The sequence below is a fragment of the Taudactylus pleione genome, unplaced genomic scaffold (assembly GCF_031769625.1).
Source record: "Taudactylus pleione unplaced genomic scaffold, aTauple2 ptg000085l, whole genome shotgun sequence".
Classification (NCBI taxonomy): Eukaryota; Metazoa; Chordata; class Amphibia; order Anura; family Myobatrachidae; genus Taudactylus; species Taudactylus pleione.
Genome location: NW_028284487.1, coordinates 1,703,119 through 2,856,551, shown reverse-complemented (window position 1 = coordinate 2,856,551; position 1,153,433 = coordinate 1,703,119). Strand labels below are relative to the sequence as shown.

Here is a 1,153,433-nt window from a genome sequence, read left to right as displayed (position 1 = left end):
AGTATGGGCGCAGCCATGTTGGACTCACCTGACTCTCTTCCATCACTCCTTGGAATAATGCAAATGCAGCAGGGTGTATGACACCCCCTGCTGCATTTCCAATCCCAGCATTGTGACGGAGGTTGCAGGATGGGATTACCATCGTGACCATCGGTGGTCGATGGTCGTGATGATGGACGGCGCCGGGCGGCTGGCCAGCTGAGTAAGTCTCAGCTTAAAGAGATAAGGAAAATGTCCGCACAGACCACTCTATAGAAGATTATCCTTCCCTATTCCATATTGATATTCATATAGATATCATAAATTCAATACGTAACTATTTTTGGATGGAGGTGCTCCCAGGAATATAACATAACCATGAAATGAACAAAAGAAGCAAAGTATTCCTATGTCGGGGCACTCACGGATTAATCATGATGAACTCAAGTGACCATACAATTAATAAAACATAACTTTTATTACGTCCTTAAATTAAAAAAACAATGGCGAAATATAATACTAAATATATAAAATAAGTGTTCTCTAGTAATAAATATTGTGTGGTAATCTTATAAATATACTATGTAACCACTATGGGCATATTCATTCCACACAATATAGTTCAATGCTGAATGTCTCACCAGTAAACGTCTCGTACCATGATTAAACCCTATATGAAATAGATATTGGTGGTTTATTGAAGAGACTGGTGCCAGACAGCACTCAATCAATTCACTAAAATCCAAATACCTCAATGTAATCTATTGGACTATAGTACAAATGGGTGGACACTGACATCTACAATATTACAGTTCGATAGGGGGTGATTCAAAACCACCCAACTGGTAAATGGGTATTCAGACCATGTGTGGTAGCTAAGCTGATGACAGTATGTCACTATCCTGCCGACTATGGCCCTCATTCAGAGCCACTCGCAAACAGCAGTACGCTCGTTGCGTTCCGATGTTGAATAACAGCGCATGCGTCGGTGTAACACTGCGCATGTGCGTACGGCAGATTGCGAGCTTTTTTGGTCTCGTTCGTCAAATAGCGTACAGGAAGTGACATGTCAAATGTGATTGACAGAACAGGGCGTTTTTGGGTGTTGACGGGGGTGGAGATGGAAAAACGCAGGCGTGGCGAGGCGTTTTTGGGGCGTACATACATTAGCAGATGCGAGCGTAAAATGTGTTCGGACCGACTCATACGTCACTGGATGATCCTCTTTCCCTTCAAAATGCTCGCACAGCTTAGGGTCTGGATTACTCGACCACATTGGCGATGGCCTTCTCCTCCGTCCCGGGACTCCACGATGGTGTTGCGATTAATCGCAGGAGGTCTGAAAAGCAATTAGTGTTGGATTGAAAACCGGCTTGGTATGTGTTTTGAAATCAGTTTTTTGGGATAGCACAAAACCGTACGCAGGTGGAAATCAGAGCTGCTAATGTCAGGATGACACAATCAATTTGCGTACATTTGTTGGGGTTTATTTTGGCCTCAATTTGGTGGTTAGGGCCTATTGTAACAATAATGTCATCATGTTTTAATTTTCTCACCATTTTATTTTTGCCTCTTGAATTTGCCTCTTTATATGATTTTTTAAACGTTCCTTAAAGAGCCCTTTTTTAAAAAAAAATTTATATTTTTTTTGGCAAGTTTTTGCCTTTTGGTCCAGGATTAAATGTAACCCATTTGTACAATAATTTCACAATACAATGTCAGATTTTTGGTGTCAATTTATTGGTCAAACAAAAAAAGAATTCATGAAAAATTTGGGGACATCTTTTTTTGGCAAAGATCAGTCCCAAAATCAAACAAATTGGCCCAACATAACTGTTGACATAAACATACAACAAAAAATTAAAAACATTTCACAACAAAGGAGAGGGAAGTTTTGACCAGAAAGGAATATGAGCCAAGCACAGAAGGATTGTGGGAAAAGTCGCCATTGCTGTCACCGTTTTTTCACCCGTTTGGATGGGGGAGGGAGGGCGCCAGACCGGGTCCGGGATGTCATCGGGCTGGGCTGTCCAGAGGCAGATGTTGTGGCCTCTGGACTAGGCACAGGGCTAGGCACATTTGGAGGATTGGCTGATGTTGTGCCAGAGGTGGAGGATCCTGATGTTCCGGCAGGAAGGGAGGTCGGCTCCACCATGTGCTGGCGAACGAGCTGCTCCAGGGCATTGGCGATGCGGATGTTGGCCCTGGTATTTTCCGCCAGGGCCTGACCAATGGTCACGTTGGCCGCAGCATTTTGCTCCAGGGCCTCAGCCACCCGTAGCAGACTGGCGTCCATCCTCTGCAGAATCTCCGTATGGAAATCCGATTTGAAATTGAGTTCTGTGAGGAGGGCCACTGCCTGCGAGGGGGATTGCCCTGGACTGGCTTCTGCAGGGTCCTCAGCCGGATGTACTGGTTCCTCCCCTGCCGAGCCAGCAGAAATTCGGCGGCCAAGGCTCCCCTCTGGAGCAGACTCATCCGCCTGTGTCTCTGTTAGGAAAAAAGAGAAAAGACTCACATTAGAATCTACATATTGGCACAATAACATTTCAGAGTTGGTGACATCAAAAGATTTACCTGGGACAACATGAGGAGCCGCAAAGTCTGGCATGTCCGTATCCATGTTGGACATGCCAAACACCTCCACAGGCTGCACACACCCCTGTGACAGCTCTTCTAAATCCGTCAACTCCAATGACACAGGGGTGGGACCCCCACCTGTCCCCCTTGCATGACTAGCCCTGTCCGCGAGTTTTTGCTTTAGACGATATTTGAAGTGCCCCATCTGTGGGAAAAAATGGAAGCCATTATCCTTTTGTTTAAAATGGTGTTTGTTTTTAGGGGGGGCAAGTGTTTACTTACCGCCGTTTGACATCCCGGGCTAGACGGACATAATCACCCACCCTATTGACAGCAACGGCTACCTCTTCCCACATTCTCCCCTTCTGGCTTAGACTCATATTCCTGTCTGCCTGTGGCAGGATGTCCACACACTTCTGGATCAAAACCTCCATCTCCTTTCTTGTGAAATGTGGCTGCCTTTTTTTTTTGGCAGCTTTGGCCGGAATACTGGGCCCAGCAGCCTCTTCCATGTCATCCTCCTCACCTATTTGTGTAAATATTCAGATTTCACAAATTCACAACTTGCCCAATCTTAGGTTTCAAATTAATCATTGAGGGGGAGGAGGCCATGGATAGCTAAGTTGTTTTTAATTTTCTTTTGGGGTGGGTCCAAAGCCTTACATTCCAATCTTGCCATTTCAGGTTGATCTTGGGCGGATTGTTCTGGCCATGCTCCCGGAAGCCGACCAACCTCAATCTCGTCCCAGGCATAGGCATCGTAGGCGTGCAAGGCCCCAGATATTTCGAACACATGTCACCCTTTTTGGAATGCCCGATGATGAGGTTTTAAGACGCTACCGTCTTCCTCCCAAAATCATCAAAGACACTCTCTCATTAATAGAGAGTGATCTTGAGCGGCAAATTGACAGTCCAACAGCAATACCACCACTTACGCAAATTATGGCGGTGTTACATTTCTGTGCCTCAGGATCGTTTCAAACAACGGTGGGAATAGTGGCGGGCATCTCACAATCCTCCTTTTCCCGGATCCTGAGGGCAGTGATGGAGGCACTTTTCAAACACCTCCATCATTTTATTCAAATGCCTTTGGATATGGGTGCCCTTAGTGTGGCCAAGGACAATTTTTACCAAATAGCTGGCTTCCCACACATCATAGGGGTTGTGGATGGTACTCACATACCACTTCAGCCTCCAGCACGGCTGGAGGCCATATTTCGAAACAGGAAACACTATCACTCCCTGAATGTAATGGTGGTATGTGATGCCTCCCTCCAGATCCTGTCCCTGAATGCAAAATTACCAGGAAGTGCACATGACTCCTTTGTCATCCGGCAATCAGGGATATGGCACAAATTAACCAACCTACAAGCTGGTGATGCGTGGCTTCTGGGTAAGTGTAGACCTTTAGTACATAACAATGTTAAGCTTGATACACAGTGATCCTGATGTTGTCTATTCTTTTTCACAGGAGACAGTGGATACCCTTGCATGCCCTGGCTGCTCACTCCTTATTTGGCTCCCACACCAGGTTCACAAAGTGAGTTTAATACCGCCCTTACAGCCACCAGGCAAGTGGTGGAGCGCTGTATCGGCCTTTTCTGGTGGCGAGCTCATGTATTTGCCGGATATGGTTTCGGAAATTGTGGTCCTGTGTGGGATCTTTCACAACATCGCCATAAGGAGTGGTGTTCCAATGCAGCCAGAGGATGCCTTACCTGAGGATGGCCCCCCCGAGGTTGGTCGGAGGTCAGTATGTGGGGGGGCCATACGCGATGATGTGGTGGCCCGATATTTTAGGTAATTATTGACCAAACAACAGTGTGTATACCCAATGTGTTACGGTTTATTAACGTTCATCTTTTTTTATATTAATTCTTGCACCATCTTCTGTTTGTTTGCATAATCTTTGGCACTCCCACGATGACTACTTCCTGCTACCCTTCAAAAACCTTTATGTTGAAACTTCGGGAATATATTCTGACACCAATATTACAACGCCATATTTTTGAAATCATGTGGGCATGGACCTTCGTCAACCAGTTCTTGATTTGTTGTGTGTTTGTTTAGTGTTTTTGGTATGTGGTGTTTTTCTGATTATCACTGTGTGTTTTGTTTGTGAGTAACCACTTTGTATTTTGATTTCTGTTGTGAATAAATATTTGGAGAGTGTAATTTGTTTCCTTTTTGGGCACGTTAGAAGCAAGTGTAAACAAACTCCCAAACGTTAATTTTACCTAAGGGGTAACCCAGTAATGAAGCAAGTGGAGCTAAAATTTAATATGTTTTCGGGGTACTAACCAACACAACAAAGAATCGTGTACAATCAGTTGCCTTCGTAAGATTGTCCGAAGCAGTTTGGCCACCAAATAGGAACCTGAAAAATGGTGTAATCTATCATGTTGACCACCACAAAAAAGGAAAATGACATTGGTACTGGGAGGTGTTTCTTGTGCCTGTTTGCATTCAAAATACAACACACAATCTGTAGTGAGATTCTGTGGCAAACCTTGCTTGAAGAGTCTACTTATGTCAGTGTAAAGAATCTTGGATTTACTCCAAACGCATGAGACAGAGCTTGATTTAAAACTGATTTATTAAGAAACAATTTGAAAAAAAAAAAAAAAAAACTAATTCCTAAGGAGGACCAACAGATGGTCAAGGCCCTGCATAAGCCCGGTGACCTGCTCCCGCATACGGCCCACACAATTCACTATCTCTTCCCGACGCCTCTGTTCCTCTGTGGGTGACAAAAGTTTGGGGATTAATAAATCGATAATGAAGCAACATTCTAAAAAAACACAAAACAAGCAAACCAAAACTTACAAGCTTGTGGGCCAAAAAAACATTACACGGATAAAACCCAGCACCCCAAAATGTCTAAGGGCAAAAATACAAGGGGCCTAAAAAAAGGCACACAGGTGTGATATGTGTATGGTGACATCAGCAGGAACAGGTAAAGACAACCCCCAAAAATACCCTAAGGCGACAAAAAGTCCAAAAAAATGGGGACGACACATGATTACATACAAACAGTTTGTGGTGTCCAAAATAAACTTTAAAAACATACCGTTCTCCAAAACGACAGAGCCAGAAGCCACTCCCTGGACCACCTCGGAGGTGGCTACATTCCCCAACCCTAGGGGCAAGGTGTTTTCGGAATCCTGGGAGGGGGTATTTGGAGGAGGGACGGATGGAGGAGAGGGGGAATTGGGCTGGAGGGGAAGTAGGCCTGAAATTTCGACCACAGGGTCTGGGGAGGAGGGGGTAATAGAGGAATTGGGGGTTGGAGAGAGGGGCCGGGACCGGCGTCTTGTGTGGCGATGCCGCCGTAGTGTTTGCTGTGCCCCTAAAAAATGACAAAAATATTGTGGTTAGTTTCAACAGGAAACAAAAAAAAAAAAAAACACAATAGGACAGACATGAAAACATGCACATGCAGATATGACTACAATGACTCAATAGGACAGACATGAAAACATGCACATGCAGATATGACTACAATGACTCAATAGGACAGACATGAAAACATGCACATGCAGATAAGACTACAATGACTCAATAGGACAGACATGAAAACATGCACATGCAGATATGACTACAATGACTCAATAGGACAGACATGAAAACATGCACATGCAGATATGACTACAATGACTCAATAGGACAGACATGAAAACATGCACATGCAGATATGACTACAATGACTCAATAGGACAGACATGAAAACATGCACACGCAGTTAGGGCCCACAAGATAAACTTGAAAACCACAGTCCAGAACACTTACTTTCCGCAATCTGCATGCGAAAGCATGCCAGCAAGCGGGGTGTCCGCCGGTGCAGGTCCGACCACCTGCGCTCCAGCTGGCCAATATGTCGGCGTGAGCCGAAGGAGCGCAGGCGTCGACGTACCTCCGCATATGCGGAACGCTTGCGCCTATTGGAGATGGGTGGAGGCTGACTGGTGATCCTCCTGTCCATCACCTCCATCAGCACCAGCAGTTCGCGCCTGGTGAATGCGGCGGATCTCATGATGGCAATGGTGTTTTTTTGACAAAATAATTTTAATAAAGCACCCCAAAAAAATTTGATTGGCTAATGTATTTGGGAAATTAACAGGACAAATTCTATTGGTTAGTGTATGAGTCATGTGTTCGACAGGGCCACAAATCTCTTGAGAGTTATGATAGGCTTGATGCAGTGACATGCGTAAGCAAATTTAAATAAAGAAATGAACCACAGAAAAATTGTGGGGAGACAAACAAATAGAACAATTGTTTAATTGGGGCTAACATGTCTTTTGAACAATAAAAGCGAAGGTTTCAGCCATACGTAGTCTGCGAGCAAATACAAACACGGACAAGATTAAAGTTTATTGCATTGTGTTGAAAAAAAAACAACAATTAAGTTAATTGATACATTGATTGCCATGATACGATTGAGGGAGGTAGGCCGAAAAAACGAGCAGGTAATCGGAATCTGACAGTCCCACTTCCGGTTTGTACTTGTGCGTGCGTTCCCTTCAAGCCATTTCGGGGATGTACGCTCGCTATTTGGCACGCTCGTTAGTTAGAGGAGGGGTCGCCTGAGTTTGGGGCGGATTTTTAGCTGCGTACGAAAATACGAGCGAGTGCTTGAATTTAAATATTTTTTTACGTACGCCGAACGTGCGTACGCCCACTTGCGAGTGGGTCTGAATCAGGGCCCATGACATTAAATAATCACTGCTCTCTATTAACTGAGCTGAGAGTCTGTTCTTGCAGAGTTGTCTCCTAATGTATGATGATGTCTAACTGCTGATTTATATATAAGTGATCCAGCAAAATATGTTGGCCCAGTTAGTAACAATGTAACATGGTTTCTTCCAACTGTATCATTGGATATTTAATGTTCTATTATTAGAGCTCTACACTCTCACAGTCTTCTGGTATACCCACAGTCTCCTGATACACCACAGTGCTGTATTATGGCACCTAAAGGGTGTTAGAATAATTTCAGCTGTGATATACAAGAGTTTTTATTATCTCAGCTTACTCAGGCTGGCCGGCTTGCAAGCCCAGTAGACTGTATACGTCCACGCAGTCCCTGGGCTGGCCACTCCCAGAAAATGGGACGGACACATCCCATTTCTGGGAACGCCAACCGCCCCTTAAATACTTCTACCTGTTAATCAGGAATCTGTGTTCAGCAGTGCACTTGCGTGCACTGCTGAATCAGGCCCCCAGTCCGTTATATCCAGTTCCTAGATCTGGTAAACAAGTCTCCTATACCATCTTGCACACCACTCTGGTTTTCACCACTGAGACTTGTTTTTACAGCCACCATCGGTTCCAGCCGATATCTCCAATCATCGATCTCATTCGATGCTTCCAACATATGACTCTTATCGATTAAGTTCCTCAATTCATCAACATCGATCACAACTGTTCAAGTTAATCAATTTATCAACATCGGACTCATATCAACTAAGTTCTTCAATTCAACAACATTGGTCTGAAAGTGATCCAGCATCATCGGTCGCAATCCGATTCTGCTCATTCATTCAGCATTATCACCTCCAGTTCTCATCCCAACCTGCTGTTTAAAAAAGACATTCTATTTCTGTCCTCGCCTTTAGGCCCATCATCCACTGCCGTATCTCTATCTCCTCACATCATTACATGAGGAAGTCCTGGCTCAAGCCACCTAAGAGCCTGATTCAGACCCGGTCGCAAGCGCTGAGCGCTCGCAATCGGGTCGATGGTGGCCCACAGTGCATATGCACGATGGAGCCGGCTCCATCGTGCGCATGCGCGAGCCCCGGCTAGAGACGGGCACTCCGTCGCTCCGGGTCTCGCACCAAAGGGGGCGAGCTGTCGATGTTAAGTGACAGCTCGCCCCCTTTGGTAGGCGGGCCGGGGGGGTGGCTGCCCAAATGGAGGCGTTCCCATGAGAACGCCTGCTGTTTGGGGGCGGCTCCACTGATATCACAAGTGATGTCAGTGGAGAGCTTCCGGCTCTGTTAGAGCCGAAAGCTCTCTGGGGCTTGCGATGAATGAGACCCTACCACAAGGGTCTCGTCGCAAGCCCGATGGTCTTGACCATCGCGACCATCATCATGGCCGCTCGCTACAGCTGTGGGTGGTAACCCACAGCTATGCGAGCGGCCAAGAGGCCGCACCGAAAAAAAAAAGCCCGGTCCTGATTCAGAGCGAGCGCTCTGTCAAAGCGAGCGGCTCTGAATCAGGCCCTAAGTTCCTTCACGCATCTCTGATCTCCCCTTTAGCCTCCCATTCCTGTAACTACCCAAACCAACCCTCAGGTGTGAGACCTTTTCCATGAGACCCACTGGTAGTGATGTTGAGTCACCACAGTGAAACATTATGACATCTGAATAGACTTAAAAGAATTTCCCACATATATTGGCACCTCTACTGCGACTCAATCTGATACAGTAACAGTGATCGCAAAATACATGCTATACCGCGTTTTTGGAAGTTGGGGACCCGGCTTTTAAAACTCTGCAGGTCCTGCAGGACGCGCTGTGTGTGCTGCCTGTTTGCATCGCCAGAGCAGCCAATCAACGCCGGTGGCTTCTTCTCATCCAATCGCTGCCGGCGGAATCTCCTCACTACAGCCCCCAGAATTCCCCAGCTGCTTGCTGCTCCTCCTCCCTCTGTGTCCACCATTTGCCGCTGCGCTACCTGCTTCTCGCTTATGCAGAAAGTCTCAGCCACACTCTGCTCCCGCCTCAGCTGCAGCCACTCTCCGGTCACTCTGCCTCAGCCTCCGCTGTGTAGTGATGTTGGACCCGGGTGGGGGAAATTACGGCAGCACCGACTTGAAGGTGTCTGCCTCGGGGTGCAGTAACACATCCAGAAGCTGGTGCCGCTGCTGCTGGAAGATGGCCGTGATGCCCCAGCCTCCCTGGGGGAATCTCTGGAAGAGAAGAGCACCCTGGAGCAGATGAGGAAGTTCCTGTCTGACCCTCAGGTGCACACAGTGCTGGTGGAGAGGAGTGCTCTGAAAGGTAAGGGTGCCTGTCCATGGCTGGCTGTGTGGCCCCTGTCCCTAGTGTTACTGGCCGGCTGTGTTGTTACTGTCCTTGGTGTTAATAGCTGGCTGTGTGCTCCCTGGCTGTCCCTGGTGTTATTGGCCGGCTGTGTGCTCCCTGGATGTCTCTGGTGTTGTTGGCCGGCTGTGTGCACCCTGGATGTCCCTGGTGTTATTGGCCGGCTGTGTGCTCCCTGGATGTCCCTGGAGTTATTGGCCGGTTGTGTGCTCCCTGGATGTCCCTGGTGTTATTGGCCGGCTGTGTGCTCCCTGGATGTCCCTGGTGTTATTGGCCGGCTGTGTGCTCCCTGGATGTCCCTGGTGTTATTGGCCGGCTGTTGTCCCTGTCCCTGGTGTTGTTGGCCGGCTGTGTGGTCTGTCACTTGTGTTATTGGCCATGTATGTGGCCCTATCCCTGGTGTCGCTTGCCAGCTGTCAGGCCCCTGTCCTTGGTGCTACTGGACGGTTCTGTAGCCCCTGTCATTGGCCGGCTATGTGGCCCTTTCCCCTGCCTGTGTTAGTTTGTATTCCTTGACTAGCCCCGACTGTGTAGCTGTGTGTATTTCCCATTTACCCTCACAGTAAACTATGTGCACCTCCCACCTTACTCCCTGCACTGCCTGCCCCTAACCTCCTCTTTGCTCCAGTACTGCCCCAGCTGCTATCTACCCTTACTCCCTCCCTACCCTTAGTACTGCCTCCCCTAACTCCTTCCTTGCCCCCCAGCTGCTATCTACCATTGCCCCCTTCCTACCCCCAGCACTACCTGCTCCTAGCCTCCTCCTTGCCCCCAGCACTGTCATAACTACTGTCTGCACTTATCCCTCCCTACACCCAGCTGCCCCTACTCCCCTCTAGCCCCAGCTCTACCCAACTTCTCCCTGCTTTTACCCCCAACTGCTACCTGCCCCCAGCACTGTCCCAACTGCTGCCTGCCCTCACCCCCCATAATAAGTGATGGGACCCAAAAACAGTGGAGTAGGGCCCCAACGTTGTAAAATGAGGGGTCCCTGGGACTCACATTTTTTTTCCGCTCAGTGTGATCACTGCAGTAAGCATCAATAAAAACAGGATTTTGGTACTTACCGATAAATCCATTTCTGATTCCACAGGGGACACTGGAGTTCAAGACAGTGGGGTATAGACGGTGGTAGAGTAGAGCCTGGCACTTTAAATAATTTAGAAGTGTGACTGGCTCCTCCCCCTCTATTCCCCGTCAGCCCCAGTTTAAGAACTGAGCCCGAGAGGAGACGGAGGACAACAGGAACACGAGGAGAAGGAGAGTCTCACAGAAGAACCCACTGCAGGGGACACATGCAGTCACACAACCATATAAGGAACCAACAAAACAGCAGGTATGCAGCGCTGGGCAGGGGTCCAGTGTCCCCTGTGGAATCAGAGAAAGGGATTTATCGTAAGTACCAAAATCCTGTTTTCTCCTTCATCCACTAGGGACACTGGAGTTCAAGACAGTGGGGACATCAAAAGCCAACCTCTCTGGTGGGAAGTGCAGAGAACTTGCCGACCCCTCAGCAAAACCGAAACTGGGATCGCCAAGAACCGTAGGCCCAATGGAAAGTCAAGAGCTGAGGATCAAGTTTCGTAGAGCAGAGGAGACAGTCAGAACTCCCTGCTGAACAGCCACAGAAATTCCACAACTTACAGCATAATCGAATGGAATAAAAGGCTAGCGAGAGACAACCGCAGACGAGAAGCATCAGAACACCGTAAGCTCAGCTGAAACAGACCAAGCCTGAACCAAAGTCAAAAACAGGAACTGCATCAGACGCAGACAGCAGAATCCCAGAATCATATAGATATACGTATAACAATACCAATCCACAGATATAGAGCAGATCCTGGCCACAGACTCCTAACAAAGAGTATAAGTTAAGACCGAACAGTCGCCCTGGGTCATTCTTGAGGTCCAACTACTACAAGGTTGTCAACCAGTGGAAGGGTTAGACCATAGAAGTCTCCAACGAGTGGAGATCCCACTGGCCATGAGGCAGCTTCGAAAGGATTGAGACCACAATTCCTTTCAGAGGGTCAGACAACAGTACAACCCATTCTGGAAACAGAGGGATAAAATAGCAACTGAAACCCTGCAGCTTTAAATTCCCATTCCAGACCACTGACAGAACGAGCAAAACTAGAGCACTATCCATGAGGGTACCCATCAGGTACCTGTCAGTGTGATGAAAATATCAATAGATACTGGAACTGCGTGGTACATAGTGACTGTCGCACTTTAAATGTAAAGATGTGCACTAGCCCATAGATGTGCCAACAGATTCTAGCAGAATAGTGTCACTAATCTCAATGTTGGAACTATGCCCCCACACGCCAGGAAAGCTCTAAAGTGTAGAACCAACTGATTAAAAGAGCGGATGACTGCTAGGACAGCAGCTAGGGTGTGGAAGGGAGAATAACGGCTATGTAATGTCAGGAGCATGAAATCGGAGCATCTTCCGAGGCATTAGTGGGGCAAGCCTGTTTACCTGTGAGCAACCAGAAGCCCTCTGGACGTTATGTAGAATGTCACTGGCCTTATCCAACTCACAAACAACCCGCCCGTCAGGTATAGAGAGTACCTTCAGTGTGCTAAGAACCAACGCTCTACAGCACAGACTTCAGTCTGGAGATGTTGCAGTAGAAAATACTGTAGAAAAACTAACAAAATGTTAGTGGAGACAAGAAGGTCGTACAACAGGACTCTATACCTGAGCTTGTTCCATTAGGGATGTGTATCCATATAGAGATTATACATATACCCCAAAAACGGTCTGCTAGTGTAAGTATCCTTAACTTAACACTTACAATGGTGAAGTGCCTCATGTTAAGAGGCGGGATAGCAAAAGAATTTTACTACAACTCTGTACCGGTCACGATACACATAGAAATATTACATGTTTGATGGTGGATCCCCACCAGTGACCCATTTATAGTGTCACAATGGGAGGGATTAAAATTGAACTGCACGGTCAAGGATTCAGTTGATCCCCACCAATCTAATACAAACCAGACCCGACCCTGCCTATATCGGCGGGTGGCCCTAGGCCTTCAGGCATAGGAGCAGTAACTTCAGTCTGTTGTATTTTAACAATTAAGCCATAAGGATGGAATAGAACCTGGATTCTGTATGTACTGATAGGAAATGGACCTAGGGCCATTTTAGAGACTCATTTTATTGAGATATGCGACAAGACCATAATATGGAGTACCGGAATCTATACTGAGAAGGGTACCTGTACATAGACAAAGAAGGCGCTGGTTATCCAAATTAAAGAAGGGATATATCTGTAGTGATAACCCCAGTTAAGGTTAAAAACAGGTTTTCCCAATTATTAGGAAATATTCATACAAGGAATGGGAATGTAACAGTATATATACACACAGACAAACATAGTTGCATGAGAAGGCAATCTCTTTGAAAGAGTTAGTACCAACCTAGTAAGTTTACTTGTCAGACTCCTGCACCAGGAGATCAGCATGATATATATATATATATATATATATATATATATATATATACTGTATATATATTTATTATATATGTCCTGCATTCTTAGAGTCTTATAAGTTTGCTACCAAGTGCGCCACTGGAGTGTAGTAGTGAATAAAATAAGTCCCCCGAAGGGAGCGCTGTAGATAGACTGACGGGAACAGAACTATAACCCCAGGAGGGTGTAAGTACATATCTTTATATACATGCACATACAAGAAGACCCCAGGACATGTATTACTAGAAGCAATGCCTTAGGGAATTGTGACTATCACTATGTAAGCTGCAGCACATGACTCTAGTCTATAGAGCCACCATTTAATATATATGGATATAGCCTACAGCTTCTGGTAATCACAGGCGGCTTCCCATCCGTGGGATCATAGGTAAACCTAATGATTGTGGAAGTAAAGGTATACCTACACACATATATATATAAATATATATATATATTATATTAGGAGTGTGCAGCGGCCACTTTTCGTGTTTTGGATCTGGATCTTTCTTCGTGTTTTGGATCTGGATTGGTTTTGCCAAAACCACCCTTCCGTGTTTTGGGTTCTGGGTTTTGGATCTGTATTTTTTTGAAAAAAAAGCATAAAAACAGCTAAAATCACAGAATTTGTGGGTTTTTCTGCTCCTATGCTATTATTAACCTTAATAACCTTAATTTCCACTCATTTCCAGTCTATTCTGAACACCTCACAATAGTGTTTTTATGTCCAAAAGGTTGCACCGAGGTAGCTGGATGAATATGCTAAGCGACACGAGTGGCCCATCTAGGAGTGACAATGCAGTGGCAGACAGGATGGCAGTTTGAAAAACTAGGCTCCAAACAGTACATAATGCAAAGAAAAAAAAGAGGTGCAAGATGGAATTGTCCTTGAGCCCTACCACCTACCCTTATGTTGTATAAACAGGACATGCACACTTTAACAAACCAATCATTTCAGCGCCAGGGTCTGCCATACGACTGTGGCTGAAACGATTGGTTCGTTTGGGCCCCAACAAAACAAGCTGGCATTTAATCTGTCCCTGCACAAACTGGCTCTACGGAGGCAAGATGTCGTCCTCATCCTCCTCATCCACCGATTCCTCACCCTCTTCAGTGTTATGTACCATCCTCATCCTCACAGAGTATTAATTCGTCCCCGCTGGAATCCACCACCACAGGTCTCTCTGTACGTTCTGGAGGCCGGTCTCCCTGGAAGAGTTGATAATTCATTTTCATAAACATCATCTTCTCCACATTTGTGGAAGCAACCTCCTACGCCTTTCGCTGACAAGGTTTCCGGCTGCACTAAACATTCTTTCGGAGTACACACTGGAGGGGGGGGGCAACTCATGTAAAATAGAGCCAGTTTGTACAGGGGCCTCCAAATTGCCTCTTTTTCCTGCCAGTACAGGTACGGACTGTCTGACATGCCTACTTGGATGCTGTCACCGATGTAATCCTCCACCATTCTGTCAATGGTGACAGTATCATATGCAGTGACAGTAGACATGTCAGAAATTGTTGCCAGGTCCTTCAGTCTGGACCAGATGTCCAAACTTGGTCCTGACTGCCCTGCATCACCGCCAGCGGGTTGCTTAGGATACCTAAGTTGTTTCCTGGCAGCCCCAGTTGCGGGAGAAAATGAAGAAGGAGCTGTTGACGTATCACATTCCGCTTCAGCTGACAGTGTTTTCACCAGCAGGTCTTTGCACCTCTGCAGGCTTGTGTCGGCCGGAAAAAGAGACACCATATAAGCTTTAAACCTAGGATTGAGCACGGTGGCCAAAATGTAGTGGTCTGATTTCAACAGATTGACTACCCTGGAATCCTGGCAAAGCGAATGAAGGGCTTCATCCACAAGTCCCACATGCCAAGCAGAATCGCTCCATCTTAGCTCCTCCTTCACTTTCTCCAGCTGCTTCTGGAAAAGCCTGATGAGGGGAATCACCTGACTCAAGCTGGCAGTGTCTGAACTGACTTCACATGTGGCAAGTTCGAAGGGCTGGAGAACCTTGCACAACACGGAAATCATTCTCCACTGCGCTTGAGTCAGGTGCATACCCCCTCCTTTGCCTATGTCATAGGTGGATGTATAGGCTTGAATGGCCTTTTGCTGCTCCTCCATCCTCTGAAGCATATAGAGGGTTGAGTTCCACCACATCACAACCTCTTGCTTCAGGTGATGGCGGGGAGGTTCAAGAGTGTTTGCTGGCGCTCCAGTCTTCGGCACGCAGTCGCTGAATGGCGAAAGTGGCCAGAAATTTTTTGGGCCACCCAAAGCATCTCTTGCACGCCCGTCACTTTTCAGAAAATTCTGCACCACCAAATTTATCGTGTGAGCAAAACATGGGACGTGCTCTAATTTGCCCAGATGTAATGCCCGCACAATATTGGTGGCGTTGTCAGATATCACAAATCCCCAGGAGAATCTAAGTGGGGTAAGCCACTGGGCGATGATTTCCCTCAGTTTCTCTAAGAGGTTGTCGGCGGTGTGCCTCTTACTGAAACCAGTGATACACAGCGTAGCCTGCCTTGGAATGAGCTGGTGTTTCTGAGATGCTGCTACTGGTGACGCTGCTGTTGTTGCTGCGTAAGGTGATACATCTACCCAGTGGGCTGTCACAGTCATATAGTCCTTAGTCTGCCCAGTTCCACTTGTCCACATGTCCGTGGTTAAGTGGACATTGGGTACAAACGCATTTTTCAGGACACTGAGGACACTTTTTCTGATGTTTCTGTACAGTCTCGGTATCGCCTGCCTAGTGAAGTGGAATCTAGATGGGATTTGGAACCGGGGACACACTATCTCCATCAATTGTCTAAATCCCACTGCACTAATGGCAGATACCGGACGCACGTCTAACACCAACATAGCAGTCAAGGCCTCAGTTATACGTTTTGCTTCAGGATGACTGCTGTCGTACTTCATCCTCCTCGCTAAGGACTGTTGGAGTGTCAATTGTTTAGTAAAAGTAGTGGTGTTCCTACTTCCTCTCTGGGATGATGAACGACTCCCAGCAGCAACAGTGGCAGTAGGTGTAGCAATGCAGGATCCTCGAGAGGAATCCCGGATAGGAGAGTCAGTCATGCCAGTGACATGGCCTGCAGGACTACTTCTGATCCTGACTAAGGAGGAAATTGACGAGGAGGGAGTTGACGGTGTGTTTTGCAGGCACTTGGATACAACAGGACAAAGGGATTTAGGTGTCCCTGGACTGCTTACGGTCTTAGCCAAAGTTTCTGAACTTGACAGTAACTTTTTATGAACGCGCTGCAGATGACGTATAAGGGAGGATGGTTCTAGGTGGTTAACGTCCCTACCCCTACTTATTTTTCCTTTACATATGGTACATATGGCAAGACAGTTGTTGTCCGGATTTGGATAGAAATATTGCCAGACCAAAGAGGTGGAATGTTTGGTCTTCTGCCCAGGCATGACCGTGATGGGCTTTTTCATCCCACAGACAACAACTGTCTCCCCGGACCCTGATTTAAACAAACCACATCACCATCAGAATCCTCCTTGCCAACTTCCTCCTCAGCGCCAGCTACACCAGTATCATCATCCTGTTGTACTTCAACAGTGACATCTTCAATTTACATATCAGCAAGTAGACTGTGGGTGCTCCTTTCAGCACTTGCAGAGGGCATGCAAATGGTGGAAAGAGCCACCTCTTCCCGTCCAGTGTTGGGAAGGTCAGGCATCGCAACCGCCACCACACTTGGACTCTCCTTGGGGAATTGTGATAACTTCTTAGAATGCATAGAATGCACAGGTCTTCGCTGTGCTTTTGCCAGCTTAACTTGTTTGATTTTTGTAGCGGGAGGAGGGCTTCCATCGTCATGTGAAGCTGAACCACTAGTCATGAACATAGGGAAAGACCTTAGCCGTTCCTTGCCACTCCGTGTCGTAAATGGCATATTGGCAAGTTTACGTTTCTCCTCAGATGATTTAAATGTTTTTTTAAGGTCATTTTCCTGAACTTTGTCATTTGGGATTTTATATGCCCTCTACTATGACATTGGGCATCGACCTTGGCAGACGACGTTGATGGCATTTTATCGTCTATGTCATGACTAGTGGCAACAACTTCAGCACTAGGAGGAAGTGGTTCTTGATCTTTCCCTATTTTATTTTTAGGGGACAAAGTTTGGTCCTCCATTTATGTTATATTGATTGATATATATGTGTGGCTAAGGCGCACACAAACACAGAAAAAGAAGAATTTAACATTTTTTTTGGAGTGCACTTTGGGGGTTACAGCACCCTTTAACGGTCAAGCCAGCCGGCCCTTGATTTATGACATAGGCTTGGCGCTGCTCCTTTGTTGATGGACGTGTGGCTACAGCGTACACAATTCACAACACAGAAAAGAATATTTAATTTTTTTTGGAGTGCACTTTGGAGGTTACACCACCCTTTAACAGACTTATGGGACACAGGCGCACGCTTGGCGCTGCTCCTTTGTTGATGCACGTGTAACCACAGTGCAAACAATTCACAAACACAGAAAATTATTTTTTATTTTGTTTGGAGTGCACTTTGGGGGTTACAGCACCCTTTAATGGTCAAGCCAGATGGCCTTTGATTTATGACATAGGCACACGCTTGGCGCTGCTTTGTTGATGGACGTGTGGCTACAGCGCACACAATTCACAACACAGAAAATAATAATTTTTAATATTTTTTGGAGTGCACTTTGGGAGTTACTCCACCCTTTAACAGACTTATGGGACACAGGTGCACGCTTGGCGCTACTTTGTTGATGCACGTGAGGCTACAGCACACACAATTCACAAACACAGAAAAAAATATTTTTTTATTTTGTTTGGAGTGCACTTTGGGGGTTACCCCACCCTTTAACAGACGAGCCACCCGGCCCTTGACTTATGACAAAGGCGCACGCTTGGCGCTACAGTACTTTGTTGATGCACGTGCGGCTACTGCGCACACAATTCATAAACACAGAAAGAAAAAAATATTTTTTTTTGGAGTGCACTTTGGGGGTTACAGCACCCTTTAACGGACAAGCCAGCCGGTCCTTGATTTATGACACAGGCGCACGCTTGGCGCTGCTCCTTTGTTGATTCACGTGCAGCCACAGTGCACACAATTCACAAACACAGAAAATATTTTTTTATTTTTGTTGGAATGCACTTTGGGGGTTACACCACCCTTTAAGAGATGAGCCAGCCGGTCCTTTACTTATGGGACACAGGCGCACGCTTGGCGCTGCTCCTTTGTTGATGCACGTGCACCCACAGTGCACACTGGGCTTGATTCAGACCCGGTCGCGATCGCTGAGAGCTCGCAACCGGGTCGATGATTGCCCACGGGGCATGCGCACAATGGAGCCGGCTCCGTCGTGCACATGCGCGAGACCCTACTAGCGACGAGCTCTCCGTCGCTCTGGGTCTTGCACCAAAGGGGGCGAGCTGTCGATGGTGATTGACAGCTTGCCCGTTTGGTAGGCGTGGCCGGGGGGTGGCTTCACAAACAGGCGTTCCCAAGCGAACGCCTGCCGTTTGTGGGCGGCCCCACTGACATCACCAGTGATGTCAGTGGGAGAGCTTCCAGCTCTATTAGAGCCAGAAGCTCTTTGGGGCTTGCGCCCACGAGACCCTACCACAAGGGTCTCGTCGCAAGCCACTATGGTCGCGATGGTCTTGACCATCGCGACCATCAACCTGGCCGCTCGCTATAGCTGTGGTGGCAACCCACAGCTATGCGAGCGGCCAGGAGGCTGCTCCAGAAAAAAAAAAAACCGCCCTGATTCAGAGCGAGCGCTCTTTCAGAGCGTCCGGCTCTGAATCAGGGCCACAATTCACAAACACAGAAAATAATTTTTTATTTTTGTTGGAGTGCACTTTGGGTGTTACACCACCCTTTAAGAGATGAGCCAGCTGGCCCTATACTTATGGGACACAGGTGCACGCTTGGCGCTGCTCCTTTGTTGATGCACGTGCAGCCACAGTGCACACAATTCACAAACACAGAAAATATTATTTTATTTTTGTTGGAGTGCACTTTGGAGGTTACACTACCCTTTAAGAGATGACCCAGCCAGCCCTTTACTTATGGGACTGTTGAAGCTGGATTATTGGCTGAGACAAGATCAGTTTAAAATTGAATCGCAGCGACACCATCTCGTGACTGGCCGCGAGATGCCATTTTGCGAAATGGCCACCTAAGCGCCATTTTAGATAAACTCACATTTTAGTACATGTGGCGATAATACCATTACCATCATGCGAATGCATCTGTGACCATAACCATAGGTTACGGCGATTCACTAAAAGCCTATATCATTACTTTACGTATTATAAAGGATATATTCCAGAAATGGCTTTTCAGTATTGCATTAGAGCAAGTGGCCAGGTGACAACTGGCTTGTGTAGATAAGCTTCCTGCATAGTGTTTGCCCACTACGCTGGTCCGGCTAGAACACATTAGCAAGCTTCCTGCAATGACATGATTTCAAAGGCTAGAGTGTCACCTTGGGTCTGTCTCTTGTAGCTGGGATATTTTGCATTTTCACACAAGAGTCTGTGAGAACAAAAGAGGTATCTTTCCTTTGAACACAGGAAAGGTGGGGGGGCCTGCTGACAGGACATGTAGAACTATCTAGCCCAGCATGTCACGCTGCTAAAATGTTAGAGTCAAATGCACCCATCTTCATACACACATTAATACGTCTTTATATCAAACCCTGAATACCCACACATTTCATATTCACTCATAAGGTTCAATAAGCATCAAAATGTATGATTTAAGTTGGTTTAGTTAGTTTAAATGCTGAGAAATAAAGGTATTTGATAACTAAGGTATTATACATGATAAGCAAGTTGTGTTTGGTTTTGTTCTGATGCGTACGCTTTTTACAGCATTCCGGTGTTATCGGTGGAGAGATCGCATCATGCAAACTCAAGTTATGGATCGCAGAATTTACAAGCAACAAAATGTTTAATTGTTAGAATGTTACAGAGGGCGTTACTAGAAAGATCTCCAGCTGTTAGAGGCAGGGAGAGTCTATTTGAACCAGCCTGTTAAATGTGCTGTAACATATGCTTCTCCTCTGGGAACCAATGACATCAGCAAGAAACTTCCCCATTGTCCTGTTTTAGTCTGTGGGGGATAAATATGTGTGCCCGAATACTGTTTTTTTAGTCTTCATGCTGAACGCTGTATGCCTGAGGGTTTCTTGTTGATGCCTATCTCCGGGTCCAGAAGCGCCTGCGTATGTATACTGTACTTGGGGTCTGTATAATTTCCTTTTGCGCCTAATTTGTGCCTCTCTGTGTGTGTGCCTCTCTCTCTGTGTGTCTCTCTCTTTGTGTGTGCCCCTCTCTCTCTGTATGTGTGCCCCTCTCTCTCTCTGTGTGTGCCTCTCTCTCTTTGTGTCTCTCTCTCTCTGGGTTTCTCTGTCTTTCTCATTGTATTTATTTGCGCTTATTATACACAGATCATAGCGTGTAACTGACTGTACTTTTACTTGAATAATACTTTGTGCTTCGGAACCACATGTTCTGAGTCTGGAGTCTCTTATATTTATTGTATGACTGCGTACACAAATTAGCGTCATCCTTAGAGGTTTATAGGAAGGATTTTAGAAGGTACAGGCAGGGGTATATAGAGTTTCATTTTAAAATCAACATATGGGGGCTCATCCAGTGAAGTCACTTACCTACTCACACGGCACATACGGCTATCGATGTCTCAGCAAAGGGTGGAGTGGCCACATGCAGGGTTTTCCTGCAACCGCTTTGTGCTGAAAAATCGCTATCCGTTTTCGTGTGAGCAAAGGAAGCTGACTAGAATCCAGGGACAAGAAAGGAAAAAGTTTGTTTTCCTTTGTTGATAGAACCTAGCGTTTAAAGGGGTGCCGTAGTATTGAGTATGCGGCTGAGTCGAAGTTTTGCACACAGAAAAGACGCACTTTTGCATACGCAGTTAAAAAGTCATTATACGGTTGTGTGGCAGTCGCATTATTTTTTGTATGCAACTGGTCCCACAATAGCGTATACATACTTCCAGTTGTGCTGCCATGGTGTTTAAACAAAGCCATTGAGGTTTACATTTTATTCTATTACCAATATCTGGGTTAACGTGTATTTTTCTGCGCAGGAAAAAAGTGTGTAACAGCGAATATTTGTTGAACAAAGTTAAGGGTATCCTATGATCCTTAAGGGCTAGGTGCAAGGGTTAGCCTAGTCGCTCGGTAAGCAGCTTTACTGTTCTATACACAGTAGCAGGTGTACATGTTGTCTTTGTTGTATAGAGGTGCGTGAGAGTAGCCGACATATAAACGCTCATAGGTCTGGAAATTACCTTACTAAATCTTATCCGGGTGTGGAAGTTGCCTTTTTCATATCTTATCCAGGTGTGGAAGTTGCCTTACTAAATCTTATCCAGGTGTGTGGGTGCCGCCGATTTAAATCGTCCACAGGTAAGTGAAAGTATCTTGATTGTCTTTCACCGGTTTAAATTTTTATTGAAAAGCATAGGAGTTGTCTCAGAATGGGAGCCATGCAAACAGTAGAGATGTCAGGCAATGATGTGCTGCTAATGGAGGCGCCGATTGGATCGGCCCGTCGTATCATGCATACCAAGTACGGTACTTATGCAATAAGGTATTGTGATTTATGGTTTAATATGATGAGGAAGAGTGTTAGACCGTTTCCCAGAATTAGTAGTTTTGACAAAAATGTGTTAGACAATGTCCAGGATCACATCAGTATGGTGCGATCCCGAGAGAAAAAGATTAAGTATTTTGAATGTTTAAAACTATGGCAGCATGAAGGGGATTGCTTGGCTTAAAAATGTGCAAACGAGGCAAACTAGCGTTGCGAGCGCATTGCCAGAAAATACATCCGCGACTCTGAGTTGCAATACGGACGAGCCGCAAATTGGCGCGCACGTGCGGCAAGGTAGCGTCGTGGAGAGTATTGCCAGCAGTTCACGCTCACATCCCCCACCTTATGTGGATGGAGGTGCAAGTACAGTTACCAAAAATACCCATAAAAATGTAACAAGCAATTTGTACCCTCTCTTAAGCAACCATAAAGAAAATGTTTATGATGTGGATGATGAGCCTATCGTAATGTCAGCCATTTCCCATGCTGTGCAGATGATAGATGCTGCATCACCACAATCACGGGTGGTGCCACCATCTCCATCGGTAACAGCAAGGGAAGTGTTAACACACTCTGCACCCATAGAGGAAGTTGTTAATACCATACGTAGCAGCAGCAGATTAAACCCCCAGCCAGGTAACCAGGTCAGAGGTAGCAACGCTGCCGGTCTGCATCCCATTCGGACAATAACTGTTCCGAATGGAAATGCGGATGCAAACGGTGTAGTGCCCACGAGGGAAGTAGTAATGCATTGTCCATGGACAAGAGCAGAACTAAATTCCATCATAAATGATTTCCCCGATCCCAAAAAGGAACTAGCCAAATGTCAAAGAGTTTTGAGAAATTTGGGTAGTTCTCATGAGCCCACTAATAAAGATTGGCGTGTGGTGTTAAGGGCTTGTCTACCACGCAATACCGACGTGACAAAATTTATCACGGACTGTGTATTGGATGGCGACGTTCCCTTAACAGACCAAGTAAACTAAGGTAACATTTCCCGCATTGTGACTCAATTGGGTATATATTTTCCAGTAGTAGTTAACTGGAACAAAATCTTCACAATCAAACAAAAGGAGAGTGAAACTGCAGAAGACTATTGCGACCGGGCTCTGCAGGCTATCACCCAGTACACTGGGATAGAAGATATTAAAGATAGCACTCACCACAGGGAAATGATAGTCACGGTACTCACGGATGGTCTGAAAGACGATTTAAAGATTCGGGTTCAGACCTCACAACCTGGCTGGAGGGGACTCACAATAGATAACCTCATAGAGTCTGCCATAGAACATGATAAAAATATCACAAAGAAGAGAGAGACCCAGAGCGAAAAACTAATGGCTGTCAGTATCCAAGCTCTGGAAGGAATGACAATAACATCACGGCCAACCGACACACCTGCACCCACCTCCCACACCACAGCAAACACATCATTACCCCACATATCATACACAACCACAGGTCCCATACTCATATCCCCCACAATATCCTTACCCTCCCTATCCTTACCCATACCCACCACCTTTCCCTCTTGCTCAAATTCCACAACAATCTTTTCATCCACCCCGTTCAAAATTATGTTTTAACTGTTACCAAGTGGGACACATAAGTAAGAACTGCAAAATGAAGAACACCACACAGGAACACGAGTTTCCCATGGGTTCATAGGTAACCACAGTGTCTTCTCCCAGGCCTTATATGACTGTTTATAATCTTTTCAACCTATCAATGGATCTGTTCTAATGTAAAATGTGGATGATTTATTGTTGTATTTTAGGTCATGTTTAAATGATATTAAACGGTTGTGCTTTATCTCCCACTCATAGGACACAAGGTTGCTGAGGATAAACGGCAGGCATGCCAGGCTGAGGTCGACTACTCGGAATACTATCCAACACAGTGGCACAGGCATTATTTAGAGCAGTAGCTATTAATAACAAGATTTAATTGCAGGAACCTGTATGCAGATACTATATCCCTAGAATTATTAAAAATGATAGGGGGACTTATTTTACAGGTGACGTTTCCAAGAACATGTGTAAAATGATGGGTAACACTGAGATTATCCCAGACTGTCTTTTCTTTTATTTGCCCCCCCTTTGAGATACTGTTCAAACAGGCAACCTCATGTGAAAATATGATAATGAGGTTACTGTGCAGGGTCTCACGAAGATGAATGAGCATAACCGAAATTGAAAGTGTTATTAACTAACATGTCTATTGCAAACTGTCATGATGTAAAATCTGGAAGAATTTGTTATGATCCAAGGCCCTCATTCAGAGCCGTACGCTCTGAGCAGAGCGCGCGCTCTGAATGAGGGCCGGGCTCCATTTTCATGGAGCGTCCTCCTGGACGCTCGTATAGCTGTGGGTCACCACCCACAGGCTATACGAGCGTGCTTTTTGATGGCCGCGATGGTCGAGACCATCGAATTTGCGAGCCGGAGCCTGCGGTTGAGGTTTTCAACCGCAAGCTCCGGAGTGATTTTGGCTCTATCAGAGCCAAAATCACTCCCACTGACATCACTAGTGATGTCAGTGGGCCGGCTTCTGACGGGAGGCGTTCCCGTGGGAACGCCCCCGTCAGGGAGGCACGCCCCCGGCACGCCCACCAAAGGGGGCGTGCTGTCAATCAACATTGACAGCACGCCCCCTTTGATCGGACACAACGAGCGAAGGAATTTCCTTCGCTCGTCGCGTCTGGCGCATGCGCACGACGGAGCTCCCTCCGTCGTGCGCATGCTCAGTGCATAACATCGACCCACTTGCGAGCGGACAGCCGCTCGCGAGTGGGTCTGAATCAGGCCCCAAATTTTTTTAGCTCAGGTCGTTTGACTGATCGGTGGAAAGGTCCGTACCTGACGATACAGCAGCCTCAAAGGGTGTCCGGGGAAGATACGTGGGTCCATTCCACTCACTATAGGGAGGTTAACCAACCAGTGGAGATACAAGGCAGAGACAAGGCCGATAACGTGGACCTGTCGATTGCGAGCTTGTGCCGGAAGGATTAAAAAGGTGACGGTGAGATATCTGAGCTAAAGAAATGTGTAGATCAGTGCTTCCAGCAATGGAGTGGTCTGCTGTGGTCATCCTAGTTCTTTTTCTTTCCAGAGTTTTTGTCATGATGATCTGTTTGGGGATACTCAGTGTCTGTGATGGGGGACCGATAAAGGAGATGTGAGCTGATGGCGGAGCTGATGGAGTGAAGTCAGAAGGAGTGCAATGCCAATCAGGGGAGTTTCTGACCAATTTTAGTATTGTACTTGTTATGTTATTTGGGAAAAATACTTCCAGAAGTTATGACCCTCACACATGTTGAAATGCTGGGTATACATAAAAACACACCGTCACCCTATCTTCACACACAATATGAACACAGAGGCAAAAGAAATATGATGCATCCGGTGTGTTCCTATTGTGTTGAAGTGTGGAAAATGTAAAAAAAAATAGAGTAAAACAAAAGAATGAAATTATGATAGTGGCCAGTATGAATACCGAGGTAGACACAGAACTGCATTTCAACCTTGAGCTAGGAAGTACCATCATTTAATGTATTATATTTAGACATGCATAGAATGTATTATTGAAATGTTATTCATAGAACACCTCAGATAATGTAAAGTCTCAATTCCCCTTCAAGACTGCTTTTATAAGACTGGTGCATTCCCACACCTTTCACATGATCTTCCAAGATCCGTGGTGTGCGTATAATAGTAGTTTTATGTCCCCACTCAGAGACACATTATTGATGGAGTAAGAACCACCTTGTGCCATCCCATAATAACACTAAATAATATGTAAATGTAAGCCTAAATTAAATTTTAATAGCAGATTGTGATAGCATGTTGTTTGCTATCAAAGGGTGGACTGTCGAAGCTGGATTATTGGCTGAGACAAGATCAGTTTAAAATTGAATCGCAGCGACACCATCTTGTGACTGGCCGCGAGATGCCATTTTGCGAAATGGCCGCCTAAGCGCCATTTTAGATAAACTCACATTTTAGTACATGTGGCGATAATACCATTAGCATCATGCGAATGCATCTGTGACCATAACCATAGGTTACGGCGATTCACTAAAAGCCTATTTCATTACTTTACATATTATAAAGGATATATTCCAGAAATGGCTTTTCAGTATTGCATTAGAGCAAGTGGCCAGATGACAACTGGCTTGTGTAGATAAGCTTCCTACATAGTGTTTGCCCACTACGCTGGTCCGGCTAGAACACATTAGCAAGCTTCCTGCAATGACATGATTTCAAATGCTAGAGTGTCACCTTGGGTCTGTCTCTTGTAGCTGGGATATTTTGCATTTTCACACAAGAGTCTGTGAGAACAAAAGAGGTATCTTTCCTTTGAACACAGGAAAGGTGGGGGGGCCTGCTGACAGGACATGTAGAACTATCTAGCCCAGCATGTCACGCTGCTAAAATGTTAGAGTCAAATGCACCCATCTTCATACACACATTAATACGTCTTTATATCAAACCCTGAATACCCACACATTTCATATTCACTCATAAGGTTCAATAAGCATCAAAATGTATGATTTAAGTTGGTTTAGTTAGTTTAAATGCTTAGAAATAAAGGTATTTGATAACTAAGGTATTATACATGATAAGCAAGGTGTGTTTGGTCTCGTTCTGATGCATACGCTTTTTACAGCATTCCAGTGTTATCGGTGGAGAGATCGCATCATGCAAACTCAAGTTATGGATTGCAGAACTTACAAGCAACAAAATGTTTAATTGTTAGAATTACTCTACAGTCAGCGCAGCCGCTGATTGGCTGGCAGGACTTGCCAGCTCTGTGCTTGTCCCGTCAGCTGGCATTTGCGAGCTATCTGTATGTGTGGCAACACACATACAGATAGTGGGTCCGTCTGGTCGGCAATCGTTTTTTTGTTTTGCCAAGTTCCTGGGGATGCTGCGGAGACCAGCGCCAGGATATAGGTGAGTATGTGTGAGTGGGTAGGGGTATGAAATAAAGTTATACTTGTCACGGTGTATGTGTTTTGTCTTTCTTTAACTATTTATTTTACAGTGGGGGTACAGGTGCCGTATGTCTGCTGGCACTTGTAGTTCCACAAGTGCCAAAGGCAGGGGCGTAACTAGAACTTTTTGGGCCCCATAGCAACATTTTTAAGGGGCCCCCCTAACTTAGGTCTTACACAATGAGCACAGTAGTTCCCCTAAAACATTAAATGCCCACTGTAATGGTTCCCCTTACGCAGTGCCCCCAGTAGTAATAATACCCCCTGTAGTAATGCCCCCAGTTGTAAGCCCCCTGTAATGCACCCAGTAGTGAGCCCCCTGTAATAAGTCCCCAGTAGTGAGCCCCCTGTAATAAGTCCCCAGTAGTGAGCCCCCTGTAGCTGCCCCCAGTAGTGAGCCTCCTGTAGCTGCCCACAATAGTGGGCACCCTGCAGCTGCCCCCAGTAGTGCGCCCCTTGTAGCTGCCCCCAGTAGTGAGCCCCCTGTAGCTGCCCCCAGTAGTGAGCCCCCTGTAGCTGCCCCCAGTAGTGGGCCCCCTGTAGCTGCCCCCAGTAGTGAGCCCTCTGTAGCTGCCCCCAGTAGTGGGCCCCCTGTAGCTGCCCCGGCCAGTAGTGAGATCCCTGTAGCTGCCCCGGCCAGTATTGAGATCCCTGTAGCTGCCCCGGCCAGTAGTGAGATCCCAGTAGCTTGTCCCCCCCGCGCGCGCGCGTGCACACACACACACAAATAAAAAAACAAAAACCACTTACCTTAAACCAGTGCCTGCAGCCGTCCGTCCCCGGCGCCCGCTCCTCGGCACTATGGGAGTGACGTCATGACGTCACTCCCATAGTGCACTGCGGGACCCGGAAGACGGAGTGAGCTCCGTCCTCCGGCTGCCGCCGGGGGTTTGAATGGGAGCCGGGCGCACGCTGGTAACACAATCTCAGCGGGCGCCCGGCAAATGGAGGGTACAGGGGGTGCGATCGCTGGGCTGGCGGGCCCCTTAAGCCGCCGGGCCCCATAGCAACCGCACCTCCTGCACCCTCCATAGTTACGCCACTGGCCAAAGGGCAGGCATGCTGGCACCTGTAGTCCCACTGTAAAGTACAATAGTTTTACATTATTTGGCCCCCCCATACCCACCGCTCCAGGGGTATGGGGAAGAGCCCCAGGCTTCAGCGTAAGCCTGTGATGCTCGGGAAAGGGGGGACCCTTTTTTGGGGGGTCCCCGACTCCCCCGAGATCACCGGCTTGCGCTGACCGACTTGGGGTGTAATGCTTTGGACCTGGAGCCCCGGTGATTGGGTCTCCGGGCTGTGGCATTACACCCCGGTCGGTTGGGTCTGGTGCTGGTCTTAAATATAGGGGGTACCCCACGTCTTTTTGAACCCCTATATTTAAGACCAGGACTGGTCCCTGCAGCCTGGTGTTGGTTTCTAAATTACGATGGAACCCTACACATTTTGTTCCCCGTAATTTTAGAAACCAGGCCTGGCTGGCACGCCTGGGGCTGGTAGGGCTTTTGGGGGGGACGGACCCTATGTCATTTTTTTTTTTTAACTATAAACCCTTTTATTACAGGTACAAAATAATGGGTATTAAAGTTTAAAATTACAGGGGCACCCCTAAAGATGCCTAGACATGGGGATCACTATATGTCCACCCATTTTTATCTCATGAAGGAATTTGGTGTTTCTAATATCCGCGGGCGCAGTATTTTTGCGGCTATGAAGAAGTGATGAAGAATAGCATTTTTTAAAATGTATAGACCAATTTAGAACAAATAGGGGGTACATTCAAATGGGGATAAGCATATTTTTAAGTGGCTAAAATTATATTTAAAAAAATCAGATAAAATGAGAGTGGGCAATTTGAGTTTGTCTGTATTACATGCAGCGGGATAATACATAGCTTTTTTTCTAGATTTTTTTCTTAGTCGGTATTGTATATAGGGCCTGATTCAGAGCCGCTCGTAAGCGGTCTCCCGTTCGCTCCGAGCGATGTTTGCCCAACTGCGCATGCGTACGGATCGTTATACGCATGCGCTAACCAGTCAGTGCGGCCGAAATTCATGTGCTCGCAAAATAGCGAATGCCTGATAATTTGAGTGACAGAATGAGGCGTATGTGGGTGGTAACAGGGGAAGGTGCTTGAAAACGGGGAGTGGAGATCCGAACGCAGGCGTGCTTAAAGGTCAAAACGGGCGTTTTATGGGTGTGCATAATTAAAACAGCAGCGTCATTGACCACGTCACTGGGTTATTTAATAGCCAGAACTGCTCGCAAAATTGTGGTAGCAAAAACCAACCACAAGAATAGCGAGCAGTTCATACCCTGGTCGATGTACTCGATTAATCTAATAAATAGCGGACATGACGTAGGATGCGAGCGGCCAGGGGGCGTAGTTTCCCAAAAAACGACCGCAAGTTTTGTTCGCTCGTCCAGACCTAGAGGCATGAACAGACCGCAAAGAGCGAACGGTTCATTTGAATAGCCAATCCTATTTTCTGGACGAGCGAGCGCTAATTGCGTCCGGCTCTGAATCAGGCCCATAGTCCGCATTATAAGTTTGTCGGTATTGTATACAGATTGAATATCAAACATCTGTATTTAAACACAATCGGTAATTTCACTGGTCGGTATTTTCTTTTGTCCGTGCTTGCTTTTTAGCTATATTGTTATTTTTGGGATAGGAAAAATTTCATTTTTGAAGTTGTCGGTATATCATTGTTATACGGAATATCATGTCATCTTTACTTTGTCGGTATTGTGTCCAGCTGTAATTAATTTATCGGCATGTTAACTGTATACCATGTATAATGACCCTGCACCACTACATTTGGAAGGATAATACACCAAACATTTTTGTATTTTGTACTAAATTAAAATTTAATTCAAATTTTTAAAGTAAAAAAAAGATAATTTTTAGAAATCATTTTGTACAATAAATAAGAAAAATTTTAAGATTAGACATTAAAAATCATTTACAAATTGTTAACATAAATAAACTTCTTAAATGAACGGAGTGAAGATGACTAAATGTCTGTTTTTTTTATTTTTGAACCATTTTTACAACCTAGAATGTCAAGTGTAATGGAGAGAAAATTTCTGTCAGAATTTATTGAGGAGTATTGCCATCACGATTGTCTTTGACGTATTAAAAGCCCACATTATCGAAACAAACATATGCGTGCTGCTGCAATACAGGGACTATTGCTTCTAACAAAGCCGTATTATAACGAAGCCAACGAAGCCTGGATAAAGCGAAAAATTCAGAACTTGCGCACAGTTTATGTGCGGCAAAATAGAAAGCAAATAGAGTCTCGGTCATCGGGAGCAGGTGCTGCTGATGTTTATAACACTACTGTATGGTACTTCGATTTGTTAAAGTTCCTACATGAGCAGGAACCTATCCGCGAGTCGGATGCCTTAATGGTGATTCCAAACCCTGAGCAAGCTGCCGTGTTGAGCCCAGACAATCAAGATGCCTCCTCGTTTCCCGTCTATGGCTCCTCCACAGTTGGGGAAGTTCCAGCTACGTTCAAATTCCACAGCAATGCTCTTCCAGGCCTCCACCGTTGTTGGGAACTAGAACAAATGAAACATGAAATTAAACGTATGCATAAACAAAATCTAATAGTAATAACATTAATCTTTAAACACTTTCCACCAACAGCCTCCAACACCTAACCTCGACTGCTTGCCAAGCCCGTCCAATCCAGCCCCAAGCACCAGTCATGCTGAAATCAGCCAGCACTCTCAACCTACCCTAAAAAAAGGGGTTATAAACGCAAGAACACAGTGCCAGAAGATCCACTGTTAGACCAGGTCAAGATGGCTTTAACAAAGCCACCCGATATGTTTGATGACCTAGGAATCCATCAGAAAATAGAGAAATAACACTTTGTAAAAGGCAATCCTTTAAAACAAAGCAAACACACTAGCAAAGTACAGCATTCAGCAGGAAAACCTAGCCTCACTAGTTACTGAGCATAGGGCCCGATTCAGAGCTGAACACTCTGACCAGAGCGCTCGCTCTGAATCAGGGCCCTCCTACCTGTTTTTGGAGCGTCCTCATGGACGCTCGCATAGCTGTGGGTTACCACCCACAACTTATGTGAGCGTCCATGATGATGGTCGCGATGGTCGAAGACCATCGGGCTTGCGACTAGACCCTGCGGTAGGGTCTCGCTTACGCAAGCCCAGGAGTGATTTTGGCTCTATCAGAGCCAAAGTCACCATTACTGATGTCAGTGGGGCCGGACTCAGACGGTAGGCGTTCCCATGGGAACGCCTCCGTCTTGCCGGGACGCCCACCAAACGGGGGCGTGCTGTCAGTCACCATCGACAGCACGCCCCCTTTGGTGCGAGACCCCGAGCGACGAGAAATACCTCCGTCGTGCGCATGCGCATTCTCACAACATCGACCCGCTAGCGAGCGAACTTTGCTCGCGAGCGGGTCTGAATGACCCCCTTAGTGTGCAAAGATCCTAAAATGGCTGATTCCTTTTATACCCACTATATAATTGCCCTCCCCTAGCTGAGATTCCCTCCACCTAGCTGATATTCCCTCCCCTAGCTGACATTCCAGCAGATGAATCATGTGTGAATGTGCTGCACAAGATCAATCTTATACGATTTCAAATCGTATAAGATTGGTCTTATCTGATGGTCTTATGTGAAATCGTTGCATTTTGAAAACAAATCGTCCAGGATGTTAAGGGAATCATTTCAAGGGAAATCATACAACTGGTCTTACCAACTTTTGAATCTCACCGTGTATGGCCAGCTTAAGTCTAAAGACTATTACTCACTTCTTATTCTTCTAGATCTCGCTGCTGCATTTGACACTGTTGACCACTCTCTTCTCATACAAAGTCTATGATCCCTAGGTCTTCAGGGCACGGGGCCTGATTCAGACCCGCTCGCGAGTGGGTCGATGTTGCCCAAATGCGCACGACGGAGGCGCCTCCGTCGTGCGCATGCGCGAGACCCGAATAACGACGGGGAAGCCGTCGTTATGAGTCTCGCACCAAAGGGGGCGTGCTGTCGATGGTGAGTGACAGCACGCCCCCTTTGGTGGGCGTGCCAGGGATGTAGCTGCCCAGACGGAGGCGTTCCCATGGGAATGCCTACCGTCTGGGTCCGGCCCCACTGACATCACTAGTGATGTCAGTGGGAGTGATTTTGGCTCTGATAGAGCCAAAATCACTCCAGGGCTTGCGATCAACGAGACCCTACCGCAAGGGTCTCGTCGCAAGCCCAATGGTCGCGATGGTCTTGACCATCATCATGGACGCCCAGGTTAGCCTGTTCACTATAGGGACCCGCGTTCGTTGATCGCAGGTCATTATAGCCGCAGGGGGGTACTTGCATGTGTTGGATGAACATGAACGATCAGATAACAATCGTTATTTGATCGTCTCCCTGTATGACCGTGTGTACGCACCATTACTGGTCTTCCCCAAATCAGACTTTTATCCATACTGTTCTGCACTGGAAGCACCCTCTTCCTCTTGTGTCTATACATATACTAAGGGTATAGTGGAGTGTACCCTTTACTTCCTAGCAGAAGTGCCAGTTTTTAGGAGGTTTTCTCTGATCATAGCTCTGTGTTACCGCCATTTTTTCCATACTTTTACCACTGCAATCTATTTTGAATGCAGCTGCAAGGCTTATCTTCCTTGTTAAACGTTCATCATCTGCTGCCCCACTGTCAGTCCCTCCATTGGCTACCAGTATTCTACTGAATTCAATATAAAATACTTCTATTTACACATAAGGTTACTAACCAAACTGCACCGACATATGTCTTCACTTATCTCAAAATGTTCCTCTCTGCACAAGATCTGTGTCTCTCATCCTCACGCATCACCTGCTCCCATTCACGATTCCACTCTGTGGAATGCCCTCCCATGCATAATAAGGCTTTCGTCTAGTCTACAAACCTTCAAGCATTCCTGAAAACTCACCTCTTCAAACAAGCTTATCAAATTTCAGAACGGGCCAACATATCGGATCATGGGTACATATCAGAACGAAGTATTAAATGACAGAACGATTCCTCATTCCATCCTTAATTTCCTGCAACAGGGCCGCTTGTGATATCGTCCGGTTAGGCGTGCAGCACGGCCGCCCGGTTGATGTCACAAGCGTCCGTGGGCATATTGGCCGTACACATTGAGTAATAAGGCTGATATGTCGTTCTGATTCGTCTGGAAACTACATCGCTACAGTGTGTACCCAGCTTTAGTCCAAGTGAGGCGAGCAATGGAGTGTTAAGATGGAGATAGAAAGAGAAAAGGGGAGGAAGGCAAAGGGCGGTATTCAATTGTATTGCCCTCTAACGCGCCCGACAGGAGCTATTCAATTTTTGCTGTCGGGCACAATCAGCTGCCACCGCTCCTTTTCAGCTTGCAGCCCCAGGGGGGGGTGCGAGCTGAAATGGGCGAAAAGTCACTTGTAAGGGCACCCAAACTGCACTTTTCACGATCCAACTTTGGTTGGTGGTAGCTGATTTATGTGGCTAAACCCGACCACTTTGGGAGCGATCAACGCGAAAAGCAGTAACAATTGAATAGCCCCCCCCCCCCGATCTCCCGTCACTTTAGACGGGAGATCCGGACTGTGAAACAATTGAATACCGCCCAAAGAGAGACCACAGGAGTCATTGCAGTCAGAACCACATTAATGAATGCAGCAGAGGGAGGTGGAACCAAGAGAGATACTCACCAGTCCCATCTCCAGCCAGTGGAGGACTCTTAAGATGGGTGCACACTAGACGATATGTGGTTCGATCCGGCGGAAGGGATCGACATACTGGGCATATCGTGTACCCACTATGTCACTAACGATGCGTGCTCCCCAGATCTGATCGTTTGCAGGGGCCAGGCTGCTGAATGCAGCCTTAGGAGAAATCAGAGGGTGCAGCTTTTGTACTATAAGAGCTGTGCCTCCTTTTGTAGGAAGTGGGGGCACTCCCAACAGTGCCACAATCAATTTCATGCCGCTCTTTGCAATGTGCATGAGCGACCTTTTCCTATTGTGCATGTGCACATTGTGCAGTACAGCAATTTATATATTGAGCATGCATCACCTTATCTGATTGTGGGAAAATGTTTACTGTCAATGTGCAGTGGAATGTCACTCCAACAAAGCCTTTGCCATTGAAAGGTGCAAGTCAGATAGCGTCCCTCTTTGTGAAAGGTGTACATTTTATTACCTTGCAGTGATGACACATTTTACAGCAGCAATACAAAATTTGTATTAACAATGCAAAAAATGAGGACCATTAGTTTACAAATAGGACCCTATGGATGGACAACTGCCCTGTATTAGTTACATAGTTCGGTTTAATTTGTGTTGGTATAATATAAATTTAAGAAACATATATTACAAATATTGACACAGGATATCCTAAATAGGAGCTAGAATAGATATCAACAATACTCTCAGCCTTGCTCTACATTTAAGCTGCAAACATCACCTACAGTATTTAGAACTAGAATGCAATTGTCTTTAGTGGAACTAGATGACTTTGTATAGTCTGCAACGTCCTACACACATTTAGTTGTGTAGCCCATATACCCGGTATATATACCGTTATGTAACTGCAGCAGCTCTTCTCCCGGCTCCCGCTATATACACAGTACAATACTTCCCACTGAGATTCCCGCCCTTTCTCCCCCCAGTCAGTCACATACAGCAGCAGTACCACAGAGGATTCTCGCCAGCAGCACCTGCCGCTGCCGCACGGACAGTTCCCGCCCAGTACAGAGGCAGCGCACTCAGCGCAGTGACACTTCCGGGCTGGGAGGGGTCACTCACTGCTGCTGTCAGGGACCAGGGAGCCGGCAGCTGCCGGGAGGGGATCCAGCGGGACCGGGATAGCTACGGTGAGACTAGACTGCCATCCCAGTATATGGAGATGACATACAATATATGTTGGCATTACTTAAATAAGTGGATACTTTGTGCAAATATTTCGTCATAAATTATATATGTGTTTAAGCAATGTGCTCACTAATGTGTGTCATAATACATATAGTACTTTATGGTGACTAGATAGAACGTGCTTACATGCGAAACTATAAGCTGGGATGTCACATTATAAGCAGGCAGGAGAGCCTAAGTGATTTTGGAGCTGTTCCTACTCTATGCAAATCTCCATTCTATATATACAATGCTGTAGCAAAGATATAATTGTAACGTATTGTTATTTCTACTTCAGGGTCCATAGGGTATCCACAGGATACCTTGGGGTATAGGTGTGACATCAGTCGCAGGGCACCAAAGAGTTAAGCTTTCAGCCTCCCAGGATGCACTAGGTCCCCCTCCTATACCCCGCCCCCGGGCCAAGGCACCTCAGTTTAGTTTGGTGCCCGGCCGGAGTCGGGTGCACCTGTTGGAGTGGGGGCTAGAAGAGCCCCTGAAGCTTTTTCTTCATGCAGCTGTGGCTGCACATCTGGATGAACAGCATGGACAGTCAGTCCTGACGTCCATGCTGTCTTCCCTACACCCCGCCGGTACCAGAACGCCGGTACTGATCCGGGGATGCTGGTGGGCGTCTGGGGTCACAGCTAGCGGTGACCCCAGATGCTCCGGACCATGGCCGGATTCAAGGGGGACAGAGGTAAGCAGCGGGGTCCCGCGGTGGGTCCCCGCTGATCACATGGTCCTAAGTCCCCAGGCAGGGGGCTCCCTGGGGACTGGCTGCAGCGTGGAGCCAGGCGACCAACCTGCGCTTCCACTACCCCCTGGGACAGCGGACCGCAGCAGAGCGGTAGCGCTGCGGCGTCCCAGCGGTTAAATGCATGCCAGGGGAGCGTGCCTTCCCTGTCTCACAGCCGGCGCCTCCCCCGCTGCACACAGCCCTCTCTGCACTGTGCTGACTGGTCCTGTGTCAGCGCTCCTCCCCCAGGCCAGCTTCTCTCTGCTCCTCGGCGGCCATCTTCTCTGCAACGCATGGTGAACGCTGCTGGAAGTCTGGAAGGAAGCATCGTGGTCTGGGTCCCCCCGCATACCTCTCCTCCGCTGTGGCTCAGGTCTGTGTATGCAGCGCTGTGTCCTACCAGGCCCTGTGTCTGTGTAGTTGAGTGATCAGCGCTGTTAGTGCAGGAATTGTTATTTCTCTGCATTGTATGTGACTGTGCTAGCGCTGCCTGTAACTTTTCTTCTCTAAACTGTCAGCTTTATTACTGTCCCTGTTCTTTCTGCTAAAGCCCTTGCGGTGCGGTGCTGCAGGGTGGTCTCTCGCCTATTTAATACTTAATTGGTGAGAGAGGTCACATACGTGGTGCCATCATGTCTGAAAGTGATTTTCCCCTCCGGCTACAGTGTACCACGTGCAAAGTACCGTTAGCGGAGGGGGAGGGTAGCGCGGAGGGCCTTTGCCGGCAGTGTTTGTCCATGGCGCGGCCTATTACGGTTACAGCACCGGTACAGGAGCCGCCCTGGGCTTGTTTCGCTCAGGCGTTAACAGCTTTAGTGGGCCAGTTAGCTCCGCAGCCCGCGTTTACTCCGATGGGTTTGTCCCAGCAGTCTGTGGTGTCGTCACCCATGCAGGGGTTCCCACGACAATTGGTGGTACCCCACAGTCTCCCTATTTCCCCGCTCCCGGGTTCTCAGGAGCCAGCGTGGGTTAACTCCCTGACGAGTTCTGTACAGCACTTGTCGGATGTGTTGCAAGGGGAGTCTGTGATGCGGCCTCATAAAAGGCCGGTGGCGTCTCTGTCCGCTCCTTATGAGGATGACGAAGGGACGTCTGATGATGGGGAGATTCTGGATCCTTACGATCAGGAACCTCTCCATACTAAGGACGCTGATGCTAAGTCCAAAGTATATATTCCTGGACTTATTCGGGCGGTCCGCACAGCCTTGGTGATTGAGGACGAAGTTCCCCCAGCGGCTAAATCTAAGTATGCCTTTTTCAAAGATGTGAAGGGCGATGCCACAGTCTTTCCTCTTTCGGGTCAGTTGGTGGACCATTTAGAGGAGGCGTGGAAACAACCTGGCAAAAGATACCAGCCGCAGAGACGCCTGGCGGTGGCTTATCCGTTCGCGGATAATTATTTTGCTAAGTGGGAATCCCCTCCACAGGTGGATTCTCACGTGACCCGTCTTGTCCGTAGTGCCACATTGCCGATGCCATCCATGTCCTCCCTTAAGGATGCTACGGACCGCAAGGTAGAAATCTGCCTGAAGTCCGCTTATTCCCTTGCAGGGGGGGCAGCACGGCCGGCTATGGCCATTTGCTGGGTTGCCAGAGCGATGGAGCGCTGGGCGGATTCATTAGAGGCTTCTTTTGAATCCGACTGTCCGGCCGAACAGGCGGAGTTGATTGGCAATCTCCGTGATTCGGCCACCTACATCAACGAGGCGGCTCTAGACATTAGTACTCTGGTGTCTAGAATTTCTTCAGCAGCGGTAGCTGCTCGTCGCACCTTGTGGCTGCGATCCTGGAAGGCGGACGCAGATTCTAAGAAAGGTCTGGAAGCGTTGCCGTTTACCGGAGAAGTTCTCTTCGGTCCGGATCTGGATAAGATTGTGGCCACGCTGGCGGCAGCCAAATCTGCTTGTCTCCCGTCGGCCGCTGCTCCTTCTGGTTCTGGACCATCGTCCTTTCGGTCATCTAGGGCCCAGGGCAGGCCCAAACCACAGTCGTTTCCTCGACAGGCTGGCCCTAAGAAATCGGTCAAGCCCCGGAAACAGGCATGGAGTACCAGACGTCCGGCCCCCAAGCCAGATGACAAGCCTGCGGCCTGACGGTCCGGGTCTCCCCTTGGGGGATCCCAGGGTGGGAGGCCGCCTGCTGCAGTTCTCCCGGTGTTGGTCGTTCACTACGACAGACACTTGGGTTCTGGAGGTGGTCTCCCACGGGTACGCCCTCTCCTTCCGGCACAGACCCCCGGCTCGATTCTTCACCACGGGTCTACCATCAGACCGGAACAAGGCTACGGAGCTGCGGAAGGTATTGCACACTATGCTCCAGGCTGGAGTTATAGTGCCTGTTCCATTCTCCCAGAGGGGCCAGGGTTTCTATTCAAATCTATTTTTGGTACAGAAACCCAATGGGTCATATCGTCCGATTCTCAACCTCAAAGCACTCAACAAGTCTTTGCGGGTCCCGAAGTTTCGGATGGAGACCCTACGGTCCATCATTTTGGCGCTGGAACCTGGGGACTACATGGTGTCATTGGACATACAGGACGCTTACCTGCATGTCCCTATTCTTTTGCGCCATCAAGAGTTCCTTCGGTTTGCAATCCGCAGCGACCACTTCCAGTTTCGGGCGTTACCTTTTGGCCTGGCGACAGCACCACGTGTTTTCACCAAGGTGATGGCGGTCATGGCGGCTTCTCTGCGGCTGCAAGGAGTCCGCATGTTGCCGTACTTGGACGACCTGTTATTGGTGGCAGGATCTCCAGAGCTCCTGTTACACCACTTGGACCTGACCATTGCACTGCTGCAACGGCACGGCTGGCTAATCAACTGGCAGAAGTCCACTCTAATCCCGTCTCGGAGGATTCTGCATCTTTGAGCCTTATTGGACTCGGGACAGCAAAGGATCTTCGTGACGGAGGACAAGATCTCTGCTTTACAGTTAAGGGTGCGCAGTTGTCTGCACAGCCGCCGGGTGTCCTTACACTCGGCGATGAGGTTACTGGGCTCCTTGGTGTCGGTGTTCGACATGGTGGAATACGCCCAGTTTCACTCCAGACCTCTGCAGCACCTGATCCTGTCCAAGTGGAACGGGCTGCCTCAGTCTCTGAAGTTCCAGACGATTGTGCTCACCCCGGAGGTTCGCCTGTCCCTTGCGTGGTGGTTAAAGACGACCCACCTCAACAAGGGACGTCCGTTCTGGGTTCCAAATTGGGTCCTGTTGACAACGGACGCCAGTCTTCGGGGCTGGGGAGCAGTTTCGAGTCCACACTTGTTCCAGGGCAGGTGGACGCCGACAGAAGCGGAGTTTCCAATAAATATCTTGGAACTCCGTGCGGTCTTCAATGCTCTCCTGCAGGCACAGCGGTTTCTCCGGGGTCACCCGGTGCAGGTCCAGTCGGACAATGCTACCACCGTGGCCTACATAAACAGGCAAGGAGGAACTCGCAGTCGGGCGGCTCTCGTAGAGGTCTCTCGGATCCTGGTTTGGGCGGAGCGCAATCTTCCGGCCATATCAGCGGTCTTCATCCCGGGAGTGCTAAATTGGGAGGCGGACTTTCTAAGTCGCCAGGACGTTCATCCAGGGGAATGGTCCCTGCACCCGGACGTTTTTCAACTACTGGTGGACAGGTGGGGTCTTCCAGAAATCGACCTCATGGCGTCCCGGCACAACAACAAGTTGCCGGTGTACGGGTCTCGCACAAGAGACGAAGGGGCGTCTCTGGTGGATGCTCTGTCCGTCCGGTGGACGTTCAGGTTCGCATACCTGTTCCCTCCGGTCTCCCTTCTTCCACGGGTGATCCGGAAATTCAAACAGGAAGGAGGGACGCTCCTGTTGATAGCTCCCGCGTGGCCCAGACGGCACTGGTTCTCAGACTTCAGGGTCTGTCCGTGGACAGTCCTCTGCGGTTGCCGCTACGACCGGACCTTCTGTCTCAGGGTCCTTGTCTTCACCCGGACCTGACTCGGCTGTCTTTGGCGGCGTGGCTGTTGAGACGGCCATGCTGAGGTCCCGGGGGTTTTCCAGCTCTGTGGTGCGTACCATGTTACGAGCTCGGAAACCGTCTTCCGCGAGGATATACCATCGCGTGTGGCATACGTTCTTCCAGTGGTGTCGACCGAGAGGTTATGCACCGCGGGAGTTTCGTCTGTCTCGGATTCTCGCCTTCCTGCAAGCGGGACTAGATCATGGGCTTCGCCTTGCTTCTTTGAAGGTACAGGTTTCGGCCCTATCTGTCTGGTTTCACCGTAGGATTGCTACAGTCCCGGTTGTGCGCACCTTTATGCAAGGTGTTCTCCGTATTCAGCCGCCCTTTGTTCCACCTGTGGCGCCTTGGGATTTGGCTGTGGTCCTGAGGGCTCTCTAAGGACCGCCGTTTGAACCACTGGGCTCAGTGGATATTAAATGGCTAACAGCTAAGACTGTTTTCCTTCTGGCCGTTGCTTCAGCCAGACGTGTTTCTGAGTTAGGGGCTCTTTCTTGTAGACCCCCTTTCTTGGTTTTTCATGGGAACAGGGCAGTGCTCCGCACTCGGCCCGAGTTTCTTCCCAAAGTTGTTTCCCAGTTTCATATTAACGAGGAAATAGTTGTTCCGGCCTTTAACTCACCGGGTCTTTCCGTGGGTGAGGCCTCTTTGGATGTTGTGCGGGCCTTAAGGACTTATGTTGACCGCACTTCTTCGTTTAGGAAGTAGGACACTTTGTTGTCCTCTTTGGCTTCCGTAAAAAGGGTTGGCCTGCTTCAAAGCAAACTTTGGCAGCCTGGATCCGTATGGCTATTTCTGAAGCTTATCTTCATGAAGGCCTACCGGTCCCTCCTTCTCTGAAGGCTCATTCCACTAGGTCTGTGGGTCCTTCGTGGGCAGCTCGACGTGGTGCCTCGGCAGTTCAGATCTGCAAGGCTGCTACGTGGTCTTCTGTCCATACCTTCGTGAGGTATTACAGGTTTGACACCTTCGCCTCTCAGGATGCTTCCTTCGGGCGGCGGATTCTCCTTTCTGCACAGGAGCGTCCCCACCCTTAAAGGATACTGCTTTGGGACATCCCCAAGGTATCCTGTGGATACCCTATGGACCCTGAAGTAGAAAATATGAGATATGGTAAGAACTTACCCTTGTTATCTCTATTTCTACGAAGTCCATAGGGTTCCACAGGACTCCCGCCCTGTCGCACCTGTGCTGCAGATGGGCTTTGCTCTGGTCACCGGTTTTCCGTCTCCCTCTGGTGAGAATGTGATTCTTGTATGTGTCCAGATCTTTGTTCTCTCTCTTCCTTCTCCTCCTCCGGCCTATGGCTTGGTAACTAACTGAGGTGCCTTGGCCCGGGGGCGGGGTATAGGAGGGGGACCTAGTGCATCCTGGGAGGCTGAAAGCTTAACTCTTTGGTGCCCTGCGACTGACGTCACACCTATACCCCAAGGTATCCTGTGGAACCCTATGGACTTCGTAGAAATAGAGATAACAAGGGTAAGTTCTTACCATATCTCATATTGTTTCCCAGCCAATACACAGTACTCTTGAAGCGCTACCGTAAACAGGGTCGGTTCTAGACCTTGTGGAGCTCAGGGTGAAAGTTCCCTTTGGCACGCGGGGCATGCCTAGCAGAAGGTGAATGCGCGCTGAAGTGTGCTGCTACATAGGATTTGACGGCAGATAAGAACTAGAGATGTGCGCCGACCCCCGTGTTTTGGATCTAGATCTACCCTGGTTTTGGATCTGGATTTGTTTTATCAAAACCTCACCTCTGTGTTTTGTTTTCGTGTTTTGGATCTGGATTTTTTCTTAAATCTTAAAAACAGCTAAAATCACATAAAATAGGCCTGTTTTTGTTCCTACAGTATAATTAACCTCAATAACATTTATTTCCAGTAATTTCCAATCCATTTTGACCACCTCACAGTATTATTTGCTTCATCTAGTTAAGGCCAAAAGGTTGCATCTAGTTAGCTGGCTGACTAAGCTAAGGAACAGTGTGCGGCACTAACATGTGGCAGTTCGGTTTCTAATTTAAAACACGGATACAGTGTGTTATACAGTGTGGGTTGGATACACCAATAGTGCACTTACTGTGACAGCAGTGTCGGCAGAGCGGGGTTGCTGACGGTGTCCTCAGTACATGGAATGGCGGTGCTGACAGTGTCCTCAGTGAAGGGTACCGGTGATGTCGGCAGTGCGGGGGTGCCAGCGGTGTCTTTAGTGCAGGTTTGCTGGCTGTGTCGGCAGTGCGGGGGTGTCAGCGGTGTCTTTAGTACAGGTTTGCTGGCTGTGTTGACAGTGCAGGGCTGCCAACGGTGTCTTTAGTGCAGGTTTGTTGGCTGTGTCGGCAGTGCAGGGGTGCCAGCGGTATCCTCATTGTAGGTTTGCTGACAGTTGGCAGAGCGGGGGTTGCTGGCGGTGTCCTCAGTACATGGAATGGCAGGTTTCTCAGTGAAGGGTACTGGCGGTGTGTCAGCAGGGCTGCCAGCGGTGTCCTCATTGCAGGTTTGCTGACTGTCGGCAGTGCAGGGGTGTTCTCAATGCAGAGAGGGGCTGCCAGCGGTGTCCTCATTGCAGGTTTGCTGACTGTCGGCAGTGCAGGGGTGCTGGTGGTGTCCTCAGTGTGGGAGTGTCAGCAGTGTGGGGGTTGCTGACTGTGTCCACAGTACGTTGGGCAGCAGTGCAGGAGTGTCGGCAGTGGTGGTGTCAGCAGGGGATGCTGCCAGTGGGGGGGATGGCGAGTGCTATATTCTTTTCTTCCTTTGTGCTGTTTTCAAAGGGCTTAACGCTGATTGCCGTGACAGACTGCTCTCTCAGCCAATCAGCGTTAAGCCCGCCCAAAACAAAACCTTGTGACTCGACAGAGGGGTCATGAGGTTTTGCCTCGGGCCAGGGTAAAGATAATGCGCTTGGCTCGCCCCGGATCCCAGAAATTCGGATGGGTTCGGATTTCTGAGATCCGAACCCGCTCATCTCTAATAAGAACCACTTGGCCTATCTAGTCTGCCCCATTTTTAAACATATTGTTACCTCAACCCTTATTGTTCCATACTTCTTCTGAAGGATATCCGTATGTCTAACCCATGCATGTTTAAATTGCTCTACTGTCTTAGCATCTACCACCTCTGATCGGAGGCTATTCCACTTGTCCACTAACCTTTCTGTGAAGTAATTTTTCCTTAAATTTCCCGTGAACCTACCATCCTCCAGTTTCAGAACATGTCCTCTTATTCTAATACTTCTCTTTCTTTGAAGAATGTCTCCTTCCTTTACCTCAGGGGTGGGGAACCTTTTCTCTGCCGAGGGCCATTTTGAAATATATAACATTATTCGTGGGTTCGGTTCAGGCCATGCCCCCTCCGTGTGATGTCACAAGGGGGTGGGCCTCAATCGCAGGTGATTACAGCAATGCCCTGAGGATTCTCCGGGGAGCTGTAAGGGCAGCGGTGTGACCGTGTGAAGCATCCTAAGGACGCTTCTGGCGGCACTGCTGCATAGATTCTGGCTGCAGGGTGCCATTCTAGGCACCCTGCTAGCCAGATGAGGCTAGCATAAAAAAGCTCAGAGGGCCAGACCAAATGATTCCGGGGGCCTTATATGGCCCCCGGGCCTGAGGTTCCCCATCCCTGCTTTACCTTGTTAGAAACATTCAAATATATAAAGGGTTTTATCATGTCCTCCCTTTCCCTTCTCTGCTCCAAACTATACATATTCCTGGTACGTTTTGTGGTGTAGACCTTGCACCATTTTAGTTGCCCTTCTTTGTATAGTCCCTAATGTATTAATATATTTCTGGAGATATGGCCTCCAGAACTGAACACAGTATTCAAGATGAGGATGCACCAATTACCTATACAGTGGTATTATCACTTCTTTCTTTCTGCTACTGACTCCTCTCTCTGTGCAACCAAGCATCTGACTTTTCTTCCTCATTGCTTTGTTACAATGGTTGCTTGCCTTTAAGTCTCCTGAAATAGTGACTACTAGATCCCTTTCCTCTTCAGTAGTTTCCAGTATAGTCCCATTAATACTATATTTAGCCTTTGGATATTTAAGATCCAAGTGCATGATCTTGCATTTTTATTACATTACAGTGGGTGTTCCCCAAGGTTCTGTTCTTGGACCTCTCCTTTTCTCATTCTATACATCCTCACTAGGTGAACTCATCAGCTCTTTTGACCTCCAATATCATCTCTATGCTGATGAGACTCAGATCTACCTTTCCTCCCCTGACCTCTCTCCCTCTCTCCTCACTCGTGTCTCCAACTGTCTCTCTGCCATTTCTTCCTGGATGTCCCAGCGATTTCTTAAACTTAATATATCTAAGACTGAGCTAATCATCTTCCCTCCCCCCTACATAACCACACTTCCCACCATTTCTTTATCAATTGATGGCACAACTATCTCCTCTAGCCCCAAAGTGCGCTGTCTTGGAGTTATCCTGGACTCCACCCTCTCCTTCAAATCACATATCCAGAATCTCTCACAGTCCTGTCGCTTTCATCTTAAAAATATTTCCAAGATTAGACCCTTTCTCACCCAGGATGCCACTAAAACCCTCATACACTCATTGGTCATCTCCAGATTGGACTACTGTAACCTTCAACTATCTGGCCTCCCCAAATCCCATCTCTCTCCTCTCCAGTCTATCCTTAATGCTGCTGCTCGGCTCATCTTCCTCTCAAAACGCTCTGCATCTGCCTCCCCTCTCCTACAAGCCCTCCACTGGCTCCCCTTCCCCTTTAGAACCCAATTTAAGGTTCTCACGCTCACTTACAAAGCCCTCAGCCATTCCTCTCCCATTTACATCTCTGATCTCATCTCCCTTCACTCTCCTGTCCGCCCTCTTCGTTCAGCAAATGCACGCCGCCTTTCATGCCAGCTGATTACTTCCTCCCACTCCCGCCTCCAAGATTTTGCCCGTGCTGCTCACCACCTTTGGAACTCTCTACCGCTTCCCATCAGACTCTCCACCTCTCTACAATCCTTCAAACGGGCTCTCAAGACCCACTATTTCATCAAAGCCTTCCAGCTCTCATCTTAACTTGCTGCTACATACTCCTTCCTCCCTGCCTACCCCTTCTGTGTCATCCCTGTTTGTCTGTCCCTCCCCCTTAGAATGTAAGCTCCTATGACCAGGGCCCTCTACCCTCTTGTGCATCTCCTTACTATACCTTCATCTACTTCTTACTCTCTACCAGGGCACCGAACACTTGATTGCTTTGCATTGTTGCTTATCTGGGTGTTATGGTCGTGAATGTAGCAATGTACATTATCCATGTCCTGTAATGTATTGTACTGTACTGTAAGTCACTGTATATCAATCTATTTGTTTATGTACTTTGTAAGGCGCTGCGGAAAACTTGTGGCGCCATATAAATAAATGATAATAAAAAAATAATAGTTTTTGACCATTCCTCTAATCTACCTAGATCATCGATCATTTGGTTTACCCTTCTTGGTGTGTCTACCCTGTTGCATACCTTTTTGTGTCATCTGCAAAAAGGCATAGTTTCCCTTCAATACCATTTGCAGTGTTACAAATAAAGATATTAAAAAGTACTGGTCCAAGTACAGATCCCTGAGATACTCCACTGGTAACATATCCCTCTTGAGACTGCACTCCGTTTACAACAACTCTATGTTTCCTATCCTGCAGCCATGGTCTTATCCATTCAATTGTTTTTGTATCAATCCCATGCTTTCCAGTTTATTTAACAGTATGCGATGTGGAACAGTGTCAAAAGCCTTACTAAAGTCTAGATAAGAGATATCTATGCCCCCTCCCCTTCATCTATTTCAGTCAAAAAAGTCAGTAAAATTTGTTTGACATGATCTACCCCCCAATAAATCCATTCTGTTTGGGATCCTGCAAATTTCTGGATTTGAGATAATCTATGACTTTCTTTTAAGAGTGTTTCCATCAATTTCCCTACTACTTATGTAAGCCTCACTGGTAGGTAGTTGCTTGCCTCTAGTCCTTGCTTCCACTTTTGTGTAGTGGGACAACATATTTGCTTTTTTCCAGTCCTCTGGAATTACTCCAGTAGCTAGTGACTGGTTGAATAATTCTGTTGATGGTGTTACCAGCACCCCTTTAACATCTTTTAGTATTCTTGGATCTATCCCATCTGGCCCCATTGATTATCCACTTTCAGTTTTGAGAGTTCTGTTAGGATCTTCTCCTCTGTAAATGTGCTTGTTTCTACCATCCTCTCCCGTGGCCGCTCCCAGAATGCCATTCACGCCCGGCATCACCAGCTTTCTGGGAGGGATTGGGAACAGCAGCACAGTTTGGGAATATGGTGCTGCCGGAGTTTATACATTATGCCACACAGCCCATTCACCTTATGCAGTAAAGTAGTACTCTTTATACACATTATGCCACACTGTAGTAGTGTCCTTATAACACTTGCCACACTGTATTGCCATTACACATTATGACACACTGTAATGCCCCTCCGCCACCAGCTACTTACCTCCCTCTGCCTGTTCAGAGTCAGACAGGCTCTGGCTGCAGGCTGCTCCTCTGTGACCCGATCCACTCACCCCTGCGGCCGCTTCCTGTTCCAAAATGGCATGCGCCACTGCGTCATGCAATGTGATGTCATCACGCCGGGTAGTGGGCACCAGCTTTCTGGGAGATGGTGGGAGGGAGCAACTGAACATTGTGACGGTGCTGCCGCATATCTATCTGTAATGGCGCAGCGGTGAGCAAAAGTGGGTGCCGTCAAATTAGACGTGCCGGCATGGTGACTGTGGCCACGCCCCGGGCAATAGCCCTGCTTGCCTGCCCTCCCCTAGAACCGCCACTGACCACAAAGTACACCAAGATGCAATTATAAGGCATATGACTTATGATGGTTTGCACAAACCGGTCCATTTTTATCATTATTATGATGATTATTTTAATCACTATATCTGCTAGATATGCACGCTTGATGGTGCTGCATGTGCTCCTCCAGCAGTACACACCCTAATGGGATTTGCTGTGCATACCTAATGGAGTCCTGACATTCCTGTCCTTCTAGTGATCAATAGATCACTTTATTTAAATGTACTACTGTGTTCTCCTTCTAGTGAATGCAGGGCAACAATTAATGGGTGGTTCTACGACCATCTATGCGTAAAAGCCCTTTAAGTGCCAGGGGTTCTTAGCTGATCTTTAGTAATATGTTACTTGCGGTAGTCTCCATAAAAATATGGACTGGGGCTGTCAATCCACTATCTTTCACAGTGCAATCCTTTGTTCACAATTGTCACTAATAAAGTGATATAGTTTTGCTATGTTTTCTAATATACAGATGTAAACATATAGGCTAGTTGATACAAAGTATTAAACCTCAAGTAGGTTTACTCCAGCAAACCTACTGTGTACCCAGACTGGGATCAGACTCAGGGAAAGATATTTACAAGATAGATATAATTATTCCTTGACAGGGTTGTCTGTGATTGTCACTTCCTCCATAGTACAGACTTTTACCAGAAATGTCTGTTTTTGCTACTTTTTTCCCCAAGAAGTTAAAACAGTAACATATAAAAATGTAATACATGTTGGTATTTAGTTTAATATTTACCATTAAAAAGATAGAAAAAAAATACTACTGTGAACTCCAATATTCAATGTGAATGGCTTACCTGGGTTTCTAAACATTAATCACCCCCCAAAAAATATGACCGCATCTGTCTAGGAAGAAATATAAAGACATGATCATGTTAAAGGATGGCCCTGGTGTCTATGACACTCCTACAAGACCTAGCACACCTCTAAAACATTTATATGTATAATTGAGTACAGAGGAAGGTTTGTTCTCTGTTTAAAGAGAAATAAAGTTTTGTTGAAATCTAGAAAGAAATGGGAAGGTTGTTGGTAAGGTGAATGTCAGTGACATGTGGCTCACATTACTCATGTCTGCAGCTGCATGTCAGGATATGAAACTTCCAAAGGAAAACAGGAAGTATTATTTGTTAGAGCTACAACTGTAATGAAATGGTCAACGACTCCATTAATGTAGGTACTGGGGAAATGTGGCGTTTAGTCAGTAGAGAGAGAGTTAGTAGAGGGTGATGTGAATACAGTGTTGAAAATAAGTTTTGTGCTGCACTACTTACTGAAGATTGTATAACATGTTGAGTAATTAAATCAGTGCAGTACAGCATGTGTGATGGACGTATGGTCAGACGCTACAATGGAATAAGGAACTGTGGGTGATATGTATAAAGGGGCGATAGGTGTAATTTCGTAAACTGCGCACATGCCGCAGTTACTGCTTCCCTGCATGTAAAAATGCAGGCAAGTGACCAGAATGACGGGCGCTATGACTGTTCCGACAACTGTAGCTATAGATTCCGACCACTACAGCTGTCGTTGCCGCATGCACAGCACTGTCCCTAGGTATCGGTTCCAAGCGACAGCCGGGGATTGTGCATACAAAAAATTGTTGTGGTGGTTTCTTTTTTTTTTTTTTTTTTTTTTTTTTACAAAGCCGAAAGAGGGAGAATGCAATTAGCCGGACAGGCGAATTAACACTCTTCCTCTTCGGCAGAACAATTTATAATACATGCTGATGGTGTCTGGACTTGCTTCACCATAATAACGGCTGAAGCAAGTCCAGACATTTACTGCTTGTTAGACGTCCCTTCATACATCTCCCCCTGTATTTTATGCTGAGTTTTGAGATGTATGAAATAATGGTATTATTATTCAAGGCTTTGTATGTGGTGGTGAGTAATTTGTATTGGTTTCTGGAGGGTATGAGGATCAATATGCAAAGGGGTGGGGTGAATGTAGAATTGAGATGGCGCATAGGAAGGAGGTTGCAGTAGTTGAGACAGAACACTATGAAAGACTGGGAAATAGTTTTGGATGCATTTTGGGTAAAAAAAAAGATGTATTCTAGGAATAGCTGCTAGGTGGAGGTGACTACTGTAAGAGAGACTGGGCAGTCGCGGGATGCCTGCGATCAGAATACCAACAGCAGCATCCCGACAGTCAGAATCCCGATGCTTGCAGGTATGTACCCTAACTAGGGATGTGCAGACTCGTATAGGTTCGAGTTTGCACGTTGAGTTCGGATTTTTCCCTCCAAAAAAACGGAACTCTGAAAACAAAAGTCCAGGAATGATGATGTTCGTCCATGCAAGATGACGTTTTGCCTCTTTCTGAGTTCCGTTTTTTTAGAGGGAAAAATCCGAACTCAACGTGCAAACTCGAACCTATCCGAGCCTGCACATCCCTAACCCTAACCCACATTTCCTGCAGCCTAATCTTACCCCCTAGCCTCAAGCTCGTCGGGAGCTGGAGCTGGGTTTCCAAGTCGCCACAGGCCCGTGGCGTCAGCCTATGATCAGCAGGGTGCCTCTAGTGTTCCTTCTAGGGTGGGCAGGGGGCAGGATGGCTGTCCCTGGAGGGCATTGCTCCGAAAAAGGACCATGGCCACTAGAAAAGGAGCGTCTACATGAGACTTGCCCACTTTTTATCACTGTAGGGGGCATGCCCAGCACTCACGGAAATGCTGGACTGCCTTCAATTTTTCCCTGCAGTGTCAATAGATGCCATGCATATGTGCACGGCATCTATTCACTCGCTGGCAGTTTTCACCTGAACTCCCACACGTAGGACACTGCAGCCCGCGGGTGTAGACGGCTGTTTCGGCGGCATGCCGCCATAAGGGCAGGGCGTATTTCAGCAACTTCAAATCGGACAGTGAATGGTGCCCCGCTGAAACAGCCTAGCAGGAACACTACGCCTCCATAAGGGCAGGAGGCATATTAGCATTTTAAAGTCGGCCAGGGTCCAGAGTCCCACTGAAACAGCCTAGTGGGAACACAACATGTGTGTATGTATCTTTTTATTTATTTAATGATTATAAATAATGACCAAATTGATGATAAACTATAATTTATTAGGTTTGTATAACTTTTAACCATGCTTGGTTTAATAGTATCTGTCTGAGAATGTATTGGATTGTACTTACATAACATTAGAAGTAACTTTCTAGCAACAACATGCTATATATATATATATATATATATATATATATGAGTGTAAGCTTGAAAGCAGGGCCCTCTTACCTCTGTCTGTCTGTTATTACCCTGTTTTGTTCTATCAATGTTTCCAATTGTAAAGCGCAACGGAATATGCTGCGCTATATAAGAAACTGTTAATAAATAAAGTAAATGAGAGATATATATATATATATATATATATATATATAATAATTTTCCAGCACATTCCACAGATGCTCAATTGAACTGAGATCTGGGGAATTTGGAGGCCAAGCCAACATCTTATACTTAGTCATGTTTCTGAAACCATTCCTGACCAATCTTTGCAGTGTGGGATTGCGCATTATTCTGCTGAAAAAGGTCACTGCCATCAGGGACTACCATTGCCATGAAGGAGTGTACTTGGTCTACAACTATGTTTAGGTTGGTGGTATGTGTCAATCTTGCATCCACATGAATGCTAAGACCCAAAAGGGCTATAAACATGTTTGTGTTTGTTTGTTCAGTCCACCTTGCTATAGAACTTCTATTTGGTTACATTATAAACGCTTCCATCATGCATTTAAAGGGAATCGGTATGTAATGCTGCCGGATCAAATACCGACAGCTGCAGACCGGCTGATTTAAATCCCTATAGGGCAGTTAAGTACCCTATCCATACCCCTTTCTCTCCCCCCCGACCCCCTAACCCTCCCTTAGTGGTGCCTACCCCTAACCTCCCTACGTTAATGCCTAACCCTATCCTCCCCGCACCCTAACCCTCCTGTGGGGGGTGGTGCCTAACCCCCCTTTCCCTACCCTAACCCTCCCGGGGCGGGTGCCTGACCCTAAGTCCCTCCTGGGGGTCCTAAACCTAACCCTCCCCCCATGGCTAGAACCTTTGTTCGGTATGCCGGGGGTTCGGGATTTCGTAGTGGGGCTAATGATAGGCGTCAGGATTTCTATCTTTAGTCCCATGTTGGGCTTTCAGTGTCGCGATATCGGCCGGCAGTATAGCATCCGCCGGTATCCTGACCGCATCCCTTTTAAAGCTATAATCCCAGAATTATATTGGAAGCTGCTAACACAGCATTGGGAGCGCTGGATTATAATTTACATGCTTATTATTAATATAAGTATGGATAGCCTTACATAATTTGTCATTGCATTTTTACTAAATTGTATTAAAATGTGTTTAAAATTGGGTCTGTGGGCCTGATTCAGTTTTGTACGCAAACTAGATGATTTGCGTACAAGTCTAATGGCAGAGGAACGCACATGTGTAGAATGGGTCCAGTGTCGTTGCACACAGTGCCCCCTAAGCTTTTCTGGGTCAAGGAGGATGTGACGTTGGGCAGCGTTCCCGAAAATGAGGCTGTGGTATTCACATTTTTTAGAGTGCCAAGGCCAGTGTCTGCATCTTCCGGCAGCGCAGATGAGGTGGCCAATCAGAGTGATCTTAAGCCGCATATACACTAGACGATATAATGAACGACATCGTTATCGTTCATTATGTTGTCCAGTGGATATGACGTCAACGACCAGTGATGCGCGATCCCGCTGGTCGTTGTTGACGTCACTCATATCCCGAACCTGCCGTCCAACCTGATGATATGGTCAGGTTGTGCAGGTACGTGAATGAGGGAATGTGCAGGCACTGAATGATATCGTTCAATGTATGTGCTCAATGTCGTTAAGGACATTGAGCACACCACTGCTGGGGACTCACTACACGATATCGTGTAGAGGATATGCGGCATTAGGCTTACTCAGATGGCCGATGGTCGCAATGGTGATGCAATGCTGCGTCTTTGGACCAGGCACTCAGATATGCGATGCCGGCAGGAGGTGTCTTTTGTCCTGTTGCCTATAACCTATCAAACTTCCTAAAGCGTTAGAGGCTAGGTGTCCCACGGCCATTCGGTTACATTTTCTGTTTTAACTCATAAAAGTCCCCGGGGGAGCCGGGGATAGCCCCGGGCTATCAGCCTAGGCCCGGGGTGCCCTGGAGATGGGGACCCCTTTATTGGGGGGGTCCCTAGATCCCCGGCCTGGGCTGACCAATCTTTTCAGGGTTGATGCTTCGGCTGAGGAACCCGGGCATCAGGTCCCGGCTAGAAAAAGTCCGGTGCTGGTTCTAGAAAATACAGAGGACCCTACTCATTTTTTGTTTTTTTCCCTCTTTATTTCCAGAACCAGGACCGGATCAGAGCCCAGTGCTGGTTGCGCTGAATATGGGGGACCCCTACGTCATTTGTCCCCCCCGTATTTTGCACAACCATCACTGGGTCACTAAAAACCCGGTGCGCTGGTTGTTCTTTTGGGGGAGGAGGGGGAACGCAGGTTTTTTTTTTTTTGTACAAGTTACATTTTTTTTTACACACCGATGCAGGCTTCACGAGCCTACATCTGCCGCTGACACCGGCTACCTCCCCCGGGTTCTACTGCCTGCCCCGCTGCCACCGCCGTCTGCTTTCTCTTCCGGGTCTCAGCTTCTGCAAACGCTTACTACCTCCTTACGGATCCTGGCCACAGCAAACGCTGGCTTCCTTTCCCCTGGTCCTGGCCCCCGCATGCAGAGGACCGCCATCTTGGTGCACCCAAGCGAAGCCACAGTGAGTACACCTGCTTGGAGGCTCCTACTGAGGCTGCGCAACAAGTTGAAACTTCCTATCTCTACAATGACGGATTCTTCAGGTAATAGTTTAAAAACTGTAACTTTCTAATTTACCTGAACCCCAAAAGCACCTACCCTGGAACAATAGCTACCTAATAAAACAAACCCCAAGTCTAAATTCGTCCCCTACCCTGAGTTATGTCTTCCCAAAAATTCCCCATAGAGAACAGCAGATAAGTGGTCCTAACTGGGAGTGTCAGAAAAAAACTGACAGTTGGAACTCCCAAATCCTCATTTTTTATGTTTTTGCCCTGAAATGATGCACCGAGTGACAGTTCTACCCGCCCATGCCAAATTTCAGCTTGGTACCTCCAATAGCTTTTGAGGTGTAGCCCCTTAAACACCATGCCCACCCCCTCGGGAGTTGACTGTGGGAGAATGCGTTTTTTTTTTAGATTCAGCCTTAATATAAGGGTATGACTGTGCCCTTACAATGTAAGACAGCTTCAGGGTATACTCACTGCCCTTACAATGTAAGACAGCTTCAGGGTATACTCACTGGTTCTTCCTGGTTTCACTACTGTAACTTCCTGTTTCATAGTCCAGGGCACTGAATGGCTATTTTCATTCATGAAAGAGATATATATGAAAATTAAATGAAAGCTGTGGGTGATCTAGAAATTGTCCTATGTGTAGTATTATTCAAGGTAATAGACCAGTGTGCAGTTCCACTGATCGACAAGAATAGTTTACAATAACACAAATATGTACCGTTATGTATTATTACTGTAACAGAAGCTTTCTAAGGTATACTGCGCTGTCAGATTTGTTACAATATTTATTTGTATTTTACAGGAGTGAAATCATGCAGACAGGCCGCTGGGACCCTGCACTGGTGCTACCTGTGTGCATAACATGTATTCTTGTTTCTTCTGTAACTCTGGAAATGTTTTATCTGATCCTCAAAAATTCAGGAAGTGAACAGTTCCCTCTTTTGATGCTAACATCGTATCTCTTATTTAATGTATTGGGGAACATGTTAAAGTTTGTCCAAAGTAATGCTACCATTAAGGGTGTCTTCCTGGAGCATGGCAGCACTGGTCAAGGCTGGGTGTGAGTATAACGTGTGTTTTGTTCTACCATATAAAGCTGTATTTCACATCTAACACCATTCTTTTATTTCAACTGAAATGTATGTGTGCAGCAAACCCAATGCCAAGTCAGCCTTTGCCAGGTCTCCACAAATTAAATGGCTACAATGTATGACTGCAGTTTTTGCTCTGCACAGACATTCCAGTACATGAATTGCAATGCAGTGTGTGCATTAAATGAACAGTTCTGTAATACATTTGGCAACATTTTGCCACTCAATGAACAGCCAAGGCTTTGTTGTTGTGTTTTTACAGTTCTAACTTCTAATACACATATTACTTGAGTCATTTGTTTGAAACACAACGATATATGCATCCAACTTGTTCGTATTGGTTATTCTTCAGGTTTTAGCTACAACTGTTTATTTCTGTACTATTTTTAAAATATTTTGTTCCCCCACTGCAACATATCTGTGAAGCAGCACTAAAGTTACAGTAGTAATAGTATTAGCAGCATTAGTGTTATGATTTGACATGCTCTTCTTTAGGCACATGTATGATGATTGTATCTCTTTATGTTAGGTACTGTTATACCTGTCAGACACACATTCCTCCAAGATGCCACCACTGCTATGATTGCAACGTGTGTGTTCTTCGACGTGATCACCACTGCACTCTACTTGGAAAGTGTGTCGGCTATTCAAACTATCGATACTTCCTTTGTGCGTTAATGCATGGGTTACTGGCACTGTTTCTTGCCACCATCCTCAATGCTGAAATTTTCATGGACTTGATGCATGAGGGTTTCAGTCTTCACAGCTTCTTTCTGCTTCTAATGCCTTGGATGATGTTGATCATAGGTAAGTAACTATTACATGTTATTTAATACAGTTCCACAATGTTTTTTTTTTTTTTTTTACTAAACAAAAAAAGGTAGCAAACACCCGTTACCATACATCATTAACAGCTGAAAAATTCCAGCGGCTTAGTATCAGCCCAGCTGATAATAAGCTATCTTCTTTTGTTTATATCATGGATATGTAAACATATTTGCAGATTTAAATGATTCTAAACTACTGTATAACTTTTTTGATATCAAAATAAATAGTCTATCCATTCTGGGGGACCAGTGAAATGCCCACTCGTCATTATGCATACATTAAATTATAAATGTATCAGTCATGAGAGTATGCAGTACAAACTCTATATATACATTAATTGTTTATAAAACAACACATCGGGGGCATTTTTATTGTACCTTTACAGTCAAATCTCCTACATTACTGGAGCTCAGTAAAGGGCTATTTATGTGCTGCAGTGTACAGTATGCACAAACGTATCTTTTTCTGGCCCCTTGCACCTCTGAGGACCGGAGCTTGTTGGCAGGTCCATGGCTAAAGCTTGCTGCATAACAGAAAGAAAGACACTCTAGTATTGTCGGAAGTTCAAAGTACTCGAAGTACATCTATTAAAATGGCCTCTGCATTTGTATCAAAGAAGCCACCTGTCCCCCCCCCCCCCCCCCCCCCTCCAGGCCTATGTATAGTTGTCCCATAAGACTGTTCATATTTCTACATGTATAATTCTCATCTAGGTCAATGCTGCTTTTATAGACCTGTTGGTTTGACATTAGATTTTATTCCCCTGACATCTGCTAAAACATTTCTACCATTTTCATTGTTTTATAGGCCAGGTGTCAGCATCAACCTTTATTTTTGCCTTTGTGGCTGATACCTGTGTTGTGGGCTTCCTCTTTTGTCTGGTTTTCCTTACTCTGCACTGTGTACTTCTCTACCGTGGATCAACCACCAAAGAATGGTTTGGTGGCCATGAAAATGATTATAACTATGGTTGGAAGAAAAATGCCACAAACTTTCTGGGAGAAAGGTGGTACCTGATTTGGCTGTCGCCATGGATTCAATCAAGATTACCTGGAGATGGGATTAACTTTGAACCTGGGAATCGTTCTATTACTGTGTCATCGAAGAAATCTACCCAATAGCTTCTGCTTTCCCTGTATATTTGTACCTCCGATTATGTTTGTTGTGTAAGTATCTATGGCACATCGTCTTGAGATTAGGCCTTAACTTTTGAAGCTTGTTTTCTTAAACCATTAGAGATGCTCGCACCTTTACTATTTTTCAGGTGGGCTTTTGAAAAAAAAAAAAAAAGCAGTTTGTCATCGCCCTCAATTCGGGGGTGAGGATAATTTAATTTTTTTTTTTTCTTTAATGCTGTGTTTATTTTAAATCTTCTCAACATAATATTCCTCCTATATTTCAAAATGTAAGTTTCCTTTTTTTTACATTTGTACAGTAATTTAGCATCACAAGACTTTTAGCATCAGTTTCCTCACACTCTATAATACGCCACAATTGTGCAACATGTAAACTGATTACATGCAATAACAAGGGAAAAGGTGTTTATTTTTATGGTACATTGTACTATTATGCACAGAAAAAGAGGTGGACTTGGCTATGCTCATAATATAAAACATATAAAGACTTTGTAGCTCATGAGATCTTTTCTCTTGCACACTCAATTTAAAAAATTCAATATTGAATTTGAAATATACTTCATATACAGATGTATTCTTACTCAGCTATGCTCTTAGCGTGGCACAACTTCACTAGAGTAGCGGCAGTTCTTGCGCTAAGGTTTTGTGAGTACAGTATTTTGGCACTGCCATCAATATGGTACTTTAGTTAATATAGTACTTTCAGTTACACAATTCACACAAATATTATGGGAAAAGTAACATATTAGGGGAAAAGTAGCAAAGCTTGAAGGCTAATGAACATATACAGAAGACTGGCAATGCAATTAAAAGTAGAACATCATATTGTCATGCTGTACATTGTTGTTTGTCATGTATGTCATAGATCACTGCATCCTGTTTTTCCACGTTTAGCCGCAATGTCCGTGTTCTATGTAGACAGCAATGTTGATTAGTCTTTGTGCTTTTTGCTACTTTACCCTGAATAATATGCTACTGTTACACAAATATTTTTTTGTATTTTACACAATTTAAAGTGCTATTTATTTGCATATTTCATATAGATGAGCTTGGTAAAAAAAAAAAAAAATGGTCTTTGTGTGAAGCTTCTTGATGGAATGTAATTTTCATCTAGAATTATTTCTCACAATTCAGTTATGTGCGTAAGGCGACAGGACCTGTTCTGGCTGCTTGTATGCATTAACTTTAGAAGACAGATTCTTTTTGCAGCTAATGCAGATGTGAGTGGAATCTGCCTACTGTAGCTGCCAGATAAATTGCATTGAATGGAATCTGCCCCAAAGAGATGAGCAGTAGAAGTGACAACAGTGCTTCCAATTTAGCCATGCAGTGGCTTGGAGATTGCACATGTATAGCCTTGTCCTTTGCCACCTGCATCAGGTACAAATTCTACATCCCAATAAAGATACGCTGTTTTGGGGGCGTGCAGCTTTAGCAGGCTCTACAAAAAAAACAAAACAAAGAAGTTTTAGTACAAAGTAATTGTCAAACCTAAAGCAAGAAAATGGAATTTGGTAAAAAAAAAAAAAATCTATGTTGTGGTGCAGTAATACAGTAGATGGGCAGTTCTGTTTTCAAACCAAGAACCAGACCTTTTGTCTAGCCTTTTGTAACATCTTAAAGTTTTAATGTAGCACAGTATTAAAAGCAGTACCACCTGATCCTTATGAGTCTTTACAAGATATTTCTCAAGTGGTATGTACTAATGCTAAAATGTGGTCAAAGGATTTTACTGCATTTCCCATATGGACGAAGCTCCAAAAAGCCATACTTTCCAGAGCTTGTACCCAAGAACTACATGCTTTGTGCTGTAAAGAACTTTTTATAAAGTAGTTTCAATAACAAAATTGTTAGTTCTTCACTGTGATTGTGACCAATCAATGACAAAAGAAACAATTATTGCATACCCTCGACTTTGTCAGAATATCTTTCCAGAACATGCATGGCCCAAGATTCAGCAGACAAGTTATGCAAAGCATCAGGTTGGTCTTATTTATGCCTTAGGGGGGAATTCAGTTAGCCAGGATAATGCTTTAATTTTTCGCACCTGTCGGGTGCAAAGTCTGCTTATCTTGTTTATGCGTGCACCCGTTTTTTGCGCAATTCAATTCTAAAAGTCATGAAGCGGCATTTGTGCGAAAATTCTTCCTGCTTTTACCAGCAATAAGTATAGGAGAAAATGGGGAATCTGCCTGTACCCCAAAAAAGGCAAAGTGATATAGGATAACAATATAGAAGTAATTAGTGGCCCTAATAAAAGTATTTGCGGTCCTTAAATTGTGTCAGATGGCTGTTTTATGCATATTTGTAGCCAAATAATAATGGAAAGCAAGTGTTTTTTTGGCAAAATAAATGGGTGCATAAAATGCCTGTAAGTATATATGTGTCATTTTAAAGGCATTTTTAAAAAACAAACAAAAACAAAATACTCCTCTAACACTCACCTGCAATCTTAAAAACACCAGTCCCATTCATATAGCACCCCCATATACCTGTCCCATTCATATAGCACCCCCAAATACCCGTCTGTCCCTCATCAATTAACCCATTTTCCTGCACTTTGTACTTTTACATGCCAAAAATTATTGGCCAAATTAAGCTAATTAAAAACTTATTTTTGCCTAATTAGTCATTAAGGAGGAAGTCCTATTGGTTCTGAACCAAGCCCCAACATTTTTAGCTAAAAACAGGTGTCTTGCACAACTTTTCACCTACTGTACTCAGGAGGTTCGGAAAACTTTTTGTTGCTAATAGGATTGCATGATAACTACCATAAGCCGTTTTTCACGGAAAAGCATTTTCTCACGGCCAATTGAATTCCCCCCTTAGTCCTTTTGATGCAATTACTTGTACTGTTGATTTGAATTTATCTGCCCTTTCACTATTTCTTGGGTGCATCTGATTTGTGGTTGGCTTCCATGGAGTGAAAAGATAATAATCAAATTATACCTGTTAATTTCCTTTAGCTTAATACTCCATGGCAGCCAGATATTACCCACCTGTGTTACCTGACTGTCTTGTAGGGCTCTTATGGAGCATACACACTGTCAGATTTGTCAGATCTGTCAGATGAACGACTGAACGATTTTACCAAAGATTTGAACGACTGAACGATTTTACCAAAGATTTGAACGATTGAACGATTTTTGACTGCTTTAAAATGAATGGAATCGTCCAAGTCTGACTGCAAACACATCAGATGTCAGATATCGTTATCTGACCATCGGGTACGCGCATCGTTCAAATCGTTCATCTGACAGATATGTCAGATTTTCCTTCAGATATGAACGATTGAATGATTTTTTAAATCGTTATCGTTCAGATCTGAAGAAAAATCTGACCGTGTGTATGCACCATTAGTAAAGTTTTCAAAACCATCTGGGGTTGTTTTTATAGTTTGTTTCTTCACTGCTGCCATGGAGTTTTAAAGGAAAGGAAATTAATAATTCTTTATATAGCACCTTGCTACCCAATAGGTCTCGCAGCACTTCACATATTTTCTGAGGATGAGATAACCTTCTTACTCAAGTAAATATTTACATAAGTCCCTGCTACATTGGTGCTTACCTTCTAAATCCCCGACCACACACCGACAACATACTAGGGTGACTTTTATTGTCAGTAGCCAATTAACCTACCAGTATGGTTTTGGACTTTGTGAGAAGAAACCGGAATACCTGGAGGAAACCCATACAAACTCCACACAGCCTTGGCCTGAATCAATCCCAAGACCCCAGTGCTGGGAGACAGCAATGCTAAGCACTGTGGATGGAGATGTATAATATCCTTTTTGTGTTCGCAGAGGTCTACTTTTTATATTTTAAGAATAATATACATTGGATTTCTCAAGAACTATCTGATCTCCTTGTGTACGAAAAATATATGAAACTTCTTTTCCATAAAACCACTGTTTATAATACTGTACCACTGCACTCTTCTCAAAGCTTAGAGACTGAAGTCTTGCTGAAATCTGCACACTCCCATTCCACCAAATACCCAAGTCTTCACAGCCCTATAAAGGTCATGGGTAAATAGAGGAAGCTAATTCCTTACTTTGTACTTGAATTATAGGTTTACCCCTTCTTATAACCTTTCATATTTTAACCCGGTTTTTGGCAGCTAGTTGTTTTTGTTTAATGGAAATTAATGCATTATACATTTTGATTATTAATAGATTCCACCAAAATGATATATGCAGTTTGTGCATGTTTTTCATATGTTTTGTCTTGCGTTTATTAAATTGAATGGATGGAAACACCTTTGGAATGCTTGAAAAAAATACACCACTAGTTTTCTGTAGATGAATGCAAGCTAATGGCACTACATAATTCCATGTGTTAAGCAATGCTCTCCTTGTTTGTATACTGAAACTAAAGGTTTGGAAAAACATTCAAAAAGTGTGGTGCTGCCCATAGCAACCAGATGTTTTCCTTTTCTACAATAACAGCTGTAATCCGTTGCTGTGGGCAACACCTTATTTTCTCCCTAGTTACTTGTAAAATAGCTTTCAAACATGTCCCCAATGTTACTTTAATTCCTCTGCTCCTGCAATATTTATTTTATTTGTTGGCGTTTGCAAAGGTTTATTAATGTCACTATGTAAAGTTCAACAACGAAACTAAAAACTATGATACATATCAAATATATAAAGCTTTTTTTTTTTTCTAATTTTGTTAAAGCTGATTAAATTGCTCAGGGAAGAATATTATAATGATGGCATTGGTTGAGCATAGTTAATTCTTTTAAGAAATAAATAGTTTGGAGGGGGGTGGAGATAGAACCTTTTGAATCCCCCCCCAGTCACCCTATAAAAGGGAAACCCAGTAATGTTGGATCCATCTGTCATAACATGAGCTTGGTCACTGTGGGACCTCTATGGGGGACCAATAAACACAGCATCACCCCCATCAAAGACTAACATCCCTTTTTAGACAAACACTCATGGGTTAAGGAATTCCTTCTTTAGATTAAGTCTCTCTGAAGCCCTCTCTTACCACTTTAATAAAGAAAAAAAACAATATTTTGTTCATTCAATATCAAGTGGTTTTCCCACTTGCAAACAAACAATAAGGTTAGCATGCAAAAACTGCTTGTGTTTGGCTGAGCCGTACAGCCTTTTCTGGGTCAATTCAGTTTGTCATGTTCAAGTTTATACCAACTACAGAATTCATTTCATTGGCGTCTGGTGGTAGAAAAAAGGCTACTGCATGTAAGAAAAACGTATTGAGCCTTACAGCAGAAATCCCATAAAAGTAACTTTTTGTTTTTAATAAACTACTGTAAACCACTATGGCAGGATGTAAGAGAAATCTTGATGATTATCATCTTTCCTTGCTTTGTTCCTCCAGGTTGCCAATAATGATTTATAATTCTGCATTGTTTGTACAGTGTCATGTGATGACTACCATGGCAACCACAGTCATATGGCATTTGATGTAGTAAGCAGAGAGGCTTTGAAATCCCCTTCGGAGTCCTGTCTGCGGTGTAAAAGCTTCTCCCAACTGTGCTAGTGTCCACTTACACAAAGCACTTCAACTCGGCACTCTCTATAAAGCAACAAATAGCCTATAAAATGTATTTAAGCAGATAATCAGTTGGTGTGATTTCTTGAAACATGGAATTTGCTAAATGTTACTAATTTCAAAAATAAATATATTTAAAAACTAAGCATCATACATTAAATGTAACAATGAGACAACTGTAAATTAGCAGAACGTTTTGAAAGCCAGTACCACAGTTATGATAGACCAAATGAATAAACAAAACATTATAAACTTGATGCTTCATAACTTTATGCTTCTGTGGTGAACAGTCCCTCAGAGAAAAGTCCACTTAGAAGTCTCCTGTTGTGTTGTGGAAGTTTTCTTAGACCGAGTATTCAAACAGTCATGTACATACAATGAAATGCCATTCAGTTGTGAGCAGAAGTGTGTTCAGTGACAGTGTACCTTCTGGCATGTAATTGGCCAGCTTCAGTGTATAATTTCTTTAATCTTCAAAGCCAATTTATCAGTTTCTTATAGTCTGTCTCAGCCTTGCACGTAGATGTAGCCGCTTAGTAGATTAAAGTATTATAAGTCACAAACTGGACCAATTCATACTCCTTTTAGGATATTTAAAAGATCTTGGTACTGTGACTGGCAGCCATGCTTGTCTGCCCTCCCGAGAGGTTTTCAAATGTACTGGAAGAGCCTATGGGGGAGATTTTTCAATGATCCTAAAGAAGTTGGGAGGTTTTGTCCATGCATTCTATAAAAGGATAGTTACAATCTGATTGTTTGCTATGTAATTCTCTGCCTGTTCTTTTTAGAAAATTGGATACATTACGTATGCAGTTGAAACAAACTCTAGGGCTAGTGTGGTTTTGTTTTATTTTACAGGGTCCTGCTGTCATAATGTGAACTTGGTCAGCACTGATTCTGTATTGTTTCTTAAGCTCAAGCTAAGATAGTCCTGCAACTTTAACTTGTACATCACTACTCCAATGAGCAGCATACATCTTAACGCATTTGGTATGATGCACCGCCGGCCGCATGGTTCAAATCCCGGCAACGTCAGCTCGACCAGAGCAGGAAATCCAGATTGTCCTAAAGGTAAGTATAAACTAATCTAATTCTACCACCTAACCCTCCTTTAGGGTGCCTAACCTCCCCCCTGTGCCTAACACTAATCTCCCCCCAGGGGTGCCTAACCCATCCTCCACCTAGCCTAACCCTAACCTCCCGGGGGGGGTGCCTATCCCCAAGTCCCCCCCGGGAGCCCCTGAGCCTCCCCCCGCGCAGCTGTCCATGCCCGACATCACTTCGACGCCTGTCATTTAACCCTCGCCGGGATTAAGTAGTTGGGAAGCCGGCTGTCGGCATTGCAACGGCTGGCTTCCTGAACGGATACCATTTTAACCAGCCCCCCAGGTAGAATATGACACTTCAATGACCCAGTTGCAGTCTGTGACTGCACTGGCTACACTGTGACTGACTGGCAGTGGCTTCCCATTGGAAGTGCTACCTGCAAGTCGCATACACAGCAGGCAGCCCCAGTGGGGAGGGGTCTCCTCCCCCTGGAACTGCCAGTCCTGGCTGCTTATAGCAGAGAGCGACTTCCAGTAGGAAGCCACTCCTCTGCCTTTCGGCCAGCCCTCCCGGCTACTAGGGGCTGCAGCCAATGCAGTCCCTAGTAGCCGGTGATATATGCATGTGCTGGTCTCTGCACCTGTCAGATCTCTTGCGCAGGTGCCGGGACCCAGCTGTAAGTGTCTCCCCAGTCTCCTCCTTTTGGCAGCGGCAGCCCCCCTCATCTAAGAGGGTAGGAGTTGCCGCTGATTATATAACCTATTTTCTTTCTTTATTTTAATTTTTTTTTATGCTGTGCTGATCAGGTGGGCTCTAGTCATGTGGAAAATATACCATACATATGTAAACTAGCGCACACTGTAGCCCACGATTTTTCCCAAATATATATTGGCTATTGTGAATCAAACAGTGAGACATACTGTATTCTTACATTAGATGATCCTTTGTAAAATATAAAACAATTTCAGCTACAAGTAAACTCATGCATTTTTATATAAGTTTTTAAGTACATAGCATTGATTTGCAGCAAACCTTTGAGAATGGTAATGTTATTGAGCAAAAATTGGAAATTTGTTCTTGTATTTTATTTAAAACTTGTGTTTTTGTGTTATTTGAATGATTGTAATATGCACTGATCAAATGTTTTAAGATACTTTTTTTAATAAAAATTATTTTCTCTAACATTTTAATGTGTAATTCTTAAAAACTAATTATAAATGTATATAAATACTGAATACTTAGAAGATTTGTTGTATTTTTGAGGGCGTTGGCGGGGAGGAATGTATTATCTGATGTGTGTATTTATTTATTTTTTTTAACTCTAATTGCAGTACAGTCTTCCGAACCTTTATATTATAGGTCTGGGATATCCATTCATTTCTTCAGAACACTGGGGAAGATGTATGAAGCGCAGAAGCAGTATCTGCGCTGATACTGCTTCTCCCTCATGTATTACTTGGGGGCTGGGCGCCTCTGTCATTATCGGCACTGCTATCTACAGGATAGCAGTGCCGATAACCTGGGCAATGGCGGGCATGCTGGCTCTTGTAGTGCTAGTTGGAGTTCCCAGGGGTGACTGCCAGGTAAGCTGGCTCTCAATTTGGATGGTTTTCTGTATGTGCCTTTATCATGAGGCCTTACAACAGATAATTACATGGCCCAGAGTGGGCACTGTTATCACGCAGAGTAGGGACTGCCAGTATCGGAGAAGCCGTGAAGTGACCTGGCAGCTTACCATGTACTTAGAAATGCATGCAACAAATATCTCTGAATTTCTATTACCATATAGTTTTCATGTATTGTTGCAGGTACAATTTGGTGTGCTGGTGGATTTCTAGGGGATACTCCCCTTTCTGTTTTTCTGTTTAGTATGACCCTCCCCTTTCATGCACCTGAAGAGTATTGCCAAATTGATTTGAGCAGCTTCCATTTTATGTCGAGATCGAGAGCTGCAGCTGGTGTTGCCCTACCACCAAAGCAGGGACAGCCCTGTCCCTGCTGCGACGGCTGCCTGCTCCGGGGGCTGCACACGGGATCTCTCGATGCTTGCTTGGGAGATCCTGCACATGTTCAGTGGAGCCGGCACAGAGACACAGCGCATCAGCACTAGGCTGATATGCTGCGTTCTCAGCTGGGGATCACCGGTGGAGGGAGTTTTCACTTCTCCACTCCAGCAGAAGAGATGTTTTATACAAACTGGAACAGAAAGCCAATCGGCGCTCACGGTAAGCATTTGAATTGTGCTTTATAGTGGGCCCTATAAACGACTTTAGAAGTCTTGAAAGAGTTGCTCCAATAAAGAATAGACCACCATGTCAACAAGAAGTCAGGAGACAGCGATAGAACATTAGGGACACTGGCTGCCAGCAAGTCAAGACAGAAGATGGCCATATAGCCTTGAGCACAACAGTGGTCATTTAGTCAAGAAGGAAGAAGCTGGCAGGAAGATGAGGCCAGAGGACTGCAAGAGCTGGTGGTAATATCGCTGAAACATCATAGGATTGAAAAAGAGAAGAACTGACGGTATAACCTTGCTGCTAGAGAAAGCTACCAGAAAGCTGTAGGACATTCAGGTAGCACTTCTATCACCGATCAGGCACATGGCCCGTGCCACATAGTTGGTCAACAGGCCCATGGCACACCGTGACAGTTTTAAAAGCCCTAAATAGAATGCAATGTAAGCAAAACCGCAGGGTAAAGCCAGATGGAAAACATCTGATGTTGCTATACATCGGCATACAGGCTAGTGCTACGCAGCATCATCCAGTTCTCTGGTGGGCCAACATACATAATTCCAGCCATGCGCACCTATAGCTGAATGAAGCTAGTAGTGTCCCAATTCATAATAATGACACTTGTACAGGTTGAGTCTCCCATATCCAAATACAGTATCTCGAAATACAGAATATTCCGAAATAAAGAATTTGTTTTTTTTGAGCACGTCTGAGTGCTTTCTGATAGTTCATTGTACACCAACTTTATTTAAGGCACAAAATGATTAAAGATTTTAATTGTATTTAATGCTCTGACATGCAGCTATCTCGCCCTTCTGAAGTATAAGTAAAAAAAATTATATTTTTGTAGCAATACTATATGCAGTTTTGTAAACCGTATATTCATTGCATGGTTTGTATACATTTTGTTTGTGACAAGACTTGCTAAACAACATGCTAATATATAGTATGTGTGGCTTGGCCTATAGTAATATCAATCCCCTTCTTTAGTTCATCACACATACTCCAAACTGCAGGCCATAACAAGTCGGTGCAGCTGCTAAGGACAGAAGGGGGACCATGGCTGCCTACGACTTGTCCCAGAAAAAGCTCCTGGTGCTACAGGGCAGCCCCTTCTTAGCTCCCACAACTGAGAAGAAATGTGCTCAGGTCCCAGCTCCTTGCAGAAATATTGTAACCTTAATTGATAAATGTTATATTTTAATGCTGACAATGTATTTCTAATTTTAGTGCACCAGGTAAAGAGAGCCTCTCCTTTGGTTAGGGCAGGAAGAGGGTTCTATGCCACACTGTGCTGCCCCGCCCCTAAACCGTGACATCATAATGTCATGCCTAGGGAGCAGGGTTGTCTGCTTGAGGAAGTAGAGCACTGCACGCAGCATCCTAAGGATTATCCAGGCAGCTCCACAGCCTGCAAGGTGCCTGCACAGTGGACCTTATTCAGAGTCGGTCGCAAGCCCCGAAGCGCTCGTAACCGACTCGATGGTTAGTCCTGAGCACGCGCAGTGGCTGCACTGTGCGAGCCCCGGAGCGACAGAGAAACTATCGCTCCGGAGCGACAGAGAAGCTGTCGCTCCGGAGCTCGTTACCAAAGGGTGTCGATGTTGATCGACAGCTCGCCCCGTTTGGTAGGCGGGCCGGGGGGGGTGGTTTCCAAAACGGATGCGTTCCTTAACGAATGCCTACCGTTTTGTGGGCGGCCGCACTGACATCAGTGATGTCAGTGGGGAGCTTCCTGCTCTATCAGAGCAGAAAGCTCCCTGGTGCTTACGAGTGCCCAGACCCAACCTTAGGGTCTGGGCGTAAGCCACGATGGTGATCACCATTGCAACCATCAACCTGGTCGGTCGTTAAGCTGTGGGTGGTAACCCACAGCTTAACTAACGACCAGGAGGCCGCACTTCAAAAATGAAGCGGCCGCCCTCATTCAGAGAGAGCGATCGCTTCTTACGACCACCTCTGATAGAGGGCTAGTATCCCTTGGACGCTTAGGGCAGCTCTCCAGCAGTGCCACTGGCTGCAAGTTCCTATTCCAGGCACCCTGCAATCTACCAACTGTGCCACATCCTGAGCCCTGTGCCCGTGTGACTGCACAGCTCGCACACCCCTAGTTGTGGTCCCGCCTCTGGTTTCCTTTCTACATTGTAAAGTTCACAGAGACTATTTTTGACTAGCAGCCCCTGACATATTCATAACTACATTTATGGAGTTTAAAAAAATATTCACATCAGGGATAATGTAATGTATAATCTTATATGATATAGTATTTTGTGTGTGGCTGGAATTCCCTTTATACCACTGCAGGTACAGTATATCCTGCCCCATAACAAAAGTGATTTCTACTGGGTCTGGCCGCTGACTATGATGTTACTAGACAATAGAAAGGAGGACAGAGAACAAAGTAGAACATTTAAGCAGAGGAGTCCAGACTCAGAACAAATAAAGGAATGGGATGCAAGGTGAATGAAGTGAAAGTTGGCTAGGTAAGGGTGCAGGGTGAGGAAAAGGGAATCAATATGTCTTACCGCTGGACCTAAGCCCAGCGGATGAAATCCTGATGCCGGCAGATGAAGATCCAGACTGAAGTAAGTACCCTAACCCTCCTCACCCCCCCCACCCCCTGCCGACCCTCCCTTAGTGGTGCCTCCTAACCTCCCACCAGGGGTGCCTAAACCTATCTTTCCCGCACCCAAAACCTGACCCTACCGGTGAAGTGCTTAGCCCTAACCTCCCCCTGGTGGTGCCTTTCCCTAACCCCCCTTCCTCTAGCCTAACTCTTTCGGGGGGGTACCTATCCCTAAGTCCCCCCGGGAGTCCCTAAACCTAACCCACCGCCCCCACGGCAATGAGCTCCCGCTGGCCGACTTGCCTACGTTCGGTGTGTCGGTATTTAGACGTGGAGTTAATGATAGGCGTCGGTATTTAGACGCCTATCATTAGTCCCATGCCGAGTTTTCACGGTCGGGAAGCTGACAGTCGGCATTTGCCGGCTTCCTGACTACATCCTGAGGAAAAGGCAGGAACAGTGAAGAACAGGACACATGGACTGAGAAGGTAACATGGGACAAAAGTGAGTGACCATAAAATGCAGCAAAAGCTGTATGGCAGAAAGGCTTAAATAAAGAAAAGGCCAGAACATGTCTCCAACCCGTAGCCCTGCTCAGCTTGAGTTACTCAGCTTGTCTGCTGGAGTTTTACCGTATGAAAATGCTGCCGTCCTCCCAGCCACCTGCATTATACACCTGGGAAGAGTAAGGCACCTCTTGCACGGCACATACTGCTGCGGTATTGTACAGAATATTGACACCAGCTTGTCGACATGGTCTGAATGTTTGTAATGTGAGCACTCTTGAAAATATGAAAAGGTTAAAACATAACTTTTAATATAAATCTTTCAAATAAAAATGGATGGGACCAACAACTTTTCCTCCGAACAAGCCTTTGGTGAAACGTGCATTGGCAGGACGGGTGCCCGTGACTGTGCAGCACGGGACACCCCAGCATCAAGTCGGTATTTATGCTTTTCCAATACATATTTATTTATATGTTATATGATGTGGTAGATGTTCTATCTTTATTCAGTGTCACATACAGTTTTTTACCAAATTAATTTATGTGGATATATATGTGCATGTACGACTCTCATCCACATTCCATCAGTTAAGAACTGTATATCTATACATAGGCAAATGTATTTACCACAAACCATGGTATATATTCCTAACCTTAGACTACATGTGCAATAAAGTGGAGAAGGCAGATCTATATGTGGGGAGGCACATATATTGTGCATATCTATATATATTCCTCCACTTTATGACTAGAGGTATATCTTTTCATTTCTGTGGCTCATATCAGTGAATAAATCAATTCTGATCCACATATGATATTTAATGCACACTGAGGATGATTACATCTTTTCATTATAAAACTTTTTTTTTATCTGTGGTCTGCACCTACACATTCAATATTAATTAATGCAGATTCATGCATGGGAAAATGTGAAATAATGTGTATACCTTTTACAAGCACTTTATTATCCTCTTTATCTCACATATGATATTCAAAATAAAATATATAGAAGAATTTTTTTAAACACTTGGCACATTTTGTTTGTACTGCACATAATTAAGCCAGTTTATATGTTGTGCTCTTGTGTTAAAATTGGCTACTTCATGCACATGGTTTTTTCTTTTTTTTCCTAGGCTTTATAGTTTAGTCTAATACTGTTCTATCCCTCTATATTGATTAGGTACAACCTCAGGTCAGTACTCCTCTCATCAGCTGTTCTATGCTTTTAGTATGACACATGAAAGCAGAGAGGAACACCTGAGCAACGTATCACTTATCTCCCTTTCTTTCTAAGGGTATAACTGTCCTAATGTCACACGTCTCACCTATGGCCTTAGGACCAAGTGAGTTGTGGTAGAACTTAGAGTATTGGTCCTCCACCCTCACTTTTCTTATTTCCTCTTCAGTTCAATTACGTTGAGAACGCTGGGACTTATCACTTTATACCATCATACCAGGTCCCCTATGTGGGTCTATTATCTATTTTTCTGGTTTACTATCTCAAATGGTTGGCCTTTCACTGTGCGTCCTATACGAGAGCAAGTGGTAGGTATGTAACCCTGAGCAACGTATCATTCACTCTGTTGTTTCTAAGGGACGTTGCATGCAGATGGCTCTGTAGTGCACCCATAGATGACCCTTGGGCCAGGTGGGACATAGTAGAGTCGTCAGTAGCTATCTCACCTCCCTCAACTCTGTTACTTTTCTTGAGGTTAAATCGAATGTGCTACATTTATTTATTAATTTGTCTGTATCGACTTGTGTCATATATGTGATACCATTGAGGTCTTTGATCTAGAACTTACCTGTTTATATTTCGCCGCATGTCATTGAACATTTTTTCATTTATGTGATTCAACACCTCAGCTGTAGGAGGTAATCATACCCATTTAGGGTATATTCTCATTTCAGCATCTCCATACTTGTTCTTGTTTTTCTGTTGTTATATGTGAATTTTTGTTTTGTCTTATTTGTATTATTATTGATATACATTATGAAGTTGTTGGTCCCATCCATTTTTATTTGAAGGATTTATATTAAGTTTTATGTTTTAACCTTTTCATATATTCCAGAGTGCTCACATTACAGCGTTTTTCTAGTGAGCACCACCACTACATTTCTTAATGCATTTTTGTTCATAGGCATTGGACACTATATTATAGGAATAGTGGTTATAACCATGTTGTAGTAGATGTCAATTTTGTCAGTGCGATGATATCCCTTGTCCCTGTTACTATATGGTGTGAATGTTGACATGTCAATTGAATGTTGACATGTCAATTTAATGTTTTTAAGACTATTCTAGCTCTAACCCTACCATAACAGCAGCCTAACAATGAAATGGACTGTCAACACGCTGTCTGACATTCACAATATTGTTATTATGTACTGTTAACATTGTGAATCTCAAAATCTTGGGTACCATACATTTTAATTAAAAGATTAGCATACTTTATTAATAATAATAATATTTAATTTATAATTAATAACAATATAGGAGTGTGATTGGCCGGCTATTTAGGGGAGGTGGAGGCCGCACCAATGGTTTACACACAAACACTTGTTAGCTAGGTTATCAGTCTAGGGGTAAATATGTAATATATTTAGCTGATATAGATAACAAAGTATTAATAGGCTAGTTAAACGAGAGTGTGTGTGGCCAGCTATTCGAGGGAGGCGGAGGCCGGACTTTAATTAAAACTAGATATACGAATTTCGAATGCAGGGAAAAGCCTTTTGCTAGCGCTTAGTGCCGCAGGAAGGAAGACTATCTTGCAAGGATGGATTGATGCAACCCCCCCCCACTCCCCACCCCAAATACCTTTTATTTCTAAATAAACTAAATTTTATATTTAGAATGGACTGGATAGAAATGCTTCTACATAGCGATATGAGAGCGGAATGATTATTTACCACCTGGGGGAGTCTTATGTAAACATACTTCCACTAATTGTAAGATCACAAATCCACCATAGTCTTTTTTTTTTTTTTTTAAACTTATTTTTATTGTAAAACTGCAATCAACAATGTAGCATGTTGGTCAGAAAATAACAAGACATCAATAGGAACACAACAGTAATGTATAATACAATCTATCCACGAGGAATGTATCGGTACAGGATTTAAAATGGTGGTCCACCTGAGGACAAGACTTCTTCATTATACCAAGCTGTAAGTTGGAATGTAGCATGGATCGTGTCTTTAACCTGAGGTGTTAATGTATGAACATACGGAAGCCAAATATTAACGAATTTCTGTCTCCTTGTCTTTATTAAGGGATAATTCTAGCCAATCCATATTAAATAGTTGCGTAATTCTAGGCTGTAAAAGACTAAGGCCCTGATTCAGAGCCGGATGCTCTGACAAGAGCGCTCGCTCTGAATCAGGGCCCACCTCCATAAATATGGAGCGTCCTCCTGGACGCTCGTATAGCTGTGGGTCACCCAAAGGGGGAGTGCTGTCAATCAACATCGACAGCACGCCCCCTTTGATCAGACACTACGAGCGAAGGAAAGTCCTTAGCTCGTCGCGCCTCGCGCATGCGCACGACGGAGCTCCCTCCGTCGTGCGCATGCGCAGTGCACACCATCGACCCACTTGCGAGCGGACAGCCGCTCGCGAGTGGGTCTGAATCAGGCCCTAAGCGTTAGTGTCAGTGGAAACCCATTGGGATATGTTTTTTTTTTTTGCAGCTGCTGCAATCTTTGCTAGTAGTAGACGGGCACCTCCAGGGGAACAGGATGATCCAGATGATGGACAATATCCCACATAGCCCACTCGGGTGTTAATTCAAAAACAATTCCCAATGTGGTGGATATATATGTGTGTACTAAAGACCAGAACCTCTGTACCTCCGCACAGTGCCACATGCAATGCATTAGATCCACATTTGGTTGACCACATTTAAAGCAATTTGAGTCTGTGGAAGTACCTGTAATGAGTCTTAACTTGGGAGTGAAATAGGCGCGGTGTAATAATTTTTAATGCATTTCCGCGTACGAAGCCGAAATTAATTGCTTATTAAGTCTAACAAAAGATTTTAGAATGGTGGATAGGGGTATGTTAGGGAATGCGGAATGCCATTTAGCGAGTCCCACAGTTTCCATCTCCAGATTTATTTCCCGGCGTATATAAGTGTATAGTATAGAAGTGGAAAATGACATAGAGGGGCAGCGAGACAGCACATCATCCAAACCACCCCTCCCAGAAGTAATGGGAATTTTAGTGAGTAAAGTATTGATATAACTACGTATTTGAAAATATATGAATAATGGAATTTGGATACAGGGAAATTTTTCCTGTATTTGGTTGAGAAAGTAAATAGTCATGGTGGAGAGATCTAGTAACTGATATATGCAACGCAGTCCCTGTGTGTTCCAGGTTTTGAAAATCTGTGTTAAAAAACCAGCATCAAACCCTGGGTTATAACCGATAGGAAGGAACAAGGAGACATTAGGAGGGACTCTCATTTGGGTTCTGGCTCGTCGCCAAGCCATGCATGTGGTATGAAGTAGTAGATTTTGTGCAACGTGAGGTGGGAAAGACGAGGGTCGTGTGTGTAGTAAACTAGCTAGTGGAGTTTCGACACTAAAAGACTGCTCTATTAGTGTATCAGCAAATCCATTTGTTCCTCTAATCCAGTCAATTGCGTATCGGTAATTTGACGCAATAGCATAGGATTTTAAACAAGGGAGATTGATTCCGCCTAAGGTAGGTGGTTGGCTGAGTTTGAATAGTGAAATCCTAGGTTTTTTGTCCGCCCAAATAAACCTGCTGATCGCCTTGTTAATCAATTTTAAGTCGGACTCCAAAGGAAGCAAGGGGAGCATCTGAAAAAAATATAAAATCCTGGGAAAGGATATCATTTTAATTAATTGACACCTGCCGAGATATGAGAGTGGGAGGTGTTTCCATTTTTTAAAATCTAGAAGTGTACGTTGTATTAGAGCGGGGAAGTTGACTGAATATAGTACCGAGGGATGTGCCGGTATATTAAGGCCTAGGTATTTCAGAGTTGTCCTGGCCCATTTAAATGGAAAAGAATCATTCCAATTTTTGGTGGCGTCTAAGTGTATAGCCAAGGCCTCTGTTTTATTATAATTTATCAAAAAACCAGAGATGGTATGAAAATCTTTCAAGATATGAAGAAGTTTAGGTATAGCAGAGTGTGGGTTCTCAAAATACAATAATAAATCATCTGCATATGCGGAGACTTTCAGAGTGTTATTTCCGATATTTATTCCTTGCCATTATTGGCATAACAAAAAGGTACGAATAAGAGGGTCTATAGCCAGGTTAAATAATAAAGGGGATAAGGGACAACCTTGTCGGGTGCCCCTATGTAATCTAATAGATGAAGTATTCAGGCCGTTAACTGTTAAGAATGCTGTAGGGGTATGATATATTGTTTTAAATAATGTGGTAAATTCAGGACCAAAATTTTGTAACTGGAAAATGCGCAATAGGTGATCCCACGACATCCTATCAAAAGCCTTGTCAGCGTCGCAACTGACAAGGATCATCTGGTTATTTCTCATTTGATGAGATTTAGTTAATCCTGCAATCAAATGTCGGACGTTGATCACTGAGTGTCGTCCTTTCATGAACCCAGTTTGTGTGGGGTGTATGAGATGTGGCAATACTAATTGTAAACGTTGAGCAATAATACCAGTGAGGATTTTAAAGTCCTGGTTGAGTAGGGATATTGGCCTATATGATTGGGTTAATGTAGGGTCTTTCTCAGGTTTCAAGAGAAGGATTATTCTAAACTGATTAAAGTCTGGTGGTGCTGTGTCTCCCTTCAATATTGAATTAAATAAGGAAACTAAGTGAGGAGTTACAAGCGGATTTAGTATTTTGTAGTACTCGGCACTAAGGCCATCTGGGCCGGGTGTCTTTCCGTTGGCCAGGGATTTGATAGTTAGGAAAACTTCCAGTTCCGAAACAGGGGTTGTTAAGGAGTCACGGGCCTCCTCAGATAGAAATGGTAACTTAGCTTCTTTCAAAAAAATTCATCCCCAGAGCAGGATTGTCATCCTGTGCGGAGTACAAATCTGTGTAATATTGTAGGAAAGAGGCCGCAATGTCTTAATTTTTATGTAGTGATCCTAGAGGGCTTTTAAGAGAGAATGGGTGAAGATGTTTTCTGACTTCTCACTATATTAGCCAGTAGCTTGCCCGCCTTACGTGTCATATAAATTTTTGTTATTCAAGTAACTGTGTCGTGTCTCTGCGTCATTATTCTGTAACATAATAGCATACGATTGTGATAGGGCTTTACTCAATTCCATTAAACTTGTATTAAGTTTACGGCGTTTATGGGAAACATATCCCAGAATATGCCCCCTCACTATCGGTTTAGATGCGGCCCAGAATAATGATATGTTGTCAATATGAGAAGCATTATCATTATTATAATTAAGAAATTGTTGTTCTGGGTATTTTTTTAAATCGGGAGAGGTAAATAAGTAAGAGGGAAATCTCCAATTGAAGGAAGATGTTTTCGGGGTAGATAATTGTAATGTGAACCATGTAGGCGCATGGTCGGAGATGACTGTTTTCTATGTGTGAAGTTTGAAACCTATTAATTAATGAACTTGAGACCAGCCAGAAGTCCAGTCGAGCTGAGGAGTGGTGGGGGTGTGAATAGAACGTGTAATCACGTGCTAAAGGGTGGAGGTGTCTCCATGGGTCTACTAGGGCGAGGGATTCAATTAGAAGTTGTAGTGTTGGAGATGTGCTGCCCCGCCACTCACCAGACACTCCTGTTCTGTCCAAACTAGGAGAAAGAGTAGTGTTGAAGTCTCCTCCTATGATGAGGGCGCCTTCCGCCCAATTCTGGAGTCGGGTGTAGAGATCGGAGAAAAATGCATTATTGTGACCTGTGGGAGCATACAAAGTGACAAGCGTGATTAATTCACCTTCTAAATTCAGTTTAAGAAAGAGAAATCTGCCCTCGGTGTCTAGGATCGAGTCTACAACTGTGTACTTTAAGGATTTATGAAAAATCACTAGTACCCCTCTTTTTTTGGATGCGAAAGATGCAGCTGTATAATCTTCTATCCAAGAGTCCCCAAGGGTATTGGGATCACTCTGTCGCCAATGAGTCTCCTGTAATACTGCTATGTCAGGTTTACATTTTTTAAGTTGTTGTAATATTTCGCACCGTTTAATTGGGGTGTTTAAGCCCTCCACGTTCCAAGTTAAGAATCTTATGTCTTTTTGTGTTTTGGTGGAATCAGTGATTGAGTGAGACATACTGTATTATCCTGTACCTGTCCTGTAGATCAGAGAAGTGAACCATTGTAGAGACTGTGATGCTCTCTGTCCCAGCACGCAGAGAGTGTCTGCAGTAAAACATTGAAAGTGCCATCACAGAAATACATATAACATAAAAACATGACCTGCAAGAATATATGGAAAACAATAAACATAGTGCAGTCTTACAATTTTTAAACATTTTAAGAACCAAAAAATAAGGCCCTACAGGCCTATTTAAACCTATTGAGGTATAAAAGTACCGGTAAATAAAAAAAAAAAGAAATAGAAGAAAATCAAAAAGGGGATGGGGAAAAAGAGGAATGGGTAAAGGGAAGAGGAAAAAATAACAAACCAGGTGTTATCTTGAGAATTCTGTTGTGGACATTTAACAAGTGTTGAGAGAAATATTAAGCTTGAAAATAGACTTGAGGTATATACTTCCAATATCAAGCTCTCCATGTTGGTGTTAGGAGATGGATTCGTGCAACTAAATGTAACTTCTTAATTCGCGTCATCATTTTGAGAAGTAGTAATATCAGTTAAAGAGTCTAGGAAAGTCTTTGCAGATGACGGAGAATCAAAAAAGTGCTGTTTGCCGTTATGTGAGACTTTCAGCTTCGCAGGGTACATTAGTGCAAATCTCAGCCCCAGATCAAATAATGCTTCTTTTCATCGCTACTTGATATGAGAAATCCTGGAACAACAACAATTTGTGTCCCTGGTAGGTGAGGCCTTCTGATTTACGATAGACATCTAAATATGCGAGTTTGTCCAGGTAGTTCAGCATTTTCATTATGACAGGCCGAGGTCTTTTTTGATCAGAAGCACGGTCAGGGCCTATGCGGTGAACTCGTTCTATGATGAGGGTATTGGAGGGAATTGAACAATTGAGCTCAGAAGGTAGCCACTTAGAGACTAAATCCATAAGATCTTTTTGTTTAACAGATTCCGGTAGGCCTATTAGCCTTAAATTATTGCGACGATTTCTGTTCTCTAAGGGCCTGATTCAGAGCCGGACGCTATTTGCGCTCGCTCAGTCAGAAAAAGGGTGGCTATTCAAATGAACCGTTCGCTCTTTGCGGTCTGTTCACGCCTCTAGGTCTGAACGAGCGAACAAAACATGCGGTCGTTTTGTGGAAAACTACGCCCCCTGGCCGCTCGCATCCTACGTCATGTCCGCTATTTATTAGATTAATCGAGTACATCGATCAGCGTATGAACTGCTCGCTATTCTTGTGGTTGGTTTTTCCTACCGCAATCATGCGAGCAGTTCTGACTATAAAATAACCCAGTGACGTGGTCAATGACGCTGCTGTATTAATTATGCACACCCTTAAAACGCCCGTTTTGACCTTTAAGCACGCCTGCGTTCTGATCTCCACTCCCCGTTTTCAAGCACCTTCCCCCGTTACCACCCACATACGCCTCCTGTCACTCAAAATAGCAGGCATTCGCTATTTAGCGAACAAACGATTTTCGGCTGCACTGACTGGTTCGCGCATGCTTATTACGATCCGTACGCATGCGCAGTTGGGCAAACATCGCTTGGAACGAACGAGCGGCCGCTTACGAGCGGCTCTGAATCAGGCCCTAAGTCTTCTAGTTTTTCCTGCATGGCAGAGATCGCTGATTCCTGTGTGCGTATTACGCTTTGTGCCTCTGTTAGCTCATCTTCAACATTGGAGATTCGTTGTTCTGCTTCCGTGAAACGTCGACCATGTTCTTTAAGTTGCGAAACTGCTGACTCAATAGCTTCTTTGAGGCCGGCCAGTTTTTGGTCCAGCAAGGGAGAGAGAAGCTCAGATATTTCCTAGGCTTTGGCTATTGAGGCGGTGCTAACTTGAGTCGAGTTAGAGGCTCCGTCCAGGATGTTGTCAGCTGGAGGTGAATTAGGGGAGCCGGGAGACAAGGATGGGGCTGCAGTTTTGTCTTTCCCTTTATTCGTTTGACCTTTAGGTGCACGCTGTGGTCTGGCCACACACTTCTCCATGGTATAAGGATGTGACGTGCAATTTAATCAAGAGCCACTAGAGGGAGCTCCAAGTATTCAGGATATACTGTCAGGTCCATAAATATTGGGACATTGACAGAATTTTCAGATTTTGGCCTCTATTCACCACGAAATGGTTTTGAAATGAAACAAACAAGATGTGCTTTAACTGCAGACTTTCAGATTTAATTTGAGGGTAATTACATCTAAATCGGGTGAACGGTGTAGGAATTACAATAGTTTCAATATGTGCCTCCCACTTTTTAAGGGGCCAAAAGTAATGGGACTATCAACTCAAAAGCTATTTCATGGACAGGTGTGGGCTATTCCCTCGTTATTTCATTATCAATTAAGCAGGTAAAAGGTCTGGAGTTGATTCTAGGTGTGACATTTGCATTTGGAATCAGTTGCTGTCAACTCTCAATATGAGATCCAAAGAGCTGTCACTATCAGTGAAGCAAGCCATCATTAGGCTGAAAAATCAAATCAAACCCATCAGAGAGATAGCAAAAATATTAGGTGTGGCCAAATCAACTGTTTGGAACATTCTTAAAAAGAAAGAATGCATCGGAGAGCTCAGCAACACCAAAAGACCGGGAAGACCACGGAAAACAACTGTGGTGGATGACAAAAGAATTATTTCCCTGGTGAAGAAAAACCCCTTCACAACAGTTGGCCAAATCAAGAACACTCTCCAGGAGGTAGATGTATATATGTCAAAGTCAACAATCAAGAGAAGACTTCACAAGAGTGAATATAGAAGGTTCACCACAAGATGTAAACAATTGGTGAGCCACAAAAACAAGAAGACCAGATTAGAGTTTGCCAAACAACATCTAAAAAAGCCATTACAGTTCTGGAACAACATCCTATGGACAGATGAGGCAAAGATCAACTTGTACCAGAGTGATGGGAAGAGAAGGAAAGGAACTGCATATGATCCTAAACATACCACCTCATCAGTGAAGCATGGTGGTGGTAGTGTCATGGCGAGGGCATGTATGGCTGCCAATGGAACTGGTTCCCTTGTATTTATTGATGATGTGACTGCTGACAAAAGTAGCAGAATGAATTCTGCAGTGTATTTGGGCAATATTATATGCTCATATTCAGTCAAATGCTTCAGAACTCATTAGACGGCGCTTCACAGTGCAGATGGACAATGACCCGAAGCATACTGCAAAAGCAACCAAAGAGTTTTTTAAGGCTAGAAAGTGGAATGTTATGCAATGGCCAAGTCAATCCCCTGACCTGAATCCGATTGAGCATGCATTTCACTTGATGAAGACAAAACTGAAGGGGAAATGCCCCAAGAACAAGCAGGAACTGAAGACATTTGCAGTAGAGGCCTGGCAGAGCATCACCAGGGATGAAACCCAGCGTCTGGTGATGTCTATGCGTTCCAGACTTCAGGCTGTAATTGCCTGCAAAGGATTTGCAACAAAGTATTAAAAAGTGAAAGTTAGATTTAGGATTGTTTAGTTTGTCCCATTACTTTTGGCCCCTTAAAAAGTGGAAGGCACATATAGAAACCGTTGTAATTCCTACACCGTTCACCTGATTTGGATGTAATTACCCTCAAATTAAATCTGAAAGTCTGCAGTTAAATCACATCTTGTCTGTTTCATTTCAAAATCATTGTGGTGGTGAATAGAGGCCAAAATATGAAAATTCTGTCAATGTCCCAATATTTATGGACCTGACTGTATATGAGGTTGGATCTGTGAATCAAAGCCTGCGTTATGACCCAAAAGAACAGTCCTAGGGTCCTGAGAATCTCAATATGAATACACAACTACACCTCCCTGCACCTTGATATGAGCAGCAAGTGAGGATTGTGATGGAAGGTGATCACTGGAGGCAGCAGCCTATTCAGGTCTCAAGATGGTGACCGCTGGTGATGTGGGGCCAGGGGGAGAGTTTATGACAGGGAAACTTCACTGAAGCAATGTCCAGGTGTCCCGTTTGCTCCTTGGGTTTAGTGAGAACCCGGAGGTATGTTGTTGGAGGTGAAGAGGGGTGAAAATATGCCCGGCCGCAATCCAAGATGGCGGCCGCGGGCAGCGCCTCTTTTCCGATGCGGCTGTGTTCCGGTGTTATAAGGCAGTGCGGGGGGCCGGGGCATGTGCCACTCTTACCTGCCTTATCCCAGGTTCTTCAGGGCGGCTCAGTGTGGTCCAGCGGGCCTCACTGGCAGTGCTGTATTGCGGCTATACGGAGCCGGTGTGGGAGCCCATTAAAAGTGCGGCCAGATTGTTTGGCCCGCCCACCGGAAGTAAATCCACCATAGTCTTAAAAATTCAAAATGGTATTTAACCAGATTAGCAGTGCAGGACCAACCGATTTTGCTGGATAAATTATTGGGGTAATGGTAGGTTTCTCACCTGGGTCTCCGTGTCAGTATTCTAGTCTGCGGAAATCCCAGCTTTGACTATTATTATTGTTCGTTTAGTCAATATTCATGGTGGTATGTATATGTTTCACAATTCACTGATTATATCTCAAAATACAGTGTTTGTTGTAAGGAACCACAATATAATGTACTTAAAGTCTACTGTTATGAGAAACAGTATTTTGGCAATGTATCCTTTTTTTTTTTTTAAACATTTCAGTGATTGTGAACTAATGTTGAAAATGTTTCACTGTTCAATAAAAATTGTTTATAAAAAAAAAAAAAAGTTTTATTTAAACCATCCAATGTTTCTCACACAAACACTTGTATGGTGACCCCCCACATCCGGAGGCAGGACACAAGGCTGCGGAGGGCAATCCCTGCTGAAGAGAGGCTGGTGGCTGCCCCGAGGTACCCGGCTACAGGAAGGTCACTGGAAGACCTGAAGTTTGGGACACTCATCTCCCCTCAGTCCTTTGGCGTCATCATCCCGGAGACCTGCAAGGCTATTGTTAAAGTGCTGCAGTACCAGCATTGCAAGGTAAAAAAAAAAAAAACAATACACATTTATTTCTTGTGAAGAAAATTTTTTTTTTTTTCTCTTTAAATACCAATATTGTCAGCCAATAAGCCTGCATTAACAACACTGTGCCAACAACACTGCACAGTAATAAATAAAAAATTTTGGTGGGTTTTTTTTAAATATAAATTTTAAAGTATGCATATAAAATGTAGAAAATTGCATTTTCACCAAATTTTATCAGTCCAAATATCTGGGCTGCTGTATGGTATATGGTGGGTCAGATGCCAGATTGAACAGGCCAATACACACATGGCACAAGTACAGTGTGGCCCCGGTTGCCATCAATCTGTACTTGCGCCATGTGTGTAGTGACCTTGTCCACTCAGCATCATCACCACCATATACCATACAGTAGCTATTGGGAGTGATAAAAATTGGTGATAGTACAGGCAACTATAATAAAAAAAAAATACATAAAATCTTCAAAAAATGTGGCAAATCATCTTCTGTCTCCAGCATGGCAGTGTAAATTGCCTGGCTTGTGGATGGGGTACTGGGTGGGGGAGTAGCCTCCAGCTGCGCTGGGGGGGCTCACAGAGGCGGTTGGGGCAGGTGAGCACATAAATAAGGTCTGCTATGTATGTGGAGATATGCAGATTAGAATTCAGAGCCCTAATCAGCAGATCATAGACCAGCCTCTGGAACTCCCTCTGTGTTTGCCCTATCATTTGGCGCATTGCGCTATTTATATCTGACTTAAAGTCATCTATATGGTCCGGTTTTATTTGGAGAATTCGTTCCGCCTGCTGCAGGAATATGTCCCCCACCCCCCTGCAGTTTTGTTTTCATTTGGGGGGGGGGGGGGGTCAATGGTCGGTGGGGATGAGGTATCCACCTCGCAGTCCCCATTCAGACTGATGTCAGGAGTTGTGGACAAATCCAGGGTCTTGGGTGGGAGTCTGTATAGGAAATAAAAGGGGGAAAAAATATTATGGTTATGTTTTTACCCATTTTTTTACTATTTTTCTAGTTTCCAAACACCGTGAGTGGAAGAGCATCGCTGAAGAGTTTGAACAACATTTGAATTTCCCTAACTGCGGAGGAGCCATCAATGGAAAACATATATGCATCCACCCACCTGCCAACACCGGATCATAGTACTACAACTATACTCCTCTCGTCCCGCTTGCTTGGCCATCAACACCAGCGACTGCCATTGTGGTTCCTGCTCGCTGATTAAGGACATCATGTGGTAGTACCACAGCGTGGGCTGATGGATATTATCGGTGGCTGATCCAGAATGCTTGGATTCCTCCACTTTCTCCCTTTACTTCACGTAGACCGTGCGCAAATTCTGGATTTTTGCGCGGACCGTTTTGATGGTAGCATAAGAGTAAAACCTCTTGCTGTACTTGAGCAATTCCTCCAACGCTGCCATTTTCTTGACTTACTGGAATAGTCTCTACAGCTTATCCGCCATAGACATTCTTTGGACTCAGGGAATCCAGTGATGTATTCTTTCTCCTTATCCATAGACATTTCTAGGAAGAAGAAAAATAAGGACATATATAGTTTTAGCAATAATTCTAAATAGTTTTGTGATTTTTACTGTTGATATGTTTGGTTGCATTGGAATGTATATATTTAAATTTTTAGGTACATTTCAGTGTATTTGTTCATGTTATGGTGTTGTAATATGTTACGGTGTTTTAATTTTTTTTTTTACAGGGTTTTTAATGTTTATGGTGTGTTAATGTTTTTACTGTGTTTTAATATATTTGGTATGGTGTTTTAATATGGTTGTTATGGTGTTTTAATATTTACTAGGTAATAGGTGGCCCGTGACATTGGTGGACAGTGAGTAGGTGGTGTTATAATGCATGACCCAGCCACCGCCCACCTCATATTGGCGGGCAGTGGCTGGGTCATGCTTTATACTTTTAAGGGGACAGTATAGGTGGGTGGCTCACATTGGTGGACAGGGTGTATAATGCATGACCCAGCCACCGACCGCCTCATATAGGTGGGCGGTGGCTGGATCATGCATTTATAGGTGGATAGTGGGTGGCTCACATTGGTGGACAGTGGTTACAGGTGCATCAATGCAGCAGCAATACTCACCAAAACACAGAAGTCTAGACTGCGCAGGCTGAATCGCGTCCTTCTTCAAATCACGATGCTGCAAAAGATGGCGATTGGGCGTGTACAGGGATCTGTCAGTCAAGTTACGGGACATACTATAGATCGTGCGATAGATCGTGAGTAAGAAGTACTCATGATCTGCACCACATCGTGTACGAGATCGGCAAATCTGCCCTACAGCACGGCAAATCTGAAGATGCGATGTACGACCTGTGGGTATGCGGATCGGCACTGTGATCGTGAGTGGACACTCACGATTTGGGAATATTTTACACGATTTGCCGTCACAATGCGTCGGAATCGGGCAAATTGTGTAAAATATTGCCAAGTGTGTAGGCACCTTAAGGCTTATTCACAGCATGTTTCAACTTAGATACAGATGAGGAGCGCTACCTCTAGAGGACAACCTGAACACAGGTGTAAGCAAATGTTGGAAAGGTCATAGTGAACCACTACGTAATAAAAACAATTTATTACACATAGAAAAACACTAAAGTAAGAATGGATATGATAATAAAAAATTATTTAAAACAAAAAATGTAAAGTAGCATAAATTAAAAATACATGTAACACAATGGTGACATACAGTTGAATTTAGATCACTTACACATGAATATAAAAAAGTATCAACTCTGTTAAACCTCTATGTCAGATCTGAAGAAACATCGTAGCCAAATCATATCATAGTATCCTATATAATAGGCAGTTCTTGTGGAACATGTATTAGGGGTGAAAAACGGAATCGCTTCACTTAAACAAATAGTTTATGAACTTCAGGATACTAGATGGAAATAATTGTATATACTGGCCAGTAAAAAGAGAATTAAAACAGGTGAATGTCCTTAAGCACAGAAAAACCTCTCTGTTACTGAGTAATTTGTATTCTATTGCGATGAATACATAAGCCCAAATGCTATTAACGGAGTCTCCTCTTAAAAAAGAGTTTGCTTCATTTGTATAGAAGCTCCAATAAGCTGGACACAGTCTGAATAATGCCATGATATGGGTGCCGCATGGAGAAGAATTGTGACAACCCATGTAGAAATAATCACATTCGTGAATGGAGATCTAATTAATCCCAATGGTAAGGGGTGTGTGGTACCTTAATGCTCCGGTAACCGGTTAGATGGGGATGGTCCAAACCGAGTGCACTCGTGGACAAGATGTGCAGACCCCTGGAACTTCCGACTAATAGGTAGACGGGTCCTCTCCAGCCTGAGCCGGCACAGGGCAGCAGTTAGCGGTGTTCCTTATACCTCGGAGCGCTTCGGTCTGAAGCTCTGCAGCGTGTCCCAGAAAAGCGACTGTGTACTGTAGTAGACGGAGGTTGGTTTGAGAGGTCTCAGCTGTGCAGCAGGAAACAAAGGGGCAGGCTTGACGCATTTCTCGGCTGTTGCTGTTTCCTCAAAAGCTCAACTTACCCTGGAAGGACAAAGTATATTGCAAACTTCAGCCAATCAGGGATGTCAAACTGTGATTGACATATACATATAGCCAATCCTAATGTCTCAGGCGAAACTTGATTAGCTATCCAGTAATAGCAGGGAAATAAAGACTTGTAAATAATCATTTACAACACTCCATTATGTGATTATTTCTTCTTCAGGGTCCATAGGCTCCACAGGGAGACCTTGGGGTGTAAGTGATGGAACTGAATCTGGGCACCACGCAGTGAAAGCTTTCAGCTCCCAGGATGCACCGGTCCATCCTCCCTGTACCCCGAGCCAGAGGCACCTCAGTTTCATTGGTGCCCGGCCAGAGTCTGGTCACTGTTAACGCAGGGGGCTGCTTAGCAGCCCCAAAGCTAGTTTCTTTTATGATTTTATTAGTTTTGTCTACTAACTTCAGAGCGCGCAACAGCAGACTGTCCATAGGACATCTGCCACTCCGTTATGCTGCCGGCGCCGCAACGCCAGTACTGATCTGGGGATATCGGCGGGTCCCCCGGGGTCTGTGCTAGCCGGGCCCCGTAGGATAACCCAAACTGCAGCCGAACAGGTAAGATGGGTCACCGCTTGCTTGGCAGTCATACCTCTGGTCTCAAGGGACAGACCGGAGGTGCTGAGTGTGGACGCAGGCCCTCCATGCCCTGAGCTCCACTAGACCACCAAGGACATTTTGGTGTGGGAACCAGCATCCCAGGGGTCAATCATCAGCCAAGGGAGACAGCTTCCCTGCTTTAGCGGCTTCTCAGCTCAGTGTGCCTTTCCACTGTGGTTTGGCTTTGCTGAGCTGCTCTCCTACAGCCACGCCCCCTCTGAGGTCTACGGTGGCCATTTTCTTGGATGGTACATCACAGATGTCCCAGGATAGGGCGTGGTCCAGTCCCCCTGGATACCTCTCCCTTGGGTTAGTGTATGCAGCACCATAGCCTTCCCAGACACTGGATCTGGGCAGTTGAATGTAGTGCTATTTCTACTTCAGGGTCCATAGGGGGTCCACAGGGTTGACCTTGGGGTATAGCTGGATCCACGGGCACCACGCAGTTAAAGCTTTTGCTGCTCCCAGTATGCACTTGGGTCCATCCTCCTCTATACCCCGTCCCCGAGCCACAGGCACCTCAGTTTTAGTTGGTGCCCGGCCGGAGTCGGGTCACCCTGGCGCAGTGGGGCTGCATAAGCAGCCCCTAAGCTTATTTTTATTTTTAAAAGAAGAAATTTATTTATATTTACTCTCTTCAGAGCGGCAGCATCAGACTGTCCATCTGGACGTCCACGCTGCCGCTCCAACAACCCCGCTGGCGCTGCGACACCAGTACTGACCTGGGGATCACAGCGGGACCCCGGAATCAGTTCTACCAGGGCTCCGGGACCTCCCACAGACTGCTGCCGGATTCGAGAGGGGACAGGTTAACCGCGGGCAGCGCAATGTGTTGCCCGCGAGGAAAATGCAGTCTTTAGCCGCCGGTCTCTGGGGACAGACTGGCAGCGCTAGTGAGCGGCAGCGGGTACCCCTATTAGGAATACCCCGCGTGTCCGCTAGACCACCAGGGAGTAATGGCTGGAGCGGGAATCGGCATCCCTGGGGTTAATTACTAGCCAGGGGAGTGCGCTTTCCCTGTCTAGCGGCTCCTCCCCTTAGCTCAGCGCGCCTTTTCTCATGTTTTCTGGCGTCGCTGTACTGTTCCTCCTGCAGCCACTCCTCCTCTGAGCTCTCCGGTGCCCATCTTATCTGCCAGCAGCACAGATCTCCCAGGCGGTGCATGGACCGGTCCCCCTGCGTACCTCTCCTCTGCTAAAGTACAGTGTATGCAACGCTATAGCCCTCCCAGACACTGAATCTGGGAGGTAGATTGTAGTAAAAGGTGCAGTGAGTATTCTCTTTCTGCATGGTATGTGATTTTTGCTAGTGCTGCCTGTCTGTGCTAATTTCTACTAACTGTCATCTTATACCTTTCCCCATTCCTTCTCCTATGGCCCGGCAGGTGTGTGGGGGAAGGGCGTTTTTCTGTGAACCTCACTTATATAAAACAAGTATTTGTGAGGTCAGTCACATACAGTTGGGTGCTACACAGAACCATATTGGGGGCTGTTGTGTTGCATACTTGTGAGTGCGCAGGTGTTAAACACCATACTTCTCTATTGTGTGATATATATATACATTAAATATATATATATTCTGTCACAGGGCGTTGCCCCAGCCGACCATCCCCCATTCCCTGGGTATTCCGCAGTTATTGCAGTCTCCCCCCGGGTCTCAGACTGTTGGTCAGTATACAGGGTTGCCTATGTATGTTCAGTCCACCCCAGTGACGCAGCAGTCTGTGGTGCCTTTTCAGGGATTTCCTCAGGCGGCTCCTCCACCCTGGGTGGATGTACTCTCCAACTCTGTCCAGAGTTTGGCGGCTTCGTCTTTGGCTTTTCAGTCGATATTACAGGGTGACATGCCTTCAAAGGCGTCTAAGCGTCCAGTGCTGGCTGCCCAGGCTGAGCATTTAACGGACACTGCCGTGTCTTCAGATGACGGGGAGGTACATGAGGACTCTGACTAGGACGCCATGACTCAAGTCCTCCATTAATGTGCCGGCATTGGTTAGGGCGGTGCGGGCCATCCTGCACATAGAGGATGATGCACCAGCCCCTAGGTCAAAGTATCCTAATTTTAAGAAGGCTAAGGTGACTTCGACGATTTTTACCCTGTCTGACCAGTTGACGGATCATATGGCGGGGGCCTGGCAGTTGCCCAGTAAGAGATTTCAGCCACAAAAATGACTGGCATCCAATTATCCGTTTCCTGAGGCTCATTGCAGAAAATGGGAAACCCCACCGGCGGTGGATTCCCATGTCACCCGCTTAATCAAAAGTGCTACATTGCCTTTGCCGTCTATCTCCTCCCTTAAGGATCCCACGGACAGGAAGGTGGAGACTTGTTTAAAGTCTATCTACTCTCTCTCAGGGGCAGTGGCCCGTCCGTCTATGGCAATCTCCTGGGTAGCTAAAGCCATTGAGAGCTGGGCCAATGCATTAGAGGATACCTTTCCAGACGATGCTCTGGATGTCCAGAGAATGTTAATTGGACAGATGAGAGATGCGGCGTCCTATATTGGCGAGGCGTCATTGGACGCAAGCTTGCTGACCTCTAGAGTTTCGGCAGCAGCAGTGTCTGCTCGTCGGTCCTTGTGGCTGAGGTCCTGGAGAGCAGACGCAGATTCTAAGAAGGGCCTGGAGGCCTTACCCTTTAATGGGGAGTTGTTATTTGGTCCAGACTTGGACAAAATAGTGGATACTCTGGCTAAGTCCAAGTCCGCTTTCCTTCCTTCGTCTACATCGCATTCTAAGGTCAGGAGCTCTGCCTTTCGGTCCTTTTGGGTTCAGGGTAAGGCCAAAGGTCAGTCCTTCCTGAGGCAGTCGGCGACCAGGGCCGCCTCTAAGCCCAAGAAGCAGGCCTGGAGTGCTAGGCGCCCTTCTTCCAAGCAGGAAGATAAACCTTCTGCCTGATGGGACGGGCCTCCCTCTGGGGGATCCCAGAGTGGGAGGCCGACTTCTTCAATTTGTGCAGTGCTGGCACAATACCACCACGGATGCCTGGGTTTGAGAAGTGGTCTCCCAGGGGTACGCCCTGTCTTTTCGGCACAGGCTGCCCCACCAGTTTTTCTGCACGAGTTCTTCTCAGGACAAAACCAAAGCTTTGCAGATTCAGGAAGCTATAGAGTCCTTGCTGAAAGCAGGGTCATTGTTCCCGTTCCTCCAGTCACAACGAGGGACTGGGTACTACTCTACTCTGTTTCTGGTGCAGAGTTCCCAAGTTCAGGATGGAAACGTTACGTTCCATCATTCTGGCGAAGGAACCTGGCGATTACATGGTCTCCCTGGATAACCAGGACGCCTACCTCCATGTTCCAATAGCATCTTCACACCAGCGGTATCTGAGGTTCGGTATCCTACAACATCACTACCAGTTTTGGGTGCTACCCTTTGGCCTTTCCACGGCACCAAGGGTATTCACCAAAGTGATGGCGACCATGGCCACCATCTTCGGACCCATAATGTACGGCTGCTATCATATCTAGATGACCTCCTTTTGCTGGCGAGCTCTCCGGAGGTACTGCTTCAACATCTCCACCTGACGATCGCTTGTCTGCAAGCGCACGGGTGGTTGATAAATTGGAAAAAGTCCTCCCTGATTCCATCACAGTGGATGGTTCATTTGGGAGCCTTGCTAGATTCTCGGCAGTAACTGATCTTCCTGACTCCAGAGAAGGTCTCCTCCCTACAGCTGCGGATACACAGTTGCCTGAGCAGTTGCCGACTGTCGGTCCATTCGGCAATGAGGTTCTGGGGTCCATGGTGTTGGCATTCAACATGGTGGAATTTGCCCAGTTTCATTCCAGGCCCCTGCAGGGGCTGATTCTATCGGAATGGAATGGGTTACCTCACTGGATCCGGTCTCAGATGCTGGTGTTGTCCCCGCAGGTTCGGCAGTCTTTAGCTTGGTGGCTTCAGACAGCTCACCTAGTCGAGGGGCGCCCCTTTTGGATCCCGGACTGGGTCCTGCTCACAACAGATGCCAGACTCCGGGGTTGGGGGGCAGTGACAGGCTCCTTGTCACTTCAGGGATGTTGGACTGCGGAAGAAGCACTTCTCATCAACATTCTGGAACTGCGGGCCGTGTACAGGGCCCTGCAGTCATCCGACGCCGCTCTTCAAGGAAGGGTGGTACAAGTTCAATCCGACAACGCCACCACGGTGGCATACATCAACCACCAGGGAGGAACTCTCAGTCGGGCTGCGATGTCGGAGGTGTCTCTCATCCTTGCTTGGGCGGAGTGCCACGTTCCAGCAATCTCGGCAGTCTTCCTCCCTGGAGTCCTCAATTGGGAGGCGGACTTCCTCAGCTGTCATGACGTGCATCCCAGGGAATAGTTGCTTCACCCAGAGGTATTTCAACTACTTGTGGACAGATGGGGGCTGCCGGAGCTGGATTTGATGGCCTACTGATACAATCACAAGTTGTCCATGTATGGGTCAAGGACAAGAGACGCAAGCACAAGTCTGATGTACGCACTGTCGGTGAAATGGATGTTTCAACTGCCGTATCTATTTCCTCCGATATCCCTGCTGCCTCGGGTCCTGCGGAAATTCAAGCAGGACGGCGGCACACTCGTGCTGGTGGCTCCAGCGTGGCCCAGACGTCCTTGGTACTGCGATCTGAGTAGCCTCTCCATCGACGTTCCGTACCTTCTTCCTCGGCGTCAGGACCTGTTGTCTCAGGAGCCCTGCCTTTACCCAGATCTGGGTCTGCTGTCTTTGACCGCGTGGCTCTTGAGACAGCCGTCTTAAGGTCTCGGGGCTTCTCGGGTTCGGTTATTAGTACCATGCTCAGGGCATTCAAGCCTGCCTCCAAACGGATTTACCACAGGGTGTGGCACACTTACTTTCAGTGGTGTGAGTCCAGAAACTATGATCCTCAGGTGTTCCGAGTTTCTAGGATTTTGGAATTTCTTCAGTCAGGTTTGGACCTAGGCTTACGTCTTGCCTCCCTGAAGGTTCATGTGTCAGCGCTGTCTGTGTGGTTCAAACGAAGGATCGCTACACTGCCAGATGTTCACACTTTTTTTCCAAGGTGTTCTTCGTATCCAGCCTCCCTTTGTGCCTCCTGTGGCTCCTTGGGACTTGGTGTTGGTTCTTCGGGCCCTGCAGGGTCCTCCTTTTGAGCCTCTTGAGTCTGTGGAACTCAAGTGGTTAACGTTTAAGACTATGTTTTTCTCCTGGCAATTGCTTCTGCCAGGAGGGTGTCAGAATTGGGGGCACTTTCCTGTCGTCCCCCTTTTCTGATTTTTCACCAGGACAGAGCGGTGCTTCGTACTCGTCCTGAGTTTTTGCCTAAAGTGGTTTCTAAGTTCCACATTAATCAGGAACTTGTTGTGCCAGCTTTTCTGTCACCTGATCTTTCAGCTGGTGAGGCTTCCTTGGATGTAGTCCGTGCTCTCAGAACTTAGGAAATCTAATTCCTTGTTTGTCCTCTTTGGTTTTCACAGGAGGGGTTAGCCTGCCAACAAACAAACTTTAGCCCATTGTCTTTGTTCTGTTATTTGTGAGGCTTATGCACAGGAGGGTTTACCTGTTCCAGCCTCCGTTAAGGCTCATTCCACTCGGTCTGTGGGTCCTTCTTGGGCTGCTAGACGTGGCGCCTCTGCTGTTCAGCTATGTAAGGCGGCCACCTGGTCTTCTATTCAGACATTTTTGAGGTTCTATGCGTTTTACACCTTTGCCTCTCAGGATGCATCCTTCGGGCGCCGGGTTCTCCTTTCTGCACAGGAGCGTCCCCGCCCTTAGTTGAACTGCTTTGGGACATCCCCAAGGTCAACCCTGTAGACCCCCAATGGACCCTGAAGTAGAAAACAAGAGATATGGTAAGAACTTACCTTTGTTATCTCTGTTTCTACGAAGTCCATAGGGCCCACCGAGCACCCGCCCTAACACACTTGGCTTCATATGGGCTGTGTGGCTGGTCACCGGTTTTCCATCTCCCATTTCTGTGAGTATGGTTTCTTGTGTGTTCCAGTCTTCCTTCTCTCTTAGTCTCCTCCTCCGGCCTTGGCTGCTTACCAACTGTGATGCCTGTGGCTTGGGGGCGGGGTTTAGAGGAGGATGGACCCAAGTGCATCCTGGGAGCAGTAAAAGCTTTAACTGCGTGGTGCCCGTGGATCCAGATCCAGCTATACCCCAAGGTCAACCCTGTGAACCCTATGGACTTCGTAGAAACAGAGATAACAAAGGTAAATTCTTACCATATCTCTTGTTTTTGCAGTATATTTTCTGCATGATATGTGACTTATGCTAGCGCTGACTGTTTGTGTCTTTTTTTCCTGTCAGCATATATCTATACCTTTCCTCTAATTCTGAACACAGGTGTAGTTAAGGTGGTTCATTTACCTCACATATATAAAAAATAATATTTGTGAGGTCTGTCACATACTGTTGTGTGCTGCACTGTGCCATATTTAGGCAAAGGGCTCCTGCAGCTTACCAAAGTGTCAGACAGGACCAGTGTGTCACATGCTTAAGTAGTGGGCTCCTGCAGCTTATCCAGGCATCAGTCAGGACATGTGTTTTTTTTCTCTCTTACTTTAAAATACAGGTCTATTCAGGGGTTTTCCTGTACCTCACATTTATAGAACTAAGTATTTGTGAGGTTTTGTCACATACATTCATTGCACTGTGCCATATTCAGGCGGTGTGCTCCTGCTGCTTACCCAGGCATAAGACAGGACCAGTATATTGCATTCCTACTAGTATCTACATCCACGGTGGTTGCATTATACCCAGTGCCATATTGTGTGCCATTTACTCTGCAGCTATGTCTAGCTATGGCAGGAGTATCAACAGACATCTGCCCCCATACTGCTATCATGCAAGTTATGTGTTGCAGGCTTAAGTGAGGAGAGTTTGATTAGGGTTGGCCCAGGTACTGGACAATATTACGGACTGCCTAGCAGATCCGGCTGTAATTCCCCCTTTGGGGTTATCACAGCAGGCCATAATCACCCTCTTTGGGGTTGACACAACAGGTTCAGGCAATACAGGTAACCTGGGTAGATGTGTTCTCTAACTCAGTCCAGTGTCTGGTGGCTACATTTAATGCCTTTCACACCATTTTGCAAGGTGAGAAGCCCCTAGCCAGTAAACCCTTTACACGTTTTGGGTTATCGTCACAGTCACGCACAGAAGATGCTAATCTCTATAACCCTGACTCCCTTCAGGAGGAGGATGAGAGTCGGTCAAAAATGTATATTCCTGCCTTGGTGCGAGCTGTCGGATCCATCTTATTAATAGAAGATGATGAGCCAGCCCCTAAATCCAAGCACCCTCTGTTTAAATGACAGAAGGTAGTTTCAGCAGAATTCCCTCTATTGGTTCAACTAGCTGAACCAAAAATGTCTGACCTCATGCTACCCTTTTTCTGCAGCTCATTTGGTAAAATGGAGATCACCCCCTGCGGTGGATTTGCATATTACATGATTAATTACAAGCGCTATGTTGCCTATTCCTACATCGGAAGGTGGAAGCTTGCCTGAAATCGATGTACAGGTACTATCTTTCAGGGGCTTTTGCCCGTCCAACCATGGCTATTGCATGGGTGGCTAAAGCTATAGAGAGCTGGGCTGATGCACTTGAAGACTCTTTTCCCTCAGAAGCTTCTAGCAATCAGATGCCTTTTGTTGCTCACATGCGAGATGCAGCTTCCTATATTGGAGAAGCAACATTGGATGCCAGTCTCCTAACCTCCAGAGTTTCGGCCGTGACTGTGTCTGCCCACCGTACCCTGTTGCTGCGCTCATGGATGGCATATGCAGATTCCAAGAAAGGCCTTGAAGGATTACCCTATAATGGGGAGATCTTGTTTGGCCCTGACCTTGACAAGATTGTAGCAACGTTGGCAGCATCAAAAACGGCATTTCTGCTTTCAGCTACTTCTACTAGAAGGCCACGGACTACATCGTTTAAGTCCTTTTGCCCTCCACGAGGGCCGCCAAACCCAGGACCAAGCAGACCTGGAACACCAGACGCCCTGCTTCTAAACCCGAGGATAAAACCTCAGCCTGACAGGTCAGGCCTCCATCTGGGGGATCCCAGCGTGGGAGGCCGACTCCATCAGTTCGCCCAGTACTGGTGTCAAACCTTTATAGAGGCTTTGGTAAGAGAAGTGGTCTCTCAGAGGTACACCCTCTCAATTCTCAGACTGTCTCCTCACCAGTTTTTCTACATTTCTATATTATTCATGAATACAGAAATGGTGACCATACTCATAATATTGTATATTAAAGTGCAATAATAGTGCAAAATTAATATAATAATATACACACTGCAAAATATATTGTGTTCAACTACAGTACATGTATCTTAACTAATGAGATTGGAATTTCCTTTCAGTGACTCCATCAAGTTTAATTGGTCGCAAATAAATTGCATCATATTTTCACAAGGCATAGTACTTTTACTAAATATAGGTTTAGAATTAACAATTATTCATCAGCAAATCTTTTCTTTACAGTTTTAGGAGTATATTCAGGAAAATTTGGATTGCACTTTCATCCGGAAATCCTTTTCACTGTCGCGGGTTGTATTATTTTTTTGTCAAAAAGTAAGAAGGGGGTGAAAGGATTGATTATCAGGGTCCTAATGCCATTACTCTGCAATATACAGTAGGTTCCTCATAGCCCTCATCTTTGAGATTATTGATATAATTGCAGGAGCTAAGACCTTTACTAAACTTGGCCTAAGGGGTGTCTATAATCTTATCCAATTAGAAGTGGTGACAAGTGGCATACTTTAGCACTCGATATGGGCACTACGAGTTACTAGCCATGACCTTTGGCCTTTGCAAAGCCCCACCAGTGTTCCAAATATGTATCATTTACATTTTCTGAGACATTCTGTACAATATGTTGTAGTGTATCTGGAAGATATCCTTTTTTTTCTCCCAGTATAGATCTCCTTCAGATTCAAGTAAATTTAAGTGCCGTCTTGTCTTAGGAAGAATCAACTTTATTTCAAGTTTGACAAATTTTTGTTCCAGCAAAATTAGTTATCATTTTTGTATATTTCATTTATGGTTTTGGGCGTATATGTATCCAGTCATGGTAAAAGCAATGCAAGTTATTGGATTTTCCAGTGAAGTTGAAATTGTTCCACCCTAGTGACTTCTGTTACTGCTTTGACCTAAAAAACAGCTAAACATAAGGTTTCCGGCTCAGTTTTACAGCAATCTAATATTTCCTTCCCATTCCATTTAGAAATGGAGGCATCTTCCTTAGGAGTAGGAGCAGTTCTCTCTCATCACTCACTTTCATGAAGACAACATCCATGTGGGTTATTTACCTAATAAGGGGCCCTCGCTATAAAGTTGTCTCTAGAAAAATGGTGACAGCTTTTGGAGGGTGCACAAATATGTACAAATGCCTCAAAGGATAAACCCTCATTATATGCAGTGATTTCTTTAATTCATCTATTTAATATTCTGATTACATACCATTCTTGCTTGAAGATTACTAACACAGACACCTTCTCATACACTTGTGATTCCTTGGATTCTGATCTCACTCCCGAAAACCAATAGTATCCTTATCCCAACTGGTATTATTTTACCCACCACACAATACTCAGAGAGCCCTCCTAATGTGAAGATTTCTGTCCTCTCATTTCTTTGTACCAAACTCAGGACCTCATTCAGAGTCGGTCGTTGCGGCCGCACAGTTGTAAGGTAAAAGGGGCCGGATATGCAAATGAAGCGCTCACAAGTTGCGTCGTTAAGATGGGATCGTTAGCTGGACGAGCAATGGGAGGATGCGGCCGTAAGACTAAAAATACGCCCCTTTCTCATTCCCATTACACGTCATCTCTGGGCATATAAGGATTAATCGAGACCATCGGGAACCATCGGAGCTGGTCGTAGACCTTAAGGTTGACCATACCCTCTCTTAAGCACTACGATCAAGTCAGTGTAAAAACCTCCCATGTCACATGTGCCATGACACTACTTAGTTAATAGTTGCATAGTCAGGCACGCCTGCGTTCGGATCTCCACTCCCCCGTTCACAAGCACCTTCCCCTGTTACCACCCACAAACGCCTCATCCTGTCACTCAAACTAACGACCTGGCCAAGTTGAAGGAGAGCGCAATTTCTGATCGTAATAGCTAGTACGCGCACGCGCATTGCGAATTTTACGCATGCGCAGTTTAGCGAACATCGGCGGCGTACGACCGTGCGGCCGCAACGACCGACTCTGAATGAGGTCCTCAGTGTGGTTGATTCTCCAGAGCAGTATATTCCATCTGCCTTAATGTACTTTTCCAACATCTTTGTCCATTTTGTATGACTAGGGCTCACAATTCATTTTGAAATACTGGCTGCTTTTCGTAAATGTATTGGTGTAAAATTGAACTATTCCACCATCTATCTCCCCAAACCAAAAGGGTGAACCAAGATCTAGAGGTAATATCTAAGGAATTATATATCCTCTTCACAAGATAATTGGGTGGAAATCAATACAGAGGTGCATCTATATTCATAGTAAGTCGTGTTCTGTGTACTCTTGATTGCGCCCTCACCACCGATAAGTAGGGAAGTCATGCTAGATCCTGTCTTGCTGCAAATACTTATAATAGGTAGTAGCAATGGGGTGTGACTTCAGTACCACATCCTAGTTACACTCTTGTAAACGTCCAACTTTCTTTCCATTCCAAAAGATTGAAGCATTCTAATCATGTCTGCTTCTTTGTGCCACAACTCTTGCTAGGATGTTAGTGAGGCTGGTCGCCATGAGGTGTACTGAAGTATAGTTGACAGAAACGGGTCAGAACCCGGCGAGCAATGCGTTACCAGGGGATGTGCAGAAACAGGTCAGAAGAGTAGCCACAGATAATTTGTCACCTTACTGCAATGTGATGTAATGCAGCTGTATGCAGGTAACAGGATAGCCCAGAGTAGTAGGATAAGCTGATACTTGCTACATCTACACATTGTCACATAACTCACACTCCTTACAGCCGGTGACAAGTGTAGGGTGGGGATTACATGTTTATATGCTAAAAGCATACATCACATGTATACGGTTATACAAGTAGGTTATGGTGGATTTATAAAAACACATTTGTATAGTACATTCATAGTCATATAGTATCATGCAGTGTCCTGCCTGTATGTGACTATTATACAGTGATCACTGCCCAGTTGTACTTTCTTGTATATAATTATGACTAATTTAGTGAACTATTTCCCTCATTTTGACAGCTGCTCTTCAAACATCAGTACGCTGGTGTTGATTGGAGTGGTACTTTTCTGGACGTTTGACTGTGAGCTCTCTGCTTTGGCAGGCCTTGACCTGGCCCCTAACACAAGGGACATCAATGAAGCAGTGAGTCTGACTAGATACATAGGGGGAGATTTAATAAAGCTTGGAGAGAGATAAAATTGGAGATAAATAGCACCAACCAATCAGCACCTAACTGTCACTTTACAGGCTGTTTGAAAAAAGACAGGAGCTGATTGGTTGGTGCTATTTATCTCCAATTGTATCTCTCTCCAAGCTTTATTAAATCTCCCCCTTAGTATACAGTATTGAGCTATGGAGTGTGCTAATGTGCAGTCTCTATGATGCTTCTCTACGGAGGTATCACTCCTTTACCAAGATGGCCGCCGTTTGGTCTTTTGCGCATGCGCAGCACCATCTTGTCACCGTGTTAAAGCACCATGGCGGTACATGAATGTGTTCCACTTAGCCTCCAAAGACCTGAGATACATGCTACTGCTACATACGCTACCGCTTGCATATGTACCATTACCCACATACATAACCGGCTGCTGCTCTGTATGTTCTGCTTAAGCACCACTCCATTATCCAGATACTGTGTGTATGTAACTGTGAGTATGGCTGTACAAACATAATACTGCTCAATAAACCATACTTCTGCTGGTACTAGGGGTATATTTACTAAAGTGTGGGTTTTAGACGTAGAGCTGTTGCCCATAACAACCAATCAGCTTCTATTTAACATTTATCTAGCACCTTCTAAAAGATCATAGTTAGAATCTGGTTGCTGTGGGTAACATCTCCACTTCTAAAAACTTGCACTTTAGTGGATATTTCCCATGGGCTGTTTGGTGACATTGGATCCACTATTATTCACTAAATAATATACACATATTTAACATACAGCACTAGGTACAATGATGTCTGTTAAGGTGCGTATCCACTACACGATTAAAATGATCAATTGAACGATTATGACATCGTAATCCTTCAATCGCTCATTTATCGTTCAGTAATCGTGCAGTCAAATGTCGAAAACGACCAGCGATGCGCTTCCGCTGGTCGTTTTCAATCATCGCCTGAACATGTTGGTCAACCTGCCGATATCAACAAGTTGTGCATGTTCGGGGATGACAGAGAGTGCCAGCACTGATCGACATATCGTTCAGTGTGGGCACATTACACACGGCATAGGATGAAGAACGATTGCACGATTACAATGTTGTAATCGTACAGTGGTTTCCACTCTCGTGTAGTGGATACCCACCTTTATATCTATAAAACTCCAATTCCCTGGTATCTGTCATGTGTAATACCCCGCTATAGTATTCTATGCAAGGAAGCTCTTCGGAAGTTACCCGAGACTGGGTTATGTCAATTATCTTGTGATTCCCGCAATATCAGACCAATCGGTACTCAATGCTATATTTTATTATCAAGAACAGGCAAATTATAAGATTGAGCAAACAGTGGAATTATTACTTTGTTTCATGCAGAGACATTAAAATATCCATTTCAATTTCAGATTTCACCCAGAAAACACACTTGTCCCGATTTAGTTTATTATACAGGAACCTCCGCCTTCCCTGATCTACATGCCTGCGAAATTGAATGAATTTAAGACACACAGCAAGAAAACAGAATATTGTATAACTTTGCAACTTTGCTCCCTATATATATATATATAGATATTTTGCAAACCTAAATAGCTAGCTTTAACTACATACGTCTATACCTTATAACCGTTGCTGGCCAGATAATTCTTTAACGGTAGTGCACTGTAGTAACTTTATAATCCTATACTGCCCAACAAGGGCTGAAAGCTGAGAAGAAAGCTGAATCAGTAGAGTAGGGTAGTTGAGCTTGTGGTGCAATTGCTTAGTCTCTGCAGTAACTTATGTAGCAACTCCTCAATTGTAGCTCTTCCCTGTATCTAACGATTCTGGGCCATAAGTTCAATAAATTACACTTGAATTGTCCTTTTGTCTGCAGTGTCGATTACTTTATTTTATCTATGTGTTGACAGTTAATTAGGATACGGCTGTGGCAAGCGGCTAATGGAGAAGGGTGCAATAAATCCTCTTGTTAGGAAGTAAGTAGCAATACTTGCACTGTATGTCCCTTGTAGAAGCTGTGACTACACTGGTTACGCTGAGTGTATGGTTTAGGAAGTACGTAGCAATACTTGCACTGTATGTCCCTTGTAGAAGCTGTGACTACACTGGTTACACTGCGTGTATGGAGAGTAATAACGTATCTGAGTAGGAGCTCTCTACCGCTGACTAGTCGGTATTAACTTCAAGGGGTCAGCTAATTAGTGAAGTGCCAGACTGTGTTTGTGCGCTTACAGACCTCTCCTGAAGAGCCTAGGGAGGGGATGGGAGTCACTTCTCCAGATAATCACCACCCCTTCAGTCAGCTCTGCCCTCCACTGCACTCTCAGTACCTCATCGTCGCCCTCAGCCTGCCTCCTGACTGCTTACTGGCTCTGGGAGGAACACCCCGTAGGGCTGGCTTGACTCTCCTCCAGTCCGGCCCCCAGCTCCTCCTCCAGCGGCCTCCGTCAATCAAGCAGTGGGAGTTCCCTGCCGTTCAGACGCTCTGCTGCTGCCGCCGGGGACAAGCGCTAGGCAGTCACGTCCCGGCCGCCGATCACCACAGTGCAATGGACCACTGTCTCCAACTTACTCTCTCCGTACCCTCGCAGTGGCCCTCTCAGCTTTACAGTCAGTGCGCAGACCCTGCGCTTGATTCAGCCACCTCAGGACTCCGCTAACCGTCACCCAGGTAGTCCTTTTTATAAACTCCCTCCGGGTACCTCAGCACGCGCCGGCTCTCTTCCCGCCGGGGTCGCGTGAGCCGCTCTGCCCCGGGCTCGTGGCCAAGCAGAACTCCCCGGCTAAAGTCCATGGGGAAATACTGATCTCGTGCCATGCCACAATTTGAGTCCATGACAGGCAGGGCAGTCCATAAATGGGGACAATACCATGGGCATATCAAAAGGCATATAGATGCCAACATCAATACAGGTGCAACGAAATAGTTAAAGGTCACCATCAATACACCCTTGCATGTACAGATATAGAGATTTTACATTTACTGGTACTCAAATATGACATTCCCAATACTAGGGGTACTACATTCCCCCCCACTAAAACAGGTGTGTCCTCACGCGTGGCATAACATAAACATTTTCAAAAAGTTGCACATTTCTAACATTACAGTATTTTTGTGCTGCTTGGGATACCCATCGGGCATCACTGTTGGTACCGTATTGGGATTTTCCCTTTGGTACTGCGAGTTGACCGCCTAACTTCATAAGGGATTGGATCGTTTTGGGCCACAGGGGTACAGTTTCCCTCAGAAGGAGCGGAGGTTACAATTTTAGGATCTATGACCTCAGGGTTGCTTTGGGCTCCGCGAGCCAGCTCTAGTTGGAGTTCCTGATTGTCCCAGGTCACAGGCCAATACATGCTCATTAGCAAGTTCATTGGATGGTCCAGACTCTTGACGTCCCCCAAGGCAGGGGATTCAATGTTTGAGTCAGGTAAGTCTTCAGGTAACTCCCTGAAATCAACAGTAGGAATGTGGCATTGTTTTAGCTGATTACGATGAACTGTATGACAGGCACCACCATTTTCTGGTTGGATACAATACAAGGCCGGGTTCTCTTTAAGTGTCTCAACGATAACATAAGGGGTCATCTCCCATTGGTGATCCAGCTTGCTTACACGCTGGTTTTTCCGTTTCCACACCCGACTCCCCAGATCTAGTGCTTCGGCAAGGGCCAGACGATTGTAATCCTGCTCTTGCCTTTGTCGTGCTAGCTGAGCCTGTTTTTTGACTAGTTCATGAGCTATTTTCAGCCTACATTGATGTTTGACAACCCATTCATGCTGGGGGTGGGATGCGAGCCCTTCCTCAAAGGATACACCCAGTCGGACATCGGCAGGCAGTTGACCTTGTCTTCCAAATAGAAGGTAATATGGTGTGAACCCTGTGGATTGATGAATGGTGTTGTTGTAGATATATACTGCTTCAGCCAACAGAACAGGCCATTCGGCTCGCTGCGGGAGAGGAATGGATCGGAGCAGATTTATGAGAGTGCGGTTCATTCTTTCCTAGACTCCGTTCCCTTGCGGATGGTAAGTAGTCGTTCTTAGTTTCTTGCAGCCATAAAGGGTACACAGTTCCTTGAAGAGATGAGATTCAAACGCTGATCCCTGGTGTGTCAAGACCTTGTCTGGATATCCAAAAGTCCGCACAAATGCCCTCCAAAAAATCTCAGCTGTAGTTTTGGCTGTAATGTCTTGTACCGGCAGGATGACTGCATATTTAGTATAGTGGTCCACCATCGTTAACGCGTATTGATAGACGGTACGGCTCCTTTCCAGCTTTATGTGATCCAAGGTAACGATCTCTAGTGGACGACAGGTCAGAATAGGGTTCAAAGGAGCTTTTTCTGAACCTAGTGGGGCTTTTTTTAATGTGCAAGGGACGCAAGTAGCGGCATTTTTGGGTATGACAATTTGGGTGAGCTGGAAGTGAGTCTTAGGGTCAATACTATGTAGAACCAGGAGACGATTTTGTAAAGACAATCTTTCTCGTTGCTTCCATAATTTTAAAAGTTCCTTGGAGGCCACTTGTCTTTCCTCCATGGTCATTCGGCTGCGACTTTGCACCAGTCCTTTCAGTTGCCGAATACTGGGATCACTTTCTTGCCATTCTAGCCAGAGTGCCCCTGTATCACTTCTCACACTATCGACATCCTTTGGTTGAATAACATTCTGTTGAACTGGACCTCGTCTTGAGGGAAATAGAGGCATTTCCACCGACTCCTCCAGGTCCTCCGTTTCAGGCTGCTCTTGCTGATGAGGGATTCGAGATAAGGCATCTGCATTGACGTTTGACTTTCCACTCCTATACTGAATGTTGATCTGGAAATTGGCTAGCCGGGAAACCCAACGTTGTTCGAGGGCTCCCAATTGAGCTGTTGACAAGTGAGCAAGGGGGTTACAATTGGTGTAGGCAATGAAGGGAGTGGCTAATAGATAATTCTTTAATTTTTCGGTCACTGCCCACACCAACGCCAACAACTCTAACTTGAATGCGCTATAGTTAGCGTCATTTCTCTCAGTTCGTTTTAAACTTCTACTGGCATAGGCAATTACCCATTCCCTTTCTCCCTGTTTCTGTGAGAGGACTGCTCCCAGTCCTTGATTACTGGCATCGGTGTATAACAGGAACGGGCGGCCATAATCAGGATAAGCCAGTAAAGGTGCTTCCATCAGCATAACCTTTAGTTGGTTGAAGGCTTCTTGACACTGTCGGGTCCATATTACTTGAACCTTCTGGGTGCAACCGGAATTTGGAACTCCTCTTAACAATTCATGAATCAGGGCGGTAATGCTTGCGAAGTGTTCGATAAAACGCTTGTAGTATCCTACGAAGCCCAGAAACTGTCGCACATCGCGGATGGTGCATGGGACAGGCCACTCTCGTACCGCCCGAATTTTGTCAGGGTCCGGAGAAATGCCATCAGCACTAACTACATGTCCGAGGTATGACACTTTTGGTTTAAGGAGATGGCATTTGGAGGGCTTTATCTTTAGACCATATTTGATGAGTTGTTCAAGGACTTCTCGGAGATTGTTAAGATGATCTTCGTAGGTGCGGGAGAAAACGATTACATCATCCAAGTAAAGTAAGACCATTTTCGAAATTTCGATGGCCTAGACAATGCTCCATCAGTCGCTGGAATGTTCCCGGAGCGTTGCAGAGCCCGAATGGCATTCTTAGGAATTCAAACAACCCCATGGGCGTGGTAAAGGCAGTTTATCCCTATCCTCCGGCGCTACTTGGACCTGCCAGTATCCACTCGTCAGATCCAGAGTGGAAAAATACCTAGCAGTTTTAAGGGCTGCCAATTTGGGGAAGCGGATATGCGTCCTTATGAGTTATGTTGTTTAATTTACGGTAGTCAACACAAAACCGTAGCTGCCCATCTTTCTTCTTTACCAAGACCATGGGTGCTGCCCACGGACTGTGGCTCTCCCTGATGACTCAAGATGCCTTCATGTCCTGGATCATCTTTCTCACCGGCTGATACAAAGCTGGGGCCAGGGGTCGGTGTCTTTCTTTGATGGGTGGAGTAGTTCCAGTTGGGATCTGGTGCATCACACAATCAACTTTCCCGAAATCCGATGGATTAGCACTAAAAGCGAGAGGAATCTCCTGTACCAGTTGGATGACGCCATTCTTTTCCTCCTTTGACGTGTCTTCATCCCCGATTTGTATGGTTTTCTACCACACTTCTTCTTTTGACTCGGGTCCCACAGTGCTGCTCCACAGTGAAACCTGGATGGATCACATCTTGGAAGGTGACTTGAGATAGTTTAGCAACTGGATGGCGGCGGAATAGCCGGATGTGGTGGTTATGTGGATTCAAGAGTCGGATGGGTACTCGACCACCAATAACCTCTACCAGTGATCGGGTGACGACAATATCTTCTCGACCCGTCCCTTCATTTGGTTCGATAAAGGCCTCATAGTTGGTTCCTTGCGGCCCACAGCGGGCTTTGGCCCATATTACCATCTCGGAGTTGGGTTGCAAAATTATTGGTCGTGAGTCGGCCACTCTGGCTTTCCCTATCTCTCCATCCATTGCAGCAAAGTTTTGATGGGCCTGGATGATTTTAATAGTATGCTGCATAATTTGTTTTTTGGACTATGTTTTCCGGTACAGTTCGGCTTTTAAAGCAAATATAAGCTCTTCTGGGCAGTTTTGCAGAATGTTCATTCCGATGATGACAGGTACAGCATTAGTGTCTTCCACGTTGGTGACAATACACCCTTGTTTAAGCAGCTCTGCCTTCCTGACCTGGACATCCACCTCCCAATAGCCCTGACAGGAGATTCCCAACCCATTGCTAGCAATAAGTTGTAGCCAGGGTGGAGGGGGAAGAAGAAGTTGTTTAGTCTCCCAATATTTTTGATAGGTTTTGAATTGCATGGTGGTTACCTGGGATCCCGTGTCAAACATAGCCAACATTTCCACTCCATTTAAAGTGATAGGAACCACGGGACACCTCCCCACGAACTGGGGCCACCACTGCTCAGGAGGGGGGTTTAGTCTTCTTGCGTTCCCCGAGGATTGTCCTCCATCCTCGGGGTACTGGAGTTTAAAGGATTGGCTTGACTGCAATTACGCTCGATGTGCCCACTTCTATTACATTTGCGGCAAATCGGTCGTCCCAAGGAGTCGAATTGATCCGTTGGTCGGCGCCCACTGGGGCGTGGAGGAGTCCACCAATCCGACGTCGCTCTTCTTTCCGTGTGCCATTGAGTTTCCTCAGGTTCCAGACATTGTCAAGTAAGTTTTTTCATTTCCTGGCACATCTCCGTCATTCCTGTTGCCAGTTTCTCCATCTGACTAGTTAGGTTATGTAAGTCATTAGGTGTAGATGACTGAGCACCTTGTACTGCCTTTTCTTGTGCTTTAGTAAGTACTCCCACGGATGATTCTTGCACTGTTTCTTGGAAGCCTGGCAATTCTGGAAAAGTAACCTCCTCATCCAGAGCATATCCTACGACTTTGATGGAAGCTTCTTTAAAGTCCAAGAAGGATTCCCTGGGCATTTGTAACCATAGAAGGCGTAATTGGGTTCTGGTGCTTTCTCCTCTAGCACCCTCAATAAATTGGTTAGTTAGAGTCTCATCGATGTTTCGCACCTCGGTGGCATCCACAGCTTGGATTCGGCGTAGCGCTTCTTGAAGGCTCAGTGCGAAGGGATTCTCCAAACTGCTGCTTTCGGGCATAAAATTTCATCTTTAATTCTGACACGGTACGAATGTCAAAGGTATCGGCCAACCTTTGTAGAATTTGGTCGATATTTAGTTTTTCCTCTCTTCCTTTCCAGGAAGTAACCTCTCTTAAGGCGGACCCTTTTAATTGTCCAATCAATATTTCAACTTGCTGACAGTCTGTCAAAGGATATAATCTGAACATGCTCCTCATTTTATTTTTAAACTCTCTTAGAGAATTACCTTCTGACTCTTGTTCATCCCCTGTATATGTTGGGTACCACGGGGCCCCGAGATAATATGGCATTGTTATGGGGTTTAATTGTGCCATTGCCGGACTTTGTTGAGATGAATCTCCTGCTGAACGTTCTTGTGACATCTTGACTTTATTTCGGGCCTCGTATCCTGTTCGTGATGCCAACTGTAATACCCCCCTATAGTATTCTATGCAAGGGAGCTCTTCGGAAGTTACCCGAGACTGGGATATGTCAATTATCCCGTGATTCCCACAATATCAGACCAATCGGTACTCAATGCTATATTTTATTATCAAGAACAGGCAAATTATAAGATTGAGCAAACAGTGGAATTATTACTTTGTTTCATGCAGAGACATTAAAATATCCATTTCAATTTCAGATTTCACCCAGAAAACACACTTGTCCCGATTTAGTTTATTATACAGGAACCTCCGCCTTCCCTGATCTACATGCCTGCGAAATTGAATGAATTTAAGACACACAGCAAGAAAACAGAAAATTGTATAACTTTGCAACTTTGCTCCCTATATATATATAGATATTTTGCAAACCTAAATAGCTAGCTTTAACTACATAAGTCTATACCTTATAACCGTTGCTGGCCAGATAATTCTTTAACGGTGGTGCACTGTAGTAACTTTATAATCCTATACTGCCCAACAAGGGCTGAAAGCTGAGAAGAAAGCTGAATCAGTAGAGTAGGGTACTTGAGCTTGTGGTGCAATTGCTTAGTCTCTGCAGTAACTTATGTAGCAACTCCTCAATTGTAGCTCTTCCCTGTATCTAACGATTCTGGGCCATAAGTTCAATAAATTACACTTGAATTGTCCTTTTGTCTGCAGTGTTGATTACTTTATTTTATCTATGTGTTGACAGTTAATTAGGATACGGCTGTGGCAACCGGCTAATGGAGAAGGGTGCAATAAATCCTCTTGTTAGGAAGTACGTAGCAATACTTGCACTGTATGTCCCTTGTAGAAGCTGTGACTACACTGGTTACACTGAGTGTATGGTTTAGGAAGTACGTAGCAATACTTGCACTGTATGTCCCTTGTAGAAGCTGTGACTACACTGGTTACACTGCGTGTATGGAGAGTAATAATGTATCAGAGTAGGAGCTCTCTACCGCTGACTAGTCGGTATTAACTTCAAGGGGTCAGCTAATTAGTGAATTGCCAGGCTGTGTTTGTGCGCTTACAGACCTCTCCTGAAGAGCCTAGGGAGGGGATGGGAGTCACTTCTCCGGATAATCACCACCCCTTCAGTCAGCTCTGCCCTCCACTGCACTCTCAGTACCTTATCGTCGCCCTCAGCCTGCCTCCTGACTGCTTACTGGCTCTGGGAGGAACACCCCGTAGGGCTGGCTTGACTCTCCTCCAGTCCGGCCCCCAGCTCCTCCTCCAGCGGCCTCCGTCAATCAAGCAGCGGTAGTTCCCTGCCATTCAGACGCTCTGCTGCTGCTGCCGGGGACCAGCGCTAGGCAGTCACGTCCCGGCCGCCGATCACCACAGTGCAATGGACCGCTGTCTCCAACTTACTCTCTCTGGACCCTCGCAGTGGCCCTCTCAGCTTTACAGTCAGTGCGCAGACCCTGCACTTGATTCAGCCACCTCAGGACTCCATAACCGTCACCCAGGTAGTCCTTTTTATAAACTCCCTCCGGGTACCTCAGCACGCGCTGGCTCTCTTCCCGCCGGAGTCGCGTGAGCCGCTCTGCGCTGGGCTCGTGGCCAAGCAGGACTCCCCGGCTAAAGTCCATGGGGAAATACTGATCTCGTGCCATGCCACAATTTGAGTCCATGACAGGCAGGGCAGTCCATAAATGGTGACAATACCATGGGCATATCAAAAGGCATATAGATGCCAACATCAATACAGGTGCAACGAAATACAGTTAAAGGTCACCATCAATACACCCTTGCATGTACAGATATAGAGATTTTACATTTACTGGTACTCAAATATGACATTCCCAATACTAGGGGTACCACACATGTAGGTGTTCTTGCTATGAAAGTGCAGGTAGCTATAAATGGAGAAACTGTCTGTATTACATATGTCAGGTTACTTTTAGTGATTTCACCTTTCTGATGCAAATGGCGGCTGAAGTAAACTCAGATCAATCAGTGCTGCATGAGTCACTGTACCTGTGATATATTACAGTATATCCTTGATTTATCCTATACCAGATGTGTGGAGTAACATAAATAATGCATTACTTGTTTGCCTCTAACAACACATCGCTGAATTATACTGCTGCCAAGTAGCAGTTGAGCTGTCAATTTAGTTATGGTCACGTTGCTCTTTTCAGCTCCAGTGTGAAGACCCTAAATAATGTCTGGGTGTGACACCACCCGTTCTTCTGGGATATAAATTGGGCAGAGCTAGAAGCGCACAGAGGGCCTGATTCAGAGCCAGACGCTCTGAAAGAGCGTTCGCTCTGAATCCGGGCATTTTTATTTTATGTGCGGCCTCCTGGCCGCTCGCATAGCTGTGGGTGACCATCCACAGCTATTGTGAGCGGCCAGGTGATGGTCTCGACCATCGGGGCTTGCGACGAGACCCTTATGGTAGGGTCTCATTCCCGCAAGCCCCAGTGAGCTTTTGGCTCTATTAGAGCCGGAAGCTCACCCACTGACATCACTAGTGATGTCAGTGGGGCCGCCCCCAAACGGCAAGCGTTCCTCCGGGAACGCCTCCATTTGGCCAGCCACCCCCCCTCATGGCCAAAACTAGGATATCCGTCACCCGGTGCAAGGCAGCAATTTTGCGCCCCCTCCCTTCCTGTAACTGGATTTTGTCCTTGCTCCTCCATAAGGCAGTGCACTACTCAGACGTCCCTGGTATAGTGACTTACATTATTCCACACACCATAATGCCCATTACACATGATGCCACACACTGTAATGCCTATTACCAAAGTGCCACTTACATATTTGCCCGACACCATTTTATATCCTACAGTAAGGCTTCTAATTACTTTAAAATTACCTGCTCGTTGCCAGGGGGGATTATGCTTGTTGCCAGGGGTTACATGCTAGTTGCCATGGGGTTTCATGATCGTTACCATGGGGGTTTCATGCTCGTTGTCAGGGGATTTATGCTCGTTGCCAGGGGTGCCATGCTCGTTGCCAGGGGTTACATGCTCGTTTCCAGTGGGGTTTCATGCTCATTTCCAGGGGAGTTTATGCTCGTTGCCAGGGGATTTCACGGGAGAAGATGCAGCTTTCAGCATCTTCTCCCGGCAGCGCCAGCATTCCCGGCACTTCTGGGAACGCTGTGTGCATTGCGCTCTGCTAACAGACACTAGAGGTCCAGTAGGACCTCTAGTATCTGTCTCTTCCTTGGCGGTGGCCATTTTTGGATGGTCGTTTTCAGCAGAGTCCATGCGGACGGCTAGTCCGCATGGAATCTGCTGAAAACGGCCATCCAAAAATGGCCACCGACAAGGAGGAGACAGACACTAGAGGTCCAGTAAATATAGCATTTGTCTCCTCTTTTCTGGCGGCCATTTTCAGACAGCAAAAGTCAGCTTTTTTCACCCCCCACCCCCGCAATCCCCACCTGGTGCACGTGCACCTCTAGCCCCCCCCTAGTTGCGGCCCTGCCCCCTGCCCGCTTCCAAGACGGGGCAAGCTGTCAATCAAAATTGACAGCTGCCCCTTTTTGGTGCGAGACCCGGAGCGACGGAGCGCCCGTCGCTAGCCGGGTCTCGCACATGCACACTTCGGAGCCGGCTCCGGCGTGCACATGCGCAGTGGCCAAACATCGACCGCTCGCGAGCGGGTTTGAATCAGGTTCAGACCCCTTTCATACCCGGCAAAGTAAGTACATAGAACTGGTAGGTAAAGTATATGACACTAATCATGGTTACCTGCCGCTTATAACTCATCCTTTCAGGGGGCCAGGTGGTGGGGTTATGTTGTGTGACCATACACTGGGCTATTGTTGCCACATATTCGGAAGTTAATAATGTGAAAATAAGCAATGGCTCCATTCACACATAAATAATATACACATATGCATAACATTTAGGGCCGTATTCAATTAGGTTTGAAAAGTCGAGGTTGGCAATAAGAGTTCGCATGATGAAGTTATCACCGCATTCGCCAGTTTTGATGTGAACTTTTAGCGTAATTTCTCAATGTCCGCTCCTGCTTTTCGCCCTATCCAATTACAAAACACACGAAAACTGCACATGGCGAAACAAGCAAAAAGTACAGCACATTTTGAGGAAATCATCCTGTACCCCATAAAAAGCCTAACTGACACTGGAAATCAATATAGAAGTGTATTAATAGCCCTAATAAAAGTATTTTGGCTTCTTAAAGCGAGTCAAATGGCTGTTATATGCATATTTACATAAGTGTGGAAAAATTATATAAAGCAATTTCTTTTGGGAAAAATAATTGCTGTAGTTAAGTTGGGGGTACATTAAAATTGGTGCTAGTATATTTTTGTGTCTATAAAGTGGTTTTAATTTTTTTTTTAAATACCGCCTCCTGCAATCCTAAAAACACCTGTCCCATTAATACAGCTCCCCAAAATACCTAATCCAGTACTTTAAACCCAATTTCCAAAATTTTTTTAATTTTCACCCCAAAAATGACGTCATTATTAGGGTAAATTAAGCTAATTTTACATATTTTTTTTGACTAATTAGTCATGGGGGTTGTCCAAAGGGTTCCGGACCAAGTCCCCACATTTTTTGCCAAAAATAGGGATTTTGAGTATTTTATCACCTGCTCTGAAATGGGGAAACTTTTTGCCGGTTTCTGCCTATGGAGTTTTCACACATGCAAAGACTCCGGCAGTCGGATAACGCACATCGGCGAACTCTTTTTGCAAAACGCAATTTTTCGCAACCAAATTAAATACGGTCTTTCATCAGAGGCAGTTGTACTTCTACTAAAAAAAAAAAAAACCTGCAATGATATTTATACCCTATCTGCCTCTGTTCAGGTGGTTTTTCTCACCTTTTTCATATGAGTTATGTCTGATATTTCTTCTGCCCACAGCCACCAGTTGAAGTAACCACCATCTACAGAAGCGGCATGCAAGAAGATCTATGGCCCTGATTCAGAGGCGCTCGCAAAAAGCGAGCGCTCGCTCTGAATCAGGGCGGGCGCTTTTTGTTTAGTTGCAGCCTCCTGGCCGCTCGCATAGCTGTGGGTTACCACCCACAGCTTATGCGAGCGGCCAGGTGATGGTCGCGATGGTCAAGACCATCACGACCATCGGGCTTGCGATGAGAGCCTTGCAGTAGGGTCTCGTTGCCACAAGCCCCAGTGGACTTCCTGCTCTAATAGAGCAGGAAGTCCACCTACTAACATCACGAGTGATGTCAGTAGGGCCGCCCACAAACGGCAGGCGTTCCTGCAGGAACGCCTACGTTTGCCCAGCCACTCCCCCGCCCCGCCTTCCAAATGGGGCGAGCTGTCGATCAACATCGACAGCCACACCTTTTAGGCGTGCGCACTGCCTAACAATCGACCCACTTGCGAGTGCATAGCGCTTGCGAGCAGGTCTGAATCAGGCCCTATGTTCCATCCTTCAGGAACTTCCAGATGATATCCCTCAGGTCCAGCACAAGATCCAGCCTGCAGTAAGTACACCGGCCTCACTCCAGTAGCCCAAATGACATCAGTTGGCATAACATCACCCATCATCAGTCAGACTGGGTTTGATCTCTAAAGCCCTGGAAGACTTAAACTACATCTGGGTTAAATACAGGGGTCGGATCCCCCCGAAGTTTCATCCTGTGGTGATGAAAATAATAATAATAATTTTATTTATATAGTGCTTTTCTCCTAAAGGACTCAAAGTGCTTTACATTTGCCTTTACAGTACAAAATACAAAATAAGCTTAAACAAGGGACATTAGTGGAATGCTTGGGTGAATAGGTGAGTCTTGAGTCTATTTTTGAAGGATTCTAGAGTGGAGGCCTATCGAACTGTTTGGGGAAGTGAGTTCCATAAGGTTGGAGCTCCAAAACTGAAAGCTCGACCCCCAGACGAATTCCGGGAGATTCTAGGTACTATTAATAGTACTTTGTCAATGGATCGCAGTAATCGAGTGGGACGGTAAGGAATCAGAATTTGCTTTAGGTACCTTGGGCCATGGTCATGTAGAGCTTTGTAAGTTAGTAATCCAATCTTGAAAACAATTTGCCATCTGACAGGCAGCCAGTGAAGGGAGTAGACAGTGGGTGTTATGTGGCTGAAACGGGGCTGGTTGGCTAATAGCCTGACAGCTGCGGTTTGTACCATCTGCAAGCAATGCAATTCCAAGTCCAAGGTAGAGAGCTTTGCAAAAAAGGGTCTGTCATCCTCTAAATTTTTAAGAATAAGGTGAATTACAAGTTCTTAAGCAGAAGCCATACCCCATATGGATTTGATGTATAAAAAATTTATTGAGGGATAACACCCACTCAGAACTAGAATCTGCAAAATTAAAATCCTTGTCAACTCCTCGTGATGTATGTTTAAAACCTAAGGGTAAATCTATATTGCCAGTTCTTCTGTTTGTAAGTAATTTCTCTACAGCCAGCCCATTGGCCAAACATTGTCTAATAGACTTCTGGGGGTAATTCAGCAGTGCCTGGAATTGCACAGATGCACACAAGCAGCTTTGCAATTCCATCCTTGCTATTATGTTAATGCAGCAGGAGGTGTCTTACCTCCTAATGCATTAATCATCTGACCAGCAGACTTTGTATGCTGATTTTCTGACTTGTGGGAATCCATATATTTCATGTAGTATGGGTGACTTATATCAGTTATCAAGATACAAAAAAATTAAGAAAAAATAAGAATTAATACATTCAACATTTAAACATGAAGTCAAGTACACAACAAACAGGTGCTGTAACCTATAGCAACCTTTAGGATGCAACTGTCATTCTTTAATTCAGTTTGGAAATGAATGCAGCTTTATTTTGAGTAAAGTACCCCTCAATCCTCTCCCACATCTACTTCTTTGCATCCAACTGAGCTCATCCAGCCAGCTTTCCTCCACCACCTGCCTCCAGCTGCTGGAGAGTATTACTAGAATTACTGTTATTATTATTATCTTTTATTTATAAAGTGCTGACAGTAAGTTGGAGGTTCAAAACCTATTACATCCCCCCTACATATGATAAAGTTTTTGTTTCTTCTTTTGATGGCCCTAGATAAATCTTATTGGTGCAGCTTTGTATATTTTACTATATTTGATTTAAAGCAACAGATTTTAATTTAAGTGTATCAAGTAAAATTACTCATTAAATTACAGGTTCAGATATTTTATAGGACATTTTGGTAGTGTATAAAAACTCTCCATAGTGTATTATGCACTTTTACAATGTAAATAGCTCTTTCATTTAGATGTTACAATTATTAACTTATATATAAGTTATAATATAAGTTTAAATAGAAAAATTACCTTTTAAATTCTACAATATATATAAAGTCTATATACCGGAAAAGGTGGCTGTGCAAGGGGCAGGGGGTGGGGGCCCAGCCTATTTTGTCAGTCCCGGGCTCCATCATTTCTGATGGCAGCCCTGTCTATATATGTATATATATTACACTTATTAAACAAGGTTAACCACTTAACTGATTTTGTGGTTTTTTTTCAAAAACTGCTCAGAAATTGTAATTTTTTTTTTATGATTGAATTAGGTCAAGATTATCTTTTTGAAACTTATCCTACACAATTTTATTTTTATATTTTTTAAGATAGTATACCAGGGGTTATAAACCACGGTCGTCAAGGCACACTATCGGTCCGGGTCTTAAGGATAGCCATACTTCAGCACAGATTACTTAATTAGTACATAAGTTAGTTTGATTTAACCAAAATGCTCAAGCATGAATATCACTATAACCAGGACTGTTAGTGTGCCTTGAGGACCGAGGCTGGGAATCACTGCAGTATACCATAAAAATAGCAATTTTGATGGTATACTGTAATGATAGCTATTGACAGGTGTACCATCGATGGTCAATGAGGAAACCATCGATAGAAACATTCATTGATTGATCCCAGCGCCAAAGAAGTCTAAAACACCCTTATACCTCTTGACTTTCTTTGGTGGTATTATGTGATTTTTTTTTTGTGATTTTCAGTGTAATGCACTCCTTATTAAGTTCAAGTGTCACCTCAAAAAAAAATAGATGGTGGTGGCTGTCCACCATATACAGTTAAAATAGCGTCCACAAGGATTGAAAATGAGAAAGCAAGGTGCTTATACACAATGTAAACAAATATGAATATAAATAAAAAACTAATATTAATTAATTAATATGTGAGTTCAACAGACTCCATTATTAAAGTGACAAGTGTCTTAGTAATAAAAAATAATAAATAAACAATAGGCAGGTGATCAAGTACTACTTATTGTCTCAAATAAAGTGCTCAGTGTATCTGTATACAAGAAGATCTATGTGCGAGTGAAATAATGTGCCAAAGAGTACTTATGCTTTGATAAAAAATACTTAATAGACACTAATAACAATAGTTAAAAATAGTACAGGTAAGATCACAATATAAACCACAGGGAAATAAATAAAAAATGAGCATATCAAAAAATCACAATAAAAAATTATGATAAAATTGGTTAAGGATGGATTATAATATGCTTCTTATCTTAAAGAGAGATGATCAAAAGTTCATGGAGGTGAGGTAGAATAAACTCCATATATATATATATATATATATATATATATATATATATTAGAGATGAGCGGTTCGGATTCTGTGGAATCCGAACCGCTCCAAACATTGGGGATCCGAGTCCACCCGAACCCTGTTCGGGTGTTCACCGCCTGACTCGGATCCCCGTTCGGGGCCGAACGGCGGCCGCCTGATGTCGGATTCTCACTAGAGAATCCGACATCAGGTCTCCTCGCGTGTAGGGCAGAGCGCAGTGATAGCGCTCTGCCCTACACAGACACAGACACACAGCCGCCAGCGGCAGCTGTGTGTTTGTTACAGCAGCCAATGAGAGTCACACAGACTCTCATTGGCTGCTGCACGGAGGGAGCCGGCTGGAGCTCACACATGAGCTCCGTCTTCCGGCTCCCTCCTCAGCGTGTGACAGAGCGGACGGCGCGGGAGCGGGGAATCAGGTAAGTTTTATTTTTTTTATTTTTTTACTTGTCAAAGGTCCGGGGGCGCTACTGGGGGGGGGGTCTGCTACTGGGGGGGGCTATACTACTTGGGGGGCCATACTACAGAGGGGCCTGCTACTGGGGGGGGCTATACTACTGGGGGGGGGTCTGCACTACTGGGGGTGGGTCTGCTACTGGGGGGGGCAATACTACTGGGGGGGCCATACTACAGAGGGGCCTGCTACTGGGGGGGGATATACTACTGGGGGGGGGTCTGCTACTGGGGGGGCCATACTACTGGGGGGGATCTGCACTATTGGGGGGCCATACTACAGAGGGGCCTGCTACTGGGGGGGGCTATACTACTGGGGGGGTCTGCACTACTGGGGGGGGTCTGCTACTGGGCGGGGCTATACTACTGGGGGGGCCATACTACAGAGGGGCCTGCTACTGGGGGGGGCTATACTACTGGGGGGGGTCTGCTACTGGGGGGGCCATACTACTGAGGGGCCTGCTACTGGGGGGGGCCATACTACTGGGGGGGCTTACTACTACTGGGGGGGGCTGCTACTGGGGCAGCCTACTACAGGGGGGCCCATACTACAGGGGGGGCTACTACTGGGGCAGCCTACTACTGGGGGGGCCTGCTACTGGGGCAGCCTACTACTGGGGGAGCCATACTACTGGGGGGGCATACTACTGGGTGGCATGCTAATGGGGGGCATACTACTGGGGGGGCCTGCTAATGGGGGGCATACTACTGGGGGGGGCCTGCTAATGGGGGGCATACTACTGGGGGGCATTCTACTGGGGGCACTGCATAGTGGACCCTACTACTAAGGGGACTGCATAGGGGGCACCACTGCTGGGGGACATTGTGTAAGGGACACCGCTACTGTGGGCATTGTGTAAAAGGGTCACTACTGTGGGCATTGTGTAAAAGGGGCACTACTGTGTGTCGTAACATAAATAAGAGACACTACTTTATGGTGTAATGTGAATCAGGCCCTATGTGCGGTGTAATGCTAATAAGATTGTGCACTGTGACTCCTAGGGCCGTAGCCCACTTTGTAAACAAGTACTATGACTCTGCTGGCCGTACCCCACTGGGTGGGTGCCCTACTTTTCATTTCTGCCACTGCTGTGTGGCAATGTGTCATAGATGTGCTTTATACTGTGGTGTCTGTGTCGTTGTGCCGCTGCTTTGTCACTTAGTAACCAGTCAGCTCACTGCAACCTTTGGCCAATAATGTTGAAAACAATATTATAAGCTGTGATATGGTCTAAATTGACTGGAAATTAATGTTATTGAGGTTAATAATACTCTAGGAAGAAAAAAAAGACCAATTTATGTGATATTAGCTTTTTTTGTCAATTTTTGTAAAAAAAATCCAAATCCAAATCCAAAGCCAGTCACCGCAGTTTGGCAAATCCAAATCCAAAGCCGGACGACGAATTAGAACCAAATCCAAATCCAAATCCGGCAAAAATGGTCCGGCGCACATCCCTAATATATATATATATATATATATATATATATAATCTGTACTGCCCGATCACTGTGACCAGCACAAGGGAGGCAGAAGAGGCGTAGCTGCTGGCCGAAAGGAATAAGGTGGAGGTGGGGTTGTCACCGGTCAGGAGGAGTCGGCGATAGCTGCCTGCGAGACAGCAGCCAAACGGGGGAGGCAGAGGTGCTGGCGGCAGGACACTGCCGCAGCCGCGGCTGGCTTCTAGGGGTCGCGGCTGCTGCTTTACATGATGGTGACGGCTGGCCTGCAGCCGCGCAAGGTGGGAGGATGTCGGCTTCCTGATCACTGCTGGCCACATTGATGGGGACACAGCAGCAGCCCCTGCTACCAGGAACCGCGGCTGCTGCTTCCGAGATCACGGTTGCCATTGCAGCCACGCTGGGAGGGGGTGACGCCGCTGGATCCCGATCACTGTGGCCAGCAGTGATCAGGATACAAAGGAGGGGGAGCCGCAGGGGCAGAGGGACAGGGAGCAGTGGGTGCTTCTGACTGGTCGCATCAGATGCCACCAGGTTAGGGGAACCCAGTCTGGTGTGGACGAATCTGATGCGACCATGCCAGGCAAGTGGTTAATAACCAGAAACACCAGCTAAGTGATTTATATCCAGAGGGGTTTGTCACCTGGATAGTACAATGGCCATAGTACATAACATGCAGGGGTATATTTAGAGAGATGGGGGCCCGTGTTAACTCACTATCCAGGGTCCCCTCCTCTCCGGTGGTCACGGCGTACCAACCGGTTCAGTAGACTCCGGGCACTAGTCTGTGCCCTGAGTCTACTGCGCATGCGCAGGACACCGGGAAAATGGTGTGGCAGCCATTTTCCCAGCGATTTCCCTACTGCGCAGAACGCCATGAAAGGGGCCACTGCAGTCATTTTCCAGGCATTCCGTGTAGCGCTATTCCAGCTGACGTGGGACTTCGGAGAGGTAAGTATTAGGAAGTATGAACCCTGCGTCCCTGATAACATGAGAATAGTGTTACAGTATTCTTGTGTTACAACATTGACAGCAAAGTAAGGTCTGAGTTAGATTCTGTTGCACTAATGAACAGATGGGAGATGAAATGTGAGACAATTCTATATGTACATACCTAGGAACCAGGAAAGAATGAATAGGAGAATACAGATTATAAAGTGATAACTGGGCACATTATGCAAAGAAAAGGTACATTCATGAGCTGGAGGATACTATACAATAAGACCTGTTAAATTCTAGTAACTTAAGGTGTCTTTAACGTAAAGGGGGCCCTATAATGCTTTTTATTAGTGATCCCCACTTTAGTTATACAGCCGTGGCCAAAAGTTTTGAGAATGATAGTATTGGTTTTCACAAAGTTTGCTGCTTCCGTGTTTTTAGACCTTTGTCGGATGTTACTGTGGTATACTGAAGTAAAATTACAAGCATTTCATAAGTGTCAAAGGCTTTTATTGACAGTTACATTAAGTTTATACAGAGAGTCAATATTTGCAGTGTTGACCCTTCTTTTTCAAGACCTCTGCAATTCGCCCTGGCATGCTGTCAATCAACTTCTGGGCCACATACTGACTGATGGCCACCCATTCTTGCCTAATCAATGCTTGGAGTTTGTCAGATTTATGGGTTTTGTTTGTCCATCCGCCTCTTGAGTATTGACCACAAGTTCTCGATGGGATCAAGGTTTGGGGAGTTTCCTGGCCATGGACCCAAAATTTCAACATTTTGGTCCCCAAGCCACTTAGTTATCCCTTTCGCCTTATGACAAGGTGCTCCATTATGCTGGAAAAGGCATTGTTCATCACCAAACTGTTCTTGGATGGTTGGGAGAAGTTGCTCTTGGAGGATATTTTGGTACCATTCTTTGTTCATGGCTGTGTTCTTAGGCAAAATGGTGAGTGAGCCCACTCCCTTGGCTGAGAAGCAACCCCACACATGTATAGTCTCAGGATGCTTTACTGTTGGCATAACACAGGACTGATGGTAGTGCTTACCTTTCCTTCTCCGGACAAGCGTTTTTACAGATGCCTCAAACAATCTGAAAGGTGATTCATCAGAGAAAATAACTTTACCCCAGTCCTCAGCAGTCCAATCCCTGTACCTTTTGAAGAAAAGCAGTCTGTCCATGATATTTTTCCTGTGGCTTCTTTACTGCCCTTCTTGACACTAGGCCATCCTCCAAAAGTCTTCTTCCTGTGTCATGCCAACTAATTTGTCCTGAGGGTTTATTATGGGTATCTATTGTACCTTACGCATATGCACACAGATACATTTGCCTGTGTATAATAACACAGGTCTGCGAAGAAAAAGCTTTTTTAATGACTTAATGTGATGTGGCTTCTGAACACAAAAATGACTCCCGATTTTGCATATCACATCACGTTTTTCTGAAAAACGTGTATTTATGAATGTAATTTTTTTCATACTCTTTAAAGTAATAAATGTATTCTGCCTACATTTATTATAAAACATTGTCTTAAATGAATTCAGTCGGTAGTATAAAACGTTGTAATTCAGTTCTCGTCATAACATTTTTTCAATAATTATGGTTTCGTTTCTATTATTGTTTGACTTTATTGTTATTTTATTATGTAATTAAGACAAAAACACAGTGATATAATCTACACTTCTTCATATTTCACAATAAATATGTCAAAAACAATTAAACTTCTTGTTTTTTCTTAAAAATGTATGTAACACCCTTATAGGTAAATGTGATGTGGTAAAATTTTTAAATATACTATTTCTTGATGTACACAGGAGTATAATTAAGAATATAAAAGCATTATTAAAAAAAAGTGTTCAATACCTTAAATTTTGCAGGCCTGTATAATAGGTCACATCTGTAATGGTCATTTATCCTAATCAGAAATCTTTTGGTCCTTCAGAAAACGTGATTGTGGAACCATTATGTATCAGGTGGTTTTAGCTGTACCATAAATGATGGCTCTCTATAGGTAAATCTAAATATAGTAAAAAAAAACACAATGGAGACCTAGAGAAAAAGTGCTAATCAATAAATATCAGTAGAAAGTTCACCAATGGGTGGTAAATAAAAAGTGTCACTTGAGATGTCTGAAGATGGTAGAGATGATGGTTCTTCAGTCTCCCTTTATTATCTTTGTGAGTTTCTCAGTTCTTCCAGGGGTGTGGGTCATAAAAAACAAAAATATATAACAACCAATGTGTAGATCTGTTGTCAGATCAAGAGATAATAGCAAGTAGATAGATGTCTACTATATCCCACACAAATAACTCGCTGAAGGAGCGTGTGGCGTATGTACTATAAGAAAAAAAATTATCCTCTGTGTAAGTTTCACACCTCAAGGATCCTCACAACCAAGACTGGCAGATGAATGAAAGGAAATGTTGGGGGCCGTACCCCACTCACTCTGCAATAAATATCATCAAACGTATAAAGGCTTCTTTAAGTACATGCGTACCGTACTCACATATGGAAGAGATGAGGCATTCACATCAAGGTATCTTTCATGGGTATACTAGTCCTCCATGTCAGGAACCAAAAAATGGATGTCCACCGGAGTATAATTGTTAAAAGTATTTATTCAATAAAAAGGACAGGAAAAACACTGTGTCCAGCAATCCAAGGTAACAGCAGATCTAAAATCAATTTTCCACTTTCTGGATAAGAGGAAAACATTTTTCTTAGCCGTAGCTGGGCTTCAGTCTATCTGTCAAACATAGGTCATTATTCCAAGCACACAAACCGACACGTTTCGACCCTGAGGGGCTTTTTCAAGGTTAGTCCCTTAAACGTATAAAGAAACCTTTATACATTTGATATTTATTGCAGAGTGAGTGGGGTACGCTCCCCAACATTTCCTTTAATTCATCTTCCAGTCTTGGTTGTGGGGAACTTGGAGGTGTGACACTTACACAGAGGATAATTTTTTCTTACAGTACATATGCCACACGCTCCTTCAGCAAGTTATTTGTGTGGGATATAGTAGACATTACTATTATCTTTTGATCTGACAACAGATCTACACATTGATTGTTATATTTTTTGTATTTTTTATGACCCACACCCCGGAAGAACTGAGAAATTCACAAAGATAATAAAGGGAGACTGAAGAACCATCATCTCTACCATCTTCAGATGTCTCAAGTGACACTTTTTATTTACCACCCCGTGGTGCACTTTCTACTGATAATTATTGATTACCACTCTTTCTCTAGGTCTCAATTGTTTTTTTTACTGTATGATTATTGGAGTGTTCGGGTGACACTCAGGGGCCTATTGAGGGGAGCTGCTGTTCAGTTTGTGCAGAAATGTATTGTATTTTGATTGGAGTATAAATCTAAATATAAGTAGGCCGTTTACCTACTGTACTCACCCTGTGTACAAATGACTTGGGTACAATTTAAATCAGCACACATTCTTACGGGAGAATAATGAGTACAATACATGTACCAATATATCTATGTTATGTGTATTAAATGTACATATATAAATTTTTTTCTTTTTGCAACTAAATTTTTATTAGAAAGTTTTTAGTATACCAGAAAACATCAAACACTGGGCTTGATTCAGACCCGCTTGCAAGCGAGTCGATGGTGGCCCAGTGCGCACGCGCGGCGTGCGAGAGCCCCGGAGCGAGCGCAAAAAGCACTCACTCCATGGCTGACTACAAAAGGGACGGCTGTTGATGCTGATCGACAGCTCGCCCCATTTTGTAGGCGGGGCGGGGGGGTGGCTTCACAAATGGAGGCATTCCCATGTGAACGCCTGCCATTTGTGGGCGGCCCCACTGACATCACCAGTGATGTCAGTGGGAGAGCTTCCGGCTCTATTAGAGCCAGAAGCTCTCTGGGGCTTGCGGCCACGAGACCCTACCACAAGGGTCTCGTCGCAAGCCCGATGGTCTTGACCATCGCGACCATCATCCTGGTCACTCGCATAAGCTGTGGGTGGTAACCCACAGCTATGCAAGCGGCCAAGAGGCCGCAACTTAAAAACCAAGCGCCCGCCCTGATTCAGAGCGAGAGTTCGCTTTTTGCGAGCGCCTCTTAATCAGGGCCAGTATACTATCGATACCCGATTAAAACCTCTATGTAATCCTGCGTATACCTTCTAAAATCCTGCCTATACCTTCTAAAATAGTCGCAATTTAGCGTAATGAGTTGCACAGTAAATAAATGCCTTCAGACTCTGAATGTGGTTCCAAAGCACAAAAAGTTATTATTCAGTATAAAAACAGATGGTTACACGCTGTGATCTAAAGACAATTAGCGCAAATAAATCATACAGACCCAAGGTACAGTTGTCATATACGCACAACAGCACAGCAAGAAGACTCTCGATTGGGGTCAGAGAGTGCACATATATACACTTTCAGGGATAGACAATACAATAGGCAAGTTTGGCATTATTCCATTGGTTCTTCTTAAAGGTGTTTCTGTTACAGGATAGTTCATTGGACAATTTCAAATGGACACAAACAGCCTCCAACCGCCCTTTGTGTCCTCTTTCCCGCTGCATGCTAATCTAAGCTGCTAACATTACAGAGTAAATTTTAATGTTTTAACTCTCTATAGTCCATAGTTTGCAGACGCATGTTCCGATCTTCTCACCGATGATACCGGAAATCTGTGGAGACACAGTGGATCAGTACAACACCAAACACGGTCTGCTTACCATGTACTAAACCTAATATTAAATAACCTTTATTACACAACATTCATAATCACTGAATAAATCCTGAATATTACACTTTAATACTAAGGAACCTTTCATGTAAGTGTGCAGTGTGTAAGTATTGGGGAATTGGGAAAAGACGCTAGTTAGCTTTGTGCGACTATATGTTTTGTGGAGTACATTATGGTGCGTGTTTTGCAGGGATAATCATTTTATATGTTTTAGTGACTGTCTGTATTTACATGGTGAGGACTTTTAACTTCTTTCTATTGCGTAGGAATCGCACGACGCTAAATAATAGCATCGCCGTATGTATTTATAATGGCGAGTTTCACTAAAATGGCGCTGGGCAGCCAGTCGCAAAATGGCGTCTCATTGCCATTCGCAAAATGACGTTGCGCAGGTCTAATTTTAAACCGATCCTGTCTCAGCCAATTATCCGGCTTTGGCAATACCATAGCATAAATACGAAATAGAAAGTACAAAAACATAATGTACTACAATAGAAATTGTTGTTAATCAAAAGAAAGACATAAAAGAAAACCAAAAGAAAACAAACAAAAACAGTAAAGAGAGAAAAGAAAAAAAGGAGGTAGAGAGGAGAGGAGGGGGAAGGGGTGGGTTAATACTGGGATCTAGGACATAGTAGAATGAATCCTAGTATCTTAACAGAGAAATAGGACTTAAGTTACACATGTCAAGGATTTATATTTATCAGATTTGCGGAATTCCAACCAGTTAAACCAAATAGTGGAGTAGACATGAAATTTATCGGATGATGACATAATATCATCCATGGACCTATACATTTCAATTATTTTAAACCAGTCCACAAGGGTTGGGGGTGAGGTAGATTTCCAGCGTACTGGTATTACAGCCTTAGCAGCGCTATTAAGGTACTTCAGTAGCGATTTTTTGTATACAGATAACGGTGATTTATGTAAGTTTAAGAGCCAAAATTCTGGTTCATCCGGAACATCTGAACCCAATATCTCACGAGTGACCGAAACCACCTCATCCCAAAACACCTTCAGTACAGGGCAGGACCACCATATGTGAAGGGGAGTTCCCACATCCGCCCCACATCTACAGCAACAAGCCGACACCCCAGAGTACATTTTAGATAAGATGGATGGGCATCGGTACCATCTGGAAATCACCTTAAGATGAGTCTCAAGGGCAAGGATATTAGTGGAACTACTCCAAGATTTCTCAAATATAGACTACCGCTGGGGAATGCTGATGTCCATGCCAAGATCCCCTCCCAGCTTTTAGTACATTTTGGTAATGAGGAGAAAAGATTCTCAATAATTTGTATATAACTGATAGTATATGAGAGGAAGAGGTCTGAGCCACCATCAGCGACTCAAATTGTATGGATTTAAAAATCCTCTTCTTTCCCCTTTCAGACATACAGCAAAAACACAGGTTTTTGACAGTGAACGTGCATCAATCCGGATTTTTGCTACCCCTTTCACATCGCTATTGGCAGGTCGCACCCTGGATTTGTACACGTGTCGATCCCGGGTGCGATCTGCCTTAGACCCCTTTCATACTGGTGGCCCGACCCAGCAATAATGCTGGGTCGATGACTACACCAGCATCGCTGCTGAGCCAGCGCTTGGAGTTGAGATCATGTCCAAGCGCCAGCTCTCCCTATGCAGTGAACGGGACCCGAGTCGCTTCGACACTCGTGATCAACCCTGCTTGTTACCCAGGTTGGGCATATATGCTAGTGTAGGCACCTGCAGAAAAAGAAGGGGTCCCTTGACGCTGGGCTGCAGGCTTAAATGCTTTGATCAAATCTTGACAAAATCCCCTTGGTTTTATTTGCTACATACACATAGATTTGCAGTATATTATTGTTAGCGCCAATAGCAAAAGTTTTTCTGTTGTGTATTATTTTATGTTTAACTTTTTTATGTAAAAATTATGACTATTTCATAATTTTCTTATACTGTGATGCAAAACTATTGGTTTTCAATTAAAAAAAAATTGGAAACAAACAAACTTTGTAGCCTTTACTCGAAAAATGCACATTTTTATATTATGTCATTACTGTGAGCAGAAAACAAAGTGTCCTCTTTAAATCCACACGAAATTCCAGGACAGACCTGGGTTCAGTGTGAACGTGTCCGACCCTTGAATTTCCCAGGTTGTGGTGTAGTGTGAATGGGGATCTCAGACTAAGGGGCATATTGAATGCCGTGGGGTTTTCTGGGTCCTCCTCCATATATACCCCGCACCTAGCCATAGGACTTCAGTTTGTTAATTTGGTGCGGCAGGATTCAGAAGCACCTTTGTAACAGGGGACTGCTCAGGTAGTCCTAAGCTTTTATTTTATGTTTTATTTTATCTTTATGTTTTTTGAGTTGGCAGTACCGAGCGTCTGTATTAAGACGTATATGCTGCGACTTCATTTACCTTTGCCAGGCCGCAACATCAGTAATTGTGCTCGTGATTTCGGCAGGTCATGGCTGAGCTTAGCTAGCAGCAATGCTGCAACCAGGACTGCACCAGATGCTTGGAGATATCAGGTAAGGCGATTCCTCGCTTACAGGGAATTGCACGCAGCAGTCCTTGCTTCTGGTGCCAGAGACGCACCAGAAGCCGCTGCTGTCAGGACCAGGGATTGTCCGCATTCTAATTACACCAGCCGGGGCTCTATTGTCTTACACCAGGGATCGGCAGCAGATGCAAACTGCTGCCAGGGGAGGTAGGTACTCCCCCGGCAGCACCTCCCCTGAACCAGATGCAGTCCCTACGAAGAGTTTTGTGCATCATTGTTGCTCCTCCTACCCTCCACGTGTATGAGACAATTACAGTCCACACTCAGTGCGCCCTGTAGCTGTTGGTCTCAGGAGGGTCTGGGTCAGTCTCCCTGTATACCTCTCCTTTGCTATATGGTGCTTTATGTCCTACCATTCCTTTTCGTTGCTGTAGTTGATTTAGAGCCAAGTGTAAATATATTACATATGCATTGTATGTGACTGTTAGCTGCTGATTGACACTATCTTTTATTTCTATCTGTCAATTATAACTATCACAGTTATTTCACATTCATTGAGATTTTGTGAAGGCTGTCACATAACTTTTCAATTATTGCCTTACTATGAACATGTCAAAAGATAAAGCGAAACAGGAGGGGAAGCCACCTGTACTGTTTTCATGTAAATCATGTACGGCTTGTGTGTCCTCACAGGACATAAAGGATGGTTTGTGTGTTGTCATCTGTTATAAAGAGCCAACTCACCAGTCCGGTTTACCTGTTGTTGGACAAGAGCCATCTTGGGTTGCCTCTTTGTCCCAGGTTATGATGCAGGTGGTGGATCGTTTGGCTACTCCGACGATGCTTTCTTGGATAGGGTGTCCACATATGTTTACATCTCATATGCGTTCTTCTATAAAGGATGTTGATGGCCATTCTAGTCAGAGTATGGCACCATCTAATGTTGATAACAGACCGGTAGTGACTAAAGCACCTAAGCGCAAGTTGTCTTTATATCAGTCTGCCCAACATATGGATTCAGACGCATCATCAAAGGAATCTGATGAGGCACAGGATTCCTCTCCAGGATCTACTTCTGGAGAGGAGGATCATCCATCCACTGTGGGTTACTTCAGTTCTTTGGTGAGGGTGGTTAAATCAGTCCTAGATATTCTGGATGATGAACCAGCTCATAGTAAGACGTCTCCTGTGTCTGAACAGCTCACTGAGCTTATTGAGGAGGCATGGGGCAATCCTGATAAGTGATTTTATGTAAATAAGAGAATAAAATCATTGTATCCATTCCCACATTCTGTATGTGCTAAGTGGTAGGTACCTCCAACTGTGGATGATCATGTAACGCATTTAATCAGAAATGCTACTGTGAGGTTCTGAATTTGTTGTGGACCCGGGGTGGTGATAGGAGCAGACACAGAAGCAGACTTAAATGAAAAAATTTAGTTTTTAATAAGTGCCTTAGAAGACATGGGAAAGGCAAATGAAAGAGTCCAGGTATAGCACTAAAGTGCACTTGATAACTGGATAACTGTAGTGGGGGTTAATGGGGAAATGTCCAGATAGTGACAGGCAGGAACAGTCCAGTAAATAAGTATGGTGAGCTGAAAACAGAATGCAGGTATGATGAGCTGTAACTGAATGCAGGTTTGATGAGCTGTAACTGAATTCAGGTTTGGTGAGCTGTAACTGATGCAGGCAGAGGTAATGAAGTCCAGCTGGCAGATAAGGCACAGGTACTCTCTCTCAGCTGCAGCTGAGAAACATGTTGCACTGGCAAAGGAAGGAAGGCTCTGGACCTTCCTAAATACTCAGTGCTGTGCTGTGACTGGCTGGAATGAGCACATGACCTACCAGGATTGGACAGCCGGAATCACATGGCCGCAGGCAAGATGACAGCACCCATGCCAACGTAACGGAAACACCGCCAGACCTCACCAGGCCTAGTGACAATGTGCCCGCACAGAACCATGTGCAGCCAATGCCCCTCGCCAAACACCAGCACCACTGCCAGAGACCCCCCGCCATAATGAGATCACAGGTAATACCCAGGGACTACCATGCCGAGAAACCCTGGCCGTGACAGTACCCCCGCCCCTTATGGGTGGCCTCAGGACACTCACCAGGCTTCCCCAGATGGGCAACATGGAACCTCTTGATGAGAGCAGGAGCATGGACATCTCTTGCATCAGTCCAACAACGTTCCTCTGGGCCGTAGCCCCTCCAGTCCAGTAGGTACTGCAAATGTCCTCTGCGGAGATGGGAATCCAAGACCTGGGAGACCTCAAACTCTATGCCCCTTTCAGTCTGGACACGGGGAGAAGCAGGCAGGACTCTGTGAAATTTGTTTAGCACCAGGGGTTGCAACAGAGAGACATGGAAGGAATTGGGAATTTTCAAATAAGGGGGTAGTTGAAGGCGATAAGCCACGGGGTTAATGATTTCTATGATGGAGAAGGGCCCGATGAAGCGTGGAGCAATTTTCATGGATTGCACTCGAAGTCGTAGGTTCCTGGTGGACAACCAGACCTGGTCTCCAACTTGCATACGTGGTATTTTCCTACGCTTCTTATCAGCTTGAAATTTGTAATGGGATGACGCCTTCTCCAGGTCAGTACGAACTTGAGACCAGATTGAAGCAAATTTCCAGCTGTACAGTGTCTTCTACAGCTGGGACATCAAAGACGGGCAGGCTTTGAAATTCAGGGACCCAAAGATGAAGGCCGTAGACCACTTGGAATGGTGTTTGATTTGTGGAAGAGTGATAGGAGGCGTTATGAGCAAATTCAGCCCATGGCAGCAATGCAGACCAATTGTCCTGGGAAGATGTCATAAAAATCCTCAGGAAGGTCTCAAGGTCTTGATTAACCCTCTTAGTGGAACCGTTGCTTTGTGGGTGATAAGCCGTAGAAAAATTTAGCTTTACTTGCAATACAGAACATAAGGCTCTCCAAAATTTTGCTGTGAACTGAACACCACGGTCAGAGACTATCTCAGCTGGAAGACCATGGAGACGGAAAATATGTTGAACGAACAAGTGAGCCAGGTCAGTGGCAGAAGGCAATTTCTTTAGTGGTATGTAATGGACCATTTTAGAGAATCGGTCTACTACGACCCAGATGGTAGTGAACCCTTGAGAATTCGGCAGATCCGTGATGAAGTCCATGGAGAGATGCATCCATGGACGTGATGGAATAGGTAGTGGCAATAACTCACCAGCTGGTGCCTGACGTAAAGATTTATGCTGGGCACACGAACATGAAGAAATAAATTCCGACATGTCTGCTTTCATGGATGGCCACCAATAGCCTCTCTTTAAAAATTCCAAGGTCTTCCGGGTACCTGAGTGACCTGCAAAGCGAGAGGAATGAGCCCAGGTGAGGAGCTGCTTCCTTAACTCCGGGGCCACAAAGGACTTCCCTGTAGGAGGCTGTAGCTGTAAGGTGGCGAAGACTCTTGACTCCAAAACAGGGGTATTTTGTTAATTCTCTGATTTGTCATCACAGCGGAAAGATCTGGACAGAGCATCTGCCTTTTGATTAAGGGCTCCAGACCAGAAGTTCAGGGTGAACTGGAACCAAGCAAAGAATATCGCCCATCGGGCCAAACGAGGACTCACGCACTGAAGATTCTTGAGGAAGAGCAGATTTCTATGGTCCATGAAGACAGTGAAGGGAAACTTAGCCCCTTCCAGCAGGTATCTCCATTCTTTTAAGGCTAACTTTACTGCTAAAAGTTCTTGTTCATCAATGGCATAGTTTCTGTCAGCAGGAGAAAACTTCTTGGAGAAGAACCCACAGGGAAGAACTCGATTATCGTCATAACGCTGGGAGGGAACTGCACCCACGGCCTCTGAAGACGCTTCCACTTCCATTAGAAACGGCCTATCCAGATCTGGTTGTCGTAAGACTGGAGCTGAAATAAACGCCGGTTTTATGTTGGAAGGCAGTCTCTGCCTCAAGTGGCCATAGGGCAGGGTTAGTGTCTTTTCGGGTCAAGGCGGTAATGGGAGCCAACAATGATGAAAATCCTTTAATAAAACGCCTATAGTAGTTGGCGAACCCAAGCAATCTCTGGATGGCTTTCAACATTTGAGGACGGGACCAATCCAAAATCGCCTGCACCTTCTTGGGGTCCATTTCTAGACTGGAGCCAGAGATGACGTAACCAAGGAATTGCACACTGGGAACCCCAAAGACACATTTCTCCAGTTTGCAGTAAAGGTGGTTCTATCTTAGACGGGACAATACTTCCTTCACATGTTAATGATGTTTTGTTACAGAAGACGAAAAAATCAATATATCAGCCAGGTAAACTTCAACCTAGACGTACAACAGGTCCCAGAAAATCTCATTAACAAAGCCCTGAAACACGGTAGAGGCATTGCACAACCCAAAGGGCATCACAAGGTATTCAAAGTGTCCATCTCTAGTATTAGTCTTCCATTCATCGCCAGCACGAATGCGGATGAGATTATAAACCCCTCTCAGATCCAGCTTTGAGAATATGATGGACCCTTTAACTCTGTCAAACAATTCTGTGATCAGGGGAAGAGGATACCGATTCTCAATCATAATATCATTGAGGCCCCAGTAATCTATACAAGGTCTTAGGCCTCCGTCTTTCTTCCCAATGAAAAAGAAGCCGGCTCCAGTGGGAGAGGTGGAAGGTCGAATAAACCCCTTTGCTAGGTTGTCCTGGATGTACTCTGACATGGCTTGAGTCTCAGGCACGGATAGAGGATAGGTGCGACCACGAGGTGGCATCTTGTCAGGTAGCAGCTCGATAGGACAGTCCCATTCTCTGTGGGGAGGTAAGACGTTCACCTGTTGCTCGGAAAAAACATCAGAGAACATCTGGTACTCCTCGGGTATAGCTGGAGATGGTAACGAAGTTGTCTTTCTTACAGGTCGTATTTTGGGAAGACAGGATTTCTGACAGTCAGTTCTCCATGAAAGAATCTGCATTGAGCACCAGTCTATCCTGGGATTATGTTGGCATAACCATGGTAGTCCAAAGATGATTTCTTGAGAAGCCTCTGGTATCACTAAGTTCAAAGACTCGGAGTGGAGTGCCCCAACACGAACTAATACTGGTTGAGTTTACTTGGTGACCAGTCCTTTAGCTAGTGGACGTCCATCTACAGAAGTCAGGGAAACTGCTTGCTTGAGAGATGAACAAGGAATCTGTAGTTTATCAACTAGGCTGAAAGTCATGAAGTTTACGGCTGCTCCAGAGTCTAATAGAGCAGAGACGAAGACAGGGTAGGGCTTGAGATCCAAAGCTAAGGAAATCTTGAAATCTTTAGTGTTCGGGGACCGGCAAATAACTCCTAACTTGATGTCCCCAAGGTCAGTTAGGAGCGGGCATTTCCCGACTTGCGGGAGCAGGAGGCCACCAGGTGACCCGAATCTCTGCAGTACAGACAGAGGTTTTTTAGCATCCTTCTCTGACGTTCCTCTTTGGAGAGATGGGTTTGGTTCACCTGTATGGGCTCCTCATTTATAGGAGGATGGAGTGGACAGGTAGGCAAGGGAGATGTAAATGACCCTTGCCGGTCAGTTCTGTGCTTTTCAGCCTGACGTTCTCTGAAGCATAGGTCAATCTTGTTGCAGGGTGAGATCATATCATTTAAATTGGTAGGAAGCTCGCGGGTAATCAGATCATATTTTAATCGGTCGGACAGACCATGCCAAAAAGCTGAGGTGAGGGCCTCCTCTTTCCACTTAAGCTCTGATGCCAAGATTTGAAACTGTACGGCATATTGGCTGACAGTACGGGTTCCTTGTCTCAGGGTCATGATGCTGGATGATGTTGACACTGTGCGTCCAGGTTCATCGAAAATCCTCCTGAATGAAGATACAAAATCTGTATAGTTATCCAGCAGTGAGTCTGAATGCTCCCAGAGTAGGGAGGCCCAATGCAAAGCTGGTCAGCAAGGCTATGATGTATGCCACTGTAGTTCTAGCGGTGGAGAAGTTATCAGGCTGTAACGTAAAGTGTATATCACACTCATTTCAAAAACCACAACAGAGCTTAGGATTGCCGTCAAACTTGCTTAGCATAGGTAGATATAGATGAGGGGACACCCTGGTCCATGTATTACCAGGCACAGGAGGAGGTGTAGTCGCTGATACCCCAGGGGTGTTTAACGAGGTTTGCAGATTATCTTGGCATTTAGACATCTCCTGTAGGAACTGGGCCATTTGATGTTGCATAGCTTCCAGGTTTCTAAACGACCAGCAATACAGCTAAATAAATCCACTCCAGACTCCTGTTCCGTGGCCGGATACATGGGGCCAGTGCAAACTGTGAGGTTCTGAATTTGTTGTGGACCCGGGGTGGTGATAGGAGCAGACACAGAAGCAGACTTAAATGAAAAAATTGAGTTTAATAAGTGCCTTAGAAGACATGGGAAAGGCAAATGAAAGAGTCCAGGTATAGCACTAAAGTGCACTTGATAACTGGATAACTGTAGTGGGGGTTAATGGGGAAATGTCCAGATAGTGACAGGCAGGAACAGTCCAGTAAATAAGTATGGTGAGCTGAAAACAGAATGCAGGTATGATGAGCTGTAACTGAATGCAGGTTTGATGAGCTGTAACTGAATTCAGGTTTGGTGAGCTGTAACTGATGCAGGCAGAGGTAATGAAGTCCAGCTGGGAGTGAAATGAAGCAAGGTGCAGGGAAACAGCAGGTTCAGGTACTCAGGCAGGTAAGAAGGTATATGGAGGGTGCAGGGTAAGTCCAGCAGGTTTGAGCAGGCAAGGTTTAGGCTAGAAGCGTATAACAAGCAGGCAGATAAGGCACAGGTACTCTCTCTCAGCCGCAGCTGAGAAACACATTGCACTGGCAAAGGAAGGAAGGCTCTGGACCTTCCTAACTACTCAGTGCCGCGCTGTGACTGGCTGGAATGAGCACATGACCTAACAGGATTGGACAGCCGGAATCACATGGCCAAAGGCAAGATGGCGGCGCCCATGCCAACGGAATGGAAACACCGCCAGACCTCACCAGGCCTTGTGACAATGTGCCCGCACAGAACCACGCGCAGCCAATGCCCCTCGCCAAACACCAGCACCGCTGCCAGAGACCCCCCGCCATAACAACCTCACAGGTAATACCCGGTGACTACCATGTAGAGAAACCCTGGCCATGACAGCTACAATGCCTATTCCATCAGCGTCTTCTCTGAGAGATTCCACAGATAAAAAGATTGAAGCCTGTCTTAAGGCAATATTTTCATCATCCGGAGCTGTTACCCGTCCAGCTATAGCTGGAGCCTGGCTGGCCAAAGCTGTTGAAAAATGGATTGGGGCATTGGAAAATTCTCTACCAAATGCTACCAGAGAACAGATGATGAATATCCCCAACATACAGGAAGCTGCTTCCTATCTGGGAGGAGCTGCAGTTGATGCTGTAATTTTAGCTTCTAGGGCAGCAGCATCCATTGTAGCATGCAGGGATCTTTGGTTAAGATCTTGGAAAGCTGCTAAATGATCAAAGAGGGCGCTGGAAGTCTTACCTTTTCATGGAAAGGTACTCTTTGGAGCAGAGTTGGATAACATAATTACTACTTCGGCTGCTTCAAAGTCAGCAGGTCTGCCATCAATGTCTAAAAGTAAAGCTAGGCGGGTTTCTTTTCAGTCCTCAGGGAAGAGCTAAAGGAAAGACTTCCTCTAGGCAGACTAGTTTTCGTAAGTAAAAGCGACAAACTAAGAGGTCTGGCCAGGCAATACGTTCAGCTTCTAAGCCAGACAACAAGCCCTCAGCCTGATGGAGAGAGCCTTTTCCGGGGGGGATCCCAGGGTCAGGGGCTGACTTCTTCAGTTTGCGGATTATTGGCATCAAACAATTACAGATGCCTGGTTCCGAGAAGTGGTCTCTCAGGGGTATGCCCTGACTTTCAGGAGACATCCCCACCAAAAGTTTTTTTCCACAAATGTGGACAAGGCCAGATGTGGACAAGGCCTTGGCTTTTCAGGAAGCCATTCACTCCCTGCTACAGGCAGGGATAATAGTCCCAGTTCCTGTGTCCCAGCAAGGAAGGGGTTATTACTCAAATCTATTTCTGGTCCAGAAGCCAAATCTAAAAACCCTCAACAGGTTTATACCTGTTCCTAAATTCCACATGGAAATTCTCCGTTCATTTATTTTGGCTATGGATCCGGGAAATTACATGGTTTCTCTGGATATTCAGGATGCATATCTGCATATTCCAATTATCCCATCCCACCAGCAGTTTTTATGGTTTGCTGTCCTTCAGGAACATTACCAATTTCAGGCTCTACCCTTTAGCCTTTCTACGGCTCCCCGGGTATTTACCAAAATAATGACCGTCATGACGGTTTATCTCAGGCATCAGGGAGTCAGAATACTGCCATATCAAACTAAAGAATTATATATATAAATAAAAAAAAAAACTAATCACAGAGTGTATAGTGATCCTCACTCCCTGGAATCAGGTGAGGAAAGACAGAGTATTATATGGAGTTTTGGGGCACCAGTTTTCTGGAAAATAAATGCACACGGCAGACGCTACAAACATCAGAAGCCGCTGTCTCTGAGATAAAACAGAGTAATACAGCAAATGTTGTTACTGTAGGGAACGGTAACTAGAGGCTTCTAAGACTAAAACTTAAGGTGCGTACACACTAGACAACATTATGCACGATCTGGCTGATTCCGACGCATCGGAACGACAGATTGTGCATAATATGTACAAATCATGAGTGCTCACTCACAATGCCGATGCACGTCCCCACGGGTCATACATCGCATCGTCAGATCTACTGCAGGCAAGATCTGCCAATCTCGTACATGATCCGACGGCATATCGTTCAGTGCTTATGCCTGAACGATATGTTGTTCGGATCCACATACGATGTTTGCAGGCATGGATCAGGGAAATCCGTGCTGCAAGCATGAAGACACGGATGCACAGACGGATCACCGTCTGTGCATCTGTGTCTGATGAATAACCTGTTTTTTGGGGGGGTTTGTCCCCCCCCCCCAAAAAAGCAACCAGCCCCGGGCTTTAGTGTCCCAGAGCTGGTTGTGCAAAATATGGGGACAAATTACATAGGGGTCTCCCGTATTTTGCGCAACCAGTACTTGGCTCTGATCTGGTTCTGGAAATACAAAGGAAAAAATGAGTAGGGTCGCCTATATTTACCAGAACCAGCACCAGACTTTTTCTAGAGGGGGGCTAATGCCACAGTCAGGGGAGCCCTTTTACCGGGTCCCCTAACTAAAGTATTAACCCTGACCGCTAGTCAATCCAGGACTGGGATTAGAGCCCAGTGCTCATTGCGCAAAGTACGGGGGACCCCTACGTCGTTTGTCCCCTGTATTTTGGCAACAAGGGCTGTCCCATCACATGTATCCCTATTACACTAATATATACATATGTGCTGCCATGTGTACCCCTAACTCTGTATTGTCTCTATATCTCTAAGTACCATCACATGTATCCCTATTACACTAATATATATATATATATATATTATATATATATATGTGTGTGTGCTGCCATGTGTACCCCTGACTCTGTATTGTCTCTTTATCTCTCTGGGCCTGATTCAGACCCGCTCGCGAGCACTATGCGCTCGCAAGCGGGTCGATGGTGGCCCAGTGCTCATGCGCACGACGCTTCGGGTCTCGTACCAAAGGGGGCGTGCTGTCGATGTTGAGTGACAGCACGCCCCCTTTGGTGGGCAGCCCAGGGGTGTGGCTTCCCAGACGGAGGTGTTCCCATGGGAACGCCTACCGTCTGGGGCCGGCCCCACTGACATCACAAGTGATGTCAGTGGGAGAGATTTCGGCTCTGTGAGAGCCGAAATCTCTCTTGGGCTTGCGGCAACGAGACCCTACCACAAGGGTCTCGTCGCAAGCCCGATGGTCGCGATGGTCTCGACCATCGTGACCATCTTTCTGGCCGCTTGCTATAGCTGTGGGTGGTCACCCACAGCTATGCGAGCTGCCAGGAGGACGCTCTAAAAAAACAGAAGGCCGGCCCTGATTCAGAGCGAGTGCTCTGTCAGAGCTTCCAGGTCTGAATCAGGCCCTCTGTACCATCATATGTATCCCTATTATACTAATATATACATATGTGTTGCCATGTGTACCCCTGACTCTGTATTGTCTCTATATCTCTCTGTACCATCACATGTATCCATACTTGCCAACTCTCCCTCATTGTCAGGGAGACTCCCTGAAATAGTAGCAATCTCCCTGTCTCCCTGAAGAGTCTAGCAATCTCCCTCATTTCATCCCTACCCCTGTTATGAAGCTGTTATATTAAAAAACTAGATATATACATTCAAATGGGATCATTAGTGTCATTTCCTTGCATTGGTTATTATAAGGCCCAATGATTCCTATCAATTTCTGAAAAGTATTAGTGTGTTTTCAGCAACAAACAGACCTTACTAACTGCTTTTGGGCTGGGTTTACATTTGGATGTAAGTCAGGTTTAGGACACGCCTCTCAGATTTATCAGTACACGCCCACTGTAACACATGCTCATAGGTGCTGCTTTCACAATCTCCCTGAAATGCTTTTTCAAAAGTAGGCAAGTATGCATGTATCCCTATTACACTAATATATACAGTACATATGTGCTGTCATGTGTACCCCTGACCCTGTAACATCTCTATATCTTTCTGTCACATCACATGTATCCCTATTACACTAATATATACAGTACATATGTGCTGCCATGTGTACCCCTGACCCTGTAACGTCTCTATATCTCTCTGTCCCATCACATGTATCCCTATTACACTAATATATACATATGTGCTGCCAGAGGTGTAGCTAGGTGCCATGATGCCCGGAGCAAGGGTATGTTTCGGTGCCCCCCTCCCCTGTACTGAATTGTGGGTGTGGCTAAAATATGGGGGCATTTGCATTTGAAAGAAAAAAATCCTAAATTGGAAATTATAAGTGCTCTGCCCCCTCATTGATTATAGCAGGCCAAGCCCCATCACCTACTGTATAAAACCCCTAAGCCACTGCCAATGTCAGAATTAAATATATAGGTGCCCATCACCCCTTACCAAACCTCACCTCCCTCACGTAGGCACCTAAAAACTATATTTGTATACAAAGTGTAGCATTGTCTGTGCAACAAATGGGTGCCACGCTGCTAGTACCACCAGTGTTGGACTGGGACATGAAGGGTCACCTGGGGCAATGCAATGTTAGGGGCCTGTGGGTGGCAGGGAGAGGCACAGGGTGACTAGAGAGGCAGTTTGTGACACTGGAAGAAGGCAGTGAGTGATAGCTGAAGGTAGAGAGTGACTAGGGTGGCAGTGGGTAACGGGAGACATAGGGTGGCATGGGTGAATAGGGAGGCAGTGAGTGGCAGCGGAAGGCAGAGAGAAACAGTGAGAGCCAGAGAGTGACAGGGGAGGCAGTGAGCGGCTAGGGAGGCAGTGGATGACAGGGAGTGAATGTCTTTCCTAATCGCCCAGTGTGTACGCACCTTAAGTGCATACACAGTGGGCGATTAGTGGCAGTCGGTGGCAGGGAAAGACAGAGGGTGACAGCAAGAGGAAGAGAGCGACATAGGGAGGCAGCAGGTGGCAGGGGAAGGGAGACCACCAGCAGCCCACACCCCCAACGCTCACACCACCTACCCCTATCTCCTGCCCTACAACAATTAGTATATTTATATACATATATATATGTATGGTAGTCTGACTTACCGTTCCTCATTTTGTGGTGTGTGGACAGATGCACAGTCTGTCATCTGTGCCGAGACAGGTGGGGTGGAGGGTTTCTTTCCTCTTTTAAGATGAACTTCAAAAAATGACTGTGTAGGGGGAAAAACATTTATTGTCTGTGCTAATGCTAAGAATAACTCTCAAACAAAGAAGGGAGGATTCTGCACAGAACCTAATATGAATAACTATTTATCCATTAGTTATTGAATTCAAATAAACCAACCAACATACATATCTTTCAAACATCATGATTTATAGTGTTGGTGGTGCTCCCAAAGCCTATAGATACACATAATACACATATACACAAAATACAGAAAAAGGATAGGCTATTTGCTTGGGGCACACAAAAATACATATAGAAATTTGTCAAAATATAACTTTTATTATGTCTACATAAGAATAAGAGGTACCCATATACTATAAAATCACATGGTACAAATATTAGGACATCAAACATATATTGAAAAAAATTATTAAATAAATAAATTATATTAATTCAACAATCAGGTGTTTGCATCAAACACCCCAGTGATTTGGCGAAAATATAACAGAAGTTCTGCATTCCACTTAGCACACAAAAAGTGGGTATCAGTCTGTCGTCTGTTCATAGAATATAGGTACAGTGATGTATATAGCAAGTTGGTTGTACAATTGCTGCGTCATGTGCTGTTCCATTCATCCTCCATAATTTAAGCAAAAGTACTGCAATTTTATATATATATTCAGCATATACTGAACTTTGTGATCATTTGATATTTTCATCACAAGGATCATTTTGGAGTATACAAGGATATTGTTACCTCATGCTAATTAAGTGTAACATGTTTATACGAATAAGTATGCTCATGCAATACTTTTTTCGAACTTCATCTTAATAATAAAATTGAACTGTCCTAAGTGTTAGTCCTACATTTTTACAATCCTGCGAAGAGCATGTGCAAGGGAATGTCTACCTCCACTATTTCAACTGTTACATACAACCATACTTTACTGGATCTGCCCACTCTCGTTTGATCTTGGAAACGATACAGCATCAGGCCTGGTCAGTACTTGGATGGGAGACCTCCTAGGAATACCAGGTGCTGTAGGTTAAATTATATTGGAGGATGAATGGAACAGCACATGACGCAGCAATTGTACAACCAACTTGCTATATACATCACTGTACCTATATTCTATGAACAGACAACAGACTGATACCCACTTTTTGTGTGCTAAGTGGAATGCAGAACTTCTGTTATATTTTCGCCAAATCACTGGGGTGTTTGATGCAAACACCTGATTGTTGAATTGATATCATTTATTTATTTATTTAATAATATTTTTCAATATATGTTTGATGTCCTAATATTTGGACCATATGATTTTATAGGTATGGGTACCTCTTATTCTTATGTAGACATAATTAAAGTTATATTTGAACAAATTTTTATATGTATTTTTCCTCCAAGTGTGTACCCACAAACAGCCTATCCTTTTACTGTATTTTGTTACTAATGCTAAGAATATTACCCACACTAGGACTTACTACTACTACTGTATATTACAAGCCCGGTGATATTGTTTAATATACATAATAAAATGGAATAATAAATGTTTAATAAATGTTTATTTCTCTTACAACCTCCCTGTCATTCGCTTATATATATTTAATGTTTTGTCCCCCCCCAATCCCTGCAGTTTTATAAATGAAATTATTTTTTGTCCCCCCTCCCCTGTATAAATTTACTCTTTTGTTCCCCCCAAACCTTAAGGTAAGTACACACTGGGTGATTAGGAAAGACATTACGATTACGACTTTGTAATTGTACACTCATTCCTGATCCCCTGTACTGTCTACACTACAGTCGTTCAGTGCAGGCACACTCCCTCATCCCCGAACATGCACAATCTGTCATTATCGGCAGATTGGCCTGCATGTTCAGGTGATGATTGATGTCGGAAATGACCAGCGGGTGCACGATTTGTGCACGATTACTGAACGATTGCACGATTACGATGTCGTAATCGTGCAATCGTTCAGCAATGTTGCCCAGTGTAGCTTTGCGTCTTAGGTTCTGTTACATTTCAAGGTGCCTTTCACTTGCAGTACACAAGATGGCGCTGTTAGATTGGTCTCCCAGGGAATATTCAGAAATATTGTTTCAGTAAATTGAAAAATAATGTATGAGAAGTCAAGAAAGGGTTTATTAGCACAATTTACAGCTTTAATTAACTGCAATTCTTTACATTGAAAGCAGATCTTGATTATATTATTCTGCTTTCTTGTAAAGTAGTGTGCATAGTCATACTCTGTTCCTTATGTTTATCTAAAGCAGGGATGGGGAACCTCAGGCCCGGGGGTCATATAAGGCCCCCGGAATCATTTGGTCTGGCCCTCAGAGCATTATTCTGCTAGCCTCATCTGGCTACTAGTTGCCTTGAATTTCACCCTGCAGCCAGAATCTATGTAGCAGTACTGCCTGGAGTGTCCTTAGGACGCTTCAGACGGTCACACTGCTGCCCTTACAGCTCCCCGGAGCATCGTCTAGATGCTCCAGGCATTGCTGTAATCACGGTGATTGTGTTATCGCCTCCTGTGACATAACATGGAGGGGGCGTGGCCTGCACCAGGCCCCCGAATAAAGTTATATACAGTGTATCAGAATGGACCTCGGCAGAAAAAAGGTTCCCCACCCCTGATCTAAAGTAAAGTTGTGTGTTTGTCATTGTTGTGGGAAGATTCAGCATAAGTGATTCTCCATGTAAAATTTCACCAATGTGCCAGTCACAGTCATCTTTACATTGTCATCCGCAAATCATTGAAATCCAACATGTTGGATTTCACTGATCCGGCAATGCTGGGTTGCAGGAACACGCCGATCCGTCGTCAGTATATTTGCCCCTTAAGTCAGAAGCTTCCTATTAGGCCACATACCTTGTTATATTATAACAGTCTTGGGTGCCAATATGTTAGGCCATAGGTCTGGATGATAGGCGGCTGTGCCATACGCTTTCTTACACACCTGGATTTGGAGATTGTACCCACTTCGGTAAGCCTGTAAGCATTGTATGTGCTTTGGTGCCACTAGTATAGATTATAAAGAATCATGATCCCATGGAGTGTTATATATGGGAAGAAGGTGTTGTTCCTTATAAACACTGAGAACCACCGTGTGAGAGACTCCAGCATGGCAGTGTCAGCAGTGCCCATAAATGATGTCACTATGGGCATAAGTTACTACAGTGATGTAACAATTGGCAATGGCAGCAAATGTTATTGTCACACAAGATAACATTATTTTTATTCACCCAACCACTAATTTTGATTGGCAGGAGGACGAATCTTGGTGTAGTTTCTATAGAAACAAACCAAGCACCCATATTCAGCCATGTTCCTGCGCTAGTTAGTGACCCGGGTGGTTTTGTTGTGATTAACCTTTTGTCGCAGACAGGCTCAGGCGTGCTGTACTTGACACTTCAATCTATTTATTAAATATTTTTGCACCTGATTCATTAAGATGGAAAACTACACCTAATAATTAAGAATTCCTCTTGTAAGACTAGTATTTGATTGTCATTGGATGAGACTTGGATAAAGGACTGTTACATTTGTGGCAAAACAAAATGTAAAGTTTATTTCTGACTTTGTAATTTGTTTAAAGTATTGAGGCCTGATTCTGAGTCACACATAATGCAGTCGCAACTTTCTGCCATCAGAAGTTCCATGTGAACATCTGCCATTACTCTATGAGGTAAATTTACTAATATGGGAGTTCTATTAAGAAGTGATATTGCCCATAGCAACCAACCAGATTCTAGAAGGTGCTAGATAAATAAGAAGTAGAATCTGACTGGTTGCTATGGGCAACATCACTTCTTAAATAGAACTCCCATCTTAGTAAATTTACCCCTATGTGACCACAACACCCCAGCCCCTACCTCCCACGAGAACAGCCTTCTTCACTGTCACCAGCATTCAGCAAGAGGCCCAACTGATATCGGGTGGATCTCTGCATACCTCAGGTCTGATTAGGATGCATCTCTATGCACATATTCACATCACACCCATGGCAAATTAATTCCATGTGTGACCATCCATTTATCACCCTATTATCACCATCCAGTAACCCCTATCCAGCTCAGGTTACCCATACTATTCTCTATTATATTATCACTCCAGTGCTGATTTTAAGCCCCCCAACCCCTATCCAGCTTAGGTTACCTATATTATTCTCTATTATATTATCACTCCAGTGCTGATTCTAACCCCCCCCCCCCCCACACACACACACACACACCAACCCCTATCCAGCTTAGGCTACCTATATTTTTCTCTATTATATTATCACTCCGGTGCTGATTCTAAACCCCTGTCCAGCTAGAAGGAAGAAGCAACAGAGATATGTATGAATGGCTTGTACAGAGGCCCTGATTCAGAGCCGGACGCACTGACAGAGCGCTTGCTCTGAATCAGGGCCGTCCTTCTGAATTTAAGAGCGGCGTCCTGGCCGCTCGCATAGCTGTGGGTGACCACCCACAGCTATAGCGAGCAGCCAAAATGACAATTGGGCTTGCGACGAGACCCTTGTGGTAGGGTCTCGTCTGCCGCAAGCCCTGGAGTGCTTTTGGCTCTATCGGAGTACTATTGTAGATATATTCAAGCCCACTACAGACCATTCCATAGTGACTCAATGGGGAGAATTCAATTAGCCACGGTAATGTACCGCAGCTAATTTATCCCCTGGAGCTGTTCAATTAGCCCCGAAGCACAGCCGCCGGCAGCCCTTATCGGTAATTTTATTTCAGGAGTTCAGCAGGCTCTGAAAAAAATCCCAGATAAAAGCCCTGTTATTGGGAGCCAGCGGCGAATCTATCACGCACCTATGTGTATTCGCCCGATAACAGGTAATTTTTAGATAAAACAAGCTTTAATTGAGTAGCTTGAAGGTAAAAAAAAGCGGTAAGCCCCGTTTTATCCACCCAAAAACTTATCGGGGCTAATTTAATTCACCCAATGTGTTCAGATTCTCTGTTATTATGGGTTTAGTAACCTCTTATCACCTCTTCAACCTTGGCAGTACACACTTCCCAAGCACTCTCTAGGTACAGTATGTCTGTACCTAGGACATTGCTAGAGTAACCAGGGTCACCTCTAGTGTGTATATTAACCCCATATTTCCCTGGAATGGGGAAGATTCTCTTGCAAGGGTTCAAAATCCACAGTTGTCTTGTTGTCTTGTTTTCCTTGATCTCACCCCAATCAGTGCTGTCCCTCACGAGAGATGTCAGGAAGTAATTTTCTTCAGGTCATTCACCTCTTGTGTTACATAATCATACCAGTTTTACAGTCACAGCATCCTCTTGGCCTTTCATTGTATGCAGTGTCTAGCTGGTACAGACAGATTCATAGCATTGTATAAAGTAAACACTGGAACGTTTAGCATTTAGGGCTTCTTAAATGATGGGTTGTTCTGTGTTTTTATGTGAAATGAATAAAATAAATGAAGTCCATACTATATGACTTCTGGTGGTTTCCTGGGCTCATATTGCCGCTCATTGGTATACAGTGTGTTTCAGTAGTTTGCAGGCACAAAGCAGAAATCACTATATGCCTATCCTCATATCCTATGTGTTTCAGCACAGGGCTGGGATCCCCAAGAGAGTGAGGCTCATGAAATAATTAGGCCCCCATATGAAGAAACAGCCCTGTGATGATAAGCACTAGGCCTATTCCCCACAACCCTTGGGCGATGGGTGTTGAGTTAATATTGTAGAAAAATAAAAATAATAATGTTCAGCTAGTCCTGTCACCCATAATGGCTGCCAGGGCATGCTGGCCCATGGAGAACCACAAGTGCCAGCATGCCTTGCCAGACACAGCCAGCTGGGACCTGCAGTGCCCCAGTAAACAAATTAAAAATGACAAGACTCAGACACCATTAAAAAATACTTTGTTAAATAAAGGTCTCCCCAACACCCCCTTACCCATCTTTCTTACTCAGAGCTTTTGGGAAAGGGTCTTGTCCGGCCCATGCAGGCATCAGTCACAGCTTCGACCAGAGTCAGTGTGACATGCTAGTATGCAAGTGTTATTCAGCACAATCCTATAATGATGAAAATACCACTTTCAGTATCCCACACTCTGCTCAGGGGCGTAACTATAATGGGTGCAGGGTGTACCCGGCACATGAGCCCCTGGGTCCAGGGGGGCCCCGCACTGCACTCCCTGTACCCATAGTATACTTACCTCTCTGGAGTCCCATGTCGGCGCAGGGGGCCGGCGCTGTAAAAATGACTAGAAAATGGGCGCCACGGCCATTTTCTCGTCGTTTGCGCATGCGCGGTACAGGGAAAATGCCCGCCGCGGCCATTTTCCCAGTGACTTGCGCATGCGCTATAGACTCCGGGGACACTCTAGTGCTCAGAGTCTATAAGTGCAGTGCTGGTCGCCGGAGCAAGAGGAGGAGGTCCGTGTCATAGACTGCACAATGGCCCCCTCCTCTGTAGAAACGCTCATGCTGCATGCCCCCCATGCTATAGTGCCGCAACCCCAGTGGTGACAATGGTACATTCAGGTTGATCCATGTTTTTCATCCCTCCTCTTTTTTAATTTATTTATTTTTGCCTGGGCAGAATCGCTAGTGCAGGTTGTGTGGGACGGGTTGGGAACACTGCTGGAAGGGGCATGGCCACACAACCTTGGAGTGTGGCTGTGCCTCCTTAGTAGGCATAAGCCCACTATACCATCTCTGGTTTTCCATAGCAAATTGTCATATAATATAATGTAATCAGTGTACAGTCCCAATTGTAGGGGAATTTTCTAATACCGGACTGTTGTCCCTACTTGTAAGACTGTTGGGTGGAGTGCCCAGCTCACCTGAGTAAGAGGGCTCTGTGGGCTTCCACTACTGATTTCTGCAGCAATATAAGGAGGGTGTTAGTGGAGGGCAGATGGGTTAGGAGGCAGCATAATGTTCCAAAAGGACTGTCTCCAGAGGATGTGGCTTGCCTCAACATGGCATATCCCCAGTGTGACTTGATCATTATCCCAACTCCTCAACCTCAAATGTTCTGACTGAGGTATGCACTTTAATTTAACATCACCTACTCATATCAATGAGTACACATCCTGAATATACAGCACAATGGATTTATATACAAAGAACTTATATTGTATGGAAAGGCATACAAGGAGTTTATTGTTTGCACTTCAGATGTTAAGTATTACAGTCATCACAAACAGCAAATTAACTAGAGCTTACCTGGGCAATTTCCTTATTGCCCTTTTTATTTGGAAGGCATAAAATAATTTTTTACATTCAGTTTGCAAATTCGTCATTATCACCTCATGTGATAAACCATTCCCTGGCACCACTGCACCACCCAGCCCACTGCTTCACCATGCCCTTAGTACTAATCCTGGAGCCACCAATCGGGCACAGTCTCACCATGTTGTTTCAGAACCAACCCAGAATGCCAACTCTAATCAAGGGCATCACTGTGGTCTACTCCTCTCTCTCCATCCTCCTGCTGGCACCCTTGGCTCCCACTGCCCCCTATCTCACTTGACTCACCTCAAGTCCCACTGCGCATGCGCTCACTAACGTTTAAGATGGCTTTCACAATGTCTCCGTGATCACAAGGTCCTGAGCAGACCACTGAGATCAATAGGCATTCCTGGGTAGAGTCACTAGTGTTTGCAAAAGGAGGCCGGTCCATGGACATGTTATGGGAGTTCCAGGGGTGTTTCTGCAATCTGTTAGCGGGCATTAGCATATTTTCACAAATACATTGCGAGTGAGAACACAGCTGAGAATGCAATAGCATACAACTCTGTATCAGGGCCATAGGGCCCAATTCAGAGCCGCTCACAAGCGGCTCAATGGTTCCCCACTGCACACGCGCCGCATCCGGCGTGCGCGAGCCCCACTGAGCGACTGAAGTTCAGTTGCTACAGGGCTCACAACAAGACGGGGCAGCTGTCGATGTTGATTGACAGCTCGCCCCTTTTTGTGGGCGGGTAGGGGGGTGGCAGGACAAACGCAGTCGTTCCCTTAGGAACGCCTGGTGTTTGTTGGGAGGGGTTATTGACATCACTAGTGATGTCAGTAGTGGACTTCCTGCTCTATTAGAGCAGGGAATCCACTCGGGCTTGCGGCAGCTAGACCCTACCCCAGGGTCTCGTCGCAAGCCCAATGGTCGCGATAATCGCGATGATCTCCAGCCCGCTCGCTCAAGAGTGGCCGGACAACAAAAAAAAACAACGCCCAGATTTAGAGAATCAGGCCCATAGTCTTGCTGCTATCATATCTTCCTATATTATACTATCATATTATTATAATACTATAGACTTGTTGTTATATTTTCCTGCACTGTTATTGTCATTGTTACCCGTACCTCACTATTGCCATTGCTATTTCTCATCACCCCATTTCCCTCTTGTGTCCCCACTTTTTCACCCCAACTCACTTATCAGTTTAACGCTATCTTCTTCCACCACCTGCTCTCACCTCTTCTTCCTCACCTTAGTCTTCTCGTTCTTCTTCTGCCTCTGTCTTTCCACCTATTTCCCCTCCCCCTCTTAGTGGTCTATGTACTAAGCCTTGGAGAGAAATTAAGTGGATGAGTATAAAGTACCAACCAACTTCACTTTACAGGCTGTGTTTCGAAAAATGCCAGTTAGTAGCTGATTGGTTGGTAATTTGGGGCTGATTCAGACATGTATGCTAACCCGTTGGTTAGCGCACATCTCTGATTGTAAGTGGTCTGCGCAGGCACATGACCTGTACTGCGCATTTGCAGTACGCGTCTGTGATCCTGCATGCAGTCCGGCAGCAGACTGTCAGTAATTGACAGTCTGCTGCCATTTCTGGGTAGAGAGGGGTCGGCTATGGCCTCCATTTCCCCAAACAGAGGCTGTTGCAGCCATTGAGGGGGAAGGAAGAGGCCAGGATCTCTGTCGGAGATTTCCTGGCCTCTTTTGTGCATCTGCGATCACCGCTTGAGTGACCCCATGGTCACTCAGCCGGCCGAGGATCACGCAGATGTTCAGATGCTGCGTCCATGCACACAGCTTGGCTTAGTAATGCATGCAGGAGGCGTGACACCTCTTGCTGTATTACCATAATAGTGCTATCTATAGCAATACCACCTGAGGCTGAATCACACCATTTGTCTCCATCCACTTTATCTCTCTCCAAGGTTTAGTACATAGACCCCTTAGTCTCCACTCCCTCCTTCTGCCCCTGTCTGCATTTCTGTTTCCCCTTCTGTCCTTTGTTACTCTTACCCACCTCTCCCCTTTACTCCCCAGTGGTTCTGCTCCCCCTTCACACTAAGCACTGCACCCTTCTCTCTTCAACACATCTAACTGAAGCTGCTCCTAGCCCTCCACTGCTCAGGCTCCTGCCCCATCGCAATGTTCCACCCATCTCCCTGCTCCAAATCCATCTCACTTTATGCACCAACAACCATGATGAAAATCTCTTTCACCTCTCTTACCTCCGCACTCTCGCGCACTCTTTGTAACACTACGTCTGTCTCTAACAAAGTGGACGCAACCTGTGTCCTTTTCATCTCCATCTCTCTGGACATCTTAGCAATCACTAAATCATCTTAGCAATCACTAAATCATCTTTAGCAATCACTAAATCTCGGCACCTGACAGCATTTTTCTTGTTGCTCTCTCCTCTGTTGGCTTTTCATTCTCTCTTATCCCTCGCCCCAGGGGACAGCAAGTTAGTGATCATTCTGTCCTCCTTCTATTCCTTTCAATTCATACCTCCAAGAACCCTCCCTATCATTCTCTTCCTTTGAGATCATTCTATTAGCTTCTTTCAAGTATTCACATTTGCATAGATGTCATATTTTGCCTCCCTGGACCTACAGTGTTAACTACAGATAATGTTGATTCCTGGCTTTCCCACTTCCTCTCCTCTGATCTTCCTCACTACTGTTATGTGACTTCAATATTCCTATTGATGTCCCCAGTGACCCCTGTCCCTCACATAATTTTTTGGTGTCTCTCCTAGGATGGGATGTACTTAAAGGGAAGTTTTCGGGGCTTTTGTCGCATTCCCCATATGTACAAAGCACTGGCATGTGATGCAATCCAGTGCTTCATCCCAACGGGTAACGCCACCTTCAGGTTGGCGTTACCCAACAATAGCCTATGGATTTATTATTGGGATGCTCCCTTTGGGAGGGATCTGATCAGATCCCTCCCATCACCCCCTGCGACCGGCATTCTTCTGGGTGTTAAACCCAGAAGTCCCGCTGTTCGGAGTCATCGCAAAGGACAACTCTTAACAGGAGAGCTATCCTTTTACGACATTCTAGGTACATACCACAGTAATGAACCCCGGTATGTACCATAAGACAGGCAGGATGTACCACATCGCGGATGCAATACTTATTACATCCCTTTTGGGCTGGGTTTACATTTGGATGTAAGTCAGGTTTAGGACACGCCTCTCAGATTTATCAGTACACGGCCACTGTAACACACGCTCATAGGTGCTGCTTTCACAATCTCCCTGAAATGCTTTTTCAAAAGTAGGCAAGTATGCATGTATCCCTATTACACCAATATATACAGTACATATGTGCTGTCATGTGTACCCCTGACCCTGTAACATCTCTATATCTTTCTGTCACATCACATGTATCCCTATTACACTAATATATACAGTACATATGTGCTGCCATGTGTACCCCTGACCCTGTAACGTCTCTATATCTCTCTGTCCCATCACATGTATCCCTATTACACTAATATATACATATGTGCTGCCAGAGGTGTAGCTAGGTGCCATGATGCCCGGAGCAAGGGTATGTTTCGGTGCCCCCCTCCCCTGTACTGAATTGTGGGTGTGGCTAAAATATGGGGGCATTTGCATTTGAAAGAAAAAAATCCTAAATTGGAAATTATAAGTGCTCTGCCCCCTCATTGATTATAGCAGGCCAAGCCCCATCACCTACTGTATAAAACCCCTAAGCCACTGCCAATGTCAGAATTAAATATATAGGTGCCCATCACCCCTTACCAAACCTCACCTCCCTCACGTAGGCACCTAAAAACTATATTTGTATACAAAGTGTAGCATTGTCTGTGCAACAAATGGGTGCCACGCTGCTAGTACCACCAGTGTTGGACTGGGACATGAAGGGTCACCTGGGGCAATGCAATGTTAGGGGCCTGTGGGTGGCAGGGAGAGGCACAGGGTGACTAGAGAGGCAGTTTGTGACACTGGAAGAAGGCAGTGAGTGATAGCTGAAGGTAGAGAGTGACTAGGGTGGCAGTGGGTAACGGGAGACATAGGGTGGCATGGGTGAATAGGGAGGCAGTGAGTGGCAGCGGAAGGCAGAGAGAAACAGTGAGAGCCAGAGAGTGACAGGGGAGGCAGTGAGCGGCTAGGGAGGCAGTGGATGACAGGGAGTGAATGTCTTTCCTAATCGCCCAGTGTGTACGCACCTTAAGTGCATACACAGTGGGCGATTAGTGGCAGTCGGTGGCAGGGAAAGACAGAGGGTGACAGCAAGAGGAAGAGAGCGACATAGGGAGGCAGCAGGTGGCAGGGGAAGGGAGACCACCAGCAGCCCACACCCCCAACGCTCACACCACCTACCCCTATCTCCTGCCCTACAACAATTAGTATATTTATATACATATATATATATATATGTATGGTAGTCTGACTTACCGTTCCTCATTTTGTGGTGTGTGGACAGATGCACGGTCTGTCATCTGTGCCGAGACAGGTGGGGTGGAGGGTTTCTTTCCTCTTTTAAGATGAACTTCAAAAAATGACTGTGTAGGGGGAAAAACATTTATTGTCTGTGCTAATGCTAAGAATAACTCTCAAACAAAGAAGGGAGGATTCCGCACAGAACCTAATATGAATAACTATTTATCCATTAGTTATTGAATTCAAATAAACCAACCAACATACATATCTTTCAAACATCATGATTTATAGTGTTGGTGGTGCTCCCAAAGCCTATAGATACACATAATACACATATACACAAAATACAGAAAAAGGATAGGCTATTTGCTTGGGGCACACAAAAATACATATAGAAATTTGTCAAAATATAACTTTTATTATGTCTACATAAGAATAAGAGGTACCCATATACTATAAAATCACATGGTACAAATATTAGGACATCAAACATATATTGAAAAAAATTATTAAATAAATAAATTATATTAATTCAACAATCAGGTGTTTGCATCAAACACCCCAGTGATTTGGCGAAAATATAACAGAAGTTCTGCATTCCACTTAGCACACAAAAAGTGGGTATCAGTCTGTTGTCTGTTCATAGAATATAGGTACAGTGATGTATATAGCAAGTTGGTTGTACAATTGCTGCGTCATGTGCTGTTCCATTCATCCTCCATAATTTAAGCAAAAGTACTGCAATTTTATATATATATTCAGCATATACTGAACTTTGTGATCATTTGATATTTTCATCACAAGGATCATTTTGGAGTATACAAGGATATTGTTACCTCATGCTAATTAAGTGTAACATGTTTATACGAATAAGTATGCTCATGCAATACTTTTTTCGAACTTCATCTTAATAATAAAATTGAACTGTCCTAAGTGTTAGTCCTACATTTTTACAATCCTGCGAAGAGCATGTGCAAGGGAATGTCTACCTCCACTATTTCAACTGTTACATACAACCATACTTTACTGGATCTGCCCACTCTCGTTTGATCTTGGAAACGATACAGCATCAGGCCTGGTCAGTACTTGGATGGGAGACCTCCTAGGAATACCAGGTGCTGTAGGTTAAATTATATTGGAGGATGAATGGAACAGCACATGACGCAGCAATTGTACAACCAACTTGCTATATACATCACTGTACCTATATTCTATGAACAGACAACAGACTGATACCCACTTTTTGTGTGCTAAGTGGAATGCAGAACTTCTGTTATATTTTCGCCAAATCACTGGGGTGTTTGATGCAAACACCTGATTGTTGAATTGATATCATTTATTTATTTATTTAATAATATTTTTCAATATATGTTTGATGTCCTAATATTTGGACCATATGATTTTATAGGTATGGGTACCTCTTATTCTTATGTAGACATAATTAAAGTTATATTTGAACAAATTTTTATATGTATTTTTCCTCCAAGTGTGTACCCACAAACAGCCTATCCTTTTACTGTATTTTGTTACTAATGCTAAGAATATTACCCACACTAGGACTTACTACTACTACTGTATATTACAAGCCCGGTGATATTGTTTAATATACATAATAAAATGGAATAATAAATGTTTAATAAATGTTTATTTCTCTTACAACCTCCCTGTCATTCGCTTATATATATTTAATGTTTTGTCCCCCCCCAATCCCTGCAGTTTTATAAATGAAATTATTTTTTGTCCCCCCTCCCCTGTATAAATTTACTCTTTTGTTCCCCCCAAACCTTAAGGTAAGTACACACTGGGTGATTAGGAAAGACATTACGATTACGACTTTGTAATTGTACACTCATTCCTGATCCCCTGTACTGTCTACACTACAGTCGTTCAGTGCAGGCACACTCCCTCATCCCCGAACATGCACAATCTGTCATTATCGGCAGATTGGCCTGCATGTTCAGGTGATGATTGATGTCGGAAATGACCAGCGGGTGCACGATTTGTGCACGATTACTGAGCGATTGCACGATTACGATGTCGTAATCGTGCAATCGTTCAGCAATGTTGCCCAGTGTAGCTTTGCGTCTTAGGTTCTGTTACATTTCAAGGTGCCTTTCACTTGCAGTACACAAGATGGCGCTGTTAGATTGGTCTCCCAGGGAATATTCAGAAATATTGTTTCAGTAAATTGAAAAATAATGTATGAGAAGTCAAGAAAGGGTTTATTAGCACAATTTACAGCTTTAATTAACTGCAATTCTTTACATTGAAAGCAGATCTTGATTATATTATTCTGCTTTCTTGTAAAGTAGTGTGCATAGTCATACTCTGTTCCTTATGTTTATCTAAAGCAGGGATGGGGAGCCTCAGGCCCGGGGGTCATATAAGGCCCCCGGAATCATTTGGTCTGGCCCTCAGAGCATTATTCTGCTAGCCTCATCTGGCTACTAGTTGCCTTGAATTTCACCCTGCAGCCAGAATCTATGTAGCAGTACTGCCTGGAGTGTCCTTAGGACGCTTCAGACGGTCACACTGCTGCCCTTACAGCTCCCCGGAGCATCGTCTAGATGCTCCAGGCATTGCTGTAATCACGGTGATTGTGTTATCGCCTCCTGTGACATAACATGGAGGGGGCGTGGCCTGCACCAGGCCCCCGAATAATGTTATATACAGTCTATCAGAATGGACCTTGGCAGAAAAAAGGTTCCCCACCCCTGATCTAAAGTAAAGTTGTGTGTTTGTCATTGTTGTGGGAAGATTCAGCATAAGTGATTCTCCATGTTAAATTTCACCAATGTGCCAGTCACAATCATCTTTACATTGTCATCCGCAAATCATTGAAATCCAACATGTTGGATTTCACTGATCCGGCAATGCTGGGTTGCAGGAACACGCCGATCCGTCGTCAGTATATTTGCCCCTTAAGTCAGAAGCTTCCTATTAGGCCACATACCTTGTTATATTATAACAGTCTTGGGTGCCAATATGTTAGGCCATAGGTCTGGATGATAGGCGGCTGTGCCATACGCTTTCTTACACACCTGGATTTGGAGATTGTACCCACTTCGGTAAGCCTGTAAGCATTGTATGTGCTTTGGTGCCACTAGTATAGATTATAAAGAATCATGATCCCATGGAGTGTTATATATGGGAAGAAGGTGTTGTTCCTTATAAACACTGAGAACCACCGTGTGAGAGACTCCAGCATGGCAGTGTCAGCAGTGCCCATAAATGATGTCACTATGGGCATAAGTTACTACAGTGATGTAACAATTGGCAATGGCAGCAAATGTTATTGTCACACAAGATAACATTATTTTTATTCACCCAACCACTAATTTTGATTGGCAGGAGGACGAATCTTGGTGTAGTTTCCATAGAAACAAACCAAGCACCCATATTCAGCCATGTTCCTGCGCTAGTTAGTGACCCGGGTGGTTTTGTTGTGATTAACCTTTTGTCGCAGACAGGCTCAGGCGTGCTGTACTTGACACTTCAATCTATTTATTAAATATTTTTGCACCTGATTCATTAAGATGGAAAACTACACCTAATAATTAAGAATTCCTCTTGTAAGACTAGTATTTGATTGTCATTGGATGAGACTTGGATAAAGGACTGTTACATTTGTGGCAAAACAAAATGTAAAGTTTATTTCTGACTTTGTAATTTGTTTAAAGTATTGAGGCCTGATTCTGAGTCACACATAATGCAGTCGCAACTTTCTGCCATCAGAAGTTCCATGTGAACATCTGCCATTACTCTATGAGGTAAATTTACTAATATGGGAGTTCTATTAAGAAGTGATATTGCCCATAGCAACCAACCAGATTCTAGAAGGTGCTAGATAAATAAGAAGTAGAATCTGACTGGTTGCTATGGGCAACATCACTTCTTAAATAGAACTCCCATCTTAGTAAATTTACCCCTATGTGACCACAACACCCCAGCCCCTACCTCCCACGAGAACAGCCTTCTTCACTGTCACCAGCATTCAGCAAGAGGCCCAACTGATATCGGGTGGATCTCTGCATACCTCAGGTCTGATTAGGATGCATCTCTATGCACATGTTCACATCACACCCATGGCAAATTAATTCCATGTGTGACCATCCATTTATCACCCTATTATCACCATCCAGTAACCCCTATCCAGCTCAGGTTACCTATACTATTCTCTATTATATTATCACTCCAGTGCTGATTTTAAGCCCCCCAACCCCTATCCAGCTTAGGTTACCTATATTATTCTCTATTATATTATCACTCCAGTGCTGATTCTAACCCCCCCCCCCCCACACACACACACACACACACACACACACACACCACCCCTATCCAGCTTAGGCTACCTATATTTTTCTCTATTATATTATCACTCCGGTGCTGATTCTAAACCCCTGTCCAGCTAGAAGGAAGAAGCAACAGAGATATGTATGAATGGCTCGTACAGAGGCCCTGATTCAGAGCCGGACGCACTGACAGAGCGCTTGCTCTGAATCAGGGCCGTCCTTCGGAACTTAAGAGCGGCGTCCTGGCCGCTCGCATAGGTGTGGGTGACCACCCACAGTTATAGCGAGCGGCCAAAATGACAATTGGGCTTGCGACGAGACCCTTGTGGTAGGGTCTCGTCTGCCGCAAGCCCTGGAGTGCTTTTGGCTCTATCGGAGTACTATTGTAGATATATTCAAGCCCACTACAGACCATTCCATAGTGACTCAATGGGGAAAATTCAATTAGCCACGGTAATGTACCGCAGCTAATTTATCCCCTGGAGCTGTTCAATTAGCCCCGAAGCACAGCCGCCGGCAGCCCTTATCGGTAATTTTATTTCAGGAGTTCAGCAGGCTCTGAAAAAAATCCCCGATAAAAGCCCTGTTATTGGGAGCCAGCGGCGAATCTATCACGCACCTATGTGTATTCGCCCGATAACAGGTAATTTTTAGATAAAACAAGCTTTAATTGAGTAGCTTGAAGGTAAAAAAAAGCGGTAAGCCCCGTTTTATCCACCCAAAAACTTATCGGGGCTAATTTAATTCACCCAATGTGTTCAGATTCTCTGTTATTATGGGTTTAGTAACCTCTTATCACCTCTTCAACCTTGGCAGTACACACTTCCCAAGCACTCTCTAGGTACAGTATGTCTGTACCTAGGACATTGCTAGAGTAACCAGGGTCACCCCTAGTGTGTATATTAACCCCATATTTCCCTGGAATGGGGAAGATTCTCTTGCAAGGGTTCAAAATCCACAGTTGTCTTGTTGTCTTGTTTTCCTTGATCTCACCCCAATCAGTGCTGTCCCTCACGAGAGATGTCAGGAAGTAATTTTCTTCAGGTCATTCACCTCTTGTGTTACATAATCATACCAGTTTCACAGTCACAGCATCCTCTTGGCCTTTCATTGTATGCAGTGTCTAGCTGGTACAGACAGATTCATAGCATTGTATAAAGTAAACACTGGAACGTTTAGCATTTAGGGCTTCTTAAATGATGGGTTGTTCTGTGTTTTTATGTGAAATGAATAAAATAAATGAAGTCCATACTATATGACTTCTGGTGGTTTCCTGGGCTCATATTGCCGCTCATTGGTATACAGTGTGTTTCAGTAGTTTGCAGGCACAAAGCAGAAATCACTATATGCCTATCCTCATATCCTATGTGTTTCAGCACAGGGCTGGGATCCCCAAGAGAGTGAGGCTCATGAAATAATTAGGCCCCCATATGAAGAAACAGCCCTGTGATGATAAGCACTAGGCCTATTCCCCACAACCCTTGGGCGATGGGTGTTGAGTTAATATTGTAGAAAAATAAAAATAATAATGTTCAGCTAGTCCTGTCACCCATAATGGCTGCCAGGGCATGTTGGCCCATGGAGAACCACAAGTGCCAGCATGCCTTGCCAGACACAGCCAGCTGGGACCTGCAGTGCCCCAGTAAACAAATTAAAAATGACAAGACTCAGACACCATTAAAAAATACTTTGTTAAATAAAGGTCTCCCCAACACCCCCTTACCCATCTTTCTTACTCAGAGCTTTTGGGAAAGGGTCTTGTCCGGCCCATGCAGGCATCAGTCACAGCTTCGACCAGAGTCAGTGTGACATGCTAGTATGCAAGTGTTATTCAGCACAATCCTATAATGATGAAAATACCACTTTCAGTATCCCACACTCTGCTCAGGGGCGTAACTATAATGGGTGCAGGGTGTACCCGGCACATGAGCCCCTGGGTCCAGGGGGGCCCCGCACTGCACTCCCTGTACCCATAGTATACTTACCTCTCTGGAGTCCCATGTCGGCGCAGGGGGCCGGCGCTGTAAAAATGACTAGAAAATGGGCGCCACGGCCATTTTCTCGTCGTTTGCGCATGCGCGGTACAGGGAAAATGCCCGCCGCGGCCATTTTCCCAGTGACTTGCGCATGCGCTATAGACTCCGGGGACACTCTAGTGCTCAGAGTCTATAAGTGCAGTGCTGGTCGCCGGAGCAAGAGGAGGAGGTCCGTGTCATAGACTGCACAATGGCCCCCTCCTCTGTAGAAACGCTCATGCTGCATGCCCCCCATGCTATAGTGCCGCAACCCCAGTGGTGGCAATGGTACATTCAGGTTGATCCATGTTTTTCATCCCTCCTCTTTTTTAATTTATTTATTTTTGCCTGGGCAGAATCGCTAGTGCAGGTTGTGTGGGACGGGTTGGGAACACTGCTGGAAGGGGCATGGCCACACTATACCATCTCTGGTTTTCCATAGCAAATTGTCATATAATATAATGTAATCAGTGTACAGTCCCAATTGTAGGGGAATTTTCTAATACCGGACTGTTGTCCCTACTTGTAAGACTGTTGGGTGGAGTGCCCAGCTCACCTGAGTAAGAGGGCTCTGTGGGCTTCCACTACTGATTTCTGCAGCAATATAAGGAGGGTGTTAGTGGAGGGCAGATGGGTTAGGAGGCAGCATAATGTTCCAAAAGGACTGTCTCCAGAGGATGTGGCTTGCCTCAACATGGCATATCCCCAGTGTGACTTGATCATTATCCCAACTCCTCAACCTCAAATGTTCTGACTGAGGTATGCACTTTAATTTAACATCACCTACTCATATCAATGAGTACACATCCTGAATATACAGCACAATGGATTTATATACAAAGAACTTATATTGTATGGAAAGGCATACAAGGAGTTTATTGTTTGCACTTCAGATGTTAAGTATTACAGTCACCACAAACAGCAAATTAACTAGAGCTTACCTGGGCAATTTCCTTATTGCCCTTTTTATTTGGAAGGCATAAAATAATTTTTTACATTCAGTTTGCAAATTCGTCATTATCACCTCATGTGATAAACCATTCCCTGGCACCACTGCACCACCCAGCCCACTGCTTCACCATGCCCTTAGTACTAATCCTGGAGCCACCAATCGGGCACAGTCTCACCATGTTGTTTCAGAACCAACCCAGAATGCCAACTCTAATCAAGGGCATCACTGTGGTCTACTCCTCTCTCTCCATCCTCCTGCTGGCACCCTTGGCTCCCACTGCCCCCTATCTCACTTGACTCACCTCAAGTCCCACTGCGCATGCGCTCACTAACGTTTAAGATGGCTTTCACAATGTCTCCGTGATCACAAGGTCCTGAGCAGACCACTGAGATCAATAGGCATTCCTGGGTAGAGTCACTAGTGTTTGCAAAAGGAGGCCGGTCCATGGACATGTTATGGGAGTTCCAGGGGTGTTTCTGCAATCTGTTAGCGGGCATTAGCATATTTTCACAAATACATTGCGAGTGAGAACACAGCTGAGAATGCAATAGCATACAACTCTGTATCAGGGCCATAGGGCCCAATTCAGAGCCGCTCACAAGCGGCTCAATGGTTCCCCACTGCACACGCGCCGCATCCGGCGTGCGCGAGCCCCACTGAGCGACTGAAGTTCAGTTGCTACAGGGCTCACAACAAGACGGGGCAGCTGTCGATGTTGATTGACAGCTCGCCCCTTTTTGTGGGCGGGTAGGGGGGTGGCAGGACAAACGCAGTCGTTCCCTTAGGAACGCCTGGTGTTTGTTGGGAGGGGTTATTGACATCACTAGTGATGTCAGTAGTGGACTTCCTGCTCTATTAGAGCAGGGAATCCACTCGGGCTTGCGGCAGCTAGACCCTACCCCAGGGTCTCGTCGCAAGCCCGATGGTCGCGATAATCACGATGATCTCCAGCCCGCTCGCTCAAGAGTGGCTGGACACCAAAAAAAAACAACGCCCAGATTTAGAGAATCAGGCCCATAGTCTTGCTTGCTATCATATCTTCCTATATTATACTATCATATTATTATAATACTATAGACTTGTTGTTATATTTTCCTGCACTGTTATTGTCATTGTTACCCGTACCTCACTATTGCCATTGCTATTTCTCATCACCCCATTTCCCTCTTGTGTCCCCACTTTTTCACCCCAACTCACTTATCAGTTTAACGCTATCTTCTTCCACCACCTGCTCTCACCTCTTCTTCCTCACCTTAGTCTTCTCGTTCTTCTTCTGCCTCTGTCTTTCCACCTATTTCCCCTCCCCCTCTTAGTGGTCTATGTACTAAGCCTTGGAGAGAAATTAAGTGGATGAGTATAAAGTACCAACCAACTTCACTTTACAGGCTGTGTTTCGAAAAATGCCAGTTAGTAGCTGATTGGTTGATAATTTGGGGCTGATTCAGACATGTATGCTAACCCGTTGGTTAGCGCACATCTCTGATTGTAAGTGGTCTGCGCAGGCACATGACCTGTACTGCGCATGTGCAGTACGCGTCTGTGATCCTGCATGCAGTCCGGCAGCAGACTGTCAGTAATTGACAGTCTGCTGCCATTTCTGGGTAGAGAGGGGTCGGCTATGGCCTCCATTTCCCCAAACACAGGCTGTTGCAGCCATTGAGGGGGAAGGAAGAGGCCAGGATCTCTGTCGGAGATTTCCTGGCCTCTTTTGTGCATCTGCGATCACCGCTTGAGTGACCCCATGGTCACTCAGCCGGCCGAGGATCACGCAGATGTTCAGATGCTGCGTCCATGCACACAGCTTGGCTTAGTAATGCATGCAGGAGGCGTGACACCTCTTGCTGTATTACCATAATAGTGCTATCTATAGCAATACCACCTGAGGCTGAATCACCCCATTTGTCTCCATCCACTTTATCTCTCTCCAAGGTTTAGTACATAGACCCCTTAGTCTCCACTCCCTCCTTCTGCCCCTGTCTGCATTTCTGTTTCCCCTTCTATCCTTTGTTACTCTTACCCACCTCTCCCCTTTACTCCCCAGTGGTTCTGCTCCCCCTTCACACTAAGCACTGCACCCTTCTCTCTTCAACACATCTAACTGAAGCTGCTCCTAGCCCTCCACTGCTCAGGCTCCTGCCCCATCGCAATGTTCCACCCATCTCCCTGCTCCAAATCCATCTCACTTTATGCACCAACAACCATGATGAAAATCTCTTTCACCTCTCTTACCTCCGCACTCTCGCGCACTCTTTGTAACACTACGTCTGTCTCTAACAAAGTGGACGCAACCTGTGTCCTTTTCATCTCCATCTCTCTGGACATCTTAGCAATCACTAAATCATCTTAGCAATCACTAAATCATCTTTAGCAATCACTAAATCTCGGCACCTGACAGCATTTTTCTTGTTGCTCTCTCCTCTGTTGGCTTTTCATTCTCTCTTATCCCTCGCCCCAGGGGACAGCAAGTTAGTGATCATTCTGTCCTCCTTCTATTCCTTTCAATTCATACCTCCAAGAACCCTCCCTATCATTCTCTTCCTTTGAGATCATTCTATTAGCTTCTTTCAAGTATTCACATTTGCATAGATGTCATATTTTGCCTCCCTGGACCTACAGTGTTAACTACAGATAATGTTGATTCCTGGCTTTCCCACTTCCTCTCCTCTGATCTTCCTCACTACTGTTATGTGACTTCAATATTCCTATTGATGTCCCCAGTGACCCCTGTCCCTCACATAATTTTTTGGTGTCTCTCCTAGGATGGGATGTACTTAAAGGGAAGTTTTCGGGGCTTTTGTCGCATTCCCCATATGTACAAAGCACTGGCATGTGATGCAATCCAGTGCTTCATCCCAACGGGTAACGCCACCTTCAGGTTGGCGTTACCCAACAATAGCCTATGGATTTATTATTGGGATGCTCCCTTTGGAAGGGATCTGATCAGATCCCTCCCATCACCCCCTGCGACCGGCATTCTTCTGGGTGTTAAACCCAGAAGTCCCGCTGTTCGGAGTCATCGCAAAGGACAACTCTTAACAGGAGAGCTATCCTTTTACGACATTCTAGGTACATACCACAGTAATGAACCCCGGTATGTACCATAAGACAGGCAGGATGTACCACATCGCGGATGCAATGCTTATTACATCCCGCCCCTAATCCTTGCAACCCCTCTGGCAGGCACTCACTCACTGTTGCAATATTATCAATTTCCCAATTCTCTTTCTCTGATCATTATCTTTTCTTTATCCTATTCTTCACTCCTTCATCCCCTCTCTCTCCTTCACCATTCATCACCTTGAGGTGTCACACACTGGGATCCAGGTTCTCATTACCGGTTCCGGCAATGTCACATTACTGTCATCTGTGTCCCTGCTGGTTATCTCCGCAGTACCACCGCCAAGTCCCAAGGAGCCACCGGAGGCACGAAGGGAGGCTGGATCCTGAGAACACCTTGGAAAAAGGTGTGAACATCTGGCAGTGTAGCAATCTGTCGCTGAAACCACACGGACAACGCAGAAACATGAACCTTCAGAGAGGCCAGAGACTCAGGGCCATAACTAGGGCAGTGTAGCCAGTGCCATGGCACAGGACACCACATAGAAGGGGGCGCTGTTTGGGCCTGTCATTCTTCTTGTTTAATTATCATTCTCACTTGTTGCTTCCTCTTCTTTTATCCCCAACATCTCCTGGCCTCCCCTATCTCTTCCCTAGCCCTTCCCCATGAGGCCATGACCCTTTATCAGGTGCACTATCTTATGTCCCTATTTAAAAAATAAAAGGGGGGGGGTCGTCAATGCTCTCTCTGGCACAGGGCACCAAAAAGTCTAGTTACGGCTCTGCTGAGGCTTGTGGTCTCAACTGTCCTCTCCTTGATACCCCACATTCAGGTTCTCCAGTCATGTTGTTTCCACCTTCAAAATATCTCCAGGATCAAACCCTTTCTCATCCTGGAGACAAATAAGACCCTCATCCAATCACTGGTCATCTTTTGTCAGCCAAATCATTCACCAAGTATTTTGGGACTTACAGTTCGGAGGAACCCCAGGCAATCAAATATTGGGAATTTATAAGGTAAGACCTGGATTATCTTTTATTGACATAGGACGTGATTCAGACTTGTACGCTATATAATCATTGCTAAAATATGCTACTGCAGCAGGAGGCGTCTGAAGAAAAAAGATGCCTCCTGCAGGCATTGCAGATGCCAGTGCTGCCTATGCTTACTTAGAATGGCAGCTGAGACTGCACAGCTGGGGCCAGGAAATCTGCATTGGGGGAGACAGGCCCTGGCCCAGGGCATGCCTGCAAAATAGGGATGACACGTCCCGATTTGTAAATGGTCAGCGTCGCCGCCCCCATGACATGCAGTGGACTTTCTCGAAGAGTCTGATGTTACGTCGATGTTGGTGTGTTCTCAACCCAGTGAGGTTCTGCTCACGGGGCCTGATTCAGCAAGGATCACAATTGCAAAGCTGCACGCTGGCTATAGATATATGATGTATGCACGCTGGCTATAGATATATGATATATGCACGCTGGCAGTTTTGCAATGGCGATCCTTGCAGATATGGTAATGCAGCAGGAGGCATCATGCCTCCTGTACATTGCTTATCCATGCTGCGTTGTCCAACGCAGCATCGGATAATCTGCGTAACATTGGCTGGCAGTTGAGAGGAAGAGGCCAGGAAATCTCTGTCAGCCGATGGAGATCCTGGCTTCTTCCCTCTCGCCCCCCCAACGGCGGTGACACGCCTCAGTTTCAGGAATTGGAGGGCATCACCGCCCCCCTCCCCGCCCACAGACGGCAGCAGACTGTCAATCACTGAATCGCAGAACGGGTCATGTGCCTACACAGATTCCCGAACATCGGCAATCTGAATCAAGCCCACAATGTGGACAGGTAGGCTAGCCATATTATCCCTTTAATTCAGGACACATATGAATTACACAGATTCTATGGCTGGCTGACTTCAAGGCTTCTTTTCACCTGCAAATCAGCTACAGGACCTGTATAGTTCACATGTGTCCTGAATTAAAAGAATGATATGGCAAGCCTACAGTTAGGGGAAGTGGGTGTAGCAAAATTTGCTCAGTTCATCACACACTATTTCAGAGTCTGTTAGCAGGCATTAGCATACTTATGCACATAACTGGCAAGTGCAAGCACAGCTTCAAATGCAATAGCATACAACTCTGCCGCCTTTTGTGGTCTAAAGAATAAAAACATGTGTGCCTTCATAAGACCTGCGAGGTGATTTAGATTTCACATATCATTTGCTTATCATTTGCATAAACAAGGAAGTTCTTAAGACTTGATTTTCAACTCTTGCATGCCAAACTAACTTTAACTTTGGACATATGCTGCATGCAATGCAAGATTTGTGATACTGCAAATTTGTCTCTTGATGAATATTGCACATATGGATACAATTTACCAGATTGTGTAGAGATTTATTGACTCAACCACAAGTAGATATTAGTGACGTATCTGTATTACAACCAAGGGGCATATTCAATTAGGTGCGAAAAGTACGGGACTTTTCGCATGCCGGACTTTTCGCTGTCATTGCTGTTTTTCCATGCGAAAAAGTATCGCGCGCGTCACTGCTTATCCCTGTATTCAATTAGAAATCAAATTAAAAATGGGACCCAGCGAATGCAGACATGACGAAAAGTCCTGTCAAAAATGGGGAAAACAGTCTGTACCCCCCGAAAAGCTGCACTAAGTAGGGGATCACTATAGGGGTGTTCTAGTACCCCTAATAAAGCTAATCTGTTTTTTTTTTTCTCCAAAAGCTTGCTATTAGCGTCTTTTTTTAATAAGTGGTGAAGAATGGCATTGAGCAATATTTTTTCTTCAAAATAACTAGTCCCAGCAAATTTGGGGTACATGAAAATGGGTGCTAGCATATTTGGAAGTGCTAATGTGAAATTTTAAAAAACTTAAAAAATCCATCTGCTGCAAGCACCTGCAATCTTAAAAGCACCTAGGGCATACTTGGGGACCCCCTGGAATATATTTAGCTAGTTTTTAAGTTTGTCCCCCAACTTAGTATTTTTCGCCCCCAAAATGAAAGTCCTTTTTTGGGGTGTTCTTAAGTTTTTTTAAAACTTTTTTTTGACACAGTTTACCTTTGGGGGGCTGTCCCAAAGGTGCAGGGTGGTTCTTGCAAGTTGCCCCCAAAACCCCAATTCTGCACTTTTTTTGACAGTTTGCATAGGCAAATCTTTTTCGTTGATTCTAATGCATTGACTTTTCACACCGGCAAAAAGTCTTTGGAATTGAATACAGGGATAAGTTTTCGCACTTTTTTTAGTCCTGGCAACTAGATTTTAGAAGAGCCAGGTTCTTTTAAAAATAACTTAAACATTAAAAAAACAAAAACAGTATCCTTTGGAGGTGGTTGGTAGAGCAGACGGGGGAGATGTAGTAAGTTCTGGAGAGTGTTAAAGTGGAGAGTGACAAACTACAAACCAATCTTCTCCTAACTGCCATGTTACAGACTGTGTTTGAAAAATGACTGTTAGGGGCTGATTGGTTAGTACTTTATCACACTCCAAGGCTTAGTACATATGCCACTTTGTGTTTGCACAACATGCCTGTCCAGGAGTAGGAATGTATGCCCGCCACATTCAGTCATTTGGCTTCTCCTTCTGCCCGCAAGATGCTGACAAGTGGTTGCCTGGAGACCGACTCTGGTCCTTCTCCCTGCAGCAGCACTGGAATGGAGGAGTGTTACCTCCAAGGAGCTGTACTCAGACAAGCCCAGAGCAGGAATCACCACTCCCATACTCCATTCTTACTCTGCCAGCTACTGTCATCTTGGACATTCAATAGGTTTCTGCCAAAGTGTAAAGTAGAAGAGCAATTCTCATAGCACACTAATTGGGCTGTGAACTCCAGTGCAGTTGGTGAGTGACTGTGTTTGAATTAATTTTCATCCCCTTTAATATTATTATTAATTGAAGGCATTATGGTGTGGCACTACTGTATACCATATTATGAATTATGGGCATTACGGAGTGGCATACTATGAACTGAGGGCACTATGGTGTGGCATACTATAAACTGGGGGCATTACAGTGTATCATATTAGGAATTGTGGGCATTATGATGTGGCATACTATGAACTCAGGGCACTATAGTGTGGCATACTATAAACTGGGGGCACTATGGTGTGGAATACTATGAATTGGGGCACTATAGTGTGGCATACTATGAATTGTGGACTCACTGGAGTAGCATACCATGAATTGAGGGCACTATGTTTGGGCATACTATGCATTGGGGCACTATGTGTGGCATACAGTGAACTGGGGGCAGTATGATATGGCATACTATGAATTAGGGACACTATACGAAGGGGTCAATCCAATCAGGTGCAAATTGCGGGTAGCGTGTTTGTTTCTTGAAACTCGCAGACTTCGTATGAATGCGCGCTCATGAGAACTCTCCAATCCAATTAAAAATGCCTATTCACGGTACTCGCAGCAGAGGGGTGCGAATTGACTGTCAAATGAGATGTGAGAGAAGTGCATAAAAAAGTGGGGAGACCAACCCTGGACCCCCCAAAAAATTGATAATGTTGTTAGCAGGACCGTATAGAAGGCTATTTGTGGGCATTAGGAAGGTACTGTAGGTTCTTATGTGGTGTCAAATGGCTGATTTGTGCTTTTTTTAAAATATGCAATAAGTTATAAAAAAAGATAACTTTTTTCATTTAATCTCAAGTGAATTAAACGAAAAATGCAAAACAAAGTAGACAAAAGGTGATTTTGGGGTTCTTTGAGGGCACCTTGAAAATTTGTAAAAAAAAATAAATATATATTTTTCAATTAAAAAAATATTGTAATTAAATTTGGGGTGCCTAAGCTACTGAAAAGTTGATTTTGGGGTAATTTGAGGAGTTTTACCCCAAAAAATTACATGTAATTATTGATCTAATTAAGCTAATTGGAAACTTTCAATTGCCTAATTAGTCATTGGGGGGATGTCCAAGGGGTTCAGCACGGTGTCCCGACATTTTAACCTTAAAATAAAGATTTTCCTTTCCATCTCTCCTCCTTCAGGGAGGTGCGAATGGAAAAATGCAAATTCAGTTGCTAATTGGATTGGAAAATGAATTCGCTGTGCAAATTCAAAGAGAAAATAGCAGCTTATACCTCGCAATTCGCACCTAATTGGATTGACCCCAATGAATTGGTATAGGACGATTGTCTGCCTCCTAAATGTTTAAGCTGTCTCCAAGATTTTACAAGATTTGTTGACCCCTGCAATAAGAAAACACTATACTCTAGATCTGTAGTACATCAACTAATTCACTGCCTGAGTTCTGGATGTATCTTATTTTTTCCATGTGACTGTCTTAGAGCCTGGAACTTTCACATGACAGCGCAGCTCTATATTTTAGGAGTGTTTAGAGATTTTGAGCACTGGTATACATCCCAATAACTCATCTCTTGACAGGATGATTACAACTTCCTCTTATCTAGCCTTCCTAACTCTTGTCTCATTCCATGCAGTCCATCGTTAACGCTGTTGCTTAGCGCATCTTTCTCTCCAATGAAACTGCTTCTGCCTCTCCTATATGCCAGATCCTACACTTGCCTCCCTTTGCCTACAGAATCAAGTTTAAATTCCTCACAGTAAACCTATAAAGCCATCACCCAATCCTCTTCCCCTACATCTGTAATCCGTATTCCCGTCTGCCCATTTCGTTCTGCCAATGACTTCCATCTTTTTTCCCAACTGATTACCTCATTCCATTCCTGCCTGCAGGATTAATGCCTGTGCTGCTCCGCACAATTGGAACTCTCTCCCTATCAGATTCTCCACCTGTCTCCAAAGTTTCAAATGGGCTTTGAAAAAAAATGTATTTATTAAAGCCTTGCAGCTCTCATCCTAACTATCCTATCCGTGTCCCCATGTCTCTTTGCCCCTCTGCTATAGATTGTAAGCTCTCATGACCAGGGCCCTCTTCCCTCATGTGCTCTTTTTTTTATCACTCTTACCATCTTTTCCACCTACTTGCAAACAGCAGCACTTAACCTTCGGATCCAGTTGGCACTGCTTTTGTGGGTATGATACCACATATGCAAAAATTATTATATGGCTTGTATCCTCCTATGTTTGCAGATTACTTTGAATGGTAACTTTTTTTTAATTAAAATATTATGTTTGCACTGTGTCTGCATATGCGCTCTGTAATGTGCTGCAGAGTGCAGACCCCTTGTGGTGCCCTATAAATAAAGGATAATAATATTAATCAGGCCACCTCTGAGACCTAGTTTTTCTAACCAGTCTTTATTATTTAATCTGCCCATTTCCTTTATTATTGAGTTTGCCTTCCTCTGTACCCTCTAGAGCAGAGGTTCCCAAACGCGGCCCTCAAGGCTCCCCAACAGTTCAGGTTTTAGATATATCCATGTTGGAGCACAGGTGACTTAATTCGTACCTCAGTCAGTTTGAGTTAACCACCTGTGCTCATCCATGGATATGTCTAAAACCTGAACTGTTGGGGAGCCTTGAGGGCCGCGTTTGGGAACCTCTGCTCTAGAGTTTTCCTATATATTTCTATAACAAGCACAAATATAAATCTATGTGTGATTGTGGTACACAGTTTTTAGCATGCTTTTAAAATATAGATGTCATTCTGAAGATCTAAATGATTAGTCACACTACCTACACTTCCATTTTCTGCAGGCATTACAAGGATTATGTGAGAAGAAAGCATTTTTTGTTGGCTGTTGACGTTAAATGGGAGTGTATCTCAAACCATCCATAAACAGTATGCATTGTCCACTTTTAAAGTCCCTTCCTGTTTTTGGGGCAGTGATTTCCTGTACTGCTTGGGAGGCTTTATTTATAGAACAGAGGGGCTATTAGCTTATAATAACGGCTGCAGGTAATAAAAGAGATCCATATATAAAACAACTTACACAGCTAAATGTTTACCTTTCTACAAGCAGCATAATTACACATTATACATTTATGGTATAGTTCTTTCAGTGGCAGCCTTAAGAAAACTTTAGACTTATTTGATAACGGGGCAAATAGCACATTGAGAAGATAGATTTAAGATGTTTAATTAGACTTATGAAAGGAATTACTGACGATGGGAGCTCTTTACTGCCTGAATGTGACAAGACCCAACAAACCTATGTGACAACACTGGTTGTGAGTGACACAACCACGCAATCCCTAAAGAGCATGTTTGTGCCTAGCACTGTGGTAACCCAATCACACACTGCTCAGGGGGCCTGATTCACTACTGATCGCTATTGCGATCGTAGCTGCGATTACGCACGCAGGTCTGCTTCTAATATATGCTAACGTATGCAGTTGTAAAAGTCTCACTTTACTCAGAAATTGTTAACATCGTCGCACGCAGTGAGTATTTAAGCTGCGTATGCCATCGCAGTGGCTCATTTCTGCATGCCCATGTAACGGCGTTCAAATGGCCAGGCACGCCTGTGTGTCTGCTACGACTCGCCCATCACCACCCCCAAATGCTGACGTCACATACCTTAATCTGTGATGGCTTTTTATCTGCGCTGGTGACTACAGTGCGATCGCAATGCCAACTCACGCACGTGCACTGCGGTGCATACGCATGTACAGCACACACCATTCGGCTGATCTGCGTACGCTGTTGCTGTTGTGATCTGTAATGAATCAGACTTAGGATTCTGATGTGCTTCAGAATGATGCAGCATAGAGAAGCACTGAACAGTTCAAGTATATTTCTTAGCACAGTGAAACACAGACTTTGATTTGTTAATTTACAAAAGCAGTGTAGTTACTCTTTAGGCACTTTCTTATAATACACCAAACACTACTCCAGCTGTGCGCTAATAAATCTGTTAAACTCTATCAAATTTAATAAATAGCAGCATAAACCTGTGGGGTTGTGTGACCCAACTGGACAAGACTAAACCACCTCTAGTCGATAACAAAACTAAGTAATTATGTATGGTGTTGCGCTTATAATTTTAAATATACAAATCAAAAACTTGACATGAGAGAAAACCCAAGACGCCAATATACTATGATAAATGTAAATATTTTTATGTAAGCATGTAGCAAAATAGTTTATATGATCTACATAATGCAATAAGTATCAACATTTAATAACAAATAAAATATAAAAATTTATAATATGCAATAACCGGTTCATATAGAAAAAAAGTCCTCATTAGAGAACCAAAATCAGAAATGATTAAAAAAGTCTGTTCCAGACCCTAATTTCTCACCGGACTTTGTGATTCCAAAGAAATAAACACTGTCCTCCTTTACCAGACCTTTGTTGATGTGTCATAAACAGACATGCTGTGCGGGCGGTGTTTGATAACCGCAAGGTACAGAGGCATTCATTCAGAGGGGGCCGTTCGGTCTAGGACCGCACGGCCGCCTTGATGTTTGTCAGGTGCGCATGCGCACGAGGGAGCCGGCTCCTTCGTGCGCATGCGTGAGACCCGCTACGACCGCCAGCGCCGGTCGTAGCGGGTCTCTTTCCAAAGGGGGCGAGCTGTCGATGTTGATTGACAGCTCGCCCCGTTTGGAAGGAGGGCCGGGGGGGTGGCAGCCCAAACGGAGGCGTTCCCATGGGAACGCCTACCGTTTGGGGGAGGCCCCACTGACATCACTAGTGATGTCAGTGGAGAGCTTCCGGCTCTGACAGAGCCATAAGCTCTCTGGGGCTTACGACAAGTGAGACCCTACCCTATGGTCTCATCGTAAGCCCAAATGGTCGCGATGGTCTCTGACCATCGCGACCATCACCCTAGCGGTCGTTAGAGCTGTGGGTGTAAACCCACAGCCTAACGACCGAAACAGAGGCGGCCGGTCAGGATGCAAGCGGCCGCCCAGTTTCTGAGCGACCGTTTGCATCCTCCGACCGCCTCTGAATGAGGCCCAGAGTCCCAGCTTCAGGGCATAAAACCCAATTCCTCAGATGGTCGCAGTTCTCAAGGCTGTAATTCAGTCAGCTTGTGACCGCCTATGTATTTGGCTGCTTCCGTCTTATCATGCGGGCTCCGTCCCTCCCCCAGTGCCTAACCCCTAACCCTCCTTTCCCGCAGCCAAACCTAATCCCTCCCTCCCCGCAGCCTAACCCTAACCCTCCCCTCCCACAGCCTAACCCTCCTCTCCCACAATCTAGCCCTAATCCTCCCCCAGTGCCTAACCCCTAACCCTCCTTTCCCGCAGCTTAACCCTAACCCTCCCTCCCAGCAGCCTAACCCTCCCCTCCCAGAGCCTAACTCTCCTCTCCCCCGCAACCTAGCCCTAACCCTCCCCCAGTGCCTAACCCCTAACCCTCCTTTCCCACAGCCTAACCCTAACCCTCCCTCCACACAACCTAACCCTTCCCCCCAGTGCTTAAACCTAACCCCTAATCTTAAACCTAACCCTATCCCTAACCCTAATACTTACTGTCGGGATGTTGGCGGTCAGGAGCTACTAGCCATCACATCGAAACCATTTGATGGTAAAACCATTGATGGTTATACTTTGTATATGCACAGAAGCAGTCATAGCTTTGTGCATGTGCACTTTAAGTGAGCAGTGGACGCCATTTCCGGGTGAAAAAGAACAGCCAGCCATCGGATGTGCATGGGAAAGCTGCAACCAATGGCTGGCAACCATCAAATTCCTGCAATTCGATGGGAAAAGATTTTCCATCGAATCGGGAACATCAATGGGTGCAAACCACTGGTTTTCGATGTCCATCCCTAGCACAATTCCATATAGCCCTACCCCAATGCGTTCTTACCCCCACCCTCTTATCTCCTGCTTGTAGCGCTGCAACTGTAACTTTATGGTCTTAGTGGGCCCCCTTATTCTTGCTCTTCAGTGGGACCCACCAGGGCTTACCCTGCTCCCCAATACTTTTTTTTAAAACTTGCAATATACCATTCATTTGCTGTAAAGGGCAGATGGCAGATGATATTTGCCCAGGGACTAGTTATTTTAATGTTAATACCAAAGATGAGCAACATTGCCGAATTTGAGGTGCAAAGTTCGGCCCATAAATTCTTTGAGTCCCAGTAAAATTTATTGTACTTTACACATAAAGCTGGAATGAGGACAGTCAATTCATTCTGTTCCCTTAAGGCCAAATTCAGATGTCAAAAAGTTTGACATTTCATAGCCAAGTGTGGAACAAGGTGAATATTTCACATAACAGTTTTGAAATTGCCGGTCGTTGCTCCCGGCAAGAGTGGTTCTACACTGTATACTAATTTTCCTATATTATTTTTTTAGTCGGAAAAGTCAAATGAGATTAAAAAATGCAGTAACACAGGTCAGCTACAAACTGATACAACCTATTACTTTTCAAAGACCTTATACCACAGTGGTGTAAGCAAGTCTTCTGAATGCTGCATGTTCAAAGTAACAAAGTTCACTGCATGTGAATGTAAGAAGGTTAATGGAGTGTCCTCCACACTGAATGTAAGTAAAAGTGCTGATTATAATCATATAACATGCGGTTTCACTGGCCATTTCATAACACTGCTGGCTATGCATCTTTATAGGATTCTGTTTCCCCGGGCTTTTAAACTAGATAGATTTAGAAAAGTAAGTTGATAACTTCCAAGACCCTAATATCATCAAGACACATGGGAGCTCTACACTATTTTAGCTCTCCTTATTCACCCAGCCCATGTATCTAGTTAATATTTGTCTTATGGTACTTTTAATTAACGCAATGCATCATTAGTTTCTAGATAAGGAGGTTTTCTGAATAAATGCTGAGATTTTCCTGTAACCCTTCTCTCTCTTCCTTCCTATGCATTTCCCTTGAATTCTTTCATATAAACAAGAGAAGCTTGAAGTAATGAAACCTTGTTTGTCATCGAAGTCATACTTCTTATTTTAAAAGTTACTTGACATGGACTGTGCAATATACTCCTGTGATGGACTATGTTAGACAGGAATTAGCTTTTAATGTACCACAACACCTAAAATGCAAGTTTAGACTATATAATATTTTTTTCACAGTTTCTGACTACCAGGCTGCCAGTGACATACTGTATGTGTTAAATATATATGAGGGGAGCACTCTGTGGTATAAGATGTTTTATCTATAGATTTTGAACTATTAGTTGTGATACATGTGTGATGTCTTGTAGTGGTATGTCTGTTGTGTCTGGATGGCGTCCGTATTGTCTGTAAGGGTTTTGATTAATGTAGTAAATGGTCGATCTGCTGATTGCCATTGATCAAGTCTATAATTAAAGCTGTAGGGTCCCATATGCAAACAGTCCTATTCCTTTTAGGTTATTTGTGGGCCTGATTCAGCAAGGAACACAAAGAAGAGAACGCAAGCACTTGGCCGATGTTTATGCTCAGCGCCTGTGTAAGCATCGCACTGCGCGTGCGCAAACTAGCCACAGACTCTTCCGATATTGATTGAGAGTTAGTGCCGTTTGTGGGTGGTGACGGGGGGTGGTAAGTCGAATGTCATTATGGGGGCATGCATAATTAAGGCAGTGTGGCGGCATATGCAGCCATACCGTAAGCTGTACACAGGAAGTGTCCAAAATCCTACGGCAAGTCAAGTCCTATTGTGCGTATAAGTCCGATGGTTCTCGATGTTACCGATGTTTACACTATCTTGCGTATTGATCAGGCTGTGAGTAAAGGGAGATTGGTGGCTTAATATGGGGCTGGGCGGCTGCATCTTGTGCTGCAGTCTCCGTTCATATGCATTGATTAGCATATTCTCACAGCGGAGGGGTGCATGCGTCTGCTAGCATGCGTTCCTTGCTGAATCAGTCCCTGTGTCAGGTAGCAAAAACAGTAGGCAGATTGTTGGTATATGATGTTCCTACATTGTCCTTGAGTGCATGTATATGTTATAAGCAGCCGCTGCGTCTTGTTTAACAACAGTCCTCTGGTCAGTTCTCTCAGACCCCGTTGCTAGGAGACTGGTACGCCGGGCTGCTATTGCGTGATGTCCTCCTACCTGGCTGCTCCATCATCTTTGCCCTCTCCTTATTGGAGATCTCTCCTTTTTTTACCTCTGCTAAATCACTGTTCGAATGCAGGCTATAGCGTTTGTTATGTGCCTTCCATTTCCGTGTGTGGAGATCTTTCTCGTGGTGTATCCAGTACCTCCTGTCAGCGAGTTTTCCTTCAATTACAGTTGTACTGTGGCATCTGAGCGAACTTCGATTATTTTCCTTAGTGGTAGTCTTGGCCGCACCGCAGTGTCAGCCACACCACTGCATCTGAGTGGATATTAATTTTCAAGCTTACTGCTGTCCCAGCCGCACTGCCTGCGTCTGAGTGGACTTTCAGTTACCAGTCTTACAGCAGTTTCAGCCGCACTTCTGCATCTGACTGAACTCTCGCTATCACTTTACGGCTGACTAGGCTGCACTTTGCCAATACACATCAGCCCTCAAGGCTGCAACTTGGCCACAAGGCCACATCCCAGCAAAGTACTTATCAGCCCTTAAGGCTGTAACTCATCCACAAGGCTGCATTTCTGTTAAGTACACATCAACCATCAAAGCATTAATTATCAATTGACTCACATCTCTAACCTTGTACTCATCAGCACTCAGGGCTGCAACTCGGCCACAAGGTCGCATACCAATCAAGTACACGCCCACCATCAAGGCATCAATTATCAATTGACTCGCATCTCAAACCTTGCACGCATCAGCATTCAAGGTTGTGAACCGGCCACAGGTCGACATCATCTAGTTCATATGCATCAGACTCTAGGACTATTATTGGCCTTTAGGCTACTCTCTTACTCAGTCTTATTCTATTCTGCTGTGCTACAAATCAGTCTCACAGTGAATCTACCCAGGGGTTCATAACAGTATATAGAAATTCCCTTGTTTGCACTGTTCCTGATTGGTATGGATCGGATGTCTGCCTATGTCATGTCAGTACCTTAGGAATAATGAATACAGTAACAGGGTGGTGTGGACACAATAGTGCAGATTTTAGGTAAGATGAAATATACTTACTAAAAGACTTCTGCTGGTCCTCTTCGTCCTTTTTCACCTGACTCCGGAGGCTGGTATTGTGTAGGTGAGAGTAGTAAGTGCTTAGCTATGTTCTAATGACAAATACCTTTTATTTCTTTCATTCTAAAAAGATATATGGATAAAGATAATTCAATCCAGTCCAAGGTAGTCTAATGTCTGTATTAGGGTGTCCCAAAGCGTTTCGTCCTTTCGTGGAACTGTTTCAAGGTAAGTGGCTGCTGTCTGTGCTTTCCGGTTTATGTACTTGCTGTTCCTGGTATCAACCCTGGTTTGCAGCTCCCGATACCGCACTTCCAGGTTCCCAGCGCATGCACAACTTGTGGACATTAGAATGAGGATCTGAGTATGGTCTAAACCTATAGAACCAAACTCTAAAACGCTTTGCTGCAGTCTCCAGCTTTAATTAACCTTTTGCAGGAGATCTCCTGCTTTAGGCTGTAAGTACTTAGTGGAAATACATAAAATTATGCAGAAACCTCCTGGGCTTTATAAAAATGCCCCTTAAAGATAAAAACAATAATAATAAATATATTATATTGTGACAAACAAAAATTAAGTGAGCACTATCCAGGCTGATCATGGTTGAGAACTGTAGATAGAGCTGTATCTCTAAGTCCTTTATTCTCACATTATTCAAACTGATATTTTCACAAATAATTTTCAAAGAGGCTTATAAAGGCAGCTTTATTCTTATTATAAACTTTGATTGTTGTGTCTTTTAACTAAATACAGTAGTTTTCCTGCAAGATTCATGTTTATTAACATTACATTCTTTAACCCATGTACAGCAACAAATGTAACAACACAGAGCTCCTTGGATGTGTGAATTAAGCATGAATTGTAAGAAGCTGTACATTTTCACTTGTTGCAATAATAGTGCAATGCAAATAACGCTGCTTACCAGTAAGTGATGGATGATGTCCCACTCTTCTTACCACATTTGTGGAACTTTACTTGCTGCTTGCATCATGGTGCAAGGCGAGTTCAGAACTGCTGCTCACTTGCTTCCTTGTTCTAGTATGGGCTAAGGGCCTGATTCAGGCCCGGACGCAATTTGCGGACGGTCATTTCAAAAAAGGGGTCGGCTATTTAAATTGAGCGCTCGCTCTTTGCGGTTTGTTGACGCCTCTATGTCTGAGAGAGCGAACGAAAAATGCGCTTGCTATTTTGTAAAGATGCCCCTTTACCGTTTGCATCACACGTCATCTCCGGTATTTATTAGATTAATCGGGTACATCGAAAGGCATCTGAACTGCTCACAGTGCTTGTGGTAGGTTTTTCTTACCGCTATCACTGCGAGCAGTTCAGGCTAAAAGACAACCAAGTGACATGGTCGATGACGCTCCTTTACTAATTATGCACTCCCATTAAACGCCCTTTTGACCGTTAGGCACGCCTGCGTTCGGATCTCCTCTCCCCCGTTTTCAAGCACCTTCCCCTGTTACCACCCACAAACGGTAAATTCTGTCAATCAAATTAGCAGCCCCTCGCTGTTTTGCGAGAGCACGATTTATGACCGCAATGACTGGTTTGTGCATGCGTATTACGACACATACGCATGCACAGTTGTGCGAACATCACTCAGAGTGAACAAGCGGTCGCTTATGAGCGACTCTGAATCAGGCCCTAAGTTTGTTCGTGTAGTTCACCTACGCGTTTCACCTGGGTTGCAGGCTTCAGAATGTGTGTTATTTACACTTGAATCATTCATTCTGACACACTTCAGATTCTCTGCATTTGTAATCAAGGCCACCAAGAGGAGGTTAGAGCACTAATACAGTGTCTTCTTGTCCTCCCAAGCCTCAGCAAAAGATGGTCTTACACACCCACCCTAAGGCATATGACTAGACAATCCTATATGAATCTATTGGTCCTCTATGTCATCTGCTATGTCTCATACAGATAGGGCTGGGACCAACATGTGCCTTCATCAGTTGGCCAGCGCTGGTTCACCAAGACAGACCTAGGTCAAGGTACTTTGTAGACCTTCTTAATTCCTCCCTACTTCAGCCATTGTGTAACAACATGAGGATGATGACATTAAGGATGTAACTTTACATGTGTAAATAAAAAAAATAAATAAATAAATATAACCACACTTGAAACCAGCACCAGCATTCACAGCCCAGGCTAGTTACAGCTAATGAAGATGAACAAAAAACATAGGGTCACCGGCAAGAACACAACCAGTACCAGGCTCTGCCAAGATGAGCTGTCACATTATATAGAGCAGTATGGTGGCACTGTGGTTGGAATAAAAAGTCGAAAGGGGAGATGTATCAAACCTTAGAGATGGCAACCAATGAGCTATTTTCTCTTAACAAGCACAGACTATAAAATGAGAATTAGTAGCTAATTTGTTGCTATGGGCTACTGATCCACTTTGTCGCTTTTGAAGGTTTGATACATCTCACCCAATGTGAGCAGGACATTTATTTTTCCATCATTAAATAACGAGAGTTACACAAACAGAAAGCATTTTGTTAGACGATACAGAATTTGCTCCTGGTGGAGCGGTGACACAAATTAGTGAGAATGGGCCTACTGCAGGGCCGGATTAACAAAAGGATGGATAATTCACTCAAAAACCCCGCTGCGCTGGCTGTTCATCTGAAGCCCTGCCTACATACTGACCGAAGCTCCGCCATCTGGATCATCCACAACTGTATATCTGTGTTCTCTGGTCATCCGAAGCTCCGCCTCCTGGATTGTCTTCTAAAGCTCCCCGGGTAAGCTGAAGCTCCTGAAATGCCCGTGCACATTCACCAATTAATAACTGAGCTCTTAGCAACTGAGTTGGCAGCTGGGTACTGAAATCATAAGAAGAGTCAGTGCTGTGAATGCAGAGGCTGAGCTGCCTAGTAAAAAAGGAGGGAAGGTAAAGGTCATTGGTCGTGAGGAGAGACCAACATGCATAGCCAGAGGGACCTACCAACAGGATGGTGTAATGTCTGGTCCCTGTGTCTGTATGTATGCATATATCCAGTGTGTGTGTGTCTGTATATATATATATATATATATATATATATATATATAGTGGTGAGAGGGGTTGTCTCTCACCTGAATTATCCACATTCTGGTGAACTAGCTCCCTCCAAGGGAGGCTGGAGTGAAACCTGTGCATTCTGCATTAGCAGTGGGGGTGTGGAATTCCAGGTTTTTACATTTACACAGACCCAGCAGGAGCACAGGAGGGGTTTAAAACAATCACATACCTGATGCTCGTTGCCCTGATGCTGAGTAGCAGCCAGGAAGTAGGGACACAGGGCCCGAGTCTGACCCGCTCGCTACACTGCGTTTGCACGTAGCCTGCACATGTTTGCAATGTGCGCATGCGTACAAGACGCAGTGCACATGCGCAAACTTGTCCATGCGATTGGGAAGTGTTCGTACCCTGTACATAGACACCTCGCTAGGATGAGTGACAGGACGAGCCGTTTGTGGGTGGTGACGGGGGTTGGTCGATGGAGACGGTAGAGTGGTGGTGCGAACGCAGACATGTCTGTGCATCTGAACACCGTTTCAGGGGCGTGCATAATTAAGACGCAGGTTCATTATACACGTCACATGGCTGAATTACACACTGAAGCACTTGCAGTGCTTGTGGTAGGGTTTGGTCATCAACAAGTGCTGTGCATGGTTTCAAAGGAGAAGAAAAAAGAAAGTATCTAACAGAGGGTCTGATTCAGAGCCAGACGCTCTGACAAGAGCGCTCGCTCTGAATCAGGGCCCTCCTACCTAATATTGGAGCGGCCTCCTGGCCGCTCGCATAGCTGTGGGTGACCACCCACAGCTTATGCGAGCGGCCAAAAAGATGGTCGCGATGGTCAAGACTATCGCGACCATCGGGTTTGCGACGAAACCCTGCGGTAGGGTCTCGCTGCCGCAAGCCCAGGAGTGCTTTTGGCTCTATCAGAGCCAAAAGCACTCCCACTGACATCACTAGTGATGTCAGTGGGGCCGGCCCCAGACGGTAGGCGTTCCCATGGGAACGCCTCCATCTGGGCAGCAACGCCCCCGGTACGCCCACCAAAGGGGGAGTGCTGTCAATCAACATCGACAGCACGCCCCCTTTGGTGCAAGACCCATAGCGACTGCTTGGCCGTCGCTATTCGGGTCTCGCGCATGTGCACGACGGAGCTCCCTCCGTCGTGCGCATGCGCACTAGGGCACCATCGACCCGCTTGTGAGCGCTCAGCGCTCGCGAGTGGGTCAGAATCAGGCCCAGAGTGCACTCTGAACTAACAAATATTGAAACTTATACTTTTATTGTTATCTTTTTAAAAACTTATGTACTTTCAAAATATTGGTTAAATATTAAAATATATAGATGTGCGAAGATCAGAAAACAGTGTATTAAAATAATTATGAAACTCTAACAGCTACTGTCATATATATTTGATCCTGTTCACCTCCTTCCATGTAAATGCTATATTGCTAATTTTGTTCACATGAGGTTGTGCTGATTATAATTATTTCATAGCCATTTACAGCAGAGTATGAAAAGTGTCAAACTTAACCATATATAATACGGGATATCCTGTCCCTAAAGTTTTAAACTCCAGCTATAGGCATATGAATCCTTATATTTGCTATTTGTGTCCATGCATAGTTCTCTTTATTAATGATCTCACAAGCCAGATATATTATAGGCAGATTATTATATCCACAATAGGATTTTTATGTGGATCACAGAACCTAGTCTATGTCCACACGCCGTATAGCTGGCTGGCACGGTGATCAGGAGATCTTAATCTGTCTCCTCACCGTCAGTATGTTTGTCACTCACTGCAATCAGGTTACAGACAATAACATTGTATTGCTCTATGTTATTAAGTATGGTAACAAAATAGTGTATAGGGCACAATGTAGCAATATATTCTAAGCACAGGCAGGACTCATAATTATAGCAGCAGTCGTGCACAAGCCGACGGCCATTTCGCCATTAGCTTTTTCAAGGCTCTAGTGTTTTGGAAATGCCTGATTATCCGCGACTCATGCCTTTATGGCTACTGTTTGTTAGTACATATGGTAGGAGTCCATCTTCACCCTTATCCTATAGTTTTTATGTTATCTGTATAACTTGAATAAAATCAGTATTACACTATTGGAAGTTCCCTTTCTTATGGAGCGTACACACGGTCAGATTTGTCAGACTTGTCAGATTTGTCAGATGAACGATTGAACCATTAAACGATTTGAACGATTTGAACGATTTGAACGATTGAACGATTTTTGACTGCATTAAAATGAATGGAATCGTCCAAGTCTGACTGCAAACACATCAGATATCAGAAATCGTTATCTGACCATCGGGAACGCGCATCGTTGATCGTCCATCGTTCAGGCATGTCAGATATGAACGATTTTCCTTCAGATATGAACGACTGAACGATTTTTAAATCGTTATCGTTCATATCTGAAGGAAAAATCTGACCGTGTGTATGCACCATTACAGTGTTTGATGAAGAACGTGTGGAGTTTGATCTAAAGTGTGTTTATCCCTCTCCTGGCTTTTGTGCTGTATGTCTACCTACCAGTAGACACAACATTGGGTAGGAGTCTAATTCTACATGTGGAAATCGTGGGGATCCTTTTGAAATATTATTGCACTATTATCTTATTTTTTCTTCTATGTACCGGAGAAATAATTGATGAAGATTGAACATATTAAGGTTTAATACAAGAGAATTAGATATATAAGAGGGAAGTCTCAGTATCTAGCACTCCTTTTTCCTATTTGTGATTCTTTCTGTTTATATTGTTGTATTTCAAAGTGCAGGTGACATTTTGTTCACATATTGGTGTTTGGAGCAGATGTTTTGTTTGCACATTGTGGTTTGTCTCTACTTTTTATTGTATAGCTTTACCAAAAATACCTGCCTGTCTGGAATCCTCATTTTAATACACTGTGTTACAATATATACAGTGTATATATATATATATATATATATATATGTGTTTCAATATGAGAATGGAAGGCACTCCCATACCTGAAATAAATCAGTACCTTAGCAACCTTTGCAAGGACTCGATAGGTGCAGCACAACAACCCAGCATATCAGGCACAGATTACATCACTATATCCCCGCGCCCCATATTTATACTGATGAAGATGTATTCAAAAATATATATTTTTTTAAATAGCTCCAAAGTGCTTTCCAGCATAGAGTACATAGCAGAAGTAAGGTTTCATTCCTCCTTTTTATTCGTATAAAGTCTGCAAATAGGCTAGCAAATATGGCAGCATGTTCACATGTCAATGTATTCATAATACCATTAGTTACTAAAGGTCACTATAGACCAAACAACAAGCCACAATAGGCAAAAATCTACACAAGTGGCTGCATTTGCGCAGAACCTTGTAGTCCACCTGCTAATGTAAGGCTGGGCTTGCTCACTCCTACTACGTACACTAAACAAAACTCAACTCAAGATGGTTACCACAAATACATCCGTCATCTGCATCACACAGTGAAATGCAGATCGGACATGCGCACAATAAAACGGAGGTTGTGACATCACTTCTGGTATGTGTTTCACGATGGAATGCAATTTGCTTGGTCTGGGGAGATAGTGATGTAATCTCTGCCTGATATGCTGTATATTTGTTGTCATACTACACCTATAGAGTCTTGCCAAAGGTTCTTCAAGGACAGAAATGTTGATGACCAGAGATGGTAGGGATTGGTTCTAATAAATGCTGACATACTGATTTATTTCAGGTCTGGTGAGGGCTTTCCATCCTCATTTTGGAACTATTAGTATATTTATGGGTTATCTTTGAATACACCTTGGAGGTAGTCCCAGCATTTGTCCATGAACTGAGATGAGAGTGCAGAACTTTTGGAAAGATAGATAGATAGATAGATAGATAGATAGATAGAGAGATAGGATAGATTTATAGACATAGAGGTGCAAGTAGTTTCAATTTATTAGTTGTACTTTGTGCGTATGTCGAAAGTGTATGCACAGAAAATGGGCTTGGCCACACATCATTAGGGATGTGGTCACTCGAAACATGGCTGTGTCCACACGATATGCCCCTTTTTCTTGTCACTCTGCAGGTATGCCCAGCACTCCGGGAGCTGGTGGGCTGCTCCTTGTCACTGATTGTCTGGGGCTGCTTCACCGCAGAGTGCTGTGACTCACTCAGCAGCGCAGCTAATGGTGCCGTCAGTAAGGTTACAGTGGGTACAGAGTACCAAATGCTTATTTCTTAATGGTACGCCATACCACCTTACTTACACCACATGTGTGACAAATACTAGAATTGCCCATAGTACATGTGCTGGAGTTTTGGTAGCGCAGGACCTTAGAAGCAAGAGCCACTTTTCTTGCGTATGGGATCGCAGGTGCAGGATGTGACACCCCCCCCCCCCCCAAAATGGTTGCGACACTCTTGCATTATTTGCTTCCACACCCCGTTAGCTCCCCCAAAAACTCCCCGCGTGTTAATCACACTGCCAGGCCCATGTGGACATTAATCTGGCACTGGCCTACTGCATAGAGCCAATCAGAGCAGCTTGCCTCTGATTGGCTGGAACATCAGAAAATTACTCTGAATAGCTAAATCAGATATATTTCTGCATATGGTCACCTCTGAATAACTTGTGATGCCGCCTAGACACTAACGCCACTCCCTGGGAACATTTATAGTCTACGACATGCCAACGGCAAATTGCTGCTCAGTTTCAGCCACAAGTGGAGATGCAACTTAAATGCATAAAACTCTGAATCGCCTGTGGTTGCATATGCTCAGTTCAGCAGTGTGAAAAATAGCAATATCCATCTGCTAAATGGACTTGTGTACAATTTTAATCAGCCACTATGTTCTTTCAACCCCACATATGTATCACAGCAAAATGTGGAAGTCCATGGTAAATGCAGTATTGCCATATACTGTATTCATTTACCTAAAGGCACTATTGCTAACTATAATCGGGAGTCAGCATCCTGCCGGCGGGCGACAAACCGGTGCCGAAATCCTGACAGCGTTGGGATCCCGGCACCAGAATCCAGACCACCGGCTTCCCAAAGGTAAGTATTGGGCGTTAGGGAAAGGGTTAGGCATTACGGTGAGGGTTAGGGTGTGGGGAGGGGGAGGGTAGGTTTAGGCACTAAGGGAGGAGGTTAGGTTTAGGCACCAGGAAGGGAGTGTTAGGTTTAGGGTGCGAGGAGGGGGAGATTAGGTTTAGGCACTAGGGGGAGGTTAGAGTCAGACACTGGGGAAGGAGGGCTAGGGGTAAGGGTTAGTCTTATCTTCTTTCCTTATGGGTGTCGGGATTTTGACTGTCGGGATGCCGCTGTCGGTATTCTGACCAGTGGTAATCCGACCACCAGGATCTCATTCCCTACCCATATAATCAGATATGGGCCAGATGGAACTCCCTACACAGAGAAATAATTTTTGACTTTTACCATTGCAATGAACAGTTTCTTTTTCTATATTAGAATGTTATAAGGTTATTATTTTTTGTGTGATTTCAAAATCAGAAAATTCAATAAACATAGATTTAAAAAAAATTAATTAATTAATTATCACTTGTCCAGATGGTTAAATTATAGTAAACTATGAAAATACTGCTCTAAGTATTTGTTCCTGAACTCTTAGATTTAACATGCATTTTTATTAATGATTAATACCTTTTCATATGTTGTTAATAATTAGTTTTTAAACACATTAAATACCTTTCAATCAGAGTGTGCATATTGTTTTTTTCACCTTTTTTTTATCTATGATAAACTAATACCATCTGTTCTGCTTTTGTTTCTTTGTTTTAAAACCAGCTTTCAATTCCTAAAAGTTTACAGAATCCACCATAATTGGATAAACTACAACAAAACATATTGGTTTCTTCTGAATTTTGTCATTTATCTGGTAGAATGTTAAATTGGACATGATTTGTTACATCCACAGTAACAGAGCCAAATTCTAAAAATGAAAGTTAGGTGTAAAGTAAAGATGATTTTATTATTTTGTAGAAGAGGTAAATTATATGGATTTATTTTTCTGGGATATGACAGGAAATGATTTATTAGCAGATATGTGGATGCTGCTGTCTGTCAGTTCATCATAAGTCACGCAGATTGGCCATTGGTGCATACTGTGCATGCATATGCACAACAGTGCGCATGCGTGAGTTGGCATTGCGATCACACTGCGATCACCTACGCAGATACAAAGCCATCGCAGACCGAGGAATGGGACATCAGCGTTTGGTGGTGGTGACGGAGAAGTGGTCAGAGAAATGCAGACATGCCTGTCCGTTTTAATGCCGTTGCATGGGCGTGCATAAATTAGCCACTGCGGCATACGCAGCTTGTGTACTCACTGCGTGTGAAGAGGTTAGCAATTCCTGAGTAAGGTCAAACCTTCTGTAATTGTGCGTGAGGGTCCGATGTTACTCAGTGTTCCCGATGTATAAGCAGGACTGAAAGGTATTATGGGTGTGAGATAGCGGTAGTGGGTGTCTCTATGTTTTCTGTGCGACAGCTTTGCGATTACATTCATTATCAGATTATTTCTCAGCAGACCTGCGTGCGTAATCGCAGCTGCAATCGCAATAGCGATCCATAGTGAATCAGGCCCAGAAGCAACAAAGGGTATTGTAATGTAACTGTTTCTATTGCCATGCTCATATATGCCGACCAGCATGTTACTCACTTCCACATGCCCGCTTCAATGGGCTGACAGATACTGCATTTGGGTAAATGCATCCCATAGAGTGAAAGACAAGATAATTGAAAGTAATTTATTACATCTGTGCCTGTATAAAGGACATGGAAATGCTTATAATATATGAGTAGTAGATACGGGTATTGCCAAACAATGCAAACATATGATTATTTTTATATCCATTTTGTAAAGTTATGTTATGGTGTAAAAGAGATGATAACAGAGAAACAGTAGATATTACTAGGTCATTTGGAAAGCACAAACACATATTTGAACCCACTGTGTTCCTCAGTTTGCGCAAATTCACCTTGGTTTCCACCAATTCAGAGCTAGACTGGCCATATGGCAGTTCTGGCAAATGCCAGAAGGGTCGATGGCCAGACTGGTCTGGCCAGTGCCACTGAGGAGGGTCTGGGTGGCAGCAGTGTGGATTTGGTGCTTGGCCGTCAGCTGATTACAGCTGGTGCACTGGCACTTAGCTGCAGCCCTTGAGAGACAGTGTTGCTGTCATTTGAATCTGGCGCTGGTCTGAGCCAATCGGAGCTCACAGACTGGCAGCCAATCAGCAGAGGCTGCCGGTCAGCGAGCTCCAATTGGCTTGCGACCAGTGCTAGATTTGAAATGCCAGTGATGCTGTATCTCCATGGCTGTGGCTGCCTGCCTGTGTGCTGGAGGCCAGGCAACAAATCCACACCTGCTGATGGCACACAGGGGTAGGTGAGTTGCTGGGTGGGCATAATGCGTAAGGGGAATTACTGTGTGGCAAGATGTTAAAAGGGGCATTACTGTGTGAGGTATAATGTGTAAGAGGCATTACTTTGTGACATAATGTGTAAGGGGCATTAATGTGTGGCATAATGTATAATGGGCATTACTACTGCATGGCATAATGTGTATAAGAAGTAGTACTGTGTGGCATAATGTGAATGGGCTCTGTGTGGCGTAACGTAAATGGGCTCTACTGTGTGGCATAATGTATAATGGGCATTGCTACTACATGGCATAATAGTGTTATAAGGAGCACTACTACTGTATGCCATAATGTGTATAAGATGTAGTACTGTGTAGCATAATGTGAATGGGCTCTATGTGGTGTAACGTAAATGGGCTCTAGTGTGTGGCATAATGTGAACTTGAATTGGGGGTACTATCGTGTGTTTACGCCCCTTCACAGTGAGACCACACCTGTTTTTTTCAGCACATGCTTTCCCTGCTTCAATTATGGATGGGCGCACCAATGCTGTTTATGTATACAAGGCACCAAAATGTGTAGTTACAGCTCTGTTTTGGTATACACAGATGTGTCGTCCTCTGTGCTCTTACAGTGACCACTATCTAATCCTCTACAACTGCTGAGCTAGGGCTTGGTCAATTAGGAAAATGCCTTCCCTTTTCTCTGTGTGTGACCTACACCAAATGAAGTTCTAGCTTTACCTAACAGAGCCAACCAAATACCAAGAGCCAAATGTAATAGGGTGAGAGTTTAGACAATGTGAGAGTTTAGCAGTAAACTCCAACACTTTTTAAACTCGGCCAATGTAATAGAGTCCGAGAACAAATAAACTTGCATGTTCTTATATTTAAAAAAAATCTCTCACGATTTAAACTCTCATCCAGATGTTTTCCCATTTTGAAGATAGAACTCAACCAATGTGAGAGTTTACTGCTAAACTCTCACATTTTCTAAACTCTCACCCTATTACATTTGGCCACATATGTCTAACTATGGCACATTTTTGAATTCCCTGCAGGATTAGCCCTGTTGTGTGTATTTTAATACAGATAATGATGATCACTTGTATGTTGTTCTAATATTAATTATATTTGTAAGAGCATAGACTAAGTAGTGGGAGGAGTCAAGAATAGTAAGGGGAGGAGTCTATGCCAGGAGTTAGATGCTGATGCGAGGAGGGACTGTGTGCTTTAAATGCCAGGGCCTATTTCTAGTCCCAGTTCTGGCGCTGACAGCATACTATTATGAAACTAGATGGTCGTAGCAGTTTACCTCTTTATGGCCCCCTCCTCGCCAGCTGATTCCTCAATAGACTCTGGCATTGCTCCACAGTTGTGCATGTGCAAATCTCTGGGAAAAAAAGTATTGTGAATGGGTGCTGGATGTCCGGTCTGGGCCCCGCTGGACACAGGGGCCGTGTGTACTGCACACCCTGCAGACACCTGTGAGATTAAACTTTGATTAGGCATTAAATATAACAATATACATCTTCATTTTTTACATTTCTGGCCCCACCCAGGGGCTGAACTATGGGAGACAATGGAGACGCCTGCCGCCTGGCTCCAGCACTGTAGGGGCACCTCCTCCATTGTCCACAACATATTCACCCCACTTACAGGTGTAACTATGTACTCGGAGTGTACCATAACGGCTGCCCTTTTCCCGGCAGTGGAGAAGCTGCCACCATCAGCGGCTGCCTTCGACGATCTAGCCTGTCTGCATGCAAATTGCTACTTTACAGTGTCAGGCACTGTGATGGGGAGGGGGCACCAAATTATAACTTGCCTCCGGGCGTCTGGGATGAACTTACGCTATTGGCCCCACCTGTTAATTTAAAAGCATCAAGGGCCTGATTTAAGAAAAAATAGACATTATGAGCTAAAGATTTTTCGATTTATAATGCTCAGTCCCGGTAAAAGAATGACATGTGCGAGTACTAGGCGAGAATCTTTTCTACAGCGGCACCTTTCTTACTTTGCATCCATACTTCCAAGAATCACCACTTCACTGGTGAAGAGGCATTTAGGAAATAACATGGTAACATTTCACCCAAAACATGTAACCTTTCAGGTTGTAAGCTAGGTGTCTCGGCACGTGCTCCGCCTCCATCCCTTCCCTCACTGCGCCCTCCCCTGAGCTTAAAATAAAATAATTACAGCAGCGGATGGGTGGAGGGCAGGGGTCTTCTACAGCCAGACCCCGGCACCCTTGTACAGCCGCACGCACAGAGTGTGCCTGGAGCCGACCCTGCTCTTATTTATTTGTTTATACGCAGTCTTGTTTATTCCTGTTTTTGTTCCCAGCTATGGTTTTATGCTGGTACCATATTAAAATAGTTAACAAATGTTAATAATAAAGGGGCTACTAACTATGAATTTTAGAAGTGCAAAGTTTAATCAGCTCAGAGAAGCACTGATGCTTGTACACTGGGAAGGTATACTTCTAAGCAAAAGCATAGACACCAAATGGGAAAGTTTAAAAAAAAAATTAAATAAATACTACTGTAAGTATATATACTATATAGAAACCAAATTTCCAGGAACAAAAGACATCTAATACGATTAAAAATGAACATTTTGGAAGAAAAGCATTTAAAGTAGAGATAAGTGGTTAGGTTTTGACTCGGTTATGTTCAGATCTGAAAGCATCATGCTTTTAGATATCTGGCTCTCACGTGCTTTGGATAGCCAATACATCAGATCCAAACTTGTGATAAGTTGGCAAAAACTTCAAAAGCAAACTGCTCATCTCTAATTAAGTGTTTAGACTAAAAGGAACTAAATGGAAATATAAGTAATGTAACAATAATGTAATAAGAGATGTAACAGTTCAATCATTGTTTAAGGGACATTCAAAAACTGAGTTATAGAAGGGCAAAGTTTAATCATCACAGAGAAATGATGAATATTATACCACTATTTCTTATACTTAACTTATGAGCATGTCAATACCATATTATTGACAGAAATCAGATGTATTAATAATCTTTAGAAGGGAACAAGATAATTGCACAATATACTGTATTTCTGTCTTGGGTACATTATTTGGAGCAATTCTGAAGAATAACATTTATAAATAGATTGTACATAAATACGTCAATAACACAGTGAGCATGATTTCACCGATCATGCATAATAACAATAGTTAGTAGTTTATATGAGAAGATAAGTTTCAAATTGGAGCTTGCAACTTGAGATGTATTGGTATATTTAGGGCAGCACAGACCGTGTAATGGTTAGCATTACTGCCTCACAGCACTGAGGTCGTGGGATTGTTTCCCACTACGGCCGTAACTGTGTGGAGTTTGTATATTCTCCCTGTGCTTGCGTGGGGGTGCTCCGGTTTCCTCCCACACTCCAAAAATATACTGGTAGGTTAATTGGCTCCCCCCCCAAAAAAAATTAACCCCAGTGTGTATGTATGAGATCGTGGGGTAGGGAATATAGCTTGTAAGCTCCACTGGGGCAGGGACTGATGTGAATGGCCAAATATTCTCTGTAAAGCGCTGCGGAATATGTGTGCTCTATATTAATAACTGGTAATAATAATATTTTACATGCCTCTGAATTTATATATTACCATCTCATTACATTAATACACCTTAACCAGCCCACAAAATTATTTCTCTTCAAAACACATCATTGAAAGTGGAGTTCTTGGAGAGGACAGAAGCGAGGGGAAATAGAAGGTGTGAGGTGCAGAGAACACAAGAGTGTGGAGAGGAAACACAGTAGGTGGAGGAGTGATGAGGAGAGGATTGGAGGAGAATGGTGGAATGGCACAAAGGACATAGGTGGTTGGCCATGCTGGAAAGGCCATCTATCTGAAGTACAGAGAATGGAACAGGAGGAATACTAGTTGTGGAAAGCTGAGTAGAAGCACACAGTACCAGTCAGCAAGTGCAAAGGTGAACCAAATAATGGGATGCATAAATATTGATCTATCTATCTATCTATCTATCTATCTATCTATCTATCTATCTATCTGCCACTTCCTACTGGGTCTGGTGTGCTGTTTCTGCAGTAGGTCCCAGAGTCCTGGTGGTCATTTGTATCTTCCCCACATCACCCCTACTCTGCCATAATATGATCTCATGGCAAAGTCCAGCTTTTAAAACTGCAGTTAGATGACCGTGGACTTTACGCTGAGGTCACTAGCCCACCTTATTCTAATTGCCTAATCTGTGTAAACTTACTCTGTGCACAAGTCAGTGCCAGAGTATTATGTATTTTGTTCCAGCACTCTCCTGTTCATTAGACACCCAGGATACTTGGCACCCCACCTCTGTGACATGACCACGCTCCCTTTTAAAGGAGTGTTGGTTTAAAAGCTTCATTATTGCGCAAAAGGTAATATATTTATTTCTTTTTTATTAATGTTCTTTATGTAAGGTTGTTCAAAACAGTGTACAGAAGGAAAAGACAAAGTACAGATCATGGACCTGATATAGCGTTCCATATACGCCTGATTGCAGAACGTATATTATGCGTTGGGCTGCTCAGAGTTGGATGTTTCCAGGTGTATCATTTGCACCAGGCTGTTATTATGATGATAGTTGCATACAGTGTGCATACGGACAAACTTGCACATTTCATTTCATGGCCGACTTGCATTCAACTCTGCATGAGGCCCTTTATGCTTACAGATAATAGTAACCTGAGATAATATGGCATAAATTCTGACAGTCAAATTCTTTTTAGGTTTAGTTAAAATTACACCATTTTTTATAATGCACTGTATACACTGTGGGACAAAAAGTCACAAATAGTAATATAACCTGTATTTGTGAAACTCTTTTCATGTTGTTATCATATGACCAGAGTTTTCAATGTTATTCACATAGTACAAATGTTATATAATTGTTTGGTCCGTAAACCAACTTATTTGATCACATGTACTGCTTCAGGAATTACATGGATTTGATATTTATTATGTTAGGGCCTAACAGGCTTTAGGTGGGGACTTTGTGTAAAGTTGCATTCTTATAAAAAAAAGATACATTTCACACACTGAGTAAAATAAACTTTGTCATCAATTTGTTGTGTCATTGGTAAAAGCCTCCTGTATGGAGAGGAGAGATATTTCTTTTTTAAAGAAAGCGTCCTAATAATAATAATAATAATAATAATAATAATGTTAGCTTAGCAAGAAGAATTAATTTTTTTCTTGGGACATGAAAAATTTGTGTGGGCTTCTCATTCAACCTGGAACTATATTGATTAATCAGCATTATCCCAATTGTAGAGGACTGCAGAGTATGCTGGTGCCATGTAAATATATGTTAATAATAATTATACCCTCTGCTTTCTTATTGAGTACTTACTCTATTTTCACATATAATAAGTAGATTATCCACCTTCTGATTACTGTAATTGTGCATGCCCTCCTGCAACGTTACCAAACACGCTGCTTTAGGTTTTGGCTTACTTTGGTCTGTACAATGCCAGAAATGAGTTCCCTTTGTTTACTATCTGGTCACCTCTCTCAAACAGAAAAATGAAAGTGCTTTGGGTCACAATAACATTTATTATGTTATGCTGAGCAAGGATCATACACTAAAACCCTTTTTCCACTGCTGCAATAACCCGGTTATTGCCGGGTCTACCCGGGTCGCGGCTCAGTGGAAAAGGGTCCCTGAAAAATAACCAGGGTCGTACCCAGGATGGACCTGGGTAATGGTGCAGTGTAAAAGGCGCAACGTAGGTTAGGTTATCTGATGTGGGTCATGCCTAAAATGAGCGTATTGGTGGTTGTAGAGCAGTCACTTCCCACTTTTTACGACCTCACAAGTTCAGCATGGCTGACCCGGGTTCAGTGTGAATGGGGCTGACCTGGGAATAACCCAGATCCAAGGTGCAGTGTTAACGGGGTCTCATATGGGTTGGAAGCATGTCCGAAAACCCGGGTTGGACCCAGGTTTTTGGTGGAAAAGGGGTATTACATAGTGAGTAAAGATAGCTCTGCATGTTATAGGTTGTCAAATTTGCTTAGCATCATTCTGTAAAATCACTCTGCACATGACCAGAAAACCGGCTGCTTACATATGTGCCAACTGTATAATGATTTGTGTCACTGTCACTTATACCCACACTTGATTAGAAGGAGCATTCTCCCGTAGCCAAGTACAGTGAGGATATGTTCACGTAGTTGTGAACACATGCAGACTGGCACACAGACATATATTCCAGGGACAAGTACACAATGATGCTGGCACTAGCAAACCACTTGTGATTGGCTGATGATGAATGCACTGCCAATGCTGGTGCATATACAGTATATAACGTTTTCATGTACTTGTTTCTGAATAGAAAAAAATCATACACAAGATGGAGAGTTTCAGCTGATGTATTAGAGTCATTTTAAATTTAATTAAAATCTTACATAGAATTGGTATTTTACTATTTTGCAAGCAAATTAGATGAATAAAAGCAACGGTATAAGTATATGTGACAAATGCCGAACATAAACCCTATCTTGTGATGTCTGCAACTTTGCATATGCACACAATCACAGCTTCTCTCCAGTAAACCCGTTATGCCTGCAATTAAGGGCCCAATTGCAGCCTATTCTGTATCAGCCTCACTGACAGTCCTGAGCATGTTTTGCATCTAAGTTTTGCTTCTTCAGTAGGATTATGGGTCGTCTCAATGCTACCAATGAACCCATGGCTAAAAAATGGAAAATAAACATATTTGTACTTAACAATTTATTAGCTTACTACAGGGGTGTACAAATCTTTCTAGTCAAAAGGCAGCTTTGGGAGACATCTTGTTTAACATGTAACAGACAGTATACGGAATTTACTACAGGAGCAGAAAAATCTGTTTGCAGTTGTGAAATACTTTATCTATTTGGTAAACAGTTCCTGTGGGGGACAAAGCAGCAGTGTACTACCAGAATGGGCATGGCCTGCAGAGCTCATGTCACATAGAGGGCAGCCCATGACACTTCCCTGCAACACATTTCAATCACCACTGTAGTAATCAGTGGCAGATTATAGCTAAGGGCTACAGAGCTGCATCCTCCAATGTAAAATCCACCATAATTAAAAGTGAACCCTGGGCTCCTGGATGTTACTAGCAGTGGCAGTGGCTTTCACTGGAAGTGCTTCTGATAATCACACACCGAACTAGCAGTCGCTGGGGGAGGTGTTGTCTACCACTGGGGTCTGCTAGTGCAGACCAACTGACAAAGAAGACTTCCAATGGGAAGCCTCTGCCCTGTTATTAAAGAAGCCCTACTGTTCCTGACGCATACTTGTCTACTCTCCCAGGAGTAGTAACACATTTCCCTCTCTCCTCTGGAGAAACACAGGGGGTCATTCAGACCCGCTCGCGAGCAAAGGACGCTCGCAAGCGGGTCGATGTTGTGCGAATGCGCATGCGCACGATGGAGGGAGCTCCGTCGTGCAAATGCGCGACCCGGTGAGTGACGAGGAATATGTCGCTTGGGGTCTCGCACCAAAGGGGGCGTGCTGTCGATGGTGCGTGACAGCATTCCCCCTTTGGTGGGCGTGCCTGCCAGAAGGAGGCGTTCCCATGGGAACGCCTACTGTCTGAAGCTGGCCCCACTGACAACAGTAATGATGTCAGTGGGAGTGATTTTGGCTCTGATAGAGCCAAAATCACTCCTGGGCTTGCGGCAGCGAGACCCTACCGCAGGGTCTCATCGCAAGCCTTATGGTCGCGATGGTCTTCACCATCGCGACCATCTTTTTGGCCGCTCGCATATGCTGTGGGTGGTCACCCAGAGCAATGCGAGCGGCCAGGAGGCCGCTCCATTTTCAGGTAGGAGGGCACTGATTCAGAGCGAGCGCTCTGGTCAGAGCGTTCGGCTCTGAATCAGGCCCACATTTCCTTATCTCTCCTCTGTGGTAAAACATTTCTCTATCTCTCCTCTGTAGTAAAACATTTCCCTCTCTCTCCACTGGAATAACACATTTCATTTTCTCTCCTCTGGAGTAACACGTTTCCCTCTCTCTGTAGTAACACATTTCCCTCTCTCTGAAGTGATGCATTTCCTTCTATCTCCTCTGGAATAATACATTTCCTTCCCTCTCCTCTCGAGTAACACATTTCCCTCACTCTCCGCTGGAGTAATACAATTTCTTCTGTCTCCTCTGGATTAACACATTTCCTTCTCTCTCCTCTGTAGTAACACATTTCCCTCTCTCCTCTGGAGTAACGCATTTCCCTCACTCTCCTCTGGAGTAATACATTTCCTTCACTCTCCTCTGAAGTAATAAATTTCCTCCCATCTCCTCTGGAGTAACACATTTCCTTCTCTCTCCTTTGTAGTAACACATTTCTCTCTCTCCTCTGTAGTAACAGATTTCCCTCTCTCTTCTGGAGTAACAGATTTCCCTCACTCCTCTGGAGTAACATATTTCCCTCTCTCTGGAGTGATGCATTTCCTTCTGTCTCCTCAGGAATAACACAATTCAATTTATCTCCTCTGGAGTAACACATTTCCCTTACCCTCCTCCAGAGTAATACAATTCCTTCTGTCTCCTCTGGAGTAACACATTTCCCTCTCTCTTCTGGAGTAACACATTTCCCTCACTCTCCTCTGGAGTAATACATGTCATTCTGTCTCCTGTGGAGTAACACATTTCCTACTCTTTCCTTTGTAGTATCACATTTCTCTATCTCTCCTCTGGAGTAACAAATCCCTCTCTCTCTTCTCAAGAAACACATTTCCCTCCCTCTCTCCTGGAGTAATAAATTTCCTTCTTTCTCCTCTGGAGAAACACATTTCTCTCTCTCTCCTCTCTAGTAAAACATTTCCCTCTCTCTCCACTGGAGTAACACATTTCCCTTTCTCTCCTCTGGAGTAACACATTTCCCTCTCTCTCATTTGGAGTAACACATTTCCCTCTCTCTCCTTTGGAGTAACACATCTCCTTCTCACTCTTCTGGAGGAGCGCATTTTTTTCACTCTCCTCTGGAGTATCACATTTCCTTCTCTCTCCTCTGGAGTAACACATTTCCCTCTCTCTCCTCTATAGTAAAACATTTCCCTCTCTCTCTGTAGAAACACATTTCCCTCTCTTTGGAGTAACTCATTTCCCTCTCTCTCTTTGGAGTATCACATTTCCTTCTATCTCCTCTGGAGTAACACATTCCCCTCTCTTTCCTCTGGAGTAACACATTTCCTTCTCTCTCCTCTGGAGTAACACATTTCTTTCTCTCCCCTCAGGAGTAACACATTTCATTCTCTCTCCTCAGGAGTAACACATTTCCTCCTCTCTCCTCTGTAGTAACACATTTCTTTCTCTCCTCTGGAGTAACACATTTCCCTCTCTCTCCTCTAGAGTAACACATTTCCCTCTCTCTCCTCTGTAGTAACACATTTCCCTCTCTCTCCTCTGGCGTAATACATTTCCCTCTCTCTCCTCTGTAGTAACACATTTCTCTCTCTCTCTCCTCTAGAGAAACACATTTCCCTCTCTCTCCTTTGGAGTAACACATTTCCCTCTCTCTCCTCTGGAGTAACACATTTCCATCTCTCCTCTGGTGTACCAAATTTCCCTCTCTCTCCTCTGTAGTAATACATTTCCCTCTCTCTCCTCTGGAGTAACACATTTCCCTCTCTCCTCTGGAGTAACACATTTCCTTCTCTCTGGAGTAACACTTTTCTCTCTCTCTCCTTTGGAGTAACACATTTCCCACTCTCTCCTTTCTAGTAACAAATTTTATTCTCTCTCCTCTGGAGTACCACATTTCCTTCTCTCTCCTCTGTAGTAATACATTTCCCTCTCTCTCCTCTGTAGTAACACTTTTGTCTCTCTCTCTCTCTCCTCTAGAGAAACACATTTCTCTCTCTCTCCTTTGGAGTAACACATTCCCCTCTCTCTCCTCTGGAGTAACACATTTCCATCTCTCCTCTGGAGTACCAAATTTCCCTCTCTCTCCTCTGTAGTAATACATTTCCCTCTCTCTCCTCTGGAGTAACACATTTCCCTCTCTCCTCTGGAGTAACACATTTCCTTCTCTCTGGAGTAACACATTTCTTTCTCTCTCCTTTGGAGTAACACATTTCCCTCTCTCTCCTTTGTAGTAACAAATTTTCTTCTCTCTCCTCTAGAGTAACACATTACCTTCTCTCTCCTCTGTAGTAACACATTTCCCTCTCTCTCTCCTCTGTAGTAACACATTTCCTCCTCTCTCCTCGGTAGTAACACATTTCCTTCTCTCTCCTCTGGAATAACACATTTCCTCCTCTCTCCTCTGGAGTAACACATTTCCTTCTCTCTCCTCTGGAGTAACACATTTCCTTCTCTTTCCTCTGTAGTAACACATTTCCCTCTATCTTCTCTGGAGTAACACATTTCCCTCTCTCTCCTCTGTAGTAATACATTTCCCTCTGTAGCAACATATTTCCCTCTCCTCTGTAGCAAAACATTTCCTTCTCCTCTGTAGTAACACCTATAGATTGTAAGCTTGCAATCAGGCCCTTCCTACCTATATGTCTGACTGTTATTATCCAGTTTTGTTCAATGTTTCCAAATAAATAAATACAATTTTCCTCTCTCTCCTCTGGGGTAACACATTTGCCCCTCTCTCCTCTGGAGCATACTCACCGACTTTCTAGAACAGCTTTCCGGGAGCAGGTTGGAGAGCCTCTACATCGGGCTGGACTGGTGACATATTTAGGCCCCTCCCCTTTCCTGCAAAAGTCCACGATTTGTGGGTCTGCGAGGAGGGGGCGGGGCTAAATGACACAAACCATGTTGTTTAGCCCCTCCCCCTCCTTGTGAATGCGCAAATTCCTCACTAAATCTCCCCATCCTGCCCGCTTTACTAGGAAGTGGGCAGGATGCGGGAGATCTGCCTACACTTCTGGGGGTGAGGGGGGTACCCCAAAAAAATGGGAGCCTCCCGTGACTTCCGGTACTGTAGGCAAGTATGCTCTGGAGTAACACATTTCACTTTCCTCTCTCCTCTGGAGTAACACATTTCCCTCTGTCGCCTCTGTAAGTAACATATTTCCCTCTCTCCTCTGTAGTAACACATTTCCCTCTCATCTTTAGCAACACCTATAGATTGTAAGCTTGCGAGCAGGGCCTTCCTACCTATATGTCTGACTGTTATTACCTACTTTTGTTCAATGTTTCCAATTGTATAGCGTAACGGAATATTCTGTGCTATATAAGAAACTGTTAATAAATAAATAAATTTCCCTCTCTCTCCTCTGGGGTAAATCTCCCAATCCTGCCTGCTTCACTAGGAAGTGGGCAGGATGCGGGAAATCTGCCTACACTTCCGAGGGTGCGGGGGATTACCCGAAAAATCAGGAGCCTCCCGTGACTTCCGGCAGTGTAGGCAAGTATGCTCTGTAGTAACACATTTCCCTTTCTCTCCGCTGTAGTAACACATTTCCCTCTCTCCCCTGGTGTAACACATTTCCCTCTCTCTCATCTGTAGTAACATATATCTGTCTCTCTCTCCTCTGGAGTAACACATTTCCCTCTCTCTCTCGAGTAACACATTTCCCTCTGTCTCTGGAGTAACACATTTCCCTCTCTCTCTCCTCTGGAGTAACACATTTCCCTCTCTCTCCTCTGGAGTAACACATTTCCCTCTTTCTTTCCTCTGTAGTAACACATTTACAAATTTCCCTCTCTCTTGACCATCTTGACCATTGCGACCATCATCATGGCCGCTCGCAGTAGCTGTGGGTGGTCACTCACAGCTATGTGAGCGGCCAAGAGGCCGATCCCAAAAAAAAAACCCGGTCCTGATTCACAGCGAGCGCTCTGTCAGAGTGAGCGGCTCTGAATCAGGCCCACATTTCCCTCTCCTCTGTAGTAACACATTTCCCTCTCTCTCCCTCTCTCCTCTGGAGTAACACATTACCCTCTCTCTCTCCTCTGGAGTAACACATTTTCCTCTCTCTCCCGTGGCATAACACATTTCCCTCTCTCTCCTCTGGAGTAACACATTCCCTCTCTCCTCTGGAGTAACACATTTCCCTCTCTCTCACCTAGCATAACACAATTCCCTCTCTCTCCTCTGGAATAACACATTTCCCTCTCTCTCTCCTCTGTAGTAACAAATTTCCCTCTCTCTCTCCTCTGTAGTAACACATGTCCCTCTCTCTCCCCTGGCATAACACCTTTCCCTCTCTCTCCTCTGTAGTAACACATTTCCCTCTCTCTCCTCCATAGTAACACATTTCCCTCTCTCTCCTCTGGAGTAATACATTTCCCTTTATCTCCTCTGGCATAACACATTTCCCTCTCTCTCCTCTGGAGTAACACATTTCCCTCTCTCTCCTCCATAGTAACACATTTCCCTCTCTCTCCTCTGGAGTAATACATTTCCCTCTCTCTCCTCTGGCATAACACATTTCCCTCTCTGTCCTCTGGAGTAATACATTTCCCTCTCTCTCCTCTGGTATAACACATTTCCCTCTCTCTCCTCTGGAGTAATACATTTCCTTCTCTCTCCTCTGTAGTAACACATTTCCCTCTCTCTCCTCTGGAGTAATACATTTCCTTCTCTCTCCTCTGGAGTAATACATTTCCTTCTCTCTCCTCTGGAGTAACACAGTTCCCTCTCTCTCCTCTGGAGTAATACATTTCCCTCTCTCTTCTCTGGCATAACACATTTCCCTCTCCCTCCTCTGGAGTAATACATTTCCTTCTCTCTCCTCTGGAGTAACACATTTCCCTCTCTCTCCTCTGGAGTAACACATATCCCTCTCTCTCCTCTGGAGTAATACATTTCCTTCTTTCTCCTCTGGAGTAATACATTTCCCTCTCTCTCCTCTGGCATAACACATTTCCCTCTCTCTCCTCTGGAGTAATACATTTCCCTCTCTCTGCTCTGTAGTAACACATTTCCCTCTCTCTCCTCTGTAGTAACACATTTCCCTCTCTCTCCTCTGGAGTAATACATTTCCCTCTCTCTCCTCTGGCATAACACATTTCCCTCTCTCTCCTCTGGCATAACACATTTCCCACTCTCTCCTCTGGAGTAATACATTTCCCTCTCTCTCCTCTGTAGTAACACATTTGCCTCTCTCTCCTCTGGAGTAATACATTTCCTTCTCTCTCCTCTGGAGTAACACATTTCCCTCTCTCTGGCCTGGCGACAGGGGGGGACTTAGGGGACACCCATACCGGGCCCCGAGGAATGGACTGGCACAAAAGGCGCTGAACACAGTGGTCTCTGTTTCAGCTGGTGGGCCACGGCTGCCGGTACAAATAGCGGCCACCCAGCCCCAACTCCAAGTACCCTGCAGCCTGGCCCAGGCAGCGCTGGGCTCTTCTGGGTAGCTCAACTGTGGCCCGGGCCGGCCCAGACATTTAGGTGAGCAACGCAGCGGAGTGACATAATAGATCACTATGCCGCTGGTGTCAGGCTGCGCCGCTGTGGTGTTGAGGGGGATGGAAGTGAAAGTGGATAGATCCCCGGATGGTAGAGAAATAGGAGCTGGGGCAGGGGAAGATGATGGTTGCTGTGGACAGAAGATGGCTAGGGCAGAGTAAGGTGATGGATGCTGGAGGAAGATGAAGGGGCAGAGGAAGGTGATGTGGCTGGGTGCAGAAGGTGCTATGAGCTGAGGATAGTGGAAGGTAATGGGGGCCGAGGAAGGTGACATGGGCTGGGGATAGAGGAAAGTGATGGGAACAGCGGAAGGTGATGGGGGCTGGGGACAGAAGAAGGTGATGGGGGCTTGGGACAGAGGAAGATGAAGGGGCAGAGGAAGGTGATGGGGCTGGGCGCAGAAGGTGACATGGGCTGGTGGTAGAGGATGGTGATGGGGGTTGGGGGCAGAAGGTGACATGGGCTGTGGGCAGAGCAAGGTTTTGGGGGCTGGATAAAGACAAAGGGGCAGAAGAAGGTGCTGGGGATAGAAGTGACACAGGCTGGGGCAGAGAAAGGTGATGAGGGCTTCTGGGCTGAGGATGGTAATGGGAGGCTGAATTTGAGAAAGGTGAAGAGGGACTGAGAATGGCTGGCTGCAGACACCCTCCCTCCTTCCCCTGAGGCATTTACAGCACTGTGATCAAGACCTGCCTGCATCATCAGTGACAGTGTGGTAAGTCAGTGTATTTTTACTTTATTTAAAGGCTGGCATATCTTTCAGTTAACATTATCATTCTTCACATTGCACATGCAGGGGAGTTATGTGTGGGTGCGAGGTTGGGGCTGGTGGTGAGAAGGTGGGGCACCCAGAGACATCAGTGTACTGGGCCCCGTGATTTCTGTTGCCGGCCCTGCCCTCTCTCTCCTCTGGAGTAACACATTTCCTCTCTCTCCTCTGTAGTAACACATTTCCCTCTCTCTCCTCTGTAATAACACATTTCCCTCTCTCTCCTCTGTAGTAACACATTTCCCTCTCTCTCCTCTGTAGTAACACATTTCCTTCTCTCTCCTCTGGAATAACACATTTCCTCCTCTCTCCTCTGGAGTAACACATTTCCTTCTCTCTCATCTGGAGTAACACATTTCCTTCTCTTTCCTCTGTAGTAACACATTTCCCTCTCTCTCCTCTGGAGTAACACATTTCCCTCTCTCTCCTCTGTAGTAATACATTTCCCTCTGTAGCAACATATTTCCCTCTCCTCTGTAGCAAAACATTTCCTTCTCCTCTGTAGTAACACCTATAGATTGTAAGCTTGCAATCAGGCCCTTCCTACCTATATGTCTGACTGTTATTATCCAGTTTTGTTCAATGTTTCCAAATAAATAAATACAATTTTCCTCTCTCTCCTCTGGAGCATACTCACCGACTTTCTAGAACAGCTTTCCGGGAGCAGGTTGGAGAGCCTCTACATCGGGCTGGACTGGTGACATATTTAGGCCCCTCCCCTTTCCTGCAAAAGTCCACGATTTGTGGGTCTGCGAGGAGGGGGCGGGGCTAAATGACACAAACCATGTTGTATAGCCCCTCCCCCTCCTTGTGAATGCGCAAATTCCTCACTAAATCTCCCCATCCTGCCCGCTTTACTAGGAAGTGGGCAGGATGCGGGAGATCTGCCTACACTTCTGGGGGTGCGGGGGGTACCCCAAAAAAACGGGAGCCTCCCGCGACTTCCGGTACTGTAGGCAAGTATGCTCTGGAGTAACACATTTCACTTTCCTCTCTCCTCTGGAGTAACACATTTCCCTCTGTCGCCTCTGTAAGTAACATATTTCCCTCTCTCCTCTGTAGTAACACATTTCCCTCTCATCTTTAGCAACACCTATAGATTGTAAGCTTGCGAGCAGGGCCTTCCTACCTATATGTCTGACTGTTATTACCTACTTTTGTTCAATGTTTCCAATTGTATAGCGTAACGGAATATTCTGTGCTATATAAGAAACTGTTAATAAATAAATAAATTTTCCTCTCTCTCCTCTGGGGTAATACATTTCCTTCTCGCTCATCTAGAACATACTCATTGAATTTCTAGAACAACTTTCCAGGAGCAGGCTGGAGAGCTTCCACAGCAGGCTGTATCAGGGCCTAGACTGGTGACTTAATTCGGCCCCACCCCTTTCCCAGAAAAGTCCGCAATTTTTGGTTCTACAAGGAGGGGGCGGGTCTAAAAGACGCAAATCATGTAGTTTAGCACCGCCCCCTCCTCGCAGACCCGCTAATTCCCCGTTAAATCTCCCAATTCTGCCCGCTTCACTAGGAAGTGGGCAGGATGCGGGAGATCTGCCTACACTTCCGTGGGTGCGGGGGATTACCCGAAAAATCAGGAGCCTCCCGTGACATCCGGCAGTCTAGGCAAGTATGCTCTGTAGTAACACATTTCCCTTTCTCTCCGCTGTAGTAACACATTTCCCTCTCTCCTCTGGTATAACACATTTGCCCCTCTCTCCTCTGGAGCATACTCACCGACTTTCTAGAACAGCTTTCCGGGAGCAGGTTGGAGAGCCTCTACATCGGGCTGGACTGGTGACATATTTAGGCCCCTCCCCTTTCCTGCAAAAGTCCACGATTTGTGGGTCTGCGAGGAGGGGGCGGGGCTAAATGACACAAACCATGTTGTTTAGCCCCTCCCCCTCCTTGTGAATGCGCAAATTCCTCACTAAATCTCCCCATCCTGCCCGCTTTACTAGGAAGTGGGCAGGATGCGGGAGATCTGCCTACACTTCTGGGGGTGCGGGGGGTACCCCAAAAAACGGGAGCCTCCCGCGACTTCCGGTACTGTAGGCAAGTATGCTCTGGAGTAACACATTTCACTTTCCTCTCTCCTCTGGAGTAACACATTTCCCTCTGTCGCCTCTGTAAGTAACATATTTCCCTCTCTCCTCTGTAGTAACACATTTCCCTCTCATCTTTAGCAACACCTATAGATTGTAAGCTTGCGAGCAGGGCCTTCCTACCTATATGTCTGACTGTTATTACCTACTTTTGTTCAATGTTTCCAATTGTATAGCGTAACGGAATATTCTGTGCTATATAAGAAACTGTTAATAAATAAATAAATTTCCCTCTCCTCTGGGGTAATACATTTCCTTCTCGCTCATCTAGAACATACTCATTGAATTTCTAGAACAACTTTCCAGGAGCAGGCTGGAGAGCTTCCACAGCAGGCTGTATCAGGGCCTAGACTGGTGACTTAATTCGGCCCCACCCCTTTCCCAGAAAAGTCCGCAATTTTCGGTTCTACAAGGAGGGGGCGGGTCTAAAAGACGCAAATCATGTAGTTTAGCACCGCCCCCTCCTCGCAGACCCGCTAATTCCCCGTTAAATCTCCCAATTCTGCCCGCTTCACTAGGAAGTGGGCAGGATGCGGGAGATCTGCCTACACTTCCGTGGGTGCGGGGGATTACCCGAAAAATCAGGAGCCTCCCGTGACTTCCGGCAGTCTAGGCAAGTATGCTCTGTAGTAACACATTTCCCTTTCTCTCCGCTGTAGTAACACATTTCCCTCTCTCCTCTGGTATAACACATTTCCCTCTCTCTCATCTGTAGTAACATTGGCCCTCATTCAGAGCCGTACGCTTTGAGCAGAGCGCACGCTCTGAATGAGGGCCGCCCTCCATAAAAATGGAGCGTCCTCCTGGACGCTCGTATAGCTGTGGGTCACCACCCACAGCCTATACGAGCGTGCAGTTTGATGGCTGCGATGGTCGTGACCATCGCGACCATCGAAACTGTGAGCCGGAGCCTGCGGTTGAGGTTTTCAACCGCAAGCCCCGGAGTTATTTTGGCTCTATCAGAGCCAAAATCACTCCCACTGACATCACTAGTGATGTCAGTGGGCCGGCTTCTGACGGGAGGCGTTCCAGGGAGGCACGCCCCCGGCACGCCCACCAAAGGGGGCGTGCTGTCAATCAACATCGACAGCACGCTCCCTTTCGATCAGACACAACGAGCGAAGGACTTTCCTTCGCTCGTCGCGTCTGGCGCATGCGCACGACGGAGCTCCCTCCATCGTGCGCATGCAAAGTGCAGACCATCGACCCACTTGCAAGCGGACAGCCGCTTGCGAGTGGGTCTGAATCAGGGCCATATATCCTTCTCTCTCTCCTCTGGAGTAACACATTTCCCTCTCTCTCTGGAGTAACACATTTCCCTCTGTCTCTGGAGTAACACATTTCCCTCTCTCTCTCCTCTGGAGTAACACATTTCCCTCTCTCTCCTCTGGAGTAACACATTTCCCTCTTTCTTTCCTCTGTAGTAACACATTTACAAATTTCCCTCTCTCTTGACCATTGCGACCATCATCATGGCCGCTCGCAATAGCTGTGGGTGGTCACCCACACCTATGCGAGCGGCCACGAGGCCGATCCAAAAAAAAAAAGCCCGGTCCTGATTCACAGCGAGCGCTCTGTCAGAGTGAGCGGCTCTGAATCAGGCCCACATTTCCCTCTCTCCTCTGTAGTAACACATTTCCCTCTCTCTCACCTAGCATAACACATTTCACTCTCTCTCTCCTCTGGAGTAACACATTTTCCTCTCTCTCCCGTGGCATAACACATTTCCCTCTCTCTCCTCTGGAGTAACACATTTCCCTCTCTCTCCTCTGTAGTAACACATTTCCCTCTCTCCTCTGGAGTAACACATTTCCCTCTCTCTCACCTAGCATAACACATTTCCCTCTCTCTCCTCTGGAATAACACATTTCCCTCTCCTCTGTAGTAATACCTATAGATTGTAAGCTTGCGAGCAGGGCCTTCCTACCTATATGTCTGACTGTTATTACCTACTTTTGTTCAATGTTTCCAATTGTATAGCGTAACGGAATATGTGCTATATAAGAAACTGTTAATAAATAAATTTCCCTCTCTCTCCTCTGGGGTAAATCTCCCAATCCTGCCTTCTACACTAGGAAGTGGGCAGGATGCGGGAGATCTACCTACACTTCCGAGGGTGCGGGGGATTACCCGAAAAATCTGTCACTTCTGGCAGTGTAGGCAAGTATGCTCTGTAGTAACACATTTCCCTTTCTCTCCGCTGTAGTAACACATTTCCCTCTCTCCCCTGGTGTAACACATTTCCCTCTCTCTCATCTGTAGTAACATATATCTGTCTCTCTCTCCTCTGGAGTAACACATTTCCCTCTCTCTCTGGAGTAACACATTTCCCTCTGTCTCTGGAGTAACACATTTCCTTCTCTCTCTCCTCTGGAGTAACACATTTCCCTCTCTCTCCTCTGGAGTAACACATTTCCCTCTTTCTTTTCTCTGTAGTAACACATTTACAAATTTCCCTCTCTCTTGACCATCTTGAGCATTGCGACCATCATCATGGCCGCTCGCAGTAGCTGTGGGTGGTCACTCACAGCTATGTGAGCGGCCAAGAGGCCGATCCCAAAAAAAAAACCCGGTCCTGATTCACAGCGAGCGCTTTGTCAGAGTGAGCGGCTCTGAATCAGGCCCACATTTCCCTCTCTCCTCTGTAGTAACACATTTCCCTCTCTCTCCCTCTCTCCTCTGGAGTAACACATTTCCCTCTCTCTCTCCTCTGGAGTAACACATTTTCCTCTCTCTCCCGTGGCATAACACATTTCCCTCTCTCTCCTCTGGAGTAACACATTCCATCTCTCCTCTGGAGTAACACATTTCCCTCTCTCTCACCTAGCATAACACATTTCCCTCTCTCTCCTCTGGAATAACACATTTCCCTCTCTCTCTCCTCTGTAGTAACAAATTTCCCTCTCTCTCTCCTCTGTAGTAACACATGTCCCTCTCTCTCCCCTTGGCATAACACCTTTCCCTCTCTCTCCTCTGTAGTAACACATTTCCCTCTCTCTCCTCTAGAGAAACACATTTCCCTTTATCTCCTCTGGCATAACACATTTCCCTCTCTCTCCTCTGGAGTAACACATTTCCCTCTCTCCCCTCCATAGTAACACATTTCCCTCTCTCTCCTCTGGAGTAATACATTTCCCTCTCTCTCCTCTGGCATAACACATTTCCCTCTCTGTCCTCTGGAGTAATACATTTCCCTCTCTCTCCTCTGGAGTAATACATTTCCCTCTCTCTCCTCTGGCATAACACATTTCCCTCTCTGTCCTCTGGAGTAATACATTTCCCTCTCTCTCCTCTGGTATAACACATTTCCCTCTCTCTCCTCTGGAGTAATACATTTCCTTCTCTCTCCTCTGTAGTAACACATTTCCCTCTCTCTCCTCTGGAGTAATACATTTCCTTCTCTCTCCTCTGGAGTAATACATTTCCTTCTCTCTCCTCTGCAGTAACACAGTTCCCTCTCTCTCCTCTGGAGTAATACTTTTCCCTCTCTCTTCTCTGGCATAACACATTTCCCTCTCTCTCCTCTGGAGTAATACATTTCCTTCTCTCTCCTCTGGAGTAACACATTTCCCTCTCTCTCCTCTGGAGTAACACATATCCCTCTCTCTCCTCTGGAGTAATACATTTCCTTCTTTCTCCTCTGGAGTAATACATTTCCCTCTCTCTCCTCTGGCATAACACATTTCCCTCTCCTCTGTAGTAACACATTTCCCTCTCTCTCCTCCGTAGTAACACATTTCCCTCTCTCTCCTCTGGAGTAATACATTTCCCTCTCTCTCCTCTGGAGTAACACATTTCCCTCTCTCTCCTCTGGAGTAATACATTTCCTTCTCTCTCCTCTGTAGTAACACATTTCCCTCTCTCTCCTCTGGAGTAATACATTTCCTTCTCTCTCCTCTGGAGTAACACATTTCCCTCTCTCTCCTCTGGAGTAATACATTTCCCTCTCTCTCCTCTGGAGTAATACATTTCCCTCTCTCTTCTCTGGCATAACACATTTCCCTCTCTCTCCTCTGGAGTAACACATTTCCCTCTCTCTCCTCTGGAGTAATACATTTCCCTCTCTCTCCTCTGGCATAACACATTTCCCTCTCCTTTGGCATAACACATTTCCCTCTCTCTCCTCTGGAGTAATACATTTCCCTCTCTCTCCTCTGTAGTAACACATTTGCCTCTCTCTCCTCTGGAGTAATACATTTCCTTCTCTCTCCTCTGGAGTAACACATTTCCCTCTCTCTGGCCCGGCGACAGGGGGGGACTTAGGGGACACCCATACCGGGCCCCAAGGAATGGACTGGCACAAAAGGGGCTGAACACAGTGGTCTCTGTTTCAGCTGGTGGGCCACGGCTGCCGGTACAAATAGCGGCCACCCAGCCCCAACTCCAAGTACCCTGCAGCCTGGCCCAGGCAGCGCTGGGCTCTTCTGGGTAGCTCAACTGTGGCCCGGGCCGGCCCAGACATTTAGGTGAGCAACGCAGCGGAGTGACATAATAGATCACTATGCCGCTGGTGTCAGGCTGCGCCGCTGTGGTGTTGAGGGGGATGGAAGTGAAAGTGGATAGATCCCCGGAAGGTAGAGAAATAGGAGCTGGGGCAGGGGAAGATGATGGGTGCTGTGGACAGAAGATGGCTAGGGCAGAGTAAGGTGATGGATGCTGGAGGAAGATGAAGGGGCAGAGGAAGGTGATGTGGCTGGGTGCAGAAGGTGCTATGAGCTGAGGATAGTGGAAGGTAATGGGGGCCGAGGAAGGTGACATGGGCTGGGGATAGAGGAAAGTGATGGGGACAGCGGAAGGTGATGGGGGCTGGGGACAGAAGAAGGTGATGGGGGCTTGGGACAGAGGAAGATGAAGGGGCAGAGGAAGGTGATGGGGCTGGGCGCAGAAGGTGACATGGGCTGGTGGCAGAGGATGGTGATGGGGTTGGGGGCAGAAGGTGACATGGGCTGTGGGCAGAGCAAGGTTTTGGGGGCTGGATAAAGACAAAAGGGCAGAAGAAGGTGCTGGGGATAGAAGTGACACAGGCTGGGGCAGAGGAAGGTGATGAGGGCTTCTGGGCTGAGGATGGTAATGGGAGGCTGAATTTGAGAAAGGTGAAGAGGGACTGAGAATGGCTGGCTGCAGACACCCTCCCTCCTTCCCCTGAGGCATTTACAGCACTGTGATCAAGACCTGCCTGCATCATCAGTGACAGTTTTGGTAAGTCAGTGTATTTTTACTTTATTTAAAGGCTGGCATATCTTTCAGTTAACATTATCATTCTTCACATTGCACATGCAGGGGAGTTATGTGTGGGTGCGAGGTTGGGGCTGGTGGTGAGAAGGTGGGGCACCCAGAGACATCAGTGTACTGGGCCCCGAGATTTCTGTTGCCGGCCCTGCCCTGTCTCTCCTCTGGAGTAATACATTTCCTTCTCTCTCCTCTGGATTAACACATTTCCCTCTCTCTGGCCCGGCGGCAGGGGGGGACTTAGGGGACACCCATACCGGGCCCCGAGGAACGGACGGGCACAAAAGGGGCTGAACACAGCGGTCTCTGTTTCAGCTGGTGGGCCACGGCTACCGGTACAAATAGCAGCCGCCCAGCCCCAACTCCGAGTCCCCTGCAGCCTGGCCCAGGCAGCGCTTGGCTCTTCCGGGTGGCTCAGCTGTGGCCCGGGCCGGCCCAGACATTTAGGTGAGCAACACAGCGGAGTGACATAATAGATCACTTCATCGCTCGTGTCAGGCTGCGCTGCTGTGGTGTTGAGGGGGATGGAAGTGAAAGTGGATAGATCCCCGGATGGTAGAGAAATAGGAGCTGGGGCAGGGGAAGATGATGGGTGCTGTGGACAAATGATGGCTAGGGCAGAGTAAGGTGATGGATGCTGGAGGAAGATTAAGGGGCAGAGGAAGGTGATGGGGCTGGGTGCAGAAGGTGCCATGAGCTGAGGACAGTGGAAGGTAATGGGGGCCGATGAAGGTGACATGGGCTGGGGGTAGAGGAAAGTGATGGGGACAGAGGAAGGTGATGGGGGCTGGGGACAGAAGAAGGTGATGGGGGCTTGGGACAGAGGAAGATGAAGGGGCAGAGGAAGGTGATGGGGCTGGGCGCAGAAGGTGACATGGGCTGGGGGCAGAGGAAGGTGATGGGGGTTGGGGGCAGAAGGTGACATGGGCTGTGGGCAGAGCAAGGTTTTGGGGGCTGGATGAAGACAAAGGGGAAGAAGAAGGTGCTGGGGATAGAAGGTGACACAGGCTGGGGCAGAGGAAGGTGACGAGGGCTTCTGGGCTGAGGATGGTAATGGGAGGCTGAATTTGAGAAAGGTGAAGAGGGACTGAGAATGGCTGGCTGCAGACACCCTCCCTCCTTCCCCTGAGGCATTTACAGCACTGTGATCAAGACCTGCCTTCATCATCAGTGACAGTGTGGTAAGTCAGTGTATTTTTATTTTATTTAAAGGCTGGCATATCTTTCAGTTAACATTATCATTCTTCACATTGCACATGCAGGGGAGTTATGTGTGGGTGCAAGGTTGGGGCTGGTGGTGAGAAGGAGGGGCACCCAGAGACATCAGTGTACTGGGCCCCGAGATTTCTGTTGCCGGCCCTGCCCTCTCTCTCCTCTGGAGTAACACATTTCCTCTCTCTCCTCTGTAGTAACACATTTCCCTCTCTCTCCTCTGGAGTAATACATTTCCCTCTCTCTCCTCTGTAGTAACACATTTCCCTCTCTCTCCTCTGGCATAACACATTTCCCTCTCTCTCCTCTGGAGTAATACATTTCCCTCTCTCTCCTCTAGAGTAATACATTTCCCTCTCTCTCCTCTGGAGTAACACATTTCCCTCTCTCTCCTCTGGAGTAATACATTTCCTTCTCTCTCCTCTGGAGTAATACATGTCCCTCTCTCTCCTCTGGCGTAACACATTTCCCTCTCTCTCCTCTAGAGTAACACATTTCCCTCTCTCTCCTCTGTAGTAACACATTTCCCTCTCTCTCCTCTGGAGTAATACATTTCCTTCTCTCTCCTCTGGAGTAATACATTTCCTTCTCTCTCCTCTGGACTAACACATTTCCCTCTCTCTCCTCTGGAGTAATACATTTCCCTCTCTCTCCTCTGGCATAACACATTTCCCTCTCTCTCCTCTGGAGTAACACATTTCCCTCTCTCTCCTCTGTAGTAACACATTTCCCTCTCTCTCCTCTGGAGTAATACATTTCCCTCTCTCTCCTCTGGCATAACACATTTCCCTCTCTCTCCTCTGGAGTAATTCATTTCCCTCTCTCTCCTCTGTAGTAACACATTTCCCTCTCTCTCCTCTGTAATAACACATTTCCCTCTCTCTCCTCTGGAGTAATACATTTCCCTCTCTCTCCTCTGGCATAACACATTTCCCTCTCTCTCCTCTGGAGTAACACATTTGCCTCTCTCTCCTCTGAAGTAATACATTTCCTTCTCTCTTCTCTGGAGTAACACATTTCCCTCTCTCTGGCCCGGCGACAGGGGGGGACTTAGGGGACACCCATACCGGGCCCCGAGGAACAGACGGGCACAAAAGTGGCTGAACACAGCGGTCTCTGTTTCAGCTGGTGGGCCACGGCTACTGGTACAAATAGCAGCCACCCAGCCGCAACTCCGAGTCCCCTGCAGCCTGGCCCAGGCAGCGCTGGGCTCTTCCGGGTGGCTCAGTTGTGGCCCGGGCTGGCCCAGACATTTAGGTGAGCAACACAGCGGAGTGACGTAATAGGTCACTTCGCCGCTCGTGTCAGGCTGCGCCGCTGTGGTGTTGAGGGGGATGGAAGTAAAAGTGGATAGATCCCCGGATGGTAGAGAAATAGGAGCTTGTGCAGGGGAAGAAGATGGGTGCTGTGGACAGAAGATGGCTAGGGCAGGGTAAGGTGATGGATGCTGGAGGAAGATGAAGGGGCAGAGGAAGGTGATGGGGCTGGGTGCAGAAGGTGCCAACAGCTGAGGACAGTGGAAGGTAATGGGGGCCGAGGAAGGAGACATGGGCTGGGGGTAGAGGAAAGTGATGGGGACAGAGGAAGATGATGGGGGCTGGGGACAGAAGAAGGTGATGTGGGCTTGGGACAGAGGAAGATGAAGGGGCAGAGGAAGGTGATGGGGCTGGGCGCAGAAGGTGACATGGGCTGGGGGCAGAGGAAGGTGATGGGGGTTGGGGGCAGATGTTGACATGGGCTGTGGGCAGAGCAAGGTTTTGGGGGCTGTATGAAGACAAAAGGGCAGAAGAAGGTGCTGGGGATAGAAGGTGACACAGGCTGGGGCAGAGGAAGGTGATGAGGGCTTCTGGGCTGAGGATGGTGATGGGAAGCTGAATTTGAGAAAGGTGAAGAGGGAATGAGAATGGCTGGCTGCAGACACCCTCCCTCCTTCCCCTGAGGCATTTACACCACTGTGATCAAGACCTGCCTGCACCATCAGTGACAGTGTGGTAAGTCAGTGTATTTTTTCTTTATTTAAAGGCAGGCATATCTTTCAGTTAACATTATCATTCTTCACATTGCACATGCAGGGGAGTTATGTGTGGGTGCGAGGTTGGGGCTGGAGGTGAGAAAGTGGGGCACCCAGAGACATCAGTGTACTGGGCCCCGAGATTTCTGTTACCGGCCCTGCCCTCTCTCTCCTCTGGAGTAACACATTTCCTCTCTCTCCTCTGTAGTAACACATTACCCTCTCTCTCCTCTGGAGTAATACATTTCCCTCTCTCTCCTCTGGATGAACACATTTCCCTCTCTCTCCTCTGGCATAACACATTTCCCTCTCTCTCCTCTGGAGTAATACATTTCCCTCTCTCTCCTCTGGAGTAATACATTTCCCTCTCTCTCCTCTGGAGTAATACATTTCCTTCTCTCTCCTCTGGAGTAATACATTTCCCTCTCTGTCCTCTGGCATAACACATTTCCCTCTCTCTCCTCTGGAGTAACACATTTCCCTCTCTCTCCTCTGTAGTAACACATTTCCCTCTCTCTCCTCTGGAGTAATACATTTCCCTCTCTCTCCTCTGGCATAACACATTTCCCTCTCTCTCCTCTGGTGTAATTGATTTCCCTCTCTCTCCTCTGTAGTAACACATTTCCCTCTCTCTCCTCTGGAGTAATACATTTCCTTCTCTCTCCTCTGGAGTAACACATTTCCCTCTCACTCCTCTGGAGTAATACATTTCCGTCTCTCTCCTCTGGCATAACACATTTCCCTCTCTCTCCTCTGGAGTAATACATTTCCCTCTCTCTCCTCTGGAGTAACACATTTCCCTCTCTCTCCTCTGGAGTAATACATTTCCTTCTCTCTCCTCTGGAGTAATACATTTCCTTCTCTCTCCTCTGGAGCAACACATTTCCCTCTCTCTCCTCTGGAGTAATACATTTCCCTCTCTCTCCTCTGGCATAACACATTTCCCTCTCTCTCCTCTGGAGTAATACATTTCCCTCTCTCTCCTCTGTAGTAACACATTTCCCTCTCTCTCCTCTGGAGTAATACATTTCCCTCTCTCTCCTCTGGCATAACACATTTCCCTCTCTCTCCTCTGGAGTAATTCATTTCCCTCTCTCTCCTCTGTAGTAACACATTTCCCTCTCTCTCCTCTGTAATAACACATTTCCCTCTCTCTCCTCTGGAGTAACACATTTGCCTCTCTCTCCTCTGAAGTAATACATTTCCTTCTCTCTTCTCTGGAGTAACACATTTCCCTCTCTCTGGCCCGGCGACAGGGGGGGACTTAGGGGACACCCATACCGGGCCCCGAGGAACAGACGGGCACAAAAGTAGCTGAACACAGCGGTCTCTGTTTCAGCTGGTGGGCCACGGCTACTGGTACAAATAGCAGCCACCCAGCCCCAACTCCGAGTCCCCTGCAGCCTGGCCAAGGCAGCGCTGGGCTCTTCCGGGTGGCTCAGTTGTGGCCCGGGCTGGCCCAGACATTTAGGTGAGCAACACAGCGGAGTGACATAATAGATCACTTCGCCGCTCGTGTCAGGCTGCGCCGCTGTGGTGTTGAGGGGGATGGAAGTAAAAGTGGATAGATCCCCGGATGGTAGAGAAATAGAAGCTGGGGCAGGGGAAGATGATGGGTGCTGTGGACAGAAGATGGCTAGGGCAGAGTAAGGTGATGGATGCTGGAGGAAGATGAAGGGGCAGAGGAAGGTGATGGGGCTGGGTGCAGAAGGTGCCATGAGCTGAGGACAGTGGAAGGTAATGGGGGCCGAAGAAGGTGACATGGGCTGGGGGTAGAGGAAAGTGATGGAGACAGAGGAAGATGATGGGGGCTGGGGACAGAAGAAGGTGATGGGGGCTTGGGACAGAGGAAGATGAAGGGGCAGAGGAAGGTGATGGGGCTGGGCGCAGAAGGTGACATGGGCTGGGGGCAGAGGAAGGTGATGGGGGTTGGGGGCAGAAGTTGACATGGGCTGTGGGCAGAGCAAGGTTTTGGGGGCTGTATGAAGACAAAAGGGCAGAAGAAGGTGCTGGGGATAGAAGGTGACACAGGCTGGGGCAGAGGAAGGTGATGAGGGCTTCTGGGCTGAGGATGGTGATGGGAAGCTGAATTTGAGAAAGGTGAAGAGGGACTGAGAATGGCTGGCTACAGACACCCTCCCTCCTTCCCCTGAGGCATTTACACCACTGTGATCAAGACCTGCCGGCACCATCAGTGACAGTGTAGTAAGTCAGTGTATTTTTTCTTTATTTAAAGGCTGGCATATCTTTCAGTTAACATTATCATTCTTCACATTGCACATGCAGGGGAGTTATGTGTGGGTGCGAGGTTGGGGCTGGAGGTGAGAAGGTGGGGCACCCAGAGACATCAGTGTACTGGGCCCCGAGATTTCTGTTACCGGCCCTGCCCTCTCTCTCCTCTGGAGTAACACATTTCCTCTCTCTCCTCTGTAGTAACACATTACCCTCTCTCTCCTCTGGAGTAATACATTTCCCTCTCTCTCCTCTGGATGAACACATTTCCCTCTCTCTCCTCTGGCATAACACATTTCCCTCTCTCTCCTCTGGAGTAATACATTTCCCTCTCTCTCCTCTGGAGTAATACATTTCCCTCTCTCTCCTCTGGAGTAATACATTTCCTTCTCTCTCCTCTGGAGTAATACATTTCCCTCTCTCTCCTCTGGCATAACACATTTCCCTCTCTCTCCTCTGGAGTAACACATTTCCCTCTCTCTCCTCTGTAGTAACACATTTCCCTCTCTCTCCTCTGGAGTAATACATTTCCCTCTCTCTCCTCTGGCATAACACATTTCCCTCTCTCTCCTCTGGAGTAATTGATTTCCCTCTCTCTCCTCTGTAGTAACACATTTCCCTCTCTCTCTCCTCTGGAGTAATACATTTCCTTCTCTCTCCTCTGGAGTAACACATTTCCCTCTCACTCCTCTGGAGTAATACATTTCCGTCTCTCTCCTCTGGCATAACACATTTCCCTCTCTCTCCTCTGGAGTAATACATTTCCCTCTCTCTCCTCTGGAGTAACACATTTCCCTCTCTCTCCTCTGGAGTAATACATTTCCTTCTCTCTCCTCTGGAGTAATACATTTCCTTCTCTCTCCTCTGGAGTAACACATTTCCCTCTCTCTCCTCTGGAGTAATACATTTCCCTCTCTCTCCTCTGGCATAACACATTTCCCTCTCTCTCCTCTGGAGTAATACATTTCCCTCTCTCTCTTCTGTAGTTACACATTTCCCTCTCTCTCCTCTGGAGTAATACATTTCCCTCTCTCTCCTCTGGCATAACACATTTCCCTCTCTCTCCTCTGGAGTAATTCATTTCCCTCTCTCTCCTCTGTAGTAACACATTTCCCTCTCTCTCCTCTGTAATAACACATTTCCCTCTCTCTCCTCTGGAGTAATACATTTCCCTCTCTCTCCTCTGGAGTAACTCGTTTCCCTCTCTCTCCTCTGTAGTAACACATTTCCCTCTCTCTCCTCTGCAGTAATACATTTCCTTCTCTCTCCTCTGGAGTAACACATTTCCCTCTCTCTGGCCCGGCGACAGGGGGGGACTTAGGGGACACCCATTCTGGGCCCCGAGGAACGGACGGGCACAAAAGGGGCTGAACACAGCGGTCTCTGTTTCAGCTGGTGGGCCACGGCTGCCGATACAAATAGCGGCCGCCCAGCCCCAACTCCGAGTCCCCTGCAGCCTGGCCCAGGCAGCGCTGGGCTCTTCCGGGTGGTTCAGCTGTGGCCCGGGCCGGCCCAGACATTTAGGTGAGCAACACAGCGGAGTGACATAATAGATCACTTTGTCGCTCGTGTCAGGCTGCGCCGCTGTGGTGTTGAGGGGGATGGAAGTGAAAGTGGATAGATCCCCGGATGGTAGAGAAATAGGAGCTGGGGCAGGGGAAGATGATGGGTGCTGTGGACAAAAGATGGCTAGGGCAGAGTAAGGTGATGGATGCTGGAGGAAGATGAAGGGGCAGAGGAAGGTGATGGGGCTGGGTGCAGAAGGTGCCATGAGCTGAGGACAGTGGAAGGTAATGGGGGCCGATGAAGGTGACATGGACTGGGGGTAGAGGAAATTGATGGGGACAGAGGAAGGTGATGGGGGCTGGGGACAGAAGAAGGTGATGGGGGCTTGGGACAGAGGAAGATGAAGGGGCAGAGGAAGGTGATGGGGCTGGGCGCAGAAGGTGACATGGGCTGGGGGCAGAGGAAGGTGATGGGGGTTGGGGGCAGAAGGTAACATGGGCTGTGGGCAGAGCAAGGTTTTGGGGGCTGGATGAAGACAAAGGGGCAGAAGAAGGTGCTGGGGATAGAAGGTGACACAGGCTGGGGCAGAGGAAGGTGATGAGGGCTTCTGGGCTGAGGATGGTAATGGGAGGCTGAATTTGAGAAAGGTGAAGAGGGACTGAGAATGGCTGGCTGCAGACACCCTCCCTCCTTCCCCTGAGGCATTCACAGCACTGTGATCAAGACCTGCCTTCATCATCAGTACAGTGTGGTAAGTCAGTGTATTTTTATTTTATTTAAAGGCTGGCATATCTTTCAGTTAACATTATCATTCTTCACATTGCACATGCAGGGGAGTTATGTGTGGGTGCAAGGTTGGGGCTGGTGGTGAGAAGGAGGGGCACCCAGAGACATCAGTGTACTGGGCCCCGAGATTTCTGTTGCCGGCCCTGCCCTCTCTCTCCTCTGGAGTAACACATTTCCTCTCTCTCCTCTGTAGTAACACATTTCCCTCTCTCTCCTCTGGAGTAATACATTTCCCTCTCTCTCCTCTGTAGTAACACATTTCCCTCTCTCTCCTCTGGCATAACACATTTCCCTCTCTCTCCTCTGGAGTAATACATTTCCCTCTCTCTCCTCTGGAGTAATACATTTCCCTCTCTCTCCTCTGGAGTAACACATTTCCCTCTCTCTCCTCTGGAGTAATACATTTCCTTCCCTCTCCTCTGGAGTAATAAATTTCCCTCTCTCTCCTCTGGCGTAACACATTGCCCTCTCTCTCCTCTAGAGTAACACATTTCCCTCTCTCTCCTCTGTAGTAACACATTTCCCTCTCTCTCCTCTGGAGTAATACATTTCCTTCTCTCTCCTCTGGAGTAACACATTTCCTTCTCTCTCCTCTGCAGTAACACATTTCCCTCTCTCTCCTCTGGAGTAATACATTTCCCTCTCTCTCCTCTGGCATAACACATTTCCCTCTCTCTCCTCTGGAGTAATACATTTCCCTCTCTCTCCTCTGTAGTAACACATTTCCCTCTCTCTCCTCTGGAGTAATACATTTCCCTCTCTCTCCTCTGGCATAACACATTTCCCTCTCTCTCCTCTGGAGTAATACATTTCCCTCTCTCTCCTCTGTAGTAACACATTTCCCTCTCTCTCCTCTGGAGTAATACATTTCCCTCTCTCTCCTCTGGCATAACACATTTCCCTCTCTCTCCTCTGGAGTAATTCATTTCCCTCTCTCTCCTCTGTAGTAACACATTTCCCTCTCTCTCCTCTGTAATAACACATTTCCCTCTCTCTCCTCTGGAGTAATACATTTCCCTCTCTCTCCTCTGGCATAACACATTTCCCTCTCTCTCCTCTGGAGTAACACATTTGCCTCTCTCTCCTCTGAAGTAATACATTTCCTTCTCTCTTCTCTGGAGTAACACATTTCCCTCTCTCTGGCCCGGCGACAGGGGGGGACTTAGGGGACACCCATACCGGGCCCCGAGGAACAGACAGGCACAAAAGTGGCTGAACACAGCGGTCTCTGTTTCAGCTGGTGGGCCACGGCTACTGGTACAAATAGCAGCCACCCAGCCCCAACTCCGAGTCCCCTGCAGCCTGGCCCAGGCAACGCTGGGCTCTTCCGGGTGGCTCAGTTGTGGCCCGGGCCGGCCCAGACATTTAGGTGAGCAACACAGCGGAGTGACATAATAGATCACTTCGCCGCTCGTGTCAGGCTGCGCCGCTGTGGTGTTGAGGGGGATGGAAGTAAAAGTGGATAGATCCCCGGATGGTAGAGAAATAGGAGCTTGTGCAGGGGAAGATGATGGGTGCTGTGGACAGAAGATGGCTAGGGCAGAGTAAGGTGATGGATGCTGGAGGAAGATGAAGGGGCAGAGGAAGGTGATGGGGCTGGGTGCAGAAGGTGCCATGAGCTGAGGACAGTGGAAGGTAATGGGGGCCGAGGAAGGTGACATGGGCTGGGGGTAGAGGAAAGTGATGGGGACAGAGGAAGATGATGGGGGCTGGGGACAGAAGAAGGTGATGGGGGCTTGGGACAGAGGAAGATGAAGGGGCAGAGGAAGGTGATGGGGCTGGGCGCAGAAGGTGACATGGGCTGGGGGCAGAGGAAGGTGATAGGGGTTGGGGGCAGAAGTTGACATGGGCTGTGGGCAGAGCAAGGTTTTGGGGGCTGTATGAAGACAAAAGGGCAGAAGAAGGTGCTGGGGATAGAAGGTGACACAAGCTGGGGCAGAGGAAGGTGATGAGGGCTTCTGGGCTGAGGATGGTGATGAGAAGCAGAATTTGAGAAAGGTGAAGAGGGACTGAGAATGGCTGGCTGCAGACACCCTCCCTCCTTCCCCTGAGGCTTTAACACCACTGTGATCAAGACCTGCCTGCACCATCAGTGACAGTGTGGTAAGTCAGTGTATTTTTTCTTTATTTAAAGGCTGGCATATCTTTCAGTTAACATTATCATTCTTCACATTGCACATGCAGGGGAGTTATGTGTGGGTGCGAGGTTGGGGCTGGTGGTGAGAAGGTGGGGCACCCAGAGACATCAGTGTACTGGGCCCCAAGATTTCTGTTACCGGCCCTGCCCTCTCTCTCCTCTGGAGTAACACATTTCCTCTCTCTCCTCTGTAGTAACACATTACCCTCTCTCTCCTCTGGAGTAATACATTTCCCTCTCTCTCCTCTGGATGAACACATTTCCCTCTCTCTCCTCTGGCATAACACATTTCCCTCTCTCTCCTCTGGAGTAATTCATTTCCCTCTCTCTCCTCTGGAGTAATACATTTCCCTCTCTCTCCTCTGGAGTAATACATTTCCTTCTCTCTCCTCTGGAGTAATACATTTCCCTCTCTCTCCTCTGGCATAACACATTTCCCTCTCTCTCCTCTGGAGTAACACATTTCCCTCTCTCTCCTCTGTAGTAACACATTTCCCTCTCTCTCCTCTGGAGTAATACATTTCCCTCTCTCTCCTCTGGCATAACACATTTCCCTCTCTCTCCTCTGGAGTAATTGATTTCCCTCTCTCTCCTCTGTAGTAACACATTTCCCTCTCTCTCCTCTGGAGTAATACATTTCCTTGTCTCTCCTCTGGAGTAACACATTTCCCTCTCTCTCCTCTGGAGTAATACATTTCCCTCTCTCTCCTCTGGCATAACACATTTCCCTCTCTCTCCTCTGGAGTAATACATTTCCCTCTCTCTCCTCTGGAGTAACACATTTCCCTCTCTCTCCTCTGGAGTAATACATTTCCTTCTCTCTCCTCTGGAGTAATACATTTCCTTCTCTCTCCTCTGGAGTAACACATTTCCCTCTCTCTCCTCTGGAGTAATACATTTCCCTCTCTCTCCTCTGGCATAACACATTTCCCTCTCTCTCCTCTGGAGTAATACATTTCCCTCTCTCTCCTCTGTAGTAACACATTTCCCTCTCTCTCCTCTGGAGTAATACATTTCCCTCTCTCTCCTCTGGCATAACACATTTCCCTCTCTCTCCTCTGGAGTAATTCATTTCCCTCTCTCTCCTCTGGAGTAATTCATTTCCCTCTCTCTCCTCTGTAGTAACACATTTCCCTCTCTCTCCTCTGGAGTAACACATTTGCCTCTCTCTCCTCTGGAGTAATACATTTCCTTCTCTCTTCTCTGGAGTAACACATTTCCCTCTCTCTGGCCCGGCGACAGGGGGGGACTTAGGGGACACCCATACCGGGCCCCGAGGAACAGACGGGCACAAAAGTGGCTGAACACAGCGGTCTCTGTTTCAGCTGGTGGGCCACGGCTACTGGTACAAATAGCAGCCACCCAGCCCCAACTCCGAGTCCCCTGCAGCCTGGCCCAGGCAGCGCTGGGCTCTTCCGGGTGGCTCAGTTGTGGCCCGGGCTGGCCCAGACATTTAGGTGAGCAACACAGCGGAGTGACATAATAGATCACTTCGCCGCTCGTGTCAGGCTGCGCCGCTGTGGTGTTGAGGGGGATGGAAGTAAAAGTGGATAGATCCCCGGATGGTAGAGAAATAGGAGCTGGGGCAGGGGAAGATGATGGGTGCTGTGGACAGAAGATTGCTAGGGCAGAGTAAGGTGATGGATGCTGGAGGAAGATGAAGGGGCAGAGGAAGGTGATGGGGCTGGGAGCAGAAGGTGCCATGAGCTGAGGACAGTGGAAGGTAATGGGGGCCGAGGAAGGTGACATGGGCTGGGGGTAGAGGAAAGTGATGGGGACAGAGGAAGATGATGGGGGCTGGGGACAGAAGAAGGTGATGGGGGCTTGGGACAGAGGAAGATGAAGGGGCAGAGGAAGGTGATGGGGCTGGGCGCAGAAGGTGACATGGGCTGGGGGCAGAGGAAGGTGATGGGGGTTGGGGGCAGAAGTTGACATGGGCTGGGGGCAGAGCAAGGTTTTGGGGGCTGTATGAAGACAAAAGGGCAGAAGAAGGTGCTGGTGATAGAAGGTGACACAGGCTGGGGCAGAGGAAGGTGATGAGGGCTTCTGGGCTGAGGATGGTGATGGGAAGCTGAATTTGAGAAAAGTGAAGAGGGACTGAGAATGGCTGGCTGCAGACACCCTCCCTCCTTCCCCTGAGGCATTTACACCACTGTGATCAAGACCTGCCTGCACCATCAGTGACAGTGTGGTAAGTCAGTGTATTTTTTCTTTATTTAAAGGCTGGCATATCTTTCAGTTAACATTATCATTCTTCACATTGCACATGCAGGGGAGTTATGTGTGGGTGCGAAGTTGGGGCTGGAGGTGAGAAGGTGGGGCACCCAGAGACATCAGTGTACTGGGCCCCGAGATTTCTGTTACCGGCCCTGCCCTCTCTCTCCTCTGGAGTAACACATTTCCTCTCTCTCCTCTGTAGTAACACATTACCCTCTCTCTCCTCTGGAGTAATACATTTCCCTCTCTCTCCTCTGGATGAACACATTTCCCTCTCTCTCCTCTGGCATAACACATTTCCCTCTCTCTCCTCTGGAGTAATACATTTCCCTCTCTCTCCTCTGGAGTAATACATTTCCCTCTCTCTCCTCTGGAGTAATACATTTCCTTCTCTCTCCTCTGGAGTAATACATTTCCCTCTCTCTCCTCTGGCATAACACATTTCCCTCTCTCTCCTCTGGAGTAACACATTTCCCTCTCTCTCCTCTGTAGTAACACATTTCCCTCTCTCTCCTCTGGAGTAATACATTTCCCTCTCTCTCCTCTGGCATAACACATTTCCCTCTCTCTCCTCTGGAGTAATACATTTCCCTCTCTCTCCTCTGGATGAACACATTTCCCTCTCTCTCCTCTGGCATAACACATTTCCCTCTCTCTCCTCTGGAGTAATACATTTCCCTCTCTCTCCTCTGGAGTAATACATTTCCCTCTCTCTCCTCTGGAGTAATACAATTCCTTCTCTCTCCTCTGGAGTAACACATTTCCCTCTCTCTCCTCTGTAGTAATACATTTCCTTCTCTCTCCTCTGGAGTAACACATTTCCCTCTCTCTGGCCCGGCGACAGGGGGGGACTTAGGGGACACCCTTACTGGGCCCCGAGGAACGGACGGGCACAAAAGGGGCTGAACACAGCGGTCTCTGTTTCAGCTGGTGGGCCACGGCTGCCGATACAAATAGCGGCCGCCCAGCCCCAACTCCGAGTCCCCTGCAGCCTGGCCCAGGCAGCGCTGGGCTCTTCCGGGTGGCTCAGCTGTGGCCCAGGCCGGCCCAGACATTTAGGTGAGCAACGCAGCCGACTGACATAATAGATCACTTCGCCGCTCGTGTCAGGCTGCGCCGCTGTGGTGTTGAGGGGGATGGAAGTGAAAGTGGATAGATCCCCGGGTGGTAGAGAAATAGGAGCTGGGGCAGGGGAAGATGATGGGTGCTGTGGACAGAAGATGGCTAGGGCAGAGTAAGGTGATGGATGCTGGAGGAAGATGAAGGGGCAGAGGATGGTGATGGGGCTGGGTGCAGAAGGTGCCATGAGCTGAGGACAGTGGAAGGTAATGGGGGCCGATGAAGGTGACATGGGCTGGGGGTAGAGGAAAGTGATGGAGACAGAGGAAGATGATGGGGGCTGGGGACAGAAGAAGGTGATGGGGGCTTGGGACAGAGGAAGGTGATGGGGCTGGGCTCAGAAGGTGACGTGGGCTGGGGGCAGAGGAAGGTGATGGGGGTTGGGGGCAGAAGGTGACATGGGCTGTGGGCAGAGCAAGGTTTTGGGGGCTGGATGAAGACAAAGGGGCAGAAGAAGGTGCTGGTGATAGAAGGTGACACAGGCTGGGGCAGAGGAAGGTGATGAGGGCTTCTGGGCTGAGGATGGTAATGGGAGGCTGAATTTGAGAAAGGTGAAGAGGGACTGAGAATGGCTGGCTGCAGACACCCTCCCTCCTTCCCCTGAGGCATTTACACCACTGTGATCAAGACCTGCCTGCACCATCAGTGACAGTGTGGTAAGTCAGTGTATTTTTTCTTTATTTAAAGGCTGGCATATCTTTCAGTTAACATTATCATTCTTCACAATGCACATGCAGGGGAGTTATGTGTGGGTGCGAGGTTGGGGCTGGAGGTGAGAAGGTGGGGCACCCAGAGACATCAGTGTACTGGGCCCCGAGATTTCTGTTGCCGGCCCTGCCCTCTCTCTCCTCTGGAGTAACACATTTCCTCTCTCTCCTCTGTAGTAACACATTACACTCTCTCTCCTCTGGAGTAATACATTTCCCTCTCTCTCCTCTGGAGTAACACATTTCCCTCTCTCTCCTCTGGAGTAATACATTTCCCTCTCTCTCCTCTGGCATAACACATTTCCCTCTCTGTCCTCTGGAGTAATACATTTCCCTCTCTCTCCTCTGGTATAACACATTTCCCTCTCTCTCCTCTGGAGTAATACATTTCCCTCTCTCTCCTCTGGAGTAACACATTTCCCTCTCTCTCCTCTGGAGTAACACATTTCCCTCTCTCTCCTCTGGAGTAACACATTTCCCTCTCTCTCCTCTGGCATAACACATTTCCCTCTCTCTCCTCTGGAGTAATACATTTCCCTCTCTCTCCTCTGGCATAACACATTTCCCTCTCTCTCCTCTGGAGTAACACATTTCCCTCTCTCTCCTCTGTAGTAACACATTTCCCTCTCTCTCCTCTGGCTTAACCCAATTCCCTCTCTCTCCTCTGGAGTAATACATTTCCCTATCTCTCCTCTGTAGTAACACATTTCCCTCTCTCTCCTCTGGAGTAATACATTTCCTTCTCTCTCCTCTGGAGTAATACATTTCCTTCTCTCTCCTCTGGAGTAACACATTTCCCTCTCTCTCCTCTGGAGTAATACATTTCCCTCTCTCTCCTCTGGCATAAAACTTTTCCCTCTCTCTCCTCTGGAGTAATACATTTCCCTCTCTCCTCTGTAGTAACACATTTCCCTCTCTCTCCTCTGGAGTAATACATTTCCCTCTCTCTGCTCTGGCATAACACATTTCCCTCTCTCTCCTCTGTAGTAACACATTTCCCTCTCTCTCCTCTGGAGTAATACATTTCCCTCTCTCTCCTCTGGCATAACACATTTCCCTCTCTCTCCTCTGGAGTAACACATTTGCCTCTCTCTCCTCTGGAGTAATACATTTCCTTCTCTCTCCTCTGGAGTAACACTTTTCCCTCTCTCTGGCCCGGCGACAGGGGGGGACTTAGGGGACACCCATTCCGGGCCCCGAGGAACGGATGGGCACAAAAGGGGCTGAACACAGCGGTCTCTGTTTCTGCTGGTGGGCCACGGCTGCCGGTACAAATAGCAGCCGCCCAGCCCCAACTCCGAGTCCCCTGCAGCCTGGCCCAGGCAGCACTGGGCTCTTCCGGGTGGCTCAGCTGTGGCCCGGGCCGGCCCAGACATTTAGGTGAGCAACACAGCGGAGTGACATTATAGATCACTTCGCCGCTCATGTCTGGCTGCGCCGCTGTGGTGTTGAGGGGGATGGAAGTGAAAGTGGATAGATTCCCCGGATGGTAGAGAAATAGCAGCTGGGGCAGGGGAAGATGATGGGTGCTGTGGACAGAAGATGGCTAGGGCAGAGTAAGGTGATGGATGCTGGAGGAAGATGAAGGGGCAGAGGAAGGTGATGGGGCTGGGTGCAGAAGGTGCCATGAGCTGAGGACAGTGGAAGGTAATGGGGGCCGAGGAAGGTGACATGGGCTGGGGGTAGAGGAACGTGATGGGGACAGAGGAAGGTGATGGGGGCTGGGGACAGAAGAAGGTGATGGGGCTTGGGACAGAGGAAGATGAAGGGGCAGAGGAAGGTGATGGGGCTGGGCGCAGAAGGTGACATGGTCTGGGGGCAGAGGAAGGTGATGGGGGTTGGGGGCAGAAGGTGACATGGGCTGGGGGCAGAGGAAGGTTTTGGGGGCTTCTGGGCTGAGGATGGTAATGGGAGGCTGAATTTGAGAAAGGTGAAGAGGGACTGAGAATGGCTGGCTGCAGACACCCTCCCTCCTTCCCCTGAGGCATTTACAGCACTGTGATCAAGACCTGCCTGCATCATCAGTGACAGTGTGGTAAGTCAGTGTATTTTTACTTTATTTAAAGGCTGGCATATCTTTCAGTTAACATTATCATTCTTCACATTGCACATGCAGGGGAGTTATGTGTGGGTGCGAGGTTGGGGTTGGCAGGGCCGTAGAGAGCCGCGGCGGGCCCAGGTACAGAGGCGGCGTGGTCTAATCGCGGTAGGCGTGACCATGCCCCCTCGAGGAAAGTAAAAAACAGTTGTGCAGCGCTGTGCGCCAGGCAGGGGGGGCGCTGTAAGCCCCTCAGCTCGGCAGAAATCCAGGGGGGGCACGATCAGTGTGATCGCTCCCCCACACAGGCAAAGGAGACTGCTGTGGCTGCTGCTCAGCAGCCACGAGCAGTCTCCCAATGCAGCTCAGCACATGCTGTGTGCTGGGCTGCTGAGAGAGAAGGGAGGGAGGAGCGGCACCAGACCCGGGTTCCCGCCGGGCCCCTCAGGAAGCCCAGGCCCGGGTAATCTGTAACCGCTCCCCCCCCTCCTCTCGGCACCCCTGCGGGCTGGAGGTGAGAAGGTGAGGCACCCAGAGACATCAGATTACTCGGCCCCGAGATTTCTGTTGCCGGCCCTGCCCTCTCTCTCCTCTGGAGTAACACATTTTCCTCTCCTTCTGGAGTAACACATTTCCATCTCTCAGGGGCGTTTCTATAATGGGTGCAGGGTGTGCGGGGAACAGGGGCCCCTGGGTCCAGGGAGGCCCCACCCGAACTCCATGCACCCATAATATTACTTAGATCTCCGGAGTCCCATGTCGCGTGTGGGTCCGGCCGAGGAGGCCATTTTGCTGTCGTTTGCGCACGTGCAGTACAGGGAAAATGGCTGCCACGGCCATTTTCCCGGTGACCTGTGCAGACACTATAGACTCCGGACAAACTCTAGTGCCCAGAGTCTATAACTCCGGCGCTGGGCGCGCACAACTCAGTGAGAGATAACATGGAGAGGTAAAGTACCAACCAAACAGCTCTTAACTCTCATGTGTCTGGTAAAATGACAGTTAAAAACTGATTTGTTAGTACTTAATTTCTTTTCATTCTTTCTCTTTGCAAGCTTTGATAAAGCAGTCCCTGTGTATGGTAAGGCAGGTTCTTTCTGAATAAACTTACATAGTTTTCTCATGCCAATTGCTAAATGTAATCTAGATGCTTGCGGCCTACATTTGTATTAGGCTCATTTTGTCATAAAGCGTGAGTCATAGTTACCTTTCCCAGGATTCCGGGAAAAGCAGCATAGTCTCCCACATGCCGCTTAAAAGGGGACTCAATGATGTGATTCAATGTGAATTGCATCATTGTGACCCTTCCACCTTGCTATACAATTCTGAGAACCGTGGCTTTGTACAGCGGGGGTGGAGCCATGATGCCACGCCCCCACACCTCTGACTTGACTGCTATCTCCGGGAGAGGGCAGCTCAATTGTAGGCAAGTTTGACATGAGTGCGCGTTGTACACGTGTGTAAGCTAACCACATGCAAGGTGTCACATCACAATATGGGAGGGCTATATTGAAAGGTAAAATGTGTAAAACCATGCAAAATTTAATTTTCAGAGATTTACTGCAATAAATATGGATCCCCATATGTATTAAAAAGGTCTACAGCAGATATAAGGGATATCTGCTGCGGTCCTGTGGTACAGCAAGCTCCATAGGATACTATGGGGTCTGCACTGTGTCCATATCCATCAAGCTCCAGAAAGCGCAACTTTCCAGAACTTGTGTCTGCTAGCCAATGCCATCAATAGATGACTTTGGCTATAGATTATGGAGCTTGTCGGCAAGAAGAGGATAATACATGCCGATGGACAATCCTGAAGGTAATTATGCGAAGATGTTCAATAATGATCGCATTATAAATCCAATCATTAATACAACTCACCCTCAATCTAAAACCTTTTTCCAAGTCTTTAGAATTCTTTTGTACAATAACAAGTTTTATTAAAATAATTAACATCCATTAAAATAATTAGCATCCTGTAAAATATAATCGCTTGTGTTTCATAGAAACATAAAATTTGACTGTAGAATAGAATCACTTGGCCCATCTAGTCTGCCCCTATTTTACCTTATTGGTAACTTCAGACCTATTTGATCCTTAGCTCTTTGTAAAGATAGTCTCATGACTATCCCAAACATGTTTACATTGCTCTACTGTCTTAGCCTCTACCACCTCTGATGGGAGCCTATGCCTCTTATCTACTACCCTTTCTGTGAAGAAATTTTTCCTCAAAATTCCTTTTAACCTCCCACCCTTCCTCCCTCCAGTATCATGTTCTCATGTTCCAATACTTCTCTTCTTTTTAAGAATGTCTCCTTCCTGTACCTTGTTACAATCCTTGACATATTTGAAAGTTTCCATCATGTCCCCCTTTTCCCTTCTCTGCTCCAAAGTCCAAACTATACATATTAAGATCTTTTAGACTTTCCAGGTAAGTTTTGTGTTGTAGGCCATTCAGTGGTGTCTAGCCCTCCCTGCACCAGGTGTCAGTGCGGGGAGGACTAGAGTGTGCGCGGCAACAAAAGGGGACGTGACCTCGTCTGCATGGGGAGTGGCCTTGCAACAAGAGGCGCAGCCTAGCGGACGAACCCCAGTTCGGCATTTTTATCACTCGGGGTGATGGTGGTGTGTTGTGCCGGAGGTGCGGACTGCCCTGAGTGCAGTCCGGCTCCCTCACTGTGACAGGAGTCGAGTGCTGCACTTAATGCTGCAGTGCAGCACCCGGCTCCTGTCACTGAAGGGGAGTCGGCACCTTGGTGTCACCCCTTGGTGGATGAGACCCAGGTGTGGCCCGCACCCCCCTTGTGATGCCACTGAGGCCATTCACCATTTTAGTTGCCCTTTGTACAGTCTCTAATGTATTTATATCCTTCTGGAGATATGGCCTCCAGAACTGAAAACAGTATTCTAGAAGAGGCCGTACCAGTGACCTATGCTGTGGTATTATAACTTCTTTCTTTCTGCTACTGATTGCTCTCCCTATGCAACCAAGCATCTGACTTGCCTTTCTTATTGCTTACCAGGTTTTAAGTCACCTGAAATAGTGACTCCTAGATCCCATTCATTCTCAGCAGTGGCGTCACAAGGGGGGTGCGGTGGGTGTGGGGCGCACCGGGTGTCACCCTCCAAGGGGCTGACACCAAAATCCGACTCATCCCCATACCTCCACCATACTACTCCCCCCCTCCCTCCATTTGCTGGGCACCAGCTGAGATTGTGTTACAAGTGGGCGTCCTTCCCCGCAGCCGGTGGCTGGAGCTCACTCCTGAGCTCCAGCTTCCGGCTACCACAGTGGCACTGTAGGAGAGACGTCATGATGTCTCTCCCATAGTTCTGAGGAGCGGGCGGCCAGTCAGATGGCAGCGGTCGGATGCAGAAGCAGGGCTTAAGGTAAGTATGCTGTTTTTTTTTTTGTGCAATAGGCACTGGGTGCATTACTATTGGGGGCACTACTACCACTTGGGGCCCTACTAGGGGGCACTACAACTGAGGGTACTACTGTGGGGGGCATTCCTACAACAGAAGGCATTACCACAGGTGGACTACTACTTGGAGCAATACTATAGGGGCATTACCACTACCACTGGGGGCGATGCTATAGAGGGCATTACCACTACCACTGGGGGCACTAATATAGGGGGCATTACTACTGGGGATACTACTACCACTGGGGGCACTACTGTGGGGGGCACTACTACAGGGGGCATTACCACAGGTGAACTACTACTAGGGGCAATACTATAAGGGGCATTACTTCTGGGGGCAATACTATAGGGGCATTACCACTACCACTGGGGGCTCTATTAGGGGGCACTACTCTAGGGTGCATTACTAATGGGGGCACTACTACAGGGGGCATTACTACTGAAGGCATTACTACTAGGGTCACTACTAATGGAGGCATTACCAAGGGGGCAATACTTCTGGGGGCACTACTAATGGGGACATTTCTACTGAGGGCATTACTACTGGGGTCACTACTATAGGAGACACTACTACTATAGGGGGCACTACTATAAGAGGCAATACTATAGAGGGCATTATTACTACCACTGGGGGCACTATTAGGGGCATTACCACTGGGGACATTGCATAGGGGGCACTGCATAAGGGGCATCACTACTGTGGGCAGTACATACGGGGCACCACTACTGGGGGCACTGTGTTAGTGTGACTGCTGGACTGGTATTGGGGGAGAGTTTGCGGTGCTGCGCATCAATTTTTTTCTTTTTGGTGGAGGGGGGGTGTCACCATGAGTTACAGCACCGGGTGACACCAACCCTAGTGACGCCTCTGCTCCTCAGTAGTTTCCATTATAGTGCTGTTAATACTATATTTAGCCTTTGGGTTTTTGAAACCCAAGTGTATGATTTTGCATTTTTTGCCGTTAAATTAGTTTCCTGTTCAATGGCTCATCCACTATTCTGTTAACTAAAAATTAAAAAATAAATAATATATGGGGAACTCATTGACCTGTGAACAATTGCTAGTCTGCCTCTAGGCCCTGGATTTATTATAGAGGAAAAGCAGGGCTTTTTAAGTCTGACCCTTGCTCTGCAGCCAAATCCCCACCTGGTCTACATAAAAAGAACTGGCATTTAGTCATAGTGGGAGCAGTGCAAACATGTTTATGTGGGCCCATGTAACAGGGGGCGTGACCTAATCGCAGGAGGCGTGGCCAAGCCACGTTTGGGAAAAAAAATTTAAAACAAGATTTTCAGCAGCGCTGCGCGCTGGCGAGGGGGGCGCCCTGAGCTCCCTGAGCACGGCGTAAAGCCAGGGGAGGCGATCAGTGTGATCGCTCCCCCTCACAGGCATAGGAGACTGCTGTGGCTGCTGCTCAGCAGCCACGAGCAGTCTCCCCCTGCAGCTCAGCACACGCTGTGTGCTGGGCTGCTGTGAGAGAGGGGGGGCGACGTCGGACTCAGGCCCCTCAGGAAGCCCAGGCCCGGGTAATTTGTAATGCGATACATTCTGGAGCTTACATGCAGTGGGTAATGCCATCTTCAGATGGCGTTACCCTATAGAAGCCTATGGACTTCTCTTTGCAGAGTGATGTGAGAGGAATCCAATCGGAATGACATCGGAGGGACTTCTGGGTCATAGACCAGGAAGTCCTTCACATACATAGGACAGCTCTTACCGAGATGGATCCTGCCCCTTGTCTTTCAGGCTCTTACCAAGATGTATCCTGCCCCCTGCCTTTCAGTCTCCCTGTTTCGGTTCTGCCTCCAGCGGAATGCAGTCATAAGACGGGCGGCCGCATGGCCGCCGTTCTCAGTCCCAACATCGGAATCCCAGCAAGGGATTTAACATAGGCGTTGAAATGCCGATGCCTATATTAATCCCAATGCTAGAACGCCAAGGACGCCAGCCTGAACGAAGATAAGTCCGGGGCGCCCTCAGCTTTAGGATTAGGGAGTCTAGCGGGGTTAGGGTTAGGATTGGGGGGTAGACTAGGGTTAGGCACCCCTTAGGGGGGTGGGTTAGGCACCCCCCGGGAGGGTTAGGTTTAGGGAGCGGTAAGAGGGGGTTATGGTTAGGCACTCCCGGGGGTAGGTTAGGGTTAAGCACTAGGGGGGAGGTTAGGGTTAGGCACCATTATGGAAGGTAGGGTTGGGGGGGGCAGGGGAGGGTTAGAGTACTTACCTGCCACAGACGGGATCTTCATCATGTCGGGATTTGAGCTGGTATTTCAATCCCATTCCCCTCCAGCATGTCAGAAAAATAGCCTTCTAGGAATCTGGTAGTAATTCACATCCAGGGGCTGGCTGGCAACTTTTAGCCTGGGGGGCAAATGCATGCAGGTGGCCCTGGCAGAGGGGTAGCGTGTAGCCAGGGTGCCCGAAGAACATGCGTGCTACGGCGCCCCCCCCCTCAAGTGTTCCAGGGAGGAGGCGGGTCCATATGGGATTAATGTAAAGTAAAAATAAAGATTAGGAATAGCCCCGTTGTGGTGCCCATATGCAGTGCCCCCCTGTGCCCCAGGAGAGGATCCCCTTATGCAGGACTCCAGTAGTGCCCCCAGTAGTGATCCCCCTATGCAGTGCACCTTATACAGTGCTCGCAGTAGTGGTCCCCCCTGTGCAGTGCCCCTTGTGCCCCCAGTAGTAAGCCCCTTATATAGTGCCCCCATTAGTGGTACCCCCTATGCAGTGCTCCTTATATAGTGCCCACAGTAGCAGTCCACACCCCATGCAGTGCCCCCAATAGTGGTAACCCTTATGCAGTGCCCCTTAAATAGTGGCCCCAGTTGTAGTCTCCCCCCTATGCAGTACCCCCAGTATTGCCCTTTTTATAGAGCCCCCAGCAGTGGTCCCTCGATGCAGTACCACCAGTGGTAGTCCCCTCCCCCCTATGTAGTGCCCCTAGTAGTAGTCCCCTCCCTCCTATGCAGTGCCCTTAGTAGTTGTCCCCTCCCCTTGCAGTGCCCCTAGTAGTAGTAGTCCCCCCTTGTAGTCCGACCAGTTGTAGTCCCTCTCTTGAAGTGCCCCCAGTTATAATCCCCAGTAGTGATCCCCCCTTGTAATGCCCCCCCTGTAGTGCCCCCAGTAGTGATCTCCCTCTTGTAGTGCCCCCAGTAGTAGTCCCTCCCTCTTGTAGTGCCCCCAGTCCAATAGTGTTTCCCCCTTTGTAGTGCCACCAGCAGTCCCCCCCCTTGTAGTGCCCGCAGTAGTAGTAGTCCCCCCCTTGCAGTGCCTCCAGTAGTGGTTCCCCCCTTGTGGTGCCCCCAGTAGTAGTAGTCCCCCCCTTGCAGTGCCTCCAGTAGTGGTTCCCCCCTTGTGGTGCCCCCAGTAGTGGTCTCCCCCTTGTAGTGCCAGCCTCCCCCCCAGTAGACACACATAGTAAAAAAAAAAAAAAAACTTACCTGAATCGCCGCTCCCGCCATCGCCGTCCGCTCCTCCGTCTGTCCTTCCCGGGCCGGGCCGTTTTGCATTATAGGAGAGAAGTCATGACATCATGACGCCTCTCCCATTGCCCACTGCAGGAGCCGGAAGATGGAGCGGCTCCTGCAGTGGGCGCAGCAGCAGCAGCTAATGAGAGTCTGACAGACTCTCATTGGCTGCTGATGAAAACAAACACACAGCTGCCGGTGCCTGCGGCTGTGTGTTTGTCACTTGTGTAGCGCTGACCGAACTCCGTCCGGTCAGTGCTACACCCGCGGTGCAGTCTGTGTCATAGTGACACAGACTGCCCGCGGCCCGCATGACGCTGCGGCCCGGGGGGCACATGCACCCTGCCCCCGGCCCAGCCCGCCACTGTTCACAGCTGTTGCAATCTTGAGGTTTCAGTACATAATCAAACAATGTTAATAGAAGGGAATGAGATCTAGTCTTACAGACTTTGCGTCTGTATGAATGACTGTGAGCATCAAAGGAAATGAAGAACATACTTTTGCAACATTCTGGTTTCTGTCATAGTAGGAAGTGAGCTGTGTTACAAGGCCACACAAACGGCTATCTGGCCAGATATACAGCAGGACTCTGCCTTTTCTTTTTGAATTTACCTGGCTAGGACAGCACTTGCGGAGTGGCAATGAATAATATTTTCTGTCTAATTGCCTCTGATAGCTACCTATAATGCCAACATGGTTAAAACGCTTTAAATAACATAATTACCGTGTCAGCATTCTCCCGTCAAAATTACACTGTTGACATTTTGAATTTCGAGAGCATAAAGGTGCGTACACACTGGGCAATATTACTGAGCAATTGCACGATTATGACATCGTAATCATGCAATCGCTCAGTAATCGTGCACAAATCGTGCTCTTTTATGTCGGAAATGACCAGCTATGCGCACTCCCGGTGGTCGTTCCTGACATTGTCCATCGCCTGAACATGCAGGCCAATCTTCCGATAACGACAGATTGACCATGTTCAGGAATGATGGACTGTGCCTGCACTGAATGACTGATTGTTCAGTGCAGACACTACAGGTGATCAGGAATGACGGTACGATTACGATGTCGTCATTGTACAGTCTTTCCTGATCGCCCAGTGTGTACGCACCTTTAGTGTTGACTTATAACTACATGCACTGTCAACCACTCACTTCTCATTGCATAGCTGCATTCTCTATGTCTTTAGTACAGTCAGCTATCCTAGGTCTCAGACTCATCCTACTTATGAAACTGTTCTTTTAATGTTTATTTCTGTGGATTTATCTCATCTTCGCTTCATATATCATTGGAAAACCACAAAATCTTGGTCTTGGCCCATCTACTCTTCTCTATCTATATAATTTCTCTTGAAAAAAAAAAAGTAATAAAACATGTTTATGGTTTCAGTATCACCTCAATGTGGATGAGACCCAATTTTATCTATCTTTTCTGCATCTCCCCCATTAGTGCTGGCCATGTTCTTAAATGTCTTTCTGCCATTTCATCTTGGAATTCCTCCTGTCAATGCAAACTTAGGGAGAGATGTACTAACTAAGCCTTGGAGAGAGATAAAGTGGTGAAAGATAAAGGGGAATATGTAGCAACATATTTTCTGTGTTTAATACTAATCCTTATATTGTTAAATATATTTTGCATTAATTACATATTTCTATTTTTGAAATTAGTTTTTCCTCCACAAACATACATATATATATATATATATATATATATATATATATATATATATACACACATGTATGCACAGATAGCTGTTGCTTAAACCAATACCACCAAGCTTAGCACATGTGCAGAAATCACACTTTTATGGAATTTGCCTACTGTCAGATGAGATAAAAATGCAAGAAATACAGGAAAAAAAATTGCAAAGACTGTAAATAGTTTACCGCAGTTTAATTTAAGTATGCTCAAAATTGATGCATATGGCGGAAAACATCTAATTCAGAGATGCAGTAGGAGGAGTTTAGTCTGAAAATTACAGGTCTCTTTTGCAAATAATGACACATATGCCCCAAGTACCAAACAATCAGCTCCTCTCATTTTACAGACTGTGGGGCCTATTCATCATTATTAAAAAATCGATGGAGGTAATTAGTTTTAGAACTCGCATGGAGTTCTACCTAATTACCGGTGGAATTAATCATTCCTCTTCTCCATGAGTATCTATTCCAAAAAGATGTCATTTTTGCGATGACAGCTTTTCAGAAAATAGATACTTTTCCCTCTGTACACTAACTTACCGCAGCTGTAATCAGTGCTGCGCATGCGCCGTTACGTTCACAAAAGCGGCGCATCAGCAGCACTGATTACAGCTGCAGTAATTCTGTGTCCGTTCGCCCTGTGGGGCCATTGTGTTTGTTTTAGTTCTGTGGGGGCCACTGTGTTTTATTTTTTTCTGTGGGGGTAATGTGTGTGTTTGTTTTTCTGTGGGGGCCAATGTCTGTTATTTTTTCTGTGCGGGGCCAATTTGTGAGCGTTTTTTTCCATGGGGGCCAATGTGTGTGTTTTTCCCAGTGGGGGATTGATAGTGTGCCTTAGCAATTTTAAAATCTTGTTCAGTGTGCCGTGAGTTGAAAAAGGTTGAAAATCACTGCTCCAGATGTTCCTCCAGAGTTTTCTATGGGGCCTGGTGTGCTGCCGGAATGACAAATGAATTTGCGTAAATTTGCATGAACATAATAATTTTCACATGATGAATTTGGGTAAAAAAATATTTATCACATCCACATTAAAACTGTGGATTGGGATAAAGATGTGTCTTAGGGCTCTATTTACTACAATCTGCATATAAAATGCGGTTGTAGCATGATATTTGTATTCGCATTGCGAATTCAGGCAATATCACAGGGAATTATTCAAAATCCCTTGCAGGGACAGAGCTTGCGATAAAGCTCTTTCACTGCGAATCCCCTCCGCAGCCTTATCACTGTATTTTTCGACAAAAATGCAGTGATGAGGTGCCGCGCATGCGCCGACCGGCTGCTGCTAAAAGACACAGAGTTTGCGTCAGTGTGAGAGGCACAGAGGACCAGAGGCAAGGAGTGTATAAGAGGGACAGAGGGCCTGATTCAGAGCCGTTCGCTATTTGCGGTCGTTCGTTCAAAAACAAGGGGTGGCTATTCAAATGATCCGTTCGCAAATTGCAGTCTGTTCACACCTCTAAGTCTGAACGAGCGAGCAAAACATACGCTCGTTTATTTGTTAAAAACGCCCCCTGGCCGCTCGCACCATACGTCATGTCCGCTATTTATTAGATTAATCGAGTACATCGACCAGCGTATGAACTGCTCGCTATTCTTGTGGTTGGTTTTTGCTACCACAATCTTGCGAGCAGTTCTGGCTATAAAATAACCCAGTGACGTGGTCAATGACGCTGCTGTATTAATTATGCACACCCATAAAACGCCCGTTTTGACCTTTAAGCACGCCTGCGTTCTGATCTCCACTCCCCATTTTCAAGCACCTTCCCCTGTTACCACCCACATACGCCTCATTCTGTCACTCAAAATAGCAGGCATTCGCTATATTGCGAGCACATGAATTTCGGCCGCACTGACTGGTTCGTGCATGCGTATAACGATCCGTATGCATGCGCAGATGTGCGAACATCGCTCGGAACGAGCGTACTGCCGCTAGCGAGTGGCTCTGAATGAGGGCCTGAGTCTCTCGCTAGCGCTGTGCGCTCGCAAGCGGCCCGATGGTTTGCGTACTCGCATGCTCACGCTTCGTTCTGTGCGTGCGCGAACTACTCTGTGCGATCGCATGTTGCTCGCTCGCCCAGCAAAGACAGCCCAGTGAAATGAGTGACAGGAGAGGCCGTTTGTGGGTGGTAACAGGGGCAGGACACTAATAACGGGGGAGTGGAGGTGCGAACGCAGGCGTGCCTGAGTGTTTCAACGCCGTTTTAGAGGCGTGCATAATTAACACACAGCGTCATAGTACACGTCACATGCCCGTTTTTTACATTGAAGTCCTCATAGTGCTTGCGGTAGGTTAAGGCAACCACAAGCGCTGCGATCGCTTCCAGTTGTCCTCGATGTACCAATGTTTTAATACACTTCCTGGAGATGATGTGTGCTGGTGGGCGGCTCTGCCTGTGCGATTGGGCGTACGCTGGACGCTCGCTAAGACATGGTGGGCATGCTTATGCCTTGGAAAGTGATCGCTTCCCGTGGCGTCACTTTGAAAAATTTGCATACGCTGGGGGCGAGAGACTCTGAATGAGGTCCAGAGTGTGCATCAGTGTGTGTGAGAGGCACAGTGGACCTTATTCAGAGGCGGCCGTATGTCTACGACTGCACGGCTGCCTCGATGTTTGGCCAGTGCGCATGCGCACGATGGAGCCGGCTCCCTCGTGCGCATGCGTGAGACCCGCTACGACCGACAGCGCTGGTCATAGCGGGTCTCTTTCCAAAGGGGGCGAGCTGTCGATGTTGACTGACAGCTCGCCCCGTTTGGAAGGCGGGCCGGGGGGTGGCAGCCCAAACGGAGGCGTTCCCATGGGAACGCCTACCGTTTGGGGGAGGCCCCACTGACATCACAAGTGATGTCAGTGGAGAGCTTCCGGCTCTGACAGAGCCAGAAGCTCTCCGGGGCTTACGACAAATGAGACCCTACCCTAGGGTCTCGTCGTCGTAAGTCTCTGACCATCGCGACCATCACCCGAGCGGTCGTTAGAGCTGTGGGTGTAAACCCACAGCCTAACGACCGAAACAGAGGCGGGCGGTCAGGATGCAAGCGGCCGCCCAGTTTTGAGCGACCGCTTGCATCCTCCGACCGCCTCTGAATGAGGACCTCTGTGTGTGCAAGAGAGACACATGTTTGTGAGAGGACCAGCGTGTGAGTCAGTATTTGTGAGAGGCACAGAGTGTGCATCAGTGTGTGTGAGAGGTGCAGAGTGTGCATCAGTGTGTGTGAGAGACACAGAGTATGCGTCAGCGTGTGTGAGATGTACAGTTTGTGCGAGAGAGACACATGTTTGTGAGAGGCACAAAGGGGTCTTTTCAGCATTGATTTTTTTCCATAAAAAATACGGAAACTATGATTTCCGTATTTTTTATGTAGCTCTCCTATTCAGCAATGGGATAATGTAGAAGATAACGCAATTATCTTCTCCATTGATTCCCATGTCGCTGAATACCGCACTGTAGGGATCAGGCCATTGATCTCTACAGTGCGTTAACACTTTTTGCTATTCAGCAAAGCTAACAGGGTTAATTCACCTGATAAATATTTCCTTTATATAACGCCATTTCAGAATGGCGTTACATGAAGAAAATACTAATATTTCCCGAAAACTGCGGGGACAGAGGGAAATTTTCCCATAAGTCCCTGAGGCATCTTGTAAGCCCGCCCAGTCTCCGTCCCTGCTTCCCGGTGATCGGCGGCAGGTAAGTCACTTTAGAGGCTTTTAAACCCCCCGAAATTGATTTATATGTGTATACAGGCTTTATACTAGCCTGTATACATGTATATTTATGTGCAATTATATTTAACATTTATATATAAATGTTAAATATAAAAGCACATAAATATACATGTATACAGGCTAGTATAAAGTCTGTATACACATATCAATCAATTTCGGGAGGTTGGAGCTGTACTTACCCCTCCGCGGTCACCGGTAAGCCATGACGGAGACTGTTCCCGAGCGCATGACTGAGCATGCGCAGGGAACAAACAGAAGGGATTGTTTTTGGAATCCGAAAACAATCCCTTCTGTCACATCGCAGGGACAGCGTGTTACCGCAAATGCTGTCCCTGCTCAAAATACTGCTGAATAGGTTACATATTTTATCACAATTGATAAAATATTGTGACAATGTTGCCCGATAATATTCTGGGTAACATCGTCACTGTTGCTGAATAGACCCCACAGTGTGCATCAGTTTGTGTGAGAGACACAGGTCATGCGTCAGCTTGTGTGAGAGGCACAGGTCATGCGTCAGCTTGTGTGAGAGGCACAGGTCGTGTGTCAGCATGTGTGAGAGGCACAGAGTTTTCCTCGATGAGTCAACGTATGAGGTACATGACGTGCGTCAGTGTGTGAGAGGCACAGGGCGTGCGTCAGCATGTGTGAGAGGCACAGGGCATGTGTCAGCATGTGTGAGAGGCAGTGGCGTAACTTCGTCCCAGTTGCCCAGAGGCAAGATAAGTGTTGGTGCCCCCCCCCCCCCTGAGGAGTAGTGGGAAGCACTGCAGGGGGCAGGATGGAAGGAGTAGTGGGAAGCACTGCAGGGGACAGGATAGGAGGAGTAGTGGGAAGCACTGCAAGGGGCGGGATGGGAGGAGTAGTGGGAAGCACTGCAGGGGACAGGATAGGAGGAGTAGTGGGAAGCACTGCAGGGGGCAGGATGGGAGGAGTAGTGGGAAGCACTGCAGGGGGCAGGATGGGAGGAGTAGTGGGAAGCACTGCAGGGGGTAGGATGGGATGAGTAGTGGGAAGCACTGCAGGGGGCAGGATAGGAGGAGTAGTGGGAAGCACTACAGGGGGCAGGATAGGAGGAGTAGTGGGAAGCACTGCAGGGGACAGGAGTAGTAGTGAGAAGGGACTCACCGGGAAGAAGTCCTCTATGCAGTTCCCGGGTCCTGGCCAGTGGTTCTCTTCCTGGAGAGAAGTGAGTGCAGGGCAGCAGCTGGGAGACTGCACCGACCGCCGGGGACTAGCTGCTGACACCACGTGCCCTGTCTCCCGGGTCCCGGCCACTCACCACTCTCCACCAAAGTTCAGACTCAGTGCCACTGCCAGCTGCAGGTGCACTGTCGGAGGCTCCTCAGACAGAAGGGGCAAGCACAGGGTGAGGTCGCGGGCGGTCACATGGTACGGGACGTCCGTGACCCGCCGAGACCACAGAGTGTAGTGGAGCCGGAGCGCCGCTGATGCTGATTGGCGCTCAGCTCAGCGGCTCCTGTGGCTTTCTTTTTACAGTAGAAGTGAACGAAGCCGGCGGTACTATAGGTGTAGGTGCGGTGGAACGTCCGGGACCCTGGAGACAATGGAGCCAGATGCCCCCTTCAGGGCTGGAGCTCGGCGGCAACTGACTCCATTGTCTCCGGGAGTTCCGCCACTGGTGAGAGGCACAGGGCGTGCGACAGCATGTGATACAGAGTCCGCGTCTGTGTGAGGCACAGAGTGTATGTCAGTGTGTGTGAGGCAGAGTGTGCGTCAGTGTATGTGAGGCACAGAGGGCCTGATTCAGAGCCGGACGCTATTTGCGCTCGCTCGTTCAGAAAAAGGGGCCGGATATTTAAATAGAGCGCTCGCTCTTTGCGGTCTGTTGACGCCTCTATGTCTGAACGAGCAAACGAAACATGCGGTCGCTATTTTCTAAAAAACGCCCCCTGGCCGCTTGCATCCTACGTCATCTCCGCTATTTATTAGATTAATCGAGTACATGGAAAGGCGTATGAACTGCTCGCAGTGCTTGTGATAAGATTTTCCTACCGCAATCATGCGAGCAGTTCAGGCTAAAAGACAACCAAGTGACGTGGCCGATGACGCTGCTTTGTTAATTATGCACACCCTTAAAACGCCCGTTTTGACCGTTTGGCACGCCTGCGTTCGGATCACCACTCCCCGTTTTCAAGCACCTTCCCCTGTTACCACCCACAAACGCCTCATCCTGTCACTCAAATTAGCAGGCATTCGCTATTTTGCGAGCACACAATTTCCGACCGCAATGACTGGTTCGCGCATGCGTATTACAACCCATACGCATGCGCAGTTGTGCGAACATCGTTCGGAGCGAACGAGCGGCAGCTTACGAGTGGCTCTGAATCAGGCCCACAGAGTGCATCAGTGTGTGTGAGGCACAGAGTGTGCGTCAGTGTATGTGGCATAATGTACATATTATCATTAGACTAAAGTGAGAACACACCTGCCAGTAGTTGAACACACCCCTTCAGTGGGCTCGTGCTGCTGCATTTCCCTGCTGGGCCCATAATGCCCCAGTCGGATAATGGACAGTGGTTACCGCAACTGCTGTCCCTGCGAGTTCTTCTTTGCACATTTTTATTAAAAATTAAAATATCCCCAGCGATATGGATAGATAATAAGTACATAGACCCCTAAATCACAAACAGATAATTTTTGTTTTTTTAAGTGTTAAGGTGCCTATCCACTAGATGATAAAAATGAGCGATTGAGCGATAACGATATCTATATCGTTCGATAATCGTTTGAAAATTTGGTCTTTTAGACATCTTTTATCGTGCAAACATGCTGGTCAACCTGACGATATCGTCAGGTTCAGCATGTTCGCAGATGATTGATTGTGCCTACACTGAATGACATATCGTTCAGTGTGGGCACCCTGCAGTGTAGTGAACGACTGAACGATAACGATATCGTTATCGTTTAGTCTTTTCACTGTCGTGTAGTGGATACCCGCCTTTAGCAAATGTGTGATTTATCACCAGAAACACAACAGATCGCTTTAAAATGGTTCAAAATCGACCTTTAGTTAATTTACTGAACAACAATTTAACAAGTACAGCGGCAGTACAAGTATCTCAGGAAGGTAATAGTTGTGGGCCAGAATAAAGCAGTTTTTCCATTGTTAAAGAATTGTTTGTTATAATTGTGATCTTTTTTTTAAATATATCAATCAAATCTGCTACTGGAAACCAACGTTCTGCTCTCTATTATATACATTTGCTACCTATCTATTATATACGTATATGACTCATGTATACGTTTATCTCATCTCTCTCTGTCGTATCTATTTATCTGTTATCTAATCGTCTGTCTGTGTCTCTTCTCCAGTATGAGATCCAGGCATTCGGGGCTGGAGGGGAGGGGCAGACAGGACAGAGCAGCTCTTGAATTTCCTGTCTCTGAAGTTGTTCACATAAAAAAAAACTACTTGAGATGTTGAGAGAGGAAACTGTGAGAAATCTGCAGACATTCATACAGGGGAGCTGGGAGTTTGTGTCATACAGGGGAGCTGGGAGTTTGTGTCATACAGGGAAGCTGGGCAATTTGTACTGGTCTCAGAAGCGTTACATGTGGTAAGAGGTGAGGACGTATTATGATTACTTTTATATCTCTCTCACTTTTCATCTGACTCTTCTCAGTCTCTAATTTTCTCTGGACTATCTTATCTTCCTGATCCTTCCCTTCCTTTCATGTTTTATGTTGTCATCATTCTCTTTAACTCAGGGCGATTCTAAGTTCAATTACCCTTTGCCTTGTATACACAGTATATTTTTGTCTCTCTTCCACTTTCTTTTTCAAATATATCTACAGCTGCCTTTATTTATGTATTTATTTATTTATGTATCATCCCGTATCTGTATTATATATGCTGTCACATCATGTTTATTAGTGGATAATTACAGGTCTCTACCTTTTACAGGTCCTTTGCTTTAGAACATACAGTAATATCCATTATGTTCTCAATAGTTTTTTTATGAACACAGTTATTAGTGCACTATCTTTACTAACTATAGGAAGTATATCATGTTTTTAATAATAATTCACCTTTTTTTCATACCTGTTATTCCCTCTCACCTTGACTTCATACAGGAATAAAGGTCTCTGGAGACCACATGTGGATTAGGTTGTTTCATGTAAAAAAAAAAAAAAAGTAGATATATTTTACTATGTAGTGCGTATTGTGATATTTATTTATTTAAGACCATTTTTTTTCTTAATAGTAACAGCTCCGTAATAGCCATGTGATTGTCTTTTAACCATATTTTAATTTGTTTAATTAATTTTAATTAATTAATATTTATATTATTTAGTTAAATAAATACAGTTCCTAGAAGAAGAAAAAGTTTCTACATGGATAGTGCTAAGAAGTGGCTGTGTAGAGTTACCTGTTTTATTGCTAAGTTAATTGCGGGTGTATATTTTAAAATAGGTACCTGCATATGTGTCAGTTTACAGAAGAACAGTTTATTTCATATGTTAATATCCTTTGTTAGTTTGTCACAATTTGTGTTTAAGAAACGTATATTTTCTGTATATATGTGATTAACGTGTTAATGGGGACTGCTATAGTAAGAATAATTTGGTCATGAATTAAATGGTTAATACATCCTATTCTACCTCTGCTCCCTGAACTTTCTCCTTATCCCATTTGTCTACCTGCCTCTCTACCACCTCCAACTGGATGTCCCAATGTTACCTTAAACTGGGTACACACTATATGTAACCCCCCTTTTTACCACTAAAGGGTCACCAGGTTACTAACACCTCTATTACTCCTAATGTACCCACCCTTAACCTCTCTCTAAGTGGTGTACCATTATTTTATCAGTGCCTCCACCCAAGTATTGGTTGTCGGTATGGGTCTACTTGGGAAAACCCATAGAATATATATAGGACTTGCCTATGTAAGCCCAAGGATACACTCAAGTATTAATATTACTCCCTATAGTGTAGTGTGTAGAAGGGGCATGTTAGTTGAAAACAATATTATAACACAAAGACATCTGTTCCTTATACTTTTTGGATGCTTGCATCACTCCTCCAGGTAAGTAAACACAATTACATATAGATATAACGTTCTTTATATTGACGAAATTCCAAGTAAATAAGAACATACATTCATCTCATTATATGACATAACAGTGTACTGTGTTGTATATTGACATACATATGTTTATCTGAACAATGCAGTAACATCATGCATAAATAATAACAATATATCAATATAGATATCCTCCTAAATACTAAGTTCTAAAAGTCCGGTTGCAGTTCCTGTGGATCTCTGCTATCAGAAGCCAAAACTGAATAGTTACTTTACTGTGTGATCAAATGTCAATATAGCAGTTTTCAGCTTTGTCTGAATAAGTGCAGTAAACTGTTCTCTCCCCCATCTCTTTAGTCAGTCTGGTATTAATGAGAGAGTATTAGAGATATAGTACATGAGGCTAGTAACTGCAGGTAACACGGCCTGCTATTTGTGTGACTGCACAGCTTTTTCTGCATCCTGTAAGGGCACAAGTTATGGTTTCTCACAGCCGATGACTGGTGCTTTCCAGGGAGATAGACGGCTTTATGACCACGTCAGCGTTTAGTGCCTGCCCCGGCAGGACACTAGTCTGCTTCACTGACAGGGGCTGTGTGCACACAGGCTCTCCAGCTGCTTGTGCAGGGATGACTGCTGATAGCCTCACCCCATCAGCTGCAGTGTCTCCCTCTCCCCCGGCTCTGTCATAGCCTGCCACCAAGCAGGCAGCCCTCCTGTTCTGGACAGTAGCCAGAACTTCCGGAGCTGCCTCCCCGCTGATGTGGCGGCTGACGCCGGGACTTCCTGTGTGGCTCCTAGCCACTTCCACTCATGCTGCCTAGTCCACGTCCCACAACACTGCCTCTCTGGCATCATCAGGTAGGCAGGGTGGGTGCCACTGTTCCACCTTCTTCCCCAGCTCCGGCTGGGCTCCATCTCCAGCTCTGCCCCCCTGCGCCCGGCAGCATATAGCCGCTCACTGGCTGCCCGGGTCACAGGAGGGCAGGCACTGGAGGGAGGGATCAGCAGACTGCCTCTCAACTGCTGCTAACCACTGTTATATCTCCTCCCTCTCACCGGATCCTATTTTCCTGACAGGAACCAATTCACTCCCATCTATATTACTCCGCCCCCTTCTGCAACTATCACCAATGTCTGTGAAATGTATATCTGCAGCATGAAGCACCAAAGTCCACTGACATCATAGATATCTTACATGCACAGGGTACATACATTTCCACATATTTACTTATATTTATATCACATCACATCTATCCCTACAGTATATATAACATTTACCTCATAAATGGCATTTTTCTGTAAATAGATGAATGAAAATATATACCTGTTTCAATTGTATATATGAATTATCTCCGTAACCCTAACCAGGGTTACATATACAATGTATCATAAGATATTAAGGTGTCTATTCATGAAGCAGAGAAGAGCCCTGTTTAACTGAAATCAGGGCTCTTCTCTGCTTTGTGCTATTCATGGAGCAAGTTTACAGTGGAGAAGTGTATTACCTCTCCAGCAGTACCCCTGCTCCATGCCTGCATCGCATCACCATACTTTTGTATGGTGAGTGCTATTCATAATGGAACGGAAAGCTCCTGCGGTACAGATTTGCCCTCTGAGGATGGCGTAACCTGTACCGCAAGCCGAACAGAGCAGGGAAGTAACATACTTCCCAGCTGTCTGCCCGGCACCCGGCGCTGGCTCCACCCCCTTTTCCCACCGTCCATTGCAGCAGGTCTGACCTGACCTGCTGCTCTTGGATGCCGGTGCATGCGCAGTGAGGAGCAGGCATATTGGGCTCCTGGTATATGTCTGTCTTCTCACTGCGTCCAGGGATCGCGGAGGGGCAGGACAGCGCCCGAAGACGCCGGACAGGTAAGTGTATATGAATGGCTACTAAACATCACTATATATTGCATCGATGTGATGCAATATATAGTGGTATCTTTTAGTAGCCACTTCATGTTGTACATGAATAGACCTCATAGTTCCAACGAAGATCGGAACAATATATTGTACACATCATTTAGTATGTTAGTCCGTTCTGCACAGCAGATGGGACAATGCAATGGTCGTCGCCATGCAGCTAAATGCAGCATGTAACGACACATCGGTCAGTCATGTACCGGATCATGCACTGTGGATGGCACGTGCGATGTATTGTTACATCGCACCGTCGCCGGATCGCACCATCGCGTTAGATGTACCTAGTTTTAAACTAAAAATATCAAATCTGAGCTCATTATCTTTCCCCAATTCCCCCTTCTATCACAACCCATGTCCCCTGTATCCCAAGATTGCTTCCTTGGTGTCATCATTGACCCCTCTCTCACAGTCCTATCGCCTTCTCTTTTGCAACAAAATCAAAATTTGCTCATGCAAGACTTCTCTTGTGCTGCTTCTCACCTATGGAACCCTCGGCCTGGCTCGCCCAGACTCTCCCAGAACCTACAATCTTTCAAGTGTTCATTCAAAACTCAACTAGACCTCTCTTAATCAGCCATGCTTTTTCCACGTGTCCCATTGCTCCTGTTGTCTCTGCCTGCCACCTCCCTCTAATAAGCTGTGCCCCATTGCTCCTACTGTCTCTGATTGCCCCCTCCCTCTAGATTGTATGGACACACAGGCAGGGCCTTCACTTACCCCAGTGGTTCCTAAACTTGGTCCCGCAGGGCACTTGCAGGGGTGCCATGGATTGGTGGTTCAATACCAAATCAAATAATGTATGGTCAATGTGAAAGGCAAAATAAGTGCAGGTGGCTGCTAATCATAAAATATATGGACAAACAGAACCGCACCCCTGTCCACCCCCACATAACTGAATAACTGAACCTAAGAGTGACAGGTAAGCAATTTACTTAGTTGAATTTCTCAATTAGAAAATTTTGGCCATGGGGTGCTGTGTAGAAAAATGCGGGTACTATAGGGCGCCATGATTCAATAAAGTTTGGGAACCACTGTCATGTCTGCTTATTTCAGGCCCCTCTTTGTCTAAACTGCTTATACCTGTAAAGTTTTATGCTGGGATTTTATTTAGAATTATATCAGGTGCATACTGAGCAAACACGATGCTACAAGCTCATATATAATTCAATTGGTAGCAGGAAAAAATAGAATTGCACACCTAGGGCATACTTACCTACAGGGCCGGATTATAGGAAGGGCGACGGGCGGTCGTCCCGGGGCCCCCACAGACCTCAATCCGGCCCTGCTTACCTATTCTCCCGGTAGCTGCAGGAGACTCCAGATTTTTCGGGTAATCCCACACGCATTATCTCTCGCATCACGCCCAATTCCTAGTGAAATGGACAGGATGGGCAGATAATGCTGGGAATCGTGGCTCCATAAAGAGGAGTTGGAGTAAAATTATGCAAATCACTATGTATAGCCCCGCCCCTTCCCCATTGATCCACGGTCAGCTGCATCTCCTCTCCGGGCTTCTCCCAGGGAGGAGAATGCAAAAGTAGATAAGTATGCCCCAAAGGGAAACCTACAAAATAGTGGTTTTGTAAAATCAACTTTTTTATTTTTCTATCAGTTTAACAACCTAGAGATTAGCTAAAAACAAAAGACAAAAAGAGGCTGTTGTAACAGGTGAGATTATTCAAACCACATTGCATTTGAGCCAGTTTGTTTTGTTTAAAAAAAAAAAGTAAAAACTTCCCTCCTTCCCCATTTGCCCACATTAGTGTATAAAAATAAAATATGTGGTCCTGGTATTGTAAAAATTTTATAATGTTACCCACTAAATATATAATTAATCAAACATAGTGACCCGGTCCCCATATATAAATTTGCAAATTATAATGGCCCCCTATATTGTTAAAATATGCCTCATGTATTTGATTTGTAAATTATAATGGTCCCCTACATTATTAAAATAATTAAAATGTGTCCCTTTCAATTTTTCCTAAATGACAATGACTGCCCATTGTATTGTCCCCATATTAATTTTATTATCTGCACATAGAGCTCCCCAAATTATTTGGTAGTGTAGTGGTATTCACAAATACCTGCCTTCGCTCATGACATAATCCTACAAACCACAATGATAAAAGACTGACTGCTCAGCAGAAATCCCAACACAAAATTAGTTAACTATTGGGTGCCCACTGATATAATAGACTGACAGCCAAGAGTTGGATGCCTGAAAGAACCTGGGTGGTTCCTGTTAATTGGTCTCAGTGTTAAAGAAGGATTATGGCCTGTGTTTTAAAAGTGAGGATCAAATTTTTAAGTCAGATTAAATTGTAAGAAGTGGAAATTATACAATAAATATTACTATATAAAAATGTGTAAGCAAAATAAACCCAAATAATATTATTTAATTCTGCTCTTTGTCTAACCTAGTATTGCACTCATCAAATGGGAAGAATTTTTTTTGTGGAATTACATTCACATCAGTGGATGAAGGGTTAAGACATAGAAAACAGGGAATGATCACAATGTAGGGAAATAATACATGTACAGTAAAAAGGAAAACAACAAGGGAAACACGCCAGGGATGCAATTCCTGAATTGTGACATTTGTTATGTAGCTAATGCAATTTGGTATTATTATAGCTGGGTACACATTAGACGATGTGTACCCCACACGATCTCATGAGCGACGGGACCCATACACACTTGCCGATGCCAGCAGCGACGGAGCGTCAGGAGGGTGGGGGGCAGCGGGGGCCAAGCTGCATTTGGCAGCACTGCAATGCTAGAGACCTCCTCAGATCTTTCTGCATGTACAAAAGAGGATGCGACGGAAAACCTGCGGGAGCGAGCATCAGCATCATGCACACACACTGGATGACATGAACGATGCGTCAGAAGCAGCCAAATTGTGTAGGGGCCTTTACACTTGTGTCTAACAACAGAGTTGTATGCATATTGCCTCTTGGTTCATATGTGGGCTACGGGAAGCTGATGGACGTAATCACAACCGCCGGCTTCCCGACTGTCTAATCCCAGCAAGGCACTAATGACAGGCGTCGATATCCCGACGCCTGTCATTAGAGCTATTCCGGGGGCCCGACACCCAGCTTACCGATCGAAGGTAAGCAGTCTGCGGATAGCCGCGGGGGGGGGGGGGGTTAGGGGCTCCCGGGGGGGGGGGGTTAGGGTTAGGCACCCCTGGGGGGACTTAGATTTAGGCTGCAGTGAAGGGGGGGTTAGGTTTAGACACTTAGGGGGGAGGGATTAGGGTTAGGCACTTGGAGGGCAGGTTAGGGTTAGGCACCCCTAAGGGAGGGTTAGGGTTAGGGGGGAAATTAGGTTAGTTATACTTACCCTAAGGATGATCGGGATTTCCTCTTCTGTCGGGCTGCCGCTGTCGGGTTTAGAACCGCCGGCCGCATCATACTGAATCCGTGGCCTACAGTGTGCTCTGTGGTGAATGTGTGCTTCATTTAGTATATTATTCATTATGTAGACAGTGTGTTAAAGTTCACAAAATCTGAAGATTTTGACCCATTACAAAATTCTTCATATTGAAATGTACAAATATGCATGTACACCAGACTTCCCTACTGTTGGTAAAGTTTTTCATGTAGATTCTGAAAGCAAAGCCTATGTGTGTGGCACTAAAGTGGGCGTGTATCTCATTTAATTGACTTACATGTTACATGCAACTGTAAATGAACCCCAAGGCAATTACACAGTTTGGTGTGTATATATATATATATATATATATATTAGGGGTGTGCACCGGCCACTTTTCGTGTTTTGTGTTTTGGTTTTGGATCTGGATCTTTCTTCGTGTTTTGGATCTGGATTGGTTTTGCCAAAACCACCCTTCCGTGTTTTGGGTTCTGGGTTTTGTGTTTTGGATCTGTATTTTTTTGAAAAAAAGCATAAAAACAGCTAAAATCACAGAATTTGTAGGTTTTTCTGCTCCTATGCTATTATTAACCTCAATAACCTTAATTTCCACTAATTTCCAGTCTATTCTGAACACCTCACACCTCACAATAGTGTTTTTATGTCCAAAAGGTTGCACCGAGGTAGCTGGATGACTATGCTAAGCGACACGAGTGGGCGGCACAAACACGTGACCCATCTAGGAGTGACACTGCAGTGGCAGGCAGGATGGCAGTTAGAAAAACTAGGCCCCAAACTGTACATAATGCAAAGAAAAAAAGAGGTGCAAGATGGAATTGTCCTTGGGCCCTCCCACCCACCCTTATGTTGTATAAACAGGACATGCACACTTTAACAAATCAATCATTTCAGCGCCAGGGTCTGCCACACAACTGTGGCTGAAATGATTGGTTCGTTTGGGCCCCCACAAAACAAGCTGGCAATTAATGTGTCCCTGCACAAACTGGCTCTACGGAGGCAAGATGTCATCCTCATCCTCCTCATCCACCGATTCCTCACCCTCTTCAGTGTGTACATCCTCATCCTCACAAAGTATTAACTCGTCCCCACTTGAATCCACCACCACAGGTCCCTCTGTACCTTCTGGAGGCTGGTCTCCCTGGAAGAGCTGATAATTCATTTTGATGAACATCATCTTCTCCACATTCTGTGGAAGCAACCTCCTACGCCTTTCGCTGACAAGGTTCCCGGCTGCACTAAACACTCTTTCGGAGTACACACTGGAGGGGGGGCAACTCAGGTAAAATAGAGCCAGTTTGTACAGGGGCCTCCAAATTGCCTCTTTTTCCTGCCAGTACAGGTATGGACTGTCTGACATGCCTACTTGGATGCTGTCACCGATGTAATCCTCCACCATTCTGTCAATGGTGACAGTATCATATGCAGTGACAGTAGACATGTCAGAAATTGTTGCCAGGTCCTTCAGTCCGGACCAGATGTCCAAACTTGGTCCTGCCTGCCCTGCATCACCGCCAGCGGGTTGCTTAGGATACCTAAGTTTTTTCCTGGCAGCCCCAGTTGCGGGAGAAAATGAAGAAGGAGCCGTTGACGTGTCACGTTCCGCTTCAGCTGACAGTGTGTTCACCAGCAGGTCTTTGCACCTCTGCAGGCTTGTGTCGGCCGGAAAGAGAGACACCACATAGGCTTTAAACCTAGGATCGAGCACGGTGGCCAAAATGTAGTGGTCTGATTTCAACAGATTGACCACCCTGGAATCCTGGCAAAGCGAATGAAGGGCTTCATCCACAAGTCCCACATGCCGAGCGGAATCGCTCCGTCTTAGCTCCTCCTTCACTTTCTCCAGCTGCTTCTGCAAAAGCCTGATGAGGGGAATGACCTGACTCAAGCTGGCAGTGTCTGAACTGACTTCACGTGTGGCAAGTTCGAAGGGCTGAAGAACCTTGCACAACACGGAAATCATTCTCCACTGCGCTTGAGTCAGGTGCATACCCCCTCCTTTGCCTATGTCATAGGTGGATGTATAGGCTTGTATGGCCTTTTGCTGCTCCTCCATCCTCTGAAGCATATAGAGGGTTGAGTTCCACCGCGTCACAACCTCTTGCTTCAGGTGATGGCGGGGCAGGTTCAAGAGTGTTTGCTGGCGCTCCAGTCTTCGGCACGCAGTCGCTGAATGGCGAAAGTGGCCAGAAATTTTTCGGGCCACCCAAAGCGTCTCCTGCACGCCCCTGTCGCTTTTCAGAAAATTCTGCACCACCAAGTTTATTGTGTGAGCAAAACATGGGACGTGCTGGAATTTGCCCAGATGTAATGCCCGCACAATATTGGTGGCGTTGTCAGATATCACAAATCCCCAGGAGAGTCTAAGTGGGGTAAGCCACTGGGCGATGATTTCCCTCAGTTTCTCTAAGAGGTTGTCGGCGGTGTGCCTCTTACTGAAACCGGTGATACACAGCGTAGCCTGCCTTGTAACGAGCTGGCGTTTCTGAGATGCTGCTACTGGTGACGCTGCTGCTGTTGCTGCGTAAGGTGATACATCTACCCAGTGGGCTGTCACAGTCATATAGTCCTTAGTCTGCCCTGTTCCACTTGTCCACATGTCCGTGGTTAAGTGGACATTGTGTACAACGGCATTTTTCAGGACACTGAGGACACTTTTTCTGACGTTTCTGTACAGTCTCGGTATCGCCTGCCTAGTGAAGTGGAATCTAGACGGGATTTGGAACCGGGGACACACTACCTCCATCAATTGTCTAAATCCCACTGCACTAATGGCGGATACCGGACGCACGTCTAACACCAACATAGCAGTCAAGGCCTCAGTTATACGTTTTGCTTCAGGATGACTGCTGTCGTACTTCATCCTCCTCGCTAAGGACTGTTGGAGGGTCAATTGTTTAGTAAAAGTAGTGGTGTTCCTACTTCCTCTCTGGGATGATGAACGACTCCCAGCAGCAGCAACAGCAGCAGCGGCAGCAGTAGGCGTAGCAATGCAGGATCCTCCAGAGGAATCCCGGATAGGAGAGTCAGTCATGCCAGTGACATGGCCTGCAGGACTACTTCCGATCCTGACTAAGGAGGAAATTGACGAGGAGGGAGTTGACGGTGTGGTTTGCAGGCGCTTGGATACAACAGGACAACGGGATTTAGGTGTCCCTGGACTGCTTACGGTCTTAGCCAAAGTTTCTGAACTTGACAGTAACTTTTTATGAACGCGCTGCAGGTGCCGTATAAGGGAGGATGTTCCTAGGTGGTTGACGTCCCTACCCCTACTTATTTCACCTTTACATATGGTACATATGGCAAGACAGTTGTTGTCCGGATTTGGATAGAAATATTGCCAGACCAAAGAGGTGGAATGTTTGGTCTTCTGCCCAGGCATGACCGTGATGGGCTTTTTCATCCCACGGACAACAACTGTCTCCCCCGGAGCCTGATTTAAACAAACCACATCACCATCAGAATCCTCCTCGCCAACTTCCTCCTCAGCGCCAGCTACACCAGTATCCTCATCCTGTTGTACTTCAACAGTGACATCTTCAATTTGCATATCAGCAAGTGGACTGTGGGTGCTCCTTTCAGCACTTGCAGGGGGCATGCAAATGGTGGAAAGAGCCACCTCTTCCCGTCCAGTGCTGGGAAGGTCAGGCATCGCAACCACCACCACACTTGGACTCTCCTTGGGGATTTGTGATATCTTCTTAGAAAGCACAGTTCTTCGCTGTGCTTTTGCCAGCTTAACTCTTTTGATTTTTTTAGTGGGAGGAGGGCTTCCATCGTCATGTGAAGCTGAACCACTAGTCATGAACATACTAGGGATCGACCTTAGCCGTTCCTTGCCACTCCGTGTCGTAAATGGCATATTGGCAAGTTTACGTTTCTCTTCAGCTGATTTAAATGTCTTTTTCAAGGTCATTTTCCTGAACTTTGCCATTTGGGATTGTATGTGCCCTCTACTATGACATTGGGCATCGGCCTTGGCAGACGACGTTGATGGCATGTTATCGTCTATGTCATGACTAGTGGCAGCAGCTTCAGCACTAGGAGGAAGTGGTTCTTGATCTTTCTCTATTTTATTTTTATCGGAGAAAGTTTGGTCCTCCATTTATGTTATATCGATTTGATATATACGTGCGGCTAAACACAGAAAATAATTTTTTTTTTGGTTAGGACTGGAGTGTACTTTCGGGGGTTACAGCACCCTTAACGGTCAAGCCAGCCGGCCCTTTACTTATGACACAGGCGCACTCTTGGCACTACTTTGTTGATGCACGTGCGGCTACTGCGCACACAATTCACAAACACAGAAAATAATTTTTTTTTGGTTAGGACTGGAGTGTACTTTCGGGGGTTACAGCACCCTTTAACGGTCAAGCCAGCCGGCCCTTTACTTATGACACAGGCGCACGCTTGGCACTACTTTGTTGATGCACGTGCGGCTACTGCGCACACAATTCACAAACACAGAAAATAATTTTTTTTTTGGTTTGGACTGGAGTGTACTTTCGGGGGTTACAGCACCCTTAACGGTCAAGCCAGCCGGCCCTTTACTTATGACACAGGCGCACTCTTGGCACTACTTTGTTGATGCACGTGCGGCTACTGCGCACACAATTCACAAACACAGAAAATAATTTTTTTTTTGGTTTGGACTGGAGTGTACTTGGGGGTTACAGCACCCTTTAACGGTCAAGCCAGCCGGCCCTTTACTTATGACACAGGCGCACGCTTGGCACTACTTTGTTGATGCACGTGCGACTACTGCGCACACAATTCACAAACACAGAAAATAATATTTTTTTTGGTTTGGACTGTAGTGTACTTTCGGGGGTTACAGCACCCTTAACGGTCAAGCCAGCCGGCCCTTTACTTATGACACAGGCGCACGCTTGGCACTACTTTGTTGATGCACGTGCGGCTACTGCGCACACAATTCACAAACACAGAAAATAATTTTTTTTTTGGTTTGGACTGGAGTGTACTTTCGGGGGTTACAGCACCCTTAACGGTCAAGCCAGCCGGCCCTTTACTTATGACACAGGCGCACTCTTGGCACTACTTTGTTGATGCACGTGCGGCTACTGCGCACACAATTCACAAACACAGAAAATAATTTTTTTTTTGGTTTGGACTGGAGTGTACTTGGGGGTTACAGCACCCTTTAACGGTCAAGCCAGCCGGCCCTTTACTTATGACACAGGCGCACGCTTGGCACTACTTTGTTGATGCACGTGCGACTACTGCGCACACAATTCACAAACACAGAAAATAATATTTTTTTTGGTTTGGACTGGAGTGTACTTTCGGGGGTTACAGCACCCTTAACGGTCAAGCCAGCCGGCCCTTTACTTATGACACAGGCGCACGCTTGGCACTACTTTGTTGATGCACGTGCGGCTACTGCGCACACAATTCACAAACACAGAAAATAATTTTTTTTTGGTTTGGACTGGAGTGTACTTTCGGGGGTTACAGCACCCTTAACGGTCAAGCCAGCCGGCCCTTTACTTATGACACAGGCGCACGCTTGGCACTACTTTGTTGATGCACGTGCGGCTACTGCGCACACAATTCACAAACACAGAAAATAATTTTTTTTTTGGTTTGGACTGGAGTGTACTTTCGGGGGTTACAGCACCCTTAACGGTCAAGCCAGCCGGCCCTTTACTTATGACACAGGCGCACTCTTGGCACTACTTTGTTGATGCACGTGCGGCTACTGCGCACACAATTCACAAACACAGAAAATAATTTTTTTTTTGGTTTGGACTGGAGTGTACTTGGGGGTTACAGCACCCTTTAACGGTCAAGCCAGCCGGCCCTTTACTTATGACACAGGCGCACGCTTGGCACTACTTTGTTGATGCACGTGCGACTACTGCGCACACAATTCACAAACACAGAAAATAATATTTGTTTTGGTTTGGACTGGAGTGTACTTTCGGGGGTTACAGCACCCTTAACGGTCAAGCCAGCCGGCCCTTTACTTATGACACAGGCGCACGCTTGGCACTACTTTGTTGATGCACGTGCGGCTACTGCGCACACAATTCACAAACACAGAAAATAATTTTTTTTTGGTTTGGACTGGAGTGTACTTTCGGGGGTTACAGCACCCTTAACGGTCAAGCCAGCCGGCCCTTTACTTATGACACAGGCGCACGCTTGGCACTACTTTGTTGATGCACGTGCGGCTACTGCGCACACAATTCACAAACACAGAAAATAATTTTTTTTTTGGTTTGGACTGGAGTGTACTTTCGGGGGTTACAGCACCCTTAACGGTCAAGCCAGCCGGCCCTTTACTTATGACACAGGCGCACTCTTGGCACTACTTTGTTGATGCACGTGCGGCTACTGCGCACACAATTCACAAACACAGAAAATAATTTTTTTTTGGTTAGGACTGGAGTGTACTTTCGGGGGTTACAGCACCCTTTAACGGTCAAGCCAGCCGGCCCTTTACTTATGACACAGGCGCACGCTTGGCACTACTTTGTTGATGCACGTGCGGCTACTGCGCACACAATTCACAAACACAGAAAATAATTTTTTTTTTGGTTTGGACTGGAGTGTACTTTCGGGGGTTACAGCACCCTTAACGGTCAAGCCAGCCGGCCCTTTACTTATGACACAGGCGCACTCTTGGCACTACTTTGTTGATGCACGTGCGGCTACTGCGCACACAATTCACAAACACAGAAAATAATTTTTTTTTGGTTAGGACTGGAGTGTACTTTCGGGGGTTACAGCACCCTTTAACGGTCAAGCCAGCCGGCCCTTTACTTATGACACAGGCGCACGCTTGGCACTACTTTGTTGATGCACGTGCGGCTACTGCGCACACAATTCACAAACACAGAAAATAATTTTTTTTTTGGTTTGGACTGGAGTGTACTTTCGGGGGTTACAGCACCCTTAACGGTCAAGCCAGCCGGCCCTTTACTTATGACACAGGCGCACGCTTGGCACTACTTTGTTGATGCACGTGCGGCTACTGCGCACACAATTCACAAACACAGAAAATAATTTTTTTTTTGGTTTGGACTGGAGTGTACTTGGGGGTTACAGCACCCTTTAACGGTCAAGCCAGCCGGCCCTTTACTTATGACACAGGCGCACGCTTGGCACTACTTTGTTGATGCACGTGCGACTACTGCGCACACAATTCACAAACACAGAAAATAATATTTTTTTTGGTTTGGACTGGAGTGTACTTTCGGGGGTTACAGCACCCTTAACGGTCAAGCCAGCCGGCCCTTTACTTATGACACAGGCGCACGCTTGGCACTACTTTGTTGATGCACGTGCGGCTACTGCGCACACAATTCACAAACACAGAAAATAATTTTTTTTTTGGTTTGGACTGGAGTGTACTTTCGGGGGTTACAGCACCCTTAACGGTCAAGCCAGCCGGCCCTTTACTTATGACACAGGCGCACGCTTGGCACTACTTTGTTGATGCACGTGCGACTACTGCGCACACAATTCACAAACACAGAAAATAATATTTTTTTTGGTTTGGACTGGAGTGTACTTTCGGGGGTTACAGCACCCTTAACGGTCAAGCCAGCCGGCCCTTTACTTATGACACAGGCGCACGCTTGGCACTACTTTGTTGATGCACGTGCGGCTACTGCGCACACAATTCACAAACACAGAAAATAATTTTTTTTTTGGTTTGGACTGGAGTGTACTTTCGGGGGTTACAGCACCCTTAACGGTCAAGCCAGCCGGCCCTTTACTTATGACACAGGCGCACGCTTGGCACTACTTTGTTGATGCACGTGCGGCTACTGCGCACACAATTCACAAACACAGAAAATAATATTTTTTTTGGTTTGGACTGGAGTGTACTTTCGGGGGTTACAGCACCCTTAACGGTCAAGCCAGCCGGCCCTTTACTTATGACACAGGCGCACGCTTGGCACTACTTTGTTGATGCACGTGCGGCTACTGCGCACACAATTCACAAACACAGAAAATAATTTTTTTTTTGGTTTGGACTGGAGTGTACTTTCGGGGGTTACAGCACCCTTAACGGTCAAGCCAGCCGGCCCTTTACTTATGACACAGGCGCACGCTTGGCACTACTTTGTTGATGCACGTGCGGCTACTGCGCACACAATTCACAAACACAGAAAATAATTTTTTTTTTGGTTTGGACTGGAGTGTACTTTCGGGGGTTACAGCACCCTTAACGGTCAAGCCAGCCGGCCCTTTACTTATGACACAGGCGCACGCTTGGCACTACTTTGTTGATGCACGTGCGGCTACTGCGCACACAATTCACAAACACAGAAAATATATTATTTTTTTAGCACTTGGGGGGAGCACCCCTGATGGACAGAGCACCCCCTGGACAACACTACAGCACTCCTTTAGGACTGGGACACTGCACAGGACTTTGGAGTGGACACAGCCCCTATGGAGAACTGACTGCACAACACAGTCCAGCCAGCCCCTATGGACTTTGAAGTAGTGGACACAGCCCCTATTAACAACAGCAGCACAGCACAACACAGCCAGCCCCTATGGACTTTGAAGTAGTGGACAACAGCAGCACTACACTACACTACACTACACAGCCCTAACTCCCACCCTCCCTCTTCACTGTCCACAGCCGAGTGAGAAAATGGCGCCGACGTGTGTACCTTATATAGGATCCAAAACCCGCGAGACTCGGAAGGCGGGAAGATGACGTTTTGCCTCGATTTCAGATCCGAGTCAGGCGGGAAAAGTCGAGCCTGACTCGGATCGGACTCGGATCGGGGGGGCTCGGGGGGGTTCGGATTTCAGAAATCCGAACCCGCTCACCCCTAATATATATATATATATATATATATATATATATATATATATATTGTAGAGACAGCTCTGATGTTTCCTTAGTTTCCAAGTTAAATGACTGCTCGATAATAGGTGCAAATGTGGAATGAGGTGCAAATGTGGAATGAACTAAGCAGGCTGTGCTTTGAAGTTTGTACCAAGCATTCAAGTTTTGCAAAGCATGCTCTGTTAAAGTAAAGGAAAATCTGCAATGGTCATGGAAAGATCCTGCATAGATGATTAGTCTGCTCTTCAGCCTATGAACCCACTAATGCAAGATGTTTTACCATAGGCGTGACTGTTTTAAAAATATGCTGCATACTACTATTTTCTAGCAATGACCTCACTTACTCTCTCCCTTCCACTAGATTACTGTAATTTGCCAAACATCCCATATAATGAAGCACACGTCATGTAATGCAACACATATGCCCTGTAATGGAGCACAAATCTCCATTAAATCAGCACACTTACTTAGGCACAAATTACCTGTAATTCATCACACAAAGTTGGACACACAAACTTGGCCCCCGATGATTAGTAATGATCTCGCTGCGAGGGATACCAACTCACAGCGGTGGAAACGTTCATCATTGCTCCGGTTCGGGGACAGCTGCTCCGAAAAGCAGCTGTACCCTTGGTCAGTATTGCAGCTACAGAAGTAGCTACGTTTATTTATTATTTATTTATTAACAGTTTCTTATATAGCGCAGCATATTCCGTTACGCTTTACAATTGGAAACATTGATAGAACAAAACAGGGTAATAACAGACAGACATAGAGGTAAGAGGGCCCTGCTTGCAAGCTTACAATCTATAGGACGTTATTTACCTCCTCCCTGTTGGCACGGCTACGCATGCGTGACCTGAGGTCACGCATGCGCAAAGCTGCCGGGGAGGTAGTGAGAAGGCGGAGGAGGGATCCGCTCGGATCCCTCTTCACATCCAGAAACTACTTCGCATGGGAAGTAGCAGGGATCCGAGAACAAGCGCCATCTGAAGATGGCGCTTGCTCTCGCAAGCAAACTTTGAAAACTTGCAGTTTTCGGAGTTTGCTGAATATCAGGTGGTCCATTGGGGACCCCTGATGATGATGAATGGTCTGGTAACTAAAATATGCAGAAACTAACGTTTTCACATTGTTACCGGCCCATTTATCGATGATGAATAGGCCCCACAGCCACTCATATAGCCATAAGTGTGCTGGAGAGCTGCGTCCATATTCTTGTAGCAGAAATACTACTTCTTGTCCTTCCCAGTGTTTCCTTCACGGTGGATGGATGATTATGTCATCACTTTGTTGAACCCACCCGGGATGGCCTCAGGGTGATTGCTAAGCTATTCAGGAAGTCAGGGAGATCTCTGCTATTTCAGGGAGTTTCCCTAACATTTAGGAAAAGTTGGCAAATATGACGTAAATGTATTGTGATAGGATCACTGGTAAAGTGATCTGTGACAGGGACATTTATCCCAGATTCCTGTCCTATGTGTTTAAAAATCCCCAGGAGAAAGTCTGCAGTGTAGCAGGCTTGATTCTCGGCTTTTTGAAAAGCCGGTTTGGGGTCTGGGGGTTGTGGGTGACAGGAGAGGGAGGGCTCCACCCACGGCCACTCCAGGTTTTGGTTCTCGCAGCCTGGTAACAGGCTTGTTAGTTTTCCACCTGAGAGTGACCAATATAAGCCTAGTGTGTTTAGGGCTGAGTGTCTCACCTGGGAGAGCAGACAGGGAGTTTGCTCAGAGACACTTGAAAACCTAACTGTGAGTGTTGTGCTGTGCCTTTGTTGCTGGTGAGGGCATTAGGCCCTGCCAGGTTCTGGTAGTGAGGGAACCACCTGTGAAGTTAGTGCCCCGACAGGGCTAGGATTTATGTTTATGTTTTATTTATGTTATTTCTGACATTGTACAATAAAGACTGGCGCCGACCAGCTTGTACTCGCATCCAGACTGGTGTGCTGCTTCCCTGCTGCTGTGTGTGTGTGTAAGGAAGGAGTCCCCTAACCAGGAGAGGGACCTCCTAATCTGACTGTGTCACAATATGGTGGAGAATGCGGGCACCCACACACACTGAAGTTGCAGCAAGAGGAAAACTTTCCATTTAAAAATTAAAGGGACAGACACCCAATTTGTGAGTGTGGAAATAACACTGTGTCCTTGGAGTCCCATAGAGGAGGCGTCAGCCAATGCTCAGAGAGGCAAAGTTCAGCTTCCAACCTACACCCCAGGACAAAATGGAGGACATTATTAAGGCCTTGCTCCAAGCTACAGCAGCTCAGCAAGGAGACAAACAAACTTCAGCAGGAATCTACCAGAGCTCAGCAGGAATCTATCAGAGCTCAGCAGGAGACGAACAAACTTCACTAGGAATCTACCAGGGCTCAGCAGGAATCTACCTGGGCTCAGCAGGAATCCACCAGGGTGCAACTGTTGGCCTTGGAGACAGCCCAGAGGCAACAACAGGTCGCCATCGAGGAAACCCGCCAGGCCATAAAAGAGGTGGTACAGCACCTGGTCGCCCGGCCCAGAGATGTTAATACTGGTCCTCCCACCACCACTCACTCCATACGAGCCAGTCACTTCCTCCAAAAGATGACTTCGGGCGATGATGTGGAGGCCTACCTCACCGCATTTGAAAGAACGGCCGAAAGGGAGAATTGGCCCAAGGAGCAGTGGGCAAGTCTGGTGGCACCTTTTCTGTCTGGGGAGCCACAAAAGGCCTATTACGACTTATGCCTGGCTGATGCCAAGGACTATAAAAAACTAAAACAGGAGATCCTAACTCGCTTGGGAGTCACCACCTTTGTTCGTGCCCAACGGGTCCACCGCTGGGAGTTCCATATGGACAAGCCTCCACGTTCACAGATGCATGACCTCGTCCATCTGTCCTCAAAATGGCTGCAGCCCGAGATGCTGACGGGACCACAGATCGTGGAAAGGGTCGTGATGGAACGCTACCTGCGATCATTACCTGCGACTCTGCGCAAGTGGGTGAGCCATGCAGACCCTAAGTCCGCGGACCAGTTGGTCGAGCTGGTGGAGAGGTACGTGGCGGCTGAGGAGCTGATGAGTATGCCCCACCGAGCCCCGATGGCGCACCGGCGAACTCCCACAGACACTGGTAAGACTGTTCCAGGGGAGAAGGGTGCTGGGCGGTGGGATGTACCTAAGACTGAGGGTGTAGAACCTGGAGACAGGCCTGCCAGGCCAGGAAGGTTTTTGCCCCGTAAACGACTAGACATTAATATGATTCAGTGTTTCCGGTGTGGTGACTTCGGACATATTTCCGCTAATTGTTCACTTACAACTGAACCTATGCAATGTGATACTGCTCATGTCTACCGCAGGGGGTCTTTCTTTGCACAGACAGCCTGTACGGCTGACCGGCAGGCTGAGACTGATAAGCACATGTGTGTACTCACTGTAGATGGCAACCGAGTAGAGGCACTGTTAGACTCTGGTAGCTTGGTGACACTTATAAAAGCTGAGCTGGTGAACCCCTTGAGGCGTAAGGGGAAAACTGTTGGTGTGACCTGCATACATGGGGATACTCAATATTATGTTACTGCCGAGGTGAACATCGAGACACCATGTGGTTCTGCTATAGTTTCTGTGGGTTTGGTGCATGGTCTGATGTACGATGCAATATTGGGGAGAGACTTTGCTCACTTCTGGAAGTTGTGGGAAAGTCGTTTTGTTCCAGAAGTGAACAACCCCGATCCATTTGAGAAGGTTGTCGATGTAGTGGAGGAGGGAGTTTCTTCTGAGTCAGAGTTATTCCCTTTTTCTACTATGATTGGCGAACTAGAGAATGCGGAGCGTGACGGTGGCCCGCCAACTGATGTGCCTCCCATTGAGGTGGGAAGTGTTGTTGGGCCAGTTGATCGTCTGCCTGATTTAGAGGTCAGAAGAGAGGTCTTTGCCGTGGAGCAGTTGAAAGACCCTACTTTGGTAAAAGCCAGGGAGAATGTAAAAGTAGTTGATGGTAAACCCGTAGACCCTGATAGTCCTTTGTCCTATCCCCACATGGCAATGTGTCAGGATTTGTTATATCAGGTGACTAAGAAGGGGGAAGATATTGGGGAACAACTAATAGTTCCCAAAGCCTACAGAAGAACAGTGTTGGATCTGGCCCATGGTCATATAACGGCAGGCCATCTAGGGGTAGAGAAAACCACTGAGCGAATAATGCAGAGGTTTTTCTTGCCCGGGCTTCATAAAGAGGTATCTGACTTTTGCGCATCCTGCCCTGAGTGTCAGTATCATGCTCCCAGACCACGTTTTAAGGGTCCACTAGTTCCATTGCCTATTATAGAGGTGCCGATAGTGTGAGAGCACCTGGAACAGGCTCAACAGGCACAGCAGAGGGTATACAACCACAATACTCGGTTACGCAGCTTTGCTCCTGGGGACAGAGTGTTAGTGTTGGTTCCCACTGTGGAAAATAAACTTTTGGCTAAGTGGCAAGGCCCCTTTGAAATCTTAGAAAGAGTGGGACAGGTCAATTACAAAGTTTACCAACCGGGGAAAAGAAAGCCGGAACAGATGTACCATATAAATCTGTTAAAGCCCTGGAAAGATAGAACGGTACTGTCGGCCGACCGAGCCCCTCCAGTAAATCTAAGGCCCTATAGGTTACCAGTAGCACATAGTGAATGGTCAAGTCCCATTGGGTTGATTCCAAAGCCCGACGGGAGTGTGCGTTTCTGTAATGACTTCCGAAAGTTGAACAGTGTTTCAAAATTCGATGCCTACCCGATGCCACAGTGGAGAAGGAGGCGTTGGCCATAAAGTGGGCGTTAGAGGCTCTCAGGTACTACTTGGTTGGAAGAAAGTACAAATTGATCACTGATTGTGCCCCTTTGAAGTGGATGTCTGAAAATAAGGACAGTAATGCGAGAATTACGAGATGGTTTTTGGCGTTACAAACTTTTACATTTTCAGTGGAACACAGGCCAGGAAGCCAGCTGGCCAATGCAGATGCGTTGTCACGCGTTCATTGTTTGGGGGCTTCAGTTGTTCCACCCCATAGGTCGAAACAAAGGGGGGGGATATGTGATAGGATCACTGGTAAAGTGGTCTGTGACAGGGACATTTATCCCAGATTCCTGTCCTATGTGTTTAAAAATCCCCAGGAGAAAGTCTGCACTGTAGTAGGCTTGAGTCTCGGCTTTTTGACAACCTGGGGGTTGTGGGTGAGAGGAGAGGGAGGGCTCCACCCACGGCCACTCCAGGTTTTGGTTCTCGCAGCCTGGTAACAGGCTTGTTAGGGTTTCCACCTGAGAGTGGCCAATATAAGCCTAGTGTGTTTAGGGCTGAGTGTCTCACCTGGGAGAGCAGACAGGGAGTTTGCTCAGAGACACTTGAAAACCTAACTGTGAGTGTTGTGCTGTGCCTTTGTTGCTGGTGAGGGCATTAGGCCCTGCCAGGTTCTGGTAGTGAGGGAACCACCTGTGAAGTTAGTGCCCCGACAGGGCTAGGATTTATGTTTATGTTTTATTGATGTTATTTCTGACATTGTACAATAAAGACTGGCGCCGACCAGCTTGTACTCGCATCCAGACTGGTGTGCTGCTTCCCTGCTGCTGTGTGTGTGTGTAAGGAAGGAGTCCCCTACCCAGGAGAGGGACCTCCTAATCTGACTGTGTCACAGTATGCATTATGAAAGAATTGGAAATATTTTACAATTGTGTGCAATCTTCTCAGCTAACTTAAGGTGATCTATTTCCTACGATAATCCTCCATAAAAGACTTTGAGTTTCTTTCTGCATTGTCTAGCAGTGTAATAAATCTTCCTTCAAGTTCTGCAGAACAGGAAGTCCAGTGTGCATATACAATACTTCCCATCCAAACATTTACAAATGTATATGTCAAGGATGCTGTTAAAACTTTGTAACCCTTTTAAACAGTGCTGACTACCTTAGGTAATACGGCCACACTATAGCTGTGAATCATCATGGTTTTGGTGGTAAAGTCTTTGAGGGGATCAGCAATAAAATAGCGTTTTATCAATTGTTGTTTTTTTCAAACTGCCAATTTTACGTGGTTTTGCCTTGGGATTTAACATAGCTATTTTAACAGAGTGTGTATTGCCGTAAAAAAAATCACTGCTTTAAATCCAGCGGCAAAAGCACCGGCTGATAATCTCATTGGTCTTGACTGTTAGGCTAATTTCTGCAACTGTTCCTGAGTTTTGAAAAAAACAACAACACACATAGTGGTCAATTTATTAAGCCCAGAAATGTGGCAAATTACAACTTTTTGAGTATCAAGGTGCAGTTGCAGCTATCAAAGATATTTGCAGCGCTCCAAATCTTTATATTTGCAAATGCAGACCCTATAGTCTATGGGGGTTGTGAAAATGTCCCATTTGCCAAGCTATGAAAAACTTGCCCCAATAGCTAACGGCAACTTTAGATGGTGTTTTACCCCTCTCCGATAATAACTGCTCATACATTCGCAGTTGCTCAGCCGGGTCTGAACCCAGATGTAAAATGACTGGGGATGCAATCACTTTTATTTTTAGTCTTCGCCAACAGAAGCTGTGTCCCGACAAGACTGTTTTGATATATTGCCCGGATAAAATATTTCTTATTCCTGCAGTATGCATTAATAAATTATAAAGGGGCAAACATGCATATGTTAAATCGTCTCCTTAGCCTTGGATTTTCCTAGCCATAAAAAGTTAAAGGGAAACCACCACTGGACGACAAAACAACTTTAATATGTACAAGTTAATGGAAGGTCTACAAATGTTTTTGTTAATGTTTACACATAATATATGATTGCAATAATTTTAAAATATATAAAGAAAACCAATGTGCATCACAATGAAATACATTTTCCTAAGCACTTCTGACATCTTATTCAGGGGAAGTTGGATGTCAAATCAGTACATTGAGCTTCAGTTCTCCATACTGTAAATACACAACTTGTGTTCGCTTGTTCATTTCATCATACAATGATAGATATGATTTGTTTTGTCTTTATCTTATTCTCTTTTAGCAGAAGGAAGACAAAACAGAAGACCACTTGAGTGTATTTATCGTCACCCTTTAAAACCAAAAATGCATCTCAATCAAAGTGACCAATGGATGCACTGATCTCTCCAAGCTTTATATACAATGAGTTATGCACATTCGGAATTCTTGGAACTCTGTGAAATGGACTAAAACATGACAAGACTGAATTCCAGTTCAAATATTTCTTTGCTGGATTTTTCCATTTTGGTTACCTAAGGAATCATCTTTTATTAGTTACTGTAACTTTCTACAATGTTGGTTTCCCTTTGATAGTGATTCCTTGCATCGGAGAGTTTACGCAATATTTTTGAGGTGGTGGAGAAAAAATATTTCAGTGGCCCGAAAACAGATAAATGACTTTTTTCCTTTTGGCTGTGTGATTTACAACTCATTTCATTTTGTTCTGAATCATTTTCCGGCGAACCAGAGTCAGTAGATCATTGTTTCTTCAACATATATTTCATTCTTTTGGTTTTCACAATGACTTTGGAGAAAGTCACTCAGGGAAAAACAACAGTCAGGCTACAGATAGGTCTATGCCGTGAGGCCTATCACCTTCACCCAAGTGAGACCAACTATAGCACTGTGAAGAGGCTGGCTGTGGACCTTGTAGAGAAGAAGGTAGGTCTTCTTTCATTCCTATGGATGTGAATAATATAGTTGGCATTCTGTATCACAATTTGACATAAATACCATTTATGAAGATAGGTTCTGAAAGACAGTACAGCTAAAAGAATAAAATTGTTATATCTTGACATCGAAAAGTGGACATTTTACTTTTGTTGTGATTCTTTCATCTGTTTTTGTGGGGGGCATAACCTTTGTCTTGCAGTTATCAAATTAAGAACATGCATTAGACCCATGAGAATTTTTATGGATTCCTAGTAGCTGATTACAAGAATCTTACATAAACCAGCCTTTTTGATTCCAACTATTTATTAATGTGCATATGTTGTTGAGTAATAGCATTCATCAGGGATGGCGTTAGCATTTGGTACATAAGGCCTGTGCCTAGTGACAGTGAAAGCTGTTAGCTTGCTCCTTCCTTGCACATTCATCTTCTCTTTAATTGAATAAAAGTGAACTTAAGGAATGATAAAACATGCAGTTCTCAGGTAGTTTATTTAGGAAATGTGATTCACTTGCAAGGGGTTAAATTGTGTGGGCTCTGCTATGAGACCAGAAAGCCTAGAGCAGGCCTGGACAACCTGGGCTCTCCAGCTGTTGTGAAGCTACAAGTCCCAGCATGCTTTACCAACTAATAAGTGGGAGGGTATGCTGGGACTTGTAGTTTCACAACAGCTGGAGAGCGACAGGTTGGCCAGGCCTGACCTAGTGAGTTGCCCAAGTAGAAGAGGGTGACAAGACAGGGCTTAAGACACCAAAAGATTGTCTCCTTGTTTCAATGATGAAAATCCAGTCCTGGCTTTCACAGATCTCCATGTCAACCCAATATAGAATACAGAGGTAATAGAGAATAGAAAGAGAATAGAGAGATGAGTTGTTACTTAAACATGTATTGTTGTTACAAGGAAGTACAGTATATTGGTAGTGAGAAAATATGGTAGGAATAAATGGTGTACCTATAGCTTCAATGTTATGCCCTTTGTATATGTTACATATTGTAGTGAAAAGTGTGAATGAGAAATATGGACCAAGTTCCTTACAAGAGATATATATGGGGGAGATATATCATGTGCAGTGTATAGAGTGGAGAAGTGGACAAGTAGAGAAGTTGCCCATAGCAACCAATTATCTTCCAGATAACATTTATCAAGTACATTGTATAAAATGAAAGGTAGAAGCCGAGTGGTTGCTTCGGGCAACCGCTCCCCTCTTTACACTGTTCGACTAATTTCCCTCACAGGGCTTTATTTTAAAAAAAATGAATAAAGCAGTAACATAAAGAGGTTGGCGGTTTTTGACAATCATATATTTTAATTTTTATCAAAAAACATATGCGAGGCATTCCATGCAGTAAAGGCCTGTCCTGCCGAGGCGTTTGTGTACATACCTTGCTTATACCAAAGACAGCATAGGTCCTTTCTTTCGGTTCTGCGTATGCGACAATTTACACATGTGCAGATAAGACCAGTGTTTCCAAAACTTGGTCTCCAGTGACACCTGACAGTGCATGTTTTTACAGATCTCCTCAGCATTACAATTGAAATAATTAGCACCACCTGTGGATCTTTTAAAATGTGCCAGCCAGTAATGAATGCACCTGTGCACCAACTAGGAAATCTGGAAAACATGCTATATTAGGAGTTTCTGAGGGCCTGATTCATTGCAATCACGCTATTGCGATCGCAGCTCCGTAATCACACGCAGGTATGCTGTAAAAATATGCTAATGATTGTTATCGCACTGCTGTCACACTGCCACCATAGAGACACCCACTGCCTCCCACTACCGCTATCTCATATAATTCCTTGCAAACCTCCATAAACATCGGTAACATTGAGTACCATCGGCCCCTCAGGCAGAATTACAGCAGCCCTGACATTACTTAGAAATTGCTAACTCGTTGCACGTAGTAAGCACTCATGCTGCGTATGCAATTGCACTGGCTAATTTATGCACGCACATTCAGCAGCGTTCAAATGGACAGACAAGCCTGCGTTTCTCTGACCACTCCCCCGTCTCCACGCCCAAACGCTCACTGCCTGTTAAATCACTCTGCGATGGCTCCCTGTGGTCTGTGTGATTGCAGTGTGAACGCAGTGGTGCCTTCACGCACGCGCACTGCTATGCATACGTATGCACAGTACACAACAATCGGCTGTCTGCATACACTTTAGCAATAGCGATCCTTAATGAATCAGGCCCTGAATTTGGTAAACACTGCTATAGACCCTCCCCTCTCAGACAAGGGGACTTGGATTGTGGAATGGTTCCCACATGTGGAACAAAAATAACTCAGGCTGGCAGGCCCTATTGGCACACCTAACAGTTTACTGTGATAGTTGGCCCTGTAGATGTCTGTCTGAAATATTACATACACTGCATTTAGTATGAGGCAAGCTACAGCTTGTTACATGCTAATTATACCCCTATATGGGCTGGCCAAACTCATTCTAAAATCAAGCATTTCAAACCCCCCCCTAGTCAGGGGCTGGCGGGCAACTTTTAGCCTGGGGGGCAAATGCATGCAGGCGGCCCTGGCAGAGGAGTAGCGTGTAGCCAGGGTGCCCGAAGAATGTGCGTGCTACGGTGCCCCCCCCTCAAGTGTTCCAGGAAGGAGACGGGTCCATATGGGATTAGTGTAAGGTAAAAATAAAGATATGGGGCAGCCCCCTGTCGTAGTGCCCATATGCAGTGCCCCCGTGTGCCACAGGAGAGAACACCCTTATGCAGGCCTCCAGTAGTGCGCCCAGTAGTGATCCCGCCCTATGCAGTGCCCCTTGTGTCCCCAGTAGTAAGCCCCTTATATAGTGCCCCTAATAGTGGTACCCCCTATGCAGTGCCCCTTATATAGTTCCCCCAGTAGCAGTCCACCCCCCATGCAGTGCCCCCAATAGTGGTAACCTTTATGCAATACCCCTTAAATAGTGGCCCCAGTTGTAGTCTCCCCCCTTTGCAGTACCCCCAGTATTACCTTTTATATAGAGCCCCCAGCAGTGGTCCCTCGATGCAGTGCCCCCAGTAATAGTCCCCTCCCCCTATGTAGTGCCCCTAGTAGTAGTCCCCTCCCCCCTATGCAGTGCCCCTAGTAGTAGTCCCCTCCCCCCTATGCAGTGCCCCTAGTAGTAGTCCCCTCCCCTTGTAGTGCCCCTAGTAGTAGTCCCCCCCCTTGTAGTGCCCCCAGTAGTAGCTCCCCCTTGTAGTGCCCCCAGTAGTAGTAGTCCCCCCCTTGTAGTGCCCCCAGTAGTAGTAGTCTCCCCCTTGTAGTGACCCCAGTAGTAGTCCCCTCCCCTTTGTAGTGCCCCCAGTAGTAGTAGTCCCCCTTTGTAGTGCCCCCAGTAGTAGTAGCCCCCCCTTTGTAGTGCCCCTAGTAGTAGTAGTCCCCCCTTTGTAGTGCCTCCAGTAGTAGTCTCCCCCCTTTGTAGTGCCCCAGTAGTAGTAGTCCCCCTCCTTGTAGTGCCCCCAGTAGTAGTCCCCCCCCTTGTAGCATCCCCAATAGTAGTAGTCCCCAGTAGTAGTAGTCCCCCACCCCCCTTGTAGTGCCCCCAGTAGTAGTAGTAGTCCCCTTGTAGTGCCCCCAGTATTAGTAGTCCCCAGTAGTAGTAGTCCCATCCCCCTTGTAGTGCCCCAGTAGTAGTAGTCCCCTCCCCCTTGTAGTGCCCCCAGTAGTAGTAGTCCCCACTTGTAGTGCCCCCAGTAGTAGTAGTCCCCTACTTGTAGTGCCCCCAGTAGTAGTAGTCCCCAGTAGTAGTAGTCCCCCATCCCCCTTGTAGTGCCCCCAGTAGTAGTGGTCCCCCCCTTTGTAGTGTCCCCAGTAGTGCCAGACCCCCCCCCCCAGTAGACACACGTAATATAAAAAACAAAAACAAAAAAAACACTTACCTGAATCCTTGCTCCCGCCGTCGCCATCCGCTCCTCCGTCTGTCCTTCCCGGGCCGGGCCGCCCTGCATTATGGGAGAGACGTCATATGACGTCATGACGCCTCTCCCATTGCCCACTGCGGGAGCCGGAAGATGGAGCGGCTCCTGCAGTGGGCGCAGCAGCAGCTAATGAGAGTCTGACAGGCTCTCATTGGCTGCTGATCAAACACACAGCTGCCGGAGCCGGCGGATGTGTGTTTGTCACTTGTGTAGCGCTGACCGAACTCCGTCCGGTCAGCGCTACACACGCGGTGCAGTCTATGTCACAGTGACACAGCACTGGCCTGCGGCCCGCATGACACTGCGGCCCGGGGGGCACATGGCACCCTGCCCCCCCCGGCCCAGCCCGCCACTGCCCCTAGTAATCTTGCATTTTCCCCAGCTTCCCTCTCACCCCAGCAAGTCACATGTTCTGGCTCTCATGTCACTCAAATCTCTATAATTTCAGGGAATGTAGATTCTACTTTTGCTGCAGTTAATGTAATTTCAGATCATATGGCTAGTAAGTCAGACAGCCAAGGTAGGACAGTTACCCCAATCAACACCCCCCTCCCCACCCCCAATGAATTCACTGAGCACACCTTTAGCCTTAACAACAGTCAGAGAGTCTTTACATAATAGCAAAATGCTCTGGTGCAATGGGCAGTTCTATACATCCTTTTCAATCTCCCCCTCTTCCCCAGGATCCACCATTGTACTGTAAATAATATTAGAAAGCAGTGCACTTCTGCACTGTCTTCTCACTGTGCATACTTGCTGGGCACTATGACCCAGAGTCTGCAAGGAGGTCTGACCTCCAACCTGATGTGCTATTGCACATGCGACTGCAGCCATCTTGTCTGTACTGTGGAGAGTGACTCTGTGGGAGAAGAATGTCTCCCATTTAGCTCTGAGACACCTGGTTAATACTTGCATATAAGTTGTTCCAGCATCACTGCACCGCTACTCGTTTGCAGCATACACTCACTGGCTGGTGAGCTGTATAGAACTCTTGATCCATTACCAGTGTGCATGTAACAGTGAGTATTGGTGTACTTATTATCTATCAATGAACAGACCCCACCGGTTAAGTAACTGGTGTTCAGAAGCTACACAACGGGATGGTCACAGGTATGTCGGTGACTAACGCAGAGAAGCCCGTATGTTATAGCTGTTTTGTGGGGAAACAAAGTTGCCAGCTATTTCCAAAATAAGCAAACAGAGCTACAAAACCACCTAAAATAGTACATTAAGATGTGTGTGGTCCTATGGAAGTAAAGTTTGTAAGTAGATATAGATATAGATTTTGTGATATTTATAGATGATTTCACAAGGATGACACATATGGCAAACATTACAGATGTAGAGACTTGTAGAAAATCAAACAGGTTACAGACTCATGATCCTCAGATCTGATAACAATGGAGAATATCTCAACAGAGAGGTGGAACAGTTCTTAAGAAAGTATGGAATAGAGCATCAATTGACCATTGCCTGTACTCCTGAGCAAAATGGTGTCAGTAAATGAGTAAACCGTACACTAGTGCAGAGAGCTAAATGCATGCTGTAGAATGCAGGCCTAGACAAGTAATTTTTTGTCGGAAGCCGTGTCCACAGCAGTTTATCTTAAGAACCGTTTTCCTACAGTTTCCTAAAGGACATAACACCTATTGAAGCGTGTCAAAGACAAAACCAAGTGTAAAGGTGGGTACAGACTGCACAAATATATCTGCAGATCCAGTGATCTGCAAATATATCTGCAGATGATGGTCGTTCATACACACAGAACGACCGTCATCTGCTTATGGCCTATGCAATATATCTGAACGATGTCGTTTACACAGAAATATCGCTGGTACACACTGGCCGACGGGCACCACATATATTGGCTGATCGATTGATTGGCCAATATATCTGTCGTGTGTACCCAGCTTAAGACATCTCAGAACTTTTGGAAGTATGACCTTTGTGCATATACCAAAAGAGAAAAGATGCAAGCTGGATCCAAAGTCAGTAAAGTGCATCATGCTTGGCTATTGCCATGAGAGCAACGGTTACAGATTGTGAAATCCAATTACCAGAGAGCTTGAGATGTTATCTTTATTGTTCTGACTGGACCTTTCTCATGGCATCACCACTTAATTCACATAGAATACTTTTATCACTTCTCTATTTGTTTGTATATTATTTATGTAATTTTAATTCTTTCTCATTTCATTAACACTTATTGATCTATCCTTACACATCTTTTCTTTACACTTCACTATCACCTTTTTCCCTTTTTCGTGTGATGGCCTGGGGATGGCCCTTGGCTGGATTTTATTTGGGGTGCCTTGCTTCTCGGACGTGAACCCCTTAATGTTAGGGACGCCAGTATAGAGGAGCCTTGACGATTGGCCTGGCGCTTGTTCATATATTTGCAAATGTATGTAACTAATACCTCTAAATCTCTATTATCATGTAGGATTTAAGTATTGTTTTTGCTGCAGTGTGCTGGGGGGCAAATCTCTTTTTTTCTGTGTTCAGTGTAAACCCCGCCCTTTACAAGCACCTGTGTTATGCAATTAGCTGATTTGAGCAACTACCATATTTTTTTGATGTTATCTTTAAAGAAGACTCACTTGTCTATAAAAATAAACTTTATTCTTTCACAGGAACTAAATAAACTGAATCTAAATGTATTTTTCATGCTGAATTCGAATATACATAAATTTTTTCCATCGGGCAGGTTTTTTTTGTGACATCCAGTACGTTTAAAGTTGTACTAAATTAGTACTTACGTAAGTCTAAATGATAAATATTCACCTCATTCTGGCTGCCCGAAAAAAGTTGTATATGATGACTTTTGGGCATATTTTGCCTTTGGGATGTCTCTCTTCATGATCCAGCAATAGTCAGCCAGCATACTGGAACTCCATTTGCCTCGTAACCTCTTTTCCATCGTAGACATATGCTGATGGAAATGCTCGCCATGCTCATCATTGACAGCCCTAAGAATTTCTGGGAAGAAGTCTAGGTTGGAGTCCAAGAATTGAAGTTTTAAAGTCATTGTCACGGGTCGCTCTGGAGGACCACTGGGGTTCCGGGACTTACCTGTCCATGCGCTCTGGTGGTGTCCGTCTGGCGGGGGTGCAGGCTGCTGGCGGTTAGCGCGGTGTGCAGGCAGGTCCCTGAGAAGCAGTGCTGGGTCTCTGGCATGTTGGAGCTGCTGTGGCTGGGAGTCTGTGCAAACACTGCCAGGTGCTGGGCGTCGCCATCTTGGATTTGGTCACATGTCAGGAAGGAGCCAATCTAATCTGAATGATTTACATGGACTCTGACAACCAATCTAGCTCGAGGCTTGGGTACTTAAGGGCTTCCTGGGAGTTCTCAGGTTGCCAGTGTAATGTGTCTTACACAGCTACTCTGTGTGCTACTTCTCTGTGCTCCTTGTCTTGTTTACCTCCAGTGTCCCAGTTGCAGTGCTCAGTTGGTGAATTTGTTTGCTGCCAGCTCCAGTTCATAGTGCCGCTGCCAGTGCTCTACTCTTAGTTCCGGTAATCTGCCGCTACCTGTTCTACGTTACTGAGCCTCCTCCACCAGCCTTCCCAGTCAGCATCGGTACCTCAGCGTCTCCGGAGCCGCGCTCTGCATACCTGGTGGGGTTTAGTTCCATTTTTCCTGTGATCTCGGTCCTCCGCATCATCCAGCAAAGGTAGAAACATTCATGAAAAAGTACCTCCTGCGTCCAGCCTTGTTCAAATATCAGGGAACTGCTCACAAGGACTTACCTGCACCATACATGCCTACCCTCCCGGTTTTCGCGGGAGGCTCCCGATTTTTCGGGTAACCCCCCGCACCCCCGGAAGGGTAGGCATTTCTCCCGCATTCTGCCCACTTCCTAGTGAAGTGGGCAGAATTAGGAGAATACCCGCGGCAATTGCGGGTCTCCGTGAAGGGGGCGGGGCTTAAGCTGTGATTCTGCATGAATCACAGCATTTGGCCCCGCCCCCTATGTAAATTGTGCCCAATCGCGGCAATTTTACAGCGAGGGGGCGGGGCTTAATGACGCGAATCATCAAGCCCCGCCCCCGTTGGCCCCCTGCTGCTTCTCTTACCCGGGCTTCTCCCGGGAAGAGAATATTAAAGGTAGGCAACCCTGACCTGCACCCAGTCCACTGCCCACTTCAGATTTGACAGACATGTTGCATCCCATAGCTTTGTATGAACTCACTAAATCACTCAGTATATCACGATAGTTTTCTGCTTTATGATTTCCAAGAAAAGAAGAACAGATATTTTTGAATCACAACCAGGCTGCTTTTTCCAGTGGATTTAACAGTTGCTGAAAATTTTCATCATCCATTACCGATCTTATTTGTGGCCCTATAAAAATTCCTTCTTTCAGTTTTGCATCACTTACTTTTGGAAATGTAGGTTTCAAATGCATAAATCCAACAGAGTTTTTATCAATTGCTTTTATAAATTGTTTCATCAGTTTAATATGCAGTGGTGGTAAATACACTTTTTCAGTATCAACTAAAGGGGTATTTAACACATTTTTCTGCCCAGGAATAAGAGATTCACGTTTAGGCCAATGTTTTCTAATATAGTGGAACTTCCTATTCCTGTTATCCCATTCACACAGACACCCACAGAATTTAGTGGACCCAAGTTGCAAACCAATGCCCGTATTCAATTTGAGGAGAAATGTCGGGCCGATGACGTCATTTTCGCCTATTTGAAATATCCCCGTATTCAATTACATTGACTTTTCGCCGGTGCGAAAAGTCAATATAAAAAAACGGGGATACTTTTTCGCCAGCCTTTAGCAGGCAAAAAAGAAAATGCAGAATTGGGGTTTAGGGGGTGCAGGCTTCAAAAAAATAGCCTGCACCCTTGGGAATGCCCCCTTAAAACGAAATGTGCAAAAAAAAAAAGTTAAAAAAAAAAAAAATCGGGACACCCCAAAAGAATTAGTGTAAATTTTGGGGAGAAAAAAAAAATAGGGGAACAGTGTTTAAAAATAGCGAAATAGGTTCAGGGGTATTCTGTAAGTATGCAGCTATTTTCTAGAATAGGCTATTAGCGGCAGGTGCATTTTTGCAAGTTTTTGAGTAGAGATTGTTGTTATGGGCCATGCTATGAGTGAATTAACTTTTACTAATGTATCTTCCAAGAAGGCCAAGTTGAAGTCAAGTTATGTGTTGAAGCCTTTTAATGTGTTTAACTTAATTTAATTTACAGGTCAATACAGAAAGCTGAAATTAAATATTCGTGTAACATGCAGAAACTTGTAGCGAAGGGAGGTGTGTGTGTGTGTGTGTGGGGGGGGTGATAGAAAGTAGTGTGCTCCTGTACTGTCTCATCATTGTGCATACATGCTGGAGTTAGGGCCAACCTCCAACCTGGGGCGGGATGCAGCAAAGGTAGAAATGCGGTCAAACATCCAAAATGCGGGTTTGACCACATTTCTCATATGCACTGCTTAGTTGCAGTGGGTAACACCATCTTCCTGGTGTTACCCTATAGAAGCCCATAGGCTTCAATCTGATCCCTCCCAGCACCCCCTGCGGTGCGTGCATCCTGCGCATATGCAGAAGGACGCCAGAGGGGCTTCTGGGACATAGACCCGGAAGTCCCTCCATCGCAAAGGGCAGCTCTGACCGAGAGAGCGGTTCTTTGCAGTGTTCTTCATGCATACCGGCGTTGCTAATGCCGGAATGAATGAGAAGGGTGGCGTGATGCATCGCATCCCGTATGCGATGCATCATGCATGCTGCCCCTGATGTGCTACTGCACATGTGACTGCAGCCATCTTGACTGTACTGTAGAGAGTGACACTGTGGAAAAAGGATGTCTCCCTCTTAGCACTAAGACACCTGGTTAATACCCGCATATACTGCTGTTCCAGAATCCCTTTCCACTACCTGTTTGCAGGAGACACTCTCCGGCTGGTGGCCTGTATAGAACCCTTCTCTGCTCAAGCTTTGGTCCATTACGAGGTTGGATGTAATAGTGAATATGGCTGTACCTACTATCTATCAATAAACCAACGCCACTGGTTAATAACTGGGCTGTTTATTGTATGAGTCATCCGCTATCCGCTGGTGTATGCCTATATAACTCTGCAATATCAACACCAGCACACACATCATTCCCATCAACCAATCCAACTAGTCTCTAGGGGGGTATATTTCCTAAAGTGTGGGTTTAGAGAAGTGCATGTGTTGCCCATAGCAACCAATCAGAGTTTAGCTATTATCTTCTAGAAGGTGCTAGATAAATGATAAGTAATCTGATTGGTTGCTATGGGCAACACCTCCACTTCTATAAAGCCGCTCTTTAGTAAATATACCCCTAAAGCCGTGTACACACAGGCCGATATTGTGAACGATTGAACAATAACAATATCGTCCAGTGTGTATGCAAGATATCGTTAATGATATCTTTCATCGTCTGAACATGCAAGACATCCTGATGATATCATCAGGTTTTGCATGTTCAGTGATGCTGCCGGTGATGTCTCTGAATGATAACGTTCGCCGTCATTGGATGTTTTGGCTGCGATAAAGTATCGCGCTCGTCCCCGCGTATCCCCGCATTCAATTCCTAATCGGCGAAAACGGGACCCGGCGAAAAGGTAATCAGCGAAAAGTGCTGTCATATTTGGGGAAATCAGCCTCACCCCCCCAAAAAGATGCTCTGACATGGGGGTTCACTATGCGTTCCCCCGAATAGCCTTGCTAAAGGTATGTGGGGTCTTTAAACAGTCTCAATAGCTGCTGTTTTGCATTTTTAAGTTAGTGGTGAAGAATACCATTTAGCAACTTTTTTGGGGCAAAATAAGTTCCATCAAATTTGGGATACATGAAAAGGGGTGCAAGCATATTTTAAAGTGGCTAATGTGAACTTTGAAAAATCGTGAAAAATCCACCTGCAATCAAACAAACACCTGGCACATACTTGGGGACCCTCCACCCTGAGTCTATTTCGCTCATTTAGAAGTTTGTCCCCCTACTTTTATTTTTTCACCTCCAAAATGAAAGTACCTTTTTCCTGTGGTACTTTTTTAAATTTTGTTGACACAGAATACTTTTGGGGGACTGTCCAAGGGGTGCAGGGTAGTTTTTGGAAGTTTGTACCCCAAAACCCCAATTCTGCACTTTTTTTCGCAACCTATTCATAGGTGATACTTTATCGCTGGGTTCGAACCACTGACTTTCCGCACCGTTGAAAAGTCGGGAAAATTGAATACGGGGAAGTGAGAAATGCGATAATGACGTCATCGGCGATAAAGTATCACCAAGAACGGCTTTTCGCAGCCTAACTGAATATGGTCGTGTCCCTTATTCTTGTATGACACACAGCAGTGCCCCATTTACACAATGTCCACATTTGTGCCCTTTATACACAATGCCATGAGTAGTAGTGCCCCTTATACAATGTCCACAGCAGTAGTGCCCCAAATGCAATGCACACTGTAGTGGTGCCCCTTATGCAGTGCCCCCAGTAGTGGTAGTGGCCCTTATGTAGTGCCCCAAGCAGTGGTACCCTTTATGCCGTGCCCTTGGTAGTGGTAGTGCCGCATGTGCAGTGCCCCCAGAAGTGGTAGTGCCCCACATGACGTGCCCCCAGTAGTGGTAGTTCAGTGCCCCTTATACAGTGCCCACAGTGGTAATGCCTCTTATGTAGTGCCACCAGTAGTGGTAATACCCCTTATTCAGTGCCCCCAGAAGTGATGCCCATTATGCAGTGGTAATGCCTCTTATGTAGTGCCACCAGTAGTGGTAGTACCCCTTATTCAGTACCCCCAGTAGTGCTGCCCCTTATGTAGAGCCCACAGTGGTAATGCCCCTTATGCAGTGTCCCCAGTAGTGGTAGTGCCCCTTATGTAGTGCCCCCAAGAGTGGTGCCCCTTATGCAGTGCCCAGTATGCAATACCCCCAATAGTGGTGTCCCAGTATTAGTGCCCCCAGTAGTAATGCCCCCTGTACTAGTGCCCCTAATAGTAATGCCCACTAGTATTGGTATCCCTAATAGTAGTGCCTTCAATAGTAATTCCCCTAGTACTAGTGCCCCTAATAGAAATGCCCCCTAGTAGTAGTGCCCCTAATAGAAATGCACTCTATTAGTAGTGCCAATAATAGTAATGCCCCTGCCCCCCAGTAATGAAGCCGCTTACAAAAAAAAAAATACTACTACTGACCTTAAACCCCGCTCCCGCGTCTGCTTCCTCAGATCCGCCCGGCTACTCTTCTGTCTGAACTATGGGAGAGACATCATGACCCTAAGGGGTAATTTTACTAAAGTGAGAGTTTTTAGAAGTGAGGCCCTGATTCAGAGCCGGACGCTCTGACAGAGCGCTCGCTCTGAATCAGGGCCCTCCTTCTGAATTTTAGAGCGGCCTCCTGGCCGCTCGTATAGCTGTGGGTGACCACTCACAGCTATAGCGAGTGGCCAAAAAGATGGTCGCAATGGTCAAGACCATCGCGACCATCGGGCTTGCGACGAGACCCTTGTGGTAGGGTCTCGTTGCCACAAGCCCTGGAGTGCTTTTGGCTCTATCAGAGGCAAAAGCACTCCCACTGACATCACTTGTGATGTCAGTGGGGCCGGCCCCAGACGGTAGAACGCCTCCGTCTGGCCAGCCACGCCCCCGGCACGCCCACCAAAGGGGGCGTGCTGTCACTCACCATCGACAGCATGCCCCCTTTGTAGCGAGACCCGTAGCGACGGCTTGCCCGTCGCTATCCGGGTCTCACACATGTGCACGACGGAGCCGGGTCCGTCATGCGCATGCGCACTGGCCCAACATCGACCCGCTTGCGAGCGCTCACCGCTCGCGAGCAGGTCTGAATTAGGCCCTGAGTTTTAGAAGTGTTGTTGCCCATAGCAACCATTCAGATTCTGCTTAACATTTAACTAGCACCTTCTAGAAGATAATAGCTAGAATCTGATTGGTTGCTATGGGAAACATCTCTTTGTGACATTTATAACATGGTTTTTCGTTTGTGAATCAAGGCGGGTATCCACTACCCGATTAAACAGAGCGATTGAACGAAAACAACATCGTTATTGTTCAATCGCTTGTTAATCGGGCACAAATCGGGCAGTCTAATGTTGAAAACGACCGGCGATGCGCGCTCCCGCTGGTCGAATTATGACATCTATCATCACCCGAACATGCTGGTCAATCTGCCTATAACGACAGATTGCCCATGTTCGGGGATGAGGGAGGGTGCCTTCACTGAAGTGTAGGCCCAGCACAGACTGTGAAACGACTGCACGATTACAATGTCGTAATCGTTCAATCGTTTCACAGTCTGCTAGTGGATATGCACCTTCAATGTTTAATTAAGGTCTTATTTACTAACATTGCATTTAGGTTCAACATTTGAATTGAACCACAGCAACCAATTAACAGATAGCTTGCACTTGTTTCACGCAAGGAAGGCAAATGTTTGATTGGTTGCTGTGGTTCAGTGAAGTGTTTCAGCTGTATGTGGTGGTAATACATTGGAGGTAAATGCTCTTAGTTTTGCATGCTTTTTTTATATGTAAAACCACAAAGAACATCACTCAGGTTTCCGGTAGCTTAGTTTCAGTTCACAATATAAAAACAAAAGAGAATAGAAAACACAAAAGCATGATAACTTAATACAGTCCATACAGGGTAGCTCTTCTTATTCTAATTTTTACGTAACACCTCTTACCCCAACTAGAAGAACGATGGAGGTTCTATGCCAGGGTAATCTGCAGTTTTGGGGTTCATACAGACAGGCCAATTATCTGACATGATGACAGCATCCAATATTGTTCTCATACTGTCAGATTATGAAACATTTTTTAGATGCTTTCAGCCTGTCAGCATGACAGTTGCATTCAGAGCACCATTCATCGGATCTTTGAGACATGCTCTGCTTCGGCAATTCACTGCTCAATTATCATCCTGATCAACTAATTATCTGCCTAAAATCAACCTATGATTGTATTTTTACAATATGTAGATAATAAAATATTACTATGCACTATAAACAGTTATAAAAAAGACTGATCAGACTGAAGTCCCTGCATCTGTGCTTCCTGCTGCCGGAGCTTACAAGGACATTCCACACATTTATATCACAGGGGATCCGGTCTTTAGATCTACAATAAAAAGGTAGACAATGTTTAGGTAGACACCACAAGACAGGCAATAGGTCGACAGGGTCAGTAGGTCGTCACACTAAAGGTCGACGGTTACAAATGGTCGACAGGGTCAAAAGGTCAACACAAAAATGGTCGGCACAAAAATGGTTTTCTTTTATCCAGACCCAGATCACAGACATGAGTGACATTCTTGCCTGCCATGGATGCTACTGTAGTGCTATATGGCCTCACTTTTGTAAACTAAGTGATTGTATCTAATTTTATTGTTACAGATGATTCAACATTTTCTTATACACGTCATGTTTTTAGCTTCAGAATTTACCATACTGTTAAGGAGCCTATCCATTAAATGACTTTTTGAACAGTCCGTTGAAAACCAGGAGGTTTTGGTCTGAACGTTCAGAAAGTCGTCTAATGGATAGCTGGCAAGGACCAGCGATGTGCGTGCATGCTGGGTCCTTGTCGATCCCGACTATCTGTGGAACATGCTGGTCAACCTGACGACGATCATCAGGTTCCACATGTTCACAGATAGGTCTCCTGCACTGAATGATGTTCATAGCGGGCACCGCACCCGGCGACCTGAAGGACTGAACACTAGATGTTCAGTTTTCATGTCGCCTAATGGATAGGCCCTTTTACTATAGTTTCATAATGTATCCTAATGTTATGTCACAGTTTTTCTAACTGGGATAATTATTTGGCAGGATTGGGTCATCGAGGCCCTTTCCCCGCTATACATTGCCAAGAAAACAGGCATTGTATAGCAGAAGCGGGGCTACAATGATGTGATTCAGCGCGAACCACGTCCATTTCCCACCCGGACCGACCAGTTGTCCCAGTTGTGCTCTGTAAGTGGGCGGCCATGGTGAGGGGCTGGGTGGAGGAATGCGGGCAGCTGGAAGGGTGTGCAGGAAACCTGCCCACTTTTCTGGGTGGCCGGGAGCGCCACCCGATTTTCGTGAGCCTCCTGGCCATTCCAGTAGAGTAAGCTAGAATAGTGTTTGTGTGTCCGTATTAATTTCCCACCTCCCCTCACACTTGCCAGACACATAATACCATTGATTAAACAGTTGATGAGCTTGCATCTACAAATACTCTAGTATATGTCTGCTTTTTCATGCCAGCTATATTCTGCCAGAGCTAGCTATAACAACAATTTATTAGACAGAACAAAGAGAAAAAATGAGAAGTACACAGTTTATTTTAATTCCTTTTCATCATTTCTTGATTAATTTTTCTTCTAGCCCTCTTCTCTCAGTCCACTTTATTTATAAGACATGCGGTGGGGGGGGAAAGAGGTGTTTGGGGGGGTGAGCACAGTTATTCTGACCACAATCTTCTTATGTACTGTGAACTCACCATTCAGATGGAATTTTAGTGTTCACTCAATATGGACGCCATTACAGGTCTAATCTTGATTGGCAAGCGTTTGCAATGGCCCCTCCTGAGTCCAAACTTGATGTCACTCGGCGCCGCACTTGAACTATACTGCCACACTCCCTTAATCGAACACTTGACTTCCTGGCTGCTATGTCATGTAGAACATGTCTGTTGTTGAATAATCTTGAAAGATCCTACTTCATCTATTACCGTGTTGTGGAGCATTCTGAAGAATTGTCCCTCAGGCCACAACAGGATCCCTCTCCTACACTCCTGTTGCACCAGGCCCAAGACAGTATAGCCTGCCAACTGCCTGAGGAGATATACTTGAAATATACTTCTGGATATGAAAAATATTTTCTGTCATAGCAAACTTGGAGGTGAATATTCAAAAAAATACATAGATAATTTTAATTTTGCCAGGTGTAGCTGCTCCAAAATTCATAGTTCAGTACCTGCCAAGGAAGAGGAGTATACAAGCAGTTGTCAAAATTACTGGTAGCTGCATGTGTGGGATTTTTCTTTCTGTCATAAGGGACATCACTACTGGGGTAGCAAGGGTGGCAGCTGAGGGCATACATGCCACCCATACTGCTCCCAGTTCTGTCTCCACGCTGAGGTGTCCAGTTAACTTAATGAGCTCTCTGCTATGCGACCGCCAACACATGAAGTAATTTGAAGCCTGGAAAATACCTAAAATGATCTAGGGATCCAACATTTCCTTAAACAATCTGACATGAATACACACTGTATTGATCCGTATGATAAGTATTGTCTAGTTGAATGCGTGATATAAATAAAAATTAGATTTTATAATTACATGTCATTCCACTTCCTTGCATCCTGCAGGGTGGAATAGAACGACGGATTATAAAGCAGTCTGTAATAAACATTTAACTCTTTAGTTACAGATTGTGCAGCTTAAAACCTAGGGCCTGATTCATTACCTATCGCAACTGCGATTACACCCGCAATCAGCCGATTGTTGCCTACTGCGCATGCGTATGCATCGCAGTGTGTCTGCGCGAACCGGCCATTGTGAACGGGACTCTGATTGCAGTGACTACGCAGACCCATTGCAGAGTGATTGACAGGAAGTGCCGTTTGGGGGAGATGGCGGGGGTGCGGTCGGCTTAACGCAGTGCCATACGCGGCTTGTGTACTCACTCCGTGCGGCAAGGTTAGCTATTCCTGAGTAAGGTAAGAGCTTATACAAGTGTGCGTGAGGCTGCAATGGTACTCGATGTTAACAATGGTTTTGTAGTCTTGCTAAGGACACCGGATGTGTGTAAGTTAAGGTGGGCGTCCTTATGTTGTGCTGTGGCAGCATAGCAATCGCAATGGATTAGCATACTATCGCAGTGAGACTGCGTGCGTAAGCGCTAGTGCAATCGCCGTTAAAATGTCTGCAACGGACCGGCACCTCGCACCCTTCGCGACTCGCTCTGATATCGAATTCGTGGAATTTTGCTATGGGGTTGCGAACAAAATTCAGCGAATTCGGGCTGCCGTAAACTGCGCCCATTTCATTTGTGCTTCTTCTTACTGTAATTCTTCATGCGGCAGCACGAAAATATATACTGTACAATAGATAATGAGATGTATAGGTTCCCTGATGTAAGACAAATGCTTTATGGCCTTCTACTGTCATGGGTTTTGCTCATCTATTTAAAATCATTGAAGAACTCATTGGGGCTGATTCACAGTTGAACGTAAGTCAGACTCAAGTTCAGCTACAGTGCATACTGGGAAATAAATGTGGATATGTCCCCTTATGCAGAGTTGAATGCATTTATGCAGCCTCATTGCCCCCATCCATCAGCTTGATGAAATAGACGTCATCACTATCAGCATGCAACTGCACCAGCCCTGTCCTCTGTGCAAGAGATCTTCCCGAAATCAGACTGATCTCTGTGTATACACAACTCATCATAGCCCCCAATACTGGTTACATGCCCACAACAGTCCCCCAGAACACTCATCCTGCGTACTAATGCCCCCATTACCGCTAAATTGCAACCATTCTGGCCTAAGTGGAGATGAGACTGAGTTGCCTACGATGCTGTATTGCCTGTAGTTACTCCTAGTTGCATACGCTTAGACACTGAGCTTGTGTAGTGTTACAAATTGAAAGATCCATCCACGAACAGAAGTGCTCGCACCTCCAAAACTATCCCACTGTTTCTAAAACCACCAATGCCATTTACATTTTTATTAGCACCTGGGTGAGTTGCATTTTATCGCAAGCAAATAGCACTGGACAATCCTACAATTACTTCCGATGACCTCAAAATAATAAAGAGCTGTGTTTTGTAATGCAAAAATGCCAGCGGTACAAGGCCTGACAGTGTTGCTTTTTCTTTGTGTATGGTCAAGAACCTGAAAGATTTAATAGATTGAATGATAAATATTGACAACAACCTTATGCCCATAGCTAATATATAATATTAAGAGAACTGAAAGTGTGAAACATCCCCCTGCAACAAATCCAGAATACATCCTTCTGACAATGATACACTGAAAAATGGAGAAGGAAATAGACCCAAGGACCACATTTGTCAGCGTTCAAGTTATTGTTTATTATAAGCTATTTTCACTTTAACTAACATTCCCTGGCACCCACCCAAGGAAGGGAGGCTGCACTTCCAAGGTCAGTGAGGCCCCGCTGCACTCTTGTGCCAAAACTCAGATGTCACAACATCCTACCTTATTCCCACATAATCACTTGCTTGTTGTCCAATGCAGATGTAACATCTCTAGCACAAGAGCAGCCTTTGTTTGTTTGTTATACCTGCAATGAGGTATACAGATAGATCTTGGGCCTGATTCAGAGGTGGAGGCAGTGTCGATGTCACATCTTCTCAGCCTACACAAGCGTCCAGGTTGTACTGCAAATACGTCCCGATGGTTACAGACAAAATTCATTTGGGCGCAGAGTGAGGCAACTTCAGTGGGCGTTCCTGGGTGGTAACAGGGTGGCTAGCCAGATGCGGGCGTGTCATGGCCAGCGACTGGCTGATGCCGCAGTTGCACCTATTTCGGCAGCCATGTTAAGACGGACATTCTGCTTGTCCATAGGGGTGCTGCATGGTTCGATTGTGCTGCCGATGGTGCGTCTTAATACGCAAATCGATGGATTAACATCGCAGGCGATGGGTGTTTCTGTACAAATCACATTGACTGCGGCATTAGCATAAAGATGCAGTCCCGCTGCGGAAATAGACACGGTTGCGGCTGCACTAGCATTTACCTCTGAATCAGACCCATTGTGTTTGAACTTCCTTAACCTATTTTAATGTTTAAATGTAATTCAGAGCTGAGCATTTGCTATTATATAATTGTCTTTATTCCCAGCGTACACCGCACAACACAGCACAATTTGAGAAAGTTCATGACATTTGCTTATTCAAGCTGCATTAACCTTCTGCTAAATGCAGAGCAGGGTATTAATACACCCTTATAATGATACTATTTACATACAGTTACATTTTTCTTTTGAAGTTTTTTTCTGATTTAGGATTGATTTTCCCTTATTTGGGCATGTTTGCTGATATATCTACTCATTTGCATAACTGTTTTGCTGCACATCTTTAACCCATGCATTGCGGGATGTTTTGGTTACTCAATTGTAAACTTGGTTAATTCTAAAATGCAATAGAGATTCTATGCATTCCAGGAATACTCACTCTTCAGCAGCATGTCTTCCTGGATTAGAACCCTCACTACATCTGGTTATTATTGAACAGAAACATTTGCTATGGATTACATACGCTATTCCTAAATATTTTGCCAAATTGGATAATTATTATTATTATTATTGAGAGTTGGTTTTGCTTTGTACACAAGTGGCAGTTATACCCCTTTTCCACCTAAATTCCGGGTCTGACCCGGAGTTGGAACAAAGGGCCTGATTCAGAGCCGCTCGTAAGCGGCCGCTCGTTCGCTCCGAGCGATGTTTGCCCAACTGCGCATGCGTACGGATCGTTATACGCATGCGCGAACCAGTCAGTGCGGTCGAAATTCATGTGCTCGCAAAATAGCGAATGCCTGATAATTTGAGTGACAGAAAGAGGCGTATGTGGGTGGTAACAGGGGAAGGTGCTTGAAAACGGGGAGTAGAGATCCGATCGCAGGCGTGCTTAAAGGTCAAAACGGGCGTTTTATGGGTGTGCATAATTAAAACAGCAGCGTCATTGAGCACGTCACTGGGTTATTTTATAGCCAGAACCAGCGTATGAGCTGCTCGCTATTCTTGTGGTTGGTTTTTGCTACCACAATTTTGCGAGCAGCTCATACGCTGGTCGATGTACTCGATTAATCTAATAAATAGCGGACATGACGTAGGATGCGAGCAGCCAGGGGGCGTAGTTTCCCAAAAAACGACCGCAAGTTTTGTTCGCTCGTTCAGACCTAGAGGCATGAACAGCCCGCAAAGAGCGAACGGTTCATTTGAATAGCCACCCCTTTTTTTTGAACAAACGACCGCAAATAGTGACTGGCTCTGAATCAGGCCCAAAGTTCCTATCTGGATCAGACCCGGAATTTTGCCGGCGCCGACTCGGGATATTCACGAGTCAGCGCCGATCACACCGCAGTCGGGTCTGCATAGACCCGGCTTTTGCGGAGTGAAAGTGGTCGCTTGGACATGACGTCATCTCCAAGTGCCACTGAAGCCGGACCAATCGGCCGGCTAGCAGCGCACTCCAGGTCATCGTGACCCGGAGTGCATGGTTCTCACAGCAGGGTTTCACGGGCTAGTTACCTGGGTTGGATTGCCGGGTCACTCGACCCGGCGATCCTTTACACCAGGGAGCTGCCCGGGTTAACCCTTCAAAAACCCGTGTTTTAGCTCCGGTGTAAAAGGGGTATAAGTGATCAAGCTATCTAGTACTGGAGTCACATAGCAGCGTCCTTCAGACCAATCTAAGGGATCAATTCAGTTAGGTGTAAGTTGGGTCCTGCCAGCCGTTGTTATGGTAAACTCGTACTGCGAATTCCATTTGCAATTCATTTCCAAACTTGAAGTGATTTTTCTAAAGAAATTCACATTTTTTTGTGCGAGCCCCCAGAACAGGTGAAAAGGTAGAGAAAATCCTTATTTTAAGGTAAAAATGTTGGGACATTGGGCCTGACACAGAAATGGATGGATTTGCAGAGACGCACATAAATGACTCTTCCATTCCATCCATCTAAAATGCTAATGCATCAGGAAATGTCTGTAGGAAAAAGACATCTCCTTGCTGCATCTGCAATCCCAGCGCTGTGACCGAGGTCGCAGCTTGGATCACCATCGCAATCGGTTGCTGAAGCTTACCGCAGCCTAACCGGGTCCTGGTCACTTGCGAGGCGAGGGAATCTGCTTCCACTGACACAGACCCTGGTCTCGTCCTTCCCGGAAATCTGGCCGATAAGCCCTGTTTCCGGGAATGCCGCAGCATGTCATTCATGCTCCATCCCCCAAATGCCGCAGCATGTCAATCATGCTGCGGCTTGGAGGGGTCTGCAAGCAAGATTGCAGGACCCATTCTGCACATGCGTAGAACGGGTCCATAGTGCAGAACATCTGTTACACCCCTCTCAATGAACAATCATGCACTTAAAATAGTTTAAATATCATAATTTGGCCAATAAAGACATTTCAGTTTTTATTTCTCTATGAAATAGCATTATATGATGTGGTACAGGTATGTGGAGGGGTTATATTGATGGGAGAGGGTATTTTGAACTTGCAGATGAGAGGTAAAAGTGTTTAATGTAACTTTTTATAAACTTGTATAAAAACACTGAAAATTGCTTGCTATCATTTTTTATGAATTAATAAAAAGTGCAAAAGTCAGTAATTTTACACCTCCTGTACTTTACGTATGGCCACTTACAGTCCTCTATTTGGTTCTGCTATCTCAGTTGCCAATTTTTTGGGGTTCAAGAGGCGTGGGGGGCATCTCCTATCCTGGCCCTTCTCAGCAGGAGTCCGCTTCACTCCACAACTTGGTCTTGTAACCTGGACTGGCAGAGGCCTCATCTGGGCAGTGGCAGGGGCAAGCGTCAGCTCTTTTGTAAGAGCCTTCCACTGGTCCCAAGACTTCCATGATGCTTCTTCCTCTTTGATCTTCTAACATTGACTTGTCTTTTCCAACATTACGCTATTCTTCATGACCAGAGTTATTCTTTACCTTGATGTGGCATACTACTTAATTTCTTCGTTATGGTGTACAGTACGTGTTCTCTTATCCACTATCTCCCTTCTTCTTCTTTGTGGTTCCTCTTCTGTTTTCTGATATGCAGCAACATAGGCAAGCTCTCTCTGTACCGTCAGATTCTTTCTCCACTCGCACAGGTTAATATTATTATGACTATGACTGGCCCATTCGGCACAAAGTTGATTGGCTGACCTTGAATCTTGTCAAATGCAAGCTCGCCGAAAACAGGAATCAGCTCGTACTTACCTGACCAGGTTCCTGTGATGCTAACCTAATCCAGGATGGATCCAGGGATTTCAGCAGGCTTGCCTACCCTCCCGATTTGGCCGGGAGCCTCCCGATTTTCGAGTGCAGCTCCCGGCCCCCCGGAAATGCAGGCAAGCCTCCTGGAAGCCGGCATCCCTCCCTGCCCCCCGCAGAGTTAATATCAAAACCCCCGCAGCGGGGGGGTCCGGTGACTCGATTCACCCTGGCTCCGCCCCCCAAATGTGACATCATGACTGTGGGCACGCCTCCCCCCCCCTCGCTGTTAGCCGACAATCAGCTCCCTCCCGGAAGGAGGGAACTGATTGTAGGCAAGTATAGATTTCAGTTACCTGCTTCAGGGACAGTTGAGCACCTTATCCTTCCCTGCTCCTTCTCCCGCACCCTGACTCTTTGATCGGATGCGGCTTGCATCAAAATACTTTCTCTGCTTTGATGGTTACACTCCCATTTTTTGTTTGTTTTATTCTTTTTATCAGGACAGGTATTTGTTTATTTAAGTGCTCATTTGAAATAATAATATATTTTCATTTATGGGCCTAAAAAAGACAAAAAGTAAAAAAATTCTTCTCATAGTTATGAGGTTCCCAAAGGCAGTCTTCAAGGCTGCCCAACAGTTCAGGTTTTACAGAGATCCATGGTTGAGCACAGGTGACTTAATTAGTACCTCAGTCAATTTGATTTAACCACCTGTGCAGAGTTAGTGGATCTGCTAAAGGGTTTTGACTCTTAGGGGAGAATTCAGTTGCTGACACTGTGCCAGGCCCGGCTGTAAACATATCAGCCAGTTATGGTAATCCCTACATGGGGTGTGAGGCAAAAACTGCAATGTTGAAGGGCACGATTTGTTATTCTGTAACAGCTGATTATGTCTTTTGTGTTGAATTAATTTCCCCCTTTACAAAATTTGTTAACATTACAGATGAGTGACATGACGCAAAATTTTCTCAAAGTGAGTTTCTCGACAGAACATATTTAATGTAGTTCGCAGAGGTGCAAAGTTCCGGCTATGCTGTCTGGTGAAAAGTTCCGGTTATGCTGTCTGGTGAAAAGTTCCGGTTATGCTGTCTTGTGCAAAGTTCCGGCTATGCTGTCTGGTGCAAAGTTCCGGTTATGCTGTCTTGTGCAAAGTTCCGGCTATGCTGTCTGGTGCAAAGTTCCGGCTATGCTGTCTGGTGCAAAGTTCCGGTTATGCTGTCTTGTGCAAAGTTCCGGCTATGCTGTCTGGTGCAAAGTTCCGGCTATGCTCTTTCACTTCAACTTTTGTTTTGGAAACACGAAGACTAAATTCAAATAACATGTTGTGGCTAGGTGCCAAATCAGACAGATATTTTGGAGAGAAATTTACATAATAAAACATGTGGTCAGATCTTACTGACATCTAAACTTGTACTTTGCTATATATTAACAATAAAGTAAAAATGTTTTTTGGGGCAGCCATAATGGTAAAAATATTAAATTACTATTGCATTTTAAGAAAACATTGCATGCATGAACAGTGGGTCTCATTCAGACCCGCTCGCGAGCGCTGAGCGCTCGCAAGCGGGTCGATGTTTCCCAAATGCGCATGCGCACGATGGAGGCGTCTCCGTCGTGCGCATGCGCGAGACGCTAATAACGACGGGGTAGCCGTCGTTATGGGTCTCGTACCAAAGGGGGCGTGCTGTCGATGGTGATTGACAGCACGCCCCCTTTGGTGGGCGTGCCGGGGGTGTGGCTGCCCAGACAGAGGCGTTCCCATGGGGAACAAGTTCTTCTTCAAAACGACCCCGTCGCTATGTACATGGATGCATGGAACCATTCGAAGATATGTTAGCAGACATAATAGATACATTTTTAATAAAATGCTCAGAATGATGATAGAGAGAATAAGTATTCTAAGAAGATTCTTTATATTTTTTCTGATCTATGTTATAACTGCAATCTAAGTTATGATTGCAAGTGTTGTTAAAATTTAATTGAGGCCTTGTTTAAACATGAAAACACATTTTTATCTACTGTATGTATAGTAATGCTTAGTTAAGATTGTAGTGTTTATGCTTAATAGATGGATAACTCGAAACATATTATTTTGCATGAGAGTTTACCCTTCTCATCTCTTAAGTTAACATAAGGGATGGACTTGTGGAACTCTACCCTATTCTCAAACTGCCTTTCTTACTAACTTTACTTCCCTTTTCTGTTCTCTCTGCACATTCCTTGTCCTCTGTGATGAAGATTGGTCATTAACTGGCAAAATTTAGAAAGTGCTTTGAAAAAGACCCAACATGAGTAACATTACAGTTCTCTTGTTGGTCCCATTTTGCTACAGAAACACACAATGGCTCTCTAATTTATGAAACACCAGTCGCAAAATGGTTGTCCAGGAGATCACTTCTACCACTAACACTGAGGGCTTACATGCAAGGAAAGCCCTAATATTTTCTATGTCACCTCAAATTAGAAAACAAAGGTTGTGTATAGCTGTTCTCCTACACAATTTGTTTCTGTTTAACAACTGAGGGTTCCCAAGGAAAAGGCATTGGATGGGATGTATCAATTATTGCATTTTGGATGCAATACATTCTGCCGCTGTCGGGGTGAGGACTTCCGGGTTTATGACTTGAGAGTCCTACTGCGCATAAGCGAGCCACGGGGGACCGTGGGAGTGATATTATTGTATCTTTCTCGGGGGAATGCTCGGAAAAGAAGCCTGTAGGCTTCTATTAGGCAACGCCATCTATAGAGGGGATTGCCTATTGGGTACAAACACTGGAAAGTTTTGCAGATAAACCTCCGAAGATGGCTGTTTCGGAGTTTTGACTGCATTTTAGCATTAGTACATTCCGCCCATTATCTTGACAGAAATGATAAAACAGAGCCTTTTAGCAGTAGCTTCAATATATGCTCCAATTGCGGGACTGGGGGCTGTCATAAGCTATTTTTTTAAAAACTTTAACAACTGCCAAGTGAAAAACTTTACCAAATATCAAGTGATAGTAGATGGAAATTTCAGGACTTTTCTTGATCCCAAATTGGATTGATTGAACATGTTTGATCCCTGTTTAGGACATAATTGCACACACTTATATAATCCAATGTCCGTTCTCTCGATATCGAAAGAATGGCCCGATGATTGTATAGATGTGTACCCAGCATTACGCTCTTTACTATTCATGAATTGACCTGTTCTTGGTTAACCATATAACTATTCAATTATTCGGCTGAGGTCTCCTCCATGCCCTGTACTGATCATGTGGCAATCATTTTAGAATTACATTTTGAGACTCACTCATGCAGGAACCAATGGAGTCTAAACGATAAGTGAGTTTAAAGAATTTGTTTCAAACATTAATGGCAGATCCGATTAAATTAAAAGGATTGTTGGGAATCAGTTTGATATTCTCAAACAAGGTCAAGTATTATCCAATTGTACTGAAGACAATCATGTTGTTGTCTTCAAGAGAAATACTAATTTAAAGCAAATGAAAAAATATAAAGCCTAAAGTATATGGTTAGCTGTGAGATCAGCTGTCTGTCACCGATGCAATAGGTCTGTGTGTTTAACATGTAAATATTTGGAGACAAATTAGATAAATCTGATGTAACTGGTGCAAGATCAACATTAAACAATTTATTCATTGTGAATGTGTATATTTTACATGTTTTACAATGTCCTTGGTTCCTACAGTATGTAAATATAACAACAATATACTGTATATCAAATCACATTTCAGAGAACACAAGACAAATATTATGCAATATACACATAGGGGCATATGTATGCATGTCCACTGTAATATCTCCCACTTTGTGTGCACAGAATTAAATGTGTATATTCACTGTATGTAGAGTTGTACTCAGCTTTGCAAACAGCTTTGTTTGATATCCGTCATCAACATCACTGTGCACTTGCAACAACCCTATCCTTGGGGCAAAAGATATGTCTGAGAACAGATATATATTTATAAATCTGGACGATGCTGCATAGCCTGCAATTCCATTGAGATGCCTGACAGAACATTGCATACAGTATGTGGGAACACCCTAAAAGCCCAATTATGCCATTTTAGTCGTAAGTGGAGAGGCAACTGAATTGCGTACACTAGCTTTCCGACATGTGCTGTGCAAAAATGCGCTACATATGCTCTGCAAACTGACGTGTTCAACTCTGCATTAGGCCCCATAAGGTTTCAAAGCATTTTTCCAAGTCCATGATGGGAATCCATAGGGCCTCAGAGTCATTGGGGTAGAGACCTTTGCTATTACTATGAGGGGTGGAGATAGATTTTAAAATATTGTGCCTAGGAGAGTCCTCATGAATGTTTAAACTAGATACATTGGGCCTGATTCAGAGGTGCATGAAGTTTGGATTTTTGGCAAATGGCCAATGTTTTGTGAACTGCGCATGTGTCTGAGCCTCTTGTGCCGCAATGGTCTAGCGACATCGGTCGCAGTGTGGATTTAGATGCAGAGTGATTGACAGACAGCGACCGTTTGAGGAAGGTAACGGGGAATGGCAACTAAAACGCTGGCGTGTCGCAACCTGCGACTGCATCTTTGTATGCAGTAGTAAAGGCTCCGATGTCTTGTTTCAACGGCCAATATGAGCGACCATAGGGTTGCTCAGAAGGTCGATGTTGGTTTGTTGTGCGACCAATGCTGTGTCTTTGTATGCCATCAGTGGACGCCTCAATACAAATCCTGGCGGCTGGGACATTTGCATATTTTTTGCACGTGTTTGCATTTGCATGCATCTCTAAATCTGGCCCATTATATCTGAAGGGCTTGAATGAAATCCTGGATTAAAGTTGTCTGGATATATTTTTTTATTTTTAAGTGTAACTTGTGATAAATAAACTTGATTACTGGTGCAATGTGACTGCTGTAATTACGGCCAACTGACTGGTTACTGGAAATACTTCTCAGTTACTGTGATAAGACCTCACATGGATGGACTGCTTGTTAGGAAGATTAGTACACTGCACACATTCTTGCTGTTGGGACTTCCCGGAGCAGTGATTTCTGCAGCCGCAGCCTACCTTGCTGCTGCCCGCGGAATTTCCATACAGCAGCCCAGTCTAGCTGCGTCTTTGTCCAGCCGATTCAAGCCAGCAGTGTTATCTACCTTGCTGCCTCCAGCCTATGTTCCAGCCATGTCTGTATTCACCTGTCTGCTCAGTCAGTGGCTTGTCATACCTCGGCCCTCAAGGCCACACCGTGTTGTTCCTGTCGCACCTCAGCCCACAAAGCCTCACCTCGGCCCTCAAGACCGCACTGTGTTGTTCTTGTCGTACCTCGGCCCTCAAGGCCGCACCATGTTATTCCTGTCCCACCTCAGCCCTCAAGACTGTACCATGTTGTTACTGTCGCACCCGGCCCTCAAGGCCATACCGTGTTGTTATTGTCGCACCTCGGCCCACAGGGTTGCACCTCGACCCTCAAGGCCATGCCGTGTTGTTCCTGTTGCACCTCGACCCTCAAGGCAGCACCATGTTGTTCCTGTCGCACCTCAGCCCTCAAGGCCTCACCGTGTTGTTTTTGTCGCACCTTGGCCCGCAAGGATGCACCTTGAACCTAGTCTGTTACTTCAGCCAGTGGCCCAGCCACATCATAGTGCATTTCTTGTCTGCCCTGTCATAGCCAATGCAGCCCTGCCCATTGGTTGTCTTGCCTGTGTCATCCTTGTCTGTAAATTCTGCAGGTCACTCCTGCTCCGCAGCTTGTATTCATTGTCTGACGACCAAGCTGCACCATAGTCCCAAGACATACCTGAAACCTTCATCATCTGCCGCTGCTAGTGAACCTTGTCCTTCACATCTGTACAAATAACCATCTGCCTGCAGCCTCACTCCAGCTAGCTGCCATAGTGGAAAGACTGCCACCCCTCAGCTCTGCCTTGTTTCTTGTCTGCAGTCCTACGGTCTCTTATAGGTTGTGTAAGACTTTACTGCTGGAGGCTTAAATCCAGGCAGCCACCTAAGTACCGTTGTGAGTATAAATCACTAAGGGAACAATTGGTTGCTGTTAATGGTGGAAGATTTTCTCCTTGGCTCTAAAGGTCTTACACAACCGTGCGTGAACCGTAACACTAACACTTCTTTATACACTTTTCTTATGGGACCATTGGAGCTAGGATTAGTCAAAACGTGAATGTTGCTAGAATGACAGCTTGTCCTGGAGTGTACAGCCATGGACAAAAGTTTTGAGAATGACACAAGTATTTGTTTTCACAAAGTTTGCTACTTCAATATTTTTAGACCTTTTTGTCAGCTGTTACTATGGTATACTGAAGTAAAATTACAAGCGCTTCATAAGTGTCAAAGGCTTTTATTGACAATTACATTAAGTTTATGCAAAGAGTCAATATTTGCAGTGTTGACCCTTCTTTTTCAAGACCTCTGCAAATGGCCCTGGCATGCTGTCAATCAACTTCTGGGCCACTTACTGACTGATGGACGCCCACTCTTGCCTAATCAATGCTTGGAGTTTGTTAGAATTTGTGGGTTTTTGTTTGTCCACCTGCCTCTTGAGGATTGACCACAAGTTCTCAATGGAATTAAGGTCTGGGGAGTTTCCTAGTCATGGACCCACAATTTTGATGTTTTGTTCCCCGAGCCACTTAGTTATCACTTTTGCCTTATGGCAAGATGCTCCATCATGCAGGAAAATGTATTGTTCATCACCAAACTGTTCTTGGATGGTTAGGAGAAGTTGCTTTTGGAGGATGTTTTGGTATCATTCTTTATTCATGGCTGTGTTCTTAGGCAGAATTGTGAGTGAGCCCACTCCCTTGGCTGAGAAGCAACCCCACACATGAATGGTCTCAGGATGTTTTACTGTTGGCATGACGCAGGACTGATGGTAGCGCTCACCTTTCCTTCTTTGGACAGGTGTTTTTCCAGATGCCCCAAACAATTTGAAAGGGGATTTATCAGAGAAAATAACTTTACCCCAGACCTCAGTAGTCCAATCCCTGTACCTTTTGCAGAATATCAATCTGTCCCAGATGTTTTTCCTGGGGAGAAGTGGCTTCTTTGCTGCCCTTCTTGACACCAGTCCATCCTCCAAAAATCTTCCCCTCACTATGCGTGAAGATGCACTCACACCTGCCTGCTGCCATTCTTGAGCAAGCTCTGCACTGGTGGTGCCCCGATCCCGCAGCTGAATCAACTTTAGGAGACTGTCCTGGCTCTTGCTGGATGTTCTTGGGCACACTGAAGCCTTCTTTTCTGCTATTGAACCTCTCTCCTTGAAGTTCTTGATGATCCAATAAATGGTTGATTTAGGTGCAATCTTACTAGCAGCAATAACCTTGCCTGTGAAGCCCTTTTTGTGCAAAGCAAAGATGACTGCACGTGTTTCCTTGCAGGTAACCATGGTTAACAGAGTAAGAACAATGACGTCAAGCTCCAGCCTCCTTTTAAAGCTTCCAGTATGTTATTCTAACTCAGTCAGTATGACAGAGTGATCTCCAGCCTTGTCCTCAACAACACTCTCACATGTGTTAACGAGAGATCACTGACATGATGTAAGCTGATCCTTTTTTGGCAGGGCTGAAATGCAGTGGAAATTTTGTTTTGGGATTAAGTTCATTGTCCTGGCAAAGAGGGACATTGCTATTCATCTGATCGCTCTTCATGACATTCTGGAGGATGTGCAAATTGCCATAATAAAAACCGAAGCAGCAGACTTTGTGAAAACCAATACTTGTGTCATTCTCAAAGCTTTTAGCCATGGCTATATAAGCATTCCCTTTATGCTTATGATATTCTGCTGACAAATACTCTTCCGCATATTCCCTACCTTTTTCCTGCAAAGAATTAAACTCATTTGAGGAACGCTCAGAATTCAAACTTAACTCAATACAGAAGTTCTCCCCTTGATTGTGTCAATAGACACATTTTCAAATTGTTACAAATAATCACAACTTTCAGTGGGTGAGTTCACAAAATTAAGTACCTTGGTGAGTGTCCACAAGATCAAGACATGCGACCAACTGTATGCGCCAAACTTTCCTTAGAGCTAAATATTAAAAAAAAGATTTATTTCCTCCCTCCATTAAAGACTGGTTTAAGAGAATAGATTATTATATGGATATGGAGGACATTGTATCTTTCTGTAAAGGTAGACCTACCGACTTTACTGCCATTTGGCTACCTTGGTTGATGTTTAAAGACTCCATATTATACAATAATTTCAATGGTGTACTTACTACATCTGTTTCTGCAGCATCCTAACTTCTATTTGTTTAAGTCTGGGAACACTCACACGTATATACATTAATTCTAGACCAAACAACGATAAATTGTCCCCTCTAATATCCCCCTGTTTGTCTCCCGCTCAATCCCTTCTTCCCTTCTGACTATCCTCCCCTTATCTCCCCTTCCTTTTTCTTGTTTATTCTTTTTATTCTTTTATTTCTTTTATACTCATTTTTGGGTTATTGATTGATATATTCTGTATTTTTGAAGTGACTTTTTATATTGATAATTTTTTTGTATTATTCAAAATGGAATAAGCAATTGTTTATATTTGTATACACTTTATCTATTTGTATTTCATTTGGAATTGCTTGGTCCTCTTTCAATAAAAACAGTTTGCATAAAAAAAAGATTTATTGAGCTGGGACAAATTATTCTTTAACTTTGATTGGAAGAATTGCATCTGTAAAAATGAACCTCTCATAACTATTACAGTCATACGTCATAAAGGCTCTAGGGTTTGATAAGCTGCTAAAGTTATGCTGCTAAATTACATTTTACTGGATGTTTACGTTATCTATGAAATGTACTCATAGATGATGAAAACATCCAGTAAAATGTAATTTAGCAGCATAACTTTAGCAGCTTATCAAACTATGGTTTTGTAGTGTCAGTTTTAAGTAGTGATGTCTATCGAAGGCTGTACCGTCGATGGTTATAAACCATCGGTAGAAAACCAATCACTCTGGTGGTGTATGCAGGTTATCATATTCACTTAGCAACCCTTTATCCCAGTCTTTAGATAGAAGTATCCTTCTGTTGCTATTGTTGGAGGTTCATTGCATTAGTCTATAATAGTGTAGTGTAATCGACAAGGCACACAGCTCCAGAGCATCAGAGATTTTAAAATCGGTTGACACCTTTAATCACTTGGCATGTTATCGGAAGCATGCCAGGTGTAGAGCTCTTTTACTTTAAACTCTACAGTCTTATTTAAATAGACTACCTCTAATCACAGTTATCATTCAGTTATACTGTATCTCTCCACACGTGTATATTTAGTTATACAGTGACTCATTAATTTTCTAAAAGCATGATAGTTGGATAGTTATTCATACATACACTATGTGGACAAAAGTATTTGGCCACATCTGTTAATTATTGAATTGAGGTGTTTCAATCAGACCCGTTGCCTCAGGTGTATAAATTCAAGCACCTAGCCATGCAGTCTCCATTTGCAAACATGTTTGATACAAAATGGGTCGTTCTGAAGAGCTTAGTGATTTCAAGTGTGGTACTGTGATAGGATAACACTTTTGCAATAAGACAGTACGTGAAATTTCATCCCTGCTGGATATTCCATGGTCAACTTTTATTATAAAGTGAAAGCATTTAGGAACAAAGTCACCAATGCTCTGCTGATTCCATAGATGAAGACTTCCAAACTTCCACTGGCATTAATGTGAGCACTGTGTGGCGGGAGCTTAATGGAATGGGTTTCCATGGCCGAGCAGCTGCATGCAAGCCTCACATCACAAAGTCCAATGCCAAACGTCGGATGGAGTGGTGTAAAGCACACCGACACCGGACTGTGGAGCAGTGATAACGTGTTTTGTGGAGTGACGAATCACGCTTCCCTGTTTGGCAGATGCTTGGCGAACGTTACCAGTCTGACTGCATTGTGCTGACTGTGAAGTTTGGTGGAGAAGGGATAATGGTATGGGGTTGTGTTTCAGGGTTTGGGCTAGGCCCCTTATCTCCAGTGAAGGGAAATCTTAATGCTACAGCATACCAAGACATTTTGGACAATGCTATGCTTTCAACTTTGTGGCAACAGTCTTTGGAAGGCCCTTTTCTATTCCAACATGACTGTGCCCCAGTGCACAAAGCAAGGACTATAAAGACATGGGGCGGGATGTACTAAAGGAAAAATTCAGTAAAAACACTGTTTTCGAGGGTTTTACCGCATTTCCATACGTACTAAGCCCCAACCACCCTATTATCGGTGCGGAGGGTAACACCAGAAAATCCTAGCGTTACCCTATGGAAGCATATGGGCTTCTTTTTTTATTTTTCTAACTATTTTTATTGACAGATTGACAAAGAGAACAAAATACAATGTCAGGTACAAATATTTGATATAAAAAAATCCAATAGCATACAAACAAATGTTTATACGATATATAGCAGAAAGGGGGTGTAGATAAAAATATAACTCCCTCATAGGAAATTTGGTCATAAGGCCAACCGCATCAATTAGAAAGGTACACCTGAACCTAGAACTTCCAAATTCTACCATTTCGTTAAACCAAAGCATTTTCTTAATGCTTCTTTTAATACATCCGAAACTGTATGAACATAAGGAAGCCATGTTTCAAATAAGGTTTTCATCTGTTTTTTCTTATGTAAGGAAACCTCTATCCAATCCTCAAAAAATAAAAATAAAAATTTGGTATAGAATAAATTTATGGCAATGGGATCAGGAGAAATCCATTGTGATAAAATAACCTTTTTGGCAGCCGCTGTCAATTTAATAAGTAAGATGCGGTTGCCCCTAGTAAGTCCATCACTACTGCCATCGGGGCAAATATTCCAAAAGACCCTTTCTTTAGTTTTTTTGAATCTAATCTTCAAAAGGTTAACAATATAGCCCTGAAGGAACTTCCAAAACACTTGAACCTGAGAACAGTACCAAAAGCAGTACATCAGGAGTACCACATTTGTAACAGTTTACTGCGTCTCCAATAATACATTTTAATTTTGGGGTGAAGTATGTTCTGTGCAAGATTTTCTGGTGCATTTCGGTGTAGGAGGATGAGGACGACATTTTATGAAGTTTCGTATAGGCCTCTAGAATACTTTTCATGGAAAGGTCAGGGAAGTCGATCTTCCATTTTAGTAATCTTGTCTAACCAGTTTCTAGATTTAGAATAGGACGTGAATGTGCATAAATGGATGAGGTGGAGAGGGGGTCTTTAGGTTTAAAAAGTAACATTCTGTTTAGGGAGCAAAGATGATCTAACTTTAATCCTTGTGATCTTTTTTGAGCATAACGCACCGCTTGTAAAAAGGGAAATAGTGGTATTGGACGAAGAGGGAATTTATCTTGTAGCTGTGAGCGAGAAATAGGTGAGAGATCATCAGTGTTTAGAAACTGATAAACATAGCATAGTCCTGCAGCGTGCAACACCTTAAAGATTGATGAGGTTGCATTTGGAATAAAATTTGGGTTGCCCCACAGTGGTAAGAATAATGAGTTAGGTTTTGATATCTTCATATTAGATCTAGTTAATCTCCACGCCATATACGTGGACTGTATTAGGATATTTTCCTTTATCGAGGCTGGGAAAGATAACGAGGGGGTGTGCAACTAGGAGGTCAGGTTACAATCAGGGATAAAGGTCTGTTCTATTTTTCGCTTCACATAAACATCAGAGCCTCCCATCCAATCAAGTGTTACTCTATAGTTTTCCGCCAAAGCATAGGTGCAGAGACATGGCAGATTAATATCTCCCAGGTCCTGTCTTTGCTGTAATTTGAACAGCGATACCCTAGGGGGTTTACCTGCCCATATAAATTTTGTCAGCGCTCTATTTAAGATTGCTAGGTCTGATTTGTATGGTACTATTGGGAGCATTTGTAAAACATAGAGAAATCTAGGAAAGCAAATCATTTTGTATAGATGACATCTGCCCAGGTAGGGCAAAGGAAGATCTGTTAAAATCCAAAAAAGTCCTCGATAAAAGGAGAGACATTTTAGTATCATATAGTTTGGTAGGGTGTAATGGTATCCTAATTCCTAAATATGTGATGCAATCATTGGTAGCCCATTTGAAAGGAAATTGATCTCCCCAGCCCAATTTAGCCTCCGGAAAAAAGGCCACAGCTACAGTTTCTGTGCAATTTATTTTAAATCCGGATATCAATTCAAAAGAGTCAAATAGACCCATCAAATATGGTATTCGAAAGTGTGGGTCCGCAAAGTATAGTAATAGGTCATCTGCAAATGCAGAACATTTGATTTCCATTTGCGCTAGTTTAATGCCTTTCCATCTAGTTTCATTGAAAAAGGATCTAATGAGGGGTCCAGTGCCAAATTAAATAATAATGGCGAGAGTTGGCAGCCCTGTCTTGTACCACAAAAAAGAGTAAAGGGTTGAGTATTTAGAGTGTTGACAGTTAGAAAAGCTTTCGGTGTGTGATATATAGTATTAAAGATATGGATAAATTCTGAGCCAAAGCTCTAATTGGAAAAAATTCTATTTAAATGTGCCCAGGATTCTCTGTCAAAAGCTTTGTCTGCGTCACAACTAATAACTAGTTATATCGCCCTTCTCTCGTCCTTGATGGGATTTGATTATGGCTGCAATAAGAGTTCTAATATTATGTACCGAGTGGCGATTTTTGAGAAAATCCGTCTGGGCAGGGTGTAATATTTTTGGAAAAATCAGTTGTTAGTAAATATTTTTATGTCTTGGTTTAATAAAGAAATCGGTCTATATGAAGAGACCAGTGTGGGATCTTTATTTCTCTTAGGAATTAAGATAATGTGTGCAATATTGAAATCCTGTGGAGCAGGACCCCTTGAATGATAGCATTAAATAGATTAGAGAGATGAGAAAGAATTTGTGGGGAAAGGAGTTTCTAAGGGCTGAGTATTTAGCAGATACTACTGTAACAGCCTGGATAAATCTTTGCTGTAATTATTTCTTTTTGGATGCAACATATGAAATCAAATGACCTCTTAGGACTGGTTTTGATGCCTGCCAAAAGAGATTTATATCTTCAATATGTACCTTGTTTTACTGCACAACAATGAAAATGTTTCCGATGTGCAAATAGTTACTTCTAATTGATTTCAGCATGTATAGAATGAATATGACATTTAAAACTCTGTTAGCTCTGAGTTCCGAGATATAGCCCATTTATGACGATGTAGGGGTATTCCTAGTGAAGTGGGCAGAATGGAGAGAATCTTACCAGCAATCTGCGTTCCGCGCAGAGGGGGTGGGGACCTAATGACCCAATTAATTGAATCAGTTATTAGTCCCCCCCTATTCAAATATATGCGATTCACGGGATTACCCACACAAGATAACTGTGGTGCACTGAGTGACAGGCATAGTGGACCTCATTCAGAGTCGGTCCAAGCGGCCGCACGGTCGTACGCCACCGATGTTCGCTATACTGCGCATGCGTAAAGTTCGCAATGCGCGTGCGCAAACTAGCCGCTATGATCAGAAATTTCTCTCTCCTTGAACACAGCCAGGTCGGTAGTTTGAGTGACAGATGGAGGCGTTTGTGGGTGGTAACAGGGGAAAGTGCTTGAAAACGGGGGAGTGGAGATCCGAACGCAGGCGTGCCTCATTATGCGAACAGCGTTTTATGGGAGTGCATACGGATTATGGGAGTGCATAATTAACAAAGTAGCGTCATGGCACATGTGACATGGGAGGTTTTTACACTGACATGTTCGTAGAGAGGGTATGGTCAACCTTAAACTCTACCTTAAACTCTACGACCAGTTCCGATGGTTCCCAATGGTCTCGATTAATCCTTATATGCCCGGAGATGACGTGAAATGCGTACGAGAAGGGGGCGTATTTTTTTGTCTTTCGACCGCTTCCTCCCCTTGGTCCGCCAACTACCGATCCGAACTTAGGGACGCAACTTGCGAGGGAATCATTTGAATATCCGGCCCCTTTTCCCGTACGACTGTGCGGCCGCTTCGACCGACTCTGAATGAGGTCCAGTGAGCGATTCCACCAAGACATTTCAGCAATGGAACAAAGATATCAGGGTAGGTGAATCACTACTGTTGGACAGTGACAAGAGATGCCCCAGAAGAGGAGTACAAGTGACAAGCAAAGAGAAAGCACCCCCATGAATAGGCCACTATATTAGATTGTACTTTCCTATGCTGTATGTTTGTTTCGTTTTGTGTTCTTATTTGTGATTGATTAAATTAAACAACTCTTATTTATTTTCTTTCAAGAAAATATCAGATTATTTTAAAATAGCTTTTCACTATGACTATATTACTAATGTACATACAGTATAGTGCAAGTAATGTAGCTCAAAAAATAGAGCTTGTAAAAACATTCTGAAATCATTTTAGTTTTTCTTGACCTCAAATTAGTAATATATGACTATTTTTAGAAAGGAAACAAATTAAAAGTATTAATTTGTTGTACAGTGTTATCATGGTATAATTGAGAATTGTCGCTGTATATAGTTTTTGAAATCCACTGAGGAAGCCAAGTAGTCAGGAAAGCGCCAGTTATAGGATGAAAGTTTTGGGACATCTAATTGTAGCCGTAGTTTAAAGGGTGCGTGATCAGAAATGCGTATATCTTCAATAGTTGCGTCCACTACTCTGTGTAATAAAGTATTTGATGTTAGCCAATAATCCAATCTAGAGAAACATTTATAGGGGTGTGAAAAGAAAGAATATTCCCTGGAAACTGGGTGAAGGTGTCTCCATGGGTCAATCAAACTCAATGAATCTATTAACAAAGCAGTAGTAGACGGAGTAGAATGGCTCCTTCCCTCATGCCTGGGGCCACCTGAGATCTAGTGAGGGATCTAACACTACATTGAGGTCTCCTCCCAAAATCAGGGGACCATCCACCCAGAGTAATAGAGTAGTGTATAAATTGGAGAAAAATTCTGCATTGGAACCTGTAGGTGCATAAATGTTGGCCAGGGTGAAAGTTTCGTTATTAATACTAAATAATATGAGTACCCCGCGTGCTTTAGTTGCGTATGACGAACTGCTATACACTCTCAGCCACGTATCTTTTAAAGTGTTTGGGTCAGTCCAACGCCAATGCGTTTCCTGTAAAAAAACTATATCGGGTCGATATTTTTTGAGATGACGCAACACTTTATTGCGTTTAATCTGAGCGTTCAACCCCTCAACATTCCAAGATAGTAGTGTGAGATCCTTTTTAACTATTGTCGATTGAGCTATTTATGTCTGCAAACTTGCCATTATCCTATACCTTCAACAGGAAAAAATATAGAGAGAAACCATCTAAAGAATCTCCCCAGGCCGTCCCTGTGAGCAAGCCAGAGAATTTGCAAAAAATGAAGTAACATAACACTATACAAAACCAAAATAGACCTGACAATTGTATTAACAGTAAATCTGCAATGGATATAGAATCCATCATTTTTTTTACATTTTAACTGTACCCAAATAAGCAGTTGAAGAAACCGCCTCACTAACAAATGAAACTCCGCAAGTTAAGAATTAAGAAATGAAAAATAATAAACAGGGAAAAATTTGAGAGAGCCGTAAAAAGAGCCCTCCATCACACAATAAGAACAAAATATCTCAAAAAGAGAACACCAGAATAATTGCAATACTGTAAACATATACATTATAAATATATGCAAAGATCATCAGTATAAAAAAAAGTAACAATACGATACTTATTATTTTCCTGAAGATATCAGTCATTGTCACCCACGGAGGTATGAGGAAGAGGGGTGTCCATGGATTTCACAAAGTTTTGTGCAGCATTTGGTGAGTCTAGATAGTAAGGTTTACCATGGTGTGTAATACGCAACTTAGCAGGATAGAGCAGGGTGAAACAGATGCCCTTCGAAAATAGCTCTTTACATATTGGTGAGAACTCTCGTCGTCTGGAGGGGACTTGGAAGGAAAAGTCTTGAAATAGAAGTAATTTAGATCCTTCGTAGACCAGGTTGTTAGATTTTAAATATGCTTCCAAAATTCTAATTTTATCGAGATGATTCAACAATTTGAAAATAACTGGGCGTGGACGCTATTGTGACTGCAGCCGATCTGGGCCTACATGATGTGCTCTCTCAACCATCAACGGTGTAGCATTAGAGATTATTCCCAAAATCTCAGGGAGCCAAGTAGAAACCACTTCATGGAGATCTCTAGGTTTCACCGATTCAGGGAGACCAATCAGACGCAAATTGTTTCATCTGTTCCGATTTTCAAGGTCTACAACCTTATCATTTAGTGCTGCAATAGATCATGAGAGTGTAGCAGTGATTTGGCTTTATGAACATCATCCTCTAAAGCCAAGATACGATCCTCAGTTTCAGTTAATCTCTACCTATGGGCTTCTTACCACATCACGCACCCGACGCTTTGCCGCCGCCTTGCCCCCCCCCCCAGTCACCCAGCACTGGCCCCCACTCACTTTAGTGTTCTGGTCGCTGGCCCGTGCTCCTCTTCCTCCTTCTCCTCCTAATCTTCTGGGTGCAGGGAGGTGGAGGAGGAGGCCGGGACTTCCTTTACAGGTCACCAGTAGAAAGTTCCCGGGGCTCGGAGGGGACGGGGTCCCACAGAGACCCCCTCACCCGGCATCGGCTGCTTTGCAAAGGGCAGCTCTTATTGCAAGAGCTGTCCTTTGTGATACTAATCTCATATGTTAGTGCATATGCGATTAGTAAGGTTGCGGTGACTGGCGGGATGTTCACCGCAACCTTAGTACTTCCTGCCCATGGTTTGATAAGTTTGATGTGGAAGAACTTGACTGGCCCACACTGATCCCTGACCTCAACCCCATCAAGCACCTTTGAGATGAACTGGAACGGAGATTGCGAGCCAGGCCTTCTCGTCCAACATTAGTGCCTGACCTCATAAATGTTCTGCAGAATGAATGGGCACAAATTCCCACACTCCAAAATCTTGTGGAAAGCCTTCCAAGAAGAGTGGAAGCTCTGCAAAAGGGGGTCCAACTCCATATTACAGAATATTTATTTGAATACAATATCATTACAGTTCCTGTTGGTGTAATGGTCAGGCATCCAAATACTTTTGTCCATAAAATATATATCTTACTGATAGCATCTATAATATTTAATGCTTTTTCAGCATATATTAATATTTAATGCTTTTCCCATTGTTATTCTTCCAGTTACTGTATATATTAAAGACACATACATCATATGATCTCACCATTCTAAATTGTAACTACAGTATATAGAACATATTATGACGAATACAGGCACATTATTTATTATAGGTATACAAAGCAATTCTGTAATAGGTGCACAACACCTGCCTCCAATCCGCTTATACAGAAAAAAGAGTGCCACCACACTCTAGTTAAACACGGGTACAAAAGAAACCTGGGCAGTGGATGGCGCTGGATATAACAAACCTATACATGCGATGGTGATCAGAACATTTTTTTCTCATAGCGAATTCAAATTGTCCTGATGTACTCCTCAGCGTATATGTTAAAAAAACCACATAAATAAAGAATGGTCTTTATAAGGAACCATATGCAGAGGATACCTTCTTAATCAATAGTTCCCAAAGGGTTTAGACAGTAACACGTACCCAACTTACAATATAGCAAGTAGGGGATATTCACATAATGGTATCTTTATCTTTTTCCAAACATAGACTTAGTCAGACAAATGGAGAAATGGGAAAAGAACCCGATTTATATGATGCGTACCCTACTTACACGCAGGGTAGTCTGGCTCTACTTATAAAGGTGTCTTTTTCCACACTCTTCTACAGAAGGCCATCCTCAAGTGTGGTTAATAATGCATAGGAAAAAAAAACGGAGTATGTGTCAAAAATAAACAGTTTAATACATGATACTACATAAATATACAGAAAAAAATGGATATAAGCATTCTCGAATAATATTGACCTGTTCAAATGGAATCAATGGGGTCCGGAAATCCACAATCCATTAACAGCAAGCAATTCCAGCAAATATCCCCAAGTAGGTTGTAAAAAAAGTCCTGTATTCCAACGCGTTTCGATCCGCTAACTCCGGGTCTTCCTCAAGGTGTGTTCCATTTGAACAGGTCAACATTATTCCAGAATGCTTATATCCATTTTTTTCAGGACAGTTTGAATTTGCTATGAGAAAAAAATGTTCTGATCACCATCGCAGAACTGCAGTTACCTGGCTGGTTCTCTCAGCCAAATCATCTCATAAACGGGGAATATCTACAGTTTGCCGTCTCAAGATCAAAGTGCTTCTGTACCTTGCCCTCAATCATAGGCACTGAAACCGTTCTCCACAGCTGTGCAATGGGCGCTATGGTCGCTACAAGTATATGGGCCTCAATATATCAATCCTCAGACGACATGTCCCCAGGGTGGTAATGAAAAAGGACTAACAATGGGTCAAAAGGTACCGACACTCTCGTGACTTTCCTAATAAAGGCAAAGACTGCAAAATATAAAAATTGTGCTACACCAATATTTGGAATTGACGTGTGTACTCCAATGTATATGACATAACTAGTTTCACAGTTGATAAATTACTTTTTTTTAATATTTATTTTAAACCTAAAAACTTTATTATTGATATATGAACATAAAGAAAGAGTAACAATGTCTCTGAGATCTCACATTAAAGATATGTTGCATTTGTAAACATAATTCATAACATAATCTAGCAGCATACATATCATCAAGCACTGTGATGTACAAACATTGTATACCAATTTTCCACACTAAAAGGGGCTTTTGGAAGTGAAATTTTTTTTTTCAAATATATAGATGGCCAGTATGACCTCTTATTGAAATTAATTGCTTTCATTCTCAGAACAATTTTATGTTTAAACATTTTATTTTACAGATCTTGGGATAGCCATGGGCACTTTGTTAACTACAGACTTAACCAAACTTTAAATGGGTATGTTTGAGGCAGACATGTATAAGGCTGGACTAGAGCTCTATAGCGAATACATTTTTTTTTAAAGAGGCAGATTAAAATGATTATATGCAACGATAAAAAAAGCCCCATGGTCTTTTACAAAATTTTCTAAAATACAAGACCATTTTTAGGAGAGTTTTTAGAAGTGAGTTTTGAAAGAGATGTTGCCCATAGCAACCAATCAGATTCTCGCTACCTGTATTATCTTCTAGAAGGTGCTAGTTAAATGTTAAGTAGAATCTGATTGGTTGCTATGGGCAAAATCTCTTCTAAAACTCACTTCTAAAAACTCACTTTAGTAAATTTGCCCCTTACGGTGCGTACACACTGGGCGATAAAGTGGACGACTGAACGATAACGATATCGTTATCGTTCACTCGTTCATGCTATCGTCCATTTTTTACACCAAAACAATGAAAGATAATGACGATGCGCGTTCCCGCAGGCCGTTCGTCTTTATCGTTCATCTGGCAAACATGCAGGCCAATCTGACGATATCGTCAGGTTGCTGCATGTTGGGGAATGGGGGAGAGAGAGTGTCGCTGAGCATTATTGTTAATGATATCGTTCAGCGGGTGTGCTCAATGTCATGAACGACATTGAGCACACCCTGCCAGGGACACACTAGACAATATCACTCATGGAGCATATCGTCTAGTGTGTATGCACCTTTAGTTTCATCATTACAGATTTGGCCAATTTCTACAAATTAAACATTACTACATACAATTTATGGTGCTAATGCCCACGTCCAACCTACCAGAGTTTCATGCCTTATGCTGGGTACACACTGGCAGAGATATTGGCCGATCAATTGATCGGCTAATATACTGTATCTTGCATGTGTCGACCATTGTGTACTAGCCCTATGTCTTTGAATGACGTCATTCACAGACATATCGCGTTGGCTGTGCTGCACAGCCGGTGCCCAATATATCTGCAGATATATTGGGGCATTGTGCTGTGTATATGGGCGGTCAGATGGCCACCCGCACACTTGCAGCTGAGGCACCCGCAGACTATTTTAGCGGAGCACTGCCAAGAGGGGCAGAGCACATTCTGCCCTTAAGATATCCGGCATTGTATGTCATTACTTCCAGCCTCCACAGGATTTTCCCCAAGCGTACAAATCAAACCTTGGAGAGAGTTAAAGTACAAACTAATCAGGTTCTAGCACAGCCTGTAAATGACAGTTAGGAGCTGATTAGTTGGTACTTTAGGGGGAGATGTACTAAGCTCTGAAAAGTGATAAAGTGGAGAGTGATAAACTGCCAGCCACTCAGCTCCCAACTGTCATGCCACAGGCTGTGTTTGAAAAATGACAGTTAGCAGCTAATTGGCTGGTGGTTTATCACTCCAATTTATCACTTTTCAGAGCTTAGTACATCTTTCACTTTATCTCTCTCCAAGGTTTGATACATCTCCCCCTTGATAACAGAGCCTGCCACAGATTGGGGCTGATTCAGAGTTGCAAGCGGCTGCGACCCCTTTAGCGTCTTCTGCCGTAGTTGCGTCTGATAATTTATCTCTCTCCAAGATTTGATAAATCTCCCCCACAGTGACTATAACAGAGGCTGTTGTCAGAAGGGCTGCTGTCTCATGTATAGTGGTTATTCCCTGAAGTGGCCAAATACTGGCATCTATTTATGGATCTAACAAGTACCAGAAACTGAGGGAAGCATATCAAAGCACAAAATGGTGACCGTTGCTCAAATCCTACAGGCAGCTAGATGCCAAATGTGTGGACGAAAAACCCTTTCATAGTGGTTGTCAATAAATTCTGACAGATCCATCTTGGACCTATAGGTTCTGCTTTACATGAATAACAAGCAAATATAACTGTACCCGAGCAGATAACATTTCCTATTTTGAGACTACTGAACAGTCACTTGACTTCAACTTATGAATCAACGCTACTCTAAAGTTGGGCTTTGTCTTCACCCACTCCCCAACCGAATATACCCAGTACTAACCACCATTCCTTTACCCTCCTCTTTTCCCGTTGAAAAATCTTTCTATTAAAGCAAACAGTGGGCCTGATTCATCACGGATTGCAATTGCAACAGCGTACGCAGATCAACCGATAGAGTGTACTGTGCATGCGTATGCCCTGCGATCACGCACGCAAATAGAAAGCCATTGCAGAGTATGTTATGGGACGTCAGCATTTGAGGGTGGTGACGGGGGAGTGGTTGGAGAGATGCAGGCGTGCCTGTCCGTTTGAACTCCGTTTCCTGTGGCGTGCATAAATTAGCCACTGCATTGACATTAGCAGCTTCAGTACTCCCTGCATGCGACAAGAGTTACAATTTCTGAGACAGGTCAGACCTGCTGTAATTCTGCGTGAGGGTCCAATGTTACCGATGTATACGCAGGACTGCGATGTTTTACGGATGTGAGAAAGCGATAGTGGGCGTCTCTATGCTGGCTGAGCAGTTGCATACATTAGCATGTTTTCGTAGCAGAACTGTGTGCGTAATCGCAGCATGCGATTGCAATAGTGATCCATAATGAATCAGGCCCTGTGTCCACTACATTCATAGATTCCAAGTTTAAGTATGTATTATTTACGCCTTCAGCCTTATGTTTTGATAGATTTATTTGTGCTTGTAATTTATGATTATATTATTGTACAGATGTGTCCTCATACACTATTGCTGCAGTCACGCCAAACAGCCTTTATTGCACCTTTTTTGTCCGAAAGTGCATCTTAGTCACTATGCTGATTAATTTGATATGTGACACATATATCTTTGTGCTTCTGAGCCTGACTCTGTATACGAAGTGCTACGATGCAGTGACCGCTGCTTTTTTCCGCACCAAGTTCCATTGTGCTTCGTATACAGACTCAGTTACACACATATATTCAAGTGTCTCATATCAAATCACACTTGCCTACCCTCCCGATTTCCGCGGGAGCCTCCCGATATAAGTCGGGAGCTCCCGCTACCCCGGAAAGCATGTAGGTTCCCCCGGATTTTCTCACTGCCCTGTCAAAACTACACACTGGGCATGTGCGAGTTGGTTGGGGCGGGGCCTTACTGAAAGATGTCACAAGGCGTGACATCATTGGCTAGTCATTCGCTAGGCAGCCACCGCTACCCACAACCCCGCGGTGGCCGCCCGGCAGCTAGTCCAGCATCAGCACGCAGTCTCACAGTCACTGCGGCTGCCTCTCCCGCAGGCAGTGACTGCAACAGCGGCAGCAGCGGCAGCAGCCTTTGCTGTAGTCAGTGACTGTGTGATAAACAGCGTCAGCAGTAGCAGCGCCAGGGGCAGGGGAGCCCAGCAGAAGCCAGCAGCACCCCGGGTCAACTTTACCTTTCCAGCCAGCGACTTCTATGAAAGGTAAGTGCACCACAAACAAAGGAGGGACCGTGTCCACAGGTGGGGGTGGGGTTACTCTGAGCTATAGGATTAATAAGAGGGGAAGGGCAGGAGAGCACAAGGGGAAGGACTGGAGAGCACAGTAAGGCATGTTGGAGAAGGGGAGCAGTAAGCACAGTGGACAGCAGTGTGTGGGATATGAATAGGGGAAAGGGAGCACTATGTGTGGGATGTGAATAGGGGAAGGGGAACACTATGGGCCTCATTCAGAGGCGGTCGGAGGATGCAAGCGGTCGCTCAGAAACTGGGCGGGCGCTTGCATCCTGAACGCCCGCCTCTGTTGCGGTCGTTAGGCTGTGGGTTAACACCCACAGCTCTAACGACCGCTCCGGTGATGGTCGCGATGGTCAGACACCATCGCGACCATCTGGGCTTATGACGAGACCCTAGGGTAGGGTCTCCCTTGTCGTAAGCCCCGGAGAGCTTCTGGCTCTGTCTGAGCCGGAAGCTCTCCACTGACATCACTAGTGATGTCAGTGGGGCCTCCCCCAAACGGTAGGCGTTCCCATGGGAACGCCTCCGTTTGGGCTGCCACCCCCCCGGCCCACCTTCCAAAGGGGACGAGCTGTCAATCAACATCGACAGCTCGCCCCCTTTGGATCGAGACCCGCTACGACCGGCGCTGTCGGTCGTAGCGGGTCTCACGCATGCGCACGACGGCGCCGGCGCCCGTCGTGCACATGCTCTGTAGGGGGGCCATCGACCCGGTCCGAGCGCATCGGCGCTAACGACCAGGTCTGAATGACCCCCTATATGTGGGATGTGAATAGGGGAAGGGGAGCACTATGTGTGGGATGTGAATAGGGGAAGGGAAGCACTGTGTGTGGGATGTGAATAGGGGAAGGGGATCACTATGTGTGGGATGTGAATAGGGGAAGTGGAGCACTATGTGTGGGATGTGAATAGGGGAAGGGGATCACTATGTGTGGGATGTGAATAGGGGAAGGCGATCACTATGTGTGGGATGTGAATAGGTGAAGGGGATCACTATGTGTGGGATGTGAATAGGGGAAGGGGAGCACTATGTGTGGGATGTGATTAGGTGAAGGGGAGCACTATGTGTGGGATGTGAATAGGGGAAGGGGATCACTATATGTGGGATGTGAATAGGTGAAGGGGAGCACTATGTGTGGGATGTGAATAGGTGAAGGGGAGCACTATATGTGGGATGTGAATAGGGGAAGGGGAGCACTATGTGTGGGATGTGAATAGGGGAAGGGGATCACTATGTGTGGGATGTGAATAGGGGAAGGGAAGCACTATGTGTGGGATGTGAATAGGGGAAGGGGAGCACTATGTGTGGGATGTGAATAGGGGAAGGGGAGCACTATGTGTGGGATGTGAATAGGGGAAGGGCAGCACTATGTGTGGGATGTGAATAGGGGAAGGGGATCACTATGTGTGGAATGTGAATAGGGGAAGGGGAGCACTATGTGAGGGATGTGAATAGGGGAAGGGGGGCACAGTGGACCTCATTCAGAGTTGGTCGAAGCGGCCGCATGGTCGTACGCTAACGATGTTCGCTATACTGCGCATGCGTAAAGTTTGCAATGTGCGTGCGCAAACTAGCCGCTACGATCAGAAATTTCTCTCTCCTTGAACACAGCCAGGTCGGTAGTTTGAGTGACAGAATGAGGCGTTTGTGGGTGGTAACAGGGGAAGGTGTTTGAAAATGGGGGAGTGGAGATCCGAACGCAGGCGTGCCTAATTATGCGAACGGCGTTTTATGGGAGTGCATACGGTTTATGGGAGTGCATAATTAACAAAGTAGCGTCATGGCACATGTGACATGGGAGGTTTTTACACTGACATGATCGTCAACCTTAAGCTCTTCGACCAGTTCCGATGGTACCCGATGGTCTCGATTAATCCTTATATGCCCGGAGATGACGTGCAATGCGTACGAGAAGGGGGCGTATTTTTTTTAATTCCGGCCGCTTTCTCCCCTTGGTCGGCCAGCTACCTATCCGAACTTAGGGACGCAACTTGCGAGGGAATCATTTGCATATCCGGCCCCTTTTCCCGTAAGACCGTGCGGCCACTTCGACCGACTCTGAATGAGGTCCAGTGTGTGGGGAAACTTGCTCTGGCAGTATACTTCTCTTAGTTTTCAACTTCCACTGCAGGATACACCCCTGTGCGGCAATAAATACGCCCACAGGTGGAGCTAGACACGCCCTTTGGGCGGAGCTGGTCACGCCCTCTCTGTAGTGCGCCGAACATTATAAATCTGCCTGAAACTAATTTTCAAAAGTATGCAAGTATGTATCAAATTAATCAGTGTTATCTCCTGGTGCATTTTAGAAGCATCACAGTGCGACTAAGGGCTGTATTTAATTACCGGTCATATTATCGCACCTGCGATAATTTATCGCCGATTTTTGGAGAAAAAAATGGAGAAAACTTTTCTTCATCTAAGACATGGAGAAAAAAATAGCAAAATCCCTATTTTTGTCTAAAAATGTGGGGATTTCTTTCAGAACCCTTTTGGACAGCCCACATAATGATACTTTGCGGCAATATTTTTTCCTAAGTTGCGTACTTTGGCAAAAAACGACAGCTGAAATTTGGGGCAAAAAAAAAAAAACATTTAGTGAAAAATGCGTTTCACATATTGGGTCTGGTATTTTGGGGGGCAGCAAGGATGCGCCAAGTGTTTTAAACATCGCACATAGCTAGCGCAGGCGTTTTTTTAATGTTTTTTTTAAAAGACATCTACGCCAGCCACGTGCGATGTTCAAAACATCCTTACGGCCCCCCAAAATACCAGACCCAATATGTTAAACACATTTTTCACCCAAAAATTTTTTTACCAATATTTCGCCAAACTACGCAACTTACAAAAAAATGTTCCATAAAAGTATAATTAGGGGGGCTGTCCAAAGGGTTCTGAAAGAAATCCCCGATTTCGCCTGTCATTGAATCCGGCCCTAAGACACTTGTTTAGGTGAAAAAGATGCTCTGCGCAAGCAGAGTCAAATGGGAGCTGGCAGTTTACTCACGCCAGCATCTTTCGCCACCGTATTGAGGCTAGATGTATGAGGACACATGTGTACCCTTCAGGCTTCCCTTCCCCTCACTTGCTTATACATACAGTGTGTGTGTATATATATATATATATATATATATATATATACATATATATATATACAGTCAGGTGCATAAATATTGGGACATTGACAGAATTTTCATATTTTGGCCTCGATTCACCACCACAATGGCTTTGAAATGAAACAAACAAGATATGCTTTAACTGCAGACTTTCAGTTTCTATATGTGCCTCCCACGTTTTAAGGGGCCAAAAGTAATGGGACTATCAACTCAAAAGCTATTTCATGGACAGGTGTGGGCTATTCCCTCGTTATTTTATTATCAATTAAGCAGGTAAAAGGTCTGGAGTTGATTCTAGGTGTGACATTTGCATTTGGAATCAGTTGCTGTCGACTCTCAATATGAGATCCAAAGAGCTGTCGCTATCAGTGAAGCAAGCCATCATTAGGCTGAAAAATCAAAACAAACCCATCAGAGAGATAGAAAAAACATTAGGTGTGGCCAAATCAACTGTTTGGAACATTCTTAAAAAGAAAGAACGCACGGGAGAGCTCAGCAACACCAAAAGACCCGGAAGACCACGGAAAACAACTGTGGTGGATGACAGAAGAATTATTTCCCTGGTGAAGAAAAACCCCTTCACAACAGTTGGCCAAATCAAGAACACTCTCCAGGAGGTAGGTGTATATTTGTCAAAGTCAACAATCAAGAGAAGACTTCACAAGAGTGAATATAGAGGGTTCACCACAAGATGTAAACCATTGGTGATCCTCAAAAACAGGAAGACCAGATTAGAGTTTGCCAAACAACATCTAAAAAAGCCATTACAGTTCTGGAACAACATCCTATGGACAGATGAGACAAAGATCAACTTGTACCAGAGTGATGGGAAGAGAAGAGTATGGAGAAGGAAAGGAACTGCTCATGATCCAAAACATACCACCTCATCAGTGAAGCATGGTGGTGGTAGTGTCATGGCGTGGGCATGTATGGCTGCCAATGGAACTGGTTCCCTTGTATTTATTGATGATGAGACTGCTTACAAAAGAAGCAGAATGAATTCTGAAGTGTTTCAGGCAATATTATATGCTCATATTCAGTCAAATGCTTCAGAACTCATTGGACGGCGCTTCACAGTGCAGATGGACAATGACCCGAAGCATACTGCAAAAGCAACTAAAGAGTTTTTTAAGGCTAAAAAGTGAAATGTTAATCCCCTGACCTGAATCCGATTGAGCATGCATTTCACTTGATGAAGACAAAACTGAAGGGAAAATGCCCCAAGAACAAGCAGGAACTGAAGACATTTGCAGTAGAGGCCTGGCAGAGCATCACCAGGGGTGAAACCCAGCGTCTGGTGATGTCTATGCGTTCCAGACTTCAGGCTGTAATTGCCTGCAAAGGATTTGCAACAAAGTATTAAAAAGTGAAGTTAGATTTAGGATTGTTTAGTTTGTCCCATTACTTTGGCCCCTTACAAAGTGGGAGGCACATATAGAAACCGCTGTAATTCCTACTCCGTTCACCTGATTTGGATGTAATTACCCCCAAATTAAATCTGAAAGTCTACACTTAAAACATATCGTGTTTGTTTCATTTCAAAGCCATTGTGGTGGTGAATAGAGGCCAAAATATGAAAATTCTGTCAATGTCCCAATATTTATGCACCTGACTATATATATATACTACTAAGCACGAGGAGTGCTGGGAACTTTTGTGGTTATTAATTTATTTTCTGGTATGTGCCTGTGTGTCCAGGCCTGTGCTCATGTATGCTAAAGTGCAGTGTCTGCTGCCATTAAAAGACACTGCTTTACCGAGTACCTGCCTGTCTGGATTCCTCATTTCTATTCCCTGTGTTACTCTCTCTCTCTCTCTCTCTCTCTCTCTCTCTCTCTATATATATATATATATATATATATTTATATTATATATATATATATATGTATATACAGTATATCTATCTATATATTATATATAAAATTAGACTTTGCCCATGTGAATAGTTGTCAAGATAAAAAAAGGTTGACATTAAGCAAAACTGGAACTCCACTTTCTCTACCAAACACACGATTATTTATCATACACAGAAACAATAGCGTATTTCCATGTATACAAATTACCATAAAAGGTAGAAAGCAACCATTACTGAATAGAGCATACATCTCATACGAACAGATGTGTCCACATACACTTAGGGGGTCATTCAGACCCGGTCGTTAGCGCCGATGCGCTCGGACCGGGTCGATGGCCCCCCACAGAGCATGCGCACGACGGCGACGGCACCGTCGTGCGCATGCGTGAGATCCGCTACGACCGACAGCACTGGTCGTAGCGGGTCTCGATCCAAAGGGGGCAAGCTGTCGATGTTGATTGACAGCTCGCCCCTTTTGGAAGGCGGGCCGGGGGGGGTGGCAGCCCAAACGGAGGCCCCACTGACATCACTAGTGATGTCAGTGGAGAGCTTCCGGCTCTGACAGAGCCAGAAGCTCTCCGGGGCTTACGACAAGAGAGACCCTACCCTAGGGTCTCGTCGTAAGCCCCGATGGTCGCGATGGTCTCTGACCATCGCGACCATCACCGGAGTGGTCGTTAGAGCTGTGGGTGTTAACCCACAGCCTAACGACCGCAACAGAGGCGGGCGGTCAGTATGCAAGTGGCCGCCCAGTTTCTGAGCGACCGCTTGCATCCTCCGACCGCCTCTGAATGAGGCCCTTATTCTTTGTGTGCTTCAAGTCACGTTACACATAACACGAGTGCTGTGCGACTCGGGAGTGCTGACCGTTGCAATGTGAATAGGATGCACAAGTAGCTTCAGCTGATTAAATTGATATCTGGCACGCCTATGTTCTGTGTGCGACTGCAGGTGTATCTGCATGAGAAATGCTACGTTATAGTGTCAGCGGCAGTGACACTCTTAAGTGTATGAGGGGGTATAAATATTTGGACATTGAGAGTGTCCCTATACACCCTGAGGAAAGACTGATATAGTCTGAAACGCATTGGTCATCAACCACTGTGCGTTTACCTACTCATCTATTTCCACCTGATGAACTAGTATACTCAACTTCATTCCGGGTGAGGTTGATGCTATCTATTTGGGATATCCATGTGTTTGTTGGGAATCATATGAAGGGACAGAGGGCCTGATTCAGAGCCGCTCGCTCTGACAGAGCGCTCGCTCTGAATCAGGGCGGGCTTTTTTTTTTTTGAAGCGGCCTCTTGGCCGCTCGCATAGCTGTGGGTGACCACCCACAGCTATTGCGAGCGGCCAGGATGATGGCCGCGATGGTCAAGACCATCGCGACCATCGGGCTTGCGACGCGACCCTTGTGGTAGGGTCTCACCCATCGCAAGCCCCAGAGAGCTTTCAGCTCTAACAGCGCCGGAAGCTCTCTACTGACATCACTTGTGATGTCAGTGAGGCCGCCCCCAAACGGCGGGCATTCTCATGGGAACGCCTCCGTTTGGGCAGCCACCCCCACGGCCCGCCCACCAAAAGGGGTGAGCTGTCACTCAACATCGACAGCTCGCTCCCTTTGGTGCGAGACCCGGAGCGACGGAGTACCCGCCACTAGCCGGGTCTCGCGCATGTGCACGACGGAGCCGGCTTCGTCGTGTGCATGTGCTGTGGTCCACCATCGCCCCGGTTGCGAGCGCTCAGTGCTTGCGACCGGGTCTAAATCAGGCCCTCAGTTGTCTCCTGTAAAAATTTTATTGCCAGAGTAGGTCCCAGAGGAAAATAGTTTGCAATTTTGCTCTGGGAATCCCTGGCAACAACATTTTTACAGGAACCCATTGAATGACACACACACACAGTGCGAGAAAAATAATCACATCATCAAAAAAGGAGCTAGTAATTATCAACATTAATATATTTCTCACACAATCACTGGACACATGGCAATAATATGGCAGTTTGTCCTTACATGGCATCTGACAGCCCCACATACCTATTAAATGGCATCTGACATCCCTGCCACTCCTAACATGGTATCTGTTATCCCTACATGCCCCTTACATTCATCTGACATCCCCACATGCCTCGTACATGGCATCCCTGACATCTCCACATATGCCTTATATGGTATCTGACATCCCGCATACTCCTAATATGGCATCTGTCATCCCCACATACACCTAATATGGCATCTGTCATCCCCACATACACCTAATATGGCATCTGTCATCCCCACATACACCTAATATGGCATCTGTCATCCCCACATACACCTAATATGACATCTGTCATCCCCACATACACCTAATATGACATCTGTCACCCCCACATACACCTAATATGGCATCTGTCATCCCTACATGCCCCTTATATGGTATCTGACATCCCTACATGCCCCTTAAATGGCATATAACATCCCCACATCTCCCTTACATGCCATCTGACCTCCCCACATACCCATATGCCCCAACTTCTATGAGTTATAAGGAGGGGCATTTTATGCATCCGAAAAGGGGTGGGGCTTTGTATAAAGGGGGAAAGCCTGTTGAAAATGGGGCGGAGTCTGGTGGGAAAACTGGGAGGAGCCTCGCTGCACCCCCATTTACGTCACTGTGGGGCATGTCCAGCACTCTCCAAGATTTTGGCCAGGACCCAGGCTCTGCCTACGCTGGTGAACAGATGCTGTGCGCTGAATGCGGGACAGTTGGGAGGTATGCATACCTCTTTCATGCCACCTGACATCCCCACAATCCCCTTACATGGCATCAGATATCCTCACAAACCCCATACATTTAATCAGATCTGTCAACGTGCCCCTTATATGCCCATTAGGAGAACCCTCATACCATTAGATAAGTAGATGTCCTCTAATATAATTTATGTCTGGTTATACAAATCAGATCTCCCTCACACTTGCTGTTTTGGCTGGACTTGGAGTGGATGCTGGAGCCTGCTGCTGGAGCCCGCACAGAGGGTTGAGAAAGCACATTTTCCTCCTCCTGCAGCCCTATTGGATGTACCTACACTTGTACACCGCCCCCTACTGTACAGAGGTGGATGTCACGTGACAAAACCACAGCAGGTCCATCCTTCCCCCTGCTATCTCCTTGATTGCGCTACGCACATCTCTGCCATCTGGGAGCCAGATTTAGTAGTTCATTCATGCGACCCCATCACAAAATGGTAACGACCGACATTGAGGTCAGCGACTGACAATTTGAGAAATACTGGCCTAGATTACAGTTTCCTCAGACATCTGGAATATCAGGAATATCGAGATTTTTACCTTCTGGTTTCATCTTTAACTTCTGAGGCTTTGGACAGGCCAGTATGTTTGCTGTGCAGATTATTAGCCTTCATGCATATTCTTTGGCATGCTTTTGCCAGAGTCCGAAAAATAGCACCATAATTCAGCATCTCCACCCCAGACATTTCAGATTTACTAAGTAGTGTTTAAGTATATGGTTTGTTAACCACAACACATCAGATATGATTTTCAGATCCAATATGCAGAATTTACCATTTTGCATTTTGAAGCTGAATACTCAGACCTCATCCTATGTGTAGCAATTTGCAGAGTTTAAATGCATGTTGTTTATGTCGGAATGGGGACGGGATACCAGCATTCGGGATCCCGTCAGTCAGAATCCTGTCGACAGCATCCTGACAGGGTTCGAATACCGACACTTTGTTGATCGGTATCCTAACCCTCCCGTTCTCCCTACCCTAACCCTCCCTACCCGGTGCCTAACCCTAAACTCCCAAACTAGTGCCTAAACCTAACCTCCCTCTACCCGCACCCTAAATCTAACCCTCCCTCCTTAGTGCCTAACTCTAACCCTCCCCCTAGTGCCTAACCCTAACGCGAACCCTCCCCCCTCCTATTTTACGTTCTTAGGCAGCAGTGATCGTCTTCTACTACCCCTGGCCCTTTTGGTACCAAGGGAAAAAAATAGTACAACTTTTTGTGACCTTACAAATACCTAAATATACTGACTGCCTGTGATTATTATTACTGATGCTTGTAGAAGAGCCAGAATGCTCAAGGGCGCAAGTGCATGTTCATACAGGTAGTGTCACAGTAGTGCATACTTACTTACTCCTGGAAGGTGCAGGAGACTCACAATTTTTCGGGTAGTCCCCCACCCCCTCCGCAGGAGTGGGTGAATCTCCCGCATCCTGGCCACTTCCTAGTCACATTTAGCTCTTACTAGTCCTTTCCACACTTATCGACTTTGCTGCAACCCAGGAGGGGACAGTCAGGTCGACGCAGAGGGGGCGTGGCAGTAGGAAAGGTGTGCTGTGCAGGGGGCGTGGTGACACGATTGTGTCATCATGGCCCCATCCCCTGCTATACAGTGCAGAGAAAACAGACATTGTAAAGCAGGGGGAGGAGCTGTGATGACACGATTTTCTGGAGCCTCCCGGCCATTCCAGGATAGTAGGCATGTATGGTCCTTTTCATGCAGAGGGCCAAGACAGGGATGGGAGGGAGTGTGCAGATGCAGCTGAAGTACAGTAAGGGTGGGTAAATCACTCCTAATTATGCTAGTATTCTCAGAATAATGTTGCTGCAATCAATCCGCAGAATTACAGCAAAATGATCAATTGGTTTGCATTAATAATACATGTTTCCTAGTCAGCTTGCTAAGGGGAAGGCTACTGATCTTTTTATTACATACTTGCGTACTCAACTGGAACGGCCGGGAGGCTCCTGAAAATCGGAGATGCCCCCATCCGCCTCCTTCCTAATGAAGTGGACCATACAGGCGGTCGATAACATTTTTAAAATGGAAACACAACATCGTGGCCCCGCCCCCTGCTTTGCTATGCCTGTAATCGTGGCCACGCCCCCAGCACCGGCCACTTCTGCAGCGCTAAGCCCCTCAAAGGTTGGCAAGTAAGTTTTATTATTACATAAAATGTATTTCAGTTATGTTCATTTTGACATGGTCTCTGAGAGTTTATTATGTATGAATTACACCAGGCCAGGCCAACCTGTGGCTCTCCAGCTGTTGAAAAACTACAAGTTTCAGCATGCCTTGCCACAGTTTTGCTGTTAGGGGATGCTAAAACTGTGGCAGGAATGATGGGACTTGTAGTTTCACAACAGCTGGAGAGCCACAGGTTGGCCAGGCCTGAATTACACTGTCCATCCATGTACTGTAATGTGTATGAATTTTTAAGCAGTTCTTACTGCCACTGTGAGAGTATGCCCTTCTTGTCTGCTGGAGTAAGGAAGTCTATTTTGTTGGATCTAGGAAGTTGGACGTATCTTGTGTATCTAGCAGGCCTGCATTGGTGGCAAAAGTGCATTCTTTTATGTTTACCCGTTAGTGAGTGATCAAAACGAGGAAAAATCAACACACAAAATAAATGTATTCGCTTATTTCACTACCAAATGGACCCCTGTCACAGCACTGATTCATGAGATACCACAAAATTGATGCTTGAGTAAAAACCACATAATCATTTAATTCACAGTAAATGTCCCGACCCCGCTGCAAAACCATGATGCAGCATTATGAGAGGCTACAATTACACGATTCACTGTGAATAACATCTTCACGCCCCTGTCCAGGAGTGTGGGCAGCAGTACAAAGTTTTCCAGTTTTCAGTTTTGATAATCCATTCATTGTAATGGAGTTCCAGCATATAGAGACCTAACTGAAATTAATGGGATATTGAAATTAATGAAAAAAAGCTCAGCTAGTAGACACATTAATAAAGATATCTTCGAACTTGTCCACTCCATTAAATTTCTCCACCAGTCCCAGCTCTAGACATTCTTGGCTGATTCCCACTAAAACAGGGGCTAGTGAGCGTGAGGCCCTTCCTGGTAACACAGGGAAGTGGGAACTGGGTTATTGATTAATATTGGGACTCATGGAGTGGCTGCCACATCTGTGTCTCCAGTATAATGGTAAGGAGTCTCTAAGTACACTGCCTATTACATAAATATTGTATAAAATTGTAATAAATCACTGTAAGATTATACATTTTATATGAATTTAAAGGGAAATCTAGACAAATCTACTTTTGTGCTAATATTTTTATGGAGTGGTCTTTAAATCAATACTGTACAATAGTTGATTTTTTAATACAAAGGGAAATCCAAGCAAAAAAATAAAAACCACAAATGATCATTGAAACTTCTCAGAGTGAGAGAGCAATCAATTAAGCTGGCCTCCCTTTAGCTGCTGAGCCAGTCATAAGTAATTTTTCCACATAACGGCAATGTGATTGGTTAGTACTGCTCTGATTACACATCTCAGTAGAGATTAATTAAATCTTTATCGATGTTGAGGCAGAAACAATTACTAATGCTGTCAGCTTCATTTATGCCTAAGGCCAGTTCATTTCTGTGGAGTTTCTATAAGAAGCACACAGTGCGGTAACATTAATGAGTCATAGGTATAACTGCAGAAATCAATGGGAAATATACAGCACAATGACTAAACTGATTTTGTTAATCCCAAATGAGGTGTTGTGTTTTGAACACACTGAAAAGAAACTAGCAGTGTCTAAAAAAAACTAACCACACGGCAACAAAAATATATGCAGAAGTATGATCACAATGGCTATGAACAAATATGCTTTGGTTATCAGTCTCTGGGGTGCTGAGAGGGGGGGAGCGAGTACTAATTACCTGGGTATCGGGCTTGCTGGAGGGGGGTCTGGTGCTGTATGCTGGGTTGCAGTGCGTGACTGCTGGCGTCTCCTATGCTTGTGGGGGAAAGCGAAAGATAGGACCCTAAAGTAAACCTGCAGTCTTTATTTGTTTACATTGTGCTCACCATTCCATTGATCGTGAAAAGGACTCCACTGTTTGCTAACATGCTTGCAAACAGTGGCGCAACTACCGTGGGTGCAAGGTGTGCGGCTGCTATGGTGCCCGAGATGCCTCTGTGGCCCGCTGCTCCCCCTGCACACAGTCACGCACACAAGGTAGGCCGGTCCAGTCAGGCAGACAGGGGTGTCGAGGGGGGCCCGGTTGTCAGCAGTGTTGATTTGGTGCCGACCTGCCAACTGATTACAGCTGTCACACTGACAGACAGTCATGGAGAGACAGCGCTGCCGGTCGCGAGGCAATCAGCGCTAGGGAACTGGCAGCCAATCAGAAGTGGAGGCTCCTGATTGGCTGCCGGTCCGCAAGCTCCGATTGGCAGATTCAAATTGAGCTGGCACTGTCTGTCTATGTCTGCCTGCCAATGCACCAGCTGTAATTAGCTGGTGGCCAGGCCCCCAGTTCACACCTGCTGTCTGCTGATGGCACAGGGGGAGGCGAAAGGCTGCTGAAGGGACATGGGAAGGTGAGTTGCTGGGGAGAGGCATAATGTTTAAGGGGCACTACTATTGTGTGGAATAATGTGTTATATGGGGCACTACTACTATGTGGCATAATCTGTTAAGGGTATTACTGTGTGGTATAATGTGTAAGGGGCAATACTGTGTAGTGTATGGGGCATAACTGTGTGGCATAATGTATAAGGGGCACTATTATTGCGTGTCATAATGTTTATAAGAGGTACTAATGTGTGGCATAACCTGAATGAGCTCTGTGTGGCATAATCTGAACGGACTCTGTGTGGCATAAAATGCATGGGCTCTGTGTGGGGGCAAATGTGTGTGTTTTTTTTACTTCGAGGGGGGGGGCCCTTTTAAGAGCTTGCAGTTGTGCCATTGCATGCAAACACAGAGGCTCTGGATTTAATATGAACTTCCACGAGTCAACAAGTTTAATCAGAATGAGGTTAAAAGGATACATTTGTAGCTTTTTCATAGGTTTTTGGCAACTGCCAATTTCCACTGTCCCCATTTCTAGCAATTGTGTGACAGGGTGTGGCCCTGACAAAGTTCAAACCAAGGCAAAAACCGAATCCAAAAACTACACCACAATGCCAAATTTGGTGGAGCTAAGTCCAAAACTCTGGCCGTGCATAAAGGACAAAAAGACTGACAGACAGACACGCTTTCTTGCTTATTATATAGATTAAACTACCAATCATCAAGTGAGTGCTTTTAACCGAACAGTGAAAATAGCAAAATTGGGGGGCAGCCATTACTGTTGTGCATAGGGGCAACCTGACCCCTAAATTTGCCCTTGGAGGTGTGGCGTAACAATGCTTTATGTCCTATATTTTTTACTTCTAACCGCACACATTTGAACCTATATATTTCAACAATCCTTTGGGCAAATTAGGGCACACTCCTAACCTTATATTCTGTACCTTTAACAGCTTGCTTTTTAATACAAAGAGTAAAAGAAATGTCGTTATGGTAAGTGAGTGTGTATATCATTGACATTTTTGCTATTATTACTCATTCAAAGCTTCAGGTGTTCATGATGTAGGTCATCTAGATCTAGTATTATGTTTTACTTGCAAATGGTATGAGGTTAGTGAGGAGTGTAAAGAACTTCAGGTGACATTTTTGACATTTTCCAGTGAGTCCACCCCCTCCTATTCTATCTATTCTATATATATGTTCAGCAGAGCACACTGACTAAACTGGACCTGAACAACAAGTTTCACAACTTCACTGTACACGGTTCTTTACTGTAGAAACAACAATATTGACAATTATCCATATAAGCATAAGATACTGATAGAAACTTGCTGATATTTGAGCAGAAATAATGCAGAATAACTTACTATAACTGTGATATTTATCATTGCTGGGCCAGTTGGTACGTTTTGTATGGCTGTATTATCACACTCATACAGAATGCAGTTTTCCTTTAATTTATTAATCCGGGACTCCTCTTGGAGGTTTTCTCTCTATCACGAACTGCCTAAAGCTGCCAACAAGGGATCCAATGATACGTGCGCTGGCTGCACATTTCACCTGGCGGTAACGTCATCTCAAGCTGATATTACCTAGTGTCAAAGCTCACCTTTTCATGGCTTATTATATTAACTATAGCTGCCATCTCCATAGATGTTTATGGGGATTGTGGTAAATTGAGAACAGCAGTAATTGTCCCTTCCTCTGGCTGAAACATCTGAGAATAGGAGTTATAATTTCCTCGTAAATAGACCCCCTTAACAAATTAATATATCTGCTGAAATTAGGTTTCAATTTAATGATAAAATAATTTTTTGTGTTGTTTACTTTGTAATATATATTATTGCTTATAATTTTTATGAGAACAAAATAAATATTTTATTGATTTGTAATGTGTGGGTTAAAGAGCCAGGCTCAATACCTAAGGGCCAAAAGTAATGGCTTTAAATTAAGGCTGGCTCCTTTAAAAAAACATTACCTCTTTAAGTTTTGCGGCTAATTCTACAAAATCTCGGCACCTGCTGAAACTTGTAAGTTATTACATTTGGCCCATTTAACACTTGGTTTTAGGACTTGTTTTATTTGCTCAAATGAGCTGGTTTAGGTTCATTTTTATTTGTAAAACCAATTTATTTTCATAAGGAATAACAAAACATGTGACAGAATGAAAAAAATAGAAAAATCACAGTAATCAAAAACACCTTCAGCAACAATGCATCTAAAAATATAGCATTTGTGAAACATATATGCAATAAGGAAAATAGAACAGAGGAACAGAAACTAAAGAAATTGCATAGAAACCAGTAAAAGAAGTTGAACAAAGGAGTAGTGGGTGATTGTATAGAAAGACATGTAAGGGGGACCGGGGTATGGAGTTGCTATGGATGGAAGGGGTGAATGAGCAGGACAGGGAAAATAAGGGGCAGAAGAAGCACCTCAAATTTGGAGTTTGACTATGACCAGTTAACGGGTACCTGGAGTTAGTACTTTGTGATTACTAAACCAGGGAGTCCAAACTACATTGTACTTATCAATCGAATTATTGAGGAGCCCAGTAATGTATTCCATTTGAAATACAAACTAGATCCGATTCAATAAACAGAATATTTTACTACCTTGCGTTCACCAATGGGTCAAATGTTTGGGCAGCAAATTTGTAGGTTTGGGGTAACCCAGTCCCTTACAGATACAACATAAATAGATGTTACAAACTTACCTGAGAGTTAAATTCCCTGTGTTGCCAGAAAGGTGGAAGCAATGTTTTGGTTAAATATTTTACTTCAATATGCAAAAAATACTTTATGCCTCGCCACGTAGACTAATGGTCTTAAACTGTGCGTGTCAAAAAGCGATGTAAAAGATCAATAAAGTACACAGTACAGATCTGTCTTGAAAATAAAGTAAAATTTGATGGCTGACAATCATATAATATAAACAAAAGAACAATCCAATAAAAATAGTTCAAATAAATGATATGTGTAAAATCTAGTCATAAATTGTAAAATACTATATCCTTGATAAGTTCTGGTGAAATTAGGGGTTGGCGTCCCACACCTCTAAAATAATGTGGTTCTCTTGATTAGTAACTTAGGGCCTGATTCTGCAAGGATCGTAAATGCAAAGCTGCACGCTGGCTATAGATATATGATGTATGCACGCAGGCTATAGATATATGATGGATGCACGTTGGCAGCTTTGCAATTGCGATCCTTGCAGATATAGTAATGCAGTATTAGGCATCACGCATCCAGTGCATTACTTATCCGAGCTGCATTGTCCAACACAGCATCTGATAATTTCCGTGACAGTGGCCGGCAGCGGTGACCCATGGGGTCGCACAGCTGGCCGCCGCAGTATAGAGAAAGAAGCCAAGAAATCTCCATCAGCAGATAGAGATCCTGGCTTCTTCCCTCCACCACAACGGCAGCAACATGCCTCCATTTCAGGAAACGGAGGGCATCGACTGTCAATCACTGACAGTCTGCTGCCAGTCTGCAAGCGAGTTAGCAGGACCCATTCTGCACACTGGCAGAATGGGTTCTGCGCCTGTGCAGATTCCCAAACATCGAGAATCTGCATTCAGCAGTGCATTAGCATGCACTGCTGAATCAGGCCCTTAATGTAGACTAAATAAAATGATCCCAAATCAGAATCCTTGAATATTTGTAGCAATGTCCAAAAAGACGGTTCTAATACTTTTGGTGGTTTTTATAGTGGGGTACCCCTGTGGGATGCGAGCGGGAGGACTGTAAGGAGTGAACAATGTATTGCTTATTCCTAGGCATCCCCTGATAACCTGCCTCAAAAGGATGCAGCTGCAGCCTGGTGAAGGGATGTTCCTAACTTCAAATCCCTTAAAGGACTATTCGTCAGGCACCCCCTCTAAGCTACGCGTATCAGCCCATCTGGGCCTTCGTCAGGGAGTTCTCTAGATAGGAGGCTAGAATGACTGATCGCCAGATAGCGGTGCACAGGGATCTACAGATAAGCTGCCATAAAAGAAAGGACCATTCAGTCTGTAGAGGGGCAGACCTATAGACTCCAGGGATCAGGACACCAGACCACAGGGGAGGGGCGCCGGGCTCCAAGCCAGTGTTGTTGCATCATGTAAGGTGCTGTAATCTGTTTCTCCTTACTGGGTCCAGCAAACTAGGTTTCCCAGCAGCAGTCCTGTAGTGGTGCCTGCTAGTAGGGCTCACAGTACTGAGAACGCAGGCCAATCCAAAATATGAGGTGCTGGAGCTGGATTGTAGCAGTGGGGCGGACGCGACCTCCGCAGGAGTGTCCCTGGCTGCAGCAGCTGAAGGAGTGATCAGGAACTAACGCCAGGACCCTGCTGTCATTGGTTGTCAGACGGCATTCCGGGCTGGAAATGCGAAGCTGATTGCAATGAAGGGGACAGAGGTAGGGTGTTGGGGTGCCAACATTTTTCAAGATGGTGGGCACAGTGTGGTGAGTCAGCCAGTGATCACTTCTTGGTACTAGGATGGAGTTCCAGAGCCTTCCAGCAGCTCAGTAATGAGCAATGGACCTACCCAACACAGCTGCAGCTGTAGCAACAGGGGGATACTCTCAAGGTTAGTCATGATTTGCAGAGAAACCATGCGAGGGACAGAGCTGTTCAAAAGCATGTCCAGCTTTTTGAGCTGTCAGGACACTCTCCCTGGCCTAGGTTATTTAAAGACATCATACTAATTAATTAGTAGGTAGAAACTGAGGGGTAGATTTTTCTAAAGCTTTTAAAAATTAAAAGTGGTGCTGTTGTCCTTAACAACCAATCAGATTTTAGCTATCATTTCTATATTGCATCCTAGATAATGATAAACACAATCTGATTGGTTGCTATGGGCAATTCCGCTACTTGTCTGTGTCAGGGTTCAGCCTAGGATCGGCCGTCTCTTACCTCCGCGCCAGCTTCCCCTGACTTCTCGTGTGGTCAGACGTCTGGTGCGGCGGCGAGTGATGTGCTGAGTATTCTGCCTTAGGTGCTCGCGGACTTCCATGGTCGGCCCTGTGTCTTGGGGATCGTGGTCTCTGTCATGGGTGCCGCCATGACAGTCCTTCTCACGTGACAGTATCTCCAACCAATGGTAGCATGATTTTGGTCAGCTGACGCTGTTCTCCTATCAACTGCTACCCCTGGGTATATATTCAGCTCCAGGTCTCCAGGAAGTTGGCTGAACAACGTTTGTCGCTTCTAGTGTAACTAGTCGAGTCCTTGTTCCAGATTCTACTGCTTCTTACGTTGAGTTTCCAGTGTCTCCTTTGAGCAACAGTGTGATCAATATCTCTGCCTGTGTGCATCACCTCCAGCAACAGTGCGATTACATTGTTTGCGCTACCTGTGCCATCCCTTTGTGCAAAAGTGCATCAGTACATCACTGCTGGTGTACTACTTTAAGTGCCATCTTCTAGCGCAAAAGTGCATCAGTACACCACTGCTGGTGTACTACCTCAAGTACCATCTTCTAGAGCAAAAGTGCGTCAGTCCACCACTGCCGGAGTACACTTCAAGTGTCAGCTTCCAGCGCAAAAGTGCGTCAATACACCACTGCCGGTGTACCTCCTCTAGTGCCATCTTCTAGTGCAAAAGTGCGCCAGGGTACCCATTCCTGGGTACCACCTTCTGGTGAACCCCTCTGTGAAGTTGTGCCTTTGGTTAGGCATTTCCCCCGGGCCATTGATATTTTGAGTCTCTATTCCCAAGGGTCTTGGATACCTGGTCAAAGGACCGCAACCTGCCTGTAGGGTACAGCTAAACCCATATCCCGCTTGGAGGGGACTCTGGTGAACACCTCCCTGTAGGTCAGACTCCGCACCATTGACCAGGTCTCGTCAACGACCTGTGGATGAGGAGGTCATATATCCATGCCACTCGCCTCTTGATTCCTTCCACAACCCCGGACCTCAGCTTTCAATACTCCAGTGACAAGCGTGACAGTCTGTTTTAGAAGCTTTAGTAAATTTACCCCAAGAGCTCTTTTAAATACATGTATTTTGACAACACTGTTACTCTGTACAAAATATATAACAAATGCTGTGTTTTAAGCTGTTTAAACAAAAGTATTAATCATATACAATTCTAATTACATGGCTCCTTTAATAACCAGCTTGCACTCCTGCCATTTATGTTTATAGAAGTCATGCAATGTTTCCACTGGAGAGGATGGGTATTTATATAAACTAATGGGTTTTATAAAGAAGTGCTCTATATCATGTAATATATTGAAGCATTTCATGTATATTATTTACATGTGCCTCACTTTCATACTTTCCATACATACTGTATATTCATACTTATTTTTCGATATTTTCAGTACCCTGAATATGGATTTCTTGGAGTTTCTGAAAAGATCCAACTCTTCCGGCACAATCTAAGCTCAGAGAATGTCTTAGAGCGTCTTCTACTTAGCAGTTCCATCACTGAAGGAGATTTGGTTGAAGTTGTTCTGCCAGGTGAGTATCTCAATGTTGTTATCTTCTAATGTTGCAGCTATGCTGTGTCACTAACCTTTGATACATGGGAATATATTTATGCAATTACACTCTTGCCTTCAGAATGTGTATAAAATTTGCACTACAACTAGGGAGATCCTTTACTTTTCAGTTTCCTGTTGGTTTCTCATGGTTTAATAGCCCTTAATGTGCAGCAGTATTAAGTCATGGAGAGTCCTGTGTGCTTAAAAAATAAGTAAATGTCCTGTATGCTTATTGTCCTGTATGCTTATTGTCCTATGTGCTTATTGTCCTGTGTGCTTATTGTCCTGTGTGCGTATCATGAAGTGGCAGCACATCCCCAAAAAGGGAGAGAAGTCATCCCACGCTAAGTGCATGGTTGTGTCATTGGAGTGTTATATTGTTCCAGGGGCTTGGCGTGTTGGCCATGAGTACTTTTTGTCTCCACCACAAGAAACACATCTGCATAGTTGTGCAGCGTGACACATGTACAAGGAGTTTACCTTATTATAAGTCCTACTGACTGCATGTGTTACTTTTTCAATGTATTTTTATGGTAGGAGAACATGGTTCACATCTTGTCCCTTATGTTTCTCAGACATTTATTTTCCAAAACAGCGATAAATTCCCATTTTTCTTCTCTTTTATGTAGCTTCTGTGTCCCTTGACTTCTCAATTCGGCCTCACATCCTCCTTGTGCACTCCTACAAATCTCCGGCCTTTTGTGACTACTGTGGAGAAATGTTGTTTGGTCTTGTGAGACAGGGCCTAAAATGCCAAGGTAAGTGCACCAAAATCTGTATCAGCTTCCTTTTATTGTTACCTTGTTGCCTGATGAGTTATATAGATACAATGGATGGTGGGTAAGATATGTATAATTATTAGAGGTATTCATAGGCACCTGAATTAAGGGGGGCAACGGGACAGCCCCCACCCCCAATATTTGAGAAAGGATAATTAGTGTGCTTGAACTCTGTTACTTATCAAATAGGATCCCACATATCTCATATTGAGTACATTAAGCACATATACCTGATCCATTGTATATGTTGAAAAACAAATCCTGGGCTATATTATAATCAATTTAACGGAGACCACATGTTTGCATGTGGGAATATCACAGACGTCTGTGTGTAGATAGGAGACTGTAGGAAAGCCCAGGGAGGAGCTGTTTCTCACCACTTTTGCTTTCCCTGGTCTGAGGACATCGTACCAGGGATGAGAGAGTGGTCCCGACTAAACCGCGTGGAAACAACAGATCAAGCGCTTCTGCTGTCCCTGCTCAAGACCTTGTCTCTCCCTGTTACCAGCAGGCATTGCAGGGGAGAGGAATCCATCACAGAGTGAGTGACAGGTTGTCAGCATTTGGGGGTGGTGACAGGAGGCGGTTTGAAAAACGCAGGCGTGTCTGGCCGTTTGAACTCACGTTACATGGGCGTGCTTAAATTAGCCACTGCGATTTGCATACGCAGCTCTGCATGTCAGAAGAGCTTTCAAGGCTGCCGCAGGTCAGACCTGCTGCAAGGGTAAGATGGCTGCTTGATTTGCATCGATGTTACTGCAGGTATGTTTCATTGCACGCAGGTAAGAAAGCAGCAGTGGGCGTTTTTTATGCTCAGGTGATCTTTGCAAACATTATAATATTGTCGCAGATGCGATGCATACGAAAACGCAGCTGCAATCGCATTAGCGTCCATCTCGGAATCAGGCCCTTAGTGTTTATTGAGCGTAGCATTCACAAATCTGCAGGAATAACTTCCATGACTTGGTTCTGGGCAAATATTTCCTCTTCATAAATCAACTAAAAGGCAAGTGCCAGGACAGAAGTGCTAAGTGCTCCTATCTGGCCTAGCATTGAGGGCAGGGGCAACATTTTGTTGCTTCTATTCACCTTCTTAGTATCCTTCACAAATTAAACTTGTTACCTGTAAAATAAAATATTTGCGTAGATCACGGTTTAATTTCATCCTTTCTGCAAAGGAATAATGGTTGGTCTTTATTTTTAACTATCATAATGTCTGCTGGTACTGCCTACATCATCTAATGAAGAAAACAACGTTGGAAATATAACTTCCATATTATAAAAACGCAATTGTGATTTCTGATGCAGCAGACTTGCGAAAATATGCTAATGACTCAGCATCTGTTTTATATACACAGAGACGCCCATTGCCAGCATCTCAGACCCGCCCCTTACATACAAAAGGCGCAACATCGGTAACATCTGTCGCACATTGGTCGCACCATCGAACTTCTGAGAAACCCTATGGTGTCTCAGAATGTCCGTTTCAAATAAGACGCTGGGCCCGGTAAAACTGCAAACAAATTTGCAGTGGCTGACTAGGACACGTCCAGAAAACAATGGCAACACATCCCCAAACGGTCGCTATCTGTCACTCACTTTGCAAATAGATTCTCACTACGTCTACTGCATCAGACATACTTGCCGACATTTGCCTATTCCTCCGTGGGAGAAGCCCGGGGAGGAGAAGTAGGTGGGAGGTGTTGGGGGCGGGGTCAGACGGGTTGCATCATTAAGCCTCGCCCCTTGTGACAATTTGCCGTGACTGGTGCATATTTAAATAAGGGGGAGGGGCCAAATGACGCTATTCTCATAGAATTACGTCATTAGGTCACGCCACCTACTCGCAGATCTGTCGGTCCGCAAGTAAATTCTCCTTATTCTGCCCACTTCACTAGAAAGTGCCTACCTTTCTGGTGGTGCGGGGGGTTACCCGAAAAATTGTGAGCCTCTCGTGACTTCCGGGAGGGTAGGCATGTATGCATCAGACATCCACATTGCGTCCAGCTCTGAATCAGGCCCAGTGTGTAGTGATAGTTACACTTAATGTAAAATACAAGCGTATCCTATATGACAATGCATACTATAACGCACAGACATAGCCACCCTGTGTGTCCTTAGGGTGCTCCAAGAGCTCAGGGGGTCATTCAGACCGGGTCGATGGCCCCCCACAGAGCATGCGCACGACGGTCGTAGCGGGTCTCGATCCAAAGGGGGCGAGCTGTCGATGTTGATTGACAGCTCGCCCCGTTTGGAAGGCGGGCCGGGGGGGTGGCAGCCCAAATGGAGGCGTTCCCATGGGAACACCTACCGTTTGGGGGAGGCCCCACTGACATCACTAGTGATGTCAGTGGAGAGCTTCCGGCTCAGACAGAGCCAGAAGCTCTCCAGGGCTTACGAAAAGGGAGACCCTACCCTAGGGTCTCGTCGTAAGCCCCGATGGTCGCGATGGTCTCTGACCATCGCGACCATCACCGGAGCGGTCGTTAGAGCTGTGGGTGTTAACCCACAGCCTAACGACCGCAACAGAGGCGGGCGGTCAGGATGCAAGCGGCCGCCCAGTTTCTGAGCGACCGCTTGCATCCTCCGACCGCCTCTGAATGAGGCCCTCAGTCTCTTGGTCCTGTTGCCAGACAGACCCCTTCTTCATGGCATCATGACATCATATGTGTGGTGCGCAGGGCAGGCCCAGATCGCAATATCATATTATCTGGACACTGGAAGTGGTAATTATACCTCTTGCTGGACATTTCTCACATTAAGCACCATCAACTTCTTTAAACAACAAGGAACTTTATTTGGATATTTGCTCCCTGAACAAGTGCCATTATGTGGACATTACTTTTGTCCTTGTGAATTGGGTGATTTTTTATTTCTATACACAGTTTTTATTCTGAATTTTCTTGTTACTGCATGATATAGTGCATCTATACATCTACATGTGTGATTTTATCTGTGCATTGACCACATTTGTTATTAAACTGTGATTTAATTAGCTATATGTTTAGGTTTGAATTTTGAGCGCTGGTTTTTTCTCTATTACAATTTTGTTTGTGAGGATTGACCATCCTCCAGTCTATACAGTAGCTCACTTTATCATTGGGTCTCTACACCACAAGGCAGCGCCTCATCAGTTACCACTAGGTACTGATCTTTTTTCATCCAGATCGCAATATCACCCTGCTACTGCTCTGGTCCAAAACAACAAGCATCACGACCACTTACACCCGCGCACGCAGGGGGGTTTCCAAGTACCTAGAAACCCCCCCTGGCCGCCGCTCTATTAGCGCGCAGAGAAGGAGCAGCCGGCTTTTTGCACTGGCTGGGCTGGGCTAGCTGATGAAGGGAGAGCTGCATCTGCAGTGCGTAGCTCTTCCCAGGCTATGCCGACGGTGCATCGTGAGAGGCTGCGCCCAGTGACTGTATCCATGGCGCTTTTCCCCGGCGCCCCACAGGTGTGTTTATTACATGTGGGGATGCGCGGCAGAAGAAAGGAGGTGCCGGCGGGGATGTGTTTGTGGTATCATGCCAGCGCGGGGTGGCTACCGGGTGAGGGGACGGGGGTTGTTGGTGGGGGAGGTGGGAATCTTTAATAAATCATGCTCTATTTATTTGCCTGCATTAACTTTTTAAGTGAAAGATGTGTGTGTGTAGTCTTTGTCAGTTTGTGTGTGTCAGTGTGTGTGTGTCAGTAGATGTTTGTGTGACATTGTGTAGTCTGTCAGTTTGTGTGTCAGTATATATGTGTGTGACATTGTGTAGTCTGTCAGTTTGTGTCAGTATGTGTGTGTGACAGTGTGTAGTCTTTGTCAGTATGTGTGTCAGTATACAGATCTGCCCAGCTATTTTGTTGCTCATGGCGTGGCGTGAGTCGCGCCATGGACTTTTGGCGTGGCGTGCAGGCCTCTGAGTCGCGCCATGGACTTGTGGAATACCGTGGTATTCTTCAACGAAGGATATGCTACGGCATGTAATACAGTGCTTAACCGCTGGGTGGCGAATGCTCCACTTTTGTAATTGCATGTAATATAGTGCTTAACCGCTGGGTGGCGAGTGCTCCACTGTACTGAATGTCTATCATATTCACAGCATTTGCATGAACGCACAACCCATACTGTATTTTTAATGTCGCATAATATACATATACAGTATATACTGTAGTACTGTACCGTACTGTACGTAACATCTTATAACAGGATGCAAATCACTGCACATACTGTATTGTACATACGGTACGGTGCAGTAACTGAATAGTAGAGAATTTGCCGGAGTTGTTGTCACGGTATAACCGATACTGTAGAATAATTAGATGCACGCACAGCTTTCACTGATATGAGATGCATTACAGTATGACAATTTTTTTTTTTTTTTTTAATTAAAAAACAGCAGCGGGAGGAGTGCACAAGGATGAGGCCACTCTCTGTGGTTCACTGTAGCTGTCGTGTGGGCTAGTGGTTAGGTGATCACTTTGGTAGAATTATGGTCCGGGGTTCGATCCCTGGAAAAGAATATACTGTACTGTATATTTTTTTTTTGTCACTGTCTGCTCTGGACACTATAGTGAAACTTGTTTAAAAGGCTATAGTGTTGTTGTTTGAAAGGCTGCTTAAAAGTAAGACATTACAAACAGATTGTGTGTTTCAATAGTGCAAAACTTTCGTCAATGTCTGCGCTTTCGTCAATCGGATTTCATGCGCATGCCCAGTGGAGGGTTTACAATGGGATCTGTAGTGCCCAGAGAGGGCTCTGTACTGTACTGTATTTCACTGAATAGTGATTTCATACTGTGGCTATGGTGGCTGACAGGGCTCTGCATCTGCAAACTGACGGTGCCGTACAATTTAGCACCACAGAATAGTGATTTCATACAGTAACTGCAGAAACTGTTAGTGAATCTACTGCCTCTGCATCACATACTGTGCGCCCAGAAACCGCAAAACGCAAACATGCGACAACGCATATGCGGTCTCAGCCTTGTGCACTATGGCTACGTCCCTTGGACTGTGTCTGAGAGTGGTTTCCGTCTGTGAGAGAGCGCTCTGTGTTCAAAGCTGACTGTGCGTTTGATGCGCAAAATAGCATTGCATCGCAAACTGATGACATTGGTGATGCTGCTCCAACCTTGCACACTAAGTACGGTAGTAGTGGGATCTGTATGAGAGAGAGCTCTCTGTATTACACGGTTGGTGCTATGGTGGCTGTCAGCCATCTGCGATGGATTAGAAATGGAGGGGGGTACAATGGGATCTGTGGCGCCAAGCCATACGCCATGTAGCGCTATGCTATCACTGAGCATGCGCAGTTGGCTGTATTACTGCAGTCGGTACAGTATTGTATTCTGTTGCATTTCCATCTCTGGCGGGCGCATGCCCAGTAGGAGGGTTGCGATGGGATTTCTGGCGCATGCCCAGTGGGCCGAGAGTCATACACAGTGCATCAGGTCCCTTCCCCCAAAGCAAGCCAAGAGCCTCACATTACCATAATAAAGGAAGCATTGTTAATCCATTTACTGTAAGCAGTCAGCTCTGCCCTAGTGTCCTGAAAAATGCTACGAATTGTCACCATTGCCAAAGACACCATCCCCCATCTGCTAGGACAACTAGTGTGCCGCTATGAATGTGCCTGTACTGAATATTCAAAACTGACGGTGCCGTACAATTTAGCACCACAGAATAGTGATTTCATAACTGCAGAAACTGTTAGTGAATCTACTGTCTAGAATGTGAGACAGGCCTCTGTATCACATACTGTGCGCCCAGAAACCGCAAAACGCAAACATGCGACAACGCATATGCGGTCTCAGCCTTGTGCAATATGGCTACGTCCCTTGGACTGTGTCTGAGAGTGGTTTCCGTCTGTGAGAGAGCGCTCTGTGTTCAAAGCTGACTGTGCGTTTGATGCGCAAAATAGCGTTGCATCGCAAACTGATGACATTGGTGATGCTGCTGCAACCTTGCACACTAAGTACGGTAGTAGTGGGATCTGTATGAGAGAGAGCTCTCTGTATTACACGGTTGGCGCTATGGTGGCTGTCAGCCATCTGCGATGAATTAGAAATGGAGGGGGGTACAATGGGATCTGTGGGATCTGTATGTAATTCAGTCTTTAAGTGCGCCTGAGACCCAACACGTGCATCTGTCATTAAAAAGGTACTGTACAAAGAGTCAATAACACACAGATGCAGGGGTGTATCGTCCTATTTGCCAGGATTTCACTCACCAGGGGCGCGCCAGCCGATGGGGGTTGACGCCCACAGTCATATACTGTACAGTATCCCTGTTGCCCATCACAGTGATTTCACAGCTGCCCGGCACTTACAGTAGAATACAGTACAGTAGACATACAGTACTGTATACACTGAGGGACGTTTTCAATTTTGGGGTGGTCTATTTACTGTTTTTAGCTGGTCTCGTCTTTTCACTCCAAGGGGGTCTATTTACTGTACTAAGCAGTGTTAGACAGTGAGAAGTGATAAAAAAGTTATAAGGTGCCAGTCAATCAGCTCCCAACTGTCATTTTTCAAACACAGCCTGTGAGATGACAGTTGGGAGAACATTGGTTGGCACTTTTTCACCCATTGGAGCAAAAACACGGGATTGGCTAAAAACAGTTTGGGAGATTACGTCATTTTGCCAGGCGTGAAATTATCGCTGTATTCAATTTGAAAGCTTTTCTGCCTACAGTAGGCGGGAAGTCAATGCAATGTACAGTAAGACAGTATGTAAAAAAGTTTCGCCTACTGTATGAATAGCAGGCGGAAAAATTTGGTGAATTGGGGTGCAATGTTGCGGGAAGCCTTCAACGTCCCCTAAAGGTACTGTAAACTGCGTAACTTTTTAAAAAAAAGTCAGAACACACTAAAAATTCACTTTCATTTTGGGGGGCGGAAGAAAAAAAATTGGGGGGAAAAAGTGAAACTTGTAAGGGTACATTTACTAAGATGGGAGTTCTATTTAAGAAGTTACTGTACTGTATGTTGCCCATAGCATCCAATCAGATTCTACTGTACTTAGCATTTATCTACAGTAGCACCTTCTAGAAGATACTGTACAGTAATACCTGGAATCAGATTGGTTGCTATGGGCAACATCACTTAATAGCACTACCATCTTAGTACATTTACCCCCTAATATATAAAATGTACTGAGTTTAGTAAAAAAAAAAAAAAGCGCTAAATGGGTATACAGTAGATCTGGGCATGCGCCTGAGATACGATGACGTACAGTATTGTAGGAAACACTCAAGCCAGGTGCAAACTTGTATTGCAGGCGGCTGTAGTGTAATGGTAAATAATCAAACCAATACATTACGCTGCCTGTACAACCCTTTTGCGGGTTCGAAGCTTGAAAGGTTACACTTTTTATTTTTTATTATCAAGGTTAGACTTTTTGGTCAAAGTACTGTGGCATAGAAATACCAGAATTTCTGGATAATGTACTGTATTAGTGAAGATTTAAAACAAAATAAAATTACCGTATACAGTATGTACTTTAAAGGTCTCGAACCAGCGGGACAAGAAAATGGTAGATGCAGTAGGGCTAGGCATTAGCCCCCTAGTCTACTGCATCTACTGTACTGTAGTTCCTAGAGTCAGGGAATCACTACAATGTCTACCGTATTGTACTTACAACTACAGTTATAAGTACCGTATAATACAGACAACTGGGCATGCGCAGTGCTATGAGACTCAATACGCCACAGTGTAGCGCGCAACAATGCGGTATACTGTATGGCGTACCGTATGGAGCAACAAACTACAGTACTGTAGCTGGGCACATATACAGTACAATAGATTGATTTTTGTAAGGGTTGGATAACAAGATTGAACTACAGTACAATAGTGAACATTAAAAAAATAAATTAAATTATAAAGGTCTCGAACATAAGGAGAGAAGTGTAAGCAAGACGGATCACCTAAGCCCTTGCTCACAAGTCTCTCCTAGTCCTCTACAGTACTTTATGTGACATCTACAGTACCATACGATGAAGTACAGTACTCAGGCGTCTGTAGCGTAGAGGTAAGAAATCGAACTTCTACATTGCAGACGTCTGTACAACCCGGGTTCGAAACCAGGAAGCTTAATAATAAAGCTTTTCATTATTATTAGAAGGTCAAGGTTACACTTTTTATTTTTAATATTATTATTACACAGTCAGTGTAATAATAACACACTTTCACTGTGTGTGAATCATGACCTGGTACTGTACAGTATGATATTCCATACTGTACGCCATGGCATACAGTACATAGCCATAGCGCTACAAGGGTATGGCTATGGCGCAGCACCACTGGCAATGCATTGCAACCCCGCCACTGGGCACAAGCCAGAGATCCTATTTGTACCATAACCCATCAGAACTGGCTATAAGTTACCACAACGCAAACTGTGCTGACATTGACGCAATTTTGCGGTTTAAACGCCGAGTCAGTTTGTACTATAGAGACCCCTCTCTTATACACAGTCAACTATCAGTTACTAAACATATTAAATTAATAATGTTACCAAGTCTAAGACAGCATTTTCATTGACGCAAGTTTGCGCTCTGCATCTGCCCTACAAACTGCTGTTAGTCCACTACTGTAGCACCTTATGTACTGTAGTAATTAATTTACTATTGTGTATACTGTGCGGTACTGTAAGTCTCGGACAGTGCAGAATGGCACTAGTGTGAAAATTCAACAGTATTGTTAGCAATACAGACAACTGGGCATGCGCCATAAAATAGCGCTACTTAATGTATAGCTTGGCTCCACTGGACATGGGGCACACATACCATTTTGATTAAAATCCGACCACTGGGCACGCGTAGACATTGACGCAATTTTGCGGTTTAAACGTGCAGTCAGTTTGATATACAGAAACCAGTCTCTTTAACAGGGCCCATTGCCACTTGATGGTCATAATAAATCACTATAATGTCCGCGTTCATGTCAGCGCCGGCATTGATGCAAGTTTGCGTTCTAAGGTACAGTACTGTATGTACAATAATAAAAATCCTAGTTTCGCTGTTTGACTCCCGAAGCACTGGGCAGACATGCGCTCCACATGTACTGTATTGAATACTGAATATTTTAAGTGAAGATTTTAAAAATAAATTAAAAAAACATACTGTATTTTCAAGGTCTCGAACCCACGGAACAAGAAGAGAGGAGAAGCAGTGAGACTAGGCATTAGAACGCTAGGCCACACGCTTCACCCATTACTAGAGTTCTGTAGTTTGTAAAGTCTAATGTCTAAGCTTCTGTCAAACAATCATCGGCCGGTGATACAGAACATACCGTACGGTACATTGGAAAGTGACACCTGGTGGGCAAAATGTTGTATTACACGTAATGAAATCACACGCATGCGCTATGTAGTTTAGGAAAAGTGACACCTGGTGGGCAAAATGTTGTATTACACTTAATGAAATCAGACGCATGCACTATGTAGTTTAGGAAAAGTGACATCTGGTGGGCAAAATGTTGTATTACACGTAATGACTTTTTTCACTAATAAACTTTCTTTGTGGCGCGACTCATGGCGTGGTGTGTGGCGCGCCATGCGTGGCGTGAGAGATAGCGCTGTGATGCCACGTTATAGCTGGGCACATCAGTATGTGTGTGATATTGTGTAGTCTGTCAGTTTGTGTGTGTGTCAGTATGTAGTCAGTGTGTGTGCAATGGTGAACTGTCTATAAAAAAAAAAGAATATATATATATATAGATATATATATATATATATATATATATCTCTATGTGTGTATATATATATATATATATATATATGGTACTTGTGTACTTTACGGACTCATTACCTTATTATAGAGAACTTTCGGTGTTATTGTCACCTTGCGGGCTCGCTGCGCTCGCCACAAGGTTATATTCCCTCTCTGTGCTCACTTGGATGGTAGGGAATGACGCTGGACACTTAATAAGGTAATGAGTCCGTAAAGTACACAAGTACTATATATATATATATATATATATATATATATATTCCAAGGATGAACCGGCACAGCTGTCTATATATTTAATATTGTTATGCCAGCCTTGAGAAAAGGGCCGTGTCTGGCTCTGAAACGTCGGCAGTTTGGCATGTATTAAACCTTCTTTTGCTTATGATACCAGTCCAGGAGTGCCGCTGATTCTTTGCATGTATATATATATATAAATATATATCTGTCAGTTTGGAAACCCCCCTTTCAAAATCCTGCGTTTGCCACTGACTTACCAGCTAGGATACAAACAAGGATAACCAAAATGATCAGGTCCAGCTGCTCAGCACTAATGGTGAGTGGTATGATCAACAAAGGGCCTGTTAGTGCATCTGTAAATTGATCTCACACACAGGCCAATACCTTCTATCATTCAACAGCACTTATAGAGGCGATCCATCAATATCCAATCTAAAGGTGCCTATACACAGTAAGATTTTTTTACCCGATATTGACAGTTTCGACGGGTTGTACAGACCAATCTTATGAAAATAGGTGTTTTTTGTGTGTTCTGCGACCCCTATGCGCATCCCCGCCGTCCACTAGTTGGATCTCAGATCAGATGGTTTTGCAGAGAGATCTACGGTCTTTTGAGTACAATGTGATACACTTCTATGCAACTTATCCTATGATCGTAACGATCAGTAGTACACCATTTGACCACATCGTAGGAAGAATTTCAAGGGAAGAATTTTGACTGCAATCGTACAACACATCTTACCAACTTTGAATTGCACCGTGTATGGGGGCCTTAAGGCACTTGCTCATTTAAAGGTCACAATTAACAGACAATATAACTCATGTTACCACATCAGTTAGCAGTGAAAGCAAATTAAGTGACTTTCCAAAGGTCTTTAAATTAGTGGTTCTTGTTTATCCCATGGGAGCAAAAATATTATAATTTTTTATTTTGTTTATATCCAGCAGTTGCTAATGATATGCTATAAGATGATAGATTTCTGTGTTTTTCCTTCTATTTTTTAGGATGTGGCCTTAATTATCACAAGCGTTGCGCCTTTAAAATACCCAATAATTGCAGGGGTGTAAAAAGAGGTCACCTTTCCAGCCGCTCATTTACAGGAGCTAGCTCTATCACCAAGCCAAGAGCTGTGACACTGCCGACTGGAGGAAGCCTGGAGGACTTAGGGGGACATAGCTCAGAGCAGCAGGTAAGGGCATGTTAGACAATTATAATGGAGATACAACTTACAACCTTTCTACACCAGTCGTTTGTAGTTTCTAAAGCATCATAGATAAGCATATTACATTTACACTAGTTAATATATACAGTTTCTGGCAATCAGTACCAGATTGAGGTCCGCATGGGCCTGGAGCTGAAATTTATGGAGGGCGTATTGTGTGCCGCAGGAGGTGTGACCAGCAATGAGGGAGGCATGACCAGTGCTGTGAGGGTGTGGACTGTATAGGGCCAGTACCTCAATCTAGCTCACCTCTTGGTATACTGTATTTGTCCCTGAGTCCACACACAATTTGCTAGTCCAATAGTTACCTATGGTTGGGGAGCACATATTGTACTGCCTTTGTGCAGGCACATGTGTAAGTGTTGCTGCCTGTAAGTCACTACCACACTCACCACCCACCGAAATACCCTTTGCCCATCAAACAATACTGTTTACAAAACCTGATACCTACTAGTACTCTCAGATACCATCTATCAAACACTGAAATACCCCTCACTTGCCGACCCCATACAACAACCAGTATCACTCCCTGATCCACTGAAAAACCTCTCACTCACTATCACTCCCTTACCCCATATTTCACTCTCTGCATTTATTCTCACTGCCACACTCTGATCCAATAACTGACACACAAATACCTCTCACTCACATCATGCCCTGCCCACATAATGGACACATAACTACCTCTTACTCGTAATCATATCTTGACTTTGTTTATACTATATGTGTGCACCTCTTTGTCTATATGTTATGTATTGTTCTCAGCCCCCGTGTATGTATGCACCAAGCTTGTCCCATTCCGTGTATATGTTCCATATTATGCTACCCACTCATCTTTATATTCTGCACTGTGCTCTTCCCTCTCTCATCTGTATGTCGATTATTGTACTCTTCCCCCTCCTCCTCCTCTGTTTACATTGTTTTGTTCCCCCTCTTCACCTGTGTACATTACATTACAGTGTTCTCTCCCCTCTCCGCCTCCTCATCTGTGTCCATAATTGAGTTCCTTTCCTCCCTCCTCTTCTCTGTGTCCATTACTCTTCCCTCCCTCCTCTATGTCCATTCCTCTGTTATCGTCGTCACCTCCTGCTGTGTTCATTACTCTGTCCCCCTCCTCCTCCTCATCTGTGTCCATTACTCTGTCCTCCCCTTCTCCTCCTCTGTGTCCATTACTCTGTTCTGTCCTCCCCTCCTCATGTCCATTATACCCCTTTTACACCAGAGCTAAAATCTGGGTTATTGCAGGGTTAACCCGGGTAGCTCTTTGGTGTAAAAGGGGACAGGGTTGGATTCCTGGGTCAAGTGACCCGGCAATCCAACCCGGGTAACTTGCAGGGTTTAACACTGGAATGACCCGTGAAACCGTGCATTGTAAACGGCATTATCCGTGTCACGATGACCTGGAGTGCGCCGCATGCTGGACGGTTGGCCGGCTTCAGTGGCTCTTGGAGATGATGTAATCTCCAAGCGTCCACTTCCACGCCAGAAGAGTCGGGTCTCTGCAGACCCTGCTCCGGTGTGAACGGCGCGGATTCGGGAATATCCTGGGTTGGAGCCTGCTAAATTCCGTGTTTGATCCGGTTTGGAACCCTGTTCCAACCTCCGGGTCAGACCCGGAATTTAGGTATAAAAGCGGTATTACTCTGCCCCCCCCCTTCTCCTCCTCTTTGTCCATTACTCTGTCCCCCCTTCTCCTCATCTGTGTCCAATACTCTGTCCACCCAGCCCCCTCCGTATCCATGACTCTGTCCCCCCTCCTCCTCTGTGTCCATTTCTCTGTCCTCCTCTCCTACTCCTCCGTGTCCATTACTCTGTCCTCCTCTTTTCCATGTCCATGACTGTCCCCCCTCCTCCTCTGTGTCCATTACTCTGTCCCCCTCCTCCTCATCATCATCTGTGTCCATTACTCTGTCCTCCCCTCCACCTCCGTGTCCATTACTCTGTCCTGCCTACCTCCTCCATGTCCATTACTCTGTCCCCCCTCCTTCTACTCCTCTGTGTCCATTATGCTGCCTCCCCTCCTCCTTATGTGTGTCCATTACTCTGACCCCCTCCTTCTACTCAACTGTGTCCATTACTCTGTCCCCCTACCCCTCCTCTGTGTCCATTACTCTGTCCCTCCTTCTCCTCATCTGTGTCCAATACTCTGTCCACCCAGCCCCCTCCATAATGTGTCCATTACTCTTCCCCCCCTCCTCTATGTACATTACTCTGTCATCGTCATCACCTCCTGCTCTGTGTTCATTACTCTGTCCCCCTCCTCCTCCTCATCTGTGTCCATTACTCTCTCCTCCCCTTCTCCTCCTCTGTGTCCATTACTCTGTTCTGTCCTCCCCTCCTCATGTCCATTATACCCCTTTTACACCAGAGCTAAAACCCGGGTCCACCCTCCTCCTCTGTGTCCATTACTCTGTCCTTCCCTCCTCCATGTCCATGACTTTGTCCCCCCTCCTCCTCTGTGTTCATTACTCTGTCCCCTCCTCCTCATCATCTGTGTCCATTACTCTGTCCTCCCCTCAACCTCCGTGTCCATTACTCTGTCCTGCCCTCCTCCTCCATGTCCATTATTCTGTCCCCCCTCCTTCTACTCCTCTGTGTCCATTATGCTGCCTCCCCTCCTCCTCATGTGTGTCCATTACTCTGACCCCCTACTGCTACTCATCTGTGTCCATTACTCTGTCCCCCTACCCCTCCTCTGTGTCCATTACTCTGTCCTCCTCCTCCTCATCTGTGTCCATTACTCTGTCCTCCCCTCCTCCATGTCCATGACTTTGTCTCCCCTCCTCCTCTGTGTTCATTACTCTGTCCCCCTCCTCCTCCTCATCTGTGTCCATTACTCTGTCCTCCCTTCCTCCTCCGTGTCCATTACTCTGTCCTGCCCTCCTCCTTCGTGTCCATTACTCTGTCCCCCCTCCTTCTACTCCTCTATGTCCATTACTCTGTCCTGCCCTCCTCCTCCGTGTCCATTACTCTGTCCCCCTGCTCCTCCTCATTTGTGTCCATTACTCTGTCCTCCCCTCCTCCATGTCCATGACTTTGTCCCCCCTCCACCTCTGTGTTCATTACTCTGTCCCCCTCCTCCTCCTCATCTGTGTCCATTACTCTGTCCTCTCTTCCTCCTCCGTGTCCATTACTCTGTCCTGCCCTCCTCCTCCATGTCCATTACTCTGTCCCCCCTCCTTCTACTCCTCTATGTCCATTACTCTGTCCTGTCCTCCTCCTCTGTGTCCATTACTCTGTCCCCCTGCTCCTCCTCATCTGTGTCCATTACTCTGTCCTCCCCTCCTCCGTGTCCATTACTCTGTCCTGCCCTCCTCCTCCATGTCCATTACTCTGTCCCCCCTCCTTCTACTCCTCTATGTCCATTACTCTGTCCTGTCCTCCTCCTCCGTGTCCATTACTCTGTCCTGCCCTCCTCCTCCATGTCCATTACTCTGTCCCCCCTCCTTCTAGTCCTCTATGTCCATTACTCTGTCCTGTCCTCCTCCTCTGTGTCCATTACTCTGTCCCCCTGCTCCTCCTCATCTGTGTCCATTACTCTGTCCTCCCCTCCTCCGTGTCCATTACTCTGTCCTACCCTCCTCCTCCGTGTCCATAACTCTGTCCTCCTCTTCCTCCTCATCTGTGTCCATTACTCTGTCCTCCCCTCCTCCGTGTCCATGATTCTGTCCTGCCCTTCTCCTCCGTGTCCATTACTCTGTCCCCCTCCTCCTCCTCATCTGTGTCCATTACTCTGTCCCCCTCCTCCTCTATGTCCATTAAAATCCAGAAAATCTCAAATCCAAAATGCTTTAGGTCCCAAGCATTTCTGATACGGGAGACTCGACCTGTATTACCCTTAATCACAAATCACACGCTCATCACAAATTACTCTTTCATCTGCACTTTTCTCTAACCCCAAAACCTGTTGCTTACAACCACTCTTGTTACATCCTCTCACATCACATCTGCAGCCTTTCCTGATCTTACATGTTCTCAAGGACTTTTTCATCCTTTATATTAGTTAGCTATTACTTTGTAGTGTCTGTGAAACCCTTATGATACTGTATTATAATAATAATAATAATAATAATAATAATAATAAGTAGCTAAGTACGTCAGAGACTTTTGCACCACTTACTTTAATGATTTCATCCCTAATATTTTTTTATTCATTTTGTTGTGAAACATAATCAATTTCTCTTATAGCCTTTGTTACAGGGTACTATGAAGAAGTCTCGTATTCCCTCCTTTAAAGGACGTCCTATATGGAAGGACTGGCAGGACATGAACAGAGTGAAGGTTCCGCACACTTTTCAGGTCCACACGTACACACGTCCCACCATCTGTCAGCACTGTAGACGCCTCCTGAAGGGACTTTTCAGACAGGGCATGCAATGCAAAGGTATGCATTCATTATATTTAATAAACAGGTTATTTGCTGCTTTTGTCTTTATCTATTTTTCCATTTTAACACAAAGGGATTTTGTTCCTAAACCATAGCTCGTTGTTGTCTCCTGTTTGTGACTTAACTTTGTGCCGGTAACGCGAGCAGGATAACCTTATTTTGATAAATCACCGTAGGTCTTTTTGCAGTGTGGTAAAAGTATTTATTCAAATAACAGATTTAATCTATAAACATTTACTTTATTATATCTGTCACCTAGAAGCCATATTTTGGGCTTATGCAGTATTCATGAGAATTCAGCCACTTGATTAGGAACCTGAAAGTCCTTCACTAATAACCCTGGTTGGTGCTGTAATGAGGGTTGTGCAACCAGTGCTGCAACCCTGACGGTACCCCTTTTTTTGTCTTGCAGGGTGCTTACTCCAGTGCTCTCCCAATGCTTGGCCAGCCCTGGACGCCTCTCCTCCGTGCTACGGCACTGCCACTGGTTCTTAGTGAACCAACATTTTTCATGTGTGGCTCTCCTTGATACTCATTTAAAAGATTGCCTTAGGGGCATATGCCTTCCCTGCCATTAATTCTTTCTCTAACTCAATGGTTCCTCCACTCTTCCCTTTTTTTCTTCTTCAGTACTGTTAGTTCCTTTTCTGCTTTATTCTTGCATTTACTATTACACTTCAGTTATATGTTTACTGGAAAATTCACCACAACCTCCTTTCTGTTTATTTCACAACAGAATGTACAATATAGGAGAAAAGTGAGATATTGCTCATGTTACGGCTTTTCTGTTCAGCTGCTGTTCAAAGGCAGCTACTGTAGCATTCCTGGGACAGGATCATATCAAAAACCTTCTGGTACACTGGGCTGGAATTGCCAGATTAAATGGTTATACAGGGAGTCTATTACTGCCAACTTGGAGTCACAGCCTCAGTAGTCAGTTGTTTTTATTATTATTTTTATTATCTGTAATAAAAATCATTTGCACAATCAGGAACAGTAGGCACATAATAAAGTTCTGCCGATTTTCTCTTGAGGGTGGGGCTGCTGCGGTCACTTTTTTAAAGATTTAAGGGCTGATGCGGAGTTGAAAGGAAATCCACTTGGAGAGCGTATTTGCGAGATTTCACTCTGCGCATGCTGCAGAACCAAGTCATCACACGTACAGGCAATTCAGAGTCCTACACAAACGAATCCATGTGCTCTCCCACACAGGCCAAGTTCACAGATGACGTGTTGATGGAATTTTGGACTATACTGAGTTGTGTGTATGTGTAATTTGTGTATAACACCTATTTTCAAGTGGGCAGGGTCAGTCCTACCGCAAAGATACATACAACATACACTTACGGCCAACTTGCTTTCAGCTCTTCATCAGCCCTAAATCTCTTAGAAAAGACAGGAGGGTGGTTTATCCTCTCCAATATTTTGGGTGAAAACATAGTAAAAAACAGGTGGAAAAGCCTATATGTGTATAACATTTCACCGGGTGTGGTATGATAGGTCTACAGTCATAATGCCAGCATTCATCATGTCAACATGAGAATGTCGACATGGTCATAATGTCAATATTGTCCATGTTCATATTCATTATGTAGACAGTGATGAAATGTCAACATGTTTGAATGCTAACATATCGTCCCTGGTGGCCCAGCGGTGAGTTACCTGCTCCTAATGGCTGCAGCAGCTCCAGCGCAGCATTTTGGTCCCGGCTGTCATGTGACCGTCACTTCCGGGTCAAACCTCCGATCCTTCAACATTCCGGTAAGTATTCGCAATGCGAATTCAGTCGATAATATCACACTACAATCTGCATTAAAAATGCGGATTGTAGTAAATAGAGCCCTACATCCCCATTTGTACGCCTCGCAGTGTTGCTGTGTTTGGTACAGCTCTTTTAAGATCCATTTTTGAATCTTAAGTAGAATTGCTTCTAAATATGATACTTTTTTCTGTAAAATACCTATGCAAGTGTCCAGTCACATGGTCAACATTTACCATGTCGGCAGTCATAATGTCGAAACTACTATGTCGGCACTGGAATGTCGACATGGTTCAATATGTCGACAGTTGACATCCTCAGAATGTTGACATGTTCTTGATGTCGACATCTCAAATGTTGCAATGTGAAATGTCAACATTCCCAGAATGCTGCCATTTAGGAATAGGTGCCGCCGGGAGGGTTAGGAATAGGCTGCGGGGGAGGTTAGGCTGAAGGGGATGGGGGGGTTAGGGTTAGACACTAGGGGAAGGGTTAGAGGTATAGATTAGGGATAGAATAGTTATACGTACTGGACGCAGGTGCATCAGAACACTCTGCTGGAACTGACGATCACATGACGGCCATCACCTGGAAAACATTGGAGATGCATCTGCAGCTGGGTCCAGATAAGTAAGTCCAGATTTTAACATGTAGACATGATGAATGTCGACATGGTCACTATCGACATTCTCATTTCAAGCTAATGTATGTCAAGATGTAAACTGTCGACTTAACATATGCATGTTGGGTTCCTGTGGCCAACAGGAATACCTATGCAGATATTAATTAACACTATCATTTATCCCCTGCCTGTACTGTGTAAAGCTCAATAGTTTGCTTCAGTGAACAACAACCTAAGAGGTTGTGGTATAGTTACATGCTCCACCCAGAAGATTGAGTATTTCAGGTGGTGTTGAAGAAGCCTAGTGGTAATTGACAGTTGCACAGTAGTAGTGATCAGTGATGCTGAGTCACCACAAACTGGTACCCCCTAACCGAGTAGCAGAGTAAGCCCATCTGGTCACAGTTTAACTAATGTGGCAAATGATAGGATAATCCTATATGGATGTCTGAAGATCAGTTAGAGCAAGTCAAGATAACTAGGATAGGAATAATCACATTTCAAGGCAATGCATAAAATGGGAATTCCAACCAGATAATACTAGAGGGCAGGGGCTGATCTAGACTTTTTTCTTAGGGGGGGCGGTTTACGAATGAATCCTGACTCCTCTCCTCATATACATACATACATACACACACACATACATACATACACTGTGAAATCATATAAAAATGTTCAACTAACTCTATACATTCACACAAACACTAACTTGAAACCCGCTTGCTGCAGGGTTTCCGGCGCCGTTGCCTGATCCAATTCCTTCTTTTGTTGAACTCGGTCTGGAGTTTCTGGATTATGACGCCAGCGGCTGCACGTATATCCATCCAGGACTCTCACTCCAAACCCCCCAACCAAACATGAAACCCCCCACTCCTAAGTCCCATGTGCTCTCTCCTCCATGCTTTAGCTTTTTCTCCTGCTCTTTCCATTATCTGTCTGTTCTCTCCTAACTTTCCCTCTTATTGTTATATTTCCCCTCTCCTCTAACACTCTTTCTGTTCTGGCTAATGCTCCCTTCTCACCTGTCACCCCCTATTTCTCCTTTTCTGTACATTAAGTGGCAAAGCTGCTTAGGCCAATCATAGCAGCTCCAGGACAGCAACCAATCATTAGATCCTGCAGACGAGGCCCGGCCAATAAGAACAAGTTCAAAATGCAGACTCAATCTCATTGGACACTGTTAGTCTGCCAGCTTCTAATGATTGGTCCTCCTGTGTCCATGACAGAGTAACTGCCATCCCCATCAGTGGGCTTAACAGCTGCAATTTGTTTGTGTGCAGCTGAGGACACCCTATGCTACTGCTGTGTGTGGCATTGATGAGGAGTCCCAGCCTCCCAGCTGTCTGACCTGTGGCTGCCCACCCACCCCACATCTCCTCCGCAGGGCCGGTGCAAGGTTTCCAGGTGCCCTAGGCAAAGCTATACAATACTGCCCCTGCTCCCCTTCCACCTCCACACAACCCCTTACAAAAACTGGGCTTCTTAAAATATTATCAGATTTATTACCAACATAACATAAAAAAATAAAACACTTTAACAATATCTAAAAATATTAACACTGTTGAGACTCATACAATTCCGAGAGCATTTTTGTTACTGCCATAAACTACTCAGACTGGTTTTGTTACCGTCAAACAATACTGAGGGCACTATACTGAGGGCACTATACTGAGGGCACTATACTGAGAGCACTATACTGAGGGTTGCTGCTATTTCCTATGTGGCTGAAGGACCTCTGTGACGTATCCACCACGTGACCGCTGCAGGAGGCTGGACTGCTCCTGCGTTACCATCCACTAGGGAACAGAGGGGCAATAAATATTTGTGGCGAGCGTAGCGAGCCACTGTGCCCGAAGCATGGCGAGTGCAGCGAGCCCGCGAGGGGACACTTTTGGTCCCCCGTTAGTATCCCCACCCCTCCCCCTTTCAGGCCAGGTCACGTGGGTGTGACGTCACAGGTCCATCTGCGCTGTATAGTCTAGACCTAACCCTATACTGAGGGCACTATATTGAGGGCACTATACTGAGGGCATTTTCTTGACCGCCATAAACATCACTGTTAAATAACCTTTCTCAAAATGAACTTACACATTTAGCATCATTGTACAGTAGAATCCCCATTCAGCATAATTAGCCTCTTTCTAATCATTAACTCACTATATACCCATCAATAATTAATCCCCACATCATCAGTTCTGTATATTATATACTTTATACTAGGGGTGAGCGGGTTCGGTTTTACTCGGTTTTACCCGGATCTTTTTATTGGCTATCGCCGAACATGTGTTTTGGATAGCGAATAAAATCGAGCCAAATTTGCGGTAAAGTGGCGATAAGAACCGAGTAAAACCGAACCCGCTCACCCCTACTTTATACTGTACATTTATAAATCAAAATAACCCATTTTTAAACCCCAATAAAAACATTAAACCATTAATCTTACCTATATTACATTAACCACATCACTCTCATTATAAAATCCACAAAGCTAACCCTTTATACAAATTATCGTTCCTGAACTGTGACAGTACCCCCCACTCCACCCCTCCCCCATCTTCACTTACCTGATCCTCTCAGCACTGTCATCCTGCATGCTATTGTCAGTCAGTCACACTTGCAGAAACACAAGGAGCAGGTCCCGCGATGCTGGGTAGGAGGTGGAAACACTGGGGAGGAGGTGTTGGCTTCCTCTACACAGCTTACTGGTCCCGTCTTGAATGGTAGGACAGGAACAAACTGTCCTTTCGCATCCCTGCTCTCGTGTCTGCAGGCCATAATGATGGACAGGGCAAAGGTTAGATCCCTTAAGTGTAAATGTACCATGGATGGGGAGGAGGGAGCACAAGCGCAGCAGCCGAGGAAGGAGAGGATGGAGCTTACAGCACATGACATGTCACCCCCGTGACCACCAGTCTGCATCGGACCAGTATGCTGGGACAAAGTGCAGCGCTAGCGGCGGCGGTGGCAGGTAGGATCCGCAGTAGCCGCCAATAACATGTTATAGATGAAGGATGTCATTTATGGTGTAGGCAGACCCATTAGCGCCCCCACAGGAGCCGGTGCTTTAGGCAGCTGCCTAATGGAAGCGCCGGCCCTGCTCCTCAGGTCTATCCCCACTCTTTCTGTGGCCCTCCTTACTCCTCCTCCAGCCTGCCCCACTACTCAATGGCCTTCCAAACTCCTCCTCTGGCCTGGCCCGCTCTTTCTCTAACCATCCATGCTGCTCTTCTGGCCCGACTCCACTGCGCCTCCGGTCCGCCGTTCTCCCACAATTATGCGGCCGGGAGAATAAATGTGCCTTGCGCTGAGGGGGGCCCGGGAACATGTGCATCCCCTTGATTTGGCACTTTATATATCAGACGCTGCGGTGCAGAACAAGAACTCAACTGCACTGCACGCAGCAGCTGTTAGGGGTGGCGATCGCCCTGTTCGCCCCCCCTGGATCTGCCACTGCAAGAGGGTCTCTTCAAGGGTAAGAGATGAACCTGCCCAATGCCTTCACACCAGCATGTCTTTCTCATGGCTGGACCTGGAGGCATCAGGCGCTTCAGCCAAGAACCATATGGCTTGAGAAAAAGATGCAACTAAAGGTGCATACACAAGGAACGATTAAAATGCTCGATATGAACGATAACGCTATAGATCATATCGTTATCGTTCCTATCGTGCATTTTTTGTCCCTTCCAACCCACCAATGACCTGAGATACTCGGGCACATATGGACGATATCGTCCATCGCCCGTGCATGCAGGCCATCCTGGTCGACATCGACCAGGTTACTATAGGGACCCGAGATCGTTGATCGTGGGTTGTTGGCCGTCGTTGGTGGGTTAGTGGTGTGCTGGATGATCGATATCGATCATCCAGCACTCCGGGAAGGTGCAGGACAATCAGTCAGCGATAACGTTATCGCTGACTGATTGTACCGTGTATACGCACCATAGGGCAAAGCAGATAACTAATCTCTCAGGAGCTCCAGAACAGTTTCCCTACTGGCGCATAGTTGTGTTGGACTAGGAGCATTCAATGACCAGTTATCAGGCAAATATCTAGTGGTCCAATTACAGAAGCATCAGTCCAACAGCCAGACTCAAAGGACCTACCTCCTCGTAAGTTCCTACAAACCTTGGTGCTTCTAGTGAACCAATTCACTGTCCTGTGCATGGAATTTATGAGAGACCATCGGTCCCTGGCTGGAGAGAAAGTTTTATGAAGGCCGGTGACCTGAGGATGAACTGCCCCAAATCCCAGGCACAGAGTCTTCGATTCTGAGATTTGTAGTACCTGAAATGATTGCATAAGACATGTAGGACAAGTATTAGTATTAGAAGATTTAAGAATGTGAAAATCAGTGCCATTGGAGTACAGGATAGGTCAGAATCATAGAAGTTAGAGAGTCAGGCCCCAGCATATGATACAGAGGGAAGGCTAGCATTTTGGATAACTATAGCGTGCTACCCACTTATTGTCCCCAACCTTAGCACTGTAGCTAAAGCCCCTGACACACAAGGAAGCAACATTCCCAAAGTAGTAGTTTATACACCACTAATGATTTTGTATTCCACCCATTGGAAGAAGAACTAGTGAGTTTTCCTGTGCTGGTGGAGCCAAATTATAAAAAGGACCCTACAGTATAAAATGAATGTGATGAGCAATAGCATCCTCTGGCATATTTCTTCAGGAAACGTGGTGGGTGGTGATGTACCACTATTGGGAAAAAATGTATGTTTATTTTGTGGGTTGTAATAAAATGTCATCTCTTTAATATTATGGCTTTTATGTTATCCATAAGCAAGGAAAGGCCCACAGCAATTTATACGGCCTGTCCTGGGAGGAGGAGCCAGGTAACCCGAGTAACCCCAAAGTATATGGGAGCATAAACTGAACATGGGGAGGACATGCGTGGAAGAAGATTGCGTATCATATATTCACAAGGTTCAAGTGCCAGTGTACATTTGACACTTGTAGTCGGCGAGTAAATGGTTTGAACAAGTAGGACCGGTCATTAACAGTGATGTAATAAAGTCAGTCAAACTCCATCCACTAGTAACTATCTGACCTGACTTCAGATGTTGTTGGGCTCGGTCAACTGTATGCAGTTATGACAGCTGACCTCACTGAAGCGGAATAAGTATTTTCAATTGAATGAAATATTTTAGCCAGCCAGCTTCTGATTGCTGTTTGTTTGGCGCTAGCTTAAGATTTTTCAACACAGAAGTATATTGTTCAGACGCTCTTGTAGTAACACGCAGCTGTGAACAGGGAATTATTTTTTTTATGGCAATAAGAGGGGTGCTTCCATGTGTCAGCTGTTAAATTTCTGTATCCAGGGGACCACCAAGGAATTTCTGGGCAAGGACAGTCACTATGGGCCATATTCAATTTGAAGCGAAAAGTCTGTTGCCGGACTTTTTCACCATCATCGGAGGTTTTGGCTGCAATAAAGTATAGCGCTTGTCCCCGCGATTCCCCGTATTTAAAATCGGCGAAAAGCGGGACCCGGCGAAAAGGAAATCTGCGAAAAGTTCTGTCATTTTTCGTGAAAACAGCCTGACACCCCCCAAAAGATGCTCTGACATGGGGGTTCACTATGGGTACCCCCGAATAGCCCTGCTAAAGGTATTTAGGGTCTTTAAACGGTCTCAGGTGCTATTTAGCGTCTTTGGTAAAGTGGTGAAGAATAGCATTTAGCTACTTTTTTTTGAAAAATAAGTAGTCCCATCAAATTTGGGGTACATGAAAATGGGTGCAAGCATATTTTGAAGTGGCTAATGTGAACTTTTAAAAATCCTGTAAAATCCATCTCCTGCAAGCACCTGCAATCCAAAAAAAACACCTGGAGCATATTTGGGGACCCCCCCTGAGTTTATTTTGCTGGTTTAAAAGTTTGTCCCCCAACTTTGTTTTTTTCGCCCCCAAAATGAAAGTACCTTTTTTGGGGTGTCCTGTGGTTCTTTTTTTAAATTTTTTTAACACAGATTAACTTTGGGGGACTGTCCAAGGGGGTCAGGGAGATTTTTGGAAATCTGCACCCCAAAACCCCAATTCTGCACTTTTTTACGCCACCTATTCATAGGTGATACTTTATCGCAGGGTCTGATACATTTACTTTTCACATCGGTGAAGAGTCAGACAAATTGAATACGAGGATAACTCAAATCGGCGAAAATTACGTCATCGGTCAAAAAGTTTTGCTCCAAATTTAATATGGCTCTATGACTGCTGTCTGGACAGGATGCAGTCAGGAAGCCGACGGTCTAAATGCCGACCGCCGGCTTCCCAACTGTGTAATCCCGACAGGGGTCTAATGACGCCGCGAGCACGACGTCCGGCAGTCCGAACGAAGGTAAGCCAGGCGCCGGGTGCGGACAGCCGCAGGAGGGGTGGGTTAGGTTAGGGGCTCTCGGCGGGGTCTTAGGGTTAGGCAAACCCCCGGGAGGGTTAGGGTTAGGCTAGGGAAAAGGGGGCTTAGGGTTAGGCATCCCCAGGAGTGTTAGGTTTAGGCTTCGGGGAAGGGGAGGTTAGGTTTAGGCACTAACATGGGGGCATTAGGGATAGGCACTAGGGGGGGTTAGGGTTAGGCACCCGTAAGGGAGGGTTGGGGGGGGAGGGAGGTTAGTGATAGTTGGGTACTCACCTCCGTCGGGATCCTTACTGTCTGCTTTCCAGCGTCGGTATGACATCTGCCGGGCTAACGTCTGGCGGTATATCATAACGATTCCGTCTGGACTCATCAGCCTCCGCTGTCATCTCTCATCCCTGCTGATCTCTCGGCAGGATGGAATACAGCTTTCTTGACTCCTGTGATCAGTGTTGTCTTATCTCAGCATCTGCTGCTGTTGCTACTATGTGTGAGCTGTGGCTGATGGTGAGAATGTCTTATTAGTAATCTTTAGTTAAACACACAAATAGAATAATACAAGTTTTAAAATCTGTTGTTTTTTTTTGCCGTGAGATGATTATTAAAGTAAGTCTGTAATTTCTTATCATATGTGGTAAACCAACAATATTTAGGCAAATTATAGGTTCAAAGTAGTTGCATAGGCATCACATTTATCATGTGCTGAATATCACAGTGAATTGTTGAAAACAAGAGATCCAGTATTGCAATCAGCAATGTTAGCATCAATACTTGCACATTTTCCCAAAATATATTGCTACTAATGTTATATAGAAATATTTTGCAACAAGCATTTTAAGCAAAGTTTTGCACACATGTGAGGTTTCCAGGATATTTACTATGGAATAAATATCCTGCAAACCTCACATGTCCCCCATCACCATCCAAATCAATAAATGTGCCTTATAGAAGTCACACTTGATCACAACTTATCATTATTTTACAACTGAGCATCTCTTTACAACAACTACTTTCACCAATTTCTACATTTACCTGAGACTGCTGGTTCACACATTAACCAAACTCTTTAAATAGCCCTTGATGAAGTGGCTCCAGCTACCCATCAAACTTCACGTAAACTGAAATAACAACCATGGCTTTCCACAGACACTTACAAAAACTGTAATGTAAAGTAGAATGTCAGTGGCGTAAATCTTAATCCAAATAATTTCCAAACATACTGTAAAATAGGAATCCACCCATCTGTCCCATGTAAAATCCTAACCCTCTGTCCCATGCTCACTGTCTACCCCATCTGTGTCACCCCTGTCTGTCTGCCCCTCCCCTTTAGAATGTAAGCTCTCACGAGCAGGGCCCTCTTCCCTCATGTGCTTTTCCTTTCTTTACTTATATTGTTATATACTCAATACTCAAAAGCACCTAACCCGTGACTTTTGCCATCCTGCTACTGTTGCAGTAATGTTTATATACCATGTGCTTGTCTTGCATTGTCTTGTACTGTATGTCACTGTTTTCTTGTTCTGCTCAACGAGTGGCGTCACAAGTGGGTGCGGGGGATGCGGGCCGCACCTGGGTGTCACCCACCGAAGGGTGATACCAAGGTGCAGACTGACACTCCCCCACAGTGACAGGAGCCGGGTGCTGCACTGTAGTATTAAGTGCAGCACCCGGTGCCTGACACTGTGAGGGAGCCAGCACACACTCCCTGCACCCCACAATAAAGAGCAGGATCACGGGGGATCGGGCCGCGAGACCACGCTCCCATCATACGAGGCCACGCCCCCAGCCAGCGAGGCCACGCCCCTTTTCGGGAAGCACGCGGCTTCGCCGCGCTTACAACGTCCCTCCCCGCACCGGGCGACACCGCGGGGAGGGACGCCACTGTGCTCATCTGTTTATGTACTGTGTTTATGTACTATGTAAGGTGCTGCGGATCCCTCATGGCTCTATATAAATAAAGGATAATTATAATAATATTAACATATGTGGAGCTAAACACACCCATTTGGGTGGAGCATTTCAAACCCCCAACAGCACGTGGTGCACTCTACTTCCAACTAGAATCTACTTGAAACTAGTTTTGAAAAGATGGCAAGAATGGTTTATTGCATGAGAGAGAAATTTTAGGCCTGATTCATCACGAACTGCAACAGCGTACGCAGATCGGCTGATGGGGCCTGTGCATGAGTTAGCATTGTGAACGTACTGCAATCACCTACGCAGATACAAAGCCATCGCAGACCGAGGGATGGGCAGTGAGCATTTGGGGAGGTGATGGGGGAGTGGTTGGAGAAACGCAGGCGTGGCTGTCCGTTTGAATGCCGTTTCTTGGGCGTGCATAAATTAGCCAATGCGATGGCATACGCAGCTTGTGTACTCACTGCATGTGACTAGGATAGCAATTTCTGAGTAAGGTTAGACCTGTTGTAATTGTGCGAGGGGCCGATGTTACTCGATGTTTCCGATGTACAGTACTGTGCAAAAGTTTTAGGCAGGTGTGGAAAAAATGTTGCAAAGTAACAATGGTTTCAAAAATAGAAGTGTTAATAGTGTATTTTATCAATTAACAAAATGCAAAGTGAATGAACAGAAGATAAATCTAAATTTTATCAATATTTGGGGTGACCACCCTTTGTCTTCAACACAGTATCAATTCTTCTAGGTACACTTGCACGAAGTGAAGGATTTTGTAGGATTACAGTTAGGTTTATGATTAACCAATCATACCAAACTGGTGATAATGATCATCATTTTCATATGTAGGTTGAAACACAGTCATTAACTAAAACAGAAACAATGAATCAGGCAATGTATTTCTTTTTCTCTCTTCTGTATCACTGGGAACTCCACAGCACCATCTGGCTGGAAAACAATGAAGTTACCATGAAGCTACAGTTTGCACAGTTACAGTTGCTTACATTAAGTTTTAGATTGTCAGCTTCAAAGTGTGTTATACCCCTTTTACACTGGAGCTAAAACCCGGGTTATTGCAGGGTTAACCCGGGCAGCTCCTTGGTGTAAAAGGTGTAAAAAGGGTGGTGTCCTTGGTGTAAAAGGGGTGAGGGTTGGATCGCCGGGTCGAGTGACCCGGCAATCCAACCCAGGTAAATAGCAGGGTGTAACACGGGCGTAGCCCGTGAAACCCTGCTGTGTGTACGGCGCACTCCGGATCTTGATGACATGCAGTGCACCGCAAGCCGGCTGATTGGTCTGGCTTCAGTGGCACTTGGAGATGACGTCATCTCCAAGCGTCCACTTTCACGCCGGAAAAGCCGGGTCTATGCAGACCCGACTGCATTGTGAGCGGCGCCGACTCGGGAATATCCCGAGTTGGCGCTGGCTAAATTCCGGGTCTAATCCGGATAGGAACCCTGTTCCAACTCCGGGTCAGACCCAGAATTTTGGTGGAAAAGGGGTATCAGGTTTTAAGACTGTACATCCAACTCCTTAATATAAAACCAGTAAGGGCCTATGGTGGTATGACCGTATTGTTCTGTTTTTTTTTTTTAGCTATGCAGCTTATACCTGGTCAGTAACACCTCAATAGTATTGAAGATTTTTTGTTTGCTCAAAACCGTATTAACATTTCTGAAATGCATCCAAGATATGACAGGCTTTATATTTTGCATGATATTTTTATACTTAAGATTGTTTTGGGGGGAATTTAATTAGCCATGATAAAATAAATTTGTTTTCGCATTATAAGCTATCGCGCATATCGCCTATTCATTTCATTTTTACACGTCTATACGCGCTCCCAATCATTGTGCAATTCAATTTGAAAAGTCTTATTTCGGTTTTTGCCTGTTAATCCTAGCTGGTAATACCCGCTTTTTTTGGGTGAACATGGGGAAATCAGCCTGTGCCCCCAAAAAATGCAAACTAATATTAGATAATAGTACAGAAGTCTGTTATTGGACAAAAATCTAAGTATTTGGGGTGCTTAAAATGTGTCAAATGGCTGTTATATGCATTTTTCAAATCAGTGAAAAAATTATATAAAGTAAGTGTTTTTCTGCAAAGAAAATTCTCTAGATAAATTTGGGGTGCATAAAAATGCCTCTAAATAAATATTTGTGCCATTTTAAGCCACTTTTAAAAAACACCTGTAACTCCAAACCTGCAAGCTTTAAAACACTTGTCCCATTCATACAGCACTCCCATATACCTGTCCTATTTCTTGTAACCCATTATTCTGCATTTTGCAGAATTTCACCCCAAAAATGACATGTCATTATTGGCCAAAGTAAGCTAATAAAAAACTTCTAAGCCACTAATACCCCTTTCAGACATACGACCCGGGAAATTTCCTGCTCAGACCTGAGAATTTCTCCTGTGGAAATTCCCGGGTATTTGGTCGAGACCCCCCTTTCACACTACGCGGAGCAAAGGTATGTGTACACACATACCTTTGCTCAGTCCGTATGGATCGGGTTTTTTTGCGTTTTTTTATTTTAACCCCTGGATTGCCTACTTGGAGAAGAGGACGTGATCTACGCATAGGAGAGGTGAGTATGGATTTTTTTTTTCAGGTACACCCCTATGGATTACTTCGGATACTAGGTGAGTATGTGTGAGTGTGAGTGTGCATGTATGTTTTATTAAAATTATACTTTCACGGTGTATGTTTGTTTATTTACGTATTTCTTTAGTTGGGGAACTACAAGTGCCAGCGGGCCCGTAATGCCCCGCATGCTGGTATTTGTGGTTCTACAACTAAAGACAATATGGAAAATTTATTTTTACACTTTACACTATCAACCCGGCACCCACCGCCCTTGGGTGCCGGGGATAGCCCCGGGCTATCAGTCTAGGCCTGGGGTGCCCTGGAGAGGGGTACCCCTTTATTGGGCGGGTACCCAACTCCCCAGGGATCCCCGGCCTGGACTGACTAGCGGTCAGGGATAATGCTTTGGCCGGGGAAACCGGTGAAAGGTTTTCCCTGGCTGTGGCATTATTCCCCCGCTAGAAAGGGTCCTGTGCTGGTTCTGGAATCTTCAGGGGACCCCTACTCGTTTTGTCCCCTGATTTTCCAGAACCAGGACCTGCTCAACAAAGCCCTGTGCTGGTTCTTAATATACAGGGGCCCCCTACGCATTTTGGCCCCTGTATTTTTAGAACCAGAACAGGCTTTATAAAGCCCGGGGCTGGTTATGCTTTTGGGGAGGGGGTGCACGTCAATTTTTTTTAATTTAAACACATTTTACATAAGTACACACAGAAACATGTACATATCTCATGGATATGTGCATGTTTCTGTGTTAATCTGACCTGCTCAGGATGTACTCGCTAGCCTGAAGCAGGTCTATTATTTGGGGACTTTTGGTAATCTTTTTTTTGAGAGTCTGAAACAGACACTCTATTACATTGGGCGAGTTGATTGTTTTCAATGTGAAAACATCTGGATGCGAGTTTGAGAATGGAGAGTTTTAGTAACTCTGAAAATGCGAGTTTTAGTGAACAGACAGCCTATTACATTGGAGAGTTGTGAAAAATTGCGAGTTTAGCTCCAAACTCGCAATTTACCAAAACAGACTACCTATTACATTTGGCCCATTGAGTTTAGATTTCAGCATAGTAAAATCAGCATAGTCATACTTTAATGACAAGTCAATACAGGACAATGTTAACATCCCAAAAATTGTGGGTCTCAGTCTGTGCAGGAGTTGGCGTCCCACTCACCTCAACCACACCCTCAAGTGTATTGGTGTCTGGGACCCCCATGGCAGCCATCGGATCTGTGTCACTTATCTCTGTGATGTCATCAAATAGTATTGATGGTGTCATTGGGCAGGATTGGCTGTTCTCCGGGGTAACACTTCGTGAAGATGCACAACTAGACGATGATATGGCAATGGGATTAACCAGTGCAGAATTGCCAAAGACTTCATTACACTGATCGTAGTAAACCCATTCCATTCTGGCAGCACCACTTTTCCGCCTGTTATGGTCGTGAACTGTATTGTAGTATTTGCGTAGAGCTTTCAGTTTGTTCACTACCTGCTGCTGGGTCGGCACAATGCCCCTTGAGGTGAGGATCTTAGCTATGTTTGTGTAGACTATCGCGTCCTTCACTGTCCCACTGATCTGTTTGCGGATCTCCACCTCCCCTCTGACTGCCAGCAGCTCATGGATCTCCTCATCCTTCCAGTGCGCCATGCTTCTCTGTCTCCTTTTCTGCAGCACAATTGTGACATCAGACGCCAGCGCCACTGCCGCGCCCGCTCAGCCAATCAGGGAGACCCAGCCGCTCAGCCAATCAGCCTGTGCACCGCCATCTCAGCCAATAAGCGCTGTTTACTATGCCCGGAGTTGAAAAACCCGGGTCGGCGGCTTTCAGACAGCCGCCAACCCGTGTAAGACCCGGGAAAAACCCTGGAAAATACCTGGGTCGAAGTACCGGGAATTAGGTCCTGCGTTGACCCTTTCAGATAGAAAAAAAAGCCGGGTCGACCCGGCAAGAGCCGGAAAATTATCGGGTTCTTTTCTCTGTCTGAAAGGGGTATTAATGAGGTCATGCAACATTAATTCAACGGTGTAACTTAAAAAAATTATGGCACAACATTTGTGTTTTCAAAACAAAGTTTTATTTAATAAAGGCCTTTATTGCCAATCCTATCCTGTCCCCTCTCCTCACCAATTCCAGATCACGGTTCTGTTGCAATATGTGCAATATGTCCGACGTCTCTGCTGTCTCTCTCCGGCTGCTGCGGATGATGGCATCACCATGCAGCAGGCAGCCGTGGCTGGCCAATCAGGAGCTGTTTGGTGAAGCCCGGGAGTAAATTCCCGGGTAGCACCATTCAGACGTGAGCAGGGAAATTTCCTGGGCGATTGGAGGGTCGGCTACCCGGGTTGGTACCTTTGAGACATACGCGAATCTCGGTATGTCTGAAAGGGGTATAATTAATCATTTGGGATGGTGTCCCAGTGCTTCTAAACCTAAAATTTTACCTTAAAATAGGGATTTTCCCCAACTTTTCTCCTCCTCTGGGGGGTCGGGAAAAAAAGTTGTGCACATTTGAATAAGTCGAAATTAATTTTGCCTGTAAAAGTCACAGTTACGCACGCACCCCTTGGAAGCCCATTGTTACGTAAAGCTGAGAACGGTCTGTCTGTAGCTCACAATAGAAACACTACTTATGGAAAACACAATGAAATACAGGTCGAAATCAGCATCCTTAGGATACTCCATGCAGTGCTCTACTTCCTCATCCTAAGGGCCGTATTCAATTAGACACAAGAAGCCGAGATCCGCAAAGAAGTGTCGCCAATTGCGTTTTTTTGCGTGGCGGAAACTTATCTCTGTACTCAATTCCACCTACTTTTCACGTAAGCGGAAATTCAATGCAATGTAATAGGCAAAAAAGATTTGCCTCTGAATAGCAGGGGAAAAGAAGTGCAACATTTTTATTTTGGGGTGCAAAGGTAGGGAAACCACTCAGAACCCTTGGGACAGCCCCCTAAAGGACAACTGTGTACACCCCAAAAAAGTACTTCCAAATCCACCTCTTATGTCTGGAATTATTTTTACCGAAATCCTCACAACATTTATCAAGCCATTTGTGGCTGTTGTGGAACCACAGTAAGTAGAGGGACATTAAGCATCTAGGAACCTCCACGCTATTATGTCATCTGCAGCGAGCTCATGACAAGTATTTTATAACATCAGAAACTGGTGCTATAAAATAACAACAAGCAGTCCAGCATCAGCTAGCTCTCTTCTCTCTACTACATTCAAGCGTCTGCAACACCCTCATCCACAATATCCGCAGTAATGATCAGAGGTAGTCCAGTATCCAATTTGCTAGGTGACTTATCACCTTTCCAGGACTCCTCAGAAGAATCCTTGAGCGCTAGGCCTGCTGCAGGGGGTGGATCTTCATACCAGAAGTGGACCAAGAAGACTACTAGTAGTAGTTTAACAAAACAATTGACTGTTAAAGAATCCCTTGCAAGGGTAAGCAAGTATGACAGCTCTCACCCAGTCGCACAGCGGATCACTGACGCCATGACAGCTATGCTGGTATTAGATCTGGGTCCAATATCCGCAGTTAATGCAGTGGGTTTTACAAAGTTAATTGGCACCAAATTCCATCTCTGTTTCACTTTACCAGAAAAGCCATTCCTCTGCTGAACCAGGACGTTAAAAAGAACCTAATTATTGCTCTACAAAATGCTATTGTAACAACTGTCCACTTAACCACAGATATGTGGACAAGCGGTAGTGGACAAATTAAAGATTACATGAATGTGACAGCCCACTGGGTGGATGAATTAGAAAAACTAAGAGATGTCTTAGAAACATGGCTTACCTCACTTGGACTCTCCGAAGATTTGTGATTTCTCATAATGCCACAAATATTGTGAAAGGATTACAGCTGGGTGAATTTCCCCTGTTTTGCTCACACAATCAACTTAATGGTGCAGGTTTTTTTTTTTAAAAATGACAAGGACCTGCAGGAGATGCTGTCTGTAAAATTTCTGTACATTTTCAGCTACAGCATGCAGGAGATTGCAGCACCTGCAAGAACAGTTTAATTTGCCGTGCCATCAACTGAAGCAAGAGGTGGTAACAAGGTGGAACTCCACCCTTTATATGCTTCAGCAGATGGAGGAACAGCAAAAAGCAATCCATAGCTATACAACAAGCCATGACATTGGTGGAGGAGAGGTAATGTACCTTAGCCCAACACAGTGGAGAGCACTTTCCGTCTTGAGAAAGGTGCTGAAACCATTTGAAGTAGCCACATGTGAAGTGAGTGCTGACACTGCTAGCTTGAGTAAAGTGATTCCCCTTATTAGGCTTTTGGAAAATCAGCTGGAGAAATTGAAGGAGGAGATTAAACAAAGCGAATCCACAAAGTATGCTGGACTTGTAGATCAAGTCTTTTATTCACTTCGCCAGGATCCACGGGTGGCCATGATCTTGAAATCTGATCACTACATTTTAGCAACCATGCTTGATCCTAGGTTTAAGTTGTATGCTGTGTCTTTCTTTTCAACTGACCCAGATCTTAAAAGATGCAAAGAGCTACTGGTGAGCAAATTGGCAAGTGTCACAAGCACTGCGACATCTCCTCATTCAATTTCTTCATCAGCAGCCACAAAAAAAATCGGCTTTCCCAAAAGACCCAGTGGTGATGCAGATAAGTCAACCCAACATTTTGACAACTGGTCGGGTCTAAAATAATTGCCCAACATTAGTGACACCTCTAGCGTAACTCCATCTGATACGATCACCATCCAAAGAATGCTGGAGGATTATTTTCATGACACCATAAAAATAGACATGTCACAGAGTCCCTTCTAGTACTGGAAGAAAAAAAGGTGTATGAACTGGCTTTGCATTACTTAAGCTGCCCACCCTCCAGAGTGTACTCAGAGAGAGTTTTCAGCACAGCTGGGATCTTTGTGAGCGAACGGAGTAGGAGGCTACTTTCTCAAAATGTGGAAAAGATGTTCATCAAATGAACTGGAAATACCACGAGGAAGACCTTTCCCGGCAATTACGTCACAGTGAAGTGTCTTTTGTAATGGTGGATTCCAGCGGGGATGAATTAATATTGTGTGAGGATGATGTACACACTGATGAGGGTGAGGATGGCAATGACGATGGCATCTTGCCACTGTAGAGCTGTTGCCTTAAGCCGATTGGTAGCTTGTTTTGTGGGGGCCCAAACAAACCAAGCACTTCAGCCACAAAAGTGACAGTTCCTTTCGCTGAAGTGCTTGGTTTGTTAAAGTGTGCATGTCCTTTTTAATATCCAACATAAGGGAGAGTGGGAGGGCCCAAGGACAATTCCATCTTGCAGTACCTTTCATTGCTGCCACTGCTGTGTGGCAATGTTTCATAGATGTGCTTTAAACTGTGTTCACTTTGCCGCTGCGCCGCTGCTCTGTCACTTAGTAATCAGTCAGCTCACTAAAACCTTTGGCCAATAATAGTGAAAATACTATTATAAGCTGTGAGGTGGTCTAAATTGACTGTAAATGACTGGACATTAATGTTATTGAGGTTAATAATACTCTAGAAAGAAAAAAAAAAGCCCAAATTATGTGATTTTAGCTTTTTTTGTCAATTTCTGTAAAAATCCAAATCCAGTCACGGTAGGTTTGGCAAATCCAAAGACGGACGACGATTCGGAGCCAAATCCAAATCTAGCAAAAATGGTCCGGTGCACATCCCTAGTTATAAGTGTCTGCCAATCATATTTATCTTTACATTTTTCACCAAGTGTGCAGCAAAAGTGCATAAAAGTTATACATCTATGTTTTTGACTGCTTTAGCAACATTTGTGTGAACAATACATTTACATGCCTCCCCCCTCCCCTGTTCTATCTCTCTAATTGTAAGGCGTAATAAGCTCAAACGCAACCTAATCTACATATGGATATTAGTGTAAAAAGACAGCACAGTAGCAGCAAACAAAAGGTCAAACTGTAGCACCTTTAGCTGGATTCGCTAACTCTAGTGGCCCCCCCCCCCCCTGGTGGTTTCGGCTTGCTCAGCTAAGAGGGCAAAGGAGGGAGTAATGTGATCACGTTACTTCTCAGTGATCGCCTGGGCAGGCTCATATCAGAACCCCTGTCCAGGCGACTCACTAATGGCAGATTCTAGCGCAGTGGTCTCCAACCTGTAGCTCGCAAGCTACCGGTAGCTCGCGTTATTAATTTTGGTAGGTCACCTAGCTGCAGTACTGCCAAGTAAACTAGGAGGAAGTGACCTCTGGCGTGTGCTTCCCTGTGGTGTCGACGCCATGGATGGAGCCACTGGGAAGCACATCAAGTGATTGCCGCAGCCTCTACAGCAATCACCTGACATGCTTCCCTGTGGTTCCACCCACAGCGTCTGTGCTATGGCGGAGCGAGTGACTCCCACCAAGCCCTGCCAGAAAATCACAGAGCAGCCCTGCTTATACAGTATTTTCTGCTCCTCTACTGCACGTACAGTACCTCCTTGTAGCCGGTAACTACAACAACGTCATTGTAATAATTAAATGCATTGTTATTTTTTATAAAACATTTTTTAATTTTCATTAATTGACCTTCAATTGTTTGGTTATTAGCCAGATTTTTTTTATACAATTTTAGTAGCTCTTCAGGAGGTTTCATTTTACTAAAGTAGCTCACACCCCAATTAAGGTTGGCCACCACTGTCCTATTGTGTAAAGGTTCCTAATTGCCACAAATTGCGGTGATAAGGAATATTTATTTTCGGCTGCAAATAATAAATATACTCCTAAATAATTTTTACCTTTAGTTCAGTTAAAATATAATAATACTATCTGTTGCCCGCAGCTTCGCCCACAATGAAATCACATCTGAAAACTGTTTTTATTTGAGGTATTTTAGTTGTATTACTTTGCATAGGGGCCCTGCCGTGGGAGTGGCCCATGTGACCAGCAGCGCTGTACAGAGTGGTGGCAGCAGCGCTTTCACCCACCACTCACGCCAATGTCACTGTGTGCCCTGTGCACAGACTGCTATCTAGCTTATCCTATTCACCCACCACTTACACCAATGTCACTGTGTGCCCTGTGCACAGACTGCTATGTAGACTATCCTACTCACCCACCACTCACACCAATGTCACTGTGTGCCCTGTGCACAGACTGCTCTATAGCCTATCCTACTCACCCACCTCTCACACCAATGTCACTGTGTGCCCTGTGCACAGACTGCTATGTAGACTATCCTACTCACCAACCACTCACACCAATGTCACTGTGTGCCCTGTGCACAGACTGCTATGTAGCCTATCCTATTCATCCACCAGACTGCTATGTAGCCTATCCTATTCATCCACCACTCACACCAATGTCACTGTGTGCTCTGTGCACAGACTGCTATCTAGCCTATCCTATTCACCCACCACTTACACCAATGTCACTGTGTGCCCTGTGCACAGACTGCTATGTAGCCTATCCTATTCACCCACCACTTACACCAATGTCACTGTGTGCCCTGTGCACACTGCTATGTAGCCTATCCTATTCACCCACCACTTACACCAATGTCACTGTGTGCCCTGTGCACAGACTGCTATGTAGCCTATCCTATTCATCCACCACTCACACCAATGTCACTGTGTGCCCTGTGCACAGACTGCTATGTAGCCTATCCTATTCACCCACCACTCACACCAATGTCACTGTGTGCTCTGTGCACAGACTGCTATGTAACCTATCCTATTCACCCACCACTCACACCAATGTCACTGTGTGCTCTGTGCACAGACTGCTATCTAGCCTATCCTATTCACCCACCACTTACACCAATGTCACTGTGTGCCCTGTGCACAGACTGCTATGTAGCCTATCCTATTCACCCACCACTTACACCAATGTCACTGTGTGCCCTGTGCACAGACTGCTATGTAGCCTATCCTACTCACCCACCACTTACACCAATGTCACTGGGTGCCCTGTGCACACACTGCTTTGTAGCCTATCCTACTCATCCACCACTCACACCAATGTCACTGTGTGCCCTGTGCACAGACTGCTATGTAGCCTATCCTATTCATCCACCACTCACACCAATGTCACTGTGTGCCCTGTGCACAGACTGCTATGTAGCCTATCCTATTCACCCACCACTCACACCAATGTCACTGTGTGCTCTGTGCACAGACTGCTATGTAACCTATCCTATTCACCCACCACTCACACCAATGTCACTGTGTGCTCTGTGCACAGACTGCTATCTAACCTATCCTATTCACCCACCACTTACACCAATGTCACTGTGTGCCCTGTGCACAGACTGCTATGTAGCCTATCCTATTCACCCACCACTTACACCAATGTCACTGTGTGCCCTGTGCACAGACTGCTATGTAGCCTATCCTACTCACCCACCACTTACACCAATGTCACTGGGTGCCCTGTGCACACACTGCTTTGTAGCCTATCCTACTCATCCACCACTCACACCAATGTCACTGTGTGCCCTGTGCACAGACTGCTATGTAGCCTATCCTATTCACCCACCACTTACACCAATGTCACTGTGTGCCCTGTGCACAGACTGCTATCTAGCCTATCTTATTCAAGTGAATGCGAGACCAAAGCCAGGCTTGCCTACCCTCCCGATTTCGTCGGGAGCCTCCCAAATATCGGGTGCTGCTCCCGACCCCATGGAAAGGCAGGGAAGCCTCCCGGCTGCCCCCCGCACAACTACTAGAAACCCCTGCAGCGGGGATGCCCGATGACACGATTCGCGCTGAATCGCGTCATCGTGGCTCCGCCCCCTGCTTCACAATGCCTTTATTTTTGGCATTTTGAAGAGGAGGCGGGGCCACGATGACGCAATCGTGCTTTCACGCCCTGGCCCCGCCCCCAAAACGTCGTCATCCCCCAGCCACACCCCCCGCTGTATGCAGGCATTCAGCTCCCTCCCAGAAGGAGCTGAATGTCGGCAAGTATGACCAAAGCACCTCTTTCCCCTACACCTTACCGGCCGCATACATGGTGCCACACCTATCTCTTGCATTGATGATGTCAATACATTTTTGTTTTGTTATTGCTCAGCTTTAACATGTATTATCGAGATGTACCAAAGTGCAGGTTATTGCTAGGTGTTTCCACTACAAAATGCTGCAGTTTTCATGTAGATTTTGCACCAACTTGGAACAAACATAAAGACACAATGTTCTTATTATATGTATTAGTATACAGTCAGTTTGAATTCTGAAGTGTTTCGGGCAATATTATATGCTCATATTCAGTCAAATGCTTCAGAACTCATTGGATGGCGCTTCACAGTGCAGATGGACAATGACCCGAAGCATACTGCAAAAGCAACCAAAGAGTTTTTTAAGGCTAAAAAGTGGAATGTTATGCAATGGCCAAGTCAATCCCCTGACCTGAATCCGATTGAGCATGCATTTCACTTGATGAAGACAAAACTGAAGGGAAAATGCCCCAAGAACAAGCAGGAACTGAAGACATTTGCAGTAGAGGCCTGGCAGAGCATCACCAGGGATGAAACCCAGCGTCTGGTGATGTCTATGCATTCCAGACTTCAGGCTGTAATTGCCTGCAAAGGATTTGCAACAAAGTATTAAAAAGTGAAAGTTAGATTTAGGATTGTTTAGTTTGTCCCATTACTTTTGGCCCCTTAAAAAATGGGAGGCACATATGCAAACCGTTGTAATTCCTACACCGTTCACCTGATTTGGATGTAATTACCCTCAAATTAAATCTGAAAGTCTGCAGTTAAAGCACATCTTGTTTGTTTCATTTCAAAGCCATTGTAGTGGTGAGTAGAGGCCAAAATATGAAAATTCTGTCAATGTCCCAATATTTATGCACCTGACTGTAGATTATAAATTTTTTTGGATATCTATATCATTTTTTGTATTTATATTGCTCACTGTACCACAATGAAATGAAAAACTGTATTTTCTATGCATATGATTGGATTGTGACCAGAAATGTTAATAATACTTTTATACTAAGTTTCTCTGAGACTTGGAAGTATTTTATTTACTGTGTTAGAACTAGGGGTGTGACTAGGGGTGTGCACCGGCCACTTTTCGTGTTTTGTGTTTTGGTTTTGGATCTGGATCTTTCTACGTATTTTGGATCTGGATTGGTTTTGCCAAAACCACCCTTCCGTGTTTTGGGTTCTGGGTTTTGTGTTTTGGATCTGTATTTTTTTTTAAAAAAAGCATAAAAACAGCTAAAATCACAGAATTTGTGTGTTTTTCTGCTCCTATGCTATTATTAACCTCAATAACCTTAATTTCCACTCATTTCCAGTCTATTCTGAACACCTCACAATAGTGTTTTTATATCCAAAAGGTTGCACCGAGGTAGCTGAATGACTATGCTAAGAGATACGAGTGGGCGGCACAAACACGTGGTCCATCTAGGAGTGACACTGCAGTGGCAGACAGGGTGGCAGTTTGAAAAACTAGGCCCCAAACAGTACATAATTCAAAGAAAAAAAAGAGGTGCAAGATGGAATTGTCCTCCCACCCACCCTTATGTTGTATAAACAGGACATGCACACTTTAACAAACCAAACATTTCAGCGCCAGGGTCTGCCACACGACTGTGGCTGAAATGATTGGTTCGTTTGGGCCCCCACAAAACAAGCTGGCAATTAATCTGTCCCTGCACAAACTGGCTCTACGGAGGCAAGATGTCGTCCTCATCCTCCGATTCCTCACCCTCTTCAGTGTTGTGTACATCCTCATCCTCACAGAGTATTAATTCGTCCCCGCTGGAATCCACAACCACAGGTCCCTCTGTACGTTCTGGAGGCTGGTCTCCCTGGAAGAGTTGATAATTCATTTTATGAACATCATCTTCTCCACATTTTGTGGAAGCAACCTCCTACGCCTTTTGCTGACAAGGTTCCCGGCTGCACTAAACACTCTTTCGGAGTACACACTGGAGGGGGGGCAACTCAGGTAAAATAGAGCCAGTTTGTACAGGGACCTCCAAATTGTGTCTTTTTCCTGCCAGTACAGGTACGGACTGTCTGACATGCCTACTTGGATGCTGTCACCGATGTAATCCTTTATCAGACAGACGCACGCTTGTTGCTGCTGCTTTAAGGATGCAGGTGCGGCTACAGCCCACACATTTCACAAAGACAGAAAAAAAAAGAAGAATATTTTTATTGTTTGTGGAGCGCACTTTGAGGGTTACACCACCCTTTAACAGACAGACGCACGCTTGTCGCTGCTGCTTTAAGGATGCAGGTGCGGCTACAGCCCACACATTTCACAAAGACAGAAAAAAAAATAAGAATTTTTTAATTGTTTGTGGAGCGCACTTTGAGGGTTACACCACCCTTTAACAGACAGACGCACGCTTGTCGCTGCTGCTTTGAGGACAGTATCATATGCAGTGACAGTAGACTTGTCAGAAATTGTTGGCACGTCCTTCAGTCCGGACCAGATGTCCAAACTGGCCCTTGACTTATGACACAGGCGCACGCTTGGCACTGCTACTGTGTTGCTGCACGTGCGGCTACATCGCACACAAGTCACAAACACATAAAAAAAATATTTTTTATTTTTTGGAGCACTTTGAGGGTTACACCACCCTTTAACAGACAGACGCACGCTTGTCGCTGCTGCTTTGAGGATGCAAGTGCGGCTACAGCCCACACATTTCACAAAGACAGAAAAAAAAATAAGAATTTTTTAATTGTTTGTGGAGCGCACTTTGAGGGTTACACCACCCTTTAACAGACAGACGCACGCTTGTCGCTGCTGCTTTGAGGATGCAGGTGCGGCTACAGCCCACACATTTCACAAAGACAGAAAAAAAAAGAAGAATTTTTTTATTGTTTGTGGAGCGCACTTTGAGGGTTACACCACCCTTTAACAGACAGACGCACGCTTGTCGCTGCTGCTTTGAGGATGCAGGTGCGGCTACAGCCCACACATTTCACAAAGACAGAAAAAAAAATAAGAATTTTTTTATTGTTTGTGGAGCGCACTTTGAGGGTTACACCACCCTTTAACAGACAGACGCACGCTTGTCGCTGCTGCTTTGAGGATGCAGGTGGAATCTAGACGGGATTTGGAACCGGGGACACACTACCTCCATCAATTGTCTAAATCCCACTGCACTAATGGCGGATACCGGACCCACGTCTAACACCAACATAGCAGTCAAGGCCTCAGTTATACGTTTTGCTTCAGGATGACTGCTGTCGTACTTCATCCTCATCGCTAGGGACTGTTGGAGGGTCAATTGTTTAGTAAAAGTGGTGGTGTTCCTACTTCCTCTCTAGGATGATGAACAACTCCCAGCAGCAGCAACAGCACTAGGAGGAAGTGGTTCTTGATCTTTCCCTATTTTATTTTTATCAGAGAAAGTTTGGTCCTCCATTTATGTTATATTGATATATACGTGCGGCTAAAGCGCACACAAACACAGAAAATATTTTTTTATTTTTGCTGGAGAGTAGTGCACTTTGTGGGTTACACCACCCTTTAAGAAATGAGCCAGCCGGCTCTTTACTCATGGGACACAGGTGCACGCTTGGCGCTGCTCCTTTGTTGATGCACGTGCAGCCACAGTGCACACAATTCACAAACACAGAAAATATTTTTTTTTTGGTTTAGAGTGTACTTTGGGGGTTACAGCACCCTTTCAAGCCAGCCAGCCCTTTACTTATGACACAGGCGCACGCTTGGCACTACTTTGTTGATGCACGTGCGGCTACTGCGCACACAATTCACAAACACAGAAAAAATATTTTGTTATTTGGTTTGGAGTGTACTTTGGGGGTTACAGCACCCTTTAACGGTCAAGCCAGCCGGCCCTTTACTTATGACACAGGCGCACGCTTGGCACTACTTTGTTGATGCACGTGCGGCTACTGCGCACACAATTCACAAACACAGAAAATATTTTTTTTTTTGGTTTGGACTGGAGTGTACTTTGGGGGTTACAGCACCCTTTAACGGTCAAGCCAGCCGGCCCTTTACTTATGACACAGGCGCACGCTTGGCACTACTTTGTTGATGCACGTGCGGCTACCGCGCACACAATTCACAAACACAGAAAATATTTTTTTATTTGGTTTGGACTGGAGTGTACTTTGGGGGTTACAGCACCCTTTAACGGTGAAGCCAGCCGTCTCTTTACTTATGACACAGGCGCACGCTTGGCACTACTTTGTTGATGCACGTGCGGCTACTGCGCACACAATTCACAAACACAGAAAAAATATTATTTTTTTAGCACTTGGGGGGAGCACCCCTGATGGACAGAGCACCCCCTGGACAACACTACAGCACCCCTTTAGGACTGGGACACTGCACAGGACTGGAGTGGACACAGCCCCTATGGAGAACTGACTGCACAACACAGTCCAGCCAGCCCCTATGGACTTTGAAGTAGTGGACACAGCCCCTATTAACAACAGCAGCACAGCACAACACAGCCAGCCCCTATGGACTTAGTTTGAAGTAGTGGACAACAGCAGCACTACACTACACTACACTACACAGCCCAGCCAGCCCTAACTCCCACCCTCCCTCTTCACTGTCCACAGCCGAGTGAGAAAATGGCGCCGAAGCGGGTACCTTATATAGGATCCAAAACCCGCGAGACCCGGAAGGCGGGATGATGACATTTTGCCTCGATTTCAGATCCGAGTCAGGCGGGAAAAGTCGAGCCTGACTCGGATCGGCCTCGGATCGGGGGGGCTCGGGGGGGTTCGGATTTCAGAAATCCGAACCCGCTCACCCCTAGTTAGAACACATGGGCCAAATCTAGTAGGGTGAGAGTTTACTCACACTTTTTAATCTTGGCCAATGTAATAGAGTCCGAGAACATGCAAACTCGCCTGTTTTTCAGACTGAAAAAACTCTCACGATTTAAACTCTCATCCAGATGTTTCCCATTTTGAAGATGCAACTTGACCAATGTAATAGTGCGAGAGCTTACTGCTAAACTCTCACCCTATTACATTTGGCCCTATGTGTATGATACGGAAATGAGCTTTCTTCTGTTTGCAGAGCGTACCTTGCATGTTTTCGCTCTGCGCATGCTCTGAAACCAGGCGTACTCAAGGCTGTGCAATGCAGAGTCCTATGCATTGCAGTTGCATCTCATGCATACTTGCCTACCCTCCCGGTTTTCGCGGGAGGCTAACGATTTTTTGGGTAACTCCCCCGCACCTCCGGCAGGTTCCTAGTGAAGTGGGCAGAATGGGGAGAATTTCCACGGTGATTGCGGATCTCCATGTAGGGGGCGGGGCTTAATGACGTGATTCTCCATGAATCGCATCATTAATGACGCAACCTGTCAGGCCCCGCCCCGTCACAACCCACCTGCTGCTTCTCCCGAGGAGGAGAAGCAAAAGGTAGGCAAGTACAGTCATGTTGTGACTGAAGAGGGGTAACTGGGCTGTAACGGGGCGTTCTCACGCAGACAATGATCAGTGAGGACACATAATGCGGGCTATGCAGAGTTGGATGGAAGCGTAAATACAGCTTTTTCAGACAGATCTTTTGGCATCAACTATAGGCTGGTGCAAGTACTGCAGAGATGTGCTCGATTCTGCATATGGGCCAATATACACATTTATTTACGTGTAAGAGCACTTACGGCTGATGTGTGCAACTCGGCAGCAGGCCCTATAAGTTTCTGGAGAGGTATTTAGCAATGTTATGTCTATTTATGATATGTGTATGTGTTCCTGGTAACTGAGTCTTCTCCTGTAATCCTCCATTACAGGACCTGAGTTGCTCCCTACAGTGTCATATAATAGATTTGCAAGAGGACTTCTTGTTCAGCGGAGCATAGCATATCTCATATTTCTTCAACCAAGGGTCAGTGAAAGATATAAAGCAGGCTCATGCTTCCTAACAGTTTCCAGACAGAAGGAGTACATTCACCATTATCGTTTACCCGACCAGTTTTATTCCGGTGTTACATACATACATATCAGTAGACTTCTACCAACTAAAATAATGTAAACATGGCTTCATTTACAAAGACTTAGACAGCTGTAAAGCTCATATTACCCAGATCTGATTATGCTGGATGTAGGAGCCACACAGGCACTTCTGAGAACTAGTAATGGGAGTGTATCCAAATTCTGTGTATGGCCTGAAAGGAAGCACAAGAAGGAATGTAAAGGGGAGAGGGCTCTGGGTCTACGACAAGGGGCAGCTATAATATATGGAAATAATCTGGTGGATTCTACTTTTAATATTGGCAAGTTCACTTCATAGGCTTTGATTTTGTAAATATTTAACTGCCTATTAATTCTCTACAGATTGTCGGTTTAATTGTCACAGACGGTGTGTGCCAGACGTACCAGATGAATGCCTAGGAGAGGTATCTGTGGGAGAAGGTAGTGTTAAGTAAATTATGTTCTATTTATATTGTAGCAATGGATATCTCTGAAAGACAGTTTCCCAGTGGTCTCAGAAAACAGTATGCAATGTTTTATATATATCATATTGTTAATCCTTTTACCAGGGGCACATAGAGGGGGACGGAGAGAGGGTACTACTTACCTGGGCTAGTTTGAGGGGCCAGGGTCAGCCACCATCCCCACTGCTCTGCCCACTACGCTGATGTACAGGTGCTGTAGTGGACAGAGCAATGGGAGGTGTTACCGGTGGGGGGCGATTACACTAACCGTCCTCCCTCCCCTGTAGCCGGCACTCTGTGCTGAGCACACTGCGCCACACATTGTAGTTTCTTACATTATGTTAGGATGGGACGTGGCCTGTATTTGGCCTCCCAGTACCCGGGACTGTCAGAGCTCTCAACTGCCTTGCCTGTTACCAAAGAAAATAAAGTCAAAAGTATTATCAAGCAAATAGTATAACTTCAACGTTATGCCCAAAAGCCTTCCTAAGAGAAACATGCTGTTTGTGAGTAGAAACACAATAAGTGTGTCTGCAGCTCTTGATTTAATGAACCAAATTTATGCAAATGTTTGGGAAACCAATTTAAAGTTTTTTCAAGATTCAATACAAATGTTTAAATTTCCCCAGTTAGTACATATTTCCAACTTTTTAAATGGAATCTAAAATATCTTAAATTTAACAATCCTTGCTTCTTTATTTGAATAATTGTATTAGGTACATAAACTCTATGGCGGCTGTGCACTGTGGGACACAGTCTTTGTGATAACTGAGAGCCCTGATTCTCCAGCTTAGTGCTAGTGTAGAGCATGATTTGGTTAAATCTAATTTGGTATACTCTACCCACTGCAGGGAATCTAGTTGGCCAGTCATGTACAGATAATTACACACACAAGCAGATATGTGTTGAAAATAAGTTATACCAAAAATATTTTTTTGCTACAAAATTTCTATTCACTATTTACTGTACAGTACATAGACAACAATGCAGGTCATACCTATCAGGGACACCCACCCGTGTGATTGATGTCCCAGGCAAGACCCCATTGTACATATTTCCCAGGGTAATTCTATCTTTAATGCAGGCCTATAAGTGTAATCATCATGACCACAGCGGGTGTGGGGGCGTGGTTTAGTAGAACACCAAGATCCACCTACAAAGCACACGGAACCGTTCATGTTATACCTGTATACATTAGTTCATAACACTGGTGCAAGTTGTGCATATTAATATAATTATAAACAATAAGATTTACTTTTTAACAGCGCTGTAAATATTTCTCTAAAGCTGAGTACACACTATACGATGTATCGTACGATATATCATTCTGACGTGGATCGGAACGATATATAGTTCACATCGTGTAGTGTGTACACCCAATCTGTCTTTCACGATGGTTGTTCCTCGCATTGTCCCATCTGCTGTTCTGCATGGTAGATGGGACAATGCAATGAACGACACGGTTCTGTTACATGCAGCAAGTAACGATACATTGCGCTATCATATGCTGGGTCATGCTGTTTTATGGTGTGTCCCAGCTTAGGGGTCAATCTAATTAGGTGCGAATTGAAAGTTGCTATTTTCTATTTTAATTCGCATAGCGAATTCATTTTGCAATCAAATTAGCAACTCACACTGAATCAGTCAGATTGAATTTGCATTTTTCCATTCGCACCTCCCTGAGGGTGAGAGATGGAAAAAAAATAATCTTTATTTTAAGGTTAAAATGTCGGGACACTGTGCTGAACCCCTTGGACAAACATATTAGCTTAATCCAATAATTGCATGTCATTTTTCAGGGTAAAAAATTTTTTTCCTCAAATTATACCAAAATCAACTTTTTTCATTAGTTTAGGCACCCCAAATTTAATTACAACATTTTTTAAATTGAAAAATGTATGTGTTCTTTTTAAAAAAAAATTTACAATGTTTTTCAAGGTGCCCTCAAAAGTACCCCACAATTACTTTTTTTTTGTTGCATTTTTCGTTTAATTCGTTTGAGATTAAACGAAAAAAGTTATTTTTTTTATCATTCTTTTTTAAAAAAAAAAAGCACAAATCAACCATTTAATAACCTACAGTACCTTCCTAATGCCCACAAACAACCTTCTATGCGGTCCTGCTAACAAAATTATCCATTTTGGGGGGTACAGGATGGTTTCCCCACTTTTTCATGCACTTCTCTCAAATCGTATTTGGCAGTCAATTCACAAACCTCTGCTGCGAGTAGTGCGAATAGGTACTTTTAATTTGGATTGGAGAATTCTCGGGAGCACGCATTGATGAGAAGTCTGCGAGTTTCAAGAAACAAACTCTACTCACAATTCGCACCTAATTGGATTGACCCCTCGCACCCTTCACGGCCTGCTCTGAGCCCGAATTCGCTGGTTTTTGCTCGGAGCCCTATGGGGCTGTGAGCAAAATTCAGTGTATCCGGGCTGCCGTAAAGTGCGCCCATTGCCGCGATGACTCTCACCAGCGTGATCATCGCAGCTAATAAGATTGTCCCCTTAATCTATCTTAGCTTCTGTACACAATATAGACAAAATGTGCTCTCTGTAAACAAAAACCTTGAAGTATTGTATTACCCTTAACAAAATAAACAAACAACTCAGTGTTTGTGAAAAAATAATTTTGTGGTTTTCTTGTCTGTATAGATATTCCTTATTCCCAATAGAAAAGGTTCCACGCCACCTCAGAAGTGATGATTTGGCATTTATAATAAAAAAAAAAATTTGAAAACAGATAATAAACTTTAAAGCCAGTTGGTTCACCTTCCAGATTTGAAGATGTTTTGGGCACATAACATTCAGAGGACCATTAGGATGTTAAAGCTGGTACCATCTGGAAAAGTGCTATCTATCCCCCTTCACAATCTGCCACACTGGTCTGGTTACAAAACACTCTTCACTTCTTAGTGCATTGGGATCCCACAGTCTTTCATCAAAGACCGACAGCACCTAATCTGGTAGGCAAACCAACTGATTGTAAAATTTATTATCTGTCTTCAAATTGTATTTTTATTATAAGTGCAAACCTGTGTATTAAATATATTATTTTTGTGGAAAAACAGAGTTGCACTAAGTTGTATTTTATTACTTTCATGCTACTATGAGGAACTGCACTTTAAAAATGATTTTGATCAGAGAAAGAAAATAATTATTGATAAGCTGTCTTTAAATCTTCATCAAGTACGGGTATTTAATATTTGACTTCTTCTGAGTTGGAAAGGAACCTTTTCTATTGGGAATAAAGGCCCCCACACACGGTACGATTTTATAAACGTTATGGCCGTCTTCGACTGTTTGGAACGAAATATCATTTAAAAAGTGCCGTGTGCATGATAACAATGCCGATGTGCGCTCCCGCTGTTGTTGAGCGTGGTCGCTGATCTCATGCAGAAAGTTTTCCACCTGTCTTTCACAATTTGGCACACATCGTTCCGTTTGTACGCACGATGAACGATGTCAAGAATGATGAACGATTTGTCGTTGCTTTTCCTGGCCTCTCCCCTCCACCATATTGTGCCAGCTGACGGAGAGACCGAAGATGCATTGTGAGGAAGTTTGCAGCCAAACGATATGTCGTTTGCAGTCGTTAACGACCCATCTATATCATTTGATTGTTTGTACAATCTTTCCATGTGTATGCACAATATCGCTATCAAGATTGGATCGTTACCTACATCGTATCATGTGTACCCAGCTTAAGAAATATCTGCACAGCCCAGAAAACCACAATATTCTTTTTCACAAACACTGATTTGTTTATTTGTCTTTGCTTATTTATTAAGGATAATACGCTATTTAAATGTTTTTGTTTACAGAGAGCACATGTTTATATTGTGTACGGAAGCCAAGATAGAGAAATATTTACAGTGCCGGAAAAGTACATATTATTGTTTTTATAAATTGTCACTTATTTGGGGTAAAACCGTGCAACCCTATATACATTTTCAGTGAAGGTGTGCTGATATAAATTTCATCCAAAGTTGTGCGTATGTACAGTGTGACAAGTTTTTCTGTGAAAATTACAAAGGACAGATGATCTCCAAGTCTAACCCATGTGTGGAAACAAGCCTGTGACCTCTTCTAGGGACTGGAGACTGAGGAGAGCTCCTTGTTCTTATCTCCTGGATGGGCAAAACAGAGTTAACAGACTGCCTAGTTTTTGCATACCCCTTTTATAGACTCTAGGAGGGATGTCCCAGCATTCTGTGCAAACGGTCATGCCGGATTACATCATAATAAGTTGCACTAGTCAGCCATTTTGTAATGATCACCGATCAACAGATGCTGCCTTTCCTTGCCAGTATATTCACTGGGACCCACATATAAACACAGCTGCTGCCAGGGGTAGACATTGTAAATCCTTATTCAGTAATTTAAACATAATTTCCAATGTTCTTTCTTCCTACATCTATAAAATATATCTTGTACAATATGGGGCATATCCAATAATGTGCGCATGATTTTTGCAGTAAAAATAACTGTGGCCATCGCTTTCATTTTTTCATAATGCGGTATCCACGTTCCTGATTTCCATGCTATCCAATTGTAAAAAAATGGTCGCAGTAATGTTTACTGGCAAAAGTATGCATTAATAATTTAAAAAAATGTGCAAAGTAGGCCTGTATCCCCCCAAAAATAAAATAAAAATTGGGTAACAAAATAGATGTTATTTACTGTCCCAAGGAAGAAAAAAATATGCTTTAAAAATGTTTAAAACGGCTGGTTGGTCATTATTTTATTTTTTTAAATGTAAACAAAAATGATAAAAAGCACTTTCTTAAAAAACTGCAAAAGTTGATTTTGGGGTAATTTGAAGCCACTGAAAAATGTAAAAGAAAAATGGACAAAAAAAATTATAATTTATTCTGTGTTTGTATGCACAAGCGCTCCAAAATCAAAATATCTTGTGATGGGGGCAGCTACAGGTATAGGAGGTAACCACCCTCAATTCGCTTATGGATCTGTGATTTATGGTAATACCTTAGCGCTCAACCTTTTATAATGTAGTATAGAGTAAATTCATAAATTTGTGTGTCTCATCAAACCTTTGTTTAGTGTAATGACGTCAATTAAACTGTATTTCTTATTAAAACAATTTATTTGTCTAGTTCATAATATCAGCAAAATTACAATTTTACCCCAATTATTGTTATATTATCAAATTTAAATTCGAATGTTACTGTAAGAACACAATAAGAATCGTTATGATCGTATATTTAAGCCAATCCTTATAAATCAATTAAAATATATAACTAATTAAATGTAGAAACAATTATATTTGTATTTTAAGAAACAGCCAGCTGATGGTAAGTGAATCTAGGACGTCCACATGAACAACAGTACGTATTAAACACAAACTGACATGGGAAGGGGGTGAGTGTGTGGGGATGTGTAGTATAGACAATTACAATAGTGTTGAGTGCAGGGGTTAGGGATAACGGGGACGGGGATCAGGTAATGAGTATTGTCCCGATGTGGTACAATGGATATGTCCAAAAAGAGTCCTGCTGAGACATCCTGAATGGCCTGTTGATGGTAATGTGGATATGGCAGCTTATTCCAATAGTGTGCTGCCCGCCGGGATCCGGCTGCCGATAAGCTCCGTAGGTGACTATTCTTTGTGGGCTCTCTGAGACGCCGGTCTCTCCCTGTGTATTGTGAAATGTAATGAGAGCCGCTGAGGACCGGCCGCTATAGCCTCGTGGGTAACTTACCCTTTGATGGCTTCCTGCAACGCCGGTCCTCGCTCTGTGTGGCGTATTCTTGCAGACGATCCTCTGGAAGTTCGCGGTGATACTTGCTCTGTCGTCCGCGTGATCCAGAGTACCAGTGAGACCTCCCGCTGTCAGTGAGCTGCTGCGGAATTGGTATGAAATACCGGCCGGCGGTTCGATTCCCGTCAGCGGCAGCCCGACAGGAGCAGAGTTCGAAGCAGCGGAAGCCCGACAGCGCTGCAAATCCCGATCGTGGATAGGTAAGTATTTACTAACCTAACCACCCTAACCCTCCTTAGGGGTGCCTAACCCTAACTTCCCCCCCAAGTGCCTAACCCTAATCCCCCCTCTAAGTGCCTAACCCTAACCACCCCCTTCCCCGCTGCCTAAACTTAAGTCCCCTGGGGGGGTGCCTAACCCTAACCCTCCCTCCCCCTAGCCTAACCCTAACCCTCCCGGGGGGGTGCCTAACCCTAAGACCCCACGGGAGCCCTAACCCTCCCCCCCCCCCGCAGCTGTCCGCTCGCGGCGCCCGGCATCCCTACAATCGGGATGCCGGTCTTCCGGCGTCTGGGAAATGCGGGCGTCTACATCTAGACGCCCGGCATTTCACCCTTGCCAGGAAATGACAGTCGGGAAGCTGGCTGCTGGTATTTAGGCAGTCGGCTTCCCGATTGCCTCCCGCTGCTGCATCTGTGGCTGATCAGACCGTTGTGAGGGATGGGAAGTGTGTGCGCGCGCTATCCTGATCTCTCCGTCTGAGGTTCTGCTTTAGTCCTATAGAATTGGTGCTGGATTTCTTTCTGCTGCTGTAGATGGTGTCAGTACACCAACGTGTTTCGGCTCCGTTTTGCCTTTGTCAAGGTAGATACACCTTGACAAAGGCAAAACGGAGCCGAAACGCGTTGGTGTACTGACACCATCTACAGCAGCAGAAAGAAATCCAGCACCAATTCTATAGGACTGAAGCAGAACCTCAGACGGAGAGATCAGGATAGCGGGCGCACACGCTTCCCATCCCTCACAACGGTCTGATCAGCCGCAGGTGCAGAGCCCACAAGGAATAGTCACCTACGGGGCTTATCGGCAGCCGGCACCCGGCGGGCAGCACACTATTGGAATAAGCTGCCATATCCACATTACCATCAACAGGCCATTCAGGATGTCTCAGCAGGACTCTTTTTGGACATATCCATTGTACCACATCGGGACAATACTCATTACCTGATCCCCGTCCCCGTTATCCCTAACCCCTGCACTCAACACTATTGTAATTGTCTATACTACACATCCCCACACACTCACCCCCTTCCCATGTCAGTTTGTGTTTAATACATACTGTTGTTCATGTGGACGTCCTAGATTCACTTACCATCAGCTGGCTGTTTCTTAAAATACAAATATAAATGTTTCTACATTTAATTAGTTATATATTTTAATTGATTTATAAGGATTCGCTTAAATATACGATCATATCGATTCTTATTGTGTTCTTACAGTAACATTCGAATTTAAATTGATAATATAACAATAATTGGGGTAAAATTGTAATTTTGCTGATATTATGAACTAGACAAATAAATTGTTTTAATAAGAAATACAGTGTAATTCATTTACGTCATTACACTAAACAAAGGTTTGATGAGACACACAAATTTATGAATTTACTCTATACTACATTATAAAAGGTTGAGCGCTAAGGTATTACCATAAATCACAGATCCATAAAAAAAAATACTTTAGTTACATTTGGGGTGCATAGCAAAATGAAAAAGTTGATTTTGGGGTAATTTAAGACCTCTTTTTTTCATACCAATAATGACATGTAATTATTGGACTAAACAAGAAAAGAAAAGGAGCCACAATCCGCACAAGTCTAATCAAGAACAGCAGCTTCATGATAAGCAGGAGAGTTGTCAGATACCCTGGAGAGCATGTTTTCTGCTACTTCTTAAATAATTTCTTACTATGAGAACTAAATATACAAATATCTGACCAACCTATTAGACTACATTTCTCACGGCCTCTGTAAATACCTAATTAAGTTATGCTCTATGGACATACACCTACTCCATTCAACACAGCACTATAATCAATGTTTGAAATAATACTGACAGAGTGGCATTTGGTTTAAATATTTTTTATTGCAATATATTAAATAAATAATATTATAGAGATATCCAGGATACTGCTACTATATATTTCAGAAAAATATTAAAAACACACCTGTATTTGTACCGATAATCTATTGTAATTACACTTTTTCTTACCTATATCACACTTTAATTTATTTATTTTAATACTTCACGGACTGTATCATTGATATACATATTTTAAAGACTAATAAAAGTTATATTTTAATTTTGTGCATCAATTACAGACAACTCTTTCCCTCTCTACCCATCATAACTATTGGACTAATTAAGTTAATTGGAAGCTTCCATGGGGTTCTGAAGTAAGTACCGGCATTTTTAACTTGAAATATGGCTTTTCCCTGACTGTCCAAGTGCCCTGGGACTGCGAGAAACAAGCCGCGTTAACTCCTTTTAGAAATTGCCATGTATCAATTTCTCGCATCCTTCTGAATAGGAATAACATTGTGGCTGCAGGGAAAAACCATATGCCCCTATGATGTTAATACATCTAATCTGCTCATTGTTGTGTGTTTCTATGTAGACAGATGAGAAATTGGTCTTATTTATTTCACCCATCTGTATGCAGTGATGAACAACTTTTGTAGCTGGTTTGTCTTTAATGAAATTTGTCATCCTGTACACTATAGATGAGGAAAATTTTAACCATGAAATTGAATATGAAAGTGACAATGACAGACCATCCAGCATCAGTGGAAGTACACAGGAAGAGGAGGGCATTCCTGTTAAGAGTACAGAAAGCACAGTTTGTCCATGTGACAACCCAATGTTTGACAGGTAAATGTGTGACTCCATTCTGTACTGTACAACCAGGGCCAGTTCTAGACATTGTAGAGCTCAGGGCGAAAGTTTCCAGTTGCGCCCCCCCCCCCCCCCCCAAAAAAAAAAAAAAAAAAGAAATAACTTTGTGTAGACGGCGTTCCTCTGCACGCGCGCTTCCGGAGAGGGGGCGTGTCCTTGCGGAACACCACCAGTTCATCACACTGTGGGGCATGCCCAGCCCTTACGAAGGTGCTGGGCTCCCCCCAAGCTCTTCCCTCGTGGCGAATAATTGCCTTACACAGTATGTCTTACACAGTAATGCCCTTTATAACACATTATGCCACATGCAGTAATGCCCTTTATAACACATTATGCCACATGCAGTAATGCCCTGTATAACACATTATATCACATGCAGTAATACCCTGTATAACACATTATGCCACACGCAGTAATGCCCTGTATAACACATTATGCCATAAGCAATAATGCCCTGTATAACACATTATGCCACACGCAGTAATGCCCTGTATAACACATTATGCCACATGCAGTAATGCCTTTTATAACACATTATGCCACATGCAGTAATGGCCTTTATAACACATTATGCCACATGCAGTAATGCCCTGTATAACACATTATGCCACATGCAGTAATGGCCTTTATAACACATTATGCCACATGCAGTAATGCCCTGTATAACACATTATGCCACACGCAGTAATGGCCTTTATAATACATTATGCCACATGCAGTAATGCCCTGTATAACACATTATGCCACACACAGTAATGTCCTGTATAACACATTATGACACACGCAGTAATAACCTGTATAACACATTATGCCACACGCAGTAATGCCCTGTATAATACATTATGCTACACGCAGTAATGCCCTGTATAATACATTGTGCCACACACAGTAATTCCCTTTATAATACATTATCCCCAATTCGAATTACGCCACACAGAAGTCCCTTATTCATGTTATGACACACAGTTGTGCCCCTTTTACACAATGACCAAATTAGTGCCCCTTATACACAAGGCCCACAGTAGTAGTGCCCCTAATACAATGACCACAGTAGTAGTGCCCCTTATACAATGCCCACAGCAGTGGTGCCCCTTACACAATGGCCCCCCAAGTGGTGCCCCCATGCAGTACCCTCATTAGTAGTGCCCGCAGTGGTAATGCCCCCATTAGTAATGCCCACAGTGTTAATGCCCCCAGTAGTAGTAGTAGTGCTCCCATTGGTAATGTCCCATATAGTAGTGCCCCCATTGGTAATGCCTCCAATAGTAGTGCCCACAGTAGGAATGCCCACTATAGTAGTGCCCAAAGTAGTAATGCCCCCATAGTAGTGCCCACAGTTGTAATGCCCAATTAGTAGTGCCTCCAGTACTCCAGTAGTAATGCCCACTATAGTAATGCCCCATTAGTAGTGCCCCCAGTAGAAATGCCTCCATTAGTAGTGCCTCCAGTAGTAATGCCCGCTATGTTAATGCCCCCAATAGTAGTGTCCACTGTAGTAATGCCTCCTATAGTAGTGCATTCAGTAGTAATGCCCCCTATATTAATGACCCCATTAGTAAGGCCCCCATTAGTAGTGTCCACTATAGTAATGCCCCCTATAGTAGTGCCTCCAGTAGTAATGCCCCCTATATTAATGCCCCCACTAGTAGTGTCCACTGTAGTAATGCCCCCTATAGTAATGCCTCCAGTAGTAATGCCCCCTATATTAATGCCCCCAGTAGTAGTGTCCACTGTAGTAATGCCCCCTATAGTAGTGCCTCCAGTAGTAATGCCCCTATATTAATGCCCCCATTAGTAGTCCACTGTTGTAATTCCCCCAGTAGTAATGCCCCCCTATAGTCGTGGTCCCAGTAGTAATGCCCCCCTATAGCCATGCCCTCAGTAGTAATGCCCTCTATAGTAATCCCCCCTATAGCCATGTCCCCAGTGCTGGTGCTTCTGAAAAAAAAATACAATTAAAAAACAAACATAATACTTACCTTAAGCCCCTCTCCTGCGTCCGCTGCTGTCCAGTCCGACTGCGGGTCCACCACGGATCTATGGGAGAGACATCATGACGTCCCTCCCATAGTGCTCTCTGTGGGAGCCGCTCCTCGGATCTATGGGAGAGACGTCATGACGTCCCTCTCATAGTGCTCTTTGCGGGAGCCGGCAGCCGGAGCTTAGGAGTGAGCTCCGGCTTTCGGCTGAAGATGCAGGGAGGGAGCCGGGTGCCCGCTGATAACAAATATCAGCGGGCGCCCGGCAAATGGAGCCTCCCTGCGGCGGCTAATGGGGGGGGGGGGGACCGGCGCTTTTCTGGATTTTTTTCTCCTGGGGACTCAGTGGCGCCCTCTAGGGGCCGGCGCTCCAGGCGACGGACTTGTTATCCTGTCCCTAGAACCACCACTGTGTACAACTCTATGCTGTTCAGCCTGTGTTCAGAAGTCTCTGAAGAACAGCACATTTAACAGATGGTAAATACCACACTATGGAAGTCATTGCTCCGTGCAGTGATTAGAGTTAAAACTATTGAAAATCTATATACAATTTGCATATTTAGCTTTATGTATTCTGTGCAAGCATACAGTACCTGACACTCAGGATACATCAACCTGCATATACAGTAAATCTAATGTGTCTTTTTGAGGCCACTGCTACCATGAGGTATAGAGCTAGGCAGTTTGGAGTCAGCAGCTGCACAAATTCTGAACTTAGCTCCTCCCCTCTATAGCCTCTCATCAATTGTTCACCAATTTGAAACTGTGGGGGTCATTCAGACCCGCTCGCGAGCAAAGGACGCTCGCAAGCGGGTCGATGTATGCCGAATGCGCATGCGCACGACGGAGGGAGCTCCGTCGTGCGCATGCGTGAGACCCGGCGAGCGACGAGGAATACGTCGCTCGGGGTCTCGCACCAAAGGGGGCGTGCTGTCGATGGTGACTGACAGCACGCCCCCTTTGGTGGGCGTGCCGGAGGCGTGGCTGCCAGACGGAGGCGTTCCCATGGGAACGCCTACCGTCTGAGTCCGGCCCCACTGACATCAGTAATGATGTCTGTGGGAGTGATTTTGGCTCTGATAGAGCCAAAATCACTCCTGGGCTTGCGGCAGCGAGACCCTACCGCAGGGTCTCGTCGCAAGCCCGATGGTCGCGATCGTCAAAGACTATCGCGACCATCATCATGGCCGCTCGCTATAGCTGTGGGTGGTCAGGAGGCCGCTCCATTTTTAGGGAGGAGGGCACTGATTCAGAGCAAGCGCTCTGGTCATGCAGGTGATGCAGAGTCATCCGGGCACCATATGCAGTAAATTTTTCTCCCAGGATGCACTTGGGTCTCCCTCTATAGCCCACCCCCGGGCCAGAGGCCGGAGTCGGGTCACTGAACGCGGAGGGGCTGTTAACGGCCCCTGTAGATTTTTTATTTTAAAGAAGACACTTCGCTTATGTAAGCGGACAGCCCAGAGGACGCCCGCGGTCCGTCACCCAGCTGGCGCCGAATTGCCGCTACTGATCCGGGGATTGCGGTGGGAGCCGGGGTCTGTTCTAGCCAGACCCCGGAGGACTCCCAGGACTGCAGCCGGATTTATGGGGTCATCAGGTAAGCTGCGGTGATCCGCTTTTGCAGTCCTTTCCCCCCCGGGTCTCTGGGGACGGACTGGGGGATGACGGTGGTGGAGCCAGGCCATAGACACCTGCGCTTTCACTGAAAACCTGCCTGGGGACACGCAGGGCGCAGTGCTTCGGAAACATTGTGCTTCCAGCGCCCCAGGGGTTCATCACTGGCCAGGGAAGGCTGCCTTCCCTGTTTACAGCGGGCTCCTCCTCTCTGCACAGCGCGCCTTCCATTGCAGTCTGGCTTAGCTGTAGCAGCTCTCCTCCCACAGGAACGCCTCTTCCTGGATCTCTGGCGGCCATTTTATCCTTGGCAAGGGCACAGACCTGTGAGGAGCGCAGAGCCTGGGTCCCCCTACATACCTCTCTCCAGTGTGTGGTCAGTGTATGTAGCACTATATCCTACCAGACACTAAGTCTATGTAGTTGATTAGTAGTGCCATTAAATGCAGGTGTTATTTATTTTGCATTGTATGTGACTTTATGCTAGTGCTGTCTGTCTGAGTTTCACTTTCTTCTGTCAGCCATTTTACTTTCCCTGTGTCTTTTTTCTCACTGAGCCCTAATACAAGTGTTGTCATTGGTGCAGCCTCACAGTCTGTTATTCTATGTGGTGGGTCACATACAGTATACTGGTATCTTCTCCACCATCTCTGGTAGTGAGAGTGATATGCCAAATTTGGCTCCCGCCCGGCTTTTATGTAAAAAGTGTGCAGCGGAATTAGGGGTGGGAGACATGGTCCTTGAGGGATTATGTGTGAGGTGCTATGCTCCTCCAGGTCCCTCTACGATCTCTGCCACTCCGCAGGAGCCCCCTTGGGCGTGCTTACCACCTGCACTAACGGCCATTGTGAGACATTTAGCTGTCCCTCCTGTGTTTTTCCTGGTGGGGTTCACACAGCAACAGCTTATGTCCTCTCAGTGCCTTCTTCAGCCGGCTGCACCCATGCAGGTGTTATTCCCCCCGTGGGTTAATACATTTCCCAATGCATTGCAGAATGTGGCTGAGGTGCGGCAAGGGGAGGCACCCCAAAGTAGACCGGTTAAAGGATTTTTGCAGTCATCTCAATCTACTCTTTATGATGACGACGATATGTCATCTGATGATGGGTTGCTCCCGGATGAATCCGACTCTGAGTTCTCTACACGTGGGGTAGAGTCCAAGTCAAAAATGTATATTCCGGGTCTGATACAAGCTGTCCGTGTAGCCTTGGTCATAGAGGAGGACGAACCTCCAGCACCTAAGTCCAAACATGCATATTTCAAGGACATAAAGGTGACCGCTGCTGTATTTCCTTTGTCTGACCAGCTGGTGGACCACCTGGAGATGGCATGGAAAACACCGGAAAGCGTTACCAGCCGCAGAAGCATCTGTCCTATGCTTAACCTTTTGCTGAGGATTATTTTGCTAAATGGGAAACTTCACCAGTGGTGGAGTTCCATGTAACGCGCTTGGCTAAAAGCGCGACCATCCCTATGCCTTCCATGTCGTCCCTGAAGGATACTACGGATAGGGAGGTGGAGGTTTGCCTGAAATCCATTTATTACCTTTTAGGTTCCACGTGCAGACCGGCCATGGCTATCTGCTGGGTGGCTCGGGCTATGGAATGTTGGGCAAACACCCTGGAAAAGTCCTTGTCTTCGGATATTACCAGGGAGCAGTTGAATCTTGTGGGCAACCACCGAGATTCAGCTACCTATATTAATGAGGCTGCCTTGGATGTCAGCTTATTGAATGCCAGGATTTCCACTGTGGCCATTGCGGTTTGCCGCTCCCTGTGGCTTCGCTCTTGGAGGGCAGATCCGGCCTCCAAGAAGGGCTTAGAGTGTTTACCTTATAATGGTAAAGTCTTGTTTGGCCCTGATATGGATAAAATTGTGGATACATTGGCAGGGGCTAAGTCGGCTTGTCTGCCTTCTGCTCCCGAGGGGGCTCAGACTTCGTCCTTTCTGACCTATCGGGCTCCAGGTAACGTTAGAACTCAGTCCTTTCCTAGGCCATCAACTACCAAGAAAACTACCAAGACTAAGAAATAAGCTTGGAGTGCAAGACATCCGGCTTCCAAGCCTGATGACAAGTCCTCAGCCTGATGGGACGGGCCTTCCCTTGGGGGATCCCAGGGTGGGAGGCCGACTTCTTCAGTTTACCCAATGCTGGTGTCAGACTACCACAGACACCTGGGTGGGAGAAGTGGTCTCTCAGGGGTACGCCCTCTCCTTCCGCAGACGGCCTGCCCATCAATTCTTCTGCACAGACCTCCTATCAAACAAGGACAAGGCCTTGGCTATTCAAGAATCAGTACAGTCCTTGCTTCAGGCAGGGGTCATTGTACAGGTCCCGTTATCCCAGAGGGGAACGGGTAATTATTCCAGACTGTTTCTGGTTCAAAAACCAAACGGATCCCACCGACCTATCCTCAATCTCAAGTCCCTGAACTCAGGGTACCTCAGTTCAGGATGGAAATCCTACGCTCAATCATACTGGCTATGGAACCTGGGGATTTTATGGTGTCACTGGATATTCAGGATGCATACCTGCATATTCCGATTGCTTCGGCTCACCAGCATTTTCTCAGGTTTGCTGTGTCACAACAACATTTCCAGTTTTGGGCTCTGCCGTTTGGCCTCTCTACTGCACTTCGGGTGTTTACAAAAATTATGGCGGTAATGGCGGCCCATCTGCAGCTGCAGGGGGTCCGCCTGTTACCATACCTGGATGACCTCTTACTGTTAGCAGGGTCTCCAGAGGAACTTCACCACCACCTACAGCTGACAATATCTGTGCTACAGATGCACGGGTGGTTGTCATTTGGAAGAAGTTCTCCCTGATCCCATCGCAAAGGATGCTCCATCTGGGAGCTCTGTTGGATTCACAACAGCAGAGGATTTTTCTGACCGCAGAAAAGATCTCCACTTTGCAGATGCGAGTGCGCAGATGCCTCCACAGTTGCCAAGTGTCTATACACTCAGCAATGCAGTTACTGGGATTCATGATATCGATGTTCGACATGGAGGAATATGCCCAGTTTCATTCCCGGTCTTTGCAAAGATTGATCCTCTCCAGGTGGGACAGATTTCCCCATCGGAAAAGGACACAAACGATGGTGCTCTCTCCAGAGGTGCGTCTATCTCTGACTTGGTGGCTGCAGACAGTCCACCTCACCAGGGGGCGCCCCTTTTGGATTCCGGACTGGGTCCTTCTGACGAGAGATGCCAGTCTACGGGGTTGGGGGCGCAGTGACAGGTCCACACTCCTTTCAGGGATGGTGGACAGCAGAGGAGTCTGCTCTTCCAATCAACATATTGGAACTTCGGGCAGTCTTCAGGGCTCTGCAACAAGCCAGACTCATACTTCACGGAAAGCCTGTGCAAGTTCAGTCAGACAATGCCACGACCGAGGCTTACATAAACCATCAAGGAGGGACTCGAAGTCAGGCGGCAATGACAGAGGTGTCACACATCCTGACATGGGTGGAAAGCCATTTACCAGCCATATCGGCAGTGTTCATTCCATGAGTTCTCAATTGGGAAGCGGACTTCCTCAGCGTCACGACGTGCATCCCAGGGAATGGTCTCTTCACTATGAAGTGTTTCAGCTCCTAGTGAACAGGCGGGGCCTTTCGGACGTGGACCTCATGGCCTCATGACAAAATCACAAACTGCCAATGTACGGGTCCAGGACAAGAGACACCAAGGATCTCTTGGTAGACACTCTGTCAGTCAAGTGGACCTTACAGTTTGCGCACCTGTTCCCTCCAATCTCCCTTCTTCCTCGAGTACTTTGGACGTTCAAACAAGAAGGAGGCACTGTCCTCCTGGTGGCTCCAGCATGGCCCAGACGTCACTGGTACTCAGATCTTCAGAGTCTCTCCATCAACAGTCCATTGCTGTTGCCTCAACGTCCATACCTGTTGTCTCAAGGTCCTTGCCTTTACCCGGGTCTGTGGTAAACACCATGCTCAGAGCACAAAAACCTGCCTCTGTCAGGATTTACCACACCTTCTTTGAATGGTGTCGTCCCAGCGGTTATGACCCCCAAGTGTTTGGGATATCCAGACTTTTGGCTTTCCTGCAGGTGGGTTTGGACCTTGGTCTCTGCCTTGCTTCCCTGAAGGTTCATGTCTCGGCTCTTTCAGTGTGGTTCCAGCGAAGAATCGCTCCTCTTCCGGATATCCGCACTTTACTACAAGGGGTACTTCCCATTCAGCCTCCCTTTGTCCCTCCTGTGGCACCTTAGGATTTGGCTGTTGTTCTTTGGGCCCTCCATTTGAACCCCTGGACTCGGTGGATCTCAAACAGCTTACTGCTAAGACAGTTTTTCTTCTGGCTATTGCATCTGCCAGAAGAGTGTCCGATTTGGGGGCTTTCTCTTGTCGTTACCCATTTCTGTTTTTTCACCAGGACAGGGCGGTGCTTTGGACTCGCCCTGGTTTCCTTCCTAGGGTGGTCTCTAGTTTCCACATCAATGAGGAAATTGTTGTGCCGCCCTTTAATTCCCCAGAGCTCTCGGCAGGTGAGGCCTCATTGGATGTGGTATGTGCCCTCAGGATTTATGTGGACCTTACCAGTTCCCTTCGGAAGTGTTGGCCAGCCAATAAACAAACTTTGGCTTGATGGCTTCGCATGGCAATCTCTGAGGCTTACACTCATGAGGGCCTTCCAGTGCCTCTGTTACTGCTCATTCTACTCGGTCTGTGGGTCCTTCGTGGGCAGCTCGCCGTGGCGCCTCGGCTGTTCAGCTTTGTAAGGCGGCCATGTGGTCTTCTGTCCAGACTTTAATGAGGTATTATGCTTTTGATACCTTCACCTCTAAGGATGCTATAATGTGGCATATTGTGAACTTGGGGGAATACAATATGGCATTATATGAGCTGGTGTCACTGTGTGGTATAAACTTCTATGGGGAATACAATGAACTAGTGCACTATTACTATATAGTGCATAAAATTAGCTAGGTCCCCTCACCCTTGACTCCTATACTTCCTCCATTAGACCCATGCACGACGTGGAGGGCCATTCTTGCTTCACCTTTTCTTGCTAGATTACCTTGGATAGGTGCTCTTCTTCATCTCTATAATGATATCTTCTGTGCATCCTCAAGATGTCCTGTCTTCTCAAGTAGTCCTGTTCCCCTCCATTACACCTGCGCTTGCACTGAAGGAAGCCAGAGGGACTTCTGAGTCATAGACCTAGAAGTCCGTCACTCGTAAAGGACAGCTCTTATCGGGAGAACTGTCCTTTACGTTTTTCTACATGTATACCAGCGTAATTAGCACCGGCATGCATGTGAAGAGTAGCAGGATGCATCGCATGCAGAGTTACAAAATATTACAATGGCACTGAAATAATGATTTATTTGGAAGGGAAATTATAGTGTTCTGATATATTAATTTGTTGGTGTGATAGCAGTTTACTAAGAACTCCTGTCTGTTTTTAATCAGTAACTTCATCCCACTCATGAGAGTGGTACAGTCGGTGCGATACAACAAGAAGAAGAACAGTTATGTGCTAATGGAAGGCTGGCTTGTCCATTTCACTAGCAAGGACAGTATGGTGAGTAAAACCTCTATTTCGTGGTCCAGTTCACAGTAGGTTTGACCAATTATTGCATCTCCATGTCCATTCTGCTTCTCGCTACATATCACAGGGATTGCTTACTTAACAAGTGATCCTGCTTTTCACTTCTTATTACAGGGGTTATTTAAGGAGTTAGTGGCAACCATTACATAAGTAGCAATAAGCACATTGCAGCATTCTGCAAGGAACAAGAATGGTGACAAATGATGCTTGCTATGTAACCTCTAGTGAAGTGACCTTTTTACTAACCTGCAAATGAGCGGCTAGTGTAATCTATATTTATTAAATTGGAGCATGATTTTAATTGTCACCATGCATGTTTGTGTGATAACCTACAGACAAAGAATATGTAGGCGCTGGTCAGTATAAAAAAGATGAAATAAATATATATGAAAGAGACAATATAAAGAAAAAATAATCTAAAAATTAAATAAAAAACATATTATAACATTGTTTTTTATTTCATTTTTAGAGAATTTTTTATTCATATTGTCTCTTTCATAGATATTTATTAAATCTTTTTTATACTGACCAGCGCCTATATATTCTTTGTCTGTATGTTCTTTGATTTATGGGAATCCAGCAATTTTTCCATATAAGGGCTGCTGTCAGCCATTTTGGTTATCGAACATTATACATATTTGATGATTTTTTGAGTCTCAGTTACCATCTTTATAGGCTAGCGCCCATACATATTCGTTTTTTGGTTGTGTGATAATCTAACTGTGACATGTTTGCGCGATCACCTAATTGCGGCTGAAATGTGCACATCACACCCACAGCGCGTACCGTGCACATTAGGGGTGAAGTACATGCACGTGCTTGGAGAGAAGAGGACCTGGAATGTTGGAGGGTAAGAATTAGTAAAGGAATGGGAAAGGGAGGGGAGCAGGTTGAGAGAAGGTAGAGAGCGGGAGAATAGCGGGAGGGAGATGGTTAGAGTGCAGACATAGGCCCTCATTCAGAGCCGTACGCTCTGAGCAGAGCGCACGCTCTGAATGAGGGCCGCCCTCCATAATTATGGAGCGTCCTCCTGGACGCTCGTATAGCTGTGGGTCACCACCCACAGCCTATACGAGCGTGCAGTTTGATGGCCGCGATGGTCTTGACCATCGCGACCATCGCCACTGCGAGCCGGAGCCTGCGGTTGAGTTTTTCAACCGCAAGGCCCGGAGTGATTTTGGCTCTATCAGAGTCAAAATCACTCCCACTGACATCACTAGTGATGTCAGTGGGCCGGCTTCTGACGGTAGGCGTTCCCTTGGGAACGCCCCCGTCAGGGAGGCACGCCCCCGGCACGCCCACCAAAGGGGGCGTGCTGTCAATCAACATCGACAGCACGCCCCCTTTGATCAGACACAACGAGCGAAGGAAAGTCCTTCGCTCGGCGCGTCTGGCGCATGCGCACGACGGAGCTCCCGCCGTCATGCGCAGTGCACAACATCGACCCACTTGCGAGCGGACAGCCGCTTGCGAGTGGGTCTGAATTGGGCCCATAGAGTGGAAAGGCGGAGTGTGAGCTGGGAAGGGGCAGGTGAGGTGGGGTGACGTTAACCCAGCAGATAATAGTCCATAACTACTAGTGTAAAAATAAACTCACTCATAGGGGGAGATTTTTCAAATCTTGGAGATAGATAAAGTGGAGAAGTTGCCCATACCAACCAGTCAGCTTGCTGCTGTTATTTTACAGACTGTGCTAGAAAAATGACAGTAAGAAGCTGATTGGTTGGTACGGGCAACTTCTCCACTTTATCTCTCTCGAAGATTGCTGATGTAGTAGGAAACAGGCTTCTTTAGTAAATCTGGCTTCAGGAAATCGGTAGGCTACTCAACCTAACACCCATTACCTTTCCCACTATGCACCTTTTTCCTAGGGTGGGGGGACCAGGCACAGCCCTTAGACTATTAATTGGTGTGGCACTCTTTCATGGTTATACTGTCATAATAATAATTTCCAATTTGCATAGATAAAGGTTTCTACTGGCCAATTATGAATGTGGAAAAATGCAGCTATTGCTACAAATCTCTACTTATTTGTAGAGGTAGACTTATGAGTTTGTACATTGCAATGGCAGTGACTGTGCAGGGTTTTGCTCATTCTCATGGTAGCAGGTTGGTGAAAATATGGGCTAGCTGCAGTACTACTTCTGATTGTACACCAAATATAAAACCAATATTTTAATTAACTGTATATTTAACGAGGTGCTCACAATTTAACAAGGTTCTACTCGACAAGCTACACAGATGGTGCCAAGATTTGGAATTAAACTTAAGAACCCAGAATTGTGTGGCAGCAATGCTATCCACTGTGCCACCATGATTTGGAAATTACCTACTCTATTATTCTGTTTTCTACAGGGAACATGTAAAAACACAATTTTTTTTATAAGTAAGGTAGATTTTCAGGGTGAAACAAGTGGTGCCTGTTACTTTTACCCCATTCAGTCTTAGGATCTTCAGATCTGCTGACAAACCATTTACTATGTTTACATAAATACACTGTAGACATATTAAGATTTTCTTCAAACCTCTTTGGGAACAGTGGTGGTGGCAGGTTAAAGGTAAGTGGTGATATTTGATATGCTTGGCCTGATTTGGCCACCTTGCTTGCTTGGAAATAAATGGATATCTTTTCATGTATTCAGAGGTGACTATATGTTACTGCACCACTGCAATCTATCTGCTTGTGAAAGTAGCTGTCATCACTATCAGTATGCATTTGTACCATGCCTATTCTTTGCATCGTGGGTTTGTAGGTAGAATTACGGGCTACTCACTGGTCAATGCATAAAATGGTCTTGCCGCTACACCGAATCAGCCCCTCTGTGTGTAATCTTGACTTTCTTTGCATTCTACAGAGGAAAAAACATTACTGGCAACTTGATAGTAAATATATCACCTTATTCCATAATGAGACTGGTGGCAAGTTTTACAAGGTGAGAACATATTGCATTACTGTGCTCCCGTACCTGATTACAATTAATGCTTTCCCTATACTGTCACCTGTCTACCTTGTATAGCATCACTATATCTGGGTTTCACTATTTACATATATATCACTAAGTCACCAGCACTCACCACTACACTATCACCTCTCTTTGCCTCAGTTAATCTACACTTTATCTTACATATCTAAGGGAGTGAAACAAAAGAAATCCCCTTTTGGCTCTGATTCAAAGCAATCACAGCTAATAAACTGTGCTGAAAGATAAAGATCTAGCAGCCAAAATAGCATATTCCTTGTAAATCTCCCCATAGTTACAATAGTACAAAACCTATAGTAGTGCTTTGATCTATGTTCAGCCCCCAGTAGCTATAAATATATATATATATATATACACCACAATATAAAATTCAACTTAAATGAACTTTGGCCCTCATTCAGAGCCGCTCGTTAGCGGCAGTACGCTCGTTCCGAGCGATGTTTGCACATCTGCGCATGCGTACGGTTTTTAGTACGCATGCGCGAACCAGTCAGTGCGGCCAAAAATCGTTTGTACGCTATATAGCGAGTGCCTGCTATTTTGAGTGACAGAATGAGGCGTATGTGGGTGGTAACAGGGGAAGGTGCTTGAAAATGGGGAGTGGAGATCCGAACGCAGGCGTGCTTAAAGGTCAAAACGGGCGTATTATGGGTGTGCATAATTAATACAGCAGCGTCATTGACCACGTCACTGGGTTATTTTATAGCTAGAACTGCTCGCAAATTTGTGGTAGCAAACACCAACCACAAGAATAGCGAGCAGTTCATACGCTGGTCGATGTACTCGATTAATCTAATAAATAGCGGAAATGACGTATGGTGCGAGCGGCCAGGGGGCGTTTTTAACAAATAAACGAGCGTATGTTTTGCACGCTCGTTCAGACTTAGAGGTGTGAACAGAATGCAATTTGCGAACGGATCATTTGAATAGCCACCCCTTGTTTTTGAACGAACGACCGCAAATAGCGAACGGCTCTGAATGAGGGCCTTTGTATTGTTAATTAATGAACAATATTATAGTTCTGTATACCTAATAATATAGCCGTTCCGTACTTCATTAATATGTAATGCACCTCATGCGATATCTTGTGATTGGCTGTGCAGCATGGTTGCCAGTTGCTATCTGTCTGACACACGAGGTCCGCAGGGTCTGTCCCTGGTACAGCTGGGGAAGCCACCACAACACATAAGCACAACCACTACATCCCTCCAATGCTACCATTTAAAAAAGAAAAAAGCAGCACCTATGTTAAAAAGCGGCCCCATCAAGCCAGTGGCCCATAGGGAATTTTCCCGGTGAAGCAGATGGCAGGGATACTATATACAATGGAAGCAGGGGGAGGAGGATGAAGAATAAAGGAGGAGGAGAGTTGGTGGCGGGGAATGAAAAAGCCGTCAGGAGATGAGGGCGGTCTCCTGACTGAACTTTCTCTGTTATGTTCTCATAACTCATGTGCCCTGCCACTGTCTGAATTTGCTTCTGCAGCTGCCGGTCTGCCGCATGAGCTAGTATCACATTGACTGACATTCACAGCGGGCCCGCAGCAATGATCCTGACAGCAAACTGCTTTCTACTCATGCTGTGTCATCATTGCGCTGCGGGCCCCCCTCTGACCCCGGATCTGGGACATTAGCTGTACCCCCCTTATGGCGGCCCTGTATGTGTATATATATATATATATATATATATACATACATACAAACACACACACATCTATCTATCTATCCATCTATCCATCTATCTATCTATATCACAGCATGTCACCTAGGCATATAACATCCTGCAAGTTTGGGTATGCCAGAAATATGAAGCATGGTAGACATTTTTGTATACAATGGGTCAGATGGAAGCTTTTACTCACCTTGACAAAGGGACTTGTGTGTCCCGAAACGTTGGCATATGGTAATGTGACCTTTTCACAGTAAATACTACTTTACTAATCGCTGAACGACTCCGAGTGCCACTGCTTGCTGTCTGTTGGAATTTATTTATTCAGAGGGCACCGGAGCAAGTAGACGTACCTTCACAGAGTGCCAGTCTTCTATTGTCATTTGTATATATATATATATATATATATATATATACATACAAACACACACACATCTATCTATCCATCTATCTATCTATATCACAGCATGTCACCTAGGCATATAACATCCTGAAAGTTTGGGTATGCCAGAAATATGAAGCATGGTAGACATTTTTGTATACAATGGGTCAGATGGAAGCTCAAGCCAAGGTCCTGCTATAAAGTCTTGTTACAAACCATGTGAATCTGATGATATACCTGAGTCAGAGATGTAAGCTACTGCAGCTGCTGCGTCTGTGTACGCAGCTGCTGTGCAAAAATATGCAAATGTGGCAGCCGCCGGGAGATGTATTGAGACACCCACAAGCAGCTTTGCAAGGCCAAGCATTACTGTGACAACACTGTCAGAGCGTAAAACTCTACATCATGCCCCATATCGGACCAGCATGGCAGATACATTGTCCTGTAAAGTTGGTATTGGATTTGTAAATCTATTGAGTTTTATTGGAGAAAAGCACTATATGTATAAAAGTATCATTAGCTTCCCATATGGAAAGTCTGGTAAGTAAAATAATGTCATTATCTGAAATACTCCTTGAAAAAAAATGTGGATACCCTACTAGAAGACACATTTGTTTCTGACATACGTAACATTTCATCCAATCCTTTTTCAGGAGCTGGCACTATCTGATATCCTTCATACTGAGGCATTTGATAAAAAGGTGAATGGACTCACAAAGGATGGGGAAACAGCTCACTGCTTTGAGCTACTGACAGATGCCTTAGTGTATTATGTCGGAGAGCGGCGCCCCAGTGCCCAGGCTAGTCAGAGTCGTGCAGATTCTGGAGATGTCTGGTACAGAATGATCCGTCAGGCCCTGATGGCAGGAATGAATGAGAGCACCACACCAAAGGATTTAGCTCCGTCAAGTATTCCAGGTGAGGTGTCCATATCTGCTATACTGCTCCTTGATAGAACAATTATTGTCAGAGGAGATTTTACTAATTTCTTCGTCCCAGTCCATGGAGATCAGGAACAACCACTGATCCTGGTTCTTGGTTAGTGATACAGATATAAAACGTATCAAATTGTCCTTTAATCTGCTGCCATTGCATATTCCATCATGTACATTTTTCCCATCATCCTATTTGTGGACACTGGAACCATGGAAGCAGCGGTTTAGGTGCTTTAGGGGGCGGGGTTACAATGATTAGTTTTGAACCTGCACTCACTCTAATGGTCTAAATGGAATAGCTGCTGGCACTATGGAGATAATCCCGATCTTCTTAATTCAATAATCGTAAATGTATATAGATGCCGGCACTTCAATAAAAGTGGGAAATCAGTGAAATACCTGATACAATACATAATTGAATATGCATATAATGTTTTTAGAGAGAATATTTAGGATATAGGGTAGTCACAGTTCTCCCTTGTAGTGAACTGCGATAAACCACTAAGTGGTATGTAGGTAATAAAAACTTACAGGACTATGTCCATATAAAGTATTAGTCCTTAGGGTGATGCAAATATATATAGTCCTTGGGTTGTTGCGCTCTGGAGAGGTGGCGTCCCGTGCCCTCTGGTCTGACAACTTACCCTTAAGTCCAGATGGTCAGTAGTCCTGCGTTGCTGCTGCCTCCGATGGAGTGCGTGCCAGGTTACACACTCGCTATGTAGTCCTGTTTGAATCACCAGATGCTATGTGAGAATCCGGTCTCATGCTCCCTTTAGGTCACGAGTTCCCCGGCCGTTTATCACTTTAGGGGGATTATTCAATTAGCTAATTGCCGCGTCGGAGGTATTCAATTAGCGGGGATTGTGCGTGAGTCCCCACAGTGGGACTGAACCATAAAGTCAGCATAAAAAAAACAGAAAATCGGGTTCACGCGCAGGAAGAAAAAACATTGATTCTACAGTTTACGCAGATTCAGTGTGTTTCCGCACCTAAATCCCGATTTTTTGGCGCTGGATAAAGGCTGTTTAATTGAGTAGCCTTCCTCTCACCGCAGGGGATTGTTGCCTGCAATTAGTCACAGGGTACACCCTGCAGCTAATTGAATACCCCCATAAGAATCTGAAGTATAAAACTTCTCCTGGCCTATGGAGCTCATTCAGCCCATACACTAAGCTGCGCTCGCATGCAGCTAAAAGGGGCCGGGTATGCAAATGCCTGTCTGATGTCTGATGGAAGGACACCTTCTATGCCTTAGAGAGCGACGGCATAGTAAATGCACGCCAGTATAAAGACGCCCACCTTTCTCTTTTAGCAAACGTCATCTCCAGGAAGTGTGTGATTAATCGGATATATCGAGAGACATCGGAGCTACACGCAGTGCTGTCTAAAATACAACCAAGTGACGTGTACAATGACGCTGCTTTACTAATTATACACACCCATAAAATGCTGTTTAGACGCCCAGACATGCCTGCGTTCGCACATCCACTCCCCTGTTCACAAGCACCTTCCCCTGTTACCACCCACAGAATGTAAGAAGGTACACCATGCTCTCCTTCAAGTGTCTGGACGATCCAAGGCATGGGCAGACAACCATAGGAGACCGTGTAATTTCATAGTCGATGATCTGGTTTGGCTATCTTCCAGGAACATCAATTTGCGCCAGATGTTGCAGAAATTGGGGCCAAAGTTCATCGGGCCATTTCGCATCATTGCCCAGATAAATCCCGTAGCCTTCAGGCTGAAGTTACCACAGACCCTTAGGATCAACAACACATTTCATTGTTCTCTCCTCAAGCCGGTGTTCTTTTCCTCCAGTTTCACTTCTAGACGACCAGTCAGACCTCCTCCAGTGCTCATCCAGGGCTGCCGAGAGTTTGTGGTGAAGAGTCTGGACTCTAGATTTTCTCGTGGACATCTTCAGTTCCTGGTTCACTGGAAAGTGTATGGACCAGAGGAGCGTTGTTGGGTTGCAAAAAGATCTCTGCATGCTCCCACCTTGCAGAGAAGTTTCTTTGAGAACTTTCCGAACAAACCAGGCTCTAGGGGTTCCTTAACCCCTCGTCAAGGGGGGGGGGGTACTGTAACAAGCCGTCTACTGTGTTTTTCTACTGCCATTTGTCCCATCCAGGCGGCGCAGTCTGCATTCCACCTGCTCGTGCTGCTTGTGTCATCTAGGCAGCACGATGCCGCTGTCATCCTGGCGGCACTGGTAGCTACTCAGCATCCTCCTGCCAAGTCATTCTGTCCTCAAGGCAACAACCAGCCCAGAGGCTGCTACGGCCCAAAGGCCGCATCACAACTCATAGGCCCACAGGTCTCAACCAGCCCAGAGGCTGCTACCGGCCCAAAGGCCGCATCACAACTAATAGGCCCACAACTCCCTGAGGAAGGCTAGAGGTTAGCCGACACGCGTAGGAGCTTCTCATCACATACATCTATCACACGTCCCTCCGCTTGCCCAAGTCTCCTCCCAGCAGAGTTGAGCGCGCAGTAGTCTGGAGCCTGCTCTTCCCCTCCAGCCCGCGAGATCTCGCGAGATCGCGGGTCCGGACGGGATTCAGCACCTGACATACTGTGGAGACCAAACCAGCAGCCGCATTGAAGGCGCACGCTGGAACACGGTCTGACCAAAAGCTATAGCAGGAGTGGATGAAGACTGCCAAAAGAAGATACCAGGACCCGGACCAAGAAAGAAGATAAGGTGAGGCCTCACCAAGACTGTCATCTAGACTTGTTATACTTCAACCCTGACTTTGTGATACTAACAGCTCATAACTACTATCAGCTGCTCAGTGCAGTGGGGTGCTGGACGCCCTCCCCCTGCACACTTAGTCACATCACTGGACTGTCCCCTGCACGATCCATCTGTCCAGTGCCTGTCTATTCCCCCTCCCCCCCGATCTCTCCCCACCACCTGCACATGTTCACCTGCATAAACCACGCAGATTATTAGCTGCCACATGTATGTATTTTAAACAGTTAGTCCTCACTATACGGCAAGTGACATCAATAAATTACTTTGTACATCCCCCTTGGTATATATCCAGTCTGCATTATTTCACTCACAGTGTTTCTGCAAGTGGGGTCCAATCTACAACATCTACAATATTCACTAAAGAGAGCGTGATCCCTACTATAACATAAATTGTGTTTACATTTATGTTCAATTGGTCATTTATCACACTAGTTTAGATTGGGGCATCTAAACATAGGGATCTGCAGCACTGACATCAATTGCTTCTAGTACCTACAGTGAGCGTCGAGAAACAGATCTACGTGATCTCCCTCTACATAATAGGCCCACAGGCCTCAACCAGCCCAGGGGCTGCTACTGGCCCAAAGCCGCATAACTACTTTCAGGCCCCAACCAGCCCGGAGGCTGCTACCGGCCCAAAGGCCACATCTCAATTAATAGGCCCTCAGACCTCAACCAGCCCAGAGGCTGCAACAGGCCCCAGAGGCCACATCACAATTATACGGCCGCATCTTGCCAAGATATTCCAGCCCTCAAGGCTGTGCAGGACTTTTCCCCACAAGTGACTCTGAGCCCCTTAACACTACGGTGTGTGTTGTGGTTTTTTAAACTTTTTTTTTACAGCGGGGGTGTATGTGCCGGCTGCCTGCTGGCACTTGTAGTTACACAAGTGCCAAAGGGCAGGCAAGCTGGCACCTGTAGTTTCACGGTAAAAAAAACCAATAGTTTCTATTTTTTTACACCACTATTACCCCCACACCAAGCACTCCAGGGGTGCAGAGAAGAGCACCAGGCTTCAGACTAAGCCTGGGGTGCTCGGGAGAGGGGGGGGGGCCTTTATTGGGGGGTCCCAACCTCCCCAGAGATCCCCGGCTTGGGCTGACCAGCTTGGGGTGATAATGCTTTGGCAGGGAGACCTGGTAATAAGGTCCCCTGGCTGTGGCATTACACCCCGGCTGCATTTGAGTCCGGTGCTGGTTTTAAAAATAGGGGGACCCCTACGTATTTCCTGCTATTTTTAAAACCAGGACAGGTTGTGCAGCCCAGTGCTGGTGCCTAAAATACGGGGTAACCCTACTCGTTTGTTTCCCCGTATTTTTAGGAACCATGACTGGCTGAGCAGTCCGGGGTTGGTTATACTTTGTTGGGGGTAATCCTATGTCATTTTATTTTCATGTTCACCCTTTTTTTACAGGTAGAACACACAAGCAGCCTTCATATATCTCACTGATATGTGAAGGCTGCTTGTTCGGGAGAGTTGAGCAGAGAAAACACTCCAAACTCAAGTGAGAAATCTCTATCTAAACTTGCAACTCGAGTGAGAAATCTCTATCTAAACTTGCAACTCGAGTGAGAAATCTCTATCTAAACTTGCAACTCGAGTGAGAAATCTCTATCTAAACTTGCAACTCGGGTGAGAAATCTCGATCTGCTTCACCATCGCCCAACTCGATCACAGCTAAACTAATTTCTTAGTAAATTTGAGAGTTTCAGAAGCATCAAATCACCCGAATTTGCAAATCAAATTTAAAAAAGCAAACTCAATCAGACTCGATTCTTAGAAAATTTACCCCTAGGTTTTTACTTCCTTGGTTGTTTTATTTGGATTTTAGCAGCAATCCTGCTAATCTTTGTAGTCAGTCTCTATAATCATTTTATTTATATTATGCAGTTGTTTACAGTATCAGTGTTAGCTATTGTTTATTTTATTTAATTTATTTATTTATTTAGGGGAATATCTGGCACCACAGCAGAGTTTGGTAAGTTCATCAGTTTCCAACATATTATCACGTTGTTTTTCAGTTCCCAGTAGCTGAAGGAGAATTTGTATGACAATAAAGGGAGTGTACATGAAAATGAGCAGGTGTTTTTACTGTTTATCCATCTGTTCCATTTATTAAGAGAGAAGAGACTCACAGGGGCAAATGCAGGAATTGTAAGGGGAGATGGGTTCTGCATATATATGTATGTATGTATGTGTACTGTGTATATATAAGAATGTTTCAAAATAGAAGTGTTAATAGTTTATTTTTATCAATTAACAAAACGCAAAGTGAACGAACAGAAGAGAAATTTAAATCAAATTAATATTTGGTGTGACCACCCTTTGGCTTCAAAACAGCTTCCATTCTTCTAGGTACACTTGCACAAAGTCAGGTATTTTGTAGGATTATAGTCAGGTGTATGATTAACCAGTCATACCAAACTGGTGATAAGGATCATCATTCTCATTGTAGGTTGAAACACAGTCATTAACGGAAATAGAAATAACTCTGCTACAAAGGTGAGGTTGTGGAAGACAGTTTCACATCACAGGTCATACACCATGGCAAGACTGAGCACAGCAACAAGACACAAAGGGGTAAATTTACCAAGCTCTGTGTCTGGTCGAGATTGCAATCACGGGATTGTTTGGCCATTTTTTATAACGTGAAAATTTACGAAAGGCAAACTCGGATGAGAAATCATGAAACTTTCTTTAAAACACGGGTGAAAACACAAATAGAAATAAATAAAATTAGCCAGACTCGCAGGTACTTTTCATAGCCAGGAATACAACTCAGGAATTTACCAAAAATCATGGTTATAATCATGGGTGTAATTTTAGCAAACTCGGTCCTAAACAGAGGTTTCAAATAGACTACCTCCTGAGGTACGTGCTTGGCAGGAACATACACAGATCAGTGTGATCTGTGTATGTTTCTGCCTGTAATTAGCTAAAAAAGGGTTCCATTTTAAAAAAAACAACAATGTGGGGTTCCCCCCCCCCCAAAGCATAACCTGCCCCGGGCTTCTGAGCCAGTCCTGGTTCTGAAAATACGGGGGACAAAGCATGTAGGGGTCAGTGAAACAGGAATGGCATGGGGATTCTCATATTTTTAAAACCAGCACCAGACTCAAACTTGCCGGGGTGTAATGCCACAGCCAGAGGTCCCTTTCAGCGGGTCACCACGGCCAAAACTTTAACATCCAAAGCTAGTCAGTCCAGGCCTGGGATCTCAGGGGAGGAGGGGACACCAATAAAAGGGTCCCCCTTTCCTGAGCACACCAGTCCTAGACTGTAGCTCGGGGCTCTTAATAGTGTTAATATTAGATGGCGACTATTGAAATAGAAGGCAGTTTGTCCGCCGAAGGGCTGGAGAGTGGTACAATAATGAGTGTCTGCAGGCAACAGTGAGCATGGTGGATGTTGCTTGCAAATTTGGGGCTGCATTTCAGCAAATGGAGTTGGAGATTTGGACAATTATGGGGTCCTCAATGCTGAGAAATACAGGCAGGTACTGCAATACCATCAGGGAGGCATCTGATTGGCTCCAAATTTATTCTGCAGCAAGACAATGACACCAAACATAGAGCCAATGTCATTAAGAACAATCTTCAGCGTAAAGAAGAACAAGGAGTCCTGGAAGTGATGATATGGTCCCCACAGAGCCCTGATCTCAACATCATCGAGTCTGTTTGGGATTATATGAAGAGACAGAAGGATTTGAGCAAGCCTACATCCACCGAAGATCTGTGGTGTGCTCTCCAAGATGTTTGGAACAACCTCTCTGGCAAGTTCCTTCAAAAACTGTGTGCAAGTGTACCTAGAAGAATTGATGCTGTTTTGAAGGCAAAGGGTGGTCATATTAAATATTGTTTTGATTTTGATTTCTCTTCTGTTCATTCACTCTGCATTTTGTTAATTGATAAAATAAACTATTAACACTTCTATTTTTGAAAGCATTCTAACCTTGCAGCATTTTTTCCACACCTGCCTAAAACTTTTGCACAGTCCTGTATGTATCTATATATATATATATATATATATATATATAATTATATATATATATATATATATATATATATTGTATACAAGGAGTACTGTTGGTAGCGCTAGTCCCTATATGGATTCTGTAAGCATCACAGTCCTTTGATGGATCAGTTAGTATTCTACTATAATCCCGTCGTCACGGTGGCTGCTCACAGTTCTCCAAAAGGATCGTTGTTGTGCGGTCCCAAAATTTATGAAAATACAAGAGGTGAGAACGAGCGCCTTATAGTATAGTAAGTTTTGTAATTGAATGCACAAAAAAAACCAATTACAATTTAAAGATGGTTTTAGAGCATATCTGATTGATATAGCAGTCCCAGATAGCGGAGTTCACCACAACCTCAACGCGTTTCGTCCCTACTGCCTCTGCGGCTGGACTTCGTCAGGAGGATATTTGCAATACAAGTGGAGAGTATTCAAACATATATACCCTGTCTAATTAACCCCTAATGTCCATAGATGGCAAATCCGGTTTTCGGAGGTCCGGTCGCCATTTTGGATCTTGATGCGCATGCGCGGCACTCGTGAGTATCGCGGAACTTCCCGTTGTATATGCAGAGCATAGATCTCTGCTTAGTGTTTCACACTGTTTTGTGAAGTCTGGATACATCGCGCATCCGCGGGATAGTGTCTTTAGACACCCGCGGGATGCCAGCCCTAGAGACCATTAGTTTAAAAGTTTCCCTGTTCCCCTATACCTATTTATAGGAAAAATGTCTCCGGAAAGTCGGTCATTTTATTGTAGATTCACACAAGCGGTGGCCAGATTTTGCAGAATATATAAAATGGCCGACTTTCTGGAGACATTTTTCCTATACATATGTATAGGGGAACGGAAACTTTTAAACTAATGGTCTCTAGGGCTGGCATCCCGCGGGTGTCTAAAGACACTATCCCGTGGATGCGCGATGTATCCAGACTTCACAGAAGTAACACTAAGCAGAGATCTATGCTCTGCATATACAGCGGGAAGTCCCGCGATACTCATGGTGCCGCGCATGCGCATTAAGATCCAAAATGGCGACCGGTCCTCCGAAAACCGGATGTGCCATCTATGGACAGTAGGGGTTAATTAGACAGGGTATATATGTTTGAATACTCTCCACTTGTATTGCAAATATCCTCCTGACGAAGTCCAGCCGCAGAGGCAGTAGGGACGAAATGCGTTGATGCTGTGGTGACCCCCGCTATCTGGGACAGCTATATCAATCAGATAAGCTCTAAAACCATCTTTAAATTGTAATTGTGTTTTTTTGTGCTATGTGTGTCTAAATAATTTTTTTTAAAATATACTACACTATGCAAGCATCTTTTTCTCCCCATTTATAATCCCACCTGGAGTAAACTAACTGTGCCACATTATAAAGGGACGTGAGGGTGTTGACCAAGGATACATCAATATATGCCTATTTATTAGACACACACGGTACGCTTTGTAAATTATTATAAGTGTGCAGCTGATGGTATAATTTACTACACTATGAAACGCTTGATCTCACCTCTTTTACTTTCATAAATTTTGTGGCTGTATTTGCCATCCTAACCTGGAGGGAAGTTCTACACCATAAAGGAACGTATAATTGGGGACCAGGAACACATCACTATATGCCTGTTTATTAGGCACATACGGTACGCTTTGTAATTTAATATAAGTGTGCATTCAATTACAAAATTTACCATACTATAAGGCGCTCGTTCTCACCTCTTGTATTTTCATATATATATATATATATATATATATATATATATATATATACACTCAGAGCAGATCACACACAGACACTCAGAGCAGATTACACACACAGACACTCAGGGCAGATTACACACACACATTCAGAGCAGATTACACACACGGAGACTCAGAGCAAATTACACACACAGACACTCATATCAGATTACACACACACACTCAGAGCAGATTACACATACAGACACTCGTAGCAGATTACAGACACACACAGAGACTGAGAGCAGTTTACACACACAGACACTCATATCAGATTACACATACAGACACTCAGAGCAGATTACACACACACACTCAGAGCAGATTACACACAGAAGCTCAGAGCAGTTTACACACACAGACACTCATATCAGATTACACATACAGACACTCAGAGCAGATTACACACACACACTCAGAGCAGATTACACACAGAAGCTCAGAGCAGATTACACACACGGACACTCATATCAGATTACACATACAGACACTCAGAGCAGACTACACATACAGACACTCAGAGCAGATTACATACATAGACACTCAGAGCAGATTACTCAGAGCAGATTACACACACAGACACTCAGAGCAGATTACACACACACTCACACACACTCAGAGCAGATTACACACAGACACACTCAGAACAGATTACACACACAGACACTCAGAACAGATCTCACACACACACTCAGAGCAGATTACACATACACTCAGAGCACCCCCTGCCACAGATTGCAGACTTCCCCCTCCCCAACACTCATAAAAGAAGCTGGCAGGTACCTGTGGTGCTAGTTATTTGTGGCAGTGCTAAATTACCTGCTGCCCGGACTTGACCTGATTAGGAGTGCAGTGAGTGACATCACTGGCACTCAAAGGCCTGTGGGAGCTGTCAGGAAGGAGCTGCACTCTGCGGCAGCTCCCCTGTACTGCTCAGCCATCTCCATGGCTACGTGGAAGCTGCCCATTCAGAGCTCACAGACTGGCCCGATGTGACGGAGACAAAGCTCTCCATCTCACCTAAAAAAAAGGAATAATCGTTTCGCTGCGGCGATGGATCAGCCTGGCAGGGGGGTTTCTATTTACTCAGAAACCCCCACCCGCATTTACTAGTGAATCATATAGAGACCATTAATCCTTATGGGGAGACAAAGGTTACATGCACATGGTACTTTATGAGGTCCCATGGTTCTCTTCTGTAATGCGCTCTGTGACAGTGCATTCATCCCTACATGAGTGGGTATGCAGTTGGGATGTCGATGGTCTGAATGCCGACCGTCGGCATCCCGACTGTCTACTCCCGGCAAGGGTCTAATGACAGGCGTCGAAATCCTGACGCCTGTCATTTTACCTACACCGGGAGCCCGGCATCCCGATTGAAAGTAAGCCGGGCGTGGACAGCTGCAGGGGGAGGGTTAGGTTAGGGGCTCCAAGGTGGGGACTTATGGTTAGGCTAGGGGAAGGGGGAGGTAGGGTTAGCCACCCCCGGGGGGAGGTTAGGGATAGGCACCCCCCGGGAGACTTAGGTTTAGGCAGTGGGGAATGGGAGGTTAGGTTTAGGCACTTAGAGGGGGGTAAGCACTTGGGGGGAGGTTAGGATTAGGCACCCCTAAGGGAGGGTTAGGGGGGTAGAAAGGTTAGCGGTACTTACCTTAATTAACGATCAGGATTTTCACCCTTGCGGCCATCGGTAAATCATACTGATTCCCATGAGTGTTAGGGGTCAATATACTAAACCTTCTGAAAATGGAAGTGGTGGTGTTACCCATAGCAACCAATATGATTTTAGCTATCATTCCTCTTTTGCATTATAGAAAATGATAGACTCAATCTGATTGGTTGCTATGGGCAACACCACCAGTCATACGTAATGCAACCACAATTCCAGACGCTGCTGCCAATGAAATGCTGATGCGACTATTCGCTCATTTTGTAAGTAGTCGCATCTATGCAGTTGCATCGCCTCTCTCCTCCATTTGCAAGATCAGCCATCATCATTATCATCGAAACATACTACCCCAGGTGCAGAAGATCCACTCTGCATCTACGCAGCTCAGACTAGCAAGTAACTGGATACCACCATGACACACCCACCAAACCCTCTTGCGTGTATTTACATTGTTACCACCTAGTTGTCACCATGAATTGCCCAGTCAGTGACTGTAAAGTAACGGCTGAGATTTGTATGTCTCTGAATCTCTAGTAAATTCGCAAAGATGCCTATGCAGCCTACGCCGTATGCACAGTTTGCTAAACAATTGCTAGATGTTGACACATTCGGACATGCATGCAACTCTTAGGGCCGTATTCAATTAGTGGCAAAAACTGATGTTTTGTTGGTGAAAACAGGCCAAAATTTGCTCGGTCGTTTTTCGACAAACTACGCAACTTACTTTTTTTCCCCGGTAATTTATCATTATCATTTAGCTGAAAAAAATCCCCACATTTTTAGCCAAAAATTGGGATTTTGCTTTTTTTTCTCCTGGTCTGGGATGGAGAAAACTTTTCTCCAGTTTTTTTTTTCACCTGTTGCTGTTTTCACCTGTTTTTTGGCAAGAAATGCCAGTTTTCACCGCTAATTGAATACATTCCTTGGTGTGAAACAAATAGAAGTTATGACAGCGGACGTAAATTTGTGGCTGGTTTTCTAATGGATGATACCGTTCCATGGGGTACACTGTTCACTTTAACTTATGAACTTTATGGTGCATACACACGGTACGATTAGTCATCGATAACGATATCACTGACTGACTGTCCTGCACCTTCCGGGTGTGCTGGATGATCGTTATCGTTCATCCAGCAAACCACCAACGACGGGCCAGCGACCCGCGATCGTCCCTATGTAACCTGATCGATATCGACCAGGTTGGCCTGCATGCACGGTCGATGGACGATATCGGTATCGTCCATACGTGCCCTCGCATCGCTGGTCGTTTGAGGGTTGGAAGGCATCTAAAAATAAACGATTTAAACAATAACCATATGAACGATATCGTTATCGTTCTTATCATGCATTTTTATCGTACCGTGTATACGCACCATAAGGGCCCCATTTAACAATGATCCTTATTACCAGTGGCATATTTCATTTAGTATAACAGTGATACTAACGAATATGCTATTGTTATTTAACAATACTGTACTTACCTCTCCGGCGAGGTCCAGCGACGTTCCCCTCCTCTGTTAAATTCTCTGCTCTGTTACTGGTCAGTCTGTGCATGCGCAGTACACTTGTAGTCTGTGGGACTTGGCAATTCCTGGAAGGCTTCCCTGTAGGACTCGGCAAGGCTTGGAAGGCTTCCCTGTGTGACTCGGCAAGGCCTGGAAGGCTTCCCTGTGGGACTCGGCAAGGCCTAAAAGGCTTCCCTGTAGGACTCGGCAAGGCTTGGAAGGCTTCCCTGTGTGACTCGGCAAGGCTTGGAAGGCTTCCCTGTGGGACTCGGCAAGGCCTAAAAGGCTGCTGCTGGTATGGACCCAGCAGCAGCGAGTGCTAAAGGGGTTATGTTTCGTTAAGTGGAGCCCTAAATCAGATTTAATAATATTTCACCAAATAGCACAATCATAGGTACATAATATAATATTGTTATTTCAGGATATTAGTCACATGTACCAGATCTTCCCCGATGAAGTTCTAGGCTCAGGACAATTTGGCATTGTGTATGGAGGTAAGAGTTTATTTCACATCTCATATGTTATTTGATTAAATAGTTAGCAGTGTATTTCGGGACAGCTACAGATTCTTAGAAAAGCAGGTGGGCACCACGTCTGTGCTGAGAAACAGCAGGCTCACTGGAACAAATTGTAAAAGACAGGAATGTAGACAGATTGGGGGAGATGTATGAAGGGGCGATATAGAGAAGAACTAGTATCAGCACATGTTATGTGCGCTGATACCACTTCTACCCCATGTATTGTTGAGGAGTCTGGTGTTAAATGAAAGGGTGCTATGTCTACAAGATAGCAGCGCCGATGTGCAAGGCAATGTATGAACGTTCAGTGGCCCTGCAGTTGTTACTGCCCTATCAACACAGCAGGGACAGCACGGTCCCTGTTATGGAGGCTGCCGGCTTCAGGCCTGCACATGCCCATTGGGGCTGGCCGGAAAGGGAGACACAGTGCATCAGCACATTTCACTCCCCCACTCCGGCAGATGAAATGTTCATACATCTCATTGCTAGTGCTTCCAATGGGAGTAGTGACAGTGGTGGGTTGGGTATGAAATACTGACGGCTTAAAAGCCGCCGGTTCAGATCCCGACCCTGGAAACCCGACAGCAGAAAATCCTGAAGCCATCTGGTAAGTATAGTTAACCCTCCCCTCTCCCCCTCTAACCCTAACCCTCCGTTGAGGGTGCCTAACCCTAAGACATCGGGGGTGGTGCCTAACCCTAAATTTCCCCTTTGGTGCCTATTCCCCCCTCCCCGCACCCTCACCTCCCCCCGGTGGTGTCTAACCCTAACCCCCCCTTCCCCTAGCCTAACCCTCCCGGGGGGGGGGGGTGCCTAACCCGAAGCCACCCCGGGGGTGCCTAAACTTAACCCTCCACCCCCGTGTGGCTAACAACTTCCGACGCCCGACTTACCTACATTCAGTATGCCGGGCGTCGGGATTTAGGCATGGGGCTAATGATAGATGTCGGTCGGTATTTAGACGCCTAGCTTTGGTCCCATTCCCGGGCTTTCAGTGTCGGGATTCCGGCGGTCGGCATTCCGGCCGCTGGCATCCTGACTACATCCCACAGTGGTGGGTGAGATAAACGGATTTACAGAACTGCAATCTGACAAGTACTTCTGTGAGCAATAATTATTTAGACGAACTTGTTTATACAATTGTCTCAATAAAATGTTATGTTTTGTTTTTAACACTTTGGGGCCTATGGGGTCTATTCACTAAGCCTTGGAAAGACATAAAGCGGAGAGAGAGAAAGTACCAACCAGGGCCGTAGCTAGGGTAGTGCGGCCGGTGCCATGGAACAGGGCACCACAGGTCAGGGGGCACTGTTTGGGCCTGTCAAATTTCTGTTTATTATAATTCTTGCTTGTAGCTTCCTCTTATTTCATCCCCAGCATCTCCTGGCCTCTCCTATCTCTTCCCTGGCCCTTCCCCATGAAGCCGTGGCCCTTTTTTGGGTGCATTATGTCCCTTTGAAAAATGAGGGGGGCACCAATGTTCTTTCTGGCACAGGGCACCAAAAAGTCTAGTTACGGCTCTGGTACCAACCAATAAACTCCCTAACTGTCACTTTACAGGCTGTGTTTGAAAAATTACATTTAGGAGCTGATTGGTTGGTACTTTATCTTCGTCCACTTTATCTCACTTCAAGGCTTAGTACATAGGCTTAGTACATAGACTCCTTTGTAAAGTGTATCAAACCTTCCTAAAGGGTGGAGAAGTGGTGATGTTACCCATAGCAACCCAATCAGCTTCTACCTATCATTTTATAGAATGTACATAATAAATGCTAACTACAAGCTGATTAGTGGCTGTTTCCACTTGTCAACTCTGTAGAACAGTTATTTACAAAGCATTTTATTTTGGCAGACTGAATATGCAACTTCATCAGTTTTACCTTCTTTATGATTTGTATTTTTTGTCTTTTGCTTGTTAATATTCTTATGATAAAAGTCAATAATTTTGAAAATAAAAAGTATATACAGTACACTGAGATGTATTTTTGTTTCCTCTTTTTAGGAAAGCATAGAAAAACTGGGAGAGATATTGCGGTAAAGATTATTGATAAACTCAGATTTCCTAGTAGACAAGAAAGTCAGCTGAGAAATGAGGTGGCCATACTGCAGGTATAAGTACTGACTGCATTCATCTCTTACTATCTTATAGCTTCATCTACCAATTACCATTCAAATATTTCTTTGTCCAATCAACTGCAAAGTTATAACTATATGATATGAGGGATATAGTCAAAAGGTCGACAATCATAATATAGATACCACAATGTTGAGAGTTATGATGTCGATAGGCAACGTCCCGACATGGGAAATGTGGACATTGTCAGAATATCGATATTAGGGTTAGGCTGTGGGGGGAGATTAGGGGCAGGGATTAGGGTTAGGGAATACTTACCCGAACACCAGAGGATTGGAGGTCGGACCCAGAAGTGATGGTAACATATGACCGCCGGGACCCTATGGCGCTGCGCGCTGGGAAGAGGGGCACTGTGAGCCCCCCAGCTGACGCAAATTACGGGGGGGGGGGCGATCAGAGTAGGAGGCTGCTGCTGCTCAGCAGCACTGAGCTGTCTCCCACTACAGCTCAGCACACAGCGGAGTGTGCTGGGCTGCTGACAGGTAAGAGGGAGGGAGGGGCTGCGTTTGACCCGGGCCCTTCCAACAAGCCCAGGCATGGGCAATTAGTGCCCGCCTACCCCCCCCCCACCCCTCTTGGCGCCCCTGCACATTATACCACAGCCCTATATGAGTATATTTACTATACAGACATAGCAGGCATAGCTTTTTTCATAAAGAATGATTGTGTCCTGGATCCACCAGCAGAGGGAGCCTGGGTACAGACCCATAATATGAAGGTTTAGTAAGCCCCTTTGGTGACCAATTGGGCACTCTCTGTGGATGAGAGCCATAAGTGTTAGCAGAGCAACACTACAAACAGCTTGTTCACGGCATGTGTGATGCACCGCAGAGGCTTTATTTGCCATACCCATGTGTAGGAGGCCTTAAATGGTCATATATATTTTGAAACAGAATTTTAATTTGTTAGTAAATAAATTCTAGCTGTCAGTAACTTTTTTATGCTACTCAATGAAAAATAATATAAATACAGTATACTTTAATCTACTATGTAGAGAAATAAATAAATAGTTTAACCCACATATTGGGCCAGTATCTTTCTGGAAAAGGGCCCATTATATATAGCCTATGTATATATTTATATATATAGACAGACAGACAGACCCTCAACGTAATAGATAAATGCTGCTTGGGTGCCCTCGGTAAATAATGTAGACAAGCAGAAGAAAAACTGTGGCACTGTATATGCCAATACAGATTGTATTCAGCAAAAGACTTAGAGTGCTGCAGTTTTTCTTCTGCTTGTGTATATATATATATATATATATATATATATATACACCTAGAAGAATTTATACTGTTTTGAAGGCAAATGATGATCACACCAAAGATTGATTTGATTTAGATTTCTCTTCTGTTCATTCACTTTGCATTTTGTTAATTGATAAAAATTAACTACTAACACTTCTATTTTTGAAAGTATTCTTACTTTGCAGCATTTTTTCCACACCTGCCTAAACCACTAGACGGATTGTGATGGGGTTTCACTGTTCTATACAGAATTGGTCAAGGAAGATTTAGGTGTATGAACCATTTATCTGTGGCAATAGCCAAGCAGTCACAATTTTAGTGAAGCAAGTCACAGAAAAAAATCTAGCACCAAGCTGTGCTGAAATAGCAAGAGAGCATCTGAAACTGAGGCCAATCAGAGCTAGCAATCTGCCCTGTTGCTTAGCAGCAGCCTAATGAGGGGAGGGAGTCAGGAACTAAGTGAGGTCACCACTCCTCCACCGTGAAGTGTACACAGTACAGCTCATTAATTTCAATGCATCACCCAAATAATCGACATTTTGGAAAGTAATGGACAAAATAAGCTAGTTTGTGATGAATACATATTTATTTTGGGAAATAAACATGTTTTGTTCTCCTACACATTGTTTACAAATAAATAGTTTTGATTTCCTTAAATTTTTCTCTCATCAAAGTATCCACCCTTAGCAGCGATCACAGCAGTGCAAACACGGGCATTCTGTCGGTCAACTTGTCTAAAAGTTTCAGCTGCGATTGAAGCTAACTTGTCTTGGAGCAACTACCATAAGTGATTTTGGCTCATTATTTGCACATATGAACACACTTGTGTGCATATATATATGGACACATATCTTGCTGTAGTGTGAACCCACAACCAATAAGGTGGGTGCCGGAAGGGATGGCATGGCACACCAGGACGTTGTGGTAGAGTTTGGAGGTCATGATTCCTTTGATTTTTACGTAGTCACTAACAGCACCACCTCCGAAACATCCCCAGACCATAATAGAACCTCCTCCATGCTTGACTATGGGCTGAATGCAAGCAGGAAGCATGCGCTCGCCTGTTGTACGACCCAAACACATCAAACTTCAATTTGTCTATGAAAATAACCTTCTTCCTCTGACTAGTGGTCCTTCTTCTATGCGTTTTTGCCCACAATAGCTTTGTCTTTTTATTTGTGATCAAGCCCCTCCTTGGTGAAACGTACGTAATCCTTTTGGTCATGTTCCACGGGCCGGGCACCATACCAGCATGCAGCACGGGAGGGAATCCCTGCTGATGTGAGCTGCCGATACATGTCCTCTCTAGATGCAGCCGCAGCACAGACTTAGAGCCGCCAGTACTACATCGGAGCCCAGCTGCTTACCGCCTCCAAACACTTACCTTCTCCGTACAGGTACTCCTGTCAGGCACTCCCTCATCGGCGCACCTCCCTGACTCACTCTGCAATGTCAATGCACATCAGGGTAGATCTAGAGGGGACGTGCTAACAGCAGATGTGCCTCTTACATTTCTTAACACCAGCAGTCCCCCACTGTTCTCTCATCTATCGTCCGCTGTCTCAACATGATGATATGACAGCAGAAACAGGGGATTCCATTGTTTGGAGTTTTTCACCTTCCCTTATCACTATTTTTTTTACTATTTATCTGTATGCATTTATGTAGTGATGCTTTTTGTGAGAACTACATCTCACTCCAAGAACTGAGCAAAGTATATGTGAATTTTGGGTGTATATTGAGTGACTACAGTAAATTGTGGTGATTACATATAAACTCTTCCTAAATATTCTAAGAGGTTGCCTGGCTATCGGCAATCTAATGTTAATCCGGTTCACACAGTGGACACTTATTAAATTGAAGTGACTTCTACAAGTGCCATGCTTCACCCCAAGTATTTAGCATAAGGTGTATTATGAACTGTGGCTGCATGTGGGGTGATCTGACTTAACTGTGAATTTTGCATATAGAATCTGCATTATTACAGTGAGGGGACACCTGTCTATTACTAATTCAGTGCGAATCGGGCCCACACATTGGATTTATACCCAATTAGTATGAGTATATTAGTAATCTCTATGTATAAAACCTGTTGCATCAAATTAATACCCGCTCAGGAATAAGTTGATTATGCAAAAAAAAGTATCCAGTTCTAGGTGTTTATCAAATTATTGATGTATATTACGTCTTTCCCACCACATGAATCAGATGTGAAGATATTTGAATTATTTTGCTTTGCTGTGATCATTGTAATATTATATGGTAGCTTTTACTAGCAACAACTGGAAGGTCAATTGAAATGACCCCTTGGGCACATGGTTCTTCAAGTACACGGTATATAATGAAAGGGTTGACCTTATGAATGTAATATGTACTATTATTGATTTGCTAATATTTTGGCTGCATATTACAAATAAATTCGCCCTTGGCTTAAGAAACTATTGGACTATAGTCCCTATATAAAAATGTATTTTATGTCTGTTCTTTTTTTGTGTTTCCCACTATATTTTAGATGTTATTATTAAAAGTTATATTTTAAAATTATATAATCATTACACAAATAAAGAGTGTCCCCACAAAAGAGTAATCTTTCTCTCCAATATAAATAGTCTATATACTGACTCTGGGGAGCACCACCAGCATTGCTACACACAGTTTTTCCTGGATTGGAATCTACATAACTAAGTTGGTCTTAAATATACAGTACGGTTCCTATTTTTTGTCCCCAGTGTTCTACCATCTGGAGAACCATTAAAAGGAGCAACCTAGTCCTGTGCGAACCCCACTCTTTCTACTTCAGGGTCCATAGGGGTCCACAGGGTGACCTTGGGGTATAGCTGGATCCTGGATCCTCGGGCACCACGGAGTTAAAGCTTTTAGCTGCTCCCAGGATGCACTTGGATCCAACCTCCCCTATACCCCGCCCCCGAGCCACAGGCACCTCAGTTTAAGATGGTGCCCGGCCGGAGTCGGGTCACCCTGCGTGGGGGGGGGGGGCTGCAGGAGCAGCCCCCTAAAGCTTTTTATTTAGCTAGGTTAAATTTATTTTTACTATAGTTTTGTTCTCCAGAGCGGCAGCGCTGGGCTGTCTGTACAGACGCCCACGCTGCCGCTCCTTCTCCCTGCTGGCGCCGCGACGCCAGCACTGAACTGGGGATCGCGGCGGGGGAAGCCAGAGTCTGTACTAGCCGGACTCTGGTTTCCCCCTGGAACTGCTGCCGGAAGACGCCGGGGAGCTTAAGGTAAGCCGCGCACCGCTGATTAGCGGCGGTGCACGGGTAATGCCTTTTATATGCAGTCCCATGCCCCCGGTCTAGGGGACAGACCGGGGGCGCTAGCGGTGGCGGCGGGCCCCCCCTCTATCGGAGGCATACCCCGTCAGACCACTAGACCACCAGGGTAAATTAAGCGGCAAGCGGGATGCCGCAACCTTGGGGGTTAAATATGCTAGCCAGGGGAGGAAGCCTTCCCTGTCAGCGGCTCCTCCCCTCAGCTCAGCGCGCCTTTCAGCTCGGAGTCTGGCGTCGCTGAGCTGCAGATACTCGGCCACTCCTCCTCTGAGGTCTCCAGCGGCCATTTTCTTACTGGCAGCGCAGATGTCTCAGGGAGCACGCGGACCGGTCCCCCTGTGTACCTCTCCCCCGACAAGGACAGTGTACACAGCACTATAGCCCTCCCAGACACTGAATCTGGGAGGTTGATTGTAGTGGAAAGGTGCAGTGAGTATATCTTCCTGCATGGTATGTGACTTTTGCTAGTGCTGCCTGTCTGTGTCTTTTTTCTACTTACTGTCAGCCTGTACCTATCCCTTTCCTTCTCCTACAAGCCCTACAGGTGTGCGGGGGAAGGGCGTTTCTACTGACCTCTCTTATACAGATCATGTATTTGTGAGGTCCGTCACATACAGTTGTGTGCTACACGGTGCCATATTGTGGGCTGTTGTTCAGCACACTGGTGAGTGCGCACGTTTTCTTCCTAAGTCATGTCTGAGGAGGAGATTGAGCACTCCGGGGCTCCGGCATTGTTCTCCTGCAGGCGCTGTTCTGCAGGAGTGGATAGGGAGGATTTGTCACAGGACGGCCTGTGCGGACGGTGCCAGGCAGTCCCTGGTACATCTAAACCTCCCATGTCGCAGGAGCCACCATGGGCGATGTTTTCCCAGGTGCTGGTGTCCATCGCGGACCGTCTGTCGGTCCCGACTGCCGCCCCTACTAGGGCGTTGCCCCAGTCTGCCATCCCCCGTTCCCCGGGTGTCCCACAATTATTGCAGACTCCCCCGGGGTCTCAGCCTGTTGGTCCCTATGCGGGGTTGCCAATGTATATTCAGGCCACCCCTGTGGCACAGCCGGCTGTGGTGCCGTTTCAGGCTCCTGTGACAGCTCCTCCACCCTGGGTGGATGCGCTTTCCCACACTGTCCAAGATTTGGCGGCAGCATCTTCGGCTTTTCAGTCGATGTTGCGCAGTGACGTGCCCTCCAGGGCGTCTAAATGCTCAGTCATGGCACAGGCTGCGCATCTTTCGGATTCTGAGGGGTCCTCGGATGATGGTGAGGTGCAGGATGACTCAGCCTCAGATGCCTCAGTCCAGGAGGTAGACACTAAGTCTTCCATCAATGTGCGGGCTCTGGTTAAGGCGGTGCGGGCCATTCTTCTGATTGAGGATGAAGCACCCGCTCCCAAGTCAAGGTATCCTAGTTTTAAAAAAGCTAAGGTTACTTCTACAGCGTTCCCCTTGTCTGATCAGTTGACTGATCACATGGCGGTGGCCTGGCAGACGCCCAGTAAGCGTTTCCTGCCACAGAAACGCTTGGCGTCCAATTATCCATTCCCGGAAGCGCATTGTAAGAAATGGGAAACTCCGCCTGCAGTCGATTCCCATGTAACACGCCTCATCAGGAGTGCTACTTTGCCATTGCCGTCTATATCCTCGCTGAAGGATCCTACGGACAGGAAGGTGGAGACTTGTCTAAAGTCTATTTATTCTCTCTCAGGGGCTGTAGCCCGGCCGTCCATGGCCATCTCCTGGGTGGCCAAGGCCATTGAGGGGTGGGCCAACGCCTTGGAGGACACGTTTACGGATGAATCTCCGGACGTCCAGAGGGCGTTGTTAGGACAGATGAGAGATGCCGCCTCCTACATTGGAGAAGCATCTTTGGATGCTAGCCTGTTGACCTCTAGGGTTTCGGCGGCAGCAGTGTCTGCTCGTAGATCCTTGTGGTTGCGGTCTTGGAAAGCAGACGCGGATTCAAAGAAAGGCTTGGAGGCCTTACCTTTTAATGGGGAATTACTATTTGGTCCGGACCTGGACAAAATAGTAGATACCCTGGCAAAATCCAAGTCAGCCTTCCTCCCTTCAGCTACTACACCTGCTAAGGTCCGGAGCTCGGCGTTTCTTTCCTTTCGGGTTCAGGGCAAGGCAAAGGGTCAGTCCTTCCCGAGGCAGTCCGCACCCTAGACCGTCTCAAAGCCAAAGAAGCAAGCCTGGAGTGCTAGGCGCCCTTCTTCCAAGCCAGAAGATAAGCCTTCTGCGTGATGGGACGGGCCTCCCTCTGGGGGACCCCAGAGTGGGAGGCCGACTTCTTCAATTCACCCAGTGCTGGCACAATACCACCACGGATGCCTGGGTGCGAGAAGTGGTCTCCCAGGGGTACGCCCTGTCTTTTCGGCACAGGCCGCCTTGCCAGTTTTTTTGCACAAGTCCTTCTCAGGACAAAACCAAGGCCTTGCAGGTTCAGGAAGCCATAGAGGCCTTGCTGACGGCGGGGGTCATTATACCCGTACCACAGTCTCAACGTGGGATGGGGTATTACTCTACGCTGTTTCTGGTGCAGAAACCCAATGGCTCTCATCGCCCCATCCTCAATTTGAAGTCCCTGAACAGGTTTCTCAGGGTTCCCAAATTCAGGATGGAAACTTTGCGTTCCATCATACTGGCGATGGAACCGGGGGATTATATGGTCTCCCTGGATATCCAGGACGCCTACCTCCATGTGCCTATAGCAACATCGCACCAACGGTTTCTGCGGTTTGCTATTCTCCACAACCACTACCAATTCAGGGCTCTACCCTTTGGTCTCTCCACGGCACCAAGGGTATTTACCAAGGTGATGGCGGTCATGGCGGCTCACCTTCGGAGCCAGGGGATACGGTTGCTACCGTATCTAGACGACCTCCTCTTGCTGGCAAGCTCCCCTGAGGTACTGATCCAGCATCTCCACCTGACGGTCGCTTGTCTACAGGCGCACGGCTGGTTGATCAACTGGAAGAAATCCTCCCTCATCCCATCACAACGGATGGTTCATTTGGGGGCCCTGCTGGACTCTCGTCAGCAACTGATTTTTCTGACTCCAGAGAAGGTCTCCTCCTTACAGCTGCGGATTCACAGTTGTCTGAGCAGTGGCAGAGTGTCGGTGCACTCAGCGATGAGAGTTTTGGGGTCCATGGTGTCGGCATTCGACATGGTGGAGTTTGCCCAGTTCCATTCCAGGCCCCTGCAGGGGCTGATTCTTTCGGAATGGAACGGATTGCCACACAGGATCCGCTCTCAGATGCTGGTGTTGTCCTCGGAGGTGCGTCTGTCCCTAGCCTGGTGGCTGCAGACAGCTCATCTCCTAGAGGGGCGCCCCTTTTGGATCCTGGAATGGGTTCTGCTCACGACAGATGCCAGTCTCCGGGGTTGGGGGGCGGTGACAGGCTCCTTGTCACTTCAGGGTCGTTGGTCGGCGGAGGAAGCGATTCTTCCCATCAACATCCTGGAACTGCGGGCAGTATACAGAGCCCTGCAGTCGTCCGGCACCGCTCTTCACGGAAGGGCTGTTCAGGTGCAGTCAGACAACGCCACCACGGTGGCGTACATCAATCACCAGGGAGGGACTCGCAGTCGAGCTGCGATGTCGGAGGTGTCCCGCGTCCTGGCTTGGGCGGAGCGCTATCTTCCAGCTCTCTCGGCAGTTTTCATCCCAGGAGTCCTCAATTGGGAGGCAGACTTCCTCAGCCGTTACGACGTGCATCCCGGGGAATGGTCGCTTCATCCAGAGGTATTCCAACTACTCGTGGACAAGTGGGGGCTGCCAGAGCTGGACCTGATGGCGTCCCATCACAATCACAAGCTGCCTGTGTACGGGTCAAGGACAAGGGACGCAGGCGCAAGTCTGATAGACGCGCTGTCGGTGAAATGGCTGTTTCAACTGGCTTACTTGTTCCCTCCGATATCTCTGCTGCCTCGGGTCCTGCGCAAGTTCAAACAGGACGGAGGCACACTGATCCTGGTGGCCCCAGTGTGGCCCAGAAGGCCGTGGTACTCCGATCTGCGGAGCCTGTCCATCGACGCTCCGTACCTCCTACCTCAACGGCGGGACCTGTTGTCTCAGGGGCCCTGTCTTCACCTGGATCTGGGTCGACTATCTTTGATGGCGTGGCTCTTGAGACAGCCGTCCTGAGGTCTTGGAGCTTTTCTAGCTCCGTTATTACCACCATGCTGAGGGCGCGCAAGCCTGCTTCCGCGAGGATCTATCACAGAGTGTGTCACACTTACTTTCAGTGGTGCGAGGCCAGAAACTATGATCACCAGGTGTTCCGGGTTTCGCGTATTCTGGCTTTCCTTCAGTCGGGTTTGGATTTAGGATTACGTCTTTCTTCACTGAAGGTACACGTGTCTGCTCTGTCGGTGTGGTTCCAGCGCAGGATCGCTGCTATGCCGGACGTACACACCTTTTTCCAGGGTGTTTTGAGAATCCAGCCTCCCTTTGTGCCACCTGTGGCCCCGTGGGATTTGGCGGTGGTTCTTCGGGCCTTACAGGGTCCTCCTTTTGAGCCCTTGGAGACAGTGGAGCTCAAGTGGCTAACTTTTAAAACTGTTTTCCTCTTGGCAATTGCTTCTGCCAGGAGGGTTTCAGATTTGGGGGCGCTTTCTTGTCGTCCCCCTTTTCTGATTTTTCATCAGGACAGAGCGGTGCTTCACACTCGTCCTGATTTCCTGCCTAAGGTGGTTTCCAGGTTCCACATTAATCAGGAAATTGTTGTACCATCCTTTCAGTCACCTGATCTTTCGGCTGGGGAGACTTCCTTAGACGTTGTCCGGGCACTCCAGGTTTATGTGGACCGGACTAGTTCTGTGAGGAAGTCGGATTCTTTGTTTATCCTCTTTGGTTTTCACAAGAGGGGTTGGCCTGCCAACAAACAGACTCTAGCCCGTTGGCTTCGTTCTGTTATTATTGAGGCTTATATGCAGGAGGGTTTACCTGTTCCAGCCTCTGTTAAGGCTCATTCCACTCAGTCCGTGGGCCCTTCTTGGGCTGCTAGCCGTGGCGCCTCTGCTGTTCAGCTCTGTAAGGCGGCCACCTGGTCTTCCATTCAGACCTTTTTGAGGTTCTATGCGATTCACACCTTTGCCTCTCAGGATGCATCCTTTGGGCGCCGGGTTCTCCTATCAGCACAGGAGCGTCCCCGCCCTTAGTTGGACTGCTTTGGGACATCCCCAAGGTCACCCTGTGGACCCCTATGGACCCTGAAGTAGAAAACAAGAGATATGGTAAGAACTTACCTTTGTTATCTCTGTTTCTACGAAGTCCATAGGGTCCACAGGGCACCCGCCCTGACGCACCTGGCTTCATATGGGCTCTGTGACTGGTAACCGGTTTTCCGTCTCCCATTTCTGTGAGTATGGTTCTTGTGTGTTCCAGTCTTCCTTCTCTCTGTTTCGTCTCCTCCTCCGGCCTGGGCTGCTTACCAACTGAGGTGCCTGTGGCTCGGGGGCGGGGTATAGGGGAGGTTGGACCCAAGTGCATCCTGGGAGCAGCTAAAAGCTTTAACTCCGTGGTGCTCGAGGATCCAGGATCCAGCTATACCCCAAGGTCACCCTGTGGACCCTATGGACTTCGTAGAAACAGAGATAACAAAGGTAAGTTCTTACCATATCTCTTGTTTTTGTTTTGTTGAAAGTACCAATAAATCTAAAGGTTACATTTTATTTACCGTTTACATTTTTATTCACGTGAATGGGTAGGTAGGGACCCCAGTGCTTTGCTTTGCCCAGTCCCTACAATGCTGTTAAGATGGCCCTGCAACCCGGCAAACTATGTACATTGCTTTGTGATCTGAAAATGAATGGCACGTTCTGCTATAGCAGAGTGAGATAACCTCTCAAGAGCATTAGAGTGAAAGTATGTGATTGCCCCCTATGAGACTATTGTGCAGTACTGCCTGATAACAGGATTACTCTTTGTTCCCTCAGAACCTGCGTTTTGCTGGTGTTGTTGACCTTGAAGCTATGTGTGAGACACCGGAGCGGATCTACGTGGTGATGGAGAGGCTGCATGGTGACATGTTGGAAATGATCCTGTCAAGTGACAAGGGTAGACTTCCTGAAAGGGTCACCAGGTTTATTGTAACTCAGGTAAAATGATGTATTGAAAAAGACAGATTTGAATAGACTGCATGGGAAATAGTGGCTTTTACTTGCTTACCAACTAGGTTTACCTCATAGCATCGTTCAAAAAAAATCACATGACACAACTCATGATAACACCGATTAAGTCACATAATACTGTAACATTATTTTTTTTTACGTATCAAATTTTATTGAAGACATTTAAAAAAAAAAAAACACAGGTCAGTAAATGGGAGGGGGAGAAGGGATGGACAGAAGGCAAAAAAGGGAATGAAGGATGGGAGGGAAAAACTTTATACTACATTCAAGCATGGAAAAAGGGGCGAGGAGAGAACTATTAGGGCGCGCCAACAAGCTGCCACTTCGTTTTGTCAACATTCCTTACATGAATGTCACCACAATGCAAAACAATAGCATAGAATAAAGAATCAGAATAAACAAAAACTACGGCACTAAAAGAGTATTAATAAATAATGTCTGACAGTAAAACATCGCCTACATCAAAGGGATGTATTACCCTCAGACATTATTATTAATAAATTTTTAGCTCCGTAGGTTTTGTTTATTCCGATTCTTTATTCTTTATCCAAAAAAGATGCACTAACATAGGGAATCAATGTAGATGTGTACTAATAGCCCTAATAAAAGTGTTTGGGGTACTTAAGTAGTTTAAATTGCTTCTTATTAGCGTCTTTGCAAAAGTGGTGAAGAATGGCATAAAGCAGTATTTGAAAATGGGTGCAAGCATATTTTAATGTTTCTAAAGTGAACCTGCAATCTCAAAAACACCTGACCCATCCTTGCAGACCCCCAAGAAGTCTATTTCGCTAGTTTTCATGCTTGTAACCCCCACTTTTTACTTTTTCGCCCCAAAAATGAAAGTACTTTTTTGGGGTGTTCTTAGGTTTTATTTTTATTTTTTTGCCCAGATTTGTCCTTTGGGGGGCTGTCCCAAGGGTTCTGGTCATTTCCCCAAGTTTGCACCCCAAAATAAAGATTTGCACTGCTTTTCACATGCTATTCTTTGGAGAAACTTTTTCGCCTATTACAATGCATTGAGTTTCCACTTAGGCGAAATCGTCCTGGAATTGAATATGTAGATAAGTTCCGACCAGGCGAAAAGCAGCAATAGGTGAAAACTTTTCGCCCATTACGGCTTTTCGACCTCTAATTGAATACGGCCCTGAGTGGCTAATGCAGAGCTGAAGGCTAGTCAGTATGCAGAGTGTATTTTGCACTGCGCAAGCTCCGAAACCAAGTGTACGCAGCTATGGTCGATGCAGAATCATAGGCACCTTAGGCGCACTTCCATTTGCTACTAAGACGTAACTGGGCTGTAATGGTGCGTTCTCACATAGACTACGTTCAGTGAGGGTGTGTTGATGGAATTGCAGGCTATGGAGAATTGTGCGTAATCATAAAGACACCTGGGGGTATATTTACTAAGAATCTTGTCTGTCTTGAAACATACTGTGCATCGCTTGGACACGTGACTGTTTTTCCCCATCAAACACACAAATTTACTAAGAATCGTGTATGACTGAATCATGTTTTCCAATGGTCTATGGCATCGTGTTTAATAGTGTGTTAGTTCAGTCGAATTAGTCTGAAATTAATAAACCTGGCTGTGAGCAGCCTGTTGTGCAGAAGCATTGCACATATTAGGGTGATCTATGCAGTGCTTCTGTGTGTTATAGTTAAAAGAAAGGGTTCAACATTTTTTTTTAAAACGGTGTGGGGTCCCCCCTGAAAGCATAACCAGCCCTGGACCTCTGAGCCCGTTCTGGTATAGGAAAATTAGAGAAAAAAACAACGTGGGGTTCCCCCTATTTTCCTATAATCGGGCTGAACCAGCTGGGGTGGTAATGCCACACCCGTGTTTGCCTTTAGTAAACCTCTATTAGAAAATCAGGAAAAACACGACCTGAAAGATACGATTCTTAGTAAATATACCTCCTGTTTTCTGTTGGATCTTTTTGCACCAGGGATAGAGCTGGTGCAAGGGGATACTGATAATGATGATGGCTATGAAACCAAGCAAATGAATGGGGTGGCCAAGCCTGCAAGATGCATACAGCTCAGCATACAGGCAAATTCACGCATTTTGTTTCATGCATACAATGTGGGAGCAATCGCGGCTGACTTGTGTTCACCTGTAAGTGAATTATGTCCTCAAAGATAATATTGGTGGTTTAATCTTTGAGGTTTTGCCAGGAGAATAAACCACCTATTAAGCTTACATAATCACTCACCGTATATACTCAAGACACTTGTTACTCAACTAATCCTTCACTTATAAACGTTGTACCACTAAAAGCAAATCATGTGGATATGAGGAACATTTCATATAAACAAATAGTATAAACCAAATCTTAGTTTAAATGATCCATTAAATACATATATAAACAAATGCTTGAAAATAGAAGAAAATGTTACATTATTTTAATAATGATTTCTAATTGTCTGATTGCATTTTCTCTCTCTAGATATTGATGGCTCTGCGGCACCTTCATTCTAAGAATATTGTTCACTGCGATCTCAAACCAGAAAATGTCCTTTTGGCATCAGAAGATGCATTCCCACAGGTAAGGCCCAGGACAGATAATAAGATTACAACTCACTTAGCTCCTGATTCAGATTTGGGAATACAGTAAGAATGACCAAGTAACTGTGCACCTTGGTAACACCATGCTGCACTGCAGGTGGGGCAGATTTATAATGTGCAGAGAGAGTTAGATTTGGAAGGGAAGTGTCCAAACCGAAATATAAATTACAGTGTAGAAATAAAGCTGTCCAGCGTTTGTGGGCTTCATGCAAAAGCAGCCAGTAATTACCCTGCATGCAAAAAAAATTATGTATTTGTACCCCCTGCATTGCAGCATGGGTTGTCCAACTACACAGTTACTAGCTCTACCTTACTATATTCCCAAATCTGAATTAGGCCCTCAGGGAGGAGGACCTTCCTCATTTCATATCTGACAACCGGAAAGAAGTAATTAGTCTGCATAGATGTTGTGACCTAAGCCATGTCTGTAGTATATAAATGGGGTATTTGTATAGATGTTGTGACCTAAGCCATGTCTGTAGTATATAAATGGGGTATTTGTATAGATGTTGTGACCTAAGCCATATCTGTAGTATATAAATGGGGTATTTGTATAGATGTTGTGACCTAAGCCATATCTGTAGTATATAAATGGGGTATTTGTATAGATGTTGTGACCTAAGCCATATCTGTAGTATATAAATGGGGTATTTGTGTAGATGTTGTGATGTAAGCCATGTCTGTAGTATATAAATGTTGTATTTGTATAGATGTTGTGACCTAAGCCATATCTGTAGTATATAAATGGGGTATTTGTATAGATGTTGTGACCTAAGCCATATCTGTAGTATATAAATGGGGTAATTGTATAGATGTTGTGACCTAAGCCATATCTGTAGGATATAAATGGGGTATTTGTATAGATGTTGTGACCTAAGCCATATCTGTAGTATATAAATGGGGTATTTGTATAGATGTTGTGACCTAAGCCATATCTGTAGTATATAAATGGGGTATTTGTGTAGATGTTGTGATGTAAGCCATGTCTGTAGTATATAAATGTTGTATTTGTATAGATGTTGTGACCTAAGCCATATCTGTAGTATATAAATGGGGTATTTGTATAGATGTTGTGACCTAAGCCATATCTGTAGTATATAAATGGGGTAATTGTATAGATGTTGTGACCTAAGCCATATCTGTAGGATATAAATGGGGTATTTGTATAGATGTTGTGACCTAAGCCATGTCTGTAGTATATAAATGAGGTATTTGTATAGATGTTGTGACCTAAGCCATGTCTGTAGTATATAAATGGGGTATTTGTATAGATGTTGTGACCTAAGCCATATCTGTAGTATATAAATGGGGTATTTGTGTAGATGTTGTGATGTAAGCCATGTCTGTAGTATATAAATGTTGTATTTGTATAGATGTTGTGACCTAAGCCATATCTGTAGTATATAAATGGGGTATTTGTATAGATGTTGTGACCTAAGCCATATCTGTAGTATATAAATGGGGTAATTGTATAGATGTTGTGACCTAAGCCATATCTGTAGGATATAAATGGGGTATTTGTATAGATGTTGTGACCTAAGCCATGTCTGTAGTATATAAATTAGGTATTTGTATAGATGTTGTGACCTAAGCCATGTCTGTAGTATATAAATGGGGTATTTGTATAGATGTTGTGATGTAAGCCATATCTGTACTGTAGTATATAAATGGGGTATTTGTATAGATGTTGTGACCTAAGCCATGTCTGTAGTATATAAATGGGGTATTTGTATAGATGTTGTGACCTAAGCCATATCTGTAGTATATAAATGGGGTAATTGTATAGATGTTGTGACCTAAGCCATGTCTGTAGTATATAAGTGGGGTATTTGTATAGATGTTGTGATGTAAGCCATATCTGTAGTATATAAATGGGGTATTTGTATATATGTTGTGACCTAAGTCATATTTGTAGTATATAAATGGGGTATTTGTATAGATGTTGTGATGTAAGCCATGTCTGTAGTATATAAATGGGGTATTTGTATAGATGTTGTGACCTAAGCCTTGTCTGTAGTATATAAATGGGGTATTTGTATAGATGTTGTGACCTAAGCCATGTCTGTAGTATATAAGTTGGGTATTTGTATAGATGTTGTGATGTAAGCCATATCTGTAGTATATAAATGGGGTATTTGTATAGATGTTGTGACCTAAGCCATATCTGTAGGATATAAATGGGGTATTTGTATAGATGTTGTGATGTAAGCCATGTCTGTAGTATATAAATGTTGTATTTGTATAGATGTTGTGACCTAAGCCATGTCTGTAGTATATAAATGTTGTATTTGTATAGATGTTGTGACCTAAGCCATGTCTGTAGTATATAAATGTTGTATTTGTATAGATGTTGTGACCTAAGCCATGTCTGTAGTATATAAATGGGGTTATTTGTATAAATGTTGTGACCTAAGCCATGTCTGTAGTATATAAATGGGGTATTTGTATAGAGGTTGTGACCTAAGCCATGTCTGTAGTATATAAATGGGGTATTTGTATAAATGTTGTGACCTAAGCCATGTCTGTAGTACAGTATATAAATGGGGTATTTGTATAGATCTTGTGATGTAAGCCATGTCTGTAGTATATAAATGGGGTATTTGTATAGATGTTGTAACCTAAGCCATGTCTGTAGTACAGTATATAAATGGGGTATTTGTATAGATGTTGTGATGTAAGCCATGTCTGTAGTATTTAAATGGGGTATTTGTATAGATGTTGTGACCTAAGCCATGTCTGTTGTATATACATTTTTGTATAGATGTTGTGACCTAAGCCATGTCTATAGTATATAAATGGGGTATTTGTATAGATGTTGTGACCTAAGCCATGTCTGTAGTATATAAATGGAGTTTTTGTATAGATGTTGTGATGTAAGCCATGTCTGTAGTACAGTATATAAATGGGGTATTTGTATAGATGTGATGTAAGCCATATCTGTGGTATATAAATGGGGTATTTGTATAGATGTTGTGATGTAAGCCATATCTGTAGTATATAAATGGGGTATTTGTATAGATGTTGTGATGTAAGCCATATCTGTAGTATATAAATGGGGTATTTGTATAGATGTTGTGACTTAAGCCATATCTGTAGTATATAAATGGGGTATTTGTTAAGATGTTGTGATGTAAGCCATATCTGTAGTATATAAATGGGGTATTTGTATAGATGTTGTGACCTAAGCCATATCTGTAGTATATAAATGGGGTATTTGTATAGATGTTGTGACCTAAGCCATGTCTGTAGTATATAAATGGGGTATTTGTATAGATGTTGTGACCTAAGCCATATCTGTAGTATATAAATGGGGTATTTGTATAGATGTTGTGATGTAAGCCATGTCTGTAGTATATAAATGGGGTATTTGTATAGATGTTGTGACTTAAGCCATATCTGTAGTATATAAATGGGATATTTGTATAGATGTTGTGACCTAAGCCATGTCTGTAGTATATAAATGGGGTATTTGTATAGATGTTGTGATGTAAGCCATATCTGTAGTATATAAATGGGGTATTTGTATAGATGTTATGATGTAAGCCATATCTGTAGTATATAAATGGGGTATTTGTATAGATGTTGTGATGTAAGCCATATCTGTAGTATATAAATGGGGTATTTGTATAGATGTTGTGATGTAAGCCATATCTGTAGTATATAAATGGGGTATTTGTATAGATGTTGTGACGTAAGCCATATCTGTAGTATATAAATGGGGTATTTGTATAGATGTTGTGACCTAAGCCATGTCTGTAGTATATAAATGGGGTATTTGTTAAGTATGAAATTATGTTTGTGAATCAGCTACTAGAAGAGAAATTAAAAACTTTAAGTCACTTATATGTTGGACCAAATGTGGAAGATATTTGAGGTGATGTTTTCCCTTATGATAGATGCAGGTATATATATATATACACAATGGAGGTATAGATGGATCAAGAACTTAGGGTCTGATTCAGGTCTGGACTGTATTTTGTGTATTAACGCAATTTTTCGATTATTGAAAAACTCAACATGCGCAGGACCCATTCTGCGCATCATATCAGATGTTTTTCAACCTACCACCTCAGTCAGGACTAATCGGGACCCTTGCCCAATTGGATACAATTGGGAGCTATGCAATGTGTTTATGTTATGAATGCATACAGATTGTTATTATTATTATACTTTATTTGTATGGCGCCACAAGGGGTCAGCAGTGCCTTACAAGAAAGCAGTGCCTTACAGTACAAAACAATGCAGGACAAGGACATGGTTTATAAACATTGCTGCATCTGCGGTCATATCACTCAAATAAGCAGCAGGGCAGCAACAAAGGGTTAGGTGCCGTTGTAGGGAGTATATGCTATTACCAGTGAGCTCACCCTGCACACCTAGACACATTTCTACCATGTGATAAAAACATTCAAATATGCAAACATTGTATAAATATGAAAGAATCCTGATGCCCCCTCACTCTTATGATTAATATAAGACATAAAGGTTAAACTGATCCGTGTTTTACAAGAAAATATGTGGTACTATATGTTGCTATAGTGGTAATAGGATGAACGTTAAAGTGATGTTTTCATTCATATCATTTTGTTCATTTCCAGCTGTACCCACAGAAATACAAAACGTGTTACAGGGGGAGTGCAGAATGTTGTCAGTCTTGTCACATGCTGTCTATGATGTGCAAAGCAGTCTGTCAGGTGCATGTGTGCTATCAGAAATGTGTTGCACAGACTTATATTTTATGGTTTATGGGCTGTAAATTACCATCATTTTATAATCTTAGTTGTAACTTTATGTAAGTGTATGTCACTGATCTCTTCTATTCCCTCTTTATTTTCTTTGATCCAAGATAAAACTATGTGATTTCGGCTTTGCTCGCATCATCGGTGAAAGGTCTTTCCGGAGGTCAGTCGTTGGGACTCCCGCATACTTGGCTCCTGAAGTTTTGAGGAACAGCGGCTACAATCGTTCCCTGGACATGTGGTCAGTCGGTGTAATCATCTATGTCAGCCTTAGTGGCACCTTTCCCTTTAATGAGGATGAAGATATAAATGATCAGATCCGGAATGCAGCTTTTATGTATCCAAAGAACCCATGGAATGAAGTTTCAAATGATGGTGAGAAAACCCATTTGGATCCTTGGAGATTCCGACATACAGGTCTAAACTGCACATAATTACCTGTCATGTTAGCTTTCATTAGTCCAACTTGCACTGGCAAATAAAACCTTATTGCTTACCATGGATTATAATACAACTCTGCTACCTAATATTTGTTACAAAATATGCTTTTATATTCATAGTACAATGAATGCCATTTGCTAATGACTAATATTTATTTTCTCCCTAGCAATTGCCCTTATTAACAGTTTGTTACAAGTGCAAATCAGAAGAAGATTCAGCGTTGACAAGGCTTTAAGTCACCCATGGATGCAGGTATGTGTCTGCGTCTGCTAATATTTCACCATTGTGAAGGAATAAGCCTGAAACAATACTTTGTTTGATTAGGTACTGCGTTGGGTTGTTCTATAAGAAGCCAAATGCATTGAAAGATGACATAATGGATAAATGGAATAGATGGAAAGCTAGTGATTATTTAATGTAAGCGCATGCATTTGCCGTTAGATAACAATGCAGGCCTGATAGAAAAGTATGACTGACTAACTTGAAACTTAGGTCTAAATAGCTTGTGTGGCATCTTTACACAAACAAATCATGGGAGCCGTGCCAGGGCCCGTGTCTGCGTCTTTCCAAGCAGCTTCACTGGCCCCGGAAGTGTGAATTTCACAGCCATCCAGGAATAACCTGAGGGTTACTAATATGGACGATGTGCGGCTGCATCCTCTGACGCAGCAGCGGATCACAGAAGCCGTCAGAAGGCGTCTATGTATAGAAGCGGCCTCCTGCTGCAGTAACATAATTTCGCAGTAGCGGCAACGACAACCGTCACAGCTGCTACTGCATAGGGTACATCTCTCAATCAGGTGCAATGTCCTTGTAACTTCAGCAAATTGGATCCTGGTCTTTGCAGAGTCAGCAGGCAATAAGCTTTAGACAGGTCAAGGTAGCCTCAAAAATAGAAACTCACAATAGTGTAGTATGTGCATGCAATAATACTGGTGCAGGTTAATAATGACTTATATCCTTACCAGAAAATAGAAAGATCTGTGCTAAATCATCCAAAGTAGATTTTCCAGGTATCTGATCTGCCATGATATAACCTCAGATAATGACAACAAATGTATATAGCTCTTATTAGCCCTCTCTGTACTTAGTTTTGTGGGTTCAGGATATACGTGAAAATGTGTAGAAGCTGCTATCTTGGCCTATAAAACCATGCTCATCTCCATAAACTAGGTCACAACACTTTTGTCATTTGCAAATAACCCTCACTTAATATCAATGAAGAAATAAGAAACATTCTGCAGCCACAGTAACAGGCAGGGTCACAGTTCTGCTCACTCACCCAAATCTTCTCTCCATGGTGACTCATCCACAGCTTGCTCCATGCGGCTGATACTTACACAGGTGCTGTATATCTTAGCACTTTCAGGAACCCAAACCAATTCTAGCCAATCAGTGTACAGTCATTGGGCACCCAATACATCTTATTTTACACAGCTCATTCCTCTGTAAGTTCCCCTGAAGCATGGTAGTCACCCTAGTCTGCAGAAGAATTAATGTGACTATATTGTTTCTAACTTCAGCCTAAACCATAGAAATCTGCTAACTGTAAACTTCATTTTAAGCATCACTCTGCTTATCTTTATTTCACATCAGGACTTTCAGACTTGGCTGGACCTACGGGAGTTAGAGACCAGAGTTGGACAACGATACATCACCCATGAAAGCGATGATGCACGTTGGCAGATATTTGCGGGGGAATGTGGCATTGAATACCCTCAGCACTTTGTCATGGGACCTCAGTATGATGAGACTGAAGAAGAAGATGAAGAGTAAATGTTTAATGTAACCGTGTATGTGCAGACCTCTACCTGGCTGCGCCAAAGACCTTGCATTGCACGCAATATATTAAGGACTTAGTAAAGCACAATTGTCTGTCTCTCCCAGGCACAAAGAAGTGCCAAGAAGTCTGACTAAACGCTGAGCCATAGTGGAAAGCAAGACTATGCATCTGACATTTGTGCACCAACAAGAAAATGAAGCGTTCATATGTTTTATATACGATATGTATATATATATATATATATATATATATATATATATATATATATATATATATATATATATATATACACAGTATCTTATATGGCAGAAAGCATATGGAATTCCTATGTGCAATCCTAACAGAGGTTTATATTCAATACAGCTGATTTCATAGTGTAGACCCAAGAAACAATCTGTGTAACCAGTCAAATTTTATCTAGCCTCTTATACTTATTTCCTATATTATATTTTTCTTTAAAAACAGATATTTTGAGATTATGCTCATGAACAAGAGATTATTTATCTTTCAATTGTGTAACGTGGTTTGTGACATACTGCTGTACGCTATAGCTGTAATCATTTATATAATGAACATATGTGGGACACAGATTGCAAGGTTGATGTAAGGTCAGGTACAGTATCATTTAGGCAGCTGCAGCACCAAATTAGAGGCAAGAAGAATATCTAATATCCGGCTGCAGACTTGCCAGAAACACAACGTTCTCTTTAAGTGGCATTAGAAGATATATTTAAGAATACAAATGATCAGGCAATACTATCACCTGTTTTAGGCATCCCTCGCTTTCTCTCCCAGATCAAAATTGATGAAGAAAATTGGTATCGCAAGACTCTATATCAAGCATTAACCAGCCGGATTCCCTCCAATGTTTTTAAATGTATTCAATATTTCAAATTTTGCAACGCCCAGCTCCAGGAGGGGCTTCGCTATAGCCCAATTTAAACATTATTACCTTGCAGTGCTGCTGGCTCAGTGTGTTCTCCGGAATAATACTTTCTCATCCAGAGTCTGGTCCTCAATTGAGGTCGAAGGCTTGGTACTTGCCTCAGCTTCCTCCCTTCATTGGCTCCCACAAAGTTTACGTAGAAAGTTGTAGCCCTTTAGCCAGTAGTTTCTCACTCATTGGTTATCTTGGACAGTTCTATATAATAATCCGTGCTTTCCTCCAGGGTGAAAATCGTTGAAGTTTTCCGTATGGTTGGAAATAACATTAAATACCTTAATGACCTAATTTTCCACCAACTTGCCCCTTTTCAAACAGAGTATTTAACAGAAGAAAAAGTAAGGCTATTCTTGGGGCACACTTATATATGAATTCTTAATAATGGAGTAAAATATAACTTTTAATAATAATAATAAAAAACATATCAGGTACATACAAAATTATTGGCGAAAATATTATAGACAATTTCTGCAAAGTACCCCACACACCAAAATATGGGTTACAATGAATGTGCTTAAATATAGAATTATGCAACAGATACCATCGAGATTGGTATATAGGCTACACAGTATGCAATCCTATGATCCCCATTAAACAGTACAATATATGTCTACAGAACCTGGTATTCTTGAGTGGTCCCCCACATCAATACTAACCAGGCCTATCACTGGATTGCTTCCAGGATCAGACGAGTTTGGGCATAATCAGTGAAGTATGACTGTAGACCATCGCTACTGAAAATATATGGGGATTCACCCTATGCACATGGTCTGAGCCTATTATAAAATGTAGGACTATTCTCAACAGAGAGGTCCAATTGATAATTCGTTGCTGTCAAGACAGGTGATGCATAGGCATACCCTACTTGTGATGCAATCAATTTGGCATATATAACATAAGCATATACAGATTGTAACTTATAGAGAACATCACATAGGTAACTATATCACAGATTATACTAGGTTCCAAGTGTACATAATAAATTGGAACTCTACATTAATGACAAACAAAGTAACAGAGCCTGACAAAACACATAAAGTACACATGTACTAGAAGCAATCACCACATAAACATGGGACATCAATATTATAAAGATTGGAAATATATATATATTATTAATAATTGTGATAATTGCATAAAACCTTCCTTGTCCAGATAAATCCCCTATAGTTAAACAATATCTGTAAATATTTCTGCCTCAACTGAGAATGCCAAAAAATTCCATGTTTGTACTGCAGTAAGGCAGAATAGCATACAACCTCAATGTCCTAATACATGCCACACAAAAAAATCCCAAAGGATGCAAAGAAAGTGGCAGCCATAGATGGAAAGCGAGCTATGTCACAGGAGTAAGTTGTATACAAATTCAAAATAGCAAATGGGGGATAACCAATGAAAAGGAGAAATTAAATATGAGACAGGCTAAGACTTCATAGGTCTAACCGGCTGACCAGACATAGTAATCTGTCAGCCTTTATACGTTACCAGTGTGGGGTAAAGGGAAGCCCAGTCCGTGCACTGAGGTGATCAAGCCTCGATGCGGGCGAAACGCGCGTCCTCTTTCTCTACATGACAGTCTGCTGATATTCAGGACAACCCAGCCAGTGCACTACTACTAAATGCCTTATCCTTATAATACATGATGTGCTAAGTTCCACTGGTTTGTCTTCCGAAGACTCTCACAAACTTGCTTGGGAAGCATGGGGAAGACTGGAGGAGAAATGAGAAGAAACACAGCTACAAGCTCCATTTGCATTCAAATAAAATGGCTATAACACAAAAATAGGGGCCTATTTATCATGAGCAGCCCCTTTTTGCTGATATGTAACATTATTTTGTCAGTGCTACAAAAATTTTTTACTATAACATCAAAAAAAGTGTAATGATACTCAGCTATCCAAGGAATAATGGCCTGCAGCAGTAAGGATTACCCTACCACTGTGCCAGGCCAGTCTTGCTAGATTTGGAATTTATGTTACACTATAGGGGAAATTTTTTCAAAAAAAGTAAAAATAGATCATTATAATAAAAAAAGCAGTTAAAATATAACATTTTCATACATTAAAAAAATGCTTCAGACAAGGAATGTGAATTTATTACATCTTCATCTGTTAATAGAATAGCTATTGTATCAAGATAATATAACATGGAGAGACCTTTGCTGGCTAAACCTAGTCAATCCCCAACATTGGGCTGATTCTAAATTAGGACAGGGAGGTGGCTGCGGCAAGCAGGTGTCATAGCCGCATCATAGTAATCACTGGAGGCATCTGCCGTGTGCATGGCAGTGGAATACTTTCCAACCTCCTGCAAATCTGCATACAAATTCTAATCACAGGGTTATGTAACAGTTTCTATAATCAGGACTGTCCTGCTGAAATTATGCATGCACACTGGGGGAGGGCGGAGAAGTACATAGCTATACAATTAAAGGAGCAGGGGAAGAAGCAGGAATTGAGCAACTAATAGAGTAGCAGAGGTTAGAAGGATTTGCATGTGCATAGAAAGAGCTGCATTCACTGTGCAGTGGCCATTAGTGATGGCCATCAGAAGGTTGTCCATCGCTGGTGCCATTGGTGCTTATCATTGGTAGTATGAATCCATTGATGAGAAACCATTGATTGTTTCACACATCGATAGTCATCCCTGCTTTTGCTGTATGGCGTGCCAATCAGGGAAGGGGCATTGCTTAGCAGGGCATTGAGGGCCATGGCTTAGCTCTGCTCCTTGCACTGGCTAAAAAAAATAATTTGTGTATCTATCATCAATGGTAAAACTATTGACCATCGAAGGCAAAACATTGATGGTTTGCTAACCATTGGTGACCGCATATTATTAGCTCTTTATAGCGACAGGCAGAATGTAGCCCTTTGCGCATTCAGAATAGAGACAGTCCTGTTGGTGCCCCATCATTTCTGAGCCTCCAATCATTAGTTAGGCTGTGTAATGGGGTATAGTTACGGTGGGGCATGTAGGCAAAGTATTTATTGTGTGGGTTTAGGCGATTTGGTAGATAAAGGGGACATTTTATTGACATTTGTATTGATATTACCTATAAAACAGTATTGATATTACCTATATAACATTGCAAACAACTGTCGTTTAATTCATTCATATGACCGTACTTTAGAGAAACCGTACAGAAACATTCACTTACTATCATTATATTTAAGTTGCCATTCCTTTAAGAAAATTGGAGCTGCCATTCCTTTTGGTTTGCCCCAGAATGCCCACAATGCAATAAAATGCCATAACAGCACGCCTTTATTGTCTCAGTTTGTGATTGAGAAGCACAGTCTCAGAAATGTCTTGAAAATGTATTTGGCGGTCCTGGAAGGTGTCTGACGCACCAAGTGGTATTACAGCATCTGTAGCCGCTCGAAGTGGCAGTTCCATTCCTTGAATATTCAGGCACAGGCTTGTACACAGGGGCTGATACTAGCTTTAGAATATAGTTGCAGATGCAACTAGGGCAAAAGATGCTAAAGCGTTTGCAGCGGCTGCAACTCAGAATCAGCCCCTTAGTGCTGCTTGTTAGGGAGAATAGACGATGTTATTGAACCTTACTAAGGGCAGTTCAGGAATCCACAAATCTCTCCCGGAGTCTGCAGGTGACCTAATCCCAGACCCAGATGTATGTTCCCAGCGGTCTCTCCCAGTGGTGGCTCTAGGGGCGGGCAAGCAGGATGCTGCGGCTTGGGGGCGTGGCCGCAGTCACTCCACTGACGCTGTCTAACGGCGCCTGCCACCACCGCCATACTTACAAACTGTGCTGCAGCAGGACTCAGGAAGCAGCTCCACTCTCCCACAAGCCCCGTGCACCACTTCCTGTCGGCTGCAGCCTGCACAGGAGAGAGGAAGTTCTGGAGAGGATGGAGTCTGGACTCTGCATACAGAGCAGCAGCAGCTACACAGCAGAAGGTAAGTGCTGCTGTTACTCCTGGGGAGGAGAGTTGGGGGAAGCAAAATATATAGGGACTCCAGTCTTACATCAGCTGGAGGAAAACAGGTAGTCTAAAGCTGTGTATCCACTAGCAGATAGTGGAATCACAGCATGATTGCAACATTGTAATCGTATAGTCCTTCCTCCCCTCTCCTGCAGTGCCTACAGTGAATGATATGTTGTTCAGTGCAGGCACCCTCCCTCATCCCTGAACATGGCCAATCTGTCGTTATTGGCAGATTGACCAGCATGTTCAGGCAATGATTGATGTTGGAAACGACCAGTGGGAGCGTGCATCTTTGGTCGTTTGACATTTTCATGCCCAATTAATGAACAATTGAACGATAACGTTATCGTTCAATCGCTCATTTTAATCGGCAAGTGGATACGCGGCTTAAGGCTGAAATAGTGTGACGAGATAACCGCTCCATGCTACCCTCTGCCTTCCTCTGTCACCCTTTGCCTATTCCTGTCTCCCTCTGCCTTCCACTGTCAGCCTCTACCTTCCTCTGTCATACACTGTCTCTCCCTGTCATCCGCTGCATCTTCAAGTCACCCAGTGACTATCCAGTCACTCACTGCCTCTCACTATCTGCTCCTCCCCCCCAGTCACACATTACCTCTTCCTGCCACCTTATCCCTGTCACCGTCTACCACTCCGCAGGGCATGCCCCCTAGAGTGATGAAAAGGGGGCGTTTCATGAAACCACACTCCCTTTTCAGTAGCATGTGTGCTGAAGAAAGTCCTCTCTAGGTTTTTGGGGGTACACTAAAGAATACTTTCATCCTGAGCTCCACAAGGTCTAGAACCAGCCAAGGTCTCAACACTGCTGTCGCTGAAAGCCCTGCTTCTCCGTGAGGAGACTGTGGGTCTTATTATGGAGTCAGTCGCACGCGGAATCGCAAAATAAGCTTGTATATCCATTAGCATCTTTGAGACTGATTAGAATAAGTCGCATGTGCAAATCTCAAGCTGTATCTTACTCACCTTGCCCACGACTCCCTCCCTGTGATGTACCTACTGTATATCATACTCACTGACTTTTATTATCTCCTATCCAGGAGATGCCCCTAGAGGAGACACAGCTGGGCACTTCAGGGGGATGGCCCGGGTTCTTATGTCAATAAAGTTTACACAACTGACTTCCAAAGGAAAATTAAAGAATTTAAGAGGAAATTAACATCCTGCTCATGTTGTAGATAGCACAGTAGTACTTGAAGCAGCCATATAAGGATATTTTTAAAAGTATATTAAATCCAAAAATGTTCATAAACAATACACTATTTACACAGGGAGTCGCCCCTGTCAGCTACGTTTTCACTGTTAAATATGTTCCAACTCCTTTCCCCCATCAGAGAACACTCATCAGCTACGTTTTCTCTGTTCTATATGTTCCTCCTCCACCTTTCCCCCCATCAGAGAACACTCATCAGCTACGTTTTCTCTGTTCTATATGTTCCTCCTCCTCCTTTCCCCCATCAGAGAACGCTCATCAGCTACGTTTTCTCTGTTCTATATGTTCCTCCTCCTCCTTTCCCCCCATCAGAGAACGCTCATCAGCTATGCTTTAACTGTTAAATCCTATTTTCTTACTAGCACTTTTATCTCCTCCTTTTCAGACTGCTAGCACATGTGCTGGGACAAGGAGTCCAATTAGGGAATTGATAATAAAAAATATGACCTATTATAAATTATTACTGTACACAGCCTATATATTAGTATAGCTTTCTCCCAGCAAACCCAGAGTTAATTAAATGCTAACTAATCTCCAAGATTATTCTGAAGTATAGGAAGTGAAGTTAAAATTTGAGAGTTACTGTCAATAAGAGACCTCAAAGTCTATTGTCCTCATGTCCTGTCCTTACTAGAAATTTCCATAGGGGACAAATGGTAATTGTACTGTAGTATACTAGTGCTAATTGACCAAACATCCTCAGGTCCACACATTTCCAGTCCATTTCCCCACGCAAGTAAAAGGAGAATTAGAAAATGTTTCTGCCAACAGTTTCTAGAAACAAAAAAAATCAGCTGTCTATTCAGTTATCAACTAATGTAAACCTTTGTTTCATATTTAAGGATGTGGAAGAATTGGTTCTCAAGTCAGGTTCCCAAACCAGAAATTCATATTAGGTGTAAATTGTTACTGCCTGCCATCAGGGCCGGCAACATAAATATCGGGTCCCGGTACACTGATGTATCTGGGGGCCCCACCTTCTCACCACCACCACTGATCCCACACATCCCTCCCCTGCATGTGTGATATGTGAAGCTTGATAATGTTAACTGAAAGATATGCCAGCCTTTAAATAAAATAAAAATACACTATGACTTACCACTCTGTCTCTCTGTGACTAATAATGCAGGCTGCAGTTCTTGTCTTCCGTCTCTTGCAAGGTCTTCTTGATAACAGTGCTGTGGATGCCTCAGGTAGGAGGGATGGTGTCTCCATCCTCAGTTCTCAGCCTTCCTCAAATTCAGCCTCTCATCACCATCCTCAGCCTAGAAGCTCACATCACCTATCTCCGTCCCCAGCCCCCATCCTCAGTCCCCAGCCCCTATCACCTTGTGCCCCCAGCCCCCCATTACCTTCCTCCATCCCCAGCCCCATCACCTCCCTCTGTCCCCAGGCACCATCACCTTCCTCTGCGTCCAGTCCCTGTCACCTGCCCCCAGGCCCCTTCATCTTCCTCTGCTCCCTTCACCTTCATCCGTCCCCAGGCACCAATACCTTCCTCTGCTTCCAGCCCCTGTCACCTTCTGTCCCAGCCCCCATCACCTTCCTCTGCCCCCAGCATCCCTCATCTTCCTCTGCCCCAGCCTCCCTCATCTTCCTCTGCCCCCTTCACCTTCCTCTGCTTCCAGCCCGTCACTTTCTGCCCCAGCCCACATCACCTTCCTCTGCCCCCAACCTCCTTCACCTTCCTCTGCCCCCAGCCTCCTTCACCTTCCTCTGCCCCCAGCCTCCCTAATCTTCCTCTGCCCCCAGCCTCCCTCATCTTCCACTGCCCCTAGCCTCCCTCATCTTTCTCTGCCCCTTCACCTTCCTCTGCTTCCAGCCCCCATAACCTTCCTCTGCCCCAGCCTCCCTCATCTTCCTCTGCCCCAGCCTCCCTCATCTTCCTCTGCCTCCTTCACCTTCCTCTGCTTCCAGACCATCACTTTCTGACCCAGCCCACATCACCTTCCTCTGCCCCCAGCCTCCTTCACCTTCCTCTGTCCCCAGCCTCCTTCACCTTCCTCTGCCCCAGCCTCCCTCACCTTCCTCTGCCCCCAGCCTCCCTCATCTTCCTCTGCCCCCAGCCTCCCTCATCTTTCTCTGCCCCTTCACCTACCTCTGCTTCCAGCCCCTGTCACATTCTGCCCTAGCCCCCATCACATTCCTCTGCCCCAGCCTCGTTCACCTTCCTCTGCCCCAGCCTCCCTCCTTCACCTTCCTCTGCCCCCAGCCTCCTTCACCTTCCTCTGCGTCCAGCCCATCATCTTCTTCCCCCAGCTCCTGTCACCTTCCTCCGTCCCCAGCCACATCCCTAATGGCAGCTGCATCTCCTTACCACCGCAGTGGCACAGCCTGCCTGGCGGCCGTCCGGGGATCAGACCACTTCTGCCCAGGAAGGAGACATGCGGCAACGTGACCTATGATGTCACCCCACCTGTCACGACCAGGGTTTCTCGGCATGGTGGTCGACGGGTAATACCTGTTAGGTCACTGTGGCGGGGGGTGTCTGGTGGTGGCGCTGGTGCTTGGCGAGGGGCATTGGCTGCGCATGGTTCTGTGCGGGCACATTGGTACTCTGGCTGGTGAGGCCTGGCGGTGCTTCCGTTCCACTCGGCATGGGCGCCGCTATCTTGCCTTGTGATTCAGTTGTCCAATCCTGGTGGGTCATGTGCTCTCTCCAGCCAGTCATGGTGTGGCACTTGGTATTTAGGAAGGTAGAGAGCCTTCCTTCTTTGCCAGTGCAATGTGTTTCTCAGCAGCAGCTGAGAGAGAGTTCCTGAGCTCGTTACCTGCCTCCTTGGAAACACTACCTAGCCTGTTACCCTGCCTGCTCCAACCGCTGGACTTTCCCTGCACCCTCCATTTACCTTCCCCCTGCCTGAGTACCTGAGTCTGATGTCACCCTGCACCTTGCCTCCATTTACACTCTGCTGGACTCACTTCAGCCTGCAAATTCACTTCAGCCTGCAAATTCACTTCAGCCTGCAATTAATTTCAGCCTCACCACACCTGCATACTGGACTGTTCCTGCCTGTCACTATGTGGACATTCTCCCATTTGCTTCACTCCAGTTCTCAAGTGCACTTCAGTGCTATACCTGGACTATTTCTTTTGCCATATCCATGTCTGCTAAGTCACTCATTAAAAGTTCCAAATTTTCATTTAAATCTTCTGTGTCTGCTCCTGTCACCACCCCGGGTCCGCAACAAAACCAGAACCTCACAGTTTGCACTGGCCCCATGGACCCGGCCACGGACCAGGAGTCAGGAGTGGATTTATTCCGGTGTATTGCTGGCCATTTAGAAAACCTGGAAGCTATGCAGCATCAAATGGCTCAGTTCTACAGGAGATGTCTAAAAGACAAGATAATCTGCAAACCTCGTTATCCACTACTGGGGCATCAGCAACTACACTTACTCCTGTGCCTGGCAATACAGGGAACAGGGTATCTCCCCGTTTACATCTTCCTATGCCAAGCAAATTTGACGGCGATCCTAAGCTCTGTCATGGCTTCCTGAATCAGTGTGATATACACTTCACTCTACAGCCTGATAACTTTCCCACTGCAAGAACTAAAGTGGCATACATTGTGTCTTTGTTGTCCGGCTGGGCTTTGGATTGGGCCTCCACTCTGGGAGCGTTCAGATACACTGCTGGATAACTATTCAGGCTTTGTGTCATCATTCAGGAGGATTTTCGACGAACCTGGACGCACTGTGTCAGCATCGTCCAGTATCATGACCCTGAGACAAGGAATCTGTCCTGTCAGCCAATATGCCATACAGTTTAAAATTTTGGCATCAGAGCTCAAGTGGAATGAGGAAGCCCTTACCTCAGCCTTTTGGCATGGACTTTTGGATCGACTAAACAATGACTTGGTCACCCGTGAGCTTCCCACTAATTTAAATGACGTGATCTCACTCTGTAACAAGATTGACCTGTGCTTCAGGGAACGTCAGGCTGAAAAGCACAGAATTGACCGGCAAAGGTCATTTACTCCTCCCTTACCTACCCATCCACCCCCTTCCCCTATAGATGAAGAGCCTATGCAGGTGAACCAAACCCATCTCTCTAAAGAGGAACATCAGAGAAGGATACTAAAAAACCTCTGCCTATACTGTGGAGATTCGGGTCACCTGGTGGCCTCCTGTTCCCGTAAATTGGGAAACGCCCGTTCCTAACTGACCCTGGGGACATCAAGTTAGGAGTTATGAGCCCGTCCTGAAATACTGAAGATTTCAAAATTACCTTAGCTATAGATCTCAAGCCTAAACCTGTCTTCGCTACTGCTCTACTAGATTCTGGAGCAGCCGGAAATGTCATGACTTCTAGCTTAGTTGATAAACTACAGATCCCTTGTTCATCTCTCAATCACGCAATTTCTCTGACCTCTGTAGATGGATGGCCTTTAGCTAATGGAGTGGTCACCAAAGAAACTCAACCAGTATTAGACCGTATTGGAGCCCTCCACTCCGAGTCTGCAAAGTTCTTTGTGATCCCTGGGGCCTCTCAAGAAATCATTTTAGGATTACTCTGGTTACGCCAGCGTAATCCCAGGATAGACTGGTGTTCAATGCAAATTCTTTCATGGGGGACTGACTGTCAGAAATCCTGTCTTCCCAAGATACGACCTGTAAGGAAAACAGTTTCATTAATATCTCCAGTTATTCCTAAGGAGTACCAGATGTTCACTGATGTTGTTTCCGAACAACAATGGAATGTCTTACCTCCTTACAGAGTATGGGATTGTCCAATCGATCTGATGCCTGACAAGATGCCACCTCGTGGTCGCACCTATCCTCTATCCTTGCCTGAGACTCAAGCTATGGGCCTGATTCAGAGCTGAACGCTCTGACCAGAGCGCTCGCTCTGAATCAGGGCCCTCCTACCTTTTTTTGGAGCGTCCTCATGGACGCTCGCATAGCTGTGGGTTACCACCCACAGCTATAGCGAGCGTCCATGATGATGGTCGCGATGGTCAAGACCATCGCGACCATCGGGCTTGCGACGGAGACCCTGCGGTAGGGTCTCGCTGCCGCAAGCCCTGGAGTGATTTTGGCTCTATCAGAGCCAAAATCACTCCCACTGACATCACTACTGATGTCAGTGGGGCCGGCTTGAGACGGTAGGCGCTCCCATGGGAACGCCTCCATCTGGCAGGCACGCCCACCAAAGGGGGCGTGCTGTCAATCAACATCGACAGCACGCCCCCTTTGGTGCGAGACCCGGAGCGATGGAGAGCCCGTCGCTCGCCGGGTCTCGCGCATCCGCACGACGGAGCTCCCTCCGTCGTGCGCATGCACAGTGGGGGAACATCGACCCACTTGCGAGCGTACTGCCGCTCACAAGCGGGTCTGAATGACCCCCTATGTCCGAATACATCTAGGACAACCTAGCGAAAGGATTTACTCGTGGAAGGAGCGAAGTTTCCCTTCACTGTCTTCACTGACCATAGGAACCTCCTCTTCCTCAAGAATATCCAGTGTGTGAGCCCTCGTCTGGCCCGATGGGCAATATTTTTCACTCGGTTCCAGTTCACTCTGACATTCCGGTCAGGAGTTCTTTTTTTTTTTTTTTTTTTTGAGAAATATTTTTATTGAATTGTTTTTTATATTCCATTCCATTTAAAATAGTAACATTACCATAATTGACACAGAAAATAAAATGACATAATCACAGAAAAAACTCTGTGAACTACAATAACATTAGAATTAAGAAACATATATCACAAGATATATCACAGAAAAGGAATACATTGTATATAGATACAGAAACATATATATAAAAATTGAATACAAATATGCAAAAGAATAGGTTATACAGAATAGTAAAAATTAGGAAAAAGAGAAGGGAAGAGGGTGGGGGGGGTACCAGTCAATTAGAGAGCAAAATCGCTGAGACAAATTATGTCCAAATAAGACAGAACTAAATCGTTGTCAGGGGTGGTTCAGCTGAAAAATGCGCGGTCCATGGGGACCATGTTTTAACAAAGTGATCTGGACTGTCATGTAGGACAGCTGTAATTCGTTCCATTTTATAGGTGTGCCATATGGCGTTAATGGTAGCTAAAACAGAAGGGGGAGTGGATGACTTCCAATGGGAGGCAATCGTACATTTAGCTGCATTCAATATATGTTTGATTAATTTCAGTTCGGCTCGTGTGGTATTTGGAATAGGCCGAGAAAGGAGGGTATATAAAGGAGTATTTGGGACTTGAATATCAACTACATCCTTAATCAATTTATGTATATCCACCCAATACCTCTGAATACTAGGACAGGACCACCAGATATGCAGCATGGATCCCACCTGGCCACAGAGCCTCCAGCACAAATTAGGGGAAGAGGGGTAGATAGCATGAAGTCGAGTGGGGACCAGGTACCATCTATAGTAATCTTTGTAGGAGTTTTCCTGTATGCGGACTGAAATAGAGCTCTTTGCAATCTCATTCCTTATATCTGACCATTCCTCAGGTGTTAATATCTCGCCCGCTTCTCTCCCAGGCCTCCTCATGGGCTTCTTTTACGGGTTGATTATGTTGGATTAATGATTGATAAATTGTGGAAATAAGACCCTTAGTTGAGTGAGGATGTAGACAGAGTGATTCAAGTGTAGTTTTGTCAGCTATTATAGAGGTTTGCGTCTGGGAATGAAAAAAATGGCGTAATTGGAGGTACTGAAAAAAAACGTTATTGGGTAGGGAGAACTGAGATTGCAATTCGACAAATTCCGGGAAAGTCTGCAAGGGAGCTAAATCTAATAAGAATAAGATATCAGATTTAGTCCATTGGCGAAAGGATTTATATTGTGTACCTGGGACAAATTCAGGATTGTTCCATAGAGGGACCATTAAGGGATGAGATGAGCGAATATTATAGAGACGGGAGCATTGGTTCCAAATTGAAATCGTAAAGCGAACAGTGGAAAGTATGTTTAGCTTAGGTGATCGTGAAAGGGCAGGGCACCAAAGGAAAGAATAGGGAGAATAAACAGATAATGCTCCGGCTTCGATTGATGTCCAAACTCTCTGGCTAGGCGGAGCGTGCCAGAGAACACACGAGACTAAGTGGGTTGCCCGATAATATTTGATTAGATCAGGAATACCCAGCCCTCCATCACTACGAGGTCTTTGTAACAAGCGCATCTTTACTCTGGGTCGTCTCCCAGCCCATATATAATGTGAGATCTCTACTTGAATATTTTTCAGGATTGTGATTGGAATATGTATCGGGAGAGTCTGCCACATATATAGCAGCCGAGGAAGAATGTTCATTTTAATTGAAGCCATACGTCCTATCCAAGAGATTATAGATCTATTCCATGTATGAAGGTCGGACTTAATGGAGGCCAATAGTCTAGGAAAATTGGCTGCGTATAAGGAGGAATACGTCTTAGTTAAATAAACCCCTAAGTATTTTATCTTATCCGTTTGCCAGCGGACAGGGAATGCAGCTTGAAGAATGTGAAGGTCAGCAGGGGGGATCTGTAAGTCTCAGATCTCCGTCTTATCTGTATTCATTTTAAAATTAGAGAGTGTGCTATATTTATCTATCTCGAAAAAAAGATTTGGGAGGGATGAATGGGGGTCAGTTAAGTTAGAATCACATCATCAGCGTATAAAGCGATCTTGTGGTCAGTATTGCCAACTCGAATACCAGAGATATTCGAACTCAATCTAATCTTTGAGGCTAGGGGTTCCATCACCAACGCAAATATAAGAGGGGATAGGGGGCAACCCTGACGGGTGCCGTTATAGATGGAAAAAGGGTCGGACGAAAGGCCATTAACTAAAACGGAAGCTGATGGATTATGATATAATGAGAATAATCCATTAAAAAACGCACCCGAGAACCCCATGTTAAGCAAAGTTTGCTGAATAAAGGGCCAAGCCACACGGTCGAAGGCCTTCTCAGCATCGAGAGCCACCACCAGGGTCGGGTCTGATCTGCCCTGAGCAATTTGTATTATATCAATCAGACGTCTCGTATTGTCTGAGGCCTGTCTATTGGAGATAAAGCCCACCTGGTCCGAATGAACTAGGTGGGGTAAAATTGGGGCTAACCGATTAGCTAGGATCTTCAGGTCTACATTCAGAAGTGAGATTGGTCTATAATTTTTCAACTCCAGGGGGTCTCGATCAGGCTTAGGAATGACAACTATATTGGCCCTGGTGGTGGCCGCATCTAGCGATTTACCCTCCAACAAAGAATTAAATAGTAGCTTAAGCATAGGAAGTAGGGTCCAGGTTTTAGTGGGAGGTACCAGGTAAATAATGGTTTCCGGTCTCCAGCAGCACATCAGATTCTGTGGGTCTTTTTGATGGGGTCCTGGAGCTGCAGGCTCCATTTCTACGTCAGAGTCCATAGGGTATCCACAGGATACCTTGGGGTATAGGTGTGACATCAGTCATCGGGCACCATAGAGTTAAGCTTTCAGCCTCCCAGGATGCACTAGGGTCCCCCTCCTATACCCCGCCCCCGAGCCAAGGCACCTCAGTTTCGTTTGGTGCCCGGCCGGAGTCGGGTGCACCTGTTGGAGTGGGGGCTAGAAGAGCCCCTGAAGCTTTCTCTTCATGCAGCTGTGGCTGCACATCTGGATGAACAGCATGGACAGTCAGTCCTGACGTCCATGCTGTCTTCCCTACACCCCCGCCGGTACCAGAATGCCGGTACCGATCCGGGGATGCTGGTGAGCATCTGGGGTCACAGCTAGCAGTGACCCCAGATGTTCCGGACCATGGCCGGATTCAAGGGGGACAGCAGGTAAGCAGCGTGGTCCCGCGGTGGGTCCCCGCTGTTACATGGTCCAGAGTCCCCAGGCAGGGGGCTCCCTGGGGACTGGCTGCAGCGTGGAGCCAGGTATGAACCTGCGCTTCCACTACCCCCTGGGACAGCGGACCGCAGCAGAGCGATAGCGCTGCGGTGTCCCGGGGGTTAAATGCATGCCAGGGGAGCGTGCCTTCCCTGTCTCACATCCGGCGCCTCCCCCGCTGCACACAGCCCTCTCTGCACACTGCCGACTGGTCCAGTAACAGCGCTCCTCCCCCAGGCCAGCCTCCTCTCTGCTCCTCGGCGGCCATCTTTCCAACGCATGGTGAACGCTGCTGGAAGCACTGGACGGAAGCATCGTGGTCTGGGTCCCCCCGCATACCTCTCCTCCGATTTGGGTCAGGTCTGTGTATGCTGCGCTGTGTCCTACCAGGCCCTGTGTCTGCGTAGTTGAGTGATCAGCACTGTTAGTGCAGGAATTGATTTTTCTTTGCATTGTATGTGACTGTGCTAGCGCTGCTGCCTGTAACTTTTCTTCTAACTGTCAGCTTTATTACTGTCCCTGTCCTTTCTGCTAAGACCTTGCGGTGCGGTGCTGCAGGGTGGACTCTTGCCTATTTAATATATAATTGGTGAGAGGGGTCACATACTTGGTGCCATCATGTCTGCAAGTGATTTTCCTCTCCGGCTACAGTGTACTATGTGTAAAGTACCGTTAGTGGAGGGGGAGGGTAGTGCGGAGGGCCTCTGCCGGAAGTGTTTGTCTATGGCGCGGCCTATTACGGTTACAGCACCGGTACAGGAGCCGCCCTGGGCTTGTTTCGCTCAGGCGCTTACAACCTTAGTGGGCCAGTTAGCTCCACAGCCCACGTTTACGCCGATGGGTTTGTCCCAGCAGTCAGTGGTGTCGTCACCCATGTAGGGTTTCCCGCGACAATTGGTGGTACCCCACAGTCTCCCTATTTCCCCGCTCCCGGTTTCTCAGGAGCCGGCGTGGGTTAACTCCCTGACGAGTTCTGTACAGCACTTGTCGGATGTGTTGCAAGGGGAGTCTGTGATGCGGCCACATAAACGGCCGGTGGCGTCTCTGTCGGCTCCTTATGAGGATGACGAGGGGACGTCCGATGATGGGGAGATTCTAGATCCTTACGATCAGGAACCTCTCCATACTAAGGACGCTGACGCTAGGTCCAAGGTATATATTCCTGGACTTATTCGGGCAGTCCGCACAGCCTTGGTGATTGAGGACGAAGTTCCCCAAGCGGCTAAATCCAAGTATGCCTTTTTTAAAGATGTGAAGGGCGATGCCACAGTCTTTCCTCTTTCGGGTCAGTTAGTGGACCATTTAGAGGAGGCGTGGAAACAGCCTGGCAAAAGATACCAGCCGCAGAGGCGCCTGGCAGTGGCTTATCCGTTCGCGTATAATTATTTTGCAAAGTGGGAATCCCCTCCACAGGTGGATTCTCACGTGACCCGTCTTGTCCGTAGTGCCACATTGCCGATGCCATCCATGTCCTCCCTTAAGGATGCTACGGACCGCAAGGTGGAGATCTGCCTGAAGTCTGCTTATTCCTTTGCTGGGGGGGCAGCACGGCCGGCTATGGCCATTTGCTGGGTTGCCAGAGCGATGGAGCGCTGGGCGGATTCATTAGAGGCGTCTTTTGATTCCGACTGTCCGGCCGAACAGGCGGAGTTGATTGGTAATCTCCGTGATTCGGCCACTTATATCAACGAGGCGGCCTTAGACATTAGTACTCTGGTGTCTAGAATTTCTTCAGCAGCGGTGGCTGTTCGTCGCACCTTGTGGCTGCGATCCTGGAAGGCGGACGCAGATTCCAAAAAGGGTTTGGAGGCGTTGCCATTTACCAGAGAAGTTCTCTTCGGTCCGGATCTGGACAAGATTGTGGCCACGCTGGTGGCAGCCAAATCGGCTTGTCTTCCGTCGGCCGCTGCTCCTTCTGGTTCTGGACCATCGTCCTTTCGGTCTTATAGGGCCCAGGGCAGGTCCAAACCACAGTCTTTTCCTCGACAGGCTGGCCCTAAGAAATCGGCCAAGCCCCGGAAGCAGGCATGGAGTACCAGACGTCCGGCCGCTAAGCCAGATGACAAGCCTGCGGCCTGACGGTCCGGGCCTCCCTTTGGGGGATCCCAAAGTGGGAGGCCGCCTGCTGCAGTTCACCCAGTGTTGGTCGGTCACTACGACAGACACTTGGGTTCTCGAGGTGGTCTCCCACGGGTACGCCCTCTCTTTCCGGCACAGACCCCCGGCTCGATTCTTCACCACGGGTCTACCATCAGACCGGAACAAGGCTACGGAGCTGCGGAAGGTATTGCACACTATGCTCCAGGCTGGAGTTATAGTGCCTGTTCCATTCTCCCAGAGGGGCCAGGGTTTCTATTCAAATCTTTTTTTGGTACAGAAACCCAATGGGTCGTATCGTCCGATTCTCAACCTCAAAGCTCTCAACAAGTCTTTGCGGGTACCGAAGTTTCAGATGGAGACCCTACGGTCCATCATTCTGGCACTGGAACCTGGGGACTACATGGTGTCATTGGACATACAGGACGCTTACCTGCATGTCCCTATTCTTTTGCGTCATCAACAGTTCCTCAGGTTTGCAATCCGCAGCGACCACTTCCAGTTTCGGGCGTTACCTTTTGGCCTGGTGACAGCACCACGTGTGTTCACCAAGGTGATGGCGGTCATGGCGGCTTCTCTGCGGCTGCAGGGAGTCCGCATGTTGCCGTACTTGGACGACCTTTTATTGGTGGCAGGATCTCCAGAGCTCCTTCTACGCCACTTGGACCTGACCATTGCGCTACTGCAACGGCACGGCTGGCTAATCAACTGGCAGAAGTCCACTCTAATCCCGTCTCGGCGGATTCTGCACCTCGGAGCCTTATTGGACTCGGAACAGCAAAGGATCTTCGTGACGGGGGAAAAGATCTCTGCTTTACAGTCGAGGGTGCGCAGTTGTCTGCACAGCCGCCGGGTGTCTCTACACTTGGCGATGAGGTTACTGGCTCCATGGTGTCGGTGTTCGACATGGTGGAATATGCCCAGTTTCACTCCAGACCTCTGCAGCACCTGATCCTGTCCAAGTGGAACGGGCTGCCTCAGTCTCTGAAGTCCCAGACGATTGTGCTCACCCCGGAGGTTCGCCTGTCCCTTGCCTGGTGGTTACAGACCCATTTCAGCAAGGGACGTCCGTTCTGGGTTCCAAATTGGGTCCTGTTGACAACGGACGCCAGTCTTCGGGGCTGGGGAGCAGTTTCGAGTCCACACCTGTTCCAGGGCAGGTGGACTCCGACAGAAGCGTGTGGTCTTCAATGCTCTCCAGCAGGCACATCGGGTTCTCCAGGGTCGTCCGGTACAGGTCCAGTCGACAACGCTACCACTGTGGCCTACATAAACAGGCAAGGAGGAACCCGAAGTCGGGCGGCTCTCGTGGAGGTCTCTCGGATCCTGGTATGGGCGGAGCGCAATCTTCCGGCCATATCAACGGTCTTCATTCCGGGAGTGCTAAATTGCGAGGTGGACTTTTTAAGTCGCCAGGACGTTCATCCGGGGGAAGGGTCCCTGCACCCGGACGTTTTCCAACTGCTGGTGGACAGATGGGGTCTTCCAGAGATCGACCTCATGGCGTCCAGGCACAACAACAAGTTGCCGGTGTACGGGTCTCGCACAAGAGATGAAGGGGCATCTCTGGTGGATGCTCTGTCCATCCGGTGGACGTTCCGGTTCGCATACCTGTTCCCTCCGGTCTTCCTTCTTCCACGGGTAATCCGGAAATTCAAACAGGAAGGAGGGACGATCCTGTTGATAGCTCCCATGTGGCCCAGACGGCACTGGTTCTCAGACCTTCAGGGTCTGTCCGTGGACAGTCCTCTGCGGTTGCCGCTACGACCGGACCTTCTGTCACAGGGTCCTTGTCTTCACCCGGACCTGACTCGGCTGTCTTTGATGGCGTGGCTGTTGAGACAGCCATGCTGAGGTCCAGGGGGTTTTCCAGTTCTGTAGTGCGTACCATGTTACGAGCTCGGAAACCGTCTTCTGCGAGGATATACCTTCGCGTGTGGCATACGTTCTTCCAGTGTTGTCGACCGAGAGGTTATGCACCGCGGGAGTTTCGTCTGTCTCGGATACTCGCCTTCCTTCAAGCGGGACTAGATCATGGGCTTCGCCTTGCTTCTTTGAAGGTACAGGTTTCGGCCCTGTCTGTCTGGTTTCACCGTAGGATTGCTACAATCCCGGATGTGCGTATCTTTATGCAAGGTGTTCTCCGCATTCAGCCGCCCTTTGTTCCACCTGTGGCGCCTTGGGATTTGGCTGTGGTCCTGAGGGCTCTCCAGGGACCGCCGTTTGAACCACTGGGCTCAGTGGATCTTAAATGGCTAACAGCTAAGACTGTTTTCCCCACGCCTGCTTGCCCGTTGCGTCTCCAGATAGTGCAAAGTAAGTGTTTCTGTGTATGTTTTTTTATGATTTTTTTATTCTCATACCTGCGTGTGCATGTTTACAGTATAGCCCTGTTTGTTTATTTTGGACATACTTGCGTGTGCATGTTTACAGTATAGCCCTGTTTGTTTATTTTGGACATACCTGCGTGTGCATGTTTACAGTATAGTCCTGTTTGTTTATTTTGGACATACCTGCGTGTGCATGTTTACAGTATAGCCCTGTTTGTTTATTTTGGACATACTTGCGTGTGCATGTTTACAGTATAGCCCTGTTTTTGTTAAATATTTTTGGGCTAAAAACAAAATACTAAAAGGCAATTTGTAATTACAAATGTTTTTCTCCATCATTTAGGGGCAGAGCGGAGACTCACACGTCGTAGACATGTGTCTCGTCCCCTATCCCCCACTCCCACCCAAACATCCTCTGCCCACTCTTCCCCAAATTCCCCCTCGACCCCAGACCTTGCCGCCCATCAGTCCCCTCCCTCTCCTCACATTAACATCCCTCCAACTTCCCCCTCCACTCAAACCCCCCCTCTCTTTTCCTCACCCTCCACTTCATCCCACATGACCCTTCCTCCTTCCCTGAGCCACTGGCCCACCTCTGATGAGGAGGAATTCGGGGCTCCAGGCCCAGTCAGCAATGTGCCCGGTATGTTTACATTTTAAACTATGTTTTTTTGTTATGTTTGTTTTATTTTGGTTGATGTTGTCCTTTTGCCTGTGCAGTTCAAAATAGTATAGTAGTTCAAATGTTTTTTTAAATATATCTTTGTGAAACAATGTCAAGGATGTTTTCCTCTTACACATATAACACATGTCCAAACACTCACACTTGTGTCTTTCTTGTTTACGCTACCAACAAATGTCGTAGTTTGGCTTTTTTTATTTTTTCATTTTTTGCGGATTTTTTTTCTTCTTTTTGGCCTCTTATTTGTTTGAAATCTTATTTTTTTGCATACTTTTTGTTTTGGACATGTTTTGGTAACTGATGTATTTTTTTGGTATAGTCTGAAGTTTTGGTTGGTTGTTAAAATCTAAATGAAGGTGTCATTTTAGTAATCCACACATTTTTTTAACCCACAGAGGACCAGAGGTGTAACGAGGCAATTGCTGCCGGATTACGGGATATACGGGGCCATGTAATTGCCATGCTGGTGGCATTGGACCATCTTTTGGCGATCCTGCGCCACTAATTTTTTTACAAGACAAAAAAAAATTACCCTAAAAATAAAGTTTATTTTGATTTATTTAAGTCTCATTCCTTGTCTGTAAATCTTAGATTGTTGAACCTTACATAAGTCTACTATTTGTCCCTGAGTTTTAAAGTAATGTACATTTGTTTGTAGAAAGCTCAAGTAAGTATGTAAGCTTGCACATTAAACACATAACAATACCAATAGGTTTCTAGAATTAACCTCAAAAAGAGATTAATTTTTTGGGGGGGTAATGTAAAAATTAAAGCTACCTGCTTAGGCCTAGAATGTAAAACAGACTGATTCACCATAATACCTTTGGTGTTTGTTTTGAACAACAAAGCAGGGTACTAAAGTTTACAAATTAAGAAATTCCAGTATTAGGCATTAAGCAACTTTGCATTTTTTGAAACAGGTTACACTTGGTTGTAATTTACGATGGAAATGGTTGGGTAACGTTAAAACAAAATTTAATGCACACAAATAATAAACACCAAGTGAATTGACACAATAAATTCAAACATTGAAAACACACACAAAAGTCCAAACAACACCAAAACCCCCCAAAAAACAAAATCAGGAACTGTTTGAAGAAGTAGCATGCCAACATGAATCCACAAATGAGGAGAAGAAATCATTGTTGCCGAAGTTATATCCAATGTGTCCACATAAAGTCATTTGCGTTGATCAGGTAGTATGCATGGATTTTTATGGTCATTTTAGGGAATACATTTTTTTTTTAAATATTACATGTCTACATTGTGTCAATTAACTAAATTTGTGGAAATAATTACCTAAAAAATCTGGCAACAACTTCATTGCGTATGGCCCCCCCACATACTGACCTCCAACCAACCTCGGGGGGCCATCCTCAGGCAAGGCATCCTCTGGCTGCATTGGGACACCACTCCTTATGGCGATGTTGTGAAATATCCCACACAGGACCACAATTTTCGAAACCATTGCCGGCAAATACATGAGGTCGCCACCAGAGCGGTGGAGGCATCTGAATCGGCCTTTCAAAAGGCCGATACAGCACTCCACCACCTGCCTGGTGGCTGTAACTGCAGAATTATACTGACTTTGTGGCCCTGGTGTGGGAACCAAATAAGGAGTGAGCAGCCAGGGCGTGCAGGGTCCTGTGAAAATATAAAAAACAACATCAGGACCATTGGGTACCAAGCTTTGCATTGGTTTCAACAGAAGGTGTCAACTTACCCAGAAGCCACGCATCACCAGCTTGTAGGTTGTTTAATTTGTGCCAAATCCCTGATTGCCGGATGATGAAGGAATCATGTGCACTGCCTGGGAATTTGGCTTTCAGGGACAGGATCTGGAGGGAGGCATCACATACCACCATTACATTCATCGAGTGAAATTGCTTTCGGTTCCTAAATATAGCCTCCAGCCTTGCTGGAGGCTGAAGTGGTATGTGAGTGCCATCCACAACCCCTATGATGTGTGGGAAGCCAGCAATTTGGTAATATCCAATGGTATTTTAATAAAATGATGGAGGTGTTTAAAAAGTGCCTCCATCACTGCCCTCAGGATCCTTGAAAAGGATGATAGGGATATTCCTGCCACTATTCCCACGGTGGTTTGAAAGGATCCTGAGGCACAAAAATGTAACACCGACATTAATTGTGTAAGTGGTGGTATTGCTGTAGGACTGTCAATTTGCCGTTCAAGATCACTCTATTAATGAGAGAGTGTCTATGATGATTTGTGGCGGAAGATGGTATCGCCTTAACACCTCATCACCTGGCATTCCAAAAAGGGTGACACGTGTTCTATATATCTGGGGCCTTGCACGCCTACGAGGCCTGCGCCTGGGACGAAGTTGAGGTTGGTCGGGTTCTGGAACCATGGCCAATATAATACGACCAACATCAACCTGAAATGTTAAGCCAGGTAGTTATTGTTTTAGACAAATGTGTTAAGAAAAATATACTTATCTTTTCAAAGAAAACCAAAGATTCTTACAGGCCTGGGTCGTGTCATGTGAAAAGCAACCTACATTTCAAAAGTAGAAAATATTTTTAAGATTAATTTAATAAACTAGGAATTAAGCCAAATATAGTTGTCGAAAATTTAGAGAAGGGAGCACACATTAGTTCGCAAAATAGTACACTACATTTAGAGTTAAGACATGATTTTACACAGAAAAAACACACATTACTTAGCGAAACATATGCTAAGACCAACACATTGAATTTGTTAATTCATAAAACCAAAAACACTTACCAAAAACAGAAAAATATCCCAAAGTTAGAAAAGGTCACTTGGTCACTGCCAAAATAACTGTAAAAAAAAAGAAAAAAAAATTATAAAAAAATGTAAACAATTTAATAATAAATTTTTAGGGGAATTTTTGAAATACTTACTCAAAAATATAAATAAAAATAGCAAAAAAACCCGCAAAAATGCTAATGTAAACAAACTAAGTAATAAAAAAACCAAACTTCTCAAAAATACAAACTACGCCTTCAAGAAACCACAAACCACGAACAAACCACTACACCGAAAAACCTCCAACAATCCAAAAATGCCACCTCCAATGGAGTCACACCAAGCCATAAATAGGCTTTATTTTCCCGCTCAAATTAAGGACGGACAATAGGAGCGCACAAGGAATGATGCGGCCAAAAAATGCTGACGCATGTATAAAAACGTCACTGAAGGCCAAAATCGGTCTGCTACATTGAGAAAAGACAATGAGTACAGAGCTGCAAAGTACTAGCCAAGAGGCGCCATGTAATTATTTTATAAATTATGTGAAAATGCTTATGTTTAACATTACATTTTGAAACATTTAACTTTTAAAATGTTTATACCATTTAAAAAAAAGGTGTGGAGGATGCCATGGAAGAGGCTGCTGGGCCTAGTAGGCAAACTAGGGCCAAAAAAAAAAGACAGCCACAATTCACAAGGAAGGAGATGGAGGTTTTGGTGCAAATGTGCAACGACAACCTGGCACAGGCACCAAGGAATATGGGTGCAACCCAGAGATGGAAACTGTGGGACGACATAGCCAGTGCTGTCAATGGGGTGGGTGAGTTTGAACGTTCAACCCGGGAGGTCAAACGCCGGTACGTAAAAACTACATTTGAAAAAAAAATGGTTACAGGTCCAAATACTGCAGTAATAATGCCAACTTTATACCCAACAGATGGAGCGACTTCAAATATCGGCTTAAACAAAAAATGGCTGATAGGGCTAGGTATGCAGGGAGAACAGGTGGGGGTCCCACCCCTGTGTCACTTGAGCTCACGGATTTGGAGGAGCTGGCCCAGGGGTGTGTGCAGGATGAGGAGGTATTTGGCATGTCGAACATGGATACCGACATGCCAGGCTTTGCGGCTCCTCATGTTGCCCCAGGTAAATGTTGTAATGTTAACAACTCAGAAATGTGTTTTGGAAAATATACTCATTTTGAATTTGAATCTTTTCTCTTTTTTCACACAGAGGATGAGTCTGCTCCAGAGGTGAGCTTTGGCCGCAGAATTTCTTCTGGCTCTGCAGGGGAGGAAGCAGTAGATCCGGCTGGGGACCCTGTGGCAGACAGTCCAGGGCATTCCCCCTCGCAGGCAGTGGCCCTCCTCACTGATCTCAATGTTAAAACGGATCAGCACACCAAGATTCTGCTGAGGATGGACGCCAATCTGCTACGGGTGGCGGATGCCCTGGAGGAAAATACTGCGGCCAATGTGAGAATTGCAAATGCCCTGGCGGAAAATATTGGGGCAAACGTAAGAATTGCAAATGCCCTGGAGCAGCTCGTTTGCCAGCACATGTTGGAGCCGGCCTCCCTTCCTGCATCAGGACCCTCCACCTCTGGCACAACAACAGCCATCCCTCCAAATGTGCCTAGCCCTATGCCTAGTCCAGAGGCAACAACATCTGCCTCTGGCCAGGCCAGCCGAAGGAGCTCCCGGGCCCGTTCCGGCTCCCTCCAAACCCCGGCCAAAAGGCCTAAAAGGCGATGACAGCACTGGCTAATTACCCCACAATCCATCTCTGTGTTTGCCCCATATTCCTTCATGACAACAACCTCCCTCTCCTTTCTTGTGAATTGTTTTTTTTGGATTTTTTAAAGTTCAAATGCCACTTATTTTGTGTGTGTGTGGGCCAAATAATTTTTAAGTTTTTTTTCCTTATTAAAAATATGTTTATTGGAAGAAAAAAAAAAAATGGACACAATCATTTAATAAAATTATGATAAAAATCTGCAAAATTTTATTGATGATTTATTCCAAAACGGGATAAAAGGTAATAAAAGGTAATCCCTCAAACTTAGAAACAATACAATGGAAATAGAAACATTTAATTTTTTAAAACAAAACAAGGGTTAAAAACAATTTATGAGTTTGAATTAACACTTAGCAAAAAACAAAAGGACGATTGGTTTCTTGTCCTCCAAAAAAAAAAGCAAATAAAAAACATGCGTACAATATTGTTTCCATAAAAAAGAAACACTTACAAATATTTTAAAAGCCCCAAAATAAAAAAATTTTGTTAACTAATTGATTGTATGACCCACAAATTAGCAGCTGAGTAGTTCACCTGCATTCGGATTTTAGCTCCTAAAAAAGGTCTATTTCCTAAACACCTTACAAGCAGATTTGCAATAAAAAGATGATTGTTTCTGTGGCCTCAATTGATAAATCGCTACACCATCGATGAGCACAGGGAAGTACGAAGAGACCATCGTCATTGTGGTAGACTATACCAGACTACAAGTTGAGTAAGCAGTCTCAATGGAAATTGAATGAGACAGGGACGTATCAGTTGTTCCGTTCACATTTGGCGCTCGCATAAGATAATTTATGTACGCCCAAAAAACGCCTCGACACGCCTGCGTTTTCCCATCTCCACCCCCGTCACCACCCCAAAACGGACAATTCTGTCAATCACATTTGACATGTCACTTCCTGTTCGCTGTGTCTACGATCGACTGAAAAATGACCGCAATCAGACGTACGCACATTCGCACTGTTACACCAACGCATGCGTGGTTGTACAACATCGACTGACTACGAGCGAGCGGCCGCTTACGAGCGGCTCTGAATCAGGCCCTCTGTCTGTGCTGCTGTTTTTAAAAAAATGAAAGCCTGTGAAATTTAAAAAAAAAAATGGCATACCCCCCCCCCCCCCCAAAAGAGCAACCAGTTCGGGGCTTTAGTGGCCTAGTGCTGGTTGTGCAAAATATGGGAGACAAACAACGTAAGGCTCCCCCGTATTTAAGCACAATCAGCACCGGGTCAGTCAGAACAAGCCCTGGCTGCCAAAATACAGGGGACAAATGACATAGGGGTACCCCATAAATTTGCGCAACCGACACTGGGCTCTGATCCGGTCCTGGTTCAGAAAATACAAGGAAATAAAATGAGTAGGGTCCCCCTGTATTTACCAGAACCAGCACCAGACTTTTTCTAGCAGGGTGGCTAATGCCACAGCCAGGGGAGCCCTTTTACCGGGTTCCCCGGGCCAAAGCATTAACCCTACAACTAGTCAGCTCAGGCCGGGGGTCCCTGGGGAGCTGGGGACCCCCCCCCAATAAAGGGGTATCCCTCTCCAGGGCATCCCAGACCTAGGCTGATAGCCCGGGGCTATCCCTGGTGCCCGTGGCTAGGTGTACCGGGTTATGTGTGTTCTGCATTTGATAAAAGTTAAAATATTGTCTTTTGCTGTGGAACTGCAGGTCCCAGCAAGCCTCCCTCGCATGCTGGTATTTGGAGAACCACAAGTACCAGCATACGGGGCATTACGGGCCTGCTGGTACTTGTAGTTCCACAGCAAAAGCAATATTAAAAAAATACAGAACACACACCGTAGAAAGTAAAACTTTATTAAAACATATATGCACACACAGTATCTCACTTACTCACCTATGTATCCCTGTAGCCAATCACGACCTCTTCTACATGTAGAATCCATAGGGTACCTGTAAAAAAAAAAACATACTCACCTTCTCCTATGTGAAGTTTGGGTCCTCTTCTTTCCATGTAGGCAATCCCCGGATTTGGCAAAAAAAAAAAACAACAATAAATTTCGCGAACCACCGGACAATAGTAAGGACGGTACTTGCCAAATGAGAGTTCAGTGGCGGGATTTCACTAAGGAAACCCCGATGCTGAGCATTCATTGGCTGAAAGAGGTGAGCCTTTCGCCACTCAACCAATGAACGGTTCCCACCATTGAAGTCACGGATACATAGGTGAGTATGTGAGACAGTGTGTGTGCATGTGTATGTACATGTCTGTGTGCATGTATGTTTTAATAAAGTTTTATTTTCTATGGTGTGTGTGTTCTGTGGTTTTTTAATTTTGCTTTGCTGTGGAACTACAGGTACCAGCAGCCCATAATGCCCTGCATGCAGGTACTTGTGGTTCTCCAAGTACCAGCATGAGGGGGAGGCTTGCTGGGGCCTGTAGTTCCACAGCAAAAGACAATATTTTTAACTATTTCAAATGCACCACACTACAACCATGGCCAAAAGTTTTGAGAATGACACAGGTATTGGTTTTCACAAAGTTTGCTGCTACAGTGTTTTTACACCTTTTTGTCAGATGTTACTATGGTATACTGAAGTAAAAATACAGGTACAAACATTTCATAAGTGTCAAAGCCGTTTATTGACAATTCCATTAAGTTTATGCATTAATATTTGCAATGTTAACCCTTCTTTTTCAAGACATCTGCAATTCGCCCTGGCATGCTGCCAATCAACGTCTGGGCCACCTACTGACTGATGGTCGCCCATTCTTGCCTAATCAATGCTTGGAGTATGTCAGAATTTGTGGGTTTTTGTTCATCCATCCGCCTCTTGAGGATTGACCACAATTTCTAAATGGGATTAAGGTCTGGGGAGTTTCCTGGCCATGGACCCAAAATTTGGATGTTTTTTCCCCCGAGCCACTTAGTTATCACTTTTGCCTTATGGCAAGGTGCTCCATCATGCTGGAAAAGGCATTGTTCGTCACCAAACTGTTCTTGGATGGTTGGGAGAAGTTGCTCTTGGAGGATGTTTTGGTACCATTCTTTATTCATAGCTGTGTTCTTAGGCAAAATTGTGAGTGAGCCAACTCTCTTGGCTGAGAAGCTACCCCACACATGAACGGTCTCAGGATGCTTTACTGTTGGCATGACACAGGACTGATGGTAGCGCTCACCTTTCCTTCTCCGGACAAACGCTTTTCCAGATGCCGCAAACAATCTGAAAGGGGAATCATCAGAGAAAATAACGTTACCCCAGTCCTCAGTAGTCCAATTCCTGTACCTTTTGAAGAAAATCAGTCTGTCCCCCGATGGTCACGATGGTTGCTCCTTTGGTCAGGTGTTGAAAGAAGGTACATATAGAACTATGGCTTTAATAAGTTAAATTTATAAAAACATAAATAAAATTAATTGATAATAAAATCAATTAAAAATTGAGTGAGTCAAATAAAAATGAAGTAAAATAAAATAATAAAGTAAAAAGTATTAAAATAAAAGATCGTTGAAAACACTAAAATGCAAAGTATGATTATAGGTCTTCAGTGGTCAGGAACAGAGAGCAGGAGGAGCAGGGGCACCAGGAGAGTGTGGCTGGCGTGCAGAGTCCTGTGCACTATAATAAGGATGCAGACAGGCTGACTATCTGTCCCCAATCCTACCTCTAGTCCTTTGGCAGTGGTGGTCTCTGTTCTTGCCAAGTCTAATGGCCAGGGGGAAGCGGTGTAGAAGATGATCTACTACAGGCTCATTCTCTCTGGGAGTCCCAATGAACTTTGCTCAGGGAAACACTGTACATGAGGAATAAACAGAAATCGCTGGTAATGTGCTGAGGATGTCGATCCCTGACCCACACCCGCTCTCAGTCTCTGGACTCTTCCTAGCCTCCTAGTCCAGAGAGTGAGACTGGTGGTTTCTGTTTCTCCAGCAGGCCTGGGTCTGGGTAATTAGTACCCGCTCCCCCCGCCTCTTGGCACCCCTGGAAGCAGACCCCTAACAAAGGATGAACGTACATCTCTGAATCAGGACCTAAGTCTGGATCAGAATTAGACATGAGATTGTATACTTTCAATAATCTGTGACACAGTCTATGGATCACTTTCTCAGTGATGTTTGATACATCACTTTGTGTCCCTGAGCTACATAATGTTAATTACAGAGTGGATAGTGTGAGGAAAATCCTTAAGTTGGATCCTAATTTGGTCGTATCACAGTTGTATGCGGTAACAGATATTTAGAACATATTTAGACATTTTAAGGTATTCTTCTGATACACTTGCAGTATTACACAAAATGTAAGTCTCTGTGCAAAATCTAGCCTGCTTGCCTCTATGGGGGAAGCCCAGCAGGAGGGGATGTTATGATCACTCTCCGGTGGACTTTAGCGCTTCCTGATGCACCTCTCATTGATTTTGCTTTTGCACAAGTGGAGCCAATGGCGTATCTATTATGGATGTAGAGTGCACACCGGCCCCTGAATCCAGGGGACCCCACACCCTACACCCAGTATTCATATATTATACTCACCTCTCTGTATTCCTGTGTTGGCACAGCAGAAATCACCGGGAAATGATGCGGTGGTCATTTTTCCAGAGCTATGCACATGTGTAGTAGAGAAGTTGCCATGATCATGGCACGGGCACCATGTTCCCAGAGACAGATGAATCCTCCCTGTATATGTCTGAATGGTGCTACCCGGGAATTTACTACTCCCGGGCTGCACCAAGCAGCTTTTGCATAGAGTTAGCAGCGCGGAGCGTCCTATAGTATGCTCAGCGCTGCTGCTCATCACCCCCATGCCGGTGGCTGCATCAGGTTGGATGCCTGTCTCGGTGAGTGTCATACAGTATGTGATGATGCGGGCAGGGGCTGGCACAGTGGGGAACTCCCGGGCGATCTTCCTCTCCATGATGCTGCAGGTGACTGGCTGCTGATCCCGGGATCCTCGTCCTGATCAGGTAACAGCAGCTGCCCTCATGGAAGCAACTTTCTCATTGGTCAGACGGAAGAAGCTCTCTGTTACCGCTGTACTGATTGTCCAGAGCTGCCCCGCTGCCCTGAGAGCAAAGAAGAACTCAGTAACCCCTTCCCTGCTGTACACACAGATCATCATCATCCCCACTCCCAGCTCATTGTATCTCTGCTCCGCCCTCTCCAGCTGCTGTCAGTCAGGTGCTTCACCTGGCATCTAATTGAATTTGCTGCTATTGCTATTAAATAATTAAACAAAAAAAATGCTGCATTTTGATTGGCTGGCTACCGGCAGCCCTATGATGACATCATCAGCGGGAGCCAGAGAAGGGATAGGCTAGGAGGAGCAGACGGCAGAGGAGAGGTAGGTAAGCAGAAAATCCCGGCATATGTCTAAAAGGGGTCTACCTGGGAATTTCTCGGGTAGACACTGTAGTGTGAAATGGGGGTCTCGTCCAAATACCCGGGAATTTGCACAGGAGAAATTCCCAGGTCTGTGCAGGAAATTTCCCGGGTTGTATGTCTGAAAGGGGTATAAGTAAGCTTTTGGAAGTTTCCAATTAGCTTAATCAGTAATTACTCACCTTCGAAGTGCTGTCTTCTGCATCTAGCGTCGGGACCCAGACTCCAGCAGCAGCAAGTATGTAGTGTGTGAGTGACTACGAGTGAGTGTGCATAAGTGTGTGTGTGTGTGACCCCCGGTGTATGTGTGTCTCCCCCAGTGCCAGTGTGGCCCCCCAGTATGGGCGCTGGGAAAACTACATCTCCCAGCAGCCCTTGCCCCTCCCATCAGCCCCTGGAGCCTCCCAGCAGCCCCCGGAACTCTCAGCAGCTCCCTCTCCAGTGAGAGGGGGCAGGACCACGATGACGCAATCATGATGTCACGCCCTATGCCCCGCCCCCAATAACGTGTCATCTTCTGAGCCATTTTCTCCTGCAACAATCCCCCCTTCTGACGCGAGACTCCCCTTGTGTGGTTGCCCGGCAGCTAAATGTCGGCAACCCTGATCTACAGGGACACAATGAGCCACGTATGTTTTCCCCTCGCCCCTTTATTGACTTACCCTGCTGAAATACATGATTGTTTTTGCCGTGGGAGAAACTGATATTCAGACAAACAGCAAACTAACTTTAAATAAACTGGAAATTAATATATTTTAGATTGTATGCTCTGACGAGCAGGACCCTCATGTGCTTCTCCTTTCCCTTACTTATACTATTTTATACTTCCTACAACGGCACCTAACTGACCGGGGATGCAGCAATGTACTTGTCCTGCATTGTTTTGTACTGTAAGTCACTGTTTTCTTGTTTTACTCATTTGTAAGGTGCTGCGGAACCCTGGTGGCACAATGAAAATAAACCTTAGTAATAATAATAATAATAATAATAATAATAATAATAAAACACATTAAAAGTTTAATTCTAATCATTGCACAATGAACAATGACTTTACTAACTATGATGTGTTATTAACGTTATGTCTAGGAGCCACATACAAACAAATGCCTAAAAATGCTTCAATATTAAAAACGTAATTAAAAGAATTATATACAATAATAAACTATAATTTATATATCATAATAAAATTAAAAAAAAACACTTGGCCCGTACGGGGATCGAACCCGCGACCTTGGCGTTATTAGCACCACGCTCTAACCATCTGAGCTAACCGGCCTCCGTGTGTTACGTGCTTCCCTATATTACTTCTATGGGAAAACCTGTACAGAGAACGTAGTTAATGTTTATCTCACACAATCGCTTCCAGTGTCAGCTGCATTCCTTCCAGCCCCCTGCATCTCGCAGGACCCTCCCACCCGTGACTGTGTGTGGTATAAAGGCAGCCGAGTGTTCCATTATACAGGCTGCGGCTGGAGTCAGAGATAGGCGCTGGGTGATTGGCAGTGGAAGGGAGAATGTCTCTGGGTAACGTGATCCTGCTCGGCGGCGTCCTGTGCCTGCTGTTACCCGGCAGTTGGGCTCAGATGATGGCCGGCGGGTGGCGGCCAGCGGACGTGACCAGTGAGAAGATAAAGCAAATGGCGAACTTCAGCGTCCAGCAGTACAACCTGCAGAGCAACGATGTCTATGCCTACAAGATGCTGTCTCTCAAAGAGGCGACCCAGCAGGTAACACACCCTCCGTACACACCTGTTACCGCATTTATCAGGGTGACTTACTGGCTGTGGGGTGTTGGCACAGAGTTTTATTTTATTCTGCTATTTAACCATTTCAGGGGAGGAGAGCAGTTTAAAATTAAGAAATGACAATGAGCAGTGTTTGTGTATGATGGTTTCTGTTATGGTGGCGTTCTGCATTGCCACCTATCACAGTGATGCAGGGTGCTATAATGTAGTAAGGACCCTGTTTTACCAGGGGTGTATTTATATTGCTGTGGTGGTGCACTTTTTATAAAGTGTGTATATTGCACACTGGCTCCTGGATTGAGGGTCCCACACAGCACACCCTGCACCCACATTATACTAGCCACCAGTGGTGTAACTAGGGTATTTGGAGCCCAGGGCAAATTTGAAAAGGGAACCCCAACCCCCCCCCCCCCCCAACATCCTGAGATGTGCGTGTGCCGAAGGCGTACCTGAAAAAAATGGGTGTGGTCACTTAAAAATGGGGTGTGTCAACATGACACACCCCTTTATTTTCACGCTGAACATTCCTATCCATATGCACATTAACAAAAGTAGTACCCCCAGTATGCAGTTGTGGTCCCTCTTATGCAGGCCCATAGTAGTGCCCCTTATACAGTATCCCCAGTAGTGGTCCCCCTTATACAGCCCCCAATTAGTTTCCCTTACTCAGTACCCCCAGTAGTGTTCCCCCAAATGCAGTGCCCCACGTAGTGTTCCCCCTTATGCAGTGCCCCCAGTAGCAGTCCCCACAATGCAGTGTGCCCCCCCCCCCCCCCATGCAGTTTTCCCATTAGTGGTCCCCTTACGCAGGCATCCTGTAGTGATCCCCCCCCCCCCATCCAGTGCCCCCTGTAGTGGCCCTTCCTATTATTGCCCCCAGTAGTGGTCCCCCGAGTGCAGTGCCTCTTGTAGTAGGCCCCTTTTATAATGCCCCCAGTGGTAGTTCCCCCCCAAGTAGTACGGAAGTCCAGCTCTTGCAGTGGGTGCTGCAGCAGTCAATGAGAGTCTATCTGACCTCATTGGCTGCTGTTTAACACACGCTGGCGGCGATGCGTGTGTTATGCACAGCCTGAGCCCGCCTCCTGGCGCTATTGGGCAAGCGCTCGGGGAGGGAACGGGCTCAGGTGTGTAGCGCTGACCGCACTCATTGCGGTCGGCGCTACACTGGCTAACTAGGGCGAGCGGGCCGGTACCGTGGCCGGCGGCGGCGCCGGTCCAGCGGCGCCTAGGGCACGCAACCCGCTCGCCCTGCCCTAGTTACGCCACTGCTAACCACTCCCGTGTTGGTGCTGGTGTCAGGGCTGTAAAAATGCCTGGAAAATGGGAAAATTGCCAGTGGCCATCATATTGTGCATGCACAGTATGGAAAACACAGGTGGCTGATGTTTTCCTGGTGACATGCGCTCTAGACTCTGGGCACACTCTCTAGTGTCCAGAGTCTATCAGAGTGGTGCTGTACTCGGTGCACTGCCGGCTGTCAGACTGAGAGGAGGGGGCCCAGGACGGACCTCTTGAAATGACCCTGTATTTAACAATGGTACATAACCCTGTTAGCACTTGCTAAAGGAGTTATGTAATCCTTTCATTAGTTAACAGTGGTAATATAAGATTACTGCTTTTTAGGCACTACCGGGTCCCTGCTGTATGTAACTGTCATGTGCAGGCTGGCTGTCGCAGTTGAGCGGAGGAAGCCATCGATGAGGGGGATGTCACTGGACCTTGCTGGCAAGGTAATTAATGTTGAATACCAGTGGCGTGTGGTTTTTATATATCCCTGCAATACTAATCAAAATTTGCAGCTGGTATTTAGGTTGGCAACTACTCAGTGCGGTCATCTTTCTCCCTCTGTATGGCACTAGCTGTTATGCTGATATATGTAATTAATGATTACTAGTCAGGGGTGTATTAAGAGAGGCGGGGATGTGTGCAGTCTCTCCTTTTTTCTGTGATTTGACCAGCGCTACTGATGTCTAAGCGGGTCTCTGGAGGGTTAAGTATTAAGTGGGTGTATGGTGTATGGCCCATGTGCACCACACACCCTACACCCATTATGAGGGTGAGTCAAAAATGATCAGCTCTCTGGCTGTAGAATTTATTATCAACTTTTAGAAAAGACAAATACATTATTTTTCATTACTGTCAACAAGCTTTCGTATTCCCTCATTAAAAAATGTTTTGGCTGAGCTGCGAGTCATGAATGCACCGCTGTCTTCACCCCTTCATCGGACTAAACAGGTGATAGTTCGATGGAGCAAGATCAGGACTATAGGGAGGATGCTTTAACACCTCCTGAATGAATTACGTTTTTGGAGAGTGTCTACAGTATGAACAGCGGTGTGCACAGCGGTGTGCACAAAGTCTTCAATAAATATCGGCACCAGACACTCCCTCAAACCACAAAACTGCATGCTGCTCTTTCGTGTAAACCACAAGTGGGGAAGCCATTTTTTCTTGCACTTCAGTCAAAAATGAACTGACGTTATACGTTCAAACCTGCACAGCAGTGACTGGGGAGATGGCGAGCTAGTACTGAAAGTGTTGTGCAACCAACAGAAGTTTTAATATAACTGGAGTGCGGATAATTTTTGACTACACCTTGTAGATATGCCAGTGTTACTAGCCCTATTGGGCATGTGATTTTTAAGATTAGGGGCGGGATGCGTCAACACTAAAAATACAGTTTTCTGGTTTTTTGACTGCATTTTCCATATGCACCAAGCTTTCTGCAGCGTGGACTTGATCGGTAACACCATCTGTAGATTGCGTTGCCTAATAGAAACCTATGGGCTTTTTTTTTTTTTTTGGTAACTTCCCCCAAGAGGGGTCCAATAGGATCCTTTCTAGGGTTTCCCTCAGCTCGCACTGGCTGATGGCTGCGAATGCACAGAGGAACACATGCCTCATAAACACTGAGGCCCCAGCACCGCAAATGACAACTCTTATCGGGAGAGCTGTGCTATGCTAAAATCATAATCATTCTCGTTTAACACTGGTATGCATGCGATGATTGGTTCAATTCATCACTGATGCATCCCTCAATGTAATGTTGCTGTTCAGATTCTGCAAGCAGCGGGCTGTAAGTGTAACGCCATCCTCAGATGTATGGCAAACAAGATTTGTGTTGCTTGATAAGTTGTCTGAATGCTGTATTACCTATTTAATACATATGGAGAAGTGGTAATGGTCCCCATTTTCAGCAAAATTGTTGAGAAAAGGAATTCTTACCGCTTGATACACTCCTCATTCTCTCTGCATATGTGACCCAGCGCTGACTGTTTCTGTACACATTGCAACCATCGATGGTATAACCATCAACTTTTTTTTTTTTTTTTTTTTGCATCCCTTGATTTGATGCCGGATACCATTCGATGTCTGATGTCCGCTCCTACTTTGCCGGCCCAGACATGCATACATTAGATTCACATGAAAATAAGAAACAATTGAGCATTATTGAGGGGAGGGGAATGCCTCTGCCACACTCTGGCCCTCATTCAGAGGCGCTCGCAAGAAGCGAGCGCTCGTTCTGAATGAGAGCGGCAGCTTCTATTTTTAAGTGCGGCCTCCTGGTCGCTAGCTAAGCTGTGGGTTACCACCCACAGCTTAGCGACCGACCGGGGTCATGGTCGCGATGGTAAAGACCATTGGGGCTTGTGACGAGACCCTAAGGTTGAGTCTTGGCAGCCACAAGCCCCAGGGAGCTTCCTGCTCTAATCAAGCAGGAAGTTCCCCACTGACGTAACTGCTGTTGTGTGGGAGGCCGCCCACACAACAGTAGGCGTTCCTTAACGCCACAGTTTGTGAAACTGCCCCGCCTACAACGGTCCGAGCTGTCTATCAACATAGACAGCCGTCCCTTTTGTAGTGAGCTCCGGAGCGAGAAAGTCTCTCTCGCTCCAGGACTTGCGGTCACTGCGCGTGCGCAGGGCCTAACCATCGACCCGGTTGCGAGCACTCAGCGCTTGCTACCGCGTCTGAATGAGACACTCTATCTTTTAAAAAGACCCTTTTCTGTAGACAGTCAAGTTAACAAAATCCAGACTAATTGTCCACCCATTTGTGAAGTGCAATGGAATTTGCTGGTGCTATGTAAGTTGATGTTAATAAATCATGGATCAGTTTTTCTGAAATCATACTAGCCAGTCTGGACTTGATACATTTTGTGTAAAATCTGTGATGAAAGGGGTAAACTGATCCCTGTGCTTATTGTATGCTAGGCAAAAGGCCTAAGGTTTCCCTTTTATAGTTATGCAGCAGAGATGTGACTAGGTGGATTAGTGCACCCCTCTAGTTCAGAGACCATACCTCCCCAAAACGTAGACATGTGAAATTGCACAATAAGTCTCTTTCCTGATACAGTAACGCCCACTTTTGTGCACGACTGCGGACACTTATGTAAACTCTGCCCCTTTCAATGCCTGCAAATTGGGATTAGTCTGCTGAAACTGGGACAATATGAAGTTATGGGAGAACGACTGTTGTACTGAAGTCTTCCTAAAACAAAGCTTTTCCCTTTATCACTATTTGAGAGTAATAAATGAGGATGTTAAATACAGAAAAGGTTTTGAAAGAAATGGTAACTGTAAGCAGAATTCTTAATTTTCCCAATAAGGACACTTTCTGTAGTCTGGAGCAATATGCCTCATTCTAAACTACATTTACAATTTACCCCAGTCTTTCTACACACGGGGTCTGAAGGTTCTTTTCGTTGCCTTATGTAGCAGTGCTCTAGTAAGTCACTTACAAAGGAGGTACTTGGTGATTATGGGGCCTATTTAGTAATCCAATTTTTCATAAAATTATGCAGTAGCTGCAGTTTCTGCATAATTTTATGTATCTGGGCTATGTAAGAACAGCCTAATGCAGGGGATTTCTCACAAATCTCCTGCTAAAGGCTTACTACCACCACAGACCGCAATCCCCATTAATGTCAATGGGGTCTGCAGTCTGACTCCTATGTGCCTTTTCGGAGTTTGGTCCTCTTGATTTAGGGACTCCTCAGATGGAGAAAAGCGCTTTTTGCCTATGCAGGGATCTTGTGTTTCCTCTCCCGCTGACTCCTGAATCTGACACGTGTACAGTGTCAGATTCCCCCAAAAGTCTTTCACAAATGTGAGACTCCTCAAATATGTCAGGGAGGGGGACAGTGGTTGGAGCTACTGCTGTCCCTGCACATTACATCTAGTACATGGGGAGGGGGAGATAATCATGTAAAAAATCATTATCTCCCCTGTGATGTAAATTGAAGAAAAACACAATTGTGCCACTTCCACGGTTTTTAGTACATGTGCCCCTATGTCTTACTTTATCCTCAACCAGCAGTAATGTCTGTTTTTTGCAATTTAAGAATAATTTGTTTCCTATTAAATTGTCATTCATCCTGTAGGTGGTCTCTGGCATGAATTATAAGTTGAAGATGGTGTTGGCAAACACAATTTGCAAGAAGAGTGAAGACAACAGTAACAACAAATGTCCAGTGCAAAAAAGACCAAAGCTAAAGGTGAGCCTGTTTCTGCTATGCCATCTGCTCGGCCTACACCTCCATTTTATCTGTAGTTCCCGTTTTCAGGATAGGAAAGGTATAGAAGGGTCAGAGGTGACCGAACATCCTTATTATGCTGAACAAAACCTTATCGCAATTAAAGTCTTTGTTTTATTTTTTAAGAAAAATGTATATAAAATGTGTGTTTTGAATGGTGACTTGGCAGTAAGATGGGTGTTAGACTATAAAGGATCAGGAAGAACTCTAGGAAGCTGTTTGCATACTGACAGTCAAGTCTGTTTTGATACAGGTACATGGCACATGCATGTGCCCGATTCTGGGGTCAAGTAAGTAAGCCCTCTTCCTATATTTTTTTTTTTTTAGTTAGAGTAAGTGGTATAAGCCATTTTTCTGTCAAAAGGCATACTCTGAAGAAATCTCTGGGGAAATGTATATCATTACCCCCCCTCCCCCCCTCTTGCCCCCATTCAATTAATGAAATGTCAAATAGCTACTGTAATTTGTCTAAGGAAATTAACGCTGTCCCAGGACAGTAATGCATGATATCATGGTGAGGAGCATCCTCCGAGGCCCTTCATCCCCTCTCCCCTTATAGTAAAGCAGACTATTATCAACACTGTGCACTGGCTTTGTGGTCCTGACACACAACACTTACTGTACTCTTGTGGTGGTTAATGGTGCTCTGTCACCTGAAGGCCAGGGGGCAGGGGGTGTACTCATCACCGGGGCTAGCTGGAGGGGCCCAGTGGGGGGCCTGGGTCTCCCCACTCCCTCTTACCTCACAGCAGTGGGAGGCTGCTCACGGCTGCTGAGCAGCAGTCTCCTATGCCTGTGGGGGGAGCAATCGCACCTCACACCCCTACCAATTATATATATATATATATATATTTTTTTTTTTATCATAAGGGGACGTGGCCACGCTTCCTGCAGTTAGGCTCTGCTCCTTTTCCCAGGCCTGGTGCGGCTCTTGGCACCACTGTTGAAGGCACAGATCTCACTGAGCATGAGTGGCCTTACCGGCTTTCTCACATATGCAGAATGGCCCCAGACACACGGGGAGATGGCACTATGCAGAAAATAAACACATTGCTGGTGGGGTGAGTAAAATGCAGTATCTCTCCAGTGGCTGACATAACAACATATAGGAAATGAATTCCATAATGCTGCAAAATGTGGCAAAATGGAATTTTGCTTATGCCGGAAAAAAGACTAAAGGTGATTACACGCGTAAAGATTTTCTGTCCAACCATCCAACTAGTTGATTGGTTGGAATGAAAATCTGGTAAGGTATGAAAGCAAATGACAATCAGCAATTTGCTCCCAAATGCTGGAAAATGTTAAACTGTTTGAACAAATTGTTTAGATCAAACATTTAACAAACTTGTTTGACTACCATTTTCATCTGTTTTCTGGCATTTAGGAGCAAATTGCTGATCATCAGTTAAGGTGGGTACACATTATACAGATATATCTGCAGATGGTTGTTCGTACACATTGAACAACCATCTGTGCCTGCCCGCAGGTCCCGGCGACCACGGGATATGTCCCGGCGGGCATGTCCAGCTCCCCCTTCCTTGCAGCTGCTGTGTGTACGGGCGGTCTGATGACCGCCTGTACACACCTGCCGATGGCCAGATATGTCTGCAAACATATCTGTCCATCGGCAGTGCAGCACAGCCAATGCGATATGTTGGTGAACGCCAACATATCGCGGGTACACACTGCTCGACAGGCAGCAGATACATTGGCCAATCAATTGATCAGCCAATATATCTCAGTGTGTACCCAGCTTTACTCCCATACCTGACCAGATTTTCATTCCAACCAATCAACTAGTTGAATGGTTGGACAGAATCTTTACGTGTGTACCCAGCCTTAGATTGATTAATCAAACTGTCTAGCACTTCCCACTTTCTTTAATACACCTTGAACTAATGTAAGGGTAGGAGACTTGCTGCAATGAAGGAGAATGCTTGTGGTGATATAATATAGCTGGCTGATTCTTTACCTTGCTTCAGTTGTGTATATAAAATGTGTTCTATGTTCAGGGTATAATGGTCACAACCTAGGTCACCCACCCCCACCACTCCTCATTCTTGGCATTCTGAGAAACTAACATTCACTAAAACAAGAGCATATAGGTGGCTGTACAGTTAGAATTTTGTAGCTGTATTATGCTACATTTGAATATTGCCAGGGCACCTCTTACTCAATATTCATTGACTTGCACAGTAACACTTGTCCTATATTGAATTCTGAGTATGTTTCATATTTATGGAAAACTGTAATGTGTTTTCCTATAAATGGATGATATAGATATGCGTATGCTCCACTGATAAAATGATTAAGCTGGGTACGCTACATCGCCGGAGATGGGACCTGGCAAGTGCAGTAGGGCTGACGGGTGAGGTCGCTAGCAGGGGCCTGCTGGGCTGCAAAGGGAGAGCAGCAAGAACTGTCTCCTCAGCCCGTGGTGGTGGTAATCTTGATCATCGGTCAGGCACGCCTGCGTTCACATCTACATTCCCCCGTTTCTAGTGGCTAGCCCGTTACCACCCCCAAATAGCTTCTCCTGTCACTCACTCTGGTGGGCTGTCGATGCATGCAAACCATTCGCAGCTACGAGCGAACGCTTCTTAGCGTCCGGGTCTGAATCTGGCCCTCGTCCTCAAAGCACCCTCAACAGTCTGGGTTTGAAGGATATCCATGCCTGACCACAGGCAACGCATTTGGGAATCTCTGGTTTAGAATATATTTGAATTGGTTGAATGTAAACTGTTTTGTTATATGCAATGTGAATACTAGAAATCCTCCTTTAGGCTACTAACTGCATACACTTTTTTTTTTTTTTTTTTTCCAGAAAGAAAAATGTGTGTTCGTGGTATATGATGTTCCCTGGCAGAATTCCAGAACACTCACACAAAAGCAGTGTGTTACCATTTACCCGCTAACCTCTTCAACTTTACATGGGGTGTAACTTGGCTGCTGCAAAGTGTGGTGGGCAGCAAACTATTGTTGGGCTGATGTATTAAAGTATGTGACTGTATAGTTGTATTTGAAATTCCGTAATGAAGTAGTTTTGATCTGAATGTGTCCATGTATATTGCATATTAAGCATTAATGGCTGATATAGTTTACTTATCACAGTTATGAACTATCAAATACTTATGTAGGTTCAAGGAAAGGAAATGATTGTGAAAATGGTGCAGGATGCCCAGGTCTGAATTAATAGAAGTAACTGTTAGCAGAACTGGAAGATGAAGGTAACTGGGCTGACTCTGAGTTTTGAGCAAGCAATAAAAAGCAAGTAACTTTACACTTTGGCAAAACCAATATGCACTGCAGGTGGGGTAGACTTAAAATGTGCAGATACATTTAGATTTGAGAGGAGTGCCTCCAAACTCAAAACTAAATTGGTGTAGAAATAGTTGTACAGGGGGTCATGGCCTGGACAGGCATGGAGTAGAATGTCTGCCTTAAGCTGGGCATCCACTATACAATTTTCTGTCAGATATCTGTCCAATCTGGCTGGTTGGAATGAACCTGGTAATATATGGGAGCAAATGACAATTGTCCATTTGCTCACAAACACTGGAAAATAATAAATGGTGGTTCAGACAAATTGGTTAAAAACACACATTTAAACAATTTATTTTATATTTTTTTTTTTTTGTCCTTTTTTTCAGTGTTTAAAACCATATGATTGACTGTCATTTACTCCCATACATTACCAGGCTTTCATTCCAATCAGCCAGATTGGACAGATATCTGACAGAAAATTGTATAGTGGATGCCGAGCTAGTGTCTCCAGCCCAAATATCCTGTTTACTATTCCTTTTGGCTACCTCAAGGCGTCTTGTTAAATCTTATTGCGGTTGGATACTTTTCTGCTGCCTGTGGGTGCTTCTGTCTAGCTCCAGATCTCTGTTGTGGGCCCTCCTGTTCCTCTGTTATTTTGGGGCCTGCGTTGGTTTTTGTACACACTGCCGGTGTTGGTGCATTCTACTGCCTGCTGTTCTCTTGTACTTTCTCTTGGTTGCTCCTGTCTCTGTACTCTTGTAGCTGATCCTGCCTTGGAATCTGCCCTCCTGACTCCATGCTGTGCTCTCGACCCACACCATTTTGGAGGCTTGCTACTGGTTTTGTAATTCCTTCTACTGTGGTCACCCCTTGGTGCTGGTCTACTGTTGGAGCTTACTCCTGTGACTGCTTTTATTCGCCTGCTTCTGAGGTGCTGGCTTTATTGCAATATCTGCACTCCTTTCGAATAAAGTAATATTTCCTTTCTCCTTATTTGCTGCTCCAGTATAGTCTCTCCTGTTCGGGGCTATGTCTCGCCTGTTGCTATTCAGCTGACTTTCTTTCATACAAGATCCTGCTCTGGTTTCCTGTTCAGTGCTACTCTCTGGACATCTCTTTGGTTGCTGCTACTTACTGTCAATGTTCTCTGCTGAGACTGTACCTTCAGTGCGCATCATAAGACTCCTTCAAACCATTATTGACTTGGGTCAGAGTTGCAGCTCGAGTGGTGGAAATTCATATAAATTGTGTGGTTTTTTTTTTTTTTTTTTTTTGCTCATCCTCAACAATCCCAACCCAGAGTTGTGGTTGAACTATTAAGTTCAACCACAACTCTGGGTTGGGATTGTTGAGGCTGAGCCTTCTGTTTCCACTCCTGCGGACTGTAAGTCTCCTGTCATTGATTGGTTTTACCCCTTTTAGCATTTTAAGGGGTGACTAACACAGAAGATCTTGTCCCCATTGAAAGATATTTTTGTTACAACCTAATGTTCGCTATTTCACAAGTCTGTTGTATATCTTTGCAGCCTCATCTGTCAGAAAGCACTTTGAGAACATTTTCAGCAAAAATCCTCTATGGGGATCCCAATACTGCTATTCACCCCAGCACGTTTAGGGACTTCAGCATGGGTCAGCTCACCAGCCCCAGGGTTGAATGATCCTCTTTGAATGATTTATGTGCACTTGTTATCCGTATTTTTTTATTTATTCAGCCCTATCAATGCTCTGTATTGTACTCATGTTTTTGTATCCTGTTTTGATTTAATTGCACTTTGTTCCTTGCCATTTTTTTTTTTCTCATTACTCTGTTCTGTCATTGCTCTGTTTTATGACTCATGTTTTGAGGTTGTCACATCCTGCAAATGTCTGTTTCCTCAGTACTTTCTTGCCTCCAGGTTTTGGTCCTTTGTGCTCTACTTTCAAAGTTTTCTTACTTTGATCTTTTTATGCTTTAGGTTCTATTGGGTCGGGCTATTTTGTTTTTGGGAGTCTGTGTTGTCCCTCTGATCCTGGGCTGGATGCACAATGGCCTTAGTTTACTGGAATAGCTGCGCCCATGTTTTCTGTGATGGAGTGTGTGTGGAGGGGGGGGGGGGGGGGTTAGATTTCAGAGTAAATGGGGGGGTGGGCAACATTTCTTTGGTGGTATAGTCATACAGGGTGGGGAAAGAGGTGTGTGTGTGTTTTTGGCAAACATTGGTGGGTGTGATTTTTATTTTCTCCTTGCATTTGTTCGTTTATTTATGTCTTGTAACAGCGGGAGCATCCATCTGGGCTGTCCAATCTAATTAGTTGAGTAATCTCCTATAACTTTTTATTTTTTATTTTTTTTTGTATTTAAATATATCTTTTCTCCGGACTTGGGCTACTTTTACTCTATGGAACTGTAGCTTTCTGCCACAAGGATCTGGATGGCACTTTCAGGTTCTCCATTTATTTTTGTAAATTTAAGCTTGTCTGTTTTTGCATAATGTTGTACAGCGATTGCCCGCTTCTGAAATTGCTATGCTTATTTCCTTGTCCATTTCTTACAGCATGTGTCCTCTATGGGAAGTAAATACAAACATTCAGAGGTTTTTTTGGTTTTTTAAGTTTTTAATAAAGAATATGCAATTAAAAAAAATAAAAATAAAGCTGTCCAGTATTTATGAACTACCTGCAAAAGCAGCCAGTATATAGCCTGCATGAAAAAGAAATGTATTTGCATTCCTTTCACTGCAACATGGTTGGTTCCAGATATGCTTTTTTTTTTTTTTCTGTTCTCTGAACCAGTCCACATGTGTTTCAAGAGCCATCATCCTGTGTTTTTGATCCAGAGAATAAGATATATTGCCCCTTGTTTTATAGTGTCCAATTTTTAAATGACTTGTAATCTACATTAGCCGAATGCTTGCTTGTGTTCACTCACTTTTCTGTATTGCCATGGCCAAAAGTTTTGAGAATGACACAAGTATTGGTTTTCACAAAGTTTGCTGCTTCAGTGGTTTTCCACCTTTTTGTCAGATATTACTATGGTATACTAAAGTAAAAATCCAAGCATTTCATAAGTGTCAATGTAATTGCATAAACTTAAAAGGCAGTGTTGACCCTTCTTTTTCAAGACCTCTGTAATTCACCCTGGCATGCTGTCTATCAACTTCTGGGCCACATACTGACTGCCGCCTAATCAATGCTTGGAGTTGTCCACCCCACCTCTTGAAGATTGAGCCCAAGTTCTCAATGGGATTCAGGTCTGGGGAGTTTCCTGGTCATGGACTCAAAATGTGGATGTTTTGTTCCCCGAGCCACTTGGCTATCAACTTTGCCTTAACGCAAGGTGCTAAATCATGCTGGAAAAGGCATTGTTTGTTACCAAACTGTTCTTGTATTGTTGGGAGAAGTTGCTCTTGAGGATGTTGTGGTACCAATCTTTATTCATGGCTGTTAGGCAAAATTGTGAGTGATCCCACTCCCTTGGCTGAGAAGCAACCCCACACATTAATGGTCTCAGGATGCAACTTCTCCCAACAATCCAAGAACAGTTTGGTAACAAACAATGCCTTTTCCAGTATATTATCACTTTTGCCTTATGGCAAAGTGCTCCATGTGGCTTGGACCAAAACATCCTAAGGACGCTCCAGGCAGCACTGCTGCATAGATTCTGGCTGCAGTATGCCATTCTAGATACCTTGGTAGCTGGATGAGGCTAGCGGAAAAAAATAAATATCTCAGAGGACCAGACCAAATGATTCTCTATTAAAAGAATTAAGCATAATGTTAATAATCTAATGCTGCCATTCTGAGATGGAAACCGGGCTGCTATTGCAAATATCACTGTGATAATTATATTTGGAACCCCCCCCCCCCACTTGAAATCTGTTTCTCCTGCATAAAGTATATGAAAGCCTCTGCTTCTACCGTGTTTCCCCGATGAGACCTACTACGAAAATAAGACCTACCCTTAATTTGGAAACCCGGTCCAAATTAAGCCCTACCCTGAAAAAAGACCTACCTGAACTCATTTTCAGCTGGGAACGCTGCAGAGACCAGCGTTCCCAGTCATGCAGTGCATGGGTGACGTCATGACGTCACCCGCGTGCTGAGGATCCTGTGTGGCCGCTCCTGTTGGATCATGTTAGATCCAGGCAGCGCACAGGTGAGAGCGACATCCCGGACGGCGGTGAGTCAGCTAAGTCCACTGCAATAAGGGACACTGCTACAGGGGGGGATCTGCATAAGCGGCACTTCCACTAGGGGGCCTGCAAGGGGGGGGGCATGCATAAGGGGCACTTCTGCAAGGGGGGGGGGGGGGCATGCATAAGGGGCACTTCTGCAAGGTGGCCTGCTTATGGGACACTTCTGCAAGGGGGGGGCCTGCATAAGGGCATTGCTGTCAAAATTAATATAAGACCTACCCCGAAAATAAGCCCTAAGGTGTTTTTGTTAACAAAAAAAAAAAATAAGACAGTGTCTTATTATCGGGGAAATACGGTATGCAATGCAACCTGCTGTAAAACAAATTCAACTTTATGAATCTAAAGTTTCATCCCAGTATCAATCAATTTTAGCATTTGATTTTGCTACTTTTTTTCCCCCCCTCAGATCTCGTTGCTGGATTACCAGTGTGCTTCTTACTGACTCATTTTAAAGCTGCATAATCACTTATAAGTTTCTGCTGGGAAAGCCTTGCACCAAATTGAATATGAGCCAATATGTCAAAACATTAAGTTTAGCACTTTAAAATTGGGTATGAATAAGACATACCCATCAAAAGCTGAAATCTTTAATTGCTGATTCTGTTTGATGGTTTTACCCTGTCTGCAGCATCATACCGCACTCATGTTTGGGCCTCAGGAAAAAATGGTTGCAAGAAGAGACTCCAGGGAGGGAAAGGAGCATGTACATTGTTGGTAATGGAGTGGTAAATGGCCTCATGTGGACCTAATTACTTCATCCATGAGTCTGAGGAGACCTGGAAACATGCATGATTATTGGTACCTGAGCCTATTTTTGAGAAATGCTGCTCTAGGCTTTGTAACTTGACCTAATTGGTATTGGATTTATTCTGCCAACTGAAATCATTTGATCATAATACTTGGACTATTTGAATCTCTATATCAGCCAATTTCTACAGCACAGTTTGGTAATAAAATATTTTAAAAGCAAGTATTTGGTGTTGGCCAGATTATACTACTTTAACCACTCTGCACTGACTGAAAAAATCCCAGGTTGATGCAAATGAGCGCGCATCAACCAGGGATTTTAGTTGGTGTAAACGGATCAACCCGGGTCCAGTGACCTGGCTATCTTGCAGGGTTGAGCACGGGTGATTCCCATGTTGCCCTGCAATGTAAATGGCTCGGCCCAGGTCACGACCTGGGTCGCGCTGCATGCCGTCTGATTGGCTGGCTTCAGTGGCGCTTGGAGATGACATCTCCAAGCGTCCACTGCCGGGCCAACCAGAGAGATCTAGCTGCTTCCCAGAACAGAGCAGCGCACCCCACCTGCCCTTACTGCCTCCGGACCGCTGCGGAGTAAGGTAACTAGGTCTTGGAGGGGAAGAAGCGCAGCTCACCTGCGCCAGAGTACCGGGTCAGTGCTGACCCGGGTCCGGTGTGAATGATGCCTGGTTGGTGCTGCGGTGTAAAAGGGGCTGTGTCCTGGGTCTGATCTAGGTTCAGACCTGGGATTTTGGTGTAAATGCGGTTTTAAGAATGCTTTGGAGGTACGGTGAAATGTGGTAAGTGACAGTGTAATACCCTTTTTCCACTAGTTTGCCGGGTCACACCTGGGATGATCATGCGCCCATCCCAGGAGCGACCCGGCTGAGACCCTCAGACAGGCAGCCCCGACTCGGCACTAATGCCGGGTCGATGATGCCATCGGTGTCACGTGATGAGCCGGCGCTTGGAGATGAGAATCTCCTAGCGCCGGCTCTTCCTATGCAGAGAACAGGACCTGGGTCGCATTGACTACAGGTTACCTGTTCACACTGCTTCCTGAGCTGGGTTGAACCCACGTTCAACCCTGCTCGTGACCAGGGTTGAAATGCTGGCTCGCTCGACCCGCCTTATTGAACCCTACCCTTTCATAATACTCATGAAGGACAAGATATCCGCACAGACCCTTATCTAATCATTGCATTTCCCAAGTAAATATCCTATATCATTTTATACTTGCTATTGGGGAGGTGCACCCAAGAATAGGGATAATCACAATTAGAACAAAGTATTCTTATACGGGGCACTCCCAGGCTAAACATAGATCATAACCAATTCTATCTATAGTGACCTTAAGAAAATTGTTAAAATATAACTTTTAGTAGATCATATGTAAAACAGTGAAATGTTTTGGGGGTTTTTATTCTACAATAAAATTATTAAAACTGTGTTGTCCACAATTATTCTGCTTTTGTATCACTGTGTTATAATATAATGCACTATTGTGAATATACTCCTGGTAACTAAATATTGTTACAATTTCCACTGGTGTAGAATACAATGTGTCCTATCACCACAATTTGCTAAACTTGCACATAAAAATTAGACATTTCTGTTTTCACTGAAAACAGATGACCTAAGAGTGAATGTTATAATACAACATAACATGTTTGCAGCTTCTAATGTATTAACTTGATCACACCCACACTCTGCAGCATTGGATGGTTGCTGACATTATCCTAATGCATACTTATCTGTGTTAATGTCAGTTTACCTCTATGATGATGTACTTTTACCTTAGCTCTTTTTCTAAGTCTTAAATCCTCTAGCTCCAACCACTGTCTATTTTATTATTTAATTTCTGCTCCCACCAAATCTCCACTTTTATTATACTCAATAATAAGCTTTTTGTTTTAGACACTTCCCACACTGTACTCTTACTTGCATTTCTGAAAATCTATACTCTCTTACATTCTTTCTTCATTCCTACTTTCAACTTTTTCGTCCCCTATTTACATCATCCTTACCATTACCATGTTTTCTTCAACTCCCGCCTTCACTCAGTGTCTACCTAATCTTTTGTTCTGCCATTTACTTCCACCTTTTATCCTTTCCCCCTTGTCTCCTCCACTTCCTCTTCCCCTTATATCCTCTCCTCTGTTTACCTTCCTCCCCATCTTCCATTACTCCACTTTCAATCTCTTATACTCCACCGGGGTCCTTCTACCTCACTGCTAATCCCTCCTCCCACCCCCCTCTCCATGTTACTTCACCCCACAGCCATCCACATATCAATAAGCTCCCTTCCTACCCACCTGCTGGCTCCCCTTCTAGCACTGGAGACCGCACCATCGCTACACTCTAGTCATCTTGGTCCCCCAAATTAATCTCACCTCCATGCTACAGCAACCCTGATAATATTCAAATCTTTACAGCAAACTTTGTCTCTATCCTGTGCCCTCTGGAATGCCAGGTCAGTCTGTAATAAACTGGTCCCAACCCATGACCTTTTCATATCCAACTCCCTGAATCTCCTAGCCATTACTGAAACCTGGATTTTACCCTCTGACAACACTTCTTCTCCTCTGGGGGCCTCACCTTTTCCTACACCCCATGACGTGGTGGTCACTATGGTTGTGGGGTTGGGGTCCTCCTATCCCCTGGTTAATCATACCAACCCATTCCCTCTGAACCATCCCTTACATGCTCTACATTTGAAGTCCATGCTTTACGCCTCTTCCACCCAGTACATCTCTGAGTAGCTGTCATTTACCGTCCCCCTGGCCTTCCCTCCAAGTTCCTTGACGACTTTGCTTCCTGGCTCCCTCACTTTCTCTCAGACTTTCACTCCATTATCCTAGGTGACTTCAATATTCCAACTGATATCCCCACAGAATCCTCTGCCTCCAAACTCCTCACCCTCACATCTTCACTTGATCTCTCCCAATGGACCTCCTCACCCTCCCATGTGAGTGGCCATTTGCTTGATCTGGTCTTCACTCACCGATGTGATATTTCTGATCACTCCAATTCCCCTTTCCCACTTTCTGACGATCACCTTCTCTCTTTTAACCTGTCCCTCTCTCCTTCCCCTCCTCTACCTCCAAAAGCCACCATCACTAAGCGTAACATTGACGCTATCGACACAGTTTCCTTATCTTCCCTGCTTGACTCACTTCTCTCCCCTATCCTCTCTCTCTCCTGCCCTGACCAAGCCACTTCCCTATACAACGCCTCCCTTACTTCTGCTCTGGACTCTGTTGCTCCGGCGATCACTACTCACACTCGCAGATCTACTCCTCAACCCTGGCATTCCAAATGCACCAGATACCTGCAAAAGTGTTCACGAACTGCCGAGTGACAGTGGAGAAGATCATGCTCTAAGGCAGATTTTCTCCGGTTCAAATTTATGCTCTCATCCTATAGTGCTGCTCTCTCCCTCTCTAAACAGTCATATTTCAAGACCGTCATCTCCTCTCAGTCCTCTAATCCCCAGCGTCTCTTCACCACTTTCAACTCCCTCCTACGCCCACCCCCTCCACATCTCCCCTCCTTGCTCTCTGCCCTTGACTTTGCTACCTACTTTACATCTAAAATTGATTCCATACATCAGGACATCATATCCAACCAGTCCCCCAGCTCTCCACCTCCTCCTTTCCCAGATCACCCCTCCCAATCAACTTTACCAACTCTAACATCCTTCTCCCCTGTATCTGGAGAGGAAGTCATGGCCCTCATCCAGTCATTCCCCCCCCTTCCACCTCCCCCTTTGATCCTAACCCCTCCCGTCTCCGCTTCCTCTTTGCCTGCTCCCATCTTGCCCACCTCATTAACCTCTCCCTCATCAGGCACTGTTCCTTCTACATTCAAGCATGCCCTTGTCTCCCCCATTCTTAAAAAAACCTACCCTTGATCCTAGCCTTCTTTCTAACTACCGACCCATCTCTCTCCTCCCTTTTGCCTCCAAACTCCTTGAGTGGATTGTCTACAAATGCCTTATCGCTTTTCTTTCCTCCCACTCCCTCCTTGACCCTTTTCAGTCTGGCTTCCATTCTCTCCACTCCACTGAAACTGCCCTCATGAAAGTCAGCAATGACCTCGCTGCCAAATCCAAGGGCCACTACTCTCTTCTCATTCTCCTTGATCTCTCTGCTGCTTTTGACACTGTGGAGCACCCACTCCTGCTGCATATCCTTCACTCCCTTGGTCTATGTGACCCTGCCCTCTCCTGGCTGTTGGCTTACCTCTCTGACTGATCTTTCTCAGTTTTCTCTCTTGGCTGCTTCCCCCCCCCCACAGCCTCTTGCAGTAGGTGTTCCCCAAGGTTCTGTTCTTGGACCTCTTCTATTCTCCCTCTATACCTCCTCTCTAGGTGAACTCATCAGCTCTTTTGACCTCCATAATCATCTCTATGCTGATGATACTCAAATCTACCTTTCCTCCCCTGATCTCTCTCCCTCTCTTCTGACTTGTATATCCAACTGTGTCTCTGCTATCTCTTCCTGGATATCCCAGCGATTTCTTAAACTTAATATGTCTAAGACAGAGCTGATCGTTTTCGCACCCTCCCACATAACCTCACTATTTCTTTATCAATTGATGGAATAACTATCTCATCTAGTCCCAAGGTGCGTTGTCTTGGAGTTATCCTGGACTCATCCCTCTCCTTCAAACCACATCTCCAGAACCTCTCACGGTCCTGTCGTTTCCATCTCAAAAATATTTTGAAGATCAGACCCTATCTCACCAAGGATGCTACAAAACCCTCATACACTCACTGGTCATCTCCAGATTGGACTACTGTAACCTCCTCCTATCTGGCCTCCCCAAATCTCATCTCTCTCCTCTCCAGTCTATCCTTAATGCTGCTGCATGGCTTATCTTTCTCTCCAAACGCTCTACATCTGCCTCCCCTCTCCTACAAGCCCTCCACTGGCTCCCCCTTCCCTTTTAGAATCCAATTTAAGGTTCTCACACTCACTTACAAAGCCCTCACCCAATCTTTCCCCATATACATCTCTGATCTCATCTCCCTTTCCTCTCCGCTCTCTTTGTTCAACTAATGCACGCTGCCTTTCATGCCAGCTGATTACTTCGTGTCACTCCCACCTCCAAGATTTTGCCCGCACTGCTCCCCACCTCTGAAACGCTCTCCCACTCGCCATCAGACCCTCCACCTCTTTGCAATCCTTCAAACGGGCTCTCAAGACCCACTACTTCATCAAAGCCTTCCAGCTATCATTCTAACTCCCTGATACATGCTCCTTCCTCCCCATCTGTGTCACCCCTGTTTGTCTTCCCCTCCCTTTTAGAATGTAAGTTCTTACGAACAGGGCCATCTACCCTCTTGTGCTTCTCCCTACTTTAGTTTCATCTCCTTTTTACTCACCACTAGGGCACCTAACACTTGGTTGCTTATGCTCTGTTGCTTATTTGGGTGTTATGGTCGCTAATATAGCAATATATATTATCCATCTCCGGGTCCTGTATTTTATTGTTCTGTAAGTAGCTTGTCTACATCTTGTATTTTGTAAGGTGCTGGGGAACATTTGTGGTGCCATATAAATAAATGATGATAATAATAAAAAAGGAAAGTACTGGGAAAAATGGCTACATGGAGATACTGGGTTGAGTGGCATCTTTGGGAAAACAGTAGTTAGAAATGATGCCACAATTCATATGTTAGCTTTAAATAGAAAAAAACTACACTTTGTTACCAATCTCTTTTACAATAACAAAATAAATTGAAACTTCTTTAGTTCTTTAATCAGTTGTTTGCTGTATTATGATATTTTTTTATGGTTAAAAGCTAAATGTTTTTAGGATAAAATGTATTCTCATTAGCAGAGAAGAAACAGAGTTTGTAATTGAACAAACAACACGTCTAACATTGGATATTAACAGGAAAGGCTTCATAAAAGTGGACCGGATGAAAAAGTTGAGTATTGACAAATCTGAACCCAGGACCTTCTGAATGAAAAGCAGATGTGATAACCACTACACTATGAAACTAAGATGAGTGGATAATGGGTGGCCAAATTTGTATGATCACAAATGTGCATGATCACTTTGTTACCAATTTATTATACAATAACAAAATAAATTGAAACTTCTTTAGTTCTTTAATCAGTTGTTTGCTCTATTATGTTAGTTTTTTTATGGTTGAAAGCTAAAAGTTTTTAAGATAAAATGTATTCTCATTAGCAGAGAAGAAACAGTTTGTAAGTGAACAAACAACATATTTCACATTGGGAAGTAGCAGGAAAGCTACTACAAGGCTTTCCTGCTACTTCCCAATGTGAAAAGTATACCTGATGGTATAGTTCATGATGGATAAACTTGATTTCACTGGGGATTGAACCCAGGACCTTTTGCATGTAAAGCAGATGTGACAACCACTACACTATGAAACCAAGAGGAGCGGACAATGGGTGGCCAAGTTTGTATGATCACAAATGTGCATGATCACTTTGTTACCAATTTTTACACAATAACAAAATAAATTGAAACTTCTTTATTTCTTTACTCATGTCGAAGCTGGATTAGAGGCTGAGATGGAATCAGCGTAAAAATTAGTGTGCGTGACGCCATCTTGCGAATGGCAGCTAGACTCCATCTTAAAAATAAGAATCTGCAAGACGCCATTTTGCGACCAGCGCCATTTTAAGTTACAACTCACAAGCTAAGTACAGATGGCAATGTTTCTGATAATCTACCAAAAACAACTAGAAAAACAGCCTCCTGAGAAAAGTAAATAGAATAGACAATACACCAGAATACTGTGAGTGGTTTACATACAAATTGGGAATCCCTGTATATAGACAAGTATAGTTGTGGCAATTGTAATATAACCCAGACATTGATCTACACAATTGAATTTGAATCCTAAACAGGTTTTAGTCCCACTCCCAGACAGAATGGCCCCAGCTTCACAGCTGGGGGTAACACATTTGCATTGCAGTTTGAATCTAAGTAAGGAATGAGATATGTGTGTGTGTGTATATATATATATATATATATATACACATATATATGTTAAGTCCATCATAGATAGAATCTCATGCATAAACACCGCACATTCCGCACAGTTGCGCTGCTAACATGACGCTCAGTAGCGAATGCACAATAACCTGCATGTGAACGCTGTTTATTAGCTGCATGCATGCACATCTGCCCCAAATCAGATAAACCTAACTAGCGTCTTTTCCCATATCCCTAATACTTACATAATGCACACTTACACAAAAGGTTCCATAGCTATAAAGTAAAAGATCCAAGTTTTATTCATTTATTACAAATGCTGTGAAATAAAGACTATTTTGGTATCTAAGGTTTAATACATGATAAGTAAGCCGTGTTTGATATTGTACTGATCCGCACTTTATCCACAGCTTTCCGGTATCAACGGTGTGAAGATCAGAACATGTGTTCACAACTTATGGACCGTAAAGACATAAAGAACCAAAATGTACTTTGTAAAACCAACAGTCTAGATTTGAATGCAGGGGAAATAGAGGAGGCAGCAAGCTTTTAGGGACTGTTCTGTGTCCATTTGAACCAACCTGTTAAATGCCCTGTAACAAATGCACCCGCACTGGGAACCAATGGGATCAGCAACAAACTCCTCTATTGTGTTGTCTATTTCTGGGGGGGTATAAATGTGTGTTCTGACCCTGGGTTCCTAGTCTTCTTGCTGAATGCTGATTGACGTTGGTTTCTTGCTGATGCCGGGATCTGGTCCAGAGCGCATGCGTATGTATAACTGTACTTGGATCTGTATAATTTCTTTGCGCTAAATTGTACTTAGATCATAGCGTGTAACTGACTGTACTTTTACTTGAATAATACTTTGCTTTGAAAACACAGGTTCAAGGTCTAGAGTCTTTATTTAATGTATGACTGCATACGCAAATTGCGTCAACCTTAGAGGTTTATAGGCAAGACATTAGAAGGTATAGGCAGGAGTGTATAGAGGTTCAAATCCAGAATTCTTACTTGGGGGCTCATAGTGAAGTCACGTACCTAATAACACGATATTTACATGGATATCTATATCTCAGCAAAGGGTGGATAGTGGCCACAAGCAGTCTTACCTGCAACCATTCGATGATGAGAGATCGCTACCCGTTATCGTGTGACCAAGAAACGCTGACTAGAATCCAAGGACAAGAGAGGAAGAAGTTTGTTTTCCTTTGTTGATAGTAAGGGTAAGTCATACGGTTGTATAGTAGTCCCATTATTGTGTATGCAACCGGTCGCACAATAGCGTATACGTATTTCCGGTTGTGCTGCCACATGTTTAAACAAAGCCGTTGAGGTTTACATTTTTCAATTGTTGCCAATAACTGAGTTAACGTGTATTTTTCTGCGCAGGAAAAAAGTGTGTAACTGAGTGTTTAGGGTGTAACACAGGACCTAAATGTTAAGGGTACTGTAGGACCCTTAAGTGCTAGGCACAGGAAGGTGGCCTAGTGACTCGGTAGCAGCATACCGTTTACTTTTACACAGAGCAGGTGTATGGTTTGTTATTTTTGTTAGGGTTCGGCTCCCAGCATGATTATAGTGTTCAGTAATCAATGTGTGTGATCTGTTAGGCTTATTTGAACATTATAATTGAACCACATAATCTTGGCTAGATTTTGATTGTGAGCTGGTGAGAGGGTGGACGAAATCAACTGGAACAAAAAGGGTACTTAGCTGCCCCCTAGCAGTTGAAACATAGTCAAAAAGGGATTTTATTGTATGGGAGCATCTTCCTTCCATAGGTGAGTGAAGGCATCTAGAGGTCCTTCATAGGGTTTGGTGGATACACCCTTTTTCAAAGGCGTCCGCAGGTAAGTGAAAGTTTCTTGACTGTCTTTCACCAGTTTAAATCTTTATTGAAGAATGTAAGAGTTGTCTCAAGATGGGAGCCACGCAAACAATAGAGATGTTAGACAATGATGTACTGCTAATGGAGGCGCCGCTTGGATTGGCCCGTCGTATTATGCATACTAAGTACGGTACTTATGCAATAAGGTATTGTGACGTATGGTTTAAAATAACGATGAAGAGTGTTAGACCGTTTCCCAGAATTGTTAGTTTTGATAAAGATGTATTGGATAATGTCCGGGACCACATCAGTCTGATGCGGTCTCGAGGTAAGAAGGTAAAATATTATGAATGTTTAAAATTGTGGCAGCATGAAGGGGATGCGTGGCTTAAAAATGTGCAAGCGACACAAACTAGCGTCGTGAACGCATTGCCAGAAAATACACCTGCAGTGCTGGATTGCAATGCGTGTGAGCTGCAAAATGGCATGCACGTGCGGCAAGGTAGTGTTGCGGAAGGTATTGCCAGCAGTTCATGCACACTACCGCCACCTTATGTGGATGTGGGTGCAAGTATAGTTATCGAAAAAAAAAAACCATAAAAATGTAACAAGCAATTTGTACCCTCTCTTAAGCAACCATAAAGAAAATGTTCATGATGTGGATGATGAGCCTATTGTAATGTCTTCCATTTCCCATGCTGTACAAATGATAGATGCTGTACCACGACAATCACGAGTGGTGCTGCCATCTCCATCGGTAACAGCAAGGGAAGTGCTAACACCCTCTGCCCCCGTAGAGGAAGTTGTTCATACCATACGTAGCAGCAACAGATTAAACCCCCAGCCAGGTAACAAGGTCAAAGGTAGCAGCGCTGCCGGTCTGCATCCCATTCGGACAATAACTGTTCCGAATGGAAATGCAGATGCGAATGGTGTAGTGCCCACGAGGGAAGTGGTAATGCATTGTCCTTGGACAAGGGCAGAACTAAATGCCATCATAAATGATTTCCCCGATCCCAAAAAGGAACTAGCCAAATGTCAAAGATTTTTGAGGAATTTGGGTAGTTCTCATGAGCCAACTAATAAAGATTGGCGAGTGGTGTTAAGGGCCTGTCTACCACGCAATATCGACGTGACAAAATTTATCACGGATTGTGTATTGGATGGTGATGTTCCCTTAACAGACCAAGTAAACCAAGGTAACATTTCCCGCATTGTAACTCAATTGGGTATATATTTTCCAGTAGTAGTTAACTGGAACAAAATTTTCACCATAAAGCAAAAGGAGAGTGAATCTGCTGAAGATTATTGCGACCGGGCTCTGCAGGCTATCACCCAGTACACTGGGTTAGAGGATATTAAAGATAGCACTCACCACAGGGGAATGATAGTCACCATACTCATGGATGGTTTTAAAGAGAACCTAAAGACCCGGGTTCAGACCTCAGCCTGGCTGGAGGGTAGTCACAATAGATAACCTCATAGAATCTGCCATAGAACATGATAAAAACATCTCAAAGAAGAGAGAGACCCAGAGCAAAAAACTAATGGCTGTCAGTATCCAAGCTCTGGAAGGAATGACGGTAACATCACAGCCAGCAGACACACTTGCACCCACACACACACTTTCAGTTATACGCCCACACACTGAACAGTTATACGCCCTCACTAATCCCACGCAACAGCAAACACAGCTCTATCCCACATATCCTACACAACCACAAGTCCCATACTACCCACAAGCTCCATACCTCCCACAATTTCCTTTTCCTCAATATCCTTACCCATACCCACCACCTTTCTCTCCTGCTCAACCCACACAACAATCCTTACCACGGAAGTGTTTTAATTGCAACCAGCCAGGATACATAAGTAAGAGCTGCACGGCAAAGAGGGTAGGACCCTCAAACCAGGGAGTACCTGGATATCCCCATAAGGGATATGCACAGAGACCAGCAAATGTCCAACAGGCACCAGCTTCAATTGTGGCTGTTAATGCTTTATTGGAGAGTGAGAGCCAACGCTAGGAGTCGGGTCATACTTGTGGTCTGCAGATAGACAGGTTGACGGGAAGTACTAGGGAAAAACTGGTAATGGTAATTGATGTAACTGATACCCAATCTCTGTTCTGCTCTCTTCCCTGTGCCCTAACACCCTGACTGTCAGTATTTTTCTTTTCCCACCTAGGGGGAGGTGTACACTACACATGGACATGAGTGTTGCATGGGTTCATAGACAACCCAGTATCTTCTCCCAGGCCTTATATGACTGTTTACAATCTTTTCAACCTGCCAATGGATCTGTTCTAATGTAAAATGTGGACAAGTTATTGTTGTATTTAGGTCATGTTTAAATGATATTAAACTGTTGTGCTTTATCTCTCACACACAGGACACAAGGTCGCTAAGAACAAATGGCAGCCATGCCAGGCTAAGGTCAAATACTCGGAATACTGTCCAACCCAGGAGCCCAGGCAATATTTAGAGCAGTAGATATTGATAACAGAATTTAAATTGCAGGAATTTGTGTACAAATACAGTATCCCTAGAATATTTGAATATAGGAGGGATACTCATTTCACAAGTAATGTCTTCTATAACTTGTGTAAGGTGATGGGTATTAATATCAAGATCATCCCAGACCATCTGCCTACCTGTCCCCTTTTGAGATACTGTTTAACAGGCAGCCTCATGTGAAAATATGATAATGAGGTTACAGTGCAGTGTCTCACGAAGATGAGTAAGAACAATTGAAAATGTTATTAACTAACATGACTGAAGCAAACTCTCATGATAAACTTGGTGAATTTGTTATGATCCGAATTTTTTTTAGCTCAGGTTGTTTGACTGATTGGTGGAAACGTCCGTATCTGACATTGTTGACAAAGTATCACATCCTCAAAGGGTGGCCAGGGAAGATACGTGGGTCCATTCCACTCTCTATAGGGAGGTTAACCAACCGGTGGAGATACAAGGTGGAGACGAGGCCGATAACGTGGACCTGTCGATTGCGAGCTTGTGCAGGGAGGATTAAAAAGGTGACAGTGAGAAACCTGCGCTAAAAGAAAACTGTAGATCAGTGTCGCAGCAAGGGATTGTTCTGCTGTGTTCATTCTTGTATTCCAGAGTTTCTGTCATCTTGGTTTGTTTGGGGATACCCAATTTCTGTGAAGGAGGACCGATAGAGGAGATGGGAGCTGATGGCAGTGCTGATGGAGTGGAGTCAGGAGGAGTGCAATGTCAATCAGGGGAGTGTCTGACCAATCTTAGTACTGTTATTGTTAAGAGAGCTATAATTCCGGATACTCAAGGACGATGTGGAAGTTTATTGTCTGAAGATTCCTGTATTTGTGAGCTTTGTGGGTACCTAGTTGATAAGAACTGTATTCAACGGTGCCAGCCTAAATATAACCCGTACTGGGGTGGGTATCCTTTAGAGGATTATCATAGCATGGTAGGCAAAGTGTTAAATCAAACTGATTGCTGGGTGTGTTCACATGTGCCACAGGGACAGCATAACGTAGGGTTGGTGCCATTTCCTCTGAATATCATGGAAATTTTAGAATTACAAAAAGGGAAAACATTGGATGGAAAATTCCTCTCATCCAAACCACCTCATTTCAAACTCTATCAATTCCAAGTAGATAGATCACTTTTGTGTTTAAACATAACCAACCCCAATAAACCCGGGAGTTGGGAAGTGATGGGGAATAATCAGACGATGACCTTCTCACAGAGAGCTGATAATGAGTCCATAAACCATGATCTGTTACGCTCAATTAAATCTAGTGGGAAACATTTTAGGTACCGGTACACATTGAGATCCACCAAAGAAATTATTGGTAAGGTACCAGATGGTTATTGTGCTAAAATAATACAATCAGAGACTTGCATGTACCAGATGGAAGACCCTGAGATAGGATTGTTTGCAAGGGAAATGTGTTTAATGATAATGATGCATACTATTCCTTATGTTCTCCCAGATAATGTGCATTTTATATGTGGAAGAAAGGCATATAAGTGGCTCTCCCCGAGTTCCAAAGGTTTGTGTTACCTGGGAAGAGTAGTCCCAGAAGTTATGACCCTCACACATGTTGAAATGCTCGGTATCCATAAAAACACACCATCACCATATCTTCACACGCAGTATGAACACAGAGGCAAATGAAATATGATACCTGGTGATGTGCATAAAGCCACTTAGTTAATTAGTGAGACAACTGGCTTCCAAGTTTTAGACGCACTGGATCCCACCAGAATCGCTCGGGGTACATTAAATTTTAGATATATTCAGGAACTTGCTAAATTAATAGATAATATCACCGAGATGTATGATGACACATTCAGGTATACAGGGAGAGAATTGCAAGCATACAAGAAAGAACTGGTGCAACACAGACTAGTGTTAAATTATTTAACTGCTGTTACTGGAGGGTATTGCGTAACTTTGGCCACCCAATTTGGAGTAAAGTGTTGCACCTATGTCACCAATGATACAAGCGACCCCAAGGAGGTGATAGACCGGAAGATGGACGAAATTCTGCAGCTAAAATGGGAGTTTTGTAAGAACCATAATGATTCAGTGGCTGAAGTAGGGGAGAAAATAGAAGGATGGGTCTCATGGTTGAACCCATGGTTCTCAGGCCTAGGAGAATGGGTCCAGGAAGTGATCGCCAGCATAGGCAAATTCTTGATCCTTATACTGATTGTTATCATAGTAATTGGCCTATGTATCCAGTATGTTCCTATTGTGTTGAAGTGTGGAAAATGTAAAAATAGAGTAAGACGAAAGAACGAAATTATGATGGTGGTCAGTAATGGCAATATGAATACTGAGGTAAATATAGAACTGCATTACAACCCTGATCTAGAAATACCATCATATAATGTATTATATTTAGATGTGCATAAAAAGTATTATCAAAATTTTATTTTAAAAACACCTCAAATAATGTCCCTAATTCCCCATCAAAACTTCCTTTATAGTACTGGTGCATCCCCACATCTTTCACATGATCTCCCAAGGTCCGCGGTGTGCGTATAATGGTAGTTTTATGTCCCCACCTAGAGACACATTATTGATGGATTAAGAACCACCTTGTGCCATCTCCAAATAACATTAAGCAATATATAAATGTATGCCTAAATTTTAAATCAGTGTGATAGCATGTTGTTCACTATCAAAGGGTGGACTGTCAAAGCTGGATTAGTGGCTGAGACGGAATCAGTGTAAAAATTAGCGTACGCGACGCCATCTTGCGAATGACAGCTAGACTCCATCTTAAAAATAAGAATCTGCAAGACGCCATTTTGCGACCAGCGTCATTTTACAACTCACAAGCTAAGTACAGATGGCAATGTTTTTGATAATTACCAAAAACAACTAGAAAAACAGCCTCCTGAGAAAAGTAAATAGAATAGACAATACACTGTGAGTGTTTTACATACAAATTGGGATTCCCTGTATATAGACAAGTATAGTTGTGGCAATTGTAATATAACCCAGACATTGATCTACACAATTGAATTTGTCTAAATCCTTAACAGGGTTTAGTCCCACTCCCAGACAGAATGGCCCCAGCTTCACAGCTGGGGGTAACACATTTTGAAAACGGTAAGTAAGGAATGAGATATGTGTGTGTATGTGTATATATATATATACACATATATATATATGTTAAGTCCATCATAGATAGAATTTCATGCATAAACACCGCACATTACGTACAGTTGCGCTGCTAACATGACGCTCAGTAGCAAATGTACAATAACCTGCATGCGAACGCTGTTTATTAGCTGCATGCATGCATATTTGCCCCAAATCAGATAAGCCTAACTAGCATCTTCCCATATCCCTAATGCTTACATAATGCACACTTACACAAAAGGTTCCATAGCTATAAAGTAAAAGATCCAAGTTTTATTCATTTATTACAAATGCTGTGAAATAAAGACTATTTTGGTATCTAAGGTTTAATACATGATAAGTAAGCCGTGTTTGATATTGTACTGATCCGCACTTTATCCACAGCTTTCCGGTATCAACGGTGTAAAGATCGGATCATGCGTTCACAACTTATGGACCGTAAAGACATAAAGAACCAAAATGTACTTTGTAAAACCAACAGTCTAGATTTGAATGCAGGGGAAATAGAGGAGGCAACAAGCTGTTAGAGGCTGTTCTGTGTCCATTTGAACCAACCTGTTAAATGCCCTGTAACAAATGCACCCGCACTGGGAACCAATGGGATCAGCAACAAACTCCTCTATTGTGTTGTCTATTTCTGAGGGGGTATAAATATGTGTGCTCCGACCCTAGGTTTCTAGTCTTCTTGCTGAATGCTGATTGACGGAGGTTTCTTGCTGATGCCGGGATCTGGTCCAGAGCACATGCTTATGTATAACTGTACTTGGATCTGTATAATTTCTTTGCGCTAAATTGTACTTAGATCATAGCGTGTAACTGACTGTACTTTTACTTGAATAATACTTTGTGCTTTGGAAAAAGCTTCAAGGTCTAGAGTCTTTGTTTAATGTATGACTGCGTACGCAAATTGCGTCAACCTTAGAGGTTTATAGGCAGGATATTAGAAGGTATAGGCAGGAGTGTATAGAGGTTCAAATCCAGAATCCTTACTCGGTTGTTTGCTCTATTATGATAGTTTTTATGGTTGAAAGCTAAATGTTTTTAAGATAAAATGCATTCTCATTAGCAGTGAAGAAACAGTTTGTAAGTGAACAAACAACATATTTCACATTAGGCAGTAGTTGGAAAGTCTTTCTAAAAGTACCTGATGGTAGGTCATGATTGATAAATTTGATTCCACTGGGGATTAAAACCAGGACATTCTGTAAAGCAGATGTGATATGCACTACACTTTGAAACCAAGATGCAGGCTGTCCTCACGTGGTTGGTCAAACTTGCATGATTAAAAATTTAAGTTAAAACTTAGTAAAGAGTAATGTGCACAATGTCAAATAAACCTGTATATATCTTAAAAAAATATTGTATACTAAATCAAGTATATATCAGGTGCACAAATTAAATAACAATAAAAAACAACCAATCAAGGTGGAGGCTGTGAGTACATACGGAGCCGGCAGACTTTGGCTGTATAGCTCCTCTTATTACAACTTGGCCAATGCTATTAACCAGCCAGCTGCATTGATTTCGAACTCTGATCAATTCTCCAACAGTCTCTCTGGAACTATATCACATGGAATCTTATTATTATATTACCATTTGAGCTGGTAAAGTGAACTATTTTTTGATCTAATATATATGAGAGTCAAATCTCTATTCCAGAATATTGCTGTCCCTTATTTGGATAATTATATACGGGACATCAGTTTACCACCAAGGAGTGGGCTTTATTATTCTTTCCGGAATCAGTATTTCTATATAAAATTTGGACTATAAATCCATCGGTCCTTATTGCTTATTATGCAAATTGGCAATCAGCTGATTTACGGTATCACTTTTGAAGTGTTTTACTAGCTGTTTTTAGAATCTATTATGTTTCATGATTGATTGTTATTAAAATTGTGATTTATATTTATCAAAGAGATTTACTTTATTTTTTAGCGCTTTCTATAATTGTGTATTTTTTTTCCTGTCTGTATATATCTATTTCAAATGAAGCATTTTACAAAGTTTTTCAAGTTAATAATATTTATATTTGAAAAAATATGCATTATTTCTAGCAACTTGAACATTTGTATTCTATTGATATGAGATTTAACAAGATCGTCTTGCTATGTATTTTCTTGCCTTGTTATCAAGAGCTGCTTGCATATTTTGGTAAGACTTTATAGAAATAAAATGCCTTTTAATGACATAATTCAAGTATACTGCTTAAAAAAACTTGTAGGATAACAAAAATACTATCATTCCAAATGTTAAATTTATCATTTTTGCTAAACTTGCACATAAAAATTAGACATTTCTGTTTTCATTGAAAACAGATGACCTAAGAGTAAATGTTATAATACAATATAACATGATTGCAGCTTCTAATATATTAACTTGATCACACCAACCCTCTGCAGCATTGGATGGTTGCTGGCATTGTCAGGTGAAAACTGAAGTACTGGGAAAAACAAACAAAATAGAGATGCTTATAGTGCCATGTGGAGGTTTTTTGGGGTACCTCCAAGAAAGTTAGCTCTCAGCTTATATATGTACTTTTATCATGCAGTACATCAATTGTAATTATATGACCCAGAGTGGGTGCTACCATTATGTAGCAATAATTATTTTGGGGTGAGCGTTTGGGAGTGGGGCCCCCGGGGGGGGGGGTTCAGACTGGGCCTTTCCCATGGCATCACCACTTAATTCACATAGAATACTTTCATCACTTGTCTATTTTGTTTGTACATTATTTATGTCATTTTAATTCTTTATCATTTCATTAACACTTATTGATTTATCTTTACACATCTTTTCTTTATACTTCACTATCACCTTTTTCCCCTTTTTCGTGTGATGCCCTGGGGATGGCCCTTGGTTGGAATTTTTTTGGGGTGCCTTGCATCTTGGAAGTGAACCCCTTAATGCTAGGGACGCCAGTATAGAGGAGCCTTGACGATTGGCCTGGCGCTTATTCATATATTTGCAAATGTGTGTAACTAATACCTCTAAATCTCTATTGTCATGTAGGATTTAAGTATTGTTTTTTCTGCAGTGTGCTGGGGGCAAATCTCTCTTTTTTTCTGTGTTCAGTGAAAACCCCACCCTTTACAAGCACCTGTGTTATGCAATTAAGCTGATCTGAGCAACTACCATTTTTTTTGCAAGTTTGGAGAGGCATGAAGGCAGTCAGCATTAGGAGGAGGTGCTGATGCTTATAGTGCCATGTGGAGGTTTTTTGGGGTACCTCCAAGGTAAGTTAGCTCTCAGTTTATATATGTACTGTTATCATGCAGTACATCAATTGTAATTATATGACCCAGAGTGGGTGCTACCATTATGTAGTAATAATTATTTTGGGGTGAACGTTTGGGAGTGGGGCCCCCGGGGGGATCTGACTGGGCCTTTCCCATGGCATCACCACTTAATTCACATAGAATACTTTCATCACTTGTCTATTTTGTTTGTACATTATTTATGTCATTTTAATTCTTTATCATTTCATTAACACTTATTGATTTATCTTTACACATCTTTTCTTTATACTTCACTATCACCTTTTTCCCCTTTTTCGTGTGATGCCCTGGGGATGGCCCTTGGTTGGAATTTTTTTGGGGTGCCTTGCATCTCGGACGTGAACCCCTTAATGCTAGGGACGCCAGTATAGAGGAGCCTTGATGATTGGCCTGGCGCTTATTCATATATTTGCAAATGTGTGTAACTAATATCTCTAAATCTCTATTATCATGTAGGATTTAAGTATTGTTTTTGCTGCAGTGTGCTGGGGGGCAAATCTCTCTTTTTTTCTGCCTTCTGCGTATAAAGCAGATGTGATAACCCTTACACTATGAAACCAAGATGTGTGGATAATGGGTGGCCAAGTTTGTATGATCACAAATGTGCATGATCACTTTGTTACCAATTTATTATACAATAACAAAATAAATTTAAACTTCTTTAGTTCTTTAATCAGTTGTTTGCTCTATTATGATAGTTTTTTATGGTTGAATGCTAAATATTTTTAAGATAAAATGTATTCTCATTAGCAGTGAAGAAACAGTTTGTAAGTGAACAAACAACAAATTTAACATTGGGCAGTAGCAGGAAAGCCTTCCTTAAAGTATACCTGTTAGTATAGATCATGATTAATAAATTTGATTTCACTGGGGATTGAACCCAGGACCTTCTGCATGTAAAGCAGATGTGATAGCCACTACACTATGAAACCAAGATGGAGGCTGTCCTCACATGGTTGGTCAAACTTGCATGATCAAAAATTTTAGTTAAAACTTAGTAAAGAGTAATGAGCGCAATGTCAAATAAACCTGTATATACCTATTTCAAATGAAACATTTTACAAAGTTTTTCAAGCTAATAATATTTATATTTGAAAAAAATATGCATTATTTCTAGCAACTTGAACATTTGTATTCTACTGACATGAGATTTAAGAAGATTGTCTTGCTATGTATTTTCTTGCCTTGTTATCAAGAGATGCTTGCATATTTTGGTAACACTTTATAGAAATAAAATGCCTTTTAATGACATAATTCAAGTATACTGCTTAAAAAAAGTTGTAGGATAACAAAAATACTATCATTCCAAATGTTACATTTATCATAATTTTTGCTAAACTTGCAAATAAAAATTAGACATTTCTGTTTTCATTGAAAACAGATGACCTAAGAGTGAATGTTATAATACAACATAACATGATTGCAGCTTCTAATGTATTAACTTGATCACACCAACCCTCTGCAGCATTGGATGGTTGCTGTCAGGTGAAAACTGAAGTACTGGGAAAAATGGCTACATGGAGATACTGGGTTGAGTGGCATCTTTTTCAATGGTTGGGAAAACAGTAGTTAGAAATGATGCTACAATTCATATATTAGCTTTAAATAGAAAAAAACGACACTTTGTTACCAATCTCTTTTTCAATAACAAAATAAATTTAAACTTCTTTAGTTCTTTAATCAGTTGTTTGCTGTATTATGATATTTTTTATGGTTAAAAGCTAAATGATTTTAGGATAAAATGTATTCTCATTAGCAGAGAAAGAACAGAGTTTGTAATTGAATAAACAACACATCTAACATTGGATATTAGCAGGAAAGGCTTCTTAAAAGGAGACCAGTTGAATAAGTTCAGTATTGATAAATCTGGTTTCACTGGGGATTGAACCCAGAACCTTCCACGAGTAAAGAAGGTGTGATAACCCTTACACTATGAAACCAAGATGAGTGAACAATGGGTGGCCGAGTTTGTATGATCAGAAATGTGCATGATCACTTTGTTACCAATTTATTATACAATAACAAAATAAATTGAAACTTCTTTAGTTCTTTTTTTAAAACATATTTTTATTGTAAAACCGCAATAAACAATATAACATGTTGGTCAGAAAATGACAAGACATCAATAGGACCACAACAGTAATGTGCAATACAATGAATCCATGAGGAACGTATCAATACAGGAATTAAAATGGCGGTTCACCTGAAGACAAGGTTTCTTCATTATACCAGGCTGTAAGTTGGACTGCGACACGGATCGTGTCTTTAACCTGAGGTGTTAATGTGTGAACATATGGAAGCCAAATATTAAAGAACTTCTCTGCTTCCTTGTCTTTATTAAGGGATAGTTCTAGCCAATCCTTATTAAATAGGTATGTAATTCTAGGTTGTAAAAGACTGAGCGTTAAAGTGTCAGTGGATATCCATTGAGATAATATTGTTTTTTTCGCAGCTGCTGCAGTCTTTGCTAGTAATAGACGGGCACCCCCAGGGTGACAGGACGACCCAGATGATGGTACAATATCCCACATAACCCACTCGGGTGTTAGTTCAAAAACAATTCCCAACTTGGTGGATATATATGTGTGTACTAAGGACCAGAACCTCTGTACCTCCGCACAGTGCCACATACAATGCATTAGATCCGCATCAGGTTGACCACATTTAAAACAATTTGAGTCTGCAGAAGTACCTTTGATGAGTCTTAATTTGGGGGTGAAATAGGCGCGATGCAATAATTTATATTGCATTTCAGCGTATGAAGCCGAAATTATTTGCTTATTAAGTCTAACAAAAGATTTTAGAATGGTGGCTAGGGGTATGTTAGGGAATGTGGAATGTCACTTGGCAAGTCCCATCGTCTCCACTTCCAAATTTATTTCCCGGCGTATATAGGTGTATAGCATAGACGTGGAAAATGACATAGAGGGGCAGCGAGACAGCACATCATCCAAACCACTTTTCCCAGATATAATGGGAATTTTAGGGAGTAAAGTATTGACATAACTAAGTATTTGGAAATATATAAATAAAGGGATTTGGATACAGGGAAATTTTTCCTATATTTGGTTGTGAGAGTAAATAGTCATTGTGGAGAGATCCAGTAACTGATATATGTAACGCAATCCCTGTGTGTTCCAGGTTTTGAAAGTCTGTGTTAGAAAACCAGCATCAAACCCTGGGTTATGACCGATAGGAAGGAACAAGGAGACATTGGTAGGGACTCTCATTTGAGTTCTGGCTCATCGCCAAGCCATGCATGTAGTATGCAGTAGTAGATTTTGTGCTACATGAGGTGGAAAAGACAAGGGTCGTGTGTGTAATAAACTAGCTAATAGCATTTCAACACTAAAAGATTGCTCTATTAGCGTGTCAGCAAATCCATTTGTTCCTCTAATCCAGTCAATTGCGTATCGGTAATTTGACGCAATGGCCTAAGATTTTAAGCAAGGGAGGTTAATTCCGCCTAAAGTAGGTGGTTGGCTGAGTTTGAATAATGAAATCCTGGGTTTTTTGTTCGCCCAAATGAACTTGCTGAGTGCCTTGTTAATCAATTTTAAATCAGATTCTAAAGGAAGCAAGGGGAGCATCTGAAAAAAATATAAAATCCTGGGAAAAGATATCATTTTAATTAATTGACATCTACCGAGATATGAGAGTGGGAGGTGTTTCCATTTTTTAAAATCTAAAAGTGTACCTTATATTAAAGCAGGGAAATTGACTGAGTATAGGGTAGAGGGATGTGCCGGAATATTAAGGCCTAGGTATTTTAGAGTTGTTTTGGCCCATTTAAATGGGAAAGAATTTTTCCAATTTTTTGTGGCGTCCGAGTGTAGGGCCAAGGCCTCTGTTTTGTAATAATTTATCAAAAAACCAGAGATAATATGGAAGTCTTTCAAGATATGAAGAAGTTTAGGTATGGCGGAATGTGGGTTCTCAAAATACAGTAATAAGTCATCCGCATACGCGGAGACTTTCAAAGTGTTATTTCCAATATTTATTCCCTGCCATTGTTGACATAGCAAAAAGGTGCGGATAAGAGGATCTATAGCCAGGTTAAATAATACAGGGGATAGGGGACAACCCTGTCGGGGGCCCCTATGTAGTCTAAGGGATGGAGTATTCAGGCCGTTAACTGTTAGGAATGCTATAGGGGTATGATATATTGTTTTGAATAATGTAATAAATTCTGGACCAAAATTTTGTAACTGGAAGATGCGCAATAGATGGTCCCACAACACCCTATCAAAGGCCTTGTCAGAGTCACAGCTGACAAGGAGCGTTTGGTTATTTCTCATTTGGTGAGATTTAGTTAATCCTGCAATCAAGTGTCGCACGTTGATCACTGAGTGTCGTCCTTTCATAAACCCAGTTTGTGCGGTGTGTATGAGATGTGGCAATACTAATTGTAAACGTTGAGCGATAATACCAGTGAGGATTTTAAAATCCTGGTTGAGCAGAGATATTGGCCTGTATGATTGGGTCAGCGTAGGGTCTTTCTCAGGTTTCAAGAGAAGGATAATTCGGGCCTGGTTAAAGTCTGGTGGTGTTGGGGCTCCCTTCAATATTGAATTAAATAAGGAAACTAAATGAGGGGTTACAAGCGGATTTAATATTTTGTAGTACTCGGCACTAAGGCCATCTGGGCCGGGTGTCTTTCTGTTGGCCAGGGATTTGATAGAGCAACCTCCAACTCCGAAACAGGAGTTGTTAGGGAGTCGCGGGCCTCTTCAGAGAGGGATGGTAGATTAGCCTCTTTCAAAAAGTTCATCCCCAGAACAGGGTTATCATCCTGTGCGGAGTATAAGCCTGTGTAATATTGTAAGAAAGAGGCCGCAATGTCCTCATTGGTATGTAATGATCCTAGGGAACCTTTAAGAGAATGAATGGGAGAGGATGTTTTCTGACTTCTCACTATATTAGCCAGCAGCTTGCCCGCTTTATTTCCCCAATGGAAATAGCGATGTTTCTGGAAATCTAGATAATATTGGGCTCTTTCAGTGCACAATGTGTCATATAAATTTTTGTTATTCAAATAATTCCGCCGTGTCTCTGTGTTGTTATTTTGCAGCATAATGATAATGGCATATGATTGTGATAAGGCTTTACTCATTTCCGTGAAACGTGTGTTAAGTTTACGGCGTTTATGGGAAACATATCCCATAATATGCCCTCTCACTACTGGTTTAGATGCGGCCCAAAACAATGATATGTCGCCAATATGAGAAGCATTATCATTATTATAATTAAGAAATTGTTGTTCTAAGTATTTTTTGAAGTCTGGAGAAGTGAATAAGTATGAGGGGAATCTCCAATTGAAGGAAGATGTTTTGGGGGTAGATAGTTGTAACGTGAACCATGTAGGCGCATGATCGGAGATGACTATATTTTCTATATGAGATGTTTGAATCCTATTAATTAATGAGCTTGAGACCAGCCAGAAGTCCAATCTAGCTGAGGAGTGATGGGGGTGGGAGTAAAACGTGTAATCGCGTGCTAAGGGGTGGAGGTGTCTCCATGGGTCTACTAGGGCGAGGGATTCAATTAGAAGTTGTAGCGTTGGAGATATGCTGCCCTGCCACTCACTGGATGTTCCTGTTCTGTCCAAACTAGGAGAAAGAGTAGTGTTGAAGTCTCCTCCTATGACGAGGGCGCCTTCTGCCCAATTCTGGAGTCGGGTGTAGAGATCGGAGAAGAATGCATTGTTGTGACCTGTGGGAGCATACAACGTGACAAGCGTGATTAATTCACCTTCTAAATTCAGTTTAAGAAAGAGAAATCTGCCCTCGGTGTCCAGGATCGAGTCTACAACTGTGTATTTTAAAGATTTATGGAAAATCACCAGCACCCCTCTTTTTTTAGATGTGAAAGATGCAGCTGTATAATCTTTTATCCATGAGTCTCTAAGAGTATTGGGGTCACCCTGTCTCCAATGGGTCTCCTGTAGCACTGCTATGTCGGGTTTAAATTTTTTAAGTTGTTGTAGTATTTTACGCCGTTTAATTGGGGTGCTTAAACCCTCTATGTTCCAAGTTAAAAATCTTATGTTTTTTTGTGTTTTAGTGAGATCAGCAATGGAGTGAGACATATTGTATTATCCTATACCTGTCCTGTAGATCAAGAAAGTGAACCATCGTAAAGAGACCGTGACGCTCTCAGTCCCAGCATACAGAGAGCGCCTGCAGTAAAACCTTGAAAGTGCCATTACAGAAATACACATAACACAAAAACAAAAACATGACCTGCCATAATATATGGAATATAACAAACATAATGCAGTCTTACAATTTTTGAAAATTTTAAGAACCAAAAAATAAGGCTCTACGGGCCTATTTAAACCCAGTGAGGTATAAAAGTATCGATAATTAAAAAAAAGAAATAAAAGAAAATCAAAAAGGGGATGGGAAAGAGGAGGAATGGTAAATGTGCAAAAGGAAGGGGAAAAAACAACAAACCAGAGATTATCTTGACAATTCTGCCATTGACGTTTAGCAGTTGTTGAAATAACCAGAAATCTTGAAAACAAACATAAGATATATACTTCCAATAACAAACTCTCCATGTTTGTGATAGGAGATGGATTTGTACAACTAAATGTATCTTCTTAATTCACAATATAATTTTGAGGAGTAATTTGATCAGTTAGAGAGTCCAGAAAAGTCTTTGCAGATGATGGAGAATCGAAAAAGTGTTGTTTGCCATTATGTAGGACTTTCAGCTTCGCAGGGTACATTAATGCAAATCTCAGTCCCAGATCAAATAATGCTTTACAAATAGTAGAGTATTCCCTTCTTTTCATCGCTACTTGATATGAGAAGTCCTGAAACAACAACAATTTGTGCCCCTGGTAGGTGAGACCTTCTGATTTGCGGTAGGCGTCCAGTATGCGAGTTTTGTCTAGGTAATTCAACATTTTCATTATGACAGGCCGAGGTCTTATCTGATCAGAAGCACGGTCAGGGCCTATGCGGTGAACTCGTTCTATGATGAGGGTACTGGAGGAAGCCGAGCAATTGAGCTCAGAGGGCGAGACGAAATCCATTTAGAGACGAAATCCATGAGATCTCTTTGCTTAACAGATTCCGGTAGGCCTTTTAACCTTAAATTGTTGCGGCGATTTCTGTTCTCTAAGTCTTCCAATTTTTCCTGCATAGCAGAGATCACTGATTCCTGTGTACGTATTACGCTTTGTGCCTCTGTTAGCTCATCTTCAACATTGGAGATACGTTGTTCTGCTTCCGTGAAGCGTCGACCATGTTCCTTAAGTTGCGAAACTGCTGACTCTATAGCTTCTTTGAGGCCAGCCAGTTTTTTGTCAAGCAAGGGAGAAAGAAGCTCGGATATTTCTTGGGCTTTAGCTATTGAGGTGGTACTAAATTGAGTCGAGTTAGAGGCTCCATCCAGGATATTGTCAGCTGGAGGTGAAGTAGGAGAGTCAGGAGATGATGATGGGGCTGCATTTTTGTCTTTCCCTTTAGTAGTTTGACCTTTAGGTGCATGCTGTGGTCTGGCCACAAACTTCTCCATGATATAGGGATGTGACGTACGATTTAATCAAGAGCCACTAGAGGGAACCCCAAGTGTTCAGGATATATATGACACTGGGTCTGTAAATTAGAGCCTATAGTATGGCTTATGAGCACTATTTTTGGACCAGACAAGATCACAGTATGAGGACACAGCTACACCACCCTGCTCCCTGGTATGAGCAGCAAATAGAGAGGGTTGTGAAGGAAGGTAAGCGCTGGCTGCAGCAACTTGTTCAGGTCTCAAAATGGCGGCCGCGGGTGATGTGTGGCCAGCGGGGAGCTTATGGCAGGGGAACTTTCCTGAAACAGTGTCCAGGTGTCCCACTTGCTCCTCGGGTCTAGTGATAGCCCCGGTGGCTGTTGCTGGAGGTGGAGACGGGAGAAATTATGCCCGGCCGCGATCCAAGATGGCGGCCACGGGCAGTGCCGCTTTTCCAATGCAGCTGTACTCCGGTGTTGTGGTGCAGTGTGGGGGGCCGGAGCATACACCGTTCTTACCCGCGTTATCCTAGAGACCTCAGGGTGGCTTTAGTTGAGGCTGTGAGTCTCTCCGGCGGCGCTATGTCGCGGCTATATGGAGCCGGCTTGGGAGCCCATTAAATGTGTGGCCAGGTCGTTTGGTCCGCCCACCGGAAGTCTTCTTTAGTTCTTTAATCAGTTGTTTGCTCTATTATGATAGTTTTTTATGGTTGAAAGCTAAATGTTTATAAGATAAAATGTATTCTCATTAGCAGTGAAGAAACAGTTTATAAGTGAACAAACAACTTATTTCACATTGGGCAGTAGCAGTAAAGCCTTCCTTATAGCATACCTGTTGGTATAGGTCATGATTAATAAATTTGATTTCACTGGGGATTAAACCCAGGACCTTCTGCGTGTAAAGCAGATGTGATTACCACTACACTATGAAACCAAGATGGAGGCTGTCCTTACATGGTTGGTCAAACTTGCATGATCAAAAATTTTAGTTAAAACTTAGTAAAGAGTAATGAGCACAATGTCAAATAAACCTGTATATATCTATTTCAAATGAAACATTTTACAAAGTTTTTCAAGCTAATAATATTTATATTTTCAAAAAATATGCATTATTTCTAGTAACTTGAACATTTGTATTCTACTGACATGAGATTTAAGAAGATTGTCTTGCTATGTATTTTCTTGCCTTGTTATCAAGAGCTGCTTGCATATTTTGGTAAGACTTTGTAGAAATCAAATGCCTTTTAATGACATAATTCAAGTATACTGCTTAAAAAAAACTTGTAGATTAGCAAAAATACTACCATTCCAAATGTAAAATTTATCATCATTTTTGCTAAACTTGCAGAAAAAAATTAGACATTTCTGTTTTCATTGAAAACAGATGACCTAAGAGTGAATGTTATAATACAACATAACATGATTGCAGCTTCTAATGTATTAACTTGATCACACCAACGCTCTGCAGCATTGGATGGTTGCTGGCATTGTCAGGTAAAAATTGAAGTACTGGGAAAAATGGCTACATGGAGATACTGGGTTGAGTGGCATCTTTTTCAAAGGTTGGGAAAACAGTAGTTAGAAATGATGCTACAATTCATATGTTAGCTTTAATTAGAAAAAAATGACACTTTGTTACCAATCTCTTTTACAATAACAAAATAAATTGAAATTTCTTTAGTTCTTTAATCAGATGTTTGCTGTATTATGATATTTTTTATGGTTAAAAGCATAATGAATTTAGGATAAAATGTATTCTCATTAGCAGAGAAAGAACAGAGTTTATAATTGAACAAACAACACAGCTAACATTGGATATTAGCAGGAAAGGCTTCTTAAAAGTGGACCAGTTGAATATGTTCAGTATTGACAAATCTGGTTTCACTGGGGATTGAACCCAGGACCTTCCACGAGTAAAACAGATGTGATAACTCTTACACTATGAAACCAAGATGAGTGGACAGAGGGTGGCCAAGTTTGTATGATCAGAAATGTGCATGATCACTTTGTTACCAATTTATTATACAATAGCAAAATAAATTGAAACTTCTTTAGTTCTTTTAATCAGTTGTTTGCTCTATTATGATAGTTTTTTATGGTTGAAAGCTAAAAGTTTTTAAGATAAAATTTATTCTCATTAGCAGTGAAGAAACAGTTTGTAAGTGAACAAACAACATATTTCACATTGGGCAGTAGCAGGAAAGCCTTCCTTGAAGTATACCTATTGGTATAGGTCATGATTAATAAATTTGATTTCACTGGGGATTGAACCCAGGACCTTCTGCGTGTAAAGCAGATGTGATAACCACTACAATATGAAACCAAGATGGAGGCTGATCTCATATGGTTGGTCAAACTTGCATGATCAAAAATTTTAGTTAAAACTTAGTAAAGAGTAATGAGCACAATGTCAAATAAACCTGTATATATCTATTTCAAATGAAACATTTTACAAAGTTTTTCAAGCTAATAATATTTATATTTGAAAAAAATATGCATTATTTCTAGTAACTTGAACATTTGTATTCTACTGACATGAGATTTAAGAAGATTGTCTTGCTATGTATTTTCTTGCATTGTTATCAAGAGCTGCTTGCATATTTTGGTAAGACTTTGTAGAAATAAAATGCCTTTTAATGACATAATTCAAGTATACTGCTTAAAAAAAACTTGTAGGATAACAAAAATACTACCATTCCAAATGTTAAATTTATCATCATTTTTGCTAAACTTGCAGATAAAATTAGACATTTCTGTTTTCATTGAAAACAGATGACCTAAGAGTGAATGTTATAATACAACATAACACGATTGCAGCTTCTAATGTATTAACTTGATCACACCAACGCTCTGCAGCATTGGATGGTTACTGGCATTGTCAGGTGAAAATTGAAGTACTGGGAAAATGGCAACATGGAGATACTGGGTTGAGTGGCATCTGTTTCAAAGGTTGGGAAAACAGTAGTTAGAAATGATGCTACAATTCATATGTTAGCTTTGAATAGAAAAAAACGACACTTTGTTACCAATCTCTTTTACAATAACAAAATAAATTGAAACTTCCTTAGTTCTTTAATCAGTTGTTTGCTGTATTATGATATTTTTTATGGTTAAAAGCTAAATGATTTTAGGATAAAATGTATTCTCATTAGCAGAGAAAGAATATAGTTTCTAATTGATCAAACAACACATCTAACATTGGATATTAGCAGAAAGGGTTCTTAAAAGTGGTCCAGTTGAGTAAGTTCAGTATTGTCAAATCTAGTTTCACTGTGGATTGAACCCAGGACCTTCCACAAGTAAAGCAGATGTGATAACCCTTACACTATGAAACCAGGATGAGCAGACAATGGGTGGCCAAGTTTGTATGATCAGAAATGTGCATGATCACTTTGTTACCAATTTATTATACAATAACAAAATAAATGGAAAGTTCTTTAGTTCTTTAATCAGCTGTTTCCTCTATTATGATAGTTTTTTATGGTTGAAAGCTAAATGTTTTTAAGATAAATTGTATTCTCATTAGCAGTGAAGAAACAGTTTGTAAGTGAACAAACAACATATTTCACATTGGGCAGTAGCAGGAAAGCCTTCCTTAAAGTATACCTGTTGGTATAGGTCATTATTAATATATTTGATTTTACTGGGGATTGAACGCAGGTCCTTCTGTGTGTAAAGCAGATGTGATAACCACTACACTATGAAACCAAGATGGAGGCTGTCCTCACATGGTTGGTCAAACTTGCAAGATCAAAAATTTTAGTTAAAACTTAGTAAAGAGTAATGAGCACAATGTCAAATAAACCTGTATATATCTATTTCAAATGAAACATTTTACAAAGTTTTTCAAGCTAATAATATTTATATTTGAAAAAAATATGCATTATTTCTAGCAACTTGAACATTTGTATTCTACTGACATGAGATTTAAGAAGATTGTCTTGCTATGTATTTTCTTGCATTGTTATCAAGAGCTGCTTGCATATTTTGGTAAGACTTTGTAGAAATAAAATGCCTTTTAATGACATAATTCAAGTATACTGCTTAAAAAAAACTTGTAGGATAACAAAAATACTACCATTCCAAATGTTAAATTTATCATCATTTTTGCTAAACTTGCAGATAAAAATTAGACATTTCTGTTTTCATTGAAAACAGATGACCTAAGAGTGAATGTTATAATACAACATAACACGATTGCAGCTTCTAATGTATTAACTTGATCACACCAACGCTCTGCAGCATTGGATGGTTACTGGCATTGTCAGGTGAAAATTGAAGTACTGGGAAAATGGCAACATGGAGATACTGGGTTGAGTGGCATCTGTTTCAAAGGTTGGGAAAACAGTAGTTAGAAATGATGCTACAATTCATATGTTAGCTTTGAATAGAAAAAAACGACACTTTGTTACCAATCTCTTTTACAATAACAAAATAAATTGAAACTTCCTTAGTTCTTTAATCAGTTGTTTGCTGTATTATGATATTTTTTATGGTTAAAAGCTAAATGATTTTAGGATAAAATGTATTCTCATTAGCAGAGAAAGAATATAGTTTCTAATTGATCAAACAACACATCTAACATTGGATATTAGCAGAAAGGGTTCTTAAAAGTGGTCCAGTTGAGTAAGTTCAGTATTGTCAAATCTAGTTTCACTGTGGATTGAACCCAGGACCTTCCACAAGTAAAGCAGATGTGATAACCCTTACACTATGAAACCAGGATGAGCAGACAATGGGTGGCCAAGTTTGTATGATCAGAAATGTGCATGATCACTTTGTTACCAATTTATTATACAATAACAAAATAAATGGAAAGTTCTTTAGTTCTTTAATCAGCTGTTTGCTCTATTATGATAGTTTTTTATGGTTGAAAGCTAAATGTTTTTAAGATAAATTGTATTCTCATTAGCAGTGAAGAAACAGTTTGTAAGTGAACAAACAACATATTTCACATTGGGCAGTAGCAGGAAAGCCTTCCTTAAAGTATACCTGTTGGTATAGGTCATTATTAATATATTTGATTTTACTGGGGATTGAACGCAGGTCCTTCTGTGTGTAAAGCAGATGTGATAACCACTACACTATGAAACCAAGATGGAGGCTGTCCTCACATGGTTGGTCAAACTTGCAAGATCAAAAATTTTAGTTAAAACTTAGTAAAGAGTAATGAGCACAATGTCAAATAAACCTGTATATATCTATTTCAAATGAAACATTTTACAAAGTTTTTCAAGCTAATAATATTTATATTTGAAAAAAATATGCATTATTTCTAGCAACTTGAACATTTGTATTCTACTGACATGAGATTTAAGAAGATTGTCTTGCTATGTATTTTCTTGCATTGTTATCAAGAGCTGCTTGCATATTTTGGTAAGACTTTGTAGAAATAAAATGCCTTTTAATGACATAATTCAAGTATACTGCTTAAAAAAAACTTGTAGGATAACAAAAATACTACCATTCCAAATGTTAAATTTATCATCATTTTTGCTAAACTTTTCAGATAAAAATTAGACATATCTGTTTTCATTGAAAACAGATGACCTAACAGTGAATGTTATAAAACAACATATGATTGCAGCTTCTAATGTATTAACTTGATGACACCAATGCTCTGCAGCATTGGATGATTGCTGGCATTGTCAGGTGAAAATTGAAGTACTGGGAAAAATGGCTACATGGAGATACTGGGTTGAGTGGCATCTTTTTCAATGGTTGCAAAAACAGTAGTTAGAAATGATGCTCCAATTTATATGTTAGCTTTAAATAGAAAAAAACGACACTTTGTTACCAATCTCTTTTACAACAACAAAATAAATTGAAACATCTTTAGTTCTTTAATCAGTTGTTTGCTGTATTATGATATTTTTTATGGTTAAAAGCTAAATGATTTTAGGATAAAATGCATTCTCATTAGCAGAGAAAGAACAGAGTTTATAATTGAACAAACAACAAATCTAACATTGGATGTTAGCAGGAAAGGCTTCTTAAAAGTGGACCAGTTGAATAAGTTCAGTATTGACAAATCCAGTTTTACTGGGGATTGAACCCAGGACCTTCCACGAGTGAAGCAGATGTGATAACCCTTACACTATGAAACCAAGATGAGTGGACAGCGGGTGGCCAAGTTTGTATGATCAGAAATGTGCATGATCACTTTGTTACCAATTTATTATACAATAACAAAATAAATTGAAACTTCTTTAGTTCTTTAATCAGTTGTTTGCTCTATTATGATAGTTTTTTTATGGGGAAGGCTAAATGTTTTTAAGATAAATTGTATTCTCATTAGCAGTGAAGAAACAGTTTGTAAGTGAACAAACAACATATTTCACATTGGGCAGTAGCAGGAAAGCCTTCCTTATAGTATACCTGTTGGTAGAGGTCATGATTAATAAATTTGATTTCACTGGGGATCTAACCCAGGACCTTCTGCGTGTAAAGCAGATGTGATTACCACTACACTATGAAACCAAGACGGAGGCTGTACTTACATGGTTGGTCAAACTTGCATGATCAAAAATTTCAGTTAAAACTTAGTAAAGAGTAATGAGCACAATGTCAAATAAACCTGTATATAGCTAATTCAAATGAAACATTTTACAACGTTTTTCAAGCTAATAATATTTATATTTGAAAAAAATATGCATTATTTCTAGCAACTAGAACATTTGTATTCTACTGACATGAGATTTAAGAAGATTGTCTTGCTATGTATTTTCTTGCCTTGTTATCAAGAGCTGCTTGCATATTTTGGTAAGACTTTGTAGAAATCAAATGCCTTTTAAAGACATAATTCAAGTATACTGCTTTAAAAAAACTTGTAGATTAACAAAAATACTACCATTCCAAATGTTAAATTTATCATCATTTTTGCTAAACTTGCAGATAAAAATTAGACATTTCTGTTTTCATTGAAAACAGATGACCTAAGAGTGAATGTTATAATACAACATAACACGATTGCAGCTTCTAATGTATTAACTTGATCACACCAACGCTCTGCAGCATTGGATGGTTACTGGCATTGTCAGGTGAAAATTGAAGTACTGGGAAAATGGCAACATGGAGATACTGGGTTGAGTGGCATCTGTTTCAAAGGTTGGGAAAACAGTAGTTAGAAATGATGCTACAATTCATATGTTAGCTTTGAATAGAAAAAAACGACACTTTGTTACCAATCTCTTTTACAATAACAAAATAAATTGAAACTTCCTTAGTTCTTTAATCAGTTGTTTGCTGTATTATGATATTTTTTATGGTTAAAAGCTAAATGATTTTAGGATAAAATGTATTCTCATTAGCAGAGAAAGAATATAGTTTCTAATTGATCAAACAACACATCTAACATTGGATATTAGCAGAAAGGGTTCTTAAAAGTGGTCCAGTTGAGTAAGTTCAGTATTGTCAAATCTAGTTTCACTGTGGATTGAACCCAGGACCTTCCACAAGTAACGCAGATGTGATAACCCTTACACTATGAAACCAGGATGAGCAGACAATGGGTGGCCAAGTTTGTATGATCAGAAATGTGCATGATCACTTTGTTACCAATTTATTATACAATAACAAAATAAATGGAAAGTTCTTTAGTTCTTTAATCAGCTGTTTGCTCTATTATGATAGTTTTTTATGGTTGAAAGCTAAATGTTTTTAAGATAAATTGTATTCTCATTAGCAGTGAAGAAACAGTTTGTAAGTGAACAAACAACATATTTCACATTGGGCAGTAGCAGGAAAGCCTTCCTTAAAGTATACCTGTTGGTATAGGTCATTATTAATATATTTGATTTTACTGGGGATTGAACGCAGGTCCTTCTGTGTGTAAAGCAGATGTGATAACCACTACACTATGAAACCAAGATGGAGGCTGTCCTCACATGGTTGGTCAAACTTGCAAGATCAAAAATTTTAGTTAAAACTTAGTAAAGAGTAATGAGCACAATGTCAAATAAACCTGTATATATCTATTTCAAATGAAACATTTTACAAAGTTTTTCAAGCTAATAATATTTATATTTGAAAAAAATATGCATTATTTCTAGCAACTTGAACATTTGTATTCTACTGACATGAGATTTAAGAAGATTGTCTTGCTATGTATTTTCTTGCATTGTTATCAAGAGCTGCTTGCATATTTTGGTAAGACTTTGTAGAAATAAAATGCCTTTTAATGACATAATTCAAGTATACTGCTTAAAAAAAACTTGTAGGATAACAAAAATACTACCATTCCAAATGTTAAATTTATCATCATTTTTGCTAAACTTTTCAGATAAAAATTAGACATATCTGTTTTCATTGAAAACAGATGACCTAACAGTGAATGTTATAAAACAACATATGATTGCAGCTTCTAATGTATTAACTTGATGACACCAATGCTCTGCAGCATTGGATGATTGCTGGCATTGTCAGGTGAAAATTGAAGTACTGGGAAAAATGGCTACATGGAGATACTGGGTTGAGTGGCATCTTTTTCAATGGTTGCAAAAACAGTAGTTAGAAATGATGCTCCAATTTATATGTTAGCTTTAAATAGAAAAAAACGACACTTTGTTACCAATCTCTTTTACAACAACAAAATAAATTGAAACATCTTTAGTTCTTTAATCAGTTGTTTGCTGTATTATGATATTTTTTATGGTTAAAAGCTAAATGATTTTAGGATAAAATGCATTCTCATTAGCAGAGAAAGAACAGAGTTTATAATTGAACAAACAACAAATCTAACATTGGATGTTAGCAGGAAAGGCTTCTTAAAAGTGGACCAGTTGAATAAGTTCAGTATTGACAAATCCAGTTTTACTGGGGATTGAACCCAGGACCTTCCACGAGTGAAGCAGATGTGATAACCCTTACACTATGAAACCAAGATGAGTGGACAGCGGGTGGCCAAGTTTGTATGATCAGAAATGTGCATGATCACTTTGTTACCAATTTATTATACAATAACAAAATAAATTGAAACTTCTTTAGTTCTTTAATCAGTTGTTTGCTCTATTATGATAGTTTTTTTATGGGGAAGGCTAAATGTTTTTAAGATAAATTGTATTCTCATTAGCAGTGAAGAAACAGTTTGTAAGTGAACAAACAACATATTTCACATTGGGCAGTAGCAGGAAAGCCTTCCTTATAGTATACCTGTTGGTAGAGGTCATGATTAATAAATTTGATTTCACTGGGGATCTAACCCAGGACCTTCTGCGTGTAAAGCAGATGTGATTACCACTACACTATGAAACCAAGACGGAGGCTGTACTTACATGGTTGGTCAAACTTGCATGATCAAAAATTTCAGTTAAAACTTAGTAAAGAGTAATGAGCACAATGTCAAATAAACCTGTATATAGCTAATTCAAATGAAACATTTTACAACGTTTTTCAAGCTAATAATATTTATATTTGAAAAAAATATGCATTATTTCTAGCAACTAGAACATTTGTATTCTACTGACATGAGATTTAAGAAGATTGTCTTGCTATGTATTTTCTTGCCTTGTTATCAAGAGCTGCTTGCATATTTTGGTAAGACTTTGTAGAAATCAAATGCCTTTTAAAGACATAATTCAAGTATACTGCTTTAAAAAAACTTGTAGATTAACAAAAATACTACCATTCCAAATGTTAAATTTATCATCATTTTTGCTAAACTTGCAGATAAAAATTAGACATTTCTGTTTTCATTGAAAACAGATGACCTAAGAGTGAATGTTATAATACAACATAACATGATTGCAGCTTCTAATGTATTAACTTGATCACACCAACACCTCTGCAGCATTGGATGGTTACTGGCATTGTCAGGTGAAAATTGAAGTACTGGGAAAAATGGCTACATGGAGATTCTGGGTTGAGTGGCATCTTTTTCAAAGGTTGGGAAAACAGTAGTTAGAAATGATGCTACAATTCATATGTTAGCTTTAAATAGAAAAAAACGACACATTGTTACCAATCTCTTTTACAATAACAAAATAAATTGAAACTTCTTTAGTTCTTTAATCGGTTGTTTGCTGTATTATGATATTTTTTATGGTTAAAAGCTAAATGATTGTAGGATAAAATGTATTCTCATTAGCAGAGAAAGAACAGAGTTTATAATTGAATAAACAACACATCTAACATTGGATATTAGCAGGAAAGGCTTCTTAAAAGTGAACCAGTTGAATGACTTCAGTATTGACAAATCTGGTTTCACTGGGGATTGAACCCAGGACCTTCCACAAGTAAAGCAGATGTGATAACCCTTACACTATGAAACCAAGATGAGTGGACAGTGGGTGGCCAAGTTTGTATGATCAGAAATGTGCATGATCACTTTGTTACCAATTTATTATACAATAACAAAATAAATGGAAAGTTCTTTAGTTCTTTAATCAGTTGTTTGCTCTATTATGATAGTTTTTTATGGTTGAAAGCTAAATGTTTTTAAGATAAAATGTATTCTCATTAGCAGTGAAGAAACAGTTTGTAAGTGAACAAACAACATATTTCACATTGGGCAGTAGCAGGAAAGCCTTCCTTAAAGTATACCTGTTGGTATAGGTCATTATTAATAAATTTGATTTTACTGGGGATTGAACCCAGGTCCTTCTGTGTGTAAAGCAGATTTGATAACCACTACACTATGAAACCAAGATGGGGGCTGTCCTCACATGGTTGGTCAAACTTGCAAGATCAAAAATTTTAGTTAAAACTTTGCAAAGAGTAATGAGCACAATGTCAAATAAACCTGTATATATCTATTTCAAATGAAACATTTTACAAAGTTTTTCAAGCTAATAATATTTATATTTGAAAAAAATATGCATTATTTCTAGCAACTTGAACATTTGTATTCTACTGACATGAGATTTAAGAAGATTGTCTTGCTATGTATTTTCTTGCATTGTTATCAAGAGCTGCTTGCATATTTTGGTAAGACTTTGTAGAAATAAAATGCCTTTTAATGACATAATTCAAGTATACTGCTTAAAAAAAACTTGTAGGATAACAAAAATACTACCATTCCAAATGTTAAATTTATCATCATTTTTGCTAAACTTTTCAGATAAAAATTAGACATTTCTGTTTTCATTGAAAACAGATGACCTAAGAGTGAATGTTATAAAACAACATATGATTGCAGCTTCTAATGTATTAACTTGATCACACCAACGCTCTGCAGCATTGGATGATTGCTGGCATTGTCAGGTGAAAATTGAAGTACTGGGAAAAATGGCTACATGGAGATACTGGGTTGAGTGGCATCTTTTTCAAAGGTTGCAAAAACAGTAGTTAGAAATGATGCTACAATTCATATGTTAGCTTTAAATAGAAAAAAACGACACTTTGTTACCAATCTCTTTTACAACAACAAAATAAATTGAAACATCTTTAGTTCTTTAATCAGTTGTTTGCTGTATTATGATTTTTTTTTATGGTTAAAAGCTAAATGATTTTAGGATAAAATACATTCTCATTAGCAGAGAAAAAACAGAGTTTATAATTGAACAAACAACACATCTAACATTGGATGTTAGCAGGAAAGGCTTCTTAAAAGTGGACCAGACTGAATAAGTTCAGTATTGACAAATCTAGTTTCACTGGGGATTGAACCCAGGACCTTCCACTAGTAAAGCAGATGTGATAACCCATACACTATGAAACCAAGATAAGTTTATCATGGGTTGCCAAGTTTGTATGATCACAAATGTGCATGATCACTTTGTTTCCAATTTATTATACAATAACAAATTAAATTGAATCTTCTTTAGTTCTTCAATCAGCTGTTTGCTCTATTATGATAGTTTTTTATGGTTGAAAGCTAAATGTTTTTAAGATAAAATGTATTCTCATTAGCAGTGAAGAAACAGTTTGTAAGTGAACAAACAACATATTTCACATTGGGCAGTAGCAGGAAAGCCTTCCTTGAAGTATACCTGGTGGTATAGGTCATGATTAATAACTTTGATTTCACTGGGGATTGAACCCAGGACCTTCTGCGTGTAAAGCAGATGTGATAACCACTACACTATGAAACCAAGATGGAGGCTGTCCTCACATGGTTGGTCAAACTTGCATGATCAAATATTTTAGTTAAAACTTAGTAAACAGTAATGAGCACAATGTCAAATAAACCTGTATATATCTATTTCAAATGAAACATTTTACAAAGCTTTTCAAGCTAATAATATTTATATTTGAAAAAAATATGCATTCTTTCTAGCAACTTGAACATTTGTATTCTACTGACATGAGATTTAACAAGATTGTCTTGCTATGTATTTTGTTGCCTTGTTATCAAGAGCTGCTTGCATATTTTGGTAAGACTTTGTAGAAATAAAATGCCTTTTAATGACATAATTCAAGTATACTACTTAAAAAAAACTTGTAGATTAACAAAAATACTACCATTCCAAATGTTAAATTTATCATCATTTTTGCTAAACTTGCAGATAAAAATTAGACATTTCTGTTTTCATTGAAAACAGATGACCTAAGAGTGAATGTTATAATACAACATAACATGATTGCAGCTTCTAATGTATTAACTTGATCACACCAACCCTCTGCAGCATTGGATGGTTACTGGCATTGTCTGGTGAAAATTGAAGTACTGGGAAAATGGCTACATGGAGATACTGGGTTGAGTGGCATCTTTTTCAATGGTTGGGAAAACAGTAGTTAGAAATGATGGTACAATTCATATGTTAGCTTTAATTAGAAAAAAACAACACTTTGTTACCAATCTCTTTTACAATAACAAAACAAATTGAAACCTCTTTAGTTCTTTAATCAGTTGTTTGCTGTATTATGATATTTTTTATGGTTAAAAGCTAAACGATTTTAGGATAAATTGTATTCTCATTAGCAGAGAAAGAATAGAGTTTATAATTGAACAAACAACACATCTAACATTGGATATTAGCAGGAAAGGCTTCTTGAAAGTGGACTAGATTGAATAAATTCAGTATTGACAAATCTGGTTTCACTGGGGATTGAACCCAGGACCATCCACGAGTAAAGCTGATGTGATAACCCTTACACTATGAAACCAGGATGAGTGGACAATGGGTGGCCAAGTTTGTATGATCAGAAATGTGCATGATCACTTTGTTACCAATTTATTATACAATAACAAAATAAATTGAAACTTCTTTAGTTCTTTAATCAGTTGTTTGCTCTATTATGATAGTCTTTTATGGTTGAAAGCTAAATGTTTTAAAGATAAAATGTAATCTAATTAGCAGTGAAGAAACAGTTTGTAAGTTAACAAACAACATATTTCACATTGGGCAGTAGCAGGAAAGCCTTCCTTAAAGTATACCTGTTGGTATAGGTCTGCGTGTAAAGCAGATGGGATTACCACTACACTATGAAACCAAGACGGAGGCTGTCCTCACATGGTTGGTCAAACTTGCAAGATCAAAAATTTTAGTTAAAACTTAGTAAAGAGTAATGAGCACAATGTCAAATAAACCTGTATATATCTATTTCAAATGAAACATTTTACAAAGCTTTTCAAGTTAATCATATTTATATTTGAAAAAAATATGCATTATTTCTAGCAACTTGAACATGTGTATTCTACTGACATGAGATTTAACAAGATTGTCTTGCTATGTATTTTCTTGCCTTGTTATCAAGAGCTGCTTGCATATTTTGGTAAGACTTTGTAGAAATAAAATGCCTTTTAATGACATAATTCAAGTATACTGCTTAAAAAAAACTTGTAGATTAACAAAAATACTACCATTCCAAATGTTAAATTTATCATCTTTTTTGCTAAACTTGCAGATAAAAATTAGACATTTCTGTTTTCATTGAAAACAGATGACCTAAGAGTGAATGTTATAATACAACATAACATGATTGCAGCTTCTAATGTATTAACTTGATCACACCAACCCTCTGCAGCATTGGATGGTTACTGGCATTGTCTGGTGAAAATTGAAGTACTGGGAAAATGGCTACATGGAGATACTGGGTTGAGTGGCATCTTTTTCAAAGGTTGGAAAACAGTAGTTAGAAATGATGCTACAATTCATATGTTAGCTTTAATTAGAAAAAAACGACACTTTGTTACCAATCTCTTTTACAATAACAAAATAAATTGAAACTTCTTTAGTTCTTTAATCAGTTGTTTGCTCTATTATGATAGTTTTTTATGGTTGAAAGGTAAATGTTTTTAAGATAAAATGTTTTCTCATTAGCAGTGAAGAAACAGTTTGTAAGTTAACAAGCAACATATTTCACATTGGGCAGTAGCAGGAAAGCCTTCCTTAAAGTATACCTGTTAGTATAGGTCATGATTATTAAATTTGATTTCACTGGGGATTGAACCCAGGACCTTCTGCGTGTAAAGTAGATGGGATTACCACTACACTATGAAACCAAGACGGAAGCTGTCCTCACATGGTTGGTCAAACTTGCATGATCAAAAATTTTAGTTAAAACTTAGTAAAGAGTAATGAGCACAATGTCAAATAAACCTGTATATATCTATTTCAAATGAAACATTTTACAAAGCTTTTCAAGTTAATAATAATTATATTTGAAAAAAATATGCATTATTTCTAGCAACTTGAACATTTGTATTCTACTGACATGAGATTTAAGAAGATTGTCTTGCTATGTATTTTCTTGCCTTGTTATCAAGAGCTGCTTGCATATTTTGGTAAGACTTTGTAGAAATAAAATGCCTTTTAATGACATAATTCAAGTATACTGCTTAAAAAAAACTTGTAGATTAACAAAAATACTACCATTCCAAATGTTAAATTTATCATCATTTTTGCTAAACTTGCAGATAAAAATTAGACATTTCTGTTTTCATTGAAAACAGATGACCTAAGAGTGAATGTTATAATACAACATAACATGATTGCAGCTTCTAATGTATTAACTTGATCACACCAACCCTCTGCAGCATTGGATGGTTACTGGCATTGTCAGGTGAAAATTGAAGTACTGGGAAAATGGCTACATGGAGATACTGGGTTGAGTGGCATCTATTTCAAAGGTTGGGAAAACAGTAGTTAGAAATGATGCTACAATTCATATGTTAGCTTTAATTAGAAAAAAACGACACTTTGTTACCAATCTCTTTTACAATAACAAAACAAATTGAAACTTCTTTAGTTCTTTAATCAGTTGTTTGCTGTATTATGATATTGTTTATGGTTAAAAGCTAAATGATTTTAGGATAAAATGTATTCTCATTAGCAGAGAAAGAATAGAGTTTATAATTGAACAAACAACACATCTAACATTGGATATTAGCAGGAAAGGCTTCTTAAAAGTGGACCAGATTGAATAACTTCAGCATTGACAAATCTGGTTTCACTGGGGATTGAACCCAGGACCTTCCACGAGTAAAGCAGATGTGAAAACCCTTACACTATGAAACCAAGATGAGTGGATTATGGGTGGCCAAATTTGTATGATCACAAATGTGCATAATCACTTTGTTACCAATTTATTATACAATAACAAAATAAATTGAAACTTCTTTAGTTCTTTAATCAGTTGTTTGCTCTATTATGATAGTTTTTTATGGTTGAAAGCTAAATGTTTTAAAGATAAAATGTAATCTAATTAGCAGTGAAGAAACAGTTTGTAAGTTAACAAACAACATATTTCACATTGGGCAGTAGCTGGAAAGCCTTCCTTAAAGTATACCTGTTGGTATAGGTCTGCGTGTAAAGCAGATGGGATTACCACTACACTATGAAACCAAGACGGAGGCTGTCCTCACATGGTTGGTCAAACTTGCAAGATCAAAAATTTTAGTTAAAACTTAGTAAAGAGTAATCAGCACAATGTCAAATAAACCTGTATATATCTATTTCAAATGAAACATTTTACAAAGCTTTTCAAGTTAATAATATTTATATTTGAAAAAAATATGCATTATTTCTAGCAACTTGAACATGTGTATTCTACTGACATGAGATTTAACAAGATTCTCTTGCTATGTATTTTCTTGCCTTGTTATCAAGAGCTGCTTGCATATTTTGGTAAGACTTTGTAGAAATAAAATGCCTTTTAATGACATAATTCAAGGATACTGCTTAAAAAAAACTTGTAGATTAACAAAAATACTACCATTCCAAATGTTAAATTTATCATCATTTTTGCTAAACTTGCAGATAAAAATTAGACATTTCTGTTTTCATTGAAAACAGATGACCTAAGAGTGAATGATATAAGACAAAATATGATTGCAGCTTCTAATGTATTAACTTGATCACACCAACGCTCTGCAGCATTGGATGGTTACTGGCATTGTCAGGTGAAAATTGAAGTACTGGGAAAAATTGCTACATGGAGATACTGGGTTGAGTGGCATCTTTTTCAATGGTTGCGAAAAACAGTAGTTAGAAATGATGCTGCAATTCAAATGTTAGCTTTAAATAGAAAAAAACGACACTTTGTTACCAATCTCTTTTACAACAACAAAATAAATTGAAACTTCTTTAGTTCTTTAATCAGTTGTTTTCTGTATTATGATTTTTTTATGGTTAAAAGCTAAATGATTTTAGGATAAAATGTATTCTCATTAGCAGAGAAAGAACAGAGTTTATAATTGAATAAACAACACATCTAACATTGGATGTTAGCAGGAAAGGCTTCTTAAAAGTGGACCAGTTGAATAAGTTCAGTATTGACAAATCCAGTTTTACTGGGGATTGAACCCAAGACTTTCCACGAGTAAAGCAGATGTGATAACCCTTACACTATGAAACCAGGATAAGAGGACAATGGGTGGCCAAGTTTGTATGATCAGAAATGTGCATGATCACTTTGTTACCAATTTATTATTCAATAACAAAATAAATTGAAACTTCTTTAGTTCTTTAATCAGTTGTTTGCTCTAGTATGATAGTTTTTTATGGTTGAAAGCTAAATGTTTTAAAGATAAAATGTATTCTCATTAGCAGAGAAGAAATAGTTTGTAAGTTAACAAACAACATATTTCACATTGGGCAGTAGCAGGAAAGCCTTCCTTAAAGTATACCTGTTGGTATAGGTCATGATTAATAACTTTGAATTCACTGGGGATTGAACCCAGGACCTTCTGCGTGTAAAGCAGTTGGGATTACCACTACAGTATGAAATCTGTATATATCTATTTCAAATGAAACATTTTACAAAGCTTTTCAAGCTAATAGTATTTATATTTGAAAAAAATATGCATTTTTTCTAGCAACTTGAACATTTGTATTCTACTGACATGAGATTTAACAATATTGTCTTGCTATGTATTTTGTTGCCTTGTTATCAAGAGTTGCTTGCATATTTTGGTAAGACTTTGTAGAAATAAAATGCCTTTTAATGACATAATTCAAGTCAACTGCTTAAAAAAACTTGTAGATTAACAAAAATACTACCATTCCAAATGTTAAATTTATCATCATTTTTGCTAAACTTGCAGATAAAAATTAGACATTTCTGTTTTCATTGAAAACAGATGACCTAAGAGTGAATGTTATAATACAACATAACATGATTGCAGCTTCTAATGTATTAACTTGATCACACCAACCCTCTGCAGCATTGGATGGTTACTGGCATTGTCAGGTGAAAATTGAAGTACTGGGAAAATGGCTACATGAAGATACTGGGTTGAGTGGCATCTTTTTCCAAGGTTGGGAAAACAGTAGTTAGAAATGATGCTACAATTCATATGTTAGCTTTAATTAGAAAAAAATGATACTTTGTTACCAATCTCTTTTACAATAACAAAATAAATTGAAACTTCTTTAGTTCTTTAATCAGTTGTTTGCTGTATTATGATATTTTTTATGGTTAAAAGCTAAATGATTTTAGGATAAAATGTATTCTCATTAGCAGAGAAAGAATAGAGTTTATAATTGAACAAATAACACATCTAACATTGGATATTAGTAGGAAAGGCTTCTTAAAAGTAGACCAGATTGAATAAGTTCAGTATTGACAAATCTGGTTTCACTGGGGATTGAACCCAGGACCTTCTACGAGTAAAGCAGATGTGATAACCCTTACACTATGAAACCAAGATGAGTGGATCATGGGTGGCCAAGTTTGAATGATCAGAAATGTGCATGATCACTTTGTTACCAATTTATTATACAATAACAAAATAAATTGAAACTTCTTTAGTTCTTTAATCAGTTGTTTGCTCTAATATGATAGTTTTTTATGGTTGAAAGCTAAATGTTTTAAAGATAAAATGTAATCTAATTAGCAGTGAAGAAACAGTTTGTAAGTTAACAAACAACATATTTCACATTGGGCAGTAGCAGGAAAGCCTTCCTTAAAGTATACCTGTTGGTATAGGTCATGATTAATAAAATTGATTTCACTGGGGATTGAACCCAGGACTTTTTGCGTGTAAAGCAGATGGGATTACCACTACACTATGATACCAAGATGGAGGCTGTCCTCACATGGTTGGTCAAACTTGCAAGATCAAAAATTTTAGTTAAAACTTAGTAAAGAGTAATGAGCACAATGTCAAATAAACCTGTATATATCTATTTCAAATGAAACATTTTACAAAGCTTTTCAAGTTAATAATATTTATATTTGAAAAAAATATGCATTATTTCTAGCAACTTGAACATGTGTATTCTACTGACATGAGATTTAACAAGATTGTCTTGCTATCTATTTTCTTGCCTTGTTATCAAGAGCTGCTTGCATATTTTGGTAAGACTTTGTAGAAATAAAATGCCTTTTAATGACATAATTCAAGTATACTGCTTAAAAAAAACTTGTAGGATAACAAAAATACTACCATTCAAATGTTAAATTTATCATCATTTATGGTAAACTTGCAGATAAAAATTAGACATTTCTGTTTTCATTGAAAACAGATGACCTAAGAGTGAATGTTATAATACAACATAACATGATTGCAGCTTCTAATGTATTAACTTGATCACACCAATGCTCTGCAGCATTGGATGGTTACTGGCATTGTCAGGTGAAAATTGAAGTACTGGGAAAATGGCTAAATGGAGATACTGGGTTGAGTGGCATCTTTTTCAAAGGTTGGGAAAACAGTAGTTAGAAATGATGCTACATATCATATGTTAGCTTTAAATAGAAAAAAACGACACTTTGTTACCAATTTCTTTTACAATAACAAAATAAATTGAAACTTCTTTAGTTCTTTAATCAGTTGTTTGCTGTATTATGACATTTTTTATGGTTAAAAGCTAAATGATTTTAGGATAAAATGTATTCTCATTAGCAGAGAAAGAACAGAGTTTATAATTGAACAAACAACACATATAACATTGGATGTTAGCAGGAAAGGCTTCTTAAAAGTGGACCAATTGCATAAGTCCAGTATTGATAAATCTTGTTTCACTGGGGATTGAACCCAGGACCTTCCACGAGTAAAGCAGATGTGATAACCCTTACACTATGAAACCAGGATGAGTGGACAATGGGTGGCCAAGTTTGTATGATCAGAAATGTGCATGATCACTTTGTTACCAATTTATTATACAATAACAAAATAAATTGAAACTTCTTTAGTTCTTTAATCAGTTGTTTGCTCTAATATGATAGTTTTTTATGGTTGAAAGCTAAATGTTTTAAAGATAAAATGTAATCTAATTAGCAGTGAAGAAACAGTTTGTAAGTTAACAAACAACATATTTCACATTGGGCAGTAGCAGGAAAGCCTTCCTTAAAGTATACCTGTTGGTATAGGTCATGATTAATAAATTTGATTTCACTGGGGATTGAACCCAGGACCTTTTGCGTGTAAAGCAGATGGGATTACCACTACACTATGAAACCAAGATGGAGGCTGTACTCACATGGTTGGTCAAACTTGCAAGATCAAAAATTTTAGTTAAAACTTAGTAAAGAGTAATGAGCACAATGTCAAATAAACCTGTATATATCTATTTCAAATGAAACATTTTACAAAGCTTTTCAAGTTAATAATATTTATATTTGAAAAAAATATGCATTATTTCTAGCAACTTGAACATGTGTATTCTACTGACATGAGATTTAACAAGATTGTCTTGCTATCTATTTTCTTGCCTTGTTATCAAGAGCTGCTTGCATATTTTGGTAAGACTTTGTAGAAATAAAATGCCTTTTAATGACATAATTCAAGTATACTGCTTAAAAAAAACTTGTAGGATAACAAAAATACTACCATTCAAATGTTAAATTTATCATCATTTTTGGTAAACTTGCAGATAAAAATTAGACATTTCTGTTTTCATTGAAAACCGATGACCTAAGAGTGAATGATATAAGACAAAATATGATTGCAGCTTCTAATGTATTAACTTGATCACACCAACGCTCTGCAGCATTGGATGGTTACTGGCATTGTCAGGTGAAAATTGAAGTACTGGGAAAAATGGCTACATGGAGATACTGGGTTGAGTGGCATCTTTTTCAATGGTTGCGAAAACAGTAGTTAGAAATGATGCTGCAATTCAAATGTTAGCTTTAAATAGAAAAAAACGACACTTTGTTACCAATCTCTTTTACAACAACAAAATAAATTGAAACTTCTTTAGTTCTTTAATCAGTTGTTTTCTGTATTATGATTTTTTTATGGTTAAAAGCTAAATGATTTTAGGATAAAATGTATTCTCATTAGCAGAGAAAGAACAGAGTTTATAATTGAATAAACAACACATCTAACATTGGATGTTAGCAGGAAAGGCTTCTTAAAAGTGGACCAGTTGAATAAGTTCAGTATTGACAAATCCAGTTTTACTGGGGATTGAACCCAAGACTTTCCACGAGTAAAGCAGATGTGATAACCCTTACACTATGAAACCAGGATGAGAGGACAATGGGTGGCCAAGTTTGTATGATCAGAAATGTGCATGATCACTTTGTTACCAATTTATTATTCAATAACAAAATAAATTGAAACTTCTTTAGTTCTTTAATCAGTTGTTTGCTCTAGTATGATAGTTTTTTATGGTTGAAAGCTAAATGTTTTAAAGATAAAATGTATTCTCATTAGCAGAGAAGAAATAGTTTGTAAGTTAACAAACAACATATTTCACATTGGGCAGTAGCAGGAAAGCCTTCCTTAAAGTATACCTGTTGGTATAGGTCATGATTAATAACTTTGATTTCACTGGGGATTGAACCCAGGGCCTTCTGCGTGTAAAGCAGTTGGGATTACCACTACAGTATGAAATCTGTATATAACTATTTCAAATGAAACATTTTACAAAGCTTTTCAAGCTAATAGTATTTATATTTGAAAAAAATATGCATTTTTTCTAGCAACTTGAACATTTTTTATTCTACTGACATGAGATTTAACAATATTGTCTTGCTATGTATTTTGTTGCCTTGTTATCAAGAGTTGCTTGCATATTTTGGTAAGACTTTGTAGAAATAAAATGACTTTTAATGACATAATTCAAGTCAACTGCTTAAAAAAACTTGTAGATTAACAAAAATACTACCATTCCAAATGTTAAATTTATCATCATTTTTGCTAAACTTGCAGATAAAAATTAGACATTTCTGTTTTCATTGAAAACAGATGACCTAAGAGTGAATGTTATAATACAACATAACATGATTGCAGCTTCTAATGTATTAACTTGATCACACCAACCCTCTGCAGCATTGGATGGTTACTGGCATTGTCAGGTGAAAATTGAAGTACTGGGAAAATGGCTACATGAAGATACTGGGTTGAGTGGCATCTTTTTCAAAGGTTGGGAAAACAGTAGTTAGAAATGATGCTACAATTCATATGTTAGCTTTAATTAGAAAAAAATGATACTTTGTTACCAATCTCTTTTACAATAACAAAATAAATTGAAACTTCTTTAGTTCTTTAATCAGTTGTTTGCTGTATTATGATATTTTTTATGGTTAAAAGCTAAATGATTTTAGGATAAAATGTATTCTCATTAGCAGAGAAAGAATAGAGTTTATAATTGAACAAATAACACATCTAACATTGGATATTAGTAGGAAAGGCTTCTTAAAAGTAGACCAGATTGAATAAGTTCAGTATTGACAAATCTGGTTTCACTGGGAATTGAACCCAGGACCTTCTACGAGTAAAGCAAATGTGATAACCCTTACACTATGAAACCAAGATGAGTGGATCATGGGTGGCCAAGTTTGTATGATCACAAATGTGCATGATCACTTTGTTACCAATTTATTAAACAATAACAAAATAAATTGAAACTTCTTTAGTTCTTCAATCAGCTGTTTGCTCTATTATGATAGTTTTTTATGGTTGAAAGCTAAATGTTTTTAAGATAAAATGTATTCTCATTAGCAGTGAAGAAACAGTTTGTAAGTGAACAAACAACATATTTCACATTGGGCAGTAGCAGGAAAGCCTTCCTTAAAGTATACCTGTTGGTATAGGTCATGATTAATAAATTTGATTTCACTGGGGATTGAACCCAGGACCTTCTGCGTGTAAAGCAGATGTGATAACCACTACACTATGAAACCAAGATGGAGGCCGTTCTCACATGGTTGGTCAAACTTGCATGATCAAATATTTTAGTTAAAACTTAGTAAACAGTAATGAGCACAATGTCAAATAAACCTGTATATATCTATTTCAAATGAAACATTTTACAAAGCTTTTCAAGCTAATAATATTTATATTTGAAAAAAATATGCATTCTTTCTAGCAACTTGAACATTTGTATTCTACTGACATGAGATTTAACAAGATTGTCTTGCTATGTATTTTCTTGCCTTGTTATCAAGAGCTGCTTGCATATTTTGGTAAGACTTTGTAGAAACAAAATGCCTTTTAATGACATAATTCAAGTATACTGCTTAAAAAAAACTTGTAGATTAACAAAAATACTACCATTCCAAATGTTAAATTTATCATCATTTTTGCTAAACTTGCAGATAAAAATTAGACATTTCTGTTTTCATTGAAAACAGATGACCTAAGAGTGAATGTTATAATACAACATAACATGATTGCAGCTTCTAATGTATTAACTTGATCACACCAACGCTCTGCAGCATTGGATGGTTACTGGCATTGTCAGGTGAAAATTGAAGTACTGGGAAAATGGCTAATTGGAGATACTGGGTTGAGTGGCATCTTTTTCAAAGGTTGGGAAAACAGTAGTTAGAAATGATGCTACATATCATATGTTAGCTTTAAATAGAAAAAAACGACACTTTGTTACCAATTTCTTTTACAATAACAAAATAAATTGAAACTTCTTTAGTTCTTTAATCAGTTGTTTGCTGTATTATGACATTTTTTATGGTTAAAAGCTAAATGATTTTAGGATAAAATGTATTCTCATTAGCAGAGAAAGAACAGAGTTTATAATTGAACAAACAACACATATAACATTGGATGTTAGCAGGAAAGGCTTCTTAAAAGTGGACCAATTGCATAAGTCCAGTATTGATAAATCTTGTTTCACTGGGGATTGAACCCAGGACCTTCCACAAGTAAAGCAGATGTGATAACCCTTACACTATGAAACCAGGATGAGTGGACAATGGGTGGCCAAGTTTGTATGATCAGAAATGTGCATGATCACTTTGTTACCAATTTATTATACAATAACAAAATAAATTGAAACTTCTTTAGTTCTTTAATCAGTTGTTTGCTCTAATATGATAGTTTTTTATGGTTGAAAGCTAAATGTTTTAAAGATAAAATGTAATCTAATTAGCAGTGAAGAAACAGTTTGTAAGTTAACAAACAACATATTTCACATTGGGCAGTAGCAGGAAAGCCTTCCTTAAAGTATACCTGTTGGTATAGGTCATGATTAATAAAATTGATTTCACTGGGGATTGAACCCAGGACCTTTTGCGTGTAAAGCAGATGGGATAACCACTACACTATGAAACCAAGATGGAAGCTTTCCTCACATGGTTGGTCAAACTTGCAAGATCAAAAATTTTAGTTAAAACTTAGTAAAGAGTAATGAGCACAATGTCAAATAAACCTGTATATATCTATTTCAAATGAAACATTTTACAAAGCTTTTCAAGTTAATAATATTTATATTTGAAAAAAATATGCATTATTTCTAGCAACTTGAACATGTGTATTCTACTGACATGAGATTTAACAAGATTGTCTTGCTATCTATTTTCTTGCCTTGTTATCAAGAGCTGCTTGCATATTTTGGTAAGACTTTGTAGAAATAAAATGCCTTTTAATGACATAATTCAAGTATACTGCTTAAAAAAAACTTGTAGGATAACAAAAATACTACCATTCAAATGTTAAATTTATCATCATTTTTGGTAAACTTGCAGATAAAAATTAGACATTTCTGTTTTCATTGAAAACCGATGACCTAAGAGTGAATGATATAAGACAAAATATGATTGCAGCTTCTAATGTATTAACTTGATCACACCAACGCTCTGCAGCATTGGATGGTTACTGGCATTGTCAGGTGAAAATTGAAGTACTGGGAAAAATGGCTACATGGAGATACTGGGTTGAGTGGCATCTTTTTCAATGGTTGCGAAAACAGTAGTTAGAAATGATGCTGCAATTCAAATGTTAGCTTTAAATAGAAAAAAACGACACTTTGTTACCAATCTCTTTTACAACAACAAAATAAATTGAAACTTCTTTAGTTCTTTAATCAGTTGTTTTCTGTATTATGATTATTTTATGGTTAAAAGCTAAATGATTTTAGGATAAAATGTATTCTCATTAGCAGAGAAAGAACAGAGTTTATAATTGAATAAACAACACATCTAACATTGGATGTTAGCAGGAAAGGCTTCTTAAAAGTGGACCAGTTGAATAAGTTCAGTATTGACAAATCCAGTTTTACTGGGGATTGAACCCAAGACTTTCCACGAGTAAAGCAGATGTGATAACCCTTACACTATGAAACCAGGATGAGAGGACAATGGGTGGCCAAGTTTGTATGATCAGAAATGTGCATGATCACTTTGTTACCAATTTATTATTCAATAACAAAATAAATTGAAACTTCTTTAGTTCTTTAATCAGTTGTTTGCTCTAGTATGATAGTTTTTTATGGTTGAAAGCTAAATGTTTTAAAGATAAAATGTATTCTCATTAGCAGAGAAGAAATAGTTTGTAAGTTAACAAACAACATATTTCACATTGGGCAGTAGCAGGAAAGCCTTCCTTAAAGTATACCTGTTGGTATAGGTCATGATTAATAACTTTGATTTCACTGGGGATTGAACCCAGGGCCTTCTGCGTGTAAAGCAGTTGGGATTACCACTACAGTATGAAATCTGTATATAACTATTTCAAATGAAACATTTTACAAAGCTTTTCAAGCTAATAGTATTTATATTTGAAAAAAATATGCATTTTTTCTAGCAACTTGAACATTTTTTATTCTACTGACATGAGATTTAACAATATTGTCTTGCTATGTATTTTGTTGCCTTGTTATCAAGAGTTGCTTGCATATTTTGGTAAGACTTTGTAGAAATAAAATGACTTTTAATGACATAATTCAAGTCAACTGCTTAAAAAAACTTGTAGATTAACAAAAATACTACCATTCCAAATGTTAAATTTATCATCATTTTTGCTAAACTTGCAGATAAAAATTAGACATTTCTGTTTTCATTGAAAACAGATGACCTAAGAGTGAATGTTATAATACAACATAACATGATTGCAGCTTCTAATGTATTAACTTGATCACACCAACCCTCTGCAGCATTGGATGGTTACTGGCATTGTCAGGTGAAAATTGAAGTACTGGGAAAATGGCTACATGAAGATACTGGGTTGAGTGGCATCTTTTTCAAAGGTTGGGAAAACAGTAGTTAGAAATGATGCTACAATTCATATGTTAGCTTTAATTAGAAAAAAATGATACTTTGTTACCAATCTCTTTTACAATAACAAAATAAATTGAAACTTCTTTAGTTCTTTAATCAGTTGTTTGCTGTATTATGATATTTTTTATGGTTAAAAGCTAAATGATTTTAGGATAAAATGTATTCTCATTAGCAGAGAAAGAATAGAGTTTATAATTGAACAAATAACACATCTAACATTGGATATTAGTAGGAAAGGCTTCTTAAAAGTAGACCAGATTGAATAAGTTCAGTATTGACAAATCTGGTTTCACTGGGAATTGAACCCAGGACCTTCTACGAGTAAAGCAGATGTGATAACCCTTACACTATGAAACCAAGATGAGTGGATCATGGGTGGCCAAGTTTGTATGATCACAAATGTGCATGATCACTTTGTTACCAATTTATTAAACAATAACAAAATAAATTGAAACTTCTTTAGTTCTTCAATCAGCTGTTTGCTCTATTATGATAGTTTTTTATGGTTGAAAGCTAAATGTTTTTAAGATAAAATGTATTCTCATTAGCAGTGAAGAAACAGTTTGTAAGTGAACAAACAACATATTTCACATTGGGCAGTAGCAGGAAAGCCTTCCTTAAAGTATACCTGTTGGTATAGGTCATGATTAATAAATTTGATTTCACTGGGGATTGAACCCAGGACCTTCTGCGTGTAAAGCAGATGTGATAACCACTACACTATGAAACCAAGATGGAGGCCGTTCTCACATGGTTGGTCAAACTTGCATGATCAAATATTTTAGTTAAAACTTAGTAAACAGTAATGAGCACAATGTCAAATAAACCTGTATATATCTATTTCAAATGAAACATTTTACAAAGCTTTTCAAGCTAATAATATTTATATTTGAAAAAAATATGCATTCTTTCTAGCAACTTGAACATTTGTATTCTACTGACATGAGATTTAACAAGATTGTCTTGCTATGTATTTTCTTGCCTTGTTATCAAGAGCTGCTTGCATATTTTGGTAAGACTTTGTAGAAACAAAATGCCTTTTAATGACATAATTCAAGTATACTGCTTAAAAAAAACTTGTAGATTAACAAAAATACTACCATTCCAAATGTTAAATTTATCATCATTTTTGCTAAACTTGCAGATAAAAATTAGACATTTCAGTTTTCATTGAAAACAGATGACCTAAGAGTGAATGTTATAATACAACATAACATGATTGCAGCTTCTAATGTATTAACTTGATCACACCAACGCTCTGCAGAATTGGATGGTTACTGGCATTGTCAGGTGAAAATTGAAGTACTGGGAAAATGGCTAATTGGAGATACTGGGTTGAGTGGCATCTTTTTCAAAGGTTGGGAAAACAGTAGTTAGAAATGATGCTACATATCATATGTTAGCTTTAAATAGAAAAAAACGACACTTTGTTACCAATTTCTTTTACAATAACAAAATAAATTGAAACTTCTTTAGTTCTTTAATCAGTTGTTTGCTGTATTATGACATTTTTTATGGTTAAAAGCTAAATGATTTTAGGATAAAATGTATTCTCATTAGCAGAGAAAGAACAGAGTTTATAATTGAACAAACAACACATATAACATTGGATGTTAGCAGGAAAGGCTTCTTAAAAGTGGACCAATTGCATAAGTCCAGTATTGATAAATCTTGTTTCACTGGGGATTGAACCCAGGACCTTCCACGAGTAAAGCAGATGTGATAACCCTTACACTATGAAACCAGGATGAGTGGACAATGGGTGGCCAAGTTTGTATGATCAGAAATGTGCATGATCACTTTGTTACCAATTTATTATACAATAACAAAATAAATTGAAACTTCTTTAGTTCTTTAATCAGTTGTTTGCTCTAATATGATAGTTTTTTATGGTTGAAAGCTAAATGTTTTAAAGATAAAATGTAATCTAATTAGCAGTGAAGAAACAGTTTGTAAGTTAACAAACAACATATTTCACATTGGGCAGTAGCAGGAAAGCCTTCCTTAAAGTATACCTGTTGGTATAGGTCATGATTAATAAAATTGATTTCACTGGGGATTGAACCCAGGACCTTTTGCGTGTAAAGCAGATGGGATTACCACTACACTATGAAACCAAGATGGAAGCTTTCCTCACATGGTTGGTCAAACTTGCAAGATCAAAAATTTTAGTTAAAACTTAGTAAAGAGTAATGAGCACAATGTCAAATAAACCTGTATATATCTATTTCAAATGAAACATTTTACAAAGCTTTTCAAGCTAATAATATTTATATTTGAAAAAAATATGCATTATTTCTAGCAACTTGAACATGTGTATTCTACTGACATGAGATTTAACAAGATTGTCTTGCTATCTATTTTCTTGCCTTGTTATCAAGAGCTGCTTGCATATTTTGGTAAGACTTTGTAGAAATAAAATGCCTTTTAATGACATAATTCAAGTATACTGCTTAAAAAAAACTTGTAGGATAACAAAAATACTACCATTCAAATGTTAAATTTATCATCATTTTTGGTAAACTTGCAGATAAAAATTAGACATTTCTGTTTTCATTGAAAACCGATGACCTAAGAGTGAATGATATAAGACAAAATATGATTGCAGCTTCTAATGTATTAACTTGATCACACCAACGCTCTGCAGCATTGGATGGTTACTGGCATTGTCAGGTGAAAATTGAAGTACTGGGAAAAATGGCTACATGGAGATACTGGGTTGAGTGGCATCTTTTTCAATGGTTGCGAAAACAGTAGTTAGAAATGATGCTGCAATTCAAATGTTAGCTTTAAATAGAAAAAAACGACACTTTGTTACCAATCTCTTTTACAACAACAAAATAAATTGAAACTTCTTTAGTTCTTTAATCAGTTGTTTTCTGTATTATGATTTTTTATGGTTAAAAGCTAAATGATTTTAGGATAAAATGTATTCTCATTAGCAGAGAAAGAACAGAGTTTATAATTGAATAAACAACACATCTAACATTGGATGTTAGTAGGAAAGGCTTCTTAAAAGTGGACCAGTTGAATAAGTTCAGTATTGACAAATCCAGTTTTACTGGGGATTGAACCCAAGACTTTCCACGAGTAAAGCAGATGTGATAACCCTTACACTATGAAACCAGGATGAGAGGACAATGGGTGGCCAAGTTTGTATGATCAGAAATGTGCATGATCACTTTGTTACCAATTTATTATTCAATAACAAAATAAATTGAAACTTCTTTAGTTCTTTAATCAGTTGTTTGCTCTAGTATGATAGTTTTTTATGGTTGAAAGCTAAATGTTTTAAAGATAAAATGTATTCTCATTAGCAGAGAAGAAATAGTTTGTAAGTTAACAAACAACATATTTCACATTGGGCAGTAGCAGGAAAGCCTTCCTTAAAGTATACCTGTTGGTATAGGTCATGATTAATAACTTTGATTTCACTGGGGATTGAACCCAGGGCCTTCTGCGTGTAAAGCAGTTGGGATTACCACTACAGTATGAAATCTGTATATAACTATTTCAAATGAAACATTTTACAAAGCTTTTCAAGCTAATAGTATTTATATTTGAAAAAAATATGCATTTTTTCTAGCAACTTGAACATTTTTTATTCTACTGACATGAGATTTAACAATATTGTCTTGCTATGTATTTTGTTGCCTTGTTATCAAGAGTTGCTTGCATATTTTGGTAAGACTTTGTAGAAATAAAATGACTTTTAATGACATAATTCAAGTCAACTGCTTAAAAAAACTTGTAGATTAACAAAAATACTACCATTCCAAATGTTAAATTTATCATCATTTTTGCTAAACTTGCAGATAAAAATTAGACATTTCTGTTTTCATTGAAAACAGATGACCTAAGAGTGAATGTTATAATACAACATAACATGATTGCAGCTTCTAATGTATTAACTTGATCACACCAACCCTCTGCAGCATTGGATGGTTACTGGCATTGTCAGGTGAAAATTGAAGTACTGGGAAAATGGCTACATGAAGATACTGGGTTGAGTGGCATCTTTTTCAAAGGTTGGGAAAACAGTAGTTAGAAATGATGCTACAATTCATATGTTAGCTTTAATTAGAAAAAAATGATACTTTGTTACCAATCTCTTTTACAATAACAAAATAAATTGAAACTTCTTTAGTTCTTTAATCAGTTGTTTGCTGTATTATGATATTTTTTATGGTTAAAAGCTAAATGATTTTAGGATAAAATGTATTCTCATTAGCAGAGAAAGAATAGAGTTTATAATTGAACAAATAACACATCTAACATTGGATATTAGTAGGAAAGGCTTCTTAAAAGTAGACCAGATTGAATAAGTTCAGTATTGACAAATCTGGTTTCACTGGGAATTGAACCCAGGACCTTCTACGAGTAAAGCAGATGTGATAACCCTTACACTATGAAACCAAGATGAGTGGATCATGGGTGGCCAAGTTTGTATGATCACAAATGTGCATGATCACTTTGTTACCAATTTATTAAACAATAACAAAATAAATTGAAACTTCTTTAGTTCTTCAATCAGCTGTTTGCTCTATTATGATAGTTTTTTATGGTTGAAAGCTAAATGTTTTTAAGATAAAATGTATTCTCATTAGCAGTGAAGAAACAGTTTGTAAGTGAACAAACAACATATTTCACATTGGGCAGTAGCAGGAAAGCCTTCCTTAAAGTATACCTGTTGGTATAGGTCATGATTAATAAATTTGATTTCACTGGGGATTGAACCCAGGACCTTCTGCGTGTAAAGCAGATGTGATAACCACTACACTATGAAACCAAGATGGAGGCCGTTCTCACATGGTTGGTCAAACTTGCATGATCAAATATTTTAGTTAAAACTTAGTAAACAGTAATGAGCACAATGTCAAATAAACCTGTATATATCTATTTCAAATGAAACATTTTACAAAGCTTTTCAAGCTAATAATATTTATATTTGAAAAAAATATGCATTCTTTCTAGCAACTTGAACATTTGTATTCTACTGACATGAGATTTAACAAGATTGTCTTGCTATGTATTTTCTTGCCTTGTTATCAAGAGCTGCTTGCATATTTTGGTAAGACTTTGTAGAAACAAAATGCCTTTTAATGACATAATTCAAGTATACTGCTTAAAAAAAACTTGTAGATTAACAAAAATACTACCATTCCAAATGTTAAATTTATCATCATTTTTGCTAAACTTGCAGATAAAAATTAGACATTTCAGTTTTCATTGAAAACAGATGACCTAAGAGTGAATGTTATAATACAACATAACATGATTGCAGCTTCTAATGTATTAACTTGATCACACCAACGCTCTGCAGCATTGGATGGTTACTGGCATTGTCAGGTGAAAATTGAAGTACTGGGAAAATGGCTAATTGGAGATACTGGGTTGAGTGGCATCTTTTTCAAAGGTTGGGAAAACAGTAGTTAGAAATGATGCTACATATCATATGTTAGCTTTAAATAGAAAAAAACGACACTTTGTTACCAATCTCTTTTACAATAACAAAATAAATTGAAACTTCTTTAGTTCTTTAATCAGTTGTTTGCTGTATTATGACATTTTTTATGGTTAAAAGCTAAATGATTTTAGGATAAAATGTATTCTCATTAGCAGAGAAAGAACAGAGTTTATAATTGAACAAACAACACATATAACATTGGATGTTAGCAGGAAAGGCTTCTTAAAAGTGGACCAATTGCATAAGTCCAGTATTGATAAATCTTGTTTCACTGGGGATTGAACCCAGGACCTTCCACGAGTAAAGCAGATGTGATAACCCTTACACTATGAAACCAGGATGAGTGGACAATGGGTGGCCAAGTTTGTATGATCAGAAATGTGCATGATCACTTTGTTACCAATTTATTATACAATAACAAAATAAATTGAAACTTCTTTAGTTCTTTAATCAGTTGTTTGCTCTAATATGATAGTTTTTTATGGTTGAAAGCTAAATGTTTTAAAGATAAAATGTAATCTAATTAGCAGTGAAGAAACAGTTTGTAAGTTAACAAACAACATATTTCACATTGGGCAGTAGCAGGAAAGCCTTCCTTAAAGTATACCTGTTGGTATAGGTCATGATTAATAAAATTGATTTCACTGGGGATTGAACCCAGGACCTTTTGCGTGTAAAGCAGATGGGATTACCACTACACTATGAAACCAAGATGGAAGCTTTCCTCACATGGTTGGTCAAACTTGCAAGATCAAAAATTTTAGTTAAAACTTAGTAAAGAGTAATGAGCACAATGTCAAATAAACCTGTATATATCTATTTCAAATGAAACATTTTACAAAGCTTTTCAAGCTAATAATATTTATATTTGAAAAAAATATGCATTATTTCTAGCAACTTGAACATGTGTATTCTACTGACATGAGATTTAACAAGATTGTCTTGCTATCTATTTTCTTGCCTTGTTATCAAGAGCTGCTTGCATATTTTGGTAAGACTTTGTAGAAATAAAATGCCTTTTAATGACATAATTCAAGTATACTGCTTAAAAAAAACTTGTAGGATAACAAAAATACTACCATTCAAATGTTAAATTTATCATCATTTTTGGTAAACTTGCAGATAAAAATTAGACATTTCTGTTTTCATTGAAAACCGATGACCTAAGAGTGAATGATATAAGACAAAATATGATTGCAGCTTCTAATGTATTAACTTGATCACACCAACGCTCTGCAGCATTGGATGGTTACTGGCATTGTCAGGTGAAAATTGAAGTACTGGGAAAAATGGCTACATGGAGATACTGGGTTGAGTGGCATCTTTTTCAATGGTTGCGAAAACAGTAGTTAGAAATGATGCTGCAATTCAAATGTTAGCTTTAAATAGAAAAAAACGACACTTTGTTACCAATCTCTTTTACAACAACAAAATAAATTGAAACTTCTTTAGTTCTTTAATCAGTTGTTTTCTGTATTATGATTTTTTATGGTTAAAAGCTAAATGATTTTAGGATAAAATGTATTCTCATTAGCAGAGAAAGAACAGAGTTTATAATTGAATAAACAACACATCTAACATTGGATGTTAGTAGGAAAGGCTTCTTAAAAGTGGACCAGTTGAATAAGTTCAGTATTGACAAATCCAGTTTTACTGGGGATTGAACCCAAGACTTTCCACGAGTAAAGCAGATGTGATAACCCTTACACTATGAAACCAGGATGAGAGGACAATGGGTGGCCAAGTTTGTATGATCAGAAATGTGCATGATCACTTTGTTACCAATTTATTATTCAATAACAAAATAAATTGAAACTTCTTTAGTTCTTTAATCAGTTGTTTGCTCTAGTATGATAGTTTTTTATGGTTGAAAGCTAAATGTTTTAAAGATAAAATGTATTCTCATTAGCAGAGAAGAAATAGTTTGTAAGTTAACAAACAACATATATCACATTGGGCAGTAGCAGGAAAGCCTTCCTTAAAGTATACCTGTTGGTATAGGTCATGATTAATAAATTTGATTTCACTGGGGATTGAACCCAGGACCTTTTGCGTGTAAAGCAGATGGGATTACCACTACACTATGAAACCAAGATGGAGGCTGCCCTCACATGGTTGGTCAAACTTGCAAGATCAAAAATTTTAGTTAAAACTTAGTAAAGAGTAATGAGCACAATGTCAAATAAACCTGTATATATCTATTTCAAATGAAACATTTTACAAAGCTTTTCAAGTTAATAATATTTATATTTGAAAAAAATATGCATTATTTCTAGCAACTTGAACATGTGTATTCTACTGACATGAGATTTAACAAGATTGTCTTGCTATCTATTTTCTTGCCTTGTTATCAAGAGCTGCTTGCATATTTTGGTAAGACTTTGTAGAAATAAAATGCCTTTTAATGACATAATTCAAGTATACTGCTTAAAAAAAACTTGTAGATTAACAAAAATACTACCATTCCAAATGTTAAATTTATCATCATTTTTGCTAAACTTGCAGATAAAAATTAGACATTTCTGTTTTCATTGAAAACAGATGACCTAAGAGTGAATGTTATAATACAACATAACATGATTGCAGCTTCTAATGTATTAACTTGATCACACCAACGCTCTGCAGCATTGGATGGTTACTGGCATTGTCAGGTGAAAATTGAAGTACTGGGAAAATGGCTAATTGGAGATACTGGGTTGAGTGGCATCTTTTTCAAAGGTTGGGAAAACAGTAGTTAGAAATGATGCTACATATCATATGTTAGCTTTAAATAGAAAAAAACGACACTTTGTTACCAATTTCTTTTACAATAACAAAATAAATTGAAACTTCTTTAGTTCTTTAATCAGTTGTTTGCTGTATTATGACATTTTTTATGGTTAAAAGCTAAATGATTTTAGGATAAAATGTATTCTCATTAGCAGAGAAAGAACAGAGTTTATAATTGAACAAACAACACATATAACATTGGATGTTAGCAGGAAAGGCTTCTTAAAAGTGGACCAATTGCATAAGTCCAGTATTGATAAATCTTGTTTCACTGGGGATTGAACCCAGGACCTTCCACGAGTAAAGCAGATGTGAGAACCCTTACACTATGAAACCAGGATGAGTGGACAATGGGTGGCCAAGTTTGTATGATCAGAAATGTGCATGATCACTTTGTTACCAATTTATTATACAATAACAAAATAAATTGAAACTTCTTTAGTTCTTTAATCAGTTGTTTGCTCTAATATGATAGTTTTTTATGGTTGAAAGCTAAATGTTTTAAAGATAAAATGTAATCTAATTAGCAGTGAAGAAACAGTTTGTAAGTTAACAAACAACATATTTCACATTGGGCAGTAGCAGGAAAGCCTTCCTTAAAGTATACCTGTTGGTATAGGTCATGATTAATAAAATTGATTTCACTGGGGATTGAACCCAGGACCTTTTGCGTGTAAAGCAGATGGGATTACCACTACACTATGAAACCAAGATGGAAGCTTTCCTCACATGGTTGGTCAAACTTGCAAGATCAAAAATTTTAATTAAAACTTAGTAAAGAGTAATGAGCACAATGTCAAATAAACCTGTATATATCTATTTCAAATGAAACATTTTACAAAGCTTTTCAAGTTAATAATATTTATATTTGAAAAAAATATGCATTATTTCTAGCAACTTGAACATGTGTATTCTACTGACATGAGATTTAACAAGATTGTCTTGCTATCTATTTTCTTGCCTTGTTATCAAGAGCTGCTTGCATATTTTGGTAAGACTTTGTAGAAATAAAATGCCTTTTAATGACATAATTCAAGTATACTGCTTAAAAAAAACTTGTAGGATAACAAAAATACTACCATTCAAATGTTAAATTTATCATCATTTTTGGTAAACTTGCAGATAAAAATTAGACATTTCTGTTTTCATTGAAAACCGATGACCTAAGAGTGAATGATATAAGACAAAATATGATTGCAGCTTCTAATGTATTAACTTGATCACACCAACGCTCTGCAGCATTGGATGGTTACTGGCATTGTCAGGTGAAAATTGAAGTACTGGGAAAAATGGCTACATGGAGATACTGGGTTGAGTGGCATCTTTTTCAATGGTTGCGAAAACAGTAGTTAGAAATGATGCTGCAATTCAAATGTTAGCTTTAAATAGAAAAAAACGACACTTTGTTACCAATCTCTTTTACAACAACAAAATAAATTGAAACTTCTTTAGTTCTTTAATCAGTTGTTTTCTGTATTATGATTTTTTTATGGTTAAAAGCTAAATGATTTTAGGATAAAATGTATTCTCATTAGCAGAGAAAGAACAGAGTTTATAATTGAATAAACAACACATCTAACATTGGATGTTAGCAGGAAAGGCTTCTTAAAAGTGGACCAGTTGAATAAGTTCAGTATTGACAAATCCAGTTTTACTGGGGATTGAACCCAAGACTTTCCACGAGTAAATCAGATGTGATAACCCTTACACTATGAAACCAGGATGAGAGGACAATGGGTGGCCAAGTTTGTATGATCAGAAATGTGCATGATCACTTTGTTACCAATTTATTATTCAATAACAAAATAAATTGAAACTTCTTTAGTTCTTTAATCAGTTGTTTGCTCTAGTATGATAGTTTTTTATGGTTGAAAGCTAAATGTTTTAAAGATAAAATGTATTCTCATTAGCAGAGAAGAAATAGTTTGTAAGTTAACAAACAACATATTTCACATTGGGCAGTAGCAGGAAAGCCTTCCTTAAAGTATACCTGTTGGTATAGGTCATGATTAATAACTTTGATTTCACTGGGGATTGAACCCAGGGCCTTCTGCGTGTAAAGCAGTTGGGATTACCACTACAGTATGAAATCTGTATATAACTATTTTAAATGAAACATTTTACAAAGCTTTTCAAGCTAATAGTATTTATATTTGAAAAAAATATGCATTTTTTCTAGCAACTTGAACATTTTTTATTCTACTGACATGAGATTTAACAATATTGTCTTGCTATGTATTTTGTTGCCTTGTTATCAAGAGTTGCTTGCATATTTTGGTAAGACTTTGTAGAAATAAAATGACTTTTAATGACATAATTCAAGTCAACTGCTTAAAAAAACTTGTAGATTAACAAAAATACTACCATTCCAAATGTTAAATTTATCATCATTTTTGCTAAACTTGCAGATAAAAATTAGACATTTCTGTTTTCATTGAAAACAGATGACCTAAGAGTGAATGTTATAATACAACATAACATGATTGCAGCTTCTAATGTATTAACTTGATCACACCAACCCTCTGCAGCATTGGATGGTTACTGGCATTGTCAGGTGAAAATTGAAGTACTGGGAAAATGGCTACATGAAGATACTGGGTTGAGTGGCATCTTTTTCAAAGGTTGGGAAAACAGTAGTTAGAAATGATGCTACAATTCATATGTTAGCTTTAATTAGAAAAAAATGATACTTTGTTACCAATCTCTTTTACAATAACAAAATAAATTGAAACTTCTTTAGTTCTTTAATCAGTTGTTTGCTGTATTATGATATTTTTTATGGTTAAAAGCTAAATGATTTTAGGATAAAATGTATTCTCATTAGCAGAGAAAGAACAGAGTTTATAATTGAACAAATAACACATCTAACATTGGATATTAGTAGGAAAGGCTTCTTAAAAGTAGACCAGATTGAATAAGTTCAGTATTGACAAATCTGGTTTCACTGGGAATTGAACCCAGGACCTTCTACGAGTAAAGCAGATGTGATAACCCTTACACTATGAAACCAAGATGATTGGATCATGGGTGGCCAAGTTTGTATGATCACAAATGTGCATGATCACTTTGTTACCAATTTATTAAACAATAACAAAATAAATTGAAACTTCTTTAGTTCTTCAATCAGCTGTTTGCTCTATTATGATAGTTTTTTACGGTTGAAAGCTAAATGTTTTTAAGATAAAATGTATTCTCATTAGCAGTGAAGAAACAGTTTGTAAGTGAACAAACAACATATTTCACATTGGGCAGTAGCAGGAAAGCCTTCCTTAAAGTATACCTGTTGGTATAGGTCATGATTAATAAATTTGATTTCACTGGGGATTGAACCTAGGACCTTCTGCGTGTAAAGCAGATGTGATAACCACTACACTATGAAACCAAGATGGAGGCCATTCTCACATGGTTGGTCAAACTTGCATGATCAAATATTTTAGTTAAAACTTAGTAAACAGTAATGAGCACAATGTCAAATAAACCTGTATATATCTATTTCAAATGAAACATTTTACAAAGCTTTTCAAGCTAATAATATTTATATTTGAAAATAATATGCATTCTTTCTAGCAACTTGAACATTTGTATTCTACTGACATGAGATTTAACAAGATTGTCTTGCTATGTATTTTCTTGCCTTGTTATCAAGAGCTGCTTGCATATTTTGGTAAGACTTTGTAGAAACAAAATGCCTTTTAATGACATAATTCAAGTATACTGCTTAAAAAAAACTTGTAGATTAACAAAAATACTACCATTCCAAATGTTAAATTTATCATCATTTTTGCTAAACTTGCAGATAAAAATTAGACATTTCTGTTTTCATTGAAAACAGATGACCTAAGAGTGAATGTTATAATACAACATAACATGATTGCAGCTTCTAATGTATTAACTTGATCACACCAACGCTCTGCAGCATTGGATGGTTACTGGCATTGTCAGGTGAAAATTGAAGTACTGGGAAAATGGCTAATTGGAGATACTGGGTTGAGTGGCATCTTTTTCAAAGGTTGGGAAAACAGTAGTTAGAAATGATGCTACATATCATATGTTAGCTTTAAATAGAAAAAAACGACACTTTGTTACCAATTTCTTTTACAATAACAAAATAAATTGAAACTTCTTTAGTTCTTTAATCAGTTGTTTGCTGTATTATGACATTTTTTATGGTTAAAAGCTAAATGATTTTAGGATAAAATGTATTCTCATTAGCAGAGAAAGAACAGAGTTTATAATTGAACAAACAACACATATAACATTGGATGTTAGCAGGAAAGGCTTCTTAAAAGTGGACCAATTGCATAAGTCCAGTATTGATAAATCTTGTTTCACTGGGGATTGAACCCAGGACCTTCCACGAGTAAAGCAGATGTGATAACCCTTACACTATGAAACCAGGATGAGTGGACAATGGGTGGCCAAGTTTGTATGATCAGAAATGTGCATGATCACTTTGTTACCAATTTATTATACAATAACAAAATAAATTGAAACTTCTTTAGTTCTTTAATCAGTTGTTTGCTCTAATATGATAGTTTTTTATGGTTGAAAGCTAAATGTTTTAAAGATAAAATGTAATCTAATTAGCAGTGAAGAAACAGTTTGTAAGTTAACAAACAACATATTTCACATTGGGCAGTAGCAGGAAAGCCTTCCTTAAAGTATACCTGTTGGTATAGGTCATGATTAATAAAATTGATTTCACTGGGGATTGAACCCAGGACCTTTTGCGTGTAAAGCAGATGGGATTACCACTACACTATGAAACCAAGATGGAAGCTTTCCTCACATGGTTGGTCAAACTTGCAAGATCAAAAATTTTAGTTAAAACTTAGTAAAGAGTAATGAGCACAATGTCAAATAAACCTGTATATATCTATTTCAAATGAAACATTTTACAAAGCTTTTCAAGCTAGTAATATTTATATTTGAAAAAAATATGCATTATTTCTAGCAACTTGAACATGTGTATTCTACTGACATGAGATTTAACAAGATTGTCTTGCTATCTATTTTCTTGCCTTGCTATCAAGAGCTGCTTGCATATTTTGGTAAGACTTTGTAGAAATAAAATGCCTTTTAATGACATAATTCAAGTATACTGCTTAAAAAAAACTTGTAGGATAACAAAAATACTACCATTCAAATGTTAAATTTATCATCATTTTTGGTAAACTTGCAGATAAAAATTAGACATTTCTGTTTTCATTGAAAACCGATGACCTAAGAGTGAATGATATAAGACAAAATATGATTGCAGCTTCTAATGTATTAACTTGATCACACCAACGCTCTGCAGCATTGGATGGTTACTGGCATTGTCAGGTGAAAATTGAAGTACTGGGAAAAATGGCTACATGGAGATACTGGGTTGAGTGGCATCTTTTTCAATGGTTGCGAAAACAGTAGTTAGAAATGATGCTGCAATTCAAATGTTAGCTTTAAATAGAAAAAAACGACACTTTGTTACCAATCTCTTTTACAACAACAAAATAAATTGAAACTTCTTTAGTTCTTTAATCAGTTGTTTTCTGTATTATGATTTTTTATGGTTAAAAGCTAAATGATTTTAGGATAAAATGTATTCTCATTAGCAGAGAAAGAACAGAGTTTATAATTGAATAAACAACACATCTAACATTGGATGTTAGTAGGAAAGGCTTCTTAAAAGTGGACCAGTTGAATAAGTTCAGTATTGACAAATCCAGTTTTACTGGGGATTGAACCCAAGACTTTACACGAGTAAAGCAGATGTGATAACCCTTACACTATGAAACCAGGATGAGAGGACAATGGGTGGCCAAGTTTGTATGATCAGAAATGTGCATGATCACTTTGTTACCAATTTATTATTCAATAACAAAATAAATTGAAACTTCTTTAGTTCTTTAATCAGTTGTTTGCTCTAGTATGATAGTTTTTTATGGTTGAAAGCTAAATGTTTTAAAGATAAAATGTATTCTCATTAGCAGAGAAGAAATAGTTTGTAAGTTAACAAACAACATATATCACATTGGGCAGTAGCAGGAAAGCCTTCCTTAAAGTATACCTGTTGGTATAGGTCATGATTAATAAATTTGATTTCACTGGGGATTGAACCCAGGACCTTTTGCGTGTAAAGCAGATGGGATTACCACTACACTATGAAACCAAGATGGAGGCTGCCCTCACATGGTTGGTCAAACTTGCAAGATCAAAAATTTTAGTTAAAACTTAGTAAAGAGTAATGAGCACAATGTAAAATAAACCTGTATATATCTATTTCAAATGAAACATTTTACAAAGCTTTTCAAGTTAATAATATTTATATTTGAAAAAAATATGCATTATTTCTAGCAACTTGAACATGTGTATTCTACTGACATGAGATTTAACAAGATTGTCTTGCTATCTATTTTCTTGCCTTGTTATCAAGAGCTGCTTGCATATTTTGGTAAGACTTTGTAGAAATAAAATGCCTTTTAATGACATAATTCAAGTATACTGCTTAAAAAAAACTTGTAGATTAACAAAAATACTACCATTCCAAATGTTAAATTTATCATAATTTTTGCTAAACTTGCAGATAAAAATTAGACATTTCTGTTTTCATTGAAAACAGATGACCTAAGAGTGAATGTTATAATACAACATAACATGATTGCAGCTTCTAATGTATTAACTTGATCACACCAACGCTCTGCAGCATTGGATGGTTACTGGCATTGTCAGGTGAAAATTGAAGTACTGGGAAAATGGCTAATTGGAGATACTGGGTTGAGTGGCATCTTTTTCAAAGGTTGGGAAAACAGTAGTTAGAAATGATGCTACATATCATATGTTAGCTTTAAATAGAAAAAAACGACACTTTGTTACCAATTTCTTTTACAATAACAAAATAAATTGAAACTTCTTTAGTTCTTTAATCAGTTGTTTGCTGTATTATGACATTTTTTATGGTTAAAAGCTAAATGATTTTAGGATAAAATGTATTCTCATTAGCAGAGAAAGAACAGAGTTTATAATTGAACAAACAACACATATAACATTGGATGTTAGCAGGAAAGGCTTCTTAAAAGTGGACCAATTGCATAAGTCCAGTATTGATAAATCTTGTTTCACTGGGGATTGAACCCAGGACCTTCCACGAGTAAAGCAGATGTGATAACCCTTACACTATGAAACCAGGATGAGTGGACAATGGGTGGCCAAGTTTGTATGATCAGAAATGTGCATGATCACTTTGTTACCAATTTATTATACAATAACAAAATAAATTGAAACTTCTTTAGTTCTTTAATCAGTTGTTTGCTCTAATATGATAGTTTTTTATGGTTGAAAGCTAAATGTTTTAAAGATAAAATGTAATCTAATTAGCAGTGAAGAAACAGTTTGTAAGTTAACAAACAACATATTTCACATTGGGCAGTAGCAGGAAAGCCTTCCTTAAAGTATACCTGTTGGTATAGGTCATGATTAATAAAATTGATTTCACTGGGGATTGAACCCAGGACCTTTTGCGTGTAAAGCAGATGGGATTACCACTACACTATGAAACCAAGATGGAAGCTTTCCTCACATGGTTGGTCAAACTTGCAAGATCAAAAATTTTAATTAAAACTTAGTAAAGAGTAATGAGCACAATGTCAAATAAACCTGTATATATCTATTTCAAATGAAACATTTTACAAAGCTTTTCAAGTTAATAATATTTATATTTGAAAAAAATATGCATTATTTCTAGCAACTTGAACATGTGTATTCTACTGACATGAGATTTAACAAGATTGTCTTGCTATCTATTTTCTTGCCTTGTTATCAAGAGCTGCTTGCATATTTTGGTAAGACTTTGTAGAAATAAAATGCCTTTTAATGACATAATTCAAGTATACTGCTTAAAAAAAACTTGTAGGATAACAAAAATACTACCATTCAAATGTTAAATTTATCATCATTTTTGGTAAACTTGCAGATAAAAATTAGACATTTCTGTTTTCATTGAAAACCGATGACCTAAGAGTGAATGATATAAGACAAAATATGATTGCAGCTTCTAATGTATTAACTTGATCACACCAACGCTCTGCAGCATTGGATGGTTACTGGCATTGTCAGGTGAAAATTGAAGTACTGGGAAAAATGGCTACATGGAGATACTGGGTTGAGTGGCATCTTTTTCAATGGTTGCGAAAACAGTAGTTAGAAATGATGCTGCAATTCAAATGTTAGCTTTAAATAGAAAAAAACGACACTTTGTTACCAATCTCTTTTACAACAACAAAATAAATTGAAACTTCTTTAGTTCTTTAATCAGTTGTTTTCTGTATTATGATTTTTTTATGGTTAAAAGCTAAATGATTTTAGGATAAAATGTATTCTCATTAGCAGAGAAAGAACAGAGTTTATAATTGAATAAACAACACATCTAACATTGGATGTTAGCAGGAAAGGCTTCTTAAAAGTGGACCAGTTGAATAAGTTCAGTATTGACAAATCCAGTTTTACTGGGGATTGAACCCAAGACTTTCCACGAGTAAATCAGATGTGATAACCCTTACACTATGAAACCAGGATGAGAGGACAATGGGTGGCCAAGTTTGTATGATCAGAAATGTGCATGATCACTTTGTTACCAATTTATTATTCAATAACAAAATAAATTGAAACTTCTTTAGTTCTTTAATCAGTTGTTTGCTCTAGTATGATAGTTTTTTATGGTTGAAAGCTAAATGTTTTAAAGATAAAATGTATTCTCATTAGCAGAGAAGAAATAGTTTGTAAGTTAACAAACAACATATTTCACATTGGGCAGTAGCAGGAAAGCCTTCCTTAAAGTATACCTGTTGGTATAGGTCATGATTAATAACTTTGATTTCACTGGGGATTGAACCCAGGGCCTTCTGCGTGTAAAGCAGTTGGGATTACCACTACAGTATGAAATCTGTATATAACTATTTTAAATGAAACATTTTACAAAGCTTTTCAAGCTAATAGTATTTATATTTGAAAAAAATATGCATTTTTTCTAGCAACTTGAACATTTTTTATTCTACTGACATGAGATTTAACAATATTGTCTTGCTATGTATTTTGTTGCCTTGTTATCAAGAGTTGCTTGCATATTTTGGTAAGACTTTGTAGAAATAAAATGACTTTTAATGACATAATTCAAGTCAACTGCTTAAAAAAACTTGTAGATTAACAAAAATACTACCATTCCAAATGTTAAATTTATCATCATTTTTGCTAAACTTGCAGATAAAAATTAGACATTTCTGTTTTCATTGAAAACAGATGACCTAAGAGTGAATGTTATAATACAACATAACATGATTGCAGCTTCTAATGTATTAACTTGATCACACCAACCCTCTGCAGCATTGGATGGTTACTGGCATTGTCAGGTGAAAATTGAAGTACTGGGAAAATGGCTACATGAAGATACTGGGTTGAGTGGCATCTTTTTCAAAGGTTGGGAAAACAGTAGTTAGAAATGATGCTACAATTCATATGTTAGCTTTAATTAGAAAAAAATGATACTTTGTTACCAATCTCTTTTACAATAACAAAATAAATTGAAACTTCTTTAGTTCTTTAATCAGTTGTTTGCTGTATTATGATATTTTTTATGGTTAAAAGCTAAATGATTTTAGGATAAAATGTATTCTCATTAGCAGAGAAAGAATAGAGTTTATAATTGAACAAATAACACATCTAACATTGGATATTAGTAGGAAAGGCTTCTTAAAAGTAGACCAGATTGAATAAGTTCAGTATTGACAAATCTGGTTTCACTGGGAATTGAACCCAGGACCTTCTACGAGTAAAGCAGATGTGATAACCCTTACACTATGAAACCAAGATGAGTGGATCATGGGTGGCCAAGTTTGTATGATCACAAATGTGCATGAACACTTTGTTACCAATTTATTAAACAATAACAAAATAAATTGAAACTTCTTTAGTTCTTCAATCAGCTGTTTGCTCTATTATGATAGTTTTTTATGGTTGAAAGCTAAATGTTTTTAAGATAAAATGTATTCTCATTAGCAGTGAAGAAACAGTTTGTAAGTGAACAAACAACATATTTCACATTGGGCAGTAGCAGGAAAGCCTTCCTTAAAGTATACCTGTTGGTATAGGTCATGATTAATAAATTTGATTTCACTGGGGATTGAACCCAGTACCTTCTGCGTGTAAAGCAGATGTGATAACCACTACACTATGAAACCAAGATGGAGGCCATTCTCACATGGTTGGTCAAACTTGCATGATCAAATATTTTAGTTAAAACTTAGTAAACAGTAATGAGCACAATGTCAAATAAACCTGTATATATCTATTTCAAATGAAACATTTTACAAAGCTTTTCAAGCTAATAATATTTATATTTGAAAAAAATATGCATTCTTTCTAGCAACTTGAACATTTGTATTCTACTGACATGAGATTTAACAAGATTGTCTTGCTATGTATTTTCTTGCCTTGTTATCAAGAGCTGCTTGCATATTTTGGTAAGACTTTGTAGAAACAAAATGCCTTTTAATGACATAATTCAAGTATACTGCTTAAAAAAAACTTGTAGATTAACAAAAATACTACCATTCCAAATGTTAAATTTATCATCATTTTTGCTAAACTTGCAGATAAAAATTAGACATTTCTGTTTTCATTGAAAACAGATGACCTAAGAGTGAATGTTATAATACAACATAACATGATTGCAGCTTCTAATGTATTAACTTGATCACACCAACGCTCTGCAGCATTGGATGGTTACTGGCATTGTCAGGTGAAAATTGAAGTACTGGGAAAATGGCTAATTGGAGATACTGGGTTGAGTGGCATCTTTTTCAAAGGTTGGGAAAACAGTAGTTAGAAATGATGCTACATATCATATGTTAGCTTTAAATAGAAAAAAACGACACTTTGTTACCAATTTCTTTTACAATAACAAAATAAATTGAAACTTCTTTAGTTCTTTAATCAGTTGTTTGCTGTATTATGACATTTTTTATGGTTAAAAGCTAAATGATTTTAGGATAAAATGTATTCTCATTAGCAGAGAAAGAACAGAGTTTATAATTGAACAAACAACACATATAACATTGGATGTTAGCAGGAAAGGCTTCTTAAAAGTGGACCAATTGCATAAGTCCAGTATTGATAAATCTTGTTTCACTGGGGATTGAACCCAGGACCTTTCACGAGTAAAGCAGATGTGATAACCCTTACACTATGAAACCAGGATGAGTGGACAATGGGTGGCCAAGTTTGTATGATCAGAAATGTGCATGATCACTTTGTTACCAATTTATTATACAATAACAAAATAAATTGAAACTTCTTTAGTTCTTTAATCAGTTGTTTGCTCTAATATGATAGTTTTTTATGGTTGAAAGCTAAATGTTTTAAAGATAAAATGTAATCTAATTAGCAGTGAAGAAACAGTTTGTAAGTTAACAAACAACATATTTCACATTGGGCAGTAGCAGGAAAGCCTTCCTTAAAGTATACCTGTTGGTATAGGTCATGATTAATAAAATTGATTTCACTGGGGATTGAACCCAGGACCTTTTGCGTGTAAAGCAGATGGGATTACCACTACACTATGAAACCAAGATGGAAGCTTTCCTCACATGGTTGGTCAAACTTGCAAGATCAAAAATTTTAGTTAAAACTTAGTAAAGAGTAATGAGCACAATGTCAAATAAACCTGTATATATCTATTTCAAATGAAACATTTTACAAAGCTTTTCAAGCTAATAATATTTATATTTGAAAAAAATATGCATTATTTCTAGCAACTTGAACATGTGTATTCTACTGACATGAGATTTAACAAGATTGTCTTGCTATCTATTTTCTTGCCTTGTTATCAAGAGCTGCTTGCATATTTTGGTAAGACTTTGTAGAAATAAAATGCCTTTTAATGACATAATTCAAGTATACTGCTTAAAAAAAACTTGTAGGATAACAAAAATACTACCATTCAAATGTTAAATTTATCATCATTTTTGGTAAACTTGCAGATAAAAATTAGACATTTCTGTTTTCATTGAAAACCGATGACCTAAGAGTGAATGATATAAGACAAAATATGATTGCAGCTTCTAATGTATTAACTTGATCACACCAACGCTCTGCAGCATTGGATGGTTACTGGCATTGTCAGGTGAAAATTGAAGTACTGGGAAAAATGGCTACATGGAGATACTGGGTTGAGTGGCATCTTTTTCAATGGTTGCGAAAACAGTAGTTAGAAATGATGCTGCAATTCAAATGTTAGCTTTAAATAGAAAAAAACGACACTTTGTTACCAATCTCTTTTACAACAACAAAATAAATTGAAACTTCTTTAGTTCTTTAATCAGTTGTTTTCTGTATTATGATTTTTTATGGTTAAAAGCTAAATGATTTTAGGATAAAATGTATTCTCATTAGCAGAGAAAGAACAGAGTTTATAATTGAATAAACAACACATCTAACATTGGATGTTAGTAGGAAAGGCTTCTTAAAAGTGGACCAGTTGAATAAGTTCAGTATTGACAAATCCAGTTTTACTGGGGATTGAACCCAAGACTTTCCACGAGTAAAGCAGATGTGATAACCCTTACACTATGAAACCAGGATGAGAGGACAATGGGTGGCCAAGTTTGTATGATCAGAAATGTGCATGATCACTTTGTTACCAATTTATTATTCAATAACAAAATAAATTGAAACTTCTTTAGTTCTTTAATCAGTTGTTTGCTCTAGTATGATAGTTTTTTATGGTTGAAAGCTAAATGTTTTAAAGATAAAATGTATTCTCATTAGCAGAGAAGAAATAGTTTGTAAGTTAACAAACAACATATATCACATTGGGCAGTAGCAGGAAAGCCTTCCTTAAAGTATACCTGTTGGTATAGGTCATGATTAATAAATTTGATTTCACTGGGGATTGAACCCAGGACCTTTTGCGTGTAAAGCAGATGGGATTACCACTACACTATGAAACCAAGATGGAGGCTGCCCTCACATGGTTGGTCAAACTTGCAAGATCAAAAATTTTAGTTAAAACTTAGTAAAGAGTAATGAGCACAATGTCAAATAAACCTGTATATATCTATTTCAAATGAAACATTTTACAAAGCTTTTCAAGTTAATAATATTTATATTTGAAAAAAATATGCATTATTTCTAGCAACTTGAACATGTGTATTCTACTGACATGAGATTTAACAAGATTGTCTTGCTATCTATTTTCTTGCCTTGTTATCAAGAGCTGCTTGCATATTTTGGTAAGACTTTGTAGAAATAAAATGCCTTTTAATGACATAATTCAAGTATACTGCTTAAAAAAAACTTGTAGATTAACAAAAATACTACCATTCCAAATGTTAAATTTATCATCATTTTTGCTAAACTTGCAGATAAAAATTAGACATTTCTGTTTTCATTGAAAACAGATGACCTAAGAGTGAATGTTATAATACAACATAACATGATTGCAGCTTCTAATGTATTAACTTGATCACACCAACGCTCTGCAGCATTGGATGGTTACTGGCATTGTCAGGTGAAAATTGAAGTACTGGGAAAATGGCTAATTGGAGATACTGGGTTGAGTGGCATCTTTTTCAAAGGTTGGGAAAACAGTAGTTAGAAATGATGCTACATATCATATGTTAGCTTTAAATAGAAAAAAACGACACTTTGTTACCAATTTCTTTTACAATAACAAAATAAATTGAAACTTCTTTAGTTCTTTAATCAGTTGTTTGCTGTATTATGACATTTTTTATGGTTAAAAGCTAAATGATTTTAGGATAAAATGTATTCTCATTAGCAGAGAAAGAACAGAGTTTATAATTGAACAAACAACACATATAACATTGGATGTTAGCAGGAAAGGCTTCTTAAAAGTGGACCAATTGCATAAGTCCAGTATTGATAAATCTTGTTTCACTGGGGATTGAACCCAGGACCTTCCACGAGTAAAGCAGATGTGATAACCCTTACACTATGAAACCAGGATGAGTGGACAATGGGTGGCCAAGTTTGTATGATCAGAAATGTGCATGATCACTTTGTTACCAATTTATTATACAATAACAAAATAAATTGAAACTTCTTTAGTTCTTTAATCAGTTGTTTGCTCTAATATGATAGTTTTTTATGGTTGAAAGCTAAATGTTTTAAAGATAAAATGTAATCTAATTAGCAGTGAAGAAACAGTTTGTAAGTTAACAAACAACATATTTCACATTGGGCAGTAGCAGGAAAGCCTTCCTTAAAGTATACCTGTTGGTATAGGTCATGATTAATAAATTTGATTTCACTGGGGATTGAACCCAGGACCTTTTGCGTGTAAAGCAGATGGGATTACCACTACACTATGAAACCAAGATGGAAGCTTTCCTCACATGGTTGGTCAAACTTGCAAGATCAAAAATTTTAGTTAAAACTTAGTAAAGAGTAATGAGCACAATGTCAAATAAACCTGTATATATCTATTTCAAATGAAACATTTTACAAAGCTTTTCAAGTTAATAATATTTATATTTGAAAAAAATATGCATTATTTCTAGCAACTTGAACATGTGTATTCTACTGACATGAGATTTAACAAGATTGTCTTGCTATCTATTTTCTTGCCTTGTTATCAAGAGCTGCTTGCATATTTTGGTAAGACTTTGTAGAAATAAAATGCCTTTTAATGACATAATTCAAGTATACTGCTTAAAAAAAACTTGTAGGATAACAAAAATACTACCATTCAAATGTTAAATTTATCATCATTTTTGGTAAACTTGCAGATAAAAATTAGACATTTCTGTTTTCATTGAAAACCGATGACCTAAGAGTGAATGATATAAGACAAAATATGATTGCAGCTTCTAATGTATTAACTTGATCACACCAACGCTCTGCAGCATTGGATGGTTACTGGCATTGTCAGGTGAAAATTGAAGTACTGGGAAAAATGGCTACATGGAGATACTGGGTTGAGTGGCATCTTTTTCAATGGTTGCGAAAACAGTAGTTAGAAATGATGCTGCAATTCAAATGTTAGCTTTAAATAGAAAAAAACGACACTTTGTTACCAATCTCTTTTACAACAACAAAATATATTGAAACTTCTTTAGTTCTTTAATCAGTTGTTTTCTGTATTATGATTTTTTATGGTTAAAAGCTAAATGATTTTAGGATAAAATGTAATCTCATTAGCAGAGAAAGAACAGAGTTTATAATTGAATAAACAACACATCTAACATTGGATGTTAGTAGGAAAGGCTTCTTAAAAGTGGACCAGTTGAATAAGTTCAGTATTGACAAATCCAGTTTTACTGGGGATTGAACCCAAGACTTTCCACGAGTAAAGCAGATGTGATAACCCTTACACTATGAAACCAGGATGAGAGAACAATGGGTGGCCAAGTTTGTATGATCAGAAATGTGCATGATCACTTTGTTACCAATTTATTATTCAATAACAAAATAAATTGAAACTTCTTTAGTTCTTTAATCAGTTGTTTGCTCTAGTATGATAGTTTTTTATGGTTGAAAGCTAAATGTTTTAAAGATAAAATGTATTCTCATTAGCAGAGAAGAAATAGTTTGTAAGTTAACAAACAACATATATCACATTGGGCAGTAGCAGGAAAGCCTTCCTTAAAGTATACCTGTTGGTATAGGTCATGATTAATAAATTTGATTTCACTGGGGATTGAACCCAGGACCTTTTGCGTGTAAAGCAGATGGGATTACCACTACACTATGAAACCAAGATGGAGGCTGCCCTCACATGGTTGGTCAAACTTGCAAGATCAAAAATTTTAGTTAAAACTTAGTAAAGAGTAATGAGCACAATGTCAAATAAACCTGTATATATCTATTTCAAATGAAACATTTTACAAAGCTTTTCAAGTTAATAATATTTATATTTGAAAAAAATATGCATTATTTCTAGCAACTTGAACATGTGTATTCTACTGACATGAGATTTAACAAGATTGTCTTGCTATCTATTTTCTTGCCTTGTTATCAAGAGCTGCTTGCATATTTTGGTAAGACTTTGTAGAAATAAAATGCCTTTTAATGACATAATTCAAGTATACTGCTTAAAAAAAACTTGTAGGATAACAAAAATACTACCATTCAAATGTTAAATTTATCATCATTTTTGGTAAACTTGCAGATAAAAATTAGACATTTCTGTTTTCATTGAAAACAGATGACCTAAGAGTGAATGATATAAGACAAAATATGATTGCAGCTTCTAATGTATTAACTTGATCACACCAACGCTCTGCAGCATTGGATGGTTACTGGCATTGTCAGGTGAAAATTGAAGTACTGGGAAAAATGGCTACATGGAGATACTGGGTTGAGTGGCATCTTTTTCAATGGTTGCGAAAACAGTAGTTAGAAATGATGCTGCAATTCAAATGTTAGCTTTAAATAGAAAAAAACGACACTTTGTTACCAATCTCTTTTACAACAACAAAATAAATTGAAACTTCTTTAGTTCTTTAATCAGTTGTTTTCTGTATTATGATTTTTTTATGGTTAAAAGCTAAATGATTTTAGGATAAAATGTATTCTCATTAGCAGAGAAAGAACAGAGTTTATAATTGAATAAACAACACATCTAACATTGGATGTTAGCAGGAAAGGCTTCTTAAAAGTGGACCAGTTGAATAAGTTCAGTATTGACAAATCCAGTTTTACTGGGGATTGAACCCAAGACTTTCCACGAGTAAAGCAGATGTGATAACCCTTACACTATGAAACCAAGATGAAAGGACAATGGGTGGCCAAGATTGTATGATCAGAAATGTGCATGATCACTTTGTTACCAATTTATTATTCAATAACAAAATAAATTGAAACTTCTTTAGTTCTTTAATCAGTTGTTTGCTCTAGTATGATAGTTTTTTATGGTTGAAAGCTAAATGTTTTAAAGATAAAATGTATTCTCATTAGCAGAGAAGAAATAGTTTGTAAGTTAACAAACAACATATTTCACATTGGGCAGTAGCAGGAAAGCCTTCCTTAAAGTATACCTGTTGGTATAGGTCATGATTAATAACTTTGAGTTCACTGGGGATTGAACCCAGGACCTTCTGCGTGTAAAGCAGTTGGGATTACCACTACAGTATGAAATCTGTATATATCTATTTCAAATGAAACATTTTACAAAGCTTTTCAAGCTAATAGTATTTATATTTGAAAAAAATATGCATTTTTTCTAGCAACTTGAACATTTGTATTCTACTGACATGAGATTTAACAATATTGTCTTGCTATGTATTTTGTTGCCTTGTTATCAAGAGTTGCTTGCATATTTTGGTAAGACTTTGTAGAAATAAAATGCCTTTTAATGACATAATTCAAGTCAACTGCTTAAAAAAACATGTAGATTAACAAAAATACTACCATTCCAAATGTTAAATTTATCATCATTTTTGCTAAACTTGCAGATAAAAATTAGACATTTCTGTTTTCATTGAAAACAGATGACCTAAGAGTGAATGTTATAATACAACATAACATGATTGCAGCTTCTAATGTATTAACTTGATCACACCAACCCTCTGCAGCATTGGATGGTTACTGGCATTGTCAGGTGAAAATTGAAGTACTGGGAAAATGGCTACATGAAGATACTGGGTTGAGTGGCATCTTTTTCAAAGGTTGTGAAAACAGTAGTTAGAAATGATGCTACAATTCATATGTTAGCTTTAATTAGAAAAAAATGATACTTTGTTACCAATCTCTTTTACAATAACAAAATAAATTGAAACTTCTTTAGTTCTTTAATCAGTTGTTTGCTGTATTATGATATTTTTTATGGTTAAAAGCTAAATGATTTTAGGATAAAATGTATTCTCATTAGCAGAGAAAGAACAGAGTTTATAATTGAACAAACAACACATATAACATTGGATGTTAGCAGGAAAGGCTTCTTAAAAGTGGACCAATTGCATAAGTCCAGTATTGATAAATCTTGTTTCACTGGTGATTGAACCCAGGACCTTCCACGAGTAAAGCAGATGTGATAACCCTTACACTATGAAACCAGGATGAGTGGACAATGGGTGGCCAAGTTTGTATGATCAGAAATGTGCATGATCACTTTGTTACCAATTTATTATACAATAACAAAATAAATTGAAACTTCTTTAGTTCTTTAATCAGTTGTTTGCTCTAATATGATAGTTTTTTATGGTTGAAAGCTAAATGTTTTAAAGATAAAATGTAATCTAATTAGCAGTGAAGAAACAGTTTGTAAGTTAACAAACAACATATTTCACATTGGGCAGTAGCAGGAAAGCCTTCCTTAAAGTATACCTGTTGGTATAGGTCATGATTAATAAAATTGATTTCACTGGGGATTGAACCCAGGACCTTTTGCGTGTAAAGCAGATGGGATTACCACTACACTATGAAACCAAGATGGAAGCTTTCCTCACATGGTTGGTCAAACTTGCAAGATCAAAAATTTTAGTTAAAACTTAGTAAAGAGTAATGAGCACAATGTCAAATAAACCTGTATATATCTATTTCAAATGAAACATTTTACAAAGCTTTTCAAGTTAATAATATTTATATTTGAAAAAAATATGCATTGTTTCTAGCAACTTGAACATGTGTATTCTACTGACATGAGATTTAACAAGATTGTCTTGCTATCTATTTTCTTGCCTTGTTATCAAGAGCTGCTTGCATATTTTGGTAAGACTTTGTAGAAATAAAATGCCTTTTAATGACATAATTCAAGTATACTGCTTAAAAAAAACTTGTAGGATAACAAAAATACTACCATTCAAATGTTAAATTTATCATCATTTTTGGTAAACTTGCAGATAAAAATTAGACATTTCTGTTTTCATTGAAAACCGATGACCTAAGAGTGAATGATATAAGACAAAATATGATTGCAGCTTCTAATGTATTAACTTGATCACACCAACGCTCTGCAGCATTGGATGGTTACTGGCATTGTCAGGTGAAAATTGAAGTACTGGGAAAAATGGCTACATGGAGATACTGGGTTGAGTGGCATCTTTTTCAATGGTTGCGAAAACAGTAGTTAGAAATGATGCTGCAATTCAAATGTTAGCTTTAAATAGAAAAAAACGACACTTTGTTACCAATCTCTTTTACAACAACAAAATAAATTGAAACTTCTTTAGTTCTTTAATCAGTTGTTTTCTGTATTATGATTTTTTATGGTTAAAAGCTAAATGATTTTAGGATAAAATGTATTCTCATTAGCAGAGAAAGAACAGAGTTTATAATTGAATAAACAACACATCTAACATTGGATGTTAGTAGGAAAGGCTTCTTAAAAGTGGACCAGTTGAATAAGTTCAGTATTGACAAATCCAGTTTTACTGGGGATTGAACCCAAGACTTTCCACGAGTAAAGCAGATGTGATAACCCTTACACTATGAAACCAGGATGAGAGGACAATGGGTGGCCAAGTTTGTATGATCAGAAATGTGCATGATCACTTTGTTACCAATTTATTATTCAATAACAAAATAAATTGAAACTTCTTTAGTTCTTTAATCAGTTGTTTGCTCTAGTATGATAGTTTTTTATGGTTGAAAGCTAAATGTTTTAAAGATAAAATGTATTCTCATTAGCAGAGAAGAAATAGTTTGTAAGTTAACAAACAACATATATCACTTTGGGCAGTAGCAGGAAAGCCTTCCTTAAAGTATACCTGTTGGTATAGGTCATGATTAATAAATTTGATTTCACTGGGGATTGAACCCAGGACCTTTTGCGTGTAAAGCAGATGGGATTACCACTACACTATGAAACCAAGATGGAGGCTGCCCTCACATGGTTGGTCAAACTTGCAAGATCAAAAATTTTAGTTAAAACTTAGTAAAGAGTAATGAGCACAATGTCAAATAAACCTGTATATATCTATTTCAAATGAAACATTTTACAAAGCTTTTCAAGTTAATAATATTTATATTTGAAAAAAATATGCATTATTTCTAGCAACTTGAACATGTGTATTCTACTGACATGAGATTTAACAAGATTGTCTTGCTATCTATTTTCTTGCCTTGTTATCAAGAGCTGCTTGCATATTTTGGTAAGACTTTGTAGAAATAAAATGCCTTTTAATGACATAATTCAAGTATACTGCTTAAAAAAAACTTGTAGGATAACAAAAATACTACCATTCAAATGTTAAATTTATCATCATTTTTGGTAAACTTGCAGATAAAAATTAGACATTTCTGTTTTCATTGAAAACAGATGACCTAAGAGTGAATGATATAAGACAAAATATGATTGCAGCTTCTAATGTATTAACTTGATCACACCAACGCTCTGCAGCATTGGATGGTTACTGGCATTGTCAGGTGAAAATTGAAGTACTGGGAAAAATGGCTACATGGAGATACTGGGTTGAGTGGCATCTTTTTCAATGGTTGCGAAAACAGTAGTTAGAAATGATGCTGCAATTCAAATGTTAGCTTTAAATAGAAAAAAACGACACTTTGTTACCAATCTCTTTTACAACAACAAAATAAATTGAAACTTCTTTAGTTCTTTAATCAGTTGTTTTCTGTATTATGATTTTTTTATGGTTAAAAGCTAAATGATTTTAGGATAAAATGTATTCTCATTAGCAGAGAAAGAACAGAGTTTATAATTGAATAAACAACACATCTAACATTGGATGTTAGCAGGAAAGGCTTCTTAAAAGTGGACCAGTTGAATAAGTTCAGTATTGACAAATCCAGTTTTACTGGGGATTGAACCCAAGACTTTCCACGAGTAAAGCAGATGTGATAACCCTTACACTATGAAACCAGGATGAGAGGACAATGGGTGGCCAAGATTGTATGATCAGAAATGTGCATGATCACTTTGTTACCAATTTATTATTCAATAACAAAATAAATTGAAACTTCTTTAGTTCTTTAATCAGTTGTTTGCTCTAGTATGATAGTTTTTTATGGTTGAAAGCTAAATGTTTTAAAGATAAAATGTATTCTCATTAGCAGAGAAGAAATAGTTTGTAAGTTAACAAACAACATATTTCACATTGGGCAGTAGCAGGAAAGCCTTCCTTAAAGTATACCTGTTGGTATAGGTCATGTTTAATAACTTTGAGTTCACTGGGGATTGAACCCAGGACCTTCTGCGTGTAAAGCAGTTGGGATTACCACTACAGTATGAAATCTGTATATATCTATTTCAAATGAAACATTTTACAAAGCTTTTCAAGCTAATAGTATTTATATTTGAAAAAAATATGCATTTTTTCTAGCAACTTGAACATTTGTATTCTACTGACATGAGATTTAACAATATTGTCTTGCTATGTATTTTGTTGCCTTGTTATCAAGAGTTGCTTGCATATTTTGGTAAGACTTTGTAGAAATAAAATGCCTTTTAATGACATAATTCAAGTCAACTGCTTAAAAAAACTTGTAGATTAACAAAAATACTACCATTCCAAATGTTAAATTTATCATCATTTTTGCTAAACTTGCAGATAAAAATTAGACATTTCTGTTTTCATTGAAAACAGATGACCTAAGAGTGAATGTTATAATACAACATAACATGATTGCAGCTTCTAATGTATTAACTTGATCACACCAACCCTCTGCAGCATTGGATGGTTACTGGCATTGTCAGGTGAAAATTGAAGTACTGGGAAAATGGCTACATGAAGATACTGGGTTGAGTGGCATCTTTTTCAAAGGTTGGGAAAACAGTAGTTAGAAATGATGCTACAATTCATATGTTAGCTTTAATTAGAAAAAAATGATACTTTGTTACCAATCTCTTTTACAATAACAAAATAAATTGAAACTTCTTTAGTTCTTTAATCAGTTGTTTGCTGTATTATGATATTTTTTATGGTTAAAAGCTAAATGATTTTAGGATAAAATGTATTCTCATTAGCAGAGAAAGAATAGAGTTTATAATTGAACAAATAACACATCTAACATTGGATATTAGTAGGAAAGGCTTCTTAAAAGTAGACCAGATTGAATAAATTCAGTATTGACAAATCTGGTTTCACTGGGGATTGAACCCAGGACCTTCTACGAGTAAAGCAGATGTGATAACCCTTACACTATGAAACCAAGATGAGTGGATCATGGGTGGCCAAGTTTGAATGATCACAAATGTGCATGATCACTTTGTTACCAATTTATTACACAATAACAAAATAAATTGAAACTTCTTTAGTTCTTCAATCAGCTGTTTGCTCTATTATGATAGTTTTTTATGGTTGAAAGCTAAATGTTTTTAAGATAAAATGTATTCTCATTAGCAGTGAAGAAACAGTTTGTAAGTGAACAAACAACATATTTCACATTGGGCAGTAGCAGGAAAGCCTTCCTTAAAGTATACCTGTTGGTATAGGTCATGATTAATAAATTTGATTTCACTGGGGATTGAACCCAGGACCTTCTGCGTGTAAAGCAGATGTGATAACCACTACACTATGAAACCAAGATGGAGGCTGTTCTCACATGGTTGGTCAAACTTGCATGATCAAATATTTTAGTTAAAACTTAGTAAAGAGTAATGAGCACAATGTCAAATAAACCTGTATATATCTATTTCAAATGAAACATTTTACAAAGCTTTTCAAGCTAATAATATTTATATTTGAAAAAAATATGCATTCTTTCTAGCAACTTGAACATTTGTATTCTACTGACATGAGATTTAACAAGATTGTCTTGCTATGTATTTTCTTGCCTTGTTATCAAGAGCTGCTTGCATATTTTGGTAAGACTTTGTAGAAATAAAATGCCTTTTAATGACATAATTCAAGTATACTGCTTAAAAAAAACTTGTAGATTAACAAAAATACTACCATTCCAAATGTTAAATTTATCATCATTTTTGCTAAACTTGCAGATAAAAATTAGACATTTCTGTTTTCATTGAAAACAGATGACCTAAGAGTGAATGTTATAATACAACATAACATGATTGCAGCTTCTAATGTATTAACTTGATCACACCAACGCTCTGCAGCATTGGATGGTTACTGGCATTGTCAGGTGAAAATTGAAGTACTGGGAAAATGGCTAAATGGAGATACTGGGTTGAGTGGCATCTTTTTCAAAGGTTGGGAAAACAGTAGTTAGAAATGATGCTACATATCATATGTTAGCTTTAAATAGAAAAAAACGACACTTTGTTACCAATTTCTTTTACAATAACAAAATAAATTGAAACTTCTTTAGTTCTTTAATCAGTTGTTTGCTGTATTATGACATTTTTTATGGTTAAAAGCTAAATGATTTTAGGATAAAATGTATTCTCATTAGCAGAGAAAGAACAGAGTTTATAATTGAACAAACAACACATATAACATTGGATGTTAGCAGGAAAGGCTTCTTAAAAGTGGACCAATTGCATAAGTCCAGTATTGATAAATCTTGTTTCACTGGGGATTGAACCCAGGACCTTCCACGAGTAAAGCAGATGTGATAACCCTTACACTATGAAACCAGGATGAGTGGATAATGGGTGGCCAAGTTTGTATGATCAGAAATGTGCATGATCACTTTGTTACCAATTTATTATACAATAACAAAATAAATTGAAACTTCTTTAGTTCTTTAATCAGTTGTTTGCTCTAATATGATAGTTTTTTATGGTTGAAAGCTAAATGTTTTAAAGATAAAATGTAATCTAATTAGCAGTGAAGAAACAGTTTGTAAGTTAACAAACAACATATTTCACATTGGGCAGTAGCAGGAAAGCCTTCCTTAAAGTATACCTGTTGGTATAGGTCATGATTAATAAAATTGATTTCACTGGGGATTGAACCCAGGACCTTTTGCGTGTAAAGCAGATGGGATTACCACTACACAATGATACCAAGATGGAGGCTGTCCTCACATGGTTGGTCAAACTTGCAAGATCAAAAATTTTAGTTAAAACTTAGTAAAGAGTAATGAGCACAATGTCAAATAAACCTGTATATATCTATTTCAAATGAAACATTTTACAAAGCTTTTCAAGTTAATAATATTTATATTTGAAAAAAATATGCATTATTTCTAGCAACTTGAACATGTGTATTCTACTGACATGAGATTTAACAAGATTGTCTTGCTATCTATTTTCTTGCCTTGTTATCAAGAGCTGCTTGCATATTTTGGTAAGACTTTGTCGAAATAAAATGCCTTTTAATGACATAATTCAAGTATACTGCTTAAAAAAAACTTGTAGGATAACAAAAATACTACCATTCAAATGTTAAATTTATCATCATTTATGGTAAACTTGCAGATAAAAATTAGACATTTCTGTTTTCATTGAAAACAGATGACCTAAGAGTGAATGTTATAATACAACATAACATGATTGCAGCTTCTAATGTATTAACTTGATCACACCAATGCTCTGCAGCATTGGATGGTTACTGGCATTGTCAGGTGAAAATTGAAGTACTGGGAAAATGGCTAAATGGAGATACTGGGTTGAGTGGCATCTTTTTCAAAGGTTGGGAAAACAGTAGTTAGAAATGATGCTACATATCATATGTTAGCTTTAAATAGAAAAAAATGACACTTTGTTACCAATTTCTTTTACAATAACAAAATAAATTGAAACTTCTTTAGTTCTTTAATCAGTTGTTTGCTGTATTATGACATTTTTTATGGTTAAAAGCTAAATGATTTTAGGATAAAATGTATTCTCATTAGCAGAGAAAGAACAGAGTTTATAATTGAACAAACAACACATATAACATTGGATGTTAGCAGGAAAGGCTTCTTAAAAGTGGACCAATTGCATAAGTCCAGTATTGATAAATCTTGTTTCACTGGGGATTGAACCCAGGACCTTCCACGAGTAAAGCAGATGTGATAACCCTTACACTATGAAACCAGGATGAGTGGACAATGGGTGGCCAAGTTTGTATGATCAGAAATGTGCATGATCACTTTGTTACCAATTTATTATACAATAACAAAATAAATTGAAACTTCTTTAGTTCTTTAATCAGTTGTTTGCTCTAATATGATAGTTTTTTATGGTTGAAAGCTAAATGTTTTAAAGATAAAATGTAATCTAATTAGCAGTGAAGAAACAGTTTGTAAGTTAACAAACAACATATTTCACATTGGACAGTAGCAGGAAAGCCTTCCTTAAAGTATACCTGTTGGTATAGGTCATGATTAATAAATTTGATTTCACTGGGGATTGAACCCAGGACCTTTTGCGTGTAAAGCAGATGGGATTACCACTACACTATGAAACCAAGATGGAGGCTGTACTCACATGGTTGGTCAAACTTGCAAGATCAAAAATTTTAGTTAAAACTTAGTAAAGAGTAATGAGCACAATGTCAAATAAACCTGTATATATCTATTTCAAATGAAACATTTTACAAAGCTTTTCAAGTTAATAATATTTATATTTGAAAAAAATATGCATTATTTCTAACAACTTGAACATGTGTATTCTACTGACATGAGATTTAACAAGATTGTCTTGCTATCTATTTTCTTGCCTTGTTATCAAGAGCTGCTTGCATATTTTGGTAAGACTTTGTAGAAATAAAATGCCTTTTAATGACATAATTCAAGTATACTGCTTAAAAAAAACTTGTAGGATAACAAAAATACTACCATTCAAATGTTAAATTTATCATCATTTTTGGTAAACTTGCAGATAAAAATTAGACATTTCTGTTTTCATTGAAAACCGATGACCTAAGAGTGAATGATATAAGACAAAATATGATTGCAGCTTCTAATGTATTAACTTGATCACACCAACGCTCTGCAGCATTGGATGGTTACTGGCATTGTCAGGTGAAAATTGAAGTACTGGGAAAAATGGCTACATGGAGATACTGGGTTGAGTGGCATCTTTTTCAATGGTTGCGAAAACAGTAGTTAGAAATGATGCTGCAATTCAAATGTTAGCTTTAAATAGAAAAAAACGACACTTTGTTACCAATCTCTTTTACAACAACAAAATAAATTGAAACTTCTTTAGTTCTTTAATCAGTTGTTTTCTGTATTATGATTTTTTTATGGTTAAAAGCTAAATGATTTTAGGATAAAATGTATTCTCATTAGCAGAGAAAGAACAGAGTTTATAATTGAATAAACAACACATCTAACATTGGATGTTAGCAGGAAAGGCTTCTTAAAAGTGGACCAGTTGAATAAGTTCAGTATTGACAAATCCAGTTTTATTGGGGATTGAACCCAAGACTTTCCACGAGTAAAGCAGATGTGATAACCCTTACACTATGAAACCAGGATGAGAGGACAATGGGTGGCCAAGTTTGTATGATCAGAAATGTGCATGATCACTTTGTTACCAATTTATTATTCAATAACAAAATAAATTGAAACTTCTTTAGTTCTTTAATCAGTTGTTTGCTCTAGTATGATAGTTTTTTATGGTTGAAAGCTAAATGTTTTAAAGATAAAATGTACTCTCATTAGCAGAGAAGAAATAGTTTGTTAATTAACAAACAACATATTTCACATTGGGCAGTAGCAGGAAAGCCTTCCTTAAAGTATACCTGTTGGTATAGGTCATGATTAATAACTTTGATTTCACTGGGGATTGAACCCAGGACCTTCTGCATGTAAAGCAGTTGGGATTACCACTACAGTATGAAATCTGTATATAACTATTTCAAATGAAACATTTTACAAAGCTTTTCAAGCTAATAGTATTTATATTTGAAAAAAATATGCATTTTTTCTAGCAACTTGAACATTTGTATTCTACTGACATGAGATTTAACAATATTGTCTTGCTATGTATTTTGTTGCCTTGTTATCAAGAGTTGCTTGCATATTTTGGTAAGACTTTGTAGAAATAAAATGACTTTTAATGACATAATTCAAGTCAACTAATTAAAAAAACTTGTAGATTAACAAAAATACTACCATTCCAAATGTTAAATTTATCATCATTTTTGCTAAACTTGCAGATAAAAATTAGACATTTCTGTTTTCATTGAAAACAGATGACCTAAGAGTGAATGTTATAATACAACATAACATGATTGCAGCTTCTAATGTATTAACTTGATCACACCAACCCTCTGCAGCATTGGATGGTTACTGGCATTGTCAGGTGAAAATTGAAGTACTGGGAAAATGGCTACATGAAGATACTGGGTTGAGTGGCATCTTTTTCAAAGGTTGGGAAAACAGTAGTTAGAAATGATGCTACAATTCATATGTTAGCTTTAATTAGAAAAAAATGATACTTTGTTACCAATCTCTTTTACAATAACAAAATAAATTGAAACTTCTTTAGTTCTTTAATCAGTTGTTTGCTGTATTATGATATTTTTTATGGTTAAAAGCTAAATGATTTTAGGATAAAACGTATTCTCATTAGCAGAGAAAGAATAGAGTTTATAATTGAACAAATAACACATCTAACATTGGATATTAGTAGGAAAGGCTTCTTAAAAGTAGACCAGATTGAATAAGTTCAGTATTGACAAATCTGGTTTCACTGGGGATTGAACCCAGGACCTTCTACGAGTACAGCAGATGTGATAACCCTTACACTATGAAACCAAGATGAGTGGATCATGGGTGGCCAAGTTTGTATGATCACAAATGTGCATGATCACTTTGTTACCAATTTATTAAACAATAACAAAATAAATTGAAACTTCTTTAGTTCTTCAATCAGCTGTTTGCTCTATTATGATAGTTTTTTATGGTTGAAAGCTAAATGTTTTTAAGATAAAATGTATTCTCATTAGCAGTGAAGAAACAGTTTGTAAGTGAACAAACAACATATTTCACATTGGGCAGTAGCAGGAAAGCCTTCCTTAAAGTATACCTGTTGGTATAGGTCATGATTAATAAATTTGATTTCACTGGGGATTGAACCCAGGACCTTCTGCGTGTAAAGCAGATGTGATAACCACTACACTATGAAACCAAGATGGAGGCTGTTCTCACATGGTTGGTCAAACTTGCATGATCAAATATTTTAGTTAAAACTTAGTAAACAGTAATGAGCACAATGTCAAATAAACCTGTATATATCTATTTCAAATGAAACATTTTACAAAGCTTTTCAAGCTAATAATATTTATATTTGAAAAAAATATGCATTATTTCTAGCAACTTGAACATTTGTATTCTACTGACATGAGATTTAACAAGATTGTCTTGCTATGTATTTTCTTGCCTTGTTATCAAGAGCTGCTTGCATATTTTGGTAAGACTTTGTAGAAATAAAATGCCTTTTAATGACATAATTCAAGTATACTGCTTAAATAAAACTTGTAGATTAACAAAAATACTACCATTCCAAATGTTAAATTTATCATCATTTTTGCTAAACTTGCAGATAAAAATTAGACATTTCTGTTTTCATTGAAAACAGATGACCTAAGAGTGAATGTTATAATACAACATAACATGATTGCAGCTTCTAATGTATTAACTTGATCACACCAACGCTCTGCAGCATTGGATGGTTACTGGCATTGTCAGGTGAAAATTGAAGTACTGGGAAAATGGCTAAATGGAGATACTGGGTTGAGTGGCATCTTTTTCAAAGGTTGGGAAAACAGTAGTTAGAAATGATGCTACATATCATATGTTAGCTTTAAATAGAAAAAAACCACACTTTGTTACCAATCTCTTTTACAACAACAAAATAAATTGAAACTTCTTTAGTTCTTTAATCAGTTGTTTTCTGTATTATGATTTTTTTATGGTTAAAAGCTAAATGATTTTAGGATAAAATGTATTCTCATTAGCAGAGAAAGAACAGAGTTTATAATTGAATAAACAACACATCTAACATTGGATGTTAGCAGGAAAGGCTTCTTAAAAGTGGACCAGTTGAATAAGTTCAGTATTGACAAATCCAGTTTTACTGGGGATTGAACCCAGGACTTTCCACGAGTAAAGCAGATGTGATAACCCTTACACTATGAAACCAGGATGAGAGGACAATGGGTGGCCAAGTTTGTATGATCAGAAATGTGCATGATCACTTTGTTACCAATTTATTATTCAATAACAAAATAAATTGAAACTTCTTTAGTTCTTTAATCAGTTGTTTGCTCTAGTATGATAGTTTTTTATGGTTGAAAGCTAAATGTTTTAAAGATAAAATGTATTCTCATTAGCAGAGAAGAAATAGTTTGTAAGTGAACAAACAACATATTTCACATTGGGCAGTAGCAGGAAAGCCTTCCTTAAAGTATACCTGTTGGTATAGGTCATGATTAATAAATTTGATTTCACTGGGGATTGAACCCAGGACCTTTTGCGTGTAAAGCAGATGGGATTACCACTACACTATGAAACCAAGATGGAGGCTGCCCTCACATGGTTGGTCAAACTTGCAAGATCAAAAATTTTAGTTAAAACTTAGTAAAGAGTAATGAGCACAATGTCAAATAAACCTGTATATATCTATTTCAAATGAAACATTTTACAAAGCTTTTCAAGTTAATAATATTTATATTTGAAAAAAATATGCATTATTTCTAGCAACTTGAACATGTGTATTCTACTGACATGAGATTTAACAAGATTGTCTTGCTATCTATTTTCTTGCCTTGTTATCAAGAGCTGCTTGCATATTTTGGTAAGACTTTGTAGAAATAAAATGCCTTTTAATGACATAATTCAAGTATACTGCTTAAAAAAAACTTGTAGGATAACAAAAATACTACCATTCAAATGTTAAATTTATCATCATTTTTGGTAAACTTGCAGATAAAAATTAGACATTTCTGTTTTCATTGAAAACCGATGACCTAAGAGTGAATGATATAAGACAAAATATGATTGCAGCTTCTAATGTATTAACTTGATCACACCAACGCTCTGCAGCATTGGATGGTTACTGGCATTGTCAGGTGAAAATTGAAGTACTGGGAAAAATGGCTACATGGAGATACTGGGTTGAGTGGCATCTTTTTCAATGGTTGCGAAAACAGTAGTTAGAAATGATGCTGCAATTCAATTGTTAGCTTTAAATATAAAAAAACGACACTTTGTTACCAATCTCTTTTACAACAACAAAATAAATTGGAACTTCTTTAGTTCTTTAATCAGTTGTTTTCTGTATTATGATTTTTTTATGGTTAAAAGCTAAATGATTTTAGGATAAAATGTATTCTCATTAGCAGAGAAAGAACAGAGTTTATAATTGAATAAACAACACATCTAACATTGGATGTTAGCAGGAAAGGCTTCTTAAAAGTGGACCAGTTGAATAAGTTCAGTATTGACAAATCCAGTTTTACTGGGGATTGAACCCAAGACTTTCCACGAGTAAAGCAGATGTGATAACCCTTACACTATGAAACCAGGATGAGAGGACAATGGGTGGCCAAGTTTGTATGATCAGAAATGTGCATGATCACTTTGTTACCAATTTATTATTCAATAACAAAATAAATTGAAACTTCTTTAGTTCTTTAATCAGTTGTTTGCTCTAGTATGATAGTTTTTTATGGTTGAAAGCTAAATGTTTTAAAGATAAAATGTATTCTCATTAGCAGAGAAGAAATAGTTTGTAAGTTAACAAACAACATATTTCACATTGGGCAGTAGCAAGAAAGCCTTCCTTAAAGTATACCTGTTGGTATAGGTCATGATTAATAAATTTGATTTCACTGGGGATTGAACCCAGGACCTTCTGCGTGTAAAGCAGATGTGATAACCACTACACTATGAAACCAAGATGGAGGCTGTTCTCACATGGTTGGTCAAACTTGCATGATCAAATATTTTAGTTAAAACTTAGTAAAGAGTAATGAGCACAATGTCAAATAAACCTGTATATATCTATTTCAAATGAAACATTTTACAAAGCTTTTCAAGCTAATAATATTTATATTTGAAAAAAATATGCATTCTTTCTAGCAACTTGAACATTTGTATTCTACTGACATGAGATTTAACAAGATTGTCTTGCTATGTATTTTCTTGCCTTGTTATCAAGAGCTGCTTGCATATTTTGGTAAGATTTTGTAGAAATAAAATGCCTTTTAATGACATAATTCAAGTATACTGCTTAAAAAAAACTTGTAGATTAACAAAAATACTACCATTCCAAATGTTAAATTTATCATCATTTTTGCTAAACTTGCAGATAAAAATTAGACATTTCTGTTTTCATTGAAAACAGATGACCTAAGAGTGAATGTTATAATACAACATAGCATGATTGCAGCTTCTAATGTATTAACTTGATCACACCAATGCTCTGCAGCATTGGATGGTTACTGGCATTGTCAGGTGAAAATTGAAGTACTGGGAAAATGGCTAAATGGAGATACTGGGTTGAGTGGCATCTTTTTCAAAGGTTGGGAAAACAGTAGTTAGAAATGATGCTACATATCATATGTTAGCTTTAAATAGAAAAAAACGACACTTTGTTACCAATTTCTTTTACAATAACAAAATAAATTGAAACTTCTTTAGTTCTTTAATCAGTTGTTTGCTGTATTATGACATTTTTTATGGTTAAAAGCTAAATGATTTTAGGATAAAATGTATTCTCATTAGCAGAGAAAGAACAGAGTTTATAATTGAACAAACAACACATATAACATTGGATGTTAGCAGGAAAGGCTTCTTAAAAGTGGACCAATTGCATAAGTCCAGTATTGATAAATCTTGTTTCACTGGGGATTGAACCCAGGACCTTCCACGAGTAAAGCAGATGTGATAACCCTTACACTATGAAACCAGGATGAGTGGACACTGGGTGGCCAAGTTTGTATGATCAGAAATGTGCATGATCACTTTGTTACCAATTTATTATACAATAACAAAATAAATTGAAACTTCTTTAGTTCTTTAATCAGTTGTTTGCTCTAATATGATAGTTTTTTATGGTTGAAAGCTAAATGTTTTAAAGATAAAATGTAATCTAATTAGCAGTGAAGAAACAGTTTGTAAGTTAACAAACAACATATTTCACATTGGGCAGTAGCAGGAAAGCCTTCCTTAAAGTATACCTGTTGGTATAGGTCATGATTAATAAAGTTGATTTCACTGGGGATTGAACCCAGGACCTTTTGCGTGTAAAGCAGATGGGATTACCACTACACTATGAAACCAAGATGGAGGCTGTCCTCACATGGTTGGTCAAACTTGCAAGATCAAAAATTTTAGTTAAAACTTAGTAAAGAGTAATGAGCACAATGTCAAATAAACCTGTATATATCTATTTCAAATGAAACATTTTACAAAGCTTTTCAAGTTAATAATATTTATATTTGAAAAAAATATGCATTATTTCTAGCAACTTGAACATGTGTATTCTACTGACATGAGATTTAACAAGATTGTCTTGCTATCTATTTTCTTGCCTTGTTATCAAGAGCTGCTTGCATATTTTGGTAAGACTTTGTAGAAATAAAATGCCTTTTAATGACATAATTCAAGTATACTGCTTAAAAAAAACTTGTAGGATAACAAAAAATACTACCATTCAAATGTTAAATTTATCATCATTTATGGTAAACTTGCAGATAAAAATTAGACATTTCTGTTTTCATTGAAAACAGATGACCTAAGAGTGAATGTTATAATACAACATAACATGATTGCAGCTTCTAATGTATTAACTTGATCACACCAACCCTCTGCAGCATTGGATGGTTACTGGCATTGTCAGGTGAAAATTGAAGTACTGGGAAAATGGCTAACTGGAGATACTGGGTTGAGTGGCATCTTTTTCAAAGGTTGGGAAAACAGTAGTTAGAAATGATGCTACATATCATATGTTAGCTTTAAATAGAAAAAAACGACACTTTGTTACCAATTTCTTTTACAATAACAAAATAAATTGAAACTTCTTTAGTTCTTTAATCAGTTGTTTGCTGTATTATGACATTTTTTATGGTTAAAAGCTAAATGATTTTAGGATAAAATGTATTCTCATTAGCAGAGAAAGAACAGAGTTTATAATTGAACAAACAACACATATAACATTGGATGTTAGCAGGAAAGGCTTCTTAAAAGTGGACCAATTGCATAAGTCCAGTATTGATAAATCTTGTTTCACTGGGGATTGAACCCAGGACCTTCCACGAGTAAAGCAGATGTGATAACCCTTACACTATGAAACCAGGATGAGTGGACACTGGGTGGCCAAGTTTGTATGATCAGAAATGTGCATGATCACTTTGTTACCAATTTATTATACAATAACAAAATAAATTGAAACTTCTTTAGTTCTTTAATCAGTTGTTTGCTCTAATATGATAGTTTTTTATGGTTGAAAGCTAAATGTTTTAAAGATAAAATGTAATCTAATTAGCAGTGAAGAAACAGTTTGTAAGTTAACAAACAACATATTTCACATTGGGCAGTAGCAGGAAAGCCTTCCTTAAAGTATACCTGTTGGTATAGGTCATGATTAATAAATTTGATTTCACTGGGGATTGAACCCAGGACCTTTTGCGTGTAAAGCAGATGGGATTACCACTACACTATGAAACCAAGATGGAGGCTGTACTCACATGGTTGGTCAAACTTGCAAGATCAAAAATTTTAGTTAAAACTTAGTAAAGAGTAATGAGCACAATGTCAAATAAACCTGTATATATCTATTTCAAATGAAACATTTTACAAAGCTTTTCAAGTTAATAATATTTATATTTGAAAAAAATATGCATTATTTCTAGCAACTTGAACATGTGTATTCTACTGACATGAGATTTAACAAGATTGTCTTGCTATCTATTTTCTTGCCTTGTTATCAAGAGCTGCTTGCATATTTTGGTAAGACTTTGTAGAAATAAAATGCCTTTTAATGACATAATTCAAGTATACTGCTTAAAAAAAACTTGTAGGATAACAAAAAATACTACCATTCAAATGTTAAATTTATCATCATTTATGGTAAACTTGCAGATAAAAATTAGACATTTCTGTTTTCATTGAAAACAGATGACCTAAGAGTGAATGTTATAATACAACATAACATGATTGCAGCTTCTAATGTATTAACTTGATCACACCAACCCTCTGCAGCATTGGATGGTTACTGGCATTGTCAGGTGAAAATTGAAGTACTGGGAAAATGGCTAACTGGAGATACTGGGTTGAGTGGCATCTTTTTCAAAGGTTGGGAAAACAGTAGTTAGAAATGATGCTACATATCATATGTTAGCTTTAAATAGAAAAAAACGACACTTTGTTACCAATTTCTTTTACAATAACAAAATAAATTGAAACTTCTTTAGTTCTTTAATCAGTTGTTTGCTGTATTATGACATTTTTTATGGTTAAAAGCTAAATGATTTTAGGATAAAATGTATTCTCATTAGCAGAGAAAGAACAGAGTTTATAATTGAACAAACAACACATATAACATTGGATGTTAGCAGGAAAGGCTTCTTAAAAGTGGACCAATTGCATAAGTCCAGTATTGATAAATCTTTTTTCACTGGGGATTGAACCCAGGACCTTCCACGAGTAAAGCAGATGTGATAACCCTTACACTATGAAACCAGGATGAGTGGACAATGGGTGGCCAAGTTTGTATGATCAGAAATGTGCATGATCACTTTGTTACCAATTTATTATACAATAACAAAATAAATTGAAACTTCTTTAGTTCTTTAATCAGTTGTTTGCTCTAATATGATAGTTTTTTATGGTTGAAAGCTAAATGTTTTAAAGATAAAATGTAATCTAATTAGCAGTGAAGAAACAGTTTGTAAGTTAACAAACAACATATTTCACATTGGGCAGTAGCAGGAAAGCCTTCCTTAAAGTATACCTGTTGGTATAGGTCATGATTAATAAATTTGATTTCACTGGGGATTGAACCCAGGACCTTTTGCGTGTAAAGCAGATGGGATTACCACTACACTATGAAACCAAGATGGAGGCTGTACTCACATGGTTGGTCAAACTTGCAAGATCAAAAATTTTAGTTAAAACTTAGTAAAGAGTAATGAGCACAATGTCAAATAAACCTGTATATATCTATTTCAAATGAAACATTTTACAAAGCTTTTCAAGTTAATAATATTTATATTTGAAAAAAATATGCATTATTTCTAGCAACTTGAACATGTGTATTCTACTGACATGAGATTTAACAAGATTGTCTTGCTATCTATTTTCTTGCCTTGTTATCAAGAGCTGCTTGCATATTTTGGTAAGACTTTGTAGAAATAAAATGCCTTTTAATGACATAATTCAAGTATACTGCTTAAAAAAAACTTGTAGGATAACAAAAATACTACCATTCAAATGTTAAATTTATCATCATTTTTGGTAAACTTGCAGATAAAAATTAGACATTTCTGTTTTCATTGAAAACAGATGACCTAAGAGTGAATGATATAAGACAAAATATGATTGCAGCTTCTAATGTATTAACTTGATCACACCAACGCTCTGCAGCATTGGATGGTTACTGGCATTGTCAGGTGAAAATTGAAGTACTGGGAAAAATGGCTACATGGAGATACTGGGTTGAGTGGCATCTTTTTCAATGGTTTGCGAAAACAGTAGTTAGAAATGATGCTGCAATTCAAATGTTAGCTTTAAATAGAAAAAAACGACACTTTGTTACCAATCTCTTTTACAACAACAAAATAAATTGAAACTTCTTTAGTTCTTTAATCAGTTGTTTTCTGTATTATGATTTTTTTATGGTTAAAAGCTAAATGATTTTAGGATAAAATGTATTCTCATTAGCAGAGAAAGAACAGAGTTTATAATTGAATAAACAACACATCTAACATTGGATGTTAGCAGGAAAGGCTTCTTAAAAGTGGACCAGTTGAATAAGTTCAGTATTGACAAATCCAGTTTTACTGGGGATTGAACCCAAGACTTTCCACGAGTAAAGCAGATGTGATAACCCTTACACTATGAAACCAGGATGAGAGGACAATGGGTGGCCAAGTTTGTATGATCAGAAATGTGCATGATCACTTTGTTACCAATTTATTATTCAATAACAAAATAAATTGAAACTTCTTTAGTTCTTTAATCAGTTGTTTGCTCTAGTATGATAGTTTTTTATGGTTGAAAGCTAAATGTTTTAAAGATAAAATGTATTCTCATTAGCAGAGAAGAAATAGTTTGTAAGTTAACAAACAACATATTTCACATTGGGCAGTAGCAGGAAAGCCTTCCTTAAAGTATACCTGTTGGTATAGGTCATGATTAATAACTTTGATTTCACTGGGGATTGAACCCAGGACCTTCTGCGTGTAAAGCAGTTGGGATTACCACTACAGTATGAAATCTGTATATAACTATTTCAAATGAAACATTTTACAAAGCTTTTCAAGCTAATAGTATTTATATTTGAAAAAAATATGCATTTTTTCTAGCAACTTGAACATTTGTATTCTACTGACATGAGATTTAACAATATTGTCTTGCTATGTATTTTGTTGCCTTGTTATCAAGAGTTGCTTGCATATTTTGGTAAGACTTTGTAGAAATAAAATGCCTTTTAATGACATAATTCAAGTCAACTGCTTAAAAAAACTTGTAGATTAACAAAAATACTACCATTCCAAATGTTAAATTTATCATCATTTTTGCTAAACTTGCAGATAAAAATTAGACATTTCTGTTTTCATTGAAAACAGATGACCTAAGAGTGAATGTTATAATACAACATAACATGATTGCAGCTTCTAATGTATTAACTTGATCACACCAACGCTCTGCAGCATTGGATGGTTACTGGCATTGTCAGGTGAAAATTGAAGTACTGGGAAAATGGCTAAATGGAGATACTGGGTTGAGTGGCATCTTTTTCAAAGGTTGGGAAAACAGTAGTTAGAAATGATGCTACATATCATATGTTAGCTTTAAATAGAAAAAAACGACACTTTGTTACCAATTTCTTTTACAATAACAAAATAAATTGAAACTTCTTTAGTTCTTTAATCAGTTGTTTGCTGTATTATGACATTTTTTATGGTTAAAAGCTAAATGATTTTAGGATAAAATGTATTCTCATTAGCAGAGAAAGAACAGAGTTTATAATTGAACAAACAACACATATAACATTGGATGTTAGCAGGAAAGGCTTCTTAAAAGTGGACCAATTGCATAAGTCCAGTATTGATAAATCTTGTTTCACTGGGGATTGAACCCAGGACCTTCCACGAGTAAAGCAGATGTGATAACCCTTACACTATGAAACCAGGATGAGTGGACAATGGGTGGCCAAGTTTGTATGATCAGAAATGTGCATGATCACTTTGTTACCAATTTATTATACAATAACAAAATAAATTGAAACTTCTTTAGTTCTTTAATCAGTTGTTTGCTCTAATATGATAGTTTTTTATGGTTGAAAGCAAAATGTTTTAAAGATAAAATGTAATCTAATTAGCAGTGAAGAAACAGTTTGTAAGTTAACAAACAACATATTTCACATTGGGCAGTAGCAGGAAAGCCTTCCTTAAAGTATACCTGTTGGTATAGGTCATGATTAATAAATTTGATTTCACTGGGGATTGAACCCAGGACCTTTTGCGTGTAAAGCAGATGGGATTACCACTACACTATGAAACCAAGATGGAGGCTGCCCTCACATGGTTGGTCAAACTTGCAAGATCAAAAATTTTAGTTAAAACTTAGTAAAAGAGTAATGAGCACAATGTCAAATAAACCTGTATATATCTATTTCAAATGAAACATTTTACAAAGCTTTTCAAGTTAATAATATTTATATTTGAAAAAAATATGCATTATTTCTAGCAACTTGAACATGTGTATTCTACTGACATGAGATTTAACAAGATTGTCTTGCTATCTATTTTCTTGCCTTGTTATCAAGAGCTGCTTGCATATTTTGGTAAGACTTTGTAGAAATAAAATGCCTTTTAATGACATAATTCAAGTATACTGCTTAAAAAAAACTTGTAGGATAACAAAAATACTACCATTCAAATGTTAAATTTATCATCATTTTTGGTAAACTTGCAGATAAAAATTAGACATTTCTGTTTTCATTGAAAACAGATGACCTAAGAGTGAATGATATAAGACAAAATATGATTGCAGCTTCTAATGTATTAACTTGATCACACCAACGCTCTGCAGCATTGGATGGTTACTGGCATTGTCAGGTGAAAATTTAAGTACTGGGAAAAATGGCTACATGGAGATACTGGGTTGAGTGGCATCTTTTTCAAAGGTTGCGAAAACAGTAGTTAGAAATGATGCTGCAATTCAAATGTTAGCTTTAAATAGAAAAAAATGACACTTTGTTACCAATCTCTTTTACAACAACAAAATAAATTGAAACTTCTTTAGTTCTTTAATCAGTTGTTTTCTGTATTATGATTTTTTTATGGTTAAAAGCTAAATGATTTTAGGATAAAATGTATTCTCATTAGCAGAGAAAGAACAGAGTTTATAATTGAATAAACAAAGAACGAAAGAACAGAGTTTATAATTGAATAAACAACACATCTAACATTGGATGTTAGCAGGAAAGGCTTCTTAAAAGTGGACCAGTTGAATAAGTTCAGTATTGACAAATCCAGTTTTACTGGGGATTGAACCCAAGACTTTCCACGAGTAAAGCAGATGTGATAACCCTTACACTATGAAACCAGGATGAGAGGACAATGGGTGGCCAAGTTTGTATGATCAGAAATGTGCATGATCACTTTGTTACCAATTTATTATTCAATAACAAAATAAATTGAAACTTCTTTAGTTCTTTAATCAGTTGTTTGCTCTAGTATGATAGTTTTTTATGGTTGAAAGCTAAATGTTTTAAAGATAAAATGTATTCTCATTAGCAGAGAAGAAATAGTTTGTAAGTTAACAAACAACATATTTCACATTGGGCAGTAGCAGGAAAGCCTTCCTTAAAGTATACCTGTTGGTATAGGTCATGATTAATAACTTTGATTTCACTGGGGATTGAACCCAGGACCTTCTGCGTGTAAAGCAGTTGGGATTACCACTACAGTATGAAATCTGTATATATCTATTTCAAATGAAACATTTTACAAAGCTTTTCAAGCTAATAGTATTTATATTTGAAAAAAATATGCATTTTTTCTAGCAACTTGAACATTTGTATTCTACTGACATGAGATTTAACAAGATTGTCTTGCTATGTATTTTGTTGCCTTGTTATCAAGAGCTGCTTGCATATTTTGGTAATACTTTGTAGAAATAAAATGCCTTTTAATGACATAATTCAAGTCAACTGCTTAAAAAAACTTGTAGATTAACAAAAATACTACCATTCCAAATGTTAAATTTATCATCATTTTTGCTAAACTTGCAGATAAAAATTAGACATTTCTGTTTTCATTGAAAACAGATGACCTAAGAGTGAATGTTATAATACAACATAACATGATTGCAGCTTCTAATGTATTAACTTGATCACACCAACGCTCTGCAGCATTGGATGGTTACTGGCATTGTCAGGTGAAAATTGAAGTACTGGGAAAATGGCTAAATGGAGATACTGGGTTGAGTGGCATCTTTTTCAAAGGTTGGGAAAACAGTAGTTAGAAATGATGCTACATATCATATGTTAGCTTTAAATAGAAAAAAACGACACTTTGTTACCAATTTCTTTTACAATAACAAAATAAATTGAAACTTCTTTAGTTCTTTAATCAGTTGTTTGCTGTATTATGACATTTTTTATGGTTAAAAGCTAAATGATTTTAGGATAAAATGTATTCTCATTAGCAGAGAAAGAACAGAGTTTATAATTGAACAAACAACACATATAACATTGGATGTTAGCAGGAAAGGCTTCTTAAAAGTGGACCAATTGCATAAGTCCAGTATTGATAAATCTTGTTTCACTGGGGATTGAACCCAGGACCTTCCACGAGTAAAGCAGATGTGATAACCCTTACACTATGAAACCAGGATGAGTGGACAATGGGTGGCCAAGTTTGTATGATCAGAAATGTGCATGATCACTTTGTTACCAATTTATTATACAATAACAAAATAAATTGAAACTTCTTTAGTTCTTTAATCAGTTGTTTGCTCTAATATGATAGTTTTTTATGGTTGAAAGCAAAATGTTTTAAAGATAAAATGTAATCTAATTAGCAGTGAAGAAACAGTTTGTAAGTTAACAAACAACATATTTCACATTGGGCAGTAGCAGGAAAGCCTTCCTTAAAGTATACCTGTTGGTATAGGTCATGATTAATAAATTTGATTTCACTGGGGATTGAACCCAGGACCTTTTGCATGTAAAGCAGATGGGATTACCACTACACTATGAAACCAAGATGGAGGCTGCCCTCACATGGTTGGTCAAACTTGCAAGATCAAAAATTTTAGTTAAAACTTAGTAAAAGAGTAATGAGCACAATGTCAAATAAACCTGTATATATCTATTTCAAATGAAACATTTTACAAAGCTTTTCAAGTTAATAATATTTATATTTGAAAAAAATATGCATTATTTCTAGCAACTTGAACATGTGTATTCTACTGACATGAGATTTAACAAGATTGTCTTGCTATCTATTTTCTTGCCTTGTTATCAAGAGCTGCTTGCATATTTTGGTAAGACTTTGTAGAAATAAAATGCCTTTTAATGACATAATTCAAGTATACTGCTTAAAAAAAACTTGTAGGATAACAAAAATACTACCATTCAAATGTTAAATTTATCATCATTTTTGGTAAACTTGCAGATAAAAATTAGACATTTCTGTTTTCATTGAAAACAGATGACCTAAGAGTGAATGATATAAGACAAAATATGATTGCAGCTTCTAATGTATTAACTTGATCACACCAACGCTCTGCAGCATTGGATGGTTACTGGCATTGTCAGGTGAAAATTGAAGTACTGGGAAAAATGGCTACATGGAGATACTGGGTTGAGTGGCATCTTTTTCAAAGGTTGCGAAAACAGTAGTTAGAAATGATGCTGCAATTCAAATGTTAGCTTTAAATAGAAAAAAACGACACTTTGTTACCAATCTCTTTTACAACAACAAAATAAATTGAAACTTCTTTAGTTCTTTAATCAGTTGTTTTCTGTATTATGATTTTTTTATGGTTAAAAGCTAAATGATTTTAGGATAAAATGTATTCCCATTAGCAGAGAAAGAACAGAGTTTATAATTGAATAAACAACACATCTAACATTGGATGTTAGCAGGAAAGGCTTCTTAAAAGTGGACCAGTTGAATAAGTTCAGTATTGACAAATCCAATTTTACTGGGGATTGAACCCAAGACTTTCCACGAGTAAAGCAGATGTGATAACCCTTACACTATGAAACCAGGATGAGAGGACAATGGGTGGCCAAGTTTGTATGATCAGAAATGTGCATGATCACTTTGTTACCAATTTATTATTCAATAACAAAATAAATTGAAACTTCTTTAGTTCTTTAATCAGTTGTTTGCTCTAGTATGATAGTTTTTTATGGTTGAAAGCTAAATGTTTTAAAGATAAAATGTATTCTCATTAGCAGAGAAGAAATAGTTTGTAAGTTAACAAACAACATATTTCACATTGGGCAGTAGCAGGAAAGCCTTCCTTAAAGTATACCTGTTGGTATAGGTCATGATTAATAACTTTGATTTCACTGGGGATTGAACCCAGGACCTTCTGCGTGTAAAGCAGTTGGGATTACCACTACAGTATGAAATCTGTATATATCTATTTCAAATGAAACATTTTACAAAGCTTTTCAAGCTAATAGTATTTATATTTGAAAAAAATATGCATTTTTTCTAGCAACTTGAACATTTGTATTCTACTGACATGAGATTTAACAATATTGTCTTGCTATGTATTTTGTTGCCTTGTTATCAAGAGCTGCTTGCATATTTTGGTAAGACTTTGTAGAAATAAAATGCCTTTTAATGACATAATTCAAGTCAACTGCTTAAAAAAACTTGTAGATTAACAAAAATACTACCATTCCAAATGTTAAATTTATCATCATTTTTGCTAAACTTGCAGATAAAAATTAGACATTTCTGTTTTCATTGAAAACAGATGACCTAAGAGTGAATGTTATAATACAACATAACATGATTGCAGCTTCTAATGTATTAACTTGATCACACCAACCCTCTGCAGCATTGGATGGTTACTGGCATTGTCAGGTGAAAATTGAAGTACTGGGAAAATGGCAACATGAAGATACTGGGTTGAGTGGCATCTTTTTCAAAGGTTGGGAAAACAGTAGTTAGAAATGATGCTACAATTCATATGTTAGCTTTAATTAGAAAAAAATGATACTTTGTTACCAATCTCTTTTACAATAACAAAATAAATTGAAACTTCTTTAGTTCTTTAATCAGTTGTTTGCTGTATTATGATATTTTTTATGGTTAAAAGCTAAATGATTTTAGGATAAAATTTATTCTCATTAGCAGAGAAAGAATAGAGTTTATAATTGAACAAATAACACATCTAACATTGGATATTAGTAGGAAAGGCTTCTTAAAAGTAGACCAGATTGAATAAGTTCAGTATTGACAAATCTGGTTTCACTGGGGATTGAACCCAGGACCTTCTACGAGTAAAGCAGTTGTGATAACCCTTACACTATGAAACCAAGATGAGTGGATCATGGGTGGCCAAGTTTGTATGATCACAAATGTGCATGATCACTTTGTTACCAATTTATTAAACAATAACAAAATAAATTGAAACTTCTTTAGTTCTTCAATCAGCTGTTTGCTCTATTATGATAGTTTTTTATGGTTGAAAGCTAAATGTTTTTAAGATAAAATGTATTCTCATTAGCAGTGAAGAAACAGTTTGTAAGTGAACAAACAACATATTTCACATTGGGCAGTAGCAGGAAAGCCTTCCTTAAAGTATACCTGTTGGTATAGGTCATGCTTAATAAATTTGATTTCACTGGGGATTGAACCCAGGACCTTCTGCGTGTAAAGCAGATGTGATAACCACTACACTATGAAACCAAGATGGAGGCTGTTCTCACATGGTTGGTCAAACTTAGATGATCAAATATTTTAGTTAAAACTTAGTAAAGAGTAATGAGCACAATGTCAAATAAACCTGTATATATCTATTTCAAATGAAACATTTTACAAAGCTTTTCAAGTTAATAATATTTATATTTGAAAAAAATATGCATTATTTCTAGCAACTTGAACATTTGTATTCTACTGACATGAGATTTAACAAGATTGTCTTGCTATGTATTTTCTTGCCTTGTTATCAAGAGCTGCTTGCATATTTTGGTAAGACTTTGTAGAAATAAAATGCCTTTTAATGACATAATTCAAGTATACTGCTTAAAAAAAACTTGTAGATTAACAAAAATACTACCATTCCAAATGTTAAATTTATCATCATTTTTGCTAAACTTGCAGATAAAAATTAGACATTTCTGTTTTCATTGAAAACAGATGACCTAAGAGTGAATGATATAAGACAAAATATGATTGCAGCTTCTAATGTATTAACTTGATCACACCAACGCTCTGCAGCATTGGATGGTTACTGGCATTGTCAGGTGAAAATTGAAGTACTGTGAAAAATGGCTACATGGAGATACTGGGTTGAGTGGCATCTTTTTCAATGGTTGCGAAAACAGTAGTTAGAAATGATGCTGCAATTCAAATGTTAGCTTTAAGTAGAAAAAAACGACACTTTGTTACCAATCTCTTTTACAACAACAAAATAAATTGAAACTTCTTTAGTTCTTTAATCAGTTGTTTTCTGTATTATGATTTTTTTATGGTTAAAAGCTAAATGATTTTAGGATAAAATGTATTCTCATTAGCAGAGAAAGAACAGAGTTTATAATTGAATAAACAACACATCTAACATTGGATGTTAGCAGGAAAGGCTTCTTAAAAGTGGACCAGTTGAATAAGTTCAGTATTGACAAATCCAGTTTTACTGGGGATTGAACCCAAGACTTTCCACGAGTAAAGCAGATGTGATAACCCTTACACTATGAAACCAGGATGAGAGGACAATGGGTGGCCAAGTTTGTATGATCAGAAATGTGCATGATCACTTTGTTACCAATTTATTATTCAATAACAAAATAAATTGAAACTTCTTTAGTTCTTTAATCAGTTGTTTGCTCTAGTATGATAGTTTTTTATGGTTGAAAGCTAAATGTTTTAAAGATAAAATGTATTCTCATTAGCAGAGAAGAAATAGTTTGTAAGTTAACAAACAACATATTTCACATTGGGCAGTAGCAGGAAAGCCTTCCTTAAAGTATACCTGTTGGTATAGGTCATGATTAATAACTTTGATTTCACTGGGGATTGAACCCAGGACCTTCTGCGTGTAAAGCAGTTGGGATTACCACTACAGTATGAAATCTGTATATATCTATTTCAAATGAAACATTTTACAAAGCTTTTCAAGCTAATAGTATTTATATTTGAAAAAAATATGCATTTTTTCTAGCAACTTGAACATTTGTATTCTACTGACATGAGATTTAACAATATTGTCTTGCTATGTATTTTCTTGCCTTGTTATCAAGAGCTGCTTGCATATTTTGGTAAGACTTTGTAGAAATAAAATGCCTTTTAATGACATAATTCAAGTATACTGCTTAAAAAAACTTGTAGATTAACAAAAATACTACCATTCCAAATGTTAAATTTATCATCATTTTTGCTAAACTTGCAGATAAAAATTAGACATTTCTGTTTTCATTGAAAACAGATGACCTAAGAGTGAATGTTATAATACAACATAACATGATTGCAGCTTCTAATGTATTAACTTGATCACACCAACCCTCTGCAGCATTGGATGGTTACTGGCATTGTCAGGTGAAAATTGAAGTACTGGGAAAATGGCTACATGAAGATACTGGGTTGAGTGGCATCTTTTTCAAAGGTTGGGAAAACAGTAGTTAGAAATGATGCTACAATTCATATTTTAGCTTTAATTAGAAAAAAATGATACTTTGTTACCAATCTCTTTTACAATAACAAAATAAATTGAAACTTCTTTAGTTCTTTAATCAGTTGTTTGCTGTATTATGATATTTTTTATGGTTAAAAGCTAAATGATTTTAGGATAAAATGTATTCTCATTAGCAGAGAAAGAATAGAGTTTATAATTGAACAAATAACACATCTAACATTGGATATTAGTAGGAAAGGCTTCTTAAAAGTAGACCAGATTGAATAAGTTCAGTATTGACAAATCTGGTTTCACTGGGGATTGAACCCAGGACCTTCTACGAGTAAAGCAGATGTGATAACCCTTACACTATGAAACCAAGATGAGTGGGTCATGGGTGGCCAAGTTTGTATGATCACAAATGTGCATGATCACTTTGTTACCAATTTATTAAACAATAACAAAATAAATTGAAACTTCTTTAGTTCTTCAATCAGCTGTTTGCTCTATTATGATAGTTTTTTATGGTTGAAAGCTAAATGTTTTTAAGATAAAATGTATTCTCATTAGCAGTGAAGAAACAGTTTGTAAGTGAACAAACAACATATTTCACATTGGGCAGTAGCAGGAAAGCCTTCCTTAAAGTATACCTGTTGGTATAGGTCATGATTAATAAAATTGATTTCACTGGGGATTGAACCCAGGACCTTTTGCGTGTAAAGCAGATGGGATTACCACTACACTATGAAACCAAGATGGAGGCTGTCCTCACATGGTTGGTCAAACTTGCAAGATCAAACATTTTAGTTAAAACTTAGTAAAGAGTAATGAGCACAATGTCAAATAAACCTGTATATATCTATTTCAAATGAAACATTTTACAAAGCTTTTCAAGTTAATATTATTTATATTTGAAAAAAATATGCATTATTTCTAGCAACTTGAACATGTGTATTCTACTGACATGAGATTTAACAAGATTGTCTTGCTATCTATTTTCTTGCCTTGTTATCAAGAGCTGCTTGCATATTTTGGTAAGACTTTGTAGAAATAAAATGCCTTTTAATGACATAATTCAAGTATACTGCTTAAAAAAAACTTGTAGGATAACAAAAATACTACCATTCAAATGTTAAATTTATCATCATTTTTGGTAAACTTGCAGATAAAAATTAGACATTTCTGTTTTCATTGAAAACAGATGACCTAAGAGTGAATGATATAAGACAAAATATGATTGCAGCTTCTAATGTATTAACTTGATCACACCAACGCTCTGCAGCATTGGATGGTTACTGGCATTGTCAGGTGAAAATTGAAGTACTGGGAAAAATGGCTACATGGAGATACTGGGTTGAGTGGCATCTTTTTCAATGGTTGCGAAAACAGTAGTTAGAAATGATGCTGCAATTCAAATGTTAGCTTTAAATAGAAAAAAACGACACTTTGTTACCAATCTCTTTTACAACAACAAAATAAATTGAAACTTCTTTAGTTCTTTAATCAGTTGTTTTCTGTATTATGATTTTTTTATGGTTAAAAGCTAAATGATTTTAGGATAAAATGTATTCTCATTAGCAGAGAAAGAACAGAGTTTATAATTGAATAAACAACACATCTAACATTGGATGTTAGCAGGAAAGGCTTCTTAAAAGTGGACCAGTTGAATAAGTTCAGTATTGACAAATCCAGTTTTACTGGGGATTGAACCCAAGACTTTCCATGAGTAAAGCAGATGTGATAACCCTTACACTATGAAACCAGGATGAGAGGACAATGGGTGGCCAAGTTTGTATGATCAGAAATGTGCATGATCACTTTGTTACCAATTTATTATTCAATAACAAAATAAATTGAAACTTCTTTAGTTCTTTAATCAGTTGTTTGCTCTAGTATGATAGTTTTTTATGGTTGAAAGCTAAATGTTTTAAAGATAAAATGTATTCTCATTAGCAGAGAAGAAATAGTTTGTAAGTTAACAAACAACATATTTCACATTGGGCAGTAGCAGGAAAGCCTTCCTTAAAGTATACCTGTTGGTATAGGTCATGATTAATAACTTTGATTTCACTGGGGATTGAACCCAGGACCTTCTGCGTGTAAAGCAGTTGGGATTACCACTACAGTATGAAATCTGTATATATCTATTTCAAATGAAACATTTTACAAAGCTTTTCAAGCTAATAGTATTTATATTTGAAAAAAATATGCATTTTTTCTAGCAACTTGAACATTTGTATTCTACTGACATGAGATTTAACAATATTGTCTTGCTATGTATTTTCTTGCCTTGTTATCAAGAGCTGCTTGCATATTTTGGTAAGACTTTGTAGAAATAAAATGCCTTTTAATGACATAATTCAAGTCAACTGCTTAAAAAAACTTGTAGATTAACAAAAATACTACCATTCCAAATGTTAAATTTATCATCATTTTTGCTAAACTTGCAGATAAAAATTAGACATTTCTGTTTTCATTGAAAACAGATGACCTAAGAGTGAATGTTATAATACAACATAACATGATTGCAGCTTCTAATGTATTAACTTGATCACACCAACCCTCTGCAGCATTGGATGGTTACTGGCATTGTCAGGTGAAAATTGAAGTACTGGGAAAATGGCTACATGAAGATACTGGGTTGAGTGGCATCTTTTTCAAAGATTGGGAAAACAGTAGTTAGAAATGATGCTACAATTCATATGTTAGCTTTAATTAGAAAAAAATGATACTTTGTTACCAATCTCTTTTACAATAACAAAATAAATTGAAACTTCTTTAGTTCTTTAATCAGTTGTTTGCTGTATTATGATATTTTTTATGGTTAAAAGCTAAATGATTTTAGGATAAAATGTATTCTCATTAGCAGAGAAAGAATAGAGTTTATAATTGAACAAACAACACATCTAACATTGGATATTAGTAGGAAAGGCTTCTTAAAAGTGGACCAGATTGAATAATTTCAGTATTGACAAATCTGGTTTCACTGGGGATTGAACCCAGGACCTTCCATGAGTAAAGCAGATGTGATAACCCTTACACTATGAAACCAAGATGAGAGGACCATGGGTGGCCAAGTTTGTATGATCACAAAAGTGCATGATCACTTTGTTACCAATTTATTATACAATAACAAAATAAATTGAAACTTCTTTAGTTCTTCAATCAGCTGCTTGCTCTATTATGATAGTTTTTTATGGTTGAAAGCTAAATGTTTTTAAGATAAAATATATTCTCATTAGCAGTGAAGAAACAGTTTGTAAGTGAACAAACAACATATTTCACATTGGGCAGTAGCAGGAAAGCCTTCCTTAAAGTATACCTGTTGGTTAAGGTCATGATTAATAAATTTGATTTCACTGGGGATTGAACCCAGGACCTTCTGCATGTAAAGCAGATGTGATAACCACTACACTATGAAACCAAGATGGAGGCTGTCCCCAATTATTTGGTCAACTTGCATGATCAAAAATTTTAGTTAAAACTTAGTAAAGAGTAATGAGCACAATGTCAAATAAACCTGTATATATCTATTTCAAATGAAACATTTTACAAAGCTTTTCAAGCTAATAATATTTATATTTGAAAAAAATATGCATTATTTCTAGCAACTTGAACATTTGTATTCTACTGACATGAGATTTAACAAGATTGTCTTGCTATGTATTTTCTTGCCTTGTTATCAAGAGCTGCTTGCATATTTTGGTAAGACTTTGTAGAAATAAAATGCCTTTTAATGACATAATTCAAGTATACTGCTTAAAAAAAACTTGTAGGATAACAAAAATGATACCATTCCAAATGTTAAATTTATCATAATTTTTGCTAAACTTGCAGATAAAATTAGACATTTCTGTTTTCATTGAAAACAGATGATCAAAGAGCGAATGTTATAATACAACATAATATGATTGCAGCTTCTAATGTATTAACTTGATCACACCAACGCTCTGCAGCATTGGATGGTTGCTGGCAATGTCAGCTGAAAATTGAAGTACTGGGAAAAATGGCTACATGGAGATACTGGGTTGAGTGGCATCTTTTTCAATGGTTGGAAAACAGTAGTTAGAAATGATGCTACAATTCATATGTTAGCTTTAAATAGAAAAAAAACGACACTTTGTTACCAATCTCTTTTACAATAACAAAATAAATTTAAACTTCTTTAGTTCTTTAATCAGTTGTTTGCTGTATTATGATATTTTTTATGGTTAAAAGCTAAATGATTTTAGGATAAAATGTATTCTCATTAGCAGAGAAAGAACAGAGTTTATAATTGAACAAACAACACATCTAACATTGGATGTTAGCAGGAAAGGCTTCTTAAAAGTGGACCAATTGCATAAGATCAGTATTGATAAATCTAGTTTCACTGGGGATTGAACCGAGGACCTTCCATGAGTAAAGCAGATGTGATAACCCTTACACTATGAAACCAAGATGAGTGACCAATGGGTGGCCAAGTTTGTATGATCAGAAATGCGCATGATCACTTTGTTACCATCTATTTATATAATAACAAAATAAATTGAAACTTCTTTAGTTCTTTAATCAGTTGTTTGCTCTATTATGATGGTTTTTTATAGTTGAAAGCTAAATGCTTTAAAGATAAAATGTATTCTCATTAGCAGTGAAGAAACAGTTTGTAAGTGAACAAACAACATATTTCACATTGGGCAGTAGCAGGAAAGCCTTCCTTAAAGTATACCTGTTGGTATAGGTCATGATTAATAAATTTGATTTCACTGGTGATTGAAGCCCGGACATTCTGTGTGTAAATCAGATGTGATAACCACTACACTATAAAACCAAGATGGAGGCTGTCCTCACATGGTTGGTCAAACTTGCATGATCAAATATTTTAGTTAAAACTTAGTAAAGAGTAATAAGCACAATGTCAAATAAACCTGTTTATATCGATTTCAAATGAAACATTTTACAAAGCTTTTCAAGCTAATAATATTTATATTTGAAAAAAATATGCATTCTTTCTAGCAACTTGAACATTTGTATTCTACTGACATGAGATTTAACAAGATTGTCTTGCTATGTATTTTCTTGCCTTGTTATCAAGAGCTGCTTGCATATTTTGGTAAGACTTTGTAGAAATAAAATGCCTTTTAATGACATAATTCAAGTATACTGCTTAAAAAAAACTTGTAGGATAACAAAAATACTACCATTCTAAATGTTAAATTTATCATCATTTTTGCTAAACTTGCAGATAAAAATTAGACATCTCTGTTTTCATTGAAAACAGATGACCTAAGAGTGAATGTTATAATACAACATAACATGATTGCAGCTTCTAATGTATTAACTTGATCACACCAACGCTCTGCAGCATTGGATGGTTGCTGGCATTGTCAGGTGAAAATTGAAGTACTGGGAAAAATGGCTACATGGAGATACTGGGTTGAGGGCATCTTTTTCAATGGTTGGAAAACAGTAGTTAGAAATGATGCTACAATTCATATGTTAGCTTTAATTAGAAAAAAAACGACACTTTGTTACCAATCTCTTTTACAATAACAAAATAAATTGAAACTTCTTTAGTTCTTTAATCAGTTGTTTGCTGTATTATGATATTTTTATGGTTAAAAGCTAAATGATTGTAGGATAAAATGTATTCACCTTAGCAGAGAAAGAATTGAGTTTATAATTGAGCAAACAACACATCTAACGTGGGATATTAGTAGGAAAGGCTTCTTAAAAGTGGACCAGATTGATTAATTTCAGTATTGACAAATCTGGTTTCACTGGGGATTGAGCCCAGGACCTTCCATGAGGAAAGCAGATGTGATATCCCTTACACTATGAAACCAAGATGAGAGGACCATGGGTGGCCAAGTTTGTATGATCACAAAAGTGCATGATCACTTTGTTACCAATTTATTATACAATAACAAAATAAATTGAAACTTCTTTAGTTCTTCAATCAGCTGCTTGCTCTATTATGATAGTTTTTTATGGTTGAAAGCTAAATGTTTTTAAGATAAAATGTATTCTCATTAGCAGTGAAGAAACAGTTTGTAAGTGAACAAACAACATATTTCACATTGGGCAGTAGCAGGAAAGCCTTCCTTAAAGTATACCTGTTAGTTAAGGTCATGATTAATAAATTTGATTTCACTGGGGATTGAACCCAGGACCTTCTGCGTGTAAAGCAGATGTGATAACCACTACACTATGAAACCAAGATGGAGGCTGTCCCCAATTGGTTGGTCAACTTGCATGATCAAAAATTTTAGTTAAAACTTAGTAAAGAGTAATGAGCACAATGTCAAATAAACCTGTATATATCTGTTTCAAATGAAACATTTTACAAAGCTTTTCAAGCTAATAATATTTATATTTGAAAAAAATATGCATTATTTCTAGCAACTTGAACATTTGTATTCTACTGACATGAGATTTAACAAGATTGTCTTGCTATGTATTTTCTTGCCTTGTTATCAAGAGCTGCTTGCATATTTTGGTAAGACTTTGTAGAAATAAAATGCCTTTTAATGACATAATTCAAGTATACTGCTTAAAAAAAACTTGTAGGATAACAAAAATGATACCATTCCAAATGTTAAATTTATCATCATTTTTGCTAAACTTGCAGATAAAAATTAGACATTTCTGTTTTCATTGAAAACAGATGATCTAAGAGCGAATGTTATAATACAACATAATATGATTGCAGCTTCTAATGTATTAACTTGATCACACCAACCCTCTGCAGCATTGGATGGTTGCTGGCAATGTCAGCTGAAAATTGAAGTTCTGGGAAAAATGGCTACATGGAGATACTGGGTTGAGTGGCATCTTTTTAAATGGTTTTAAAACAGTAGTTAGAAATGATGCTACAATTCATATGTTAGCTTTAAATAGAAAAAAACGACACTTTGTTAACAATCTCTTTTACAATAATAAAATAAATTTAAACTTCTTTAGTTCTTTAATCAGTTGTTTGCTATATTAAGATATTTTTTATGGTTAAAAGCTAAATGATTTTAGGATAAAATGTATTCTCATTAGCAGAGAAAGAACCGAGTTTATAATTGAACAAACAACACATCTTACATTGGATATTAGCAGGAAAGGCTTCTTAAAAGTGGACCAGTTTGAAGAAGTTCAGTATTGACAAATCTGGTTTCACTGGGGACTGAACCCAGGACCTTCCTGGAGTAAAGCAGATGTGATATCCCTTACACTATGAAACAAAGATAGGTGGAGGATGGGTGGCCAAGTTTGTATGATCACAACTGTGCATGATCACTTTGTTACCAATTTATTATAAAATAACAAAATAAATTCAAACTTCTTTAGTTCTTTAATCAGTTGTTTGCTCTATTATGATAGTTTTTTATGGTTGAATGCTAAATGTTTTTAAGATAAAATGTATTCTCATTAGCAGTGAAGAAACAGTTTGTAAGTGAACAAACAACATATTTCACATTGGGCAGTAGCAGGAAAGCCTTCCTTAAAGTATACCTGTTGGTATAGGTCATGATTAATAAATTTGATTTCACTGGGGATTGAACCCAGGACCTTCTGCGTGAAAAGCAGATGTGATAACCACTACACTATGAAACCAAAATGGAGGCTGTCCTCACATGGTTGGTCAAACTTGCAAGATCAAAAATTTTAGTTAAAACTTAGTAAAGAGTAATGAGCACAATGTCAAATAAACCTGTATATATCTATTTCAAATGAACATTTTACAAAGTTTTTCAAGCTAATAATATTTATATTTGAAAAAATTATGCATTCTTTCTAGCAACTTGAACATTTGTATTCTACTGACATGAGATTTAACAAGATTGTCTTGCTATGTATTTTCTTGCCTTGTTATCAAGAGCTGCTTGCATATTTTGGTAAGACTTTGTAGAAATAAAATGCCTTTTAATGACATAATTCAAGTATACAGCTTAAAAAAAAACTTGTAGGATAACAAAAATACTACCATTCCAAATGTTAAATTTATCATAATTTTTGCTAAACTTGCAGATAAAAATTAGACATTTCTGTTTTCATTGAAAACAGATGATCTAAGAGTGAATGTTATAATACAACATAATATGATTGCAGCTTATAATGTATTAACTTGATCACACCAACGCTCTGCAGCATTGGATGGTTGCTGGCAATGTCAGCTGAAAATTGAAGTACTGGGAAAAATGGCTACATGGAGATACTGGCTTGAGTGGCATCATTTTCAATGGTTGGAAAACAGTAGTTAGAAATGATGCTACAATTCATATGTTAGCTTTAAATAGAAAAAAATGACACTTTGTTACCAATCTCTTTTACAATAACAAAATAAATTTAAACTTCTTTAGTTCTTTAATCAGTTGTTTGCTGTATTATGATATTTTTTATGGTTAAAAGCTAAATGATTTTAGGATAAAATGTATTCTCATTAGCAGAGAAAGAACAGAGTTTATAATTGAACAAACAACACATCTAACATTGGATGTTAGCAGGAAAGGCTTCTGAACAGTGGACCAATTGCATAAGTCCAGTATTGATAAATCTAGTTTCACTGGGGATTGAACCGAGGACCTTCCATGAGTAAAGCAGATGTGATAACCCTTACACTATGAAACCAAGATGAGTGACCAATGGGTGGCCAAGTTTGTATGATCAGAAATGCGCATAATCACTTTGTTACCATCTATTTATATAATAACAAAATAAATTGAAACTTCTTTAGTTCTTTAATCAGTTGTTTGCTCTATTATGATAGTTTTTTATAGTTGAAAGCTAAATGTTTTAAAGATAAAATGTATTCTCATTAGCAGTGAAGAAACAGTTTGTAAGTGAACAAACAACATATTTCACATTGGGCAGTAGCAGGAAAGACTTCCTTAAAGTATACCTGTTGGTATAGGTCATGATTAATAAATTTGATTTCACTGGTGATTGAAGCCCGGACCTTCTGTGTGTAAATCAGATGTGATAACCACTACACTATAAAACCAAGATGGAGGCTGTCCTCACATGGTTGGTCAAACTTGCATGATCAAATATTTTAGTTAAAACTTAGTAAAGAGTAATAAGCACAATGTCAAATAAACCTGTATATATCTATTTCAAATGAAACATTTTACAAAGCTTTTCAAGCTAATAATATTTATATTTGAAAAAAATATGCATTCTTTCTAGCAACTTGAACATTTGTATTCTACTGACATGAGATTTAACAAGATTGTCTTGCTATGTATTTTTTTGGCTTTGTAATCAAGAGCTGCTTACATATTTTGGTAAGACTTTGTAGAAATAAAATGCCTTTTAATGACCTATTTCAAGTATACTGCTTAAAAAAAACTTGTAGGATAACAAAAATACTACCATTCTAAATGTTAAATTTATCATCATTTTTGCTAAACTTGCAGATAAAAATTAGACATTTCTGTTTTCATTGAAAACAGATGACCTAAGAGTGAATGTTATAATACAACATAACATGATTGCAGCTTCTAATGTATTAACTTGATCACACCAACGCTCTGCAGCATTGGATGGTTGCTGGCATTGTCAGGTGAAAATTGAAGTACTGGGAAAAATGGCTACATGGAGATACTGGGTTGAGTGGCATCTTTTTCAATGGTTGGAAAACAGTAGTTAGAAATGATGCTACAATTCATATGTTAGCTTTAAATAGAAAAAAACGACACTTTGTTACCAATCTCTTTTACAATAACAAAATAAATTTAAACTTCTTTAGTTCTTTAATCAGTTGTTTGCTGTATTATGATATTTTTTATGGTTAAAAGCTAAATGATTTTAGGATAAAATGTATTCTCATTAGCAGAGAAAGAACAGAGTTTATAATTGAACAAACAACACATCTAACATTGGATGTTAGCAGGAAAGGCTTCTTAAAAGTGGACCAATTGCATAAGATCAGTATTGATAAATCTAGTTTCACTGGGGATTGAACCGAGGACCTTCCATGAGTAAAGCAGATGTGATAACCCTTACACTATGAAACCAAGATGAGTGACCAATGGGTGGCCAAGTTTGTATGATCAGAAATGCGCATGATCACTTTGTTACCATCTATTTATATAATAACAAAATAAATTGAAACTTCTTTAGTTCTTTAATCAGTTGTTTGCTCTATTATGATGGTTTTTTATAGTTGAAAGCTAAATGTTTTAAAGATAAAATGTATTCTCATTAGCAGTGAAGAAACAGTTTGTAAGTGAACAAACAACATATTTCACATTGGGCAGTAGCAGGAAAGCCTTCCTTAAAGTATACCTGTTGGTATAGGTCATGATTAATAAATTTGATTTCACTGGTGATTGAAGCCCGGACATTCTGTGTGTAAATCAGATGTGATAACCACTACACTATAAAACCAAGATGGAGGCTGTCCTCACATGGTTGGTCAAACTTGCATGATCAAATATTTTAGTTAAAACTTAGTAAAGAGTAATAAGCACAATGTCAAATAAACCTGTTTATATCTATTTCAAATGAAACATTTTACAAAGCTTTTCAAGCTAATAATATTTATATTTGAAAAAAATATGCATTCTTTCTAGCAACTTGAACATTTGTATTCTACTGACATGAGATTTAACAAGATTGTCTTGCTATGTATTTTCTTGCCTTGTTATCAAGAGCTGCTTGCATACTTTGGTAAGACTTTGTAGAAATAAAATGCCTTTTAATGACATAATTCAAGTATACTGCTTAAAAAAAACTTGTAGGATAACAAAAATACTACCATTCTAAATGTTAAATTTATCATCATTTTTGCTAAACTTGCAGATAAAAATTAGACATCTCTGTTTTCATTGAAAACAGATGACCTAAGAGTGAATGTTATAATACAACATAACATGATTGCAGCTTCTAATGTATTAACTTGATCACACCAACGCTCTGCAGCATTGGATGGTTGCTGGCATTGTCAGGTGAAAATTGAAGTACTGGGAAAAATGGCTACATGGAGATACTGGGTTGAGGGCATCTTTTTCAATGGTTGGAAAACAGTAGTTAGAAATGATGCTACAATTCATATGTTAGCTTTAATTAGAAAAAAAACGACACTTTGTTACCAATCTCTTTTACAATAACAAAATAAATTGAAACTTCTTTAGTTCTTTAATCAGTTGTTTGCTGTATTATGATATTTTTATGGTTAAAAGCTAAATGATTGTAGGATAAAATGTATTCACCTTAGCAGAGAAAGAATTGAGTTTATAATTGAGCAAACAACACATCTAACGTGGGATATTAGTAGGAAAGGCTTCTTAAAAGTGGACCAGATTGATTAATTTCAGTATTGACAAATCTGGTTTCACTGGGGATTGAGCCCAGGACCTTCCATGAGTAAAGCAGATGTGATATCCCTTACACTATGAAACCAAGATGAGAGGACCATGGGTGGCCAAGTTTGTATGATCACAAAAGTGCATGATCACTTTGTTACCAATTTATTATAAAATAACAAAATAAATTCAAACTTCTTTAGTTCTTTAATCAGTTGTTTGCTCTATTATAATAGTTTTTTATAGTTGAAAGCTAAATGTTTTAAAGATAAAATGTATTCTCATTAGCAGTGAAGAAACAGTTTGTAAGTGAACAAACAACATATTTCACATTGGGCAGTAGCAGGAAAGACTTCCTTAAAGTATACCTGTTGGTATAGGTCATGATTAATAAATTTGATTTCACTGGTGATTGAAGCCCGGACCTTCTGTGTGTAAATCAGATGTGATAACCACTACACTATAAAACCAAGATGGAGGCTGTCCTCACATCGTTGGTCAAACTTGCATGATCAAATATTTTAGTTAAAACTTAGTAAAGAGTAATAAGCACAATGTCAAATAAACCTGTATATATCTATTTCAAATGAAACATTTTACAAAGCTTTTCAAGCTAATAATATTTATATTTGAAAAAAATATGCATTCTTTCTAGCAACTTGAACATTTGTATTCTACTGACATGAGATTTAACAAGATTGTCTTGCTATGTATTTTCTTGCCTTGTTATCAAGAGCTGCTTACATATTTTGGTAAGACTTTGTAGAAATAAAATGCCTTTTAATGACCTATTTCAAGTATACTGCTTAAAAAAAACTTGTAGGATAACAAAAATACTACCATTCTAAAAGTTAAATTTATCATCATTTTTGCTAAACTTGCAGATAAAAATTAGACATTTCTGTTTTCATTGAAAACAGATGACCTAAGAGTGAATGTTATAATACAACATAACATGATTGCAGCTTCTAATGTATTAACTTGATCACACCAACGCTCTGCAGCATTGGATGGTTGCTGGCATTGTCAGGTGAAAATTGAAGTACTGGGAAAAATGGCTACATGGAGATACTGGGTTGGGTGGCATCTTTTTCAATGGTTGGAAAACAGTAGTTAGAAATGATGCTACAATTCATATGTTAGCTTTAATTAGAAAAAAACGACACTTTGTTACCAATCTCTTTTACAATAACAAAATAAATTGAAACTTCTTTAGTTCTTTAATCAGTTGTTTGCTGTATTACGATATTTTTATGGTTAAAAGCTAAATGATTGTAGGATAAAATGTATTCTCCTTAGCAGAGAAAGAATAGAGTTTATAATTGAGCAAACAACACATCTAACGTTGGATATTAGTAGAAAAGGCTTCTTAAAAGTGGACCAGATTGATTAATTTCAGTATTGACAAATCTGGTTTCACTGGGGATTGAGCCCAAGACCTTCCATGAGTAAAGCAGATGTGATATCCCTTACACTATGAAACCAAGATGAGAGGACCATGGGTGGCCAAGTTTGTATGATCACAAAAGTGCATGATCACTTTGTTACCAATTTATTATACAATAACAAAATAAATTCAAACTTCTTTAGTTCTTCAATCAGCTGCTTGCTCTATTATGATAGTTTTTTATGGTTGAAAGCTAAATGTTTTTAAGATAAAATGTATTCTCATTAGCAGTGAAGAAACAGTTTGTAAGTGAACAAACAACATATTTCACATTGGGCAGTAGCAGGAAAGCCTTCCTTAAAGTATACCTGTTGGTTAAGGTCATGATTAATAAATTTGATTTCACTGGGGATTGAACCCAGGACCTTCTGCGTGTAAAGCAGATGTGATAACCACTACACTATGAAACCAAGATGGAGGCTGTCCCCAATTATGTGGTCAACTTGCATGATCAAAAATTTTAGTTAAAACTTAGTAAAGAGTAATGAGCACAATGTCAAATAAATGTGTATATATCTATTTCAAATGAAACATTTTACAAAGCTTTTCAAGCTAATAATATTTATATTTGAAAAAAATATGCATTATTTCTAGCAACTTGAACATTTGTATTCTACTGACATGAGATTTAACAAGATTGTCTTGCTATGTATTTTCTTGCCTTGTTATCAAGAGCTGCTTGCATATTTTGGTAAGACTTTGTAGAAATAAAATGCCTTTTAATGACATAATTCAAGTATACTGCTTAAAAAAAACTTGTAGGATAACAAAAATGATACCATTCCAAATGTTAAATTTATCATCATTTTTGCTAAACTTGCAGATAAAAATTGGACATTTCTGTTTTCATTGAAAACAGATGATCTAAGAGCGAATGTTATAATACAACATAATATGATTGCAGCTTCTAATGTATTAACTTGATCACACCAACGCTCTGCAGCATTGGATGGTTGCTGGCAATGTCAGCTGAAAATTGAAGTACTGGGAAAAATGGCTACATGGAGATACTGGGTTGAGTGGCATCTTTTTCAATGGTTGGAAAACAGTAGTTAGAAATGATGCTACAATTCATATGTTAGCTTTAAATAGAAAAAAACGACACTTTGTTACCAATCTCTTTTACAATAACAAAATAAATTTAAACTTCTTTAGTTCTTTAATAAGTTGTTTGCTGTATTATGATATTTTTTATGGTTAAAAGCTAAATGATTTTAGGATAAAATGTATTCTCATTAGCAGAGAAAGAACAGAGTTTATAATTGAACAAACAACACATCTAACATTGGATGTTAGCAGGAAAGGCTTCTTAAAAGTGGACCAATTGCATAAGATCAGTATTGATAAATCTAGTTTCACTGGGGATTGAACCGAGGACCTTCCATGAGTAAAGCAGATGTGATAACCCTTACACTATGAAACCAAAATGAGTGACCAATGGGTGGCCAAGTTTGTATGATCAGAAATGCGCATGATCACTTTGTTACCATCTATTTATATAATAACAAAATAAATTGAAACTTCTTTAGTTCTTTAATCAGTTGTTTGCTCTATTATGATGGTTTTTTATAGTTGAAAGCTAAATGTTTCAAAGATAAAATGTATTCTCATTAGCAGTGAAGAAACAGTTTGTAAGTGAACAAACAACATATTTCACATTGGGCAGTAGCAGGAAAGCCTTCCTTAAAGTATACCTGTTGGTATAGGTCATGATTAATAAATTTGATTTCATTGGGGATTGAAGCCAGGACCTTCTGTGTGTAAATCAGATGTGATAACCACTACACTATGAAACCAAGATGGAGGCTGTCCTCACATGGTTGGTCAAACTTGCATGATCAAATATTTTAGTTAAAACTTAGTAAAGAGTAATAAGCACAATGTCAAATAAACCTGTATATATCTATTTCAAATGAAACATTTTACAAAGCTTTTCAAGCTAATAATATTTATATTTGAAAAAAATATGCATTCTTTCTAGCAACTTGAACATTTGTATTCTACTGACATGAGATTTAACAAGATTGTCTTGCTATGTATTTTCTTGCCTTGTTATCAAGAGCTGCTTGCATATTTTGGTAAGACTTTGTAAAAATAAAATGCCTTTTAATGACATAATTCAAGTATACTGCTTAAAAAAAACTTGTAGGATAACAAAAATAATACCATTCCAAATGTTAAATTTATCATCATTTTTGCTAAACGCAGATAAAAATTAGACATTTCTGTTTTCATTGAAAACAGATGATATAAGAGCGAATGTTATAATACAACATAATATGATTGCAGCTTCTAATGTATTAACTTGATCACACCAACGCTCTACAGCATTGGATGGTTGCTGGCAATGTCAGCTGAAAATTGAAGTACTGGGAAAAATGGCTACATGGAGATACTGGGTTGAGTGGCATCTTTTTCAATGGTTGGAAAACAGTAGTTAGAAATGATGCTACAATTCATATGTTAGCTTTAAATAGAAAAAAACGACACTTTGTTACCAATCTCTTTTACAATATCAAAATAAATTTAAACTTCTTTAGTTCTTTAATCAGTTGTTTGCTGTATTATGATATTTTTTATGGTTAAAAGCTAAATGATTTTAGGATAAAATGTATTCTCATTAGCAGAGAAAGAACAGAGTTTATAATTGAACAAACAACACATCTAACATTGGATATTAGTAGGAAAGGCTTCTTAAAAGTGGACCAGATTGAATAATTTCAGTATTGACAAATCTGGTTTCACTGTGGATTGAACCCAGAACCTTCCATGAGTAAAGCAGATGTGATATCCCTTACACTATGAAACCAAGAAGAGAGGATCATGGGTGGCCAGGTTTGTATGATCACAAAAGTGCATGATCACTTTGTTACCAATTTATTATACAATAACAAAATAAATTGAAACTTCTTTAGTTCTTCAATCAGCTGCTTGCTCTATTATGATAGTTTTTTATGGTTGAAAGCTAAATGTTTTTAAGTTAAAATGTATTCTCATTAGCAGTGAAGAAACAGTTTGTAAGTGAACAAACAACATATTTCAAATTGGGCAGTAGCAGGAAAGCCTTCCTTAAAGTATACCTGTTGGTATAAGTCATTATTAATAAATATGATTACAGTGGGGATTGAACCCAGGACCTTCTGCGTGTAAAGCAGATGTGATAACCACTACACTATGAAACCAAGATGGAGGCTGCCCTCAATTGGTTGGTCAACTTGCATGATCAAAAATTTTAGTTAAAACTTAGTAAAGAGTAATGAGCACAATGTCAAATAAACCTGTATATATCTATTTCAAATGAAACATTTTACAAAGCTTTTCAAGCTAATAATATTTATATTTGAAAAAAATATGCATTATTTCTAGCAACTTGAACATTTGTATTCTACTGACATGAGATTTAACAAGATTGTCTTGCTATGTATTTTCTTGCCTTGTTATCAAGAGCTGCTTGCATATTTTGGTAAGACTTTGTAAAAATAAAATGCCTTTTAATGACATAATTCAAGTATACTGCTTAAAAAAACTTGTAGGATAACAAAAATAATACCATTCCAAATGTTACATTTATCATCATTTTTGCTAAACTTGCAGATAAAAATTAGACATTTCTGTTTTCATTGAAAACAGATGATCTAAGAGCGAATGTTATAATACAACATAATATGATTGCAGCTTCTAATGTATTAAATTGATCACACCAACGCTCTGCAGCATTGGATGGTTGCTGGCAATGTCAGCTGAAAATTGAAGTACTGGGAAAAACGGCTACATGGAGATACTGGGTTGAGTGGCATCTTTTTCAATGGTTGGAAAACAGTAGTTAGAAATGATGCTACAATTCATATGTTAGCTTTAAATAGAAAAAAACGACACTTTGTTACCAATCTCTTTTACAATAATAAAATAAATTTAAACTTCTTTAGTTCTTTAATCAGTTGTTTGGTGTATTATGATATTTTTTATGGTTAAAAGCTAAATGATTTTAGGATAAAATGTATTCTCATTAGCAGAGAAAGAACAGAGTTTATAATTGAACAATCAACACATGTAACATTGGATATTAGCAGGAAAGGCTTATTCAAAGTGGACCAATTGCATAAGTTCAGTATTGATAAATCTAGTTTCACTGGGGATTGAACCGAGGACCTTCCATGAGTAAAGCAGATGTGATAACCCTTACACTATGAAACCAAAATGAGTGACCAATGGGTGGCCAAGTTTGTATGATCAGAAATGCGCATGATCACTTTGTTACCATCTATTTATATAATAACAAATTAAATTGAAACTTCTTTAGTTCTTTAATCAGTTGTTTGCTGTATTATGATATTTTTTATGGTTAAAAGCTAAATGATTTTAAGATAAAATGTATTCTCATTAGCAGAGAAAGACTAGAGTTTATAATTCAACAAACAACACATCTAACATTGGATATTAGTAGGAAAGGCTTCTTAAAAGTGGACCAGATAGAATAAGTTCAGTATTGACAAATCTGGTTTCACTGGGGAATGAACCCAGGACCTTCCACAAGTAAAGCAGATGTGATAACCCTTACGCTATGAAACCAAGATGAGTGGATCATGGGTGGCCAAGTTTGTATGATCACAAATGTGCATGATCACTTTGTTACCAATTTATTATACAATAACAAAATAAATTGAAACTTCTTTAGTTCTTTAATCAGCTGTTTGCTCTATTATGATAGTTTTTTTATGGTTGAAAGCTAAATGTTTTTAAGATAAAATGTATTCTCATTAGCAGTGAAGAAACAGTTTGTAAGTGAACAAACAACATATTTCACATTGGGCAGTAGCAGGAAAGCCTTCCTTAAAGTATACCTGTTGGTATAGGTCATGATTAATAAATTTGATTTCACTGGGGATTGAACCCAGGACCTTCTGCGTGTAAAGCAGATGTGATAACCACTACACTATGAAACCAAGATTGCGAATGTCTTCACATGGTTGGTCAAACTTGCAAGATCAAAAATTTTAGTTAAAACTTAGTAAAGAGTAATGAGCACAATGCCAAATAAACCTGTATATATCTATTTCAAATGAAACATTTTACAAAGCTTTTCAAGCTAATAATATTTATATTTGAAAAAAATATGCATTATTTCTAGCAACTTGAACATTTGTATTCTACTGACATGAGATTTAACAAGATTGTCTTGCTATGTATTTTCTTGCCTTGTTATCAAGAGCTGCTTGCATATTTTGGTAAGACTTTGTAGAAATAAAATGCCTTTTAATGACATAATTCAAGTATACTGCTTAAAAAAAAAACTAGTAGATTAACAAAAATACTACCATTCTAAATGTTAAATTTATCATCATTTTTGGTAAACTTGCAGATAAAAATTAGACATTTCTGTTTTCATTGAAAACAGATGACCTAAGAGTGAATGTTATAATACAACATAACATGATTGCAGCTTCTAATGTATTAACTTGATCACAGCAACCCTCTGCAGCATTGGATGGTTACTGGCATTGTCAGGTGAAAATTGAAGTACTGGGAAAAGGGCTACATGGTGATACTGGGTTGAGCGGCATCTTTTTCAAAGGTTGGGAAAACAGTAGTTAGAAATGATGCTACAATTCATATGTTAGCTTTAATTAGAAAAAAATGACACTGTTACCTATCTCTTTTACAATAACAAAATAAATTGAAACTTCTATAGTTCTTTAATCAGTTGTTTGCTGTATTATGATATTTTTTATGGTTAAAAGCTAAATGATTTTAGGATAAAATGTATTCTCATTAGCAGAGAAAGAATAGAGTTTGTAATTGAACAAACAACACATCTAACATTGGATATTAGCAGGAAAGGCTTCTTAAAAGTGGACCAGATAGAATAAGTTCAGTATTGACAAATCTGGTTTCACTGGGGATTGAACCCAGTACCTTCCACGAGTAAAGCAGATGTGATAACCCTTACACTATGAAACCAAGATGAGATGCTCATGGGTGGCCAAGTTTGTATGATCACAAATGTGCATGATCACTTTGTTACCAATTTATTATACAATAACAAAATAAATTGAAACTTCTTTAGTTCTTTAATCAGTTGTTTGCTCTATTATGATAGATTTTTATGGTTGAAAGCTAAATGTTTTTAAGATAAAATGTATTCTCATTAGCAGTGAAGAAACAGTTTGTAAGTGAACAAACAACATATTTCACATTGGGCAGTAGCAGGAAAGCCTTCCTTAAAGTATACCTGTTGGTATAGGTCATTATTAATAAATATGATTTCACTGGGGATTGAACCCAGGACCTTCTGCATGTAAAGCAGATGTGATAACCACTAGACTATGAAACCAAGACGGAAGCTGTCCTCACATGGTTGGTCAAACTTGCAAGATCAAAAATTTTAGTTAAAACTTAGTAAAGAGTAATGAGCACAATGTCAAATAAACCTGTATATATCTATTTCAAATGAACCTTTTACAAAGTTTTTCAAGCTAATAATATTTATATTTGAAAAAAATATGCATTATTTCTAGCAACTTGAACATTTGTATTCTACTGACATGAGATTTAACAAGATTGTCTTGCTATGTATTTTCTTGCCTTGTTATCAAGAGCTGCTTGCATATTTTGGTAAGACTTTGTAGAAATAAAATGCCTTTTAATGACATAATTCAAGTATACTGCTTAAAAAAAACTTGTAGATTAACAAAAATACTACCATTCTAAATGTTAAATTTATCATCATTTTTGCTAAACTTGCAGATAAAAATTAGACATTTCTGTTTTCATTGAAAACAGATGACCTAAGAGTGAATGTTATAATACAACATAACATGATTGCAGCTTCTAATGTATTAACTTGATCACACCAACGCTCTGCAGCATTGGATGGTTGCTGGCATTGTCAGGTGAAAATTGAAGTACTGGGAAAAATGGCTACATGGAGATACTGGGTTGAGTGGCATCTTTTTCAAAGGTTGGGAAAACAGTAGTTAGAAATTATGCTACAATTCATATGTTAGCTTTAATTAGAAAAAAATGACACTGTTACCTATCTCTTTTACAATAACAAAATAAATTGAAACTTCTTTAGTTCTTTAATCAGTTGTTTGCTGTATTATGATATTTTTTATGGTTAAAAGCTAAATGATTTTAGGATAAAATGTATTCGCATTAGCAGATAAAGAATAGAGTTTATAATTGAACAAACAACACATCTAACATTGGATATTAGTAGGAAAGGCTTCTTAAAAGTGGACCAGATAGAATAAGTTCAGTATTGACAAATCTGGTTTCACTGGGGATTGAAGCCAGGAACTTCCATGAGTAAAGCAGATGTGATAACCCTTACACTATGAAACCAAGATAGGTGGATGATGGGTGGCCAAGTTTGTATGATCACAAATGTGCATGATCACTTTGTTACCAATTTATTATACAATAACAAAATAAATTGAAACTTCTTTAGTTCTTTAATCAGTTGTTTGCTCTATTATGATTGTTTTTTATGGTTGAAAGCTAAATGTTTTTAAGATAAAATGTATTCTCATTAGCAGTGAAGAAACAGTTTGTAAGTGAACAAACAACATATTTCACATTGGGCAGTAGCAGGAAAGCCTTCCTTAAAGTATACCTGTTGGTATAGGTCATGATTAATAAATTTGATTTCACTGGGGATTGAACCCAGGACCTTCTGCGTGTAAAGCAGATGTGATAACCACAACACTATGAAACCAAGACGGAGGCTGTCCTCACATGGTTGGTCAAACTTGCAAGATCAAAAATTTTAGTTAAAACTTAGTAAAGAGTAATGAGCACAATGTCAAATAAACCTGTATATATCTATTTCAAATGAACATTTTACAAAGTTTTTCAAGCTAATAATATTTATATTTGAAAACAATATGCATTATTTCTAGCAACTTGAACATTTGTATTCTACTGACATGAGATTTAACAAGATTGTCTTGCTATGTATTTTCTTGCCTTGTTATCAAGAGCTGCTTGCATATTTTGGTAAGACTTTGTAGAAATAAAATGCCTTTTAATGACATAATTCAAGTATACTGCTTAAAAAAAACTTGTAGATTAACAAAAATACTACCATTCCAAATGTTACATTTATCATCATTTTTGCTAAACTTGCAGATAAAAATTGGACATTTCTGTTTTCATTGAAAACAGATGATATAAGAGTGAATGTTATAATACAACATAACATGATTGCAGCTTCTAATGTATTAACTTGATCACAGCAACCCTCTGCAGCATTGGATGGTTACTGGCATTGTCAGGTGAAAATTGAAGTACTGGGAAAAGGGCTACATGGTGATACTGGGTTGAGCGGCATCTTTTTCAAAGGTTGGGAAAACAGTAGTTAGAAATGATGCTACAATTCATATGTTAGCTTTAATTAGAAAAAAATGACACTGTTACCTATCTCTTTTACAATAACAAAATAAATTGAAACTTCTATAGTTCTTTAATCAGTTGTTTGCTGTATTATGATATTTTTTATGGTTAAAAGCTAAATGATTTTAGGATAAAATGTATTCTCATTAGCAGAGAAAGAATAGAGTTTGTAATTGAACAAACAACACATCTAACATTGGATATTAGCAGGAAAGGCTTCTTAAAAGTGGACCAGATAGAATAAGTTCAGTATTGACAAATCTGGTTTCACTGGGGATTGAACCCAGTACCTTCCACGAGTAAAGCAGATGTGATAACCCTTACACTATGAAACCAAGATGAGAGGCTCATGGGTGGCCAAGTTTGTATGATCACAAATGTGCATGATCACTTTGTTACCAATTTATTATACAATAACAAAATAAATTGAAACTTCTTTAGTTCTTTAATCAGTTGTTTGCTCTATTATGATAGATTTTTATGGTTGAAAGCTAAATGTTTTTAAGATAAAATGTATTCTCATTAGCAGTGAAGAAACAGTTTGTAAGTGAACAAACAACATATTTCACATTGGGCAGTAGCAGGAAAGCCTTCCTTAAAGTATACCTGTTGGTATAGGTCATTATTAATAAATATGATTTCACTGGGGATTGAACCCAGGACCTTCTGCATGTAAAGCAGATGTGATAACCACTAGACTATGAAACCAAGACGGAAGCTGTCCTCACATGGTTGGTCAAACTTGCAAGATCAAAAATTTTAGTTAAAACTTAGTAAAGAGTAATGAGCACAATGTCAAATAAACCTGTATATATCTATTTCAAATGAACCTTTTACAAAGTTTTTCAAGCTAATAATATTTATATTTGAAAAAAATATGCATTATTTCTAGCAACTTGAACATTTGTATTCTACTGACATGAGATTTAACAAGATTGTCTTGCTATGTATTTTCTTGCCTTGTTATCAAGAGCTGCTTGCATATTTTGGTAAGACTTTGTAGAAATAAAATGCCTTTTAATGACATAATTCAAGTATACTGCTTAAAAAAAACTTGTAGATTAACAAAAATACTACCATTCTAAATGTTAAATTTATCATCATTTTTGCTAAACTTGCAGATAAAAATTAGACATTTCTGTTTTCATTGAAAACAGATGACCTAAGAGTGAATGTTATAATACAACATAACATGATTGCAGCTTCTAATGTATTAACTTGATCACACCAACGCTCTGCAGCATTGGATGGTTGCTGGCATTGTCAGGTGAAAATTGAAGTACTGGGAAAAATGGCTACATGGAGATACTGGGTTGAGTGGCATCTTTTTCAAAGGTTGGGAAAACAGTAGTTAGAAATTATGCTACAATTCATATGTTAGCTTTAATTAGAAAAAAATGACACTGTTACCTATCTCTTTTACAATAACAAAATAAATTGAAACTTCTTTAGTTCTTTAATCAGTTGTTTGCTGTATTATGATATTTTTTATGGTTAAAAGCTAAATGATTTTAGGATAAAATGTATTCGCATTAGCAGATAAAGAATAGAGTTTATAATTGAACAAACAACACATCTAACATTGGATATTAGTAGGAAAGGCTTCTTAAAAGTGGACCAGATAGAATAAGTTCAGTATTGACAAATCTGGTTTCACTGGGGATTGAAGCCAGGAACTTCCATGAGTAAAGCAGATGTGATAACCCTTACACTATGAAACCAAGATAGGTGGATGATGGGTGGCCAAGTTTGTATGATCACAAATGTGCATGATCACTTTGTTACCAATTTATTATACAATAACAAAATAAATTGAAACTTCTTTAGTTCTTTAATCAGTTGTTTGCTCTATTATGATTGTTTTTTATGGTTGAAAGCTAAATGTTTTTAAGATAAAATGTATTCTCATTAGCAGTGAAGAAACAGTTTGTAAGTGAACAAACAACATATTTCACATTGGGCAGTAGCAGGAAAGCCTTCCTTAAAGTATACCTGTTGGTATAGGTCATGATTAATAAATTTGATTTCACTGGGGATTGAACCCAGGACCTTCTGCGTGTAAAGCAGATGTGATAACCACAACACTATGAAACCAAGACGGAGGCTGTCCTCACATGGTTGGTCAAACTTGCAAGATCAAAAATTTTAGTTAAAACTTAGTAAAGAGTAATGAGCACAATGTCAAATAAACCTGTATATATCTATTTCAAATGAACATTTTACAAAGTTTTTCAAGCTAATAATATTTATATTTGAAAACAATATGCATTATTTCTAGCAACTTGAACATTTGTATTCTACTGACATGAGATTTAACAAGATTGTCTTGCTATGTATTTTCTTGCCTTGTTATCAAGAGCTGCTTGCATATTTTGGTAAGACTTTGTAGAAATAAAATGCCTTTTAATGACATAATTCAAGTATACTGCTTAAAAAAAACTTGTAGATTAACAAAAATACTACCATTCCAAATGTTACATTTATCATCATTTTTGCTAAACTTGCAGATAAAAATTGGACATTTCTGTTTTCATTGAAAACAGATGACCTAAGAGTGAATGTTATAATACAACATAACATGATTGCAGCTTCTAATGTATTAACTTGATCACACCAACCCTCTGCAGCATTGGATGGTTACTGGCATTGTCAGGTGAAAATTGAAGTACTGGGAAAATGGCTACATGGAGATACTGGGTTGAGTGGCATCTTTTTCAAAGGTTGGGAAAACAGTAGTTAGAAATTATGCTACAATTCATATGTTAGCTTTAATTAGAAAAAAATGACACTGTGACCAATCTCTTTTACAATAACAAAATAAATTGAAACTGCTTTAGTTCTTTAATCAGTTGTTTGCTGTATTATGATATTTTTTATGGTTAAAAGCTAAATAATTTTAGGAAAAAATGTATTCTCATTAGCAGAGAAAGAACAGAGTTTATAATTGAACAAACAACACATCTAACATTGGATATTAGTAGGAAAGGCTTCTTAAAAGTGGACCAGATTGAATAATTTCAGTTTTGACAAATCTGGTTTCACTGGGGATTGAACCCAGGACCTTCCATGAGTAAAGCAGATGTGATATCCCTTACACTAGGAAACTAAGATGAGAGGATCATGGGTGGCCAAGTTTGTATGATCACAAAAGTGCTTGATCACTTTGTTACCAATTTATTATACAATAACAAAATAAATTGAAACTTCTGTAGTTCTTCAATCAGATGCTTGCTCTATTATGATAGTTTTTTATGGTTGAAAGCTAAATGTTTTTAAGATAAAATGTATTCTCATTAGCAGTGAAGAAACAGTTTGTAAGTGAACAAACAGCATATTTCACATTGGGCAGTAGCAGGAAAGCCTTCCTTAAAGTATACCTGTTGGTTAATGTCATGATTAATAAATTTGATTTCACAGGGGATTGAACCCAGGACCTTACGCGTGTAAAGCAGATGTGATAACCACCACACTATGAAACCAAGATGGAACCTGTTCTCAATTGGTTGGTCAACTTGCATGATCAAAAATTTTAGTTAAAACTTAGTAAAGAGTAATGAGCACAATGTCAAATAAACCTGTATATATCTATTTCAAATGAAACATTTTACAAAGCTTTTCAAGCTAATAATATTTATATTTGAAAAAAATATACATTATTTCTAGCAACTTGAACATTTGTATTCTACTGACATGAGATTTAACAAGATTGTCTTGCTATGTATTTTCTTGCCTTGTTATCAAGAGCTGCTTGCATATTTTGGTAAGACTTTGTAGAAATAAAATGCCTTTTAATGACATAATTCAAGTATACTGCTTAAAAAAAACTTGTAGATTAACAAAAATACTACCATTCCAAATGTTAAATTTATCATCATTTTTGCTAAACTTGCAGATAAAAATTAGACATTTCTGATTTCATTGAAAACAGATGAACTAAGAGTGAATGTTATAATACAACATAACATGATTGCAGCTTCTAATGTATTAACTTGATCACACCAACCCTCTGCAGCATTGGATGGTTACTGGCATTGTCAGGTAAAAATTGAAGTACTGGGAAAATGGCTACATGGAGATACTGGGTTGAGTGGCATCTTTTTCAAAGGTTGGGAAAACAGTAGTTAGAAATTATGCTACAATTCATATGTTAGCTTTAATTAGAAAAAAATGACACTGTTACCAATCTCTTTTACAATAACAAAATAAATTGAAACTTCTTTAGTTCTTTAATCAGTTGTTTGCTGTATTATGATATTTTTTATGGTTAAAAGCTAAATGATTTTAGGAAAAAATGTATTCTCATTAGCAGAGAAAGAACAGAGTTTATAATTGAACAAACAACACATCTAACTTTGGATATTAGCAGGAAAGGCTTTTTAAAAGTGGACCAATTGCATAAGTTTAGTATTGATAAATCTAGTTTTACTGGGCATTGAACCGAGAACCTTCCATGAGTAAAGCAGATGTGATAACCCTTACACTATGAATCCAAGATGAGTGACCAATGGGTGGCCAAGTTTGTATGATCAGAAATGCGCCTGATCACTTTCTTACCATCTATTTATATAATACCAAAATAAATTGAAACTTCTATAGTTCTTTAATCAGTTGTTTGCTCTATTATGATAGTTTTTTATGGTTGAAAGCTAAATGTTTTTAAGATAAAATGTATTCTCATTAGCAGTGAAGAAACAGTTTTAAGTGAACAAACAACATATTTCACATTGGGCAGTAGCAGGAAAGCCTTCCTTAAAGTATACCTGTTGGTATAGGTCATGATTAATAAATTTGATTTCACTGGGGATTGAACCCAGGACCTTCTGCGTGTAAAGCAGATGTGATAACCACAACACTATGAAACAAAGATTGAGAATGTCCTCACATGGTTGGTCAAACTTGCATGATCAAAAATTTTTGTTAAAACTTAGTAAAGAGTAATGAGCACAATGTCAAATAAACCTGTATATATCTATTTCAAATGAAACATTTTACAAAGCTTTTCAAGCTAATAATATTTATATTTGAAAAAAATATGCATTATTTCTAGCAACTTGAACATTTGTATTCTACTGACATGAGATTTAACAAGATTGTCTTGCTATCTATTTTCTTGCCTTGTTATCAAGAAGTGCTTGCATATTATGGTAAGACTTTGTAGAAATAAAATGCCTTTTAATGACATAATTCAAGTATACTGCTTAAAAAAAACTTGTAGATTAACAAAAATACTACCATTCCAAATGTTAAATTTATCATCATTTTTGCTAAACTTGCAGATAAAAATTGGACATTTCTGTTTTCTTTGAAAACAGATGACCCAAGAGTGAATGTTATAATACAACATAACATGATTGCAGCTTCTAATGTATTAACTGGATCACACCAACCCTCTGCAGCATTGGATGGTTACTGGCATTGTCAGGTGAAAATTGAAGTACTGGGAAAAGGGCTACATGGTGATACTGGGTTGAGTGGCATCTTTTTCAAAGGTTGGGAAAACAGTAGTTAGAAATGATGCTTCAATTCATATGTTAGCTTTAATTAGAAAAAAATGACACTGTTACCTATCTCTTTTACAATAACAAAATAAATTGAAACTTCTTTAGTTCTTTAATCAGTTGTTTGCTGTATTATGATATTTTTTATGGTTAAAAGCTAAATGATTTTAGGATAAAATGTATTCTCATTAGCAGAGAAAGAATAGAGTTTATAATTGAACAAACAACACATCTAACATTGGATATTAGTAGGAAAGGCTTCTTAAAAGTGGACCAGATAGAATAAGTTCAGTATTGACAAATCTGGTTTCACTGGGGATTGAACCCAGGACCTACCACGAGTAAAGCAGATGTGACAACCCTTACGCTATGAAACCAAGATGAGTGGATCATGGGTGGCCAAGTTTGTATGATCACAAATGTGCATGATCACTTTGTTACCAATTTATTATACAATAACAAAATAAATTGAAACTTCTTTAGTTCTTTAATCAGTTGTTTGCTCTATTATGATAGTTTTTTATGGTTGAAAGCTAAATGTTTTTAAGATAAAATGTATTCTCATTAGCAGTGAAGAAACAGTTTGTAAGTGAACAAACAACATATTTCACATTGGGCAGTAGCAGGAAAGCCTTCCTTAAAGTATACCTGTTGGTATAGGTCATTATTAATAAATATGATTTCACTGGGGATTGAACCCAGGACCTTCTGCGTGTAAAGCAGATGTGATAACCACTACACTATGAAACCAAGACGGAAGCTGTCCTCACATGGTTGGTCAAACTTGCAAGATCAAAAATTTTAGTTAAAACTTAGTAAAGAGTAATGAGCACAATGTCAAATAAACCTGTATATATCTATTTCAAATGAACATTTTACAAAGTTTTTCAAGCTAATAATATTTATATTTGAAAAAAATATGCATTATTTCTAGCAACTTGAACATTTGTATTCTACTGACATGAGATTTAACAAGATTGTCTTGCTATCTATTTTCTTGTCTTGTTATCAAGAACTGCTTGCATATTTTGGTAAGACTTTGTAGAAATAAAATGCCTTTTAATGACATAATTGAAGTATACTGCTTAAAAATTTTTTGTAGATTAACAAAAATACTACCATTCCAAATGTTAAATTTATCATCATTTTTGCTAAACTTGCAGATAAAAATTGGACATTTCTGTTTTCATTGAAAACAGATGACCTAAGAGTGAATGTTATAATACAACATAACATGATTGCAGCTTCTAATGTATTAACTTGATCACACCAACCCTCTGCAGCATTGGATGGTTACTGGCATTGTCAGGTGAAAATTGAAGAACTGGGAAAAGGGCTACATGGTGATACTGGGTTGAGTGGCATCTTTTTCAAAGGTTGGGAAAACAGTAGTTAGAAATGATGCTACAATTCATATGTTAGCTTTAATTAGAAAAAAATGACACTGTTACCTATCTCTTTTACAATAACAAAATAAATTGAAACTTCTTTAGTTCTTTAATCAGTTGTTTGCTGTATTATGATATTTTTTATGGTTAAAAGCTAAATGATTTTAGGATAAAATGTATTCTCATTAGCAGTGAAGAAACAGTTTGTAAGTGAACAAACAACATATTTCACATTGGGCAGTAGCAGGAAAGCCTTCCTTAAAGTATACCTGTTGGTATAGGTCAATATTAATAAATATGATTTCACTGGGGATTGAACCCAGGACCTTCTGCATGTAAAGCAGATGTGATAACCACTAGACTATGAAACCAAGACGGAAGCTGTCCTCACATGGTTGGTCAAACTTGCAAGATCAAAAATTTTAGTTAAAACTTAGTAAAGAGTAATGAGCACAATGTCAAATAAACCTGTATATATCTATTTCAAATGAACCTTTTACAAAGTTTTTCAAGCTAATAATATTTATATTTGAAAAAAATATGCATTATTTCTAGCAACTTGAACATTTGTATTCTACTGACATGAGATTTAACAAGATTGTCTTGCTATGTATTTTCTTGCCTTGTTATCAAGAGCTGCTTGCATATTTTGGTAAGACTTTGTAGAAATAAAATGCCTTTTAATGACATAATTCAAGTATACTGCTTAAAAAAAACTTGTAGATTAACAAAAATACTACCATTCTAAATGTTAAATTTATCATCATTTTTGCTAAACTTGCAGATAAAAAGTAGACATTTCTGTTTTCATTGAAAACAGATGACCTAAGAGTGAATGTTATAATACAACATAACATGATTGCAGCTTCTAATGTATTAACTTGATCACACCAACGCTCTGCAGCATTGGATGGTTGCTGGCATTGTCAGGTGAAAATTGAAGTACTGGGAAAAATGGCTACATGGAGATACTGGGTTGAGTGGCATCTTTTTCAAAGGTTGGGAAAACAGTAGTTAGAAATTATGCTACAATTCATATGTTAGCTTTAATTAGAAAAAAATGACACTGTTACCTATCTCTTTTACAATAACAAAATAAATTGAAACTTCTTTAGTTCTTTAATCAGTTGTTTGCTGTATTATGATATTTTTTATGGTTAAAAGCTAAATGATTTTAGGATAAAATGTATTCGCATTAGCAGATAAAGAATAGAGTTTATAATTGAACAAACAACACATCTAACATTGGATATTAGTAGGAAAGGCTTCTTAAAAGTGGACCAGATAGAATAAGTTCAGTATTGACAAATCTGGTTTCACTGGGGATTGAAGCCAGGAACTTCCATGAGTAAAGCAGATGTGATAACCCTTACACTATGAAACCAAGATAGGTGGATGATGGGTGGCCAAGTTTGTATGATCACAAATGTGCATGATCACTTTGTTACCAATTTATTATACAATAACAAAATAAATTGAAACTTCTTTAGTTCTTTAATCAGTTGTTTGCTCTATTATGATTGTTTTTTATGGTTGAAAGCTAAATGTTTTTAAGATAAAATGTATTCTCATTAGCAGTGAAGAAACAGTTTGTAAGTGAACAAACAACATATTTCACATTGGGCAGTAGCAGGAAAGCCTTCCTTAAAGTATACCTGTTGGTATAGGTCATGATTAATAAATTTGATTTCACTGGGGATTGAACCCAGGACCTTCTGCGTGTAAAGCAGATGTGATAACCACAACACTATGAAACCAAGACGGAGGCTGTCCTCACATGGTTGGTCAAACTTGCAAGATCAAAAATTTTAGTTAAAACTTAGTAAAGAGTAATGAGCACAATGTCAAATAAACCTGTATATATCTATTTCAAATGAACATTTTACAAAGTTTTTCAAGCTAATAATATTTATATTTGAAAACAATATGCATTATTTCTAGCAACTTGAACATTTGTATTCTACTGACATGAGATTTAACAAGATTGTCTTGCTATGTATTTTCTTGCCTTGTTATCAAGAGCTGCTTGCATATTTTGGTAAGACTTTGTAGAAATAAAATGCCTTTTAATGACATAATTCAAGTATACTGCTTAAAAAAAACTTGTAGATTAACAAAAATACTACCATTCCAAATGTTACATTTATCATCATTTTTGCTAAACTTGCAGATAAAAATTGGACATTTCTGTTTTCATTGAAAACAGATGACCTAAGAGTGAATGTTATAATACAACATAACATGATTGCAGCTTCTAATGTATTAACTTGATCACACCAACCCTCTGCAGCATTGGATGGTTACTGGCATTGTCAGGTGAAAATTGAAGTACTGGGAAAATGGCTACATGGAGATACTGGGTTGAGTGGCATCTTTTTCAAAGGTTGGGAAAACAGTAGTTAGAAATTATGCTACAATTCATATGTTAGCTTTAATTAGAAAAAAATGACACTGTTACCTATCTCTTTTACAATAACAAAATAAATTGAAACTTCTTTAGTTCTTTAATCAGTTGTTTGCTGTATTATGATATTTTTTATGGTTAAAAGCTAAATGATTTTAGGATAAAATGTATTCTCATTAGCAGAGAAAGAATAGAGTTTATAATTGAACAAACAACACATCTAACATTGGATATTAGTAGGAAAGGCTTCTTAAAAGTGGACCAGATAGAATAAGTTCAGTATTGACAAATCTGGTTTCACTGGGGATTGAACCCAGGACCTACCACGAGTAAAGCAGATGTGACAACCCTTACGCTATGAAACCAAGATGAGTGGATCATGGGTGGCCAAGTTTGTATGATCACAAATGTGCATGATCACTTTGTTACCAATTTATTATACAATAACAAAATAAATTGAAACTTCTTTAGTTCTTTAATCAGTTGTTTGCTCTATTATGATAGTTTTTTATGGTTGAAAGCTAAATGTTTTTAAGATAAAATGTATTCTCATTAGCAGTGAAGAAACAGTTTGTAAGTGAACAAACAACATATTTCACATTGGGCAGTAGCAGGAAAGCCTTCCTTAAAGTATACCTGTTGGTATAGGTCATTATTAATAAATATGATTTCACTGGGGATTGAACCCAGGACCTTCTGCGTGTAAAGCAGATGTGATAACCACTACACTATGAAACCAAGACGGAAGCTGTCCTCACATGGTTGGTCAAACTTGCAAGATCAAAAATTTTAGTTAAAACTTAGTAAAGAGTAATGAGCACAATGTCAAATAAACCTGTATATATCTATTTCAAATGAACATTTTACAAAGTTTTTCAAGCTAATAATATTTATATTTGAAAAAAATATGCATTATTTCTAGCAACTTGAACATTTGTATTCTACTGACATGAGATTTAACAAGATTGTCTTGCTATCTATTTTCTTGTCTTGTTATCAAGAACTGCTTGCATATTTTGGTAAGACTTTGTAGAAATAAAATGCCTTTTAATGACATAATTGAAGTATACTGCTTAAAAATTTTTTGTAGATTAACAAAAATACTACCATTCCAAATGTTAAATTTATCATCATTTTTGCTAAACTTGCAGATAAAAATTGGACATTTCTGTTTTCATTGAAAACAGATGACCTAAGAGTGAATGTTATAATACAACATAACATGATTGCAGCTTCTAATGTATTAACTTGATCACACCAACCCTCTGCAGCATTGGATGGTTACTGGCATTGTCAGGTGAAAATTGAAGAACTGGGAAAAGGGCTACATGGTGATACTGGGTTGAGTGGCATCTTTTTCAAAGGTTGGGAAAACAGTAGTTAGAAATGATGCTACAATTCATATGTTAGCTTTAATTAGAAAAAAATGACACTGTTACCTATCTCTTTTACAATAACAAAATAAATTGAAACTTCTTTAGTTCTTTAATCAGTTGTTTGCTGTATTATGATATTTTTTATGGTTAAAAGCTAAATGATTTTAGGATAAAATGTATTCTCATTAGCAGAGAAAGAATAGAGTTTATAATTGAACAAACAACACATCTAACATTGGATATTAGTAGGAAAGGCTTCTTAAAAGTGGACCAGATAGAATAAGTTCAGTATTGACAAATCTGGTTTCACTGGGGATTGAAGCCAGGAACTTCCATGAGTAAAGCAGATGTGATAACCCTTACACTATGAAACCAAGATAGGTGGATGATGGGTGGCCAAGTTTGTATGATCACAAATGTGCATGATCACTTTGTTACCAATTTATTATACAATAACAAAATAAATTGAAACTTCTTTAGTTCTTTAATCAGTTGTTTGCTCTATTATGATAGTTTTTTATGGTTGAAAGCTAAATGTTTTTAAGATAAAATGTATTCTCATTAGCAGTGAAGAAACAGTTTGTAAGTGAACAAACAACATATTTCACATTGGGCAGTAGCAGGAAAGCCTTCCTTAAAGTATACCTATTGGTATAGGTCATTATTAATAAATATGATTTCACTGGGGATTGAACCCAGGACCTTCTGCATGTAAAGCAGATGTGATAACCACCACACTATGAAACCAAGACGGAGGCTGTTCTCACATGGTTGGTCAAACTTGCAAGATCAAAAATTTTAGTTAAAACTTAGTAAAGAGTAATGAGCACAATGTCAAATAAACCTGTATATATCTATTTCAAATGAAACATTTTACAAAGCTTTTCAAGCTAATAATATTTATATTTGAAAAAAATATGCATTATTTCTAGCAACTTGAACATTTGTATTCTACTGACATGAGATTTAACAAGATTGTCTTGCTATCTATTTTCTTGCCTTGTTATCAAGAACTGCTTGCATATTATGGTAAGACTTTGTAGAAATAAAATGCCTTTTAATGACATAATTCAAGTATACTGCTTAAAAAAAACTTGTAGATTAACAAAAATACTACCATTCCAAATGTTAAATTTATCATCATTTTTGCTAAACTTGCAGATAAAAATTGGACATTTCTGTTTTCATTGAAAACAGATGACCCAAGAGTGAATGTTATAATACAACATAACATGATTGCAGCTTCTAATGTATTAACTTGATCACACCAACCCTCTGCAGCATTGGATGGTTACTGGCATTGTCAGGTAAAAATTGAAGTACTGGGAAAATGGCTACATGGAGATACTGGGTTGAGTGGCATCTTTTTCAAAGGTTGGGAAAACAGTAGTTAGAAATTATGCTACAATTCATATGTTAGCTTTAATTAGAAAAAAATGACACTGTTACCAATCTCTTTTACAATAACAAAATAAATTGAAACTTCTTTAGTTCTTTAATCAGTTGTTTGCTGTATTATGATATTTTTTATGGTTAAAAGCTAAATGATTTTAGGAAAAAATGTATTCTCATTAGCAGAGAAAGAACAGAGTTTATAATTGAACAAACAACACATCTAACTTTGGATATTAGCAGGAAAGGCTTTTTAAAAGTGGACCAATTGCATAAGTTTAGTATTGATAAATCTAGTTTTACTGGGCATTGAACCGAGAACCTTCCATGAGTAAAGCAGATGTGATAACCCTTACACTATGAATCCAAGATGAGTGACCAATGGGTGGCCAAGTTTGTATGATCAGAAATGCGCCTGATCACTTTCTTACCATCTATTTATATAATACCAAAATAAATTGAAACTTCTATAGTTCTTTAATCAGTTGTTTGCTCTATTATGATAGTTTTTTATGGTTGAAAGCTAAATGTTTTTAAGATAAAATGTATTCTCATTAGCAGTGAAGAAACAGTTTTAAGTGAACAAACAACATATTTCACATTGGGCAGTAGCAGGAAAGCCTTCCTTAAAGTATACCTGTTGGTATAGGTCATGATTAATAAATTTGATTTCAATGGGGATTGAACCCAGGACCTTCTGCGTGTAAAGCAGATGTGATAACCACTACACTATGAAACAAAGATTGAGAATGTCCTCACATGGTTGGTCAAACTTGCATGATCAAAAATTTTTGTTAAAACTTAGTAAAGAGTAATGAGCACAATGTCAAATAAACCTGTATATATCTATTTCAAATGAACATTTTACAAAGTTTTTCAAGCTAATAATATTTATATTTGAAAACAATATGCATTATTTCTAGCAACTTGAACATTTGTATTCTACTGACATGAGATTTAACAAGATTGTCTTGCTATGTATTTTCTTGCCTTGTTATCAAGAGCTGCTTGCATATTTTGGTAAGACTTTGTAGAAATAAAATGCCTTTTAATGACATAATTCAAGTATACTGCTTAAAAAAAACTTGTAGATTAACAAAAATACTACCATTCCAAATGTTACATTTATCATCATTTTTGCTAAACTTGCAGATAAAAATTGGACATTTCTGTTTTCATTGAAAACAGATGACCTAAGAGTGAATGTTATAATACAACATAACATGATTGCAGCTTCTAATGTATTAACTTGATCACACCAACCCTCTGCAGCATTGGATGGTTACTGGCATTGTCAGGTGAAAATTGAAGTACTGGGAAAATGGCTACATGGAGATACTGGGTTGAGTGGCATCTTTTTCAAAGGTTGGGAAAACAGTAGTTAGAAATGATGCTACAATTCATATGTTAGCTTTAATTAGAAAAAAATGACACTGTTACCTATCTCTTTTACAATAACAAAATAAATTGAAACTTCTTTAGTTCTTTAATCAGTTGTTTGCTGTATTATGATATTTTTTATGGTTAAAAGCTAAATGATTTTAGGATAAAATGTATTCTCATTAGCAGTGAAGAAACAGTTTGTAAGTGAACAAACAACATATTTCACATTGGGCAGTAGCAGGAAAGCCTTCCTTAAAGTATACCTGTTGGTATAGGTCATTATTAATAAATATGATTTCACTGGGGATTGAACCCAGGACCTTCTGCATGTAAAGCAGATGTGATAACCACTAGACTATGAAACCAAGACGGAAGCTGTCCTCACATGGTTGGTCAAACTTGCAAGATCAAAAATTTTAGTTAAAACTTAGTAAAGAGTAATGAGCACAATGTCAAATAAACCTGTATATATCTATTTCAAATGAACCTTTTACAAAGTTTTTCAAGCTAATAATATTTATATTTGAAAAAAATATGCATTATTTCTAGCAACTTGAACATTTGTATTCTACTGACATGAGATTTAACAAGATTGTCTTGCTATGTATTTTCTTGCCTTGTTATCAAGAGCTGCTTGCATATTTTGGTAAGACTTTGTAGAAATAAAATGCCTTTTAATGACATAATTCAAGTATACTGCTTAAAAAAAACTTGTAGATTAACAAAAATACTACCATTCTAAATGTTAAATTTATCATCATTTTTGCTAAACTTGCAGATAAAAATTAGACATTTCTGTTTTCATTGAAAACAGATGACCTAAGAGTGAATGTTATAATACAACATAACATGATTGCAGCTTCTAATGTATTAACTTGATCACACCAACGCTCTGCAGCATTGGATGGTTGCTGGCATTGTCAGGTGAAAATTGAAGTACTGGGAAAAATGGCTACATGGAGATACTGGGTTGAGTGGCATCTTTTTCAAAGGTTGGGAAAACAGTAGTTAGAAATTATGCTACAATTCATATGTTAGCTTTAATTAGAAAAAAATGACACTGTTACCTATCTCTTTTACAATAACAAAATAAATTGAAACTTCTTTAGTTCTTTAATCAGTTGTTTGCTGTATTATGATATTTTTTATGGTTAAAAGCTAAATGATTTTAGGATAAAATGTATTCGCATTAGCAGATAAAGAATAGAGTTTATAATTGAACAAACAACACATCTAACATTGGATATTAGTAGGAAAGGCTTCTTAAAAGTGGACCAGATAGAATAAGTTCAGTATTGACAAATCTGGTTTCACTGGGGATTGAAGCCAGGAACTTCCATGAGTAAAGCAGATGTGATAACCCTTACACTATGAAACCAAGATAGGTGGATGATGGGTGGCCAAGTTTGTATGATCACAAATGTGCATGATCACTTTGTTACCAATTTATTATACAATAACAAAATAAATTGAAACTTCTTTAGTTCTTTAATCAGTTGTTTGCTCTATTATGATTGTTTTTTATGGTTGAAAGCTAAATGTTTTTAAGATAAAATGTATTCTCATTAGCAGTGAAGAAACAGTTTGTAAGTGAACAAACAACATATTTCACATTGGGCAGTAGCAGGAAAGCCTTCCTTAAAGTATACCTGTTGGTATAGGTCATGATTAATAAATTTGATTTCACTGGGGATTGAACCCAGGACCTTCTGCGTGTAAAGCAGATGTGATAACCACAACACTATGAAACCAAGACGGAGGCTGTCCTCACATGGTTGGTCAAACTTGCAAGATCAAAAATTTTAGTTAAAACTTAGTAAAGAGTAATGAGCACAATGTCAAATAAACCTGTATATATCTATTTCAAATGAACATTTTACAAAGTTTTTCAAGCTAATAATATTTATATTTGAAAACAATATGCATTATTTCTAGCAACTTGAACATTTGTATTCTACTGACATGAGATTTAACAAGATTGTCTTGCTATGTATTTTCTTGCCTTGTTATCAAGAGCTGCTTGCATATTTTGGTAAGACTTTGTAGAAATAAAATGCCTTTTAATGACATAATTCAAGTATACTGCTTAAAAAAAACTTGTAGATTAACAAAAATACTACCATTCCAAATGTTACATTTATCATCATTTTTGCTAAACTTGCAGATAAAAATTGGACATTTCTGTTTTCATTGAAAACAGATGACCTAAGAGTGAATGTTATAATACAACATAACATGATTGCAGCTTCTAATGTATTAACTTGATCACACCAACCCTCTGCAGCATTGGATGGTTACTGGCATTGTCAGGTGAAAATTGAAGTACTGGGAAAATGGCTACATGGAGATACTGGGTTGAGTGGCATCTTTTTCAAAGGTTGGGAAAACAGTAGTTAGAAATTATGCTACAATTCATATGTTAGCTTTAATTAGAAAAAAATGACACTGTGACCAATCTCTTTTACAATAACAAAATAAATTGAAACTGCTTTAGTTCTTTAATCAGTTGTTTGCTGTATTATGATATTTTTTATGGTTAAAAGCTAAATAATTTTAGGAAAAAATGTATTCTCATTAGCAGAGAAAGAACAGAGTTTATAATTGAACAAACAACACATCTAACATTGGATATTAGTAGGAAAGGCTTCTTAAAAGTGGACCAGATTGAATAATTTCAGTTTTGACAAATCTGGTTTCACTGGGGATTGAACCCAGGACCTTCCATGAGTAAAGCAGATGTGATATCCCTTACACTAGGAAACTAAGATGAGAGGATCATGGGTGGCCAAGTTTGTATGATCACAAAAGTGCTTGATCACTTTGTTACCAATTTATTATACAATAACAAAATAAATTGAAACTTCTGTAGTTCTTCAATCAGATGCTTGCTCTATTATGATAGTTTTTTATGGTTGAAAGCTAAATGTTTTTAAGATAAAATGTATTCTCATTAGCAGTGAAGAAACAGTTTGTAAGTGAACAAACAGCATATTTCACATTGGGCAGTAGCAGGAAAGCCTTCCTTAAAGTATACCTGTTGGTATAGGTCATTATTAATAAATATGATTTCACAGGGGATTGAACCCAGGACCTTCTGCGTGTAAAGCAGATGTGATAACCACTACACTATGAAACCAAGACGGAAGCTGTCCTCACATGGTTGGTCAAACTTGCAAGATCAAAAATTTTAGTTAAAACTTAGTAAAGAGTAATGAGCACAATGTCAAATAAACCTGTATATATCTATTTCAAATGAACATTTTACAAAGTTTTTCAAGCTAATAATATTTATATTTGAAAAAAATATGCATTATTTCTAGCAACTTGAACATTTGTATTCTACTGACATGAGATTTAACAAGATTGTCTTGCTATCTATTTTCTTGTCTTGTTATCAAGAACTGCTTGCATATTTTGGTAAGACTTTGTAGAAATAAAATGCCTTTTAATGACATAATTGAAGTATACTGCTTAAAAATTTTTTGTAGATTAACAAAAATACTACCATTCCAAATGTTAAATTTATCATCATTTTTGCTAAACTTGCAGATAAAAATTGGACATTTCTGTTTTCATTGAAAACAGATGACCTAAGAGTGAATGTTATAATACAACATAACATGATTGCAGCTTCTAATGTATTAACTTGATCACACCAACCCTCTGCAGCATTGGATGGTTACTGGCATTGTCAGGTGAAAATTGAAGAACTGGGAAAAGGGCTACATGGTGATACTGGGTTGAGTGGCATCTTTTTCAAAGGTTGGGAAAACAGTAGTTAGAAATGATGCTACAATTCATATGTTAGCTTTAATTAGAAAAAAATGACACTGTTACCTATCTCTTTTACAATAACAAAATAAATTGAAACTTCTTTAGTTCTTTAATCAGTTGTTTGCTGTATTATGATATTTTTTATGGTTAAAAGCTAAATGATTTTAGGATAAAATGTATTCTCATTAGCAGAGAAAGAATAGAGTTTATAATTGAACAAACAACACATCTAACATTGGATATTAGTAGGAAAGGCTTCTTAAAAGTGGACCAGATAGAATAAGTTCAGTATTGACAAATCTGGTTTCACTGGGGATTGAAGCCAGGAACTTCCATGAGTAAAGCAGATGTGATAACCCTTACACTATGAAACCAAGATAGGTGGATGATGGGTGGCCAAGTTTGTATGATCACAAATGTGCATGATCACTTTGTTACCAATTTATTATACAATAACAAAATAAATTGAAACTTCTTTAGTTCTTTAATCAGTTGTTTGCTCTATTATGATAGTTTTTTATGGTTGAAAGCTAAATGTTTTTAAGATAAAATGTATTCTCATTAGCAGTGAAGAAACAGTTTGTAAGTGAACAAACAACATATTTCACATTGGGCAGTAGCAGGAAAGCCTTCCTTAAAGTATACCTATTGGTATAGGTCATTATTAATAAATATGATTTCACTGGGAATTGAACCCAGGACCTTCTGCGTGTAAAGCAGAAGTGATAACCACCACACTATGAAACAAAGACGGAGGCTGTTCTCACATGGTTGGTCAAACTTGCAAGATCAAAAATTTTAGTTAAAACTTAGTAAAGAGTAATGAGCACAATGTCAAATAAACCTGTATATATCTATTTCAAATGAAACATTTTACAAAGCTTTTCAAGCTAATAATATTTATATTTGAAAAAAATATGCATTATTTCTAGCAACTTGAACATTTGTATTCTACTGACATGAGATTTAACAAGATTGTCTTGCTATCTATTTTCTTGCCTTGTTATCAAGAGCTGCTTGCATATTATGGTAAGACTTTGTAGAAATAAAATGCCTTTTAATGACATAATTCAAGTATACTGCTTAAAAAAAACTTGTAGATTAACAAAAATACTACCATTCCAAATGTTAAATTTATCATCATTTTTGCTAAACTTGCAGATAAAAATTGGACATTTCTGTTTTCATTGAAAACAGATGACCCAAGAGTGAATGTTATAATACAACATAACATGATTGCAGCTTCTAATGTATAAACTTGATCACACCAACCCTCTGCAGCATTGGATGGTTACTGGCATTGTCAGGTGAAAATTGAAGTACTGGGAAAAGGGCTACATGGTGATACTGGGTTGAGTGGCATCTTTTTCAAAGGTTGGGAAAACAATAGTTAGAAATGATGCTTCAATTCATATGTTAGCTTTAATTAGAAAAAAATGACACTGTTACCTATCTCTTTTACAATAACAAAATAAATTGAAACTTCTTTAGTTCTTTAATCAGTTGTTTGCTGTATTATGATATTTTTTATGGTTAAAAGCTAAATGATTTTAGGATAAAATGTATTCTCATTAGCAGAGAAAGAATAGAGTTTATAATTGAACAAACAACACATCTAACATTGGATATTAGTAGGAAAGGCTTCTTAAAAGTGGACCAGATAGAATAAGTTCAGTATTGACAAATCTGGTTTCACTGGGGATTGAACCCAGGACCTTCCACGAGTAAAGCAGATGTGACAACCCTTACGCTATGAAACCAAGATGAGAGGATCATGGGTGGCCAAGTTTGTATGATCACAAATGTGCATGATCACTTTGTTACCAATTTATTATACAATAACAAAATAAATTGAAACTTCTTTAGTTCTTTAATCAGTTGTTTGCTCTATTATGATAGTTTTTTGTGGTTGAAAGCTAAATGTTTTTAAGATAAAATGTATTCTCATTAGCAGTGAAGAAACAGTTTGTAAGTGAACAAACAACATATTTCACATTGGGCAGTAGCAGGAAAGCCTTCCTTAAAGTATACCTGTTGGTATAGGTCATTATTAATAAATATGATTTCACTGGGGATTGAACCCAGGACCTTCTGCATGTAAAGCAGATGTGATAACCACTACACTATGAAACCAAGACGGAGGCTGTCCTCACATGGTTGGTCAAACTTGCAAGATCAAAAATTTTAGTTAAAACTTAGTAAAGAGTAATGAGCACAATGTCAAATAAACCTGTATATATCTATTTCAAATGAACATTTTACAAAGTTTTTCAAGCTAATAATATTTATATTTGAAAAAAATATGCATTATTTCTAGCAACTTGAACATTTGTATTCTACTGACATGAGATTTAACAAGATTGTCTTGCTATCTATTTTCTTGCCTTGTTATCAAGAGCTGCTTGCATATTTTGGTAAGATTTTGTAGAAATAAAATGCCTTTTAATGACATAATTCAAGTATACTGCTTAAAAAAAACTTGTAGATTAACAAAAATACTACCATTCTAAATGTTAAATTTATCATCATTTTTGCTAAACTTGCAGATAAAAATTAGACATTTCTGTTTTCATTGAAAACAGATGACCTAAGAGTGAATGTTATAATACAACATAACATGATTGCAGCTTCTAATGTATTAACTTGATCACACCAACGCTCTGCAGCATTGGATGGTTGCTGGCATTGTCAGGTGAAAATTGAAGTACTGGGAAAAATGGCTACATGGAGATTCTGGGTTGAGTGGCATCTTTTTCAAAGGTTGGGAAAACAGTAGTTAGAAATGATGCTACAATTCATATGTTAGCTTTAATTAGAAAAAAACGACACTTTGTTACCAATCTCTTTTACAATAACAAAATAAATTGAAACTTCTTTAGTTCTTTAATCAGTTGTTTGCTGTATTATGATATTTTTTATGGTTAAAAGCTAAATGATTGTAGGATAAAATTTATTCTCATTAGCAGAGAAAGAATAGAGTTTATAATTGAACAAACAACACATCTAACATTGGATATTAGTAGGAAAGGCTTCTTTAAAGTGGACCAGATTGAATAATTTCTGTATTGACAAATCTGGTTTCACTGGGGATTGAACCCAGTACCTTCCATGAGTAAAGCAGATGTGATATCCCTTACACTATGAAACCAAGATGAGAGGATCATGGGTGGCCAAGTTTGTATGATCACAAAAGTGCATGATCACTTTGTTACCAATTTTTTATACAATAACAAAATAACTTCAAACTTCTTTAGTTCTTTAATCAGTTGTTTGCTCTATTATGATAGTTTTTTGTGGTTGAAAGCTAAATGTTTTTAAGATAAAATGTATTCTCATTAGCAGTGAAGAAACAGTTTGTAAGTAAACAAACAACATATTTCACATTGGGCAGTAGCAGGAAAGAATTCCTTAAAGTATACCTGTTGGTATAGGTCATTATTAATAAATATGATTTCACTGGGGATTGAACCCAGGACCTTCTGCGTGTAAAGCAGATGTGATAACCACTACACTATGAAACCAAGACGGAAGCTGTCCTCACATGGTTGGTCAAACTTGCAAGATCAAAAATTTTAGTTAAAACTTAGTAAAGAGTAATGAGCACAATGTCAAATAAACCTGTATATATCTATTTCAAATGAACATTTTACAAAGTTTTTCAAGCTAATAATATTTATATTTGAAAAAAATATGCATTATTTCTAGCAACTTGAACATTTGTATTCTACTGACATGAGATTTAACAAGATTGTCTTGCTATCTATTTTCTTGTCTTGTTATCAAGAACTGCTTGCATATTTTGGTAAGACTTTGTAGAAATAAAATGCCTTTTAATGACATAATTCAAGTATACTGCTTAAAAATTTTTTGTAGATTAACAAAAATACTACCATTCCAAATGTTAAATTTATCATCATTTTTGCTAAACTTGCAGATAAAAATTGGACATTTCTGTTTTCATTGAAAACAGATGACCTAAGAGTGAATGTTATAATACAACATAACATGATTGCAGCTTCTAATGTATTAACTTGATCACACCAACCCTCTGCAGCATTGGATGGTAACTGGCATTGTCAGGTGAAAATTGAAGAACTGGGAAAAGGGCTACATGGTGATACTGGGTTGAGTGGCATCTTTTTCAAAGGTTGGGAAAACAGTAGTTAGAAATGATGCTACAATTCATATGTTAGCTTTAATTAGAAAAAAATGACACTGTTACCTATCTCTTTTACAATAACAAAATAAATTGAAACTTCTTTAGTTCTTTAATCAGTTGTTTGCTGTATTATGATATTTTTTATGGTTAAAAGCTAAATGATTTTAGGATAAAATGTATTCTCATTAGCAGAGAAAGAATAGAGTTTATAATTGAACAAACAACACATCTAACATTGGATATTAGTAGGAAAGGCTTCTTAAAAGTGGACCAGATAGAATAAGTTCAGTATTGACAAATCTGGTTTCACTGGGGATTGAAGCCAGGAACTTCCATGAGTAAAGCAGATGTGATAACCCTTACACTATGAAACCAAGATAGGTGGATGATGGGTGGCCAAGTTTGTATGATCACAAATGTGCATGATCACTTTGTTACCAATTTATTATACAATAACAAAATAAATTGAAACTTCTTTAGTTCTTTAATCAGTTGTTTGCTCTATTATGATAGTTTTTTATGGTTGAAAGCTAAATGTTTTTAAGATAAAATGTATTCTCATTAGCAGTGAAGAAACAGTTTGTAAGTGAACAAACAACATATTTCACATTGGGCAGTAGCAGGAAAGCCTTCCTTAAAGTATACCTGTTGGTATAGGTCATTACTAATAAATATGATTTCACTGGGGATTGAACCCAGGACCTTCTGCGTGTAAAGCAGATGTGATAACCACTACACTATGAAACCAAGACGGAGGCTGTCCTCACATGGTTGGTCAAACTTGCAAGATCAAAAATTTTAGTTAAAACTTAGTAAAGAGTAATGAGCACAATGTCAAATAAACCTGTATATATCTATTTCAAATGAACATTTTGCAAAGTTTTTCAAGCTAATAATATTTATATTTGAAAAAAATATGCATTATTTCTAGCAACTTGAACATTTGTATTCTACTGACATGAGATTTAACAAGATTGTCTTGCTATCTATTTTCTTGCCTTGTTATCAAGAGCTGCTTGCATATTTTGGTAAGATTTTGTAGAAATAAAATGCCTTTTAATGACATAATTCAAGTATACTGCTTAAAAAAAACTTGTAGATTAACAAAAATACTACCATTCTAAATGTTAAATTTATCATCATTTTTGCTAAACTTGCAGATAAAAATTAGACATTTCTGTTTTCATTGAAAACAGATGACCTAAGAGTGAATGTTATAATACAACATAACATGATTGCAGCTTCTAATGTATTAACTTGATCACACCAACGCTCTGCAGCATTGGATGGTTGCTGGCATTGTCAGGTGAAAATTGAAGTACTGGGAAAAATGGCTACATGGAGATTCTGGGTTGAGTGGCATCTTTTTCAAAGGTTGGGAAAACAGTAGTTAGAAATGATGCTACAATTCATATGTTAGCTTTAATTAGAAAAAAACGACACTTTGTTACCAATCTCTTTTACAATAACAAAATAAATTGAAACTTCTTTAGTTCTTTAATCAGTTGTTTGCTGTATTATGATATTTTTTATGGTTAAAAGCTAAATGATTGTAGGATAAAATTTATTCTCATTAGCAGAGAAAGAATAGAGTTTATAATTGAACAAACAACACATCTAACATTGGATATTAGTAGGAAAGGCTTCTTTAAAGTGGACCAGATTGAATAATTTCTGTATTGACAAATCTGGTTTCACTGGGGATTGAACCCAGTACCTTCCATGAGTAAAGCAGATGTGATATCCCTTACACTATGAAACCAAGATGAGAGGATCATGGGTGGCCAAGTTTGTATGATCACAAAAGTGCATGATCACTTTGTTACCAATTTTTTATACAATAACAAAATAACTTCAAACTTCTTTAGTTCTTTAATCAGTTGTTTGCTCTATTATGATAGTTTTTTGTGGTTGAAAGCTAAATGTTTTTAAGATAAAATGTATTCTCATTAGCAGTGAAGAAACAGTTTGTAAGTGAACAAACAACATATTTCACATTGGGCAGTAGCAGGAAAGCCTTCCTTAAAGTATACCTGTTGGTATAGGTCATTATTAATAAATATGATTTCACTGGGGATTGAACCCAGGACCTTCTGCATGTAAAGCAGATGTGATAACCACTACACTATGAAACCAAGACGGAGGCTGTCCTCACATGGTTGGTCAAACTTGCAAGATCAAAAATTTTAGTTAAAACTTAGTAAAGAGTAATGAGCACAATGTCAAATAAACCTGTATATATCTATTTCAAATGAACATTTTACAAAGTTTTTCAAGCTAATAATATTTATATTTGAAAAAAATATGCATTATTTCTAGCAACTTGAACATTTGTATTCTACTGACATGAGATTTAACAAGATTGTCTTGCTATCTATTTTCTTGCCTTGTTATCAAGAGCTGCTTGCATATTTTGGTAAGATTTTGTAGAAATAAAATGCCTTTTAATGACATAATTCAAGTATACTGCTTAAAAAAAACTTGTAGATTAACAAAAATACTACCATTCTAAATGTTAAATTTATCATCATTTTTGCTAAACTTGCAGATAAAAATTAGACATTTCTGTTTTCATTGAAAACAGATGACCTAAGAGTGAATGTTATAATACAACATAACATGATTGCAGCTTCTAATGTATTAACTTGATCACACCAACGCTCTGCAGCATTGGATGGTTGCTGGCATTGTCAGGTGAAAATTGAAGTACTGGGAAAAATGGCTACATGGAGATTCTGGGTTGAGTGGCATCTTTTTCAAAGGTTGGGAAAACAGTAGTTAGAAATGATGCTACAATTCATATGTTAGCTTTAATTAGAAAAAAACGACACTTTGTTACCAATCTCTTTTACAATAACAAAATAAATTGAAACTTCTTTAGTTCTTTAATCAGTTGTTTGCTGTATTATGATATTTTTTATGGTTAAAAGCTAAATGATTGTAGGATAAAATTTATTCTCATTAGCAGAGAAAGAATAGAGTTTATAATTGAACAAACAACACATCTAACATTGGATATTAGTAGGAAAGGCTTCTTTAAAGTGGACCAGATTGAATAATTTCTGTATTGACAAATCTGGTTTCACTGGGGATTGAACCCAGTACCTTCCATGAGTAAAGCAGATGTGATATCCCTTACACTATGAAACCAAGATGAGAGGATCATGGGTGGCCAAGTTTGTATGATCACAAAAGTGCATGATCACTTTGTTACCAATTTTTTATACAATAACAAAATAACTTCAAACTTCTTTAGTTCTTTAATCAGTTGTTTGCTCTATTATGATAGTTTTTTGTGGTTGAAAGCTAAATGTTTTTAAGATAAAATGTATTCTCATTAGCAGTGAAGAAACAGTTTGTAAGTGAACAAACAACATATTTCACATTGGGCAGTAGCAGGAAAGAATTCCTTAAAGTATACCTGTTGGTATAGGTCATTATTAATAAATATGATTTCACTGGGGATTGAACCCAGGACCTTCTGCGTGTAAAGCAGATGTGATAACCACTACACTATGAAACCAAGACGGAGGCTGTCCTCACATGGTTGGTCAAACTTGCAAGATCAAAAATTTTAGTTAAAACTTAGTAAAGAGTAATGAGCACAATGTCAAATAAACCTGTATATATCTATTTCAAATGAACATTTTACAAAGTTTTTCAAGCTAATAATATTTATATTTGAAAAAAATATGCATTATTTCTAGCAACTTGAACATTTGTATTCTACTGACATGAGATTTAACAAGATTGTCTTGCTATCTATTTTCTTGCCTTGTTATCAAGAGCTGCTTGCATATTTTGGTAAGATTTTGTAGAAATAAAATGCCTTTTAATGACATAATTCAAGTATACTGCTTAAAAAAAACTTGTAGATTAACAAAAATACTACCATTCTAAATGTTAAATTTATCATCATTTTTGCTAAACTTGCAGATAAAAATTAGACATTTCTGTTTTCATTGAAAACAGATGACCTAAGAGTGAATGTTATAATACAACATAACATGATTGCAGCTTCTAATGTATTAACTTGATCACACCAACGCTCTGCAGCATTGGATGGTTGCTGGCATTGTCAGGTGAAAATTGAAGTACTGGGAAAAATGGCTACATGGAGATTCTGGGTTGAGTGGCATCTTTTTCAAAGGTTGGGAAAACAGTAGTTAGAAATGATGCTACAATTCATATGTTAGCTTTAATTAGAAAAAAACGACACTTTGTTACCAATCTCTTTTACAATAACAAAATAAATTGAAACTTCTTTAGTTCTTTAATCAGTTGTTTGCTGTATTATGATATTTTTTATGGTTAAAAGCTAAATGATTGTAGGATAAAATTTATTCTCATTAGCAGAGAAAGAATAGAGTTTATAATTGAACAAACAACACATCTAACATTGGATATTAGTAGGAAAGGCTTCTTTAAAGTGGACCAGATTGAATAATTTCTGTATTGACAAATCTGGTTTCACTGGGGATTGAACCCAGTACCTTCCATGAGTAAAGCAGATGTGATATCCCTTACACTATGAAACCAAGATGAGAGGATCATGGGTGGCCAAGTTTGTATGATCACAAAAGTGCATGATCACTTTGTTACCAATTTTTTATACAATAACAAAATAACTTCAAACTTCTTTAGTTCTTTAATCAGTTGTTTGCTCTATTATGATAGTTTTTTGTGGTTGAAAGCTAAATGTTTTTAAGATAAAATGTATTCTCATTAGCAGTGAAGAAACAGTTTGTAAGTGAACAAACAACATATTTCACATTGGGCAGTAGCAGGAAAGCTTTCCTTAAAGTATACCTGTTGGTATAGGTCATTATTAATAAATATGATTTCACTGGGGATTGAACCCAGGACCTTCTGCATGTAAAGCAGATGTGATAACCACTACACTATGAAACCAAGACGGAGGCTGTCCTCACATGGTTGGTCAAACTTGCAAGATCAAAAATTTTAGTTAAAACTTAGTAAAGAGTAATGAGCACAATGTCAAATAAACCTGTATATATCTATTTCAAATGAACATTTTACAAAGTTTTTCAAGCTAATAATATTTATATTTGAAAAAAATATGCATTATTTCTAGCAACTTGAACATTTGTATTCTACTGACATGAGATTTAACAAGATTGTCTTGCTATCTATTTTCTTGCCTTGTTATCAAGAGCTGCTTGCATATTTTGGTAAGATTTTGTAGAAATAAAATGCCTTTTAATGACATAATTCAAGTATACTGCTTAAAAAAAACTTGTAGATTAACAAAAATACTACCATTCTAAATGTTAAATTTATCATCATTTTTGCTAAACTTGCAGATAAAAATTAGACATTTCTGTTTTCATTGAAAACAGATGACCTAAGAGTGAATGTTATAATACAACATAACATGATTGCAGCTTCTAATGTATTAACTTGATCACACCAACGCTCTGCAGCATTGGATGGTTGCTGGCATTGTCAGGTGAAAATTGAAGTACTGGGAAAAATGGCTACATGGAGATTCTGGGTTGAGTGGCATCTTTTTCAAAGGTTGGGAAAACAGTAGTTAGAAATGATGCTACAATTCATATGTTAGCTTTAATTAGAAAAAAACGACACTTTGTTACCAATCTCTTTTACAATAACAAAATAAATTGAAACTTCTTTAGTTCTTTAATCAGTTGTTTGCTGTATTATGATATTTTTTATGGTTAAAAGCTAAATGATTGTAGGATAAAATTTATTCTCATTAGCAGAGAAAGAATAGAGTTTATAATTGAACAAACAACACATCTAACATTGGATATTAGTAGGAAAGGCTTCTTTAAAGTGGACCAGATTGAATAATTTCTGTATTGACAAATCTGGTTTCACTGGGGATTGAACCCAGTACCTTCCATGAGTAAAGCAGATGTGATATCCCTTACACTATGAAACCAAGATGAGAGGATCATGGGTGGCCAAGTTTGTATGATCACAAAAGTGCATGATCACTTTGTTACCAATTTTTTATACAATAACAAAATAACTTCAAACTTCTTTAGTTCTTTAATCAGTTGTTTGCTCTATTATGATAGTTTTTTATGGTTGAAAGCTAAATGTTTTTAAGATAAAATGTATTCTCATTAGCAGTGAAGAAACAGTTTGTAAGTGAACAAACAACATATTTCACATTGGGCAGTAGCAGGAAAGCCTTCCTTAAAGTATACCTATTGGTATAGGTCATTATTAATAAATATGATTTCACTGGGAATTGAACCCAGGACCTTCTGCGTGTAAAGCAGATGTGATAACCACTACACTATGAAACCAAGACGGAGGCTGTTCTCACATGGTTGGTCAAACTTGCAAGATCAAAAATTTTAGTTAAAACTTAGTAAAGAGTAATGAGCACAATGTCAAATAAACCTGTATATATCTATTTCAAATGAACATTTTACAAAGTTTTTCAAGCTAATAATATTTATATTTGAAAAAAATATGCATTATTTCTAGCAACTTGAACATTTGTATTCTACTGACATGAGATTTAACAAGATTGTCTTGCTATCTATTTTCTTGTCTTGTTATCAAGAACTGCTTGCATATTTTGGTAAGACTTTGTAGAAATAAAATGCCTTTTAATGACATAATTCAAGTATACTGCTTAAAAATTTTTTGTAGATTAACAAAAATACTACCATTCTAAATGTTAAATTTATCATCATTTTTGCTAAACTTGCAGATAAAAATTGGACATTTCTGTTTTCATTGAAAACAGATGACCCAAGAGTGAATGTTATAATACAACATAACATGATTGCAGCTTCTAATGTATAAACTTGATCACACCAACCCTCTGCAGCATTGGATGGTTACTGGCATTGTCAGGTGAAAATTGAAGTACTGGGAAAAGGGCTACATGGTGATACTGGGTTGAGTGGCATCTTTTTCAAAGGTTGGGAAAACAATAGTTAGAAATGATGCTTCAATTCATATGTTAGCTTTAATTAGAAAAAAACGACACTTTGTTACCAATCTCTTTTACAATAACAAAATAAATTGAAACTTCTTTAGTTCTTTAATCAGTTGTTTGCTGTATTATGATATTTTTTATGGTTAAAAGCTAAATGATTTTAGGATAAAATGTATTCTCATTAGCAGAGAAAGAATAGAGTTTATAATTGAACAAACAACACATCTAACATTGGATATTAGTAGGAAAGGCTTCTTAAAAGTGGACCAGATAGAATAAGTTCAGTATTGACAAATCTGGTTTTACTGGGGATTGAACCCAGGACCTTCCACGAGTAAAGCAGATGTGACAACCCTTACGCTATGAAACCAAGATGAGTGGATCATGGGTGGCCAAGTTTGTATGATCACAAATGTGCATGATCACTTTGTTACCAATTTATTATACAATAACAAAATAAATTGAAACTTCTTTAGTTCTTTAATCAGTTGTTTGCTCTATTATGATAGTTTTTTATGGTTGAAAGCTAAATGTTTTTAAGATAAAATGTATTCTCATTAGCAGTGAAGAAACAGTTTGTAAGTGAACAGACAACATATTTCACATTGGGCAGTAGCAGGAAAGCCTTCCTTAAAGTATACCTGTTGGTATAGGTCATTATTAATAAATATGATTTCACTGGGGATTGAACCAAGGACCTTCTGCGTGTAAAGCAGATGTGATAACCACTACACTATGAAACCAAGACAGAGGCTGTCCTCACATGGTTGGTCAAACTTGCAAGATCAAAAATTTTAGTTAAAACTTAGTAAAGAGTAATGAGCACAATGTCAAATAAACCTGTATATATCTATTTCAAATGAACATTTTACAAAGTTTTTCAAGCTAATAATATTTATATTTGAAAAAAATATGCATTATTTCTAGCAACTTGAACATTTGTATTCTACTGACATGAGATTTAACAAGATTGTCTTGCTATCTATTTTCTTGCCTTGTTATCAAGAGCTGCTTGCATATTTTGGTAAGATTTTGTAGAAATAAAATGCCTTTTAATGACATAATTCAAGTATACTGCTTAAAAAAAACTTGTAGATTAACAAAAATACTACCATTCTAAATGTTAAATTTATCATCATTTTTGCTAAACTTGCAGATAAAAATTAGACATTTCTGTTTTCATTGAAAACAGATGACCTAAGAGTGAATGTTATAATACAACATAACATGATTGCAGCTTCTAATGTATTAACTTGATCACACCAACGCTCTGCAGCATTGGATGGTTGCTGGCATTGTCAGGTGAAAATTGAAGTACTGGGAAAAATGGCTACATGGAGATTCTGGGTTGAGTGGCATCTTTTTCAAAGGTTGGGAAAACAGTAGTTAGAAATGATGCTACAATTCATATGTTAGCTTTAATTAGAAAAAAACGACACTTTGTTACCAATCTCTTTTACAATAACAAAATAAATTGAAACTTCTTTAGTTCTTTAATCAGTTGTTTGCTGTATTATGATATTTTTTATGGTTAAAAGCTAAATGATTGTAGGATAAAATTTATTCTCATTAGCAGAGAAAGAATAGAGTTTATAATTGAACAAACAACACATCTAACATTGGATATTAGTAGGAAAGGCTTCTTAAAAGTGGACCAGATAGAATAAGTTCAGTATTGACAAATCTGGTTTCACTGGGGATTGAACCCAGGACCTTCCACGAGTAAAGCAGATGTGACAACCCTTACGCTATGAAACCAAGATGAGTGGATCATGGGTGGCCAAGTTTGTATGATCACAAATGTGCATGATCACTTTGTTACCAATTTATTATACAATAACAAAATAAATTGAAACTTCTTTAGTTCTTTAATCAGTTGTTTGCTCTATTATGATAGTTTTTTATGGTTGAAAGCTAAATGTTTTTAAGATAAAATGTATTCTCATTAGCAGTGAAGAAACAGTTTGTAAGTGAACAAACAACATATTTCACATTGGGCAGTAGCAGGAAAGCCTTCCTTAAAGTATACCTGTTGGTATAGGTCATTACTAATAAATATGATTTCACTGGGGATTGAACCCAGGACCTTCTGCGTGTAAAGCAGATGTGATAACCACTACACTATGAAACCAAGACGGAAGCTGTCCTCACATGGTTGGTCAAACTTGCAAGATCAAAAATTTTAGTTAAAACTTAGTAAAGAGTAATGAGCACAATGTCAAATAAACCTGTATATATCTATTTCAAATGAACATTTTACAAAGTTTTTCAAGCTAATAATATTTATATTTGAAAAAAATATGCATTATTTCTAGCAACTTGAACATTTGTATTCTACTGACATGAGATTTAACAAGATTGTCTTGCTATCTATTTTCTTGCCTTTTTATCAAGAGCTGCTTGCATATTTTGGTAAGATTTTGTAGAAATAAAATGCCTTTTAATGACATAATTCAAGTATACTGCTTAAAAAAAACTTGTAGATTAACAAAAATACTACCATTCTAAATGTTAAATTTATCATCATTTTTGCTAAACTTGCAGATAAAAATTAGACATTTCTGTTTTCATTGAAAACAGATGACCTAAGAGTGAATGTTATAATACAACATAACATGATTGCAGCTTCTAATGTATTAACTTGATCACACCAACGCTCTGCAGCATTGGATGGTTGCTGGCATTGTCAGGTGAAAATTGAAGTACTGGGAAAAATGGCTACATGGAGATTCTGGGTTGAGTGGCATCTTTTTCAAAGGTTGGGAAAACAGTAGTTAGAAATGATGCTACAATTCATATGTTAGCTTTAATTAGAAAAAAACGACACTTTGTTACCAATCTCTTTTACAATAACAAAATAAATTGAAACTTCTTTAGTTCTTTAATCAGTTGTTTGCTGTATTATGATATTTTTTATGGTTAAAAGCTAAATGATTGTAGGATAAAATTTATTCTCATTAGCAGAGAAAGAATAGAGTTTATAATTGAACAAACAACACATCTAACATTGGATATTAGTAGGAAAGGCTTCTTAAAAGTGGACCAGATAGAATAAGTTCAGTATTGACAAATCTGGTTTCACTGGGGATTGAAGCCAGGAACTTCCATGAGTAAAGCAGATGTGATAACCCTTACACTATGAAACAAGATAGGTGGATGATGGGTGGCCAAGTTTGTATGATCACAAATGTGCATGATCACTTTGTTACCAATTTATTATACAATAACAAAATAAATTGAAACTTCTTTAGTTCTTTAATCAGTTGTTTGCTCTATTATGATAGTTTTTTATGGTTGAAAGCTAAATGTTTTTAAGATAAAATGTATTCTCATTAGCAGTGAAGAAACAGTTTGTAAGTGAACAAACAACATATTTCACATTGGGCAGTAGCAGGAAAGCCTTCCTTAAAGTATACCTATTGGTATAGGTCATTATTAATAAATATGATTTCACTGGGAATTGAACCCAGGACCTTCTGCGTGTAAAGCAGATGTGATAACCACTACACTATGAAACCAAGACGGAGGCTGTTCTCACATGGTTGGTCAAACTTGCAAGATCAAAAATTTTAGTTAAAACTTAGTAAAGAGTAATGAGCACAATGTCAAATAAACCTGTATATATCTATTTCAAATGAACATTTTACAAAGTTTTTCAAGCTAATAATATTTATATTTGAAAAAAATATGCATTATTTCTAGCAACTTGAACATTTGTATTCTACTGACATGAGATTTAACAAGATTGTCTTGCTATCTATTTTCTTGTCTTGTTATCAAGAACTGCTTGCATATTTTGGTAAGACTTTGTAGAAATAAAATGCCTTTTAATGACATAATTCAAGTATACTGCTTAAAATTTTTTTGTAGATTAACAAAAATACTACCATTCCAAATGTTAAATTTATCATCATTTTTGCTAAACTTGCAGATAAAAATTGGACATTTCTGTTTTCATTGAAAACAGATGACCCAAGAGTGAATGTTATAATACAACATAACATGATTGCAGCTTCTAATGTATAAACTTGATCACACCAACCCTCTGCAGCATTGGATGGTTACTGGCATTGTCAGGTGAAAATTGAAGTACTGGGAAAAGGGCTACATGGTGATACTGGGTTGAGTGGCATCTTTTTCAAAGGTTGGGAAAACAATAGTTAGAAATGATGCTTCAATTCATATGTTAGCTTTAATTAGAAAAAAACGACACTTTGTTACCAATCTCTTTTACAATAACAAAATAAATTGAAACTTCTTTAGTTCTTTAATCAGTTGTTTGCTGTATTATGATATTTTTTATGGTTAAAAGCTAAATGATTTTAGGATAAAATGTATTCTCATTAGCAGAGAAAGAATAGAGTTTATAATTGAACAAACAACACATCTAACATTGGATATTAGTAGGAAAGGCTTCTTAAAAGTGGACCAGATAGAATAAGTTCAGTATTGACAAATCTGGTTTCACTGGGGATTGAACCCAGGACCTTCCACGAGTAAAGCAGATGTGACAACCCTTACGCTATGAAACCAAGATGAGTGGATCATGGGTGGCCAAGTTTGTATGATCACAAATGTGCATGATCACTTTGTTACCAATTTATTATACAATAACAAAATAAATTGAAACTTCTTTAGTTCTTTAATCAGTTGTTTGCTCTATTATGATAGTTTTTTATGGTTGAAAGCTAAATGTTTTTAAGATAAAATGTATTCTCATTAGCAGTGAAGAAACAGTTTGTAAGTGAACAGACAACATATTTCACATTGGGCAGTAGCAGGAAAGCCTTCCTTAAAGTATACCTGTTGGTATAGGTCATTATTAATAAATATGATTTCACTGGGGATTGAACCAAGGACCTTCTGCGTGTAAAGCAGATGTGATAACCACTACACTATGAAACCAAGACAGAGGCTGTCCTCACATGGTTGGTCAAACTTGCAAGATCAAAAATTTTAGTTAAAACTTAGTAAAGAGTAATGAGCACAATGTCAAATAAACCTGTATATATCTATTTCAAATGAACATTTTACAAAGTTTTTCAAGCTAATAATATTTATATTTGAAAAAAATATGCATTATTTCTAGCAACTTGAACATTTGTATTCTACTGACATGAGATTTAACAAGATTGTCTTGCTATCTATTTTCTTGCCTTGTTATCAAGAGCTGCTTGCATATTTTGGTAAGATTTTGTAGAAATAAAATGCCTTTTAATGACATAATTCAAGTATACTGCTTAAAAAAAACTTGTAGATTAACAAAAATACTACCATTCTAAATGTTAAATTTATCATCATTTTTGCTAAACTTGCAGATAAAAATTAGACATTTCTGTTTTCATTGAAAACAGATGACCTAAGAGTGAATGTTATAATACAACATAACATGATTGCAGCTTCTAATGTATTAACTTGATCACACCAACGCTCTGCAGCATTGGATGGTTGCTGGCATTGTCAGGTGAAAATTGAAGTACTGGGAAAAATGGCTACATGGAGATTCTGGGTTGAGTGGCATCTTTTTCAAAGGTTGGGAAAACAGTAGTTAGAAATGATGCTACAATTCATATGTTAGCTTTAATTAGAAAAAAACGACACTTTGTTACCAATCTCTTTTACAATAACAAAATAAATTGAAACTTCTTTAGTTCTTTAATCAGTTGTTTGCTGTATTATGATATTTTTTATGGTTAAAAGCTAAATGATTGTAGGATAAAATTTATTCTCATTAGCAGAGAAAGAATAGAGTTTATAATTGAACAAACAACACATCTAACATTGGATATTAGTAGGAAAGGCTTCTTAAAAGTGGACCAGATAGAATAAGTTCAGTATTGACAAATCTGGTTTCACTGGGGATTGAACCCAGGACCTTCCACGAGTAAAGCAGATGTGACAACCCTTACGCTATGAAACCAAGATGAGTGGATCATGGGTGGCCAAGTTTGTATGATCACAAATGTGCATGATCACTTTGTTACCAATTTATTATACAATAACAAAATAAATTGAAACTTCTTTAGTTCTTTAATCAGTTGTTTGCTCTATTATGATAGTTTTTTATGGTTGAAAGCTAAATGTTTTTAAGATAAAATGTATTCTCATTAGCAGTGAAGAAACAGTTTGTAAGTGAACAAACAACATATTTCACATTGGGCAGTAGCAGGAAAGCCTTCCTTAAAGTATACCTGTTGGTATAGGTCATTACTAATAAATATGATTTCACTGGGGATTGAACCCAGGACCTTCTGCGTGTAAAGCAGATGTGATAACCACTACACTATGAAACCAAGACGGAGGCTGTCCTCACATGGTTGGTCAAACTTGCAAGATCAAAAATTTTAGTTAAAACTTAGTAAAGAGTAATGAGCACAATGTCAAATAAACCTGTATATATCTATTTCAAATGAACATTTTACAAAGTTTTTCAAGCTAATAATATTTATATTTGAAAAAAATATGCATTATTTCTAGCAACTTGAACATTTGTATTCTACTGACATGAGATTTAACAAGATTGTCTTGCTATCTATTTTCTTGCCTTGTTATCAAGAGCTGCTTGCATATTTTGGTAAGATTTTGTAGAAATAAAATGCCTTTTAATGACATAATTCAAGTATACTGCTTAAAAAAAACTTGTAGATTAACAAAAATACTACCATTCTAAATGTTAAATTTATCATCATTTTTGCTAAACTTGCAGATAAAAATTAGACATTTCTGTTTTCATTGAAAACAGATGACCTAAGAGTGAATGTTATAATACAACATAACATGATTGCAGCTTCTAATGTATTAACTTGATCACACCAACGCTCTGCAGCATTGGATGGTTGCTGGCATTGTCAGGTGAAAATTGAAGTACTGGGAAAAATGGCTACATGGAGATTCTGGGTTGAGTGGCATCTTTTTCAAAGGTTGGGAAAACAGTAGTTAGAAATGATGCTACAATTCATATGTTAGCTTTAATTAGAAAAAAACGACACTTTGTTACCAATCTCTTTTACAATAACAAAATACATTGAAACTTCTTTAGTTCTTTAATCAGTTGTTTGCTGTATTATGATATTTTTTATGGTTAAAAGCTAAATGATTGTAGGATAAAATTTATTCTCATTAGCAGAGAAAGAATAGAGTTTATAATTGAACAAACAACACATCTAACATTGGATATTAGTAGGAAAGGCTTCTTTAAAGTGGACCAGATTGAATAATTTCTGTATTGACAAATCTGGTTTCACTGGGGATTGAACCCAGTACCTTCCATGAGTAAAGCAGATGTGATATCCCTTACACTATGAAACCAAGATGAGAGGATCATGGGTGGCCAAGTTTGTATGATCACAAAAGTGCATGATCACTTTGTTACCAATTTTTTATACAATAACAAAATAACTTCAAACTTCTTTAGTTCTTTAATCAGTTGTTTGCTCTATTATGATAGTTTTTTGTGGTTGAAAGCTAAATGTTTTTAAGATAAAATGTATTCTCATTAGCAGTGAAGAAACAGTTTGTAAGTGAACAAACAACATATTTCACATTGGGCAGTAGCAGGAAAGAATTCCTTAAAGTATACCTGTTGGTATAGGTCATTATTAATAAATATGATTTCACTGGGGATTGAACCCAGGACCTTCTGCGTGTAAAGCAGATGTGATAACCACTACACTATGAAACCAAGACGGAAGCTGTCCTCACATGGTTGGTCAAACTTGCAAGATCAAAAATTTTAGTTAAAACTTAGTAAAGAGTAATGAGCACAATGTCAAATAAACCTGTATATATCTATTTCAAATGAACATTTTACAAAGTTTTTCAAGCTAATAATATTTATATTTGAAAAAAATATGCATTATTTCTAGCAACTTGAACATTTGTATTCTACTGACATGAGATTTAACAAGATTGTCTTGCTATCTATTTTCTTGTCTTGTTATCAAGAACTGCTTGCATATTTTGGTAAGACTTTGTAGAAATAAAATGCCTTTTAATGACATAATTCAAGTATACTGCTTAAAATTTTTTTGTAGATTAACAAAAATACTACCATTCCAAATGTTAAATTTATCATCATTTTTGCTAAACTTGCAGATAAAAATTGGACATTTCTGTTTTCATTGAAAACAGATGACCTAAGAGTGAATGTTATAATACAACATAACATGATTGCAGCTTCTAATGTATTAACTTGATCACACCAACCCTCTGCAGCATTGGATGGTAACTGGCATTGTCAGGTGAAAATTGAAGAACTGGGAAAAGGGCTACATGGTGATACTGGGTTGAGTGGCATCTTTTTCAAAGGTTGGGAAAACAGTAGTTAGAAATGATGCTACAATTCATATGTTAGCTTTAATTAGAAAAAAATGACACTGTTACCTATCTCTTTTACAATAACAAAATAAATTGAAACTTCTTTAGTTCTTTAATCAGTTGTTTGCTGTATTATGATATTTTTTATGGTTAAAAGCTAAATGATTTTAGGATAAAATTTATTCTCATTAGCAGAGAAAGAATAGAGTTTATAATTGAACAAACAACACATCTAACATTGGATATTAGTAGGAAAGGCTTCTTAAAAGTGGACCAGATAGAATAAGTTCAGTATTGACAAATCTGGATTCACTGGGGATTGAAGCCAGGAACTTCCATGAGTAAAGCAGATGTGATAACCCTTACACTATGAAACAAGATAGGTGGATGATGGGTGGCCAAGTTTGTATGATCACAAATGTGCATGATCACTTTGTTACCAATTTATTATACAATAACAAAATAAATTGAAACTTCTTTAGTTCTTTAATCAGTTGTTTGCTCTATTATGATAGTTTTTTATGGTTGAAAGCTAAATGTTTTTAAGATAAAATGTATTCTCATTAGCAGTGAAGAAACAGTTTGTAAGTGAACAAACAACATATTTCACATTGGGCAGTAGCAGGAAAGCCTTCCTTAAAGTATACCTATTGGTATAGGTCATTATTAATAAATATGATTTCACTGGGAATTGAACCCAGGACCTTCTGCGTGTAAAGCAGATGTGATAACCACTACACTATGAAACCAAGACGGAGGCTGTTCTCACATGGTTGGTCAAACTTGCAAGATCAAAAATTTTAGTTAAAACTTAGTAAAGAGTAATGAGCACAATGTCAAATAAACCTGTATATATCTATTTCAAATGAACATTTTACAAAGTTTTTCAAGCTAATAATATTTATATTTGAAAAAAATATGCATTATTTCTAGCAACTTGAACATTTGTATTCTACTGACATGAGATTTAACAAGATTGTCTTGCTATCTATTTTCTTGTCTTGTTATCAAGAACTGCTTGCATATTTTGGTAAGACTTTGTAGAAATAAAATGCCTTTTAATGACATAATTCAAGTATACTGCTTAAAAATTTTTTGTAGATTAACAAAAATACTACCATTCCAAATGTTAAATTTATCATCATTTTTGCTAAACTTGCAGATAAAAATTGGACATTTCTGTTTTCATTGAAAACAGATGACCCAAGAGTGAATGTTATAATACAACATAACATGATTGCAGCTTCTAATGTATAAACTTGATCACACCAACCCTCTGCAGCATTGGATGGTTACTGGCATTGTCAGGTGAAAATTGAAGTACTGGGAAAAGGGCTACATGGTGATACTGGGTTGAGTGGCATCTTTTTCAAAGGTTGGGAAAACAATAGTTAGAAATGATGCTTCAATTCATATGTTAGCTTTAATTAGAAAAAAACGACACTTTGTTACCAATCTCTTTTACAATAACAAAATAAATTGAAACTTCTTTAGTTCTTTAATCAGTTGTTTGCTGTATTATGATATTTTTTATGGTTAAAAGCTAAATGATTTTAGGATAAAATGTATTCTCATTAGCAGAGAAAGAATAGAGTTTATAATTGAACAAACAACACATCTAACATTGGATATTAGTAGGAAAGGCTTCTTAAAAGTGGACCAGATAGAATAAGTTCAGTATTGACAAATCTGGTTTCACTGGGGATTGAACCCAGGACCTTCCACGAGTAAAGCAGATGTGACAACCCTTACGCTATGAAACCAAGATGAGTGGATCATGGGTGGCCAAGTTTGTATGATCACAAATGTGCATGATCACTTTGTTACCAATTTATTATACAATAACAAAATAAATTGAAACTTCTTTAGTTCTTTAATCAGTTGTTTGCTCTATTATGATAGTTTTTTATGGTTGAAAGCTAAATGTTTTTAAGATAAAATGTATTCTCATTAGCAGTGAAGAAACAGTTTGTAAGTGAACAGACAACATATTTCACATTGGGCAGTAGCAGGAAAGCCTTCCTTAAAGTATACCTGTTGGTATAGGTCATTATTAATAAATATGATTTCACTGGGGATTGAACCAAGGACCTTCTGCGTGTAAAGCAGATGTGATACACTATGAAACCAAGACAGAGGCTGTCCTCACATGGTTGGTCAAACTTGCAAGATCAAAAATTTTAGTTAAAACTTAGTAAAGAGTAATGAGCACAATGTCAAATAAACCTGTATATATCTATTTCAAATGAACATTTTACAAAGTTTTTCAAGCTAATAATATTTATATTTGAAAAAAATATGCATTATTTCTAGCAACTTGAACATTTGTATTCTACTGACATGAGATTTAACAAGATTGTCTTGCTATCTATTTTCTTGCCTTGTTATCAAGAGCTGCTTGCATATTTTGGTAAGATTTTGTAGAAATAAAATGCCTTTTAATGACATAATTCAAGTATACTGCTTAAAAAAAACTTGTAGATTAACAAAAATACTACCATTCTAAATGTTAAATTTATCATCATTTTTGCTAAACTTGCAGATAAAAATTAGACATTTCTGTTTTCATTGAAAACAGATGACCTAAGAGTGAATGTTATAATACAACATAACATGATTGCAGCTTCTAATGTATTAACTTGATCACACCAACGCTCTGCAGCATTGGATGGTTGCTGGCATTGTCAGGTGAAAATTGAAGTACTGGGAAAAATGGCTACATGGAGATTCTGGGTTGAGTGGCATCTTTTTCAAAGGTTGGGAAAACAGTAGTTAGAAATGATGCTACAATTCATATGTTAGCTTTAATTAGAAAAAAACGACACTTTGTTACCAATCTCTTTTACAATAACAAAATAAATTGAAACTTCTTTAGTTCTTTAATCAGTTGTTTGCTGTATTATGATATTTTTTATGGTTAAAAGCTAAATGATTGTAGGATAAAATTTATTCTCATTAGCAGAGAAAGAATAGAGTTTATAATTGAACAAACAACACATCTAACATTGGATATTAGTAGGAAAGGCTTCTTTAAAGTGGACCAGATTGAATAATTTCTGTATTGACAAATCTGGTTTCACTGGGGATTGAACCCAGTACCTTCCATGAGTAAAGCAGATGTGATATCCCTTACACTATGAAACCAAGATGAGAGGATCATGGGTGGCCAAGTTTGTATGATCACAAAAGTGCATGATCACTTTGTTACCAATTTTTTATACAATAACAAAATAACTTCAAACTTCTTTAGTTCTTTAATCAGTTGTTTGCTCTATTATGATAGTTTTTTGTGGTTGAAAGCTAAATGTTTTTAAGATAAAATATATTCTCATTAGCAGTGAAGAAACAGTTTGTAAGTGAACAAACAACATATTTCACATTGGGCAGTAGCAGGAAAGAATTCCTTAAAGTATACCTGTTGGTATAGGTCATTATTAATAAATATGATTTCACTGGGGATTGAACCCAGGACCTTCTGCGTGTAAAGCAGATGTGATAACCACTACACTATGAAACCAAGACGGAAGCTGTCCTCACATGGTTGGTCAAACTTGCAAGATCAAAAATTTTAGTTAAAACTTAGTAAAGAGTAATGAGCACAATGTCAAATAAACCTGTATATATCTATTTCAAATGAACATTTTACAAAGTTTTTCAAGCTAATAATATTTATATTTGAAAAAAATATGCATTATTTCTAGCAACTTGAACATTTGTATTCTACTGACATGAGATTTAACAAGATTGTCTTGCTATCTATTTTCTTGTCTTGTTATCAAGAACTGCTTGCATATTTTGGTAAGACTTTGTAGAAATAAAATGCCTTTTAATGAAATAATTCAAGTATACTGCTTAAAAAAAACTTGTATATTAACAAAAATACTACCATACCAAATGTTAAATTTATCATCATTTTTGCTAAACTTGCAGATAAAAATTGGACATTTCTGTTTTCATTGAAAACAGATGACCTAAGAGTGAATGTTATAATACAACATAACATGATTGCAGCTTCTAATGTATTAACTTGATCACACCAACCCTCTGCAGCATTGGATGGTAACTGGCATTGTCAGGTGAAAATTGAAGAACTGGGAAAAGGGCTACATGGTGATACTGGGTTGAGTGGCATCTTTTTCAAAGGTTGGGAAAACAGTAGTTAGAAATGATGCTACAATTCATATGTTAGCTTTAATTAGAAAAAAATGACACTGTTACCTATCTCTTTTACAATAACAAAATAAATTGAAACTTCTTTAGTTCTTTAATCAGTTGTTTGCTGTATTATGATATTTTTTATGGTTAAAAGCTAAATGATTTTAGGATAAAATGTATTCTCATTAGCAGAGAAAGAATAGAGTTTATAATTGAACAAACAACACATCTAACATTGGATATTAGTAGGAAAGGCTTCTTAAAAGTGGACCAGATAGAATAAGTTCAGTATTGACAAATCTGGTTTCACTGGGGATTGAAGCCAGGAACTTCCATGAGTAAAGCAGATGTGATAACCCTTACACTATGAAACCAAGATAGGTGGATGATGGGTGGCCAAGTTTGTATGATCACAAATGTGCATGATCACTTTGTTACCAATTTATTATACAATAACAAAATAAATTGAAACTTCTTTAGTTCTTTAATCAGTTGTTTGCTCTATTATGATAGTTTTTTATGGTTGAAAGCTAAATGTTTTTAAGATAAAATGTATTCTCATTAGCAGTGAAGAAACAGTTTGTAAGTGAACAAACAACATATTTCACATTGGGCAGTAGCAGGAAAGCCTTCCTTAAAGTATACCTATTGGTATAGGTCATTATTAATAAATATGATTTCACTGGGAATTGAACCCAGGACCTTCTGCGTGTAAAGCAGATGTGATAACCACTACACTATGAAACCAAGACGGAGGCTGTTCTCACATGGTTGGTCAAACTTGCAAGATCAAAAATTTTAGTTAAAACTTAGTAAAGAGTAATGAGCACAATGTCAAATAAACCTGTATATATCTATTTCAAATGAAACATTTTACAAAGCTTTTCAAGCTAATAATATTTATATTTGAAAAAAATATGCATTATTTCTAGCAACTTGAACATTTGTATTCTACTGACATGAGATTTAACAAGATTGTCTTGCTATCTATTTTCTTGTCTTGTTATCAAGAACTGCTTGCATATTTTGGTAAGACTTTGTAGAAATAAAATGCCTTTTAATGACATAATTCAAGTATACTGCTTAAAATTTTTTTGTAGATTAACAAAAATACTACCATTCCAAATGTTAAATTTATCATCATTTTTGCTAAACTTGCAGATAAAAATTGGACATTTCTGTTTTCATTGAAAACAGATGACCTAAGAGTGAATGTTATAATACAACATAACATGATTGCAGCTTCTAATGTATTAACTTGATCACACCAACCCTCTGCAGCATTGGATGGTAACTGGCATTGTCAGGTGAAAATTGAAGAACTGGGAAAAGGGCTACATGGTGATACTGGGTTGAGTGGCATCTTTTTCAAAGGTTGGGAAAACAGTAGTTAGAAATGATGCTACAATTCATATGTTAGCTTTAATTAGAAAAAAATGACACTGTTACCTATCTCTTTTACAATAACAAAATAAATTGAAACTTCTTTAGTTCTTTAATCAGTTGTTTGCTGTATTATGATATTTTTTATGGTTAAAAGCTAAATGATTTTAGGATAAAATGTATTCTCATTAGCAGAGAAAGAATAGAGTTTATAATTGAACAAACAACACATCTAACATTGGATATTAGTAGGAAAGGCTTCTTAAAAGTGGACCAGATAGAATAAGTTCAGTATTGACAAATCTGGTTTCACTGGGGATTGAAGCCAGGAACTTCCATGAGTAAAGCAGATGTGATAACCCTTACACTATGAAACCAAGATAGGTGGATGATGGGTGGCCAAGTTTGTATGATCACAAATGTGCATGATCACTTTGTTACCAATTTATTATACAATAACAAAATAAATTGAAACTTCTTTAGTTCTTTAATCAGTTGTTTGCTCTATTAAAATAGTTTTTTATGGTTGAAAGCTAAATGTTTTTAAGATAAAATGTATTCTCATTAGCAGTGAAGAAACAGTTTGTAAGTGAACAAACAACATATTTCACATTGGGCAGTAGCAGGAAAGCCTTCCTTAAAGTATACCTATTGGTATAGGTCATTATTAATAAATATGATTTCACTGGGAATTGAACCCAGGACTTTCTGCGTGTAAAGCAGATGTGATAACCACTACACTATGAAACCAAGACGGAGGCTGTTCTCACATGGTTGGTCAAACTTGCAAGATCAAAAATTTTAGTTAAAACTTAGTAAAGAGTAATGAGCACAATGTAAAATAAACCTGTATATATCTATTTCAAATGAAACATTTTACAAAGCTTTTCAAGCTAATAATATTTATATTTGAAAAAAATATGCATTATTTCTAGCAACTTGAACATTTGTATTCTACTGACATGAGATTTAACAAGATTGTCTTGCTATCTATTTTCTTGCCTTGTTATCAAGAACTGCTTGCATATTATGGTAAGACTTTGTAGAAATAAAATGCCTTTTAATGACATAATTCAAGTATACTGCTTAAAAAAAACTTGTAGATTAACAAAAATACTACCATTCCAAATGTTAAATTTATCATCATTTTTGCTAAACTTGCAGATAAAAATTGGACATTTCTGTTTTCATTGAAAACAGATGACCCAAGAGTGAATGTTATAATACAACATAACATGATTGCAGCTTCTAATGTATAAACTTGATCACACCAACCCTCTGCAGCATTGGATGGTTACTGGCATTGTCAGGTGAAAATTGAAGTACTGGGAAAAGGGCTACATGGTGATACTGGGTTGAGTGGCATCTTTTTCAAAGGTTGGGAAAACAGTAGTTAGAAATGATGCTTCAATTCATATGTTAGCTTTAATTAGAAAAAAATGACACTGTTACCTATCTCTTTTACAATAACAAAATAAATTGAAACTTCTTTAGTTCTTTAATCAGTTGTTTGCTGTATTATGATATTTTTTATGGTTAAAAGCTAAATGATTTTAGGATAAAATGTATTCTCATTAGCAGAGAAAGAATAGAGTTTATAATTGAACAAACAACACATCTAACATTGGATATTAGTAGGAAAGGCTTCTTAAAAGTGGACCAGATCGAATAAGTTCAGTATTGACAAATCTGGTTTCACTGGGGATTGAACCCAGGACCTTCCACGAGTAAAGCAGATGTGACAACCCTTACGCTATGAAACCAAGATGAGTGGATCATGGGTGGCCAAGTTTGTATGATCACAAATGTGCATGATCACTTTGTTACCAATTTATTATACAATAACAAAATAAATTGAAACTTCTTTAGTTCTTTAATCAGTTGTTTGCTCTATTATGATAGTTTTTTATGGTTGAAAGCTAAATGTTTTTAAGATAAAATGTATTCTCATTAGCAGTGAAGAAACAGTTTGTAAGTGAACAAACAACATATTTCACATTGGGCAGTAGCAGGAAAGCCTTCCTTAAAGTATACCTATTGGTATAGGTCATTATTAATAAATATGATTTCACTGGGAATTGAACCCAGGACCTTCTGCGTGTAAAGCAGATGTGATAACCACTACACTATGAAACCAAGACGGAGGCTGTTCTCACATGGTTGGTCAAACTTGCAAGATCAAAAATTTTAGTTAAAACTTAGTAAAGAGTAATGAGCACAATGTCAAATAAACCTGTATATATCTATTTCAAATGAAACATTTTACAAAGCTTTTCAAGCTAATAATATTTATATTTGAAAAAAATATGCATTATTTCTAGCAACTTGAACATTTGTATTCTACTGACATGAGATTTAACAAGATTGTCTTGCTATCTATTTTCTTGCCTTGTTATCAAGAACTGCTTGCATATTATGGTAAGACTTTGTAGAAATAAAATGCCTTTTAATGACATAATTCAAGTATACTGCTTAAAAAAAACTTGTAGATTAACAAAAATACTACCATTCCAAATGTTAAATTTATCATCATTTTTGCTAAACTTGCAGATAAAAATTGGACATTTCTGTTTTCATTGAAAACAGATGACCCAAGAGTGAATGTTATAATACAACATAACATGATTGCAGCTTCTAATGTATAAACTTGATCACACCAACCCTCTGCAGCATTGGATGGTTACTGGCATTGTCAGGTGAAAATTGAAGTACTGGGAAAAGGGCTACATGGTGATACTGGGTTGAGTGGCATCTTTTTCAAAGGTTGGGAAAACAGTAGTTAGAAATGATGCTTCAATTCATATGTTAGCTTTAATTAGAAAAAAATGACACTGTTACCTATCTCTTTTACAATAACAAAATAAATTGAAACTTCTTTAGTTCTTTAATCAGTTGTTTGCTGTATTATGATATTTTTTATGGTTAAAAGCTAAATGATTTTAGGATAAAATGTATTCTCATTAGCAGAGAAAGAATAGAGTTTATAATTGAACAAACAACACATCTAACATTGGATATTAGTAGGAAAGGCTTCTTAAAAGTGGACCAGATCGAATAAGTTCAGTATTGACAAATCTGGTTTCACTGGGGATTGAACCCAGGACCTTCCACGAGTAAAGCAGATGTGACAACCCTTACGCTATGAAACCAAGATGAGTGGATCATGGGTGGCCAAGTTTGTATGATCACAAATGTGCATGATCACTTTGTTACCAATTTATTATACAATAACAAAATAAATTGAAACTTCTTTAGTTCTTTAATCAGTTGTTTGCTCTATTATGATAGTTTTTTATGGTTGAAAGCTAAATGTTTTTAAGATAAAATGTATTCTCATTAGCAGTGAAGAAACAGTTTGTAAGTGAACAAACAACATATTTCACATTGGGCAGTAGCAGTAAAGCCTTCCTTAAAGTATACCTGTTGGTATAGGTCATTATTAATAAATATGATTTCACTGGGGATTGAACCCAGGACCTTCTGCGTGTAAAGCAGATGTGATAACCACTACACTATGAAACAAAGACGGAGGCTGTCCTCACATGGTTGGTCAAACTTGCAAGATCAAAAATTTTAGTTAAAACTTAGTAAAGAGTAATGAGCACAATGTCAAATAAACCTGTATATATCTATTTCAAATGAACATTTTACAAAGTTTTTCAAGCTAATAATATTTATATTTGAAAAAAATATGCATTATTTCTAGCAACTTGAACATTTGTATTCTACTGACATGAGATTTAACAAGATTGTCTTGCTATCTATTTTCTTGCCTTGTTATCAAGAGCTGCTTGCATATTTTGGTAAGATTTTGTAGAAATAAAATGCCTTTTAATGACATAATTCAAGTATACTGCTTAAAAAAACTTGTAGATTAACAAAAATACTACCATTCTAAATGTTAAATTTATCATCATTTTTGCTAAACTTGCAGATAAAAATTAGACATTTCTGTTTTCATTGAAAACAGATGACCTAAGAGTGAATGTTATAATACAACATAACATGATTGCAGCTTCTAATGTATTAACTTGATCACACCAACGCTCTGCAGCATTGGATGGTTGCTGGCATTGTCAGGTGAAAATTGAAGTACTGGGATAAATGGCTACATGGAGATACTGGGTTGAGTGGCATCTTTTTCAAAGGTTGGGAAAACAGTAGTTAGAAATGATGCTACAATTCATATGTTAGCTTTAATTAGAAAAAAACGACACTTTGTTACCAATCTCTTTTACAATAACAAAATAAATTGAAACTTCTTTAGTTCTTTAATCAGTTGTTTGCTGTATTATGATATTTTTTATGGTTAAAAGCTAAATGATTGTAGGATAAAATTTATTCTCATTAGCAGAGAAAGAATAGAGTTTATAATTGAACAAACAACACATCTAACATTGGATATTAGTAGGAAAGGCTTCTTAAAAGTGGACCAGATTGAATAATTTCTGTATTGACAAATATGGTTTCACTGGGGATTGAACCCAGTACCTTCCATGAGTAAAGCAGATGTGATATCCCTTACACTATGAAACCAAGATGAGAGGATCATGGGTGGCCAAGTTTGTATGATCACAAAAGTGCATGATCACTTTGTTACCAATTTTTTATACAATAACATAATAACTTCAAACTTCTTTAGTTCTTTAATCAGTTGTTTGCTCTATTATGATAGTTTTTTGTGGTTGAAAGCTAAATGTTTTTAAGATAAAATGTATTCTCATTAGCAGTGAAGAAACAGTTTGTAAGTGAACAAACAACATATTTCACATTGGGCAGTAGCAGGAAAGCATTCCTTAAAGTATACCTGTTGGTATAGGTCATTATTAATAAATATGAATTCACTGGGGATTGAACCCAGGACCTTCTGCATGTAAAGCAGATGTGATAACCACTACACTATGAAACCAAGACGGAAGCTGTCCTCACATGGTTGGTCAAACTTGCAAGATCAAAAATTTTAGTTAAAACTTAGTAAAGAGTTATGAGCACAATGTCAAATAAACCTGTATATATCTATTTCAAATGAACATTTTACAAAGTTTTTCAAGCTAATAATATTTATATTTGAAAAAAATATGCATTATTTCTAGCAACTTGAACATTTGTATTCTACTGACATGAGATTTAACAAGATTGTCTTGCTATCTATTTTCTTGTCTTGTTATCAAGAACTGCTTGCATATTTTGGTAAGACTTTGTAGAAATAAAATGCCTTTTAATGACATAATTCAAGTATACTGCTTAAAAATTTTTTGTAGATTAACAAAAATACTACCATTCCAAATGTTAAATTTATCATCATTTTTGCTAAACTTGCAGATAAAAATTGGACATTTCTGTTTTCATTGAAAACAGATGACCTAAGAGTGAATGTTATAATACAACATAACATGATTGCAGCTTCTAATGTATTAACTTGATCACACCAACCCTCTGCAGCATTGGATGGTTACTGGCATTGTCAGGTGAAAATTGAAGTACTGGGAAAATGGCTACATGGAGATACTGGGTTGAGTGGCATCTTTTTCAAAGGTTGGGAAAACAGTAGTTAGAAATTATGCTACAATTCATATGTTAGCTTTAATTAGAAAAAAATGACACTGTGACCAATCTCTTTTACAATAACAAAATAAATTGAAACTGCTTTAGTTCTTTAATCAGTTGTTTGCTGTATTATGATATTTTTTATGGTTAAAAGCTAAATAATTTTAGGAAAAAATGTATTCTCATTAGCAGAGAAAGAACAGAGTTTATAATTGAACAAACAACACATCTAACATTGGATATTAGTAGGAAAGGCTTCTTAAAAGTGGACCAGATTGAATAATTTCAGTTTTGACAAATCTGGTTTCACTGGGGATTGAACCCAGGACCTTCCATGAGTAAAGCAGATGTGATATCCCTTACACTAGGAAACTAAGATGAGAGGATCATGGGTGGCCAAGTTTGTATGATCACAAAAGTGCTTGATCACTTTGTTACCAATTTATTATACAATAACAAAATAAATTGAAACTTCTGTAGTTCTTCAATCAGATGCTTGCTCTATTATGATAGTTTTTTATGGTTGAAAGCTAAATGTTTTTAAGATAAAATGTATTCTCATTAGCAGTGAAGAAACAGTTTGTAAGTGAACAAACAGCATATTTCACATTGGGCAGTAGCAGGAAAGCCTTCCTTAAAGTATACCTGTTGGTTAATGTCATGATTAATAAATTTGATTTCACAGGGGATTGAACCCAGGACCTTACGCGTGTAAAGCAGATGTGATAACCACCACACTATGAAACCAAGATGGAACCTGTTCTCAATTGGTTGGTCAACTTGCATGATCAAAAATTTTAGTTAAAACTTAGTAAAGAGTTATGAGCACAATCTCAAATAAACCTGTATATATCTATTTCAAATGAAACATTTTACAAAGCTTTTCAAGCTAATAATATTTATATTTGAAAAAAATATACATTATTTCTAGCAACTTGAACATTTGTATTCTACTGACATGAGATTTAACAAGATTGTCTTGCTATGTATTTTCTTGCCTTGTTATCAAGAGCTGCTTGCATATTTTGGTAAGACTTTGTAGAAATAAAATGCCTTTTAATGACATAATTCAAGTATACTGCTTAAAAAAAACTTGTAGATTAACAAAAATACTACCATTCCAAATGTTAAATTTATCATCATTTTTGCTAAACTTGCAGATAAAAATTAGACATTTCTGATTTCATTGAAAACAGATGAACTAAGAGTGAATGTTATAATACAACATAACATGATTGCAGCTTCTAATGTATTAACTTGATCACACCAACCCTCTGCAGCATTGGATGGTTACTGGCATTGTCAGGTAAAAATTGAAGTACTGGGAAAATGGCTACATGGAGATACTGGGTTGAGTGGCATCTTTTTCAAAGGTTGGGAAAACAGTAGTTAGAAATTATGCTACAATTCATATGTTAGCTTTAATTAGAAAAAAATGACACTGTTACCAATCTCTTTTACAATAACAAAATAAATTGAAACTTCTTTAGTTCTTTAATCAGTTGTTTGCTGTATTATGATATTTTTTATGGTTAAAAGCTAAATGATTTTAGGAAAAAATGTATTCTCATTAGCAGAGAAAGAACAGAGTTTATAATTGAACAAACAACACATCTAACTTTGGATATTAGCAGGAAAGGCTTTTTAAAAGTGGACCAATTGCATAAGTTTAGTATTGATAAATCTAGTTTTACTGGGCATTGAACCGAGAACCTTCCATGAGTAAAGCAGATGTGATAACCCTTACACTATGAATCCAAGATGAGTGACCAATGGGTGGCCAAGTTTGTATGATCAGAAATGCGCCTGATCACTTTCTTACCATCTATTTATATAATACCAAAATAAATTGAAACTTCTATAGTTCTTTAATCAGTTGTTTGCTCTATTATGATAGTTTTTTATGGTTGAAAGCTAAATGTTTTTAAGATAAAATGTATTCTCATTAGCAGTGAAGAAACAGTTTTAAGTGAACAAACAACATATTTCACATTGGGCAGTAGCAGGAAAGCCTTCCTTAAAGTATACCTGTTGGTATAGGTCATGATTAATAAATTTGATTTCAATGGGGATTGAACCCAGGACCTTCTGCGTGTAAAGCAGATGTGATAACCACTACACTATGAAACAAAGATTGAGAATGTCCTCACATGGTTGGTCAAACTTGCATGATCAAAAATTTTTGTTAAAACTTAGTAAAGAGTAATGAGCACAATGTCAAATAAACCTGTATATATCTATTTCAAATGAAACATTTTACAAAGCTTTTCAAGCTAATAATATTTATATTTGAAAAAAATATGCATTATTTCTAGCAACTTGAACATTTGTATTCTACTGACATGAGATTTAACAAGATTGTCTTGCTATCTATTTTCTTGCCTTGTTATCAAGAAGTGCTTGCATATTATGGTAAGACTTTGTAGAAATAAAATGCCTTTTAATGACATAATTCAAGTATACTGCTTAAAAAAAACTTGTAGATTAACAAAAATACTACCATTCCAAATGTTAAATTTATCATCATTTTTGCTAAACTTGCAGATAAAAATTGGACATTTCTGTTTTCATTGAAAACAGATGACCCAAGAGTGAATGTTATAATACAACATAACATGATTGCAGCTTCTAATGTATTAACTGGATCACACCAACCCTCTGCAGCATTGGATGGTTACTGGCATTGTCAGGTGAAAATTGAAGTACTGGGAAAAGGGCTACATGGTGATACTGGGTTGAGTGGCATCTTTTTCAAAGGTTGGGAAAACAGTAGTTAGAAATGATGCTTCAATTCATATGTTAGCTTTAATTAGAAAAAAATGACACTGTTACCTATCTCTTTTACAATAACAAAATAAATTGAAACTTCTTTAGTTCTTTAATCAGTTGTTTGCTGTATTATGATATTTTTTATGGTTAAAAGCTAAATGATTTTAGGATAAAATGTATTCTCATTAGCAGAGAAAGAATAGAGTTTATAATTGAACAAACAACACATCTAACATTGGATATTAGTAGGAAAGGCTTCTTAAAAGTGGACCAGATAGAATAAGTTCAGTATTGACAAATCTGGTTTCACTGGGGATTGAACCCAGGACCTACCACGAGTAAAGCAGATGTGACAACCCTTACGCTATGAAACCAAGATGAGTGGATCATGGGTGGCCAAGTTTGTATGATCACAAATGTGCATGATCACTTTGTTACCAATTTATTATACAATAACAAAATAAATTGAAACTTCTTTAGTTCTTTAATCAGTTGTTTGCTCTATTATGATAGTTTTTTATGGTTGAAAGCTAAATGTTTTTAAGATAAAATGTATTCTCATTAGCAGTGAAGAAACAGTTTGTAAGTGAACAAACAACATATTTCACATTGCGCAGTAGCAGGAAAGCCTTCCTTAAAGTATACCTGTTGGTATAGGTCATTATTAATAAATATGATTTCACTGGGGATTGAACCCAGGACCTTCTGCGTGTAAAGCAGATGTGATAACCACTACACTATGAAACCAAGACGGAAGCTGTCCTCACATGGTTGGTCAAACTTGCAAGATCAAAAATTTTAGTTAAAACTTAGTAAAGAGTAATGAGCACAATGTCAAATAAACCTGTATATATCTATTTCAAATGAACATTTTACAAAGTTTTTCAAGCTAATAATATTTATATTTGAAAAAAATATGCATTATTTCTAGCAACTTGAACATTTGTATTCTACTGACATGAGATTTAACAAGATTGTCTTGCTATCTATTTTCTTGTCTTGTTATCAAGAACTGCTTGCATATTTTGGTAAGACTTTGTAGAAATAAAATGCCTTTTAATGACAGAATTGAAGTATACTGCTTAAAAAATTTTTGTAGATTAACAAAAATACTACCATTCCAAATGTTAAATTTATCATCATTTTTGCTAAACTTGCAGATAAAAATTGGACATTTCTGTTTTCATTGAAAACAGATGACCTAAGAGTGAATGTTATAATACAACATAACATGATTGCAGCTTCTAATGTATTAACTTGATCACACCAACCCTCTGCAGCATTGGATGGTTACTGGCATTGTCAGGTGAAAATTGAAGAACTGGGAAAAGGGCTACATGGTGATACTGGGTTGAGTGGCATCTTTTTCAAAGGTTGGGAAAACAGTAGTTAGAAATGATGCTACAATTCATATGTTAGCTTTAATTAGAAAAAAATGACACTGTTACCTATCTCTTTTACAATAACAAAATAAATTGAAACTTCTTTAGTTCTTTAATCAGTTGTTTGCTGTATTATGATATTTTTTATGGTTAAAAGCTAAATGATTTTAGGATAAAATGTATTCTCATTAGCAGAGAAAGAATAGAGTTTATAATTGAACAAACAACACATCTAACATTGGATATTAGTAGGAAAGGCTTCTTAAAAGTGGACCAGATAGAATAAGTTCAGTATTGACAAATCTGGTTTCACTGGGGATTGAAGCCAGGAACTTCCATGAGTAAAGCAGATGTGATAACCCTTACACTATGAAACCAAGATAGGTGGATGATGGGTGGCCAAGTTTGTATGATCACAAATGTGCATGATCACTTTGTTACCAATTTATTATACAATAACAAAATAAATTGAAACTTCTTTAGTTCTTTAATCAGTTGTTTGCTCTATTATGATAGTTTTTTATGGTTGAAAGCTAAATGTTTTTAAGATAAAATGTATTCTCATTAGCAGTGAAGAAACAGTTTGTAAGTGAACAAACAACATATTTCACATTGGGCAGTAGCAGGAAAGCCTTCCTTAAAGTATACCTATTGGTATAGGTCATTATTAATAAATATGATTTCACTGGGAATTGAACCCAGGACCTTCTGCGTGTAAAGCAGATGTGATAACCACCACACTATGAAACCAAGACGGAGGCTGTTCTCACATGGTTGGTCAAACTTGCAAGATCAAAAATTTTAGTTAAAACTTAGTAAAGAGTAATGAGCACAATGTCAAATAAACCTGTATATATCTATTTCAAATGAAACATTTTACAAAGCTTTTCAAGCTAATAATATTTATATTTGAAAAAAATATGCATTATTTCTAGCAACTTGAACATTTGTATTCTACTGACATGAGATTTAACAAGATTGTCTTGCTATCTATTTTCTTGCCTTGTTATCAAGAACTGCTTGCATATTATGGTAAGACTTTGTAGAAATAAAATGCCTTTTAATGACATAATTCAAGTATACTGCTTAAAAAAAACTTGTAGATTAACAAAAATACTACCATTCCAAATGTTAAATTTATCATCATTTTTGCTAAACTTGCAGATAAAAATTGGACATTTCTGTTTTCATTGAAAACAGATGACCCAAGAGTGAATGTTATAATACAACATAACATGATTGCAGCTTCTAATGTATAAACTTGATCACACCAACCCTCTGCAGCATTGGATGGTTACTGGCATTGTCAGGTGAAAATTGAAGTACTGGGAAAAGGGCTACATGGTGATACTGGGTTGAGTGGCATCTTTTTCAAAGGTTGGGAAAACAATAGTTAGAAATGATGCTTCAATTCATATGTTAGCTTTAATTAGAAAAAAATGACACTGTTACCTATCTCTTTTACAATAACAAAATAAATTGAAACTTCTTTAGTTCTTTAATCAGTTGTTTGCTGTATTATGATATTTTTTATGGTTAAAAGCTAAATGATTTTAGGATAAAATGTATTCTCATTAGCAGAGAAAGAATAGAGTTTATAATTGAACAAACAACACATCTAACATTGGATATTAGTAGGAAAGGCTTCTTAAAAGTGGACCAGATAGAATAAGTTCAGTATTGACAAATCTGGTTTCACTGGGGATTGAACCCAGGACCTTCCACGAGTAAAGCAGATGTGACAACCCTTACGCTATGAAACCAAGATGAGTGGATCATGGGTGGCCAAGTTTGTATGATCACAAATGTGCATGATCACTTTGTTACCAATTTATTATACAATAACAAAATAAATTGAAACTTCTTTAGTTCTTTAATCAGTTGTTTGCTCTATTATGATAGTTTTTTATGGTTGAAAGCTAAATGTTTTTAAGATAAAATGTATTCTCATTAGCAGTGAAGAAACAGTTTGTAAGTGAACAAACAACATATTTCACATTGGGCAGTAGCAGGAAAGAATTCCTTAAAGTATACCTGTTGGTATAGGTCATTATTAATAAATATGATTTCACTGGGGATTGAACCCAGGACCTTCTGCGAGTAAAGCAGATGTGATAACCACTACACTATGAAACCAAGACGGAAGCTGTCCTCACATGGTTGGTCAAACTTGCAAGATCAAAAATTTTAGTTAAAACTTAGTAAAGAGTAATGAGCACAATGTCAAATAAACCTGTATATATCTATTTCAAATGAACATTTTACAAAGTTTTTCAAGCTAATAATATTTATATTTGAAAAAAATATGCATTATTTCTAGCAACTTGAACATTTGTATTCTACTGACATGAGATTTAACAAGATTGTCTTGCTATCTATTTTCTTGTCTTGTTATCAAGAACTGCTTGCATATTTTGGTAAGACTTTGTAGAAATAAAATGCCTTTTAATGACATAATTCAAGTATACTGCTTAAAATTTTTTTGTAGATTAACAAAAATACTACCATTCCAAATGTTAAATTTATCATCATTTTTGCTAAACTTGCAGATAAAAATTGGACATTTCTGTTTTCATTGAAAACAGATGACCTAAGAGTGAATGTTATAATACAACATAACATGATTGCAGCTTCTAATGTATTAACTTGATCACACCAACCCTCTGCAGCATTGGATGGTAACTGGCATTGTCAGGTGAAAATTGAAGAACTGGGAAAAGGGCTACATGGTGATACTGGGTTGAGTGGCATCTTTTTCAAAGGTTGGGAAAACAGTAGTTAGAAATGATGCTACAATTCATATGTTAGCTTTAATTAGAAAAAAATGACACTGTTACCTATCTCTTTTACAATAACAAAATAAATTGAAACTTCTTTAGTTCTTTAATCAGTTGTTTGCTGTATTATGATATTTTTTATGGTTAAAAGCTAAATGATTTTAGGATAAAATGTATTCTCATTAGCAGAGAAAGAATAGAGTTTATAATTGAACAAACAACACATCTAACATTGGATATTAGTAGGAAAGGCTTCTTAAAAGTGGACCAGATAGAATAAGTTCAGTATTGACAAATCTGGTTTCACTGGGGATTGAAGCCAGGAACTTCCATGAGTAAAGCAGATGTGATAACCCTTACACTATGAAACAAGATAGGTGGATGATGGGTGGCCAAGTTTGTATGATCACAAATGTGCATGATCACTTTGTTACCAATTTATTATACAATAACAAAATAAATTGAAACTTCTTTAGTTCTTTAATCAGTTGTTTGCTCTATTATGATAGTTTTTTATGGTTGAAAGCTAAATGTTTTTAAGATAAAATGTATTCTCATTAGCAGTGAAGAAACAGTTTGTAAGTGAACAAACAACATATTTCACATTGGGCAGTAGCAGGAAAGCCTTCCTTAAAGTATACCTATTGGTATAGGTCATTATTAATAAATATGATTTCACTGGGAATTGAACCCAGGACCTTCTGCGTGTAAAGCAGATGTGATAACCACTACACTATGAAACCAAGACGGAGGCTGTTCTCACATGGTTGGTCAAACTTGCAAGATCAAAAATTTTAGTTAAAACTTAGTAAAGAGTAATGAGCACAATGTCAAATAAACCTGTATATATCTATTTCAAATGAACATTTTACAAAGTTTTTCAAGCTAATAATATTTATATTTGAAAAAAATATGCATTATTTCTAGCAACTTGAACATTTGTATTCTACTGACATGAGATTTAACAAGATTGCCTTGCTATCTATTTTCTTGCCTTGTTATCAAGAGCTGCTTGCATATTTTGGTAAGATTTTGTAGAAATAAAATGCCTTTTAATGACATAATTCAAGTATACTGCTTAAAAAAAACTTGTAGATTAACAAAAATACTACCATTCTAAATGTTAAATTTATCATCATTTTTGCTAAACTTGCAGATAAAAATTAGACATTTCTGTTTTCATTGAAAACAGATGACCTAAGAGTGAATGTTATAATACAACATAACATGATTGCAGCTTCTAATGTATTAACTTGATCACACCAACGCTCTGCAGCATTGGATGGTTGCTGGCATTGTCAGGTGAAAATTGAAGTACTGGGATAAATGGCTACATGGAGATACTGGGTTGAGTGGCATCTTTTTCAAAGGTTGGGAAAACAGTAGTTAGAAATGATGCTACAATTCATATGTTAGCTTTAATTAGAAAAAAATGACACTTTGTTACCAATCTCTTTTACAATAACAAAATAAATTGAAACTTCTTTAGTTCTTTAATCAGTTGTTTGCTGTATTATGATATTTTTTATGGTTAAAAGCTAAATGATTGTAGGATAAAATTTATTCTCATTAGCAGAGAAAGAATAGAGTTTATAATTGAACAAACAACACATCTAACATTGGATATTAGTAGGAAAGGCTTCTTAAAAGTGGACCAGATTGAATAATTTCTGTATTGACAAATCTGGTTTCACTGGGGATTGAACCCAGTACCTTCCATGAGTAAAGCAGATGTGATATCCCTTACACTATGAAACCAAGATGAGAGGATCATGGGTGGCCAAGTTTGTATGATCACAAAAGTGCATGATCACTTTGTTACCAATTTTTTATACAATAACAAAATAACTTCAAACTTCTTTAGTTCTTTAATCAGGTGTTTGCTCTATTATGATAGTTTTTTGTGGTTGAAAGCTAAATGTTTTTAAGATAAAATGTATTCTCATTAGCAGTGAAGAAACAGTTTGTAAGTGAACAAACAACATATTTCACATTGGGCAGTAGCAGGAAAGAATTCCTTAAAGTATACCTGTTGGTATAGGTCATTATTAATAAATATGATTTCACTGGGGATTGATCCCAGGACCTTCTGCGTGTAAAGCAGATGTGATAACCACTACACTATGAAACCAAGACGGAAGCTGTCCTCACATGGTTGGTCAAACTTGCAAGATCAAAAATTTTAGTTAAAACTTAGTAAAGAGTAATGAGCACAATGTCAAATAAACCTGTATATATCTATTTCAAATGAACATTTTACAAAGTTTTTCAAGCTAATAATATTTATATTTGAAAAAAATATGCATTATTTCTAGCAACTTGAACATTTGTATTCTACTGACATGAGATTTAACAAGATTGTCTTGCTATCTATTTTCTTGTCTTGTTATCAAGAACTGCTTGCATATTTTGGTAAGACTTTGTAGAAATAAAATGCCTTTTAATGACATAATTCAAGTATACTGCTTAAAAATTTTTTGTAGATTAACAAAAATACTACCATTCCAAATGTTAAATTTATCATCATTTTTGCTAAACTTGCAGATAAAAATTGGACATTTCTGTTTTCATTGAAAACAGATGACCCAAGAGTGAATGTTATAATACAACATAACATGATTGCAGCTTCTAATGTATAAACTTGATCACACCAACCCTCTGCAGCATTGGATGGTTACTGGCATTGTCAGGTGAAAATTGAAGTACTGGGAAAAGGGCTACATGGTGATACTGGGTTGAGTGGCATCTTTTTCAAAGGTTGGGAAAACAATAGTTAGAAATGATGCTTCAATTCATATGTTAGCTTTAATTAGAAAAAAATGACACTGTTACCTATCTCTTTTACAATAACAAAATAAATTGAAACTTCTTTAGTTCTTTAATCAGTTGTTTGCTGTATTATGATATTTTTTATGGTTAAAAGCTAAATGATTTTAGGATAAAATGTATTCTCATTAGCAGAGAAAGAATAGAGTTTATAATTGAACAAATAAACACATCTAACATTGGATATTAGTAGGAAAGGCTTCTTAAAAGTGGACCAGATAGAATAAGTTCAGTATTGACAAATCTGGTTTCATTGGGGATTGAACCCAGGACCTTCCACGAGTAAAGCAGATGTGACAACCCTTACGCTATGAAACCAAGATGAGTGGATCATGGGTGGCCAAGTTTGTATGATCACAAATGTGCATGATCACTTTGTTACCAATTTATTATACAATAACAAAATAAATTGAAACTTCTTTAGTTCTTTAATCAGTTGTTTGCTCTATTATGATAGTTTTTTATGGTTGAAAGCTAAATGTTTTTAAGATAAAATGTATTCTCATTAGCAGTGAAGAAACAGTTTGTAAGTGAACAAACAACATATTTCACATTGGGCAGTAGCAGGAAAGCCTTCCTTAAAGTATACCTGTTGGTATAGGTCATTATTAATAAATATGATTTCACTGGGGATTGAACCCAGGACCTTCTGCGTGTAAAGCAGATGTGATAACCACTACACTATGAAACCAAGACGGAGGCTGTCCTCACATGGTTGGTCAAACTTGCAAGATCAAAAATTTTAGTTAAAACTTAGTAAAGAGTAATGAGCACAATGTCAAATAAACCTGTATATATCTATTTCAAATGAACATTTTACAAAGTTTTTCAAGCTAATAATATTTATATTTGAAAAAAATATGCATTATTTCTAGCAACTTGAACATTTGTATTCTACTGACATGAGATTTAACAAGATTGTCTTGCTATCTATTTTCTTGCCTTGTTATCAAGAGCTGCTTGCATATTTTGGTAAGATTTTGTAGAAATAAAATGCCTTTTAATGACATAATTCAAGTATACTGCTTAAAAAAAACTTGTAGATTAACAAAAATACTACCATTCTAAATGTTAAATTTATCATCATTTTTGCTAAACTTGCAGATAAAAATTAGACATTTCTGTTTTCATTGAAAACAGATGACCTAAGAGTGAATGTTATAATACAACATAACATGATTGCAGCTTCTAATGTATTAACTTGATCACACCAACGCTCTGCAGCATTGGATGGTTGCTGGCATTGTCAGGTGAAAATTGAAGTACTGGGAAAAATGGCTACATGGAGATTCTGGGTTGAGTGGCATCTTTTTCAAAGGTTGGGAAAACAGTAGTTAGAAATGATGCTACAATTCATATGTTAGCTTTAATTAGAAAAAAACGACACTTTGTTACCAATCTCTTTTACAATAACAAAATAAATTGAAACTTCTTTAGTTCTTTAATCAGTTGTTTGCTGTATTATGATATTTTTTATGGTTAAAAGCTAAATGATTTTAGGATAAAATGTATTCTCATTAGCAGAGAAAGAATAGAGTTTATAATTGAACAAACAACACATCTAACATTGGATATTAGTAGGAAAGGCTTCTTAAAAGTGGACCAGATAGAATAAGTTCAGTATTGACAAATCTGGTTTCACTGGGGATTGAAGCCAGGAACTTCCATGAGTAAAGCAGATGTGATAACCCTTACACTATGAAACCAAGATAGGTGGATGATGGGTGGCCAAGTTTGTATGATCACAAATGTGCATGATCACTTTGTTACCAATTTATTATACAATAACAAAATAAATTGAAACTTCTTTAGTTCTTTAATCAGTTGTTTGCTCTATTATGATAGTTTTTTATGGTTGAAAGCTAAATGTTTTTAAGATAAAATGTATTCTCATTAGCAGTGAAGAAACAGTTTGTAAGTGAACAAACAACATATTTCACATTGGGCAGTAGCAGGAAAGCCTTCCTTAAAGTATACCTATTGGTATAGGTCATTATTAATAAATATGATTTCACTGGGAATTGAACCCAGGACCTTCTGCGTGTAAAGCAGATGTGATAACCACCACACTATGAAACCAAGACGGAGGCTGTTCTCACATGGTTGGTCAAACTTGCAAGATCAAAAATTTTAGTTAAAACTTAGTAAAGAGTAATGAGCACAATGTCAAATAAACCTGTATATATCTATTTCAAATGAAACATTTTACAAAGCTTTTCAAGCTAATAATATTTATATTTGAAAAAAATATGCATTATTTCTAGCAACTTGAACATTTGTATTCTACTGACATGAGATTTAACAAGATTGTCTTGCTATCTATTTTCTTGCCTTGTTATCAAGAACTGCTTGCATATTATGGTAAGACTTTGTAGAAATAAAATGCCTTTTAATGACATAATTCAAGTATACTGCTTAAAAAAAACTTGTAGATTAACAAAAATACTACCATTCCAAATGTTAAATTTATCATCATTTTTGCTAAACTTGCAGATAAAAATTGGACATTTCTGTTTTCATTGAAAACAGATGACCCAAGAGTGAATGTTATAATACAACATAACATGATTGCAGCTTCTAATGTATAAACTTGATCACACCAACCCTCTGCAGCATTGGATGGTTACTGGCATTGTCAGGTGAAAATTGAAGTACTGGGAAAAGGGCTACATGGTGATACTGGGTTGAGTGGCATCTTTTTCAAAGGTTGGGAAAACAATAGTTAGAAATGATGCTTCAATTCATATGTTAGCTTTAATTAGAAAAAAATGACACTGTTACCTATCTCTTTTACAATAACAAAATAAATTGAAACTTCTTTAGTTCTTTAATCAGTTGTTTGCTGTATTATGATATTTTTTATGGTTAAAAGCTAAATGATTTTAGGATAAAATGTATTCTCATTAGCAGAGAAAGAATAGAGTTTATAATTGAACAAACAACACATCTAACATTGGATATTAGTAGGAAAGGCTTCTTAAAAGTGGACCAGATAGAATAAGTTCAGTATTGACAAATCTGGTTTCACTGGGGATTGAACCCAGGACCTTCCACGAGTAAAGCAGATGTGACAACCCTTACGCTATGAAACCAAGATGAGTGGATCATGGGTGGCCAAGTTTGTATGATCACAAATGTGCATGATCACTTTGTTACCAATTTATTATACAATAACAAAATAAATTGAAACTTCTTTAGTTCTTTAATCAGTTGTTTGCTCTATTATGATAGTTTTTTATGGTTGAAAGCTAAATGTTTTTAAGATAAAATGTATTCTCATTAGCAGTGAAGAAACAGTTTGTAAGTGAACAAACAACATATTTCACATTGGGCAGTAGCAGGAAAGAATTCCTTAAAGTATACCTGTTGGTATAGGTCATTATTAATAAATATGATTTCACTGGGGATTGAACCCAGGACCTTCTGCGTGTAAAGCAGATGTGATAACCACTACACTATGAAACCAAGACGGAAGCTGTCCTCACATGGTTGGTCAAACTTGCAAGATCAAAAATTTTAGTTAAAACTTAGTAAAGAGTAATGAGCACAATGTCAAATAAACCTGTATATATCTATTTCAAATGAACATTTTACAAAGTTTTTCAAGCTAATAATATTTATATTTGAAAAAAATATGCATTATTTCTAGCAACTTGAACATTTGTATTCTACTGACATGAGATTTAACAAGATTGTCTTGCTATCTATTTTCTTGTCTTGTTATCAAGAACTGCTTGCATATTTTGGTAAGACTTTGTAGAAATAAAATGCCTTTTAATGACATAATTCAAGTATACTGCTTAAAATTTTTTTGTAGATTAACAAAAATACTACCATTCCAAATGTTAAATTTATCATCATTTTTGCTAAACTTGCAGATAAAAATTGGACATTTCTGTTTTCATTGAAAACAGATGACCTAAGAGTGAATGTTATAATACAACATAACATGATTGCAGCTTCTAATGTATTAACTTGATCACACCAACCCTCTGCAGCATTGGATGGTAACTGGCATTGTCAGGTGAAAATTGAAGAACTGGGAAAAGGGCTACATGGTGATACTGGGTTGAGTGGCATCTTTTTCAAAGGTTGGGAAAACAGTAGTTAGAAATGATGCTACAATTCATATGTTAGCTTTAATTAGAAAAAAATGACACTGTTACCTATCTCTTTTACAATAACAAAATAAATTGAAACTTCTTTAGTTCTTTAATCAGTTGTTTGCTGTATTATGATATTTTTTATGGTTAAAAGCTAAATGATTTTAGGATAAAATGTATTCTCATTAGCAGAGAAAGAATAGAGTTTATAATTGAACAAACAACACATCTAACATTGGATATTAGTAGGAAAGGCTTCTTAAAAGTGGACCAGATAGAATAAGTTCAGTATTGACAAATCTGGTTTCACTGGGGATTGAAGCCAGGAACTTCCATGAGTAAAGCAGATGTGATAACCCTTACACTATGAAACAAGATAGGTGGATGATGGGTGGCCAAGTTTGTATGATCACAAATGTGCATGATCACTTTGTTACCAATTTATTATACAATAACAAAATAAATTGAAACTTCTTTAGTTCTTTAATCAGTTGTTTGCTCTATTATGATAGTTTTTTATGGTTGAAAGCTAAATGTTTTTAAGATAAAATGTATTCTCATTAGCAGTGAAGAAACAGTTTGTAAGTGAACAAACAACATATTTCACATTGGGCAGTAGCAGGAAAGCCTTCCTTAAAGTATACCTATTGGTATAGGTCATTATTAATAAATATGATTTCACTGGGAATTGAACCCAGGACCTTCTGCGTGTAAAGCAGATGTGATAACCACTACACTATGAAACCAAGACGGAGGCTGTTCTCACATGGTTGGTCAAACTTGCAAGATCAAAAATTTTAGTTAAAACTTAGTAAAGAGTAATGAGCACAATGTCAAATAAACCTGTATATATCTATTTCAAATGAACATTTTACAAAGTTTTTCAAGCTAATAATATTTATATTTGAAAAAAATATGCATTATTTCTAGCAACTTGAACATTTGTATTCTACTGACATGAGATTTAACAAGATTGCCTTGCTATCTATTTTCTTGCCTTGTTATCAAGAGCTGCTTGCATATTTTGGTAAGATTTTGTAGAAATAAAATGCCTTTTAATGACATAATTCAAGTATACTGCTTAAAAAAAACTTGTAGATTAACAAAAATACTACCATTCTAAATGTTAAATTTATCATCATTTTTGCTAAACTTGCAGATAAAAATTAGACATTTCTGTTTTCATTGAAAACAGATGACCTAAGAGTGAATGTTATAATACAACATAACATGATTGCAGCTTCTAATGTATTAACTTGATCACACCAACGCTCTGCAGCATTGGATGGTTGCTGGCATTGTCAGGTGAAAATTGAAGTACTGGGATAAATGGCTACATGGAGATACTGGGTTGAGTGGCATCTTTTTCAAAGGTTGGGAAAACAGTAGTTAGAAATGATGCTACAATTCATATGTTAGCTTTAATTAGAAAAAAACGACACTTTGTTACCAATCTCTTTTACAATAACAAAATAAATTGAAACTTCTTTAGTTCTTTAATCAGTTGTTTGCTGTATTATGATATTTTTTATGGTTAAAAGCTAAATGATTGTAGGATAAAATTTATTCTCATTAGCAGAGAAAGAATAGAGTTTATAATTGAACAAACAACACATCTAACATTGGATATTAGTAGGAAAGGCTTCTTAAAAGTGGACCAGATTGAATAATTTCTGTATTGACAAATCTGGTTTCACTGGGGATTGAACCCAGTACCTTCCATGAGTAAAGCAGATGTGATATCCCTTACACTATGAAACCAAGATGAGAGGATCATGGGTGGCCAAGTTTGTATGATCACAAAAGTGCATGATCACTTTGTTACCAATTTTTTATACAATAACAAAATAACTTCAAACTTCTTTAGTTCTTTAATCAGGTGTTTGCTCTATTATGATAGTTTTTTGTGGTTGAAAGCTAAATGTTTTTAAGATAAAATGTATTCTCATTAGCAGTGAAGAAACAGTTTGTAAGTGAACAAACAACATATTTCACATTGGGCAGTAGCAGGAAAGAATTCCTTAAAGTATACCTGTTGGTATAGGTCATTATTAATAAATATGATTTCACTGGGGATTGATCCCAGGACCTTCTGCGTGTAAAGCAGATGTGATAACCACTACACTATGAAACCAAGACGGAAGCTGTCCTCACATGGTTGGTCAAACTTGCAAGATCAAAAATTTTAGTTAAAACTTAGTAAAGAGTAATGAGCACAATGTCAAATAAACCTGTATATATCTATTTCAAATGAACATTTTACAAAGTTTTTCAAGCTAATAATATTTATATTTGAAAAAAATATGCATTATTTCTAGCAACTTGAACATTTGTATTCTACTGACATGAGATTTAACAAGATTGTCTTGCTATCTATTTTCTTGTCTTGTTATCAAGAACTGCTTGCATATTTTGGTAAGACTTTGTAGAAATAAAATGCCTTTTAATGACATAATTCAAGTATACTGCTTAAAAATTTTTTGTAGATTAACAAAAATACTACCATTCCAAATGTTAAATTTATCATCATTTTTGCTAAACTTGCAGATAAAAATTGGACATTTCTGTTTTCATTGAAAACAGATGACCCAAGAGTGAATGTTATAATACAACATAACATGATTGCAGCTTCTAATGTATAAACTTGATCACACCAACCCTCTGCAGCATTGGATGGTTACTGGCATTGTCAGGTGAAAATTGAAGTACTGGGAAAAGGGCTACATGGTGATACTGGGTTGAGTGGCATCTTTTTCAAAGGTTGGGAAAACAATAGTTAGAAATGATGCTTCAATTCATATGTTAGCTTTAATTAGAAAAAAATGACACTGTTACCTATCTCTTTTACAATAACAAAATAAATTGAAACTTCTTTAGTTCTTTAATCAGTTGTTTGCTGTATTATGATATTTTTTATGGTTAAAAGCTAAATGATTTTAGGATAAAATGTATTCTCATTAGCAGAGAAAGAATAGAGTTTATAATTGAACAAATAAACACATCTAACATTGGATATTAGTAGGAAAGGCTTCTTAAAAGTGGACCAGATAGAATAAGTTCAGTATTGACAAATCTGGTTTCATTGGGGATTGAACCCAGGACCTTCCACGAGTAAAGCAGATGTGACAACCCTTACGCTATGAAACCAAGATGAGTGGATCATGGGTGGCCAAGTTTGTATGATCACAAATGTGCATGATCACTTTGTTACCAATTTATTATACAATAACAAAATAAATTGAAACTTCTTTAGTTCTTTAATCAGTTGTTTGCTCTATTATGATAGTTTTTTATGGTTGAAAGCTAAATGTTTTTAAGATAAAATGTATTCTCATTAGCAGTGAAGAAACAGTTTGTAAGTGAACAAACAACATATTTCACATTGGGCAGTAGCAGGAAAGCCTTCCTTAAAGTATACCTGTTGGTATAGGTCATTATTAATAAATATGATTTCACTGGGGATTGAACCCAGGACCTTCTGCGTGTAAAGCAGATGTGATAACCACTACACTATGAAACCAAGACGGAGGCTGTCCTCACATGGTTGGTCAAACTTGCAAGATCAAAAATTTTAGTTAAAACTTAGTAAAGAGTAATGAGCACAATGTCAAATAAACCTGTATATATCTATTTCAAATGAACATTTTACAAAGTTTTTCAAGCTAATAATATTTATATTTGAAAAAAATATGCATTATTTCTAGCAACTTGAACATTTGTATTCTACTGACATGAGATTTAACAAGATTGTCTTGCTATCTATTTTCTTGCCTTGTTATCAAGAGCTGCTTGCATATTTTGGTAAGATTTTGTAGAAATAAAATGCCTTTTAATGACATAATTCAAGTATACTGCTTAAAAAAAACTTGTAGATTAACAAAAATACTACCATTCTAAATGTTAAATTTATCATCATTTTTGCTAAACTTGCAGATAAAAATTAGACATTTCTGTTTTCATTGAAAACAGATGACCTAAGAGTGAATGTTATAATACAACATAACATGATTGCAGCTTCTAATGTATTAACTTGATCACACCAACGCTCTGCAGCATTGGATGGTTGCTGGCATTGTCAGGTGAAAATTGAAGTACTGGGAAAAATGGCTACATGGAGATTCTGGGTTGAGTGGCATCTTTTTCAAAGGTTGGGAAAACAGTAGTTAGAAATGATGCTACAATTCATATGTTAGCTTTAATTAGAAAAAAACGACACTTTGTTACCAATCTCTTTTACAATAACAAAATAAATTGAAACTTCTTTAGTTCTTTAATCAGTTGTTTGCTGTATTATGATATTTTTTATGGTTAAAAGCTAAATGATTGTAGGATAAAATTTATTCTCATTAGCAGAGAAAGAATAGAGTTTATAATTGAACAAACAACACATCTAACATTGGATATTAGTAGGAAAGGCTTCTTTAAAGTGGACCAGATTGAATAATTTCTGTATTGACAAATCTGGTTTCACTGGGGATTGAACCCAGTACCTTCCATGAGTAAAGCAGATGTGATATCCCTTACACTATGAAACCAAGATGAGAGGATCATGGGTGGCCAAGTTTGTATGATCACAAAAGTGCATGATCACTTTGTTACCAATTTTTTATACAATAACAAAATAACTTCAAACTTCTTTAGTTCTTTAATCAGTTGTTTGCTCTATTATGATAGTTTTTTGTGGTTGAAAGCTAAATGTTTTTAAGATAAAATGTATTCTCATTAGCAGTGAAGAAACAGTTTGTAAGTGAACAAACAACATATTTCACATTGGGCAGTAGCAGGAAAGAATTCCTTAAAGTATACCTGTTGGTATAGGTCATTATTAATAAATATGATTTCACTGGGGATTGAACCCAGGACCTTCTGCGTGTAAAGCAGATGTGATAACCACTACACTATGAAACCAAGACGGAAGCTGTCCTCACATGGTTGGTCAAACTTGCAAGATCAAAAATTTTAGTTAAAACTTAGTAAAGAGTAATGAGCACAATGTCAAATAAACCTGTATATATCTATTTCAAATGAACATTTTACAAAGTTTTTCAAGCTAATAATATTTATATTTGAAAAAAATATGCATTATTTCTAGCAACTTGAACATTTGTATTCTACTGACATGAGATTTAACAAGATTGTCTTGCTATCTATTTTCTTGTCTTGTTATCAAGAACTGCTTGCATATTTTGGTAAGACTTTGTAGAAATAAAATGCCTTTTAATGACATAATTCAAGTATACTGCTTAAAAATTTTTTGTAGATTAACAAAAATACTACCATTCCAAATGTTAAATTTATCATCATTTTTGCTAAACTTGCAGATAAAAATTGGACATTTCTGTTTTCATTGAAAACAGATGACCTAAGAGTGAATGTTATAATACAACATAACATGATTGCAGCTTCTAATGTATTAACTTGATCACACCAACCCTCTGCAGCATTGGATGGTAACTGGCATTGTCAGGTGAAAATTGAAGAACTGGGAAAAGGGCTACATGGTGATACTGGGTTGAGTGGCATCTTTTTCAAAGGTTGGGAAAACAGTAGTTAGAAATGATGCTACAATTCATATGTTAGCTTTAATTAGAAAAAAATGACACTGTTACCTATCTCTTTTACAATAACAAAATAAATTGAAACTTCTTTAGTTCTTTAATCAGTTGTTTGCTGTATTATGATATTTTTTATGGTTAAAAGCTAAATGATTTTAGGATAAAATGTATTCTCATTAGCAGAGAAAGAATAGAGTTTATAATTGAACAAACAACACATCTAACATTGGATATTAGTAGGAAAGGCTTCTTAAAAGTGGACCAGATAGAATAAGTTCAGTATTGACAAATCTGGTTTCACTGGGGATTGAAGCCAGGAACTTCCATGAGTAAAGCAGATGTGATAACCCTTACACTATGAAACCAAGATAGGTGGATGATGGGTGGCCAAGTTTGTATGATCACAAATGTGCATGATCACTTTGTTACCAATTTATTATACAATAACAAAATAAATTGAAACTTCTTTAGTTCTTTAATCAGTTGTTTGCTCTATTATGATAGTTTTTTATGGTTGAAAGCTAAATGTTTTTAAGATAAAATGTATTCTCATTAGCAGTGAAGAAACAGTTTGTAAGTGAACAAACAACATATTTCACATTGGGCAGTAGCAGGAAAGCCTTCCTTAAAGTATACCTATTGGTATAGGTCATTATTAATAAATATGATTTCACTGGGAATTGAACCCAGGACCTTCTGCGTGTAAAGCAGATGTGATAACCACTACACTATGAAACCAAGACGGAGGCTGTTCTCACATGGTTGGTCAAACTTGCAAGATCAAAAATTTTAGTTAAAACTTAGTAAAGAGTAATGAGCACAATGTCAAATAAACCTGTATATATCTATTTCAAATGAAACATTTTACAAAGCTTTTCAAGCTAATAATATTTATATTTGAAAAAAATATGCATTATTTCTAGCAACTTGAACATTTGTATTCTACTGACATGAGATTTAACAAGATTGTCTTGCTATCTATTTTCTTGCCTTGTTATCAAGAACTGCTTGCATATTATGGTAAGACTTTGTAGAAATAAAATGCCTTTTAATGACATAATTCAAGTATACTGCTTAAAAAAAACTTGTAGATTAACAAAAATACTACCATTCCAAATGTTAAATTTATCATCATTTTTGCTAAACTTGCAGATAAAAATTGGACATTTCTGTTTTCATTGAAAACAGATGACCCAAGAGTGAATGTTATAATACAACATAACATGATTGCAGCTTCTAATGTATAAACTTGATCACACCAACCGTCTGCAGCATTGGATGGTTACTGGCATTGTCAGGTGAAAATTGAAGTACTGGGAAAAGGGCTACATGGTGATACTGGGTTGAGTGGCATCTTTTTCAAAGGTTGGGAAAACAGTAGTTAGAAATGATGCTTCAATTCATATGTTAGCTTTAATTAGAAAAAAATGACACTGTTACCTATCTCTTTTACAATAACAAAATAAATTGAAACTTCTTTAGTTCCTTAATCAGTTGTTTGCTGTATTATGATATTTTTTATGGTTAAAAGCTAAATGATTTTAGGATAAAATGTATTCTCATTAGCAGAGAAAGAATAGAGTTTATAATTGAACAAACAACACATCTAACATTGGATATTAGTAGGAAAGGCTTCTTAAAAGTGGACCAGATCGAATAAGTTCAGTATTGACAAATCTGGTTTCACTGGGGATTGAACCCAGGACCTTCCACGAGTAAAGCAGATGTGACAACCCTTACGCTATGAAACCAAGATGAGTGGATCATGGGTGGCCAAGTTTGTATGATCACAAATGTGCATGATCACTTTGTTACCAATTTATTATACAATAACAAAATAAATTGAAACTTCTTTAGTTCTTTAATCAGTTGTTTGCTCTATTACGATAGTTTTTTATGGTTGAAAGCTAAATGTTTTTAAGATAAAATGTATTCTCATTAGCAGTGAAGAAACAGTTTGTAAGTGAACAAACAACATATTTCACATTGGGCAGTAGCAGGAAAGCCTTCCTTAAAGTATACCTGTTGGTATAGGTCATTATTAATAAATATGATTTCACTGGGGATTGAACCCAGGACCTTCTGCGTGTAAAGCAGATGTGATAACCACTACACTATGAAACAAAGACGGAGGCTGTCCTCACATGGTTGGTCAAACTTGCAAGATCAAAAATTTTAGTTAAAACTTAGTAAAGAGTAATGAGCACAATGTCAAATAAACCTGTATATATCTATTTCAAATGAACATTTTACAAAGTTTTTCAAGCTAATAATATTTATATTTGAAAAAAATATGCATTATTTCTAGCAACTTGAACATTTGTATTCTACTGACATGAGATTTAACAAGATTGTCTTGCTATCTATTTTCTTGCCTTGTTATCAAGAGCTGCTTGCATATTTTGGTAAGATTTTGTAGAAATAAAATGCCTTTTAATGACATAATTCAAGTATACTGCTTAAAAAAAACTTGTAGATTAACAAAAATACTACCATTCTAAATGTTAAATTTATCATCATTTTTGCTAAACTTGCAGATAAAAATTAGACATTTCTGTTTTCATTGAAAACAGATGACCTAAGAGTGAATGTTATAATACAACATAACATGATTGCAGCTTCTAATGTATTAACTTGATCACACCAACGCTCTGCAGCATTGGATGGTTGCTGGCATTGTCAGGTGAAAATTGAAGTACTGGGATAAATGGCTACATGGAGATACTGGGTTGAGTGGCATCTTTTTCAAAGGTTGGGAAAACAGTAGTTAGAAATGATGCTACAATTCATATGTTAGCTTTAATTAGAAAAAAACGACACTTTGTTACCAATCTCTTTTACAATAACAAAATAAATTGAAACTTCTTTAGTTCTTTAATCAGTTGTTTGCTGTATTATGATATTTTTTATGGTTAAAAGCTAAATGATTGTAGGATAAAATTTATTCTCATTAGCAGAGAAAGAATAGAGTTTATAATTGAACAAACAACACATCTAACATTGGATATTAGTAGGAAAGGCTTCTTAAAAGTGGACCAGATTGAATAATTTCTGTATTGACAAATATGGTTTCACTGGGGATTAAACCCAGTACCTTCCATGAGTAAAGCAGATGTGATATCCCTTACACTATGAAACCAAGATGAGAGGATCATGGGTGGCCAAGTTTGTATGATCACAAAAGTGCATGATCACTTTGTTACCAATTTTTTATACAATAACATAATAACTTCAAACTTCTTTAGTTCTTTAATCAGTTGTTTGCTCTATTATGATAGTTTTTTGTGGTTGAAAGCTAAATGTTTTTAAGATAAAATGTATTCTCATTAGCAGTGAAGAAACAGTTTGTAAGTGAACAAACAACATATTTCACATTGGGCAGTAGCAGGAAAGCATTCCTTAAAGTATACCTGTTGGTATAGGTCATTATTAATAAATATGATTTCACTGGGGATTGAACCCAGGACCTTCTGCATGTAAAGCAGATGTGATAACCACTACACTATGAAACCAAGACGGAAGCTGTCCTCACATGGTTGGTCAAACTTGCAAGATCAAAAATTTCAGTTAAAACTTAGTAAAGAGTAATGAGCACAATGTCAAATAAACCTGTATATATCTATTTCAAATGAACATTTTACAAAGTTTTTCAAGCTAATAATATTTATATTTGAAAAAAATATGCATTATTTCTAGCAACTTGAACATTTGTATTCTACTGACATGAGATTTAACAAGATTGTCTTGCTATCTATTTTCTTGTCTTGTTATCAAGAACTGCTTGCATATTTTGGTAAGACTTTGTAGAAATAAAATGCCTTTTAATGACATAATTCAAGTATACTGCTTAAAAAATTTTTGTAGATTAACAAAAATACTACCATTCCAAATGTTAAATTTATCATCATTTTTGCTAAACTTGCAGTTAAAAATTGGACATTTCTGTTTTCATTGAAAACAGATGACCTAAGAGTGAATGTTATAATACAACATAACATGATTGCAGCTTCTAATGTATTAACTTGATCACACCAACCCTCTGCAGCATTGGATGGTTACTGGCATTGTCAGGTGAAAATTGAAGAACTGGGAAAAGGGCTACATGGTGATACTGGGTTGAGTGGCATCTTTTTCAAAGGTTGGGAAAACAGTAGTTAGAAATGATGCTACAATTCATATGTTAGCTTTAATTAGAAAAAAATGACACTGTTACCTATCTCTTTTACAATAACAAAATAAATTGAAACTTCTTTAGTTCTTTAATCAGTTGTTTGCTGTATTATGATATTTTTTATGGTTAAAAGCTAAATGATTTTAGGATAAAATGTATTCTCATTAGCAGAGAAAGAATAGAGTTTATAATTGAACAAACAACACATCTAACATTGGATATTAGTAGGAAAGGCTTCTTAAAAGTGGACCAGATAGAATAAGTTCAGTATTGACAAATCTGGTTTCACTGGGGTTTGAAGCCAGGAACTTCCATGAGTAAAGCAGATGTGATAACCCTTACACTATGAAACCAAGATAGGTGGATGATGGGTGGCCAAGTTTGTATGATCACAAATGTGCATGATCACTTTGTTACCAATTTATTATACAATAACAAAATAAATTGAAACTTCTTTAGTTCTTTAATCAGCTGTTTGCTCTATTATGATATTTTTTTATGGTTGAAAGCTAAATGTTTTTAAGATAAAATGTATTTTCATTAGCAGTGAAGAAACAGTTTGTAAGTGAACAAACAACATATTTCACATTGGGCAGTAGCAGGAAAGCCTTCCTTAAAGTATACCTGTTGGTATAGGTCATTATTAATAAATATGATTTCACTGGGGATTGAACCCAGGACCTTCTGCGTGTAAAGCAGATGTGATAACCACTACACTATGAAACCAAGGCGGAGGCTGTTCTCACATGGTTGGTCAAACTTGCAAGATCAAAAATTTTAGTTAAAACTTAGTAAAGAGTAATGAGCACAATGTCAAATAAACCTGTATATATCTATTTCAAATGAACATTTTACAAAGTTTTTCAAGCTAATAATATTTATATTTGAAAAAAATATGCATTATTTCTAGCAACTTGAACATTTGTATTCTACTGACATGAGATTTAACAAGATTGTCTTGCTATGTATTTTCTTGCCTTGTTATCAAGAGCTGCTTGCATATTTTGGTAAGACTTTGTAGAAATAAAATGCCTTTTAATGACATAATTCAAGTATACTGCTTAAAAAAAACTTGTAGATTAACAAAAATACTACCATTCTAAATGTTAAATTTATCATCATTTTTGCTAAACTTGCAGATAAAAATTAGACATTTCTGTTTTCATTGAAAACAGATGACCTAAGAGTGAATGTTATAATACAACATAACATGATTGCAGCTTCTAATGTATTAACTTGATCACACCAACGCTCTGCAGCATTGGATGGTTGTTGGCATTGTCAGGTGAAAATTGAAGTACTGGGAAAAATGGCTACATGGAGATACTGGGTTGAGTGGCATCTTTTTCAATGGTTGGAAAACAGTAGTTAGAAATGATGCTACAATTCATATGTTAGCTTTAAATAGAAAAAAATGACACTTTGTTACCAATCTCTTTTACAATAACAAAATAAATTGAAACTTCTATAGTTCTTTAATCAGTTGTTTGCTGTATTATGATATTTTTTATGGTTAAAAGCTAAATGATTTTAGGATAAAATGTATTCTCATTAGCAGAGAAAGAATAGAGTTTATAATTGAACAAACAACACATCTAACATTGGATATTAGTAGGAAAGGCTTCTTAAAAGTGGAACTGATTGAATAAGTTCAGTATTGACAAATCTGGTTTCACTGGAGATTGAACCCAGGACCTTCCACGAGTAAAGCAGATGTGATAACCCTTACACTATGAAACCAAGATGAGAGGCTCATGGGTGGCCAAGTTTGTATGATCACAAATGTGCATGATCACTTTGTTACCAATTTATTATACAATAACAAAATAAATTGAAACTTCTTTAGTTCTTTAATCAGTTGTTTGCTCTATTATGATAGTTTTTTATGGTTGAAAGCTAAATGTTTTTAAGATAAAATGTATTCTCATTAGCAGTGAAGAAACAGTTTGTAAGTGAACAAACAACATATTTCACATTGGGCAGTAGCAGGAAAGCCTTCCTTAAAGTATACCTGTTGGTATAGGTCATTATTAATAAATATGATTTCACTGGGGATTGAACCCAGGACCTTCTGCGTGTAAAGCAGATGTGATAACCACTACACTATGAAACAAAGACGGAAGCTGTACTCACATGGTTGGTCAAACTTGCAAGATCAAAACTTTTAGTTAAAACTTAGTAAAGAGTAATGAGCACAATGTCAAATAAACCTGTATATATCTATTTCAAATGAACATTTTACAAAGTTTTTCAAGCTAATAATATTTATATTTGAAAAAAATATGCATTATTTCTAGCAACTTGAACATTTGTATTCTACTGACATGAGATTTAACAAGATTGTCTTGCTATCTATTTTCTTGCCTTGTTATCAAGAACTGCTTGCATATTTTGGTAAGACTTTGTAGAATAAAATGCCTTTTAATGACATAATTCAAGTATACTGCTTAAAAAAATTTTGTAGATTAACAAAAATACTACCATTCCAAATGTTAAATTTATCATCATTTTTGCTAAACTTGCAGATAAAAATTGGACATTTCTGTTTTCATTGAAAACAGATGACCTAAGAGTGAATGTTATAATACAACATAACATGATTGCAGCTTCTAATGTATTAACTTGATCACACCAACCCTCTGCAGCATTGGATGGTTACTGGCATTGTCAGGAGAAAATTGAAGAACTGGGAAAAGGGCTACATGGTGATACTGGGTTGAGTGGCATCTTTTTCAAAGGTTGGGAAAACAGTAGTTAGAAATGATGCTACAATTCATATGTTAGCTTTAATTAGAAAAAAATGACACTGTTACCTATCTCTTTTACAATAACAAAATAAATTGAAACTTCTTTAGTTCTTTAATCAGTTGTTTGCTGTATTATGATATTTTTTATGGTTAAAAGCTATATGATTTTAGGATAAAATGTATTCTCATTAGCAGAGAAAGAATAGAGTTTATAATTGAACAAACAACACATCTAACATTGGATATTAGTAGGAAAGGCTTCTTAAAAGTGGACCAGACAGAATAAGTTCAGTATTGACAAATCTGGTTTCACTGGGGATTGAAGCCAGGAACTTCCATGAGTAAAGCAGATGTGATAACCCTTACACTATGAAACCAAGATAGGTGGATGATGGGTGGCCAAGTTTGTATGATCACAAATGTGCATGATCACTTTGTTACCAATTTATTATACAATAACAAAATAAATTGAAACTTCTTTAGTTCTTTAATCAGTTGTTTGCTCTATTATGATAGTTTTTTATGGTTGAAAGCTAAATGTTTTTAAGATAAAATATATTCTCATTAGCAGTGAAGAAACAGTTTGTAAGTGAACAAACAACATATTTCACATTGGGCAGTAGCAGGAAAGCCTTCCTTAAAGTATACCTGTTGGTATAGGTCATTATTAATAAATATGATTTCACTGGGGATTGAACCCAGGACCTTCTGCGTGTAAAGCAGATGTGATAACCACTACACTATGAAACCAAGACGGAGGCTGTTCTCACATGGTTGGTCAAACTTGCAAGATCAAACATTTTAGTTAAAACTTAGTAAAGAGTAATGAGCACAATGTCAAATAAACCTGTATATATCTATTTCAAATGAACATTTTACAAAGTTTTTCAAGCTAATAATATTTATATTTGAAAAAAATATGCATTATTTCTAGCAACTTGAACATTTGTATTCTACTGACATGAGATTTAACAAGATTGTCTTGCTATGTATTTTCTTGCCTTGTTATCAAGAGCTGCTTGCATATTTTGGTAAGACTTTGTAGAAATAAAATGCCTTTTAATGACATAATTCAAGTATACTGCTTAAAAAAAACTTGTAGATTAACAAAAATACTACCATTCTAAATGTTAAATTTATCATCATTTTTGCTAAACTTGCAGATAAAAATTAGACATTTCTGTTTTCATTGAAAACAGATGACCTAAGAGTGAATGTTATAATACAACATAACATGATTGCAGCTTCTAATGTATTAACTTGATCACACCAACGCTCTGCAGCATTGGATGGTTGCTGGCATTGTCAGGTGAAAATTGAAGTACTGGGAAAAATGGCTACATGGAGATACTGGGTTGAGTGGCATCTTTTTCAATGGTTGGAAAACAGTAGTTAGAAATGATGCTACAATTCATATGTTAGCTTTAAATAGAAAAAAATGACACTTTGTTACCAATCTCTTTTACAATAACAAAATAAATTGAAACTTCTATAGTTCTTTAATCAGTTGTTTGCTGTATTATGATATTTTTTATGGTTAAAAGCTAAATGATTTTAGGATAAAATGTATTCTCATTAGCAGAGAAAGAATAGAGTTTATAATTGAACAAACAACACATCTAACATTGGATATTAGTAGGTAAGGCTTCTTAAAAGTGGAACTGATTGAATAAGTTCAGTATTGACAAATCTGGTTTCACTGGGGATTGAACCCAGGACCTTCCACGAGTAAAGCAGATGTGATAACCCTTACACTATGAAACCAAGATGAGAGGCTCATGGGTGGCCAAGTTTGTATGATCACAAATGTGCATGATCACTTTGTTACCAATTTATTATACAATAACAAAATAAATTGAAACTTCTTTAGTTCTTTAATCAGTTGTTTGCTCTATTATGATAGTTTTTTATGGTTGAAAGCTAAATGTTTTTAAGATAAAATGTATTCTCATTAGCAGTGAAGAAACAACATATTTCACATTGGGCAGTAGCAGGAAAGCCTTCCTTAAAGTATACCTGTTGGTATAGGTCATTATTAATAAATATGATTTCACTGGGGATTGAACCCAGGACCTTCTGCGTGTAAAGCAGGTGTGATAACCACTAGACTATGAAACCAAGACGGAAGCTGTCCTCACATGGTTGGTCAAACTTGCAAGATCAAAAATTTTAGTTAAAACTTAGTAAAGAGTAATGAGCACAATGTCAAATAAACCTGTATATATCTATTTCAAATGAACATTTTACAAAGTTTTTCAAGCTAATAATATTTATATTTGAAAAAAATATGCATTATTTCTAGCAACTTGAACATTTGTATTCTACTGACATGAGATTTAACAAGATTGTCTTGCTATCTATTTTCTTGCCTTGTTATCAAGAACTGCTTGCATATTTTGGTAAGACTTTGTAGAAATAAAATGCCTTTTAATGACATAATTCAAGTATACTGCTTAAAAATTTTTTGTAGATTAACAAAAATACTACCATTCCAAATGTTAAATTTATCATCATTTTTGCTAAACTTGCAGTTAAAAATTGGACATTTCTGTTTTCATTGAAAACAGATGACCTAAGAGTGAATGTTATAATACAACATAACATGATTGCAGCTTCTAATGTATTAACTTGATCACACCAACCCTCTGCAGCATTGGATGGTTACTGGCATTGTCAGGTGAAAATTGAAGAACTGGGAAAAGGGCTACATGGTGATACTGGGTTGAGTGGCATCTTTTTCAAAGGTTGGGAAAACAGTAGTTAGAAATGATGCTACAATTCATATGTTAGCTTTAATTAGAAAAAAATGACACTGTTACCTATCTCTTTTACAATAACAAAATAAATTGAAACTTCTTTAGTTCTTTAATCAGTTGTTTGCTGTATTATGATATTTTTTATGGTTAAAAGCTAAATGATTTTAGGATAAAATGTATTCTCATTAGCAGAGAAAGAATAGAGTTTATAATTGAACAAACAACACATCTAACATTGGATATTAGTAGGAAAGGCTTCTTAAAAGTGGACCAGATAGAATAAGTTCAGTATTGACAAATCTGTTTTCACTGGGAATTGAAGCCAGGAACTTCCATGAGTAAAGCAGATGTGATAACCCTTACACTATGAAACCAAGATAGGTGGATGATGGGTGGCCAAGTTTGTATGATCACAAATGTGCATGATCACTTTGTTACCAATTTATTATACAATAACAAAATAAATTGAAACTTCTTTAGTTCTTTAATCAGTTGTTTGCTCTATTATGATAGTTTTTTATGGTTGAAAGCTAAATGTTTTTAAGATAAAATGTATTTTCATTAGCAGTGAAGAAACAGTTTGTAAGTGAACAAACAACATATTTCACATTGGGCAGTAGCAGGAAAGCCTTCCTTAAAGTATACCTGTTGGTATAGGTCATTATTAATAAATATGATTTCACTGTGGATTGAACCCAGGACCTTCTGCGTGTAAAGCAGATGTGATAACCACTACACTATGAAACCAAGGCGGAGGCTGTTCTCACATGGTTGGTCAAACTTGCAAGATCAAAAATTTTAGTTAAAACTTAGTAAAGAGTAATGAGCACAATGTCAAATAAACCTGTATATATCTATTTCAAATGAACATTTTACAAAGTTTTTCAAGCTAATAATATTTATATTTGAAAAAAATATGCATTATTTCTAGCAACTTGAACATTTGTATTCTACTGACATGAGATTTAACAAGATTGTCTTGCTATGTATTTTCTTGCCTTGTTATCAAGAGCTGCTTGCATATTTTGGTAAGACTTTGTAGAAATAAAATGCCTTTTAATGACATAATTCAAGTATACTGCTTAAAAAAAACTTGTAGATTAACAAAAATACTACCATTCTAAATGTTAAATTTATCATCATTTTTGCTAAACTTGCAGATAAAAATTAGACATTTCTGTTTTCATTGAAAACAGATGACCTAAGAGTGAATGTTATAATACAACATAACATGATTGCAGCTTCTAATGTATTAACTTGATCACACCAACGCTCTGCAGCATTGGATGGTTGCTGGCATTGTCAGGTGAAAATTGAAGTACTGGGAAAAATGGCTACATGGAGATACTGGGTTGAGTGGCATCTTTTTCAATGGTTGGAAAACAGTAGTTAGAAATGATGCTACAATTCATATGTTAGCTTTAAATAGAAAAAAATGACACTTTGTTACCAATCTCTTTTACAATAACAAAATAAATTGAAACTTCTATAGTTCTTTAATCAGTTGTTTGCTGTATTATGATATTTTTTATGGTTAAAAGCTAAATGATTTTAGGATAAAATGTATTCTCATTAGCAGAGAAAGAATAGAGTTTATAATTGAACAAACAACACATCTAACATTGGATATTAGTAGAAAAGGCTTCTTAAAAGTGGAACTGATTGAATAAGTTCAGTATTGACAAATCTGGTTTCACTGGGGATTGAACCCAGGACCTTCCACGAGTAAAGCAGATGTGATAACCCTTAGACTATGAAACCAAGATGAGAGGCTCATGGGTGGCCAAGTTTGTATGATCACAAATGTGCATGATCACTTTGTTACCAATTTATTATACAATAACAAAATAAATTGAAACTTCGTTAGTTCTTTAATCAGTTGTTTGCTCTATTATGATAGTTTTTTATGGTTGAAAGCTAAATGTTTTTCAGATAAAATGTATTCTCATTAGCAGTGAAGAAACAGTTTGTAAGTGAACAAACAACATATTTCACATTGGGCAGTAGCAGGAAAGCCTTCCTTAAAGTATACCTGTTGGTATAGGTCATTATTAATAAATATGATTTCACTGGGGATTGAACCCAGGACCTTCTGCGTGTAAAGCAGATGTGATAACCACTACACTATGAAACAAAGACGGAAGGTGTCCTCACATGGTTGGTCAAACTTGCAAGATCAAAACTTTTAGTTAAAACTTAGTAAAGAGTAATGAGCACAATGTCAAATAAACCTGTATATATCTATTTCAAATGAACATTTTACAAAGTTTTTCAAGCTAATAATATTTATATTTGAAAAAAATATGCATTATTTCTAGCAACTTGAACATTTGTATTCTACTGACATGAGATTTAACAAGATTGTCTTGCTATCTATTTTCTTGCCTTGTTATCAAGAACTGCTTGCATATTTTGGTAAGACTTTGTAGAATAAAATGCCTTTTAATGACATAATTCAAGTATACTGCTTAAAAAAAATTTGTAGATTAACAAAAATACTACCATTCCAAATGTTAAATTTATCATCATTTTTGCTAAACTTGCAGATAAAAATTGGACATTTCTGTTTTCATTGAAAACAGATGACCTAAGAGTGAATGTTATAATACAACATAACATGATTGCAGCTTCTAATGTATTAACTTGATCACACCAACCCTCTGCAGCATTGGATGGTTACTGGCATTGTCAGGAGAAAATTGAAGAACTGGGAAAAGGGCTACATGGTGATACTGGGTTGAGTGGCATCTTTTTCAAAGGTTGGGAAAACAGTAGTTAGAAATGATGCTACAATTCATATGTTAGCTTTAATTAGAAAAAAATGACACTGTTACCTATCTCTTTTACAATAACAAAATAAATTGAAACTTCTTTAGTTCTTTAATCAGTTGTTTGCTGTATTATGATATTTTTTATGGTTAAAAGCTATATGATTTTAGGATAAAATGTATTCTCATTAGCAGAGAAAGAATAGAGTTTATAATTGAACAAACAACACATCTAACATTGGATATTAGTAGGAAAGGCTTCTTAAAAGTGGACCAGACAGAATAAGTTCAGTATTGACAAATCTGGTTTCACTGGGGATTGAAGCCAGGAACTTCCATGAGTAAAGCAGATGTGATAACCCTTACACTATGAAACCAAGATAGGTGGATGATGGGTGGCCAAGTTTGTATGATCACAAATGTGCATGATCACTTTGTTACCAATTTATTATACAATAACAAAATAAATTGAAACTTCTTTAGTTCTTTAATCAGTTGTTTGCTCTATTATGATAGTTTTTTATGGTTGAAAGCTAAATGTTTTTAAGATAAAATATATTCTCATTAGCAGTGAAGAAACAGTTTGTAAGTGAACAAACAACATATTTCACATTGGGCAGTAGCAGGAAAGCCTTCCTTAAAGTATACCTGTTGGTATAGGTCATTATTAATAAATATGATTTCACTGGGGATTGAACCCAGGACCTTCTGCGTGTAAAGCAGATGTGATAACCACTACACTATGAAACCAAGACGGAGGCTGTTCTCACATGGTTGGTCAAACTTGCAAGATCAAACATTTTAGTTAAAACTTAGTAAAGAGTAATGAGCACAATGTCAAATAAACCTGTATATATCTATTTCAAATGAACATTTTACAAAGTTTTTCAAGCTAATAATATTTATATTTGAAAAAAATATGCATTATTTCTAGCAACTTGAACATTTGTATTCTACTGACATGAGATTTAACAAGATTGTCTTGCTATGTATTTTCTTGCCTTGTTATCAACAGCTGCTTGCATATTTTGGTAAGACTTTGTAGAAATAAAATGCCTTTTAATGACATAATTCAAGTATACTGCTTAAAAAAAACTTGTAGATTAACAAAAATACTACCATTCTAAATGTTAAATTTATCATCATTTTTGCTAAACTTGCAGATAAAAATTAGACATTTCTGTTTTCATTGAAAACAGATGACCTAAGAGTGAATGTTATAATACAACATAACATGATTGCAGCTTCTAATGTATTAACTTGATCACACCAACGCTCTGCAGCATTGGATGGTTGCTGGCATTGTCAGGTGAAAATTGAAGTACTGGGAAAAATGGCTACATGGAGATACTGGGTTGAGTGGCATCTTTTTCAAAGGTTGGAAAACAGTAGTTAGAAATGATGCTACAATTCATATGTTAGCTTTAAATAGAAAAAAATGACACTTTGTTACCAATCTCTTTTACAATAACAAAATAAATTGAAACTTCTATAGTTCTTTAATCAGTTGTTTGCTGTATTATGATATTTTTTATGGTTAAAAGCTAAATGATTTTAGGATAAAATGTATTCTCATTAGCAGAGAAAGAATAGAGTTTATAATTGAACAAACAACACATCTAACATTGGATATTAGTAGGAAAGGCTTCTTAAAAGTGGAACTGATTGAATAAGTTCAGTATTGACAAATCTGGTTTCACTGGGGATTGAACCCAGGACCTTCCACGAGTAAAGCAGATGTGATAACCCTTACACTATGAAACCAAGATGAGAGGCTCATGGGTGGCCAAGTTTGTATGATCACAAATGTGCATGATCACTTTGTTACCAATTTATTATACAATAACAAAATAAATTGAAACTTCTTTAGTTCTTTAATCAGTTGTTTGCTCTATTATGATAGTTTTTTATGGTTGAAAGCTAAATGTTTTTAAGATAAAATGTATTCTCATTAGCAGTGAAGAAACAACATATTTCACATTGGGCAGTAGCAGGAAAGCCTTCCTTAAAGTATACCTGTTGGTATAGGTCATTATTAATAAATATGATTTCACTGGGGATTGAACCCAGGACCTTCTGCGTGTAAAGCAGGTGTGATAACCACTAGACTATGAAACCAAGACGGAAGCTGTGCTCACATGGTTGGTCAAACTTGCAAGATCAAAAATTTTAGTTAAAACTTAGTAAAGAGTAATGAGCACAATGTCAAATAAACCTGTATATATTTATTTCAAATGAACATTTTACAAAGTTTTTCAAGCTAATAATATTTATATTTGAAAAAAATATGCATTATTTCTAGCAACTTGAACATTTGTATTCTACTGACATGAGATTTAACAAGATTGTCTTGCTATCTATTTTCTTGCCTTGTTATCAAGAACTGCTTGCATATTTTGGTAAGACTTTGTAGAAATAAAATGCCTTTTAATGACATAATTCAAGTATACTGCTTAAAAAAAACTTGTAGATTAACAAAAATACTACCATTCCAAATGTTAAATTTATCATCATTTTTGCTAAACTTGCAGATAAAAATTAGACATTTCTGTTTTCATTGAAAACAGATGACCTAAGAGTGAATGTTATAATACAACATAACATGATTGCAGCTTCTAATGTATTAACTTGATCACACCAACCCTCTGCAGCATTGGATGGTTACTGGCATTGTCAGGTGAAAATTAAAGTACTGGGAAAAGGGCTACATGGTGATACTGGGTTGAGTGGCATCTTTTTCAAAGGTTGGGAAAACAGTAGTTAGAAATGATGCTACAATTCATATGTTAGCTTTAATTAGAAAAAAATGACACTGTTACCTATCTCTTTTACAATAACAAAATAAATTGAATCTTCTTTAGTTCTTTAATCAGTTGTTTGCTGTATTATGATATTTTTTATGGTTAAAAGCTAAATGATTTTAGGATAAAATGTATTCTCATTAGCAGAGAAAGAATAGAGTTTATAATTGAACAAACAACACATCTAACATTGGATATTAGTAGGAAAGGCTTCTTAAAAGTGGACCAGATAGAATAAGTTCAGTATTGACAAATCTGTTTTCACTGGGAATTGAAGCCAGGAACTTCCATGAGTAAAGCAGATGTGATAACCCTTACACTATGAAACCAAGATAGGTGGATGATGGGTGGCCAAGTTTATATGATCACAAATGTGCATGATCACTTTGTTACCAATTTATTATACAATAACAAAATAAATTGAAACTTCTTTAGTTCTTTAATCAGTTGTTTGCTCTATTATGATAGTTTTTTATGGTTGAAAGCTAAATGTTTTTAAGATAAAATGTATTCTCATTAGCAGTGAAGAAACAGTTTGTAAGTGAACAAACAACATCTTTCACATTGGGCAGTAGCAGGAAAGCCTTCCTTAAAGTATACCTGTTGGTATAGGTCATTATTAATAAATATGATTTCACTGGGGATTGAACCCAGGACCTTCTGCGTGTAAAGCAGATGTGATAACCACTACACTATGAAACCAAGGCGGAGGCTGTTCTCACATGGTTGGTCAAACTTGCAAGATCAAAAATTTTAGTTAAAACTTAGTAAAGAGTAATGAGCACAATGTCAAATAAACCTGTATATATCTATTTCAAATGAACATTTTACAAAGTTTTTCAAGCTAATAATATTTATATTTGAAAAAAATATGCATTATTTCTAGCAACTTGAACATTTGTATTCTACTGACATGAGATTTAACAAGATTGTCTTGCTATGTATTTTCTTGCCTTGTTATCAAGAGCTGCTTGCATATTTTGGTAAGACTTTGTAGAAATAAAATGCCTTTTAATGACATAATTCAAGTATACTGCTTAAAAAAAACTTGTAGATTAACAAAAATACTACCATTCTAAATGTTAAATTTATCATCATTTTTGCTAAACTTGCAGATAAAAATTAGACATTTCTGTTTTCATTGAAAACAGATGACCTAAGAGTGAATGTTATAATACAACATAACATGATTGCAGCTTCTAATGTATTAACTTGATCACACCAACGCTCTGCAGCATTGGATGGTTGCTGGCATTGTCAGGTGAAAATTGAAGTACTGGGAAAAATGGCTACATGGAGATACTGGGTTGAGTGGCATCTTTTTCAATGGTTGGAAAACAGTAGTTAGAAATGATGCTACAATTCATATGTTAGCTTTAAATAGAAAAAAATGACACTTTGTTACCAATCTCTTTTACAATAACAAAATAAATTGAAACTTCTATAGTTCTTTAATCAGTTGTTTGCTGTATTATGATATTTTTTATGGTTAAAAGCTAAATGATTTTAGGATAAAATGTATTCTCATTAGCAGAGAAAGAATAGAGTTTATAATTGAACAAACAACACATCTAACATTGGATATTAGTAGAAAAGGCTTCTTAAAAGTGGAACTGATTGAATAAGTTCAGTATTGACAAATCTGGTTTCACTGGGGATTGAACCCAGGACCTTCCACGAGTAAAGCAGATGTGATAACCCTTACACTATGAAACCAAGATGAGAGGCTTATGGGTGGCCAAGTTTGTATGATCACAAATGTGCATGATCGCTTTGTTACCAATTTATTATACAATAACAAAATAAATTGAAACTTCTTTAGTTCTTTAATCAGTTGTTTGCTCTATTATGATAGTTCTTTATGGTTGAAAGCTAAATGTTTTTAAGATAAAATGTATTCTCATTAGCAGTGAAGAAACAGTTTGTAAGTGAACAAACAACATATTTCACATTGGGCAGTAGCAGGAAAGCCTTCCTTAAAGTATACCTGTTGGTATAGGTCATTATTAATAAATATGATTTCACTGGGGATTGAACCCAGGACCTTCTGCGTGTAAAGCAGATGTGATAACCACTACACTATGAAACAAAGACGGAAGGTGTCCTCACATGGTTGGTCAAACTTGCAAGATCAAAACTTTTAGTTAAAACTTAGTAAAGAGTAATGAGCACAATGTCAAATAAACCTGTATATATCTATTTCAAATGAACATTTTACAAAGTTTTTCAAGCTAATAATATTTATATTTGAAAAAAATATGCATTATTTCTAGCAACTTGAACATTTGTATTCTACTGACATGAGATTTAACAAGATTGTCTTGCTATCTATTTTCTTGCCTTGTTATCAAGAACTGCTTGCATATTTTGGTAAGACTTTGTAGAATAAAATGCCTTTTAATGACATAATTCAAGTATACTGCTTAAAAAAAATTTGTAGATTAACAAAAATACTACCATTCCAAATGTTAAATTTATCATCATTTTTGCTAAACTTGCAGATAAAAATTGGACATTTCTGTTTTCATTGAAAACAGATGACCTAAGAGTGAATGTTATAATACAACATAACATGATTGCAGCTTCTAATGTATTAACTTGATCACACCAACCCTCTGCAGCATTGGATGGTTACTGGCATTGTCAGGAGAAAATTGAAGAACTGGGAAAAGGGCTACATGGTGATACTGGGTTGAGTGGCATCTTTTTCAAAGGTTGGGAAAACAGTAGTTAGAAATGATGCTACAATTCATATGTTAGCTTTAATTAGAAAAAAATGACACTGTTACCTATCTCTTTTACAATAACAAAATAAATTGAAACTTCTTTAGTTCTTTAATCAGTTGTTTGCTGTATTATGATATTTTTTATGGTTAAAAGCTATATGATTTTAGGATAAAATGTATTCTCATTAGCAGAGAAAGAATAGAGTTTATAATTGAACAAACAACACATCTAACATTGGATATTAGTAGGAAAGGCTTCTTAAAAGTGGACCAGACAGAATAAGTTCAGTATTGACAAATCTGGTTTCACTGGGGATTGAAGCCAGGAACTTCCATGAGTAAAGCAGATGTGATAACCCTTACACTATGAAACCAAGATAGGTGGATGATGGGTGGCCAAGTTTGTATGATCACAAATGTGCATGATCACTTTGTTACCAATTTATTATACAATAACAAAATAAATTGAAACTTCTTTAGTTCTTTAATCAGTTGTTTGCTCTATTATGATAGTTTTTTATGGTTGAAAGCTAAATGTTTTTAAGATAAAATATATTCTCATTAGCAGTGAAGAAACAGTTTGTAAGTGAACAAACAACATATTTCACATTGGGCAGTAGCAGGAAAGCCTTCCTTAAAGTATACCTGTTGGTATAGGTCATTATTAATAAATATGATTTCACTGGGGATTGAACCAAGGACCTTCTGCGTGTAAAGCAGATGTGATAACCACTACACTATGAAACCAAGACGGAGGCTGTTCTCACATGGTTGGTCAAACTTGCAAGATCAAACATTTTAGTTAAAACTTAGTAAAGAGTAATGAGCACAATGTCAAATAAACCTGTATATATCTATTTCAAATGAACATTTTACAAAGTTTTTCAAGCTAATAATATTTATATTTGAAAAAAATATGCATTATTTCTAGCAACTTGAACATTTGTATTCTACTGACATGAGATTTAACAAGATTGTCTTGCTATGTATTTTCTTGCCTTGTTATCAAGAGCTGCTTGCATATTTTGGTAAGACTTTGTAGAAATAAAATGCCTTTTAATGACATAATTCAAGTATACTGCTTAAAAAAAACTTGTAGATTAACAAAAATACTACCATTCTAAATGTTAAATTTATCATCATTTTTGCTAAACTTGCAGATAAAAATTAGACATTTCTGTTTTCATTGAAAACAGATGACCTAAGAGTGAATGTTATAATACAACATAACATGATTGCAGCTTCTAATGTATTAACTTGATCACACCAACGCTCTGCAGCATTGGATGGTTGCTGGCATTGTCAGGTGAAAATTGAAGTACTGGGAAAAATGGCTACATGGAGATACTGGGTTGAGTGGCATCTTTTTCAAAGGTTGGAAAACAGTAGTTAGAAATGATGCTACAATTCATATGTTAGCTTTAAATAGAAAAAAATGACACTTTGTTACCAATCTCTTTTACAATAACAAAATAAATTGAAACTTCTATAGTTCTTTAATCAGTTGTTTGCTGTATTATGATATTTTTTATGGTTAAAAGCTAAATGATTTTAGGATAAAATGTATTCTCATTAGCAGAGAAAGAATAGAGTTTATAATTGAACAAACAACACATCTAACATTGGATATTAGTAGGAAAGGCTTCTTAAAAGTGGAACTGATTGAATAAGTTCAGTATTGACAAATCTGGTTTCACTGGGGATTGAACCCAGGACCTTCCACGAGTAAAGCAGATGTGATAACCCTTACACTATGAAACCAAGATGAGAGGCTCATGGGTGGCCAAGTTTGTATGATCACAAATGTGCATGATCACTTTGTTACCAATTTATTATACAATAACAAAATAAATTGAAACTTCTTTAGTTCTTTAATCAGTTGTTTGCTCTATTATGATAGTTTTTTATGGTTGAAAGCTAAATGTTTTTAAGATAAAATGTATTCTCATTAGCAGTGAAGAAACAACATATTTCACATTGGGCAGTAGCAGGAAAGCCTTCCTTAAAGTATACCTGTTGGTATAGGTCATTATTAATAAATATGATTTCACTGGGGATTGAACCCAGGACCTTCTGCGTGTAAAGCAGGTGTGATAACCACTAGACTATGAAACCAAGACGGAAGCTGTCCTCACATGGTTGGTCAAACTTGCAAGATCAAAAATTTTAGTTAAAACTTAGTAAAGAGGAATGAGCACAATGTCAAATAAACCTGTATATATCTATTTCAAATGAACATTTTACAAAGTTTTTCAAGCTAATAATATTTATATTTGAAAAAAATATGCATTATTTCTAGCAACTTGAACATTTGTATTCTACTGACATGAGATTTAACAAGATTGTCTTGCTATCTATTTTCTTGCCTTGTTATCAAGAACTGCTTGCATATTTTGGTAAGACTTTGTAGAAATAAAATGCCTTTTAATGACATAATTCAAGTATACTGCTTAAAAAAAACTTGTAGATTAACAAAAATACTACCATTCCAAATGTAAAATTTATCATCATTTTTGCTAAACTTGCAGATAAAAATTGGACATTTCTGTTTTCATTGAAAACAGATGACCTAAGAGTGAATGTTATAATACAACATAACATGATTGCAGCTTCTAATGTATTAACTTGATCACACCAACCCTCTGCAGCATTGGATGGTTACTGGCATTGTCAGGTGAAAATTAAAGTACTGGGAAAAGGGCTACATGGTGATACTGGGTTGAGTGGCATCTTTTTCAAAGGTTGGGAAAACAGTAGTTAGAAATGATGCTACAATTCATATGTTAGCTTTAATTAGAAAAAAATGACACTGTTACCTATCTCTTTTACAATAACAAAATAAATTGAAACTTCTTTAGTTCTTTAATCAGTTGTTTGCTGTATTATGATATTTTTTATGGTTAAAAGCTAAATGATTTTAGGATAAAATGTATTCTCATTAGCAGAGAAAGAATAGAGTTTATAATTGAACAAACAACACATCTAACATTGGATATTAGTAGGAAAGGCTTCTTAAAAGTGGACCAGATAGAATAAGTTCAGTATTGACAAATCTGTTTTCACTGGGAATTGAAGCCAGGAACTTCCATGAGTAAAGCAGATGTGATAACCCTTACACTATGAAACCAAGATAGGTGGATGATGGGTGGCCAAGTTTATATGATCACAAATGTGCATGATCACTTTGTTACCAATTTATTATACAATAACAAAATAAATTGAAACTTCTTTAGTTCTTTAATCAGTTGTTTGCTCTATTATGATAGTTTTTTATGGTTGAAAGCTAAATGTTTTTAAGATAAAATGTATTCTCATTAGCAGTGAAGAAACAACATATTTCACATTGGGCAGTAGCAGGAAAGCCTTCCTTAAAGTATACCTGTTGGTATAGGTCATTATTAATAAATATGATTTCACTGGGGATTGAACCCAGGACCTTCTGCGTGTAAAGCAGATGTGATAACCACTACACTATGAAACCAAGACGGAGGCTGTTCTCACATGGTTGGTCAAACTTGCAAGATCAAACATTTTAGTTAAAACTTAGTAAAGAGTAATGAGCACAATGTCAAATAAACCTGTATATATCTATTTCAAATGAACATTTTACAAAGTTTTTCAAGCTAATAATATTTATATTTGAAAAAAATATGCATTATTTCTAGCAACTTGAACATTTGTATTCTACTGACATGAGATTTAACAAGATTGTCTTGCTATGTATTTTCTTGCCTTGTTATCAAGAGCTGCTTGCATATTTTGGTAAGACTTTGTAGAAATAAAATGCCTTTTAATGACATAATTCAAGTATACTGCTTAAAAAAAACTTGTAGATTAACAAAAATACTACCATTCTAAATGTTAAATTTATCATCATTTTTGCTAAACTTGCAGATAAAAATTAGACATTTCTGTTTTCATTGAAAACAGATGACCTAAGAGTGAATGTTATAATACAACATAACATGATTGCAGCTTCTAATGTATTAACTTGATCACACCAACGCTCTGCAGCATTGGATGGTTGCTGGCATTGTCAGGTGAAAATTGAAGTACTGGGAAAAATGGCTACATGGAGATACTGGGTTGAGTGGCATCTTTTTCAAAGGTTGGAAAACAGTAGTTAGAAATGATGCTACAATTCATATGTTAGCTTTAAATAGAAAAAAATGACACTTTGTTACCAATCTCTTTTACAATAACAAAATAAATTGAAACTTCTATAGTTCTTTAATCAGTTGTTTGCTGTATTATGATATTTTTTATGGTTAAAAGCTAAATGATTTTAGGATAAAATGTATTCTCATTAGCAGAGAAAGAATAGAGTTTATAATTGAACAAACAACACATCTAACATTGGATATTAGTAGGAAAGGCTTCTTAAAAGTGGAACTGATTGAATAAGTTCAGTATTGACAAATCTGGTTTCACTGGGGATTGAACCCAGGACCTTCCACGAGTAAAGCAGATGTGATAACCCTTACACTATGAAACCAAGATGAGAGGCTCATGGGTGGCCAAGTTTGTATGATCACAAATGTGCATGATCACTTTGTTACCAATTTATTATACAATAACAAAATAAATTGAAACTTCTTTAGTTCTTTAATCAGTTGTTTGCTCTATTATGATAGTTTTTTATGGTTGAAAGCTAAATGTTTTTAAGATAAAATGTATTCTCATTAGCAGTGAAGAAACAACATATTTCACATTGGGCAGTAGCAGGAAAGCCTTCCTTAAAGTATACCTGTTGGTATAGGTCATTATTAATAAATATGATTTCACTGGGGATTGAACCCAGGACCTTCTGCGTGTAAAGCAGGTGTGATAACCACTAGACTATGAAACCAAGACGGAAGCTGTCCTCACATGGTTGGTCAAACTTGCAAGATCAAAAATTTTAGTTAAAACTTAGTAAAGAGTAATGAGCACAATGTCAAATAAACCTGTATATATCTATTTCAAATGAACATTTTACAAAGTTTTTCAAGCTAATAATATTTATATTTGAAAAAAATATGCATTATTTCTAGCAACTTGAACATTTGTATTCTACTGACATGAGATTTAACAAGATTGTCTTGCTATCTATTTTCTTGCCTTGTTATCAAGAACTGCTTGCATATTTTGGTAAGACTTTGTAGAAATAAAATGCCTTTTAATGACATAATTCAAGTATACTGCTTAAAAAAAACTTGTAGATTAACAAAAATACTACCATTCCAAATGTTAAATTTATCATCATTTTTGCTAAACTTGCAGATAAAAATTGGACATTTCTGTTTTCATTGAAAACAGATGACCTAAGAGTGAATGTTATAATACAACATAACATGATTGCAGCTTCTAATGTATTAACTTGATCACACCAACCCTCTGCAGCATTGGATGGTTACTGGCATTGTCAGGTGAAAATTAAAGTACTGGGAAAAGGGCTACATGGTGATACTGGGTTGAGTGGCATCTTTTTCAAAGGTTGGGAAAACAGTAGTTAGAAATGATGCTACAATTCATATGTTAGCTTTAATTAGAAAAAAATGACACTGTTACCTATCTCTTTTACAATAACAAAATAAATTGAAACTTCTTTAGTTCTTTAATCAGTTGTTTGCTGTATTATGATATTTTTTATGGTTAAAAGCTAAATGATTTTAGGATAAAATGTATTCTCATTAGCAGAGAAAGAATAGAGTTTATAATTGAACAAACAACACATCTAACATTGGATATTAGTAGGAAAGGCTTCTTAAAAGTGGACCAGATAGAATAAGTTCAGTATTGACAAATCTGTTTTCACTGGGAATTGAAGCCAGGAACTTCCATGAGTAAAGCAGATGTGATAACCCTTACACTATGAAACCAAGATAGGTGGATGATGGGTGGCCAAGTTTATATGATCACAAATGTGCATGATCACTTTGTTACCAATTTATTATACAATAACAAAATAAATTGAAACTTCTTTAGTTCTTTAATCAGTTGTTTGCTCTATTATGATAGTTTTTTATGGTTGAAAGCTAAATGTTTTTAAGATAAAATGTATTCTCATTAGCAGTGAAGAAACAACATATTTCACATTGGGCAGTAGCAGGAAAGCCTTCCTTAAAGTATACCTGTTGGTATAGGTCATTATTAATAAATATGATTTCACTGGGGATTGAACCCAGGACCTTCTGCGTGTAAAGCAGATGTGATAACCACTACACTATGAAACCAAGACGGAGGCTGTCCTCACATGGTTGGTCAAACTTGCAAGATCAAAAATTTTAGTTAAAACTTAGTAAAGAGTAATGAGCACAATGTCAAATAAACCTGTATATATCTATTTCAAATGAACATTTTACAATGTTTTTCAAGCTAATAATATTTATATTTGAAAAAAATATGCATTATTTCTAGCAACTTGAACATTTGTATTCTACTGACATGAGATTTAACAAGATTGTCTTGCTATGTATTTTCTTGCCTTGTTATCAAGAGCTGCTTGCATATTTTGGTAAGACTTTGTAGAAATAAAATGCCTTTTAATGACATAATTCAAGTATACTGCTTAAAAAAAACTTGTAGATTAACAAAAATACTACCATTCCAAATGTTACATTTATCATCATTTTTGCTAAACTTGCAGATAAAAATTGGACATTTCTGTTTTCATTGAAAACAGATGACCTAAGAGTGAATGTTATAATACAACATAACATGATTGCAGCTTCTAATGTATTAACTTGATCACACCAACGCTCTGCAGCATTGGATGGTTGCTGGCATTGTCAGGTGAAAATTGAAGTACTGGGAAAAATGGCTACATGGAGATACTGGGTTGAGTGGCATCTTTTTCAATGGTTGGAAAACAGTAGTTAGAAATGATGCTACAATTCATTATGTTAGCTTTAAATAGAAAAAAATGACACTTTGTTACCAATCTCTTTTACAATAACAAAATAAATTGAAACTTCTATAGTTCTTTAATCAGTTGTTTGCTGTATTATGATATTTTTTATGGTTAAAAGGTAAATGATTTTAGGATAAAATGTATTCTCATTAGCAGAGAAAGAATAGAGTTTATAATTGAACAAACAACACATCTAACATTGGATATTAGTAGAAAAGGCTTCTTAAAAGTGGAACTGATTGAATAAGTTCAGTATTGACAAATCTGGTTTCACTGGGGATTGAACCCAGAACCTTCCATGAGTAAAGCAGATGTGATAACCCTTACACTATGAAACCAAGATAGGTGGATGATGGGTGGCCAAGTTTGTATGATCACAAATGTGCATGATCACTTTGTTACCAATTTATTATACAATAACAAAATAAATTGAAACTTCTTTAGTTCTTTAATCAGTTGTTTGCTCTATTATGATAGTTTTTTATGGTTGAAAGCTAAATGTTTTTAAGATAAAATGTATTCTCATTAGCAGTGAAGAAACAGTTTGTAAGTGAACAAACAACATCTTTCACATTGGGCAGTAGCAGGAAAGCCTTCCTTAAAGTATACCTGTTGGTATAGGTCATTATTAATAAATATGATTTCACTGGGGATTGAACCCAGGACCTTCTGCGTGTAAAGCAGATGTGATAACCACTACACTATGAAACCAAGACGGAGGCTGTCCTCACATGGTTGGTCAAACTTGCAAGATCAAAAATTTTAGTTAAAACTTAGTAAAGAGTAATGAGCACAATGTCAAATAAACCTTTATATATCTATTTCAAATGAACATTTTACAATGTTTTTCAAGCTAATAATATTTATATTTGAAAAAAATATGCATTATTTCTAGCAACTTGAACATTTGTATTCTACTGACATGAGATTTAACAAGATTGTCTTGCTATGTATTTTCTTGCCTTGTTATCAAGAGCTGCTTGCATATTTTGGTAAGACTTTGTAGAAATAAAATGCCTTTTAATGACATAATTCAAGTATACTGCTTAAAAAAAACTTGTAGATTAACAAAAATACTACCATTCCAAATGTTACATTTATCATCATTTTTGCTAAACTTGCAGATAAAAATTGGACATTTCTGTTTTCATTGAAAACAGATGACCTAAGAGTGAATGTTATAATACAACATAACATGATTGCAGCTTCTAATGTATTAACTTGATCACACCAACGCTCTGCAGCATTGAATGGTTGCTGGCATTGTCAGGTGAAAATTGAAGTACTGGGAAAAATGGCTACATGGAGATACTGGGTTGAGTGGCATCTTTTTCAATGGTTGGAAAACAGTAGTTAGAAATGATGCTACAATTCATATGTTAGCTTTAAATCGAAAAAAATGACACTTTGTTACCAATCTCTTTTACAATAACAAAATAAATTGAAACTTCTATTGTTCTTTAATCAGTTGTTTGCTGTATTATGATATTTTTTATGGTTAAAAGGTAAATGATTTTAGGATAAAATGTATTCTCATTAGCAGAGAAAGAATAGAGTTTATAATTGAACAAACAACACATCTAACATTGGATATTAGTAGAAAAGGCTTCTTAAAAGTGGAACTGATTGAATAAGTTCAGTATTGACAAATCTGGTTTCACTGGGGATTGAACCCAGGACCTTCCACGAGTAAAGCAGATGTGATAACCCTTACACTATGAAACCAAGATGAGAGGCTCATGGGTGGCCAAGTTTGTATGATCACAAATGTGCATGATCACTTTGTTACCAATTTATTATACAATAACAAAATAAATTGAAACTTCTTTAGTTCTTTAATCAGTTGTTTGCTCTATTATGATAGTTTTTTATGGTTGAAAGCTAAATGTTTTTAAGATAAAATGTATTCTCATTAGCAGTGAAGAAACAGTTTGTAAGTGAACAAACAACATATTTCACATTGGGCAGTAGCAGGAAAGCCTTCCTTAAAGTATACCTGTTGGTATAGGTCATTATTAATAAATATGATTTCACTGGGGATTGAACCCAGGACCTTCTGCGTGTAAAGCAGATGTGATAACCACTACACTATGAAACAAAGACGGAAGGTGTCCTCACATGGTTGGTCAAACTTGCAAGATCAAAACTTTTAGTTAAAACTTAGTAAAGAGTAATGAGCACAATGTCAAATAAACCTGTATATATCTATTTCAAATGAACATTTTACAAAGTTTTTCAAGCTAATAATATTTATATTTGAAAAAAATATGCATTATTTCTAGCAACTTGAACATTTGTATTCTACTGACATGAGATTTAACAAGATTGTCTTGCTATCTATTTTCTTGCCTTGTTATCAAGAACTGCTTGCATATTTTGGTAAGACTTTGTAGAATAAAATGCCTTTTAATGACATAATTCAAGTATACTGCTTAAAAAAAATTTGTAGATTAACAAAAATACTACCATTCCAAATGTTAAATTTATCATCATTTTTGCTAAACTTGCAGATAAAAATTGGACATTTCTGTTTTCATTGAAAACAGATGACCTAAGAGTGAATGTTATAATACAACATAACATGATTGCAGCTTCTAATGTATTAACTTGATCACACCAACCCTCTGCAGCATTGGATGGTTACTGGCATTGTCAGGAGAAAATTGAAGAACTGGGAAAAGGGCTACATGGTGATACTGGGTTGAGTGGCATCTTTTTCAAAGGTTGGGAAAACAGTAGTTAGAAATGATGCTACAATTCATATGTTAGCTTTAATTAGAAAAAAATGACACTGTTACCTATCTCTTTTACAATAACAAAATAAATTGAAACTTCTTTAGTTCTTTAATCAGTTGTTTGCTGTATTATGATATTTTTTATGGTTAAAAGCTATATGATTTTAGGATAAAATGTATTCTCATTAGCAGAGAAAGAATAGAGTTTATAATTGAACAAACAACACATCTAACATTGGATATTAGTAGGAAAGGCTTCTTAAAAGTGGACCAGACAGAATAAGTTCAGTATTGACAAATCTGGTTTCACTGGGGATTGAAGCCAGGAACTTCCATGAGTAAAGCAGATGTGATAACCCTTACACTATGAAACCAAGATAGGTGGATGATGGGTGGCCAAGTTTGTATGATCACAAATGTGCATGATCACTTTGTTACCAATTTATTATACAATAACAAAATAAATTGAAACTTCTTTAGTTCTTTAATCAGTTGTTTGCTCTATTATGATAGTTTTTTATGGTTGAAAGCTAAATGTTTTTAAGATAAAATGTATTCTCATTAGCAGTGAAGAAACAGTTTGTAAGTGAACAAACAACATATTTCACATTGGGCAGTAGCAGGAAAGCCTTCCTTAAAGTATACCTGTTGGTATAGGTCATTATTAATAAATATGATTTCACTGGGGATTGAACCCAGGACCTTCTGCGTGTAAAGCAGATGTGATAACCACTACACTATGAAACCAAGACGGAGGCTGTTCTCACATGGTTGGTCAAACTTGCAAGATCAAACATTTTAGTTAAAACTTAGTAAAGAGTAATGAGCACAATGTCAAATAAACCTGTATATATCTATTTCAAATGAACATTTTACAAAGTTTTTCAAGCTAATAATATTTATATTTGAAAAAAATATGCATTATTTCTAGCAACTTGAACATTTGTATTCTACTGACATGAGATTTAACAAGATTGTCTTGCTATGTATTTTCTTGCCTTGTTATCAAGAGCTGCTTGCATATTTTGGTAAGACTTTGTAGAAATAAAATGCCTTTTAATGACATAATTCAAGTATACTGCTTAATAAAAACTTGTAGATTAACAAAAATACTACCATTCTAAATGTTAAATTTATCATCATTTTTGCTAAACTTGCAGATAAAAATTAGACATTTCTGTTTTCATTGAAAACAGATGACCTAAGAGTGAATGTTATAATACAACATAACATGATTGCAGCTTCTAATGTATTAACTTGATCACACCAACGCTCTGCAGCATTGGATGGTTGCTGGCATTGTCAGGTGAAAATTGAAGTACTGGGAAAAATGGCTACATGGAGATACTGGGTTGAGTGGCATCTTTTTCAAAGGTTGGAAAACAGTAGTTAGAAATGATGCTACAATTCATATGTTAGCTATAAATAGAAAAAAATGACACTTTGTTACCAATCTCTTTTACAATAACAAAATAAATTGAAACTTCTATAGTTCTTTAATCAGTTGTTTGCTGTATTATGATATTTTTTATGGTTAAAAGCTAAATGATTTTAGGATAAAATGTATTCTCATTAGCAGAGAAAGAATAGAGTTTATAATTGAACAAACAACACATCTAACATTGGATATTAGTAGGAAAGGCTTCTTAAAAGTGGAACTGATTGAATAAGTTCAGTATTGACAAATCTGGTTTCACTGGGGATTGATTCCAGGACCTTCCACGAGTAAAGCAGATGTGATAACCCTTACACTATGAAACCAAGATGAGAGGCTCATGGGTGGCCAAGTTTGTATGATCACAAATGTGCATGATCACTTTGTTACCAATTTATTATACAATAACAAAATAAATTGAAACTTCTTTAGTTCTTTAATCAGTTGTTTGCTCTATTATGATAGTTTTTTATGGTTGAAAGCTAAATGTTTTTAAGATAAAATGTATTCTCATTAGCAGTGAAGAAACAACATATTTCACATTGGGCAGTAGCAGGAAAGCCTTCCTTAAAGTATACCTGTTGGTATAGGTCATTATTAATAAATATGATTTCACTGGGGATTGAACCCAGGACCTTCTGCGTGTAAAGCAGGTGTGATAACCACTAGACTATGAAACCAAGACGGAAGCTGTCCTCACATGGTTGGTCAAACTTGCAAGATCAAAAATTTTAGTTAAAACTTAGTAAAGAGTAATGAGCACAATGTCAAATAAACCTGTATATATCTATTTCAAATGAACATTTTACAAAGTTTTTCAAGCTAATAATATTTATATTTGAAAAAAATATGCATTATTTCTAGCAACTTGAACATTTGTATTCTACTGACATGAGATTTAACAAGATTGTCTTGCTATCTATTTTCTTGCCTTGTTATCAAGAACTGCTTGCATATTTTGGTAAGACTTTGTAGAAATAAAATGCCTTTTAATGACATAATTCAAGTATACTGCTTAAAAAAAACTTGTAGATTAACAAAAATACTACCATTCCAAATGTTAAATTTATCATCATTTTTGCTAAACTTGCAGATAAAAATTAGACATTTCTGTTTTCATTGAAAACAGATGACCTAAGAGTGAATGTTATAATACAACATAACATGATTGCAGCTTCTAATGTATTAACTTGATCACACCAACCCTCTGCAGCATTGGATGGTTACTGGCATTGTCAGGTGAAAATTAAAGTACTGGGAAAAGGGCTACATGGTGATACTGGGTTGAGTGGCATCTTTTTCAAAGGTTGGGAAAACAGTAGTTAGAAATGATGCTACAATTCATATGTTAGCTTTAATTAGAAAAAAATGACACTGTTACCTATCTCTTTTACAATAACAAAATAAATTGAAACTTCTTTAGTTCTTTAATCAGTTGTTTGCTGTATTATGATATTTTTTATGGTTAAAAGCTAAATGATTTTAGGATAAAATGTATTCTCATTAGCAGAGAAAGAATAGAGTTTATAATTGAACAAACAACACATCTAACATTGGATATTAGTAGGAAAGGCTTCTTAAAAGTGGACCAGATAGAATAAGTTCAGTATTGACAAATCTGTTTTCACTGGGAATTGAAGCCAGGAACTTCCATGAGTAAAGCAGATGTGATAACCCTTACACTATGAAACCAAGATAGGTGGATGATGGGTGGCCAAGTTTATATGATCACAAATGTGCATGATCACTTTGTTACCAATTTATTATACAATAACAAAATAAATTGAAACTTCTTTAGTTCTTTAATCAGTTGTTTGCTCTATTATGATAGTTTTTTATGGTTGAAAGCTAAATGTTTTTAAGATAAAATGTATTCTCATTAGCAGTGAAGAAACAGTTTGTAAGTGAACAAACAACATCTTTCACATTGGGCAGTAGCAGGAAAGCCTTCCTTAAAGTATACCTGTTGGTATAGGTCATTATTAATAAATATGATTTCACTGGGGATTGAACCCAGGACCTTCTGCGTGTAAAGCAGATGTGATAACCACTACACTATGAAACCAAGGCGGAGGCTGTTCTCACATGGTTGGTCAAACTTGCAAGATCAAAAATTTTAGTTAAAACTTAGTAAAGAGTAATGAGCACAATGTCAAATAAACCTGTATATATCTATTTCAAATGAACATTTTACAAAGATTTTCAAGCTAATAATATTTATATTTGAAAAAAATATGCATTATTTTTTAGCAACTTGAACATTTGTATTCTACTGACATGAGATTTAACAAGATTGTCTTGCTATGTATTTTCTTGCCTTGTTATCAAGAGCTGCTTGCATATTTTGGTAAGACTTTGTAGAAATAAAATGCCTTTTAATGACATAATTCAAGTATACTGCTTAAAAAAAACTTGTAGATTAACAAAAATACTACCATTCCAAATGTTACATTTATCATCATTTTTGCTAAACTTGCAGATAAAAATTGGACATTTCTGTTTTCATTGAAAACAGATGACCTAAGAGTGAATGTTATAATACAACATAACATGATTGCAGCTTCTAATGTATTAACTTGATCACACCAACGCTCTGCAGCATTGGATGGTTGCTGGCATTGTCAGGTGAAAATTGAAGTACTGGGAAAAATGGCTACATGGAGATACTGGGTTGAGTGGCATCTTTTTCAATGGTTGGAAAACAGTAGGTAGAAATGATGCTACAATTCATATGTTAGCTTTAAATAGAAAAAAATGACACTTTGTTACCAATCTCTTTTACAATAACAAAATAAATTGAAACTTCTATAGTTCTTTAATCAGTTGTTTGCTGTATTATGATATTTTTTATGGTTAAAAGCTAAATGATTTTAGGATAAAATGTATTCTCATTAGCAGAGAAAGAATAGAGTTTATAATTGAACAAACAACACATCTAACATTGGATATTAGTAGAAAAGGCTTCTTAAAAGTGGAACTGATTGAATAAGTTCAGTATTGACAAATCTGGTTTCACTGGGGATTGAACCCAGAACCTTCCACGAGTAAAGCAGATGTGATAACCCTTACACTATGAAACCAAGATGAGAGGCTCATGGGTGGCCAAGTTTGTATGATCACAAATGTGCATGATCACTTTGTTACCAATTTATTATACAATAACAAAATAAATTGAAACTTCTTTAGTTCTTTAATCAGTTGTTTGCTCTATTATGATAGTTTTTTATGGTTGAAAGCTAAATGTTTTTAAGATAAAATGTATTCTCATTAGCAGTGAAGAAACAACATATTTCACATTGGGCAGTAGCAGGAAAGCCTTCCTTAAAGTATACCTGTTGGTATAGGTCATTATTAATAAATATGATTTCACTGGGGATTGAACCCAGGACCTTCTGCGTGTAAAGCAGGTGTGATAACCACTAGACTATGAAACCAAGACGGAAGCTGTCCTCACATGGTTGGTCAAACTTGCAAGATCAAAAATTTTAGTTAAAACTTAGTAAAGAGTAATGAGCACAATGTCAAATAAACCTGTATATATCTATTTCAAATGAACATTTTACAAAGTTTTTCAAGCTAATAATATTTATATTTGAAAAAAATATGCATTATTTCTAGCAACTTGAACATTTGTATTCTACTGACATGAGATTTAACCAGATTGTCTTGCTATCTATTTTCTTGCCTTGTTATCAAGAACTGCTTGCATATTTTGGTAAGACTTTGTAGAAATAAAATGCCTTTTAATGACATAATTCAAGTATACTGCTTAAAAAAAACTTGTAGATTAACAAAAATACTACCATTCCAAATGTTAAATTTATCATCATTTTTGCTAAACTTGCAGATAAAAATTGGACATTTCTGTTTTCATTGAAAACAGATGACCTAAGAGTGAATGTTATAATACAACATAACATGATTGCAGCTTCTAATGTATTAACTTGATCACACCAACCCTCTGCAGCATTGGATGGTTACTGGCATTGTCAGGTGAAAATTAAAGTACTGGGAAAAGGGCTACATGGTGATACTGGGTTGAGTGGCATCTTTTTCAAAGGTTGGGAAAACAGTAGTTAGAAATGATGCTACAATTCATATGTTAGCTTTAATTAGAAAAAAATGACACTGTTACCTATCTCTTTTACAATAACAAAATAAATTGAAACTTCTTTAGTTCTTTAATCAGTTGTTTGCTGTATTATGATATTTTTTATGGTTAAAAGCTAAATGATTTTAGGATAAAATGTATTCTCAGTAGCAGAGAAAGAATAGAGTTTATAATTGAACAAACAACACATCTAACATTGGATATTAGTAGGAAAGGCTTCTTAAAAGTGGACCAGATAGAATAAGTTCAGTATTGACAAATCTGTTTTCACTGGGAATTGAAGCCAGGAACTTCCATGAGTAAAGCAGATGTGATAACCCTTACACTATGAAACCAAGATAGGTGGATGATGGGTGGCCAAGTTTATATGATCACAAATGTGCATGATCACTTTGTTACCAATTTATTATACAATAACAAAATAAATTGAAACTTCTTTAGTTCTTTAATCAGTTGTTTGCTCTATTATGATAGTTTTTTATGGTTGAAAGCTAAATGTTTTTAAGATAAAATGTATTCTCATTAGCAGTGAAGAAACAACATATTTCACATTGGGCAGTAGCAGGAAAGCCTTCCTTAAAGTATACCTGTTGGTATAGGTCATTATTAATAAATATGATTTCACTGGGGATTGAACCCAGGACCTTCTGCGTGTAAAGCAGATGTGATAACCACTACACTATGAAACCAAGACGGAGGCTGTCCTCACATGGTTGGTCAAACTTGCAAGATCAAAAATTTTAGTTAAAACTTAGTAAAGAGTAATGAGCACAATGTCAAATAAACCTGTATATATCTATTTCAAATGAACATTTTACAAAGTTTTTCAAGCTAATAATATTTATATTTGAAAAAAATATGCATTATTTCTAGCAACTTGAACATTTGTATTCTACTGACATGAGATTTAACAAGATTGTCTTGCTATGTATTTTCTTGCCTTGTTATCAAGAGCTGCTTGCATATTTTGGTAAGACTTTGTAGAAATAAAATGCCTTTTAATGACATAATTCAAGTATACTGCTTAAAAAAAACTTGTAGATTAACAAAAATACTACCATTCCAAATGTTACATTTATCATCATTTTTGCTAAACTTGCAGATAAAAATTGGACATTTCTGTTTTCATTGAAAACAGATGACCTAAGAGTGAATGTTATAATACAACATAACATGATTGCAGCTTCTAATGTATTAACTTGATCACACCAACGCTCTGCAGCATTGGATGGTTGCTGGCATTGTCAGGTGAAAATTGAAGTACTGGGAAAAATGGCTACATGGAGATACTGGGTTGAGTGGCATCTTTTTCAATGGTTGGAAAACAGTAGTTAGAAATGATGCTACAATTCATATGTTAGCTTTAAATAGAAAAAAATGACACTTTGTTACCAATCTCTTTTACAATAACAAAATAAATTGAAACTTCTATAGTTCTTTAATCAGTTGTTTGCTGTATTATGATATTTTTTATGGTTAAAAGGTAAATGATTTTAGGATAAAATGTATTCTCATTAGCAGAGAAAGAATAGAGTTTATAATTGAACAAACAACACATCTAACATTGGATATTAGTAGAAAAGGCTTCTTAAAAGTGGAACTGATTGAATAAGTTCAGTATTGACAAATCTGGTTTCACTGGGGATTGAACCCAGAACCTTCCATGAGTAAAGCAGATGTGATAACCCTTACACTATGAAACCAAGATAGGTGGATGATGGGTGGCCAAGTTTGTATGATCACAAATGTGCATGATCACTTTGTTACCAATTTATTATACAATAACAAAATAAATTGAAACTTCTTTAGTTCTTTAATCAGTTGTTTGCTCTATTATGATAGTTTTTTATGGTTGAAAGCTAAATGTTTTTAAGATAAAATATATTCTCATTAGCAGTGAAGAAACAGTTTGTAAGTGAACAAACAACATATTTCACATTGGGCAGTTGCAGGAAAGCCTTCCTTAAAGTATACCTGTTGGTATAGGTCATTATTAATAAATATGATTTCACTGGGGATTGAACCCAGGACCTTCTGCGTGTAAAGCAGATGTGATAACCACTACACTATGAAACCAAGACGGAGGCTGTTCTCACATGGTTGGTCAAACTTGCAAGATCAAACATTTTAGTTAAAACTTAGTAAAGAGTAATGAGCACAATGTCAAATAAACCTGTATATATCTATTTCAAATGAACATTTTACAAAGTTTTTCAAGCTAATAATATTTATATTTGAAAAAAATATGCATTATTTCTAGCAACTTGAACATTTGTATTCTACTGACATGAGATTTAACAAGATTGTCTTGCTATGTATTTTCTTGCCTTGTTATCAAGAGCTGCTTGCATATTTTGGTAAGACTTTGTAGAAATAAAATGCCTTTTAATGACATAATTCAAGTATACTGCTTAATAAAAACTTGTAGATTAACAAAAATACTACCATTCTAAATGTTAAATTTATCATCATTTTTGCTAAACTTGCAGATAAAAATTAGACATTTCTGTTTTCATTGAAAACAGATGACCTAAGAGTGAATGTTATAATACAACATAACATGATTGCAGCTTCTAATGTATTAACTTGATCACACCAACGCTCTGCAGCATTGGATGGTTGCTGGCATTGTCAGGTGAAAATTGAAGTACTGGGAAAAATGGCTACATGGAGATACTGGGTTGAGTGGCATCTTTTTCAAAGGTTGGAAAACAGTAGTTAGAAATGATGCTACAATTCATATGTTAGCTATAAATAGAAAAAAATGACACTTTGTTACCAATCTCTTTTACAATAACAAAATAAATTGAATCTTCTATAGTTCTTTAATCAGTTGTTTGCTGTATTATGATATTTTTTATGGTTAAAAGCTAAATGATTTTAGGATAAAATGTATTCTCATTAGCAGAGAAAGAATAGAGTTTATAATTGAACAAACAACACATCTAACATTGGATATTAGTAGGAAAGGCTTCTTAAAAGTGGAACTGATTGAATAAGTTCAGTATTGACAAATCTGGTTTCACTGGGGATTGATTCCAGGACCTTCCACGAGTAAAGCAGATGTGATAACCCTTACACTATGAAACCAAGATGAGAGGCTCATGGGTGGCCAAGTTTGTATGATCACAAATGTGCATGATCACTTTGTTACCAATTTATTATACAATAACAAAATAAATTGAAACTTCTTTAGTTCTTTAATCAGTTGTTTGCTCTATTATGATAGTTTTTTATGGTTGAAAGCTAAATGTTTTTAAGATAAAATGTATTCTCATTAGCAGTGAAGAAACAACATATTTCACATTGGGCAGTAGCAGGAAAGCCTTCCTTAAAGTATACCTGTTGGTATAGGTCATTATTAATAAATATGATTTCACTGGGGATTGAACCCAGGACCTTCTGCGTGTAAAGCAGGTGTGATAACCACTAGACTATGAAACCAAGACGGAAGCTGTCCTCACATGGTTGGTCAAACTTGCAAGATCAAAAATTTTAGTTAAAACTTAGTAAAGAGTAATGAGCACAATGTCAAATAAACCTGTATATATCTATTTCAAATGAACATTTTACAAAGTTTTTCAAGCTAATAATATTTATATTTGAAAAAAATATGCATTATTTCTAGCAACTTGAACATTTGTATTCTACTGACATGAGATTTAACAAGATTGTCTTGCTATCTATTTTCTTGCCTTGTTATCAAGAACTGCTTGCATATTTTGGTAAGACTTTGTAGAAATAAAATGCCTTTTAATGACATAATTCAAGTATACTGCTTAAAAAAAACTTGTAGATTAACAAAAATACTACCATTCCAAATGTTAAATTTATCATCATTTTTGCTAAACTTGCAGATAAAAATTAGACATTTCTGTTTTCATTGAAAACAGATGACCTAAGAGTGAATGTTATAATACAACATAACATGATTGCAGCTTCTAATGTATTAACTTGATCACACCAACCCTCTGCAGCATTGGATGGTTACTGGCATTGTCAGGTGAAAATTAAAGTACTGGGAAAAGGGCTACATGGTGATACTGGGTTGAGTGGCATCTTTTTCAAAGGTTGGGAAAACAGTAGTTAGAAATGATGCTACAATTCATATGTTAGCTTTAATTAGAAAAAAATGACACTGTTACCTATCTCTTTTACAATAACAAAATAAATTGAAACTTCTTTAGTTCTTTAATCAGTTGTTTGCTGTATTATGATATTTTTTATGGTTAAAAGCTAAATGATTTTAGGATAAAATGTATTCTCATTAGCAGAGAAAGAATAGAGTTTATAATTGAACAAACAACACATCTAACATTGGATATTAGTAGGAAAGGCTTCTTAAAAGTGGACCAGATAGAATAAGTTCAGTATTGACAAATCTGTTTTCACTGGGAATTGAAGCCAGGAACTTCCATGAGTAAAGCAGATGTGATAACCCTTACACTATGAAACCAAGATAGGTGGATGATGGGTGGCCAAGTTTATATGATCACAAATGTGCATGATCACTTTGTTACCAATTTATTATACAATAACAAAATAAATTGAAACTTCTTTAGTTCTTTAATCAGTTGTTTGCTCTATTATGATAGTTTTTTATGGTTGAAAGCTAAATGTTTTTAAGATAAAATGTATTCTCATTAGCAGTGAAGAAACAGTTTGTAAGTGAACAAACAACATCTTTCACATTGGGCAGTAGCAGGAAAGCCTTCCTTAAAGTATACCTGTTGGTATAGGTCATTATTAATAAATATGATTTCACTGGGGATTGAACCCAGGACCTTCTGCGTGTAAAGCAGATGTGATAACCACTACACTATGAAACCAAGACGGAGGCTGTCCTCACATGGTTGGTCAAACTTGCAAGATCAAAAATTTTAGTTAAAACTTAGTAAAGAGTAATGAGCACAATGTCAAATAAACCTGTATATATCTATTTCAAATGAACATTTTACAAAGTTTTTCAAGCTAATAATATTTATATTTGAAAAAAATATGCATTATTTTTTAGCAACTTGAACATTTGTATTCTACTGACATGAGATTTAACAAGATTGTCTTGCTATGTATTTTCTTGCCTTGTTATCAAGAGCTGCTTGCATATTTTGGTAAGACTTTGTAGAAAAAAAATGCCTTTTAATGACATAATTCAAGTATACTGCTTAAAAAAAACTTGTAGATTAACAAAAATACTACCATTCCAAATGTTACATTTATCATCATTTTTGCTAAACTTGCAGATAAAAATTGGACATTTCTGTTTTCATTGAAAACAGATGACCTAAGAGTGAATGTTATAATACAACATAACATGATTGCAGCTTCTAATGTATTAACTTGATCACACCAACGCTCTGCAGCATTGGATGGTTGCTGGCATTGTCAGGTGAAAATTGAAGTACTGGGAAAAATGGCTACATGGAGATACTGGGTTGAGTGGCATCTTTTTCAATGGTTGGAAAACAGTAGGTAGAAATGATGCTACAATTCATATGTTAGCTTTAAATTGAAAAAAATGACACTTTGTTACCAATCTCTTTTACAATAACAAAATAAATTGAAACTTCTATAGTTCTTTAATCAGTTGTTTGCTGTATTATGATATTTTTTATGGTTAAAAGCTAAATGATTTTAGGATAAAATGTATTCTCATTAGCAGAGAAAGAATAGAGTTTATAATTGAACAAACAACACATCTAACATTGGATATTAGTAGAAAAGGCTTCTTAAAAGTGGAACTGATTGAATAAGTTCAGTATTGACAAATCTGGTTTCACTGGGGATTGAACCCAGAACCTTCCACGAGCAAAGCAGATGTGATAACCCTTACACTATGAAACCAAGATGAGAGGCTCATGGGTGGCCAAGTTTGTATGATCACAAATGTGCATGATCACTTTGTTACCAATTTATTATACAATAACAAAATAAATTGAAACTTCTTTAGTTCTTTAATCAGTTGTTTGCTCTATTATGATAGTTTTTTATGGTTGAAAGCTAAATGTTTTTAAGATAAAATATATTCTCATTAGCAGTGAAGAAACAGTTTGTAAGTGAACAAACAACATATTTCACATTGGGCAGTTGCAGGAAAGCCTTCCTTAAAGTATACCTGTTGGTATAGGTCATTATTAATAAATATGATTTCACTGGGGATTGAACCCAGGACCTTCTGCGTGTAAAGCAGATGTGATAACCACTACACTATGAAACCAAGACGGAGGCTGTTCTCACATGGTTGGTCAAACTTGCAAGATCAAACATTTTAGTTAAAACTTAGTAAAGAGTAATGAGCACAATGTCAAATAAACCTGTATATATCTATTTCAAATGAACATTTTACAAAGTTTTTCAAGCTAATAATATTTATATTTGAAAAAAATATGCATTATTTCTAGCAACTTGAACATTTGTATTCTACTGACATGAGATTTAACAAGATTGTCTTGCTATGTATTTTCTTGCCTTGTTATCAAGAGCTGCTTGCATATTTTGGTAAGACTTTGTAGAAATAAAATGCCTTTTAATGACATAATTCAAGTATACTGCTTAATAAAAACTTGTAGATTAACAAAAATACTACCATTCTAAATGTTAAATTTATCATCATTTTTGCTAAACTTGCAGATAAAAATTAGACATTTCTGTTTTCATTGAAAACAGATGACCTAAGAGTGAATGTTATAATACAACATAACATGATTGCAGCTTCTAATGTATTAACTTGATCACACCAACGCTCTGCAGCATTGGATGGTTGCTGGCATTGTCAGGTGAAAATTGAAGTACTGGGAAAAATGGCTACATGGAGATACTGGGTTGAGTGGCATCTTTTTCAAAGGTTGGAAAACAGTAGTTAGAAATGATGCTACAATTCATATGTTAGCTATAAATAGAAAAAAATGACACTTTGTTACCAATCTCTTTTACAATAACAAAATAAATTGAATCTTCTATAGTTCTTTAATCAGTTGTTTGCTGTATTATGATATTTTTTATGGTTAAAAGCTAAATGATTTTAGGATAAAATGTATTCTCATTAGCAGAGAAAGAATAGAGTTTATAATTGAACAAACAACACATCTAACATTGGATATTAGTAGGAAAGGCTTCTTAAAAGTGGAACTGATTGAATAAGTTCAGTATTGACAAATCTGGTTTCACTGGGGATTGATTCCAGGACCTTCCACGAGTAAAGCAGATGTGATAACCCTTACACTATGAAACCAAGATGAGAGGCTCATGGGTGGCCAAGTTTGTATGATCACAAATGTGCATGATCACTTTGTTACCAATTTATTATACAATAACAAAATAAATTGAAACTTCTTTAGTTCTTTAATCAGTTGTTTGCTCTATTATGATAGTTTTTTATGGTTGAAAGCTAAATGTTTTTAAGATAAAATGTATTCTCATTAGCAGTGAAGAAACAACATATTTCACATTGGGCAGTAGCAGGAAAGCCTTCCTTAAAGTATACCTGTTGGTATAGGTCATTATTAATAAATATGATTTCACTGGGGATTGAACCCAGGACCTTCTGCGTGTAAAGCAGGTGTGATAACCACTAGACTATGAAACCAAGACGGAAGCTGTCCTCACATGGTTGGTCAAACTTGCAAGATCAAAAATTTTAGTTAAAACTTAGTAAAGAGTAATGAGCACAATGTCAAATAAACCTGTATATATCTATTTCAAATGAACATTTTACAAAGTTTTTCAAGCTAATAATATTTATATTTGAAAAAAATATGCATTATTTCTAGCAACTTGAACATTTGTATTCTACTGACATGAGATTTAACAAGATTGTCTTGCTATCTATTTTCTTGCCTTGTTATCAAGAACTGCTTGCATATTTTGGTAAGACTTTGTAGAAATAAAATGCCTTTTAATGACATAATTCAAGTATACTGCTTAAAAAAAACTTGTAGATTAACAAAAATACTACCATTCCAAATGTTAAATTTATCATCATTTTTGCTAAACTTGCAGATAAAAATTAGACATTTCTGTTTTCATTGAAAACAGATGACCTAAGAGTGAATGTTATAATACAACATAACATGATTGCAGCTTCTAATGTATTAACTTGATCACACCAACCCTCTGCAGCATTGGATGGTTACTGGCATTGTCAGGTGAAAATTAAAGTACTGGGAAAAGGGCTACATGGTGATACTGGGTTGAGTGGCATCTTTTTCAAAGGTTGGGAAAACAGTAGTTAGAAATGATGCTACAATTCATATGTTAGCTTTAATTAGAAAAAAATGACACTGTTACCTATCTCTTTTACAATAACAAAATAAATTGAAACTTCTTTAGTTCTTTAATCAGTTGTTTGCTGTATTATGATATTTTTTATGGTTAAAAGCTAAATGATTTTAGGATAAAATGTATTCTCATTAGCAGAGAAAGAATAGAGTTTATAATTGAACAAACAACACATCTAACATTGGATATTAGTAGGAAAGGCTTCTTAAAAGTGGACCAGATAGAATAAGTTCAGTATTGACAAATCTGTTTTCACTGGGAATTGAAGCCAGGAACTTCCATGAGTAAAGCAGATGTGATAACCCTTACACTATGAAACCAAGATAGGTGGATGATGGGTGGCCAAGTTTATATGATCACAAATGTGCATGATCACTTTGTTACCAATTTATTATACAATAACAAAATAAATTGAAACTTCTTTAGTTCTTTAATCAGTTGTTTGCTCTATTATGATAGTTTTTTATGGTTGAAAGCTAAATGTTTTTAAGATAAAATGTATTCTCATTAGCAGTGAAGAAACAGTTTGTAAGTGAACAAACAACATCTTTCACATTGGGCAGTAGCAGGAAAGCCTTCCTTAAAGTATACCTGTTGGTATAGGTCATTATTAATAAATATGATTTCACTGGGGATTGAACCCAGGACCTTCTGCGTGTAAAGCAGATGTGATAACCACTACACTATGAAACCAAGACGGAGGCTGTCCTCACATGGTTGGTCAAACTTGCAAGATCAAAAATTTTAGTTAAAACTTAGTAAAGAGTAATGAGCACAATGTCAAATAAACCTGTATATATCTATTTCAAATGAACATTTTACAAAGTTTTTCAAGCTAATAATATTTATATTTGAAAAAAATATGCATTATTTTTTAGCAACTTGAACATTTGTATTCTACTGACATGAGATTTAACAAGATTGTCTTGCTATGTATTTTCTTGCCTTGTTATCAAGAGCTGCTTGCATATTTTGGTAAGACTTTGTAGAAAAAAAATGCCTTTTAATGACATAATTCAAGTATACTGCTTAAAAAAAACTTGTAGATTAACAAAAATACTACCATTCCAAATGTTACATTTATCATCATTTTTGCTAAACTTGCAGATAAAAATTGGACATTTCTGTTTTCATTGAAAACAGATGACCTAAGAGTGAATGTTATAATACAACATAACATGATTGCAGCTTCTAATGTATTAACTTGATCACACCAACGCTCTGCAGCATTGGATGGTTGCTGGCATTGTCAGGTGAAAATTGAAGTACTGGGAAAAATGGCTACATGGAGATACTGGGTTGAGTGGCATCTTTTTCAATGGTTGGAAAACAGTAGGTAGAAATGATGCTACAATTCATATGTTAGCTTTAAATTGAAAAAAATGACACTTTGTTACCAATCTCTTTTACAATAACAAAATAAATTGAAACTTCTATAGTTCTTTAATCAGTTGTTTGCTGTATTATGATATTTTTTATGGTTAAAAGCTAAATGATTTTAGGATAAAATGTATTCTCATTAGCAGAGAAAGAATAGAGTTTATAATTGAACAAACAACACATCTAACATTGGATATTTGTAGAAAAGGCTTCTTAAAAGTGGAACTGATTGAATAAGTTCAGTATTGACAAATCTGGTTTCACTGGGGATTGAACCCAGAACCTTCCACGAGTAAAGCAGATGTGATAACCCTTACACTATGAAACCAAGATGAGAGGCTCATGGGTGGCCAAGTTTGTATGATCACAAATGTGCATGATCACTTTGTTACCAATTTATTATACAATAACAAAATAAATTGAAACTTCTTTAGTTCTTTAATCAGTTGTTTGCTCTATTATGATAGTTTTTTATGGTTGAAAGCTAAATGTTTTTAAGATAAAATGTATTCTCATTAGCAGTGAAGAAACAACATATTTCACATTGGGCAGTAGCAGGAAAGCCTTCCTTAAAGTATACCTGTTGGTATAGGTCATTATTAATAAATATGATTTCACTGGGGATTGAACCCAGGACCTTCTGCGTGTAAAGCAGGTGTGATAACCACTAGACTATGAAACCAAGACGGAAGCTGTCCTCACATGGTTGGTCAAACTTGCAAGATCAAAAATTTTAGTTAAAACTTAGTAAAGAGTAATGAGCACAATGTCAAATAAACCTGTATATATCTATTTCAAATGAACATTTTACAAAGTTTTTCAAGCTAATAATATTTATATTTGAAAAAAATATGCATTATTTCTAGCAACTTGAACATTTGTATTCTACTGACATGAGATTTAACAAGATTGTCTTGCTATCTATTTTCTTGCCTTGTTATCAAGAACTGCTTGCATATTTTGGTAAGACTTTGTAGAAATAAAATGCCTTTTAATGACATAATTCAAGTATACTGCTTAAAAAAAACTTGTAGATTAACAAAAATACTACCATTCCAAATGTTAAATTTATCATCATTTTTGCTAAACTTGCAGATAAAAATTGGACATTTCTGTTTTCATTGAAAACAGATGACCTAAGAGTGAATGTTATAATACAACATAACATGATTGCAGCTTCTAATGTATTAACTTGATCACACCAACCCTCTGCAGCATTGGATGGTTACTGGCATTGTCAGGTGAAAATTAAAGTACTGGGAAAAGGGCTACATGGTGATACTGGGTTGAGTGGCATCTTTTTCAAAGGTTGGGAAAACAGTAGTTAGAAATGATGCTACAATTCATATGTTAGCTTTAATTAGAAAAAAATGACACTGTTACCTATCTCTTTTACAATAACAAAATAAATTGAAACTTCTTTAGTTCTTTAATCAGTTGTTTGCTGTATTATGATATTTTTTATGGTTAAAAGCTAAATGATTTTAGGATAAAATGTATTCTCATTAGCAGAGAAAGAATAGAGTTTATAATTGAACAAACAACACATCTAACATTGGATATTAGTAGGAAAGGCTTCTTAAAAGTGGACCAGATAGAATAAGTTCAGTATTGACAAATCTGTTTTCACTGGGAATTGAAGCCAGGAACTTCCATGAGTAAAGCAGATGTGATAACCCTTACACTATGAAACCAAGATAGGTGGATGATGGGTGGCCAAGTTTATATGATCACAAATGTGCATGATCACTTTGTTACCAATTTATTATACAATAACAAAATAAATTGAAACTTCTTTAGTTCTTTAATCAGTTGTTTGCTCTATTATGATAGTTTTTTATGGTTGAAAGCTAAATGTTTTTAAGATAAAATGTATTCTCATTAGCAGTGAAGAAACAACATATTTCACATTGGGCAGTAGCAGGAAAGCCTTCCTTAAAGTATACCTGTTGGTATAGGTCATTATTAATAAATATGATTTCACTGGGGATTGAACCCAGGACCTTCTGCGTGTAAAGCAGATGTGATAACCACTACACTATGAAACCAAGACGGAGGCTGTCCTCACATGGTTGGTCAAACTTGCAAGATCAAAAATTTTAGTTAAAACTTAGTAAAGAGTAATGAGCACAATGTCAAATAAACCTTTATATATCTATTTCAAATGAACATTTTACAATGTTTTTCAAGCTAATAATATTTATATTTGAAAAAAATATGCATTATTTCTAGCAACTTGAACATTTGTATTCTACTGACATGAGATTTAACAAGATTGTCTTGCTATGTATTTTCTTGACTTGTTATCAAGAGCTGCTTGCATATTTTGGTAAGACTTTGTAGAAATAAAATGCCTTTTAATGACATAATTCAAGTATACTGCTTAAAAAAAACTTGTAGATTAACAAAAATACTACCATTCCAAATGTTACATTTATCATCATTTTTGCTAAACTTGCAGATAAAAATTGGACATTTCTGTTTTCATTGAAAACAGATGACCTAAGAGTGAATGTTATAATACAACATAACATGATTGCAGCTTCTAATGTATTAACTTGATCACACCAACGCTCTGCAGCATTGAATGGTTGCTGGCATTGTCAGGTGAAAATTGAAGTACTGGGAAAAATGGCTACATGGAGATACTGGGTTGAGTGGCATCTTTTTCAATGGTTGGAAAACAGTAGTTAGAAATGATGCTACAATTCATATGTTAGCTTTAAATAGAAAAAAATGACACTTTGTTACCAATCTCTTTTACAATAACAAAATAAATTGAAACTTCTATAGTTCTTTAATCAGTTGTTTGCTGTATTATGATATTTTTTATGGTTAAAAGGTAAATGATTTTAGGATAAAATGTATTCTCATTAGCAGAGAAAGAATAGAGTTTATAATTGAACAAACAACACATCTAACATTGGATATTAGTAGAAAAGGCTTCTTAAAAGTGGAACTGATTGAATAAGTTCAGTATTGACAAATCTGGTTTCACTGGGGATTGAACCCAGAACCTTCCATGAGTAAAGCAGATGTGATAACCCTTACACTATGAAACCAAGATAGGTGGATGATGGGTGGCCAAGTTTGTATGATCACAAATGTGCATGATCACTTTGTTACCAATTTATTATACAATAACAAAATTAATTGAAACTTCTTTAGTTCTTTAATCAGTTGTTTGCTCTATTATGATAGTTTTTTATGGTTGAAAGCTAAATGTTTTTAAGATAAAATGTATTCTCATTAGCAGTGAAGAAACAGTTTGTAAGTGAACAAACAACATATTTCACATTGGGCAGTAGCAGGAAAGCCTTCCTTAAAGTATACCTGTTGGTATAGGTCATTATTAATAAATATGATTTCACTGGGGATTGAACCCAGGACTTTCTGCGTGTAAAGCAGACACGATAACCACTACACTATGAAACCAAGACGGAAGCTGTCCTCACATGGTTGGTCAAACTTGCAAGATCAAAAATTTTAGTTAAAACTTAGTAAAGAGTAATGAGCACAATGTCAAATAAACCTGTATGTATCTATTTCAAATGAACATTTTACAAAGTTTTTCAAGCTAATAATATTTATATTTGAAAAAAATATGCATTATTTCTAGCAACTTGAACATTTGTATTCTACTGACATGAGATTTAACAAGATTGTCTTGCTATCTATTTTCTTGCCTTGTTATCAAGAACTGCTTGCATATTTTGGTAAGACTTTGTAGAATAAAATGCCTTTTAATGACATAATTCAAGTATACTGCTTAAAAAAAATTTGTAGATTAACAAAAATACTACCATTCCAAATGTTAAATTTATCATCATTTTTGCTAAACTTGCAGATAAAAATTGGACATTTCTGTTTTCATTGAAAACAGATGACCTAAGAGTGAATGTTATAATACAACATAACATGATTGCAGCTTCTAATGTATTAACTTGATCACACCAACGCTCTGCAGCATTGGATGGTTACTGGCATTGTCAGGTGAAAATTGAAGAACTGGGAAAAGGGCTACATGGTGATACTGGGTTGAGTGGCATCTTTTTCAAAGGTTGGGAAAACAGTAGTTAGAAATGATGCTACAATTCATATGTTAGCTTTAATTAGAAAAAAATGACACTGTTACCTATCTCTTTTACAATAACAAAATAAATTGAAACTTCTTTAGTTCTTTAATCAGTTGTTTGCTGTATTATGATATTTTTTATGGTTAAAAGCTAAATGATTTTAGGATAAAATGTATTCTCATTAGCAGAGAAAGAATAGAGTTTATAATTGAACAAACAACACATCTAACATTGGATATTAGTAGGAAAGGCTTCTTAAAAGTGGACCAGATAGAATAAGTTCAGTATTGACAAATCTGGTTTCACTGGGGATTGAAGCCAGGAACTTCCATGAGTAAAGCAGATGTGATAACCCTTACACTATGAAACCAAGATAGGTGGATGATGGGTGGCCAAGTTTGTATGATCACAAATGTGCATGATCACTTTGTTACCAATTTATTATACAATAACAAAATAAATTGAAACTTCTTTAGTTCTTTAATCAGTTGTTTGCTCTTTTATGATAGTTTTTTATGGTTGAAAGCTAAATGTTTTTAAGATAAAATGTATTCTCATTAGCAGTGAAGAAACAGTTTGTAAGTGAACAAACAACATATTTCACATTGGGCAGTAGCAGGAAAGCCTTCCTTAAAGTATACCTGTTGGTATAGGTCATTATTAATAAATATGATTTCACTGGGGATTGAACCCAGGACCTTCTGCGTGTAAAGCAGATGTGATAACCACTACACTATGAAACCAAGACGGAGGCTGCTCTCACATGGTTGGTCAAACTTGCAAGATCAAAGATTTTAGTTAAAACTTAGTAAAGAGTAATGAGCACAATGTCAAATAAACCTGTATATATCTATTTCAAATGAACATTTTACAAAGTTTTTCAAGCTAATAATATTTATATTTGAAAGAAATATGCATTATTTCTAGCAACTTGAACATTTGTATTCTACTGACATGAGATTTAACAAGATTGTCTTGCTATGTATTTTCTTGCCTTGTTATCAAGAGCTGCTTGCATATTTTGGTAAGACTTTGTAGAAATAAAATGCCTTTTAATGACATAATTCAAGTATACTGCTTAAAAAAAACTTGTAGATTAACAAAAATACTACCATTCTAAATGTTAAATTTATCATCATTTTTGCTAAACTTGCAGATAAAAATTAGACATTTCTGTTTTCATTGAAAACAGATGACCTAAGAGTGAATGTTATAATACAACATAACATGATTGCAGCTTCTAATGTATTAACTTGATCACACCAACGCTCTGCAGCATTGGATGGTTGCTGGCATTGTCAGGTGAAAATTGAAGTACTGGGAAAAATGGCTACATGGAGATACTGGGTTGAGTGGCATCTTTTTCAATGGTTGGAAAACAGTAGTTAGAAATGATGCTACAATTCATATGTTAGCTTTAAATAGAAAAAAATGACACTTTGTTACCAATCTCTTTTACAATAACAAAATAAATTGAAACTTCTTTAGTTCTTTAATCAGTTGTTTGCTGTATTATGATATTTTTTATGGTTAAAAGCTAAATGATTTTAGGATAAAATGTATTCTCATTAGCAGAGAAAGAATAGAGTTTATAATTGAACAAACAACACATCTAACATTGGATATTAGTAGGAAAGGCTTCTTAAAAGTGGACCAGATAGAATAAGTTCAGTATTGACAAATCTGGTTTCACTGGGAATTGAAGCCAGGAACTTCCATGAGTAAAGCAGATGTGATAACCCTTACACTATGAAACCAAGATAGGTGGATGATGGGTGGCCAAGTTTATATGATCACAAATGTGCATGATCACTTTGTTACCAATTTATTATACAATAACAAAATAAATTGAAACTTCTTTAGTTCTTTAATCAGTTGTTTGCTCTATTATGATAGTTTTTTATGGTTGAAAGCTAAATGTTTTTAAGATAAAATGTATTCTCATTAGCAGTGAAGAAACAGTTTGTAAGTGAACAAACAACATCTTTCACATTGGGCAGTAGCAGGAAAGCCTTCCTTAAAGTATACCTGTTGGTATAGGTCATTATTAATAAATATGATTTCACTGGGGATTGAACCCAGGACCTTCTGCGTGTAAAGCAGATGTGATAACCACTACACTATGAAACCAAGACGGAGAATGTCCTCACATGGTTGGTCAAACTTGCAAGATCAAAAATTTTAGTTAAAACTTAGTAAAGAGTAATGAGCACAATGTCAAATAAACCTGTATATATCTATTTCAAATGAACATTTTACAAAGTTTTTCAAGCTAATAATATTTATATTTGAAAAAAATATGCATTATTTCTAGCAACTTGAACATTTGTATTCTACTGACATGAGATTTAACAAGATTGTCTTGCTATGTATTTTCTTGCCTTGTTATCAAGAGCTGCTTGCATATTTTGGTAAGACTTTGTAGAAATAAAATGCCTTTTAATGACATAATTCAAGTATACTGCTTAAAGAAAACTTGTAGATTAACAAAAATACTACCATTCTAAATGTTAAATTTATCATCATTTTTGCTAAACTTGCAGATAAAAATTAGACATTTCTGTTTTCATTGAAAACAGATGACCTAAGAGTGAATGTTATAATACAACATAACATGATTGCAGCTTCTAATGTATTAACTTGATCACACCAACGCTCTGCAGCATTGGATGGTTGCTGGCATTGTCAGGTGAAAATTGAAGTACTGGGAAAAGGGCTACATGGAGATACTGGGTTGAGTGGCATCTTTTTCAATGGTTGGAAAACAGTAGTTAGAAATGATGCTACAATTCATATGTTAGCTTTAATTAGAAAAAAATGACACTGTTACCTATCTCTTTTACAATAACAAAATAAATTGAAACTTCTATAGTTCTTTAATCAGTTGTTTGCTGTATTATGATATTTCTTATGGTTAAAAGCTAAGTGATTTTAGGATAAAATGTATTCTCATTAGCAGAGAAAGAATAGAGTTTATAATTGAACAAACAACACATCTAACATTGGATATTAGTAGGAAAGGCTTCTTAAAAGTGGACCAGATAGAATAAGTTCAGTATTGACAAATCTGGTTTCACTGGGGATTGAAGCCAGGAACTTCCATGAGTAAAGCAGATGTGATAACCCTTACACTATGAAACCAAGATAGGTGGATGATGTGTGGCCAAGTTTGTATGATCACAAATGTGCATGATCACTTTGTTACCAATTTATTATACAATAACAAAATAAATTGAAACTTCTTTAGTTCTTCAATCAGCTGTTTGCTCTATTATGATAGTTTTTTATGGTTGAATGCTAAATGTTTTTAAGATAAAATGTATTCTCATTAGCAGTGAAGAAACAGTTTGTAAGTGAACAAACAACATATTTCACATTGGGCAGTAGCAGGAAAGCCTTCCTTAAAGTATACCTGTTGGTATAGGTCATGATTAATAAATTTGATTTCACTGGGGATTGAACCCAGGACCTTCTGCGTGTAAAGCAGATGTGATAACCACTACACTATGAAACCAAGATGGAGGCTGTCCTCACATGGTTGGTCAAACTTGCATGATCAAATATTTTAGTTAAAACTTAGTAAAGAGTAATGAGCACAATGTCAAATAAACCTGTATATATCTATTTCAACTGAAACATTTTACAAAGCTTTTCAAGCTAATAATATTTATATTTGAAAAAAATATGCATTATTTCTAGCAACTTGAACATTTGTATTCTACTGACATGAGATTTAACAAGATTGTCTTGCTGTCTATTTTCTTGCCTTGTTATCAAGAACTGCTTGCATATTTTGGTAAGACTTTGTAGAAATAAAATGCCTTTTAATTACATAATTCAAGTATACTGCTTAAAAAAAACTTGTAGATTAACAAAAATACTACCATTCCAAATGTTAAATTTATCATCATTTTTGCTAAACTTGCAGATAAAAATTGGACATTTCTGTTTTCATTGAAAACAGATGACCTAAGAGTGAATGTTATAATACAACATAACATGATTGCAGCTTCTAATGTATTAACTTGATCACACCAACGCTCTGCAGCATTGGATGGTTACTGGCATTGTCAGGTGAAAATTGAAGTACTGGGAAAAGAACTACATGGTGATACTGGGTTGAGTGGCATCTTTTTCAAAGGTTGGGAAAACAGTAGTTAGGAATGATGCTACAATTCATATGTTAGCTTTAATTAAAAAAAATGACACTGTTACCTATCTCTTTTACAATAACAAAATAAATTGAATCTTCTTTAGTTCTTTAATCAGTTGTTTGCTGTATTATGATATTTTTTATGGTTAAAAGCTAAATGATTTTAGGATAAAATGTATTCTCATTAGCAGAGAAAGAACAGAGTTTATAATTGAACAAACAAAACATCTAACATTGGATATTAGTAGGAAAGGCTTCTTAAAAGTGGACCAGATAGAATAAGTTCAGTATTGACAAATTTGGTTTCACTGGGGATTGAACCCAGGACTTTCCACGAGTAAAGCAAATGTGATAACCCTTACGCTATGAAACCAAGATGAGTGGATCATGGGTGGCCAAGTTTGTATGATCACAAATGTGCATGATCACTTTGTTACCAATTTATTATACAATAACAAAATAAATTGAAACTTCTTTAGTTCTTCAATCAGCTGTTTGCTCTATTATGATAGTTTTTTATGGTTGAAAGGTAAATGTTTTTAAGATAAAATGTATTCTCATTAGCAGTGAAGAAACAGTTTGTAAGTGAACAAACAACATATTTCACATTGGGCAGTAGCAGGAAAGCCTTCCTTAAAGTATACCTGTTGGTATAGGTCATTATTAATAAATATGATTTCACTGGGGATTGAACCCAGGACCTTCTGCGTGTAAAGCAGATGTGATAACCACTACACTATGAAACCAAGACGGAGGCTGTTCTCACATGGTTGGTCAAACTTGCAAGATCAAAAATTTTAGTTACAACTTAGTAAAGAGTAATGAGCACAATGTCAAATAAACCTGTATATATCTATTTCAAATGAACATTTTACAAAGATTTTCAAGCTAATAATATTTATATTTGAAAAAAATATGCATTATTTCTAGCAACTTGAACATTTGTATTCTACTGACATGAGATTTAACAAGATTGTCTTGCTATGTATTTTCTTGCCTTGTTATCAAGAGCTGCTTGCATATTTTGGTAAGACTTTGTAGAAATAAAATGCCTTTTAATGACATAATTCAAGTATACTGCTTAAAAAAAAACTTGTAGATTAACAAAAATACTACCATTCTAAATGTTAAATTTATCATCATTTTTGCTAAACTTGCAGATAAAAATTAGACATTTCTGTTTTCATTGAAAACAGATGACCTAAGAGTGAATGTTATAATACAACATAACATGATTGCAGCTTCTAATGTATTAACTTGATCACACCAACCCTCTGCAGCATTGGATGGTTACTGGCATTGTCAGGTGAAAATTGAAGTACTGGGAAAAGGGCTACATGGTGATACTGGGTTGAGTGGCATCTTTTTCAAAGGTTGGGAAAACAGTAGTTAGAAATGATGCTACAATTCATATGTTAGCTTTAATTAGAAAAAAATGACACTGTTACCTATCTCTTTTACAATGACAAAATAAATTGAAACTTCTTTAGTTCTTTAATCAGTTGTTTGCTGTATTATGATATTTTTTATGGTTAAAAGCTAAATGATTTTAGGATAAAATGTATTCTCATTAGCAGAGAAAGAATAGAGTTTATAATTGAACAAACAAAACATCTAACATTGGATATTAGTAGGAAAGGCTTCTTAAAAGTGGACCAGATAGAATAAGTTCAGTATTGACAAATTTGGTTTCACTGGGGATTGAACCCAGGACTTTCCACGAGTAAAGCAAATGTGATAACCCTTACGCTATGAAACCAAGATGAGTGGATCTTGGGTGGCCAAGTTTGTATGATCACAAATGTGCATGATCACTTTGTTACCAATTTATTATACAATAACAAAATAAATTGAAACTTCTTTAGTTCTTCAATCAGCTGTTTGCTCTATTATGATAGTTTTTTATGGTTGAAAGGTAAATGTTTTTAAGATAAAATGTATTCTCATTAGCAGTGAAGAAACAGTTTGTAAGTGAACAAACAACATATTTCACATTGGGCAGTAGCAGGAAAGCCTTCCTTAAAGTATACCTGTTGGTATAGGTCATTATTAATAAATATGATTTCACTGGGGATTGAACCCAGGACCTTCTGCGTGTAAAGCAGATGTGATAACCACTACACTATGAAACCAAGATGGAGGCTGTTCTCACATGGTTGGTCAAACTTGCAAGATCAAAAATTTTAGTTACAACTTAGTAAAGAGTAATGAGCACAATGTCAAATAAACCTGTATATATCTATTTCAAATGAACATTTTACAAAGATTTTCAAGCTAATAATATTTATATTTGAAAAAAATATGCATTATTTCTAGCAACTTGAACATTTGTATTCTACTGACATGAGATTTAACAAGATTGTCTTGCTATGTATTTTCTTGCCTTGTTATCAAGAGCTGCTTGCATATTTTGGTAAGACTTTGTAGAAATAAAATGCCTTTTAATGACATAATTCAAGTATACTGCTTAAAAAAAAACTTGTAGATTAACAAAAATACTACCATTCTAAATGTTAAATTTATCATCATTTTTGCTAAACTTGCAGATAAAAATTAGACATTTCTGTTTTCATTGAAAACAGATGACCTAAGAGTGAATGTTATAATACAACATAACATGATTGCAGCTTCTAATGTATTAACTTGATCACACCAACGCTCTGCAGCATTGGATGGTTGCTGGCATTGTCAGGTGAAAATTTAAGTACTGGGAAAAGGGCTACATGGTGATACTGGGTTGAGTGGCATCTTTTTCAAAGGTTGGGAAAACAGTAGTTAGAAATGATGCTACAATTCATATGTTAGCTTTAATTAGAAAAAAATGACACTGTTACCTATCTCTTTTACAATAACAAAATAAATTGAAACTTCTTTAGTTCTTTAATCAGTTGTTTGCTGTATTATGATATTTTTTATGGTTAAAAGCTAAATGATTTTAGGATAAAATGTATTCTCATTAGCAGAGAAAGAATAGAGCTTATAATTGAACAAACAACACATCTAACATTGGATATTAGTAGGAAAGGCTTCTTAAAAGTGGACCAGATAGAATAAGTTTAGTATTGACAAATCTGGTTTCACTGGGAATTGAACCCAGGACCTTCCACGAGTAAAGCAGATGTGATAACCCTTACGCTATGAAACCAAGATGAGTGGATCATGGGTGGCCAAGTTTGTATGATCACAAATGTGCATGATCACTTTGTTACCAATTTATTATACAATAACAAAATAAATTGAAACTTCTTTAGTTCTTCAATCAGCTGTTTGCTCTATTATGATAGTTTTTTATGGTTGAAAGCTAAATGTTTTTAAGATAAAATGTATTCTCATTAGCAGTGAAGAAAACGTTTGTAAGTGAACAAACAACATATTTCACATTGGGCAGTAGCAGGAAAGCCTTCCTTAAAGTATACCTGTTGGTATAGATCATGATTAATAAATTTGATTTCACTGGGGATTGAACCCAGGACCTTCTGCGTGTAAAGCAGATGTGATAACCACTACACTATGAAACCAAGACGGAGGCTGTCCTCACATGGTTGGTCAAACTTGCAAGATCAAAAATTTTAGTTAAAACTTAGTAAAGAGTAATGAGCACAATGTCAAATAAACCTGTATATATCTATTTCAAATGAACATTTTACAAAGTTTTTCAAGCTAATAATATTTATATTTGAAAAAAATATGCATTATTTCTAGCAACTTGAACATTTGTATTCTACTGACATGAGATTTAACAAGATTGTCTTGCTATGTATTTTCTTGCCTTGTTATCAAGAGCTGCTTGCATATTTGGTAAGACTTTGTAGAAATAAAATGCCTTTTAATGACATAATTCAAGTATACTGCTTAAAAAAAACTTGTAGATTAACAAAAATACTACCATTCTAAATGTTAAATTTATCATCATTTTTGCTAAACTTGCAGATAAAAATTAGACATTTCTGTTTTCATTGAAAACAGATGACCTAAGAGTGAATGTTATAATACAACATAACATGATTGCAGCTTCTAATGTATTAACTTGATCACACCAACGCTCTGCAGCATTGGATGGTTGCTGGCATTGTCAGGTGAAAATTGAAGTACTGGGAAAAATGGCTACATGGAGATACTGGGTTGAGTGGCATCTTTTTCAATGGTTGGAAAACAGTAGTTAGAAATGATGCTACAATTCATATGTTAGCTTTAAATAGAAAAAAATGACACTTTGTTACCAATCTCTTTTACAATAACAAAATAAATTGAAACTTCTATAGTTCTTTAATCAGTTGTTTGCTGTATTATGATATTTTTTATGGTTATAAGCTAAATGATTTTAGGATAAAATGTATTCTCATTAGCAGAGAAAGAATAGAGTTTATAATTGAACAAACAACACATCTAACATTGGATATTAGTAGGAAAGGCTTCTTAAAAGTGGACCAGATTGAATAATTTCTGTATTGACAAATCTGGTTTCACTGGGGATTGAACCCAGTACCTTCCATGAGTAAAGGAGATGTGATATCCCTTACACTATGAAACCAAGATGAGAGGATCATGGGTGGCCAAGTTTGTATGATCACAAAAGTGCATGATCACTTTGTTACCAATTTTTTATACAATAACAAAATAACTTCAAACTTCTTTAGTTCTTTAATCAGTTGTTTGCTCTATTATGATAGTTTTTTGTGGTTGAAAGCTAAATGTTTTTAAGATAAAATGTATTCTCATTAGCAGTGAAGAAACAGTTTGTAAGTGAACAAACAACATATTTCACATTGGGCAGTAGCAGGAAAGAATTCCTTAAAGTATACCTGTTGGTATAGGTCATTATTAATAAATATGATTTCACTGGGGATTGAACCCAGGACCTTCTGCGTGTAAAGCAGATGTGATAACCACTACACTATGAAACCAAGACGGAAGCTGTCCTCACATGGTTGGTCAAACTTGCAAGATCAAAAATTTTAGTTAAAACTTAGTAAAGAGTAATGAGCACAATGTCAAATAAACCTGTATATATCTATTTCAAATGAACATTTTACAAAGTTTTTCAAGCTAATAATATTTATATTTGAAAAAAATATGCATTATTTCTAGCAACTTGAACATTTGTATTCTACTGACATGAGATTTAACAAGATTGTCTTGCTATCTATTTTCTTGTCTTGTTATCAAGAACTGCTTGCATATTTTGGTAAGACTTTGTAGAAATAAAATGCATTTTAATGACATAATTCAAGTATACTGCTTAAAATTTTTTTGTAGATTAACAAAAATACTACCATTCCAAATGTTAAATTTATCATCATTTTTGCTAAACTTGCAGATAAAAATTGGACATTTCTGTTTTCATTGAAAACAGATGACCTAAGAGTGAATGTTATAATACAACATAACATGATTGCAGCTTCTAATGTATTAACTTGATCACACCAACCCTCTGCAGCATTGGATGGTTACTGGCATTGTCAGGTGAAAATTGAAGAACTGGGAAAAGGGCTACATGGTGATACTGGGTTGAGTGGCATCTTTTTCAAAGGTTGGGAAAACAGTAGTTAGAAATGATGCTACAATTCATATGTTAGCTTTAATTAGAAAAAAATGACACTGTTACCTATCTCTTTTACAATAACAAAATAAATTGAAACTTCTTTAGTTCTTTAATCAGTTGTTTGCTGTATTATGATATTTTTTATGGTTAAAAGCTAAATGATTTTAGGATAAAATGTATTCTCATTAGCAGAGAAAGAATAGAGTTTATAATTGAACAAACAACACATCTAACATTGGATATTAGTAGGAAAGGCTTCTTAAAAGTGGACCAGATAGAATAAGTTCAGTATTGACAAATCTGGTTTCACTGGGGATTGAAGCCAGGAACTTCCATGAGTAAAGCAGATGTGATAACCCTTACACTATGAAACCAAGATAGGTGGATGATGGGTGGCCAAGTTTGTATGATCACAAATGTGCATGATCACATTGTTACCAATTTATTATACAATAACAAAATAAATTGAAACTTCTTTAGTTCTTTAATCAGTTGTTTGCTCTATTATGATAGTTTTTTATGGTTGAAAGCTAAATGTTTTTAAGATAAAATGTATTCTCATTAGCAGTGAAGAAACAGTTTGTAAGTGAACAAACAACATATTTCACATTGGGCAGTAGCAGGAAAGCCTTCCTTAAAGTATACCTGTTGGTATAAGTCATTATTAATAAATATGATTTCACTGGGAATTGAACCCAGGACCTTCTGCGTGTAAAGCAGATGTGATAACCACTACACTATGAAACCAGGACGGAGGCTGTTCTCACATGGTTGGTCAAACTTGCAAGATCAAAAATTTTAGTTAAAACTTAGTAAAGAGTAATGAGCACAATGTCAAATAAACCTGTATATATCTATTTCAAATGAAACATTTTACAAAGCTTTTCAAGCTAATAATATTTATATTTGAAAAAAATATGCATTATTTCTAGCAACTTGAACATTTGTATTCTACTGACATGAGATTTAACAAGATTGTCTTGCTATCCTATTTTCTTGCCTTGTTATCAAGAACTGCTTGCATATTTTGGTAAGACTTTGTAGAAATAAAATGCCTTTTAATGACATAATTCAAGTATACTGCTTAAAAAAATTTTTTGTAGATTAACAAAAATACTACCATTCCAAATGTTAAATTTATCATCATTTTTGCTAAACTTGCTGATAAAAATTGGACATTTCTGTTTTCATTGAAAACAGATGACCTAAGAGTGAATGTTATAATACAACATAACATGATTGCAGCTTCTAATGTATTAACTTGATCACACCAACCCTCTGCAGCATTGGATGGTTACTGGCATTGTCAGGTGAAAATTGAAGTACTGGGAAAAGGGCTACATGGTGATACTGGGTTGAGTGGCATCTTTTTCAAAGGTTGGGAAAACAGTAGTTAGAAATGATGCTACAATTCATATGTTAGCTTTAATTAGAAAAAAATGACACTGTTACCTATCTCTTTTACAATGACAAAATAAATTGAAACTTCTTTAGTTCTTTAATCAGTTGTTTGCTGTATTATGATATTTTTTATGGTTAAAAGCTAAATGATTTTAGGATAAAATGTATTCTCATTAGCAGAGAAAGAATAGAGTTTATAATTGAACAAACAACACATCTAACATTGGATATTAGTAGGAAAGGCTTCTTAAAAGTGGACCAGATAGAATAAGTTCAGTATTGACCAATTTGGTTTCACTGGGGATTGAACCCAGGACTTTCCACGAGTAAAGCAAATGTGATAACCCTTACGCTATGAAACCAAGATGAGTGGATCATGGGTGGCCAAGTTTGTATGATCACAAATGTGCATGATCACTTTGTTGCCAATTTATTATACAATAACAAAATAAATTGAAACTTCTTTAGTTCTTCAATCAGCTGTTTGCTCTATTATGATAGTTTTTTATGGTTGAAAGGTAAATGTTTTTAAGATAAAATGTATTCTCATTAGCAGTGAAGAAACAGTTTGTAAGTGAACAAACAACATATTTCACATTGGGCAGTAGCAGGAAAGTCTTCCTTAAAGTATACCTGTTGGTATAGGTCATTATTAATAATTATGATTTCACTGGGGATTGAACCCAGGACCTTCTGCGTGTAAAGCAGATGTGATAACCACTACACTATGAAACCAAGACGGAGGCTGTTCTCACATGGTTGGTCAAACTTGCAAAATCAAAAATTTTAGTTACAACTTAGTAAAGAGTAATGAGCACAATGTCAAATAAACCTGTATATATCTATTTCAAATGAACATTTTACAAAGATTTTCAAGCTAATAATATTTATATTTGAAAAAAATATGCATTATTTCTAGCAACTTGAACATTTGTATTCTACTGACATGAGATTTAACAAGATTGTCTTGCTATGTATTTTCTTGCCTTGTTATCAAGAGCTGCTTGCATATTTTGGTAAGACTTTGTAGAAATAAAATGCCTTTTAATGACATAATTCAAGTATACTGCTTAAAAAAAAACTTGTAGATTAACAAAAATACTACCATTCTAAATGTTAAATTTATCATCATTTTTGCTAAACTTGCAGATAAAAATTAGACATTTCTGTTTTCATTGAAAACAGATGACCTAAGAGTGAATGTTATAATACAACATAACATGATTGCAGCTTCTAATGTATTAACTTGATCACACCAACGCTCTGCAGCATTGGATGGTTGCTGGCATTGTCAGGTGAAAATTTAAGTACTGGGAAAAGGGCTACATGGTGATACTGGGTTGAGTGGCATCTTTTTCAAAGGTTGGGAAAACAGTAGTTAGAAATGATGCTACAATTCATATGTTAGCTTTAATTAGAAAAAACTGACACTGTTACCTATCTCTTTTACAATAACAAAATAAATTGAAACTTCTTTAGTTCTTTAATCAGTTGTTTGCTGTATTATGATATTTTTTATGGTTAAAAGCTAAATGATTTTAGGATAAAATGTATTCTCATTAGCAGAGAAAGAATAGAGCTTATAATTGAACAAACAACACATCTAACATTGGATATTAGTAGGAAAGGCTTCTTAAAAGTGGACCAGATAGAATAAGTTCAGTATTGACAAATCTGGTTTCACTGGGAATTGAACCCAGGACCTTCCACGAGTAAAGCAGATGTGATAACCCTTACGCTATGAAACCAAGATGATTGGATCATGGGTGGCCAAGTTTGTATGATCACAAATGTGCATGATCACTTTGTTACCAATTTATTATACAATAACAAAATAAATTTAAACTTCTTTAGTTCTTCAATCAGCTGTTTGCTCTATTATGATAGTTTTTTATGGTTGAAAGCTAAATGTTTTTAAGATAAAATGTATTCTCATTAGCAGTGAAGAAACAGTTTGTAATTGAACAAACAACATATTTCACATTGGGCAGTAGCAGGAAAGCCTTCCTTAAAGTATACCTGTTGGTATAGGTCATGATTAATAAATTTGATTTCACTGGGGATTGACCCCAGGAACTTCTGCGTGTAAAGCAGATGTGATAACCACTACACTATGAAACAAAGACGGAGGCTGTCCTCACATGGTTGGTCAAACTTGCAAGATCAAAAATTTTAGTTAAAACTTAGTAAAGAGTAATTATTTTATTATTTATTTATTAACAGTTTCTTATATAGCGCAGCATATTCCGTTGCGCTTTACAATTGGAAACATTGATAGAACAAAACAGGGTAATAACAGACAGACAGAGGTAAGAGGGCCCTGCTTGCAAGCTTACAATCTATAGGGAAACAGGCATTGATACACAAGGATAGGTGCTATATATATTGCAATTTGGTCTGGCCAGAATGCAGAGTTTCTTGGTGGGCTGCTTGATCCAGTCACATAGGAATGTCGGCAAAATGTCAGGAGTATGTGAAAGAAAGACAATATGTGAGGTTATGTATGGACTGTGAGAGGGGATGTGATAAGACATGGAAGCTATGAAGGTTATGTGGTCGGTTCTGGAGTCTGATAAGCTTGTCTGAAGAGGTGAGTTTTCAGGGAACGCTTGAAGGATTGAAGAGTAGAGGTAAGTCTTATTGTGTGTGGTAAGGCATTCCATAGAGTAGGTGCAGCCCGAAGAAAGTCCTGTAACCGTAAATGGGAGCAAGTAATGCGTGGGGATGAGAGACGCAGTTCTTGTGCTGAGCGGAGAGGTCGGGTTGGGAGATATTTTGAGATGAGTGAAGAGATGTATGTTGGTGTAATTCGGTTAATGGCCTTATGTGTAAGTAACAGTATTTTGTATTGAATACGGTAGAAAACTGGCAACCAATGGAGGGACTGACAGAGCGGGGCAGCAGATGATGAACGTTTGGCAAGGAAGATAAGCCTCGCAGCTGCATTCATAATGGATTGTAATGGCGATAGCCTGTTTTTGGGAAGACCAGTAAGGAGACTATTGCAATAGTCAATGCGGGAAATAATGAGTGCATGGATTAGAGTTTTTGAAGTGTCTTGTGTGAGATATGGTCGAATTTTGTATATGTTTTTTAGATGTATGTAACATGATTTTGAGACAGATTGAATGTGGGGAACAAAGGACAATTCAGAATCAAGGATGACACCAAGGCAGCGAGCTTGCGGGGTGGGGTGGATTGTTGAGTTATCAACAGTGATAAAGAGATCAGATTGGTAACTGTTATTGGCCGGTGGAAATATAATTAATTCTGTTTTAGAAATATTAAGTTTCAGGTAGCGAGATGACATCCAAGATGAAATGGCAGAAATACATTCAGTGACACGGACCAATACAGATGGTGATAAATCTGGAGAGGATAGGTAGATTTGAGTATCATCCACATACAGATGGTACTGAAATCCAAAAGAGCGGATTAGTTTGCCAAGAGAGGTGGTATAGATTGAGAATAGCAAAGGACCTAAGACAGAGCCTTGCGGTACTCCAACTGATAGAGGTAGCGAAGAGGAGGCAGAATCAGAAAAACGAACAGAAAAAGAGCGATCAGATAGGTAATGAGCACAATGTCAAATAAACCTGTATATATCTATTTCAAATGAACATTTTACAAAGTTTTTCAAGCTAATAATATTTATATTTGAAAAAAATATGCATTATTTCTAGCAACTTGAACATTTGTATTCTACTGACATGAGATTTAACAAGATTGTCTTGCTATCTATTTTCTTGTATTGTTATCAAGAGCTGCTTGCATATTTTGGTAAGATTTTGTAGAAATAAAATGCCTTTTAATGACATAATTCAAGTATACTGCTTAAAAAAAACTTGTAGATTAACAAAAATACTACCATTCTAAATGTTAAATTTATCATCATTTTTGCTAAACTTGCAGATAAAAATTAGACATTTCTGTTTTCATTGAAAACAGATGACCTAAGAGTGAATGTTATAATACAACATAACATGATTGCAGCTTCTAATGTATTAACTTGATCACACCAACGCTCTGCAGCATTGGATGGTTGCTGGCATTGTCAGGTGAAAATTGAAGTACTGGGAAAAATGGCTACATGGAGATACTGGGTTGAGTGGCATCTTTTTCAAAGGTTGGGAAAACAGTAGTTAGAAATGATGCTACAATTCATATGTTAGCTTTAATTAGAAAAAAACGACACTTTGTTACCAATCTCTTTTACAATAACAAAATAAATTGAAACTTCTTTAGTTCTTTAATCAGTTGTTTGCTGTATTATGATATTTTTTATGGTTAAAAGCTAAATGATTGTAGGATAAAATTTATTCTCATTAGCAGAGAAAGAATAGAGTTTATAATTGAACAAACAACACATCTAACATTGGATATTAGTAGGAAAGGCTTCTTAAAAGTGGACCAGATTGAATAATTTCTGTATTGACAAATCTGGTTTCACTGGGGATTGAACCCAGTACCTTCTATGAGTAAAGCAGATGTGATATCCCTTACACTATGAAACCAAGATGAGAGGATCATGGGTGGCCAAGTTTGTATGATCACAAAAGTGCATGATCACTTTGTTACCAATTTTTTATACAATAACAAAATAACTTCAAACTTCTTTAGTTCTTTAATCAGTTGTTTGCTCTATTATGATAGTTTTTTGTGGTTGAAAGCTAAATGTTTTTAAGATAAAATGTATTCTCATTAGCAGTGAAGAAACAGTTTGTAAGTGAACAAACAACATATTTCACATTGGGCAGTAGCAGGAAAGAATTCCTTAAAGTATACCTGTTGGTATAGGTCATTATTAATAAATATGATTTCACTGGAGATTGAACCCAGGACCTTCTGCGTGTAAAGCAGATGTGAAAACCACTACACTATGAAACCAAGACGGAAGCTGTCCTCACATGGTTGGTCAAACTTGCAAGATCAAAAATTTTAGTTAAAACTTAGTAAAGAGTAATGAGCACAATGTCAAATAAACCTGTATATATCTATTTCAAATGAACATTTTACAAAGTTTTTCAAGCTAATAATATTTATATTTGAAAAAAATATGCATTATTTCTAGCAACTTGAACATTTGTATTCTACTGACATGAGATTTAACAAGATTGTCTTGCTATCTATTTTCTTGTCTTGTTATCAAGAACTGCTTGCATATTTTGGTAAGACTTTGTAGAAATAAAATGCCTTTTAATGACATAATTCAAGTATACTGCTTAAAAATTTTTTGTAGATTAACAAAAATACTACCATTCCAAATGTTAAATTTATCATCATTTTTGCTAAACTTGCAGATAAAAATTGGACATTTCTGTTTTCATTGAAAACAGATGACCTAAGAGTGAATGTTATAATACAACATAACATGATTGCAGCTTCTAATGTATTAACTTGATCACACCAACCCTCTGCAGCATTGGATGGTTACTGGCATTGTCAGGTGAAAATTGAAGAACTGGGAAAAGGGCTACATGGTGATACTGGGTTGAGTGGCATCTTTTTCAAAGGTTGGGAAAACAGTAGTTAGAAATGATGCTACAATTCATATGTTAGCTTTAATTAGAAAAAAATGACACTGTTACCTATCTCTTTTACAATAACAGAATAAATTGAAACTTCTTTAGTTCTTTAATCAGTTGTTTGCTGTATTATGATATTTTTTATGGTTAAAAGCTAAATGATTTTAGGATAAAATGTATTCTCATTAGCAGAGAAAGAATAGAGTTTATAATTGAACAAACAACACATCTAACATTGGATTAATATCCAATGTTAGATGTGTTGTTTGTTCAATTGTAGGAAAGGCTTCTTAAAAGTGGGCCAGATAGAATAAGTTTAGTATTGACAAATTTGGTTTCACTGGGGATTGAACCCAGGACTTTCCATGAGTAAAGCAAATGTGATAACCCTAACGCTATGAAACCAAGATGAGTGGATCATGGGTGGCCAAGTTTGTATGATCACAAATGTGCATGATCACTTTGTTACCAATTTATTATACAATAACAAAATAAATTGAAACTTCTTTAGTTCTTCAATCAGCTGTTTGCTCTATTATGATAGTTTTTTATGGTTGAAAGGTAAATGTTTTTAAGATAAAATGTATTCTCATTAGCAGTGAAGAAACAGTTTGTAAGTGAACAAACAACATATTTCACATTGGGCAGTAGCAGGAAAGCCTTCCTTAAAGTATACCTGTTGGTATAGGTCATTATTAATAATTATGATTTCACTGGGGATTGAACCCAGGACCTTCTGCGTGTAAAGCAGATGTGATAACCACTACACTATGAAACCAAGACGGAGGCTGTTCTCACATGGTTGGTCAAACTTGCAAGATCAAAAATTTTAGTTACAACTTAGTAAAGAGTAATGAGCACAATGTCAAATAAACCTGTATATATCTATTTCAAATGAACATTTTACAAAGATTTTCAAGCTAATAATATTTATATTTGAAAAAAATATGCATTATTTCTAGCAACTTGAACATTTGTATTCTACTGACATGAGATTTAACAAGATTGTCTTGCTATGTATTTTCTTGCCTTGTTATCAAGAGCTGCTTGCATATTTTGGTAAGACTTTGTAGAAATAAAATGCCTTTTAATGACATAATTCAAGTATACTGCTTAAAAAAAAACTTGTAGATTAACAAAAATACTACCATTCTAAATGTTAAATTTATCATCATTTTTGCTAAACTTGCAGATAAAAATTAGACATTTCTGTTTTCATTGAAAACAGATGACCTAAGAGTGAATGTTATAATACAACATAACATGATTGCAGCTTCTAATGTATTAACTTGATCACACCAACGCTCTGCAGCATTGGATGGTTGCTGGCATTGTCAGGTGAAAATTTAAGTACTGGGAAAAGGGCTACATGGTGATACTGGGTTGAGTGGCATCTTTTTCAAAGGTTGGGAAAACAGTAGTTAGAAATGATGCTACAATTCATATGTTAGCTTTAATTAGAAAAAAATGACACTGTTACCTATCTCTTTTACAATAACAAAATAAATTGAAACTTCTTTAGTTCTTTAATCAGTTGTTTGCTGTATTATGATATTTTTTATGGTTAAAAGCTAAATGATTTTAGGATAAAATGTATTCTCATTAGCAGAGAAAGAATAGAGCTTATAATTGAACAAACAACACATCTAACATTGGATATTAGTAGGAAAGGCTTCTTAAAATTGGACCAGATTGAATAATTTCTGTATTGACAAATCTGGTTTCACTGGGGATTGAACCCAGTACCTTCTATGAGTAAAGCAGATGTGATATCCCTTACACTATGAAACCAAGATGAGAGGATCATGGGTGGCCAAGTTTGTATGATCACAAAAGTGCATGATCACTTTGTTACCAATTTTTTATACAATAACAAAATAACTTCAAACTTCTTTAGTTCTTTAATCAGTTGTTTGCTCTATTATGATAGTTTTTTGTGGTTGAAAGCTAAATGTTTTTAAGATAAAATGTATTCTCATTAGCAGTGAAGAAACAGTTTGTAAGTGAACAAACAACATATTTCACATTGGGCAGTAGCAGGAAAGAATTCCTTAAAGTATACCTGTTGGTATAGGTCATTATTAATAAATATGATTTCACTGGGGATTGAACCCAGGACCTTCTGCGTGTAAAGCAGATGTGAAAACCACTACACTATGAAACCAAGACGGAAGCTGTCCTCACATGGTTGGTCAAACTTGCAAGATCAAAAATTTTAGTTAAAACTTAGTAAAGAGTAATGAGCACAATGTCAAATAAACCTGTATATATCTATTTCAAATGAACATTTTACAAAGTTTTTCAAGCTAATAATATTTATATTTGAAAAAAATATGCATTATTTCTAGCAACTTGAACATTTGTATTCTACTGACATGAGATTTAACAAGATTGTCTTGCTATCTATTTTCTTGTCTTGTTATCAAGAACTGCTTGCATATTTTGGTAAGACTTTGTAGAAATAAAATGCCTTTTAATGACATAATTCAAGTATACTGCTTAAAAAAAACTTGTAGATTAACAAAAATACTACCATTCCAAATGTTAAATTTATCATCATTTTTGCTAAACTTGCAGATAAAATTTGGACATTTCTGTTTTCATTGAAAACAGATGACCTAAGAGTGAATGTTATAATACAACATAACATGATTGCAGCTTCTAATGTATTAACTTGATCACACCAACCCTCTGCAGCATTGGATGGTTACTGGCATTGTCAGGTGAAAATTGAAGTACTGGGAAAAGGGCTACATGGTGATACTGGGTTGAGTGGCATCTTTTTCAAAGGTTGGGAAAACAGTAGTTAGAAATGATGCTTCAATTCATATGTTAGCTTTAATTAGAAAAAAATGACACTGTTACCTATCTCTTTTACAATAACAAAATAAATTGAAACTTCTTTAGTTCTTTAATCAGTTGTTTGCTGTATTATGATATTTTTTATGGTTAAAAGCTAAATGATTTTAGGATAAAATGTATTCTCATTAGCAGAGAAAGAATAGAGTTTATAATTGAACAAACAACACATCTAACATTGGATATTAGTAGGAAAGGCTTCTTAAAAGTGGACCAGATAGAATAAATTCAGTATTGACAAATCTGGTTTCACTGGGGATTGAAGCCAGGAACTTCCATGAGTAAAGCAGATGTGATAACCCTTACGCTATGAAACCAAGATCAGTGGATCGTGGGTGGCCAAGTTTGTATGATCACAAATGTGCATGATCACTTTGTTACCAATTTATTATACAATAACAAAATAAATTGAAACTTCTTTAGTTCTTTAATCAGTTGTTTGCTGTATTATTATATTTTTTATGGTTAAAAGCTAAATGATTGTAGGATAAAATTTATTCTCATTAGCAGAGAAAGAATAGAGTTTATAATTGAACAAACAACACATCTAACATTGGATATTAGTAGGAAAGGCTTCTTAAAAGTGGACCAGATTGAATAATTTCTGTATTGACAAATATGGTTTCACTGGGGATTGAACCCAGTACCTTCCATGAGTAAAGCAGATGTGATATCCCTTACACTATGAAACCAAGATGAGAGGATCATGGGTGGCCAAGTTTGTATGATCACAAAAGTGCATGATCACTTTGTTACCAATTTATTATACAATAACAAAATAAATTGAAACTTCTTTAGTTCTTTAATCAGTTGTTTGCTCTATTATGATAGTTTTTTATGGTTGAAAGCTAAATGTTTTTAAGATAAAATGTATTCTCATTAGCAGTGAAGAAACAGTTTGTAAGTGAACAAACAACATATTTCACATTGGGCAGTAGCAGGAAAGCCTTCCTTAAAGTATACCTGTTGGTATAGGTCATTATTAATAAATATGATTTCACTGGGGATTGAACCCAGGACCTTCTGCGTGTAAAGCAGATGTGATAACCACTACACTATGAAACAAAGATGGAAGCTGTCCTCACATGGTTGGTCAAACTTGCAAGATCAAAAATTTTTGTTAAAACTTAGTAAAGAGTAATGAGCACAATGTCAAATAAACCTGTATATATCTATTTCAAATGAACATTTTACAAAGTTTTTCAAGCTAATAATATTTATATTTGAAAAAAATATGCATTATTTCTAGCAACTTGAACATTTGTATTCTACTGACATGAGATTTAACAAGATTGTCTTGCTATCTATTTTCTTGCCTTGTTATCAAGAGCTGCTTGCATATTTTGGTAAGATTTTGTAGAAATAAAATGCATTTTAATGACATAATTCAAGTATACTGCTTAAAAAAAACTTGTAGATTAACAAAAATACTACCATTCTAAATCTTAAATTTATCATCATTTTTGCTAAACTTGCAGATAAAAATTAGACATTTCTGTTTTCATTGAAAACAGATGACCTAAGAGTGAATGTTATAATACAACATAACATGATTGCAGCTTCTAATGTATTAACTTGATCACACCAACGCTCTGCAGCATTGGATGGTTGCTGGCATTGTCAGGTGAAAATTGAAGTACTGGGAAAAATGGCTACATGGAGATACTGGGTTGAGTGGCATCTTTTTCAAAGGTTGGGAAAACAGTAGTTAGAAATGATGCTATAATTCATATGTTAGCTTTAATTAGAAAAAAACGACACTTTGTTACCAATCTCTTTTACAATAACAAAATAAATTGAAACTTCTTTAGTTCTTTAATCAGTTGTTTGCTGTATTATGATATTTTTTATGGTTAAAAGCTAAATGATTGTAGGATAAAATTTATTCTCATTAGCAGAGAAAGAATAGAGTTTATAATTGAACAAACAACACATCTAACATTGGATATTAGTAGGAAAGGCTTCTTAAAAGTGGACCAGATAGAATAAGTTCAGTATTGACAAATATGGTTTCACTGGGGATTGAACCCAGTACCTTCCATGAGTAAAGCAGATGTGATAACCCTTACACTATGAAACCAAGATAGGTGGATGATGGGTGGCCAAGTTTGTATGATCACAAATGTGCATGATCACTTTGTTACCAATTTATTATACAATAACAAAATAAATTGAAACTTCTTTAGTTCTTTTATCAGTTGTTTGCTCTATTATGATAGTTTTTTATGGTTGAAAGCTAAATGTTTTTAAGATAAATTGTATTCTCATTAGCAGTGAAGAAACAGTTTGTAAGTGAACAAACAACATATTTCACATTGGGCAGTAGCAGGAAAGCCTTCCTTAAAGTATACCTGTTGGTATAGGTCATTATTAATAAATATGATTTCACTGGGGATTGAACCCAGGACCTTCTGCGTGTAAAGCAGATGTGATAACCACTACACTATGAAACCAAGGCGGAGGCTGTTCTCACATGGTTGGTCAAACTTGCAAGATCAAAAATTTTTGTTAAAACTTAGTAAAGAGTAATGAGCACAATGTCAAATAAACCTGTATATATCTATTTCAAATGAACATTTTACAAAGTTTTTCAAGCTAATAATATTTATATTTGAAAAAAATATGCATTATTTCTAGCAACTTGAACATTTGTATTCTACTGACATGAGATTTAACAAGATTGTCTTGCTATGTATTTTCTTGCCTTGTTATCAAGAGCTGCTTGCATATTTTGGTAAGACTTTGTAGAAATAAAATGCCTTTTAATGACATAATTCAAGTATACTGCTTAAAAAAAACTTGTAGATTAACAAAAATACTACCATTCTAAATGTTAAATTTATCATCATTTTTGCTAAACTTGCAGATAAAAATTAGACATTTCTGTTTTCATTGAAAACAGATGACCTAAGAGTGAATGTTATAATACAACATAACATGATTGCAGCTTCTAATGTATTAACTTGATCACACCAACGCTCTGCAGCATTGGATGGTTACTGGCATTGTCAGGAGAAAATTGAAGAACTGGGAAAAGGGCTACATGGTGATACTGGGTTGAGTGGCATCTTTTTCAAAGGTTGGGAAAACAGTAGTTAGAAATGATGCTACAATTCATATGTTAGCTTTAATTAGAAAAAAATGACACTGTTACCTATCTCTTTTACAATAACAAAATAAATTGAAACTTCTTTAGTTCTTTAATCAGTTGTTTGCTGTATTATGATATTTTTTATGGTTAAAAGCTATATGATTTTAGGATAAAATGTATTCTCATTAGCAGAGAAAGAATAGAGTTTATAATTGAACAAACAACACATCTAACATTGGATATTAGTAGGAAAGGCTTCTTAAAAGTGGACCAGATAGAATAAGTTCAGTATTGACAAATCTGGTTTCACTGGGGATTGAAGCCAGGAACTTCCATGAGTAAAGCAGATGTGATAACCCTTACACTATGAAACCAAGATAGGTGGATGATGGGTGGCCAAGTTTGTATGATCACAAAGGTGCATGATCACTTTGTTACCAATTTATTATACAATAACAAAATAAATTGAAACTTCTTTAGTTCTTTAATCAGTTGTTTGCTCTATTATGATAGTTTTTTATGGTTGAAAGCTAAATGTTTTTAAGATAAAATGTATTCTCATTAGCAGTGAAGAAACAGTTTGTAAGTGAACAAACAACATATTTCACATTGGGCAGTAGCAGGAAAGCCTTCCTTAAAGTATACCTGTTGGTATAGGTCATTATTAATAAATATGATTTCACTGGGGATTGAACCCAGGACCTTCTGCGTGTAAAGCAGATGTGATAACCACTACACTATGAAACCAAGACGGAGAATGTCCTCACATGGTTGGTCAAACTTGCAAGATCAAAAATTTTAGTTAAAACTTAGTAAAGAGTAATGAGCACAATGTCAAATAAACCTGTATATATCTATTTCAAATGAACATTTTACAAAGTTTTTCAAGCTAATAATATTTATATTTGAAAAAAATATGCATTATTTCTAGCAACTTGAACATTTGTATTCTACTGACATGAGATTTAACAAGATTGTCTTGCTATGTATTTTCTTGCCTTGTTATCAAGAGCTGCTTGCATATTTTGGTAAGACTTTGTAGAAATAAAATGCCTTTTAATGACATAATTCAAGTATACTGCTTAAAAAAAACTTGTAGATTAACAAAAATACTACCATTCTAAATGTTAAATTTATCATCATTTTTGCTAAACTTGCAGATAAAAATTAGACATTTCTGTTTTCATTGAAAACAGATGACCTAAGAGTGAATGTTATAATACAACATAACATGATTGCAGCTTCTAATGTATTAACTTGATCACACCAACGCTCTGCAGCATTGGATGGTTGCTGGCATTGTCAGGTGAAAATTGAAGTACTGGGAAAAATGGCTACATGGAGATACTGGGTTGAGTGGCATCTTTTTCAATGGTTGGAAAACAGTAGTTAGAAATGATGCTACAATTCATATGTTAGCTTTAAATAGAAAAAAATGACACTTTGTTACCAATCTCTTTTACAATAACAAAATAAATTGAAACTTCTATAGTTCTTTAATCAGTTGTTTGCTGTATTATGATATTTTTTATGGTTAAAAGCTAAATGATTTTAGGATAAAATGTATTCTCATTAGCAGAGAAAGAATAGAGTTTATAATTGAACAAACAACACATCTAACATTGGATATTAGTAGAAAAGGCTTCTTAAAAGTGGAACTGATTGAATAAGTTCAGTATTGATAAATCTGGTTTCACTGGGGATTGAACCCAGGACCTTCCACGAGTAAAGCAGATGTGATAACCCTTACACTATGAAACCAAGATGAGAGGCTTATGGGTGGCCAAGTTTGTATGATCACAAATGTGCATGATCACTTTGTTACCAATTTATTATACAATAACAAAATAAATTGAAACTTCTTTAGTTCTTTAATCAGTTGTTTGCTCTATTATGATAGTTTTTTATGGTTGAAAGCTAAATGTTTTTAAGATAAAATGTATTCTCATTAGCAGTGAAGAAACAGTTTGTAAGTGAACAAACAACATATTTCACATTGGGCAGTAGCAGGAAAGCCTTCCTTAAAGTATACCTGTTGGTATAGGTCATTATTAATAAATATGATTTCACTGGGGATTGAACCCAGGACCTTCTGCGTGTAAAGCAGATGTGATAACCACTACACTATGAAACCAATACGGAGGCTGTCCTCACATGGTTGGTCAAACTTGCAAGATCAAAAATTTTAGTTAAAACTTAGTAAAGAGTAATGAGCACAATGTCAAATAAACCTGTATATATCTATTTCAAATGAACATTTTACAAAGTTTTTCAAGCTAATAATATTTATATTTGAAAAAAATATGCATTATTTCTAGCAACTTGAACATTTGTATTCTACTGACATGAGATTTAACAAGATTGTCTTGCTATGTATTTTCTTGCCTTGTTATCAAGAGCTGCTTGCATATTTTGGTAAGACTTTGTAGAAATAAAATGCCTTTTAATTCAAGTATACTGCTTAAAAAAAACTTGTAGATTAACAAAAATACTACCATTCTAAATGTTAAATTTATCATCATTTTTGCTAAACTTGCAGATAAAAATTAGACATTTCTGTTTTCATTGAAAACAGATGACCTAAGAGTGAATGTTATAATACAACATAACATGATTGCAGCTTCTAATGTATTAACTTGATCACACCAACGCTCTGCAGCATTGGATGGTTGCTGGCATTGTCAGGTGAAAATTGAAGTACTGGGAAAAATGGCTACATGGAGATACTGGGTTGAGTGGCATCTTTTTCAATGGTTGGAAAACAGTAGTTAGAAATGATGCTACAATTCATATGTTAGCTTTAAATAGAAAAAAATGACACTTTGTTACCAATCTCTTTTACAATAACAAAATAAATTGAAACTTCTATAGTTCTTTAATCAGTTGTTTGCTGTATTATGATATTTTTTATGGTTAAAAGCTAAATGATTTTAGGATAAAATGTATTCTCATTAGCAGAGAAAGAATAGAGTTTATAATTGAACAAACAACACATCTAACATTGGATATTAGTAGGAAAGGCTTCTTAAAAGTGGACCAGATAGAATAAGTTCAGTATTGACAAATCTGGTTTCACTGGGGATTGAAGCCAGGAACTTCCATGAGTAAAGCAGATGTGATAACCCTTACACTATGAAACCAAGATAGGTGGATGATGGGTGGCCAAGTTTGTATGATCACAAAGGTGCATGATCACTTTGTTACCAATTTATTATACAATAACAAAATAAATTGAAACTTCTTTAGTTCTTTAATCAGTTGTTTGCTCTATTATGATAGTTTTTTATGGTTGAAAGCTAAATGTTTTTAAGATAAAATGTATTCTCATTAGCAGTGAAGAAACAGTTTGTAAGTGAACAAACAACATATTTCACATTGGGCAGTAGCAGGAAAGCCTTCCTTAAAGTATACCTGTTGGTATAGGTCATTATTAATAAATATGATTTCACTGGGGATTGAACCCAGGACCTTCTGCGTGTAAAGCAGATGTGATAACCACTACACTATGAAACCAAGACGGAGGCTGTCCTCACATGGTTGGTCAAACTTGCAAGATCAAAAATTTTAGTTAAAACTTAGTAAAGAGTAATGAGCACAATGTCAAATAAACCTGTATATATCTATTTCAAATGAACATTTTACAAAGTTTTTCAAGCTAATAATATTTATATTTGAAAAAAATATGCATTATTTCTAGCAACTTGAACATTTGTATTCTACTGACATGAGATTTAACAAGATTGTCTTGCTATGTATTTTCTTGCCTTGTTATCAAGAGCTGCTTGCATATTTTGGTAAGACTTTGTAGAAATAAAATGCCTTTTAATGACATAATTCAAGTATACTGCTTAAAAAAAACTTGTAGATTAACAAAAATACTACCATTCTAAATGTTAAATTTATCATCATTTTTGCTAAACTTGCAGATAAAAATTAGACATTTCTGTTTTCATTGAAAACAGATGACCTAAGAGTGAATGTTATAATACAACATAACATGATTGCAGCTTCTAATGTATTAACTTGATCACACCAACGCTCTGCAGCATTGGATGGTTGCTGGCATTGTCAGGTGAAAATTGAAGTACTGGGAAAAATGGCTACATGGAGATACTGGGTTGAGTGGCATCTTTTTCAATGGTTGGAAAACAGTAGTTAGAAATGATGCTACAATTCATATGTTAGCTTTAAATAGAAAAAAATGACACTTTGTTACCAATCTCTTTTACAATAACAAAATAAATTGAAACTTCTATAGTTCTTTAATCAGTTGTTTGCTGTATTATGATATTTTTTATGGTTAAAAGCTAAATGATTTTAGGATAAAATGTATTCTCATTAGCAGAGAAAGAATAGAGTTTATAATTGAACAAACAACACATCTAACATTGGATATTAGTAGAAAAGGCTTCTTAAAAGTGGAACTGATTGAATAAGTTCAGTATTGATAAATCTGGTTTCACTGGGGATTGAACCCAGGACCTTCCACGAGTAAAGCAGATGTGATAACCCTTACACTATGAAACCAAGATGAGAGGCTTATGGGTGGCCAAGTTTGTATGATCACAAATGTGCATGATCACTTTGTTACCAATTTATTATACAATAACAAAATAAATTGAAACTTCTTTAGTTCTTTAATCAGTTGTTTGCTCTATTATGATAGTTTTTTATGGTTGAAAGCTAAATGTTTTTAAGATAAAATGTATTCTCATTAGCATTGAAGAAACAGTTTGTAAGTGAACAAACAACATATTTCACATTGGGCAGTAGCAGGAAAGCCTTCCTTAAAGTATACCTGTTGGTATAGGTCATTATTAATAAATATGATTTCACTGGGGACCTTCTGCGTGTAAAGCAGATGTGATAACCACTAGACTATGAAACCAAGACGGAAGCTGTCCTCACATGGTTGGTCAAACTTGCAAGATCAAAAATTTTAGTTAAAACTTAGTAAAGAGTAATGAGCACAATGTCAAATAAACCTGTATATATCTATTTCAAATGAACATTTTACAAAGTTTTTCAAGCTAATAATATTTATATTTGAAAAAAATATGCATTATTTCTAGCAACTTGAACATTTGTATTCTACTGACATGAGATTTAACAAGATTGTCTTGCTATGTATTTTCTTGCCTTGTTATCAAGAGCTGCTTGCATATTTTGGTAAGACTTTGTAGAAATAAAATGCCTTTTAATGACATAATTCAAGTATACTGCTTAAAAAAAACTTGTAGATTAACAAAAATACTACCATTCTAAATGTTAAATTTATCATCATTTTTGCTAAACTTGCTGATAAAAATTAGACATTTCTGTTTTCATTGAAAACAGATGACCTAAGAGTGAATGTTATAATACAACATAACATGATTGCAGCTTCTAATGTATTAACTTGATCACACCAACGCTCTGCAGCATTGGATGGTTACTGGCATTGTCAGGAGAAAATTGAAGAACTGGGAAAAGGGCTACATGGTGATACTGGGTTGAGTGGCATCTTTTTCAAAGGTTGGGAAAACAGTAGTTAGAAATGATGCTACAATTCATATGTTAGCTTTAATTAGAAAAAAATGACACTGTTACCTATCTCTTTTACAATAACAAAATAAATTGAAACTTCTTTAGTTCTTTAATCAGTTGTTTGCTGTATTATGATATTTTTTATGGTTAAAAGCTATATGATTTTAGGATAAAATGTATTCTCATTAGCAGAGAAAGAATAGAGTTTATAATTGAACAAACAACACATCTAACATTGGATATTAGTAGGAAAGGCTTCTTAAAAGTGGACCAGATAGAATAAGTTCAGTATTGACAAATCTGGTTTCACTGGGGATTGAAGCCAGGAACTTCCATGAGTAAAGCAGATGTGATAACCCTTACACTATGAAACCAAGATAGGTGGATGATGGGTGGCCAAGTTTGTATGATCACAAAGGTGCATGATCACTTTGTTACCAATTTATTATACAATAACAAAATAAATTGAAACTTCTTTAGTTCTTTAATCAGTTGTTTGCTCTATTATGATAGTTTTTTATGGTTGAAAGCTAAATGTTTTTAAGATAAAATGTATTCTCATTAGCAGTGAAGAAACAGTTTGTAAGTGAACAAACAACATATTTCACATTGGGCAGTAGCAGGAAAGCCTTCCTTAAAGTATACCTGTTGGTATAGGTCATTATTAATAAATATGATTTCACTGGGGATTGAACCCAGGACCTTCTGCGTGTAAAGCAGATGTGATAACCACTACACTATGAAACCAAGACGGAGGCTGTCCTCACATGGTTGGTCAAACTTGCAAGATCAAAAATTTTAGTTAAAACTTAGTAAAGAGTAATGAGCACAATGTCAAATAAACCTGTATATATCTATTTCAAATGAACATTTTACAAAGTTTTTCAAGCTAATAATATTTATATTTGAAAAAAATATGCATTATTTCTAGCAACTTGAACATTTGTATTCTACTGACATGAGATTTAACAAGATTGTCTTGCTATGTATTTTCTTGCCTTGTTATCAAGAGCTGCTTGCATATTTTGGTAAGACTTTGTAGAAATAAAATGCCTTTTAATGACATAATTCAAGTATACTGCTTAAAAAAAACTTGTAGATTAACAAAAATACTACCATTCTAAATGTTAAATTTATCATCATTTTTGCTAAACTTGCAGATAAAAATTAGACATTTCTGTTTTCATTGAAAACAGATGACCTAAGAGTGAATGTTATAATACAACATAACATGATTGCAGCTTCTAATGTATTAACTTGATCACACCAACGCTCTGCAGCATTGGATGGTTGCTGGCATTGTCAGGTGAAAATTGAAGTACTGGGAAAAATGGCTACATGGAGATACTGGGTTGAGTGGCATCTTTTTCAATGGTTGGAAAACAGTAGTTAGAAATGATGCTACAATTCATATGTTAGCTTTAAATAGAAAAAAATGACACTTTGTTACCAATCTCTTTTACAATAACAAAATAAATTGAAACTTCTATAGTTCTTTAATCAGTTGTTTGCTGTATTATGATATTTTTTATGGTTAAAAGCTAAATGATTTTAGGATAAAATGTATTCTCATTAGCAGAGAAAGAATAGAGTTTATAATTGAACAAACAACACATCTAACATTGGATATTAGTAGAAAAGGCTTCTTAAAAGTGGAACTGATTGAATAAGTTCAGTATTGATAAATCTGGTTTCACTGGGGATTGAACCCAGGACCTTCCACGAGTAAAGCAGATGTGATAACCCTTACACTATGAAACCAAGATGAGAGGCTTATGGGTGGCCAAGTTTGTATGATCACAAATGTGCATGATCACTTTGTTACCAATTTATTATACAATAACAAAATAAATTGAAACTTCTTTAGTTCTTTAATCAGTTGTTTGCTCTATTATGATAGTTTTTTATGGTTGAAAGCTAAATGTTTTTAAGATAAAATGTATTCTCATTAGCAGTGAAGAAACAGTTTGTAAGTGAACAAACAACATATTTCACATTGGGCAGTAGCAGGAAAGCCTTCCTTAAAGTATACCTGTTGGTATAGGTCATTATTAATAAATATGATTTCACTGGGGATTGAACCCTGGACCTTCTGCGTGTAAAGCAGATGTGATAACCACTAGACTATGAAACCAAGACGGAAGCTGTCCTCACATGGTTGGTCAAACTTGCAAGATCAAAAATTTTAGTTAAAACTTAGTAAAGAGTAATGAGCACAATGTCAAATAAACCTGTATATATCTATTTCAAATGAACATTTTACAAAGTTTTTCAAGCTAATAATATTTATATTTGAAAAAAATATGCATTATTTCTAGCAACTTGAACATTTGTATTCTACTGACATGAGATTTAACAAGATTGTCTTGCTATCTATTTTCTTGCCTTGCTATCAAGAACTGCTTGCATATTTTGGTAAGACTTTGTAGAAATAAAATGCCTTTTAATGACATAATTCAAGTATACTGCTTAAAAAAAACTTGTAGATTAACAAAAATACTACCATTCCAAATGTTAAATTTATCATCATTTTTGCTAAACTTGCAGATAAAAATTGGACATTTCTGTTTTCATTGAAAACAGATGACCTAAGAGTGAATGTTATAATACAACATAACATGATTGCAGCTTCTAATGTATTAACTTGATCACACCAACCCTCTGCAGCATTGGATGGTTACTGGCATTGTCAGGTGAAAATTAAAGTACTGGGAAAAGGGCTACATGGTGATACTGGGTTGAGTGGCATCTTTTTCAAAGGTTGGGAAAACAGTAGTTAGAAATGATGCTACAATTCATATGTTAGCTTTAATTAGAAAAAAATGACACTGTTACCTATCTCTTTTACAATAAAAAAATAAATTGAAACTTCTTTAGTTCTTTAATCAGTTGTTTGCTGTATTATGATATTTTTTATGGTTAAAAGCTAAATGATTTTAGGATAAAATGTATTCTCATTAGCAGAGAAAGAATAGAGTTTATAATTGAACAAACAACACATCTAACATTGGATATTAGTAGGAAAGGCTTCTTAAAAGTGGACCAGATAGAATAAGTTCAGTATTGACAAATCTGTTTTCACTGGGAATTGAAGCCAGGAACTTCCATGAGTAAAGCAGATGTGATAACCCTTACACTATGAAACCAAGATAGGTGGATGATGGGTGGCCAAGTTTATATGATCACAAATGTGCATGATCACTTTGTTACCAATTTATTATACAATAACAAAATAAATTGAAACTTCTTTAGTTCTTTAATCAGTTGTTTGCTCTATTATGATAGTTTTTTATGGTTGAAAGCTAAATGTTTTTAAGATAAAATGTATTCTCATTAGCAGTGAAGAAACAGTTTGTAAGTGAACAAACAACATCTTTCACATTGGGCAGTAGCAGGAAAGCCTTCCTTAAAGTATACCTGTTGGTATAGGCAATTATTAATAAATATGATTTCACTGGGGATTGAACCCAGGACCTTCTGCGTGTAAAGCAGATGTGATAACCACTACACTATGAAACCAAGACGGAGGCTGTCCTCACATGGTTGGTCAAACTTGCAAGATCAAAAATTTTAGTTAAAACTTAGTAAAGAGTAATGAGCACAATGTCAAATAAACCTGTATATATCTATTTCAAATGAACATTTTACAATGTTTTTCAAGCTAATAATATTTATATTTGAAAAAAATATGCATTATTTCTAGCAACTTGAACATTTGTATTCTACTGACATGAGATTTAACAAGATTGTCTTGCTATGTATTTTCTTGCCTTGTTATCAAGAGCTGCTTGCATATTTTGGTAAGACTTTGTAGAAATAAAATGCCTTTTAATGACATAATTCAAGTATACTGCTTAAAAAAAACTTGTAGATTAACAAAAATACTACCATTCCAAATGTTACATTTATCATCATTTTTGCTAAACTTGCAGATAAAAATTGGACATTTCTGTTTTCATTGAAAACAGATGACCTAAGAGTGAATGTTATAATACAATATAACATGATTGCAGCTTCTAATGTATTAACTTGATCACACCAACGCTCTGCAGCATTGGATGGTTGCTGGCATTGTCAGGTGAAAATTGAAGTACTGGGAAAAATGGCTACATGGAGATACTGGGTTGAGTGGCATCTTTTTCAATGGTTGGAAAACAGTAGGTAGAAATGATGCTACAATTCATATGTTAGCTTTAAATAGAAAAAAATTACACTTTGTTACCAATCTCTTTTACAATAACAAAATAAATTGAAACTTCTATAGTTCTTTAATCAGTTGTTTGCTGTATTATGATATTTTTTATGGTTAAAAGCTAAATGATTTTAGGATAAAATGTATTCTCATTAGCAGAGAAAGAATAGAGTTTATAATTGAACAAACAACACATTTAACATTGGATATTAGTAGAAAAGGCTTCTTAAAAGTGGAACTGATTGAATAAGTTCAGCATTGACAAATCTGGTTTCACTGGGGATTGAACCCAGAACCTTCCACGAGTAAAGCAGATGTGATAACCCTTACACTATGAAACCAAGATGAGAGGCTCATGGGTGGCCAAGTTTGTATGATCACAAATGTGCATGATCACTTTGTTACCAATTTATTATACAATAACAAAATAAATTGAAACTTCTTTAGTTCTTTAATCAGTTGTTTGCTCTATTATGATAGTTTTTTATGGTTGAAAGCTAAATGTTTTTAAGATAAAATGTATTCTCATTAGCAGTGAAGAAACAGTTTGTAAGTGAACAAACAACATATTTCACATTGGGCAGTAGCAGGAAAGCCTTCCTTAAAGTATACCTGTTGGTATAGGTCATGATTAATAAATTTGATTTCACTGGGGATTGAAGCCAGGACCTTCTGCGTGTAAAGCAGATGTGATAACCACTACACTATGAAACAAAGACGGAGGCTGTCCTCACATGGTTGGTCAAACTTGCAAGATCAAAAATTTTAGTTAAAACTTAGTAAAGAGTAATGAGCACAATGTCAAATAAACCTGTATATATCTATTTCAAATGAAACATTTTACAAAGCTTTTCAAGTTAATAATATTTATATTTGAAAAAAATATGCATTATTTCTAGCAACTTGAACATGTGTATTCTACTGACATGAGATTTAACAAGATTGTCTTGCTATCTATTTTCTTGCCTTGTTATCAAGAGCTGCTTGCATATTTTGGTAAGACTTTGTAGAAATAAAATGCCTTTTAATGACATAATTCAAGTATACTGCTTAAAAAAAACTTGTAGATTAACAAAAATACTACCATTCCAAATGTTAAATTTATCATCATTTTTGCTAAACTTGCAGATAAAAATTGGACATTTCTGTTTTCATTGAAAACAGATGACCTAAGAGTGAATGTTATAATACAACATAACATGATTGCAGCTTCTAATGTATTAACTTGATCACACCAACCCTCTGCAGCATTGGATGGTTACTGGCATTGTCAGGTGAAAATTAAAGTACTGGGAACAGGGCTACATGGTGATACTGGGTTGAGTGGCATCTTTTTCAAATGTTGGGAAAACAGTAGTTAGAAATGATGCTACAATTCATATGTTAGCTTTAATTAGAAAAAAATGACACTGTTACCTATCTCTTTTACAATAACAAAATAAATTGAAACTTCTTTAGTTCTTTAATCAGTTGTTTGCTGTATTATGATATTTTTTATGGTTAAAAGCTAAATGATTTTAGGATAAAATGTATTCTCATTAGCAGAGAAAGAATAGAGTTTATAATTGAACAAACAACACATCTAACATTGGATATTAGTAGGAAAGGCTTCTTAAAAGTGGACCAGATAGAATAAGTTCAGTATTGACAAATCTGGTTTCACTGGGGATTGAAGCCAGGAACTTCCATGAGTAAAGCAGATGTGATAACCCTTACACTATGAAACCAAGATAGGTGGATGATGGGTGGCCAAGTTTGTATGATCACAAATGTGCATGATCACTTTGTTACCAATTTATTATACAATAACAAAATAAATTGAAACTTCTTTAGTTCTTTAATCAGTTGTTTGCTCTATTATGATAGTTTTTTATGGTTGAAAGCTAAATGTTTTTAAGATAAAATGTATTCTCATTAGCAGTGAAGAAACAGTTTGTAAGTGAACAAACAACATCTTTCACATTGGGCAGTAGCAGGAAAGCCTTCCTTAAAGTATACCTGTTGGTATAGGTCATTATTAATAAATATGATTTCACTGGGGATTGAACCCAGGACCTTCTGCATGTAAAGCAGATGTGATAACCACTACACTATGAAACCAAGACGGAGGCTGTCCTCACATGGTTGGTCAAACTTGCAAGATCAAAAATTTTAGTTAAAACTTAGTAAAGAGTAATGAGCACAATGTCAAATAAACCTGTATATATCTATTTCAAATGAAACATTTTACAAAGCTTTTCAAGCTAATAATATTTATATTTGAAAAAAATATGCATTATTTCTAGCAACTTGAACATTTGTATTCTACTGACATGAGATTTAACAAGATTGTCTTGCTGTCTATTTTCTTGCCTTGTTATCAAGAACTGCTTGCATATTTTGGTAAGACTTTGTAGAAATAAAATGCCTTTTAATGACATAATTCAAGTATACTGCTTAAAAAAAACTTGTAGATTAACAAAAATACTACCATTCCAAATGTTAAATTTATCATCATTTTTGCTAAACTTGCAGATAAAAATTGGACATTTCTGTTTTCATTGAAAACAGATGACCTAAGAGTGAATGTTATAATACAACATAACATGATTGCAGCTTCTAATGTATTAACTTGATCACACCAACGCTCTGCAGCATTGGATGGTTACTGGCATTGTCAGGTGAAAATTGAAGTACTGGGAAAAGGGCTACATGGTGATACTGGGTTGAGTGGCATCTTTTTCAAAGGTTGGGAAAACAGTAGTTAGGAATGATGATACAATTCATATGTTAGCTTTAATTAGAAAAAAATGACACTGTTACCTATCTCTTTTACAATAACAAAATAAATTGAATCTTCTTTAGTTCTTTAATCAGTTGTTTGCTGTATTATGATATTTTTTATGGTTAAAAGCTAAATGATTTTAGGATAAAATGTATTCTCATTAGCAGAGAAAGAACAGAGTTTGTAATTGAACAAACAACACATCTAACATTGGATATTAGCAGGAAAGGCTTCTTAAAAGTGGACCAGATTGAATAAGTTCATTATTGACAAATCTGGTTTCACTGGGGATTGAAGGAAGGAACTTCCATGAATAAAGCAGATGTGATAACCCTTACACTATGAAACCAAGATAGGTGGATGTTGGGCGGCCAAGTTTGTAAGATCACAAATGTGCATGATCACTTTGTTACCCATTTATTATACAATAACAAAATAAATTGAAACTTCTTTAGTTCTTTAATCAGTTGTTTGCTCTATTATGATAGTTTTTTATGGTTGAAAGCTAAATGTTTTTAAGATAAAATGTATTCTCATTAGCAGTGAAGAAACAGTTTGTAAGTGAACAAACAACATCTTTCACATTGGGCAGTAGCAGGAAAGCCTTCCTTAAAGTATACCTGTTGGTATAGGTCATTATTAATAAATATGATTTCACTGGGGATTGAACCCAGGACCTTCTGCATGTAAAGCAGATGTGATAACCACTACACTATGAAACCAAGACGGAGGCTGTCCTCACATGGTTGGTCAAACTTGCAAGATCAAAAATTTTAGTTAAAACTTAGTAAAGAGTAATGAGCACAATGTCAAATAAACCTGTATATATCTATTTCAAATGAACATTTTACAAAGTTTTTCAAGCTAATAATATTTATATTTGAAAAAAATATGCATTATTTCTAGCAACTTGAACATTTGTATTCTACTGACATGAGATTTAACAAGATTGTCTTGCTATGTATTTTCTTGCCTTGTTATCAAGAGCTGCTTGCATATTTGGTAAGACTTTGTAGAAATAAAATGCCTTTTAATGACATAATTCAAGTATACTGCTTAAAAAAAACTTGTAGATTAACAAAAATACTACCATTCTAAATGTTAAATTTATCATCATTTTTGCTAAACTTGCAGATAAAAATTAGACATTTCTGTTTTCATTGAAAACAGAAGACCTAAGAGTGAATGTTATAATACAACATAACATGATTGCAGCTTCTAATGTATTAACTTGATCACACCAACGCTCTGCAGCATTGGATGGTTGCTGGCATTGTCAGGTGAAAATTGAAGTACTGGGAAAAATGGCTACATGGAGATACTGGGTTGAGTGGCATCTTTTTCAATGGTTGGAAAACAGTAGTTAGAAATGATGCTACAATTCATATGTTAGCTTTAAATAGAAAAAAATGACACTTTGTTACCAATCTCTTTTACAATAACAAAATAAATTGAAACTTCTATAGTTCTTTAATCAGTTGTTTGCTGTATTATGATATTTTTTATGGTTAAAAGCTAAATGATTTTAGGATAAAATGTATTCTCATTAGCAGAGAAAGAATAGAGTTTATAATTGAACAAACAACACATCTAACATTGGATATTAGTAGGAAAGGCTTCTTAAAAGTAGACCTTATTGAATAAGTTCAGTATTGACAAATCTGGTTTCACTGGAGATTGAACCCAGGACCTTCCACGAGTAAAGCAGATGTGATAACCCTTACACTATGAAACCAAGATGAGAGGCTTATGGGTGGCCAAGTTTGTATGATCACAAATGTGCATGATCACTTTGTTACCAATTTATTATACAATAACAAAATAAATTGAAACTTCTTTAGTTCTTCAATCAGCTGTTTGCTCTATTATGATAGTTTTTTATGGTTGAAAGCTAAATGTTTTTAAGATAAAATGTATTCTCATTAGCAGTGAACAAACAACATATTTCACATTGGGCAGTAGCAGGAAAGCCTTCCTTAAAGTATACCTGTTGGTATAGGTCATGATTAATAAATTTGATTTCACTGGGGATTGAACCCAGGACCTTCTGCGTGTAAAGCAGATGTGATAACCACTACACTATGAAACCAAGATGGAGGCTGTCCTCACATGGTTGGTCAAACTTGCATGATCAAATATTTTAGTTAAAACTTAGTAAAGAGTAATGAGCACAATGTCAAATAAACCTGTATATATCTATTTCAAATGAAACATTTTACAAAGCTTTTCAAGCTAATAATATTTATATTTGAAAAAAATATGCATTATTTCTAGCAACTTGAACATTTGTATTCTACTGACATGAGATTTAACAAGATTGTCTTGCTGTCTATTTTCTTGCCTTGTTATCAAGAACTGCTTGCATATTTTGGTAAGACTTTGTAGAAATAAAATGCCTTTTAATGACATAATTCAAGTATACTGCTTAAAAAAAACTTGTAGATTAACAAAAATACTACCATTCCAAATGTTAAATTTATCATCATTTTTGCTAAACTTGCAGATAAAAATTGGACATTTCTGTTTTCATTGAAAACAGATGACCTAAGAGTGAATGTTATAATACAACATAACATGATTGCAGCTTCTAATGTATTAACTTGATCACACCAACGCTCTGCAGCATTGGATGGTTACTGGCATTGTCAGGTGAAAATTGAAGTACTGGGAAAAGGGCTACATGGTGATACTGGGTTGAGTGGCATCTTTTTCAAAGGTTGGGAAAACAGTAGTTAGGAATGATGCTACAATTCATATGTTAGCTTTAATTAGAAAAAAATGACACTGTTACCTATCTCTTTTACAATAACAAAATAAATTGAATCTTCTTTAGTTCTTTAATCAGTTGTTTGCTGTATTATGATATTTTTTATGGTTAAAAGCTAAATGATTTTAGGATAAAATGTATTCTCATTAGCAGAGAAAGAACAGAGTTTGTAATTGAACAAACAACACATCTAACATTGGATATTAGCAGGAAAGGCTTCTTAAAAGTGGACCAGATTGAATAAGTTCATTATTGACAAATCTGGTTTCACTGGGGATTGAAGGAAGGAACTTCCATGAATAAAGCAGATGTGATAACCCTTACACTATGAAACCAAGATAGGTGGATGTTGGGCGGCCAAGTTTGTAAGATCACAAATGTGCATGATCACTTTGTTACCCATTTATTATACAATAACAAAATAAATTGAAACTTCTTTAGTTCTTTAATCAGTTGTTTGCTCTATTATGATAGTTTTTTATGGTTGAAAGCTAAATGTTTTTAAGATAAAATGTACTCTCATTAGCAGTGAAGAAACAGTTTGTAAGTGAACAAACAACATATTTCACATTGGGCAGTAGCAGGAAAGCCTTCCTTAAAGTATACTTGTTGGTATAGGTCATTATTTATAAATATGATTTCACTGGGGATTGAACCCAGGACCTTCTGCGTGTAAAGCAGATGTGATAACCACTACACTATGAAACCAAGACGGAAGCTGTCCTCACATGGTTGGTCAAACTTGCAAGATCAAAAATTTTAGTTAAAACTTAGTAAAGAGTAATGAGCACAATGTCAAATAAACCTGTATATATCTATTTCAAATGAACATTTTACAAAGTTTTTCAAGCTAATTATATTTATATTTGAAAAAAATATGCATTATTTCTAGCAACTTGAGCATTTGTATTCTACTGACATGAGATTTAACAAGATTGTCTTGCTATCTATTTTCTTGCCTTGTTATCAAGAACTGCTTGCATATTTTGGTAAGACTTTGTAGAAATAAAATGCCTTTTAATTACATAATTCAAGTATACTGCTTAAAAAAAAAATTTGTAGATTAACAAAAATACTACCATTCCAAATGTTAAATTTATCATCATTTTTGCTAAACTTGCTGATAAAAATTGGACATTTCTGTTTTCATTGAAAACAGATGACCTAAGAGTGAATGTTATAATACAACATAACATGATTGCAGCTTCTAATGTATTAACTTGATCACACCAACCCTCTGCAGCATTGGATGGTTACTGGCATTGTCAGGTGAAAATTGAAGTACTGGGAAAAGGGCTACATGGTGATACTGGGTTGAGTGGCATCTTTTTCAAAGGTTGGGAAAACAGTAGTTAGAAATGATGCTACAATTCATATGTTAGCTTTAATTAGAAAAAAATGACACTGTTACCTATCTCTTTTACAATGACAAAATAAATTGAAACTTCTTTAGTTCTTTAATCAGTTGTTTGCTGTATTATGATATTTTTTATGGTTAAAAGCTAAATGATTTTAGGATAAAATGTATTCTCATTAGCAGAGAAAGAATAGAGTTTATAATTGAACAAACAACACATCTAACATTGGATATTAGTAGGAAAGGCTTCTAAAAAGTAGACCAGATAGAATAAGTTCAGTATTGACAAATTTGGTTTCACTGGGGATTGAACCCAGCACTTTCCACGAGTAAAGCAAATGTGATAACCCTTACGCTATGAAACCAAGATGAGTGGATCATGGGTGGCCAAGTTTGTATGATCACAAATGTGCATGATCACTTTGTTACCAATTTATTATACAATAACAAAATAAATTGAAACTTCTTTAGTTCTTCAATCAGCTGTTTGCTCTATTATGATAGTTTTTTATGGTTGAAAGCTAAATGTTTTTAAGATAAAATGTATTCTCATTAGCAGTGAAGAAACAGTTTGTAAGTGAACAAACAACATATTTCACATTGGGCAGTAGCAGGAAAGCCTTCCTCAAAGTATACCTGTTGGTATAGGTCATTATTAATAAATATGATTTCACTGGGGATTGAACCCAGGACCTTCTGCGTGTAAAGCAGATGTGATAACCACTACACTATGAAACCAAGACGGAGGCTGCTCTCACATGGTTGGTCAAACTTGCAAGATCAAAAATTTTAGTTACAACTTAGTAAAGAGTAATGAGCACAATGTCAAATAAACCTGTATATATCTATTTCAAATGAACATTTTACAAAGATTTTCAAGCTAATAATATTTATATTTGAAAAAAATATGCATTATTTCTAGCAACTTGAACATTTGTATTCTACTGACATGAGATTTAACAAGATTGTCTTGCTATGTATTTTCTTGCCTTGTTATCAAGAGCTGCTTGCATATTTTGGTAAGACTTTGTAGAAATAAAATGCCTTTTAATGACATAATTCAAGTATACTGCTTAAAAAAAATTTGTAGATTAACAAAAATACTACCATTCCAAATGTTAAATTTATCATCATTTTTGCTAAACTTGCAGATAAAAATTGGACATTTCTGTTTTCATTGAAAACAGATGACCTAAGAGTGAATGTTATAATACAACATAACATGATTGCAGCTTCTAATGTATTAACTTGATCACACCAACCCTCTGCAGCATTGGATGGTTACTGGCATTGTCAGGAGAAAATTGAAGAACTGGGAAAAGGGCTACATGGTGATACTGGGTTGAGTGGCATCTTTTTCAAAGGTTGGGAAAACAGTAGTTAGAAATGATGCTACAATTCATATGTTAGCTTTAATTAGAAAAAAATGACACTGTTACCTATCTCTTTTACAATAACAAAATAAATTGAAACTTCTTTAGTTCTTTAATCAGTTGTTTGCTGTATTATGATATTTTTTATGGTTAAAAGCTATATGATTTTAGGATAAAATGTATTCTCATTAGCAGAGAAAGAATAGAGTTTATAATTGAACAAACAACACATCTAACATTGGATATTAGTAGGAAAGGCTTCTTAAAAGTGGACCAGATAGAATAAGTTCAGTATTGACAAATCTGGTTTCACTGGGGATTGAAGCCAGGAACTTCCATGAGTAAAGCAGATGTGATAACCCTTACACTATGAAACCAAGATAGGTGGATGATGGGTGGCCAAGTTTGTATGATCACAAAGGTGCATGATCACTTTGTTACCAATTTATTATACAATAACAAAATAAATTGAAACTTCTTTAGTTCTTTAATCAGTTGTTTGCTCTATTATGATAGTTTTTTATGGTTGAAAGCTAAATGTTTTTAAGATAAAATGTATTCTCATTAGCAGTGAAGAAACAGTTTGTAAGTGAACAAACAACATATTTCACATTGGGCAGTAGCAGGAAAGCCTTCCTTAAAGTATACCTGTTGGTATAGGTCATTATTAATAAATATGATTTCACTGGGGATTGAACCCAGGACCTTCTGCGTGTAAAGCAATTGTGATAACCACTACACTATGAAACCAAGACGGAGGCTGTCCTCACATGGTTGGTCAAACTTGCAAGATCAAAAATTTTAGTTAAAACTTAGTAAAGAGTAATGAGCACAATGTCAAATAAACCTGTATATATCTATTTCAAATGAACATTTTACCAAGTTTTTCAAGCTAATAATATTTATATTTGAAAAAAATATGCATTATTTCTAGCAACTTGAACATTTGTATTCTACTGACATGAGATTTAACAAGATTGTCTTGCTATGTATTTTCTTGCCTTGTTATCAAGAGCTGCTTGCATATTTTGGTAAGACTTTGTAGAAATAAAATGCCTTTTAATGACATAATTCAAGTATACTGCTTAAAAAAAACTTGTAGATTAACAAAAATACTACCATTCCAAATGTTACATTTATCATCATTTTTGCTAAACTTGCAGATAAAAATTGGACATTTCTGTTTTCATTGAAAACAGATGACCTAAGAGTGAATGTTATAATACAATATAACATGATTGCAGCTTCTAATGTATTAACTTGATCACACCAACGCTCTGCAGCATTGGATGGTTGCTGGCATTGTCAGGTGAAAATTGAAGTACTGGGAAAAATGGCTACATGGAGATACTGGGTTGAGTGGCATCTTTTTCAATGGTTGGAAAACAGTAGGTAGAAATGATGCTACAATTCATATGTTAGCTTTAAATAGAAAAAAATTACACTTTGTTACCAATCTCTTTTACAATAACAAAATAAATTGAAACTTCTATAGTTCTTTAATCAGTTGTTTGCTGTATTATGATATTTTTTATGGTTAAAAGCTAAATGATTTTAGGATAAAATGTATTCTCATTAGCAGAGAAAGAATAGAGTTTATAATTGAACAAACAACACATTTAACATTGGATATTAGTAGAAAAGGCTTCTTAAAAGTGGAACTGATTGAATAAGTTCAGTATTGACAAATCTGGTTTCACTGGGGATTGAACCCAGAACCTTCCACGAGTAAAGCAGATGTGATAACCCTTACACTATGAAACCAAGATGAGAGGCTCATGGGTGGCCAAGTTTGTATGATCACAAATGTGCATGATCACTTTGTTACCAATTTATTATACAATAACAAAATAAATTGAAACTTCTTTAGTTCTTTAATCAGTTGTTTGCTCTATTATGATAGTTTTTTATGGTTGAAAGCTAAATGTTTTTAAGATAAAATGTATTCTCATTAGCAGTGAAGAAACAGTTTGTAAGTGAACAAACAACATATTTCACATTGGGCAGTAGCAGGAAAGCCTTCCTTAAAGTATACCTGTTGGTATAGGTCATGATTAATAAATTTGATTTCACTGGGGATTGAACCCAGGACCTTCTGCGTGTAAAGCAGATGTGATAACCACTACACTATGAAACCAAGATGGAGGCTATCCTCACATGGTTGGTCAAACTTGCATGATCAAATATTTTAGTTAAAACTTAGTAAAGAGTAATGAGCACAATGTCAAATAAACCTGTATATATCTATTTCAAATGAAACATTTTACAAAGCTTTTCAAGCTAATAATATTTATATTTGAAACAAATATGCATTATTTCTAGCAACTTGAACATTTGTATTCTATTTACATGAGATTTAACAAGATTGTCTTGCTGTCTATTTTCTTGCCTTGTTATCAAGAACTGCTTGCATATTTTGGTAAGACTTTGTAGAAATAAAATGCCTTTTAATGACATAATTCAAGTATACTGCTTAAAAAAAACTTGTAGATTAACAAAAATACTACCATTCCAAATGTTAAATTTATCATCATTTTTGCTAAACTTGCAGATAAAAATTGGACATTTCTGTTTTCATTGAAAACAGATGACCTAAGAGTGAATGTTATAATACAACATAACATGATTGCAGCTTCTAATGTATTAACTTGATCACACCAACCGTCTGCAGCATTGGATGGTTACTGGCATTGTCAGGAGAAAATTGAAGAACTGGGAAAAGGGCTACATGGTGATACTGGGTTGAGTGGCATCTTTTTCAAAGGTTGGGAAAACAGTAGTTAGAAATGATGCTACAATTCATATGTTAGCTTTAATTAGAAAAAAATGACACTGTTACCTATCTCTTTTACAATAACAAAATAAATTGAAACTTCTTTAGTTCTTTAATCAGTTGTTTGCTGTATTATGATATTTTTTATGGTTAAAAGCTATATGATTTTAGGATAAAATGTATTCTCATTAGCAGAGAAAGAATAGAGTTTATAATTGAACAAACAACACATCTAACATTGGATATTAGTAGGAAAGGCTTCTTAAAAGTGGACCAGATAGAATAAGTTCAGTATTGACAAATCTGGTTTCACTGGGGATTGAAGCCAGGAACTTCCATGAGTAAAGCAGATGTGATAACCCTTACACTATGAAACCAAGATAGGTGGATGATGGGTGGCCAAGTTTGTATGATCACAAAGGTGCATGATCACTTTGTTACCAATTTATTATACAATAACAAAATAAATTGAAACTTCTTTAGTTCTTTAATCAGTTGTTTGCTCTATTATGATAGTTTTTTATGGTTGAAAGCTAAATGTTTTTAAGATAAAATGTATTCTCATTAGCAGTGAAGAAACAGTTTGTAAGTGAACAAACAACATATTTCACATTGGGCAGTAGCAGGAAAGCCTTCCTTAAAGTATACCTGTTGGTATAGGTCATTATTAATAAATATGATTTCACTGGGGATTGAACCCAGGACCTTCTGCGTGTAAAGCAATTGTGATAACCACTACACTATGAAACCAAGACGGAGGCTGTCCTCACATGGTTGGTCAAACTTGCAAGATCAAAAATTTTAGTTAAAACTTAGTAAAGAGTAATGAGCACAATGTCAAATAAACCTGTATATATCTATTTCAAATGAACATTTTACCAAGTTTTTCAAGCTAATAATATTTATATTTGAAAAAAATATGCATTATTTCTAGCAACTTGAACATTTGTATTCTACTGACATGAGATTTAACAAGATTGTCTTGCTATGTATTTTCTTGCCTTGTTATCAAGAGCTGCTTGCATATTTTGGTAAGACTTTGTAGAAATAAAATGCCTTTTAATGACATAATTCAAGTATACTGCTTAAAAAAAACTTGTAGATTAACAAAAATACTACCATTCCAAATGTTACATTTATCATCATTTTTGCTAAACTTGCAGATAAAAATTGGACATTTCTGTTTTCATTGAAAACAGATGACCTAAGAGTGAATGTTATAATACAATATAACATGATTGCAGCTTCTAATGTATTAACTTGATCACACCAACGCTCTGCAGCATTGGATGGTTGCTGGCATTGTCAGGTGAAAATTGAAGTACTGGGAAAAATGGCTACATGGAGATACTGGGTTGAGTGGCATCTTTTTCAATGGTTGGAAAACAGTAGGTAGAAATGATGCTACAATTCATATGTTAGCTTTAAATAGAAAAAAATTACACTTTGTTACCAATCTCTTTTACAATAACAAAATAAATTGAAACTTCTATAGTTCTTTAATCAGTTGTTTGCTGTATTATGATATTTTTTATGGTTAAAAGCTAAATGATTTTAGGATAAAATGTATTCTCATTAGCAGAGAAAGAATAGAGTTTATAATTGAACAAACAACACATTTAACATTGGATATTAGTAGAAAAGGCTTCTTAAAAGTGGAACTGATTGAATAAGTTCAGTATTGACAAATCTGGTTTCACTGGGGATTGAACTCAGAACCTTCCACGAGTAAAGCAGATGTGATAACCCTTACACTATGAAACCAAGATGAGAGGCTCATGGGTGGCCAAGTTTGTATGATCACAAATGTGCATGATCACTTTGTTACCAATTTATTATACAATAACAAAATAAATTGAAACTTCTTTAGTTCTTTAATCAGTTGTTTGCTCTATTATGATAGTTTTTTATGGTTGAAAGCTAAATGTTTTTAAGATAAAATGTATTCTCATTAGCAGTGAAGAAACAGTTTGTAAGTGAACAAACAACATATTTCACATTGGGCAGTAGCAGGAAAGCCTTCCTTAAAGTATACCTGTTGGTATAGGTCATGATTAATAAATTTGATTTCACTGGGGATTGAACCCAGGACCTTCTGCGTGTAAAGCAGATGTGATAACCACTACACTATGAAACCAAGATGGAGGCTATCCTCACATGGTTGGTCAAACTTGCATGATCAAATATTTTAGTTAAAACTTAGTAAAGAGTAATGAGCACAATGTCAAATAAACCTGTATATATCTATTTCAAATGAAACATTTTACAAAGCTTTTCAAGCTAATAATATTTATATTTGAAACAAATATGCATTATTTCTAGCAACTTGAACATTTGTATTCTATTTACATGAGATTTAACAAGATTGTCTTGCTGTCTATTTTCTTGCCTTGTTATCAAGAACTGCTTGCATATTTTGGTAAGACTTTGTAGAAATAAAATGCCTTTTAATGACATAATTCAAGTATACTGCTTAAAAAAAACTTGTAGATTAACAAAAATACTACCATTCCAAATGTTAAATTTATCATCATTTTTGCTAAACTTGCAGATAAAAATTGGACATTTCTGTTTTCATTGAAAACAGATGACCTAAGAGTGAATGTTATAATACAACATAACATGATTGCAGCTTCTAATGTATTAACTTGATCACACCAACCCTCTGCAGCATTGGATGGTTACTGGCATTGTCAGGAGAAAATTGAAGAACTGGGAAAAGGGCTACATGGTGATACTGGGTTGAGTGGCATCTTTTTCAAAGGTTGGGAAAACAGTAGTTAGAAATGATGCTACAATTCATATGTTAGCTTTAATTAGAAAAAAATGACACTGTTACCTATCTCTTTTACAATAACAAAATAAATTGAAACTTCTTTAGTTCTTTAATCAGTTGTTTGCTGTATTATGATATTTTTTATGGTTAAAAGCTATATGATTTTAGGATAAAATGTATTCTCATTAGCAGAGAAAGAATAGAGTTTATAATTGAACAAACAACACATCTAACATTGGATATTAGTAGGAAAGGCTTCTTAAAAGTGGACCAGATAGAATAAGTTCAGTATTGACAAATCTGGTTTCACTGGGGATTGAAGCCAGGAACTTCCATGAGTAAAGCAGATGTGATAACCCTTACACTATGAAACCAAGATAGGTGGATGATGGGTGGCCAAGTTTGTATGATCACAAAGGTGCATGATCACTTTGTTACCAATTTATTATACAATAACAAAATAAATTGAAACTTCTTTAGTTCTTTAATCAGTTGTTTGCTCTATTATGATAGTTTTTTATGGTTGAAAGCTAAATGTTTTTAAGATAAAATGTATTCTCATTAGCAGTGAAGAAACAGTTTGTAAGTGAACAAACAACATATTTCACATTGGGCAGTAGCAGGAAAGCCTTCCTTAAAGTATACCTGTTGGTATAGGTCATTATTAATAAATATGATTTCACTGGGGATTGAACCCAGGACCTTCTGCGTGTAAAGCAATTGTGATAACCACTACACTATGAAACCAAGACGGAGGCTGTCCTCACATGGTTGGTCAAACTTGCAAGATCAAAAATTTTAGTTAAAACTTAGTAAAGAGTAATGAGCACAATGTCAAATAAACCTGTATATATCTATTTCAAATGAACATTTTACCAAGTTTTTCAAGCTAATAATATTTATATTTGAAAAAAATATGCATTATTTCTAGCAACTTGAACATTTGTATTCTACTGACATGAGATTTAACAAGATTGTCTTGCTATGTATTTTCTTGCCTTGTTATCAAGAGCTGCTTGCATATTTTGGTAAGACTTTGTAGAAATAAAATGCCTTTTAATGACATAATTCAAGTATACTGCTTAAAAAAAACTTGTAGATTAACAAAAATACTACCATTCCAAATGTTACATTTATCATCATTTTTGCTAAACTTGCAGATAAAAATTGGACATTTCTGTTTTCATTGAAAACAGATGACCTAAGAGTGAATGTTATAATACAATATAACATGATTGCAGCTTCTAATGTATTAACTTGATCACACCAACGCTCTGCAGCATTGGATGGTTGCTGGCATTGTCAGGTGAAAATTGAACTACTGGGAAAAATGGCTACATGGAGATACTGGGTTGAGTGGCATCTTTTTCAATGGTTGGAAAACAGTAGGTAGAAATGATGCTACAATTCATATGTTAGCTTTAAATAGAAAAAAATTACACTTTGTTACCAATCTCTTTTACAATAACAAAATAAATTGAAACTTCTATAGTTCTTTAATCAGTTGTTTGCTGTATTATGATATTTTTTATGGTTAAAAGCTAAATGATTTTAGGATAAAATGTATTCTCATTAGCAGAGAAAGAATAGAGTTTATAATTGAACAAACAACACATTTAACATTGGATATTAGTAGAAAAGGCTTCTTAAAAGTGGAACTGATTGAATAAGTTCAGTATTGACAAATCTGGTTTCACTGGGGATTGAACCCAGAACCTTCCACGAGTAAAGCAGATGTGATAACCCTTACACTATGAAACCAAGATGAGAGGCTCATGGGTGGCCAAGTTTGTATGATCACAAATGTGCATGATCACTTTGTTACCAATTTATTATACAATAACAAAATAAATTGAAACTTCTTTAGTTCTTTAATCAGTTGTTTGCTCTATTATGATAGTTTTTTATGGTTGAAAGCTAAATGTTTTTAAGATAAAATGTATTCTCATTAGCAGTGAAGAAACAGTTTGTAAGTGAACAAACAACATATTTCACATTGGGCAGTAGCAGGAAAGCCTTCCTTAAAGTATACCTGTTGGTATAGGTCATGATTAATAAATTTGATTTCACTGGGGATTGAACCCAGGACCTTCTGCGTGTAAAGCAGATGTGATAACCACTACACTATGAAACCAAGATGGAGGCTATCCTCACATGGTTGGTCAAACTTGCATGATCAAATATTTTAGTTAAAACTTAGTAAAGAGTAATGAGCACAATGTCAAATAAACCTGTATATATCTATTTCAAATGAAACATTTTACAAAGCTTTTCAAGCTAATAATATTTATATTTGAAACAAATATGCATTATTTCTAGCAACTTGAACATTTGTATTCTATTTACATGAGATTTAACAAGATTGTCTTGCTGTCTATTTTCTTGCCTTGTTATCAAGAACTGCTTGCATATTTTGGTAAGACTTTGTAGAAATAAAATGCCTTTTAATGACATAATTCAAGTATACTGCTTAAAAAAAACTTGTAGATTAACAAAAATACTACCATTCCAAATGTTAAATTTATCATCATTTTTGCTAAACTTGCAGATAAAAATTGGACATTTCTGTTTTCATTGAAAACAGATGACCTAAGAGTGAATGTTATAATACAACATAACATGATTGCAGCTTCTAATGTATTAACTTGATCACACCAACCCTCTGCAGCATTGGATGGTTACTGGCATTGTCAGGTGAAAATTAAAGTACTGGGAAAAGGGCTACATGGTGATACTGGGTTGAGTGGCATCTTTTTCAAATGTTGGGAAAACAGTAGTTAGAAATGATGCTACAATTCATATGTTAGCTTTAATTAGAAAAAAATGACACTGTTACCTATCTCTTTTACAATAACAAAATAAATTGAAACTTCTTTAGTTCTTTAATCAGTTGTTTGCTGTATTATGATATTTTTTATGGTTAAAAGCTAAATGATTTTAGGATAAAATGTATTCTCATTAGCAGAGAATGAATAGAGTTTATAATTGAACAAACAACACATCTAACATTGGATATTAGTAGGAAAGGCTTCTTAAAAGTGGACCAGATAGAATAAGTTCAGTATTGACAAATCTGGTTTCACTGGGGATTGAAGCCAGGAACTTCCATGAGTAAAGCAGATGTGATAACCCTTACACTATGAAACCAAGATAGGTGGATGATGGGTGGCCAAGTTTGTATGATCACAAATGTGCATGATCACTTTGTTACCAATTTATTATACAATAACAAAATAAATTGAAACTTCTTTAGTTCTTTAATCAGTTGTTTGCTCTATTATGATAGTTTTTTATGGTTGAAAGCTAAATGTTTTTAAGATAAAATGTATTCTCATTAGCAGTGAAGAAACAGTTTGTAAGTGAACAAACAACATCTTTCACATTGGGCAGTAGCAGGAAAGCCTTCCTTAAAGTATACCTGTTGGTATAGGTCATTATTAATAAATATGATTTCACTGGGGATTGAACCCAGGACCTTCTGCATGTAAAGCAGATGTGATAACCACTACACTATGAAACCAAGACGGAGGCTGTCCTCACATGGTTGGTCAAACTTGCAAGATCAAAAATTTTAGTTAAAACTTAGTAAAGAGTAATGAGCACAATGTCAAATAAACCTGTATATATCTATTTCAAATGAACATTTTACAAAGTTTTTCAAGCTAATAATATTTATATTTGAAAAAAATATGCATTATTTCTAGCAACTTGAACATTTGTATTCTACTGACATGAGATTTAACAAGATTGTCTTGCTATGTATTTTCTTGCCTTGTTATCAAGAGCTGCTTGCATATTTGGTAAGACTTTGTAGAAATAAAATGCCTTTTAATGACATAATTCAAGTATACTGCTTAAAAAAAACTTGTAGATTAACAAAAATACTACCATTCTAAATCTTAAATTTATCATCATTTTTGCTAAACTTGCAGATAAAAATTAGACATTTCTGTTTTCATTGAAAACAGATGACCTAAGAGTGAATGTTATAATACAACATAACATGATTGCAGCTTCTAATGTATTAACTTGATCACACCAACGCTCTGCAGCATTGGATGGTTGCTGGCATTGTCAGGTGAAAATTGAAGTACTGGGAAAAATGGCTACATGGAGATACTGGGTTGAGTGGCATCTTTTTCAATGGTTGGAAAACAGTAGTTAGAAATGATGCTACAATTCATATGTTAGCTTTAAATAGAAAAAAATGACACTTTGTTACCAATCTCTTTTACAATAACAAAATAAATTGAAACTTCTATAGTTCTTTAATCAGTTGTTTGCTGTATTATGATATTTTTTATGGTTAAAAGCTAAATGATTTTAGGATAAAATGTATTCTCATTAGCAGAGAAAGAATAGAGTTTATAATTGAACAAACAACACATCTAACATTGGATATTAGTAGGAAAGGCTTCTTAAAAGTAGACCTTATTGAATAAGTTCAGTATTGACAAATCTGGTTTCACTGGAGATTGAACCCAGGACCTTCCACGAGTAAAGCAGATGTGATAACCCTTACACTATGAAACCAAGATGAGAGGCTTATGGGTGGCCAAGTTTGTATGATCACAAATGTGCATGATCACTTTGTTACCAATTTATTATACAATAACAAAATAAATTGAAACTTCTTTAGTTCTTCAATCAGCTGTTTGCTCTATTATGATAGTTTTTTATGGTTGAAAGCTAAATGTTTTTAAGATAAAATGTATTCTCATTAGCAGTGAAGAAACAGTTTGCAAGTGAACAAACAACATATTTCACATTGGGCAGTAGCAGGAAAGCCTTCCTTAAAGTATACCTGTTGGTATAGGTCATGATTAATAAATTTGATTTCACTGGGGATTGAACCCAGGACCTTCTGCATGTAAAGCAGATGTGATAACCACTACACTATGAAACCAAGATGGAGGCTGCCCTCACATGGTTGGTCAAACTTGCATGATCAAATATTTTAGTTAAAACTTAGTAAAGAGTAATGAGCACAATGTCAAATAAACCTGTATATATCTATTTCAAATGAAACATTTTACAAAGCTTTTCAAGCTAATAATATTTATATTTGAAAAAAATATGCATTATTTCTAGCAACTTGAACATTTGTATTCTACTGACATGAGATTTAACAAGATTGTCTTGCTGTCTATTTTCTTGCCTTGTTATCAAGAACTGCTTGCATATTTTGGTAAGACTTTGTAGAAATAAAATGCCTTTTAATGACATAATTCAAGTATACTGCTTAAAAAAAACTTGTAGATTAACAAAAATACTACCATTCCAAATGTTAAATTTATCATCATTTTTGCTAAACTTGCAGATAAAAATTGGACATTTCTGTTTTCATTGAAAACAGATGACCTAAGAGTGAATGTTATAATACAACATAACATGATTGCAGCTTCTAATGTATTAACTTGATCACACCAACGCTCTGCAGCATTGGATGGTTACTGGCATTGTCAGGTGAAAATTGAAGTACTGGGAAAAGGGCTACATGGTGATACTGGGTTGAGTGGCATCTTTTTCAAAGGTTGGGAAAACAGTAGTTAGGAATGATGCTACAATTCATATGTTAGCTTTAATTAGAAAAAAATGACACTGTTACCTATCTCTTTTACAATAACAAAATAAATTGAATCTTCTTTAGTTCTTTAATCAGTTGTTTGCTGTATTATGATATTTTTTATGGTTAAAAGCTAAATGATTTTAGGATAAAATGTATTCTCATTAGCAGAGAAAGAACAGAGTTTGTAATTGAACAAACAACACATCTAACATTGGATATTAGCAGGAAAGGCTTCTTAAAAGTGGACCAGATTGAAAAAGTTCATTATTGACAAATCTGGTTTCACTGGGGATTGAAGCAAGGAACTTCCATGAATAAAGCAGATGTGATAACCCTTACACTATGAAACCAAGATAGGTGGATGTTGGGCGGCCAAGTTTGTAAGATCACAAATGTGCATGATCACTTTGTTACCCATTTATTATACAATAACAAAATAAATTGAAACTTCTTTAGTTCTTCAATCAGCTGTTTGCTCTATTATGATAGTTTTTTATGGTTGAAAGCTAAATGTTTTTAAGATAAAATGTATTCTCATTAGCAGTGAAGAAACAGTTTGTAAGTGAACAAACAACATATTTCACATTGGGCAGTAGCAGGAAAGCCTTCCTTAAAGTATACCTGTTGGTATAGGTCATTATTAATAAATATGATTTCACTGGGGATTGAACCCAGGACCTTCTGCGTGTAAAGCAGATGTGATAACCACTACACTATGAAACCAAGACGGAGAATGTCCTCACATGGTTGGTCAAACTTGCAAGATCAAAAATTTTAGTTACAACTTAGTAAAGAGTAATGAGCACAATGTCAAATAAACCTGTATATATCTATTTCAAATGAACATTTTACAAAGATTTTCAAGCTAATAATATTTATATTTGAAAAAAATATGCATTATTTCTAGCAACTTGAACATTTGTATTCTACTGACATGAGATTTAACAAGATTGTCTTGCTATGTATTTTCTTGCCTTGTTATCAAGAGCTGCTTGCATATTTTGGTAAGACTTTGTAGAAATAAAATGCCTTTTAATGACATAATTCAAGTATACTGCTTAAAAAAAATTTGTAGATTAACAAAAATACTACCATTCCAAATGTTAAATTTATCATCATTTTTGTTAAACTTGCAGATAAAAATTGGACATTTCTGTTTTCATTGAAAACAGATGACCTAAGAGTGAATGTTATAATACAACATAACATGATTGCAGCTTCTAATGTATTAACTTGATCACACCAACCCTCTGCAGCATTGGATGGTTACTGGCATTGTCAGGAGAAAATTGAAGAACTGGGAAAAGGGCTACATGGTGATACTGGGTTGAGTGGCATCTTTTTCAAAGGTTGAGAAAACAGTAGTTAGAAATGATGCTACAACTCATATGTTAGCTTTAATTAGAAAAAAATGACACTGTTACCTATCTCTTTTACAATAACAAAATAAATTGAAACTTCTTTAGTTCTTTAATCAGTTGTTTGCTGTATTATGATATTTTTTATGGTTAAAAGCTATATGATTTTAGGATAAAATGTATTCTCATTAGCAGAGAAATAATAGAGTTTATAATTGAACAAACAACACATCTAACATTGGATATTAGTAGGAAAGGCTTCTTAAAAGTGGACCAGATAGAATAAGTTCAGTATTGACAAATCTGGTTTCACTGGGGATTGAAGCCAGGAACTTCCATGAGTAAAGCAGATGTGATAACCCTTACACTATGAAACCAAGATAGGTGGATGATGGGTGGCCAAGTTTGTATGATCACAAAGGTGCATGATCACTTTGTTACCAATTTATTATACAATAACAAAATAAATTGAAACTTCTTTAGTTCTTTAATCAGTTGTTTGCTCTATTATGATAGTTTTTTATGGTTGAAAGCTAAATGTTTTTAAGATAAAATGTATTCTCATTAGCAGTGAAGAAACAGTTTGTAAGTGAACAAACAACATATTTCACATTGGGCAGTAGCAGGAAAGCCTTCCTTAAAGTATACCTGTTGGTATAGGTCATTATTAATAAATATGATTTCACTGGGGATTGAACCCAGGACCTTCTGCGTGTAAAGCAGATGTGATAACCACTACACTATGAAACCAAGACGGAGGCTGTCCTCACATGGTTGGTCAAACTTGCAAGATCAAAAATTTTAGTTAAAACTTAGTAAAGAGTAATGAGCACAATGTCAAATAAACCTGTATATATCTATTTCAAATGAACATTTTACAAAGTTTTTCAAGCTAATAATATTTATATTTGAAAAAAATATGCATTATTTCTAGCAACTTGAACATTTGTATTCTACTGACATGAGATTTAACAAGATTGTCTTGCTATCTATTTTCTTGCCTTGTTATCAAGAGCTGCTTGCATATTTTGGTAAGACTTTGTAGAAATAAAATGCCTTTTAATGACATAATTCAAGTATACTGCTTAAAAAAAATTTGTAGATTAACAAAAATACTACCATTCTAAATGTTAAATTTATCATCATTTTTGCTAAACTTGCAGATAAAAATTAGACATTTCTGTTTTCATTGAAAACAGATGACCTAAGAGTGAATGTTATAATACAACATAACATGATTGCAGCTTCTAATGTATTAACTTGATCACACCAACGCTCTGCAGCATTGGATGGTTGCTGGCATTGTCAGGTGAAAATTGAAGTACTGGGAAAAATGGCTACATGGAGATACTGGGTTGAGTGGCATCTTTTTCAATGGTTGGAAAACAGTAGTTAGAAATGATGCTACAATTCATATGTTAGCTTTAAATAGAAAAAAATGACACTTTGTTACCAATCTCTTTTACAATAACAAAATAAATTGAAACTTCTATAGTTCTTTAATCAGTTGTTTGCTGTATTATGATATTTTTTATGGTTAAAAGCTAAATGATTTTAGGATAAAATGTATTCTCATTAGCAGAGAAAGAATAGAGTTTATAATTGAACAAACAACACATCTAACATTGGATATTAGTAGAAAAGGCTTCTTAAAAGTAGACCTTATTGAATAAGTTCAGTATTGACAAATCTGGTTTCACTGGAGATTGAACCCAGGACCTTCCACGAGTAAAGCAGATGTGATAACCCTTACACTATGAAACCAAGATGAGAGGCTTATGGGTGGCCAAGTTTGTATGATCACAAATGTGCATGATCACTTTGTTACCAATTTATTATACAATAACAAAATAAATTGAAACTTCTTTAGTTCTTCAATCAGCTGTTTGCTCTATTATGATAGTTTTTTATGGTTGAAAGCTAAATGTTTTTAAGATAAAATGTATTCTCATTAGCAGTGAAGAAACAGTTTGTAAGTGAACAAACAACATATTTCACATTGGGCAGTAGCAGGAAAGCCTTCCTTAAAGTATACCTGTTGGTATAGGTCATGATTAATAAATTTGATTTCACTGGGGATTGAACCCAGGACCTTCTGCGTGTAAAGCAGATGTGATAACCACTACACTATGAAACCAAGATGGAGGCTGCCCTCACATGGTTGGTCAAACTTGCATGATCAAATATTTTAGTTAAAACTTAGTAAAGAGTAATGAGCACAATGTCAAATAAACCTGTATATATCTATTTCAAATGAAACATTTTACAAAGCTTTCCAAGCTAATAATATTTATATTTGAAAAAAATATGCATTATTTCTAGCAACTTGAACATTTGTATTCTACTGACATGAGATTTAACAAGATTGTCTTGCTGTCTATTTTCTTGCCTTGTTATCAAGAACTGCTTGCATATTTTGGTAAGACTTTGTAGAAATAAAATGCCTTTTAATGACATAATTCAAGTATACTGCTTAAAAAAAACTTCTAGATTAACAAAAATACTACCATTCCAAATGTTAAATTTATCATCATTTTTGCTAAACTTGCAGATAAAAATTGGACATTTCTGTTTTCATTGAAAACAGATGACCTAAGAGTGAATGTTATAATACAACATAACATGATTGCAGCTTCTAATGTATTAACTTGATCACACCAACGCTCTGCAGCATTGGATGGTTACTGGCATTGTCAGGTGAAAATTGAAGTACTGGGAAAAGGGCTACATGGTGATACTGGGTTGAGTGGCATCTTTTTCAAAGGTTGGGAAAACAGTAGTTAGGAATGATGCTACAATTCATATGTTAGCTTTAATTAGAAAAAAATGACACTGTTACCTATCTCTTTTACAATAACAAAATAAATTGAATCTTCTTTAGTTCTTTAATCAGTTGTTTGCTGTATTATGATATTTTTTATGGTTAAAAGCTAAATGATTTTAGGATAAAATGTATTCTCATTAGCAGAGAAAGAACAGAGTTTGTAATTGAACAAACAACACATCTAACATTGGATATTAGCAGGAAAGGCTTCTTAAAAGTGGACCAGATTGAATAAGTTCATTATTGACAAATCTGGTTTCACTGGGGATTGAAGGAAGGAACTTCCATGAATAAAGCAGATGTGATAACCCTTACACTATGAAACCAAGATAGGTGGATGTTGGGCGGCCAAGTTTGTAAGATCACAAATGTGCATGATCACTTTGTTACCCATTTATTATACAATAACAAAATAAATTGAAACTTCTTTAGTTCTTTAATCAGTTGTTTGCTCTATTATGATAGTTTTTTATGGTTGAAAGCTAAATGTTTTTAAGATAAAATTTACTCTCATTAGCAGTGAAGAAACAGTTTGTAAGTGAACAAACAACATATTTCACATTGGGCAGTAGCAGGAAAGCCTTCCTTAAAGTATACCTGTTGGTATAGGTCATTATTAATAAATATGATTTCACTGGGGATTGAACCCAGGACCTTCTGCGTGTAAAGCAGATGTGATAACCACTAGACTCTGAAACCAAGACGGAAGCTGTCCTCACATGGTTGGTCAAACTTGCAAGATCAAAAATTTTAGTTAAAACTTAGTAAAGAGTAATGAGCACAATGTCAAATAAACCTGTATATATCTATTTCAAATGAACATTTTACAAAGTTTTACAAGCTAATTATATTTATATTTGAAAAAAATATGCATTATTTCTAGCAACTTGAGCATTTGTATTCTACTGACATGAGATTTAACAAGATTGTCTTGCTATCTATTTTCTTGCCTTGTTATCAAGAACTGCTTGCATATTTTGGTAAGACTTTGTAGAAATAAAATGCCTTTTAATTACATAATTCAAGTATACTGCTTAAAAAAAAAATTTGTAGATTAACAAAAATACTACCATTCCAAATGTTAAATTTATCATCATTTTTGCTAAACTTGCTGATAAAAATTGGACATTTCTGTTTTCATTGAAAACAGATGACCTAAGAGTGAATGTTATAATACAACATAACATGATTGCAGCTTCTAATGTATTAACTTGATCACACCAACCCTCTGCAGCATTGGATGGTTACTGGCATTGTCAGGTGAAAATTGAAGTACTGGGAAAAGGGCTACATGGTGATACTGGGTTGAGTGGCATCTTTTTCAAAGGTTGGGAAAACAGTAGTTAGAAATGATGCTACAATTCATATGTTAGCTTTAATTAGAAAAAAATGACACTGTTACCTATCTCTTTTACAATGACAAAATAAATTGAAACTTCTTTAGTTCTTTAATCAGTTGTTTGCTGTATTATGATATTTTTTATGGTTAAAAGCTAAATGATTTTAGGATAAAATGTATTCTCATTAGCAGAGAAAGAATAGAGTTTATAATTGAACAAACAACACATCTAACATTGGATATTAGTAGGAAAGGCTTCTAAAAAGTGGACCAGATAGAATAAGTTCAGTATTGACAAATTTGGTTTCACTGGGGATTGAACCCAGCACTTTCCACGAGTAAAGCAAATGTGATAACCCTTACGCTATGAAACCAAGATGAGTGGATCATGGGTGGCCAAGTTTGTATGATCACAAATGTGCATGATCACTTTGTTACCAATTTATTATACAATAACAAAATAAATTGAAACTTCTTTAGTTCTTCAATCAGCTGTTTGCTCTATTATGATAGTTTTTTATGGTTGAAAGCTAAATGTTTTTAAGATAAAATGTATTCTCATTAGCAGTGAAGAAACAGTTTGTAAGTGAACAAACAACATATTTCACATTGGGCAGTAGCAGGAAAGCCTTCCTTAAAGTATACCTGTTGGTATAGGTCATTATTAATAAATATGATTTCACTGGGGATTGAACCCAGGACCTTCTGCGTGTAAAGCAGATGTGATAACCACTACACTATGAAACCAAGACGGAGGCTGCTCTCACATGGTTGGTCAAACTTGCAAGATCAAAAATTTTAGTTACAACTTAGTAAAGAGTAATGAGCACAATGTCAAATAAACCTGTATATATCTATTTCAAATGAACATTTTACAAAGATTTTCAAGCTAATAATATTTATATTTGAAAAAAATATGCATTATTTCTAGCAACTTGAACATTTGTATTCTACTGACATGAGATTTAACAAGATTGTCTTGCTATGTATTTTCTTGCCTTGTTATCAAGAGCTGCTTGCATATTTTGGTAAGACTTTGTAGAAATAAAATGCCTTTTAATGACATAATTCAAGTATACTGCTTAAAAAAAATTTGTAGATTAACAAAAATACTACCATTCCAAATGTTAAATTTATCATCATTTTTGCTAAACTTGCAGATAAAAATTGGACATTTCTGTTTTCATTGAAAACAGATGACCTAAGAGTGAATGTTATAATACAACATAACATGATTGCAGCTTCTAATGTATTAACTTGATCACACCAACCCTCTGCAGCATTGGATGGTTACTGGCATTGTCAGGAGAAAATTGAAGAACTGGGAAAAGGGCTACATGGTGATACTGGGTTGAGTGGCATCTTTTTCAAAGGTTGAGAAAACAGTAGTTAGAAATGATGCTACAACTCATATGTTAGCTTTAATTAGAAAAAAATGACACTGTTACCTATCTCTTTTACAATAACAAAATAAATTGAAACTTCTTTAGTTCTTTAATCAGTTGTTTGCTGTATTATGATATTTTTTATGGTTAAAAGCTATATGATTTTAGGATAAAATGTATTCTCATTAGCAGAGAAATAATAGAGTTTATAATTGAACAAACAACACATCTAACATTGGATATTAGTAGGAAAGGCTTCTTAAAAGTGGACCAGATAGAATAAGTTCAGTATTGACAAATCTGGTTTCACTGGGGATTGAAGCCAGGAACTTCCATGAGTAAAGCAGATGTGATAACCCTTACACTATGAAACCAAGATAGGTGGATGATGGGTGGCCAAGTTTGTATGATCACAAAGGTGCATGATCACTTTGTTACCAATTTATTATACAATAACAAAATAAATTGAAACTTCTTTAGTTCTTTAATCAGTTGTTTGCTCTATTATGATAGTTTTTTATGGTTGAAAGCTAAATGTTTTTAAGATAAAATGTATTCTCATTAGCAGTGAAGAAACAGTTTGTAAGAGAACAAACAACATATTTCACATTGGGCAGTAGCAGGAAAGCCTTCCTTAAAGTATACCTGTTGGTATAGGTCATTATTAATAAATATGATTTCACTGGGGATTGAACCCAGGACCTTCTGCATGTAAAGCAGATGTGATAACCACTACACTATGAAACCAAGACGGAGGCTGTCCTTACATGGTTGGTCAAACTTGCAAGATCAAAAATTTTAGTTAAAACTTAGTAAAGAGTAATGAGCACAATGTCAAATAAACCTGTATATATCTATTTCAAATGAACATTTTACAAAGTTTTTCAAGCTAATAATATTTATATTTGAAAAAAATATGCATTATTTCTAGCAACTTGAACATTTGTATTCTACTGACATGAGATTTAACAAGATTGTCTTGCTATGTATTTTCTTGCCTTGTTATCAAGAGCTGCTTGCATATTTTGGTAAGACTTTGTAGAAATAAAATGCCTTTTAATGACATAATTCAAGTATACTGCTTAAAAAAAACTTGTAGATTAACAAAAATACTACCATTCTAAATGTTAAATTTATCATCATTTTTGCTAAACTTGCAGATAAAAATTAGACATTTCTGTTTTCATTGAAAACAGATGACCTAAGAGTGAATGTTATAATACAACATAACATGATTGCAGCTTCTAATGTATTAACTTGATCACACCAACGCTCTGCAGCATTGGATGGTTGCTGGCATTGTCAGGTGAAAATTGAAGTACTGGGAAAAATGGCTACATGGAGATACTGGGTTGAGTGGCATCTTTTTCAATGGTTGGAAAACAGTAGTTAGAAATGATGCTACAATTCATATGTTAGCTTTAAGTAGAAAAAAATGACACTTTGTTACCAATCTCTTTTACAATAACAAAATAAATTGAAACTTCTATAGTTCTTTAATCAGTTGTTTGCTGTATTATGATATTTTTTATGGTTAAAAGCTAAATGATTTTAGGATAAAATGTATTCTCATTAGCAGAGAAAGAATAGAGTTTATAATTGAACAAACAACACATCTAACATTGGATATTAGTAGAAAAGGCTTCTTAAAAGTGGAACTGATTGAATAAGTTCAGTATTGACAAATCTGGTTTCACTGGGGATTGAACCCAGGACCTTCCACGCGTAAAGCAGATGTGATAACCCTTACACTATGAAACCAAGATGAGAGGCTTATGGGTGGCCAAGTTTGTATGATCACAAATGTGCATGATCACTTTGTTACCAATTTATTATACAATAACAAAATAAATTGAAACTTCTTTAGTTCTTTAATCAGTTGTTTGCTCTATTATGATAGTTTTTTATGGTTGAAAGCTAAATGTTTTTAAGATAAAATGTATTCTCATTAGCAGTGAAGAAACAGTTTGTAAGTGAACAAACAACATATTTCACATTGGGCAGTAGCAGGAAAGCCTTCCTTAAAGTATACCTGTTGGTATAGGTCATTATTAATAAATATGATTTCACTGGGGATTGAACCCTGGACCTTCTGCGTGTAAAGCAGATGTGATAACCACTAGACTATGAAACCAAGACGGAAGCTGTCCTCACATGGTTGGTCAAACTTGCAAGATCAAAAATTTTTGTTAAAACTTAGTAAAGAGTAATGAGCACAATGTCAAATAAACCTGTATATATCTATTTCAAATGAACATTTTACAAAGTTTTTCAAGCTAATAATATTTATATTTGAAAAAAATATGCATTATTTCTAGCAACTTGAACATTTGTATTCTACTGACATGAGATTTAACAAGATTGTCTTGCTATCTATTTTCTTGCCTTGCTATCAAGAACTGCTTGCATATTTTGGTAAGACTTTGTAGAAATAAAATGCCTTTTAATGACATAATTCAAGTATACTGCTTAAAAAAAACTTGTAGATTAACAAAAATACTACCATTCCAAATGTTAAATTTATCATCATTTTTGCTAAACTTGCAGATAAAAATTGGACATTTCTGTTTTCATTGAAAACAGATGACCTAAGAGTGAATGTTATAATACAACATAACATGATTGCAGCTTCTAATGTATTAACTTGATCACACCAACCCTCTGCAGCATTGGATGGTTACTGGCATTGTCAGGTGAAAATTAAAGTACTGGGAAAAGGGCTACATGGTGATACTGGGTTGAGTGGCATCTTTTTCAAAGGTTGGGAAAACAGTAGTTAGAAATGATGCTACAATTCATATGTTAGCTTTAATTAGAAAAAAATGACACTGTTACCTATCTCTTTTACAATAACAAAATAAATTGAAACTTCTTTAGTTCTTTAATCAGTTGTTTGCTGTATTATGATATTTTTTATGGTTAAAAGCTAAATGATTTTAGGATAAAATGTATTCTCATTAGCAGAGAAAGAATAGAGTTTATAATTGAACAAACAACACATCTAACATTGGATATTAGTAGGAAAGGCTTCTTAAAAGTGGACCAGATAGAATAAGTTCAGTATTGACAAATCTGTTTTCACTGGGAATTGAAGCCAGGAACTTCCATGAGTAAAGCAGATGTGATAACCCTTACACTATGAAACCAAGATAGGTGGATGATGGGTGGCCAAGTTTATATGATCACAAATGTGCATGATCACTTTGTTACCAATTTATTATACAATAACAAAATAAATTGAAACTTCTTTAGTTCTTTAATCAGTTGTTTGCTCTATTATGATAGTTTTTTATGGTTGAAAGCTAAATGTTTTTAAGATAAAATGTATTCTCATTAGCAGTGAACAAACAACATATTTCACATTGGGCAGTAGCAGGAAAGCCTTCCTTAAAGTATACCTGTTGGTATAGGTCATGATTAATAAATTTGATTTCACTGGGGATTGAACCCAGGACCTTCTGCGTGTAAAGCAGATGTGATAACCACTACACTATGAAACCAAGATGGAGGCTGCCCTCTCATGGTTGGTCAAACTTGCATGATCAAATATTTTAGTTAAAACTTAGTAAAGAGTAATGAGCACAATGTCAAATAAACCTGTATATATCTATTTCAAATGAAACATTTTACAAAGCTTTTCAAGCTAATAATATTTATATTTGAAAAAAATATGCATTATTTCTAGCAACTTGAACATTTGTATTCTACTGACATGAGATTTAACAAGATTGTCTTGCTGTCTATTTTCTTGCCTTGTTATCAAGAACTGCTTGCATATTTTGGTAAGACTTTGTAGAAATAAAATGCCTTTTAATGACATAATTCAAGTATACTGCTTAAAAAAAACTTGTAGATTAACAAAAATACTACCATTCCAAATGTTAAATTTATCATCATTTTTGCTAAACTTGCAGATAAAAATTGGACATTTCTGTTTTCATTGAAAACAGATGACCTAAGAGTGAATGTTATAATACAACATAACATGATTGCAGCTTCTAATGTATTAACTTGATCACACCAACGCTCTGCAGCATTGGATGGTTACTGGCATTGTCAGGTGAAAATTGAAGTACTGGGAAAAGGGCTACATGGTGATACTGGGTTGAGTGGCATCTTTTTCAAAGGTTGGGAAAACAGTAGTTAGGAATGATGCTACAATTCATATGTTAGCTTTAATTAGAAAAAAATGACACTGTTACCTATCTCTTTTACAATAACAAAATAAATTGAATCTTCTTTAGTTCTTTAATCAGTTGTTTGCTGTATTATGATATTTTTTATGGTTAAAAGCTAAATGATTTTAGGATAAAATGTATTCTCATTAGCAGAGAAAGAACAGAATTTGTAATTGAACAAACAACACATCTAACATTGGATATTAGCAGGAAAGGCTTCTTAAAAGTGGACCAGATTGAATAAGTTCATTATTGACAAATCTGGTTTCACTGGGGATTGAAGCCAGGAACTTCCATGAGTAAAGCAGATGTGATAACCCTTACACTATGAAACCAAGATAGGTGGATGATGGGTGGCCAAGTTTATATGATCACAAATGTGCATGATCACTTTGTTACCAATTTATTATACAATAACAAAATAAATTGAAACTTCTTTAGTTCTTTAATCAGTTGTTTGCTCTATTATGATAGTTTTTTATGGTTGAAAGCTAAATGTTTTTAAGATAAAATGTATTCTCATTAGCAGTGAACAAACAACATATTTCACATTGGGCAGTAGCAGGAAAGCCTTCCTTAAAGTATACCTGTTGGTATAGGTCATGATTAATAAATTTGATTTCACTGGGGATTGAACCCAGGACCTTCTGCGTGTAAAGCAGATGTGATAACCACTACACTATGAAACCAAGATGGAGGCTGCCCTCTCATGGTTGGTCAAACTTGCATGATCAAATATTTTAGTTAAAACTTAGTAAAGAGTAATGAGCACAATGTCAAATAAACCTGTATATATCTATTTCAAATGAAACATTTTACAAAGCTTTTCAAGCTAATAATATTTATATTTGAAAAAAATATGCATTATTTCTAGCAACTTGAACATTTGTATTCTACTGACATGAGATTTAACAAGATTGTCTTGCTGTCTATTTTCTTGCCTTGTTATCAAGAACTGCTTGCATATTTTGGTAAGACTTTGTAGAAATAAAATGCCTTTTAATGACATAATTCAAGTATACTGCTTAAAAAAAACTTGTAGATTAACAAAAATACTACCATTCCAAATGTTAAATTTATCATCATTTTTGCTAAACTTGCAGATAAAAATTGGACATTTCTGTTTTCATTGAAAACAGATGACCTAAGAGTGAATGTTATAATACAACATAACATGATTGCAGCTTCTAATGTATTAACTTGATCACACCAACGCTCTGCAGCATTGGATGGTTACTGGCATTGTCAGGTGAAAATTGAAGTACTGGGAAAAGGGCTACATGGTGATACTGGGTTGAGTGGCATCTTTTTCAAAGGTTGGGAAAACAGTAGTTAGGAATGATGCTACAATTCATATGTTAGCTTTAATTAGAAAAAAATGACACTGTTACCTATCTCTTTTACAATAACAAAATAAATTGAATCTTCTTTAGTTCTTTAATCAGTTGTTTGCTGTATTATGATATTTTTTATGGTTAAAAGCTAAATGATTTTAGGATAAAATGTATTCTCATTAGCAGAGAAAGAACAGAATTTGTAATTGAACAAACAACACATCTAACATTGGATATTAGCAGGAAAGGCTTCTTAAAAGTGGACCAGATTGAATAAGTTCATTATTGACAAATCTGGTTTCACTGGGGATTGAAGCCAGGAACTTCCATGAGTAAAGCAGATGTGATAACCCTTACACTATGAAACCAAGATAGGTGGATGATGGGTGGCCAAGTTTATATGATCACAAATGTGCATGATCACTTTGTTACCAATTTATTATACAATAACAAAATAAATTGAAACTTCTTTAGTTCTTTAATCAGTTGTTTGCTCTATTATGATAGTTTTTTATGGTTGAAAGCTAAATGTTTTTAAGATAAAATGTATTCTCATTAGCAGTGAACAAACAACATATTTCACATTGGGCAGTAGCAGGAAAGCCTTCCTTAAAGTATACCTGTTGGTATAGGTCATGATTAATAAATTTGATTTCACTGGGGATTGAACCCAGGACCTTCTGCGTGTAAAGCAGATGTGATAACCACTACACTATGAAACCAAGATGGAGGCTGCCCTCTCATGGTTGGTCAAACTTGCATGATCAAATATTTTAGTTAAAACTTAGTAAAGAGTAATGAGCACAATGTCAAATAAACCTGTATATATCTATTTCAAATGAAACATTTTACAAAGCTTTTCAAGCTAATAATATTTATATTTGAAAAAAATATGCATTATTTCTAGCAACTTGAACATTTGTATTCTACTGACATGAGATTTAACAAGATTGTCTTGCTGTCTATTTTCTTGCCTTGTTATCAAGAACTGCTTGCATATTTTGGTAAGACTTTGTAGAAATAAAATGCCTTTTAATGACATAATTCAAGTATACTGCTTAAAAAAAACTTGTAGATTAACAAAAATACTACCATTCCAAATGTTAAATTTATCATCATTTTTGCTAAACTTGCAGATAAAAATTGGACATTTCTGTTTTCATTGAAAACAGATGACCTAAGAGTGAATGTTATAATACAACATAACATGATTGCAGCTTCTAATGTATTAACTTGATCACACCAACGCTCTGCAGCATTGGATGGTTACTGGCATTGTCAGGTGAAAATTGAAGTACTGGGAAAAGGGCTACATGGTGATACTGGGTTGAGTGGCATCTTTTTCAAAGGTTGGGAAAACAGTAGTTAGGAATGATGCTACAATTCATATGTTAGCTTTAATTAGAAAAAAATGACACTGTTACCTATCTCTTTTACAATAACAAAATAAATTGAATCTTCTTTAGTTCTTTAATCAGTTGTTTGCTGTATTATGATATTTTTTATGGTTAAAAGCTAAATGATTTTAGGATAAAATGTATTCTCATTAGCAGAGAAAGAACAGAATTTGTAATTGAACAAACAACACATCTAACATTGGATATTAGCAGGAAAGGCTTCTTAAAAGTGGACCAGATTGAATAAGTTCATTATTGACAAATCTGGTTTCACTGGGGATTGAAGCAAGGAACTTCCATGAATAAAGCAGATGTGATAACCCTTACACTATGAAACCAAGATAGGTGGATGTTGGGCGGCCAAGTTTGTAAGATCACAAATGTGCATGATCACTTTGTTACCCATTTATTATACAATAACAAAATAAATTGAAACTTCTTTAGTTCTTTAATCAGTTGTTTGCTCTATTATGATAGTTTTTTATGGTTGAAAGCTAAATGTTTTTAAGATAAAATGTACTCTCATTAGCAGTGAAGAAACAGTTTGTAAGTGAACAAACAACATATTTCACATTGGGCAGTAGCAGGAAAGCCTTCCTTAAAGTATACCTGTTGGTATAGGTCATTATTAATAAATATGATTTCACTGGGGATTGAACCCAGGACCTTCTGCGTGTAAAGCAGATGTGATAACCACTAGACTATGAAACCAAGACGGAAGCTGTCCTCACATGGTTGGTCAAACTTGCAAGATCAAAAATTTTAGTTAAAACTTAGTAAAGAGTAATGAGCACAATGTCAAATAAACCTGTATATATCTATTTCAAATGAACATTTTACAAAGTTTTTCAAGCTAATTATATTTATATTTGAAAAAAATATGCATTATTTCTAGCAACTTGAGCATTTGTATTCTACTGACATGAGATTTAACAAGATTGTCTTGCTATCTATTTTCTTGCCTTGTTATCAAGAACTGCTTGCATATTTTGGTAAGACTTTGTAGAAATAAAATGCCTTTTAATTACATAACTCAAGTAAACTGCTTAAAAAAAAAATTTGTAGATTAACAAAAATACTACCATTCCAAATGTTAAATTTATCATCATTTTTGCTAAACTTGCTGATAAAAATTGGACATTTCTGTTTTCATTGAAAACAGATGACCTAAGAGTGAATGTTATAATACAACATAACATGATTGCAGCTTCTAATGTATTAACTTGATCACACCAACCCTCTGCAGCATTGGATGGTTACTGGCATTGTCAGGTGAAAATTGAAGTACTGGGAAAAGGGCTACATGGTGATACTGGGTTGAGTGGCATCTTTTTCAAAGGTTGGGAAAACAGTAGTTAGAAATGATGCTACAATTCATATGTTAGCTTTAATTAGAAAAAAATGACACTGTTACCTATCTCTTTTACAATGACAAAATAAATTGAAACTTCTTTAGTTCTTTAATCAGTTGTTTGCTGTATTATGATATTTTTTATGGTTAAAAGCTAAATGATTTTAGGATAAAATGTATTCTCATTAGCAGAGAAAGAATAGAGTTTATAATTGAACAAACAACACATCTAACATTGGCTATTAGTAGGAAAGGCTTCTAAAAAGTGGACCAGATAGAATAAGTTCAGTATTGACAAATTTGGTTTCACTGGGGATTGAACCCAGCACTTTCCACGAGTAAAGCAAATGTGATAACCCTTACGCTATGAAACCAAGATGAGTGGATCATGGGTGGCCAAGTTTGTATGATCACAAATGTGCATGATCACTTTGTTACCAATTTATTATACAATAACAAAATAAATTGAAACTTCTTTAGTTCTTCAATCAGCTGTTTGCTCTATTATGATAGTTTTTTATGGTTGAAAGCTAAATGTTTTTAAGATAAAATGTATTCTCATTAGCAGTGAAGAAACAGTTTGTAAGTGAACAAACAACATATTTCACATTGGGCAGTAGCAGGAAAGCCTTCCTTAAAGTATACCTGTTGGTATAGGTCATTATTAATAAATATGATTTCACTGGGGATTGAACCCAGGACCTTCTGCGTGTAAAGCAGATGTGATAACCACTACACTATGAAACCAAGACGGAGGCTGCTCTCACATGGTTGGTCAAACTTGCAAGATCAAAAATTTTAGTTACAACTTAGTAAAGAGTAATGAGCACAATGTCAAATAAACCTGTATATATCTATTTCAAATGAACATTTTACAAAGATTTTCAAGCTAATAATATTTATATTTGAAAAAAATATGCATTATTTCTAGCAACTTGAACATTTGTATTCTACTGACATGAGATTTAACAAGATTGTCTTGCTATGTATTTTCTTGCCTTGTTATCAAGAGCTGCTTGCATATTTTGGTAAGACTTTGTAGAAATAAAATGCCTTTTAATGACATAATTCAAGTATACTGCTTAAAAAAAATTTGTAGATTAACAAAATTACTACCATTCCAAATGTTAAATTTATCATCATTTTTGCTAAACTTGCAGATAAAAATTGGACATTTCTGTTTTCATTGAAAACAGATGACCTAAGAGTGAATGTTATAATACAACATAACATGATTGCAGCTTCTAATGTATTAACTTGATCACACCAACCCTCTGCAGCATTGGATGGTTACTGGCATTGTCAGGAGAAAATTGAAGAACTGGGAAAAGGGCTACATGGTGATACTGGGTTGAGTGGCATCTTTTTCAAAGGTTGGGAAAACAGTAGTTAGAAATGATGCTACAATTCATATGTTAGCTTTAATTAGAAAAAAATGACACTGTTACCTATCTCTTTTACAATAACAAAATAAATTGAAACTTCTTTAGTTCTTTAATCAGTTGTTTGCTGTATTATGATATTTTTTATGGTTAAAAGCTATATGATTTTAGGATAAAATGTATTCTCATTAGCAGAGAAAGAATAGAGTTTATAATTGAACAAACAACACATCTAACATTGGATATTAGTAGGAAAGGCTTCTTAAAAGTGGACCAGATAGAATAAGTTCAGTATTGACAAATCTGGTTTCACTGGGTATTGAAGCCAGGAACTTTCATGAGTAAAGCAGATGTGATAACCCTTACACTATGAAACCAAGATAGGTGGATGATGGGTGGCCAAGTTTGTATGATCACAAAGGTGCATGATCACTTTGTTACCAATTTATTATACAATAACAAAATAAATTGAAACTTCTTTAGTTCTTTAATCAGTTGTTTGCTCTATTATGATAGTTTTTTATGGTTGAAAGCTAAATGTTTTTAAGATAAAATGTATTCTCATTAGCAGTGAAGAAACAGTTTGTAAGTGAACAAACAACATATTTCACATTGGGCAGTAGCAGGAAAGCCTTCCTTAAAGTATACCTGTTGGTATAGGTCATTATTAATAAATATGATTTCACTGGGGATTGAACCCAGGACCTTCTGCGTGTAAAGCAGATGTGATAACCACTACACTATGAAACCAAGACGGAGGCTGTCCTCACATGGTTGGTCAAACTTGCAAGATCAAAAATTTTAGTTAAAACTTAGTAAAGAGTAATGAGCACAATGTCAAATAAACCTGTATATATCTATTTCAAATGAAACATTTTACAAAGCTTTTCAAGCTAATAATATTTATATTTGAAAAAAATATGCATTATTTCTAGCAACTTGAACATTTGTATTCTACTGACATGAGATTTAACAAGATTGTCTTGCTATGTATTTTCTTGCCTTGTTATCAAGAGCTGCTTGCATATTTTGGTAAGACTTTGTAGAAATAAAATGCCTTTTAATGACATAATTCAAGTATACTGCTTAAAAAAAACTTGTAGATTAACAAAAATACTACCATTCCAAATGTTACATTTATCATCATTTTTGCTAAACTTGCAGATAAAAATTGGACATTTCTGTTTTCATTGAAAACAGATGACCTAAGAGTGAATGTTATAATACAATATAACATGATTGCAGCTTCTAATGTATTAACTTGATCACACCAACGCTCTGCAGCATTGGATGGTTGCTGGCATTGTCAGGTGAAAATTGAAGTACTGGGAAAAATGGCTACATGGAGATACTGGGTTGAGTGGCATCTTTTTCAATGGTTGGAAAACAGTAGGTAGAAATGATGCTACAATTCATATGTTAGCTTTAAATAGAAAAAAATTACACTTTGTTACCAATCTCTTTTACAATAACAAAATAAATTGAAACTTCTATAGTTCTTTAATCAGTTGTTTGCTGTATTATGATATTTTTTATGGTTAAAAGCTAAATGATTTTAGGATAAAATGTATTCTCATTAGCAGAGAAAGAATAGAGTTTATAATTGAACAAACAACACATTTAACATTGGATATTAGTAGAAAAGGCTTCTTAAAAGTGGAACTGATTGAATAAGTTCAGTATTGACAAATCTGGTTTCACTGGGGATTGAACCCAGAACCTTCCACGAGTAAAGCAGATGTGATAACCCTTACACTATGAAACCAAGATGAGAGGCTCATGGGTGGCCAAGTTTGTATGATCACAAATGTGCATGATCACTTTGTTACCAATTTATTATACAATAACAAAATAAATTGAAACTTCTTTAGTTCTTTAATCAGTTGTTTGCTCTATTATGATAGTTTTTTATGGTTGAAAGCTAAATGTTTTTAAGATAAAATGTATTCTCATTAGCAGTGAAGAAACAGTTTGTAAGTGAACAAACAACATATTTCACATTGGGCAGTAGCAGGAAAGCCTTCCTTAAAGTATACCTGTTGGTATAGGTCATGATTAATAAATTTGATTTCACTGGGGATTGAACCCAGGACCTTCTGCGTGTAAAGCAGATGTGATAACCACTACACTATGAAACCAAGATGGAGGCTGTCCTCACATGGTTGGTCAAACTTGCATGATCAAATATTTTAGTTAAAACTTAGTAAAGAGTAATGAGCACAATGTCAAATAAACCTGTATATATCTATTTCAAATGAAACATTTTACAAAGCTTTTCAAGCTAATAATATTTATATTTGAAAAAAATATGCATTATTTCTAGCAACTTGAACATTTGTATTCTACTGACATGAGATTTAACAAGATTGTCTTGCTATGTATTTTCTTGCCTTGTTATCAAGAGCTGCTTGCATATTTTGGTAAGACTTTGTAGAAATAAAATGCCTTTTAATGACATAATTCAAGTATACTGCTTAAAAAAAACTTGTAGATTAACAAAAATACTACCATTCTAAATGTTAAATTTATCATCATTTTTGCTAAACTTGCAGATAAAAATTAGACATTTCTGTTTTCATTGAAAACAGATGACCTAAGAGTGAATGTTATAATACAACATAACATGATTGCAGCTTCTAATGTATTAACTTGATCACACCAACGCTCTGCAGCATTGGATGGTTGCTGGCATTGTCAGGTGAAAATTGAAGTACTGGGAAAAATGGCTACATGGAGATACTGGGTTGAGTGGCATCTTTTTCAATGGTTGGAAAACAGTAGTTAGAAATGATGCTACAATTCATATGTTAGCTTTAAATAGAAAAAAATGACACTTTGTTACCAATCTCTTTTACAATAACAAAATAAATTGAAACTTCTATAGTTCTTTAATCAGTTGTTTGCTGTATTATGATATTTTTTATGGTTAAAAGCTAAATGATTTTAGGATAAAATGTATTCTCATTAGCAGAGAAAGAATAGAGTTTATAATTGAACAAACAACATATCTAACATTGGATATTAGTAGAAAAGGCTTCTTAAAAGTGGAACTGATTGAATAAGTTCAGTATTGACAAATCTGGTTTCACTGGGGATTGAACCCAGGACCTTCCACGAGTAAAGCAGATGTGATAACCCTTACACTATGAAACCAAGATGAGAGGCTTATGGGTGGCCAAGTTTGTATGATCACAAATGTGCATGATCACTTTGTTACCCATTTATTATACAATAACAAAATAAATTGAAACTTCTTTAGTTCTTTAATCAGTTGTTTGCTCTATTATGATAGTTTTTTATGGTTGAAAGCTAAATGTTTTTAAGATAAAATGTATTCTCATTAGCAGTGAAGAAACAGTTTGTAAGTGAACAAACAACATATTTCACATTGGGCAGTAGCAGGAAAGCCTTCCTTAAAGTATACCTGTTGGTATAGGTCATTATTAATAAATATGATTTCACTAGGGATTGAACCCTGGACCTTCTGCGTGTAAAGCAGATGTGATAACCACTAGACTATGAAACCAAGACGGAAGCTGTCCTCACATGGTTGGTCAAACTTGCAAGATCAAAAATTTTTGTTAAAACTTAGTAAAGAGTAATGAGCACAATGTCAAATAAACCTGTATATATCTATTTCAAATGAACATTTTACAAAGTTTTTCAAGCTAATAATATTTATATTTGAAAAAAATATGCATTATTTCTAGCAACTTGAACATTTGTATTCTACTGACATGAGATTTAACAAGATTGTCTTGCTATCTATTTTCTTGCCTTGCTATCAAGAACTGCTTGCATATTTTGGTAAGACTTTGTAGAAATAAAATGCCTTTTAATTACATAATTCAAGTATACTGCTTAAAAAAAACTTGTAGATTAACAAAAATACTACCATTCCAAATGTTAAATTTATCATCATTTTTGCTAAACTTGCAGATAAAAATTGGACATTTCTGTTTTCATTGAAAACAGATGACCTAAGAGTGAATGTTATAATACAACATAACATGATTGCAGCTTCTAATGTATTAACTTGATCACACCAACCCTCTGCAGCATTGGATGGTTACTGGCATTGTCAGGTGAAAATTAAAGTACTGGGAAAAGGGCTACATGGTGATACTGGGTTGAGTGGCATCTTTTTCAAAGGTTGGGAAAACAGTAGTTAGAAATGATGCTACAATTCATATGTTAGCTTTAATTAGAAAAAAATGACACTGTTACCTATCTCTTTTACAATAACAAAATAAATTGAAACTTCTTTAGTTCTTTAATCAGTTGTTTGCTGTATTATGATATTTTTTATGGTTAAAAGCTAAATGATTTTAGGATAAAATGTATTCTCATTAGCAGAGAAAGAATAGAGTTTATAATTGAACAAACAACACATCTAACATTGGATATTAGTAGGAAAGGCTTCTTAAAAGTGGACCAGATAGAATAAGTTCAGTATTGACAAATCTGTTTTCACTGGGAATTGAAGCCAGGAACTTCCATGAGTAAAGCAGATGTGATAACCCTTACACTATGAAACCAAGATAGGTGGATGATGGGTGGTCAAGTTTATATGATCACAAATGTGCATGATCACTTTGTTACCAATTTATTATACAATAACAAAATAAATTGAAACTTCTTTAGTTCTTTAATCAGTTGTTTGCTCTATTATGATAGTTTTTTATGGTTGAAAGCTAAATGTTTTTAAGATAAAATGTATTCTCATTAGCAGTGAACAAACAACATATTTCACATTGGGCAGTAGCAGGAAAGCCTTCCTTAAAGTATACCTGTTGGTATAGGTCATTATTAATAAATATGATTTCACTGGGGATTGAACCCAGGACCTTCTGCGTGTAAAGCAGATGTGATAACCACTACACTATGAAACCAAGATGGAGGCTGTCCTCACATGGTTGGTCAAACTTGCATGATCAAATATTTTAGTTAAAACTTAGTAAAGAGTAATGAGCACAATGTCAAATAAACCTGTATATATCTATTTCAAATGAAACATTTTACAAAGCTTTTCAAGCTAATAATATTTATATTTGAAACAAATATGCATTATTTCTAGCAACTTGAACATTTGTATTCTATTTACATGAGATTTAACAAGATTGTCTTGCTGTCTATTTTCTTGCCTTGTTATCAAGAACTGCTTGCATATTTTGGTAAGACTTTGTAGAAATAAAATGCCTTTTAATGACATAATTCAAGTATACTGCTTAAAAAAAACTTGTAGATTAACAAAAATACTACCATTCCAAATGTTAAATTTATCATCATTTTTGCTAAACTTGCAGATAAAAATTGGACATTTCTGTTTTCATTGAAAACAGATGACCTAAGAGTGAATGTTATAATACAACATAACATGATTGCAGCTTCTAATGTATTAACTTGATCACACCAACCCTCTGCAGCATTGGATGGTTACTGGCATTGTCAGGTGAAAATTAAAGTACTGGGAAAAGGGCTACATGGTGATACTGGGTTGAGTGGCATCTTTTTCAAATGTTGGGAAAACAGTAGTTAGAAATGATGCTACAATTCATATGTTAGCTTTAATTAGAAAAAAATGACACTGTTACCTATCTCTTTTACAATAACAAAATAAATTGAAACTTCTTTAGTTCTTTAATCAGTTGTTTGCTGTATTATGATATTTTTTATGGTTAAAAGCTAAATGATTTTAGGATAAAATGTATTCTCATTAGCAGAGAAAGAATAGAGTTTATAATTGAACAAACAACACATCTAACATTGGATATTAGTAGGAAAGGCTTCTTAAAAGTGGACCAGATAGAATAAGTTCAGTATTGACAAATCTGGTTTCACTGGGGATTGAAGCCAGGAACTTCCATGAGTAAAGCAGATGTGATAACCCTTACACTATGAAACCAAGATAGGTGGATGATGGGTGGCCAAGTTTGTATGATCACAAATGTGCATGATCACTTTGTTACCAATTTATTATACAATAACAAAATAAATTGAAACTTCTTTAGTTCTTTAATCAGTTGTTTGCTCTATTATGATAGTTTTTTATGGTTGAAAGCTAAATGTTTTTAAGATAAAATGTATTCTCATTAGCAGTGAAGAAACAGTTTGCAAGTGAACAAACAACATCTTTCACATTGGGCAGTAGCAGGAAAGCCTTCCTTAAAGTATACCTGTTGGTATAGGTCATTATTAATAAATATGATTTCACTGGGGATTGAACCCAGGACCTTCTGCATGTAAAGCAGATGTGATAACCACTACACTATGAAACCAAGACAGAGGCTGTCCTCACATGGTTGGTCAAACTTGCAAGATCAAAAATTTTAGTTAAAACTTAGTAAAGAGTAATGAGCACAATGTCAAATAAACCTGTATATATCTATTTCAAATGAACATTTTACAAAGTTTTTCAAGCTAATAATATTTATATTTGAAAAAAATATGCATTATTTCTAGCAACTTGAACATTTGTATTCTACTGACATGAGATTTAACAAGATTGTCTTGCTATGTATTTTCTTGCCTTGTTATCAAGAGCTGCTTGCATATTTGGTAAGACTTTGTAGAAATAAAATGCCTTTTAATGACATAATTCAAGTATACTGCTTAAAAAAAACTTGTAGATTAACAAAAATACTACCATTCTAAATGTTAAATTTATCATCATTTTTGCTAAACTTGCAGATAAAAATTAGACATTTCTGTTTTCCATGAAAACAGATGACCTAAGAGTGAATGTTATAATACAACATAACATGATTGCAGCTTCTAATGTATTAACTTGATCACACCAACGCTCTGCAGCATTGGATGGTTGCTGGCATTGTCAGGTGAAAATTGAAGTACTGGGAAAAATGGCTACATGGAGATACTAGGTTGAGTGGCATCTTTTTCAATGGTTGGAAAACAGTAGTTAGAAATGATGCTACAATTCATATGTTAGCTTTAAATAGAAAAAAATGACACTTTGTTACCAATCTCTTTTACAATAACAAAATAAATTGAAACTTCTATAGTTCTTTAATCAGTTGTTTGCTGTATTATGATATTTTTTATGGTTAAAAGCTAAATGATTTTAGGATAAAATGTATTCTCATTAGCAGAGAAAGAATAGAGTTTATAATTGAACAAACAACACATCTAACATTGGATATTAGTAGGAAAGGCTTCTTAAAAGTAGACCTTATTGAATAAGTTCAGTATTGACAAATCTGGTTTCACTGGAGATTGAACCCAGGACCTTCCACGAGTAAAGCAGATGTGATAACCCTTACACTATGAAACCAAGATGAGAGGCTTATGGGTGGCCAAGTTTGTATGATCACAAATGTGCATGATCACTTTGTTACCAATTTATTATACAATAACAAAATAAATTGAAACTTCTTTAGTTCTTCAATCAGCTGTTTGCTCTATTATGATAGTTTTTTATGGTTGAAAGCTAAATGTTTTTAAGATAAAATGTATTCTCATTAGCAGTGAAGAAACAGTTTGTAAGTGAACAAACAACATATTTCACATTGGGCAGTAGCAGGAAAGCCTTCCTTAAAGTATACCTGTTGGGATAGGTCATGATTAATAAATTTGATTTCACTGGGGATTGAACCCAGGACCTTCTGCGTGTAAAGCAGATGTGATAACCACTACACTATGAAACCAAGATGGAGGCTGTCCTCACATGGTTGGTCAAACTTGCATGATCAAATATTTTAGTTAAAACTTAGTAAAGAGTAATGAGCACAATGTCAAATAAACCTGTATATATCTATTTCAAATGAAACATTTTACAAAGCTTTTCAAGCTAATAATATTTATATTTGAAAAAAATATGCATTATTTCTAGCAACTTGAACATTTGTATTCTACTGACATGAGATTTAACAAGATTGTCTTGCTGTCTATTTTCTTGCCTTGTTATCAAAAACTGCTTGCATATTTTGGTAAGACTTTGTAGAAATAAAATGTCTTTTAATGACATAATTCAAGTATACTGCTTAAAAAAAACTTGTAGATTAACAAAAATACTACCATTCCAAATGTTAAATTTATCATCATTTTTGCTAAACTTGCAGATAAAAATTGGACATTTCTGTTTTCATTGAAAACAGATGACCTAAGAGTGAATGTTATAATACAACATAACATGATTGCAGCTTCTAATGTATTAACTTGATCACACCAACGCTCTGCAGCATTGGATGGTTACTGGCATTGTCAGGTGAAAATTGAAGTACTGGGAAAAGGGCTACATGGTGATACTGGGTTGAGTGGCATCTTTTTCAAAGGTTGGGAAAACAGTAGTTAGGAATGATGCTACAATTCATATGTTAGCTTTAATTAGAAAAAAATGACACTGTTACCTATCTCTTTTACAATAACAAAATAAATTGAATCTTCTTTAGTTCTTTAATCAGTTGTTTGCTGTATTATGATATTTTTTATGGTTAAAAGCTAAATGATTTTAGGATAAAATGTATTCTCATTAGCAGAGAAAGAACAGAGTTTGTAATTGAACAAACAACACATCTAACATTGGATATTAGAATCAAAGGCTTCTTAAAAGTGGACCAGATTGAATAAGTTCATTATTGACAAATCTGGTTTCACTGGGGATTGAAGCAAGGAACTTCCATGAATAAAGCAGATGTGATAACCCTTACACTATGAAACCAAGATAGGTGGATGTTGGGCGGCCAAGTTTGTAAGATCACAAATGTGCATGATCACTTTGTTACCCATTTATTATACAATAACAAAATAAATTGAAACTTCTTTAGTTCTTTAATCAGTTGTTTGCTCTATTATGATAGTTTTTTATGGTTGAAAGCTAAATGTTTTTAAGATAAAATGTACTCTCATTAGCAGTGAAGAAACAGTTTGTAAGTGAACAAACAACATATTTCACATTGGGCAGTAGCAGGAAAGCCTTCCTTAAAGTATACCTGTTGGTATAGGTCATTATTAATAAATATGATTTCACTGGGGATTGAACCCAGGACCTTCTGCGTGTAAAGCAGATGTGATAACCACTACACTATGAAACCAAGACAGAGGCTGTCCTCACATGGTTGGTCAAACTTGCAAGATCAAAAATTTTAGTTAAAACTTAGTAAAGAGTAATGAGCACAATGTCAAATAAACCTGTATATATCTATTTCAAATGAACATTTTACAAAGTTTTTCAAGCTAATAATATTTATATTTGAAAAAAATATGCATTATTTCTAGCAACTTGAACATTTGTATTCTACTGACATGAGATTTAACAAGATTGTCTTGCTATGTATTTTCTTGCCTTGTTATCAAGAGCTGCTTGCATATTTGGTAAGACTTTGTAGAAATAAAATGCCTTTTAATGACATAATTCAAGTATACTGCTTAAAAAAAACTTGTAGATTAACAAAAATACTACCATTCTAAATGTTAAATTTATCATCATTTTTGCTAAACTTGCAGATAAAAATTAGACATTTCTGTTTTCATTGAAAACAGATGACCTAAGAGTGAATGTTATAATACAACATAACATGATTGCAGCTTCTAATGTATTAACTTGATCACACCAACGCTCTGCAGCATTGGATGGTTGCTGGCATTGTCAGGTGAAAATTGAAGTACTGGGAAAAATGGCTACATGGAGATACTAGGTTGAGTGGCATCTTTTTCAATGGTTGGAAAACAGTAGTTAGAAATGATGCTACAATTCATATGTTAGCTTTAAATAGAAAAAAATGACACTTTGTTACCAATCTCTTTTACAATAACAAAATAAATTGAAACTTCTATAGTTCTTTAATCAGTTGTTTGCTGTATTATGATATTTTTTATGGTTAAAAGCTAAATGATTTTAGGATAAAATGTATTCTCATTAGCAGAGAAAGAATAGAGTTTATAATTGAACAAACAACACATCTAACATTGGATATTAGTAGGAAAGGCTTCTTAAAAGTAGACCTTATTGAATAAGTTCAGTATTGACAAATCTGGTTTCACTGGAGATTGAACCCAGGACCTTCCACGAGTAAAGCAGATGTGATAACCCTTACACTATGAAACCAAGATGAGAGGCTTATGGGTGGCCAAGTTTGTATGATCACAAATGTGCATGATCACTTTGTTACCAATTTATTATACAATAACAAAATAAATTGAAACTTCTTTAGTTCTTCAATCAGCTGTTTGCTCTATTATGATAGTTTTTTATGGTTGAAAGCTAAATGTTTTTAAGATAAAATGTATTCTCATTAGCAGTGAAGAAACAGTTTGTAAGTGAACAAACAACATATTTCACATTGGGCAGTAGCAGGAAAGCCTTCCTTAAAGTATACCTGTTGGGATAGGTCATGATTAATAAATTTGATTTCACTGGGGATTGAACCCAGGACCTTCTGCGTGTAAAGCAGATGTGATAACCACTACACTATGAAACCAAGATGGAGGCTGTCCTCACATGGTTGGTCAAACTTGCATGATCAAATATTTTAGTTAAAACTTAGTAAAGAGTAATGAGCACAATGTCAAATAAACCTGTATATATCTATTTCAAATGAAACATTTTACAAAGCTTTTCAAGCTAATAATATTTATATTTGAAAAAAATATGCATTATTTCTAGCAACTTGAACATTTGTATTCTACTGACATGAGATTTAACAAGATTGTCTTGCTGTCTATTTTCTTGCCTTGTTATCAAAAACTGCTTGCATATTTTGGTAAGACTTTGTAGAAATAAAATGTCTTTTAATGACATAATTCAAGTATACTGCTTAAAAAAAACTTGTAGATTAACAAAAATACTACCATTCCAAATGTTAAATTTATCATCATTTTTGCTAAACTTGCAGATAAAAATTGGACATTTCTGTTTTCATTGAAAACAGATGACCTAAGAGTGAATGTTATAATACAACATAACATGATTGCAGCTTCTAATGTATTAACTTGATCACACCAACGCTCTGCAGCATTGGATGGTTACTGGCATTGTCAGGTGAAAATTGAAGTACTGGGAAAAGGGCTACATGGTGATACTGGGTTGAGTGGCATCTTTTTCAAAGGTTGGGAAAACAGTAGTTAGGAATGATGCTACAATTCATATGTTAGCTTTAATTAGAAAAAAATGACACTGTTACCTATCTCTTTTACAATAACAAAATAAATTGAATCTTCTTTAGTTCTTTAATCAGTTGTTTGCTGTATTATGATATTTTTTATGGTTAAAAGCTAAATGATTTTAGGATAAAATGTATTCTCATTAGCAGAGAAAGAACAGAGTTTGTAATTGAACAAACAACACATCTAACATTGGATATTAGAATCAAAGGCTTCTTAAAAGTGGACCAGATTGAATAAGTTCATTATTGACAAATCTGGTTTCACTGGGGATTGAAGCAAGGAACTTCCATGAATAAAGCAGATGTGATAACCCTTACACTATGAAACCAAGATAGGTGGATGTTGGGCGGCCAAGTTTGTAAGATCACAAATGTGCATGATCACTTTGTTACCCATTTATTATACAATAACAAAATAAATTGAAACTTCTTTAGTTCTTTAATCAGTTGTTTGCTCTATTATGATAGTTTTTTATGGTTGAAAGCTAAATGTTTTTAAGATAAAATGTACTCTCATTAGCAGTGAAGAAACAGTTTGTAAGTGAACAAACAACATATTTCACATTGGGCAGTAGCAGGAAAGCCTTCCTTAAAGTATACCTGTTGGTATAGGTCATTATTAATAAATATGATTTCACTGGGGATTGAACCCAGGACCTTCTGCGTGTAAAGCAGATGTGATAACCACTAGACTATGAAACCAAGACGGAAGCTGTCCTCACATGGTTGGTCAAACTTGCAAGATCAAAAATTTTAGTTAAAACTTAGTAAAGAGTAATGAGCACAATGTCAAATAAACCTGTATATATCTATTTCAAATGAACATTTTACAAAGTTTTTCAAGCTAATTATATTTATATTTGAAAAAAATATGCATTATTTCTAGCAACTTGAGCATTTGTATTCTACTGACATGAGATTTAACAAGATTGTCTTGCTATCTATTTTCTTGCCTTGTTATCAAGAACTGCTTGCATATTTTGGTAAGACTTTGTAGAAATAAAATGCCTTTTAATTACATAATTCAAGTATACTGCTTAAAAAAAAAATTTGTAGATTAACAAAAATACTACCATTCCAAATGTTAAATTTATCATCATTTTTGCTAAACTTGCTGATAAAAATTGGACATTTCTGTTTTCATTGAAAACAGATGACCTAAGAGTGAATGTTATAATACAACATAACATGATTGCAGCTTCTAATGTATTAACTTGATCACACCAACCCTCTGCAGCATTGGATGGTTACTGGCATTGTCAGGTGAAAATTGAAGTACTGGGAAAAGGGCTACATGGTGATACTGGGTTGAGTGGCATCTTTTTCAAAGGTTGGGAAAACAGTAGTTAGAAATGATGCTACAATTCATATGTTAGCTTTAATTAGAAAAAAATGACACTGTTACCTATCTCTTTTACAATGACAAAATAAATTGAAACTTCTTTAGTTCTTTAATCAGTTGTTTGCTGTATTATGATATTTTTTATGGTTAAAAGCTAAATGATTTTAGGATAAAATGTATTCTCATTAGCAGAGAAAGAATAGAGTTTATAATTGAACAAACAACACATCTAACATTGGATATTAGTAGGAAAGGCTTCTAAAAAGTGGACCAGATAGAATAAGTTCAGTATTGACAAATTTGGTTTCACTGGGGATTGAACCCAGCACTTTCCACGAGTAAAGCAAATGTGATAACCCTTACGCTATGAAACCAAGATGAGTGGTTCATGGGTGGCCAAGTTTGTATGATCACAAATGTGCATGATCACTTTGTTACCACTTTATTATACAATAACAAAATAAATTGAAACTTCTTTAGTTCTTCAATCAGCTGTTTGCTCTATTATGATAGTTTTTTATGGTTGAAAGCTAAATGTTTTTAAGATAAAATGTATTCTCATTAGCAGTGAAGAAACAGTTTGTAAGTGAACAAACAACATATTTCACATTGGGCAGTAGCAGGAAAGCCTTCCTTAAAGTATACCTGTTGGTATAGGTCATTATTAATAAATATGATTTCACTGGGGATTGAACCCAGGACCTTCTGCGTGTAAAGCAGATGTGATAACCACTACACTATGAAACCAAGACGGAGGCTGTTCTCACATGGTTGGTCAAACTTGCAAGATCAAAAATTTTAGTTACAACTTAGTAAAGAGTAATGAGCACAATGTCAAATAAACCTGTATATATCTATTTCAAATGAACATTTTACAAAGATTTTCAAGCTAATAATATTTATATTTGAAAAAAATATGCATTATTTCTAGCAACTTGAACATTTGTATTCTACTGACATGAGATTTAACAAGATTGTCTTGCTATGTATTTTCTTGCCTTGTTATCAAGAGCTGCTTGCATATTTTGGTAAGACTTTGTAGAAATAAAATGCCTTTTAATGACATAATTCAAGTATACTGCTTAAAAAAAAACTTGTAGATTAACAAAAATACTACCATTCTAAATGTTAAATTTATCATCATTTTTGCTAAACTTGCAGATAAAAATTAGACATTTCTGTTTTCATTGAAAACAGATGACCTAAGAGTGAATGTTATAATACAACATAACATGATTGCAGCTTCTAATGTATTACCTTGATCACACCAACGCTCTGCAGCATTGGATGGTTGCTGGCATTGTCAGGTGAAAATTGAAGTACTGGGAAAAGGGCTACATGGTGATACTGGGTTGAGTGGCATCTTTTTCAAAGGTTGGGAAAACAGTAGTTAGAAATGATGCTACAATTCATATGTTAGCTTTAATTAGAAAAAAATGACACTGTTACCTATCTCTTTTACAATAACAAAATAAATTGAAACTTCTTTAGTTCTTTAATCAGTTGTTTGCTGTATTATGATATTTTTTATGGTTAAAAGCTAAATGATTTTAGGATAAAATGTATTCTCATTAGCAGAGAAAGAATAGAGCTTATAATTGAACAAACAACACATCTAACATTGGATATTAGTAGGAAAGGCTTCTTAAAAGTGGACCAGATAGAATAAGTTCAGTTTTGACAAATCTGGTTTCACTGGGAATTGAACCCAGGACCTTCCACGAGTAAAGCAGATGTGATAACCCTTACGCTATGAAACCAAGATGAGTGGATTATGGGTGGCCAAGTTTGTATGATCACAAATGTGCATGATCACTTTGTTACCAATTTATTATACAATAACAAAATAAATTGAAACTTCTTTAGTTCTTTAATCAGTTGTTTGCTCTATTATGATAGTTTTTTATGGTTGAAAGCTAAATGTTTTTAAGATAAAATGTATTCTCATTAGCAGTGAAGATACAGTTTGTAATTGAACAAACAACATATTTCACATTGGGCAGTAGCAGGAAAGCCTTCCTTAAAGTATACCTGTTGGTATAGGTCATTATTAATAAATATGATTTCACTGGGGATTGAACCCAGGACCTTCTGCGTGTAAAGCAGATGTGATAACCACTACACTATGAAACCAAGACGGAGGCTGTCCTCACATGGTTGGTCAAACTTGCAAGATCAAAAATTTTAGTTAAAACTTAGTAAAGAGTAATGAGCACAATGTCAAATAAACCTGTATATATCTATTTCAAATGAACATTTTACAAAGTTTTTCAAGCTAATAATATTTATATTTGAAAAAAATATGCATTATTTCTAGCAACTTGAACATTTGTATTCTACTGACATGAGATTTAAGAAGATGGTCTTGCTATGTATTTTCTTGCCTTGTTATCAAGAGCTGCTTGCATATTTTGGTAAGACTTTGTACAAATAAAATGCCTTTTAATGACATAATTCAAGTATACTGCTTAAAAAAAACTTGTAGGATAACAAAAATACTACCATTCTAAATGTTAAATTTATCATCATTTTTGCTAAACTTGCAGATAAAAATTAGACATTTCTGTTTTCATTGAAAACAGATGACCTAAGAGTGAATGTTATAATACAACATAACATGATTGCAGCTTCTAATGTATTAACTTGATCACACCAACGCTCTGCAGCATTGGATGGTTGCTGGCATTGTCAGGTGAAAATTGAAGTACTGGGAAAAATGTCTACATGGAGATACTGGGTTGAGTGGCATATTTTTCAATGGTTGGAAAACAGTAGTTAGAAATGATGCTACAATTCATATGTTAGCTTTAATTAGAAAAAAACGACACTTTGTTACCAATCTCTTTTACAATAACAAAATAAATTGAAACTTCTATAGTTCTTTAATAAGTTGTTTGCTGTTTTATGATATTTTTTATGGTTAAAAGCTAAATGATTTTAGGATAAAATGTATTCTCATTAGCAGAGAAAGACTAGAGTTTATAATTGAACAAACAACACATCTAACATTGGATATTAGTAGGAAAGGCTTCTTAAAAGTGGACCAGATTGAATAATTTCAGTATTGACAAATCTGGTTTCACTGGGGATTGAACCCAGGCCCTTCCATGAGTAAAGCAGATGTGATAACCCTTACACTATGAAACCAAGATGAGTGAATCATGGGTGGCCAAGTTTGTATGATCAGAAATGTGCATGATCACTTTGTTACCAATTTATTATACAATAACAAAATAAATTGAAACTTCTTTAGTTCTTCAATCAGCTGTTTGCTCTATTATGATAGTTTTTTATGGTTGAAAGCTAAATGTTTTTAAGATAAAATGTATTCTCATTAGCAGTGAAGAAACAGTTTGTAAGTGAACAAACAACATATTTCACATTGGGCAGTAGCAGGAAAGCCTTCCTTAAAGTATACCTGTTGGTATAGGTCATGATTAATAAATTTGATTTCATTGGGGATTGAACCCAGAAAATTCTGCGTGTAAAGCAGTTGTGATAACCACTACACTATGAAACCAAGACGGAGGCTGTTCTCACATGGTTGGTCAAACTTGCAAGATCAAAAATTTTAGTTAAAACTTAGTAAAGAGTAATGAGCACAATGTCAAATAAACCTGTATATATCTATTTCAAATGAACATTTTACAAAGTTTTTCAAGCTAATAATATTTATATTTGAAAAAAATATGCATTATTTCTAGCAACTTGAACATTTGTATTCTACTGACATGAGATTTAACAAGATTGTCTTGCTATGTATTTTCTTGCCTTGTTATCAAGAGCTGCTTGCATATTTTGGTAAGACTTTGTAGAAATAAAATGCCTTTTAATGACATAATTCAAGTATACTGCTTAAAAAAAACTTGTAGGATAACAAAAATACTACCATTCCAAAACTTAAATTTATCATCATTTTTGCTAAACTTGCAGATAAAAATTAGACATTTCTGTTTTCATTGAAAACAGATGACCTAAGAGTGAATGTTATAATACAACATAACATGATTGCAGCTTCTAATGTATTAACTTGATCACACCAACCCTCTGCAGCATTGGATGGTTCCTGGCATTGTCAGGTGAAAATTGAAGTACTGGGAAAATGGCTACATGGAGATACTGGGTTGAGTGGCATCTTTTTCAAAGGTTGGAAAACAGTAGTTAGAAATGATGCTACAATTCACATGTTAGCTTTAAATAGAAAAAAATGACACTTTGTTACCAATCTCTTTTAAAATAACAAAATAAATTGAAACTTCTATAGTTCTTTAATCAGTTGTTTGCTGTATTATGATATTTTTTATGGTAAAAAGCTAAATGATTTTAGGATAAAATGTATTCTCATTAGCAGAGAAAGAACAGAGTTTGTAATTGAACAAACAACACATCTAACATTGGATATTAGTAGGAAAGGCTTCTTAAAAGTGGACCAGATAGAATAAGTTCAGTATTGACAAATCTGGTTTCACTGGGAATTGAACCCAGGACCTTCCACGAGTAAAGCAGATGTGATAACCCTTACGCTATGAAACCAAGATGAGTGGATTATGGGTGGCCAAGTTTGTATGATCACAAATGTGCATGATCACTTTGTTACCAATTTATTATACAATAACAAAATAAATTGAAACTTCTTTAGTTCTTTAATCAGTTGTTTGCTCTATTATGATAGTTTTTTATGGTTGAAAGCTAAATGTTTTTAAGATAAAATGTATTCTCATTAGCAGTGAAGATACAGTTTGTAATTGAACAAACAACATATTTCACATTGGGGAGTAGCAGGAAAGCCTTCCTTAAAGTATACCTGTTGGTATAGGTCATTATTAATAAATATGATTTCTCTGGGGATTGAACCCAGGACCTTCTGCGTGTAAAGCAGATGTGATAACCACTACACTATGAAACCAAGACGGAGGCTGTCCTCACATGGTTGGTCAAACTTGCAAGATCAAAAATTTTAGTTAAAACTTAGTAAAGAGTAATGAGCACAATGTCAAATAAACCTGTATATATCTATTTCAAATGAACATTTTACAAAGTTTTTCAAGCTAATAATATTTATATTTGAAAAAAATATGCATTATTTCTAGCAACTTGAACATTTGTATTCTACTGACATGAGATTTAAGAAGATGGTCTTGCTATGTATTTTCTTGCCTTGTTATCAAGAGCTGCTTGCATATTTTGGTAAGACTTTGTAGAAATAAAATGCCTTTTAATGACATAATTCAAGTATACTGCTTAAAAAAAACTTGTAGGATAACAAAAATACTACCATTCTAAATGTTAAATTTATCATCATTTTTGCTAAACTTGCAGATAAAAATTAGACATTTCTGTTTTCATTGAAAACAGATGACCTAAGAGTGAATGTTATAATACAACATAACATGATTGCAGCTTCTAATGTATTAACTTGATCACACCAACGCTCTGCAGCATTGGATGGTTGCTGGCATTGTCAGGTGAAAATTGAAGTACTGGGAAAAATGTCTACATGGAGATACTGGGTTGAGTGGCATATTTTTCAATGGTTGGAAAACAGTAGTTAGAAATGATGCTACAATTCATATGTTAGCTTTAATTAGAAAAAAACGACACTTTGTTACCAATCTCTTTTACAATAACAAAATAAATTGAAACTTCTATAGTTCTTTAATAAGTTGTTTGCTGTTTTATGATATTTTTTATGGTTAAAAGCTAAATGATTTTAGGATAAAATGTATTCTCATTAGCAGAGAAAGAATAGAGTTTATAATTGAACAAACAACACATCTAACATTGGATATTAGTAGGAAAGGCTTCTTAAAAGTGGACCAGATTGAATAATTTCAGTATTGACAAATCTGGTTTCACTGGGGATTGAACCCAGGCCCTTCCATGAGTAAAGCAGATGTGATAACCCTTACACTATGAAACCAAGATGAGTGAATCATGGGTGGCCAAGTTTGTATGATCAGAAATGTGCATGATCACTTTGTTACCAATTTATTATACAATAACAAAATAAATTGAAACTTCTTTAGTTCTTTAATCAGTTGTTTGCTCTATTATGATAGTTTTTTATGGTTGAAAGCTAAATGTTTTTAAGATAAAATGTATTCTCATTAGCAGTGAAGATACAGTTTATAATTGAACAAACAACATATTTCACATTGGGCAGTAGCAGGAAAGCCTTCCTTAAAGTATACCTGTTGGTATAGGTCATTATTAATAAATATGATTTCACTGGGGATTGAACCCAGGACCTTCTGCATGTAAAGCAGATGTGATAACCACTACACTATGAAACCAAGATGGAGAATGTCCTCACATGGTTGGTCAAACTTGCATGATCAAAATTTTTAGTTAAAACTTAGTAAAGAGTAATGAGCACAATGTCAAATAAACCTGAATATATCTATTTCAAATGAAACATTTTATAAAGCTTTTCAAGCTAATAATATTTATATTTGAAAAAAATATGCATTGTTTCTAGCAACTTGAACATTTGTATTCTACTGACATGAGATTTTACAAGATTGTCTTGCTATCTATTTTCTTGTCTTGTTATCAAGAGCTGCTTGCATATTTTGGTAAGACTTTGTAGAAATAAAATGCCTTTTAATGACATAATTCAAGAATACTGCTTAAAAAAAACTTGTAGATTAACAAAAATACTACCATTCCAAATGTTAAATTTATCATCATTTTTGCTAAACTTGCAGATAAAAATTAGACATTTCTGTTTTCATTGAAAACAGATGACCTAAGAGTGAATGTTATAATACAACATAACATGATTGCAGCTTCTAATGTATTAACTTGATCACACCAACCCTCTGCAGCATTGGATGGTTACTGGCATTGTCAGGTGAAAATTGAAGTACTGGGAAAATGGCTACATGGAGATACTGGGTTGAGTGGCATCTTTTTCAAAGGTTGGGAAAACAGTAGTTAGAAATGATGCTACAATTCATATGTTAGCTTTAATTAGAAAAAAACGACACTTTGTTACCAATCTCTTTTACAATAACAAAATAAATTGAAACTTCTATAGTTCTTTAATAAGTTGTTTGCTGTTTTATGATATTTTTTATGGTTAAAAGCTAAATGATTTTAGGATAAAATGTATTCTCATTAGCAGAGAAAGAATAGAGTTTATAATTGAACAAACAACACATCTAACATTGGATATTAGTAGGAAAGGCTTCTTAAAAGTGGACCAGATTGAATAATTTCAGTATTGACAAATCTGGTTTCACTGGGGATTGAACCAAGGCCCTTCCATGAGTAAAGCAGATGTGATAACCCTTACACTATGAAACCAAGATGAGAAGATCATGGGTGGCCAAGTTTGTATGATCAGAAATGTGCATGATCACTTTGTTACCAATTTATTATACAATAACAAAATAAATTGAAACTTCTTTAGTTCTTCAATCAGCTGTTTGCTCTATTATGATAGTTTTTTATGGTTGAAAGCTAAATGTTTTTAAGATAAAATGTATTCTCATTAGCAGTGAAGAAACAGTTTGTAAGTGAACAAACAACATATTTCACATTGGGCAGTAGCAGGAAAGCCTTCCTTAAAGTATACCTGTTGGTTAAGGTCATGATTAATAAATTTGATTTCACTGGGGATTGAACCCAGGACCTTCTGCGTGTAAAGCAGATGTGATAACCACTACACTATGAAACCAAGATGGAGAATGTCCTCACATGGTTGGTCAAACTTGCATGATCAAAATTTTTAGTTAAAACTTAGTAAAGAGAAATGAGCACAATGTCAAATAAACCTGAATATATCTATTTCAAATGAAACATTTTACAAAGCTTTTCAAGCTAATAATATTTATATTTGAAAAAAATATGCATTATTTCTAGCAACTTGAACATTTGTATTCTACTGACATGAGATTTAACAAGATTGTCTTGCTATGTATTTCCTTACCTTGTTATCAAGAGCTGCTTGCATATTTTGGTAAGACTTTGTAGAAATAAAATGCCTTTTAATGACATAATTCAAGTATACTGCTTAAAAAAAACTTGTAGGATAACAAAAATACTACCATTCCAAAAGTTAAATTTATCATCATTTTTGCTAAACTTGCAGATAAAAATTAGACATTTCTGTTTTCATTGAAAACAGATGACCTAAGAGTGAATGTTATAATACAACATAACATGATTGCAGCTTCTAATGTATTAACTTGATCACACCAACCCTCTGCAGCATTGGATGGTTCCTGGCATTGTCAGGTGAAAATTGAAGTACTGGGAAAATGGCTACATGGAGATACTGGGTTGAGTGGCATCTTTTTCAAAGGTTGGGAAAACAGTAGTTAGAAATGATGCTACAATTCATATGTTAGCTTTAAATAGAAAAAAATGACACTTTGTTACCAATCTCTTTTACAATAACAAAATAAATTGAAACTTCTATAGTTCTTTAAACAGTTGTTTGCTGTATTATAATATTTTTTATGGTTAAAAGCTAAATGATTTTAGGATAAAATGTATTCTCATTAGCAGAGAAAGACTAGAGTTTATAATTCAACAAACAACACATCTAACATTGGATATTAGTAGGAAAGGCTTCTTAAAAGTGGACCAGATTGAATAATTTCAGTATTGACAAATCTGGTTTCACTGGGGATTGAACCCAGGCCCTTCCATCAGTAAAGCAGATGTGATAACCCTTACACTATGAAACCAAGATGAGAGGTTCATGGGTGGCCAAGTTTGTATGATCAGAAATGTGCATGATCACTTTGTTACCAATTTATTATACAATAACAAAATAAATTGAAACTTCTTTAGTTCTTCAATCAGCTGTTTGCTCTATTATGATAGTTTTTTATGGTTGAAAGCTAAATGTTTTTAAGATAAAATGTATTCTCATTAGCAGTGAAGAAACAGTTTGTAAGTGAACAAACAACATATTTCACATTGGCCAGTAGCAGGAAAGCCTTCCTTAAAGTATACCTGTTGGTATAGGTCATGATTAATAAATTTGATTTCACTGGGGATTGAACCCAGAACATTCTGCGTGTAAAGCAGATGTGATAACCACTACACTATGAAACCAAGACGGAGGCTGTCCTCACATGGTTGGTCAAACTTGCAAGATCAAAAATTTTAGTTAAAACTTAGTAAAGAGTAATGAGCACAATGTCAAATAAACCTGTATATATCTATTTCAAATGAACATTTTACAAAGTTTTTCAAGCTAAAAATATTTATATTTGAAAAAAATATGCATTATTTCTAGCAACTTGAACATTTGTATTCTACTGACATGAGATTTAACAAGATTGTCTTGCTATGTATTTTCTCGCCTTGTTATCAAGAGCTGCTTGCATATTTTGGTAAGACTTTGTAGAAATAAAATGCCTTTTAATGACATAATTCAAGTATACTGCTTAAAAAAAACTTGTAGGATAACAAAAATACTACCATTCCAAATGTTAAATTTATCATCATTTTTGCTAAACTTGCAGATAAAAATTAGACATTTCTGCTTTCCTTGAAAACAGATGATCTAAGAGTGAATGTTATAATACAACATAATATGATTGCAGCTTCTAATGTATTAACTTGATCACACCAACGCTCTGCAGCATTGGATGGTTGCTGGCATTGTCAGCTGAAAATTGAAGTACTGAGAAAAATGGCTACATGGAGATACTGGGTTGAGTGGCATCTTTTTAAATGGTTGGAAAACAGTAGTTAGAAATGATTCTACAATTCATATGTTAGCTTTAAATAGAAAAAAACGACACTTTGTTACCAATCTCTTTTACAATAACAAAATAAAATGAAACTTCTTTAGTTCTTTATTCAGTTGTTTGCTGTATTATGATATTTTTTATGGTTAAAAGCTAAATGATTTTAGGATAAATGTATTCTCATTAGCAGAGAAAGAACAGAGTTTATAATTGAACAAACAACACATCTAACATTGGATATTAGCAGGAAAGACTTCTTAAAAGTGGACCAGATTGAATAAGTTCAGAATTGACAAATCTGGTTTCACTGGGTTGTGAACCAAGAACCTTCCTTGAGTAAAGTAGATGTGATAACCCTTACACTATGAAACCAAGATAGGCGGATGATGGGTGGCCAAGTTTGTATGATCACAAATGTGCATGATCACTTTGTTACCAATTTATTATACAATAACAAAATAAATTGAAACTTCTTTAGTTCTTTAATCAGTTGTTTGCTCTATTATGATAGTTTTTTATGGTTGAAAGCTAAATGTTTTTAAGATAAAATGTATTCTCATTAGCAGTGAAGAAACAGTTTGTAAGTGAACAAACAACATATTTCACATTGGGCAGTAGCAGGAAAGCCTTCCTTAAAGTATACCTGTTGGTATAGGTCATTATTAATAAATATGATTTCACTGGGGATTGAACCCAGAACCTTCTGCATGTAAAGCAGATGTGATCACCACTACACTATGAAACCAAGAATGAGGCTGTCCTCACATGGTTGGTCAAACTTGCAAGATCAAAAATTTTAGTTAAAACTTAGTAAAGAGTAATGAGCACAATGTCAAATAAACCTGAATATATCTATTTCAAATGAAACATTTTACAAAGCTTTTCAAGCTAATAATATTTATATTTGAAAAAAATATGCATTGTTTCTAGCAACTTGAACATTTGTATTCTACTGACATGAGATTTAACAAGATTGTCTTGCTATCTATTTTCTTGTCTTGTTATCAAGAGCTGCTTGCATATTTTGGTAAGACTTTGTAGAAATAAAATGCCTTTTAATGACATAATTCAAGAATACTGCTTAAAAAAAACTTGTAGATTAACAAAAATACTACCATTCCAAATGTTAAATTTATCATAATTTTTGCTAAACTTGCAGATAAAAATTAGACATTTCTGTTTTCATTGAAAACAGATGACCTAAGAGTGAATGTTATAATACAACATAACATGATTGCAGCTTCTAATGTATTAACTTGATCACACCAACCCTCTGCAGCATTGGATGGTTACTGGCATTGTCAGGTGAAAATTGAAGTACTGGGAAAATGGCTACATGGAGATACTGGGTTGAGTGGCATCTTTTTCAAAGGTTGGGAAAACAGTAGTTAGAAATGATGCTACAATTCATATGTTAGCTTTAATTAGAAAAAAACGACACTTTGTTACCAATCTCTTTTACAATAACAAAATAAATTGAAACTTCTATAGTTCTTTAATAAGTTGTTTGCTGTTTTATGATATTTTTTATGGTTAAAAGCTAAATGATTTTAGGATAAAATGTATTCTCATTAGCAGAGAAAGAATAGAGTTTATAATTGAACAAACAACACATCTAACATTGGATATTAGTAGGAAAGGCTTCTTAAAAGTGGACCAGATTGAATAATTTCAGTATTGACAAATCTGGTTTCACTGGGGATTGAACCCAGGCCCTTCCATGAGTAAAGCAGATGTGATAACCCTTACACTATAAAACCAAGATGAGAAGATCATGGGTGGCCAAGTTTGTATGATCAGAAATGTGCATGATCACTTTGTTACCAATTTATTATACAATAACAAAATAAATTGAAACTTCTTTAGTTCTTCAATCAGCTGTTTGCTCTATTATGATAGTTTTTTATGGTTGAAAGCTAAATGTTTTTAAGATAAAATGTATTCTCATTAGCAGTGAAGAAACAGTTTGTAAGTGAACAAACAACATATTTCACATTGGGCAGTAGCAGGAAAGCCTTCCTTAAAGTATACCTGTTGGTATAGGTCATGATTAATAAATTTGATTTCACTGGGGATTGAACCCAGAACATTCTGCATGTAAAGCAGTTGTGATAACCACTACACTATGAAACCAAGACGGAGGCTGTCCTCACATGGTTGGTCAAACTTGCAAGATCAAAAATTTTAGTTAAAACTTAGTAAAGAGTAATGAGCACAATGTCAAATAAACCTGTATATATCTATTTCAAATGAACATTTTACAAAGTTTTTCAAGCTAATAATATTTATATTTGAAAAAAATATGCATTATTTCTAGCAACTTGAACATTTGTATTCTACTGACATGAGATTTAACAAGATTGTCTTGCTATGTATTTTCTCGCCTTGTTATCAAGAGCTGCTTGCATATTTTGGTAAGACTTTGTAGAAATAAAATGCCTTTTAATGACATAATTCAAGTATTCTGCTTAAAAAAAACTTGTAGGATAACAAAAATACTACCATTCCAAATGTTAAATTTATCATCATTTTTGCTAAACTTGCAGATAAAAATTAGACATTTCTGCTTTCCTTGAAAACAGATGATCTAAGAGTGAATGTTATAATACAACATAATATGATTGCAGCTTCTAATGTATTAACTTGATCACACCAACGCTCTGCAGCATTGGATGGTTGCTGGCATTGTCAGCTGAAAATTGAAGTACTGGGAAAAATGGCTACATGGAGATACTTGGTTGAGTGGCATCTTTTTAAATGGTTGGAAAACAGTAGTTAGAAATGATTCTACAATTCATATGTTAGCTTTAAATAGAAAAAAACTACACTTTGTTACCAATCTCTTTTACAATAACAAAATAAATTGAAACTTCTTTAGTTCTTTATTCAGTTGTTTGCTGTATTATGATATTTTTTATGGTTAAAAGCTAATTGATTTTAGGATAAAATGTATTCTCATTAGCAGAGAAAGAACAGAGTTTATAATTGAACAAACAACACATCTAACATTGGATATTAGCAGGAAAGGCTTCTTAAAAGTGGACCTGATTGAATAAGTTCAGTATTGACAAATCTGGTTTCACTGGGGTGTGAACCAAGAACCTTCCTTGAGTAAAGTAGATGTGATAACCCTTACACTATGAAACCAAGATAAGTGGATGACGGGTGGCCAAGGTTGTATGATCACAAATGTGCATGATCACTTTGTTACCAATTTATTATACAATAACAAAATAAATTGAAACTTCTTTAGTTTTTTAATCAGTTGTTTGCTCTATTATGATAGTTTTTTATGGTTGAAAGCTAAATGTTTTTAAGATAAAATGTATTCTCATTAGCAGTGAAGAAACAGTTTGTAAGTGAACAAACAACATATTTCACATTGGGCAGTAGCAGGACAGCCTTCCTTAAAGTATACCTGTTAGTTAAGGTCATGATTAATAAATTTGATTTCACTGGGGATTGAACCCAGGACCTTCTACGTGTAAAGCAGATGTGATAACCACTACATTATGAAACCAAGTTGGAGAATGTCCTCACATGGTTGGTCAAACTTGCATGATCAAAATTTTTAGTTAAAACTTAGTAAAGAGTAATGAGCACAATGTCAAATAAACCTGTATATATCTATTTCAAATGAAACATTTTACAAAGCTTTTCAAGCTAATAATATTTATATTTGAAAAAAATATGCATTGTTTCTAGCAACTTGAACATTTGTATTCTACTGACATGAGATTTAACAAGATTGTCTTGCTATCTATTTTCTTGTCTTGTTATCAAGAGCTGCTTGCATATTTTGGTAAGACTTTGTAGAAATAAAATGCCTTTTAATGACATAATTCAAGTATACTGCTTAAAAAAAACTTGTAGATTAACAAAAATACTACCATTCCAAATGTTAAATTTATCATCATTTTTGCTAAACTTGCAGATAAAGATTAGACATTTCTGTTTTCATTGAAAACAGATGACCTAAGAGTGAATGTTATAATACAACATAACATGATTGCAGCTTCTAATGTATTAACTTGATCACACCAACCCTCTGCAGCATTGGATGGTTACTGGCATTGTCAGGTGAAAATTGAAGTACTGGGAAAATGGCTACATGGAGATACTGGGTTGAGTGGCATCTTTTTCAAAGGTTGGGAAAACAGTAGTTAGAAATGATGCTACAATTCATATGTTAGCTTTAATTAGAAAAAAACGACACTTTGTTACCAATCTCTTTTACAATAACAAAATAAATTGAAACTTCTATAGTTCTTTAATAAGATGATTGCTGTATTATGATATTTTTTATGGTTAAAAGCTAAATGATTTTAGGATAAAATGTATTCTCATTAGCAGAGAAAGAACAGAGTTTATAATTGAACAAACAACACATCTAACATTGGATATTAGTAGGAAAGGCTTCTTAAAAGTGGACCAGATTGAATAAGTTCAGTATTGACAAATCTGGTTTCACTGGGAATTGAACCCAGGACCTTCCATGAGTAAAGCAAATGTGATAACCCTTACACTATGAAACCAAGATGGGTGTATGATGGGTGGCCAAGTTTGTATGATCACAAATGTGCATGATCACTTTGTTACCAATTTATTATACAATAACAAAATAAATTTAAACTTCTTCAGTTCATTAATCAGTTGTTTGCTCTATTATGATAGTTTTTTATGGTTGAAAGCTAAATGATTTTAGGATAAAATGTATTCTCATTAGCAGAGAAAGAACAGAGTTTATAATTGAATAAACAACACATCGAACATTGGATATTAGCAGGAAAGGCTTCTTAAAAGTAAACCAGTTGAACGAGTTCAGTATTGTCAAATCTAGTTTCACTGGGGATTGAACCCAGGACCTTCCATGAGTAAAGCAGATGTGATAACCCTTACACTATGAAACCAGGATGAGTGGACAATGGGTGGCCAAGTTTGTATGATCACAAGTGTGCATGATCACTTTGTTACCAATTTATTATACAATAACAAAATAAATTGAAACTTCTTTAGTTCTTTAATCAGTTGTTTGCTCTATTATGATAGTTTTTTATGGTTGAAAGCTAAATGTTTTTAAGATAAAATGTATTCTCATTTGCAGTGAAGAAACAGTTTGTAAGTGAACAAACAACATATTTCACATTGGGCAGTAGAAGGAAAGCCTTACTTAAAGTATACCTGTTGGTATAGGTCATTATTAATAAATATGATTTCACTGCGGATTGAACCCAGGACCTTCTGCGTGTAAAGCAGATGTGATAAACACTACACTATGAAACCAAGATGGAGGCTGTTCTCACATGGTTGGTCAAACTTGCAAGATCAATAATTTTAGTTAAAACTTAGTAAAGAGTAATGAGCACAATGTCAAATAAACCTGTATATATCTATTTCAAATGAACATTTTACAAAGTTTTTCAAGCTAATAATATTAATATTTGAAAAAAAATGCATTATTTCTAGCAACTTGAACATTTGTATTCTACTGACATGAGATTTAAGAAGATTGTCTTGCTATGTATTTTCTTGCCTTGTTATCAAGAGCTGCTTACATATTTTGGTTAGACTTTCTAGAAATAAAATGCCTTTTAATGACATAATTCAAGTATACTGCTTAAAAAGAACTTGGAGGATAACAAAAATACTACCATTCCAAAAGTTAAATTTATCATCATTTTTGCTAAACTTGCAGATAAAAATTAGACATTTCTGTTTTCATTGAAAACAGACGATCTAAGAGTGAATGTTATAATACAACATAACATGATTGCAGCTTCTAATGTATTAACTTGATCACACCAACCCTCTGCAGCATTGGATGGTTACTGGCATTGTCAGGTGAAAATTGAAGTACTGGGAAAATGGCTACATGGAGATACTGGGTTGAGTGGCATCTTTTTCAAAGGTTGGGAAAACAGTAATTAGAAATGATGCTACAATTCATATGTTAGCTTTAATTAGAAAAAAATTACACTGTTACCAATCTCTTACAATAACAAAATAAATTGAAACTTCTTTAGTTCTTTAATCAGTTGTTTGCTGTATTATGATATTTTTTATGGTTAAAAGCTAAATGATTTTAGGATAAAATGTATTCTCATTAGCAGAGAAAGAACAGAGTTTATAATTGAACAAACAACACATCTAACATTGGATATTAGCAGGAAAGGCTTCTAAAAAGTGGACCAGATTGAATAAGTTCAGTATTGACAAATCTGGTTTCACTGGGGTGTGAACCAAGGACCTTCCTTGAGTAAAGTAGATGTGATAACCCTTACACTATGAAACCAAGATAGGTGGATTATGGGTGGCCAAGTTTGTATGATCACAAATGTGCATGATCACTTTGTTACCAATTTATTATACAATAACAAAATAAATTGAAACTTCTTTAGTTCTTTAATCAGTTGTTTGCTCTATTATGATAGTTTTTTATGGTTGAAAGCTAAATGTTTTTAAGATAAAATGTATTCTCATTAGCAGTGAAGAAACAGTTTGTAAGTGAACAAACAACATATTTCACATTGGGCAGTAGCAGGAAAGCCTTCCTTAAAGTATACCTGTTGGTATAGGTCATTATTAATAAATATGATTTCACTGGGGATTGAACCCAGAACCTTCTGCATGTAAAGCAGATGTGATCACCACTACACTATGAAACCAAGAAGGAGGCTGTCCTCACATGGTTGGTCAAACTTGCAAGATCAAAAATTTTAGTTAAAACTTAGTAAAGAGTAATGAGCACAATGTCAAATAAACCTGTATATATTTATTTCAAATGAACATTTTACAAAGTTTTTCAAGCTAATAATATTTATATTTGAAAAAAATATGCATTATTTCTAGCAACTTGAACATTTGTATTCTACTGACATGAGATTTAACAAGATTGTCTTGCTATGTATTTTCTTGCCTTGTTATCAAGAGCTGCTTGCATATTTTGGTAAGACTTTGTAGAAATAAAATGCCTTTTAATGACATAATTCAAGTATACTGCTTAAAAAAAACTTGTAGATTAAAAAAAATACTACCATTCCAAATGTTAAATTTATCATCATTTTTGCTAAACTTGCAGATAAAAATTAGACATTTCTGTTTTCATTGAAAACAGATGACCTAAGAGTGAATGTTATAATACAACATAACATGAATACAGCTTCTAATGTATTAACTTGATCACACCAACCCTCTGCAGCATTGGATGGTTACTGGCATTGTCAGGTGAAATTTGAAGTACTGGGAAAATGGCTACATGGAGATACTGGGTTGAGTGGCATCTTTTTCAAAGGTTGGGAAAACAGTAGTTAGAAATGATGCTACAATTCATATGTTAGCTTTAATTAGAAAAAAACGACACTTTGTTACTAATCTCTTTTACAATAATAAAATAAATTGAAACTTCTATAGTTCTTTAATCAGTTGTTTGCTGTATTATGATATTTTTAATGGTTAAAAGCTAAATGATTTTGGATAAAATGTATTCTCATTAGCAGAGAAAGAATAGAGTTTATAATTGAACAAACTACACATCTAACATTGGATATTAGTAGGAAAGGCTTCTTAAAAGTGGACCAGATTGAATAAGTTCAGTATTGACAAATCTGGTTTCACTGGGGATTGAACCAAGGACCTTCCGTGAGTAAAGCAGATGTGATAACCCTTACACTATGAAACCAAGATAGGTGGCTGACGGGTGGCCAAGTTTGTATGATCACAAATGTGCATGATCACTTTGTTACCAATTTATTATACAATAACAAAATAAATTGAAACTTCTATAGTTCTTTAATCAGTTGTTTGCTCTATTATGATAGTTTTTTATGGTTGAAAGCTAAATGATTTTAGGATAAAATGTATTCTCATTAGCAGAGAAAGAACAGAGTTTATAATTGAATAAACAACACATCGAACATTGGATATTAGCTAGAAAGGCTTCTTAAAAGTGAACCAGTTCAGTATTGTCAAATCTAGTTTCACTGGGGATTGAACCCAGGACCTTCCATGAGTAAAGCAGATGTGATAACCCTTACACTATGAAACCAAGATGAGTGGACAATGGGTGGCCAAGTTTGTATGATCACAAGTGTGCATGATCACTTTGTTACCAATTTATTATACAATAACAAAATAAATTGAAACTTCTTTAGTTCTTTAATCAGTTGTTTGCTCTATTATGATAGTTTTTTATGGTTGAAAGCTAAATGTTTTTAAGATAAAATGTATTCTCATTTGCAGTGAAGAAACAGTTTGTAAGTGAACAAACAACATATTTCACATTGGGCAGTAGCAGGAAAGCCTTACTTAAAGTATACCTGTTGGTATAGGTCATTATTAATAAATATGATTTCACTGCGGATTGAACCCAGGACCTTCTGCGTGTAAAGCAGATGTGATAAACACTACACTATGAAACCAAGATGGAGGCTGTTCTCACATGGTTGGTCAAACTTGCAAGATCAAAAATTTTAGTTAAAACTTAGTAAAGAGTAATGAGCACAATGTCAAATAAACCTGTATATATCTATTTCAAATGAACATTTTACAAAGCTTTTCAAGCTAATAATATTAATATTTGAAAAAAAAAGCATTATTTCTAGCAACTTGAACATTTGTATTCTACTGACATGAGATTTAAGAAGATTGTCTTGCTATGTATTTTCTTGCCTTGTTATCAAGAGCTGCTTGCATATTTTGGTAAGACTTTGTAGAAATAAAATGCCTTTTAATGACATAATTCAAGTATACTGCTTAAAAAGAACTTGTTGGATAACAAAAATACTACCATTCCAAAAGTTAAATTTATCATCATTTTTGCTAAACTTGCAGATAAAAATTAGACATTTCTGTTTTCATTGAAAACAGACGATCTAAGAGTGAATGTTATAATACAACATAACATGATTGCAGCTTCTAATGTATTAACTTGATCACACCAACCCTCTGCAGCATTGGATGGTTACTGGCATTGTCAGGTGAAAATTGAAGTACTGGGAAAATGGCTACATGGAGATACTGGGTTGAGTGGCATCTTTTTCAAAGGTTGGGAAAACAGTAATTAGAAATGATGCTACAATTCATATGTTAGCTTTAATTAGAAAAAAAATTACACTGTTACCAATCTCTTTTACAATAACAAAATAAATTGAAACTTCTTTAGTTCCTTAATCAGTTGTTTGCTGTATTATGATATTTTTTATGGTTAAAAGCTAAATGATTTTAGGATAAAATGTATTCTCATTAGCAGAGAAAGAACAGAGTTTATAATTGAACAAACAACACATCTAACATTGGATATTAGTAGGAAAGGCTTCTTAAAAGTGGACCAGATTGAATAAGTTCAGTATTGACAAATCTGGTTTCACTGGGGATTGAACCCAGGACATTCCACGAGTAAAGCATATGTGATAACCCTTACACTATGAAACCAAGATGAGTGGACTACGGGTGGCCAAGTTTGTATGATCACAAATGTGCATGATCATTTTGTTACCAATTTATTATACAATAACAAAATAAATTGAAACTTCTTTAGTTCTTCAATCAGCTGTTTGCTCTATTATGATAGTTTTTTATGGTTGAAAGCTAAATGTTTTTAAGATAAAATGTATTCTCATTAGCAGTGAAGAAACAGTTTGTAAGTGAACAAACAACATATTTCACATTGGGCAGTAGCAGGAAAGCCTTCCTTAAAGTATACCTGTTGGTATAGGTCATGATTAATAAATTTGATTTCACTGGGGATTGAACCCAGGACCTTCTGCGTGTAAAGCAGATGTGATAACCACTACACTATGAAACCAAGACGGAGGCTGTCCTCACATGGTTGGTCAAACTTGCAAGATCAAAAATTTTAGTTAAAACTTAGTAAAGAGTAATGAGCACAATGTCAAATAAACCTGTATATATTTATTTCAAATGAACATTTTACAAAGTTTTTCAAGCTAATAATATTTATATTTGAAAAAAATATGCATTATTTCTAGCAACTTGAACATTTGTATTCTACTGACATGAGATTTAACAAGATGGTCTTGCTATGTATTTTCTTGCCTTGTTATCAAGAGCTGCTTGCATATTTTGGTAAGACTTTGTAGAAATAAAATGCCTTTTAATGACATAATTCAAGTATACTGCTTAAAAAAAACTTGTAGGATAACAAAAATACTACCATTCTAAATGTTAAATTTATCATCATTTTTGCTAAACTTGCAGATAAAAATTAGACATTTCTGTTTTCATTGAAAACAGATGACCTAAGAGTGAATGTTATAATACAACATAACATGATTGCAGCTTCTAATGTATTAACTTGATCACACCAACGCTCTGCAGCATTGGATGTTTGCTGGCATTGTCAGGTGAAAATTGAAGTACTGGGAAAAATGGCTACATGGAGATACTGGGTTGAGTGGCATCTTTTTCAATGGTTGGAAAACAGTAGTTAGAAATGATGCTACAATTCATATGTTAGCTTTAAATAGAAAAAAATGACACTTTGTTACCAATCTCTTTTACAATAACAAAATAAATTGAAACTTCTATAGTTCTTTAATCAGTTGTTTGCTGTATTATAATATTTTTTATAGTTAAAAGCTAAATGATTTTAGGATAAAATGTATTCTCATTAGCAGAGAAAGACTAGAGTTTATAATTCAACAAACAACACATCTAACATTGGATATTAGTAGGAAAAGCTTCTTAAAAGTGGACCTGATTGAATAAGTTCAGTATTGACAAATCTGGTTTCACTGGGGATTGAACCCAGGACCTTCCACGAGTAAAGCAGATGTGATAACCCTTACACTATGAAACCAAGATGCGTGGATCATCGGTGGCCAAGTTTGTATGATCACAAATGTGCATGATCACTTTGTTACCAATTTATTATACAATAACAAAATAAATTGAAACTTCTTTAGTTTTTTAATCAGTTGTTTGCTCTATTATGATAGTTTTTTATGGTTGAAAGCTAAATGTTTTTAAGATAAAATGTATTCTCATTAGCAGTGAAGAAACAGTTTGTAAGTGAACAAACAACATATTTCACATTGGGCAGTAGCAGGACAGCCTTCCTTAAAGTATACCTGTTGGTTAAGGTCATGATTAATAAATTTGATTTCACTGGGGATTGAACCCAGGACCTTCTACGTGTAAAGCAGATGTGATAACCACTACATTATGAAACCAAGTTGGAGAATGTCCTCACATGGTTGGTCAAACTTGCATGATCAAAATTTTTAGTTAAAACTTAGTAAAGAGTAATGAGCACAATGTCAAATAAACCTGTATATATCTATTTCAAATGAAACATTTTACAAAGCTTTTCAAGCTAATAATATTTATATTTGAAAAAAATATGCATTGTTTCTAGCAACTTGAACATTTGTATTCTACTGACATGAGATTTAACAAGATTGTCTTGCTATCTATTTTCTTGTCTTGTTATCAAGAGCTGCTTGCATATTTTGGTAAGACTTTGTAGAAATAAAATGCCTTTTAATGACATAATTCAAGTATACTGCTTAAAAAAAACTTGTAGATTAACAAAAATACTACCATTCCAAATGTTAAATTTATCATCATTTTTGCTAAACTTGCAGATAAAGATTAGACATTTCTGTTTTCATTGAAAACAGATGACCTAAGAGTGAATGTTATAATACAACATAACATGATTGCAGCTTCTAATGTATTAACTTGATCACACCAACCCTCTGCAGCATTGGATGGTTACTGGCATTGTCAGGTGAAAATTGAAGTACTGGGAAAATGGCTACATGGAGATACTGGGTTGAGTGGCATCTTTTTCAAAGGTTGGGAAAACAGTAGTTAGAAATGATGCTACAATTCATATGTTAGCTTTAATTAGAAAAAAACGACACTTTGTTACCAATCTCTTTTACAATAACAAAATAAATTGAAACTTCTATAGTTCTTTAATAAGATGATTGCTGTATTATGATATTTTTTATGGTTAAAAGCTAAATGATTTTAGGATAAAATGTATTCTCATTAGCAGAGAAAGAACAGAGTTTATAATTGAACAAACAACACATCTAACATTGGATATTAGTAGGAAAGGCTTCTTAAAAGTGGACCAGATTGAATAAGTTCAGTATTGACAAATCTGGTTTCACTGGGAATTGAACCCAGGACCTTCCATGAGTAAAGCAGATGTGATAACCCTTACACTATGAAACCAAGATGGGTGTATGATGGGTGGCCAAGTTTGTATGATCACAAATGTGCATGATCACTTTGTTACCAATTTATTATACAATAACAAAATAAATTGAAACTTCTTTAGTTCTTTAATCAGTTGTTTGCTCTATTATGATAGTTTTTTATGGTTGAAAGCTAAATGTTTTTAAGATAAAATGTATTCTCATTAGCAGTGAAGAAACAGTTTGTAAGTGAACAAACAACATATTTCACATTGGGCAGTAGCAGGAAAGCCTTCCTTAAAGTATACCTGTTGGTATAGGTCATTATTAATAAATATGATTTCACTGGGGATTGAACCCAGAACCTTCTGCATGTAAAGCAGATGTGATCACCACTACACTATGAAACCAAGAATGAGGCTGTCCTCACATGGTTGGTCAAACTTGCAAGATCAAAAATTTTAGTTAAAACTTAGTAAAGAGTAATGAGCACAATGTCAAATAAACCTGAATATATCTATTTCAAATGAAACATTTTACAAAGCTTTTCAAGCTAATAATATTTATATTTGAAAAAAATATGCATTGTTTCTAGCAACTTGAACATTTGTATTCTACTGACATGAGATTTAACAAGATTGTCTTGCTATCTATTTTCTTGTCTTGTTATCAAGAGCTGCTTGCATATTTTGGTAAGACTTTGTAGAAATAAAATGCCTTTTAATGACATAATTCAAGAATACTGCTTAAAAAAAACTTGTAGATTAACAAAAATACTACCATTCCAAATGTTAAATTTATCATAATTTTTGCTAAACTTGCAGATAAAAATTAGACATTTCTGTTTTCATTGAAAACAGATGACCTAAGAGTGAATGTTATAATACAACATAACATGATTGCAGCTTCTAATGTATTAACTTGATCACACCAACCCTCTGCAGCATTGGATGGTTACTGGCATTGTCAGGTGAAAATTGAAGTACTGGGAAAATGGCTACATGGAGATACTGGGTGAGTGGCATCTTTTTCAAAGGTTGGGAAAACAGTAGTTAGAAATGATGCTACAATTCATATGTTAGCTTTAATTAGAAAAAAACGACACTTTGTTACCAATCTCTTTTACAATAACAAAATAAATTGAAACTTCTATAGTTCTTTAATAAGTTGTTTGCTGTTTTATGATATTTTTTATGGTTAAAAGCTAAATGATTTTAGGATAAAATGTATTCTCATTAGCAGAGAAAGAATAGAGTTTATAATTGAACAAACAACACATCTAACATTGGATATTAGTAGGAAAGGCTTCTTAAAAGTGGACCAGATTGAATAATTTCAGTATTGACAAATCTGGTTTCACTGGGGATTGAACCCAGGCCCTTCCATGAGTAAAGCAGATGTGATAACCCTTACACTATAAAACCAAGATGAGAAGATCATGGGTGGCCAAGTTTGTATGATCAGAAATGTGCATGATCACTTTGTTACCAATTTATTATACAATAACAAAATAAATTGAAACTTCTTTAGTTCTTCAATCAGCTGTTTGCTCTATTATGATAGTTTTTTATGGTTGAAAGCTAAATGTTTTTAAGATAAAATGTATTCTCATTAGCAGTGAAGAAACAGTTTGTAAGTGAACAAACAACATATTTCACATTGGGCAGTAGCAGGAAAGCCTTCCTTAAAGTATACCTGTTGGTATAGGTCATGATTAATAAATTTGATTTCACTGGGGATTGAACCCAGAACATTCTGCATGTAAAGCAGTTGTGATAACCACTACACTATGAAACCAAGACGGAGGCTGTCCTCACATGGTTGGTCAAACTTGCAAGATCAAAAATTTTAGTTAAAACTTAGTAAAGAGTAATGAGCACAATGTCAAATAAACCTGTATATATCTATTTCAAATGAACATTTTAAGAAGTTTTTCAAGCTAATAATATTTATATTTGAAAAAAATATGCATTATTTCTAGCAACTTGAACATTTGTATTCTACTGACATGAGATTTAACAAGATTGTCTTGCTATGTATTTTCTCGCCTTGTTATCAAGAGCTGCTTGCATATTTTGGTAAGACTTTGTAGAAATAAAATGCCTTTTAATGACATAATTCAAGTATTCTGCTTAAAAAAAACTTGTAGGATAACAAAAATACTACCATTCCAAATGTTAAATTTATCATCATTTTTGCTAAACTTGCAGATAAAAATTAGACATTTCTGTTTTCATTGAAAACAGACGATCTAAGAGTGAATGTTATAATACAACATAACATGATTGCAGCTTCTAATGTATTAACTTGATCACACCAACCCTCTGCAGCATTGGATGGTTACTGGCATTGTCAGGTGAAAATTGAAGTACTGGGAAAATGGCTACATGGAGATACTGGGTTGAGTGGCATCTTTTTCAAAGGTTGGGAAAACAGTAATTAGAAATGATGCTACAATTCATATGTTAGCTTTAATTAGAAAAAAATTACACTGTTACCAATCTCTTACAATAACAAAATAAATTGAAACTTCTTTAGTTCTTTAATCAGTTGTTTGCTGTATTATGATATTTTTTATGGTTAAAAGCTAAATGATTTTAGGATAAAATGTATTCTCATTAGCAGAGAAAGAACAGAGTTTATAATTGAACAAACAACACATCTAACATTGGATATTAGCAGGAAAGGCTTCTTAAAAGTGGACCAGATTGAATAAGTTCAGTATTGACAAATCTGGTTTCACTGGGGTGTGAACCAAGGACCTTCCTTGAGTAAAGTAGATGTGATAACCCTTACACTATGAAACCAAGATAGGTGGATTATGGGTGGCCAAGTTTGTATGATCACAAATGTGCATGATCACTTTGTTACCAATTTATTATACAATAACAAAATAAATTGAAACTTCTTTAGTTCTTTAATCAGTTGTTTGCTCTATTATGATAGTTTTTTATGGTTGAAAGCTAAATGTTTTTAAGATAAAATGTATTCTCATTAGCAGTGAAGAAACAGTTTGTAAGTGAACAAACAACATATTTCACATTGGGCAGTAGCAGGAAAGCCTTCCTTAAAGTATACCTGTTGGTATAGGTCATTATTAATAAATATGATTTCACTGGGGATTGAACCCAGAACCTTCTGCATGTAAAGCAGATGTGATCACCACTACACTATGAAACCAAGAAGGAGGCTGTCCTCACATGGTTGGTCAAACTTGCAAGATCAAAAATTTTAGTTAAAACTTAGTAAAGAGTAATGAGCACAATGTCAAATAAACCTGTATATATTTATTTCAAATGAACATTTTACAAAGTTTTTCAAGCTAATAATATTTATATTTGAAAAAAATATGCATTATTTCTAGCAACTTGAACATTTGTATTCTACTGACATGAGATTTAACAAGATTGTCTTGCTATGTATTTTCTTGCCTTGTTATCAAGAGCTGCTTGCATATTTTGGTAAGACTTTGTAGAAATAAAATGCCTTTTAATGACATAATTCAAGTATACTGCTTAAAAAAAACTTGTAGATTAAAAAAAATACTACCATTCCAAATGTTAAATTTATCATCATTTTTGCTAAACTTGCAGATAAAAATTAGACATTTCTGTTTTCATTGAAAACAGATGACCTAAGAGTGAATGTTATAATACAACATAACATGATTGCAGCTTCTAATGTATTAACTTGATCACACCAACCCTCTGCAGCATTGGATGGTTACTGGCATTGTCAGGTGAAATTTGAAGTACTGGGAAAATGGCTACATGGAGATACTGGGTTGAGTGGCATCTTTTTCAAAGGTTGGGAAAACAGTAGTTAGAAATGATGCTACAATTCATATGTTAGCTTTAATTAGAAAAAAACGACACTTTGTTACTAATCTCTTTTACAATAATAAAATAAATTGAAACTTCTATAGTTCTTTAATCAGTTGTTTGCTGTATTATGATATTTTTAATGGTTAAAAGCTAAATGATTTTGGATAAAATGTATTCTCATTAGCAGAGAAAGAATAGAGTTTATAATTGAACAAACTACACATCTAACATTGGATATTAGTAGGAAAGGCTTCTTAAAAGTGGACCAGATTGAATAAGTTCAGTATTGACAAATCTGGTTTCACTGGGGATTGAACCAAGGACCTTCCGTGAGTAAAGCAGATGTGATAACCCTTACACTATGAAACCAAGATAGGTGGCTGACGGGTGGCCAAGTTTGTATGATCACAAATGTGCATGATCACTTTGTTACCAATTTATTATACAATAACAAAATAAATTGAAACTTCTATAGTTCTTTAATCAGTTGTTTGCTCTATTATGATAGTTTTTTATGGTTGAAAGCTAAATGATTTTAGGATAAAATGTATTCTCATTAGCAGAGAAAGAACAGAGTTTATAATTGAATAAACAACACATCGAACATTGGATATTAGCTAGAAAGGCTTCTTAAAAGTGAACCAGTTCAGTATTGTCAAATCTAGTTTCACTGGGGATTGAACCCAGGACCTTCCATGAGTAAAGCAGATGTGATAACCCTTACACTATGAAACCAAGATGAGTGGACAATGGGTGGCCAAGTTTGTATGATCACAAGTGTGCATGATCACTTTGTTACCAATTTATTATACAATAACAAAATAAATTGAAACTTCTTTAGTTCTTTAATCAGTTGTTTGCTCTATTATGATAGTTTTTTATGGTTGAAAGCTAAATGTTTTTAAGATAAAATGTATTCTCATTTGCAGTGAAGAAACAGTTTGTAAGTGAACAAACAACATATTTCACATTGGGCAGTAGCAGGAAAGCCTTACTTAAAGTATACCTGTTGGTATAGGTCATTATTAATAAATATGATTTCACTGCGGATTGAACCCAGGACCTTCTGCGTGTAAAGCAGATGTGATAAACACTACACTATGAAACCAAGATGGAGGCTGTTCTCACATGGTTGGTCAAACTTGCAAGATCAAAAATTTTAGTTAAAACTTAGTAAAGAGTAATGAGCACAATGTCAAATAAACCTGTATATATCTATTTCAAATGAACATTTTACAAAGCTTTTCAAGCTAATAATATTAATATTTGAAAAAAAAAGCATTATTTCTAGCAACTTGAACATTTGTATTCTACTGACATGAGATTTAAGAAGATTGTCTTGCTATGTATTTTCTTGCCTTGTTATCAAGAGCTGCTTGCATATTTTGGTAAGACTTTGTAGAAATAAAATGCCTTTTAATGACATAATTCAAGTATACTGCTTAAAAAGAACTTGTTGGATAACAAAAATACTACCATTCCAAAAGTTAAATTTATCATCATTTTTGCTAAACTTGCAGATAAAAATTAGACATTTCTGTTTTCATTGAAAACAGACGATCTAAGAGTGAATGTTATAATACAACATAACATGATTGCAGCTTCTAATGTATTAACTTGATCACACCAACCCTCTGCAGCATTGGATGGTTACTGGCATTGTCAGGTGAAAATTGAAGTACTGGGAAAATGGCTACATGGAGATACTGGGTTGAGTGGCATCTTTTTCAAAGGTTGGGAAAACAGTAATTAGAAATGATGCTACAATTCATATGTTAGCTTTAATTAGAAAAAAAATTACACTGTTACCAATCTCTTTTACAATAACAAAATAAATTGAAACTTCTTTAGTTCCTTAATCAGTTGTTTGCTGTATTATGATATTTTTTATGGTTAAAAGCTAAATGATTTTAGGATAAAATGTATTCTCATTAGCAGAGAAAGAACAGAGTTTATAATTGAACAAACAACACATCTAACATTGGATATTAGTAGGAAAGGCTTCTTAAAAGTGGACCAGATTGAATAAGTTCAGTATTGACAAATCTGGTTTCACTGGGGATTGAACCCAGGACATTCCACGAGTAAAGCATATGTGATAACCCTTACACTATGAAACCAAGATGAGTGGACTACGGGTGGCCAAGTTTGTATGATCACAAATGTGCATGATCATTTTGTTACCAATTTATTATACAATAACAAAATAAATTGAAACTTCTTTAGTTCTTCAATCAGCTGTTTGCTCTATTATGATAGTTTTTTATGGTTGAAAGCTAAATGTTTTTAAGATAAAATGTATTCTCATTAGCAGTGAAGAAACAGTTTGTAAGTGAACAAACAACATATTTCACATTGGGCAGTAGCAGGAAAGCCTTCCTTAAAGTATACCTGTTGGTATAGGTCATGATTAATAAATTTGATTTCACTGGGGATTGAACCCAGGACCTTCTGCGTGTAAAGCAGATGTGATAACCACTACACTATGAAACCAAGACGGAGGCTGTCCTCACATGGTTGGTCAAACTTGCAAGATCAAAAATTTTAGTTAAAACTTAGTAAAGAGTAATGAGCACAATGTCAAATAAACCTGTATATATTTATTTCAAATGAACATTTTACAAAGTTTTTCAAGCTAATAATATTTATATTTGAAAAAAATATGCATTATTTCTAGCAACTTGAACATTTGTATTCTACTGACATGAGATTTAACAAGATGGTCTTGCTATGTATTTTCTTGCCTTGTTATCAAGAGCTGCTTGCATATTTTGGTAAGACTTTGTAGAAATAAAATGCCTTTTAATGACATAATTCAAGTATACTGCTTAAAAAAAACTTGTAGGATAACAAAAATACTACCATTCTAAATGTTAAATTTATCATCATTTTTGCTAAACTTGCAGATAAAAATTAGACATTTCTGTTTTCATTGAAAACAGATGACCTAAGAGTGAATGTTATAATACAACATAACATGATTGCAGCTTCTAATGTATTAACTTGATCACACCAACGCTCTGCAGCATTGGATGTTTGCTGGCATTGTCAGGTGAAAATTGAAGTACTGGGAAAAATGGCTACATGGAGATACTGGGTTGAGTGGCATCTTTTTCAATGGTTGGAAAACAGTAGTTAGAAATGATGCTACAATTCATATGTTAGCTTTAAATAGAAAAAAATGACACTTTGTTACCAATCTCTTTTACAATAACAAAATAAATTGAAACTTCTATAGTTCTTTAATCAGTTGTTTGCTGTATTATAATATTTTTTATGGTTAAAAGCTAAATGATTTTAGGATAAAATGTATTCTCATTAGCAGAGAAAGACTAGAGTTTATAATTCAACAAACAACACATCTAACATTGGATATTAGTAGGAAAGGCTTCTTAAAAGTGGACCTGATTGAATAAGTTCAGTATTGACAAATCTGGTTTCACTGGGGATTGAACCCAGGACCTTCCACGAGTAAAGCAGATGTGATAACCCTTACACTATGAAACCAAGATGCGTGGATCATCGGTGGCCAAGTTTGTATGATCACAAATGTGCATGATCACTTTGTTACCAATTTATTATACAATAACAAAATAAATTGAAACTTCTTTAGTTTTTTAATCAGTTGTTTGCTCTATTATGATAGTTTTTTATGGTTGAAAGCTAAATGTTTTTAAGATAAAATGTATTCTCATTAGCAGTGAAGAAACAGTTTGTAAGTGAACAAACAACATATTTCACATTGGGCAGTAGCAGGACAGCCTTCCTTAAAGTATACCTGTTGGTTAAGGTCATGATTAATAAATTTGATTTCACTGGGGATTGAACCCAGGACCTTCTACGTGTAAAGCAGATGTGATAACCACTACATTATGAAACCAAGTTGGAGAATGTCCTCACATGGTTGGTCAAACTTGCATGATCAAAATTTTTAGTTAAAACTTAGTAAAGAGTAATGAGCACAATGTCAAATAAACCTGTATATATCTATTTCAAATGAAACATTTTACAAAGCTTTTCAAGCTAATAATATTTATATTTGAAAAAAATATGCATTGTTTCTAGCAACTTGAACATTTGTATTCTACTGACATGAGATTTAACAAGATTGTCTTGCTATCTATTTTCTTGTCTTGTTATCAAGAGCTGCTTGCATATTTTGGTAAGACTTTGTAGAAATAAAATGCCTTTTAATGACATAATTCAAGTATACTGCTTAAAAAAAACTTGTAGATTAACAAAAATACTACCATTCCAAATGTTAAATTTATCATCATTTTTGCTAAACTTGCAGATAAAGATTAGACATTTCTGTTTTCATTGAAAACAGATGACCTAAGAGTGAATGTTATAATACAACATAACATGATTGCAGCTTCTAATGTATTAACTTGATCACACCAACCCTCTGCAGCATTGGATGGTTACTGGCATTGTCAGGTGAAAATTGAAGTACTGGGAAAATGGCTACATGGAGATACTGGGTTGAGTGGCATCTTTTTCAAAGGTTGGGAAAACAGTAGTTAGAAATGATGCTACAATTCATATGTTAGCTTTAATTAGAAAAAAACGACACTTTGTTACCAATCTCTTTTACAATAACAAAATAAATTGAAACTTCTATAGTTCTTTAATAAGATGATTGCTGTATTATGATATTTTTTATGGTTAAAAGCTAAATGATTTTAGGATAAAATGTATTCTCATTAGCAGAGAAAGAACAGAGTTTATAATTGAACAAACAACACATCTAACATTGGATATTAGTAGGAAAGGCTTCTTAAAAGTGGACCAGATTGAATAAGTTCAGTATTGACAAATCTGGTTTCACTGGGAATTGAACCCAGGACCTTCCATGAGTAAAGCAGATGTGATAACCCTTACACTATGAAACCAAGATGGGTGTATGATGGGTGGCCAAGTTTGTATGATCACAAATGTGCATGATCACTTTGTTACCAATTTATTATACAATAACAAAATAAATTGAAACTTCTTTAGTTCTTTAATCAGTTGTTTGCTCTATTATGATAGTTTTTTATGGTTGAAAGCTAAATGTTTTTAAGATAAAATGTATTCTCATTAGCAGTGAAGAAACAGTTTGTAAGTGAACAAACAACATATTTCACATTGGGCAGTAGCAGGAAAGCCTTCCTTAAAGTATACCTGTTGGTATAGGTCATTATTAATAAATATGATTTCACTGGGGATTGAACCCAGAACCTTCTGCATGTAAAGCAGATGTGATCACCACTACACTATGAAACCAAGAATGAGGCTGTCCTCACATGGTTGGTCAAACTTGCAAGATCAAAAATTTTAGTTAAAACTTAGTAAGGAGTAATGAGCACAATGTCAAATAAACCTGAATATATCTATTTCAAATGAAACATTTTACAAAGCTTTTCAAGCTAATAATATTTATATTTGAAAAAAATATGCATTGTTTCTAGCAACTTGAACATTTGTATTCTACTGACATGAGATTTAACAAGATTGTCTTGCTATCTATTTTCTTGTCTTGTTATCAAGAGCTGCTTGCATATTTTGGTAAGACTTTGTAGAAATAAAATGCCTTTTAATGACATAATTCAAGAATACTGCTTAAAAAAAACTTGTAGATTAACAAAAATACTACCATTCCAAATGTTAAATTTATCATAATTTTTGCTAAACTTGCAGATAAAAATTAGACATTTCTGTTTTCATTGAAAACAGATGACCTAAGAGTGAATGTTATAATACAACATAACATGATTGCAGCTTCTAATGTATTAACTTGATCACACCAACCCTCTGCAGCATTGGATGGTTACTGGCATTGTCAGGTGAAAATTGAAGTACTGGGAAAATGGCTACATGGAGATACTGGGTTGAGTGGCATCTTTTTCAAAGGTTGGGAAAACAGTAGTTAGAAATGATGCTACAATTCATATGTTAGCTTTAATTAGAAAAAAACGACACTTTGTTACCAATCTCTTTTACAATAACAAAATAAATTGAAACTTCTATAGTTCTTTAATAAGTTGTTTGCTGTTTTATGATATTTTTTATGGTTAAAAGCTAAATGATTTTAGGATAAAATGTATTCTCATTAGCAGAGAAAGAATAGAGTTTATAATTGAACAAACAACACATCTAACATTGGATATTAGTAGGAAAGGCTTCTTAAAAGTGGACCAGATTGAATAATTTCAGTATTGACAAATCTGGTTTCACTGGGGATTGAACCCAGGCCCTTCCATGAGTAAAGCAGATGTGATAACCCTTACACTATAAAACCAAGATGAGAAGATCATGGGTGGCCAAGTTTGTATGATCAGAAATGTGCATGATCACTTTGTTACCAATTTATTATACAATAACAAAATAAATTGAAACTTCTTTAGTTCTTCAATCAGCTGTTTGCTCTATTATGATAGTTTTTTATGGTTGAAAGCTAAATGTTTTTAAGATAAAATGTATTCTCATTAGCAGTGAAGAAACAGTTTGTAAGTGAACAAACAACATATTTCACATTGGGCAGTAGCAGGAAAGCCTTCCTTAAAGTATACCTGTTGGTATAGGTCATGATTAATAAATTTGATTTCACTGGGGATTGAACCCAGAACATTCTGCATGTAAAGCAGTTGTGATAACCACTACACTATGAAACCAAGACGGAGGCTGTCCTCACATGGTTGGTCAAACTTGCAAGATCAAAAATTTTAGTTAAAACTTAGTAAAGAGTAATGAGCACAATGTCAAATAAACCTGTATATATCTATTTCAAATGAACATTTCACAAAGTTTTTCAAGCTAATAATATTTATATTTGAAAAAAATATGCATTATTTCTAGCAACTTGAACATTTGTATTCTACTGACATGAGATTTAACAAGATTGTCTTGCTATGTATTTTCTCGCCTTGTTATCAAGAGCTGCTTGCATATTTTGGTAAGACTTTGTAGAAATAAAATGCCTTTTAATGACATAATTCAAGTATTCTGCTTAAAAAAAACTTGTAGGATAACAAAAATACTACCATTCCAAATGTTAAATTTATCATCATTTTTGCTAAACTTGCAGATAAAAATTAGACATTTCTGCTTTCCTTGAAAACAGATGATCTAAGAGTGAATGTTATAATACAACATAATATGATTGCAGCTTCTAATGTATTAACTTGATCACACCAACGCTCTGCAGCATTGGATGGTTGCTGGCATTGTCAGCTGAAAATTGAAGTACTGGGAAAAATGGCTACATGGAGATACTTGGTTGAGTGGCATCTTTTTAAATGGTTGGAAAACAGTAGTTAGAAATGATTCTACAATTCATATGTTAGCTTTAAATAGAAAAAAACGACACTTTGTTACCAATCTCTTTTACAATAACAAAATAAATTGAAACTTCTTTAGTCCTTTATTCAGTTGTTTGCTGTATTATGATATTTTTTATGGTTAAAAGCTAATTGATTTTAGGATAAAATGTATTCTCATTAGCAGAGAAAGAACAGAGTTTATAATTGAACAAACAACACATCTAACATTGGATATTAGCAGGAAAGGCTTCTTAAAAGTGGACCTGATTGAATAAGTTCAGTATTGACAAATCTGGTTTCACTGGGGTGTGAACCAAGAACCTTCCTTGAGTAAAGTAGATGTGATAACCCTTACACTATGAAACCAAGATAAGTGGATGACGGGTGGCCAAGGTTGTATGATCACAAATGTGCATGATCACTTTGTTACCAATTTATTATACAATAACAAAATAAATTTAAACTTCTTCAGTTCATTAATCAGTTGTTTGCTCTATTATGATAGTTTTTTATGGTTGAAAGCTAAATGATTTTAGGATAAAATGTATTCTCATTAGCAGAGAAAGAACAGAGTTTATAATTGAATAAACAACACATCGAACATTGGATATTAGCAGGAAAGGCTTCTTAAAAGTAAACCAGTTGAACGAGTTCAGTATTGTCAAATCTAGTTTCACTGGGGATTGAACCCAGGACCTTCCATGAGTAAAGCAGATGTGATAACCCTTACACTATGAAACCAGGATGAGTGGACAATGGGTGGCCAAGTTTGTATGATCACAAGTGTGCATGATCACTTTGTTACCAATTTATTATACAATAACAAAATAAATTGAAACTTCTTTAGTTCTTTAATCAGTTGTTTGCTCTATTATGATAGTTTTTTATGGTTGAAAGCTAAATGTTTTTAAGATAAAATGTATTCTCATTTGCAGTGAAGAAACAGTTTGTAAGTGAACAAACAACATATTTCACATTGGGCAGTAGAAGGAAAGCCTTACTTAAAGTATACCTGTTGGTATAGGTCATTATTAATAAATATGATTTCACTGCGGATTGAACCCAGGACCTTCTGCGTGTAAAGCAGATGTGATAAACACTACACTATGAAACCAAGATGGAGGCTGTTCTCACATGGTTGGTCAAACTTGCAAGATCAATAATTTTAGTTAAAACTTAGTAAAGAGTAATGAGCACAATGTCAAATAAACCTGTATATATCTATTTCAAATGAACATTTTACAAAGTTTTTCAAGCTAATAATATTAATATTTGAAAAAAAATGCATTATTTCTAGCAACTTGAACATTTGTATTCTACTGACATGAGATTTAAGAAGATTGTCTTGCTATGTATTTTCTTGCCTTGTTATCAAGAGCTGCTTACATATTTTGGTTAGACTTTGTAGAAATAAAATGCCTTTTAATGACATAATTCAAGTATACTGCTTAAAAAGAACTTGGAGGATAACAAAAATACTACCATTCCAAAAGTTAAATTTATCATCATTTTTGCTAAACTTGCAGATAAAAATTAGACATTTCTGTTTTCATTGAAAACAGACGATCTAAGAGTGAATGTTATAATACAACATAACATGATTGCAGCTTCTAATGTATTAACTTGATCACACCAACCCTCTGCAGCATTGGATGGTTACTGGCATTGTCAGGTGAAAATTGAAGTACTGGGAAAATGGCTACATGGAGATACTGGGTTGAGTGGCATCTTTTTCAAAGGTTGGGAAAACAGTAATTAGAAATGATGCTACAATTCATATGTTAGCTTTAATTAGAAAAAAATTACACTGTTACCAATCTCTTACAATAACAAAATAAATTGAAACTTCTTTAGTTCTTTAATCAGTTGTTTGCTGTATTATGATATTTTTTATGGTTAAAAGCTAAATGATTTTAGGATAAAATGTATTCTCATTAGCAGAGAAAGAACAGAGTTTATAATTCAACAAACAACACATCTAACATTGGATATTAGCAGGAAAGGCTTCTTAAAAGTGGACCAGATTGAATAAGTTCAGTATTGACAAATCTGGTTTCACTGGGGTGTGAACCAAGGACCTTCCTTGAGTAAAGTAGATGTGATAACCCTTACACTATGAAACCAAGATAGGTGGATTATGGGTGGCCAAGTTTGTATGATCACAAATGTGCATGATCACTTTGTTACCAATTTATTATACAATAACAAAATAAATTGAAACTTCTTTAGTTCTTTAATCAGTTGTTTGCTCTATTATGATAGTTTTTTATGGTTGAAAGCTAAATGTTTTTAAGATAAAATGTATTCTCATTAGCAGTGAAGAAACAGTTTGTAAGTGAACAAACAACATATTTCACATTGGGCAGTAGCAGGAAAGCCTTCCTTAAAGTATACCTGTTGGTATAGGTCATTATTAATAAATATGATTTCACTGGGGATTGAACCCAGAACCTTCTGCATGTAAAGCAGATGTGATCACCACTACACTATGAAACCAAGAAGGAGGCTGTCCTCACATGGTTGGTCAAACTTGCAAGATCAAAAATTTTAGTTAAAACTTAGTAAAGAGTAATGAGCACAATGTCAAATAAACCTGTATATATTTATTTCAAATGAACATTTTACAAAGTTTTTCAAGCTAATAATATTTATATTTGAAAAAAATATGCATTATTTCTAGCAACTTGAACATTTGTATTCTACTGACATGAGATTTAACAAGATTGTCTTGCTATGTATTTTCTTGCCTTGTTATCAAGAGCTGCTTGCATATTTTGGTAAGACTTTGTAGAAATAAAATGCCTTTTAATGACATAATTCAAGTATACTGCTTAAAAAAAACTTGTAGATTAACAAAAATACTACCATTCCAAATGTTAAATTTATCATCATTTTTGCTAAACTTGCAGATAAAAATTAGACATTTCTGTTTTCATTGAAAACAGATGACCTAAGAGTGAATGTTATAATACAACATAACATGATTGCAGCTTCTAATGTATTAACTTGATCACACCAACCCTCTGCAGCATTGGATGGTTACTGGCATTGTCAGGTGAAATTTGAAGTACTGGGAAAATGGCTACATGGAGATACTGGGTTGAGTGGCATCTTTTTCAAAGGTTGGGAAAACAGTAGTTAGAAATGATGCTACAATTCATATGTTAGCTTTAATTAGAAAAAAACGACACTTTGTTACTAATCTCTTTTACAATAATAAAATAAATTGAAACTTCTATAGTTCTTTAATCAGTTGTTTGCTGTATTATGATATTTTTAATGGTTAAAAGCTAAATGATTTTGGATAAAATGTATTCTCATTAGCAGAGAAAGAATAGAGTTTATAATTGAACAAACTACACATCTAACATTGGATATTAGTAGGAAAGGCTTCTTAAAAGTGGACCAGATTGAATAAGTTCAGTATTGACAAATCTGGTTTCACTGGGGATTGAACCAAGGACCTTCCGTGAGTAAAGCAGATGTGATAACCCTTACACTATGAAACCAAGATAGGTGGCTGACGGGTGGCCAAGTTTGTATGATCACAAATGTGCATGATCACTTTGTTACCAATTTATTATACAATAACAAAATAAATTGAAACTTCTATAGTTCTTTAATCAGTTGTTTGCTCTATTATGATAGTTTTTTATGGTTGAAAGCTAAATGATTTTAGGATAAAATGTATTCTCATTAGCAGAGAAAGAACAGAGTTTATAATTGAATAAACAACACATCGAACATTGGATATTAGCTAGAAAGGCTTCTTAAAAGTGAACCAGTTCAGTATTGTCAAATCTAGTTTCACTGGGGATTGAACCCAGGACCTTCCATGAGTAAAGCAGATGTGATAACCCTTACACTATGAAACCAAGATGAGTGGACAATGGGTGGCCAAGTTTGTATGATCACAAGTGTGCATGATCACTTTGTTACCAATTTATTATACAATAACAAAATAAATTGAAACTTCTTTAGTTCTTTAATCAGTTGTTTGCTCTATTATGATAGTTTTTTATGGTTGAAAGCTAAATGTTTTTAAGATAAAATGTATTCTCATTTGCAGTGAAGAAACAGTTTGTAAGTGAACAAACAACATATTTCACATTGGGCAGTAGCAGGAAAGCCTTACTTAAAGTATACCTGTTGGTATAGGTCATTATTAATAAATATGATTTCACTGCGGATTGAACCCAGGACCTTCTGCGTGTAAAGCAGATGTGATAAACACTACACTATGAAACCAAGATGGAGGCTGTTCTCACATGGTTGGTCAAACTTGCAAGATCAAAAATTTTAGTTAAAACTTAGTAAAGAGTAATGAGCACAATGTCAAATAAACCTGTATATATCTATTTCAAATGAACATTTTACAAAGCTTTTCAAGCTAATAATATTAATATTTGAAAAAAAAGCATTATTTCTAGCAACTTGAACATTTGTATTCTACTGACATGAGATTTAAGAAGATTGTCTTGCTATGTATTTTCTTGCCTTGTTATCAAGAGCTGCTTGCATATTTTGGTAAGACTTTGTAGAAATAAAATGCCTTTTAATGACATAATTCAAGTATACTGCTTAAAAAGAACTTGTTGGATAACAAAAATACTACCATTCCAAAAGTTAAATTTATCATCATTTTTGCTAAACTTGCAGATAAAAATTAGACATTTCTGTTTTCATTGAAAACAGACGATCTAAGAGTGAATGTTATAATACAACATAACATGATTGCAGCTTCTAATGTATTAACTTGATCACACCAACCCTCTGCAGCATTGGATGGTTACTGGCATTGTCAGGTGAAAATTGAAGTACTGGGAAAATGGCTACATGGAGATACTGGGTTGAGTGGCATCTTTTTCAAAGGTTGGGAAAACAGTAATTAGAAATGATGCTACAATTCATATGTTAGCTTTAATTAGAAAAAAAATTACACTGTTACCAATCTCTTTTACAATAACAAAATAAATTGAAACTTCTTTAGTTCCTTAATCAGTTGTTTGCTGTATTATGATATTTTTTATGGTTAAAAGCTAAATGATTTTGGATAAAATGTATTCTCATTAGCAGAGAAAGAACAGAGTTTATAACTGAACAAACAACACATCTAACATTGGATATTAGTAGGAAAGGCTTCTTAAAAGTGGACCAGATTGAATAAGTTCAGTATTGACAAATCTGGTTTCACTGGGGATTGAACCCAGGACATTACACGAGTAAAGCATATGTGATAACCCTTACACTATGAAACCAAGATGAGTGGACTATGGGTGGCCAAGTTTGTATGATCACAAATGTGCATGATCATTTTGTTACCAATTTATTATACAATAACAAAATAAATTGAAACTTCTTTAGTTCTTCAATCAGCTGTTTGCTCTATTATGATAGTTTTTTATGGTTGAAAGCTAAATGTTTTTAAGATAAAATGTATTCTCATTAGCAGTGAAGAAACAGTTTGTAAGTGAACAAACAACATATTTCACATTGGGCAGTAGCAGGAAAGCCTTCCTTAAAGTATACCTGTTGGTATAGGTCATGATTAATAAATTTGATTTCACTGGGGATTGAACCCAGGACCTTCTGCGTGTAAAGCAGATGTGATAACCACTACACTATGAAACCAAGACGGAGGCTGTCCTCACATGGTTGGTCAAACTTGCAAGATCAAAAATTTTAGTTAAAACTTAGTAAAGAGTAATGAGCACAATGTCAAATAAACCTGTATATATTTATTTCAAATGAACATTTTACAAAGTTTTTCAAGCTAATAATATTTATATTTGAAAAAAATATGCATTATTTCTAGCAACTTGAACATTTGTATTCTACTGACATGAGATTTAACAAGATGGTCTTGCTATGTATTTTCTTGCCTTGTTATCAAGAGCTGCTTGCATATTTTGGTAAGACTTTGTAGAAATAAAATGCCTTTTAATGACATAATTCAAGTATACTGCTTAAAAAAAACTTGTAGGATAACAAAAATACTACCATTCTAAATGTTAAATTTATCATCATTTTTGCTAAACTTGCAGATAAAAATTAGACATTTCTGTTTTCATTGAAAACAGATGACCTAAGAGTGAATGTTATAATACAACATAACATGATTGCAGCTTCTAATGTATTAACTTGATCACACCAACGCTCTGCAGCATTGGATGTTTGCTGGCATTGTCAGGTGAAAATTGAAGTACTGGGAAAAATGGCTACATGGAGATACTGGGTTGAGTGGCATCTTTTTCAATGGTTGGAAAACAGTAGTTAGAAATGATGCTACAATTCATATGTTAGCTTTAAATAGAAAAAAATGACACTTTGTTACCAATCTCTTTTACAATAACAAAATAAATTGAAACTTCTATAGTTCTTTAATCAGTTGTTTGCTGTATTATAATATTTTTTATGGTTAAAAGCTAAATGATTTTAGGATAAAATGTATTCTCATTAGCAGAGAAAGACTAGAGTTTATAATTCAACAAACAACACATCTAACATTGGATATTAGTAGGAAAGGCTTCTTAAAAGTGGACCTGATTGAATAAGTTCAGTATTGACAAATCTGGTTTCACTGGGGATTGAACCCAGGACCTTCCACGAGTAAAGCAGATGTGATAACCCTTACACTATGAAACCAAGATGCGTGGATCATGGGTGGCCAAGTTTGTATGATCACAAATGTGCATGATCACTTTGTTACCAATTTATTATACAATAACAAAATAAATTGAAACTTCTTTAGTTTTTTAATCAGTTGTTTGCTCTATTATGATAGTTTTTTATGGTTGAAAGCTAAATGTTTTTAAGATAAAATGTATTCTCATTAGCAGTGAAGAAACAGTTTGTAAGTGAACAAACAACATATTTCACATTGGGCAGTAGCAGGACAGCCTTCCTTAAAGTATACCTGTTGGTTAAGGTCATGATTAATAAATTTGATTTCACTGGGGATTGAACCCAGGACCTTCTACGTGTAAAGCAGATGTGATAACCACTACATTATGAAACCAAGTTGGAGAATGTCCTCACATGGTTGGTCAAACTTGCATGATCAAAATTTTTAGTTAAAACTTAGTAAAGAGTAATGAGCACAATGTCAAATAAACCTGTATATATCTATTTCAAATGAAACATTTTACAAAGCTTTTCAAGCTAATAATATTTATATTTGAAAAAAATATGCATTGTTTCTAGCAACTTGAACATTTGTATTCTACTGACATGAGATTTAACAAGATTGTCTTGCTATCTATTTTCTTGTCTTGTTATCAAGAGCTGCTTGCATATTTTGGTAAGACTTTGTAGAAATAAAATGCCTTTTAATGACATAATTCAAGTATACTGCTTAAAAAAAACTTGTAGATTAACAAAAATACTACCATTCCAAATGTTAAATTTATCATCATTTTTGCTAAACTTGCAGATAAAGATTAGACATTTCTGTTTTCATTGAAAACAGATGACCTAAGAGTGAATGTTATAATACAACATAACATGATTGCAGCTTCTAATGTATTAACTTGATCACACCAACCCTCTGCAGCATTGGATGGTTACTGGCATTGTCAGGTGAAAATTGAAGTACTGGGAAAATGGCTACATGGAGATACTGGGTTGAGTGGCATCTTTTTCAAAGGTTGGGAAAACAGTAGTTAGAAATGATGCTACAATTCATATGTTAGCTTTAATTAGAAAAAAATGACACTTTGTTACCAATCTCTTTTACAATAACAAAATAAATTGAAACTTCTATAGTTCTTTAATAAGATGATTGCTGTATTATGATATTTTTTATGGTTAAAAGCTAAATGATTTTAGGATAAAATGTATTCTCATTAGCAGAGAAAGAACAGAGTTTATAATTGAACAAACAACACATCTAACATTGGATATTAGTAGGAAAGGCTTCTTAAAAGTGGACCAGATTGAATAAGTTCAGTATTGACAAATCTGGTTTCACTGGGAATTGAACCCAGGACCTTCCATGAGTAAAGCAGATGTGATAACCCTTACACTATGAAACCAAGATGGGTGTATGATGGGTGGCCAAGTTTGTATGATCACAAATGTGCATGATCACTTTGTTACCAATTTATTATACAATAACAAAATAAATTTAAACTTCTTCAGTTCATTAATCAGTTGTTTGCTCTATTATGATAGTTTTTTATGGTTGAAAGCTAAATGATTTTAGGATAAAATGTATTCTCATTAGCAGAGAAAGAACAGAGTTTATAATTGAATAAACAAAACATCGAACATTGGATATTAGCAGGAAAGGCTTCTTAAAAGTAAACCAGTTGAACGAGTTCAGTATTGTCAAATCTAGTTTCACTGGGGATTGAACCCAGGACCTTCCATGAGTAAAGCAGATGTGATAACCCTTACACTATGAAACCAGGATGAGTGGACAATGGGTGGCCAAGTTTGTATGATCACAAGTGTGCATGATCACTTTGTTACCAATTTATTATACAATAACAAAATAAATTGAAACTTCTTTAGTTCTTTAATCAGTGGTTTGCTCTATTATGATAGTTTTTTATGGTTGAAAGCTAAATGTTTTTAAGATAAAATGTATTCTCATTTGCAGTGAAGAAACAGTTTGTAAGTGAACAAACAACATATTTCACATTGGGCAGTAGCAGGAAAGCCTTACTTAAAGTATACCTGTTGGTATAGGTCATTATTAATAAATATGATTTCACTGCGGATTGAACCCAGGACCTTCTGCGTGTAAAGCAGATGTGATAAACACTACACTATGAAACCAAGATGGAGGCTGTTCTCACATGGTTGGTCAAACTTGCAAGATCAATAATTTTAGTTAAAACTTAGTAAAGAGTAATGAGCACAATGTCAAATAAACCTGTATATATCTATTTCAAATGAACATTTTACAAAGTTTTTCAAGCTAATAATATTAATATTTGAAAAAAAATGCATTATTTCTAGCAACTTGAACATTTGTATTCTACTGACATGAGATTTAAGAAGATTGTCTTGCTATGTATTTTCTTGCCTTGTTATCAAGAGCTGCTTGCATATTTTGGTTAGACTTTGTAGAAATAAAATGCCTTTTAATGACATAATTCAAGTATACTGCTTAAAAAGAACTTGGAGGATAACAAAAATACTACCATTCCAAAAGTTAAATTTATCATCATTTTTGCTAAACTTGCAGATAAAAATTAGACATTTCTGTTTTCATTGAAAACAGACGATCTAAGAGTGAATGTTATAATACAACATAACATGATTGCAGCTTCTAATGTATTAACTTGATCACACCAACCCTCTGCAGCATTGGATGGTTACTGGCATTGTCAGGTGAAAATTGAAGTACTGGGAAAATGGCTACATGGAGATACTGGGTTGAGTGGCATCTTTTTCAAAGGTTGGGAAAACAGTAATTAGAAATGATGCTACAATTCATATGTTAGCTTTAATTAGAAAAAAATTACACTGTTACCAATCTCTTACAATAACAAAATAAATTGAAACTTCTTTAGTTCTTTAATCAGTTGTTTGCTGTATTATGATATTTTTTATGGTTAAAAGCTAAATGATTTTAGGATAAAATGTATTCTCATTAGCAGAGAAAGAACAGAGTTTATAATTGAACAAACAACACATCTAACATTGGATATTAGCAGGAAAGGCTTCTTAAAAGTGGACCAGATTGAATAAGTTCAGTATTGACAAATCTGGTTTCACTGGGGTGTGAACCAAGGACCTTCCTTGAGTAAAGTAGATGTGATAACCCTTACACTATGAAACCAAGATAGGTGGATTATGGGTGGCCAAGTTTGTATGATCACAAATGTGCATGATCACTTTGTTACCAATTTATTATACAATAACAAAATAAATTGAAACTTCTTTAGTTCTTTAATCAGTTGTTTGCTCTATTATGATAGTTTTTTATGGTTGAAAGCTAAATGTTTTTAAGATAAAATGTATTCTCATTAGCAGTGAAGAAACAATTTGTAAGTGAACAAACAACATATTTCACATTGGGCAGTAGCAGGAAAGCCTTCCTTAAAGTATACCTGTTGGTATAGGTCATTATTAATAAATATGATTTCACTGGGGATTGAACCCAGAACCTTCTGCATGTAAAGCAGATGTGATCACCACTACACTATGAAACCAAGAAGGAGGCTGTCCTCACATGGTTGGTCAAACTTGCAAGATCAAAAATTTTAGTTAAAACTTAGTAAAGAGTAATGAGCACAATGTCAAATAAACCTGTATATATTTATTTCAAATGAACATTTTACAAAGTTTTTCAAGCTAATAATATTTATATTTGAAAAAAATATGCATTATTTCTAGCAACTTGAACATTTGTATTCTACTGACATGAGATTTAACAAGATTGTCTTGCTATGTATTTTCTTGCCTTGTTATCAAGAGCTGCTTGCATATTTTGGTAAGACTTTGTAGAAATAAAATGCCTTTTAATGACATAATTCAAGTATACTGCTTAAAAAAAACTTGTAGATTAACAAAAATACTACCATTCCAAATGTTAAATTTATCATCATTTTTGCTAAACTTGCAGATAAAAATTAGACATTTCTGTTTTCATTGAAAACAGATGACCTAAGAGTGAATGTTATAATACAACATAACATGATTGCAGCTTCTAATGTATTAACTTGATCACACCAACCCTCTGCAGCATTGAATGGTTACTGGCATTGTCAGGTGAAATTTGAAGTACTGGGAAAATGGCTACATGGAGATACTGGGTTGAGTGGCATCTTTTTCAAAGGTTGGGAAAACAGTAGTTAGAAATGATGCTACAATTCATATGTTAGCTTTAATTAGAAAAAAACGACACTTTGTTACTAATCTCTTTTACAATAATAAAATAAATTGAAACTTCTATAGTTCTTTAATCAGTTGTTTGCTGTATTATGATATTTTTAATGGTTAAAAGCTAAATGATTTTGGATAAAATGTATTCTCATTAGCAGAGAAAGAATAGAGTTTATAATTGAACAAACTACACATCTAACATTGGATATTAGTAGGAAAGGCTTCTTAAAAGTGGACCAGATTGAATAAGTTCAGTATTGACAAATCTGGTTTCACTGGGGATTGAACCAAGGACCTTCCGTGAGTAAAGCAGATGTGATAACCCTTACACTATGAAACCAAGATAGGTGGCTGACGGGTGGCCAAGTTTGTATGATCACAAATGTGCATGATCACTTTGTTACCAATTTATTATACAATAACAAAATAAATTGAAACTTCTATAGTTCTTTAATCAGTTGTTTGCTCTATTATGATAGTTTTTTATGGTTGAAAGCTAAATGATTTTAGGATAAAATGTATTCTCATTAGCAGAGAAAGAACAGAGTTTATAATTGAATAAACAACACATCGAACATTGGATATTAGCTAGAAAGGCTTCTTAAAAGTGAACCAGTTCAGTATTGTCAAATCTAGTTTCACTGGGGATTGAACCCAGGACCTTCCATGAGTAAAGCAGATGTGATAACCCTTACACTATGAAACCAAAATGAGTGGACAATGGGTGGCCAAGTTTGTATGATCACAAGTGTGCATGATCACTTTGTTACCAATTTATTATACAATAACAAAATAAATTGAAACTTCTTTAGTTCTTTAATCAGTTGTTTGCTCTATTATGATAGTTTTTTATGGTTGAAAGCTAAATGTTTTTAAGATAAAATGTATTCTCATTTGCAGTGAAGAAACAGTTTGTAAGTGAACAAACAACATATTTCACATTGGGCAGTAGCAGGAAAGCCTTACTTAAAGTATACCTGTTGGTATAGGTCATTATTAATAAATATGATTTCACTGCGGATTGAACCCAGGACCTTCTGCGTGTAAAGCAGATGTGATAAACACTACACTATGAAACCAAGATGGAGGCTGTTCTCACATGGTTGGTCAAACTTGCAAGATCAAAAATTTTAGTTAAAACTTAGTAAAGAGTAATGAGCACAATGTCAAATAAAGCTGTATATATCTATTTCAAATGAACATTTTACAAAGCTTTTCAAGCTAATAATATTAATATTTGAAAAAAAAATGCATTATTTCTAGCAACTTGAACATTTGTATTCTACTGACATGAGATTTAAGAAGATTGTCTTGCTATGTATTTTCTTGCCTTGTTATCAAGAGCTGCTTGCATATTTTGGTAAGACTTTGTAGAAATAAAATGCCTTTTAATGACATAATTCAAGTATACTGCTTAAAAAGAACTTGTTGGATAACAAAAATACTACCATTCCAAAAGTTAAATTTATCATCATTTTTGCTAAACTTGCAGATAAAAATTAGACATTTCTGTTTTCATTGAAAACAGACGATCTAAGAGTGAATGTTATAATACAACATAACATGATTGCAGCTTCTAATGTATTAACTTGATCACACCAACCCTCTGCAGCATTGGATGGTTACTGGCATTGTCAGGTGAAAATTGAAGTACTGGGAAAATGGCTACATGGAGATACTGGGTTGAGTGGCATCTTTTTCAAAGGTTGGGAAAACAGTAATTAGAAATGATGCTACAATTCATATGTTAGCTTTAATTAGAAAAAAAATTACACTGTTACCAATCTCTTTTACAATAACAAAATAAATTGAAACTTCTTTAGTTCTTTAATCAGTTGTTTGCTGTATTATGATATTTTTTATGGTTAAAAGCTAAATGATTTTAGGATAAAATGTATTCTCATTAGCAGAGAAAGAACAGAGTTTATAATTGAACAAACAACACATCTAACATTGGATATTAGTAGGAAAGGCTTCTTAAAAGTGGACCAGATTGAATAAGTTCAGTATTGACAAATCTGGTTTCACTGGGGATTGAACCCAGGACATTCCACGAGTAAAGCATATGTGATAACCCTTACACTATGAAACCAAGATGAGTGGACTATGGGTGGCCAAGTTTGTATGATCACAAATGTGCATGATCATTTTGTTACCAATTTATTATACAATAACAAAATAAATTGAAACTTCTTTAGTTCTTCAATCAGCTGTTTGCTCTATTATGATAGTTTTTTATGGTTGAAAGCTAAATGTTTTTAAGATAAAATGTATTCTCATTAGCAGTGAAGAAACAGTTTGTAAGTGAACAAACAACATATTTCACATTGGGCAGTAGCAGGAAAGCCTTCCTTAAAGTATACCTGTTGGTATAGGTCATGATTAATAAATTTGATTTCACTGGGGATTGAACCCAGGACCTTCTGCATGTAAAGCAGATGTGATAACCACTACACTATGAAACCAAGACGGAGGCTGTCCTCACATGGTTGGTCAAACTTGCAAGATCAAAAATTTTAGTTAAAACTTAGTAAAGAGTAATGAGCACAATGTCAAATAAACCTGTATATATTTATTTCAAATGAACATTTTACAAAGTTTTTCAAGCTAATAATATTTATATTTGAAAAAAATATGCATTATTTCTAGCAACTTGAACATTTGTATTCTACTGACATGAGATTTAACAAGATGGTCTTGCTATGTATTTTCTTGCCTTGTTATCAAGAGCTGCTTGCATATTTTGGTAAGACTTTGTAGAAATAAAATGCCTTTTAATGACATAATTCAAGTATACTGCTTAAAAAAAACTTGTAGGATAACAAAAATACTACCATTCTAAATGTTAAATTTATCATCATTTTTGCTAAACTTGCAGATAAAAATTAGACATTTCTGTTTTCATTGAAAACAGATGACCTAAGAGTGAATGTTATAATACAACATAACATGATTGCAGCTTCTAATGTATTAACTTGATCACACCAACGCTCTGCAGCATTGGATGGTTGCTGGCATTGTCAGGTGAAAATTGAAGTACTGGGAAAAATGGCTACATGGAGATACTGGGTTGAGTGGCATCTTTTTCAATGGTTGGAAAACAGTAGTTAGAAATGATGCTACAATTCATATGTTAGCTTTAAATAGAAAAAAATGACACTTTGTTACCAATCTCTTTTACAATAACAAAATAAATTGAAACTTCTATAGTTCTTTAATCAGTTGTTTGCTGTATTATAATATTTTTTATGGTTAAAAGCTAAATGATTTTAGGATAAAATGTATTCTCATTAGCAGAGAAAGACTAGAGTTTATAATTCAACAAACAACACATCTAACATTGGATATTAGTAGGAAAGGCTTCTTAAAAGTGGACCTGATTGAATAAGTTCAGTATTGACAAATCTGGTTTCACTGGGGATTGAACCCAGGACCTTCCACGAGTAAAGCAGATGTGATAACCCTTACACTATGAAACCAAGATGCGTGGATCATGGGTGGCCAAGTTTGTATGATCACAAATGTGCATGATCACTTTGTTACCAATTTATTATACAATAACAAAATAAATTGAAACTTCTTTAGTTCTTCAATCAGCTGTTTGCTCTATTATGATAGTTTTTTATGGTTGAAAGCTAAATGTTTTTAAGATAAAATGTATTCTCATTAGCAGTGAAGAATCAGTTTGTAAGTGAACAAACAACATATTTCACATTGGGCAGTAGCAGGAAAGCCTTCCTTAAAGTATACCTGTTGGTATAGGTCATGATTAATAAATTTGATTTCACTGGGGATTGAACCCAGGAACTTCTGCGTGTAAAGCAGATGTGATAACCACTATTCTATGAAACCAAGACGGAGGCTGTCCTCACATGGTTGGTCAAACTTGCAAGATCAAAAATTTTAGTTAAAACTTAGTAAAGAGTAATGAGCACAATGTCAAATAAACCTGTATATATCTATTTCAAATGAACATTTTACAAAGTTTTTCAAGCTAATAATATTTATATTTGAAAAAAATATGCATTATTTCTAGCAACTTGAACATTTGTATTCTACTGACATGAGATTTAACAAGATGGTCTTGCTATGTATTTTCTTGCCTTGTTATCAAGAGCTGCTTGCATATTTTGGTAAGACTTTGTAGAAATAAAATGCCTTTTAATGACATAATTCAAGTATACTGCTTAAAAAAAACTTGTAGAATAACAAAAATACTACCATTCCAAATGTTAAATTTATCATCATTTTTGCTAAACTTGCAGATAAAAATTAGACATTTCTGTTTTCATTGAAAACAGATGACCTAAGAGTGAATGTTATAATACAACATAACATGATTGCAGCTTCTAATGTATTAACTTGATCACACCAACGCTCTGCAGCATTGGATGGTTGCTGGCATTGTCAGGTGAAAATTGAAGTACTGGGAAAAATGGCTACATGGAGATACTGGGTTGAGTGGCATCTTTTTCAATGGTTGGAAAACAGTAGTTAGAAATGATCCTACAATTCATATGTTAGCTTTAAATAGAAAAAAATGACACTTTGTTACCAATCTCTTTTACAATAACAAAATAAATTGAAACTTCTATAGTTCTTTAATCAGTTGTTTGCTGTATTATAATATTTTTTATGGTTAAAAGCCAAATGATTTTAGGATAAAATGTATTCTCATTAGCAGAGAAAGACTAGAGTTTATAATTCAACAAACAACACATCTAACATTGGATATTAGCAGGAAAGGATTCTTAAAAGTGGACCAGATTGAATAAGTTCAGTATTGACAAATCTGGTTTCACTGGGGTGTGAACCAAGGACCTTCCTTGAGTAAAGTAGATGTGATAACCCTTACACTATGAAACCAAGATAGGTGGATGACGGGTGGCCAAGTTTGTATGATCACAAATGTGCATGATCACTTTGTTACCAATTTATTATACAATAACAAAATAAATTGAAACTTCTTTAGTTTTTTAATCAGTTGTTTGCTCTATTATGATAGTTTTTTATGGTTGAAAGCTAAATGTTTTTAAGATAAAATGTATTCTCATTAGCAGTGAAGAAACAGTTTGTAAGTGAACAAACAACATATTTCACATTGGGCAGTAGCAGGACAGCCTTCCTTAAAGTATACCTGTTGGTTAAGGTCATGATTAATAAATTTGATTTCACTGGGGATTTAACCCAGGACCTTCTACGTGTAAAGCAGATGTGATAACCACTACACTATGAAACCAAGTTGGAGAATGTCCTCACATGGTTGGTCAAACTTGCATGATCAAAATTTTTAGTTAAAACTTAGTAAAGAGTAATGAGCACAATGTCAAATAAACCTGTATATATCTATTTCAAATGAAACATTTTACAAAGCTTTTCAAGCTAATAATATTTATATTTGAAAAAAATATGCATTGTTTCTAGAACTTGAACATTTGTATTCTACTGACATGAGATTTAACAAGATTGTCTTGCTATCTATTTTCTTGTCTTGTTATCAAGAGCTGCTTGCATATTTTGGTAAGACTTTGTAGAAATAAAATGCCTTTTAATGACATAATTCAAGTATACTGCTTAAAAAAAACTTGTAGATTAACAAAAATACTACCATTCCAAATGTTAAATTTATCATCATTTTTGCTAAACTTGCAGATAAAAATTAGACATTTCTGTTTTCATTGAAAACAGATGACCTAAGAGTGAATGTTATAATACAACATAACATGATTGCAGCTTCTAATGTATTAACTTGATCACACCAACCCTCTGCAGCATTGGATGGTTACTGGCATTGTCAGGTGAAAATTGAAGTACTGGGAAAATGGCTACATGGAGATACTGGGTTGAGTGGCATCTTTTTCAAAGGTTGGGAAAACAGTAGTTAGAAATGATGCTACAATTCATATGTTAGCTTTAATTAGAAAAAAACGACACTTTGTTACCAATCTCTTATACAATAATAAAATAAATTGAAACTTCTATAGTTCTTTAATCAGTTGTTTGCTGTATTATGATATTTTTAATGGTTAAAAGCTAAATGATTTTGGATAAAATGTATTCTCATTAGCAGAGAAAGAATAGAGTTTATAATTGAACAAACTACACATCTAACATTGGATATTAGTAGGAAAGGCTTCTTAAAAGTGGACCAGATTGAAGAAGTTCAGTATTGAGAAATCTGGTTTCACTGGGGATTGAACCAAGGACCTTCCGTGAGTAAAGCAGATGTGATAACCCTTACACTATGAAACCAAGATAGGTGGCTGACGGGTGGCCAAGTTTGTATGATCACAAATGTGCATGATCACTTTGTTACCAATTTATTATACAATAACAAAATAAATTGAAACTTCTTTAGTTCTTTAATCAGTTGTTTGCTCTATTATGATAGTTTTTTATGGTTGAAAGCTAAATGATTTTAGGATAAAATGTATTCTCATTAGCAGAGAAAGAACAGAGTTTATAATTGAATAAACAACACATCGAACATTGGATATTAGCTAGAAATGCTTCTTAAAAGTGAACCAGTTGAACGAGTTCAGTATTGTCAAATCTAGTTTCACTGGGGATTGAACCCAGGACCTTCCACGAGTAAAGCAGATGTGATAACCCTTACACTATGAAACCAAGATGAGTGGACAATGGGTGGCCAAGTTTGTATGATCACAAGTGTGCATGATCACTTTGTTACCAATTTATTATACAATAACAAAATAAATTGAAACTTCTTTAGTTCTTTAATCAGTTGTTTGCTCTATTATGATAGTTTTTTATGGTTGAAAGCTAAATGTTTTTAAGATAAAATGTATTCTCATTTGCAGTGAAGAAACAGTTTGTAAGTGAACAAACAACATATTTCACATTGGGCAGTAGCAGGAAAGCCTTCCTTAAAGTATACCTGTAGGTATAGGTCATTATTAATAAATATGATTTCACTGCGGATTGAACCCAGGACCTTCTGCGTGTAAAGCAGATGTGATAAACACTACACTATGAAACCAAGATGGAGGCTGTTCTCACATGGTTGGTCAAACTTGCAAGATCAAAAATTTTAGTTAAAACTTAGTAAAGAGTAATGAGCACAATGTCAAATAAACCTGTATATATCTATTTCAAATGAACATTTTACAAAGCTTTTCAAGCTAATAATATTAATATTTGAAAAAAAAATGCATTATTTCTAGCAACTTGAACATTTGTATTCTACTGACATGAGATTTAAGAAGATTGTCTTGCTATGTATTTTCTTGCCTTGTTATCAAGAGCTGCTTGCATATTTTGGTAAGACTTTGTAGAAATAAAATGCCTTTTAATGACATAATTCAAGTATACTGCTTAAAAAGAACTTGTAGATTAACAAAAATACTACCATTCCAAATGTTAAATTTATCATCATTTTTGCTAAACTTGCAGATAAAAATTAGACATTTCTGTTTTCATTGAAAACAGATGACCTAAGAGTGAATGTTATAATACAACATAACATGATTGCAGCTTCTAATGTATTAACTTGATCACACCAACCCTCTGCAGCTTTGGATGGTTACTGGCATTGTCAGGTGAAAATTGAAGTACTGGGAAAATGGCTACATGGAGATACTGGGTTGAGTGGCATCTTTTTCAAAGGTTGGGAAAACAGTAGTTAGAAATGATGCTACAATTCATATGTTAGCTTTAATTAGAAAAAAACGACACTTTGTTACCAATCTCTTTTACAATAATAAAATAAATTGAAACTTCTATAGTTCTTTAATCAGTTGTTTGCTGTATTATGATATTTTTTATGGTTAAAAGCTAAATGATTTTGTATAAAATGTATTCTCATTAGCAGAGAAAGAACAGAGTTTATAATTGAACAAACAACACATCCAACAATGGATATTAGCAGGAAAGGCTTCTTAAAAGTGGACCAGATTGAATAAGTTCAGTATTGACAAATCTGGTTTCACTGGGGATTGAGTCCAGGACCTTCCACAAGTGAAGCAGATGTGATAACCCTTACACTATGAAACCAAGATGAGTGGATAATGGGTGGCCAAGTTTGTATGATCACAAATGTGCATGATCACTTTGTTACCAATTTATTATACAATAACAAAATAAATTTTAACTTCTTTAGTTCTTTAATCAGTTGCTTGCTCTATTACGATAGTTTTTTATGGTTGAAAGCTAAATGTTTTTAAGATAAAATGTATTCTCATTAGCAGTGAAGAAACAGTTTGTAAGTGAACAAACAACATATTTCACATTGGGCAGTAGCAGGAAAGCCTTCCTTAAAGTATACCTGTTGGTATAAGTCATTATTAATAAATATGATTTCACTGGGGATTGAACCCAGGACCTTCTGCATGTAAAGCATATGTGATAACCACTACACTATGAAACCAAGATGGAGGCTGTCTTCACATGGTTGGTCAAACTTGCAAGATCAAAAATTTTAGGTAAAACTTAGTAAAGAGTAATGAGCACAATGTCAAATAAACCTGTATATATCTATTTCAAATGAACATTTTACAAAGTTTTTCAAGCTAATAATATTTATATTTGAAAAAAAAAGCATTTTTTCTAGCAACTTGAACATTTGTATCCTACTGACATGAGATTTAACAAGATTGTCTTGCTATCTATTTTCTTGCCTTGTTATCAAGAGCTGCTTGCATATTTTGGTAAGACTTTGTAGAAATAAAATGCCTTTTAAAGCATATGTGATAACCACTACACTATGAAACCAAGATGGAGGCTGTCCTCACATGGTTGGTCAAACTTGCAAGATCAAAAATTTTAGTTAAAACTTAGTAAAGAGTAATGAGCACAATGTCAAATAAACCTGTATATATCTATTTCAAATGAACATTTTACAAAGTTTTTCAAGCTAATAATATTTATATTTGAAAAAAAAAAGCATTTTTTCTAGCAACTTGAACATTTGTATCCTACTGACATGAGATTTAACAAGATTGTCTTGCTATCTATTTTCTTGCCTTGTTATCAAGAGCTGCTTGCATATTTTGGTAAGACTTTGTAGAAATAAAATGCCTTTTAATGAAATAATTCAAGTATACTGCTTAAAAAAAACTTGTAGATTAACAAAAATACTACCATTCCAAATGTTAAATTTATCATCATTTTTGCTAAACTTGCAGATAAAAATTAGACATTTCTGTTTTCATTGAAAACAGATGACCTAAGAGTGAATGTTATAATACAACATAACATGATTGCAGCTTCTAATGTATTAACTTGATCACACCAACCCTCTGCAGCATTGGATGGTTACTGGCATTGTCAGGTGAAAATTGAAGTACTGGGAAAATGGCTACATGGAGATACTGGGTTGAGTGGCATCTTTTTCAAAGGTTGGGAAAACAGTAGATAGAAATGATTCTACAATTCATATGTTAGCTTTAATTAGAAAAAAATGACTCTGTTACCAATCTCTTTTACAATAACAAAATAAATTGAAACTTCTTTAGTTCTTTAATCAGTTGTTTGCTGTATTATGATATTTTTTATGGTTAAAAGCTAAATGATTTTAGGATAAAATGTATTCTCATTAGCAGAGAAAGAACAGAGTTTATAATTGAACAAACAACACATCTAACATAGGGTATTAGCAGGAAAGGCTTCTTAAAAGTGGACCAGATTGAATAAGTTCAGTATTGACAAATCTGGTTTCACTGGGGATTGAACCCAGGACCTTCCATGAGTAAAGCAGATGTGATAACCCTTACACTATGAAACCAAGATGGGTGGATGATGGGTGGCCAAGTTTGTATGATCACAAATGTGCATGATCACTTTGTTACCAATTTATTATACAATAACAAAATAAATTTAAACTTCTTTAGTTCTTTAATCAGTTGTTTGCTCTATTATGATAGTTTTTATGGTTGAAAGCTAAATGTTTTTAAGATAAAATGTATTCTCATTAGCAGTGAAGAAACAGTTTGTAAATGAACAAACAACATATTTCACATTGGGCAGTAGCAGGAAAACCTTCCTTAAAGTATATCTGTTGGTATAAGTCATTATTAATAAATATGATTTCACTGGGGATTGAACCCAGGACTTTCTGCATGTAAAGCAAATGTGATAACCACTACACTATGAATCCAAGATGGAGGCTGTCCTCACATGGTTGGTCAAACTTGCAAGATCAAAAATTTTAGTTAAAACTTAGTAAAGAGTAATGAGCACAATGTCCAATAAACCTGTATATATCTATTTCAAATGAACATTTTACAAAATTTTTCAAGCTAACAATATTTATATTTGAAAAAAATATGCATTATTTCTAGCAACTTGAACATTTGTATTCTACTGACATGAGATTTAACAAGAATGTCTTGCTATGTATTTTCTTGCCTTGTTATCAAGAGCTGCTTGCATATTTTGGTAAGACTTTGTAGAAATAAAATGCCTTTTAATGACATAATTCAAGTATACTGCTTAAAAAAACTTGTAGCTTAACAAAAATACTACAATTCCAAATGTTAAATTTATCATAATTTTTGCTAAACTTGCAGATAAAAATTAGACATTTCTGTTTTCATTGAAAACAGATGACCTAAGAGTGAATGTTATAATACAACATAACATGATTGCAGCTTCTAATGTATTAACTTGATCACACCAACACCTCTGCAGCATTGGATGGTTACTGGCATTGTCAGGTGAAAATTGAAGTACTGGGAAAAATGGCTAAATGGAGATACTGGGTTGAGTGGCATCTTTTTCAAAGGTTGGGAAAACAGTAGTTAGAAATGATGCTACAATTCATATGTTAGCTTTAATTAGAAAAAAACGACACTTTGTTACCAATCTCTTTTACAATAACAAAATAAATTGAAATTTATTTAGTTCTTGAATCAGATGTCTGCTGTATTATGATATTTTTTATGGTTAAAAGCTAAATGATTTTGGGATAAAATGTATTCTCATTAGCAGAGAAAGAACAGAGTTTATAATTGAATAAACAACACATCTAACATTGGATATTAGCAAGAAAGGCTTCTTAAAAGTGAACCAGTTGAATGAGTTCAGTATTGTCAAATCTGTTTTCACTGGGTATTGAACCCAGGACCTTCCACGAGTAAAGCAGATGTGATAACCCTTACACTATGAAACCAGGATGAGTGGACAATGGGTGGCCAAGTTTGTATGATCACAAGTGTGCATGATCACTTTGTTACCAATTTATTATACAATAACAAAATAAATTGAAACTTCTTTAGTTCTTTAATCAGTTGTTTGCTCTATTATGATAGTTTTTTATGGTTGAAAGCTAAATGTTTTTAAGATAAAATGTATTCTCATTAGCAGTGAAGAAACAGTTTGTTAGTGAACAAACAACATATTTCACATAGGGCAGTAGCAGGAAAGCCTTCCTTAAAGTATACCTGTTGGTATAGGTCATGATTAATAAATATGATTTCACTGGGGATTGAACCCAGGACCTTCTGCGTGTAAAGCAGATGTGATAACCACTACACTATGAAACCAAGAGGGAGGCTGTGCTCACATGGTTGGTCAAACTTGCAAGATCAAAAATTTTAGTTAAAACTTTGTAAAGAGTAATGAGCACAATGTCAAATAAACCTGTATATATCTATTTCAAATGAAACATTTTACAAAGTTTTTCAAGCTAATAATATTTATATTTGAAAAAAATATGCATTATTTCTAGCAACTTGAACATTTGTATTCTACTGACATGAGATTTAAGAAGATTTCCTTGCTATGTATTTTCTTGCCTTGTTATCAAGAGCTGCTTGCATATTTTGGTAAGACTTTGTAGAAATAAAATGTCTTTTATTAACATAATTCAAGTATACTGCTTAAAAAAAACTTGTAGATTAACAAAAATACTACCATTCCAAATGTTAAATTTATCATCATTTTTGCTAAACTTGCAGATAAAAATTAGACATTTCTGTTTTCATTGAAAACAGATGACCTAAGAGTGAATGTTATAATACAACATAACATGATTGCAGCTTCTAATGTATTAACTTGATCACACCAACCCTCTGCAGCATTGGATGGTTACTGGCATTGTCAGGTGAAAATTGAAGTACTGGGAAAATGGCTACATGGAGATACTGGGTTGAGTGGCATCTTTTTCAAAGGTTGGGAAAACAGTAGATAGAAATGATTCTACAATTCATATGTTAGCTTTAATTAGAAAAAAATGACTCTGTTACCAATCTCTTTTACAATAACAAAATAAATTGAAACTTCTTTAGTTCTTTAATCAGTTGTTTGCTGTATTATGATATTTTTTATGGTTAAAAGCTAAATGATTTTAGGATAAAATGTATTCTCATTAGCAGAGAAAGAACAGAGTTTATAATTGAACAAACAACACATCTAACATAGGGTATTAGCAGGAAAGGCTTCTTAAAAGTGGACCAGATTGAATAAGTTCAGTATTGACAAATCTGGTTTCACTGGGGATTGAACCCAGGACCTTCCATGAGTAAAGCAGATGTGATAACCCTTACACTATGAAACCAAGATGGGTGGATGATGGGTGGCCAAGTTTGTATGATCACAAATGTGCATGATCACTTTGTTACCAATTTATTATACAATAACAAAATAAATTTAAACTTCTTTAGTTCTTTAATCAGTTGTTTGCTCTATTATGATAGTTTTTATGGTTGAAAGCTAAATGTTTTTAAGATAAAATGTATTCTCATTAGCAGTGAAGAAACAGTTTGTAAATGAACAAACAACATATTTCACATTGGGCAGTAGCAGGAAAACCTTCCTTAAAGTATATCTGTTGGTATAAGTCATTATTAATAAATATGATTTCACTGGGGATTGAACCCAGGACTTTCTGCATGTAAAGCAAATGTGATAACCACTACACTATGAATCCAAGATGGAGGCTGTCCTCACATGGTTGGTCAAACTTGCAAGATCAAAAATTTTAGTTAAAACTTAGTAAAGAGTAATGAGCACAATGTCCAATAAACCTGTATATATCTATTTCAAATGAACATTTTACAAAATTTTTCAAGCTAACAATATTTATATTTGAAAAAAATATGCATTATTTCTAGCAACTTGAACATTTGTATTCTACTGACATGAGATTTAACAAGAATGTCTTGCTATGTATTTTCTTGCCTTGTTATCAAGAGCTGCTTGCATATTTTGGTAAGACTTTGTAGAAATAAAATGCCTTTTAATGACATAATTCAAGTATACTGCTTAAAAAAACTTGTAGCTTAACAAAAATACTACAATTCCAAATGTTAAATTTATCATAATTTTTGCTAAACTTGCAGATAAAAATTAGACATTTCTGTTTTCATTGAAAACAGATGACCTAAGAGTGAATGTTATAATACAACATAACATGATTGCAGCTTCTAATGTATTAACTTGATCACACCAACACCTCTGCAGCATTGGATGGTTACTGGCATTGTCAGGTGAAAATTGAAGTACTGGGAAAAATGGCTAAATGGAGATACTGGGTTGAGTGGCATCTTTTTCAAAGGTTGGGAAAACAGTAGTTAGAAATGATGCTACAATTCATATGTTAGCTTTAATTAGAAAAAAACGACACTTTGTTACCAATCTCTTTTACAATAACAAAATAAATTGAAATTTATTTAGTTCTTGAATCAGATGTCTGCTGTATTATGATATTTTTTATGGTTAAAAGCTAAATGATTTTGGGATAAAATGTATTCTCATTAGCAGAGAAAGAACAGAGTTTATAATTGAATAAACAACACATCTAACATTGGATATTAGCAAGAAAGGCTTCTTAAAAGTGAACCAGTTGAATGAGTTCAGTATTGTCAAATCTGTTTTCACTGGGTATTGAACCCAGGACCTTCCACGAGTAAAGCAGATGTGATAACCCTTACACTATGAAACCAGGATGAGTGGACAATGGGTGGCCAAGTTTGTATGATCACAAGTGTGCATGATCACTTTGTTACCAATTTATTATACAATAACAAAATAAATTGAAACTTCTTTAGTTCTTTAATCAGTTGTTTGCTCTATTATGATAGTTTTTTATGGTTGAAAGCTAAATGTTTTTAAGATAAAATGTATTCTCATTAGCAGTGAAGAAACAGTTTGTTAGTGAACAAACAACATATTTCACATAGGGCAGTAGCAAGAAAGCCTTCCTTAAAGTATACCTGTTGGTATAGGTCATGATTAATAAATATGATTTCACTGGGGATTGAACCCAGGACCTTCTGCGTGTAAAGCAGATGTGATAACCACTACACTATGAAACCAAGAGGGAGGCTGTGCTCACATGGTTGGTCAAACTTGCAAGATCAAAAATTTTAGTTAAAACTTTGTAAAGAGTAATGAGCACAATGTCAAATAAACCTGTATATATCTATTTCAAATGAAACATTTTACAAAGTTTTTCAAGCTAATAATATTTATATTTGAAAAAAATATGCATTATTTCTAGCAACTTGAACATTTGTATTCTACTGACATGAGATTTAAGAAGATTTCCTTGCTATGTATTTTCTTGCCTTGTTATCAAGAGCTGCTTGCATATTTTGGTAAGACTTTGTAGAAATAAAATGTCTTTTATTAACATAATTCAAGTATACTGCTTAAAAAAAACTTGTAGGATAACAAAAATACTACCATTCAAATGTTAAATTTATCATCATTTTTGCTAAACTTGCAGATAAAAATTAGACATTTCTGTTTTCATTGAAAACAGATGACCTAAGAGTGAATGATATAATACAAAATTTGATTGCAGCTTCTAATGTATTAACTTGATCACACCAACGCTCTGCAGCATTGGATGGTTACTGGCATTGTCAGGTGAAAATTGAAGTACTGGGAAAAATGGCAACATGGAAATACTGGGTTGAGTGGCATCTTTTTCAAAGGTTGGGAAAACAGTAGTTAGAAATGATGCTACAATTCATATGTTAGCTTTGAATAGAAAAAAATGACACTTTGTTACCAATCTCTTTTACAATAACAAAATAAATTAAAACTTCCTTAGTTCTTTAATCAGTTGTTTGCTGTATTATGATATTTTTTATGGTTAAAAGCTGAATGATTTTAGGATAAAATGTATTCTCATTAGCCGAGAAAGAATATAGTTTCTAATTGAATAAACAACATATCTAACGTTGGATATTAGTAGGAAAGGGTTCTTAAAAGTAGACCAGTTGAATAAGTTCATTATTTTCATATCTGGTTTCACTGGGGATTGAACCCAGGACCTTCCACAAGTAAAGCAGATGTGATAACACTTACACTATGAAACCAGGATGAGTAGACAATGGGTGGCCAAGTTTGTATGATCACAAATGTGCATGATCACTTTGTTACCAATTTATTATACAATAACAAAATAAATTGAAACTTCTTTAGTTCTTCAATCAGCTGTTTGCTCTATTATGATAGTTTTTTATGGTTGAAGGCTAAATGTTTTTATGATAAAATGTATTCTCATTAGCAGTGAAGAAACAGTTTGTAAGTGAACAAACAACATATTTCACTTTGGGCAGTAGCAGGAAAGCCTTCCTTTAAGTATACTTGTTGGTATAGGTCACGATTAATAAATTTGATTTCACTGGGGATTGAACCCAGGACTTTCTGCATGTAAAGCAGATGTGATAACCACTACACTATGAAACCAAGATGGAGGCTGTTTTCACATGGTTGGTCAAACTTGCAAGATCAAAAATTTTAGTTAAAACTTAGTAAAGAGTAATGAGCACAATGTCCAATAAACCTGTATATATCTATTTCAAATGAACATTTTACAAAGTTTTTCAAGCTAATAATATTTATATTTGAAAAAAATATGCATTATTTCTAGCAACTTGAACATTTGTATTCTACTGACATGAGATTTAACAAGATTGTCTTGCTATCTATTTTCTTGCCTTGTTATCAAGAGCTGCTTGCATATTTTGGTAAGACTTTGTAGAAATAAAATGCCTTTTAATGAAATAATTCAAGTATACTGCTTAAAAAAAACTTGTAGATTAACAAAAATACTACCATTCCAAATGTTAAATTTATCATCATTTTTGCTAAACTTGCAGATAAAAATTAGACATTTCTGTTTTCATTGAAAACAGATGACCTAAGAGTGAATGTTATAATACAACATAACATGATTGCAGCTTCTAATGTATTAACTTGATCACACCAACCCTCTGCAGCATTGGATGGTTACTGGCATTGTCAGGTGAAAATTGAAGTACTGGGAAAATGGCTACATGGAAATACTGGGTTGAGTGGCATCTTTTTCAAAGGTTGGGAAAACAGTAGTTAGAAATGATGCTACAATTCATATGTTAGCTTTAATTAGAAAAAAATGACACTTTGTTACCAATCTCTTTTACAATAAGAAAATAAATTGAAACTTCTTTAGTTCTTTAATCAGTTGTTTGCTGTATTATGATATTTTTTATGATTAAAAGCTAAATGATTTTAGGATAAAATGTATTCTCATTAGCAGAGAAAGAACAGAGTTTATAAATGAACAAACAACACATCTAACATTGGATATTAGCAGGAAAGGCTTCTTAAAAGTGGATCAGATTGAATAATTTCAGTATTGACAAATCTGGTTTCACTGGGGATTGAACCAAGGACCTTCCATGAGTAAAGCAGATGTGATAACCCTTACACTATGAAACCAAGAGGGGTGGACGATGGGTGGCCAAGTTTGTATGATCACAAATGTGCATGATCACTTTGTTACCAATTTATTATACAATAACAAAAATAAATTTAAACTTCTTTAGTTCTTTAATCAGTTGTTTGCTCTATTATGATAGTTTTTTATGGTTGAAAGCTAAATGTTTTTAAGATAAAATGTATTCTCATTAGCAGTGAAGAAACAGTTTGTAAGTGAACAAACAACATATTTCACATTGGGCAGTAGCAGGAAAGCCTTCCTTAAAGTATACCTGTTGGTATAGGTCATTATTAATAAATATGATTTCACTGGGGATTGAACACAGGACCTTTTGCGTATAAAACAGATGTGTTAACCACTACACTATGAAACCAAGACGAAGGCTGTCCTCACATGGTTGGTCAAACTTGCAAGATCAAAAATTTTAGTTAAAACTTAGTAAAGAGTAATGAGCACAATGTCTAATAAACCTGTATATATCTATTTCAAATGAACATTTTACAAAGTTTTTCAAGCTAATAATATTTATATTTGAAAAAAATATGCATTATTTCTAGCAACTTGAACATTTGTATTCTACTGACATGAGATTTAACAAGATTGTCTTGCTATCTATTTTCTTGCCTTGTTATCAAGAGCTGCTTGCATATTTTGGTAAGACTTTGTAGAAATAAAATGCCTTTTAATGAAATAATTCAAGTATACTGCTTAAAAAAACTTGTAGATTAACAAAAATACTACCATTCCAAATGTTAAATTTATCATCATTTTTGCTAAACTTGCAGATAAAAATTAGACATTTCTGTTTTCATTGAAAACAGATGACCTAAGAGTGAATGTTATAATACAACATAATATGATTGCAGCTTCTAATGTATTAACTTGATCACACCAACGCTCTGCAGCATTGGATGGTTACTGGCATTGTCAGGTGAAAATTGAAGTACTGGGAAAATGGCTACATGGAGATACTGGGTTGAGTGGCATCTTTTTCAAAGGTTGGGAAAACAGTAGTTAGAAATGATGCTACAATTCATATGTTAGCTTTAATTAGAAAAAAATGACACTGTTACCAATCTCTTTTACAATAACAAAATAAATTGAAACTTCTTTAGTTCTTTAATCAGTTGTTTGCTGTATTATGATATTTTTTATGGTTAAAAGCTAAATGATTTTAGGATAAAATGTATTCTCATTAGCAGAGAAAGAACAGAGTTTATAATTGAACAAACAACACATCTAACATTGGATATTAGCAGGAAAGGCTTCTTAAAAGTGGACCAGATGAATAAGTTCAGTATTGACAAATCATGTTTTCACTGGGGATTGAACCCAGGACCTTCCATGAGTAAAGCAGATGTGATAACCCTTACACTTTGAAACAAAGATGAGGGGACCATGGGTGGCCAAGTTTGTATGATCACAAATGTGCATGATCACTTTGTTACCAATTTATTATACAATAACAAAATACATTTTAACTTCTTTAGTTCTTTAATCAGTTGTTTGCTCTATTACGATAGTTTTTTATGGTTGAAAGCTAAATGTTTTTAAGATAAAATGTATTCTCATTAGCAGTGAAGAAACTGTTTGTAAGTGAACAAACAACATATTTCAAATTGGGCAGTAGCAGGAAAGCCTTCCTTAAAGTATACCTGTTGGTATAAGTCATTATTAATAAATATGATTTCACTGGGGATTGAACCCGGGACCTTCTGCGTGTAAAGCAGATGTGATAACCACTACACTATGAAACCAAGATGGAGGCTGTTCTCACATGGTTGGTCAAACTTGCAAGATCAAAAATTTTAGTTAAAACTTAGTAAAGAGTAATGAGCACAATGTCCAATAAACCTGTATATATCTATTTCAAATGAACATTTTACAAAGTTTTTCAAGCTAATAATATTTATATTTGAAAAAAATATGCATTATTTCTAGCAACTTGAACATTTGTATTCTACTGACATGAGATTTAACAAGAATGTCTTGCTATGTATTTTCTTGCCTTGTTATCAAGAGCTGCTTGCATATTTTGGTAAGACTTTGTAGAAATAAAATGCCCTTTAATGACATAATTCAAGTATACTGCTTAAAAAAAACTTGTAGGATAACAAAAATACTACCATTCCAAATGTTAAATTTATCATCATTTTTGCTAAACTTGCAGATAAAAATTAGACATTTCTGTTTTCATTGAAAACAGATGATCTAAGAGTGAATGTTATAATACAACATAATATGATTGCAGCTTCTAATGTATTAACTTGATCACACCAACACCTCTGCAGCATTGGATGGTTACTGGCATTGTCAGGTGAAAAATGAAGTACTGGGAAAAATGGCTACATGGAGATACTGGGTTGAGTGGCATCTTTTTCAAAGGTTGGGAAAACAGTAGTTAGAAATGATGCTACAATTCATATGTTAGCTTTAAATAGAAAAAAACGACACTTTGTTACCAATCTCTTTTACAACAACAAAATAAATTGAAACTTCTTTAGTTCTTTAATCAGTTGATTGCTGTATTATGTTATTTTTTATGGTTAAAAGCTAAATGATTTTAGGATAAAATGTTTTCTCATTAGCAGAGAAAGAACAGAGTTTATAATTGAACAAACAACACATCTAACATTGGATATTAGCAGGAAAGGCTTCTTAAAAGTGGACCAGATGAATAAGTTCAGTATTGACAAATCATGTTTTCACTGGGGATTGAACCCAGGCCCTTCCATGAGTAAAGCAGATGTGATAACCCTTACACTTTGAAACAAAGATGAGGGGACCATGGGTGGCCAAGTTTGTATGATCACAAATGTGCATGATCACTTTGTTACCAATTTATTATACAATAACAAAATACATTTTAACTTCTTTAGTTCTTTAATCAGTTGTTTGCTCTATTACGATAGTTTTTTTATGGTTGAAAGCTAAATGTTTTTAAGATAAAATGTATTCTCATTAGCAGTGAAGAAACAGTTTGTAAGTGAACAAACAACATATTTCAAATTGGGCAGTAGCAGGAAAGCCTTCCTTAAAGTATACCTGTTGGTATAAGTCATTATTAATAAATATGATTTCACTGGGGATTGAACCCAGGACCTTCTGCGTGTAAAGCAGATGTGATAACCACTACACTATGAAACCAAGATGGAGGCTGTTCTCACATGGTTGGTCAAACTTGCAAGATCAAAAATTTTAGTTAAAACTTAGTAAAGAGTAATGAGCACAATGTCCAATAAACCTGTATATATCTATTTCAAATGAACATTTTACAAAGTTTTTCAAGCTAATAATATTTATATTTGAAAAAAATATGCATTATTTCTAGCAACTTGAACATTTGTATTCTACTGACATGAGATTTAACAAGAATGTCTTGCTATGTATTTTCTTGCCTTGTTATCAAGAGCTGCTTGCATATTTTGGTAAGACTTTGTAGAAATAAAATGCCCTTTAATGACATAATTCAAGTATACTGCTTAAAAAAAACTTGTAGGATAACAAAAATACTACCATTCCAAATGTTAAATTTATCATCATTTTTGCTAAACTTGCAGATAAAAATTAGACATTTCTGTTTTCATTGAAAACAGATGATCTAAGAGTGAATGTTATAATACAACATAATATGATTGCAGCTTCTAATGTATTAACTTGATCACACCAACACCTCTGCAGCATTGGATGGTTACTGGCATTGTCAGGTGAAAATTGAAGTACTGGGAAAAATGGCTACATGGAGATACTGGGTTGAGTGGCATCTTTTTCAAAGGTTGGGAAAACAGTAGTTAGAAATTATGCTACAATTCATATGTTAGCTTTAAATAGAAAAAAACGACACTTTGTTACCAATCTCTTTTACAACAACAAAATAAATTGAAACTTCTTTAGTTCTTTAATCAGTTGATTGCTGTATTATGTTATTTTTTATGGTTAAAAGCTAAATGATTTAGGATAAAATGTTTTCTCATTAGCAGAGAAAGAACAGAGTTTATAATTGAACAAACAACACATCTAACATTGGATGTTAGCAGGAAAGGCTTCTTAAAAGTGGACCAGTTGAATAAGTACAGTATTGACAAATCCAGTTTTACTGGGGATTGAACCCAGGAACTTCCACGAGTGAAGCAGATGTGATAACCCTTACACTATGAAACCAAGATGAGTGGACAATGGTTGGCAAAGTTTGTATGATCAGAAATGTGCATGATCACTTTGTTACCAATTTATTGTTCAATAACAAAATAAATAGAAATTTCTTTAGTTCTTTAATCAGTTGTTTGCTCTATTATGATAGTTTTTTTATGGTTGAAGGCTAAATGTTTTTAAGATAAATTGTATTCTCATTAGCAGTGAAGAAACAGTTTGCAAGTGAACAAACAACATATTTCACATTGGGCAGTAGCAGGAAAGCCTTCCTTATAGTATACCTGTTGGTAGAGGTCATGATTAATAAATTTGATTTTACTGGGGATTGAACCCAGGACCTTCTGTGTGTATAGCAGGTGTGATTACCACTACACTATGAAACCAAGACGGAGGTTGTACTTACATGGTTGGTCAAACTTGCATGATCAAAAATTTCAGTTAAAACTTAGTAAAGAGTAATGAGCACAATGTCAAATAAACCTGTATATATCTATTTCAAATGAAACATTTTACAAAGTTTTTCAAGCTAATAATGTTTATATTTGAAAAAAATATGCCTTATTTCTAGCAACTTGTACATTTGTATTCTACAGACAAGAGATTTAACAAGATTGTCTTGCTATGTATTTTCTTGCCTTGTTATCAAGAGCTGCTTGCATATTTTGGTAAGACTTTGTAGAAATAAAATGCCTTTTAATGACATAATTCAAGTATACTGCTTAAAAAAAACTTGTAGATTAACAAAAATACTACCATTCCAAATGTTAAATTTATCATCATTTTTGCTAAACTTGCAGATAAAAATTAGATGTTTCTGTTTTCATTGGAAACAGATGACCTAAGAGTGAATGTTATAATACAACATAACATGATTGCAGATTCTAATGTATTAACTTGATCACACCAACGCTCTGCAGCATTGGATGGTTGCTGGCATTGTCAGGTAAAAATTGAAGTACTGGGAAAAATGGCTACATGGAGATACTGGGTTGAGTGGCATCTTTTAAAAAGGTTGGGAAAACAGTAGTTAGAAATGATGCTACAATTCATTTGTTAGCTTTAATTAGAAAAAAACGACACTTTGTTACCAATCTCTTTTACAATAACAAAATAAAATGAAATTTCTTTAGTTCTTGAATCAGATGTTTGCTGTATTATGATAATTTTTATCGTTAAAAGCTAAATGAATTTAGGATAATATGTATTCTCATTAGCAGAGAAAGAACAGAGTTTATAATTGAACAAACAACACATCTAACATTGGATATTAGCAGGAAAGGCATCTTAAAAGTGGACCAGATTGAATAAGTTCAGTATTGACAAATCTGGTTTCACTGGGGATTGAACCCAGGACCTTCCATGAGTAAAGCAGATGTGATAACCCTTACACTATGAAACCAAGATGGGTGGATGATGGGTGGCCAAGTTTGTATGATCACAAATGTGCATGATCACTTTGTTACCAATTTTTTATACAATAACAAAATAAATTTAAACTTCTTTAGTTCTTTAATCAGTTGTTTGCTCTATTATGATAGTTTTTTATGGTTGAAAGCTAAATGTTTTTAAGATAAAAAGTATTCTCATTAGCAGTGAAGAAACAGTTTGTAAGTGAACAAACAACATATTTCACATTGGGCAGTAGCAGGAAAGCCTTCCTTAAAGTATACCTGTTGGTATAAGTCATTATTAATAAATATGATTTCACTGGGGATTGAACCCAGGACCTTTTGCGTGTAAAGCAGATGTGATAACCACTACACTATGAAACCAAGATGGAGGTTGTCCTCACATGGTTGGTCAAACTTGCAAGATCAAAAATTTTAGTTAAAACTTAGTAAAGAGTAATGAGCACAATGTCCAATAAACCTGCATATATCTATTTCAAATGAACATTTTACAAAGTTTTTCAAGCTAATAATATTTATATTTGAAAAAAATATGCATTATTTCTAGCAACTTGAACATTTGTATTCTACTGACATGAGATTTAACAAGATTGTCTTGCTATCTATTTTCTTGCCTTGTTATCAAGAGCTGCTTGCATATTTTGGTAAGACTTTGTAGAAATAAAATGCTTTTTAATGACATCATTCAAGTATACTGCTTAAAAAAAACTTGTAGATTAACAAAAATACTACCATTCCAAATGTTAAATTTATCATCATTTTTGCTAAACTTGCAGATAAAAATTAGACATTTCTGTTTTCATTGAAAACAGATGACCTAAGAGTGAATGTTATAATACAACATAACATGATTGCAGCTTCTAATGTATTAACTTGATCACACCAACCCTCTGCAGCATTGGATGGTTACTGGCATTGTCAGGTGAAAATTGAAGTACTGGGAAAATGGCTACATGGAGATACTGGGTTGAGTGGCATCTTTTTTCAAAGGTTGGGAAAACAGTAATTAGAAATGATGCTACAATTCAGATGTTAGCTTTAATTAGAAAAAAATGACACTGTTACCAATCTCTTTTACAATAACAAAATAAATTGAAACTTCTTTAGTACTTTAATGAGTTGTTTGCTGTATTATGATATTTTTTATGGTTAAAAGCTAAATGATTTTGGGATAAAATGTATTCTCATTAGCAGAGAAAGAACAGAGTTTATAATTGAATAAACAACACATCTAACATTGGATATTAGCAAGAAAGGCTTCTTAAAAGTGAACCAGTTGAATGAGTTCAGTATTGTCAAATCTGTTTTCACTGGGGATTGAACCCAGTACCTTCCACGAGTAAGGCAGATGTGATAACCCTTACACTATGAAACCAGGATGAGTGGACAATGGGTGGCCAAGTTTGTATGATCACAATTGTGCATGATCACTTTGTTACCAATTTATTATACAATAACAAAATAAATTGAAACTTCTTTAGTTCTTTAATCAGTTGTTTGCTCTATTATGATAGTTTTTTATGGTTGAAAGCTAAATGTTTTTAAGATAAAATGTATTCTCATTAGCAGTGAAGAAACAGTTTGTTAGTGAACAAACAACATATTTCACATTGGGCAGTAGCAGGAAAGCCTTCCTTAAAGTACACCTGTTGGTATAGGTCATGATTAATAAATATGATTTCACTAGGGATTGAACCCAGGACCTTCTGCGTGTAAAGCAGATGTGATAACCACTACACTATGAAACCAAGATGGAGGCTGTGCTCACATGGTTGGTCAAACTTGCAAGATCAAAAATTTTAGTTAAAACTTTGTAAAGAGTAATGAGCACAATGTCAAATAAACCTGTATATATCTATTTCAAATGAAACATTTTACAAAGTTTTTCAAGCTAATAATATTTATATTTGAAAAAAATATGCATTATTTCTAGCAACTTGAACATTTGTATTCTACTGACATGAGATTTAAGAAGATTTCCTTGCTATGTATTTTCTTGCCTTGTTATCAAGAGCTGCTTGCATATTTTGGTAAGACTTTGTAGAAATAAAATGCCTTTTATTAACATAATTCAAGTATACTGCTTAAAAAAAACTTGTAGGATAACAAAAATACTACCATTCAAATGTTAAATTTATCATCATTTTTGCTAAACTTGCAGATAAAAATTAGACATTTCTGTTTTCATTGAAAACAGATGACCTAAGAGTGAATGATATAATACAAAATTTGATTGCAGCTTCTAATGTATTAACTTGATCACACCAACGCTCTGCAGCATTGGATGGTTACTGGCATTGTCAGGTGAAAATTGAAGTACTGGGAAAAATGGCAACATGGAAATACTGGGTTGAGTGGCATCTTTTTCAAAGGTTGGGAAAACAGTAGTTAGAAATGATGCTACAATTCATATGTTAGCTTTGAATAGAAAAAAATTACACTTTGTTACCAATCTCTTTTACAATAACAAAATAAATTAAAACTTCCTTAGTTCTTTAATCAGTTGTTTGCTGTATTATGATATTTTTTATGGTTAAAAGCTGAATGATTTTAGGATAAAATGTATTCTTATTAGCCGAGAAAGAATATAGTTTCTAATTGAATAAACAACATATCTAACGTTGGATATTAGCAGGAAAGGGTTCTTAAAAGTGTACCAGTTGAATAAGTTCATTATTTTTATATCTGGTTTCACTGGGGATTGAACCCAGGACCTTCCACAAGTAAAGCAGATGTGATAACCCTTACACTATGAAACCAGGATGAGTAGACAATGGGTGGCCAAGTTTGTATGATCAAAAATGTGCATGATCACTTTGTTACCAATTTATTATACAATAACAAAATAAATTGAAACTTCTTTAGTTCTTCAATCAGCTGTTTGCTCTATTATGAAAGTTTTTTATGGTTGAAGGCTAAATGTTTTTATGATAAAATGTATTCTCATTAGCAGTGAAGAAACAGTTTGTAAGTGAACAAACAACATATTTCACTTTGTGCAGTAGCAGGAAAGCCTTCCTTTAAGTATACTTGTTGGTATAGGTCACGATTAATAAATTTGATTTCACTGGGGATTGAACCCAGGACTTTCTGCATGTAAAGCAGATGTGATAACCACTACACTATGAAACCAAGATGAAGGCTGTCCTCACATGGTTGGTCAAACTTGCAAGATCAAAAATTTTAGTTAAAACTTAGTAAAGAGTAATGAGCACAATGTCTAATAAACCTGTATATATCTATTTCAAATGAACATTTTACAAAGTTTTTCAAGCTAATAATATTTATATTTGAAAAAAATATGCATTATTTCTAGCAACTTGAACATTTGTATTCTACTGACATGAGATTTAACAAGATTGTCTTGCTATGTATTTTCTTGCCTTGTTATCAAGAGCTGCTTGCATATTTTGGTAAGACTTTGTAGAAATAAAATGCCTTTTAATGAAATAATTCAAGTATACTGCTTAAAAAAACTTGTAGATTAACAAAAATACTACCATTCCAAATGTTAAATTTATCATCATTTTTGCTAAACTTGCAGATAAAAATTAGACATTACTGTTTTCATTGAAAACAGATGACCTAAGAGTGAATGTTATAATACAACATAATATGATTGCAGCTTCTAATGTATTAACTTGATCACACCAACACCTCTGCAGCATTGGATGGTTGCTGGCATTGTCAGGTGAAAATTGAAGTACTGGGAAAAATGGCTACATGGAGATACTGGGTTGAGTGGCATCTTTTTCAAAGGTTGGGAAAACAGTAGTTAGAAATTATGCTACAATTCATATGTTAGCTTTAAATAGAAAAAAACGACACTTTGTTACCAATCTCTTTTACAACAACAAAATAAATTGAAACTTCTTTAGTTCTTTAATCAGTTGATTTCTGTATTATGTTATTTTTTATGGTTAAAAGCTAAATGATTTTAGGATAAAATGTATTCTCATTAGCAGAGAAAGAACAGAGTTTATAATTGAACAAACAACACATCTAACATTGGATATTAGCAGGAAAGGCTTCTTAAAAGTGGACCAGATGAATAAGTTCAGTATTGACAAATCATGTTTTCACTGGGGATTGAACCCAGGCCCTTCCATGAGTAAAGCAGATGTGATAACCCTTACACTTTGAAACAAAGATGAGGGGACCATGGGTGGCCAAGTTTGTATGATCACAAATGTGCATGATCACTTTGTTACCAATTTATTATACAATAACAAAATAAATTTTAACTTCTTTAGTTCTTTAATCAGTTGTTTGCTCTATTACGATAGTTTTTTATGGTTGAAAGCTAAATGTTTTTAAGATAAAATGTATTCTCATTAGCAGTGAAGAAACAGTTTGTAAGTGAACAAACAACATATTTCAAATTGGGCAGTAGCAGGAAAGCCTTCCTTAAAGTATACCTGTTGGTATAAGTCATTATTAATAAATATGATTTCACTGGGGATTGAACCCAGGACCTTCTGCGTGTAAAGCAGATGTGATAACCACTACACTATGAAACCAAGATGGAGGCTGTTCTCACATGGTTGGTCAAACTTGCAAGATCAAAAATTTTAGTTAAAACTTAGTAAAGAGTAATGAGCACAATGTCCAATAAACCTGTATATATCTATTTCAAATGAACATTTTACAAAGTTTTTCAAGCTAATAATATTTATATTTGAAAAAAATATGCATTATTTCTAGCAACTTGAACATTTGTATTCTACTGACATGAGATTTAACAAGAATGTCTTGCTATGTATTTTCTTGCCTTGTTATCAAGAGCTGCTTGCATATTTTGGTAAGACATTGTAGAAATAAAATGCCCTTTAATGACATAATTCAAGTATACTGCTTAAAAAAAACTTGTAGGATAACAAAAATACTACCATTCCAAATGTTAAATTTATCATCATTTTTGCTAAACTTGCAGATAAAAATTAGACATTTCTGTTTTCATTGAAAACAGATGATCTAAGAGTGAATGTTATAATACAACATAATATGATTGCAGCTTCTAATGTATTAACTTGATCACACCAACACCTCTGCAGCATTGGATGGTTACTGGCATTGTCAGGTGAAAATTGAAGTACTGGGAAAAATGGCTACATGGAGATACTGGGTTGAGTGGCATCTTTTTCAAAGGTTGGGAAAACAGTAGTTAGAAATTATGCTACAATTCATATGTTAGCTTTAAATAGAAAAAAACGACACTTTGTTACCAATCTCTTTTACAACAACAAAATAAATTGAAACTTCTTTAGTTCTTTAATCAGTTGATTGCTGTATTATGTTATTTTTTATGGTTAAAAGCTAAATGATTTTAGGATAAAATGTTTTCTCATTAGCAGAGAAAGAACAGAGTTTATAATTGAACAAACAACACATCTAACATTGGATGTTAGCAGGAAAGGCTTCTTAAAAGTGGACCAGTTGAATAAGTACAGTATTGACAAATCCAGTTTTACTGGGGATTGAACCCAGGATCTTCCACGAGTGAAGCAGATGTGATAACCCTTACACTATGAAACCAAGATGAGTGGACAATGGTTGGCAAAGTTTGTATGATCAGAAATGTGCATGATCACTTTGTTACCAATTTATTGTTCAATAACAAAATAAATAGAAATTTCATTAGTTCTTTAATCAGTTGTTTGCTCTATTATGATAGTTTTTTTATGGTTGAAGGCTAAATGTTTTTAAGATAAATTGTATTCTCATTAGCAGTGAAGAAACAGTTTGCAAGTGAACAAACAACATATTTCACATTGGGCAGTAGCAGGAAAGCCTTCCATATAGTATACCTGTTGGTAGAGGTCATGATTAATAAATTTGATTTTACTGGGGACTGAACCCAGGACCTTCTGTGTGTATAGCAGGTGTGATTACCACTACACTATGAAACCAAGACGGAGGCTGTACTTACATGGTTGGTCAAACTTGCATGATCAAAAATTTCAGTTAAAACTTAGTAAAGAGTAATGAGCACAATGTCAAATAAACCTGTATATATCTATTTCAAATGAAACATTTTACAAAGTTTTTCAAGCTAATAATGTTTATATTTGAAAAAAATATGCCTTATTTCTAGCAACTTGTACATTTGTATTCTACAGACAAGAGATTTAACAAGATTGTCTTGCTATGTATTTTCTTGCCTTGTTATCAAGAGCTGCTTGCATATTTTGGTAAGACTTTGTAGAAATAAAATGCCTTTTAATGACATAATTCAAGTATACTGCTTAAAAAAAACTTGTAGATTAACAAAAATACTACCATTCCAAATGTTAAATTTATCATCATTTTTACTAAACTTGCAGATAAAAATTAGACATTTCTGTTTTTATTGGAAACAGATGACCTAAGAGTGAATGTTATAATACAACATAACATGATTGCAGATTCTAATGTATTAACTTGATCACACCAACGCTCTGCAGCATTGGATGGTTGCTGGCATTGTCAGGTAAAAATTGAAGTACTGGGAAAAATGGCTACATGGAGATACTGGGTTGAGTGGCATCTTTTAAAAAGGTTGGGAAAACAGTAGTTAGAAATGATGCTACAATTCATTTGTTAGCTTTAATTAGAAAAAAACGACACTTTGTTACCAATCTCTTTTACAATAACAAAATAAAATGAAATTTCTTTAGTTCTTGAATCAGTTGTTTGCTGTATTATGATATTTTTTATGGTTAAAAGCTAAATGATTTTGGGATAAAATGTATTCTCATTAGCAGAGAAAGAACAGAGTTTATAATTGAATAAACAACACATCTAACATTGGATATTAGCAAGAAAGGCTTCTTAAAAGTGAACCAGTTGAATGAGTTCAGTATTGTCAAATCTGTTTTCACTGGGGATTGAACCCAGTACCTTCCATGAGTAAGGCAGATGTGATAACCCTTACACTATGAAACCAGGATGAGTGGACAATGGGTGGCCAAGTTTGTATGATCACAATTGTGCATGATCACTTTGTTACCAATTTATTATACAATAACAAAATAAATTGAAACTTCTTTAGTTCTTTAATCAGTTGTTTGCTCTATTATGATAGTTTTTTATGGTTGAAAGCTAAATGTTTTTAAGATAAAATGTATTCTCATTAGCAGTGAAGAAACAGTTTGTTAGTGAACAAACAACATATTTCACATTGGGCAGTAGCAGGAAAGCCTTCCTTAAAGTATACCTGTTGGTATAGGTCATGATTAATAAATATGATTTCACTGGGGATTGAACCCAGGACCTTCTGCGTGTAAAGCAGATGTGATAACCACTACACTATGAAACCAAGATGGAGGCTGTGCTCACATGGTTGGTCAAACTTGCAAGATCAAAAATTTTAGTTAAAACTTTGTAAAGAGTAATGAGCACAATGTCAAATAAACCTGTATATATCTATTTCAAATGAAACATTTTACAAAGTTTTTCAAGCTAATAATATTTATATTTGAAAAAAATATGCATTATTTCTAGCAACTTGAACATTTGTATTCTACTGACATGAGATTTAAGAAGATTTCCTTGCTATGTATTTTCTTGCCTTGTTATCAAGAGCTGCTTGCATATTTTGGTAAGACTTTGTAGAAATAAAATGCCTTTTATTAACATAATTCAAGTATACTGCTTAAAAAAAACTTGTAGGATAACAAAAATACTACCATTCAAATGTTAAATTTATCATCATTTTTGCTAAACTTGCAGATAAAAATTAGACATTTCTGTTTTCATTGAAAACAGATGACCTAAGAGTGAATGATATAATACAAAATTTGATTGCAGCTTCTAATGTATTAACTTGATCACACCAACGCTCTGCAGCATTGGATGGTTACTGGCATTGTCAGGTGAAAATTGAAGTACTGGGAAAAATGGCAACATGGAAATACTGGGTTGAGTGGCATCTTTTTCAAAGGTTGGGAAAACAGTAGTTAGAAATGATGCTACAATTCATATGTTAGCTTTGAATAGAAAAAAATGACACTTTGTTACCAATCTCTTTTACAATAACAAAATAAATTAAAACTTCCTTAGTTCTTTAATCAGTTGTTTGCTGTATTATGATATTTTTTATGGTTAAAAGCTGAATGATTTTAGGATAAAATGTATTCTCATTAGCCGAGAAAGAATATAGTTTCTAATTGAATAAACAACATATCTAACGTTGGATATTAGCAGGAAAGGGTTCTTAAAAGTGGACCAGTTGAATAAGTTCATTATTTTCATATCTGGTTTCACTGGGGATTGAACCCAGCACTTTCCACAAGCAAAGCAGATGTGATAACCCTTAAGCTATGAAACCAGGATGAGTAGACAATGGGTGGCCAAGTTTGTATGATCAAAAATGTGCATGATCACTTTGTTACCAATTTATTATACAATAACAAAATAAATTGAAACTTCTTTAGTTCTTCAATCAGCTGTTTGCTCTATTATGATAGTTTTTTATGGTTGAAGGCTAAATGTTTTTATGATAAAATGTATTCTCATTAGCAGTGAAGAAACAGTTTGTAAGTGAACAAACAACATATTTGACTTTGTGCAGTAGCAGGAAAGCCTTCCTTTAAGTATACTTGTTGGTATAGGTCACGATTAATAAATTTGATTTCACTGGGGATTGAACCCAGGACTTTCTGCATGTAAAGCAGATGTGATAACCACTACACTATGAAACCAAGATGAAGGCTGTCCTCACATGGTTGGTCAAACTTGCAAGATCAAAAATTTTAGTTAAAACTTAGTAAAGAGTAATGAGCACAATGTCTAATAAACCTGTATATATCTATTTCAAATGAACATTTTACAAAGTTTTTCAAGCTAATAATATTTATATTTGAAAAAAATATGCATTATTTCTAGCAACTTGAACATTTGTATTCTACTGACATGAGATTTAACAAGATTGTCTTGCTATGTATTTTCTTGCCTTGTTATCAAGAGCTGCTTGCATATTTTGGTAAGACTTTGTAGAAATAAAATGCCTTTTAATGAAATAATTCAAGTATACTGCTTAAAAAAACTTGTAGATTAACAAAAATACTACCATTCCAAATGTTAAATTTATCATCATTTTTGCTAAACTTGCAGATAAAAATTAGACATTACTGTTTTCATTGAAAACAGATGACCTAAGAGTGAATGTTATAATACAACATAATATGATTGCAGCTTCTAATGTATTAACTTGATCACACCAACACCTCTGCAGCATTGGATGGTTGCTGGCATTGTCAGGTGAAAATTGAAGTACTGGGAAAAATGGCTACATGGAGATACTGGGTTGAGTGGCATCTTTTTCAAAGGTTGGGAAAACAGTAGTTAGAAATTATGCTACAATTCATATGTTAGCTTTAAATAGAAAAAAACGACACTTTGTTACCAATCTCTTTTACAACAACAAAATAAATTGAAACTTCTTTAGTTCTTTAATCAGTTGATTTCTGTATTATGTTATTTTTTATGGTTAAAAGCTAAATGATTTTAGGATAAAATGTATTCTCATTAGCAGAGAAAGAACAGAGTTTATAATTGAACAAACAACACATCTAACATTGGATATTAGCAGGAAAGGCTTCTTAAAAGTGGACCAGATGAATAAGTTCAGTATTGACAAATCATGTTTTCACTGGGGATTGAACCCAGGCCCTTCCATGAGTAAAGCAGATGTGATAACCCTTACACTTTGAAACAAAGATGAGGGGACCATGGGTGGCCAAGTTTGTATGATCACAAATGTGCATGATCACTTTGTTACCAATTTATTATACAATAACAAAATAAATTTTAACTTCTTTAGTTCTTTAATCAGTTGTTTGCTCTATTACGATAGTTTTTTATGGTTGAAAGCTAAATGTTTTTAAGATAAAATGTATTCTCATTAGCAGTGAAGAAACAGTTTGTAAGTGAACAAACAACATATTTCAAATTGGGCAGTAGCAGGAAAGCCTTCCTTAAAGTATACCTGTTGGTATAAGTCATTATTAATAAATATGATTTCACTGGGGATTGAACCCAGGACCTTCTGCGTGTAAAGCAGATGTGATAACCACTACACTATGAAACCAAGATGGAGGCTGTTCTCACATGGTTGGTCAAACTTGCAAGATCAAAAATTTTAGTTAAAACTTAGTAAAGAGTAATGAGCACAATGTCCAATAAACCTGTATATATCTATTTCAAATGAACATTTTACAAAGTTTTTCAAGCTAATAATATTTATATTTGAAAAAAATATGCATTATTTCTAGCAACTTGAACATTTGTATTCTACTGACATGAGATTTAACAAGAATGTCTTGCTATGTATTTTCTTGCCTTGTTATCAAGAGCTGCTTGCATATTTTGGTAAGACATTGTAGAAATAAAATGCCCTTTAATGACATAATTCAAGTATACTGCTTAAAAAAAACTTGTAGGATAACAAAAATACTACCATTCCAAATGTTAAATTTATCATCATTTTTGCTAAACTTGCAGATAAAAATTAGACATTTCTGTTTTCATTGAAAACAGATGATCTAAGAGTGAATGTTATAATACAACATAATATGATTGCAGCTTCTAATGTATTAACTTGATCACACCAACACCTCTGCAGCATTGGATGGTTACTGGCATTGTCAGGTGAAAATTGAAGTACTGGGAAAAATGGCTACATGGAGATACTGGGTTGAGTGGCATCTTTTTCAAAGGTTGGGAAAACAGTAGTTAGAAATTATGCTACAATTCATATGTTAGCTTTAAATAGAAAAAAACGACACTTTGTTACCAATCTCTTTTACAACAACAAAATAAATTGAAACTTCTTTAGTTCTTTAATCAGTTGATTGCTGTATTATGTTATTTTTTATGGTTAAAAGCTAAATGATTTTAGGATAAAATGTTTTCTCATTAGCAGAGAAAGAACAGAGTTTATAATTGAACAAACAACACATCTAACATTGGATGTTAGCAGGAAAGGCTTCTTAAAAGTGGACCAGTTGAATAAGTACAGTATTGACAAATCCAGTTTTACTGGGGATTGAACCCAGGATCTTCCACGAGTGAAGCAGATGTGATAACCCTTACACTATGAAACCAAGATGAGTGGACAATGGTTGGCAAAGTTTGTATGATCAGAAATGTGCATGATCACTTTGTTACCAATTTATTGTTCAATAACAAAATAAATAGAAATTTCATTAGTTCTTTAATCAGTTGTTTGCTCTATTATGATAGTTTTTTTATGGTTGAAGGCTAAATGTTTTTAAGATAAATTGTATTCTCATTAGCAGTGAAGAAACAGTTTGCAAGTGAACAAACAACATATTTCACATTGGGCAGTAGCAGGAAAGCCTTCCATATAGTATACCTGTTGGTAGAGGTCATGATTAATAAATTTGATTTTACTGGGGACTGAACCCAGGACCTTCTGTGTGTATAGCAGGTGTGATTACCACTACACTATGAAACCAAGACGGAGGCTGTACTTACATGGTTGGTCAAACTTGCATGATCAAAAATTTCAGTTAAAACTTAGTAAAGAGTAATGAGCACAATGTCAAATAAACCTGTATATATCTATTTCAAATGAAACATTTTACAAAGTTTTTCAAGCTAATAATGTTTATATTTGAAAAAAATATGCCTTATTTCTAGCAACTTGTACATTTGTATTCTACAGACAAGAGATTTAACAAGATTGTCTTGCTATGTATTTTCTTGCCTTGTTATCAAGAGCTGCTTGCATATTTTGGTAAGACTTTGTAGAAATAAAATGCCTTTTAATGACATAATTCAAGTATACTGCTTAAAAAAAACTTGTAGATTAACAAAAATACTACCATTCCAAATGTTAAATTTATCATCATTTTTACTAAACTTGCAGATAAAAATTAGACATTTCTGTTTTTATTGGAAACAGATGACCTAAGAGTGAATGTTATAATACAACATAACATGATTGCAGATTCTAATGTATTAACTTGATCACACCAACGCTCTGCAGCATTGGATGGTTGCTGGCATTGTCAGGTAAAAATTGAAGTACTGGGAAAAATGGCTACATGGAGATACTGGGTTGAGTGGCATCTTTTAAAAAGGTTGGGAAAACAGTAGTTAGAAATGATGCTACAATTCATTTGTTAGCTTTAATTAGAAAAAAACGACACTTTGTTACCAATCTCTTTTACAATAACAAAATAAAATGAAATTTCTTTAGTTCTTGAATCAGTTGTTTGCTGTATTATGATATTTTTTATGGTTAAAAGCTAAATGATTTTGGGATAAAATGTATTCTCATTAGCAGAGAAAGAACAGAGTTTATAATTGAATAAACAACACATCTAACATTGGATATTAGCAAGAAAGGCTTCTTAAAAGTGAACCAGTTGAATGAGTTCAGTATTGTCAAATCTGTTTTCACTGGGGATTGAACCCAGTACCTTCCATGAGTAAGGCAGATGTGATAACCCTTACACTATGAAACCAGGATGAGTGGACAATGGGTGGCCAAGTTTGTATGATCACAATTGTGCATGATCACTTTGTTACCAATTTATTATACAATAACAAAATAAATTGAAACTTCTTTAGTTCTTTAATCAGTTGTTTGCTCTATTATGATAGTTTTTTATGGTTGAAAGCTAAATGTTTTTAAGATAAAATGTATTCTCATTAGCAGTGAAGAAACAGTTTGTTAGTGAACAAACAACATATTTCACATTGGGCAGTAGCAGGAAAGCCTTCCTTAAAGTATACCTGTTGGTATAGGTCATGATTAATAAATATGATTTCACTGGGGATTGAACCCAGGACCTTCTGCGTGTAAAGCAGATGTGATAACCACTACACTATGAAACCAAGATGGAGGCTGTGCTCACATGGTTGGTCAAACTTGCAAGATCAAAAATTTTAGTTAAAACTTTGTAAAGAGTAATGAGCACAATGTCAAATAAACCTGTATATATCTATTTCAAATGAAACATTTTACAAAGTTTTTCAAGCTAATAATATTTATATTTGAAAAAAATATGCATTATTTCTAGCAACTTGAACATTTGTATTCTACTGACATGAGATTTAAGAAGATTTCCTTGCTATGTATTTTCTTGCCTTGTTATCAAGAGCTGCTTGCATATTTTGGTAAGACTTTGTAGAAATAAAATGCCTTTTATTAACATAATTCAAGTATACTGCTTAAAAAAAACTTGTAGGATAACAAAAATACTACCATTCAAATGTTAAATTTATCATCATTTTTGCTAAACTTGCAGATAAAAATTAGACATTTCTGTTTTCATTGAAAACAGATGACCTAAGAGTGAATGATATAATACAAAATTTGATTGCAGCTTCTAATGTATTAACTTGATCACACCAACGCTCTGCAGCATTGGATGGTTACTGGCATTGTCAGGTGAAAATTGAAGTACTGGGAAAAATGGCAACATGGAAATACTGGGTTGAGTGGCATCTTTTTCAAAGGTTGGGAAAACAGTAGTTAGAAATGATGCTACAATTCATATGTTAGCTTTGAATAGAAAAAAATGACACTTTGTTACCAATCTCTTTTACAATAACAAAATAAATTAAAACTTCCTTAGTTCTTTAATCAGTTGTTTGCTGTATTATGATATTTTTTATGGTTAAAAGCTGAATGATTTTAGGATAAAATGTATTCTCATTAGCCGAGAAAGAATATAGTTTCTAATTGAATAAACAACATATCTAACGTTGGATATTAGCAGGAAAGGGTTCTTAAAAGTGGACCAGTTGAATAAGTTCATTATTTTCATATCTGGTTTCACTGGGGATTGAACCCAGCACTTTCCACAAGCAAAGCAGATGTGATAACCCTTAAGCTATGAAACCAGGATGAGTAGACAATGGGTGGCCAAGTTTGTATGATCAAAAATGTGCATGATCACTTTGTTACCAATTTATTATACAATAACAAAATAAATTGAAACTTCTTTAGTTCTTCAATCAGCTGTTTGCTCTATTATGATAGTTTTTTATGGTTGAAGGCTAAATGTTTTTATGATAAAATGTATTCTCATTAGCAGTGAAGAAACAGTTTGTAAGTGAACAAACAACATATTTGACTTTGTGCAGTAGCAGGAAAGCCTTCCTTTAAGTATACTTGTTGGTATAGGTCACGATTAATAAATTTGATTTCACTGGGGATTGAACCCAGGACTTTCTGCATGTAAAGCAGATGTGATAACCACTACACTATGAAACCAAGATGGGGGCTGTTCTCACATGATTGGTCAAACTTGCATGATCAAAAATTTCAGTTAAAACTTAGTAAAGAGTAATGAGCACAATGTCAAATAAACCTGTATATATCTATTTCAAATGAAACATTTTACAAAGTTTTTCAAGCTAATAATGTTTATATTTGAAAAAAATATGCCTTATTTCTAGCAACTTGTACATTTGTATTCTACAGACAAGAGATTTAACAAGATTGTCTTGCTATGTATTTTCTTGCCTTGTTATCAAGAGCTGCTTGCATATTTTGGTAAGACTTTGTAGAAATAAAATGCCTTTTAATGACATAATTCAAGTATACTGCTTAAAAAAAACTTGTAGATTAACAAAAATACTACCATTCCAAATGTTAAATTTATCATCATTTTTACTAAACTTGCAGTTAAAAATTAGACATTTCTGTTTTCATTGAAAACAGATGACCTAAGAGTGAATGTTATAATACAACATAACATGATTGCAGCTTCTAATGTATTAACTTGATCACACCAACGCTCTGCAGCATTGGATGGTTGCTGGCATTGTCAGGTAAAAATTGAAGTACTGGGAAAAATGGCTACATGGAGATACTGGGTAGAGTGGCATCTTTTAAAAAGGTTGGGAAAACAGTAGTTAGAAATTATGCTACAATTCATTTGTTAGCTTTAATTAGAAAAAAACGACACTTTGTTACCAATCTCTTTTACAATAACAAAATAAAATGAAATTTCTTTAGTTCTTGAATCAGATGTTTGCTGTATTATGATAATTTTTATCGTTAAAAGCTAAATGAATTTAGGATAATATGTATTCTCATTAGCAGAGAAAGAACAGAGTTTATAATTGAACAAACAACACATCTAACATTGGATATTAGCAGGAAAGGCATCTTAAAAGTGGACCAGATTGAATAAGTTCAGTATTGACAAATCTGGTTTCACTGGGGATTGAACCCAGGACCTTCCATGAGTAAAGCAGATGTGATAACCCTTACACTATGAAACCAAGATGGGTGGATGATGGGTGGCCAAGTTTGTATGATCACAAATGTGCATGATCACTTTGTTACCAATTTTTTATACAATAACAAAATAAATTTAAACTTCTTTAGTTCTTTAATCAGTTGTTTGCTCTATTATGATAGTTTTTTATGGTTGAAAGCTAAATGTTTTTAAGATAAAAAGTATTCTCATTAGCAGTGAAGAAACAGTTTGTAAGTGAACAAACAACATATTTCACATTGGGCAGTAGCAGGAAAGCCTTCCTTAAAGTATACCTGTTGGTATAAGTCATTATTAATAAATATGATTTCACTGGGGATTGAACCCAGGACCTTTTGCATGTAAAGCAGATGTGATAACCACTACACTATGAAACCAAGATGGAGGCTGTTCTCACATGGTTGGTCAAACTTGCAAGATCAAAAATTTTAGTTAAAACTTAGTAAAGAGTAATGAGCACAATGTCCAATAAACCTGTATATATCTATTTCAAATGAACATTTTACAAAGTTTTTCAAGCTAATAATATTTATATTTGAAAAAAATATGCATTATTTCTAGCAACTTGAACATTTGTATTCTACTGACATGAGATTTAACAAGATTGTCTTGCTATCTATTTTCTTGCCTTGTTATCAAGAGCTGCTTGCATATTTTGGTAAGACTTTGTAGAAATAAAATGCTTTTTAATGACATAATTCAAGTATACTGCTTAAAAAAAACTTGTAGATTAACAAAAATACTACCATTCCAAATGTTAAATTTATCATCATTTTTGCTAAACTTGCAGATAAAAATTAGACATTTCTGTTTTCATTGAAAACAGATGACCTAAGAGTGAATGTTATAATACAACATAACATGATTGCAGCTTCTAATGTATTAACTTGATCACACCAACCCTCTGCAGCATTGGATGGTTACTGGCATTGTCAGGTGAAAATTGAAGTACTGGGAAAAATGGCAACATGGAAATACTGGGTTGAGTGGCATCTTTTTCAAAGGTTGGGAAAACAGTAGTTAGAAATGATGCTACAATTCATATGTTAGCTTTGAATAGAAAAAAATGACACTTTGTTACCAATCTCTTTTACAATAACAAAATAAATTAAAACTTCCTTAGTTCTTTAATCAGTTGTTTGCTGTATTATGATATTTTTTATGGTTAAAAGCTGAATGATTTTAGGATAAAATGTATTCTCATTAGCCGAGAAAGAATATAGTTTCTAATTGAATAAACAACATATCTAACGTTGGATATTAGCAGGAAAGGGTTCTTAAAAGTGGACCAGTTGAATAAGTTCATTATTTTCATATCTGGTTTCACTGGGGATTGAACCCAGCACTTTCCACAAGCAAAGCAGATGTGATAACCCTTACGCTATGAAACCAGGATGAGTAGACAATGGGTGGCCAAGTTTGTATGATCAAAAATGTGCATGATCACTTTGTTACCAATTTATTATACAATAACAAAATAAATTGAAACTTCTTTAGTTCTTCAATCAGCTGTTTGCTCTATTATGATAGTTTTTTATGGTTGAAGGCTAAATGTTTTTATGATAAAATGTATTCTCATTAGCAGTGAAGAAACAGTTTGTAAGTGAACAAACAACATATTTCACTTTGGGCAGTAGCAGGAAAGCCTTCCTTTAAGTATACTTGTTGGTATAGGTCACGATTAATAAATTTGATTTCACTGGGGATTGAACCCAGGACTTTCTGCATGTAAAGCAGATGTGATAACCACTACACTATGAAACCAAGATGGAGGCTGTTCTCACATGATTGGTCAAACTTGCAAGATCAAAAATTTTAGTTAAAACTTAGTAAAGAGTAATGAGCACAATGTCCAATAAACCTGTATATATCTATTTCAAATGAACATTTTACAAAGTTTTTCAAGCTAATAATATTTATATTTGAAAAAAATATGCATTATTTCTAGCAACTTGAACATTTGTATTCTACTGACATGAGATTTAACAAGATTGTCTTGCTATCTATTTTCTTGCCTTGTTATCAAGAGCTGCTTGCATATTTTGGTAAGACTTTGTAGAAATAAAATGCCTTTTAATGAAATAATTCAAGTATACTGCTTAAAAAAAACTTGTAGATTAACAAAAATACTACCATTCCAAATGTTAAATTTATCATCATTTTTGCTAAACTTGCAGATAAAAATTAGACATTTCTGTTTTCATTGAAAACAGATGACCTAAGAGTGAATGTTATAATACAACATAACATGATTGCAGCTTCTAATGTATTAACTTGATCACACCAACCCTCTGCAGCATTGGATGGTTACTGGCATTGTCAGGTGAAAATTGAAGTACTGGGAAAATGGCTACATGGAAATACTGGGTTGAGTGGCATCTTTTTCAAAGGTTGGGAAAACAGTAGTTAGAAATGATGCTACAATTCATATGTTAGCTTTAATTAGAAAAAAACGACACTTTGTTACCAATCTCTTTTACAATAACAAAATAAATTGAAATTTCTTTAGTTCTTGAATCAGATGTTTGCTGTATTATGATATTTTTTATGGTTAAAAGCTAAATGAATTTAGGATAAAATGTATTCTCATTAGCAGAGAAAGAACAGAGTTTATAATTGAACAAACAACATATCTAACATTGGATATTAGCAGGAAAGGCTTCTTAAAAGTGGACCAGTTGAATAAGTTCAGTATTGACAAATCATGTTTTCACTGGGGATTGAACCCAGGCCCTTCCATGAGTAAAGCAGATGTGATAACCCTTACACTTTGAAACAAAGATGAGGGGACCATGGGTGGCCAAGTTTGTATGATCAGAAATGTGCATGATCACTTTGTTACCAATTTATTGTTCAATAACAAAATAAATAGAAATTTCTTTAGTTCTTTAATCAGTTGTTTGCTCTATTATGATAATGTTTTTTATGGTTGAAGGCTAAATGTTTTTAAGATTAATTGTATTCTCATTAGCAGTGAAGAAACAGTTTGCAAGTGAACAAACATCATATTTCACATTGGGCAGTAGCAGGAAAGCCTTCCTTATAGTATACCTGTTGGTAGAGGTCATGATTAATAAATTTGATTTCACTGGGGATTGAACCCAGGACCTTCTGTGTGTATAGCAGGTGTGATTACCACTACACTATGAAACCAAGACGGAGGCTATACTTACATGGTTGGTCAAACTTGCATGATCAAAAATTTCAGTTAAAACTTAGTAAAGAGTAATGAGCACAATGTCAAATAAACCTGTATATATCTATTTCAAATGAAACATTTTACAAAGTTTTTCAAGCTAATAATGTTTATATTTGAAAAAAATATGCCTTATTTCTAGCAACTTGTACATTTGTATTCTACAGACAAGAGATTTAACAAGATTGTCTTGCTATGTATTTTCTTGCCTTGTTATCAAGAGCTGCTTGCATATTTTGGTAAGACTTTGTAGAAATAAAATGCCTTTTAATGACATAATTCAAGTATACTGCTTAAAAAAAACTTGTAGATTAACAAAAATACTACCATTCCAAATGTTAAATTTATCATCATTTTTACTAAACTTGCAGTTAAAAATTAGACATTTCTGTTTTCATTGAAAACAGATGACCTAAGAGTGAATGTTATAATACAACATAACATGATTGCAGCTTCTAATGTATTAACTTGATCACACCAACGCTCTGCAGCATTGGATGGTTGCTGGCATTGTCAGGTAAAAATTGAAGTACTGGGAAAAATGGCTACATGGAGATACTGGGTAGAGTGGCATCTTTTAAAAAGGTTGGGAAAACAGTAGTTAGAAATTATGCTACAATTCATTTGTTAGCTTTAATTAGAAAAAAACGACACTTTGTTACCAATCTCTTTTACAATAACAAAATAAAATGAAATTTCTTTAGTTCTTGAATCAGATGTTTGCTGTATTATGATAATTTTTATCGTTAAAAGCTAAATGAATTTAGGATAATATGTATTCTCATTAGCAGAGAAAGAACAGAGTTTATAATTGAACAAACAACACATCTAACATTGGATATTAGCAGGAAAGGCTTCTTAAAAGTGGACCAGATTGAATAAGTTCAGTATTGACAAATCTGGTTTCACTAGGGATGGAACCCAGGACCTTCCATGAGTAAAGCAGATGTGATAACCCTTACACTATGAAACCAAGATGGGTGGATGATGGGTGGCCAAGTTTGTATGATCACAAATGTGCATGATCACTTTGTTACCAATTTTTTATACAATAACAAAATAAATTTAAACTTCTTTAGTTCTTTAATCAGTTGTTTGCTCTATTATGAAAGTTTTTTATGGTTGAAAGCTAAATGTTTTTAAGATAAAAAGTATTCTCATTAGCAGTGAAGAAACAGTTTGTAAGTGAACAAACAACATATTTCACATTGGGCAGTAGCAGTAAAGCCTTCCTTAAAGTATACCTGTTGGTATAAGTCATTATTAATAAATATGATTTCACTGGGGATTGAACCCAGGACCTTCTGCGTGTAAAGCAGATGTGATAACCACTACACTATGAAACCAAGATGGAGGCTCTCCTCACATGGTTGGTAAAACTTGCAAGATCAAAAATTTTAGTTAAAACTTAGTAAAGAGTAATGAGCACAATGTCCAATAAACCTGTATATATCTATTTCAAATGAACATTTTACAAAGTTTTTCAAGCTAATAATATTTATATTTGAAAAAAATATGCATTATTTCTAGCAACTTGAACATTTGTATTCTACTGACATGAGATTTAACAAGATTGTCTTGCTATCTATTTTCTTGCCTTGTTATCAAGAGCTGCTTGCATATTTTGGTAAGACTTTGTAGAAATAAAATGCCTTTTAATGACATAATTCAAGTATACTGCTTAAAAAAAACTTGTAGATTAACAAAAATACTACCATTCCAAATGTTAAATTTATCATCATTTTTGCTAAACTTGCAGATAAAAATTAGACATTTCTGTTTTCATTGAAAACAGATGACCTAAGAGTGAATGTTATAATACAACATAACATGATTGCAGCTTCTAATGTATTAACTTGATCACACCAACCCTCTGCAGCATTGGATGGTTACTGGCATTGTCAGGTGAAAATTGAAGTACTGGGAAAATGGCTACATGGAGATACTGGGTTGAGTGGCATCTTTTTCAAAGGTTGGGAAAACAGTAGTTAGAAATGATGCTACAATTCATATGTTAGCTTTAATTAGAAAAAAATGACACTGTTACCAATCTCTTTTACAATAACAAAATAAATTGAAACTTCTTTAGTTCTTTAATCATTTGTTTGCTGTATTATGATATTTTTTATGGTTAAAAGCTAAATGATTTTAGGATAAAATGTATTCTCATTAGCAGAGAAAGAACAGAGTTTATAATTGAACAAACAACACATCTAACATTGGATATTAGCAGGAAAGGCTTCATAAAAGTGGACCAGATTGAATAAGTTCAGTATTGACAAATCTGGTTTCACTGGGGATTGAACCCAGGACCTTCCATGAGTAAAGCAGATGTGATAACCCTTACACTATGAAACCAAGATGGGTGGATGTTGGGTGGCCAAGTTTGTATGATCACAAATGTGCATGATCACTTTGTTACCAATTTATTATACAATAACAAAATAAATTTTAACTTCTTTAGTTCTTTAATCAGTTGTTTGCTCTATTACGATAGTTTTTTATGGTTGAAAGCTAAATGTTTTTAAGATAAAATGTATTCTCATTAGCAGTGAAGAAACAGTTTGTAAGTGAACAAACAACATATTTCAAATTGGGCAGTAGCAGGAAAGCCTTCCTTAAAGTATACCTGTTGGTATAAGTCATTATTAATAAATATGATTTCACTGGGGATTGAACCCAGGACCTTCTGCGTGTAAAGCAGATGTGATAACCACTACACTATGAAACCAAGATGTAGGCTGTTCTCACATGGTTGGTCAAACTTGCAAGATCAAAAATTTTAGTTAAAACTTAGTAAAGAGTAATGAGCACAATGTCCAATAAACCTGTATATATCTATTTCAAATGAACATTTTACAAAGTTTTTCAAGCTAATAATATTTATATTTGAAAAAAATATGCATTATTTCTAGCAACTTGAACATTTGTATTCTACTGACATGAGATTTAACAAGAATGTCTTGCTATGTATTTTCTTGCCTTGTTATCAAGAGCTGCTTGCATATTTTGGTAAGACTTTGTAGAAATAAAATGCCTTTTAATGACATAATTCAAGTATACTGCTTAAAAAAACTTGTAGATTAACAAAAATACTACAATTCCAAATGTTAAATTTATCATCATTTTTGCTAAACTTGCAGATAAAAATTAGACATTTCTGTTTTCATTGAAAACAGATGACCTAAGAGTGAATGTTATAATACAACATAACATGATTGCAGCTTCTAATGTATTAACTTGATCACACCAACACCTCTGCAGCATTGGATGGTTACTGGCATTGTCAGGTGAAAATTGAAGTACTGGGAAAAATGGCTACATGGAGATACTGGGTTGAGTGGCATCTTTTTCAAAGGTTGGGAAAACAGTAGTTAGAAATGATGCTACAATTCATATGTTAGCTTTAAATAGAAAAAAACGACACTTTGTTACCAATCTCTTTTACAACAACAAAATAAATTGAAACTTCTTTAGTTCTTTAATCAGTTGTTTGCTGTATTATGTTATTTTTTATGGTTAAAAGCTAAATGATTTTAGGATAAAATGTATTCTCATTAGCAGAGAAAGAACAGAGTTTATAATTGAACAAACAACACATCTAACATTGGATGTTAGCAGGAAAGGCTTCTTAAAAGTGGACCAGTTGAATAAGTACAGTATTGACAAATCCAGTTTTACTGGGGATTGAACCCAGGACCTTCCACGAGTGAAGCAGATGTGATAACCCTTACACTATGAAACCAAGATGAGTGGACAATGGGTGGCCAAGTTTGTATGATCAGAAATGTGCATGATCACTTTGTTACCAATTTATTGTTCAATAACAAAATAAATAGAAATTTCTTTAGTTCTTTAATCAGTTGTTGGCTCTATTATGATAGTTTTTTTATGGTTGAAGGCTATATGTTTTTAAGATAAATTATATTCTCATTAGCAGTGAAGAAACAGTTTGCAAGTGAACAAACAACATATTTCACATTGGGCAGTAGCAGGAAAGCCTTCCTTATAGTATACCTGTTGGTAGAGGTCATGATTAATAAATTTGATTTCACTGGGGATTGAACCCAGGACCTTCTGTGTGTAAAGCAGGTGTGATTACCACTACACTATGAAACCAAGACGGAGGCTGTACTTACATGGTTGGTCAAACTTGCATGATCAAAAATTTCAGTTAAAACTTAGTAAAGAGTAAGGAGCACAATGTCAAATAAACCTGTATATAGCTATTTCAAATGAAACATTTTACAAAGTTTTTCAAGCTAATAATATTTATATTTGAAAAAAATATGCCTTATTTCTAGCAACTTGTACATTTGTATTCTACTGACAAGAGATTTAACAAGATTGTCTTGCTATGTATTTTCTTGCCTTGTTATCAAGAGCTGCTTACATATTTTGGTAAGACTTTGTAGAAATAAAATGCCTTTTAATGACATAATTCAAGTATACTGCTTTAAAAAAACTTGTAGGATAACAAAAATACTACCATTCCAAATGTTAAATTTATCATCATTTTTGCTAAACTTGCAGATAAAAATTAGACATTTCTGTTTTCATAGAAAACAGATGACCTAAGAGTGAATGTTATAATACAACATAACATGATTGCAGCTTCTAATGTATTAACTTGATCACACCAACGCTCTGCAGCATTGGATGGTTGCTGGCATTGTCAGGTAAAAATTGAAGTACTGGGAAAAATGGCTACATGGAGATACTGGGTTGAGAGGCATTTTTTCAAAGGTTGGGAAAACAGTAGTTAGAAATGATGCTACAATTCATATGTTAGCTTTAATTAGAAAAAAACGACTCTTTGTTACCAATCTCTTTTACAATAACAAAATAAAATGAAATTTCTTTAGTTCTTGAATCAGATGTTTGCTGTATTATGATATTTTTTATGGTTAAAAGCTAAATGATTTTAGGATAAAATGTATTCTCATTAGCAGAGAAAGAACAGAGTTTATAATTGAACTAACAACATATCTAACATTTGATATTAGCAGGAAAGGCTTCTTAAAAGTGGACCAGTTGAATAAGTTCAGTATTGACAAATCTGGTTTCACTGGGGATTGAACCTAAGCCCTTCCATGAGTAAAGCAGATGTGATAACCCTTACACTATAAGATGAGTAGACAATGGTTGGCCAAGTTTGTATGATCAGAAATGTGCATGATCACTTTGTTACCTATTTATTATACAATAACAAAATAAATTGAAACTTCTTTAGTTCTTTAATCAGTTGTTTGCTCTATTATGATAGTTTTTTTACGGTTGAAGGCTAAATGTTTTTAAGATAAAATGTATTCTCATTAGCAGTGAAGAAACAGTTTGTAAGTGAACAAACAACATATTTCACATTGGGCAGTAGCAGGAAAGCCTTCCTTATAGTATACCTGCTGGTAGAAGTCACGATTACTAAATTTGATTTCACTGGGGATTGAACCCAGGACCTTCTGCGTGTAAAGCAGATGTGATTACCACTACACTATGAAACCAAGATGGAGGCTGTTCTTACATGGTTGGTCAAACTTGCATGATCAAAAATTTTAGTTAAAACTTAGTAAAGAGTAATGAGCACAATCTCAAATAAACCTGTATATATCTATTTCAAATGAACATTTTACAAAGTTTTTCAAGCTAATAATATTTATATTTGAAAAAATAAGCATTATTTCTAGCAACTTGAACATTTGTATTCTACTGACATGAGATTTAACAAGATTGTCTTGCTATGTATTTTCTTGCCTTGTTATCAAGAGCTGCTTGCATATTTTGGTAAGACTTTGTAGAAATAAAATGCTTTTTAATGACATAATTCAAGTATACTGCTTTAAAAAAACTTGTAGGATAACAAAAATACTACCATTCCAAATGTTACATTTATCATCATTTTTGCTAAACTTGCAGATAAAAATTAGACATTTCTGTTTTCATTGAAAACAGATGATCTAAGAGTGAATGTTATAATACAACATAACATGATTGCAGCTTCTAATGTATTAACTTGATCACACCAACCCTCTGCAGCATTGGATGGTTACTGGCATTGTCAGGTGAAAATTGAAGTACTGGGAAAATGGCTACATGGAGATACTGGGTTGAGTGGCATCTTTTTCAAAGGTTGGGAAAACAGTAGTTAGAAATGATGCTACAATTCATATGTTAGCTTTAATTAGAAAAAAATGACACTGTTACCAATCTCTTTTACAATAACAAAATAAATTGAAACTTCTTTAGTTCTTTAATCAGTTGTTTGCTGTATTATGATATTTTTTATGGTTGAAAGCTAAATGATTTTAATATAAAATGTATTCTCATTAGCAGAGAAAGAACAGAGTTTATAATTGAACAAACAACACATCTAACATTGGATATTAGCAGGAAAGGCTTCTTAAAAGTGGACCAGATTGAATAAGTTCAGTATTGACAAATCTGGTTTCACTGGGGATTGAACCCAGGACCTTCCATGAGTAAAGCAGATGTGATAACCCTTACACAATGAAACCAAGATGGGTGGATGATGGGTGGCCAAGTTTGTATGATCACAAATGTGCATGATCATTTTGTTACCAATTTATTATACAATAACAAAATAAATTTAAACTTCTTTAGTTCTTTAATCAGTTGTTTGCTCTATTATGATAGTTTTTTATGGTTGAAAGCAAAATGTTATTAAGATAAAATGTATTCTCATTAGCAGTGAAGAAACAGTTTGTAAGTGAACAAACAACATATTTCACATTGGGCAGTAGCAGGAAAGACTTCCTTAAAGTATACCTGTTGGTATAGGTCATTATTAATAAATATGATTTCACTGGGGATTAAACCCAGGACCTTCTGCGTGTAAAGCAGATGTGATAACCACTGCACTATGAAACCAAGATGGAGGCTGTCCTCACATGGTTGGTCAAACTTGCAAGATCAAAAATTTTAGTTAAAACTTAGTAAAGAGTAATGAGCACAATGTCAAATAAACCTGTATATATCTATTTCAAATGAACATTTTACAAAGTTTTTCAAGCTAATAATATTTATATTTGAAAAAAATATGCATTATTTCTAGCAACTTGAACATTTGTATTCTACTGACATGAGATTTAACAAAATTGTCTTGCTATGTATTTTCTTGCCTTGTTATCAAGAGCTGCTTGCATATTTTGGTAAGACTTTGTAGAAATAAAATGCCTTTTAATGACATAATTCAAGTATACTGCTTAAAAAAAACTTGTAGGATAACAAAAATACTACCATTCCAAATGTTAAATTTATCATCATTTTTGCTAAACTTGCAGATAAAAATTAGACATTTCTGTTTTCATTGAAAACAGATGATCTAAGAGTGAATGTTATAATACAACATAATATGATTGCAGCTTCTAATGTATTAACTTGATCACACCAACGCTCTGCAGCATTGGATGGTTGCTGGCATTGTCAGGTGAAAATTGAAGTACTGGGAAAAATGGCTACATGGAGATACTGGGTTGAGTGGCATCTTTTTCAATGGTTGGAAAACAGTAGTTAGAAATGATGCTACAATTCATATGTTAGCTTTAAATAGAAAAACATGACACTTTGTTACCAATCTCTTTTACAATAACAAAATAAATTGAAACTTCTTTAGTTCTTTAATCAGTTGTTTGCTGTATTATGATAGTTTTTATGGTTAAAAGCTAAATGATTTTAGGATAAAATGTATTCTCAATAGCAGAGAAAGAACAGAGTTTATAATTGAACAAACAACACATCTAACAATGGATATTAGCAGGAAAGGCTTCTTAAAAGTGGACCAGATTGAATAAGTTCAGTATTGACAAATCTGCTTTCACTAGTGATTGAACCCAGGACCTTCCATGAGTAAAGCAGATGTGATAACCCTTACACTATGAAACCAAGATGGGTGGATGTTGGGTGGCCAAGTTTGTATGATCACAAATGTGCATGATCACTTTGTTACCAATTTATTATACAATAACAAAATAAATTGAAACTTCTTTAGTTCTTTAATCAGTTGTTTGCTCTATTATGATAGTTTTTTATGGTTGAAAGCTAAATGTTTTTAAGATAAAATGTATTCTCATTAGCAGTGAAGAAACAGTTTGTAAGTGAACAAACAACATATTTCACATTGGGCAGTAGCAGGAAAGCCTTCCTTAAAGTATACCTGTTGGTATAGGTCATTATTAATAAATATGATTTCACTGGGGATTGAACCCAGGACCTTCTGCGTATAAAACTGATGTGATAACCACTACACTATGAAACCAAGATGGAGGCTGTTCTCACATGGTTGGTCAAACTTGCAAGATCAAAAATTTTAGTTAAAACTTAGTAAAGAGTAATGAGCACAATGTCAAATAAACCTGTATATATCTATTTCAAATGAACATTTTACAAAGTTTTTCAAGCTAATAATATTTATATTTGAAAAAATATGCATTATTTCTAGCAACTTGAACATTTGTATTCTACTGACATGAGATTTAACAAGATTGTCTTGCTATGTATTTTCTTGCCTTGTTATCAAGAGCTGCTTGCATATTTTGGTAAGACTTTGTATAAATATACTGCTTAAAAAAAACTTGTAGGATAACAAAAATACTACCATTCCAAATGTTAAATTTATCATCATTTTTGCTAAACTTGCAGATAAAAATTAGACATTTCTGTTTTCATTGAAAACAGATGATCTAAGAGTGAATGTTATAATACAACATAATATGATTGCAGCTTCTAATGTATTAACTTGATCACACCAACGCTCTGCAGCATTGGATGGTTGCTGGCATTGTCAGGTGAAAATTGAAGTACTGGGAAAAATGGCTACATGGAGATACTGGGTTGAGTGGCATCTTTTTCAACGGTTGGGAAAACAGTAGTTAGAAATGATGCTACAATTCATATGTTAGCTTTAAATAGAAAAAAACGACACTTTGTTACCAATCTCTTTTACAACAACAAAATAAATTGAAACTTTTTTAGTACTTTAATCAGTTGTTTGCTGTATTATGTTATTTTTTATGGTTAAAAGCTAAATGATTTTAGGATAAAATGTATTCTCATTAGCAGAGAAAGAACAGAGTTTATAATTGAACAAACAACACATCTAACATTGGATGTTAGCAGGAAAGGCTTCTTAAAAGTGGACCAGTTGAATAAGTACAGTATTGACAAATCCAGTTTTACTGGGGATTGAACCCAGGACCTTCCACGAGTGAAGCAGATGTGATAACCCTTACACTATGAAACCAAGATGAGTGGACAATGGTTGGCCAAGTTTGTATGATCAGAAATGTGCATGATCACTTTGTTACCAATTTATTGTTCAATAACAAAATAAATAGAAATTTCTTTAGTTCTTTAATCAGTTGTTTGCTCTATTATGATAGTTTTTTTATGGTTGAAGGCAAAATGTTTTTAAGATAAATTGTATTCTCATTAGCAGTGAAGAAACAGTTTGCAAGTGAACAAACAACATATTTCACATTGGGCAGTAGCAGGAAAGCCTTCCTTATAGTATACCTGTTGGTAGAGGTCATGATTAATAAATTTGATTTCACTGGAGATTGAACCCAGGACCTTCTGTGTGTAAAGCAGGTGTGATTACCACTACACTATGAAACCAAGACGGAGGCTGTACTTACATGGTTGGTCAAACTTGCATGATCAAAAATTTCAGTTAAAACTTAGTAAAGAGTAATGAGCACAATGTCAACTAATTCTGTATATAGCTATTTCAAATGAAACATTTTACAAAGTTTTTCAAGCTAATAATATTTATATTTGAAAAAAATATGCCTTATTTCTAGCAACTTGTACATTTGTATTCTACTGACAAGAGATTTAACAAGATTGTCTTGCTATGTATTTTCTTGCCTTGTTATCAAGAGCTGCTTGCATATTTTGGTAAGACTTTGTAGAAATAAAATGCCTTTTAATGACATAATTCAAGTATACTGCTTAAAAAAACTTGTAGATTAACAAAAATACTACCATTCCAAATGTTAAATTTATCATCATTTTTACTAAACTTGCAGATAAAAATTAGACATTTCTGTTTTCATTGAAAACAGATGACCTAAGAGTGAATGTTATATAACAACATATGATTGCAGCTTCTAATGTATAAACTTGATCACGCCAACGCTCTGCAGCATTGGATGGTTACTGGCATTGTCAGGTGAAAATTGAAGTACTGGGAAAAATGGCTACATGGAGATACTGGGTTGAGTGGCATCTTTTTCAATGGTTGGGAAAACAGTAGTTAGAAATGATGCTACAATTCATATGTTAGCTTTAAATAGAAAAAAACGACACTTTGTTACCAATCTCTTTTACAACAACAAAATAAATTGAAACTTCTTTAGTTCTTTAATCAGTTGTTTGCTGTATTATGTTATTTTTTATGGTTAAAAGCTAAATGATTTTAGGATAAAATGTATTCTCATTAGCAGAGAGAGAACAGAGTTTATAATTGAACAAACAACACATCTAACATTGGATGTTAGCAGGAAAGGCTTCTTAAAAGTGGAGCAGATGAATAAGTTCAGTATTGACAAATCTGGTTTTACTGGGGATTGAACCCAGGACCTTCCATGAGTAAAGCAAATGTGATAACCCTTACAAAATGAAACCAAGATGGGTGGATGATGGGTGGCCAAGTTTGTACGATCACAAATGTGCATGATCATTTTGTTACCAATTTATTATACAATAACAAAATAAATTTAAACTTCTTTAGTTCTTTAATCAGTTGTTTGCTCTATTATGATAGTTTTTTATGGTTGAAAGCAAAATGTTATTAAGATAAAATGTATTCTCATTAGCAGTGAAGAAACAACATATTTGTAAGTTTGTAAGTGAACAAACAACATATTTCACATTGGGCAGTAGCAGGAAAGCCTTCCTTAAAGTATACCTGTTGGTATAAGTCATTATTAATAAATTTGATTTCACTGGGGATTGAACCCAGGACCTTCTGCGTGTAAAGCAGATGTGATAACCACTGCACTATGAAACCAAGATGGAGGCTGTCCTCACATGGTTGGTCAAACTTGCAAGATCAAAAATTTTAGTTAAAACTTAGTAAAGAGTAATGAGCACAATGTCAAATAAACCTGTATATATCTATTTCAAATGAACATTTTACAAAGTTTTTCAAGCTAATAATATTTATATTTGAAAAAAATATGCATTATTTCTAGCAACTTGAACATTTGTATTCTACTGACATGAGATTTAACAAGATTGTCTTGCTATGCATTTTCTTGCCTTGTTATCAAGAGCTGCTTGCATATTTTGGTAAGACTTTGTAGAAATAAAATGCCTTTTAATGACATAATTCAAGTATACTGCTTAAAAAAAACTTGTAGGATAACAAAAATACTACCATTCCAAATGTTAAATTTATCATCATTTTTGCTAAAATTGCAGATAAAAATTAGACATTTCTGTTTTCATTGAAAACAGATGATCTAAGAGTGAATGTTATAATACAACATAATATGATTGCAGCTTCTAATGTATTAATGTATTAACTTGATCACACCAACGCTCTGCAGCATTGGATGGTTGCTGGCATTGTCAGGTGAAAATTGAAGTACTGGGAAAAATGGCTACATGGAGATACTGGGTTGAGTGGCATCTTTTTCAATGGTTGGAAAACAGTAGTTAGAAATGATGCTACAATTCATATGTTAGCTTTAAATAGAAAAAAATGACACTTTGTTACCAATCTCTTTTACAATAACAAAATAAATTGAAACTTCTTTAGTTCTTTAATCAGTTGTTTGCTGTATTATGATATTTTTTATGGTTAAAAGCTAAATGATTTTAGGATAAAATGTATTCTCATTAGCAGAGAAAGAACAGAGTTTATAATTGAACAAACAACACATCTAACAATGGATATTAGCAGGAAAGGCTTCTTAAAAGTGGACCAGATTGAATAAGTTCAGTATTGACAAATCTGGTTTCACTAGTGATTGAACCCAGGACCTTCCATGAGTAAAGCAGATGTGATAACCCTTACACTATGAAACCAAGATGGGTGGATGTTGGGTGGCCAAGTTTGTATGATCACAAATGTGCATGATCACTTTGTTACCAATTTATTATACAATAACAAAATAAATTGAAACTTCTTTAGTTCTTTAATCAGTTGTTTGCTCTATTATGATAGTTTTTTATGGTTGAAAGCTAAATGTTTTTAAGATAAAATGTATTCTCATTAGCAGTGAAGAAACAGTTTGTAAGTGAACAAACAACATATTTCACATTGGGCAGTAGCAGGAAAGCCTTCCTTAAAGTATACCTGTTGGTGTAGGTCATTATTAATAAATATGATTTCACTGGGGATTGAACCCAGGACCTTCTGCGTATAAAACTGATGTGATAACCACTACACTATGAAACCAAGATGGAGAATGTTCTCACATGGTTGGTCAAACTTGCAAGATCAAAAATTTTAGTTAAAACTTAGTAAAGAGTAATGAGCACAATGTCAAATAAACCTGTATATATCTATTTCAAATGAACATTTTACAAAGTTTTTCAAGCTAATAATATTTATATTTGAAAAAAATATGCATTATTTCTAGCAACTTGAACATTTGTATTCTACTGACATGAGATTTAACAAGATTGTCTTGCTATCTATTTTCTTGCCTTGTTATCAAGAGCTGCTTGCATATTTTGGTAAGACTTTGTAGAAATAAAAAGCTTTTTAATGAAATAATTCAAGTATACTGCTTAAAAAAACTTGTAGATTAACAAAAATACTACCATTCCAAATGTTAAATTTATCATCATTTTTGCTAAACTTGCAGATAAAAATTAGACATTTCTGTTTTCATTGAAAACAGATGACCTAAGAGTGAATGTTATAATACAACATAACATGATTGCAGCTTCTAATGTATTAACTTGATCACACCAACCCTCTGCAGCATTGGATGGTTAATGGCATTGTCAGGTGAAAATTGAAGTACTGGGAAAAATGGCTACATGGAGATACTGGGTTGAGTGGCATCTTTTTCAATGGTTGGAAAACAGTAGTTAGAAATGATGCTACAATTCATATGTTAGCTTTAATTAGAAAAAAACGACACTTTGTTACCAATCTCTTTTACAATAACAAAATAAATTGAAATTTCTTTAGTTCTTGAATCAGATGTTTGCTGTATTATGATATTTTTTATGGTTAAAAGCTAAATGAATTTAGGATAAAATGTATTCTCATTAGCAGAGAAAGAACAGAGTTTATAATTGAACAAACAACATATCTAACATTGGATATTAGCAGGAAAGGCTTCTTAAAAGTGGACCAGTTGAATAAGTTCAGTATTGACAAATCTGGTTTCACTGGGGATTGAACCCAGGCCCTTCCATGAGTAAAGCAGATGTGATAACCCTTACACTATGAAACCAAGATGAGTGGACCGTGGGTGGCCAAGTTTGTATGGCCAGAAATGTGCATGATCACTTTGTTACCAATTTATTATACAATAACAAAATAAATTGAAACTTCTTTAGTTCTTTTAATCAGTTGTTTGCTCTATTATGATAGTTTTTTATGGTTGAAAGCTAAAAGTTTTTAAGATAAAATGTATTCTCATTAGCAGTGAAGAAACAGTTTGTAAGTGAACAAACAACATATTTCACATTGGGCAGTAGCAGGAAAGCCTTCCTTAAAGTATACCTGTTGGTATAGGTCATTATTAATAAATATGATTTCACTGGGGATTAAACCCAGGACCTTCTGTGTGTAAAGCAGTTGTGATAACCACTACACTATGAAACAAAGATGGAGGCTGTTCTCACATGGTTGGTCAAACTTGCAAGATCAAAAATTTTAGTTAAAACTTAGTAAAGAGTAATGAGCACAATGTCAAATAAACCTGTATATATCTATTTCAAATGAACATTTTACAAAGTTTTTCAAGCTAATAATATTTATATTTGAAAAAAATCTGCATTATTTCTAGCAACTTGAACATTTGTATTCTACTGACATGAGATTTAACAAGATTGTCTTGCTATGTATTTTCTTGCCTTTTTATCAAGAGCTGCTTGCATATTTTGGGAAGACTGTAGAAATAAAATGCCTTTTAATGACATAATTCAAGTATACTGCTTAAAAAAAACTTGTAGGATAACAAAAATACTACCATTCCAAATGTTAAATTTATCATCATTTTTGCTAAACTTGCAGATAAAAATTAGACATTTCTGTTTTCATTGAAAACAGATGACCTAAGAGTGAATGTTATATAACAACATATGATTGCAGCTTCTAATGTATAACCTTGATCAAGCCAACGCTCTGCAGCATTGGATGGTTACTGGCATTGTCAGGTGAAAATTGAAGTACTGGGAAAAATGGCTACATGGAGATACTGGGTTGAGTGGCATCTTTTTCAATGGTTGGGAAAACAGTAGTTAGAAATGATGCTACAATTCATATGTTAGCTTTAAATAGAAAAAAACGACACTTTGTTACCAATCTCTTTTACAACAACAAAATAAATTGAAACTTCTTTAGTTCTTTAATCAGTTGTTTGCTGTATTATGTTATTTTTTATGGTTAAAAGCTAAATGATTTTAGGATAAAATGTATTCTCATTAGCAGAGAGAGAACAGAGTTTATAATTGAACAAACAACACATCTAACATGGGATGTTAGCAGGAAAGGCTTCTTAAAAGTGGACCAGATGAATAAGTTCAGTATTGACAAATCTGGTTTCACTGGGGATTGAACCCAGGACCTTCCATGAGTAAAGCAAATGTGATAACCCTTACACAATGAAACCAAGATGGGTGGATGATGGGTGGCCAAGTTTGTATGATCACAAATGTGCATGATCATTTTGTTACCAATTTATTATACAATAACAAAATAAATTTAAACTTCTTTAGTTCTTTAATCAGTTGTTTGCTCTATTATGATAGTTTTTTATGGTTGAAAGCAAAATGTTATTAAGATAAAATGTATTCTCATTAGCAGTGAAGAAACAGTTTGTAAGTGAACAAACAACATATTTCACATTGGGCAGTAGCAGGAAAGCCTTCCTTAAAGTATACCTGTTGGTATAAGTCATTATTAATAAAATTGATTTCACTGGGGATTGAACCCAGGACCTTCTGCGTGTAAAGCAGATGTGATAACCACTGCACTATGAAACCAAGATGGAGGCTGTCCTCACATGGTTGGTCAAACTTCCAAGATCAAAAATTTTAGTTAAAACTTAGTAAAGAGTAATGAGCACAATGTCAAATAAACCTGTATATATCTATTTCAAATGAACATTTTACAAAGTTTTTCAAGCTAATAATATTTATATTTGAAAAAAATATGCATTATTTCTAGCAACTTGAACATTTGTATTCTACTGACATGAGATTTAACAAGATTGTCTTGCTATGCATTTTCTTGCCTTGTTATCAAGAGCTGCTTGCATATTTTGGTAAGACTTTGTAGAAATAAAATGCCTTTTAATGACATAATTCAAGTATACTGCTTAAAAAAAACTTGTAGGATAACAAAAATACTACCATTCCAAATGTTAAATTTATCATCATTTTTGCTAAAATTGCAGATAAAAATTAGACATTTCTGTTTTCATTGAAAACAGATGATCTAAGAGTGAATGTTATAATACAACATAATATGATTGCAGCTTCTAATGTATTAATGTATTAACTTGATCACACCAACGCTCTGCAGCATTGGATGGTTGCTGGCATTGTCAGGTGAAAATTGAAGTACTGGGAAAAATGGCTACATGGAGATACTGGGTTGAGTGGCATCTTTTTCAATGGTTGGAAAACAGTAGTTAGAAATGATGCTACAATTCATATGTTAGCTTTAAATAGAAAAAAATGACACTTTGTTACCAATCTCTTTTACAATAACAAAATAAATTGAAACTTCTTTAGTTCTTTAATCAGTTGTTTGCTGTATTATGATATTTTTTATGGTTAAAAGCTAAATGATTTTAGGATAAAATGTATTCTCATTAGCAGAGAAAGAACAGAGTTTATAATTGAACAAACAACACATCTAACAATGGATATTAGCAGGAAAAGCTTCTTAAAAGTGGACCAGATTGAATAAGTTCAGTATTGACAAATCTGGTTTCACTAGTGATTGAACCCAGGACCTTCCATGAGTAAAGCAGATGTGATAACCCTTACACTATGAAACCAAGATGGGTGGATGTTGGGTGGCCAAGTTTGTATGATCACAAATGTGCATGATCACTTTGTTACCAATTTATTATACAATAACAAAATAAATTGAAACTTCTTTAGTTCTTTAATCAGTTGTTTGCTCTATTATGATAGTTTTTTATGGTTGAAAGCTAAATGTTTTTAAGATAAAATGTATTCTCATTAGCAGTGAAGAAACAGTTTGTAAGTGAACAAACAACATATTTCACATTGGGCAGTAGCAGGAAAGCCTTCCTTAAAGTATACCTGTTGGTGTAGGTCATTATTAATAAATATGATTTCACTGGGGATTGAACCCAGGACCTTCTGCGTATAAAACTGATGTGATAACCACTACACTATGAAACCAAGATGGAGAATGTTCTCACATGGTTGGTCAAACTTGCAAGATCAAAAATTTTAGTTAAAACTTAGCAAAGAGTAATGAGCACAATGTCAAATAAACCTGTATATATCTATTTCAAATGAACATTTTACAAAGTTTTTCAAGCTAATAATATTTATATTTGAAAAAAATATGCATTATTTCTAGCAACTTGAACATTTGTATTCTACTGACATGAGATTTAACAAGATTGTCTTGCTATCTATTTTCTTGCCTTGTTATCAAGAGCTGCTTGCATATTTTGGTAAGACTTTGTAGAAATAAAAAGCTTTTTAATGGAATAATTCAAGTATACTGCTTAAAAAAACTTGTAGATTAACAAAAATACTACCATTCCAAATGTTAAATTTATCATCATTTTTGCTAAACTTGCAGATAAAAATTAGACATTTCTGTTTTCATTGAAAACAGATGACCTAAGAGTGAATGTTATAATACAACATAACATGATTGCAGCTTCTAATGTATTAACTTGATCACACCAACCCTCTGCAGCATTGGATGGTTAATGGCATTGTCAGGTGAAAATTGAAGTACTGGGAAAAATGGCTACATGGAGATACTGGGTTGAGTGGCATCTTTTTCAATGGTTGGAAAACAGTAGTTAGAAATGATGCTATAATTCATATGTTAGCTTTAAATAGAAAAAAATGACATTTTGTTACCAATCTCTTTTACAATAACAAAATAAATTGAAACTTCTTTAGTTCTTTAATCAGTTGTTTGCTGTATTATGATAGTTTTTATGGTTAAAAGCTAAATGATTTTAGGATAAAATGTATTCTCATTAGCAGAGAAAGAACAGAGTTTATAATTGAACAAACAACACATCTAACAATGGATATTAGCAGGAAAGGCTTCTTAAAAGTGGACCAGATTGAATAAGTTCAGTATTGACAAATCTGGTTTCACTAGTGATTGAACCCAGGACCTTCCATGAGTCAAGCAGATGTGATAACCCTTACACTATGAAACCAAGATGGGTGGATGTTGGGTGGCCAAGTTTGTATGATCACAAATGTGCATGATCACTTTGTTACCAATTTATTATACAATAACAATATAAATTGAAACTTCTTTAGTTCTTTAATCAGTTGTTTGCTCTATTATGATAGTTTTTTATGGTTGAAAGCTAAATGTTTTTAAGATAAAATGTATTCTTATTAGCAGTGAAGAAACAGTTGGTAAGTGAACAAACAACATATTTCACATTTGGCAGTAGCAGGAAAGCCTTCCTTAAAGTATACCTGTTGGTATAGGTCATTATTAATAAATATGATTTCACTGGGGATTGAACCCAGGACCTTCTGCGTATAAAACTGATGTGATAACCACTACACTATGAAACCAAGATGGAGGCTGTTCTCACATGGTTGGTCAAACTTGCAAGATCAAAAATTTTAGTTAAAACTTAGTAAAGAGTAATGAGCACAATGTCAAATAAACCTGTATATATCTATTTCAAATGAACATTTTACAAAGTTTTTCAAGCTAATAATATTTATATTTGAAAAAAATATGCATTATTTCTAGCAACTTGAACATTTGTATTCTACTGACATGAGATTTAACAAGATTGTCTTGCTATCTATTTTCTTGCCTTGTTATCAAGAGCTGCTTGCATATTTTGGTAAGACTTTGTAGAAATAAAATGCCTTTTAATGAAATAATTCAAGTATACTTCGTAAAAAAACTTGTAGATTAACAAAAATACTACCATTCCAAATGTTAAATTTATCATCATTTTTGCTAAACTTGCAGGTAAAAATTAGACATTTCTGTTTTCATTGAAAACAGATGACCTAAGAGTGAATGTTATAATACAACTTAACATGATTGCAGCTTCTAATGTATTAACTTGATCACACCAACGCTCTGCAGCATTGGATGGTTGCTGGCATTGTCAGGTAAAAATTGAAGTACTGGGAAAAATGGCTACATGGAGATACTGGGTTGAGTGGTACCTTTTTCAAAGGTTGGGAAAACAGTAGTTAGAAATGATGCTACAATTCATATGTTAGCTTTAAATAGAAAAAAACGACACTTTGTTACCAATCTCTTTTACAACAACAAAATAAATTGAAACTTCTTTAGTTCTTTAATCAGTTGTTTGCTGTATTATGTTATTTTTTATGGTTAAAAGCTAAATGATTTTAGGATAAAATGTATTCTCATTAGCAGAGAGAGAACAGAGTTTATAATTGAACAAACAACACATCTAACATTGGATGTTAGCAGGAAAGGCTTCTTAAAAGTGGACCAGATGAATAAGTTCAGTATTGACAAATCTGGTTTCACTGGGGATTGAACCCAGGACCTTCCATGAGTAAAGCAAATGTGATAACCCTTACACAATGAAACCAAGATGGGTGGATGATGGGTGGCCAAGTTTGTATGATCACAAATGTGCATGATCATTTTGTTACCAATTTATTATACAATAACAAAATAAATTTAAACTTCTTTAGTTCTTTAATCAGTTGTTTGCTCTATTATGATAGTTTTTTATGGTTGAAAGCAAAATGTTATTAAGATAAAATGTATTCTCATTAGCAGTGAAGAAACAGTTTGTAAGTGAACAAACAACATATTTCACATTGGGCAGTAGCAGGAAAGCCTTCCTTAAAGTATACCTGTTGGTATAAGTCATTATTAATAAAATTGATTTCACTGGGGATTGAACCCAGGACCTTCTGCGTGTAAAGCAGATGTGATAACCACTGCACTATGAAACCAAGATGGAGGCTGTCCTCACATGGTTGGTCAAACTTCCAAGATCAAAAATTTTAGTTAAAACTTAGTAAAGAGTAATGAGCACAATGTCAAATAAACCTGTATATATCTATTTCAAATGAACATTTTACAAAGTTTTTCAAGCTAATAATATTTATATTTGAAAAAAATATGCATTATTTCTAGCAACTTGAACATTTGTATTCTACTGACATGAGATTTAACAAGATTGTCTTGCTATGCATTTTCTTGCCTTGTTATCAAGAGCTGCTTGCATATTTTGGTAAGACTTTGTAGAAATAAAATGCCTTTTAATGACATAATTCAAGTATACTGCTTAAAAAAAACTTGTAGGATAACAAAAATACTACCATTCCAAATGTTAAATTTATCATCATTTTTGCTAAAATTGCAGATAAAAATTAGACATTTCTGTTTTCATTGAAAACAGATGATCTAAGAGTGAATGTTATAATACAACATAATATGATTGCAGCTTCTAATGTATTAATGTATTAACTTGATCACACCAACGCTCTGCAGCATTGGATGGTTGCTGGCATTGTCAGGTGAAAATTGAAGTACTGGGAAAAATGGCTACATGGAGATACTGGGTTGAGTGGCATCTTTTTCAATGGTTGGAAAACAGTAGTTAGAAATGATGCTACAATTCATATGTTAGCTTTAAATAGAAAAAAATGACACTTTGTTACCAATCTCTTTTACAATAACAAAATAAATTGAAACTTCTTTAGTTCTTTAATCAGTTGTTTGCTGTATTATGATATTTTTTATGGTTAAAAGCTAAATGATTTTAGGATAAAATGTATTCTCATTAGCAGAGAAAGAACAGAGTTTATAATTGAACAAACAACACATCTAACAATGGATATTAGCAGGAAAGGCTTCTTAAAAGTGGACCAGATTGAATAAGTTCAGTATTGACAAATCTGGTTTCACTAGTGATTGAACCCAGGACCTTCCATGAGTAAAGCAGATGTGATAACCCTTACACTATGAAACCAAGATGGGTGGATGTTGGGTGGCCAAGTTTGTATGATCACAAATGTGCATGATCACTTTGTTACCAATTTATTATACAATAACAAAATAAATTGAAACTTCTTTAGTTCTTTAATCAGTTGTTTGCTCTATTATGATAGTTTTTTATGGTTGAAAGCTAAATGTTTTTAAGATAAAATGTATTCTCATTAGCAGTGAAGAAACAGTTTGTAAGTGAACAAACAACATATTTCACATTGGGCAGTAGCAGGAAAGCCTTCCTTAAAGTATACCTGTTGGTGTAGGTCATTATTAATAAATATGATTTCACTGGGGATTGAACCCAGGACCTTCTGCGTATAAAACTGATGTGATAACCACTACACTATGAAACCAAGATGGAGAATGTTCTCACATGGTTGGTCAAACTTGCAAGATCAAAAATTTTAGTTAAAACTTAGTAAAGAGTAATGAGCACAATGTCAAATAAACCTGTATATATCTATTTCAAATGAACATTTTACAAAGTTTTTCAAGCTAATAATATTTATATTTGAAAAAAATATGCATTATTTCTAGCAACTTGAACATTTGTATTCTACTGACATGAGATTTAACAAGATTGTCTTGCTATCTATTTTCTTGCCTTGTTATCAAGAGCTGCTTGCATATTTTGGTAAGACTTTGTAGAAATAAAAAGCTTTTTAATGAAATAATTCAAGTATACTGCTTAAAAAAACTTGTAGATTAACAAAAATACTACCATTCCAAATGTTAAATTTATCATCATTTTTGCTAAACTTGCAGATAAAAATTAGACATTTCTGTTTTCATTGAAAACAGATGACCTAAGAGTGAATGTTATAATACAACATAACATGATTGCAGCTTCTAATGTATTAACTTGATCACACCAACCCTCTGCAGCATTGGATGGTTAATGGCATTGTCAGGTGAAAATTGAAGTACTGGGAAAAATGGCTACATGGAGATACTGGGTTGAGTGGCATCTTTTTCAATGGTTGGAAAACAGTAGTTAGAAATGATGCTATAATTCATATGTTAGCTTTAAATAGAAAAAAACGACATTTTGTTACCAATCTCTTTTACAATAACAAAATAAATTGAAACTTCTTTAGTTCTTTAATCAGTTGTTTGCTGTATTATGATAGTTTTTATGGTTAAAAGCTAAATGATTTTAGGATAAAATGTATTCTCATTAGCAGAGAAAGAACAGAGTTTATAATTGAACAAACAACACATCTAACAATGGATATTAGCAGGAAAGGCTTCTTAAAAGTGGACCAGATTGAATAAGTTCAGTATTGACAAATCTGGTTTCACTAGTGATTGAACCCAGGACCTTCCATGAGTCAAGCAGATGTGATAACCCTTACACTATGAAACCAAGATGGGTGGATGTTGGGTGGCCAAGTTTGTATGATCACAAATGTGCATGATCACTTTGTTACCAATTTATTATACAATAACAATATAAATTGAAACTTCTTTAGTTCTTTAATCAGTTGTTTGCTCTATTATGATAGTTTTTTATGGTTGAAAGCTAAATGTTTTTAAGATAAAATGTATTCTCATTAGCAGTGAAGAAACAGTTGGTAAGTGAACAAACAACATATTTCACATTTGGCAGTAGCAGGAAAGCCTTCCTTAAAGTATACCTGTTGGTATAGGTCATTATTAATAAATATGATTTCACTGGGGATTGAACCCAGGACCTTCTGCGTATAAAACTGATGTGATAACCACTACACTATGAAACCAAGATGGAGGCTGTTCTCACATGGTTGGTCAAACTTGCAAGATCAAAAATTTTAGTTAAAACTTAGTAAAGAGTAATGAGCACAATGTCAAATAAACCTGTATATATCTATTTCAAATGAACATTTTACAAAGTTTTTCAAGCTAATAATATTTATATTTGAAAAAAATATGCATTATTTCTAGCAACTTGAACATTTGTATTCTACTGACATGAGATTTAACAAGATTGTCTTGCTATCTATTTTCTTGCCTTGTTATCAAGAGCTGCTTGCATATTTTGGTAAGACTTTGTAGAAATAAAATGCCTTTTAATGAAATAATTCAAGTATACTTCGTAAAAAAACTTGTAGATTAACAAAAATACTACCATTCCAAATGTTAAATTTATCATCATTTTTGCTAAACTTGCAGATAAAAATTAGACATTTCTGTTTTCATTGAAAACAGATGACCTAAGAGTGAATGTTATAATACAACTTAACATGATTGCAGCTTCTAATGTATTAACTTGATCACACCAACGCTCTGCAGCATTGGATGGTTGCTGGCATTGTCAGGTAAAAATTGAAGTACTGGGAAAAATGGCTACATGGAGATACTGGGTTGAGTGGTACCTTTTTCAAAGGTTGGGAAAACAGTAGTTAGAAATGATGCTACAATTCATATGTTAGCTTTAATTAGAAAAAAACGACACTTTGTTACCAATCTCTTTTACAATAACAAAATAAATTGAAATTTCTTTAGTTCTTGAATCAGATGTTTGCTGTATTATGATATTTTTTATGGTTAAAAGCTAAATGAATTTAGGATAAAATGTATTCTCATTAGCAGAGAAAGAACAGAGTTTATAATTGAACAAACAACATATCTAACATTGGATATTAGCAGAAAAGGCTTCTTAAAAGTGGACCAGTTGAATAAGTTCAGTATTGACAAATCTGGTTTCACTGGGGATTGAACCCAGGCCCTTCCATGAGTAAATCAGATGTGATAACCCTTACACTATGAAACCAAGATGAGTGGACCATGGGTGGCCAAGTTTGTATGGCCAGAAATGTGCATGATCACTTTGTTACCAATTTATTATACAATAACAAAATAAATTGAAACTTCTTTAGTTCTTTTAATCAGTTGTTTGCTCTATTATGATAGTTTTTTATGGTTGAAAGCTAAAAGTTTTTAAGATAAAATGTATTCTCATTAGCAGTGAAGAAACAGTTTGTAAGTGAACAAACAACATATTTCACATTGGGCAGTAGCAGGAAAGCCTTCCTTAAAGTATACCTGTTGGTATAGGTCATTATTAATAAATATGATTTCACTGGGGATTAAACCCAGGACCTTCTGTGTGTAAAGCAGTTGTGATAACCACTACACTATGAAACCAAGATGGAGGCTGTTCTCACATGGTTGGTCAAACTTGCAAGATCAAAAATTTTAGTTAAAACTTAGTAAAGAGTAATGAGCACAATGTCAAATAAACCTGTATATATCTATTTCAAATGAACATTTTACAAAGTTTTTCAAGCTAATAATATTTATATTTGAAAAAAATCTGCATTATTTCTAGCAACTTGAACATTTGTATTCTACTGACATGAGATTTAACAAGATTGTCTTGCTATGTATTTTCTTGCCTTTTTATCAAGAGCTGCTTGCATATTTTGGGAAGACTGTAGAAATAAAATGCCTTTTAATGACATAATTCAAGTATACTGCTTAAAAAAAACTTGTAGGATAACAAAAATACTACCATTCCAAATGTTAAATTTATCATCATTTTTGCTAAACTTGCAGATAAAAATTAGACATTTCTGTTTTCATTGAAAACAGATGACCTAAGAGTGAATGTTATATAACAACATATGATTGCAGCTTCTAATGTATAAACTTGATCACGCCAACGCTCTGCAGCATTGGATGGTTACTGGCATTGTCAGGTGAAAATTGAAGTACTGGGAAAAATGGCTACATGGAGATACTGGGTTGAGTGGCATCTTTTTCAATGGTTGGGAAAACAGTAGTTAGAAATGATGCTACAACTCATATGTTAGCTTTAAATAGAAAAAAACGACACTTTGTTACCAATCTCTTTTACAACAACAAAATAAATTGAAACTTCTTTAGTTCTTTAATCAGTTGTTTGCTGTATTATGTTATTTTTTATGGTTAAAAGCTAAATGATTTTAGGATAAAATGTATTCTCATTAGCAGAGAGAGAACAGAGTTTATAATTGAACAAACAACACATCTAACATTGGATGTTAGCAGGAAAGGCTTCTTAAAAGTGGACCAGATGAATAAGTTCAGTATTGACAAATCTGGTTTCACTGGGGATTGAACCCAGGACCTTCCGTGAGTAAAGCAAATGTGATAACCCTTACACAATGAAACCAAGATGGGTGGATGATGGCTGGCCAAGTTTGTATGATCACAAATGTGCATGATCATTTTGTTACCAATTTATTATACAATAACAAAATAAATTTAAACTTCTTTAGTTCTTTAATCAGTTGTTTGCTCTATTATGATAGTTTTTTATGGTTGAAAGCAAAATGTTATTAAGATAAAATGTATTCTCATTAGCAGTGAAGAAACAGTTTGTAAGTGAACAAACAACATATTTCACATTGGGCAGTAGCAGGAAAGCCTTCCTTAAAGTATACCTGTTGGTATAAGTCATTATTAATAAATTTGATTTCACTGGGGATTGAACCCAGGACCTTCTGCGTGTAAAGCAGATGTGATAACCACTGCACTATGAAACCAAGATGGAGGCTGTCCTCACATGGTTGGTCAAACTTGCAAGATCAAAAATTTTAGTTAAAACTTAGTAAAGAGTAATGAGCACAATGTCAAATAAACCTGTATATATCTATTTCAAATGAACATTTTACAAAGTTTTTCAAGCTAATAATATTTATATTTGAAAAAAATATGCATTATTTCTAGCAACTTGAACATTTGTATTCTACTGACATGAGATTTAACAAGATTGTCTTGCTATGCATTTTCTTGCCTTGTTATCAAGAGCTGCTTGCATATTTTGGTAAGACTTTGTAGAAATAAAATGCCTTTTAATGACATAATTCAAGTATACTGCTTAAAAAAAACTTGTAGGATAACAAAAATACTACCATTCCAAATGTTAAATTTATCATCATTTTTGCTAAAATTGCAGATAAAAATTAGACATTTCTGTTTTCATTGAAAACAGATGATCTAAGAGTGAATGTTATAATACAACATAATATGATTGCAGCTTCTAATGTATTAATGTATTAACTTGATCACACCAACGCTCTGCAGCATTGGATGGTTGCTGGCATTGCCAGGTGAAAATTGAAGTACTGGGAAAAATGGCTACATGGAGATACTGGGTTGAGTGGCATCTTTTTCAATGGTTGGAAAACAGTAGTTAGAAATGATGCTACAATTCATATGTTAGCTTTAAATAGAAAAAAACGACATTTTGTTACCAATCTCTTTTACAATAACAAAATAAATTGAAACTTCTTTAGTTCTTTAATCAGTTGTTTGCTGTATTATGATAGTTTTTATGGTTAAAAGCTAAATGATTTTAGGATAAAATGTATTCTCATTAGCAGAGAAAGAACAGAGTTTATAATTGAACAAACAACACATCTAACAATGGATATTAGCAGGAAAGGCTTCTTAAAAGTGGACCAGATTGAATAAGTTCAGTATTGACAAATCTGGTTTCACTAGTGATTGAACCCAGGACCTTCCATGAGTCAAGCAGATGTGATAACCCTTACACTATGAAACCAAGATGGGTGGATGTTGGGTGGCCAAGTTTGTATGATCACAAATGTGCATGATCACTTTGTTACCAATTTATTATACAATAACAATATAAATTGAAACTTCTTTAGTTCTTTAATCAGTTGTTTGCTCTATTATGATAGTTTTTTATGGTTGAAAGCTAAATGTTTTTAAGATAAAATGTATTCTCATTAGCAGTGAAGAAACAGTTGGTAAGTGAACAAACAACATATTTCACATTTGGCAGTAGCAGGAAAGCCTTCCTTAAAGTATACCTGTTGGTATAGGTCATTATTAATAAATATGATTTCACTGGGGATTGAACCCAGGACCTTCTGCGTATAAAACTGATGTGATAACCACTACACTATGAAACCAAGATGGAGGCTGTTCTCACATGGTTGGTCAAACTTGCAAGATCAAAAATTTTAGTTAAAACTTAGTAAAGAGTAATGAGCACAATGTCAAATAAACCTGTATATATCTATTTCAAATGAACATTTTACAAAGTTTTTCAAGCTAATAATATTTATATTTGAAAAAAATATGCATTATTTCTAGCAACTTGAACATTTGTATTCTACTGACATGAGATTTAACAAGATTGTCTTGCTATCTATTTTCTTGCCTTGTTATCAAGAGCTGCTTGCATATTTTGGTAAGACTTTGTAGAAATAAAATGCCTTTTAATGAAATAATTCAAGTATACTGCGTAAAAAAACTTGTAGATTAACAAAAATACTACCATTCCAAATGTTAAATTTATCATCATTTTTGCTAAACTTGCAGGTAAAAATTAGACATTTCTGTTTTCATTGAAAACAGATGACCTAAGAGTGAATGTTATAATACAACTTAACATGATTGCAGCTTCTAATGTATTAACTTGATCACACCAACGCTCTGCAGCATTGGATGGTTGCTGGCATTGTCAGGTAAAAATTGAAGTACTGGGAAAAATGGCTACATGGAGATACTGGGTTGAGTGGTACCTTTTTCAAAGGTTGGGAAAACAGTAGTTAGAAATGATGCTACAATTCATATGTTAGCTTTAATTAGAAAAAAATGACACTTTGTTACCAATCTCTTTTACAATAACAAAATAAATTGAAATTTCTTTAGTTCTTGAATCAAATGTTTGCTGTATTATGATATTTTTTATGGTTAAAAGCTAAATGAATTTAGGATAAAATGTATTCTCATTAGCAGAGAAAGAACAGAGTTTATAATTGAACAAACAACATATCTAACATTGGATATTAGCAGGAAAGGCTTCTTAAAAGTGGACCAGTTGAATAAGTTCAGTATTGACAAATCTGGTTTCACTGGGGATTGAACCCAGGCCCTTCCATGAGTAAAGCAGATGTGATAACCCTTACACTATGAAACCAAGATGAGTGGACCATGGGTGGCCAAGTTTGTATGGCCAGAAATGTGCATGATCACTTTGTTACCAATTTATTATACAATAACAAAATAAATTGAAACTTCTTTAGTTCTTTTAATCAGTTGTTTGCTCTATTATGATAGTTTTTTATGGTTGAAAGCTAAAAGTTTTTAAGATAAAATGTATTCTCATTAGCAGTGAAGAAACAGTTTGTAAGTGAACAAACAACATATTTCACATTGGGCAGTAGCAGGAAAGCCTTCCTTAAAGTATACCTGTTGGTATAGGTCATTATTAATAAATATGATTTCACTGGGTATTAAACCCAGGACCTTCTGCGTGCAAAGCAGATGTGATAACCACTACACTATGAAACCAAGATGGAGGCTGTTCTCACATGGTTGGTCAAACTTGCAAGATCAAAAATTTTAGTTAAAACTTAGTAAAGAGTAATGAGCACAATGTCAAATAAACCTGTATATATCTATTTCAAATGAAAATTTTACAAAGTTTTTCAAGCTAATAATATTTATATTTGAAAAAAATATGCATTATTTCTAGCAACTTGAACATTTGTATTCTACTGACATGAGATTTAACAAGATTGTCTTGCTATGTATTTTCTTGCCTTGTTATCAAGAGCTGCTTGCATATTTTGGTAAGACTTTGTAGAAATATACTGCTTAAAAAAAACTTGTAGGATAACAAAAATACTACCATTCCAAATGTTAAATTTATCATCATTTTTGCTAAACTTGCAGATAAAAATTAGACATTTCTGTTTTCATTGAAAACAGATGATCTAAGAGTGAATGTTATAATACAACATAATATGATTGCAGCTTCTAATGTATTAACTTGATCACACCAACGCTCTGCAGCATTGGATGGTTGCTGGCATTGTCAGGTGAAAATTGAAGTACTGGGAAAAATGGCTACATGGAGATACTGGGTTGAGTGGCATCTTTTTCAACGGTTGGGAAAACAGTAGTTAGAAATGATGCTACAATTCATATGTTAGCTTTAAATAGAAAAAAACTACACTTTGTTACCAATCTCTCTTACAACAACAAAATAAATTGAAACTTTTTTAGTTCTTTAATCAGTTGTTTGCTGTATTATGTTATTTTTTATGGTTAAAAGCTAAATGATTTTAGGATAAAATGTATTCTCATTAGCAGAGAAAGAACAGAGTTTATAATTGAACAAACAACACATCTAACATTGGATGTTAGCAGGAAAGGCTTCTTAAAAGTGGACCAGTTGAATAAGTAAAGTATTGACAAATCCAGTTTTACTGGGGATTGAACCAAGGACCTTCCACGAGTGAAGCAGATGTGATAACCCTTACACTATGAAACCAAGATGAGTGGACAATGGTTGGCCAAGTTTGTATGATCAGAAATGTGCATGATCACTTTGTTACCAATTTATTGTTCAATAACAAAATAAATAGAAATTTCTTTAGTTCTTTAATCAGTTGTTTGCTCTATTATGATAGTTTTTTTATGGTTGAAGGCTAAATGTTTTTAAGATAAATTGTATTCTCATTAGCAGTGAAGAAACAGTTTGCAAGTGAACAAACAACATATTTCACATTGGGCAGTAGCAGGAAAGCCTTCCTTATAGTATACCTGTTGGTAGAGGTCATGATTAATAAATTTGATTTCACTGGAGATTGAACCCAGGACCTTCTGTGTGTAAAGCAGGTGTGATTACCACTACACTATGAAACCAAGACGGAGGCTGTACTTACATGGTTGGTCAAACTTGCATGATCAAAAATTTCAGTTAAAACTTAGTAAAGAGTAATGAGCACAATGTCAACTAAACCTGTATATAGCTATTTCAAATGAAACATTTTACAAAGTTTTTCAAGCTAATAATATTTATATTTGAAAAAAATATGCCTTATTTCTAGCAACTTGTACATTTGTATTCTACTGACAAGAGATTTAACAAGATTGTCTTGCTATGTGTTTTCTTGCCTTGTTATCAAGAGCTGCTTGCATATTTTGGTAAGACTTTGTAGAAATAAAATGCCTTTTAATGACATAATTCAAGTATACTGCTTAAAAAAACTTGTAGATTAACAAAAATACTACCATTCCAAATGTTAAATTTATCATCATTTTTACTAAACTTGCAGATAAAAATTAGACATTTCTGTTTTCATTGAAAACAGATGACTTAAGAGTGAATGTTATAATACAACATAACATGATTGCAGCTTCTAATGTATTAACTTGATCACACCAACGCTCTGCAGCATTGGATGGTTGCTGGCATTGTCAGGTAAAAATTGAAGTACTGGGAAAAATGGCTACATGGAGATACTGGGTTGAGTGGCATCTTTTTCAAAGGTTGGGAAAACAGTAGTTAGAAATGATGCTACAATTCATATGTTAGCTTTAAATAGAAAAAAACGACACTTTGTTACCAATCTCTTTTACAATAACATAATAAAATGAAATTTCTTTAGTTCTTGAATCAGATGTTTGCTGTATTATGATATTTTTTATGGTTAAAAGCTAAATGAATTTAGGATAAAATGTATTCTCATTAGCAGAGAAAGAACAGAGTTTATAATTGAACAAACAACATATCTAACATTGGATATTAGCAGGAAAGGCTTCTTAAAAGTGGACCAGTTGAATAAGTTCAGTATTGACAAATCTGGTTTCACTGGGGATTGAACCCAGGCCCTTCCATGAGGATAGCAGATGTGATAACCCTTACACTATGAAACCAAGATGAGCGGACAATGGGTGGCCAAGTTTGTATGATCAGAAATGTGCATGATCACTTTGTTACCAATTTATTATACAATAACAAAATAAAATGAAACTTCTTTAGTTCTTTTAATCAGTTGTTTGCTCTATTATGATAGTTTTTTATGGTTGAAAGCTAAAAGTTTTTAAGATAAAATGTATTCTCATTAGCAGTGAAGAAACAGTTTGTAAGTGAACAAACAACATATTTCACATTGGGCCGTAGCAGGAAAGCCTTCCTTAAAGTATACCTGTTGGTATAGGTCATTATTAATAAATATGATTTCACTGGGGATTGAACCCAGGACCTTCTGCGTGTAAAGCAGTAGTGATAACCACTACACTATGAAACCAAGATGGAGGCTGTTCTCACATGGTTGGTCAAACTTGCAAGATCAAAAATTTTAGTTAAAACTTAGTAAAGAGTAATGAGCACAATGTCAAATAAACCTGTATATATCTATTTCAAATGAACATTTTACAAAGTTTTTCAAGCTAATAATATTTATATTTGAAAAAAATCTGCATTATTTCTAGCAACTTGAACATTTGTATTCTACTGACATGAGATTTAACAAGATTGTCTTGCTATGTATTTTCTTGCCTTGTTATCAAGAGCTGCTTGCATAATTTGGGAAGACTGTAGAAATAAAATGCCTTTTAATGACATAATTCAAGTATACTGCTTAAAAAAAACTTGTAGGATAACAAAAATACTACCATTCCAAATGTTAAATTTATCATCATTTTTGCTAAACTTGCAGATAAAAATTAGACATTTCTGTTTTCATTGAAAACAGATGACCTAAGAGTGAATGTTATATAACAACATATGATTGCAGCTTCTAATGTATAAACTTGATCACACCAACGCTCTGCAGCATTGGATGGTTACTGGCATTGTCAGGTGAAAATTGAAGTACTGGGAAAAATGGCTACATGGAGATACTGGGTTGAGTGGCATCTTTTTCAATGGTTGGGAAAACAGTAGTTAGAAATGATGCTACAATTCATATGTTAGCTTTAAATAGAAAAAAACGACACTTTGTTACCAATCTCTTTTACAACAACAAAATAAATTGAAACTTCTTTAGTTCTTTAATCAGTTGTTTGCTGTATTATGTTATTTTTTATGGTTAAAAGCTAAATGATTTTAGGATAAAATGTATTCTCATTAGCAGAGAAAGAACAGAGTTTATAATTGAATAAACAACACATCTAACATTGGATGTTAGCAGGAAAGGCTTCTTAAAAGTGGACCAGATGAATAAGTTCAGTATTGACAAATCTGGTTTCACTGGGGATTGAACCCAGGACCTTCCATGAGTAAAGCAAATGTGATAACCCTTACACTATGAAACCAAGATGAGGGGACCATGGGTGGCCAAGTTTGTATGATCAGAAATGTGCATGATCACTTTGTTACCAATTTATTATACAATAACAAAATAAATTGAAACTTCTTTAGTTCTTTTAATCAGTTGTTTGCTCTATTATGATAGTTTTTTGCGTTTGAAAGCTAAAAGTTTTTAAGATAAAATGTATTCTCATTAGCAGTGAAGAAACAGTTTGTAAGTGAACAAACAACATATTTCACATTGGGCAGTAGCAGGAAAGCCTTCCTTAAAGTATACCTGTTGGTATAGGTCATTATTAATAAATATGATTTCACTGGGGATTGAACCCAGGACTTTCTGCGTGCAAAGCAGATGTGATAACCACTACACTATGAAACCAAGATGGAAGCTCTTCTCACCTGGTTGGTCAAACTTGCAAGATCAAAAATTTTAGTTAAAACTTAGTAAAGAGTAATGAGCACAATGTCAAATAAACCTGTATATATCTATTTCAAATGAACATTTTACAAAGTTTTTCAAGCTAATAATATTTATATTTGAAAAAAATATGCATTATTTCTAGCAACTTGAACATTTGTATTCTACTGACATGAGATTTAACAAGATTGTCTTGCTATGTATTTTCTTGCCTTGTTATCAAGAGCTGCTTGTATATTTTGGTAAGACTTTGTAGAAATAAAATGCCTTTTAATGACATAATTCAAGTATACTGCTTAAAAAAAACTTGTAGGATAATAAAAATACTACCATTCCAAATGTTAAATTTATCATCATTTTTGCTAAACTTGCAGATAAAAATTAGACATTTCTGTTTTCATTGAAAACAGATGATCTAAGAGTGAATGTTATAATACAACATAATATGATTGCAGCTTCTAATGTATTAACTTGATCACACCAATGCTCTGCAGCATTGGATGGTTGCTGGCATTGTCAGGTGAAAATTGAAGTACTGGGAAAAATGGCTACATGGAGATACTGGGTTGAGTGGCATCTTTTTCAACGGTTGGGAAAACAGTAGTTAGAAATGATGCTACAATTCATATGTTAGCTTTAAATAGAAAAAAACGACACTTTGTTACCAATCTCTTTTACAACAACAAAATAAATTGAAACTTCTTTAGTTCTTTAATCAGTTGTTTGCTGTATTATGTTATTTTTTATGGTTAAAAGCTAAATGATTTTAGGATAAAATGTATTCTCATTAGCAGAGAAAGAACGGAGTTTATAATTGAATAAACAACACATCTAACATTGGATGTTAGCAGGAAAGGCTTCTTAAAAGTGGACCAGATGAATAAGTTCAGTATTGACAAATCTGGTTTCACTGGGGATTGAACCCAGGACCTTCCATGAGTAAAGCAAATGTGATAACCCTTACACTATGAAACCAAGATGAGGGGACCATGGTTGGCCAAGTTTGTATGATCAGAAATGTGCATGATCACTTTGTTACCAATTTATTGTTCAATAACAAAATAAATAGAAATTTCTTTAGTTCTTTAATCAGTTGTTTGCTCTATTATGATAGTTTTTTTATGGTTGAAGGCTAAATGTTTTTAAGATAAATTGTATTCTCATTAGCAGTGAAGAAACAGTTTGCAAGTGAACAAACAACATATTTCACATTGGGCAGTAGCAGGAAAGCCTTCCTTATAGTATACCTGTTGGTAGAGGTCATGATTAATAAATTTGATTTCACTGGAGATTGAACCCAGGACCTTCTGTGTGTAAAGCAGGTGTGATTACCACTACACTATGAAACCAAGACGGAGGCTGTACTTACATGGTTGGTCAAACTTGCATGATCAAAAATTTCAGTTAAAACTTAGTAAAGAGTAATGAGCACAATGTCAACTAAACCTGTATATAGCTATTTCAAATGAAACATTTTACAAAGTTTTTCAAGCTAATAATATTTATATTTGAAAAAAATATCCCTTATTTCTAGCAACTTGTACATTTGTATTCTACTGACAAGAGATTTAACAAGATTGTCTTGCTATGTGTTTTCTTGCCTTGTTATCAAGAGCTGCTTGCATATTTTGGTAAGACTTTGTAGAAATAAAATGCCTTTTAATGACATAATTCAAGTATACTGCTTAAAAAAACTTGTAGATTAACAAAAATACTACCATTCCAAATGTTAAATTTATCATCATTTTTACTAAACTTGCAGATAAAAATTAGACATTTCTGTTTTCATTGAAAACAGATGACTTAAGAGTGAATGTTATAATACAACATAACATGATTGCAGCTTCTAATGTATTAACTTGATCACACCAACGCTCTGCAGCATTTGATGGTTGCTGGCATTGTCAGGTAAAAATTGAAGTACTGGGAAAAATGGCTACATGGAGATACTGGGTTGAGTGGCATCTTTTTCAAAGGTTGGGAAACAGTAGTTAGAAATGATGCTACAATTCATATGTTAGCTTTAAATAGAAAAAAACGACACTTTGTTACCAATCTCTTTTACAATAACATAATAAAATGAAACTTCTTTAGTTATGATATTTTTTATGGTTAAAAGCTAAATGAATTTAGGATAAAATATATTCTCATTAGCAGAGAAAGAACAGAGTTTACAATTGAACAAACAACATATCTAACATTGGATATTAGCAGGAAAGGCTTCTTAAAAGTGGACCAGTTGAATAAGTTCAGTATTGACAAATCTGGTTTCACTGGGGATTGAACCCAGACCCTTCCATGAGTAAAGCAGATGTGATAACCCTTACACTATGAAACCAAGATGAGTGGACAATGGGTGGCCAAGTTTGTATGATCAGAAATGTGCATGATCACTTTGTTACCAATTTATTATACAATAACAAAATAAATTGAAACTTCTTTAGTTCTTTAATCAGTTGTTTGCTCTATTATGATAGTTTTTTTACGGTTGAAAGCTAAATGTTTTTAAGATAAATTGTATTCTCATTAGCAGTGAAGAAACAGTTTGTAAGTGAACAAACAACATATTTCACATTGGGCAGTAGCAGGAAAGCCTTCCTTATAGTATACCTGTTGGTAGAGGTCATGATTAATAAATTTGATTTCACTGGGGATTGAACCCAGGACTTTCTGCGTGTAAAGCAGATGTGATTACCACTACACTAAGAAACCAAGACGGAGGCTGTTCTTACATGGTTGGTCAAACTTGCAAGATCAAAAATTTTAGTTAAAACTTAGTAAAGAGTAATGAGCACAATGTCAAATAAACCTGTATATATCTATTTCAAATGAACATTTTACAAAGTTTTTCAAGCTAATAATATTTATATTTGAAAAAAATATGCATTATTTCTAGCAACTTGAACATTTGTATTCTACTGACATGAGATTTAACAAGATTGTCTTGCTATGTATTTTCTTGCCTTGTTATCAAGAGCTGCTTGCATATTTTGGTAAGACTTTGTAGAAATAAAATGCCTTTTAATGACATAATTCAAGTATACTGCTTAAAAAAACTTGTAGGATAACAAAAATACTACCATTCCAAATGTTAAATTTATCATCATTTTTGCTAAACTTGCAGATAAAAATTAGACATTTCTGTTTTCATTGAAAACAGATGATCTAAGAGTGAATGTTATAATACAACATAATATGATTGCAGCTTCTAATGTATTAACTTGATCACGCCAACGCTCTGCAGCATTGGATGGTTGCTGGCATTGTCAGGTGAAAATTGAAGTACTGGAAAAAATGGCTACATGGAGATACTGGGTTGAGTGGCATCTTTTTCAACGGTTGGGAAAACAGTAGTTAGAAATGATGCTACAGTTCATATGTTAGCTTTAAATAGAAAAAAACGACACTTTGTTACCAATCTCTTTTACAACAACAAAATAAATTGAAACTTCTTTAGTTCTTTAATCAGTTGTTTGCTGTATTATGTTATTTTTTATGGTTAAAAGCTAAATGATTTTAGGATAAAATGTATTCTCATTAGCAGAGAAAGAACAGAGTTTATAATTGAACAAACAACACATCTAACATTGGATGTTAGCAGGAAAGGCTTCTTAAAAGTGGACCAGTTGAATAAGTACAGTATTGACAAATCTGGTTTCACTGGGGATTGAACCCAGGCCCTTCCATGAGTAAAGCAGATGTGATAACCCTTACACTATAAAACCAAGATGAGTGGACAATGGGTGGCCAAGTTTGTATGATCAGAAATGTGCATGATCACTTTGTTACCAATTTATTATACAATAACAAAATAAATTGAAACTTCTTTAGTTCTTTAATCAGTTGTTTGCTCTATTATGATAGTTTTTTTATGGTTGAAGGCTAAATGTTTTTAAGATAAAATGTATTCTCATTAGCAGTGAAGAAACAGTTTGTAAGTGAACAAACAACATATTTCACATTGGGCAGTAGCAGGAAAGCCTTCCTTATAGTATACCTGTTGGTAGAGGTCACGATTAATAAATTTGATTTCACTGGGGATTGAACCCAGGACCTTCTGCGTGTAAAGCAGATGTGATTACCACTACACTATGAAACCAACACGGAGGCTGTTCTTACATGGTTGTTCAAACTTGCATGATCAAAAATTTTAGTTAAAACTTAGTAAAGAGTAATGAGCACAATGTCAAATAAACCTGTATATATCTATTTCAAATGAACATTTTACAAAGTTTTTCAAGCTAATAATATTTATATTTGAAAAAATAAGCATTATTTCTAGCAACTTGAACATTTGTATTCTACTGACATGAGATTTAACAAGATTGTCTTGCTATGTATTTTCTTGCCTTGTTATCAAGAGCTGCTTGCATATTTTGGTAAGACTTTGTAGAAATAAAATGCCTTTTAATGACATAATTCAAGTATACTGCTTTAAAAAAACTTGTTGGATAACAAAAATACTACCATTCCAAATGTTAAATTTATCATCATTTTTGCTAAACTTGCAGATAAAAATTAGACATTTCTGTTTTCATTGAAAACAGATGATCTAAGAGTGAATGTTATAATACAACATAACATGATTGCAGCTTCTAATGTATTAACTTGATCACACCAACCCTCTGCAGCATTGGATGGTTACTGGCATTGTCAGGTGAAAATTGAAGTACTGGGAAAATGGCTACATGGAGATACTGGGTTGAGTGGCATCTTTTTCAAAGGTTGGGAAAACAGTAGTTAGAAATGATGCTACAATTCATATGTTAGCTTTAATTAGAAAAAAATGACACTGTTACCAATCTCTTTTACAATAACAAAATAAATTGAAACTTCTTTAGTTCTTTAATCAGTTGTTTGCTGTATTATGATATTTTTTATGGTTAAAAGCTAAATGATTTTAATATAAAATGTATTCTCATTAGCAGAGAAAGAACAGAGTTTATAATTGAACAAACAACACATCTAACATTGGATATTAGCAGGAAAGGCTTCTTAAAAGTGGACCAAATTGAATAAGTTCAGTATTGACAAATCTGGTTTCACTGGGGATTGAACCCAGAACCTTCCATGAGTAAAGCAGATGTGATAACCCTTACACAATGAAACCAAGATGGGTGGATGATGGGTGGCCAAGTTTGTATGATCACAAATGTGCATGATCATTTTGTTACCAATTTATTATACAATAACAAAATAAATTTAAACTTCTTTAGTTCTTTAATCAGTTGTTTGCTCTATTATGATAGTTTTTTATGGTTGAAAGCAAAATGTTTTTAAGATAAAATGTATTCTCATTAGCAGTGAAGAAACAGTTTGTAAGTGAACAAACAACATATTTCACATTGGGCAGTAGCAGGAAAGCCTTCCTTAAAGTATACCTGTTGGTATAAGTCATTGTTAATAAATTTGATTTCACTGGGGATTGAACCCAGGACCTTCTGCGTGTAAAGCAGATGTGATAACCACTACACTATGAAACCAAGATGGAGGCTGTCCTCACATGGTTGGTCAAACTTGCAAGATCAAAAATTTTAGTTAAAACTTAGTAAAGAGTAATGAGCACAATGTCAAATAAACCTGTATATATCTATTTCAAATGAACATTTTACAAAGTTTTTCAAGCTAATAATATTTATATTTGAAAAAAATATGCATTATTTCTAGCAACTTGAACATTTGTATTCTACTGACATGAGATTTAACAAGATTGTCTTGCTATGCATTTTTTTGCCTTGATATCAAGAGCTGCTTGCATATTTTGGTAAGACTTTGTAGAAATAAAATGCCTTTTAATTACATAATTCAAGTATACTGCTTAAAAAAAACTTGTAGGATAACAAAAATACTACCATTCCAAATGTTAAATTTATCATCATTTTTGCTAAAATTGCAGATAAAAATTAGACATTTCTGTTTTCATTGAAAACAGATGATCTAAGAGTGAATGTTATAATACAACATAATATGATTGCAGCTTCTAATGTATTAATGTATTAACTTGATCACACCAACGCTCTGCAGCATTGGATGGTTGCTGGCATTGTCAGGTGAAAATTGAAGTACTGGGAAAAATGGCTACATGGAGATACTGGGTTGAGTGGCATCTTTTTCAATGGTTGGAAAACAGTAGTTAGAAATGATGCTACAATTCATATGTTAGCTTTAAATAGAAAAAAACGACACTTTGTTACCAATCTCTTTTACAACAACAAAATAAATTGAAACTTCTTTAGTTCTTTAATCAGTTGTTTGCTGTATTATGTTATTTTTTATGGTTAAAAGCTAAATGATTTTAGGATAAAATGTATTCTCATTAGCAGAGAAAGAACAGAGTTTATAATTGAACAAACAACACATCTAACATTGGATGTTAGCAGGAAAGGCTTCTTAAAAGTGGACCAGTTGAATAAGTACAGTATTGACAAATCTGGTTTCACTGGGGATTGAACCCAGGCCCTTCCATGAGTAAAGCAGATGTGTTAACCCTTACACTATAAAACCAAGATGAGTGGACAATGGGTGGCCAAGTTTGTATGATCAGAAATGTGCATGATCACTTTGTTACCAATTTATTATACAATAACAAAATAAATTGAAACTTCTTTAGTTCTTTAATCAGTTGTTTGCTCTATTATGATAGTTTTTTTATGGTTGAAGGCTAAATGTTTTTAAGATAAAATGTATTCTCATTAGCAGTGAAGAAACAGTTTGTAAGTGAACAAACAACATATTTCACATTGGGCAGTAGCAGGAAAGCCTTCCTTATAGTATACCTGTTGGTAGAGGTCACGATTAATAAATTTGATTTCACTGGGGATTGAACCCAGGACCTTCTGCGTGTAAAGCAGATGTGATTACCACTACACTATGAAACCAACACGGAGGCTGTTCTTACATGGTTGTTCAAACTTGCATGATCAAAAATTTTAGTTAAAACTTAGTAAAGAGTAATGAGCACAATGTCAAATAAACCTGTATATATCTATTTCAAATGAACATTTTACAAAGTTTTTCAAGCTAATAATATTTATATTTGAAAAAATAAGCATTATTTCTAGCAACTTGAACATTTGTATTCTACTGACATGAGATTTAACAAGATTGTCTTGCTATGTATTTTCTTGCCTTGTTATCAAGAGCTGCTTGCATATTTTGGTAAGACTTTGTAGAAATAAAATGCCTTTTAATGACATAATTCAAGTATACTGCTTTAAAAAAACTTGTTGGATAACAAAAATACTACCATTCCAAATGTTAAATTTATCATCATTTTTGCTAAACTTGCAGATAAAAATTAGACATTTCTGTTTTCATTGAAAACAGATGATCTAAGAGTGAATGTTATAATACAACATAACATGATTGCAGCTTCTAATGTATTAACTTGATCACACCAACCCTCTGCAGCATTGGATGGTTACTGGCATTGTCAGGTGAAAATTGAAGTACTGGGAAAATGGCTACATGGAGATACTGGGTTGAGTGGCATCTTTTTCAAAGGTTGGGAAAACAGTAGTTAGAAATGATGCTACAATTCATATGTTAGCTTTAATTAGAAAAAAATGACACTGTTACCAATCTCTTTTACAATAACAAAATAAATTGAAACTTCTTTAGTTCTTTAATCAGTTGTTTGCTGTATTATGATATTTTTTATGGTTAAAAGCTAAATGATTTTAATATAAAATGTATTCTCATTAGCAGAGAAAGAACAGAGTTTATAATTGAACAAACAACACATCTAACATTGGATATTAGCAGGAAAGGCTTCTTAAAAGTGGACCAAATTGAATAAGTTCAGTATTGACAAATCTGGTTTCACTGGGGATTGAACCCAGAACCTTCCATGAGTAAAGCAGATGTGATAACCCTTACACAATGAAACCAAGATGGGTGGATGATGGGTGGCCAAGTTTGTATGATCACAAATGTGCATGATCATTTTGTTACCAATTTATTATACAATAACAAAATAAATTTAAACTTCTTTAGTTCTTTAATCAGTTGTTTGCTCTATTATGATAGTTTTTTATGGTTGAAAGCAAAATGTTTTTAAGATAAAATGTATTCTCATTAGCAGTGAAGAAACAGTTTGTAAGTGAACAAACAACATATTTCACATTGGGCAGTAGCAGGAAAGCCTTCCTTAAAGTATACCTGTTGGTATAAGTCATTGTTAATAAATTTGATTTCACTGGGGATTGAACCCAGGACCTTCTGCGTGTAAAGCAGATGTGATAACCACTACACTATGAAACCAAGATGGAGGCTGTCCTCACATGGTTGGTCAAACTTGCAAGATCAAAAATTTTAGTTAAAACTTAGTAAAGAGTAATGAGCACAATGTCAAATAAACCTGTATATATCTATTTCAAATGAACATTTTACAAAGTTTTTCAAGCTAATAATATTTATATTTGAAAAAAATATGCATTATTTCTAGCAACTTGAACATTTGTATTCTACTGACATGAGATTTAACAAGATTGTCTTGCTATGCATTTTTTTGCCTTGATATCAAGAGCTGCTTGCATATTTTGGTAAGACTTTGTAGAAATAAAATGCCTTTTAATTACATAATTCAAGTATACTGCTTAAAAAAAACTTGTAGGATAACAAAAATACTACCATTCCAAATGTTAAATTTATCATCATTTTTGCTAAAATTGCAGATAAAAATTAGACATTTCTGTTTTCATTGAAAACAGATGATCTAAGAGTGAATGTTATAATACAACATAATATGATTGCAGCTTCTAATGTATTAATGTATTAACTTGATCACACCAACGCTCTGCAGCATTGGATGGTTGCTGGCATTGTCAGGTGAAAATTGAAGTACTGGGAAAAATGGCTACATGGAGATACTGGGTTGAGTGGCATCTTTTTCAATGGTTGGAAAACAGTAGTTAGAAATGATGCTACAATTCATATGTTAGCTTTAAATAGAATAAAATGACACTTTGTTACCAATCTCTTTTACAATAACAAAATAAATTGAAACTTCTTTAGTTCTTTAATCAGTTGTTTGCTGTATTATGATAGTTTTTATGGTTAAAAGCTAAATGATTTTAGGATAAAATGTATTCTCATTAGCAGAGAAAGAACAGAGTTTATAATTGAACAAACAACACATCTAACAATGGATATTAGCAGGAAAGTCTTCTTAAAAGTGGACCAGATTGAATAAGTTCAGTATTGACAAGTCTGGTTTCACTAGTGATTGAACCCAGGACCTTCCATGAGTAAAGCAAATGTGATAACCCTTACACTATGAAACCAAGATGGGTGGATGTTGGGTGGCCAAGTTTGTATGATCACAAATGTGCATGATCACTTTGTTACCAATTTATTATACAATAACAAAATAAATTGAAACTTCTTTAGTTCTTTAATCAGTTGTTTGCTCTATTATGATAGTTTTTTATGGTTGAAAGCTAAATGTTTTTAAGATAAAATGTATTCTCATTAGCAGTGAAGAAACAGTTTGTAAGTGAACAAACAACATATTTCACATTGGGCAGTAGCAGGAAAGCCTTCCTTAAAGTATACCTGTTGGTATAGGTCATTATTAATAAATATGATTTCACTGGGGATTGAACCCAGGACCTTCTGCGTATAAAACTGATGTGATAACCACTACACTATGAAACCAACACGGAGGATGTTCTCACATGGTTGGTCAAACTTGCAAGATCAAAAATTTTAGTTAAAACTTAGTAAAGAGTAATGAGCACAATGTCAAATAAACCTGTATATATCTATTTCAAATGAACATTTTACAAAGTTTTTCAAGCTAATAATATTTATATTTGAAAAAAATATGCATTATTTCTAGCAACTTGAACATTTGTATTCTACTGACAGGAGATTTAACAAGATTGTCTTGCTATGTATTTTCTTGCCTTGTTATCAAGAGCTGCTTGCATATTTTGGTAAGACTTTGTAGAAATAAAATGCCTTTTAATGACATAATTCAAGTATACTGCTTTAAAAAAACTTGTAGGATAACAAAAATACTACCATTCCAAATGTTAAATTTATCATCATTTTTGCTAAACTTGCAGATAAAAATTAGACATTTCTGTTTTCATTGAAAACAGATGACCTAAGAGTGAATGTTATAATACAACATAACATGATTGCAGCTTCTAATGTATTAACTTGATCACACCAACCCTCTGCAGCATTGGATGGTTAATGGCATTGTCAGGTGAAAATTGAAGTACTGGGAAAAATGGCTACATGGAGATACTGGGTTGAGTAGCATCTTTTTCAATGGTTGGAAAACAGTAGTTAGAAATGATGCTACAATTCATATGTTAGCTTTAAATAGAAAAAAACGACACTTTGTTACCAATCTCTTTTACAATAACAAAATAAATTGAAACTTCTTTAGTTCTTTAATCAGTTGTTTGCTCTATTATGATAGTTTTTTATGGTTGAAAGCTAAATGTTTTTAAGATAAAATGTATTCTCATTAGCAGTGAAGAAACAGTTTGTAAGTGAACAAACAACATATTTCACATTGGGCAGTAGCAGGAAAGCCTTCCTTAAAGTATACCTGTTGGTATAGGTCATTATTAATAAATATGATTTCACTGGGGATTGAACCCAGGACCTTCTGCGTATAAAACTGATGTGATAACCACTACACTATGAAACCAAGATGGAGGCTGTTCTCACATGGTTGGTCAAACTTGTAAGATCAAAAACTTTAGTTAAAACTTAGTAAAGAGTAATGAGCACAATGTCAAATAAACCTGTATATATCTATTTCAAATGAACATTTTACAAAGTTTTTCAAGCTAATAATATTTATATTTGAAAAAAATATGCATTATTTCTAGCAACTTGAACATTTGTATTCTACTGACATGAGATTTAACAAGATTGTCTTGCTATGTATTTTCTTGCCTTGTTATCAAGAGCTGCTTGCATATTTTGGTAAGACTTTGTAGAAATATACTGCTTAAAAAAAACTTGTAGGATAACAAAAATACTACCATTCCAAATGTTAAATTTATCATCATTTTTGCTAAACTTGCAGATAAAAATTAGACATTTCTGTTTTCATTGAAAACAGATGACCTAAGAGTGAATGTTATAATACAACATAACATGATTGCAGCTTCTAATGTATTAACTTGATCACACCAACCCTCTGCAGCATTGGATGGTTAATGGCATTGTCAGGTGAAAATTGAAGTACTGGGAAAAATGGCTACATGGAGATACTGGGTTGAGTGGCATCTTTTTCAATGGTTGGAAAACAGTAGTTAGAAATGATGCTACAATTCATATGTTAGCTTTAAATAGAAAAAAACGACACTTTGTTACCAATCTCTTTTACAATAACAAAATAAATTGAAACTTCTTTAGTTCTTTAATCAGTTGTTTGCTGTATTATGATAGTTTTTATGGTTAAAAGCTAAATGATTTTAGGATAATATGTATTCTCATTAGCAGAGAAAGAACAGAGTTTATAATTGAACAAACAACACATCTAACAATGGATATTAGCAGGAAAGGCTTCTTAAAAGTGGACCAGATTGAATAAGTTCAGTATTGACAAATCTGGTTTCACTAGTGATTGAACCCAGGACCTTCCATGAGTAAAGCAGATGTGATAACCCTTACACTATGAAACCAAGATGGGTGGATGTTGGGTGGCCAAGTTTGTATGATCACAAATGTGCATGATCACTTTGTTACCAATTTATTATACAATAACAAAATAAATTGAAACTTCTTTAGTTCTTTAATCAGTTGTTTGCTCTATTATGATAGTTTTTTATGGTTGAAAGCTAAATGTTTTTAAGATAAAATGTATTCTCATTAGCAGTGAAGAAACAGTTTGTAAGTGAACAAACAACATATTTCACATTGGGCAGTAGCAGGAAAGCCTTCCTTAAAGTATACCTGTTGGTATAGGTCAATATTAATATATATGATTTCACTGGGGATTGAACCCAGGACCTTCTGCGTATAAAACTGATGTGATAACCACTACACTATGAAACCAAGATGGAGGCTGTTCTCACATGGTTGGTCAAACTTGCAAGATCTAAAATTTTAGTTAAAACTTAGTAAAGAGTAATGAGCACAATGTCAAATAAACCTGTATATATCTATTTCAAATGAACATTTTACAAAGTTTTTCAAGCTAATAATATTTATATTTGAAAAAAATATGCATTATTTCTAGCAACTTGAACATTTGTATTCTACTGACATGAGATTTAACAAGATTGTCTTGCTATCTATTTTCTTGCCTTGTTATCAAGAGCTGCTTGCATATTTTGGTAAGACTTTGTAGAAATAAAATGCCTTTTAATGAAATAATTCAAGTATACTGCTTAAAAAAAACTTGTAGATTAACAAAAATACTACCATTCCAAATGTTAAATTTATCATCATTTTTGCTAAACTTGCAGGTAAAAATTAGACATTTCTGTTTTCATTGAAAACAGATGACCTAAGAGTGAATGTTATAATACAACTTAACATGATTGCAGCTTCTAATGTATTAACTTGATCACACCAACGCTCTGCAGCATTGGATGGTAGCTGGCATTGTCAGGTGAAAATTGAAGTACTGGGAAAAATGGCTACATGGAGATACTGGGTTGAGTGGTACCTTTTTCAAAGGTTGGGAAAACAGTAGTTAGAAATGATGCTACAATTCATATGTTAGCTTTAATTAGAAAAAAAAGACACTTTGTTACCAATCTCTTTTACAATAACAAAATAAATTGAAATTTCTTTAGTTCTTGAATCAGATGTTTGCTGTATTATGATATTTTTTATGGTTAAAAGCTAAATGAATTTAGGATAAAATGTATTCTCATTAGCAGAGAAAGAACAGAGTTTATAATTGAACAAACAACATATCTAACATTGGATATTAGCAGGAAAGGCTTCTTAAAAGTGGACCAGTTGAATAAGTTCAGTATTGACAAATCTGGTTTCACTGGGGATTGAACCCAGGCCCTTCCATGAGTAAAGCAGATGTGATAACCCTTACACTATGAAACCAAGATGAGTGGACCATGGGTGGCCAAGTTTGTATGGCCAGAAATGTGCATGATCACTTTGTTACCAATTTATTATACAATAACAAAATAAATTGAAACTTCTTTAGTTCTTTTAATCAGTTGTTTGCTGTATTATGTTATTTTTTATGGTTAAAAGCTAAATGATTTTAGGATAAAATGTATTCTCATTAGCAGAGAAAGAACAGAGTTTATAATTGAACAAACAACACATCTAACATTGGATGTTAGCAGGAAAGGCTTCTTAAAAGTGGACCAGATGAATAAGTTCAGTATTGACAAATCTGGTTTCACTGGGGATTGAACCCAGGACCTTCCATGATTAAAGCAAATGTGATAACCCTTACACAATGAAACCAAGATGGGTGGATGATGGGTGGCCAAGTTTGTATGATCACAAATGTGCATGATCATTTTGTTACCAATTTATTATACAATAACAAAATAAATTTAAACTTCTTTAGTTCTTTAATCAGTTGTTTGCTCTATTATGATAGTTTTTTATGGTTGAAAGCAAAATGTTATTAAGATAAAATGTATTCTCATTAGCAGTGAAGAAACAGTTTGTAAGTGAACAAACAACATATTTCACATTGGGCAGTAGCAGGAAAGCCTTCCTTAAAGTATACCTGTTGGTATAAGTCATTATTAAAAAATTTGATTTCACTGGGTATTGAACCCAGGACCTTCTGCGTGTAAAGCAGATGTGATAACCACTGCACTATGAAACCAAGATGGAGGCTGTCCTCACATGGTTGGTCAAACTTGCAAGATCAAAAATTTTAGTTAAAACTTAGTAAAGAGTAATGAGCACAATGTCAAATAAACCTGTATATATCTATTTCAAATGAACATTTTACAAAGTTTTTCAAGCTAATAATATTTATATTTGAAAAAAATATGCATTATTTCTAGCAACTTGAACATTTGTATTCTACTGACATGAGATTTAACAAGATTGTCTTGCTATGCATTTTCTTGCCTTGTTATCAAGAGCTGCTTGCATATTTTGGTAAGACTTTGTAGAAATAAAATGCCTTTTAATGACATAATTCAAGTATACTGCTTAAAAAAAACTTGTAGGATAACAAAAATACTACCATTCCAAATGTTAAATTTATCATCATTTTTGCTAAAATTGCAGATAAAAATTAGACATTTCTGTTTTCATTGAAAACAGATGATCTAAGAGTGAATGTTATAATACAACATAATATGATTGCAGCTTCTAATGTATTAATGTATTAACTTGATCACACCAACTCTCTGCAGCATTGGATGGTTAATGGCATTGTCAGGTGAAAATTGAAGTACTGGGAAAAATGGCTACATGGAGATACTGGGTTGAGTGGCATCTTTTTCAATGGTTGGAAAACAGTAGTTAGAAATGATGCTACAATTCATATGTTAGCTTTAAATAGAAAAAAACGACACTTTGTTACCAATCTCTTTTACAATAACAAAATAAATTGAAACTTCTTTAGTTCTTTAATCAGTTGTTTGCTGTATTATGATAGTTTTTATGGTTAAAATCTAAATGATTTTAGGATAAAATGTATTCTCATTAGCAGAGAAAGAACAGAGTTTATAATTGAACAAACAACACATCTAACAATGGATATTAGCAGGAAAGGCTTCTTAAAAGTGGACCAGATTGAATAAGTTCAGTATTGACAAATCTGGTTTCACTAGTGATTGAACCCAGGACCTTCCATGAGTAAAGCAGATGTGATAACCCTTACACTATGAAACCAAGATGGGTGGATGTTGGGTGGCCAAGTTTGTATGATCACAAATGTGCATGATCACTTTGTTACCAATTTATTATACAATAACAAAATAAATTGAAACTTCTTTAGTTCTTTAATCAGTTGTTTGCTCTATTATGATAGTTTTTTATGGTTGAAAGCTAAATGTTTTTAAGATAAAATGTATTCTCATTAGCAGTGAAGAAACAGTTTGTAAGTGAACAAACAACATATTTCACATTGGGCAGTAGCAGGAAAGCCTTCCTTAAAGTATACCTGTTGGTATAAGTCAATATTAATAAATATGATTTCACTGGGGATTGAACCCAGGACCTTCTGCGTATAAAACTGATGTGATAACCACTACACTATGAAACCAAGATGGAGGCTGTTCTCACATGGTTGGTCAAACTTGCAAGATCAAAAATTTTAGTTAAAACTTAGTAAAGAGTAATGAGCACAATGTCAAATAAACCTGTATATATCTATTTCAAATGAACATTTTACAAAGTTTTTCAAGCTAATAATATTTATATTTGAAAAAAATATGCATTATTTCTAGCAACTTGAACATTTGTATTCTACTGACATGAGATTTAACAAGATTGTCTTGCTATCTATTTTCTTGCCTTGTTATCAAGAGCTGCTTGCATATTTTGGTAAGACTTTGTAGAAATAAAATGCCTTTTAATGAAATAATTCAAGTATACTGCTTAAAAAAAACTTGTAGATTAACAAAAATACTACCATTCCAAATGTTAAATTTATCATCATTTTTGCTAAACTTGCAGGTAAAAATTAGACATTTCTGTTTTCATTGAAAACAGATGACCTAAGAGTGAATGTTATAATACAACTTAACATGATTGCAGCTTCTAATGTATTAACTTGATCACACCAACGCTCTGCAGCATTGGATGGTTGCTGGCATTGTCAGGTAAAAATTGAAGTACTGGGAAAAATGGCTACATGGAGATACTGGGTTGAGTGGTACCTTTTTCAAAGGTTGGGAAAACAGTAGTTAGAAATGATGCTACAATTCATATGTTAGCTTTAATTAGAAAAAAACGACACTTTGTTACCAATCTCTTTTACAATAACAAAATAAATTGAAATTTCTTTAGTTCTTGAATCAGTTGTTTGCTGTATTATGATATTTTTTATGGTTAAAAGCTAAATGAATTTAGGATAAAATGTATTCTCATTAGCAGAGAAAGAACAGAGTTTATAATTGAACAAACAACATATCTAACATTGGATATTAGCAGGAAAGGCTTCTTAAAAGTGGACCAGTTGAACAAGTTCAGTATTGACAAATCTGGTTTCACTGGGGATTGAACCCAGGCCCTTCCATGAGTAAAGCAGATGTGATAACCCTTACACTATGAAACCAAGATGAGTGGACCATGGGTGGCCAAGTTTGTATGGCCAGAAATGTGCATGATCACTTTGTTACCAATTTATTATACAATAACAAAATAAATTGAAACTTCTTTAGTTCTTTTAATCAGTTGTTTGCTCTATTATGATAGTTTTTTATGGTTGAAAGCTAAAAGTTTTTAAGATAAAATGTATTCTCATTAGCAGTGAAGAAACAGTTTGTAAGTGAACAAACAACATATTTCACATTGGGCAGTAGCAGGAAAGCCTTCCTTAAAGTATACCTGTTGGTATAGGTCATTATTAATAAATATGATTTCACTGGGGATTAAACCCAGGACCTTCTGCGTGCAAAGCAGATGTGATAACCACTACACTATGAAACCAAGATGGAGGCTGTTCTCACATGGTTGGTCAAACTTGCAAGATCAAAAATTTTAGTTAAAACTTAGTAAAGAGTAATGAGCACAATGTCAAATAAAACTGTATATATCTATTTCAAATGAACATTTTACAAAGTTTTTCAAGCTAATAATATTTATATTTGAAAAAAATATGCATTATTTCTAGCAACTTGAACATTTGTATTCTACTGACATGAGATTTAACAAGATTGTCTTGCTATGTATTTTCTTGCCTTGTTATCAAGAGCTGCTTGCATATTTTGGTAAGACTTTGTAGAAATATACTGCTTAAAAAAAACCTGTAGTATAACAAAAATACTACCATTCCAAATGTTAAATTTATCATCATTTTTGCTAAAATTGCAGATAAAAATTAGACATTTCTGTTTTCATTGAAAACAGATGATCTAAGAGTGAATGTTATAATACAACATAATATGATTGCAGCTTCTAATGTATTAATGTATTAACTTGATCACACCAACGCTCTGCAGCATTGGATGGTTGCTGGCATTGTCAGGTGAAAATTGAAGTACTGGGAAAAATGGCTACATGGAGATACTGGGTTGAGTGGCATCTTTTTCAATGGTTGGAAAACAGTAGTTAGAAATGATGCTACAATTCATATGTTAGCTTTAAATAGAAAAAAATGACACTTTGTTACCAATCTCTTTTACAATAACAAAATAAATTGAAACTTCTTTAGTTCTTTAATCATTTGTTTGCTGTATTATGATATTTTTTATGGTTAAAAGCTAAATGATTTTATGATAAAATGTATTCTCATTAGCAGAGAAAGAACAGAGTTTATAATTGAACAAACAACACATCTAACAATGGATATTAGCAGGAAAGGCTTCTTAAAAGTGGACCAGATTGAATAAGTTCAGTATTGACAAATCTGGTTTCACTAGTGATTGAACCCAGGACCTTCCATGAGTAAAGCAGATGTGATAACCCTTACACTATGAAACCAAGATGGGTGGATGTTGGGTGGCCAAGTTTGTTTGATCACAAATGTGCATGATCACTTTGTTACCAATTTATTATACAATAACAAAATAAATTGAAACTTCTTTAGTTCTTTAATCAGTTGTTTGCTCTATTATGATAGTTTTTTATGGTTGAAAGCTAAATGTTTTTAAGATAAAATGTATTCTCATTAGCAGTGAAGAAACAGTTTGTAAGTGAACAAACAACATATTTCACATTGGGCAGTAGCAGGAAAGCCTTCCTTAAAGTATACCTGTTGGTGTAGGTCATTATTAATAAATATGATTTCACTGGGGATTGAACCCAGGACCTTCTGCGTATAAAACTGATGTGATAACCACTACACTATGAAACCAAGATGAAGGATGTTCTCACATGGTTGGTCAAACTTGCAAGATCAAAAATTTTAGTTAAAACTTAGTAAAGAGTAATGAGCACAATGTCAAATAAACCTGTATATATCTATTTCAAATGAACATTTTACAAAGTTTTTCAAGCTAATAATATTTATATTTGAAAAAAATATGCATTATTTCTAGCAACTTGAACATTTGTATTCTACTGACATGAGATTTAACAAGATTGTCTTGCTATCTATTTTCTTGCCTTGTTATCAAGAGCTGCTTGCATATTTTGGTAAGACTTTGTAGAAATAAAATGCTTTTTAATGAAATAATTCAAGTATACTGCTTAAAAAAAACTTGTAGATTAACAAAAATACTACCATTCCAAATGTTAAATTTATCATCATTTTTGCTAAACTTGCAGATAAAAATTAGACATTTCTGTTTTCATTGAAAACAGATGACCTAAGAGTGAATGTTATAATACAACATAACATGATTGCAGCTTCTAATGTATTAACTTGATCACACCAACCCTCTGCAGCATTGGATGGTTAATGGCATTGTCAGGTGAAAATTGAAGTACTGGGAAAAATGGCTACATGGAGATACTGGGTTGAGTGGCATCTTTTTCAATGGTTGGAAAACAGTAGTTAGAAATGATGCTACAATTCATATGTTAGCTTTAAATAGAAAAAAACGACACTTTGTTACCAATCTCTTTTACAATAACAAAATAAATTGAAACTTCTTTAGTTCTTTAATCAGTTGTTTGCTGTATTATGATAGTTTTTATGGTTAAAAGCTAAATGATTTTAGGATAAAATGTATTCTCATTAGCAGAGAAAGAACAGAGTTTATAATTGAACAAACAACACATCTAACAATGGATATTAGCAGGAAAAGCTTCTTAAAAGTGGACCAGATTGAATAAGTTCAGTATTGACAAATCTGGTTTCACTAGTGATTGAACTCAGGACCTTCCATGAGTAAAGCAGATGTGATAACCCTTACACTATGAAACCAAGATGGGTGGATGTTGGGTGGCCAAGTTTGTATGATCACAAATGTGCATGATCACTTTGTTACCAATTTATTATACAATAACAAAATAAATTGAAACTTCTTTAGTTCTTTAATCAGTTGTTTGCTCTATTATGATAGTTTTTTATGGTTGAAAGCTAAATGTTTTTAAGATAAAATGTATTCTCATTAGCAGTGAAGAAACAGTTTGTAAGTGAACAAACAACATATTTCACATTGGGCAGTAGCAGGAAAGCCTTCCTTAAAGTATACCTGTTGGTATAGGTCAATATTAATATATATGATTTCACTGGGGATTGAACCCAGGACCGTCTGCGTATAAAACTGATGTGATAACCACTACACTATGAAACCAAGATGGAGGCTGCTCTCACATGGTTGGTCAAACTTGCAAGATCTAAAATTTTAGTTAAAACTTAGTAAAGAGTAATGAGCACAATGTCAAATAAACCTGTATATATCTATTTCAAATGAACATTTTACAAAGTTTTTCAAGCTAATAATATTTATATTTGAAAAAAATATGCATTATTTCTAGCAACTTGAACATTTGTATTCTACTGACATGAGATTTAACAAGATTGTCTTGCTATCTATTTTCTTGCCTTGTTATCAAGAGCTGCTTGCATATTTTGGTAAGACTTTGTAGAAATAAAATGCCTTTTAATGAAATAATTCAAGTATACTGCTTAAAAAAAACTTGTAGATTAACAAAAATACTACCATTCCAAATGTTAAATTTATCATCATTTTTGCTAAACTTGCAGGTAAAAATTAGACATTTCTGTTTTCATTGAAAACAGATGACCTAAGAGTGAATGTTATAATACAACTTAACATGATTGCAGCTTCTAATGTATTAACTTGATCACACCAACGCTCTGCAGCATTGGATGGTAGCTGGCATTGTCAGGTAAAAATTGAAGTACTGGGAAAAATGGCTACATGGAGATACTGGGTTGAGTGGTACCTTTTTCAAAGGTTGGGAAAACAGTAGTTAGAAATGATGCTACAATTCATATGTTAGCTTTAATTAGAAAAAAAAGACACTTTGTTACCAATCTCTTTTACAATAACAAAATAAATTGAAATTTCTTTAGTTCTTGAATCAGATGTTTGCTGTATTATGATATTTTTTATGGTTAAAAGCTAAATGAATTTAGGATAAAATGTATTCTCATTAGCAGAGAAAGAACAGAGTTTATAATTGAACAAACAACATATCTAACATTGGATATTAGCAGGAAAGGCTTCTTAAAAGTGGACCAGTTGAATAAGTTCAGTATTGACAAATCTGGTTTCACTGGGGATTGAACCCAGGCCCTTCCATGAGTAAAGCAGATGTGATAACCCTTACACTATGAAACCAAGATGAGCGGACCATGGGTGGCCAAGTTTGTATGGCCAGAAATGTGCATGATCACTTTGTTACCAATTTATTATACAATAACAAAATAAATTGAAACTTCTTTAGTTCTTTTAATCAGTTGTTTGCTGTATTATGTTATTTTTTATGGTTAAAAGCTAAATGATTTTAGGATAAAATGTATTCTCATTAGCAGAGAAAGAACAGAGTTTATAATTGAACAAACAACACATCTAACATTGGATGTTAGCAGGAAAGGCTTCTTAAAAGTGGACCAGATGAATAAGTTCAGTATTGACAAATCTGGTTTCACTGGGGATTGAACCCAGGACCTTCCATGATTAAAGCAAATGTGATAACCCTTACACAATGAAACCAAGATGGGTGGATGATGGGTGGCCAAGTTTGTATGATCACAAATGTGCATGATCATTTTGTTACCAATTTATTATACAATAACAAAATAAATTTAAACTTCTTTAGTTCTTTAATCAGTTGTTTGCTCTATTATGATAGTTTTTTATGGTTGAAAGCAAAATGTTATTAAGATAAAATGTATTCTCATTAGCAGTGAAGAAACAGTTTGTAAGTGAACAAACAACATATTTCACATTGGGCAGTAGCAGGAAAGCCTTCCTTAAAGTATACCTGTTGGTATAAGTCATTATTAAAAAATTTGATTTCACTGGGGATTGAACCCAGGACCTTCTGCGTGTAAAGCAGATGTGATAACCACTGCACTATGAAACCAAGATGGAGGCTGTCCTCACATGGTTGGTCAAACTTGCAAGATCAAAAATTTTAGTTAAAACTTAGTAAAGAGTAATGAGCACAATGTCAAATAAACCTGTATATATCTATTTCAAATGAACATTTTACAAAGTTTTTCAAGCTAATAATATTTATATTTGAAAAAAATATGCATTATTTCTAGCAACTTGAACATTTGTATTCTACTGACATGAGATTTAACAAGATTGTCTTGCTATGCATTTTCTTGCCTTGTTATCAAGAGCTGCTTGCATATTTTGGTAAGACTTTGTAGAAATATACTGCTTAAAAAAAACTTGTAGGATAACAAAAATACTACCATTCCAAATGTTAAATTTATCATAATTTTTGCTAAAATTGCAGATAAAAATTAGACATTTCTGTTTTCATTGAAAACAGATGATCTAAGAGTGAATGTTATAATACAACATAATATGATTGCAGCTTCTAATGTATTAATGTATTAACTTGATCACACCAACGCTCTGCAGCATTGGATGGTTGCTGGCATTGTCAGGTGAAAATTGAAGTACTGGGAAAAATGGCTACATGGAGATACTGGGTTGAGTGGCATCTTTTTCAATGGTTGGAAAACAGTAGTTAGAAATGATGCTACAATTCATATGTTAGCTTTAAATAGAAAAAAATGACACTTTGTTACCAATCTCTTTTACAATAACAAAATAAATTGAAACTTCTTTAGTTCTTTAATCAGTTGTTTGCTGTATTATGATATTTTTTATGGTTAAAAGCTAAATGATTTTAGGATAAAATGTATTCTCATTAGCAGAGAAAGAACAGAGTTTATAATTGAACAAACAACATATCTAACATTGGATGTTAGCAGGAAAGGCTTCTTAAAAGTGGACCAGTTGAACAAGTTCAGTATTGACAAATCTGGTTTCACTGGGGATTGAACCCAGGCCCTTCCATGAGTAAAGCAGATGTGATAACCCTTACACTATGAAACCAAGATGAGTGGACCATGGGTGGCCAAGTTTGTATGGCCAGAAATGTGCATGATCACTTTGTTACCAATTTATTATACAATAACAAAATAAATTGAAACTTCTTTAGTTCTTTTAATCAGTTGTTTGCTCTATTATGATAGTTTTTTATGGTTGAAAGCTAAAAGTTTTTAAGATAAAATGTATTCTCATTAGCAGTGAAGAAACAGTTTGTAAGTGAACAAACAACATATTTCACATTGGGCAGTAGCAGGAAAGCCTTCCTTAAAGTATACCTGTTGGTATAGGTCATTATTAATAAATATGATTTCACTGGGGATTAAACCCAGGACCTTCTGCGTGCAAAGCAGATGTGATAACCACTACACTATGAAACCAAGATGGAGGCTGTTCTCACATGGTTGGTCAAACTTGCAAGATCAAAAATTTTAGTTAAAACTTAGTAAAGAGTAATGAGCACAATGTCAAATAAACCTGTATATATCTATTTCAAATGAACATTTTACAAAGTTTTTCAAGCTAATAATATTTATATTTGAAAAAAATATGCATTATTTCTAGCAACTTGAACATTTGTATTCTACTGACATGAGATTTAACAAGATTGTCTTGCTATGTATTTTCTTGCCTTGTTATCAAGAGCTGCTTGCATATTTTGGTAAGACTTTGTAGAAATATACTGCTTAAAAAAAACTTGTAGTATAACAAAAATACTACCATTCCAAATGTTAAATTTATCATCATTTTTGCTAAAATTGCAGATAAAAATTAGACATTTCTGTTTTCATTGAAAACAGATGATCTAAGAGTGAATGTTATAATACAACATAATATGATTGCAGCTTCTAATGTATTAATGTATTAACTTGATCACACCAACGCTCTGCAGCATTGGATGGTTGCTGGCATTGTCAGGTGAAAATTGAAGTACTGGGAAAAATGGCTACATGGAGATACTGGGTTGAGTGGCATCTTTTTCAATGGTTGGAAAACAGTAGTTAGAAATGATGCTACAATTCATATGTTAGCTTTAAATAGAAAAAAATGACACTTTGTTACCAATCTCTTTTACAATAACAAAATAAATTGAAACTTCTTTAGTTCTTTAATCAGTTGTTTGCTGTATTATGATATTTTTTATGGTTAAAAGCTAAATGATTTTAGGATAAAATGTATTCTCATTAGCAGAGAAAGAACAGAGTTTATAATTGAACAAACAACACATCTAACAATGGATATTAGCAGGAAAGGCTTCTTAAAAGTGGACCAGATTGAATAAGTTCAGTATTGACAAATCTGGTTTCACTAGTGATTGAACCCAGGACCTTCCATGAGTAAAGCAGATGTGATAACCCTTACACTATGAAACCAAGATGGGTGGATGTTGGGTGGCCAAGTTTGTTTGATCACAAATGTGCATGATCACTTTGTTACCAATTTATTATACAATAACAAAATAAATTGAAACTTCTTTAGTTCTTTAATCAGTTGTTTGCTCTATTATGATAGTTTTTTATGGTTGAAAGCTAAATGTTTTTAAGATAAAATGTATTCTCATTAGCAGTGAAGAAACAGTTTGTAAGTGAACAAACAACATATGTCACATTGGGCAGTAGCAGGAAAGCCTTCCTTAAAGTATACCTGTTGGTGTAGGTCATTATTAATAAATATGATTTCACTGGGGATTGAACCCAGGACCTTCTGCGTATAAAACTGATGTGATAACCACTACACTATGAAACCAAGATGAAGGATGTTCTCACATGGTTGGTCAAACTTGCAAGATCAAAAATTTTAGTTAAAACTTAGTAAAGAGTAATGAGCACAATGTCAAATAAACCTGTATATATCTATTTCAAATGAACATTTTACAAAGTTTTTCAAGCTAATAATATTTATATTTGAAAAAAATATGCATTATTTCTAGCAACTTGAACATTTGTATTCTACTGACATGAGATTTAACAAGATTGTCTTGCTATCTATTTTCTTGCCTTGTTATCAAGAGCTGCTTGCATATTTTGGTAAGACTTTGTAGAAATAAAATGCTTTTTAATGAAATAATTCAAGTATACTGCTTAAAAAAAACTTGTAGATTAACAAAAATACTACCATTCCAAATGTTAAATTTATCATCATTTTTGCTAAACTTGCAGATAAAAATTAGACATTTCTGTTTTCATTGAAAACAGATGACCTAAGAGTGAATGTTATAATACAACATAACATGATTGCAGCTTCTAATGTATTAACTTGATCACACCAACCCTCTGCAGCATTGGATGGTTAATGGCATTGTCAGGTGAAAATTGAAGTACTGGGAAAAATGGCTACATGGAGATACTGGGTTGAGTGGCATCTTTTTCAATGGTTGGAAAACAGTAGTTAGAAATGATGCTACAATTCATATGTTAGCTTTAAATAGAAAAAAACGACACTTTGTTACCAATCTCTTTTACAATAACAAAATAAATTGAAACTTCTTTAGTTCTTTAATCAGTTGTTTGCTGTATTATGATAGTTTTTATGGTTAAAAGCTAAATGATTTTAGGATAAAATGTATTCTCATTAGCAGAGAAAGAACAGAGTTTATAATTGAACAAACAACACATCTAACAATGGATATTAGCAGGAAAAGCTTCTTAAAAGTGGACCAGATTGAATAAGTTCAGTATTGACAAATCTGGTTTCACTAGTGATTGAACTCAGGACCTTCCATGAGTAAAGCAGATGTGATAACCCTTACACTATGAAACCAAGATGGGTGGATGTTGGGTGGCCAAGTTTGTATGATCACAAATGTGCATGATCACTTTGTTACCAATTTATTATACAATAACAAAATAAATTGAAACTTCTTTAGTTCTTTAATCAGTTGTTTGCTCTATTATGATAGTTTTTTATGGTTGAAAGCTAAATGTTTTTAAGATAAAATGTATTCTCATTAGCAGTGAAGAAACAGTTTGTAAGTGAACAAACAACATATTTCACATTGGGCAGTAGCAGGAAAGCCTTCCTTAAAGTATACCTGTTGGTATAGGTCAATATTAATATATATGATTTCACTGGGGATTGAACCCAGGACCGTCTGCGTATAAAACTGATGTGATAACCACTACACTATGAAACCAAGATGGAGGCTGCTCTCACATGGTTGGTCAAACTTGCAAGATCTAAAATTTTAGTTAAAACTTAGTAAAGAGTAATGAGCACAATGTCAAATAAACCTGTATATATCTATTTCAAATGAACATTTTACAAAGTTTTTCAAGCTAATAATATTTATATTTGAAAAAAATATGCATTATTTCTAGCAACTTGAACATTTGTATTCTACTGACATGAGATTTAACAAGATTGTCTTGCTATCTATTTTCTTGCCTTGTTATCAAGAGCTGCTTGCATATTTTGGTAAGACTTTGTAGAAATAAAATGCTTTTTAATGAAATAATTCAAGTATACTGCTTAAAAAAAACTTGTAGATTAACAAAAATACTACCATTCCAAATGTTAAATTTATCATCATTTTTGCTAAACTTGCAGATAAAAATTAGACATTTCTGTTTTCATTGAAAACAGATGACCTAAGAGTGAATGTTATAATACAACATAACATGATTGCAGCTTCTAATGTATTAACTTGATCACACCAACCCTCTGCAGCATTGGATGGTTAATGGCATTGTCAGGTGAAAATTGAAGTACTGGGAAAAATGGCTACATGGAGATACTGGGTTGAGTGGCATCTTTTTCAATGGTTGGAAAACAGTAGTTAGAAATGATGCTACAATTCATATGTTAGCTTTAAATAGAAAAAAACGACACTTTGTTACCAATCTCTTTTACAATAACAAAATAAATTGAAACTTCTTTAGTTCTTTAATCAGTTGTTTGCTGTATTATGATAGTTTTTATGGTTAAAAGCTAAATGATTTTAGGATAAAATGTATTCTCATTAGCAGAGAAAGAACAGAGTTTATAATTGAACAAACAACACATCTAACAATGGATATTAGCAGGAAAAGCTTCTTAAAAGTGGACCAGATTGAATAAGTTCAGTATTGACAAATCTGGTTTCACTAGTGATTGAACTCAGGACCTTCCATGAGTAAAGCAGATGTGATAACCCTTACACTATGAAACCAAGATGGGTGGATGTTGGGTGGCCAAGTTTGTATGATCACAAATGTGCATGATCACTTTGTTACCAATTTATTATACAATAACAAAATAAATTGAAACTTCTTTAGTTCTTTAATCAGTTGTTTGCTCTATTATGATAGTTTTTTATGGTTGAAAGCTAAATGTTTTTAAGATAAAATGTATTCTCATTAGCAGTGAAGAAACAGTTTGTAAGTGAACAAACAACATATTTCACATTGGGCAGTAGCAGGAAAGCCTTCCTTAAAGTATACCTGTTGGTATAGGTCAATATTAATATATATGATTTCACTGGGGATTGAACCCAGGACCGTCTGCGTATAAAACTGATGTGATAACCACTACACTATGAAACCAAGATGGAGGCTGCTCTCACATGGTTGGTCAAACTTGCAAGATCTAAAATTTTAGTTAAAACTTAGTAAAGAGTAATGAGCACAATGTCAAATAAACCTGTATATATCTATTTCAAATGAACATTTTACAAAGTTTTTCAAGCTAATAATATTTATATTTGAAAAAAATATGCATTATTTCTAGCAACTTGAACATTTGTATTCTACTGACATGAGATTTAACAAGATTGTCTTGCTATCTATTTTCTTGCCTTGTTATCAAGAGCTGCTTGCATATTTTGGTAAGACTTTGTAGAAATAAAATGCCTTTTAATGAAATAATTCAAGTATACTGCTTAAAAAAAACTTGTAGATTAACAAAAATACTACCATTCCAAATGTTAAATTTATCATCATTTTTGCTAAACTTGCAGGTAAAAATTAGACATTTCTGTTTTCATTGAAAACAGATGACCTAAGAGTGAATGTTATAATACAACTTAACATGATTGCAGCTTCTAATGTATTAACTTGATCACACCAACGCTCTGCAGCATTGGATGGTAGCTGGCATTGTCAGGTAAAAATTGAAGTACTGGGAAAAATGGCTACATGGAGATACTGGGTTGAGTGGTACCTTTTTCAAAGGTTGGGAAAACAGTAGTTAGAAATGATGCTACAATTCATATGTTAGCTTTAATTAGAAAAAAAAGACACTTTGTTACCAATCTCTTTTACAATAACAAAATAAATTGAAATTTCTTTAGTTCTTGAATCAGATGTTTGCTGTATTATGATATTTTTTATGGTTAAAAGCTAAATGAATTTAGGATAAAATGTATTCTCATTAGCAGAGAAAGAACAGAGTTTATAATTGAACAAACAACATATCTAACATTGGATATTAGCAGGAAAGGCTTCTTAAAAGTGGACCAGTTGAATAAGTTCAGTATTGACAAATCTGGTTTCACTGGGGATTGAACCCAGGCCCTTCCATGAGTAAAGCAGATGTGATAACCCTTACACTATGAAACCAAGATGAGTGGACCATGGGTGGCCAAGTTTGTATGGCCAGAAATGTGCATGATCACTTTGTTACCAATTTATTATACAATAACAAAATAAATTGAAACTTCTTTAGTTCTTTTAATCAGTTGTTTGCTGTATTATGTTATTTTTTATGGTTAAAAGCTAAATGATTTTAGGATAAAATGTATTCTCATTAGCAGAGAAAGAACAGAGTTTATAATTGAACAAACAACACATCTAACATTGGATGTTAGCAGGAAAGGCTTCTTAAAAGTGGACCAGATGAATAAGTTCAGTATTGACAAATCTGGTTTCACTGGGGATTGAACCCAGGACCTTCCATGATTAAAGCAAATGTGATAACCCTTACACAATGAAACCAAGATGGGTGGATGATGGGTGGCCAAGTTTGTATGATCACAAATGTGCATGATCATTTTGTTACCAATTTATTATACAATAACAAAATAAATTTAAACTTCTTTAGTTCTTTAATCAGTTGTTTGCTCTATTATGATAGTTTTTTATGGTTGAAAGCAAAATGTTATTAAGATAAAATGTATTCTCATTAGCAGTGAAGAAACAGTTTGTAAGTGAACAAACAACATATTTCACATTGGGCAGTAGCAGGAAAGCCTTCCTTAAAGTATACCTGTTGGTATAAGTCATTATTAAAAAATTTGATTTCACTGGGGATTGAACCCAGGACCTTCTGCGTGTAAAGCAGATGTGATAACCACTGCACTATGAAACCAAGATGGAGGCTGTCCTCACATGGTTGGTCAAACTTGCAAGATCAAAAATTTTAGTTAAAACTTAGTAAAGAGTAATGAGCACAATGTCAAATAAACCTGTATATATCTATTTCAAATGAACATTTTACAAAGTTTTTCAAGCTAATAATATTTATATTTGAAAAAAATATGCATTATTTCTAGCAACTTGAACATTTGTATTCTACTGACATGAGATTTAACAAGATTGTCTTGCTATGCATTTTCTTGCCTTGTTATCAAGAGCTGCTTGCATATTTTGGTAAGACTTTGTAGAAATATACTGCTTAAAAAAAACTTGTAGGATAACAAAAATACTACCATTCCAAATGTTAAATTTATCATAATTTTTGCTAAAATTGCAGATAAAAATTAGACATTTCTGTTTTCATTGAAAACAGATGATCTAAGAGTGAATGTTATAATACAACATAATATGATTGCAGCTTCTAATGTATTAATGTATTAACTTGATCACACCAACGCTCTGCAGCATTGGATGGTTGCTGGCATTGTCAGGTGAAAATTGAAGTACTGGGAAAAATGGCTACATGGAGATACTGGGTTGAGTGGCATCTTTTTCAATGGTTGGAAAACAGTAGTTAGAAATGATGCTACAATTCATATGTTAGCTTTAAATAGAAAAAAATGACACTTTGTTACCAATCTCTTTTACAATAACAAAATAAATTGAAACTTCTTTAGTTCTTTAATCAGTTGTTTGCTGTGTTATGATATTTTTTATGGTTAAAAGCTAAATGATTTTAGGATAAAATGTATTCTCATTAGCAGAGAAAGAACAGAGTTTATAATTGAACAAACAACACATCTAACAATGGATATTAGCAGGAAAGGCTTCTTAAAAGTGGACCAGATTGAATAAGTTCAGTATTGACAAATCTGGTTTCACTAGTGATTGAACCCAGGACCTTCCATGAGTAAAGCAGATGTGATAACCCTTACACTATGAAACCAAGATGGGTGGATGTTGGGTGGCCAAGTTTGTTTGATCACAAATGTGCATGATCACTTTGTTACCAATTTATTATACAATAACAAAATAAATTGAAACTTCTTTAGTTCTTTAATCAGTTGTTTGCTCTATTATGATAGTTTTTTATGGTTGAAAGCTAAATGTTTTTAAGATAAAATGTATTCTCATTAGCAGTGAAGAAACAGTTTGTAAGTGAACAAACAACATATTTCACATTGGGCAGTAGCAGGAAAGCCTTCCTTAAAGTATACCTGTTGGTGTAGGTCATTATTAATAAATATGATTTCACTGGGGATTGAACCCAGGACCTTCTGCGTATAAAACTGATGTGATAACCACTACACTATGAAACCAAGATGGAGGATGTTCTCACATGGTTGGTCAAACTTGCAAGATCAAAAATTTTAGTTAAAACTTAGTAAAGAGTAATGAGCACAATGTCAAATAAACCTGTATATATCTATTTCAAATGAACATTTTACAAAGTTTTTCAAGCTAATAATATTTATATTTGAAAAAAATATGCATTATTTCTAGCAACTTGAACATTTGTATTCTACTGACATGAGATTTAACAAGATTGTCTTGCTATCTATTTTCTTGCCTTGTTATCAAGAGCTGCTTGCATATTTTGGTAAGACTTTGTAGAAATAAAATGCCTTTTAATGAAATAATTCAAGTATACTGCTTAAAAAAAACTTGTAGATTAACAAAAATACTACCATTCCAAATGTTAAATTTATCATCATTTTTGCTAAACTTGCAGGTAAAAATTAGACATTTCTGTTTTCATTGAAAACAGATGACCTAAGAGTGAATGTTATAATACAACTTAACATGATTGCAGCTTCTAATGTATTAACTTGATCACACCAACGCTCTGCAGCATTGGATGGTTGCTGGCATTGTCAGGTAAAAATTGAAGTACTGGGAAAAATGGCTACATGGAGATACTGGGTTGAGTGGTACCTTTTTCAAAGGTTGGGAAAACAGTAGTTAGAAATGATGCTACAATTCATATGTTAGCTTTAATTAGAAAAAAACGACACTTTGTTACCAATCTCTTTTACAATAACAAAATAAATTGAAATTTCTTTAGTTCTTGAATCAGATGTTTGCTGTATTATGATATTTTTTATGGTTAAAAGCTAAATGAATTTAGGATAAAATGTATTCTCATTAGCAGAGAAAGAACAGAGTTTATAATTGAACAAACAACATATCTAACATTGGATATTAGCAGGAAAGGCTTCTTAAAAGTGGACCAGTTGAACAAGTTCAGTATTGACAAATCTGGTTTCACTGGGGATTGAACCCAGGCCCTTCCATGAGTAAAGCAGATGTGATAACCCTTACACTATGAAACCAAGATGAGTGGACCATGGGTGGCCAAGTTTGTATGGCCAGAAATGTGCATGATCACTTTGTTACCAATTTATTATACAATAACAAAATAAATTGAAACTTCTTTAGTTCTTTTAATCAGTTGTTTGCTCTATTATGATAGTTTTTTATGGTTGAAAGCTAAAAGTTTTTAAGATAAAATGTATTCTCATTAGCAGTGAAGAAACAGTTTGTAAGTGAACAAACAACATATTTCACATTGGGCAGTAGCAGGAAAGCCTTCCTTAAAGTATACCTGTTGGTATAGGTCATTATTAATAAATATGATTTCACTGGGGATTAAACCCAGGACCTTCTGCGTGCAAAGCAGATGTGATAACCACTACACTATGAAACCAAGATGGAGGCTGTTCTCACATGGTTGGTCAAACTTGCAAGATCAAAAATTTTAGTTAAAACTTAGTAAAGAGTAATGAGCACAATGTCAAATAAACCTGTATATATCTATTTCAAATGAACATTTTACAAAGTTTTTCAAGCTAATAATATTTATATTTGAAAAAAATATGCATTATTTCTAGCAACTTGAACATTTGTATTCTACTGACATGAGATTTAACAAGATTGTCTTGCTATGTATTTTCTTGCCTTGTTATCAAGAGCTGCTTGCATATTTTGGTAAGACTTTGTAGAAATATACTGCTTAAAAAAAACTTGTAGTATAACAAAAATACTACCATTCCAAATGTTAAATTTATCATCATTTTTGCTAAAATTGCAGATAAAAATTAGACATTTCTGTTTTCATTGAAAACAGATGATCTAAGAGTGAATGTTATAATACAACATAATATGATTGCAGCTTCTAATGTATTAATGTATTAACTTGATCACACCAACGCTCTGCAGCATTGGATGGTTGCTGGCATTGTCAGGTGAAAATTGAAGTACTGGGAAAAATGGCTACATGGAGATACTGGGTTGAGTGGCATCTTTTTCAATGGTTGGAAAACAGTAGTTAGAAATGATGCTACAATTCATATGTTAGCTTTAAATAGAAAAAAATGACACTTTGTTACCAATCTCTTTTACAATAACAAAATAAATTGAAACTTCTTTAGTTCTTTAATCAGTTGTTTGCTGTATTATGATATTTTTTATGGTTAAAAGCTAAATGATTTTAGGATAAAATGTATTCTCATTAGCAGAGAAAGAACAGAGTTTATAATTGAACAAACAACACATCTAACAATGGATATTAGCAGGAAAGGCTTCTTAAAAGTGGACCAGATTGAATAAGTTCAGTATTGACAAATCTGGTTTCACTAGTGATTGAACTCAGGACCTTCCATGAGTAAAGCAGATGTGATAACCCTTACACTATGAAACCAAGATGGGTGGATGTTGGGTGGCCAAGTTTGTATGATCACAAATGTGCATGATCACTTTGTTACCAATTTATTATACAATAACAAAATAAATTGAAACTTCTTTAGTTCTTTAATCAGTTGTTTGCTCTATTATGATAGTTTTTTATGGTTGAAAGCTAAATGTTTTTAAGATAAAATGTATTCTCATTAGCAGTGAAGAAACAGTTTGTAAGTGAACAAACAACATATTTCACATTGGGCAGTAGCAGGAAAGCCTTCCTTAAAGTATACCTGTTGGTATAGGTCAATATTAATATATATGATTTCACTGGGGATTGAACCCAGGACCGTCTGCGTATAAAACTGATGTGATAACCACTACACTATGAAACCAAGATGGAGGCTGCTCTCACATGGTTGGTCAAACTTGCAAGATCTAAAATTTTAGTTAAAACTTAGTAAAGAGTAATGAGCACAATGTCAAATAAACCTGTATATATCTATTTCAAATGAACATTTTACAAAGTTTTTCAAGCTAATAATATTTATATTTGAAAAAAATATGCATTATTTCTAGCAACTTGAACATTTGTATTCTACTGACATGAGATTTAACAAGATTGTCTTGCTATCTATTTTCTTGCCTTGTTATCAAGAGCTGCTTGCATATTTTGGTAAGACTTTGTAGAAATAAAATGCCTTTTAATGAAATAATTCAAGTATACTGCTTAAAAAAAACTTGTAGATTAACAAAAATACTACCATTCCAAATGTTAAATTTATCATCATTTTTGCTAAACTTGCAGGTAAAAATTAGACATTTCTGTTTTCATTGAAAACAGATGACCTAAGAGTGAATGTTATAATACAACTTAACATGATTGCAGCTTCTAATGTATTAACTTGATCACACCAACGCTCTGCAGCATTGGATGGTAGCTGGCATTGTCAGGTAAAAATTGAAGTACTGGGAAAAATGGCTACATGGAGATACTGGGTTGAGTGGTACCTTTTTCAAAGGTTGGGAAAACAGTAGTTAGAAATGATGCTACAATTCATATGTTAGCTTTAATTAGAAAAAAAAGACACTTTGTTACCAATCTCTTTTACAATAACAAAATAAATTGAAATTTCTTTAGTTCTTGAATCAGATGTTTGCTGTATTATGATATTTTTTATGGTTAAAAGCTAAATGAATTTAGGATAAAATGTATTCTCATTAGCAGAGAAAGAACAGAGTTTATAATTGAACAAACAACATATCTAACATTGGATATTAGCAGGAAAGGCTTCTTAAAAGTGGACCAGTTGAATAAGTTCAGTATTGACAAATCTGGTTTCACTGGGGATTGAACCCAGGCCCTTCCATGAGTAAAGCAGATGTGATAACCCTTACACTATGAAACCAAGATGAGTGGACCATGGGTGGCCAAGTTTGTATGGCCAGAAATGTGCATGATCACTTTGTTACCAATTTATTATACAATAACAAAATAAATTGAAACTTCTTTAGTTCTTTTAATCAGTTGTTTGCTGTATTATGTTATTTTTTATGGTTAAAAGCTAAATGATTTTAGGATAAAATGTATTCTCATTAGCAGAGAAAGAACAGAGTTTATAATTGAACAAACAACACATCTAACATTGGATGTTAGCAGGAAAGGCTTCTTAAAAGTGGACCAGATGAATAAGTTCAGTATTGACAAATCTGGTTTCACTGGGGATTGAACCCAGGACCTTCCATGATTAAAGCAAATGTGATAACCCTTACACAATGAAACCAAGATGGGTGGATGATGGGTGGCCAAGTTTGTATGATCACAAATGTGCATGATCATTTTGTTACCAATTTATTATACAATAACAAAATAAATTTAAACTTCTTTAGTTCTTTAATCAGTTGTTTGCTCTATTATGATAGTTTTTTATGGTTGAAAGCAAAATGTTATTAAGATAAAATGTATTCTCATTAGCAGTGAAGAAACAGTTTGTAAGTGAACAAACAACATATTTCACATTGGGCAGTAGCAGGAAAGCCTTCCTTAAAGTATACCTGTTGGTATAAGTCATTATTAAAAAATTTGATTTCACTGGGGATTGAACCCAGGACCTTCTGCGTGTAAAGCAGATGTGATAACCACTGCACTATGAAACCAAGATGGAGGCTGTCCTCACATGGTTGGTCAAACTTGCAAGATCAAAAATTTTAGTTAAAACTTAGTAAAGAGTAATGAGCACAATGTCAAATAAACCTGTATATATCTATTTCAAATGAACATTTTACAAAGTTTTTCAAGCTAATAATATTTATATTTGAAAAAAATATGCATTATTTCTAGCAACTTGAACATTTGTATTCTACTGACATGAGATTTAACAAGATTGTCTTGCTATGCATTTTCTTGCCTTGTTATCAAGAGCTGCTTGCATATTTTGGTAAGACTTTGTAGAAATATACTGCTTAAAAAAAACTTGTAGGATAACAAAAATACTACCATTCCAAATGTTAAATTTATCATAATTTTTGCTAAAATTGCAGATAAAAATTAGACATTTCTGTTTTCATTGAAAACAGATGATCTAAGAGTGAATGTTATAATACAACATAATATGATTGCAGCTTCTAATGTATTAATGTATTAACTTGATCACACCAACGCTCTGCAGCATTGGATGGTTGCTGGCATTGTCAGGTGAAAATTGAAGTACTGGGAAAAATGGCTACATGGAGATACTGGGTTGAGTGGCATCTTTTTCAATGGTTGGAAAACAGTAGTTAGAAATGATGCTACAATTCATATGTTAGCTTTAAATAGAAAAAAATGACACTTTGTTACCAATCTCTTTTACAATAACAAAATAAATTGAAACTTCTTTAGTTCTTTAATCAGTTGTTTGCTGTATTATGATATTTTTTATGGTTAAAAGCTAAATGATTTTAGGATAAAATGTATTCTCATTAGCAGAGAAAGAACAGAGTTTATAATTGAACAAACAACACATCTAACAATGGATATTAGCAGGAAAGGCTTCTTAAAAGTGGACCAGATTGAATAAGTTCAGTATTGACAAATCTGGTTTCACTAGTGATTGAACCCAGGACCTTCCATGAGTAAAGCAGATGTGATAACCCTTACACTATGAAACCAAGATGGGTGGATGTTGGGTGGCCAAGTTTGTTTGATCACAAATGTGCATGATCACTTTGTTACCAATTTATTATACAATAACAAAATAAATTGAAACTTCTTTAGTTCTTTAATCAGTTGTTTGCTCTATTATGATAGTTTTTTATGGTTGAAAGCTAAATGTTTTTAAGATAAAATGTATTCTCATTAGCAGTGAAGAAACAGTTTGTAAGTGAACAAACAACATATTTCACATTGGGCAGTAGCAGGAAAGCCTTCCTTAAAGTATACCTGTTGGTGTAGGTCATTATTAATAAATATGATTTCACTGGGGATTGAACCCAGGACCTTCTGCGTATAAAACTGATGTGATAACCACTACACTATGAAACCAAGATGGAGGATGTTCTCACATGGTTGGTCAAACTTGCAAGATCAAAAATTTTAGTTAAAACTTAGTAAAGAGTAATGAGCACAATGTCAAATAAACCTGTATATATCTATTTCAAATGAACATTTTACAAAGTTTTTCAAGCTAATAATATTTATATTTGAAAAAAATATGCATTATTTCTAGCAACTTGAACATTTGTATTCTACTGACATGAGATTTAACAAGATTGTCTTGCTATCTATTTTCTTGCCTTGTTATCAAGAGCTGCTTGCATATTTTGGTAAGACTTTGTAGAAATAAAATGCTTTTTAATGAAATAATTCAAGTATACTGCTTAAAAAAAACTTGTAGATTAACAAAAATACTACCATTCCAAATGTTAAATTTATCATCATTTTTGCTAAACTTGCAGATAAAAATTAGACATTTCTGTTTTCATTGAAAACAGATGACCTAAGAGTGAATGTTATAATACAACATAACATGATTGCAGCTTCTAATGTATTAACTTGATCACACCAACCCTCTGCAGCATTGGATGGTTAATGGCATTGTCAGGTGAAAATTGAAGTACTGGGAAAAATGGCTACATGGAGATACTGGGTTGAGTGGTACCTTTTTCAAAGGTTGGGAAAGTAGTAGTTAGAAATGATGCTACAATTCATATGTTAGCTTTAATTAGAAAAAAACGACACTTTGTTACCAATCTCTTTTACAATAACAAAATAAATTGAAATTTCTTTAGTTCTTGAATCAGATGTTTGCTGTATTATGATATTTTTTATGGTTAAAAGCTAAATGAATTTAGGATAAAATGTATTCTCATTAGCAGAGAAAGAACAGAGTTTATAATTGAACAAACAACATATCTAACATTGGATATTAGCAGGAAAGGCTTCTTAAAAGAGGACCAGTTGAATAAGTTCAGTATTGACAAATCTGGTTTCACTGGGGATTGAACCCAGGCCCTTCCATGAGTAAAGCAGATGTGATAACCCTTACACTATGAAACCAAGATGAGTGGACCATGGGTGGCCAAGTTTGTATGGCCAGAAATGTGCATGATCACTTTGTTACCAATTTATTATACAATAACAAAATAAATTGAAACTTCTTTAGTTCTTTTAATCAGTTGTTTGCTCTATTATGATAGTTTTTTATGGTTGAAAGCTAAAAGTTTTTAAGATAAAATGTATTCTCATTAGCAGTGAAGAAACAGTTTGTAAGTGAACAAACAACATATTTCACATTGGGCAGTAGCAGGAAAGCCTTCCTTAAAGTATACCTGTTGGTATAGGTCATTATTAATAAATATGATTCCACTGGGGATTAAACCCAGGACCTTCTGCGTGCAAAGCAGATGTGATAACCACTACACTATGAAACCAAGATGGAGGCTGTTCTCACATGGTTGGTCAAACTTGCAAGATCAAAAATTTTAGTTAAAACTTAGTAAAGAGTAATGAGCACAATGTCAAATAAACCTGTATATATCTATTTCAAATGAACATTTTACAAAGTTTTTCAAGCTAATAATATTTATATTTGAAAAAAATATGCATTATTTCTAGCAACTTGAACATTTGTATTCTACTGACATGAGATTTAACAAGATTGTCTTGCTATGTATTTTCTTGCCTTGTTATCAAGAGCTGCTTGCATATTTTGGTAAGACTTTGTAGAAATATACTGCTTAAAAAAAACTTGTAGGATAACAAAAATACTACCATTCCAAATGTTAAATTTATCATCATTTTTGCTAAACTTGCAGATAAAAATTAGACATTTCTGTTTTCATTGAAAACAGATGATCTAAGAGTGAATGTTATAATACAACATAATATGATTGCAGCTTCTAATGTATTAACTTGATCACACCAATGCTCTGCAGCATTGGATGGTTGCTGGCATTGTCAGGTGAAAATTGAAGTACTGGGAAAAATGGCTACATGGAGATACTGGGTTGAGTGGCATCTTTTTCAACGGTTGGGAAAACAGTAGTTAGAAATGATGCTACAATTCATATGTTAGCTTTAAATAGAAAAAAACGACACTTTGTTACCAATCTCTCTCACAACAACAAAATAAATTGAAACTTTTTTAGTTCTTTAATCAGTTGTTTGCTGTATTATGTTATTTTTTATGGTTAAAAGCTAAATGATTTTAGGATAAAATGTATTCTCATTAGCAGAGAAAGAACAGAGTTTATAATTGAACAAACAACACATCTAAAATTGGATGTTAGCAGGAAAGGCTTCTTAAAAGTGGACCAGTTGAATAAGTACAGTATTTACAAATCCAGTTTTACTGGGGATTGAACCAAGGACCTTCCACGAGTGAAGCAGATGTGATAACCCTTACACTATGAAACCAAGATGAGTGGACAATGGTTGGCCAAGTTTGTATGATCAGAAATGTGCATGATCACTTTGTTACCAATTTATTGTTCAATAACAAAATAAATAGAAATTTCTTTAGTTCTTTAATCAGTTGTTTGCTCTATTATGATAGTTTTTTTATGGTTGAAGGCTAAATGTTTTTAAGATAAATTGTATTCTCATTAGCAGTGAAGAAACAGTTTGCAAGTGAACAAACAACATATTTCACATTGGGCAGTAGCAGGAAAGCCTTCCTTATAGTATACCTGTTGGTAGAGGTCATGATTAATACATTTGATTTCACTGGAGATTGAACCCAGGACCTTCTGTGTGTAAAGGAGGTGTGATTACCACTACACTATGAAACCAAGACGGAGGCTGTACTTACATGGTTGGTCAAACTTGCATGATCAAAAATTTCAGTTAAAACTTAGTAAAGAGTAATGAGCACAATGTCAACTAAACCTGTATATAGCTATTTCAAATGAAACATTTTACAACGTTTTTCAAGCTAATAATATTTATATTTGAAAAATATATGCCTTATTTCTAGCAACTTGTACATTTGTATTCTACTGACAAGAGATTTAACAAGATTGTCTTGCTATGTGTTTTCTTGCCTTGTTATCAAGAGCTGCTTGCATATTTTGGTAAGACTTTGTAGAAATAAAATGCCTTTTAATGACATAATTCAAGTATACTGCTTAAAAAAACTTGTAGATTAACAAAAATACTACCATTCCAAATGTTAAATTTATCATCATTTTTACTAAACTTGCAGATAAAAATTAGACATTTCTGTTTTCATTGAAAACAGATGACTTAAGAGTGAATGTTATAATACAACATAACATGATTGCAGCTTCTAATGTATTAACTTGATCACACCAACGCTCTGCAGCATTGGATGGTTGCTGGCATTGTCAGGTAAAAATTGAAGTACTGGGAAAAATGGCTACATGGAGATACTGGGTTGAGTGGCATCTTTTTCAAAGGTTGGGAAAACAGTAGTTAGAAATGATGCTACAATTCATATGTTAGCTTTAAATAGAAAAAAACGACACTTTGTTACCAATCTCTTTTACAATAACAAAATAAAATGAAATTTCTTTAGTTCTTGAATCAGAGGTTTGCTGTATTATGATATTTTTTATGGTTAAAAGCTAAATGAATTTAGGATAAAATGTATTTTCATTAGCAGAGAAAGAACAGAGTTTATAATTGAACAAACAACATATCTAACATTGGATATTAGCAGGAAAGGCTTCTTAAAAGTGGACCAGTTGAATAAGTCCAGTATTGACAAATCTGGTTTCACTGGGGATTGAACCCAGGCCCTTCCATGAGTATAGCAGATGTGATAACCCTTACACTATGAAACCAAAATGAGTGGACAATGGGTGGCCAAGTTTGTATGATCAGAAATGTGCATGATCACTTTGTTACCAATTTATTATACAATAACAAAATAAAATGAAACTTCTTTAGTTCTTTTAATCAGTTGTTTGCTCTATTATGATAGTTTTTTATGGTTGAAAGCTAAAAGTTTTTAAGATAAATTGTATTCTCATTAGCAGTGAAGAAACAGTTTGTAAGTGAACAAACAACATATTTCACATTGGGCCGTAGCAGGAAAGCCTTCCTTAAAGTATACCTGTTGGTATAGGTCATTATTAATAAATACGATTTCACTGGGGATTGAACCGAGGACCTTCTGCATGTAAAGCAGTTGTGATAACCACTACACTATGAAACCAAGATGGAGGCTGTTCTCACATGGTTGGTCAAACTTGCAAGATCAAAAATTTTTGTTAAAACTTAGTAAAGAGTAATGAGCACAATGTCAAATAAACCTGTATATATCTATTTCAAATGAACATTTTACAAAGTTTTTCAAGCTAATAATATTTATATTTGAAAAAAATCTGCATTATTTCTAGCAACTTGAACATTTGTATTCTACTGACATGAGATTTAACAAGATTGTCTTGCTATGTATTTTCTTGCCTTGTTATCAAGAGCTGCTTGCATATTTTGGGAAGACTGTAGAAATAAAATGCCTTTTAATGACATAATTCAAGTATACTGCTTAAAAAAAACTTGTAGGATAACAAAAATACTACCATTCCAAATGTTAAATTTATCATCATTTTTGCTAAACTTGCAGATAAAAATTAGACATTTCTGTTTTCATTGAAAACAGATGACCTAAGAGTGAATGTTATATAACAACATAATATGATTGCAGCTTCTAATGTATAAACTTGATCACACCAACGCTCTGCAGCATTGGATGGTTACTGGCATTGTCAGGTGAAAATTGAAGTACTGGGAAAAATGGCTACATGGAGATACTGGGTTGAGTGGCATCTTTTTCAATGGTTGGGAAAACAGTAGTTAGAAATGATGCTACAATTCATATGTTAGCTTTAAATAGAAAAATACGACACTTTGTTACCAATCTCTTTTACAACAACAAAATAAATTGAAACTTCTTTAGTTCTTTAATCAGTTGTTTGCTGTATTATGTTATTTTTTATGGTTAAAAGCTAAATGATTTTAGGATAAAATGTATTCTCATTAGCAGAGAAAGAACAGAGTTTATAATTGAACAAACAACACATCTAACATTGGATGTTAGCAGGAAAGGCTTCTTAAAAGTGGACCAGATGAATAAGTTCAGTATTGACAAATCTGGTTTCACTGGGGATTGAACCCAGGACCTTCCATGAGTAAAGCAAATGTGATAACCCTTACACTATGAAACCAAGATGAGGGGACCATGGGTGGCCAAGTTTGTATGATCAGAAATGTGCATGATCACTTTGTTACCAATTTATTATACAATAACAAAATAAATTGAAACTTCTTTAGTTCTTTTAATCAGTTGTTTGCTCTATTATGATAGTTTTTTGCGTTTGAAAGCTAAAAGTTTTTAAGATAAAATGTATTCTCATTAGCAGTGAAGAAACAGTTTGTAAGTGAACAAACAACATATTTCACATTGGGCAGTAGCAGGAAAGCCTTCCTTAAAGTATACCTGTTGGTATAGGTCATTATTAATAAATATGATTTCACTGGGGATTGAACCCAGGACCTTCTGTGTGTAAAGCAGGTGTGATTACCACTACACTATGAAACCAAGACGGAGGCTGTACTTACATGGTTGGTCAAACTTGCATGATCAAAAATTTCAGTTAAAACTTAGTAAAGAGTAATGAGCACAATGTCAACTAAACCTGTATATAGCTATTTCAAATGAAACATTTTACAAAGTTTTTCAAGCTAATAATATTTATATTTGAAAAAAATATGCCTTATTTCTAGCAACTTGTACATTTGTATTCTACTGACAAGAGATTTAACAAGATTGTCTTGCTATGTGTTTTCTTCCCTTGTTATCAAGAGCTGCTTGCATATTTTGGTAAGACTTTGTAGAAATAAAATGCCTTTTAATGAAATAATTCAAGTATACTGCTTAAAAAAACTTGTAGATTAACAAAAATACTACCATTCCAAATGTTAAATTTATCATCATTTTTACTAAACTTGCAGATAAAAATTAGACATTTCTGTTTTCATTGAAAACAGATGACTTAAGAGTGAATGTTATAATACAACATAACATGATTGCAGCTTCTAATGTATTAACTTGATCACACCAACGCTCTGCAGCATTGGATGGTTGCTGGCATTGTCAGGTAAAAATTGAAGTACTGGGAAAAATGGCTACATGGAGATACTGGGTTGAGTGGCATCTTTTTCAAAGGTTGGGAAAACAGTAGTTAGAAATGATGCTACAATTCATATGTTAGCTTTAAATAGAAAAAAACGACACTTTGTTACCAATCTCTTTTACAACAACAAAATAAATTGAAACTTCTTTAGTTATGATATTTTTTATGGTTAAAAGCTAAATGAATTTAGGATAAAATATATTCTCATTAGCAGAGAAAGAACAGAGTTTATAATTGAACAAACAACATATCTAACATTGGATATTAGCAGGAAAGGCTTCTTAAAAGTGGACCAGTTGAATAAGTTCAGTATTGACAAATCTGGTTTCTCTGGGGATTGAACCCAGGCCTTTCCATGAGTAAAGCAGATGTGATAACCCTTACACTATAAAACCAAGATGAGTGGACAATGGGTGGCCAAGTTTGTATGATCACAAATGTGCATGATCACTTTGTTACCAATTTATTATACAATAACAAAATAAATTGAAACTTCTTTAGTTCTTTAATCAGTTGTTTGCTCTATTATGATAGTTTTTTATGGTTGAAAGCTAAATGTTTTTAAGATAAAATGTATTCTCATTAGCAGTGAAGAAACAGTTTGTAAGTGAACAAACAACATATTTCACATTGGGCAGTAGCAGGAAAGCCTTCCTTAAAGTATACCTGTTGGTATAAGTCATTAATAATAAATATGATTTCACTGGGGATTGAACCCAGGACCTTCTGCGTATGAAACTGATGTGATAATCACCACACTATGAAACCAAGATGGAGGCTGTTCTCACATGGTTGGTCAAACTTGCAAGATCAAAAATTTTAGTTAAAACTTAGTAAAGAGTAATGAGCACAATGTCAAATAAACCTGTACATATCTATTTCAAATGAACATTTTACAAAGTTTTTCAAGCTAATAATCTTTATATTTGAAAAAAATATGCATTATTTCTAGCAACTTGAACATTTGTATTCTAATTACATGAGATTTAACAAGATTGTCTTGCTATCTATTTTCTTGCCTTGTTATCAAGAGCTGCTTGCATATTTTGGTAAGACTTTGTAGAAATAAAATGCCTTTTAATGAAATAATTCAAGTATACTGCTTAAAAAAAACTTGTAGGATAACAAAAATACTACCATTCCAAATGTTAAATTTATCATCATTTTTGCTAAACTTGCAGATAAAAATTAGACATTTCTGTTTTCATTGAAAACAGATGATCTAAGAGTGAATGTTATAATACAACATAATATGATTGCAGCTTCTAATGTATTAACTTGATCACACCAATGCTCTGCAGCATTGGATGGTTGCTGGCATTGTCAGCTGAAAATTGAAGTACTGGGAAAAATGGCTACATGGAGATACTGGGTTAAGTGGCATCTTTTTCAATGGTTGGAAAACAGTAGTTAGAAATGATGCTACAATTCATATGTTAGCTTTAAATAGAAAAAAACGACACTTTGTTACCAATCTCTTTTACAATAACAAAATAAATTGAAACTTCTTTAGTTCTTTAATCAGTTGTTTGCTGTATTATGATATTTTTTATGGTTAAAAGCTAAATGATTTTAGGATAAAATGTATTCTCATTAGCAGAGAAAGAACAGAGTTTATAATTGAACAAACAACACATCTAACATTGGATATTAGTAGGAAAGGCTTCTTAAAAGTGGACCAGACTGAATAAGTTCAGTATTGACAAATCTGGTTTCACTGGGGATTGAACCCAGGACCTTCCATGAGTAAAGCAGATGTGATAACCCTTACACTATGAAACCAAGATGAGTGGACAATGGGTGGCCAAGTTTGTATGATCAGAAATGTGCATGATCACTTTGTTACCAATTTATTATACAATAACAAAATAAATTGAAACTTCTTTAGTTCTTTAATCAGTTGTTTGCTCTATTATGATAGTTTTTTATGGTTGAAAGCTAAATGTTTTTAAGATAAAATGTATTCTCATTAGCAGTGAAGAAACAGTTTGTAAGTGAACAAACAACATATTTCACATTGGGCAGTAGCAGGAAAGCCTTCCTTAAAGTATACCTGTTGGTATAAGTCATTAATAATAAATATGATTTCACTGGGGATTGAACCCAGGACCTTCTGCGTATAAAACTGATGTGATAATCACCACACTATGAAACCAAGATGGAGGCTGTTCTCACATGGTTGGTCAAACTTGCAAGATCAAAAATTTTAGTTAAAACTTAGTAAAGAGTAATGAGCACAATGTCAAATAAACCTGTACATATCTATTTCAAATGAACATTTTACAAAGTTTTTCAAGCTAATAATATTTATATTTGAAAAAAATATGCATTATTTCTAGCAACTTGAACATTTGTATTCTACTGACATGAGATTTAACAAGATTGTCTTGCTATCTATTTTCTTGCCTTGTTATCAAGAGCTGCTTGCATATTTTGGTAAGACTTTGTAGAAATAAAATGCCTTTTAATGAAATAATTCAAGTATACTGCTTAAAATAAACTTGTAGGATAACAAAAATACTACCATTCCAAATGTTAAATTTATCATCATTTTTGCTAAACTTGCAGATAAAAATTAGACATTTCTGTTTTCATTGAAAACAGATGATCTAAGAGTGAATGTTATAATACAACATAATATGATTGCAGCTTCTAATGTATTAACTTGATCACACCAACGCTCTGCAGCATTGGATGGTTGCTGGCATTGTCAGCTGAAAATTGAAGTACTGGGAAAAATGGCTACATGGAGATACTGGGTTGAGTGGCATCTTTTTCAATGGTTGGAAAACAGTAGTTAGAAATGATGCTACAATTCATATGTTAGCTTTAAATAGAAAAAAACGACACTTTGTTACCAATCTCTTTTACAATAACAAAATAAATTGAAACTTATTTAGTTCTTTAATCAGTTGTTTGCTGTATTATGATATTTTTTATGGTTAAAAGCTAAATGATTTTAGGATAAAATGTATACTCATTAGCAGACAAAGAACAGAGTTTATAATTGAACAAACAACACATCTAACAATGGATATTAGCAGGAAAGGCTTCTTAAAAGTGGACCAGATTGAATAAGTTCAGTATTGACAAATTTGGTTTTACTAGGGATTGAACCCAGGACCTTCCTTGAGTAAAGCAGATGTGATAACCCTTACACTATGAAACCAAGATGGGTGGATGATGGGTGGCCAAGTTTGTGTGATCACAAATGTGCATGATCACTTTGTTACCAATTTATTATACAATAACAAAATAAATTGAAACTTCTTTAGTTCTTTAATCAGTTGTTTGCTCTATTATGATAGTTTTTTAAGGTTGAAAGCTAAATGTTTTTAAGATAAAATGTATTCTCATTAGCAGTGAAGAAACAGTTTGTAAGTGAACAAACAACATATTTCACATTGGGCAGTAGCAGGAAAGCCTTCCTTAAAGTATACCTGTTGGTATAAGTCATTAATAATAAATATGATTTCACTGGGGATTGAACCCAGGACCTTCTGCGTATAAAACTGATGTGATAATCACCACACTATGAAACCAAGATGGAGGCTGTTCTCACATGGTTGGTCAAACTTGCAAGATCAAAAATTTTAGTTAAAACTTAGTAAAGAGTAATGAGCACAATGTCAAATAAACCTGTATATATCTATTTCAAGTGAACATTTTACAAAGTTTTTCAAGCTAATAATATTTATATTTGAAAAAAATATGCATTATTTCTAGCAACTTGAACATTTGTATTCTACTGACATGAGATTTAACAAGATTGTCTTGCTATCTATTTTCTTGCCTTGTTATCAAGAGCTGCTTGCATATTTTGGTAAGACTTTGTAGAAATAAAATGCCTTTTAATGAAATAATTCAAGTATACTGCTTAAAAAAAACTTGTATATTAACAAAAATACTACCATACCAAATGTTAAATTTATCATCATTTTTGCTAAACTTGCAGATAAAAATTAGACATTTCTGTTTTCATTGAAAACAGATGATCTAAGAGTGAATGTTATAATACAACATAATATGATTGCAGCTTCTAATGTATTAACTTGATCACACCAACGCTCTGCAGCATTGGATGGTTGCTGGCATTGTCAGCTGAAAATTGAAGTACTGGGAAAAATGGCTACATGGAGATACTGGGTTGAGTGGCATCTTTTTCAATGGTTGGAAAACAGTAGTTAGAAATGATGCTACAATTCATATGTTAGCTTTAAATAGAAAAAAATGACACTTTGTTACCAATCTCTTTTACAATAACAAAATAAATTGAAACTTCTTTAGTTCTTTAATCAGTTGTTTGCTATATTATGATATTTTTTATGGTTAAAAGCTAAATGATTTTAGGATAAAATGTATTCTCATTAGCAGAGAAAGAACAGAGTTTATAATTGAACAAACAACACATCTAACATTGGATATTAGTAGGAAAGGCTTCTTAAAAGTGGACCAGACTGAATAAGTTCAGTATTGACAATTCTGGTTTCACTGGGGATTGAACCCAGGACCTTCCATGAGTAAAGCAGATGTGATAACCCTTACACTATGAAACCAAGAAGAGTGGACAATGGGTGGCCAAGTTTGTATGATCAGAAATGTGCATGATCACTTTGTTACCAATTTATTATACAATAACAAAATAAATTGAAACTTCTTTAGTTCTTTAATCAGTAGTTTGCTCTATTATGATAGTTTTTTATGGTTGAAAGCTAAATGTTTTTAAGATAAAATGTATTCTCATTAGCAGTGAAGAAACAGTTTGTAAGTGAACAAACAACATATTTCACATTGGGCAGTAGCAGGAAAGCCTTCCTTAAAGTATACCTGTTGGTATAAGTCATTATTAATAAATTTGATTTCACTGGGGATTGAACCCAGGACCTTCTGCGTGTAAAGCAGATGTGATAACCACTACACTATGAAACCAAGATGGAGACTGCCCTCACATGGTTGGTCAAACTTGCAAGATCAAAAATTTTAGTTAAAACTTAGTAAAGAGTAATGAGCACAATGTCAAATAAACCTGTATATATCTATTTCAAATGAACATTTTACAAAGTTTTTCAAGCTAATAATATTTATATTTGAAAAAAATATGTATTATTTCTAGCAACTTGAACATTTGTATTCTACTGACATGAGATTTAACAAGATTGTCTTGCTATCTATTTTCTTGCCTTGTTATCAAGAGCTGCTTGCATATTTTGGTAAAACTTTGTAGAAATAAAATGCCTTTTAATGAAATAATTCAAGTATACTGCTTAAAAAAAACTTGTAGATTAACAAAAATACTACCATTCCAAATGTTAAATTTATCATCATTTTTGCTAAACTTGCAGATAAAAATTAGACATTTCTGTTTTCATTGAAAACAGATGACCTAAGAGTGAATGTTATAATACAACATAACATGATTGCAGCTTCTAATGCATTAACTTGATCACACCAACCCTCTGCAGCATTGGATGGTTACTGGCATTGTCAGGTGAAAATTGAAGTACTGGGAAAATGGCTACATGGAGATACTGGGTTGAGTGGCATCTTTTTCAAAGGTTGGGAAAACAGTAGTTAGAAATGATGCTACAATTCATATGTTAGCTTTAATTAGAAAAAAATGACACTGTTACCAATCTCTTTTACAATAACAAAATAAATTGAAACTTCTTTAGTTCTTTAATCAGTTGTTTGCTGTGTTATGATATTTTTTATGGTTAAAAGCTAAATGATTTTAGGATAAAATGTATTTTCATTAGCAGAGGAAGAACAGAGTTTATAATTGAACAAACAACACATCTAACATTGGATATTAGCAGGAAAGGCTTCTTAAAAGTGGACCAGATTGAATAAGTTCAGTATTGACAAATCTGGTTTCACTGGGGATTTAACCCAAGACCTTCCATGAGTAAAGCAGATGTGATAACCCTTACACTATGAAACCAAGATGGGTGGATGATGGGTGGCCAAGTTTGTATGATCACAAATGTGCATGATCACTTTGTTACCAATTTATTATACAATAACAAAATAAATTGAAACTTCTTTAGTTCTTTAATCAGTTGTTTGCTCTATTATGATAGTTTTTTAAGGTTGAAAGCTAAATGTTTTTAAGATAAAATGTATTCTCATTAGCAGTGAAGAAACAGTTTGTAAGTGAACAAACAACATATTTCACATTGGGCAGTAGCAGGAAAGCCTTCCTTAAAGAATACCTGTTGGTATAAGTCATTATTAATAAATATGATTTCACTGGGGATTGAACCCAGGACCTTCTGTGTGTAAAGCAGATGTGATAACTACTACACTATGAAACCAAGATGGAGGCTGTCCTCACATGGTTGGTCAAACTTGCAAGATCAAAAATTTTAGTTAAAACTTAGTAAATAGTAATGAGCACAATGACCAATAAACCTGTATATATCTATTTCAAATGAACATTTTACAAAGTTTTTCAAGCTAATAATATTTATATTTGAAAAAAATATGCATTATTTCTAGCAATTTGAACATTTGTATTCTACTGACATGAGATCTAACAAGATTGTCTTGCTATGTTTTTTCTTGTCTTGTTATCAAGAGCTGCTTGCATATTTTGGTAAGACTTTGTAGAAATAAAATGCCTTTTAATTACATAATTCAAGTATACTGCTAAAAAAAACTTGTAGATTAACAAAAATACTACCATTCCAAATGTTAAATTTATCATCATTTTTGCTAAACTTGCAGATAAAAATTAGTTGCTTATGTTTTCATTGAAAACAGATGACCTAAGAGTGAATGTTATAATACAACATAACATGATTGCAGCGTCTAATGTATTAACTTTATCACACCAACCCTCTGCAGCATTGGATGGTTACTGGCATTGTCAGGTGAAAATTAAAGTACTGGGAAAATGGCTACATGGAGATACTGGGTTGAGTGGCATCTTTTTCAAAGGTTGGGAAAACAGTAGTTAGAAATTATGCTACAATTCATATGTTAGCTTTAATTAGAAAAAAATGACACTGTTACCAATCTCTTTTACAATAACAAAATAAATTGAAACTTCTTTAGTTCTTTAATCAGTTGTTTGCTGTATTATGATATTTTTTATGGTTAAAAGCTAAATGATTTTAGGATAAAATGTGTTCTCATTAGCAGACAAAGAACAGAGTTTATAATTGAACAAACAACACATCTAACATTGGATATTAGCAGGAAAGGCTTCTTAAAAGTGGACCAGATTGAATAAGTTCAGTATTGACAAATCTGGTTTCACTGGGGATTGAGCCCAGGACCTTCCATGAGTGAAGCAGATGTGATAACCCTTACACTATGAAACCAAGATGAGTGGACAATGGGTGGCCAAGTTTGTATGATCACAAATGTGCATGATCACTTTGTTACCAATTTATTATACAATAACAAAATAAATTGAAACTTCTTTAGTTCTTTAATCAGTTTGCTCTATTATGATAGTTTTTTATGGTTGAAAGCTAAATGTTTTTAAGATAAAATGTATTCTCATTAGCAGTGAAGAAACAGTTTGTAAGTGAACAAACAACATATTTCACTTTGGGCAGTAGCAGGAAAGCCTTCCTTAAAGTATACCTGTTGGTATAAGTCATTATTAATAAATTTGATTTCACTGGGGATTGAACCCAGGACCTTCTGCGTGTAAAGCAGATGTGATAACCACTACACTATGAAACCAAGATGGAGGCTGCCCTCACATGGTTGGTCAAACTTGCAAGATCAAAAATTTTAGTTAAAACTTAGTAAAGAGTAATGAGCACAATGTCAAATAAACCTGTATATATCTATTTCAAATGAACATTTTACAAAGTTTTTCAAGCTAATAATATTTATATTTGAAAAAAATATGCATTATTTCTAGCAACTTGAACATTTGTATACTTCTGACATGAGATTTAGCAAGATTGTCTTGCTATGTATTTTCTTGCCTTGTTATCAAGAGCTGCTTGCATATTTTGGTAAGACTTTGTAGAAATAAAATGCCTTTTAATGACATAATTCAAGTATACTGCTTAAAAAAAACTTGTAGGATAACAAAAATACTACCATTCCAAATGTTAAATTTATCATCATTTTTGCTAAACTTGCAGATAAAAATTAGACATTTCTGTTTTCATTGAAAACAGATGATCTAAGAGTGAATGTTATAAAACAACATAATATGACTGCAGCTTCTAATGTATTAACTTGATCACACCAACGCTCTGCAGCATTGGATGGTTGCTGGCATTGTCAGCTGAAAATTGAAGTAATGGGAAAAATGGCTACATGGAGATACTGGGTTGAGTGGCATATTTTTCAATGGTTGGAAAACAGTAGTTAGAAATGATGCTACAATTCATATGTTAGCTTTAAATAGAAAAAAACGACACTTTGTTGCCAATCTCTTTTACAATAACAAAATAAATTGAAACTTCTTTAGTTCTTTAATCAGTTGTTTGCTGTATTATGATATTTTTTATGGTTAAAAGCTAAATGATTTTAGGATAAAATGTTTCTCATTAGCCGAGAAAGAACAGAGTTTATAATTGAACAAACAACACATCTAACAATGGATATTAGCAGGAAAGGCTTCTTAAAAGTGGACCAGATTGAATAAGTTCAGTATTGACAAATTTGGTTTCACTAGGGATTGAACCCAGGACCTTCCATGAGTAAAGCAGATGTGATAACCCTTACACTATGAAACCAAGATGGGTGGATGATGGGTGGCCAAGTTTGTGTGATCACAAATGTGCATGATCACTTTGTTACCAATTTATTATACAATAACAAAATAAATTTAAACTTCTTTAGTTCTTTAATCAGTTGTTTGCTCTATTATGATAGTTTTTTATGGTTGAAAGCTAAATGTTTTTAAGATAAAATGTATTCTCATTAGCAGTGAAGAAACAGTTTGTAAGTGAACAAACAACATATTTCACATTGGGCAATAGCAGGAAAGCCTTCCTTAAAGTATACCTGTTGGTATAAGTCATTAATAATAAATATGATTTCACTGGGGATTGAACCCAGGACCTTCTGCGTATAAAACTGATGTGATAATCACCACACTATGAAACCAAGATGGAGGCTGTTCTCACATGGTTGGTCAAACTTGCAAGATCAAAAATTTTAGTTAAAACTTAGTAAAGAGTAATGAGCACAATGTCAAATAAACCTGTACATATCTATTTCAAATGAACATTTTACAAAGTTTTTCAAGCTAATAATATTTATATTTGAAAAAAATATGCATTATTTCTAGCAACTTGAACATTTGTATTCTACTGACATGAGATTTAACAAGATTGTCTTGCTATCTATTTTCTTGCCTTGTTATCAAGAGCTGCTTGCATATTTTGGTAAGACTTTGTAGAAATAAAATGCCTTTTAATGAAATAATTCAAGTATACTGCTTAAAAAAAACTTGAAGGATAACAATAATACTACCATTCCAAATGTTAAATTTATCATCATTTTTGCTAAACTTGCAGATAAAAATTAGACATTTCTGTTTTCATTGAAAACAGATGATCTAAGAGTGAATGTTATAATACAACATAATATGATTGCAGCTTCTAATGTATTAATTTGATCACACCAACGCTCTGCAGCATTGGATGGTTGCTGGCATTGTCAGCTGAAAATTGAAGTACTGGGAAAAATGGCTACATGGAGATACTGGGTTGAGTGGCATCTTTTTCAATGGTTGGAAAACAGTAGTTAGAAATGATGCTACAATTCATATGTTAGCTTTAAATAGAAAAAAACGACACTTTGTTACCAATCTCTTTTACAATAACAAAATAAATTGAAACTTCTTTAGTTCTTTAATCAGTTGTTTGCTGTATTATGATATTTTTTATGGTTAAAAGCTAAATGATTTTAGGATAAAATGTATTCTCATTAGCAGAGAAAGAACAGAGTTTATAATTGAACAAACAACACATCTAACATTGGATATTAGTAGGAAAGGCTTCTTAAAAGTGGACGAGACTGAATAAGTTCAGTATTGACAAATCTGGTTTCACTGGGGATTGAACCCAGGACCTTCCATGAGTAAAGCAGATGTGATAACCCTTACACTATGAAACCAAGATGAGAGGACAATGGGTGGCCAAGTTTGTATGATCAGAAATGTGCATGATCACTTTGTTACCAATTTATTATACAATAACAAAATAAATTGAAACTTCTTTAGTTCTTTAATCAGTTGTTTGCTCTATTATGATAGTTTTTTATGGTTGAAAGCTAAATGTTTTTAAGATAAAATGTGTTCTCATTAGCAGTGAAGAAACAGTTTGTAAGTGAACAAACAACATATTTCACATTGGGCAGTAGCAGGAATGCCTTCCTTAAAGTATACCTGTTGGTATAAGTCATTATTAATAAATTTGATTTCACTGGGGATTGAACCCAGGACCTTCTGCGTGTAAAGCAGATGTGATAACCACTACACTATGAAACCAAGATGGAGGCTGCCCTCACATGGTTGGTCAAACTTGCAAGATCAAAAATTTTAGTTAAAACTTAGTAAAGAGTAATGAGCACAATGTCAAATAAACCTGTATATATCTATTTCAAATGAACATTTTACAAAGTTTTTCAAGCTAATAATATTTATATTTGAAAAAAAAATGCATTATTTCTAGCAACTTGAACATTTGTATTCTACTGACATGAGATTTAACAAGATTGTCTTGCTATCTATTTTCTTGCCTTGTTATCAAGAGCTGCTTGCATATTTTGGTAAGACTTTGTAGAAATAAAATGCCTTTTAATGACATAATTCAAGTATACTGCTTAAAAAAAACTTGTAGGATAACAAAAATACTACCATTCCAAATGTTAAATTTATCATCATTTTTGCTAAACTTGCAGATACAAATTAGACATTTCTGTTTTCATTGAAAACAGATGATCTAACAGTGAATGTTATAAAACAACATAATATGACTGCAGCTTCTAATGTATTAACTTGATCACACCAACGCTCTGCAGCATTGGATGGTTGCTGGCATTGTCAGCTGAAAATTGAAGTACTGGGAAAAATGGCTACATGGAGATACTGGGTTGAGTGGCATATTTTTCAATGGTTGGAAAACAGTTGTTAGAAATGATGCTACAATTCATATGTTAGCTTTAAATAGAAAAAAACGACACTTTGCTGCCAATCTCTTTTACAATAACAAAATAAATTGAAACTTCTTTAGTTCTTTAATCAGTTGTTTGCTGTATTATGATATTTTTTATGGTTAAAAGCTAAATGATTTTAGGATAAAATGTTTTCTCATTAGCCGAGAAAGAACAGAGTTTATAATTGAACAAACAACACATCTAATAATGGATATTAGCAGGAAAGGCTTCTTAAAAGTGGACCAGTTTGAATAAGTTCAGTATTGACAAATTTGGTTTCACTAGGGATTGAACCCAGGACCTTCCATGAGTAAAGCAGATGTGATAACCCTTACACTATGAAACCAAGATGGGTGGATGATGGGTGGCCAAGTTTGTGTGATCACAAATGTGCATGATCACTTTGTTACCAATTTATTATACAATAACAAAATAAATTGAAACTTCTTTAGTTCTTTAATCAGTTGTTTGCTCTATTATGATAGTTTTTTATGGTTGAAAGCTAAATATTTTTAAGATAAAATGTATTCTCATTAGCAGTGAAGAAACAGTTTGTAAGTGAACAAACAACATATTTCACATTGGGCAGTAGCAGGAAAGCCTTCCTTAAAGTATACCTGTTGGTATAAGTCATTAATAATAAATATGATTTCACTGGGGATTGAACCCAGGACCTTCTGCGTATAAAACTGATGTGATAATCACCACACTATGAAACCAAGATGGAGGCTGTTCTCACATGGTTGGTCAAACTTGCAAGATCAAAAATTTTAGTTAAAACTTAGTAAATAGTAATGAGCACAATGTCAAATAAACCTGTACATATCTATTTCAAATGAACATTTTACAAAATTTTTCAAGCTAATAATATTTATATTTGAAAAAAATATGCATTATTTCTAGCAACTTGAACATTTGTATTCTACTGACATGAGATTTAACAAGATTGTCTTGCTATCTATTTTCTTGCCTTGTTATCAAGAGCTGCTTGCATATTTTGGTAAGACTTTGTAGATATAAAATGCCTTTTAATGAAATAATTCAAGTATACTGCTTAAAAAAAACTTGTAGGATAACAAAAATACTACCATTCCAAATGTTAAATTTATCATCATTTTTGCTAAACTTGCAGATAAAAATTAGACATTTCTGTTTTCATTGAAAACAGATGATCTAAGAGTGAATGTTATAATACAACATAATATGATTGCAGCTTCTAATGTATTAATTTGATCACACCAACGCTCTGCAGCATTGGATGGTTGCTGGCATTGTCAGCTGAAAATTGAAGTACTGGGAAAAATGGCTACATGGAGATACTGGGTTGAGTGGCATCTTTTTCAATGGTTGGAAAACAGTAGTTAGAAATGATGCTACAATTCATATGTTAGCTTTAAATAGAAAAAAACGACACTTTGTTACCAATCTCTTTTACAATAACAAAATAAATTGAAACTTCTTTAGTTCTTTAATCAGTTGTTTGCTGTATTATGATATTTTTTATGGTTCAAAGCTAAATGATTTTAGGATAAAATGTATTCTCATTAGCAGAGAAAGAACAGAGTTTATAATTGAACAAACAACACATCTAACATTGGATATTAGTAGGAAAGGCTTCTTAAAAGTGGACGAGACTGAATAAGTTCAGTTTTGACAAATCTGGTTTCACAGAGGATTGAACCCAGGACCTTCCATGAGTAAAGCAGATGTGATAACCCTTACACTATGAAACCAAGATGAGTGGACAATGGGTGGCCAAGTTTGTATGATCAGAAATGTGCATGATCACTTTGTTACCAATTTATTATACAATAACAAAATAAATTGAAACTTCTTTAGTTCTTTAATCAGTTGTTTGCTCTATTATGATAGTTTTTTATGGTTGAAAGCTAAATGTTTTTAAGATAAAATGTATTCTCATTAGCAGTGAAGAAACAGTTTGTAAGTGAACAAACAACATATTTCACATTGGGCAGTAGCAGGAAAGCCTTCCTTAAAGTATACCTGTTGGTATAAGTCATTATTAATAAATTTGATTTCACTGGGGATTGAACCCAGGACCTTCTGCGTGTAAAGCAGATGTGATAACCACTACACTATGAAACCAAGATGGAGGCTGCCCTCACATGGTTGGTCAAACTTGCAAGATCAAAAATTTTAGTTAAAACTTAGTAAAGAGTAATGAGCACAATGTCAAATAAACCTGTATATATCTATTTCAAATGAACATTTTACAAAGTTTTTCAAGCTAATAATATTTATATTTGAAAAAAAAATGCATTATTTCTAGCAACTTGAACATTTGTATTCTACTGACATGAGATTTAACAAGATTGTCTTGCTATCTATTTTCTTGCCTTGTTATCAAGAGCTGCTTGCATATTTTGGTAAGACTTTTTAGAAATAAAATGCCTTTTAATGACATAATTCAAGTATACTGCTTAAAAAAAACTTGTAGGATAACAAAAATACTACCATTCCAAATGTTAAATTTATCATCATTTTTGCTAAACTTGCAGATAAAAATTAGACATTTCTGTTTTCATTGAAAACAGATGATCTAACAGTGAATGTTATAAAACAACATAATATGACTGCAGCTTCTAATGTATTAACTTGATCACACCAACGCTCTGCAGCATTGGATGGTTGCTGGCATTGTCAGCTGAAAATTGAAGTACTGGGAAAAATGGCTACATGGAGATACTGGGTTGAGTGGCATATTTTTCAATGGTTGGAAAACAGTAGTTAGAAATGATGCTACAATTCATATGTTAGCTTTAAATAGAAAAAAACGACACTTTGCTGCCAATCTCTTTTACAATAACAAAATAAATTGAAACTTCTTTAGTTCTTTAATCAGTTGTTTGCTGTATTATGATATTTTTTATGGTTAAAAGCTAAATGATTTTAGGATAAAATGTATTCTCATTAGCAGAGAAAGAACAGAGTTTATAATTGAACAAACAACACATCTAACATTGGATATTAGTAGGAAAGGCTTCTTAAAAGTGGACCAGACTGAATAAGTTCAGTATTGACAAATCTGTTTTCACTGGGGATTGAACCCAGGACCTTCCATGAGTAAAGCAGATGTGATAACCCTTACACTATGAAACCAAGATGAGTGGACAATGGGTGGCCAAGTTTGTATGATCAGAAATGTGCATGATCACTTTGTTACCAATTTATTATACAATAACAAAATAAATTGAAACTTCTTTAGTTCTTTAATCAGTTGTTTGCTCTATTATGATAGTTTTTTATGGTTGAAAGCTAAATGTTTTTAAGATAAAATGTATTCTCATTAGCAGTGAAGAAACAGTTTGTAAGTGAACAAACAACATATTTCACATTGGGCAGTAGCAGGAATGCCTTCCTTAAAGTATACCTGTTGGTATAAGTCATTATTAATAAATTTGATTTCACTGGGGATTGAACCCAGGACCTTCTGCGTGTAAAGCAGATGTGATAACCACTACACTATGAAACCAAGATGGAGGCTGCCCTCACATGGTTGGTCAAACTTGCAAGATCAAAAATTTTAGTTAAAACTTAGTAAAGAGTAATGAGCACAATGTCAAATAAACCTGTATATATCTATTTCAAATGAACATTTTACAAAGTTTTTCAAGCTAATAATATTTATATTTGAAAAAAAAATGCATTATTTCTAGCAACTTGAACATTTGTATTCTACTGACATGAGATTTAACAAGATTGTCTTGCTATCTATTTTCTTGCCTTGTTATCAAGAGCTGCTTGCATATTTTGGTAAGACTTTGTAGAAATAAAATGCCTTTTAATGACATAATTCAAGTATACTGCTTAAAAAAAACTTGTAGGATATCAAAAATACTACCATTCCAAATGTTAAATTTATCATCATTTTTGCTAAACTTGCAGATAAAAATTAGACATTTCTGTTTTCATTGAAAACAGATGATCTAACAGTGAATGTTATAAAACAACATAATATGACTGCAGCTTCTAATGTATTAACTTGATCACACCAACGCTCTGCAGCATTGGATGGTTGCTGGCATTGTCAGCTGAAAATTGAAGTACTGGGAAAAATGGCTACATGGAGATACTGGGTTGAGTGGCATATTTTTCAATGGTTGGAAAACAGTAGTTAGAAATGATGCTACAATTCATATGTTAGCTTTAAATAGAAAAAAACGACACTTTGCTGCCAATCTCTTTTACAATAACAAAATAAATTGAAACTTCTTTAGTTCTTTAATCAGTTGTTTGCTGTATTATGATATTTTTTATGGTTAAAAGCTAAATGATATTAGGATAAAATGTTTTCTCATTAGCCGAGAAAGAACAGAGTTTATAATTGAACAAACAACACATCTAACAATGGATATTAGCAGGAAAGGCTTCTTAAAAGTGGACCAGTTTGAATAAGTTCAGTATTGACAAATTTGGTTTCACTAGGGATTGAACCCAGGACCTTCCATGAGTAAAGCAGATGTGATAACCCTTACACTATGAAACCAAGATGGGTGGATGATGGGTGGCCAAGTTTGTGTGATCACAAATGTGCATGATCACTTTGTTACCAATTTATTATACAATAACAAAATAAATTGAAACTTCTTTAGTTCTTTAATCAGTTGTTTGCTCTATTATGATAGTTTTTTATGGTTGAAAGCTAAATGTTTTTAAGATAAAATGTATTCTCATTAGCAGTGAAGAAACAGTTTGTAAGTGAACAAACAACATATTTCACATTGGGCAGTAGCAGGAAAGCCTTCCTTAAAGTATACCTGTTGGTATAAGTCATTAATAATAAATATGATTTCACTGGGGATTGAACCCAGGACCTTCTGCGTATAAAACTGATGTGATAATCACCACACTATGAAACCAAGATGGAGGCTGTTCTCACATGGTTGGTCAAACTTGCAAGATCAAAAATTTTAGTTAAAACTTAGTAAAGAGTAATGAGCACAATGTCAAATAAACCTGTACATATCTATGTCAAATGAACATTTTACAAAATTTTTCAAGCTAATAATATTTATATTTGAAAAAAATATGCATTATTTCTAGCAACTTGAACATTTGTATTCTACTGACATGAGATTTAACAAGATTGTCTTGCTATCTATTTTCTTGCCTTGTTATCAAGAGCTGCTTGCATATTTTGGTAAGACTTTGTAGAAATAAAATGCCTTTTAATGAAATAATTCAAGTATACTGCTTAAAAAAAACTTGTAGGATAACAAAAATACTACCATTCCAAATGTTAAATTTATCATCATTTTTGCTAAACTTGCAGATAAAAATTAGACATTTCTGTTTTCATTGAAAACAGATGATCTAAGAGTGAATGTTATAATACAACATAATATGATTGCAGCTTCTAATGTATTAATTTGATCACACCAACGCTCTGCAGCATTGGATGGTTGCTGGCATTGTCAGCTGAAAATTGAAGTACTGGGAAAAATGGCTACATGGAGATACTGGGTTGAGTGGCATCTTTTTCAATGGTTGGAAAACAGTAGTTAGAAATGATGCTACAATTCATATGTTAGCTTTAAATAGAAAAAAACGACACTTTGTTACCAATCTCTTTTACAATAACAAAATAAATTGAAACTTCTTTAGTTCTTTAATCAGTTGTTTGCTGTATTATGATATTTTTTATGGTTCAAAGCTAAATGATTTTAGGATAAAATGTATTCTCATTAGCAGAGAAAGAACAGAGTTTATAATTGAACAAACAACACATCTAACATTGGATATTAGTAGGAAAGGCTTCTTAAAAGTGGACGAGACTGAATAAGTTCAGTTTTGACAAATCTGGTTTCACAGAGGATTGAACCCAGGACCTTCCATGAGTAAAGCAGATGTGATAACCCTTACACTATGAAACCAAGATGAGTGGACAATGGGTGGCCAAGTTTGTATGATCAGAAATGTGCATGATCACTTTGTTACCAATTTATTATACAATAACAAAATAAATTGAAACTTCTTTAGTTCTTTAATCAGTTGTTTGCTCTATTATGATAGTTTTTTATGGTTGAAAGCTAAATGTTTTTAAGATAAAATGTATTCTCATTAGCAGTGAAGAAACAGTTTGTAAGTGAACAAACAACATATTTCACATTGGGCAGTAGCAGGAAAGCCTTCCTTAAAGTATACCTGTTGGTATAAGTCATTATTAATAAATTTGATTTCACTGGGGATTGAACCCAGGACCTTCTGCGTGTAAAGCAGATGTGATAACCACTACACTATGAAACCAAGATGGAGGCTGCCCTCACATGGTTGGTCAAACTTGCAAGATCAAAAATTTTAGTTAAAACTTAGTAAAGAGTAATGAGCACAATGTCAAATAAACCTGTATATATCTATTTCAAATGAATATTTTACAAAGTTTTTCAAGCTAATAATATTTATATTTGAAAAAAAAATGCATTATTTCTAGCAACTTGAACATTTGTATTCTACTGACATGAGATTTAACAAGATTGTCTTGCTATCTATTTTCTTGCCTTGTTATCAAGAGCTGCTTGCATATTTTGGTAAGACTTTGTAGAAATAAAATGCCTTTTAATGACATAATTCAAGTATACTGCTTAAAAAAAACTTGTAGGATAACAAAAATACTACCATTCCAAATGTTAAATTTATCATCATTTTTGCTAAACTTGCAGATAAAAATTAGACATTTCTGTTTTCATTGAAAACAGATGATCTAACAGTGAATGTTATAAAACAACATAATATGACTGCAGCTTCTAATGTATTAACTTGATCACACCAACGCTCTGCAGCATTGGATGGTTGCTGGCATTGTCAGCTGAAAATTGAAGTACTGGGAAAAATGGCTACATGGAGATACTGGGTTGAGTGGCATATTTTTCAATGGTTGGAAAACAGTAGTTAGAAATGATGCTACAATTCATATGTTAGCTTTAAATAGAAAAAAACGACACTTTGCTGCCAATCTCTTTTACAATAACAAAATAAATTGAAACTTCTTTAGTTCTTTAATCAGTTGTTTGCTGTATTATGATATTTTTTATGGTTAAAAGCTAAATGATTTTAGGATAAAATGTTTTCTCATTAGCCGAGAAAGAACAGAGTTTATAATTGAACAAACAACACATCTAACAATGGATATTAGCAGGAAAGGCTTCTTAAAAGTGGACCAGTTTGAATAAGTTCAGTATTGACAAATTTGGTTTCACTAGGGATTGAACCCAGGACCTTCCATGAGTAAAGCAGATGTGATAACCCTTACACTATGAAACCAAGATGGGTGGATGATGGGTGGCCAAGTTTGTGTGATCACAAATGTGCATGATCACTTTGTTACCAATTTATTATACAATAACAAAATAAATTGAAACTTCTTTAGTTCTTTAATCAGTTGTTTGCTCTATTATGATAGTTTTTTATGGTTGAAAGCTAAATGTTTTTAAGATAAAATGTATTCTCATTAGCAGTGAAGAAACAGTTTGTAAGTGAACAAACAACATATTTCACATTGGGCAGTAGCAGGAAAGCCTTCCTTAAAGTATACCTGTTGGTATAAGTCATTAATAATAAATATGATTTCACTGGGGATTGAACCCAGGACCTTCTGCGTATAAAACTGATGTGATAATCACCACACTATGAAACCAAGATGGAGGCTGTTCTCACATGGTTGGTCAAACTTGCAAGATCAAAAATTTTAGTCAAAACTTAGTAAAGAGTAATGAGCACAATGTCAAATAAACCTGTACATATCTATTTCAAATGAACATTTTACAAAATTTTTCAAGCTAATAATATTTATATTTGAAAAAAATATGCATTATTTCTAGCAACTTGAACATTTGTATTCTACTGACATGAGATTTAACAAGATTGTCTTGCTATCTATTTTCTTGCCTTGTTATCAAGAGCTGCTTGCATATTTTGGTAAGACTTTGTAGAAATAAAATGCCTTTTAATGAAATAATTCAAGTATACTGCTTAAAAAAAACTTGTAGGATAACAAAAATACTACCATTCCAAATGTTAAATTTATCATCATTTTTGCTAAACTTGCAGATAAAAATTAGACATTTCTGTTTTCATTGAAAACAGATGATCTAAGAGTGAATGTTATAATACAACATAATATGATTGCAGCTTCTAATGTATTAATTTGATCACACCAACGCTCTGCAGCATTGGATGGTTGCTGGCATTGTCAGCTGAAAATTGAAGTACTGGGAAAAATGGCTACATGGAGATACTGGGTTGAGTGGCATCTTTTTCAATGGTTGGAAAACAGTAGTTAGAAATGATGCTACAATTCATATGTTAGCTTTAAATAGAAAAAAACGACACTTTGTTACCAATCTCTTTTACAATAACAAAATAAATTGAAACTTCTTTAGTTCTTTAATCAGTTGTTTGCTGTATTATGATATTTTTTATGGTTCAAAGCTAAATGATTTTAGGATAAAATGTATTCTCATTAGCAGAGAAAGAACAGAGTTTATAATTGAACAAACAACACATCTAACATTGGATATTAGTAGGAAAGGCTTCTTAAAAGTGGACGAGACTGAATAAGTTCAGTTTTGACAAATCTGGTTTCACAGAGGATTGAACCCAGGACCTTCCATGAGTAAAGCAGATGTGATAACCCTTACACTATGAAACCAAGATGAGTGGACAATGGGTGGCCAAGTTTGTATGATCAGAAATGTGCATGATCACTTTGTTACCAATTTATTATACAATAACAAAATAAATTGAAACTTCTTTAGTTCTTTAATCAGTTGTTTGCTCTATTATGATAGTTTTTTATGGTTGAAAGCTAAATGTTTTTAAGATAAAATGTATTCTCATTAGCAGTGAAGAAACAGTTTGTAAGTGAACAAACAACATATTTCACATTGGGCAGTAGCAGGAAAGCCTTCCTTAAAGTATACCTGTTGGTATAAGTCATTATTAATAAATTTGATTTCACTGGGGATTGAACCCAGGACCTTCTGCGTGTAAAGCAGATGTGATAACCACTACACTATGAAACCAAGATGGAGGCTGCCCTCACATGGTTGGTCAAACTTGCAAGATCAAAAATTTTAGTTAAAACTTAGTAAAGAGTAATGAGCACAATGTCAAATAAACCTGTATATATCTATTTCAAATGAACATTTTACAAAGTTTTTCAAGCTAATAATATTTATATTTGAAAAAAATATGCATTATTTCTAGCAACTTGAACATTTGTATTCTACTGACATGAGATTTAACAAGATTGTCTTGCTATCTATTTTCTTGCCTTGTTATCAAGAGCTGCTTGCATATTTTGGTAAGACTTTGTAGAAATAAAATGCCTTTTAATGAAATAATTCAAGTATACTGCTTAAAAAAAACTTGTAGATTAACAAAAATACTACCATTCCAAATGTTAAATTTATCATCATTTTTGCTAAACTTGCAGATAAAAAATAGACATTTCTGTTTTCATTGAAAACAGATGACCTAAGAGTGAATGTTATAATACAACATAACATGAATGCAGCTTCTAATGCATTAACTTGATCACACCAACCCTCTGCAGCATTGGATGGTTACTGGCATTGTCAGGTGAAAATTGAAGTACTGGGAAAATGGCTACATGGAGATACTGGGTTGAGTGGCATCTTTTTCAAAGGTTGGGAAAACAGTAGTTAGAAATGATGCTACAATTCATATGTTAGCTTTAATTAGAAAAAAATGACACTGTTACCAATCTCTTTTACAATAACAAAATAAGTTGAAACTTCTTTAGTTCTTTAATCAGTTGTTTGCTGTGTTATGATATTTTTTATGGTTAAAAGCTAAATGATTTTAGGATAAAATGTATTTTCATTTGCAAAGAAAGAACAGAGATTATAATTGAACAAACAACACATCTAACATTGGATATTAGCAGGAAAGGCTTCTTAAAAGTGGACCAGATTGAATAAGTTCAGTACTGACAAATCTGGTTTCACTGGGGATTTAACCCAAGACCTTCCATGAGTAAAGCAGATGTGATAACCCTTACACTATGAAACCAAGATGGGTGGATGATGGGTGGCCAAGTTTGTATGATCACAAATGTGCATGATCACTTTGTTACCAATTTATTATACAATAACAAAATAAATTTAAACTTCTTTAGTTCTTTAATCAGTTGTTTGCTCAATTATGATAGTTTTTTAAGGTTGAAAGCTAAATGTTTTTAAGATAAAATGTATTCTCATTAGCAGTGAAGAAACAGTTTGTAAGTGAACAAACAACATATTTCACATTGGGCAGTAGCAGGAAAGCCTTCCTTAAAGAATACCTGTTGGTATAAGTCATTATTAATAAATATGATTTCACTGGGGATTGAACCCAGGACCTTCTGTGTGTAAAACAGATATGATAACTACTACACTATGAAACCAAGATGGAGGCTGTCCTCACATGGTTGGTCAAACTTGCAAGATCAAAAATTTTAGTTAAAACTTAGTAAATAGTAATGAGCACAATGTCCAATAAACCTGTATATATCTATTTCAAATGAACATTTTACAAAGTTTTTCAAGCTAATAATATTTATATTTGAAAAAAATATGCATTATTTCTAGCAACTTGAACATTTGTATTCTACTGACATGAGATTTAACAAGATTGTCTTGCTATGTTTTTTCTTGCCTTGTTATCAAGAGCTGCTTGCATATTTTGGTAAGACTTTGTAGAAATAAAATGCCTTTTAATGACATAATTCAAGTATACTGCTTAAAAAAACTTGTAGATTAACAAAAATACTACCATTCCAAATGTTAAATTTATCATCATTTTTGCTAAACTTGCAGATAAAAATTAGTCGTTTCTGTTTTCATTGAAAACAGATGACCTAAGAGTGAATGTTATAATACAACATAACATGATTGCAGCTTCTAATGTATTAACTTGATCACACCAACCCTCTGCAGCATTGGATGGTTACTGGCATTGTCAGCTGAAAATTGAAGTACTGGGAAAATGGCTACATGGAGATACTGGGTTGAGTGGCATCTTTTTCAAAGGTTGGGAAAACAGTAGTTAGAAATGATGCTACAATTCATATGTTAGCTTTAATTAGAAAAAAATGACACTGTTACCAATCTCTTTTACAATAACAAAATAAATTGAAACTTATTTAGTTCTTTAATCAGTTGTTTGCTGTATTATGATATTTTTTATGGTTAAAAGCTAAATGATTTTAGGATAAAATGTATTCTCATTAGCAGACAAAGAACAGAGTTTATAATTGAACAAACAACACATCTAACAATGGATATTAGCAGGAAAGGCTTCTTAAAAGTGGACCAAATTGAATAAGTTCAGTATTGACAAATTTGGTTTCACTAGGGATTGAACCCAGGACCTTCCATGAGTAAAGCAGATGTGATAACCCTTACACTATGAAACCAAGATGGGTGGATGATGGGTGGCCAAGTTTGTGTGATCACAAATGTGCATGATCACTTTGTTACCAATTTATTATACAATAACAAAATAAATTGAAACTTCTTTAGTTCTTTAATCAGTTGTTTGCTCTATTATGATAGTTTTTTATGGTTGAAAGCTAAATGTTTTTAAGATAAAATGCATTCTCATTAGCAGTGAAGAAACAGTTTGTAAGTGAACAAACAACATATTTCACATTGGGCAGTAGCAGGAAAGCCTTCCTTAAAGTATACCTGTTGGTATAAGTCATTAATAATAAATATGATTTCACTGGGGATTGAACCCAGGACCTTCTGCATATAAAACTGATGTGATAATCACCACACTATGAAACCAAGATGGAGGCTGTTCTCACATGGTTGGTCAAACTTGCAAGATCAAAAATTTTAGTTAAAACTTAGTAAAGAGTAATGAGCACAATGTCAAATAAACCTGTATATATCTATTTCAAATGAACATTTTACAAAGTTTTTCAAGCTAATAATATTTATATTTGAAAAAAATATGCATTATTTCTAGCAACTTGAACATTTGTATTCTACTGACATGAGATTTAACAAGATTGTCTTGCTATCTATTTTCTTGCCTTGTTATCAAGAGCTGCTTGCATATTTTGGTAAAACTTTGTAGAAATAAAATGCCTTTTAATGAAATAATTCAAGTATACTGCTTAAAAAAAACTTGTAGATTAACAAAAATACTACCATTCCAAATGTTAAATTTATCATAATTTTTGCTAAACTTGCAGATAAAAATTAGACATTTCTGTTTTCATTGAAAACAGATGACCTAAGAGTGAATGTTATAATACAACATAACATGATTGCAGCTTCTAATGCATTAACTTGATCACACCAACCCTCTGCAGCATTGGATGGTTACTGGCATTGTCAGGTGAAAATTGAAGTACTGGGAATATGGCTACATGGAGATACTGGGTTGAGTGGCATCTTTTTCAAAGGTTGGGAATACAGTAGTTAGAAATGATGCTACAATTCATTTGTTAGCTTTAATTAGAAAAAAATGACACTGTTACCAATCTCTTTTACAATAACAAAATAAATTGAAACTTCTTTAGTTCTTTAATCAGTTGTTTGCTGTGTTATGATATTTTTTATGGTTAAAAGCTAAATGATTTTAGGATAAAATGTATTTTCATTTGCAGAGAAAGAACAGAGATTATAATTGAACAAACAACACATCTAACATTGGATATTAGCAGGAAAGGCTTCTTAAAAGTGGACCAGATTGAATAAATTCAGTACTGACAAATCTGGTTTCACTGGGGATTTAACCCAAGACCTTCCATGAGTAAAGCAGATGTGATAACCCTTACACTATGAAACCAAGATGGGTGGATGATGGGTGGCCAAGTTTGTATGATCACAAATGTGCATGATCACTTTGTTACCAATTTATTATACAATAACAAAATAAATTTAAACTTCTTTAGTTCTTTAATCAGTTGTTTGCTCAATTATGATAGTTTTTTAAGGTTGAAAGCTAAATGTTTTTAAGATAAAATGTATTCTCATTAGCAGTGAAGAAACAGTTTGTAAGTGAACAAACAACATATTTCACATTGGGCAGTAGCAGGAAAGCCTTCCTTAAAGAATACCTGTTGGTATAAGTCATTATTAATAAATATGATTTCACTGGGGATTGAACCCAGGACCTTCTGTGTGTAAAACAGATGTGATAACTACTACACTATGAAACCAAGATGGAGGCTGTCCTCACATGGTTGGTCAAACTTGCAAGATCAAAAATTTTAGTTAAAACTTAGTAAAGAGTAATGAGCACAATGTCAAATAAACCTGTATATATCTATTTCAAATGAACATTTTACAAAGTTTTTCAAGCTAATAATATTTATATTTGAAAAAAATATGCATTATTTCTAGCAACTTGAACATTTGTATTCTACTGACATGAGATTTAACAAGATTGTCTTGCTATCTATTTTCTTGCCTTGTTATCAAGAGCTGCTTGCATATTTTGGTAAGACTTTGTAGAAATAAAATGCCTTTTAATGAAATAATTCAAGTATACTGCTTAAAAAAAACTTGTAGATTAACAAAAATACTACCATTCCAAATGTTAAATTTATCATCATTTTTGCTAAACTTGCAGATAAAAAATAGACATTTCTGTTTTCATTGAAAACAGATGACCTAAGAGTGAATGTTATAATACAACATAACATGAATGCAGCTTCTAATGCATTAACTTGATCACACCAACCCTCTGCAGCATTGGATGGTTACTGGCATTGTCAGGTGAAAATTGAAGTACTGGGAAAATGGCTACATGGAGATACTGGGTTGAGTGGCATCTTTTTCAAAGGTTGGGAAAACAGTAGTTAGAAATGATGCTACAATTCATATGTTAGCTTTAATTAGAAAAAAATGACACTGTTACCAATCTCTTTTACAATAACAAAATAAGTTGAAACTTCTTTAGTTCTTTAATCAGTTGTTTGCTGTGTTATGATATTTTTTATGGTTAAAAGCTAAATGATTTTAGGATAAAATGTATTTTCATTTGCAAAGAAAGAACAGAGATTATAATTGAACAAACAACACATCTAACATTGGATATTAGCAGGAAAGGCTTCTTAAAAGTGGACCAGATTGAATAAGTTCAGTACTGACAAATCTGGTTTCACTGGGGATTTAACCCAAGACCTTCCATGAGTAAAGCAGATGTGATAACCCTTACACTATGAAACCAAGATGGGTGGATGATGGGTGGCCAAGTTTGTATGATCACAAATGTGCATGATCACTTTGTTACCAATTTATTATACAATAACAAAATAAATTTAAACTTCTTTAGTTCTTTAATCAGTTGTTTGCTCAATTATGATAGTTTTTTAAGGTTGAAAGCTAAATGTTTTTAAGATAAAATGTATTCTCATTAGCAGTGAAGAAACAGTTTGTAAGTGAACAAACAACATATTTCACATTGGGCAGTAGCAGGAAAGCCTTCCTTAAAGAATACCTGTTGGTATAAGTCATTATTAATAAATATGATTTCACTGGGGATTGAACCCAGGACCTTCTGTGTGTAAAACAGATATGATAACCACTACACTATGAAACCAAGATGGAGGCTGTCCTCACATGGTTGGTCAAACTTGCAAGATCAAAAATTTTAGTTAAAACTTAGTAAATAGTAATGAGCACAATGTCCAATAAACCTGTATATATCTATTTCAAATGAACATTTTACAAAGTTTTTCAAGCTAATAATATTTATATTTGAAAAAAATATGCATTATTTCTAGCAACTTGAACATTTGTATTCTACTGACATGAGATTTAACAAGATTGTCTTGCTATGTTTTTTCTTGCCTTGTTATCAAGAGCTGCTTGCATATTTTGGTAAGACTTTGTAGAAATAAAATGCCTTTTAATGACATAATTCAAGTATACTGCTTAAAAAAACTTGTAGATTAACAAAAATACTACCATTCCAAATGTTAAATTTATCATCATTTTTGCTAAACTTGCAGATAAAAATTAGTCGTTTCTGTTTTCATTGAAAACAGATGACCTAAGAGTGAATGTTATAATACAACATAACATGATTGCAGCTTCTAATGTATTAACTTGATCACACCAACCCTCTGCAGCATTGGATGGTTACTGGCATTGTCAGCTGAAAATTGAAGTACTGGGAAAATGGCTACATGGAGATACTGGGTTGAGTGGCATCTTTTTCAAAGGTTGGGAAAACAGTAGTTAGAAATGATGCTACAATTCATATGTTAGCTTTAATTAGAAAAAAATGACACTGTTACCAATCTCTTTTACAATAACAAAATAAATTGAAACTTATTTAGTTCTTTAATCAGTTGTTTGCTGTATTATGATATTTTTTATGGTTAAAAGCTAAATGATTTTAGGATAAAATGTATTCTCATTAGCAGACAAAGAACAGAGTTTATAATTGAACAAACAACACATCTAACAATGGATATTAGCAGGAAAGGCTTCTTAAAAGTGGACCAAATTGAATAAGTTCAGTATTGACAAATTTGGTTTCACTAGGGATTGAACCCAGGACCTTCCATGAGTAAAGCAGATGTGATAACCCTTACACTATGAAACCAAGATGGGTGGATGATGGGTGGCCAAGTTTGTGTGATCACAAATGTGCATGATCACTTTGTTACCAATTTATTATACAATAACAAAATAAATTGAAACTTCTTTAGTTCTTTAATCAGTTGTTTGCTCTATTATGATAGTTTTTTATGGTTGAAAGCTAAATGTTTTTAAGATAAAATGTATTCTCATTAGCAGTGAAGAAACAGTTTGTAAGTGAACAAACAACATATTTCACATTGGGCAGTAGCAGGAAAGCCTTCCTTAAAGTATACCTGTTGGTATAAGTCATTAATAATAAATATGATTTCACTGGGGATTGAACCCAGGACCTTCTGCATATAAAACTGATGTGATAATCACCACACTATGAAACCAAGATGGAGGCTGTTCTCACATGGTTGGTCAAACTTGCAAGATCAAAAATTTTAGTTAAAACTTAGTAAAGAGTAATGAGCACAATGTCAAATAAACCTGTATATATCTATTTCAAATGAACATTTTACAAAGTTTTTCAAGCTAATAATATTTATATTTGAAAAAAATATGCATTATTTCTAGCAACTTGAACATTTGTATTCTACTGACATGAGATTTAACAAGATTGTCTTGCTATCTATTTTCTTGCCTTGTTATCAAGAGCTGCTTGCATATTTTGGTAAAACTTTGTAGAAATAAAATGCCTTTTAATGAAATAATTCAAGTATACTGCTTAAAAAAAACTTGTAGATTAACAAAAATACTACCATTCCAAATGTTAAATTTATCATAATTTTTGCTAAACTTGCAGATAAAAATTAGACATTTCTGTTTTCATTGAAAACAGATGACCTAAGAGTGAATGTTATAATACAACATAACATGATTGCAGCTTCTAATGCATTAACTTGATCACACCAACCCTCTGCAGCATTGGATGGTTACTGGCATTGTCAGGTGAAAATTGAAGTACTGGGAATATGGCTACATGGAGATACTGGGTTGAGTGGCATCTTTTTCAAAGGTTGGGAATACAGTAGTTAGAAATGATGCTACAATTCATTTGTTAGCTTTAATTAGAAAAAAATGACACTGTTACCAATCTCTTTTACAATAACAAAATAAATTGAAACTTCTTTAGTTCTTTAATCAGTTGTTTGCTGTGTTATGATATTTTTTATGGTTAAAAGCTAAATGATTTTAGGATAAAATGTATTTTCATTTGCAGAGAAAGAACAGAGATTATAATTGAACAAACAACACATCTAACATTGGATATTAGCAGGAAAGGCTTCTTAAAAGTGGACCAGATTGAATAAATTCAGTACTGACAAATCTGGTTTCACTGGGGATTTAACCCAAGACCTTCCATGAGTAAAGCAGATGTGATAACCCTTACACTATGAAACCAAGATGGGTGGATGATGGGTGGCCAAGTTTGTATGATCACAAATGTGCATGATCACTTTGTTACCAATTTATTATACAATAACAAAATAAATTTAAACTTCTTTAGTTCTTTAATCAGTTGTTTGCTCAATTATGATAGTTTTTTAAGGTTGAAAGCTAAATGTTTTTAAGATAAAATGTATTCTCATTAGCAGTGAAGAAACAGTTTGTAAGTGAACAAACAACATATTTCACATTGGGCAGTAGCAGGAAAGCCTTCCTTAAAGAATACCTGTTGGTATAAGTCATTATTAATAAATATGATTTCACTGGGGATTGAACCCAGGACCTTCTGTGTGTAAAACAGATGTGATAACTACTACACTATGAAACCAAGATGGAGGCTGTCCTCACATGGTTGGTCAAACTTGCAAGATCAAAAATTTTAGTTAAAACTTAGTAAATAGTAATGAGCACAATGTCCAATAAACCTGTATATATCTATTTCAAATGAACATTTTACAAAGTTTTTCAAGCTAATAATATTTATATTTGAAAAAAATATGCATTATTTCTAGCAACTTGAACATTTGTATTCTACTGACATGAGATTTAACAAGATTGTCTTGCTATGTTTTTTCTTGCCTTGTTATCAAGAGCTGCTTGCATATTTTGGTAAGACTTTGTAGAAATAAAATGCCTTTTAATGACATAATTCAAGTATACTGCTTAAAAAAAACTTGTAGATTAACAAAAATACTACCATTCCAAATGTTAAATTTATCATCATTTTTGCTAAACTTGCAGATAAAAATTAGTCGTTTCTGTTTTCATTGAAAACAGATGACCTAAGAGTGAATGTTATAATACAACATAACATGATTGCAGCTTCTAATGCATTAACTTGATCACACCAACCCTCTGCAGCATTGGATGGTTACTGGCATTGTCAGGTGAAAATTGAAGTACTGGGAAAATGGCTACATGGAGATACTGGGTTGAGTGGCATCTTTTTCAAAGGTTGGGAATACAGTAGTTAGAAATGATGCTACAATTCATATGTTAGCTTTAATTAGAAAAAAATGACACAGTTACCAATCTCTTTTACAATAACAAAATAAATTGAAACTTCTTTAGTTCTTTAATCAGTTGTTTGCTGTGTTATGATATTTTTTATGGTTAAAAGCTAAATGATTTTAGGATAAAATGTATTTTCATTTGCAGAGAAAGAACAGAGATTATAATTGAACAAACAACACATCTAACATTGGATATTAGCAGGAAAGGCTTCTTAAAAGTGGACCAGATTGAATAAGTTCAGTACTGACAAATCTGGTTTCACTGGGGATTTAACCCAAGACCTTCCATGAGTAAAGCAGATGTGATAACCCTTACACTATGAAACCAAGATGGGTGGATGATGGGTGGCCAAGTTTGTATGATCACAAATGTGCATGATCACTTTGTTACCAATTTATTATACAATAACAAAATAAATTTAAACTTCTTTAGTTCTTTAATCAGTTGTTTGCTCTATTATGATAGTTTTTTAAGGTTGAAAGCTAAATGTTTTTAAGATAAAATGTATTCTCATTAGCAGTGAAGAAACAGTTTGTAAGTGAACAAACAACATATTTCACATTGGGCAGTAGCAGGAAAGCCTTCCTTAAAGAATACCTGTTGGTATAAGTCATTATTAATAAATATGATTTCACTGGGGATTGAACCCAGGACCTTCTGTGTGTAAAGCAGATGTGATAACTACTACACTATGAAACCAAGATGGAGGCTGTCCTCACATGGTTGGTCAAACTTGCAAGATCAAAAATTTTAGTTAAAACTTAGTAAATAGTAATGAGCACAATGTCCAATAAACCTGTATATATCTATTTCAAATGAACATTTTACAAAGTTTTTCAAGCTAATAATATTTATATTTGAAAAAAATATGCATTATTTCTAGCAACTTGAACATTTGTATTCTACTGACATGAGATTTAACAAGATTGTCTTGCTATGTTTTTTCTTGCCTTGTTATCAAGAGCTGCTTGCATATTTTGGTAAGACTTTGTAGAAATAAAATGCCTTTTAATGACATAATTCAAGTATACTGCTTAAAAAAAACTTGTAGATTAACAAAAATACTACCATTCCAAATGTTAAATTTATCATCGTTTTTGCTAAACTTGCAGATAAAAATTAGTTGTTTATGTTTTCATTGAAAACAGATGACCTAAGAGTGAATGTTATAATACAACATAACATGATTGCAGCTTCTAATGTATTAACTTTATCACACCAACCCTCTGCAGCATTGGATGGTTACTGGCATTGTCAGGTGAAAATTGAAGTACTGGGAAAATGGCTACATGGAGATACTGGGTTGAGTGGCATCTTTTTCAAAGGTTGGGAAAACAGTAGTTAGAAATGATGCTACAATTCATATGTTAGCTTTAATTAGAAAAAAATGACACTGTTACCAATCTCTTTTACAATAACAAAATAAATTGAAACTTCTTTAGTTCTTTAATCAGTTGTTTGCTGTATTATGATATTTTTTATGGTTAAAAGCTAAATGATTTTAGGATAAAATGTATTCTCATTAGCAGACAAAGAACAGAGTTTATAATTGAACAAACAACACATCTAACATTGGATATTAGCAGGAAAGGCTTCTTAAAAGTGGACCAGATTGAATAAGTTCAGTATTGACAAATCTGGTTTCACTGGGGATTGAGCCCAGGACCTTCCATGAGTGAAGCAGATGTGATAACCCTTACACTATGAAACCAAGATGAGGGGACAATGGGTGGCCAAGTTTGTATGATCACAAATGTGCATGATCACTTTGTTACCAATTTATTATACAATAACAAAATAAATTGAAACTTCTTTAGTTCTTTAATCAGTTGTTTGCTCTATTATGATAGTTTTTTATGGTTAAAAGCTAAATGATTTTAGGATAAAATGTATTCTCATTAGCAGACAAAGAACAGAGTTTATAATTGAACAAACAACACATCTAACATTGGATATTAGCAGGAAAGGCTTCTTAAAAGTGGACCAGATTGAATAAATTCAGTACTGACAAATCTGGTTTCACTGGGGATTTAACCCAAGACCTTCCATGAGTAAAGCAGATGTGATAACCCTTACACTATGAAACCAAGATGGGTGGATGATGGGTGGCCAAGTTTGTATGATCACAAATGTGCATGATCACTTTGTTACCAATTTATTATACAATAACAAAATAAATTTAAACTTCTTTAGTTCTTTAATCAGTTGTTTGCTCAATTATGATAGTTTTTTAAGGTTGAAAGCTAAATGTTTTTAAGATAAAATGTATTCTCATTAGCAGTGAAGAAACAGTTTGTAAGTGAACAAACAACATATTTCACATTGGGCAGTAGCAGGAAAGCCTTCCTTAAAGAATACCTGTTGGTATAAGTCATTATTAATAAATATGATTTCACTGGGGATTGAACCCAGGACCTTCTGTGTGTAAAACAGATGTGATAACTACTACACTATGAAACCAAGATGGAGGCTGTCCTCACATGGTTGGTCAAACTTGCAAGATCAAAAATTTTAGTTAAAACTTAGTAAATAGTAATGAGCACAATGTCCAATAAACCTGTATATATCTATTTCAAATGAACATTTTACAAAGTTTTTCAAGCTAATAATATTTATATTTGAAAAAAATATGCATTATTTCTAGCAACTTGAACATTTGTATTCTACTGACATGAGATTTAACAAGATTGTCTTGCTATGTTTTTTCTTGCCTTGTTATCAAGAGCTGCTTGCATATTTTGGTAAGACTTTGTAGAAATAAAATGCCTTTTAATGACATAATTCAAGTATACTGCTTAAAAAAAACTTGTAGATTAACAAAAATACTACCATTCCAAATGTTAAATTTATCATCATTTTTGCTAAACTTGCAGATAAAAATTAGTCGTTTCTGTTTTCATTGAAAACAGATGACCTAAGAGTGAATGTTATAATACAACATAACATGATTGCAGCTTCTAATGCATTAACTTGATCACACCAACCCTCTGCAGCATTGGATGGTTACTGGCATTGTCAGGTGAAATTTGAAGTACTGGGAAAATGGCTACATGGAGATACTGGGTTGAGTGGCATCTTTTTCAAAGGTTGGGAATACAGTAGTTAGAAATGATGCTACAATTCATATGTTAGCTTTAATTAGAAAAAAATGACACAGTTACCAATCTCTTTTACAATAACAAAATAAATTGAAACTTCTTTAGTTCTTTAATCAGTTGTTTGCTGTGTTATGATATTTTTTATGGTTAAAAGCTAAATGATTTTAGGATAAAATGTATTTTCATTTGCAGAGAAAGAACAGAGATTATAATTGAACAAACAACACATCTAACATTGGATATTAGCAGGAAAGGCTTCTTAAAAGTGGACCAGATTGAATAAGTTCAGTACTGACAAATCTGGTTTCACTGGGGATTTAACCCAAGACCTTCCATGAGTAAAGCAGATGTGATAACCCTTACACTATGAAACCAAGATGGGTGGATGATGGGTGGCCAAGTTTGTATGATCACAAATGTGCATGATCACTTTGTTACCAATTTATTATACAATAACAAAATAAATTTAAACTTCTTTAGTTCTTTAATCAGTTGTTTGCTCTATTATGATAGTTTTTTAAGGTTGAAAGCTAAATGTTTTTAAGATAAAATGTATTCTCATTAGCAGTGAAGAAACAGTTTGTAAGTGAACAAACAACATATTTCACATTGGGCAGTAGCAGGAAAGCCTTCCTTAAAGAATACCTGTTGGTATAAGTCATTATTAATAAATATGATTTCACTGGGGATTGAACCCAGGACCTTCTGTGTGTAAAGCAGATGTGATAACTACTACACTATGAAACCAAGATGGAGGCTGTCCTCACATGGTTGGTCAAACTTGCAAGATCAAAAATTTTAGTTAAAACTTAGTAAATAGTAATGAGCACAATGTCCAATAAACCTGTATATATCTATTTCAAATGAACATTTTACAAAGTTTTTCAAGCTAATAATATTTATATTTGAAAAAAATATGCATTATTTCTAGCAACTTGAACATTTGTATTCTACTGACATGAGATTTAACAAGATTGTCTTGCTATGTTTTTTCTTGCCTTGTTATCAAGAGCTGCTTGCATATTTTGGTAAGACTTTGTAGAAATAAAATGCCTTTTAATGACATAATTCAAGTATACTGCTTAAAAAAAACTTGTAGATTAACAAAAATACTACCATTCCAAATGTTAAATTTATCATCGTTTTTGCTAAACTTGCAGATAAAAATTAGTTGTTTATGTTTTCATTGAAAACAGATGACCTAAGAGTGAATGTTATAATACAACATAACATGATTGCAGCTTCTAATGTATTAACTTTATCACACCAACCCTCTGCAGCATTGGATGGTTACTGGCATTGTCAGGTGAAAATTGAAGTACTGGGAAAATGGCTACATGGAGATACTGGGTTGAGTGGCATCTTTTTCAAAGGTTGGGAAAACAGTAGTTAGAAATGATGCTACAATTCATATGTTAGCTTTAATTAGAAAAAAATGACACTGTTACCAATCTCTTTTACAATAACAAAATAAATTGAAACTTCTTTAGTTCTTTAATCAGTTGTTTGCTGTATTATGATATTTTTTATGGTTAAAAGCTAAATGATTTTAGGATAAAATGTATTCTCATTAGCAGACAAAGAACAGAGTTTATAATTGAACAAACAACACATCTAACATTGGATATTAGCAGGAAAGGCTTCTTAAAAGTGGACCAGATTGAATAAGTTCAGTATTGACAAATCTGGTTTCACTGGGGATTGAGCCCAGGACCTTCCATGAGTGAAGCAGATGTGATAACCCTTACACTATGAAACCAAGATGAGGGGACAATGGGTGGCCAAGTTTGTATGATCACAAATGTGCATGATCACTTTGTTACCAATTTATTATACAATAACAAAATAAATTGAAACTTCTTTAGTTCTTTAATCAGTTGTTTGCTCTATTATGATAGTTTTTTATGGTTGAAAGCTAAATGTTTTTAAGATAAAATGTATTCTCATTAGCAGTGAAGAAACAGTTTGTAAGTGAACAAACAACATATTTCACTTTGGGCAGTAGCCTTCCTTAAAGTATACCTGTTGGTATAAGTCATTATTAATAAATTTGGTTTCACTGGGGATTGAACCCAGGATCTTCTGCGTGTAAAGCAGATGTCATAACCACTACACTATGAAACCAAGATGGAGGCTGTCCTCACATGGTTGGTCAAACTTGCAAGATCAAAAATTTTAGTTAAAACTTAGTAAAGAGTAATGAGCACAATGTCAAATAAACCTGTATATATCTATTTCAAATGAACATTTTACAAAGTTTTTCAAGCTAATAATATTTATATTTGAAAAAAATATGCATTATTTCTAGCAACTTGAACATTTGTATTCTACTGACATGAGATTTAGCAAGATTGTCTTGCTATGTATTTTCTTGCCTTGTTATCAAGAGCTGCTTGCATATTTTGGTAAGACTTTGTAGAAATAAAATGCCTTTTAATGACATAATTCAAGTATACTGCTTAAAAAAAACTTGTAGGATAACAAAAATACTACCATTCCAAATGTTAAATTTATCATCATTTTTGCTAAACTTGCAGATAAAAATTAGACATTTCTGTTTTCATTGAAAACAGATGATCTAAGAGTGAATGTTATAAAACAACATAACATGATTGCAGCTTCTAATGTATTAACTTGATCACACCAACCCTCTGCAGCATTGGATGGTTACTGGCATTGTCAGCTGAAAATTGAAGTACTGGGAAAATGGCTACATGGAGATACTGGGTTGAGTGGCATCTTTTTCAAAGGTTGGGAAAACAGTAGTTAGAAATGATGCTACAATTCATATGTTAGCTTTAATTAGAAAAAAATGACACTGTTACCAATCTCTTTTACAATAACAAAATAAATTGAAACTTCTTTAGTTCTTTAATCAGTTGTTTGCTGTATTATGATATTTTTTATGGTTAAAAGCTAAATGATTTTAGGATAAAATGTATTCTCATTAGCAGACAAAGAACAGAGTTTATAATTGAACAAACAACACATCTAACATTGGATATTAGTAGGAAAGGCTTCTTAAAAGTGGACCAGACTGAATAAGTTCAGTATTGACAAATCTGGTTTCACTGGGGTTTGAACCCAGGACCTTCCATGAGTAAAGCAGATGTGATAACCCTTACACTATGAAACCAAGATGAGTGGACAATGGGTGGCCAAGTTTGTATGATCAGAAATGTGCATGATCACTTTGTTACCAATTTATTATACAATAACAAAATAAATTGAAACTTCTTTAGTTCTTTAATCAGTTGTTTGCTCCTTTATGATAGTTTTTTATGGTTGAAAGCTAAATGTTTTTAAGATAAAATGTATTCTCATTAGCAGTGAAGAAACAGTTTGTAAGTGAACAAACAACATATTTCACATTGGGCAGTAGCAGGAAAGCCTTCCTTAAAGTATACCTGTTGGTATAAGTCATTATTAATAAATTTGATTTCACTGGGGATTGAACCCAGGACCTTCTGCGTGTAAAGCAGATGTGATAACCACTACACTATGAAACCAAGATGGAGGCTGCCCTCACATGGTTGGTCAAACTTGCAAGATCAAAAATTTTAGTTAAAACTTAGTAAAGAGTAATGAGCACAATGTCAAATAAACCTGTATATATCTATTTCAAATGAACATTTTACAAAGTTTTTCAAGCTAATAATATTTATATTTGAAAAAAATATGCATTATTTCTAGCAACTTGAACATTTGTATTCTACTGACATGAGATTTAACAAGATTGTCTTGCTATCTATTTTCTTGCCTTGTTATCAAGAGCTGCTTGCATATTTTGGTAAGACTTTGTAGAAATAAAATGCCTTTTAATGAAATAATTCAAGTATACTGCTTAAAAAAAACTTGTAGATTAACAAAAATACTACCATTCCAAATGTTAAATTTATCATCATTTTTGCTAAACTTGCAGATAAAAATTAGACATTTCTGTTTTCATTGAAAACAGATGACCTAAGAGTGAATGTTATAATACAACATAACATGATTGCAGCTTCTAATGCATTAACTTGATCACACCAACCCTCTGCAGCATTGGATGGTTACTGGCATTGTCAGGTGAAAATTCAAGTACTGGGAAAATGGCTACATGGAGATACTGGGTTGAGTGGCATCTTTTTCAAAGGTTGGGAAAACAGTAGTTAGAAATGATGCTACAATTCATATGTTAGCTTTAATTAGAAAAAAATGACACTGTTACCAATCTCTTTTACAATAACAAAATAAATTGAAACTTCTTTAGTTCTTTAATCAGTTGTTTGCTGTGTTATGATATTTTTTATGGTTAAAAGCTAAATGATTTTAGGATAAAATGTATTTTCATTAGCAGAGAAAGAACAGAGTTTATAATTGAACAAACAACACATCTAACATTGGATATTAGCAGGAAAGGCATCTTAAAAGTGGACCAGATTGAATAAGTTCAGTATTGACAAATCTGGTTTCACTGGGGATTTAACCCAAGACCTTCCATGAGTAAAGCAGATGTGATAACCCTTACACTATGAAACCAAGATGGGTGGATGATGGGTGGCCAAGTTTGTATGATCACAAATGTGCATGATCACTTTGTTACCAATTTATTATACAATAACAAAATAAATTGAAACTTCTTTAGTTCTTTAATCAGTTGTTTGCTCTATTATGATAGTTTTTTATGGTTGAAAGCTAAATGTTTTTAAGATAAAATGTATTCTCATTAGCAGTGAAGAAACAGTTTGTAAGTGAACAAACAACATATTTCACATTGGGCAGTAGCAGGAAAGCCTTCCTTAAAGAATACCTGTTGGTATAAGTCATTATTAATAAATATGATTTCACTGGGGATTGAACCCAGGACCTTCTGTGTGTAAAGCAGATGTGATAACTACTACACTATGAAACCAAGATGGAGGCTGTCCTCACATGGTTGGTCAAACTTGCAAGATCAAAAATTTTAGTTAAAACTTAGTAAAGAGTAATGAGCACAATGTCCAATAAACCTGTATATATCTATTTCAAATGAACATTTTACAAAGTTTTTCAAGCTAATAATATTTATATTTGAAAAAAATATGCATTATTTCTAGCAACTTGAACATTTGTATTCTACTGACATGAGATTTAACAAGATTGTCTTGCTATGTTTTTTCTTGCCTTGTTATCAAGAGCTGCTTGCATATTTTGGTAAGACTTTGTAGAAATAAAATGCCTTTTAATGACATAATTCAAGTATACTGCTTAAAAAAAACTTGTAGATTAACAAAAATACTACCATTCCAAATGTTAAATTTATCATCATTTTTGCTAAACTTGCAGATAAAAATTAGACATTTCTGTTTTCATTGAAAACAGATGATCTAAGAGTGAATGTTATAATACAACATAATATGATTGCAGCTTCTAATGTATTAACTTGATCACACCAACGCTCTGCAGCATTGGATGGTTGCTGGCATTGTCAGGTGAAAATTGAAGAACTGGGAAAAATGGCTACATGGAGATACTGGGTTGAGTGGCATCTTTTTCAATGGTTGGAAAACAGTAGTTAGAAATGATGCTACAATTCATATGTTAGCTTTAAATAGAAAAAAATGACACTTTGTTACCAATCTCTTTTACAATACCAAAATAAATTGAAACTTCTTTAGTTCTTTAATCAGTTTTTTGCTGTATTATGATATTTTTTATGGTTAAAAGCTAAATGATTTTAGGATAAAATGTATTCTCTTTAGCAGACAAAGAACAGAGTTTATAATTGAACAAACAACACATCTAACATTGGATATTAGCAGGAAAGGCTTCTTAAAAGTGGACCAGACTGAATAAGTTCAGTATTGACAAATCTGGTTTCACTGGGGATTGAACCCAGGACTTTCCATGAATAAAGCAGATGTGATAACCCTTACACTATGAAACCAAGATGAGTGGACAATGGGTGGCCAAGTTTGTATGATCACAAATGTGCATGATCACTTTGTTACCAATTTATTATACAATAACAAAATAAATTTAAACTTCTTTAGTTCTTCAATCAGCTGTTTGCTCTATTATGATAGTTTTTTATGGTTGAAAGCTAAATGTTTTTAAGATAAAATGTATTCTCATTAGCAGTGAAGAAACAGTTTGTAAGTGAACAAACAACATATTTCACATTGGGCAGTAGCAGGAAAGCCTTCCTTAAGTATACCTGTTGGTATAGGTCATGATTAATAAATTTGATTTCACTGGGGATTGAACCCAGGACCTCCTGCGTGTAAAGCAGATGTGACAACCACTGCACTATGAAACCAAGATGGAGGGTGTCCTCACATGGTTGGTCAAACTTGCATGATCAAAATTTTAGTTAAAACTTAGTAAAGAGTAATGAGCACAATGTCAAATAAACCTGTATATATCTATTTCAAATGAAACATTTTACAAAGCTTTTCAAGCTAATAATATTTATATTTGAAAAAAATATGCATTATTTCTAGCAACTTGAACATTTGTATTCTACTGACATGAGATTTAACAAGAACGTCTTTCTATGTATTTTCTTGCCTTGTTATCAAGAGCTGCTTGCATATTTTGGTAAGACTTTGTAGAAATAAAATGCCTTTTAATGAAATAATTCAAGTATACTGCTTAAAAAAAACTTGTAGATTAACAAAAATACTACCATTCCAAATGTTAAATTTATCATCATTTTTGCTAAACTTGCAGATAAAAATTAGACATTTCTGTTTTCATTGAAAACAGATGACCTAAGAGTGAATGTTATAATACAACATAACATGATTGCAGCTTCTAATGCATTAACTTGATCACACCAACCCTCTGCAGCATTGGATGGTTACTGGCATTGTCAGGTGAAAATTCAAGTACTGGGAAAATGGCTACATGGAGATACTGGGTTGAGTGGCATCTTTTTCAAAGGTTGGGAAAACAGTAGTTAGAAATGATGCTACAATTCATATGTTAGCTTTAATTAGAAAAAAATGACACTGTTACCAATCTCTTTTACAATAACAAAATAAATTGAAACTTCTTCAGTTCTTTAATCAGTTGTTTGCTGTATTATGATATTTTTTATGGTTAAAAGCTAAATGATTTTAGGATAAAATGTATTTTCATTAGCAGAGAAAGAACAGAGTTTATAATTGAACAAACAACACATCTAACATTGGATATTAGCAGAAAAGGCTTCTTAAAAGTGGACCAGATTGAATAAGTTCAGTATTGACAAATCTGGTTTCAATGGGGATTTAACCCAAGACCTTCCATGAGTAAAGCAGATGTGATAACCCTTACACTATGAAACCAAGATGGGTGGATGATGGGTGGCCAAGTTTGTATGATCACAAATGTGCATGATCACTTTGTTACCAATTTATTATACAATAACAAAATAAATTGAAACTTCTTTAGTTCTTTAATCAGTTGTTTGCTCTATTATGATAGTTTTTTAAGGTTGAAAGCTACATGTTTTTAAGATAAAATGTATTCTCATTAGCAGTGAAGAAACAGTTTGTAAGTGAACAAACAACATATTTCACATTGGGCAGTAGCAGGAAAGCCTTCCTTAAAGAATACCTGTTGGTATAAGTCATTATTAATAAATATGATTTCACTGGGGATTGAACCCAGGACCTTCTGTGTATAAAGCAGATGTGATAACTACTACACTATGAAACCAAGATGGAGGCTGTTCTCACATGGTTGGTCAAACTTGCAAGATCAAAAATTTTAGTTAAAACTTAGTAAATAGTAATGAGCACAATGTCCAATAAACCTGTATATATCTATTTCAAATGAATATTTTACAAAGTTTTTCAAGCTAATAATATTTATATTTGAAAAAAATATGCATTATTTCTAGCAACTTGAACATTTGTATTCTACTGACATGAGATTTAACAAGATTTTCTTGCTATGTTTTTTCTTGCCATGTTATCAAGAGCTGCTTGCATATTTTGGTAAGACTTTGTAGAAATAAAATGCCTTTTAATGACATAATTCAAGTATACTGCTTAAAAAAAACTTGTAGATTAACAAAAATACTACCATTCCAAATGTTAAATTTATCATCATTTTTGCTAAACTTGCAGATAAAAATTAGTCGTTTCTGTTTTCATTGAAAACAGATGACCTAAGAGTGAATGTTATAATACAACATAACATGATTGCAGCTTCTAATGTATTAACTTGATTACACCAACCCTCTGCAGCATTGGATGGTTACTGGCATTATCAGGTGAAAATTGAACTACTGGGAAAATGGCTACATGGAGATACTGGGTTGAGTGGCATCTTTTTCAAAGGTTGGGAAAACAGTAGTTAGAAATGATGCTACAATTCATATGTTAGCTTTAATTAGAAAAAAATGACACTGTTACCAATCTCTTTTACAATAACAAAATAAATAGAAACTTATTTAGTTCTTTAATCAGTTGTTTGCTGTATTATGATATTTTTTATGCTTAAAAGCTAAATGATTTTAGGATAAAATGTATTCTCATTAGCAGACAAAGAACAGAGTTTATAATTGAACAAACAACACATCTAACATTGGATATTAGCAGGAAAGGCTTCTTAAAAGTGGACCAGATTGAATAAGTTCAGTATTGACAAATCTGGTTTCACTGGGGATTGAGCCCAGGACCTTCCACGAGTGAAGCAGATGTGATAACCCTTACACTATGAAACCAAGATGAGTGGACCACGGGAGGCCAAGTTTGTATGATCACAAATGTGCATGATCACTTTGTTACCAATTTATAATACAATAACAAAATAAATTGAAACTTCTTTAGTTCTTTAATCAGTTGTTTGCTCTATTATGATAGTTTTTTATGGATGAAAGCTAAATGTTTTTAAGATAAAATGTATTCTCATTAGCAGTGAAGAAACAGTTTGTAAGTGAACAAACAACATATTTCACATTGGGCAGTAGCAGGAAAGCCTTCCTTAAAGTATACCTGTTGGTATAAGTCATTATTAATAAATATGATTTCACTGGGGATTGAACCCAGGACCTTCTGCGTATAAAACTGATGTGATAATCACCACACTATGAAACCAAGATGGAGGCTGTTCTCACATGGTTGGTCAAACTTGCAAGATCAAAAATTTTAGTTAAAACTTAGTAAAGAGTGATGAGCACAATGTCAAATAAACCTGTATATATCTATTTCAAATGAACATTTTACAAAGTTTTTCAAGCTAATAATATTTATATTTGAAAAAAATATGCATTATTTCTAGCAACTTGAACATTTGTATTCTACTGACATGAGATTTAACAAGATTGTCTTGCTATCTATTTTCTTGCCTTGTTATCAAGAGCTGCTTGCATATTTTGGTAAGACTTTGTAGAAATAAAATGCCTTTTAATGAAATAATTCAAGTATACTGCTTAAAAAAAACTTGTATATTAACAAAAATACTACCATACCAAATGTTAAATTTATCATCATTTTTGCTAAACTTGCAGATAAAAATTAGACATTTCTGTTTTCATTGAAAACAGATGACCTAAGAGTGAATGTTATAATACAACATAATATGATTGCAGCTTCTAATGTATTAACTTGATCACACCAACGCTCTGCAGCATTGGATGGTTGCTGGCATTGTCAACTGAAAATTTAAGTACTAGGAAAAATGGCTACATGGAGATACTGGGTTGAGTGGCATCTTTTTCAATGGTTGGAAAACAGTAGTTAGAAATGATGCTACAATTCATATGTTAGCTTTAAATAGAAAAAAACGACACTTTGTTACCAATCTCTTTTACAATAACAAAATAAATTGAAACTTCTTTAGTTCTTTAATCAGTTGTTTGCTGTATTATGATATTTTTTATGGTTAAAAGCTAAATGATTTTAGGATAAAATGTATTCTCATTAGCAGAGAAAGAACAGAGTTTATAATTGAACAAACAACACATCTAACATTGGATATTAGTAGGAAAGGCTTCTTAAAAGTGAACCAGTTAAATGAGTTCCTTATTGTCAAATCTAATTTCACTGGGGATTGAACCCAGGACCTTCCACGAGTAAAGCAGATGTGATAACCCTTACACTATGAAACCAGGATGAGTGGACAATGGGTGGCCAAGTTTGTATGATCACAAGTGTGCATGATCACTTTGTTACCAATTTATTATACAATAACAATATAAATTGAAAATTCTTTAGTTCTTTAATCAGTTGTTTGCTCTATTATGATAGTTTTTTATGGTTGAAAGCTAAATGTTTTTAAGATAAAATGTATTCTCATTAGCAGTGAAAAAACAGTTTGTAAGTGAACAAACAACATATTTCACATTGGGCAGTAGCAGGAAAGCCTTCCTTAAAGTATACCTGTTGGTATAAGTCATTATTAATAAATATGATTTCACTGGGGATTGAACCCAGGACCTTCTGCATGTAAAGCAGATGTGATAACCACTACACTATGAAACCAAGATGGAGGCTGTCCTCACATGGTTGGTCAAACTTGCAAGATCAAAAATTTTAGTTAAAACTTAGTAAAGAGTAATGAGCACAATGTCCAATAAACCTGTATATATCTATTTCAAATGAACATTTTACAAAGTTTTTCAAGCTAATAATATTTATATTTGAAAAAAATATGCATTATTTCTAGCAACTTGAACATTTGTATTCTACTGACATGAGATTTAACAAGAACGTCTTTCTATGTATTTTCTTGCCTTGTTATCAAGAGCTACTTGCATATTTTGGTAAGACTTTGTAGAAATAAAATGCCTTTTAATGACATAATTCAAGTATACTGCTTAAAAAAAACTTGTAGATTAACAAAAATACTACCATTCCAAATGTTAAATTTATCATCATTTTTGCTAAACTTGCAGATAAAAATTAGACGTTTCTGTTTTCATTGAAAACAGATGACCTAAGAGTGAATGTTATAATACAACATAACATGATTGCAGCTTCTAATGTATTAACTTGATCACACCAACCCTCTGCAGCATTGGATGATTACTGGCATTGTCAGGTGAAAATTGAACTACTGGGAAAATGGCTACATGGAAATACTGGGTTGAGTGGCATCTTTATCAAAGGTTGGGAAAACAGTAGTTAGAAATGATGCTACAATTCATATGTTAGCTTTAATTAGAAAAAAATGACACTGTTACCAATCTCTTTTACAATAACAAAATACATTTAAACTTCTTTAGTTCTTTAATCAGTTGTTTGCTGTATTATGATATTTTTTATGGTTAAAAGCTAAATGATTTTAGGATAAAATGTATTCTCATTAGCCGAGTAAGAACAGAGTTTATAATTGAACAAACAACACATCTAACATTGGATATTAGCAGGAAAGGCTTCTTAAAAGTGGACCAGATTGAATAAGTTCAGTATTGACATATCTGGTTTCACTGAGGATTGAGCCCAGGACCTTCCACGAGTGAAGCAGATGTGATAACCCTTACACTATGAAACCAAGATGAGTGGAACATGGGTGGCCAAGTTTGTATGATCACAAATGTGCATGATCACTTTGTTACCAATTTATTATACAATAACAAAATAAATTGAAACTTCTTTAGTTCTTCAATCAGCTGTTTGCTCTATTATGATAGTTTTTTATGGTTGAAAGCTAAATGTTTTTAAGATAAAATGTATTCTCATTAGCAGTGAAGAAACAGTTTGTAAGTGAACAAACAACATATTTCACATTGGGCAGTAGCAGGAAAGCCTTCCTTAAAGTATACCTGTTGGTATAGGTCATGATTAATAAATTTGATTTCACTGGGGATTGAACCCAGGACCTTCTGCGTGTAAAGCAGATGTGACAACCACTGCACTATGAAACCAAGATGGAGGCTGTCCTCACATGGTTTGTCAAACTTGCAAGATCAAAAATTTTAGTTAAAACTTAGTAAAGAGTAATGAGCACAATGTCAAATAAACCTGTATATATCTATTTCAAATGAACATTTTACAAAGTTTTTCAAGCTAATAATATTTATATTTGAAAAAAATATGCATTATTTCTAGCAACTTGAACATTTGTATTCTACTGACATGAGATTTAACAAGATTGTCTTGCTATCTATTTTCTTGCCTTGTTATCAAGAGCTGCTTGCATATTTTGGTAAGACTTTGTAGAAATAAAATGCCTTTTAATGAAATAATTCAAGTATACTGCTTAAAAAAAACTTGTATATTAACAAAAATACTACCATTCCAAATGTTAAATTTATCATCATTGTTGCTAAACTTGCAGATAAAAATTAGACATTTCTGTTTTCATTGAAAACAGATGACCTAAGAGTGAATGTTATAATACAACATAATATGATTGCAGCTTCTAATGTATTAACTTGATCACACCAACGCTCTGCAGCATTGGATGGTTGCTGGCATTGTCAACTGAAAATTTAAGTACTAGGAAAAATGGCTACATGGAGATACTGGGTTGAGTGGCATCTTTTTCAATGGTTGGAAAACAGTAGTTAGAAATGATGCTACAATTCATATGTTAGCTTTAAATAGAAAAAAACGACACTTTGTTACCAATCTCTTTTACAATAACAAAATAAATTGAAACTTCTTTAGTTCTTTAATCAGTTGTTTGCTGTATTATGATATTTTTTATGGTTAAAAGCTAAATGATTTTAGGATAAAATGTATTCTCATTAGCAGAGAAAGAACAGAGTTTATAATTGAACAAACAACACATCTAACATTGGATATTAGTAGGAAAGGCTTCTTAAAAGTGAACCAGTTAAATGAGTTCCTTATTGTCAAATCTAATTTCACTGGGGATTGAACCCAGGACCTTCCACGAGTAAAGCAGATGTGATAACCCTTACACTATGAAACCAGGATGAGTGGACAATGGGTGGCCAAGTTTGTATGATCACAAGTGTGCATGATCACTTTGTTACCAATTTATTATACAATAACAATATAAATTGAAAATTCTTTAGTTCTTTAATCAGTTGTTTGCTCTATTATGATAGTTTTTTATGGTTGAAAGCTAAATGTTTTTAAGATAAAATGTATTCTCATTAGCAGTGAAAAAACAGTTTGTAAGTGAACAAACAACATATTTCACATTGGGCAGTAGCAGGAAAGCCTTCCTTAAAGTATACCTGTTGGTATAAGTCATTATTAATAAATATGATTTCACTGGGGATTGAACCCAGGACCTTCTGCATGTAAAGCAGATGTGATAACCACTACACTATGAAACCAAGATGGAGGCTGTCCTCACATGGTTGGTCAAACTTGCAAGATCAAAAATTTTAGTTAAAACTTAGTAAAGAGTAATGAGCACAATGTCCAATAAACCTGTATATATCTATTTCAAATGAACATTTTACAAAGTTTTTCAAGCTAATAATATTTATATTTGAAAAAAATATGCATTATTTCTAGCAACTTGAACATTTGTATTCTACTGACATGAGATTTAACAAGAACGTCTTTCTATGTATTTTCTTGCCTTGTTATCAAGAGCTGCTTGCATATTTTGGTAAGACTTTGTAGAAATAAAATGCCTTTTAATGACATAATTCAAGTATACTGCTTAAAAAAAACTTGTAGATTAACAAAAATACTACCATTCCAAATGTTAAATTTATCATCATTTTTGCTAAACTTGCAGATAAAAATTAGACGTTTCTGTTTTCATTGAAAACAGATGACCTAAGAGTGAATGTTATAATACAACATAACATGATTGCAGCTTCTAATGTATTAACTTGATCACACCAACCCTCTGCAGCATTGGATGATTACTGGCATTGTCAGGTGAAAATTGAACTACTGGGAAAATGGCTACATGGAAATACTGGGTTGAGTGGCATCTTTATCAAAGGTTGGGAAAACAGTAGTTAGAAATGATGCTACAATTCATATGTTAGCTTTAATTAGAAAAAAATGACACTGTTACCAATCTCTTTTACAATAACAAAATACATTTAAACTTCTTTAGTTCTTTAATCAGTTGTTTGCTGTATTATGATATTTTATATGGTTAAAAGCTAAATGATTTTAGGATAAAAAGTATTCTCATTAGCCGAGTAAGAACAGAGTTTATAATTGAACAAACATCACATCTAACATTGGATATTAGCAGGAAAGGCTTCTTAAAAGTGGACCAGATTGAATAAGTTCAGTATTGACATATCTGGTTTCACTGGGGATTGAGCCCAGGACCTTCCACGAGTGAAGCAGATGTGATAACCCTTACACTATGAAACCAAGATGAGTGGAACATGGGTGGCCAAGTTTGTATGATCACAAATGTGCATGATCACTTTGTTACCAATTTATTATACAATAACAAAATAAATTGAAACTTCTTTAGTTCTTCAATCAGCTGTTTGCTCTATTATGATAGTTTTTTATGGTTGAAAGCTAAATGTTTTTAAGATAAAATGTATTCTCATTAGCAGTGAAGAAACAGTTTGTAAGTGAACAAACAACATATTTCACATTGGGCAGTAGCAGGAAAGCCTTCCTTAAAGTATACCTGTTGGTATAGGTCATGATTAATAAATTTGATTTCACTGGGGATTGAACCCAGGACCTTCTGCATGTAAAGCAGATGTGACAACCACTGCACTATGAAACCAAGATGGAGGCTGTCCTCACATGGTTTGTCAAACTTGCAAGATCAAAAATTTTAGTTAAAACTTAGTAAAGAGTAATGAGCACAATGTCAAATAAACCTGTATATATCTATTTCAAATGAACATTTTACAAAGTTTTTCAAGCTAATAATATTTATATTTGAAAAAAATATGCATTATTTCTAGCAACTTGAACATTTGTATTCTACTGACATGAGATTTAACAAGATTGTCTTGCTATCTATTTTCTTGCCTTGTTATCAAGAGCTGCTTGCATATTTTGGTAAGACTTTGTAGAAATAAAATGCCTTTTAATGACATAATTCAAGTATACTGCTTAAAAAAAACTTGTAGATTAACAAAAATACTACCATTCCAAATGTTAAATTTATCATCATTTTTGCTAAACTTGCAGATAAAAATTAGACATTTCTGTTTTCATTGAAAACAGATGACCTAAGAGTGAATGTTATAATACAACATAACATGATTGCAGCTTCTAATGTATTAACTTGATCACACCAACCCTCTGCAGCATTGGATGGTTACTGGCATTGTCAGGTGAAAATTGAAGTACTGGGAAAATGGCTACATGGAGATACTGGGTTGAGTGGCATCTTTTTCAAAGGTTGGGAAAACAGTAGTTAGAAATGATGCTACAATTCATATGTTAGCTTTAATTAGAAAAAAATGACACTATTATCAATCTCTTTTACAATAACAAAATAAATTGAAACTTCTTTAGTTCTTTAATAAGTTGTTTGCTGTATTATTATATTTTTTATGGTCAAAAGCTAAATGATTTTAGGATAAAATGTATTCTCATTAGCAGAGAAAGAACAGAGTTTATAATTGAACAAACAACACATCTAACATTGGATATTAGCAGGAAAGGCTTCTAAAAAGTGGAGCAGATTGAATAAGTTCAGTATTGACAAATCTGGTTTCACTGGGGATTGAACGCAGGACCTTCCATGAGTAAAGCAGATGTGATAACCCTTACACTATGAAACCAAGATGAGTGGACAATGGGTGGCCAAGTTTGTAAGATCAGAAATATGCATGATCACTTTGTTACCAATTTATTATACAATAACAAAATAAATTGAAACTTCTTTAGTTCTTTAATCAGTTTTTTGCTCTATTATGTTAGTTTTTTTACGGTTGAAGGCTAAATGTTTTTAAGATAAATTGTATTCTCATTAGCAGTGAAGAAACAGTTTGTAAATGAACAAACAACATATTTCACATTGGGCAGTAGCAGGAAAGCCTTCCTTATAGTATACCTGTTTGTATAGGTCATGATTAATAAATTTGAATTCACTGGGGATTGAACCCAGGACCTTCTGCGTGTAAAGCAGATGTGATTACCACTACACTATAAAACGATGATGGAGGCTGTACTTACATGGTTGGTCAAACTTGCATGAACAAAAATTTCAGTTAAAACTTAGTAAAGAGTAATGAGCACAATGTCAAATACACCTGTATATATCTATTTCAAATGAAACATTTTAAAAAGTTTTTCAAGCTATTAATATTTATATTTGAAAAAAATATGCATTATTTCTAGCAACTTGAACATTTGTATTCTACTGACATGAGATTTAACAAGAATGTCTTTCTATGTATTTTCTTGCCTTGTTATCAAGAGCTGCTTGCATATTTTGGTAAGACTTTGTAGAAATAAAATGCCTTTTAATGACATAATTCAAGTATACTGCTTAAAAAAACTTGTAGATTAACAAAAATACTACCATTCCAAATGTTAATTTTATCATCATTTTTGCTAAACTTGCAGATAAAAATTAGACATTTCTGTTTTCATTGAAAACAGATGACCTAAGAGTGAATGTTATAATACAACATAACATGATTGCAGCTTCTAATGTATTAACTTGATCACACCAACACCTCTGCAGCATTGGATGGTTACTGGCATTGTCAGGTGAAAATTGATGTACTGGGAAAAATGGCTACATGGAGATACTGGGTTGAGTGGAATCTTTTTCAAAGGTTGGGAAAACAGTAGTTAGAAATGATGCTACAATTCATATGTTAGCTTTAAATAGAAAAAAACGACACTTTGTTACCAATCTCTTTTACAATAACAAAATAAATTGAAACTTCTTTAGTTCTTTAATCAGTTGTTTGCTGTATTATGATATTTTTTATGGTTAAAAGCTAAATGATTTTAGGATAAAATGTATTCTCATTAGCAGAGAAAGAACAGAGTTTATAATTGAATAAACAACACATCTAACATTGGATATTAGCAGGAAAGGCTTCTTAAAAGTGAACCAGTTGAATGAGTTCAGTATTGTCAAATCTAATTTCCCTGGGGATTGAACCCAGGACCTTCCATGAGTAAAGCAGATGTGATCACCCTTACACTATGAAACCAGGATGAGTAGACAATGGGTGGCAAAGTTTGTATGATCACAAGTGTGCATGATCACTTTGTTACCAATTTATTATACAATAACAATATAAATTGAAACTTCTTTAGTTCTTTAATCAGTTGTTTGCTCTATTATGATAGTTTTTTATGGTTGAAAGCTAAATGTTTTTAAGATAAAATATATTCTCATTAGCAGTGAAGAAACAGTTTGTAAGTGAACAAACAACATATTTCACATTGGGCAGTAGCAGGAAAGCCTTCCTTAATGTATACCTGTTGGTATAAGTCATTATTAATAAACATGATTTCACTGGGGATTGAACCCAGGACCTTCTGCGTGTAAAGCAGATGTGATAACCACTACACTATGAAACCAAGATGGAGGCTGTCCTCACATGGTTGGTCAAATTTGCAAGATCAAAAATTTTAGTTAAAACTTAGTAAAGAGTAATGAGCACAATGTCCAATAAACCTGTATATATCTATTTCAAATGAACATTTTACAAAGTTTTTCAAGCTAATAATATTTATATTTGAAAAAAATATGCATTATTTCTAGCAACTTGAACATTTGTATTCTACTGACATGAGATTTAACAAGATTGTCTTGCTATGTATTTTCTTGCCTTGTTATCAAGAGCTGCTTGCATACTTTGGTAAGACTTTGTAGAAATAAAATGCCTTTTAATGACATAATTCAAGTATACTGCTTAAAAAAAACTTGTAGATTAACAAAAATACTACCATTCCAAATGTTAAATTTATCATCATTTTTGCTAAACTTGCAGATAAAAATTAGATGTTTCTGTTTTCATTGAAAACAGATGACCTAAGAGTGAATGTTATAATACAACATCACATGATTGCAGCTTCTAATGTATTAACTTGATCACACTAACCCTCTACAGCATTGGATGATTACTGGCATTGTCAGGTGAAAATTGAAGTACTGGGAAAATGGCTACATGGAGATACTGGGTTGAGTGGCATCTTTTTCAAAGGTTTTGAAAACAGTAGTTAGAAATGATGCTACAATTCATATGTTAGCTTTAATTAGAAAAAAATAACACTGTTACCAATCTCTTTTACAATAACAAAATAAATTGAAACTTCTTTAGTTCTTTAATCAGTTGTTTGCTGTATTATGATATTTTTTATGGTTAAAAGCTAAATGATTTTAGGATAAAATGTATTCTCATTAGCCGAGAAAGAACAGAGTTTATAATTGAACAAACAACACATCTAACAATGGATATTAGCAGGAAAGGCTTCTTAAAAGTGGACCAGATTGAATAAGTTCAGTATTGACAAATTTGGTTTCACTAGGGAATGAACCCAGGACCTTCCATGAGTATAGCAGATGTGATAACCCTTACACTATGAAACCAAGATGGGTGGATGATGGGTGGCCAAGTTTGTGTGATCACAAATGTGCATGATCACTTTGTTACCAATTTATTATACAATAACAAAATAAAATGAAACTTCTTTAGTTCTTTAATCAGTTGTTTGCTCTATTATGATAGTTTTTTATGTTTGAAAGCTAAATGTTTTTAAGATAAAATGTATTCTCATTAGCAGTGAAGAAACAGTTTGTAAGTGAACAAACAACATATTTCACATTGGGCAGTAGCAGGAAAGCCTTCCTTAAAGTATACCTGTTGGTATAAGTCATTATAAATAAATATGATTTCACTGGGGATTGAACCCAGGACCTTCTGCGTATAAAACTGATGTGATAATCACCACACTATGAAACCAAGATGGAGGCTGTTCTCACATGGTTGGTCAAACTTGCAAGATCAAAAATTTTAGTTAAAACTTAGTAAAGAGTAATGAGCACAATGTCAAATAAACCTGTATATATCTATTTCAAATGAACATTTTACAAAGTTTTTCAAGCTAATAATATTTATATTTGAAAAAAATATGCATTATTTCTAGCAACTTGAACATTTGTATTCTACTGACATGAGATTTAACAAGATTGTCTTGCTATCTATTTTCTTGCCTTGTTATCAAGAGCTGCTTGCATATTTTGGTAAGACTTTGTAGAAATAAAATGCCTTTTAATGAAATAATTCAAGTATACTGCTTAAAAAAAACTTGTATATTAACAAAAATACTACCATACCAAATGTTAAATTTATCATCATTTTTGCTAAACTTGCAGATAAAAATTAGACATTTCTGTTTTCATTGAAAACAGATGACCTAAGAGTGAATGTTATAATACAACATAATATGATTGCAGCTTCTAATGTATTAACTTGATCACACCAACGCTCTGCAGCATTGGATGGTTGCTGGCATTGTCAACTGAAAATTTAAGTACTAGGAAAAATGGCTACATGGAGATACTGGGTTGAGTGGCATCTTTTTCAATGGTTGGAAAACAGTAGTTAGAAATGATGCTACAATTCATATGTTAGCTTTAAATAGAAAAAAACGACACTTTGTTACCAATCTCTTTTACAATAACAAAATAAATTGAAACTTCTTTAGTTCTTTAATCAGTTGTTTGCTGTATTATGATATTTTTTATGGTTAAAAGCTAAATGATTTTAGGATAAAATGTATTCTCATTAGCAGAGAAAGAACAGAGTTTATAATTGAACAAACAACACATCTAACATTGGATATTAGTAGGAAAGGCTTCTTAAAAGTGAACCAGTTAAATGAGTTCCGTATTGTCAAATCTAATTTCACTGGGGATTGAACCCAGGACCTTCCACGAGTAAAGCAGATGTGATAACCCTTACACTATGAAACCAGGATGAGTGGACAATGGGTGGCCAAGTTTGTATGATCACAAGTGTGCATGATCACTTTGTTACCAATTTATTATACAATAACAATATAAATTGAAAATTCTTTAGTTCTTTAATCAGTTGTTTGCTCTATTATGATAGTTTTTTATGGTTGAAAGCTAAATGTTTTTAAGATAAAATGTATTCTCATTAGCAGTGAAGAAACAGTTTGTAAGTGAACAAACAACATATTTCACATTGGGCAGTAGCAGGAAAGCCTTCCTTAAAGTATACCTGTTGGTATAAGTCATTATTAATAAATATGATTTCACTGGGGATTGAACCCAGGACCTTCTGCATGTAAAGCAGATGGGATAACCACTACACTATGAAACCAAGATGGAGGCTGTCCTCACATGGTTGGTCAAACTTGCAAGATCAAAAATTTTAGTTAAAACTTAGTAAAGAGTAATGAGCACAATGTCCAATAAACCTGTATATATCTATTTCAAATGAACATTTTACAAAGTTTTTCAAGCTAATAATATTTATATTTGAAAAAAATATGCATTATTTCTAGCAACTTGAACATTTGTATTCTACTGACATGAGATTTAACAAGATTGTCTTGCTATGTATTTTCTTGCCTTGTTATCAAGAGCTGCTTGCATACTTTGGTAAGACTTTGTAGAAATAAAATGCCTTTTAATGACATAATTCAAGTATACTGCTTAAAAAAACTTGTAGATTAACAAAAATACTACCATTCCAAATGTTAAATTTATCATCATTTTTGCTAAACTTGCAGATAAAAATTAGATGTTTCTGTTTTCATTGAAAACAGATGACCTAAGAGTGAATGTTATAATACAACATCACATGATTGCAGCTTCTAATGTATTAACTGGATCACACTAACCCTCTGCAGCATTGGATGATTACTGGCATTGTCAGGTGAAAATTGAAGTACTGGGAAAATGGCTACATGGAGATACTGGGTTGAGTGGCATCTTTTTCAAAGGTTGGGAAAACAGTAGTTAGAAATGATGCTACAATTCATATGTTAGCTTTAATTAGAAAAAAATAACACTGTTACCAATCTCTTTTACAATAACAAAATAAATTGAAACTTCTTTAGTTCTTTAATCAGTTGTTTGCTGTATTATGATATTTTTTATGGTTAAAAGCTAAATGATTTTAGGATAAAATGTATTCTCATTAGCAGAGTAAGAACAGAGTTTATAATTGAACAAACAACACATCTAACATTGGATATTAGCAGGAAAGGCTTCTTAAAAGTGGACCAGATTGAATAAGTTCAGTATTGACAAATCTGGTTTCACTGGGGATTGAGCCCAGGACTTTCCACGAGTGTAGCAGATGTGATAACCCTTACACTATGAAACCAAGATGAGTGGAACATGGGTGGCCAAGTTTGTGTGATCACAAATGTGCATGATCACTTTGTTACCAGTTTATTATACAATAACAAAATAAATTGAAACTGCTTTAGTTCTTCAATCAGCTGTTTGCTCTATTATGATAGTTTTTTATGGTTGAAAGCTAAATGTTTTTAAGATAAAATGTATTCTTATTAGCAGTGAAGAAACAGTTTGTAAGTGAACAAACAACATATTTCACATTGGGCAGTAGCAGGAAAGCCTTCCTTAAAGTATACCTGTTGGTATAAGTCATTATTAATAAATATGATTTCACTGGGGATTGAACCCAGGACCTTCTGCGTATAAAACTGATGTGATAATCACCACACTATGAAACCAAGATGGAGGCTGTTCTCACATGGTTGGTCAAACTTGCAAGATCAAAAATTTTAGTTAAAACTTAGTAAAGAGTGATGAGCACAATGTCAAATAAACCTGTATATATCTATTTCAAATGAACATTTTACAAAGTTTTTCAAGCTAATAATATTTATATTTGAAAAAAATATGCATTATTTCTAGCAACTTGAACATTTGTATTCTACTGACATGAGATTTAACAAGATTGTCTTGCTATCTATTTTCTTGCCTTGTTATCAAGAGCTGCTTGAATATTTTGGTAAGACTTTGTAGAAATAAAATGCCTTTTAATGAAATAATTCAAGTATACTGCTTAAAAAAAACTTGTATATTAACAAAAATACTACCATTCCAAATGTTAAATTTATCATCAATTTTGCTAAACTTGCAGATAAAAATTAGACATTTCTGTTTTCATTGAAAACAGATGATCTAAGAGTGAATGTTATAATACAACATAATATGATTGCAGCTTCTAATGTATTAACTTGATCACACCAACGCTCTGCAGCATTGGATGGTTGCTGGCATTGTCAGCTGAAAATTGAAGTACTGGGAAAAATGGCTACATGGAGATACTGGGTTGAGTGGCATCTTTTTCAATGGTTGGAAAACAGTAGTTTGAAATGATGCTACAATTCATATGTTAGCTTTAAATAGAAAAAAACGACACTTTGTTGCCAATCTCTTTTACAATAACAAAATAAATTGAAACTTCTTTAGTTCTTTAATCAGTTGTTTGCTGTATTATGATATTTTTTATGGTTAAAAGCTAAATGATTTTAGGATAAAATGTATTCTCATTAGCCGAGAAAGAACAGAGTTTATAATTGAACAAACAACACATCTAACAATGGATATTAGCAGGAAAGGCTTCTTAAAAGTGGACCAGATTGAATAAGTTCAGTATTGACAAATTTGGTTTCACTAGGGAATGAACCCAGGACCTTCCATGAGTAAAGCAGATGTGATAACCCTTACACTATGAAACCAAGATGGGTGGATGATGGGTGGCCAAGTTTGTGTGATCACAAATGTGCATGATCACTTTGTTACCAATTTATTATACAATAACAAAATAAAATGAAACTTCTTTAGTTCTTTAATCAGTTGTTTGCTCTATTATGATAGTTTTTTATGTTTGAAAGCTAAATGTTTTTAAGATAAAATGTATTCTCATTAGCAGTGAAGAAACAGTTTGTAAGTGAACAAACAACATATTTCACATTGGGCAGTAGCAGGAAAGCCTTCCTTAAAGTATACCTGTTGGTATAAGTCATTATTAATAAATATGATTTCACTGGGGATTGAACCCAGGACCTTCTGCATGTAAAGCAGATGTGATAACCACTACACTATGAAACCAAGATGGAGGCTGTCCTCACATGGTTGGTCAAACTTGCAAGATCAAAAATTTTAGTTAAAACTTAGTAAAGAGTAATGAGCACAATGTCCAATAAACCTGTATATATCTATTTCAAATGAACATTTTACAAAGTTTTTCAAGCTAATAATATTTATATTTGAAAAAAATATGCATTATTTCTAGCAACTTGAACATTTGTATTCTACTGACATGAGATTTAACAAGAACGTCTTTCTATGTATTTTCTTGCCTTGTTATCAAGAGCTGCTTGCATATTTTGGTAAGACTTTGTAGAAATAAAATGCCTTTTAATGACATAATTCAAGTATACTGCTTAAAAAAAACTTGTAGATTAACAAAAATACTACCATTCCAAATGTTAAATTTATCATCATTTTTGCTAAACTTGCAGATAAAAATTATTCGTTTCTGTTTTCATTGAAAACAGATGACCTAAGAGTGAATGTTATAATACAACATAACATGATTGCAGCTTCTAATGTATTAACTTGATCACACCAACCCTCTGCAGCATTGGATGATTACTGGCATTGTCAGGTGAAAATTGAACTACTGGGAAAATGGCTACATGGAGATACTGGGTTGAGTGGCATCTTTATCAAAGGTTGGGAAAACAGTAGTTAGAAATGATGCTACAATTCATATGTTAGCTTTAATTAGAAAAAAATGACACTGTTACCAATCTCTTTTACAATAACAAAATACATTTAAACTTCTTTAGTTCTTTAATCAGTTGTTTGCTGTATTATGATATTTTTTATGGTTAAAAGCTAAATGATTTTAGGATAAAATGTATTCTCATTAGCCGAGTAAGAACAGAGTTTATAATTGAACAAACAACACATCTAACATTGGATATTAGCAGGAAAGGCTTCTTAAAAGTGGACCAGATTGAATAAGTTCAGTTTTGACATATCTGGTTTCACTGGGGATTGAGCCCAGGACCTTCCACGAGTGAAGCAGATGTGATAACCCTTACACTATGAAACCAAGATGAATGGAACATGGGTGGCCAAGTTTGTATGATCACAAATGTGCATGATCACTTTGTTACCAATTTATTATACAATAACAAAATAAATTGAAACTTCTTTATTTCTTCAATCAGCTGTTTGCTCTATTATGATAGTTTTTTATGGTTGAAAGCTAAATGTTTTTAAGATAAAATGTATTCTCATTAGCAGTGAAGAAACAGTTTGTAAGTGAACAAACAACATATTTCACATTGGGCAGTAGCAGGAAAGCCTTCCTTAAAGTATACCTGTTGGTATAGGTCATGATTAATAAATTTGATTTCACTGGGGATTGAACCCAGGACCTTCTGCGTGTAAAGCAGATGTGACAACCACTGCACTATGAAACCAAGATGGAGGCTGTCCTCACATGGTTTGTCAAACTTGCAAGATCAAAAATTTTAGTTAAAACTTAGTAAAGAGTAATGAGCACAATGTCAAATAAACCTGTATATATCTATTTCAAATGAACATTTTACAAAGTTTTTCAAGCTAATAATATTTATATTTGAAAAAAATATGCATTATTTCTAGCAACTTGAACATTTGTATTCTACTGACATGAGATTTAACAAGATTGTCTTGCTATCTATTTTCTTGCCTTGTTATCAAGAGCTGCTTGCATATTTTGGTAAGACTTTGTAGAAATAAAATGCCTTTTAATGAAATAATTCAAGTATACTGCTTAAAAAAAACTTGTAGATTAACAAAAATACTACCATTCCAAATGTTAAATTTATCATCATTTTTGCTAAACTTGCAGATAAAAATTAGACATTTCTGTTTTCATTGAAAACAGATGACCTAAGAGTGAATGTTATAATACAACATAACATGATTGCAGCTTCTAATGTATTAACTTGATCACACCAACCCTCTGCAGCATTGGATGGTTACTGGCATTGTCAGGTGAAAATTGAAGTACTGGGAAAATGGCTACATGGAGATACTGGGTTGAGTGGCATCTTTTTCAAAGGTTGGGAAAACAGTAGTTAGAAATGAGGCTACAATTCATATGTTAGCTTTAATTAGAAAAAAATGACACTATTACCAATCTCTTTTACAATAACAAAATAAATTGAAACTTCTTTAGTTCTTTAATAAGTTGTTTGCTGTATTATGATATTTTTTATGGTCAAAAGCTAAATGATTTTAGGATAAAATGTATTCTCATTAGCAGAGAAAGAACAGAGTTTATAATTGAACAAACAACACATCTAACATTGGATATTAGCAGGAAAGGCTTCTAAAAAGTGGAGCAGATTGAATAAGTTCAGTATTGACAAATCTGGTATCACTGGGGATTGAACGCAGGACCTTCCATGAGTAAAGCAGATGTGATAACCCTTACACTATGAAACCAAGATGAGTGGACAATGGGTGGCCAAGTTTGTAAGATCAGAAATATGCATGATCACTTTGTTACCAATTTATTATACAATAACAAAATAAATTGAAACTTCTTTAGTTCTTTAATCAGTTTTTTGCTCTATTATGTTAATTTTTTTTCCGGTTGAAGGCTAAATGTTTTTAAGATAAATTGTATTCTCATTAGCAGTGAAGAAACAGTTTGTAAATGAACAAACAACATATTTCACATTGGGCAGTAGCAGGAAAGCCTTCCTTATAGTATACCTGTTTGTATAGGTCATGATTAATAAATTTGAATTCACTGGGGATTGAACCCAGGACCTTCTGCGTGTAAAGCAGATGTGATTACCACTACACTATAAAATGATGATGGAGGCTGTACTTACATGGTTGGTCAAACTTGCATGAACAAAAATTTCAGTTAAAACTTAGTAAAGAGTAATGAGCACAATGTCAAATACACCTGTATATATCTATTTCAAATGAAACATTTTAAAAAGTTTTTCAAGCTATTAATATTTATATTTGAAAAAAATATGCATTATTTCTAGCAACTTGAACATTTGTATTCTACTGACATGAGATTTAACAAGAATGTCTTTCTATGTATTTTCTTGCCTTGTTATCAAGAGCTGCTTGCATATTTTGGTAAGACTTTGTAGAAATAAAATGCCTTTTAATGACATAATTCAAGTATACTGCTTAAAAAAACTTGTAGATTAACAAAAATACTACCATTCCAAATGTTAATTTTATCATCATTTTTGCTAAACTTGCAGATAAAAATTAGACATTTCTGTTTTCATTGAAAACAGATGACCTAAGAGTGAATGTTATAATACAACATAACATGATTGCAGCTTCTAATGTATTAACTTGATCACACCAACACCTCTGCAGCATTGGATGGTTACTGGCATTGTCAGGTGAAAATTGATGTACTGGGAAAAATGGCTACATGGAGATACTGGGTTGAGTGGAATCTTTTTCAAAGGTTGGGAAAACAGTAGTTAGAAATGATGCTACAATTCATATGTTAGCTTTAAATAGAAAAAAACGACACTTTGTTACCAATCTCTTTTACAATAACAAAATAAATTGAAACTTCTTTAGTTCTTTAATCAGTTGTTTGCTGTATTATGATATTTTTTATGGTTAAAAGCTAAATGATTTTAGGATAAAATGTATTCTCATTAGCAGAGAAAGAACAGAGTTTATAATTGAATAAACAACACATCTAACATTGGATATTAGCAGGAAAGGCTTCTTAAAAGTGAACCAGTTGAATGAGTTCAGTATTGTCAAATCTAATTTCCCTGGGGATTGAACCCAGGACCTTCCATGAGTAAAGCAGATGTGATCACCCTTACACTATGAAACCAGGATGAGTAGACAATGGGTGGCAAAGTTTGTATGATCACAAGTGTGCATGATCACTTTGTTACCAATTTATTATACAATAACAATATAAATTGAAACTTCTTTAGTTCTTTAATCAGTTGTTTGCTCTATTATGATAGTTTTTTATGGTTGAAAGCTAAATGTTTTTAAGATAAAATATATTCTCATTAGCAGTGAAGAAACAGTTTGTAAGTGAACAAACAACATATCTCACATTGGGCAGTAGCAGGAAAGCCTTCCTTAAAGTATACCTGTTGGTATAAGTCATTATTAATAAACATGATTTCACTGGGGATTGAACCCAGGACCTTCTGCGTGTAAAGCAGATGTGATAACCACTACACTATGAAACCAAGATGGAGGCTGTCCTCACATGGTTGGTCAAATTTGCAAGATCAAAAATTTTAGTTAAAACTTAGTAAAGAGTAATGAGCACAATGTCCAATAAATCTGTATATATCTATTTCAAATGAACATTTTACAAAGTTTTTCAAGCTAATAATATTTATATTTGAAAAAAATATGCATTATTTCTAGCAACTTGAACATTTGTATTCTACTGACATGAGATTTAACAAGATTGTCTTGCTATGTATTTTCTTGCCTTGTTATCAAGAGCTGCTTGCATACTTTGGTAAGACTTTGTAGAAATAAAATGCCTTTTAATGACATAATTCAAGTATACTGCTTAAAAAAAACTTGTAGATTAACAAAAATACTACCATTCCAAATGTTAAATTTATCATCATTTTTGCTAAACTTGCAGATAAAAATTAGATGTTTCTGTTTTCATTGAAAACAGATGACCTAAGAGTGAATGTTATAATACAACATAACATGATTGCAGCTTCTAATGTATTAACTTGATCACACCAACCCTCTGCAGCATTGGATGGTTACTGGCATTGTCAGGTGAAAATTGAAGTACTGGGAAAATGGCTACATGGAGATACTGGGTTGAGTGGCATCTTTTTCAAAGGTTGGGAAAACAGTAGTTAGAAATGATGCTACAATTCATATGTTAGCTTTAATTAGAAAAAAAATGACACTATTACCAATCTCTTTTACAATAACAAAATAAATTGAAACTTCTTTAGTTCTTTAATAAGTTGTTTGCTGTATTATGATATTTTTTATGGTCAAAAGCTAAATGATTTTAGGATAAAATGTATTCTCATTAGCAGAGAAAGAACAGAGTTTATAATTGAACAAACAACACATCTAACATTGGATATTAGCAGGAAAGGCTTCTAAAAAGTGGAGCAGATTGAATAAGTTCAGTATTGACAAATCTGGTTTCACTGGGGATTGAACGTAGGACCTTCCATGAGTAAAGCAGATGTGACAACCCTTACACTATGAAACCAAGATGAGTGGACAATGGGTGGCCAAGTTTGTAAGATCAGAAATATGCATGATCACTTTGTTACCAATTTATTATACAATAACAAAATAAATTGAAACTTCTTTAGTTCTTTAATCAGTTTTTTGCTCTATTATGTTAGTTTTTTTACGGTTGAAGGCTAAATGTTTTTAAGATAAATTGTATTCTCATTAGCAGTGAAGAAACAGTTTGTAAATGAACAAACAACATATTTCACATTGGGCAGTAGCAGGAAAGCCTTCCTTATAGTATACCTGTTTGTATAGGTCATGATTAATAAATTTGAATTCACTGGGGATTGAACCCAGGACCTTCTGCGTGTAAAGCAGATGTGATTACCACTACACTATAAAACGATGATGGAGGCTGTACTTACATGGTTGGTCAAACTTGCATGAACAAAAATTTCAGTTAAAACTTAGTAAAGAGTAATGAGCACAATGTCAAATACACCTGTATATATCTATTTCAAATGAAACATTTTAAAAAGTTTTTCAAGCTATTAATATTTATATTTGAAAAAAATATGCATTATTTCTAGCAACTTGAACATTTGTATTCTACTGACATGAGATTTAACAAGAATGTCTTTCTATGTATTTTCTTGCCTTGTTTTCAAGAGCTGCTTGCATATTTTGGTAAGACTTTGTAGAAATAAAATGCCTTTTAATGACATAATTCAAGTATACTGCTTAAAAAAACTTGTAGATTAACAAAAATACTACCATTCCAAATGTTAATTTTATCATCATTTTTGCTAAACTTGCAGATAAAAATTAGACATTTCTGTTTTCATTGAAAACAGATGACCTAAGAGTGAATGTTATAATACAACATAACATGATTGCAGCTTCTAATGTATTAACTTGATCACACCAACACCTCTGCAGCATTGGATGGTTACTGGCATTGTCAGGTGAAAATTGATGTACTGGGAAAAATGGCTACATGGAGATACTGGGTTGAGTGGAATCTTTTTCAAAGGTTGGGAAAACAGTAGTTAGAAATGATGCTACAATTCATATGTTAGCTTTAAATAGAAAAAAATGACACTTTGTTACCAATCTCTTTTACAATAACAAAATAAATTGAAACTTCTTTAGTTCTTTAATCAGTTGTTTGCTGTATTATGATATTTTTTATGGTTAAAAGCTAAATGATTTTAGGATAAAATGTATTCTCATTAGCAGAGAAAGAACAGAGTTTATAATTGAATAAACAACACATCTAACATTGGATATTAGCAGGAAAGGCTTCTTAAAAGTGAACCAGTTGAATGAGTTCAGTATTGTCAAATCTAATTTCCCTGGGGATTGAACCCAGGACCTTCCATGAGTAAAGCAGATGTGATCACCCTTACACTATGAAACCAGGATGAGTAGACAATGGGTGGCAAAGTTTGTATGATCACAAGTGTGCATGATCACTTTGTTACCAATTTATTATACAATAACAATATAAATTGAAACTTCTTTAGTTCTTTAATCAGTTGTTTGCTCTATTATGATAGTTTTTTATGGTTGAAAGCTAAATGTTTTTAAGATAAAATATATTCTCATTAGCAGTGAAGAAACAGTTTGTAAGTGAACAAACAACATATTTCACATTGGGCAGTAGCAGGAAAGCCTTCCTTAAAGTATACCTGTTGGTATAAGTCATTATTAATAAACATGATTTCACTGGGGATTGAACCCAGGACCTTCTGCGCGTAAAGCAGATGGGATAACCACTACACTATGAAACCAAGATGGAGGCTGTCCTCACATGGTTGGTCAAATTTGCAAGATCAAAAATTTTAGTTAAAACTTAGTAAAGAGTAATGAGCACAATGTCCAATAAACCTGTATATATCTATTTCAAATGAACATTTTACAAAGTTTTTCAAGCTAATAATATTTATATTTGAAAAAAATATGCATTATTTCTAGCAACTTGAACATTTGTATTCTACTGACATGAGATTTAACAAGATTGTCTTGCTATGTATTTTCTTGCCTTGTTATCAAGAGCTGCTTGCATACTTTGGTAAGACTTTGTAGAAATAAAATGCCTTTTAATGACATAATTCAAGTATACTGCTTAAAAAAAACTTGTAGATTAACAAAAATACTACCATTCCAAATGTTAAATTTATCATCATTTTTGCTAAACTTGCAGATAAAAATTAGATGTTTCTGTTTTCATTGAAAACAGATGACCTAAGAGTGAATGTTATAATACAACATCACATGATTGCAGCTTCTAATGTATTAACTTGATCACACTAACCCTCTGCAGCATTGGATGATTACTGGCATTGTCAGGTGAAAATTGAAGTACTGGGAAAATGGCTACATGGAGATACTGGGTTGAGTGGCATCTTTTTTAAAGGTTGGGAAAACAGTAGTTAGAAATGATGCTACAATTCATATGTTAGCTTTAATTAGAAAAAAATAACACTGTTACCAATCTCTTTTACAATAACAAAATAAATTGAAACTTCTTTAGTTCTTTAATCAGTTGTTTGCTGTATTATGATATTTTTTATGGTTAAAAGCTAAATGATTTTAGGATAAAATGTATTCTCATTAGCAGAGAAAGAACAGAGTTTATAATTGAATAAACAACACATCTAACATTGGATATTAGCAGGAAAGGCTTCTTAAAAGTGAACCAGTTGAATGAGTTCAGTATTGTCAAATCTAATTTCCCTGGGGATTGAACCCAGGACCTTCCATGAGTAAAGCAGATGTGATCACCCTTACACTATGAAACCAGGATGAGTAGACAATGGGTGGCAAAGTTTGTATGATCACAAGTGTGCATGATCACTTTGTTACCAATTTATTATACAATAACAATATAAATTGAAACTTCTTTAGTTCTTTAATCAGTTGTTTGCTCTATTATGATAGTTTTTTATGGTTGAAAGCTAAATGTTTTTAAGATAAAATATATTCTCATTAGCAGTGAAGAAACAGTTTGTAAGTGAACAAACAACATATCTCACATTGGGCAGTAGCAGGAAAGCCTTCCTTAAAGTATACCTGTTGGTATAAGTCATTATTAATAAACATGATTTCACTGGGGATTGAACCCAGGACCTTCTGCGTGTAAAGCAGATGTGATAACCACTACACTATGAAACCAAGATGGAGGCTGTCCTCACATGGTTGGTCAAATTTGCAAGATCAAAAATTTTAGTTAAAACTTAGTAAAGAGTAATGAGCACAATGTCCAATAAACCTGTATATATCTATTTCAAATGAACATTTTACAAAGTTTTTCAAGCTAATAATATTTATATTTGAAAAAAATATGCATTATTTCTAGCAACTTGAACATTTGTATTCTACTGACATGAGATTTAACAAGATTGTCTTGCTATGTATTTTCTTGCCTTGTTATCAAGAGCTGCTTGCATACTTTGGTAAGACTTTGTAGAAATAAAATGCCTTTTAATGACATAATTCAAGTATACTGCTTAAAAAAAACTTGTAGATTAACAAAAATACTACCATTCCAAATGTTAAATTTATCATCATTTTTGCTAAACTTGCAGATAAAAATTAGATGTTTCTGTTTTCATTGAAAACAGATGACCTAAGAGTGAATGTTATAATACAACATAACATGATTGCAGCTTCTAATGTATTAACTTGATCACACCAACCCTCTGCAGCATTGGATGGTTACTGGCATTGTCAGGTGAAAATTGAAGTACTGGGAAAATGGCTACATGGAGATACTGGGTTGAGTGGCATCTTTTTCAAAGGTTGGGAAAACAGTAGTTAGAAATGATGCTACAATTCATATGTTAGCTTTAATTAGAAAAAAAATGACACTATTACCAATCTCTTTTACAATAACAAAATAAATTGAAACTTCTTTAGTTCTTTAATAAGTTGTTTGCTGTATTATGATATTTTTTATGGTCAAAAGCTAAATGATTTTAGGATAAAATGTATTCTCATTAGCAGAGAAAGAACAGAGTTTATAATTGAACAAACAACACATCTAACATTGGATATTAGCAGGAAAGGCTTCTAAAAAGTGGAGCAGATTGAATAAGTTCAGTATTGACAAATCTGGTTTCACTGGGGATTGAACGCAGGACCTTCCATGAGTAAAGCAGATGTGACAACCCTTACACTATGAAACCAAGATGAGTGGACAATGGGTGGCCAAGTTTGTAAGATCAGAAATATGCATGATCACTTTGTTACCAATTTATTATACAATAACAAAATAAATTGAAACTTCTTTAGTTCTTTAATCAGTTTTTTGCTCTATTATGTTAGTTTTTTTACGGTTGAAGGCTAAATGTTTTTAAGATAAATTGTATTCTCATTAGCAGTGAAGAAACAGTTTGTAAATGAACAAACAACATATTTCACATTGGGCAGTAGCAGGAAAGCCTTCCTTATAGTATACCTGTTTGTATAGGTCATGATTAATAAATTTGAATTCACTGGGGATTGAACCCAGGACCTTCTGCGTGTAAAGCAGATGTGATTACCACTACACTATAAAACGATGATGGAGGCTGTACTTACATGGTTGGTCAAACTTGCATGAACAAAAATTTCAGTTAAAACTTAGTAAAGAGTAATGAGCACAATGTCAAATACACCTGTATATATCTATTTCAAATGAAACATTTTAAAAAGTTTTTCAAGCTATTAATATTTATATTTGAAAAAAATATGCATTATTTCTAGCAACTTGAACATTTGTATTCTACTGACATGAGATTTAACAAGAATGTCTTTCTATGTATTTTCTTGCCTTGTTATCAAGAGCTGCTTGCATATTTTGGTAAGACTTTGTAGAAATAAAATGCCTTTTAATGACATAATTCAAGTATACTGCTTAAAAAAACTTGTAGATTAACAAAAATACTACCATTCCAAATGTTAATTTTATCATCATTTTTGCTAAACTTGCAGATAAAAATTAGACATTTCTGTTTTCATTGAAAACAGATGACCTAAGAGTGAATGTTATAATACAACATAACATGATTGCAGCTTCTAATGTATTAACTTGATCACACCAACACCTCTGCAGCATTGGATGGTTACTGGCATTGTCAGGTGAAAATTGATGTACTGGGAAAAATGGCTACATGGAGATACTGGGTTGAGTGGAATCTTTTTCAAAGGTTGGGAAAACAGTAGTTAGAAATGATGCTACAATTCATATGTTAGCTTTAAATAGAAAAAAATGACACTTTGTTACCAATCTCTTTTACAATAACAAAATAAATTGAAACTTCTTTAGTTCTTTAATCAGTTGTTTGCTGTATTATGATATTTTTTATGGTTAAAAGCTAAATGATTTTAGGATAAAATGTATTCTCATTAGCAGAGAAAGAACAGAGTTTATAATTGAATAAACAACACATCTAACATTGGATATTAGCAGGAAAGGCTTCTTAAAAGTGAACCAGTTGAATGAGTTCAGTATTGTCAAATCTAATTTCCCTGGGGATTGAACCCAGGACCTTCCATGAGTAAAGCAGATGTGATCACCCTTACACTATGAAACCAGGATGAGTAGACAATGGGTGGCAAAGTTTGTATGATCACAAGTGTGCATGATCACTTTGTTACCAATTTATTATACAATAACAATATAAATTGAAACTTCTTTAGTTCTTTAATCAGTTGTTTGCTCTATTATGATAGTTTTTTATGGTTGAAAGCTAAATGTTTTTAAGATAAAATATATTCTCATTAGCAGTGAAGAAACAGTTTGTAAGTGAACAAACAACATATTTCACATTGGGCAGTAGCAGGAAAGCCTTCCTTAAAGTATACCTGTTGGTATAAGTCATTATTAATAAACATGATTTCACTGGGGATTGAACCCAGGACCTTCTGCGCGTAAAGCAGATGGGATAACCACTACACTATGAAACCAAGATGGAGGCTGTCCTCACATGGTTGGTCAAATTTGCAAGATCAAAAATTTTAGTTAAAACTTAGTAAAGAGTAATGAGCACAATGTCCAATAAACCTGTATATATCTATTTGAAATGAACATTTTACAAAGTTTTTCAAGCTAATAATATTTATATTTGAAAAAAATATGCATTATTTCTAGCAACTTGAACATTTGTATTCTACTGACATGAGATTTAACAAGATTGTCTTGCTATGTATTTTCTTGCCTTGTTATCAAGAGCTGCTTGCATACTTTGGTAAGACTTTGTAGAAATAAAATGCCTTTTAATGACATAATTCAAGTATACTGCTTAAAAAAAACTTGTAGATTAACAAAAATACTACCATTCCAAATGTTAAATTTATCATCATTTTTGCTAAACTTGCAGATAAAAATTAGATGTTTCTGTTTTCATTGAAAACAGATGACCTAAGAGTGAATGTTATAATACAACATCACATGATTGCAGCTTCTAATGTATTAACTTGATCACACTAACCCTCTGCAGCATTGGATGATTACTGGCATTGTCAGGTGAAAATTGAAGTACTGGGAAAATGGCTACATGGAGATACTGGGTTGAGTGGCATCTTTTTTAAAGGTTGGGAAAACAGTAGTTAGAAATGATGCTACAATTCATATGTTAGCTTTAATTAGAAAAAAATAACACTGTTACCAATCTCTTTTACAATAACAAAATAAATTGAAACTTCTTTAGTTCTTTAATCAGTTGTTTGCTGTATTATGATATTTTTTATGGTTAAAAGCTAAATGATTTTAGGATAAAATGTATTCTCATTAGCAGAGTAAGAACAGAGTTTATAATTGAACAAACAACACATCTAACATTGGATATTAGCAGGAAAGGCTTCTTAAAAGTGGACCAGATTGAATAAGTTCAGTATTGACAAATCTGGTTTCACTGGGGATTGAGCCCAGGACTTTCCACGAGTGTAGCAGATGTGATAACCCTTACACTATGAAACCAAGATGAGTGGAACATGGGTGGCCAAGTTTGTGTGATCACAAATGTGCATGATCACTTTGTTACCAATTTATTATACAATAACAAAATAAATTGAAACTGCTTTAGTTCTTCAATCAGCTGTTTGCTCTATTATGATAGTTTTTTATGGTTGAAAGCTAAATGTTTTTAAGATAAAATGTATTCTTATTAGCAGTGAAGAAACAGTTTGTAAGTGAACAAACAACATATTTCACATTGGGCAGTAGCAGGAAAGCCTTCCTTAAAGTATACCTGTTGGTATAGGTCATTATTAATAAATATGATTTCACTGGGGATTGAACCCAGGACCTTCTGCGTGTAAAGCAGATGTGATAACCACTACACTATGAAACCAAGATGGAGGCTGCCCTCACATGGTTGGTCAAACTTGCAAGATCTAAAATTTTAGTTAAAACTTAGTAAAAAGTAATGAGCACAATGTCCAATAAACCTGTATATATCTATTTCAAATGAACATTTTACAAAGTTTTTCAAGCTAATAATATTTATATTTGAAAAAAATATGCATTATTTCTAGCAACTTGAACATTTGTATTCTACTGACATGAGATTTAACAAGAATGTCTTGCTATGTATTTTCTTGCCTTGTTATCAAGAGCTGCTTGCATATTTTGGTAAGACTTTGTAGAAATAAAATGCCTTTTAATGACATAATTCAAGGATACTGCTTAAAAAAACTTGTAGATTAACAAAAATACTACCATTCCAAATGTTAAATTTATCATCATTTTTGCTAAACTTGCAGATAAAAATTAGACATTTCTGTTTTCAATGAAAACAGATGACCTAAGAGTGAATGTTATAATACAACATAACATGATTGCAGCTTCTAATGTATTAACTTGATCACACCAACCCTCTGCAGCATTGGATGGTTACTGGCATTGTCAGGTGAAAATTGAAGTACTGGGAAAATGGCTACATGAAGATACTGGGTTGAGTGGCATCTTTTTCAAAGGTTGGGAAAACAGTAATTAGAAATGATGCTACAATTCATATGTTAGCTTTAATTAGAAAAAATGACACTGTTACCAATCTCTTTTACAATAACAAAATAAATTGAAACTTCTTTAGTTCTTTAATCAGTTGTTTGCTGTATTATGATATTTTTTATGGTTAAAAGCGAAATGATTTTAGGATAAAATGTATTCTCATTAGCCGAGAAAGAACAGAGTTTATAATTGAACAAACAACACATCTAACAATGGATATTAGCAGGAAAGGCTTCTTAAAAGTGGACCAGATTGAATAAGTTCAGTATTGACAAATTTGGTTTCAATAGGGATTGAACCCAGGACCTTCCATGAGTAAAGCAGATGTGATAACCCTTACACTATGAAACCAAGATGGGTGGATGATGGGTGGCCAAGTTTGTGTGATCACAAATGTGCATGATCACTTTGTTACCAATTTATTATACAATAACAAAATAAATTGAAACTTCTTTAGTTCTTTAATCAGTTGTTTGCTCTATTATGATAGTTTTTTATGGTTGAAAGCTAAATGTTTTTAAGATAAAATGTATTCTCATTAGCAGTGAAGAAACAGTTTGTAAGTGAACAAACAACATATTTCACATTGGGCAGTAGCAGGAAAGCCTTCCTTAAAGTATACCTGTTGGTATAAGTCATTATTAATAAATATGATTTCACTGGGGATTGAACCCAGGACCTTCTGCATATAAAACAGATGTGATAATCACCACACTATGAAACCAAGATGGAGGCTGTTCTCACATGGTTGGTCAAACTTGCAAGATCAAAAATTTTAGTTAAAACTTAGTAAAGAGTAATGAGCACAATGTCAAATAAACCTGTATATATCTATTTCAAATGTACATTTTACAAAGTTTTTCAAGCTAATAATATTTATATTTGAAAAAAATATGCATTATTTCTAGCAACTTGAACATTTGTATTCTACTGACATGAGATTTAACAAGATTGTCTTGCTATCTATTTTCTTGCCTTGTTATCAAGAGCTGCTTGCATATTTTGGTAAGACTTTGTAGAAATAAAATGCCTTTTAATGAAATAATTCAAGTATACTGCTTAAAAAAAACTTGTATATTAACAAAAATACTACCATACCAAATGTTAAATTTATCATCATTTTTGCTAAACTTGCAGATAAAAATTAGACATTTCTGTTTTCATTGAAAACAGATGATCTAAGAGTGAATGTTATAATACAACATAATATGATTGCAGCTTCTAATGTATTAACTTGATCACACCAACGCTCTGCAGCATTGGATGGTTGCTGGCATTGTCAGCTGAAAATTGAAGTACTGGGAAAAATGGCTACATGGAGATACTGGGTTGAGTGGCATCTTTTTCAATGGTTGGAAAACAGTAGTTAGAAATGATGCTACAATTCATATGTTAGCTTTAAATAGAAAAAAACGACACTTTGTTACCAATCTCTTTTACAATAACAAAATAAATTGAAACTTCTTTAGTTCTTTAATCAGTTGTTTGCTGTATTATGATATTTTTTATGGTTAAAAGCGAAATGATTTTAGGATAAAATGTATTCTCATTAGCAGAGAAAGAACAGAGTTTATAATTGAACAAACAACACATCTAACAATGGATATTAGCAGGAAAGGCTTCTTAAAAGTGGACCAGATTGAATAAGTTCAGTATTGACAAATCTGGTTTCAATAGGGATTGAACCCAGGACCTTCCATGAGTAAAGCAGATGTGATAACCCTTACACTATGAAACCAAGATGGGTGGATGATGGGTGGCCAAGTTTGTGTGATCACAAATGTGCATGATCACTTTGTTACCAATTTATTATACAATAACAAAATAAATTGAAACTTCTTTAGTTCTTTAATCAGTTTTTTGCTCTATTATGTTAGTTTTTTTACGGTTGAAGGCTAAATGTTTTTAAGATAAATTGTATTCTCATTAGCAGTGAAGAAACAGTTTGTAAATGAACAAACAACATATTTCACATTGGGCAGTAGCAGGAAAGCCTTCCTTATAGTATACCTGTTTGTATAGGTCATGATTAATAAATTTGAATTCACTGGGGATTGAACCCAGGACCTTCTGCGTGTAAAGCAGATGTGATTACCACTACACTATAAAACGATGATGGAGGCTGTACTTACATGGTTAGTCAAACTTGCATGAACAAAAATTTCAGTTAAAACTTAGTAAAGAGTAATGAGCACAATGTCAAATACACCTGTATATATATATTTCAAATGAAACATTTTAAAAAGTTTTTCAAGCTATTAATATTTATATTTGAAAAAAATATGCATTATTTCTAGCAACTTGAACATTTGTATTCTACTGACATGAGATTTAACAAGAATGTCTTTCTATGTATTTTCTTGCCTTGTTATCAAGAGCTGCTTGCATATTTTGGTAAGACTTTGTAGAAATAAAATGCCTTTTAATGACATAATTCAAGTATACTGCTTAAAAAAACTTGTAGATTAACAAAAATACTACCATTCCAAATGTTAATTTTATCATCATTTTTGCTAAACTTGCAGATAAAAATTAGACATTTCTGTTTTCATTGAAAACAGATGACCTAAGAGTGAATGTTATAATACAACATAACATGATTGCAGCTTCTAATGTATTAACTTGATCACACCAACACCTCTGCAGCATTGGATGGTTACTGGCATTGTCAGGTGAAAATTGATGTACTGGGAAAAATGGCTACATGGAGATACTGGGTTGAGTGGAATCTTTTTCAAAGGTTGGGAAAACAGTAGTTAGAAATGATGCTACAATTCATATGTTAGCTTTAAATAGAAAAAAACGACACTTTGTTACCAATCTCTTTTACAATAACAAAATAAATTGAAACTTCTTTAGTTCTTTAATCAGTTGTTTGCTGTATTATGATATTTTTTATGGTTAAAAGCTAAATGATTTTAGGATAAAATGTATTCTCATTAGCAGAGAAAGAACAGAGTTTATAATTGAATAAACAACACATCTAACATTGGATATTAGCAGGAAAGGCTTCTTAAAAGTGAACCAGTTGAATGAGTTCAGTATTGTCAAATCTAATTTCCCTGGGGATTGAACCCAGGACCTTCCATGAGTAAAGCAGATGTGATCACCCTTACACTATGAAACCAGGATGAGTAGACAATGGGTGGCAAAGTTTGTATGATCACAAGTGTGCATGATCACTTTGTTACCAATTTATTATACAATAACAATATAAATTGAAACTTCTTTAGTTCTTTAATCAGTTGTTTGCTCTATTATGATAGTTTTTTATGGTTGAAAGCTAAATGTTTTTAAGATAAAATATATTCTCATTAGCAGTGAAGAAACAGTTTGTAAGTGAACAAACAACATATTTCACATTGGGCAGTAGCAGGAAAGCCTTCCTTAAAGTATACCTGTTGGTATAAGTCATTATTAGTAAACATGATTTCACTGGGGATTGAACCCAGGACCTTCTGCGTGTAAAGCAGATGTGTTAACCACTACACTATGAAACCAAGATGGAGGCTGTCCTCACATGGTTGGTCAAATTTGCAAGATCAAAAATTTTAGTTAAAACTTAGTAAAGAGTAATGAGCACAATGTCCAATAAACCTGTATATATCTATTTCAAATGAACATTTTACAAAGTTTTTCAAGCTAATAATATTTATATTTGAAAAAAATATGCATTATTTCTAGCAACTTGAACATTTGTATTCTACTGACATGAGATTTAACAAGATTGTCTTGCTATGTATTTTCTTGCCTTGTTATCAAGAGCTGCTTGCATACTTTGGTAAGACTTTGTAGAAATAAAATGCCTTTTAATGACATAATTCAAGTATACTGCTTAAAAAAAACTTGTAGATTAACAAAAATACTACCATTCCAAATGTTAAATTTATCATCATTTTTGCTAAACTTGCAGATAAAAATTAGATGTTTCTGTTTTCATTGAAAACAGATGACCTAAGAGTGAATGTTATAATACAACATCACATGATTGCAGCTTCTAATGTATTAACTTGATCACACTAACCCTCTGCAGCATTGGATGATTACTGGCATTGTCAGGTGAAAATTGAAGTACTGGGAAAATGGCTACATGGAGATACTGGGTTGAGTGGCATCTTTTTCAAAGGTTGGGAAAACAGTAGTTAGAAATGATGCTACAATTCATATGTTAGCTTTAATTAGAAAAAAATAACACTGTTACCAATCTCTTTTACAATAACAAAATAAATTGAAACTTCTTTAGTTCTTTAATCAGTTGTTTGCTGTATTATGATATTTTTTATGGTTAAAAGCTAAATGATTTTAGGATAAAATGTATTCTCATTAGCAGAGTAAGAACAGAGTTTATAATTGAACAAACAACACATCTAACATTGGATATTAGCAGGAAAGGCTTCTTAAAAGTGAACCAGTTGAATGAGTTCAGTATTGTCAAATCTAATTTCCCTGGGGATTGAACCCAGGACCTTCCATGAGTAAAGCAGATGTGATCACCCTTACACTATGAAACCAGGATGAGTAGACAATGGGTGGCAAAGTTTGTATGATCACAAGTGTGCATGATCACTTTGTTACCAATTTATTATACAATAACAATATAAATTGAAACTTCTTTAGTTCTTTAATCAGTTGTTTGCTCTATTATGATAGTTTTTTATGGTTGAAAGCTAAATGTTTTTAAGATAAAATGTATTCTTATTAGCAGTGAAGAAACAGATTGTAAGTGAACAAACAACATATTTCACATTGGGCAGTAGCAGGAAAGCCTTCCTTAAAGTATACCTGTTGGTATAGGTCATGATTAATAAATTTGATTTCACTGGGGATTGAACCCAGGACCTTCTGCATGTAAAGCAGATGTGACAACCACTGCACTATGAAACCAAGATGGCGGTTGTCCTCACATGGTTGATCAAACTTGCAAGATCAAAAATTTTATTTAAAACTTAGTAAAGAGTAATGAGCACAATGTCAAATAAACCTGTATATATCTATTTCAAATGAACATTTTACAAAGTTTTTCAAGCTAATAATATTTATATTTGAAAAAAATATGCATTATTTCTAGCAACTTGAACATTTGTATTCTACTGACATGAGATTTAACAAGATTGTCTTGCTATGTATTTTCTTGCCTTGTTATCAAGAGCTGCTTGCATATTTTGGTAAGACTTTGTAGAAATAAAATGCCTTTTAATGACATAATTCAAGTATACTGCTTAAAAAAAACTTGTAGATTAACAAAAATACTACCATTCCAAATGCTAAATTTATCATCATTTTTGCTAAACTTGCAGATAAAAATTAGACATTTCTGTTTTCATTGAAAACAGATGACCTAAGAGTGAATGTTATAATACAACATAACATGATTGCAGCTTCTAATGTATTAACTTGATCAAACCAACCCTCTGCAGCATTGGATGGTTACTGGCATTGTCAGGTGAAAATTGAAGTACTGGGAAAATGGCTACATGGAGATACTGGGTTGAGTGGCATCTTTTTCAAAGGTTGGGAAAACAGTAATTAGAAATGATGCTACAATTCATATGTTAGCTTTAATTAGAAAAAAATGACACTGTTACCAATCTCTTTTACAATAACAAAATAAATTGAAACTTCTTTAGTTCTTTAATCAGTTGTTTGCTGTATTATGATATTTTTTATGGTTAAAAGCTAAATGATTTTAGGATAAAATGTATTCTCATTAGCAGAGAAAGAACAGAGTTTATAATTGAACAAACAACACATCTAACATTGGATATTAGTAGGAAAGGCTTCTTAAAAGTGAACCAGTTAAATGAGTTCCTTATTGTCAAATCTAATTTCACTGGGGATTGAACCCAGGACCTTCCACGAGTAAAGCAGATGTGATAACCCTTACACTATGAAACCAGGATGAGTGGACAATGGGTGGCCAAGTTTGTATGATCACAAGTGTGCATGATCACTTTGTTACCAATTTATTATACAATAACAATATAAATTGAAAATTCTTTAGTTCTTTAATCAGTTGTTTGCTCTATTATGATAGTTTTTTATGGTTGAAAGCTAAATGTTTTTAAGATAAAATGTATTCTCATTAGCAGTGAAGAAACAGTTTGTAAGTGAACAAACAACATATTTCACATTGGGCAGTAGCAGGAAAGCCTTCCTTAAAGTATACCTGTTGGTATAAGTCATTATTAATAAATATGATTTCACTGGGGATTGAACCCAGGACCTTCTGCATGTAAAGCAGATGTGATAACCACTACACTATGAAACCAAGATGGAGGCTGTCCTCACATGGTTGGTCAAACTTGCAAGATCAAAAATTTTAGTTAAAACTTAGTAAAGAGTAATGAGCACAATGTCCAATAAACCTGTATATATCTATTTCAAATGAACATTTTACAAAGTTTTTCAAGCTAATAATATTTATATTTGAAAAAAATATGCATTATTTCTAGCAACTTGAACATTTGTATTCTACTGACATGAGATTTAACAAGAACGTCTTTCTATGTATTTTCTTGCCTTGTTATCAAGAGCTGCTTGCATATTTTGGTAAGACTTTGTAGAAATAAAATGCCTTTTAATGACATAATTCAAGTATACTGCTTAAAAAAAACTTGTAGATTAACAAAAATACTACCATTCCAAATGTTAAATTTATCATCATTTTTGCTAAACTTGCAGATAAAAATTAGACGTTTCTGTTTTCATTGAAAACAGATGACCTAAGAGTGAATGTTATAATACAACATAACATGATTGCAGCTTCTAATGTATTAACTTGATCACACCAACCCTTTGCAGCATTGGATGGTTACTGGCATTGTCAGGTGAAAATTGAAGTACTGGGAAAATGGCTACATGGAGATACTGGGTTGAGTGGCATCTTTTTCAAAGGTTGGGAAAACAGTAGTTAGAAATGATGCTACAATTCATATGTTAGCTTTAATTAGAAAAAAATGACACTATTACCAATCTCTTTTACAATAACAAAATAAATTGAAACTTCTTTAGTTCTTTAATAAGTTGTTTGCTGTATTATGATATTTTTTATGGTCAAAAGCTAAATGATTTTAGGATAAAATGTATTCTCATTAGCAGAGAAAGAACAGAGTTTATAATTGAATAAACAACACATCTAACATTGGATATTAGCAGGAAAGGCTTCTTAAAAGTGAACCAGTTGAATGAGTTCAGTATTGTCAAATCTAATTTCCCTGGGGATTGAACCCAGGACCTTCCATAAGTAAAGCAGATGTGATCACCCTTACACTATGAAACCAGGATGAGTAGACAATGGGTGGCAAAGTTTGTATGATCACAAGTGTGCATGATCACTTTGTTACCAATTTATTATACAATAACAATATAAATTGAAACTTCTTTAGTTCTTTAATCAGTTGTTTGCTCTATTATGATAGTTTTTTATGGTTGAAAGCTAAATGTTTTTAAGATAAAATATATTCTCATTAGCAGTGAAGAAACAGTTTGTAAGTGAACAAACAACATATTTCACATTGGGCAGTAGCAGGAAAGCCTTCCTTAAAGTATACCTGTTGGTATAAGTCATTATTAATAAACATGATTTCACTGGGGATTGAACCCAGGACCTTCTGCGTGTAAAGCAGATGTGATAACCACTACACTATGAAACCAAGATGGAGGCTGTCCTCACATGGTTGGTCAAATTTGCAAGATCAAAAATTTTAGTTAAAACTTAGTAAAGAGTAATGAGCACAATGTCCAATAAACCTGTATATATCAATTTCAAATGAACATTTTACAAAGTTTTTCAAGCTAATAATATTTATATTTGAAAAAAATATGCATTATTTCTAGCAACTTGAACATTTGTATTCTACTGACATGAGATTTAACAAGATTGTCTTGCTATGTATTTTCTTGCCTTGTTATCAAGAGCTGCTTGCATACTTTGGTAAGACTTTGTAGAAATAAAATGCCTTTTAATGACATAATTCAAGTATACTGCTTAAAAAAAACTTGTAGATTAACAAAAATACTACCATTCCAAATGTTAAATTTATCATCATTTTTGCTAAACTTGCAGATAAAAATTAGATGTTTCTGTTTTCATTGAAAACAGATGACCTAAGAGTGAATGTTATAATACAACATCACATGATTGCAGCTTCTAATGTATTAACTTGATCACACTAACCCTCTGCAGCATTGGATGATTACTGGCATTGTCAGGTGAAAATTGAAGTACTGGGAAAATGGCTACATGGAGATACTGGGTTGAGTGGCATCTTTTTTAAAGGTTGGGAAAACAGTAGTTAGAAATGATGCTACAATTCATATGTTAGCTTTAATTAGAAAAAAATAACACTGTTACCAATCTCTTTTACAATAACAAAATAAATTGAAACTTCTTTAGTTCTTTAATCAGTTGTTTGCTGTATTATGATATTTTTTATGGTTAAAAGCTAAATGATTTTAGGATAAAATGTATTCTCATTAGCAGAGTAAGAACAGAGTTTATAATTGAACAAACAACACATCTAACATTGGATATTAGCAGGAAAGGCTTCTTAAAAGTGGACCAGATTGAATAAGTTCAGTATTGACAAATCTGGTTTCACTGGGGATTGAGCCCAGGACTTTCCACGAGTGTAGCAGATGTGATAACCCTTACACTATGAAACCAAGATGAGTGGAACATGGGTGGCCAAGTTTGTGTGATCACAAATGTGCATGATCACTTTGTTACCAATTTATTATACAATAACAAAATAAATTGAAACTGCTTTAGTTCTTCAATCAGCTGTTTGCTCTATTATGATAGTTTTTTATGGTTGAAAGCTAAATGTTTTTAAGATAAAATGTATTCTTATTAGCAGTGAAGAAACAGTTTGTAAGTGAACAAACAACATATTTCACATTGGGCAGTAGCAGGAAAGCCTTCCTTAAAGTATACCTGTTGGTATAGGTCATTATTAATAAATATGATTTCACTGGGGATTGAACCCAGGACCTTCTGCGTGTAAAGCAGATGTGATAACCACTACACTATGAAACCAAGATGGAGGCTGCCCTCACATGGTTGGTCAAACTTGCAAGATCTAAAATTTTAGTTAAAACTTAGTAAAAAGTAATGAGCACAATGTCCAATAAACCTGTATATATCTATTTCAAATGAACATTTTACAAAGTTTTTCAAGCTAATAATATTTATATTTGAAAAAAATATGCATTATTTCTAGCAACTTGAACATTTGTATTCTACTGACATGAGATTTAACAAGAATGTCTTGCTATGTATTTTCTTGCCTTGTTATCAAGAGCTGCTTGCATATTTTGGTAAGACTTTGTAGAAATAAAATGCCTTTTAATGACATAATTCAAGGATACTGCTTAAAAAAACTTGTAGATTAACAAAAATACTACCATTCCAAATGTTAAATTTATCATCATTTTTGCTAAACTTGCAGATAAAAATTAGACATTTCTGTTTTCATTGAAAACAGATGACCTAAGAGTGAATGTTATAATACAACATAACATGATTGCAGCTTCTAATGTATTAACTTGATCACACCAACCCTCTGCAGCATTGGATGGTTACTGGCATTGTCAGGTGAAAATTGAAGTACTGGGAAAATGGCTACATGAAGATACTGGGTTGAGTGGCATCTTTTTCAAAGGTTGGGAAAACAGTAATTAGAAATGATGCTACAATTCATATGTTAGCTTTAATTAGAAAAAATGACACTGTTACCAATCTCTTTTACAATAACAAAATAAATTGAAACTTCTTTAGTTCTTTAATCAGTTGTTTGCTGTATTATGATATTTTTTATGGTTAAAAGCGAAATGATTTTAGGATAAAATGTATTCTCATTAGCCGAGAAAGAACAGAGTTTATAATTGAACAAACAACACATCTAACAATGGATATTAGCAGGAAAGGCTTCTTAAAAGTGGACCAGATTGAATAAGTTCAGTATTGACAAATTTGGTTTCAATAGGGATTGAACCCAGAACCTTCCATGAGTAAAGCAGATGTGATAACCCTTACACTATGAAACCAAGATGGGTGGATGATGGGTGGCCAAGTTTGTGTGATCACAAATGTGCATGATCACTTTGTTACCAATTTATTATACAATAACAAAATAAATTGAAACTTCTTTAGTTCTTTAATCAGTTGTTTGCTCTATTATGATAGTTTTTTATGGTTGAAAGCTAAATGTTTTTAAGATAAAATGTATTCTCATTAGCAGTGAAGAAACAGTTTGTAAGTGAACAAACAACATATTTCACATTGGGCAGTAGCAGGAAAGCCTTCCTTAAAGTATACCTGTTGGTATAAGTCATTATTAATAAATATGATTTCACTGGGGATTGAACCCAGGACCTTCTGCATATAAAACGGATGTGATAATCACCACACTATGAAACCAAGATGGAGGCTGTTCTCACATGGTTGGTCAAACTTGCAAGATCAAAAATTTTAGTTAAAACTTAGTAAAGAGTAATGAGCACAATGTCAAATAAACCTGTATATATCTATTTCAAATGTACATTTTACAAAGTTTTTCAAGCTAATAATATTTATATTTGAAAAAAATATGCATTATTTCTAGCAACTTGAACATTTGTATTCTACTGACATGAGATTTAACAAGATTGTCTTGCTATCTATTTTCTTGCCTTGTTATCAAGAGCTGCTTGCATATTTTGGTAAGACTTTGTAGAAATAAAATGCCTTTTAATGAAATAATTCAAGTATACTGCTTAAAAAAAACTTGTATATTAACAAAAATACTACCATACCAAATGTTAAATTTATCATCATTTTTGCTAAACTTGCAGATAAAAATTAGACATTTCTGTTTTCATTGAAAACAGATGATCTAAGAGTGAATGTTATAATACAACATAATATGATTGCAGCTTCTAATGTATTAACTTGATCACACCAACGCTCTGCAGCATTGGATGGTTGCTGGCATTGTCAGCTGAAAATTGAAGTACTGGGAAAAATGGCTACATGGAGATACTGGGTTGAGTGGCATCTTTTTCAATGGTTGGAAAACAGTAGTTAGAAATGATGCTACAATTCATATGTTAGCTTTAAATAGAAAAAAACGACACTTTGTTACCAATCTCTTTTACAATAACAAAATAAATTGAAACTTCTTTAGTTCTTTAATCAGTTGTTTGCTGTATTATGATATTTTTTATGGTTAAAAGCTAAATGATTTTAGGATAAAATGTATTCTCATTAGCAGAGAAAGAACAGAGTTTATAATTGAACAAACAACACATCTAACAATGGATATTAGCAGGAAAGGCTTCTTAAAAGTGGACCAGATTGAATAAGTTCAGTATTGACAAATTTGGTTTCAATAGGGATTGAACCCAGGACCTTCCATGAGTAAAGCAGATGTGATAACCCTTACACTATGAAACCAAGATGGGTGGATGATGGGTGGCCAAGTTTGTGTGATCACAAATGTGCATGATCACTTTGTTACCAATTTATTATACAATAACAAAATAAATTGAAACTTCTTTAGTTCTTTAATCAGTTGTTTGCTCTATTATGATAGTTTTTTATGGTTGAAAGCTAAATGTTTTTAAGATAAAATGTATTCTCATTAGCAGTGAAGAAACAGTTTGTAAGTGAACAAACAACATATTTCACATTGGGCAGTAGCAGGAAAGCCTTCCTTAAAGTATACCTGTTGGTATAAGTCATTATTAATAAATATGATTTCACTGGGGATTGAACCCAGGACCTTCTGCATATAAAACGGATGTGATAATCACCACACTATGAAACCAAGATGGAGGCTGTTCTCACATGGTTGGTCAAACTTGCAAGATCAAAAATTTTAGTTAAAACTTAGTAAAGAGTAATGAGCACAATGTCAAATAAACCTGTATATATCTATTTCAAATGTACATTTTACAAAGTTTTTCAAGCTAATAATATTTATATTTGAAAAAAATATGCATTATTTCTAGCAACTTGAACATTTGTATTCTACTGACATGAGATTTAACAAGATTGTCTTGCTATCTATTTTCTTGCCTTGTTATCAAGAGCTGCTTGCATATTTTGGTAAGACTTTGTAGAAATAAAATGCCTTTTAATGAAATAATTCAAGTATACTGCTTAAAAAAAACTTGTATATTAACAAAAATACTACCATACCAAATGTTAAATTTATCATCATTTTTGCTAAACTTGCAGATTAAAATTAGACATTTCTGTTTTCATTGAAAACAGATGATCTAAGAGTGAATGTTATAATACAACATAATATGATTGCAGCTTCTAATGTATTAACTTGATCACACCAACGCTCTGCAGCATTGGATGGTTGCTGGCATTGTCAGCTGAAAATTGAAGTACTGGGAAAAATGGCTACATGGAGATACTGGGTTGAGTGGCATCTTTTTCAATGGTTGGAAAACAGTAGTTAGAAATGATGCTACAATTCATATGTTAGCTTTAAATAGAAAAAAACGACACTTTGTTACCAATCTCTTTTACAATAACAAAATAAATTGAAACTTCTTTAGTTCTTTAATCAGTTGTTTGCTGTATTATGATATTTTTTATGGTTAAAAGCTAAATGATTTTAGGATAAAATGTATTCTCATTAGCAGAGAAAGAACAGAGTTTATAATTGAACAAACAACACATCTAACATTGGATATTAGTAGGAAAGGCTTCTTAAAAGTGGACCTGACTGAATAAGTTCAGTATTGACAAATCTGGTTTCACTGGGGATTGAACCCAGGACCTTCCACGAGTAAAGCAGATGTGATAACCCTTACACTATGAAACCAAGATGAGTGGAACATGGGTGGCCAAGTTTGTATGATCACAAATGTGCATGATCACTTTGTTACCAATTTATTATACAATAACAAAATAAATTGAAACTTCTTTAGTTCTTTAATCAGTTGTTTGCTCTATTATGATAGTTTTTTATGGTTGAAAGCTAAATGTTTTTAAGATAAAATGTATTCTCATTAGCAGTGAAGAAACAGTTTGTAAGTGAACAAACAACATATTTCACATTGGGCAGTAGCAGGAAAGCCTTCCTTATAGTATACCTGTTGGTATAGGTCATTATAAATAAATATGATTTCACTGGGGATTGAACCCAGGACCTTCTGCGTGTAAAGCAGATGTGATAACCACTACACTATGAAACCAAGATGGAGGCTGTCCTCACATGGTTGGTCAAACTTGCAAGATCTAAAATTTTAGTTAAAACTTAGTAAAAAGTAATGAGCACAATGTCCAATAAACCTGTATATATCTATTTCAAATGAACATTTTACAAAGTTTTTCAAGCTAATAATATTTATATTTGAAAAAAATATGCATTATTTCTAGCAACTTGAACATTTGTATTCTACTGACATGAGATTTAACAAGAATGTCTTGCTATGTATTTTCTTGCCTTGTTATCAAGAGCTGCTTGCATATTTTGGTAAGACTTTGTAGAAATAAAATGCCTTTTAATGACATAATTCAAGGATACTGCTTAAAAAAACTTGTAGATTAACAAAAATACTACCATTCCAAATGTTAAATTTATCATAATTTTTGCTAAACTTGCAGATAAAAATTAGACGTTTCTGTTTTCATTGAAAACAGATGACCTAAGAGTGAATGTTATAATACAACATAACATGATTGCAGCTTCTAATGTATTAACTTGATCACACCAACCCTCTGCAGCATTGGATGGTTACTGGCATTGTCAGGTGAAAATTGAAGTACTGGGAAAATGGCTACATGAAGATACTGGGTTGAGTGGTATCTTTTTCAAAGGTTGGGAAAACAGTAATTAGAAATGATGCTACAATTCATATGTTAGCTTTAATTAGAAAAAATGACACTGTTACCAATCTCTTTTACAATAACAAAATAAATTGAAACTTCTTTAGTTCTTTAATCAGTTGTTTGCTGTATTATGATATTTTTTATGGTTAAAAGCTAAATGATTTTAGGTTAAAATGTATTCTCATTAGGCGAGAAAGAACAGAGTTTATAATTGAACAAACAACACATCTAACAATGGATATTAGCAGGAAAGGCTTCTTAAAAGTGGACCAGATTGAATAAGTTCAGTATTGACAAATTTGGTTTCAATAGGGATTGAACCCAGGACCTTCCATGAGTAAAGCAGATGTGATAACCCTTACACTATGAAACCAAGATGGGTGGATGATGGGTGGCCAAGTTTGTGTGATCACAAATGTGCATGATCACTTTGTTACCAATTTATTATACAATAACAAAATAAATTGAAACTTCTTTAGTTCTTTAATCAGTTGTTTGCTCTATTATGATAGTTTTTTATGGTTGAAAGCTAAATGTTTTTAAGATAAAATGTATTCTCATTAGCAGTGAAGAAACAGTTTGTAAGTGAACAAACAACATATTTCACATTGGGCAGTAGCAGGAAAGCCTTCCTTAAAGTATACCTGTTGGTATAAGTCATTATTAATAAATATGATTTCACTGGGGATTGAACCCAGGACCTTCTGCATATAAAACGGATGTGATAATCACCACACTATGAAACCAAGATGGAGGCTGTTCTCACATGGTTGGTCAAACTTGCAAGATCAAAAATTTTAGTTAAAACTTAGTAAAGAGTAATGAGCACAATGTCAAATAAACCTGTATATATCTATTTCAAATGTACATTTTACAAAGTTTTTCAAGCTAATAATATTTATATTTGAAAAAAATATGCATTATTTCTAGCAACTTGAACATTTGTATTCTACTGACATGAGATTTAACAAGATTGTCTTGCTATCTATTTTCTTGCCTTGTTATCAAGAGCTGCTTGCATATTTTGGTAAGACTATGTAGAAATAAAATGCCTTTTAATGAAATAATTCAAGTATACTGCTTAAAAAAAACTTGTATATTAACAAAAATACTACCATACCAAATGTTACATTTATCATCATTTTTGCTAAACTTGCAGATAAAAATTAGACATTTCTGTTTTCATTGAAAACAGATGATCTAAGAGTGAATGTTATAATACAACATAATATGATTGCAGCTTCTAATGTATTAACTTGATCACACCAACGCTCTGCAGCATTGGATGGTTGCTGGCATTGTCAGCTGAAAATTGAAGTACTGGGAAAAATGGCTATATGGAGATACTGGGTTGAGTGGCATCTTTTTCAATGGTTGGAAAACAGTAGTTAGAAATGATGCTACAATTCATATGTTAGCTTTAAATAGAAAAAAACGACACTTTGTTACCAATCTCTTTTACAATAACAAAATAAATTGAAACTTCTTTAGTTCTTTAATCAGTTGTTTGCTGTATTATGATATTTTTTATGGTTAAAAGCTAAATGATTTTAGGATAAAATGTATTCTCATTAGCAGAGAAAGAACAGAGTTTATAATTGAACAAACAACACATCTAACATTGGATATTAGTAGGAAAGGCTTCTTAAAAGTGGACCTGACTGAATAAGTTCAGTATTGACAAATCTGGTTTCACTGGGGATTGAACCCAGGACCTTCCACGAGTAAAGCAGATGTGATAACCCTTACACTATGAAACCAAGATGAGTGGAACATGGGTGGCCAAGTTTGTATGATCACAAATGTGCATGATCACTTTGTTACCAATTTATTATACAATAACAAAATAAATTGAAACTTCTTTAGTTCTTTAATCAGTTGTTTGCTCTATTATGATAGTTTTTTATGGTTGAAAGCTAAATGTTTTTAAGATAAAATGTATTCTCATTAGCAGTGAAGAAACAGTTTGTAAGTGAACAAACAACATATTTCACATTGGGCAGTAGCAGGAAAGCCTTCCTTATAGTATACCTGTTGGTATAGGTCATTATAAATAAATATGATTTCACTGGGGATTGAACCCAGGACCTTCTGCGTGTAAAGCAGATGTGATAACCACTACACTATGAAACCAAGATGGAGGCTGTCCTCACATGGTTGGTCAAACTTGCAAGATCTAAAATTTTAGTTAAAACTTAGTAAAAAGTAATGAGCACAATGTCCAATAAACCTGTATATATCTATTTCAAATGAACATTTTACAAAGTTTTTCAAGCTAATAATATTTATATTTGAAAAAAATATGCATTATTTCTAGCAACTTGAACATTTGTATTCTACTGACATGAGATTTAACAAGAATGTCTTGCTATGTATTTTCTTGCCTTGTTATCAAGAGCTGCTTGCATATTTTGGTAAGACTTTGTAGAAATAAAATGCCTTTTAATGACATAATTCAAGGATACTGCTTAAAAAAACTTGTAGATTAACAAAAATACTACCATTCCAAATGTTAAATTTATCATAATTTTTGCTAAACTTGCAGATAAAAATTAGACGTTTCTGTTTTCATTGAAAACAGATGACCTAAGAGTGAATGTTATAATACAACATAACATGATTGCAGCTTCTAATGTATTAACTTGATCACACCAACCCTCTGCAGCATTGGATGGTTACTGGCATTGTCAGGTGAAAATTGAAGTACTGGGAAAATGGCTACATGAAGATACTGGGTTGAGTGGTATCTTTTTCAAAGGTTGGGAAAACAGTAATTAGAAATGATGCTACAATTCATATGTTAGCTTTAATTAGAAAAAATGACACTGTTACCAATCTCTTTTACAATAACAAAATAAATTGAAACTTCTTTAGTTCTTTAATCAGTTGTTTGCTGTATTATGATATTTTTTATGGTTAAAAGCTAAATGATTTTAGGTTAAAATGTATTCTCATTAGGCGAGAAAGAACAGAGTTTATAATTGAACAAACAACACATCTAACAATGGATATTAGCAGGAAAGGCTTCTTAAAAGTGGACCAGATTGAATAAGTTCAGTATTGACAAATTTGGTTTCAATAGGGATTGAACCCAGGACCTTCCATGAGTAAAGCAGATGTGATAACCCTTACACTATGAAACCAAGATGGGTGGATGATGGGTGGCCAAGTTTGTGTGATCACAAATGTGCATGATCACTTTGTTACCAATTTATTATACAATAACAAAATAAATTGAAACTTCTTTAGTTCTTTAATCAGTTGTTTGCTCTATTATGATAGTTTTTTATGGTTGAAAGCTAAATGTTTTTAAGATAAAATGTATTCTCATTAGCAGTGAAGAAACAGTTTGTAAGTGAACAAACAACATATTTCACATTGGGCAGTAGCAGGAAAGCCTTCCTTAAAGTATACCTGTTGGTATAAGTCATTATTAATAAATATGATTTCACTGGGGATTGAACCCAGGACCTTCTGCATATAAAACGGATGTGATAATCACCACACTATGAAACCAAGATGGAGGCTGTTCTCACATGGTTGGTCAAACTTGCAAGATCAAAAATTTTAGTTAAAACTTAGTAAAGAGTAATGAGCACAATGTCAAATAAACCTGTATATATCTATTTCAAATGTACATTTTACAAAGTTTTTCAAGCTAATAATATTTATATTTGAAAAAAATATGCATTATTTCTAGCAACTTGAACATTTGTATTCTACTGACATGAGATTTAACAAGATTGTCTTGCTATCTATTTTCTTGCCTTGTTATCAAGAGCTGCTTGCATATTTTGGTAAGACTATGTAGAAATAAAATGCCTTTTAATGAAATAATTCAAGTATACTGCTTAAAAAAAACTTGTATATTAACAAAAATACTACCATACCAAATGTTACATTTATCATCATTTTTGCTAAACTTGCAGATAAAAATTAGACATTTCTGTTTTCATTGAAAACAGATGATCTAAGAGTGAATGTTATAATACAACATAATATGATTGCAGCTTCTAATGTATTAACTTGATCACACCAACGCTCTGCAGCATTGGATGGTTGCTGGCATTGTCAGCTGAAAATTGAAGTACTGGGAAAAATGGCTATATGGAGATACTGGGTTGAGTGGCATCTTTTTCAATGGTTGGAAAACAGTAGTTAGAAATGATGCTACAATTCATATGTTAGCTTTAAATAGAAAAAAACGACACTTTGTTACCAATCTCTTTTACAATAACAAAATAAATTGAAACTTCTTTAGTTCTTTAATCAGTTGTTTGCTGTATTATGATATTTTTTATGGTTAAAAGCTAAATGATTTTAGGATAAAATGTATTCTCATTAGCAGAGAAAGAACAGAGTTTATAATTGAACAAACAACACATCTAACATTGGATATTAGTAGGAAAGGCTTCTTAAAAGTGGACCTGACTGAATAAGTTCAGTATTGACAAATCTGGTTTCACTGGGGATTGAACCCAGGACCTTCCACGAGTAAAGCAGATGTGATAACCCTTACACTATGAAACCAAGATGAGTGGAACATGGGTGGCCAAGTTTGTATGATCACAAATGTGCATGATCACTTTGTTACCAATTTATTATACAATAACAAAATAAATTGAAACTGCTTTAGTTCTTCAATCAGCTGTTCGCTCTATTATGATAGTTTTTTATGGTTGAAAGCTAAATGTTTTTAAGATAAAATGTATTCTCATTAGCAGTGAAGAAACAGTTTGTAAGTGAACAAACAACATATTTCACATTGGGCAGTAGCAGGAAAGCCTTCCTTAAAGTATACCTGTTGGTATAGGTCATGATTAATAAATTTGATTTCACTGGGGATTGAACCCAGGACCTTCTGCGTGTAAAGCAGATGTGACAACCACTGCACTATGAAACCAAGATGGAGGGTGTCCTCACATGGTTGGTCAAACTTGCAAGATCAAAAATTTTAGTTAAAACTTAGTAAAGAGTAATGAGCACAATGTCAAATAAACCTGTATATATCTATTTCAAATGAACATTTTACAAAGTTTTTCAAGCTAATTATATTTATATTTGAAAAAAATATGCATTATTTCTAGCAACTTGAACATTTGTATTCTACTGACATGAGATTTAACAAGATTGTCTTGCTATGGATTTTCTTGCCTTGTTATCAAGAGCTGCTTGCATATTTTGGTAAGACTTTGTAGAAATAACATGCCTTTTAATGACATAATTCAAGTATACTGCTTAAAAAAAACTTGTAGATTAACAAAAATACTACAATTCCAAATGTTAAATTTATCATCATTTTTTCTAAACTTGCAGATAAAAATTAGACATTTCTGTTTTCATTGAAAACAGATGACCTAAGAGTGAATGTTATAATACAACATAACATGATTGCAGCTTCTAATGTATTAACTTGATCACACCAACCCTCTGCAGCATTGGATGGTTACTGGCATTGTCAGGTGAAAATTGAAGTACTGGGAAAATGGCTACATGAAGATACTGGGTTGAGTGGCATCTTTTTCAAAGGTTGGGAAAACAGTAATTAGAAATGATGCTACAATTAATATGTTAGCTTTAATTAGAAAAAAATGACACTGTTACCAATCTCTTTTACAATAACAAAATAAATTGAAACTTCTTTAATCAGTTGTTTGCTGTATTATGATATTTTTTATGGTTAAAAGCTAAATGATTTTAGGATAAAATGTATTCTCATTAGTAGAGAAAGAACCGAGTTTATAATTGAGCAAACAACACATCTAACAATGGATATTAGCAGGAAAGGCTTCTTAAAAGTGGACCAGATTGAATAAGTTCAGTATTGACAAATCTGGTTTCACAGGTGATTGAACCCAGGAGCTTCCATGAGTAAAGCAGATGTGATAACCCTTACACTATGAAACCAAGATGGGTGGGTGATGGGTGGATGATGGGTGGCCAAGTTTGTATGATCACAAATGTGCATGATCACTTTGTTACCAATTTATTATACAATAACAAAATAAATTGAAACTTCTTTAGTTCTTTAATCAGTTTTTTGCTCTATTATGTTAGTTTTTTTATGGTTGAAGGCTAAATGTTTTTAAGATAAATTGTATTCTCATTAGCAGTGAAGAAACAGTTTGTAAATGAACAAACAACATATTTCACATTGGGCAGTAGCAGGAAAGCCTTCCTTATAGTATACCTGTTTGTATAGGTCATGATTAAAAAATTTGAATTCACTGGGGATTGAACCCAGGACTTTCTGCGTGTAAAGCAGATGTGATTACCACTACACTATAAAACCAAGATGGAGGCTGTACTTACATGGTTGGTCAAACTTGCATGAACAAAAATTTTAGTTAAAACTTAGTAAAGAGTAATGAGCACAATGTCCAATAAACCTGTATATATCTATTTCAAATGAACATTTTACAAAGTTTTTCAAGCTAATTATATTTATATTTGAAAAAAATATGCATTATTTCTAGCAACTTGAACATTTGTATTCTACTGACATGAGATTTAACAAGATTGTCTTGCTATGGATTTTCTTGCCTTGTTATCAAGAGCTGCTTGCATATTTTGGTAAGACTTTGTAGAAATAACATGCCTTTTAATGACATAATTCAAGTATACTGCTTAAAAAAAACTTGTAGATTAACAAAAATACTACAATTCCAAATGTTAAATTTATCATCATTTTTTCTAAACTTGCAGATAAAAATTAGACATTTCTGTTTTCATTGAAAACAGATGACCTAAGAGTGAATGTTATAATACAACATAACATGATTGCAGCTTCTAATGTATTAACTTGATCACACCAACCCTCTGCAGCATTGGATGGTTACTGGCATTGTCAGGTGAAAATTGAAGTACTGGGAAAATGGCTACATGAAGATACTGGGTTGAGTGGCATCTTTTTCAAAGGTTGGGAAAACAGTAATTAGAAATGATGCTACAATTAATATGTTAGCTTTAATTAGAAAAAAATGACACTGTTACCAATCTCTTTTACAATAACAAAATAAATTGAAACTTCTTTAGTTCTTTAATCAGTTGTTTGCTGTATTATGATATTTTTTATGGTTAAAAGCTAAATGATTTTAGGATAAAATGTATTCTCATTAGTAGAGAAAGAACCGAGTTTATAATTGAGCAAACAACACATCTAACAATGGATATTAGCAGGAAAGGCTTCTTAAAAGTGGACCAGATTGAATAAGTTCAGTATTGACAAATCTGGTTTCACAGGTGATTGAACCCAGGAGCTTCCATGAGTAAAGCAGATGTGATAACCCTTACACTATGAAACCAAGATGGGTGGGTGATGGGTGGATGATGGGTGGATGATGGGTGGCCAAGTTTGTATGATCACAAATGTGCATGATCACTTTGTTACCAATTTATTATACAATAACAAAATAAATTGAAACTTCTTTAGTTCTTTAATCAGTTGTTTGCTCTATTATGATAGTTTTTTATGGTTGAAAGCTAAATGTTTTTAAGATAAAATGTATTCTCATTAGCAGTGAAGAAACAGTTTGTAAGTGAACAGACAACATATTTCAAATTGGGCAGTAGCAGGAAAGCCTTCCTTAAAGTATACCTGTTGGTATAAGTCATTATTAATAAATATGATTTCACTGGGGATTGAACCCAAGACCTTCTGCGTGTAAAGCAGATGTGATAACCACTACACTATGAAACCAAGATGGAGGCTGTCCTCACATGGATGGTCAAACTTGCATTGGATGGTTACTGGCATTGTCAGGTGAAAATTGAAGTACTGGGAAAAATGGCTACATGGAGATACTGGGTTGAGTGGCATCTTTTTCAAAGGTTGGGAAAACAGTAGTTAGAAATGATGCTACAATTCATATGTTAGCTTTAAATAGAAAAAAACGACACTTTGTTACCAATCTCTTTTACAATAACAAAATAAATTGAAACTTCTTTAGTTCTTTAATCAGTTGTTTGCTGTATTATGATATTTTTTATGGTTAAAAGCTAAATGATTTTAGGATAAAATGTATTCTCATTAGCAGAGAAAGAAACGAGTTTATAATTGAACAAACAACACATCTAAAAATGGATATTAGCAGGAAAGGCTTCTTAAAAGTGGACCAGATTGAATAAGTTCAGTATTGTCAAATCTGGTTTCACTGGGGATTGAACCCAGGACCTTCCATGAGTAAAGCAGATGTGATAACCCTTACACTATGAAACCAAGATGGGTAAACAAAGGGGGGCCAAGTTTGTACGATCACAAGTGTGCATGATCACTTTGTTACCAATTTATTATACAATAACAATATAAATTGAAACTTCTTTAGTTCTTTAATCAGTTGTTTGCTCTATTATGATAGTTTTTATGGTTGAAAGCTAAATGTTTTTAAGATAAAATGTATTCTCATTAGCAGTGAAGAAACAGTTTGTAAGTGAACAAACAACATATTTCACATTGGGCAGTAGCAGGAAAGCCTTCCTTAAAGTATACCTGTTGGTATAAGTCATTATTAATAAATATGATTTCACTGGTGATTGAACCCAGGACCTTCTGCGTGTAAAGCAGATGTGATAACCACTACACTATGAAACCAAGATGGAGGCTGTCCTCACATGGTTGGTCAAACTTGCAAGATCAAAAATTTTAGTTAAAACTTAGTAAAGAGTAATGAGCACAATGTCCAATAAACCTGTATATATCTATTTCAAATGAACATTTTACAAAGTTTTTCAAGCTATTAATATTTATATTTGAAAAAAATATGCATTATTTCTAGCAACTTGAACATTTGTATTCTACTGACATGAGATTTAACAAGATTGTCTTGCTATCTATTTTCTTGCCTTGTTATCAAGAGCTGCTTGCATATTTTGGTAAGACTTTGTAGAAATAAAATGCCTTTTAATGACATAATTCAAGTATACTGCTTAAAAAAACTTGTAGATTAACAAAAATACTACCATTCCAAATGTTAATTTTATCATAATTTTTGCTAAACTTGCAGATAAAAATTAGACATTTCTGTTTTCATTGAAAACAGATGACCTAAGAGTGAATATTATAATACAACATAACATGATTGCAGCTTCTAATGTATTAACTTGATCACACCAACACCTCTGCAGCATTGGATGGTTACTGGCATTGTCAGGTGAAAATTGAAGTACTGGGAAAAATGGCTACATGGAGATACTGGGTTGAGTGGCATCTTTTTCAAAGGTTGGGAAAACAGTAGTTAGAAATGATGCTACAATTCATATGTTAGCTTTAAATAGAAAAAAACGACACTTTGTTACCAATCTCTTTTACAATAACAAAATAAATTGAAACTTCTTTAGTTCTTTAATCAGTTGTTTGCTGTATTATGATATTTTTTATGGTTAAAAGCTAAATGATTTTAGGATAAAATGTATTCTCATTAGCAGAGAAAGAACAGAGTTTATAATTGAATAAACAACACATCTAACATTGGATATTAGCAGGAAAGGCTTCTTAAAAGTGAACCAGTTGAATGAGTTCAGTATTGTCAAATCTAATTTCCCTGGGGATTGAACCCAGGACCTTCCATGAGTAAAGCAGATGTGAACACCCTTACACTATGAAACCAGGATGAGTAGACAATGGGTGGCCAAGTTTGTATGATCACAAGAGTGCATGATCACTTTGTTACCAATTTATTATACAATAACAATATAAATTGAAACTTCTTTAGTTCTTTAATCAGTTGTTTGCTCTATTATGATAGTTTTTTATGGTTGAAAGCTAAATGTTTTTAAGATAAAATGTATTCTCATTAGCAGTGAAGAAACAGTTTGTAAGTGAACAAACAACATATTTCACATTGGGCAGTAGCAGGAAAGCCTTCCTTAAAGTATACCTGTTGGTATAAGTTATTATTAATAAATATGATTTCACTGGGGATTGAACCCAGGACCTTCTGCGTGTAAAGCAGATGTGATAACCACTACACTATGAAACCAAGATGGAGGCTGTCCTCACATGGTTGGTCAAACTTGCAAGATCAAAAATTTTAGTTAAAACTTAGTAAAGAGTAATGAGCACAATGTCCAATAAACCTGTATATATCTATTTCAAATGAACATTTTACAAAGTTTTTCAAGCTATTAATATTTATATTTGAAAAAAATATGCATTATTTCTAGCAACTTGAACATTTGTATTCTACTGACATGAGATTTAACAAGATTGTCTTGCTATCTATTTTCTTGCCTTGTTATCAAGAGCTGCTTGCATATTTTGGTAAGACTTTGTAGAAATAAAATGCCTTTTAATGACATAATTCAAGTATACTGCTTAAAAAAACTTGTAGATTAACAAAAATACTACCATTCCAAATGTTAATTTTATCATAATTTTTGCTAAACTTGCAGATAAAAATTAGACATTTCTGTTTTCATTGAAAACAGATGACCTAAGAGTGAATGTTATAATACAACATAACATGATTGCAGCTTCTAATGTATTAACTTGATCACACCAACACCTCTGCAGCATTGGATGGTTACTGGCATTGTCAGGTGAAAATTGAAGTACTGGGAAAAATGGCTACATGGAGATACTGGGTTGAGTGGCATCTTTTTCAAAGGTTGGGAAAACAGTAGTTAGAAATGATGCTACAATTCATATGTTAGCTTTAAATAGAAAAAAACGACACTTTGTTACCAATCTCTTTTACAATAACAAAATAAATTGAAACTTCTTTAGTTCTTTAATCAGTTGTTTGCTGTATTATGATATTTTTTATGGTTAAAAGCTAAATGATTTTAGGATAAAATGTATTCTCATTAGCAGAGAAAGAACAGAGTTTATAATTGAATAAACAACACATCTAACATTGGATATTAGCAGGAAAGGCTTCTTAAAAGTGAACCAGTTGAATGAGTTCAGTATTGTCAAATCTAATTTCCCTGGGGATTGAACCCAGGACCTTCCATGAGTAAAGCAGATGTGAACACCCTTACACTATGAAACCAGGATGAGTAGACAATGGGTGGCCAAGTTTGTATGATCACAAGAGTGCATGATCACTTTGTTACCAATTTATTATACAATAACAATATAAATTGAAACTTCTTTAGTTCTTTAATCAGTTGTTTGCTCTATTATGATAGTTTTTTATGGTTGAAAGCTAAATGTTTTTAAGATAAAATGTATTCTCATTAGCAGTGAAGAAACAGTTTGTAAGTGAACAAACAACATATTTCACATTGGGCAGTAGCAGGAAAGCCTTCCTTAAAGTATACCTGTTGGTATAAGTCATTATTAATAAATATGATTTCTCTGGGGATTGAACCCAGGACTTTCTGCGTGTAAAGCAGATGTGATAACCACTACACTATGAAACCAAGATGGAGGCTGTCCTCACATGGTTGGTCAATCTTGCAAGATCAAAAATTTTAGTTAAAACTTAGTAAAGAGTAATGAGCACAATGTCCAATAAACCTGTATATATCTATTTCAAATGAACATTTTACAAAGTTTTTCAAGCTAATAATATTTATATTTGAAAAAAATATGCATTATTTCTAGCAACTTGAACATTTGTATTCTACTGACATGAGATTTAACAAGATTGTCTTGCTATGCATTTTCTTGCCTTGTTATCAAGAGCTGCTTGCATATTTTGGTAAGACTTTGTAGAAATAAAATGCCTTTTAATGACATAATTCAAGTATACTGCTTAAAAAAAACTTGTAGATTAACAAAAATACTACCATTCCAAATGTTAAATTTATCATCATTTTTGCTAAACTTGCAGATAAAAATTAGATGTTTCTGTTTTCATTAAAAACAGATGACCTAAGAGTGAATGTTATAATACAGCATAACATGATTGCAGCTTCTAATGTATTAACTTGATCACACCAACCCTCTGCAGCATTGGATGATTACTGGCATTGTCAGGTGAAAATTGAAGTACTGGGAAAATGGCTACATGGAGATACTGGGTTGAGTGGCATCTTTTTCAAAGGTTGGGAAAACAGTAGTTAGAAATGATGCTACAATTCATATGTTAGCTTTAATTAGAAAAAAATAACACTGTTACCAATCTCTTTTACAATAACAAAATAAATTGAAACTTCTTTAGTTCTTTAATCAGTTGTTTGCTGTATTATGATATTTTTTATGGTTAAAAGCTAAATGATTTTAGGATAAAATGTATTCTCATTAGCAGAGTAAGAACAGAGTTTATAATTGAACAAACAACACATCTAACATTGGATATTAGCAGGAAAGGCTTCTTAAAAGTGGAACAGATTGAATAAGTTCAGTATTGACAAATCTGGTTTCACTGGGGATTGAGCCCAGGACCTTCCACGAGTGAAGCAGATGTGATAACCCTTACACTATGAAACCAAGATGAGTGGAACATGGGTGGCCAAGTTTGTATGATCACAAATGTGCATGATCACTTTGTTACCAATTTATTATACAATAACAAAATAAATTGAAACTTCTTTAGTTCTTTAATCAGTTGTTTGCTCTATTATGATAGTTTTTTATGGTTGAAAGCTAAATGTTTTTAAGATAAAATGTATTCTCATTAGCAGTGAAGAAACAGTTTGTAAGTGAACAAACAACATATTTCACATTGGGCAGTAGCAGGAAAGCCTTCCTTATAGTATACCTGTTGGTATAGGTCATTATTAATAAATATGATTTCACTGGGGATTGAACCCAGGACCTTCTGCGTGTAAAGCAGATGTGATAAGCACTACACTATGAAACCAAGATGGAGGCTGCCCTCACATGGTTGGTCAAACTTGCAAGATCTAAAATTTTAGTTAAAACTTAGTAAAAAGTAATGAGCACAATGTCCAATAAACCTGTATATATCTATTTCAAATGAACATTTTTCAAAGTTTTTCAAGCTAATAATATTTATATTTGAAAAAAATATGCATTATTTCTAGCAACTTGAACATTTGTATTCTAGTGACATGAGATTTAACAAGAATGTCTTGCTATGTATTTTCTTGCCTTGTTATCAAGAGCTGCTTGCATATTTTGGTAAGACTTTGTAGAAATAAAATGCCTTTTAATGACATAATTCAAGTATACTGCTTAAAAAAACTTGTAGATTAACAAAAATACTACCATTCCAAATGTTAAATTTATCATAACTTTTGCTAAACTTGCAGATAATAATTAGACATTTCTGTTTTCATTGAAAACAGATGACCTAAGAGTGAATGTTATAATACAACATAACATGATTGCAGCTTCTAATGTATTAACTTGATCACACCAACCCTCTGCAGCATTGGATGGTTACTGGCATTGTCAGGTGAAAATTGAAGTACTGGGAAAATGGCTACATGAAGATACTGGGTTGAGTGGCATCTTTTTCAAAGGTTGGGAAAACAGTAATTAGAAATGATGCTACAATTCATATGTTAGCTTTAATTAGAAAAAAATGACACTGTTACCAATCTCTTTTACAATAACAAAATAAATTGAAACTTCTTTAGTTCTTTAATCAGTTGTTTGCTGTATTATGATATTTTTTATGGTTAAAAGCTAAATGATTTTAGGATAAAATGTATTCTCATTAGCAGAGAAAGAAACGAGTTTATAATTGAACAAACAACACATCTAACAATGGATATTAGCAGGAAAGGCTTCTTAAAAGTGGACCAGATTGAATAAGTTCAGTATTGACAAATCTGGTTTCACTGGGGATTGAACCCAGGACCTTCCATGAGTAAAGCAAATGTGATAACCCTTACACTATGAAACCAAGATGGGTGGATGATGGGTGGCCAAGTTTGTATGATCACAAATGTGCATGATCACTTTGTTACCAATTTATTATACAATAACAAAATAAATTGAAACTTCTTTAGTTCTTTAATCAGTTGTTTGCTCTATTATGATAGTTTTTTATGGTTGAAAGCTAAATGTTTTTAAATAAAATGTATTCTCATTAGCAGTGAAGAAACAGTTTGTAAGTGAACAAACAACATATTTCACATTGGGCAGTAGCAGGAAAGCCTTCCTTATAGTATACCTGTAGGTATAGGTCATTATTAATAAATATGATTTCACTGGGGATTGAACCCAGGACTTTCTGCGTGTAAAGCAGATGTGATAACCACTACACTATGAAACCAAGATGGAGGCTGTCCTCACATGGTTGGTCAAACTTGCAAGATCAAAAATTTTAGTTAAAACTTAGTAAAGAGTAATGAGCACAATGTCAAATAAACCTGTATATATCTATTTCAAATGAACATTTTACAAAGTTTTTTAAAGCTAATAATATTTATGTTTGAAAAAAATATGCATTATTTCTAGCAGCTTGAACATTTGTATTCTACTGACATGAGATTTAACAAGATAGTCTTGCTATCTATTTTCTTGCCTAGTTATCAAGAGCTGCTTGCATATTTTGGTAAGACTTTGTAGAAATAAAATGCCTTTTAATGACATAATTCAAGTATACTGCTTAAAAAAACTTGTAGATTAACAAAAATACTACCATTCCAAATGTTAATTTTATCATAATTTTTGCTAAACTTGCAGATAAAAATTAGACATTTCTGTTTTCATTGAAAACAGATGACCTAAGAGTGAATGTTATAATACAACATAACATGATTGCAGCTTCTAATGTATTAACTTGATCACACCAACACCTCTGCAGCATTGGATGGTTACTGGCATTGTCAGGTGAAAATTGAAGTACTGGGAAAAATGGCTACATGGAGATACTGGTACTGGGTTGAGTGGCATCTTTTTCAAAGGTTGGGAAAACAGTAGTTAGAAATGATGCTACAATTCATATGTTAGCTTTAAATAGAAAAAAATACACCTTGTTTGCAGTTCTAGAAAATCGTTCATTACATTTAAATGAACATAGTAAATGAACAACTTTAGTAAACGATTTTAGTTCATTTTTTCAAGGGAGAAAATCGATTACTAAAATCATTCATTAACTAAATCGTTGTGTGTGTATGCAGCTTAACATTGGATATTAGCAGGAAAGTCTTCTTAAAAGTGGACCGGATGAAAAAGTTCAGTATTGACAAATCTGGTTTCAGTGGGGATTGAACCCAGGACTTTCTGCATGTAAAGCAAATGTGGTTGGCCAATTTGTATGATCACAAAGGTGCATGATCACTTTGTTACCAGTTTTTATACAATAACAAAATAAATTGAAACTTTTTTAGTTCTTTAATCAGTTGTTTTCTCTGTTTTGATAGTTTTGTATAGTTGAAAACTAAATATTTTCAAGATAAAATGTATTCTCATTAGCAGTGAAGAAACACTCTGTATGTGAACAAACAACATATTTCACATTGGGCAGTAGCAGGAAAGCCTTACTAAAAGTAGACCTGATGATAAAGGTCATGATTGATATATTTGATTTCACTGGGGATTGAACCCACAACTTTCTGCGTGAAAAGCAGATGTGATAACCACGGCATCTTTTTCAATAGCTGGTAAAGTTAATTTACGGAAAACAGTGTTTAGAAATGATTATCTGCCAATTTAAGTCTATGTATCTCATAAAAATGAATAGGGAAACTGGTTATTATGTAAAGTTATACCATTGTTAGGTTTCCTGCAGGTTTCTTAAGGTATGTATTATATAAAACACTATGTTGTTTTATTATATAGGACAGTGTAGAACAATGTTACTTTACTCCAAAAGGTCCCAAACATGCTCCTCAAGGCTCCCCAACAGTACAGGTTTTATAGATATCCATGGTTGAGTACAGGTGACTTATTAGTACCTCAGTCAATTTGATTTAACTACCTGTGCTCAACCATGGATATTTCTAACACCTGAACTGTAGGGGAATCTTGAGGACCGCGATTGGGAACCTCTGCTTTACTTCTTTTTACTCACACCAATTTTTTTGCTCTCTTTTTCTCTCAAGTCCCAGATCCAGATCCTTGACTTGGGTCTGAATATGCAAGACTTGGACAGGTGGGGCAAGATCCATTTAAAATAGATATACACAGGTTTATTTAACATTGTGCACATAACTGTCTTCCTGTGTACTGGGGACACACAGCGGTGTCACCGTCTAGTAGTCCAAAAATATTTAAAAAAACATAAATAAATCAATAAACTGTGATGTAATTATATGAAGATGCATAGCAGTGTCATCTCAGGATCTACAGGGCACATGGAGGCACCAAATGCCATCAAGCAATCAGATTATAATAAAACAGTAATCTGACATACAACGATGTCAGTCCAGTGACAATATAGTGATTAGCCATATCAAGCCATTGTGAGACACAGGGCCCTGTCTCCAAGACATGCATCATAACCAAGGGTGTTCTCCAGAGGAAACTGCTCATAATAAAATTTCTCGTTCAAGCCATTAGGAATGTTGACTAAGTCTTTCCTTAAGCATTCTGTTGGTCATTCCAATGTATAGTAGATCACATGGACAATTGAGAGCAGAGACCACAAATTTTGTGTGTTAATAAAATAATTACCCACCACAATAAATTGGCAATTGGAGCAACTAGAACATCTGCATGCTCCCGATTTCGTAGTGAGCCAGTGTACTTTCATGTTTGTCTTACTTTTGGAAAAACAGTCACTACCAGAAGATCTTTAAGATTGAAACCATACCTGTAGGCAAAGCGAGGTCTCCCACCAATAACCAGGGTAAGCTTGGATCACTGGTGATCAAGTGCCAATGCTCTAGTACCTTTTTATGAATAAAGTGTGAGGCAGTGGTGAATGTACTGTAAAAATTTAATTTGCCCGATCTGTGTTGTCTACTCTTTCCTTTAGGAGATCTGGCCTTTTGAGCTTCCCTATTTTCATAAAAGGTTCATCAATCTCATTCTTCTTAGAACCCCTCTTCATGAAGCATTGACCCATGGTAGATAGAGCAGTGGGTATCTCAGTTGTGTCAGAAATAATTCTCACCACCATGAGGAGTTGTGAATAGGGTAAGCCAATTTTGAGAGGGACCAGACGGAAGCTGTTCACATGAAGCAACATATTTTTGTCCGACTCCTTGCTGTAAATTTGGTGGACATCTGGCAATTTTTATTGAGATAGACACATGTAAAAAATGTATGTGCTCTCTGCTAAATGTGAGGTTGAAGCGTATGGATCCTGGTACTAAGTTCAAATAATCATTGAATTGCACAAGTCTTTCTTCTCCCCTTTGCCAACTCAGAAATAAAATTCTGGATTTCTGCAAATATGTGTCTGCTCATAGGTAGCCATGAAAATATTAGCATATGATGGAGCAATATATTGGACCCCATTGCCATGCCGTTTTTGGAGATAGAATCTATTCTCAAACAGAAAATAGTTTTTGTTGAGGATGATGATTAGTAACAATTGCTACTCGACTGGAGGACCTGTGTATACAGTATTATTAGTGACACACTCTTCACATGTCTGAATACCCAAAGAATGTGGTATATTTGTATAAAAACTGGACACATCCAGTGTAACCAGTATGGAATTTTCATTTATCCCAGACACCCCACTTAATTTCCTTAAAAAATCCATGGTGTCAGCTATGAAGCTTTTGGTGTTCATTACCAAAGGCTGCATATAGAAACCAACTAGACAGAGGCTGATGTAGTAAAACTCTTGCCAAAATGATCGGCCGACCTGGGAGGTGCATCATAGATTTGAGCACCTTTGGTAAGGTGTACATAAATGGAGTTTTGTGGTGTGTCTGTGTCAAGAATTCAACTGTTTCCATATTGATTACCTATCATCTCATCTCTCTTGTATTTCCATGTTGTATTATAATCCAATTCTTGGTAACACTCTGAATTGGCAAGATGAATATTTATTTATTGTGCATAGGCATCATAATAAAGGAGCACCATGCCTCCACCTTTATCTGCAGCTCTTATAACCAGCTTTGTGTCATCCTGCAATGTTTTGATGGCACTCCTCTCCTTTCTGATGTTCAATAAAGGGTACTGTGTCCCTTTTTAATACCTCATAAAAGTTTGTATGGAGGGATTAAGGGTGGATCAAATTTTCTAGCATTCTTCAGTGTGCTGCTAGCTTTAAGTCCTTTTGGACTGTCTCCATCAAATGTTTCTGAGAAAAGTGATCCTTCAGGCATAACTGTCTGCCTAAATTGTACATATCTACCTGCCAATCAAAGCTGTTATGAGAGAAGGTAGGTACAAATGAAAGGCCTTTATTCAATAAGGAGAGTTCTTCAGTGGTGAGATACGGAAATGATAAGAAAAACGATGAAGGTTTTTATTATGTACGTCTGTACAGAGCTAGCAGAAATATCATTGCAAGCTGCCCATACATTGATTGTACAGAAATTATATACCAAAAATGATTTTACACATAAACCAATCAAATGATTCAAACAATAGTCATTATTCCACTCCCCTAAGACCTAAGGCCAATCAAATAATTATTTTACTCCCTAATTGGAAGAAATCCAATCTCATCGTTATAGTCATGTAGCAATAATCATGTGTTTATGAGCCAGACATCAAAAAGGACGTCTAACCTTTATACATACTTTTCGGTTCCTCATTATTCCGATAAATGGCCCACCACAACCTAGTATTTTGAGCCAGACATAGCCTGCAGCTGGGTATACTTCATTATAGCCTTGCAAATCTTGCAAACGTTGCATTAAGAAGAAAATGTTTGCACATATAAGCAAATTCTTTAAAGGCATAGTTATATAAAAAAAACAATTCTCAATGGTTTCATTCAGTTCCGTCTTGTCTTCACGCTGCCATATCAGGTTAAACACCACTGAGCCTAGGTGGTTTTTTTGCATCTTTTTTCTTCCTCTTTCCCCCACCCCTACGGGTGGGTATAGAGGGTTTTTTGGAGCCCTCCTATTCCTGTCTGATCTTTCCAAATAAGGTGTTCCCTGTACCGATGAGGTTGGGGCATCAGAGTCACTTGTTGATGTTTGTGACCAGCTCTCATAAACTGAACCACTGGTCACTTTCCCCATATTTTGTATTGGTGAATGAAACCTTCTAGGCTCAAGCCTGGAGTACCACAGGTATACACTGTTCTCCTTATAATCGAACTTTACCTGCTATATTTGTTATTTTTAAACTTGAGCAGCTCACTTTTAAATTTTACAGTTCACTGTCCAATTTGGGCAGAAGACAACACTTAGGAGTCTTAAACAAAATAAACAGCTCAGAACTTTCCAACTCAGAAATGTCTTTTTTATGTCAACAAGATCAGTGCCTGCTTGTTCAATAACAAGAAGCATCAGTTCCTGTGAGCATGTATTCAGTATGTTACACCATTTAGTACAAAAGTCATTTTTATGTGTCCCTAGGGTCGATTGGTTATGCAACCTGAATCCCCCTGGGATCAATTGTTCTTTAAAGTACTGGGAAAGCATCAAACCATGAAGTTGAAGTTCAATTTCCCTTTTTTTTGCCTCAATAAATCGTTATAACATTCCTCTGGGCTATCTTTATTAAATGCAAGGACATCTGTATCTGAAAACAAAATCCTTTCAGCATCAGCTTTATCAAATTGTAGCGTAGATGGCAGTTCTCTGGCACTTGTCTGTGACATAAGTGAGCAATGGGGTGTATTCAGTGAGGTTATTTTTAATTAAGCAATATGCTCTTCAGTCTTATAGCAAACAGAAAAGGACTATTATATCCAGATTGAGAAAAAACATAAAAAAAATCAAAAAGAAACAAAAATTATATCCAATGTGTATACAATAATTGTAACACAAGGTGCTGGACAGAATAGGGTCAGAGACAGCACTCAAACAATGATCAGCAAGAGGGTGCAGGGTTGTAAAAAAATGTATATGCACACTCACTTTCCCAGCAGTGAAAAAAGACTAGCAGTCACATTTAGATGATAAAGAATTTATTCACATAGTCATAAGTGATGAATACGACAGCGGCTGCAGCAGCCTGACGTCTGTTTCAACTGATGCTTCTCATTTTTTCTCAGGGGCTAAACACACTGCCCTGAAGCCAAATATATACACATAGCACATATGAAGACACATACTGTAGTAGTGTCATCCCAAGATCTACAGGGCACATGGAGGCACCAAGTACAGTGTTGAAAACAATCCAGCTGTTATGTGACATGTAGTGATATAACCTAGATAATATAACAAAAACAGTGAGACACACAGCAGTGTCATCAAGCAAACAAATTTTAATAAAACAAAAATCTATCTGAAACAAAAATAAAATCTGACTTACAGTGATGTCAGTCCGGTGACAATGTAGTGATTAGATATATCATGACATTATGAGACACAGGGCCGAGTCTCCAAGACATGCATCATGACTAGGGGTGTGCACCGGCCACTTTTCGTGTTTTGTGTTTTGGTTTTGGATCTGGATCTTTCTTCGTGTTTTGGATCTGGATTGGTTTTGCCAAAACCACCCTTCCGTGTTTTGGGTTCTGAGTTTTGTGTTTTGGATCCGTATTTTTTTGAAAAAAAGCATAAAAACAGCTAAAATCACAGAATTTGTAGGTTTTTCTGCTCCTATGCTATTATTAACCTCAATAACCTTAATTTCCACTCATTTCCAGTCTATTCTGAACACCTCACACTAGTGTTTTTATGTCCAAAAGGTTGCACCGAGGTAGCTGGAAGACTATGCTAAGCGAAACGAGTGGGCGGCACAAACACGTGACCCATCTAGGCGTGAAACTGCAGTGGCAGACAGAATGGCAGTTTGAAAAACTAGGCCCCAAACTGTACATAATGCAAAGAAAAAAAAGAGGTGCAAGATGGAATTGTCCTTGGGCCCTCCGACCCACCCTTATGTTGTATAAACAGGACATGCACACTTTAACAAACCAATCATTTCAGCACCAGGGTCTGCCACACAACTGTGGCTGAAATGATTGGTTCGTTTGGGCCCCCACAAAACAAGCTGGCAATTAATCTGTCCCTGCACAAACTGGCTCTACGGAGGCAAGATGTCATCCTCATCCTCCTCATCCACCGATTCCTCACCCTCTTCAGTGTGTACATCCTCATCCTCACAGAGTATTAATTCGTCCCCGCTGGAACCACAGGTCCCTCTGTACGTTCTGGAGGCTGGTCTCCCTGGAAGAGTTGATAATTCATTTTATGAACATCATCTTCTCCACATTTTGTGGAAGCAACCTCCTACGCCTTTCGCTGACAAGGTTCCCGGCTGCACTAAACACTCTTTCGGAGTACACACTGGAGGGGGGGGCAACTCAGGTAAAATAGAGCCAGTTTGTACAGGGACTTCCAAATTGCTTCTTTTTCCTGCCAGTACAGGTACGGACTGTCTGACATGCCTACTTGGATGCTGTCACCGATGTAATCCTTTAACAGACAGACGCACGTTTGTCGCTGCTGCTTTGAGGATGCAAGTGCGGCTACAGCCCACACAATTCACAAAGACAGAAAAAAGAAGAATATTTTTATTGTTTGTGTAGCACACTTTGAGGGTGTCACCACCCTTTAACAGACAGACGCACGCTTGTTGCTGCTGCTTTGAGGATGCAGGTGCGGCTACAGCCCACACATTTCACAAAGACAGAAAAAAAAAGAACAATATTTTAATTGTTTGTGTAGCACACTTTGAGGGTGTCACCACCCTTTAACAGACAGATGCACGCTTGTCGCTGCTGCTTTAAGGATGCAGGTGCAGCTACAGCCCACACAATTCACAAAGACAGAAAAAAGAAGAAGAATATTTTTATTGTTTGTGTAGCACACTTTGAGGGTGTCACCACCCTTTAACAGACAGACGCACGCTTGTCGCTGCTGCTTTGAGGATGCAAGTGCGGCTACATCGCACACAAGTCACAAACACATTAAAAAAATAGTTTTTTATTTTTTGGAGCACTTTGAGAGTTACACCACCCTTTAACAGACAGACGCACGCTTGTCGCTGCTGCTTTGAGGATGCAAGTGCGGCTACAGCCCATACAATTCACAAAGACAGAAAAAAAAAGAACAATATTTTTATTGTTTGTGTAGCACACTTTGAGGGTGTGACCACCCTTTAACAGACAGACGCACGCTTGTCGCTGCTGCTTTGTGGACAGTATCATATGCAGTGACAGTAGACTTGTCAGAAATTGTTGACACGTCCTTCAGTCCGGACCAAATGTCCAAACCAGCCCTTGACTTATGACACAGGCGCACGCTTGGCGCTGCTACTATGTTGGTGCACGTGCAGCTACATTGCACACAAGTCACAAACACATAAAAAAAATAGTTTTTTATTTTTTGGAGCACTTTGAGGGTTATACCACCCTTTAACAGACAGACGCACGCTTGTCGCTGCTGCTTTGAGGATGCAAGTGCGGCTACAGCCCACACAATTCACAAAGACAGAAAAAAGAAGAATATTTTTATTGTTTGTGTAGCACACTTTGAGGGTGTCACCACCCTTTAACAGACAGACGCACGCTTGTTGCTGCTACTTTGAGGATGCAGGTGCGGCTACAGCCCACACATTTCACAAAGACAGAAAAAAAAAGAACAATATTTTTATTGTTTGTGTAGCACACTTTGAGGGTGTCACCACCCTTTAACAGACAGACGCACGCTTGTCGCTGCTGCTTTAAGGATGCAGGTGTGGCTACAGCCCACACATTTCACAAAGACAGAAAAAAAAAGAACAATATTTTTATTGTTTGTGTAGCACACTTTGAGGGTGTCACCACCCTTTAACAGACAGACGCACGCTTGTCGCTGCTGCTTTGAGGATGCCGGTGGAATCTAGATGGGATTTGGAACCGGGGACACACTACCTCCATCAATTGTCTAAATCCCACTGCACTAATGGCGGATACCAGATGCACGTCTAACACCAACATAGCAGTCAAGGCCTCAGTTATACGTTTTGCTTCAGGATGACTGCTGTCGTACTTCATCCTCATCGCTAGGGACTGTTGGAGGGTCAATTGTTTAGTAAAAGTAGTGATGTTCCTACTTCCTCTCTGGGATGATGAACAACTCCCAGCAGCAGCAACAGCACTAGGAGGAAGTGGTTCTTGATCTTTCCCTATTTTATTTTTATTGGAGAAAGTTTGGTCCTCCATTTATGTTATATTGATATATACGTGCGCCTAAAGCGCACACAAACACAGAAAATATTTTTTTATTTTTGCTGGAGAGTAGTGCACTTTGTGGGTTACACCACCCTTTAAGAAATGAGCCAGCCGGCTCTTTACTTATGGGACACAGGCACACGCTTCGCGCTGCTCCATTGTTGATGCACGTGCAGCCACAGTGCACACAAGTCACAAACACAGAAAATATATTTTTTTTTGGTTTGGACTGGAGTGTACTTTGGGGGTTACAGCACCCTTTAACGGTCAAGCCAGCCGGCCCTTTACTTATGACACAGGCGCACGCTTGGCACTACTTTGTTGATGCACGTGCGGCTACTGTGCACACAATTCACAAACACAGAAAATATATATTTTTTTGGTTTGGAGTGTACTTTGGGGGTTACAGCACCCTTTAACGGTCAAGCCAGCTGGCCCTTTACTTATGACACAGGCGCACGCTTGGCACTACTTTGTTGATGCACGTGCGGCTACTGCGCATACAATTCACAAACACAGAAAATAATTTTTTTTTTGGTTTGGACTGGAGTGTACTTTCGGGGGTTACAGCACCCTTAACGGTCAAGCCAGCCGGCCCTTTACTTATGACACAGGCGCACGCTTGGCACTACTTTGTTGATGCACGTGCAGCTACTGCGCACACAATTCACAAACACAGAAAATAATTTTTTTTTTGGTTTGGACTGGAGTGTACTTTGGGGGTTACAGCACCCTTTAACGGTCAAGCCAGCTGGCCCTTTACTTATGACACAGGTGCACGCTTGGCACTACTTTGTTGATGCACGTGCGGCTACTGCGCACACAATTCACAAACACAGAAAATATTTTTTTTTTTAGTTTGGACTGGAGTGTACTTTGGGGGTTACAGCACCCTTTAACGGTCAAGCCAGCCGGCCCTTTACTTATGACACAGGCGCACGCTTGGCACTACTTGCACGTGCGGCTACTGCGCACACAATTCACAAACACAGAAAATATATTATTTTTTTAGCACTTGGGGGGAGCACCCCTGATGGACAGAGCACCCCCTGGACAACACTACAGCACCCCTTTAGGACTGGGACACTGCACAGGACTTTGGAGTGGACACAGCCCCTATGGAGATCTGACTGCACAACACAGTCCAGCCAGCCCCTATGGACTTTGAAGTAGTGGACACAGCCCCTATTAACAACAGCAGCACAGCACAACACAGCCAGCCCCTATGGACTTTGAAGTAGTGGACAACAGCACACTACACTACACTACACAGCCCTAACTCCCACCCTCCCTCTTCACTGTCCACAGCCGAGTGAGAAAATGGTGCCGACGCGGGTACCTTATATAGGATCCAAAACCCGTGAGACTCGGAAGGCGGGATGATGACATTTTGCCTCGATTTCAGATCCGAGTCAGGCGGGAAAAGTCGAGCCTGACTCGGATCGGACTCGGATCGGGGGGGCTCGGGGGGGTTCGGATTTCAGAAATCCGAACCCGCTCACCACTAATCATGACCACAACCAAAAGGGGTGTTGTTCAGAGGAAACATCGCATCCTAAATTCCTTGCTTGAGCCATTCGGTGACAGGCTATTCAGCCTGTGGATCCATTGGAGTTCCATTTGAAGCAGGATCTTCTCCCTGTCTCCTCCTCTTTGTAGCGATGGAATGTGATAGATTATGTGGCATTTCAATTGATTAATAGTGTGTTTTTTTCCTTGAAGTATCTTGCAACTGGCAGGTTAATGTAATCATATTGTTTTTCGCAGGGTATACCGGTGGTTCTCCAGGGTTCTCCTATAAGGTTTTGTCCCTAATACAAGAGAGGGTGAAAGAGACCAGTGGTTCAGTTTATAGACATTGAGAGCCGGTCACAAATATCAGGTGATTCTAACTTCATCAGTACAGGGGACATCTTATTTAGCAAGATCAGACAGGTATAGGAGGGCTCCAAAAAACACACTATACCCACCCATAGGGGTGGGAGAAAAAGGAACCGAAAGAACACCTAGGCTCAGTGGTGTTTAACCTGTCTGACCACAATGTCACCACTGCAGAACTCTTATTGAATAAAGGCCTTTTATTTGTATCTACCCTCTCTCTATTTGAACTCAGTAACAGGATCCATACTCTTCAGCCTCACATTTAGCAGATTTTTTAGATGTGTCTATCTCAATATAAAATAGCCAGATGTCTACCAAAATTTACAGCAAGGGGCCGGACAAAAATATGTTGCTTCATGCGAACAGCTTCCATGCAGTCCCGCTCAAAAGGGGCTTACTCTATTCACAACTACTCAGGGTTGTGAGAATTGCTTCTGACATAACTGGAGATATCCACTGCTCTATCCGCAATGGGTCAACGCTTCATGGAGAGGGGTTATAAGGAGAATTAGATTGATGAAGCCTTTACAAAAATAGGCAAGATCAAAAGGGAAGCTCTCCTAAAGTAAAGAATAGACAACAGGAACAGAAACAGGATCAGGCAAATTTAATTTTTGCAGTAAATTCACCATTGCCTCAAACTTTATTTGTAAGAAGGTGCTAGAGCTTTGGCACTTGATCACTAGTGATCTAAGTTTTTCCCGTTATTGGTGGGACACCTCTTTGCCCACAGACATGGTCTCAATCTTAAAGATCTACTAGTAGTGAGTTGACTAATTTTTCCAAAAGAAAGACAAACATGAAAGTACACTGTCTCAGTAGGAAACCAGGAACACACAGATGTTCTGGTTGCTCCAATTGCCAATTTATTGTGGTTGATAATTATTATATTAACCCAAAAGAAGGGAAGAAGAATAAATAACATCAAGCATCGACTGGACTGGAATAGCATATTTGTTGTCTATGCTCTCAGTTGTCCATGTGACCTACTATACATTGGATAAACCAACAGAATGCTTAAGTAAAGACTTAGGAGCTCATTCAGAGCTGGTCGCTAGCAAGCGGCCGCTTTTTGCAGATGATGTTTACTACTAAGCGAATGCATATAGTTCGCAGTGTGCATGCGTACACTAGTATGAGCGATCAGACATTTCTCGCTCGTCCTGCAAAGACAGCCCAGTGGAATGAATGACAGGAGAGGCCGTTTGAGGGTGGTAACAGGGGCAGGCCATTACTAATGGGAAAGTGGAATTGCGAACGCAGACGTGTCTGAGTTTTTTAACACCATTTCAGAGGCGTGCATAATTAAAAGGCAGCATCATAGTACACATCACCTGGTTGCTTTTTACACTGAAGTGCTCGCAGTGCTTGTGGTAGGGTACAGACAACTGCAAGTGCTGCGGTGAGATTCAATGGAACCTGATGTACCGATGGTTGTATATACTTTCTGGAGATGACGTACGCAAGTGGGCGGCTAAAGACAGGCTGGTGGGCATCTATAAACACAAAGTGATCACTCACCCAGACATAGTGGGCGTGCTTATGCCTTGCCATGCGATCGCCTGCCTTGACATCACTTAGCTGAATTACCATATGCTGGGAGCGAGTGGCCGCAACTAGCGAACGGGTCTGAATCAGGTCCTTAGTCAAGATCACTCATCCATTAAAAAGAGCTTATGTACAGGTGAACAACAATATGATCTCATTAGCCTGCCAGTTGCAAGACACTTCAAGGAAAAAAATACACTATTAATCAATTGAAATGCTGCATAATTGATCACATTCCACCGCTACATAGAGATGTATATAGGGAGAAAATCCTGCTTCAAAGATAACTCTAATGGATCCACTGGCTGAACATCTTGTCACCAAATGGCTTGAACGAGAAATTTAGGATGGGATGTTTCCTCTGAATAACACCCCTTTTGGTTGTGGTCATGATGCATGTCTTGGAGACATGGCCCTGTGTCTCATAATGTCATGATATGTCTAATTACGATAGTCACCAGACTGACATTGCTGTATGTCAATTACTGTTTTATTACACTTTGTTTGCTTGATGGCACTGCTGTATGTCTTACTGTCTTTGTTATATTATCTAGGTGACATCGCTTCATGTCACATAATGGCTGGCTTGTTTCCAACAATGTACTTGGTGCCTTTGTGTGCCCTGTACACCCTGGGATGACACTGCTATGTGTCTTCATATGGTCTTTGCTATAATTACATCACAGTTTATTGATTTATGCTTTTTTCAATCTTAAAGATCTACTAGTAGTGACTGATTTTTCCAAAAGTAAGACAAACATGAAAATACACTGGCTCACTAGGAAATCAGGAGCATGCAGATTTTCTGGTTGCTCCAATTGCCAATTTATTGTGGTAGGCAATTATTTTATTAACACACAAGATGGAAAGTAGTATACCATCAAGCATTGGTTGGACTGCAATAGCAAATTTGTGGTCTATGCTCTCAGTTGTCCATGTGATCTATTATAAATTGGAATTACCAACAGAATGCTTAAGGAAATACTTAGTCAACACGCCTAATGGCTTGAATGAGGGATTTTATTATGAGCTGTTTCCGCTGGAGAACACCCCTGGTTATGATGCATGTCTTGGAGACAGGGCCCTGTGTCTCACAATGGCATGATATGGCTAATCACTATATTGTTACCGGACTGACATCGCTGTATGTCAGATTACTGTTTTATTACAATCTGTTTGCTTGATGGCATTTGGTGCCTCCGTGTGCCCTGTAGATCCTGGGATGACACTGCTATGTGTCTTCATATGGTCTTTGCTATAATTACATCACAGTTTATTGATTTATTTATGCTTTTTAAAATATTTTTGGACTACTAGAGGGTGACACCGCTGTGTGTCCCTGGTACACAGAAGGATGACAGTTGCATTTATACATGATTACGGTACAAATCAGACAGTAGTGATAATTCTTTGGCGCTCAAATATACTTGAAAAATGTTATAATAAAATTGTAGGCATTTTATTTATGACATAAACAACATATAAAAACATATAAAATCCACAGATAATAAAGTGCTATGCAGTCCTGAGTGTTAGATTATGGTGATGAGGTGGGTTAAAACATAGTCCTGAATAATATTGCACAAAATCCAAGGTGCTGGTTTGGTGACATAGATGTTAAATAAACATGAAATGAAAGAGAGGATCCTACCCAGCAGAGAGTATGGAGCCACAGGATGTTGCTAGAATACAGGGTAAATCCGGATTACCCTGTATAGGCTCCACAAGATTTCATCCAGAAAGGCAGGGTCGTCTCACAAGTTGGTCCAAATGAAGGTACAGCATGCAGGATCCACCAACACGTTTCGAGCAACTATGAGGCTCTTTGTCAAGGTGTAGATCTTCAGCATGCTTCCTATCTTCCTTTATACCCCAGCTAAATGAAAAAAATTAAGAAAATGCCACGAACCGGAAGTGCGCGGCCGTCAACTTCCGGTTTGAGGTCCATGTGCTTCAGCGTGTATACCGGAAGTGCGTCATCCCGCGACTTCCGTTTTTTGTTCAAACGTTGATAGTACATAGAGATTGTGATAAATTGTTCAAAAAGGAAAATCCCAGAACGTTTTTCAAAGGATTCTTGACCATATGTTCAATGGAGGCTCGAATAGTAGATCAATACCTCAAATAGATATAAAAAGCAATTAGTGATATAGCTTGAATAAACATATAAATGAAGAATAATAAATATCATACATGTAAAACAAGGACAGTCACAGAAACCATTTTAGTTCGAAGTCCTTGTTAAGACCTCTAGGTAATAATGTTTTTAAATTAAAAATCCACTGCATTTCTCTTTGTGCAAGACGACTTTCAATGTCTCTATTTTTCCAAGAGCTTTTAATGCAGTCTATTGCCATAAACCTTTTAATATGATTAGGAGAACAATTATGAATTTTTTTTAAATGTTCCGATAGGGAATGTGTCTCCAATCCCTTTTTAATATTTCGAATGTGTTCACTCATACGTGTTTTAAGGGCTCTGGATGTTCTGCCAATATAAGTCAAACCACATGTACATTCGATTGAATAAATAACATTGGTAGAATGGCAGGTTAGAAATTGAGTGATAGAGAATTCTTTATTGTTCATATAAAACGTAGATATTTTTGCTTCTGTGCTTTTGACTGTTCTGCACATGTTGCAGACCCCACATCGATGAAATCCTTTAGTTCTAATTCTCGTTTGATTTTCTATGTCTAGAGTACTTTTCACGAGTTTATTTTTTAGATTGTCAGCTTTTCTATAGATGAATTTTGGATACATAGGTAACATTGGATTAAGAATACTATCTTTTTTTAAAATGTGCCAGTGACGTTTAAAAGACTTTTCTAAAAGTTTAAAATGAGATCCATATCTAGTAATAAAAGCAAAGTCCAAGTTTTGTGAGTTTTCTTTCCTTTTATGAGTAAGCAACGTATTTCTATTTAAAGCAATAGTATCCTCTTTGATTTTCTCAAGATTTTCAGGATCATATCCTCTTGCGATAAAATTATGACTCATTTCTTCAATTTGTTCTTTGCATATTTCAACTTCTGTACAGTTGCATTTAACTCTTAGGAATTGACTTTTTGGGACACCTTCTAGCCATCTGGTAAGATGTTCGCTCATTTTGTCGATATAGCTATTAGTATCAGTAGCTTTTTTGTAGCATTTCGTTTGTATGGTCCCATTTTTTATATAAATATTTAAATCTAAAAAGTTGATCTCTTTATTACTAATATTGAAACTCAATTTAATGTTCAAAGAATTAGTGTTCAAAGAACTACAGAAACTTTCCAAATCTTCTTTGTTGCCTTTCCAGAAGAAAATGATATCATCTATGTATCTGTGCCAGGACACCAGGTTCTTACCCCAAGCCGGATGGTGCCAAATGGCGTCCTCCTCCCTCTTCGCCAAAAACATATTGGCATAGCTTGGGGCGAACCTGGTGCCCATGGCTGTGCCAATCATTTGAAGGTAATAGTTGTTGTAAAAAAAGAAATAGTTATTATGTAAAATAAAATTGATACCATCTTCCAAGAATTTTTTCTTTTTTGGTTCCAGTGTCGAAATTTCCAAAAAATGTCTTATAGCTTCCAAACCCTTAATGTGGTCAATAATAGTATATAAAGAAGATACGTCTGCAGACACCATAAACATATCTTCTGTCCATATAACACTGTTCAGTTTATTTAAAGTGTCAGTGGTGTCCTTAAGGTAGGAGGGATTGGAAATAACTATAGGTTGTAAATAAAAATCAATGTATGATGATAAATTACTAGTGATACTGTTAACACCAGAGATAATTGGTCGTCCTGGAGGGGCTTTTTCATCCTTATGGACTTTTAGTAATAAATAAATTGTGGGAGTCAAAGGATTTTGAATCTCCAAAAATAAACGTTCCTGATGTGTTATGGATAGGGTTTGTTCTGCTGTTTCCAGGAGTGTATGTAAACTTTGAGTGATACGTGATGTCGGATCAACCTTAAGTTTCTTATATGTTGCAGTTTGTAACTGTTTGAAAATCTCCAGTTCATACCATGTCCTATAATAACATAATAACTATACTTCCTCCTTTGTCAGAAGGATTTAAGATTATAGTTTTATCCTTCTGTAGGTTTGTCAAAGCTTTTCTTTCTTTGGCCGTGAGGTTCCATTTTCTGATATATTTTTTCTTTTCAATATTTTCCAAATCGTCCAGAACCAATTTGCTGAAACTTTCTATGAAAGGTCCTTTTATGTGGGCTGGATAGAAGTTAGATGTTTTCTTGAATTTTTTGTTGGTTATATTAACATCCTGTTCTTGTGTTGAAAAAAACTTTTTCAAAGTAAGTTTCCTTATGTATCTTTGAACGTCAATGAACGATTGAAAGGCATTCATTTTACTTGTAGGGGCAAATTTCAAGCCCCTCTGAAGTACTTTTTCTTCTTCCTCAGTGAGGATTCTAGAGCTTAAATTGAAGATCCGGCAAGGTAGATTATCTGAATGTTTATCAGCAGGTTGTGCAGTGCTACTTTTTTTATTCTTTTTTCTTTTTCTTTTTGCCCCCCCTCTTTCCTCTTCTAGTTCTTTGGTGATTTAATATTGATTTTTCCAATGTCGCCTTCCTCCTTCTAAAAAAGGACTTCTTGTGGGTTCAAAGCCTTCTTCCAAAGGGTTGTATCTATTTGAAGTTTGAATGTCCCGGCCATGCATATCCCTCATTCAAGGTCTCCATGTACGTTTAGGCGTGTGCCAATTCCCGTAATTATCTGGTCGGTTATTTCTCTTTCTAAAATTAGAAGGATAGAAAGAATGGAAAGAATTGTGGTTTCTCCTCCGTTCATCCTGTCCTAATTCGCCTCTATATACATATTCTTTATGATTAGGTAATTTTCTCCTAGATCTGTGAGTTGATGTAGGTGGAGAATCTTCGTATTTTGTTTTCTTTTCCTTTTTATCTTTTTTTGTTTTTTGGTGTTATTGATATTTACTATTTTAAGGAAATTGAAATCACGTTGAAATTTTTTCCATTTTTTATTTATCAATTTTCTTGTGTTATTTTCAATTTTAATTTCAATCTTTTTTTTCAATTCTATGCATTCCTCCATTTGTTCAAATGGGTGTATCAATGAATTCAGAATTCCAATCCTTTCATTTCAAATTTTCAGGTCCTTTTTTCGTTCCTTAATAATAAGATCTATTAGTGAAAATGAGCAGTGGTTCAAGATTATGTTCCACTCCTTATTAAATTCTAATGATGTTTCACCAAAGGATGGTGTTTTCTTTATTTGTAATCCTTTGGCAATGATTTTCTCAACTTGATATCTTTCTAAGGCTGCAATCTCCCACCATAATTTGTTTTCTTTTAGTAAACATTTACTCATACTGGACATTGCAGATTCAATGTTATCATCCGTTACATCGACTTCTTTAAAATCAAGGTAAAAGGCTGATTTGACGATATTTTCTCTATCATTAAAATGGGAGAACATTTCTGCTGCTTTGAGGATGATCTAATAGGGAAATCCGGATTTACCCTGTATTCTAGCAACATCCTGTGGCTCCATACTCTCTGCTGGGTAGGATCCTCTCTTTCATTTCATGTTTATTTAACATCTACGTCACCAAACCAGCACCTTGGATTTTGTGCAATATTATTCAGGACTATGTTTTAACCCACCTCATCACCATAATCTAACACTCAGGACTGCATAGCACTTTATTATCTGTGGATTTTATATGTTTTTATATGTTGTTTATGTCATAAATAAAATGCCTACAATTTTATTATAACATTTTTCAAGTATATTTGAGCGCCAAGGAATTATCACTACTGTCTGATTTTTACCACTTTATGTTGTGGGATTTGGGAATCCCACATTGTGTTTAATTTCACCGGCAGACTCTGAGCATTTTTTGCGCTAAGAGGAGTTCTATATTATTATAGATCATGATTACGGTACAGCTAGGACTCTATTATTGCTATTGATGTGATTATGATTTTTGTGGTCCAGCTGTCAGTATTTACCTGCTGAACACTGGGTGACATTAGGATCCCCGGTATTTAGATTTATATCAATCACATTGGCATAGATCATTCCTTATATTTGTATTACATTGGTGATTCAGTGTGGTTGTTTTCCTACCATCCATTCTGCTGAGACGTGCTGCAGTGAACACAGTGAAAGCCCAGCCAGAATGGAGTTCCGGGGAGTTTGTTTACATTTGTAGCTCCGCTCACCCATGTGACGCTCGGTGACCAATGAGCTTCTAGGAGGTTTGGCCAATGCCTGTCAGTGTGTTTAGTTTTTTATATACTGGCACCTATTACAGGTATATATTTGGCTTCAGTGCATTGTGTTTAGCCCCTGAAGAAAACTGAGAAGCATCAGTTGAAATGGATGTCGGGCTGCTGCTGTATTCATCACTTATGATTATGTGAATAAATTCTGGATCTAAATGTGAAAGTTGGTCTTTTTTCACGGCTCGGAAAGTGAGTGTCCATATAAAAAATTTTAGAACCCCGCAGCCCATTGCTGAACATTGTTTGAGTGTTGTCTCTTAGCCCTATATATATATATATATATATATATATATATACACTGTATATATGTATAGAGAGAGAGAGCGAGAGAGAGAGTTTGGAGGTCTTTAGGATGTGCCACCACAATGTCTTTGGATTAACACTTGAGTAACCTGGATGGATATTTAATACCGTCAAGTATAAATTCTCTTTCATTTTTAGACATATTCTGATCTTGTTGTAATGTTTTATCAACTGCTCCTAATCATTTCCTATGTGGTATGGAGGAGTAAAGTGCCAGTACATCAATTGTCATCCATTTGTACGATGAATCCCGAATAATATCTTGAAATTCCCTTAATAAACTTGTAGAATCTTTCAAATATGATATTAGGGACTTCACATAAGGTGTAGTTTTTAGTCCACATAATGTGATAAATTAGATATTAGTGAATCAATTCCTAATATAGGTCTTTCGGGGGGCAGTCTTTGTTTTTATGTATCTTAGGTATGTGGTAGAAAATTGGAACACGTACATTTTTTGGGTATAAGTAATCAAATTCTTTTTCACATGTAATGCCATTTCTTTTTGCCTTATTTAGTAAATTAAAAAGTTCTGGATGTATCTCTGTCGGGTCATTAGATAGTTTTTCATATGTTGTATTATCGCCTATAATTTTATAAGCTTCAGACAGATATGACTCTCTATTCTGAACCACAACTGCCCCCTCTTTGTCAGCCTGTTTTATTACTATATCTGTTTTATTACTATAACATATCATCAGACTGTAATTGTTTTACTGCTTTTTTTCCATGGGATTCAAGTTACAATTAAATTTATCTACATTCATTTTTATTTTTCTAAAATTCTCCTTTGCTTAATCATAGAATATGTCTATATCACTCCCTTTTGACTCGACAGGGTAATATTTAGAAGGCTGCGAGATTAGCGGTTTCTTTACTGGTTCATATGCTAATTTAGGAAATGGGTTTTTCAAGAAGTGCCGTTGAAGGGTCAAATTTCTAACATATTTATTCAAGTCAACAAATAGGTAAAATATGTTCACATGCAAATCGGGTGCAAATTTTAGTCCTTTCTCTAATACTTTAGTCTGTGGGCCAGATTGAATTAAAATATCCTTTTCTTTGGAGACCCTCCCACCACCCCTCTTTCCTTTTCTGCAGTATACAGTCTTCTTTTTTATCCCCTTGGGTGAATCTAATTTTCAGTGTGACTCCTCCTTTCTTTATATGGAATGGTATTTCTTTCTTATCCCCTAAAACATGCTGTTGTCTTTGGTGTAGAACAGGAGATGATTGCAGCCTACATTGATTAATTATTATTTAATGATTATATTAAATTGATTGTATAAAGATATTAGTGTATTGTGGGTAAATATATATATAGGACGCTGATCCTTTGGAGTCGTGAGTCTCATTTATTTTTCAAGTCCTGTGAGTGCCGCTGTTTTTCTCTATATACTTGGTTCATGCACCATTAGAGGGCACCCAGGCAGGTACTGATTATACTGTGGAGTGCCGGCGTTATTTCTACATATATATATATATATATATATACATACATACACACACAATATATACATATATTGCACACACTGACACAAACAGTTATATATGTATGCATATAGAAATACATAAATATATCTCAAGATCTATTTCACAGGAAAATCCAACTATATATTAAGCACTAATCAGGAAGCTTATCTTGACTCTTGAAGTTGCAATATACATGTCAATCCAGTAGATGGCACACCAAGACAAATACTACATATCATAGAGTAGCAAAATATTATGCTACTGCAGAACTTGACTCCTCCAAAGTGATGCCACGGAGCCTGACTTAAAGTCGCTGCTCTACAGAGAAACCTAATTGAGGCACAAATTCTAACAGGATGTGGTGCAGGCGAGACTGTGCTTGTACCACACATACCCCTTATCCTCAACATTTTCCTTGTCATTTTAAGCACATGCTTCACTATGACGATCAACAAGTCTCAAGGACAAACACTCAGGGCTGCAGGTATAGATATAGGAAACAGCTGCTTCTCCCATGGGCAACTTTACCTGGCTTGCTCCAAGGATCTTTTTGTGTTAATCCCTGAAGGAAAAACTGCAAATATTGTTTCCAAAAACATATTGTGATCAATGGGGCTGATTCAGCATTGCATGCACGTGCAATGCTGAAGGCAGATTCCTGAATATCAGGAATCTGTGTGTGCGCAGGACGCATTCTGTGAGTGTGTAGAATGGCTCCTGTGCAAATACATGCAACCCCTTTGATGCCTCTGCCTGATTGACACTTCCTGCTGCATTTTCAGATTAGCAAGGATGGCATTGCAAAGCTGCCTGTGTACAGCTTTGCAATTCCGTCACAATATTAGATGCCACTTCTGTCTTTGTAAAATTAGTTTAACAGACATCCACATGAGCAAAGCTGCGGGCAAACGCTAGTTATTATTATTGTTCTTAACATCCAATAACCATATTTCGTAATCATTACATTTTTAACAGAAAGAAAACAACTGTCAAATTTGATCATACCTACATTATTCTATTCTTTTTACTTTAGGACTATGAGTAACTTAGTTATGTACTATAAATTTTTTTCTGTACTTATAAGAAGAAACTTTGAAATAGATTGTAGACTTTATTTATCTATTCGCAGAATTGGGAAAGCCAATAAAGACTCTGCCTCAGGGACCCATCTTTAGATAAAAATATATATAAAAATTGGCCACAGAAAAACATAAACTTTATTATGATAATCATGAAAATGCATTAAATATAATAGGAATATGTAGATATCAAACAACTCTTCAGCTATAAACCTAAAATCTTTTAGAAAAGGGAATGATTCATAGGCCCCCATTGTACAATTACCTACCACCACCCATTAGCAATAGACCCCCTCAAATGCCAATAGATCTTCATTACTATAACCCCCCACTCCCTAGTGGTAATAGATCCCCAGTTGTATAGCCTCACCACCCATGGTGTAATAGGTCGGTTGTTGCATCCAAACCCCCTTCCTCTAACCAGTCTATGTATTTTTTAAATATTTTACACCACCCATGTTCCAGTGCCAAAGGATTTTAATGGGGCATTAATCCTCCACACACCCAGTGCTAAAATAACCCCACCAGGAGGTATTATCTTCCACCTGCATGGGACATTAACCTTCCATCTCCACCACATCTAGAGTGCAGCGAAGCGCATCTCAGGGGGACTGATAATCAGTTCCCCCTCCTGCAGCTGATCTCTATACTTGCAGAGATCAACCAAAAAGTACTTGGGGGTAACTAAGTTCCCCTCTTCTCACTTTTGTTCACACAGCATTCAGGGGCGTGATTCAGGTAGTGATGTTGTTTGTCACGAACTGCTACATCACTGTCTGAGGGTCACGGGAGCTAGAGGAAATCCATTCTGCACATGTACAAAACAGATTTTCTTTTAAAAGCCAAAGGATGCAGTGGGCTAGCACAGTTAGCCATCTCATCTTAAGTCCAGCTTGCTGTGGTCAAATCCCATATGACCGTGCCAGTTAAGTGGTTAATGCTGCAGACACACTTTAAAAGATAAACTATATGATGTATTACAATTTATAAATGTTTTTTACATTCTAAAATGCTTGTGTCGTAATGAATCTGTAGACTTTGGCACTGCTGTAGATAAATGAATAAGTGCCTTATTTGGCATTACTAAACCTGAAGCAACCAGGTTTTTGTAAAGTCTATATTGTCTACTCTTCCCATCAAGCTGAACTATTATTACCTTAATATTCAAAAAAGAATGAACAACTTATTTTGCCTTTTTTGTAAACTAATTTTACTATTAAGTACTGCAACTTCCAGATTAGAGCATACATGTTTAGAGAACAGAGTCTATATCTAGTACTGCTATGTGATGAAGCACTTTCAGTACATTTCCTTTCCATAACAAGCTGAAAACAGTTCTGCAGCCTGCTCTGAAAATGTACTTGTTGAAAAGGAATTCTGTTTGAACCCACAGAATTGAATTGCAGTATGCATTTCATGGCCAATTTCTAGGATGGTTACTTAAGAAAATAAAATAATGGTTAGTGTCTATTTCTTTTTTGTTAAATGTATGAGAAAATTATATTGCCAAATACTAGTGGGGTTACATTCAAGAAAATAACAAGTGATTGGTGAAAGTAAAATTATAAATTTTAGAATTAAGGTAAGAAACACATTGTTGAATAGATTATGCGACTCTCTCCCAAATAAACAAAAGGTTATTTATATACTCAGTACAAGCCTTGATTGTACAATGTTTTATTATTATTATTATTATCATTTATTTATATGGCGCCACAAGTGTTCCGCAGCGCCTTACAAAGTACATAGACAAAAAAGTAACCATTGACTTACAATACAGGACATGGATAAACATTGCTATATTAATGACATTAACGCCCGCATAAGCAGCCAAGTGTTAATTGCCCTAGTGGCTAGTAAGAGATAAATGAAATTACAGTAGGGAGAAGCACAAGAGGGTAGAGGGCCCTGCTCGAAAGAGCTTACATTCTTTATTTTATGAATTTTGGGAATATAATAGTATAGTGCAGTGATTGGGTATGTCTTAAACATGATAACATTTTTTCTTGGATGTAACTTTTGGTAGGAGGTTGTAGGGTCCAGAGATTATCTTATATAGAACTTGTGATTGTTTAATTGTTGATTGGCTTCCGTAACACAATCTGATTCTGTACCACTACTTTTCACCCCTTATCTGCTGTATTTGGGTCTTAAGGTGCGTACACACTAGACGATATTTTACACAATTCGCCTGATTTCGACGGATCGGAACGACAAATCGTGTAAAATATGTCCAAATCCTGAATGTCCACTCTCAATCACTATGTCAATGCGCGTACCTGCTGGTCGTACATCGCATCTTCAGATCTTGCCTACTGCAGGCAAAAAATATGGTAGTTGCTCAATCAGCTTAATATACTACAGGTGCTTGTAAAGGGCGGGGTTTACACTGAACACAGAAAAAAGAAAATTGCCCTCCAGCACACTGCAGATAAATCAAAAATACTTGAATCCTACATGATAATAGAAATTCAGAGGTATTGGTTTACATACATTTGCAAATATATGAATAAGCGCTGGGCCGTCGTCAAGGCTCCTCTATACCAGCATCCCTAAAATGAAGGGAATTTTTTGGGGTGCCTTGCTTCTCGGACGTGAACCCCTCATACATATATTTGCAAATGTATGTAAACCAATACCAGAGGTATTGGTTTACATACATTTGCAAATATATGAATAAGCGCTGGGTCGTCGTCAAGGCTCCTCTATACCAGTGTCCCTAAAATTAAGGGGTTCACGTCCGAGAAGCAAGGCACCCCAAAAAATTCCCTTCATTTTAGGGATGCTGGTATAGAGGAGCCTTGACGACGGCCCAGCGCTTATTCATATATTTGCAAATGTATGTAAACCAATACCTCTGAATTTCTATTATCATGTAGGATTCAAGTATTTTTGATTTATCTGCAGTGTGCTGGAGGGCAATTTTCTTTTTTCTGTGTTCAGTGTAAACCCCGCCCTTTACAAGCACCTGTAGTATATTAAGCTGATTGAGGAACTACCATATTTTTGCTTGCAGTTTGGAGGCATGAAAGGAGTCAGCATTAGGAGGAGGTGCTGATCCTTATAGTGCCATGTGGAGGTTTTTTGGGGTACCTCCAAGGTAAGTTAGCTCTCAGCTCATACATGTACTGTTATCATGCAGTACATCAATATGTTATTATATGACCCAGAGTGGGTGCTACGATTATGTAGCAATAATTATTTTGGGGTGAGCGTTTGGGAGTGGGGCCCCCGGGATTGTTCTGGCTGGACCTTGATCATGGCATCCCCACTTAATTCACATAGAATATTTTTTCACTTTTTTATGCGTTTTTGTATTATTTATGTCATTTTAATTCTTTTACATCTCATTAACACTTATTGATTTATCTTTACACACCTATCCTTTAACATTTCACTATCACCTTTTTTCCCCTTTTCGTGTGATGCCCTGGAGGTGGTCCTTGGCTGGAATTTTTTGGGGTGCCTTGCTTCTCGGACGTGAACTCCTTAATTTTAGGGACGCTGGTATAGAGGAGCCTTGACGACGGCCCAGCGCTTATTCATATATTTGCAAATGTATGTAAACCAATACCTCTGAATTTCTATTATCATGTAGGATTCAAGTATTTTTGATTTATCTGCAGTGTGCTGGAGGGCAATTTTCTTTTTTCTTGCCTACTGCAGGCAAGATTTGCCAATCTCGTACACGATTTGTGCAAATTGTACGTGTGTTGGCACTCACGATCTATCGTCCATTCCACGTCACTTGACTGACATATCCCTGGAGATGCCCTGTCTCCAATTTGTGCAGCATCGTGCCTTGGAAAGAGAGGGACGAGATTCAAACAGCTGGCCCCCCTGATCGCGCGGACCTTATTATTTCAGTGAGTATAATGATAGAGCAGCTGATCACCAATGTATGCAAACCCTGTCCACCAATGCATGACCCACGGTCTACCAATGTGTTTATTAATGCATGACCCATCCACTGTCCACCAATGTGTTTATTAATGCATGACCCACCCACTGACCACCAATGTGTAATGCATGACCCATCCACTGTCCAATGTGTTTATTAATGCATGACCCACCCACTGCCACCAATGTGTTTATTAATGCAATACTCACCCACTGACCACCTTTGTGTATTAAATGCATGACCCACCCACTGTCCACCTAGGTGTATTAAAAGCATGACCCACCTACTGTGCACCATTCCGCGCCAAACCCTATTGTGTATATATACTATATATTTAATTCATATTATAAACATACTAAAATAATGAAATGATTCTAAAAACTTTATTGGAAAAATGCATGAAGAAAAAATTCACTTTAAAACACCACAACATAACTGTAAACATAGAAAAATCCTACAGCTATTAACAACATTAAAAACAACAAAACATTGCAACATTAAAATAGTAAAAAAAATGAGATATGGTAAGAACTTACCTTTGTTATCTCTATTTCTACGAAGTCCATAGGGTTCCACAGGATACCTTGGGGTATAGGTGATGATGTCAGGCATCGGGCACCATAAGTTTTCAGCCTCCCAGGATGCACTAGGGTCCCCCTCCTATACCCCGCCCCCGAGCCAAGGCATCTCAGTTACGTACCAAGCCAGAGGCCAGAGGAGGAGAAGGAAGAGAGAGAAAAAAGATCTGGACACACACAAGAATCACATTCTTACCAGAGGGAGACTGAAAAACCGGTGACCAGAGCAAAGCCCATCTGCAGCACAAGTGCGACAGGGCGGGAGTCCTGTGGAACCCTATGGACTTCGTAGAAATAGAGATAACAAAGGTAAGTTCTTACCATATCTCATATTTTCTACTTCAGGGTCCATAGGGTATCCACAGGATACCTTGGGGATGTCCCAAAGCAGTATCCTTTAAGGGTGGGGACGCTCCTGTGCTGAAAGGAGAATCCGCCACCCGAAGGAAGCATCCTGAGAGACAAAGGTGTCAAACGAGTAATACCTCACAAAGGTATGGACAGAGGACCACGTGGCCGCCTTGCAGATCTGGACTGCAGAGGCACCACGTCGAGCTGCCCACGAGGGACCCACAGACCTAGTGGAATGAGCCTTTACAGAAGGAGGAACCGGCAGGCCTTCATGAAGATAAGCTTCTAAAATCGCCGTACGGATCCAGGCTGCCAAAGTTTGCTTTGAAGCAGGCCAACCCTTTTTACGGAAGCCATAGAGGACAAACAAGGCGTCCGACTTCCTAAACACAGAAGTGCGGTCAACAAAAGTCCTTAAGGCCCGCACAACATCTAAAGTGGCCTCACCTACTGAAAGGCCAGGTGAGTTAAAAGCCTGTACACAGCCAAGTCCCAAGGCACCACAGGAGGAACAAATGGCGGCTGAATTCGCAGAACACCTTGCATAAAGGTGCGCACATCAGGGATTGTAGCAATCCTACGGTGAAACCAGACAGACAGGGCCGAAACCTGTACCTTCAAAGAAGCAAGGCGAAGCCCATGATCTAGTCCCGCTTGTAGGAAGGCGAGAATCCGAGACAGACGAAACTCCCGCGGTGCATAACCTCTTGCTCGACACCACTGGAAGAACGTATGCCACACGCAATGGTATATCCTCGCGGAAGACGGTTTCCGAGCTCGCAACATGGTACGCACTACAGAGCTGGAAAACCCCCGGGACCTCAGCATGGCCGTCTCAACAGCCACGCCGTCAAAGACAGCCGAGGCAGGTCCGGGTGAAGGCAAGGACCCTGAGACAGAAGGTCCGGTCGTAGCGGCAACCGCAGAGGACTGTCCACGGACAGACCCTGAAGGTCTGAGAACCAGTGCCGTCTGGGCCACGCGGGAGCTATCAACAGGAGCGTCCCTCCTTCCTGTTTGAATTTCCGGATTACCCGTAGAAGAAGGGAGACCGGAGGGAACAGGTATGTGAACCGGAACGTCCACCGGATGGACAGAGCATCCACCAGAGACGCCCCTTCGTCTCTTGTGCGAGACCCGTACACCGGCAACTTGTTGTAGCGGGACGCCATGAGGTCGATCTCTGGAAGACCCCACCTGTCCACCAGCAGTTGAAAAACGTCCGGGTGCAGGGACCATTCCCCCGGATGAACGTCCTGGCGGCTGAGAAAGTCCGCCTCCCAGTTTAGCACTCCCGGGATGAAGACTGCTGATATGGCCGGGAGATTGCGCTCCGCCCATACCAGGATTCGGGACACCTCTACGAGAGCCGCCCAACTTCGGGTTCCTCCTTGCCGATTTATGTAGGCCATGGTGGTAGCGTTGTCCGACTATACCTGCACTGGGTGACCTCGGAGAACCCGATGTGCCTGCCGGAGGGCATTGAACACCGTGCGGAGCTCCAGAATGTTTATTGGAAGCTCTGTTTCTGCCTGAGTCCACCTGCCCTGGAACAAGTGTGGACCCGAGACTGCTCCCCAGCCCCGAAAACTGGCGTCCGTTGTTAACAGGACCCAATTCGCCACCCAGAACGGACGACCCTTGTTGTGATGGGTCGTCTGCAACCACCAGGCTAGGGACAGGCGAACCTCCAGAGTGAGCACCATCGTCTGGGACTTTAGACTCTGAGTCCATTCCATTTGGACAGGATCAGGTGCTGCAGAGGTCTGGAGTGAAACTGGGCATATTCCACCATGTCGATTATATGGACACCATGGAGCCCAGTAACCTCATCGCCGAGTGCAGAGACACCCGGCGGCTCTGTAGACAACTGCGCACCCTCAACTGCAAGGCAGAGATCTTTTCCCCGTCACAAAGATCCTTTGCTGTCTGGAGTCCAATAAGGCTCCGAGGTGCAGAATCTGCTGAGATGGGATCAGGGTGGACTTCTGCCAGTTTATTAACCAGCCGTGCCGTTGCAGTACCGCAATGGTCAGGTCCAAGTGGAAGCAGCCATGACCGCCATCACCTTGGTGAAAACACGTGGTGCTGTCGCCAGGCCAAAAGGTAACGCCCAGAACTGAAAGTGGTCGCTGCGGATTGCAAACCTGAGGAACTGCTGATGGTGTAAAAGAATAGGGACATGCAGGTAAGCGTCCTGTATGTCCAATGACACCATGTAGTCCCCAGGTTCCAGCGCCAGAATGATGGACCGTAGGGTCTCCATTCGAAACTTCGGTACCCGCAAAGACTTGTTGAGAGCTTTGAGGTTGAGTATCGGACGAAACGACCCATTGGGTTTCTGCACCAAAAAGATTGTAATAGAAACCCTGGCCCTTCTGGGAGAATGGAACAGGCACTATAACTCCAGCCTGGAGCATAGTGTGCAAGACCTTCCGCAGTTCCGTGGCTTTGTTCCGGTCTGATGGCAGACCCGTGGTGAAGAATCGAGATGGGGTCTGTGCCGAAGGAGAGGGCATACCCTTGGGAGACCACCTCGAGAACCCAAGTGTCTGTCGTGGTGACCGACCAACACCAGACGAACAGCAGCAGGCAGCCTCCCACTTTGGGATGCCCCAAAGGGAGGCCCGGACAGTCAGGCCGCAGGTTTGTCATCTGGCTTTGGGGCCGGACGTCTGGTACTCCAGGCCTGCTTCCGGGGCTTGGCCGATTTTTTGGGGCAGCCTGTCGGGGAAAGGACTGTGCTTTAGGCCTACCCTGGGCCCTATAAGGCCGACGTACCTGAACCGGAAGGAACTGCAGCAGACGGGAGATATGCCGATTTGGCTGCCGCCAGTGTGGCTACAATTTTGTCCAGGTCCGGACCAAATAGAACTTCTCCATTAAAAGGCAACGCTTCCAAGCCCTTTTTGGAATCAGTGTCCGTCTTCCAAGATCGCAACCATAGGGTGCGACGAGCAGCTACAGCTGCCGAAGAAATCCGAGACGCCAGGGTACTAATATCCAAGGTCGCTTCGTTGATATAAGTGGCCGAATCCCGGAGATTGCCGATCAACTCCGTCTGTTCAGCCGAACAGTCGGAATCGAAGGACGCCTCCAACGTATCAGCCCAGCGCTCCATAGCTATGGCAACCCAACAAATGGCCATAGCTGGCCTAGCTGCCCCCCCCCCCACAAGGGAATAAACGGACTTTGGGCAGATCTCCACCTTGCGGTCCGTAGCATCCTTTAGGGAAGACATGGATGGCATGGGCAATGTGGCACTATGGACTAGGCGTGTCACATGAGAATCCACCTGTGGAGGGGATTCCCCCTTAGAAAAATAATTATCCGCAAACGGATAAGCCACCGCCAAACGCCTCTGCGGCTGGTACCGTTTGCCAGGCTGTTTCCACGCCTCCTCTAACTGGTCCACCAAGTGACCCGAAAGAGGAAACACTGTGGCGTCACCCTTAATATCCTTAAAAGTGGCATATTTAGATTTGGACACCGGAGGATCTTCGTCCTCAATCACCAAAGCTGTGCGGACTGCCCGAATAAGTCCAGGAATATACACCTTGGACCTAGCGTCTGTCTCTTTAGTACGGAGAGGTTCCTGGTCCGAAAGATCCAGAATCTCCCCATCATCAGACGGCACGTCGTCATCCTCATAAGGAGCAGACAGACGCCACCGGCCGCTTATGTGGCCGTAACACAGACTCTCTTTGTAACACATCCGACAAGTGCTGTACAGAACTAGTCAGGGAGTTAACCCATGCAGGCTCCTGAGAGACCTGGGGAGGGGAAATAGGGAGACTGTGGGGTACCATCAATTGTCTCAGGAAACCCTGCATGGGTGACAACACCACTGATTGCTGGGACAGTCCCATCTGTGAGAATGCAGGCTGCGGAGCTAACTGGCCCACCAGGGTTGTAAGCGCCTTAGCGAAACAAGCCCAGGGCGGATCCTGCACCGGTGCTGTGACAGTAATTGGCTGCGCCAATAAATAACACTGCCGGCATAGCCCCTCCGCACTACCCTCCCCCTCCGCTATAGGTACTTTACACGTAGTACACTGAAGCTGGAGAGGAAAGTCACTCTCAGACATGATGGTAAGTATGTGACCCCTCTCACCAATACTTGCTAGTATAGTGAGAAACCACCCTGCAAGCTCCGCACCGCAAGGATTTTAGCAGAAAGAACAGGGACAGTGATAAGGCTGACAGTTAGAAATTAAAAATACAGGCAGCAGCGCTAGCAGTCACATACAAGGCACAGAAAAATGAATTCCTGTACTATCAGCGCTGATACTCAAATACACAGACAGAGTCTGGTAGGACACAGTGCTACATACACAGACCTGACCACAGCAGAGGAGAGGTATGCAGGGGGACCCATACAACGATGCCTCCGATCATAGGCTTCCAGCAGCGTTCACCAAGCGTTCTGAAGATGGCCACCAAGGAGCAGAGGCTGGCCTGGGGGAGGAGCGCTGCCACAGGGCCAGTCGGCGTGTGCAGGGGGGAGGCGCACTCCCCTGGCATGCATTTAACCCCTTGGATGCCGCAGCACTACCGCTCTGCCGCGGTCCGCTGTCCCAGAGGGGTAGTGGAAGCACAGGTTAATACCTGGCTCCACGCTGCAGCCAGTCCCCAGGGAGCCCCCTGCCTGGGAACTTAGGGCCATGTTCAGCAGGGTCCCACTGCGGGACCCCTGCTGCTTACCTGTAATCCCCTTAAATCCGGCCATGGCCCAGAACATCTGGGGTCACCGCTAGCTGTGACCCCAGATGCTTACCAGCATCCCCGGATCGGTACCGGCGTTCTGGTACCGGCGGGGGTGTAGGGAAGACAGCATGGACGTCAGTACTGACAGTCCATGCTGTACTTCCAGATGTGCAGCCACAGCTGCAAAGAAGAAAACTTCAGGGGCTCTTCTAAGCCCCCTCTAGCAGGTGCATCAGACTCCGGCTGGGCACCACACGAAACTGGGATGCCTTGGCTCGGGGGCGGGGTATAGGAGGGGGACCCTAGTGCATCCTGGGAGGCTGAAACTTAACTCTATGGTGCCCGATGTCTGACATCATCACCTATACCCCAAGGTATCCTGTGGATACCCTATGGACCCTGAAGTAGAAAAACCAAAACTATCATTATAAATCCTTATGCATCTATTATTTGCTTTTTTATATTTTTTCCCCTAGCAATGTCTTTGGATAAGGAACACGAATTTGTAACGGGATTCCTGGAACTTTATGAAGCAATAGAGGGTCGAAGCTGGATAATTGGCAAAATCTGTTAAAATTAAAATCTGCACGACACCATTTTGCAAATGGCCACAAGAGGCCATTTTGCGAATGGCGGCCCAGCGCCATTTTAGCAAACCTCACACATTATAAGTACATACGGCGATGCTATTATTTAGCGTCGTGCGATTCCCACGCAATGGAACAATGTTAAAAGTCCTCATTATATAAATACTAACGATACTGCCTTTGAACCTCTAAGGATGACTCTATTTTGCGTACACAGTTATACAGTAAATAAAGACTCCAGACCTAGAACCTGTGGTTCCAAAGCATAAAGTATTATTCAAGTAAAAGTAGAGGCAGTTACACGCTAGTTATAAGTACAATTTAGCGCAAAGGAATTATACAGACCCAAGTACAGTTATACATACGCAGCGCTCTGGACCAGATGTAGGCATCAGCAAGAAACCCCTCGTCAATCAGCATTCAGCACGAAGACTAGAAACCCAGGGTCAGAGCACACATATTTATACCCCCCCAGAGATAGACAACACAATAGAGGAGTTTGTTGCTAATACCATTGGTCCTAAAGGAGAGGGCATATGTTACAAGGCATCTAACAGGCTTGTTCAAATAGACACAGTCCAGCCTCTAACAACTGGTGGTCTCTGGTTTCCCGCCTCATGCAAATCCTAACAGTTGGTCATATAATGTACATTTTGTTGCTTGGAGTCTCTGCGGTCCATAAGTTGAGAATGCATGTTGCGATATCTACAATCGATGTTACTGGAATACTGTTGAGAGTACGCATTAGTACAATACCAAACATGGCTTATTTATCACGTATAAAACCTTAGTTACAAAATAATCTTTATTTCATAGCAATTATAGTAAATGTGCATACTTGAATCTTATACCTTAAAGCTTATGGAACCTTGTATGTGAATATGTAATGTGTGAGTATGTGAGGTTTGATGTAAAGACGCTAGTTAACTTGGGGCAGATGCGTGTGCATGAAACTAATATTCGGCGTTTTCATACAAGATCTTATGCATTCGCTAATATGTGACTAGTTAACTGCGCAATTGTGCGTATCAATGTGTGTGAGAAATGGTGTAAGATGCAATCGCATGATGCTAATAGTAATATCGCCACATGTACTAAAGTGTGAGTTTATCTAAAATGGCGCTTGGGCGGCCATTCGCAAAATGGCGTCTTGCGATTTCATTTCCAAGATGGCATCTTGCGGCCAGTCGCAAGATGGCGTCGCTGCGATTCAAATTTAAACTGATCTTGTCTCAGCCAATAATCCAGCTTCGACAATACATACACTTACTAAAACATATATGAACCCTGCAAAACACGTACCACGGTGTACTTCACAAACACAGACGCACAACGCTAACTAGCGTCTTTTCTTAAATATCCTTACACTTACAAACTTACATAAAAAGGTTCCCTAGAATTAAGGTTAATATTCAAGGTTTTATTCATTATTAATTAAGTAATAAAGCGACTGTATTTAAGATCTCAGGTTTAGTACATGATAAGCAGACCGTGTTTTATTGCTATTCTAAACCACTGTTTATTTGCAAACTTCCGGTTCCATCGGTGAGGAAATCGCAACATGCGTCTGCAAATTATGGATCATAGAGAGTTAGGCATTAAAATGTACTCTGTAATGTAGCCAGTTTAGACTTGTTCTTCACCGGGAAAATGGACACAAAGAGCTGTTGGAGGCTGGACTGTGATCATACAAACTGACCTATGAACTGTATTATAACAGAAAATCCAGGAAGAAGAACCAATGGGATTATGCCAACTTGTTTTATTGTATTGCCTATCTCTGTAAGGGTACATATACGGACGCTCTATTTCCAGTAGTTAGTCTGCTTGTTCTTTCTTCTGACGGAGGCTTCACCTTTGATGCCGGAACTCTGGATCCAGAGCACCTGCGTATGTATCGACTGTACCTTGTGATTGTAGAATTTGTTTGCGCTAATTGTATTTAGATCACAGCGTGTAACTATCTGCTTTTTGGTGAATAATATCTTTTTGTGCTTTGGCACCACAATCAAAGTCTAGAAAGCAATTATTTCTTGTGCGACTTGTGTGTATAGATAGGTAGGAACCAATAAGAGTGTCTCTGGAGAGTCACCTGTCAGGACTATTGCAGCAAGTCCAAAAAACTATTGGCATTGGAGGAGTTGGTCCAATATAGCAGGCCATACTACAGTGACACAACAGTTAAATTGGTGAGAAATAAAATCCAGAATCTCAGGACAGTCTTTGTGAGAGCGGAAGAAGGTGGAATCCAAAAGATCTGGAGTCTCCGCTGATGAGGTGTACCAGCCCACTGTGTGGTACTACAAGGTAATCTCCTTTCTGGAGCAAGAACCTCAACAGTCACTTATCCTGATGGCTGACCAAGAGGGAAGAGAGGAGGCGGCCGAAGATGCCAGCATGGCGTCCGAGGCAGGTTTGGCAAGTAGAGACACTGGGCCCGATTCAGAGGTGCACGCTATTTGCTGAATCAGGTCGTACTTTTTTTTTTATTCCCGGCCTCCAAGCCGCTCGTACAGCTATGGGTGACCACGCACAGCTTGCGCGAGCGGCCTGACGATGGTTGCAATTATCGCGACCATCGGGCTTGCTGCGAGACCCTGTGGTAGAGCAGGGTCCACTACTTCCTAATAGAGCAGGAAGTCCACTACTGACATCACGAGTGATGTCAATAGGACCGCCTACAAACAGCAGGCATTCCTGAGGGAACGCCTGCGTTTGTAAAGCCATCCCACTTCCCGCCTACAAAATGGGGTGAGCTGTCAATCAACAAAGACAGCCATCCAGTCTTGTAGTGAGCCCTGGAGCGACGGGGCTGCCGTCGCTAGCTGAGGCAGCGCATGTGCTGGGGCCAAACATCGACCCGCTTGCAAGCGCAATGCGCTCGTGAGTGGGTCTGAATCAGGCCCACAGTGCATACACACCATGTTTTTTTACATTACTTTTTTCAGTTCCCCAAATGTCCACTCTCTTATTTTATCTGAGATAGTTCTGCCATGGCACTGGCCCCGGTTCATTAAAATAGGCCATGTACTCCTCCCTCACTTGTTTTGCCTGTGCAGTCCCTGTTGTTTGCAGTGCAGGCATTTCCACAGAGGACAACTGGCCAATCTCCTCAGGCTGGTCTGGGTCTTCTGGCATAGCTGTGCCTAGCGCCCATTTTTGCGTTATTTTGCGCCATAAAAAATTATGCAGGACGCAGCACGCCAAGACGACCAAGTATATCTTGTTCACTCGTAGGTTGATTGAGGTGTGGAAAATGCGTAAGCGGTTACTTAGAATACCAAAAGCATTTTCCACAATACGGCGTGCCTCGTCAGCCACAAACACAAAGGGGCATATTCAATAGGGTGTGCGGGAATAGCAAAAATCCCAAACCTGCGATTTTTCTTGCAGGCGCTGGTTTTTGCTATTCTATTAGATGTGTTTTTTTTTTTTTAAAACACGCACCGGGAGGTTTTTTTTTCACGCACCCCCTGAGCAAGGGGGATTTTTCCTAAATTCACGGGAACTTGCTCTGACACCCCTGCGGTACCCCCCCCGAGGACTAATTAAGCAATTGGAAGTATACAATTAGCTTAATTAGTCCATAATTGCTTGCCTCCTGCAACGGTCATCTTCATCCTACGTCGGGAGCCGGCTCTTCTGCAGCCATGGTATGTGAGTGTGTGTGTGTGTGTCCCACTGTCAGTGTGCCCCGCAAGTGTATGCGTGGCTCCCCAGAATTGGAAGCTGGGAGAACTACATCTCCCAGCAGCCCTTGCCCCTCCCAGGAGCCCCTGGGACTCCCAGCAGCCCCCTCTCCAGTAAGAATAGAGAGGGGAGGCCACTGGGAGCCGCGGAGACCACAGGCAAGATAAGTGTTTGTTTTTTTTTTGGTTTTTTTCAGAACTGAAAACCCTGCGACCAGTATTTTTGGAATTGAATACTGAAGATATCGGGAGCACGCAGACCCGCAGTACTTCTAAATTGGGCGCGAGGGGCACAAGTTTTTACTTCGCTAAACCTTGCGCCCAATTGTATATGCCCCAAAGTTTAGGCAGTGCTTAGTCTCCTCCACTGTCGGCAAGTTGAGGGTCTTGGAGGCGTGCCTCTGGTAAAATGCCGTCTGTTTGAATGACCCACCATCCAAAGCTCGGCCATTCTTGCCAAGATCCACAAACACAAATTCGTAATTTGTATTCACCACCGCCATGAGAACGTTGCTGTACCACTTATAATAGATCTCCTGTTAGCAGGTGGGGTGATGCGGATATGTTTCCCATCGATGGCTCCCCCGCAGTTAGGGAAATTCAAACGCCGTTCAAAGTTTTCAGTGATGGTTTTCCACTATTCCACAGCTGTAGGAAACTAGAAAAAAAAAAGGAAAAACATGAACATTAATTTTTTGATTTTTTTTCTGTACAGATTCCCACCCAAGAATTGGACTTGGCAGAGACTCCGTACTTAAATGGAATGGCGAAAGTGAGGGGGATGTTTCTCTGTCCCCATGCCCACCATCAACTGCACCTCTCCCGAAAAAAAGGAGACACATGGGAAAAAGGCAGCCGACCAGAGTCTGCAGATGAATTTCTGCAGCAGACGGAAGTGGTCTTAAGAACGCACCCCCGACCACCTAAATCACTTCACCTCACACATTTATAGCTCCATGCATCAGATGGGGCCAAGAATGCAGCTGGAATTTCAGCGCCTGTTGTAGGAGTTGGTCATCAGGGCGATGAGAAATAATTTATCGCCAACTACGTACATCACTGACCCTCATCCCTGCCCCTACCACCTCTGTGATGCCTCCCACCCAGTCGCAGTCTATTCCCCCACCCACTAACCCAAGCCAGACTATTTATAGTGCACTTTTAGAATTTGAGGAGATTCCTGGCTTTTACGACCTGTAAATGTTTCATTTTATTTTTTTATACAATTAACTCCAAGTTTTATCTTTCCCAATAGCTACTCTATGGTATATGTTGATGATTACGCTGATTGGACACAGTCACTAAACACATGGCTTAAGGACTGTTGGAAGCCAGGGCCACAATCTGTACTTGCGCCATGTGTTTCTTGTCCTATTCAATCCAGCGTCTGACCCAACACATATCATAGAGATGCATAGCTATTGGGACTGATAAAACTTGTTGATATTTGCCTTTTGGTACATTATAATGTATATACAATTTTAAAAAAAATGCATTTTTACAGATGTTTTTCATGTTAGGATTGCATATTTTAAAGTGTGGTCATTTATTACATGCAGCCATGTTGGCAGCAAATGTTACACTGTTTTAAAGTGTTTTTACACCACTTTTCTACATTTCTAAAACACACACGCAAAAAAAAAAAACAAGAAACAAAATGTGTAGTGTATTTTTTTTTTCTTACCGTGCAAAACTAGTACTGCAGCACTTTGACAATAGCCTTGCAGGTATATAGGAAAGGTTCCTGGACTGCACACCCTGAATATATAGAATGGGAGGTGCTACCTGATGAGACTAATTTCAGTCACAGAAACAGACAAATCTCAGGTGCACAACTCCAAATTACTAATTATATATAAATGCAATAAAATTTTGCAATCAATAGAGGTTTTTAGCATAATCATGGCCAAGGTTATGGGCCTACCCACCATATCAGGTAACCTCTGTCGGGTAGGTCCCTAACATACTAGGGTTCAAATCCAGAGCGCAGGACACCCCCAAACTAGCCCAGCTAAGCCGCCCCAGGGCACCGCCATAGTAAGAAAAGTGCAGTGTAAAAGAGATAGTTAAGAGTATCCACAGCTGCATATAAAGAATGAAAATAAAAAAGTGAAGTACATGTATAATAAACAAATAGTGAAGGGTTAAAATGCGTTATAAAAGAAAAATGTGTTCTATGCGATGCCCTGAAACAGATCAACCAAAGCAATCCAAGGGGACCCACGTCCCAAAAATGAACCAGGTCTCCGGGATGATGACACCCAAAGCCTGAAGGGAAATGAGAGACCCAAACTTCAGGTCAGCCAGGGAACTTCCTGTAGCCAAGTACCTCAGGGTAACTACCAGCCTCTCCTCAGCAGGGATTGCCCTCCGCAGCTTAGTATCCTGCCTCTGGATATAGCGGGTCACCAGGCGCAGCAACTCCTGGAAGGTGGTGTCATCCATGCGCAGGAAGTTGTGGTAGTCGTCTGGATTGTTCTCTCAAATCTCCATCAGCAGGACATGTGAAAGTGAGTATCCCTCTGCAGCAGCCACTCCTTGGTCCAGCATGCTCTCCTCCTTTGCTGGGCCCTCTCCTTCACTACAGAACTCTATACCGATAGGGATCCATCAGGATACAATGCAGGGAAACCACACTTTGTTGAGCCAGGCAATACAATGCAGAGCACAATAGCAATGTACAGCATTCAGCAGATATACAACAAGCCTCACTAGTCACAAAGCAGAAGTGCACAGGTCTAAAATGGCTTCTACTTTATATACCCTAGTTAAGCCCGCCCATTATTTAAATTTAGTTGAAATCTTGCAGATCGTCAGGTGTTTGGTAAACTAACGATATATCGTGCACGATCTCACGATTTGGAAATCGCACATGATGCACAATAGATCGTAAGATCGTTGGTCAAATTGGACACTTTTTAACACCAAATCATGTCCAGAATTGCCGGGGAGCGTTCAAGGGAAATCACTCACGATATCGCATCTAGGATCTGATTCAGACCTGCTCCCTCTGAGCGATATTCGTCCATCTGCGCATGCGTATAATTTGCAGTGCGCGTGCGCAAGCCATTCGCTGCAATCTGATTTTGGTTGCACGTAAGCCACTATCAGGTTGCTACTTTGAGTGACAGATATTGCTGTTTGTGGGAGGTAACAGGGTAAGGTGCTTGTGAACGGGGGAGTGGATGTGCGAACGCAGGCGTGTCAGGCCGCCAAAACGCCATTTAAAGGGCGTGCATAATTAGCAAAGTAGCATCATGGTACACGTCATCTACATGTATTTCAGCCAGCAGTGATCGCTGTGCTTGCGGCAGGTTAAGGCAACCCCAAGGGCTGCGAGCAGCTCCGATGGCTCACGATGGTCCCGATTAATCCTTCATTTCCCGGAGATGACGTGTTGCGAGTGGCAAGGGGGCGTCTTTAGACATTTGCGAGCTCACTTTGCCGTAGCTTGCTAAAATATAGTGGGCGTCCATACACGATGCAGTGTGAGCGCTTAATTTAAATATCCGTCCCCTTTTTGCCAGCGAGTGATCGCATCTTGCGAGCGGGTCTGAATGAGCTCCATGGTACAACCATTTTGTGTTTCCTAACTTCAGCACATATAAAGATGACTCAAGTGCATGAAAATACTGTACAGTACATAAATAGAAAACTGGCTATTATTCTCCACATTTCAAAGAGTAAAAAGTTAATTTGTCTTACTGGACTAAGATATTTTTAGTATTCAGGCCAGCTATACATAGATAGATAGGCAATGCTCACAGAAAGTACTCAGCATGTAAACTGTCACTTCAACCTAAGGGGAAACAATTGCAACACAAATTAAATTATATATGGGAAATTCAAGTAAAAATGTATAACATACAATATATCTTGATTTACTGTAAAGTGGTACAGACTGGACGTCACAGGACTTAGTGGCAGGGCCGGTGGAAGGTTTCTGGGTGCCCTAGGCATGGTTTCACATCCTGCTCCATCCAGCAATCTAGATATAACCTCACTCACAGGTTTTTAACCAAACTTTGGGAACAACATTTGTGTGTACATGCTGTAATATGCTACACATCAGTGCCCCCAAAACAGAATATGCCACATAGCTGTGCCCTTAATACATGCTTATGCCAGACATCAGTGCCACATTTACAAAATACCACACATAAGTGCCCAATATGTAATTATGCCACACATAAATGCCACAGTACATATTTATGCCACACATACTGTAAGTGTCACAAAACACAATTTTGCCACACATCAATGCCATAATGCACATCAGTGTCTCCAATCCAATAATCATACCATAAAACATGTAAATACATCTTGTGAAAATGGGGGGCTAGAACTGCGCTCTTGTTGATCAGGGGGTGTTGTGTTTTGGTACGGAGTGCTGCACCTTTGTGTACAATGGGAATAAAGGGAGTAAGGTGCGCTCTACCTGAGTGTAGTGGTAAAAACTGTTGTGTTAACATGGGTGAGTATGGTGTAGGATAACTGGGTATCGTGCGAGTGTTGCACTGCTGAGCAGTGTGGATGGGAATGAGCTTCTTAGTGTATACGCACCTTTACAGTTGGGCATAAATGCAAGTTGAGGCTTTTTTCAGCAGTGTTTTTTTTCAGTGCGCATGCACAGCTTTTCACAGTGCGACTCTTTTCATTCAGGCAACTTGTGATGTACTACAAGGGGGCGGGGTTGGAGGGGATGTGTAGACACATCCAAAGTACAGTAAGAGATTTATTTTTTAATATATAAATCTGTTTATATTACAGCATAAAATACAATGCAAAAATCATGAGTACAAAACATTAGATCCAGACTGAGTCATTTTTCCAATATATAGCAGATAATCAGGTTGCTGTAAATTTTTTTTCATTTATAATAAAGAAAAGAAACAAATGAATGTAGAATTCAAGAGAAACAACTCATCGGCAGTTATGAGTGATGTCAAACTACAGAGAGGTAGAATAGAGCAGTGGTTCTCAAACTTGGTCCTCAGGACCCCACACAGGTCACGTTTTGCAGGTCACCCAGCAGGTGCACAGGAGTGTTCATTACTTACTGACACATTTTAAAAGATCCACAGGTGGCGCTAATTTCACTTGTGATTCTGTCAGGAGACCTGCAAAACATGCACCGTTTGGGGTCCCGAGGACAGAGTTTGAGAACCTGTGGAATAGAGTAATGAAGGTATACTGGTAGTATTATACCCTGAATAGTACAATCATACAATATAGTATCAACTACAGATGGGCCCAGCTGCATTGTTGCTCATAGCGCAGCGAGGCGAGACGCCTTCCCGCGATCAGGGAAGTGCAATAGCGTCTCCATTCAATCCTATGGTGGATTAATAGTATTAATTATCCTTCATAAATATTTAATCCAATTAACGTCTCACAAAAATAAAAGACTTTATTAGTACATATAAAACTTAAATAGCATGAAAAGCACCACATATAAATTATGCTATATAAACACTTTTAAAGGTTTGTATAATCACCCGTATGGAGATTCCTCCTAGGGTTAAATCCTGTGTTAGAACGGCTTTTGTGTGTCTAAACAGTAATTAGGCAGTCAAGTATAGGCAATTATTCCTTTTCCAAAACAGATGGTATCTCCATGAATAAACGGATAGGCCGGACTTCTAGGAAATATAATCACGCCTCCTACAATTTAAGCCGGATAATTATTCCTGCAATCAAGGAGAGATCGACTCATTTGTGTACTCTTAATACTTGACATTGTTTAGTGTTCATAGTGTGGATTTAGAACTCAAGTCCGGCATTTCCGTTTATTCACGGAGATACATTACAATCTGTTTTGGACTATAATGGTATTTTTATGTAAACAAGTGTTTTATGAATAAAACTATAAATTTATACATATAAGATTGAGTTGTGTCAAATTGATTCTGCCATTTCAGATTATCATCAGGCAATAAGCGCAGAGTCCATTTTTGCCTTTTTTGTTTGTATTTGTTGGGGCAACGCCAGCCCTTATAGTGACTTTGCAGCTGCCGTTATTAAATTGAGATACACTCTTATTTTATTATATTTTTGGTAAACGATTTATTAGCGCTATAGCCATTCTCTTGTACTCAAAATTTATAGCACTGATAATAAATGTAAAACCTGCCAGGCTTTGCACTTAAAATAAATAGTTTTCAATTTTGAGGTCATAAATATACCCCCTAGATATACTTTTCTGCAATCTGTGAATCATGCTCTCCAATATAATAATTTGACAATTCTTGTCTCTTGAGATTTTTTTTTTATAGTAGGTCAAATCCATTAATACAGCCATCAGCCCAAACAGCTTATTGAACATACAGTTTAACTAGTATATGTGCTTAACCACTTGCCTGGCATGGTCACATCATTTGCGACCACACCAGGCTGTGTGTGACATGAAATGGTAACAAACAATGCAACCAGTATAAAATGCACACTGGGCAGCTACCGGAAGATAATCATCCAGTAGTCACCAATGGCAGAGGGGCCTCCTGGCATCCCTACACCCTTCCACCAGTGTCTCCCATACTGCTGATCGGGCAGCCCAGTAGCACCCACCATCTGGCAACTGCAAAGAGCAGCTTATAGGCAAATGTAAATGTAGCAGCCCTCAGCACCCCAGTGTATAGCTGGCAACTGCTCAGAGGAAAGCCGCTGGAGAAATGCAGTGATGATGGTCTAATCACCAATAGTCTGATATATCGATGACTGACATGCAAATATCGATATTAATGTGTGTTTAAAAAAATATATATACTGTATATTTTTTTTAAACTGTGTTGGATACGTTAGAAATAGATCTTCGTGACCTAATTAAAAAAAATAATAATTGTGAGTGGTTTCTGGAAAGAATATTAGCCAGTTAAGTGGTTAATGAATTTACTTATAGGTTTACTAATGCAATTCTGAAAATTGTTGTCAGTTGTGGCGGGTGGACTGCATTATCACTGACCAGGACAAAAATTATTCTAGAACCAGTATTTTAACATTTGTTATAGTTCTTGGTACATATTACTTTTGTGAGGTATGCTGAACTATTATTGGTATTAACCATGTATGGCTTGTTACTACTGATCAATTGGCAAACCCTATTTTTATCCCCTACCCTATTTCTACTATTGTTCATTTACTGGTTTATATTTTTTATACTTCAAAAGGCACATGTTCTTTCGGATTAAAGATGTTTTAGCACAAAAACACAAATATATATATATTCACCTAGACAACAAAAAAAAGCAATTTATACTAGATATCCTCAATATACGTGAGGCCACTGTTTGCTGGATGAGAGTCTTCAAAATGTATATAGAACACAACTACAATTCACTAATAAAAGGTCTTCTTTGCCTTTAAAAAGCAAATAAATATTCTTTCATATTCTTACCTGTTCAGTCCTTTTCTTGGAATTCATAGGGGACTTAGGCTTGACACTGGGTATAGGTAAATGAGCTGGAGTCTGGGCACTAAACAGTTACGTTTCTTCTCCCAGCAGCCCAGGATTTTTATCCCTCATACCCAGCCCCCCAGCTTCAGGGTCCAGTTAACAAGCTCTAGGCAAGGAGCAAAAGGAAAGAGAAGGAAGACCAGCACACACTAAGTTCAAACACACAGTGGAGGTGAAAAGGGGAACCAATAATAGTGCAATACCCCCTCAAGTCAGGTGCATAAGGGTGGGAGCCCTGTGGTCCCTATGGATTCCAATAAAAAGATTTAACCGGTAAGAACAAAAAAAAAAAAAAAAAATCTCCTTTTCTCTCTCAACCATAAGGGACACAGGCTTGACACTACTGTGTCCCCTCCTTAGGGGAGGGGACACTTCTAAGCTATTCTGAGAACCCTTCGCCTAAAAGCCCTTTCCGCAGAGGCAAAGGCAACAAAGGAATAGAACCTGAGGAACGTATGGGCACAAGACCACATAGCTGCTTACAAAGCTGCTCTTCCGGGGCACCACATCTAGCTGCCCAGGAAGTGCCCAATGACCGGGTGGAATGAGCCAACACCACAGCAGGGACAGGAAGGTCTGCTGCAACATAAGCCTGGTGGATAGTTAAACAAAGTCATCTGGCCAAAGTCTTCTAAATAGCTGGCCAGCCGCATTTATGAAAGTCATACAGGACAACTAGGTAGTCAGTCTTAAGTAAATCTCTTGCCCTGTATACATGAATCCAGAGGGCCCTAACTACATCCGAAGGTCAGTTCGGGAGAAAAGTCCAGTACATGGAACTAAGGGACCACGATCTCCTGGTTGATGTGAAACCACCTTAGGGAGGTAGTCCAACCATGTCCAATGGACAGCCTGGTCTGGATGAAAAAGAAAAGGGGAGTGATGAGACAAAGCGCTCAAGTCAGAAACTCTACGAGCCGATGCGATGGCGAGGAGGAAGACCATTTTCCATGTAAGCCAAAGAATGTCTACTGTGTCCAGGGGCTCAAAGGGAGACGACTGTAGAACCTGAAAAACCAAAAGATAAGTTCCACTGATCCACCAGAAGAACAATCGAAGGTTGCACATGGGAGGACACCCAGTAAGAAAGTCTGTACACCTGGCAACAGCACAATCTGTCTATGGAAGTGGACAGAGAGGGCTGAAACCTGTTCCTTTACCAAAGCAAGGCAGAGGCCCAAATCAAGACCGGCCTGTAATAAAGACAGATTTTGGGTGGAAGCCTTGAGGCGAACATCAGATCGGAGTAGGTTCTCAAAATTCTGTTATAAACCCTGGCTGAGGAAGGTTTCCGAGCATTAAGCATGGTACAAATGATCCGCTGTGAGAATCCCTTAGCTCTCAGGACAGATGTGTCAAGAGCCATCCCACCAGAGACAGGCCAGAAACTGATAGAAGTACAGGTCCTGAGACAATAGATCCGGATGGAGGACAACGCAGCAGAGCATCGATGGAGAGGCCAAGAAGATCCACGTACCAAGCTCTTTGCAGCCAATCCGGAGCCACAAGGATCACAGTGCCATTCTCAAACTTCAATTTTCAAAGGATCCACGGAATCATTGAGACTGGAGGGAAGATGTACATGAGTGGGAAGGTTCAACGAACCGCTAGGGCTTCTACCAAAAGAGCTCCCGGATCCCTGGTGCATGATCAGTTTCTCAGCAGTTTGAGGTAATGTTGAGACATCATCATGTCGATGTCTGGCAGGCCCAAATGGTGAACTAGGAGCAGAAAGATATCTGGGTGTAGGGCCCACTTGCCCGAGTGAACATCCTGGTGGCTGAGAAAGTCCACCACCCAATTTTGGACCTCAGGTATGTAGACCACTAACAGAGCCAAAAGATGCCACTTTAACGACTGAAGAATGCAACTCCCCTCTTTCATGGCACCGTGACTGAGTACCACCTGATGGTTTATGCAGGCGACGGCTGTCGTATTGTCAGACTGCACCTTGACCGGCCGATGCTGAAGGGGTTGTGCTAAGCAAAGAGCTCAGAAAACAGCTAAGCTCCGGAATATTGATGGGTAGCTAGCTCTTCTGAGCTGTTGACCGACCCCGGAAATATCTGACGACAAGCTACAAGTTAAATTTTAGATACCAGTAAGGCCCCCAACTGCAGCATCTCCTAAGATGTAGTCAAGGTGGATTTTTGGAAATTGATGATCCACCTGTGAGACTGGAGTAGGTCTATAGTGAGATGGATGTTATCCCTCAGCACGTCTGGTCACTGGGCAAGAAGTAGATCATCCAGATAGAGCAGTATTCATGAAAATGAGTGGAAAGTCCAATGGCAATGCCTGAAATTGGAAGTGTTCATCTCATACTGCAAACATTAGGAAGCACTGGTGACTGACCCTGATGGGAACATGTAAATAGGCATCCTAGATATCTAGGGAGGTCATGAAGTCACTCAGTTCCAGAGCCAGCATGATGGAGTGCAGAGACTTGATGCGGAACTTGGGAACCCTTAGGTATCTGTTAAGCGACTTCAGGTTGAGGATGGGTTGGAACAAGCCATCTGGTTTCTAAACCAGGAAGAGGTTGGCATAGAAGCCTGCGCCCTTCTGGACAGAGTAGCTGGGATGATGACCTTGAAGACCAGAAGGGAAAGGATGAAATCCTTCAGTGCTCCTGCTTTTCCTGGATCTATTGGAAGGCCAATAGAAAGAAATTGGGCTGGAGGACGCTACCAAAAGGCGAGAGCGTAGCCTTGGGAAACCATCCCTTTTACCCAGGCACCTGTCATGGTCGCCATCCATGCATCGGAGAAAAGCAGAAGCTGACCTCTCAATGTTGGGGTCTCCCAGGTAAAGGCCTGTCAGTCCTTGTGGCAGGCTTGTCATTTGGCTTTGTAGCAGAATGTCTGCTGGACAAGGCCTGTTTAACTCTGGACTTGGAGGCCTTGGTGGAAGAACCCTGGAACCTGGAGAAAGACTGGTCCTTGGCCTTACATTGCAGATGAAAGGAACGAAAACTTGAAGTTCGCGACCTGGAGGCCGCCGCAAAAGGAAGGCCGTTTTGGATGCCATTACCGTAGCCACAATCTTGTCCAACTATGGGCCACAAAGAACCTCCCCCAAAAAGGAAAGAGCTTCAAGGGCCTTCTTAGTCGACACCTTAGATGTGTTCCATTCTGTGGGTACTAGCAAGAAGAACCTCCTCCAGGGCATCTGCACATCATTCAATGGTCTTAACCAGCCAGGTGAATACAAGGGCTGGCCGTGTAACAGCACCCACATTGGAGTAAATCAAAATTAGTACTCTAGCTTCCTATCCGTCAGATCCTTAAGGTAGACCGTATTAGGAATAGGAAGGGTAGTGAATTTGACTAGCCGAGTGATGTGAGCATCGATAGGAGGGGAAGATTCCCATTTGGCCCTATCTGCAGCAGGTAGCAGATAAATAGCAGCAATACACTTAGAGAATTGGAAGCACTTGTTAGGGTGAGCCCATGACTCTACAAGGAGGTCTTTAAGTCGAGCAGAAGGGAACTCAGCTGCCAATTTATTCTGATGTTTAAATACAGGAGCATCTGACTTTGATGTCTGCTCAGAGTTCTTGATCAATAGTGCACACTTAACTGCCTTGACCAGGGACTCAACATCAACTTCTGGTAGACTCCTCCAAGATGGATGAGATTTTAACATTTGAGGTAATGGAGACATTGTCCTCATGATCGGAGGAAACCTCAGAGTTTGAATCAAAACCAGAGAGGGAGTGTTGAGCAATCCCCTTTGGTAGGCTTGCTCTTGGATGGCCGGTCCTTGTCTAGCATTTGTTAAAGAGATGCCAATACCTGAGCCAACCCAGCAGACTGATTTAACAACTGGGCCCATGGCAGCTGTGGCAGAAAGTTTATTAACTGCAACATAACTTGAGAAAGAGTGGAAGTCCATGTCGGTTCCTGATTAGAAGCTATGGCCGAAGGGACCGCTTACTGCGTAGCTGTGAAACACTGAACACGGAGCCCATTGTGGTCCGGAGTCTGAGGAGAAAGCACTTCAGCACAGGTCTTACAGTGACACAACACAGGAGCGCCCACCTCCCTGGGTGCTCTGCCCTTGGAAGACATGTTAATGAATTTCCAAGGATGTCCCAATACACACAAGAGTTGTCAAAACAGTGGTGTGCTATCAAGGGTTAATGCAAAGAATGTTAAAGCACCACAAATATATAAGTGGAGCTATGTAGTAAAATAATATGAGTGAACGCCAATAGACAAATTGGTGTTCACCCAAGTGTAACAAACAGCAGTATCTATTCAAGATAGCATAAGAAAAACATCAAACAGAGAAGAATGCAGGTTACAGATACAACATGCACACAGAACATTCAATGCAATGAAACCAATTAGCAAAAATGCTCAACAATCCAACCACAACAGGAGGAATGAACTTATGTATAACCTGATCACTTAAGAGTGAAGTATGTAGTAAATGGCTGCTCAGAGTCTCTTTGAGGGGAGAGTGAGCCCTGTGGCATGCCTGCAGAAAGTAGCGCGCCAAGTGGTAGGGGAAACAGGGAAAGCTTGTCTCCTGCTTCTAGCATGTACCCCAGGGCAATGGCCACCACTAATGTAGTGCCCTGTTGCCAATAACCTGCCCCAGTGGTCTTGTGGGGGTGCAGAGGCAGTACCACCGGTGGTCTCCCTCACCAGCAATGACAGCCGCAATGTGTTGGACTCCTGCTCTCAGGGAGCCACCGTACCTGCTCACCAATGTGTCAGACTGCCGCTTTGGTGTGCACTATGAAGCCCAGCCATGGTCACTGACCCAGTCACCAGTGCTGCGGCCGCCAGCACTGGGGAATGTCAGAGCGACAGTGAGGGTTTCTTATAGGACGCTGACTCACTTCATGCTCAATAAAAATAAATAAAATAAACTAAATTGAGGCTGCTTAAAAAAGCAGCAACTGTAAAATAGTGCCTCCTTGCAGGCACCAAAAAAAAAAAAAAACTGGTCCCTGAGGCTGAGGACAGGATATAGGGGAGAGGAAGACTGTGCTGCTGGGAGAAGAAGCTTAACTGTTTGGTGCCCAGACTCCAGCTCATCCACATTTAACCCAGTGTCAAGTCTGTGTCCCCCATGAATGAGAAGCAAAATGTTAATTGGAATGTTTGTTGTGCCAAACCATATACCCACTAACACACTATTCTGACTTATGAAGGAGAACAATGACTAAACTGTGGCATAACTTATTATCAATGAGGAATTGCAAAGCTGCCTGTAATTTCGTCCTTGCTAACATGCAAATGCAGCAAGAGGTATAAGACACCCTCTGCTGCATTTGCGATCCCCACACTACGACTGAGGTTGCAGGCTGGGATCTCCATCGCAACCATCGGGCACGATGGTGGATGACGCCAGGCCGCCGGCCAGCTGAGTAAGCCTCAGCTTACGCAGGCTGGCCGGCTTGCGAGGCCAGGAAACTGCAAACATAAATGCAGCCCCTGGCCTTGCCAATCCTGGAAAACGAGGCAGACGCCCTCGGTCACGGGTATGTTGGTCATCCCCACCCCTTAAATGCCTCTGCCTGTCAACCAAAATGGGTCCAGCACACGTGCAGATTCCCAATAATCATGAATCTGTGTTCAGCATTGCACATATACATGCAATGCTGAATCAGCCCCATTGAGACACAGAGCCTCAAAAGCTGCTGCAACATTTTCAAGCGTTTTTTGCAGTATAAGTCTTCAGAGTCTAATTTCAGCTAACATAAGCCAACCATATCTGCGCTTCCAATCTCAACACGTGTTGCCAAACTGAATCGGGCCCTTGAAGTGTTACTCTAGAGCAGTGTTTCACAACCTTGGTCCTCAAGGCATACTAACAGTCCAGGTTTTAGTGATATCCATGCTTAAGAACAGATGGTTAAATTAATAACTGCAGTACTAATTAAGACACTTGTGCTCAAGTTTGGCTATCCTTAAAACCTGGACTGTTAGTGTGCCTTGAGGACCGTGGTTGGAAACCCCTGCTCTAGAGATTATGAGCTGCAAGACAAGGAGGATATATTACATACAGTGGTGCTTGAAAGTTTGTGAACCCTTCCGAATTGACTATATTTCTGCTGAAATTTGGCCTAAAACTTCCTCAGATTTTCACACAAGTTCTAAAAGTAGATAACTAGAACCATATCAAACAAATGAGACAAAAAAATTGTTGATACTCATCAGGCTGGAATAGGTTACAAAACCATTTTTAAAGAGGTTGGACTCCACCGATCAACAGTCAGACAGATTTTGTACAAATGGAGAAAATTCCAAACCATTACCACCCTCCCCAGGAGTGGTCGACCAACAAAGATCACTCCAAGAGCAAGGCGTCTACTAGTTCGCAAGGTCACAAAAGGAACCCAAGGTAATCTCTAAGCAACTGAAGGCCTCTCTCACATTAGCGAATGATTATGTTCATGAGTCCACCATCAGGAGGACAAAGAACAACAATGTTATGCATGGCAGGATTGCAAGGAGAAAACCGCTGCTGTTCAAAAAGAACATTGATGCCAGTCTGCAGTTTGTTAAAGATCACCTGGACAAGCCGGAAGACTATTGGAACAATGTTTTGTGGAGAGAGTAGTCAAAAATAGAGCTTTTTCGTTTAAATGAGAAGTGTTCTGTTTGGAGAAAGGAGAACCTCATACCATCTGTGAAACGCAGTGGTGATGGTGGTATCATGGTTTGGGCCTGTTTTGCTGCATCTGGCCCAGGACGATGGGACAATTAATTCTGAATTATACCAGAATATTCTAAAGGACAAAATGTCAAGACATCTGTCCATGAGCTGCATCTCAAGAAAACGTGGGTCATGCAGCAAGACAACAACCCAAAGCACACAAGTCATTCGACCAAAGAATGGTTAAAGAATACATTTTAAGTTTTGGAATGGCCAAGTCAAAGTCCTGAACTTAATCCAATTGAAATGTTGTGGAAGGACCTTCATGTGAAGAAACCCACCAACAAAACAGTTGAAGCGCTTTTGTAAGGAAGAATTGGGTAAAATTCCTCCAAACCGATGTTCAAGACTAATCAACAATTACCAGAAACATTTAGAAGCAGTTATTGCTGCACAGTGGGGTCATACCAGATACTGAAAGCAAAGGGTTACATACTTTTGAAACTCACAGATATGTGATATTGGGTCATTTTCCTCAATAAAAAAAATTTGTAATTTTTTTGTCTCATTGTTTGATTTGGTTCCCTTTAAGTACTTTTAGGACTTGTGTGAAAATCTGGTGAAATTTGGCCTAACACCACTACAGAAATATAGAAATTCTGAAGGATTCACAAACTTTCAAGCTCCACTGTAAAAGCCCAGAACTAATCTGTTAATAACAGTGTAAATTCAACTTGCAAAAATGTAATAGTAATAAAGGAGTACTTTGTTAATGAATTGTATTTATAGGATTCATATGTATGACAGAAGGGGCGACTTAATTACTTCTGTATGCATAACATGTTGGTAAATAAAATAGGAACTTTTTTACGTAAGGCTGGAGCACCAAATTAAATGTATTAATGATCATCCCAGCTCATTAAACTGTCAAAACTCATTTGTGAAATCTAATCCATGCCATTGAATGAAATATGATTAGCATTGAGACCAATTGTTATGGACAACACATAATATGCATTTAATCAAACAGAGAGAGCCACCAATCAGCAGAGACCATACTATTGATCAAGGATAAATAATTTGCTCAGTTGATTACAGTCAAATTAGTATTAACACTTAAATTTGATATTGCTGTATTGCTGTTCTCCCTTGCCACCAGAGGGAGTAATTTTCCCAAAATATCAAAATCAATGTGGCAAAGGAGTAACACATTATATTAGGGCTAAGACAAAAGAAAAAAGTATATAAATAGAATAACATCAAATTCCTCTTATTACCTGCAATAATATAGTGACTTGGCTTGGGTACGGGATGCTGGCGCACGAAATACTGATGGTCAGAATCCAGACTCTAGCATCCAGACAGGGTTAGGACACAGACACCTGTTGGTAAGTATCCTAAATTTACCCCTAAACCTCCCTCCCTGCAATCTAAACCTAACCTTCCCCCCCCAATGCCTAATCCTAACACCACTACTTACGGTCGGGATTTAAAATACATTGCTGTGAGATTATTATAAAATATACTGTAGGTTTACTATATATATTAAGGTAATGACTATTGTACAGTGAACGTTTTTTAATCACATAGTATATTCTAGCGCAAATTATATATGTTTTATTTCACATCTTAAGGAGACCCTTTGAATATATAAAGTTTTAAACAAAATAAAAGTTGAGTTTTTACTACATATTGTAGGGCCTATTCACTGCTATTTGAACTTCCTTTGCCATACACCCATCAGCCATAACATTAAAACCACCTGCTTAATATTGTATAAGTCCCCCATGTCTCGACTGGTCTCTGACCAGTCGAGACATGGACTGCACAAGATCTCTGAAGGTGTCCTGTGGTATCTGGCACAAGACATTAGCAGCAGATGCTTTAAGTCCTGTCAGTTGCAAGGTGGGGTCTAAATGGCTCGAACTTGTTTTTCAGCACATCCTACAGATGCTCGATTGGATTGAAACCTGGGGAATATTGAGGCCAAGTCAAGACCTTGAACTTGTAAGGTTCCTCAAGCCATTCCAGATCAATTTTTGCAGTGTGGCAGGGTGCATTATCCTGCTGAAAGATGCCAGTGCAATCAGATAATACTGCTGCCAGGAAGAGGTGTACTTGGTCTGCAACAATGTTTTAGGTAGGTGATACATGTCAATTTTTGCAACAGTAGCTCTCCTGTGGGATCGAACCAGACAGCCTAGCCTTAGCTCCCCAAGCGCTTCAATGAGTCTTGGGCATCCACGACACTACAGTCCTTCCTTGGACTACTTTTGGTATGTACCAACCACTGCATACTGGCAACACCCACCAAGAACTGCCATTCTGCAGATGTTCTGACCCTGTCGTCTACCCATAACAATTTAGCCCTTGTCAAAGTCGCCGAGATCCTTACCCTTGACAATTTTTCCTGCTTCCAACACAACTTCAAGAACTGACTGTTCACGTGCTGCATAATATATATTACCCCTTGACAGGTGCCACTATAATGAGATAATCAAGGTTATTCATTTATGTTATGGGTGTATATACCCAACACACTCCTAATATATGAACGGGGCTCCTACACAATTTTCTCCAGTTTAAAATGACTGCTCATTGGATATTCTCTCCACTTAATATGCCATTGTATTGAAAAATATCTGCTGTTACAAATTGAAAGTGTTGAAAGGCAATATAAGCTCTACAGACTAATAAGTAAATTTAGTATATCCAAACATTTAGAGATTAAAAACTGCTGGAAGAATAATATAATCGGACCAATATACCAAGTAAAGTGAGGGGCAGGGAGGCATTAAACAGTGATTCGGAGTAAGTTCTTGTTGTAGGCAGGGGATTTATATTGACAAATTTTTCAACCTAAGAGCTCCCAGTGCATTTTTTATATACACACAAACCACCACCACTATGTATCCTCCGGTTGACAAGATGTTCTAAAAACATTTGAAATACAATTTATAATAACAACAGAGCCTCTGCAAAAGAGAAAACCCTGCATCATATTTGTAACAGCACTACAAGGATGAACAGAACATAAACATTTTAACGCTGCTAGAAAATTAAATTTTACATCACTCAGAAGACAAGTGAATAAATCCAAAGTACTACATATGACAAAAAAAAATATTTTTAATTGACAGGTGAACAAAAATAACATTTCATTAACACTTGCAAATATACATCCAATTATCCATAAAAGTTACAGATTCAGTAATGCACTCTATTCATACATACACTTTTATTTAGATTTATTTCATATGTAAGAAAAAATAAAAAGTATTCCAGCTTATTTAGCAGAGCTGTGAACTCCAGTGTTGCAGCCTTGTCAAGAAAAGCTTCTCAACTATGGCTATAAAGGATGTCTATAGATTTAAATATTCAGTTCAATAAAAACTCTAGTGGTCAGAGATCCAGGTATATGAAAAACCTGGTATTTGACACAAGTCAAAAAAAAAAATAAAAACCCAAAAAAAAGCAAACAGCTGGCCCCTGACACATCTGCAGTACTTGCCCCATCATATCGAGAAGTGGCTGACCTTTCCATCAGTGTGTCAGATCCAAATGCTTACATAATCCTTCTCCAGCAGCTTCTCCTGCCTCCATACAGCTTCCCAGTACACTGGAGTTTGGAGCTCAGTAGCTAAAGGCACAGGTCCTCAAACTTGGTCCTCAGGATCTCCAAACAGTGCATGTTTTCCAGGTCTCTTCACAGAAATGAAATAATAAGATCCACCAGTGGATCTTTTAAAATGTATCAGTGCGTAATAAATACACCTGTGCTCCTGCTGGGCGACCTGGAAAATGTGACCTGTGTGGGGTCCTGAGGACAGAGTTTGAGAACCACTGGCTAAAGGGAAACCGCAGTAAGCAAGGGTGAGAAAAGGAACATAGTGCAAATCCACCAACACAGGAAACGCCTCTTTAATTCACATACATTTCTAAAGTGTTCATTTAGATTACTAGGGTTTGTATTTGTGTTAAGTAAAAACATAAGACCCTCAAATGATTGTTCTTATCTAGGTAAAGAATCTCACATTCCTAACTAACAGAGCCATGTAACCACCAAGTCACATTTGGAGGAGACCATTGCTAGATTTTCCAGCCTGCTACCGTTTACCATTTTAAAACGGACACATTGAAAATGAATGTAGTCACAAGTAGGAGAAGCCGGTTTATTGAGTACAGAAAAATGACAGACTGCTCATGTTCCCTGCCTTTGGCAAAATATGCTCGTAACAGCAGATTACACAGATTTACAATGTAGTTATATAAGAATAAATCAGCTCTCATACAATGGAGTACCCTCACTATGTAATAAGACTACAAAATATATGTTGTTTTCCAACTAAGATTCCCAGTAGTACACTTTTAAAGATCCTTCAAATCAGTATAGCGTACATATAATAAACGGAGACTAAAACCACCAGGCCCATTGTGCTTTAGGAGGTAAGATGTAAAGCTCTGATGGAAGTACAGATTCTATACAAAAATGACAAAGATGTCAAATGTAGATCTAACAGCTTTGATAGGAGCCTGGAATACTGTGCTAGATTAAAGTATCGGACACGTACAGCACCAACGTATCTGTACTCTAAGCAAACATTACTTGGTGAGAATTAGAAGTTATTGCTTTAAAGGCTAATGTAGAGCAAAATGGAAAATAGATAAAACAGCAATACCGAATTAGAACACTTCTCTGTCTAATGGTACCCCCTAGAGCTGCCATCATGACGCTGCTTTAGAAGATTTGCCATCTTTTTTGTCCATCTTATATCAGCGTTATCGTGTTGATACTTTTGCTATCACCCGAGACTAGCACATATTTTCTTTACTGCCATCATTGGCCTTTATTCAAAGGAATGGGTAATTAAAATGCTGCCTGTGTGCATCAGACAAGAGAAGCCATCATACTGGGTAGTACCATACTGGCATGTATACAATAGTTTACAGGTTGAGTTTCCAATATCCAACTTGGGACCAGGGGTATTTTGGATAACAGAATATTCCGTATTTTGGAATATTTGCATATCATAATGAAATATCTTGGGAATGGGATCCAAATATACACACAGAATGCATTTATGTGTTATACACACAGAGCCTGCAGGTCATTTTATACAATATTTTCAATAAGTTTGTGGCTCAAACAAAGTTTGTGTACATACATAAACTTCAGGTATGTTTCATATACACCCTATACACACAGCCTGAAGGCAATTTTATACAATATTTGTAATAATTTGTGCCTTAGACAAAGTTTGTGTACATTGAACCATCAAAAATCAAAGGTTTCATTTTCTCAGTCAAGCCAAAAAAATTCCGTATTTCGGAATATTTGGATATGGGAGACACAACCTGTATAAGTTTATTATTTTTATTCCAACAAACATTACCTTTGCAATAAGGTTTCAAGCTTGGACTGGTCACATGTGATCAGCATACCTTTCACAAACTGTGTGTTATGTTTCTAGACTTAACAATATATTTAAATGGTGTCTTAAGTAATAATAGTGGGGATGGTCTTTTCATAATATTGCTATTTTAAAAGATTATTATTACAGTAGATAAATGCTAAAAGTATAAATACTTTAAATAGCTGTCGAAAGCAAAAAAAATTATGTAGTGAGGAAACAAAGCAAAATCTTTGTAACAAAAAAAGGAAGATTTCAATTTGCAACTAATAAAAAGTACTATAGTAAAATTAGCATGGTGTCCTAAGGTTTAAGCATGTAAAGGATTATCATGTATACATAATAAATACTTATATGTAAAACAAATATTACTGTCACCACCCACAGATCAGTAGAAATTATCCTTAGTCATTATATTAGCTGCGCTGTTCCTTTGACCAGACATCCTCATCACCATGTTTCTCTACAACACTTGGTTTCTGAAAGAGGGGTCTGTAGCAGCAACAATGAAGTTATTGCAACAAGTACCCACCTAAGTAGCACTGGTTTGTTTTTCTTGAGTGAGAGACTCCACCATTAACAATGTAAACTATGCCATTTTCTTTTCAGCACAATGCCTTGATGTTGCAGCAGTGTACTATGTAGCTTTTAAAATAGGAAAATAAGTGAGCTATTTTGTCAACTTTGAGTCAAGCAGAATGAAGGCTCCTTTGTCTATCACTCAGTTAATCACCTTCAAGTTGTTTGCACACATTACTGGTTTGTGTACACTGACTTAAAAACATTAGTCCAGTACTTTCTCCTGGAGACAAATTGTAATGAAGTGACAAAGGTGAAGTGATACAAACATACCAATAAAGAATATTACCTTTATATGAATATAGTTTCAGTGGGAAAAAGGCTGAAGAAAATTAGCAGCAGGTTCACGATGTTTGGTGTCTAAAAAAATAAAGTGTTGAGCTGACAGAGATGCATTAACCTTTATTTGCAACAGGATCACTAATAGCAGCTTCAACAGATTTGCATAAATATAACCTGTTTTGCAAAATGCCCAAACTGTTGCAAAGTGCTGAGAGCAGCGCCCACAGGTATTACAGAGGAAAATGGCAGCGCAATGTTTTGAATGTTCCTTTTAATGTTCTCCAGTGAAAAATCAAACTTTTATTCATCGTCCAAACAAGCTGAAAATAATGTTTGGGTCCACATATAATGTAAAAAAATAGTGTACTATGGAATTAATTTACATCCAAAAATATATATATTATGTACATTTAATATCTGGTGACAAGTAACACCTGGTCTTAAAAATGCAGCTCAAATTAAAAGCGCAGTCAGAGGCCCCATCATTCTGAATGGGTGCTGTAGATTTAAAAAAAAAAAAAGTGTTTAGTTTCTAGTTCATGAAAGATGGCTCATACAAAACCAATACTTCATGGTAACATTCAACAGTTCATGTGACATCTACATGAAGTTTTACCAACCACTTCTGCACCAGGTTAGTCTGTTACTTTCTGTAGCAATTACCTGTGGATGAAGTCCGTTCACCAGAACAGACCAGGTAATCTTTCTTTAGCATGACTGATTAGTGCCATGGTTGTTGCTGTTGTCAAGAGCAAAGAGAACGGTGACTTGGGGATCCCTTCTCCAGTAAATAGCAGACAGGAATGTCCCCATACAATGATGGATCCGTGACAGGATAGAGCAGCAAAAAGAACAGTACAACACCCAGAATATAGAAAAGAAAAATGGTTGTACGTTGTGGATGGTCCAAAGCTGTAAATATGGCTGGAAATCCAATGTAATTACAAAAGGAATGGCAGAGAACAGGTCCTATGAAGTGTCCTAAAAATGAAAGAAACATTGTGAAATGGACCATAAATAACGGACTAACTACACCACCCCCATTCAAACTTGCTTACACATGATTATGCAGGAGCTGGCTGTGAGCATAAATGCAGTGTACTACTGCTAACATTGTAATGCTCTGATTGGCTGCAGGTTTGTTCTAACCCTGCCCACTTTACTCCTTTTCTGTCTATCCTGTTTTGCAGAGGGACCATAGTTGCTCCGGGGCTTGTGAAATTCACCTAAAAATTGCTCTAGCAACATTTGACCCTTTGAAGACTAGGGGAGGACAGGTCCTATACATTGATCCGCTTTTTAAAATGTATTATGAACACTCATGGGTTCCAGATGAGTAGATATGCACATTGCTTTTATTTAATTTATTTTATTTAAGATGAGGGGGATTAAGGGTAGGCGATGAGAGAAATGCAAAGTCATATAACAGAATTGTTAACCATAATGTTAATAGTGAGCAGCAGAAACAAGAGCACAGGTGGAAATAAAACCTGTCAGTACATAGCATAAGTCACCACAATGGAATTCTTATCTGCAGCCAAATTCTTTTGCACTCTCACTAGGCAAAGTTTGTAAAAGTTTTGTAAACCACTGTCGGAGCCAAAATGTTCTCACCTGTTCTTATGAAGATAAATGCTGTGTATGCTCCAAACACTGCAGTGTATGAAAACTGAAATGCTATAAAAAGAAAATAAAAAAATAAAAACAACAAATATCTAAATTGTTCAATAGCAGCTATAAAGAAGGGCAAATAATTGACAGAGAAATCAAACAAACAAATTCAAAGAGGGATAAAAAAAACAAACAAAAAAACATAATAAATAATATGTATTATTACACACCAGCAGACAGGAAAATGTTCACAACAGTTCCCTGTCGAAACCTTAGCTGCTCAATGACGTGATGGAAATGGGCTGGAATAAAATAGAAGACAGTTAATTTACACATCTCTAGCAGCAAACAATCAGAAATAGGATAAAACCCCACAACATATTAAATGCATGCCCATCTAAAAATACAGAACTCTAGTTAGAGTACAGTTTTAATTTCCTAATAATTCCCTTGCAGAGCTCTCCTGACAATTTTATTTGTATTGTATACTCCCCTCATAATACAATATAAAGGGGCACAGCCTAATAGCATGAGTTGTATATGACAGTGGTAAAAGACATCTCTGTTGGTGTAACTACTTCCAGAAACCCCCAAAATAACTCCTAGTCTACACAAAAGAATATAATAAAGCATCTTTTAATTATGCGAAGTACATTTTGAGGTTACAGTCACTTTAAATAAAGACAAGAGTTCTGATGTCAAGTTAAAGGCATGTCTGTTTAGTGTAAAATGTGCAAATCGACACGGTGCCCAATGTTTTCATGTAGATTAGGTTGCATCTTAAACCTGCAATTTCTTATTATTGTAGAGATGGCATGGAGGGTTCTTGTAATTGTGACTGAGGCTAAAAGGAGGTTAGCTACTTCAGATTGGCCACTGAACTCAATAGTGCTTTTGTCATTGCTGGTGCTTGTATTATATTAATTTGGGTTATATTTTACCAAGAAAATTGTTACCCGAAAGGAAGGTTATGGGGTGAATTCAATTAGCCGTAGTACTTTACCACCAGCTAATTGACCCCACGGGCTAATTCAATTAGCTCCAAAGTCAGAACTTATTGGGAGGCAGATCCTAATTGCGGGAAGCATGCCCTCACCCATTAGGTAAAGAAAGAAAAAAAATGGCGCTGTGCACTGAGGGGGGTAGGGCGATGTGAGCCCCTTAGCCAGGGGGCCGCGATCAGTGTGATCGCACCCCCGCAGAGGAGACTGCTGCTCAGTGGTAAAATCTCAGCGAGCGCCCGGCAAATGGAGCATACGTGCGGCGGCCGGGGAGACCCCTTGAAAAACTTCTTGTCACCAGGACTAAAATCTTAGTCGCCCTGGTGACCGGGATTTGTCGAAACCTGTATACATCCATATACACACACACACACACACACGGCTGCCATCAGAAATGGGGGGGGGGGGGCGGTACTGACAATATAGGCACAGCCCCCCAGGGGGATGGCGCAGAGGTGGGTGGAGCTGTGTATGTGGGTGGAGTTAAACTGGGGGGTGGGGCGTCAAGTGGTGACTGAACCAGTTTAAAAATTCTCGGGAAGGAAGGATGGACATGGGGACACACGGCTGGGAAGCCTGGACTGGGAGGGCACAGAAAAGGCTGAACTGTGAGTGCACAGGGTAGGGAAGGCTGGACCTTACTTGGGGGGCACAGGGCAGGGAAATCTGGCTGGACTAGAGGGGGCAGGGCAGGGAATGCTAGGTGTACTAGGGGGAGGCACAGGGCAGGGAAGGCTGGACTGGGAAGGGGGGACAGAGCAGAAAAGACTGGCTGGATAAGAGGGCACAGGGCAGGGAAGGCTGGACTGGGAAGGGGGGACAGAGCAGAAAAGACTGGCTGGATAAGAGGGCACAGGGCAGGGAAGAATGGCTGGTTTAGGGTGAGCACAGGGCATGGAAGGCTGGCTTGATTAGAGGGAGCATAGGGAAGGGAAGGGAAGGCTGGCTGGACAGGGGGGGGGGGCACAGGGCAGAGATGGCTGTCTGGACAAGGGGATCGCAGGGCAGGCGAAGGCTGGCTGGAGTAGGGGGTTAGGGTAGGGAAGGCCAGCTGCACTAGGTGGAGGGGCATACGGCAGGGCATAGTCCTACCTTGTTTCTCAGCGGGCCCGGGAGACAGCGGCGGAGATATACAACGGCAGCCTGGGAAAAACAGCACAGCGCTGCCGGCGGTATTTCAAATATGGTGTTGGCTGCGAGCCAATCACAGCTCACGTACCAGCAGCCAATCAGGAGCGGCCATCGTGGCCACTCCTTATTGGCTACCGGTATGCGAGCTGTAATGGTTCGCGGATGGTGCAATGTTTCAAATATCGGCGGCGGCGCGTTTTCTCCCAGGCTGCCGAAGTCCGCTGCCCGATTCATATTCTGCTCTGCTGTCACCGGGCCCCCGCTCTCTCCAGGCCCGGCAGACCCCCATGATGGCGGCCCTGCACACACACACACAGTACCAGTCAAAAGTTTGGACACACCTTCTCATTCAATGGTTTTTATTTTATTTTAATTATTTTCAACATAGTAGATTAATACTGAAGACATCAAATCTATGAAAGAATACACATGGAATTATGTTGTAAACAAAAAAGTGTTACACAAATCAAAATATGTTTGTTTTTTATTTTAGATTCCTCAAAATAGCCCCCTTTTGCTTTGACAACAGCTTGCACACTCTTGGCATTCTCTCAATCAGCTTCATGAGGTTGTCTCCTTGAATGGTTTTGAATTAACAGGTGTGCCTTGTCAAGAGTCAATCTGTGGAATTACTTGCCTTCTTAATGTGTTTGAGACCATCTGTTGTGTTGTGCAGAGGTAGGGTTAGTACACAGTGGACACCACTATGTGACTACAGTTGTAATCCATATTATGGCACAACCACTCAACTCAGTAAAGAGAAACGACAGTCCATCATTACTTTAAGAAATGAAGGTCAGACTATACGGAAAAATTCAAGAGCTTTAAATGTATCCTCAAGTGCAGTTGCAAAAACCATCAAACGCCATGATGAAACTGGCTCTCATGAAGACCGCCCCAGGAAAGAAAGACCAAGAGTTACCTCTTGTGCAGAGGATAAGTTCATTAGAGTTACCAGCCTCAGAAACCGCTACTTAACACCACCTCAGATTAGAGACCACAAAGTCTTCAGAGTTCAAGTAGCAGACAAATCTCAACATCAACTGTTCAGAGGAGACTGCGTGAATCAGGCCTTCATGGTCATATTGCTGCGAAAAAGCCACTACTGGAGGATTAACAACAAGAAGAATAGAATTGTTTGGGCCAAGAAACGGAAGGAATGGACATTAGACCAGTTGAAATCTGTACTTTGGTCTGATGAGTCCAAATTTGAGATTTTTGGTTCCAACCGCCGTGTCTTTGTAAGACGCAGAGAAGTTTTCTGCATGTGTGTTTCCCACTATGAAGCATGGAGGTGGAGGTGTGATGGTGTGGGGGTGCTTTGCTGGTAACCCTGTTGGTGATGTACTCAAAATTCAAGGCACACTTAACCAGCATGGCTACCACAGCATTCTGCAGCGCCATGCCATCCCATCTGGTTTGCGTTTACTGGGACCATCATTTGTTTTTCAACAAGACAATGACCCCAAACACAGCTCCAGGCTATGTAAGGGCTACTTGACCAAGAAGGAAAGTGATGGAGTGCTGCGTCAGATGACATGGCCTCCACAATCACCCGACCTAAACCCAATTGAGCTGGTTTGGGATGAGTTGGACCGCAGAGTGAAGGAAAAGCAGCCAACAAGTGCTCAGCACCTCTATGAACTCCTTCAAGACTGTTGGAAAACCATTCCAGGAGACTACCTCATGAAGCTGATTGAGAGAATGCCAAGAGTGTGCAAAGCTGTTATCAAAACAAAAGGGGGCTACTTTGAGGAATCTAAAATATAAAACAAATTTTGATTTGTTTAACACTTTCTTCTTTACAACATAATTCCATATGTGTCCTTTCATAGTTTTGATGTCTTCAGTACTAATCTACTTTGTTGAATATAATTGAAATAAACAAAAACCATAGAATGAGAAGGTGCGTCCAAACTTTTGACTGGTACTATAATTATATATATTTTATATGTTTTGTTGCCTCACAACCTGGAATTAAAATGGATTGTTTGAAGGTATGCATCATTTCATTCACAGAACATGCCTACAACTGTGAAGTTGTGTTTGTTTTTTTTTATTTTGAATCAAACAACATTTAGGACAACATAACAGAAAACTTCAGCGTGCATAACTATTCACACCCCTAAAGTCAGTACTTTGTCGAGCCACCTTTTGCGGCAATTACAGCTGCAAGTCGCTTTGGATAAGTCTCTGTGAGCTTGCCACATCTTGCCCCTGGGATTTGGATGGTTTCCGCTTGTGAACAGCAATCTTCAAGTCTGACGACAGATTCTCAGTTGGATTGAGATCTGGGCTTTGACTATGCCATTCCAACACATCTAAATGTTTCCCCTTAAACCACTCAAGTGTTGCTTTAGCAGTATGCTTCGGGTCATTGTCTTGCTGGAAGGTGAACCTCTGTCCCAGTCTCAGGTTTTGCTCAAGAATATCCCTGTATTTAGCACCATCCATCTTTCCCTTGACTCGAATCAGTTTCCCAGTCCCTGCTGCTGAAAAACATCCCCACAGCATGATGCTGCCACTACCATGTTTCACTGTGGGGATGGTGTTCTTGGGGTGATGGGATGTGTTGGGTTTGCGCCAGACATAGCGTTTTCCTTGGTGGCTGAAAAGTTAAATTTTAGTCTCATCTGACCAGAGCACCTTCCTGCATACATTTGGGGAGTTGTCCACATGCCTTTTGGCAAACTCAAATCGTGTCTTATTTTTATCACTAAGTAATGGCTTTTTTCTGGCCACTCTTCCATAAAGCCCAGCTCTATGAAGTGTACGGCTTATTGTGGTCACATGCACAGATACACCAGTCTCTGCTATGGAACTCTGCAGCTCCTTCAGGGTTACTTTTGGTCTCTGTGCTGCCTCTCTGATTAATGCCCTCCTTGCCCGGTCTGCGAGTTTTGGTGGGCGGACCTCTCTTGGCAGGTTTGTTGTGGTACCATGTTCTTTCCATTTGATGATGATGAATTTGAGTTGAATATTTTTTCATAACCCAACCCAGAATTGTACTTCTCAACAACTTTGTCCATGAGTAGTTTGGAGAGCTCCTTGGTCTTCATGGTGTGATGCCTCTTGCTTAGTGGTGTTGCAGCCTCTGGGGCCTTTCAGAAAAGGTGTGTTTATACTGACAGATCATGTGACACTTAAATTTCACACAGTTGGACTTCATTTCACTAATTATGTGACTTCTGAAGGTAATTGGTTGCATCAGGACTTTTGAGGGGGTTCATTGCAAAGGGGGTGATTACTTATGCACATACCAATTTTCAGAATTTTATTTATAAAGATTCTTTTTTATATATATTTTTCTCATTTCATTTCACCAAATTAGACTATTTTGTGCAGATCCATCACATAAAATTCAGATAAAAAAAAAAAAAAAAATACAGGTTGTAATGTAACAAAAAAGGCAAAAAGCCAAGGGGGGTGAGTATCCAGTTTCTTGGAAGGAGACACTCTCCAATCAAAATTAAATTTTTATAATAATTAATTTATTGTACATATGTTGACATGTGTTAAATCCACCCTTTAAATCAGGTCTGATGTGTTAAATCCAGCCTTTGATCAGGTCGACGTTTCGGTTCTTAATCAGAACCATTCTCAAGACCAATTGTAATAGCTAATAAGAGAACAACAGTCATATTCACAATGTTTCTGAAATAGGAGAAAAACGGCATACAGTCAAAGTCGCACATCCTCAAAGCAGCGTGCACAGCCAGACAATGGATTTAACACATGTCAATGGATGTAGTATAAATTATTATAAAAATGTAATTTGATTGGAGAGTGCCTCCTTACAAGAAACTGGATAATACTGGAACCTGCATAAGGTTCTTGGTGAGCACTCCATGGTAAACAAGATGGAGATGTGACTGCAGGACTGACTGGAATATACACACAATAATATATAAATAATGGGGTTTTGGTTTATGGATTGAGCAATGCATTTAAGCCTGCAGCCCACATCAAGGGACCCAATTTCTCTGCAGGTCCTACACTATCTGTCATACTTATGAAAACCTGGTAGCTGCTATCACAGAGTTTAAACTGGTTTAAAGCTCACCTGCCAACTAACTTATGGCTTTTCAAGGCAAGGCAGTCACCAAACATAGCTACTATGATACTACCAAAAAGGCAGCTGACACAGGTTAATATAATGAGCTTGCACAGGTGTGCATGAGAAAGCTGTGATCACAAAAAGGTTAATTAAAAATTAACCAAATAAACAAAGTCAGAAATCCACTGCACTTGCCACTCCCAGATTTGGGGTGAAAACCTGCTGCAGTCTGCCAGGGGTGGTTTCTGGGTACGAACCCCCTGCATGCGCTACTGAGGTCAGTGTGTTTTTGTCACCCGAAAAAAAAATACACGAAAGACCCGTTTTTCGCTCCTGAAAATATTGGAGTCTAATTCATTTTCCCCCTATCTGCTAAAAAAACAAGTGTCTTTAAAAACGGTTTAAGAATGGAGCTGTTGCAAAACATTCACAATGCACAAATGGGATGAGTTGGGGATAAGGGTATCAGATATATGCCGGACATGAACCTACCACAAATACCACTGGTGCAGAGCTGGACACATCTTTGGATGAACCCAACTGAGTATAAATAAATAGATTACTTCATGGTAGCCATTACTCTGGGATTGCACCCCATTCCCCTAGTATGGGACAGTGTTTTCCCCTTTCTAGGGTCCACCCACTTAGGGTATATAGGTTCCCTCCGTCTATACCTCCCTAGTCTTTTTTTCCCTGTCTCCTAGTTAGAGAAGGTGTAGAATGTTTGTTATTTTGTTTAGAGGACTTTTTATTTATTCCCAGTAAATGCGCCTCTGGTAGCCACGACATGAAGGAGGATAGCTCCCTGGGGAGAAGCTGAGGCATATCAAAATGCGTCTCTGAGCTGCGCTCGATATGTGCCGATGTCCACACAATTTGGAGCCTCGCTATATGTTATCCGGACGTCTGTTCCATATCACCCGCGTGCAGTATGGCGGCGGAAGTGCCGGGGCCGGCTAGCGGCAAACTGCAGTGCTGGAGACGGCTGGTGAAAGTCCCGATGATGCGGCCATCCCAGCAATCTCAGTGGTGGTCTGACGTAGGAGTTCACCCGGGTTCAAGTGCTAAAAGGATTTAATGATGGGGTCGCGCACTGGACGGAATGGAGCCACTTTTGCTCTCCAATACTGCTTATCCAGGAGTCTGCCTCTTACAAACAATGGAAAAGGAGCCTTCTCCCCAAAAGGCTGTATGTGCCCAGAAGGGGTAAAGGCGTGTATCCACTACATGAGAAAAACGAGCGATTGAACGATCACGACATCGTTATCGTTCATTAATCGTGCAGTAAAATGCCGGCAACGACCAGAGTTGCGTGTTCCCGCTGGTCGTTGTTGGAATTGGTCATCGCCTGAACATGCAGGCCAACTTGACGAGATAGTCAGATTGTGCATGTTTGTGGATGAGGGAGGGTGCCTGCACTGAACGACATATCGTTCAGTGTGGGCACATTATCCACTGCACAGGATGGTGAACGATTACAATGTTGTAATCGCACAGTCGTTTCACTCTAGTGTAGTGGATATGCACCTTAAGTCCTCATAGAGGTCACCTTTTATTTATATATAAGCGTTAGTTAGGGTGTTTTACTAATGGATATTCCATTCTGCAGTGTCTCTCCAGCTTTGGGAGCTAGGAATAAGAGCTGCAAGAAGAAACATCTTGCAACTATTTGCCCTGCATGCATCAAGCCCTTTACTAGTAATCAAGGTGCTAAATTCTGCAAGGACTGTCAGAAAGAAACAACTCCTTTAGATAGTCAGTCTAAACAGTTACAAGACTTAATGGAATGGATGAAAAAATATTTTGTTACTAAGGAAGAGTTTTTGCAGTCACTGGGATCTAAGAACTAGATCACACACTAGTTAGAGCATTAAATTTGGATATTGTGGATAGTCTATTGGAGAAATTATATATATACATATACACACACACACACACACACACACACCCCCCCCTACCTACATGTAGATGGGCACTCTGGATAAAAAGAACAGTAATCGCCGTGGTGCCTTCCTAAAGAGAAAATATGTCCAACAAATCTCCTAAAAATAAAAGCAGGCGGCACTCATCCGGACTTGATAGAAACAAAAGGGAATTTATTGTTCCATATAAGCCGACGTTTCAAGGCCTGAACGGCCTTGTCATCCTTGACACCCTGATGACAAGGCCGTTCAGGCCTTGAAACGTCGGCTTATATGGAACAATAAATTCCCTTTTGTTTCTATCAAGTCCGGATGAGTGCCGCCTGCTTCTATTTTTAGGAGATTTGTTGGGAGTATATATATTCTATACACACACTCACACAAAAATCTATGAATTAGAATGATACTGTGGAAGCTGGTGATGAACAGGATACATCGATAGGATGTATCCTATTAAGGATGAACAATTGTTGTCTATATGTATAATTCCTAAAGTTGATGCAGCTGTCGCTGAGGTTGTTTCTAAAACTACTACCCCTCTGGAAAATGGGGCGGTACTAAGAGATAGTATGGATAAAAGAATTGAAAGTTCTTTAAAGAAATTGCATAGCTCATCTGCAGCATTGTCTCTGAAGTCTGGTGTTACAACAATGTCATTATCCAGAACTTGGAGACTCTGGACATCTTTTATGCACACAGACTTAGAGAAAATTTCAGGAAATTATTTACAGAGAAGTCTTTCTATTATGAGTAAAGCTACTGAATACCTGTGTGAGGCTACACTTGATGAGCTAGAATTTTCAGCAAAATCTATGACAGCAGAAGTGATGTCAAGACGAGCTCTATGGCTGCGTTCATGGCCAGCAAAAATGCATTAAAAAAATAGGCTGGTCCCTTTACCATTTGAGGGTTCCCTACTATTTAGTAATAAATTGGAAGCAATTTGACATTACCTCAAGATGGGTGATTTAGGTACCCTATGCCATCTATAAAAAGGGGAATGGGAAAGAGGGTACAAAATTGGGCGCTCTGAGTACATAAATGATAACAAACACATGAACAATCAATAAGAATAATGAAGTTAACTACTTATAAAGATACCTTTTGATGTAATGGTGGAGTACCCCAACTCACTCTAAAAGAGATCAGACTCTGCACATCAAGGTTTCTTTTTGAATCGACAGAGTTGTTTCCCTTTAGTTCACTATGTAATGCACACTGGATAATGTATCTCTCAATGCCAAGGAGAAGTAATCCAAAAAGTTGTATATTTAAACAAAACACAAGCCCAATTCAAACAATGAGATAAAAGACATCAATCCATTTCCCCATAAATGGCACTGAAATGTCTCATGCTAATTAAAAGAAACAATAAAAATCATAAAAGATCATAAGAGAAAAACAATGTAAAAAATATATATAGAAGAGTTACCAGTCTTTCAGCATTGAGGTAAAAAATATGTAGCTACAGAAACAGTTAATGTTTCAACAGACATACCTCCAGCGCCGAAAGGGTAAATAAGGTCACAGAGTCCTCGTTGTCTATGCGCGTTTCGGCTCACCCTGGAGCCTTTGTCTCAACAACGAGGACTCTGTGAGCTTATTTACCCTTTCAGCACTGGAGGTATGTCTGTTGAAACATTAACTATTTCTGGAGCTACATATTTTTTACCTCAACGAGAAGATATACGTCCGAACCCACAAAACACATCACAAGTCTATAAACTCCACAGGAGGAACTACGATTCTAAGGGAACGTATTATTGAATGTTCATGTGTTTCAGTTATCATTTATGTACTCAGAGCGCCCAATTTTGTACCCTCTTTCCCATTCCTTTTTTCATAGTGTTTAGCTTTGTGGAGTGGGTGATAACCACATGGGTTTGGGGGTACATCTTAGGCTACTATGCACAGTAGGTTTTGACACTTCCAATATTTGTTGATACCCTATGCCACCTGCTAAGCAACAGTATAAAAGGAAGCCAGAAGTTATAAACCTGGGTGGCAAAACTGTGGATGATACTCTTCAGGGATGACGATACAGTCCTTTCGCCAATCCTATAGGAGAGGCAATCAGAGGCAATGCCTATGACAGGATCCCGACCCACACGTGCCAGTAGGGGGCAGACTTCTGGAATTTGCTAGACAATGGAAGGAGTCTGTTCAAAACAGTTGGGTTCTGGAAGTGGTGTCGCAGTTGTACAGGATAGAATTTTTAGACATACCCAAAGTAGACAAATTTGTGGAGTCAAGGGTTCCAGGGGTAACTTTGGAGGCCAAAGCTCTAGAAGACAGCATAAAAAAATTGATCAGCTCAAAAGCTGTAGAAGTTGTCCCGCGGTCAGAAAAGAAGAAAAGGTTTTCATTCTTCAATTTATTTGGTAAAAAAAGCTACAGGAGGATTCTTAAGTATTTTGGATCTCAGACAATTGAACAATTGTGAGAGTAAAGAAATTTGATATGGAAAACCTGAAATCCATTTTGATGGGCATAAGACAAAACAACTTCCTCGCATCAATAGATCTAAAGGATGCCTATTTTCACGTTCCGGTATGCAAAAATCCAAGGAAAACATCTCCATCGTGTACTAAAAAAGATCAAAGAACGAGTAAAAGTAATAATAATCCTTCCTTTTTTGCCAAGAAGAGCGTGGTTCCAGACAGTAGTGAGAATGGCAGTAGAAGATCCATGGACTTTGCTAGTCGCACCAGGTCTGCTAAAGGAATAAGATACTCAGCTTTGAGTTCTGTCCTTAATCCTTCAATAGTTGTTTAGCCCAGGTTTCAATCGCCTTACTGAACCAGCAGTCCACTAGCGCTTGATGAAGAATGGACTTTAGGGTGTTCTCCAACTTCTAGTGTGAAGCCTCTTTTAAGGAAATGGCCCCTGGTACTGGCAGAACTGTCTTCTTGGACAGACGAGACACTGAGGGATTTACCGAGGGTGGAGTCTCACATAGCTTCCTGTTGGGAAAGGGTAGGAGGACAAAAGTCAACGGGATACCTGAAATTTTTTATCCAGGTTTTTCGAAGCAGTAGCGAGGATAGAATCCAGCTCCTCTGATGATGGAAAGAAGGCAGCCTGTCTTTGCTTTTTACTAAAGATAGATGGCCGAGCAGAACCCGCCTCCTCCACGTTTAATACCTGGCGGATTGCTAAAATCAAAGCCTCTAATCCCTGGGTCAAAGGTCCTGGATCCTCTGGGACCGGTTCCTCCCCAGAATCAGGAAACTCACCCTCCTTTAGAGGGGGCATATCCTCACCCTCAGAGTCATCCGACTGTAGGACTGAGGGTAATAGCCTCTTCTTGGGAACCTGTGGTGAAGTGCCCGCTGAAGGGGCGAGGGACCCCATAGTTTTGTGAGCCCCTCAACCAACTTAACTAGGGAACAAGCCCAGGCTGGTTCAGGGGGGAGAGTAGACTACTGAGATCTGGAAAGCTCTCTTTCTTTACGAGAGGCCTCCAGCTCTGCAGACAGGAGTGACATAACAGAAGTGAACTGTGCCGCCTAAGTCGGGGTGATCCTTGAGCCAGCTGCTTTGAATCACAATTGTCACACAACAGGGAGCTAGATATTTGTCCTAGTGTAAACTTTTCTGCACATTTTGTGCAAGAAAAAGTTTTCTGTGAAGCTTTAGATCCTCCTTCAGCCATGGTACAAAACACTGCCATACAAACAGTACAGTAATGTAGTGGACAGTGTAAGAGTAGGAGATAAGGGAAGAAAGGGAAGAGAGCCACACCCGCCCAAACAGCGCTGTTAGCAGTGCCAAAAACGCTATGTATAAATTACAGCAGTAATATTATACTGTGCTCCTACATAGCCTAAACCCCACTGATCACTCATGAATCCTGGGGAGGCTGTCTCAGTGCTGTGATCAGCGCAGAAAGCAGCATGTAAAGGCCGTCGGCTCTGTTTACTGGAAGCAAGGAGCAGACCCCCCCCCCCCCCCACTATGGCGTCCGTTTTAAACCACTAGCGCAGGACTGTATATGGCGTCAACGGACTGTCACTACTAGTAAACACGTAAACACCACAGTTTCTGTGCCTGGCAACCCCACTGCCGGTGAGGCTAATGGGGGACTGCGACGTATGCCGCATGCAGCGCGTCCTGATACTACCCCGGAGTGGCTCAGCTACAATGGTCTCTGTAGCTGAAGACCCTTGCGCGAGCCACAAGCAGCTGCGAAAGGGTTCCCCGGCAGCTCCATCGTCGCAGCCAGCTGCCTGTCATGTCCTCAATGCTTGAATCAGCATCTTCCTTAACCATCTTAAACTAAACTATGCCCTGAGGAGAAGCCCAAAGTATGACCAGCTCCCTTGGACACAATACTATTACTGGCTTGTATAGAGGGGGAGGAGCTAGTCACACTTTCTAAATTTAAAGTGCCAGCTCCCGGTTTGACACATCTATACACCACTGTTATGTAGCCTCCAGTGTCCCCTAGTGGATGTAGGAGAAAATCTATTTATATTATGTACTCAATGTGATAAGTAAATTCAAACCAACAGACACTTTTCTGAACATAAATCTCAGATAGACTTAAGCAAGAATATTTAAGTTACTCACCAATACCAAAGAACAATGGACACGTAAAGATTGCTGTGCCAGGGCTAGTACATGGTACTAACATTGGCAGCATGCAGGCCCTGAAGACCAACTCCTCTGTAAGAGGGGCAATCACCTGATTACGAAGCCACCGCATGTCAGTCACACAAAGCATCCAAAATCGAAGATCTGCAAGTTTACATACAAGTTACATGTAAATGGACTGTACAATAATGTGTAATGTTGCACAGATAAAAAAATTTCAAGAACAGCAACTTACATGTCTCCTAAAGGCACCTACCAAAAGCAACTTTTAATCCATCAAGAAAATCCCATGGGCAATCCAAAGAAAGATGGACCAGAGGGCCAAGGAATAATGTCTGCAAGAAAAGAAAAAAGTTTTTGTTGTTTTTGTTTTGTTTAAGCATGTCATTTAAGTTTATATGTTTATTTAACTCTCATAATGTTCAGTCTTACCATAGTGAGTAGCAAAGGTAATACTGTGGCTGTGAGGATTCCCTCAAGCCGGAAACCCATAAGTGAGAGTATGGCTGCATCTGTCTGGAGAAAACAGACAGAATTATAAACTGTAAGAATTAAAATATCACCTAAGGTTAAAATTCCTAAATACAAGGAGATGGCCAACATGTTTTTTTTTCTTTTAGTAAAGTGCACACATAGGGGCTCATGTACTGTTGGACATAAGTCCAACACTGTAGAGCAATATTCAGTACTTTCTCAGTAGGTATGCAGACATACCTTGTGCTTATCTAAGCTAAAGCTGGGTATATACCATACGATATATCGCCCCAACGCAGATCAGGACGATATATCATACACAACATATAGGGCCTCATTTACTAATGAGTTTTATCACCAAAATGAGTGATAAATGTCACTGTGTATGATATATGGTGCTCCAGCCAATCAGCTCCCAACTGTCAACTGTTACAAAAATGACAGTTAGGAGATGATTGGCTGGAGCACCATTTATCATACACAGTGAAATTTATCACTCGTTTTGGTGATAAAACTCATTACTAAATGGGGGCCATAGTGTGTACGCCTGATCAGTAGCTCCCGGCCGTCGTTCACATCTCCTGTGCGGTACATCAGTTGGGAAGATTCAATGAAAGACACTGTGTAGTTATATGCAGCATGTAACGTAACATTGTGCCGTCAGACGGTGGATCATGCAAAGTAGGCACGGCACCTGCGATGTATCGTTATATCGCTCGCCACATCGCAGGGTAGTAAGGCGTGTACCCAGCTTTAGAAAGACGGAATGGGAGAGAAGGGGTGGGCCGACATATACATATTACATAAGGAGCATTTATTTGGCTAAGGACAGTGATAACGCTTAGCTTCTTCCCCTATGCAAGTTCTATGCTAATGATCATTAACAGGGACCTTGATGTACTTGTAAAAATTAATAATTAAGTAAAACCTGAAGACCCTCCTTAAAGTGCAACCAGCACTTGCGCTCATAGCCTCGGCTGGAAGCAGCAATATCGGGTGAACGAAAAGCATGGGATCCTGCCAGAAAATTCATAGTACTAGCATTAGGCTATGCCAGTCTTTGATGGAGGTAAAGCAGGGAAACCTGTAGTGTGGGGACCCTTGCCAAAATGCAACCCCCCCCCCCCCCCCCCTCAGCCTTAGGAAACCCAGCCCTTCACTAAAAGCATTAGAGCTATTCCTGCACCTCTAGCCAGGCAATAACGGCAACAAACACTTCAAACTGCCCTCCATTTCCCCATATAAATGTTGCAAGTGCTGGAAAAGCATTTTTTAAGTATCAAGATTTTCAAACATTCATAGGAAAGTCTTTATTGAATGCACTAAATGACACTTTACAATGAGAGGCTGAAACTGCAATATACATTACTGGCAGTAAATTCTGTCTGTCTAGCAGTACAGGCTTAAAAAACAAAGACCTCTGTTATATGTACCAATCGGGACGTAGTCAGCATCCCGGAGCTCAGGGTCCCAATAGTCAGAATATCAGCTCTGGAATCCCGAGGGTATTAGGGCTTAGGTACTGAGGAGTTTTAGGTTGCGGGAGGGAATGTCTAGGGTTAGGCTGTGCGTTGGGTGGGTTAGGGTATGGTTAGAATACTCAATGACGTGCGTCGGATTACGGAGCCAGCATTGTCACTGTCAGGATTATGACAGCCGGGATTCTGTACCCATCATAGGTTGGTTGCCTCTATTACCATACTCCCCAAAATCCAATAATTGTTCATTTGCACTGATCAGCTGTTAAAGATGACTAAATGAAATACAACTTTCTCACTGGTTGCTGAAGACAGACAATTTTTTCTATGAGAACTGCTATTCTATCACATAAAAGTACAGCAGAATGCTATAAACTATAATTGAAAATCACAGTACGAAATAATATGTATAGGTTCATCCATAAAATAACAACAAAACAACTAATAACTGAATGTCAAGAGATATAATTTATACTGAATAAACTTTCACCGAAGCTTCAAATAATTGAAGAGGCGACTTGAGTGTTATATAACAATATTCTGAAAAATTTCTTTTTTTTTTTTTTTTTTAAATGGATGAAGTTATTATGACCTAGGGATCATAGTAACAATGATATTTTAAATGTTGGTAGTCTATTTTCTGATATAATTTGTGGCTCAAAGTGCTTACAAATGTCAAATTTATCTTTAACTGTAAATGTCTCAATATTTAAAATGTAACAGAACACCTTCCTCCGCTCGCCTCTTCAACTGTCCTAGTGAAAAAAATGGGACGTAGGAAGAACATGTAATCCAGAAAATGCAATGCTAATCCTGTGGTACGAATATAGACCTATAAAGGTACAATATATCTGGGACAAAAAAAAAAAACATAGTATAACAGGTAAGCTGTACATTGGGATTCTGAAATATAAATGGATGTCTAGAGCTACTACTAAACCTCTCATTTCATAGAAAATAAAATATATTAAAAAAAAAAAAAAAAAAAGATCATAAAAATGCCCTTGGAAACAGATAACAGTAGGATATAAGGATCTGAAAACTTAGTAATGCTCCTAACAGGACATTTTGCACAAAGTACTGTATATGAATTCCAAACATTGTTTACAGCTGTTTAGTCTCAAGTAAAGTCAGTTACATATCTGAGGCCAGTACATATAAATAGTTTGGTGTTGCTATACAGTGAACACTACAGAGTTTACAGTAGATTAGCCTGAAGATGAATTTGGCATGACAACAGACAAAGTACGAATACAAAACTTGCTTGCTCGCAATGGGGGAGATATATATCGCAACCTTCTAAAGAGGACAAGTGAAGAAGTTGCCCATTGCAACCAAATTCTACCTATAATTTTATACAATGTACTAGATAATCATAGGTACACTCTGCTTGGCTGCTAAATGCAAAACCTCCAGGTGTGCCCATTAGGAGGATTGATACATCTTCACCATGGTTACATACTATTTTGCCCTTCTGCTCCACGGGAGGTTCTGTCCTCCCTGAACTCGCCTTAGGACACCCGCGTTACGGTTTGACAGGTGTACCACCCCGGAAATAACAAGCGAGTTGTGTATCCTGAGCCTAGACATTAATTAAAATATTGCAGAGATAGTCTCACCTTGGTGGTACATACCTTAAAGCCTGTGACTTCTTTCCACACCAATAGGAATAAAGGTGACAGTAAGGATACAACCAGTACACTGGTAAATCTCCTCTTGATAACCGCAGGGTGGTCCCTATACAGGGAAAATATAGCGGTCACTCACACATGTCACTAGACTGATGCTGCACATTCAATACATACCCTCTAGTGCTACGCATTCACAGCCACATCTCCTACAGTGCTGCACACCAACAGCCGCATAACTTATGGCGCTGCACACCCACATCCACTACGGCGCTGACATCCCAGTCACATCCTCTACGGCGCTGCACACCCACATCCTCTACGGCGCTGTACAACCCACAGCCATAATGCCTACGGCTCTGCACACCAATACACACTACGGCGCTGACATCCCAGTCACATCCCCTACGGCGCTGACATCCCAGTCACATCCCCTACGGCGCTGCACACCCACAGCCGCATCCTCTATGGCGCTGTACAACCCACAGCCATAATGCCTACGGCTCTGCACACCAATACACACTACGGCGCTGCACACCTACAGCCACATACCCTACAGCACTGACATCCTAGTCACATCCCCTACGGCATTGCACACCCACATACCCTACTTGCGCTGCACACCCACAGCCATATACGCTACGGTGCTGCACACCCACTACAGCACTGCACACCCAGTTACATCCCCTACGGCGCTGCGCACCCACAGCCACTACAGTGCTGCATACCCTCATATGTACTACAGCGCTGCGCACCCTCAGCCCCCATACACTATGGTGCTGCGCACCCATAGACGCATATGCACTACGGTTCTTTTTTACACTAATATTCAGTACGGCACACAGTCCCATACACTACAGCGCTGTGCCCCCACAGTCCCATACACTACAGCACTAAGCACATACAGCCACATATGCACTACCGCGCTGCACACCCAGAGTCGCGTATGCACTATGGCACTGCGCAGCCACATTTAATACAGCGCTACTCACGCATAGCCACATGCTCTTTAGTGCTAGATATGCACAGCTACGTGTAACATTGTCTAATGGCTTCAGTGATATAATCAGTGATTTGTAGCCAGTGGTCCGCTTCCCAGCATCCTCTATCAAAAGCTACCCACTCCTCCCTGTCCTCTATTTCCATCCACTGCACCCCGGCATCTGTACCTGGACAGCCCGCTCTTCCACACATACAGGCTGCCCACGTAGGAGCACGCCAGTGACAGACAGCAGAGGACAGACACAGCACATAGCCCAGATCCGGACGCCCCTTCCAGAGCTTCGGCCATGGCTGCCGCAATACCAGGCTCTCTCTTCCTGGGAGAACCCGCCGAGTCCGGAGTGTTGGTCTCATTGGACGGCTGGAAGCGACACCCACACGCTGATTGGCTGAGCGAGGACGCTCATTGATACAGTACAGATGACGCTACATTCCGATTGGTTACTGCTCAGGGCTCCTCATTGGTCACACAGTGTGACGGTACTGTGTTATCAGCGACGCTGCCTGAAACTGAGACTTGATTGGTCAGCACCATAGCAACAAAGTCTCACGAAGACCTAGCACTAGAGCCCCAATTGTCAGCCAAACACCTGCTCAAGAACTGTCTCTGCCTTAAGTACATGGCCAGCGTCTGATATAACATTGTTTTTTCAGATTGATTAGTCGTATAGATGAGGCTGATTTCTGTTTATGGTCCGGGAATTATAAATCACAGCATAGGGACATGCCGGGGAGTCATAACAACGGGGGAGCTGTGTTTTCCAAGGTTACATGTGTGTGGTGCGGATTTGGTGTTAAAAAACTGGTATTTACACACAGCTATCTAGTATATGTAGATAAGCAAAATAATTGTTCTTAGAATATACAGCACAACGCAACCTACTTCTCCCTGGAAACTCCCAGTGAGCAAATGCTAGTATTAAATATGCTGGGAGGTGAAATAGGGTTACCACCTTTTCTTTTTTAGATTCCCGGACAGGGGAAGTGACCAAAACCACGGTAATGTCTAAATCCCCTTCACCGAGAGGACCCTGACGTCATCAGCCAGTGTCCAGCATCATTCCCTGCCATCCAAGTGGGCATAGAGGGGGAATATAACCATGTGGCGAGCGTAGCGAGCCACCGTGCCCGAAGCGTGGCGAGCGCAGCACAAACTTGTGTAAGTGGGGACAAAGTTCTTCTTTAGCTGGCTGTCATGGGCAGGAACTGCACTTCCGCCCTCACGTCACTTCCAGGTCCCTAGCGCGAAGGGGAAATACAGCCAACCATGGTGCCTGTGCCACATTTCAGGAGACTTCTCTATTGTGCATGTGTAAAACTCTGGTAAAATGACAGCCACACTATTTTCCCAGTGATTTCTGCTGTACTGACTGACACGGGACTCCAGAGAGGTAAGTATAATTATGGGTGCAGAGTGTGAACTGCACACCCTGTACCAATTTTAGATACACCAATGAGGGTTACAACCATTTTATTTCTCATTTTATTGCCTCTGAGCCCTGTCATTCCCCTCTCAGAGCCCTCTTAAATCATGCCTCTTGTTTATGTGCCACCTGTGTATCCTTATGATTGTCAATTCAATTGCCAGAGCAAAGACTGTAGGAGAAATGTTTTTCAAATTGTATAGCTGAGAGGTAATGGCCTGGCTAGTGTTTACTTATTGCCCTAGGCTCAGGGTATAAGTTGTTCATTTCTGTGGTTTCCTCATTTGAAGCAGGGATCAAAGAGTGGAGTTTGGTTATAACCCCACAGGGGGTCAGGCTTACAGGCCAAGGAGAGACAGACCGATCAGCCAGGTGTCAAATCTTTCCACTAGCCATCTGTAAGAAGTGTCCAGTTCTGTGGACACATGCCTAATCTCTGAACTCCAAACAGGATGGAGTGAGCAATGTTTAATTAAATGAACTAACCCCTGCTCAAGTGACCAAGAAACCCTGTGTTTCAGTCACCTAAGCAATGGAAGGGTTAAACTACCCCAAGGGAGGGGAGTGACCCAGAGCTACCTGGAGAAACAGGCATAAAACTGTAACTGACATCTTGGTCAGCGTTAATTTCTGAGGGGCTATCGTGTGGTACAGATTGAATCGGAGTTCATCATTAGGGACTGCCCACGTCCCCCAAATCACTTAAGACAAAGGTGTGGTTTGTTTCTTCCCTTTTATTTTATTTCTGAAATTGTAAGTAACTTGTGTGCAACCTTTTATTTAATATTATTATAATCTTGTAACTTTTTGTAACTAAACTTTGAAGGTATTCTTTAATTAAAACATTAATTCTAGTTCTGGAACTGTGTTTTTATGACCCAAGGCCTAAACTTGGCTCACGTTACCTATTTCTCTAAGTGTGTATGCAGGTGAGAGCAAAAGCTCACCTTATGCTGAAGCATTAAAGTTACTTTTTCCGGTGGCAGCTTTCAGGTTTATTTAACCACGCGTGTTGAGTTAACTTGTAAAAGTCATGGGCAGCGATTCTCAGATTGGCCTATCTGGAGAGATCGGCCGGAGGTCCGTGACAGCCCTGGCCCCCAGACTGCTCACCCTGGCTTTCCTTACATTACCTGGCATAGTATGACATGAGATCTCAGCTTCTTTACGATTCCTGGAGAATCAAGGAACCATCCACCCGTGAGTATACGTTCTATTCCCACCCACACAATTCATATTCCCGTATTGATATGATTCTGCTCAGCCACGATTTTACCTTACATCTTCATTCAGCCCAGGTTCACCCTCTTATTTGGTCTGACCACGCTCCCATTTCTATTGATATTTCCGCTTTATTACCCCGTCCTCATCCCACGACCTAGCGTCTTAATGACTCTATACTCCATAACCCAGATATAGTCTCTTCTATTAAATCTCATATTAAAGATTATTTTGCCCTCAATGATCACCCGGATATTTCTAGAACTACTCTTTGGACGGCACATAAAGCAGTGCTACGAGGACACCTGATCAACATAGCTTCTAGGGAAAAAAAAGAATCCCTTACTCGGATCAATGAACTCTCTATTCAACTACACACCCTAGAATCTATGCAAAAATCCGCCCCCACTCCTGCAAATTTAACTGCCCTCCAGGAGACCAGGTCCAAACTTGATCTCCTCTCTGTACAGGAAGCCAAACGCCCTCGATGGCTTCGCCAGACCTTTTATGCGAAGGGAGATAAAGCAGATAAAATTCTTGCGGCTCGTCTTCGTACGGCTAGAACCCACAAAAATACAATTTCTATACGTAACTCCCACGGTCAGTTGATTCACGACCCAGTAAATATTCGAACTGCTTTCCAATCCTACTACTCAAATCTCTACAACCTCGCAGCCCCCTCAGGTACAACACCAACCATCTCTACTTCCCAGTTAATCTCTGACTTTCTTGCTAAATCCCAATTACCACGCTTGTCCACTAGTGCTCTTGAGCATCTTAATGCTGAGATCTCATCTGATGAGATTGAACAAGCTATACGTTCCCAAAAATCTGGCAAATCCCCCGGCCCAGACGGCTTCACGGCAGCATATTATAAGAGCTTCTTGGATCTGCTTGCCCCCCACCTGCACACCCTCTTTAATGATGCTCTCCGAGGTACCGATTTCCCTACTGAAATGCTAGAAGCCAGAATAATTGTGATCCCCAAGGAGGGCAAAGACCTGCTTAATTGTGCCAGCTATAGACCCTTCTCCGTCCTTAATCTAGACCTAAAGATATACGCTAAGATTCTGGCAACTCGATTGAACACCCTCCTTCCCTCCCTGATCCATTACGACCAGGTCGGGTTTGTCCCTGGTCATCAAGCTAGGGACAACACTAGACGTGCCATTGACCTTATCCATATAAGGAACTCCAGGAGATCCCCTACTATTATGCTTTCTCTCAATGCCAAAAAGGCATTTGATAGGATCTCCTGGGGTTTCATGAGGGCCGCCCTTGAGGCGTTTGGCTTCACGGGCGATTTTCTCACGGGAGTATTAGCTTTGTATTCTGCTCCCTCTGCTACAGTTCTTATCAATGGTATCCCCTCTAATTCATTTTCCATTACCAATGGTACCCGGCAGGGCTGCCCCCTACCCCCCTTACTTTTGCCCTTGTGATAGAACCGCTTGCCTCTCAGATCAGATCCCACCCGGATATATGGGGGGGTGCAGGTGGGGCGCACTCATTCCAAGATTTCTCTCTTTGCGGACGATATCCTGCTTTCCCTAACCCAGCCACTGATCTCCGTTCCTAACCTTTTTACTGTTCTGCGATCCTATAGTGCTATTTCTAATTATAAACTTAATTATTCAAAATCAGAAGCCATGCTACTTCACGTACCCCCTCCAATCACTGAGGCTCTTCAGACCTCCTTCAAGTTTAAATGGCAATCCAAACGGATCCGATATTTGGGGATTTACCTCACTTCCCGTTATGATCTTCTCTATTATGAGAACTTCCCACCTCTTTTTTCCAAAATGCAAGCTGACCTAAACTCTTGGAATCGTCTCATTATTTCTTGGCTGGGCAGGATCATATCGATTAAAATGAATATCATACCCAAATGGCTTTATCTGTTCCAAACACTTCCTGTTGCTGTACCAGCCACTCTTCTCCGAGATATTCAGAGGGCTTTGGTCCACTTTATCTGGAACCACAGACCCCCCCCGAATTTCGGCCAATGTCTTGAAGAGACCGGTTGATGCTGGTGGCAGAGGCCTCCCAGATATAAAACTTTATTGCCTAGCCTCCCATTTCTCGCAAATTGTCACCTCTTTTTCGCCTCCAGGGTACATTTCCTGGCTAGACCTAGAAGCTGCCCACGTTGCCCTTCCTGACTTAACCTCCATAGGGGGCCTGTCCCCCGCACAACGCCCTGTCACCTTTAAGCAACTCCATGCCCTTATATTTAATATTTCCCTTTGGGATTGACATTCACCTCCCCAATTTCCCCCCTAACTCCCATTTGGTTCAGTCCCTTATTTCCCCCTGACTCCTCCACCAAAAAAGCACACTCGTGGTCTAAAGTGGGCCTTAGGTTCCCTGTAGATTTCTCCACTCAGGGCCAATGGTTGTCCCTATCAGAACTTCACCTACAATGCCCATCCCAAATACTGAACCCCTTTGAATTTTTTCAAATTAGCCATTTTTTGCGCTCTTTACCTTCTACATCGGTACTTAGGGAACTTATGCCCTTTGAACACCTATGTAAATATCGTCCCCTAACCAAAGGCTTGATTTCGCAACTTTATTCTATCTTCCTTGATGTAACCCTCCCCCCTACAAGATCTCATGAGACTGAATGGGAGAGAGATCTAGGCCCTCCGGAGGAGGAGGAAACATGGAAAGAAGTCCGACTCGGTATCGCTAAATGCTCCATCTCCACTAAAATTAAAGAAACCTCATATAAAATCTACTATCGATGGTATTATACTCCTATGCGACTCCATAAGATGTTTCCCTCCTCGTCACCTGACTGTTGGCGAGGTTGTGGCCATAGAGGCACTATGCTACATATCTGGTGGACATGTCCAAATATTATCCCCAGTAACAAAGGACCCTTGGGTGTTTTTGTTATGTTGCTCACCCCCAAATCTTCATACATTTTCAAAGAAATTACTTATGCATATTATATCGGCGGCCAAGTCCCTGATAGCCCTTAATTGGAAGAATACTTCCCCACTGTCTCTTCCTGCGCTTAAACAACAGATTTGGCATATAGCTGCTCTGGAGGAGATAACCTATTACCTCCATGATAGAGGACACATATTTACCCAAGTATGGGGTCCCTGGCTTTCTGCTGAACATAGACCTCAGCCCCCATCTTTTTCTGAGGGTTGAGCACTTGCGGAGACCCATGGGTGGTAGCTGCGGACTCCTTCGCCTCACTCTTTTTTTTTTTTCTTTCCATCGATATTACATATTTACCTTTTATTTCTCTCAGTTAAACCTGATATTTTTTATTCCATTTATTCATGTGGTCATTTTCCCCTTCCCTTTCCCTCCCCGACTCCTTCCTTTCCCTCCACTTATCCCCCCCATGACTTCTATGTTGAGATCGATGTTTCTTATCCAAGTGCTTATTTGTATTAATAATTTGGTTATCAATTTATATCCGATGTCACTATTCACAGATTGTATTATATCTTGTTTTTTTTTCTTTTTCTCTAATTGATTTTATTTTTGATTGTGCAGAGATATTTGATATTTGTATTGTTTTTTGTTCTGCTGTCAATGACATGGTTTTGAAGTTTATTTTTCTGTTATGACTGACCATTCAAAATAAAGAATTTGAAAAAAAATGGTATATATAAGGGCATTAACATTTTTAAGAATGTTATAATTTTAACAAACAGATACAAGGAGCTAATACAGGAGGATGTGTAGGTACGCTTGTCTTTGTATTTCGTCCCACATGTTTTGGTTGCACAAGACAACCAATCGCCTTCAGCTGATTACAGCTTCATCCATTACAGAGTAATGGCGCACATCCACTTGCCGATTTCCATGAGCAATTGAATGATAACATCGTTCAATCGCTCAAGAATCGTGCATAAATCGGGCACATTCATGTCGGAAACGACCAGCGATCTGCGCTCCCGCTGCTCGTTTCTGACATCAATCATCGGCCGAACATGCTGAACAACCTGACGATAACGTCAGGTTGAGCATGTTAGTGGATGATTGATGTGCCTACACTGAACGACTGACTGCTCGTTTGGTGTAGGCACATCGCAGACTGTCAAACGACTGCACGATTACAATGTCGTAATCGTGCAGTCGTTTTTTGGTGTGCAAGTGGATGTGTGCTTTAAGAACTGAAAGGGACAGAAAGATAAGATCATTTACTAAAATTTACAGGCTATCACTGGATCAATACAAAGGGCCTCAAGCATAGCTAGACATAAACACAATTTTCTGGGTTTTTCCCTGCAAGATGAGTGCTATTTTACTGTGTAAAGTTGTACATGTCATTCTACATCAACATCCAATTCTTAGTTAATTTTTTACCTTAGGTTTCCCAATTTTTATTGCATTCTGTATAATAAATGAGACTTCAAAACTGCCTACAAATCAAAAATGTTATGTTTTTATCTTGTAGTTTTTGAATAATAAGGGTTTGAAAATTTAAAAGACCCACAAACTTTGGCACTTGTGAGCATAAAAATCACATTTTCTCAGACTAGGAATAACATATTTTCAAAAGAACATTTTATTTTTCAGAACATATCATGCTTCAATGTGATATAAAACATGACTAGCTACTACTCCACTTTCTCTTCTCCCCCACAGTGTAAGCCCTGCAGCCATCCTGATCTCCATGTCACCACACCCCACCTCAATCCGCATCATACTAAACTCCCTCCCTACCCACTTCCTACAGGTTCCCTTCCTAGCTCAGGTGCCCGCACCATCCCAACACTCTCTTCAACCCTGCCTTCCAACTTATTCTCACTTCAATACTTTAGCAACCCTAATAATCTAATTCACATCTCTCCCACTAACTCCGCTCCTCTGTCTTGTGCCCTCTGAAATGCAAGATGTGTCTGTAATAGACTGGTCCCAACTCATGACCTTTTCATCTCCAAGTCATTACTGAAACCTGGATTTTCCTCTCTGACACCACTTCTTCTGCAGCTCTATCCTCTTGTGGCCTCACATTCTCTTGCACACCCTGTCCCAGGGGTTGCCATAGTAGTGGTGTTGGGGTCCTATCCGTTTGCTCCTTTCAACTCATACCCTCAGGACCGTCCCTTACATTCTCTACATTTGAGGTTCATGCCATACGCCTCTTCCAACCAGCACAACTCCGAGTAGCTGTCGTAAACCATCCCCTTGGCCCTCTTTCCAAATTCATTCACAACTTTGCTTCCTGGCTCCCTCACTTTCTCTCTTTAGATCTTGTGGTAATTTGGATATTGAGTCTGCACCAGTTATTTGTTGTATTACTGTAAATGATATTTAGAAAAGTGGCCTATCAAAAACCAACATAATAGTCTATCTTGAGTTGTATACTAGATGACCCTTGGTTGGTGGTGCTCCCAAAGAATTTGTGTTGTACACATGTATATGTTTTTTTTGCAGAGAGCAAAAAAGGACAAATTAAGCCTTTATTGGGGCGCTCTTGACTAGAAAAATATTGAGGTAGTACTGATGATATAGAAAGATATAAAATGTAACTTTTAATAGAGAGCCCTAAACTATTGGGATATATTCAAAGAATTAATGAAAAATTACAAAAAGTACATAACTGTGACAAACAATTTTTGTCTAATTACATACAAGTAATTAGATATTTAATCAAAAAACAGGTGAATATTTTAATTATATAATAGTTGCTCAGATGCAAGTATTTGTAGGCGAAAATTTCTTGCTTGATCCCTGTCCCTGAAACACAAATCTAAGGTCAATAATCATCAGGGGTAAACACCCAATAACCAATATGAGAAAAGACTAGAGAATAAGTAATTTGCATATAAGGTGATTGATATTCAAATCTGAACTAATACCGGAATGCTGGTGGAAAAATCTTGGGAAATAGCAGTATCATAAAATTCCTATTCAGCAAGATTAATATGCAGAATGTCAGGCATTCAGGATATATAGTTAAAAAAAATGACTTTACAGTATATTAAATATTTTATAGCCCAGAACAAAAGCATGTGATAACAGGTAAAGTTTTCAATCTCTACTCAGTATATAATCCACATCACATAAATTACGCATAGGGTCAACCATTATGAAAGTGATGATACAGAGTATTCATTCTTAATGATATTGGTAATAGAGTGAGTGTATGTTGTTTCTCAGATCAAATCAGAGGGCAAAATAATAGCATGGAGTAGTTGTCGTCAGGGCCGGATTAAGGTTTGAGGGGGCCCCTATCAATATAATTGTATACATTTATATATACACATACACCACACACATATATTTATATACTTACACACATACATACATTCACATAGAAAAACACATATATACACCACACATGTATGGGTCACACATACTGTACATTACACACACACACAAGTCACACACACACACATTTCACACACTTACCTTGCACCATCTGCACTGCATGTTGTAAGATGGGGAGGGGACCAGGCAGGAAGGCATCATGTTATTAAGCTCCGCGATCTCGCAGCTTTGGCCGTGATTCGCAGGTCAATCGGAAAGGGGTGGAGCTAAATGACACAATTGTAATGGAAATGCATCATACTGGCTCCGCCTCCAGCTGATTGACCCGCGAATCACAGCATTTTGCCGTGGGGTGGGCGGGGCTTAATAACTGTGCCTGATCTTGTGCAGCTGCTGCTGCTGTGTGGGGGCCCTTTAGGTGTGGGGGCCCAGGGACGACCCCTGTCGCACCCCCTATAATCTGGCCCTGGTTGTCGTATAAGTTCACATTCATAGCCCTGTTTGGTACAAGATGTATAGATTGATCTCATATCCTAAATTCAATAGGTAGGACTGCTGTGATGGAGTAAAAAAAAAGGTAATATACCAGGTGGAAAAGTAAGACCCAGGGAGAGGGAGACGCTAAGTCCCTTCTACTTTCCCCTGTCTAGCATCATACGGGATGAGAGAGTGAAAAAAATGCGTGCCCCAGGAGAACAGGCAGCGCTTCTGCTGAGAAGTCAGCCATGTCTCTCCCAGGGCCAGTACTAGACTTCTATGCACCCTAGGCAAAACTTCCGCATGCTCCCCCCCTGTACTCATTTAGCCCCTCAGGTGAAAATGACTTTGCACAGGTGGAGTGGCGGATAAGTTTTGTGTTAAAAAGAATATATATATTGTGATAGAAGCACTGGAAAAGTTGTGGATGGCATATATGTGTGTCCCAGATTTCTCACATGTCTTTTAAACCCCCAAGAAAAGTCTGTTCTGCTGAACAGATTGGAATGTCGGCTGTGGTGAAAAGCTTGAATGGGTTCTGGGAGTGTGGATGTGAGGAGAGGGTGGGCTCCATCCACAGGCCACTCCAGGTGTTGGGCCTTTCAGCCTGGTAGCAGGCTCATTAGGGCTTGCACCTGGAAATGGCTGTTATAAGCTGGATTTAGTTCTGGCTGTGTCTCACCCCTGGGAGAGCAGGCCCGCAGCCTAGCTTGCTCTGAGACATTGTTTTGATACAGACCTGTAAGTACTGTGGACGTGACCTTGTTTATAGTTTTCTGATAGTGAGGGAAACTACTGTCTAGTTAGAGCCCAAATGGGCTAGGATTTTGTTTGTGTTTTGTTTTATTTATGTACCCGGTACAGTAAAAACTGGCTCCGACCAGCTAGCACGAGAACCCCAGAATTGTGTCCCGTTTCTCCGGCTGTGGTGTGTGTAAACAGGGAGTCCATCTACCCCAGGAGTGGGACCCCTATCCCCCTGTGTCACATTTGGTGGAGAATGCGGGCAATCACACACTGAAAGTGCAGCAAGGGAAAAAAAAATCCTTTAAAATTTAAAGGAACAGACATGTAATTGTGGAATCCATGAAAGTGGCATCAGCAGATTTTTAGAGAAGCCAGGTTCAGCTTCCATCCCGCACCTAAAGACAACATGGGGGACATTGTTAAGGCCTTGCTCCAAGCTACGGCAGCTCAGCATGAAACGAATAAACTTCAGCAGGAAGCTACCAGAGCTTAACAGGAATCCACCAATGTGCAACTGTTGGCCTTGGAGTCAGCCCAGAGGCAACAACAAGTCACCCTCGAGGATACCCGCCAGGTCTTAAAAGAGGTAGTACAACACCTCGTAGCCCAGTCTGGAGATGCATCCACTGACCCTCCAACCCACACTCGCTCCATACGCACCAGTCATTTTTTACAGACGATAACTCCAAGTGATGATGTGGAGTCGTATCTCACGGCATCTGAGAGAACCGCAGAAAGGGAAAGTTGGCCCAAGGAACAGTGGGCAAGTCTTGTGGCACCCTTCCTGTCTGGAGAACCACAAAAGGCCTACTATGATTTGTGCCTGGCTGATGCAAAGGACTATGGAAAGCTAAAACAGGAGATCCTAACTCGCTTGGGGGTCACCTCATTTGTTCGTGCCCAACGAGTCCACCGCTGGGAGTGCCAAATGGAAAAGCATCCACGCTCACAGATGCATGACCAGGTCCATCTAACCACAAAATGGCTACAGCCCGAGACGCTGACAGGATCACAGATCGTGGAAAGAGTCGTGATGGACCGGTATCTGCGATCGCTACCTGCATCTCTGCACAAGTGGGTGAGCCAAGCAGACCATAAGTCCGCAGACCAGTTAGTCAAATGGTAGAGAGGTACGTGGCGGCTGAGGAGCTGTTGAGTCTGCCCCACCGAGCCCCGATGGCGCGTCGGTGAACTTCCATCGACACTGGTAAGACTGTTCCAGGGGAGAAGGGTGCTGGGCGATGGAATGTACTTAAGACTGAGGGTGTGGAACCTGGAGATAGGCCAGCCAGGCCAGGAAGGTTCCTACCCCATAAAAGACTAGATTATAATGTGATTCAGTGTTTCCGATGTGGTGGTTTTGGCCATATTGCGGCTAATTGTTCACTTACCTCTGACCCTATGCAATGTGATACTGCTCATATCAACCGCAGGATGACTTTCTTTGCACAGCCAGCCTATACTGCTGACCGGCAGGCTGAGACAGATAAGCCTTCTACACTCACTGTAGAAGGCAACCGAGTAGAGGCTCTGTTAGATTATGGTAGCCTGGTTACACTTATGAAAGCTGAACTGGTGAACCCCTTGAAGCTTAAGGGGAAAACTGTTGGTATGACCTGCATACATAGGGATACTAGGTATTATATTACTGCTGAAGTGACCTCTAAATCTGCCAGATTTAGAGGTCAGAAGAGAGCCAGGGAGAATGTCAAAGTGATTGATGGTAAACCCCTAGACCCCGATAGTTCTTTGTCATATCCTCACATGGCAGTATGTCGGGATTTTTTGTATCAGGTGACTAAGAAAGGGGAAGATATTGTGGAACAATTAATAGTTCCCAAAGCATACAGAAGAATAGTGTTATATCTGGCTTATGGTCATATAACGGCAGGTCACCTAGGGGTAGAGAAAACCACTGAGCAAATTTTGCAGAGGTTTTTCTGGCCATCGAGACACCATGTGGTTCTGCGATAGTCTCTGTGGCTTTGGTACATGGCTTATTGTATGATGCAATATTGGGGAGAGATTTTGCTCACTTCTGGAAGTTGTGGGAAAGCCAATTTTGCACAGAGGTGAATCACCCTGACCCATTCGAGAAGGTTACTGGTGTAGTAGCAGAGGAAGTTTCTTCAGAGTCAGAGATGTTCCCTTTTTCTAGCATGATTGGCGAACTAGAGAATGCGGAGCGTGATGGTGGCATGCCAACTGATGTGCCTCCCACTGAGGTGGGAAGTGTTGTTGAGCCAGTTGATCGTCTGCCAGATTTAGAGGTCAGAAGAGAGCCAGGGAGAATGTCAAAGTGTTTGATGGTAAACCCCTAGACCCCGATAGTCCTTTGTCATATCCTCACATTGCAGTATGTTGGGATTTTTGTATCAGGTGACTAAGAAAGGGGAAGATATTGTGGAACAATTAATAGTTCCCAAAGCATACAGAAGAACAGTGTTAGATCTGGCTTATGGTCATATAACGGCAGGTCACCTAGGGGTAGAGAAAACCACTGAACAAATTTTGCAGAGGTTTTTCTGGCCTGGGGTCCATAAAGAGGTATCTGACTATTGTGCATCCTGCCCTGAATGTCAGTATCATGCTCCAAGACCACATTTTAAAAGTCCACTAGTCCCATTACCCATTATTGAGCTGCCATTTGAAAGAATAGCTATGGATTTGGTTGGACCCTTAATGAAGTCTGCCCGGGGCCATCAATATATTCTGGCGATAATGGATTACGCTACCAGGTACCCGGAATCGATACCATTGCGCAATACGTCAACCAAGACCATTACTAGAGAGTTAGTCCATGTCTTTAGCAGGTTGGGAATACCCAAGGAAATACTGACTGACCAAGGTACCCCATTTATGTCAAAAGTCATGAAAGAGTTGTGCGGCCTGTTCAAAATCGAACAGATAAGGACTTCAGTCTATCACCCCCAAACCAATGGGTTAGTCGAGAGGTTTAACAAGACGTTAAAACATATGCTAAGAAAAGTAGTCGACAAAGATGGTAGAGGTTGGGATTACTTTTTGCCTTATTGTTGTTGGCCATAAGAGAGGTTCATCAATCCTCCACCGGGTTTTCACCTTTCGATTTGTTATATGGGAGACACCCAAGGGGGTTACTAGACATTGCCAAAGAGACGTCCGTATAAAACCGTTATTGAGCATGTTTCCCAAATGCAAGAAAGAATTGTTGCTGTGGTGCCAATAGTGAGAGAGCACTTGGAACGGGCCCAACAGGTATAGCAGAGGGTATACAACCACAATGCTCAGTTATGTGTCTTTGCTCCCGGGGACAGAGGGCCTGATTCAGACCCGCTCGCGAGTGCTGAGCGCTCGCAAGCAGGCCGATGGTGGCCCAGTGCGCATGCCCACGACGGAGCCGGCTCCGTTGTGCGCATGCGCGAGACCCGGATAACGACGGGCAAACAGTCGCTCCGGGTCTCGTACCAAAGGGGGCCTACTGTCAATGTTGAGTGACAGCATGCCCCCTTTGGTGGGCGGCCAGGGGAGTGGCTGCCCAAACGGAGGCATTCCCATGGGAATGCCTACCGTCTGGGGCCGGCCCTACTGACATCACAAGTGATGTCAGTGGGAGTGCTTTCGGCTCTGTTTGAGCCAAAAGCACTCAAGGGTCTCATCGCAAGCCCGATGGTCGCGATGGTCTTAACCATTGCGACCATCTTCCTGGCCGCTCACTATAGCTGTGGGTGGTCACCCACAGCTATGCGAGCGGCCAGGAGGCCGCTCTAAAAAAACAGAAGGACGGCCCTGATTCAGAGCGAGTGCTGTCAGAGCGTCCGGCTCTGAATCAGGCCCAGAGTGTTGGTGTTGGTTCCCACAGTAGAAAGTAAACTTTTGGCTAAGTGGCAAGGACCCTTTGAAATTTTAGAAAAAGTGGAGCAGGTTAATTACAAAGTCTACCAGCCAGAGAAAAGAAAGCCAGTACAGATATATCATATAAATCTTATAAAACCCTGGAAGGATAGAGCAGCTCTGGCAACTGTCCGAGCCCCTCCAGTAAACCCAGGGCCCTTGGTTCCCAAAGTGACAGTGGCAAAAACCCTGTCAGCAGTTCAACAGCAGGAAGTTAAGGAATTTCTGATCAGAAATAGGGTGCCTTTTTCTGACATTCCAGGAAAAACCACGGTCATTAAAAATGACATAATCACTGACCCAGGGGTTATGGTTAACCTAAAGCCCTACAGGTTACCAGAAGCCCAAAGAGAATCAGTGTCGAAAGAAATTTCAGTGTCGAAAGAAATTAAAAAAAATTTAGAGTTGGATGTAATTGAAGAATCGCATAGTGAGTGGTCAAGTCCCATTGTTCTTATTCCAAAGCCCGACGGGAGTGTGCGTTTCTGCAATGACTTCCGGAAATTGAACAGTGTGTCAAAGTTCGATGCCTACCCAATGCCTAGGGTGGATGAATTAATTGAAAGGCTAGGAACAGCCAAATATTTAACCACTCTTGACTTAACCAAAGGCAAGTGCCGTTAACTGAGAATACCAAAGAAAAGACAGCTTTTTCTCCAGGGGTTGTTTCAATACAAGATGTTGCCCTTTGGGCTACATAGAGCACCTGCTACCTTTCAAAGAATGATGGACAGGATTCTAAGGCCCCATAGACAGTATGCTGCTGCTTATCTAGATGATGTGGTCATTCATAGTCCTGATTGGCAGTCTCACTTGCCCAGAGTACAAGCAGTGTTGGACTCCATCTATAACGCAGGTTCGACAGCCAACCCAAAAAAGTGTTGTCTAGGGATGGAAGAAGTAAAGTATCTTGGATACACCATTGGCAGAGGTTTGATAAAGCCACAGCTTAATAATACCCCTTTTACACCGGAGCTAAAACCCGGGTTATTGCAGGGTTAATCCAGGCAGCTCCCTGGTGTAAAAGGGGAGAGGGTTGGATCGCCGGGTCGAGTGACCCGGCAATCCAACCCAGGTAAATAGCAGGGTTTAACACGGGTGTAGCCCGTGAAACCCTGCTGTGAGAACAGCGCACTCCGGGTCACGGTGACCTGGAGTGCGCTGCAAGCCGGCCGATTGGTCCGGCTTCAGTGGCGCTTGGAGATGACGTTATCTCCAAGCGTCCACTTTCACGCCAGGAAAGCCGGGTCTATGCAGACCCGACTCCGGTGTGAGCGGCGCCGACTCAGGAATATCCTGAGTCGGTGCCGGCTAAATTCCGGATCTGATCCAGATAGGAACCCTGTTCCAACTCCGGGTCAGACTCGGAATTTTGGTGGAAAAGGGGTATTAGATTGAGGCAATACAAAACTGGCCACGACCCCTGAATAAGAAGCAGGTGAGAGCCTTCTTAGGGATTACTGGGTATTATAGGAGTTTTATACCCAATTTTTCCTGAAGCAACGAAGGCTTTTCAGGAGTTGAAAATAGCATTGTGTTCCCAACCAGTTCTGATGACCGCTGATTTTGACAGGGAGTTTGTTGTGCAAACTGATGCTTCAGAAGTAGGTAGGATTAATAAATTTACAGTTACTAAAACCTTTAACTTTATATTCTTTTCCATTTATGTCACAAAACTTTTTCTTCCCCTTTAATCCATGTACACACACTTTACATTTACCACATGTATAAAATCCATCAACCCTATCTAAAAATGAAGGATTATCAATTCCTACTTCTTTTAATATCAGTAAAGTGCTGGGTGCCAGATACGATTTCAAATTTCTAGCCCTTTTAAATATGATTTCAGGTCTTTCTGACATAACAGACGACAATACAATTTTAATGATATACCAGTATTTATTCAATACTCCTTGTATTTCTTTATGAGAACTATTATATTGAGTAACAAAAGCACATTTCAATTGGTCAGATCCACTCTGTTTATCTATTTCCTTGTTATAGGCAATTAGAGTGTCTCTCTCTAAAGATCTAGCTTTGGCTATAGCTGAGAATATCCCTTTTCAAGGAACCTGTTTTTATATATCTCACAAAGCTCATCAAATCTATCCAAGGTGCTGCAATTACGTCTAAAGGTGCATACACACTAGACGATATGCTCCCTGAGCGATATCGTCTAGTGTGTCCCCGGCAGGCTGTGCTCAATGTCGTTCATGACATTGAGCACAGCCGCTGAACGATATCATTAGCGATATCGTTCAGTGCCGGGCTCTCTCACCCATTCCCTGACATGCAGCAACCTGACGAGGTCGTCAGGTTGGCCTGCATGTCAGCGCGATGAACGATGATGACGAACGACCCGCGGGAACGCGCGTCGTCGTCATCGTTCATCTTTTTTGTGTTAAAAATGGACGATAAAGTGGACGACTGAACGATAACGATATCGTTATCGTTCAGTCGTCCACTTTAATCGCCCAGTGTGTACGCACCATTAGTCTTATCAACTGAGAAAACGGCAGATTTTTCTTCCATTTGTTATGAAGACAACATTGAAAATCCAAGTAACTATTACTATCTACCTGTTTAAAAAACATGTATGTTTCCACCTCATTATTCTTACAATTTTCTGTGTTCAATATTAAATCCAGAAACTCAATCTGTTCTTCTTGGAAATTAGACGTAAAAAGTTATATTCATTAATATTTAAATAGGATACAAAATCTTCAAAATGGCTTTTAGTGCCTCGCCATATGACTAAAATATCGTCAATGTAGCGTTTGAACAGTATAACATTATCCTTAAAGGGATTATTAGCCAGAACGTATCTATTTTCCCATTCTCCCATATATAAATTAGCTAGACTTGGTGCGCAGATGGTCCCCATTGCGCAACCACATGTTTGTATATAAAATTCATCTAAGAATGTGATGTAGTTATGTTTTAAAACAAATTCAAAACATTCACACAAAAATGAAATTTTACAGCGATCAACTGAAGAATCTGCCAAAAGCAATTTTTCTATACTTTCTATCCCTTTTTGATGAGGAATTGATGTATATACAGTTTGTACATCTATTGTTCCCCAGGAATAATCTTCCTCCCATTTAAAGGTTTTTAATAATTGGAGAACATGTGTGGAATCTTTAATATACGTTATAAAAAATGACACATATGGCTTTAAAAAAATGTCAATATATTCTGATACTGTAGATGTAAGTGAATCTATACCAGACACAATTGGACGGCCAGGTGGCATGTCCCGATTTTTATCTAATTTGGGCAGATAATAAATTGTTGCTAAACGGGGACAAACATTATATAAATATTTATATTCCTCTTCCATAAGAACCCTAGTGTCTCTCCCTCTATCAAGTACATTTTTTTTATTCACTAAGGAATTCTTTAGTTGGATCACTTTTTAATTTGCAATAAGAAGAAACATCTTGTAAAATTCTACACATTTCTTTTCATAATCTCCATGATCTAACAGGACGATGCCCCCTCCCTTATTGGCCTGCTTGATAACAAGATCTTTGTTTTCTACTAATTTCTTTAAAGAGGTGATTTCAATTGTAGTTAAATTTTTTGATGTTGCTATGCGTGATTTCTCACTAATTGTTTCAAAGTCTTTCTTAACCAAATGGGTGAACATATCAATGTATGAGCCTCTAGATTCTACAGGATAAAAAGTGGATCGTTCTTTCAATCCTGAAGTAGATATCTTTTTATTTTGTTCATAATTTTTCAAAGGAGTTAAAGATTTATTGTCCTGTCTGACAAAGTGTCTTTTCAAAATCATTTTTCTACCATATAAACTGAGATCTATCATAAAGTTACATTTATTAATCCTTGTTGTAGGAGCAAAGGATAAACCTTTTTTTAAAAGACTTTTATCAGGGCTAGATACTACAACTTTTGATAGATTAAATATCCCATGATTATTGGATATTAAAAGTGTTTCTGGCCCTGAAACATTTCTCCTATTTTGTAAGGAGCCTTTTCCCCCTCTCTGCCCTCTTCTTCTCTGTATCTTTTTTTGAAAGCCATGGGGGAAAAAAACTTTGATCCCGTGCTGTAGATGGATTAAAAGAAGAAGACCCCATAGTATTAGTTTGAGGAGTAGGAGAATATTCATTTCCCTGCAAAGATTCCAAAGTTTGGAATTTATTGGTAATTCTGGGTGGATAATTGGACCTAATTGCTCTTGGTTTCCAGGCTTTATCTCTACTAACTTGCTGCCATTGTTGAGGATTTTGCTGTAATTGACGTCTAAATTTAACTCTATCATTCCTGATACGAATCTCCTGTTGTTTCACTCTCCAGGGTGGAACTGAAGTTTGTTTCCACTGGCTATTAATGACTCTCTTTTCTTGTTTTATGAAATTGGACCAGTTTCTTATACCCCTTTTACACCGGAGCTAAAACCGGGTTTTTGAAGGGTTAACCCGGGCAGCTCCCTGGTGTAAAAGGGGAGAGAGTTGGATCGCCGGGTCAAGTGACCCGGCAATCCAACCCAGGTAACTAGCAGGGTTTAACATGGGCGTAGCCCGTGAAACCCTGCTGTGAGAACAGCGCACTCCGGGGTCGATGACCTGGAGTGCACTGCTAGCCGGCCGATTGGTCCGGCTTCAGTGGCGCTTGGAGATGACGTCATCTCCAAGCGACCACTTTCACTCCGCAAAAGCCGGGTTTATGCAGACCCGACTGCGGTGTGAGCGGCGCTGACTCGGGAATATCCCGAGTCGGCGCCGGCAAAATTCCGGGGTCTGATCCGGATAGGAACTTTGTTCCAACTCCGGGTCAGACCCGGAATTTAGGTGGAAAAGGGGTATAACATTACCTTTAGCATAATCCTCTTTATCTCTTTTAAATTTCTGTGTTTTCCTATCTATAATATCTTGCTCAATTTTCCCAGTTTTAGATTCCATATATTTGGTGAACTCAATAAACTCTTTAGTATCTTTCTGTGAATCAACTTCATGTTCTAAAACAATCATTTCTTTTTCTAAATCTTGCAATACTTTTTTTTTCAAACACAATTAGCCGCATCAAATCAAGAGAACATTCATCTTCCATTCCTTGACAAATTTAACTTTCGAAGCTGCAAAGGTGGGATGTTTAATATAACCTTAAACCCCTCGGTATACGGCCACATTTGATGTAATTCTCTAGGCCTACTATATCCCACCATGTTTTTAACTCTTTAACAGTCAAGTGTTCTATTTTCACAAATAAATCATCTGGTGTAAATGTTTCTGGTAATTTAGAATCACCTGATGTTATTTTGTCATTAAACATTCTTTGACATTGTAATGTCCTATTAGATCTTAGTTCAGCAAATTTGAACATATTAAATAATACAAAGAAGCGGCAACCAATATACTGGATTAAGAATAACAAGTAAAATGAAAACAAGACAATCAGTGCGCTTCAATAAAATGAATACCAAAAGTCCTTGAGACAAGAGAAATGTTGTTTCAAACAAATGATTGCGTAATAGTCACTTAGAATTCCTCCTATATAGTGTAATAAAGCAAAGATCCCAAAGAAGAAAATAGATTAGCCAAAAGAGAAACCTTTTGGATAATCACGTTGAACTCATTGTACCCTTTGGGGTTAAATGAGGGGTTTGAAATTACCCCTTTTTTGAGATGCTAAATTATTTCCCTTTTTTTTTCTCCCCTTTCTTGTCACATCTGTTTTCATATATGACTTGTTTTTTACATTGCATGTTTTTATAAAATAATTTTCTTAATTTCTTTGTTGTTGTTTTATAGGTTCGCTCCTGAACCATTTAAAGAGACAGTATGTGTTCTCTTTGAGATAATAACATGAAAACACTTATCTGTAGATGTCTTCATGTGATCCATTCTAAGATTGTTTTCTTACATATATTTGTGTAGGTTTTTATATATGTGTATATTTTATTATGTCTAGCAAAATTTTGTTGGCAATACATGTGATAGGCACTGTAATTAAATATATAACTTGTTTGTATGTACAGCAATGGTGTTTTACGTACTAAGTTACATTTATTGTATTTTATGTGCTACATTTTATTCTTTCATATTTTTTGACTTGGTTTGTAACATGATATTTTATAGCAATATGTGGTGGATACAATGTATTGTTTCTGTTATTGTTTTTATTATTTTATGTACTTTGTATTTGTTTGCAATATTACAATACAATTAATTACAGCTGTGGATATTTTAATGAGGCCAGTACCTTTCAATGAGGCCAGTACTATTTAGTGATGTCTGCATAATGCCAGCCAGCCTCCTGATGAAGTCCAAGTGACGAAACCGGTAGGGGCGTGGTTTGGCATTTGAGATTGTGGTCGGAAGCAAGCTCCCGGAGAGCTGCTTGGAGACGTCCAGGTCATCGTCCGGTGATTGCCTTGTTCCTTCGTTATATGCTGTATACACTTGTGGTGGTGTAAGACTGCCCTTTTTGGTACGCTTAATTGGTTATTGGGAAGATTGCAATAAAAACTTATACTTTTAAAGCACTATGCGGCGCCCCCTGTCTCTGTTTTACTTATAGTGTTTACCCCTGGCTGGATTCTGTTTTTTTGGGGAAGACGCCGATCCATATCTTCTTTGGGATATATATATATATGAAACACAAAACGTATCTGCCACGCCACTCCAACTGTGCAAAGTGATTTTCACCTGAGGGGTTAAATGAGTACGAAGAGGGGGGCGCAGGCAGAAGTATGCATATATATACACATATATAGATATATATATACATATATATATATAAATATATGTAAACACACACACACACAGTATCAGGGGTGTAGCTAGAACTTTTTGGGCCCCATAGTAACATTTTTAATGTGCCCCACTAACTTAGGTCTTACACAATGCCCACAGTAGTAGTTCCCCTAAAACACTAAATGCCCACTGTAATGGTGCCCCTTACACAGTGCCCCCAGTAGTAATAATGCCCCCAGTAGTAATGCCCCCTGTAGTAGTGCCCTCAGTAGTAATGCCCCCTGCAGTGCCCCCAGCAGAAAGGGCCCTGTAGTGCCCCCTGTAGTAAGGCCTCTGTAGTACCCCCAATAGTAAGGCCCCTGTAGTGCCCCCAATAGTAAGGCCCCTGTAGTACCCCCAGTAGTAAGGCCCCCCCCCGCCGCGCACACACACATAAAAAAATAAATACTTACCTTAAACCCCGTTCCTGTGCCTGCTGCCGTCCGTTCCCGGCGCCCACTCCTCGGAACTATGGGAGAGAAGGAGCCGGGTGCCCGCTGGTGACACAATCTCAGCGGGCACCCGGTAAGTGGGGGTGTGATCACTGGGCCAGAGGGCCAGGCGCCCTCTAGTGGCCGGCACCCTTAGGAAGCTGCCTAGGCTTGCCTAGTGGAAGCGCCGGCCCTGGTCTCTCCCCTGTTACCAACTGGCAAAATTTTGTATGATATTTTGTATCATATTAGAATTTTATATAATTCCAAAAGTTACAAAATTCATCTAATATCACTGCTATTCTGTATTAGTATAACAACATGATTTATATATAAGGATCTCTACGCCAAATAACACTGGCTCATACAACAGTGTTACACTTAAATCCCATGTTATATTTTAAATGCTTCAAAGTGTCAAACAAAAGATCCATGTAACAGTTATACCTCACCAGCAATACCTCTCAGCAAGAAGCCTGACTAGTAGGAGGAGCCCGATCAACATCACTATAAATAAAGACTAAGAAGGACAGAATAATACAAGCCCTGACAAAGCCTGACACACTAAAGTGAGTGAAACGCGTTGAACCCCTCGGCAGTCTCCCAGGAAGTGGACACTCGGCGGTAAGTAAGACGTGCACGCTCACCGCCGCACACCGGACTATCCACCATCTCCGCATTTACCATCAGCGGCTACCACTTTCAAGCTCCCCTAGCAACATAGAGTGTTGCGAGGATCCGGGACGGAGAGAGGTCGGAGGCCCCACACACTATACTGCACGGTACCACCTAGCACTGACAAACCGAACGACAAGTGAAAGAAGGTGCGCGCACCACGGAAACGAGCAGGAATCCACGGTACCTTTTTTAATTTTTTATGCTTACTGTCATTCACAAATTCACCACGGTCATTCCACACCCTATGCATAGGGAGACCGAAAATTCGCTCAGCCTAAAGGACATTGGAACTATTACTGGCATCCCTGTGGGACTACCCTGACATACTTTAAAGTACTATACGACTATATACAGTCTATCCATGCACCTATCTCCATACCACAACTACAAGGAATCTGGATAGAGACTAGTCTAACAAACAATCTACGTCGATGCCACAGTTTTGACTCTATACCTTATTCCAATGGATTTTATTAATTCTCTTATACTGTACTTGATCAAATATATGTATGACATTGCTGTAGAGAGTACGTCAGTAATTACCTTTTTAAATACCCAATAAACCATATATTGCTACTTAAATACTTACACCCTCTTTTAACTCGTCGTGACACATAAAAACTACCACTGTCCAAAGAACTTCAGGTGTAAGCGGTGAATACACCAGTGCCCCAGGCAGCAGCACACACTTTTCAGAATAATCTACATCTATTTGCTTTATCTGAAGGAGCGCTCTATACAACCTACAATCTCTAATTAGACAAAAATTGTTTCTCACATGTACTTTTTGTCATTTTTCATTTATTCTTTGAATATATGCCAATATTTTAAGGTTCTCTATTAAAAGTTACATTTTATATCTTTCTAAATCATCATTATTACCTCAATATTTTTATAGTTAAGAGTGCCCCAAAAAAGGCTTAATTTGTCCTTCTTTTGCTCTCTGCAGAAACACATATACTGTACATCTCTTCAGATCTTCCCTTTATTATCTTAGGTGACTTCAATATCCCAAACGATGTCCCCACAGAATCCTCTGTCTCTAAACTGCTTGCCCTCACATCTTCGTTTGGTCTCTCCCAATGACCCTCCTCACCCATCCCATGTGAATGGGCACTCACTTAATCTGGTCTTCACTCACCACTGATATTTCTGATTACTCCAACTCCCCATTCCCCCTCTCGACCGTCACCTTCTCTTTTAACTTATCACACTCTCCTTCTCCACCTCTGCCTTCAAAGGCTACCATTACTAAGCGTAACATTGACATTATCAACATCATTTCCTTATTCTCCCTGCTCGACTCACTTCTCTCCCTTATTCTATCTCTCTCATGCCCTGAACAAAATGCTTCCTTATACAATGCCTCCCTTATGTCACGATCCTGACTTGCTACATTCATAGTTTAAGTAATTCATCATGTGACGTGACATACGTTGCCATCTGTCCTGCAGGTCCTTTTGCATGTCTTGGTTGGATAAAAGATGCACTAATGTCGCCATATTGAAGCATGTCAGCTGATTGCTTTCCCTCCAGTCAGAGTAATCCTGGCCTCAGCTGACACCAGCAGGGCCGTTAATAGCCGGCCCCATTACTGAAGAGGGGGGTATGGCATAGTCATGGGAGACGTGGCCAGATCCCCTTAATAAAAAAAAACAACTATTTGCAGTACCATGAAACGGCATTGCGTGTTTGGGAGGGGAGCGCTGAGCCCCTCAGCCTGGCACAAATCCAGGGGTGTGTGATCAGTGTGATCATTACCCCCCACAGGCAGGGGAGAGGAGACTGATGCTGCTCAGTGGCAACAGCGGTCTCCCTGGTTTCCCACTACAGTCCAGCACACAGCAACATGTGCTGGGCTGCTAACCTGCAAGTTACATATGATTCAGTGAGTTCACTACCTCTGCTTCAGCTATATCCAGTCTGAGAAAACTCTAACAGTTCTTACTGTGTACTGTAATACCTGAGCTCCACAGCGCTACACATACTGTACTAGTGCAATTACCATCTTGCTGCATTAATGACTTCGGTCCCAATCCAGTGATCCAGTATTCCAGTTTCATTCTGGAGACTCCTGTAATCCGGTCCCATTCCTGTGTTCCAAGCAGTCTCCAAATATAGTCAGGTAAAGCGCTCCTGGTTATTGGAGTTATAATTTTTAAAAAAAAGTATTCGTAGTTCAAGAATCAATCGGCAGTAAATGAACCTTCACAGATAAATGACAAAAGGAGAGAAAGATCACACAGGGCCGCCATCACGGGGGAACAGCTGGGACTGGAGTCCTGGGCCTAGACAAAGAGGGGAGCCTGCGGCCCGCAATCCCACTGACTGCCCGCCACCAACGCTGTGCTGCAAAGTCTGCAAACTGCAGGCTGCAATAAAGTTTTTTTCCTTTGTAGATGTGGCGCACGTAACGTCATGATGTCACACTGCTGATAGAGAGAGCGGAGCCACAGCGTGTGTGGCCTGAGGAGCAACAATAAGTAGCAGGTAACTGTGGGTTTGGAGCTGGGGCTGTCTGTTTGGGTCTGTGGCTGGACTGGATATTAGAGAGATAGAAGAGGTCTAGAGACCAGATTACTTAAGAACTGCGTAGTTCTGCTGTTCTGGACATGGGGCACCTTTGGTTCTGCCATTTGGGAGGAGAAGGTTAACTCCTAAAATAAAAGTTTTTTTAAAATATCGGGGTCGGGGCTGCCCATTTTGTCAGTCCCGGGCCCCACAATTTCTGATGGCAACCCTGATACCGCAAGGGAAATTAGCTTGGTAGATGGATGTCAGCACCTAAACACAGCACGTATTTAGGTGCGAAATTAGAATCCACACATGGCATTCCAGTAAATAATAAATTAAAATGGTGCTTTACGTCCAGCATAGAAAGACAATACCAAACACCTAGCCCCCATTCAGGGCACTGACTCACTTCTTCGCCCCTGACTAACCTTGGGCAGCTAGTCTGCAAATAAAGTCCAAAGTCTCTCAGTCCCACACTGCAGAGTAACAGTGGGATATCACACTCTGCTTCATGCAGAGTAAAGGTGCACATCCACTATCAGATATTAATGGACGACTGAACGATAATGACATTGTTATAGTTCAGTCGTTCATTAATCGTGCATGAATCGGGCACCAAAATGTCAGAAACAACCAGCAATGCGCGCTCCTGCTGGTCGTTTCCGACATCAATCGTCGTCTGAACATGCCGGTCAATCTGCCGATAACGACAGATTGACCATGTTCGGGGATGATGGAGGGTGCCTACACTGAATAATATATCGTTCAGTGTAGGCACTAAACAGTACAATGAACGACTGAACGATAACAATATAGTAATCCTTCAGTCTTTTCATTGTCGCCTAGTGGATGTGTTCCTTAACACTGGGATAGTTAGCCTGGCCTCTGGCTTCCCAATTTAAGGTGTCCTGTCACAGGCTCCGCCCTGGTCTTTACCTGGCTGGCTGCCACAGCCTCACAGTTGCAGTCTCAACTCACAGTCTTTTAGAGGTTTAGGGTTCTCCCTACCTAATATAGGTCTGAACCTCAGCTTCCTAGCCAGCAATGGTTTCCCAGCAGACACTGGTCTCCAATTGTAGTCCCACCTGGACTGTCTGACTGCTCCAGCCCTTCCTGGACTCTGTGCAAAGGGCAGCGTCTCGACGTGTTCCCACAATCCTTTTCTTCTGTGCGAGTGGATCTCTCCTGCCTCACACAGAATCTGCTGCTCACCAGCGCCATCTCTGGTGATACCTGCACACATCCCCCTCCCCAGCTCGAAACCCCTGGGTTGAGCGTCATGGGATGAGGCATTTTCATGAAGTCCCTCTTCACTCTCCTCATGAGGGCAATACACTGCATCCATGGTCATACAGACTCTTGTGATCTCTGGGGGTCTCATCCTCCAGGTTCCAGAGTTTATTGTCCTCCTAACTTTTTTTCTCACTTTATGGTACCACTTGTACTTCTTGCCTTCTATATTATTCACCTGAGAGTCATTCTTGGATATGTCAGGCTTTAAGAATTTGAGGTACTTCTTCCCAAAGTACCATACTTCATCAACTTCAAAAACCAGCAAGTTATTTTTCTCAGAATCTCCTGGTTCATACAAATAATTGCTTTTCCTTTGTTTCTTTTTATCCAGATAAATGTCTCTTGTGCTTAAACCTCTTAATGGCACACATTTTGGCCAACTTCTGCTTGTCACATCTTTAACCTTCAGCCTTGAAGCACTGTATTGGCTACTGGCATCCTTCACTGGCAAATCATTTTCTTTCAAAGAGCCACCCTCATCCTGAGAGTCACCAGCATCACAACTTCCGGACCTTGGCTTTATGTCACTCTCAGTTTCCGGACTCTCATGTCTACTTGAGTGTTTACTCCATTGATCAGCAGACTTTATTATACGACTTTGATAGCTATCTGCCACTTCATTAAGGCATAGATCTCTCGGATTTTCTTGTGCTCCTGCTTTTTGAGCCTTGAAAATATGATGAACTTACACATGATACACCAGCACAGGTGTAAGTTCACTCTGCACAGAGGTATTTATTTTCAAATACTGTTTAGTTGGACTACTTGCTTCAAGTTTCGTAATGTGAGCCCACTTCACTTCCCCACAGACAAATTCATCAGCATTGCAAGTTCCATCCTGGTTGCATGGCATTATTTTACATACATGAGTATTACTCTTCACAAGACTGTCAGTATTAACTTCCCTTAAGGTTCTGCTTTCCACCGCAAAATGGTGTAATTGGGTCACATTCACCACAGTCTGATCACATGGCAAAAATAGAGTCTCATCCACTTTTACAAGACAGACTTTTAGAGAATTTCCCAACTTTGATACTTATGTCCCTTCTTGCACACTGGTATCGTTAATGAGGACATTTCTATGGTCCCACTGCTGCCCAGAGATATCATTCTGGAACATCTTACTTTATTTTCACCATTCACACAAGACACTTGGCACTGGTAGCATATCACTCTTCATGCCAGCCTTTTCAGGATCAATCTGTAGTAATTGCTGCTTATGTTTATGTACTTCTGTCATACTGGGTTCAGTGAAGACACCAGAAACAATTTTGGGTCCAGAAGCACAGAATGCCATCCAACCTCTTTTCCTCGTCTGATTTTCCCTATATCACATGGAACTATTTTTCTGAGTTGCAGACAGCTGTTCTTCCAGCTGGGCAATTTTCACCATGGCGCCTTCCAAATTGCTCTCCAACTGCAGGAGATTGCTCTCCACAATCCAGCAAGTTTCAACTTTTGTACAGCTATTTCAGACTCTGCCAAATTGAATTCACATTGCAACTCCAGCTCTCTGGTATTCCTTTACATTTAGAATTTTTACAACTCGTTCTGTGCACTTAGCAGACATTTCTCAAGGTTCTCACTGTCTTCTTGCAATTTTCAAGCCGTGCCATGTGCATGGTAAAATTCTTCCTTCAAACATTCACTTTGCTCTGCTGTTTTATGCAGACTTTCCTCCAGAAATACATTTCTTTCAGTTAGACATTCTGAAACTGCTTTGGCAATAGCCAAGTTAAACTGGAGTCTGTGTACTTGTTCCTTAAAGCTCACTTCAAGATGGACAACCTCCATGTCATTTGCACCAAGCTCTTTCTGCAGCATCTGGAGACATTTCTCCCTTTCTTCCGAACATTCACAGAGCTTTTCAGACAGAGAATTTCTTTCTAACTCACACTGCAAGTCTTGCTTTTGTGGAGACCACAAAAAGTCTTTTTCTTTCAACACCAGAGTCTGATCCGCCATTTTTACTTGCGTGCGCTCTGCATCATTCTGATTTCTCTGGACACATTCTTTCAATTCCTCCACTTCCTGATGAAGGACTACACACTTTTGATGCAATTCAACAATGTCTTGCTCTAATACATCATTCTTTGCTAGCAGCACCTAATTTTCACACTTTAATGCTTCAGCCTCCTCAATCTGTACAGACATAACCGCTAATTTGAGGTCTGTCTCTTTAAGAGCTTTAAGTATTTTTTCTTCCTCCTGCACAAATGCTATTTTCAAACAGGATAACTCACTAAAACGTCTTTTCAGTTTGCGCATGCAAAAGCTTCTCTTTTGTAGACTTTTCCTCTAAAAGTGTTTCACGCCAAACTTCACACAGAGTGTCAAATTTTTCTATGCTGATATAGTTCTCTCCTGGTGGACCATGCACCATAACTGACCACACTTACTGCCAGTTTTACTCTGCTTTGGCAATTTAAATGTCTCTTTCTCTGGAACATTACTCGGAGCCCCAGCATTTTAATAAGTGTTACCACAGAGGAATTCAAACAACTTTAAACTACTTCCGTGTACAGGGGCGGATTGGGCCACTGGGATGCCAGGCCAGTTCCCGCTGGGCCGGTGCCTTTGGTGGCCAGCAGCCGCTCAGCCTAACCTTCTCTAACTGTACCCCCTCCCCGGGCTTCCGCTGCCGCGATCAGGACTTCAGCTGCCGGCGGCCGCTCAGCCCACCCTTCACTAATTTAAACTGTCCCGTGCTTCCGCCGCTGCGATCAGGGTCGGGCAGCTGCACAGCTTATGTGAAGCGCACAGCAGAACTTGAAGCATAGTAAAAAAAATGGCCGACGGAGCCTTTGCTCCGCCTCCAGCCCCTCCGAAGCCTGCCTCCAGCCTCCCACAGATGTCACACCACACCAGGCAGGCAGCAAATGCGATGCAGCTTGCTGCACACTGCCAGGATGCCGGCGCCCAGCGAACTGCCAATTATTACTGTTATTGTGTGCTGCGGCAGCAGGTAGGCACCAGCAGAATAAAGAATATTGATATATAACATTAAAGTAAGTTTATATACTGTATGTGAGTTATATGATACAGTATATATAACATGTGTATATATATATACTGTGTATATATATACACACACACAGTATGTATATATATATATATATATATACACACACTGTATATGTATATATATATTATATATATATATATAATTATATATATATATATATATATATATATATATAGTCCAATGCTCTTCCGATGAAAGGTGTAAGAACCCACCAGGGGTAGAGCAAAACAAAGGAGGCACTCCCTGAGATAATAGAAAACACTTGTAATATACTTAAGGCATGTGAATTTCAGTACAGATGTGTCAACGTTTCACGGTCCGCAGACCTTTTCGTCAGGACTGTACAACAGGAATCAAACCTGTTGTACAGTCCTGACGAAAAGGTCTGCGGACCTTGAAACGTTGACACATCTGTACTGAAATTCACATGCCTTAAGTATATTACAAGCTTTTTCTATTATCTCAGGGAGTGCCTCCTTTGTTTTGTTCTACCCCTGGTGGGTTCTTACACCTTTCATCGGAAGAGCATTGGACTATATACTACCTGTTTAGGATGGCACCCCGCTATTTTGCTTTTTCAGTTTGAGTGCCGAACCTTTGCACATTATTATATATATATATATATATATATATATATATATATATGGATTACATACTGTACCACCAGCAAAAGCTATTAGGGGTGCCGGTCAAGACAGGATTTTATATATATAACACACTACCCCCTGGCCCCCTAGACATACAGTACCACTCAGCCCTGGGACATACACCCACCGCAAACCCCCCACCCTCTCCCTCCTTCGGCCCAAGGCATGTACACTGCTCACTCTATTTTTGTCTTGCATAAGTCAATGTGTTTTAATTTTTTTTCATTCAGGGTCAATGTGTTTTTCTTTCCTATGGGGGCCAATGTGTTTTATTAATCTCTGTAGGGGGCAATGTGTTATTTTTTTTCCAGTGGGGACCAATGTTTTTATTTTTTTACTTGCTGGCCGTTTTGTTTTTCTTTTGGGGACCAATGTGTTTTATTGTTTTCTTTAGGTGCCAATGTGTTTTATTTTTCCTGTAGTGGCCAATGGCCCTGATTCAGAGCCGCTCGCAAAAAGCAAGTGCTCGTTCTGAATCAGGGCAGATGCTTTTTTTTTCTTTAAACTGGCCTCCTGGCCGCTCGCTAAGCTGTGGGTGACCACCGACAGCTTTTGCGAGCGGCCAGGTGATGGTAGGGTCTCGTCTGCCGCAAGCCCCAGTGAGCTTCCAGCTCTAATAGAGCCAGAAGCTCACTACTGACATCACTCGAGATGTCAGTAGGGCCGTCCTCAAATGGCAGGCGTTCTTTCAGGAACGCCTCTGTTTGACCAGCCACCCCCCCTCCCCGCCTACAAAATGGGGCGAGCTGTCGTCAACATCGACAGCTGCCCCGTTTGTAGTGAGCCCCAGAGCGAGTGAATTTCTCACTCACTCCGGGGCTTGCGCAAACGCATTGTGCACGCCGCGCATGCGCAATGCCGCAACATCAACCCGCTTGCGAATGCATAGTGCTTGCGAGCGGGTCTGAATCAGGCCCAATGTGTTTTAATTTTCCTGTGGTGGCCAAGGAAGCGGTATGAAATACCGCCGGCCGCATGGCCGGGAGTTCGAATCCCGGCAGCGGCAGGCAGACAAATGAAGAGATCCCGACAGTGGCAGCCCGATAGCGCTGGAAATCTCGATCGTCCATAGGTGAGTACTTACTAACCTAACCTAACCCCCCTAACCCTCCTTAGGGGTGCCTAACCCTAGCCTCCCCCCTGTGCCTAACCCTAATCCCCCCTCTAAGTGCCTAAACCTAACCCCCCCTTCCCCGCTGCCTAAACCTAAGTTCCCCGGGGTGGTGCCTAACCCTAACCTCCCCCGAGGGTGCCCAACCCTAACCCTCCCTCCCCCTAGCCTAACCCTAACCCTCCCGGGAGCCCTAAACCTAACCCTCCCCCCCACCGGCTGTCCGGCGTCGGAAAAATGACAGGCGTCTAGATTTAGACACCTGTCATTTAACCCTCGCCGGGATAAAGCAGTCGGGAAGCCGGCTGTCGGGCTTACATCAGCCGGCTTCCCGACTGCATCCCGGTTGCCAATGTGTTTTATTTTTTCCTATGGGGGGTAATGTGTTTTTTTTCTGCAGGAGCCTATATGTTTTTATTTTCCTGTGGGAACCAATGTGTTTAATTTTTTTTCTTGTGCATTTGATTTATATCTGCACATGTGCCTGAGTTACACCGCATTGCGTCCCGATGGTGTTCCTACAGAGTTGCAGTACGTGTTCAGACGTATGCACCAAAAAGTGTACTAGAAATGTGTTGGGTGGTTACAGAGGGTTGGCTATAAAGACACCGAATTGCTCATACTGGCCTAGCAGAGGCCTGGTGAAAGTTTTAATGGTGCGACCGATGGTGGCGTCAAAAGATGCACAAAGCATGTCTGCAGAAATTTGGAAAACACAGATGTACACCAGAAAAGGCAATTGAAGCGGTATTACCCTAAAGACGCAACTGCAGCAAAGGACGCAAGGACAGCTGCAACTGTGTCCAACTCAGAATCAGGCCCTATGAGGATGGATCCCGCCCCCTCGACAGACCCCACCCCCCAACAGACCCCGCCCCCATTAGGCCTTCTATAATTTCCCACGCTGGTTTTCCATCCCAATCCGCCCTTGTCCACGTAACACACTTTCTTTACATTCAGACTGTAAACTCCAGTCCTGGATTTGCAACTCTCCAGCTTGAATAACTGTAGGCAATCTGCCTTTTCTGAGAGCTTGCTTCTTTTTCCCCATATTTTCCTCCACACAGTATAAACACAGGAACTGCTTTTCATTTCACTATTTCACACTTTCCTTCAAAAGTATTTTCAATACAGCAAAACATTTTTCTTCTTGTGGCACTACAATTACCAGCATGCATCAAGCACTGCCACTTTAACAGCCTTCTGCAGAGGCATCTCCACACCACACTTGATTGCAATGACCAGCATATTACAAGTCTCTTTCCCTTTTACTGCAAAAGAAAAGTCCAGGACACAGAATGACATATCTTGAAATTAACAAGCAGATCATTAGTCCTGAGCATTCAATAGAAAAAAACACAAATTTTCCTTTAACCATTTCAATGCTGCAACAATTTAAATACTTAGCTTTTTCTTGCAGGAATTTTCAAAATGTGTGCACATTTCTCTTCAGAAACACAATATATATTTCACAGCTGGCAATTCCCAAACATTTGCACGTCATCATAACTGTTTTCCATATATGCAGACAATACTCCAGCAACATGTGTAACACTTATTTCTCTTCCTCTCCAATGACAAAAGTGTACACTGCAGCCCTAGTGCATGTCATCTATATAGACAATTCTCTTTAAACAATTCAACATGCGTTGCTCCCACTCACCACCTTGACGAGCATTCCACCATACAGGTGCAGCAAGTGTCCATATTTCCATTTAGGTTGCTGTAGTCCACCTTTTCTGCGCAGAATGAACTGCCTGCATTCTCCACCATATTGTGATTAGGGATGTGCGCCGGACCATTTTTGCCGGATTTGGATTTGGTTCTAATTCGTCGTCCGGCTTTGGATTTGGATTTGCCAAACTGCGGTGACTGGCTTTGGATTTGGATTTGGATTTGGATTTGGATTTTTTTACAAAAATTGACAAAAAAAGCTAAAATCACATAAATTGGTCTTTTTTTTCTTCCTAGAGTATTATTAACCTCAATAACATTAATTTCCAGTCAATTTAGACCATATCACAGCTTATAATATTGTTTTCAACATTATTGGCCAAAGGTTGCAGTGAGCTGACTGGTTACTAAGCGACAAAGCAGCGGCACAACGACACAGACACCACAGTATAAAGCACATCTATGACACATTGCCACACAGCAGTGGCAGAAATGAAAAGTAGTGCACCCACCCAGTGGGGTACGGCCAGCAGAGTCACAGTACTTGTTTACAAAGTGGGCTACGGCCCTAGGAGTCACAGTGCACAATCTTATTAGCATTACACCGCACATAGGGCCTGATTCACATTACACCATAAAGTAGTGTCTCTTATTTATGTTACGACACACAGTAGTGCCCCTTTTACACAATGCCCACAGTAGTGACCCTTTTACACAATGCCCACAGTAGCGGTGTCCCTTACACAATGTCCCCCAGCAGTGGTGCCCCCTATGCAGTCCCCTTAGTAGTACGGTCCACTATGCAGTGCCCCCAGTTGAATGCTCCCCAGTAGTATGCCCCCCATTAGCAGGCCCCCCCAGTAGTATGTCCCCCATTAGCAGGCCCCCCCAGTAGTATGCCCCCCATTAGCATGCCACCCAGTAGTATGCCCCCCCAGTAGTATGGCTCCCCCAGTAGTAGGCTGCCCCAGTAGCAGGCCCCCCCAGTAGTAGGCTGCTCCAGTAGTAGCCCCCCCTGTAGTATGGGCCCCCCCTGTAGTATGGCCCCCCCTGTAGTAGGCCCCCCCAGTAGTATGGCCCCCCCAGTAGCAGACCCCCCCCCAGTAGTATAGCCCCCCCCAGTAGCAGGCCCCTCTGTAGTATGGCCCCCCCAGTAGTATTGCCTCCCCCAGTAGCAGACCCCCCCCCAGTAGTGCAGACCCCCCCCCAGTAGTATAGCCCCCCCAGTAGCAGGCCCCTCTGTAGTATGGCCCCCCCAGTAGTATAGCCCCCCCCCAGTAGCAGACCCCCCCAGTAGTGCAGACCCCCCCCCCCCAGTAGCGCCCCCGGACCTTTGACAAGTAAAAAAATAAAAAAAATAAAACTTACCTGTATCCCCGCTCCCGCGCCGTCCGCTCTGTCACACGCTGAGGAGGGAGCCGGAAGACGGAGCTCATGTGTGAGCTCCAGCCGGCTCCCTCCGTGCAGCAGCCAATGAGAGTCTGTGTGACTCTCATTGGCTGCTGTAACAAACACACAGCTGCCGCTGGCGGCTGTGTGTCTGTGTCTGTGTAGGGCAGAGCGCTATCACTGCGCTCTGCCCTACACGCGAGGAGACCTGATGTCGGATTCTCTAGTGAGAATCCGACATCAGGCGGCCGCCGTTCGGCCCCGAACGGGGATCCGAGTCAGGCGGTGAACACCCGAACAGGGTTCGGGTGGACTCGGATCCCCAATGTTCGGAGCGGTTCGGATTCCACAGAATCCGAACCGCTCATCTCTAATTGTGATGACTGGGGTAATTAGCTTGGTAGATGGATGTCAGTGGCGCAGTATTTTGGTGCGGAATTAGAATCCACACATGGCATTCCAGTAAATAATAAATGAAAAATGTGCTTTACTTCCAGAATAGACAGAAAATAACAATTGCCTATCCCCAATTCAGGGCACTTGACTCACTTCTTCGCCCCTGACTAACCTTGGGCAGCTAGTCTGCAAATAAAGTCTAAAGTCTTTCAGTCTCACACTCTGCTTCCTGCAGAGTAACACTGCGATCTCACAGGGCAGCGCCCGAAACTGGAAGTGTTGTTGCAGTATAGCAAACCGTAGATAGCGCTGGTGAGAAAGCGTTATGGGAACATGTAGGTATGCATCCTAAATGTCCAGTGATACCATGTAATCCCCAGGTTCCATAGCCAGTATGATGGATCATGAGGTTTCCATCCTGAACCTAGGCAGCCTGAGAAACTTGTTCAGAGATTTGAGGTTGAGGATAGGCCGATGAGACCCATTCGGTTTCTGAACCAGAAAGAGAGTAGAATAATATCCAGTCCCTCGTTGAGATGGCGGAACTGGTACATTTACCCCTGCTTGCAGCAAGGACTGTATGGCTTTCTGGATCTGCAAGGTCTTGTCGGAAGGAGGACCTTTGCAGAAAAATTGGTCGGGAGGCCTTCGAAGGAATGAGAGGGCGTACTCCTGAGAGACCACTTCTCTTACCCAAGCATCCTTGGTGGTTTGACACCAGCACTGGGTGAACTGAAGAGGTCGGCCTCCCAGTCTGGGGTCCCCCAGAGGGAGGCCTCCCCCATCAGGCTGCGGGTTTATCCTCCAGTTTGGAGGCCGGGCGTCTTGTGCTTCAGGCCTGTTTCTTAGGCTTGGCAGACTTCTTGGCAGCAGAATGCCTAGGGAAGGACTGCCCTTTGTATTTTCCTTGGGTACAAAAGGACCGAAAGGAGGAGCTTCAAGACTTTGCAGGAGCAGATGCTGAGGGTAGAAATGCAGATTTGGATGTGGCCAATGTGTCAACAATCTTGTCCAAGTCTGAACCAAACAAAATCTCCCCATTATAGGGTAAGGCCTCCAAGCCTTTCTTAGAATCGGCATCAACACTCCAATAGCGTATCCACAGGGAACGGTGAGCAGACACGGCCGCAGCTGAGACTCTAGATGTCAGTAGACTAGCATCCACAGTGGCCTCACCGATATATGCAGCCGCATTCCTAATATTGCCGACCAGTGACACCTGATTCTCTGGAACTTCCAAGGAGTCCTCAAGTGTATCAGCCCAACTCTCTATAGCCTTAGTTACCCATGAGATAGCCATGGACGGCCGGGCAACAGCTCCTGAAAGAGAGTATATAGACTTTAGGCAAGTTTCCACCTTCCGATCCGTAGGAAGAAATGGAAGGCATCGGTAACGTTGCACTTTTAATAACCTGTGTAACGTGTGAATCCACTGCGGGGGGTGATTCAAACTTCTTACAATGAACCTCAGGAAGTGGTTAACATGAGGTCAAACATTTCTGAGGTTGATACCTCTTACCAGGCGATTGCCAGGCCTCAGCCATGTGATCTACCAGCTGATCTGATAGAGGGAACACTGCCGAAGACACCTTTATCTGTTTAAGCAGAGGGTGTTTGGATTTAGGGGTTGGTTCGTCATCCTCTATAACCAATGCGGATCTGACCGCACACACCAAGGCAGGAATATTAATCCGTGACTTAGGCTCCGCCTCTTGCCGAGGGGAGTCGGGGTTAGAGGCATCAGCCACCTCTTCGTCATCAGATGACATCTCAGATTTTGACAGCTGTGTGGATTGAGATGACAACACAGGACGCTTAGCTGGTCTAAAGGGCTTCTCACTCTGCAACATGGTCTGAAGAGCAGTAGAGGTTGCGGCCAGACTCTGTACTGAGTTTGAGAAAACATCCACCCATGGTGGGGGTCCACCCTGTGGTAATCCCATACAGGGAATGACCGCCTGCTGTGGTACAGGAGGGGTCTACATAACAGTGGTAGTCCCTGTGAGGGAGGGACGAGCTGCTGTGGTACCCCCATAGGAGGAAAAACAGCTGGGACCGCCAGGCGGTCCACAATAGAGGCATCCACATGCAAAAAAGTCACCCACGGTGGCTCCTGTACTGATGTCGGGGGGTTCGAGGAACCTGGCGGGTTATAACACCTCACACATAACCCATCCCGAACCACATCCTCCTCACTGAAAACTGCAGTACATAATCTGCAAGATTGCGGCATTGGTACAGGAATGCGCCCGTGTCAGACATGTCTGCAGGTTAAAATGATGCACAATATGCTACTGAGTAAAAAGCAACCACGACATGGTTAAATACTAACAGGGAGCAATATACTGGTCCTGTCTTATGCTTAGCTAAGCTGCAGGAACCTTTTGCCTAAATATGGCACAGTACAGTACACAGCAGTATGTGACAGACCTCACAAATATTGTATTGCATATATATATAATGTCCAATGGACCGCCACTCAAACGGCAGTGCTCCAGCACAGAACTTGCTCCGGTGCCCTCCTTTAGGTTTTACAGAGAAAAACCTCCAAATAGTAATCCAGCTTGGGCGGCACTCAAAGACTTCAAATCAAGTTGAAAAAAAGCAGTTTATTCGGTCGACATTTCGGAGGACGAACCTCCTTTCTCAAGACACTGACATACAATAAAACATGAAACATAGACACACTTAAATACCTGCCACCATGACATGATCTCTCCTCCCCACACGAGCAGTACGCGCACCTTGCTTCCGGTAACAGTCAGGGAAGCTCCACAAAGTGACACAACCACCGGCTGTCACCAGGTGGCGCACACTGATGACATCACCAAAACAAAAGGTCCACGTGGGATGTTGGCATGGCAACCATCAACAGAACGTGAGGCACTGTCAACAAACCATAAACTACCCATTGTAACATAATAAAAATGACAACCATGACACAATGTTGCACAATAGAAACATACAGTGCACAAACAAAAGAGGGCACAGCATGAACTCCAAAGATGGGCAAAAAAAACTTTTAAATTACTAGTGGATAATAACACCACAACCTATTGATGAAAAAGCCCATACTCTGGAAAAAGCATATTTAGAAAGATGTATTCCCTATATGTAAAAACATACTCAATCGGCTCTGCTAAATGATATGAAAAATAAATGCATGCATAGCAAAAACCACGTGAGCAACGCCCACAAGAACTCATAACAGCCAGAGAGAAAGGAAGACACAAAGAACTAATAAGCAATAATCGACAACAATACCCATAAAATTAGAAATAAGAAGTATGAAAAATAAAAAATGAAACACACAGAGAAAAATACGCAAATGATGAGGCTGATGAAAAACTAGAACAAACAATCTTAAAAAGCAATTAAGGCCCACAGACTCGTTAAGACCCCTTGGTGCCAATGTACCCAATAGGAAAATCCACTTAGATTCCAACTGCAACAGGCGTTTAGGTCTATTACTACCCCGTAGTGTTGCAGGGACATGATCAATCATGCGGTAGCGTAATGTGGCCACCCCATGATGGGCCAAAGCAAAATGAGGGGCCATTGGTTGTTCACTGCAGCCCAAGGAAATGGCCGCCCTAATCGCAGAACAATGTTGGTCCATGCGTTCCTTGAACTGTCTCTCATAGTGAAGTCCACATGGGCAAGACAGGAGATAAACAACAAATCTAGAGCTGCATGTAAGGGTGTGATACATTTTAAATTTCCTGCCTGAATAGGGATGGAGGAAAATGTCCCCCGCAACCATATAACGACAAGTAAGACACCCAATACATTTAAAGCAACCAAATTTACGCTGTAAAAAATGTGTAGGCGCAACCCGTGTGAAACCTGTAATATCAGTCTTGACAAGATAATCACCCGAATTACGACCCCTAGTGTAACACGGACGAATGCTAGAGTTAGCCAATGAAGGCAGCTCTGGATCCGTTTGAATAACAGGCCATAATTGTTTAGCTTTCTTACTGCTAATCCTGCTACTGGTACTATTGACCCAAGTGATAATATTTGAATCAGGAGGTTTACTAACTGGTTTCAATAACTCACGCCATGCAATGCCTAAAGCTTTTTGTTTGGCTTGCATTAATTCATTCAAAGGGTAACCTCTCTCAACAAATTTTTGTATCATCAAATCTAATTTTTCACCTCTATCTGTAGGGTCACTAGATATTCTACATACCCTGGGCATTTGAG

At 38.3% G+C, this 1,153,433-nt stretch overlaps 4 protein-coding genes and 374 non-coding genes across 383 annotated transcripts; 3 read left to right on the top strand and 375 right to left on the bottom strand.

Moving 5' to 3' along the window:
• The first annotated feature begins 34,419 nt into the window (after window positions 1-34,419).
• ZDHHC24 (zDHHC palmitoyltransferase 24) lies at window positions 34,420-62,751 on the top strand. 4 transcript variants are annotated; one of them, XM_088468307.1, is made up of 5 exons: window positions 47,273-47,350; window positions 52,799-53,056; window positions 53,617-53,894; window positions 54,723-55,081; window positions 61,432-62,751. In XM_088468307.1, exons 1-4 carry the CDS (start codon window positions 47,325-47,327, stop codon window positions 55,034-55,036), a joined length of 876 nt encoding a protein of 291 aa, XP_088324433.1. In that variant the 5' UTR covers window positions 47,273-47,324; the 3' UTR covers window positions 55,037-55,081; window positions 61,432-62,751. The 4 variants fall into 4 exon arrangements, with proteins under 4 accessions (XP_088324435.1, XP_088324433.1, XP_088324432.1 ...); XM_088468309.1 differs by lacking the exon at window positions 47,273-47,350 and adding an exon at window positions 34,420-34,599 and having other exon boundaries at window positions 54,723-62,751; XM_088468306.1 differs by having other exon boundaries at window positions 54,723-62,751.
• Window positions 62,752-231,483: 168,732 nt separating this feature from the next.
• LOC148529651 (serine/threonine-protein kinase D3-like) lies at window positions 231,484-421,695 on the top strand. 3 transcript variants are annotated; one of them, XM_088468305.1, is made up of 19 exons: window positions 231,484-231,703; window positions 254,326-254,963; window positions 317,703-317,841; window positions 318,494-318,622; window positions 329,606-329,790; window positions 334,012-334,207; window positions 362,714-362,791; window positions 371,322-371,469; window positions 380,528-380,639; window positions 383,522-383,599; window positions 386,351-386,615; window positions 391,344-391,372; window positions 398,748-398,820; window positions 400,847-400,953; window positions 411,461-411,622; window positions 414,103-414,201; window positions 419,068-419,335; window positions 419,568-419,653; window positions 420,998-421,695. In XM_088468305.1, the coding sequence occupies exons 2-19, from the start codon at window positions 254,823-254,825 to the stop codon at window positions 421,175-421,177; spliced, it is 2,475 nt and encodes an 824-aa protein (XP_088324431.1). In that variant the 5' UTR covers window positions 231,484-231,703; window positions 254,326-254,822; the 3' UTR covers window positions 421,178-421,695. The 3 variants fall into 3 exon arrangements, with proteins under 3 accessions (XP_088324431.1, XP_088324430.1, XP_088324429.1); XM_088468304.1 differs by having other exon boundaries at window positions 231,484-231,710; window positions 254,329-254,963; XM_088468303.1 differs by having other exon boundaries at window positions 231,484-231,710.
• A 30,585-nt stretch (window positions 421,696-452,280) lies between these two features.
• TRNAI-AAU (transfer RNA isoleucine (anticodon AAU)) lies at window positions 452,281-452,354 on the bottom strand. The gene has a single exon. It is a non-coding gene; the product is annotated as a tRNA-Ile (tRNA).
• Window positions 452,355-452,482: 128 nt separating this feature from the next.
• Window positions 452,483-463,703, top strand: CST6 (cystatin E/M). Its single transcript, XM_088468409.1, has 3 exons — window positions 452,483-452,805; window positions 458,207-458,320; window positions 461,184-463,703. Exons 1-3 carry the CDS (start codon window positions 452,593-452,595, stop codon window positions 461,298-461,300), a joined length of 444 nt encoding a protein of 147 aa, XP_088324535.1. The 5' UTR covers window positions 452,483-452,592; the 3' UTR covers window positions 461,301-463,703.
• A 9,179-nt stretch (window positions 463,704-472,882) lies between these two features.
• On the bottom strand, window positions 472,883-472,955 carry TRNAV-UAC (transfer RNA valine (anticodon UAC)). Its single transcript has one exon. It is a non-coding gene; the product is annotated as a tRNA-Val (tRNA).
• Window positions 472,956-485,137: 12,182 nt separating this feature from the next.
• TRNAV-UAC (transfer RNA valine (anticodon UAC)) lies at window positions 485,138-485,210 on the bottom strand. The gene has a single exon. It is a non-coding gene; the product is annotated as a tRNA-Val (tRNA).
• Window positions 485,211-492,647: 7,437 nt separating this feature from the next.
• Window positions 492,648-492,720, bottom strand: TRNAV-UAC (transfer RNA valine (anticodon UAC)). Its single transcript has one exon. It is a non-coding gene; the product is annotated as a tRNA-Val (tRNA).
• A 1,316-nt stretch (window positions 492,721-494,036) lies between these two features.
• Window positions 494,037-494,109, bottom strand: TRNAV-UAC (transfer RNA valine (anticodon UAC)). Its single transcript has one exon. It is a non-coding gene; the product is annotated as a tRNA-Val (tRNA).
• Window positions 494,110-498,193: 4,084 nt separating this feature from the next.
• TRNAV-UAC (transfer RNA valine (anticodon UAC)) lies at window positions 498,194-498,266 on the bottom strand. Its single transcript has one exon. It is a non-coding gene; the product is annotated as a tRNA-Val (tRNA).
• Window positions 498,267-500,965: 2,699 nt separating this feature from the next.
• On the bottom strand, window positions 500,966-501,038 carry TRNAV-UAC (transfer RNA valine (anticodon UAC)). The gene has a single exon. It is a non-coding gene; the product is annotated as a tRNA-Val (tRNA).
• Window positions 501,039-501,981: 943 nt separating this feature from the next.
• Window positions 501,982-502,054, bottom strand: TRNAV-UAC (transfer RNA valine (anticodon UAC)). The gene has a single exon. It is a non-coding gene; the product is annotated as a tRNA-Val (tRNA).
• A 1,688-nt stretch (window positions 502,055-503,742) lies between these two features.
• TRNAV-UAC (transfer RNA valine (anticodon UAC)) lies at window positions 503,743-503,815 on the bottom strand. Its single transcript has one exon. It is a non-coding gene; the product is annotated as a tRNA-Val (tRNA).
• A 2,281-nt stretch (window positions 503,816-506,096) lies between these two features.
• TRNAV-UAC (transfer RNA valine (anticodon UAC)) lies at window positions 506,097-506,169 on the bottom strand. The gene has a single exon. It is a non-coding gene; the product is annotated as a tRNA-Val (tRNA).
• A 3,570-nt stretch (window positions 506,170-509,739) lies between these two features.
• TRNAV-UAC (transfer RNA valine (anticodon UAC)) lies at window positions 509,740-509,812 on the bottom strand. Its single transcript has one exon. It is a non-coding gene; the product is annotated as a tRNA-Val (tRNA).
• Window positions 509,813-511,498: 1,686 nt separating this feature from the next.
• On the bottom strand, window positions 511,499-511,571 carry TRNAV-UAC (transfer RNA valine (anticodon UAC)). Its single transcript has one exon. It is a non-coding gene; the product is annotated as a tRNA-Val (tRNA).
• Window positions 511,572-513,798: 2,227 nt separating this feature from the next.
• On the bottom strand, window positions 513,799-513,871 carry TRNAV-UAC (transfer RNA valine (anticodon UAC)). Its single transcript has one exon. It is a non-coding gene; the product is annotated as a tRNA-Val (tRNA).
• A 300-nt stretch (window positions 513,872-514,171) lies between these two features.
• On the bottom strand, window positions 514,172-514,244 carry TRNAV-UAC (transfer RNA valine (anticodon UAC)). Its single transcript has one exon. It is a non-coding gene; the product is annotated as a tRNA-Val (tRNA).
• Window positions 514,245-515,558: 1,314 nt separating this feature from the next.
• On the bottom strand, window positions 515,559-515,631 carry TRNAV-UAC (transfer RNA valine (anticodon UAC)). The gene has a single exon. It is a non-coding gene; the product is annotated as a tRNA-Val (tRNA).
• Window positions 515,632-517,858: 2,227 nt separating this feature from the next.
• TRNAV-UAC (transfer RNA valine (anticodon UAC)) lies at window positions 517,859-517,931 on the bottom strand. Its single transcript has one exon. It is a non-coding gene; the product is annotated as a tRNA-Val (tRNA).
• Window positions 517,932-518,231: 300 nt separating this feature from the next.
• On the bottom strand, window positions 518,232-518,304 carry TRNAV-UAC (transfer RNA valine (anticodon UAC)). The gene has a single exon. It is a non-coding gene; the product is annotated as a tRNA-Val (tRNA).
• Window positions 518,305-519,618: 1,314 nt separating this feature from the next.
• TRNAV-UAC (transfer RNA valine (anticodon UAC)) lies at window positions 519,619-519,691 on the bottom strand. Its single transcript has one exon. It is a non-coding gene; the product is annotated as a tRNA-Val (tRNA).
• Window positions 519,692-521,917: 2,226 nt separating this feature from the next.
• TRNAV-UAC (transfer RNA valine (anticodon UAC)) lies at window positions 521,918-521,990 on the bottom strand. The gene has a single exon. It is a non-coding gene; the product is annotated as a tRNA-Val (tRNA).
• A 300-nt stretch (window positions 521,991-522,290) lies between these two features.
• TRNAV-UAC (transfer RNA valine (anticodon UAC)) lies at window positions 522,291-522,363 on the bottom strand. Its single transcript has one exon. It is a non-coding gene; the product is annotated as a tRNA-Val (tRNA).
• Window positions 522,364-523,677: 1,314 nt separating this feature from the next.
• On the bottom strand, window positions 523,678-523,750 carry TRNAV-UAC (transfer RNA valine (anticodon UAC)). The gene has a single exon. It is a non-coding gene; the product is annotated as a tRNA-Val (tRNA).
• A 1,309-nt stretch (window positions 523,751-525,059) lies between these two features.
• On the bottom strand, window positions 525,060-525,132 carry TRNAV-UAC (transfer RNA valine (anticodon UAC)). The gene has a single exon. It is a non-coding gene; the product is annotated as a tRNA-Val (tRNA).
• A 1,314-nt stretch (window positions 525,133-526,446) lies between these two features.
• TRNAV-UAC (transfer RNA valine (anticodon UAC)) lies at window positions 526,447-526,519 on the bottom strand. Its single transcript has one exon. It is a non-coding gene; the product is annotated as a tRNA-Val (tRNA).
• Window positions 526,520-528,746: 2,227 nt separating this feature from the next.
• On the bottom strand, window positions 528,747-528,819 carry TRNAV-UAC (transfer RNA valine (anticodon UAC)). Its single transcript has one exon. It is a non-coding gene; the product is annotated as a tRNA-Val (tRNA).
• A 300-nt stretch (window positions 528,820-529,119) lies between these two features.
• Window positions 529,120-529,192, bottom strand: TRNAV-UAC (transfer RNA valine (anticodon UAC)). Its single transcript has one exon. It is a non-coding gene; the product is annotated as a tRNA-Val (tRNA).
• Window positions 529,193-530,506: 1,314 nt separating this feature from the next.
• On the bottom strand, window positions 530,507-530,579 carry TRNAV-UAC (transfer RNA valine (anticodon UAC)). Its single transcript has one exon. It is a non-coding gene; the product is annotated as a tRNA-Val (tRNA).
• A 1,309-nt stretch (window positions 530,580-531,888) lies between these two features.
• On the bottom strand, window positions 531,889-531,961 carry TRNAV-UAC (transfer RNA valine (anticodon UAC)). The gene has a single exon. It is a non-coding gene; the product is annotated as a tRNA-Val (tRNA).
• Window positions 531,962-533,275: 1,314 nt separating this feature from the next.
• TRNAV-UAC (transfer RNA valine (anticodon UAC)) lies at window positions 533,276-533,348 on the bottom strand. Its single transcript has one exon. It is a non-coding gene; the product is annotated as a tRNA-Val (tRNA).
• A 2,227-nt stretch (window positions 533,349-535,575) lies between these two features.
• Window positions 535,576-535,648, bottom strand: TRNAV-UAC (transfer RNA valine (anticodon UAC)). The gene has a single exon. It is a non-coding gene; the product is annotated as a tRNA-Val (tRNA).
• Window positions 535,649-535,948: 300 nt separating this feature from the next.
• On the bottom strand, window positions 535,949-536,021 carry TRNAV-UAC (transfer RNA valine (anticodon UAC)). The gene has a single exon. It is a non-coding gene; the product is annotated as a tRNA-Val (tRNA).
• Window positions 536,022-537,335: 1,314 nt separating this feature from the next.
• TRNAV-UAC (transfer RNA valine (anticodon UAC)) lies at window positions 537,336-537,408 on the bottom strand. Its single transcript has one exon. It is a non-coding gene; the product is annotated as a tRNA-Val (tRNA).
• A 1,309-nt stretch (window positions 537,409-538,717) lies between these two features.
• Window positions 538,718-538,790, bottom strand: TRNAV-UAC (transfer RNA valine (anticodon UAC)). The gene has a single exon. It is a non-coding gene; the product is annotated as a tRNA-Val (tRNA).
• Window positions 538,791-540,104: 1,314 nt separating this feature from the next.
• Window positions 540,105-540,177, bottom strand: TRNAV-UAC (transfer RNA valine (anticodon UAC)). Its single transcript has one exon. It is a non-coding gene; the product is annotated as a tRNA-Val (tRNA).
• Window positions 540,178-541,486: 1,309 nt separating this feature from the next.
• On the bottom strand, window positions 541,487-541,559 carry TRNAV-UAC (transfer RNA valine (anticodon UAC)). Its single transcript has one exon. It is a non-coding gene; the product is annotated as a tRNA-Val (tRNA).
• Window positions 541,560-544,157: 2,598 nt separating this feature from the next.
• On the bottom strand, window positions 544,158-544,230 carry TRNAV-UAC (transfer RNA valine (anticodon UAC)). Its single transcript has one exon. It is a non-coding gene; the product is annotated as a tRNA-Val (tRNA).
• Window positions 544,231-545,539: 1,309 nt separating this feature from the next.
• On the bottom strand, window positions 545,540-545,612 carry TRNAV-UAC (transfer RNA valine (anticodon UAC)). The gene has a single exon. It is a non-coding gene; the product is annotated as a tRNA-Val (tRNA).
• Window positions 545,613-547,838: 2,226 nt separating this feature from the next.
• On the bottom strand, window positions 547,839-547,911 carry TRNAV-UAC (transfer RNA valine (anticodon UAC)). The gene has a single exon. It is a non-coding gene; the product is annotated as a tRNA-Val (tRNA).
• A 300-nt stretch (window positions 547,912-548,211) lies between these two features.
• Window positions 548,212-548,284, bottom strand: TRNAV-UAC (transfer RNA valine (anticodon UAC)). The gene has a single exon. It is a non-coding gene; the product is annotated as a tRNA-Val (tRNA).
• A 2,700-nt stretch (window positions 548,285-550,984) lies between these two features.
• TRNAV-UAC (transfer RNA valine (anticodon UAC)) lies at window positions 550,985-551,057 on the bottom strand. The gene has a single exon. It is a non-coding gene; the product is annotated as a tRNA-Val (tRNA).
• Window positions 551,058-553,656: 2,599 nt separating this feature from the next.
• On the bottom strand, window positions 553,657-553,729 carry TRNAV-UAC (transfer RNA valine (anticodon UAC)). The gene has a single exon. It is a non-coding gene; the product is annotated as a tRNA-Val (tRNA).
• Window positions 553,730-555,042: 1,313 nt separating this feature from the next.
• Window positions 555,043-555,115, bottom strand: TRNAV-UAC (transfer RNA valine (anticodon UAC)). Its single transcript has one exon. It is a non-coding gene; the product is annotated as a tRNA-Val (tRNA).
• Window positions 555,116-556,425: 1,310 nt separating this feature from the next.
• TRNAV-UAC (transfer RNA valine (anticodon UAC)) lies at window positions 556,426-556,498 on the bottom strand. The gene has a single exon. It is a non-coding gene; the product is annotated as a tRNA-Val (tRNA).
• A 1,314-nt stretch (window positions 556,499-557,812) lies between these two features.
• On the bottom strand, window positions 557,813-557,885 carry TRNAV-UAC (transfer RNA valine (anticodon UAC)). Its single transcript has one exon. It is a non-coding gene; the product is annotated as a tRNA-Val (tRNA).
• A 1,314-nt stretch (window positions 557,886-559,199) lies between these two features.
• Window positions 559,200-559,272, bottom strand: TRNAV-UAC (transfer RNA valine (anticodon UAC)). Its single transcript has one exon. It is a non-coding gene; the product is annotated as a tRNA-Val (tRNA).
• Window positions 559,273-560,586: 1,314 nt separating this feature from the next.
• Window positions 560,587-560,659, bottom strand: TRNAV-UAC (transfer RNA valine (anticodon UAC)). Its single transcript has one exon. It is a non-coding gene; the product is annotated as a tRNA-Val (tRNA).
• A 2,599-nt stretch (window positions 560,660-563,258) lies between these two features.
• On the bottom strand, window positions 563,259-563,331 carry TRNAV-UAC (transfer RNA valine (anticodon UAC)). The gene has a single exon. It is a non-coding gene; the product is annotated as a tRNA-Val (tRNA).
• A 2,635-nt stretch (window positions 563,332-565,966) lies between these two features.
• On the bottom strand, window positions 565,967-566,039 carry TRNAV-UAC (transfer RNA valine (anticodon UAC)). Its single transcript has one exon. It is a non-coding gene; the product is annotated as a tRNA-Val (tRNA).
• A 2,600-nt stretch (window positions 566,040-568,639) lies between these two features.
• Window positions 568,640-568,712, bottom strand: TRNAV-UAC (transfer RNA valine (anticodon UAC)). Its single transcript has one exon. It is a non-coding gene; the product is annotated as a tRNA-Val (tRNA).
• Window positions 568,713-570,939: 2,227 nt separating this feature from the next.
• On the bottom strand, window positions 570,940-571,012 carry TRNAV-UAC (transfer RNA valine (anticodon UAC)). The gene has a single exon. It is a non-coding gene; the product is annotated as a tRNA-Val (tRNA).
• Window positions 571,013-571,312: 300 nt separating this feature from the next.
• TRNAV-UAC (transfer RNA valine (anticodon UAC)) lies at window positions 571,313-571,385 on the bottom strand. The gene has a single exon. It is a non-coding gene; the product is annotated as a tRNA-Val (tRNA).
• Window positions 571,386-573,984: 2,599 nt separating this feature from the next.
• On the bottom strand, window positions 573,985-574,057 carry TRNAV-UAC (transfer RNA valine (anticodon UAC)). Its single transcript has one exon. It is a non-coding gene; the product is annotated as a tRNA-Val (tRNA).
• Window positions 574,058-576,757: 2,700 nt separating this feature from the next.
• Window positions 576,758-576,830, bottom strand: TRNAV-UAC (transfer RNA valine (anticodon UAC)). The gene has a single exon. It is a non-coding gene; the product is annotated as a tRNA-Val (tRNA).
• Window positions 576,831-578,144: 1,314 nt separating this feature from the next.
• TRNAE-UUC (transfer RNA glutamic acid (anticodon UUC)) lies at window positions 578,145-578,217 on the bottom strand. Its single transcript has one exon. It is a non-coding gene; the product is annotated as a tRNA-Glu (tRNA).
• Window positions 578,218-583,693: 5,476 nt separating this feature from the next.
• Window positions 583,694-583,766, bottom strand: TRNAV-UAC (transfer RNA valine (anticodon UAC)). The gene has a single exon. It is a non-coding gene; the product is annotated as a tRNA-Val (tRNA).
• Window positions 583,767-586,465: 2,699 nt separating this feature from the next.
• On the bottom strand, window positions 586,466-586,538 carry TRNAV-UAC (transfer RNA valine (anticodon UAC)). Its single transcript has one exon. It is a non-coding gene; the product is annotated as a tRNA-Val (tRNA).
• A 1,688-nt stretch (window positions 586,539-588,226) lies between these two features.
• TRNAV-UAC (transfer RNA valine (anticodon UAC)) lies at window positions 588,227-588,299 on the bottom strand. Its single transcript has one exon. It is a non-coding gene; the product is annotated as a tRNA-Val (tRNA).
• Window positions 588,300-589,614: 1,315 nt separating this feature from the next.
• Window positions 589,615-589,687, bottom strand: TRNAV-UAC (transfer RNA valine (anticodon UAC)). Its single transcript has one exon. It is a non-coding gene; the product is annotated as a tRNA-Val (tRNA).
• A 1,313-nt stretch (window positions 589,688-591,000) lies between these two features.
• Window positions 591,001-591,073, bottom strand: TRNAV-UAC (transfer RNA valine (anticodon UAC)). Its single transcript has one exon. It is a non-coding gene; the product is annotated as a tRNA-Val (tRNA).
• A 1,312-nt stretch (window positions 591,074-592,385) lies between these two features.
• TRNAV-UAC (transfer RNA valine (anticodon UAC)) lies at window positions 592,386-592,458 on the bottom strand. The gene has a single exon. It is a non-coding gene; the product is annotated as a tRNA-Val (tRNA).
• Window positions 592,459-593,771: 1,313 nt separating this feature from the next.
• TRNAV-UAC (transfer RNA valine (anticodon UAC)) lies at window positions 593,772-593,844 on the bottom strand. Its single transcript has one exon. It is a non-coding gene; the product is annotated as a tRNA-Val (tRNA).
• A 1,312-nt stretch (window positions 593,845-595,156) lies between these two features.
• Window positions 595,157-595,229, bottom strand: TRNAV-UAC (transfer RNA valine (anticodon UAC)). Its single transcript has one exon. It is a non-coding gene; the product is annotated as a tRNA-Val (tRNA).
• A 1,309-nt stretch (window positions 595,230-596,538) lies between these two features.
• TRNAV-UAC (transfer RNA valine (anticodon UAC)) lies at window positions 596,539-596,612 on the bottom strand. Its single transcript has one exon. It is a non-coding gene; the product is annotated as a tRNA-Val (tRNA).
• Window positions 596,613-597,925: 1,313 nt separating this feature from the next.
• On the bottom strand, window positions 597,926-597,998 carry TRNAV-UAC (transfer RNA valine (anticodon UAC)). Its single transcript has one exon. It is a non-coding gene; the product is annotated as a tRNA-Val (tRNA).
• A 936-nt stretch (window positions 597,999-598,934) lies between these two features.
• Window positions 598,935-599,007, bottom strand: TRNAV-UAC (transfer RNA valine (anticodon UAC)). The gene has a single exon. It is a non-coding gene; the product is annotated as a tRNA-Val (tRNA).
• Window positions 599,008-600,320: 1,313 nt separating this feature from the next.
• Window positions 600,321-600,393, bottom strand: TRNAV-UAC (transfer RNA valine (anticodon UAC)). The gene has a single exon. It is a non-coding gene; the product is annotated as a tRNA-Val (tRNA).
• A 1,312-nt stretch (window positions 600,394-601,705) lies between these two features.
• TRNAV-UAC (transfer RNA valine (anticodon UAC)) lies at window positions 601,706-601,778 on the bottom strand. Its single transcript has one exon. It is a non-coding gene; the product is annotated as a tRNA-Val (tRNA).
• Window positions 601,779-603,090: 1,312 nt separating this feature from the next.
• TRNAV-UAC (transfer RNA valine (anticodon UAC)) lies at window positions 603,091-603,163 on the bottom strand. Its single transcript has one exon. It is a non-coding gene; the product is annotated as a tRNA-Val (tRNA).
• A 1,310-nt stretch (window positions 603,164-604,473) lies between these two features.
• On the bottom strand, window positions 604,474-604,547 carry TRNAV-UAC (transfer RNA valine (anticodon UAC)). The gene has a single exon. It is a non-coding gene; the product is annotated as a tRNA-Val (tRNA).
• A 936-nt stretch (window positions 604,548-605,483) lies between these two features.
• Window positions 605,484-605,556, bottom strand: TRNAV-UAC (transfer RNA valine (anticodon UAC)). Its single transcript has one exon. It is a non-coding gene; the product is annotated as a tRNA-Val (tRNA).
• Window positions 605,557-606,869: 1,313 nt separating this feature from the next.
• Window positions 606,870-606,942, bottom strand: TRNAV-UAC (transfer RNA valine (anticodon UAC)). Its single transcript has one exon. It is a non-coding gene; the product is annotated as a tRNA-Val (tRNA).
• Window positions 606,943-608,254: 1,312 nt separating this feature from the next.
• Window positions 608,255-608,327, bottom strand: TRNAV-UAC (transfer RNA valine (anticodon UAC)). The gene has a single exon. It is a non-coding gene; the product is annotated as a tRNA-Val (tRNA).
• Window positions 608,328-609,639: 1,312 nt separating this feature from the next.
• TRNAV-UAC (transfer RNA valine (anticodon UAC)) lies at window positions 609,640-609,712 on the bottom strand. Its single transcript has one exon. It is a non-coding gene; the product is annotated as a tRNA-Val (tRNA).
• A 1,313-nt stretch (window positions 609,713-611,025) lies between these two features.
• TRNAV-UAC (transfer RNA valine (anticodon UAC)) lies at window positions 611,026-611,098 on the bottom strand. The gene has a single exon. It is a non-coding gene; the product is annotated as a tRNA-Val (tRNA).
• Window positions 611,099-612,413: 1,315 nt separating this feature from the next.
• TRNAV-UAC (transfer RNA valine (anticodon UAC)) lies at window positions 612,414-612,486 on the bottom strand. Its single transcript has one exon. It is a non-coding gene; the product is annotated as a tRNA-Val (tRNA).
• Window positions 612,487-613,798: 1,312 nt separating this feature from the next.
• On the bottom strand, window positions 613,799-613,871 carry TRNAV-UAC (transfer RNA valine (anticodon UAC)). Its single transcript has one exon. It is a non-coding gene; the product is annotated as a tRNA-Val (tRNA).
• A 1,315-nt stretch (window positions 613,872-615,186) lies between these two features.
• On the bottom strand, window positions 615,187-615,259 carry TRNAV-UAC (transfer RNA valine (anticodon UAC)). Its single transcript has one exon. It is a non-coding gene; the product is annotated as a tRNA-Val (tRNA).
• Window positions 615,260-616,574: 1,315 nt separating this feature from the next.
• On the bottom strand, window positions 616,575-616,647 carry TRNAV-UAC (transfer RNA valine (anticodon UAC)). The gene has a single exon. It is a non-coding gene; the product is annotated as a tRNA-Val (tRNA).
• Window positions 616,648-617,962: 1,315 nt separating this feature from the next.
• On the bottom strand, window positions 617,963-618,035 carry TRNAV-UAC (transfer RNA valine (anticodon UAC)). Its single transcript has one exon. It is a non-coding gene; the product is annotated as a tRNA-Val (tRNA).
• A 1,315-nt stretch (window positions 618,036-619,350) lies between these two features.
• On the bottom strand, window positions 619,351-619,423 carry TRNAV-UAC (transfer RNA valine (anticodon UAC)). Its single transcript has one exon. It is a non-coding gene; the product is annotated as a tRNA-Val (tRNA).
• A 1,314-nt stretch (window positions 619,424-620,737) lies between these two features.
• On the bottom strand, window positions 620,738-620,810 carry TRNAV-UAC (transfer RNA valine (anticodon UAC)). Its single transcript has one exon. It is a non-coding gene; the product is annotated as a tRNA-Val (tRNA).
• A 1,315-nt stretch (window positions 620,811-622,125) lies between these two features.
• TRNAV-UAC (transfer RNA valine (anticodon UAC)) lies at window positions 622,126-622,198 on the bottom strand. Its single transcript has one exon. It is a non-coding gene; the product is annotated as a tRNA-Val (tRNA).
• Window positions 622,199-623,512: 1,314 nt separating this feature from the next.
• Window positions 623,513-623,585, bottom strand: TRNAV-UAC (transfer RNA valine (anticodon UAC)). The gene has a single exon. It is a non-coding gene; the product is annotated as a tRNA-Val (tRNA).
• Window positions 623,586-624,899: 1,314 nt separating this feature from the next.
• TRNAV-UAC (transfer RNA valine (anticodon UAC)) lies at window positions 624,900-624,972 on the bottom strand. The gene has a single exon. It is a non-coding gene; the product is annotated as a tRNA-Val (tRNA).
• Window positions 624,973-626,287: 1,315 nt separating this feature from the next.
• Window positions 626,288-626,360, bottom strand: TRNAV-UAC (transfer RNA valine (anticodon UAC)). Its single transcript has one exon. It is a non-coding gene; the product is annotated as a tRNA-Val (tRNA).
• A 1,315-nt stretch (window positions 626,361-627,675) lies between these two features.
• Window positions 627,676-627,748, bottom strand: TRNAV-UAC (transfer RNA valine (anticodon UAC)). The gene has a single exon. It is a non-coding gene; the product is annotated as a tRNA-Val (tRNA).
• Window positions 627,749-629,059: 1,311 nt separating this feature from the next.
• On the bottom strand, window positions 629,060-629,132 carry TRNAV-UAC (transfer RNA valine (anticodon UAC)). The gene has a single exon. It is a non-coding gene; the product is annotated as a tRNA-Val (tRNA).
• Window positions 629,133-631,827: 2,695 nt separating this feature from the next.
• TRNAV-UAC (transfer RNA valine (anticodon UAC)) lies at window positions 631,828-631,900 on the bottom strand. The gene has a single exon. It is a non-coding gene; the product is annotated as a tRNA-Val (tRNA).
• Window positions 631,901-633,212: 1,312 nt separating this feature from the next.
• TRNAV-UAC (transfer RNA valine (anticodon UAC)) lies at window positions 633,213-633,285 on the bottom strand. The gene has a single exon. It is a non-coding gene; the product is annotated as a tRNA-Val (tRNA).
• A 1,313-nt stretch (window positions 633,286-634,598) lies between these two features.
• TRNAV-UAC (transfer RNA valine (anticodon UAC)) lies at window positions 634,599-634,671 on the bottom strand. Its single transcript has one exon. It is a non-coding gene; the product is annotated as a tRNA-Val (tRNA).
• Window positions 634,672-635,984: 1,313 nt separating this feature from the next.
• Window positions 635,985-636,057, bottom strand: TRNAV-UAC (transfer RNA valine (anticodon UAC)). Its single transcript has one exon. It is a non-coding gene; the product is annotated as a tRNA-Val (tRNA).
• A 1,313-nt stretch (window positions 636,058-637,370) lies between these two features.
• On the bottom strand, window positions 637,371-637,443 carry TRNAV-UAC (transfer RNA valine (anticodon UAC)). Its single transcript has one exon. It is a non-coding gene; the product is annotated as a tRNA-Val (tRNA).
• A 1,314-nt stretch (window positions 637,444-638,757) lies between these two features.
• TRNAV-UAC (transfer RNA valine (anticodon UAC)) lies at window positions 638,758-638,830 on the bottom strand. Its single transcript has one exon. It is a non-coding gene; the product is annotated as a tRNA-Val (tRNA).
• A 1,312-nt stretch (window positions 638,831-640,142) lies between these two features.
• On the bottom strand, window positions 640,143-640,215 carry TRNAV-UAC (transfer RNA valine (anticodon UAC)). Its single transcript has one exon. It is a non-coding gene; the product is annotated as a tRNA-Val (tRNA).
• A 1,309-nt stretch (window positions 640,216-641,524) lies between these two features.
• Window positions 641,525-641,598, bottom strand: TRNAV-UAC (transfer RNA valine (anticodon UAC)). The gene has a single exon. It is a non-coding gene; the product is annotated as a tRNA-Val (tRNA).
• Window positions 641,599-642,911: 1,313 nt separating this feature from the next.
• On the bottom strand, window positions 642,912-642,984 carry TRNAV-UAC (transfer RNA valine (anticodon UAC)). Its single transcript has one exon. It is a non-coding gene; the product is annotated as a tRNA-Val (tRNA).
• A 1,312-nt stretch (window positions 642,985-644,296) lies between these two features.
• TRNAV-UAC (transfer RNA valine (anticodon UAC)) lies at window positions 644,297-644,369 on the bottom strand. Its single transcript has one exon. It is a non-coding gene; the product is annotated as a tRNA-Val (tRNA).
• A 1,313-nt stretch (window positions 644,370-645,682) lies between these two features.
• Window positions 645,683-645,755, bottom strand: TRNAV-UAC (transfer RNA valine (anticodon UAC)). The gene has a single exon. It is a non-coding gene; the product is annotated as a tRNA-Val (tRNA).
• A 1,311-nt stretch (window positions 645,756-647,066) lies between these two features.
• Window positions 647,067-647,139, bottom strand: TRNAV-UAC (transfer RNA valine (anticodon UAC)). The gene has a single exon. It is a non-coding gene; the product is annotated as a tRNA-Val (tRNA).
• Window positions 647,140-648,454: 1,315 nt separating this feature from the next.
• Window positions 648,455-648,527, bottom strand: TRNAV-UAC (transfer RNA valine (anticodon UAC)). Its single transcript has one exon. It is a non-coding gene; the product is annotated as a tRNA-Val (tRNA).
• Window positions 648,528-649,840: 1,313 nt separating this feature from the next.
• Window positions 649,841-649,913, bottom strand: TRNAV-UAC (transfer RNA valine (anticodon UAC)). Its single transcript has one exon. It is a non-coding gene; the product is annotated as a tRNA-Val (tRNA).
• Window positions 649,914-651,228: 1,315 nt separating this feature from the next.
• Window positions 651,229-651,301, bottom strand: TRNAV-UAC (transfer RNA valine (anticodon UAC)). The gene has a single exon. It is a non-coding gene; the product is annotated as a tRNA-Val (tRNA).
• Window positions 651,302-652,614: 1,313 nt separating this feature from the next.
• On the bottom strand, window positions 652,615-652,687 carry TRNAV-UAC (transfer RNA valine (anticodon UAC)). The gene has a single exon. It is a non-coding gene; the product is annotated as a tRNA-Val (tRNA).
• A 1,311-nt stretch (window positions 652,688-653,998) lies between these two features.
• TRNAV-UAC (transfer RNA valine (anticodon UAC)) lies at window positions 653,999-654,071 on the bottom strand. Its single transcript has one exon. It is a non-coding gene; the product is annotated as a tRNA-Val (tRNA).
• Window positions 654,072-655,386: 1,315 nt separating this feature from the next.
• TRNAV-UAC (transfer RNA valine (anticodon UAC)) lies at window positions 655,387-655,459 on the bottom strand. Its single transcript has one exon. It is a non-coding gene; the product is annotated as a tRNA-Val (tRNA).
• Window positions 655,460-656,772: 1,313 nt separating this feature from the next.
• TRNAV-UAC (transfer RNA valine (anticodon UAC)) lies at window positions 656,773-656,845 on the bottom strand. The gene has a single exon. It is a non-coding gene; the product is annotated as a tRNA-Val (tRNA).
• A 1,315-nt stretch (window positions 656,846-658,160) lies between these two features.
• Window positions 658,161-658,233, bottom strand: TRNAV-UAC (transfer RNA valine (anticodon UAC)). Its single transcript has one exon. It is a non-coding gene; the product is annotated as a tRNA-Val (tRNA).
• Window positions 658,234-659,545: 1,312 nt separating this feature from the next.
• TRNAV-UAC (transfer RNA valine (anticodon UAC)) lies at window positions 659,546-659,618 on the bottom strand. Its single transcript has one exon. It is a non-coding gene; the product is annotated as a tRNA-Val (tRNA).
• Window positions 659,619-660,931: 1,313 nt separating this feature from the next.
• On the bottom strand, window positions 660,932-661,004 carry TRNAV-UAC (transfer RNA valine (anticodon UAC)). The gene has a single exon. It is a non-coding gene; the product is annotated as a tRNA-Val (tRNA).
• A 1,315-nt stretch (window positions 661,005-662,319) lies between these two features.
• TRNAV-UAC (transfer RNA valine (anticodon UAC)) lies at window positions 662,320-662,392 on the bottom strand. Its single transcript has one exon. It is a non-coding gene; the product is annotated as a tRNA-Val (tRNA).
• A 1,312-nt stretch (window positions 662,393-663,704) lies between these two features.
• TRNAV-UAC (transfer RNA valine (anticodon UAC)) lies at window positions 663,705-663,777 on the bottom strand. The gene has a single exon. It is a non-coding gene; the product is annotated as a tRNA-Val (tRNA).
• Window positions 663,778-665,091: 1,314 nt separating this feature from the next.
• On the bottom strand, window positions 665,092-665,164 carry TRNAV-UAC (transfer RNA valine (anticodon UAC)). The gene has a single exon. It is a non-coding gene; the product is annotated as a tRNA-Val (tRNA).
• A 1,311-nt stretch (window positions 665,165-666,475) lies between these two features.
• TRNAV-UAC (transfer RNA valine (anticodon UAC)) lies at window positions 666,476-666,548 on the bottom strand. Its single transcript has one exon. It is a non-coding gene; the product is annotated as a tRNA-Val (tRNA).
• Window positions 666,549-667,489: 941 nt separating this feature from the next.
• On the bottom strand, window positions 667,490-667,562 carry TRNAV-UAC (transfer RNA valine (anticodon UAC)). The gene has a single exon. It is a non-coding gene; the product is annotated as a tRNA-Val (tRNA).
• A 281-nt stretch (window positions 667,563-667,843) lies between these two features.
• TRNAV-UAC (transfer RNA valine (anticodon UAC)) lies at window positions 667,844-667,916 on the bottom strand. The gene has a single exon. It is a non-coding gene; the product is annotated as a tRNA-Val (tRNA).
• Window positions 667,917-669,228: 1,312 nt separating this feature from the next.
• On the bottom strand, window positions 669,229-669,301 carry TRNAV-UAC (transfer RNA valine (anticodon UAC)). Its single transcript has one exon. It is a non-coding gene; the product is annotated as a tRNA-Val (tRNA).
• Window positions 669,302-670,615: 1,314 nt separating this feature from the next.
• On the bottom strand, window positions 670,616-670,688 carry TRNAV-UAC (transfer RNA valine (anticodon UAC)). Its single transcript has one exon. It is a non-coding gene; the product is annotated as a tRNA-Val (tRNA).
• Window positions 670,689-671,999: 1,311 nt separating this feature from the next.
• Window positions 672,000-672,072, bottom strand: TRNAV-UAC (transfer RNA valine (anticodon UAC)). The gene has a single exon. It is a non-coding gene; the product is annotated as a tRNA-Val (tRNA).
• A 941-nt stretch (window positions 672,073-673,013) lies between these two features.
• Window positions 673,014-673,086, bottom strand: TRNAV-UAC (transfer RNA valine (anticodon UAC)). The gene has a single exon. It is a non-coding gene; the product is annotated as a tRNA-Val (tRNA).
• Window positions 673,087-673,367: 281 nt separating this feature from the next.
• Window positions 673,368-673,440, bottom strand: TRNAV-UAC (transfer RNA valine (anticodon UAC)). The gene has a single exon. It is a non-coding gene; the product is annotated as a tRNA-Val (tRNA).
• A 1,312-nt stretch (window positions 673,441-674,752) lies between these two features.
• On the bottom strand, window positions 674,753-674,825 carry TRNAV-UAC (transfer RNA valine (anticodon UAC)). Its single transcript has one exon. It is a non-coding gene; the product is annotated as a tRNA-Val (tRNA).
• Window positions 674,826-675,766: 941 nt separating this feature from the next.
• On the bottom strand, window positions 675,767-675,839 carry TRNAV-UAC (transfer RNA valine (anticodon UAC)). The gene has a single exon. It is a non-coding gene; the product is annotated as a tRNA-Val (tRNA).
• A 300-nt stretch (window positions 675,840-676,139) lies between these two features.
• On the bottom strand, window positions 676,140-676,212 carry TRNAV-UAC (transfer RNA valine (anticodon UAC)). The gene has a single exon. It is a non-coding gene; the product is annotated as a tRNA-Val (tRNA).
• Window positions 676,213-677,523: 1,311 nt separating this feature from the next.
• TRNAV-UAC (transfer RNA valine (anticodon UAC)) lies at window positions 677,524-677,596 on the bottom strand. Its single transcript has one exon. It is a non-coding gene; the product is annotated as a tRNA-Val (tRNA).
• Window positions 677,597-678,537: 941 nt separating this feature from the next.
• On the bottom strand, window positions 678,538-678,610 carry TRNAV-UAC (transfer RNA valine (anticodon UAC)). Its single transcript has one exon. It is a non-coding gene; the product is annotated as a tRNA-Val (tRNA).
• Window positions 678,611-678,891: 281 nt separating this feature from the next.
• TRNAV-UAC (transfer RNA valine (anticodon UAC)) lies at window positions 678,892-678,964 on the bottom strand. Its single transcript has one exon. It is a non-coding gene; the product is annotated as a tRNA-Val (tRNA).
• A 1,293-nt stretch (window positions 678,965-680,257) lies between these two features.
• TRNAV-UAC (transfer RNA valine (anticodon UAC)) lies at window positions 680,258-680,330 on the bottom strand. The gene has a single exon. It is a non-coding gene; the product is annotated as a tRNA-Val (tRNA).
• A 941-nt stretch (window positions 680,331-681,271) lies between these two features.
• On the bottom strand, window positions 681,272-681,344 carry TRNAV-UAC (transfer RNA valine (anticodon UAC)). The gene has a single exon. It is a non-coding gene; the product is annotated as a tRNA-Val (tRNA).
• A 281-nt stretch (window positions 681,345-681,625) lies between these two features.
• TRNAV-UAC (transfer RNA valine (anticodon UAC)) lies at window positions 681,626-681,698 on the bottom strand. The gene has a single exon. It is a non-coding gene; the product is annotated as a tRNA-Val (tRNA).
• A 1,293-nt stretch (window positions 681,699-682,991) lies between these two features.
• On the bottom strand, window positions 682,992-683,064 carry TRNAV-UAC (transfer RNA valine (anticodon UAC)). Its single transcript has one exon. It is a non-coding gene; the product is annotated as a tRNA-Val (tRNA).
• Window positions 683,065-684,379: 1,315 nt separating this feature from the next.
• TRNAV-UAC (transfer RNA valine (anticodon UAC)) lies at window positions 684,380-684,452 on the bottom strand. Its single transcript has one exon. It is a non-coding gene; the product is annotated as a tRNA-Val (tRNA).
• Window positions 684,453-685,393: 941 nt separating this feature from the next.
• TRNAV-UAC (transfer RNA valine (anticodon UAC)) lies at window positions 685,394-685,466 on the bottom strand. The gene has a single exon. It is a non-coding gene; the product is annotated as a tRNA-Val (tRNA).
• A 300-nt stretch (window positions 685,467-685,766) lies between these two features.
• Window positions 685,767-685,839, bottom strand: TRNAV-UAC (transfer RNA valine (anticodon UAC)). The gene has a single exon. It is a non-coding gene; the product is annotated as a tRNA-Val (tRNA).
• A 1,311-nt stretch (window positions 685,840-687,150) lies between these two features.
• On the bottom strand, window positions 687,151-687,223 carry TRNAV-UAC (transfer RNA valine (anticodon UAC)). Its single transcript has one exon. It is a non-coding gene; the product is annotated as a tRNA-Val (tRNA).
• A 1,295-nt stretch (window positions 687,224-688,518) lies between these two features.
• Window positions 688,519-688,591, bottom strand: TRNAV-UAC (transfer RNA valine (anticodon UAC)). The gene has a single exon. It is a non-coding gene; the product is annotated as a tRNA-Val (tRNA).
• A 1,312-nt stretch (window positions 688,592-689,903) lies between these two features.
• Window positions 689,904-689,976, bottom strand: TRNAV-UAC (transfer RNA valine (anticodon UAC)). The gene has a single exon. It is a non-coding gene; the product is annotated as a tRNA-Val (tRNA).
• A 942-nt stretch (window positions 689,977-690,918) lies between these two features.
• TRNAV-UAC (transfer RNA valine (anticodon UAC)) lies at window positions 690,919-690,991 on the bottom strand. The gene has a single exon. It is a non-coding gene; the product is annotated as a tRNA-Val (tRNA).
• A 281-nt stretch (window positions 690,992-691,272) lies between these two features.
• TRNAV-UAC (transfer RNA valine (anticodon UAC)) lies at window positions 691,273-691,345 on the bottom strand. Its single transcript has one exon. It is a non-coding gene; the product is annotated as a tRNA-Val (tRNA).
• A 1,293-nt stretch (window positions 691,346-692,638) lies between these two features.
• Window positions 692,639-692,711, bottom strand: TRNAV-UAC (transfer RNA valine (anticodon UAC)). Its single transcript has one exon. It is a non-coding gene; the product is annotated as a tRNA-Val (tRNA).
• Window positions 692,712-694,025: 1,314 nt separating this feature from the next.
• On the bottom strand, window positions 694,026-694,098 carry TRNAV-UAC (transfer RNA valine (anticodon UAC)). Its single transcript has one exon. It is a non-coding gene; the product is annotated as a tRNA-Val (tRNA).
• A 1,295-nt stretch (window positions 694,099-695,393) lies between these two features.
• On the bottom strand, window positions 695,394-695,466 carry TRNAV-UAC (transfer RNA valine (anticodon UAC)). Its single transcript has one exon. It is a non-coding gene; the product is annotated as a tRNA-Val (tRNA).
• A 1,312-nt stretch (window positions 695,467-696,778) lies between these two features.
• Window positions 696,779-696,851, bottom strand: TRNAV-UAC (transfer RNA valine (anticodon UAC)). The gene has a single exon. It is a non-coding gene; the product is annotated as a tRNA-Val (tRNA).
• A 942-nt stretch (window positions 696,852-697,793) lies between these two features.
• On the bottom strand, window positions 697,794-697,866 carry TRNAA-UGC (transfer RNA alanine (anticodon UGC)). The gene has a single exon. It is a non-coding gene; the product is annotated as a tRNA-Ala (tRNA).
• A 300-nt stretch (window positions 697,867-698,166) lies between these two features.
• On the bottom strand, window positions 698,167-698,239 carry TRNAV-UAC (transfer RNA valine (anticodon UAC)). Its single transcript has one exon. It is a non-coding gene; the product is annotated as a tRNA-Val (tRNA).
• A 1,295-nt stretch (window positions 698,240-699,534) lies between these two features.
• TRNAV-UAC (transfer RNA valine (anticodon UAC)) lies at window positions 699,535-699,607 on the bottom strand. The gene has a single exon. It is a non-coding gene; the product is annotated as a tRNA-Val (tRNA).
• Window positions 699,608-700,919: 1,312 nt separating this feature from the next.
• Window positions 700,920-700,992, bottom strand: TRNAV-UAC (transfer RNA valine (anticodon UAC)). Its single transcript has one exon. It is a non-coding gene; the product is annotated as a tRNA-Val (tRNA).
• A 942-nt stretch (window positions 700,993-701,934) lies between these two features.
• TRNAV-UAC (transfer RNA valine (anticodon UAC)) lies at window positions 701,935-702,007 on the bottom strand. Its single transcript has one exon. It is a non-coding gene; the product is annotated as a tRNA-Val (tRNA).
• A 281-nt stretch (window positions 702,008-702,288) lies between these two features.
• Window positions 702,289-702,361, bottom strand: TRNAV-UAC (transfer RNA valine (anticodon UAC)). The gene has a single exon. It is a non-coding gene; the product is annotated as a tRNA-Val (tRNA).
• A 1,293-nt stretch (window positions 702,362-703,654) lies between these two features.
• TRNAV-UAC (transfer RNA valine (anticodon UAC)) lies at window positions 703,655-703,727 on the bottom strand. Its single transcript has one exon. It is a non-coding gene; the product is annotated as a tRNA-Val (tRNA).
• A 1,314-nt stretch (window positions 703,728-705,041) lies between these two features.
• On the bottom strand, window positions 705,042-705,114 carry TRNAV-UAC (transfer RNA valine (anticodon UAC)). Its single transcript has one exon. It is a non-coding gene; the product is annotated as a tRNA-Val (tRNA).
• Window positions 705,115-706,425: 1,311 nt separating this feature from the next.
• On the bottom strand, window positions 706,426-706,498 carry TRNAV-UAC (transfer RNA valine (anticodon UAC)). Its single transcript has one exon. It is a non-coding gene; the product is annotated as a tRNA-Val (tRNA).
• Window positions 706,499-707,812: 1,314 nt separating this feature from the next.
• TRNAV-UAC (transfer RNA valine (anticodon UAC)) lies at window positions 707,813-707,885 on the bottom strand. Its single transcript has one exon. It is a non-coding gene; the product is annotated as a tRNA-Val (tRNA).
• Window positions 707,886-709,196: 1,311 nt separating this feature from the next.
• Window positions 709,197-709,269, bottom strand: TRNAV-UAC (transfer RNA valine (anticodon UAC)). The gene has a single exon. It is a non-coding gene; the product is annotated as a tRNA-Val (tRNA).
• A 1,312-nt stretch (window positions 709,270-710,581) lies between these two features.
• On the bottom strand, window positions 710,582-710,654 carry TRNAV-UAC (transfer RNA valine (anticodon UAC)). The gene has a single exon. It is a non-coding gene; the product is annotated as a tRNA-Val (tRNA).
• Window positions 710,655-711,967: 1,313 nt separating this feature from the next.
• TRNAV-UAC (transfer RNA valine (anticodon UAC)) lies at window positions 711,968-712,040 on the bottom strand. Its single transcript has one exon. It is a non-coding gene; the product is annotated as a tRNA-Val (tRNA).
• A 1,313-nt stretch (window positions 712,041-713,353) lies between these two features.
• TRNAV-UAC (transfer RNA valine (anticodon UAC)) lies at window positions 713,354-713,426 on the bottom strand. The gene has a single exon. It is a non-coding gene; the product is annotated as a tRNA-Val (tRNA).
• Window positions 713,427-714,739: 1,313 nt separating this feature from the next.
• Window positions 714,740-714,812, bottom strand: TRNAV-UAC (transfer RNA valine (anticodon UAC)). The gene has a single exon. It is a non-coding gene; the product is annotated as a tRNA-Val (tRNA).
• A 1,312-nt stretch (window positions 714,813-716,124) lies between these two features.
• TRNAV-UAC (transfer RNA valine (anticodon UAC)) lies at window positions 716,125-716,197 on the bottom strand. The gene has a single exon. It is a non-coding gene; the product is annotated as a tRNA-Val (tRNA).
• Window positions 716,198-717,513: 1,316 nt separating this feature from the next.
• TRNAV-UAC (transfer RNA valine (anticodon UAC)) lies at window positions 717,514-717,586 on the bottom strand. Its single transcript has one exon. It is a non-coding gene; the product is annotated as a tRNA-Val (tRNA).
• A 1,312-nt stretch (window positions 717,587-718,898) lies between these two features.
• On the bottom strand, window positions 718,899-718,972 carry TRNAV-UAC (transfer RNA valine (anticodon UAC)). The gene has a single exon. It is a non-coding gene; the product is annotated as a tRNA-Val (tRNA).
• A 2,693-nt stretch (window positions 718,973-721,665) lies between these two features.
• TRNAV-UAC (transfer RNA valine (anticodon UAC)) lies at window positions 721,666-721,738 on the bottom strand. The gene has a single exon. It is a non-coding gene; the product is annotated as a tRNA-Val (tRNA).
• A 1,343-nt stretch (window positions 721,739-723,081) lies between these two features.
• On the bottom strand, window positions 723,082-723,154 carry TRNAV-UAC (transfer RNA valine (anticodon UAC)). Its single transcript has one exon. It is a non-coding gene; the product is annotated as a tRNA-Val (tRNA).
• A 1,313-nt stretch (window positions 723,155-724,467) lies between these two features.
• On the bottom strand, window positions 724,468-724,540 carry TRNAV-UAC (transfer RNA valine (anticodon UAC)). The gene has a single exon. It is a non-coding gene; the product is annotated as a tRNA-Val (tRNA).
• A 1,687-nt stretch (window positions 724,541-726,227) lies between these two features.
• On the bottom strand, window positions 726,228-726,300 carry TRNAV-UAC (transfer RNA valine (anticodon UAC)). Its single transcript has one exon. It is a non-coding gene; the product is annotated as a tRNA-Val (tRNA).
• A 1,315-nt stretch (window positions 726,301-727,615) lies between these two features.
• Window positions 727,616-727,688, bottom strand: TRNAV-UAC (transfer RNA valine (anticodon UAC)). The gene has a single exon. It is a non-coding gene; the product is annotated as a tRNA-Val (tRNA).
• Window positions 727,689-729,000: 1,312 nt separating this feature from the next.
• Window positions 729,001-729,073, bottom strand: TRNAV-UAC (transfer RNA valine (anticodon UAC)). Its single transcript has one exon. It is a non-coding gene; the product is annotated as a tRNA-Val (tRNA).
• A 941-nt stretch (window positions 729,074-730,014) lies between these two features.
• TRNAV-UAC (transfer RNA valine (anticodon UAC)) lies at window positions 730,015-730,087 on the bottom strand. Its single transcript has one exon. It is a non-coding gene; the product is annotated as a tRNA-Val (tRNA).
• A 300-nt stretch (window positions 730,088-730,387) lies between these two features.
• Window positions 730,388-730,460, bottom strand: TRNAV-UAC (transfer RNA valine (anticodon UAC)). The gene has a single exon. It is a non-coding gene; the product is annotated as a tRNA-Val (tRNA).
• Window positions 730,461-731,766: 1,306 nt separating this feature from the next.
• TRNAV-UAC (transfer RNA valine (anticodon UAC)) lies at window positions 731,767-731,839 on the bottom strand. The gene has a single exon. It is a non-coding gene; the product is annotated as a tRNA-Val (tRNA).
• Window positions 731,840-732,780: 941 nt separating this feature from the next.
• Window positions 732,781-732,853, bottom strand: TRNAV-UAC (transfer RNA valine (anticodon UAC)). The gene has a single exon. It is a non-coding gene; the product is annotated as a tRNA-Val (tRNA).
• A 1,673-nt stretch (window positions 732,854-734,526) lies between these two features.
• TRNAV-UAC (transfer RNA valine (anticodon UAC)) lies at window positions 734,527-734,599 on the bottom strand. The gene has a single exon. It is a non-coding gene; the product is annotated as a tRNA-Val (tRNA).
• Window positions 734,600-735,540: 941 nt separating this feature from the next.
• Window positions 735,541-735,613, bottom strand: TRNAV-UAC (transfer RNA valine (anticodon UAC)). Its single transcript has one exon. It is a non-coding gene; the product is annotated as a tRNA-Val (tRNA).
• A 300-nt stretch (window positions 735,614-735,913) lies between these two features.
• On the bottom strand, window positions 735,914-735,986 carry TRNAV-UAC (transfer RNA valine (anticodon UAC)). Its single transcript has one exon. It is a non-coding gene; the product is annotated as a tRNA-Val (tRNA).
• Window positions 735,987-737,298: 1,312 nt separating this feature from the next.
• TRNAV-UAC (transfer RNA valine (anticodon UAC)) lies at window positions 737,299-737,371 on the bottom strand. The gene has a single exon. It is a non-coding gene; the product is annotated as a tRNA-Val (tRNA).
• A 941-nt stretch (window positions 737,372-738,312) lies between these two features.
• On the bottom strand, window positions 738,313-738,385 carry TRNAV-UAC (transfer RNA valine (anticodon UAC)). The gene has a single exon. It is a non-coding gene; the product is annotated as a tRNA-Val (tRNA).
• A 299-nt stretch (window positions 738,386-738,684) lies between these two features.
• Window positions 738,685-738,758, bottom strand: TRNAV-UAC (transfer RNA valine (anticodon UAC)). The gene has a single exon. It is a non-coding gene; the product is annotated as a tRNA-Val (tRNA).
• Window positions 738,759-740,071: 1,313 nt separating this feature from the next.
• Window positions 740,072-740,144, bottom strand: TRNAV-UAC (transfer RNA valine (anticodon UAC)). The gene has a single exon. It is a non-coding gene; the product is annotated as a tRNA-Val (tRNA).
• A 1,313-nt stretch (window positions 740,145-741,457) lies between these two features.
• Window positions 741,458-741,530, bottom strand: TRNAV-UAC (transfer RNA valine (anticodon UAC)). Its single transcript has one exon. It is a non-coding gene; the product is annotated as a tRNA-Val (tRNA).
• Window positions 741,531-742,824: 1,294 nt separating this feature from the next.
• TRNAV-UAC (transfer RNA valine (anticodon UAC)) lies at window positions 742,825-742,897 on the bottom strand. The gene has a single exon. It is a non-coding gene; the product is annotated as a tRNA-Val (tRNA).
• A 1,313-nt stretch (window positions 742,898-744,210) lies between these two features.
• TRNAV-UAC (transfer RNA valine (anticodon UAC)) lies at window positions 744,211-744,283 on the bottom strand. Its single transcript has one exon. It is a non-coding gene; the product is annotated as a tRNA-Val (tRNA).
• Window positions 744,284-745,597: 1,314 nt separating this feature from the next.
• TRNAV-UAC (transfer RNA valine (anticodon UAC)) lies at window positions 745,598-745,670 on the bottom strand. Its single transcript has one exon. It is a non-coding gene; the product is annotated as a tRNA-Val (tRNA).
• Window positions 745,671-746,982: 1,312 nt separating this feature from the next.
• Window positions 746,983-747,055, bottom strand: TRNAV-UAC (transfer RNA valine (anticodon UAC)). The gene has a single exon. It is a non-coding gene; the product is annotated as a tRNA-Val (tRNA).
• A 941-nt stretch (window positions 747,056-747,996) lies between these two features.
• Window positions 747,997-748,069, bottom strand: TRNAV-UAC (transfer RNA valine (anticodon UAC)). Its single transcript has one exon. It is a non-coding gene; the product is annotated as a tRNA-Val (tRNA).
• A 300-nt stretch (window positions 748,070-748,369) lies between these two features.
• Window positions 748,370-748,442, bottom strand: TRNAV-UAC (transfer RNA valine (anticodon UAC)). Its single transcript has one exon. It is a non-coding gene; the product is annotated as a tRNA-Val (tRNA).
• Window positions 748,443-749,755: 1,313 nt separating this feature from the next.
• Window positions 749,756-749,828, bottom strand: TRNAV-UAC (transfer RNA valine (anticodon UAC)). Its single transcript has one exon. It is a non-coding gene; the product is annotated as a tRNA-Val (tRNA).
• Window positions 749,829-751,142: 1,314 nt separating this feature from the next.
• TRNAV-UAC (transfer RNA valine (anticodon UAC)) lies at window positions 751,143-751,215 on the bottom strand. The gene has a single exon. It is a non-coding gene; the product is annotated as a tRNA-Val (tRNA).
• Window positions 751,216-752,528: 1,313 nt separating this feature from the next.
• TRNAV-UAC (transfer RNA valine (anticodon UAC)) lies at window positions 752,529-752,601 on the bottom strand. The gene has a single exon. It is a non-coding gene; the product is annotated as a tRNA-Val (tRNA).
• A 941-nt stretch (window positions 752,602-753,542) lies between these two features.
• TRNAV-UAC (transfer RNA valine (anticodon UAC)) lies at window positions 753,543-753,615 on the bottom strand. Its single transcript has one exon. It is a non-coding gene; the product is annotated as a tRNA-Val (tRNA).
• Window positions 753,616-753,915: 300 nt separating this feature from the next.
• TRNAV-UAC (transfer RNA valine (anticodon UAC)) lies at window positions 753,916-753,988 on the bottom strand. Its single transcript has one exon. It is a non-coding gene; the product is annotated as a tRNA-Val (tRNA).
• A 1,313-nt stretch (window positions 753,989-755,301) lies between these two features.
• On the bottom strand, window positions 755,302-755,374 carry TRNAV-UAC (transfer RNA valine (anticodon UAC)). Its single transcript has one exon. It is a non-coding gene; the product is annotated as a tRNA-Val (tRNA).
• Window positions 755,375-756,687: 1,313 nt separating this feature from the next.
• Window positions 756,688-756,760, bottom strand: TRNAV-UAC (transfer RNA valine (anticodon UAC)). The gene has a single exon. It is a non-coding gene; the product is annotated as a tRNA-Val (tRNA).
• A 1,313-nt stretch (window positions 756,761-758,073) lies between these two features.
• On the bottom strand, window positions 758,074-758,146 carry TRNAV-UAC (transfer RNA valine (anticodon UAC)). Its single transcript has one exon. It is a non-coding gene; the product is annotated as a tRNA-Val (tRNA).
• A 1,312-nt stretch (window positions 758,147-759,458) lies between these two features.
• Window positions 759,459-759,531, bottom strand: TRNAV-UAC (transfer RNA valine (anticodon UAC)). The gene has a single exon. It is a non-coding gene; the product is annotated as a tRNA-Val (tRNA).
• A 1,314-nt stretch (window positions 759,532-760,845) lies between these two features.
• On the bottom strand, window positions 760,846-760,918 carry TRNAV-UAC (transfer RNA valine (anticodon UAC)). Its single transcript has one exon. It is a non-coding gene; the product is annotated as a tRNA-Val (tRNA).
• Window positions 760,919-762,231: 1,313 nt separating this feature from the next.
• Window positions 762,232-762,304, bottom strand: TRNAV-UAC (transfer RNA valine (anticodon UAC)). The gene has a single exon. It is a non-coding gene; the product is annotated as a tRNA-Val (tRNA).
• A 1,314-nt stretch (window positions 762,305-763,618) lies between these two features.
• TRNAV-UAC (transfer RNA valine (anticodon UAC)) lies at window positions 763,619-763,691 on the bottom strand. The gene has a single exon. It is a non-coding gene; the product is annotated as a tRNA-Val (tRNA).
• Window positions 763,692-765,003: 1,312 nt separating this feature from the next.
• On the bottom strand, window positions 765,004-765,076 carry TRNAV-UAC (transfer RNA valine (anticodon UAC)). The gene has a single exon. It is a non-coding gene; the product is annotated as a tRNA-Val (tRNA).
• Window positions 765,077-766,017: 941 nt separating this feature from the next.
• TRNAV-UAC (transfer RNA valine (anticodon UAC)) lies at window positions 766,018-766,090 on the bottom strand. The gene has a single exon. It is a non-coding gene; the product is annotated as a tRNA-Val (tRNA).
• A 300-nt stretch (window positions 766,091-766,390) lies between these two features.
• On the bottom strand, window positions 766,391-766,463 carry TRNAV-UAC (transfer RNA valine (anticodon UAC)). The gene has a single exon. It is a non-coding gene; the product is annotated as a tRNA-Val (tRNA).
• Window positions 766,464-767,756: 1,293 nt separating this feature from the next.
• Window positions 767,757-767,829, bottom strand: TRNAV-UAC (transfer RNA valine (anticodon UAC)). The gene has a single exon. It is a non-coding gene; the product is annotated as a tRNA-Val (tRNA).
• A 1,294-nt stretch (window positions 767,830-769,123) lies between these two features.
• Window positions 769,124-769,196, bottom strand: TRNAV-UAC (transfer RNA valine (anticodon UAC)). Its single transcript has one exon. It is a non-coding gene; the product is annotated as a tRNA-Val (tRNA).
• A 1,294-nt stretch (window positions 769,197-770,490) lies between these two features.
• On the bottom strand, window positions 770,491-770,563 carry TRNAV-UAC (transfer RNA valine (anticodon UAC)). Its single transcript has one exon. It is a non-coding gene; the product is annotated as a tRNA-Val (tRNA).
• A 1,313-nt stretch (window positions 770,564-771,876) lies between these two features.
• TRNAV-UAC (transfer RNA valine (anticodon UAC)) lies at window positions 771,877-771,949 on the bottom strand. The gene has a single exon. It is a non-coding gene; the product is annotated as a tRNA-Val (tRNA).
• Window positions 771,950-773,263: 1,314 nt separating this feature from the next.
• On the bottom strand, window positions 773,264-773,336 carry TRNAV-UAC (transfer RNA valine (anticodon UAC)). Its single transcript has one exon. It is a non-coding gene; the product is annotated as a tRNA-Val (tRNA).
• A 1,312-nt stretch (window positions 773,337-774,648) lies between these two features.
• On the bottom strand, window positions 774,649-774,721 carry TRNAV-UAC (transfer RNA valine (anticodon UAC)). Its single transcript has one exon. It is a non-coding gene; the product is annotated as a tRNA-Val (tRNA).
• Window positions 774,722-775,663: 942 nt separating this feature from the next.
• Window positions 775,664-775,736, bottom strand: TRNAV-UAC (transfer RNA valine (anticodon UAC)). The gene has a single exon. It is a non-coding gene; the product is annotated as a tRNA-Val (tRNA).
• Window positions 775,737-776,036: 300 nt separating this feature from the next.
• Window positions 776,037-776,109, bottom strand: TRNAV-UAC (transfer RNA valine (anticodon UAC)). The gene has a single exon. It is a non-coding gene; the product is annotated as a tRNA-Val (tRNA).
• Window positions 776,110-777,051: 942 nt separating this feature from the next.
• TRNAV-UAC (transfer RNA valine (anticodon UAC)) lies at window positions 777,052-777,124 on the bottom strand. The gene has a single exon. It is a non-coding gene; the product is annotated as a tRNA-Val (tRNA).
• A 1,666-nt stretch (window positions 777,125-778,790) lies between these two features.
• TRNAV-UAC (transfer RNA valine (anticodon UAC)) lies at window positions 778,791-778,863 on the bottom strand. Its single transcript has one exon. It is a non-coding gene; the product is annotated as a tRNA-Val (tRNA).
• Window positions 778,864-780,176: 1,313 nt separating this feature from the next.
• Window positions 780,177-780,249, bottom strand: TRNAV-UAC (transfer RNA valine (anticodon UAC)). The gene has a single exon. It is a non-coding gene; the product is annotated as a tRNA-Val (tRNA).
• A 1,313-nt stretch (window positions 780,250-781,562) lies between these two features.
• Window positions 781,563-781,635, bottom strand: TRNAV-UAC (transfer RNA valine (anticodon UAC)). The gene has a single exon. It is a non-coding gene; the product is annotated as a tRNA-Val (tRNA).
• A 1,313-nt stretch (window positions 781,636-782,948) lies between these two features.
• Window positions 782,949-783,021, bottom strand: TRNAV-UAC (transfer RNA valine (anticodon UAC)). Its single transcript has one exon. It is a non-coding gene; the product is annotated as a tRNA-Val (tRNA).
• Window positions 783,022-784,334: 1,313 nt separating this feature from the next.
• Window positions 784,335-784,407, bottom strand: TRNAV-UAC (transfer RNA valine (anticodon UAC)). The gene has a single exon. It is a non-coding gene; the product is annotated as a tRNA-Val (tRNA).
• A 1,313-nt stretch (window positions 784,408-785,720) lies between these two features.
• TRNAV-UAC (transfer RNA valine (anticodon UAC)) lies at window positions 785,721-785,793 on the bottom strand. Its single transcript has one exon. It is a non-coding gene; the product is annotated as a tRNA-Val (tRNA).
• A 1,314-nt stretch (window positions 785,794-787,107) lies between these two features.
• Window positions 787,108-787,180, bottom strand: TRNAV-UAC (transfer RNA valine (anticodon UAC)). Its single transcript has one exon. It is a non-coding gene; the product is annotated as a tRNA-Val (tRNA).
• Window positions 787,181-788,493: 1,313 nt separating this feature from the next.
• TRNAV-UAC (transfer RNA valine (anticodon UAC)) lies at window positions 788,494-788,566 on the bottom strand. The gene has a single exon. It is a non-coding gene; the product is annotated as a tRNA-Val (tRNA).
• A 2,700-nt stretch (window positions 788,567-791,266) lies between these two features.
• On the bottom strand, window positions 791,267-791,339 carry TRNAV-UAC (transfer RNA valine (anticodon UAC)). The gene has a single exon. It is a non-coding gene; the product is annotated as a tRNA-Val (tRNA).
• Window positions 791,340-792,653: 1,314 nt separating this feature from the next.
• Window positions 792,654-792,726, bottom strand: TRNAV-UAC (transfer RNA valine (anticodon UAC)). The gene has a single exon. It is a non-coding gene; the product is annotated as a tRNA-Val (tRNA).
• Window positions 792,727-794,041: 1,315 nt separating this feature from the next.
• Window positions 794,042-794,114, bottom strand: TRNAV-UAC (transfer RNA valine (anticodon UAC)). Its single transcript has one exon. It is a non-coding gene; the product is annotated as a tRNA-Val (tRNA).
• A 1,315-nt stretch (window positions 794,115-795,429) lies between these two features.
• Window positions 795,430-795,502, bottom strand: TRNAV-UAC (transfer RNA valine (anticodon UAC)). The gene has a single exon. It is a non-coding gene; the product is annotated as a tRNA-Val (tRNA).
• Window positions 795,503-796,815: 1,313 nt separating this feature from the next.
• Window positions 796,816-796,888, bottom strand: TRNAV-UAC (transfer RNA valine (anticodon UAC)). Its single transcript has one exon. It is a non-coding gene; the product is annotated as a tRNA-Val (tRNA).
• Window positions 796,889-798,203: 1,315 nt separating this feature from the next.
• Window positions 798,204-798,276, bottom strand: TRNAV-UAC (transfer RNA valine (anticodon UAC)). Its single transcript has one exon. It is a non-coding gene; the product is annotated as a tRNA-Val (tRNA).
• A 1,314-nt stretch (window positions 798,277-799,590) lies between these two features.
• On the bottom strand, window positions 799,591-799,663 carry TRNAV-UAC (transfer RNA valine (anticodon UAC)). The gene has a single exon. It is a non-coding gene; the product is annotated as a tRNA-Val (tRNA).
• A 1,690-nt stretch (window positions 799,664-801,353) lies between these two features.
• TRNAV-UAC (transfer RNA valine (anticodon UAC)) lies at window positions 801,354-801,426 on the bottom strand. The gene has a single exon. It is a non-coding gene; the product is annotated as a tRNA-Val (tRNA).
• A 1,309-nt stretch (window positions 801,427-802,735) lies between these two features.
• TRNAV-UAC (transfer RNA valine (anticodon UAC)) lies at window positions 802,736-802,808 on the bottom strand. Its single transcript has one exon. It is a non-coding gene; the product is annotated as a tRNA-Val (tRNA).
• A 1,679-nt stretch (window positions 802,809-804,487) lies between these two features.
• TRNAV-UAC (transfer RNA valine (anticodon UAC)) lies at window positions 804,488-804,560 on the bottom strand. Its single transcript has one exon. It is a non-coding gene; the product is annotated as a tRNA-Val (tRNA).
• Window positions 804,561-805,872: 1,312 nt separating this feature from the next.
• Window positions 805,873-805,945, bottom strand: TRNAV-UAC (transfer RNA valine (anticodon UAC)). Its single transcript has one exon. It is a non-coding gene; the product is annotated as a tRNA-Val (tRNA).
• Window positions 805,946-806,886: 941 nt separating this feature from the next.
• On the bottom strand, window positions 806,887-806,959 carry TRNAV-UAC (transfer RNA valine (anticodon UAC)). The gene has a single exon. It is a non-coding gene; the product is annotated as a tRNA-Val (tRNA).
• A 300-nt stretch (window positions 806,960-807,259) lies between these two features.
• Window positions 807,260-807,332, bottom strand: TRNAV-UAC (transfer RNA valine (anticodon UAC)). Its single transcript has one exon. It is a non-coding gene; the product is annotated as a tRNA-Val (tRNA).
• Window positions 807,333-808,647: 1,315 nt separating this feature from the next.
• On the bottom strand, window positions 808,648-808,720 carry TRNAV-UAC (transfer RNA valine (anticodon UAC)). Its single transcript has one exon. It is a non-coding gene; the product is annotated as a tRNA-Val (tRNA).
• Window positions 808,721-810,034: 1,314 nt separating this feature from the next.
• On the bottom strand, window positions 810,035-810,107 carry TRNAV-UAC (transfer RNA valine (anticodon UAC)). Its single transcript has one exon. It is a non-coding gene; the product is annotated as a tRNA-Val (tRNA).
• Window positions 810,108-811,417: 1,310 nt separating this feature from the next.
• TRNAV-UAC (transfer RNA valine (anticodon UAC)) lies at window positions 811,418-811,490 on the bottom strand. The gene has a single exon. It is a non-coding gene; the product is annotated as a tRNA-Val (tRNA).
• A 1,679-nt stretch (window positions 811,491-813,169) lies between these two features.
• TRNAV-UAC (transfer RNA valine (anticodon UAC)) lies at window positions 813,170-813,242 on the bottom strand. The gene has a single exon. It is a non-coding gene; the product is annotated as a tRNA-Val (tRNA).
• Window positions 813,243-814,554: 1,312 nt separating this feature from the next.
• Window positions 814,555-814,627, bottom strand: TRNAV-UAC (transfer RNA valine (anticodon UAC)). Its single transcript has one exon. It is a non-coding gene; the product is annotated as a tRNA-Val (tRNA).
• A 941-nt stretch (window positions 814,628-815,568) lies between these two features.
• On the bottom strand, window positions 815,569-815,641 carry TRNAV-UAC (transfer RNA valine (anticodon UAC)). The gene has a single exon. It is a non-coding gene; the product is annotated as a tRNA-Val (tRNA).
• A 300-nt stretch (window positions 815,642-815,941) lies between these two features.
• On the bottom strand, window positions 815,942-816,014 carry TRNAV-UAC (transfer RNA valine (anticodon UAC)). The gene has a single exon. It is a non-coding gene; the product is annotated as a tRNA-Val (tRNA).
• Window positions 816,015-817,329: 1,315 nt separating this feature from the next.
• TRNAV-UAC (transfer RNA valine (anticodon UAC)) lies at window positions 817,330-817,402 on the bottom strand. Its single transcript has one exon. It is a non-coding gene; the product is annotated as a tRNA-Val (tRNA).
• A 1,315-nt stretch (window positions 817,403-818,717) lies between these two features.
• On the bottom strand, window positions 818,718-818,790 carry TRNAV-UAC (transfer RNA valine (anticodon UAC)). The gene has a single exon. It is a non-coding gene; the product is annotated as a tRNA-Val (tRNA).
• Window positions 818,791-820,479: 1,689 nt separating this feature from the next.
• On the bottom strand, window positions 820,480-820,552 carry TRNAV-UAC (transfer RNA valine (anticodon UAC)). Its single transcript has one exon. It is a non-coding gene; the product is annotated as a tRNA-Val (tRNA).
• A 1,309-nt stretch (window positions 820,553-821,861) lies between these two features.
• On the bottom strand, window positions 821,862-821,934 carry TRNAV-UAC (transfer RNA valine (anticodon UAC)). The gene has a single exon. It is a non-coding gene; the product is annotated as a tRNA-Val (tRNA).
• A 1,679-nt stretch (window positions 821,935-823,613) lies between these two features.
• TRNAV-UAC (transfer RNA valine (anticodon UAC)) lies at window positions 823,614-823,686 on the bottom strand. The gene has a single exon. It is a non-coding gene; the product is annotated as a tRNA-Val (tRNA).
• A 1,310-nt stretch (window positions 823,687-824,996) lies between these two features.
• Window positions 824,997-825,069, bottom strand: TRNAV-UAC (transfer RNA valine (anticodon UAC)). The gene has a single exon. It is a non-coding gene; the product is annotated as a tRNA-Val (tRNA).
• Window positions 825,070-826,010: 941 nt separating this feature from the next.
• TRNAV-UAC (transfer RNA valine (anticodon UAC)) lies at window positions 826,011-826,083 on the bottom strand. Its single transcript has one exon. It is a non-coding gene; the product is annotated as a tRNA-Val (tRNA).
• Window positions 826,084-826,383: 300 nt separating this feature from the next.
• On the bottom strand, window positions 826,384-826,456 carry TRNAV-UAC (transfer RNA valine (anticodon UAC)). The gene has a single exon. It is a non-coding gene; the product is annotated as a tRNA-Val (tRNA).
• A 1,690-nt stretch (window positions 826,457-828,146) lies between these two features.
• Window positions 828,147-828,219, bottom strand: TRNAV-UAC (transfer RNA valine (anticodon UAC)). Its single transcript has one exon. It is a non-coding gene; the product is annotated as a tRNA-Val (tRNA).
• Window positions 828,220-829,528: 1,309 nt separating this feature from the next.
• On the bottom strand, window positions 829,529-829,601 carry TRNAV-UAC (transfer RNA valine (anticodon UAC)). The gene has a single exon. It is a non-coding gene; the product is annotated as a tRNA-Val (tRNA).
• A 1,679-nt stretch (window positions 829,602-831,280) lies between these two features.
• Window positions 831,281-831,353, bottom strand: TRNAV-UAC (transfer RNA valine (anticodon UAC)). Its single transcript has one exon. It is a non-coding gene; the product is annotated as a tRNA-Val (tRNA).
• Window positions 831,354-832,666: 1,313 nt separating this feature from the next.
• TRNAV-UAC (transfer RNA valine (anticodon UAC)) lies at window positions 832,667-832,739 on the bottom strand. The gene has a single exon. It is a non-coding gene; the product is annotated as a tRNA-Val (tRNA).
• Window positions 832,740-833,680: 941 nt separating this feature from the next.
• Window positions 833,681-833,753, bottom strand: TRNAV-UAC (transfer RNA valine (anticodon UAC)). Its single transcript has one exon. It is a non-coding gene; the product is annotated as a tRNA-Val (tRNA).
• A 300-nt stretch (window positions 833,754-834,053) lies between these two features.
• Window positions 834,054-834,126, bottom strand: TRNAV-UAC (transfer RNA valine (anticodon UAC)). The gene has a single exon. It is a non-coding gene; the product is annotated as a tRNA-Val (tRNA).
• A 1,314-nt stretch (window positions 834,127-835,440) lies between these two features.
• TRNAV-UAC (transfer RNA valine (anticodon UAC)) lies at window positions 835,441-835,513 on the bottom strand. The gene has a single exon. It is a non-coding gene; the product is annotated as a tRNA-Val (tRNA).
• A 1,688-nt stretch (window positions 835,514-837,201) lies between these two features.
• TRNAV-UAC (transfer RNA valine (anticodon UAC)) lies at window positions 837,202-837,274 on the bottom strand. Its single transcript has one exon. It is a non-coding gene; the product is annotated as a tRNA-Val (tRNA).
• A 1,313-nt stretch (window positions 837,275-838,587) lies between these two features.
• Window positions 838,588-838,660, bottom strand: TRNAV-UAC (transfer RNA valine (anticodon UAC)). The gene has a single exon. It is a non-coding gene; the product is annotated as a tRNA-Val (tRNA).
• Window positions 838,661-840,315: 1,655 nt separating this feature from the next.
• On the bottom strand, window positions 840,316-840,388 carry TRNAV-UAC (transfer RNA valine (anticodon UAC)). The gene has a single exon. It is a non-coding gene; the product is annotated as a tRNA-Val (tRNA).
• A 1,314-nt stretch (window positions 840,389-841,702) lies between these two features.
• On the bottom strand, window positions 841,703-841,775 carry TRNAV-UAC (transfer RNA valine (anticodon UAC)). The gene has a single exon. It is a non-coding gene; the product is annotated as a tRNA-Val (tRNA).
• A 1,312-nt stretch (window positions 841,776-843,087) lies between these two features.
• Window positions 843,088-843,160, bottom strand: TRNAV-UAC (transfer RNA valine (anticodon UAC)). The gene has a single exon. It is a non-coding gene; the product is annotated as a tRNA-Val (tRNA).
• A 1,314-nt stretch (window positions 843,161-844,474) lies between these two features.
• Window positions 844,475-844,547, bottom strand: TRNAV-UAC (transfer RNA valine (anticodon UAC)). Its single transcript has one exon. It is a non-coding gene; the product is annotated as a tRNA-Val (tRNA).
• A 1,311-nt stretch (window positions 844,548-845,858) lies between these two features.
• On the bottom strand, window positions 845,859-845,931 carry TRNAV-UAC (transfer RNA valine (anticodon UAC)). Its single transcript has one exon. It is a non-coding gene; the product is annotated as a tRNA-Val (tRNA).
• Window positions 845,932-848,630: 2,699 nt separating this feature from the next.
• Window positions 848,631-848,703, bottom strand: TRNAV-UAC (transfer RNA valine (anticodon UAC)). Its single transcript has one exon. It is a non-coding gene; the product is annotated as a tRNA-Val (tRNA).
• Window positions 848,704-850,020: 1,317 nt separating this feature from the next.
• TRNAV-UAC (transfer RNA valine (anticodon UAC)) lies at window positions 850,021-850,093 on the bottom strand. The gene has a single exon. It is a non-coding gene; the product is annotated as a tRNA-Val (tRNA).
• Window positions 850,094-852,797: 2,704 nt separating this feature from the next.
• TRNAV-UAC (transfer RNA valine (anticodon UAC)) lies at window positions 852,798-852,870 on the bottom strand. The gene has a single exon. It is a non-coding gene; the product is annotated as a tRNA-Val (tRNA).
• Window positions 852,871-854,182: 1,312 nt separating this feature from the next.
• On the bottom strand, window positions 854,183-854,255 carry TRNAV-UAC (transfer RNA valine (anticodon UAC)). Its single transcript has one exon. It is a non-coding gene; the product is annotated as a tRNA-Val (tRNA).
• Window positions 854,256-855,193: 938 nt separating this feature from the next.
• Window positions 855,194-855,266, bottom strand: TRNAV-UAC (transfer RNA valine (anticodon UAC)). The gene has a single exon. It is a non-coding gene; the product is annotated as a tRNA-Val (tRNA).
• Window positions 855,267-855,566: 300 nt separating this feature from the next.
• Window positions 855,567-855,639, bottom strand: TRNAV-UAC (transfer RNA valine (anticodon UAC)). The gene has a single exon. It is a non-coding gene; the product is annotated as a tRNA-Val (tRNA).
• Window positions 855,640-856,954: 1,315 nt separating this feature from the next.
• TRNAV-UAC (transfer RNA valine (anticodon UAC)) lies at window positions 856,955-857,027 on the bottom strand. The gene has a single exon. It is a non-coding gene; the product is annotated as a tRNA-Val (tRNA).
• Window positions 857,028-859,731: 2,704 nt separating this feature from the next.
• Window positions 859,732-859,804, bottom strand: TRNAV-UAC (transfer RNA valine (anticodon UAC)). The gene has a single exon. It is a non-coding gene; the product is annotated as a tRNA-Val (tRNA).
• A 1,311-nt stretch (window positions 859,805-861,115) lies between these two features.
• TRNAV-UAC (transfer RNA valine (anticodon UAC)) lies at window positions 861,116-861,188 on the bottom strand. Its single transcript has one exon. It is a non-coding gene; the product is annotated as a tRNA-Val (tRNA).
• A 1,315-nt stretch (window positions 861,189-862,503) lies between these two features.
• On the bottom strand, window positions 862,504-862,576 carry TRNAV-UAC (transfer RNA valine (anticodon UAC)). The gene has a single exon. It is a non-coding gene; the product is annotated as a tRNA-Val (tRNA).
• Window positions 862,577-865,280: 2,704 nt separating this feature from the next.
• Window positions 865,281-865,353, bottom strand: TRNAV-UAC (transfer RNA valine (anticodon UAC)). The gene has a single exon. It is a non-coding gene; the product is annotated as a tRNA-Val (tRNA).
• A 1,311-nt stretch (window positions 865,354-866,664) lies between these two features.
• On the bottom strand, window positions 866,665-866,737 carry TRNAV-UAC (transfer RNA valine (anticodon UAC)). The gene has a single exon. It is a non-coding gene; the product is annotated as a tRNA-Val (tRNA).
• Window positions 866,738-868,053: 1,316 nt separating this feature from the next.
• Window positions 868,054-868,126, bottom strand: TRNAV-UAC (transfer RNA valine (anticodon UAC)). Its single transcript has one exon. It is a non-coding gene; the product is annotated as a tRNA-Val (tRNA).
• A 1,314-nt stretch (window positions 868,127-869,440) lies between these two features.
• Window positions 869,441-869,513, bottom strand: TRNAV-UAC (transfer RNA valine (anticodon UAC)). Its single transcript has one exon. It is a non-coding gene; the product is annotated as a tRNA-Val (tRNA).
• Window positions 869,514-872,218: 2,705 nt separating this feature from the next.
• TRNAV-UAC (transfer RNA valine (anticodon UAC)) lies at window positions 872,219-872,291 on the bottom strand. Its single transcript has one exon. It is a non-coding gene; the product is annotated as a tRNA-Val (tRNA).
• A 1,312-nt stretch (window positions 872,292-873,603) lies between these two features.
• Window positions 873,604-873,676, bottom strand: TRNAV-UAC (transfer RNA valine (anticodon UAC)). The gene has a single exon. It is a non-coding gene; the product is annotated as a tRNA-Val (tRNA).
• Window positions 873,677-874,991: 1,315 nt separating this feature from the next.
• Window positions 874,992-875,064, bottom strand: TRNAV-UAC (transfer RNA valine (anticodon UAC)). Its single transcript has one exon. It is a non-coding gene; the product is annotated as a tRNA-Val (tRNA).
• Window positions 875,065-876,373: 1,309 nt separating this feature from the next.
• TRNAV-UAC (transfer RNA valine (anticodon UAC)) lies at window positions 876,374-876,446 on the bottom strand. Its single transcript has one exon. It is a non-coding gene; the product is annotated as a tRNA-Val (tRNA).
• Window positions 876,447-877,757: 1,311 nt separating this feature from the next.
• TRNAV-UAC (transfer RNA valine (anticodon UAC)) lies at window positions 877,758-877,830 on the bottom strand. The gene has a single exon. It is a non-coding gene; the product is annotated as a tRNA-Val (tRNA).
• A 1,314-nt stretch (window positions 877,831-879,144) lies between these two features.
• TRNAI-UAU (transfer RNA isoleucine (anticodon UAU)) lies at window positions 879,145-879,217 on the bottom strand. The gene has a single exon. It is a non-coding gene; the product is annotated as a tRNA-Ile (tRNA).
• A 1,285-nt stretch (window positions 879,218-880,502) lies between these two features.
• TRNAV-UAC (transfer RNA valine (anticodon UAC)) lies at window positions 880,503-880,575 on the bottom strand. Its single transcript has one exon. It is a non-coding gene; the product is annotated as a tRNA-Val (tRNA).
• Window positions 880,576-881,898: 1,323 nt separating this feature from the next.
• On the bottom strand, window positions 881,899-881,971 carry TRNAV-UAC (transfer RNA valine (anticodon UAC)). Its single transcript has one exon. It is a non-coding gene; the product is annotated as a tRNA-Val (tRNA).
• A 1,322-nt stretch (window positions 881,972-883,293) lies between these two features.
• TRNAI-UAU (transfer RNA isoleucine (anticodon UAU)) lies at window positions 883,294-883,366 on the bottom strand. Its single transcript has one exon. It is a non-coding gene; the product is annotated as a tRNA-Ile (tRNA).
• A 2,695-nt stretch (window positions 883,367-886,061) lies between these two features.
• On the bottom strand, window positions 886,062-886,134 carry TRNAV-UAC (transfer RNA valine (anticodon UAC)). Its single transcript has one exon. It is a non-coding gene; the product is annotated as a tRNA-Val (tRNA).
• Window positions 886,135-887,456: 1,322 nt separating this feature from the next.
• TRNAI-UAU (transfer RNA isoleucine (anticodon UAU)) lies at window positions 887,457-887,529 on the bottom strand. Its single transcript has one exon. It is a non-coding gene; the product is annotated as a tRNA-Ile (tRNA).
• A 1,313-nt stretch (window positions 887,530-888,842) lies between these two features.
• On the bottom strand, window positions 888,843-888,915 carry TRNAI-UAU (transfer RNA isoleucine (anticodon UAU)). Its single transcript has one exon. It is a non-coding gene; the product is annotated as a tRNA-Ile (tRNA).
• Window positions 888,916-890,228: 1,313 nt separating this feature from the next.
• On the bottom strand, window positions 890,229-890,301 carry TRNAV-UAC (transfer RNA valine (anticodon UAC)). The gene has a single exon. It is a non-coding gene; the product is annotated as a tRNA-Val (tRNA).
• Window positions 890,302-891,623: 1,322 nt separating this feature from the next.
• On the bottom strand, window positions 891,624-891,696 carry TRNAI-UAU (transfer RNA isoleucine (anticodon UAU)). Its single transcript has one exon. It is a non-coding gene; the product is annotated as a tRNA-Ile (tRNA).
• Window positions 891,697-893,009: 1,313 nt separating this feature from the next.
• On the bottom strand, window positions 893,010-893,082 carry TRNAI-UAU (transfer RNA isoleucine (anticodon UAU)). The gene has a single exon. It is a non-coding gene; the product is annotated as a tRNA-Ile (tRNA).
• Window positions 893,083-894,396: 1,314 nt separating this feature from the next.
• Window positions 894,397-894,469, bottom strand: TRNAV-UAC (transfer RNA valine (anticodon UAC)). The gene has a single exon. It is a non-coding gene; the product is annotated as a tRNA-Val (tRNA).
• A 1,309-nt stretch (window positions 894,470-895,778) lies between these two features.
• On the bottom strand, window positions 895,779-895,851 carry TRNAV-UAC (transfer RNA valine (anticodon UAC)). The gene has a single exon. It is a non-coding gene; the product is annotated as a tRNA-Val (tRNA).
• Window positions 895,852-897,173: 1,322 nt separating this feature from the next.
• On the bottom strand, window positions 897,174-897,246 carry TRNAI-UAU (transfer RNA isoleucine (anticodon UAU)). Its single transcript has one exon. It is a non-coding gene; the product is annotated as a tRNA-Ile (tRNA).
• Window positions 897,247-898,560: 1,314 nt separating this feature from the next.
• TRNAA-UGC (transfer RNA alanine (anticodon UGC)) lies at window positions 898,561-898,633 on the bottom strand. The gene has a single exon. It is a non-coding gene; the product is annotated as a tRNA-Ala (tRNA).
• Window positions 898,634-899,919: 1,286 nt separating this feature from the next.
• On the bottom strand, window positions 899,920-899,992 carry TRNAV-UAC (transfer RNA valine (anticodon UAC)). Its single transcript has one exon. It is a non-coding gene; the product is annotated as a tRNA-Val (tRNA).
• Window positions 899,993-901,307: 1,315 nt separating this feature from the next.
• TRNAV-UAC (transfer RNA valine (anticodon UAC)) lies at window positions 901,308-901,380 on the bottom strand. The gene has a single exon. It is a non-coding gene; the product is annotated as a tRNA-Val (tRNA).
• Window positions 901,381-902,690: 1,310 nt separating this feature from the next.
• Window positions 902,691-902,763, bottom strand: TRNAA-UGC (transfer RNA alanine (anticodon UGC)). The gene has a single exon. It is a non-coding gene; the product is annotated as a tRNA-Ala (tRNA).
• A 1,315-nt stretch (window positions 902,764-904,078) lies between these two features.
• TRNAV-UAC (transfer RNA valine (anticodon UAC)) lies at window positions 904,079-904,151 on the bottom strand. Its single transcript has one exon. It is a non-coding gene; the product is annotated as a tRNA-Val (tRNA).
• Window positions 904,152-905,441: 1,290 nt separating this feature from the next.
• On the bottom strand, window positions 905,442-905,514 carry TRNAV-UAC (transfer RNA valine (anticodon UAC)). The gene has a single exon. It is a non-coding gene; the product is annotated as a tRNA-Val (tRNA).
• A 1,314-nt stretch (window positions 905,515-906,828) lies between these two features.
• On the bottom strand, window positions 906,829-906,901 carry TRNAV-UAC (transfer RNA valine (anticodon UAC)). The gene has a single exon. It is a non-coding gene; the product is annotated as a tRNA-Val (tRNA).
• A 1,311-nt stretch (window positions 906,902-908,212) lies between these two features.
• TRNAV-UAC (transfer RNA valine (anticodon UAC)) lies at window positions 908,213-908,285 on the bottom strand. Its single transcript has one exon. It is a non-coding gene; the product is annotated as a tRNA-Val (tRNA).
• A 1,322-nt stretch (window positions 908,286-909,607) lies between these two features.
• Window positions 909,608-909,680, bottom strand: TRNAV-UAC (transfer RNA valine (anticodon UAC)). Its single transcript has one exon. It is a non-coding gene; the product is annotated as a tRNA-Val (tRNA).
• A 1,311-nt stretch (window positions 909,681-910,991) lies between these two features.
• On the bottom strand, window positions 910,992-911,064 carry TRNAV-UAC (transfer RNA valine (anticodon UAC)). Its single transcript has one exon. It is a non-coding gene; the product is annotated as a tRNA-Val (tRNA).
• Window positions 911,065-912,386: 1,322 nt separating this feature from the next.
• Window positions 912,387-912,459, bottom strand: TRNAI-UAU (transfer RNA isoleucine (anticodon UAU)). Its single transcript has one exon. It is a non-coding gene; the product is annotated as a tRNA-Ile (tRNA).
• Window positions 912,460-913,398: 939 nt separating this feature from the next.
• Window positions 913,399-913,471, bottom strand: TRNAI-UAU (transfer RNA isoleucine (anticodon UAU)). The gene has a single exon. It is a non-coding gene; the product is annotated as a tRNA-Ile (tRNA).
• Window positions 913,472-914,756: 1,285 nt separating this feature from the next.
• On the bottom strand, window positions 914,757-914,829 carry TRNAI-UAU (transfer RNA isoleucine (anticodon UAU)). The gene has a single exon. It is a non-coding gene; the product is annotated as a tRNA-Ile (tRNA).
• Window positions 914,830-916,518: 1,689 nt separating this feature from the next.
• Window positions 916,519-916,591, bottom strand: TRNAV-UAC (transfer RNA valine (anticodon UAC)). The gene has a single exon. It is a non-coding gene; the product is annotated as a tRNA-Val (tRNA).
• A 1,322-nt stretch (window positions 916,592-917,913) lies between these two features.
• Window positions 917,914-917,986, bottom strand: TRNAI-UAU (transfer RNA isoleucine (anticodon UAU)). The gene has a single exon. It is a non-coding gene; the product is annotated as a tRNA-Ile (tRNA).
• A 1,315-nt stretch (window positions 917,987-919,301) lies between these two features.
• Window positions 919,302-919,374, bottom strand: TRNAA-UGC (transfer RNA alanine (anticodon UGC)). The gene has a single exon. It is a non-coding gene; the product is annotated as a tRNA-Ala (tRNA).
• Window positions 919,375-920,667: 1,293 nt separating this feature from the next.
• On the bottom strand, window positions 920,668-920,740 carry TRNAI-UAU (transfer RNA isoleucine (anticodon UAU)). Its single transcript has one exon. It is a non-coding gene; the product is annotated as a tRNA-Ile (tRNA).
• A 1,314-nt stretch (window positions 920,741-922,054) lies between these two features.
• On the bottom strand, window positions 922,055-922,127 carry TRNAI-UAU (transfer RNA isoleucine (anticodon UAU)). Its single transcript has one exon. It is a non-coding gene; the product is annotated as a tRNA-Ile (tRNA).
• Window positions 922,128-923,816: 1,689 nt separating this feature from the next.
• TRNAV-UAC (transfer RNA valine (anticodon UAC)) lies at window positions 923,817-923,889 on the bottom strand. Its single transcript has one exon. It is a non-coding gene; the product is annotated as a tRNA-Val (tRNA).
• A 1,293-nt stretch (window positions 923,890-925,182) lies between these two features.
• TRNAA-UGC (transfer RNA alanine (anticodon UGC)) lies at window positions 925,183-925,255 on the bottom strand. The gene has a single exon. It is a non-coding gene; the product is annotated as a tRNA-Ala (tRNA).
• A 1,293-nt stretch (window positions 925,256-926,548) lies between these two features.
• On the bottom strand, window positions 926,549-926,621 carry TRNAI-UAU (transfer RNA isoleucine (anticodon UAU)). The gene has a single exon. It is a non-coding gene; the product is annotated as a tRNA-Ile (tRNA).
• A 1,314-nt stretch (window positions 926,622-927,935) lies between these two features.
• Window positions 927,936-928,008, bottom strand: TRNAI-UAU (transfer RNA isoleucine (anticodon UAU)). Its single transcript has one exon. It is a non-coding gene; the product is annotated as a tRNA-Ile (tRNA).
• A 1,314-nt stretch (window positions 928,009-929,322) lies between these two features.
• Window positions 929,323-929,395, bottom strand: TRNAI-UAU (transfer RNA isoleucine (anticodon UAU)). Its single transcript has one exon. It is a non-coding gene; the product is annotated as a tRNA-Ile (tRNA).
• Window positions 929,396-931,084: 1,689 nt separating this feature from the next.
• TRNAV-UAC (transfer RNA valine (anticodon UAC)) lies at window positions 931,085-931,157 on the bottom strand. The gene has a single exon. It is a non-coding gene; the product is annotated as a tRNA-Val (tRNA).
• Window positions 931,158-932,450: 1,293 nt separating this feature from the next.
• Window positions 932,451-932,523, bottom strand: TRNAI-UAU (transfer RNA isoleucine (anticodon UAU)). Its single transcript has one exon. It is a non-coding gene; the product is annotated as a tRNA-Ile (tRNA).
• Window positions 932,524-933,838: 1,315 nt separating this feature from the next.
• TRNAA-UGC (transfer RNA alanine (anticodon UGC)) lies at window positions 933,839-933,911 on the bottom strand. The gene has a single exon. It is a non-coding gene; the product is annotated as a tRNA-Ala (tRNA).
• A 1,293-nt stretch (window positions 933,912-935,204) lies between these two features.
• On the bottom strand, window positions 935,205-935,277 carry TRNAI-UAU (transfer RNA isoleucine (anticodon UAU)). Its single transcript has one exon. It is a non-coding gene; the product is annotated as a tRNA-Ile (tRNA).
• A 1,689-nt stretch (window positions 935,278-936,966) lies between these two features.
• On the bottom strand, window positions 936,967-937,039 carry TRNAV-UAC (transfer RNA valine (anticodon UAC)). The gene has a single exon. It is a non-coding gene; the product is annotated as a tRNA-Val (tRNA).
• Window positions 937,040-938,332: 1,293 nt separating this feature from the next.
• TRNAI-UAU (transfer RNA isoleucine (anticodon UAU)) lies at window positions 938,333-938,405 on the bottom strand. The gene has a single exon. It is a non-coding gene; the product is annotated as a tRNA-Ile (tRNA).
• Window positions 938,406-939,720: 1,315 nt separating this feature from the next.
• On the bottom strand, window positions 939,721-939,793 carry TRNAA-UGC (transfer RNA alanine (anticodon UGC)). Its single transcript has one exon. It is a non-coding gene; the product is annotated as a tRNA-Ala (tRNA).
• Window positions 939,794-942,467: 2,674 nt separating this feature from the next.
• Window positions 942,468-942,540, bottom strand: TRNAV-UAC (transfer RNA valine (anticodon UAC)). Its single transcript has one exon. It is a non-coding gene; the product is annotated as a tRNA-Val (tRNA).
• A 1,313-nt stretch (window positions 942,541-943,853) lies between these two features.
• TRNAV-UAC (transfer RNA valine (anticodon UAC)) lies at window positions 943,854-943,926 on the bottom strand. The gene has a single exon. It is a non-coding gene; the product is annotated as a tRNA-Val (tRNA).
• Window positions 943,927-949,377: 5,451 nt separating this feature from the next.
• TRNAV-UAC (transfer RNA valine (anticodon UAC)) lies at window positions 949,378-949,450 on the bottom strand. The gene has a single exon. It is a non-coding gene; the product is annotated as a tRNA-Val (tRNA).
• Window positions 949,451-950,762: 1,312 nt separating this feature from the next.
• On the bottom strand, window positions 950,763-950,835 carry TRNAV-UAC (transfer RNA valine (anticodon UAC)). Its single transcript has one exon. It is a non-coding gene; the product is annotated as a tRNA-Val (tRNA).
• A 1,308-nt stretch (window positions 950,836-952,143) lies between these two features.
• Window positions 952,144-952,216, bottom strand: TRNAV-UAC (transfer RNA valine (anticodon UAC)). Its single transcript has one exon. It is a non-coding gene; the product is annotated as a tRNA-Val (tRNA).
• A 2,700-nt stretch (window positions 952,217-954,916) lies between these two features.
• On the bottom strand, window positions 954,917-954,989 carry TRNAV-UAC (transfer RNA valine (anticodon UAC)). Its single transcript has one exon. It is a non-coding gene; the product is annotated as a tRNA-Val (tRNA).
• A 2,701-nt stretch (window positions 954,990-957,690) lies between these two features.
• On the bottom strand, window positions 957,691-957,763 carry TRNAV-UAC (transfer RNA valine (anticodon UAC)). The gene has a single exon. It is a non-coding gene; the product is annotated as a tRNA-Val (tRNA).
• A 1,314-nt stretch (window positions 957,764-959,077) lies between these two features.
• Window positions 959,078-959,150, bottom strand: TRNAV-UAC (transfer RNA valine (anticodon UAC)). Its single transcript has one exon. It is a non-coding gene; the product is annotated as a tRNA-Val (tRNA).
• A 2,701-nt stretch (window positions 959,151-961,851) lies between these two features.
• On the bottom strand, window positions 961,852-961,924 carry TRNAV-UAC (transfer RNA valine (anticodon UAC)). The gene has a single exon. It is a non-coding gene; the product is annotated as a tRNA-Val (tRNA).
• Window positions 961,925-964,625: 2,701 nt separating this feature from the next.
• On the bottom strand, window positions 964,626-964,698 carry TRNAV-UAC (transfer RNA valine (anticodon UAC)). The gene has a single exon. It is a non-coding gene; the product is annotated as a tRNA-Val (tRNA).
• A 1,312-nt stretch (window positions 964,699-966,010) lies between these two features.
• Window positions 966,011-966,083, bottom strand: TRNAV-UAC (transfer RNA valine (anticodon UAC)). The gene has a single exon. It is a non-coding gene; the product is annotated as a tRNA-Val (tRNA).
• Window positions 966,084-968,779: 2,696 nt separating this feature from the next.
• Window positions 968,780-968,852, bottom strand: TRNAV-UAC (transfer RNA valine (anticodon UAC)). The gene has a single exon. It is a non-coding gene; the product is annotated as a tRNA-Val (tRNA).
• A 1,312-nt stretch (window positions 968,853-970,164) lies between these two features.
• On the bottom strand, window positions 970,165-970,237 carry TRNAV-UAC (transfer RNA valine (anticodon UAC)). The gene has a single exon. It is a non-coding gene; the product is annotated as a tRNA-Val (tRNA).
• Window positions 970,238-972,933: 2,696 nt separating this feature from the next.
• Window positions 972,934-973,006, bottom strand: TRNAV-UAC (transfer RNA valine (anticodon UAC)). The gene has a single exon. It is a non-coding gene; the product is annotated as a tRNA-Val (tRNA).
• A 1,312-nt stretch (window positions 973,007-974,318) lies between these two features.
• Window positions 974,319-974,391, bottom strand: TRNAV-UAC (transfer RNA valine (anticodon UAC)). The gene has a single exon. It is a non-coding gene; the product is annotated as a tRNA-Val (tRNA).
• A 1,688-nt stretch (window positions 974,392-976,079) lies between these two features.
• TRNAV-UAC (transfer RNA valine (anticodon UAC)) lies at window positions 976,080-976,152 on the bottom strand. The gene has a single exon. It is a non-coding gene; the product is annotated as a tRNA-Val (tRNA).
• Window positions 976,153-977,464: 1,312 nt separating this feature from the next.
• Window positions 977,465-977,537, bottom strand: TRNAV-UAC (transfer RNA valine (anticodon UAC)). Its single transcript has one exon. It is a non-coding gene; the product is annotated as a tRNA-Val (tRNA).
• Window positions 977,538-978,841: 1,304 nt separating this feature from the next.
• TRNAV-UAC (transfer RNA valine (anticodon UAC)) lies at window positions 978,842-978,914 on the bottom strand. The gene has a single exon. It is a non-coding gene; the product is annotated as a tRNA-Val (tRNA).
• A 1,312-nt stretch (window positions 978,915-980,226) lies between these two features.
• TRNAV-UAC (transfer RNA valine (anticodon UAC)) lies at window positions 980,227-980,299 on the bottom strand. The gene has a single exon. It is a non-coding gene; the product is annotated as a tRNA-Val (tRNA).
• Window positions 980,300-981,611: 1,312 nt separating this feature from the next.
• On the bottom strand, window positions 981,612-981,684 carry TRNAV-UAC (transfer RNA valine (anticodon UAC)). The gene has a single exon. It is a non-coding gene; the product is annotated as a tRNA-Val (tRNA).
• A 1,313-nt stretch (window positions 981,685-982,997) lies between these two features.
• Window positions 982,998-983,070, bottom strand: TRNAV-UAC (transfer RNA valine (anticodon UAC)). Its single transcript has one exon. It is a non-coding gene; the product is annotated as a tRNA-Val (tRNA).
• A 1,312-nt stretch (window positions 983,071-984,382) lies between these two features.
• TRNAI-UAU (transfer RNA isoleucine (anticodon UAU)) lies at window positions 984,383-984,455 on the bottom strand. Its single transcript has one exon. It is a non-coding gene; the product is annotated as a tRNA-Ile (tRNA).
• Window positions 984,456-987,153: 2,698 nt separating this feature from the next.
• Window positions 987,154-987,226, bottom strand: TRNAV-UAC (transfer RNA valine (anticodon UAC)). Its single transcript has one exon. It is a non-coding gene; the product is annotated as a tRNA-Val (tRNA).
• A 1,312-nt stretch (window positions 987,227-988,538) lies between these two features.
• On the bottom strand, window positions 988,539-988,611 carry TRNAV-UAC (transfer RNA valine (anticodon UAC)). The gene has a single exon. It is a non-coding gene; the product is annotated as a tRNA-Val (tRNA).
• Window positions 988,612-989,924: 1,313 nt separating this feature from the next.
• TRNAV-UAC (transfer RNA valine (anticodon UAC)) lies at window positions 989,925-989,997 on the bottom strand. Its single transcript has one exon. It is a non-coding gene; the product is annotated as a tRNA-Val (tRNA).
• Window positions 989,998-991,309: 1,312 nt separating this feature from the next.
• On the bottom strand, window positions 991,310-991,382 carry TRNAV-UAC (transfer RNA valine (anticodon UAC)). The gene has a single exon. It is a non-coding gene; the product is annotated as a tRNA-Val (tRNA).
• A 2,701-nt stretch (window positions 991,383-994,083) lies between these two features.
• Window positions 994,084-994,156, bottom strand: TRNAV-UAC (transfer RNA valine (anticodon UAC)). The gene has a single exon. It is a non-coding gene; the product is annotated as a tRNA-Val (tRNA).
• A 2,698-nt stretch (window positions 994,157-996,854) lies between these two features.
• On the bottom strand, window positions 996,855-996,927 carry TRNAV-UAC (transfer RNA valine (anticodon UAC)). Its single transcript has one exon. It is a non-coding gene; the product is annotated as a tRNA-Val (tRNA).
• A 2,698-nt stretch (window positions 996,928-999,625) lies between these two features.
• On the bottom strand, window positions 999,626-999,698 carry TRNAV-UAC (transfer RNA valine (anticodon UAC)). The gene has a single exon. It is a non-coding gene; the product is annotated as a tRNA-Val (tRNA).
• Window positions 999,699-1,001,010: 1,312 nt separating this feature from the next.
• Window positions 1,001,011-1,001,083, bottom strand: TRNAV-UAC (transfer RNA valine (anticodon UAC)). The gene has a single exon. It is a non-coding gene; the product is annotated as a tRNA-Val (tRNA).
• A 1,314-nt stretch (window positions 1,001,084-1,002,397) lies between these two features.
• Window positions 1,002,398-1,002,470, bottom strand: TRNAV-UAC (transfer RNA valine (anticodon UAC)). The gene has a single exon. It is a non-coding gene; the product is annotated as a tRNA-Val (tRNA).
• Window positions 1,002,471-1,003,785: 1,315 nt separating this feature from the next.
• Window positions 1,003,786-1,003,858, bottom strand: TRNAV-UAC (transfer RNA valine (anticodon UAC)). The gene has a single exon. It is a non-coding gene; the product is annotated as a tRNA-Val (tRNA).
• Window positions 1,003,859-1,006,560: 2,702 nt separating this feature from the next.
• Window positions 1,006,561-1,006,633, bottom strand: TRNAV-UAC (transfer RNA valine (anticodon UAC)). The gene has a single exon. It is a non-coding gene; the product is annotated as a tRNA-Val (tRNA).
• Window positions 1,006,634-1,007,944: 1,311 nt separating this feature from the next.
• Window positions 1,007,945-1,008,017, bottom strand: TRNAV-UAC (transfer RNA valine (anticodon UAC)). Its single transcript has one exon. It is a non-coding gene; the product is annotated as a tRNA-Val (tRNA).
• Window positions 1,008,018-1,010,719: 2,702 nt separating this feature from the next.
• Window positions 1,010,720-1,010,792, bottom strand: TRNAV-UAC (transfer RNA valine (anticodon UAC)). Its single transcript has one exon. It is a non-coding gene; the product is annotated as a tRNA-Val (tRNA).
• Window positions 1,010,793-1,012,104: 1,312 nt separating this feature from the next.
• TRNAV-UAC (transfer RNA valine (anticodon UAC)) lies at window positions 1,012,105-1,012,177 on the bottom strand. The gene has a single exon. It is a non-coding gene; the product is annotated as a tRNA-Val (tRNA).
• A 1,310-nt stretch (window positions 1,012,178-1,013,487) lies between these two features.
• On the bottom strand, window positions 1,013,488-1,013,560 carry TRNAI-UAU (transfer RNA isoleucine (anticodon UAU)). The gene has a single exon. It is a non-coding gene; the product is annotated as a tRNA-Ile (tRNA).
• Window positions 1,013,561-1,016,263: 2,703 nt separating this feature from the next.
• Window positions 1,016,264-1,016,336, bottom strand: TRNAV-UAC (transfer RNA valine (anticodon UAC)). The gene has a single exon. It is a non-coding gene; the product is annotated as a tRNA-Val (tRNA).
• A 1,311-nt stretch (window positions 1,016,337-1,017,647) lies between these two features.
• Window positions 1,017,648-1,017,720, bottom strand: TRNAV-UAC (transfer RNA valine (anticodon UAC)). Its single transcript has one exon. It is a non-coding gene; the product is annotated as a tRNA-Val (tRNA).
• Window positions 1,017,721-1,019,031: 1,311 nt separating this feature from the next.
• On the bottom strand, window positions 1,019,032-1,019,104 carry TRNAV-UAC (transfer RNA valine (anticodon UAC)). The gene has a single exon. It is a non-coding gene; the product is annotated as a tRNA-Val (tRNA).
• A 1,311-nt stretch (window positions 1,019,105-1,020,415) lies between these two features.
• TRNAV-UAC (transfer RNA valine (anticodon UAC)) lies at window positions 1,020,416-1,020,488 on the bottom strand. Its single transcript has one exon. It is a non-coding gene; the product is annotated as a tRNA-Val (tRNA).
• Window positions 1,020,489-1,021,800: 1,312 nt separating this feature from the next.
• Window positions 1,021,801-1,021,873, bottom strand: TRNAV-UAC (transfer RNA valine (anticodon UAC)). The gene has a single exon. It is a non-coding gene; the product is annotated as a tRNA-Val (tRNA).
• A 3,711-nt stretch (window positions 1,021,874-1,025,584) lies between these two features.
• On the bottom strand, window positions 1,025,585-1,025,657 carry TRNAV-UAC (transfer RNA valine (anticodon UAC)). Its single transcript has one exon. It is a non-coding gene; the product is annotated as a tRNA-Val (tRNA).
• Window positions 1,025,658-1,025,957: 300 nt separating this feature from the next.
• Window positions 1,025,958-1,026,030, bottom strand: TRNAV-UAC (transfer RNA valine (anticodon UAC)). Its single transcript has one exon. It is a non-coding gene; the product is annotated as a tRNA-Val (tRNA).
• A 2,324-nt stretch (window positions 1,026,031-1,028,354) lies between these two features.
• Window positions 1,028,355-1,028,427, bottom strand: TRNAV-UAC (transfer RNA valine (anticodon UAC)). Its single transcript has one exon. It is a non-coding gene; the product is annotated as a tRNA-Val (tRNA).
• Window positions 1,028,428-1,028,727: 300 nt separating this feature from the next.
• On the bottom strand, window positions 1,028,728-1,028,800 carry TRNAV-UAC (transfer RNA valine (anticodon UAC)). The gene has a single exon. It is a non-coding gene; the product is annotated as a tRNA-Val (tRNA).
• Window positions 1,028,801-1,031,124: 2,324 nt separating this feature from the next.
• Window positions 1,031,125-1,031,197, bottom strand: TRNAV-UAC (transfer RNA valine (anticodon UAC)). The gene has a single exon. It is a non-coding gene; the product is annotated as a tRNA-Val (tRNA).
• A 300-nt stretch (window positions 1,031,198-1,031,497) lies between these two features.
• TRNAV-UAC (transfer RNA valine (anticodon UAC)) lies at window positions 1,031,498-1,031,570 on the bottom strand. Its single transcript has one exon. It is a non-coding gene; the product is annotated as a tRNA-Val (tRNA).
• A 1,316-nt stretch (window positions 1,031,571-1,032,886) lies between these two features.
• Window positions 1,032,887-1,032,959, bottom strand: TRNAV-UAC (transfer RNA valine (anticodon UAC)). The gene has a single exon. It is a non-coding gene; the product is annotated as a tRNA-Val (tRNA).
• A 1,334-nt stretch (window positions 1,032,960-1,034,293) lies between these two features.
• Window positions 1,034,294-1,034,366, bottom strand: TRNAV-UAC (transfer RNA valine (anticodon UAC)). The gene has a single exon. It is a non-coding gene; the product is annotated as a tRNA-Val (tRNA).
• Window positions 1,034,367-1,035,184: 818 nt separating this feature from the next.
• Window positions 1,035,185-1,035,257, bottom strand: TRNAV-UAC (transfer RNA valine (anticodon UAC)). Its single transcript has one exon. It is a non-coding gene; the product is annotated as a tRNA-Val (tRNA).
• Window positions 1,035,258-1,036,571: 1,314 nt separating this feature from the next.
• TRNAV-UAC (transfer RNA valine (anticodon UAC)) lies at window positions 1,036,572-1,036,644 on the bottom strand. The gene has a single exon. It is a non-coding gene; the product is annotated as a tRNA-Val (tRNA).
• A 1,314-nt stretch (window positions 1,036,645-1,037,958) lies between these two features.
• Window positions 1,037,959-1,038,031, bottom strand: TRNAV-UAC (transfer RNA valine (anticodon UAC)). The gene has a single exon. It is a non-coding gene; the product is annotated as a tRNA-Val (tRNA).
• Window positions 1,038,032-1,039,343: 1,312 nt separating this feature from the next.
• Window positions 1,039,344-1,039,416, bottom strand: TRNAV-UAC (transfer RNA valine (anticodon UAC)). The gene has a single exon. It is a non-coding gene; the product is annotated as a tRNA-Val (tRNA).
• Window positions 1,039,417-1,040,726: 1,310 nt separating this feature from the next.
• Window positions 1,040,727-1,040,799, bottom strand: TRNAV-UAC (transfer RNA valine (anticodon UAC)). The gene has a single exon. It is a non-coding gene; the product is annotated as a tRNA-Val (tRNA).
• Window positions 1,040,800-1,093,254: 52,455 nt separating this feature from the next.
• Window positions 1,093,255-1,115,681, bottom strand: RCE1 (Ras converting CAAX endopeptidase 1). The gene is made up of 8 exons (XM_088468302.1): window positions 1,115,485-1,115,681; window positions 1,114,322-1,114,424; window positions 1,111,168-1,111,251; window positions 1,110,992-1,111,070; window positions 1,110,712-1,110,879; window positions 1,098,259-1,098,330; window positions 1,098,032-1,098,094; window positions 1,093,255-1,097,398 (listed from the first exon to the last, which is right to left on the bottom strand). Exons 1-8 carry the CDS (start codon window positions 1,115,604-1,115,606, stop codon window positions 1,097,163-1,097,165), a joined length of 927 nt encoding a protein of 308 aa, XP_088324428.1. The 5' UTR covers window positions 1,115,607-1,115,681; the 3' UTR covers window positions 1,093,255-1,097,162.
• Window positions 1,115,682-1,153,433: the final 37,752 nt, after the last annotated feature.

Excerpts from the sequence above, each read along its gene's own strand:
- ZDHHC24 (XM_088468307.1), top strand. The coding sequence starts at position 47,325 with ATGAAATGGTCAACGACTCCATTAAT. Across the intron at positions 47,351-52,798 it reads TGGTCAACGACTCCATTAAT|GAGTGAAATCATGCAGACAG; the intron begins GTAGGTACTGGG and ends TGTATTTTACAG. Across the intron at positions 53,057-53,616 it reads AGCACTGGTCAAGGCTGGGT|GTACTGTTATACCTGTCAGA; the intron begins GTGAGTATAACG and ends TCTTTATGTTAG.
- LOC148529651 (XM_088468305.1), top strand. The coding sequence starts at position 254,823 with ATGACTTTGGAGAAAGTCACTCAGGGAAAAACAACAGTCAGGCTACAG. Across the intron at positions 254,964-317,702 it reads TGGACCTTGTAGAGAAGAAG|TACCCTGAATATGGATTTCT; the intron begins GTAGGTCTTCTT and ends CGATATTTTCAG. Across the intron at positions 383,600-386,350 it reads CTGGTGGCAAGTTTTACAAG|GAGCTGGCACTATCTGATAT; the intron begins GTGAGAACATAT and ends ATCCTTTTTCAG.
- CST6 (XM_088468409.1), top strand. The coding sequence starts at position 452,593 with ATGTCTCTGGGTAACGTGATCCTGCTCGGCGGCGTCCTGTGCCTGCTG. Across the intron at positions 452,806-458,206 it reads TCAAAGAGGCGACCCAGCAG|GTGGTCTCTGGCATGAATTA; the intron begins GTAACACACCCT and ends TTCATCCTGTAG. Across the intron at positions 458,321-461,183 it reads AAAAAAGACCAAAGCTAAAG|AAAGAAAAATGTGTGTTCGT; the intron begins GTGAGCCTGTTT and ends TTTTTTTTCCAG.
- RCE1 (XM_088468302.1), bottom strand. The coding sequence starts at position 1,115,606 with ATGGCCGAAGCTCTGGAAGGGGCGTCCGGATCTGGGCTATGTGCTGTG. Across the intron at positions 1,114,425-1,115,484 it reads TGGAAGAGCGGGCTGTCCAG|GGACCACCCTGCGGTTATCA; the intron begins GTACAGATGCCG and ends TTCCCTGTATAG. Across the intron at positions 1,097,399-1,098,031 it reads ATTTATCTTCATAAGAACAG|GACACTTCATAGGACCTGTT; the intron begins GTGAGAACATTT and ends TTTCATTTTTAG.